The sequence below is a fragment of the Cydia fagiglandana genome, chromosome 17 (assembly GCF_963556715.1).
Source record: "Cydia fagiglandana chromosome 17, ilCydFagi1.1, whole genome shotgun sequence".
NCBI lineage: Eukaryota > Metazoa > Arthropoda > Insecta > Lepidoptera > Tortricidae > Cydia > Cydia fagiglandana.
Window position 1 is genome coordinate 9,093,164 of NC_085948.1, and position 906,837 is coordinate 10,000,000.

Genomic DNA, 906,837 nt, shown 5'->3' on the forward strand with positions numbered 1-906,837 from the left:
ATACGTTTTTAAAAACGCTGCCTTTTTCTCCTTTTACGTATTGCGGAGATTATTTCGATACGATTCGGATGTCATTTCTATGAATGAAGGTCTTTTATCTTTTTGTCCCAGTTTTCGTTTCTTTTAGAATATAGCATGATTTATAAGCAACATAACCGGGTGTGGCCTGTAATATGAGCAAAAAAGTATATGAAAACTAGGCCTAGTGTAAAAACACGCGTGTTCATTCATGGTAATGGTAAAATAAAGGACTAAGATTAAGGACAACGATATTAGGTACATATGTACTAGTACCAAGACCACTATTTTATATAGGTACATATTATGCAACGACTAGGTAATAGGTAATCATGTTAGAGCATTGCTTTAAAGTAGTATCTCTGTGAGCTGTAGATCTCGCGAACAGTAGGATGGACGCTCGTAGGAACGAAGCATTACGGGCGGAGTTTTCCCTTCGCACCTTACCTAATTATTAATTAACAAAATTATTACTCCTACATCAGGACCGGACGTATCGGTAGGCCCTAGTGGCATAGCATGACTGCCGTATTCGAACTTCAAGATATTCACAAGAGACGACACGTACTAGATTCATTCTAGATACGTTATAGTTTATATATCAACTAGTTCTCTTTCGCAGCGCAATTCGGGCAACCAATGTCACTTTTACGTTAGATAGAGTAAGATATCTATTAGATGTGAATTGGATCTCTAAGTCATATCATCATCATCATCATCATCATCTCAGCCATAAGACGTCCACTGCTGAACATAGACCTCCCCCTTGTTGTGGGGGGTGAATGCCATAATCGCCACGCTTGGCAGGCGGGTTGGCGATCGCAGTCGAGTACGAGTATACCGAATTTGAGGGACGCTGCTGCCCGTCCACCGGTGGTCTTGGACGTAGTTTAAGGACATACCCGGGTCCCTAAGTCATATATCCTGTGGAAATCGTTCAAGAGTATCCCCAGAATCGCGCAAATGTCAAATTTGACAGGTTAGATCTTAAACATATCGTTATCGTATCTTGGTGATGTCTAATAGATGTCTATCTCAAAATCCGAATCGGGCCCTCATTCTTTTTAAGTTCTTCATTTTTTTCATACGTTCGCTGCGAAAACGATCTGTCAAGGTCTTTTAACCACCGTGGCACGCAACCAACGTGGGCGATCCTAAATATAAGAAAAATAATAAATGCTACCTTTACCTTTTTTTGTACTAAAATTACCTTTTCGCAGTCCATTACAAAAATGTGTCCCCGAGTGATCCTGAAAATTAATTTTACACCACCATACGCTCGTGCCGATATTAATTTTATTACAAGCCATAAACACGTCCAAAGGTTATACCTACTTTAGAGCACTGAGTGAGGTTTACAATTTATAGGTTTTTTACGACGGACAGGTAGACCGCCATAAAATACCTACTATCGAAATAAAAGCTGAAAGTCTTCAATGTACTGATAGGTAACTGCTTTACAATTTCGGTCTATTTTTAGTGGAATGATATGAAATTGGGGGCTATGTTACTTACCATAAACCCAAATTATTTTAGTTTACATATTTTGATTACCTACCTAAATATTTTTTTTGATCGTTAATGTAAATAATTAATTGTCAAGCGAGCTCTCATGAGCCGTGGCGAAATGCCGGGATAACGCGAGGAAGAAGAAGTTAATGTAAATAATTACCTACTCTAATGGTGAGGGATAGGTAAAACAATTAATTGGAAATTTCGCCCGAAATGCACGCGACAATGATAACAGAATAACCGAATTATTGGCCTCCACCGCTTTCTTCGCGCTTTCTTATATTTTATGTGAAAAAGAAATTACAATATCTACTTAGTTTAGTTAGTTTTGTATGGGAGAAAGTGTTGTACCTACCTACATATGGACGGTTTTACACGTGAACGCCATTGACACCTATGTTACAAATTTACAACCTCTACTACAAGGTTCATCATCATCATCATCTCAGCCATAAGACGTCCACTGCTGAACATAGGCCTCCCCCTTTTTTTGGGGGTGAATGCCATAACAACAACAACTACAAGGCAAGGCAAGGGCGTACTACAAGGTTAACTATCCAAAATATATATTAAATAATATATAAATATGTCGACATGTCGTTAAATATAATAAATTAATAATCTACGTATTTCATTACACACAGTAATGTAATAACAGGCTTTTAGTTCGCTCCGCCTTTGATGTCTGAGGGGCTACCGCGAAAATCGAAGTTCGCAAATTGCGGGGATTTTTCTCTGTCACTTTAATTACGCCTTCATTGGAGTAAAAGAGAAAGATCCCCGCAATTTGCGAATTTCGGTTTTCGCGGTAGCCGCTCTGTATCAGATCGGCGACCATTTTATTCTATTTTCGCAGCATACGATACGTAATTGGACAGGTGAGGACTGACAAATGCCAGGCTTTCGGCCCATTTCGAACAACGTTATAAGGTGACACAGCGATACGACACCGATCTGTCAGTGACAAAAGTAACATTTCTTCAACCAAAGACGTCAGTATCGTGCAACTCTGGCAACATTATGGTCCTTTAACTTTTCGACGTACGAGTAGTTACGTAATGTGCTTACCTGTGCCCTATTTTATAAAGCTACAAGTTACAATTTACAAGCGGAAGTCTCTTTCTAACCCTATGTGTTAGTAGCATCAGGTGTTTTACTGCAAAAATCCTCATTTATCTTGTAGGAACAAGTAATATACTTCTTAGACCTTGTTCCCAGAGGATAGGCAATATGTTTAGATTACTTACATATTATAATTTTCTGCTATTCAAAGAAAAACATGTTTAAAAAACCGATTTACCTACATCTATCATCGCCCACACTATAAACTGACAGTTCATAAACCTTATTACAAAAGGTGTAAGGTACACCGATGGACAGTTAAGAATATTACTGTTTATACTTATACTGAAAATCGTAATTCAAGACCAAAAAAAGTAAGACACTGTTGCCACTTTTTACTAGCGCGTTTTGTAAAAATAAGTAAATTAAATGTACTTTATAAATCGTAGGAGTAAAATTACCAATAAATAAATTATCTTAGCGTGTTTATTTATAAAAAGGAATTTACTAAATTACAAAAAAAATATTGCAGTGGCAATATTGTCTTACTTTTTTTGGTCTTGAATTACGAATTTCAATTTAGGGAATATCTACTTGCCAAGGTGTCGTAATAGTATGACGTCACTGCGTCGGGACGTGACGTCAGGTATCCGTACCCGCTTTCTCTTTGCAGTTTTAATTCCAAGAAAATGGAAAACGGCTTTATATAAATTGCTAATTAACTTCCTGAGCAAACAACCTGGACTAAACGTGTTTGTATTAAAGACATCGCTTATTACATTCTAGCACCGTCGTTAAAAAATCTAACGAAGTGCCATTTACCGCTTTGCTATGTATTAAGTCGTAAAACTGTGAACATTGGAATATAATAAAAGTATAAGCTCGAGCAAAATGCATTGAGAGAAAATATAACATTTATTTTCCATCGCTTTTCACTCAGCTATCTACGCTGCCTTATATTTATGTTAAACTATATTATGTTGTAAATAAATATCTAATTATACGTGTTATTCCCCATTTTATTAAAGTAGGGTACATCGCCAATTACTAGCCACCCCCCAATTACTGGCCACTTAATTTGATTTCTATTTATAGGTGAACAAAGTTCATTTTAGTATATAAGGTACGAAAATCCAATTATTAGCCAGTTTTCAATTACTGGCCACCTATTCCAAAAATGAATTCTATTTACAGATAAATAAAACTCATTTTCAGTATAAGGAAAATGGCCAGTAACTGAAATTTATCCACAACCCACTCGTTCAATAACTGGCCGCCTCTTACAAAAATGAGCTCTATTCACCTATACACAGAATTCATTTTAGTATAGGTGGCCAGTAATTGAAAACTGGCTAATAATTGGCGATGTACCCTATATTGCTATTTTAACTTTTACTCCGAAACCAATGATCAGGTCACTTAGACATTTATATTTATACATTGAGAGAAAAGTACAACAAAACATACTTAGAATTACAAAAATAAACTTAATCCGGGGACAAGGAGAGTCAACTAATAGGAACAAATTGACTTTAGCAATTTCTATTAGTTCTTGCAATTTCTATTATCTTTTTGTTGAAATTATATTTGGGATTACTGAGCTGTTTGTAGAAATAAATAAACTTTACAGAAATAGTGAAACGTCCATAATTATTACTAAAACTTCATTTTTTCCCCCAGTACAGAACTGTTTTTTAATTCCTGGTGATGATTTTTTTCTCAGTGATACATACCATACTCCTGTAATAAATGAATACTAAATATAACTGGTTTGGAATCCATTTCATATTTAACTATTATTTGTTTATACTCAATCTTATCATGTCGTACCTACTCAAATAATTGTGAACATGTAAAACATATTTATTTGCTCGCCAATCTAATTTTAATTTATTTGAGCCGTTTGGGGTGGAAACCCTAGGGCCGTAGGGCTGGCTCATACCTTGCGCAACACATTGGTATTGCCGTCCAGCGCGGCAATGCCGCCAGCCTTCTTGGCACCCTGTCCCAAGGCACTGAACTGGAGCCAGTTTTTTATTTATAGGTTATTTTAGTTTCGTAGTTATTTTAGTTGTAGCTTTATGTAGTTTTAATTTTAGTTTATAATTGTTTTTATTTTGTTTATATTACATGTATTTCTTGTTTGAATAATAATAATTTAAATGTGATAATAGTACAGTCAACGGTAAAAATATGGGTGTAGACAACTTACTCAAAAATATGTCCCATAGTTCTTAATTCACTGACATAAGAGTTATGGGATATATTTTTGAAATGATTTGTACACCCATATTTTTACCGTTGACTGTACATTACGATACAATTAAGTCCAAAAAGTAGGCAATTCGCAATGAATTAAAAACAACAACTGTAAATCTTACCTTCGGTCGTGTTTTAATTTATCGCCACTCGTTTCGAATTCACTCTTTTCCGCACTTGTATCGTAAATAACTATTTATAAATCTCTGATATATCATCATCATCATCAGCCTACTCTCGTCCACTCCTGGACATAGGCCTCTCCTATTGCACGCCATTGAGCACGATTTGCGGCAACTCTGATCCAGCTCCTGTCAGCCGCCTTGCGAAGGTCATCGCTCCATCTAGTCTGAGGGCGTCCTACGCTAATCTCCGTATCAGCGTCGTAATCTCTGACATAGTAGTAGTAGTAGTAGTAGTAGTTAAATACTTTATTGTACAAAAAGAAACATAAAACATGAAAGAACACACATCATTAGTACAAAGGCGAACTTATCCCTTTCAGGGAACTCTTCCAGTTAACCCTTGAGCAGTTGATATATACATAGTTAGGTGTAATGTATGGGTATATGGACCCGGGTATGTCCTTAAACTACGTCCAGGACCCGGGTATGTCCTTAAACCACGTCCAAGACCACCGGTGGACGGGCAGCAGCGTCCCTCAAATTCGGTGTACTGGACTGCGATCGCCAACCCGCCTGCCAAGCGTGGCGATTATGGCATTCACCCCCCAAAAAAGGGGGAGGCCTATGTTCAGCAGTGGACGTCTTATGGCTGAGATGATGATGATGATGATGAATGTATGGGTTGAAGCACTGCCACTGTCTATTGCTGGCGGTAATGATTTGATTGAAAGCCGATTCCATTCACCTAATTAAGTATAATTAGGTGAATAGCATTCATGAATTGTAACTAATCTATAATTGAATTGGGCCGAACCCGTTTGGATTTACTAAATTAGCCCAGTTGATCAGATTGGGACAGATCAATTGAATGACAAATGTACTAAGATTATTTCACGGCGAATTTCCTCAATTCTGTTACCTACTGCTGTTATTCCTGGCCATGTATAATGGAAAGCCTATTTAAGACAATTTATATTGTTTTACCTACTTGTTTTTTTTTTTAATTAGCCCGTTATAGAGTCCCACTGCTGGGCAAAGGCCTCTCCCCTTGATTCCCACAATTCCCGTTATAGTGCTTTTTACGGCCAGTTACTGATGAAGGCATTTAAGTCGTCCCGTTATACTTGTCATAAAAAAATGTGTTTATTTATTGAAAACGGACATCAAAACTACAAACATTACATACACTATAGATGGATGGAGCTTCTAATAGAAGCTAGTCTATCAACAACACGAATCTCAGGCACAGAACAACAACTGTGATGCAAGTTCTCAAACTTGTGATTTATACGGAAACATCGCAAAGCACTCAACTATGTAGAGTAATATCTACTTACATACCTGTCATTTCTTATGAAGATTTATCCCGGTCGGAATGTCTATTTGTTATTTTTATGGATTATTTTTGTGTTAAATGTTTTCAAAAGACTAAACTTTTTAATTTGATCGTAGTATTTTTCTATTGTAATTGATTATTTCTCCCGAAGTCTTATAAATTTAGGCTATAAAAAGTTAAGTTAAAACATAGTCTTAAATATGAATAAGTTTTATACTATCGAATACCAATATGTTATAAAAACTTCGTCAAACGGCTCTTTAATCCACTCTAGAATAGCTTAGCTCTAATAGGCTTCAGGACAAGTACTTACAAGTATCCTAAAAGCCTGACAAATTCCGAGATTTCGTACGGCACTTAACGTTATAGGATTTACGACGTCCATACGAAAAGGAAAATCTCTAAATAATTACAAAAGCTTAAATGGTTCACAAATGACGTTACATCGAAATTACTTGAATAAACTTTACGCAGCGTGAAATAGCCGTAACTGGTAGTTAAGCCCCTGTTTAGTCGAAGAGTGATTACTCTTAAATGTCACCCGTAAACCTAAATGTTATCTCTAAATAGGGCGAGGTTTTGGCGTATTTTCCGCCCTAAAGTAAAAGGTTGTATAGCATGTTTTGAGTGCCCTCGCTAACCAGAAATGTATTGCTATTTCAACTCTTTAATGTACAACTTAAAGTTTACAGCGTTTTCAAAACGTACGACGTTTTGGTACTGTGTTACGAACGTTCGCGTACTCTGCCGCATTTAAACTGTGATACTGATAATGATATGTTTACAAAATCCGAATGACGAGCTCGTTAAATCTCCAGACCCTCGGTTTTCTAATACCACGGGACCAGCATCCGACCTTTCCCCGAAACATGTTTTTTGAATAGACCGGATCTGTCATAAACTAAAAGCAAGACCTTGTGGGATAAGGGTTTGGACATTTATCATTCAGCTTTTGTTATGATGACGCTTGTTAGTTCAGCGAAACCTGTAGGTTGAGAATGGTTCTTTACTACACTTTCGGTAATATTGATAGATTTTTTGGTTGTGTTATTTTAGTGTTTAAAAGAAATATTAACATTTACCTTAACCTGTCAACCTAACATAATATAAAAACAGAGAAAAGAAATGTTGCTCACTTGCTCACATTACAATTCAAACACGAGGGAAAGAGTATACCTTAGCAGCGTCTAGCCTAGCAATATTTGATTGTATGCATGGGTAAAGACGATGTATGCTCGAGCGAATCTGTGATTCTATAAAGCACTAGGTACTAAATCACTATGTTATATCTGACTTGTAAGTGTATATGTGAAGGAGGGTTAAAATAGACTAGGCCATAAAGGGTCCATTATCAAGTATTGCATGGTAAATGTATAGGCAAAGGCATTGTAAATGCAATCATGAGGCTTATCAATACAATGACCCGGGTATGTCCTTAAACTACGTCCAGGACCCGGGTATGTCCTTAAGGAAGGTTTAAACCACGTCCAAGACCACCGGTGGACGGGCAGCAGCATCCCTCAAATTCGGTGTACTCGACTGCGATCGCCAACCCGCCTGCCAAGCGTGGCGATTATGGCATTCACCCCCCAAAAAAGGGGGAGGCCTATGTTCAGCAGTGGACGTCTTATGGCTGAGATGATGATGATGATGATGATGATCAATACAAGAATATAACCGCGCAGTACCTATATCGGATTAGGTTTGAATGATGATTTATTTCGACGTAAACAATATACCTACCAATATATGGAGGAGACAGTAGATGTTACATAATATCGGATAAGTTACATTGACTAATTGACTTTTGGTTCCGGGCGCCCCGTTTCCATTACAAAATGAACCCACGTGTTCTTGGCAGTGAATGTGTTAATATTCTACTTTGCTCATGTCCTTGGCATTTTCTACAAAATAACCTACATAATTACACGCTACAGGCCAATTTAGTTTATTTCACTTCAGTGAGGAAACAAGCAAAACTTTTAGGCGACATGAGCTATAACGTGAGCTCATATAAACGTAAATGCGTTCCCAGAGGTCCCACTAAAAGGGCCAAGTTCACTTGCAACTGAGGGCAGGCAGGATAACATTCACGGGTAAGTGCGCCCTGGGACCTATGGAGAGGAAATGTATGCAATGGCTTTCGCTTTTCGAAAAAAGATGGAGAGAAATTGCGTTCTATTTCGCATTTTCTGAGTCTGGCTTTATTTGGATTGAAACGAATGTCCTACTCGTAATTTTAACAAAGGCCAATCTCTAATCGAAGTACGGTCGGCGCGGCGCCCCAACTTAATAAGTACTCAAGCTGCAATACTAATTGTTTTTCACTCCTACGTGTTTTCACCCTTAAGGCTGATTTAGACGGCGCGCGAACTCGCATGCGATTTTAGTTACATTGCGGACTGTCGGTTACGTCCAATTCAACCGACCGATCAAAACCCGCAATGGTATGAAAGTCGCATGCGAGTTCTCGCGTCGTCTAAATCAGCCCTTAATCTTTTTATCTAGTTTTATATTGCATTGTTACGAAGTTTTTATGTTTCACAAATTCTAAATCATTCTATAGCTAGGTAAGTACATAATGTTTGTTTTAACCTGGTTAAAAGTTTTGCAATAATAGTTTATCATAACGTAATGGGCATTACACGTATTTATACCATAAATAAAGAGCATTTTATTGCTTAGGTATTTGTTCAATGAGTTTTAAACAAATACTTTTCCAAAGTCTTAATCGAAACAACCATTGTAAAGTTATTTAAAACTTATGTGTAATTTTTTATTTATATATTTGTGCCACGATTTTATACGTAGGTAATAATATTTAGAGTACAATTTTAAAGTTACTGTTAAAGCTAATTTTAGGACATTTTCACCCAATTGCCGACAGAGTACAATTCTTTAGCACGGTGTATATATAGTAAAAATAACATAAATACATATTGCTATAAATTATAGGTAGGTATACCGTTCGAAATTATACCTAAAGAAACATAAACTTTTTAACTGCAACGAAAGTTAAATTTAAAACGGTCCTTTATTATGAATATTGAACATATAAATTGAAATAGTTCTGCATAACCGAATTAAATTGAAAACGCAAAGCCGACGGAATTTTCTTAGAAATCTTGTACAAGAAACCTTCAAGTGCATAACAGCCGTAAGTGTTTAATTGGAACCGCGTTAATGGTTACTTTATTGAAATCCGATGTCGCAGAATAAAGTTTCCAAGCCAGCATTTAATTGTACACTGTAAACAGGCTTCAGTGTTATTTTACGAACTTTATAGAACACCCTATTGCTTTGGTTATATAGGCCAATTTGAGGGTACACTGACATCAGAATGAAATTTGAATCATGTTATTTAGTTGGAGGGTAAATATTACTATAATTACTATAATAACTTGTTCATTTCTACCTACATAAACATATATTAATTATCTCTATATTTGTTATCTCGGAACATAGCTATTTCACATTCTAGGGAATATCTATGTAAGCCAGATAAAACGTAAATTAAATAATGTAGGTAGGCGTAACAAATGTCACTTTCAATACAGCATATTAAAAATCTGATGCTTACTAGGACAGACCCCTCTTACAACGAAATTTATCATAAGTTGTTACTGTAATCACTTTGAAAGCAGTGCAGAGAAAGCGAACTCCTTCCTGCTTTCTCAGGCTCTGAGTCTGAGATTTTCGTGTTTGAAATAAGAAGGAATATTGTTTACCTCCTTAGGTTTATGGACAATTTCCTCTTGGCGAATTTTAATTTATATTTAATTTTAAATATTTCGTTACTTTCCCTGTATCTAATATTACTGTTTTTTTACCTGCACTATTTTTTTAGTGTATTTAGGTAGGGATGGTAAAATAATTTAATACTGACTAGAGTCGTATTTCTGGCTAATATGACCTGAAAGTTCAATCAGAATGCGCTGACCTATATCTGTAACCCTCATAGCTTGATAAAATACACGTACAGGATATAATATAACCTTTTATATGACTAAGAAAGTATTAGTTTTCGAAATAGCGTTAGAGTTAGACTAAGAAAAGTCTGCAGCTATTTTGATAGCCCACGCAGTGCAAGTGTTATTTACACGTTATAATTTCATAGAAGTTTGACGTTTAAAATGACACTTGCATATTATAAGATACATTAATAAACTATCTAATACGATATAAAATTTAAACATTAGTTTATTTATTTAAATGGGATACGTTGACGAAAAAAAAGGGAAAAGTGGGCATTGCGTGGGCTATCAAAATCGCTGCAGACTTTTCTCCGTCTGACTCAAATAAATAAATAAAAATTAGGACATTCTTATAGTTTGACTAAGTCCCACGGTAATGGCGCGTAATAATGAGTTTTGTGTTAGGTATGGTAAAAATCTTAAAAAATTATTTCAATATTTCATTAACCCTCATATGGGGAGGTTTCCGAAAAAGCGTTAGCTTTTCGTCAGAGGTACCGTAGAGTTTCGTAGCTTCGCCTGGGTTTTGACACTTTTCCCAAAAAATCTCTCAAATTTGAACGCATTTTAATCCGTTAAGGCGAAAAAACGTTTTTTAGTATTCCTGACTATCAGTACACACCACTTAAACTTTGATTTTCATTGGTTAAGTTGGTAATAAATGGCCCCAAAGGCAATAGGCGATGTTTGGGTATTTTTACCAAACTTCGCCTATGGCATGCCTTGCCGCTAATACTTACTTTTCTGTGACTTACACATGTTAAGTCGTATCTCCTTGGAATGTGCTATTATGATATGAACCTTAACTACACCAGACTAGGTATATATTTAAAAAACGGGGTAGTAGGCGAAGTTTGGTAACAGTTTGAAGTTGTTTTCATACATTTTCTATAATGAAGCTAGGGCTGCCAAAAATTAACCAACATGCCAAATAAAGGGGAGTAATGGTTTATAAGTTAAAAAATAATTATTTTTAACAAAATTGTTTAATTGTTGCAAAATTGTTGTTATTATCGTAATCGACATCAAATCAACCTTATTTACACAAAGTGAGACATAAAAATACCTATTTGGTACCTATTCAATATCGGTAAGAGTAGAAATAAACATTTGCATATAGCGTAAACTAAAATAACCAAACATAAGAAAATATTTAAATTTAGGAACAAGTAATGTCATCCACCAATGAATGTGGTACAAAAAATTTGTCAACCCTAGGGGTAGGCGAAATTTGGCAACAAGATGGACGCAAAGTACCCTCACCAATGTTTTATCCAATTGTGACTTCTAAACGTAAGCTAGCCATTAAATAATTGTTTCATATGAAAAATAAATAGTTATAGGATATAATCATGTAAAAAGTATACCATTACTGGGTCCGTATAACCAATTAAAACTGAAGTTAAAACACTGGTTTAAAAAAACGTGTGGTCGACGTCTCGAAAAAACCTCACTAAAGGACAACTGTGTGAAGTTAGCCGCAGAATGTTCGAAGAATCTTGACACCCGTAAAAAGTACTTTGTAGTTAGCAGTTATATGTAAGGCTTACATTAGAAACATTTTGTTAATGGCAACTTATGTAACACTAGGCGAAAATAGGTAGCGCAGGCAAAGATACGAAACTCTACGGTACCTAAGCGTAGACAAAAGTTGAACCCATTTTTCTCTCGGAATTCGATCGTCCAATTCAACCGACCGATCAAAAACCGCAATGTAATGAAACGCGAGTTCTCGCACCGTCTAAATGAGACCCTGAAGATGAAAGAAAAGACAGAAAATTAATCCAGATTATGCTAAGAAGCTTATTATTTGACACTTTTTGTAGTACATTTATTTTTTATTAATCTCTTCTCTTCGGTGTGTTGTACCTACCTAATAAACTGTCTACTAAGGGTGTTGCAAAGTAATATGTAAAGTAAAGGTTGACTGGAAGAGATCCGTTATAGAGATAAGTTCGCCTTTGTACATTGTATACTTTATTTTAATTGTATCTTAACCTGTCTTATGTACAATAAAGTGTTTACATACATACATATGTTTTAGGCTTCCAGAGTCGACAAGGGATACCTCACCTTCACCTAAACCTTTCTTTATCATTCATTGAATAGGAGTTTCAAAAAATAATACACTTACCAACCTCGATCACGGAACTCGTGTGCGTTTTTTACTTTAATCCCTTGCTCAGGTCAGTTTTTGCCATTTTTTCACGCAGTGGTGAATATGCAGTCTTTGCCGCCCTAGTAGGCCCCATCAGGCCCTGTACCTGTAGCCGCTCCTTTTTCAGTACTTCCTTGCTCTTTTTATTTTGAGATTAACTATTTATGTATGTGGACCGTCTGTCATATTAATAATTTATTCAATATTGCATTATCAATTTATCATGTAATTTATCATGATTGTGGTCATCAAAACTACATACTTGTATGCAGGAAGCTACGCAATACGTACGTAATGTACGGACAAATCAGATCGAAATGAACGCGCAAATCAGCTAAACTGATGATTCCAATATGATTCAAATATTGACTATATTTTGGAGTTATTCCTTCTTATCGTTAGCAATATTTTTGTCATAAATTGTCGCCCCTAATATTTCGTCGCCCTAGGCCCAGGCCTACTGGGCCTTAGGGAAAATCCGCCACTGTTTTCACGAAATAATTTGTTATGCATAGTAGGAAAGAGCTACTAAGCTAGCAAGGTCTGTTTTGACCCTGATAAATGTTCGTTTAGATTATGTGGGAAGCCCTCGTGTTAGAATTTTACTCAAAGCTTGAAAATAAAACATACCTTAACTTGCTCTTTCATGAAACGTAAACTGCAGTACTAAAGTACTATCTAGTTATCTTGTCCGTCTTTCGTCTCTTCAAAACTACCTTGTTAGTTGTTAACGAATGTAGAGTAACGTTCCAGTACAGTCAAATCAAAAATAACTTTACAATTTTGCACTTTAATTCAACTGCATAAAGCGAAAAATGTACACATATTTTTGAAGTCGACGCTAAAGTGTGACGCTCAAGAATAACTTCCCACTTATCATCATTTTCTTCCGTCCTTACCGTCACCTGATCTATCCGCTTATATTACGAGTGGGAAAGAAACAATATCAAAGCTTACTTGTTCTTTACTTCGCTATTTCCGTGATATAAATGACATGTCTTTTGTCTTCGGTGTATGTAGGTAAGTACAAAGTTATCGTGATAGTGGCCTACATAACCTACATTTCTTTCTTGCGAGTATTTCGCTTTGAGATTTTCGTGACACCTCAATATGTATAGAAAGATTTAATGAGTATTAACAACAACATAAAATCTGATAAATCCTTTTCTTTTTTCTTTTTAGTGTTCCGTATAAAACTTTGTTCACGGGACACTTATGGGATCACTTCGGTCTTGCAAATCAGTTAAATGCGTTTTTTAGAAACTTTACCTTTGTACTTTCGCTTATAGACATCTTTTTGAGGCAACGCGGGCGCCTAGACACCACGCCGTATATAGCACGACGCGATGTCGTGAATCTCCATGACGCGGGCGGGGCACGGCGCCATGTATTTTCACGACGTGGCGCCGTGAATTTTGATGGCGCCGCAACGCAAACAATGTTGCAGTGCCCTAACAGGGTGTCATGTACCTACAAATGAATTTATTGTAACACCTGTATTCTGATGTACGCGCCGTGGACATGTGGACGTCACGAATGTTGCATTCCTGTTCATTAATTTATAAAAAGCCGTTAGCTCTTGTTGCAGGTACTTTTATTAACGGCATTATTTTATGTACTTATTAAGCATTTTATTTGTATATTGGACTGTGTCACGTGACCGCTTCTCCGTGACCGTGAGCTACGGACATTTCCGCAACGCAGGAAAGTTTGTACTACCTACTACTGTTATAATATTTAATTCAGAGAATTTTCCTCGATTTGTTTCGAAAAACATTCCTCAGTGGAAATTCACATGAATGACTAAACATGCGTGCAAAGTCACGTAGACGTGAATAAACAGGCTTCCTTCCTTGACTTGTTTAATTAATATAATCATACTTTAGTGTCGCGCAGAAAAGCATAACAAACTTGCAGGTTACTCAAAGGACACATGAGACAGGTAGGTATAATGGCCGCGAGAACTAATTAAAACTTTGTGTCACCCCGCATTGCTCATCCTCCATATACCGGGTGTGGCCTGTAACACGAGCAAATAATTAAAACATAGATTGTACTCCTCATACGATGACACTTTTGTTCAACAACTTTTAAAAATTATGAAGTATTTAGACTCCCTCCCTATTTTCCATACAAAATAAATATTATCTTCAATGGACGTCATCGCCACGCCATTATCATTGTGATTGACGTTGCTTGTCACGCCTTAAAAATAACAAAATTCGCAATAAACTTTAAAATGTATTAACAATCAAACCACAAGTTATTTTTAAAAGTCGCTGAACAAATGTTGGTCAGTATGAGTAGTACAGCCTACGGTTAAATTTTTTGCTCATATTACAGGCCACACCCGGTATATACAAAAGCTTGCACTGTAGGTTTGTACGGTTATGGCATTATTAGAACACAGAAGTTTATAAGAGAACGTGACCGTAATATTTGCTCACGACTTTGTGTAATCCAATTTTCGTTTCGATTTCATTTGGAGTTTGTGAAAGAAAAACAAATCATACTCTTATTGTATCCGTTCGTTCCGGAAGGAAGGAAGGAAGGTTTCTTATTTCGTTTAGCGAAAAGCATGTATTTCATGAGCTTTCTGAATGAAAATTTATTTTCCTTTTATAAAACTAAATAAATGAAACTTGTAGGTATGTGACTTGAAACAACAAAATATTTTATTTTTGCTTTGATCCAATAGTGTGGTATATTTGTATAGGTCTTTCAAACCGAAAAAACAAAAAAAATTGTCTCTCCTCCCCCTTTTACTTTTGAACCATGGGTCCAAAAACTATGGAAAAAATCGTGAAACAAAAGCTTAACTTTCAATGAAAACTAAAGCGAACATGATCGGTCCAGCCGTTTTTGAGTTATTGCAAAAAATCATCTCTTCTTAGTAAAAAGACGTACAAAGCGCTGCGAAGGTAGGTACTACCTTATGCTTGTAATGTACATGATACATATTTAATAACCCCCGTTTGGCCTGTTCTGACAGAATATAAACTACGAAACCCTACAGCACCTTGAGCATGGCCCGACATGCTCTTAGCTGATTTATTTACATATTTCGTACCTTTTCGAATTTAAATCTTACCTATGTGTTAACGAACAATAAATTCCACAGATTAACCTTAGTATCCCAAATCTTTGCATCTGCCTTCATTTCGCATCGCCCACTCTTCAATAAGATAGGTACGTCAAAACATATCCCGTGTCCATATTGACCTTTCTTCCATTGTAGTATTCTAAGAAACCAAGCTACTATAAACTTTACACCTTTGAATTTAAGGTTTTTGTATGTCACTGATAAGTTGGTTTCTATATGTAGGTCCCTACTCACCTCTGATGTCTGAGATCCGACCCCAATTTGAAATTCTACCGCCAAATAACACCTAGACACATTATACATCGCTTTGTGATCTTTATTTGTTGTTTCATGATTTATTAATGAGGTTTCGGAGGTGATAAATAAATAAGTTAATAAATAAATATTAGGGGACATCTTACACAGACCAATGCAGACCCAAAATAAGCAAAGCCAGGTCTTGAGAATACAATAGACAAAGAGAATATCTTCAACTATTATTTTAGCACTACTGGTATATTTATGTTCTCAAGGTAGCTTTTCCTCAAGACAATTCTCGCTTTAACTTCATAAAACATTTTTTGTAGATACGTATTTATTTAGGACAATTAAGTTTTATTAAATATTTATTCAAGTCAAGCCAAAGATTCAATAAAATTTTATATTGATTTATTAAATTATGTCTATTTGTGGATGTTTTCTCGAATGCAATGACGCACTCGACTGAATTCGGTTTCTTGTTTCTAGAATTTTTCGTATGCACTGGACTTAAAATCATCACTCGCCGCAAGAAACTATGAGATTGTTTGTACGACAAATAACTCTGTATTTACGATTAAAACAAAATCAATATATGTATATTTTGAGGAACAATATTAATTAAAACAATACCGTTATAATTATTACATGTCTGGTCTGCTAGGTATATCCTATACCTAAGCGAAAGCTATTTTCTGATTAACTTCCATTTGTCCTTTGTAATTTGTCAGATTAGTAGTAATCAAGGGTAGAGTGCTGTTTATTAGGTAGTGTTACAAACGACTGGTAATTTAAACCCCAGTACACAGCGCAGTTACTCAGCTCGGCTCAGGCCTCGTAGCTAACATGCCAATCGCTTAAGGTGACAGTCCATTTTCAACGACAGCTGCACTGATGCGACGTTACAGTCATTCATTTTCTTGTCATTCATTTTACTATGGAAATTGACAATAACATCGACGTGTCGGAGCAGTAGTGCAGCTGCGGTCAGAAATGAAATGTATCCTTAAACGCTCACTCACTGTCGCACTAATATGGAAGAGTGATATTGAGACCTTGGCTAAGCTGGAAGCACAGCCTTGCTTATTTAATAGTGTATGTAGCGATGCTACATATTTGCCTATGATAGATACATACTTTTCCATACCAGATAACCGGTACAACATGACTGTCGCATTTCCAACAAAATAACATACGCCACAGTGTGACACTTAGGTAAAACCGTAACGTACCTTCCTAGCTGCAGGTTGATTAACATATCCTGCCTCCTGGCTAACTGGTTTCGAAGAAACAAGTCTAAAGAGTATGCCACTTGAACGGAACTTGTCACCCAGATTGTGCAGAGGTTGCTGGACCAAATCTGGCTTCACGTATATCAAAATGATCCTCGTGATCCACCCTAACTGCCCAAGTAGGTCACATCCTAATTTAATTTGTATTTTAGAATCATTTTCGGAATTTTTATGAAACATAAATGACGATTTTGACGGTGTCAAGAAGTTGAGATTCTTGACAGATGAACTGTCAGAAAATAAATTATGCGTTTAGTTACCGCATCGGAAGGAAGGTATTCTGAATGAAACAAGGTAGAAAACGTACGATAAAAATGTAATTATTAGTAATTAATATTAACCACTTAAAATATTACAAGTATTAATGAGCATTGATATTTTTCGAGAATCATTTGATTTGGAAAAGGTTTAAGTTGGTTTGACGTTTGATGCGTCGATACGGATCGAAACGGAAGCGCTGCGGTAGTTGGGAATTGGTGATGGATGAGTTAGTTGGAATTGGGGCTCGCTAACATTTATACAGTTCCTAATTGAATATCGAAATAAACCGCCTCGCCCCCTTCCGCCGCCTGCCCCGGCCGGTGGAAGATTGGGATATAAAGTGCGCCATGTGTGTGTGTTGTGCGCGAAAAGGGCGTAGCCCACCGAGTGCTTTCCGTGTCACCGGCGAGCGCAAGCATGGCCGACGGTCGTGTTTCTCCAAGCGTCGTTGCGCGCTCCCTGATGTGCTGAGCGTCGTGGTGACGCTGTCTTTCACCGCAGGGCGCAGTTTCCTAGGCCTGTGGACTGTGTGTCGAGCGGTACGGCGTGCCGCCCGGCGAACCCGAGGTGCTTCACACAGGCCTCCCCTTCACTTGCGTGGCTTGTCGACTCCACGGCGCGTCATGTCGGCGCCACCATCAAGCCGTAGGGCACGGCCTTGACCCGCGAGCCGTGTGTCGGACAGCCTTGCCGCGGTCCGACGACCCCAAGGTGTCATCGCGCGGGTCCTTCTTGTGGAACTTCCGAGCGCCGCGGGTTGTTCTCGCCCGGGCTTGCCAAAGCTGGAGCTCGAGGAACGCCCGCCGCCCACCGACAGCGATCCGCCTGCTGCGTTAAGTATCAGCGGGCCTGTGGATGATAGCTACGTTCGGTACCCGTGAGTGCACTAGACTTTCATCCTAGGTTTTGGCCAAAACCCCGCGTCTCGTCCGTCTCGCGACCGTAGATTAAGGTTTACTATAGTGTCACCTCATAACCGCCAACGGTTTATAGAAACAAATTGTATTGTGAGTAGCGCCCGCCTTAAAGCGGAGTGCCTTGTAAGTAGCGGGGTATATTAAATTGCATGACAGATATTTGGCTGTGTCTTTTCAATACCCTACCAAGTCCCCCCATTAACCAGGTTAGAATAACAAGAGGACCCTTGTACTCCAATAGCCCAACGTTCGACGGCAGATCCTACCCGAGGCACTATTTCTGTTAATTATTAGAATCGGTTAAAAACATCATTTTTCCTGCTTTACATTCTACCTAGCTTGAGACCACATTATTATACACTACAATGGCGCCCGAACAGGGACCCTTGTATTCCAATAGCCCAACGTTCGACGGCAGATCCTACCCGAGGCACTATTTCTGTTAATTATTACAATCGGTTAAAAACATCATTTTTCCTGCTTTACATTCTACCTAGCTTGAGACCACATTATTATACACTACATGTACTGGGAAAAGAAACAGAGTTCGACAACGCACTGTTTTCGTGCCAAGTACCTACTAAAAATGTAATGTATGAGGGAAGTGGGTTCAAACTAGAGCAAAGGAAATGTTACCGGTAGTAATAGTATTCCAATCTTGAAGAGAAAGCATTCACACCTTTGACATTCAGAGTCAGCGCTGTGACCGACACGAATACCCAAAGAGAATATGACGCCTACTTAATACTAAAAATCCACTAAATGGACACCACACACACCAACACACCAATAACCGTATTCGAACAATGATATACGTCAAATATTAGATATTGAAACGATATGGATTGGATATATCATTGTCAAACAAGTGTCAAAAGTGACGTTTTTGTTTGAAGAAACGTCAATTTTGACACTTGCGGCACTGCGCGGCTCAAGCATTTTTGCACACTGGCTTACGACGTCTATTTATCACCTACTTTTAGTTTAGTAGATTACTAAACTAAAAGTCGTGCCCTTAAAAGTTATTCGTTCAACTTAGTCACATCAACGACGAGGCTGTCACGTTACCTGCGTGCAGTGTAAGCAGTATAGTTATTTGGCAATATTTTCCTAGTTTTGCTTCTTCACATCAGATGAAGATTGAATCACGCCATGCCTTCTCGTGAAACTTCTATCTCAATATAAATAAATAAATAATGATTGTAAAGTAACATGAATCATATTGTTTTGATCTTAAAAGAATAGTACGTGGAAAGCCCGACAGGCTCGATCAGCTTTGATATATATTTATGGCTCATGTATAAAATTCAAAATTGCTCGGGCCTTCTAGTCCCGTTCACAGCTGAGAGGGTAGGCGGTAGTAAGCCGACCAAAAAGGTTCGCCACATCTGTATTACCGCTAAAAGTGCCAGATTTGGAACCACAAGCTTACTTCTGCGAAGTTCTTTCTAATGCTAAAAAAAACGGACTATAGTATGGCCTCACGAGAAATACTCTGTTTGCAACCTGTCGAAGGGTTTTCCAACTCTGGAGTCGGCATTATAGTTTATTTTTATGAAATAAGTCTCTAAGTTATTTTAATTAATTTTGATACGTTTTTCTACATACCTACTTATTGCTCGGTTAATAACGTCACTTCTAATGTTTTACCGAACACAAGTTAGTACAAAACTAGAAATATAGAAAGTTTCATAACTACGAGTAATATGTACGAAATATTTGTAATATCTAAATAGAATATTACATAGATGCAATTAACGATACGACTCCCGCATTAAAACAGGGATAGGCAAAAGGAATAGTTTATGAAGTTTCGCTGTTGACGAGATAAACCCGAGCTTTGCCTTTATGTACAGTTATTTGCCTTCGTAATAATTATGTTTTCACCACACCAGCTCGGAAATAATTACTTTGCACTTCAAAAACGAATAGCAAAGTTGCATTTTATCCACATGTGAGGCAAAGTAATCAAATGCAAATTTTGAGTTGTTTTCTTATGTTTGCTGGTAGAATTGACTTTTAAATGATGATTTTGGATGATAAATATTTAATAACATTCATTTGGATTTGATTTGGTTTGATTTTGTTTGATATTTTACATTTAATATTTGCCTCGGGTTGGTGTGGTGAAAAATTTTGTGTTTCACTCGGGGGCAAATTTTGTTTAACCCTCGTGCTTTGAAACCCTCGCAACGCTCAAGATTCCATTTTTCGAACCACTCGCTACGCTCGTGGTTCACTTTTGGAATCTTTCGCTTGCTCGGCTATCAATATTAGCACGAGCGGTTAAACAACGACTTTGCCCCCTTGTAAAACAAATAACTATTGGCGGTTTAACATTCATTCTATCTGGTTAACAAAATATTACGTTTTGACTGTGGGCTCTTCTAGTATAAGTTGACCTCTCGATGTAGGTACATATAAACTCAAAAACTACTGAACGGACTTTCATGCGGTTTTCACTTATCTATAGAATGATTCTTGTGAAAGGTTTTGGTGTATAATTTGTGCGTTACCCGTGCGAAACCGGGGCGGGTCGCTAGAAATCTTTAAACTGCCGTATTCGAACTTCAAGTCACAAGAGACGACACGTACTAGATCCATTCTAGAAACGTTATAGTTTAGATATCAACTAGTTCTCTTTTGCAGCGCAATTCGGGCAACCAATGTTACTTATACGCTAGATAGCTTAAGATATCTATTAGATGTGAATTGGATCTCTAAGTCATATCCTGAGGAAATCGTTCAAGAGTATCTCCAGAATCGCGCAAATGTCAAATTTGACAGGTTAGATCTTAAACATATTGTTATCATATCTTGGTGATGTCTAAAAGATATCTAATAGATGTCTATTTCAAAATCCGAATCGGGCCCAAAGCCAATAATGTGGTTCGGGTGGATTGACTGAGATCCAAAACTTTCGGATACATTATTTTTTATTAATCATCCATTAATTACGTCACACGTTTAGGGGGTGGGAGGGGGTCAAGAAAATGAGACATGTTGTGACATGGGAGAAGGGGGAGTCACAAACATTGTGACGTCATTTTAACTTCATCAGCATCACTATTCATCAGTAACCGAAAATTAATTTATATTTTTTTATTCGCTGTACATTTAAATAATGAGGTTCTGGAAGTAGGTAATTTTCGTTCCTAATTGGTTTTGTGTTATAAAATTACTAATATTTCTTTTACCAAAAATATATTTTTATTAAAAAAAATGCCGACTTAGTATTGCCGATTTCGTTAAAAACAAAATTGCCTAAAATGTGACGTCACACCATGGGGGGAGGGATTTGCAAAATGTGACCAAGTGTGACAAGGAGGGGGGGGGGGGGGGGTTAAAAAGCTAGAAATTAGTGAGACGTAATTAATGGATGATCCCTTAGCAAGTTTTTCCGTTTGTGAATCCGAATACGATCAACTTCCCTATTCCCTTATTTTTTGCGGATATTGTCGATGGTACAACCGCTGAAGCTCGCTGTCGCGATGCAAAATTGTTTCGCAGCTATTCCGTCCGTCATGTCCCGGGCTAATTTCATGCAAATGACTACCTGTCCCCTCCCCACTCATGATAGAGGCTCGTTTACATCGTGCTAGTAAATGCGTAAGTAGGTACTGGCGGATACGAATAGGGTTATAATAAACAAAAAACCGGGCAAGTGCGAGTCGGACTCGCGCACGAAGGGTTCCGTACCATAACGCAAAAAAAAAAACAAAAACAAAAACGGTCACCCATCCAAATACTGACCACTCCCGACGTTGCTTAACTTTGGTCAAAAATCACGTTTGTTGTATGGGAGCCCCATTTAAATCTTTATTTTATTCTGTTTTTAGTATTTGTTGTTATAGCGGCAACAAAAATACATCATCTGTGAAAATTTCAACTGTCTAGCTATCACGGTTCGTTAGATACAGCCTGGTGACAGACGGACGGACGGACGGACGGACGGACGGACGGACGGACGGACGGACGGACGGACAGCGAAGTCTTAGTAATAGGGTCCCGTTTTACCCTTTGGGTACGGAACCCTAAAAAATATGGTTGTCTGTAAAGTCAGTTTACGGATGATAAGTTTGCGTGATAACTTCATAAGAAAACATTACCATTATATTACTTAACGTTACCATGGAGATCTGTCCACAACGTTATCATGGAGATCTGTCCACAACGTGACACTTTTTCGTGCATGCTACCGGTGTTCATCGATTTATAAGACGTTAACGCGTCAAAAAAAAATTGTCGGTGGTATAATATTTAATCATACACTGGTTACCCCTAGAATTGCACCCACGCACAACCACACTGCTGTATTTTTGATCATAATTACCTAAGTATAGAAAAAATATGGTTGTCTGTAAAGTCGGTTTACGGACCATAATTTTGCGTGATAACGTCATCAGAAAACATTGATAAAAAATTACTTACTTTGGCCGTGACGTTACCATGGAGACCTCTCCACCACGTTACCATGGAGATCTGTCCACAACGTGACACTTTTTCGTGCATGCTAACGGTGTTCATCGATTTATAAGACGTTAAATAACGCGTCAAAAAAAAATTGGCGGTGGTATAACCTTTTATTGATACACTGGTTAAATTAAAAAAAGTTCAATAGAACGTGGAAAACATAATACGAAATTCGAACAAGTACTAGCTTGATATACAACTGGCATTCTATCCCTATGAGACCAATATTGCAAATGACAGCTCAAATGATTGAAGTAAGTATCCGTTTATTTTTATTTTATTTAAGTATAACGTTGCGCTCATTTTAATAAAAGAAGTGTTTGATTTATGTAACAGATATAGTATGCATTATAAATTCTGTATTTGTGAGTATAGTTTTATGTAGTGTACTTACAGTCAAAAAGTAATGACAACGGATAACATTTTCTACCATTAACTTTACGTTATTTGTTGAATAAAAATTATCTTTTCAACTAAATGTCCATTACATAAATATATGAGATTCTTATTTAAAAAATACACTGCTCACGTATGACAATGAAATTTGTTATTTGTGCCGAATTAAATTTTATTAAATACAAGTTTTTTCAAAATATTCAGTATGTTTCTTTTTCCTCTAATCGCAAAATAGTCGGCGACAACACAAATGGCTACATAATATCATGTCATGAGGGCCACAACATTACATTTTCTGACATATTTGAGTAGGTATGTAAAACAATTCTTTAGTGAAATGCTCCCCAAGAGTCCGATTTAAGCAATGTATCGTTACCTAAAGCCATTTAACAAATCAATCGTTACATTGTAGATTATGTAGATGACATTTGCTTGTTACAAACAGCGAAGAATATGAAGACAATTGAGTTTACATCAAAAACCTGACACAGGATTGAAAAATCAAAGCCGCTCATAATTTTAAATTCCATTATAAACTCCAAAAGGACCCCGCAGCAAACATAGGGAACAAGTGGTTTCAGTTAAATCTCACGAAATTTTAGTATGATGTTAATTTGGCTCTCTTGATTATATTTTTGTATGGGCACAATTCTCTCAGAATTATACTTTCAGAAATAATTAACATCATACTAAAATTTCGTGAGATTTAACTGAAACCACTTTTTCCCTATGTTTGCTGCGGGGCCCTTTGTGACTTGAAAGCTATGTACAGCTAGTTACCTGCAATTATATGTTACTCTTTGAAGGCCGCAAAAATATGTGACACGCTCTTATGGCTCTACAAATAAGATCGTGTCAGATATTTTTGCGGTCTTCGCTGTGTAACATACTATTGTAGGTGACTGTACCTACTGAAAAATATCCAAAGTGGCTGTTAAACTTCGGATGAGAGAATTTGCGTTTGTTTATGCTTCAGCAAAAAATATACAACACTTTGTATACTTAATAGAATTTCGGTGTTTGACATAACAAGAGCAAAGTAATGCAAAAAGGAAAATCATATTACATTTCAAATTCGCAGAAGGTCCACGAGTATTTTTATTTTCCTTTTGACTTTGAATAATAATTTATTATAATTAATAAAATTGGAATGTTTTCAAAAATAATTTTATTAAATACAATTGGCAAAACGAGGTCTTTTGAGATAAACAGTGATATCTATTTGGATAAGCCCTTCTGGTGCTTATTACAAGTGATGTGACAAAATACAGCGTGTATTTAAGTATTTTGAGACGATAGCGTAAGCTAAGGGTAGTGTGTATAAGCCCCAATAAACACACTGTTAATAGGTTAATAAAAATTGTACGATTTTTATTTTTCCTTATGAAATATAGGTAATTCAGCAAGCAGTGTACGAGTATTACTACTTTGTTATAACATCAATGTGTATCACCAAGCTCTTATAAGAGAGAAAAAGTTTTGAGTGATAATAGGTACATTTTTTCTCCAAAACTTTAATCTCATATAAGTTTATGAGATTAAAGTTTTGGAGAAAAAAATGTATTATACAACATACAACTCAAAACTTTTTATCTCTTATAAGAGTTTGATGATATAAATTAATGATCATGAAAACTAATGAAATATCAAATAAAGCGTAAATATAGATTTCCCTCACGTGATAAACCGGCTGCTGCTGCTACAAGTTTCCACACACGCAAGCTACTACTCGTACCTACCTAATTACCTGCAAGAGTAACATCGGACTCTTAACTAGAGGTAGCATGTCGGAATAAGACGAAGTTTGTTCCACAACTTCGACATCCATATTCCATACACTTGTTCATTAAAACGAACAAGCAAAGTTAAATATTCTGCACAATATATGTATCGAAATTAAGAGCTTGCTTACTTCTTACTTCCGTTGGTGCTACAACCCTTTGTGGGTCTTGGCCTGAAATTAAGAGCTACTTACTGCCGTATTCTAACTTCAAGATATTCACAAGAGACGACACGAACTAGATCCATTCTAGATACGTTATAGTTTAGATATCAACTAGTTCTCTTTTGCAGCGCAATGCGGGCAACCAATGTCACTTTTACGTTAGATAGAGTAAGATATCTATTAGATGTGAATTAGATCTCTAAGTCATATCCTGTGGAAATCGTTCAAGAGTATCTCCAAAATCGCGCAAATGTCAAATTTGACAGGTTAGATCTTAAACATATCGTTATCTTATCTTGGTGATGTCTAATAGATGTCTATTTCATAATCCGAATCGGGTCCCTAGTAGATAATTTATTTACATATTCATAACTTCCAAGAAGTTGCAAAGTACCTACATACCTATAACGATCTTTATCTACACACATGTCATTAGTGCTCTATAATGCGTTCAGAAACCGTAGGAAATGACAAGCTTTATTACAACCAATTTTACTATGAGAACTTTCTTATCTGTGGCAGTAGGAAAATTTGTACTTTAATGTACATAACGTTATAGATTTTTGTAGGTTATGAGTTTAAATTTGGAACAGCAGTCCAAACTCAAGTAGGTCTCTATTCTAGTATCCATAGATATTAAAACAGTTATCGATACGAAACGTCAATTTAGTATGTTTTTTAAATATAAACCGCACGATATTTGATCTCGAGTGACATGAGAATAGGGACTTCATTCTTTTGTTTAGAAATTTAAAAAAACTACGGATGTGTGGCATGCGTGAAAAAAGTTTTCATTCACCGCCATTTGACGTACAGTTTATCTTTTACTTAGTTTTAAGTATGTGTTTAGATAAAGTAGTGTATGTAACTGTACATAATTAGGCATTAAAACACTCGTGTGATTCTTTTAAGAAACTCACTAACGTTCGTTTCTTAAACCCACACTCGTATTTTAATGCCTCTCATTATGTAGCAGTCACATAAACTACTATTCAAACATTGCGAATATCCTATGGCAAATATTATTAGGTGAGATTTACTTATAGCTATAGAAGCCGAGGGTTTCTAAGAATACGAGATTTCGCGAAAACATACTTTATGATACTACATATTTTATGATACTCACAAAAATATTGTATTTGACACGATCATCTGTGTAGATAATTCAGATAAGGTAAACGTACTAGTGCTCGACGCGCTCCCAGTACATGTCATATTGAAAATTAAGTAATTGTCAATAGAGGTGACAGCAAGGTGTCATCTATTGGGCATTAGCATGTCGAGCACTAGTACGTTTACCTTTCAGGTAATTTGACGCTTAATATAACACCTTTGAAGTTCAATTGACTTCTTACCATTTTGCACTTAACATAATACAAAGCAATTTATCGTAATACCAGTTTCTGTGTGAAAACTCGTACGATGTGATACTTCGTAGGTATATTACATTACATAGTTACACTACTTAGTTAAAAGCTTGTCTATATGTCAACACTTATAAGTAATATCACTATCAGTAATATTTTGATGTGCAATACACGCGATATATAATATTTTATTGTACAACCTGTATAACAAAATAAATGTCCACATCAAGATTGATGATATAAAGTGTAAAGTAATAGTTGTTCGCGGATCTTGTACTTATTTACGGAGTTGAAATAAAAGGACAATCCTTGTCAAGCTTGGAAATAAAATGGATGTTTGTTTGCAATGTGTTATTGTGGCCAAGGAACGCATAAAGGTGGCCACCGACGAGCCTTCCATCAGTCCAAAAAGCGTGGCTGCAATCCAAAATCGGTCCGTGAATGTCAAAAACGTACAATGTTTAATATTAGGATGCCGTCCATTTGGATGAATCCATTGTAACGGCATCCATTTGAAAGGCTCGTCAGTGGTCTGCTTTAGTCATCTGACAGTTGACATTAATTTTGACACATATTCCACGCCTGCACGCGTTGTCATCCCTTGTATTTCCCCAACCACGTACTTCGTCGCACATACCCAATTTTATTCATGTATTTACACCTAACAGATTTCATGTGAGACCGAAATATTGAGTAGATGTAATATGATGTCTAATAGTTTTGTAGATGTCGGCGGCCGATCGTAAGATCAGGCAGATCGTAATGTTCCTGTGTATTGTTTTGAGGATAGTCACATTAAACCAATATATAGGTAAGACAGGTTCGTTAGGTTGCTTCAGATGCCCGATCGAAGGGTAAACTGCCCAGGAATAAGAGCCCCGCGTGGCGGGGCTCCGTCGATTCAGGGAACGAGTCAAAGATTTTCACGTTTCACGATATGCCTTGGAATTTCACGATATGCCTGATCTTACGATCGGCCGCCGACATAGATATTATCTTTGCTTGTCGAAAAACCGCCTAGTGTCATTCTATGGAACTTGCTAACTATCTAAACAAAAGTCACTAGTAAATTCATCACATCATTCAGAGACAATTTCAAAGGCGGTTTGTTTACATAGTTAGCAAGTTCCATAGAATGACACTTTAGGCGGCACTTCGACAAGCAAAGATAATGTCTACAAAACTGATACCTAATGGCTAAAGTTTAGCCAGAAACCATTTGTCGAGAACGGACCTAAATATTGTAACATGACACTTTCTCTATCAAGTTTGCATTACTAATGGCCAGAAAGACCTTTCCCCAACTCAATGATGAGTAAGCTTGCGTGGGTAGAACAAAGCTATGCCCACTGTTAAGGCGAGATTTATTACACTTACGTGGTCAGATCCCTCAATAGCTTTGCTGATACTGAATGATAATGGTGACGGGCATTTATTTTATTTCAAAAAAATAACGCTTCTTATTCAAAGGCTTGGTGTATGAAAATATATCTTTTTTACTCAGGTACGAGGATATTGAAATATGGTAACGCCCGAAGTCTCGAAGGGATTAAATGTGAATGCTCAAGAAACGATAACTGTTGTCGTCATTTCAATCGTATCTGCTCAATATTCGTTTTTATATACCTACCTATCTAAAATGTACAGATATTACAACGAGTACCGAAAATATTTCATCTTTTCTAAATAATAAAGTAGCTATTTATTATCCCCACATTATCCCACTTAAACTGTTGCACCCACAGACCAACCTCTCAGGCGGTTTTCTGTGTTTGCATCCTATCTGTGCTAAAATCAGTTTTACCTCGGCATAAGTAATAGTATTTCATATTCACTGTTTCGAAGCTTGACGTAGATAGTTGACGCTATGATTGGCATGTTGATTGATATGCAACAGCGCACATGAAACAGCTGTCGCCTCGCCTCTAGCGTTGTTGCCTTGTTATTGCCACGTTGACAGATCGCGTAGTCAAGCGAATTCTGTTACAAGACACATAGTTGTTGGTTGATGGAATTGGTTTAGTTAGGCAAGGCGATGTTGGTATAGTCTGCGCTATAGGTACCTATTATTGGTATATAGCGGAAGCAGTTATAAAGTTGACCCAAAAAAATTTTATTAAGCTATGAGCTTCATCACATATGTTCCTTGAGTAATTCTAAGCATTTCAAGCCTGGGAGGCAATAAGAAATGTGTGTCTACTCGGATTTGTAATGGATTCAAACTTTCAACCCCTTTTTAACCCTGTTAGGGGATGAATTTTACAAAACGCTGAAATTACTTTTCCTGTCTTTTAATAATATCCCCAAATACAAAGATTCAAGTCCCGCGTTCGAAAATTTTTTTGATATCCATACAAACTTTCAACTCCTTTTTCACCACCTTAGGGGATGAATTTTCAAAAACGCTGAAATTAGTTTTCTTGTATTTTAATAATATATCGTTTTACGAAGTTTCAAATTCCTAGCTTAAAATAAAACTTGAACCCCATACAAACTTTCATCCCCTTTTTAACCCCCTTAGGGGTTGAATTTCTCAAAATCGCTTCTTATCTCTTGTACACTTTATAAATGTAATCTAGTGTGCAAATTTCAACTTTCTATCTTTTGTAGTTTCGGCTCCGCGTAGCAAAAATCTCCAACCAAATTGTTCACCTTTTTACGTTTTTCTTGTAAAATTACTATGAAATTGAAAAAACAAATATCAGCAATGAATTCTACGTCTTTGGTTTATACGAAAATGATACCAAACTTGCCCTAGTACCCACCAGGATCAGAGTAGATTTTTTTTAAAGATGACGGATGGCGGCCGTCTTTGTACCCCACCCTCCCCCCCACTTCAGGCTAGAAATGCTTAGAATTACTCAAATATCAGATGTGATGAAGCTCATAGCTTAATAAAAATTTTTTGGGTCATGTATGGCAGCGTTACATAACTGACTCCAGTAATATCGTCTTGGGTCGTCCCATTCGTTTTTCGGCAAGTTCTTAAATTAGTCCTATTCTGCTTTTGTCACCCATTCTACATTCGTCACAATCGTCGGTGGCTTTCAATGTAGAATGAGTGACGAAAGCAGAATAGGACTAATTTAAGAACTTGACGAAAAACGACGAATGGGACGACCCAAGACCATATTATTCTACCATTGCAATGACTGTTAAAGTAATTTTGTGTTTTCTTAATACTAGCTGTGTCCACAGCTTCGCTTGCACGGGAGTCAGTCAGTCGATTCATTTTTCTTCACTCAAGGGGCTGATTTCCAAAACTAAATAAAATAAACTATGTTCACCCACGGCTCTAGTTTTCTCCACGCTTCATTTGATCAATGATTAGCCAATAAAACACAAACACACCCGAGTTCCTTTCTCATTTAGACGGATTTACCGGAAATCCATCTAAATTAACCAACGGTCTCATTAATAATTACCGACGATTGTTTTTTGTAAAGTGATATGTTGTAGTGTTTTATTGTGTTGTACAGCCGTATTCGAACAATGAGATACGTCAAATACTAGATATTGAAACGATATGGACTGGATATGTCAGTGTCAAACAAGTGTCAAAAGTGACGTTCTTGTTTGCAGAAACGTCAATGTTGACACTTGTTTGACACTGACATATCCAATCCATATCGTTTCAATATCTAGTGTTTGACGTATCTCATTGTTCGAATACGGCTGTCAGTGTGTTGCAAGCCGTCAAAATCAATGTCACCAAAGCGACCCCGGAATAGCAACATCATTGCCGTATCGTTTGGGAGGTTGACAAGCGTGAAGTAACGAATTGCAGCGTGGGCCTCGGTGCTACGTCACATTTTGCAACGTAACATCGAATCTGTGACGCAAATCACTAGTCCACGTCATTCATCGCCATTAACACATTCATTGCCACTAAGTGCTACGGGTTACCCTCGTAGCGCGTAGCCACGGTTTCGCCGTATGTAGCCCGTAGTCGCTACGAACAGTGTACCCGACAATCGGGTTCTTGGCCTTGATTATGTTAAATCGACCAAAAATATAAATAGGTGCGTCAGTGAGTCGAAACAGGTTGCATTTTGTAAGCTCCAACCCAATTAGCTACATGCATTAATTATTTGCATTTGTAAGATGTTAATCGATACTACTTGCCTCAAGTTTTTTTTAATACCTCTCTATTGTAGCACAGAGAAGCTCTCAAATTACAAATACGGCCCCGACACTATCATTAGCAATGACATAAAATTTCATCACGCTCCAGCGTTTGGTCCAGTCAGGTCATGACATTCCTAAATCTCCCCACACACTTATCAGTATTTCTATCAGTATTTTCATCATTACCTTTCACGGGGAATTTTAAGTTATTATTTTCCTAACCGTTCTTAGTTATGTTGTAGTGTACGTTTTGAAGAACACAAAACCAAGACATTATTCAATCATCGATTCAAATATTTCTAACCTGTCGTAATTATACTATGTACTGTTAATACAGTCATTATATGTTTTCAGACAAACAAATTAATATAGTTTTCAAACCTGTGTGACGTGATACGTCTAGGTGTACTGTTTAAAATGCACCACTCTCCCCCCCCCTCCACCTGACGCTCGACCCCCCCCCCACCTTGAAATGTGTCCCCGTTGGTAGTTTTTTGGCATTCTCACGAAAACTATAATAGATATCAAAAAAGTGTCAAGGACAGAATTAATCCTCATTAAATTTAGAACCAAAATGGTCTTATGTGTTTTATTATAAGTGGGACAGTATTCAAGCTATAAGTACTTGTATAACCTTAAAATAACAAAATAACCATACTAGTATGACGAAATGCAGAATATCTTCAAAACGGCTAGACCGATTTTAATAAAATATACCTAAAAAATCACCGTAGTGAAGCCAGCTATCAAACAAAAGAAACTACATCAAAATCGGTTCATCCGTTTCGGCGTTACGAAGTCACAGGTAAACACAGAAATACAAATTTTTTTCAACTGCACCCAATAATTTTGTAAACCGATTAATTTTGATCAATTATTTTAATGGGATCATGTCCCTTGAAGTTTTAGCTTTACGAAAAGTTAAAAAACATGGAAAACGGCCCAGTATTTTTCAAATTATCGGCATTTTCCCGATTTGTGAGTGGTTTCGTGTTATCACGCGCACGAGTTGCCCTTGACCCCTATAAAACGGGGGGTAGGGGAGGGGTTGTTATCAGTCACTTATCAGAAGTTGACTGGTACACATATCCGCATATTTTCCCGTAAAGAAGACCTGTGAAAAATGGAAACCACTGAAGCTGAAGTCCGCCAAGTCGTCCAGCTCAGCTCCTGCAAGAGGGGCGTAGCCAACGTTCAGTAGCTGCCACGCTGAATTTAAGTCAATCTACAGTTTGCAGAGTTTACCAGAGGTTCCAACGGACTGGATCCTTTACTTCAAGACCAAGAAGCGGCCGCAAAAAGTGTACATCAGAGAGGGACGACCGCTTCATTGTCACAACATCTCTCCGAGATCGACACCTGACAAGCGTTGCCATCCAGCAGCGTCTGCGTGAGATACGAGGAGTGGCTGCCAGTGAGTGGACAATAAGAAGAAGACTTAAGAAAGCGAACTTGACACCCAGGAGGCCTGCAACGGGGCCCAGATTGCTGGCGCGACACCGTACAGCCCGAAGAGAGTTTGCAGAAAATCATATGGACTGGACCATTGAGCAATGGACCCCAGTTCTCTTCTCGGACGTGTGCAGAATATGCTTAAATGGATGTGACCGAAGAGGAAGAGTCTACAGAAGGCCAGAAGAACGGTTCGCCCAATGTTGCTTCTCCGAAAGGGTCGCCTATGGCGGTGGATCCGTGATGTTCTGGGACGACGTTTCCTACGACGCGAGAACAGAGCTGGTTTTCGTGCCTGGCGGGGGCCGTGGCGCGACTCTTTCGGGGAAGCAACATTGGGCGAACCGTTCTTCTGGCCTTCTGTAGACTCTTCCTCTTCGGTCACATCCATTCAAGCATATTCTGCACACGTCCGAGAAGAGAACTGGGGTCCATTGCTCAATGGTCCACTCCATATGATTTTCTGCAAACTCTCTTCGGGCTGTACGGTGTCGCGCCAGCAATCTGGGCCCCGTTGCAGGCCTCCTGGGTGTTAAGTTCGCTTTCTTAAGTCTACTTCTTATTGTCCACTCACTGGCAGCCACTCCTCGTATCTCACGCAGACGCTGCTGGATGGCAACGCTTGTCAGGTGTCGATCTTGGAGAGATGTTGTGACAATGAAGCGGTCGTCCCTCTCTGATGTACACTTTTTGCGGCCGCTTCTTGGTCTTGAAGTAAAGGATCCAGTCCGTTGGAACCTCTGGTAAACTCTGCAAACCGTAGATTGACTTAAATTCAGCGTGGCAGCTACTGAACGTTGGCTACGCCCCTCTTGCAGGAGCTGAGCTGGACGACTTGGCGGACTTCAGCTTCAGTGGTTTCCATTTTTCACAGGTCTTCTTTACGGGAAAATATGCGGGTATGTGTACCGGTCAACTTCTGATAAGTGACTGATAACAACCCCTCCCCTACCCCCCGTTTTATAGGGGTTAAGGGCAACTCGTGCGCGTGATAACACGAAACCACTCACAAATCGGGAAAATGCCGATAATTTGAAAAATACTGGGCCGTTTTCCATGTTTTTTAACTTTTCGTAAAGCTAAAACTTCAAGGGACATGATCCCATTAAAATAATTGAACAAAATTAATCGGTTTACAAAATTATTGGGTGCAGTTGAAAAAAATTTGTATTTCTGTGTTTACCTGTGACTTCGTAACGCTGAAACGGATGAACCGATTTTGATGTAGTTTCTTTTGTTTGATAGCTGGCTTCACTGCGGTGATTTTTTAAGTATATTTTATTAAAATCGGTCTAGCCGTTTTGAAGATATTCTGCATTTCGTCATACTAGTATGGTTATTTTGTTATTTTAAGGTTATACAAGTACTTATAGCTTGAATACCGTCCAACTTATAATAAAACACATAAGACCATTTTTGTTCTAAATTTAATGAGGATTAATTCTGTCCTTGACAGTTTTTTGATATCTATTATAGTTTTCGTGAGAATGCCAAAAAACTACCAACGGGGACACATTTCAAGGTGGGGGGGGGGGGGGGTCGAGCGTCAGGTGGATGAGGTCAGACTCTGAGAGTGAGGATCAGGTGGGGAGAGTGGTGAATTTTAAACAGTACACCTAGATGTATCACGTCACACAGGTTTGAAAACTATATTAATTTGTTTCATTTTCCCATACATTGATTACATAGAATAACTCAATTATGTGGCAACTCTATGCCCGATGAGCCAGAAAAATGCAGAAAAAGAAATAGTTAATTAAAAAGAATATTTATTTGTTTCAACCTTTTTGTGCGTGCGTGCGCCATGACTGTGTGAAAGATTGGTAGTTAAAAAATGTATCCAAATATTTTTTTATTCTTACCACGAACCGGGAATCAAACTATTCTTAAAGTACAATCAGCATCATATAGTAGGTAGCATCCAAAGTACCTATTCAAATAGTTCGGTACGCCATACATACCTATTATATGGTGTACCGAACTATTTGAATACTTTGGATGCTACCTACTATACGACGCTGACTGTACCTACTGGATTCTTCTGTTATGTAAGAATGTATACGTATTTGGTTAAGAAAAAAGGTACGGTAAAGGTAAGGTAAAGGTAGGGATTGCAATCCGGTCCGGCGGATCCGGTAATCCGGCCGGATCCGGCACATTTTTCAAGATACCGGATCCGGCAAAATTCACCGGATCCGGTCTAGGATCCGGTAAAGTGAATCAAAGCGCTAAAATATAAAATAACAGCTTAAAACACTGCTAAAATTTAAAATTTCTCGCCAATATTCGCATTTTCTCGCTCGCAAACAGCAACACAACAACTTGTTTGTAAGTTGACGCCAGTCTTCTAGCCGACGAAATATGTGTACCTAGTCGTAGCGTTGAGATTTCCGTGCACCGTAAGTACTGGATTGGTTTATATTCAATTTATTGTGTTGTTTCATTGTAATTTAATGTACATGTTCTTTCGTTTTATTTTGTACAAACCATTATAGCCCACTTTAAGACACAGGTTTTTGGGGTATCCGAAATACTAATACTTGTACATAATTAGATTAATTATTAAAAAAGTGGTTAGGATTTTGCTGATTAAAACTAGTCGGGGTTTCTGCGGTTGACCTGACGTTTAGTAAAAACAATATCTGTGGAGGTTCGAAGTAAAGAGGTATAAAAAAAGAGTCCGTCATAAAGCAAGTTCGAACGGGATAGTCTTATATGGAACATTCAACCATAAACACTAACTATTCATTCTCAATTAGTCATAAAACTTTTTAAGCTTTACAGGCCTGATTTAGTTAATATGTTTTATCCTTCTTATAAATACATAAGTCAAAATGAAAGATAAAGACCAAAACGAGAAGATCAAAACTATTCATAGCTAATTCAGGCCAGTAACGCGTTTATAAATAATGCCATAAACCAGAGAGTTTACTTATGGGATAGATGCATACTTACAACATGTTATTATATAAGGCCATATACAGAATATACAAAATAGGGATGTTGACCATATTTAAAAAAATATATTGAACAGCATGCACGAAATAAAACGCAAAAGGGAATATTACGCAAAAGTCGGCGTAGGGTCCACTAGCAAATTCAGGGGGTCTACTTCGAAATGCGAAAATCGAAATTTCGTTATCAGTCTCTAACGCTCGAATACGCAAGAGTGTTAAAGAGGCAGAAAACGAAATTACGCGGTAAGCCCTCAGTATGTGCTAGAGGCGCCCCCTACGCAGAGTATTGCGTAATATTATTACTCGAAACTCTGCGTAGGGGGCGCCACTACCACAATCCATCACAATCTGGGGGTCTACCGCGAAACACGAAATTTCGTTTTCTAACCTCTCTATCACTTTTCATCATCATCATCCTCACTTTTGCATATTCGAACGATAAAGAGGCAGATAACTAAATTTAGATTTTCGGGTTTCCCGGTAAAAATATAATTAAATTGTTGTAAACAACATAAAATAAAAGGTTTTTAATTTTTATTTCATGTATGGAAACTTTTAGAAAGGGACAGAGATTTTCTTTGTGCATCGTATTCTGCATGTTTTCCTTTTTTCTTAAGAGTCAAGTGAAAATAAACTTTAGAGCAATGATAATAGAGTAGGTATACTTCACTTATTGATTTAAATGCCAGTAATGACTCTTGTTAGTATAAAACCTTCTTCTAAAGTACTTTAAATGACGGAATGAGGGATTAGAGTGATGCGCTCCACTCACTATCAGTATAATGTCATTATTTTGACATTTCTTCAAAAATATTAAAAATGTTTAATAACTTCATTATCGTCCATCATTCTTTCTGTCATTTCTCATTCCATCATTCTAACCAATTCACTGTCAGTATAATGTCATTTCTAGTATCATTACTTTGACATAACTCCAATACTGACGGAAATTATTAAAATAAACTTCATTACTTGCCGTCATTCCTTCATGACACTCCCTACACTATCACTAAAAACGTCATTCCGTCAAAGTAATGTCAGTATCCATGATAGTGTCGGGGCCGTAAAAAATAAATATGGCGCATGCACCGCGAGTAAAAATATACGCATCCACTTGAATTTAAATTCAATGCATACTTAAAAATGACGTACTATGCCACTTGAAAGATTATTATCATCATTAATTCCTAATTATCATCTTTACAATCACAAATGCAAATGTTGTAAAATCTTTCCACTAATTTGCATATATAATGAAGAGCTAAGCGCCTCAACCCTCGATAGAACGCTTTATCCAAATTACCTCGTATAGGTAAGTACAGTAATTACGTTAATTAGGCTCGAAATCTCGGATTTACCTGAACCGCTGTAGGCTTTTCAGCGAATTGTATATGACCCGGATAAATACTGGGATTTGAACCTGGCAAACGTTCATAAATTAAAAAATGTACATTTTTGTTGTAAATAATTGACAAGCTATAAATTTTTTACATACTTATGTTTGAAGTGTTGTAAAATAATCAATTATATAATTATTATTGGTAATTGTAATTACTACTGACATACTATCGTAATTATATGAATGATGTAAAATATGATGTACCTGAAACTGAGAGTTTATTAATCCTACTGTACAACATTGTACAACTAAGTCATAAGTCATAATTTTCTGATATTGCTGTAATTCAATTAGTTCAGGCTTTTTTCACATTTGCTTTGCTATTTTTTCATTATTTTTATTTTATTTACCTATAGTTTTTTACTGCTACCTCTTATTACCTACATAAATACTTTGAATATTCTCTTTAAGACTGTTTCCTGTACATTAAAGCGATTAAATACTATACTTTCATAGATATTTGTGATAACTCGGAACCCTCGGTACGCTAGTCAAACACACAAGCACACACATGTTTAATTTTTCAGTTCAAATACCGCATACGCGTGGGAAATCGAGATCCAACGGAATTGATCGACATTTCATTACTTTTCTGATCAGCGAAGAGCGATATATATCATTGAAAGCACTTACTGTTAATACGAGTATAATCCATCTGTACTGGAACTGTGAGAATTACAATGTTACCTAATATATTTAACGCTTACACGAACATTTTTATTTATTCTTTAATTTGTGAAGGGAAAATTTGTTAAGCTTTGAATGATAACGAAATCTTCTTCACATTTATTCTGAGGATGCTCACTTTTTCCAATTAAGGTTTTTGGAAAACGAATAATAGATAAATGGTTTATATCGTTCCTCCACTTGTTGTCACGGGATAAATCTTGACATCGAGCGTCATCAAAACGTCATGTCAAGTTCGACGAGTTGCCTCCTTGTCGCACTTGTAAATTCGTACGTAAGTGTGACAGGGAGGCAACACGTCCAACGTGGTTCGCGGTAGGCCCTTAGTTGTCATCGACTAATTTATTTACATAAATAACATTAACGCCAACATCCGCCAGTAATTTTGAATATTTGGTTGTACATAAGTTATAAGATTTATTTTATTAGCAATTCGCTTTCTTACACACACTACACACTACAAAATTTCTACCTAATCGCACCTTTTATATCGCACCACAAATTAGGATATCTAAATGAGGTCCTTAACTCTTTAAGCTAAATATTCAACGCAAAATTCAAGTTTAATAATATGATTATAATTTAGACCTTGTTCTCTTGTAATAAGGTGAACAATATGTTTTATTTTGGACGTCATCGTCAATGTTTACACAGCCTACCCGTAAATACTGTTTAATCAAGTGCTCTTTTATGATATACCGGGTGTGGCCTGTAATATGAGCAATACATCAAACCGTAGGCTGTACTCCTCATATTGACGAACATTTATTCAACGACTTTTAAAAATTACTTGTGGTTTGATTTTTAATACACTTTAAAGTTTATTCTAAGACGCAATGTATTGCGAATTTTGTTATGTTTAAGGCGTGACAAGCAACGTCAATCACAATGATAATATTGATAATGGCGTGGCGATGGCGTCCATTGAAGATAATATTTATTTTGTATGAAAAATGGGGAGTCTAAATACTTCATAATTTTTAAAACTTGTTGAATAAAAGTGTCACCGTTTGAGGAGTACAATCTATGTTTTAATTATTTGCTCATGTTACAGGCCACACCCGGTATTTGGGACACACACGATACGATACTGCTTTCCAATCACTATTATCTTATTCGGGACTTTTTTTCTTTACATTTTCTGCTACTTACTAGAAAGCTTAGCAAAGAAGTTGTTAATATAATGTCAAATTCAGATTAAATTGTACATTTCTAATAGGTTGAACGTGGGAAGAAAGTTAAAAAAATTTTTTTCTGATTATTTATGATTAAGATATGGAGTCTAGACAATTCATAAATTTTTTACTAAGTTTTTTCGATAACGTTCAACTGAACGAATGAGTATATTAAATATTCATATACAGCTGTATGTGAATAAAAGAACAGGGAAAATTAATAATCCAGATTTATTATGATAATATATAGGTTATTTTTCGCGTTTCTAAACTCATATGTAGGTTATATATATTTCATATAAGGGGATTTTCTGAAAAAATTGTACTTACCATTTACTTTTTTTCGAAAAGCCAACTTTCGGGTTATTCAAACTCAGAATCACGAGTATTATTGAATGAAACAAAGAAAAAAAGCGTCGCCAGTTCTTTATACAAATTTTGGATGTCAGTGTTGTAACCGGTCCATAAAAAATGTATGTAAAAATGCGTTACAAACTCGACATTTTTTTGGGACACATTTTTAATCTTTTAAAAAACGATAGTCGGCGTAATTCTGAGTAGAAATAACCCAAAAGTTGATGGACTTCCAAAAAACGTAAATGACCACGAAACATTTGTTTTTAGGAATTCTATAAAAATATATGTACCTAAAATAATACGTTACTTGTTATAAACAAACCAAGAAACATTTTTATTTAAAGTTACAAAAACGTTATGAGGTTGCGTTTGTCGGGTTTCAATTTTATTAAAGTTTCATTGAGTTTGTTGGAGTTCCTTGAAGAAACTCATATAATTTTGCTTGTTTTGTTTAAATAGGGTTGAGAAATGAAGTAAAATAAAAAACAAGTTACGTAGCGCAACCAAAACAAAATTAGTTAACTAGGGAAATATTTATTTAAAATAAACGTTTCATCAAAATTGAAACAATCTCTATGAAAGGTATTTACGTAAAATTAATTATTTCTGAATTAAGCAAGTTGTCCAGAAATACACCCTTACAAAGGCAGATATATGTTATATCGTTCTATAAAACCTACATTTACCTATACCGGGTGTGGCCTGTAATATGAGCAAAAAATTCAACTGTAAGCTGTACTCCTCATACTGACCAACATTTGTTCAGCGACTTTTAAAAAGAGCTTGTGGTTTGATTTTTAATAGACTTTAAAGTTTATTCTAAGACGCAATGTATTGCGAATTTTGTTATGTTTAAGACTTGACAAGCAACGTCAATCACAATGATATGGCGTGGCGATGGCGTCCATTGAAGATAATATTTATTTTGTATGAAATATAGGAAGTCTAATACTTTATAATTTTTAAAAGTTGTTGAACAAAAGTGTTACCGTTTGAGGAGTACAAGCTATGTTTTGATTATTTGCTCGTGTTACAGGCCACACCCAGTATACCGTGATTCTAATGAAGCATATTTGTACGCTACCCTAAAGTCTATGTGAACTTCCGTTTGCTATGTTACGCAATGAACAAACAGCCAATTAACATTGATGCAAGCTTTGCTAGCAGCTAGTGCGTCTATCTCACGTAATAGGTCCCTTTCAGTCTCACATGGCAAGTTAACGAACCCGTACGTGCTATGGTATAATTTCGTGACGTGACCAACGTTAAACCAGGGCTATCGGCGCGATTCGGGAAATGAATTAGAGATGCACTAGATATGAAATAGTAAAGATATGTGACGTTCCACGGCAAAAGGTACCAGTGCTCCGGATGAATATTGGAGCGGCGTTAATAATAGCGTAAGCCAGTCAGCCGCCATAAGGTACCTTTTGCCGTGGAACGTCACATATCTTTACTATATCGCATCTAGTTAATCTCTAATACATTTCCCGAATCGCGCGGTATAACCGCGAAAATCGAAGTTCGCAAATTGCGGGCATCTTTCTCTGTCACTCTAATGACGCCTTCATTGCAGTAAAAGAGAAAGATCCCCGCAATTTGCAAATTTCGGTTTTCGCGGTTCACAGAGACAAATCTTTTCTTATAGAGACCTACGTCAAATATTTCGGCTAGATACGATATGAATTAGATATGTCAGTGTCAAATGTGACGTTTCTTCAGAGAAAAATGTCATGCACCTTTGCCACTCTAATCCATATCGTATATAGCCGTAATATTTGACGTATCTTAAAGTTCGAATAGGGCAGGTAGAGACGTCAATTGAGTTATTTGTGAAAACGGTTATAACTATTCAAAGACGAGTCTCTCCAGAAATTCTAAATAGTAGGTAAAACACGCTGACATTTAAACTGAAATAGGTAAGGTCATCATCATCATCATCATTTCAGCCTATTTACGTCCCACTGCTGAGCACAGGCCTCCTCTCATGAGGGCTTGGGCTATAGTCCCCACGCTAGCCCAATGCGGATTGGGGACTTCACATACACCTATGAATTTCTTCGCAGATGTATGCAGGTTTCCTCACGATGTTTTCCTTCACCGAAAAGCTAGTGGTAAATATCAAATGATATTTCGTACATAAGTTCCGAAAAACTCATTGGTACTAGCCAGGATTTGCACCCGCGACCTCCGGATTGAAAGTCAGACGTCATATCCACTCGGCCACCACTGCTTGCAATAGGTAAGGTACAGGGGGCAATTTAGACTGCGGCGTAATTTAAACTAATCGAAATATCTTCCATGTTTTACATTATTAACTAGAGTGTCATATATGTCCAGATGGCGAAAAAGATGTGTTGTGTGCGTTGTACGAGTATGTGACTCTCGTTAATAATGTAAAACATGGAAGATATTTCGAAGAACTTTTGCCAAAAAAGACAAAAAATTACTAACATAGGTACCTAGTATAGTATACCTATGACGCACCCTTAAATAATTATAACTTTTTGCTAAAAAAGCTATAATTATTTAATGGTGCGTTTTTTTTTTTATAAAAGCTATTAACATGAAAATTGCTTCTAAATATGCATAATTTTATTTTTGGGCGAACTAACTAACCCTCACAACGATGAAGACTCCATTTTTCGAATCGCTCGCAATGCTAATGGTTCTATTTATGAATTTTTCGTTTGCTCGAGTATCGATAAAGGTAATTAGCACGAGGGTTAAACAACAACTTTACCCCCTTAAGCAAATAACTATTGTTGCACGGCGGACCGTTTAATCATTGCGGCTCAAGAGATATAGCCCGCTGACAGATAGGCGGTCGGATAGTGGGGGTTAAATATATATAATACCAGTGTCTATCTCCGGTTACGAAAGCCTACAACAGTAAATTCAACGCAAACAATGGTCAACGCAAAATCTTTACAACAGAAAAACTGCCAAAAAACTGGGAACTCCTGGCACTGGACAGATTGGAATGGCGTCACTTACTACGCACCTACAACAACCGGCACCTCCAGCCAACGCGAAATTTACTTGTGACCGTTGCGGGAAGCAGTGCAGAGCCCGCATCGGTTTGTTCAGTCACAAGAAAAGATGCAACTTTCGGAATACAAGCAGCTGTAATAAACATCTGAAGAAGATGTAAAGGCCAATGATGATGAAGTTAGTTATTCTGGGCATTTTCCGCAAATCAACATCCACTGTGCTTATTTTGCGTGAAACGAGGTAGCCCTACTCTAACCGCCCCAGCTCCTCCACGAAACTTAGCAAGGTACCTATCCCACGTAGGTCCCTTTCAGTTTCACCTCCCTCCTTTAACCTCCTTCCTCTCTCTCTCTTCAATCGGTCCCTCACTGCTGAGGATCGTGACTCTGTTTGATTCCGTCAACTGGTTGTCTCCATCGGTCCCGTTCTGTAGCTTGGTGGAGTGCGTCCCCCCTAACTACCTCTTTTAGTGTGCACGGATTCCCTAGGTATTTGCTCCTGTATACTTCTACCTGCTTACAGTCTAAGTCCTAGACTCTATGAGAATAAATAATATTTATGTTTTGTTTCGACCTAGTGCATTGTATTTGATCTTCTTATGGTGCCGTCTCCTGCCGGAGGTTGGCTATCATTAGGGCTATTTTCACGTTCGACGCTGCAGCTCGAAACAGCGATTTGGTGCTCATCTTGAACCAGCACCTGAGGTTTTTGAGCCACGAGGTTCGATTGTGTTCATATTAACTTACAATGGGAAAATCAGGTCAAAACTAAAGTCCCACATATAGAGGACCAATATCGATGCGACGGGAGACTGTAGTCAAGGATCAAATGCAATGCCAAACTAGCCTACATGTAATTACATAAAAGCACACTAATGATGCGTTACCTACCCTTTGAAAGCAATCTGTGCCCGAATAAAGCGAGGGCAGGGGTCGGCAAACGTTTGACGAAAAACAGCAACCGCAATAAAAGTCGTCAGTTTTAGGAATCTTAACGAGCCATAAAACTTGACTTGAGCGGTCTAAGGCAAGTGAGTCTATATTTTGGGTCTCTTAGAAAGCCGCAACTCCAAAGACCGCATTGCAACTCGCGAGGTTTGCCGACACTGGCTAGAAGATGACAATGATATACCTACAATGTACTGATAATAAATAAAACAACATATTTTCGCCAATTTGGCGTAACATCATTTATTCATTTGAAATTTTGCTTGAAATTATAAAGATATACTACGTAATATATAGTATTATTATATGTGTATATTTCACGATAATTAACATGTATAGTTCTCTATTACTATCGATGGGTCCTACTATATATTTTGAACATACATAAAACATTTATTAAATACTACACCTAATCAATTATACTCTGAGCGTTATCTAACATACATTTAACTTATTAATGAATATAAATTAGTGATGTACCGACTATTGATTTGGCCGACTAGCCGACTAGCCGACTAATCGGCGCTCGAATGGCCGATTAGTCGGCCGACTAGTCGGCTAGTCGGCCAGATCATTAGTTTCGTATAAGTTCAGGTGAAATACAATAGTTTTGCTCCTTTTGTTGCGCTATTCATCATATTAGCTTAGCTAAAAGGTGTTCTCTACAGGTTCAAAGACCTATCACAAGAATCCTCGTTCAATTTCAGTCTTTAGTTCTTTTATTCTACGATCCTGAGCAGACCGTCAGTACAGCTTGTAGGAGGTATTTCCAAGGCTCTATTTCCGTATGAAGTCGCCAGTTAAGAACCTATTCCCTGTGGTCAGCGTCTTCACGAGCAACGTCTAGCCCTCACGAGCCCTGTCTGTCTCTAAATTTTGCAATAACAGTTCCTCATGGTTCTAGCATTAAAAAAAAACTAAATAACAATAAAAATAATTAACTGTCGAACTTGCACATGAAATTACACGAGAATCAGTTGAGATCGACCTGTAGAGGAAAACACCAGCCTACCGACATACGATAACGATCAAACGGTCAATTATTTATATGAACAAAAGTTTTCGTATGCATCCTGATAAGGTATTTTAGTAAAATAAACATAAAACATATGGTATTCTTTCACTAATAAAGTGCCGACTAATCGGCCATTTTTGCCGACTAGTCGCCGACTAATCGCCGACTACAAATGTGGCCGGATAGTCGGCTTTCCCGACTAGTCGGCGACTAGTCGGTACATCCCTAATATAAATACAATTCAAGGATGTGTAGTCTGATTGTAATAAAAAAATATTATGCATTTGATCTGGATATAATGTTATGGGTATTTATTAGTGTCAAAAGTGATGTTTCTGCTAAAGTCTTAAAGAATCATATCCAAATCATAATCTATTATTACAATCAGAACACGCTCTAAGGACAATTATTCGTAAATACCTACACAATTAACATATATTGTTTAATCATTAAATAGTACTCAGATTTCATGATACTTTCGAGAATAAAACTTCACTTCAAACTCTGAATTCAAATTGGATTTTATGCATAATCTTATGATATTATTTAAATGATCAAACTAACCTACAGTGAAAATATTCAATGTCGAATCTTTGCTCTGTTTAAAATCAAAACGCCCTAACAAATGTATGACCCATCGGAGTAAATTTGTTTATCACATTATGTAGACAATAATTTAGTATTCCTTTATTTAATAAAATAATTATTTGGCGTAGTTTAAGTACTTTTTGTCTTAAAGTTCCTTGCATATTTATAAAGCTACAAATAAAAATACTTTGAGAAATTGTAGTGGTAAGACGTAAGAGTATACAGGGTGCTTCCTGTAACAGGAGCAATAAATTAAACTAAAGGCTGTACTCCTCAAACTGACCAACATTTGTTCAGCAACTTTTAAAAATTATGAATCCTTCCTCTTTTTCATACAAAATAAATATTGCCTTCAATGTACGCTGACATCAGTGTGTTTGACGTTACTTGTCACGCTTTTAACATAACAAAATTTGCAATACATTGCGTCTTAGAATAAACTTTAAAGTGTAATAAAAATCAAACCATGAGTTATTTTCAAAAGTTGCTGAACAAATGTTGGTCAGTTTGAGGAGTACAGCCTACAGTTTAATTTATTGCTCATGTTACAGAAAACACACTGTATATGTACTGGTGTTTATTATTATTGGTATTGTTTATTAACCTAAGGGGTATAATTTGTTAACATCAAACTTATATATAGTTAAAGAGGATTATAAAAATACGAGAAATTTAGCTTAAATTATGACACATATTTATTTACACAAAATGATAAAAAAGTATTATCATTTCTAAATGTACACCGGGTTGTTTGTAAAATTGAAATAAATGACATAACGCTTACTAAACGAAAATTGAAAATTGTGATAGTTTTTATTAAATTTCATCATATATTATGCCTGAAAAGTTGTATACAGTTAAATAGTGAAAAAGTGCTACAGTATAAGTTTTTCATTCTGTATCATATTGACGGTACGAGTATCGTCTTGGGTCGTCCCATACGTTTTTTGTCAAGTTCTTAAATTAGTCCTATTCTGCTTTCGTCACTCATTCTACATTCATTACAGTCGTCGGTGTCTTTCAATGTAGAATGCGTGACGAAAGCAGAATAGGACTAATTTAAGAACTTGACGAAAAACGAATGGGACGACCCAAGACGATACCATATTGACAATAATATGTTACTTTTGTGAAACTTTGATTAAATCCACAATTACCTAAGGTTTACTCGGGTAATTCCGAATGTCGAAAACTGTCGGATAATTCCGAAAAGAGACTTTTATTATGATGGAATTAAGGGTGATTTTCATCTGAATTTCGGAATTATCCGACATTCGGTATTACCCGAATACACCTTACTCATAAAAAAACTTCTCAGACAATTTAAGTGTCTTTGTCTAAAAGGGTAGGATGACGACCTGTCATTTCAATACCATTTTGCAATATTTGGCGGTTTTAAGTTATAAATTATATGGAGATGACAGATTCTACCCTTCGAGTTTGAAAAATATTATACATATCCGAATTACTCTAAACAAAACATTATTTCAGAAATCAAGACCAGATTTTATAACAGTAGAAATTGTAGATTGTACCTTTATTATTTAATAAACCTGCTCTAACATACAAACCAACTATAAAATTGAAAATAAAACGGGACTGGTGTAAACTAAAAGCATTTTCACGTATCAAAGTGCCACATCGCACAGGAATATTTTCCAATAACCAATTTTAGTTGCAGACGCGCCCCGTGCTCAATATTCAAATTTCGACCGCCATATTCACAGGCCACAGATTTGATAGGTCGTACTTATACCTGTTACTCGTAATAAGTCGATCAGGTAGTGCATTAACTAGTTAATGATGTCTAAAATATTGATATTAAATATTAATCTGGGTGATCGATATGTATTTAATTACGAGAAGATTTCTGCATATTTTATTATTGTTTTAATACTGATCTAGATCGTGTATCCGTTGTTAACTTTTTTTAATTTTCTGTAGGCGCATCCAGCGTTCATTCCAAATTTTACATTGTTGTACCTATGTACGTGAAAAATGCCATTAATTCTCAGTTATTCAACTTTCGCAACAAATCCAAGCCATAACCTCATAAAATTAAAATAGTGAAAGTGTTAGTATAAATGTGATCGTGTATTCCTTATGGCGTATTCAAATTTCATAAATATTTTGATATGTCAGTGCATCTTGCTTTCTTGCTTGCATTCACTTTATATCATATTTAAAAAATCTGGATACGCGTTTAATTTGGCCGAGTCGTTTAATTGGTGAGCGGGTGCCATTGCTTGACCTGTTCCATCGGCACGGCGAGGGCCGAGTTCCAGTGCTGGAGGGCGCGGCCGCGGGCGAACATGTACGAGCCGAGCATGAACTTGCCGAGCAGGCGGTCTGGAACAATGCAGAATTTATACATACCTATTTGTAGGGCTAATATGGTCGGCTCTTTATCATTTGTCACCATGCCTGTTACATATTTGTCACGTTCTAACAAATATGTAAGTGCGAAAGTGACGTATGGCATGAGTGACATGACAGGTGATAAAAATGCGACCATGATACTGCTTCTGATTGGCTATACATACAGGGTGATTTCTGGGTCGTGATCCAGAACCACTTTTTCTGACTCTGTTAATGATCCACATTATCATATGGTAGTATTTGATTAAAAGATAATTAATTTAATTATTCTTATTTTTCAAGTAAAATTGATGTTATACCTACTAAGTAATTATGGTCACCCTATGACTTTTGACATACGCTGTATGGAAAGCCACAAGACGTCACATTGAGTAGGGTCACTAAATTGTATGCAAAAATGTTTTTTCCTACTTGTCACCTGGAAAATAATCATCATTATTGGTGATAAACAATAATTAAATTAAAATATATTATACAAGTTCTGTCAATTAAAAGATCAAGAGAACATCTACGACTATAAATATGTTGAACCTGACGCGATAGATGTATAAATTCAAAAACTGGTAACTACTCTATTTGTGTTTAGTGTTAAAATTTTTTCTTTAATAATTGCGTACATCGAATTTAAGCTGTTGTGAGACATAAGTATGTCTAATATTGAATAATAGTAAGTACTAATATTGAATAATTTTACGGTAACATTCCATTTCTAACCGCAACTGAACGGTACTGAACGCGTCGCTGTCATTGTCAATTTCCATAGTAAAATTGACAGTAATGCAGCTGTTGTTGTAATGGAATGTTACCCTTAGACTCACTTGTTTTTCGTCACTCGCGCGACAAGTGAGTCTAAACCATAAAATTATTCAATATTCAACGGCTACATATTTAAATTTATTTCAACAATAAGTATACTCAGATACATAGAAGAGTATATTTGCACTTGATTCAAAGAGAATATGACGAGGTTGCCGCGAGCCATACATGGACTAATTAAATACTAGATACGGGTACCAAACTAATTATAAGTTAAGGTTTAAAATCCGCAGGTTTAATCAAATACATTGCTAGGTATTCTCGAGTCTAGACGGGCTTAAATGATAAGACAAGTAATTGGTCCTTTCTATTCCTTTCACTTGACACATTATGAGCACCTAAATAATTAGACCATATATCACATATACCATGTGCTAAGAAACGTTCTAGCTTTTAGATCACAGCGTTTGTCAATTATATTTTTTTAGGAGAGTATGTGTATATATAACGTTTCTTTGGCTATGTATGTAGGTATATAATTTCAATGCTAATAACTTACTAGATATTCAGTTAGTAAAATAAAAATATAACATTTCCAGTTGCTCCAAAATGTGCCATGAGTCATGGCCCATGATAGATCCTGAAAACTTAGTCTAATTGCTAAAAATTCACAAAGCCTTGTTAATATTCTAACAGTCGGCGCGATTCGGGAAATGATTTAGAGATTCACTAGATGTGAAATAGTAAAGATATGTGACGTTCCACGGCAGAAGGTGCCTTATGGCGGCTAGCTCTTACGCTATTGATAACGCCGCTCCAATATTCAGCCGGAGCATGGTACCTTTTGCCGTGGAACGTCACATATCTTTACTATTTCATATCTAGTGAATCTCTAAATCATTTCCCGAATTGCGCCGAGTAATTATTTACCTTGCTAAGTCGGTACCCCTCAGGTCGGTAGGTCGCAATTATTTCAGATTTGAATAAATTGTTTGATGTTTAGATACCTAGTACTAATTATAATTCATCGCTTGAATTATGAGCTTATTCTGTATTCTCTTATTACAAATATAATAATGCAATAGTAACTTTGACTGTCAGTTTGTCTATTTCGACGTAACGGATAAATGACTGAATCCTTTTAGATGAAATTTGGTGTAGAGATGCTTTGAATCCTGGGAAAGATTAAAGGGTAGTTTTGAACACGGAAATCGTCATTCTCCATGCAGACAAAGTCGCAGGAAGAAGCTATATTCATATATTTCAATAAATACTGTAAGTTTATTAATAAGAATAAATAAACATTATAAAAATATTCAATTCCAGCACTAAACAAACGGCTAAAGCTTTTTGTTTTTAAGTAAGAACAACTTTTTACCAGATAAAGAATTAAAAATTCCTAAGCAGGCCAACGCAAAAACGCAACACTTTGTGAATAAATAATATTATCAAGAAAAGGTAAACTGCTCTCCGCATAATACATTCTAGTCTTCTTGTTAAGTAAGATTCACGGGCTGTTTCAGACTCTGCAATTTTCTGCTGCAAAGCTTTGGATTAAATTGGATTTTCAAGTTGCTATTTTGACTTGCTATTCGGTAGTGGATTGTGCAACAAATAACTAAGTTATCGTGTAGGAGTAGTTACTCTTGAGGGATGTGCTAGGATTTCTCACAAGTCTAACAATTATGAAGTTTCTTAACGTGATATGACATGGGATAAAGGTTAAATGGCGATCCATTATTTTATTAAATGTGCTGTTTGTGAAGAGTTGCTGTGATTTTAATGTTTTTTGAAGGTAAAATCTTTTTAGTATGTGGCAAGGTGTTCGGTTAAATACTACCCTAATGCTGAAGGGAGAAGCTCATTCGTCATCAACTGGGGTCCGCTTGGTAACTAATCCCATGAATAGGCACTCGTTTTTACATTTCAGCCACATTTTAGTACACGAACTTGTACAGTTAGCATTAGAAATTTCATTGTTACAAGATTAAAAGCGTAAAGTCGATTCTAATGTACTTATTGATTTGTTATGCCTTTGAATTGGTTTTGATACGACCTTTGATACGATCGTCTTAGTGATTGGCGGGGGGTCCCTTTGTTTCCCATAAAGTTTTAAGTCATAATGTATTGTTTGTCATATTATCGTTAATCATGAAATTCATAAAACTGAAACCGTTAATTTTTAGGATTTTCATAAGGTCATTTTATAGATAGGTTAGGTTAGGTTTGTTTTATGGCAATCCTGAAAAGTTACGCTTTTATGAGAATAACCAATTATTACTAACGAAAATTCGGACAAACAGTATAATATTATGCCTTTAAACTATTTGTGAAACAATAGAGACCCGGTTGGCGCGCATGTTATGTACGACTTACATTTTGCATGCACGAATCAGCGTGAGCGATCTTAAAGCTCGTATCAAAACCGTAACACATTGGTATACACATAACTGAATCGAACTCCGTGTGCAGCGTTTTAATCAAACGCTTAGCGTAGCTTAGCTTAGAAATAGTTCTACGGCTACTACGGACCATACTTTCACGGGTTGGGATCGGATTCGGATCGGACGTAGTGCGAAACCGCTCTTAGGCTTTGAATAATTATTCAAAAGTTTTACTCTGCTCTATTAATACTTGTCTAATTAATGTTCGACCTCAAAGTTACGATTGATAACATTTTTACTGAGGTCCGATTGAAAAGAGATTGGCTGTGTGTCTGGTGGCTGATTAATTGATTTTAGATTATCCGCTGAAGATTTTATCTAGGTTAGGTTTTGACTTTTGTCACTGCTTCATTAGTCGTTAAATCAGACTACCTATCTAACTAATTAATTACCATACATTCAATACAAGGATTTTGAAAACCAAAACAATGTAGGACATACCAAACCTTGACAAAAAAAAACGGTATTTTAGTGTTCTGTATCCCAGTTAAATAAATGGTAAGCATTTTTTTCTTATTTTAGATACATAAAATAAATTAGTGTTCTATTTATTTTATTTAAAATTTATTAAACAACAAAGCTGTCATTGGTGAGCGGCGGTGTACATTAACTGTCAAAAAAGATAAAATGGTTAAATATTAATTACGCTTATTGCCATTTCGACATTTCATTTAATATCACTCAATGAATGGACAAAACAGCAAAGACAGTTGATACATATGTAGAACAAATTAATGTGTAGGTATTTAAGCTATAATATAATGGCGGGATTCCACCAGTGTACGGCACTGTGCGGCACAAGCATATTCAGTACACACTGGTGGAATCCTGCCTTAATACGTTACCAATACCATTAAAATATTATAAATATTTTTTAACAAATTCTTGCGAAGCTGAGGCATAAAAACCAGTTTGGCGCGGGAAGGGAACGAATGCCAGAATAATACGATAACATTCATATTTAAAATAAAAAAATATTAACATTTAAAAATCATTTGTTTGTGATACTTAGTTAAGACTACAAAGAAACGAAATTAAAATAGAAAAGTAACAAAGGTACATAATTCTATTTAATTTATTACCTCATTTCTACCTAATGTTTCCTGTTTTCAGGCAAAGTAACCGAAAACTTTTTACTCGAGAGTTTAACTTCAAATATTTGTGCGGGTTTTTTGTTTGTTTGGTATACGTAAAGTTATTAACATGAATTTGAATTCTTTATACGAAAGTCCTCGAGTAGGTTAGACAAAGAACATTCAAAAATAACAATTTTTGTCCATTCCCTTTTCTTCTTCTTCCTAGCGTTTATAACAGCTAATTGCCACGGCTCATAGGAGCCTGAGGTCTGCTTGGCAATTATTTCCAGCAGTTGGCGTAGGCACTAGTTTTTACGAAACCGACTGGCATCTGAACTTTCAACCCAGAGGAGAAACTAGGAAGTTTTTGATTAGTCCGGTTTCCTCACAACGTAAAATAAAACATATTTATCTTAAATCTGTTTAAAAATTTAATTTTATGTCTATATTTTTGACACATGTTTTAAATCCTTTTTAAGCATCTGTCATATAACATTTACATTATAGCTAGCAATTATAATCATTCAAGGTCTTTCCACTAATAATTACATTTTAGTCAAAGTAATATATTACAACCTTAACACATATTGTTTATAATATATTTATTAGTTTTCATCCGCACAGTAGCATTTATGTGTAATTATTTTATGATACTTTATTTAATATGACGCCCGACTTTCAATCCGGAGGTCGCGGGTTCAAATCCCGGCTCGTACCAATGAGTTTTTTGGAACTTATGTACGAAATATCATTTGATATTTACCACAAGCTTTTCGGTGAAGGAAAACATCGTGAGGAAACCTGCATACATATGCGAAGAAATTCAAAGGTGTAGGTATGTGAAGTCCCCAATCCGCATTGGGCTAGCGTGGGGACTATAGCCCAAGCCCTCTCGCGCATGAGAGGAGGCCTGTGCTCAGCAGTGGGACCTATATAGGCTGAAATGATGATGATGATGACTTTATTTAATACATTCACACATGTTTATTAAATAGTTATATACTAAGTACTAAGTTCGCTTTTGTATTTATACTATTATTTGTTTTATTTATCTACTTGTTTTGTGTTCAATACACGTTCAATATGTTTATTACATGCTCACTTTACTTATACACCTGTGCAGGTTAACTCTGACAAGGTTCAACGTTATTTATGCTATGTTGCTCATAAACAATATGATCTATCGGCTACCCCGCTACAACATGGCGGCTGGTAATCAATCAACTGAGCGTACACATGCGAGCCATTGAAGGTATGTTTGCAATAGCAAGCCGATTGAAACAGGCCAATACGGGATATTACTGCAATATTCTGCTGCCAGAGTGCAGCACTACCGACTCTAGTAAATTCATAGACTAACTTATACATTATATGCCTTAAACTGTTTTTTGACAAGTTTTCACAGACAATAAAACATGACATTGATGCATCAAGGCGGTTTGTTAACAAGGGCCTACCGGTAAACGCGAAAATCGAAATTTAGTTATCTGCTTCTTTATCGCTCGAATATGTAAGAGTGATAGAGAGGTTAGATAACGAAATTTCGATTTTCGCGTTTACCGGTAGACCCCCAGATTGTGACAGATAGTGTTAGTGGCGCTACCTACGCAGAGTTATGCGTAATATTCCCTATTCGAATGTACACTGACATCAGAATGATATCTAAATGATGTCGTTTAGCTATCGTGCGTCTAGCTCGCACCAATACATGAACGGACAAGTATGAGCGAAATGCTCGACAACTCACAGGCCAATGCGAAGGTACACTGATATTAGAATTACATCTAACTTTAAAAAAGCCTGCGCGATAGGCACCTTTCCGAGAGGCCTAGGCTTAGAAGGTACCTAGGTTTTAGGGATTTTTATTTTTTTGTTAGGTTTAGTTTTAGTTAATTTATTGTATAAGGTACTTGTATTAAGTTTGTTATATCATCTTCTTCTTTTTCCTCGCGTTATCCCGGCATTTTGCCACGGCTCATGGGAGCCTGGGGTCCGCTTGACAACTAATCCCAGAAATAGATTAATATAGATTTTTTAAAAAAGAAACATAACTATCGAATTGGCCTGATATTTATCGACAAAAAAATTTAATGACTGTACGTGTCATACAGTGTAGATTATGTTATTTTTGTCAACATCCCATCAATTTTAACCGCGGAAAGGGTTCGATATGTGGTGATTTCCCATTTGAAGCGGTAAAAGCAATTTATTAAGCTTTTGACCTGAAATGATAAAGTTGCACCGGCGGTGGCATAGCGGAGGTCTAAGTAATTATATTAAAATCGGTAAACGTGAAAACGTCATTAAACCAACGAAAATTTTATTATTTAATTATTTATATTCTACTTGACTACAGTTTTGAAACATACCATGAATCGGGTCCACAGATATCCTAAGTAATGACAATAGACCAACGGCGCGATTCGGGAAATGAATTAGAGATTAACTAGATACGATATAGTAAAGATATGTGACGTCCCGCGGTAAAGGGACCTTATGGCGGTTGGCGCTTACGTTATTATTAATACGCTTATTTCGGCGCTATGTGACGTAAGCGCCAGCCGCCATAAGGTACCTGTTTCCGTGGAACGTCACATATCTTCACTATTTCATATCTAGTGAAGTGAATCTCTAATTAATTTCCTGAATCGCGGCGCCAGCCCTCATAAGGTACGGTAAGGTAAGGTAAAATATCAAACAAAATCAAATCCAAATGAATGTTACTTATTAAATATGTATCATCCAAAATTACCATTTAAAAGTCAATTCTACCAGTAAACATAAGAAAACAACTTAAAATTTGCATTTGATTACTTTGCCTCACATGTGAATAAAATGCAACTTTGCTATCCGTTTTTGAAGTGCAAAGTAAGCCTTTCCGAGCTGGTGTGGTGAAAATAATATTTATGTATTGTTTCGAGCTAGTGCATCGTGTTGATACTGTTGATATTAACTTACAATGGGAAAATCAGGTCAAAGCTAAAGTCCCACATGTATAGGACCAATATCGATGCGAAGGGAGACTGTAGTCAAGGATCAAATGCAACGCCAAACTAGCATAGGTACATCTAATTACATAAAAGCGCACCAATGATGCGTTACCTACCCTTTGAAAGCAATCTGTGCCCGAATAAAGCGAGGGCAGGGGTCGGCAAACGTTTGACGAGAAGCACCAACCGCAATAAAAGTCGTCAGTTTTAGAAATTTATCTTAACGAGCCATAAAACTTGATTTGAGTGGTCTAAGCTAAGTGAGTTTATATTTTGGTTGGCTTAGAGAGCCGCAACTCCAAAGACCGCATTGCAACTCGCGAGGTTTGCCGACACTGGCTAGAAGATGACAATGATATACCTACAATGTACTGATAATAAATAAAACAACATATTTTCGCCAATTTGGCGTAACATCATTTATTCATTTGAAATTTTGCTTGAAATTATAAAGATATACTACGTAATATATAATATTATTATATGTGTATATTTCACGATAATTAACATGTATAGTTCTCTATTACTATCGATGGGTCCTACTATATATTTTGAACATACATAAAACATTTATTAAATACTACACCTAATCAATTATACTCTGAGCGTTATCTAACATACATTTAACTTATTAATGAATATAAATACAATTCAAGGATGTGTAGTCTGATTGTAATAAAAAATTATTATGCATTTGATCTGGATATAATGTTATGGGTATTTATTAGTGTCAAAAGTGATGTTTCTGCTAAAGTCTTAAAGAATCATATCCAAATCATAATCTATTATTACAATCAGAACACGCTCTAAGGACAATTATTCGTAAATACCTACACAATTAACATATATTGTTTAATCATTAAATAGTACTCAGATTTCATGATACTTTCGAGAATAAAACTTCACTTCAAACTCTGAATTCAAATTGGATTTTATGCATAATCTTATGATATTATTTAAATGATCAAACTAACCTACAGTGAAAATATTCAATGTCGAATCTTTGCTCTGTTTAAAATCAAAACGCCCTAACAAATGTATGACCCATCGGAGTAAATTTGTTTATCACATTATGTAGACAATAATTTAGTATTCCTTTATTTAATAAAATAATTATTTGGCGTAGTTTAAGTACTTTTTGTCTTAAAGTTCCTTGCATATTTATAAAGCTACAAACGCATACGCGTGGGAAATCGAGATCCAACGGAATTGATCGACATTTCATTACTTTTCTGATCAGCGAAGAGCGATATATATCATTGAAAGCACTTACTGTTAATACGAGTATAATCCATCTGTACTGGAACTGTGAGAATTACAATGTTACCTAATATATTTAACGCTTACACGAACATTTTTATTTATTCTTTAATTTGTGAAGGGAAAATTTGTTAAGCTTTGAATGATAACGAAATCTTCTTCACATTTATTCTGAGGATGCTCACTTTTTCCAATTAAGGTTTTTGGAAAACGAATAATAGATAAATGGTTTATATCGTTCCTCCACTTGTTGTCACGGGATAAATCTTGACATCGAGCGTCATCAAAACGTCATGTCAAGTTCGACGAGTTGCCTCCTTGTCGCACTTGTAAATTCGTACGTAAGTGTGACAGGGAGGCAACACGTCCAACGTGGTTCGCGGTAGGCCCTTAGTTGTCATCGACTAATTTATTTACATAAATAACATTAACGCCAACATCCGCCAGTAATTTTGAATATTTGGTTGTACATAAGTTATAAGATTTATTTTATTAGCAATTCGCTTTCTTACACACACTACACACTACAAAATTTCTACCTAATCGCACCTTTTATATCGCACCACAAATTAGGATATCTAAATGAGGTCCTTAACTCTTTAAGGTAAATATTCAACGCAAAATTCAAGTTTAATAATATGATTATAATTTAGACCTTGTTCTCTGTTAATAAGGTGAACAATATGTTTTATTTTGGACGTCATCGTCAATATTTACACAGCTTACCCGTAAATACTGTTTAATCAAGTGCTCTTTTATGATATCGTTGGGACACACACGATACGATACTGCTTTCCAATCACTATTATCTTATTCGGGACTTTTTTTCTTTACATTTTCTGCTACTTACTAGAAAGCTTAGCAAAGAAGTTGTTAATATAATGTCAAATTCAGATTAAATTGTACATTTCTAATAGGTTGAACGTGGGAAGAAAGTTAAAAAAATTTTTTTCTGATTATTTATGATTAAGATATGGAGTCTAGACAATTCATAAATTTTTTACTAAGTTTTTTCGATAACGTTCAACTGAACGAATGAGTATATTAAATATTCATATACAGCTGTATGTGAATAAAAGAACAGGGAAAATTAATAATCCAGATTTATTATGATAATATATAGGTTATTTTTCGCGTTTCTAAACTCATATGTAGGTTATATATATTTCATATAAGGGGATTTTCTGAAAAAATTGTACTTACCATTTACTTTTTTTCGAAAAGCCAACTTTCGGGTTATTCAAACTCAGAATCACGAGTATTATTGAATGAAACAAAGAAAAAAAGCGTCGCCAGTTCTTTATACAAATTTTGGATGTCAGTGTTGTAACGGTCCATAAAAAATGTATGTAAAAATGCGTTACAAACTCGACATTTTTTTGGGACACATTTTTAATCTTTTAAAAAACGATAGTCGGCGTAATTCTGAGTAGAAATAACCCAAAAGTTGATGGACTTCCAAAAAACGTAAATGACCACGAAACATTTGTTTTTAGGAATTCTATAAAAATATATGTACCTAAAATAATACGTTACTTGTTATAAACAAACCAAGAAACATTTTTATTTAAAGTTACAAAAACGTTATGAGGTTGCGTTTGTCGGGTTTCAATTTTATTAAAGTTTCATTGAGTTTGTTGGAGTTCCTTGAAGAAACTCATATAATTTTGCTTGTTTTGTTTAAATAGGGTTGAGAAATGAAGTAAAATAAAAAACAAGTTACGTAGCGCAACCAAAACAAAATTAGTTAACTAGGGAAATATTTATTTAAAATAAACGTTTCATCAAAATTGAAACAATCTCTATGAAAGGTATTTACGTAAAATTAATTATTTCTGAATTAAGCAAGTTGTCCAGAAATACAGCCTTACAAAGGCAGATATATGTTATATCGTTCTATAAAACCTACATTTACCTATACCGGGTGTGGCCTGTAATATGAGCAAAAAATTCAACTGTAAGCTGTACTCCTCATACTGACCAACATTTGTTCAGCGACTTTTAAAAAGAGCTTGTGGTTTGATTTTTAATAGACTTTAAAGTTTATTCTAAGACGCAATGTATTGCGAATTTTGTTATGTTTAAGACTTGACAAGCAACGTCAATCACAATGATATGGCGTGGCGATGGCGTCCATTGAAGATAATATTTATTTTGTATGAAATATAGGAAGTCTAATACTTTATAATTTTTAAAAGTTGTTGAACAAAAGTGTTACCGTTTGAGGAGTACAAGCTATGTTTTGATTATTTGCTCGTGTTACAGGCCACACCCAGTATACCGTGATTCTAATGAAGCATATTTGTACGCTACCCTAAAGTCTATGTGAACTTCCGTTTGCTATGTTACGCAATGAACAAACAGCCAATTAACATTGATGCAAGCTTTGCTAGCAGCTAGTGCGTCTATCTCACGTAATAGGTCCCTTTCAGTCTCACATGGCAAGTTAACGAACCCGTACGTGCTATGGTATAATTTCGTGACGTGACCAACGTTAAACCAGGGCTATCGGCGCGATTCGGGAAATGAATTAGAGATGCACTAGATATGAAATAGTAAAGATATGTGACGTTCCACGGCAAAAGGTACCAGTGCTCCGGATGAATATTGGAGCGGCGTTAATAATAGCGTAAGCCAGTCAGCCGCCATAAGGTACCTTTTGCCGTGGAACGTCACATATCTTTACTATATATCGCATCTAGTTAATCTCTAATACATTTCCCGAATCGCGCCGTATAACCGCGAAAATCGAAGTTCGCAAATTGCGGGCATCTTTCTCTGTCACTCTAATGACGCCTTCATTGCAGTAAAAGAGAAAGATCCCCGCAATTTGCAAATTTCGGTTTTCGCGGTTCACAGAGACAAATCTTTTCTTATAGAGACCTAAGGCCCTATTTGAACTTTAAGATACGTCAAATATTTCGGCTAGATACGATATGAATTAGATATGTCAGTGTCAAATGTGACGTTTCTTCAGAGAAAAATGTCATGCACCTTTGCCACTCTAATCCATATCGTATATAGCCGTAATATTTGACGTATCTTAAAGTTCGAATAGGGCAGGTAGAGACGTCAATTGAGTTATTTGTGAAAACGATTATAACTATTCAAAGACGAGTCTCTCCAGAAATTCTAAATAGTAGGTAAAACCGCTGACATTTAAACTGAAATAGGTAAGGTCATCATCATCATCATCATTTCAGCCTATTTACGTCCCACTGCTGAGCACAGGCCTCCTCTCATGAGGGCTTGGGCTATAGTCCCCACGCTAGCCCAATGCGGATTGGGGACTTCACATACACCTATGAATTTCTTCGCAGATGTATGCAGGTTTCCTCACGATGTTTTCCTTCACCGAAAAGCTAGTGGTAAATATCAAATGATATTTCGTACATAAGTTCCGAAAAACTCATTGGTACTAGCCAGGATTTGCACCCGCGACCTCCGGATTGAAAGTCAGACGTCATATCCACTCGGCCACCACTGCTTGCAATAGGTAAGGTACAGGGGGCAATTTAGACTGCGGCGTAATTTAAACTAATCGAAATATCTTCCATGTTTTACATTATTAACTAGAGTGTCATATATGTCCAGATGGCGAAAAAGATGTGTTGTGTGCGTTGTACGAGTATGTGACTCTCGTTAATAATGTAAAACATGGAAGATATTTCGAAGAACTTTTGCCAAAAAAGACAAAAAATTACTAACATAGGTACCTAGTATAGTATACCTATGACGCACCCTTAAATAATTATAACTTTTTGCTAAAAAAGCTATAATTATTTAATGGTGCGTTTTTTTTTTATAAAAGCTATTAACATGAAAATTGCTTCTAAATATGCATAATTTTATTTTTGGGCGAACTAACTAACCCTCACAACGATGAAGACTCCATTTTTCGAATCGCTCGCAATGCTAATGGTTCTATTTATGAATTTTTCGTTTGCTCGAGTATCGATAAAGGTAATTAGCACGAGGGTTAAACAACAACTTTACCCCCTTAAGCAAATAACTATTGTTGCACGGCGGACCGTTTAATCATTGCGGCTCAAGAGATATAGCCCGCTGACAGATAGGCGGTCGGATAGTGGGGGTTAAATATATATAATACCAGTGTCTATCTCCGGTTACGAAAGCCTACAACAGTAAATTCAACGCAAACAATGGTCAACGCAAAATCTTTACAACAGAAAAACTGCCAAAAAACTGGGAACTCCTGGCACTGGACAGATTGGAATGGCGTCACTTACTACGCACCTACAACAACCGGCACCTCCAGCCAACGCCAAATTTACTTGTGACCGTTGCGGGAAGCAGTGCAGAGCCCGCATCGGTTTGTTCAGTCACAAGAAAAGATGCAACTTTCGGAATACAAGCAGCTGTAATAAACATCTGAAGAAGATGTAAAGGCCAATGATGATGAAGTTAGTTATTCTGGGCATTTTCCGCAAATCAACATCCACTGTGCTTATTTTGCGTGAAACGAGGTAGCCCTACTCTAACCGCCCCAGCTCCTCCACGAAACTTAGCAAGGTACCTATCCCACGTAGGTCCCTTTCAGTTTCACCTCCCTCCTTTAACCTCCTTCCTCTCTCTCTCTTCAATCGGTCCCTCACTGCTGAGGATCGTGACTCTGTTTGATTCCGTCAACTGGTTGTCTCCATCGGTCCCGTTCTGTAGCTTGGTGGAGTGCGTCCCCCCTAACTACCTCTTTTAGTGTGCACGGATTCCCTAGGTATTTGCTCCTGTATACTTCTACCTGCTTACAGTCTAAGTCCTAGACTCTATGAGAATAAATAATATTTATGTTTTGTTTCGACCTAGTGCATTGTATTTGATCTTCTTATGGTGCCGTCTCCTGCCGGAGGTTGGCTATCATTAGGGCTATTTTCACTTTCGACGCTGCAGCTCGAAACAGCGATTTGGTGCTCATCTTGAACCAGCACCTGAGGTTTTTGAGCCACGAGGTTCGATTGTGTTCATATTAACTTACAATGGGAAAATCAGGTCAAAACTAAAGTCCCACATATAGAGGACCAATATCGATGCGACGGGAGACTGTAGTCAAGGATCAAATGCAATGCCAAACTAGCCTACATGTAATTACATAAAAGCACACTAATGATGCGTTACCTACCCTTTGAAAGCAATCTGTGCCCGAATAAAGCGAGGGCAGGGGTCGGCAAACGTTTGACGAAAAACAGCAACCGCAATAAAAGTCGTCAGTTTTAGGAATCTTAACGAGCCATAAAACTTGACTTGAGCGGTCTAAGGCAAGTGAGTCTATATTTTGGGTCTCTTAGAAAGCCGCAACTCCAAAGACCGCATTGCAACTCGCGAGGTTTGCCGACACTGGCTAGAAGATAACAATGATATACCTACAATGTACTGATAATAAATAAAACAACATATTTTCGCCAATTTGGCGTAACATCATTTATTCATTTGAAATTTTGCTTGAAATTATAAAGATATACTACGTAATATATAATATTATTATATGTGTATATTTCACGATAATTAACATGTATAGTTCTCTATTACTATCGATGGGTCCTACTATATATTTTGAACATACATAAAACATTTATTAAATACTACACCTAATCAATTATACTCTGAGCGTTATCTAACATACATTTAACTTATTAATGAATATAAATACAATTATTTAAGGACGTGTAGTCTGGTTGTAATAAAAAGTTATTATACATTTGATCTGGATATAATGTTATGGGTATTTATTAGTGTCAAAAGTGATGTTTCTGCTAAAGTCTTAAAGAATCATATCCAAATCATAATCTATTATTACAATCAGAACACGCTCTAAGGACAATTATTCGTAAATACCTACACAATTAACATATATTGTTTAATCATTAAATAGTACTCAGATTTCATGATACTTTCGAGAATAAAACTTCACTTCAAACTCTGAATTCAAATTGGATTTTATGCATAATCTTATGATATTATTTAAATGATCAAACTAACCTACAGTGAAAATATTCAATGTCGAATCTTTGCTCTGTTTAAAATCAAAACGCCCTAACAAATGTATGACCCATCGGAGTAAATTTGTTTATCACATTATGTAGACAATAATTTAGTATTCCTTTATTTAATAAAATAATTATTTGGCGTAGTTTAAGTACTTTTTGTCTTAAAGTTCCTTGCATATTTATAAAGCTACAAATAAAAATACTTTGAGAAATTGTAGTGGTAAGACGTAAGAGTATACAGGGTGCTTCCTGTAACAGGAGCAATAAATTAAACTAAAGGCTGTACTCCTCAAACTGACCAACATTTGTTCAGCAACTTTTAAAAATTATGAATCCTTCCTCTTTTTCATACAAAATAAATATTGCCTTCAATGTACGCTGACATCAGTGTGTTTGACGTTACTTGTCACGCTTTTAACATAACAAAATTTGCAATACATTGCGTCTTAGAATAAACTTTAAAGTGTAATAAAAATCAAACCATGAGTTATTTTCAAAAGTTGCTAAACAAATGTTGGTCAGTTTGAGGAGTACAGCCTACAGTTTAATTTATTGCTCATGTTACAGAAAACACACTGTATATGTACTGGTGTTTATTATTATTGGTATTGTTTATTAACCTAAGGGGTATAATTTGTTAACATCAAACTTATATATAGTTAAAGAGGATTATAAAAATACGAGAAATTTAGCTTAAATTATGACACATATTTATTTACACAAAATGATAAAAAAGTATTATCATTTCTAAATGTACACCGGGTTGTTTGTAAAATTGAAATAAATGACATAACGCTTACTAAACGAAAATTGAAAATTGTGATAGTTTTTATTAAATTTCATCATATATTATGCCTGAAAAGTTGTATACAGTTAAATAGTGAAAAAGTGCTACAGTATAAGTTTTTCATTCTGTATCATATTGACGGTACGAGTATCGTCTTGGGTCGTCCCATACGTTTTTTGTCAAGTTCTTAAATTAGTCCTATTCTGCTTTCGTCACTCATTCTACATTCATTACAGTCGTCGGTGTCTTTCAATGTAGAATGCGTGACGAAAGCAGAATAGGACTAATTTAAGAACTTGACGAAAAACGAATGGGACGACCCAATACGATACCATATTGACAATAATATGTTACTTTTGTGAAACTTTGATTAAATCCACAATTACCTAAGGTTTACTCGGGTATTTCCGAATGTCGAAAACTGTCGGATAATTCCGAAAAGAGACTTTTATTATGATGGAATTAAGGGTGATTTTCATCTGAATTTCGGAATTATCCGACATTCGGTATTACCCGAATACACCTTACTCATAAAAAAACTTCTCAGACAATTTAAGTGTCTTTGTCTAAAAGGGTAGGATGACGACCTGTCATTTCAATACCATTTTGCAATATTTGGCGGTTTTAAGTTATAAATTATATGGAGATGACAGATTCTACCCTTCGAGTTTGAAAAATATTATACATATCCGAATTACTCTAAACAAAACATTATTTCAGAAATCAAGACCAGATTTTATAACAGTAGAAATTGTAGATTGTACCTTTATTATTTAATAAACCTGCTCTAACATACAAACCAACTATAAAATTGAAAATAAAACGGGACTGGTGTAAACTAAAAGCATTTTCACGTATCAAAGTGCCACATCGCACAGGAATATTTTCCAATAACCAATTTTAGTTGCAGACGCGCCCCGTGCTCAATATTCAAATTTCGACCGCCATATTCACAGGCCACAGATTTGATAGGTCGTACTTATACCTGTTACTCGTAATAAGTCGATCAGGTAGTGCATTAACTAGTTAATGATGTCTAAAATATTGATATTAAATATTAATCTGGGTGATCGATATGTACTTAATTACGAGAAGACTTCTGCATATTTTATTATTGTTTTAATACTGATCTAGATCGTGTATCCGTTGTTAACTTTTTTATAATTTTCTGTAGGCGCATCCAGCGTTCATTCCAAATTTTACATCGTTGTATGTACGTGAAAAATGCAATTAATTCTCAGTTATTCAACTTTTGCAACAAATCCAAGCCATAACCTCATAAAATTAAAATAGTGAAAGTGTTAGTATAAATGTGATCGTGTATTCCTTATGGCGTATTCAAATTTCATAAATATTTTGATATGTCAGTGCATCTTGCTTGCTTGCACTCACTTTATATCATATTTCAGAAATCTGAATAGGCGTTTAATTTGGCCGAGTCGTTTAATTGGTGAGCGGGTGCCATTGCTTGACCTGTTCCATCGGCGCGGCGAGGGCCGAGTTCCAGTGCTGGAGGGCGCGGCCGCGGGCGAACATGTACGAGCCGAGCATGAACTTGCCGAGCAGGCGATCTGGAACAATGCAGAATTTATACATACCTATTTGTAGGGCTAATATGGTCGGCTCTTTATCATTTGTCACTGCATGTCACGTTCTAACAAATATGTAAGTGCGAAAGTGACGTATGGCATGAGTGGCATAACAGGTGATAAAAATGCGACCATGATACTGCTTCTGATTGGCTATACATACAGGGTGATTTCTGGGTCGTGATCCAGAACCACTTTTTCTGACTCTGTTAATGATCCACATTATCATATGGTAGTATTTGATTAAAATATAATTAATTTAATTATTCTTATTTTTCAAGTAAAATTAATGTTATACTAAGTAATTATGGTCACCCTATGACTTTTGACATAGGTACGCTGTATGGAAAGCGACAAGACGTCACATTGAGTAGGGTCACCAAATTGTATGCAAAAATGTTTTTTCCTACTTGTCACCTGGAAAATAATCATCATTATTGGTGATAAACAATAATTAACAACATCATTAACTAGGCTCATCTTCGGATTCTGTAAGATGTCTGGCTCTCTTGCTCCACGACCCTGAAATCACCCTGTATAGGTACAGGCTATATTGGATAGCCGATACACATTTAAAAGGTAATAATCAAGTTTAAATTTTAGTTAAAGTTTAATTTACAAGCATTTAACTTAGCCCTTTTCAAGGCTGCACCAATCTACAAGGTTTTCCCGAAAAATCCAAATATATCACGTTTCCCGAAATTGCAATCAATCCCAAACTAGAAGTAGGTTTTCATGTATGTGAACCGGCAATTAAATACGACATATAAGGGAGTCATAAATTATGAGTCATAATGTTCAAATTCATGAGTCCCTTTTTATTGCTTGCAATAATTAAATTTAAATATATTATACAAGTTCTGCCAATTAAAAGATCAACAGAACATCTACGACTATAAATATGTTGAACCTGACGCGATAGATGTATAAATTCAAAAACTGGTAACTACTCTATTTGTCTTAGAATAAATTTAAAAGTGGAAAAATTACTGTCTTGGGTGAGACTTGAACTCACCCAAGACACTGTCTTACTGTCTTGTGTGTTACTGTCTTGGGTGAGTTCAAGTCTCACCCAAGACAGTAATTTTTCCACTTTTTTCCACTTTTAAATTTATTCTAAGCTTAATAGCATCGTTCGCAGACGTTTCTGCTTGTTAAAAATTAAAATTACTCTATTTGTGTTTAGTGTTAAAATTGTTTCTTTAATAATTGCGTACATCGAATTTAAGCTGTTGTGAGACATAAGTATATCTAATATTGAATAATAGTAAGTACTAATATTGAATAATTTTACGGTTTATGGTAACATTCCATTTCTAACCGCAACTGAACGGTACTGAACGCGTCGCTGTCATTGTCAATTTCCATAGTAAAATTGACAGTAATGCAGCTGTTGTTGTAATGGAATGTTACCCTTAGACTCACTTGTTTTTCGTCACTCGCGCGACAAGTGAGTCTAAACCATAAAATTATTCAATATTCAACAGCTACATATTTAAATTTATTTCAACAATAAGTATACTCAGATACATAGAAGAGTATATTTGCACTTGATTCAAAGAGAATATGACGAGGTTGCCGCGAGCCATACATGGACTAATTAAATACGGGTAGCAAACTAATTACAAGTTAAGGTTTAAAATCCGCAGGTTTAATCAAATACATTGCTAGGTATTCTCGAGTCTAGACGGGCTTAAATGATAAGACAAGTAATTGGTCCTTTCTATTCCTTTCATTCGACACATTATGAGCACCTAAATAATTAGACCATATATCACATATACCATGTGCTAAGAAACGTTCTAGCTTTTAGATCACAGCGTTTGTCAATTATATTTTTTAGGAGAGTATGTGTATATATAACGTTTATTTGGCTATGTATGTAGGTATATAATTTCAATGCTACTACCTACTTACTAGATATTCAGTTAGTAAAATAAAAATATAACATTTCCAGTTGCTGCAAAATGTGCTATGAGTCATGGTCATGGCCCATGATAGATCCTGAAAACTTAGTCTAATTGCTAGAAATTCACAAAGCCTTGTTAATATTCTAACAGTCGGCGCGATTCGGGAAATGAATTAGATATTCACTAGATGTGAAATAGTAAAGATATGTGCCGTTCCACGGCAGAAGGTGCCTTATGGCGGCTAGCGCTTACGCTATTGATAACGCCGCTCCAATATTCAGCCGGGGCAATGGTACCTTTTGCCGTGGAACGTCACATATCTTTACTATTTCATATCTAGTGAATCTCTAAATCATTTCCCGAATTGCGCCGAGTAATTATTTACCTTGCTAAGTCGGTACTCCTCAGGTCGGTAGGTCGGAATTATTTCAGATTTGAATAAATTGATTGAGGTTTAGATACCTAGTACTAATTATAATTCATCGCTTGAATTATGAGCTTATTCTGTATTCTCTTATTACAAATATAATAATGCAATAGTAACTTTGACTGTCAGTTTGTCTGTTTCGACGTCACGGATAAATGACTGAATCCTTTTATATGAAATTTGGTAAAGATGCTTTGAATCCTGGGAAAGATTAAAGGGTAGTTTTGAACACGGAAATCGTCATTCTCCATGCAGACAAAGTCGCAGGAAGAAGCAATTTTTCAATAAATACTGTAAGTTTATTGCAAAAATAATAATAAATTAACATTAGTCCAGCAAGTACCTAGACTTAGCTCACGAGATAACCGCCATGTGGGATGTTGACTCGACGATCATTGTTCCTATAGTCGTGTCAGCGAACGGTCTCATAGCGAAGAGTCTCGACCAACACCTAGAGAGACTCTCGCTAGGTGGTTGGATCAAGGGTCAGATGCAGAAGGCGGTAATTTTGGACACGGCGCGTATAGTACGTCGATTCCTCACTCTGCGGCCCTGACCACCGGCAGCTTGGGCCCTGCCCCGCTGCACCCTAGGTTAGGTTTTTTATAATGTGTTTATAATTTTTTTTTTATTGTTTGTAAGTGTTTTTATATTTTACTTTTATATCCATATTATAATTAACCTAACTTAAGAAGAAAAATAAATAAAGAAAATTAACATTATAAAAATATTCAATTCCAGCACTAAACAAACGGCTAAAGCTTTTTGTTTTTAAGTAAGAACAACTTTTTACCAGATAAAGAATTAAAAATTTCTAAGCAGGCCAACGCAAAAACGCAACACTTTGTGAATAAATAATATTATCAAGAAAAGGTAAACTGCTCTCCGCATAATACATTCTAGTCTTCTTGTTAAGTAAGATTCACGGGCTGTTTCAGACTCTGCAATTTTCTGCTGCAAAGCTTTGGATTAAATTGGATTTTCAAGTTGCTATTTTGACTTGCTATTCGGATGTGGATTGTGCAACAAATAACTAAGTTATCGTGTAGGAGTAGTTACTCTTGAGGGATGTGCTAGGATTTCTCACAAGTCTAACAATTATGAAGTTTCTTAACGTGATATGACATGTGATAAAGGTTAAACGGCGATCCATTATTTTATTAAATGTGCTATTTGTGAAGAGTTGCTGTGATTTTAATGTTTTTTGAAGGTAAAATCTTTTTAGTATGTGGCAAGGTGTTCGGTTAAATACTACCCTAATGCTGAAGGGAGAAGCTCATTTATTCGTCATCAACTGGGGTCCGCTTGGTAACTAATCCCATGTTGAGGTTTTAAGTCATAATGTATTGTTTGTCATATTATCGTTAATCATAAAATTCATAAAACTGAAACCGTTAATTTTTAGGATTTTCATAAGGTCATTCTATAGATAGGTTAGGTTAGGTTTGTTTTATGGCAATCCTGAAAAGTTACGCTTTTATGAGAATAACCAATTATTACTTACGAAAATTCGGACAAACAGTATAATATTATGCCTTTAAACTATTTGTGAAACAATAGAGACCCGGTTGGCGCGCATGTTATGTACGACTTACATTTTGCATGCACGAATCAGCGTGAGTGATCTTAAAGCTCGTATCAAAACCGTAACACATTGGTATACACATAACTGAATCGAACTCCGTGTGCAGCGTTTTAATCAAACGCTTAGCGTAGCTTAGCTTAGAAATAGTTCTACGGCTACTACGGACCATACTTTCACGGGTTGGGATCGGATTCGGATCGGACGTAGTGCGAAACCGCTCTTAGGCTTTGAATAATTATTCAAAAGTTTTACTCTGCTCTATTAATACTTGTCTAATTAATCTTCGACCTCAAAGTTACGATTGATAACATTTTTACTGAGGTCCGATTGAAAAGAGATTGGCTGTGTGTCTGGTGGCTGATTAATTGATTTTAGATTATCCGCTGAAGATTTTATCTAGGTTAGGTTTTGACTTTTGTCACTGCTTCATTAGTCGTTAAATCAGACTACCTATCTAACTAATTAATTATCATACATTCAATACGATTTTGAAAACCAAAACAATGTAGGACATACCAAACCTTGACAAAAAAAACAGTATTTTAGTATTCTGTATCCCAGTTAAATAAAAAGTAAGCCATTTTTTCTTATTATATTAAATAAATTAGTGTTCTATTCATTTTATTTAAAATTTATTGAACAAAAAAGCTGTCATTGGTGAGCGGCGGTGTACATTAACTGTCAAAAAAGATAAAATGGTTAAATATTAAATACGCTTATTGCCATTTCGACATTTCATTTTATATCACTCAATGAATGGACAAAACAGCAAAGACAGTTGATACATACATATGTAGAAGAACAAATTAATGTGTAGGTATTTAAGCTATAATATAATGGCGGGATTCCACCAGTGTACGGCACTGTGCGGCACAAGCATATTCAGTACACACTGGTGGAATCCTGCCTTAATACCATTAAAATATATTATAAATATTTTTTAACAAATTCTTGCGAAGCTGAGGCATAAAAACCAGTTTGGCGCGGGAAGGGAACGAATGCCAGAATAATACGATAACATTCATATTTAAAATAAAAAAATATTAACATTTAAAAATCATTTGTTTGTGATACTTAGTTAAGACTACAAAGAAACGAAATTAAAATAGAAAAGTAACAAAGGTACATAATTCTATTTAATTTATTACCTCATTTCTACCTAATGTTTCCTGTTTTCAGGCAAAGTAACCGAAAACTTTTTACTCGAGAGTTTAACTTCAAATATTTGTGCGGGTTTTTTGTTTGTTTGGTATACGTAAAGTTATTAACATGAATTTGAATTCTTTATACGAAAGTCCTCGAGTAGGTTAGACAAAGAACATTCAAAAATAACAATTTTTGTCCATTCCCTTTTCTTCTTCTTCCTAGCGTTTATAACAGCTAATTGCCACGGCTCATGGGAGCCTGAGGTCTGCTTGGCAATTATTTCCAGCAGTTGGCGTAGGCACTAGTTTTTACGAAACCGACTGGCATCTGAACTTTCAACCCAGAGGAGAAACTAGGAAGTTTTTGATTAGTCCGGTTTCCTCACAACGTAAAATAAAACATATTTATCTTAAATCTGTTTAAAAATTTAATTTTATGTCTATATTTTTGACACATGTTTTAAATCCTTTTTAAGCATCTGTCATATAACATTTACATTATAGCTAGCAATTATAATCATTCAAGGTCTTTCCACTAATAATTACATTTTAGTCAAAGTAATATATTACAACCTTAACACATATTTTTTATAATATATTTATTAGTTTTCATCCGCACAGTAGCATTTATGTGTAATTATTTTATGATACTTTATTTAATATGACGCCCGACTTTCAATCCGGTGGTCGCGGGTTCAAATCCCGGCTCGTACCAATGAGTTTTTTGGAACTTATGTACGAAATATCATTTGATATTTACCACTAGCTTTTCGGTGAAGGAAAACATCGTGAGGAAACCTGCATACATATGCGAAGAAATTCAAAGGTGTAGGTATGTGAAGTCCCCAATCCGCATTGGGCTAGCGTGGGGACTATAGCCCAAGCCCTCTCGCGCATGAGAGGAGGCCTGTGCTCAGCAGTGGGACCTATATAGGCTTTAAATGATGATGATGATGACTTTATTTAATACATTCACACATGTTTATTAAATAGTTATACATATACTAAGTACTAAGTTCGCTTTTGTATTTATACTATTATTTGTTTTATTTATCTACTTGTTTTGTGTTCAATACACGTTCAATATGTTTATTACATGCTCACTTACTTATACACCTGTGCAGGTTAACTCTGACAAGGTTCAACGTTATTTATGCTGATGCTCATAAACAATATGATCTATCGGCTACCCCGCTACAACATGGCGGCTGGTAATCAATCAACTGAGCGTACACATGCGAGCCATTGAAGGTATGTTTGCAATAGCAAGCCGATTGAAACAGGCCAATAGGGGATATTACGGCAATATTCTGCCGCCAGAGTGCAGCACTACCGACTCTAGTAAATTCATAGACTAACTTATACATTATATGCCTTAAACTGTTTTTTGACAAGTTTTCACAGACAGCAAAATATGACATTGATGCATCAAGGCGGTTCGTTAACAAGGGCCTACCGGTAAACGCGAAAATCGAAATTTAGTTATCTGCTTCTTTATCGCTCGAATATGTAAGAGTGATAGAGAGGTTAGATAACGAAATTTCGATTTTTGCGTTTACCGGTAGACCCCCAGATTGTGACAGATAGTGTTAGTGGCGCTACCTACGCAGAGTTATGCGTAATATTCCCTATTCGAATGTACACTGATATCAGAATGATATCTAAATGATGTCGTTTAGCTATCGTGCGTCTAGCTCGCACCAATACATGAACGGACAAGTATGAGCGAAATGCTCGACAACTCACAGACCAATGCAAACGTACACTGATATTAGAACTTCATCTAACTGAATAAAAACAAACATAATTATTATAATTATTGAACGGGGTTGGCCGGTGGAAGTTTTTAGCAGATGGCGCCATCATAGCTTGCCCTGTCAATCCCTAGAATTGTGTCAAATTTTTGTTTTTTAATACCCTGGATGCAAGCTCTTTAAGCCAAATCTCATAGAAATAGGGGCAAGCTATGATGGTGCCATCTATGCAAACCTTTGACAGTTGCCAACCCCATTGGCCTGATATTTATCGACGAACAATTTTGATGACTGTACGTGTAGATTATGTTATTTTTGTCAACATCCCATCAATTTTAACCTCGAAAAGGGTTCGATATGTGGTGATTTTCCATTTGAAGCGGTAAAAGCAATTTATTAAGCTTTTGACCTGAAATGATAAAGTTGCACCGGCGGTGGCGCATCGGAGGTCTAAGTAATTATATTAAAATCGGTAAACGTGAAAACGACATTAAACCAACGAAAATTTTATTATTTATTTATATTCTACTTGACTACCGTTTTGAAACATACCATGAATCGGGTCCACAGATATCCTAAGTAATTACAATAGACCAAGTTAATCCATTATACTTGATTTTTGCAAAAAAATGTTTTTTATCATTTAAACCTATTATGCTAGCATAATAATTATGTATATTAGAATATAGTTGTAAAACACGTTAAATGAAAAGGAGTGGAGTCTTTTTGTAATGGTAGTGTAATGACATCAAAGGCCTTCAAATATCACTTTTGGGAATAGGTATGTTTTTTTTAAACGCTAACTGATTCTATAATACTTACAATTTTGCCATTATTATTTAATTATCTACTCCCTTTTGAAGTTAATTACATCTAGTCAATATTCAGGGCCTTTCCAGCCTTCTTACGTAATAGTCATTTTATCGCTAACTCGCCCCAGAAGCCTTTAATTAAATTATTCAATCCATTAATATAACAAATAGGGTATAGAAGGCCGTCTCATGATCATATTAATTATTTTAAGAGCGCTCGAGTATCGTATACATGGTTTCATAATATTTCATTTTAAATCAACAGCAGACCCATTACAATTTTGCAAGTAAAATTCAAATATAAATTATTAATTATTAAATACAATTTTAATTGTTTCTGTCGGTGCGTCTTGTTTCGACTGCGTTTTAGTAAAAGTCTTACACCGAAAATCTATAATATATAACATATGTATTTACATCACAGTTATAGACATTTTCCTTATTTATTTCCTAATCACCTAGTGAACATTTGCTACTTTTATTATAATACAATAAATTAAACAAAATTGCAAACTACATTACTATCTAAAATAAAAAACTAAAATTAGCTATTTTAAGCACTGCTTGAAATGGCATAGTTTTAAGGAAAACAACAAAAAAAAAAACATAAATTAAAAAGTCAAATCCGCTTGTAAGTGTCGAGAAGGCGATCACTTACGTTTTAACAAACTTTGTACAAAAAAATGGCGTCCTAATGAAAGAACTTCTCCCATTATGGCTTCGCAAGTGTCACCCTGAGGATGTATTATTCGCCCTGCGTTAAACGATAAAGTAATTCATTACTTTAAAAGCCGAATAGCGACCCGCCAGCTGGATATTGTGACAAGTACGTATAAAACGTCGAGTAAAGTAAGGTCGTTTAGTAACGAGGCTTTTTCCTGAAAACCAGCAATAAGTACCCTAAAAATTCAATATTGTCTTATAAAAATCGATTGCCGGTGTATCTCGCTAAAGCGCCCTAAACATGATATTAAATATTTCCCAGCTTAATATCATGAGCGTAAAGAAAATATTACCTCTTGGTTCTGAATAAAGTATTTCATTATCGTATTTTTAAAGTGTGCTAATAAATCTAATAGGTTATTTTATCAGCGGTAATGAAGATTGGCATAAGTGCATATTCATGTACGGTATGTTTATTTAACTAGCAAAAGCTATGAAAAATGTAATTTTACCTAATTCTAGTGGTCATTAAAACAGTTATGACGTTCATAAAGTCTCTGCTTAATTAGGTTCAGCTAATGCTTGCACAGTGTGACATTAAACGGCCATATGCTGTTAGTCTAAAGAGAATTCTGAGGCTAAAGAAATAAGGTACAATCTCTGTTAACTTGGCAATTGTAATTGCATGTACATACGTTGGTGTTGTGCAGGACTAGGAGCCACTGTAATTATTGCCTGTGGTTGCTACGGCGTAGGCAACACTACGCCGTAGCCTTTGCTACGTTACGTCTACGTTCATGAGGCGGAAACTTGATGCTGTAAAGTGCAAGCCATTACATAAGAGAGAAGGTGAACGATATATCTCTTTAACTAACTTTATGATAATTAATACATTTTTACATAAATATAATCACGCCTGTTTCCCGGAGGGGTAGGCAGAGACCACGTATTTCCACTTGCTATGATGCTGACATACCTCTTTCGCTTCGTTCACTAAACACAACAATACATTTTTATTTATACCTATATGCGTGTCGGCGAATCACATAGTTCCTGAAAAGCTAAAAGCATGATGTAGGTACATTCGAGTTCATTTAGGTCCATGATAGGTTTACTTCCTGTAGATACTGTTAGTAGTTATGGATATCGATAGAGTTCTCGATGAACAAAATTGAAACAAGTATTATACAAGCTATAAGTAAATAATGAATAAGTAATTAGGGCTAATAATTAGTGAAATTAATTTAAATTACCCTTTTGTAAGTTACGCGCAATTGCTTCACTAAATTAACGGTATTATTTTAATTTATTACCTTATACAACTCATTTTAATTAATTCTCTTTGAGATTGTAATTAAGAATCTCTTGTTTTTATGAAATAATATATTCATTACCGTTTACCGTTTTGCATCTTTTCCCGAAAACTCGATACGTGGAAACTTAAGACGAAAGTGGAGGACCCGCGCGAAATCGCCGTTCATATAGTATAGCTTTTTAGCGATAAGACCGCCTCTTGTATACCCCTGCTTATATTTCTGTATTTTTTTTGTATTGTCTTTTTATTGAGGTGTACAATAAAGAGTAGTTATTTGTATTGTATTGAAGTTCTCATTTTAGTCTCTGGATATTAATCACAGCTATGCTCCTAAATTTTATTATTTTCCAATTATTATTTATTATAAAAGATAGGAGTATTTAAAAATTTGTATGAAATCGCTCCTAATTTTTACAATATTCATAAAATCTGAAAAAAGTCCAACGTAGGGGCATAGCTATGGTTAATATACATCAAATTATGTAAAAATATTTACCATAACGTCAATATCCAGAGAGGATAATGGGGACTACGTTTGTATGGACAAGCGGCCGTCCCCTTTCCTCTTAGGGCCACTTGCACCATTCGCTAACCTCGGGCTAACCAGTTAAACTTGTAGTTACCATGGTCACCAGTACAATTTCATCGGGGGACAAGCAAAAATCACTAAGTACTATCAACAAATTTAAGTAACAATGCACTTTATTACACTTGTAACACGGTTTATTATCCAATAATTTCAATGGTGTTAGTTAGTGACTTTTGCTTGTCACCCGACGATTTGACACTGGGTTAACGGTTTAACCGATTAACCCCGGGTCAGTGGGATGGTGCAAGCGGCGCTAAGGTTGTCAATCATAAAATCAACGAAGCAAAGAACCACCTCATTTAATGAGTGGCTTGTCAAACTCAATTAGAGTTAAAAGTTATCGACCTATTTCAAAAGTTCATGTCGTTAAAATTGTTTTTAAGCTCAAAAGCCTCCGTCAACTGTCCATCAATGTTTTTATTGGAGCGTTTTGTCACTATATCAACATATTAAAAATTTTGTTATTAATCTCTTTTAGTAGAACCACTCTATCTTCTTCTCCGTCGAATTACTCTTGGCAGAGCCGTCGTGGTCACGTTGAACGACGAACGATTCTACGCCAGTTCTCCCTGGCAGATGCTTCTCTGGCACATGTGTTGAGTGGGGTGTTGGTAAGGGCTTATATCTGATCCATCCAACAAGTCTCCTCATGGCCTGCTCTCCAAGTTATTTATGTTTTAATCGCGTTTAACTTGCTTTGTTCTCACGGTTCAACTTCATTAAATTGCGTTCAAGCTATACAAGAGTAATATCTCATATGAAATACGATGTCTACTCAAATAATTATTTCATAATTACACTCCATATAGTCCATAATGTTGAGTAATAAAATACCTTATAAGTTAAGTGTACTTTAGAAATTACAGATGTCTTATGAATACTTATACCTAATATTTATTTTATGTAGAAGTAAAGTACTAATAAAGAGTTTTATACAACGTCGCGTTTACCTAATGACCGGCGCGATTCGGGAAATGAATTAGAGATTAACTAGAAACGATATAGTAAAGATATGTGACGTCCCACGGGTAAAGGTACCTTATGGTGGTTGGCGATGGCGCTTACGCTATCATTAACGCCGCTCCAATATTATTACGGCGCTATGCGACGTAAGCGCCGGCCGCCATAAGGTACCTTTTTCTGTGGAGCGTCACATATCTTCACTATTTCATATCTAGTGAATATCTAATTCATTTCCCGAATCGCGGCGCCAGCCGCCATAAGGTACCTTTTGCAGTTGAAAGTCACATATCTTTACTATTTCATATTTAGTGAGTCTCTAATTCATTTCCCGAATCGAGCCGAAAGTCTAATGCTATTAAGAAGTTCAACTTTGGTAGTAATATTTTTCTGCTGACACATTAATTTTACCTAGACGATTTATTATTTTGTTCGCAAACCAGGTTAATTAATCATGCTGAAAGCTGATGTTTCACTAATTTCACCGGTTTTTGACAGTTGTCCATCAGATAATGGTAACATTCCATTTCTAACCTCAGCTGCACTACCGGTATTGAACGGGTCACTATCATTGTCAATTTCCATAGTAAAATGAACAGTAATGCAGCTGTCGTTGGAAATAGACTGTCACCTTAATGGTAACATTCCATTTCTAACCGCAGCTGCATTACTGTCAATTTTACTATGGAAATTGACAATGACAGCGACGCGTTCAGTACCGGTACTGCAGCTGCGGTTAGAAATGGAATGTTACCATAAGCCTGAGTAATACAGACAATTCAAATTGTCAGCGCAAAGAACACACCATAATGTCACTCACAAATTACATAGATGTTGTTTATAGCCATTAATTATGGTTGTATGTAATTTTATAATGTATACTTTTTCTACTGACAAGATTTGCTTGACCAAGTATAAATATTAATAATTCATAATATTGCAAACGATGTAGTTATACTTCAACTTTCTTTTAATCTATTTTAGATAATATCGATAGAATTTTATCGCATATTAGGTACTTAATCAATAGGCACACCCTCTACTGACAGGTAGATTTTATTTCCTCGCGTGATTAGCACGCCCGCTGATTTATATTGTTTGCGATATCGGGAAAAATGGCGGCAAATCTCACATAAACGTAGTCCTAAATGTGTATTAATGTTATTTTGTTCAAACCTCTGGTTGTTTTTTTTTAATTTTACAAATGTTTTTTTGTGAACTTTAAAATTATGTGAGTAAGTTTATAAAAAGTATTTAATATCGCATGATTTTTTCAATTAATAACATCTTCATATAATTCGCAGAAAAGATAAGCAAATTAAACAAAATGTTGTTTCCGCTCAAATAAGGTTCAAGAAAACTACCTAGTTCTCAAAATAATACACCTTCCTTTACGATGTACATTTAGACTACTATAAATATACAACTTCCAGGATTGTGGGGGCCCGATTCCGATTTTGAAATGGACATCTATTAGATATCTTGTAGACATCACCAAGATACGATAACGATATGTTTAAGATCTCCTGTCAAATTTGACATTTGCACGATTCTGGAGATACTCTTGAACGATTTCCACAGGATATGACTTAGAGATCCAATTCACATCTAATAGATATCTTACTCTATCTAACGTAAAAGTGACATTGGTTGCCCGAATTGCGCTGCAAAAGAGAACTAGTTGACATCTAAACTATAACGTATCTAAAATGGATCTAGGACGTGTCGTCTCTTGTGAATATCTTGAAGTTCGAATACGGCAGTGGGTCACGTACGTGCACGTCACGTAAATATTTACCCTTCTCAGGGACCAAATTCATGGAATATATGTGGTGTATTATTATTATCTGCTTGTGCAAACTTTATGACGTACCTATTTGATGTGTATCTACCTGAAAACTTTCACATTGATGAATGTCAGTGAGATTTATGGTACGGCGTGAATTTGGCAATGTTATTTTGATACCTGTTGTGTGCAATCTTGCACAAATATTGAGTACGAGTAATGCGAAGTTTTAAAATATTATCATGTCAATACGTGTTAGATTCTCTATTTTTATTGCAAATAAAAATGAAATAAAACTAAATGGGAAATGGTTATAGTAGAAAGCTAACCTTGAGCGGTATTAAGCTTTGGATTGTTTATTTGGGTTGGTATATAACGAGATATCACATGACAAGACTCTACGACTAACTAATCATATCGATGTCAACTTTAACAGATTTTAAAATCCGGAAAATATTTTACTTAATTAATTTTTAGTATTTTTACGTTGATTTGCGAAGAAAATCACATCACTAGTCAAAGTGTCACGCTAGTCACTAGGCATCATCACTAAGTTTCCAAGTTATGGAACAAACACCCAGTCTAGAATTTTACAAATGAAAGCTTTTAGATACCTAACGAAACATTATTTCTGTAGGTAGGTATAGGCTTACCACACAAATGCGAGCTCATTTTATTCGGACGCGGGCTTAGCGTTTAATTTGCTTAATAGACTATGACACAAATAGTACAAACCATAACCTTTTACAACGTAGCTTGTTGAATATTTTCTAAATAGGTTTCTTTTAAAACTAAACCGTATCTCTATCCATTTAGAGCTGAATTTGAAACGAGGAAAAATTAACAGATCATTATTTTTATTGAGTTTGGTTTGTGTAAGCTAGTGAATCCAGCAAAAATACGGCATTTGCATGAAAAAGCATTTTATTATTAAAATAACCCGTCGTTTTTAGCTTTGCATAGCATTCCATAGTTAGGTTTAGTATGGTTTGGTTATTAAAAGTGGAATCTAGGTTTGTGTTTGTTCAAAGCACTTATTAGTGTTGCATGACTCTCAAGTAGCCAGTAGCCATTCTCGCAGCCTTAGTTGTAGCAATTTGATGATCATTGCTCTTATAGCATAAATATTCAAGCATTTTTAGTGCCTAAATGAGTAAAACATATTATGATAAATTTTGGTAAACGTTTTAAATTTTATCTAATAAGACAAAGTAAGAAAAACGTTAATTCGTGGCAATTAAAATAAATTATTCATTTCTGAGATACTTACCTATCAAATAAAACAATCTTTGTCCAAAAACAACTAGAAGTGTCATTAGACTTTTCAGTGCCCGTGGCAATGTAATCTCATCCAAACTTTCTGTTATTGTGTTTATAATGACTAGTGGAGTGTTAAATTTACATTTAAACCAGTTGGAATTTATGTAAGTTGCAGCTGCAAATGCTTTTATGCAGTTTACGGGTCGGGCCATCCGAAAAGGGCGATTAGGGAGAGTTTTCCCTCCAAAAAGACCTAAATAAAAAGCTTAAATACACTAACATAGATTTTAATTTTTAGTTTTATTTATTTTAATTGTAGTTAGTTTTAGTTTTATATTCCTATTGATGTCTTTTAGTAATTTATGTAATTTAATATTTCTTATAATGTTGTACTAACATAGATAATATTGTAAATTATTGTAACCATGATAGCATAAAAGAATTAAGATGAATATTTTTACCTTTGGCATAAACCGAGTGTGGCTGCAACGCCTGCACGGTCACACTCGTGGTATGCAGCTCGTCCGCGCGCAGTCTGAAGTGGAAGCATTCTGAAACCATCGCGCTCCCGTCCTCGGCGACCTCGACGGCTGCTGTTCGCCGCGCGCGCACGCCGCGGCATGCGCGCTCCTGCGTCACGCGGACCACCATTTCACGTTTGCTTGAAGATGGGTCCAGCTAAATAAAAATAAAAAGTTAATTATTTTAAAATATTGTATAAGTAATAACTTGGGAAAATGTAGCTAAGTAAATGAGTAAAAGGATGTCAACTGCTTGGCAAAGGCTTTTCCGAAAGATTATCCACAATATCCGTTTCCGTTCATGGTCTGTCCTAATCCAACAGTTTCCTGCACTTTGAGATAGTCAGCCTTGTTAAAAGGTCTTGAGATATTTAAACTATTCACAGCGCAAAAATATGGTTGAATTTACAATTAATTCTTAGTATTTTTATGAGACGGTCGAAAAATAAAACCCGCGAACCTACAAAAAATTAATACCCGTTTCGAGTACAGCGGTGAATTTTAATAAAAAGTTTTAACCTGCTATTATCTTTCGTTTCATTTTGCACATTTTTTAAACAAGAGTGACTACGAGAAAATGAACATACGGAAAATTAATTATGTAACATTCACTGAAAATAACTTGAAAATACACTACCAGTTCTTTTCAGTGGTAATAATTACTGTTTACCATATCTTATGGGGAGCAGAGTGAAAAAGTTATATACGCGTTTTCAGGAGGTTTTTATAAAGTGTCATGATTATAATTTATGAATTGCTAGCGACCAGCCGCGGCTTCGTACGGGTTAACAAATTATACACCTAAACCTTCCACAAGAATCGCTTTATTCATAGGTGAAAACCGCATGATCATTTGTTTAGTAGGTAGTTTTTGAATTTATCGCGAACATACAAACATTGTTTGTTTGCGGGGGACATTGTTTTATAAGGTCTAGTGACAAGTGATAATCTACCTATTAGTTGCCTACTTATTTAATTAACAATTTATATTTGTACGACGTCTACATCTGTATATTCCCCAAAGGCAACAAAATACAAATAGGTATTTAGATTACTTTGTATCTAGATACAAATCCTAAAGTAACAGGAGACGTTATAATTAAATAAATGACAAGCGAACAGCTCCCTAGGGCAAACAATAGGGCATATAAAGATACAAAGTCTACGGCGGACTCCAAATTGTGTCCGCTCCGGTGTGCGAATGCGACATTGCTGTATACGTGCATAGCGCTGTCTCGTTTACTTGAAACCTACACATTTTTTTACGAAATTATATTTGACAACTCTCCGATGATTTCAAATAAAATATATGAGAAGAGTGGTGGCAGTTAAGCACTCTTAGACATATTTTCTGAGAATCTCAGTTCTATAAGATAGACATAGATACCTACAGATAACGAGGATAGGACCTTCTTGATACTATATACCATAACTTTCCATTTGGGGCTTAAGTATCTAACTAACTTTAATGTAGGTAGATAGGTAGCATGAAGTTAAAACCAAAGTTTAGACTTCCCTGAATGTGTAAACAAGGATTTAGTGGCAATAAACACTCGTAGATCTCATGGCGCGTTTACTCTGCGCCTACTCGTTTCCCTCAAGTAAAATTTCCTCTTTAAAGATAATGTTTTCTACCATTACTACCAAGTTATAACTCCAAAAACGTATTTTACTCAAAATGCTTAAAGTTTAATCCGTTAAAAGCTAGGTTATTATCAGGTGGGCAGTTTTAATTGAAATTTAGAACGCGTACAATTTCAAAGGTTAAAACTAATTTACCTTTAACCCTCTGACTTCTATGACTGTGACTGTGAGCCGATGTAGATTCTCGTTGTACAGAAGGGACACCAATATTTCACCTAAGTCCGATGTCGGCTCTTGAAGTTCCTGTTTCAAAGAAAACACTGTTATCACGTAAAATCTTTCATTACTCGTACTTCCAAGAGCTTTGGAAGTAATTAATCGAGTCGAAATCCTCCAAACATAAACAAGATCTTTATTTATTAATTAACTTGAAGATGACGTCATGTCTTAAGTGGATTAAAATAAGAAGTGGGAATTCGATAACTCGTAAACAATATCTGGTGCCAAGATGTTTTCCTTAGAAATAAATACAGCTAATGACGTCAACATAAAAAATCGATCTATTCAAATATCAATTTTGGCCAAAGAGAAGCTACTGTTACTACAAAAGGTCGCAGATAAGGCAGGTAATTATATTATTGTATGTACCTACGCTACGTATAGTACGTACGTAGATAGTTGTAACAATTTTCTGTCAAGAGATCATATGATACAAGGGTTGATATTTGTACCTTTTCAATATCCATTTTATACAGCTGTGGTTCTTCGTCAGGCGCAATGCCCTCGAGTTCTGACAGCGGCAAAATGACGTGACCAATAAGCTGCTTTCCTTTGCCCACTCGTCCAGAGTCCAGGACCGAGAGCTTCAGTGTAAGTCCGTCCAGTTTTCCAGGCGGGATCTGGGGATTTTGTTAGTGTTTAGGAAATTATAGGGGTACCGTTTAACTGAAGCAATTGGTAAGAAGTTATTAGGTGTCCCTTTGGTTCCCATAAAATTTTAAGTCATAATTGTATTGATTGCAATATTATCATTAGGCATAAAACTGAAACTAAGAATAACTAAACCTTACGAAGATCTTATAGAACCTATAGTTAGGTTAGGTTAGGTTTGTTTTATGGTAATCGTCATTGATATAGAATAAGAACTGGATACCCAATCAGCCGCAAAAAATGGCCCCGCAAAAGTAACGTTAAAACAGATCACGCGTTACTTTTTCATTTAGTCTTGTTTGGAACGCTCATATGTGAAGTTGTCAACAATGACGAAATGTGCAGTAAAAATATGCAAAAATAACAACGATAAAAAAAGGAAAAAGGATGGAATATATTTCTTTCGGTTAGTTCTTTTGATAGCATCACAGAATTTATGTAATCTGGTAGTAATTTCATGGTTTTGAATAAATTATTTTGTTAGTACCAAAGAATCCCTGTCAAGGAACAAAAATCTAATGAGTCGATGTGAGGTCTATATATTTTTTTATTTTTATATAGAATTCGTAAGGAATATTATTATGTTTAAATTCAAGATTTCCAAGAAAACCTATGCGACGTGCAGAGTGGACTGCTATTATAGCAAGAGATAGGGGTGATGCACTTTTTAAGCCATACAAAACGGCACTTGTGTGTTCGGCCCATTTCAGCCAAGACCACATCGAGCTGTTTTTTGGCAACATCCGTAGTCAGGGAGGATACAATAACAACCCAAACACCGTGCAATTTAAATCAGCATATAAAAAGCTTTTAATGCATTTGGAACTAGGATCAAAATTCACAGGAAACGCGATTCCATTAGAAAATATTCCAATATTAAGTGGTCAGAATACAATGACCCATTTAAATAATACATCTGTTGGGTACCGGTAGGACATTGAGCGGGAAACAAATACGGAAGCGCCCAAAGAGACCGCCATAGATACTTTCATGCAAGCCAACTGTGACATTTTGTCTGGAGATTTAGATGAATCTGGAAGCTGCTCAGAATATATAAAACAAGTCATAGGATATATAGCTGGATTCGTTGTACGAAAGTTGTTGAAAACCATTCGATGCGACATATGCGCAAAAGCTCTTCTGGCGAAGGAAAGATCCGATTTCCATACATTGATCGACATAAAAAACTTGGGCGGACTCTTCTACACATCTAAAGATGTGTTCACGGTATGCAGAACAACTGAAGCTATTCTGAGGCGTAACATGCGAGCTGGAGTAGAGAATAACAGCTCTATTATAGCATTCAATGTCCTAAAAACATTTATGCAGGTAAACATTTTTCCCGAGAAAGAACACAATAACAACCACAGGATTGTTTTGATAAAGGCCATAACCAATTACTATCTAAACGTCCGCTTGCACTATATTGCAAAGAAAGAAAGTGCGAAGGGTAAATGTAGATCTAAAAGACAGTTATTTAATAAGTTGAATTTATTTCAAGGCAATTAAAATTTTAAGATGTAGGTATGTAGTTTAGTTAAATACTTTAAAAAAAACCGGCCAAGTGCGAGTCGGACTCGCGTTCCAAGGGTTCCGTACATTAAGTCCGACTCACGCTTGACTGACACACGGAACCCTAAAAATGTTTTATCATAACTAACGTACACAGGTTCTTGGCATAGCTTATTTGAGCTCCCGATAAAATTAAACCATGCCAAGAACCCGTGTACGTTAGTTATAATGTGTAATAACTTATTACACATTATAAGTACCTAATAACCGCGATAGTTTAAGGAAGAATATAAAGTTTTATTTCTTATTTTGATTTTTCTGTAAAATTATATTAAAGTATACCAAAGCGACTCCATTCGTTCATTATTTTAGTTTGACGTAAATACAATGGTCACGTGACGTTTCATGCCATCGCATTAAAAGTTTTAACATTGTTGGTACTTATGTTTGCAAATTTGACACTTAATGCTTACGGCAGTAAGTTCTTTTCCGTACGAAACATTTATCTTGACTCAAAATTTACGTAAGCATTTTTATCATCAATGCAATTGGTGCGAAATGTCATTCTGCTCCACATTTGTTGACGTTTTTGTTCCGCTCTGTGTGTCTATTTCTAATATTAAGTCAGTGGTAATCGTGAAAAATGACGCGAACCAAATGAATTATGACTAACGAAAAGTATAACAGTAAGAATCATAACAAAAACCCAGTATAAAAACAATACACTCTTTTTTTTGCGCAGTCGTGTAAAAAGCGACTCATTACTGATGCTACGCGGATATGACGGGCGTATTTGTCTACGTCACAGCGTGACAGTGTTCTTTCAATCGCGTGATTCGCATGAGTTACATAATATAATAAGTGACACTTATTTTATCACGAGGGTAAAGCCATGCATAAGATGTATAGTTTGCAGAGAACACGTATATAATGTGGCCTATATTAAATCCCATACTACACCTACTGAACTAATTATTAATATTTAATCTGTCAGTTTAGACATGTCCTATTAAATAATAATAAATATCGCTGAAGTTTGTAAGATTTATATTATGTACAGTCGAGTCTACGTCAAAGATATGTTTACACTTTTGCACCTTACTACTTTGTAATAAGGCGAAAAGTGTAAACATATCTTTGACGTCGACTGTACATACCATTAAATAGCCTCTTTGTGAGTAAGTAGATGTTAGTTTTCGAAAAGTGCTCGAGTGGAGACCACGGACTAGCAAGCGCAGCTTAGGACATCCACCCACAAGATGGACAGACGACCTTGTTAAGGTCGCCGGAAGACGCTGGATGCGGGTCGCTTCCAACCGGCACGTATGGAGGTCCAAGGGGGAGGCCTATGTTCAGCAGTGGACGTCTTATGGCTGAGATGATGATGATGATGAGATGTTAGTTTTACTTATTACACGTGAAGTTACTCGGCCTGTTAAACCGAGTAATTAGACTTCGACTATTCAAACAATCCCGAATACCTTAAACTTTCAATCAGAAATTAATTAAAATTACTTGGATACTAAAAGTTATATCCCAGCAAACAATTACTGGGGATAGATCCGGGAACCTTCCGTTTGCAAACAAACAATAGCGGATGTTTACTCTTATTCAATGCTTTGTCATATTCTTAGCTAAGCTGACGAAATTCGGATAGTTATTCTTGAGTTATTTGTTTAGGCGCGAGGTATTACGACTTCGCCATTATTATAAAACCGGTAATTTATAATAATAATGGCTCCACAAAATGGATCCACACGCTGGATCCACAAAAAATTATAATTAATCATAAAATCTGGTCACAAAATTTTACGAGAATCGGTTGAGAATTTTTACCTGTAGAAGAAAATATCCGGACATACTTACAAAAGCAAAATTCCCGAGTCAAAACGCAGACCTTTGCTACGCTTCGGTCAACAACATGTGTAAATAATTTAAATATTGTATGTAGGTATTTTTACCCAAAGTTTAAGCTGTACATATTATCCTACTTGATTGATATTTTGTTTAGTTTTATTTAGGTACGTATACAGGTATAGCTCTAAATACATTTCATATTTAATTTATGTTCAAACTGACTTTCGTACCAATCATTTTGGCTGTCATATCTATCACGCAACTTGATCAATCTATCAAACTCGTATTGCAATTCTATATCTATTGTTGGCCGAAAACAATTCAAACAACAGTCTGTGGGCGTAAACTTAGTTTTACAGATCTGTAACTTTTGAACTATGATTATATGAGAGGTTAAAGTAGTACATTACGTTTTACGATATAAGTGCGAAAATAGGAAATTTGCAACGAGTGGCGATAAATTAAAACACGATCGAAGGGAGTGTTTTAAATCGACATGAGTTGCTATCCATTCGCACATGTATCGTACAACATTTTACAGTACGTGTGGCCCTTTACATTTATTTATTTATGTTAGGAGAACCAACAGCTTTCAAACTTATAATAGACAACAAGATTAAAACAGTAAGCCAATTACAGGACTCACAGGTAGTATTTCCGACATCTGTGTGTGATCTGACGTAGGTTTATAAGCAACTGATACTCCAAATATAAATTTGTTTATACAGAGTTCATCATAGATGTTTTGGAAATCAATATAAAAGAATACCTAATCATAAATGTACATATATATATATATACATATAATTTTATTTTATTTGTGACTCTACCCATTATTGGTTGGGTCAAAAGTTAACAAAAAGGCGGATAATTTAATTATGAGCTACATACTTGCGAAAAATCTTGAATAATAAAAGCCAGCCCATCTTAATCTTATCTAATCCTTACGAGCAAGCAGCTTTCATTTTACTGTATACCTAATGTTTAAACCTAGCTACATATTTTTTTAAACCATACCTTAGTTCACTTTGTAGATAAGAAGTTTCTTTCTTATTCGGGTTTTCATTTAAATTGAACGTGTTGCCTTTACAGAGTGCACGTAATGTAAAAGAAACAATAATGTATTATGAGAAAATCTACAGCTAAGACAAAAATATGCGTTCCACAATAAGATAAGCCGCAAAGTGTATTGAAGACGTGAGGTTATAAATCCTGTGATATAAAGACGCAATATTTTTTAAATAAAATTTTCTTTCTTTTTTTATTGTTAATGTGTCATTTTCTAAAAGGTATTGTACATAAAATACTGCTACTGATATACAAGTGGCGTTTTTAGAGTAAAAGTCGAATGTGTCATTATGAGTTCACAAGTAAGTAAACTTAAGAATAATATAAGCATGCACTTTTAACTGAATCCACAGAAAATATGGGGCATTATCTATGAAAAGGGACATTATTGTCGATGGCGCTTACGCCGCACAGCGTTGCGCGGTATTGTATTTATATCGGAGCATCGTTAATAATGGCGTAAACGCCATCGACAATAAGGCCCCTTTTCATAGATAACGTCACATATAACCATTATAGATCTCAAATGAAATGCACCTATTATGTAAGGTATTCAACCTATCGGCCCTCTCAATGAAAGTGTGACCTTTGCCGTTTTCTTTTGAATCGAACGGTAGAAAAACGGAAAGTTACGAATAACACGTGATCAGATTACCGAATGAGGCCCTTTACCTCCATACGAAAGCACAAGTATGGGAAATTGGAACCGGGAGAATAATGTATGTAAATAACATGGTCTCGATTATGTGGCATTTTTCTTTTGTAATCCTGTCTTTATATACTGACATTAATCAATCATCTGTTAGGGCAAATAATATTTGAATTGAACTGTTACTTTTTTGTGTTCTTTTTAGCTAATAATATCAATGCTTTTGCTTAAGAATTAGTTTTAACTACTTACTGACTCAAACAAACCATGTCCTTTGGTTATAAATTTGGCTATTTAGTGATAGGTATATTCATTACATTAGCGTTACATTAGTAAGTCTGGATTATTCGATCATTCATTAATTTCAACGATGATGATGATTTTACACCTACATAATTGTCAGCTTTTGCACTGTAAAAAAACAGGTCAACCTGGCGAGAAGCAAGTGGCAGTAACGGTGTTAATTACAGCATATTAAGCCGACCGTGTGTATCAGCCACGTTGTAACGATTATTAAAAGGAACGACCAACAGGCGTTTAATTAGACTTTATATTGTAATTACTAGATACCTTGTTTCAAATACAGGGTGTTTGGTACATCGTTTGCCAAATAGAGATGGGCGCCAGCGGGTAAATACCGGGAAAATACCCAAAACTACCCAATCTACCCGATATTTACCCGTATCTACCCAAATTGTTGGGTATTTAAAATTTGTTCGTATAATTGAAGAAATTCATTATTATATAACTAAGATATATCAATATTATTATCGTATAAATATGAAAATAAGTTAAAATAAAGTATACAAATCACAATCTCACAACTTTTTTGTACACAATTAATTTTTTTTCGTGAATTTTTTTTTATACCTATTATTTTTTTATTGTTGTCATATTTTGGTTTTGATATTTCTACATTTTATTTTATTTATCGTTTAATACAGTAATTTTTTCGTTAGGTATATGGCCAAATTTGATTTACTATAACCAGTTTGGATGAAATTTTGTGTGTATCTAAATTGTTTGATCTCAACCAGATCCCGAAAATGAGGATTCGAGAGCCACATTAATCCGCCACTTTACCGAAAACATGCCAGAAATCAGCACTGACGAAATCGAGATGCTCCTCAGGCAGCTTAAAAATGGAAGAGCCCCAGGCGAGGGCGGCGTTACGAGCTTCTGAAAGCGGGAGGTAAACCTGCACTGAAGGAGCTCCAGAACATCTTTAACGCCGTTCTTTTCGATGGGAGAACTCCAGAGGTGTGGAGTAGGAGTGTAGTCGTGCTGTTCTTCAAAAAGGCAAATAAGGCCCTATTGTAGAACTACCGACCCATTTCGCTCCTAAGCCACATCTACAAGCTGTTTTCGAGGGTCATCACGAACCGCCTTGCACGAAGACTCGGCGAATTTCAGCCACCGGAGCAGGCCGGATTTCAAGGAGGATACGGCACCATAGACCACATCTTCATAGTGCGGCAGATTATACAGAAGACTGAAGAGTATAATCGGCCCCTGTGCTTAGCATTTGTGGACTATGAGAAAGCCTTTGACTCCATTGAAGTCTGGGCTGTTCTGGATTCCCTGCAGCGATGCCAAGTCGACTGGTGATATATCCAAGTGTTGAGATGTCTGTACAACGCAGCTACCATGGCCGTCCAAGTCCAAAACCAGCAGACTAAGCCTATCCCCATGCATCGTGGTGTGAGACAAGGGGATGTGATTTCCCCCAAATTGTTCACAAATGCATTGGAGGATATGTTTAAAACGCTCGACTGGAAGGAACATGGTATTAACATTAATGGCGAATACATCTCACACTTGCGATTTGCGGACGACATCGTCACCATGGCTGAGACGTTGCAGGATTTAGAGCATTCGCAACGCATTCTAGCTGATTCTTCTCAACGCATAGGTCTCCGGATGAATTTGGACAAAACAAAAGTTATGTTCAACAAATGTGTTGCTCCGGGACCTATTTCAGTACAAGGGGCTGTTCTCGAGGTTGTTCAGGAATACGTCTACCTCGGGCAAATACTGCAGTTAGGAAGGAACAACTTCGAGAAAGAGTCGAATAGAAGGATACAGCTGGGCTGGGCAGCATATGGGAAGCTGCGTCGAGTCTTCACGTCGTCAATCCCACAGAGTCTGAAGACAAAAGTCTTCAATCAGTGCGTCCTACCCGTGATGACATACGGAGTCGAAACGTGGACACTCACGGTAGGGTCAGTCCATAAATTCAAAGTCGCTCAGCGAGCAATGGAAAGGGCTATGCTCAGAATCTCTCTGAGGGATCGTATTCGAAATGAAGTCATCCGTCAGAGAACTAAAGTCGTCGACATAGCCCACCGGATTAGCAAGCTGAAGTGGCAGTGGGCCGGTCATATTAGCCGTAGAACCGATAACCGTTGGGGTAGACGAGTTCTCGAGTGGAGACCGCGCATCGGCAAACGTAGAGTAGGACGCCCTCAGACTAGATGGAGCGATGACCTTCGCAAGGCGGCTGGCAAGAGCTGGATCAAAGTTGCCGCAAATCGTGCTCAATGGCGTGCAATAGGAGAGGCCTATGTCTAGCAGTGGACGAGAGTAGGCTGATGATGATGAAAACACAATATGACCCAGTAGGTGGCACTGCTATCGGTATATATATAGCCAATAGTGTTTTCAAACAATCCAGGTACCGGTTGAAATATATACACAAAATTTCATCCAAATCGGTTTCAGTCAGTAATTTAATATTAGGTGATATACCGACAGCAACGCCACCTACCGGGTCCAATAGTTTTTCAAACCATCCAGATACCCGTTGAAATATACATATATAATAGTCATATACACAAAATTTCACCCAAATCGGTTTCAGTAAATCGAATTTGGCTATATACCGATAGCAGCGCCACCTACCGGGTTTAATTGTTTTTCCCAACCCTTCAGGAACCCATTGAAATATACACACAAAATTTTATCGTTATCGTTCCAGCCGTTTAGGAGGAGTAGAGTGACAAACACACGTATTGTAGAACGTATGTTTAAGATATTAAGCATTTGTCAATTTTCTTAGTCAATACAAATATTATACGTTTTATATAACTACATGAGTATCAAAAAAACTGTTATTTGCAATATCTCCATTCAATTTACTACTCCGTTTCCAACTTTTATTTATACCCACTCATTTGGGTAGAAAAGGTAAATACCGGGTAGATTGGGTAAATACCCGATAAATACCCGATATCTACCCCGGGTATTTACCCGCCGCCCATCTCTATTGCCAAATTAAAACTGCAGATAGGTTGAGTCATTTGCTATCTACTCATGCCTAGAAAAAAAAATTGGTTTTTTTTTTACTACTGCGCAAGTAAAAATTTGAAATTTACGAAAAACTGGCATAGAGCTGAAAAAAAAAATCGTGTGCAAAATTTAAAATTTCTAGGCCTGTGAAGATAGCAAATGACTCAACCTATCAGCCGTTTTAATTTGGCAAGCGATGTACCAAACACCCTGTATATTACGATTAAGTTTGCATGGTTGAATTTGAAATGATACTTACTGGTCAGATATGAACAAATATAAAGGCAACAATGCAAAATACATGAATAGTTTGTGTACCTAATTCTAGTTCGGTCAACAAGTAAATTTATATGTACCTAGTATGATTAATTATACCAGTACATATTAGCTATACATTAACGCGTGTGGAAAGTTTGTAATTCCGAAACAAACAGAATACAAAATAATCCGAGCTACAAAGTAGATGACGAATAGTCTTACTGGCTAGTTTTATACTTTGGTAATAAACACGCACGTGTCTTACTTTGTATCACATAAGCACCACAAGACAGAGCGGCTACCGCGAAAACCGAAATTCGCAAATTGCGGGGATCTTTCTCTTTTACTCCAACGAAGGCGTAATTAGAGTGACAGAGAAAAATCCCCGCAATTTGCGAATTTAGATTTTCGCGGTTATAGCTCAGCACTGAGGATTTAAAAACGAAAGGGGATAAACTACCCGATTCGGACTTTAAGATACGTTAAATATTACGTCTTTCGTCTAGGTACGATATGGAAATTGTATCTAGACGTAATATTTGACGTAGGTAAGTTTGAATCGGGCGGAAGTCACGTGACCGCTTTTCTATGTAAACTCAGTCGCCATTTTCTAACATAGAAAATATTTTTACTCATCTTGATGTACAGTAGAAAGTTGGATGGCTTAAAGTAATGAGTAATGAAAAAAAAGCTTAAAAAAAGTATACACTTACCTATTGCTACACAGTTTTTTGTGCAAACGAGAACATTTTCAATACATATATCCTATGGTTAGCTATATATATATCCTAACCTGCAAGTCTGTGTGTATGTATTTTTCACCAAAAAGCGGAACTAAATTTAATAACTCACCTGGTAGACAAAAGTCTCGTCAAACATTGGGTTGCAGGATTTCTTCTTTTGCTTGGTTTGAAGAACTCTTCTCTCGTCTGGCATCAGTTGGATCCTATAAACAACAATATTTTAGTACTATTTCATTGCATATAGATGTACGTATTCTATCAAATTATCGGTATATTGAATGTGAAAGAGTATGAAGTGATTTTAAAATATAGACATTACCTAATAATAGTAATATTACTCGTATGATAATAGAACATTTTAATGCTTTAGCCTTTAAGCGCAATTTTTTCTTGAAACTATGTAGTCTGCGTGCAATAAAATTATCATACATGTTGCAGTGTGAACGACCTCTTACACAGCAAAATTGTGACATTTCACTGCAAAAGGTACCTTATGGCGGCTGGCGCTTACGTCGCAAAGCGCCGGAATAATATTGGAACGGCGTTAATAATAGCGTAAGCGCCAACCGCCATAAGGTACCTTTACTCGTGGAACGTCACATATAATCGCGTATTCTGACGTTTTACTTAGAGCACTAGGGGCATTCCACGCGACTGTCGCTTACATAACGCAATTCTTCTAATACTTCTGGAAAATGCTGAGTAAGCGATATTGGGTCAGGTAATATTTCATGACTTGGCTAACAAATTGGCAGTATATTCTCGAGATTCACGTATTTTATTGAGGTAGCTGCCATACAAGGCAAAAGCGTTATGTAAGCGACAGTCTCGTGGAATGCCCCACTTACCAAAATGATACTTACTTTACATACGGATCGCAGGCATTGGCAAGAGCAGGGGTACGAGATGGCAGATGTTTCACCTTCAAAATGTGCACCTGAAGTCTCTCTGTGGTGGATTCGTACTTCAGTGTGAACCACACGCGCCCCTAGGGAAATTAAAACGAAAGGTCATCACGTGACTAGGAACATCACTCATGCCACCAAATTATTGACACAGCTCGTCCAAAAATGGCGTCATAAAAATATTGTCAGCACACAATTTGCGCTTGGTTGTAAATCGAGTGCAAGTGGAGTGTGGAACTCAATTTTTTTACAGGGCTATTACCGTATTTTGATAGTTTGTCAGTTTTCATCTCTTTCATCATTCAGGCCTTTAGCATCTTGACAGATGATTTATGCAGCGTCTGTAAGCGAGGAACAACGTCTCTCGTGGCTGTATAAGCCATCTCATCTCTTTCACTCTTGCAATAATTGAATGAGATATAGATCAATTTAGAAAAGCGGGATTCGCCGAAGGGTTTATTTTATTTTACGAGTTACTCCTACGCATCACGTTCAATCTGCTTTTGACAGGCCATTTACTAAACAATAACCTCTGAAATGCTATATTTAGTACGTAGTCAACGGAAAGATTTGTTTGAATAAAAAACGCAGAGCTCTGCAAAGGCGCGCTGAATTATTTAGTAAACGTTACTCTGCCCTTGTGACGTTGAAACAAAAAGTTGTTAGAGCCCTTTATCTACATGAAAGTCGTAGAGGAAACAATAAAAACCGTCATGTTGGCATTACGTATAAATATTCATAAGGCACGCAACTTTTATAACGCATGACTGTGGAAACATTATGTTTTGCGATTACAAAAATGTGATATGGACAATTAAGGCTTTTTAATATTTTAACGTTTTCTCTATTACAGAGGCGGCATGACAATGAAATTCTTCGTTCTTTTAAATATTCGTAAAACAAACGTTTGATAGGGACTCAGGGCCCGATTCGGATTTTGAAATAGACATCTATTAGATATCTTATAGACATCACCAATATACGATAACGATATGTTTAAGATCTAACCTGTCAAATTTGACATTTGCGGGATTCTGGAGATACTCCTGAACGATTTCCACAGGATATGACTTAGAGATCCAATTCACATCTAATAGATATCTTACTCTATCTAACGTTGGTCATTGGTTGCCCGAATTGCGCTGCAAAAGAGAACTAGTTGATATCTAAACTATAACGCATCTAGAGTGGATCCAGTACGTGTCGACTCTTGTGAATATCTTGAAGTTCGAATACGGCAGTCAGTTGTTTGAACAATAAAGCGCAAACAGTTATAATATATACCGTCTACCGTTGTTAACAAATATGTACAGTCAGTAATATTATTAGCTTACAATTACCACCTTTGCATACAAACTTCTACGTAGGGGGGGCCTTTTCTTTGCAGCTGACTGTACGAGGGTTTATTTATTTATTTATTATTGCACAATATATGGTAGTAAAAATAGTGAAATGCATTGTCTATCAGTCAGCCAGTGGAATTAGCCCATTAGTGTACCTAATTATACCGTCCACAATTCCACATTAGTCCATTAGTATACCTTCTCTGGTTACATTTTATAATTTGCTTTAGAATTACACGTTGAAAAGTATTACTCTAAGGGTATCCCTAAGAGTGACTAATCATACTAACATATAACTAACATATAAACACAGTCGGCCTACTCGTATTACGAAATATCTATAAATCTATGAAATTATTCCTCATTATTTAATAAATTATTGATATAGAACAAAATTAATAGGAATGACATCAGTAGCACTTCTGTCCAATAAAATTATAGTTACTTACTTGATCCAATTTTCATGAATTAAGTGAATGGCTAGGTATATAAAGGAATAAATGAATTACCACGTGGCCCTCTGGCCAGAGTAGGTCTTCGTCGAGGCAATCCGATTTGTAGAGAGACGGGTCCAGCACTCCGAGGTCGGCCGTGTTTGCTAAAACAAATTATAACAAGAGTTCATACCAAATTAGGTAAAGAAACTGGAGTTTTTTTTTCTTTGGGTAAGCTAGATTGATAAGACGGAATAATTCAGCAAAAAGATAATATTATTACAAATTTATAACCTTGAAACCTTGTATCACCGTACCCAAGAAAACCACGTGTACCGTAAGTGGAAATCCCTATACCTGCTACTTAACAACACTTATGGATATTAACTCACATTATAGACGGGTCTAACGCGAATTATATTCAATTACCTTTATTTACCGACGTTTCGACATAGGTTTCACTGGTCGTGGTCGCGGCTGACTGATTGTCCCAGCAAAATGTCAAAACAGAGATTTGTGCATCTACCCGACGAAAAGTGTATGGAAAAGTTTAGGGTAGACATCACATTTTCAAACCACCCACCACACATAATGTTAATTATTGTCAATAGTCCGACACGCAACACTCACAATATCCACGCACCCGTCCGAAGATAGATCCTTTGGCTTTAGCTTCTGTATCACTGGTTCCCAAGTTGGCGATAAGTTGAAACCATCCTCCCTATTAAAATTCCTGGGGTGTTTCTTGATTTCAATTGCTTCTCGCACAACTCGAGGATAATAATGGCGTTCAGTGGAGACAACTTTTGGTCTATGCAACTCAATCCAGTGATTTGTGCCAGATGTAAGAAGATGTTCGGCGATTGCGGATTTGTGTAATTGGCGATTTTTAACTGCCGCTATGTGCTCTTTCACCCTCTCTTGCACGCTCCGTTTAGTTTGTCCAATGTACACACTTCCGCAGCTACAGTCTATTTTGTATACGCCCGGATTTTGGTACGGAATGACATCTTTTGGACTGCGCAACAGATCTGCTACTTTGAATAACGGCTTGTATACAGTCTTGATGGAGAATTTCTTAAGTACTGCTCAAACTAAACGGAGCGTGCAAGAGAGGGTGAAAGAGCACATAGCGGCAGTTAAAAATCGCCAATTACACAAATCCGCAATCGCCGAACATCTTCTTACATCTGGCACAAATCACTGGATTGAGTTGCATAGACCAAAAGTTGTCTCCACTGAACGCCATTATTATCCTCGAGTTGTGCGAGAAGCAATTGAAATCAAGAAACACCCCAGGAATTTTAATAGGGAGGATGGTTTCAACTTATCGCCAACTTAGGAACCAGTGATACAGAAGCTAAAGCCAAAGGATCTATCTTCGGACGGGTGCGTGGATATTGTGAGTGTTGCGTGTCGGACTATTGACAATAATTAACATTATGTGTGGTGGGTGGTTTGAAAATGTGATGTCTACCCCAAACTTTTCCATACACTTTTCGTCGGGTAGATGCACAAATCTCTGTTTTGACATTTTGCTGGGACAATCAGTCAGCCGCGACCACGACCAGTGAAACCTGTGTCGAAACGTCGGTAAATAAAGGTAATTGAATATAATTCGCGTTAGACCCGTCTATAATGTGAGTTAATATGTATTCAAAACGCGAAAGTTTAAAACACTTATGGAATCAGTTTGTTTTAATAACTAGCCTAGTGCAAACCGCCAATGTCGGACCGAATAATAATAGAGTGTGCAGTAATGTAAAAAGTTCATTTCCTCGATTTAATTGTAATAATGCCGAAATTATAGACCTCGTTGGCATACATCTTTAAGTTCCGTCTCGTAATGAAACTGGCCAGTAAATGTTTCAGGCCTTCAGCATTTATTTATTTAAACTTAATTGCACGATATATGTAAAATTGTACAAATGGCGGACTTAAATTTACACAACCACAAAACTGGAAATTGTCACATAATATATTTAGAAAAACTTTTTTTTAATTTATTCCCGGATAATTTCATTATGATACCTACTTGTTACATTCGAGGTCCTCACCCACTACACTTAACTGATTGAGCCACGTGTGATGGAAATTGAAATTGAAATTTCAATACTAATAACCACTCACATGCTTTCGGCAACTGTAGTTCCCAGCTGTTACCCTTATTTTATCATAATAATGATGATGATGAGAGGTCACTGAAAAATATCAATCATGTCTCGAAGTCGATGAATTTTAAAACGGATCTTGTTACGGACCAAACAATAATCGAAATGTATTAAACTTGTTCCGTCCACACAGAGCAAACAATGCCGCCGGGCTCGGTTAAAGCCAATTATCCGAGTTGTAGCGCTACCTGTAGCTATTCCATGTCAAATAAATGAAAGGACTAGATGACGATCAACGACAGACAGGGCTGAATAAACTTTAATAAAACAGAAGACCCACCTAAGACCGGCATCAACCTTTGACTTACAATCCTCAAAATTTGCTTTACTGTATGTACATATCTGAACATATTCCACTTTTACTTGTTCCAATAGTTGAGTACGTCTGCATCTGAATATTTAGATTGAAATAGAAAATTCTAGTGCTTGTCATATGTGAAAGAACAGCGGATGCAAAATATATAAGTTTTGATAGTATGTAATATTATTGTAGGCGCTCGAAGAGCAAATTCAAGTAGTTGTTTCAGAGCGCGCGACGCTCATAGGGATGAGTGGTGCATTGGAAAGCTGGGGAAGTATTCCATCTCGAAAATGTCGATAAGCACCATGAAATAAAAATATGTACCTAAGGTAGTTACCTATGCAGCTTGAAAATTTAAATTGATAAATAGCAAGATATTGATTTAGTATTTTATTGTTTGTGACGTTTTCATTTTTAAATGATCATGATGGTTAGTTAGGTACAGAAGGGCGATTTATAAATTGAACCTGTTAGTACAAGACGGCACATTTTAACGGAATAGACCTTAGTTAAAGAAAATAATGCCCATGATACTAATATTAACGGTGGAACAATACCTTCCGCTGTTTAAATAATAAAGCTTATTACTTTCAAATGACAGGACAGGACACTGACGTGAAACAGTAATCTGAGCGCTATTGTTTAAAATGTAATATAGGTACAGCCACGACCTTTGGATCTTTGACGATTTAACATAATACCGTAACAACATACCTTTGTTATATGTATGTATTACCGTGGTTTCAGGTTGTAATGAAATACCTAAAGGTATTTTATTCCTTATTTTCTACAAAAATACCTACGTTTGGTTTTCTTTAAAACAAGCGACCCATTTGGTTTTTGGAAAAGACCGAAGGTCTGTTCATCAATTATTACAGCCTTTAGCAATGAAATTCAGACAAAGCCATTGTTGTCAGATTCGACATATCCCTCTGTTGTTGGTACAGTAGCAGAACTGCTTTGTGTGTAATGTAAGTATTGACAATAAAATGAGAATATAATGGGCAATCAATTATGCTTCAGGGATGAAGTGACTTTGTTTTTTTTTGGTATCTATTCGACTCTTAAAATAAAATAGAATAGAATATATTTTATTTGTATTAATTGTATGTACATCGTCATATTCAAAAAATATTTACAATTTGATAAGCTTACTCATTATATAAATAGGCATATAAAAGCGTCATACTTATATTTACTTTATAATCTAATCAAGAGTAACTTTATTTAATGTCGAAGACAAATAATTTTCACTAAAGGTGCGAACTGCGAAGGGCCTCATGGGGCTCCGTATTATTAGGTGCGTCATGCAGACGGTTTGTCGCAACGCAAAAGTCGTGAGTTTATTACGCGTAGGGTACCTATATAATATGAAACCCTCTATAAATTAAACAAAAGTTCCAAAAGTTTCGTAGAGTGTGATCTGGTAAATTTGTTTGTATAATAATAATTATTTTACAGTTCAGTGTATTAAGACGTCCAAGTTGACTTTATTTTACAGAAGTTTAATTCTTAATGGCAAAAAAAAACTTTTGAGGTATATTATATCGATAACAATTACAGCAGACTACTGTTAAAATCACCTTACGTACTACTAGTATAATAAAGTAAACACAAAAGAACCCCTTCAGTACACTAATCTATTTAAAAGCAAATACATGTAGGTGTCGACCTATTTTCATATCACATTGCTTTTATTGAAGTGGGATCAAAAGCTTCACAGGTACGCTCGCTCACTCTACAATTTAATCACATTATTGTTCAACGTATGCTTTTTTGTAAACATTTCTATTGTAAAATTATTTATTGTGCACCATACACATTCAGAAAGAATGGCATTCTGATAATATTGTCATTTTTATTCCATTACAAATTTTATCCAATCTAATTTCTAAATTTAGTAATCTCTACACGCTACATCGTAAATAGTGTCTGGTCCGTATAAGTATTAAATCTTTTGAATTCCCAAATTGCCCTAGTAGATTTGAATAATCCCAAGCGACAGTACCCAATGTGATTGGGCCAGTCCCTAACAATTTCGTTCCATACATGTTTGAAAAACCCCTTATAAATCTTATTTCTACAGGGCGAGAAAGTATTCAATGTAGGGACAATGGAGAGGACTCCATGAGTGTTCAAAGTAGATATGTAGTCAGTGATTGTTGTTATCTAAAGCCTGTGTCTGTCCCAGGGAGGGCGCCACGGTTTATCCTAGATCAAGGATCTAGGACTCTAATTTTTTTTTTAATTTTCGAAGCAATGCCTTGAAGTTTCAGATTTTCGATGAGAGTACTTAAATAAGTTATAAAATATCTCGCAGTGTTACGCCTATTTTGGAATAACATACAAATTAAAAAGACAAAAGACAGACTGTAGCACGGCCCTTAGTCCTCGCACAGACGTGTAGACACACCCTCATACACACGTCTGTGAACCCCCTTATACACTCACCATTGATCACATTCACTCAACCAATCACTCAATCACTTCGCGTGTGCCATGATGGCCCGATTCCGTTTGCCTGTCGAGATGCAACGCACGCGACCTTACGATAATAATTTTCAGTGAGTGATCCTTTCTTAGCTATTTTGTGTAAATCACAGGACCCCTTTGACCATCCCCGGTTACAAGACTTAATTACAGAAACTTAAAACCGGCCTTTATAGCAGATGAAAACAATTTTCATAATTTGTATTGCGCCTCCGCCACTAATTAAAATAAATATTTCCTTTGAAAGAAATTTTATCCTTCAAATATGTTTAAGTATTTACCTACAGTGTGACAAAAAAGTCTCCATATTTCCATTGACGAAATTTCTTTCATAAATTTCATAATGCTGTGGTTCGAATTATTAATAAACCTTTGGATACCTATCTAAAAAGAAATCCCCAATATTCTTTTGCATTTTTGTACTTTTTGCTTTAATCTCATTTTATCTCAAGCGTCGAAATTAATATATAAAAAAATTTAAGGGAATCTCTGTATTTCTTATTCTGGAACTCTGCAAATTTATGTGAATGTAAGCGATTTATAAAATGAATGTGAAATTATATTATTATATTATAGCTACTTTATGACGTACTTTAGGATGAAATGAAATTTCCATTTTGTGATAAAACGGTTTCCAGTAACTAAATCTTAACAAATCACTTGATTTGATGTCATTCTCTTCAACATAAGGTTGAAGGTTAAGGTTAAGGTTTCTAGGTTTTATAGGTTATTTGCAATAAAAAAAATGTTGACATTCTTCCCTCTTAAATTCAAGCTCATTTTAAGTGTCTTATTAATTATAAAATTAGTAGAACTTATTCGCACGCATAAACAGTTTATAACGTAAAATGCAATGCAACCAATCAAGCCAAAAATCTTTTTGGTTATCGACTATAGACTAGGCACGTAATTTTTACAGTTTAACTATATGAGACGCAACGTTATTTAATGGTAACATTCCATTTCTAACCGCAGCTGCATTACCGGTACTGAACGCGTCGCTGTCATTGTCAATTTCCACAGTAAAATGAACAGTAGTGCAGCTGTCGTTGGAAATGGATTGTCACCTTAAGGGGTAAAGTAAACCAAAGAGGAACGCCTACCGTCGCGCGTCGACGCGTCGCCGTCGTAGACACATTTAACCCTTTACCGCATATGGGTTCTAATTTGGAACGTAATGCTATTATCCTTGTGGATTAATATAAGCGTCATCTGTTTTACCGAACTTGTAAGAAGTAGAAACTATGCATACTACTGAACGTGTTCTGTACTCGATACAGTTTCTAACTAGTTTGTGGTCCATATGACGATATCATTTCCACCAACGTCCGGCAATTTTACTTGCAAGTGTGATTGACTACTTTGTAATTAGCTTTTCGTTGTTGTATTTAGTGCAATAAATAAATTTCCAGCGTTGACTATTAGAAAAAGATATGCCGCGAGATTTTATGGTAAAACATGTAAGGTAAAATATTTAAATTACTATGTATGATGTCGTGAAAGTTTGTTCCTGAAATGGAACACTATGCGTTACAAGCTAAAAGGATTGGACTAATATGGAACATTATGCATTAGTGATTTTTTTATCACTTTGTCAAATACGGAACCTTATGCACTAAGGCAAGCTAGTTCTTAATTTTATTTTAAAACTACCCTATGCAAAATATATTCCATCGAAATTGTAATATACTATGTTCGTACATACATAAAAAAATACGTATTAGGAAAATTTCGTGCCTACTATTTATTTACTTAAATCAAATTAAGCTCAAGTTTCCTACTTATTGTTTACATTTGAACTACAGATTATCATTATTTTATCTATAGATAACCGGTGACAGCTGGTAGCTACAGTTATCAAAAGCTTGCGAGTGATTTTTTGAGCGTACATTTCCTTAAGTACATATATTGCATACAGTTCCAAATTTGACCAGTTTAATAATCGGGTTCCGCGTAGCCATTAATACATAAAGTTCCAAATTTGGAACAAATTGTTATTTACTATTATTTTTAATCGGGGCGAATTTAGATTTTTTTCACAATTTTTTTTATGTTACATTTATAATGTTTTATTACATATATTTAATTGGGGGAGAATAAAAAATCCATGCGGTAAAGGGTTAAGAGCAAACACGAATATCACGAAACTCTCGACTAGGTGAAATCTTGTGTCAATACAATTTGAAATTATTTACTTTGTCGAGGAATAAATTAGATCAGATTCCTAATATTACTGAAGTACGGATACTTTATCAATTTCATCGTATTTCTTGATGATTTGCATGTTTAATCTTATAGATAATTAAAACGGCAGACAGTGCAAAACCAGATCAGTTTATTCAGATTAGTTTATGGTCTGCATGAAATATCCGCACAAGATGTATGGCTTAAATTAAATAAGTAACTTTTACATAAAAATAACTATAGTATACTGAAACCTTCATCCAAACCTATATAATAATGCTAAGATAATGATGATGGGTAATCTCTAGGTTAAAAGAAGTAGTAGTAGTTTTAGGTTTCAGACCATCTCGACAATATATCCCTTTTTCTAAAATGTGTCTCGCACGGCACAAACTATCAGGTATAAAATTTACATTAAATGGCACTTAACTCTAAGCTAACACTGAAACCTGAAGTCTAAGGTTTAGGATCTAGTTGCGTGTACAAGTACCTAATTGCCATGTGGTTAAATGAAATAACACGAAAGCTATATGTAAAAGGGTGCGGTTTGATAACAAATTCTCAAAGGAATTGTGGTGTTCCCTTTCATAGTTTACTAGGTGCTTTGCACTCTTTTGGTTCTGTGAAATACATTTTTTAATATAATAACCAAAATATATTTAGAAGTTACATACAATTAAAGATCTCATGATTTTTTTGGTATTATGACTCTGTATAATTTTAAATTAATAAAGTTTTTTACGATTTGATGATTAAGTTTAGATGGATTTTTTTTATATTTATTTGATGATTGATTAAGCCTTCATGAATCAGTTAAGAAACTCGTCATCATTCTTCCTATAGCGTGGCATCAGCTTGGTAACTCATCCCAAGAATTGGCGTGGGCACTAGTACCATCTGACCTAAGAGACTAATAAAAAAAACGAATCAACTGTGTAATTCCCTTATTTTATTAACCAATTGTTAATGTTGTTAAGACGGCCAGACATGGCCAACCTAAATTGTTACTGACAGTGAAGTATCCCAATGTCAGGAGTGAGCCACGAACTCCCCTAATGATTGCAGTCGACCCTGGTCTCCGCATAACGGATCATTAATCCTGAAATGTCCCCGGTTTGTTTGGATTAGTCTAATTTGAAACAAAAAGAAAAAAATTCGCTTTGGAATAAACAAATAAAAACATCTTTAAAAGTAGTGTTTTTGCATCAGTTTCATTTTATACAGCAATAAGATCACTTCGTTACAATATAACCCGGTAAATTTATATTTAAAGTTCTATTAGATTAAAAAACTACAAAAATACAATGATACCGAAATTAAATATCGGTCGATTAATTTGTATGAAAATAATACCGGTATACCTACGATCTCTGGTTATATATGATTTATTCTTGAATTATGCTTCATTAAGGAAATTAAATGTGGCTTGACCAGGTAGGTATCTGAATCAGATACCAAGTGGAGGAAAAAAGTTTTTTTTCTTCTTTTCAAATTCATTGACGTCATAGTAAGCAATGGATCAAAATAGACATAAAATGTTAAATGAACTTTCTTTACAAAGCCTTTGTAAAGATGTTTCTATATACCAATACATTTTCGACCTTCCTTTTCCCTCAATTGTTGCCTGATGTAGAGTGTCAATTGATTAGTTTTATAATGCGGATGACATAGTTACATTTTGAACCGACTTTGAAAATTTGTAGACGAGTTAAAGTTTTTGAAACGTTTGTTTGTTAAATTAAGTATGTAAATTAACCATAATGTCTTTAGTTAGCTAGTGCATACTAACGAGGCTAAGCGTTCTAAAATAAAAGAAATTTAAAAATATTTAACGAAGCAAAGTTGCTCGCAGCTTTGCTTTGCACTTTGTAAATGAAACATTTAATGCAACTAGTTTGTGTAAGTACCTATTGCATGCTTCGGTACTTGTATCTCTCATGGGATAGATTATATTAATTCATACCTCAAAGTCATACCGTCAAAAACGGTATTTTCTCGCCATAATATAATTATATTTTCACTGTCTATCTAAACTTACACAAGTAGCACTATCCTAACAAAATAAATCCAAATATTTTGTCACACCATTAATGGCTGTCTTTGGCTCCTATGAGTTATGAAAATTATGCTTTTAGAGAGATATCCTATTTCAGTACGCTATAGATTAGGTACTACAGTTGGCATACATCTCTCTGTTAATATAGCTCTCATAAGATCAAAGTGAATTGCTTTCTATTCACACTATAATGATAATTTCATGAGTACGTCCTACGCAGTTCAGCGCGGCTCAACATTGCGTACTGTGGTTCAGCCTTATATTCAATTAGTATTAGAGTGCTTAGCTTAGATCGGCGCCAAACGGTCGGTCAGCTATTTAATGTGCTAGAGCGAAATAATGTAAGATACGTAGGTATATGTTGTAACTCTGATGCTTTTACGGCTTTTGTCAGACGGGTAAGATAATTTGTTAAACTTTTAATAGTTTACCCTTTAATTGAGGCGGTTGGTAAGTAGTTTCAATAGTCGGTTACGGACTACCAAACCAAAGTTTTTTCCACCCACATCCATTCCATCTCACATAACACTTGAACCTCGCCGCCTTCATGCCAGTTACTCAGAATTTATTGAACACAAACCTTACAAAAGCCTGAATGAAATAGGTACTTGCCTACTGAAGCACATATTTTAGCTGGAAATGTTTCAAACCAGTATAATACATTATGTTACTTATGCAAATTTCATTGTGAAACCTTTTATAAAATCGCAGTGCGGTGGAAGGCAGAATACGTCAGTGAAAGTGAACTAGATTATTTAGGCCAACTTGTGGCATTTACAGGAAGTTTAATTTAAAGATCACATGGACCCTATTATGAAATTATGATCTTGATAACATAAATTATGATACTCGTATGTAATGTAGGTAAAGTTCGTACGGTGTAGTATACGGGGTTCGCTCTCAAGCCGATTAGTTGTTTATTAATTATAAGGTTGTTTGTCTGAGTAACTAGTTTGGGAATCGATTTAAGTTTATCTACTTACTTCATTGCAATTTCTTGAAGGTCGCAAGTCGATGACCGCGATATCCGTTCAAGACGTGAGTACATTACCATAGGCGTTTTAAAATTTTGTGCGTCTACTGCGTTTATAGTCCTTTTTGTGATAGATATTTGAAAATTAAAATGAATTTATACAGTAAAATAACTATAAATCTGAATATATATATTTCAGAATCGAGAGTACAATCTATTCAATTGCTGTATTTATTCCAGTTGCATCCTCTACTTTTGCTAAATGTAATATCTTATTTATCATCTAAAACAAGGTAATATAATCAGTTAAAGTAGGGGGCTTTAGTTATCTAAGTCGCTTTAACACGTTTCGAAAAGTGTTTGTTGTACTATCCCATGAATGATATTCAGAATTATAACATATATTTATGTGTATATATTTTTTAATTTAAATTAGCTGCATTAATAGTTGGCCGTCTCTCGTAGGTTGTATTTTTCTGGTTGTAGTGATACTTACTTACTTATGTTTCAATAAATAAGGAGTATTCAACTATGAACTTAGAAATTACGCTTACACATCACGCAAAGTACTTACTGCACGAATGGGACCATAACTGCGAGGGATTAGGCGAGGGAAATACTCAATGTCACTTTGCAGGTACGACGTTATGCAGATCACCGAGCGTCGGCGAATGGAACGAGAATATTCTTTAGTCCTATTGAAAACTAGATACTTACTGAATGAATTGGACCGTATTTGCGAGGGCATGGGCGGGCAAAGGACCTCGCTGCCCAGGCTGCTCACGGAGATGACGTCACGTAGCTCGCCGAGCGACGACGAACGCAGCGTAGGCAGCGAGAAGTTCACTTCTTTGGTCCTGTTCAACAAATTTTCTATTGAAATTGTCGCTAAATTAAAGTTTATATTGTGTGTCGCCTCAACGTGACCATTCGAGATTAAATTTAAATAGCCGCAGTACCATTGTTTGTATTCTGTTTTGTTGATTTAACATCTTACTCGGATAGTAAATGTGGTCTATAAATAACAAAATAATTTCTGTTATTACTTTGTTCCTACTCTCACTGCTAAGCGAAAACAAAGGAACAAAGCCAATCGTAATGAAATGCTTATCACATACACAGTGCAATCACGTATGTTAACTGATGCCTTGGTTTACCCGAATGTTTTCTGTTTCTAAAGCGATCTGGAACCTCAATAAAATTAAGCTTAATTGAGATGAGACTGGTGACCCGACAGTCTATAGAACCCATCCCATTCGCCTTTTATTTTTATTGTAGACTGGGCCTTCTGTTCAGGCGCACTTAGACCCGTCCTTTACTTGTATAAAAGGTTTGTAGATACCTAGTCTTAAAGACATATAAACGACACTTCTTGAAGATATATAAATGATGAGCGCAGATAAGTACCTATATAACGTTCTGTTCATTGTAAGAGCAGAACATTTATATTAGTTATATTTATTAAGTTATATTATTATACCTTTAAACGAGCAATTATTGTACATATATATATATTTAGGCGATCTCAGAAAGGGCTCTAACGATTTCGATGGAATTTGCTATACATATGGGGGTTTCCGGGGGCGAAACATCGATCTAGCTAGGCTTATATGTATCTGGGATAACGTGCATTTTTCAGATATTATTTATTAAGCAAGATGCCAGAAGGCACAATACTCGTACCTAAAGATAGTGTCTTGGATCGAACTAGCAAGCACGTTCGTCCTTCCGTTTGCTTACTTCATTACTGCGGTGAGTACAATTGGTGCTTCGCTTTTCAAATAGGTCTTAAGAGATTTGTTTTTCCTATCCGAAGACGTCACTTTGTGGAAGTAATATAGCCGTGAAGACCGTCCAATCAAATGTTTGTTTTCACAAATAGCCTTCGGGTAAAGCTGTCGACGTGAAATATACAGTTTTATACTCTATGCCATTGTAATAGGGTAAACAATTTAATTATATCTTTTTCGACACTGCGGGTTCAAAACTGTTGCTACGGAGACTGAATAGTGAAGTCTCCAGATATGGTTACAATTAATTTACGTTTAGTCATTATCACAGTCTTTGTTTTATATGTTAAATACGTATCTACAAATAATGTTGACATTGCATTGTATATGCTACATTAGGGCGAAATAAAAAGCCTATTTAACTTTTATAATTTTTATTTATAATATATTATAAACTAATAATTTTTCACTGCTTTGCAATAATTTATATTGCCATTGTCTAACACCCAAAATAACAAACTTTCGCTCTGAATTTATATACGTTTAACCACAATCATTAATTGTAAAACCACCCTGCGTATTATATTACAAGCAGTAGGCAAACATTAATTAAAGTAATAAATAACATCGCATGTTAGCTTCTTGTATACCTAAATGAAATGCACAAATATTCTTTGTTGCATTATTTCACGCAATGAACACTGTTTTATTTCAAAGAACTGTAAAGCAGTCTACTGCAAAATTATTTCTCAGTTAAAACTTTGATCGTTATAAAGTTAACGAAGTATTGCGACTAGAATTCTTCGACCGTGAAATAGAGGTCCGTTGGTCCGTTTCTCCGTTTACCTGTCAAAGTACTAATTTACTAATATAACTCATCTGTACGTACACAATGTACACATGCATAAGCTCCAATACGTTATGTCACAAAAAGGTCGATAAGTAATGTTTGGTTTTTGGCATACAGTGCGAGTAATATGCGCATCATCATACATATTAAATACTTGTATTTTGAAGTTTTCTGGAAGAGATCTCTTGTAGGGATAAATTCGCGTTTGTACTTGAACGATGCGCTGAGCATCAAATACGTCCCGAACACGTAAAAACTGATTCATCGACCGTGGGTGTGTGCCTACGTGACGTGCGTGACTGCGATACCAACATATATTTTGATGCAGTTACCTTTTTACAAGCTTTTATTTAGTTTCACCTGACCGTTGTCTATCTGTGTGTAATCAAATCTTGCAAGTTAAATTTGATCCAGTTCCCGGTTTCCGATTGAGCTGAAATTTTGTATACAATACGTAAGTCGGGTGACAATGCAATATTATGGTGTCATCGACCTAATCTGATGATAGAGATCGGAGGTAGCCAGGAACTCTGTGATAAAACAACGAAACCTAATTGTGTTTGGGGTTTTTAGAATTGTCTCGATGAGTGTTAGTTGCCTGTGGAAAGAAAAGTACAGTCGGTGATAAAAGCTTGTACCAAAAATGTAATTTTTGCCAAAAACTTATTTTATAGGTTGGCTGCCACGGCGGCGTAGTCGCGTATGACTATTGTACTACCTATTGTCATAATCATAATACATATGTCGCTTACACTAGGCTCAGCTTATATATTATGGAAAATATGAAATTATTTGTGCAGCGGTAGCGGCATGGACAATGTCGTCAATGTTCACTGCGGTAAAGTGTAAAAGAAGTAGGTACAGACCCAATACTGTACTATTCGTTGTAGGTATTTTAAAACCGGCGATGATATGCGACGGTTAGATCACGATATCGATGGAAACGGCGCGACCAACAAGTTTGCTCAGTTGTTGCTCAATTCGCCATTATAAACAGTATCAATTAACGTGATGCATACGTCGGCGGCCGATCGTAGGATCAGGCATATCGTAATGTTCCTCTGTAATGTTTTGACGATAGTCACATTAAACCAATATATAGGTAGGGTCGGTTCGTTAGGTTGCTTCAGATACCCGAAGGGCAAACTGCCCAGAAATGCGGGGCTCCGTCGACTCAGGGAATGAGTCAAAGATTTTCACGTTTCACGATATGCCTAGGAATTTCACGATCGGCCGCCGACACATATATTATGTATTGTGTATACATACATGTAGCATGGTCCGGCGATGTTATGCGGCGGGTAGACCAGGATCGGCGGCGACGGCGTCGGCGAGGGACTGTTCTTGCGTCTGCGCGCCACGAAGACGCCCGCCATTATCAGCAGTAGCACTAAAGCTGCGCTCGCGCCTCCCAACGCAACAAGGGCCGCTTCTGCAGAAAAACACTAGTTTAGTAACTAGACAATATGCCCGTTTATTAGGGGTAACTATTTTGTTTGAAGTAGGTGATCTTACCTACATACCTACCAGTGGCGGTGCGTCAAACATATTCATAATCAAACCGGGGCTAATTTGGCTTACTAAGTACATATTTCCTTTACAACTCTACTCAAACGTCCAAAAACAGGCAAGCCGGTGGGAATCGACTTTTATAGACGCGCCGCCACTGATACTGATACCTACCTACTTACTTTCTTGTAGTTATATGTAGTCAACTAAATTTGGTACGTATGGCCTAATTAGTAAACACTTACCCCGTATATATATGTATACACATAATATACAGTTGTCATAATTAACTAACTGCCTTACTTATATACTCGTATCATTAACAAATAAAAATCAATATTCAACTTGCATGCAAAACTATAAAGAATAAACTTAACGAACTATTTTTCAAACATTGACTATAGTTGCTCGTTTATTTCTTTACTTAATGCTAAACAACAATATTTGCAAAGAAAAATTTTCTCTAGTGTGTAAGTTATAAGTTGATTTCATGTACTTATCTAAGTAAAATGAATTCTTAAAATTAGAACCCACACAAAGTACTTATGCTTTTAACATTATTGTGTCACGCTTAGGGCGAATTATTACGCTAGCTATGAGTCCACTGGGACGCATCCCTTATGCCACATGTGGGTGTGATACAGAAAAACCGGGCAAGTGCGAGTCGGACTCGCGCACGAAGGGTTCCGTACCATAAAGCAAAAAAAAAACGGAAAAAATGCAAAAAGAAAACGGTCACCCATCCAAGTACTGACCACGCCCGACGTTGCTTAACTTTGGTCAAAAATCACGTTTGCTGTATGGGAGCCCCACCTAAATCTTTGTTTTATTCTGGTTTTAGTATTTGTTGTTATAGCGGCAACAGAAATACATCATCTGTGAAAATTTCAACTGTCTAGCTATCATGGTTCGTGAGATACAGCCTGGTGACAGACGGACGGACGGACAGCGAAGTCTTAGTAATAGGGTCCCGTTTTACCCTTTGGGTACGGAACCCTAAAAATCGCATAGATATTTCTATTTACATAATTTTAATTTCACTGTCTGGGCTACATTGTAAATTTAATCAGCGACTTTACTAAATTTTACACAAGAAAGTAAAATCGAATACTTATGCCTAAGCCTACCTTGCCTCAAAACAGCTCAAACTTTAGATATGTACTGAGCAACATTGAATATGTACACATTTAATTAACATAAGACGTTCCAATCTCAAAATATATGCAAACACTTAAGTTTCTCTAAGTAAGTATGCATAAGAGGTTTCATTCAGAAAGTACATACCTAGTCGCGGCATAAGAAAATTTTCGGACTATATTGGTCTATTTGAGAAACCTTTGAAAAACATAAAATTTAAAGCTTAAGTAATGAATTATAGTCAAGCTGAATGTGCCTTTTAGTGCCTTAGTATAAGAAGTGTCGTCACTCAATAGATCCCCCACTAAGCGACGCAAAGAAGACCCCTTAAATTCAATGAGACCATCACACGTATCATAAAAGCACTCCGTCGCGTGTAAGCCGTTTAACGATTGTTTTTCGGCCTAAAAGCATATCTGCGGAACAAGTTGTTTTTGAAACTTTCTATTCCCATGTAGTGTTGGTAATTGGAGAATTGTGAAAATCAATGTGTACTTAAACTGTAAATTAATAACGTTACGCATTCTTTTAAGACTATATTTTAATCTAAAACGGTTGCAAGATTAAAAATAAAATATTACTTAGCAGTAGGTAACTGCCAGGTATGTAAGTAGGCATCAATTTTATTTCGTTTAAAAATTCATTTTCTTCAATTAAAAAATACAATGAGAAAGATGTTTGAATTAGTTTTTCTTACATAAGTTATTTATAGGATAGATGGCGCTCGCGTCACGTAAACAATAAGCTCCGTGTTTTATATGTGATAAAAATAGTTTATATGAACAAAAACGATAAAAACTAGACTTGACGTGTGACAAACAATAAGTGGCGACTATGGAATTATTATCTCAGTGCAGTATAACTATTAAGTGGTGAAAAATTACTACAACAATCCTTAGGACCGGTTAGATTGATTACACGTTATTTAACCAATAAGTGCTCAATGGACGAGGATCTGTACGTATTTAAATGTGATTATAAACCGAACTTAAGAAAAATCAAAACATACAAGTGACAAATAATACGTAAAAACTATAATAAAGTGACCGTTTCAATATTTAAAATGACATGAACTTTGAACCCTCGGTTAACTCCGTCAGAACGAGTACGCCACCGTATCATTCCTATTCCTACCGACCATTGCCGATCTACCACGAAAGCACAATACTGTCGGCTGATTAGCAATCCGAATTTCGCCTACTTCGTTCAAGTCGCCTTAGTGGTGTGAAATGTGTTATGTCTGTTAAGCGGCGAAACCAGGTTCGAGCCCAGCCTGACTGTTGACTTTTTGTATTTTTTATTTCTACATTTTTAATTTTTTTATTTTATAATATTATTAATTTGGTGATATTTTTAATAGACTATTTAATAAGATGGAATGTTTTAAATGCAAGAAAACAATAAAACCTAAGGACTGTTTCTTCAACTGCAAAAATTGTAAAAATTACTTTGACCTGACGTGTACAAACGTGACAAAAGCTCGTTTTAACTTGATGACAAATGATAATAAAAATAATTGGAAATGCTCATCTTGTGTACGACCAAAAAGCGCTTCCAGCGTCCCGCAGCCATCTAAATTAACCAGCACGCCAAAAATATTAGCGGAATCTGGCACCTCATCAGCAATGGCAGAGCAAAACAACACTACGCCAGAAAGAAACGTTACGCATAGGAAACGAGCCGCATGTACTGACAATACCACTACACCACAAGATGAAGTATCCCAACAAATGTGCAAAATGCCTCTTAGATCTCCTTCCTGTGAAAATTTGTCAATAATTTCAAACGACAGCGAAGATAAGATAAACTCTACTTTGAAAGATAGTACGTTTCATAGTCCTAGTAGCCTTCCAAATATGTCTACTTTGGACAATTCTCGAATTGTAGCATTGAAAGTACAAGTAGAAGAATTGAGCACTGAGTTATCGTGTGCTCATGAGGAAGTTGCCAGATTAAACATAGAGAATAGTGAACAACAACAACAAATTGATAAGCTTAATAAGAGAATTAGTGTATTAATGCTGCTAAACAAAGACCCTGTAAGGAATACCACACCGACAAAAAATACTAGTCATAGCCCAATAATACAAAATGTACACACCGAGGATAACATGCAAATTTATGAATTAAAAATCAAAAATCTAGAGAGTGAAATAGAAACATTAAATAACAAAATAAAAACGCTCCAAATTAAACTCAGCAAGGCTCTTGCATCAAATACTGTTTATAAACGGAAATCAGACGCATTGGCAAACCGAGAAGTGACTCTTTCTCGTATCCAACACTCTACTAAGGCATTGCAAAAAACTTTAAGTCAATTAGAGCGGCATGTAAATATAACTGTAGCAGAAAAAAGTAGTTTAGACTTATCAGGAAAGCCTGCCTTACCCAGAGAAACTCATTCAACACAAGCGATACCAGAAAAGACAACGATGAACTGCAAAATTAACAATGCAAAAAATCCAAGTAAACCAAGATTATTGCTTTTATCGGACTTTCATGGAGCTGATCTTCTACTACCTTTGTCGAAAATTCGTAAGAACGATTATGACTTCACGGCTGACATCATTCAATACGGGACTACTAAGCGCGTACTACTAAACATAGAAGAGAAAATTAAGGACTTTAAGAAAAGCGATTGTTTGGTAATTATGTGTGGAGGGAGCGATTATAACATCACTCCGTTAAATAGAATTATAGATACATTAGAAACTACTATAAAAAAGTGTTCTCATACAAATATTGTTGTCTGTGATATAGTACATAGTTTAAATAATTATGCCGAGGACTATAATAATTTTGTTACTAGGTTCAATGTTATGTTACATAAACAATTAGCGAAATTCACCCATGTATGGCTCGAAACTCCTAATAGTGTATATTTTGGGGCAAGGGACTATGATGCAAAAGGATATAAACTAAATTATAGAGGGAAATATAAATTAGCTCAAAATATAAATAATGTTCTTATTAGTGTTAACAAAACATTCTATAATCAGTTAAATTTTTTATGTGCAGCAGACCATCCTCTCAACTATCAGTTAATAGACCAGCACAAATTTTAAAAAATAATCTTATTGTATACAACCATATTAATGTATTGCACCAAAACATCAATGGTATTTTAAATAAGTCTAATCTGTTAAGTGTGCACATAGAAGAGCTAAAGGATAAGGACACTCAGGTTGATGTTATATGTGTCACGGAACACAACATGCAACAAGGTGATGAAACTCATTTGGCTATTCCTAATTTTAAGCTTGCAGCGTTTTACTCGAGAAATAATAGAAACGGTGGATCCTGCATTCTAGTTAGAAATATTCATAAATACCAAATGTTAAATGAATTGAATAATATTTCAATACCAAACGTAATGGAGTGCGCGGGAGTAGAATTAATTGACCACAAATTAATTATCATTAGTATATATAGGGTTCCAAGAATCAATAGTCACACTTTCGACATATTTTTTAATAAATTGGACCTGATATTGAATAAAATGTGCTTTACAGGAAAGAAAATCGTACTATGTGGTGATTTTAATATTGATATCCTCAAAAGAACACCGCAATCCATAAAATTTAAAAACTTGTTGTCATCCTATAATTTAAGATTAGAAATATCTGTGCCTACTAGATTATCCAGCAATACTTGTATTGATAATATTATACACAATGTGAGAGGAAGTGCAGGTGAGGTGATTGACTTTGCCCTCTCGGACCATACAGCTCAACTGTTGAAATGCCCGGTTAAAAAAACATGTATTCTTGCTTATTGGTTTAAGAAGCAGCGTGATTTAAGTCAGGAAAACATTAATAAGTTTAGAAATCGTCTATTAGAGTTAAAATTTAATGATGTTTATTTGGCTACTAATCCAAATGAAGCATACAACTGTTTTGAAGATCAATTCAAATTACTTTACAATTTGTGCTTTCCTATTAAAAAAGTTAAAGTTACTTCAACGTCAAAACCTAAATGGATTACCAAAGGAATAAAGAGTTGTTGTAAGCGTAAACGCCAATTACTTTGGAAATATAGATTATCGAAAGATAAACTACACGATAAAATAATTTTTCAAAATTACTCAAAGCGCCTGAAAAAAATTATTAAACTTACCCAGAAAGCACAAAATAACTACTTTATTACACAATCGAATAATAAAACAAAGGCATCATGGAACGTTATAAATAAACACAAATCTAAACAACCGATGGAAAATATTCAACAGGTAATATTTAATGACAAAACTATAAGATCACCGGAAAAAATTGCGCAAGCGTTTAATCAGTACTTTATTGACCAAACTCTTAGTAAGTCAAAACAACAGAATCACATACAATCAACGCAAAAAAATAATATTGCGAGTGCTAAAAATGATAACTATAATTATATGAATACGATGACATGCAATTTACCTAATTCTATATTTATGAAGCCCACAAATTCCCATGACATTAAAATGATAATTAATTCTTTAAAAAACAGTAACAGTACGGGCTACGACGGAATTAGTACAAAAGTAGTAAAGGCAGTATCCTGTATAATTTCACCTTTGATCAGTCATATTACTAATTTATGTATAGAAAAGGGAGAATTCCCGGAAAGATTAAAAATAGGTATTGTTAAACCGCTTTTTAAAAAAGGCGATAAGGAAGATTTAGCCAGCTATAGACCAGTTGCACTGCTTTCCATTTTTTCAAAAATTATAGAAAAAGTAATTCATAACTCCATTTACGGATATTTTGAAAAGAATAACTTATTCACGCAAGAACAAATGGGATTTCGTAAAGGTAAGTCTATTAATATGGCTATTTTTGACCTTATAAAAAAAAATAAAAAAAAAAAAAAATAAAAAATAAAAAAAATATTTTTATTGACAAAAACAAGTTACAGGTAGGTGTTGAAGTCCCTGACTTCTGAGCTAGGTAAAGACCTGTGTTACAGAAGTCAATTATATGCGAGTAATAGTAACAAATGTTGACAAGAGAGTTCCGGTATCAGCACTTTACATGGATATGTCGAAAGCTTTCGATTTTGTAGATCATAGAATATTGCTAGATAAATTATATAAATATGGAGTTAGAGGTAATGTGCATAATTTGATTAAGTCTTACTTGGTTAATCGAAAGCAGTTAACTCAAATAAATAGACTATGCGTTGAAACGAAAACTGAGGTCACTTATTCATCGGAAGTTAGACAAATTCATTATGGCGTACCTCAGGGAAGCGTTTTAGGCCCTTTATTGTTTATTATTTATATAAATGATTTGCCAAAAGCCATCGAGTATCCAATGGTACTCTTTGCTGATGACAGCACCATAATGTTCACTTGTAAAGATCCAGAAACATATGAAACTGAAATATCCAAGACATTAGAGTCAGTAATAAACTGGTTAACTAGCAATAATTTAAAAATCAATTTAGAAAAAACTAAAATAATGACATTTAAACAAAGGCGAAATGATAAATGTAGTTTAAATATTTCATATAAGGGGCAACAAATTGAGAAAACGGATGTGACAAAATTTTTAGGAATAAGCTTAGATCATAAATTGACATGGAGAAATCAAATAGACATTATATGTAAGAAACTGCATCAATTTTCATATGTTTTATATAATTTAAGAAAGATTGTTAGTGAACCAGTTGTTTTGACGGCATATCAAGCCTATGTAACATCAACACTAAGGTATGGCATTATATTTTGGGCAAACTCAGTTGACAGAGAAGTAGCGTTTAAAGCGCAAAAAAGATGCATTAGATCATTGTGTGGAATTCAGCAACTGGGTTCATGTAAACCATATTTTAAAAAATTAGGACTATTAACTCTACCTTGTTTGTATATTTTCGAAATTGTAATTTTTGTTAAAAGTAATCCCCACTTATTTCAACAGTTTAAGAGTATACGTCTTAGGAACAGAATAAATTCAATGCCTTCCAAAACAGCATTATATAGGAAAAGTATATTTGGAATGGCCCCACGAATTTTTAATAAAATACCGAATGAATTAAGAAATTTAGAGGATATGACAAGTTTTAAAAGTAAAGTTATTAAATATTTAGTTGACAAAACATATTATAGTGTAAGCGAATTTTTGTTAGACTATAATTAATGGTAACTGTGCACAGCATGTAGTCATAGTGATACAACAGTAATACTATAAGATCTGTACTTATGTACTATTCATACCTATGTTGGACAAATAAACGATTTTGTATTTGTATTTACGTTTGCATGTTGCCATGGCTTTAAAAACTTGTAGAAGTAGGTAACGTGTCTGTGAAGTGCTTAGGTACCAGCTTCTATATTTTGACGTAAATTCACTATCATTTATAGACACGTCAGGTACCGCTTACATTTTTACATACGCAGTTTCCATCAGATGTAAAATCGGAGAAAACAACATGTTCAAATATGTTTTTAGTACCAATCTTTTTCTTTCTTAAATTAAAATTAAATTCTCTCATTTGGGTACCTAGTATTTCCGGGAACAAAGGAATGTTCCCGGACCCATTATCCAGTACATCACTATTCCCATAACCGTCGTTATCCTCCATTCCCGGCCGTCCTCAAACTTTCACCTCTTATCGCACAGTTTCTAAGGACTTGACAAGACGGCCTGAATGTCGAGAACTCGGGGAGTCCCCTTGGTCGTAACTTTTGTGACGTGAGAAGCAAATTGCACTAATGAAAGATGTTTCAGCTTTTGTTTTCTTAAAAAAAATGGTTGCCTGTAAAGTCGGTTTACGGACGATAATTTTGCGTGATAACGTCATAAGAAAACATTGATGAAAATTTGCATACTTTGGCCGTAACATTGTTGGAGATCTGTCCACAACGTTACCGTGGAGATCCGTCCACAATGCGACACTTTTTCGTTCATGCTACCGGAGTTAATCGATTTATTATAAGAATTTTGACATCGCTTACATGAGATCTACTGCCGTCTTCGAACTTCAAGATATTCACAAGCGACGAGACGTACTAGATCCATTCTAGTTACGTTATAGTTTAGATATCAATATTAGTTCTCTTTTGCCGCGCAATTCGGGCAACCAATGTCACTTTTACATTAGATAGAGTAAGTCATAAGTCAGCAAGTCATAAGTCATAATCTCTAAGTCATATCCTGTGGAAATCGTTCAAGAGTATCTCCAGAATCGCGCAAATGTCAAATTTGCCGGGGTTGATCTTAAACATATCGTTATCGTATCTTGGTGATGTCTAAAAGATATCTAATAGATGTCTATTTCAAAATCCGAATCGGGCCCCTATATTGCTATAGCAATCGTGAAATGCAATTACAACCGTCTCATTAGGCATTACTATCGCATTTATGGGTGCACGTGAGATGCCTACTAATACGAATTAAGGACGTATCAAAGCAAGACGAAAGCCTTAACGAAGCGAATCGTCCATTCGTCCATGTAGGACCCTTAAAATTATCATAGAATTGAAAGACAGAAATACTTGTCAGGCTACATTTTAAGCATATCTACTTTAATAGAGTCGAGAACGTCCTAAAGCATTTCAGGCGAACATTTATAGCGCCGTTATGGCGTTAGAAATATGATATGGCGCCATGAACATTTTTATGAACATCATTAAATACAAAGGTTTTATAGGTTTGTATTAATTTAACGAGGGCGAACGCAAATTTTTCTCTACAACCTGTTACAATTTTACGATATTTGGTTTTCATATTAACCTTGTTATTGCTTTACAACCCTGTTGAATGGGTATATTATTATGTACTTATTGAAATACATAAGTACCTAATCAAAAACGTGGCAATACCTATATTAATTTTGTAAGTCACAACACAAATTAGATCAAGGCAAGATTAGCGTTTCTTTGAAAGCCCGACACGACCGGTCTACTATCGCCCCCGTACCCCAATTTCCTTTTACATTTACAAATTAAAAAGTTCAATCATTTTCTAGTCTAGCCTCGTACTTTTGTACGGTAATCTAAATTTTAATTCGAACTTTTATTTATTAATAGGTACCTACATAATATTCTGAACTCAAAGATAAAATAATCGCTCTGGGTCAGGGGGTGGCCAGTTATTGGCGAATTACCCTAGAGGCAGACCAAGAAAAGTCTGCAGCGGATATTTGGTAGCCCACGCAGTCCAAGTTCAATTTTAAACCTCAAACTACTATGAAATTATGACGTATAAATAACACCTATATTATCAAATACATACGTAATCGCAGATATAGGTACTACACACATGGAGGTATTATGCTGCATTGAGTAGTACAAGTCAAATAAAAGCTTATTAAATACACATCGAAATGTTTTCAACATAAACATTTGCCTTAAGGATGACTCAAGTTAGACCGGGCCGACCGGGACGTGTCCGGGCCGGGCCGGAGCTTCCGGCGCTTACTTTTGTATGACAGATGACAGGTGATCACGTGATGATTTCCATAGAAAACGAAGCTCCGGAAGCTCCGGCCCGGACACGGCCCGGTCTAACGTGAGTCATTCTTTATACTTACCTTTAAACAAACAAACAAATATCGAGTTTATCCAGACAGTTCGCCGATGCCGTACATGCCACAGGTGGTGTGTAGTAACGCTACAATATGAAACCCCTTTAAGGCGGTTGTAGACTAGCGTATTTTTTTTTGCGCGTATACTGTCGTTTCGGCGGTACGAGCTTACACGCGCGGTACATTTCCCTACATTTGGTTTTTACGAGCTTATGCATGCGTTACTTTTTCCTACATTTGGTCTATTACGAGCTTACGAGCGCGTACAAAACGCTAAGTCTGAAACGCGTTCGAATATGTATGTTCTGTAGAAACACAACATTGAACGATATTGAATTTAGTAGCAGTTTATTGGCTCGGTTAACTATATTTGCGAATAAACAAATAAAGCTCGTATTGATTTACACTCTGTAAAAATAAACGACACATAAAATCAACTTATTGTACCAACGTACGTAATAATAAACTTCTTGGTCCGTATCTTTATTTCTTTTTTTAGCAGAGCCTTGTCTTGTCCTCTAGCTTGTTTCGGCAAACAAGCTATTAAAACAAGACAAGCCTCTCGATGCTCTGCTGAAAACTGACTAAAGAAGACTGGGCCGGCGCCCACGGTATCATTTAAATTGTCTCCTTACTACTGACCGTATTGTCCACGATTCCGAGCCTAGCCAGAGCGTAGCCTGTGACTTCGGATGCAAATGAATAACGACATTAGTAAGAAATTAAACCCCCTACCACCTAACCGAATACGACCTTATAGTCCGCGAGCCACGGCCAGATTTCCATGATCAATCGCCTCCCGGGTACCCTCGTGGACCTCAGTTGGCATTCCGTTGGACTGAGGAATGGCAGCCACCGAAACACGTAAAAAAATTGTCATCGCCTCCCGTTTGATACATTTTCAGATGATACTTAAGATGCTATTGTGAATAAAAAAATCGTCAGCCGGTTGTATTGTGGTGGAAAAAACGTCAGCTGGTCGCATGAACATGTTAAAAATAACAGCTTTAAGCAGGCCACTGACGAGCCTTCCAAATGGATGCCGTTACAATGGATTCATCCAAATGGACGGCATCCTAATACTCGTATTAAACATTGTATGTTTTTGACATTCACGGACCGATTTTGGATTGCAGACACGTTATTTGGACCGTTGAAAGGCTCGTCGTTGGCCACCTTTACAGTTTTATGATAGTATCAGCCGGGAGGCGATGACTGACAATATATGGCTCCCGGCCCGCGGTCTATTAAGTTTCCTTGTAAAAAAAATACTATGATTACCTCTCAAATTGACAGCATTAGCGATAGAGAAGCCGGTAACGGAGCTGGCGGTGGGTGTAGCGTGGGACACCGGGTTGGGCGCGGACGGCAGACTCTGGTACACCCGCGACGTCACTGGGTCGTCGTACTCGGGCGGGCTCGGGTCATAGTACACCTCGGGCTCGGCGCGCTCTCCCGGGTTTTCCGACTCGTACTCTATCAAAAATTAAATGATGTTAAATAAAAATTAACAAACTTTACAAAACAGATTGAAATGTCATTAAAATTATTTACGACCGTAATAAATAGTCCTTTTTATATGTGTCAGATGGTAAGCAGCAACCTGGTGACGAAGAATTGCGTTCGTTGCTGGATCCTCGTAAGATCGAAGCCAATTTTTGCGCTTGTGAATTTGGAACTTTCATTTCTATAAGGCACTGGTCCCACCGCGAGCTAGCAAGCTATGAGCTATCGGCTATAAACACGAACAAAAGATAAGCACTCCCGTGTAAATAAAAGAGACACGGCGATATTTATAGTTACTCGCCCAGCGGTGAGTTATAAATATCGCCGTGTCTCTTTTATTTACACGGGAGTGCTTATCTTTTGTTCGTGTTTATAGCCGATAGCTCATAGCTTACTAGCTCGCGGTGGGACCAGTGCCTAAGAGTTCATAACTCGAATTTAATTTGTAAGTATTTATACAAGTACGCGGGGACTTTCGAGGGTATAGTCCTATGGAAGAGAGGATAGTGCATCTCACAATAACTAGGTAGGTACCCACAATAACACAATAACAGGTAGGTAGGTGTATAGGTAGATACAGGTAGGTAGGTAGTCCCAAGACGTAGAATACTTGTCGTGAAAGAGTTCCATTCTGGTTTTCATCACTAGTTTAATTTTACCAAATAGCACTGTTTATGTAAATGCTTAGTTTTGAGATAAAAATAAATAACTCTCCTTTTGCGTTGCCGTAGGCGGGTAAAAATAGCTTTATTTATGGATTGAAAATTTGAGAAGGGAACTTTTCGTGGAATCCATTATCAGAACTGAACTCTAACAAAAATGTTGCTTGAAAACCAAACTTAACGAAGAAGACAAATAAAAATATGCGTTGTTGAAGAGTTCCGTTTTGGTCTCCATCAGGTTTCACCAAGGGCCCAACGTTTTCTGTTCTCTTTCACGACGCAGCAACTAGTATCATTTCTCTCTCCTCGCTCTTTTAAAATGCCGTTTGTCAAAAAAGGACAACCGCATACTGTTGACAAGGTGGACTTCAAATCAAGTGTTGCCTTTCTTGATGCGCCCAGGCTGTGTATGTGTGCGTAAAAGCGTATATGTGTGCTCTTTTAGGGATGTGAAAAGTCGATTTTAATCATGTTATATATCGATAAACGCTACACAGCGGAACGAAATAGCAATTAAATGAAGCTTCAATATCTTCGTTAAACATAAACATAATTGAAATGCTAATGGATAATGAATATATTATAATTTAATAATATAATTCAATTATTGCGGAACACCTATTTTAGGAGGTATTTATGTATTTTAATTAAATATCTGAACTTTCCCTGGGTTCCCTGCTGGGGCGTGACTATAAAATTGTGATCTGATAACCACAATAAAGAATAAAAGCGTTTTTGGTCATTTTAGGTATCGTTAAGCCTTTGAAGTAAAATTAAATTTGCAAGAAATGTCGATAGTTTATCGATATGACTTTATCGACATGGCTACAGCAACGTGGGCCTCTTTGTTAATCGTACACTAAACAAAAGTGGCAACAGTGACAGCTCGCTGAGACACCGTCTTTATATATTATAAGTCTATGGGTTTCACTTCATCAAATGTCAATTCATGCATGTAAATGCTTGATTTATTGAACAAAAACCACTATACAATAAGATAAAAAATATTTTACCGTTCATTTAAGAACTGATGGAGTTCAGAAGTCATTAAGAATATAAATATCTAAATAGCAACAAAATCTTCTTCCCTGTTGCATCCTAAAGGCGTTCAAGAAACTATTTATGGCTATTTAAACTAAGTGTTTGTTAAGAAACTAATGCTCACGGGTAGTTAGTTACTTAACAAAGTTTATTTTCAAAGAGAAATGCAACGGTTGTTACGTAAGTAGATAAAACTTAAATCCCACGACGACCCGCAACTTAAGCACATTTTATTTTGAAAAACATTGTAGCTAGAAAGGAAATCGGCTTTGTTTACATTTCCGTAAATATTAAACGAAGGCTTTTATAAAATCTGTTTAGTGCCGGTCTAGCGGTTCGCGATTCGGGAAATGAATTAGAGATTAACTAGATATGACATAGTAAAGATAATACGCTATTATTAACGCCGCTCCAATATTATTGCGGCGCTATGCGACGTAAGTGCCAGCCGCCATAAGGTACCTTTTGCCGTGGAACGTCACATACCTATCTTTACTATGTCACTAGTCAATCTCTAATTCATTTCCCGAATCACGGCGCCAGCCGCCATAAGGTACCTTTTGCCGTGGAACGTCATATATCGTATCCAGTTAATCTCTAATTCATTTCCCGAATCGAGTCGTAGTGCTTTTAATACTCGATATATTTTATAAGTAACACTATGTCGTTGCAGGTCTACAATGAATCTATGTCTTACCACTTAGGTAATAAATTATGGACGTAAGTAAGTTTTATCGTTCTAAGAGACGGAAGCCGGGAAAAAATGGAAAGAGTTTGAGTTTTATTGCGTATGTTATAAAAGTTGGAAAAGTCACCGAGGAACTCTGTGAAAACTGTGTTGAGTTTTGATTCAAAAATCACAGTTAAACTAGTTTTCACCGAGACCTTACGGAAAACTAGTTATATGTACATACATCAAAATCAAGAGTTAAAAAACCCGTTTAGTTTTATCTTAAATATCTCGGCTACCATATCTGGTATTTCACAATTTAATATTAAATGTGTACTTTGCTTACCTATAGGTATATTCTTATCCTAGACCCTCTGAATTATTAGATATAAAGGGTAGTCTAACTTATATTATACCTTATATTATACATTTTAATTAAACTGTAAGTATTTCATATTTTATATTGTAGGGTTAGAATGAATTGCCTACGACTACCTACGCTTTGAAGGTTGTTATTAAAAGTTTTCTCATCATAAAGCAAAGAAACTTTTTCTCATAAAATAAATATGGTTTTTATTTTTTAATCTCAACTACAATAATGGTTTTCTTTGAATATAAAAGCATTTGGTTCAATCGTGTTCTTTTGCAAACTCGTTCCAATTTTCATAGTTTCTTGCAATAACATTTTCAAAACTTTTTGAAGTGAAAACTTCTTTAGCGGCGCTGTGCACTTTTTGTGATGGGGAAAAAATGTTAATCTCGCCACAGGTCACGTGACCGACAGATTGAAAATTCGTAAGACGGACACGTGACCTGATCGAAAAACTGTGACAATGTCGTTGAGTTTTCACTTCTGCCGGCACTCCCGGAGTGCAACCCGTTCTTTTTTCTCGACTGTAAGCTTGTTCTCGATTAACTACTTCATTTCGAGTTTTGTAACTGTATGTATAGTATTACTAGCCTTTATAGTTCATCGATTAAAAATATGTGTGCTTTAAAGTGATTTTATACGCGATTAAGTGTGATTTTTAAATAGTACAGTCGCCATCAGATATATCGGAGCGGCCAAGGTGCTCAAAAATATCTGAACACGCCTCTATTGTCAAGGCGTTAGAGTGCGTGTTCAGATATTGTGAACACCTTGGCCGCTCCGATATATCTGATGGCGACTGTACCTAATGTGTTTTAAAGTAAGTAGAATGAGAACTCGGTATACTTTATATTGTCGTACCTCTATTGTTATACTCCTCCTGCTCTGTCAACGATTCTTGAGGGTCGACAGGCGGCGCATACCAGGGCCTCCTAGAGTATATCTTCTTCGTGTTCACCGCCCGCACCTCACCACCATTCCAGCCTGACGGTGGCAGGCTTAACATCTCTTACCATCTGATGATACCTGTCAACAAGATACGAAAGTCTTTAATATAATTTGTTAAGACAACAATTGTGAAGGAATGTGTTTGGCCACCTTTAAGACAAGTTTGAAATACGTTAATATTTTCACCCTTATGTAAAAAATGTAAAAAAACAAAGAATCATAAAAACTAGAACGTAAATGCAATTTAGTAATTTGCAGGTTACCTATTAAATAATGATCTATTTTAACTCTTATCTGAGCTGACTGTTCGAAAATGATCATCGAATGTCAGTTTTACTCATAGAATATAGAACATAATGTTAGATGTGCCGCATGTTGTCGCTAAGATAAATTAAGGTTAAGATAAATAAGGTAAATTTAAAACTTAATTTTACGCGATTAAGTCCCGTCGTTGTGAATAAGAAAAGTTAAGATATTATATTCCGCTCCGCTTTTACAGTGTATAAGCTTAATTTATCAAAGTAACATTTCCTATTCCACATTTTTTATAAAATTCTGGAGAGAAACAAACAAATAATATAAGACCCCTGACATCGTGTCATAAAAATAAAAACTGTTGCTATAATATTCAAGGAAAAAAACAGGTTGTGGGAAAAAAGTGGGCGCAGTAGGTAGTAATTTCCCGAGATACACAATTTTGACTGCCAGACCCTATTGTACACTGCGAATTATATTGACCTTGTTTTTTTTATGAGTGTTCTGTCATCTTTTTTCTAATATTTAAATATAGAAGGGAATCGCAATTATTATACTGACCTACAAGTTGTGTGAACGGGGAGGATATGGGTCAAACAGAAAACTGTGTTGACGTTTTTCCTATAGACATACACAAGATTTAAGGGCTATAAAGGTTAATTTTCTTATTTAACCTTTAGGAGAACCTTTTCACGTGGATAAGGGTTAAATAAGAAAATTATCCTTTATAGCCCTTAACTTTTGTGTATGTCTACAGGAAAGACGTGAACACAGTTTTCTGTTTGACCCACAGGTTAATTTTCTTATTTAACCCTTATCCACGTGGATAAGGGTTAAATAAGAAAATTAACCCTTATAGCCCTTAACCCTTGTGTATGTTTTCAGAAAAGACGTGAACACAGTTTTCTGTTTGACCCATATATAACTAGAAAACAACCAAAATAGCAGCTATACCGTCGCCCACGTTGTTTGAAATTAGTCCATTCATTTGAGTACAATCCATCTGTCAACTTTTTTAAAGGTTAAATGCGGTTATTTTGCAAACAAGCTTCCGTAATAACTTCTATTTTTCCTTGTTACCAGTTTCCTGTTTCACGTCTCAAGCAAATTACCTTTATAAATATGGCAGAAAGGGCAACTGAAAAGTGGAACACTATGACTTTTCAAGGTAACCCGTGTAATGAAAATGAATGTTCTATTGTTTATTAAGTGTTTTAGTAGTGGTAGTAGTAAACTCTTTATTGTACAAATAGACATATTAAAAATAACATACAATTAGTAAGAAGTACAAAGGCGAACTTATCCCTTTCAGGGATCTCTTCCAGTTAACCTTCGAGATTATGTGACGTCTCTTTGTTTGATTCTCTCATTTCTTAAGAGAAAATGTTTTTTCTGATGTTGGCTGCCTCTTTTTCATCGCGTAAGAATTAAGGTCAATGGATTTCGGGAGTTACAAAATAAATGCCGATGGTACTGTCATAGTACAGAAAAATCTTTCAAGTCCTACATGTACTTAATGAATATAATAACTAGTATCTTGTCTGAAAATGAGCTTATTTTCAACCTACCTATTAGGCTCCTACCTACCTATTAACCCCTTACGGGTTTTTCTGTTTTCCTGCGTTTCACTTTTATCTATCGGTATTCAACGGTATTTGACGACCGGTCTGGCCGTCTGGCCTAGTGGGTAGTGACACTGCCTATGAAGCCGATGGTCCCGGGTTCGGATCCTGGTAAGGGCATTTATTTGTATGATGATACAGATATTTGTTCCTGAGTCATGGTTGTTTTCTATGTATTTAAATATTTATATATATTATATATATCGTTGTCTGAGTACCCACAACATAAGCTTTTTTGAGCTTACCGTGGGGCTTAGTCAATTTGTGCAAAAAATGTCCTATAATATTTATTTATTCAAAATCAAATCAGCAAAAGTCTATTGGAGTCTATGGAATAGTATTTGCAGTAAAAAATGTAAACTAATTCTCCATTCTTTCAACTCGGCGGGTCGGTAAATATAAATACGCATTAGTTTTAGTAGAACCCATTCGGTCAGAAGTTTTATTGTTATGTGCTTCTTGTGCTTGATCTTTAAGTATCCTTATTTACTTAACGCAATACTGTTTTATAGACTCAGCTATCTGCCATGTTCAATAATTAATATAGTCAATAGATATATTTATTTACATGTACGCTTTATAGCTTAAAGTGTTTTATCCAGATATACTAAGTATATTTATCACAATAAATATACTAGAGAATTCTGATCAAACTCAAGGCAAAGTATGAGGCCTGTTAACTTATACTTGTATTTATTTAAAGATTAAAGAATAATAAAGAATAATCAAGGAAACTATAATATCATCGTGCAACATTGATGTGATTAAAAGTTCCACGGTATTGCTCTATAAAAAAATGAATCGAAAAAAGGTAGGTACCTAAGTACTACAAACGAAACCATAATATTTGTTTCCAGTTTTGGCTTAAAAATATTTGCGGATTTGACAACCGCCTGATTTCTCGTTTTCCTGCTCACCTGCCAATTTAAATGATGAGGCAGTACCTATATATACGGTGATGTGACCTACTTACCTATATCCAAAGCAAATCCCTTGACAGTTAAAGCTCATAACCCATTTGGATTATAAGACGGATAATTCGCCCAAAATACACAATGGTTTGATGATGTCTTCTCGTATTGAGAAAGAACTTTCACAAGCACGTATCAAAATTAAACATGACGTTGAAAACTAAACTTTAACAATGCGAAGGAAGGTACAAGTTGGAATACTTTTATAGTCATAATAGAATCTCGTCAATATTGGTCGGAGTTTCGCTGTCCGGGTGGGGTTGACACGTGAGGAGTGTATGGACGTAATGATAAATTGATAAAAGAGTATTTTAGGCGACATATTTGAAGAGGAAAACGTGACACTGACACACTTTAAACGATGACAAAAACACTTTTACGGAGAAATATATTGTAGTGTGTACCTATATGCCTTTTTTGGTAGTACGTGCAAAACTATGCTCACGGAACACTTATTAACATTATCTAAGAATTAATACAATCAACGGTTTTAACAAAAACTTTAGAAGAATGTAAATATTATTTGTATTTACAACATAGTAAACGAATTTACTTTATTTTAATTTTAATGTTAGAAATATCTAAGTTTATAGTGGTCAAATTATCTGCACACTTTCTTACTTCTTAATCCAGCGGTTCTTAACCTGGGGGTAATTACCCCCGTGGGGGTAAAACTGGTATTTTACGGGGGTAATAAGCTAACCTAATATAACAATACAACAAACGTACACGTTTTATTTTTTATTACCATTGGGAGGAGGGGTAAAATCAGGTTCCCTAGTTAGTCATAGGGGTGACCGGACTGAAAAGGTTAAGAACCACTGTCTTAATCCCTTGACGATAAAGTATGCACATACTTATAACATTTTGAACACCTTTAAGGGGCCCACAGATTACCATTTCGCCAACCTATAGCAGCCTGTCAGTTTCGGAACTGTCACCTTTTGCGTTTGACCCTTGGTACCCTTAACTAGTGCGAGCGAGATGCATAGAAAGTAAGTTACACGCTAGCGATTATGTTAGTGTCAAACTGGTAGGTTAGGTAGTAGTCGTACTTGTCCGCTTTATTTTATTTTATTTATTTAGAAATTTAATTCAGGTAACAAGGCCCGATATTACAAATACCTTTTACAGACTAACATGCATATGTATTTTATATATCTGTACAGTCAAAGAATTTGATGTCCTACCCATTTTGTACTTTGTCACAGTGACAATAGTATGAGGTCTCTAAAGACTTTTATATTGATAGTCACTGTGACAAGGTACGAAATGGGTCGGAAATTAAATTCTTTGACTGTACCTATAAATAATATTTATGTAAACATAGTGCAGCCTAGCACCATGAAAAAGCAGCCTAAAAGCTTAGCAGAAGTGACGATAAGGTTAATCTTCCCCGATAACAACACGTACCTACACATGTCAAAAGGGCCTAAAAGCCCACTTTCTTAGCTCATTTACTTCCCAAGTGAGTTTGAATTCCCAAATACATAAAATAAGTTCTATTTCTAGAAGATCTTATCCCTGAGGGGATTGAGGGAGGTTTAATTTTGCGAGTTGGTTACACGCCCTCCAGTTCAATTGCTGGTTTGTGGAAGTGGAAAAAGTTTGTGAAGAAAGGTTTCCTTTCTTCACTCAAACCTTGAAAATTAGCGGACGCGAAATTAAGTCTTGTTCAGTTACCTTAAATTAATCGTAGAACAGTTTTAGATATTGCTACTAACTTTTATTAATTCTAATGTGGATTTTCCACAGAAACACTTAAAAATAAGGTCATGTCATAATTTATAATTGTTATTTATGTTTTTTTTTATTCTTTTTACTTTTTTTTATTTATAATTATTATTTTCTACTTTTATTTGTTTCGCATTGTATACCTAACTTTCTACCAAATGGCAGTGTTTCGCTTTTATTTTAAGTTCCCCGATAAAATAGCATGAACAATTGAGTTCTTGCTTGCATAAATATTCAAATATAAACAAAATAGTTTTTTAAGGGGCTCCCCCACGCCAATGACCTTCGATCTGAATCCCTTAGATTTCTAATGTTTTTTGTAGCTATTCATATTAACAGCAACGGCTTTGAGCAATATAGTATCCCATATTTACTTTAAAGTTCATTGTCTTCGAGATATTTGGCATCAAAGTTGAACAATTTTAGGCTAAAAAACTGGTTTTCTGGCCATAACTTTTGTGTTAATTAGTTTAAAATTAAAACCTTGGACACGATTTTCGAGACTTCAAATACGAACCTAAATATGTAGATTTCGTACATGTAAGATCCTTTACTGCAAACTAGATACGAAAAAAGTGTTTTTTTAGACAATGTTTAAAAAATTCATAAAAAAATAAGTATTCATTTTTTTCAAAATCCGGTGGACAAAACCGGAGATAAAAGATTGAAGAACCGATAACCGTTTGTTTTATAATTCTATCTGTAGTGCAAAAAAAGTAGATACGATTCAAAACTTGTCAAAAATCGATGAAAACCACGGGTAGCCCCTTAAGTAACAAATTATACTTTCATGTTTGTATGTATGTGCAAAATTTTACAATAATACGTACTTTATACTTTATTTTAGGAGAGCATAAGCGTGTGCATACAATTTAGAACATTTAGTTTCCTTATTAGCTCATGCTAAACTTTACTAGTTTTCCAATGTGACGTTTCTTCAAACAAAAGCGTCACTTTTGACACTGACACATCTAATCCATATCATTTATAGATCTATTAACTGACGTATCTTAAAGTTCGAATTGGGTCGCAAGACCGCCTATTTGCAATTGATTATCGGTATTGTTTCTTTTATTCACGTGCATTATAAACAGTAGGTACCTACTCTATTTACACGTCCACCCACAAGATGGACAGACGACCTTGTTAAGGTCGCCGGAAGACGCTGGATTCGGGTCGCTTCCAACCGGCACATATGGAGGTCCAAGGGGAGGCCTATGTTCAGCAGTGGACGTCTTATGGCTGAGATGATGATGATGATGACTATATTTATCTATCCAACCGAGAACTGTGTTAGCAATATCAAGCAATATGAAAGAAGCACTTGATGTGAGATATTTTTTTGTAAGTCCATAAAAAGTCCCATTCAGACAATAAAAATGAACTGTAAGCCAACGTTTCATCCGATTCTGCCCGGAGATTGTCGCTATAATCGCCATTGTCTTACTCAAGCTTTGTGGAAATGAAAGGAAAACCGTCGGTGGCCGGCGGTGATAAGATATTGAGGATTCAAAGTGAAATGGCCGAGAAAAAATGTTACAAGAAAAAACAACAGTTTGACTTAATGAAATGAAAATTGAGTTTTAAAAATCTAGCGAGTAAAGTAATATTTATTTATAGGTAAAAACAAATGTAGGTACAAGCATACAATTAGTAATACCTAATAATAATGTAATAATGTATAATGTAGCACAAGTCGAAGGATATAATGTCGACTACTTAAGTAAAACGCGTTATACATACTTGGAAATCAGATTATTTTATTTTATTTGTTAGGAAAACGTACAGCTAGCGTAACAAGATACGTAATAACATAGAAACAGTAAGCCAATTACAAGTTTCCACAAGTAGAAACTGCGTAAAGTACATAGCGTGCGAACTTACAAATTCAATTAATAATACTTACTTACAATCATATTTTGCTTCTCTTGCTTGACAGGGAGAATAGATAAATCTAATCTAATATAAATTTACACAGTGAACGAGAAATATCTATTAAAACCTTGTTTCGAAATATATTGTGTTTTGTCCAAAAAAAATATTTTTAGTCAAGACACAAATTCAAATCAAATGCCGATCGATACTATTTCAAAGTTTGATTGAATTCAAGTTTCTTTATTCCATTTCAATTCCTTTTCATTTTTATTATTATATTAAGATAAATACCTTCAATATAAATAAATATACAAATACAATATATAGTTTTTGTAACTGTTGTCAGTATAATGCACTGTCAGAACCAAGTGAATCTCCCATTGTAACTTATATTTATAGTGTGGCGTCCCTCCCGCTAGCTGTCAATCCCAGCGTCACGTCACAGCCATGTCTATTCCATATGCTGACTTAATTCTTTAGAATTAGATAGAAAGTATTTTACCCCGTGAACTGAAATTACCAAGTCACTTGGGTTTGGTATACAATGTATAATAAATCAATTTAAATAAATAAAATAGACTATAGACAGGTGGTTATTTACTCAACATGCATGTTCGGGTGCATGGCCGACTATAATTCGTTTTTTTAACATTAGAAAGAAGGTAAGCGATCTTGACATGTCTTTTAATTGAAAAACGCCTTTTAAGAATCAGTTACTATTACTTATGAAAGCACAAGAATATAAATGATCGTATTAGATTCATAATTGTTATATATTTGCTGTGACTTATTTTTAAAACGTATTTTGGATTTAAAAGACACGTCAAGATTGTTTACCTTCTTCTAATGCAAATAAAACGAACTATACAAAGTCGTTGAGGCAAAGTCTAATGAGCGACAAAGAAAAGGCGTAAATGCGACTTCGACGGGTTCAGGGTGCGTAGAAAAGATGCCAATCATTCACGCTCCACAGCGTAGCGTAGTTCCCTCTCTCTATTACTCTTCCTCAGTGCAGCAGAGACAGTTGCGTTTTATTCGCTACGGAGCGTAAACGATTGGCATCTTGTTTTTCGCACCCAGTTTCTTCTCTCCGTCTCCCTAAGCGTAAACTTGAACGAGATGGCTAAGCGTGCGTGTAAGGATTGCGGGTATCATGTTTTTGAATATTTTTTGTGGGTTTCAACGAAAAAAAGTAATCGATAGTTTTGGTCCAAAATAAATTTGCGCATTTTCATATTTTTAGAGTTTGTGCTAAAATTGTTACAAATTTTTAAGGTGCGTAAAAGCGAATGTAAAGAAATCAGGTTACGAATCGATGAGCTTACTAGAGGAAAGCCTCAAGACTAATCTGGCAACCGTATTGTGAAGGCCACCTGGGCCACTTACGAGCCTTCCAACAGTCCAAATAGCGTGGCTGCAATCCAAAAACGGTCCATGAATGTCAAAAACGTACAATGTTTAATATTAGAATGCCGTCCATTTGGATGAATCCATTGTAACGGCATCCATTTGGAAGGCTCGTCAGTGGCACAGTATAATAAAGAGTACTAGCGTGTCAGTGGCCTGCTTTAAAACGCGCTACGATTAACGCGCAACCTAATGTGACATTCGGGTGGCAAGTGCAGCTGCATTTCTGTTGCGGCATTGATTCGAATGCATTTTGATGTCAGTGTAGCTTTGAATTAGTCTGTAAAACTTAGAATTAGTTTGTAACTTGTGAAGCTTCCAAGTCGTGTACAGCGCCGTCGAAGTTTCAAATGCCTGTTGCATAAACACAAGTTCCTACTGAATATTGTTGCTGTTACGTCCGCTGGAGGCGCATTCATCTCAGTTTCCTTTCGCACTCGCCTATGACCCAACATATAGTACTTTTGAAACTTAAAATGTACATGAATTGAAACAAAATGTTTGAGTTTTAAATTGAATAGGCCAATATGAAAATAGTTTTCAATCCCTGGTTAATAGCAGGCCAATATGAAAATGGGCCAATATGGCCTATTCAATTTAAAACTCAAACTCAAACATATTGAATAATTTTACGGTTTTTACGGAAACATTTTGTTTCATTTCATGTATATTACAATATTTACAATAATTACAAAAATTTGTATACTATCCCTTTTCCCAAAATTTCTGTCTAATATAATTCGTATTATAAAATTGATTTAAATACAGTGCTTCAAGAATCTTAGATTGAAATTTATAGAAAATTTGACATTATTAATGTTTTAATGTTTATTTGGGCACAAACGGGACATGTTTCTAATTAACTAATGTCTACACAAACTTCATAAACCAATACAGTTGCCACCACTTATTAGCTCATTAAAGAAAAACAAAATACGGTATAACTATAATTAAAAAATTAACAACAACAGTCAAATTAGGATTATAACTTTTATCAATAGGGGATATTACTGCAATGTTCTGCCGCTAGAGTGCGGCACTACCGACTCAGTAAATTCATAGACTAACTTATACATACTGTTCCTTAAACTGTTTTAGATAAGTTTTCACAGACAATAAAATATGACATTGATGCATCAAGGCGGTTTGTTAACAAGCGCCGACCGGTAAACGGGAAAATCGAAATTTAGTTATCTGCCTCTTTATCGCTCGAATATGCAAGAGTGATAGAGAAATTAGATAACGAAATTTTGATTTTCTTTTTTCGCGATAAGCCATGGTGATTGACGTGACGTGTGGTGTGTCAATGTGGTTTGTTTACTGTACGTGCCACAAAGGTGCCACCTACGCAGAGCTTTGCCTAATATTCCCTATTCTGATTTATTATTTATGCTTAAGTTGCTTCGTGCGGTTTTTGCCCTGCCAGCCCTAAAAGTTCCTTCAAAATAATTTGGTTTATATATAGTATTTTCCAGATCCTAAAATAATTTGAGTTAGAAATTCTGCTAATCAGTTTCCGCTTGTTACTATTAACCCTCGAACAAGCTTACCGGCATAAACATGGTTTACCGACTTATTTACATAGAGTAAAATTAAGATTACATGTTTATTTATAACTTCCTTCTTCCTCCGTTTCAAAAACAAATCTCCTGATTTGTTTTTGAAACGGAGCGCTCCTAGCAGGATAAATATAAATGATTCAAAGATCCTTATGTAGGTACATCCCACATAATTGGATTATTTTTCTGCTACGGCAGTTGCAAACAAGCATACGGATAGATGATAATCGGGAATTACAGCTTATGAATGATTGCAATATCAGAAACTTACATTTATTTTGTCAAAAAAGCTAAACTTGTGTCAATATTAAATATGAATAGGTACCAGCCGGCGTATTAAACATGGTTTTATCCACGCGATAAAATAACTGTCACTATTTAACACCGCGGGATAGAAAGTGACGGACGCCATTTTATCACACTGTTACATAGACAAGAACGACCATTATATCCGTACTGGTATGCTGTAAAATACAATAGTTTAACCCGCTCACAACAATCTACTGATGGAGCATTCCACGGGCTGTCCCGTACAAACGCATTTTATTTCCTGTGTTGCGACTTTTTTCTCGGCATTTAAAGCAGGCGATTATTTTTCTGTGCATATTTTTGACCATTTGTCATAGAAAAGGAAACTCTTATACCTTTAAATCTTCAGAAACTTCGCGTTTGTACGGGACAACGGTATACAATTTCATGGAATGCTCCTGATTGACTCATCACATGTACCTACTTAAAAGTCTGTTAGTCCAATGCATTGTTGGACTATAATTATACACTGATATCCACCCTAAACACGTTTGACTACCCCCTTCCTAATTGCTTCGGGTTAACGAACGTAAAGGAAGGTAAATAAAGGAAGGTTTAAGTAATGTACACACGAGTTCGTGGTTACACTGGGTTACTATTCCGCATTGGCCTTATTGGTTTGAATTACTTGCAGTTATATTCGCTCGTATTACAAAGGGTCTAAAGGTATACCGGGTGTGGCCTGTAACATAAGCAAAAAATTAAACTGTAGGCTGTATTCCTCATACTGACCAATATTTGTTCAGCTACTGTTAAAAATAACTTGTGGTTTGATTTTTAATACACTTTAAAGTTTATTCTAAGACGCAATGTATTGCAAATTTTGTTATGTTTAAGGCGTGACAAGCAACGTCAATCACAATGATATGGCGTGGCGACGGCGCCCATTGAAGATAATATTGATTTTGTATGAAAAATAGCGAATCTAAATACTTCATAATTTTTAAAAGTTGTTGAACAAAGGAGTACAATCTATGTTTTAATTATTTGCTTATGTTACAGGCCACACCCGGTATGTAGTACCAATCGGATAGACTTGTGTGCTACCTAGTTTCTAGTTTATATCTCCCTCACGTTGTCCCGGCTTTTTGCAACGGCTCATGAGAGCCTGGGGTCTGCTTGCCAATGCCAACTGATCTCAAAGATTTCAAAGAAAGTGTTGGCCATCTGACCCAGAGGAGAGAATAGGCCTTATTAGGATTAGTCCGGTTTCCTCGTGATATTTTCTTTTACCGAAAACGAACTGTCTAATTTCAAATGTACGGGCCGGCGTATAAATCCGGAACTTGCGGATTGTAAATTTATTTTAAGCACTTATGCTTATAAGATTTGAAAAGGTCAGTCAATTCCAAATATATTTCCTTTCCTAATTTTGGCAATCGTAAGCATAGTCTACCAAGTCCGTTCAGAAATGACGGACCTCTACAGTAAAAAAAAAACATAAAAAAAACACACCCGAATTGAGAACCTCCTCCTTTTAAATAGTTGAAGCCAGTTAATAATGAAGTCCACTGATCTAAAGGCCGGTACAAACTTCAACCCGACTGCAACTTGCAGTTGGCATGCAGTTCCTACACAATACAGTCGGGTTGCAGTCCGTCTGTATCGGCCCTAAGTCGTCTCGACAATGTGCGATCAGTGTGCACTACTCTCATTCAGATCGTCAGTATAATTTATTATTTTTTAAAGTCATTATTCAATGTTTGAAACCACAGCCCAACGTAATAAAATTAATTTAGGTAAACGTAAGTTTATTCGACTAGAATACTTAAAGAGTTCGCACACTAAAGGTTAAACAAACCTCTTAGGTAAACAAAATCCATTTACCACCCTTTTGGGTACAAGGGTTCCATTTGATTAGGATTTAAATTTTAATCTTATAGGATGTAGAATTGCTCCACTCACTAGATTTATGATACACGTTTAAATGGATTATATAGGAGGATATATTATGTAAATTTGAAGTAGATACATAATATTACTGAATCGCGATTAGAAAGGGATTGAGATAGCTGTCAATCCATATTGATTTTGACGTAAGTGTATGGAAATCTGTTATTTCTAATCCCTTTCTGATCGCGGCATGATAATAGTCGATAAATGAATATGAACATTTCTTTGATATGCCACAAGCGAGACATGAAAGCACTGTTTTATGTTAAAAACAAAAACATCCCTTAAATATTTAATCAATTCAACATAATTATTCGTTCGGGTTTTCTAACTCTGACGAACTCAAGACTATTTATGGGTTTAGCCAAGAGATTTGGGAGTAAGAGCCCTTAATTGACAATCAAGTTGAATTTAATAATTGCTGCTTAATATTTGATTGATACACATCTACATAATTTATTCATACTTACCTCATAGCAACCACTCTTCCTCGTTAAGCCTTAAATTGCTTCTAAAATTGGAATGACCGAGTAAAAGTGTTAGATATTCCGGGTTATTTATCAAAATTCAAGCGCCACCGTTTCATCATGAGCATCAATGGGACTTTCGGTAATTTTGTTGCTTGTTTTTTCTTTTACAAAATCAAGAAACAGTCGACTAGAAAATTAAGTAATTTTAAAAACGCGTTTTTGAAGGAAAGGGTCTTGACAGATCCTACGGGTTTATTTTTAACCAAAGTTTCGAATATTTCGAAATACATTTTCTTCATTTTGCTTAGTAATGACGTTAAGCTGCTAAAATTAATTGCGATTGTATAACAATTTATTAAAGGTTCTGTGAATGAAATACAGCATAATGGTCCAAAGACTTTTAAATGCTTTATTGTTTAAAAAAGTATCTCAATTAATTTTATCAAAGGAAAAAGAAACGGCTTTTCGTCGTGTCTTTGTTTTGCTACAAAAATAAGAGCCAAAGAATTGCTAAAACAAAATCTGTGAACTCATATTTCGGACCGAGAAATTCGTTCCTTTATAGGTAGTCACGTTACAGTGACCTCGATTCTCGGACTTCTATAAAATAAAGTCTTCATTTAGAATTTAAACCGAAATAATTTAATTATTTTATTAGAATTTGTTTTTCCTTTCATTATATTATATTCTAGCTCTTTACCTACCTCAACGTGAAATACGGATTTTATAGGCACTTTTATATTTCTTAGCGGATGCTTCCTCATAATATTTTTCCTTTATTGAAGAACTAGAGTTGAATGACATTTGTTTATAAACCACCGGGTAATTAGCAATCACAATTTCAAGAGTGTTTGCTTCTCTCTAAATATTATCTATTTATATAATATAGAACTAGCCTCTTCCGCGACTTCGTCCGCATTTATACCCTGTATCAATAGGTATTTAAATAAAAGTAAACAAAATCTAACTCAAATGGCTCCTTAAGCCAGTTGAGGGTAGATGAAAACATTACATGATCAAATAATGTAGGTTAAAGTCTAAAACCACTGAACAGTGACTGATCCGGTTTTGTATTTGGTCGGTTAACCGATAAATGTTATAACTACCCGAAAATTTACAAATTGTTAGTTTACTTTTTTTTTAATACCTAAAGATACAGACTATAAATCAATACTTAACTAGCCCATGTCTGCTAAGAACCAGCTCACTTAGTAGGTATCTAACATTCCCGTCTATCTGACTCACATTTCATATCATCTCAGCCATAAGACGTCCACTGCTGAACATAGGCTCCCCCTTGGACCTCCATTCGTACCGGTTGGAAGCGACTCGCATCCAGCGTCTTCCGGCGGCCTTAACAAGGTCGTCCGTCCATCTTGTGGGTGGACGTCCTACGCTGTGCTTGCTAGTCCGTGGTCTCCACTCGAGCACTTTTCGACCCCATCGGCCATCTTCTCTGCGCGCAATGTGGCCTGCCCATTGCCACTTCAGCTTGCTAATCCGGTGGGCTATGTCGGTGACTTTAGTTCGTTTACGGATCTCCTCATTTCTGATTCGATCACGCAAAGAAACACAAACGTACACATTTCATAGTTTTAGATGAATTTATTCTGATATAAAGTATTCTATATTCCATTCTAAGTTATATTGCAATGTCCAATTTCAAACAAATTAAGAAACAAAAATCCAATATCCAAAGGTAACACTGACATTTAGAGGTTTTTTGTCCGTCTGGTTTGCCTTGCCTAAGAATATATGAGAATACAAGCTGGTTGTTGGTATTTTTACATGTCTAGACGTTCCATTTCTGTGTAGTTAAAGGTCACCAAAAATACTCTATGCATCTGTAATTTTATTATACGTATGTTAACCCACCTTCAAAATTGAATGGCCACTTTATGAATGAAGTTATTAAAAATGTTTCCATGCAGTTTTTTGCAGCTCTATGTACCGTAAAACGGGGTGAGTAGGTTTCGCAGGGAGAGGTGGGTTATGAATGGGGAGAGAAGGTTTGAGAGGGGGGTGAGAAGGGATTTTAAGGCTACTGCTACAAAAATAATGTATTCCAATTTAAAATGGGGCTATAGTAATACGCATAATAATAAAAATCGATCCAACAATCTTCCAAAATCACATTTGTATGAAAAACCCTCTCACCCCAAATACGAGGCACTACGGGGTGAGGAGGGTTTTCCTCTTTATCGTCAAAGTTATGAAATGGAACTACCCAAAATAAAATACAAACTGAAATACAAACATCCGAACCACTTATTATACAGGGTGATCAATCCAAATGGGTCAGTATGGAGAAGTCAGAAACTATGAGAGATAGCGAAATCTGTTCTTAGGAACCATGGCTTCGATTTTAGATTTAATAATAATGGCATTCAATTTTTTTTAAATCTATCATACATAACCGGCATTTGGATTGATCCCCCTGTATACACCATTCAGTTTTCACGGTTTCGAATTTTATCGAGGTTTGAAAGTCAAATTTCACCCAATTCACCCCATTTTACGGTACATTAAGTAAGTACACCACATGTATTTAATGTAAAAGTAGCCGAGTCGATATCTGAGTGATGTACTAAGTATTCTAAGAGAATATTTACATATCATCGTTTCGATTTCTGCGAACGATTGTCATCTTGGCTAGCCCCCCAGTTGCATGACTCTTGTAAGTGTTATTAGGTATTTAGGTATGTATTACTTCGTGGCAGATTTGAGACGGCGGATTTTAATGCGTTGTTTATTTGAAGGCGGTTCCCATTAAAAAAAGAAAAAAAGAAAATAAAATAATTTTAATTATGTTTTTAATAAAAAAAATTGTTACAGTTATTTTTTTCATATACCTAAGGTCTAATGCACCTTATAACGGATAACCTCGATAACGGGAATTTTAAAAATTGATAAATATCTACTAAAACTACAAGCAAGATGCCTAGGTTGATAATTATTGCAGTAGCGTAAGTGTCGCTAAAGTATAAAATGCTTCTTGTTTTATAAATGTTTTTCAAAATTATCCCGCTCCCAAAGCTAGATTCAGGATATTTCAATATTTATCGATGCGTAAAATGTATACTTATACTATATGGGAGGGTACATTTCGCTTTTAGCTACACATGTCAATGCCATAAACCAGCGGTCGGCAGCCTGCGGCCTGCGGGCCGCATGCGGCTCGTGAACCTGTCACTTGCGGCCCGAGTGCCGCCTTGGCTATTTTGTATGTAATAGTGACAAACGACAATGTCTCATAAAGTCATAAATATTAACAAAGTACGGCCCGTGTCACCTCCGTTAACTACTATGTGGCCCTTGACTGCTAAAAGGTTGCTGACCGCTGCCTTAAACCATGTGACAATTTCTTAGATCAGTACATAGTAGATCGCAGCAGTTTCAGGAATGATGTATGAGGCTTTATACATTTTATAATTGTCATTTACAACGGCTGTCATAAGAGGTACGATTGTGTTAACTCCAAACTCAGGTACCTAAATCCATTCGACGCTCTCAGCAAAATATCTACCCTATTCCCTTTTCTCAATACCAAAATGGCATAGTCTGACAGATGGATTTACCCAGATTGAAGTTAAGCGACTCGATTTTATCTAGACATTAGGTACCTACAGCTGTTACTATAAATAACTCTTCGTGATAGATAAATTAGTTACTTTAAAATTTTTGAGCACATGTGCACACAGAACTCTTAAATACATGTGCTCTAAAATTTTAGTAATACACACGAGAATTACCATACTTACGCCAAGTACCTAAGTAGATATGTGGAAATCGAAATCGAAATAAAAACTACTTAAACCAATAGACGTTACCTATTAAGGTATTTATACGTACCTACCTGAAAAAGTATGCAGTTATAGTCAAACAAAGACAGAGTTGCTTCTCTTTATTAAATCTTGAATACGGTACGAGTATTTGCTTCGTTTATAAAATTTCTAATGAAAAGGGTTTCGACCAAATAAAGCTCCTCCGGGAATTTTCAGTTGGATTTTAATTATAACATTGCTACCTACCTTAATAATTTTAGCTTTTAATAATAATCAAATTCAATCGCCCTTAATGTGATATCTCCCGTTACGAAAGCGCCAGTGATAAATACGTGATTTATCAAACAAAAGCAGAAAGCTGCCGTGAAGGCTTTGATGCTACAATGAACGGTTATTCCTTTTTTTCTGGATGTTTATATACTTAAGTGTGTTTGCCCTCAAATATTAACTTCCTGAAAACGCATAACATTTACTAACAAAATCTTCCAGTACAGTGAAAGTTACATAAATAGGCACATTTTCCACTGAAGAGAAACACTTCAGGAAATTACACATAACGGAAGTTTTCCATGCAAGGAACTTCCAACAATAAACGCAGCAGTTACAAGAATCTACAGGTTGGACAGGAACTTACCTCGCGCAATAGAATCACAGGCACACACCTAGCTTTGAGGGAAAATAGAGTTTCAGCTCTCTAAACACACATATACATGCTTTACTACTTTTCCATATATGCTTACATATAGCACTCGGTGGGTTTACTTGGGAAAAAAAAGACGTTCGGAGTTTTCCCGATAATCGACGACCGCGCACGGCACCTGTAGGTACCGCGAAGCAACTAAATGAAACGCACGGCCAAACTTGCTGACAAGACCTACTGCGCATGTTCCAACCGCCAAAAGTTGGTGCACGTACAGATATTTAAATGTTAAAGCAAACCGAACCTTTTAGAAATGCCGTGCGAAACATTTCCTAATTACCTAGGTAGCGGAATCGGTAAAAATCCCTTCGTGGTTTAGGGGTTTGAAATAGGATGTCGGCAAACCAAATTATGCGTTTACGATCGAAATGAATTAAGTTGCCTTTACGTGGGTGTAGCCTGCGTCAGTTGACCTTTATTGGAAAGATAGAATTTAGGACATGCAGAGTACTAAATAGGTACCTACGTTTATCGGTGCCGATGACTTAACAAGGTGAATTTTTTGATGATACATATTATATTCACGTATAGATGCAAAATCTAATTATTTTCAGCCTTATCTTTGTGGTCGAGTTCAATATATTTTAGTATTTTTTTTAAATATTTTTTTTATATTGTAAAAAACGGTATTCACACCATAATTTATCAAGAAAAAGGATCAAATATCAACAGCGCAGGCTTCATGTGACAGATGAATGTGATGACATCTGTGAAATTCAAAGTAAATGTTTAAAACAATATCTTTGTTAAAATAAATTATACATATACTACTTAGTAAGTTTTTAATGACCAAGACAATGAAATAGCCCGACGGTAGAGACTAGCATGGGCATTTGGGCAATAGCAGCATCACACTTCAAACAAATTAGCCTTTGAAATGAACCTCACAGCACTTAAAAATGCTCGCGTATTTGGATTGTATTTATGAAGCGGAAACCTTGTTGTTTTTCCTTACATCTCCGGCTACTGATTCGAAGCCGATGGTACGCTTTCCGATTTTCTCCATTTTATGTAAGAACATTATTAGCACGCATATAATTGCTCGCATCGTTCAGCCAGCTCCCCTTGTACATTCCCGTGAAGGCGGCATACACAGAAATTTTATTAATATGTAAGTACCTACCTATTGTCACCGTATTCGTCTTTGCCAATGATGAAACCTTTATATTTTAGGTACACCAAAAGAAAGCAATATGATTCGTATATTATTAGGAAAAGTGGAAAATGGTGCTGAGTGTGGCGAAAAAGGAAAATTGGCACCCTCAAAAGTAGGCATAGGTGTAACCATATTTGATAAATATAGTCTTCAAAGGATGGTCAGGAAGATATTACGAATTGAACTAATAACATCTAAATTCCAATAAAATTAAAAAAACCTGGGCTTGTGCGAGTCGGACTCGCGCACGAAGGGTTCCGTACCCACCCATTCAAGTACTGACCACGCCCGACGTTGCTTAACTTTGGTCAAAAATCACGTTTGCTGTATGGGAGCCCCACTTAAATCTTTATTTTATTCTGTTTTTAGTATTTGTTGTTATAGCGGCAACAGAAATACATCATCTGTGAAAATTTCAACTGTCTAGCTATCACGGTTCGTGAGATACAGCCTGGTGACAGACGGACGGACGGACGGACGGACGGACGGACGGACGGACAGCGAAGTCTTAGTAATAGGGTCCCGTTTTACCGTTTAGGTACAGAACCCTAATAAATTAAGCCTTAAGGAAAATTTCAGGTTCGTTATAATTGCATTAAGAAAATTTTGTTTCTGTCTTGAAACGTTAGAATTATATAATTATTTACATAAAACACACATAAGCCTTGCAATAATAACCAAAATTTTATTTAATAAAGGTATCTTTTCGTACTCGTGATAATATAAAACAAATAATATTATAATACCTTCTGTAATTATTATGTTAGTCATTTCGTTGAAAATTAATGTAGTATCTCAGTAATAAAGTTCAGATTGAGAGAAATGAGATTTATCTATGACTTGGGATAATGGGTAGGTAACTGAATAATACTTATTTATACATGTCGGTGGCCGATCGTAAGATCAGGCAGATCGTGAAATTCATAGGCATACTTATCGTGAAACTTGAAAATCTTTGTCACGTTCCCTGAGTCGACGCGACGCTACGCGGGGCTTTGCCCTTCGGGCATCTGAAGCAACCTAATGAACATATCCTACCTATCTATTGGTTTAATGTGACTACCGTCAAAACATTACATAGAAACATTACGTCTGTTTTGCTCGTTTAAATATGTATGTCCGCCGAGAGAAAAGAGACATGAAAGTTAAAACATTTTATTAATAGGTAGTGATTTCGGTTTATATTACTTATTGTGCTTTATGGGATCGGTGGACGAATTGGTAGATGTACCTTATGCAGATAGCTTGTTTCGGATTGTATTGAAATACTTTATATTATTATTAGATTAAATATTACTTAACTTTTTTCCCCTCTCTTCATGAATGCCCAAAGAAAGTGACACAACAAATAATTTCAATCCGGTTTACTGTGAGAGACCTTTCCAAATTTGCGCTCTTCTCATTAATCAGGTGATCGATCTTTCATATGAACCTTTTTGTGAGCCTTTTGGTCCGTTTTTATCCTCTGGAGAATATCAACCATCGAAACCAGGGTTTTTCGTGTGTTTGTATACATATTTTATATAAGAAATAGTAGGAATTTATATGTTTATTTACCAAACGTTTTGTCAGTCATCGGTTTTTTACTCATGATATAGGTACGTACCTTCAAGTAAGTACTACCCAAGTTAGTAGTAACTCTAAAGTTAGGTGGAGTATAAGAAATATACTTTTCTAGGAGCAATAAGCATACAACTTGGAAAGGTAATAAGATATAGGAACAGTTTAGCTACATATGTCAGCTCATATTCAAGTGCGCGTGCACCGCAATATGAGCTGACTAGCTAAAAGCTTAGGTATAGCTTTAAGGAACTACGGGACGCCAGTCCCACCCCGGCCTAGCCAAGGTGACAATCGTTATCGCTTCGACAACGAAAAGCATTATGTCTCTCTATCACTCTTCCGTATTAGTGTGACAGTGACATTTGCGTTTCGATCGCTACGGAGCGTAAGCGATTGGCATCTTGGCTACGCGGCCTGAACCTTTGTACGATCAACTTGTCGTGTCCTTGTGCAAAGCAAAATAATGCAGTGGTGCAATTAAGTACTTTTTTCTCGTGTCATGTCATGATAATCGTTATTATCATGGCATGACACGTTATTATCATCAAGGCAAGAAACTGGCACTATGTAGATAAAATTGCAGCTTAGCCTCAGACGCGCGCTAGTTATTTAGTCCTACCATACATATCAGATACTTTTAAGTAAGAATAAGTAAGGAAGAAAAGTGTGTTTAGTTTCGTTGAATGATTTTCATCTGATTACTTTATGTACTTTAACTACTAACAGTTTTCTATTACTTTGTATTGGTATTGAACATTTAAAAGGATGTTGTGGTAAGTACTGCAAAATAAACTTTGGTGATAACTTGGTGGTAACCTAGGTATTTTTACTCCCAGTGGTAACAGATGAGGAAATAATCCCCGCTGTTACCAGTATAACGAGCTAATAGCAACACATGGCAATAACCCGTTTCATTTCGGCTCAAGCGGAGCAACTAACAATGTTTGAGTTTGAATTACATAATATATAAAAAGGTCATCCCTAAATGCGATTACACCCTAAATATAACTCGATAATGTATTTGATGCCTTCCAATTAATTTAATTAAGATCACCTCATGAAAATCGACACATCAACGTACCCAGATTAATTCCCCGATTCGAACTTTAAGACACATCAATTAATAGATCTAGACACGATATGGATTACAGGTATCAGTGTCAAAAGTGACACTTATACCTGTAATTTTGTGTTTGAAGAAACATCATATTTGATACTGACACTAACATATCTAATCTATATATCGTTTCTAGATCTATTAATTGACGTAGGTATCTTAAAGTTCGAATCGAGCCGTATGGCTCGCTCGGTAATTAAGTGAGACCCGCACGTTTCATGTTGTAATGGATATCTATGGTTCGATAAATTTCTCCGGGCCAAAACCGCTAGTCAAAGGGTTTCCGAACCTATTGTAATTGAGCTATTAGTAGATAAAAGCGAACGGATTCTATCTAGGAGCCTAAGAGCTATTAATTTAATTAATCGTTTGATTTGTATTTGTAGGACAACATGAATTCGAAGGAAGGTCTAAATTTACCAGGCAATTTTATTTTAATGCGATGCTGGCAAAGTTTAAAAAAAGCACTGGTGTCCCGTTTATGTCCCGTTTATGAATCCCTAGATTCACTGTTTACCGCCACCGTAAACAGTGAATCTAAGGATTCATAGAGGAATACGACAAAACTTTATAATTACAGTTAGTTTGTTGGTCTGTCTATTTTTTGATAATTTTGAAAATGGAGCGAAAAACAGAGTTCATACAAAATCGTTAAATGCTCCAAATTGTTATATTATAATAAATAAAAATTCGAAGAAATCAAACGTAGGGGCATAGCTGTGGTTAATATACAACAAATTGTGTCAAAATATTTTCAATAAGATTAATATCCAGAGAAGAAAATAAGGACTACGTTTTTATGAAAAGGCGATTACGAGCAGGGACTTTCGTCTTAACGTGAAAAAAAAAAGTTTTATAAATGTAAATCAAGGTGAAATATTTAACCTAAATAAATTATGAGTTTCATATCAATACAAAATTCTAAATAAGATGCTTACGGTCGTTTCTCAAAAAGTTGGCACCGCCACCTGTAAATAGGTTTATGTTAGAACTTTTTTTTCGTTATGTACTATTTTTATATATAAAAAATTAATACATATTTAGAGAGACTTTTTACACAGAGGCCTAATACTTTGAAAAAAATTTAATAAATATTGATTACAAAAAAAAATATTGTAACTACGTTTATCCGTTAACCTGCCGTGTCCCAACGCGAGGTACTGATGTTCCGAGCTATGAAAACCACACAAAATATTAACTTAATTTAACGGCATTACCGTATTTTATTAACATATATCCTTAAGTTTTAAAGTATTACTATCGCATAACAATATTATACTTATATTTTAAGTTATTCGGCTTCAAAGTTTGTCCAAGGCAATTCTTAACAGTCACCTGGCGCGTCACATTCACGACGATTGTATAACCCCCACCGCACCTTTCCCGTCTCACTCCGCACGAGCTGAAGCCGTCACTCATCAGCTATCACCTGGTAGGACGAAGACGTGGTTATTGTGCTTCGCAAATAAAACACAAACGACAAAGTATCGGAAATTGGAGTTTGTAATGGGTAAATACTCTTTATCCTGGAGTCGATATCTTGCTAATTATGTAACCTATCGCATTACTATCAAGATATGTAACGTAAACAATAGTTTAGTTTTATATGCCTAAGTATGGAGTTCATCAAGCTAATACATTTTGTGTATTCGCGATATAACTGCCATTTTCCCCATCACCTGCATATCGTCCACCTGGCTAAAACTGCCAGGTGGATGAGATTTTGCGGCAGGTTAATGTCACTGATACCACAACTAATACTCGTAACTATATAATTATATAGCGGTTATATCGCTTTTGTGTGTTAATTTAGGAATAAAAACTATCCTGTCTGTTAAAACTGCATATTATTGAAATTTTTGTACTTTTGTCTTAAGTCTCGTTAACCTGTCCAAAAAAGTCAGGTGAATGATGCAATGGCAGGTGAACGAAGCGTCCTTCACCTGCCATATGACAGGTGATCGATAATTATTTAAAATCCACGTTACATTATACTCAAACTAGATTTGTGACGTCCCACGGGAAAAGGTACCTTATGAGGGTTTTTAGTTTTAGACATATATTAAAATGTTTTGTAAAAAGTATAAGTATATGCAGATTAGTCCCGTTCTTGTCAAAACCCAGTTCTGATGATGGGATCTATGAAGAATCGAGGGAACTCCTCAAATCTTAAAGGCATACATATAGTGATTTTTGTGTTTTTATTTACAAATCAAGCATATACATTCACAAAAGTGACATTGGATGAAGTGGAACTGCTGATGAAGATCAGAACGAAACTCTTCAACGACGCATAGTTCACGTTTGGCGATTTGTCCTCTTCGTTATGTTTGTTAAGCAAGATAAGTTTATAAGCTGCATTTTTGTCAATCTCGAGTTCTGATGATGGGATCCATGAGGAATCGAGGGAACTCCTCAAATCTTAAAGGCATACATATAGTGATTTTTGTGTTTTTATTTACAAATCAAGCATATACATTCACAAAAGTGACATTGGATGAAGTGGAACTGCTGATGAAGATCAGAACGGAACTCTTCAACGATGCATAGTTCACGTTTGGCGATTTGTCCTCTTCGTTATGTTTGTTAAGCAAGATAAGTTTATAAGCTGCATTTTTGTCAATCTCGAGTTCTGATGATGGGATCCATGAGGAATCGAGGGAACTCCTCAAAACTTAAAGGCATGCGTATAGTGACTTTTGGATTTACATCAGAAAATCAAGCATTTTCATTAAAAACTGTCGCATTTGATGAAGTGGAACTGCTGATGATGATTAGAACAGAACTCTTCAACGATGCATAGTACACGTTTGGCGATTTAGATTTTGACTTGGATTGGGACTGGGGCTGGGACCCGGACCCAGACTCGGGCCCGGACTCGGACCCGGACTGTGACTCGGACCCGGACCTAGACTCAAACCCGGAGTCGGACCTGGACCTGGATTCCGGCTCTTATCTGAACCTGAACCCGGACCTAACCTGACCTGACCTTGCACCAAACCTGAGTTCCACTAGGTACTGCGAGGGTTCAACATCAGCTCTATCATGGGTACTGCGCTCCCAAGTGCTCATCAAGACGTGTCGAATGACCAAAACAGCATGTGTCTATGTTGCATCAAACCTGAGTTCCAGTAGGTACTGCGAGGGTTCAGCATCAGCTCTATCTTGGGTACTGCTCTTTTAAGTGCTCATCAAGACGTGTTCGATGACCAAAACAGCGTGTGTCTATGTTGCACCAAACCTGAGTTCCACTAGGTACTGCGAGGGTTCAGCATCAGCTGTATCTTGGGTACTGCCCTCCCAAGTCCTCATCAAGACGTGTCGAATGACCAGAACAGCGTGTGTCTATGTTGCACCAAAACTGAATTCTACTAGGTACTGCGAGGGTTCAGCATCAGCTCTATCTGGGGTACTGCTCTCTCAAGTGCTCATCAAGACGTGTTGGATGACCAAAACAGTGTGTGTCTATGTTGCACCAAACCTGAGTTCCACTAGGTGCTGCGAGGGTTCAGCATCAGCTCTATCTTGGGTACTGCTCTTCCAAGTGCTCATCAAGACGTGTTGGATGACCAAAATAGCATGTGTCTATGTTGCACCAAACCTGAGTTCCACTAGGTGCTGCGAGGGTTCAGCATCAGCTCTATCTTGGGTACTGCCCTCCCAAGTCCTCATCAAAACGTGTCGAATGACCAAAACAGCGTGTTTCTATGTTGCACCAAACCTGAGTTCCACTAGTTACTGCGAGGGTTCAGCATCAGCTCTATCTTGGGTACTGCTCTTTTAAGTGCTCATCAAGACGTGTTGGATGACCAAAACAGCGTGTGTCTATGTTGCACCAAACCTGAGTTCCACTAGGTGCTGCGAGGGTTCAGCATCAGCTCGATCTTGGGTACTGCCCTCCCAAGTCCTCATCAAAACGTGTCGAATGACCAAAACAGCGTGTGTCTATGTTGCACCAAACCTGAGTTCCACTAGGTGCTGCGAGGGTTTAGCATCAGCTGTATCTTGGGTACTGCCCTCCCAAGTCCTCATCAAGACGTGTCGAATGACCAAAACAGCGTGTGTCTATGTTGCACCAAACCTGAGTTCCACTAGGTACTGCGAGGGTTCAGCATGAGCTCTATCTTGGGTACTGCCCTCCCAAGTCCTCATGAAGACGTGTCGAATGACCAAAACAGCGTGTGTCTATGTTGCATCAAACCTGAGTTCCACTAGGTACTGCGATGGTCCAGCATCAGCTCTATCTGGAGTTCTGCTCTCCCAAGTGCTCACCAAGACGAGTTGGATGACCAAAACTGCATGTGCCTATGTTGCACCAAACCTGAGTTCCACTAGGTACTGCGATGGTCCAGCATCAGCTCTATCTTGAGTTCTGCTCTCCCAAGTGCTCACCAAGACGAGTTGGATGACCAAAACTGCATGTGCCTATGTTGCACCAAACCTGAGTTCCACTAGGTACTGCCAGGGTGAATAGACAGTAAGATTGAATGTTTACTTATTCACAGAAACTTGTTGTTAAATTGGGAATCGAATCGAAGGTGAGGTGGGTCAGAATCCAAAATTTTAATCATCGTGGTGGACAATAAGGTCCCTTTTTACAGAAGATGACACATTTTTCGATTATTTTTAGAAGGCATTGAAAATGATGTGGTGGACAGGTGGATGACACTCATTACAGGTGAACGATGACAAGAAACCAGGTTAACGGCAACGGACACAGGTTAATGACGCCTCTCGATAACCTGTCAATATTTTCATTGGAATTTGTACTTATTTCTCGATAACCTGCTTCTACTATCGATAACCTGGAGACAAAATATCTTTCACCTGTCCTTGATATCATTAACCTGAATTTCAAACGCCTATATCTCCTAAACTAATTGAAGGAATTGCTTCCCTTCCACATTTTCTAATAGTTAAAGTTGCCTTTTAACGATCCCAATAAAAAAAAATGCGAAAATGCAAAATTTTTGAAAAACGTTAACATTAACCTGGCGGTGCCAACTTTTTGAGAAACGACCTTACCTATTCATCTAACTATTCTAACTTGAAAATAAATAAAGTTTAATCTATATACAAAGTGGTAACAGTACTGTTTACTTAGTCCTTCCATCTCATCGAGAACCCAAGGGACCCACAATGCTGTCGAGAGCGCATTACCCATATTCTCTCACTGGCTTTCCAAAACTCATGTAACTTCGAAGAGTAGTCATGATAATAGACTTTATTCAATAGATTTGAAGGTTACTATTTCAATGGAACAATCATCAACATATGAGCTTTAGAAAGTAATGAATTTGTTTTACCTATATTCCTTAGAAGGTACATTTGTTGCCTCTTTAGCAGTCTTTGAAGGAAAATCTAAAAGCTAATGGTTCAAGATGTTGCGCTAATAAAAGGTATAAATAACACAAGACTTCCTAAACCTTATTGAAAATTCAAACAATTTACATGACGTTGAAGGCTAATCCACGAGTATAGTAGGTAACATAACTGATATAACAAATAAAAACACTAAGCACATTCTACTATTCACTAAATACTTAGTGCAAGTATAGGTATACAATGTGTCCTAACGCTTGGTCCTTGGTACTTTTTTTAAGTTAAATATACATATATTTAACTTAATATATAATCAATATTCTAGTGGCTCTGTTAGCTGACTGTAAACCTTGCGCGAATAGCTTAAAACAGAATCGCCGCTCCGCCATTGTGATTTTTTTTTAACTGAATCGATATAAATAATTTAAATCATCGAACCTGCTCACATATTTTCGCGAGAATCAGTTGAGAATTGCGACCTGTAGAGGAGAATATCCGGACATTTTTGCCCAAGCTGAAGCTGAGTCTTCGCTAAAACGCTCGGTCAATAACTTAGTTTTACGAATGCGTGTTTAGTATAGGCTCTTAGAAGAACAGGAATATAAAGGGCTGTTATCTGTTGCCAGGCCAGCTTATGTTTTGTTTGACTAGTCGTTAAATGTGGCTCTAAAACAAGGCAATTCCCATTGCAGAAGTATAATTCCTGATGTTCTGAGATAATTTGTGTTTTCGGCTATCTTTTAGTAGGCTTTGTTTACCGTCCGTATTTCCTTGTTTATTTGTGTGTACATACCTCATTGTTGTAGGTACCTACTTTGTTGAGAGGACCTTTAAACGAATGATCTAAAATATTGAGCAAGGTGGTGGTACTAGGGCTCGACGCGGTCCCAGCACATGTCATCTTGAAACTTAAGCCATTGTCAATAGAGGTGACAGCAGGGTGTCACCTATTGGGCATTAGCATGTCGAGCACTAGTACCACCACCTTATTCAGTGAAACTTTATTTTATACACCGTGCTCGTAGGTTGATGATAAAAGACATAAATAGTTCTACATTTTACTATTTATACAAATTGTACACAATTCTTTTCAGTAATATTCCAACCACCAAAAACATAAATGTAAAAAAGGAGAGCCAAGTTCAATACAAAAATTATGCTTGGCTGTGGGGCTCGCCGCAAAAAGAATGGAGATCTAAATGAGTGCCACTGCCAAGTTCTATGCAAAATCCAAATATGTATTTATAGGAACAAAATAACATTATAAACAAGTATTAAACTCAATTTCTTTGCTTTATTGGATACCTATAACAATTGAAAAATGTGAGATCTTAAAGTAGGTTAGATTTGACTTGGCCAGTTTTCATTATATCAATCATTTTATATATATTGTAATTCTGATAAAACCTGGCCAAGCCAAATCTAACCTACTTTAAGATCTCACATTTTTCAATTGTTATAGGTATCCAATAAAGCAAAGAAATAGAGTTTAATACTTGTTTATAATGTTATTTTGTTCCTATAAATACATATTTGGATTTTGCATAGAACTTGGCAGTGGCACTCATTTAGATCTCCATTCTTTTTGCGGCGAGCCCCACAGCCAAGCATAATTTTTGTATTGAACTTGGCTCTCCTTTTTTACATTTATGTTTTTGGTGCGATATCAATACTTTTTGTAAAGAAAACTAGGCAGGTATTGAGATTTAATGTTTTTTCTTGTATTTCCGCTGTATGGTTTTTACTTCTGTTCTTTGTATAATTATGTGGTGCCGCGCGCCGCCGACGACACACCGTTGGCCGGTTGTTTAGAGCGTATTACAAGTTTTTTGTATGGGGACACCACTTATTTTTTGACTAAACTTTATTTTAATATAGCAAATATAATAATACATATATTGGGGTAGTTTCAAATATCTGCTTGTAACGGTTCCAACGCTACAAAAAAAAAATATTTTTTTGTATGGGGACCCCCCCTATTTTTTAACTTTTTTTTGTTTTTAGATTTTTTCCTACGCTTACACACAATAACCGAGCTGGATTCCAAATTTCATCGTTCTAGGTCATCTGGAAGTAGGTTAGGTTTAGGTACTTATATGTCAGTCACAATAAAAAATGTTTTTTTTGTATGGGGACCCCCCCTATTTTATAACTTTTTTTTTATTTTTAGATTTTTTCCTACGCTTTCACACAATAACTGAGCTGGATTCCAAATTTCATCCTTCTAGGTCATCTGGAAGTAGGTTAGGTTTAGGTACTTATATGTCAGTCCCAATAAAAAATGGTTTTTTTTGTATGGGGACCCCCCCTATTTTTAAACTTTATTTTATTTTTAGATTTTTTCCTACGGTTACACACAATAACCGAGCTGGATTCCAAATTTCATCCTTCTAGGTCATCTGGAAGTAGGTTAGGTTTAGGTACTTATATGTCAGTCCCAATAAAAAGTGGTTTTTTTGTATGGGGACCCCCCCTATTTTTTAACTTTATTTTATTTTTAGATTTTTTCCTACGGTTACACACAATAACCAAGCTGGATTCCAAATTTCATCCTTCTAGGTCATCTGGAAGTAAGTTAGGTTTAGGTACTATAAGTCATAAGTCAGTCTTAAAATTTACGACTTTTTGACCTTCATACCTTTATAACCGTTTGAGCTAGCTTCATGAAATTTGGGCTTCTAGATATCCTTATGGATATAATTAAACACACGTAGTTTTATGTGTTTACGTCAAAGATGTTTTGAGTTATAGAAGGGTCAAAAGTGGCACCAAGTGGTTCGTGTAATATTACACTCGGCGCTGGCTAGCCAGTTCCTTTGCTTGAACTTGGCTTGACACGCTGCCGCGTGTCTAGATCCCTTTATTCACAGCAGGAGAAAACACGGTAAGGTTAGGTTATTGCTCATAAATCTCATACCAAGATATTAAATTCTGAATCGGTCTCGTGTTGACTGTGTTGAAAAAGATTAGGTAAGTAGGTAGTTTTAAATTATTTATTTGATGGCATCAAACTTGCTCTCTTTACTCTAATTAGGGTTCCGTACCCAAAGGGTAAAACGGGACCCTATTACGAAGACTTCGCTGTCCATCCGTCTGTCACCAGGCTGTAATCTCACGAACCGTGATAGCTAGACAGTTGAAATTTTCACAGACGATGTATTTCTGTTGCCGCTATAACAACAAATACTAAAAACAGAATAAAATAAAGATTTAAGTGGGGCTCCCATACAACAAACGTGATTTTTGACCAAAGTTAAGCAACGTCGGGCGGGGTCAGTACCTACTTGGATGGACGACCGTTTTTTTTGCCGTTTTTTGCATTATGGTACGGAACCCTTCGTGCGCGAGTCCGACTCGCACTTGCCCGGTTTTCTTATAATCACTATGTTACAATAAATTAATTTGATCATGATCCTAAAACGGTGGGAGATAAAAACAAAGATAATAAAGTAAATGGAGCAATGAAGGTAAATAAACCGCACGGAGTGGGCGGCACACGCATGAATCATTTGCTTCCTGATATACGACTATTACCCCAGTGCTTATAGAGAACCTTCTGTTCTACTCATACAAATAAACATACCTACATGATGTGTTTTAATGACTGAGACATACCTACATGTTAATGACTGAAAGTGATTGCCATATGTATGAGGCAGAAGAGAAATCTTTTTTGGTTTCACAAATAAAACTGTTTTGTATGGCAAAAAAAAGTTGTGTTTTTGTCCTGACTTCGCTGTCCAATCGAGTCTACCTTAACTAAAATCATCATCATCTCAGCCTTATACGTCCCACTGCTGGGCACAGGCCTCCTCTCGAGCGCGAGAGGGCAAACGTGAACTAAAATACAATACCTATACAACTCTGGCAAACCAACTTCGTAATGCAACTACATTTTTCAAATTTATCGCCCTTTTCTGACAAAGCAAAGTACTTATATATAATAGAATGTAGGTATTCTGTTCTAAAATTTATGTTTGTCTATCTGTGGCATGGTAGCTCTCCAATGAACTGGTCGATTTCGATGGGGCTTTTTATACGTTGAAGCTAGGTTACTTGCGGTGGTTTTTTGGTAGCTATGTTTTATAGAAATCGATCCTGCAGTTCAGAGAAGCATTCCAGAATGATGTACCTAAGGCGTTTTTGGGAAATAAATAGATTTCGTTGGCAATACCGTAGGGGGATTAAAAAAAAGTAAAAGTTACTTGTGCTCATTGATCAATCTCTTTTATACTACTAGCTAAGTCTGAAGTAGGTATATGGTTAAAAAATTTGAAAAATACGTTACTTCAGCTACTACCTACTCCTTTAAGGCTTTGCACCTATCAACCAAATATTTTGTACGTTTTACTTTGACATACACTATATTTTGTGCTAAATGCTATTAAATAAGATGGCCTATTAATAAAAGTAGGTAGATTAAAGAAAACAAGATATTATAAAAAATATGAAAATATTTTTTTTTTACTTTTTTTAATTGCTAGAAAATAACATTATTTCATTCATCATCATACACGAGAAGTTATTTGTTATATTATTCAGATATCAACGTTCAGAAGATTGATATCACGGTCGATGTGAGTGTTGAGGTCGACATCCACAAACACCTTGTCGTCGTCAATGGAGGTCATGTGTACCATGTCGTAGTGCTTCAGAACCCATCTGTTCCAGCGGGTCTTCATGTCGCACTCCTGCCTCTTGTGGAAGATCATGACATCAACAAACTTCATGTTCGGCGTAAAGAACTTAGTTACATCAATATGACGATCGAAGGGGAAACCAAGCGGCATCTTGTCGAGAAGGACAGTTGATCTAAAGTCCATAACAAGGTCTTTGCGGTTAGTGTCCAAGATTGTCAGGTCCATATTGTCGACCAGTCTCAACGGAGTGACAATACAATACAGCACCATCTTCATGCCTCCAACATGACCCCTGGGCAATAACAACCTAGTCGGGAATCCAGTCACGTAATTCCTCAGATCCTTCACTAACAAATCACGCATGTCAGTAATACCATCGATCTTCTTCCATAAGTCACGGGTCATAATACGATCGCGCACCAGGTTGTGCATCTCCCTGGAATCTCTGACAATAGTGTTCTTGCCGTTGTTTAGTTTGTATAAGAAAGAGTCAAGCTCAACCATGTTAAGACGGTTCCTGTTGATGTCAATCAGCCGGTGTAAGTGATCTTCCTTGGGTCCCAAGAAGATTCTCACAACACAGTCGACTGCTTTGTCAGACAAGACATCGATAGTTAGTTTGAAAGGTTGATGATTCAGGCGGCGTTTGCGAACCATGAATACCATGTCGGATTTTGTCTTCTTCATTTCTTCATCGGTCAAAGTTACGGCGTTAGTCATGTCCAGAAGGTAGTCGTCGAAATAGGTAACGAGCTTGTCTACTACAATGTTGTCGATCTTAACACCGGGGAACAGAAGATCATCCTTAGTGTAAGACGGCAAACGTCTCTTGAACAAAACAACCAAGTCTACCAGACGCTTCTGGAGCTTGTAGAAGACAGGGTCACGCAGAGCAGTCTGATATTGATCCAAAATCGAGGGCACGACGAAGTATCTGTGTAAAAAACCGTTATTTAGAACATTTATAACTTCCAGTCCAGCACATATAATAAATAATACACATGGTGACGTGCCACAAATATCAAACAATATTTAACGTTAAATTTAGTCATTATTGTGTAGATTGTACGAGATCTTTTTATGAATAATTTCAATTCAAATTGTATTTAAGTTAATCAATCACCAAAAGAGTCGCCTTCGCCTCGCAAGTTATAAAAAAATTGGTAAAGTAGAATGAATGTACCTATTTATAAGACAAACTGAGACCTGTTGAAGATTGAATGAAGAACTTTATGTTAGCTACTAATAACGGATATTATACTCTCTTACCACTATAGCAAGTACAACAACTCAAAAGAACAACGCATTACAAGTGTTTGGAGTTTGGTGCTATAGGAAAGAACGGTAGGTAACTTACTTGTCTGATGTAAAAACGTTAAGTCCAAGGCACGCCTTCATAACAATGAGCAGGTAACGATAAGCTTCAACACGGTCCTTATCGGTAACGTCGGTAATTATATCCTTATCAATTTTACCGTAGATAAGTTTTCCTAGAGTTTCGATATCCTCAGTCTTCTTCAACTCAAACCTCTTGCCGTTGATCTGTTGAGAAGACAAGGAATTATTAGATTTAGAATTTCTAGAAATAATAATTACAAAATTATTGAAAGTAGTGCAACTTACTTCACAATATCCCTTGACAATAGCTTCCCTTATGATCCTCTCGTAAGTCTGAGCTAGACTAACAACATCAACGTTCTCATCGCGAACAATGACGTAGTTGTTCATCCTGTTAGGGATTTGTACACCATTATGCAGTTTCAGCCAAGGCCAGTAGCCCTTCCTGATGGGTTTGTGCCAAGACAGAGTTTTGATTTCTCCCAATCCATTTGATAATCTCTCAAGATAGTACCTGGCTAAGATTTGTTGGTAAATGTACAGAGTCAGTTCGCAACGCCTGGTCTTATATTTGTCAAAAATAGTGTCCTTCATCCAGAATGGATAGTCGATGTGGAAGTAGTAGTAGTAAGTGTTCAGATCAACGTCTTCAGTGAAGTATCTCAACCTGTCTTCATCATTAAGGTACACACGTTTGTCGTATACGTTTTCATCGATTATGTAAACGTCCTTCTCAGTCTTCTTAATGCCATAGAAGTCGCACAGTTTGTGGTCGACCAATCCCCTCTTCATCTTCAAAATGTAAGCCTTTTGAATAACATCACCACGCACAAAGTAGTAAGGATAGATTTCGTAGGGAGGAGGCAGAATGATGCCCCTGCAGTCCTCACGGTGTCTGCAAGCAACAGTAAGAGCGTAGACAAACATGCCCTCGTTCATGTAACAACGCATCCAGCAGGCGGTCTTGATGAAGGTCTCAAAGTCCTTGGCGTAGTAGAGCAGGTGGAACATGGTTACTACCTCGTCGAGCTGACGGTCGATGTGGAGAGTAAAAACTTCACCACGTGGAAGCACGCCAAACTTAAGCATCTTCACAAAACGTTTGTGTACATCGGTTTTCTGAAGAAAATAAAATAAAATTATTTATTGAGCTAGTATTAGCGTAAGTAACTTCAAGTCGGTTTTTTAACATGTGTTTTACTTACAGTGTAGAGATCTACGCAGTCCTCAATCTTGAAGTTTTTGGCGATATCAACGATTTCCTTGTACATGCATGGTTCCGTAATATGATTCAGTAGCTTGAGAATCAACTTTTGTCTTTCTTTGACATCAAATTTAACTGTGAAAACAGTGATTATATAATTAAATAATGTTTTATGCGTAAACTTTAAATCATGCTAAGTGAATCATTAGCATCAGCTGCCTGTCTAAAAAGAAATAATAATAAAACTTAGTATTCCATTTTATGTACCTACCTAAGATTTATGAAATGAAAAGTAACTGAACCGAAAGCACACTCGCAAACGTAGTTGTGAGCAACATTTATTTAGTGGATGATCCTTCCTCCACGAGTTACTACCGCTATTTAAAACTAAGCCCAGAAGTGTAAAGGGGAAAAGAATATTAATTGATACATATTAATACAGTAAAATTATACATTTTGCGTTTGCGTCAAATCCGGTAGTTCTGATTTTTTGCAGACTTGTTTATGATGTTGGCCCAATGATTAATCCAAGTATGTGACTTCGAGCGCTGAACGCAACTTTGTCAAATATCGAAGAATCCGCGACAATTTTGGTTTTCTTTTAGATTTGGGCGATTATAACCCTAAAGGACTAGTTTTTGATAGTAACTTTCTTAGACGTTTTTAAATAATACGATGTCTCTGTAGATTGAATAGTTTCCGAGATAAAGGCTTTCAAAATTTTGATGTTATTGAAATTGAGCTCGTAAGCTAAGTGAGTGTAGTGAGTATGCACTTTTGACTCAGGCGATGCCGCTTGGCACGATTGTTCCTAAGGTCAAACAAAACTGATTTGGTCCAGTAGCTACGACATCGTACCCTGCCTACCCCCCAAAAAGGGAGAGGGAAAGTCGGATCCCCAGATCCAATCTTTGCTATATTTCTTCCTACTCTTAGGAGCTAGGGCACGTTATACATATATCATTTTCATATAATTTAGGAATGAAAACATTATATTTCTACTTTTAAAACGCCAAGTTAAGTGTTTTTTTTTTCAATTCAATTCTACAATTTCACTGGATTATATAGGTATATTGGCATTAGTTTAAGAAAATTAAAGCGCTGGTGGCTTAGCGGTAAGAGCCTGCGACTTTGAATTCGGAGGTCGCGGGTTCAAACCCCAGCTCGTACCAATGAGTTTTTCGGAACTTATGTACGAAATATCATTTGATATTTGCCAGTCGCTTTTCGGTGAAGGAAAACATCGTGACGAAACCGGACTTAATCCCAATAAGGCCTAGTTTCCCCTCTGGGTTGGAAGGTCAGATGGCAGTCGCTTTCGTAAAAACTAGTGCCTACGTCAAATCATGGGATTAGTTGTCAAGCGGACCCCAGGCTCTCATGAGCCGTGGCGAAATGCCGGGATAACGCCAGGAAGAAGAAGTTAAAGATAAACAAGAATTAGCTGCGTAGTGCTTGTACGGGTTAATAGCAGGGGTACTACTAGTTGTTTACATGGCAGTATCTATCTCTTTCAATTCTTCGTGTTAAAAAGACAAGATAAGTGTTAAGAAGAGACACTTTATTTATTATGTGGAAAAGCCATTCATAATACGCTGGTCCAGACAAACTGCATCCCACTTGCAAGTTGTACGGAAGCCATGCAATTAGCTTGCAGTCAGTGTGCAGTTCCTGTACCAGCCCTATTACGGACAGTCGTATAGTAACGGGGCGGATTTCAAGTCAAACTAATTACACAATTAGCCAGACAAACAGATAACTTTAATGGAAAACTTTGAAGTGCTTACCCGTGGTATGGTCGTCATCTATTATCTCTCTAGCCATGGCCATAGCGGCCAGGCCGAGTACCAATAGTACGGTCGCCTTCATCGTACAGCCGACCCAGAGGGAACTCAACTGTGCTTTCTCTTACTGTTCCACCCCCTTTTATACCGCTAGATAGTAGGTATTTCACTCTAGATAAACAACAAAGTATTTGCTTACTTTTTAATATTCTTTGTTGTCAAGAGAACATATATTAAGAACAATAACTACCTATATGTACCTATTTAATCGACTCACCTCACATATCGATAACGTACTAGTAATGTATTTTTTAAACTACATAGTTACCTATATAAGTTTGGTTTACTTATGTAGAATCGATAATATTTGAAGTGCATAAACATGTAGGTACTCGTGTATACATGTACAGTCAGCTGCAGAGATAGTTGACCCCCTTTTTATTTTTCGACGTTGGGAATGCGTTTACGCACGGTGTGTGGGACTCGCCGCTCCTTTCCCCTCTCCTGGCAAGAGAGGGGGAGTATTTGGCCCTACCCACTAAAACCACTCCGGCGTATGACCCCTGCATACAAACAGTCTATGCATTGGGCAAGTATATCTGCAGCTGACTGCAGAATGGCATAGTACTCTTGTGTTACAATAAAGAGTATTTTGCATATTAAAATATGAAAAAGAATAGTCTAGATTTTCTCATTTTACTACGGATCTGTATAGACAATGGGATTATGTGTTGCCCTTAACATATTACCAGATTAGTTGACTGCCGACATTTGACATTTTAGTCCCATTCTTAGCACCCTTTCAGAAATTTTTAATACTTTGATTGGTTCCTAACAGAAAGTCAACTTGACTTTATTTACATACAATATATATACAGTGGTACAACTAAACGAAATTAATAACTACCTTAAATCTAAAATAGGCCCCTGAGGCATTGTACCAAGGATGCTAGCGGCATTTCCCCGCTGTATCGCAATACTGATACGTTGTGCGAGGTAGCCGCCAGCTCTTCGGTCACCAGTTACGAAATAGAACTTGGCCTGTACGAGTATAATAAATATGTCTTAGCTTGGTCGGGTAAAAGATAAATTAGGTTACCAAAAATAAAGTGTTCGCAAAACAAACAAACGCGTAAAGCTCCCGAAAACTCCGAAAAGTTATTAGTTTCTTTTTTAATTTCGACCGTTCGATTTCGTGTATTTCGTTCACACCTCATCCCGTAGTGCTTCGTATTTGGGGTGAGAGGGTTTTTCATACAAAGGTGATTTTGGAAGATTGTTGGATATATTTTTTTTTATTATGCGTATTACTATAGCCCCATTTTAAATTAGAATACATTATTTTTGTAGCAGTAGCCTTAAAATCCCTTCTCACCCTTCTCTCCCTATTCATAACCCAACTCTCCCCGCGAAACCTATTCACCCCGTTTTACGGTATATGAAAGATACAGACACCCGTAAATTTAAAATAGCAAACTAGTAACAATGCATCACCTAGACGTACGTCTTGGATATTTTCTGGTCTCTGCTAATAGGTACATCATCATCATCATCATCATCTCAGCCATAAGACGTCCACTGCTGAACATAGGCCTCTCCTTTGTGCATTCGTACCGGTTGTACCAGCGTCTTCCGGCGACCTTAACAAGGTAGTCTGTCATCTTGTGGGTTGACGTCCTACGCTGCGCTTGCTAGTCCGTGGTCTCCACTCTAGCACTCTTCGACCCCATCGGCCATCTTCATACATGCCATCAATAGACAATCTACAAGAAATCAACATTATTATAATATTTATTAATTTCATGTTTATTTTTGTATTACTAACGCCATCTAGCGCACAGTGTAACAAGAAACCAAAGCGTCTACCAAGCTTCCTTCTATCTTTTCTTTCTAACCCTAGTTATACTTAGACTACTCGTCACTAGATGGCGCTTGTACTCCACCTATTAATTTTACAGTTACATTAGTATGATTTTGTACGTCTTTAACTAACAAGGAACAGGTGGTGTACCGGGCATTTGGGATTTGGGTGGCGTGCGGGGATCCGAAACGAACACGTAGATACTTTGATGTTAATGGATACCTCCACCGAGCGGATGCTGCTCTTGCCCGTGTCATGGGACGCTCGCAGAGGTAGCATCCGCCAGGGTGTAAGAACTATTGAGATTGATGTACCTACTTAATCTCAAATTAAGGGGACTATAATATTGGGTGAAAGCGATGGACTAAATACTAGGCTATGGGAAACTAACTGGACACCTGCCTAATAAAATGGTGTGCAACTTTACTTATGTATGGGTCAAACCCGGAAAACTTAATTACCATTAGAACCACTTCGTGTATTTCATTCAATAATATCTCCACTACTAGGCATTTAAATTCTACTAATAGAATTGAAAACGAGCGGTCCATACCACTAGATGCTCAATTTCTATCGCTCGTATTTCAATAATTAGTGCCGTTTTCCACCGAAATTCGAGTGGATTTCGTCACTCGAAATTCGGTGGAAACCTGTGGTTTCGAGTGGAGCGTTCGAAATTCAAAAATCGCCCCCCTGGTGTTATATTCTGTTCTAGTATACCCATGATCAGTGGCGTGCAGTGGAGATAAGACTTAAATCGGGCTCTAGAAGAGTCATTCTTGAAGGAATGTAACGCAAACTATAAAAATCGGCAACTTTTTTTTTGGTCATTTTGTATGGACTGCCTACCCTAGTGCCTACCTTTTTTTGTATGCACTGCACGCCACTGCCCATGATTCCATGAAATAGCGGTAACAATGCAATACTGTCATGACATCGAGCTGATCTTATGCGATCCTAAAGTTGTCGTAGGAACTTGGTGATTGATAAATCAACACAAACCGACCGAGCGAGTGCGAAGCGCAGCTAGGTGACTTCGTTACAGCTTGGCTAAAAATGTTCTCGTGGGCCCGGCTGTTTTCCTATAAACATCGTATTTCTTTTTTTTCTCAATTTTGTAAGCGGGAGTACCGTATGTGGAGTCGGAATAAATAAAACAATATGGAATTTCTTTCTCGACTCTATTTTTGACATTTATTTTTAAATGGCGATGGTGGTGAAATCTCAGATCACAAAGCAATTAGTATAAATAAGGCTAGGTAGATTTATGGTATTTAAGGTACTTTAAATTTGAATCTCTAAATACTAGATGGCACGTATTTAACCGGTCAACTAATTAATCGAATTTGGATAGTTTAAAAAAATAGAAATGGGTACTAAAATTAATAGTTTGGCAACAAAAACAGAGCCTTAAAATATGTATATCAACATGAGTTGTATTTTAATGCCGTTACAGCTTTTGATTATTTTTAGGCAGGTACCAAGTATTTATTTGGCAACTGAATTATTATATTGGAGACCATTTATGGAGCACATTTTAAAATGAAAACGGCTATCTATTAATTCAAAAATGAAGTTCTTTTAAAATATTTTGTTTGGTCAGTACACGGTCAACCTAACACGCTCCTCCTCGCTTTGCTCAACGTCGCACCTATCTGTTGACTCTAGCAGAACACAGTGGTAACTATTGAAATAAGTAATTAAAAATTAAAAGATCTAATGGTATAATGGCTATTAGGCGTTTCATGATTAGAAATTTCGACTATAAGTATACTGACCATTACGTACAGGTAAATTAATTTGAGGAGTTTTGTGTAAAAAGTGACCAATATTCATTAAATTTAACTGCTTTCGTCTTAAAATACTACCTAGCTGAAACGACATGCTCAGTTATGACTATAGTTAGGTAAACGTCCGTATGGATGACACTGACCTAATGTATGACTTTTACGCAGTTTATTTTGAAAAACAAGAAAACGGTTTTTAATATAAACATAAAACAGGACTTAACCGATTGCATGTGTTATCTATGAATTTTGTTCCGAAGCTGTCATTAATACGTTAAATATTTTTCACTTTGTGAGGTAGTTTTTGCTAGGACGTGCATCGATTTAGTTATGCGTCGGGTTTCTTAGTACATCTGTTAAGATTTTGCATCTTAAAAGTGTAAATAAAAAACAGGACTTTATAAGTAATTAGTAAGTGCTTATTCATATTGTTACATAATAAACCAAACAATTGATATTGTATATTAAAAGTAGATTATTTTCCTTACGTTAGTATTTAGAAGACATGTCATACACTGGTAAAAAAATTTAGCGTTTAGTAGTGTATGACATCTATGTCATTCACTCGCACAAATTACTATTTTATGAAATTTAATATTGACCATGTTGTAAGGAAGAAAGACATATTTTTAATATACTCTGTAAAAACCAATTATTTTTCGATCATGTGAGTAGTATCTGACATGAGTGTCATACACTGTTTTACTATGGTGGTGGAGTGAATGACAGTTACGTATTGAGGTGTCATTCATTGGGTCGTAACTAGTGTCATACATTGGTTACAGCTATCATGTAAACTTGATGCACCTCCATGTCATACACTGGGTCAACGACATTTTTTTTTCATAGTCATACAATGGGACATTCGAAATTTCGCCAGTTATCCACTGGTACAATTTCAGATGTCGAGGAAAACTGAAATAATTAATAATTGTTATTACTATTATACAATGTATTGTTCCGCTGATATTAAGGAAGAACTGGTTTATAAATCTGCATACACCAATAGTCTTTATGGGTCATAGTTAAGTAGTTTTCCGGGTAAATGTCTTAATTTCCTCCTAATAGTGTCATTCACAGGGACACTTACCTTTGATTACTTAGGTGTGAACAACTAGGTGACAACTAAATTTTATGATCGCTTTACAATATTAGTTGCCAATTTATTATATTAGTCGCCAACCTATCACTTTAAGTTCCCAAAAATTTTTTTAGGTGGCTAGATTTTGCTACCAGTTTTTTTGATAATATGATGATTATATTTTAGGCTAATATATATTTTTTGGTGCTAAAATATTAATGCACAGCCAAATTATATTATTATATGCCCAATGAAAGTTCCTGTTTAATATTTTAGTTGCCCGGTTAATAATAAGCCATACTAGATTAGTTGACCCCGTCTGCATTCCCTTAAGCTTAAAGAGCATATAATGCAGCCATTCCAAAGACAAGTAATTACCATGTCAAACCCAACCCAAAAGTACAGTAAGTAAAAGTACACATTTAATAAGGCTAGACTGTACCTATTGGAAAAATTACAATATTTTTAAATACGCCCCCAAGTAGATAAAATATTCTAGTAGGTACTTATTGTCAGTTGGCAAGCAAACACGCATATCTCTAGTCTCATTACTAGCAACAATAAGATAAACATGTTTATAGGTACAGTGAAATTGTTTTGCATACCAATTTTTTATCTACCAAAACATTCTCTACGACATTGACGTATAAAAGGTAGCCTGACACCAGCCGTTGCCACGGCGGCTTATCGATAGGTCAACGAATGTCAACTTTTGTGCACAATATTGACTAGTGAACTTTAGTGCAGAGCAAGTTATTGATATACATAATTAGCAGAGCTCGGCGGGGGTGAGCTGTCTTCAGAGTTTGCACAACATGGACATGCCTTGTCATTCGATGGTGTATGTGGTGTAATTTAATAACTAAAGAAAATATTTAGGCTGCCTTTCCGCTATGATCTTTACGTCGCCATTAAAACAAATGAATTTTATAGCAAGCTTTTTTAGTAAACCTCTTCAAATAATATGTAGGTATATCCATCCATATGCTACTATTAAAGTTTATTTGTACATAAGGCATTTATTCATTCATCATTTTAGTTTAATTATAATTAATAAAGTTTTATTTTAATATTTCTTTCTAAGGTGTATCTTAATAATATCTACACTTGACATAAGTGACGTCAAAATGGCTCACCCCTGCCGAGCTCTGATAATTAGATTATTTCTTTGACAGCTAACAAAACTTAGTTGGATGGTATTAGGAAACTTAGTTGGTTTGCTATTAGTGCCTAATGAAATTATTTGAAGTCAAAGCTTCTTTTATATATATTGTACAGTATGTATGTAAAATTTGTAAAAACCATTTCATCGAACCCGAACATGTTTATTCAGAAATACGGGATAAAGCGGTAAAGATGGCGTTAGCAATACAAAAATATAGAAGTGGTATTCAACCCGGACACTTTTGTGGCAGGCCTAATAATAATATATTTCATTATTATTTTGGAACTTAGGAGTTGAAAATTATCTACTTCAGAACACAAAGTCTCTGTGGCCGAAATCGGTCAGGAGACCATCATCATCATCATCATCATTTTGGAACTCCCCTGTGTTATTAATAGCACCAAATGGCACACGTCAAATTTCATGTCGAAGTGTACATTTATTTTCTACCTAGTTGCAAAAAACAATACACAAACGCATGCGCGTTCTTTAACTATGGCGATTATTTAATTAGGTTATTGCCTAGGTTACCTACAAACAGTATTCAAAGCGCATGAACGTTGTCAATAACATTGCAAATGTTGATCAGGTGCCCCTAGTTACATATCAACACTAGTTACACACACAGTTATATGCACACTTGCACAGTAGGTAGATACGCATACACAGCCACCAATTAAAAACGTAAACAAGTTTTACAGGATGTTTCAAAGTTCTGTCTGGAAAAATAAAGTAAGTACTTAAGAAATGTATTAATGATACAAGATTATTCTTAGAAGCTAGCAAAAAACGCATTTGACTGATTTGCAAGACCGAAGTGATCCCATAAGTGTTCCGTGAACAAAGTTTTGTACGGAACACTAAAAAACGAGCTATTACAATGTACTCGTAAGTACTCCAGTACATTGACATGATGTATGTTAGACCGGACGTACCTACTTACCTTTACTAATTGAAAGTTGTTGGGTACTATAATGTGTTACTTACAGTTAATATACTATGGGCCCGATTCGGATTTCGAAATAGACATCTATTAGATATCTTTTAGACATCACCAAGATACGATAACGATATGTTGAAGATCTAACCTGTCAAATTAGACATTTGCGCGATTATGGAGATACTTTTGAACGATTTCCACAGGATATGACTTAGAGATCCAATTCACATCTAATACATATCTTACTCTATTACTCTTACGTAAAAGTGACATTGGTTACCCGAATTGCGCTGCAAAAGAGAACTAGCTGATATCTAAACTATAACGTATCTAGAATGGATCTAGTAAGTGTCGTCTCTTGTGAATATCTTGAAGTTCGAATACGGCAGTATTACTATTATGGAAAATAGTACGTGAGAGATAATTAGTAGTATTACAGTAATGCTACTTAATTATAATAAATGAAATAACAACACCCTAACAACTGAAGAAACATGAGGGTAATAAACCAATACAAAGCAAAACTAAAACATATTAGTATATATTTATATAATTTATACGGAGGTCTCAGCTGACAAGTAACGTTTACATGTAAAATGAAATATTTATTTCAGAATAAAGTACATAGTTAATGGGTATTTTCTCTTTCGCTACTGGTTCCAGTTTGGTCGAAAAGTCTAAAATCTGCTAGAAAGCAGTGTATTGCAATACTCGTACACTGCACCTACATATACTTCGCATCGACATGTTAACAGTGTTGCCAACTTGGCATAAATGATGCCAGATCTGGTATATTTTAACTCGCTTTGGCACCAAAATTTTCCATTTTGCATCTGGCATATTTTTTAGCATCATTTAGTCTAAGCCAAGTTTGTACCAACATGGCAGCAACAATATGCGCCATCAACTTATGTGGTTCATATTTTCATATGAATTTTGACTTTTGTGGACGGATGGACGTCGACGGTCTATATAAAGTTGGTCAAGCAGATCTTGTCAGTAGAAAAAGGCGGGTTTTAAGTGTCTAATTTCAAGTGACATTTTAGCATATTTCAAAAATATTTGGCATAATCTAGACATTAGTCCAGCATTTTTTCAAAATCCCAGTTGGCAACACTGCATGTTAATTGTAGCTCGTTTCTAAAAACCCCACGTGCTACAATTGGCAGGTTGGAATCCCTACACCGTGATTTAAAGTATCGTTTAAGTCCTCCCCTTCGTTGGCACCTCATTTAAAAGATATAAGACGGCTTTACTGCCAAGTGTGTGAAAAGTCAGTAAATAAACAAGATTTACGTACCTGCAGTTGATTACCTACCGTCGCACCTCTGCTCACAATAGTTATCCGCCAGCCGCCAAAGATAAATATTTTCTGTTTATTTTCATTGTAGGATACTATAGGTGCTGCTCGCGATTTCGGTCACTTAGATTTAGTCAGAATAGTACGGCTACCATCAGTTTGGCATTGACATAAACACTATCGTGAACGTAATTTACTTTCTATATATCTCTTTCGCACTAATAAATAAGTATAACAGTACGAGCGAGATGCATATAAACTATAGAAAGTAAATTAGGTTCACGATAGCGTTTATATCAATGCCAAACTGATGGCAGCTGTACCTATTACTGATCTGTTAGTTAGTACATCGAAGTACACTATTATTTACTATTCCACCACTAATGGGAATGTTTACTGAGATCAAAATAAAATTCAATGTAGCTTAATAGCTGTCGATTTGCCTATTTTGTTTTTTTGCTAACGTTATATTTTATGATGAAACTTTATTAGTAAACACGTTTTCACCTTACATCATTTTAATAAATTTAAACTTATTATTACTTTATTTTGCACGAAGAATGAACACACATGGTATTAATGAACATATACACGGTGTAACATGAGGAAACCGAATAATTTTAACCTCGCATTCCTGAGGTCAAAAGAAGTAAAAAATGTGAAATGAGTTTAGGTCAATTTCGCCAAAAAAAAATTATTTTTTGTTTTGATTTTTCAATCTTTTTAATGTATTTGTACATAAAAAATAAATGTTATTGGTAAACTTGTCACTTAAAATTGATTTTTATATGTTTTTTCGTAAATCCTACTTTTTGCAAAGTGTTACTTGTCACTTTTTGACATCTATCAATAAGGATATTTAGACTACGTCCCATAGCAGCAACATCACCATCAAAAAGGTCTTTTACACTAAGTAACAATAAAAACTTGTTTTTTTTTAATTAATAATATCTCTGAAACTAGGCGAATTTCATAAAAGTTTATAGGACATTTTTGTCTCTAAATACGATCAGGAATGCGCTGTTAAAATTATTCGGTTTGCTCATGTTACACCGTGTATAACAGTCATATTTTTAATAACCTATTTTAATTTTATAAAGCTATAGTAGCCATCTGGGCTATAACCGCGAAAATCGAAGTTCGCAAATTGCGGGCATTTTTCTCTGTCACCCTAATTACGCCTTCATTGGAGTAAAAGAGAAAGATCCCCGCAATTTAAGAATTTCGGTTTTCGCGGTAGCCCCTCAGGTTCTTCCTTACGCGTAAGTCTTTAAAATTTAGACCACGTGCTTTACTAATTGACTTATGTACCTAATTATTTTGTATATTTTATAGGTAGGTACTATTATCTATTATATGTCCTAGAAACTTAGTGAGTAAGCCTGTAAGTGCAGAGCAATGTCAATCGAAAACAAACAAAATAACATTGAACGTTGAGCGTGTAAATTCCGCTCTGGCATGCACGTTGTAATTATGTGCGGGATTTAATCCCAATTGGCGACGTGACTCATAACTACATCCCATAACACAAATAGATTTCAGCTCTGTACAGACAGCTTAATACATATTAGAGAGCTTAAACTCTAGCCCTATATGCATCCTAGTAGCTGGGCAGTGGCCGCTTTCGATTCTCAAAATAATTATAAGGGCTACAAGTTCAATGCTAGCATACGGCGCGATTCGAACTTTAAGATATCGCGCCGTTAGACATTCACTAGATATGAAATAGTAAAGATATGTGACGTTCCACGGCAAAAGGTACCTTATGGCGGCTGGCGCTTACGCTTATTATTAACGCCGCTCCAATATTTAGTCGGGGCAATGGTACCTTTTGTCACATATCTCTACTATATCTTTTCTAGTGCATCTCTAATACATTTCCCGAATCGCGCCGTAGTATATTTGGTACACGTATAGTACACACACATCTGAATTTCTTCGAAATCGTTGGTATGCAGTTATATGCAGGTTTTATAATGATATTTTCCTTCACCGAAAAGCAGCTAGCACATGTCATATGAGTACATACATTGTACCTTGGTCAAATATTAGTGCTAATTTAAAATTTATAGGTAGTAGGTAGGTATCTAGAGAGGTTATCTTGCTAAATGTACAATTACTATTGCTTTCATTCTACAGCTTTAATGAAAAAATGCATCTAGCATATATCAGACCGACTATAACTAGCCATGTAGGTATGTAGTCTCATACATATTCGTAACAAACATTTTCAAAAATTCAACTCAAAGATGTACGTAAATGAAGTTTGTATTTTATTGCACTGAATAGAGGTTATTGTCCTAATTATATTGCTTTAAAGGCAGGTAGAGTCGAGTGTCAAATTCACTAAGTCTACCTTAATAGTGGCATCCTGTTTTAAATAAATAGGACCTTGAGACGTAGAGACCAATGGACCTGAGAGACTGTTTACAATTTATTTATCTTACAATATAATATGTGACGTCCCACTGGTAAAAGTACCCTACGGCGGTTGGTGCTTACGCTATTATTAACGCAGCTCCAATACTATTGCGGTGCTATGCGACGTAAGCGCCAACCGCCACAAGGTACCTTTTCCCGTGGAACCTCACGTATATTTACGTGCCGCTAGGTTTATTGATTGAAACAGGAGTTAGCACATCATTCTAACGCATTAATATACAATATACATATGTATATTGTACACATAATCATATAAGTATATACATGTTTTATATATAATAATTAGACTTAGACCCAATAGCTAACAGAAGGGGCAAGATGAGTTGGTTGGCCACCACATATGGCACGACAGATTCTTTTTAAACATCCTGGATTGTGGGGAAAAGATGCTGAGGAAGGCCCAGGCTCAGAACCCTATGGAGGAACCTGGTCTTCAACAGGAGGATAATTATGATGTCACGATCCTCAATATCGAGGGACCGACTGAAGAAGAAGAATAGTAATAACCTACGTCATCCACATCATCCGTTAGAATAGAAAAGAATTCAGAAAATAAAATGTAAACATTGATATAATCAATATTTAGTCACAATAATGAATGATAAGAAAGGAATCCTTGACCACTCGAGTTTTGTTATTAAACTGACCTTATTTGTGTGTACGTTGTTGACTTCAACGGATTATATTTTAGGTATTTGAATGAACATATCTATCAGATTAGTATATACATACGTAATAATAATTTGAACCACACCACCTTCCTAAGTAATAAAATTTATTTTCAGTTTCAGGTATATGGTAGATACATTAAAAATAATAGTTGTTTAGTATAGATTAATATATATATAATTGTATATTTTTAAATTACACCTATGTATTTTGAATTATACCTACTTTCAAATTAATTCGTTTTGGTTTAATTTATACTTTCAAAATAAATAGTAATTTGTTAACAAAAAACTAATTAATTTGAAAATTTTCGACTATACGGTGGCACACTCGGCACAAAAATATCCGCTTTCAAACATACTTAACTCACAATGAATTGCTGAAATTATAACCCTTTTTCGCTTTTCTAAATATATATTTCTTTTCTTTTTCATTTAACAATTTATTATAATAATAACTAAATACTTTCGGTATTATCACAAGGCAAGGGTCGCTGAGGCTGTACGTCTATATTATTGGATTGTACGATAGTTCGAGACGAATTTTTCCGGCAAAGAACCAGCAAAGTTGACTTTGCTGGTTAGTAAGCTAGTAGGTAAGCTTTATAAGTATTAATGGAAGAAAACCAATTTTATTAAGAATATACAGGGTACATAAATAATCATACAAAAGTAACTTAAATATATCTAAATATTAAAATATTTTAATCTAAAAGGCCTCCGCGGGCTGTACCGGGTGCAAAGGTGCCCATTATACTTGCCGCGTTACCACGTTGGATAGCGATGGCCAACCTTTGCACCAGGTACGAACCCGCGCGAGCGTCAGAGATCCTCTCCCTGATTCTACCTCCCACCTCCCTTATAAAAGCTATGGCGTCAGACCCCCAACACCCCGTTACCTCGAAGGCGAGTGGCACAAAATAATAATTAAGCTTCAACAATATTCCGTACAAATTTCATTAGGTACCGTACCAATATTTATATTTCTTGAGACCTCCTCACTCATCTCGTTATTAACCGTCACCATTGGAAAGCGTAAGTAAACAACTGTTTAAGATATGGCATTGGAAGACGGTTCACTAGGACCCCATCTTTTTAACGTATTTTTTGTTGATCGAAAACTAGACTTCAAAAGTCTAATAATGTCACTGTCCCATGATCAGAAATAATGAGAAAAAATATGTATGAAAAAATTAAGGGACAAAAAGGTTTTTAGTAAAAGGTACCTTTCTACTAAATAAAAATTTTATTGAAACCCTTAAGTGATAAACTTGTTATTTGCATAATATTAATTAATATTACGCGAATAACTGAGTCATTATCCAATTACGATTCCAAAGTTGCAATAGTTAACTAATCTCATGTCACAAACAACTCGTCCATTCAACCCATTCAACTATTCAATTATCTCCAAATTGAGTCTATGAACTTTAGAAATAACCCTATAAATATTGAGGAGCAGCTTTAATAATTAACAGTGTGCTAGTGAAAATGAAGGAGTTGACAGTAATATTAGTCACGGCGTTAGCCGCGGGAAGTTTAGGGTTCCTTATAAAGGTTCCGGATATACAACAACCAACAACAAGAATCAGTAAGTTTAATAAATGTACTTATTACTTTCATATTTATACACAATGCAGTAGAGAATGTTTGTACAGTCGCCATCAGATATATCGGAGCGGCCAAGGCGCTCACAAATATCTGAACACGCCTCTATTGTCACTATTGTCAGGGCGCTATAGCGCGTGTTCAGATACTGTGAACACCTTGGCCGCTCCGATATATATGATGGCGACTGTATGTTTTGATTGTGCGAATAAATACCTATGCTAACTAATCTAGCGGTTTAGTTACCGTTTTCTGTAGAGGGCTAGTGATAACATCATAAATAAAAACTAGTTTATGGTGTAACTTCACGTCTATCTACATGTAGGTACAGTCAGCAAAATTATTAGCTGCGAACCGTGCGTTAAGAGATTAAATATACAAAATCTTACTTATTGTTAAGAGTAGGGGAGAGGGGGCAGCCTGGTACACTTTTTACATTAATTGTCATAGTTCAAATATTACTCGTTGAACCCAGTTTTAAGCCTCTACACAATAACCTACGTTATTAACCTATGTAATTACTGCATTTGCACATATATAAAGCTAAAGATAATAGTACAAATTCGATTTTTGCAACTCAGGGAATAATGTTCCATACTGCCCCAACAGTGGGTAGCTTTGAACTTGCATGGGGCAGATTTGAAAAATGGACTGTAACGGCAATAATATCGAGATATACGCATTTTTTTATCTGTACTTGGTACAATTTGTTACAAGAAAAAATCGTGTTAACATTTTACTCGTATAATTTGCAGTTACAACAAAGATGGGGTAGTTTTGTACATTCATGTTTTTTGGAGTGTTCAAAGGTGCCTCAGTGGGGGTACCTTTGAAAAGTATTGAAATCTTACTGAAGCTACCCCCTTGAGGCAGTTTTGCACATACTTTTTTTCAAAACTACCCCAATAATGTTTTTACAGCGGGTTATATGAGTATTTATTATAGTATATTATTTTGGTTCTCTGTGATTCTCTTTATTTTTTAAATTCCTTATAATTTTAACCTGTTAATAAATAAATAAACTGCAATGTTTTAATTATTTATAGAATACTAATTTAATATTTTGTAATATTGTACCTATATACAAAATTCGAATAAATTTTCTATTAAACATGACTAAACGTAAATAATAAATGCATTATTAGCATTTACTAAAATATTATTACGGTTTCAATTTACATACCTGCCAGTCAATATCGGGGCAGATATGAACATTTCTTATAGCCGGGGTAGTTTTGAACAGACTGCTAATCAAAACTGCCTCCTATTTATTTTTCATAACTACCCCAACACCTACTTAAAAAAAAACCTCGTTATTTTGTAGAAACATTGCAAATTTTGATTATTCATCCTTCGTCAATAAACATAATAGATTGTTCTATCTAATAAATTAAGTTTCACTAACTACTTTCTTCAAATACAGCCTGAGAAACCTTACAAATCTGCACAATACCGCTAGCGGGTAGCATCGAAAACAAACTAAACTACTGGTTTGTTCATGTGTTGTCAAACTTTAAATATGTCAGGTGACAGTTGTGTGGGTCGATGTTTCAAGCCCAAAATATAGATTTGGATCATTATCGCATTAAAAATACACTTTTAAACGCATTTGTTCTAAGCCGCCTCCAGTGATAGCTGCCCCCCTCTCCCTTAGCACCACTTGCATCATTCCACTAATCCGGGGTTAACCGGTTAAATCGTTATACCCAGTGTCAAATTGTACTATGTATATATTTTGCTATAATTTGAATTTGATAACATTTTAAAGTGTAATAAAATTGTTTACAGGTTCTATGGGATGGATTCATATGCAAAAGTTATTACTGCCATTATTTGACAATGTTTGTGAAGAAAGTATCGACCCAACCATAGTCCGCTTGGCTCAGGAGTTTACTTTAGATTCAATTGCTGATAAATATACGGTAAGCATAAATAGGTATCGTTTATACTAACATATCTGTTAATTATTTTCAATCTTCTATAAACAACTGAAATGGACTAATTGATTGAATGGTCTATTGAAATAGACCGAATTAGCATAGGTACCTTCATTTGCTTGATCTTACACATTGTGTCAATACGGTAAACTTTTTAAGTATTATGCGATTCTCAATGTTTTTTATGGCCTCCTAGCACAGTTGGTAGTGAGCTAGTGACCCTGCCTATGAAGAAGGAGATCCCGGGTTCGAATCCTGGTAAGGACATTTAATTGTGTGTTTTAACAAATGTTTGTTCATGAGTGATGGATGTTTTATATGTATATATTTATATAAAATAAATAAGTATTTATGTATGACAATATATTAAATATCTATATCGTCTAGTAACCACAACACAGGCCTTACTGACCTTACTGTGGGACTACTTTGATCTGTTTAATATTATCCTATAATAAAATAAACAGTTAATAAGAACGCCAGGGTAAAAATATTAGGTACTTCTAAGTGTAGCGAGTATTTCAGTGTAGTTTCAAACAATTATTACATTGAATTAGTTTAAAACAGTTAAAAATATAGTGTACATTGTTTTTCAGGATCCTGAAATGGTCAATAATCTGAAAAAACTTTATGGTGTTAACGGCCAGCTGCAAAAAGGAGTAATATTTACAGAACTGAATCAAGATCACATGTATGAGTTCCAGTTACTTTACGATGTTCTGTACAACGCCCAAACTTTCGACACTTTTTATAAGACAGCGGCATGGGCCCGCCAAAACGTGAACTGTGGACTCTTTGTAAATGCTATATACTTAGCAATTTTGAAAAGACGTGACACAGAAAAAATAACAGTCCCTGCTCCATATGAATTGTTGCCACACTACTTTATCCGTCAAGATATTATTATCAAAGCGTCATCTCTATTGGCTGGTGGAGATGTAGCAGTTACAGAGAGCATTGTTAATGAAGGGAACTCGTATATATTAGATGCTAATTATACATGTAACATTGATGCTAGTGATGAATCTAAACTAGCGTATTTCCATGAAGATGTCGGATTGAATACATATTATTTCTTGAAAAAACTTCAATACGCTCCTTGGTTTAACACTGAAGATGTGAATAGTAACCATGCAGAGTACTTGTACCATTTTCTCAAACAATTAAACGCTCGTTATAATTTAGAGCGGTATTCAAATGGACTGACGCTACTTGAGAAGTTTGATTGGAAAACAACCAATGTTGATTCTTATGATCCGATGCTTGTGTTTTCTAATGGACAAGGATTTACCCCGAGACTTAGTGGTTTAGAAATTACAGGCCTAAATACATTACAAAACATCGAAGACAACATAATGAAAATTATTCCAACGCTGGTAAAATAATATATACCGATTTTGCAATACATATTATTTCTACTTTTTAATTCTGAAAGAGTTCTTACTTACGCCTCTTTTTTAGGTTCAAAATGGATATACTAAATCACAAATTATCAGCAACCTGATGAACCTTCTGATGACCAATGTAGAAAACTACGAATTGGATGCTCGCAGAATCTTTGGAGGTGTTGCGATTGAAAATAGGTAGGTACCTAAAGAAATTATAGTTCTAAAGTAATTATAGTTAGTTAGTATATTTAATTCCTTCTTAAAACGATAATAGCCTCCAGTGTTTTAAACTTCAACTTTAAATTTTACTTTATTTATTTAAAGGTATCGATCTGTGTTGGCGCACTATATGACGTCGCTGCGGGACCCAGTATCTTGGAAGATAAACCAAAAAATTGTGGATATGGTAGATGAAGCTCTTAAGTCCCTTCCTGGGTACACAAGGAATGAGTTATACTTCCCTGGAGTACAAGTTGTAAATGTAGAAGTCAAAAAACTTTCAACAATGTTTGAACCATTTAAGTTTGAGGTAACAGATGCCTTAAGAATATCGACAGATCGTCCAATTTTCGACGTCAGTGTAGTTGAAAGCAGATTGAATCATAAACCATTTACTCTTAAACTCAACATCTCTTCATTAGTGAGTCAGAAAGGATTAGTCAAGATTTATTTGGGACCAAAAATTTTACCCGGTGAATTTGCTATGAAGAAAGATTTATACATGTTACTGGATAACTTTGAATGTAATTTAAAGATTGGAAGTAACGTGATATCTCGAACATCTAATGCAATCGAGAGAACATCTGAAGATTTCGTTTCGCTGAAAGTCCTTCGCAAATTAGTAGAAGACGCAGAATTTGGGTTAGATGTTCAACCATTAAACTCTCTTGAGAATTTATCCGGTTTCCCATCACGTCTATTACTTCCGAAAGGTACTCCAGAAGGTCTACCAATGCAATTACTTGTCTTCGTAGCACCCTTTATAAAAGTAACAGCTGCAGGAATAAACGTTATGCCAAAAACAGAATATAATTCTGCAATCTTATCTCCTGGGTATCCATTTGATTTAGACTTCGATGATAAACAATTCTTTTCATTACCAAATGTGTTAGTAAAAGATATCATTATAACACACAAAGATAGTAGTGGAGCAAAGAAAGGCGAATATGACGGGTCAAAGAAATGGGATGGAAGTGATAAAACAAATACATACGGTCCAAAAAGAGAACCCTATGATTATAATTTAAAAAAGACTCAATATGGTAAACCCCAAGATTATGAAGCGAAAAAAGATGACCGTGCTACTAGTGCTCCAAAAGTAAATGATGAAGTTATTACTGAAAGTATTCAAGTAACAAAAGATGATGAGCATAATAACCTTAACCCAGAAATAGAAGAGAGTTCATATTTTTCAGACAAGGAACCTTATGCTCTACGTTTAGTGAATAGGCCATATGAAAAGTATGATTACGAGGCTAGGAAACAAAAGTATAATTACGAAGAAAAAAAAAACAAGTATAATACTCGTAATGAAGCCAGAAGAACCAAGTACTATAACAAGTATGTAATTGAAAACAAAACTCCAAAACCAGAAAATGATATATTGGAAGATAAAATCAACATAAACGATGATGAACGATATAATATTGACGATAAGAAATCCATGATGAAATTGCATCCAAAAACGACCTTGGTTAATAACATAGAAGACACGAACCTGAAGGTCATACCCATGTATGAAGCTGCTACTACATCTGAGCTTTCCCCTGTCATTGCGATACTCCAGCGCGATGATTACATCTATGAGTAAAATAGAACAGAAAAAGAGCTCTTTTTTGTAGGTCACAATTTTTTTACTGTTATTGTTGTCTGAATATTTTTTAATAAATATTTTTTTATTTTATTTTGGTATTTATTAAAGGTAATCTATCTCTAAACTTCTCTTCGTGATCGTATACAAATTAAAAATATTTATAAGATTTTCTGTGACAATGTGTTTATCAAGTTTTACTATTCATACATATGTTTACATAAGATAGGCTACGTCAGCCACCTGCGAGCACACCAGAGACAGCAACGGAGTTGACAGCAGTCGCCGTGGCCGAATCGGCCGAGGAGTTATTATTATTATTAATTAGTTGATTGTTTATATGTAAGGCATTATTTAAAAATAGTATCTTCATAATAGTAGAAGAAAATATCCAACAATCATAAAATGAAATATTTCTGACACGAGTTATAAAAAGCAGGTCAAGTGTGTGACAGACCCATATTCCTTAAATAATTCGGAACCAGTGATACCAACAGAGACTACAGTTTGAACGACATATAAAACACGGATCATTGTAGACTGCTGAGCCAGCGCCTTTTACTGTGCCACGCCACATGGCTTCATAAAGTAATAGTTAATAGTTTTTAGTAATTAAGTTCTTTTTCATGTTATTATCTTGTACTCGTACAGTTCAATGCAATGTTGTGGGTATGAATAAAGAAATTATCTATCTATCTAGACGATCAATGGTAATTACCATATAGAATTTCATTCATCCGCTTAAATAAACAAAAGTCGTCGTTAATGTACATTATTGCTATTTTACGCGGTTTTCTGTCATTATATTTGGAAATGATCCAAGTATTCTTCAACGCCGATTCGCTTTCCCTATTTTCATCTCAGAAAATTTAAAAACCATCGCTCACTAGAGTGACACAAGCTCACATACAAATAGAAATACATTTACAGCCGATTACAAGGTTTCGGAAAAGAAGTAAAATATTTTTGACGTGTTATTATGATAAGTTATTTGGAAGTCTCTGTGAAGTTGTCTTAAAGCGACATAAATATTTTTATTTCATAAGTCGTCTTCAAAGGGAAAATGAAAATTATTATGAAAACAATAAATAAAATTAACCCGAGCTTTTTATTATACAGATATACTTAATGTTATGCCTTGTTTAATACTATTTAAAGGCCGGCACATACCGGATGCATCATGCGGAAATGCTCACTATGTAAACATGCAAGAACATTTATCTGATAACATAGAAATAAGTTTCTTTTATTTAATTAGAGTATTTCGTAATCGATAGATTTGCTTTCAAATTGAATTATATTTTCCATGTTGGAGAATATGGCCTATGGCCTACATTATTTTCGCTGAAACAGCTCTATTTTTCACAAAACTAATGTTTAGACCAGATTAACGAAATAATAATATATTATAAGCCTACCTCGCCCAACGCATTGGCGTTGCCGTTCAGCGCGGTAACGCCGCCAGCCTTCTGGGCACCCTACCGGAGGGCACAGACCTGGGGCCAATTTTTTATTTGTAGGTTTTTTATTTTTTAGGTAGTTTTAGTTTAGTATTTTTAGTTATTAGTTTAATTAATTTTTGTTCGTCATTATTATTTAGTTTATATTTATATTTAAATTTATTAAGTTATATATTATTGGAATAAAATATTGCGCTTATTAATTAAGCGTTGCATCAAGGTGAGAGTACTTTACAAATAGATAGAAAAAATAATAATTATAAGAAATGTAAGTATAGTAAGTAATTAAAGAAATAATAAAAGACATTACAACATTTTATTATTATTTTTTTGTTCGAGGACAAACGTTTGATTAGGTAGCTAATCATAAAAAAATGTTAGTAAATCATTTTATTTCACGTGTACTACCATCGTAATAAATTATAATGTATGAAAGGTTATTATTATAATAAAACTTTAGTTATAATTTACACGTGTCAAATTTTATTCAAAACGTAGTTCGCTGTTTGGATTGTATGTTTTATTACTCGGTAGGTATATAAATCATCGTTAAATTTACCTAGCAGATGCCAAAAAGCTATGCAACAAAATCTGAGCAATGCAAAATCATGTGGGAACTCTAGCACGCCTTTGCAAGGTACCTAATTATGGCATATTTGTATTCATATTTGACCGTTAATTTTAGTTCAATGATTAGCATATCTCCGCAGCATTTGTATTACATCTGGCGTCTAGATATCACCATTGAATTCTGCAAGGAAAATAGTCTGTTCCGTGCCAAAACGAAGTTATATTTCCACTCCATTGACACCGATGATTCAGGGTCCAGTACCGATGTTGTGGGCATCTAACGTTGCTTTTGGCTATGATAGCCAATTATTTTTGGTCAGGGAATGCTAAATCACAGTAAATTGCTCACACGTCAGTTACGGATCGACTAGCAAATTAATGAGAACCCGTTAGTGTCCGAGACTGCGGAATTACTAACGGGTTATAAAGCTAAACGGGATTATTTCAATGAGCCAACTTAAAATACACGTAAGGATATTTTAAAACAATGGGAACAATACAGTGCTTGTATAAATAATGTCATTATCAATAAACATACGAAATATATAGAGAGTCAGGTAAGATTGACCGAATTCCTTTACAAATCCATGTCATCAATTCGTGTAACGTGTGCCGGCGACACGAGATCGCAAATAGGAACGCTGAAGTGCCGACATCGACAAGCGGAAACGTAGGAAGCTTAAACAGCGTCAGTTTGCAGTGTTTGAGATAGTAGCCAATGAAAATAGACAATTGTAGTGATTGAATGATCCCACAACTAGGTATGCGAGTTCATTCAGGAAGAGCCAAACGGGTTTGCCAGATTTCAGTTTGCAAATTAAACAGAAATCTGGCAAAGCCGGCAGTATTTTTAAGAGACAATTAATTAATTTTATTGCCGATTGTTAGATTTTTTTAAATTGTTCTATTAGAAATATAAACTGTTCTCGGCACATTTACAATGTTTCTAATTGAGATAAATGTGTGTAGTAGATTATGTACCTAATGTTTAAATTAGAAAATAATTATGTAAAAAAATTACTTACCATTTGTTTTTTTTGTATAAAGTCTTCTAATGATAGGCTCGTTCGTAACGAAAGTTAGGGACTTTCGTTTGTTATGATAGCTTACTAAAGGACCAGACACTAGAAACTAACTGTGTCCTGACATTCAGATTAAGAGAGGCGAGTAAGCCTTATAGCGGATTAGTCCAATTTCGCGATATTTTCATTTATAGAGAGCGACAGGTAAATATGAAAACTAGTAAACCTAAACATTTAAATATAAATAAAACTATCACATCGTTAGCGCGAAATGACTATCCGGTCATTAAATCAAACGCTGACCCAATTCTATTTCCGCGTCACACTGACGAATTCATACTGGTATAGTTTTTCTCGTTGTGGTATTCGGTGGAGAATACAAAAATTATAGTCGATCACCGACATTCTATATCTGCGCCGTCTCGTATAACCCGTTTCACGCGCCAGTGGTGGCCAATCGGTGACGCATTCACTCACCATTGTGTGGACTTCGAATGCTGACTGAAAACGTTCATTAAGCACTAGTTACATGCAAAAAAATACAAGTTTGTAACCACCCTTAATAGAAAATTATTGAGGGTTACTAAATGCTGTATCACGAGTAGTCTGAAAATTCAAATAGAGTCATATCTAACTTCGATTTTGAAGCTTAGTTACCTAACAAAGCTAATTTCAAGTACGCACAATATTATTTTGGCTTTGTAATCTGTGTTTCACCTTGCTTGCTTGCTTGCATTTTGAAAATAATACTTTACGAGTAGGTAGGTACCTCAAATACGATTAAACAAAAATACTAATTTTATGGATATTGAGAATATTTGTCTAGACATTACTATGAGGTTAGTTTTATTTTAAAATGATTTTCTACATCAACACAACCTACCATATTATTATGTAGGTATAATTACACCATATTACAATTAATTTGTTATTACTTTTCATTTTATATTAAGAATCATATAAAATATCATTTAAACTCAATTATACTCTCCTCCGTTTGTTGTACTGTTTTTTTTATTGAGCATTTATTTAGTTTGATTCGTTTCTAACAAGTATAACTTGAAAAGGTTTATGTACTTACCTACATAATTGCAGGAAACATTTAGCAAAGGTTTCAAATGTCTGAAAAATCCCTTCCATAAGCCCGTGGCGGCGCGCACTCAATATTTTCATCGAGCTTGTTTTGTATCGCCGCTCGCATCAAAGGAATTTCCTAACTAAGGAAACGAAGTGTTCGAATATATTAGCGCTACGTATCGCTTCTGGAATGCTTTAGAGTTGGCATGGACGTTCGTATCTGTTACGATCAAGGACTGGGCGGTTTACGCGTGGAATGATTGTGTGTTGATTCGGTAAACATCACACTTCACTTTACCCTCCTAAGGCCCAGCCATACAAATGAAAAACCCATTTACCACTGAAATTTGAACCTATAGTGCACGGAATAGAGTTGATTTTTATTTGTTAGAAAATTTAACGATACAAAATAAATGCAGCTCTGTTCCAATTGAATATGGTTTAAATTTCATCAAACTGAAGAAGTAGGTAAGGTACTATAGATAGGACCTTGGGCCTTAGGAGGTTACCTGGCAAAGTATAACTCAATTTGAATTCGTCAAGGTGTAAAGGATTTCGCTTACAGCCTTCTTTCCTTACAGACTATTTAAAGTAGTTTATTTCAGAAATAAATTCAATATGAATTTGAAATACATAATTCTTTCAGGTATCTTTGACATAAACTTTTAGGTAAACAAGTATTAGTTTATACAACATATTCCAACCTACTTACAAAAACTAAAAAGCAAGGTAATTTATTGATAGTTAACTAAAGTAACTATAATTTCTTAGTTATAATTAAGTTATATAAGTACAAGTATATATATTGCAATAAAACCGTGCGTTATCACACGCACGGCATACTTAATACTTATTTTTCATACTTACTGGTACAGTGACAGATTTGCGAGGCTGCAATCACGGGCTAGGGTAACCGCTTACAATTAGTACTGGCCGTAGGATCTTTTTTCATCACCGATATGGTAAAACAAAAAAGTACCTACCTATTTCTAAATCCTTCTAAATCCAACCGATTAAATAACACATTTGAAGAAACTATATTGGATACATTAGTAATTAAAGCAAGTCACAATTTCACATTGTATCCATGAGATAAAAAATAATGATATCTTATGAAAATACATATTCCGAATTTCACTCAGTAACGTGCTTTCGTTCATAATAGGTGCTTAAAAAGTAGTCAATATGAGGGTTTTTTCTTTCGATTGATTACCTTCCGGTTCGATTGGTTAATTTGTACTTATATCTTACTATTTGGCAGGTAAATCAAGTTGAACTGCCATTGCAGAGATGCAGGTTAATGGCATTTTCTGTCCTATATTATGTTTCACTTAATTTTTCATATTTAATTTTAATGTTTATGTGTTTGTATATCCAGAAATGCGAAAAATACTTTATAAAAAGTATTTAAATACAAAATACAAATACTTCCTTGATATACTATTTCAAATGCAAAATACAAAATAGTTTTAGAAATTGTATTTAAATACAAAATACGAAATAGGTATTTTCAAAATACTTTTTCAAAATAACAAATACTTTGTGATAAAAGGTACTCTCAGTAGTGAATACCTAGTCTGAATTAAAAAGATTTACTCAGAATTTCCGAGTTGAAAAGACTATCTTTATTCTTTGAAATCAATCCTCTATCTAAAGTGCAAATTTCTAGTTGTTTGCTCATATTAACCGGTAGTATGTATGGATGATGGTTTTTAACGGCCAACTTTTAAAGCATTAATTTGTAATGTTTTACAGCTAGTACAATGCCTCTCGTTAGTGTGATGAAAACGTCTCGTTTGTGTTTCACCAAGGCAGAAAAGTTTGTTTTCCTCTCGTGCCTTGAAACCCTCGCAACACTCAAGATTCCACTTTTTTAACCACTCGCTACGCTTGTGGTCATGTGCGACGTTACTAAACAGATTCAACAGTTCCATGTTAAAAGAATGAGAGAGTTGCCAGGATTGTAACATCAGAAGGGATTGTAACTCCTACCCACATTACCTACCTACTATATAAAGTATTTTGTATTTTGAAAATAGAAAATAGGTCCCAAAAACTGTTTCAAATAAAATACAAAATAGTTTTCTTCAAAAGGTATTTAAATACAAAATAGGTATTTTGCATTTTGTATTTGCATTTTAAATACAAGTATTTCAGATAAGTCACATCTCTGTGTATATCTGATGTCCATCACTCTTCGTTGCTTATCTAGCTTTAAATACCTACCTTTTGATTTCTTTTCCCCGGTTTCATGAAATCACTGCTATCAGAATAAGGCCCCAACGTAACCACGTGTGTTCTGTTATTGGCAAACTGGCTGCAAGTTAGTTATTTTGTTTATAAAATTATTATCTTAACAATCTACCATAACCAATATAACCACTCAAAGCAAAGTAATAGTACTTATGGAAAAAAAGGGAAGGGATTTAATGATCATATCTAATCTAATCATCGAAATACGGACTGTATTTCTTACACGATACTTTACAAGAATTTATAAGATATTTCTTCGTCAGGCAGGCCTTTGAATATAAGTAAATATTAAAAAACTTACATAACTACAAACATATTTAAGAAAAAATTACTTTAGGTTCTATATATTTATAAATGAAAACCTTTATCCATACCAATTTTTGAATAACCGAATCAAAAAATTTAATATTACCATTTCCCAGTTAACCTTATGATCCTTTCAACCTATGCAACATTAAATAGTTAACCAAGTGAACCTAAAACTCACTAAGCAGTTAAACTTTTATAATATTATTATGTTAAAGAAGCCATCAGAAACTAGTACAAAAGATGCTGCAGAATATTTTGATCCAGCTCTACCGACTTAAAATTACTTCAAATTTGGAAATACTTACCTACCATTTTCCCCTTACACAACTCTGTGTATCTACTCTGTTAAGGCCTGTGCACACCGGCTGCGTGTGCGTGACGTGCACGTGCGCGTGCGGCGTTGTAGTATACAAATCCTTATGAGAGATGGCACACCGCTTGCGTGACGTGTGCGTGTGCGGCTCCAACATTTTAGCGCACGCACACGCGTACGTCACGCACACGCAAGCCGGTGTGGCTCGGCCTTTAAACTTACGCAAGTTTGTACGCTGTAGGGAAATATAAAGTTGTTTTCATACATCTCAGCGTAAATTTACACTGCAACGAGTCAATAAACACGTCATAATCCCGCGTTCGATAGAGACAGAAGCAAATTAGTTTTTCACTTATTTTCGTATTCCAGAGTTTCTACGTTTGAGGATTTTCTATAAATAGGGGTGCCACGCGGGCGAGAAATCCAGTGTAACAACACTCGCACTCGGATTCGGTTCTTGTTACATAAAGCTACCAACCCTACTGCCATGGTGAGGACGCATTTTGATACGCTTTTAGTGATGTGAAGTTAGTGATGTGATTGAAAGTTGTGTCAAGTGTACAATTGCGCTGGGACTGAGATTGTTTTACCAATACACCACAAAAGGCTCTCCTTTTTCAATATAATACTATTTCCTTTAATGTAGGGTTCCTCAGACAATGTCTTCTCTTTCTTAATCTTCTTCTCTTCTTAACTTTACCTTCTTCGATAGGACACCGACGACGATCAGAAGATGGCGATGCTTCGCAAAGCCTTCCAGATGTTCGACACCACCAAGTCTGGCTACATCGACGTCCTCAAGATCTCCACCATCCTGAACACCATGGGTCAGCTGTTCGATGACTCTGAACTGCAGGCTCTCATTGGAGAGAATGATCCAGAAAGTAAGTTTTTTATTATTATTTATTATAAGCCATTTATTTCCCATCACATAAGTTATTTATTAAGTATACTATTGTTTCGTCGTTTTCTTGGATAGGAACCCCTGTCTGGGTATAGGCCTCCTCCAGTTTAATCCAGTTTTCTCTTTCTTTAGCTTGATTTATCCACTCTTTCCCAGCTGTAGCTATAATGTCATCGCTCCATCGCTTAGTAGGTCGTGAAAGTAAGTTAGCAAGAGAATAATAGACCATTTCACTACATACATTGCCTCTTACCTAACGAGATTATTTTACTACTTTAAAAAATTATACACGGTGTAACATGAGGAAACCGAATCATTTTAACCACGCATTTCTGAGGTCAAAAGAAGGAAAAAATGTAATATGAGTTTAGGTCAATTTCGCCAAAAAAAAATTTTTTTTTGTTTTGTTTTTCCAATTTTTTGAATGTATTTGTACATAAAAAAATAATTTTATTGGTAAACTTCTTATTTAAAATTGATTTTTACATTTTTTTTTCGTAAAACCTTCTTTTTGCAAAGTGTTACTTGTCACTTTTTGACATCTATCAATAAGGATATTTAGACTACGTCCCATAGCTGCAACTTTCCCATCAAAAAAGCCTTTTACATTATGTAACAACAAAAACTTGTTTATTTTTAAATTAATATTATCTCTGAAACTAGGCGTTTTTTAAAAAAGTTTATAAGGCCCTGGTCTCCTATTTTATGCTGTACGCGGCGTCTGGCGTCAGCGTCAACGTTTTTGAACAAAAAAGACGCTGACGTCGACGTCTAAAACAGACCACAACAGTACATCTCTATAGTAAGCATCGTGACGCAGACGCTGTAAGCTGCCGATGGCGTTTATATTATAGGAGACCCGGGCCTAAGACATTTTTGTCTCTAAATATGATCAGGAATACGCTGTTAAAATTATTCGGTTTACTCATGTTACACCGTGTATATGTACCTAAAAAATTTTGGCCTAAAGAGGCCCACAGATTAATAATTCTCCGGACGATATCAGAATGTCAGTTGTTAGGAGCTGTCAAGTTTTGCGTTTAACTGACAGGCTGATATTGTCCGGCGAACTGGTAATCAGTGGGCCCCTTAACATTGAAAACCCAGATACTTTATCAAATACCATCATTCCTGGAAATTATAGAAGTACCGTACTAAATAGGTATATTATGAAGTATGAATATTAAGTAAAACAGTAGCGTTAGGTAAGCGACACTGTTTATTCACAATAATTATAAATAAACGATTCAGTTTAAAGAGTTAGTAACATAATCACGTTTGGAGCAAATCGATTTGATCTGCTCTGACAGGAAGAGTTTTTATGGTAAGAAGCTTCAGCGAATCTTTAATTAACTAAGTGTTAGTTCAGTGATTACAGGATACAAGACAAAGACACGTTAAACTTTTGAATGAAATAATACTCGTGTTTTACCGTTGTACACAATAATACCCAATAATGTTCATTAACATTTTACTACATAAGTATTTTATATTGCAATAGTTACAAAACAATTTTTTTTGCCCACCAATATCAAAAGAACATGAGATACAATTTAATCATATAAATTAAACTATGGTAGACAACAGGCAACAACAGGCAATAATAGGCTGCAACAGGCAGGCAGGCTTGGTAGACTACAGGGAATAGTTAGAAAATCTAATTTGGCTTTACAAAACAAATAAAATGGTAGGTAGGTATTAGTATGATGAATTTATCCACATTATTTATATTTCTATTAATAATCTATTAATTTTACAGCTTGAAATAGTTCTAAATCATATTGCGTGTTAATCGTAAACAAATTAAACTGTTTATTTCATAATACTGGCATCCATACAGTTAAAATAAGGAAGCTATTGTTGGCCAAGCAAATCTTGTCAGTAGAAAAAGGGGCCTCATTCAAATTTTCTATGGGACGATAACCATTCGGGCCTACAATTTTTTAATTTGCCGTCTTTTTCTACTGACAAGATTTGCTTGACCAACTGTACTTATTTAAAGCTTAACAAATACCTGTACCGTTTTGTGCATCTACCATGGGTGATGCAAACATTTTGTAGCATAACAGACCTTGAAAATGTGACCAAAGAGTGACACAGGTGACATAAACCTGAACTATATTTTAATAAATGTATTTAGTTTGATAGGGAAGTTACAAACATTTGAAATGTTTAGGTATACCTATGCCATAATGTATTATGATTAATGATTAAGTATTTTAGTTAATTTTAAATAAAGCCATTTCTTCGACGAACCGATAAGTACTTATTTATGTGAATTAATTAAAACATTAGGAAATATCTAATAACTTTAAACAAATAGGTAATATATACGCGAGGTGATATTTTATTGCGCATGACATGCGGTCACCATGAAATCAAGGATCATATTTGTTTAAAAATCGTGTAGTCTCAATTTTAATTTACGTGACACGCGAAATTATAACGTGCTATTCTGTTATATATAAATATCCATGTCTTTTTAAATAATGTTAAAAATTTAAAATTCGAACACATTCGAGATAAGTATAACGGCCAGTATTTTTAGAAGTCGAACGCGTTTCCTAAGCACGTGTAGCGTTGACGGTCGCACCTCCGCGCTACGAAATATTTTTACTCGTCGCCTCAACTCGACTGACGATGCTATTTCCGGATGACTCCTCAAGATCTCCGTTCCTTTGGTCGCCTCGGTTTACTTTTTACACTGGAATCGTTAAGTGATGAAAGGAATATATATTTGGCAGTAGTAATTAAAGTCGAACTACAAATAAACTTGGCGCTTAAAAATGTTATGAAACGTTTAAATGTTTAGTTTAATATTTTGCTGATGTTAAGGTGGTTCGCCTAGGTTACTCAAAACTTAACTCTCGCTAGATGGCACCACTTTTGCAAAATTTCAGGTTTTATTTTTTTGTAAAATGGTCATGGTATTTGTATACTTAAAAGTATGTTTCGCGCACTCTTTAAATAAATATTGAACTATTAAAATAAACATTGAATACTTCATTGTGCAAAAACCACCTTTTTAATTCGACGGAGTGTTGCTGTCACGCTTTTTCCTACTATTACTCACACATGCAAACAGTGTTTCCGTGATCCTTGTAGTAGACAATTTCACACAACGTAAGTATGTTGCAATAGCGTAACGGTATGTTCGTGGAAATACGTGCAAGAGGATTGGGGTTCAAGACTGGTGCGAGTAGGTAATTTCTTTTTGTTTCTCCTTTGTGTTATCTTACCTTTAAACGAGCAATTATTATATATATGTTACTGTAAAAGCCCGAAGTACGGCAAAACCTAGGATTTACCGGTAAAACCTAGGTTTTACCGATGCCGATCGGTAAAAGCCCGAAATGTTAAATCTTACTAGTTTACTTTGGGCTTTTACCAACACCGATATGGTAAATCCTAGGTCTTACCACGGCGACCGGTAAAGTTTGAATCATGCACTGATTCTTTAGATTATTAGATGAAAAGTAGGTAGGTTTGGATCTCCCGGTTCTGCTGAAGGTGAAAGAGAACTCTACTAGCCTGCATCGTGGCTAGGCACCCAGGTTTAGGTATAGTTAACTTTAAAACCGAATCTGCAGCTGGCCACTGTATTGGGTAATAGAAACGCGTTCCGTATGTGTTTCGCTTTCCAGATGACCAGGGTGCCTACCCAGGATGCCAATGGTGTACGCTCCGTAGCAAACGAAGCGCAACCGTGTCTGTCGCATTAATATGACAGAGTGATAGAGAGAGGTATTACCCTAACGTTCGCTACGGAGCGAACGACTGGCATCTTGGCTAGGCACCCAGATTTAGGTATAGTTAAGATTACCGCCGAATCTGCAGCTGGCCACTGTATTGAGTAATAGAAACGCGTTCCGTATGTGTTTCGCTTTCCAGATGACCAGGGTGCCTAGCCAAGATGCCAATGGTTTACGCTCCGTAGCGACCGAAGCGCAGCCGTGTCTGTCGCATTAATATGGCAGAGTGATAGAGAGAGGTATTACCCTAACGTTCGCTACGGAGCGAACGACTGGCATCTTGGCTAGGCACACAGATTTAAACGCTTTTTAAAAATCAAAAACTATTACTTATGAAAGCAGAAGAATATAAATGATCGTATTTGATTTATAATTGTTACATATTTGCCGTAACTTATTTTTAAAATGTGTTTTTCAATTAAAAGACACGTCAAGATTGTTTACCTTATTTCTAATGCTAAAAAAAACAAACTATAGTAATAATTGTGTTTTTCATTCATAGACAAAATCCATTATTTTTAACCACAGGAAATTTTATACATTTCTTTTTTATTGCAGTGAAGATGTCCTGATTGTAAAAATAAGAGAGATTAGGTAGAGTATAATTTCTAATTTTCTTTGTCAAAAATAAACGAATACGTGTAGCCCATACTTAATCAATCGATTTATGATGATAAGAAAAATTAAATAAAAATAAAAAAACAATACGAAATTTAGATGTAACAAAAATACAAAAAGTTATGTTCCAGCATACAATGACTGGGGATCGAACCGGGAATCTTTCGTTTGTAAGCAAAAAAGCGACTGTTTGCATAACACGCCATGATAGTTCTTAGCTAAGCTGACGAACTTCGGGTACTTATTCTCGCTTAGGTCAATTAAGTACCTGTCAAACGTCAAGTGTCAACAAAATTGCACTAAACATGACGGCACTCCAAATTCGCGCCGTGGTCAGCCCGGCAACGTCGGAAATGGTATGGCAACGTCGCAAATGTATCTGTACACGACATTTGTGACACACACATACGTAAAATTGATGAAGATTTAACTATGATTTTTGCATGATTTCTGTATGAAACATTGTTTTCCTGTTAATTTCGCGCAAACGAATATTCGAAGGAAGATAAATGCGGAAATATTTATGTACTAATAGTGTGTAGTTACTTAATGAGCTTTGATTGAATTTTGTATGAAAAGCGAACCACCTTAACGAAAATTCGTTCACATTTATATGTAACGTTGTTTATTTAATATCACGATAAAATACAGGATAGTTAGAGTTCAGATTAACATTATTGTTAAATTTAACAAACCATCTCTATACAAAGGAAACAATTACGCAAACTAGTCGTTAGAATATTAGTGAGGATAAAAAGGAGCTAACGAAGTTTGTTTGTATTTCCAGACTCTGGCAAAATCAACTTTGATGGCTTCTGCAACATCGCATCTCACTTCTTGGAGGAGGAAGATGCCGAAGCTATGCAACAGGAACTGAAGGAAGCCTTCAGGTAGATAAACAAACATTAATATTACTTGCAAAGACTTTGTAGAAAACATTGCTCATAATGTCATCTAAAATTACTCTGAAAATTACGAGTTCAACCTCGTATCCTGTTTTTGTATTGTATAAATATTTAAACACGAAAGAAAACAAGCACGCTCCAGTAATAACCTACCAATCCCTTTGAAATTCTTTTGCCACTATTTATTTTGTCATTTCCAGATTGTACGATCGCGAAGGTAACGGCTACATCACCACGTCCACGCTCAAGGAGATCCTGGCCGCCCTCGATGACAAGCTGAGCAACTCTGACCTCGACGGCATCATCGCTGAGATCGACACTGACGGCTCCGGAACCGTCGACTTCGATGGTACGTAATTGTAATGGCATAGTAGTCGTAAACTAAAGTGATGACCGAGGTCATATCATCTCTTTCAACCTAAATACGACCACGCGAGTGTGAATGAGAAGTTTTACGATCCTAGTCGTCAGTTTGGTTTGCGGATAGTATACATTTATGAGGTACTAACAGCGACGCTCTTGACTGATCATTGGTGGACCTTATGTCTTTGGAATAAGGATCATGAATTGTCAGTTAACAGTGTTGTCGATGATATATATCCACCGCCAACGATAAGCGACAAGCGTGTTTATTAATGGACTACAGGCGATTGATAGATGCTCTCTTGCTGCGGGTTCTATTAATAAAGACAAAAAAAGATCTCTTCTTAAGGCACCACTTGATGATGTTAAAATGATAATTATTGAATACAGAAAAGTAATCCCTGTAGTTTTTTAAGTCACAATGGTTAGGTATTGTTATTTGGCCAAATTCGACAACAATCTCACCGACCAGCTTAGTTTGGTCTCCGATTTAGATTTACTTTTATTAAGTACAGTTTTTCTTCCTTTACAGAATTCATGGAGATGATGACTGGCGACTAGGCGTATCAGCAATATTCCCATAGTATTATTACATTTAGTTACTATTTATACATTACTTAGAAGTTATATAGACTTCGATATTAGTACAAAACTTACTAATGCGGTATTAGCATGGTTCGTGACAAAAACAACTTTAGGTACATCATCTATCTTATAGATAGTGCGTTTTATTAGACAGTCTACTTTGAGTAGGCCAAGGATCAGAGGGCGTTCTAAAGAATTATTTCCGTAATAATTTATATGATATGTTCTTTCAGTTCTCAAGAGACATTATATTTATAATATTTATGGTTATATTTTTACACCTTGATTACAAGAGTAAACTATTTAAGTTATTAACATCTAAATAAATGCCTTTGTTAATATTTTGGTTGTTTTTATTTTTTTATTTATCAAAACACTTAACCGTCATCTCAATTAGGTACTTACTGTGAACTAGTGTGAACTATTAGTAGGTATACACTACACAGATTCCTATGATTGGTATACTTTAACATAAACATACACATTTATATTTATATTTTTCCTAACTTTAAGTAGCGAATAATTAATGAATCTTTAAAGTACCTAACCAACATTCATATAAGATGGCGCACAAGATAATACTACCAGACATATGGATTACACTTAAAGGAAACTTTTTACACGTTGCAGTCATATTTAAAAGCCAAGAATTAGGCTCCAATCTAAAGCACTAATAATATGCACATTTATAGACCATTTTTCTATATTAGTTCAAATATAAATCCTCTTTAAATAATATTATTGTGCACTAATTTCTACAATATAATCTGCTTTGCTTGACGTATTTCCGGTTTGTAGGCTCCCATTCATTCATCGCAATTTAAGTATAAATTTAGCATTCAACTGCCAGTTCAGGTGTTATATTGGTTATGTAAGTGCCTATTCTAAAACCCACTCCCCACGTGATTGGTGTTTGAAAGTGAGGAATTGTCCCTTGTTTGACTAAAATTAGCCATCTTCCCACCGCTACAATTGGTCAATTTTCCAATTGCATTTAGCTTCCTGAGATGCGCGTACAGTTGGGTGCGTGAATGATTCTTTTGTATTCTCACCTGTCCTGTATATCCCACAAGATTGTAAAAATAGATTGGGAAATATGTGAATTCCTTCTGCTAGAATCATCGTTGTATCTAATTAAGCATCTCTTATAATAATTTTTCGGGTTAGGATTCCACATGTAGGTATTTCTTAAACGTATATTTGCTATAAATTACAAAATGATATGTTGAAAAAACAATATACATATAATGGTTTGTATACTTGCCAATTTTTTAAACACGAAATGTATTCTAGCAGTTTGGATATTGAATTAAGTATATCGCCACTATGGTTGCAACGCGTCCATAAACTTCGTACAAAGTTGGCTAGGCACTTTTCGAAACAAATTCTAGCATCAGTCCTATAGTATTTTTCAAATTCGATAGGTACACTGACAGATGTCATCTCAATACAATTTTGCAATAAATTATAAATGGAGATGACACCTGTCACTCTACTCATCGAGTTTGAAAAATACTTTACCTAAGGAAAATAAGTAGGCTGGCTAGCTTACAAATTGTTTTGACGAGACGCCAGTGGATGATTACTTTGAATCACACAATAAACACATTACATTCATTTGTATTCCATATTATTTATATATACTGACAGACTTATACTTGACAGGTTACATAACAAACTTTTCACGTGGACTGTACAAAATTATGGCTATTAAAATGACCGCAAGCATCTCAATTGGATCAGCAGAAAGAGTTACGTGGTTCCAGCTACATATAGTCCCTGTCTCTATCGAAATGCTTAGTTGGGCTCAATGGTCCGCCGTGAATTCAATCAAAGAGGGAAAATGTTTCTCTGGATTCTATTTCTTGTGACTACCACTGCATCTGCTCCGGCGGAAGAGTATCGAGCTATAGTCAACGAAGGAGGTATGCTATAATAGAATATAAATTTCTATACTACTACTATAACTTTCTTAAATTAGCTTATAAGAGTGTTCCACTGCTAGGGAAAAGCCTCTCTTATTTCTATTTTATTATAAAAATAGGAGGATCCACCGCAGGGGCAGCGTTGCAGCAGTGGGAAATGGGCAAATCAAGGTCAATCTCCTTGATAAAATAAGTGACAAATTGAACATTATAATGAAGACAGAAATGCAGCAAGACGTTACCATTGAGAAATGCATGTTATCAAAGTAATTCACACCTGTCGTGATAGTCTCATAGAACGCTGCAACAGCAACCCGCAGTCGTAATTCCAAGTAAATTTGCATAGACTCATGCAGTCAAGTTTTCGGTATTTATTTACTGTAATTCTAAACTTTATTAAATTAAAACAGATATTAAATAACAAAATAAATTAATCAAAGATCTAGCCCTAAATTAGCCTGAGGCATTGTTCCCAGGATGCTGGCCGCGTTCCCCCTCTGCACAGCGAGGCTGAGTTTTTGTGCAAAAAAAGGGGCAGCTCGTAGGTCGCCAGACACCCAGACCAGTTTGGTAGAAATTTCTTTGACTAGTTTTTTGGTGTCTGACGACCAAGGACCGAGAGTTTCAATTGCAAGTGCCGCAAATACGTAATTCGGTTGCAAAAATGCGTATTTGCGACACTTGGTAATTTGGGCGTCGTCTGCTGCCGTCCCCGGCCTCCTGGCAGAGCCCAGGACGTGGGATGGGGCCAATGTATCAACACATGTTACATCCCACGCCAAGGGCCGCCCCAGGAACCAAGGTACGAGCGAGCAGCCGTCGGGCCTTTTGCCATCCGCCGCAGATAGACCTACTGGCTCCAGGGTTGCTGGTATGGAAGCGGTACCGAGTGCTCTGCGGATTAGGTCGTTTAGGGCTGTGTGTCTATAAAATCGGCCGGCGCTTGATTGACAGTGGAGTCCGTGGTGCCCATAAGCGTCAACATGGCTTCCACAGCGGGAGCAAGCGTGTGGCTCGCAGGCTTTCAAACCAAGCCTGAGGCATACGGCTACGCGCAGTGACGCCGGGTCTAAAAGGGAACCAATGTTCCGCGACGGCAAGGCGCGCAGCCAATGCCCTGACTCGGGTTCCGATACTGCGAGCAGTCTAGCACGGTCGCGGGGGTTCAAATTATTGTCCAAAAGGGATTTATGGGTTGTTTTTATTTTTATGAGGTCCCAGGATGCTTGGCTGGCTTTTTCGGTAGGTGGGCTCTCGCCGGGATTTTCAGCACTCCAAGTTGACTCTGCATCTGCCAAGCTCGCCACTACCACACCCGTGGGATTGGTGACATTAAGAATGCCACAGATGAGATGAGCGACGCTGTGGACAGATGAGAGAAAAGCGGGGAGAGCCAGATCGCCCGCAGAGCGGATACCCAGGCCACCATAATTAATAGGCAAAGTAGCCTGGGAGCAGCTTTGAGGGCTGAAAGAGACATTTAGAATTTTACAAACCGATTTTTTTTATATGTTGTCAATGGATGACGTGAGATGCGAGAATTTCCAAACAGGACTGCAACGTAAAATGTATAAGAATTTTGGAGAAAATAAGCACAGGCGTAAGATGTAAATAGCCATATGGGCGTTAATTTTGTATAATAAATCTGAACAGTTGTGAAAGTTGTCTAATTTTGAATTTATTGCTATAGGGATAGCGTCTTCGAAAATAGGGGCACCAAGTAATACGAGGGAGTCTCGTGTAACGAACGTGAAATTGGGTGCGACAGAGTTGAGACTTAGGGTCAAAGCAGCCCGGGCACTAGCTGAAAGCTTGTCTGAGATAAAAACCTCACACTTATTGAAGTTAAGTGTGAGGCCAATCTCAGCGAACTGCCTTGAGATTATATTTAGGTCGTTTAATACAGAAGAAGCCGTCCCTGCAAGTGTCCCGTCATCCAAATACCATACATTTAGTTCAGATTTTATCTGAGTGATGATCGGGTGAATTGCGAGGCTAAAGATGACGGGCCCGAGCGGATCTCCCTGCTGACACCCGATACATGAGGCAATTTCTTTTTCACCAAACATTAATTTAGATGGATTACCGTAGCATTGTTTTAGGTATTCAAAAATTTCCGGAATTTCTTTTTGAATTTCGTCTAAAAGAGTGCTTCGGTCGATAGAATTAAAAGCGTTTCTAACATCAACTTTTACCATAATTTCGAAAATTGAGTTTTCCAGGAAAGTTCGTGTGGCGTGCACTGCGGCTTCACAACCGCCTCTGACACCGAAACCAAGTTGTTTGGGCTTGAATTTGTCTGTTAGGCGGTCGTGAAACTGGCGGCAACACAATTTGGAGGCTAGTCGCCGTAGAGTGCTTCCCACCGCTATCGGACGAATGCCGCCGTCTTTTTTTCTTAAGGCTATCAGGTTAGCGCCGTATAAGATGGGAGTGATTTCGCTGCAGATTTTGCCTGCAAGCATTAGGTTTATTAATGCGGTCAGCTCTTTGAGGAGGGTTTCTCCGGCATCTCCCATTAGCGGGCTGGTCAGGTCCTTGAGGTGCTGCGGGGTTATGCCGTCAAGGCCACCGGCCGAACCATTGGGGAAAGAGCTGATCGCATGTAAAGTTGCACGATCCGTAACTTGCAATGGTTGCGGAGAGATTTGAGGCTGCACGGGAAATTGTACTGGTGTTGTTGAAATCGGATGCTTTTCTTTGAGAGAGGAGAACACTTCGTCGGAACGGGTGGCCAATGTGTCATTAGAAAATAGAAGTTTTGTGGCTCCTCTTATGTTACCGTCGGAAACCTTATTTTCTATTGTCTTAATTTTATAGTTTATGTGGGTATTGCAAATATTTAAGATTGAAGATTCCGCGGAATCTACGGGAAAGTCAGGGTGGAGTATATTATCTTTGATAATAGCTGATAAAGTGCGATTGGATTGGTCTTTAGGGATATGAATATTTTTGTAAGTGAAAGTTAGTAAGGCTTCCCATGCGGGTACATTATTATTAGACACCACCTTGGCCACGCATTCCGTGAGGCTCCGCGCTACAGCAACCCTAGCGCCTTTAGGTATACGTTTAGCTAGTTTAGTGTGAGCTTTTAGTACTGCTAGCCGAGAACATAAATCTGCAGAGGGAGTCGCAGTGTTGGGAACAGAGGCCCCAGAAATGTCGACATGGGAGGAGTCGGTCGGGGGTAGGTCTATCCGAGGAACATGTTTCTTGGATAGATGGATCTTGAGTCCGTGGGCACCCTTGTAGGGTTTTTGGTCTTGACATATAGGGCATTCCGTGAGCTGGGTCGAGGCAGAATACATTACCACAAAACGGTAAACATCACAAAATTATAGGCACGTAAGTTGAAAATATAGGTAAATGTTGACATTTTGACACAATAATATCCTTTGTTTATAATAGATATCAGTCACTGAGTTGTCACTTTCCAGGGATATTTTTCGGGCGGAACGATTTGGTGTTATTATTCGTAGCAGAAAGACACTAAAAGCATGGCAAAACTTCTTTCACTTGCCGTTTTTCCCGTGCAGATGGTATTTACATCAATACAATTCGTAATAAATTTGAATTGAAAATATTATATTTTGCTTGTACCTACAGTTGACGGGACGTTTTTTTTTTTTTTTTTACTATACGATTCTAAACTGTACGATTATTAAACTAACAACCACGTTTATATACAATAATATATTTTTTTAATACAAAATGAGCAAAAAAATTATCTATCACCTGAAATGTTTGTTGACAAGTTATTGACATCAGTTAAATTAAATGACACTAACTTATTTTGTATTATGTGTAGTAGGTACACTAGGTACAAGTAGGACAGACTAGCTAAAACTCCTTTGTTTCTACAGAAACAATTCGATATCCAAATAAAGACAATGTCCATTTACAGAATTCGCTGATGACGCTTCAGTTATGAAGATCGTTCCTTCGGGCTTTTCGCCTCAGAAGAATGATTATTTTATCAAACCTGCATTGGCTGAAGTTGTAAATAAGGTGAGTTTTATAATTAATGTTTTGACATTCAGATCGATGATATATGTACAAATTGAGCCGGTTTGATTGCCCTTTAAAAATGTAGATAAAAAGTTATGTACAATTTTTATGTTTTACATATAATATTATTATTCCATCTCATTTACAGGATAAATTAAGCTACAAGCGTATGCTCGAGATTTTAAAAAAAGGTCATACCAAACTTGGATTGACCTTCAATATTTATGATGATAATATGAGAGAGGCTACTATTGCATTGTATCGCCTATTGCTGGATGTAGATGATGACAAGTTTGACGACATTGAACGGTGGGCCAGAGTTAACATCAATAAAGACATGTTTGACTACGCTTGGCGATTAGCATCTCTCTACGGCAACAAATTTAAGAAAGAAGAAATGCTGCCTCCATTTATTAAGAAACCTAACCATTTTGTTAACAGTGAAGCAATGTGGAAAGCAATGCATTTAAAACTAGGCAATGGCATATTTAACGAGGAAGATGCCAAACTTAACCAATACTACAGAACTGATGATGTAGTATCGATTAATACTAACTATTCCGGTTGGAACTTGCCGCAAAATGGTTGTGATCGAGAAATAAACTATTTCAAGGAAGATATTGCTCTTAATAGCTATTATTACGGAGTGCATTTATTGCATCCGTTTTGGATGAGCAACGATGAGTTAGATTTGCTTAACCCACGCCATGCTGAACATTATTATTTTACACACAAACAACTCATGGCACGTTACCAACTTGAAAAGGAGCACCTTAACAAGGATTATAATGAAACCTGCGATATAAACTTAAATAGTTACAATTCCTACCTCATACATGACTATGGTCTACCATTCCCAATTAAATCATCTATTAAGGAATGGAATGAGGGAAGAGCTCGCCTGAAGTCGATTGACATTGCGATAAGAGAATGCATTTCTCGAGGACTATTAGTGGTAGGTTTTTTACGTACTCATACACATTATGTCGTTATACAGAAAACCTTGAAAAATAGTTCTAATGCAAAACTTTATCTTTACAGGATAGTAATGGTACAACGGTTCCTATGGCGGGAGAGTACAACATAGATCTACTATCCAAACTAGTTCGTGCTAACCTAGATAGCCTCAAATCTGTAAAGATCATCAGATCGATTTATGGCTATGGCGGCAATGGATACCCCATCGACTGGTAAGTTTTGACATAAATAATATAATTTTGTGCTAGATTAATTTTATTTAATTATTATTCCCAGAAACATACTATTGCTCTTTAGTGGTTTTATGGAAACGAATCTTATTAATTAAAATGCCTAATAGTCATAATATTTTCGATTCAGATTCACGAACTTTAGTGTGCTGCTGCCCAGTTCAATCAATAATGAAACTTTCTACATCATAAGTACATATACCTACTTAATTTTAGCAAATGTTACTTTGATTAAATAGGTGTTTCACTAGCACAACCGGCTTCTCTTTCAAATATTCCGACAGTATACTTATCTTAATAGAATGGTTAACTTATATTTCATTTTCAGGTATAACCCAGCCCCTTCAGTGATGCACTTCCCGCACACCTCACTGAGAGACCACACGTACTGGCATCTTATTAAAAGCATGTTGGAATATTTTACGGAATACAGAAAAACTTTAGACATTTTCGACTTAGCTCAATACCAGAACAAAAACTTAGCTATAATTGATAATCATTTCACAAACATCACAACATACTTCGATTACTACAAATTTAGTTTAAATAAGGGATTAGGAGGTGGCAATTTACAATCACCCTTAGTAATTACAGCGAGGCAAAGGAGATTGAATCATTTGCCATTCATGCTCAACTTTACACTTGACGCAACAACCGAATCGGAGGTTATTGTACGGCTTTTCCTCGGCCCTCTGTGTAGCGCTAAAGATTGCTGGCAAATTTATGAAAGATTTTTTGAACTAGACGCTTATAAAACACAAGTTAAACAAGGACTCAATACTTTAAGTTGGTCGTCTGACTCGTCTGACAGATTTTCCTCTGATGAATATTATATTATGGAAGCATCAGAACAGAAAACTAATAAGTTTAACCTATTCAAATTCCCTAAAAATCTTGTAATACCTAAAGGATTAGAAGAAGGTCTCAATTTAACTCTTTTCGTTATGGTAACACAAACAGAAAAGTCTTCGTTTGATGAAGTGCCTATTAGCAATTATTATAACCAAGTTTTAAATGAAGTTGATAAGAAGCCGTTAGGATTCCCGTTCCATAGACAACTAACAGTCCAAGATGAATGTTTTGAAAACTGTAAATTTTATAATATATCGATTTATCACAAAGCCCGTCCAGTTGATTCTAGTGGTTACTTTTCATCAAATTTATATTAAATACTACATAGCTTTTAACAATATGTTGGACGAAATTAGTAACAGAAAATAAAATTTTGGGAATCGAGTTCTGAAAATATGACACAATTTTACCTGTTGCCATTAGGTATTTGTTTATATTTTGGAGATCCAACAGCTATCAGCTATAAGTAGTACGTAAATCCCAACCCGTAAATAGATTAGGTTTTTTGTAATTATTAAGTATCAAAATAAATATTTTTATACTAAGTATTAGTTTTATTTTGACTGTAGTACTTACGATAGATTATATATAACTAAACTTTAATTTAAGAAACATTATGAACAAAATATTTAACAATAATACATTATTTATTTAAAATAAAACTTATTTGTATGTGATTAGCTCGTAATAACATTAGGCCTTCCTAGTCGCCTTCCTTTGTTCACTAAACCACTTTATTACCACTGTTGGATTGATTGATCTATAATCATCATCTACATCTTCTCGGAGCACCCATCTTCAATGAAGCCATCCCTCCTCTTCTGAGTAAATCTATTTCAAAATTTAGTGACTATTCGGACCGCCTTCTCAAAATTAGCAGTCATTCTGCACTGTTTATTCTAAAATTTTGTTTACTCATTCCAAAATTCACCTACCTGCTCCGCTGTTGTCCTATCTGGAAATACCCCCATCTACTCCGACCTCTTGACCTACTTTTAAAATCCCAAATTGAATCAATTTTGAACATCCGATTTAACGAGCAGGCATGGACTCAAGCCACCTTACCGATAAGGTATGGTGGCTTGGGTACCCGTAAAATCTCAAGTGTTGCTTTGCCGGCATTCTTGGCCTCAATTCATAGCACCTCCGATCTCGCAGGTAATATTCTCAAAGCCTCTCCGGCTACAAACTGCGAGATCGCGTGCCTGGTTGAGGCCTCGAATGCTTGGCTAGCTGGACCAAATCAAAATTTTCCGTCTCGACCGAAAATACAAAGGGCCTGGGATGATATAGCATCAGTAAATACTTTAAACACACTTCTGGACACCGTGACAGGCAGGGACCGAGCGAGGCTTCTGGCCTCATCTAGGCCAGAATCAGGTCAGTGGCTTCACGCGTATCCCTCGCCTAACACCGGCACCTTTATAGACCCAGAGACGCTTCGCGTAGCCGCTGGTCTCCGGCTAGGTGTTGCTGTCTGTGCTGACCACAACTGTGCTTCATGTGGCGCTGAAGTGGATAGCCTCGGCCACCACGGGCTCGCCTGCTCTTCGGGTGCCGGCCGCCTGTCTCGCCATTCCGCCCTCAATGACATCCTGAGAAGGGCGCTCGTCAGTGCCGGCGTTCCCGCCGCTCTGGAGCCCCAAATAGTGCGGAACGACGGTAAGCGCCCTGACGGGATGTCACTGATTCCCTGGAAGATGGGTCGTGCGTTGGTATGGGACGCCACTTGCGCTGACACGCTAGCGGCGTCCTACGTCCCATCGACCAGCAGGCGTGCTGGCGCGGCGGCGGACACCCGGGAGCGTCTAAAGATAGCCAAGTACAGCTGTCTCGGCGCCCAATACGAATTCGTTGCATTTGGCGTCGAGACACTTGGTTCGTGGGGCAGAGGCGCACATATGCTCCTTAAGGAGCTTGGGAAAAGGTTGAGGGAGGCAACGGGTGACCCCCGCGCGGGCAGCTTTCTCGCACAGCGAATTGCCATCGCAATCCAGCGCGGGAACGCTGCCTGCGTGTTGGGCACCCTCCCGAGGGCACCAAATTTTGATAGGTATTTTTAATTTTTAGTTTTAATTATTTTAATTGTAGTTAGTTTTAGTTTTATATTCCTATTTATGTCTTTTAGTAATTTATGTAATTTAATATTTCTTATAATGTTGTACATACATTATATTCATGTCAAATTGCAGTTTCTAGCACTAACGATCACGTAGCAAAGCCTCGGACATAACATATATACGGGCATGGCGAAACTACAGGGTACTAAGTATAGGGGTTCCTACTCGTAGTTGACTACGTAACCCTAAAAACTATTGTATTAGAGTAAAAGATGATGTTCATGATAATTTGATAAATCAGCATGTTCACCGTTATCGTTCATGTTTGTGCAACAAAAATCTTGCTAATTAGAATTCATTCTTAATAGAATCACATTATGTTCCATTTACCTAATTTATGTTAATCTTTAATATTTCATTGTGTACAAAAAAATCTGCCACTTAGGATTCTCAGTAAGTACAATACTACACATATGCTTACCTACTAAATTTACCTAGGTTATTTATTTACTTAGTACTTACCTATAAGTATGAGTATTATGTATAAACAGTCGGTTGTAACATATATCTATTTATAGATATTACATATGTAGGTAGGTAGGTACTACATATTTTCCCATTTGAATACTTACTTTTCAATATAAAAACTTTTATAACATCATATTCTAAACTGGGATATCGCCTATAAATTAATGTTGAATGTGCCTAGATTTTTTTTAACTACAGTACCTGTACAGATTTGACCAAATGACCATTTTAGTAATCTGAAAGTAAGTTCAGGGCCATGTTGTTTATTCTTACTTTAATAAGACAATCATATCATTGGAAGTTTTATATAGGTGCGGTACTTAACTTTTGACTTCTGTTCAGAACACAGGCAGTATCAATAGTAGCGCATGAAACAACGTATCAAAACAAAAGCATCTGCCACTGCCACCCTGGAAATACTGGAATGCTTTTCCAAATAGAGTCATCATCATTTCATTGTATCTTATACCTTAATATGTACATCAATGTACATACATACCTTAGATAGAGACCTACGCTTTATTTCTGCTATATTTGTTGATATCTTGATACTTTGTGTAGTTTTTAATAGTTCGTTAGTACAATGTCATATGAATAATTTTAGGTTAATATGCGGAGATAATTTAAAAACGAATAATAATGGCAATCTCTTGTTTTCTGGCGATTACAAAATAGCTTGTGTTCTTATAAGAACAAGTTTTCTAATATAATATTGCTAGCGCCCTCTATGAGCGAGTAGCGGCTAAATGTTATGAGATAAGTAGGGACTGGACGAATACCGTGCGCCGTTCTGGCAAAGACGCGTGTAGCGCCATCTATACTAATTTTTGTAAAGCCCATTTTAGTAAATAAGTGCCCTAAGAGATGGCATCCAGTGACAAAATAGCTGAAACATTTTCATACAAGAGTAAAGGTAACATTCCATTTCTGACCGCAGCTGCACTAGTGCTCCGACATATCGATGTTATTGTCAATTTCCATAGTAAAATGAATGACCGTAACCTCGCAACAGTAGTGCAGCTGTCGTTGGAAATGGATTGTCACCTTTATAATGGTAGGTAGGTAGGTAGGTACAAAAAGTGCCTATGTTTTTATTTTACTAATTATTTAATTTACAAGTGCCACTACATACTAGGCATACTATCGCACAAGTTAAATTCATAAAATTTATTTAAAAAGTTTTTTTTTAATTTTTATATCTTTATCTTTCCACTCTTCCTCCCTCCTCATTAAGGCTCTTTTTGAGTTTTTATTTTATTTTTAAACTATACTACCGCTTGTGTGAATTTACTAATAAGATAATTATAATAAGATATGTATTACTAGCTGTTGCCCGCGACTTCGTCCGCGTGGAATCTTATCTTCAACATTTTACATCTTTAGTACCTATAATTTTCATATCCAAGCAATGTTGAAATTAAGTACTTTTCTTTTTTAGCGAGTTGTATGAAGTTTTAAGTCAAGTGGATTTTGATGTTGGTTGCTGAAATTACTTTTCTTGTATTCTCATAATAGGCACCTATGCCCTTATACAAAGATTCAAGTTCCGCATTCCGCACTCACAAAATATCTGATCTCCATACAAACCTTCAACCCCTTTCTCACCACCTTGGGGGATGATTTTCAAAAATGCTTGAATTAGTTTTCATGTTTTTTTATTTATTACCTTTTTTTTCCAAAAAGTTAAAGTTCCTAGCTTAAAATTAAATTTACACCCCAAGACGAATTTTCATCCCCTTTTTAGCCCCCTTAGAGATTGAATTTCCAAAACCGTTGCAATTTCTTTTTTTTGTAATCGGCTATTATGTCTTTCTAAGAAGTTTCAAAGCATTTGTAATGGATTCAAACTTGGAACCCCATTTTAACCCTGTTAGGGGATGAATTTTACAAATCGCTGAAATCACTTTTATTGTCTTCTAATAATATACCCAAATACAAAGATTCAAGTCCCGCGCTCGAAAAATTTTATGATATCCATACAAACTTTCAACCCCTTTTTCACCACCTTGGGGGATGAATTTTCTAAAACGCTGAAATTAGTTTTCTTGTATTTGAATTTGATACTTTTTTACAAAGTTTCAAGTTCCTAACTTAAAATAAAATTTGCACCCGAAGACGAACTTTCATCCCCTTTTTAACCCCCTTAGGGGTTAAATTTCCAAAAACGTTGCAATCACTTTTTTTGTAATCGGCTATTATGCCTTTCTACGAAGTTTCAAAGCATTTAGTAATGGATTAAAATTTTCAACCCCTTTTTAACCCTGTTAGGGGATGAATTTTACAAAACGCTGTAATTACTTTTCCTGTCTTCTAATAATATCCCTAAATACAAAGATTCATGTCCACCACTTGAAATTTTTTTTGATATCCATACAAATTTTCAACCCCTTTTTCACCACCTTAGGGGATGAATTTTCAAAAACGCTGAAATTAGTTTTCTTGTATTTTAATAATATATCTTTTTACGAAGTTTCAAATTCCTAGCTTAAAAGAAAACTTTAACCCCATACAAACTTTCATCCCCTTTTTAACCCCCTTAGGGGTTGAATTTCTCAAAATCGCTTCTTATCTCTTGTACACTTTATAAATGCAATCTGGTGTGCAAATTTCAACTTTCTGGCTTTTGTAGTTTCGGCTCTGCGTTGATGAATCAGTCAGTCAGTCAGTCAGTCAGTCAGTCAGGACACTTGCATTTATATATATAGATTATAATTACGTAGGTACTCATTTTGTACAACATGGGTCTTGTAATGGTCACGCGAATCACTGAAACGATTAGTTAATGAAGTACAATTTTATTTACACAGAAAATTTACAAGAATATAGGTGTTGGTTTTATGAGGATGTTTTTCAGACTGACATGGCAACGTATTCAACTTTTTACAATGACAAAGTTCTAGAATGAAATAAATAATATTCAAAATATAAACCTAAAGGAACCTCTTTACAGTAGTTAGAGCAGAATACGTCACAAGTCTGTTAGTTCTTGAATAAATCATATTAGAAAAATCTGAAATTAGGATGAATAGTCCACAAATCCTCATTAGCTTGGAAAAACAGAAATGATGGCAAAGTTATTAAAGTGATTAATTTACAAAAAGTAATACCTACTATCTTTCTGAATTTATATTACCCAGCCTTACTACTATTTCATCCAAGTAACCTCCCCGTTCAATATTGTTCTGTATTAGTATATCTAAATAATATATGGTACTTTGCCGTATAATACTTACATTTAAACAAAAATAAACGAAGATGAACAGTTTTTTTTTCGCTTTTTCTTTTGTTGCATTTGTAAATCTAACTAACCGCGATTGGTAGCTATAAAGGTGGGTGCGATGTTTCTTATTATCTGTTCTAGCAAAGATTAGTGTAGGTATATCGACGGACAATTTGTAAAAAAACATTAGTTGTCAGATAGGTACCTACATATTTCTATAGGTATCTGAATTATCGTCATTATAATAAGAGAAAAAACGTAGTATTCATTTGTTTATTTAATGGTTTAAACATAAATGCAATATGAATTATATGAGAGATCGTGAAGCTAATATATATTATTATAACAAAAATTACTATTCAAAATATCGGCATGGTGGGTTATTGTAAACATACTATAAAGATATTGGCAATTATATACTAAGCATTATATAACAAAATAACTAACTAAGAATATTCCTCAGATTGGTAACTATTTATTGCTTTAACAGCCAACAGGCATTTATTAACAAAAATAAATATAACATAAATATATATTGACTCGTATAATTCATCTATATTCATACTATTACATATACAAGCAACGGTTTCTACATAAATAAACACAAAAGAAGTAACAAATAAATATTATACATACATATATAACACAACACGCGCGCACAAACTATTTACATCAGATTAGTGACATTCCCTACTCAACAATACAATAGGTATGTTTCTTGACTATAATCACTAAAGACTAAATTGTAATAGTCACAGTCAATAAATCCGATGTAACGTTGAGTATCAAAGTTTAAATCCATAGTAATATAGGTAACGTTTAGTTAGCAGTGTCGGTGTGAGGCACGTAAACCTCGGGGGTGGGCTTATGGTGGATCATGACATCCTCCAACATGATGTTGTGCAGATTCTCGATCTGCCACAGGTGCAGAGGACGGTCGACGGGGAAGCCGAAGGGCTCATCGCTCATGCGGCGAGCTCCGCTGCCGTAGCCAGGAGACACCACGTGGTCGAAACCAGTACCCTGCTGTACCTTGGGCGCGCGGTACTCAGAGATGTAAGTCAGCAGAACGAAGGGCATACCACCGACGCGACCTGGAAAATAACATAGTTTAGTTACACCTTCCTAAGAATCAGTAATAAGGATAAAATATATATCGCAAATATTATGATGCTTACTTCAATAGGATTTTATCCCACTTAGGAAAGGATTGTTAAGATAATAAGATGGTTTACTATAAGTGTAATTATGTGTATAAGTACTTATTTTTAAATTTGATTCAGCATAAACATACCCTTAGGAAGCAGCAGTCGCTCAGGGAATCCTTCAATCTTCTGAGCCTGGCTCAAGACAAATTGACCCTTGCCGTGCAGGGCGTTCTCAGCCTTCTCGTAGACCTCATGAGCGCTGGTCCAGTCGTCAATGGTCCATATGTTCTGGATGGAATCGCGCTTGATAACGTGCTCACCAACGGGCACTGTAAAAATAAATGTATGCATGAATATCTCAAATGCTAAGGGAGCTAAGTATTGATGCATTATATTCTACATTTTACTCACAGTCGTAAGTGAACTGGTCCATTTGGAAGAAGTTTTCGGTGTTGAGGTGAAGAGGGATTTCGTAGCCGTGGCTGTCGTATTTGGGAGCCAAGAAGAATTTGACGAGAACGGTCTTGGCGACTTCACTCTTGACGTGCACGCGGATCTGGAAGACCTTGTGGTTCAGGCGAGGGACCTGGACGACCACACTGACGTCATCAACGACCACCTTCCCTGTAATTTAAATTTTGAGTTAGTGAGCATTATATAGATGGAAGGAGCAGGACTAGATCAAACGTAGTTTGTTTTATTCCAACGTACTTTCAAAATCGTTCATGTGCAGGTGGTTGGTAACGTTCACGTAGGTGTTCTCGAAGTAGGTGACCAACTTGTCAGTCTCAACCTTCTGGATAGCAACAGCGGGTAAAGCAAGTTCTTCAGGCTTGTAGGGAGGCAGCTGCTGGTGCCACAGGTTGAAGAGATTCAACACACGCTTCCAGATCATGTAGAGAGCGGGGTCGCGAAGAGCGGTCTGGGAGAGCTCCAGAGCGGAAGGCAGGACCAGGGGCACGGTACTGGAAAATAAAAGAATACATAAAATCCTCATATATAGGTAGGCACTAAGTACCAAGTAGTAAAAAAAACAATTATTAAATATTTACGTCTGGTGGTAAGCGTGCTCGTGAACAATAGAGTTTCCGAGGAGTTCTTTCCAGAGGGTGATGAAGTCCTTGTAGTAACCGGTATTGGGAGAGTCAGCGTTGGCTTCAATCAGGCGTCCGAGAACATCGATGGATTCAGGAGTGCGCAGGCTAACGAGCTCGCCCAAGTTCTGAGAAAGTAATGATATATTTAAGTTTAAAAAATGCAACTTTATAAAATATAAATAATAAAGAACAATTTCCACAAAGTACTTACGTTAATGTAGTATCCAACGTCGATCGCGTCACGAATACGACGCTCGTAGTTATCAATAGCCTTAATTTCATTGATGAAGTCTTGTTGGTAAAGGTGGAAGTGGTTAGGCCTAACCGGGAACGGGATTCCATTGTGGTATAGGAGGCCAGGGGTGTAACCTTCCTCAACAATGCCGTGCAGTTCAAGATCTGGGATCTCACCAAGACCGTTCGACAGCCTCTCCATGTAGTAACGAGACAAGAGCTGCTTGTGCGCGTACCAGAACCATTCACCACGGTAGTCCTTCACCAAGGGGCAGGTTTCGCTTGCGAGCCACTTCGGGTAAGCCACTTGGAGGTTGTAGTACCATGTGTTGAGAGCTATATCGTGAGTCCAGTAGAAGACAGGGGAATCGACAGAGAAGTAAGGCCAGACGGTCAAGTTCCACCTAATCACTACATTGTCGTTCCAGATGTAAGTCATCGGGTAGTGCTCGACTAGGTGCATGCCGTGAGTGTTGATCCTCTGGGCAGTGGTCATAACTTCTCCATTGAGGAAGTAAGATGGGAAGATTTCGTATAGGGGCGGGACGACGAATCCTTGAGTATCGTGGCGGTGTACAATGGCGGTGGTGAGCACGTAGACGTACAGGTTCTCATTAACACGGTCCCTGAGGTACACGGCAGTCTTGTAGAACGTATCGTAGTCCTTAGCAGAGAACAGAACTTGGAAGAGAATCTCAGCCTCGAACTGATGATGTTCGTCAAGAATAGAGAAAGGCACCGCACGTGGCAGTAGACCATACTCCATGAGATCCACGTAAATCTTGACAGCAGTTACATTCTGAAAAGGAGAGGTAATATTTAACACTACTATAATATATAATCATAGTTATCCTTTTAATCGTTTATACTCAAGTAGGTAATTAAGTATATCATATGTCCTAGAGGGTATAGACCACGTTAGTAAGCAGTAGTTGACCCATACCAAAGTATTTTAACCATACTTGGTGAAGGTGAACCGTTTCATTAGTCTTGAGTGAAGTTATGGGTATTTAGTTACTTACGCTGTAGTGCTCAATGTTCTTCTCGATTTCCCAAGTACTGGCAATGGTCTTGAGAGGCTCGTAGTGAAGGGGCTCATGGATATGGTAGAAGAGGGTTGACAGGTCAACCTGACGCTTGAGGGAAGCCGGGTCAGCTAAAACAGATGTTTAATGTTATTATTCAGAGATATACTAGGTACATATACACTTCAGTTGATACAAATATACTTCTTACAAAGTCAATAATTTATTCTTTTATTCTTTCTTAATTTTGCTGAATAATGTTGAAATCACAAATTTATATGCAAGAAATGGGACAGTTTACTGTAAATTGCAAACAAAATGTAATAGCCAAGTAGACAGAATGAGCTTTTAGCATACTGAAAGAAGAATGAGCTTCCGACTGATTCATTTAATTCACGCTTATGCCATTATCATAAAGCAATGCCAAATCATCTCACGAAAAACTGAACAAATCGCTGATGTGAGAATAGTGGTGACTTACCAGGTTTCTGGGGCCAGATCTTCTTGAGGGGGTCGCAAGACCCGCCAGCCACTAGGAGCGCCAAAGTACACAACACGAGACGAGCCATGTTTGCCAGTGCCGAAATGACCACCAGCACCCCCTTTTATACTGCCACGGGACTGATAACGGAGAAACGAAATGAATGCATTTTGTTATCAGATATGTTGATTCATATATGGTTATCATAGGTCAGGTACCGGTAATGTCACCTTGACAAACACTATGAATTACACTTTAGAACCGCGTGTTTCAGCGACAATACAAAAAATAATATTTAAACTATGGTAGACAACAGGCGGTCTTATCGCTAAAGAGCGATTTCTTCCAGACAACCTTAGCGACATTGTTATCTGTAGATAAATATTGATTCAATCAAATCAATGTGCAATCTGTTAAAGGAGCTAGTAGGTATTCAGTACAAAAATATAATTGGAACACCCTTATAAGGGCCGATCGCCGAAACAAACCGAATGCAACCTATCTACTTCTTGTTTTTGACAAAGCGGCACCAACTTGCACACGGTGCAGATGAAACACAGTCCGTCTGTGATTAACCTAAAATGGAGGCCTAGCGAAGATGACAATCGTCAAATGGAAAAAAAAGTTTAGAAATTTTAGAATAATGTTTTCCAATATTCGATTGTCATCTTTGCAAGGCCCCTTGAATATTATGTGCATCGCACTCTTACATAATACAGAATTGAGATGCGCTTCAAACACGATCTGATATCAATAGGCCATTTAGTGACTATCCCTGACCAAGCGATCTCGAAGTGCGAGCGAGGCGAAGCGTCTCTGTTTCAGCTTATGCTTCAATTATTTCACATGTCTATTCTGTCCGGCTATTTCACAGATCGCTTTCTCAACATTCCCGTGAAAGGACCCCGTACCTAAAGTATGGAAAATGTGGTTTCAGCTAACTATCTTGAGATTTTGATATGTTATAGATTACAGAGTCCTGAACAAAAGTCTTTAGGGGTGCTACCACTGTTTCCGAGTCCCTTTCAGAGTTTCGACTGATTATGAACTAGATAACAAACGACACCTTAAGGACTACGAGTTTGCGGCGCTCGCGGTAGAGACACGTACTGGGCCCTTGGTCAGCCGACATGCAGGCCTTTGTGAGGGCCCCTGTCGGGGCGGCTGATTGATGCCACAGGGGACCCCAGAGCTGGCGCATATTTCTCGCAAAGAATCGCCCTGGCGGTTCAGCGAGGAAACGCCGCCAGCGTCATGGGTACCATGCCACAGGCGGACCTGCTAGAGGGGATATTCTTTTTATAGTTAGGTTTTTATTTTATAGGTAAGTTTCTTTTATTTTAGTTATATTTTAATTTGATAACAAAGTAGTGTATTAATTACAATATGTTCACTTAATCAAAAAACTTTTAAAAAATAAAGTTGTTTTCGAGACCAACTTATCAAATCGCATGCCTTAAGTGGATATTTACTGACCCCTTGGCCCCCTACGCCCTAAGACGGACAGACGGACTTTACGAAACTATGACAATTCCATTTTTAGGGTTCCGTACCCAAAGGGTAAAACGGGACCCTATTACTAACACTTCGCTGTCCGTCCGTCTGTCACCAGGCTGTATCTCACGAACCGTGATAGCTAGAGAGTTGAAATTTTCACAGATGATGTATTTCTGTTGCCGCTATAACAACAAATACTAAAAACAGAATAAAATAAAGATTTAAATAGGGCTCCCATACAACAAACGTGATTTTTGACCAAAGTTAAGCAACGTCGGGAGGGGTCAGTACTTGGATGGGTGACCGTTTTCTTTTTGCTTTTTTTGTTTTTGTTTTTGCATTATGGTACGGAACCCTTCGTGTGCGAGTCCGACTCGCACTTGCCCGGTTTTTTGCCCTTTCGGCTACGGATCCTTAAAAGTCATCCCTACGGTTTTTGGCATCTTACTTATACTATTGTAACATATAACCGCATAACAAAGCTCCAAAAGAGTCAAGCCAAGCTAATAATTAACTATAGATACGATAAACCTCATTACTAGGTACTCTCTCCCGGATACGCTATCAGATGTTATTTTCGCGTAATTACTGACCGATATGAACTATAAAAACAGTAATATTAGGTAAGTAACTGCACTACAAAAATAAATATGATGTATTATCTTACTGCAAGTGATAAAGATGTACGAAATATTTCCTTTTACCTCTAGCCGCCCAGTGACCTATAAAAAGGTCTATTGTTCCATTCTAATTTGAACTTTGTGTTGACAACATAAAATTTCATTTTGCTTGGCAAGGTTTGACGTATGGGCAGTTAGAGGTTAAAAACAGAACGCATTACGCTCTCAGTTTAAAACGACATTCTGAATATTCTGATGTAAAACTATTATATACCCGCTCTCATTTATTCGCATTATAATTTTAAGAAACAAAAACTAGAGAGAGGCGAAGATTTTCTGTCTCTGTTCGTAGGTATGCGCTTTTCCACCGCGCTCATTCATTCTTCCGTGGCGCTTTTCGCTACAAATGGGAAAACGCGTGGAATCGGTTACGCTCTAGCGCATAACGCGCGCTAGATTGAATATGTTCTTAGAGTGACGTAGTATAACTTTCATAATACGAGTAGCGTCCAGGATTTCGGCCTAGCTTAGGTACGTAGTTCAGTTCGTTAGAACGACTGCGGCACTACCTAGAAATGTCTAAAATACTTTGCACTCGCTTCGTGCCTAAGTTTTTATTCGTACTATTAATTAAAATGTTAATTTCTTTTGCAGGTGTTTTAGCTTATTCCAAAAACAAAATTGCGTTGAAACCACTTTAAAAAATGTTCTTCACCTTGAACTATTCAAAAACCATTCACAATACCACAAACGTTCCCTTATCAAGCCTTATGCCATGAACTGAACGATATTTTTTCATTCTCTAACAATACCTATAGGCATTCAAAGCTAAAACATCAAAGTGCATGAGGGAAAGCAAAGATGCCTGATATAGTCCCGTTGGATTAAAGCCAGCTTACTGAGCAAAGGAAGATATGGGAACTAATACACAGCGTTCGTGGAGGCTTCATCTACACGCCTATGCCATATTTAGGAATGTAAAGTAGGTAGTATGATATCTTTCAGTCCAATTTGAATATTCGTGGGTATTGGATTGATTTTAGAATCAAATTGATGTCATATGACACGTTTTTTTTTGTTTTTTTTTACCTTAAGATTTTTTTTATTAGAAGAAAATGTAGTATTTTATGTACCTATTCTCGTTCTACAAACAATGGTGAATGGGTCCCATAGCGAAGTGTTTTTATGATTCTTTAGTGTATTTAGACTGATGGATAAAAGAACCATATCAGTTTTATATTTCTGTTTATGTCTTTTAGTAATTTATATTAATAAAAAAAAACATATCTCATGGGCATTCAATAATCATCGAAATTTCTTATGGCGGATTGCTATCATTGTTGTATATGTAACTTTTGGGCGGGCGTTATGTAAAATACGATTATGAAATATTGAGTTTACTAGATGAAAACCCGGCTTCGCTCGGGTAAAATAAATAATAGTAATAGGTAATACTCATTATGAATTAAGTAATTATTTACTTTTAGACTTCAAACCTTCATCAAGGCGGTTACAAACCTATCTCATCTCAGAAAACTTTAAATCCGTAACAGTAACTCGAAAAATTTACTATTCCGATATATCTAAAAACAAATATGTAATTAAAAAAATCTCATCTGCTTTTCTGGTAGCAGTTCGGTTCTGTAAGGGTCGCAGTTCTAACCTAACCTAACCCACTTCTGGTTGCAGTTTGGTTCTATAAGGATCACAGTTCTAACCTGACCCACTTTTCTGGTCGCAGATCGGTTCTGTGAAGGCCGCATTTATAACCTAGCCCACTTTCCAGTCTCAAAAGAGGGAACCCTTTTGTACCTACCCTTCATGGCACTAAAGTGAAAGTATGGAAATTATGACTACTATTTCATTCTTTAATATTAATGCCTATCCGTTAATATTAAATTCGTTAAAAAAAAAACTGGATAAGTGCGAGTCGGACTCACCCATCAAGAACGGAACACTTTTAAGTATTTGTTGTTATAGCGGCAACAGAAATACATCATGTGTGAAAATTTCAACTGTCTAGCTATCACGGTTCATGAGATACAGCCTGGTGACAGACGGACAGTGGAGTAAACTGAAATAAAGGTTCCGTCACACTGGCGCGTTTTCAGAGCCGGGCCTGAGCGTTTTATATGAAAAAGCGGCGCGCCCCGCTCACGCGCCGCACGCGAAACGCGCCTGTGTGACGGAGCCTGAAATATCAAACCGGTCAAGTGCGATTTGGACTCGCGCACGAAGGGTTCCGTACCTCAAAAGGAAAAAACGGAACCCTTATAGGATCACTCGTGCGTCTGTCTGTCCGTCCGTCTGTCACAGCTAATTTGCTCCGAAACTACTGGGCCAATTAAGCTGAAATTTGGTACAGATATGTAAGTCTGTGACCCAAAGACGGATATGTAACGTCAACAAATGAATTTTAAACATAAGGGCTACGTTTGGGGGGTAAAAGATAAAACTTAAAAAACAAAGTTTTGCAAACTATATCGTGTTACATATCAAATGAAAGAGCTCATTGTGGGAATTTCAAATATATTTTTTTAATAAATTTACGATATAAAGTTTAGAAGTTATTCAAGAAAATAGACAAAAAATGACCATTCCCCCCCCCTCTATTTCCGAAACTACAGGGTCTAAAATTCTGAAAAAAATACACAAAATAGTCCTTTACCTAAAGATGACAGGAAAACCTATGAGAAATCTACAGTCAAGCGTGAGTCGGATTTAAGAACAAAAATGCTTTTTTGGATTTTTAGGGACACAGCCGCAATGGTTTAAGTGAAACGGGATGTAGACAGCTATTGCGAAGGCCCTAGGCCGATATCCGCATAAGGCCGAAGGCCCGAAGCAACCCGAAGAGGCGTGCCTTTAGCTTCAAGCGTGAGTCGGAATGACGACAAAAAATGCGATTAGGCTCTATCTGGCACACAGCCGGCGCATTGGTACTTGTAGTACTGATTGATTAGGTTACTATTGTTACGTGTTTTAAAAAGCACTATACAGGGTGGCTAAAAAATTAACTATGTGTATTCCCGTTGCCAACGTGCAACCCCGAAATTGCGAGGAAAAATTTGGCTGTTTCATACATTTTGGCTGGTCCATTTTCTATGGGAGGATACATTTTTTTTTTCGCGATTTCGGGGTTGGTCCCATAATAAAAGTTGTAAAGCTCAGTATAATCCGAAAACCTCCCCGGCTACGGGAATGCACTTATTTTTTGGCCACCCTGTAGGTATTATCTCTCTTCGGCCTTCGCTTTTAAAACACTTGCAGAAGTTGTAGGAAGCGCGAACCCGTCGGACGCTCCGAGCTATCAGCCCTACGCGGAGCTCGGTCTTCAGTCTTCGCATTTGGACACTTATACTACTGTTCGGTATTTAATCTTCCTATCTACCTAAGAAGCTACTTTGCATAGCTGCAGAGATATAAGCCATCACGCCAGAAAACTTCATGTTACATCTGGTTTGTGACTGACCCATTCGGGTTTTTCAAGACGTTTCACTCACGTCACGTTTCATGTACTTACAAAAAAATTTTTTTGAAAATTGTGTGATGTACGGAACCCTTGAAACGCGAGTCCGAACTCGCACTTGACCAGTTTTTTTTAGTATTTGTTGTTATAGCGGCAACAGAAATACATCATCTGTGAAAATTTCAACTGCCTATCACGGTTCATGAGATACAGCCTGGTGACAGACAGACAGACAGACAGACGGACAATGAAGTAAAACTGAAACAAATGTCATATACCTACTAAGAAAAACCGGCCAAGTGCGAGTCGGAATCGCTAATAGGTTCCCGTTTTTAGTTACCCTTCAGGTACGGTACCCTAGTCAGGTACGGTACCCTAGTATGAGTGTAAAAGATTTGTAACCGGTCAGCAATGTGAGTCCCTTGGAGAAGCAGAGGTCTAGTCTAAACTCCCACTTACCATCGGCATTAACAGCCTTATATGCTTGTTTGCCACCAATATGTCATATTAAAACATATTAATAAAAATTTACTCGGTCAACAATGTGAGTCCCTTGGAGAAGCAGAGGTCTAGTCTAAACTCCCACTTACCATCGGCATTAACAGCCTTGTATGCTGGTTTGCCACCAACATGTCATATTAAAACATTTTAATAAAAATTTACTCGATCAGCAATGTGAGTCCCTTGGAGAAGCAGAGGTCTAGTCTAAACTCCCACTTACCATCGGCATTAACAGCCTTGTATGCTTGTTTGCCACCAACATGTCATATTAAAACATATTAATAAAAATTTACTCGGCCAGCAATGTGAGTCCCTTGGAGAAGCAGAGGTCTAGTCTAAACTCCCACTTACCATCGGCATTAACAGCCTTGTATCTTGTTTGCCACCAACATGTCATATTAAAACATATTAATAAAAATTTACTCATTTCATTGGCCCCGCTTAAATATTTCTTTAATTTGTTTTTAGTATTTGTTGTTATAGCGGCAATAGAAATACATCATTTGTGAAAATGTAAACTGTCTAGTTAATCTAGTTATCACGGTTCATGAGATCTTGAGATACAGCCTGGTGACAGACAGACGGACAGCAGTCTTAGTATTTAATAGGGTCCCGTTTTTACCCTTTGGGTATGGAACCCTAAAAAGTGACCAAGGCCTCCAGTGCCCCAGGCTGGAATCAAAGCAGCGTCCTCTGCTATTGCAGCAGGTGCCTGTGCCATTCTGCCACCGGGCCATCCACGGCGGCATAGGTCGGATTTTTCCAAGTATACTTATGCACTACTTACTGAAGGCTTATTGAATATTTTCTGAAAATAATTTGTTTTGTTCTAATAATATATTGGAGTCCTAGTAATAGGGGTCCCGTTTTTACCCTTTGGCTACAGAACCCTAAAAATCAACCTTGTTTTGGTACTACGCTTAACTATGACTGAAATTTTAGCAGGAATTAATGTTTTTTTTGCTCTCACCTGTCAAATTAGAATAGAATAGGATAGAATAGCCTTTATTGCCCAAAAAATTCTCCGCATGCTTCTTTATGTCATCTGACCACCTCATTATTGGTTTCCTTCTCTCCTTTCTCCATCTCTAGGATACCATTCCGCTACCTCTCTATCCCACTTATCTTTACCTTCCCTTGCCATATGTCCAGCCCAACCTTTTGCAGTCAAAAGTGTGAACTGGTCAAAAGAACTTTTAACCGACAAAAACAGGCAAAACTGCTTTTGACTGAGCATGTTGGTCAAAAGTAGTTTTACCTGAAAATCATACCTATTTCTGGCAGCAGTTTCGTTTTTAGGGCGTAGCAAAAAAAAATAACCCTAACCTACCAAACTCTGGGAACAGTTTCATTTTTTGAGCGTAGCAAAAAAAATAACCCTAACCTACCTATCTCTGAGAGTACTTTTGACTGATAGTAACAGTCACAATTACTATTAACCAATGATTTTCAGGTAAAACAACTTTTGACCAACACGCTCAGTCAAAAGCAGTTTTGCCTGTTTTTGTCGGTTAAAAGTTCTTTTGACCAGATCACACTTTTGACTGCGACATATATACTATCTATATATCTTATTATATTTAATCTTATATTCAACTTACATTGACTCCGGAGATAACTTATTAGCTTTATGCAGTTAGTTCACTTTCCAATTCACCGATACACCTAAAATTTGATTCATAGTCTAAATCACCGTTATTAAATATGTCCACAATACACTGTAGCTTTTTCACTGTTTCACACTGTTTACAGTCAGCTGGCACTTAAACTCAAAGTTTCTTTGAACAACGTCATTTTCATCTCGCTCACTTATTAGTTTATCACAGCTGCTTCAAGGTTGCATTTCCAGGTAGCTAGTAGTGCATTCTGAAATATTAAAATACAACTGAGAGACCGATGTTTATACTAAACACAATACTCCCATGGAACGCTTTGAAGTTCAAATCTCGTTACGTTACGATGGCGTTTGCACTTTGCCCTATGTTCGGTGACTATTTTTTATTGTTAACACACACAATACACTATTTAACAGGTTTTTATCACGTATTTTCGAATAAATTAGTAATTCAAAACACCCCAAAGCCGAATGGTGTTGACGTCTAGGCAGTGTTGCAATCGTCTTAAAAGCCGTAACAGACTATCGCACGTTCTGGCTTAAAAAAAAATTATGTAATAATTATACCAATATACATATCCATATGAAACGAAACTTAATGCAAATAATAACCATTATACATACCGGAGTCATCAAATAAACAGTAATATTCGTCTTGCTTTTTATTAAAAAAAAAACGACCAACCTAACTTGTAAGCATGTTTGCAGTTTCTAAACGCAACAAACGCTGTCAAATGACAACCAACAAATTGAACATTTGCATTCTTTGTCGAAATTTTTTCACTTTTAAATGCAAAATACTCGACAATACGAATTTTGCGGATACATGTTCTCGATTCAAAAGTGATATTTTTTCAAGCTCTTTCGATTGAGCATAATTTCTTTTGGTTTTTCCGTCAAAGCGGCTCGCGATTATTTATAAAGATATGAGATTTCAAGCTTCGCAATTTTATCAAAAGGATGGTCTTTATATAAGTGAACTCAAGTCGCAATTGGTAATTTAAATATGCTTAAAACTGTAGTGTCATTAAGTTTAAACGGAATCAACCACAAAAATAGTAGATTAATTAATCCAGTAGGATTCTACATTATTAAAAATGTGTAGGAAAGCACAATACTATGACAAGGTCAATATATCACGGAGTCCGCGCCTCGCCAAGCGTCCAAAGTTTTGACATTTGAGTTATTTATAGGGTAAAAAAATAAATTACTGGAATGCCCACACATTATTCGTTTTGCCCAAGGTGGTTGATTTGGGTAACGCAAAAAATGATAGCCCTGGGCTGTTAACGCTACTTATTAGGACAGAAATTAGGTCAGAATCTTACTATTTATGATATATAAATCAAATGTAAAAGTTTATTTATATATTTGGATGTTTGTTCAATTGTTTCTCATTCACGTCTAAGGTTGCTAAATATATTCGGTTGGAATTTGGCGTTAAGCAGTTTATATTATAACTGTGTATAAAACACTTTGTGTGTGTGTGTGTGTGTGTGTGTGTGTGTGTGTGTGTGTGTGTGTGTGTGTGTCTGTGTGTGTGTGTGTAATTTAGGTATTATCAGTATATTTTATTATTTGTTATATTCGGCTTATTTTTTAAAGCAATTTTTGTTACGTACTAGAAATAAGATTTTTCTTCTTCTTTAAACTTTGATTAACGGACTATCGGTCGCAATATATGGGAACAGTCTTCCGATAAAGGAATGATGGATAGTAAGTGTTAGATTAAAGCCACTTCAGGAATGTCCGCAGTCTTAGTCTTATTCAACGTCTATCCAGTGTTATCCGTTAGTTAATTGTGTCAAAATGGGGAAATAGAGCGGATTTTCAGAAGTTCGTGTTCTAAAAAATATGTATTATGGAGCAGTTGCAACAAAATACTAAGTCTTTTCCTTACTGCACATTAAAACGCCGCAAACATTGCTTGACCCAACGTGCAATGTTCTGTATGAGTATAGGTACCTATATAATTTTGTTTGTTATTTAGGTATATGTTTTTCTTTTTTCTTTCATCATGTCCTGTGTATGTGTGCTTTATGGAATTATGACTTTTCTTTTTTATATTGCATTCATTTTTCAAGATTCTCGCATATCTCAAGTGAAATTATTTCATTCTCAGAGTATAAAGAACATCAGTTTATCTTGTTGTAAGTACTTAAAAGTCCGTATGAAAACTGGAAAATTATGTAACATGCACTTAACAAATCGAGTAGGTACTATCTTAAGTACCTTATTTTGTCCTAAGGTGCAAATGTATCGTTTCTATGATGAGTTCTGTAACCAATTGAGTAAAATCCGCTTCATAGAAAATTAATTCGAAAACTTGCTGTTAAGTACATAATGATTTATCGCTGTACCTAAATCCGAATTTACAGCGATAAATCATTACCGAGGCCGACCTTGATCTACCTTTCAATAATGTCAACTCTGAAAATCGCAATTATTACAAAGTTCACCTACAAAGTTTACTGTTAATTAGGTATAGAAAGATACTTATATAGGAGAACAGAATAATACCACGTCACTTAGAGTATTTCTTATTGGTTCAATGAAATTAAGAAGTTCTTAAGGGAAGTCATATTGTCGGGAAAAAGTATACTATCCTTACAATAAACTTAAAGTCACCCGCCACTTTACATCGAAGAAATAATGAGGGCAATTAGCCCCATGCGTGATTTTATTTTAATTTTTCAAATCATTATTTACATCGTTTGAACACCGGAAAATATAAAAATTCTTTTATAAAGTTTCCCATTATTTTATAAAAAAATATTTAAAATGTTGAAAAATTTTGAGCGGTTGAAACGCTCATAATTTTTGGCGCGAATTCTTGATGACGCGATGACGTCACGCGTTGGATCGTGAACTAACTGACGTTTGTTATTATTTACTGTTCTATGAAACTTATGCAAGCAACTCCGCTCTTTCTGTGTTTATTCGTTGTATTGTTGTTAATAACATGGAAAAACCTAAAAAACATTTTATACTTCTAATAGGTATTATTATAGTACCAATGTGTAGAAACACTACCATGAATGCACCCGAGAAAACATTTTTTGACGTGCCAAGAGATGCGAAAGTACGCAAACGATGGTGTAAACTTATGAAAAGAGGAAAACTAAACCCCAAAACTACTTTTCATTGTTGTAAAATTACAACAATGTTGATACATACATGGTCATAAAACGTTACTCGTCCTTTGCGTTTTCAAAGTAAAATATACATACACAGTTTATAGGTTATTTATTATGGTAACTATACATTTGATATCACTTTGAGCTTTACACACACACATAGTAAAATTCATTATATTATTATATTTACCTTTCAGCTTTCTTTCCTTTCATCTCAGCGGAAACGAAATTTTTATTGTTGGCGAAATATGCAGACATCATGAAAGCATCTACATATGTGTTGTAGATTGTCCGATTGCGCTTTGACAAACCCGCTGTCCGTCATCGTCTCGGTGGCGTCGTTTTATTTGATAAATACTTATATTTTCTATTTCACTTAAATTTCCACCGCTTTGTTGTTTGGATATTTTGCATTGATAAAATTGAAAAAGCGCGCTTTGAGTATCCCGTGCGCATGACAATGACAAATTAGATTACAGCACTAACCGTTCAGATACTTACAAAGTTTCATGGTTATAAAAAATATAAATAAAAGATATCTTTATTATTCATGTATTCAGAAATATCACATGCAGTGTATTGGATCTAATATGGGGTCACATGCTTAATGCGTAAATAAAATGACACTAAACTCAACGAGTGACGTCACGTGACGTTTCGACCAATGGCGTTGCGTTTCGTTCACTAGCTTTTCGCGGGCAAATTTTTGTACTTTTTATTTATTATTTTAAACAATTCAATGATAATTTAATAACGGAAATGCATTTGTAACATGATATAATAGTAACAATCATCCGAATAAAAAATATTTGAATGAAATTTAAACTTCATGCATGAAGCCAATTCTATAACAAGTTAAAAAATAAGTTCTCCTCCCCGTTTACTTCCTGTTCCTGCTTATATTTAGTGTGTAGGTACACCAGCTATAGTGTAAACACTGTATAAAATAAAATTAATGTGCTTCAACGTTGTTCAACTCACTCACTCTACTTTAAACAATATGAAGCATCCTTACACTGTTTGCTCTTTAGCTCAGATTTAATACCTACTACAAATTCTCGAGCAAGTAATGTCTTGTTTAATATTCATATATTTGTTTTCGAAGTTGTTTCGCTCTGACACTTAACCGATGGCTATATATTAATTATTCAATGCATGAGCACGCATCCATGGAAATGTGGCACTCGTCGACATTGTTATCGGTTAGTAAATAACGAGATCCTCTTTTATTTGACATGCTTTCAGACGTATATCGATGGGAGAGAGAAAAATCGGGCGAAAAAAAACGTTTAGGATTTTAGGAGGCTTATGAAAAATCCATAGCAGCATCGACGTGGTCTCTTTTACTTGTTAGGATACTAATTATTACTCCTATTATGCACTGGCTGTTCTTTTTAAATTGTAATAATAAGGAAAAAGTCATGTCATACGTATGAGTTACAAAAGCAGACAGGAGTTAATTTGGCTATCTTATTTATTACTTTCTAAAACCTCTAGGACATATCCGGTAAAAATCGAGTTTTAGGCATGGTCGTTCCTACGCTCCTATATAGATATTTGTTGGCATTAGAATGTAGGTAAGTACCTCAAATTATATTCAATTTATTTATTTATCGTATGGCAATATGTACACACACTTATTAAATTTACACTTAAGATCAAAATTTACAATTCCGCAGATACAAACTCGCGTTTATTGTCAGGTTTTTAAAATCCTCAACTGAGCCATTATATCTGGTAACGGGGCACTGAAATACCATGTGATGTATGGTCTGTTCTGGGTGTCCACACTCGCACGCCGCCGACTCGCTCCATCCCCACTTGTGCCAAAGGTACGCACAGTTGCCGATACCAGTCCTTAGACGGTTCAGTGCACACCATATTTGTCGGCTTTCGTGAAATCCTTATTCAATAATTTATTATGATCCGACTACTACATTACTTATACGGTTACTTCAGTAGGTAGTAGGTAAACATTTTTATATCAGAAAATTTACTTAGCAGAGTTTATGTAGCAAATAAATTACCCCCATCTCTGCTGATTTATTTGCTCCCATCCTTCAAAAGTAATCGGACGTAAGAAAGTAAATTCTGTGAAATTTACTCTCACTTTGATGTTCAATAACATTTCAAACAAAAACCCGACAAAAACACCTGAGAACAATCACTTAACTTAATCTCCTTAGGACTAAGATTAGTGAAGGTGACAAACAAATAAAATCCGCAAAATATTTTGTCAAAATCATGTCACAACTGGTGGTCTTATCTCGTAGTCTCATTGTTGCATTTTGTCACTTTCTTTTTCAATAGTTTAGTTTGTTTGGGGGTGGTGGGACTTAGCGAAAATTAGAATGTCAACATGACGCTCTCCAAACGGATTATCCATTGCACTCCGTCAATTCTAAAACGGTGTAAGTGAAAACAATGTATTGAGAATGAATTCTTAACGCGATTCTCGTAAGTTCAAAATATTGATTTAAATTTGAGTTAGGTAAGTAATTTCGCCTGATTTGTGATTTCGACAAAAGTGTTAAGTTGTCAAAAGCCCTTTATTGGCTTTATTAACTTTGACAGTTGTAAAAATTCTTACACAGTTTCGGTGCATAATTTAAATATTTCCGTTACATTTAGTAATTAAACATGGTTTTTGTACGTTAACCTGCTGTACCAAGTAGTAACACAAACTACAGCAGATAACATTATTTACGAAGTAGAATATAGAATAGATAAACAACCTATTAATAGTGCGAATGTAAGTTACATTCTTTGTCTTTCTTGATGTTTGTTACTTTTTTAGACTAAACTTTTTAGGCTAGGTATTTAACAAATGCTGTTAAAACTCTACCATTAAGGAGTAAGAGTAAAAGAAGGGAAATGCTATTAATTCTATCGAATCTTACGTGGACGGAGCTAAATTTAATATTAAATATTTAAGCGTATTCTTTGACTTTTTGCACATACCGAAGTAGACAATTTGCAATAAAAGTTCTGATGCGATCGTGTCGGCCACACATAAATATTTTCTATAAAATAAAAATAACGGGACGCATTCAAAACGCTCCGGCATGATTCCGTGCTATATGACCATAATACCCCGAAGTCGTTTATTGCCCGAATTAAGTATTATAAAGAAAAGAATCGCATTCACAATTAAACTAAAGTAATCGCTTTTTGTTAATTATCTTTAACAGCGGTCACCTCCGAGGATCGAAGCAAAAACATATCGTATGTATGTTTAAGAGAAAAAGAACTTATGTGCTCAGCGGCTCGGTAGACACTTAAGACACTTAAGACATTGTAGTAAAACATACCCGAAAGTTCGAGACATTTTATAAAATGATAACGAGTACCTATTAATTTGTTAACAATCAGTTTACGTTTAGTTAACTGTGGTGCTATAATGCTCAGTTTTATAATTAACTGACCCCGTGAACCGGGCGGTCCGGTTGCATGATGACGGATTAACTTATTAATCATGGATATAAATAATCCTTATAGTTAGCACTTAGTATGATTTTACTCAATAATAATGTTTTTTTTTTCCAAGATTAGTTCATACAATTTCAACTTTTAATCTAATATTCATTTATTATGCAACTTATTTATATACATTGAAAAATACAATTATTTTAGGTTAATTTCGTTAGTATTTAATACGTTCTCTATCGTAATAGAGATTTTAAGAGAGAGAGATATATATATATATATATATATATATATATATATATATATATATATATATAACTTTATTTTTAATACATATATCTAACTGGTCAAAAGAAAATCGTAAATGTGCATTTATTTGGATTTTAATTCACTTTACTATATCACTTTATTTTCTACATTATTTCCATAAAATTATAAGAAACTACGGCACCACGGTTGCACGTTAATAATGTACCTACTTAGCTGGGCCTTAGGTACGATTACTCTGTGTCTCTGCAATTCGTTCTGAACAAATCTTTGTAGTTAATTGTAACGAGTAAACTTTTATTTTATTACTAATTTAAAACTAACATTGGTACGTGGTACGTAAATAAAAATTAAGAAACGAACTACCTACTATTATTCTCTTACACATCTAGCTATTTACTTAAATGAACAGATCATAATTGTTTATTTACTTGGTTCTTGCACTAGCAAAGGTCTAGCTGTGTCGGTAATTTTTTTTTCGATTACTGCGATAGTCATCCGTGAAATAAAACACACTCCTAACATTAATATATATTCACAAACAATTATAATAAATAGTTTTTAAAACGCTGCTGTATTTATAGTACTAAAAATTCTACCATATTTTTTTTATACATAGGTACATATTTTACGTTAATCCGGATTTAAACTAAACCAAGTATTATATTCCTGGGAGTACCTATTCCAAATAACTATGCGGCCGGAGGTCGAACACACTACATCGAACAAAATTAAATCATGTATGTAGTTAACTAACAGTTTATGCGCTGAGTGCAACCGGCCTCCACCAGACCGCGACGGACGCATCACACCTATGCCGGCGGCATCAAACGCGCCGCCCCCCACCCCTCACTTGACGATCCCTCCAACCTGCAACAGAGCAACTGCCGTATTCGAACTTCAAGATATTCACAAGAGACGATACGAACTAGATCCATTCTAGATACGTTATAGTTTAGATACCAACTAGTTCTCTTTTGCAGCGCAATTCGGGCAACCAATGTCACTTTTACGTTAGATAGAGTGAATTGGATCTCTAAGTGGAAAACGTTCAAGAGTATCTTCAGAATCGCGCAAATGTCAGATTTGACAGGTTAGATCTTAAACATATCGTATCTTGGTGATGACTAAAAAATATCTAATAGATGTCTATTTCAAAATCCGAATCGGGCCCCAAGTCGTATGATATCCCATGAGAACTAAAAACGAGATCGTAATATTGTAAAATACCTAGAAATGGCATCTAAGCGTAGTTAGTTTTAAAGACAGAATTAGAAAAAAAATATCGATGGCCGTAGATATATGTCGATGGTAAGAACACCTAATATATTTATAAGTCCATAGAGGGAATGGTCAATTTCGTGGCATGCTGACTATTGATATACTTCTTTTGCAAATATGATAGATATTAAGGTCTTATTAAGGTCGCCGGGAGACGCTGGATGCGGGTCGCTTCCAACCGGCACGTATGGAGGTCCAAGGAGGAGGCCTATGTTCAGCCAGTGGACGTCTTATGGCTGAGATGATGATGATGATGATGATGATAGATATTATGCGTTTTGATGAAAGCGACATATATTTTAACCATAAAATAAATATTATGGTTAAAATATATGTCGTGCTATTTTCAACTTTAACACACTTTGGATTTATAATAAAGATATTTTTTTTTTATTTATTGGATTTATTTTATTAGTAACTCATATTTAAATGTAGTTAATCTGAAGTTCGTTTATGTGGTAAGTTACTAATTGTTTAGCTAAACTTCTCCAATGTCACTTCCAGCAGCCATATTTCGTGTATAGCCAACTAATACGACTTTTTTAAAGATTTTTATTGATTCGAAATACCTAATGGGTTGATTGATTTCTTTATTGCCGGGCGGTGCCGCGCGGCTCTCGTTCATCCTATTGATGCTTGTCTAGGCTTAATTGAGATAATTGCCCATATTAATGATGTTCACGCATTGTTCAGGACTTGTTTTGACACCTGGTTAACTGCCATGTGAACATTATTATGTTGTTAGATGGGATGCGTGAGAGTTTTCGATTTGACATTGTTTATATGAAATTCTTGTGAAGTACGTACCGTAATAGAATAGAATAGATTTATTCGTAAGCACAAACAATCGGAACAGTACATAGTATAAAAGAAAACACAAAATAAGATTAAAGTGCCACGAAATGGCCCCATCTCAGCATGTTGCTGGTGGCTTCCAGCGCTGATCTTCCGATGAGACCATCAAGTGAGAAGAATCACGGAAGGTAACAAACAAGAAGAAAAAAGACAGAAATAACATACAAATAAATACAGCACATACAACATAAATGAGTTGCGCTTGCGACTTTAGGCTTACCTAAATGAATGATTTCATAATTTTATTAAAAAGGAGAAAAAGTCAAGACAAATTGTAAAACAAAGTATCTTTGAACCTACTTTGAAGTCTCTGGAAGTGGCACAATTGACTTCATATTTTAAAGGAGTAGGTATGGTATATTGAGGACATTTAACTTGATATTTATTGCAGAGTTAGTTTGTTACTGTAATACAAGAAGTACATACGGTTTAAACGACGGCAAATTTTATGTACATACGGAGTACTTAAACTAATTCGTGGTTAAACAGGTGATCACCCTTGAAGCCAAAATGAGCCGTTGATGACTTTATCATTGCCACCAGTTAAAAGTGAACGAGTAATAAGTACATTTTAATGGTAATTACAGGTACCTTTAAGGCATTAAGCTAATTCCGCGTTCACGTTTCAATCGAATGGTCAACCAGGCGTTGTGATGCAAATAAACTGGCAATTACCTTTTCACATGAATTCCATTTATTGCATGACTAGCTTTTGCCCGCGACTTCGTCTGCGTGGAATTAGTGACAGCAGCTAAACTAGGTATAGCGCCTGGATAATGCTAATAGCAATCATTCAATTCGCGCATGCTTACTTAAATTATTTGGCAATTCATTAACTCTTTCAATTCCACCCCCCTTTTCACTCTCTTCAGGGATGATTTCCGACATAAAAACTATCCTTTGTCATTCCCCGGAACTCAAACTACCTACCTATCTCTATAACAAATTTCAACTAAATCGGTTCAGCGGCTTAAGCGTGAAGAGGTAACAGATAGACAGACAGACAGACACACTTTCGCCTTTATAATATTAAGTACCTATGGATGTCTATTAGGCTGCTTTTAAAATAAAGCACTAACATTTTTCGGTCACAAAAATTATAAACTTTTACTTTAAAAGAAGATACATAAGTTCACTTTAATTTAAAGACGTAAGTATTAACGTTTTGATTTTTGGTATGTACTATACATACATACTTAATATGGTTTTAACAATGTGTATAGTTCGTTTTTTTTAGCATTAGAAATAAGGTAAACAATCTTTATGTGTCTTTTAATTGAAAAACACATTTTTTAAATAAGTTACGGCAAATACGTAACAATTATGAATCTAATACGATCATTTATATTCTTCTGCTTTCATAAGTAATAGCTTTTGATTTTTAAAAAGCGTTTTTCAATTAAAAGACATGTCAAGATCGCTTACCTTCTTGCAACTTCTTTCTAATGCTAAAAAAACGAACTATAGGTATATTTTATGACTCTTATAAGCTTACGACATATTGAAATTATAATAATTTATCACACGTTTACCAGATTGCAAGTTATATTAATAGGTAAGTATCTATAGTATAGTAAGAGGTAACAGTACTATACGACGGTAGGTAAGTAAGCCCGTGAATACTCTCCATTATTCATAACAATGTAGCAGAACAGTCAGTGCCTCCGGCAAGCTGTAAAATGTTGCCGAACTTGAACAAAGACATCAATTGGTCCACAATAGTTCACATTTCATCTCAAATTACACGTGTAACGTCGCCTGTCCGCATGTACTGTCGCCATCAGATATATCCGAGCGGCCAAGGTGTTCACAATATCTGACCATGCGCTCTAACGTCCTGACAATAGAGTCGTATTCAGATATTTGTGAGCGCCTTGGCCGGTCCGATATATCTGATGGCGACCGTACTCGCCCTGAATTCTCATTTTGTACCAACCTCAAAGATTCACATTAGAAAAACCAGTATGCACTTGATCTCTAATTACGCCTAATATTACGTATCATCAAGTAACTTTTATTATGGTTTACTTGAGGGGAATTCTAGACTCTGTTTGGGAATAGCAGTCTCGGCTCCAAACGCATGCAAAACAAGCTCACTCTCAGGTCTCAAATGATGTATTCAAAATATACTTTCCGCGAAGTCTGTCTTAAAGCCCTAACTTGCCATCAATGAGGCATGTTTTTGAAAACTGTGATACATTCAAATTTATTTGCTCGTTTTCTCGTATCTGTATCGTATATTAAGTTCATGCTTACTTATGGAACGTCCTTAGGTATTTTTTGGATCGCTTATTGAGGATTTTTCATGAGTGCTTATGCTTATAGCTGTGGAAGGAAGAATTTTTGGCTACACAGCCAACATACACGTGTCATACATTTTGCCATAATGTTGTTTGTAAAATATAAAGATACAATGAGATAAAATATGTTAATTAGTTTAATTCTTTTTTTTTGCCTATATTATTTTGCTTATATTTATATTTAAGTTTAGTTTTTAATTAGTTTTATATTCAGATGATGTAGTGTATTTTTAACTGTTTGCCTAATAAATTACGTTCTAACTATGAGATTAAATTGTGTTTAAGTAATCTAAACTATTTATTTTAAAATGTATTCACATTATATGGTACAAAAAATTGTGTTTTATAAGGATAGGTATTAACAGGCAGCCGCGAATAGAACATAAATAAAAACCTAAATCCCCAATAAATACCCAATATCAGCTTAGCAGGATAGTGAAAAAATTACCGAAAGGGACGGTCAAATCTCTAAAAGCAAAACTTTTGGGTTCTACTTGCGTTTACCGGAGCTTTGGGGTTAGTACATTATAATATTTGTAATATACTTGATAAAAGAGGGTACGGTCTTTAATTTGCGTATTTTACAGTTACTAAACGTAGACTAACTCACAAACCGTCTGTTCGAGCCGATATAGTTTGATGTCGTTATTTCACCAAAGATGGCGCTGTTACAAACGCAAACTAGGTAACGGCAGTTCATCGTAGAATATACATATATAATGATTAGTATTGTTAAATGTTAACTTGGCGATTTATTTAAACACCGTCTAATATACTAGACTCTAGTATTTACTGGCAAAAATTTTTAAAACGTTATTTCACACCGAGCCAACCAATCGTCGTGATAAGAATCGCTTTTAAAAGTTTGATTAAATATTTGCATACCTTTCAGAGCATGACGTCTCCATTCCCATCCAAACTTTTAGATACCTACTTCGGAATTTTATTTTCAGTTACACAATCGTGATTAAGAAATAACTGTTATCGACAGATTTCGCCGTAGATGAAAGTAGGCAAATATAATTTTCGCAGTAACGCTTAATTAGAAATAATTTAGAGTTCCTTACTTCCAGCTAATCCCGCTAGTTAATGCATCTATGATTTATGAGTAGTGGTTATGAATCATAAATACAAATAAAACGTTATTATTTTCACCTTAGTGATGCGGATAACTTTATTAGCATATTTTAGTGCTCTGTTAAAAACTTTTAAATTTTTTAATACTTACTTAGATAAGTAGGTGATTTATTTTCCTCGTCTGCAATTTGCATATTTGGACCAGTTTTTGTCAAATTTATGTTTACTGCAATTATAATGATCGGTAAGAAATAAGCTGTAATACATATAATATATTTGAGTAAATAATCTGAGCAAGCAACCAATAAAGAAATATTTGACTAGCTACGGAATTTTACGCGCAAAAATTGAACTCACACTTGACTAGCTTCGTTTCTAGAAACTTTCTGAATATGAAAGAAAGTAAGGGAAATGGTTATTTTTGTCACGATTGGCACGGACGTTAACACCTGATCCCGTGCCTCCAGCTGCTTGGGATTCGGCGCGCACTAACCGATTCTCCGAGCCCGCGGAGGTCAGACGAGGTCGGTGTTATACCGTTGCTTTCAGGTGCTTCAGTTTTCTTTTGGAATTGAAGCATGCCTAATTCCCGGACTGAGACAGATTTCGCTGGTAACTGTAGAGTAATCGAACTGGAAGGGTTCTGTGAAAGTTTTTAGACTTCTCCTGTTAGTCAGACAAGTACGTACTTACACAATGTGTTTTTTTAAATAATCGTTTATTTTGTTTTATAAATAACCCATTTGAGACTTTACATGACGGTGAATTTCGATTATTTTTTCCTTTAAAACTATGATATGTGACTTCCCACGGTTAAAGGTACCTTATGGCGGTTGGCGCCTACGCTATTATTAACACCGCTCCAATATTATTGCAGCGCTTTGCGACGTAAGCGCCGGCCGCCATAAGGTACCTTTTGCAGTGGAACGTCACATATGTTCGATGCTCGAGGTTGGAATATATACTTTGCCAATATTTGGATCTAATTTTTAATAATGCATAGCAGAATAGGGTAAACGTACTAGTGTTCGACGCGGTCCCAGTACATGTCATCTTGTGACTTAAGTCATTGTCAATAGCAAGGTGTCATCTATTCGGCATTAGGTGACAGCAAGGTGTACGATTACCTTACATGTATGTACGTATATTTGCAAAACTAAATATGTACGTGCAGTAGGTCTAGCATAAGGTTGCCAGAGAGTGGTTCAACCAGAACTCCCAGCGCAACCAGCCAACAATCATTCAATAAAAGCCACACCTTACCCAACGAACATTTATCACGATGAATTAACAAAACTGTAACACAATCAGTAATTAATAGCCCATATTTATCGGGCTCAGCATAAATACCATCATCGTGTTCTATCGCGAGACAACAACTCAAAATAAAACGCTCTCGGAGCGGTAGACCTCCAGGTGTGTGCATAAATATACTAGCCCGACGACCCGCTGGCACGCTCATGCCTGCTGTCATATTAACTGTTACATTAAATTACGGCCACGAAACTGATCAACCTTACATACTTATCATTGAAATCTAAAACAAATTAAATTAACTCTTGAGAGTACAATAATACAGACCATATTTAAACGCACCATTTATAGCTATTACTCCCTTTCAAATATGAGACGTTGGTGCCGGCAATGTACCGCGCCTCGCACATTGATTTCGGCTCTTTCGAAAAGCCTTTTTTGTCGATTTGTTTGTTTTAATAATATTTTATCCGATTTGATGGAGCGGATGCATTTGTCAAAAGCGTGTGAAATATAGGGGGCCCTAAACTTCGCCCTGGACGAAGGCACTTCTGGCTAATTAATTAGTGGGTATTTTAATGAGGGGATGCTTATACAAACTAATGAGTTTTCACTATGAATATTTTATTTGTATGACGAAGATGAATTGTAAGTTATCGACTGCTTACAAGCTCATCTTTGCATATATGTTTTTTTTATCGTCAATATGTATCTCGTAGCATGTAATGTTGACTTTCCATCACCGTGGTGAGGAATGGTGGAATGGAAATTTTGACACTAACGTAATCTGTGTTTAACTTTAGTAGTGACTGTTGTAAAATTAGGGTTTTTAAATACTCAATACTTTTTTGTTTATTAATTAAAATTATACATTTGCTTACACCAGGTTAAAAGTTATTCAATATAGTAGGATTTTTTGTAATAAATATACAATATTCTTGCCAAGTGAAATACTCAATCAACACTTAGAGTAAATAGGTAAATAAATCATGAGCTTTCAATTGGCTTGTTTCGTTCTGATTTGTTAGAAAAGACCAATTAAGTACTATGTAGTAACTAATAAATATAGTGGTCATCCTATATATCCAAACATCATTAATCCTATTGCAAATAATAATTCTGATAGACTATAATTTATAAACTTCCAAAAAAATCCACCACAATCGCTTGACAGCGACACCTATGTAGAGTCCTAGCGTTAGTCACAGTAGAAATAACGTAAAAGCAGCGTGTCGAATACGTTTCTGTGTCGCTTCGTTACGTGTCGTTTGGCTAACGACCTGTAATAGGCGAGTGTCATTAACTGTATTAACCCTAGTGTCGTTGGTAATTCGAATAGCGAAAATCGCAAGTCACTCTCAACTCACGCGCCGAGTTTTGGGACAATCGCCCCTATTAAGAGTCTTTTTGAGATGAGTGCTGCTCAGACATGGAAAAGCCCTGTTGACATAAGTAAGCGAAATGTATGGATATGACATATTTACTTTACGTGTGACTTTTTAAGGATAAGCACATATTTCTGGGACTTTTTAAGGATAAGCACACAGGTTACTAAGGGATATTTATACGGTCATAAGCGGGAAAACACAAAAGAGGAAAAATACAATACGTACGTCGTAGGCATCTATTCTTGAATGCATTTATTTGTATAATTAAACATTAAAACTTGAGAAAGAGAAAATTTTTACTTAAATGATGGCTGTCTAATTCAGACAACATTGAAAATGGCAGCTTGTACACGACCACGATTGTTGTAGAAATAAACTACTATTTAATTTATTTTAAAAGAAGGTAAGTAAATATAAATGTTATAAGTAGGTATATACTATGTTTACAGAACACTTCAACCTCTGGCCATTATAGTCTCAGGGCACCAGCATCTGATTATGAGATACGATACAACCGTCGGCGTCTCTGATGTCTTTTTTGACAACAAAGGACTTAGTGAAATTAGTAAATTGTATTGTTTATTTTTTAATAACAAGCACCTCATAAAAGTGCTCTTTTAGACGGCATTCGAAAACTGACTAAGAAACGGCTTACCAAATTATTAAGTCTGAAATATGAAATACTATCATAAATATGATGATAATTTAACATTTTGAATCTGCTCGTCAAAACGGCTCTTGATTTGGCAATTTATTTACTTTTCATTGCCAAATACTTATCGGCAGACGAAGTTAAATAGAAACAATTTCAAATTTCAAATTCTCAAGTAGGACAAAACATAAATTTTAAAGTTGAAACGTAATTACTTGGGCACGATTTAATCCTCCCTGTTGAAATATTAAATACTACTTGTACTACTATACACTTACTACTATTCTTGTAGGTATCGTGTCTTGGTAAAAAAGAAAAACAGGGTTTCTAGTATGTAGCTATATAGTTAGTTAGGACACAAGCCTTCTTAAGCTTACCGTGAGACTTATTTGTGTCAAAATGTCCTATAATATTTATTCATTATATTTTTATTTAGAAATTTTCGGCACTTACGTTATTTTGCTCTTACTTTTTTTAATTGCAGGGATGAGCCAAAAGCGGCAGGTTCCGTTTGGTAAAATAAAAAAAATAACCATATCATTAATACTCAATTGAAATTTTTGGTAATGTTTCCAATTGCTATTAAGCAGTCTCTTCTGAGGACTGTTGTGACGCCTTACATGAAGCACATTAAACACACTGCTATTGGCCGGATAGTTTCGTCTTCAGTGATCGTACAAACCGTACCATTATGCTTTTACATTTTGAGTAGATGCCAGAAATCCTCGTAATATCACGTCATTAACCTAAACATGCATAAACATGTTTAAACATTGGGGTTAGTTCAGCACGTCCCGTAACCGCTAAGGCTGTTTGAGTCTAATAACCTTTCATTAAGTCCAATTAGGAACATTATTATATTCACTTAAGTCTGTCACGAGGATGACGACACGACGCGCCTAAGTGAATGTTCATTGTGATGGTCTAAGCGTTTCAAATGTGGGGAAAAACGGTTTTGTCCAACTAAAATGTTGGGGTAGTTTGATAGATACTTTCAGGCATTTAAGTAGGTATAAGTGTAAGCGAAAATATACGATTATAATTTCAATACGGGGAGGTAGATAAAACTATCTCGTGTTACTCGTGTTCTCACTTGAGTTGGTAAGTATATGTTTATTGGTTAGGGCTGGACAAGTTGTTTGGTAAAAGTTATTGAAATAAAACTTAATTATTTGCTCAGTAGAACATTCGAATTAATGTCATTTCGAGGCACTAATAGACAAAGGCTTCTTACGAAGGCATATTTGTTGGGTTGTAAATCTCACAAGTAAGGTGTTTTATTCTGACGCTTTTGCACCTAATTTTTGGGCAGATTTTATTGATATTCCAGAATAAGTATTTTCCATGCTGATTAGTATTCACAGGTATACTTCAGCACATAAAGCTCAACAGTCTGCACACAAGTCCTGGTAGAACAAGCGATAAGTTTTATCGGCGTATTGTTGGCAGTGGTTCAGTATGTACTCACGAAACATTTCCACTCGACTGTCAGCTCGTCTACAACAAAACTTGACACGAGGATTCGTAACAATCGTTGGAAATCAAGGATCTAACCAATTAGCCCATTTGCCGCGAAGTGCCTTGTAAACATGGTGAGTAACAGTCCAGTCCGACGGAACAGTGCTCAATAAAGTATTCAGAAACTGCTTTGGAATTTGTTTCACCTATTCGTCGAGTCTTTTGGGCAGATTTCAAAGGGCCCATCGACTTACAGACCACCGGGATAACTGGAAAAGTCGTAAAGTCGTCGGAACATTAATGATAAATCTTTGGGGAATCCGACTCGCTTTTTGCATACGATTAGTAGGTATGATGACGCTAAGAAATCTGAAGTTACGTAGTTACTTTGTGTTAGCCAATGTACATGTATATTGCTTACATTTTACATATTTTTATTTTTAAGTTTTGTTGCATGATACTATGTCATATTGGAAGGTACGAAAAACGGTAGGTACACTAGATATAAAACACAAAGACTAAGTAAGAAACAACTTTCCGACCACGCACAATGTTACCGTCTCATTTAATGTGTATCGTATCTTTATTGCAAAGTCGGTCACCCGGAAAAGAAATAAACTATGTTACAAGCAATATTGGCTATTTTCGGAGAGGAAAAGGATTTGGAGCTGAGGTTCCTTAAGTAAGCAACTTCAGGAGGGCTTTAAGAGGCTCAAAACAGGGTTTTCATTAAGTTTATTGCATCCCTCCACACTTGTGAAATATAGTCTGTCAAGCCATTTCCGTTAGTGAAAAAAAAACGGCAACTTTAAAAAACGTATGCACAGCGCTTTATTCCCATAGAAAAATATAATTTCCCGCCTTTTTCTATTGACAATGTTGATTGACCGGCTATAGTTGCGATCCATTTAAAAGAAAAAACCTGTATTGTGCTGCCATCTAAAATTATCATTATAGAAATAATTTAATTGCTTTTGTATTATTATAAAGTTTTTCTAGAGGAGCCATTTCCAAATTAACTCTAATAAAACGTTGATATAGTTATATAAATATACGTACAAACTCATAAGGAAGGCGGTGTTAAGTTTATGGCGGAATTTTAAAAGACAACTGTACTTTTGCAAGTCTCCGACTCCCTTTACTTTTTGAATAAATATAATATCATACTCATATTGTAACCATCCGTACCGTAGTAAAATTGTTCAATCTGACTCACAAAGATAACGATGCGTATTATAAATATTATAATTATCGGAATTATATAAGTGCCTGAACATTTTGTAATAGCTACATGGACAACAAGTGTCTAGTAACTGACGTAACGAAGTGTTGAGGATTGTATTACTAACGATTAATCTACCCTAGGTTGTAGGTTCCTATTACTTTCAATATGAAGGCAGTAGGTAGGTTAGTTTTAATATTATTTGTTTGTTTATTTGGTTATTTATTATTTGACAACATCCTAATTTTAACTTACCTTTTCGTATTTTTTTATTTTATTCTAGCAGTTTGTAACAAACTTGATACGGAATCCCTTTCTAATCAATTTTAGTTTAATTTCACCCTCGCAATGCAAAATTAGTCAGCTAATTAAAAGTCTACATCTCCGTGTAGTTCTAACACTTCATGAATTCACATGGCTGTTGGTTAAAACGGTACTGAATACCGCAGACCAGGCGGTACTTGACCGATAATTGTCGTTTCCAATCACCCGAACATTGGATCGTGCAGTGCTGTTGGCGTCAAATTAATGTATACATTTTTGGCCTTATAACAAAGGAATAAGGTGATTAAGTGTAAACATAGATATGACGCCGACCGGACAATCAATTGCATGCCCATCGATCCAGCGAACAATTAAAATCTCAATTAAAAATTCACAGAAACACCAATATCGCATTTCCCACGGTTTCCAAAATCACCGATTATTTATTATGATCAACGATTACCTTCTAGCGTCTATATTTTTTTTAAGCTATGAGTAGTTTGAGCTCCAAAAAAATGCTGAATTTATTTATCATGATTCATTGACATCCAATGGGTAAAAGTCCCATTCTTAATTCTCGTCTATATATAAGGGGGGTTTTTTATCCTACAGCGGGATTTAGATAGTTTAATGACTATTGAGTATTAGGAACAGGTGACATTATGATTTTACATATTATTAAAACAATCATAATTATAGTATTAATCAACAAAGGCTATAATGAAACCGGGACACAGAAAAATTAGACGTGCTACTATGAGCGCCGGCGGCTAGGAAACTAATTTCATGGTCCACAAAACTGTAAAAACCTGATCGATCAAAGGAGAACATCTGCTGAAAATTGTTAAAAATTATAAAAAAGGCACTCATCGTGATACTTACATAGGAGCTATCCATTCAGCGTGGCAACAATAGAGCTTCCTTCATTGGCACACTGACGGTTGATTACAGTTTTAGGACGGTTCGCAGAGAAAATTATATAAATTGATTTATATTTTTATTAAATATTATAAATAAATAATAATAAATTTTATAGGACAATTTTACACAGATCAATCTAGTCCCACGGTAAGCTCAATAAGGCTTGTATTGTGGGTACTAGACGACGATATATGTAATATATAAATACTTATATACATAGAAAACATCCATAACTCAGAAACAAATATTTGTGATAAACACACAAATAAATGCCCTTACCAGGATTCGAACCCGGGACCTCCTGCTTTGTAGGCAGGGTCACTACCGACTAGGCTAGGAGACCGTCCAAAATAATTGTTTACCATGATGATAATAACCAAAAATATACCTACGGGTTGTAATTTTTAGTGATATACGCGACTGTACTCATTATTGTGAGTAAGTTTTGTGATGAAATCAGACCTGTAATCGCAAAAATGAAGGATTAGGATGCCTAGCCAAGATGCCAATTGTTTCAGCTCCGCAGCGAACGAAACGGTCTCTGGCGTATCGTTTCGTTTGCTACGAAGCGAACGATTGGCATCTTGGCTGCCCAGGTGCTCAATACCTACTATAGTTCAGTTCGACAATTGTATGGAGACAAGGTTTTTTTTGTGATTTCAGAGTTACGAGTACAGCCATAGTAAATAAAAAATTATCATAAAAATGAGTGCTATCGCGTACATATAAAAAATGACATCGTGGCGTGTATGTTTCGAGCATTTACAAAGCGTAAATAATATTTAGAAATTATATCATTTCAATAAAACAAATATAGTGAATAAGCTTCAGATTGGATAGCCGAATAGACTGCAAGTTTATCTTAAGAGTGACATTCCATTTCCAACTGCAGCTGCAATACTGTTCATTTTACTATGGAAACGCGTCGCTGTTATTTTCAATTTCCATAGAAAATGAACAGAATTGCAGCTGCAGTTGGAAATGGAATGTCACTTTAAGATACAAACCGGAAAAGAAACATCGCCTTTGTTAATATTTTTATTTAATACCTAACATCCTTCTTTAACATCGACTTAGACTAAATCTTCGTGTAAAAATTTATTCCAACGTTAAATTTGAATAAATCTTCGTGTATAAATTTATTCCTACGTTGAATTTGAATAAATCTTCCAAAAAGGTATCGTGTAAAAATGTATTCCAACGTTGAATTTGAAATAATATTATGAGCACCTATGTGTATATTTTGCCGACCATACATTACCCATACCCAGCCAGTGTATGAGGAGCATAACTAGTTAATTTCCTTTGTGACACAGGCCGTCGCGGGATGGATGCGTGAAAATCGCGATGCGTCACGGTGAGCCACGCACCCGTCGGGTGCGGTGTGGGACGGCTGAAGCCTAGGCAAAAACTACACTAAGCTGAGAACGCACTTTTTAAAAAATCTGTACTTGATTACTGCCTACTATCAACTTATTTAAAATCTTTATTTAATGACCTATAGACGATTACATATAGTTCGTTTTTTTAGCATTAGAAAAAAGGTAAGCAATCTTGATATGTCCTTTTAATTGAAAAACACGTTTTAATAATAAGTCACAGCAAATATGTAACAATTGTGAATCTAATACGATCATTTAAAATATTCTTCTGTTTTCATAGGTAATTGTTTGTTGATGATATTTAAAAAGCGTTTTTCAATTAAAAGACATGTCAAAATCGCTTACTTTCTTTCTAATGCTAAAAAAGGAACTATAGATTGGGTGTAAAATTGGTAGAGAAAACGTGTCTTCAGTGTAGCAGAATTGTTGTAGTAGACTATTTAGTGCATACTTTTTATGACTGAAGTATGGGGTAGAAGTATCAAAATCTCATCTCAAGTTTAATTAAATATACTGTTTGTCCAAAATCTCGCATAAATTGAATCGGACTTAAGTTAATTATCTCTTTAAGTGTTTTGTGTAATACAAATCTTACAAACTAAATACTAAGATTGAATATTATAGCTTATGTAGGTTAAAATAATATTTTCTCAAACATGCAATGAAATATTGATGTTATGTTCCTTATAATAGGCTGCGAAGTATGACGTTTCAGGTTCGGCTAGGCTAGGACAAGAGGTATTTAATGGAATTTCATACAAATCTTGCAGGCCTAGGCCGGCAAAGTCCTCTTTTTTAATTTCCATTTCACAGATATTTGTGACACAGCATCGTGGCATTCAGCCATTAAAAAAAACTAGAGGCAGTATTTGATTTATGGTTCGTAATGTCACTCTGCCACTACGCCTATAAAAAAAAAAACAAAAAACAATGTTTGCTACAATTTGCAGTTTTATTTGTATAAAATCAACATGAACTTAATAAATAATACATTATTAACCAAATTCTGTAATTTTAAATCACAAATTTAACTACACAAATAAATACATTTAAAATATTTCATCTAAACGTTAGCGGTAAAAAGGTCTACTCAAACACGCGTAGTTATTTTTTTAAATTGTTATGGAGGCAAAGTTGAAAATTTTTCATTCTGTATTTCTGTTTTATTGGATTTATGGTGCCTTGTTGATTTTTTTACTTTAATATGAGTCCCGACAAAATAATGAAATTAATTTTAATTGTAATCCTAGGAGTTGGAATTGGCAGCGTAACCAGAATTGATTTTAAATAACTTGCTGCCTCTGCCGCCAAGTCAAAGACGAAGTATATATATGGTTGCTTATGGCAATTTTATTATTTTAGAATCTAAGAAAAATGGCTTACAGTTTATTAGAAACAGTTTTGTGGCATATTTTAAAGAAATAAAAGTAACTACAAAATCGTGAACACTGTGGAAATTATACTTATTTTCTCCATGCATAAAGCAACGATGTATGTGAAACATGATATCAACATGAAAGACTATGTAAACTTTGTGACGAAAACGACAGTCAGACGGATACAAGGCGAAAAAATCAAAGATACATGAAAATATACGGGAAAATATAAAGATATAGGTACGTGTTTAGTTATATTTTGAGTGTAGTTTACTTTTAGTTTTTTCTATAAATAAAACTTGGGTTTCGTGGATTTTTTATTTTATTTATTTCATTGCATGTTTGAGAAAAGCACTATACATACCTCGGCGGGAAATGGGGTTGCCCGCGCTCAGACCTATCCGGCCTCGCTTCGCTCGGCCGTCTATATGTCTTCGGCCGGCAACCCCTTTTGTCCCGGCTTCTGTAGTAATGTACTATTAAGCAACCATTATGAGCTGTTAGCATTAGTAATGTTAACTATAAATTAAGAGATGACTACAATTACATAGAATATCCTTACTAAACTACGCTTCACACATTATAAAGTGTCATTCTCTGGAACTTGCTAACTATGTAAATTGTAAACAAACCGCCATCACCATATTGAAATTATCTCTGAATTAACAATTTACTAGTGACTTTTGTTTACATAGTTAGCAAGTTCCATAGAATTACACTTTAGGCATAAAGTTTATTTTTTTATTTGGTAGACACTAAAATGACATTTCATACTATGAAATGTTATTTTATGTTCATACTACGAAATGTCATTTTAGTACCGAATAAAAAAATAGACTTTACACATCATGAATAAAAGTAGAATAATACAAAATAGCTCAAAATGTCCTGAGCACAGCATACCTTAACTGTGAGCCACATCAATAACACTCTGAAAATAAAGCATTGGATAGGACTTATGTTCTTTTTAATGGATTACTAACGCTACACCGGGCCGGGACCGGGCCGGAGGCTCCGGCGCTTCGTTTTCTATGGAAAGCACCACGTGATCACCGATAAGCCGTCATTGAAAATGACATGTCGGGCGTCTCGGCCCGGTCTAGCGTGTCATCCTTAAGATGAACATTTCCGGTTTCTCTGCAAATTAATGTAAATGGACTGAAATGAAAATGAAAATCTTTATTTTAGACAACTAGTGGCCCATACATAAATACCTTACAACTAGCATACATATTATAAAAATATATTTTAAAACTAAACACTACAAAACACATTAAAGGAAAGGAGGAGGAGGATTAAGGTAAAGGAGGGTACTTTAAAGTTTTAGCTTGTCTATCATATTTTTGGGTTCTAACAATTAAGCGAATCAACTCAATCAGTGAACTACATGCGTCAGAATTATTCCTGCAGTTGATATCGAAAGTTAAAAAGAATTTGATTTTTAGGGTTCCGTACCCAAAGGGTAAAACGGGACCCTATTACTAAGACTCCGCTGTCCGTCCGTCCGTCCGTCTGTCACCAGGCTGTATCTCACGAACCGTGATAGCTAGACAGTTGAAATTATCACAGATGATATATTTCTGTTGCCGCTATAACAACAAATACTAAAAACAGAATAAAATAAAGATTTAAGTGGGGCTCCCTTACAACAAACGTGATTTTTGACCGAAGTTAAGCAACGTCGGGCGGGGTCAGTACTTGGATGGGTGACCGTTTTTATAGATAATGGTACGGAACCCTTCGTGTGCGAGTCCGACTCGCACTTGGCTGGTTTTTCTTAGTTTTATACTCACATTAATAACTACCGATTTAGACCTACCCAGCAACTTGATGGTGTCGCCTCGACGTCTGCGGAGGTCCTCGCTCAGACGCATTCCCAGAATACGGCCGCGATTAATAGCGACACAAACTATTTCCGGTAAACCGAAACAAATCATAATTACTCCTCCGGGTTCTTACCTCCCCCTTTGATGTTTTTATTTAAAATCCCGGTTACGGCCAACTTAAAACAAATAGGACTCACCGATTATACGTTTGCGTTAAAACGATTCGAAACGGTGATAGCTTTCTTGAATTTCGCGTGTGACTGTTTCTTTCTGTGTGGTCTAGCCGCTTGTTTGTTTTGGAAATTGCCGTTTTTATTGTTTGTCGTTCGGAAGTCATAATAGATTTATTTAGATATATATTTGTGGTAAATTTAATTGAACCGCGCGGAGGTGTTTTGTTTTAATAATTAATTAAATAAATATAATAATTTCGTCACAATACTTAAGTATATAATTTAACTTTTTGTATTTTTAAAAGTTAAAAACATAGTTTAATTAGCTGTGTATAAAAACTGTGTATATGGATCTATCTTACTAAATAAATGTAAATAGGTCTAGTTTCACAATAAGCCTAGAATATTTGTATTGAACTATAACTATGATAGTATTAATTTTATTAAAATGCATATGTATTATAATTATACTCAAACAGTAGCCTATTATTTCCCTACGCAGCCGGGCGCGTATTTCGGGCACAGACAGCGTACAGTCGGGCGCAGATGCATCCGTCGGTCCCACGTGGAAATCGATTTTCCACGGTACGGCAGCTGGCGCGAGCGACAACTATAAACCACACCTATTTTGCGCGTACATTAAAACAGCAACTACTTTAACACCATTGCATAAAGGTTGTTATCATTTGATATACAATTTTGAGGTGTGTTGTATTAAAATTTGTTTCGGTATTATGTACTATGAACGTCAAAAGTTCCTTTGTTGATACTTTTAATGTTTCGCACATTGTTGGTCGGTGACGGACCCACCGCGTTTGAGCCGATTGCTGAGATTATTTATGATTATTAGAATGGCGTGCCGACGGCGAGTAATTAATTTTTAACGTTCAATTCTTTATTGTAATGTCCCGATATTGATGGTTTTAATGTATTAGATATTAATGCTTCGTAGAAAATCAGTTTTGATACATGTATTTTATTTAGACCGGTTACATTATTTAATTATGAACGTTTTAGTAATTATACTATAAATTATATGATAAAAAGCGTTATGGAACTTATGCATATATTATTAGTGTACAAATTTATCTAAATTTTCTTTTAAGAAATGAAGGTAACTATGACAAATGGTCAAAAATATGCACAGAAAAATAATTGCCTGCATAAGCAGGCAACGAAATTCGGCTGTACGGGACAGCCCGTGGAATGCTCCTAAGTAGAAACATATAGATCAGAACGGATAATAACTAGAAATCTACAGTGCTAAAGCTATTTTTCTTTCCAATAAGAACCTATAAGTATGAGTTACAGCGGATAAGTCAAATACACAATAGCCGAGGAATTGCGAATATAAGAAAATATATTTTATTTACCAATTTACTTCGCGAATCGATATAGCTTTGGAAGTCAATATTATAGATACAAACTAGCCATAAACCGCTAGTGCAAGTAGCGTCAGTAAGTCGGCATCATTTGCAAACAGAATATTACTTGATATTACGTAACATACAATAAATATTAGAGTGTACCTTATTTTATAATTTTCTGAAATTAAGAACGCATACCCCCTAAATAAACCTATTTAGGATTACCCTGAACACTCTGAAAATTAATTCATTCCTGTAACTAGGTACAACTCGCGCCGATAAGATACGAAAAGGGACACCCTATAAATATGTACAAACTATATCTTTTCTAACTTACAAGTTTTGAAGAACACGAAATTTTAAAATAACTATTCTATTATGACCATATTTTACTTATAATTAACTATTATTTTAAGACACAATATACCCAAACAAGATTATAAACGTATAAGTGGCATAAACCCTCAAATAAACATACATATTAATAAAAAACATATGTAGGTATAGGTATAGGTATTTACGTATTTTTGGACGAATAGTAAATTTCATATTTGCATATTTGTATTCGGTATCAAAAGAATGTCTTTATACACGCACTGAGTACGAGTATAATTTTTCCGAGGTCAGATTCCCATGAGGTATTTTTTTATTAAAACGTGATATTTGTAACAATATTAAGTTTCTTGTATAAAACTCCTTTTAATTGTATAGCCCCATAAACATTTTATTGATAAACACTAACATAGGTACAAAATGCAGATACATAATTATAGGTAGTTAATTGAGATCTTAACAATAAGCTTTATATAAAAATATTATATACTTTATAGCCTATTTATTTATTTTATTGTATTACCTAGAATTTTAATATCATCCATAAAACTTTAATAGTTCCACAAAGTTATGTCTCCGGCAAGTTTTGTGATTAATCATGCATTGTAGCTGGAAGAATTTTAATTAAACTTCGATACTCCTCAAACTCAAAAAGAAAAAGGCAAGTTTAAGGAACACTCAGTTGATTGACGAGCGACCGGCGCGAACGGAGCGCAGAAAGACGGATTGCAATCGTTCATCTCACTACGCACCTTGCAATTGAGCGTAAGTCAGCGTACATGCAAGTTTACGGCAGCTCTTTTGAACGGTTGTGGCTGCTCAAACGTCCAACTTTGATTGGTGATTCCCATGTGTAAAACTAGTAGCCTTTTCAACCTTCACATAATGGCATGCGTTTGCTCGAACCATTCTTTTCGAAACGTCAATTTCAGTTGTAATGAGAACGGCAGTGCGCTCGCGATCCATCATTGTCCACTCCAGGCAAGGTCGCCCATAGAAAACAATACAAAAGCCTTATTCGGCGAAATGAATAGGAAACGAGTCAAAATGTCGTTTACCGTTTATTATTTGAGTTAACTTAAGAATGTCTCGCTTAAAAAGGCTTGAAAATAAAAAATTGTAAACGGTTAGTTTTAGACCTCTAAATAAAAAAAATTCTAATAGATCATGACAATTTGATATCCTTTCTGATCATAATTAAAGATACGCAACAAACGTTTCCCCAAAACTAGAAATAAATATCATTTAAATACTTAGAAGAATAGTAAGTAGGTAACTAACTATTAGTAACTAAATAAGATTTAATCAGAAAACCTGATTAAATATTAAGGCATTTTAGGCAATCATGTTTTTACTTTATGTTATGTTATATCAACTTTGTCCTTATCCCCTTTGCCAGGACCACTTTGTATACCTTAAGAAATTAATTAATAGATATCCGTAGGTATCAATCATGACCATTAAGTACATGAAATTAGTCAAAATATTCACCTTTGTAAACTCTCCATTAAAAATAATCCAATCAACCATCAACAACGTGGTCATTTATGAGACAAAGCTTCTTGCACCCGCATAATTTTACGACCGTTTCGTTCCAATCCGATTAAGCCGAGACTATTGATTGTGCACGTGGAATTAGACTGGCATAATTAGCCATATGACATGAATTCACCGCCTATCACAATGGAACAAACGAAGCATAGCATTATGATATGACGCATGTTAGCTTCGGTGCGCTATGAGGATGTGACCGCTCAATCCAGCCACTGAATACCTGGAGCTAATCAGCATTTCTACACCCATTTTTAACACTTAATTTTACACGTATCTTACCATTATGCGTCTGATTTTACGGGTTGCCCGTACGTTCAATCTTGAGGGAAATTGTGGCGTGCGCTGCGTGGTGAATCAAATTAACGCTGTGTGACACTGTTGGTTTTTCGTCGAGGTTTTTTGTGTGGTTCGTAATTAATAACCAGTAATCTTTGTATAAGTGAAAATAATTGTATTTCACTTTAAACGTGGTAATTTTAAATAGGTACATCACTATGTAATAATGTAAAATTAATAAGATGGTCAGTCGAGTACGAATTAACTACCCATAGACTCGCTGAAGTCATTTTAGAATAACTTCTGCTGCTGGTGCTTCATATCGATGCATATGTTTTACATAATTAAGGTCAAAATAATATGTACTTAGTTACTTTTCATTGGTTTCGTTACATTTTATTTTCAGAAAATATTTAAATGCAAACTTGCCTGACACATTGCCATGTATCCAGGTACAAGGTAAATATTAAGATTATTAAGAAAGGAAATTGAATACTATATATTTTTTCGATTTAATTAACATTTAGTTTTTGTTAATTAATTTAGCTTATTTGAATATACATGCCTATCGAGTGTAATAAAATTAAGAATAATAATCACAAACTCATTGTCTATTCTGTGCGCGTTTCCCACCATAAATAGAGTTATTTGCAAACTGTATTTTATTCATCTCGAGGAGCGCGTTTGCATTCCCAAACAGGAATAAAAGCTTTTAAAGAACTGTATAAACAGAACAGAAAATCCATTATTCAATCAGGACAAGCCACATTTTTGGTAACGAAACGAAGTATGTGACTGTGAAGTGTACCCACGCATGTAACTTTTGTTGACTAACTGTTAGTATAACATAGTCTTCAAAAAGATACAGCGTTTGGTTATTCAAAATCTTTTTAGCTAGCTGACCCGTCAACTCGCATATTCTATGGCGTACATAGCATGAAACAACCTTTTACTGTAAATTGAACACGAAGTTTTCCGACAGGAAGTAGGTAGGTACATTGTATTTTTCTGATAAAACCAAACTGTAGAGAAATGGAGAGCAAGATATGTCATTTCGCTATTTGAAGTTAATATTAAGGTGGCCACTGACGAGTCTTCGAACAGTCCAAATTGCGTGGCTGCAATCCAAAATCGGTCCGTGAATGTCAAAAACGTACAATGTTTAATATTAGGATGCCGTCCATTTGGATGAATCCATTGTAACGGCATCCATTTGGAAGGCCCGTCAGTAGCCTGCTTTAGTAGTAGGCATCTAATCAAAAATATATGTCGGTATAAACAAATTCTTCATGGTACATAGGAGAATAATTTCATAATAGTGAATAATCAATAATGAGATAATACTAACTTGAGAAGGCAAAGAACTCTTAGATTTTCCGAAATATGTACCTAATATGTACATATCTAAATGTATAATACCGGGTGTGGCCTGTAATATGAGCAAAAAATTAAACTGTAGGCTGTACGTGTACTCCTCATACTGACCAACATTTGTTCATCAACTTTTAAAACTAACTTGTGGTTTGATTTTTAATACACTTTAAAGTTTATTCCAAGACGCAATGTATTGCGAATTGTGTTATGTTTAAGGCGTGACAAGCAACGTCAATCACAATGATATGGCGTGGCGATGGCGTCCATTGAAGATAATATTTATTTTGTATGAAAAATAGAGAGTCAAAATACTTCATAAATTTTAAAAGTTGTAGAACAAAAGTATCACAATTTGAGGAGTATAATCTATGTTTTAATTATTTGCTCATGTTACAGGCCACACCCGGTATAATGCAGTTATCACACGAAAAATAAATAGCTCTTATATAATCTTTATAATAATGTAACGCCCTTAATATATGATTTTTTTATAAAACCAACACCAGACAAGTAATAAATAAAATTCCATATGTGTAACGGACATTGTTTCCCACAATCACGGTTTGGCAATATTCATAATACACGGGCCTATTCGAGTTTTAGTTTGCGATCTGATTCCGATAGGACTGATCTGTCTGTGTCAAAAGAGATATTTCTTCAACAACCAACGATGTCATTTTTGACACTGTCATGCAGATCAGGGCCTTATTCGACATGTAGAACTGTCGAATTTCGCGTCAACTTCAATTGAACAGTTGAAGTTCATCAAGTGCGGATAGTTCATCTGGTACAACCAATAATTTATCAAAAAGACAACTTTATTTTATTATTACTTTAAGGTTTATAATGGTTTGGTTTGGTTGTCACCTAACTGTGGATTGCTAATGTCAAATTTTAACAAGTAATGATTTGATTCAACGGAAGTTCAACATGCGCCGTCAAAAGTGGCATGTCGAATAAGGCCCCAGTATCGTATCGGAATCAGATCGCATAACTAAAACTCGGATAGGCCCGATAATAATGGCCGAGTTATTCAACGTGAATCTTCATGCTCGTATGTTTAACGACGCGTGAAATCATAAGAACTCCAATATTCATAAGTAGTTCAATAAATGTCGAATGTGAATTGCTTAACTGCAAGCGCAATATTCATCACGTCACTGCTGAGGTGAATGCAAGGGAGGGAATGAAAAGTGTTAGACCTTCATGGTTTATATATCGATGACTAGAAGACTTTCATATTTTAGTTGACTTGACTTATTGATTCAGCTAAATAAGTAAAGCTTTTTGATTTTGTTAATACATAATATTAACCTACAATATAACTGCAGTGATATTCTTGTAGTCATTTACAGATAGATTTGTTACTTCAAATATCATTCATTTAGATTATCACCAGTATTTGTATGCAGAAATATACACAAGTCATAATTAAATTAGTAGAATGAAAACGCATTCCCGCCATTCGATATGAGTTCCACCGACCCCAAACTATAACAATGTGTTATCCCCCTCCCAACGAGCCATGGTGGAACCGCCATCTCAAAGCCCCCAACAAATGCTCCCTACTAACATAAATTGCCAAAGTAAATAAAAGACCATCACTGCCCTGATTATTTCGTTCCCCTAAGTTAAGCGGCCATTTTGAATTTATTTTTAAGTCCCATAAACGTTATGACGATAATAATCGAGCATGAAAAGTTATTAGAGTAACGAACAAATATATTTACATAGGGGACTATTTATCAGTACTAATACACATTTTAAAACTGTTAGTTTTCCTTATTTTAGAAAGTTTAATCTTACTTGTACAGATATATGAGATATGCATTGCACTGTTTAAAAATGCTATTATTATTTGAGTAAACTCAGACGGAATTAATAACGGAATTACCGTTAATAGGGAACATAGGTTATTTAGTTACCCTTTGCCGTCCTGCAACCAGAAATATCACAGGTAACAGATCATATCCATAAGTTAGGTACCGTTTCATAACAAGATTATAAAGTTCGTATCGCCCTCCGAGTTGAAGCTTCAGCTAAATACAGGCATACAAACATTCACACAGGAGTGCACCACAGATTTGCTGACTTCACAATAGAGTAGGTAACTTGTAAATAACATTTTAACTAAAATCGTTTGAATAAGTAACCCTTATTCACTCCTTCCAAAAATAATGATAAAATTAGAACAATGCTCACAGAAAAGCAGCGCTTTATATATGTACATATCTACATATAAGAATGTACATATAATTACGAAACCGGTGACATTGACATTGCGATTTTATAGGCCGGGGGAGGCTGGAATTTCGGCGGATCGATCCTTAACTCTCGTGCTGCCCCACATTTTCCTTATTTCTGGACCTTTTTAGGGTTCCGTACCCAAAGGGTAAAACGGGGCCCTATTACTAAGACTTCGCTGTCCGTCCGTCCGTCCGTCCGTCCGTCCGTCCGTCCGTCCGTCCGTCTGTCACCAGGCTATATCTCACGAACCGTGATAGCTAGACAGTTGACATTTTCACAGATGATGTATTTCTGTTGCCGCTATAACAACAAATACTAAAAACAGAATAAAATAAAGATTTAAATGGGGCTCCCATACAGCAAACGTGATTTCTGACCAAAGTTAAGCAACGTCGGGAGTGGTCAGTACTTGGATGGGTGACCGTTTTTAGGGTTCCGTACCCAAAGGGTAAAACGGGACCCACACTCGTAGTAGGTACTTAGATAAAATATGTATAATGTTGCGTGCTTGTGTTACTACTCAGTAGTTAAATTACAACATATTATAAAATGATTTAGTAGGTGACATAAAAAAAATGCAAAGATTGTTATAAACATGTCCAATACCGGTGTTTTTTTTTTAATTTATGTAGGTACGCGTACAAGGAAGATGACGAGTTTTCAAGAAAGGGTAAGAGTTTCCATTAAAAAAATCAATAATAAATAATATTATTACATGTCTACAGATTTTTTTTTTTAATGTAGTTTGTTTTGTCTCGGGGCCCTCTATGATATAGCACCCCCCACCTATCACGCATCGTTTAAAAGTTGCCATATAAACAAATACTACACGCGATTACATAAAGAATATTGACCAAGTTCGAATCCCGGTTATGTATGATAGATTAAAAAAAATTGAATGCCATTATTATTAAATCTGAAATCGAAGCCATGGTTCCTAAGAACAGATTTCGCTATCTCTCATAGTTTCTGACTTCTCCATACTGACCCATTTGGATTGATCATCCTGTATACAATTTCATTAGAAATTTACTTACATAGTTTCAAACTAATAGATGTAAATAAATGCAAATAATTTTATTACGACTGTAGGCGTTTCAAGCCCATTTAATCCTTGGAATGCCAGTTCGAATTAAGTGACCTATTTAAATAAGATGAACACGAGTCCATATTGAATACTAAATAATATGAACGGCTATTGGGTAATAAAAACTATATCTCGTATTCGACTAGGCTAATTCATTTAATAATAGGTATTTTATTTCTATACAGTTTACAGTAAATTTGATGTCGTTAAATATTACGACAAACACACTATGTATGTAGCTTTTCGCAAAGGTAAGATATTTGTGGCACATAATTTCACCAACAGTCAACAATAAGACTACGTCAGCATTCCAGCGTCCTAATATTTTACTTGCAACAGTAATTACGTGCTCCCTGTTTTAGACATTTTAATTTAAAATCCGAAATTGTTTCTCTCTCTTAGTTTCCGTCGTAGGTTGAAAATGTTTCCGCTAGCTAGGGATGTCCCGACTAGTTGGGAAATCCGACTATTTATCCGGCGTCATTTGTAGTCAGCGACTAGTCGGTGACTAGTCAGAAAGGCCGATTAGTTGGCACTTTATTATTGTCCTAAAAACATGACATAGGCATTTTTTGTTTTTAGTTATATTTTAGTAGGCTATAAATCCATTCGTAATATTATTGTACTTTAGGCCCTTTTTACGAATGAGAATCCGCAGGAAAACTGCCGACTAGCCGACAAATCGTCCATTAGAGCGTCATTTGGTATTCGTCGACTAGTCGGCCAAAATAATAGTCGGTACATCACTAGTTTTCTCACATCTTTCCGTCCCTACATCTTATGTTACCAACGCTAACGTCAAATCACATGTCGTATATTATTTGCAGATTCTGTCGACTTCTGATGGCATTACCTGTCTCGAAAAACAAGCAACAATGGCCGAACACTTCACACCTATTACGATACACCCCGCTTCCATTCATGGATGTGACGCCACACACAAAGACACGAACATAAACGTCACGGCGGTGTTTTTTCAAAAATCGAACGGTCTTCATTTTATTTCTTTTCTGGCAGTATTTGATGCATTAGCCACGAATTAGTCGGCCAGTTCTTTCATAGCGAGATGTAATGTACAAGATCTTTTGATGGTGTCTGTTGCATTCAGAAGGTGACAAAGTAGTAACGCCCATAGATTGTGTGTGGCAATGCTTGGGTGGCTTAAGAGAAGTCTAGAGTGTTTTTGAACGTATCCATTAAGTTAACAAAATCTAAGTTTTGGATCCAATTATAGCTTTCTTCTATGTCCACAAAGGTTTTTGCGTAGGTATACTTAAACATATGAAATAAGATGTTTCTGTTTATGTTTTAAGTTCAACTCATCAAAACAGGAGGTATTTAAAATGTTACATTGAATATTCAAATTTAAATAATACATAGGTACTACGTAGTATACTTGACTCATAACGCTAGCAGACATTACTTTTGATCAGCAAGTAAACCATATTTTTGACTCGCTACTCACCCGTTTTCCTTCATTTTGTAAGAAAAAAACTCTTTACACACAAATATTTACCGAGAAACACTTTAGGTACGCTTTGAAACAACAAAATACCCAAAATTCAATTATGTTGCCACAGAAACGGCCCAGATTGTTACCTCTTAATTTTCTGAGCGTGAAAAATGGTTCGTTAATGTACGGCTAACCGCATAATTTTGGACCTCATGCCGTCATTAGAACAAAAGGGACTGGTTACTGTTCAGTAGCAAGTAAAACCCCCATGATGCCTTCGCGTTGTATCAAAACCACAAACAAGACTATTGAGACCAACGTCCTCTGGAAGGCTTTTGTTTCGGATTGAATAGAAAGTCGCATACTGCATTGTTGTAAACCAAACTATGATGCTACCGGTGGGTGGCTGCGCTCTTGCAAAGGCTTTACCCAATACCCAACCGATGACAGATTTGCAACCTGTTATTGATTGCTTCCTCGCAGAATGATTTATATAGATGCATGGATACTTTGCTACTGTAAAAAGTGAAAAGAACTGTGAAATAAAATGAAGCTGTAGGGTTATCAGTTTCTAAGAAGAACAAAGCGCCTTGCTCGCGATACAAATCGCAATCTCAACTCTCAGGGCGCAAAGTTAGCAGCTGACGACTCACATAAGAAGTTGCACGTTCTCAACATCATTGTCAGTCTCAAAGTTCTAATCACGCTCGCACTACTCACGTTAAAGCTTATTAAGCATCCTACCTTTGAAACGATTCAGGCTAGTGGAAATACGAACTTCATTTCGAATTTCCATGACATTTAAGTATACATACGCGTATTTAATATTCATAAATTCGTCTAAACGTGCCTGTTTATCCAACCACGTTTTCAGTGGCAAAGCAACTGCCAGAATGTCAAAATTGAACAGCAGTGATTTGTTTTATAAATGTGTATGATATCTGAATTTATATTGTCTAAACAAGACATTGCTCAATATCGATTTCTGCAAACCAATAACAAGTACTTACTTAGAGCTTATACTTTGCTTGCATTAATTTAACACGGTTGCTGACTTACAAATTTCAATTTAAGAAATAATGTTCGAGTCCTTGGTAGTTAAAATTATTGTTATGTTTAGTATGTACCTAAGCGAGGATAATGAATAAAATTATAACACAATTAATAAGCAATATAATCGCATCTAATTGGTACCACAATTATCGGATTCATAGTTCATTCTACATTTTAAGATGTTTCCCATAAAATCCGTACTAAAAAGCAAGTAATAGTAACGAACGCGGTTCCTTCTACTTTAATGACAACAATGAAAGTTTATTGTTTAGATAACGACGCTAGCAAGCGGTTTATTAAGGCCAACAGTAACTGCCATGAAAATTACGGAGCAAACTGTGAAGATATACTTTATACTTAGGTATACATATCTTCGTAAGCCCGCCTTCAACAGCTGACAATTATTTTTTCACATCGCCTATTCGGAAAAGGGCTTTTTCTTCCCTGCTAGGAGGAATAAAAAGTGGCACTTTTCTGTTCTAGGAATATTTATTTATGCAGACTATTGGTTTAGCTTTGTTTAATATTTTGAGCCATAATAATTTTCTTATGGGTGATGTGAATAGCATTATGTGTCACATCACATGGTAGGAGAATTATTTCCACCTTGGGCGAATACTTGAATCCCACACTACGCTCAGGATTTTATTTTAGAATCCTTTGCCACTTTCGCGCTTCGTTCAGGAGCTCTCGCCGTAGCCCGTAAATATGTCAATTTGCTCCCTTGTGACACAATCTACAATTTCTAATTGCTCTGCATTTGTTTTCCCGGGGCAGACTTAAGACACTCTGCTTACCTACATATTTGAAAGAATGGATTTTTAATAGATATATCATTATTCTGAAACGGTTGCAAATGGCGCCAGGTTACCTGGCTTTATAATCATAATTAAAAGCTTTTTATAAAACGTAAGCTACATTAATTTTTATTCAAATGAAACAATTGATCCCAGTTTGGATATTATGTGATGTACCTAAAGAATATAAGATAAATATTCGTATTCGCCGAATAGGAAGGTAGAGTTAGACCGAGCTAAGTTGACAGCGATTTTGATTTCCCATACAGTGCAAGTGTTATTTAAACGTCACAATTTCATAAAAGTTTAAATTTGTCTGTGCTATAAAAATTACTGCAGAGTTATCTTGGTCTGACTCTATTGAAAGGGTATTATTTTTTTGGGCTTATTTTACGTTGGGTAAGTACGTCTTAATAGGTATGCAGACCTACCGTGCAAAGGGTTTATTAATTTGTGAGGAGTTAATAATGCCATAAATATAACTAATTAATTTCATTAATTATTTTTACTTTCATTTAAATAGAAAATCAGTTCAATAATGTCGCCGTAAATATAAATCTTAATGAAAAATTTGAACAAATAATGCCTGTATTAAACAGTTTAAAGCCTGTGAAATTTATAAAAGACAATAATAACTAGAAATTGAATAACGTTAAGTCTAATAGCTACTCGTAAGTAGACTTTTGTGAATGTTCCGGGAACGGTGACGGTTGTAAATCTACTTAATTGCCTGTAATTTAGTTCTAACATTTTAGGGTTCCGTTAAATTGCAGTAGGTAGTAAGATAGACCTCCAAATGCTCATTACTCTACTCACGTACGAAGGCGTACGTTAGTAACGTTACGTAGACGTAATGACGTCTACTATTGGGGTTTAATATAACTAGCACTAGGGCGTTTATTATGTTTAAAAAAGTTTAAGTCAGACAAAAGCAGCAGTGGAAAAGGCTAGTATAATATCCGCAGCTATCCGCTGTTTCTCATACCCATAGCAAAGAGAATAAATAGTATAGAGGGGTCATAGTAAATTTTGTAGTCACTGTAAATTTACTGCCATCTATCGACACACGACTAAAATGCAAAATAAACACGTATAAAATTATCAAAAAAATGTATATAGTATATGGATAAATGATTTTATTATTTTTATATCATTTTGACCCATGTTCATTCACTGATATCTATGTGTTAGTATTATTAAATATGAAACGGTGTCGTCACGCCATCTAGCCGAGCATAGGCCAAGGGTGTGTGCGCCATCTATCTGAGAATAACTTTTTCTTGATTTCCGAGGCACGTTTTTTTCTTAGACTTTTCTTAGAAATTACATATGTCTTTGCCCATAGCATAGGTAGGTATACATTTCTAAAAAAAATACACCACTAAGTACCTACCTAATAATTTTACTATGGGTTTGACTTTGTACCTGTTATATATTTTTGTAAACTTAAACATATACTTTATACTAAGGGAACCCACGTTTGCCAGCCTAGCTCGCACTTATCTTACTCCTACTCAATATTTAGGGTGCTACCTCCTGCGGCTTCGGGAGCCGTGCAGTAAAACAATAAAATCGCCCGTCTTACTGTTACCCGCTTTATGCGCAGGATTCGCTCTAACTTGCCCCTTTGTTTCACCAGACAAATGAATGCGTTGGACAATGCTGTCCGCTTGTTAACGCCGTCAGAATAATTGCTCATTCAGTCCACTATAGATCATGTGTTCATAAACAATAAATCAGTTTTTACCGGATAGTCGCTACGTGTGAAAAGTGATTAGGTAGATTATTTAGGAAAGTCAATTTGGTGCTAATTTAATTTCATGACTTGTTTCCACTTTCCACTTTATTTTATCCCTAGAAACTGTTTCTGAACTCGGCCTATTTCGTTTGAAAACACTATTTACACATGTTTCAGTATGAAAAGGCCTAACTAAATATTAGTTAGCTATAGCATTAGACATCTCAATCACAAGACGAAAGAACATGTAACCTTATATGTAGTAGTACTTAAGTGACCATGGTACTACGTTAAAAGCTTAGGTGCTTACCTACTCTCATTATTAGGCACTCTAAACTAAACAAAAGAAAAACACATCGGGCGCTGTAAAAGGGTAGACCTAAGCTTAGGGCGTTCGCTAGCTGGCGCGGATGCATAGAGCGGGCCCACCCGCGTTATGGTAACATTCCATTTCTAACCGCAGCTGCACTACCAGTACTAAACGCGTCGCTGTCATTGTCAATTTCCATAGTAAAATTGACAGTAGTGCAGCTGTCGTTGGAAATGGAATGTTACCCTTAGTTAGCGGCACTCATACTACATATTTTTCGTGAACCCGCGCACCCGCTCCGTGAGCCCGTGCCAGCTAGCAGACGCCCTTAAGTGGTTAGACGGCGTGCAGAAGGACAGCGAAAGGCAAACAAATCAGAACGGAAAATCTACTACATCAGAGGGCCTACCGCGAACCACGTTCGACGTCTTGCCTCTCTGTCGCACTTGCAAATACGTACGTAAGTGTGACAGGGAGGCAACACGTCGAACGTGGTTCGCGGTAGACCCTCAGGCCAATGCCTACCCAAAGCCATAACTTTAGATACTGTAAATGATATGTAAATTCATCAACACTATTAAATAATGTTAAGTACATACCTTATATGTATTAATGAAAAATATCATATGAGTTTACCTACAGCCCAGACACCTTAATTGATTGATATCTTGTTACTCAATAAAATGCTAGTTGATTTTGTTAGCAACGAATTAAATAATTTCAACTTATCCTAAATGTAAAGAAAGGTTTTATATTGGACACATCAATTTAAATATAACATGTTTAGATTGTTTATTTTTATATACTTAACGCTACGCTAATAGTTTGTAACTGGGCACCACTAAGATTTTTCAATATAATTTCGATTAGACTCGACAAAGACATAAATCATTCATCTCCTATTGGAGAACATCTTCACTCAATCATTGTCAGTGCGACTCTATAGTCCACCTTCTAAAGGAGCCGTTAGACATAACACCTCAATAAAATGTTAGTAAACAAGCAAAGCCCTCCAGCAGCGCGCGCCGGGCGCAAGGCGCGCACTAAGACAATAATGCACGACTAATAGCTACCGATGACTCACACACTATAAATAAATCATTGTTTTCATCGACACTAAGAATCTACTTACAAGAATCACGAGCGATTGTCCCCCGCTCTATGCTAAACCAGACTAATAATTTGTTCAAAACAACATCCCGGACTCTTTCATTTAAAGGGTCACAGCGAGAGGTCCAACGTCAAAAGAAATTGTCATGTCCATTGTTAATTACTAAACAAAACACCGTGTCGACACCCTCTTTCCCTTTGTCCATGGTAATATTAGCTGTTCTTTTAGGTACTTAGGTACATCTGGAGTAAACAAATAGTTGTAGGTAAAAAAAGACAGGGTAAGAATATTATTTGATTTCAAAACAAAAGCGCTTTTGCAATCGCGCAAACATGTCGAAAAAGTAAATACGGATAATGTGTGGGGTGCGAGTTTGGCTGGCCTTCATATTTTAGTCTGTGTACATATTGATTAGCGCGCTATTAATTACCCCACAGACACACTTGTCTTATTTACTTTCTTATACATATATCGAGCCGTATTTAATTGGAGTCATAATTGTCAACGGTCGGTGCATCCTTAACCCTAATCCTAACTACCTAATTGCATTACTAACTATGAGTGCCTATATGGGTCATACATTGAGTTGTTCTGTTCTAATTTTTAATTCTTTGACAATCGGTACGTAAATTCATAACATTACATATGTAGATGTTATGAATTTACGTTCCATATAGAAATATGTAATTGTTAGGGTTCTCTAAACCTACCCAAAAGTCGAATTATACCGTCAAAATTACCAATAAGGTATGGGCATGATGACACATGATAATGCCTTATTTCGGATACACGTGACGAAAAAAAGTCATGCATCGTAGCCAACTTTTATCAGGCTTGAAACGAGAAAAACGTCTATCGCAATCAAATACCTACATGGAAAGCCATCATTGTAAACCGGTGCTCTTTTCTGGGATCCATGAAGAATTGAAGGAATTCTTCAAATTTTCATGGATCCCATTATTTATTACATCAGTTCAAAAAAAAGTGGTGTTTTGACAGGACTAATATTAACAATATATGTATTATTAATTAAATTACGACAAAAACATGCTTACGAATTTAGAACCTTTCCGGAATCCCTTTAAAGCTTGAAGTCAGCCAAAAATAAATGTCGTTGATTAATTCTTAAGCTCGCTACAAGGCATGTTTTTAGTTATTCTTCGATTGTCAATAAACGGGCAAAAAGCAGGATCCGATCTATTGAACTTACTACTTTTTTGTGTTAGCGATCGCTGGACATGCACGACTTTCGCGTTTGATCGAGAATTCTGTGGACATTTGTCCGGAATGCCGCCGAATGATTTCTCGTGAGAACCGATAATGGCTGGCGACGCGGACGCAGCGACAAGTGCCGCTCCGAATTATTGTTGGGTGATTGAGGATTTTCGCCAAGCAAATGGTTTCGTTACGCCTCTAAACAGCTTTCTTAGGAAGCAATTTTGAACAGGTGAATTTTAATAGAATATGAAAGTTAAATTATCCAGTCCTGAGAATGGTGTCAAAATTAGTTCCGATAGATTTTCACATTAAATTTTTGCGCATGTTAACTAATGCTAAAATCGATGAGTGCCTTCGAACCTAGGTTTAAGAAAATTGTTTTAAAGTAATTGCAAAATAATCGATAGGTACGTGACAACGGTGGCATTAGTTTATGAGCAACAGTACCTATAAGGTCATGTGGACTTAATAATTTCTAGTTTAAGCTATCACTTAGTTATCTAGATTCAAATAGGTGCAGTGTACACCTGCCAAGACTGAAGCAGTGACAGTGGATACAGCTCAATCGCGGCGCCGCAGCTGCGTCGAATCGCAGCGACACGTGCGTGCACTATCCGACAGAAAATCGATCAGGCACCGAACTTTTCCGAAAAAACTTCAAGCTGACGACCGATTACTGACGATTTTCGATGCCCAAAATCCGAGACTCACGATCCACCTGTGATCACCCCACCTTAGAAAATTGTTACGACAGTTAACCGTAAACCACGAAACTATCAGTGTATTTTACTCACATACTTCAAGCTGGAGTGAGATGACGATATCAATACGAGTATATACGATAGCAAAGAATCATATACGGTCTGTATAACTGTCGCTGCCAGTCGAATAGTTAATTGCTGAACAGTTAGCTGTACCTAACTCCGTTTTACTGTGATTTTTTTCTCACGCACTGATGTGTGAGAAGAATCGTGATTCATATGTTTAGGTAATTATTTTTGATATTTTATGAATACATCGTCATGCTTCGCACGAAATTTTATCAGATGATATGTAACGCTTACCCACGTCTCACTGAATATGTAATAACCGTAAGTACATAATAATGACCAGAATGGTCGATAAATGCTTGCCTTGCCTTCATAAATAAATTAAACCAAATCAGCATCAATTTATGACTGATCATTTGATCATACACTGCGAAACCTTAAAATCATCATGAACTACCCTATGTAGAATAGAATAGAATAGAATGTTTTTATTCGTGACAAATGTGCAACGCCACTGCAACGCCATCGTATACTTGAACGCAACTTTAATATATTATACGGTGATAGTATAAAGGTAGGTACCTATATTTACGGTACGAGTACGGTCTTTAGGTACTTAGCACGTACAATGTAAGAGCAGCCTTTAGTTTTGCCTACATTTTTTGTAAACGAGTGGCAGTCGAATGATAAGCTACCATAAAAGAATATATATATTCTCATTTATTTCACGAAGCTACCTACGTACGATCCGTGAGCAACATCACATAAACAGAAGCCACATTATTATGTCGTAATAGGGTAGCTATAAAATATTCACTGCATAAATTCAGGCTTCGTGCACCGTTCATGAGTTTCATGACCCATTTAAGTAAAGGCATATTTTGTTATCCCAGAATTTACTCAAAGGCTTGGCGAAATGGTGGAAGTGGCATTCTCATCGTATATTATACTAGCGACCCGCCCCGGCTTCGCACGGATTAACAAATTGTAACCTAAATCTTCCTTAAGAGCCCTTCAACGTGCACACTAGCGCCACAGCTAAATAATCGTGATTATTTAAATTTAACGAAAGATATTGGAAAAAGGGGGCCGCTACGTACTGTATTGTGTATTTAAGTACCTTTTGAATACATCAAACTAGTTTTTGTGTTGCTGGTTTCGTCGATCTAGGAACTCAAAACAAAAACGGCCGTTTTAATTTTGGACGCATAGATTTAATTAAATTTTAAATTTTAATAAACACGATTATTTAGCTGTGGCGCTAGTGTGCACGTTGAAGGGCTCTTAAGAATATCACTCTATTGATATGTGAAAACTGCATGAAAATCCGTTCAGTAGTTTTTGACTTTATCGCGAACATACAAATAAACACACCAACAGACAGACGCGGCGGAGGACTTTGTCTTATAAGGTGTAATGATTTTCTTTTCTTTTGGTAAATTTACGTTTTTCCGTGGGTATGTAGGCGACGAAGGCGTCGTTATAGTAGGAGTCAACAGGCATATTTAGAATGACGAACCCTAGATTAACGGATGACTTACGCTAAACCAAGCCGGGGCAGGGCCGGAGCTTCCGGCGCTTCGTTTTCTATGGAAAGCACCACGTGATCACCGATCAGCCGTCATAGAAAATGACTCGTCGGGCGTCTCGGCCCAGGCACGGCCCGGTCTAGCGAGAGTCATCCTTAACTTATTAAATTATCAGCGTTATGAAAACGATAATAACGGGATTATCATATAATACAACGAATGTAGGTGTGATTCACGATCTATTTAAAGCAGATTCAGATTAAGAATTAGATGGGAAAGTAATAAACAGAAAACAGCAAAAAAACATCACGCAGTCAGCTTCACAAACAGTCCCCGCCCAGTTTTTCCATCAAACTTGATTCGTCATGTCCAATTAAAATAGAGGCACGACTCCGCGGCGACAGCTTTGGACAGGCCACCTGGCTGGATGTAGATAAATAAACTTCTCGCTATTTATTAGGTAGACACCTACCTTCCTTTTTGAAAGAGTTATCGTTTGCAAAACCTTTTAATACGGAAACCTAACCTCGAAAGACAAAGGGTCGATAAGTAAGTAGATTTAGGTAAAAAACTTAAATAAGGTCCCTCTTGTTTGTGTAAGGGATAGAAGTTCCACATTTGAAATTGTGACATAAGGTAGGTACCTAAAATATGCAGACTGATACAGCTAAGTTTTCAATGCCACCGAATTTATTTAATGCTATTATTAATATTTCAGTACGTTAATCCAACATTGTTATATTTTTTTAGATTATTTACATACTGTGCTTTAAAATTGCTTATTTTTTTTATTAATTACCTACTGTCTTGTAAGAGTTTTTTATTTTACTTTAAATTGACCTTAATGGATCTTATCATCTTATTATTATCTAGCGAAATACATTAACAGCTTTCAAATGCAAACCAGCACATATTACATGGAGGCATCTAAATTAGTATTTTCAGCACCAAACGATTTCCTATGATCTTAATCAGACTGTCGGTCAACCTCGCTATCGCTCAAGAAAATTTATAGCCAAGTAAGTTCTCGAGGATTTTTTTAGTATTAATTCACCACCGCATAGAAACTAAAGTCTAGCTTAAGCTTTCAACTAGTTCCCACGCGTGTGCCTTACCGTCGGCTTTTTGCGCTCGACTTCCTTCACAGGAAAAAAGATGGCCCCGATCACGTTTTCCATTGAGCAGTTTTTCTGTTTACGCCTCTGCCGAGGATTGGCCGCTGTGATACAATATGACGGCATCTAGTCGCCATTGCCATGACGATTGCATAATACCTTAATAACAGAATGACGCTATAGCTATTGTTAATCCTTATTCAAGGTTAGGTCTTGTGCTAAAATTTCGATTACATAGAGGCATCTAAATTAGAATCACTTATGACAATAATATTTACATAGATATCGCTAGTGGAAAATGATTTGGTTCCTGATGGTACTTTTAAAGCGTTGTTTCATCCGCTTATTGATGCTGACTGTACTTAAGGTGGTGGTACCGGTGCCGACGCGGTCCCAGTACATGTCATTTTGAAACTTAAGTCATTGTCAATAGAGGTGACAGCAGAGTGTCATCTATTGGGCATTAGCATGTCGAGCACTAGTACCACCACACCACTTTACAATAAAGCAAAATGTGCAGTATGCATCAGTAGTAGCGTATGAAATAACGAGGCAAAAGTATCTGCCACCCTCGATTACTTTTCCAAACAGAGCATCAATTTAATTGGTCTATACCGGGTGTGGCCTGTAACACGAGCAAATAATTAAAACATAGATTGTACTCCTCAAACGGTGACACTTTTGTTCAACAACTTTTAAAAATGATGAAGTATTTAGACTCCCTATTTTTCATACAAAATAAATATTATCTTCAATGGACGCCATCACCACGCCATATCATTGTGATTGACGTTGCTTGTCACGCCTTAAACATAACAAAATTCGCAATACATTGCGTCGTAGAATAAACTTTAAAGTGTATTAAAAATCAAACCACAAGTTATTTTTAAAAGTTGCTGAACTAATGTTGGTCAGTATGAGGAGTACAGTCTACAATTTAATTTTTTGCTCATATTACAGGCCATACCCGGTATATAGCCAACTAAGACAAGTAAACACGACGTTGTTGTATCAATAACTTATTTAACAAGCAACTAAACAGCCAGGAAAGGCTTTCATGCACTGTCAAATGCAGATATAACGATAGTTAAGTATACGACGTAAATGTAATCTGGTGTATGAATACCGTGAAAGCTGCTGTTTTCTAAAGCTCTTACACCGTGAAAACACTTTCCAAAATCAATTCAATACCTCTTTACTTTAAGGTTCACATTTGATAACAGAAATAATAGATAGGAGATTGATAAAGTATGCTAATTTCAGAAACGCCGTTTATCTGCACACGTCGACTGCAGACCAAGGGGCCTTAGTATTATGTATGTACAGTCCTGTTAACAACGGCGTGTTTCATACTCATAGTAATTCGATCCATAGAAAACGAAATGACGGAAGCTCCGGCCCGGCTCCGGCCCGGTCTAGCTGGAGTCATCCATAATACGTAAATATGCATATATAATAATGTTATCCGCGGGCTTTTCGGTATATATAGGTACCTGTAGGATTTTCGGCTACGTCTTATTTTTACTATAGATTACCTAATAAATAGTTTTCTCACGTCTCATTTTTACACCACATTGTCATAGTACTCATAGTCAAGTCCATACGAACCAAAGAACTAGGTACAAGATTGCCTGTCATACATCAAAAATGCGACCAAAATTGGAACATTTTTTAAGAAAGTAGGTAACTACTTACGTATCTTAGCTATATATACATATTACATGGCGGGTACCAGCTTACTTTATTAATAAATGTTTTCAAAAAAGATTAAATAAACAGTTTCATATCAATTTCCTCTCCTATGTAATACGAGTATCCATTTTGCTTGCCGTGACGCGAATGCATAAAGGATCCGTCTAACCATTTCGACAATAGCTGTCTTTCAGCGTCAGGCAATTAACGTCAAATGCAATTTACCTCATGTTATCGCTACCTCGACAGGCTGAAAGAGCCTGCTATAGAAGAATTTCAAGTCGTGTGCGACGTTATTCACTCACACATACCAGAGTCTAACACAATATGCGTGCGAGGCCACAATTTATATATGTCGCAGTAAGATAGATATAGCCGTTATATAGTTATAACCCTAGGGATATAATTATATGACGTAACATAGTGATACGAAAGCGACTCATTACTATCTTACTAGGTATATAACTATAATACGGCTTTAGTTTAGTGATATAGTTATATTACTGGATTAAGTTTAGTGAAATAATTGTAAGTAGGAGTGCAGCGGTGCGGCGGAGGTATAGTTATATCCCTAGGGATATAGTTATATGCCGTATAGTAGCCCTAGGGATATAGTTATATGCCGTAACTACGTATTATAATCATATTCCTAGTAAGATAGTAATTGTAGGTATCAGGAGTGCGGCAGGGCGGCGGAGGTTTAGTTATATCCCTAGGGATATAGTTATATGCCGTATTATAATCATATTCCTAGTAAGATAACTATTATATATATTTTCATATGAGGCATTGCGATCGATTCACGAAAGCTGGCGCGAGATTTGACAGAATTTGAATGAAAATAGCTGTCACTCAGTAGAAATCTCGCGCCATCTTTCGTGAATCGACCTGTACTTTTACGTAATATTGCTAAAAAGTATTATACGGCATATAACTACATCCCTAGGGATATAACTATACCTCCGCCGCACCGCTGCACTCCTACCTATAATTATTTCACTAAACTTAATCCAGTAATATAACTATATCACTAAACTTAATCCAGTAATATAACTATATCACTAAACTAAAGCCGTATTATAGTTATATACCTAGTAAGATAGTAATGAATTGCTTTCATATAACTATGTTACGTCATATAATTATATCCCTAGGGTTATAACTATATAACGGCTTTATCTATCTTACTGCGACATATACAATTTTCAGAAGCGTTTAATTAATGGGTGAAAGGAGCATTATGTGACTCGGTTAAATTTTCTTGCGGCATTTCAAGGTCTAAATTTAGAAGAATAATTTGTTTATTCTTCTAGAGGTATGTAATTCAGGTTCAGAACGCAGTGCCGTATCCTGAGTAACATACCTAGGTACATTAGGATTTAAATCATGAAACTTTTATGTGTCAAAAAATTTGGCTGGGTTAACGCAGCTGCTTTTTCTTTTCATTTTAAGTTTCACATACAAATAGAAAAAAATTACGTATTGAAATTGACCTTAAAAGGTAAAGGAAAAATTTAAACACGTTTTTTATTGCATTAGGATTCATTTATTTTCAATTAAGTAATTATTATTACAAATGTGCTTATTCTATATACATATATGATAAAACTCCTATAAAATAAATACATTCGTCATTATATAATGTAAAATGTCTTATCACAATTTTGTATAAGGCATTTTGTGGGAACAATCGTGTTTATTGAAACGTGATTTAGTTTGTTAAAATATTAATCGATTTGATATAGATACATTACACAAAAATCACTCATATACGACATACTTAACTAATACTCAACAACTTATTAATATATTTAACAACTTTTTATTTAATCTACGAATACTAGTAGAAACTATACAAGAAATATTAACAATATGTGCACCGAACTGCACTGTTAATCTGTACATCTTAGAACTGAGAAGGATATTGTCAGTTCGAATTAATAATCGAGGAACTCCAAAACTCTTAAGCTAAATGAGAAATTAATTTATTAATTCTATCTTAACCTAGATAAAGCTGTAAATATAATACAATTTATACAGTAAGGCTAATTTAGTCTCACAATTTATTTAAAGGGCATATAACTTTTACACATTGATATGTTACCAAGGCACTATTGATATGTTTTTCGTTTTCATATTATCAAAGCAGCATAGGATACAGACATTCAGAATATATTTGTGTGGAAAAAAATGTGGAAATGGGAAAACTTCAAAAATATCATGTCCATTTAATTATGATCGTTTCCATTGTTCCAAGTAATGTTTTTTTTATTTTATCAGATATGTTTTGTTATAATATTTTTGAAGAAAGTTAATGAACTCTGCCCATATCCATACCGCCGAGTTGTCCTAAGTACGGGTACCCGGACTTTGCCTCGCCGGGCGAGTGCGCGTGCGACGCGTAGTGAGCATTCGTGCCGAAGAATGAACTGCAACAAAGAAAAACAAACGTTAGTTCTCATTTAATAACAAGCGTTTCATAGGAAAATGTATTAAGTAATATTGGTTAAATTAATTCTATTTTTGAATTCAACGGTGGCTACTTTTCAATAAGACACGTCTAACAAAAATATTCCGATTCTCATAATTAAACGTAAAAAGTTACGCGATACACGTGTGTTAATCAATCAAGCTATCAAGATTTAGTATATATTTGTACATGCGAATCCATTTGTCACAGGACTCACAGTGTTAAACCCCTAGCTTAACACTTAATCCGCTTGTAAGGGAAGATAAGTGTTTCGGAGTTTTAGATTATATTCCTTGTTTAAACCACAAATAAAGCGTGGGAGGAAAATAATTATGAATGGATTAACGTATGTCGAATGTAATTGACATACATACGCCGATCAATGAATACCGCTGAGAACCTATCGACCAACGAATTATTATGAACGTGTAATAATACGGTAGAGGCCCCTAATGCCCGTCTATAAATGCTACTTCGTTTTGGCCTACCGGAGTGCGCAGTTTAAGTGAGGTCGGAATGATATGCAAGAGTTATATTTGACGGATCCAAATGGCATTCTCAAAAAGAATTCGTGACTAAAGCGCGCAGTAAAACTGTTTTTTAGTTAATATGATGGCTAATATGTTATTAACGGTCATTAGTGTTGGTTAATTCTTGTCGTAAGAGGTCGAATAAAGTTTTACAAATATTTTAAACAATGCTGCGTGTTTCTCAAACGAAATTTAAATCTAAAATGAAGCTGAAAACTTACTCTAATGATTTCAATTAGACTACGTTTTCTGGTTCATTTAAGGTTTTAATTACCTACAGTCTACAAATAAATACTAGGAAGATAATTGAAACCAAATAGCGCAGACCGTCACAAAATGTTTATTGATATAGGTTACAACTAATTATTTTAATAAAACAACAGTGTTTACTCTAGAAAGTATCTATGTTTTATTACTACAAGAAAATAAGAATTCGGTACTTGTTATTTTGCCTTATATATTTAATAACAACCTAAGAGTAATAATTTATGGTACTTCTTTTAAACGCCCTATAAATAAGTCTGTTCTACAGGTGCAACTCCTCCATATAAATTTCCGTGGGCGATTATCGCGTGAGCTGAGAGCTCGATATCAAAATCGCATTGAACACTCGAAGTCGAACACGCGAGCCGTGTGCCGCAGTTAGGAAGTCGAATGTAAATAGCTGCAGATAAGTTTTAATACTAGGCTCGCGTTAGTTTAATGCTCGGGTTCACTGCACTAATGTCACGTTCGGCCTCTCATTAATTGCCGCTATGCTCTCTACAAAGGAACGTGTGTTTATCCGTGTTTTCCGCCATGAATTGTGGTTGCGAACATTGTTGCTCATAATCACATTTGACCTACGAATGTTGACGGCAAATTGTATTGGTTTGGCCGAATAACATAGACACTAAACTTTAAGAAATAATTAGGAACTCGTATTAAAAAGTCTCTCCTGCTACAGTCTACACTAACTCAAATTGCAAATCTAAAACCTTGTATAGATTCTCGTGGAAGTAAATTTAATTGAAACTTTGACGGATAATGAAATACAAGCTAAGCTGCTACACACCCGGCAGCAAACTGGCAATCACAATCGCTGTTTACGACCAATGACTGTGTTCTTAATTACAAGTTGCAAATGCATTACAATATCTTAGATGACTAAATAACTAACTCCTGCCCTATACAATCATAAAATATAACGATCAAAACACGTAACTTGCTGTAAAATTGTAGAAACGTTTATAAAAGCGCTTAGGTATGAATTTAAATTGTAAATGATTCGTGTACCGCGCGGGGCCGCAACGCGCCATATGGACGTGGGATAATTCGTTCTCCATATTCTCTGCTTTGCATTATATTTTTTGGCAGGCAGAGTAATAAGTACAATGCCGTGCACAATGGAGTTGCGTCAATCAAGCCACGTAAAGGACTAGATAAGACAGACCGCCGAATAAACGTGGCTAACCTATATATTATTAGTGTGTCCGTCATTGTACGCGAAGAGATATTGTGTGTGGTCCAATGTGAGGTTTATAGACGTGCTTTGTCTCGATAACACAGATAAATGTCGTCGCCGTATAGAGTACAAAGCGACAATGAGTATGTCACATTCTCTTTCGACAAATTCACTTTGGTAGTAACACATTCTACGACATACCTACTTAAATGCCTACACGACAACAAAACATGATTCTACCGCCTCGACGCTTTTGCTCTTTCAAATTAACGTCTGACGGCAATATTTTAAATTTTCATGAGAATTGAAATTAAGTGAGCGAAATTTTAATTAAAAATCGATCAAAAATCTCTATAAAATTCGCAGCCCTATGCATTCACGATCAGATTGGCGTATTACGAAGCTCGGGCTGTAATAACCACCCGCGCGCGGATAATGGCCGACTTCTTACACTCTTAATTGATTAGCGGCCGCTCGGACTAATGATAAAGGAAGGTGAAAAGAAATAAAATGGACGCACCCCGATTTGCGATCGAGCTCCCCGCTCCTGATAGCCACCGGTTGTTTTGCTACTCTAGTACCTTCGTCAATGAGTTCACCTATGCGTCTAGTAGCTTGTTCCTCCTCGCCAAACGCTAGTGACCAAAGAAGAAATGATGTCATTGATAAATACAAACAGAAACCTACTTATTACAAAAACAATACTCATATCTGGGATTAGCCTAATGGGTAGCTATTTGTATCGTCAGCTACAAAGGTCAGTTTTTATTAATGTAATTGTATATTCATCCGCACAATCACAGTCAGAATATGAGTAGCTGAGCATCAATCAATAATTCATAAGGCTACCTGCCCGCCGCCGGGCATTATTAAGACGTCATAGTTTGTGTTTATGAATTCAATGTGTAATTTTGTTTATACAAATATTGAATGTGTTAGTTGCAATTTTAATACAAATAATAGATAAGATAAGGGTTAAAAAGCTCACCTATAATTTTCTGGCCATGCACCGACTTCGGCTAATTTGTTCGAGCCATGTCCGCTAAGCTGTCTCGAGGTCCAGTGATTATGTGCGGACATGGCATGATCTTGTTTCGCGTAGTCCCCATAGCCATAAGGGTGGGATATAGGGTCGCTCGGACTCGCATATGTGGGGTGCTGGTAGGTTATCCCACCACTCTGGTTTACTGATGGACTAGAGGCAGTGGGACTCGAACTGGGAGGTGTAGCATCTGCTGCGACTTGAAGAGGCGTGGCAAGTTCGGAGGAGTGGGAAAGCGGAGTCAGGTTTCCTGATGTGAACGAACTTGAGGTAGGAGGGTGTAAGGATGAAGCAGCTAATGCTGACTGACAAACTGATGGCGTCAAAGCAGATTGATGTAAAGATGGAGCCAAGGCGGAGTTCAGAACGGAGCTTGAACCCAGTGCGGAGGAATATGACTGCTGCCAAGAAGCGCACTGAGCATTGAAGCTACTTGGAGGTTCGTATTGCTGGTGGACTGACGGGAAAGCGGATTGTAAGGACATCGTATTAAAGGCACTGAGTTGTTGAGAGTTGAGTTGCTTGCGTAGACGAGCTCTTCTGTTCGAAAACCATACCTACGGAAGAGAAAATTCAGTTGAAACACACACTGCATTTACCTGGCCTTCGCTAAACCTCGTAAAAGGCACTCATTTAAATTAATCCACTTTAGTCAAATGAAATTTGTCGTACAAGATAATCCCCCGAGGCAATCGCTTAATAGATTTCTACCAATTTGAGATGCATCGGTTTGTTTATATGCTCGCATTTCATTTATGTTCGCCTTATAATAAAACACTTTGCTAGTATTTTGTTTTCAAACTGTATATTTACCGAGTAGCGCGAGTGAATAAGAATGACGGTTAAGTTTTTAATAAAAACTCTGTTTAAAATTAAATTGTAATGATACAATAAAAAACAGAGGAAACAGTAGCGGCGCAACATATGGTAGCTAGATTACACGCGTACATTATAATTAATTATCAATGTAATTACGTCATTTTTTACTATGCTCTTGCCTTAGGGGCGGGAATAGAATGTGATCCACAATATGTATTATTTATTATACTCATTCATTTATGAAATTCAAAATATATCTTTCTTCTGTTCACTCATCAGATTAGGAGAGTACCTACTTATAAAACGGTTTGTTGGGAAGCTACATACCTGAACTCTGGCTTCAGTTAATTTGGTTTTCTGAGCAAGCTCTTCCCTGGTGTAAACGTCGGGATACTGGGTCCTTGTGAACGCTCTCTCCAAGGCTTCGAGCTGATCACCAGAAAAAGTTGTTCGAGATCGTCGTTGCTTCCTTTTTAACGTAATTCCAGGTTCTGATTCAGTGTCGGAGTCTTCGCAAGATGAGGGTCCTTCGAACAATCAAATAAATTGCTATCAGAAAAGGTCGTCCAAAAAACCTAAAGGTTATTTAAATTGTTGCCAAATTGAGTTAATAATGAAAACATTGAAAACAATTTCATGTTGTCATAAATCTTAACTTTCTAACGTTTCGTAATTTTTCTGTTGTTTTATGTCGATTATCGTCGCGCTACCGCGGGGACCACACGCGGTCTTGATTAAATTAAACGTAACCACATTATAACAGCTAGTGAGTTTTTTTAGGCCTTTACAAAATTACATTACGTCAAGACGTTGAATTAGATTGGTAAGCGGCAGATGACGTAGATTTATAATTTGATTCGGTTTGGGAGTGAGTGTCGGGAGATGCGAAAGTGCAGTACATGGTAATATTTCAGCGTAAGGCTCGTGCGAGTTGCAAGCCGACCGTTAACTGTCGTCACAGGGCGAGCACGAACCGCAAATTTTCAATACGCGCTTGGCAAAGGCGAATGGTAAAGGGGCCGCTTTTCCAGTGTACTTTAGCCGCGCACAACTTAATATGCATAATCTTATCGCGCGCAGAATCTCTCCGGCGAAATCGCCGTCGCCGAACCGGGATATTAGGAGCGCCATTTTATATTGGATAGCTATACGGCACAAGACGTGCAGTACGGACAGATTGTCGTAATGCAAGCCCCGCGGCCAAACGCGATGGGATAATAACAGCTTTGGGTACTAATTTCATTTTTATAACCTACAATTTCGAAGCCGACACAAGGGGCGCTGCCGTGGCGTGCGCCCGCTTCACTTTTACCTTGATTATTAACTTTATACGCCATTTTGCGAAGTTTGCAAACGTTCCGACAATCTCATTATAGGTATAAATTTATAATAATAGTGGGCTTTGAACTAAATTAAGTGATTATGGGCTGAAATGAGCGTTAAGGACTACGATGACACGGCCAGTTATTAACGCATCATTAGCTCGAAGGTTCCGTCAGAGTCGGAAACTTCTCAAACAAATTAGTAAATCGCCAAGGATTTCTGCATAACTCTCGGTTGCTAAATGAAAGGAGCAATAAGTTTGACCTAACTAAAAATAAGTACAAAAAGATAGTACGCAATATAGCTAGCCTTTTTATATAAAAAGAGGTGAGTACAATAGCGAACTCGAGTAATAAAAAGTTTTATGCAAACACGCGCAGGAAGTGTTCCCTTCAAACATCGGAACGTGCGAAACTCGGTCTAGTGCTTAGCGCAGTCTACATATGCGAATATTTTTATCATGAAACGAATCGTATTTTTAAACGATTACATAGATTTTCACAATTTTAGTATTTAAATAAGTAATAAGCAAGCTAGTGTCCTTAACGGGTAGTTGAAATTCCGATTGTAGCTACTTGAAGAAAAAAACTTATTTTTATTTCTATTTTCGACGGGCGCTCAAATCATAGACAAATCACAATTATCATTGCAAATTGAGACAAATCATAGGTAAGTTTGTACACTTACCTAGAATACCATCAATGCTGTGATTTCTCCTAGGATCTGATTCGTCCCTTTTGCCTCCTCTTATAAGCCTCGATATGGAACTGACTGACGGTGCAGTGTTTTTATCACAGATTCCTTCTTTTATAAGTTTATCTCTAATTTCCCAGGAAAATATACCTGGGTTTTGTCTCTTGAGCTCTTCGATCCTGTTTTCAACTTCAGGCGTCGCCACTCTCGGTTTAGATCCTCCGATCACACCAGGGCGGATGGAACCAGTTTCCTGATGACAAAACAATACATATTAATTTATCTGTTAAACTATGTCAAGTCCAACTCACAGAGATCAAATCGTGAAGAAACTCTTTCTGTGCTCACCTGATATCTATTGAGGATCTTGGAGACGCATCCGTGCGAGACGCGCAGCTGGCGTGAGATGACGCAGGGCCTCACGCCCGCCGCCGCCATCTCCACGATCTTCAGCCGGATGTGATTGGGAAGAGGTCTCCCGTTAATAAAAACCCCACCCAGTTGATTCATTCGACCTTGACCTGAAACAAGCAACACATATTGAATCTGATTCAACAATGTCTAGCATGCCTGTAATTTTCTGAATGAGATAATTAAACGGTAAGTTGAAAATATTTTATTTTCATCTGTAATGCAGCGTAAAGGATAACAACAACAACTACTACACACATGAGTTTATAAGGGCGTATTTGCAACGATCGTCTAACAATTTAACGTTCCATTTCATGTGTTCTCAAGCGAGAGTATCGAATTTCTTTAACACGAATGCGGTGAAGCAGAGGCCATAACGTTTTTCTGATAATTTGGAATCAAGATAGGTATGTTAGATTTATTGGTTAATTAACTAAATCTTAAGAAGTCTTCTATTAAAGTCCTAAATTGTTTCTCTTTACAAAAGTTAGCAGGTAATTATTTGTATACTATGCAAAAGTAAGCCTTTTGTACTGTTTATTCTAACTACATACATCGGTACGTACCCGTATAATGAATTACTTAAGAACTAATATTAAGGTGCATTGAACACTAATTGCTAATAAACCCTATGGGAAACGGAGGTGAGTTAAAAGTGTCGCTATTATAATCGCATCACGCGCTGGGACCACCTATCGTCAAAGGACGCCGCCGCTCCTTGATTTTTGCAATCGCATTGTGAACTTCTATTGAGATGAGTCCCAGATCAAAAAAATATTATACAAGAAACTGGGGTAAATTGTGCTGTGAATGACTTGAAGGACTAAGGGCTTGCATGAAATATTATTTATGAGGCAACGTAGTATGATATAAATTATTCATGCAGAAACATCGTTTCAATTGATTTCACTACTGAACTTAGTAAATCGGTTTCTTACGCTTTAATATTTAGACAATACATATGGGAGTAATAAATTTTGAATTAATTAATTTATTAGTGAATATATGTAGATACTATTGTCAAAATTATTGTAAAAGCTTTAGGCACTCTGCCAAACGACTCATTTCATATATTACACATGCAGGTTTAATTAATAACTAGAGCATTACAAAGAGTAGATTAATAGCATCTAATTTTTCTAAAATATCCATCCACCTACCCTAAATTTGACGGACAACGTATCCCAACAAAAAAAATAACGGTGGCAAGTGGCATCTTCCACTTGTGAAGGCATTTATAGTTTATCAATTTCAAATAATTCCACAAAGGTGCCGCCTCGTGTAAAGCCCTAGACCCCTGCTGAGAACCACCAATCAATTAGACAACATGTCAACAAGTATGTCCTTTGATATGATATACCGAGGTGTCTGTTCAGCAGTTAGACAACCAAGTATAAACCGTAACGCAAACAACTTATGGTCAGTAATTGGAACAACCAAAATATCCCATTTGTAGCTAAAGGAAGATGACACAAATTCCTTTTTGTGAACTCTAAACTGTAAATCTCAGAGTTCATTGTTGTGTGGCAGAAAGTGACCTTTTCAAGCCTGCTGGACTCTCGTTCTGCGAGTGATCCTCTTTTTTTGTCGGACCCCGCAGACGCTGCGGTGCCTCGAAAGCCTCGTGTTTTTGAGCGTTAATTTTATGTTCCCGAAATATTTATGACGCATAACGCGTTCATAATAACCCCGCTATACAAATGTGGGTGGCTTTGTAATAATGTATCACTTCATTATAATCATTATATTTCTCACTCTTGCTAGCAAGGAGTGATAACTGATGCAATGTGTGTAATTGTAACAATGTAATTGTTATGTAGATGAAATGTATAATTGATACAACATTGCACTTACTTTATATGTTAAGGTTAAAGAAATACAATTCTTTACGTACATATTTATAAATTGTGTTGTCTATTATTATACTACATATTAATATTAACGTTAAAACCAATATATATTATGTACATAATAAAGAGAATATACCTAATAATACTATCGGTAGCCGCCGCAGTCAATAGGATGGAATAAAAACGATATAACTTTACACCTAGTAAACGCTTTCATATCCAAACAGGATACAAAACGAACAATTGACAAAAGGCACACAAGCCTCTAAAAAAATCTATTGTAGGTACAATGCGTAATACAGTTCGCAAACATAGTAACACTATTATCGCAAAAGGAGGCAAAGTTAACAACAAATTCAAACATTCATTGGCAACTAATCGTCCGGAAGAGCTTTGCGAGCATGCACAAGTTGGCCGCGATAAAGGCCGCTACTAGGGTGGCACCAATGTGGAGCACCGACATCAACAATTCAACGAACAAAAAATGCATGTTAGTACTGTTAGTAGAGTAGATCGGTTTCCGAAAAAAGTGCGCAACGTTTCAATAGTTACTCACGCGTTTTATTCATCACAGGACTTCCCTCTGTGGCTTTAAATAACACACTAACAGTTTTCCCGGCTACAGATATCGGAATGTGGAAAGCATAAAATTTTCTCACAATCAAATAATCTTGTTGCAATTCGTTCAACTGCTGCATTCTTGTTGAGCTAAATTGAAACAGAGTCAATCATTTAAACTTAAATGCAAGAGCCCAGGCGTGACGGAATAAATGAAGATTTTGAATTCACCATTGGCGTTTCTGTGTCAACTTTAATTAGCAATCACACTTTTATCAACCTCTGCATCTGGTTAATTGCGGTTGTCATTGGAAGGGTCGAGATTGGATTTCTTTGACCTTCCGGCATTGCGTAGATTTTCGTTTTCAATTTGATCGAGTTTGATTTGGTAATCGTCTTAAAGAGTTTCACTGCGCTTTGTTTTGCGTTAATTGGTGTCAGTGGCCTTTGACTAATTACTTTTGCCCTTCGCATTGATTGCAGCCGTAATCGAAAGCAACTGTATTATTTGCGCGGCTTCATAAAGTTTAAACTGCAAGCTGCCGCAAGGTGATAGACATGGTGCAACGAGTAAGCTCTAATTCCATAAGCAGACAATTAAAGGTGTCTGCTACAAGCTCACAATTAGGCAATAATGTTATACCTAAATGTAAATAATAAAATATTTAATTAGAATAATATGTATGTATGTCTACGTTTTAGAAGGTTTCGTATCAAATTGTAGAATTACTTCCGATTACTATAGGTACAATTTACAAATGCGCCGTATAAATACTCACAATAAACGTCTTGTAAATTAATTTACCATGTGGTGTGTGAACGCTAATACCTTATACAATTTATTCTGCTGCTTCGCGCCAACAACGGTACAGTGATAGTTTGTTGTGTTTCAAGTCGATATCGTGGTGTGTAAATAAATCGTAAACCCCGTTTTCACAATCATAATATGTTTCTGCTTGCAAATCAATTTCACGTAACGACATTAATATGCCTACAGTAAAATTTATATGACGTTTAACGTCTCATGCCACGCCGCTTTCTTCCACATGAGTTGCGCGGACGATAACCGCTCGTTCCGCTAACGCTGGTCATAGTTCAAGGCACTGAATTAACGCCGTGTGGAAACGTGCGCTTGCACAGCCTAGGTACGATGTAAAACATGTAAACTGACTAGCTAATTTAAAAATATAGGTAAGTTATGCAACTTATTTTTAATATTTATATTGCGTGGAAGCATTCTGAAAAAGTCTTTTTTTATCCGAATGAAATATTGATGTAACTAGCGATTGAAGAGGTTTACCTAAAGGTTATCACATTGCCCATAAGCAAGCAAAAGTTATTGATTCAATTTTACCTCACGTACCTAAATTCATAGCAAATTGTGTTCGAATAAATCAAGGAAAAAACAACATATTTCAATATGAGAACTAGGTTTATCATGCCTGGATGACAATCATGTTTCGATATTGACACGAGATTTCTACTCCGTAACCTGTTAAAAGTCATCTATAGACTAATAAAATTATCTATTACTATCCAAAATCAAGCAACAATGAGAAGAAATGCCATCTGAATAGGCTTTCGAATTGGGCGGCGTCGACAAAGGCTGTGTCATTCCATTAAGCCTTCTTCAAGAGTGGAGGCCTGTGTGGCCCGTGGCAGCGCGCGCGCCGCCACAAATGTAGCGCGGTCGAATATCAAATCAGTTCTATTATACTTTCATACTGAGCATTTGACAACCTTTTTGACGTATTGGTTTGTGCAATCGGTCACAAAGCGGTCGTTCTACGGCTCCATACTTTGTGTTTCCCCCTGTTCTTTATTTTGCTAGTTTTAGCATGGTGCATGAGAACCTACAAACTTTCAAAATAATTGTCTACCTTCAATCATTCACAAATGAAAGGCATAGGTACAACCTTATCTACTTCCTAGCTGAAATAAAAATAGCTAAAACAAAAAGACAAAAACCTCGCAAATATTTTTACATCGCAATAATAACTTGAGATAAAGCAAACATTAAAATGCCCTGCCTACTTAATATGATTTACCTAATATTACAGCGCGTTTGCCTCTTACAAAGACACTTACCTGTTTATAACATACATAGATAGGTATAAGTAGTAGGTAGGTATGTGTAGAAAACTACACATACCTGTAGAAAACAACAGACTCAGGTGGCGGCAACCGGTAAAGACAAATATTCTAATAACCAATATGAAATGAGAGTGCCTCTCCCATTGAAGTTGCTACATCTGTTCAAACGAAGCAAAGCCTTTCGGCAACTCGAGCTAGAACCGACCGTGTATCTTACCTCTACGCAATGAATGGAACAGAATATTTTATTTCAGTACACTGGCGTATGTTTGAGAATGCCCTGTTTGACCTCATTCGTATTCACACCGAGTTATGTACTGATTTGACGGACTCTTTTCTTTTCTTGTTAGAAATGAGTCTTTTGAGTCAAGTTGCCGCTCCCAGTCCATAATGTAGTCGCTTGATAGTACTTAGATAAATGACTACGGAAGCTAAGTGGACTTAATATTATGAAACTGCTTGTATAATGAATAATTAATGCCCTTTATTGCCTCGCTTATTGAAAGTAGAGCAAAGCAAAGCACGCCCTGTAGCATTAATTTAAATAAGTACCAGGGTACTGAAATTTCGACTTAAGATATACAAAGAGAATATGAAGTTAGGTAAATAGATAATATAAAATTTATTTTGTTTCGAATAAAATACTAAATACCTCTTTGTAGCGGTAAATTTAAAATAAAAGTGTGAAATGAGTTTATTTAAAAAGGATCTAATAAAATCACAATCACCAACAAGTGTTGTATTGATTATCGCTAAAACGTATAACTGCAGAACGGCTATCGTTTATCGCTCAGTGAGTTTTCGAACCCTCGGGTAATTGCAAAGAGTTTATATTTTAATGGAACAATGATACCCTGATCGATGACCGGCCGTGCACGTGAGCTATTTCGCGGTAACCTACGCCCCCGCCGAAGAAAGACGCAAGTGTACACTATAATATCTTAACAGTTATTTTCTTTGCCACAAGAAAAGTACAAAAGGGTAGCAGTTTATTCCCGGGTATGCCCAAATTAAAATAAAATTAACATTGTTTATTGTGATGAGGCTTGACATGTATTAGTATGCAAAACATGCATGCAATCATAGTATGTACAAGGAAGTACTATTGTACTCTAATTAAACTATACTAATATGATATATTAATCTCAATATTTCCGTATTACTGCAAGAGCGGGCTGAGCGAGTGCGAAAGGGAAGTGCTGACATCGCGAAATATGGGAAAAGCTGGCGGCAATGGAGATTTTGATCAGTTAAGCCTCGGCGCATTTATCAGATTTGCGTCGTCTTTAGCCATCTTATCGGTAATCGCTATGAAATTTATCTTATTATGTATCCAGTTTTCTAGTCTCCTATATAAGCAACCACTTGCTAATGACTAATGCCACAGAATGAATAATAGTACTACGTACACACGTACAGAAGATTCACTCTAACAAAATGCGTCTGCTACGATTATGACAGATATGACCGCTAGGTGGCGACAGCGCCACGCGCGGCTTAGAGTGACATTCCATTTCCAACTGCAGCTGCAATACTGTTCTTTTTACTATGAAAATTGACAATGACAGCGACGCGTTTCCATAGTAAAATGAACAGTATTGCAGCTGCAGTTGGAAATGGAATGTCACTCTTATGGCTACCTGTTGCAAAGCGATGAAATCGCGGAGTGAGCCACGCCTGCTAATGCCACATTGGCTGTCAATTTGTTAATTATTAAACAAGTACCTAGAAACCTCAATTGGACTCATTCTTCTAATCACGAAATACATATGAATTAATAAAAAAAATGTAGGCACTAATAAATTGGAGCGAGCTCCTTAGCCTAATAAATTGAAAACACTCCCAGTAAGCATTCGTAATATCCTAATATCAATTTGTTTATTAATAGATCGTCATGAGTAATAGCAAGTAAGCGCCCCGGACGCCGAAGGCCCGAGCAGGCATTTCGCCGGCCGCGGAGGGGGCGGGGGGCGCGTCATATTATGCGGCTAAAAGAGCCTGTCGGTGCCTTTGATCTGCGCGGACGCTGTGTGCGTGCGCCGAGATGTGCACCGCTTGTCGGCCCTTGATATGAATGTGACTAAACTTTGATTATGGTACTGAACTCTTTGTAGAGGTCAATTCTTGTAGATATGTAGTTGATTAATCAGAAAAATCATATCATTTCAAGAAATGCTTTTTTTATTAAAGTAGACAAATCAAATCTGAGTCCTTTTTAGATCAGGATTAATATGTATGCATTGTTTATATGTACAAGAAGAAGTTTGAATATATTAAAACTATGTACTGCAAGAAGCATATTAGATATATTACAAACGGGTCACTCACGTATACTGCAAGAGGATTAATATAGTTAAATATTCCCTAGAATGTGTGGTAAATTACAAGGTGCGCATGCGCAAGTTGCCGATCAGTATCGCGCATCAGCGAGTCCGTCACCTAGCCCGAGGCACATCTGATTGCGCCGACCGACCCGCGACCGTCATCGAATGCATTATGCGGTTTTGTGTCGATTTAACTCACATTTAGGAATGTCTCATTTTTAATAGAGTCCTTTTCTTCTTACTCTGTTTAGGAGTTTATCTTACGACGATTTCTTAATTAAGTATAAATTGCTTTAAGCAGTTTAGGTGATTATGTAGGTACATTGCATAAAGAGTTTTAAAAATCCATCAACATTTTCACACAAATCATTGATCATCGCATTTGCGACGATAATCTCCTTCGGCTTTGCGTATTAAACAAATGTTTTCTGACATCAACAGCGCATCAGAGCGGCCGTGTGACACTAATACCGACTTACATCCAAAAGTCGTATAAATTGGAGTCGAATTATAAATTTAAACATTTTTAATAACTCGAAAGGCTGACCGCCCGGCGCGCGTCTGATTGTGACTCACATACATAACGGATAAGTTTTTAATCATCTAGATGTCCGTTTAGTAATTAGTATTAATTAGTTATTGTGGCTTCAACGTCCATTATGAAAAAAGTCCAATAGATGTAAATATACCTATAAATCTACTGGCCATTTTTCATATCTCTAATATATAAATCTCTGACATTATGATAAGTAAATAATATAAACAATAAAACAGTAACCTACACTATGACATATTTATTTTAAACAACTTTATCCACTTTGTACCTAAGTACAATTTTTTTAAATATACCTAAGTATATTTAAAAAAATGTTTTTTTTAAATTGAAATCATTAATAAAAAATAAGTTTTGATAATTATGAAAATACTTGACTCCTAAAACATTCCAAAGATGACGTAGAGTTGCGGAGAAAAAATGAGTTCGTCGGCATTCTTCAATAGCACGCGCTCTCTTTCTTACTTAACCCTTCTTGCATTCATTCGTCCTGTTCTGTTTTTAATTTAGCTTAGACGAAACAGGTCATAAGTCGAAGTGACATTTTTAACAATGCAGTCGAAATGTTTTCGTATGGTAATGATTTATGTGTAAAACCGTCAGTGCGAGTGCTTTTTGGAACAGTATTCGTTGTTATTTATACGCGTTAAACCTTTGAAACAATCTTTAAAGTCCAGCCGCATGGAAACAATGGAATATTTAATTTCTGAATACCTATAATGTCCAGCAGGTTGCAACGAACAGTACTCACCTAATGCGCAGATCTAGCACGACATTTTAAAAGTGTGAGAACATAAGCTTCCGTTTCGTAGCAACATAAAGTAATAAATTTAAAGGGCCATAAAAAAACAACAGTCCCAAGTCTGAAACGGTTATTCTTCAAACCGAACTGTCGTCGGCTGTCATAAAAATATCGATACGAAGAAAGGACATTTGAAAACAAAAGAAGCTCAAAATTTTATGCGGGGTAATAATTTCTTTTAAAACTAGTTATAAGTTAACTGAGAGAAACATTCTTAGTGTTTTGAATACAAGGAATAAACCCCGTATAATTGTCTGATTTCAATTTGTTTTGTACTCTTGAATAACTGTACCAATTCTAAAGTCAACCAGAAAATTCGAATTAAATTAGAATTATAAACAGTTTAGTAAATCTAGTACCTGATTTAAGTGAATTGTTACCCATAGTAAAAATAATAATAATTATGTGATCACTACTCAAAAGATTATAGGTATGTGGGATGTAGATGTAAGCCAGAGAAACCGATATATAAAAATGTTTATTTCAGATTAGGATATCTTTATTATTAGGTCTAGATATTTTTTTTAATGTAGGTTTAGTCGTTTAATAATTAAGAATGGTGATTTGAATTATTATGTATAATAATACCGTTGTCAGGCTGGTGACAGGTGACAAAGTTAACATTAATGTAGATATTATGAAAGAATAACCAATTATTATCCAACATACCTAACAAAAAATAAAATATACCTAGATTTCAAGAAAATAATATAGGTAAATAGTATAGCTACACAGAGCTTCTGATAAGTCTGTTATAACACTTAGGTATAATAATAACAATGTGTTAACTATACATTATTACCAATGATGATTGCAATCAGCTAAAGTTTTGGATACTACATAAATATCGAAATATTTAGATATTCAGTGTTTATAATAACATAACTAGATCAAGATCAATCGAAAGTTGAACAAAGCAAATATTACAATAGGAGTTCGTCTAGTTCGTGACAGAAATTCTTTATTGAACTGGAGACATTTTTTTTTTCTAAAGCGTGTCCTTGGCCATTTCGGATCGGGTCTAACGAGGTTGAGTCAAAGAACAATTGTTCTTAGAACAGCTTATTAAATATGACAGAAAGCGCGCGAGGATGAAATATTGCTATATTGCTAGTAATAAAAAGGGACTTGGGGTTTTAGAATTCCCATGATTCTAATCTGATGTTTCTTGTTGCGCAAGATGTTGACCATTTTACATTAAAAATAAATGTCTGTATTTTAATAGTAAGTACCTACCCGTTTAATTTTTCCTTTATACTTTTATATAGAAAATAAGAAAAGTTTGTTGCAGGTGAAATGACAAGTAAAAGAGGTAGTGTATAAAATCTAGTAAATACGAATACGAGAAGGCAGTAACGGTATGTAAGTAATATCATTAGTATGTATGTAGGTGTATATTACATTTATTGACATTTAAATGTTATGTAATTATAATAATTATGTAGTTACCTACATGTAGGCCGGAATAAAATTTACAGTTGAGTACTTATACATATGTACTTCTTTTTATCCAAAATTAGGTAGGTACCATATTTATTTATGTATTATAAGCGTAACCTAGTTAACTTCGTATATTTATTTAGTCTAAAATATTGAATAATTAACTATTCCTTTTTGTGTTAACCATACATAATTTTATAGCAATTCATGAATAATGTCGTTAGTAAATTTTTATATTAATTCTAATTACCTATACATAAAAAGATAACATTATATTATAGTTGTTAGTCATGCCTAAAATGAATAAGATAAAATAAATAAGGTACATACATTTTAGTTCAATTAAATAGGTACTTAAGTATTCATTATTTGATACTTGAATAAAATATTAACTCGTTAAACAATATCTAGCGGATCATTAAAATCATGACATTTGTATCTGAGCAATTGTTTCAGTGAAGTAAGATTTTGCGTAATACGTATATGGTTAATTGAATGTAACATATGTATATATGTACTAACGTAAGAACTAACACACATTATTCACTCCGTTGCAGTTATCCCACATAATCATTTAGCCAAACTGAAAAAGCATGTTTGTGAAAGTACCTAGCTAATATTGCAATATTTAATATAAAACCAATTATACCCAACTAATTATTACACAACTGATACTGTTAGAAGCATACTTTTTATTTCATCCTTTTCAATCATTGACAGTTAAGTATTTTTGTAGAAAAGTCACCGCTGCTGCACTTAAATGGAGTTTGATGCTACCTATCATTGGAGAAGGGCTGACATTAGTACCTATTGTATATCCTATAAAACTAAGAGTTTATTCGTTCCAACCCAGTAAACCGATTCATGCTATGTAAAAACACTAGAATCATATAAAAATAAGTCAAGTAACAAAAATTTCAGTTACATATTTGAAAAAAAAAACGTTTATCTGCAACCCCAAAACTTACCTTGAAAAGAATATCCTGTGAAGTACGGAGTCATGTTCAGAGTTGAAACAGCCATCGACGCCAGAAACCGCAGCGAAGACGCAGGGCTCACAACAGATCAGTCCAAACACAAAAGTCCTGAAGATCACTCTGGTCTCACTATCACAACTTGCACGCTGACATGATAACCTAAAAGAAACGTGTGTCTAATCCGTGTTGCTTTGAAGACAGCTCGGTGCCCACTGACGTGTGATGTAAAGATGTATTTCGACTCTCAAGTGTAATCTTTCACAATCAACGGTGCAACAAAAAATGATCAAACTGGCCGCCTCCGCAGCCTTCCAAACCCCTCCGTCCGAGCACTTGTCTCTTTCTGACGCCCGAACTGCTACATCGGCCAGAATTGACCCGATCACAAATTCTTCGTTCTTGGTCTAAATTTCTTCAAATATCCCTATTACTTCTTAAGTATTCTTCAGCTGGTGTAAACTATGAACTATTTCTTCAGTCAGTTAGACTTTTTTTGGTGCTATATATTCTGAAAATGATATCAAAATTTACAGCGGCCGGTGAGAGAGCGAGACGGTACGAACGTTGGGATCCAGTGTCTTCAAAGCGAAGCGCTTACATTAACAATGTGTGAGTCGCGCCTGAGTCGCCGTTCCGTGACGAAAAACATGAGGCGTGTTGCCACAACGATCTATGCCTACAGCGGTCGCCGATTGGTCAAAATTTGTTTAGGGCGGAGTTTTGGTGCACACTTTGAAAATCAACCGGTATTTCTGTGTGAGTTAATTGCATTGTTGATCTGTGTTCGTGTTGAGTACCATTTTATTTCCAACGTAATAATATTTTTCAATAATAAGTTACTTTGAGGCATACGTTTATTTTATATTAATTTACTTGTACATATCTATACAACGGTTGTTGATTAAATAATAAAAAAATAATTTTAAAAAATATACAAATAATCAAAAGCCCACTAATTTAAGAAAAATCTGATTAAGTATCATAATTTTACTTAATATTTTTAATTAATAACTCCATAAAGCGGTTAGATGTTAACAATACATATATACATACATTATATTTTTATATTACCTACAAGGACATTTTTACGCAATCGTTCGAGCCCTACGGTAAGCTCAATAAGGCTTATGTTCTGGGTACCTACTAGACAACGATATATATAATTATATATGAATACATAGAAAATATTCATAACTCAGGAATAAATATTTGTGATAAACACACAAATAAACGCCCTTACCAGGATTCGAACCCGGGACCTCCTGCTTCATAGGCAGGGTCACTACCGACTAGACTAGGAGTCAGTTTATTAAAATTTTGACATCACCTACTAATAGTTAACCACGTTAACCCAATACAAATCTAGTAGTCTTTAAAATCTAGTAAGAAAACATGAATATTAAATCTTGTAAGATTGCATAAAGTTAAAAATTCATTGACAGATTTTAACTAAAAAAATCACTAATATTTGCCAAAATTTCAGTTACTGCCGTGTCCAACGGAACAATTTTCAATTTCAATCAGGTGAGCGTAGGCAACCGGGGGCTATAGGGCCCGATTCGGATTTTGAAATAGACATCTATTAGATATCTTTTAGACATCACTAAGGTACGATAACGATATGTTTCAGATCTAACCTGTCAAATTTGATATTTGCGCGATTCTGGAGATACTCTTGAACGATTTCCACAGAATATGACTTAGAGATCCAATTGACATCTAATAGACTTACTCTATCTAACGTAAAAGTGACATTGTTTGCCCGAATTGCGCTGCAAAAGAGAACTAGTTGATATCTAAACTATAACGTATCTAGAATGGATCTAGTACGTGTCGTCTCTTCTGAATATCTTGAAGTTCGAATACGGCAGATATTGACAGCATGGGAGGATAAAATCCTCGTTTTAAGGTGGAATATTCAATTACGAACCTACATTTATTTCTTTTTCTTATCCAAATAAATCTGTATAAATATTACTTTAAAAACCAACGCTAATTATTGTAGTAAAAAAAACACTTGAAATAAAAAATACAAAGCGTTATTAGGACAAATAATCATAATAACAAAAAAACTAGAGAATACACTTTACTATACAGATCCGCATCTGTACTCTATCGTAGATAACGAGTCAGCGGTAGTATTTCTTCACTTTCTTCATTAACTCTAATGACGGAAACATCTATTGTTTTTGCAAGATTGTTTTATTTCAGAATGCGGAGAACGTCGAAGGCCATGTTTCCCAAGCATAATGCACCGTTGAGCTGAAATTGCAGTTACGTAATTTTTTTTCTGGTGAATACCTAATATCCGGTTCCCAAATTATAATTCACGACTAGACACAATTTAATACAAGTAGGTACCTATATTTATGTTAGTTACTACTCGTAAAATTGAAACATACAGGATGGCCAAAAAATAAGTGCATTCCCGTTGCCAGGAAGGTTTTGGGATTATATTGAGCAACTTTTACTATAGGACCAACCCCGAAATAACGAAAAAATAATTTGGCTGTTTGTGAAATGATGATGATGAACAATTCAAGCTTAAAAACATATTTAAGTGATATCATTAATACATTCAACAAAACAATTCTGCCATATTTAAACCAAAGTAGAAATAGGCCAGAACAAAAGATGAAGCAAGAGTTTGCATCATCGTAGAACATGTTTCGGTCGCAGAAATCGAAGCAGAGGGCCTACCGCGAACCACGTTCGACGTGTTGCCTCTCTGTTGCACTTGTAAAATCGTACGTAAGTGTGACAGGGAGGCAACATGTCCAACGTGATTCGCGGTAGGCCCGCAGGTCATCCGTCCGTCACGACATCATGAAAGCAGCAGCATCTACGTAAAAAAAGGATAGCAAGACATTACAACAATTTGTATGCATTAGAACAGGCTTATGTAGATGAATGGGCTATTAAAGAGTAATAACTGTAAAGTTTGTCTCCGACGATAGTTGATGGTACGATCCACCTGTTGTATTAGGGTTGGGTCGCTCCCAAATACCTGTGTTTGGGACCTACCCTACTGTAATTAGTAATAAACGGAACGGAAATAATATTTTATTGAATCAAACAAAAATCGAGTCATTTACACAAGCCTTGAGACTCTCAGAAACATTTTAATTACAAATTTGCGAACGCTTCATCGCTCTTACAAAACCCTTAATTTGCCGTGTTGATTGTCTCTTTGTTAATAAGTAGGTAGGTACCTATGTTTAAGCTTTAACTCATTTTTATTTAGGTACTATTGTGAAATGTGTTCACTGAAGTCTATAGATACCAAGTCATAATTAATTATTACAAACCAATTACAAATTATAGAAAGCTTATTAGTAATACTTTTATTGGAAGAGAATTTTTTTTTTGTGAAATTATTATTCATTGAATATTATTTGTGCGATACTACAGTTCACAGAATATTAATTTTAACAATTACTATTTTACTAAATTACCTTCACATACTCGTACCTAGTATGGAGAAGAATTACTCCATTAGGAATTTTGAATAAAATAAACTACCCAATTTTTACCATTGAAAAGTATCAGTCAGTGGCAATACACTGCTGTCTTAAAATAACGTTGATGATGCCCTAATTAGTAAGGTATCGACATTTGGACATTAATCCCCTATTTGAACAGAATAGAAATGAGTAACATAAAGAAATATTTATTACATTCTTATTACGTAGGTATAGCAACATATATATTTAAGTAAGGCAACATCCACAACATGATCGACACCCTGTCATAATGGAGCTAGAAGGAAAAGAAAGGAACTTATAAAAGTTTAAATTATACCTTATGTTACATGTACCGTAATTTATATACTAAAACTTCTTTATGTCAGTCAAAGTAGCGCAAATAGAAAAATATATCAGACCCACGTCTCGACCTTTACGGATGATCCTAAAATAACAATGTCCCTTGAAGATTATCTCCCAATTATTCCTCTCTCGAGCAAAAAGTGTCCTTTGCTTTCGCTGGCAATTAGTTGACACTTCACGCGCTATTTAGGAGCTTCATACGAGCGACGCTCCTCAGGCGCAGTTGACAAAAAAGGCGTGAAATACGCGCTGAAATCGCTGCGTACGCGCTTCAGGGACGATTACACCGCAAAGACACCGCTGAAGTGGCGTTCGCGATGACATACCGCACACGACGTTGGGAAGCATGTTTCATTTTGTTTAATTTTTGTCTGCGACTCGGCCCCATTCGAACTTTAAGATACGTCAAATATTACGACTAGATACGGGATTAGATACATCAGTGTCAAAAGTGACGCTTCTTCAAATAAAAACGGCACTTTTGACACTAACATATCTAATCCATATCGTATCAAGTCGTAATATTTGACTAAGTATCTTAAAGTTCAAATCGGGCCGCCTGTTAACAGTGACAAAAATAAAATTAAAAAATAAGTATTTTGTAATTTCCGAATGTTAAAACATCATTGACAAATCAAACTGTAACATAACTACGTAATATACCGGATGTGGCCTTTAATACGAGCAACTTTTAAAAATAACTTGTAGTTTGATTTTTAATACACTTTAAAGTTTATTCTAAGACGCAATGTATTGCGATTTTTTGTTATGTTTAAGGCATGACAAGCAACGTCAATATCGTCAAAAATAGGAAGTCTAAATACTTCATAATTTTTAAAAGTTGTTGAACAAAAGTGTCACCGTTTGAGGAGTACAATCTATGTTTCATTATTTGCTCATGTTTCAGGCCACACCCGGTATTACAATGATTTCCCGAGTTAGGTTTTGGTATTCGTGTTCAATTATTTAATAAAATTCCTTATTATTGAATAATAAAAAAGTTTCTGGCAGATATGCTCTAGGGAGGTCTGACACCAAACCTCTGTATAATTACACAAACGATTCCTACTCACGCAACTTCACAAACTCGTCCTATTAGATAATAGTAAGAAAATGATTTACATATTAAAATGAGAACTTGGGCAATCAATATTAGGCATCGTGATTGCACGGTTGGTATAAATGTGAATCTTTCTTTTGTTGGTCCATCATCAACCTATTTGAAACCTTAATTGATCTTGTAAGACCGCAAGAAATAGATGAAGCTTCAAGAATGAAAACACAAGTCTATAAAATTTATAAAGCCGTAAGTAAGTAAGTAAGTTGTAAGTGGTTTAAATAAAACCACTCACAATTTAAATCTCCCTACCTAATGAATACCATCAACATCATACGTTCTTAAACATGAAATAAAATGTAATAAAGAAGATTAATTTATAACTAGAGTAATAATTGAAAACTGCATTTTGATAGCCTCAGCCATCAAATTCTTGCAAGTAAATCCAATGTACAAACAAAGTGCAAACGTGCCAGTACAAAAACGCTTATTGTCTAGTTTAACCGGGTATCACAGCGTATAAACGGCCAGTGAGTCATATCGCTAAATAAAACGCCATTTTTTGTCCGCTAATGAGCGGGCGTGCCTACACTACAATAACAGAACTGAATACAGATGCGTTGACTTGATCTTGATATCGATACCCTGATTGGTATTGTTAATTAATTATCCATAAGACGTTACGGACTAATAATGTGGGGAAACAGCAGCAATAAAGATAGAATCTTCAGATTACAAAAAAAACGCATTCGTTCAATTTACGGTATCAATCAAATGGAATCATGTGGACCATATTTCATTAATAACAGAATACTTACTTTCCCATCACTTTATATATATGAAGTCTGCATATTTGTAAAAACTAATCCAGATTTGTTTCCTGTAAAAAAAGTCTACTACTCAGCCAATCCGAACCAAATACATGTATGACATAATACGCGCTAACCCTAAATCGGCACTCTTTTCAAAAAGCGTTATATGTATGAAATTAAAAATATTTAACAAACTTCCCACAGACCTTTGGCATCATTACCTTTCAAAAAAAGCCTGTTTGATTGGCTAATCAAATAGTGTAGTATAAATGACTTTTTACTGAGCTAGTACACATTATTCATTATTATTGAGTCTATCTAGCATAGTTTATTGTTATTGAAGTTTAAAAATTGTATTTAGTTCTAAGACAACTTACCAATATTGTACGCTTTTGTAAGGCAGGATATGGAGAACATAAATATTTGGTACAACCTTTGTATACCTCACCCATTGCCATACACTAAATAATTTTTGATTTTTTTGAAAAAAAAAGATACAGAATATTTGAACTTTACCTACTAAGTTATATACAATTTTGTGTCATGCATGGAAATTACTAGGAACAAAATAATGTGCGTTATTCATTTAGTAATAAAATGTTAAAACACAAAAATAATATTCGCGATCATACCCACTATCAATGAGACAATAATAACAGAAAAATATAAAACATATACGCCATAAACTTGCAAAAAGAATGCATGTAAAACGCACAATGTGCGTGACGCACATCCCCTTTAAACAAAAAAATATAAAAATACATACAATTTCAGTCATAAAGAGCTCTATGAACTCAACTCATCCTTACTTCTATCCTCCTCCATCCTCATGCTAACTCAATCGACTAATATCGGTTGTTTGTTAATGTAGGCACATTATGTACACTGGCACAAATGGGGAAGAAGTATCTCTTGCTTGCAAATGTGAATACTCAGATCAGGCTATTAAGCCTCCTAGAAAACGTCTTAGGATGTCCAGTAACTATAAATACGCCAAAAGTGCAGTCAAACATTTCAGCCAGTGTTCTTACATTGGCTGGTGTTATAAGGCTATTGCCTCGTCAACTTATTCTTTATTATTTATAGAAACTTACAATATTTTATCTAATGTCTACAAATTCAAAAAGATTTATAAAATAATTATGGCGGGAATTTGCTTTAGAAAATCGACACAATGGCTCCTGAGAGAGGTGGGCTCAACAATGCCTCTGGAATTAATATCCCTCTTTGAGAGATTATGGCCAATTTATATCATCTTGAAATGGGAAGCTTGATCGTAAACTGCGGCTAGGTATTTTAATAATTTAACTTCATTTAATTTTACATAAAGTACCTACGCAAAATATAAAGTGGATGTTAACACTCCTGCTATAAATTTAAATCAAGTGTTTATGATTAGGTACCTAGGTATTGATTTCTCAATTTCTGCCCGAAATTCATTTTATCTTGTTTCGTTTGACCTTTTGTGTATACATGGTGTGTCTGACCATGGGGCTTTAAATCCAGGGCTTGATTTTACTCGCTAAACTGAGCTACTTTTACTATGGGACCAACCCTAAAATCGGGGAAATTTTTTTGGCTTTTCCATAGAAACCGTCGACATCTGATCAGCCAAAATGTATGAAACAGTAAAAAATTTATATCCGGGATTTCGGGGTTGGTGCTATAATAAAAGTAGCTCAGTTTAGCGAGTAGAATCGAGCCCTGGATTTAAAGGCCCAAGGTCAGACACACCCTGTATAGAAAGAATACCAATCAAAAGTCTGTAGTCAGTAATATTCCTTCCACTCCGCTCGTATCTCACAGCTCTTATCATTTTTGCCTTTTTAAAAATTAGGTCAAATGTACCATTTGGTCAATAAGTTTCGCAGGACTGATTTTAGGGGAAACGGTCGAATGATATATTTATTCAGAAATAAGTAATCATACAAATTACTGAGTATTATGTTGCACAATCCAATTTCCGTTTTCCAACCCTTTGACACGAACTTAATGGCTAGTTAACTTGGTCGAAACATAATTATCTGACGTGGAACATTAATCTTATATGGATATAACTGGGGTCACTTTGACTTGTTCTAATGACATCATTTGACGTTGGAACTGGCATGGGAACCAGGTGGCATTTTGTAAAAACCGTGGCGATGTCAACCAAAATCAAGTTATCGTCAGGTGACAAGCAAAACTTACTGATTACCACCACATCATAGCCATAAAAAACCATATAAGTACTACGAGAAGGTCGATATTTGTATGAATTTTGCTTGTCACCTAACGTTATAAGACTTCTTAAGCCGCGTCTCCACCAAGCGCACGCGCCCGCGAGGCAGCCTCGCGAGCCAAATGCTCGGTCTGTGTGGACGTGCCTCGGGGCCGTTCGGGCGCACGTTGGCTCGGCCGAGCGTGCCTCGGGGTCGAGCCATCCGCTGTCGGTAAATGCGACATGCTCAAAGGTGCCTCGGTGTGCGCTGCGCGTTCGGTGTGGACTGGTGGTGGTTTTGGCTCGCGAGCGCGAACATAGTTTAAATAATTATGAACTCTTAGGAAGACTGTTGGAGGGAAATGTCTAAATGAATGCATTTTTGGAATATTCTGTTTCGATACTTGAAATAAAAATTGCCAACTGGTATAAGAGTCTCCGTTTGCTAAAAATCTTATAGTTATTAACTTACTCAGTCAAAATTGAGAACAAATTTTCAAATTCTTCAATTCATGTAAAGTTATGTACGGTTTTATCAAGTTACAATTGTTGAAATAATGTACATATTTCCCTGTTAATTGCGACGCTCATAAAGTTTTTTTATCCATCAGCGTTTTGTTGGTATTTTCGTAAAACGCGAGTTTTTCTCTTTTTTAAACAATAAGCCACTAGTAAAATTGCAGTAGCAGAAAATACACAACTATGCATCGTGATTTGTCTCGGACTTCTAATGGCTCGGTCTGCCTCGCGAGGCTCGCCTCAGTGTCTCCGAGCTAACCTCGAGGCTGGCTCGCGAGGCCAGGCTCGCGAGCCACGCATCCGAGGCTGCCTCGCGAGCGCGTGCGCTTGGTGGAGACCCGGCTATAGCCATATCACAATGTTGGCATTAGGAAGTTGATATGTAATACTATGACACTATGATAAGGAATTGAAAACGGTTTCGTTGTATTCTTGTTTCTATTGTCGCGAAAAGGCTATTATAATTGTTTAAGCTTAAATACAATATGTGTTAGCTTAAATAAATGAAAATTGCCAATGAAACTGGTAATACACTAAATCGCACGTACGACTATAAAACGGTCAGTAAGGAGCATATTAATGATACAAATCTTACAAAAACTTGATAAATATTGACCTGAGGACGACGATTGACGGGTTTGCGCTGTGCCCTGCCCCTGGCACGGTGCAGTATATAGGGGGCAATCTGGGCCCTCCTATAATTCCTCGTACTATATAAATAAATAAATATTATAGGACAATTTTACATACATCAATCTAGTCCCACGGTAAGCTCAACACACTACTTACATATGTGGACGAACTGCTCTACAGCTGAAATTGCCAATAGCTTACTCTTAAAATTCTGCTATCTGTACGCTTGTTTACCACTGCTGTGGTATAAAAAAATGTGCCCCCGCTTTAGTAAACATGCGCCTTCTCTTTCGCCGCGAGATTGACAGTGAGTGACGATGGTCAGCTTTCCCTGGTGATGCTATAATTCAAGCCACATGTTGCCCGCGCCGAGTTCCGTCTGTAATTAGTCCCATTTGATATGCTTTAGTCAGTTCTATTAGAAGTATTAGAACAAATAAAATTATGCCTATGCTGGTGTGGCCCGCTGGCCGAATGGCACAGGCACCTGCCGCGATAGCAGAGGACGCCAGTTCGATTCCAGCCTGGGCACTGGAGGCCTTGGTCACTTTTTCTTAGTACATGACATTTATTTCACTTTAGTCAGTTCCTGGGCGATTACGTATAAAAGGCTTCTTTGAATCAACGTTTCATTAGGCGGATCAAAATAATATTGGATGTGGCGTATTCGAATTGGTATCATATTGATTTTGAATTGTACATTTCTGTATTTTCTTTACTCTCAACCTAGTAAAAAAAATATTACATAAAATCGAACATCACACAGGGGCCCACTGATTAACAGTCCGCCGGGCGATATCGGCCTGCCAGTTGTTCGGAACTGTCAAAATTTTGTTCTAACTGACAGGCCAATACCGGCGGACTGTTAATCAGAGGGCCCCTTTAAGGCCAAACTTTAGACTGACCAAATAAAGGAAGACTACATTCCTTATTTTATTAATTTTCATCATAACTTTTAGTTCGCCCCGAACAAATGTTCACAAACAACGCCATAACCTGGTCTATCCTTCTAACATTCAAACTTAACCCCTTTACCAGGCTAAAAGATATATATGTATTTCCCACATACGGCACTTCAAACATGTGTTCTATTTTCGATAAATAAGACTGACATTCAATTGTTATTTTTGGAATTTCAGCCTGGTAAAGAGTTAAAAAGTGTATAGGTACCTATTGTGATACTTGTTTTGCGTTATTGACACATTTCATGAACATTGGGTATGATATAGGTATTATACGAGTTAACACTGAATAAATAATAATTTTCAATTTATTACTTACTAATTTATATGACGCCCTATTCACACATTGATTAGTGTTTAGTTTAGTATGTATACATCTAGGACTAAAAAAAAGTAGCAAATTTTCGAACTCACACTAAACGGTATCAATGTAGATGACCTACCTATCAATCCAAGATAGGTTGTTATAAACAACATCGAGGTAGGACAGACCCTACTTCACACGCGGGAACGTCTAAGACAGACATATAACTTGTTTTAAAATATACGAATCGCTATACTTGCACATCGTATCGGTAATCTATGATATGTGCCAATAGTATGAAATATGGAAATTAGTGACGGCAATCATACCAACGGTTAATTATCCTTTAGAGTTGCCCTGGCATCGTTTCTCTTCGCGAGGGGGTGCATATTAGCAGTTACAAATCTCTCATAACTCGGCAAAACCACTTTCTACTTATGTAGTTACTAAATTGACAGTAGTAGAAGCTACTAGCTTATATCTTTTTTATTCATTTAATTATGATATTTTATGTAACTAGTTAAAAGAACAAAAATAGTAAAATCACAATCACAACGATAAGAAAGTCATAGTTCTTAAAAATACTAATTTTGTAAGAACGCTACTTGGACTAGATTTACTAAAATACATGAAAAATGCAGTATATTCTGAACTTTTCAAATAAAAGATCGTAATCGTTGGCGTAGTAAATGTACTGAAACATTTGTCTAACGAGCGCCTAACGCGCCGTGCGGCACACCCGCCCTATGAAAAACAAACACTGCTACAAATATGTCCAAATGACATGTAAAATTTTTCTATGTCACGATGAGATATTGTAATGATCCGTTACGAGAAATATAATGTGGCTCATGCAAGAGCTACATTACGAATTGGTGCAAGTTTTGAGAGGTCGTCGAGTTTTACATGCACAATGATTATACATAGGAAGCATAATTATTATACATAGGTAGCATAATGATTAGGTATACATAAGTAGCACAATGATTATACATAAGTAGCACAATGATTTTAAATAAAATAGTGGATGAGTTCGATCATAAATCAAATTGCGCATTTTTAGAAGGAATTTTCATATTTTTAGCTTGTGCTAACAAATTTAAGGTAAGTTTTTGACCTAAGTTCGTGATTGTACATTCTATCGAGCCAAAGTCAAGAAATCAAGTTTCGAATCGATGAAGTTACTGGAGAAAGGTCTAAATTTGCTTAAAAATTGTTTTTGCAACCATATTGTGATCTAAAAAAGTGCTACGAAATTTCAAAAACTCTGCTGGCTGAACCTACTGCACCTTAACAAGTAATTACTAGGTACCTAGTGTACCTACCTTAATATGTCTCCTCTGCCCAGCAGTATTATTTTACGCTTATTACGTCCAGACATAATATTTCTTAAGAGATATTTAAGAATTAAGTTTTCTAATGCATACAATATTTGTGGTAATAGGTATTTGATTTTTTCGAAAAAAATACATAGATACTTAAATTCAATAGTCTGTATCTCAACAATTGGACCATTTGCGGACCGCCCCTGAAGACATGTGTGACGACGGATTAAGGTCCATTATAGCGCCTACCTAAAGAAAATGCCGTTCGCTGTGAATTGAATAACTTAATGGGCAGCACACGGAAACAGAACGCGCTAAACTTCTTGAAGAGGCATTGGATAACTCCAACGTTTTTATAAACGTCAAACCACTTTGCGCGTTAAAAACTGGCGAATAAGTACCTATATGTATTATGATTTTAGGAGAAACTGAAGACGAAACTGGGAGAAACCACATATAAATAATAGTACTAATAGGTACAGTAGATTCACTCTCTAACAAAACACGTCTGTTACGATTAGGACAGATATGACCGCTAGGTGGCGCAAGCGCCACGCGCGGCCTATGGCTAGCCACCAAAATTGGTGTGGGACGGATGTACTTGTAGGGATCGCGGATTGAGACACGCCTGGAGAAACTTGATTCAACTGACAACAATGTAATATTATTCTTACCACATATTATCTAGGATATCTAGGTTATCTAAATATCGGTACTTTTTCATTAAACCAAAACACATTCCGCACCACTAATCAAAGCCCGGATATTTGTATTGACCCCTCGACATCGGAACTAGGGGCAAGCCTTTCTCTTAGACTGGGTCGTATTTACAGAGTGTGTCCTGTCACGTATAGCAGAAGAGTTTTAATTGAACGTTCAGAAGATTAGGTTCGAAATATAACACTACCTCGAACTCAGTATCTAGTAGAAATACGAGTAATAATTACTTTTCTTCTTGCACCATTTTTATTACATCTCTGTTTAGCCATATCCGCCATTTGTACATTTTATTTATATTTTGTGCAATAAAGTTTAAATAAATAAATAATTATTGACTTAATGACATTAATTATTGTTTCTGAACGCAACCTTAACTGACCGAATGTTTCTATTAGTTTATCCATTCACCGGTTCACTCAATCTCTCTTCTTTTCTCAACCCATACCAAGTTAACGACGCTCTGTATGAATTTAATTTGTTTTAAGGAAAATACATCATTTTCATTTATAAAAAGTGTATTTTCTTCATACCACAACAATTATTAATTGAATAAAACTTGCAGTCTCTTCTAGTGACCGGTCGGGATTTCAGCGACGCTCCATATTTAACACATTTGACTTGTTTCCACAAACACGCGTGGTTGACTTGCGGCGGGGGCGTGTGTCGGCCTGATCACACACTTTTTTCCCACTTTTTTCTGTCGGCATCTTCTCGACTCGACTCTTGAACTAATGACTTTAATTAGCGCTCTCGTCTGTTATTAATTTCTTCGGCTGACGTTTAGTCAACGGAGTGAGAAAGGTCGCGGTCGAACATTGTTTTGACACCTGTAAATTATTTGTTACAGATATGCATGGCCCGAGAAACAATGTTATTTATGTAATTAAGTTAAACAGGGATATCCTCAGTATCCATAATTTCACTTATATGTAGGTACGTCAGCATCTTCATCTTCCTCGCGCTGTCCCGGAATTTTGCCACGGCTCATGGGAGCTTGGGGTCCGCTTGGCAACTAATCCCAAGAATTGGCGTAGGCAGGACACTAGTTTTATGTAATTACGAAAGCGACTGCCATCTGACCTTCCAACCTAGAGGGTAAACTAGCCCTTATTGAGATTAGTCCGGTTTTCTGAAGATGTTTTCCTTCACCGAAAAGCGACTGGTAAATATCAAATGACATTTCGTACATAAGTTCCGAAAAACTCATTGGTGCGAGCCGGGGTTTGAACCCGCGACGTCCAGATTGCAAGTCGTCGCACGCTGTTACCGCTAGGCCACCAGCGCTATTCTCCTTATTCTCTTATAGGTACTACTACGGTACTACGGTACGGTACGGTACGGTACTAGGTAGGTAGGTACGTACTTACCTATCTTATTTGCCAAAACGGCCTAATTCTAATATTTTCATAAAATTTTACTTACTACAAAACTGATTTATCTACGTTTTATCAACAATATCTGACATGATATCCGTATAGTTGTTATATGTTATAATTTTAAATGCTTATTAATATTATATAATATTTCATCACTCTAACTTTACTAGACCTTGTTCCAAACATGTCAACAAAACTATGTATATGGAATCTGTAACTAACCAAGGACACTATACGTTATTACACAGTAAAATCTTTTAGGACGTGAAAACAATATATGTAGATATGTATAGAAAAGAGTATAAAGAGTTGATAATAATTTCATAAGATGGCCTTTACAGAATAATGCAAGTGGAGTGCACATGTAAGCCGATTTGTGCAAGCCGGTGAAAGTGGTCACTTTCGAGTGGCTTCGACGTGCGAGGAACAATGCCCGCCCGGGCTCTTCGAGATACCTAACTAAAGCACGGAGCTGACTGCGGCACATAAATACTGTAAGATGTATGGCTATACTATAGAGCTTGCTATATAATACATACTTATTCTGATGTTTGCTTCTGCCTTTACTATGAGTGGCCGGCTCATAAAATAACCCTTGATAAATGAGTTGCACAGATTCGTAATGTAAAGGAAATATTACAATTACGTATTCGTTTTATGATGAGGCCTAATAATCGGCACAAATATTTAAATAATTCTCTCTAGATTCTGTGCATTAAAACTAGTTTTGCTTCCCGGCATTTCAATTTAGTACGAAGTAAAAATTGTATACTGTCAATCTTCGCATTCACCAACGCAATTCATACAAGGAAGCAATCAAACTATGAAATAATGCAGACAATAAATATCGTAGGATAATTTAGGTCGTAACTCGTATACCACAAAAAAACTATGGTTGGAATGCAGAACTACGATCAAGTATTTGCAAATAGCAAATAAATAAATTCAGCAAAAAACAAATCTGCATTGACTTTTTAAAGTCTTAGCAACAACAACAGCATGCAGAATGTAAGGTTTAATAAATGACATTCACTCAATCAACATACATTCCAAACATCTTCAAACACAATACGCCTCCAAATCTGTCAAATATGGCTCGCACAAAACACCTATCAAATGCCACTTCACCTCAAGTGTTATTCTTTTTCACGCCCAGTAGGAGTATTTCCAGCTATAGCCCGCGGCAACAAGTCCCAAGGTACCACTCGATTTTGTTTTGACACACGCCAAACTATCCGTGCCTTGTATTACTGCCACTGGACATGAACATCCCTTTAACAAAAACTCAATCGAGGAGGGTTGAATGACTTTTTTGTCGATACGTGAATGAAAGTCACAATAACTAAACATGAGTCAGGATTTCACGAATGAATTCTGATGGGATGTAGTGAGCGTAAAAAGGTTACGTTTTTAAATTTGTAGAGTTCCTTGAACAATTCAAAAGGTAGTTTTAGAGGTTAACTTTGCATCGATTTTAATAGAACTAATGGTTTGTGCACACCGGCTGCGTGTGCGTGACGTGCACGTGCGCGTGCGGCGTTGTAGTATACAGATCCTTATGAGAAGTGGCACACCGCTTGCGTGACGTGTGCGTGTGCGGCTCCAACATTTTAGCGCACGCACACGCGCACGTCACGCACACGCAAGCCGGTGTGGCTCGGCCTTAAGTGTGTGGAGTGTCATTATAAACGTCAAATTCTGATAGGAATTTGTCATTAATGATGACATTTGAAATTGAAAATGCTATGCAGGAAAATGGCTAGATCCGTAATAATACTTCGATCAGAAGTACGCTAGACCTTATAAATAAACAACATCTCTCTATCACATTGAATAACTCTAGAAAAAAAAACTACCTACTTGATTTAAATATCAAGTCGGTGCAAAGTTATTTCAGAAAGCTACATCTCTTGATATTATTAGGCAATACGCGCAAGTACCTCCTAACTATCTCATCCCACGAGTAGCCCGCTTCGAGGGGTACCTACTATTGGTAAATTTTCCGCTCCAAAAGGCAAATTTAAATGTCTGGGGAAAGTTGGACTATTTGACGCGTTCATTTCAGCTTGAGAGTTAGAGTTAAACATTCATTTTAACATTTGTAACAAAACTCCACTATTGATAACAGAGAAAACAGAGAACCGTTGAAAATATGGGTAAAGTTAACAACTGAACAGATATTACATTGCACGATAGGGTTTGTGATGGAAAAATTCTTAGATCACATACTTGACAATTATGAATAGAGTGACATTCCATTTCCAACTGCAGCTGCAATACTGTTCATTTTACTACGGAAACGCGTCGCTGTCATTGTCAATTTCCATAGTAAAATGAACAGTATTGCAGCTGCAGTTGGAAATGGAATGTCACTCTTAACTCTTAATATGAAACTAAGACCCACCATTTACTTGATGGCCTTAAAGTCATGCATAGATAATTCATGACTGTCAAATATGTGATCTTAAGTTGCGCCGACTATAAATAAGTTTTAACGATATCGTAATGTATAAAGAAAAAAAACATAGCCACAACCGAATACAGAACCTCCTCCTTCTATGAAATGGAAGTCGGTTAAAAAGGGTAAACAACATATAAGTACGAGTAACGCACTCCAACTTTTTTTCGATCGAACCCTTTCCATAAATATAAACCTTTCAAGAGAACTGTGTAATAAGTCCTCGGGACTATAGTCCGAGTATTTATTTACTTGACACAAAAATGATATTCCAGTCACATTATCCCTCATCTGAATCCTTTAGCAATGAGAACAATGAAACCCTTTCCGAATATAAGTAAACTCAGAAAATATAATAAAACGACCTTTAGAGATTTGTTCTGGAAATGTGTCATAAGTAATATGTATTTTTCATCCCTTACTGCACATTTTAGTCCATTTATCTAAAAGCAGTACCTTGTAATGTGCAATATTATAGTTCGTTTTTTTTAGCATTAGAAAGAACTTGCAAGAAGGAAAGCGATCTTGACATGACTTTTAATTGAAAAACGCTTTTTAAAAATCAATAACTTTTACTTATGAAAGCAGAAGAATATAAAAGATCGTATTAGATTCATAATTGTTACATATTTGCCGTAACTTATTTTTAAAATGTGTTTTTCAATTAAAAGACACATCAAGATTGTTTACCTTATTTCTAATGCTAAAAAAAACTAACTATACATCAAGGGACTCTTCGGGCCAATCACTTTCTAGCAAATAACGACACGAAAACTAATAAAACCAAGGGCTGTTTATACAAGCCAGAGAGTTACTCTCGGCACCAAACTTAAAAGCCGTGTCACATAAAATGGATCTTTAATGTACAAGCTTTTAAGGAAATTAAATGGAGGACCAGTATTGAATTTATATGTCGCAAATATTCCGCCACCGCACTGTGGTTAGAGAGAAATATTTACCGAAATTCAATTTCTTGGTTAAACGCAAAAGGGTAAGAAATATATAAACGTAAATAAATATTTTGGTTTTTTATTGTGGGACGAACCTAGGTACCACATTATCATCGTTGATTTTTTCATTGTGATTGATATCTGTATTTATAAGAAATATACATATAATGCGTCAACCATAAGTTACTGCCTTCAAGTGAGTAAATCTTAAGAGATTGAATAACATTTATTTTAGTTATTAGAGACAAGTTACTTACGTACTTATTTTTTAGCTAGTAAGATAACTTATATGGTTTATTTTACAAACAGCTGACTGTCGGAGACTTTACAATCCCCAAAAAGTTGGACGCGGAGCGAATCGCGGCACCGGGATGCGTATAGGTACGTATGAACGCAATACATCGATACAATAGTCGATAATTTGCATGACGGTTTTTTTGACGGCATTATCGCCAGCAGCTGCTGAACCGGCGGGGGACGAAAGTGACAGAGCTGATGAGTTGATATAACCTCCTAAGTCCCTGCGTACAATTTTTGGTATATATTTCAAAATCTATTTTGAACTTTTATTGCTTAGCTAAGGGTTCCAATTTCAAAAACAAAGCAATTGCTTCTGGGTTTCAGGAGGATAAAAGTTAAGTATACGTGGGTCGTCTTGGTCGATTTTCTCAATATCATGACTACAGGCTATATAAGTGTGAAAAGGTCAGTTCGATCGGTACCTAGTTATTGTACAGTTACTGTGCCGAAACACTGTACCTATATCGGCTATATCTTATATTTGAAATCATTTACCATAAGTAATGAAGAGGAGGAGGAGACTGGATATAACTATATTAACAATGGCAAAACTCAAATTAGAATTTCGTGGCTAAGACTGTTTGTCGCTTGTAGGTATTGTAATTTAGTTCTCTTGTAGGCAGCATTAGTAATTTGCGAATGATTCAGACAAAACAAAACGAATAGGTATCCCTTTCTTGATAAATTACCAAAGTTTCCTCTATTCTATAGGTATCAGGGACTTGTCTTATTACAAATATCATCAGGACAGGATTGTCCTGGCCGGTTTCGGCCACGGCGACTGAGTTTGTGCTGCCAAGTGAGAGCGACGATTGGGAACTCTCAGGTGGCTAACGTAACCTATTTACAAATATACTAAGCATATGTGTTTACTTTAACCTAGCTGGTATTAAAATATGGTCGATTTAAACTGTTCTTAGCCAAGAATATAACAACTATGACAAATATCTTGCCAAAATTCATACTTTCTGTTTATATCCCTTCTGACAGGGGAGGGGTCCCTGTAACTTTTTCACATACGTAAACGTCGGTGATTTAGTATTATTAACAGTAAATAAAAAGTGGTAGGGGAGCAAAGAGGTGGAGCGAATACTATTGTAATACGGGATATGAGTAGGGTATTATCGCCGACCCTAGTTGCCGCCAGCGATGCAGTAATTGATTCCACTTTATATCGTGGACGTTGGTTTAGAGACAGTTTTGTGTGACGTGTTTAACTAAAAGTTTTCTAAAAACATTTAAAATTATTATATTCAGTAAACGTAACACACCGATTAAGTATTACACCGATAAAAATGCGCGGTGTTGTTTGTGGTGAATCATTGTTCAAGTGAATATTGTGAAGTGATGGATCATTAGAACCTATTCAAAAATCATCAAAATGGATTACACAACAGGAACTACGTCGACAATGAATAATATGAGACCAATTTTCGGCGCATACGCCTTTCAAGGTGAGTCGAGTTATAATAGACCATAGACACGAAAGGATCCAGAAAGATGAGAAAAAAGCTTCGATATGGTTAATTACTATGTTCCCAGGTACTAATAAAACAAGCAATAATATGATGGAATCAAAGACCCGAAATCAATATCGGCTATTGCCTCAACAATAAAAAATTGGGCACAGCACACATTTAGTACATTACATTTATATTCTGTGCACGGTTCCGTAAGCTTTAGTGGGTTTAAGGATAAAGTTTTCCGGCCGGTTTGTGTGGGATAATCGGTGGCTGAATTTGTAGTTTGTGAAGTACAATTTGGATTTAAATTTGCAATAAAGGGTGCCCATTAAAACGTTCATAAAACTAGAGGTTTTATTCTACCTCAAATAATAATATGTATTACAATTCATGATACATATATTTAGGTAGGTGTAAATACGACAATAAAAGAGATAATTCATATAAATGTTGTCTAGAATTTTTAGTCAGTTTTTCGATAAAACAATTCATATGTAATGTCAATATTAAATAATATACATTACTAGAAGTTAGGTTAATAAAGCTTTTGTAATTAAACATACCCAAACGAATTATGAATACATAATAAAGAAATATAATTTGAGATAAATATTATCAGAGTGTTCATTAAAAAAAAAAATAAACCGCGTGTCCAATAAACAAAGCGCGCGATTATGCACGATGCGGACGTAACCCTAATAAAATCACAATACCCGGGACATCAATACCTAATAGTTTTCTACGACTAACGCCGAACTCTAAAAAACGAAGATACCTCTCAAACGTGCCGCTTATTAACCTCTCATCGGCTTCGACCGTAAAATGTAAACTCGATAAAGCCACCAATTAAAACTAAATATGAGAATCTCGACAGTCAAAGCTCGCGCCGCTACATCTGACACCAGGGAACATTTCACCAAAAAATAAATCGCGTTTTTTGTAAAGAAACCAAGGTCGCATACGCACGATGATTTTCGCCTTTCGTCAAACGCGATTACCTACTCGCTCACAGGTTGGCTTTAAAGCGAACCTTACGCGTTTGTAATACGGCCGGTCTGCTTCGTTTTTTAAGAAAATCATTGCCGAATTGTTAGACGGGGTAGGTGATGATAATAACAATGTTGGATGAAAAGGTTTAGCCAACTAATTTGTTTTTTCTCGGCTACTGTCGATCTCGGTAGCGATGCAAGATTTTTTGTAGGAGATCAATCAGTCAAAATAACAGTGTGATACCGCCTTTGAAGCGATCCGCCGGCCTGTTTTAATCTCGACTGATACATGATTAGAACAGCCATGATGCAGCAAGCCGGTAACTGATCCCGCTTGTACTCGCCTCCTACTGATTAGCTGGTCCCATCAACAATATTGCAACATTACTATTTAAAAACATTAAACTTGGTTTTTTATTGTTCGAGATGACGGACGAGAATAGGTACCCATGTTATTAATTTGTTATAATTATTTTGCTAACGTTCGAGATAACATAGATCTTATTTTGTGTAACAGCTTTACAAGTTAATATAATCTATGCGTCGTATAGACATACACAATACACAACTCTTATACATACTTAATACAAAGATGCGGGGCGGTTATTTCAAAGTCCAAGTGGTAGCAAACAAACGAAATAGACCACAGAGTAGCTAACACTTATAATTTTTTCAAAATTGAAAGCGTATGGCTAACCTAAATTTATATATTTATTTAAAGAGCAGACACTTACATTTCGAAATTAATAAAACATGCGCAGGAGCTGACCACAGTACAGTCAACGCTGTTTGCTCTGCGGTCGCGGCACACGATTCGAAGATGGACAAAATGATGTCAACGACATTGTAATGACCGTCATTTCAGCCCGCTGTCAAAACTGTTTCGACGCAAATATATCCGTAAGACTGGCCCCGCCTTTATCCATCGACGTTTTTGTGCAATCTTGTTTTCGCACTGATGAATTGAGAACAGGATATTTTGAAGTATGTAAAAAATATCACTCTAATAACCTCATCCGTGAAATAAAAACAAACAACACGTATTCCCATTTTTTATTCGAAATTGGTAGTATTAAATGAAGGTAGCTAAAATTTCACATTTATTATAGAACCCGAGTCATCAAGTTGACAAAATTGACGTTATTAATAAAAACTTGATTAAAAAATGTTTTCTGGCAATATTTTCCTGTTCAATCAAATGAGAGGCCAATCTTCAATCCGGAGAATGAGAAGTTTAATGAAGCTTCAATAATGTTATACCTGTAGAAGCACATTTAATTTTCCTTTTATTTAACGTAACGTAAAAATAATAAACAACTATATTATTTTCTTTGATTAATATTTTAATCTACAGAAGGTAATAGAAAAAAAGCGTACAAGTTTTAAATTGAATCAGATACCAAACTCATCTCATGCCTTCATTAGATGGAACAATGGTCATCAGGAGAACAGTAGCAGGTGTAATTAATCACCTCATGTATGCGCGCACACGCCCACGGACTTCTACTTAGACCTAAGGAAATTACCTACGCTTAACTGGGGTAACGTTGGGTTTAATTACACATACCCACGTGTTTTGTCGAATCCTTGTAGTATATCCGAAGCCCGGAAAGCGATTTTAACTCTCCGTAATGTGGTGATTTGACTGGCACTACCACTTATTGACATATTATCGTTGCTTATCATGAACAGTGGTACAACTAAAAATGAAATGCGTTTAATATTCTATTTTTTACTGGTAAGATTTAAAGTCGAATGGCATTTCATTTTGTTTTGTGTCACTATTCATGATAAGCGTCGTTATGTCCAAATACAGAACAAATCTACTCTACTCTCTAAAATAATGCAATGGCTATCAACAAGCAACCCTCGAAGTGCGAGTTCCAATCTCACTGGACCTGTTTTTAAAATCCTTAGCAGTTTTATTCGCAAATAAAATGACGTAGACTTGAGATTACCGTCTTTTACTGACAATAATAGTTAAGAAATGCGAGGAATTTTCTTCATCAGTTTCGTTGCTAGTTAATGGCCGGCTGTATTACTTGCGGGGTGATATGTTCCTTGCGGCAGCAGGAAGAAAAAGTGTAAAATTCCTGTCGTGCCGCGGCCGGTGTCTGATTGAGTTATAAGCTATAATGGCGACTGCGTACGGTTTTTGCACTGTTTTTCACCTGGATGCCGTGTCTCGCTGAGCTTATTTAATATTTAGCTATGTGATGTTGCTGTAATAGTGTTGAGTCGATGCATCATGAGTATAGTTAGTATCGAGATTTCCTTTGAGATTCCTGAAACATAACGTAACGTTTAAATCTCGGAACTAACCAGCCAACATTTTTAATAGATTTAAGTATAATTTCTACACCTAATAAATATATGTAGCAAATAAATCACTATCACTCTACTCTCCATGGATAAAACACAATTTAATCAAAAGTTATTACTTTCATTATTTCATTCATTTTATCAAAGATGTTAAAAATGAAGTACCAAGAAATTGTTTTGTATACTGTTTATAAATAAAATAAATAAGAAGTGTGTCCTTGATTGATATGACAAGTTTTACCAGTAACACATCGCCTAGATATATCACCCAGGCAGTACACATTTAACCAGATCTCAACACTTTGTCCATAACATATATATCCCCTAAGCCCCTAAGGTCATATAAAACCAACTCCTTCCATAGTACCGAGATATCGCATTAGTCGAAGGGCCTGATTCGGATTTTGAAATAGACATCTATTAGATATCTTTTAGACATCACCAAGATACGATAACGATATGTTTAAGATCTAACCTGTCAAATTTGACATTTAGGTACGCGATTCTGGAGATACTCTTGAACGATTTCCACAGGATATGACTTAGAGATCGAATTCACATCGAATAGATATCTTACTCTATCTAACGTAAAAGTGACATTGGTTGCCCGAATTGCGCTGCAAAAGAGAACTAGTTGATATCTAAACTATAACGTGTCTAGAATGGATCTAGTACGTGTCGTCTCTTGTGAATATCTTGAAGTTCGAATACGGCAGTACGAGTGCGAGCCTCGCCTTAATTTTCTTTCTTGCACCTGTTCAGTAGAATGCGTCTTGTTTATTTTGATTTGTCGCTTGATGTACGCTCTGAATGTTATTACATGTGGAGTCATGTGGAGTACATTATTATTGATGGTTGACTTGATTACATTCGAGACATCAATTGTTGTGACATTGCCGTCTGAGTTGTTATTCAAGTAGGTAGGTTTCGTTTCTTGCTGTAAATTACGAAATAAATCATCGAGTTCATTTTTTTATAATGCAGCAGTATTTTAGTTTGAAATATTTATTTTAACATAACTTTACTTCAATGCAAAAATTTTAAAATTACACATTTCAATTGACATGATTTTCAAAATCGAGGTATTAACCTACAGACAGATCCTGAGGTGCTACCATAAATAAAAAGTATCCCAATTTGGTTGTGTCTGGAAAAATAAAACGTAACCGGATCTAACCGGATTATTTACAAAACCCAACTTACAGTTAAGCTGATTTTGATAAGTCCAAGTTTCAAAGTTTGAACAAGGCTACGAAAATGAGCGTTATTACATCAGGCAACATTTGGACTCATTTGCTTTCCATAAAATTAACCTCATTCAAACATAATAATTATGTATATAATTAAATTCCATCCGCTGTAACCTCCACCAATTGCGCAGTTGCGCAGGATCGGGACAGGTGGCACGCTCTCGTTTCGGAGGCCAAGATTCTCTTTGGATCGCTGAGCCAAAATAGTTAGTTAGTTAGTAACCTCCACCAAAGTTCTTAATCAAAGATCAATTCTGAAACAGGACGGGTAATCAACTGGAGGGCATTTGACTCGAGTATAATTACTGTGTGCGATGAAACGCCGACAATTAGTAGCATTTTTCACTATAAAGATGTGCTCTGATATATTTTGGTACAAGTCAGCGAGTGTTTTTTTAAATTCTACAAAACGATAGCTTTGGTCAAAAGTATTAAATAATTTTATAAATAAAACATATTTTTAACTATTAAAAGGGGCAATGGTCAATGTGTATGATATATTATTTACGGATGTAAATATACACGTATAATTATAAAGTTTTAAATCTAGAAAACTATATATCTGGATCTCGAAATCTATAACTAGTTTGGAAAAGTCCCTGGCGATTTTTTGAGATCATTCTGTGCAATGTATATTACAAAACGGGCAAAGGAAAATGAAAATAAGTAGTCGAAGTTTTCAGTTTCGCAAACTAAAGAATCGCACTCATGCGTTATGTATGAAATATTGGTACTTAAAGAGATTATTCACAAATATGTTGAGTCAATGATTAGGTATTTAGTACCGGTTTAATATGTATTTTCATAATTTTCTTTAAGACGTTTGTATATGTACATTTACTGAGTATAAAAAAATACTTTTGTATAAATACAGGTGTAAATTAAAATAACAATATATAATTTTACATAATTTAAAATATGTAGTACAATATTTACAGACACACTTTGTACAGATGTTATCTCACTTTATTAACTCACAATATGAAAATTGCGTCAACTAATAAAATTCATACCAATATTACATTCATAAATAACTAAGTAGTTATAATGATTTTTTGTATAAACCGGGATTCTCTCAAATTCGAACTCATTACGAACACGTATATAAAAACATACAAACTCGAGACAGCCAGTCGCCTACAATCTCCCAACTTCCTAATTTACATAACCATAAGGTCACTTTTAGTCCCTTATAAAACGCTTAAGGTTTGGAAAGATCTTGCTTAATAGGCTTTGTTAACAAAGAAATAGGGTTTATTTTGGTTTGTGGTAAATTTTGAACAATCATAATGTAATCGAATGCGACAGCGACAGGTACTCGCCGCATGGGCACAGAGTCGGGTAGCCAGCCGGGCTTTAATCGAGAGTGCCTCTGGTTTGATAGTTAATTAAAGAAGTGAATAACGCGGCAATGCAAGTCAGCTGCAATCTTCGACAGATTCTATATAGAGCTGGTAAAACCACTTTCGATAAAATAATCACTGTTTTTAAAAAAATGTCAAATGTTTTTGAATATTTTAAAATGTTTTGAAAATGGTGAAATGTTATGAAGATTTGATGTCTTTTCGTTTTCGATAATCACCTTTTAAACTTCGAACCCAGAGGAGGAGTGACTAGACCTATTGGCGTTGCGGTTCCCTCACGATGTTTTTTCTTTACCTACCGAAGAGCAACGGGTAAACATCAAATTAAATTTTGCAGTTCCAAGAATCCCAAGAATAATAAATCCGAAAAATACCAGTACCACTGAATAGAGAAAATTGGTAGTTCTCTATTCAGTGTTACTGGTATTTTTCGGATTTATTATTGTTTTATTCCATAAATTACTAAATGAAAATGGCAAAGCTAATAATATTTACTTACCAAAAATATAATTAGGTATGTCTAGGTAGGTTGGAAGGACCTAAACAAATGTTAAAATATGTTGAGCCAACCAACCATAATAATCAAAAATGCGTAAATTTTACTCTTAAGTAGATAAGCAATTCTGCACTAGACGGTTCGATGTAGATCAGACTATTCAAAATATAAACAGGATGAATTTAATTTTCTATATGGATTTGTGTTCTTGTTTCAATTAATCAGTTAAAACTGACTGAGTATAGTGCCTTCTAAGTTGATGACGCTACTTCAAAATAAAATATGAGCTAACTTACTAATGTATTTTGAAAAGTGCTTTGTATCGTGTTTAAAATAACAAAATTATTAAGCTTTGCGTAAGCAGGAGATTAATATGAAAATGCTAAATAATTGTGTCGAAACGCATTACCCTACTTTGTTTTGAAGAACTCGGGTCCAAATATTTGACCGACGCTGATATTTAATAGCTCGACATAAAATATTCATTATATTTTAATGTCGCCACAAACATTGATGTTCATATAAATTAAAGGCTATTTGGATACGAAGATCAAAGTATGTGACATTATAAAATTTTATTGACACACAAATAGATAAGTAACCATCCTGTATATACGCCCTACATTATGCGGTGCGCATCAAGATAAATACTCCACTTTGGTATTATACATATATGTGACTTATATACAGGGTGATTCATGAGACGTGAGCAGGACTAATCCTGCATACTCAGTAACTGATAAATTGATCGATGACCGTCGTATTTAGGTGAAACAACGACACTTTTTCCTATTTTTAACTTTTTGTTGAGGGCAAATTTAACTCTCTACAATCATGGTTACCCTACAAGACCTAATTAATAAACATAAAACCTCTTTAACCGTAATGACAGCATTTTGATTACGAAGAAAATAAACTGTCAAACTTAAGTGAGATACGAGTTTTCAAAAGTAACCAGACCGTGATGACAGTGATGACATTAAATTTGACACAGAATATCGGTAGTTTAGTATTCTAATGTTAGGGTGACCATGCATGTCGTAAATAAATTTATTAATTTTTTTTTCAACACGAGTAAAAAATTAACGTTAATCTCACTAATACTGATACAAAACACTTGCTTATAATTTACAAAATGCGCAGTGTTAGTCCTGCTCACGTCTCCTGAATCACCCTGTATATAATATGACATATATGTTGTAGCTGTGTGTATTCGTTCTAGTTTTGGCACGATCTTTTTATTTATTATTTTTGTGCCAGATTTGACCTGATTCATAATTAAGAATTTGAATTGGCAATAAATATTGACGATAATACGTTCATTTCTTTTTTATTTCTGTGTTTGTATAGTAAAAGGCGGGCAGGGATTCGCAAATAGGTAATATTTAAAGCGATAAAAGTGTTATCGGTCAAGTTATCGCGCGCAACGGACCGCATTTTGCACGCTTCTAATGAACGCCATATGAAACAGCCAATTTATCACAAGCCCTTATCACGAAATGCACTATATTTTTATGATAGAAGCTGAATCTGTAACTATGAAGCAAGAACACCTAAACCGTGATGAAACCGTTAACAGTAAAAACATTTGACGACAACCCAGCGCCATTCCAAAATTTTCATCTTCTGAACAATTGTTCAGTTTCACTTTAGGTAAAAGTACGTGACATGTTATTTAGTTGCGTTTCACATACTCATTACCAATTCGTACGAGACGTTATTTCAAAAGGACTGTGTTTGTCGGCGCCTTCTATCTCCGGCCTGACCATGAATAAATCAATGAAAACAAATAGTATTCGGCTACTAGTATTCCCAAAAGCTTCTTACAAAGATGTATGATGTGCTATTGTTTCAACTCCGTTTTGTTAAACGATCTTAAAGTATGTTCATGTATTCAAAGTAATATAATAGGTAGAGCATATTTTCCTGCCAAGATCGAATGTGATGTACATATAGATAGGTCCGCGGCGTAATTTGGTAGACACCGAAACTAATTTATTTAACAAAGGACCAACCGGCCGATAGAACACTTTTTATGCGTATACAAACTCATTACGTGCTGTAGACGTATCCGTGATTGTTCTTGTTCCGATCGCCGCTCTACAGATCTGACCCACGTCGTTGGATTTAGTTTATTCTACTTGTGATTAAGTTTTTAATGAGAATCATTCAGGTTTATAAATCACCAAAACTTTTTGTATCTTATCCCAGGGATAAGTTACGATTAGGTAGGTACTTGTATATTTTTTGTATTGCTTATGTATTCTACAAGATATAAATAAATCGATAATGCTTTGTTTCATTATTTTATTTTTCATGTTGTCTAGCACATAGAAATTAAACCTCAAAACCTTTGAATTGTGTGTGTGTAGAAATCTAAGTGGTGATCAAAATGTACAAACTTTTTGAGAAATGCTCACCTATTCTCTTAAAGTTGAGCCACCCACAATTTGTCACTAAAAGTTTCACAATGAAGAATGTGGACGTACGTGCGTATATACTCGTACGTATGTATTCATGTACCTACTTGCAATTGAAAAATTAACTTCAACGTAATGTAAACTTTACTGATACAAGCCATATAATTAAAGTGTGTAGGTATACAATAAGATTAGGGTTTTGTGCAAATGAGCATAAAATCTATCTATGGGCATATAATATGTATATGAATTACAAAATTAAAGTACAAAGTAGATGGCTTAAATAAACTGCCCAGTGACCTTCTTCTGAACATAGAACATTTAACCGGAAATTAGAAATTCCAGAGTCTGCGGAGATGACATAAAAACACACCCAAGTTTTTGTGATAAATACCGTCCCAACCCAAGCGTGACCTTTTGTCATATCCTTTATCATTATAAAAGTTTTACGACATACCTATATCTTAATTATATTCACGTCTCTACTAGCTCCGCCAAAATATCGAGAACATTAGTGCTCTAACACGTCATGACCTCACGACAACCCTTATCTACTTAAACATTAGGTACCTACTTTAGTGTTTAAGTAGGTAAAGTTGTAAGTAAGGTTAGATGTTTAGGTCATATTAGTACTAGGTGTTTTGACGTAAACACTGATTTTTCAGTCCTCCTTTGTTTTAAATCACGCCGTTTTGCCTAACGTTTTCATAAGTCAACTCATGAAAGACTGGTTTCCCTCAAAGTCGATCAAATTTTAAAATATGTTACAAAAGCAAGTCATCCTGCCGCAATTCGGTAGCCGAACCAAACTTTTTTTATTGGTTCGAATCTGTGAGAAACAACATTGATAGTAAATGAGATTTAAAATTCGTGGAAAAAAGTGAGGAAATGAATCGGGAGTGGGAGGGGTAACGAGCTTGTCGCTCGAGTGACCTCGGCTTCCGGTCCCGACTATGGGGCGAAGCGGCTTCAACAAGCAGGTCGGAGAAGTGCAGCATACAATAAGGACATTCGACAGAGTGTCGTGGGCATCTGTGGCAGGAACTATACCAGCTTATTTTTTTTTTTTTTTTTATGAATGGGCTTACTCATGGCCACAGACTAGCCGAGGCGTAGACGTGGCCTACGATGGAGCGAGCTCGCCCAGAAGGTGCCTGTTCACTCTTGATTTGAAGGTTGCCGGGTTATAAGAACACGGAAATATAGACGCCGGCAAGGAATTCCAATCCTTGGCAGTGCGCATAAGGAAAGTAGAAGCAAAGCACTTCGTGTTATTCCCTCTAGACCGCATCCAACGGAGAGCGATGGAGAGAAAAAAATAGAACCACATGACCTACATAATAACTTATTATTTATTTTGGTAAAATTAACGATTCTGCCGAACTTACACGTATATATATATTATATACATAACTTTCTTATCCATAATAGAAAATGTATAGAAAATTAAACCAGTCTTCGAAGTTCTAACTCTAAGATTGAAATTGTTTAGACCTAAGTTCGTAGCCTAGATACTCTAGACTTTGGCAGCTTAATCAACAAAATACTGCTGTTCTACCACTGAATAGATCGAATTCAAATTGTAATGGATCCCACAAGATACAAAGTTTCTAACTATCGCCTCGAAGCCGATATATAATGGTTACCCAAAAGGAATGTGAGCAACCCTTTCCCGCTCCTAGAACTAATTTACCAAAGCTTCACGTATCAAAGACTGACCACATTGAGGGATAAATTAAAAGAGGAAACTGAAAAGCAACAGGATACCCGCTAGAATGCATGCTAAAAAATAAATTCTAAAAACTGGACAGACACTTTTTAGTAGGTCCTGATCCCCGCCACATCCACAAGCATAGTGCAGGATAGAAGAAAAAATTCGGCGCTAAAAAGAATAACTCCGAGTCTATTACTCGTACAGCATGTCATCGACGGTTCATTAAAATGCGATGACTTAACACAAATACTATGGTGAACTTCATTGATAGCCTCGGACGTAGGCCCAACTGCATAAAAACCACATTCCTTACCTGCCAAAGAAACTTCGTTCTTAATAATAGGACTTAAGTATTCAAGTTTTATTGCCTCAAGTGCATCTATTAGATCATTTCAGAATGATGGATCGCTTACAATAGCATTTCATTCCGTGGAATCCATTGATAAGTCCGATGCTACCAGTGTTACAAGAAGTCCTGTCTCACGACCGTTGAGAAATTCAATTACGCCCGATTTTTCTGTCAGTGATACGAAAAATGAAAGTTTATTAAATTTAAGCCTGAACTGAAAACACAGGTATTACCTAGCTCGTCGTTATTATTAACTCTTTGATACTTCATTGTTTTTCAAGTCCTTAAAAACTCATAAAAACATTTGTCATCAAAATTTTCCTTTCTACGAAAATCTGATGCCTACATCTATTATTTAAATGTCCCGTTACAAGTGACTAACTTCATTCAAAATTAGTAACTCGATAGTCAATTTCCTGAATTTAATAACGAACTGGATTATTTGCTTTCCCAACCGTGAGAAAATGTTCTCATCTTAACTAGTAGGTACGTAATAGTCCGAGGGCAAAAAACAGTAAACCGAAATAGTACTGTTACAAATTATTGTGCCGTGTAAATTGCCAAGTCAATGCAAAATTGAATGCTTTGACGACTCTTTGGGAGGCCGATTCTATTTGGTATAAATTAATTAAGGTAGATTAAAGACGATTTTCCATCGTCAGTGGCCAACGCCACCGTCCAAATTACGATTTGTGCGCGGGAGCCCGTTATTGTCTGCGAGCGGCGAACGTTATTCTTAGAACTATTGTTCTCAAAAAAGCTTTGATATTCTTATTATATCTGCCAACTTACTAATAGAGTTTTTTTTTCATAGAAGTAGATATAGTCACGATATCAAACTCAACATCCATGAAGAATTTGAAAATAAGCTCTCATTGTGTCATCACTCGAGCTTATTTTCATCGATCGGCGTAATATGTAAAACAATTATGTTCATAAAAAAGTAATTAGTAACTTAGATAGTACTCTGAGAACATGCTGACACTAATAAGGTTTCTATTCAGTATTCCCTAACTAACCTACTAGATACTTGTATTTTTAGAGGAGCCACTTGCTTCATTCTATATGTCCTTATATTTCACTGAAACATGACCTGAGTTACAGCCATGAATATTTATTCTAATTATTTACAGCATATACTTTTGACCACAACGGCAGTTTAAGAGGGTCTCTATAAATCTCTCTGCTCTAATAAAAAAAGAAAAAAAAAATTGACGAATTAAGTGTGATTCGATTTTCTGGCTCATGTGTCTGGTGGCTTAATTTTTAACCAACTTCCAAAACAAAGAGCCCTTTAAGAAAAAAAACTGTAAGTATCGTGTTAATTGGATAATCTTAAGAAATAAGAATTCCTACGTGTATTGTTTGCAATGCATGCGGTCGAGCATGAGTTAGGTTTAGGTTCTCGCGCGCGACTCCATTTATCAAGCGCGACTTCAAGTATGGACTCGCGCACCAGTACGCAACTTATGCTAGACCGCCTGGTTGGTGTTGGTATTAAATAGCGTTAACGTAAGAAACATTTTCTATTACAAAAAGTTTAGGAGGTCATAAAGAAAAATGTGTTAAATATGTATTCAGAAAAATATTATGAAAGAGCAATGGCGTTTATAACATAGCTTTCGGTTACCGCGATACCTAAACTCGAAACTGGAATTCAAGACCAAAGTTCAATAAAAGTTAGTACAAGTATTTTCCTTTTTACAAAAAAACACGCGAATCATATTTATTACATATTTAAAGCAGGATCGAGTAAAATGGCGTGCTCTTGATGTGTTGGAGGCCAAGACTCATATTGGGTCATCGCGCCAAACTAGTAGTTAGTAAGTAAGTATGTATTCTTTATTTATTGGTAATTTTAATCCTATGATTTAATTATACATATTTATTTATTATTTCCGTAAGGGCATTTATTTGTGTAACGAGCACAGATATTTGTTCCTGAGTCATGGATGTTTTCTATTTATGTAATAAGCATTTGTAATGCCTTTAAACGAGCAATTATTGTTTAGGTAATTATTTATACATATATTTCAAGAATCTCGGAAGCGGCTTTAACGATTTAGTTAGGTCTTATCTCTGGGACACCGCGCATTTTTGGGTTTTTATATGTTTTGCAAAGCTCGGTCTCCTAAATATTAAGTAAGTATTTGTATATTATATTTATCGTTGTCTGAGTACCCACAACAGAAGCCTTCTTGGGCTTACCGTGGGACTTAGTCAATTTGTGTAAGAATGTCCTTATTTTTTTTTTTCATTACATATATATTAAGTCTTAAAGTTAATATAAATCCAACTATACTAAAACCATAACATAAACATACTAAAAACTATAATTAAACGTAAGTATACCGTCAGTAAAGCAACTTAAATTGATCACATTGAAAACTTAACCCTAAATATTTATGATGTTGGGAAAACCAAGACAAAGCGACCGACGTTTTTAAAACTATACTAGCTAGAGGGAGACGCAGCTATTTCTGTAGTTGCGCGCTCGATGAGTGGGCAGAACTCGCCCCACCAGCGGCGCAAGAGTCTGTTTTGGTACAATACTCGGGTGACAAATATTTGACATTGTTTCAGCACTTACTGAAAATAATATTTATAGTTTTTGCTTATATAGATTTTTAAAGTAAGATGGAATGTACCTAATAAGTAGTTAGGATAGTGGATCAATCTATTTATTCTAATTTAAAATAACTATGATTCTTGCTAATAAAATAATGTAATGCTATATTTTATTATTATTCTAATCCATTTACTTTTGCTTTTAGTCGCCGCTAAACAAATGATATTATATTATGATTATAAAATAAATGTTCGTATCAAAAATTCAAGAAATGAATACACCGGGAGACATGACAGCTATGGTGTCCCAAATTTCTCGGCACATGGGTTTACTACACACTTGACATTTGTACAAGTGGGAGTGTATCGTGCACTCACTCACACAGTAAAGACCCCTCTATACTCGAACAGTGTGCACCGAAACACGGACTAGAGCCTCTGAGGCGAAGCTCACTCACACTAGCGCGCTACACCCCGTCCGTACTAACACAGCGGCACTCTCAGTCCAACACAACCTCCTCTACTGCACTCACGCGCAGAAAAAAAAGATAACGCGATCTATCGATCTTTTTTTCAAACCAAAAAAAACTCCGTCTGATAGGCTTCATGGCTAAATAGTCGAATAAGACAGACGTCTACAAACGAACGCGTCCGCTGACTCGAATACCTACTATTTATTTCGATCACAATATTTATGACAGCGTAATTAATTAAACATGTCGTTTTAATTATGTAAATACAAATGGACGATAATCAATTTGAATTATGTGTTTCGATCTCGTTCGGTTAATTTAATGTAAACAGATATTTATCAATTTGTGACGTTTTTACGGTGCTAATGTTTTCATGGTACGGAGGTTTAGTATTTTTTGTTGAAAGCTAATTGTGTTGCGGTTGGATGTTGATTTGAACGATGACCCGCGAGTGCCGGCTCTGTGCGGGAAGTGCCTGAACTAGAACACGGTTAGTGCCTGACTCGTCGCCTATGGAACTGATCTGACTCTGACATACCATTATGGAACGCCACCAAAATGGTATGGATGTGTGGGTAGGTAAGGGTATATTTTAGTATCTATTAATAACTTTAGATATCATTACCCTTTATTCACTGATTGGGAAACTTTTTTCTTGCCTTCATTAGCATTGACAAGTGACGAAATCAGCATTAAATGGCCCCACAGATTAGCAGTTCGCCGGACAATATCAGCACAGGCTGATAAAAGGTAACAGTTCCGAACATCTGACAGGCTGATATCGTCCAGCGAACTGGTAATCTGTGGGCCCCTTAAGGTACAGATTTGTCGATTGTTTCTAAGGCAGTAGCGCTTTAATGACAACCATCAAAGTGGGAACTTTTGCCTGAAAACTGTAGATAGATACTCAAAACAGCACTTTATTTATTGTTAAGAGTATTAAGTTACAGCAGTAACAATGATCCAGGTAAACTTTGCGCAGATATTGTTTTAATTCACCTAGTTACTTCGCATTTACTAACATTTACTATTAGGCTTTAGTAAAATTAGTTTAATGTGTACCTATTAACAATTATAGAATTTATAGAACAATAAGTATCAAAAAAAAGGAATTCGTATTTTGGAATATAAACGCATGTAACCAGTTTCATTTTATACCATAGTTTATTATTTAAAATTGATAAGTGGACATAAAATTAAGTAGTTAGTTAATGAAAATAGCAAAATTAATATTATTTTGAGCATTAGGTACTTTTTAAGGGTACACTTCAAAATGAAGGATCATTTGCTAAGGAATGGGGTTGGCAACTGCCAAAGGTTTGCATAGATGGCGCCGTTATAGCTTGCCCCTTTTTCTATGAGATTTGGCTTATACGGCATACAATTCTATAAAAAAAAACCCAATTCTAGGAATTGACAGGACAAGCTATGCTAGCGCCATCTTCTAAATACTTCGACCGGCCAACCCCATTTTATAAAGAAGTTTAGGCTTGCGTCAATTTTCATTTCACGTCATTTAGTGCTCCGCGTGCAATACAAATTCTGTTTAAAGCAAAATCAATGGGAATGCTTATAAGAAGGTAATTGGCGTCTGGTTGACAAAACGTTGACAAGACAACTATTAAAACAAAACTAACAAAAAAAAATTATTTAATAACTAATGAATGTCATAAACAGTCTCTTTTACTTTGTATGTTACCTACCGTCAAAAGTACGGAAACTTAAAACTAGTTTTCCGTAACGCCCGGTGAAATCAGGTAGTAACATATACCTACTTATTACTCCATATGCTTCAACCAACTCATATTATATAGGTACTTTAGTTTTTCTAAGAGATATTAAAATTTTAATGCTTCTGTGAAATAAGTGTTCGATAGGACCATGAAATTAGGTCTATTGCATTCAGTCATCAGTTATAAATAAATACGTTTAGCCTTCCTTCTTACATATAAACACTTGTAAACCATGTTACTTAGGTGAATACTAACTCATAAAGACTTTGATTGACATTTTTAGTGTCTTAGTGATGTTTATGACATTATCACGACTTCTATTCAGACTGCAATACTACTACATCTGTAAGTACTTAGTACCTACTTGTGTTTTACCATAGAAATTCCGCTATACCTACTTAAAAGTTATTTTTGCTGTAACTTTTGAATAATTTTCTCAGTACTAATTGACTCCTCAGCGCCCTTATTATAAAAAAGAATTCCTTATTAATGGATTAAAACCGGCATTCTATGTACCATTTTCAAATGGAAGGTACTATTTTGCTGTTAACGACAAAGTGCTTTTGGTATAATCATACTTATAAATTTCCCTTAATCATAACCAAAAAAACAAATAAACCACCAAACTAAGGGTCAATTCAGGATTTAATATCTTTAGGTTGCGCTCGGACACATGTTATGTTAGAACAGACGCAGTGCACTATAATATGGTACCTATTAATATTATTTTCTGATTCTCTTTCTCTCTCTCTTTTATCAAACAATTGAACTTCAGCTACATTTCCACCAATCCCCACAGGGCAAGGACGCGTCAATCAGCTCGGAGGCCTGTTCATCAACGGCCGGCCGCTGCCCAACCACATTCGGCTGAAGATCGTGGAGATGGCGGCGGCGGGCGTGAGGCCCTGTGTCATCTCGCGCCAGCTGCGCGTCTCGCACGGATGCGTCTCCAAGATTCTCAACAGGTATCAGGTGAGCATCAATATAGTATTTTTTAACAAGCAGAAACGTATGCGAACGATGCTATTAAGCTTAGAATAAATCTAAAAGTGGAAAAATTACTGTCTTGGGTGAGACTTGAGCTCACGGCCTCTGGATCGATACTCCAGCGCTCTGCCATCTGAGCCACCAAGACCTCATCCCTAGCCAGCAAATCTTTCCACAAATTCTAGTATGACGTACTAATACCAACTAGTCCTCTTAAAATATGGCGTGTTTGACCTACCACCTGCTCAAATAATTATGTGAAAACTGTGGAGCAACGAGGAAATTATGATTGAGCAAAACGTAGAACGTAGAGTAACCGAAGACTAGGTAATCCTGTTAATAACATAGTATTTTTAAACTAAACTCTCTCTTGTAGCTTATTAAACACATCAAAATCTATCCACCTGCTCAAATATAGAAAATGTGGAGCATGGTGTACTTAAATTTAGATTGCGCTAAAATCTTAAACAAAACCATCCGTTCAAATATTGATTTTACTGTTTAGGCTAGACGATTCAAATTACAATGGCATTATATCAAATAAACTTCTCCTCGAGTAATTTCAACTAACGCTTTTTTACCTCCTATCTATTGATACTGAAAGAAAACACATCACATGCATTTACTAAGTACAATGTGAAACTCGGTAGAGATCGTAAAATCGTCATGTGGGGCGACGACGAGGCAGCAAACCCTCCTACACAATTAAATTGTTCGTAATAGATAACATGTAGTTGTAGGTGTATTTAAAATGCCGTGCGGGGCACGTAGGTCGAACATAGATTATTTTATAAAGGTCGAATTCAATATAAAAACCAGAGCCAGGCGATTATGATAGGTCACTTTAGATCACTTCGATTGATCAACATAATTATTTACACCTTAATATGGTCACTGTAAATAAGAGCAAATAAACGATTTTAAAAATGGCATGTTTTAAATTGTTTATACGACAACGGTTTCACTCACTTGAATTTTTAGTCGCTATTGTATTACATTGTGTTGTTGTTATTGTGTTGTATTGTTTAATATCGATTACTGGCATGTTTGTTTTGTAATTTCAAGATCTAGTGAAGAATCTGCGTAATTCAGCAACTAACTATTGGTTTTTGATTGTTTTCGCTCACGTCGCGCGTTTCGCACGGCTGACTCGACTCCTCAAAAGGTACTCTCTGGGTGGGGTCAGATTTTTTAAATACTTGTTGTAGGAGTGATTAGGCTTGTTTCCTAGATGAATTGTTTTCCTTAAATGATTAAGCATGTAGTAATGCAAAAACTATACCCATACTTTTTTTACAAACTTTTTAATTATTAGGAATTTGTATTTGTTACGTGCTATATTCTCATATTAAAAGTAAAATAGAAAAGTGTGTTACATAGTATCCACTATATACCTACGTACAGTACAAGCCCTTCCAAGAAAGTAACCAATTTTCTAAAAGCCCTGTCGCAATAAATCACGACCTTTATATAAGAATATTAAATCCCAATAGAACCTTCAGCGTATAAGAAAATTCTTACTATATACAAAATATAATCTTTAACTATAAATAGAATTGTTCAGCATTCTTAACATTCGAATCTATTTTTAGGCATCTCTCTTACGAATCTTTGCTGATGCCCTCTAAACAACGATAACTTCTAGATGCGGTTCCTTTGCTTTTAAGCTTTATCTACTTGCAACATACCTATTCACTTACGTAAATGGATAATCAACGAGGCAAAAAGTTCTAGAATAGAGACCACGTACCGCAGCAGTGTCAACAAACCTCCAAGAAGATGAACTGACGAATAGATTAAGGTTACGCGAGTCCACTGGACCACAAACCTATGCTAGGTTAATGACAATTATGACCATATAATACTTATTCCAAATAAAATTACCAAAGTGCCTGAAATTTAATGTTATTGTAACGCTTTAGTATCGTAATTATAATATACGAGTAATTTTAGAAACTTTCAAAAACGGGAGGAAAATAAAATTATTAAAAAGTGTGAAAGAATTAAAATTCTAGGAATGACGTACCTATAGCTGCCAGAAATCATTACTCAGATCCAACTAAATGAAATCGAAGTTTATCTAATATGTAATCATAACGTAATTAATCATCGTATAGAAAAATGAACGTCGACACGAAAAGAAGAAGAAGATAACGTAATTTTTCTTACCAACTTAATAAAATATTCTTGGAAACTGAATCTAAAGGAAAACAGCGGAAAAAAAACGAGATTTTGAGGAAAATTATTTTAATGAAGTTAAAAGTTAATAAAGGTTAGGTAATATTAAGTAAGTTAATGAAATGTACGTGTAATGAAGTGAGCCCCGAAAAGTGATAAGGCGATGAAAGTTTTCAGATGCTACAAACCTATGATAAGTGAAAACCATGATATATTTCACTAGCGCAAATACATCTATTGGTTTAACTTTTCCCGTCTTTCGGGGATGTGGGATGTTTCTTCATAGAATTGAGAACACAGTCACTAGTTTTAACTTCGTGTATTACATTAGCACATCTTACAGTGTGTATGTTACAGTACTCAATATGTATAGCTAAATAGTCACGGAGCGGCGTGTAGGTACGCCGATGCTGGTATCAGAGTGGCTACCGCGAAAACCGAAATTCGCAAATTGCGGGGATCTTTCTCCTTCACTCCAATGAAGGCGTAATAATTAGAGTGACAGAGAAAAATTCCCGCAATATGCGAACTTCGATTTTCGCGGTTATAGCCCTGGTCTAACGAGATGGCGTGTTGGGGTGGTGTTGCCAGACTGAGATTAAACTGTTTGAGTTAGGTATTAACACGCCACAAACTTTTGTTTTGATTCAATCCTTGCATTTCCACGGCTGGTCAACCGTCACACAATCGCCATTGATCCCCGAAGGTTTCACCATCACCACACTGCCACGGGGAACACAAAACCACAATAATGGCGATTGTTTCGCCCAGGAAGCGTTTAGCCACGCTCCGCGAGTATAAGCTGCGACCTTTGATAGTGCCTGTTTATTACCACTATTGTGAGAAAATTAGCTTTTGGTAACTACCTCGTTCATTAATATGTATGTAGAACTCTAAACGCACGCAAACCAGCCAGAAAATTACGATGTTTTGCGTTAGAATTAATAGAGCACTGTCATGGAGATTTTCAGACAAATACGCAGACTATTACAATGTAGGTAACTGCGGCATGACGATTTTTAGTCAAAAACGCAGACTAGTACAATATAGCTACTGTATTAACGCGGCTTGATATCTACGAGCATTTTAATGCTCACCCTTGAACACTATGGCATAAATTTCGCGAATTTACCTGTCATTAAAGCGCAAAATCATCTGTAATCAATAATCATCGTCAAACGATGCCAGAACTTACACCTAGTATTTTGTCTATCAATCATGAATTTAATGAAGTTCCACTTACATACATAGTGTGTTGCAGTAGGTACCTAATTAGTATCGTAGCATAAACGTAGTATTCCAAAAATATTTTTTCGCTGAAAACAAATACAACAAGAGACTAAAAAAAGCCCTGAAGCCATCAAATCGACGCGTAGCAGTCGACTCTTCATTTATGATTCGGTTAAATTATGTTCTAATGTATGGGCAAGAAAAACTAATTATAGCCAGCATTCTATGAATGTAGTATGATACCTTTGGGTATGCGGTGCTTTACGCACACTAGCGTCTCTCCCCCTCCCCCTGACGCAACCCCCCCTTTTAGCATGAAATATGTCCCGGTTTACGGTTTTTTTTTATTTTTGAGAAAAGTATTAGAGTTAGGAAATAAGTGTCAAGGTAAGAAATAATCCTTAATAAATTTTAAACAAAAAAGGTTATATACAACTTTTTAGTAAGACTCACCATATTCATGTATTAACTTGTTGAAGTTCATTATAAGTTAGTACGTGATAGTACTGAAAAAAATCTTAAACGGAAAATAAGCTTGCAAGGTTAGAGTCTGGCTACTGAAATTTTACACAAATGTTTGGCGGGAAATTCAAAAAATCTTGGGCTGGTCACACTTTGTGTAGTAGGAATTATTGTTTTGATACTAGACAATATTTTTGGTTTTCTGTGCACAAGTAAGGTACCTAAGGAAATAAGTTAATTAAACGATTACGTGCACTCAAAGTCAGCTCACATAATTTCTACCACTATTTAAAATACAGTCAACGACAAACACATATGTTTACGTTACAATATTTATATTTTATAGATATTTTTCAGAACTTTTAGTTTATCCGTTTCTTTATACACTTGTCCTGTTTATGACATTCAGGTATTAATAAATTCACGTACTTAATCCAAGTAATAGGTAAATGTTAGAACTAGTACTTAAAGTATCAAAATATTTATAGAGCACCAACCTCCTAAATTGTTTACATTTGGTTAGGACTTGTAAACATTGCAGTTTTTCGTAATACAACGCTACACGTCGACATCGCATATTGTCGTAATTATTTACGAGCTTAAATAATAGTTTGCTAACCTCACTCAGTATAGAAATTATTAATATTATTTAAAATAAACCCCTTATAAACCGCAAACAATTTGAATGAATGACATAAATTGACAACTGACTTTTGGCTTTTTTTTTAATCATAGACAATTGGTGATACAACCACGAAATATCTCTCAACAATTTTTGGCTAGCCAGACTCTATTGTCCTGTATGATTTCTTTTAGTACTATCACGTACTATGTTATATTGATCTTCTGCAAGTTTTTCAGCGGTTAAATTTTGTCGAAGTTCATCTAGCCATAACATGAATATGGTGAGTCGTATCAAAAAAATGAATATAACCTTTTTTGTTTAGAATTTAATAGGGAACATTTCTTTCATAGACACTTTTTTCCTATATTGTATACTTTCCCCAAAAAACAAAAAAAACTCCCAATCGGGACATATTTATGCTAAAAGGGGGGGTTGCGTCAGGGGGAGGGGACGGGACGCTAGCCTGCGTAAAGCACCATACCCAAAGGTATCATACTACATTCATAGAATGCTGGCTATAATTAGTTTTTCAAAAACCACAATTTGACCGAATTATTAGGTACCTAGAGATTTTTATTTTTATTTCACTTACTACTTTGACTTCATATCCTACGACTTCTATACATGTAGGGGATATTGATATACATATGTATATCCATAGTCAGCGCACATACAGTTGAGCGTCACCTTGATCGGTACAGTCAGCAGCAGAAGTTGCTAAGCGGGCCATTTTTTCAAAATGATCTGGACGTGACTTTATTGCACTGAGAGAAAAATCATCACCAGGAATTAAAAAACAGTTCTGTACTGGGGGAAAAAAATGAAGTTTTAGTAATAAGTATGGACGTTTCACTATTTCTGTAAAGTTTATTTATTTCTACAAACAGCTCAGTAATCCCAAATATAATTTCAACAAACAGATAATAGAAATTGCAAGAACTAATAGAAATTGCAAAAGTCAATTTGTTCCTATTAGTTAACTCTCCTTGTCCCCGGATTAAGTTTATTTTTGTAATTCTAAGTGTATTTTTGTTGTACTTTTCTCTCAGTGTGTTAAGAGAAAGTAGCGTGGCATGGTGATTTTGAACACCTCGGCCGCTTAGCAACTTCTGCCGCTGACTGTACTGAATTTTCCGCTCGCATTAATTAATCCAAGTCTAAAAATTACCGAGATTAAATAGACTAACTAAACTTGCGTCTCGTCTAGGAGACCGGGTCCATAAGGCCTGGCGTGATTGGGGGCTCCAAACCGCGCGTCGCCACTCCTGAGGTAGAGGCGAGAATTGAGGAGCTCAAGCGTCAGAATCCGGGGATATTCTCCTGGGAGATCCGGGAGAAATTGATAAAGGTACGTATTTGCCATTCATACTATGTAATTTAAATATTTGCAAAGGCTCTACATATTCATTGGGAGTGCAATATCGTTTTAAAATTAACGCAAAAATCTGTGTAAGAATTCTTCTTACGGCCTGATTCGTACTTTGAGATACGTCAAAAATTAGCTACCTAAACAAAAATGTCACTTTTGACACTGATATAATCGATCCATATACCCATATATCGCATCTTTAGCAATTTTTGACCTATCTTAAAGTTCGAATCAGGCCGTGGGTTATGTAAGAACTCTACTTTTAGAAAATCTTCACTCTAGAATCAAAAAAGTACCTACTGTATGACTGTAATTAGTTTAATTAAGCATTCTTAAACTCTAGCCACCCAGAGGCCTATAAAAAGTCTCACACTCCATTGGATTTTAAATAAAAGGAGGAGAGGGTATTTTTTATTTTGATAAATAAAAGGAAAGTTTTGACGTGTTGGCGGCTAGAGGACCGAAGAGATGTTAATTTCGGCTCGATTCGGAAAATGAACTAGACTTCAACAAGTTACGATACGGATAATTTAAAGATATTTGTAAGATAGATATGTCAAATTTGACGTTTCCGTGACGTTCGTTAGTAAAGGGTATCTAATGGTAACCAATGTTTCTTACGTATTGCATGCTCAAAAACCTATTGAACTGAACTATAGAAAACTTTAATGATATTTTATCATATCCAACTTAAAATTATGTGTTTATTGTTATGATATATGTATGTACAAATATTTACCACCATGATAGACGTTATCGTATTCCAGATTATATGTACCTATACTCGTATCCTATAGGAAAATTGTATAATAATCCCATGGAACATATTTACATACTTTTATAACTTCAAAGCTTCAGTCCCCTTTGTGCTCCCCTTATCCTACTTAGAGTGCTTAGTTACATGTTTATTTAGGTATTCCTTCAAAGTCCAGTATGCTATAATCCTTTAAATTAAAACATCCCCGCTTGCTTAACATAAAACAACATTCATTCAGAATAAATGAAGACAAAGCAAAAAGGGAAAACCTCTCTGCATTTTAATTTAAGAGTTTTGTACGAGTCTCTATTCCACAAGGACAAAAATCTCATATATGTATTGGATTAGTAACTTACTTACGTCCTGCTCTTACTCATACCTTTATAGTGAACGAAAGCGAGAGAGTCATTAGCAATTAAACACAATTTTCATTTGAACGCCTACAACTCTGACAGAACATTTAATTTTATTTTTATTTCAACGAGGTATTTCGTCTAATAACCCAAGAAAATTAAGCCTTACTGGGGTCTAAATTTACCCAAGAGATCTCCGAGTAATTAAAATGAAGCGTAATTAGAGAACTGTTTTAGATAATCTGCGCGGGATTTGTTTGACTGTAGAAAACAAACATACTGACATGCTTTACTTTTACAAAATATTAAAATTGAATCTAGCGTGAACTCGTTTTATTTTATTATCGTGAGAATTCGTATATATATTATGATGTATAGTGTATAATACCATTAAATGGTTTTGATTTGATTGTACAATTCTTTCGAAAGGAGATTTTTCTACAATCACAGAAACAGTGCGGCAATTGTTTTTGTCGCAAGACAAAAACAGTCGCGAAATAGTTTAAAATTAGAATAGCACTTTTTTTAAACAATCAGTAAGTCTGTGGGCGGTCCGCCATTTGCCGGCTAATTTGAGCAATTGACAAAAACGACATCGAGATATTTACATTTTACCTCGCGGGAAAGGTACAGTCAACTGTAAAAATATGGGTGAGCCCAACTTATTCAAAAATATGTCACAAAGTTCTTAATTCGCTGACTTATGTCAGCTATGGGACATATTTTTGAGATGATTTATGCATGATGTATTTTTACAGTTGACTGTACCTATCCAAGGCACTTGTCCCACCGCTGATGAGTAAGCAACTACATGTGCGTTCTGCATGTAAGCGTAGGAAACAACTGGAAAAAGATATACCTATAACAAATTAACAATCGAACTAGATTGAAAAACGGATGCCTATGAAATTGAAAAGAAAACTTTTTCTTAGGCACGTGAAGAAATGTTGTTCTAGTATCTCTGCTTTTCTAAATAAACATTATACATATACAATATACATACTAACTACTTTTGTAAATTATACATATACATACCTACCTACAATTTAGTGATGCAAGTGAATAGAATAAGTTTATATGTATCTATAACCTCATTTAGAATGAAATTTCCATGACTACTTACAACTTTGACATAACTCTGAGGAAGTTACCTAGGTACTTATGGAGTAAAATAGAATAACATATCTGTAACTTATTATAACATTTACAACAGATCTGAAAAATAACAATCAATTACTAATTTTATTTAGGGTTGCCAACTTCGCGTTGTAAAAACAAAGTCATGGGTTGCAGGAAGGCGTGTCGGACCCGCCCAGCATCTCGTCCATCTCGCGGCTGCTGCGCGGAGGCGCGCGTGACCCTGACGGGAAGAAGGACTACAGCATTGACGGCATCCTCGGAGGTCAGTAAGCCCTTTCATTGCTCATCACACCAGTGGCGGCGCGCCCATAAAAGCCGATTCCTACCGGCTTGTCTGTTTTTGGACATTTGAGCAGAGTTGTAAAGGATATATGTAAGCCAAATTAGCTCCGGCATCTCGTCCATCTCGCGGCTGCTGCGCGGAGGCGCGCGCGACCCTGACGGGAAGAAGGACTACAGCATTGACGGCATCCTCGGAGGTCAGTAAGCCCTTTCATTGCTCATCACACCAGTGGCGGCGCGCCCATAAAAGCCGATTCCCACCGGCTTGTCTGTTTTTGGACATTTGAGCAGAGTTGTAAAGGATATATGTAAGCCAAATTAGCTCCGGCTTGCCTATGGATATGTTTGACGCGCCGCCACTGCATCACACAGTATTGGTGCAATATCACAGAATAAATAAGAGTACTAAGTACAGAAGACTCACTCTCTAACAAAACGCGTCTGTTACCATTAGGAAAAATATGACCGCTAGGTGGCAACAGCGCCACGCGCTTATAGCTAGCCACCAAAATTGGTGTGGGGCGGATGTACTTGTAGCTACCTGTACAGATGAAATCGCGGAGTGAACCGTGCCTGACAATATGTCAATTCCCAAAAAATTAAGGACTATAAAGTAAATTTTCTTGTATGTACATTGTACAGTTTCTTTTCTAGCGCTCTATTGTTCACTTGTTTAGAAAATATGATTGGTTATAATTTGGAAATAGATAGGTACTAGATTGAACCAATGTCTTCAGCTTCCGTGGCTGACGTCATCTAACAAAATAAATAGGTTCGTCCATAATTTGTAACTTCACTGGTGTGTTTTCTTTTTAGCACATTTAATTATAGTAGATCGTTTAGTATTCCGTGATAATATTGATTCAATTCTTCTTTTATCTATGGGTAAACAAACAACATTTAACAACACTATAAACTTAGTGATCGTAACTACTCTCTACTACTCGTAAAAACGAAGTCGAGGCGATGTGCTGACATTTTTCACTGAAATTAAATGTCAAGAAACCAGTAAGAAACAGAATTTATGAGCAAATGCAGTTCGCTGCAAACGACCTGTCGTACAGTAGCAGCCTCGAGAGATTTCTATTTGTATAGGTTTTTAATGTTTTTCCACGCTATGCTTGTGACCTGCAAATGTTTACCAAAAATATTAACGTAAACTCACTTCCGTACAAAACCAATCTTATACTGCAACCGCCCTAAACGTTGCACAATAACTTCCCATGTAGAAAAACACTATTCTGCACGTTAATAGCTACAACTTGTCAAAGCTTTCACACGGAGTCAAAAAATCAATTTCCGCACACAAATCTCACATCGTCATTGTTGGCGTTTGAAATATTGGAGTTTGTCCTCGAGGCGTCTCGTTTGGCGCGGGCAGGCCAAGGGGCCGACAAAGCTCGCCGCGCTCGCCCGCAGCGCACTCGATAGTGCTGAAATCGCAACAATCCAGATAACATGTTTTGGTTTGTAACCATTGTTGCTATTCTGTGCTCATTTTGTCACCAAGTTTGATTGTCCTTTGAGTCGCCGGCGTACCTGTCGCGTCGGGCTTTCCCTGTCGGCGTTTTATGCGCCGCTTCAAACAGGTCGGCGTTTTACAGCCAACATTGCGGCACTTTTTTGACTGACATTAATACTTGGACAATCCTATTGCGTAATCTTTGATCATTAGGTTCAAATTCAAACCCTATAGATTGCTATAATACATATATGATATGAACCAATCGGCTTTCTCCTTGTCGTAGAGTCCATAAATTATAACATTGTTCCGAAATTGATTTTCTTCCACATTGAGGTTGCCTATATACTTCGTATGTCTCTTTAAGAGACTCTCTTAGTAGCATTTATTGATGTTCAAAGTGGTGTGACAGTCAATTTGTCTTGCGCATCTGCTGCATCGACTTGTCAATTTCCAATATAAATCCAATTATAAATTCTAAATGCCTCGCTAGAAAGAAAATGATAACGGACGGATGTTTAACTTTGAATTCACTTAACAATACTCCGATATTTCTTTATATACGAGCCCCGATGCATATGTTTTCGTCAGGTGACCCCATTTTTTGAGGTTCTCGCGTTTGTTCAAAAATAATGTTTTTGTTTAAAAATTACTAATATTTAATGCTTATACTAATGTAATTTAATTTTATATGGTAATACTCTGCAATAACTAAATCCAAATACAAGAAATACCGTTTGTACTGAAAGAAAAAAAAATGTTTTTTTTTTGACGGGTTGGATTACAACATATGTGAAAAGGGCTATTACCAGGGAAAGCAATAGGGCTCTGCCAATGTACTGACAATTTTGTTTCGAGCCCATGCATGCAGCAGTGCTGTAAGAGAGGACAATATGATTTGGACAACGTTTTTGAAAAGTCCTTTTTTTCAGCAATAAAAGTCTCATGCAATTTTATTATACGATCAAAATAAACTACATTAAACATTGCTATTATGGTTCCCATTACTGGGTCATTATATGTTCATGTGTAAAATTTATTAAAATAAACAAAATTGTTGCGCAGAAGCAGAACTAGACGAAATCATTTGCATCGGGGCTCGTAAAGCAGAATGTCATAAAACTTTAAGTTGTTAATTTTCAATCGTAACATCATTCCAATTGAGTCTTCCACTCATCATTTAAAGTTAAATGTGTGAGTGTGTCTGTGTAGTGTAAAACAAATACATACGGCCATCAAAATTTGATGACAATCTTTCGCATTCGCTCTCCATTATCTCGCTAAGTCGTCGTAATCTAAAGTTTTAAAGATAAAGTAACTTTCACGGGAAACAAAAGAGTGTCGGATAAAATCTCGCATTTGTTTAATAACAGAGGTCGTTAGGGGCTAATGTCGCCGAGGCGGTGGCCGCGACGAACCATTATCGTGGGACCTCCATGACACCTTTATGTATTCCCATTTAGACAGGTTACATGACGCCTTTTTGTTCACTTGTTGCGTTGCTGTTAAATCGAGGACCCATTTAGAGCAATTATGTACTTAATATCCAGTTGCGTTCATCCATCTACAACGGTACCTAAACTAAAACTGTAATCAACTACGAAATCTTAAAATTTGTGGTTGCTGATGTTATTGTTAAAACACATAATCAACCGAAGGAAACACTGGGATTACACTTGTTACTTGTGTATTTAAGTACTATTCAATGCTTATAAACAGGGCTCGAACAAATCATGCGGATGACTTCAAACCACTCATAGGATGATTTCAAATTTTGTTACTTCTATGACACACAACAGTTTAAATACAAACGTCATCCTGTGTGCAAAATTACGTCATTGTTCGAGTCCTGCTTATAAGAATTGCGCCTATCTGTCTGTCCATTCGCAGCTTAGATCAGTGATCGCTAGCAGGCACTAGAACTAGACTTTGGGCTACCTCCCTTACAAGTAAAGTAAGTTTGCTGAGTATTGCATTTTCAGGTTGTCACAGTACAAATTTAAATTTATATTTGTACTGTGTACCTAATTAACATTTTATATTTTTTAATGTTAAAAATTTGATAAAATATATTCCTCGCATTTATAGTTCTCGCTCCCTAATATGAACTACTCGTACAACCGTGCATAAAATATAAATCGACTTGTGTAAAACCTTGACTCAGTCTTTAAAACTACCAAGAGCTTTAAAAAGGAAGTAAGTAGACAAATGTGACATCTATTTGACTGACATTTATAACGCCGGGTTGTATTCACTATTTTGTCTCATCACATCACTCATTGGGCCCTCCCAGAGTGCCGCGAGCCTTTCCGGAAGTACACGACGAACTACAAAGAGAACCGGCTGAATAGCCCTCGACAATCAACCAAATAAGAGTACAAATATATTTTAGTTTTCCTTAAAAGATCATTGACTTCTTCAAGATGATCCACTCAAATCGATTTATCACCAAATATTAACTTTTGTTAGTGTAACTCAAGTATAAATATAGATAATATGATTAAAAGTGTCCCTACATATATAGGTACAGGTACTGAGTAAAAATAACTCATCCCAAATCCAAACATTTCCTTTTCGCTACGCCGTACGAATAACTAATGGTTACTAATTAAGAAACCACATAAAAATATCAATAAAACCCAAAAACGCCCACCATGCCGCGGCGCGGCCCGAGTTCGGCTGCTAATCCGACCATCTGTTACTTTCTGAACAACCCGCTGAAACAAAGGCCAGCCCGGCCCTTTAATGAACCCAGATTATGAAGGTGTTAAACCGCCGCCGCTGCTCTTTCAACTCCCAAATTATGACTTTGAGCCAAGCCGGCGGTCTTCACGGGGTCATATTTCGGCAATCGCTAAAGTTTATCCTGCCCTCTCCCACATTCAGGGCACCCATAAACCTCTCGCCTTTCTTTGAACATTAAAATCCCTCATATATTCCTACGCGCCTTTACTTCGGGCAATAAAGATCTTTAAGACCGAGGTTTAAAGTCGTTAATGGGTGTGAGCGATTTCTTGTTTTCGATACGTAGTAGAGTCATTTTAATCTCATACGTTATGATCAGGACTCAGAACAAAAAAGACTCCAAATAAATCTGTCCCTGTCTCGCGGGCCAGCGAAGAATTTGAGCAATGTAAATCATTATATTACAATGCGTTGTTTTTTATTCGGTGTCGCAGCTTTTGTGGTTAGATATTGCCTCGTGCTTTAATGACTCTTCCGACACCTACGACGTTAATAGTGTATTTCCGTCGCGTTATGATCGACCGTTGATTTATGTATTTTCAGTTCTATTGCTCTTACGATTAGCTTTCCAATAGTAGGTATTTTCAACCTATTTGAATTATTTATTTAGGACACAAAAGGTCACATACATAAATAATATAAGCTTATAATATAAGTTATAATAGTAATGTTTACTAAATAGCAAACCTAGGCTTGAATTAACTACATATAGGCATAGGCATGGCGTTGATTTTTAAATTCGTGAGAAGGTAGATAAAGACAAGTATTACTACTTATTTTACGCACACGTCCATTAATTAATATGTATTACGGTACACGATACCATAACTAATTTTATTTATTTTATTGATAAAAATGTTTACATGATATTACAGTTACACCAATGCGTCACAAATCTTAGACTAAAAGCAGTAACAATACTTGTAACAATTTTTTTATTCACTCACGCAGATGTAAGTTAAAGAAAATTCTAATGTTAAAACTGCTTACTAAAGAAATGCAATGCAAAACTAGTAGTTAATATATCTTCGTGTTATAATCGTCAAAACATACACAAAAGTATTGGTAATTAATTGTTGTAATTTTTCGCATTGCAAGCTAGGGTAAACTCTCCAGTGAATGAACACCCCCCAGTGAATGAACAAAATCACGTTTTTTGTCTAAAATAAGAAATATAGCAATTTCTTCCACTGGTCTTATTTTTTTTCTTATTAACAACTCTATTTCCTATGCAATGACAACCCGTAATAAATTTATTTTCGACCAGTTAGGATGTGACTGGCGTTTGAAGTTTACGTGTTTCTGGATTTGAAGTTTTGTATGGAAATATTAGATCCCAGATAAGAACAGTGTAAGTTTGGAGCAACATATGAAGTCCTTTTATAATCTTTACCAGTACAAAGTTTAGTTATTTGGTTAGATCAAGAGTTGAACCTTCTATTTATGTACACTTTGTCGGCATATTATGCGATTAAGTCTTTATTTTTTATAGTTCCATTACTGGCTCATCAAATGTTCTGAAACCAGTAAATGAACAGTGTGTTCATTTACTGGTGTCGCGTAGATTTCATTTTTTTCCCAAATTTATATGTAAACGCAATCGTATTGAGCTTGTTTTTTGTGATTCTGCATAGAAAACGATTCTGATTCATTTAGCCAGTATTGGAACAAACCAAATGTCTATAGTCCATTTACTAGATTTGTCATGCCTATGTATGAACAATACAAAATTTGGCTTGTTCATTTATTGGATTTCTACTAATTCTATGTATGGACAGTGTAACCACGAACAATGCAGTGACAAGTTTATTATTTTAAGCATTATTTGGCGAGCATGACCCCTTTTCATCAAAATATGCACGTTGGTTCTTGTTTTAATGGTTGATTTTATTTTTTCCTTTTAATATGTAACGGGTTTCTATGTTATTGGTGAATAACCATCATTTTATTACGTTCTAATCGATTCGAAGTCAATATGGAGGGATAAAAAGATATAAACGCTAACGCTATACCTATTAAAATAGAGACGGAAACGGTGTTTGTGATAAAAATGATTTTATTATGCTAATTAAAAAGAGTTAAATAATGTTCATTCACTGGGGTTTTCGGTGTTCATTCACTAGTTTTTATGTTCATTCATTAGGTTTTTGGGTAGTTTTTGGTAAATTCTGGTATAACTCAAAAACTATGAAAGTAATTAAAAATCGCAGAAATTACTTTCTTATTTATTAAATGAGGATTGATTAAATTGCAGTTAATTATTCCAATGATTAATGAATGATGAGCAATGATTTTTCAAACTTGGATAATTGCTTAAGTGTTCATTCACTGGTGGTCTTACCCTACAACCAATTATGTAATTTTAAATTACATGTTGTAGTATATATGTACAACAACATTAAACAACATAAAACAGAATAAGATGAATATTTCAAAACAACAGATTTTGTGGTATAAACTTACAACATAAACAACCTTAGGGCAATCATCGCTAACCCTAAATTCGACCGCGTCACATTAAAACTCGCGTTTTCGTTTTGCGGCTCGTAAATTCAAATCGCAACACCAAAATATTGAATGGTGCCAAAATGTCACCAAACGCAAAGGCGCCGACAAAGCGGCCGCCGCTCTGGGTGTTCCTTGTGCCACACTGAGCCCCTATTTTTTCCATCTCATTCAATTTTGACTTCTTTCAAAAGGCTATTTAATATAAGCCGCATTCTTTAAAATCAGTTTTTGGGGCAAAGCCGCGTATTGTTGCATATGTTTTTTAATCTGTTTCCGTAGGATACCGCTACCGATTTATAAAATGAGATCGGTCGACCCGTGAGCTGACGGTTCTTGATTTGGGCGATTTAAAAACTGATGTGGGTTTTCACAAAAAACACTTTATTAATAACTAGCGCGTGTTTAAAAAAACAGATGAAGACAAATTGCCGCGAGCTAATTTATTGCCGGGTTTAGATTAGGTCCTTTTAATTTATTGGTCCTATATATTATTTCTAATACTTCTCTGCTTCCATGAAAACTTTCCGGACAGTTTTTATTATGTTATATTATGTACTCAAACCATATTTGTCTATTGGAACTTTAAACTCTAGCGACCGATCGTGAAAAATAGTGTTTGAATCTAAGTATCTATAAGTAGCGCTATATAATAGGATTTAATTTGTTTATAAATAAATATCTTTGACTCTGCTTTCCACTTAAAAATATTCTCATTTTATTGATGTTCATGAATACTAAGTAATACTTTATAGGAGTGGGCAAGGCATCTTCATTGTAGGGAAATAACATCTTCCTTTAGTTTTTTTTTTTAATTAACCCTACATTGTTCTCCGGCAGGTCGCGGCTCCGACTCATCAGATATTGAATCCGAGCCAGGACTGACGCTGAAGCGAAAGCAACGGCGCTCTCGGACGACGTTCACGGGTGAACAGCTGGACGCCTTAGAACGAGCCTTCCACCGCACGCAGTACCCGGACGTGTACACGCGGGAGGAGCTGGCACAGCAGACAGGCCTCACTGAGGCTAGAATACAGGTTCGTTTCTTCATTAGACTTTAAGTCAGACCAAGAATTCACGTTGAAAAAGCAGAGGTGCTCAGACAATCGCGGGCGAACAGCTGGACGCCTTAGAACGAGCCTTCCACCGCACGCAGTACCCGGACGTGTAAACGCGGGAGGAGCTGGCTCAGCAGACAGGCCTCACTGAGGCTAGAATACGGGTTCGTTTCTTCACTAGACTTTAAGTCAGACCAAGAGTTCACGTTGAAGAAGCGGAGGTGCTCTTAGACATTCGCGGGCGACCAGCTGGACGCCTTAGAACGAGCCTTCCACCGCACGCAGTACCCTGACGTGTACACGCGGGAGGAGCTGGCTCAGCAGACAGGCCTCACTGAGGCTAGAATACAGGTTCGTTTCTTCACTAGACTTTAAGTTCAGACCAAGAGTTCACGGAAGCAGAGGTGTTCTCAGACATTCGCACGTTGAAATGTATTTATACTTCTTTAGTAGAGTCTATTATTAGTTACGGTCTTGACTGCTATGGCCTCACGTTTAAAACTAACATAGATTCGTTAGCACGTTGAAATGTATTTATACTTCTTTAGTAGAGTCTATTATTAGTTACGGTCTTGACTGCTATGGCCTCACGTTTAAAACTAACATAGATAAATTAGAAATGTTACAAATTCGTTTTCTAAAGTTACTAGTTAATAAAAAGATAAAACACAGTTGCAAATCTGACTATAGACAATTATTTAAAGTATGTAAAATTTTACCAGTGGGATTAAAACTCAAATATATGTTAGCTGTAAACAGTCATGGCAGCCAGGAACACAGGGATCTAGTCAATCATAGTCATAATACCAGAGCACTAACTGCGGGCAAATATGAAGTACCTAGGGTGTATAATTATTATGGCGATAGGACACTTAAGAAACGTTTACCCTATTTACTGAACACTTTGCCCACGGATATAGTAAAAGAGCCCAAAATAAATAGATTTAAAATCAGTCTAAAAAGGTATCTCCTGAATACTCTATAGGGGATGTGTTACCCTATAGTGTATTCATGATATACCTACCTATTTCAACTACGAATGTAAACCTATTCTAATTTTTAAATTTAATTAAGTATAGTATTATAGTATACTGAGACTCCACAGTCAAACTAAATGTAGTTTTGTGGAGCATTGTATGTAACAATAAAGTTGTAACTTCTAGTATAATAAATAATTAAATAAATAAAATAAAAAATTCGCGGGTGAGCAGCTGGACGCCTTAGAACGAGCCTTCCACCGCACGCAGTACCCGGACGTGTACACGCGGGAAGAGCTAGCTCTGCAAACAGGCCTCAAGGAAGCTAGAATACAGGTTCGTTTCTTCACTAGACTTTAAGTCAGACCAAGAGTTCACGTTGAAGAGAGCTCTCAGAGATTCGCGGGCTGGACGCATTACGAGTAGAACGAGCCTTCCATCGCACACAATACCCAGACGTACATTTCGGTCCGGAAATACTGTGGTATTTATTATATTTATAGATAAAGCAACGTTTCTTAATACATATACCTATATGTATTAAGAAACTGGTACGAGATTTGTACGGATCTGTCATAACATAATTGACAATTGGAATCAACGCCAGCTTTCGTGAGTAAAGCTATACAGTATGTGTCTGACCGTGGGGCTTTAATTCCAGGGCTTGATTATGCTTGCTAAACTGAGCTACTTTTATTATGGGACCAACTCTAAAATCGAAGAAAAATTTTTGGTTTTTCCATAGAAAACTTCGACATCTGATCAGCCAAAATGTATGAAAAAGTAAAAATTGTTTCGGTATTTCGGGGTTGGTGCCGTAATAAAAGTAGCTCAGTTTAGCGAGTAGAATCGAGCCCTGAATTTAAAGCCCCATGGTCAGTAATACCCTATATGTATATACCTACTAAACAATAGAATGGAATATGTACACTATTTTTTAACGCTTGATTACTTAAAAGAAATTTATCCAAACTTTTAATTATGAAAAGACCGCTGTTTTAAAAAAGTAAATACAACTATTATAAACGTGGCTTAGTGCCTAAATTATTTGCCGCATCACTACTTTGATTGATGTCTATTTAAGCATGACAAGCACTTAAAATTTTCTAGCTGGCAGAGTTCAAAGTAAACAAATTTTAATTGATACCAAATACATAATTGTTGACAAAATAGGTAATTCACCAGTAACTTGCCACCCTAAACTAAAAATAAATTCTATTCACCTAATATAAAAATAATTCATATTAGTATAAGGTTATTGAAACCTTACACTAGGTAAAATGAATTCTGTTTATAGGTGAATAGATTTCATTTTTCGTTTAGGGTGGCCAGTTACTAACAGGTGGCCAGGTACTGGCGAATTACCCTATGATATTGATAACACGCACCGTACGATAGCTACAAAGCCACTATACACTTAAATACTTACCGACGCCTACACGTCTCGCGATAATTCCTCGAGTAGTAGATACTTTGCCAATGTTTTCAATTAAGGCATTCATATTTAATGATTTTTTTTAAATTAAATAATTCAGAAGTTTGCGTCAGAAAAATTAAATGATTAAAATCCCTTATTATGTTGAATGGATTCTTGGCTATTTACACAGTAAAACCATCCCGTAGGTGGATAATAAGTACTTAAAGGATTTATTTATGATGAATTACCTATTTGTACATTTTGTACGTATACATAGCTGTGGTTAATATTCATCAAAGTGTGTAAATCTGCGCAAAGAAAGTAAAGCAGCATTTATCTTACTTTCAGGTATGGTTCTCAAACCGCCGAGCACGACTGCGGAAACACACCGGCTCCAACACTGCTCCAAGTTTAACCGGCTACTCGACACTACCCATGCCGCAGATCCCCTGCCCGTACCCTGCCGGCGACATACCCAGTCTCTCGCAGCACCACCCTCAGCATCCCGACGCCTGGCATCACCAGAAATACGCCAACTACAACCAACTAATGGCGCAATCCCAACATTTGAACCAAGCATTCCAAAGTGCCGCGTTTCCTAGCACTTCCGGGGCCACGTTCAGCCACTTAGTTGGCGGCACTAATGGATCACCGCATAGTCAAATACTAGATCCAGGAGTACCAAGAAATGACTACGCAAGATACGACGTGTACAATAAGCCTGTTAATTATTTACCCAAAGACGATGATGATAAAGTAGCTAGTGATGAAATAATCGAGCCTAGAGAAGATGGCTTCGTCAAACCGACTGAGGAGTATAGCAAAGCGTTGCCGCCGAGCGACTATAAAGTACCTGCTGATTATTCGAAGGTGCCCGACGGCCCCGCGCCGACTTCTAATTGGAGTCCGTCACACAACTCCTTGAATATGAGCCTGGCGGGGCTCTCCGGCGAATACAAGTACATGAACGAACCGTACGCCTTCCCGAACATCCCGGATCCTCTTACCCAGCACAACTACTCCAATCCTACCAATGCAGCAAACAAGTATTGGATTTGACAAAGTATTTTAAGCATTTATAAAGCTAGATTGTTAATTTTATTTAATTTATGTGTAAAAATTAAGTTTAGGTATAAATCAATTGTGAGAATTTACCTCTATTGTGCATTCCTAATTTAGTAAATTATCCTAATACCAAACATTTGTACATAAATAGTTAAATAATGAAGTCATAAAAAATATAAAAATAATTATAATATGTTGTCTTTCATTTTACTTTTATACATACTCAAATTGAAGTTATCACTTATTAGGTACTAGGTAGTCTAATGCGAATATACAATCAGCTAAATGTATGCTACATCATCATACTGTACGAAAGAAACGTTGACAAAGACGTTTAGTGCCCAGGGCTGGTGGTTTCAACGTACAAACCGGAGTCTTGTGCATTCGCAGTAGATACCTCTACCACTAGTCTACTTAGATCACAGCGGTACCTGGCGAAATTTCACAAGCACTTATGTAACCTTGTAAATTTGTAAATCTAACCAACTCTAAGGTAGTAAAGTATGTGCTCTATTTGCTATATCACAATTGTCTGTGACGTCTCGCGGAATTTCCCAGCACAGTAACAAGTTCTTAAAATATTTACTAAATGATAATATTCAGTATCTATTTTAACAAACAAGTTCTTGTTTTGTAGGATAAATTGGACAAATAGAACTCAAACAGGTAATTTCATTGTCATTAATGTTTAAGGTGACTTTTGATGAAAACAAAAATAGGTAAGGTTGGTAGAGTTAGACCAAGATAAGTCTGCAGCAATTTGGTGGCCCAGACTGTACAAGTGTTATTTTAAACGTCAGACCATACACCGTCAAGCTTCTATGAAATTATAGCGTTTAAATTACACTTGTACAGTGTGTGCTGTTAAAGTCGTTGCAGAGTTATCTTGGTCTAATTCTAGGTAGTTCAAAAAATAGGTTTAGACATACACCCTTTAATGTCCGTTTACCGACTCTTTATAATTCTGAATACCACTTTAGTCTAGACTCGAGATGTATAAAAGGTTTATTTCACTAATCCTGTATTCATTAGCTTTTGCGCTTATTTTATGTCATTCATTTTATATTACGACATTCAGATGAGGTTAACTTTATATATGTAGGTATTGCATTGTTTATTTAAGAAAATCAAAGCATCAATTTTTATTTTATTCCATGCAATCAACGCGTACGTGTAGTAATTCACCTATAAACTGCTCATGAGATGAAGCCAGACTGTTTTAACACAAACATTCGAATACCTATTTAAAATTAAGAAAAATTAAGAGATGCAAATAATAAACAAGAGGATTTAAGGTACTTTTAATTGTAACTACCTATGCATTATTTTAACTTTAATTTACTTAACACTCTTAAATGCAAACCATACCTGCCTGCAATGCAGTGGCAGTATCATTAAAATTTTAGTTTAGTATTATGTTACTAGTTACTACCTGTGGTTTCATATAATTGGCTTTCTGTATCCACTATAATTTCTATGGTACTGTCATAGCTGTTGGATCTCCACATAAATAAAATAAAAAATAAATAGTTACTGAGAGCGCATGTAGTGCACCGAAACTTATTATTACCTAATCAACTTATCACTGTCACTGGACTTATTTAAGTATTTGATCGTATTGGATAACCACAGTGGTTAACAAAAAACAAGTGTGATTTTTAAATATTAAAGTACTTAAAACTACTGTTAAAATTGTTTACTATTGTTTTGTGGAAGGGTTGCAGAAATGAAATGCTAAATAAAAATTATATAAATAATTGCATCTAATCTACCATTTTAATTTATTACATTAATTAACAATATACATATGTTACAATCGGAGCCCAATGTTCCGCGCTCAATTTCACTGTGGCGTAATTTCAACAACAGACGCGCCCACTTCCAGTGGGACTGGTACAACGTCAATCGTTTGTACAACCTCAACAGGCGCAGCCGTCTCTGGCGCGGCCTCAATAGCCTCAGTCACTGGTCCAGAAAGAATGTCTAACAAAGTGACCGGAGATTCAGAAGTGACAACCTCATTCGTGCTTTGCTCCACAGGCGCCCCCGTTACTACATCAACAGGTCCTTCCGTCACAACGGATTCAGTTTGAATTTCCACTGGGCCTTCGGTGTTTACACTGCCAGCATTTTCAACACCTGCGCTAGGAGCAGGTTCAGCTCCGGACCCTTCAGATGGTGAAGCTTCGGTGGCAGCGTCATTTGTAGCGGCAGCTTCAGGTGCCAAAGTGGTATCAGCGCCAGCAACAATATTTTCGGTAGTGGCAGCGGGTATAGAAGCAGCTGCATCGGAAGTCGCAGCGTCAACAGGAGCAGCAGCGTCAGCGGGAGCAGTGGCGTCAACAGGAGCTGCAGCGTCAGCGGGAGCAGCGGCGTCAGCGGGAGCAGCGGCGTCAGCGGGAGCAGCGGCGTCAGCGGGAGCAGCGGCGTCAGCGGGAGCAGCGGCTTCAGCGGGAGCAGCGGCTTCAGCGGGAGCAGCGGCGTCAGCGGGAGCAGCGGCGTCAGCGGGAGCAGCGGCGTCAGCGGGAGCAGCACCGTCAGCGGGAGCAGCAGCGTCAGCGCCAGCCGGGGCAGCGGCGTCAGCGGGAGCAGCGGCGTCAGCGGGAGCAGCGGCGTCAGCGGGAGCAGCGGCGTCAGCGGGAGCAGCGGCGTCAGCGGGAGCAGCGGCGTCAGCGGGAGCAGCGGCGTCAGCGGGAGCAGCGGCGTCAGCGGGAGCAGCGGCGTCAGCGGGAGCAGCGGCTTCAGCGGGAGCAGCGGCTTCAGCGGGAGCAGCGGCGTCAGCGGGAGCAGCGGCGTCAGCGGGAGCAGCGGCGTCAGCGGGAGCAGCGGCGTCAGCGGGAGCAGCGGCGTCAGCGGGAGCAGCGGCGTCAGCGGGAGCTGCAGCGTCAGCGGGAGCAGCGGCGTCAGCGGGAGCAGCGGCGTCAGCGGGAGCAGCGGCGTCAGCGGGAGCAGCGGCGTCAGCGGGAGCAGCGGCGTCAGCGGGAGCAGCGGCTTCAGCGGGAGCAGCGGCTTCAGCGGGAGCAGCGGCGTCAGCGGGAGCAGCGGCGTCAGCGGGAGCAGCGGCGTCAGCGGGAGCAGCACCGTCAGCGGGAGCAGCGGCGTCAGCGGGAGCAGCGGCGTCAGCGGGAGCAGTGGCGTCAACAGGAGCTGCAGCGTCAGCGGGAGCAGCGGCGTCAGCGGGAGCAGCGGCGTCAGCGGGAGCAGCGGCGTCAGCGGGAGCAGCGGCGTCAGCGGGAGCAGCGGCGTCAGCGGGAGCAGCGGCGTCAGCGGGAGCAGCGGCTTCAGCGGGAGCAGCGGCGTCAGCGGGAGCAGCGGCGTCAGCGGGAGCAGCGGCGTCAGCGGGAGCAGCGGCGTCAGCGGGAGCAGCGGCGTCAGCGGGAGCAGCGGCGTCAGCGGGAGCAGCGGCGTCAGCGGGAGCAGCGGCGTCAGCGGGAGCGGCGGCGTCAGCGGGAGCAGCGGCGTCAGCAGGAGCAGCAGCTTCAACAGGAGCTGCGGCATCAGCAGGTGCAGCAGCGTCAGCAGGAGCAGCGGCGTCAGCGGGAGCAGCGGCGTCAGCGGGAGCAGCGGCGTCAGCGGGTGCTGCAGCATCAGCGGGAGCAGCAGCATCAGCGGGTGCTGCGGCATCAGCAGGAGCAGCGGCGTCAGCGGGTGCTGCGGCATCAGCGGGAGCAGCGGCGTCAGCGGGTGCTGCGGCATCAGCGGGAGCAGCGGCGTCAGCGGGAGATGCGGCATCAGCGGGAGCAGCGGCGTCAGCGGGAGCAGCCGCATCAGCGCTAGCAGGGGCAGCGGTGTCAGCGGCAGCAGTAGCCCCAGCGGGAGCAGCGGCGTCAGCGGGAGCAGCGGCGTCAGCGGGAGCAGCGGCGTCAGCGGGAGCAGCAACGTCAGCGGGAGCAGCAGCGTCAGCGCCAGCCGGGGCAGCGGCGTCAGCGGGAGCAGCGGCGTCAGCGGGAGCAGCGGCGTCAGCGGGAGCAACGGCGTCAGCGGGAGCAGCGGCGTCAGCGGGAGCAGCGGCGTCAGCGGGAGCAGCAACGTCAGCGGGAGCAGCGGCGTCAGCGGGAGCAGCAACGTCAGCGGGAGCGGCGGCGTCAGCGGGAGCGGCGGCGTCAGCGGGAGCGGCGGCGTCAGCGGGAGCGGCGGCGTCAGCGGGAGCGGCGGCGTCAGCGGGAGCGGCGGCGTCAGCGCCAGCCGGGGAAGCGGCGTCAGCGCCAGCGGGGGCAGCGGCGTCAGCGCCAGCGGGGGCAGCGGCTTCAGCGCCAGCGGGGGCAACAGCACCAGCGGGGGCAGCGACGTCAGCAGGAGCAGCGGAATCAGCGCCAGCGGGGGCAGCGGCGTCAATGCCAGCGGGGGCAGCGGCGTCAGCGCCAGCGGGGGCAGCGGCGTCAGCGCCAGCGGGGGCAGCGGCGTCAGCGCCAGCGGGGGCAGCGGCGTCAGCGCCAGCGGGGGCAGCGGGGGCAGCGGCGTCAGCGCCAGCGGGGGCAGCGGCGTCAGCGCCAGCAGGAGCCGCGGCGTCGGCGCCAACAGGGGCAGCGACGTCAGCATTGGCAGCACCAGAGGCAGAGTCAGCAGAGTTGGCAGCACCGGCCGCCCCAGAGGCAGTGTCAGCAGAGTTGGCAGCACCAGCCACACCAGATGCAGCGCCAGCAGAGTTGGTAGCACCAGCCACACCAGAGGCAGCGTCAGCAGAGTTGGCAGCACCAGCCGCATTAGAGGCAGCGTCAGCAGAGTTGGCAGCACCAGCCGCATTAGAGGCAGCGGCAGCAGAGTTGGCAGCACCAGCCGCACCAGAGGCAGCGTCAGCAGAGTTGGTAGCACCAGCCGCATTAGAGGCAGCGCCAGCAGAGTTGGCAGCACCAGCCCCATTAGAGGCAGCGGCAGCAGAGTTGGCAGCACCAGCCGCACCAGAGGCAGCGTCAGCAGAGTTGGCAGCACCAACCGCATTAGAGGCAGCGCCAGCAGAGTTGGCAGCACCAGCCGCACCAGAGGCAGCGCCAGCAGAGTTGGCAGCATCAGCCGCACCAGAGGCAGCGCCAGCCGAGTTGGCAGCACCAGCCGCACCAGAGGCAGCGCCAGCAGAGTTGGCAGCACCAGCCGCACCAGAGGCAGCGCCAGCAGAGTTGGCAGCACCAGCCGCACCAGAGGCAGAGCCAGCAGAGTTGGCAGCACCAGCCGCACCAGAAGCAGCGCCAGCAGAGTTGGCAGCACCAGCCGCACCAGAGGATGCGCCAGCAGAGTTGGCAGCACCGGCCGCTCCAGAGGCAGCGTTAGCAGAGTTGGCAGCACCAGCTGATCCAGAAGCTGCACCACCAGCAGCTACGCCATTTGCAGATGAATCAGTGGGCACCCAGTTTGGAAGAAGATTTGATAACAGCTGAGCAACAGACTGAAGTAAAGTTTTCTTTTCATTGATTTCTTGCTGTGCTATCGCTGTCCAGGGTGCAGCTACGGTTTGCAATAAAGCCGTCTTATTTTCGAGTTTTTCAACTTTCTCTTCTAGCTCCGCTCGTACAGCTTGGACAGTTATTGCGTTCAAGTATAATTCCAAATGGTTCCTCCAGGCAGTCAGCGCAGCAACATCTTCGTATATCTTGGTCTGAACAAAGTTTGTGATAACTTGGCGCCTCTCGCTCTTAGTGCTGTTTGCATTCAGGCCCAGCTCTTCCGTGAAGAATCGGCTGAGCGCAGCTTTCCTTTCAAGGCCAGTGCTAAGTCCTGTTAAGCCATACTTTTCGTAAACGTAGATCTTCCAGATGTCATCGAGGTCGACATCTTGTTCAGCTGATTCGATGGCGTCCTGGAAATCCTGTTCTTTTTCAAGAGTTTCCTTTTCTAATTTGTCTACTTGTTTCTGAATCTTTTCCTGACGTTTACGTTCTTCTTCTGCCCGTTTCTTTTCGGCCTTCAAAGCTTTCTCTTCTTCCTTGCGAGCTCGTTCCTCTTGTTTGCGTTTTTCCTTTTCTAAACGTTCTTGCTCCTTGCGTTCACGTTCAGCCTGCTTTTCTTGTTGTTTATGTTCGTATTCGGCTTGCCTACGCTGCGTTTCAGCTTGTCTTTCTTGCTGCCTACGTTCGTGTTCAACTTGTCTTTCCTGTTGTTTGCGCTGTTGTTCAGCTAGTTTTTCCTGATCTTTCCTTTCGCACTCAAGTTGGTCCTCTTCATGCTTTCTTCTTTCCTTCTCAATTTTTTCTAGTCTCTTCAGGTTATCTTCCTGAATCTTGCTTTCCCTAGAATCCACATCGCTTTCATTATCTTCCTTAGTCTCTGAAGACGATGACGATTCATCATCATCATGTGATAATAGAGACCTTGAAAGTGGATTCGTTTCGTATGGTAAGTATTTCGCACTCACCGCACAGACGGCTACCTGCAATTACATGAACAAGAAGAGTTATCATACTGTCATAGTTACAATTATCTTACATCATATTAAACTCTATACAAATAATTGGGTTCCAAAAGACGACATTATAAAAAATATGTCATTGGCAATGTCTATTTACTTGTAATGTGATAATAACTGATATGAAAATTGGTGTTATGGTTGTTTTCAGCTGTAAAAATGTTACATCTTTAGGTAAGGGATACGCAAAACGACAGCGCCTATACAGTAATAAGTTATTACTAATAACGCATCGAATAACTCAATATTAATTAAGTTCGTTTTTCTAGATACAATTTTACCAGGCCGCGTAGCCAAGATGCCGATCGCTTACGCTCCGTAGCGATCGAAACGCAACTGTCACTGTCGCACTAATATGGAAGTGTGATAGAGAGACATAATGGTTTTCGTTGTCGAAGCGATAGCGATTGTGACCTTGGCTAGGCCGGCAGAATCTTAGTCATCTCACAAAAATAAACTTATTTTTCTCAAAAATGGACGGCAAAGTCGACTTTGCCGTCTAAAAAATAGGTCGCGAAGCGCTTAGTTTATGGTCAGTGAAAAATTAAAAAGTTAAAAACATTGCAGTCTCGATTTTGGGACTGCAATGTTGCATACAAATTCCATTATTTGTCGAGTTCCAAACTTTTTAAAAGTTGAAATGGCCATATCAAATGAAGGCACAGGCCCACTAAACAGCCAAACAGATGATTAGTACCGCGATTATTTAGTTGTCTCAAATAGGTTGGCGTATTTTCGGCAGAAAAATACACTTCGTCGCTGTGCCTACAAAAGTCGCCATGTGTTTTTAACCTACTTTACAGGAGACACAAAAAACTGTTTATTTCGATAACTATTGAACATATTCAAATCATAATTTTTATGATAAAAGTATTTGCACTTTAACATATATTACGGAATTACCTGAAATGATATTTTAGTTTCAATAGTGTGAAAAAAATATTTTTTTTATAAATATGTTACATAGCGATTTTTGTTTTAGTCGTAAAAACCGCTAAGTGTCTTAACCAGTTCATAGGTAGATTTAAATAAAATGATGGGGGTGTTCAATAAAACAGAAAAAAAACTTTTAAGTCGATATAATGGAAATTTAATTATGATTGAATAGTCTACGTACTTTTTTATTATAACTAGATATTACTACATATTAATATTTCCTTTTTCCTTGTTTGTAGGCAACACAAGGGTCACTGCGGTATTTGCGTGGCTTGTAAATTGAAATTTTGTTGTCTTCTAATATTTCTTTAAACTTCTTTCTCCCAACACAGCATACGAAAAAATAATTCAATCGACTCTTTTACATATATTCTGGTACTTATTATTTTCCTTTCTCGAGCCCGTCGGTTTGGCTAGGGACGATGGCAAGAGGCCCGACGGTATGACGTTGGTGCCTTGGAAGATGGGACGGCCTCTAGTCTGGGATGCCACATGGGTTGACACCCTCGCGCCGTCCCACCTTCCGGGCACCAGCAGAGATGCTGGTCATGCCGCGTCCATGGCAGAAGACCTCAAACGCCGCAAATATGCCACCCTTGGCAGTAGTTATATTTTTGAGGCGTTTGGGGTCGAAACGCTGGGGCCTTGGGGGCCAAGCGCGCGCCGTATATACAGGGCCTTAGCGGAGCGCCTTATAGATGCCGCAGGGGACCAGAGGGCTGGCCAGTATTTTGCTCAACGCATAAGTATTGCCATACAACGTGGCAATGCGGCCAGCCTTCTGGGCACACTGCCCATCGGCAGTGACTTGGGGGACGTTTTTTATTTATAGGCTTTTTATTTTAAGTTTATTTTGTTTAGAGATAGTTTGTATTATTATTTGTAAGCTAATTTAATGTTTTATATTTACTTAATTATTTGTGAATTTATTTTGAAAAGACATGAATAATTAATAATGTATTTGTCTAATATTTACTGCTTTTTTTTCATTTATTATCTAAGTTTGTGTTACAATATTAAACACGACACGATATTGCCTAGCTGAGTTGAAAATAAACCATTTGTATTTAAGATATTGACCCTGCCTGTGAAGGCGATGGCCCTGGGTTCGAATCGGGTCCATATTGGGTCGCATAATAATTGATTGTCCTAATGTAATGTTACGCATAAAACTCATTTCGCATTATTGTTATTGTGCTGGAAATATTAACATTTCTGAAAAATTATAACACAAACCATTTGCAATGCAAAATATTTTCGAAAATACTTTCTGTTTCAGTTGGAGAAAAAAATATGCGAAAAGAGATTTATGCGTAACATTACATTATGACAATCAATTATTATGCGATGAGACCTTAGGACCCCGTTCGAATCCCAGTAAGGGCATTTATTTGTGTGATGACACAAATATTTGTTTCTGAGTCATGGCTTGGTCATGGTTGTTTTCTATGTATGTAAATATTTATATATTATATATATCGTTGTCTGAGTACTCACAACACAAGCCTTCTTGAGCTTACTGTTGGACTTAGTCAATCTGTGTAAGAATGTCCCATAAAATAACATGATTTTTTTGTTCTTTAAGTAATGCATAAATGCACTACATGTTCATGTTATAAAGTACATTGCGCTAATTTTATTAATTTTTTTTTATCAGAGATAAATCAAATTACATAATTTTTTGATCCAAAAGCATCGGTAAACCACAATGGTTTGTCTCGATACTCCATTCCGCAGTACTTAAATAAGTAAATATACAATAGGCAAAACATATTTCTATTTTTTATGTAATTTTTCATTCACTTGTTACCTTTAAAACTGCCAACAACTTGTAACGAAAACTCACAAAACTCAATTATTTGTACACACACGTAATAACATACGGTAGACTGGATGCTGGATTGTTATAAGAAAATTCCGCCATGTGTCGTAACAGGCACGGTCTGGGAACATAGCATCGACTCCAACTTGTACAAAAATTATCGCTATGTGCGAGGAACTACATATCGGGCGCAAGCGCATCTAATCATTTTTCAATAAACTTGTAGAAAATATCGCTATGTGTCAAGAATGACATAGCGAGCGCACGTCTGTAATTGCTGTTGAAGTAAGCTAATGTAGTTATGTGATTTATTCCAGTTAGCGATTATAGGAAGAGCATTCATTGTATGGGCATCACATACCTACATTTGTTAAATCCTTAAATAGTGAAATAAGCTCAACGCTGTTTTTGGAGCATATGCGTATGGAAATAAGGTTCAAAATGGCATTAAAACCTAAAAATCGTCAAAAATCACATAGCGACTTTTGTAGGCACAGCGACGACTTCTATTATTTATTAAAAAAATAAAAAGGCGGCAAGGGCTTTGTTGTGTGAAAATATATACGTAAGAATGTTGCTTTTGTAAAATATTTCTATGATATTTATATTTCTTGCACCATTTTTGAGAAAAGCACTATATATGACTCGGCTGGAAGGCTACTTGCTGGCTTCGGATTCAATTAAACGGACTCCCAAGGTCGTCCGTTTAAAACGAATCCTCAGCCTGCAAGTAGCTACTTCCGAGCCTCGACAATAATGTACTATTATTATAAGTTTTATGTATTATAAGAGCCCGTGACGGCCCGGCCCCCGACCCCACAGCAGACCAAAAAAGCGATGGCTCGATGTCTTGAGAACCGATATGAGCGTAAACCGGCTCACATCGCGCAAAGTGGATGAAAGCAAGTAGAAAAGCGTACCCTAGCAAAAGCCGGGATAAACGCTAGGTAGAATAAGAAGTTAAGTATACATAAGACCAAAATTTAGGTATGTACAGTCAAATAATTTAATTCTTTACGATTTCGTCCCTAGTCACAGTGACAATCATATCAATATGAAAGTCGCTAGTGACCATATACTATGTACGAAATGGTACTGAAATTAAATTCCTTGACCGTATTTGTTGCCAAAAAAATAAAAGAATTAAATTCAACTTACGATTAGTAGTAAATATATGATCCTCATCTTGGATGTTTTACTTCAGTCAATGCGAAATATCGTTCGTTATATTAACAATTAAGTATACTTGTGTCTCATATGAGATCGTTCGTAAGAATTGTTCCAAAATAACAGATGCATGCTTTTATACTTCGTCTAGCAATTAGCGAAGATAAGGAGAGATAATGTCTGGTTCGAGATAAGTCGTGTCGAATGAAGCCTTACTCAAACTAACGTTCTGCGACGCCTGACTCAAAACAAACATTATACCAACTCGTATGTTTATCGCGCGTAATAATGCAGATGAATGGTAGAAAGCGCTAATTACTTTGTACAAACAACCGGATATTTGCATATTTCCATAAGATGTTATTGCTACAGGAAGTTGTGGGATTAGACTGATGACATTTATGACGTATGGAAATAAATAATACATACTATGTCAATAAAAGTTTTAAGTAAAAATGGTAAAGCATTCATAAAAATTGACTGTTTTGCCTATTTTACACCTGAACAAATTATCTAAAGGACTTTTTGAATTGAACCTCCCGTCAAAGGATCAAAGCTCATCCCTACTTGTTAGATACATGGCTCACTAAAAATAGGCTGGTATCTCACTCGTTTCTTCCTAGAACGTGTGGAATGCGCTACCTCGCACTACGCGCTGGTGACGTGGGTTCTTCAAGGAGCGACTATGCAGGGTTTACAATGGTCGGCAACGCATAAGTGGGTCGTTTAATATTACTTATCTTTTTTAAGATACGTCCATATATTCCAGGTGATCATTATCGCTTCCCGTCAGGAAGCTCGTCTTCTTATTCGCTTAATATTACATTAATATTACATAAACATGCTCTTAATTATCTAATAAAGATAACTCATGAAAGTAGGTTTAAGTATTTATTTTTTTGTTAATCAGATAGCGTTTCATAGTATTCGGTTAGTTAAAATATATATATAAGAAACTATTGGTCTATATCACAAGATATCCTAGCTGTTAGCTAATTCACTTATGTACATGTTTCATTAAGACTGGTTCAATAAATAAATATTCTGAGTAAGCGGAGGCGAAAGATTGTTTTTAAATGGAAATGTTAAATTGTCTCAGACATGTTTACTAAATATCCGAATATTTAGCCGCTAAAGTATCTAAATAATCAATATTATTATCGATATGCTAATAAGCAACATTTTTTAAGTACCTACTGTCAACTAATATTTAGCTATCTACTAAAGTAGCGCTGTTTTATTTGCACTGCATTTAATGACGCTTGAGGGATTCCCATTCCGCCATTGTAATTATTTGCACCAAATAGCGTAGAACATACTAAATTCCCATGATATTTCTTCATTCCTTCTATGTAAGGGGGGCATGACTATGAACTGTAAAGACAGTCCTCATTCATGACATTCACGACATTCCAATAAGAAGCATTGCCATTGCCAAGTCATTGCAAGTGAATCGTGATGGAACAATATTCGTCCAAAATTGCAATTAATTATCGTTATAAAAAAAAATCAGACGGGCACTTTAAATGTAGTAAAAACACACATCACACACTATTGATACATTATTCATTTATTTATCAAATCTTCATTATACTAGGTAACCTAATACAATAACAACCGTAATACGGGTCTTATGTGCGCTGAAGAAGTTATGGTGTACCTAACGGCAATTGAAAATCCAGTTTAAATTTTAAAATTGCTGTGAGAGATACGGTTACCAATTGATTTACTTTTCAAAATGTTTTACAGATGTACAGAGAACAATAAAAGCATGCATCCAAAATATATCAAGTATATTTTCAGACCTTACGACCTTATACTTTGCTATAAACAACACATACATAATTACTAGTTTGATAGCTCGCGTTATGTCAGAAATATAAGCAAATTGAAGAGAACCCAGACCCTCGTTAAGCCTAGGATCAAAGCTAAACCCCTTACCCTTTATAAACTATTACTTATTTTGTCCAAACGGCAAGGTCACAAATACATATTACGTAAGTAAGTCACGTGTCGCCAACCAAACTTATCTCTAAGATTACACTGTTTGCATATTCTCTTAATTGTTAATTAACGGTTAGAGGAAACGGTGTATTAACATACCGTACATTTGTGGCTATTTAAAGAAATGCTTTGTTATTTGCTTGGCAATAAAATTGAACTAGGAATATTTGGAATCGGTAGTGGTAGTTAATTTGAATAATTTGAATGAAGACTAAACTAGACTAAGTAATTTAAAATGTAACGAAAGTCGGAGTACCCACTGCTGTGCCGTCGGAAAAATTTCGTAAACTTTATCGGAATCTTTATCTTTATTTATCTTTATAGGAATCGAAATTTTCCCATTTCAATATTAAAGTTTCATTTGTAATTTCCATTTCCATAACCTGGAAAAATACATAAGATATTTTTTCACCCCGGAATCCACACAGAGTACTATTAACTACTAAGTATATACTTTAGTACCTACAAAATTTAACTACTAATCATACAAACTTTAGTATGTTTATAAGCGCGGATGAAGTCACGGGCAGAGGTTAATTATTGTTTAACTAAAGTCTAAATTTTCCTTTTCAAGAGGGCTTAGGGAAGCGTAAAGTCACACTTTATAAGCAAAGATACAAAGTTCGTCCCTAGCTACACCAACTAGAACTTAAATAAGTCGTTACTTTAGTTCTTAGTCTTAGTTCACAGTAGCTGTTTTTGCCAACTCAGATAATAGTGGATTATCGCGTCTGAGCGTTACGATGGTGGCTCAAAGTATTTGTCAGCAAATATTTAACTAGATACAGTGTAACCTTCGCAGTCAGGCGATAACTAGAGTTGGACCAAGCTAACTCACATACTTTGCAATTACAAAATGTGGACATGTTTCCATAAACGTCAATGTTATAACTATAAATAAAAATATGTCGTTTTATGGCACTGCCACACTTTGACACACTTTGTCACAAAATCGATACATACTCTTTTAGATTTGATTGCAAAATTGAACCAGGAGCACACCGCTCGAAATTCCACTTTTTTATTTCAATTTAGGAATTTTCCATTTGCTTGGGTCTGAATTAGCACAACAACAGCTTGTCTCCCTTGACAAATATAATTACATTTGTATTTATGAAAAGTAAAACAAATTTAAAATGCAACACAAAATACATGGTTTACGTAGAATATAGTGGAAGCAGCATTTTCTTTCCAGAGGTAAGCTTTCCACGTGCGAGACATTGAACATGAACATGTTCCAGGAAAAGGTTTTTATGCGAGTCTTTGAATTGAATAGGCTGCCCGATTTCTTATGACAACGGAAAATATATACAGGATATTTTTTTAACGAAAAAGCCTTACTCGGGCATCAATAGTAGGGTTCCGCGGATAAATTTCGATGAGAGCAATTTTGTGTTGCTCAATGATTTTATGGATTGATTTGTTGGATTGCGTAGGTTTAAAAATAAACAGTAATAATATCGTAAAAATATACGCAAGTGGTTTCTTAGTCCTGTATTTTACTCCATAAACAAAGTCTATGAACTCCGTAATATATATACCTATACATGCAAGCAGCAAAACTGGTTAATGAACAAAATAACTAATCTCATTCATAAACATTTACTAGCGTCAATTAGTTCATTTATTCCTTTCATAGAAATACATATGTTAAAATAACAGATTAAGACAAACGATTAATGGCATTAGCATGAGGCTTGTAGCGCATTTAAAAATAACGCCATTTGATTACGTATCAAATAAACAAGTGCATCGGGGTATAAACAGAAATCCAAGGTCTCCAAGTCTGCCAACCTTGGCCACCGGACTTAATCAGTCTGCATACAATCCAGCCGGCTAAAAGTAATTGGGAGCCTGGCCGTGGCAATCGAGTAAAAAAATTTGGAGACCCCAGAACAACACACAGAGAAAAGCTAGCCGCAACACAATTTTTTTTTTAATCTGTTAAGTACCTATTTTTAGATACCTATTCATATCATAACATATGTTATGTTATATAATAATCATTTATTTCGTGTAACTGGGACACATATTAGTTAAAGATACTTTGAAAGGATTAGTAATCCAAGACTAAAATATTCCTTTAACCACTCAACTTAAGAGCCCTTCAACGTGCACACTAGCGCCACTACTAAATTATCGTGATTATTTAAATTTCACGAAAGATATTTAAAAAAGGAGGCCGCTACGGACTGTATTGTGTATTTAAGTACCTTTTGAATACATCAAGCTAGTTTTTATGTTGCTGGATTTGTCAATCTATGCGTCCAAAGTAAAAACGGCCGTTTTTGTTTTGAGTTCCTAGATCGACGAATCCAGCAACATAAAAACTAGTTTGATGTATTCAAAAGGTACTTAAATATACAATACAGTCCGTAGCGGCCCCAATTTTTAAATACCTGTTTATAATTTAAATAATCACGATTATTTAGTAGTGGCGCTAGTGTGCACGTTGAAGGGCTCTTAAAAGCTAAGTATATTAGTATGTATGATGTTACAAAGATGAATCATTCTCATGCCAATAAATAAGCACAAACGTTATATCGTAACAAAATCAAGTCAACAAAACTTAAAAATCTGTCTACCTTAAGTATCTACCTACACATAAACGACGTAGACATTATACAAATTAGAAAGCCAAAAATAGCATCAGGAAAATTCATCGCACGAGCCATTAATATTTCTGTTTATAAAAAAAAAATCAGGAAGCCTTTATAAATCATGTTTCCTTGAAAGCGTTATAATATCAAAACCTATTTCAGGACAACGGACGAAGGAAGCAATAAAATTTGCAGAATGGAAATTGATTCTGTACATCCTGTAACGCATGTCAACATAAAACGGATCAAGTTACATAGAAATCAAAGTTCAATTTGCGAAATCAAAGCTAATATAGTTAAGAGCTTGCCTCAGTTAATCGAAGAATATAAGAATGAGGGTGCAGTGAAGGTCGAATATTAAATAATCTCTGGAATCTGACATGAATACGGTGTATCCAAATATTGAAAATTGTTTCAGTATAAGAGGATAAAAATATCCATCTCATTTACATGTCAAACTAATCTTAGTAGGTACATTCCAAGTCAATCTTAAAATCTACTTAATAATCTACATATGTATATCCTAAAATAAATGTCATAACTTAAAATCTAAACACATTACTAATATACCATTCTATTACTTACACTATCAGCCCCATCCCGACCCCCACCCAGCCCAAAAGTGCCAAAGTTCTAGCGGCATTTAATTGATTTTTAATATCCTTCATTAATGTTCATGTTTTTTTTTTTCATTTAAGTACTTACAGAAATTAGAGGAGGATTTTATTTGTTGTGCTTGTGTATCCCATCAATATATCTTTTTTTTTCGGCCAGGGTTGCTATCAACAGTGCCAACTAGGTTAAAGAGGACGCATTCTATGAACTGAAGATTATTAGAAGACAAACAGATACACAGGCAGAATTTGATACCTAGTCCAGCGAGCTGGCAGCTTAGCTAGGCTTAACCAGGATACCTACTCGTACTTACTCCCTAATCTGAGAATGTCGTCTCTAGTGTTGGACGTAATAACTTAAAAAGGAATTGGAACGCTAACTCGGTTACTACTAGTAGTATTACTAGTCAGGGTTATTTAAATTGAATTTCTGAACTGCGACAAAATTGCAGTTTAATAAGGATTAACTACTTATGGCCAGAATTAGGAAAAATAATCTAAGTAGGTACCTATATGTATAGCTTACAACATTAAGTAAACTGCCTATTATCGGAAAGTTACTGGCTTTACAAGGGGGCAAAGTTGTTGGTTGTTGTTAAACTCCTAGTGCTATTATGGTACCTACTAGGTACTTGGCACCCGAGCAAGGGAAAGATTCCAAAGCACGAGTGTTAAGGCGGGATTCCACCAGTATGCGGCTGCATATTCAGTACAATAATGCAAGCGCTGCGCCGCACTGTCTATATTGTCAAAGAGTGCGTGTTCAGATATTTTTGAGCACATCGGCCGCTCCGATCAATCTGATGGCAACTGTAACAGAAAAACGTTAAATTTATGAAACGATTTCTGTCATTTTTTATGGAAAAACCGGGCAAGTGCGAGTCGGACTCGCGCACGAAGGGTTCCGTACCATAAAGCAAAAAAAAAACGGAATAAAATTCAAAAAGAAAACGGTCACCCATCCAAGTACTGACCACGCCCGACGTTGCTTAACTTTGGTCAAAAATGACGTTTGCTGTATGGGAGCCCCACTTAAATCTTTATTTTATTCTGTTTTTAGTATTTGTTGTTATAGCGGCAACAGAAATACATCATCTGTGAAAATTTCAACAGTCTAGCTATCACGGTTCGTGAGATACAGCCTGGTGACAGACGGACGGACGGACGGACGGACGGACAGCGAAGTCTTTGTAATAGGGTCCCGTTTTACCCTTTGGGTACGGAACCCTAACAAGTAGGTGGTAATGCAAAGTCCATAGCAACAATTTAGGTAGGTTTCATCAAATGTCGTCGAGGCCCCCTGTAATTGTTCATACACCGCTAGTAATCCCAGCACAAACAGTTCGCTCAAAATTTCCCTACCTATACGTATGTCAACAAAATAGTGCAAAACAAGCCTATCAAATGTAGCGTCTGCAAAGTTAATATTGCACCAGTGATTTAAATAACTAGTAGTTCGCCCCAAACTGAAAACACGCGGTTTGCCAAAAACTATATAAGGTGCAGACGATAATTTCAACTACGGGTTAATTTCAAATAATCGAAATATCTTCCAAGTTTTACATTATCAACTAGAGTGCCATACATGTTCAGATAGCGAAAAAGATGTGTCGTGTCTGTTGTGTGTGTATGTGACTCTAGTTAATAATATAAAACATGGAAGATACGAGTTTTTCGATTAGTTGAAATTACCCCGCAATATTTAAGCTTTGCACCACATAAGTACCTAACTCATAATTGCCCTCATGACGAAAATGATTTGACCTCTCGAATATTAGTACGCTTAATCTCTGTGGATACCTAGCACAGTAGGAACATTTGTAATGCATTATTTTTAAAATACTTAGGCCGATATAATTAATAAATAAATATATTTTTATACTGCTGCTATCGGTACCTAGAAAGACGTTATCTACGTTGAACATTATTCATCTCCATTGGTAAAACCTGAATGTTCCTATCTAATTGGGTTGTTTAGCGCTAAGCCTTTCATTAAATAATAGACTGTATAAAAGACAAGGAGCACTAAACACCGACATCACAACTAGTTGTATCAAAAGTACGAACGAACGATCACATCACGAAGAAAACAAATCATCAATATGGTTTCTAAGATTGTATTAGCCCTGTGTGTTATGGTAAGTGTATTGTTGTAAAAAAATCTTTATTTTAAGGCCAAAATATAAATTATATCATAATCTTACAAGATGAATTAAGAGATCGAATAAAATTTCGTTTGAAATGGTATCACGCTGTGACATGATTTAAGCCCCTGGAACGAATATTGTAAATATTGTGACGGCAAAAAGGCGGAAGCAAAAACGTAATCAACTTGCCTGTTAGGTAGCATTACAACAATATTTAACGCGAATTACGCAAAGCATTTGAATCTGCAAGAGCTATTTTTTAATAAATTAAATTAAAAATTAATTATTTTTCAAAGGTGGCAATTGCATCAGCCGTGCCAGCGGGTGGAGGTCCTGGAGGCTGGCCAGCGGCGGGCGGTTGGGGTGCGCCCGCAGCCCCTGGTTGGGCCCCCGCTGCCAACCCCTTCATCCCTCCGTGGATCGCCACCGCGCCCTGGTTCCCCGTCTTCACCCCTTGCACCACCGTCGGAAGCACCTGTCTAGACTGTAACACCAAGTCTATATGCACGAAGATTGGTGCTCTCCAGCGCGCCTGCACCGACCCTACCCTGCCTTACTGCAACCTCGGAAACTGCACGGCCACGCCTTCTGCTGAGTGCGCTCCGGTATCGGCGGTGCCTGCCACAGTTTAACTTGACAGCATTACAAATGGTCACGAATTTAACCTCAGGAGTATTGCGACTGATGTGTAAACCAAGTATACTCAAACAGATTAACGTACAATTAAAAACGTGTTAAGTACGTTTTTTATTATTTAATAAAGCTCATTTTTCAATCTCTGTGTTTATTTTATTTTAAGAAAATGGCATAAGTACATAGCTAATTATACAAAATTAATGTTGATAACAGTAACGATCAACTACGTAGTAAACCAGAACTTTGTTCCAATTTACTTTACCTACTGCGTCATTATTACACAGCTATGCTATAACTAGCAGGGATATTTGCTAAGATGTAATGCTAATATAAATTCCAACTATAAGGATACTTGGTTGGAATTTATATAGAGTAGGGATGGCCCTACTAAATATAAATTACCACTAATATTGTAAATGCGAAAGTAGATTTGTCTGTATATCACCTCTTCACGCTTAAACCACTGAAGTGATATTGATGACAGTTTGAGACCCGACGAAGGATATAGGATATGTTTTACCAATTAACATTATCATTCTACACAGGCAGAATTTAATTTCAATTTACGTAAGTTTTTTTCGGTACGCAAATTAGCTCAATTACCTTACTAAATAACGTAATGTAAGTAATTAATGATATTTGTATTTAATTTAGACTTATTAACTCACATTTAATACAAATCACATAAATCTACACAACAAACACACATCTCTGTTTTGACATTTTGCTGGGACATCAGTTAGCCGCGACCAAGACCATAGTTGTGTTTGCTCAGAGCAAAAAAAGGTCAACCACGGCGTTGCATGAACAAGAGATTTCCTTTGGCAGGATTGGTCCTTAGGACCCAAAGATGGAATTAAGAAGTGGAGCCACCCAGATTTTTGCTGCAGGTGGGGAGTGGGGGAGTTTTTAAGCGTCTGCGACGTCTGAGGTTAATAATTCTTTAAGTTTAGGTTCTAAGTCAAGTTTAGTATCATTTTCAACTAAATCAAAGATGTAGACATAGATTTCATCGAAATCGGTTCAGCGTTAATTGATTTCCCATAAAATCCTACACCTTACCTTTCATTTTTAAGGTATTTTTTTCGGAATAAAAACTAATCCTATGTTCTTCCCTGGGACTCAAACTATCTCTATACCAAATTTTATCTAAATCGGTTCAGCGGTTATTGAATCCCCATACAAATTTCCTCCTCCCTTTACACACCCTTAAGGGATCATTTTTGAGATTAAATGTTTGCTATGTTATTCCCCGGGACTCAAACTATCTCCGTACCAAATTTTAACTAAATTGGTTCAGCAGTTTAAGCGTGAAGAGGAATTTAAAAAAAAGTATTTTTTCATATTTTATGTGTTTTTACTTCGGAATGGTGTCAATTATGATATCAGAAATGAATTCGGCACCCCCGATTTATACGAAAACGATACCAAATTTGGCCTAGTAGCTTAAATGATATAGATATCAAGATCAAGTTGAGAGCCCCCCCCCCCCCCCCTAAAAATTTACATCAAAAATCTCGGTGGCTCCACTTCTTGAATCCATCCTTGAGTCCTAAGGACCAATCCTGCCAAAGGAAATCTCTTGTTCATGCAACGCCGTATGTTAACTCCAGCACGGATGGTGCTACCAGTGAAACCTGTGTCGAAACGTCGGTAAATAAAGGTAATTCAATAAACCCGTAATGTGTTCAAAACGCGAAAGTTTAAAATATTATAATTTCGCCTTATTCTAGATTTGATAATGCTGTAATTACTTAGGTATTATAGAAATCCGTATTGTGTACCGCTTGTTTCGTTGCAGAAAATAGAATACAAAAGTTCTTGCAATTTATTTTCACAATATGCAGCTAGATTCTGTAAAACATCCTGCATTGTAATCAAGGCGTTGTTGTTGTAACAGTGTAATGGGCGCTGTGGGTAATATAAAGTGGGCTGAACACATGTGTTTGAAATGTTTCTGCTACGAATCGTAGCCAGCAGGCTACGGCGTTCAGCCAAGCACTTACAAGTTACAGGCAATTAAGTTTACCACGCGATTAGGTACTCCTTGATTTAGTTCCCTTTATTTATAAAAGTATTTGTGTTGTTTCCGAGCAAACGGTAACTTATTATTAATTTTCGTTAAGGTGCTAGATATTGTTATCTATGAACAACTTTCACTGCTATGTTTTGCCTGATTAATGATGACGTCACACGTGTTAGAGTCTGTGCGGAAGAAAAGAGTCGTGAAATGTATGGGATCCAATAGATACTACGACTCCTCTACTCTACTAGTTATTTTTTACCATACTACTCGTAGCTCGTAACCGTAAGGCTCTCTTGATTGTTCAAAAAAACTGATGAGAAATAACTAATATTTCTAAACCTTGTCCGCGTAGGGTAACAGCACCAGTGGCCAGCCAGGGACCAGTGGTCAGCCTTTTGAGGCGTTTATTGGTCATAAATATCTGGTATATTCGTTTAAACAAATCGCGAGTACTCAAACAGGAGCTTTGATTCCTTATTGGTTAATACGTCACACGACAGGTGCGGTGAGGGAACGGGGGGAAGAAATATACTCGTTCATACAGGTGCTGTTTGTCGACAAGTGCAAAAGTGTCATGTCCGCCATATTTTTTACTGCACGTGGTGTTCTCTTTACAGGCAAGAAAAAGTATGTTTTAATATTATAAGTTATTATTTTTGTTAATGATTGGTTTGTTTATTAGTTTATCTATTAAATTGGATCATCTTTTGATGAAAATATCAATATTTCACTTATAAATTGAGGGGGCTGGCCACTGGATAACACTTTTTTCCAAAAAATCCAGTGTTCAGCCCCCCACGGCTGACCTTTGGGTTATTCGTTTATTCTATTATTTTCGAGCCAATGCGACCGTTAGGACCGTTAAATTTACATTTTCAAATTTAGTTAGGCATGCCCTAGTCAATTTTAAGTAAAATCCAGTAGTCAGCCGCATTTGAAATTACGTTATAATGCGGCTGACCACTGGAACTTCTACACTTCACTTCGCGGATCCAATACTCAGCCATTGACGTTGCTTGGTGCGTCGCCGCCAAAATTTATGTTCAAATTTTGAAACCCTATCTCATTAAAATAAGGTTGAAAAGTGTATACATATTTATGACGTTAACTATACATAACTATCATATTGCTTTTTCCCGGTAGGTATATGACTTTGTTTATTAATGATAATTAGATCTGCATAGAAAGTTACCTAGAATAGGTACTTTCTTCTTCCTCGCGTTATCCCGGCATTTTTGCCAGGGCTCATGGGAGCCGGGGGTCCACTTGACAACTTTTTTAGTTAAGTACTTACTTACATAGTACTTACTTAACTAACAAATTTCGTGTCATAAGAATTGTATGTAGGTACTTATAAGAAAAAATAATGATAATCATATTGTTGGTTATGATATAAATATATGTGATTTTGATCAAATTATTATGAATATTATAAAGGCTGAGTACTGGGTACACAGAGGCTGCTTACTGGATTTTGGAGGCTGACTACTGGAGAAAAGTGCCACTTTTTGTTTTAACTTAATTAGATATATTATAAAGAGGATTGTTATTTTTTTTAATATTTTGTTTTAAAATTATGATAAACAATTGATCTAACTATGTCATTTGTTTAATTATCCGACTAATCCTGTAGAAATGCCGAACGTTCAAACTTAAAAAAGTCGTTATAAGGCTGACTACTGGTGCCTTTACCCTAGTTAAAATATCCTATAAACATTTATCTCTAATAAGTAGGTAAGGTTTACTCGGGTAATTCCGAATGTCGAAAACTGTCGGATAATTCCGAAAAGAGACTTTTATTATGATGGAATTAAGGGTGATTTTCATCTGAATTTCGGAATTATCCGACATTCGGTATTACCCGAATACACCTTAGTATGTTAAGTTGTTTTCTTAAAAATCTGTTCATTTGTCTAAAGTTATTGTTTATTTACACTACACTCAGAGTTTGAGGTTGGTATATGTTTCACCGTTATAGAAATAGGTACAAAACATGTATTTTTAAATTTAATATTTTATTTTGAAATAGAAATACCTTTCAAATTTTCTAAATCTCACGGGTCATAAGATGGACAGAACTCAAAAATGACGTTTTTTGTCGGAAGTACCGCTACATTTATCAACTAAAATTTTATTTAATTATTTAATTTGTTGTTATAGCGACAACAGCAAGCCGTAAAGTTTTCATTTACAAATAATTAACTAACTAGCTTTTGGCTAAGTTATTAAATAGTTTATTAGAATTAAAGTGAAAAGACGAAATATTTAGACATAAGACGGCACGGGAAGATTATTATATCCGGCCACATGACATACAGAGCGCCGTGAGCTTAGATTCTAAGGCTTAGAAGTTAAATGAATAAGAAATTAACTTTTGAAAAAATTAAAAAGTTCTGAATAATGTAATACAGCTGCAAGCCCGTTCCGCAATCTTTAATTAAGTTTGGACTTTGGTTTGGAGTAGTGTTAGATACTTACTGTGAGTACTTCGTATCACTTAAATTAATTGATAGATAGGTACTACTTACTAATAATAAATAATAATTTCTCTACAATAGCCCAGTCTCATTGTCCATCCAAACTTCAATCCATAGACCGGTATACTATTCACTTTTTCTACAATAGTCCCAATGCCTGCTGCGACCGGTTCATGGGTGTTTATTGTTGCGCCTGTGAACGGGTTCCAGCAGGCGTTCTACATGACATTAAAGCTCTCCAAGGGGCCTCTACGTGTTGGATCTATATCCCCACGCAAGCCTATCAAAAGACCGGGATTTGTAGGCCCGTGAATTCCAAAATGGAGAAACAAATAAATAAATATTATAGGACATTGTTTTTACACAAATTGACTAAGTCCCACAGTAAGCTCAAGAAGGCTTGTATTGTGGGTACTCAGACAACGATATATATAATATATAAATACTTAAATACATAGGAAACAACCATGACTCAGGAACAAATATCTGTATCATAATACAAATAAATTACCCTTTGCCCTTACCAGGATTCGAACCCGGGACCATCGGCTTCATAGGCAGGGTCACTACCCACTAGGCCAGACCGGTCGTCACTAATGAAAGTAAACATACAGGTACGAGTATATATTATACCTTCCATACCATGTTGCCGTTCAGTTTACTGTTCGCTCGCCATTCATAATTTTAACATCAGTGTCATAAACTTTTGCTAGGTACCTATTATAACTTGTAACTCGAGGGTAAGTTGCAGCAGTCACAATCAACGAACTGATTAGGTAACGTTAAATATGCGGCAGCATTACCCTATTGAGAACAGTTAAACTTACATATAAGCTTTCAACAAACTATGATTAGGCGATTTAGTGCCGGTTCCTTTGTGTCAAAGCATAGTCAAGGACGACTGGCAACAATCTGGCAAACTTTATGTAATGAAGAAAACTAGTACATGCTTTATTAGGGATATTTATATTACCATTTACCACTCAATATTGCATGCTGATTTTTACACAAAAGTTCCGCCCATCGAACTTAAGAGTGCTATTACATTTCGGGGTTGAGCGACTTTAGGTATTTTACGCGCTGCGGCAGGCCGTGCGAGCTCAGTATTCCGATCCCTTCTACCACACTCGCACTACAATGATGGATTAAACATTCTTGATCCTTCGCGAAGCATATTGAAATCAACCATAACAACACTAACTGTACTTAACTTATAAAGTCCTAAAACTGTTATTTGGTAAGTACGAAAATACTAAATGCAGTGCAAATGTACATAGGGGCTGTTCATAAATTACGTCATCTATTTTTGACCCCCCCCCCCATCCCTCAAATCATCCAAAAATCATGCTTCGGATGACTCTGTTTCCTCCTACGTCATGCTACCATCATCCGATGTCCAGACCCCCCCTCCTCCCATTTGAAACGACGTAATTTATGAATAGACCCATACTCGTACTTATGAACGTATATTACTCGAAAGAAATTTTAGGTACTCGCTTATTTACAAGAAACAAGTTACAAGAAACTGAAGATACACAGGGTCTGATGATGGAGCTGGAAGGTGGCCACGAGTACCAGTCTATCATGTAACTAAACCACTTCGTGTTTGGGCTCGTTTGATTCGTCTCAACAAGATCTTTGTCACTGAAGATACACAGGGTCTGATGATGGAGCTGGAAGGAGGCCACGGGTACCAGTCTCTCATGTAACTAAACAATTTCGTGTTTGGGCTCGTTTGATTCGTCTCAACATGATCTTTGACACAAGACAGTACTCAGGGTCTGATGATGGAGCTGGAAGGTGGTCACCATTACCAATCAACCATACAACTAAACCACATCGTGTTTAGGCTCGTTTTATTCATCTCAACAAGATCTTTGACACTAGGTGATACTCAGAGTCTGATGATGGAGCTGGAAGTTGGTTACCGGTACCAATCAACCATGCAACTAAACCACTTCATGTTTAGGCTCGTTTGACTAGTCTCAACAAGATCTTTGACACTAGGTGATACTCAGAGTCTGATGATGGAGCCGGAAGGTGGTCACCGGTACCAATCAACCATTCAACTAAACCACTTCATGTTTAGGCTCGTTTGATTAGTCTCAACAAGATCTTTGACACTAGGTGATACTCAGAGTCTGATGATGGAGCTGGAAGGTGGTCACCGGTACCAATCAACTATGCAACTAAACCACTTCGTGTTTAGGCTCGTTTGATTCGTCTCAACAAGATCTTTGACACTAGGTGATAAACCAAACACGAAGCCCAAACACGAAGTGGTTCAGTTATGTGATAGACTGGTACCCGTCGCCACCTTCGAGCTCCATCATCAGACCCTGAGTAGTATCTTGTGTCAAAGATCTTGTTGCGACGAATCAAACAAGCCCAAACACGAAGTGGTTCAGTTACATGGTAGACTGGTACCCGTGGCCACAGTCCAGCTCCATCATCAGACCCTGAGTACTATCTTGTGTCAAAGATCTTGTTGAGACGAATAAAACGAGCCTAAACACGAAGTGGTTTAGTTGCATGGTTGATTGGTACCGGTGACCACCTTCCAGCTCCATCATCAGACCCTGAGTACTATCTTGTGTCAAAGATCTTGTTGAGACGAATCAAACGAGCCCAAACACGAAATGGTTTAGTTGCATGGTTGATTAGTACCGGTGACCACATTCCGGCTCCATCATCAGACCCTGAGTACTATCTTGTGTCAAAGATCTTGTTGAGACGAATAAAACGACCCCAAACACGAAGTGGTTTACTTGCATGGTTGATTGGTACTGGTGACCACCTTCCGGCTCCATCATCAGACCCTGAGTACTATCTTAAGTCAAAGATCTTGTTGAGCCGAATCAAACGAGACCAAACACGAAGTGTTTTAGTTGCATGGTTGATTGGTACCGGTGACCACCTTCCGGCTCCATCATCAGACCCTGAGTACTATTTTGTGTCAAAGATCTTGTTAAGACGAATAAAACGAGCCTAAACACGAAGTAGTTTAGTTGCATGGTTGATTGGTACCGGTGACCACCTTCCGGCTCCATCATCAGACCCTGAGTACTATCTTGAGTCAAATAAATACATATAGAATGTCAGGTCGTTTCAAATATTTTTAATCCTGTCCGGTAGTTTATTAAACTGTACCATTATAAATTATAATACTATAAAAACAGTGCTAGGATCAAAGTCTCTCGTTGCGGTTTACACGCACACAGTATAGCGTTTTACACGGCGCCCGCCGCACACAATGATAAAAAACCTCGTCGTCGCCGTTGAAAATGTGCGGAGCCGACCGACACACGTCCTACCTGTACAAGCTCTGCCGCGGCACTGAACTGGCGAGCGCGCGTCATCGGTAATATAGAGTAGTTTTCAAAAAATTGCCAAAAAATTATAGTAGAATTTCATAAACACTAATGTATACCAAAAGTATAAGCAAACGTTGCAGATTGCTTGAGTATGAAAATGACTTCGATATTAAGTAGATTTTCGTAGAAATTGACACTTGTTTCGGAGAGAAAATTGAGTTCGTTTTACTTTGATTTTCTCTTTCTCAAAGGTATGTAGGAAAAATATCGTTTGATATGCCTAAAGTACAGGGTATTAGTAATACAAAATAGCCAGGTTTAGCAGAGTAAACTTCTCAACATTTCCAAATAAGAGCTTGCCGTTCAGTGCTTCACGGGGTTTTTCGGAAACGACCATCAGAAAAAAATTCATTACTAATTTAATAAGTCCTTTTTCCAATATTTACAACGATATTTAAAAAGATAAGAAGACGCTTTTACTGGAACAAGTACTCATTGTTTCTAATAATGAGCACAAAGTCCTGAATTTCGTCGACTAGTATCATCAATTTTGCATTATTTCGACTTTTCTTGTAAGAGCGCTCTTAATTGGATTAATTCCACTCACGCTTCAGTGCCGTTTACATGAAAATTCAAACCAGTAATATTTGCTGCCAATTTTTATTAAAAATAAATACAAATACAAAATACAAATACAAATACAAATGCGTTTATTTCATTACTTTTTACATAAGTTCTTAGGTATAGTGTATAAGGGTTAGGTAGGTAATTAGTCCATCTTAGGTATAAGGAGTAAGTAGGTAAGTATTAATCTAAACATTGTGCAACAAATTGTGTAAGTAATGAAAAAGGTGCGGGTACAGCTTGCTGAATTTAAACCCGCCCTTGGTCAGCTAATTGGAAACAAACATAAACTTAAACTTAAAACATAAACTTTTATATGTTAATCAAATTAATGAATCACAAAGCAATCAAATCATAACTCTCTGAAAGTATTTTTACAAAAGATGATCGTTGCCTAAACAAATTTTAGGATGCCGAACTGCAAGAAATACTTAATAAGAATTTTATGGCCCAGGGAGCAATTATTGGCAATCGACACTAGGTACCGGGGAACAGAATCCCTCATTACAGTAAGGTGCGAAAACTTCTGGGCAGCTAATTGTTTTTCCGCCAATAGGCAAGCAGATGAGACGAGTGTTGCAATCTTGGCATGTGAACTTCGGTGTGACGGCGGGATCGCAAGAAGTCCAGTTAACAATGGCTTGGGCCTCCACTTCGTCGGCTTGGCGCTTGGCTCTGCCTTGGTTTTGGTGTGGTCCTCCTTGAGATGTGTGAGGTCCGCCTTGAGCTGACTGGCCGAGAGCCACACTCAGGAAAGCAAACTGTAGGGAATAAAATATACTTAATTATGATACGAGTAATTATGGGTTATATTTTTATTTACCTATCATTAATGATCTGTTTTGAAGCAAAATTGAATGATCCTTCTTAAATTTTTAAGGCAACAGTATTAATCACAACAAAATTCTATGGTTTTGTGGGCATAATACCGAAAAAGTCACAAAAATCTGTGGATATACCTGTCATACGTAAAAAAAGTCATAGGGTGTCTACAATTTAGTAGCTCAATTGAAGATCACACATATTTTCAAAAGGTTTCATAGTTTATGTACCTCACAGACCATGTACCTACAAATATATACGCAGCAGTCGCAGCACGTTTATATTTTTGTGAATTCTAAATCTTACTTAAATTGGTACTTACCAGTGCCACAAGGCAAATAGTGTTCTTTAGAATCGACATGTTTCCGAGTACTGTATTGAATGCATCTGAATGTTGTGCATAGCTTTTATACTTCCTATCTGGCTGTTATCAGGTCGGAGGTAACTGCGGGTTTTCCTAGTCAATAGAAAGGTATAGGTAACTATTGTTTTCTATTAGCTCGGTGTTACTAGATTAGACCGGCTTAGACTTCTAGAAAAGGTTATTATGGAATACAATAGGTACTTATCTTAAAACTTATATAATTGGGTAGGTATTGGGCTAAGTGCCATACAAATACAATTCTTCTAATCTTTTAGATGTGTACGTGTTTTGATGGTTTGATATTAGTATAATTTGAATATCTATACCTACTCAATCAGGCAATAAGGGCAAGTACACAGACATTTTAAGGCCTGTGCACACCGGCTGCGTGTGCGTGACGTGCACGTGCGCGTGCGGCGTTGTAGTATACAGATCCTTATGAGAGATGGCACACCGCTTGCGTGGCGTGTGCGTGTGCGGCTCCAAAATTTTAGCGCACGCACACGCGCACGTCACACATACGCAAGCCGGTGTGGCTCGGCCTTTAAACTCTAAGTTTAAAAATACAGCTCATACCGAGACTGAGCATTATACAAATTTTGCCACCTAGTGAAACACATTTTTTCACCACACCAAGGAAATGCTAACTGTAAAACATCAAACAAATTAAATCTAAATGAACGTTATTAAATATTTATCATACATAAAGATCACCACAATCCTACCAGCTAACAACTCAAAATTGTATTGTATCAAATTTGTATCAAATTACTTTGCCGCTCTTGTGGATAAAATACAAATTTCTCGGTTTTTGAACAATCAAGAAAGCCTTTAGCTGCTGTGGTGAAAATAACCTTGTCGTTGTTAACTACTTACGAAATGAAATTTATATAAAACCTCATAAAGAAGTTTTCATTTGCAATATGGGGAGGCTAAATGACTTTAATAAAAAAGGCATTTAACCCTTCAAGTGGCAACGTCACTTTTCAGTACTTGGAAATTTAACTTTATATTAATTAGTCAAATTTTAAATTTAATTACATTAATCGACCACGAGCCGGCGGCCTGCCACTTGAAGGGTTAACCGATTTGTAAAAGATCCATAAGATCCCATAAGAGCCCCGTCAACAAAGTTTCGTACGGAACTCTAAAAATACACTAAAGATTCTAATATAACTTGCTGTTTACTTAAACTGAGATATTGCGATTAGAAAGTAGGTGTTCATAACAATAACATAATTTCCCAACGGAAAACTAGACGCACTGAACTGTTGACTTTTCTCTCGGAAAATCCAAGGTTGCCTATGTATCGAGCCCTGATAACGAGTTAGATATGAAGTATAAAAGCGATGGCAAACCTTCAGTTGCATCGAAGACATCGAAGTACTCTATAAAACATAAACATGGCGATATTGAAACACGCGACGTGTCTACTACTGCTGGTAAATTGTTTTCTTAAATAATTTGTTCCGTTTATTAAATTGTTATTCATTGCTATAAATATATAGAATCTTATTAACGTTTATTTGTTCTTTACGCTGTTACCCAATATAGCTAATTTGTAACATGTGGCGAATAGACTATATTACCGATGAACAATAATGTATACAATATACATACCTAGTATTAATATCTATGTTTCTTTCAGTTGGCCGTCATCAGCTTAGTACTGGGTCAAACAGCTCAAGGAGGACCTCATATAACCCAAGGAGGTGCCCATGAATCTCAAGGAGGCGCACACGAAGATCAGGGCCGGGTTAAGAGACAGGCCGAACAAGATGGCGACGAAGACTCAGGAGTTGTGAGCTGGACTACCTGCGATCAAACTACGACGCCGAAATATTCTTGCCAAGACTGCACCACTCGTCTAATCTGTCTACCGATTGGTGGAAAAGTGCTCGCTTGTCCTAGTGTGTACAGGCCCTACTGCAACAACGGTCGCTGTTCCGCTATTCCTAGCGCAGGCTGTGCTTAAGCTGTGTTTGTAATGTTTATGTTTCCAACGATAGTAGGGATAGATACATATAAGTATTCGTGTCGGCACGTATGGAGGTCCAAGGGGGAAGCCTATGTTCAGCAGCGGACGTCTTATGGCTGAGATGATGATGATGATGAAGTATTCGTTGCGTTTATCCCGAGTGTAGTGTCCACTGGAGCCATTCAAACCCGAAGTACGTTGTATGTTACTAGGTTACCTATACCTTAAAGCAGTGTTTTTCAAACTTTATGGGGTCACGGCCCTTTATGACCACTAAATTTTTTTCGCGACCCCCCTACCCCGTCTCTACGCTTTTCTATCTATGTATATAGAGTCTGTGCGGAAAGAGAAGAGTCGTGAAATGTATGGGATCCCATACATTCTACGGCTCCTCTCTTTCCGCACAGACTCTTAACAAATTTGGAACCGCAGATCTGTGTTTGGAACGCACCTTTCTATCATTCACTCAGTTACATAAGCATTTTGGAACGCACTCTATATTTACTTACATATTATTAAGTAAATAAAATTAATTTATTCTTAGCAAAAATTGAGTTGTGGACAACATCAGCTTTACACAGTACCTATGCAGTTTGATTCTGTCCTTTGTATATATGGTTAAAATAATTCAAGGTATAGTTATCATCAGATAACTCCGTGAACGTGGAAATTCATATGCCTGCTATAGTGGAGAGCTAGCAAAGTTAAAAAAAAAACTTTTAAATTATTTCTCAAATGAAACACTGGTTGGTGATGGAAAATGTTTTGAAAATTCATCATCTGTGAAAATTTCAACTGTCACGGTGAGGTCTAAAAAAGCGTTTTGAGGAATTAATTCCCAGCAAGCTGGAAATCATTTTATTACCTTCATTTGAACCTAAATGCGAATAATCTGAGTTTGCTCTCTCCCAGGTGTGGATAAATTTTGGAAGCCTTGGGAGATACGTTTTGCCTTGGATTGACAAAACCACTCGATGTAGAAGGAACCCACCGTCAAATTGAATGTCACTTACCAGCAAGGTTGTAGATCAGACACTGGGAAAAAATCGGATTTTAACACGATTTTACCAAAAAAAAAACATTCAAGTGGCGGCCATTTTCTACAATGTCTGACTACTAATTCATATTAAGGTACTTTTCGAATCTTCAGATAGCAATTTTTATCACGATTAGTGCAAATGATCCGTCGGATGTTCCGTTTTTGAACTACAAGCAAAAAACCATAAACTCCTGGAATGGAGCAAACTCGGATTACACTAATTACTAATTTATTAGAACCAAATGAAGGTATTAAGACGATTTCCAGCTTGTTGGGAATTAATTCCTGGAAAAAATCTAATTTGGCTGGCCTAACAGATCTTAACTTATTCAACTGTTTAATAAATACAGTTTACCTATCTACCTAATAATGATTTGTTTTATTGATATGTATGTTAACGACCATTAAAGTTTAAAGGATTGGATTATTTCTAAGTTAAATAAAATGAAGTCTGCTTTCAAAATTGAGCTTCGCGACCCCCCTGGACAAGTGCCGCGACCCCCCTGGGGGTCGCGACCCACAGTTTGAAAAACACTGCCTTAAAGGCATAATCTGCAAAAAATCTCTCTTAGCAGTACTATACGAATATTTGTCTTATTGAAAGTACATCTTTTGAAGATTACTGCATAATATCGGTACGTTTTAGAATTTTTTAGTTAACGTCATACTATAGGGATTTAAATGATTCATGTAATATTTATAAAATATAATAAAAACGTTATTCAACAAATATTTGTTTTAATATCTACATCATACATTGATTATTTAAGTGCGAGACACTTGCTAATACTTGCGTTTAGTAGCAAATTATGAGCTCAGAATTAACACTAATCAATAAGTATACATATAAATCGGTCCTTAATTACTGAATATTATCATACCTAGGTACTCTATGAGTGGTGTTTGTAAAAGTGCTACAATATTGAAAATTCGTGACCACAAATTAACGTGATTTTCCCGTAATAACGTCAAAAACAAAACATGTATTAGACGTCACACTTAGTACAGATTAATAAAATTAACCGTTACTACTCTTTTTTAACTGTAGGTAATTTATACATAGGATATGTCCGGTCATGTCTAGCACGCCTAACAAGTCGCGCTACTATAAGTGCATGTGGAGCGACGCCAATTGCGGAAAGACGTGCTAGACGTCTTATCTAATACCTTTAAACGAGCAATTCTTGTTTATTTATTTATATTTCGGGGATCTCGGAAACGACTCTAACGATTTCGATGAAATTTGCTATATGGATGGGGATTTTCGGAGGCCGGCTATAAATAGATCTAGCTAGGTCTTCTCTCTATAAATAGATCTAGCTAGGTCTTCTCTCGATAAATAGATCTAGCTAGATCTCTGAGAAAACGCGCATTTATGAGTTTTCATATGTTTTCCGAGCAAAGCTCGGTCTCCCAGATATTTGGAAATAAAACAACACAAAGACGTCAAACAGAATCCCTCGACTCGACAATTTCCCCCAACAAGCACCGCTGGTTTTCAGTGAATCGCGAATCAAATTCAACTTGTAGTGTCATGTGCCTTAAAAGAGTATCTTAAAATCGAATAAACCGTAGGTACTTATCGTATATCAACTGTTTTCCTCACATGAGACACTGAAACGACAGTGGAAAGAATCCAATTAAGGCCGTTGTTACATTTGCAAGAGTCAGATATTGCGCAGTAATGGAAATTCTTCTCCGGCATTGTACGCGACGCTGACAGCACCCGTGTCAGACAGGACGAGGATGTTAAGTGCTCTGTGTCCCTCGCCCTAAAGTATTTGAAAAATGCCCGCAGGGTGGCCGTCGGTTGACTGTCAGATACAGTAAGGATCAACAAGTACCGCGTCATAGTTCAGGAAAACAACTTAAAAATAGTTACAGATACACTTTAGAAAGTTTTAAGTTATTTCCCTTTTGCTTAACTGTGTCACGGTGGGCAAAGTTATGTTAAAGGGCAAAGTTTTATACTTTTACGGTAGACCTATAACTATTTTTCAGTCATCGTGATTATTTATCATCCTAAAATACTTTTTACGTATTGACTTACGAGGTAGGTATTGTTGTAGATAGCTCGATGTTTTGAATTTGAAACCTTGGAATTTTATTGATAATATAACTAGGTACGCCGTACGTATGATTTATCTCATCTCGTGGCAAGCCCAATTGATGCATAATACATACCTACGTACACACGTACGTAAGGATATACATATATCCTTATATTGATTATGAGTGTAAAATACATATCTCAATAGATAATACCGATCAACCATAGATAGCAGTTACGTATCGTCTCATAAGATACCAGTTACGTAATTAATATTATTTTCTAACTCAGAAGCAAAATCAACACAATAAATAAAATTAGAGTCTGTGCGGAAAGAGAAGAGTCGTGGCAGAAACGGGAACTAACATTTTAAATTTTATATGGCAATCCAACCTTTGACAACTGTCTTGTAAAAAGTAAACAAACTTCTGTCATTGTATATTTTTATTAACAAAAAGCGCAAGTTTTATGTATAAAATATTTTCAAAACACGATGAAACCGTACATAAAACCACAAGAAAAATTATATTTAACATTGTTCGGTTTTGTCAGCGGGAAGAAAACGGCTAAAAGCCGACTATCGACTTACAAAAAGTCGCGGAACGTGTTTCCGCTATTCGCGGGTATTGATGTTGTATTTAATATTAAATAATTACCTACCTATTTAATAAGCCCCCTAAGTAACTTGTCTCCGGTAAATAATCGGTAAGTATATTCATTCAAAATATATTAATTTTCATAAATATGCAGGTCATTCATGATCTTTAAAATAACTGACAAATAGTCTTGATACTTGCCATTTTATGCATATGTAATTTTTTTTTCAGGATTGTGTAAAAGTACCTACGGTATCTCGAATAAAAGACCGCTAAGTAGGTGATATGCAAGAATTCGTAATCTACGTGCCGGATTCAAGCACATCTAGTTCCTCACATCAGTCCCTGGTTCTTCTGAAGCTAGCTCAAACATAAGTGACATTGAATATTTTAATTAAGACGTCGATTACAAAGAATAAAACCTTTTCATAAAAATATTTCTTTATTTGTAAGTTCGTTTACTAGGTTCTGTTAGTTACAAAATTATAAGTATTTCATATTTAGCAGACTTTTCGGCGAAGTAAAATATCGTAAGATGAGAGAACCGGACATATCCCAATAAGGCCTACCTACTTATGCACTATTTTTATTCATATTCATATTTATTATTAATAATGTACACATACATTACAAGTCAAGTTTACAATGGGTGAAATATATCCCAGATAGTAAAATTACAGTTCTAATGCCCAATTTCTACCCGATCTACCCGGTTTTGTATTAAAATAACTGTTGGACTGCACAGATTAGGTAGTACATAACTACATAAATGAGACTCTATCTTGTTTGGTACTAAAATTACAGTTGTATTGGGCAGATTCTTAACTAGTTTTAGCAGTTTTGTCAATCGCACTGTCACTTTTTAGTATCTGAAACATAAAAAAAAGTGTGTTTTAAAAAGAAAACTAGTGCCTGCGCTAAATCAGAGGATTGATTTGACGAGCCGACACCACCACCAGGCTCCGTTTAGTAAGCCATGGTAAAAAACCGGAACAAAAGGGGTACAAGTATCATGACCTTTAGTGTCGTACTATAATCACGTGACCAGTGTTGTCAGCATAGCAAAAACCATAAAATAGCACTGGCGCGCCCTCAAATCCCACGACTCTTCTCTTTCCGCACAGACTCTACCTAATAAAGTTAGCGTGGCGTACGAAATCTAATATCACACCTCTTTGGGTCAAACTTCAATAGACATCCGACTTCAGTATTCGGGAAAATTGGTTTAGACGTCACTTCCCGTCGGCGAACGGGAGATTCTAGGCACTCAACGCTACCAACTAATATGAAAGGTTTTCGAAATCCCGATGCCATTTCATGGACCGTCTTTTCCTGTCATTGAATTAAACATAGATTTATAATATTAATAACTCAATACTTTTGGGGGGTCATACTGATTGTGGTTTTATTTTTCTCAATTCATTTATGCACTTTGGAGATGATTTCGGCCGATGCAATCCACTACCAATAAATTGCTTTGGAATAGGCTAGGGAACCATACGAAGATTAGGACAAAAAATCGGAAAGCGGACTCTCTGCAGCAAAATATAACCGCTAATAGGGTAAAAGAGAGAGGCCAAGAAAAAACATGCGTAGTGTATCTCATAAGAAATTTTAAAAGGAGAAATTTATTTATATAATGATTTACTTTAATATATTTACAATATTTGATTATTGGTACATAACCTAATAAACAATCAAACGATCAGACCCTAATAAACGTCAGTGACTGTCTCAACATCTGCGCAGTCCGCACTGGGTTCTTCAGCACATTTTCCATTAACGCAGTAAGGTGTCAAACCAAAGCAGTTCCTCAAGATGCCCCCTTTTGGAGTGCAGTAGGAAGTACTGTAGCAGTCGTTACATGTGGGACCAAGTTTATATATTCCGTAGTCGAATTCGCACGCAACCCATTGTGGAATCCACGGCAAATTTGGAGGCCTACCCATGGGAATATCGACGACACGCTGCGAGTTAACCATCGCGATGATCGTAATCTGAAATTATTAAATAACATATGATATTCTGGCAAATCGTGTCACTGTATTAAGACTGATTTCAAGAGGCGTATTCTGATTGTAAAAGGAGCTATGAATTTGTTGTTGAGGAAACGTCACTAGTGACACTGACTGATCATATCCATAACAAATCCATACATATCCTGTTATTAGTTATTACAGTTAAAATACGCATTCAATACACTTAAATGTTTTTAATTATAATTAAGTATATTATAGATAAATAAGATAGGTACCTATTGCTTAATAGTGCCGTCTATTTAATAATTTAATTCTAAAAAAAAACAACCGATTGCACTCCGGGAGTGCCGACAGAAGTGAAAACTCAATGACTAGTCCAAAATGTCTGCAGCACTATGTATTTATAATTGACCCATCCTCCTTTCTATTGAAAAACTTTAGTTCCGAAATTGCTGGCCAGTGAGCTTAAATTTGTAGCGTTAATTGTTTAAAATTCGAATAGAAATTGTAAAGTTACCTTGCAGACCTCGTATCTAAATATATTCATGATGATAAATATGGTCATGATATTTTGAGTTTTATTCACCAGTACTAGAGTTCACTTTTATTAGCGATTTCATCAAGATGTAGCTATATTGAATTATTTTTGAGTGATATAAAGTTAGAATGTAACTTTGAGATCCTCGTATTTCAGCCCGTACAAGATTAGAACATTGAGCTTTATTGCTTAATATAAAAGTCCAGTTTTAAATAATTGACCTGATTATAATATGTTATGACTAAAGTTCTTTGGTGAATAACATTGTCCGTGACACATGACGTCAGCGTTACGTTACGCGTTACGCTGAATCGAGTTTATCATTTTTTCCCCACCTCAAAAAGTGCTCAGCGCCGCTAAAGAAGTTTTCACTTCAAAAATTGTAGCTTTCATAAAATACATATTTACAATCATGCCATTTACTAATGCAAACTAAAATAAACTGATTTTAGATCCGTAGTGAACACCTACTATCAAAAGAAAGAACAACATCTTATTACATACCGCAGTGGCCAACACTCTACCCAAATAGATTACTTTCTTCTAAGAAGGAGTAAATTACAGTCGGCTAAGGACTGCAAAGTAGTACCCAGTGAGAGCCTAGTTTCCCAGCATAGGTTACTGATTCTAGACTTAAATCTTAAAGTACAACACTTGCAAAAGAACTCGAAGCCCCCACCTAGAACGAAATGGCATGGATTGAGGGACAGAGATTTAGCTGAAGAATTTAGGAAACGAATAGTCGATAAGATGGTAGGAATGGGTGATATGGCAGAGATGAGAGTGAATGATTGCTGGAATGAAATGGCAGTATGTTTAAGAAGTGTAGCGAGGGATGTTTTTGGGGAAACAACAGGGAAAGGGAAGATTGATAGGGATACATGGTGGTGGAATGAAGATGTGCGAATGGTTCTGAAAGAAAAGAAGAATGCTTTTAAAGAATGGAAGAGTGTGGAAGAGGGTAACGATAGAGAGAAAGGAATCAAGAGGTCAGCGTATCTTACAAGTAAAAAGATAGCAAAGAAAGCAGTTGCAATCGCAAAGGCCAAGGTACAAGATAAATTGTACGATTTCCTGGAGAGCCCACAAGGCCAAAAAGATCTGTACAGAATAGCAAGAGAGAGAGAGAAGAATGCAAGAGATATAAATCATATGAAATGTATGAGAGACGAAGCAGGAAAGATTTTGACGGATGACAAGAGCATAAAAGAACGCTGGAAGAACTACTTCAATAAACTTATGAACGAAGAGAATGACTGGAGTGGAGTGCTAGAAAATGTTAGAAGTAACATTGGTATGGTGAGGGAGATCACGGTAGAAGAAGTAAAGATGGCTGTGCAAGGTATGAAGAATGGGAAAGCGGTTGGGCCAGATGGTATACCTGTGGAAGTATGGAAGTTTCTGAAAGCGGATGGATGGAAGTGGCTGACTTTATTCTTCAATAAGTTGTTGCAAGAAGAGGCGATCCCTGATGAATGGTGCAACAGTTCACTGGTGCCCGTTTTTAAAAATAAGGGTGATGTACAGGATTGCAACAACTATAGGGGAATAAAGCTCATGTCACATAGTATGAAGGTATGGGAAAAAAGTGGTAGCGAGACGAATGAGAGAAGAAAGTGAGGTAACACAGAACCAATTTGGGTTTATGCCGGGCCGGGGAACTACGGACGCCATATTTGCACTTCGCCAACTGTGCGAAAAATACAGACTTGCGCAAAAGAACTTGCACATGGTGTTCGTGGACTTGGAAAAGGCATACGATAGAGTACCCCGTGAGGTTCTGTGGTGGTGTATGAGAGAGAAAGGAATGCCAGAGAAGTATGTACGGCTTGTTCAGGCGATGTATGACAGAGCCAGTACTCACGTCAGGTCGGAAGCAGGAGTAACCGACAAGTTCAATGTGGCGGTAGGTTTACACCAGGGGTCGGCCTTAAGCCCGTATTTGTTCCTCCTGGTTATGGATGCTCTGACATCGAACATACAGGAGGAGGCACCTTGGTGTATGCTGTTTGCCGACGACATTGTTCTTGTCGGAGAAAATGCACTTGAGGTCCAGAGCAGGCTGGGAAAATGGCAAGAAAAGCTGGAAAGCGTGGGACTCAAAATAAGCAGATCCAAAACGGAGCACATGTTCTGCGATTTCGGTGGTCCATCCAGTTTTTCCCATATTGCCTTAAACGGTGTATCCCTACCAGTCTGCTCTGACTTCCGGTACCTTGGGTCATTGATCCAAGGTGACGGAAACATCGACCGAGACGTGAAAAATAGAATAAATGCGGGATGGATGAAATGGCGACAGGTCTCTGGAACAACTTGCGATCCACGAATGCCCCTTAAACTTAAGGGGAAAATATACAAAACGATCGTGAGACCTGTTGTAATGTATGGATCAGAATGCTGGGCGACGAAAGTAGCGGATGAAAGAAGAGTGCATGCAGCGGAAATGAGAATGCTGAGATGGATGTGTGGAGTGACGAGAAAGGATCGGATTAAGAATGAGTATATAAGAGGAAGTTTGAAAGTAGCTCCAGTAACGGAGAAAATGAGGAGTGCTAGGTTGTCGTGGTATGGGCATGTAATGAGGAGGGATGAATGCCATATAGGCAAAAGAATGTTAGGGATGAATGTTGATGGACGGAGAGCGTATGGTAGACCCAAAAAACGATGGATGGATTGTGTGAAAGAGGATATGAGAAAGAAAGGAGTAAGTGCTGAGGACACGAAAGACAGAGGAGAATGGAAGAGAAAAACATGTTGTGCCGACCCCACATGACGAGGGTTAAGGGCAGGGGAAAGAAGAAGATCCAGTCATATAACAAAGTTCACTTACCACAAAAAGACTAAGTTTGATGAGAGCGGCCATGGTCAATCCTTCACTATTGCAACACACGCCTGATTTGAAGTCGCTTGATATGAATCTAACTTATTTATATTGAATGAGACAAATCTATATCTTCTTTTATCAACTGATACCAAATGCTGCTGTGGATTTTCGGAGTGAATCATTATCCATATCAAACGGATATATTAAAAGATTACAATGACATCGTGATTATTTATCATACTACGATACTACTATGATCTTACGAGAGGCTACTGAAGCTGGATATCTGTTTGATTCGACACAAACCTATCGGGTATAAGTGGATGACTAGTTATGGGTTTTTTTGTTTTGAAGTACGAGTAATGACTCGTAGTGGGTTTTTTTTAAGTGGATGACTCGTTGTGGGTTTCAGTGGAGGAGTGGTGGACTTTTTCGCTTGCATATTTGTTTATATGTAATATCTTTTATATCTTGTACGTCACATCCGAGGCAATCGGGGTTTTGAAAGCAGAAACTATAATAAATTAAGTTTAAGAAATTATGATATATTAAAATTCAATTAGATAAAAGTTTAGGAGGTACCTAATAAGGTTTTTTTTTACGAAAAAGGTGACCAATTAATAAGGGGATTAAATAGATTGTTATAATTATAAATATCCAACTTTGGTACATCAATGCTATTTGCCAAGATAGCGTTTTACGAATAGGTATAAACTAAATAATTTCGTTTAATAGCTATTTAAGATGAAATTAACCACGGAATTTGTGTGAGTTTGTTAATTGTGAAAATAAACTGTAGGTGTTTTAGATAATATTTTATTACGTAGATTTTTTCAACATTCCTCTGCATTTAATTAAATATTCCTTTGCATTTAAACAATTGATAACGTAATTTAATTGTAAAGGCTGCCTCGCCTGTCCCTAATTGTTTAAGATTCCATTGTCAACAAACACGACTCACGATTCGTATGTTATCATTGTTCGGAGGAAGGTAGGTATTCGAGCGACATAACACGCAAAATGAAAGCATTTCTGTACTAACTTGTTTACAGGAAGACGAGTATAGCACTGTTTGCTCTAGGCTCATGTCCGCATAGGGCTGACAGTGAGAACACCGTAAATGACTTAATGTTTAAACGAGATAACTCTAAACTTGTATAACAGGTAGCCACGCAACACGATGTTTTTGTTATTCGAAACGTTGAATCTCTCCTAATTTTTGTTCTATAGAATTTTTTACTTTGAAAGTTTTGGGTTGAAAACGGCTATTCACCTGTTATCCCGAAAGGAGACCAATGTTTCTATGAATTGGTGCCATTTTTAGCCTAGTATTCTAATGGCTCCTCTCCACGTTGGCCCAACCTATTGGTCCAATATGTTGGGACAACGTGTAGAGGGGGTATTGGTGTCGGTTGGCTTTTGGCGCGCGGGATGGCGATGAGTTGGCCGCGTTGTCAGTTTTTCGACCGCACATCAGAGGGATTGGCCAAGCGATTGCGGTACGCATCTACACGTGGCCCAATCGGCAGTGCGTGCTCGGACGCGGTCGAGGGTGGACGTTCATGCTTTTTGTGTTTTTTTAAATTAAAAATGACGAATACGTGGCCACGTGTAGTAGCGTTCCGACCAAGGCACGGCCAACTCATGGGCCAAGCGTTGGCGGAGCGTTTGGCCAACGTGTAGAGGAGCCATAAGGGGAAAATACGAGCAATGCTAAATTATAACTTTGTATTATAATTCTTCACTGGAATGTATCACTGTGATCTGTTTACTCTCATGATAATTTTGATTGGAAATATGTCCCTAAATTATGCCCGTAACCTTTTCTGTTATTTGTATAAACCGAAGTCGTTTTATTTGCTCCAGAATTTATCAAAACCGAATTTATTAATTTTCTCGTTAGCGTCAAGTGTAAAGAGAAAACTCCATTAATTTTAATCCCACGCTAGACCGACATCCCTACAGACTAATTAACATAACTCCTTTATATGGAAACTGTATATAATGTAGAGCCTCTGAAAATCAGCCACAGTGGAGTAATTGGCAAGGAATATCTGTAACAGTCCAAAACACTCTGAAAATCATGTTGAAAATTCCACTATTTGTCCTCGTCACGATTGTGGTAAGTTTCGTTTGAATAATAAGGAATCTTACAAAGGCTTTGAGATCGTCTCTTCTTTCCAGATGAAAATATCTTGTACTTAGTTATTATTGTAGTAGATACCTACCTACACCTTAATTATAGAAGGTAAGGTATATTCGGGTAATTACGATTGTCGAAAACCGTTGGATAATTATGATGGAATGTTGGGTCATTTTCATCTGATTTTCGGAATTATCCGACATACGAAATTACCCGAATACACCTTATACGACGTGATCAAACTACACCGATAAAGATAAGATTAATTTAGAATAAAAACCCTTAAAACCCTTTGTTTTTAATGTACCTACTTACACCTATTATAGTGTAGTACTAGTAAACATTTTTTATAAATATACATATGTATATTTTATTTTCAGGCGACCCTCAACCTTTCTCTAGCACAGAGTCAAAACGATGCCAGCTCCGGTGGCCAACATAGTTTCTTCGGCATACCTATTCCACATTTCCCATTTCAAATACCCACTTTCCAATTCCCCCCATTCCAATTCCCAGGTATCAGAGAACAAGAAGCCGGGGGCCCACCCGCTGACGCTGCTGATTCTTCTGCAGACCATGCTTCCTCGGAACAACATGAAGACCATCAGGACAGATTTTTCTTCAACCTTTTCCGCCCGGCTTCGACATTAGTGTCTTGTAACTATACCACGCAGGCAAGTTATTTATTTATTTAAACTTTATTCAACAAAATATATATAACAATGTACAAATGGCAAACTTAATGCCTAATACTATAGGACCAAACAGGGATACCTGCATACATTTCGTAGGTACAGAGAGAGATCAGAGAGATACGTCTCATAAAAGTCATAAATTTCAAAACGAAACGTAGAAGGCTTACAACGGGGCTATAGCATAGCATAAAGCACTTTTACATTACCCGCTGCGCTGGGGTAGAATGTCGCACCGGCCACTAATCGGGACAATACGGGACTGACATATGTCGTGTGCCAGTCCCGTATTGACGATTGACTGTCTTTAGTTTATTTATTTTTTCACTGTGATATTTCACCGAATTGTCTGCCACACGTTACATGATGAAGTTCATCACTGCCGTTACGCAGGTCTAAGCTTTGGATAGGTAGCATACAGCAGTAGTTAACATTACTGTCAGCATCCCACAAGTAAAAACAAATGAGCGGGTTAACGGGAGGCGGGAGCCTTGTCTCGCTAATTGGAATCTCGTTAGAGACAAATGAAGAGTACATGGAAAGAACATGTCTTAATCACTTTTTAGGGTTCCATACCTCAAAAGGAAAAAACAGAACCCTTGTAGGATCACTCGTGCCCCCCCTCCCCTTTATCTCTGAAACTACTGGGTCTAAAATTTTGAAAAAAATACACAAAATAGTACTTTACCTATAGATCATAGGAAAACCTATTAGCAATGTGCGGTCAAGCGCGAGTCGAACTTATGTACGGAACCCTTGGAACGCGAGTCCGACTCGCACTTGACCGGGTTTTTAGAAAATGATGTTAATAATAATTTTAACTCCTTTTTTCGCGCTTTAAAAAGACCTATAGTTTCACGAAAATAATGTGGTTAACTATAATTATCTGCATCCATCGCTCCTTTTAATAGTCCTGCAGCGCTGGCTATATTTTGAGCCCTAACTTAAAGTATTATTAAAGTCAAATTTTTTTTCGCTTACGAATGCTGTTTTAAGCTGTTAATCTTACATTTTGTTTTGTGTCACAGATATTATTTGCTTTTTAAGTTATTTAATAATTTGTGGTAATTATTTTTATTTTGAATTATTTTGGAGAAAAGAATATTCGAGAGAAAACATGTAACTGTGTCGCATTTAGGATAGTTTTTTTAATGTGAAAACATAGTTTGTGTCAATTACGTCCATTGCAATCGGATACAATGTCATACTATTCAAAATTACTCAAAAAATAATTAAAGTTAAAAAAAATTGCTGACGTCGCATTTAATCGTGTCAATATGGACATTACATGTTTTTGTGTCTTATTGAGGCACACCTTCATAAGATTTTTGATAATTTTGTTCTAACAAGCTATTACCATAACAAAAGAATATTAAGGTTACTAGAGTTCACACCTTATTAATATAAAAGGCGGGATAAATAAGAAATATGAATTTGTGTCAGTTTCATCCATTGCATAAACAAATAATACAAAAATAATGTTCGCGTTCATACGACGCTAGCGGGTGGCTCTTAACGGGGCAACGCGGGCCATGCACGGGGAGCGGGCGCGGCGGGCGCGGCGCGACCTTAGCGTGGCGGCGGGTAAGGGCCTCTCTCTAAAAACCACACGTTGCGTACGCAACGCATGTTTACTTCGCCTGCGCGCCAAATTAACGCAACTTATGCAAAGTTATACTACTACAAAGAGAACTTATAAATATTGTACAATGTCACCATTTATCAAAAGAACTGTAAGTAAGTACATCTTATTGCGAGAATTAAGGTCTGTTTATAAATCTATACACATTATGGTTACGCATCATATACTTGTGACAATGATAGGGAATAGGTACCACTTGAGTAAAATTTGCTTATTAATACCGTGACTTGAGGTAACTTTCATTCTTTGATAAAAATATTACTTCTTGAACTTAATTTATATTAATGTTCTCAAAATTTTGATTTCTATATCTAATCAAGTCTAACTTCAATATATCTTAATTATATGGACTAATAAATTTTAATATAATCATTTTTTTTTTCATTATAAATAGCACAAACCAGTCTTTCCATACTTAACGTAAATTATGCACATTATTTTTTTAATGTATTTTTTGTTCTTAGCATTTTTTTATAATAGATATTATTAATTATGTACACGTATTGAGGTTATTTAATGCCTGTTTATTCTGATGTTTTGAATACATTTACCTTAAATAATAATTACCAACACTTTTGATAGTTCAAGGTTCTTGGATAATAATTACCTTTGGGTTCAATTGGCGTAAAGGACATTTTGGCGAAAATGAGTTATATCCACTACCGTAGCCTCAAAGGGTTTAACTGACAAAACGCCAGGATATCTTTCCAGGAGAGCCAAAAATCAGTTTTGTTTTGAGAAAAAAATCAGACCTTTTTTGTTTGTTTGAATTAACTGATGCCTGTATGTGGCTTATTCCTAACTTTTTGCGATCTTTTAAACTGATTTCTTGAATACAATGCTTATTTACAAAAATAGCATATCCGTTACGCCAAAAAACACGACTATTTTTAAAAAGGCGTCCCTTACGCCTCTTCTTTAATGTTTATCTTATCAGAAACAGGGCGTAATGTACTAAAAATTAAACTGTTTTAGTACCATTTGGCGTAAATTCAACAATTTCATGACAATATTCGCAACTTGCATTTAGGGAACACTACTTCTGAGTACTATAATTTCCATTTTTTATCTGAAAAATTATAGAGATGTATGTATTCACTGTCAAGTTTTCCCCATTTTTGTTATTTTGGATACTTAAACGTGGAAAAGGTCGTTTTTAAGAAAACAATGTTTTTTTACACACTACAAAAACAATTTCTTTTTTTATTTGTTTATATTACTTCAAGTATATTAATTTAATTAAATTTGGTAGGTGAGAAGAGATCTCTGCTAAAAACAATTGAAAACCGAAGGGGAAACATGTTGGGGCACCTGATACGTCACGATACTTACATAAAATCTATAATTGAAGGCAGAATAGAAGAACAGAGAGGCAGAGGAAGACCGAGCCGTGCATATATTGACCAGGCCAAAGAGAAAATTAATGTAGTGACGTACCATGAGCTCAAAACAGTGGCAGAGAAAAGAACGAATGGCGAATACTCCACCGACAAGAGCTAGGCTCTTAAGAACAACGATGATGATGATTACTTCAACATAATCACTGCTGTCCTACCATTTATACAGGATGTCCAGTAATTAATGGACAACCTTCTAACCATCGACAGGCACCTTAGGCTGGTCCAGAAAATGCACTTATAGGTTTAGTGAAAGTTTCGTGGTTTTCGAGATAATCGCACTTTTCTAATTTTGGTTCCTTGTTTCACTGTATTGATCGCTTAGGACATAAATGAAAAGATTTTTACCTTCTGTTTTTTGAAAAATATTCTCAAATAGGCCTGCTAACCGAACCGATAGGCAATACAGTTTTTCCATAGCCAAGGTATATTTTTAGAAGACCTTAATCCAAAAAAATACATTGGACTCTAACATTTTTAAGAAGTCTGATCGCTTGTGGTGAAAAAAAAAAACGTATGGAGAACAGAGTGGCCAACTTTTATAAAAATAGTTTATCTAATACTGATTCTAAAATGGTATCACACATGCTATTTACATTTCTACAAACAAAGATTATGGCCTAGATGGTGGTTAAAGTGAAGTATGGTGCTAACTAGTAAAAAGACATAAAAGTGCGATTATCTCGAAAACCACGAAACTTTTACTAGACCTATAAGTGCATTCTCTGGATCAGCCTGAGGTGCCCTGTCGATGGTTAGAAGGTTGTTCATTAATTACTGGACACCCTGTATATATTGATATACAACAATTTGTAGCAAATTAATTTTACTATAGAAAGTATTGTGCGTTATTTCTGTTTGTAATGTTAATTAGATTATAAATTTTACTTTTACATACTAAAATACTATTAGGTACAGTAGTGGTTTTGAAATTTCGTATGTCTATTCAGTAAAACTTATTGAATATGATCGCATATTTATGACATTATATTAGAGTAGAAAAAGGCATGCGGCCAGGCTTACGTACTTCTATGGATTTAAATGCAAACGTTATACCTAGACAGTAACTTTCATAAGGTTAATCCTGTAAATTAGGGTTTAAACAAAAAAATATTAATATGACGTCACAAACAGTCACAAACAAAACTAATAGTTATCAGTCTAACCTTAATTAAACGCCATAATTATCATTTGAATATAGTCATGTTTTATTATTTTTATAAAACTGATGAAAAAGTACTAGAGATGCAAGGGATAGTTATTTGGCCGGATACCGGATACCGGATATTCGGCCTGACCATCGGCCGAATATCCAGTATCCGGCCGCCGAATATCCGGTCAGAGGAACTATACCTACGTTTCGGTTTTTCAGGTGCGCATTCTGCAGGTTTGACCTGTTTCCTAGTAAAAGTTCGCGCACACTCATTTCTAGGTTCGAAATGAGTGCGCGTACAAGTCAGTGGAATGAATAATTGTTTTAAAATAATAAATAAGTACGATTATGACCGTGTCTGTTTCTTAAATCCAATTTTATTACTCCGAAATCAAGCAATGTTACTATCCGGTATCCGGCCGGATAGTAAAATAATAGCCGGATAGGTCAATACCGGATAGTAACCGGATATCCGGTGCATCTCTAAAAAGTACCCACTAGTTCAGTTTAAATTGTCAAAATTTAGTAACCCTATAAATAAAGCAATGAGCACATGAGCAGGTAATGCAAGTACCTACTTAACAAAAAAATTGACAAGGAAAGTAGGTATAACTAGGTCATCCCACGTAAACACAAAAAAGCAACAATTATAAACCCGAAATTATACATAGTATGGGGGCGCAGGCGTATCTCTTACATTGAATCTCTCTCTCGCATATATATACAATAGTTATACATTTTTTGTATATTAGTTGTGGGCGTAACGTACATTTAGCACTCAAAAATTTCCGATGCAAAAGGGCGTATCCTACACAAAGTTGGGAGTTACGCCAAAATGTCTCACAATATTTTTTAGATACGGCCAAATGCGTTGGAAAACTGTGTTCAAGCATTGATTTTTCATAGGGCTTAACGGACATTTTTTTCAAGTTATCAATACGTTAAATATACTATTCGATAAAGAAAAAAATACTGAGTATAACAGCATTTTTGCAATTTTGTCCCTTACGCCCTTTGAGCCTACGGTAGTCGTTATACGGTAGTCGGTTTTGTTCAGAATTCCAAGCGCTTTCGTTCTGTATAGTGAAATTTTTTATATCTCTTAAAAAGTTGCCTTTACGACCAAATTTTTGCACTATGAGCTTGTAAAAACAGCTTATCTAAAGGGGCGTAAATGACCAGTTATAAATTAGAAATTCATAGATATTATCGTTAAGGTTACCGCTAAATATAAATATGATTGTAAATGACTTACATGTATTTTGTCGTCCTTTAAGCCCTTCATTTGTCTTGATGATTTTTCATATCGTATCTCGTATGGTCAATATGGTCGTAAAGGACATATTTTACTATTGACAATTTTTATTTTACTTGCCCTTTATGACCCGCCCTAAAATGATTTTACCATAAGTATATGAAACGAACAAGGTCGTAAAGGACTTTTCTAATATTTGTATCGTTTACTACCACGAATTAGTTTCTAAATTCTAAATTTAAAACAAGTAATATGGACTTAGCGACACGGATTTACAATTCTCTTCAAATTAAAAACCTCAGCTCGGTGTTTTTCAGCAACTATCATCGTTTTACTCGCAGTGGAATTTCTTATAGTATATTATATATATACATAATTTCTTATATTCTATAATATCGTTGTTTATCGACTAAGCCAATCTGTGTAAGAATGTCCTATAAAATCATTCATTCATTCAATTGTTTCATAATCGTTCTAACAGAAAATATTCTGCTCCTCAAAGGAACATATTTTTTTCAATAACTTTTAAAATTTATGAAGTTTTGTATTCAATGTACACCATCATCATTGTAATTGGCGTTGCTTGCCACGCTTTATACATCACAAAATTAGCAATACATTGCGTATTAAAATAATCTTAAAAAGTGTACTAAATATCGAATAAAAGTTATTTTTAAAAGTTGCTGATGTAACATTTTCATTCAAAAGGTAGGGACCACTTTGTCCTTTACCATAAAGACGAAATTTTATTGTATCTTTATACAAATAACCTGTCAGAGAGTCCTTATGGCAAGGATAAAGTGGTACCTTTTGATTGCGAGCGTCACGAATGTTGGTCAGTATGAGGAGCCTACATTTTATTTTTAAATATACTTACAACATACCTACTCCCACACTATGAAAAGACTTAATATGATAATTATGCCTCCGAATGAAATAAATACACTGTAATGGCTCCTCTACACGATGGGCCAACGCCGGCCACTCCAAGGGAGCAAGTAGGTACTCGCTACCCGCGTAGGTAGCCTTCCCCGCGTACGCCGTTCATGCAAAGTTTTATTTTGCCAAATAGTAAAAAACCGTTGTTGAAAATGACCCAAATTATGAATGTTGTCTCGATGTGGCATTATCATAATGTAGACATAAACTTAATAACATGATTTTTTTTTTGTGGCAGATACATGAAGTTTATAAGAAAAAAAAAGATTAAAAATAAAAGCGGTGGATGAATTTGACACACATTTGTTTGAATAACATATTATAATATCCTGTGAAGTACAACACTTCACTTACCGACTATAATTTTATTTTAGGCATTTTAGGTTCACTATTAGGTATTTATTAAATATCATTATACCCGTGGATGAAAATGACACAAAATACGTGTGTACGTCAGAAGCCACTTTGCTTTTACAGGGAAACAAAGAATTTCATATTCTTTTTACCGAATGCTGTTTAAAAAAAGAAATACCTAAATTTCTACCTAAGCAATTAACTAGGATGACACAAATTATTATTATTAGGTTTAGTATATGGTCTGAAAACTATATGTAAAAAATAGGCAACATTAATAATCTTATAACTTCAAAAGTTATTGCTATCGGACTATTAAACCGCAATTACTCAAAAAGTTTGTCAAAGTGACCAGACAGTCATGTTCTTTCCGTGTTACCCTTCAGTCTTTTCAAAAAATTCACCCATCGATTTTAAAAGGATTTTGTCATTTACTTCTTTAAAACCTTTTAACCGCCAGCCATTTTCGATCGAGCGTGCTCGTGTCGCCACCAACAGTAATTGTACCACGCAGAGGAACGTTGGCATAGTTACGGGAGTTATAAATGTGCTGTAAAAACCAAATCAGATCTTTGTCTTATTTATCAGACTGTGGCGAAATGAGCTGGATATGTAATGTCTTATATATCAGACTCTCAGAAATCAGAGGATTAAATGTCGTAAGTTTTCTCCCCGCAGGCCGGCGCCCGTTGCACCAGCTGCACCACCGCGTTGACCTGCGGCTCCGCTAACGTCGGCCGTCTTCAGGCATGTCGCGGCTTCTTCCCCTACTGCAACCTCGGCCGGTGCTCTTTCTTCCCTGGAGAACTTTGTTCCAACTCTACTGGTTAAATCAGGTAGAGTACTTACTTAAAGGCTATCGGCCGCCCGTACTCCTAGTGAGGACCGATTGACCCTCACCAAAAATCATTATGTCAAAAAAAAAACCCTACTAATCATACAAATGAACTCTATCCCCTTTATTCATAAAACTTTACGAGCCTAAATTGATTAAATTATGTTCATCCCTTTCTCATATTTTTTCAGAACCTGACACTGAACCTCATAATCGATGAAAAATTTCAACGACATTTCTTTAATGTAATTAGAATTCATGGGGAGTAAATTATTTTAATACATAGATTGGCGAAATAATTACTTGAGTTTCATTTTTATTATTTATCCATGCTAAATCAGGTTTATTTTTATAATGAAATAATACAACAACTTGGCACGGTTGTCTATATTTATTTACAATAAACACGACAGTAAAATTGAATACTTAATATAAATCCATTTTAAAAATATTAGTGATACAGTTACCTCATACTTACTTTTCAGGAGAAAATACTACCCTACAGTAAAATATTATATTTTTTTAAGAGTTATTATCGTTATTATGGTCACATTCGTTCGTATTATTGTCAAAAATTTTAGCCAAGAAACGTTACAAGAACATGTAAATGTTTACAGTATATATTATTGATGGTTTTCAATAGGTACCGAAATCACGCGAAGAAATCCTTTCTCTTATCAGTATCACAGGCTCCATTTTTACTAATAAAGAAATGAAAAGATACGTCGTATATAAATATTAATTCTTTTTTTAAGCATGTGTCTTACGGAAACGTATCTTATATCTTTATTAGTAGAAATCAAATCAAATAATATAACTTATTAAATTATAAAAAGCAAAATAGGTATCTTCTATATTTATTTGTCAAACACAGCTAGTCTAGTAGTCTCACTAAAAAAAGAAAGACTTTAAACTACAAGGATATGTTGGTTTTAAATGGTTTTACAATGTTGATATCGATTAGCGGTAAGAGATCAAAAAGCTCTTTAATTAACATTGTTATTATATAACAACTGCAAGAAGACTCCAGACAGTAAATAGTACCTTAAGGCTATGATTTTATTTAAGAAACTACGTATTTGTTATATTGTCAAGACTATCATGTTTTTTACGTTTTTTTATCAATTCTTGTATTGTGATTGACAACATAAACTTATTTGATTAGCTACACTATATCTGTCACATGTTAAACTGGCCAAAGTCGTTTTGTAAAAATGTCCGATATATCCTAAGTATCACTAGCCTATTTAAAACTTATATTCATGCTTAATTAATTCATTGTCACAACAACATTTAACATCAATACATTATAGTGTTTCATTTAGATTACATTTATTGTCTATACTATATCCGGTATCCTTTGTTCCTGCGATGTATAAAAACTATGAAGCAGTGGTAATAATAATTCAAACAAATATGGACACATTATTTTAGTTATGAAAGGATTGGAAACGCAACATTTTATTGATAAACAACTGAGGTTAAATTCCGCTAAGAGAACTTACAGGAAAAAAGTAATTTATTCATCATCTAGTATAATATAATTGATCTAACTGGTTCCCATCAATTAATTGAGTCCATCGGTACAATACTAGATGGAAAGGTACCCTTAGTTGTTTTAGTTTTTCCAGCTTGAGCATGAGGCGCGCCTGCGATAACGGATTTTCAACCATTTACACTACACAACGGAAAGAATACCACGATGAATTTGATCGTTACATGCCTTAGTATTGTGCAGATGGTGAAATCCTCAAACATATATCTAAATAGTCACCCAATTGCACCTAACGTACATGCCATCGGCAATAGAAAATGCTTTATTCAGTACATTCAAAAACAAGGGCTGAATCCAATCTTTTTTTCCCAACCTAAGATGAAGAGATGTTATGTCAGCTTTAAAAATATGAATCGCAAAACTTGACCTTACCTTTTACAGTCATTCAAAAACCCGTGACATGGCATAAGTCACACGTACGCAGTACAATCAAGGGTCAAAATATCGATGTAACCAATTTACCAAAAATACGTTTACTCAACCTTAATTTTATGACAATAAGGTCGTGTATACTTATTTTAGCCGTAGCCACATCTTTACCCTTAAATGTACAGGCTACGCCTATTTAGATATAATGTCCGTAGTATAGTCAGGCTTCAAATGAGTTATCGCGCGCCGCCGCTCAGCCGACAGTTACATGGCTACTGATTCTTGCGTCGACCCGGCAGACTGCTGTTGGGGTAGTTCTTCCTCAGGAGAATATTATCGACGGCTGGCAGCAACAGGTATCGCTTACCCGAGTTGTGATAGGGAAGTTTGAGCGACCTAAAGTAATAGAACTTGGGGATTTCCTTGGTGTTGGGTTGCCACCGGTTCTTAGCGAAGGATTCTAAGGAATTAGGGGGCGATGGCAAAGGGCTGGACACATCGTTGGGCACATCGTTGTCTAATGGTCGGTGGAGGAGGCGGCCGGTCGGGTGCGTGTGAGCAAGTACTGGCGGCGGCGGTAAGTCGGCGTTGTCTGTATCTGGCTCAGCTTCGGCACTAGGGATATATTGCCTGTAAATACACAATTCACTCAATTATCTGTCACTTCGTAAAATCGACAAATAGGTAAAGAATTACTGGAAAAATTAAAATATTTTTTCCAAAATTTGCATTATACCTATAGTTTAAAGCTGCGATTTTTATAAAACACAAACAGCCTTGTCAGGTAACCTGTTCGCATCTCAATTGGTGAATTTTATGTTTTAAATATTATATGTCTATAGGAAAAGGCGACTAAATAGTCATTCAATCGGAAGTAAATATCTAAATAATATAAATAGTACCCAATTCTCTATCAATAAATGGCTTGTAGATAAAGGTACGTGAACATGAACCGAATTTCCGCAACCAGGGGCCCGATTTTTGAATTTCGACCGCTCGATTTCGTGCATTTCGTTTAAAAATATCTCCACTACTAGACCTTTAATTATACTAATAGAATTGAAAACGAGTGGCCAATACCACTCGATTCCCAATTTCTATCGCTCGTATTTCAAAAATGAGCATTTCTTTGTTTTTCACCGATTTCGAACGGAATTCAAAAATGGGCCCCCAGTGTCGCTTTTGATAATTATGGATTCATAAAATAATTTTGAATTATCCTAAAATAGCGGCCTAACCCCCCCTAACAATACACTGATATTACGGCACGGGGGCTCCACGAGGCGCCAGCCAATGCCTAAGGGCCTCCCTTTTTGATACGTATTTTTAATTTTTGGACAAAATCAAAAGGTATTTTTAGCTTTAGTTATTTTAATTCTAGTTATTTTTAGTTTTAAGAACATTACGTACCTATTATATAATGAATGTCTCTTAGTATTTTAATAACATAACAAAACTTCCGTGAGACACAGACATTAAATATATTAAGAACGATCCCGTCCGTCACCGTCAACGCAAGCTCCTGATGACACTCCTCGGTACGAAGTGAAACATGTCGAGCGTTTATGACTTAAAATACGTGAGTGACCCGTCCATAATATATTTAATATTATAATTACATACCTAATTCCGAAATTCTCGTCAGGGGAATGCTTCCTGAAAAATAATATTGGTTGAGTAATCGTATCATGATTTGGTAAAACAATCAACAGTAAAATATGTAGGTAAGTACCTATTCATGTAAAAAGTACCATCGGTCGATCGTCGATAAGGGCGATTTCAAATAGCATCTTTAAGGCACTAGCACCTTAATATCAACCGACACCAAGGTACACTTTGCTTGAAAACGACACAAATTTGCAGTACTACTAAACATTAATTGTAACGCTCGTACCTACAGGTAAATTTACGAAAGCTGGCACGAATTCAATTAATTAAGTTAGTATTTGTTAACTAGAATTAAGGCGTCTCCAATTAAGTGGAAATATCAAGTTGCACATTCCACATATAAAACACAAAATATGTAGCATACTACATTCAATCAGTCCAACCATTTATATATGTCGGGTGTAGGTACTACCTAATTTTTTTTAGTTTGGCATAATTCTTTTTGCATAGATATTTTTCTTCCTGAAACAGTGAATTTAGTGACATTACTAGCGTCATTATCCAAATTTTAATCGAAAATACAATTATGGTAAACATAACGAGGGCAATTAATAATAAAGCGAGCCAATAACAAACCCATTCGTTGTCAGCTTTAGTAAATCGACCAGTAAAGTCTCTATTAGAACAGTTTCCTACCGCCATGCCAGTCTAGTTTTGCATTTCCCGCTATCAATGTCACTAATTAGCGACAGTGGCAGCCGACGCTCTAATGACGTCAACAATCATGCGACATTCATTTAACTTTACTATCTCGCTGCGCTAACACAATTTACCTATTTGCCAGGATTTAACTCATTCATTTCTTGTAAACATACATTTTCCTAAACATGTAAACAAACTCTATTTCACAATATTTTGGGCAGCTCGAGACTTCGAAAACATTGTGACGCGGTCATGATTTTCCATATATAGAAATCTTAAATTTTGTATTGTTTTCGTTACAACGTCAGTATGTAAGGTAAGAATAGCCAATAAATATTAATTAAATTAAATGAGAGTTATGAAAACAAAAAAAATCTTTCAATCAATTAGTGTAAGTAAATTAGGTAGTCCAAAACATAACAATACGAAATTTACAATGACTGACCACGTGTTTTCGCTTTTCGAATAGGCGACATAATATTACAAGGTGGTGACAAAATCCTTTTTAGCTCGAGTCGTCGCGAACTGCCATAAAGTCGATTTTTCTTTCAGCACTCATTACCTACACATTTATCATGCCTCTATCATCATCCTTAAAACTAAGCGCCAATCCTATTTGAAGCGTTAAAGCTGTAAAACTGTCCTAAATAACTACTGGATCAAATTGACAATGACACACACTAGTAACATCGACGGCTATTATTAGATCCGAACTCCACAAGACCTGTACAATTCCTGACTAGGCCATAGCAGCCTAGCGCGGCCAGACCTACTATAGCGTCCGCCTGAAAACCTAAATGACGGTAGTAAGCCTAACCGGGCCAGTGACCCAATGTGCCGCTTTGCAAATTTTTCACGCACATCGTCATCATCATCTGTAACAGACGCAATGAAGGCACACAAAATTACCTCTCTATAAATTCAGAGATTATTTATGCTTCATCTAATGCACACTTACCTACGGATCGTTTGTCCTCATTTTCTGTGTCCTCGGAGTCATGAATGTCATTCCTATCAATGACATCGGGGAGAGAAAGAATGTACCTTTTAGTCCTGGTACTTTGGTCTCCTATGGTAGGCCTATACATTCCCAACACCGGCAAGCCAGCGGACCCTCGTTTAAAATACCAATTGTCATCCATTTCAGAAGGAGTTCCGTACCCAGCGTAGTCATTCTCATCTGGGTTTTCATATTCACTTTGAGGCATGGGACCACCCCGCTTGTAAACTTGTGACAGGGGAGGGAACATGTCCGGATTTACGATTTGTTGCCAGTCGTATATTTCGTTAGCGTCGATGTCGGAGGGTGGCTCTACAGGGTTCTGATAAAAGGGGAAGTAATATTCATCGCCACCAGGCATGTCCTTTTTGTGCAAGTGTATCATCCCATTGCGAGCCAAGGCGGCTACATTACGCTTATCGGCTTGCTGGCTGTACTGAGCTCTCCCGCTTCCGCGATAACCACCATCTCTGGCCAGCGCCTGGATGTTCCGTTTCATGGCGGAATAGCTCCGCAATCGGGCTATTGAAGCCAAGTTTCGTTTCTCATGGGACTCCCCGTCGTCAGCATCTTGTTTGTCGGCTTCATCGTACGGTGCTCTAAAAGTGGGAAGCATTCCATTTTTTGCTAAAGTCGAAATGCTTCTTTTAAAAGTAGCTGCGGAGCTTCCTCTCAAATAACCTGCTCTAGCTAGAGCGGCTATATTTCTTCTGGGAAATGTGGGCCATTGATTTGGAGCTGACAAAGCGGGCATGCTCACCACCTACCAAATTAAACGTGTAACATTTAAATAACTTGTATTTCATGTACTTATCACAATCATTTTAAATCTTACCTGGTCAATGTAAGAAGAGAAGGCCAGAACCACCGCGGCAACCAGTAATAGGCAACCGCGATTTCTTGCTGTACTCATCCCACGAAATTCCCTCATCTGATTGCAGTTATAAAACACAAATAAATTAAATCAAGGTACTTCATTATTTCTATTTTTTTATACATTAGACTAATTAACATTTAAGACTTTGGCTGCTTTGGCGGACTTTTTTAAAACTTTATACGCACATAGTTACACAAAATCGTTTCCATTTCGTTAGTTTAATTTTACAAATTCTAAAACCATTCCTATCTTTAATATATTAATTTCTGCACATTCAAACCACGTGATCTCTAATAAGTTTTATATGGCTAATTTATAAATCGTACTATATGTTAAGGTTGGATTGAATTGGAATATAATATAAATATAGGAATAAAGTCGTCTCCGACGCTTATTGTTTTGAAGACATCCTAACGAGCGCAGTATAGTAAATAATAAAGCATTATAGTCGCACGGGGGATAATAACCTGTCAAAGAGTAGAAAACGACGACGAAATTCAATTATACAAGCTGTAAGCCATCTGAGACGCATGCTCAAAAACATTTTCGTTTATCTGCACGCTTATATCTTATATGTGTTTGGTATGATTTAAGGATACAAAATACAGTATTTCACAACTATTACCGGCGGCGGAGGTTACACCCAACCAAACCGTCTGTGGTTATTCGTGAAAATTTGGGTGTGGGTGTTCAATAAATCTGTACTATGTTAACGTTATCATCAGATAGTCAATTGTAAAACTGTCATACCCCTCAGCGTTCTGACGATAAATACAATTGTGAGATAAGTTGTAAAATTAATCATTAAATTAAAAATAGTGTTAAAGTAAAAATATGCCCGATGAGTATTAGTATGGTTTTTTTAAACTGTAATGAATTTTAAGTTAAAGCACGTAAGTTGTTTTCCGTAAAATCATTAAATTATCCTCTAGCGGCCCACCATACACGGAAAATTTTGGCAATCGAATTTGAATCAGTGATATTAGAGAATAGAGTTGAATTTGTTTGGTTTTAAAATCGAACCTATCAAAACAAAAACAACTCTGTTTAATTAAGATTTAAACATTGGAGGTAATTGTACTAGTATAAGAGTCAGATCGAGATACATCTGCAACGATTTTAATACGTAGCACACTCAGTGCAAGTGTTATTTTAAACGTCAAATTTCTATAAATTATGACGTACTCTATAAGTAACACTTGGACTGTGTGTGCTATCAAAATTATTGCAGACTTACTTCGGTCTAACTCGAGGACATTGAGCCCCAAGGGGTTAAAATCTAAATAATTATCTTCGAAGACCTCCTCTAACGGCTCGGCCCTCAATCCAACTCGTCCACCCAAAACCCACTGGTTACTTTCTAGCCTCCTCAACGTTCTACTGACCTTGCTTCCGTTCCGAAGCAGACTCTAAACTCAAGTACCAATCCATAAAGGACTATGCGTCAAAATTGCCCCAAAACCAACAGAGTTGAGAGTTAGGTCATTAGGTAGGTATTTCTCTGTACTTTATTTCCTTCTATGGGCACCAAGCGGAATTCCATTGCAGAACTGAGTAATTGGTATTTTAGTCAAAATGTCGTCACCCTTATTACCTAGGCATTAGGCAATAGAGTCCACCGCCGCGCCGGGCGAGCGCGGCAAATCATTCGGTGTGCTCGCCCCGCGGTGCGCGAACATCTACCCTGCAGCAATTAATTTACTTACTCGAGTCTCTATTGCCTAGGTAATAAGGGTGACGACATTTTGGCTTAACTGCCAATATCTCAGTTCTGCAATGGAATTCCGCTTGGTGCACATAGAACAATATGAAGTACATAGAAAGACCTATCTAATGACCTTACTCTCATTTCTGTTGGCGTTGGGTCCAGGCTCCATACAAAGTTGCCCATGGTCCTTTGTGCGACAAACGCATATTATATTTTTTTCCTGAGTTTGGATGTTGTCTAATTTACTCTGTGTAAATGAATTTATTTTCTATATTGTACACCTAGGCATAATATATCCTAGCAGGTAATACTTAATACTGAAATAATATAAAATTAAATACTTATACTTATTTTTATTTTACTATTTTTACAGGCTTTCTTACCTATGCTATACAAAAATTATAGTAACATCAAGTGTATGTTGCAAGTCACTGTAATCTTAAGATAAAGCTACAATCGATGGCCTTTTCCATCTTTATTATCTATATAATCTCAATACATGAAGTCTGACTGAGTAATAACTTTGAAAAAATCTTATATTTTAAAATGTCACTATTATATAGATAGAGATATATTTATACTAGTGGCTTTGTACGCCGTGCGAGTCCTAATACGTCAATTTGAAAAAATTACAAATACTGAATCGACAAAAAAATCTAAACTTATAATTTTTACACGTCACAAATTTTTACGAGAAGCGGTTGAGAAATGCGACATACATGTAAAAAACAGCAGGTCGGACAATATACCTAAGTACGACAGCATTTCCGTCCAAGCTAGCCTAAACTTTTTTTCGTGGTTATATTCATGCATTGTAACCGGAATTACGGAAGTATTCTTTACTTGAAGCACACATATAGTATACATATACGCAGTGAAGCTGAATAAAAGTGTGTGAAACTTTCCCTTCTTCGTCATTCGGGTAAAAATATTAAATAAATACAAATTTATTAACGACACCTGGGTTGAGGGGCGAATAAAATACCTAAATTTAAAATTGGGTAAATTTTTAGATACTTCTGCGGCTGTCTAAATAATATTTAATTGAACTCGGGATCGAGCGGTTATCAGGTGTTTACTCAGGCCTATCAATTTCGGTTTATTTATCCAGATTAGCCTGATTACATTTTGGGCATAAATAAATTTTGCTAAAAAGGGCTTGATTTTCTTACTGCAGAGTTAAACTATTTCTTTTTAATAGGGTTAAAAATTTGCGCCCTGATTTGACATAAGGATTACGGGCCGCGGCCGCAAGAACAAGAGTACCGAACTGTACAATAATTCATATTAAATGTATTTTTTTATTCTAGCGGTACATAACAGAGCTCCCTTTTGTCTTCATCAAAACAATACCTAATTGTAACTCGTGAAGTTCAGATTTTGTCCACAGAAGTTTGGACCGATCGTCTACCAATCATTCAAAACTTCACTCTTGAGTTTAATTACTAGATCACAATCGATCCTAATAATAATTATACAAGTATTATACACTAAAATATTCACGGAATAAATAATATTATTGACCTTATGTAGTTCGTTTTTTTTTAGCATTAGAAAGAACTTGAAAGAAGGTAAGCGATCTTGACATGTCTTTTAATTGAAAAACGCTTTTTAAAAATCAGTAACTATTACTTATGAAAGCAGAAGAATATACACGATCGTATTAGATTCATAATTGTTACATATTTGCCGTAACTTATTTATAAAATGTGTTTTTTAATTAAAAGACACATCAAGATTGTTTACCTTATTTCTAATGCTAAAAAAACGAACATAAGATTAATTATCGATTATCTTCTCCAAATTAGACTATTTAGATATATAATTTATTGTTTCCCCAAAGAGATAATTAGACACTGTAAATTATAAAAAACAGGGTGCAGGTACTACAAAGTGTAGAAAGTGATAAAAAAATTACGCTTGAATTCTCTGGGTCTTATTCTTATCTGGTAGTCTTTAGTGTCCAGCGGGTAATTATGCCCACAAATGGCGCAAATCACCAGTAAATGTCCGGTATTGAGGCTTTTAGGGTTAAGGGTACGCTGTTAAATTTAGGAAAAATTAACTGATTTGCAAGACCGAACTGATCCCATAAGTGCTCCGTGAATAAAGTTTTGTACGGAACCCTAAAAAGATTTCATTTCCGACGGTTAAATGTCTGAAAGACAGTAGTGCATATTAGTGCAGATTAAAATAGCGATATACTGTAATTGTATTAATTACCTAGGTACAAAATACAATCATATGTGTTTATTTTGTTTTTATTTATTTTGCTGGTCTTACCAATTTGTACAAGAGAACGAATAAGATACTTATTAATATTAAGATTAATTAATTAATAATGACGGTTTTGTACAAAGTTGCGGTTATTAATGGTTTGATTTTAACTGAAAGTCAAAATAAAGTGGGTTACAAAACTTTTTTTGCAGTTTATATCTATCGCACAGAAAAAAAAAGCCGAATTACCATAACTTTATGTTTAGCATAAATAATTAGGTAAGTAATAATTACACTTTATAAAACAAAGTCCCCCGCCGCGTCTGTCTGTTTGTATGTTTGTTCGCGATAAACTCAAAAACTACTGAACGGATTTTCATGCGCTTTTCACCTATCAATAGAGTGATTCTTGAGGAAGGTTTAGGTGTATAATTTGTTAACCCGCACGAAGCCGGGCGGGTCGCTAGGTCTTCATAAAACACGTTTTTCACGATTGTCTATGAATTTACGTTGCAAATAGAATTATTTAGCGTCCCAACTATTTTATTTAGTACCTACTTTACAAAAACTTGAGACCAATTAAGTAGCTGTAGATAGTGTAGATAGTAATAAGCTTACGATTAAATACGTGCAATAGTCCAAATGTACCTCCACATCCAGTTCAAAATTTTAAAAAGCGTTTAAAATTTTAACCACAGGTTAAACTAAATAAAGTTCATCATGCATTTTTCCAATCACACGTCCTCTATGGATTAGCCGTATGGGGTAGTTGTACCGAAGTCCATCGTCTGTTTATACTACAAAAGAGATGTGTACGTATTTTAGTTGGCAGCAAATCAAATCGAGAGTCGTGCAGAGCCTCTTTTAAAAAATTAGGTTTGCCCACTCTTTCTGCACTGTATATAATAGAGCTCTGCAAACTAGTTCGCCGGCATGTAAATAAATTTCCTGCAAAAAATAACTTTAATAGCGACAGACTAAACTCAATGTTTGCTCACGACATCCGGGCTCCTGTTGCTACGACAGCAATCTTCCAGCGTAGCACTATCTATGTTGCTGCTAAAGTGTTTAATACGTTGCCCGTTGAAATTAAGTCACTCGATGACTTGAAATTTGTGACAGCACTTAAAAAAATTGTCATTGAGTTATGCCCCTACAGCTTAAGTGAATATTATAATATAAACGGTTAGTTAATAAGTAGGTATGTAAGTAAATATGTAGCTACACCCACTGGGTAAAATTGTATTGATTCTCACTGTATTGCCTAACATCAACATGTACACATACAATTTATGGCTTATGAATAAAAAAAAAAAAAAAAAAGTTTTTACATACTTACAAGTAGCCTACAATAATAAAGTAATATTTCATATTTTAAATTTCTACATGATTTGATTCCAATTCGATTGCCAATTTACCTTATATGGTGGGCCGCTAGTTGACTTTTAATGTGCAAAGTATAGTCTGTTTGGAATTCATATTTCATGAGCACACAAACTCAAACTTATTTAATTACGACTTAACTCTAATGAAACCGCTATTGCTAATAGCCTCAACATGTAAACTTTTGTCTTTACAAGTTAAATAAACTTAATACTCACATTAAAAAATTCAAATCCTCCGCCACTGCACTTTGTAAAACTTCTGGAAAGTTATCTTGCGTTTCCCGCCCGTTTTCAGGCGCAGCAGATAAGGACTACGGGAATGGTGGCGAGTTGGACGCGCCAAAGCTTTTATACCAGACTAAGTCACTCGCGCACGCGCTTTGTTCATAGGAGGAGCCACAACCTATGCACTGCTAATTGATGGGTTTTTAAGGTCAGAGTTATTTCAAAAGCAATTATAATGTGAGCAAACTATGCCTAAACACTCAGGTATATGCCTACTTGATAAATCTGCTGGTGCTGGAGCTCATAAACAGTACACAAATAAACTATATAAAAAAAACTGTGGTCGAACTCATTCTGTTTACTTAAATATATTTTTAGCGTAATTCAAACACAACAATAAAAAAATGACAAGGTAATTTATAATATTAGAATACCTAGAATAAATCTTTGCTAACTCTAAACGTAAGGCGCTCAGTATAATAAACCTGAAAATGTCCGGTTGTTCCCTGGTTCACCGGCTTTTATAAATTAGAATCTCATGTTCATCCTGTCCAGTGCAAATCGATAAACCACTACAGTTATTGGAATGTAAGTACCTAGTCCTAAATGGGAATTTTATTCTTAAGAATAAAATCTTTAGGTATCTATCTATTAGGTAATATGTTATGACCTGTCAGTATCACTGTCACCGGCACCATAAACCATAAAGTTATTTTAATGCCTCTACAAAATGGTTTAAAAAACCAAGTCGGTTCAGCATTTAAAATTCAAAACCATAAAACGGAAACTAAGTATGTCCGATACGTCTAGAAATCAGCAATCGTTTATTGCGAACCATGGTACATAGTTGTTACAGTATATTATTGAATCACATGGCACCCTATAGAGGGTATAGCAAGTATTCTTATCCTGAGTTATACGTCTGGTCTCTAAGTAAAAACAACAAATAGCAAACAAATATTTTCTATGATTCAGCAAAATATAGGTATTTATCCACTACCACTCGCAGCCAGACACTGGATTGTGTCGAAAATAGCCGCCATCGCCACCTAAGCGGTTTACGTTTATAAAGCGATATTGCTTTCGGCGGAATTAAAGCTTAGCACCTAATACGTCACGGGGTTGTTGTTGTTATCGGCTTTGCGATACAAATACTGTTTATGGCTCTCAATTGCAAAGTAATGACGAGAATTTATTAGGTAGGTAGGTACTTACTATAGAATAGGTAAGCCTAAGTAACGGCTAGTAACATTAATTAGCGATATGGTACCGAATTACCGAGAAAGGTAAAAAACAACTGTCGTACCGCAAAACATTAAGCTTTAAGTTATATACAGTCTATAGGTATGTACAGTCACCGGTAAAATAGGTATGGGTGTAGACAACTTACTCAAAAATATGTCCCATAGTTCTTAATTCACTGACATAAGAGTTATGGGATATATTTTTGAAATGATTGGTACACCCATATTTTTACCGTTGACTGTACCTACATATTTATTGGAAATGTTACATAGGTTTGTGCAGGTACTAGGTAAGTTAAGTGCCTTCTCGCCCATTAGTAGGTACCTACATTAGAGCCAACTTTTCTAATCGGATATGTCGACTTACTCAACATTTCCGTGAGAATTTTGATAATAGTCTACCACTGAGTCTACCTAACTTACGTATATTTCACTAAAGGTTGTTGACAATGACATCCGTAAAGTCTAAGCGGCTTAAGTAGGAGGCGTATGGGCGTCGTATTTAGAAGCGTAAAATATAACTATATATAGGTAGACGTCCACATGGCCGCATCGGACGCATCGCACGCAACGGATTTTAGTATTCTTTGTAAAGAAAGTCACACAACTCACAAGTGGGTCCCACTGACCCACACCGTCCGATGCGTGCGATGCTGCGATGCTGCGAATGCGGCCCGTGTGGACGTCTACCTTTAGCGTAGTATTGGTCCATGTGTTTCATAATATCACTTTAGTAGGTTATAAATTAAATGTAGTTATCTAAAGTCTCATGCTAATTTTGGACAATTACCTAGAGACAATCCTCACTAGAGGCAATGTAAGTTCCCCGAACATTTAAATATACCCAGCAGATCCACAGTGATGCGTACTTAGAGGGACTGACAGGAACTAGGTAGCTAGGTAGGTAGGTAAATGGCTTAAATGTACGTACAATCGCCTGCGCTCGCGGTGTTCCAGTTAAGAAAAAATTTACCTTACTACCTGCTACGACAGCATAACACATCATTGTGTTCTTTTGGCCGCCCGCCATTATGAAATAGTTAAAAAGTTTTCATTGTATCATAGGCATAATAATATGCCTGCTAAAATTAATCAGTCAATTTTGTTTACACAAAAAATTAAAATTATCCAAACTCTTTCCTAGTCTTTCGTATATAGGTATTCATTAATATGATTTGCAAAAGTAGCAAATCATCTACACCACTTCTTATGTACCTAGGTATGATTTTGATTGTAATTAGGTATGGTTTTGTAAAGGTTTTCCTATTAGTTATAGTAGGCGACGGACCTATACCAACCTCCGTGCTGCGCGCGTGCTGGCCGGTAAGAATGCCGCGGCCAGCGCGCGTCTTTTGTTTTTGTAAATATTTTTTCACTGTGAGTTTCTCTATGCGAATGGTAGCAACTAACGTTTTGTGTTTTGCACATCGTTTGTATTTAAATGTGTAAATTGCCTCTAGTTTTGTATATATTCTGTGTACTTTATGTGTTGTGTAAATACTGTGTAAAATAAACTGTACATATTTAACTTTTCGCGTATTTTTCGTCATCGGCGGCCCGATTGCCTACAAAAGTGGTCAACTTCGAACCGGATCTAAATGTTTAAGACACCACCAGCCGCAGTGATGAAAACGCGTAGTGCTGCGCGAAAAGAGCTGCAAGTACCAATATTACACAGTACATTTAACATGGAAGGTAACAAACAACCGTCGCTGCGTAGCAAATGTAAGTCTCTTTCTATGTCATCCTCTATTGAGACCAGACGCAAGCGGCTTGAACTAGAGGCAGAGAAACAAAAAGCCGCTATTCAGTTGCAGCTCATCGAGAAACAATTACAGGCGGACTTAGCCGAGCTAGATGAAGAGAATAGTAGGCAACAGTCATATGCGGGCTCTATTAGCGATGTCAACGACTGGCTCGACACACAAGAACCACCGCAGCAGGAACTACATGAGGAGCAGCAAGACCACACTAATGGTAATAACTCGGTCGAGCTGCGCCAACCGGCGTTTGTCGCCCATACTCCTGTCGGTAATAAGTCGTCCCCGAGCACACATGGACATGAAAACGTAGCCGCCGCCTCTGTAAGTAACATAGAGCAACAAAATGACCGCCAGTCGGCGGTAGTCACTGCTGACAGTGTCGCGATACTAGCGAGCGCTATCAAAGACTTAGCCGTTGCCGCTACTAATAATAAACCAAATGCTAGCCTACTTAGCAGAATTAGCACTTCGCGAGACCTACCCGAGTTCTCCGGAGACCCGATGGAGTGGCTACAGTTTAAACAGGCGTACATGCAGTCAACAGAGGTGTGCGATTTCAGCCCGGCTGAGAACATGTGGAGGCTAAGGAAGTGTCTACGTGGTGCTGCAAAAGATGCTGTGTCAGCTCTTTTAATAGTGCTTCCTCGCCCGACAAGGTCATCGCGACATTGGAGCTACAATTTGGTAAAGCTGACACTATTTTATTCAAATTGATGAATGATATAAAGAAACTTCGCCCAGTATCGCCCGAGTATCACAGTGATATCGTTGCATTTTCCGTGAAAATACAAAACTTTACTGAAGCGATACGCGCAGTTGGCCGCGAAGTATATATGCATGATGTGACTATTTCATCAATCGTACTGTCCAAACTGCCACTAGTGCTGATTTCTAAGTGGTCCGATTATAGTTTTGTACCACCGGTCCGGTTTTGTAAGGCCGGCATAAAACCGCGATTGGAGATATTATCTGAATTTCTTAGCCTAGAGGCGGAAAAGATATCGGCCACAGCGAACGCAAGTTTAATGTGCACTATGAATACGCAACACAATAACAAAAATGTCACTCGGGCGCAAGCTGTACTAGTGCAAGCGGACAGCCAGATCAACCGCAGTATTGCTCACGTAAACTGTCAGTACTGTAAGATGTCTGCACATGAACTGACCGAGTGTAAGAAGTTTAAGAAGGCGTTGCGTAAGGATCGCTGGCGATACGTTAAACGCTCTAATGTGTGCTTTAAGTGTTTGCAAGCTCGTCACGAGGCCGAATCCTGCTCCGCTCCTGTATGTGATACAGATAACTGCGGCGGCGAACATCATCGGTTGCTTCATTTTGCTGGCCGCAACAGCGCTGATCCACCGAGCACGGACTCGGACGAAACTTCGACGTCCGCGCCGCCCACTACACCTACCGTTGAGACCGTAAACCACGTGAAAGCGACGGACACTAAAGTGTTTTTGAAGGTAGTGCCAATTAAAGTTCACGGTCCTAATGGCGTTTTCAGTGTAAACGCATTCATCGACGACGGATCTTCGGTAACGATGGTTAGCCGCGAGCTCGCCGACCGCGCTGGGTTGCGCGGGCGCCCTCAATCTATGCTCGTACGTGGTGCGTGGAAAGGTGACGACTCAGTGCATAACACTACAGTGTTTAACGTAGATATATCAAGTGAAAATAATGAAGTGTTTAGTATTAAGGCTCGTGGTGTAATAGATTTGGATGTGCCAGAACAAAATGTATCCCAAATTAACCTAGAAAAGTATTCTCACCTTAGAGCACTAAAAAATAAGTTGACAGAAAATATTGATATGAAGCCCGAAGTACTAATAGGGCAAGATAATTGTCATTTGTTTATTCCTTTAGAGGTATGTGTAGGTAAACGTTACGAGCCGTTAGCCACCCGAACACCCCTAGGTTGGTCCGTGCATGGCCCAGTGCAGGTTCCGCACGTAGAAAGCTCAGCCACGCAAGCACACACGACGCTGCTCTTGTCCGGCACACCTGTGGTCGAATCAGAACTCGGTCTCAGCGAGTTGCACGAGGTGGCGAGGCGCACTTTTATAACAGGTAAGACAAGCCAGAACAGTGACGCCGTGTTCGCCCAAACAAAGCTTGAGGAAACTGAGACTCTCATTAACGGTAGGTGGCAAGTACGATTACCGTGGAAGGACGACAAATGCATATTGCCCGAAAGCTTTCCTATGGCTTTCAAAAAACTGATGACTAATGACTTTGCTAGGGAAGTGGAGGAGCCGCAGCCGACGCTCAAGACCTGGTACCTTCCTCATTTTGGGGTGAATCACCCAAACGAAAAGAAGCTCAGGCACGTGTTTGACGTGGCCGCTAAATGTGAAGGTATGTCATTTAATGATCACTTACTTGCAGGGCCAGATTTGCTTTCGCCTCTGTTCGGAATAATGGCACTTCGGCGGATGGCAATGGCGCCACGAAGAGGTTGGCCGCGATATTTATATTCCGATAACGGTACTAACCTGCGGGGCGCTGATTCGGAATTGAAGAAAGCTGTTCAGGAACTAGATGATGAAGTCTTGAAAAGAGAAGCTGCGAACGAAGGAATCCAGTGGTCGTTTATTCCACCCGCTAGTCCCTATTGGGGTGGGGCATGGGAACGTCTGGTGCGCAGTGTAAAGACTTCACTAAAGGTAATTTTAAAAGAGAGAGCGCCCAAAGATGAAACTTTGAGCACTCTTATAGCCGAGGTAGAAAACATAGTGAACTGTAGACCCTTAACTCACGTATCTGTTGAACCTGGAAGTGATGAGGCTTTGACGCCAAATCATTTCCTCCTCGGTACGTCGTCCAGCTTACCTGTATTAGGTTGTTTTAATGATAACGACTTACATCTCCGGAAGCAATGGCGCAAGTCACAGCTTTTAGCAGATATGTTTTGGCAGCGCTGGGTCAGAGAGTACTTGCCGGTTTTGATACCACGACAAAAATGGAACCAGGAACAGAGGCCTCTGCAGGTAGGTGACCTGGTGCTGATAGTGGACCCTGGGGCTCGCCGAAACGCGTGGTTAAAAGGTGTGGTAAGTCAAGTATTCCCGGGAGCAGATGGTCGGGTGCGCATGGTTGAGCTGAAGACTAAGTCGGGAACGTTGAGGCGTTCGGCAACACGCGTTGCACGAATCCCAATAGTAAATGAGTGCTGAGCCAGCACTGGGGTGGGGAATGTAGGCGACGGACCTATACCAACCTCCGTGCTGCGCGCGTGCTGGCCGGTAAGAATGCCGCGGCCAGCGCGCGTCTTTTGTTTTTGTAAATATTTTTTCACTGTGAGTTTCTCTATGCGAATGGTAGCAACTAATGTTTTGTGTTTTGCACATCGTTTGAATTTAAATGTGTAAATTGCCTCTAGTTTTGTATATATTCTGTGTACTTTATGTGTTCTGTAAATACTGTGTAAAATAAACTGTACATATTAAACTTTTCGCGTATTTTTCGTCATCGGCGGCCCGACATCCTACAGTTATATTTTTTTACCATTTGCTACAGATATTCCGCAGTGACCTTTGACGTCAACGTCAGCCGACCCGCCGCAGAGGCCCACGGCTCCAAATCAAATAAATTGGTCGCAGAGGGACCCGTTATGCCGGATCTTCTTACTAATCACCTACATCGACTATAAGTATACTTCACATTTTGATATATCACTACACCTTATAAATCAAAATCCCCCGCCGCCTCTGTCTGTGTGTTTGTTTGCGATAAACTCAAAAACTAAACGATTTTCATGCGGTGTTCACCTGTCAATAGAGTGATTCTTGTCTTGTGAAAGGTTTAATTTGTTAACCCTTGCGAAGCCGGGCGGGTGGGTCGCTAGTCATTTAAAAATTCATTGTGGCGTTAACTTTTTTCGACATATAGGTACGTCTAGAATAATCACAAATTAAAAGTTGTAAGTTAATAGTACATTATTGCAGAGGCCGGGAAAGGGCAATTCGTGGATGAGTTTCGATTTTGTCGGACGACGCGAAGCGGAGTCCGACAAAGAAGACGAATCCACGAATTGCTGTTCCTGCCGAGGCATATATAGTGCTTTTCTCCAAACATGCGAGGAAATAAGCTAAAATAATTATTATTTAAGCATCAAGCATCACTCAAATCAAACCTTCACATCCAAAATGTCAAAAACAATTTCCCTCTTTAGTTAATTTTTAAAAGTTAAAGGCACAAACTTATTCTGCCATTCAGTACCATTCAATATTCGTTCATTCAATATAATTGCGCAATATAGTTTGTCAAACCAACTTTTCAGTCAGTAAGAACCAGGAAAACTACACCCATCCTTTTCTTTTGGGTGCTAGTACTAGTGTAAGACAAAGATAGTATGATTCTCTTTGTCTATGTTTGAAATGAGAAAGTCCTTTGACAAACTATGTAAGCTTTATGAACACGGATGAGATTTAAAAAAAATATAAAAATAATCTTTGATTTTATTAAGCAGTATTCGCACGATCATACACGTGAAATGATAGCTGATCGGGTCGTGTAGAAGCGGCTCACGGCAATAATAATTGGCTGTTTGCGTTTTTTATTATTAAAAAGTAAAAAACACTACAGTAATAAGTTATTACTGTAGTGTTTTTTTACTTCCCGTCCGCTAGAACAGGACAGCGATAGTTTGATGTTTTTTAGTTAGAGTTTGACATTAACGAAGAACTTCCCGTACTATTTTTGCTACAGTAAGGTGAACATTTCCGAGCATATTGGAGAAAATTATTATTATCAGCTTGTAACCTTATTAGTAACTTATTTGTTGTAATCATAAAGTTCTATTACACGTAACAAAGGAATTATTTCATGCCAACGTTTAATTTGTGAAGAGTTAAAATAAAATAGCTGTGATACACTTGTTGCAGGTAGGTAGTAACTCTTCCCTTACAATATAATATTATAAACCTTCGCGTTTTGAACACATATTAACTCACAAACGAAACTCTTCTGTGATTAATTATTTTTATTATTTTTTGTGATTATTTTTCTTGTGATTTTTCTGTGTTGAAACGTCGGTAAATCAAGGTGATTGAATAAAATTCGCGTTAGACCCGTCTATAATGTGAGTTAATATGTCTTCCCTTACACTAGGTAGGTACATGAGGTTCAAAAATGTTGTTTTAAAAAACGGTTCTACCGTTGTAACGCCGCGTAGCAGGTACTTATTCGTAGATGCGTAGAAGATCTACGCGAAGATAATATTTTTCTGAGTTTAATTCACTTTATGGTACTACTGGTGGTGGGTTGGTACTACTGTTTTTTTTAATTGTTCTCAATGGTAACAGATATAACTTGGTTACATAACACCTAGGAAGCCTTCATAATAACAGACCTGTTCGGATGTTGAGAAATATTAATAGAAAACACTAAAAGTTTTAGTACAAAAATATATATTTAGTAATTCATTGTAAAAATACTCAATAAAAAAATATTTTATATAACTACCACGCGATACGGACGGAATTCATTTTCTTACTAACGATTTAAAAATCCTTAAAACTATTGTATATAATGATTAACTTAAAATTAAATGATACAATATCAACCAAATGTCGCAAGACTCGCAAGTACCTAAGAAATTGAAAAGGAACAAAGTTCACTTTTCAGCATCTTACTCGTCCGCGACAATGTAAAAGCATCGCGGTAGAAACGTGGCTGACCTTTCTTTGTGTTTGTGCACGATCGCTCTCTCGAACAACACGGCAAAAGCTGGGCCGGAGGCTACCACTTTACTTGGAACTGTTTGACAAATATAAGTGTTGCTTCTTATTTCCTGAAGCATGATTTGCAGCTGTTGCTGCCTCATTTCGTTTAATGAGTTTGTAGTAATCCGTTACAATAATACCTATAGCTTAGTTAAAATGTTATTTTGACTTTTTGAATTAGGCAGGTAATATCACAGGTGTACATTAAGTTCCGACTAATGGTCATGTATAACAATTTTTGTGTGTCTTACAAAAAATGATTTATTAAAAATAAACGTATACATTACCTAGTCTCAATATATCTACTAAGGCCCACTTGCACCATCGCACTAACCCGGGGTTAAGCGACCGTCAACCCAGTGTCAAATTGTACTGGTAACCATGGTAACTCCAGATTTAACCGGTTAACCCCGGGTTAGTGGAATAGTGCAAGTGGGCCTAAATGAAATAAATACTAGTTTTAACGATTCAATTGATGTAATGTATGTGTAAATAATATATTCTCATAACTTCAGGTAAGCCAATTTATTCTGAATTCGATTTACTCAAATATTTCACTCTCCTCAAAATGGAAGCAACAGACGCTATTTCATCAGTTTTCCCCTACTCTCATCCTAATCCTAAGAAACTTTCAGCGTACCTGCCTTATGCGGCAAAATCCGGATTTAACTTGCATGTAATTATCCCGAATTTGGAACCGCTCCACGTATTTTGCGTACGATATGAAACCAGATTGAAAACCTTCTGAAGGCGCGTTCATTATACCTAATTTATTTCGTTAGATAGGCGTTGTCCTTAATTACAAACGAGTTTCCCTATGCAATAGCTTAAGATTAGTCAATTTGTTCTCAACACGATTTAAATCCTTCAGTCTCTCTAACGTTGACACGTCGGATGGCACCGTAGCATTAGTAGCATTCGCCTCAGTGTCGTCCAAACGCACTTCTAGCGTACTGGCGTTGCGCAAGTATTTCGATAGTGATGTATTTCGATTGGTGTTCCTTGTTGGAATGGGACCCGTGCGATTGACTCGCGAATTCGTTTTGGAGAGAAGTTTCGTCATGTCGTGCATTTGTTCCAGAATTTCTGTAAAAAAAAAAAACAATAAATAAAAGTCGCTAGAACTGTTTTGATCTGTGCTCCGACTATTTTTTTATTTAGTTGGAGATATATTCCATGTGATGATGATGATGATTTTTGTTTTAAATATAAATATTTTCGTCAGCAAAAGCTATTTACGTATTCCAATTTCATCAGTTATCAGACCTACGTATACCTAACATTATTTCTGTTTTTACTACCTAAACAATGCCTGTATACCGAAACTTTTTTCATTGATAGGTATCAATCTCCACTCAAGTCCTTGTAAGTCCCTGTAATAATGGCAAAATCTTAAATACCTACTTACGTTTTCAAGGACCGAACAAGACTTTTGTTTATAAAATCTTACCCAATTACCCAATGTCTTTATTTATCATGCTTGTTATAATTTATAATAAATAAGAATAAATAACTCACCTGAAATTTGTAAACTTGTTGTGTCGTCCATGAGACTCTCTTTGAAGAGCACTTCGCTTTTTAAGCCTTTATTTTCCATCTGTTTCTCAGAACTCAAATTATAGCATTTGTTTAGAACCATTTTTCTTAGCGACGACCTGTTCTTTTTGGGTGAGATATTGTACAAAATGGAGGTTTTGTGAATTTCGGCTTTTTCTTTTTTGTCAGTTTCAAATTCGGACAGGTTAAACATCGCGTCGAGCTGTACTGAGAAATTTAAATCGTTACATTTTTGAGCTTTAATTTGATTAACTAATTTCTTCAACGGGTATCTCTTCGCTGGTGTTCTTATATTGGCAGTTTTAGCAAATACACTGCGTGTCATACAGGGTATATTTTTTGGGGAGCTAACATAGGTGTTGCCAATTACAGGGTTCATTGTATACGTGGCATTCGGAATGGTCGCCTGCTCGTCTGCTATCTCAGATTTAAAGAACTGGTCATCATTATCGTCTGGATGAAGCAACTGGTTTATTCTATTAACCAATGTGTACAGTAGTTTCAAACGTTTAAAAAGCTGCTCCAGAGAGACCTCTTTTTTGTGCGTGGGTTTTTTGACGTCATACGAATAATCGTCCTTTGAGCAGAGAAGGTTGCTGACCACCTTGCATTCCTGCAGAGCTAAGAAAAAAAATACGTACAGAATACGATACCATTCGTAAGAACTATTATATAATCTGTGACGATACAGCTGTTAGAATAGGCAGATAAACAAGTGTACCATCAGCCGTAAAAGGGCATGGCGACTTTATCAATGAAAACATTCTTAATTTCTCCAATGCAATTTCGCAGCTCACTGGTCACGACAACATTGAAATCACACACATATTACACACAGTCCATTAATTAGGCTACAGTTTCATTAATTAGGTAGCCGCTGCCGTGTAGTTCATTCATATTTTTGTTTATGTGACAGAGTTACTTATTGTAGCCGCAAATGGACACAAAGTCGAAAAACATCGTCCCGTATAAATCGTATAATGTAAACTGTATAATAATAAAATATAACTTTAATATTATGAACCGGTTTATTAGTTGTGTTCGGTTTTGTTTAATGCAATATAAAAGCTACGTGACTATGCGTAAAGTTTATTGTACCGAGAGAAGACCCACACAAGGTCAGTTGAAAATGTTTACACTCATAATAATTGCTGGATCCGGTAATATGATTTATAAGTGATCAGTAGGCGTCTACTTCCCAGGTACGAAATAAGTACATAAGTACCTGCCTAATAAAATGAGGAAGAAATTAATGAATTCTTAAATATACTGAATAAATTGCTATAAGCCTCGGGCCACTCTAAATAAGCTATGCAAAGCTGCTTATTATCGCGACCTTTAATAAGTAGATATAAGGTACTAGACAAAATCATTATAACTTCGCTAATTAAATGAGTATTATGAAAATTATTTGACTCCTAATAATTTCGGAGTTAAGTATATAAATGAAACCTGTGATTAATTCAAGAGATATATACGCTGGTAATTATTAACAATATAGAAATTTTGTATATTATATTGGTATCTATTGTGAGATTGATAATTACAAAAGTCTTTAGGTAGGTAGGTACAATGATGAAATTCAAAATATCCCTTCACTGTTCCAAGTAAAAAAATTAAAACTTATTAACTTCTATTTTTTTAGGAACTAGGTAGTATGTCCAGTGTACAAATGGTTAATATAAATTGTTAGAAATGTAATGTATGTCGCTCAGGCCCATAAACGAACATACTGTAATCGGCATATCATGTATCAAAATCATCTTAGTAGTCGCTAACGCTACAGTGGACACATTTCACAAAACTTACCTATATAAAATGTGAAAATTAAAGTACCTATTAACCTTTTAACCGCCAGCAATTTTTGATCGAGCGTGCTCGTGTCGCCACCGACAGTAATTGTACCACGCGGATTAAGGTTGGCATAGTTACGGGAGTTATAAATGTGCTGTAAAAACCAAATCAGATCTTTGTCTTATTTATCAGACTTTGGCGAAATGAACTGGATATGTAATGTCTTATATATCAGACTCTGGCGGCTAAAGGGTTAAGAATAGTCTTAATGGATTTTTAAAACCATTATTGGGTACTTTGCGATGTAAACAAGCATCGCAATTTTTGCTGTCTTTCCTTCTCTATTAATTATTACCAGTATCACAGGAAGTGGTAATTATAAGAATGTATAGATTTAGATTAGCTATGTACTCGTATTTACGTTTGTTTTTTTTCGTGCGAAACGCGTGGAACAAGAAAAATTAAAATTATTCATATTGATACAAAAAACGCAATGAGCAGAAAATGTTAATAACTAACGCAAAATTAAAATAAGTAATTAAAAAAATTAATTTTTCGTTATACGTAAGTCCACTTACCTTTGTTCAAGTCAGCCAGCAATAGCAGCAAAGATTCTTGACAAGACAGCGCCTCAGGCTCATGATTTTTGTAGACGTCGAAAAAGTCGCAGACCACGCCGCCCAGGTTGATCACACTGCACACAACGCTGCCTTCGTACTTCTTCGTGTTGAAGAGTTGCAGCAGGGTCTGGTGCATCATTTGTTTTGATTTCTGAAAGTAAACATGATATAAATTTAAATTAAGTAAATTGGGGTTCGTTTTCTTGGAACGATAGGAAATGCGCCAGTGTATAGTAGGTGGTTCTCGATTTTTTGTTATACAACCACGAAAAAACTTTCTCGAAACTTAGCTCTCCTTAGATGGACTTAACCTTTCGGCCTTCCAGTCCTTGGTATGTCAAATAATTACGGTGAACGCCCATTCTGGCTTTATGAAAATGTAGTTTGGCCCAGGATGTTATTTCAAATATAGACAAAGAGAATGATTCTGTCTTTGTCTTACGCAAGTACGCAAGCTAGCACCCAAAGGAAAGTGATAAGTATAATTTTATTTTCCTGGTTCTTACTGACTGATTTATTTTGCTTTGTTACTTTTTAGTCTCGTTGTATCAGAGGGCCTACCGCGAACCACGTTCGACGTGTTGCCTCCCTGTCACACTTACGTACATATTTACAAGTGCGACAGAGAGGCAACACGTCGAACATGGTTCGCGATAGGCCCCAGCAGTTATCAAGAAATTTAGTTTTACCTCTGCAAACGCAGCCGGGTCCACAATCAGGAAAACACTGTCCTTTATATCCTGTACTTCCTTACGCCAGGAGTCAATAAGAAATCTGGCGTGCCAACTACCTGGAGACACCATCAGTGCCGGCACCAGGTGAGGGTCCAGGGCTTCTAGACTTGCCAGGCCACTTCTTAGAGATACAATTCCTGAAATATATTAAACTGGTTAGAGGGGGTTTCACACTGGATTTGGATCGATCCGAAGTATCACGGTTCACTGATGCGATTTCACAAACCGTCAGTTCAGTGTGACACCTGCAATAGGTAGTTTTTTTTGTTCAACAGTTCTAGGTCATTGTAAAAAACTTAAGTAATAACACAATAGACTTAATTGAGTTATGAATTTTATCTTACTTTCCTGATCTGAAGAACAGGATACTGCAAAAGAACCGATTTGCAAAAGCCTCTCACTGTAGAGATCAAACTCCTTTACATATTCACAATCTTCAACAATATTGTCCTCACTAGAATCATGGCATGGACACCCTTCTGTATTCACAAAATGTTCTTTCAATATGTCAACAGGGGAGACACTGTTACTAAAGCAGTGAACAACGAGTGCTAGCAAAGCGGTGTTTGTGTTTGTCTCTAAAACATAGAGGACATCCTTCAAGACATCAATGGAGACATTTACATTGGTCGGCAAGATTGGTAGTTTCAGCGAGTTTACTGTGGCGGTGAATTTTCCATCTGTATCACCTTCGATGACTTCATTTATTAAAACTTTAGCTTCTCTTAGGACCTGCAAGTAAAATACATAAATTAAGTTTGATATCTACTGGTTTTATTTTTGAAATTTTTTGAGAACCAAAATAATTAATGAGCTTCAAGGAGGCTTGAACTCACGGTCTCCTACGTTTTTACCAATTTAAGGGTTAAGTAAAAGGGTGACAAACAAGAGTTACATTCATTATAGTAACAATTGCTACTTAAATAAGAAATAACTTTTGAGTCTGTGTGGGAAGAAAATAGCCGTGGAATGTATGGAGCCCAATACATTCCATGACTCTTCTCTTTCCAAACAGACTCTATTTATTAAACATCTGCTCATTGTAAAATCTTTTTAAACATGTTTTATGGTACTTTGAACATATATAATGAAACAGGTATGTATGGTCAATAGGTCACATGAGCCACTTACCACTTGACACCGAGTTTTCACTATTATCTGGTCTGACGGCAGGCAATACTTGCAAAGTGTCATGGCAGACAGCAGCAGCTCATCCAGGGCAGAGTGTAACTCCCGCATGCAGTCTAATAACTGTAATTAAATAATTATACTTACACAGACTAATAACATTTGAGAGTTATTGTATCTATTGAATATAATCCAGTTTTTAAATCTATACTTAATCCTACCAACCCATCTTCCTTTTGTTGCTCATGGGAACCTGGTGACCACTAGGCAACTAATCCCAAGTGGCGCAGGCACTAGTTTGTACAAAAGTAGCTGCCATCTGACCTTCCAACACAGAGGGGAAACTAGGCCTTTTTGGGATTAGTCCAGTTTCCTCACAATGTTTTCCTTTACTTTACTATCATAATAAGTTCCGATAAACCAACTGTAATCCATAAATAATCAAAGCGTGCTGTGTTACATTTGAAAATGTTTTTTTTTTATGTAAGAAAAGTAAACACGATAATAATTAAATACCTATTTGTACAAAGATGTCAATAAGATACTTACTTCAATTTTCCATTCAAAATACAGCTCAACGTTCTCTTTGTAATCAGTTTTGTAGATAATTTCAGCCAGCTTAGAAAGAGTCTCGAAAGTATGATCCATCCAATTGACAAAATACATGGGAGTTGTGAACAGAGAGTCTTCACAACTAATGTCATTTTGAGTATTCTGCGCCAAGTCTTTTAACTTGTCTTCAACCACCACAAGTCTGTTGACACACCAAGATAACCTCTCTATGGTGCATTGTCTACTTTCCTAAAATAAACTTCATTATATCAGCAAATCTCATAATTCATGATATTAATTCATCTACCTGTTATCAAGGTCAAAAGAAAACTTAAGTAAAGTCACGTACAACAAATTTTCGAATACAAACCTGTAGCAATATTCCTTCTTGATTTTCTTGTTTGAAGATATCAAATAAGTTGAGTACACATTTCTTGATCTGACTGCAGCACAAAGTAAACACATTTAGAATATTTGTGGCTTCCTCTTCTTGTTCTGTATCAGCTTGCAAGCGTGTTCGTATTCTAATTATTAATGGATATATCTTGCTAAATAACAAATCCTAAAAATGGAGACTAAATTAGTTTCAGTAAGTCATTTAATGATGGTGAACAATAACTCTATTCAGAAATCATACCACAATAAACTTTGAAGCATTCGGAGGATCCCGTGGGATGTGCAGAAAATCTAGATTCTGATCCATTTTGTATAATTTTATTATAATTTAGTTAATAACTTTACGAGAAAACAACTTACAAAACCTACAAAACAAAACTACTGAAATTTCAAAAATGACAATCGGTTATTTTGAGTTGCCATCACAAAAATATTACAACTGACACAGACGATACAATTTTCACCCATAATTTTATTAAATTGAAGGGCTGAATCTATAGATCTTCCCACAAATCGCGTATGATTTGTACAGTGCCAGCCACTTGAATAGCCTCACCCACCAAAATTAATATTTCTCATAGTAATATAAAAAGGAGATATACATTAAACATTAAATATGAAATAAAACAAGAAGCCTTGTAATAGTAAATAAAATATTTATTGTTATCTAATCAAAGTTTTAAGAAATAACGTCAAACAAATAATTGGCCCTTCCACTTGATTAGCCTCACATGCTAAAGGATACTTTTTAGTTATTAAAACTCTTTCGTTTAATATTTTGTATACCTTCCATTAGACCTTATTAATTCGAAAATGTGATTAGGTAGTGATTCATATAAAGAATGTATGTAATTAACGTCCACAGAATCCCAAAAAGTGTAAATATCTTGAATCAGTTCTTCTTTATTACTAAACTGTCTTCCGTTGTAATAAACTTGCCGAGACAGCCAACCCCAGGCATTCTCCATGATGTTCAGATCAGGAGACAAGGATGGCCAATCTAGAACTTCAATCTGGTTTTCTTCAAACGACTTTGTAACTATGGCTGACGTGTGTATGGGAGCATTATCATGCTGAAAAAACATTTTTTTTCTACTTATTACTTTTCTGATCTTACTTTTTGTTTCTTTTAATAAATTTAAATACTTTTCAGCATTTAGTCTTCCATCTACCATAATTAAATCAACAGTACCATAGTAAGAAATTGCTCCCCAAACCATCACCGATCCGAGAGTTGAGTGATGACGTCATAGTACTTTCGGATCTTTCCTTAGGTCATGAAAATAATATTTAAATCCATCTGGACCATCTAGATTAAACTTTTTCTCATCACTAAAAATCACATTTCGCCACTCGGTTTTCCAGCATATGTACTTTTTGGCAAAAGACAGTCGATCCGCCACATGTTGTTCGCGCAAAGGAGGTTTACTCATGATTTTTTTCGTTTGAGGTGGGATGATGTTCTAATAATTCGTGGAACTGTAGAGAGAGATATTCTAGTATTTATTTCACTAGCTATCTGCCTGGGCCCAGTTTTATAAAGTTACAAGTTACAGGTTACAAGAGTACAGGCTACAGGCACCTGTAATGCACTGTGAACGGCTACAGGTGTTTTATAAATACACATAAATAATTACAGTTGTAAAGAACCACGGTCAATCTCGATTACATGTGAAATCTACAGGTGTGAAGGACATCACTATTTAAAAAAAAACGTGTGTCATAGATACTCGGTTCTCTACTAAATTATGTGTTTTTGTTTGCTGTAAAATATTAATTACTGGAAAAATGGCCAGAAATGAAGGAAAAATCGAGTGGTTGAGAGCGGCGTTCCATGTCAAGGATATACTTTTTGGGCCGTTTTCAGATTCAGATTAAGTTAGATTTAATGAAATATTTACGTAATAAGTAAATAACATGTAAATAAGTAGGTACTCTTTCACATTCTTACATTAAAATGTATCGTTTCGGTAGCGGCTCAAAGATAAATACGGTGTGTATCGAAAATTATGAATAGTACACTTTACCATAATGTGAATGCACTATACTTATATAAAGAGACGAATGCTAATAAATCAACGACAAATATCGGCAATAATCCCTTTCCATTTCCTAGTAGATAAAATAAAACGAATCGTCAATAAAATCAATATCAAACATATTGTCACTTTATTTCCTAATTACTATATACCTATTTCAGATACATTAACAAAAACTGATAAGGTCAGTGCATGGAAAAGTATGCATGCCCTGGCACAATCGTTGGCGTTGCAATGGTGCTTAACAATAAAGAGTAAAGTTTAAAATTTCTCAGAAAACGAGTCTACAAGTAACTGCTGTTGTGCTGTTACAGGACTCAAGACGTATGTAAGTTTTTGTTACAAGTGTACCAATCTACACTTGTAATTTACAATTTTTTTATAAAACGCCTGTTCGATTATGAGTTTAAAACTATAAAACTCCCGTATTTTCGTCTATGGTTGAGCTACAGGCACTTGTACCTGTAACCTGTAAAATTGTAACACAGTACTTTTATGAAACGCAAATTGTAAAAAACGGAGCAAGTGTTGCCAGTAAACGCCTGTAAACTTGTAACTTGTAACTTTATAAAACTGGGCCCTGGCGGTCTTGGTGAAATTTGAAGCAGAGCGTAAAATAAGTCGACGTTCACGATCCATAGTGGCAAATTTTGTGCGTCCTTTATACTGGTGGCCGTAGTTTTCCTTATTCTTAACATAATTATTAATAACTTTAGGGCTGCGACCTATTTTTTTAGCTATCTCACGATGGGATAATTTATGAGTTAAATAAAAATTAACCTTTTCAATTTCTAAACTTGTAAGTTTTTGCCACGTCCTATAGTCACAAAAACATTGTGTTTATCGCGTTACTGCAGGTACTTAATAGAATGCCTTCTGTATTATCTAATCATAATAAAATAAATTTGAAAGCGAAACATAAATGCACGGTTTGGACAATTATGTTACACTGAGGCTATTCATGTGGACGACCCGTATTAGCTCTTGCGTGCACGACGTTTCGCGCGCAGACAAGTTCGGACTTGTGAATGTGTCGTTCGATAAACGTCAGGGCGTACAATTCAAATTTAAGATATATTGATAAAAATTATCACGTATAATTATAATACTCACAATATATAGGTGAGGCTATTTAAGTGGTTGGCACTGTAAAGTAAGGACCAAGGGCCCAACCTTTTCTGTTCTCTTTCACGACGCAGCAACTAGTATCATTTCTCTCACCTCGCTCTTTTAAAATGCCGTTTGTCAAAAAAGGACAACCATACTGTTGACAAGGCGGATTTCAAATCAAGTGTTGCCTTTCTTGATGCGCCCACCCTGTGTATGTGTGCGTAAAAGCGTATATGTGTGCTCTTTTAGGGATGTGAAAAGTCGATTTTAATCATGTTATATATCGATAAACGCTACACAGCGGAACGAAATAGCGATTAATTGAAGCTTCAATATCTTCGTTAAACATAAACATTATTGAAATGCTAATGGATAATGAATATATTATAATATAATAATATAATTCAATTATTGCGGAACACCTATTTTAGGAGGTATTTATGTATTTTAATTAAATATCTGAACTTTCCCTTGGTTCCCTGCTGGGGCGTGACTATAAAATTGTGATCTGATAACCACAATAAAGAATAAAAGCGTTTTTGGTCATTTTAGGTATCGTTAAGCCTTTGAAGTAAAATTAAAATTGCAAGAAATGTCGATAGTTTATCGATATGACTTTATCGACATGGCTACAGCAACGTGGGCCTCATTGTTAATCGTACACTAAACAAAAGTGGCAACAGTGACAGCTCGCTGAGACTACGTCTATATATATATTATGTCTATGGTAAGGACGCTAAGCAAAGCATGTAAAATTTAGTACATCGACCTGCCTGTTCCTATCTCTATCGCACACGCTGCTATCCCGCCCATGATGCCGGTCGTCAACGTCAATGTGCGAGCGGAAGAGCAATATAATGCGTGCGACAGAAATTCTTCGTACTTAAAGCGGTGCGGATGTGTGTTACGGCTTTTAGTTTATTAGTGAAATGAATTCAATCGACGATAATCGCTTGCGACTTGTAGTAAGGTCTATGGATCCCTTGACATTAAAGTTGGCTCACTTGCTACAGTTAAAACGCGTTTAAAACATTTTCTTAAACAATTTGTGAAATAAAATTTGATAAAATTAAAAAATCGCTTTTGCTTTGCTGACAGATGTCACTTGCTTGACGTGAACCATCGCCATTGCATTCCGGAATAGTTAAATATTAGATTTTTATTTACCAAAATATTGCAATAAAAGTACGCCAAGATGAGTGAATTAGTTTGGGGTATCAAAAACGGCGACATAGATCAAGTGAAAGACATTATAGAAAACAAGGTAAGCATCTATCTTTATACGAAAGCAATCTTTGTTTTTGCTTGTGATTATTGGAATCTGCACAGTCAGACGTGATGGCAAGAGAAAGCCTTTCTGTGTATGTACATATATGGTTGATAGCCCTCAACTTTCAAATATTACTCATATGGTATCTAAATGATACTAGAAACATTATTAACAGGCGTTGTCTAATTTGTTATTATTATTCCAATTGTCTTTAATTGTCATTGCCTAGGTATATGCGATGTAACTTTGTTTACAGATTTACTACGTTCTACAATGACTGTCTTAATTAAAATATGTTATGTAGACCTAGCTAAAATAATTAATTTACTTTGAAGTACTAATACTATGTTTTTAATTTCAGAAAATAGATGTGAATGCACTGCTGGACGGGCGAGTACCCCTGCACTATGCGGCTGATTATGGACAGACAGCTGTACTGAACTACTTGCTGGATAAGGGGGCAGATCCCAATGTATGTGAATAAATTTCCTTAACTACTGCTTTATGGTTTCCTATATAAATATATGGTTATCAAAACCACAGTGCTCTAGTTGAAGCAACAATTCAATGTTTCAGTATTTGAATTTATGTCGCAGTTCAAGAATTTTATTATTATCTCATAATATTTTCATATAGCTAAACTCCAACAAGTTCAATACTTAGGATCTGTTTTTACCCATTTATGTCCCTTGGGTAAATAATATTAAAACTACAGTCTAATGAGCATCATAAACCTAATTACAGATGGTTGACAAGCATGGTATATCTGTGATATTGGCAGCCATATGGGAAGGCCACACCGATTGTGTAAAGACATTGCTGAAACATGTAAGTTTAAAATTACAACAACCCTGGTAGATTGATGTGTTTTTTTTAACCAGCTCTCTTAAATAACACATTTGCAGACACAAATTATAGCATTCACATAGTTTTTTGTTTCCTTTGGACTAAGACACAAGACATCACTTATGTTAAGAGGACTTTACCTTGTGTCAGGATTTTTTTAAGTTAAGCCCTAATTTTTTTTTATATAGTGATACAGTCTTTAAGTGCAGCAGTGTAAAGGCATCATATTTTACAACATGCAATAATGATTCCCTTTTTCATTACAGGGTGCTTCAAAGGATGGAAAAACCCCAGATGGAACCCCATACATAGAAGCCGCTGAAAAGGATGAGATCAAGGAATTGCTAACATAGGATCTAGATCACAAATTATCTCTGTGTAGCTCACACAAATATAGGAAACTAAGATATTATCACTAGTTCCAGTTGAACAATGAAGTAACTCTGTAATATGAACTATTTTTAAATGCATTTATTTAGATTGCAAGAATTATTTTTATAAGCTCAACATATGTTCGTATAACATACATATGTTTTAATTGTGCGTCCAGTTAGTATTGGTTAGATACAGTAGGGAAGGCCTGTTCTCTAAATTTAAAAATAAATTATTTAATATTAAGGATATGATATTCCACAAGGATAAAAAGTAAGATGTAATTTTTTAATGCTATAACAATAAACTGCAAAAATGTATGAATCTTTTTATTAACTGTACAAAAATATTTCAACCCCAAACACTTCCATCACACATGATTATTTTCATGAATAAACTAATAATATCAACCAGACCAAAAGAATAATCACTACAACATTATCACACAAACACTTAATAATAATGCCACAGGTCTACTGCTCAACTAAGTTATTTTATAATTTGTCTTAGTTAAACTTGATGCCTGTTACAATTATTTATTTATTTACACAACATTTGGCAGTCACACAACCTTATTGTTACATTTATAACTGCCACCTTTAAACAATAAATAAAAATGATGCTGGCAAGGTAAAATAAAACACAGCCAGTGATAGTTAAAAAAATTGCTACTACAAATTATTCTATTTTTTCATTGGTTAAGCTGACTGTAAAATTTATTTTTGGCAAAAAGACTATTGACCTAGCTTACGTTAAAATTATGATGTATAGCATAATGAATAATTTTGACCTACACCATAACCTAAAGTTCTCCGTCTCCTGTTGTATATTTCTTATACTTGTTCTTTGGAGGTGGACAGTAGCAAGCATTTTTCTGTGCATCCAGATAGGACTTGCAGCCGAGGGTCAGCGTGCCTGTGAAGAGCAATTTAGCTGCTGCTTTACAACCTGTAATATAAAGACAACTTTATATAATCATATGATTTCCTTAGAGTCTAAGGACAAAACTAATGCTGTTCTATTCTCAAGAATATTCTCCATGTTGCATGAGCAGCAGTCTTACTCAAAATTTTCTATACACATTGAAAACATGCTCTCAAAACTGCTGATATTAGTCTAAGCCTTAGACGTCAAAGAGAAATTTACAGCCAAAGTTACAAAAAAATGTTTACACGACCTAAATGCTATGACAATAAAGTCGTGTAAATAATTTTTTGTAACATTAGTCGTAAAGATCTCTTTGACGTTGACTGTACATTTCAATTATTGTAACACATTTATAACACTGAAATTTCTGATGAAATAATTTGTACAATTGTAAAACTTGTGTAATGTTGTTTTGGATATATGCCAAGTGAATGCATAATAAGATGTATGACAGAGACCACACCTAATGCAAATATAATATTCTGGTCTTTACGAAACTACACATAATATAGATCTATAAATGCTGCACTTTATAAAAGCTTAAATATTATTATCAAGTTACCTTTAGTTATTGTTTCACCAGCAACATTCACAGATTTGTAAGAATCACAGTAATTGTATAAACATTTCTTGAATTCTAGATCACACACTTCTTTGCCACTATTGCACGTGTCGTAGCAAATGTCGTGTGTGTTGCAGCAACTGGTCATCTGCTCCAGTGGCAAATATTCTGACGAAATTTCAAACCCAAGGGAACCACAGCCATCAGACTTTGGTATGTGATTTCTATTTCTGACTGGTTTTTGGCCTGAAAATGTTGAAATAAGGGCGTAAATAAAGATAATTGTTAGAAAACTAAGTAAAACATTAATATAATTGTGAGGTTACCTTCAGGACATGAGAATATACATTCCTCTTCCACAGCTGCATCAAATATTTCGTGCAATGATTTGAACTTTTCAGCGACCGTGATAGTATTGCGAAACAAGTCTCCGAAAACTGATTCAGCGGACAATACTGCATCTTTTAAATTCCGTAACATGCTCGAGCCTATACCAGTGTATGCATAGGCAGCGAAGGTTAATATGTATATAAATATTTTCCTATAAGGGATCTCCATCTTTACCGATGTAAATCTGTTAAAAATCTGATCATATCACTTAATAAAATACTAGACCACTCTCAGCAATACACGTAATTTTCAACGCGAAGTATTTATTTATATTCTCGCCGAAAATGTCAAGAATCGGCATACGTCAAAATTGCTGTTCGAGATATCAATAAAAACGCGTTATAAGCTATATGACTAATAAATGTAATTTGTCAAAGGACTGTCTCATTTCAAACATAGACAGAGAGAATCATACTATCTTTTTCTTACACTGGCACCCAAAAGAAAAGGCTGAGTATAGTTTTTTGTTCTTATTTACTGAAAAAAATTGGTTTGACCCAGTTTGACCCAGGAAGTTATATATTAATCGGGAGCGAACTGTCACTTTTTTTGTCATACTAAATTGAACCTTATCACCGAGCCAGAAAGTTGTTCGTATCAGACTAGAGAAAACGGTCCACATGAGATAGAAAACCAGAGCCCCGTGTCTCACTCGCACATGTTGCCAATGTAAAAAAGATACCATTGTGGCAATATTTATATCAATATACTACTGAAAGTAATTACCTTCATATACTATTTTAGTGCTATATTCCGATTACAGTTCCGATATCTTTTAAATAATTTGTTAATCATTATGATGTCAATATTATTAACTGATTAAACCAAGCATGTGCATAACAAAAAAAACATTAAATTGAATATGGTAGAAATTGTAGTAACTTTGGATATTAATTGGTATCCCCAACTTGATGACATATTTTTCGTGTACACACACACACACACACGTGTACAATCAAGAAAACACTGTCAAACTCATTAGGGTGACTATGATATCGGTGCGATTTGGATCGGTCTTACAGAATTGTTATTACGTACTTAATGTAAAAATAAGTTTACCTAAATAGTATACTAATAAATAAATAAAGATATACTTATTTCGGCATGTTTAATTATTCGATTCATGTAATGAGAGCTATATAATTGCCAAAAATTAAATCCAAAGTCCTTAGACATTACAGACTCATGTTTATACTTACTTACATAATATTTAATTACTGAAACGTTAATTCTAACTATTTATATAGATGTAATCGATTCTATATAGGTTGGACACACATTTCCGTCAGTATACAAAGGCGGCAAATTTGAAAATTTTGTTGCAGATCACAAATCTACGATGACGCTTACGCCTAAAGAATAGCTTAAGTATGCAAAAGGGAAGTCATCACGTATATGAACACACCATGAGTATGATATTGATAGTGATAGGTATTTTGTTAAGCATAAATAGTGTAAGATGCCGGTTTACACAGTTAAATGTAAGTTTTTATTTCGTTGTGTGCTAATATTTTATTATTTTAGTCAATACTCAAGATACTTTCGTGTATAAACATAAATTGTTACGCCACGCTACGCTAGGGCTTGACAAAATGACGGTATCGATAACTAGTCGGTATAGTATTAATATAAGGTAATTTGCGATACAAGTGTTGAAAGTAAGAATCAAATTCGTAACGAGTGGTGATAAATTAAAACACGACCGAAGGCAGTGTTTTTAATCGACACGATTTGCGAATTACCTAGTTACGTAGTACAACGTTTTACCCCATCCTGGATATCTGTCTCGCTCTCTCTTATAGCTGTGTTTTTGATGTAGGTACGGCGGACCACACCTTCCTCACAATCGACCATGATTGCGATTCAATACGCCCATCCCATCTGTAACAGCTTTTATAACGACTAAAAGCTGTTATAACGACTAAATTAAGTAAGGTTGTTGTGAAGCGTTTTACAGGAGAGAAAAGAACTATATCCATCTCTTTTCTGGGACAATTATACTAGCATAGGGAAAATACAGTATGATTCTCTCTGATTATGTACGAATGAGAAAAGATCCTGGCCAAACTATACATTCAATCTTATGCTAATATCCCACATACATATGACTTATGGTCACCCTAATTAGAAAGAGATGGAGGGCTCAGGTTTGATGTCTCATGTGGACACACTTTTTGGCCAGTGTACACTATCCCGTTTACTCTCTACGTCCGTGGTTTGACCAACTATACTTCCACCCACTTTGATTCGTGTCTACTTGTCTATGGTTTCGTGAAGATCCGGTGGCCATATTGTTTAAAAAAAATAATCTTTTCCGTTGTGTTCGTGAAAATGACGGGCTTTAGCAATAAGGTGAGAACCCGAAAATTAGAAAAGTAATGGTGTATTATGTTTAAAATAACAAAATGTCGAATTATTTTGTCGTGTAATTCAGTTTCGCTTGTTATATCTGTGATTTGAAGTGCTAAAGGGTGAAAATCCAGACATAAAATGCCCACACTTGGATACACGTGCGAGCTTTTGGCATTTACTTGTATTGTGACAATTTATTTTATATTTTAAAGCTATATTCGCATATTATTTTGATTTTGGAGAATACTGTAAGTGTTAAAATTGAAATAATTATAAAGGGAGTGATAACAATTTGGTTTATAAAATTTTGAGGTTATAGGTATTGGGACGTCAGCGCTAGAACAGCGGTATAACCTAAGTTTTGGTGTTCCAGGCCATTGTGATCGATGGCCGTGGCCATCTGCTCGGCCGTCTGGCCGCCGTCATCGCTAAAGTCCTCTTGGAGGGCAACAAAGTCGTCGTTGTTCGTTGCGAACAACTTAACATCTCTGGCAACTTCTTCAGGTAAGCTTGTATACATTCTACTTTTTTTATGTAAAATTTTCAACGTGTTCTTTTATTATTTATTATACGTTTGTTCAGCAATATGAATATCAATGCTATGATAAATTAGCTTGGCACATGTGATTTGTCTCACATTTTGTCCCTCTTAAAACTTTCTCCTTTACACAAATATTAATCAAAGATATGTCATGATTTGCTTTATATGATGTTATTCTTTTGGGTAATTTGCGACTGAATGTTTACTGAAACAAATGTTGTTAAATTAAATAATCTGATAGTTGTGAATTTTCTTTAAAAATGATTATCTTTTAAACCTTTGCTAATTTTTAAATAATTTTACAGGAACAAGTTGAAGTTCATGTCATTCCTGCGCAAGCGGTGCAATGTGAACCCTGCTCGTGGGCCATTCCACTTCAGAGCTCCCTCCAAAATCCTGTGGAAGACTGTCAGAGGTAAGCATGTTTCAATTGATACCTATTATTGTCCAAATTATGATTGCTGCTCATTAGTTAGTGTAAATATATCTGTAGTGAAATGTAAGAACCAAGAAGGCACAATTTTCTACAATTTTAGTGTTTAAACCAAGTGTGGACCATTAAAAGAGTTTGGTGATGGCCAGTTGTGTACTAGGGCCTTCAGATGGCGCTGATCGCCACCGCAAAAGTGGACGCGTTCAAATTTATTTATTAATAGGGCCGTGTTGCACAGTTACGTTCGTGGCCCACAAAATGGTCTCGCCGGAAGATCAGCGCTGGCTCTCGGGTCAGTATTATGCTGAGGCGAGCTCATTTTCGTGGTAAACTTTAACGCTTACCAATTTTATTAATATCTGTAGTTTTGTATGTAATCTTAGTTTTTAAGTTTACCACGAATACAATGCTTGATTCTGGTGATCACATGCTTTCAAAATGAACCATCTAAGTCTACTAAAGGTAGCTACCTCCCGGCCCTTCTTATACCCTACTGACCTCCTTTATAAATCATGTGAAGTACTAACAGTTCGTCAATTATATACAGGGCGTCCCACGGCGATGCCACATGGAGGGAAAGTACCTTAAATATCATAGATAGCATATTTTGCTGAAAGAAGACTTCATTTTATTTTTAAAACTTAGTTAAATTGCATTCATACTTTTTTAATTTTCTTTTTAAAAAAATGTATGGATAAAAATGATCGCGTCATTGGAGGAAAAGTACGTTAATTATTGTAAATGAACATCTTACTGAAAGAAGACATTATTTCGATTTAAAAAAACAAGTTGAATTGCATTTTAAATAATTTCATGGTTAAACCGGGAATCGAACCCGCTACACGAGAAAAAAAAAATACCTTGTACCAAAAAAATAATTCTCACATTGAAGCCTTTCGATCGGTATGACAAAGCTACAAGGTATTTTTTTTTCTCGTGTAGCGGGTTCGATTCCCGGTTTAACCATGAAATTATTTAAAATGCAATTCAACTTGTTTTTTTAAATCGAAATAATGTCTTCTTTCAGTCAGATGTTCATTTACAATAATTAAGGTACTTTTCCTCCAATGACGCGATCATTTTTATCCATACATTTTTTTTCAAAAAAAATTAAAGAAGTATGAATGCAATTTAACTAAGTTTTAAAAATAAAATGAAGTCTTCTTTCAGCAAAATATGCTATCTATGATATTTAAGGTACTTTCCCTCCATGTGGCATCGCCGTGGGACGCCCTGTATATTAAGCACAACACTAAAGCAGCACGCCAGAACTCCTTTCAACTCTGAATATAGATATAAAAGGCGCAAAGATATTATATGTATCCAAACAGTACAAAGAAAACACATTTTTTCATCTAGATTTTTTGTCTTTTTGGGCCCATTTTTGTACAACAGGCTAAATGCAATACTAGACTTATACCCACAAAGCTATGCGTGTTGTAAGAACACACTACGACGCGCCCTTCAAAAAATGACGTACGATGATACAGAGAACCTACTAATAGTCGTAAAATGATTACCTAATTCTGTTCTGTGATTTTTAATACTTAAGAACCTACTTCTCTGTTAAGGTGATATACAGTTGTTTTGTGTAATAAATATAGTTCATAATTAAGTGAATAATTAAAAATAAATAAATTTAATATTGTCCTTCGCTGCCTGAAACACAGGGAATCCTAGTTCAGGCATCTGTAAACCACGTGTCTCTATGTAAATTCTTAGTCTTTAAGAACAATCATTGTACCATACTTTTCTCAATAAATTATTTGTATTTGTATCTATATCTATTGTATAGTAAATACATCATTCCAAATTTATAGAGGCGAAACACATGTCAAGTTTTGTACTTATGGTAGTGGTTTTGTTATATTTATTCTTGCATTGGCGGGAACATTGCTTGCAAAAAATCTGCAAGTATAACAGGTTATCAATGATGTTGTCTTTGTTTTTGTCTTTTACCAAATAGTTTTTGTATAATGTATGTAGGTACCTATTGATAACAGTAAATTCAAAATTTATTTCTTATTATAATTGGAAATTACACATTTATACTGACTGGACCGTCTATTTATTGATCACACTTGACCAACTGTTAACCCTAAACTGTGGCCACTCATATCAAGTATAGTATGAATTATCTCAGGTGATTTTTTCGAGTTCGGGTGCTAATCCTTTAAACAAAAGCCTTTGTTTCTTTTAAGAGCGGTCTACAGCACGTGCCAAAGCAACCATGTCATTTAAAAAGCAACTATCGTGATAGTATTAAGGTTCAAATTCATATGATAGCTTGTCCAGAGAACAATCAGGGTGGTCTTGTTTTTGGAGATAACAAAAACGGGGTGGTCTTGTTTTTGGAGATAACAAAAACGTGTTATCTGCGAATGGGCTGTTTCATGAATCTGAACCATATAATTAGAACGGTAAATTTGCTTTTTAAACGGGCTAGTTCCCGTTACTTACGTCGGGGCTATTAGCAGTAAGCATTATAACCACTGCATAAAGGAAACAATACCTTTTGTTTAACAGATTAGGGTCCGAGCCAGAAAAAATCACCTGAGATAATTCATACTATATCTTATTCTCAAAGAATGAAACAGCCATTTCTTAATGATTATTTACATTCATACCTACATTATTTGATTCTGTCAATGATAGTACCCAACATATGAAGCCGTACAATATCCTGCTGCAGTGCCCAGTCTCTGTCCATAGACTAACTAATGATAATTGTTCAGGAATGATCCCCCACAAGACGGAGCGCGGGAAGGACGCGCTCAGGAGGCTGCGCTCGTACGACGGCTGCCCGCCGCCCTACGACAACCGCCGCCGCGTGGTCGTGCCCGCTGCCCTCCGCGTCTTCTGCCTGAAGCCTGGCCGCAAGGTTTGTAAAACAACCAACTCCTTATCTACATATCGTCGGGTGACAAACAAAAGTCCCTAACTAACACCATTGAAATTATTGGACAATAAACCGTGTTACAAGTGTAATAAAGTGCATTGTTACTTTAATTTTTTGATAGTACTTAGTGACTTTTGCTAGGCACCCAATGATATGGGTAGAAGCACAATTTGATTGGGGTTGTACATAAATTACGTCATCGATTTTTGACCCCCTCCCCTCTAAAATCATCCAAAAATCATGCTTCGAATGACCCCATTTCCTCTTAATGACGTAATTTATGAATAGCCCCATTGTATGGGTGGGTTTATTTAGTGGTATTGAATTAATTCTCCAGAAAACAGCTCTCTCACTTTTGTAATGAAATCTCACTTCTGTAATGAAAAGGTTTTTGTAAAAAAATATTCAGTTCTCACTGGCGCTGCAACTGTGTGCAGCAATGGTGCACTATACTGTCTATAGCGCTGTCTCGCTTTTGTGCCGCCGCCGCATCCGGTTTAGACGTGCGCGCCGACCTAAAATTTGCCGGCGGCGGCGCGCCGGGGGTTTTTGGTCGGCGCGGCGCGGCGGCGCCGGCGTGTAGCACATTTTTTCATTTAGGCATTACCTACTAAAAACTGCAAAAATTAACTATCTATAGTTTTTCACTAGCATTATACTTACGCACACGCTGTTCCCGATTCTAACATACATTTTTTTTAAACAAAAGGGGGCCTGTGGGCCCGATTCGGATTTTGAAATAGACATCTATTAGATATCTTGTAGACGTCACCAAGATACGATAACGATATGTTTAAGATCTAACCTGTCAAATTTAACATTTACGCGATTCTGGAGATACTCTTGAACGATTTCCACAGGATATGACTTAGAGATCCAATTCACATCTAAATACCCTATCTAACGTAAAAGTGACATTGGTTGCCCGAATTGCGCTGCAAAAGAGAACTAGTAGTAGTAGTTGATATCTAAACTATAACGCATCTAGAATGGATTGGACGTGTGCGCCGCGCTGGCGCGCCGCCGCCGCCGGGTTTTTTGACCACGCCGCCGCCGCCGATAAATGATCGGCGTGAAATCGGCGTGACCTTGAGTGTTGTTAATTAGCTATTCCAAGTTGGTTTTTGGATTACAAAATGGATTTTTTGTATTATTTATGTTACAGTTGTCAAATATACATCAATTTTAATTAAATGAAACTGAATAGCCAGTTACAGAAACTACTTGACACACCAATTAAAGTAACTGAGTAATCCTAAGTATTCACCGTCATCTGCTAACGAACGAACGAAGACTGCTGCTAGTGCTGCCTATACCTTGGACAGCTACAAGAACAAACCCCTCCATTCTCAAAGAGCTCTATATTGCCACTCATCTCTTCCTAACATGCCATGGGTGAACCCTTAGATTCTTCGGACATTTTATCCAACGCATGATGTGGAGAAACACATCAATTTAAGCTGAATGAATGGCAAACGTGCTCGAGTTGGAGCATGTGCGAGATGGTCGAACGCTATGAAGAGGTCGGCTTGCAGCAGTCTGGACCGTGCAGTCCATAAGGCTTATGACCGCATGAAAGGAAGACAAATTACATGTGGTCGCGAACCTCAGTAATGAGAAAACAAGAAAGAAGGTAGTCTCGGAGAGCCTGGTGCTTGTACGACAAGCAAACCATAAAAAAAAAGAAGCCATAGCAGTCCACTATAGTCTAGCAAATGTCAAAAATATGTGGAGTTCTGTTTTGTTAAAGTACGTCATTTTTTTAAATAGGATAAGCCATGGAAAGCTTGAGAAAACGGAGAGTTACAGATCGGATCGAAGGGCATTGGGACCAGGTAACTTCTTAATGCAAGCCAGTTACTAGGGAAAATAAGTTATTATACCTATCCTATATTCATTTACAAACCCTATTTTACTCATAGCATATTCAAATTATACGTAGTTAACTGACCAGTAACCTGCATTGATAAAATTTTCAAGAAAAACAACAAATTAATGTTTTTTCTTAAGAAACCTGAAATTCAAGGTCTCGCCGAAAACACGTAGCCGCCGTCGATTTTTTGGCAAACGCCGTCGCTGATCTTTTTTTAATCGGCGCACACATCTAGAATGGATGTAGCTGTCGTCTCTTGTGAATATCTTGAAGTCCGAATACGGCAGTGTCTGTCTTCGCGCTAGCCACCCCAAACCCCTTTTTATAAGTTTTTTTGGTCTAGATAGCAAGATATTTGTTAGTTCATGATTGTTCAGGCCTTAGGGCCCCGATTCCTTAATTTATTTTTTATTTTTTTCAAAGTGGGGTGGATGTGATCTTCACTGAGTTCACGCTAACCACCCCGCCCCGAAATCAGCCAAATTAACTATTTGAAGTCATCGGGCGACGTTAGTTCACGTTTTCTCAGGCATTAAAATCGTTAGGATCTCATTAGATTTGCCATAAAAAAATAAAATCTAAAAATTCATATATTTGGCCGTGCACCGGCGCGCCGAGTGGATGAGCCGGCGGCGGCGGCGCGTAAGAAAGGCGGCGCGGCGCGGCGGCGCCGGCGCGGCGCGCACGTCTAATCCGGTTACGACGCTAGTGTGTAGGTCGCCTTATTGACTTGGTATGTCATGGAGCCTCCATGAAACAAAGGGATCATTAGAAAAAAAAGTTATATTGACGTCTAAAATAGTTAACAAGTACAAACCCTTTTTCTAGTAGAGAAGTTTATTGCAAAGAACCTGAATAAGCACCAAATGAACAAGAGATTGATTGTAAGCATTTCCAACAACTATTCCTGAAAATGTGGAAGTTAGTCACCAGTTTCAATGATGTTTTTACTTGGGTAATTTGCGACTGAAAGCAAAACTTATGTTGTCAACTTTTAAGTACACTGAGACTATTGTGACACATTTATTAAATAATAATTTATTGTAAATAATTTGACACATTTTCCCCATTTCCAGTACTGTCACGTCGGACGCCTCTCACACGAGGTCGGCTGGAAGTACCGCGAGGTTGTCCGCAAACTTGAGGACAAGAGAAAGTTCAAGGCTGTCCACAAGGTCGCCTACGAAAGGAAGCTGAAGGTGTGTATTCCACTATATTCATTTGTAGACATAGTCGAATTAGGTTACTAGAGCATAGATTATGTCTGAACATAATTGCCTTCAACCCTTTCAACGCTACTTGTTAGTCTAATGCAGCGGTCGGCCACCTTTTAGCAGCCACGGGCCAAATAGTAGTCACCGAAGTTGACGCGGGCCGCACTTGTTAATATTTATGACTTCATCAGACATTGTCGTTTGTCCACATTACATACAAAATAGCCAGGCGGGCTCGCGGGCCGCAAGCGAGAGGTTCGCGGGCCGCTTGTTGCCAACCGCTGGTCTAATGTAATAAACTAAAGTATGGTTGCTTTTTAGGGTTCCGTACCCAAAGGGTAAAACGGGACCCTATTACTAAGACTTCGCTGTCCGTCCGTCCGTCCGTCCGTCTGTCACCAGGCTGTATCTCACGAACCGTGATAGCTAGACAGTTGAAATTTTCACAGATGATGTATTTCTGTTGCCGCTATAACAACAAATACTAAAAACAGAGTAAAATAAAGATTTAAATGGGGCTCCCATACAACAAACGTGATTTTTGACAAAAGTTAAGCAACGTCGGGCGTGGTCAGTACTTGGATGGGTGACCGTTTTTTTTGTTTGCATCATGGTACGGAACCCTTCGTGCGCGAGTCCGACTCGCACTTGCCCGGTTTTTCATTTTAAAGTTTATTAATAATGCCAACACATACATGTGCAGCTTTGCCAATGATGATTATTAACTTACCTACATTATTTGATGTGTTATGAAAAGACACTTATTCTGATATCTCATTATTAATTTCATACTAATTTGACCCATTAGATTGTAGGCTAATAAAAAATGTATTTTTCCAGAAAATCACCAAGGATGCCGGCGCGAAGGTCGCGAAGGCGACAGCGCCTTTCACGGCAGTCATCCAATCCTATGGATACAATTAGGATTAAGACAATTTTACAAAAATAAACCTTTGGTTGCCCAAACTGTCGTTTTATTTCATTCAGTAAAGTGGACTCTCGCTCAAGGGTTCTACTACACCAAGAACAAATATCATTGGGTGATCCAGGATTTGAACTGAGTAGCGCCATCTAGAAAGCAATAGTTTTTCATTAGCTCATCACCCCCCTAAAATACCAGTTTTACCCCCAGATTAGGAACCGCTGCTCCAGCACTTCACACATGTTACTTCCTAATTTAGAATCGTAAATTGCAAAGTTGTAAGCGCGTTAAAAGCAAAGACGCTTTTCTTGTTGATTTTCGTCGGTAGTAAAATTGACTGCACTATTAGGATATTTTTTTTTGTATCTTAGGACGACTTCATTAGTAAGGTGTGTGAAACGTACCTATACACACGTACCTTTGACGGCCATCAATTGACGCGCGGCTACAGACCATAATCAACCTTCGTACAATTCCGACAAGATTCACGACGACGCGCGCGTGGTCAGTGGCGGATTTGCCCAGTAGGTCCGGACCTAGGGCGGCAAATTGTGACCAAAAGTTCGCTTATGATAACAATAAATAACTTAAAATGTAGTCAATATGATGGGTGCTGCGATAGGGGCGGCTGTGGAACCTAGAGCGGCAAAGACTGCAAATCCGCCACTGGGGGTGGTGTTCAAAGGGTTACAGGGTGCCTACTGCCTTATATTATGCTACTCTTTGGAACACAAATCCCAAATGGCTGACTCTTTCAGCGATCTTGAACACTGATATCAATTTTCAACAAAATCTGATCATAAATGTAGAAATCCAAGGGGCCGTTTTTAGGGTTCCGTACCCAAAGGGTAAAACGGGACCCTATTACTAAGACTTCGCTGTCCGTCCGTCTGTCACCAGGCTGTATCTCACGAACCGTGATAGCTAGACAGATGAAATTTTCACAGATGATGTATTTCTGTTGCCGCTATAACAACAAATACTAAAAACAGAATAAAATAAAGATTTAAATGGGGCTCCCATACAACAAACGTGATTTTTGACCAAAGTTAAGCAACGTCGGGAGTGGTCAGTACTTGGATGGGTAACCGTTTTTTTTTTTGCTTTATTTTTGTTTTTTTTTGCATTATGGTACGGAACCCTTCGTGCGCGAGTCCGACTCGCACTTGCCCGGTTTTTATAACAAAAATTACCAAAAAAACAATGAGAGCCAGCTGGTGTGGTGAAAATAAATTAAAGTACTTAGGTAAGTATACCTATTTAAAAGCATGATGGGCATTAGGTATAGGTAGTTAACTCAAAAAAGAGAATTAAAAAATCTATCAATATTAACTGTAGGTAAATACCTAATCAACTTACCCATAGCTTGAAGAAAAAGATAGATTCTGTAGGTAATTAAGCAGATTCAGCAAAATGTGCATACCTTATTATACTCGTCTTGGAACTAAAAATACCTGTCAACGACGCACTTCACCAAGCTACAGAACGGGACCAATGGAGACAGCTAGATGATGGAATCAAACGGAGCCACGATCTTCAGCAATGAGGGACCGATTGAAGAGAAAGAATATACTCGTAGTTCGTTTTTTTTAGCATTAGAAAAAAGGTAAACAATATTGATGTGTCTTTTAATTGAAAAATAAGTCACGGCAGATATGTAACAATTATGAATCTAGTACAATCATTTATAGTCTTCTGCTTTCATAAGTAATACTTACAGATTAAAAAAAAGCGGTTTTCAATTAAAAGACATGTCAAGATCGCTTACCTTCTTTATAATGCTAAAGAAACGAACAATGTACGTATTATTTATTTTATGACTATACTTACCTATTAAGACTAGAGATTTATTATTTTGCAGTTTCATAACATACTTTGTTAGTAAATACGACGCAACATGGCCGCATTGACGTCACAGGATTTCAATTTATAGAGTTCCATTTATTGCTTGAGAGGGTTCAATCAGATAATTATTTTACGCGCGGCGACAAATTTTCCCGCGCAGCTGTGACCGGCGATAACATGCAAGGGGTTGTAGCGCGGCTCGGGTTTTCTTGATACTTGCTTATATTTTCAAAAACCAAGTTTACAACGAAGGCAGCTATACCTACGAAGCAGGTCCCAAGTTCAAATCCTGCTAAGAGCATTTACCTATTTCTTCTGTCTATATGTATATTTTTGCATTTAATTTAGCTAATCTGATCAATCATTATCCTTACCTAAATACTATTCTATACTATCAAAGATATATTGTGAACGCTAAGAGATATTATGATTTATAGCTATACCGGTAACGGTCCCTGTTTCTGCGTTCGCACAGGAACATACAAGATGGTATTTTTAATGACCTGCAAATCAAGATAACATTAAAAAATATATTTCCAATAACACCTTTGTTATATCATATTTTATGAGAATAAAGATTTCATCACACTATATGTTCCGAGTTATGGATGTTTTCTATGTATTTACCTATTCATCTATATCCACAACACAGGCGAAAACTTCACTCGGGGAGCTGGGGCGTCGTCGCCTGCAGCAGAGGGGTCTCGACCCCCGCTCCGGGTCGTTCCTAGCGCAGAGGTTAATTGTCCATCGTGGTAACGCTTAGTGATAATTTATTTCTTAGTTCTTAAGTGAAACGTAGTACATAAAACATTTCGTCTAATAAACTATGCTACTATTGTCGCCTAGCCAACGGGTCAGATCCACAACATCAATCTTATTGAGCTTACTGTGGGGTTAAGTCACTTTCTGTAAGATTGTCCCATACTCCATTTAAACCTACTTACATAGCTGTCGAGATATTGTTCCGTCAAACGGTAATTCTAGAACGTGTTTTGTTAGTCGGAGATTCGAAAACAATTTAAACTTAACTTTATAGGTACCGACCAAAAGGATTTATGAATGACTATACCTAGGATTCTAGCTAGGAGAGGAGCAAGATTGTTTGAACCACTCATTTTAGCATTGTCGTATGCTGTGGGCGGCCCATGAAAATTGAATGCACTGTAGCGCTTAATCGAAATTCACGCTTGCGACTGGTTTCCAGCAATATAAAAGGAGGTAGCAGCTCTACCACATTCAGTTAGAAGACGACCGTCAAAGGAGCACTTCTACTACATCACGAAGGAAGAAATCCATACAAAAAGGGCTACGTTACTATGCATAACGGGTGTCTACTGCTTCTTGCCTTTGTCGCGGTATTCCAGCCGATTGCTTCGTACACTGAGCGCGGCCTCGTTAATGGAAGGCAGGAACGCTGTGACTATCGGACATCGGTGCGCGACCCGGAACTCAACTTTCATGGAACTTACCGCTTTAACAAACCTGCCGTGGAAGATCACCGCCTAAACCAGAGGGACGATATTCGTAAGCTCCGCCGTAATGGAGTGAAGGAAGAAACTCTTCGTCTCGCTTCATCTTCAGACAGGCGGCTTGCTGATACCGTGGAAAGGGAGAGGATTACGTTGACGAGGCTTTCCAGCGATCGCATCGGAAACGACGCTCTCCTACGCCGCGAAATTCGCAATACACGTCCCGTTTCCAGTCACCGTAACGAGCGGAAGCACGAAATCCGACGTGAGCGCCTTTCAACAACGCAAGAATCCGACCAAGCTCGTTTCTCTGGCCGCCGGGAGAACAGCAGATTGTCTGTAGATGAAAACCATTCTCAAAGACTCGATAACAAGCGCTTCAATGAAAGGGTTTCAGTGGAATCTCGACGAGATACCCGAGACAATGGAATCAATGCAGACAAGCAACGAGTTCGAGAACATCGGGAAGTACGTTTTGATACCAACCGAGCGAGAGATAATGGAGCAAGCAGTTTGATAGAACGTCGTATTGCGAGAGAGGCTGTTCAAAAGATGGACACGCGGCGTTCTGTGTCCAGAATTCAACAGGACCGCAATGCGGACCGTGAAACTCTTAACCGACGTTCCAGCAGGGAAATAAGAAGCTCGTCAACCTCGGGCGATAGGGTAAATCGAGCTAGTGCCAATGAGGGGTCGCGATTCGTCGTCGTACAAAGGCAGCGTGATTCTCAAATCCGACTAACAGTTGAACGAAAAAATAACCGAGATTCTGCCAGCCGAGAAGTTCTAGATGATCGTATCTCAGTAAATCGCAGAAACGCTCAACGAGCCCAATCTGCCGACACCCGAAGGGAAATCCGAGATACCGAAAATGAAGCTAGACTGGCGAGAGCAGTACGATCCGTAAATGATCGTGTTATCCGAAAGGATCTTAGTGGGTCCAGGATATTTAACCGTGAAATTGCTGCAGAAAACCAAAGGCATGCTCGAAGCATGGCGGCATCACTAGAACGAAGCACTGAATATCGAAAGGACTCCAGAAGAGAGTCAGCAACAACAAGTATTGAAACAGCAACTCGACGAAGCATTCATAATATTCGTACAGCGGAAACACGGAAGGCAATCCGAAATGCCGAAAGCAATTTCCGTATCTTTGAATTAAATGCCAAACGCACTGTGGAAACCTGCGTTCACGATCGAGAACCGTCGAATGAACACCGAATGTCTCGAATAATGACAAGGGAGCGATCACAGGAAAATCGACGGCTTACTCGCAATGTTCGAGCCCAAACTATCAGAACTGAACGCGTTGATGAAGACCGACAGGAAGCTCGTAACGTTGGAATCGGAGCTTTTAGAACTGAGCGATCTGACGAGAGCGGACGGGTAGCTCGAAGTTTTGAGGTCCGAGCATACATAAATGAACGCGCTGTTAGAAGCCAGCGAGATTCTCGCTCCGTTGGAACACGATCGTCCCGAACTGAACGCTCTGAATTCAGGACTGAGCGCACTGACGAAAGTCAACGTGATGCTCGCACTGTTAAAGTCCCAGCCATACGGAGAGAACGCACTGAAGAAAGTCGCAGAGATGCACGCAGCATTGGAGTCCGATCATTCAGGGCTGAAAAGTCTGAGCAAAGTAGACGAGATGCTAGAAATGTTATTTCCCAACTATTTAGAGACGAACGAACTGACGAAAGCCGTCGATATGCTAGCAATGATGAACTGCGAGCATTCAGGGCAGAACGCACTGACGGAAACCGACGTGACGCTCGCTTTGCTGGAGCACGATCAGTCAGGTCTGAGCGCACGGAAGAGAGTCGACGAGATGCTCGAGAGGCTGGAATACGAGCATTCAGATCTGAGCGCACTGACGAAAACCAAAGAAATACTCGAAGCGCTGGCATTCGAACAGATGCTCGAAGTAATGGAGTCCTTGTATTTAGGACTGAACGAACTGCGAAAGGCCGTCGAGATGGTCGAGCGATTGAAAGCGGTACTCATCGTCGAGACACTCAGGGCATTGAAAGGCAAACCCGTTCACTTGACCGTGTCACCGATTCCCGTAGGGACAGTCAAAATAATAACAGGGAAGCTCGTATACAAGAAAGGACACTTGAAAGCCGCCGCATGGTTCGAAATATTGTATCTCGAGCTGAAGATGAACGAGCTAATAACCGAAGAGCTACTCGTAGCCTAGAAATAGACATTCGATCAATGGGACGTGAGAGCTCTAGGGAAAGCCGTTTGAACCGAGATTCCAGAACATTCACGCTGGATCGCCGATCAGAAGAAACGAGGCGTGGATCTGATCGTGCGATTGAACGTCTCGACAAACGGGACTCGCTAGAAAACAGGCGCATTTTCACCATTCAGCGAGAATCGCGGAGGGACACTCAAAGGACCCTTGATAGAGACAACCTTGCAAGACGACATGTGGAAGCTGAATCTCGAAACAGCTTCGACACAGAGTTTGCCAGAAAGCGAGAATTTCAAGGCATGTCCAGGAACACCGCCCAAACCGAGAATGAGACAACCATGATGAACTGGCAGTACATTTTGTACACACTGCAAGGACTTTACATTTGCGGGCTGCTGATTCAGTTGGGAGGGAGCGCCGAAAAGAAAACCAGGTAAGAATTTGAAACAGTACAATTTTGATAATATAAAACATCACGTATTACTTTCAATGCAGAAAATGTATTCCAGAAAGTTAAATACAATTCCATCTCCAAATCAATACAAACTCCCTGGATATTGATATTATGGAAAACATTTTAACACAATTTATTGTACCTATATTAGCTATGCTGGTTCGTTTGAGTTTTTTAGATTTTTTTATTATTATATAAGTTAGGACCGCAAAACAATTAGCTGCGGCTAATATCTATGCATTAAATTGTGAAAATATAACTTCTAAATTACTGGAAGAAAACAAAAAATAATATGTGGATGATTTCAGGGTATCTTGGTGGCCGGCGCCTCAGCATCTCATCAAAGTGGATTGAATAACACGTCAAGAATATATTTAGTAGTACCTAGTAGAGTATAGTATGGCTAAATGTACCTACGTAGTTCTAGTTCTTATAGACAAAATAGTTGTGACTTGATGTATGCAAACATATTATGTAGAGAACATTATAATATATTGTCCGTTATTAAATATTTTTTTATTTAGGTATATCGTCCTTAGCTATTCCCTGACTGAGATAGAAAAATACAAGGGTTATAATGGTGATAATCTTAAAAAAAACGGCAGATTATCTAGAAATTATTAATTATTGATTTTATTAATTAACCTTAAAAATAAATCGAAATTAAAAACAATAATATTGCTTGGAGCTCTACAGTTCCATTGAATCTATACCTGTCTTTTTCTTCTGTTGTCCTTCATACCAAGCTTTGGAAATCATTCTCTTCATTTCATCATCGCCAGTTTCGTACCTGAAAACAATAAATAAAAATCATGAATTACAAAGCGGATAAATGTGAGCATGGGAAAGTTTTAAGCCTTTAAGGCAGAGGGAATATATTTTCCACCTGATTTTGAACTTTATTTCAAATTTATAAGGTTAAATTTTGCATAATTCCTGACACCCTTATGCCTTATAAAGGGTTAATATTAATAATAATATTAATAACTAGCCCGCAGGGCAGCTTGTGGCGAGCTGTTGGGGAGTAACGACCCCATGGACCCGAGTGCTCCCGAGAGTCGGTCAGGGTCTCCGTCTCCGGCGTGTCTTCGTCGGTCGGAGTGGACCCCAAGGAGACCCGCAGGACTCTCAGCTCTGGCTTGCCTTCATTGGCCGTCCAGAGAGGAGTCGCTAGAGCTATATGCTCCAGGGGTGGAAGTGAAAGATGCATAAGACGCGAGTTGGCACAGTGGCTGGTAACAGCCACTGGGTAGAAAGCGGCGCACACCTCTCGACACCCCTGAGCCGCCTACACCAGTGTTGCTCCTGGTCGTCTTTACAACGACAGTTTCAGGGGCCCACCTAGTTAGTGGCAAGTCACCGCCTGCCTCGATAACGTGTAGAAGCATTGTTATGGCAGGTGTCCGGACCTCTCTGCAATAGCCCAATCTTTTGACCAGCCAAACTTCAACACCATAACCGGCACTCTTCTCCACTGTATTTACAATAGCTCCTATGCCAGCTGGGACCGATTTACGGGTATCTATTTGTACCCGTGGATGGGTTCTAGCTGGTGCATTACATAACATCAAACTTGTCTTAAAGGGCCTCTGTGCTGTTGGCTTCGGCCCCACGCATGCCTCCCAAAGGTCCGGGACCCCATGGTCCCGAGATATGGAAAGACATACAAATAATTAATAATTAATAATCTTTACCAAAAATACCATTAATTCTGTCTTAGATTTTACACTTTTTTACACTTGTGGGGAAAAAAATAAAAACCGGGCAAGTGCGAGTCGGACTCGCGCGCGAAGGCACATTTACAGTCTTACTTAGGTCGAAATTTAGGATATACGGACCACATCGCCTATGTGTAAATAACACCATCTACAAGCAAGTGTAGCAATAAACTTACATGTTTTTCATCAAACTCATGATGGATTCCTGTGGATCCTTCTTGTCCATCATGTCATCAGTCTTGAAGCGGTTCTTGTGTTGGTCATCAGCTTTCTTCTCAAGGCTGGTCATGTGTGACCATTTTACGTTTGGTTGAGCCTTTGCAAGGAAGATCACCACCATATCTAAAATAAAACAGAACATTCATTAGGGGTCATCCATTAATTACATCACACGTTTAGGGGGAGGGAGGGGGTCAAGAAAATGTGACATATTGTGACATGGGGGAGGGGGGAGGCACCAACTTTGTGACGTCACTTTAACTTCATCAGTAACCGAAAATTTATTTAAGTAAATTATTTTATTCGCTGTACATTTAAATAACGAGTTTTTAAAACGATAATCGTTTTTATTCATTTAATTTTCTTTTCTAAGCAGTTTTGGGTTATAAAATTACTAATATTTATATCGTCATAAATATTTTGATAAAATATTAATAATACTTAGGTACTTACTTAATTCGATTTGGCATTTCGTAGAAAAAATGTGACGTCACACTAGGGGGGAGGGGTTTGCCAAATGTGACCAAGTGTGACAAGGAGGGGGGAGGGGTCAAAAAACCTAGAAATTCGTGTGACGTAATTAATGGATGACCCCTTAGTTAAGACACTTAAGACCATCAACATCATCTACCTACCGGGCTTTAGGTACAGCCCACTAATAGAAGCAGGCCACTGTTGAGTAATCTAATCCCAAGAGTATGTCACAGTGTAGTTGTTTATCATACAGAAATCTAGAAAACTCATTGCTACTAGGTATTAGCCAGGATTCAACCCTACAAACTTTGGTTTAAAAGATGAACACCTTCATAATAGGGATGTTTCCTGTACTTAAAATAAATTATTTCAAACCGTGCACGAAATAAAGCACCAGATAATTCTTAGAAAAACATAGATAGCAGCTATTTTTAAACACAATTTGTATTTAATAAATGGGATTGAAATATAAAAAGTAGGTGAGTTTACCGTGACGTCACTACATTCGTTTTCATATAAATTCCATATTAGAAAATCGTTTTGACAGTTCTAAAAAAGAAGCTGATTTGACTAGTAGGAATGTAGCCTATACTACAAGGCGAGCAACATGTATTTATTAATTTAGAATAGTTGCTCTGTACGTTATTCAGTAACAGTGGCCTAAATGTTAACATTAAAAAATACCACAAAACAGATATATATCAGGAGTGACATGACATTTATTAAATCTACCAACTACCAATACACGATGTTGCAACTACTGGCATGGCCACTATCAGACGAGGCCAGGTTGATGTGCAAACTATACTTAAATGTGATGTAGTGGTGTAGGTAATACTTCACTACTACATCATTATTATTATTACTATTGGATCTTATTACGGGGGTGACATCGTCACTGCGTGACAAAACCCCTAAAAAAAGATTTAAAAAAAAGAACAGATATCCACTTACAGACCCTCACCAATCATACCTAATTCATTTAGTGCAGACAGTGCAGTACAGAATGTGTTGATAAAATTCTTTGCCAGTCTCTCTGGGACAACAAAATGATACAATCAAAACTTAAAAATGAAACAGTGCAATGGTACAACATCAAGATTTTTCTTAAAATATCTCTAGGCTAGGTACCACCAATGCTCCAGTTTAATTTATTTCATTACAAACCTGTTTTCTGTTTCCAATGGCTGTCTTCCACGACAATAGGCTCCAGCAGCTTGTTGATCACCAGCACATAGTCCTTGTTCTCCAGGTTGTCCACGTGCAGCTCCATGGAGTGCTCCGTCAGTTTGCAGTACACCTGCTCTTTCGGGACGTTCTGGACATTTTTCAAGGTCACAAATACTTTGACATACTTTTCAGATTGATCCCAACCTGGAAACCAAAAATAAAAGTAAGTTGACTTGATGTTGTCATATTTTAAGATGAAAGTAATTTAACATGATGTCATATTCAAAGAGTTGTGTACTTCAGTCAACCTCAGTACTTTTTGTACTGAGACTGGCTGAAATAGCAAGACACATTCATACATTTCTGTGAGAATATGATGGAAAATAATTATGCACTTCAATATTTCAATTCAATTATGCACTACATCTGTACAGGCATTATCAGTTATTACAATTGCCTATCACTTTTACAAATATTAATATTATACAAAGCAAAAAACTGTTGTTCAAGCTCAAACTATAGTTCGTTTTTTTTAGCATTAGAAATAAGGTAAACACTCTTGATGTGTCTTTTAATTGAAAAACATATTTTAAAAATAAGTTGCGGCAAATATGTAACAATAATTAATCTACTACAATCATTTATATTATTCTGCTTGCGTTTTTGATTTTTAAAAAGCGTTTTTCAATTAAAAGACATGTCAAGATCGCTTACCTTCTTGCAAGTTCTTTCTAATGCTAATAAAAACGAACTATAGGTAGCAAATAAGGTTGAAGGATCCACTTTTAATTTGAACTCTGAAACATTGACAAGTATCTGAAGGTACAATAAAATTGTTAATTGACCCTCTACACCAGCGGTCGGCAAAACAAGCGGCCCGCGAACCCCCCTGGCTATTTTGTATGTAATATTGTCAATGTCAAACAACAATGTCTGATAAAATCACACATATTAACAAAACCGTCAACTTCCTTAACTACTATGTGGCCCTTGGCTGCTAAAAGGTTGCCGACCGCTGCTCTACACAAAGAATAATGTTAAAACCTGTATACACATTTATACAAAAATGTAGGTACCTGTCTACTTATTTAGGATCATGCACTTGATGTGATTTAAGGTTGAATAATGACATGAATCTGTTAAACAGCTACAAAAACTACTTGAAACTCTTTACTTACCATATCCATTTAATTTAATTTGATAACGTTTCTGTGAACCAGACGGTGCGTTAGAAGTGGTAGGAGCAGAATCAGCAGCTGCCGCAGCAGCCTTCTGGCTCTCTTCTTTATCCTTCAAGCTGATCAACTCAGTTTCCAGTTTCCGGATCTCGAGCGACAGTACATCTTGTACTTTTTTGCGTTTTGCAAGCTTCAGCAAATCATTTAGCTCTTCAATGTCACTCTTCAACTGTAGTAAACCAATGAAAATATATAGCCAGTTTATTTTGTGATTTATAGTAGGGAATGCAAATCGGTTATTTTTTGTATGGAAATAACCGCGGTTTCGGTTAATAACCGATTATTTCCATACAAAAAATAATCGAAAATAACCGATTTGCATTCCCTAATTTCTAGCCTTTCTAAATATGTATCTTGTTCTTTATTATCAGTTTTTAGTTTTGTTCTTAGGTTCCGTACCCAAAGGGTATAACGGGACCCTATTACTAAGACTCCCCTGTCCGTCCGTGCGTCCGTCTGTCACCAGGCTGTATCTAACGAACCGTGATAGACAGTTGAATTTTCACAGATGATATATTTCTGTTGCCGCTATAACAAATACTAAAAAGTACGGGACCCTCGGTGGGCGAGTCCGACTCGCACTTGTCCGGTTTTTTTTTTTCAATAATAGAAAAGCTGAAGATAAATGTTTGTTTATAAGAAAACATGCGCTTACCTCGGTTATTTTCGCTGACATTGTGGAATAATGACCTGCAGCTTATATAGAGACAATCTCTTCACTGAACGTTCTCTTAATAAAGTTTTTAGTTAGCAGGACAGATCTACTGCAGTTTATTGTAATCAATAATTGCTTCTTGAAATATCTCGCACGAAATTGCTAGAAAGAATGCCGCCCGTTCGTAACCCAAAAGAAACCATCCCAAAACTCAATGAAAGGAAAACGTCAAAATAGACTTCAAAGCGAAGAAATATAAGTTGTATACATTAACAATTTCAACCATATTTTTGTAGCGATAAGAAAGAGTTTTGAGTAATTGTTTCGTTACTTTTATAAAAAAATACTGGAACTTGCAACATGCAGAAAATATTAAATAGGGCACGATTAAAGGTCATGACACACTATCGCACCGCACCCTATGATATTTTATATGTAGATAAGCCATACACTAACATATCAAGCGAAAAAAATGATGCCAACCAATGCTGCCAACGACACGGCAGCATTAGTTACAATTTGTTTACAACTTCATACGCAAATGCGTAAAAGAGACGGCACAATTAAAATAATACCTAAGTAAAAAAGAGACGGCTAGTGTTTGTCACTTGCGCGTGAATTTGGTAAATCAGTGATACCACCATAACACGACAGCAAACAGTGAATATGGCGCGAAGCGTAAAACTTATTAAGAAAAAAAAATATCAAAGACTAAGATGTTTGACAGAAGGTGCAAATCATTTTAATGCAGTTTTATGTGTAATATACTCGCTACCGAAGTAAAAAGTTTTCATATTTAGTTATGTATATAAAAGATATTATATTATACTCTTTATTCATAATTTTTCTTATACTATAGAAACATTTTACCAAAAAGCAAACTCAATAACAACAAAATCCTTTATTTTACTAACAATTTTATGTTATTAATAATTGTTACTGTGTGAGAAAATGAAATGCCTGACAATAAATACTAATTTTGTAGTAATCTTTGTATAAACAGCAATATACCTATTTACTTAATTGACGCGACCCGGACAATAATATGGCCAATAATAATCTTTAATTTGCCAATTGTTGTACTTAAATACAAGAAAAAATGCGTTCAAGTAAAAAACTTCAATATTAAAGTTGAAATTTAAGTATATTTCTTTTATTTGTACGACAAGCACCAAACAATGAATGCAACTTACCATGACGCGTCTGCTATGATAATCTATGTACGCAGTTGGTGCGTCCTTGTCATTCTCGCTGATGAGAACATAAACTTATCTCGTTCTGTCAGCCGGCGAAAATGGCGGCTGGGTTTATTTAATTCAAGATTAAACCGAAGAAAAATGGGTTATTTCATCTTTTACTTACCAATGATATGTGACGCCGTCAATTTTTTTGCGCTTCCGCGGATAATTTGAGCATTTCAACATAACGCAGGTCGGCATTTTGTTGCTTAATACACGTTATTTGTGGAAAAGTATTAACCGGTGTACACCTTCGCGCTTGCGTCAGGCAGACTGAGACAAACTCGTACACATGACACGAGGTGAGTGCTTCAATTTTGGAACGTGTATAACACATCTACATATAAAATATCATAGACCGCACCAAATTGGACCACATCCTTGGTCCGATCCAAACTATGGATTTGCTATGGATCCGAAGTCGTTCGATCGACGGCGTACAGGACCGCAACCTTGGTCTGGCCAGCATATCTCTTTCTTGTTCTCACTTATAACTTCATCCTTAAGGGACATACGTCGGACCACTTTCCACTCGAATTCACTTGATCGAACTTGGTCCCGGATCTTGTAGTCCCGGCTTGTAGTTGAGAAGAATGAGAAGTTCATATTTAAGGTCAATACAAACTGGAAAATTTTTCGCCCAATCTGATTAAATTATCAATTTGATTAGACGGTGTGTACGCCAATAGGAAATTGAAGGAGATTTGAAGCTGTAAAGCCCCCTCCACACTCGTGCGCGAATCGCGGCGCGAAGCCGCGAACGCAAGTGTGGCGTCGATGTTCGCAGACAGCGAAATCGACTCCACACTCGCGTTCGCGGCTTCGCCCGCGATTCACGCGCATAGTCTGGAGCGGGCTTAAGAGCTATTAATTGTTTACGTGTGGACACCAGACTGATGAGATTCACGCCAATTTTTGTCAATTTGATCTTCCCATCTGAACGGGCCTTCATCGGAACCTCGTTTCCATTCGTGTAGTAAGCGCTTAAGACATGACAGTATTGTAGTGCTGCCAACTACTGCGTATGAAATAAGTTTGTCAAGTTTTATATCTGTACACGGCGGGAAGAGGTCGATATCTCGCGGGAAAATAGAGAAGAAATTTGAACCTTACGTATTTTTATTTTAAGTTCAAATTCCTTCGGTAGAATATCTTGAGTTATAAACTTCTTCCCACCGTGTACCGATATAATACATCCGTACACGTAGTCACAATATTATTGTGACTGTATTGTAAAACTTTTTGCAACAGCAGGAAAAACTTCTATGTATAATATTGTGAAATAGGCGCACGAAAAAACCCACTTATAATTATTTGTATTTATTTAGAAGTTAAACATAAAGTTGGTATATATACCTATATTTACGACGCAGTTAAGGAGAGTTAGGAGTGCCTAACATATAGTTCGTTTTTTTTAGCATTAGAAAGAACTCCGCAGAAGCAAGCGTGCAGTTTTTATCAGGCTCTTTAATTGTTAATAATTATTGAATTATCTAATGTAGCATGGTCAATACATATAATTTACTTGAAATTATTACCGCTAAAAGTGCCCGATTTGGAACCATAAGCTTACTTCTGCGAAGTTCTTTCTAATGCTAAAAAAAACAGACTATAAGTGTAGTGAGTTAGTAGATCGTCCACTTAAACTGTTGCATTAGAAATATATACCTGTGATAACGCATAATTGAATTTCTTGAAGAGCCTGCAAGTGTCTTTTGCAGTAAAAATTGAGTTATTCCCAAAGGCCACAGAAAAACATGGATCCTGTTTGTAGCAGTGATTTTAATTTTGCAAGCATTGTGCAGTATAGAACTGAAAGGGAAAACATATGTGATGCAGAAGGTACTCATACAATGCATGATGACGAGGAAACTGATACAGAAACCATAACCGATTCAGACTGGGAACAATTTGAACCTATCATTAAGTTCAATAATCCAAAACAAAAATGTTTTAAATCCATAACATATGACGAGCAAAAGAATTATACCTATAGAAAAATAGTTTCAAAGGAGAAAGAGGAAAGAAAATTGCCCTCTTCATATTACAAATTGGATAAGTCTACAACTCTTCTGTTAGAGAAGCTAATAGATGTGCGTTCCTTAGGACCATATCATGATGTGGTTGGGAAAGGTAGAAGCTCTATTGTTATTTCTGCTGGTTACAGTAATATTAAACACTTCATGTCTTCTTTTTGTCAATCATTTTTTCATGCTGTCAAGATATACAAATTGAGCCATGATGAAAATTTAAACAAAGCTATATATAAGCGAACTAAGAGAGAATTTGAAAATATGAGCATTTTAAGAAGCCGCTGTTTGATACATGCTGTTCCTTACCCTGTGTGTTACCACAATAATATTTTAGTTATGTGCATGGTTGGATCAAGCAATGAACCTGCTCATCATTTGGCTAGCTATCCCGCAGACCTTTGTGAAGATATTTACCATAAAATAGTAGCAGGTCTGAAAGGCTTTTACAGATTTCAGACTGTACATGGAAAATTATGTGCTGAAAATATTTTGATTTGGCGTGGCAACCCATATTATGTAGGATGGTCACATTCTGTAGAGACACATGAACCAGCTGCTCCTAAAAAATTGATAAAAGATTGCTATTTTGTTACAAAAGTAAGTATGAAGTTGTCAATAACTGAAGAATGTTAAAAGTTCCTCTATTGTATGCGAATAATTATATTGCTATCCCGCTCGCACGGTGTCATTGCCTGCTGGCATCATGGGCGCACCAGCATTATAATTACGCGTAATAGAGATATGATATATATTTATTATTTAAAGACAGGATTTACAGACAGGAGATATATATAATTAAGCATCTCTTCTGAATAAATGAGTCTGAAAGGGACATAATTATTAATGCATTTTATTTTCTTACAGTTTTTTAAAAGCAAGAATGTTAAGGTCATGTCATCAGAGGCCCTGTTTAAACATGTCTCAGGTTTCAAAGACATTAGTCCTGAAGTATTGGATGTTTTATACAAGAAAGAACAACAAAAAGTCAAATGCCGTGGGAACCCAAACAGAGCACGAGAATTCAGTGCACCCAGTGGGAATTGTCGATTTAAATGATAACATTTGGATTAGAAATAATAGTATTTTTGTGAGCTGCTCTGCAGCGGCGCCACCATAATGAATACCAATGAATTATATGGTGAAATGATGTACCTAAAAGGTACATAATGTACCTATGATGTTTATGGCTGTACCTGTGATAGGAAACGAAATAATCGGCATTGAAAGTGGCGCCACACAGTACTCATAGATAGAAATGATATTAGCTATTTTTTTCTTATGTAAATTGATGTACTAATGCTGTTTATTGCGTAGCTATTTAAAAAAAGATTAAATGTAAATAAAGTCACTAATCATTGCAAAAAACCTTTTTTTCAATAGGTACGTAATAAACAGCATTAGTACATCAATTTACATAGAAAAAAAATAGCTAATATCATTTCTATCTATAAGTACCTTTTAGGTACATCATTTCACCATATAATTCATTGGTATTCATTATGGTGGCGCCGCTGCAGAGCAGCACACGTATTTTTGACTGGTGGTTAAGCTATGTTTTACCAATAAATCTGTTGTACACAATTATTTAATTTATACGCATTAAACCCCATATGCATAAAACTATATGGGCCTGATTCAGTTTATTTTTTATCCCTTTCTTACAAAAACCTACACAAGTCGAAATAACCAGGAAATGACAGATAAATACAAACTTAGAGAATAAAACCAATGGAGTGGTCATTAACAGGCGTTCCCCTGTCGAAAAAAGGCGGCTAATGGTCAACCACATGTATGGACTGACGTTTATCTGACATGGCTATTTTGACGTTACGTATACATTTGATGTGCCCCTGCCCCGCAAAAAACGGCAGACTATTTTGTATCGAAAATTATAGACATGACGTCTCCGTTGGTTATATTCTCTAAGAGTACAAACGATTAGCTAATTGAGGTTTGTAGCGCGTTTATGAATAAGGGGGTAAATATATAACCATAACTTGGTGGTAGAATACCTCTAGTTCTACCACTAGTAACTTTATCATATAATTGACTCACACTCAAGAAATCTATGCTGTCAGTATAAGGCTCACAGTGTTCAAACTATTTACAGTAGCAAGAAGGGGTAGCATCTACATAAACCAATTGAAGTTCCATAATAAGATGAATAAAAAAAATATTAATAGTAAACATTTATTGGATGTAACCATGATTACAGACACAAATACGATCAAAGCATGGAATATTTGTATACCTCGTTTTTTTTAGCATTAGAAAAAAGATAAACAATCTTGATGTGTCTTTTAATTGAAACACATTTTAAAAATAAGTTACGGCAAATATGTAATGATTATGAATCGAATACAATCATTTATATTCTCCTGCTTTCATAAGTAATAGTTTTTGGTTTTTAAAAAGCGTTTTTCAATTAAAAGACATGTCAAGATCGCTTACCTTCTTGCAAGTTCTTTCTAATGCTAAAAAAAACGAACTATAGTGTTTATTTAGTTCTTGCGGTGTGCTCTGTTGCGTCGCATATTGGTTTGGCATTGCGGGCAGTACCACTTGCCCTTCGGCGGAGCCGTGATGCCCACACATGGGTAGTGGAACCACTCATAGGGACACTGAAACAAATCAATTGTCAGGCTATTGGAATAAAGTATGATCGCGAGAGGGTTGATCACCCATAGCAACTCCGTTGTTCTTCAGACTAAGGGTTGGTTGTACCAAACCGGCAGTCACCGTTTTAGGGTTTGCTAAATTTTATTGTATGGAAAGTTTCATAGTTCTGTGCTGCTTGACGTTGATCAGTCTGTTAATTGTGGTTGGTACAACTGGCCTTAAAACATTTAATACGCTTTTCCGCTTAAGAGTTTTACTGTAAATTACGTTTCTTTGGTTTTACAGGCTTACTATAACATATGTTAGAAAATGTTGTGTAGTTCCAGAAAAGTTGATTAGTGTAGACTTAAAATCAAAGCTTTTTCTCTCTTTTAGATAACAAAAGCGGCAGCCCCCGTAAAACTGAATGACATTGGGACAATTAAACTACAAGCAACTGACATCCTCCTACTTTTGAAGTCAGTTAACACTTTCAGTGCCAAGCACCTCATTTCCAATACAAATAGAACACCTGGCGTGTTCAGTGAATATGTTAAAGTGGGTTTAAAAGATTGCAAGGGGGCTAGAAAGTAGAAATGTTGTAGTCTTACGTCTTGATTATCGCAGGCAACCATGTCCCCGTAGGAGACCTGGTTACAGATGCAGTAGCGAGGCTCGTTGGGATCGTAGGTCCATTCCTCCTCCATAGGCTCTTCGATCGCTACGCTGTTCACAACATTGTTCATTCTGAAACAAGACATAAAGTTAATTAAAAAGTGTCGGCTTGTACATAAAGTTAATTAAAAAGGCTCGGTTTTCACGATATGTAGTTCGTTTTTTTTAGCATTAGAAAGAACTTGAAAGAAGGTAAGCGATCTTGGCACGACTTTTAATTGAAAAACGCTTTTTAAAAATCAATAACTATTACTTATGAAAGCAGAAGAATATAAATGATCGTATTAGATTCATAATTGTTACATATTTGCCGTAACTTATTTTTAAAACGTGTTTTTCAATTAAAAGACACATCAAGATTGTTTACCTAATTTCTAATGCTATAAAAAACGAAGTATAATAAAAGTAACGCCTTAGCAGCTTTAGCCTTAGGACCTACTATGTACAGTCAGTAGCAATAGTTGCTAAGCGGGCGAGGTGCTCATAATGATCTTGACGCGACTTTATTGTTAAGAGAATAAGAGCGCGTCAAGGTAATTTTGAACACCTCGCCCGCTTAGCAACTTCTTCTGCTGGCTGTACACCGAGAACGAGTACGTGTACGAGTATGTCCACCGAAAGTTGGGCCCTGCTTACACATAAGATTTATGCTTAGTGCGAGTTCATACAACATTTGCTACTAAACGCAAGTATATACTAAAATAATAGATAACTTACCCCCTTATTCATAAACGTCAACTAAAGTTGACAGGCCGATAATAATAGTTTGTCCCTTTCCATCATACCAAAACGTCGGAAAGGTACAAACAAAAAGGCCACGTCTACGCCTAGGCTAGTCTGTGGCCATGAAACCCCATTCATAAAAAAAAAATCATCGGCTTGTCAACTTTAGTAGACTTTTATGAATAAGGCCTACTTAATTACACCATTCCACTAACCCGGGATTAAGCGGTTAAACCGTTAACCTAGTGTCAAATTGTACTGGTAAGGGGTCATCCATTAATTACGTCACACGATGTTCTAGGGTTTTTGACTCTCCCCCCCTCCTTGTCACACTTGGTCACATTTGGCAAACCCCTCCCTCCCTCGTGTGACGTCACATTTTTTCTACGAAATCGCCAAATCGAATTAAGTAAGTACCTAAGTATTATTAATATTTTATCAAAATATTTTTGACGATATAAATATTAGTAATTTTATAACCCAAAACTGCTTAGGAAAGAAAATTAAACGAATAAAAATGATTATCGTTTTAAAAACTTGTTATTTAAATGTACAGCGAATAAAATAATTTAAATAAATTTTCGGTTACTGATAAAGTTAAAGTGACATCACAAAGTTTGTGTCTCCCCCCTCCCCCATGTCACAATATGTCACATTTTCTTGACCCCCTCCCTCCCCCTACACGTGTGACGTAATTAATGGATGACCCTTAACCATGGTAACGCCAGGTTTACCCCGCGTTAGTGGAATGGTGTAAGTGGGCCTAAGGGGGTTAGTGTAGTAGGTAAGGTAAGAAGCTGCAAGTGTGGTGTCCGTACACTTGCGTGGGCGAGGAGGAGCGGCTGGCGGCGGGCGCGAGGTGCGCGTGCGCGGCCGCCGCGGGCGCCATCGTACTGTAGCTTTTCCTGTAACGGTAACGGTCATTCATTTCAGTATTTATTTTTAGTAAATTCGGTATTTTACAGTAATTTAGTTAGAGGTAATTTAGCAGGTATAAAGTAAGGTTTGTTCATATCATCTCAGTCATAAGACGTCCACTGCTGAACATGGCCTCCCCCTTGGACCTCCATACGTGCCGGTTGGAAGCGACCCGCATCATATAATTCATATGATGCGGTTTGTTCATATAATTCCAAGTAACTCCAAAGTAGGTGTATTAGAGCATTTGTGATATATATCTCGGCATTTGAAGTTGGTTTTCTCGATCGAGCATATTTGAACTTCACAGTCCTTTGGCACTGTCTTACTGCAAACAACCGACGTGAAATAAAACGGATAGAGGGAAGCTACCAAGGATCGTCAAATATGTTCTAAAAGCAAAATGTTGTAATGTTGTCAAATTAAAACCACCAATCCACCAATTAAAATTTTCTTTGTCCAATGTCATTTCGTCTCACTCTCTCATTAAACAAAATGTGAGACGCAAATACACATGCGGACAGGTGGAATAACATCCTAAAGAAGTTGAGTAGGTACACCCAAACTTCTGAAGTTGCTGTAGGCTAGCTTAACTGTAATACTAACTTTTGCTTGTGTCGTTTGTTGGAAGCGCCGGCGCCGGCGCTCGAGTGCGCGTGCGCGCCGTGCGCCGCCGCGCTGTGACCTGCAACAATCGTATACATATAAACTGTACGTCCTGCAATAAAAAAAGGACTAATCAAAATGCCTGCACTAACTGCGCGATTTCGTCGCTTTGCTACAGGTAGCTAGAAGTACATCCGTACAATTTTGGTGGCTAGCCATAAGCCGCGCGTGGCGCTGTCGCCACCTGGCGGCCATATCAGATTCTGTCCTGATCGTAGCAGACGCGTTTTGTTAGAGAGTGAGTCTTCTGTAGGACCTAGTACTATTATTTATTCTATGCCTATGTGTGGTGGCCTCAGCAACAGCAACCTACCGGCGTGCAGGGAGTGGTGGTCGTGTAGCGCGTGCGCGGCGTGCGCGTGCAGCTCGCCGGCCACCGCCTCGTACGTGCTCTTCATGGCGGCCGTGCGCCGCCCTTGCTGCATCTGTAATATGTGTTTTGTACTCACTGGATGGTCAAACTCTACTTTTTACAGAATTACCACGTAATAGGGTATTATACTGTATTTAAACTAAATTATTTTACACCATGCAAGAAATAGAGCACCAGATAATTATTAGAAAAACACAGATAGGAGTTATTTTTAAACACAAAGTTCTATTTAATAAATCGGATAGAAATATATAAATTACATATTAGAAAATCGTTATGACAGTTCTAAAAAAGTAACTGATTTGATTAGTAGGAAAATACCCCAATTATGGATCAGTATGGCGCCATCTATAATACATCAAATTTAATTTGTCTTAGACTTTACATATCTTAACCCATTCAGCGCTAATCACGACACATTGTCGTTTTGTCTCTAAAAAGAGCTACATACAGGGAAACCCATGTTATCGGCTACGACCATAGCTCACCGGTGAATGTCTTAAAGCCGCGGACTTGACGCAGGCGGACAGCGGGGCGTGCGTGGCCGCTGGCGCCTGCTGCGTACGTTTTTTTATGACAAGCTCCTATTATCAAAACCATTCTCACAAACCCAAAGTTCGATCACTTTGGGTTTGTGAGAATGGTTTACAATGTTTGATCAGTTATGATAAAGTTGCATTGTCTTTCATAGGCATAACTCAATTGTCATGTCAGGCAAGTTTCTAACATAGCTTCCAAAATTTGACCCACACATATACTAACCAAGTATATAATCTCGTAAAAATGGAGCGCTACAGCAGTGAACGACCACTTTTTGTTTTAAATAATAAATTAATATTACCTGTTGCGTGGCTGCGATAGCCTGGCTAGCCGCCGCAGCTATAGCGTTTGTGGCTTGACCCAAGGAATACGAATCGCGACCTAATGCGTTCTGTAACAAAATATTTATTATATAAAAAAATATTTGTTATAGATGGTCAAGCAAATCTTGTCAGTAGAAAAAGGCGCGGAATTCAAATTTTCTATGAGACAATATCCCTTCGCGCCTACATTTTTCCAATTTGCCGCCTTTTTCTACTGACAAGATCTGCTTGACCGACTCTATATTGTTATTGAACACAAAAAATAGAAGTCATAATTTTTTTATTCGATTTCTAATAATTATATATGGTAATATATGTACTTGTATAGCGGTGTCGGTCCGGGACAGGGAGTTGCCGGCCGCCACGGCGCGCGACTCGCGCGAGCCCCAGCTGTCGCGGCGCTTCTCGCGGAACCGATACCTGCCAGATACAATTTGTGTGATAAAGATATGAAAGAAGACATGTGCCCTGTTTATCAAAAGCTTGTACTTAACTTGTAAATCTTGTAATACAAGTGGAAGTCCCTGTTGTTGATATTTGATATTTGATATTTGATATTACAAGTTACAAGCTTTTGATAAACGGACCCCAGTGCCCAGGGCCGGAACAAACCAGTGTCTGTATTTCCGGCAGACACCATAACTCCTAGGCTTCGATGTATTATCGGTTTTATACATTTTTTGCTCTTTGCTGAATTACATACATCTTTTAAGATTTAAATCCATTTAATTATTTGGTAACAGAAAGCAAAGTCTTAGCGATTCCTTGCCAACCCTTAAATTAATGAACAAAGACACTTATTTATACTACCAGGTACCAAATCTAAAATGTAACATACAAGGAACTTCTTTACACTACAAAAAAAAAAACATTAATATTACTTTGACGACACAAAGGCATAGCATGGTTTATGATTTGTGATAAACCAGTGACTGAATAGTTAGTTATTTTTGCAAATGAAATGCCCCTCCTGAAAAATATGTGAGTCTCTGTCTCTACTTTTAGATTCCTTAACATTTCAATGACCTACCTACTACAACCTACTTTTTTGACTTGACTGCAAATGCTCCTAACCAATTTACTATGGGGGTCAATCAACTATTTCTTGTTGTTATTCTGTGCCATCAGCCAGGAGACAATAGTAGCATAGTTTGTTAGAAGAACTGCTGTAGCATGTTCTACAAACATGCTTAGTAGATGTCCCATTATGGAAAAGGCTTATAACTACAAAAAATTTAAAGTTTGGTTCATTTAAATACGCCAAAACTAGTATTTTAGTGACCCAGGAGGCCGTAACCATGGCAACTAGTGACAAGAAAAAGTTGATTCACCCATGTAGTAAGATCTTTATACTAGTTATCTTTAATTGATAGTCACCTGCTATCCTTGTAATGGTTGTTGTTGGATGTGCTGGTGTGGTTGGTGTTGACGTCAAGCTCCAGTGACCTCTTCTCCAACAGTTCTGTGATCCCCTTGTTGTCCGCCTCCAGCTCACACTTGAATTTATGCAGTTCTGTGTCTGTTGATCAAAATTATAGCATATAAACGGCAAGTAACTTAGATTTGTATTTTTAAGCCTTATGCTGCCATGCCGGGCATATATGACCGATTTTAGTAAGGGAAAGTTACAAGCGCAGTGTTCAAAGTGTTAAAACATGCTAAGATTTACAAATTAAATAAGGTAGGATTTATATTATACACACCTAGTCGCCTTAAATAGCGGTCCACTAGTTCAGACATCTGGTTAGCTAATGCAACTTTTTCATCGGCTTCTTCGAGAGTCTTGTTGTAACCTCGCTTTATATCCGAGAACTCTGTGTTGGCCTGTTCTGTGTCTACTTCCCCTCTACGACAACCACCAAATAAAGTCCGAACCCGTTTTTCCAGGGTATCCATACTATCTATAATAAAAATGTACCGTGTTAAAATCATAGTTGACATTGTGGTTAAATTTGACTTGATTGAGAATTTTTATGAGTACTTACTTTGGACGGATAAATCCATTTCACGCATTTCTGTAAATCGATCTCTCAATTCTTGAGGAAGATGTTCGATCACTGTAAAATTATAAAATAACTATAATGCAAAATCATGTAATATAAAGTGTTACCAAAGTATTTTATATTGCAAAGCACTTTTGCAAAGCTCTTCTATTTGTGTAGACCATCGTCAAGTGTTTAATTATCGTCATGTATAAACTAAGCTTACGTTACTTATGTCATAATTAAGTTCAATAAAAATAATAAAACAATAACTTAAAATAACTTTGTCTTGCGCGCCAGAGCCATATTTTTTTCTTAACAGTGCTACCAACCAATGGAAAAGCTTCTGTCATTTTAGGGCGTAAAGAACAAAGGCAACTTACTTTCCAAATAGTCTTCTAAATACAGCATTTTGGTGGGATTTGTAAAGATTTAATTAATTAAACAACACTCTAGGTAAGTTTTCTTATATTTTAAACTAGTTATAACCGTGATTAAAAGAAATATGTGCACGATTGACGTGTAACTACAACGACGTCATTGAGTTCGTCATTCAAGATGGCGACCTTGTACGCATTTGAAGATATTAGAGTGGGGAAGTCAAGTGTCGACTCCGTGGTCTCCGTGCCGAATTCTAAAGATTACGTTTAGTATTATATTCTTTAACTACCTTTCTTAATTATAATGTGTTTTGTTAGTGCATCAATTTTTTTCTATTGTAGATTTTTGTTGCTAGATTCTTATTGTAATAGCTTTCAATAATTAAAAATAATTTCTGCATTAAATAAGTCAACCTCCGTAGTACTTTATTCCCGTTATAAAATTTTATGTCATACTATATACATATATAGTAAGATATGAACCTACAAGCTTAATGATTCTGAGGTTGATATGAGGGTTGCCCTTTTATTGTTTAAATGTGTAGTCTAGAGGATAACAGTGCGATTATTTAAGGCCCGCTAGACATATTACTCTTTAACGGGCCTTAAATAAATAATTTCTGTGTAATAATTAATATATCGATATCGACATACTAGAATTTAAACATATATGCACATCACTAGTCTTTATGAACCATAGATTATAGACGGCATTAAACAATGCTACCAACACAATGATACTATTAGTGTTGCCATACATAAATATATTTTTAATTTAAGCTATACTTACACTACCGGACCGTTTTATTTGACCTGCGTTTACATTCGCGCGCGTGCCACGAGACGCGAATGTAAATAAGCTTTTACCAATCAAACTTGCGTTTTAAAAAAAGTTGGTCAAGCAAATCTTGTCAGCAGAAAAAGGTGGCAAATTTAATAAATGTAGGCGCGAAGGGTTATCGTCCCATAGAAAATTTTAAATTCACGCCTTTTTCTACTGACAAGATTTGCTTGACCAAGTAGGCAAGTATCCATACTTATATTAATATTATAAATGAGAAAGTGTGCCTGTCTGTCTGTTACCTCTTCACGTTTAAACCACTGAACGGATTTAGTTTAAGTGGTATACTTACCGGACGGCGAACCACATGATTTTTAGCTCCTGTCCCCGTTCAGAACTTCAATTCATCCAATTTTATTTAACGAACTAAATTTTGCAAGGTATTTTTCGCCTAGTTATATTTCGCTTTATATTGTTTATTATCGTTACATCGATTTAAACTTTCACTATTAGTTTTCGGTAAGTATTGTGTTAAATCAGCCCATCAGCTTAGTGCCTACGCCAATTCTTGGGATTCTTGAATTACAATTCAAGCGTTACGCTGACAATTAAAAGTATGTGGCGTAATTGCAATATTTTCATTTGCAATATAAAGGAGGAGAGGAACAAACAAGCGAAAACATACGATTCATACGAAATTGATCGCCCATTGATTATTTTTTAACCTACTTCCAAAAAAGAGGTTATTTAAAATTTCGACTCTGCGACCTAGGTTCGAATAACCCCGCCGAGGGTATTTCTTTGTGAAGAGCACAATTCATTTTTCCTATGTTATCGTGTATTTAAGTATTTTATCGAATCTATACTATCGTCTAATACCTACCCAAAGTTTAAGCATTATTCAACTTATTGTAGGTATGACGTACCTAAGTCAACTTGTTTTTTTTTTAGATCTCAGTTAAACATGATTCGACGACCGTTGACGGAAATTACTTTAAAACTTGACGATTTACAAGAATATGAAACGATGCGACGAGATCAGGGCAGCAGTAACTCTTCATCAGCAGAAATGCAGGAAGACACGACAAAACCTCTTTGTCCAGGAACCAAGACTCAGGAGGAAATCCATAATAGAATCGGCTACGCGCCGAAGAAGAAATCTCGGGGTGTAAGCACGGTTTAGAATAAATAAAAGTGTGTAATTGTTAAATTAAGTTTTATTTATTTAATACCTATGCTACAAAAAATAGGAATAGATATATACTTATGGAACATCAAAGTAATATTTAGACTAGATGCCTGCTTTGTTTCGATTTACGTTGTGCTTCAATATTATCGTTACATTTATTTAAAACTATTTTTATGTATTTAAATAAACGGGACTAAAACATGTCAACTTACCTACATATATTTGTGACGTCCCACGGTCAAAGGTACCTTATGGCGGGTATGGAGTTATGCATACCCCAGTAATCTACAATAAATAAGCTATCGATAACACAAAAGATCAACCTCCTAAGTTGCGTAGTTACAGAGATATGATTTTTTGAAAATAATGTTGTGAAATGAGCAACTTTACGAAAGAGAAGTTTTAAGTTTAGCCGCCTAAAAAACTATGTTCCTGAAGTAAGTTACATAGTTGACTACAAATAATAATACCTTATATATCTGAGATTAAAAAAATGTTGCGACTTGTTCTGTAATGCAAATAGAAACCTTTGATATCGACTGATTTATGTGTATACTAACCAGTCTCCTGAAAATAAAGTTTTATTTCATTTTCACGATTGATTGCAATGAGCTCTCAAGATTTAAATTTTATCTGTTAGAAAACGACACTGAGAGACAGTTTAAGCAAAAAACAATACCGATTTAGAGGTGAAAATGTATTTTTTGACTTTTTCATATAAAATCAGAAAATTGAATATTTTTACTTTTAATGTGACACACAATCAATTTTTCTGAGCACATATGAAAGAAATTCTGTCATTCAAATGAAATAAATCCTAAAACCCCAACTAAATACTATATTTAACCCCTTATGCCAGTTTAAACTTACATAACAGTAACAGTATTTGCTCCATACATTTACGAAAAGGTACCTTATGGAAATAAATCTAATAATACATCACTACAAAACATCAATCACATTGAAGTTTATCTTTTATGTATAGAAAATATTAACTTACATTAAACTGCCACAAATTTAATTAGTTCTTCGTCATAATAATCTTAAAAAAGACCAATAATTTGTATGTAATGAAAAGGTACCTTGTGGTTAAGTTACATGATGAGGCATGATGATGATGGAACAGTTAGGATAAACTAATAATATTTTCGGGTAAAGATGGTATAAATCGTCTATTTCTTATCAATAATATATTTTGGTTGCCATTGAAGACAAGCGGCATTGAGGTTCAATGACCTTAGATATTCCATAAGGTAATGTGTCGGGTATTGGCATTTTTCAGCAAACCAATGGCTGATTTATTGCATGCGACCAAACCAAATGAAGATTATTCTAGTTAAGAAAGACTTGACGAGAGTAACTTTGGTATAATACCAGGTTACTTGGATTTGTAATGTCGGTCGATGTACGGTTATAATATTTGCTAGGCGCCTCAACCAGAACTGAAATTATCAAATTAGTTTTGCAGAATGCTAATACAGTTCTCTACCAAACTTCTTTTCCCGTATTGACTAGTTTTTTTGGAAATTTTCAACCTTTTTTCCATAAGGTACCTTTTTACTAAACTCTGAGACGACATTACTAGGCTTATAACTAACTTATAACAAAAATAAAAACAGGTAAACAAACGTTACGCATTAAGGTTTGAGATCACACAATAAAAAAAAATTGAACATTTTTTCACCTCTTTACAAAACATTTCATAACTCCGAAACTAGAAACCCTCATAAGGTACCTTTTCCCGTGGACCGTCACATTTATACTTCCTCGTTTTTTTTAGCATTAGAAATAAGGTAAACAATATTGATGTGTCTTTTAATTGAAAAACACATTTTAAAAATAAGTTACGGCAAATATGTAACATTTATGAATCTAATACGATCATTTATATTCTTCTGCTTTCATAAGTAATAGTTTTTGATTTTTAAAAACCGTTTTTCAATTAAAAGACATGTCAAGATCGCTTACCTTCTTGCAAGTTCTTTCTAATGCTAAAAAAAAACGAACTATAGTCGTTCAAACATTCGACTTGAATTCAGTTTAGGTAGCAGTGCACAAACGATTTTAAGAAGTTTCAAAATAGTGAATCACCAAGTATACTTCTAGTCAATGTAAGGATGTTCCAGTTTGGTCTGGGGTTTATCCGCCACGCGTTTGTGAGCTCGCCTTTTCCAAAACAGGCAGATTATCCTGAAAAAAAATGTTGAATGAGGATGCAATCATTAAAAAAAATCGATAGTTCAAGTAGTATTCTAGAGATATTTAGAAATGTGACAGACAGACGGACGGACAGAATCGCACCATAAGGTTTCGGTTGTACCTTTTTGGTACGGAACCCTAAACACTTGTCCTTAGGTATGACCAAACCATTGCTTTTTGTGTCTGACAGTTGGAACACTTGGAACCATAATTTATGTGTAGGTTTTTAACTTTGTTCCCTTAAGTAGATTTAGGGTCGGTTGCACCAAACTGTTCGTATCGTTAAAGAGTTCGCTAAATTTTTATGTATGGAAAGTTTCATAGTAAAGCGCCGGGGCGCGCCGGCTTTTGTTGATCAGTCTGTCAAATGTGGTTGGTGCAACTGGCCCTTACTAATCCTATTTATTCTCTATTTATCTGATTTACCTCCAAAAAATTTTAGTAAATTATTAGATTGACACTCTTAGACTATGTGGTCCCTTGGGCTTATGATATGAATATTTTTTCTACACTTAGAACTTTGTCGCTCTGAAATGAAGACCTGATACTTTTATATCTACCTACTTATTAAAATGGGACTTTTGTTTGGTTATAGTACCTATCGTATTCGCTAAAAGCGTGACTGTTATACATATACTTATGTATATGTACCTCTAAATGTTATCGAGACTCTTAACGTGAAGTAGGCACATGGCCTACCGCGAAGCACGTTCGGCGTGTTGGCTCTCTGTCGCACTTGTAAATTCGTACGTAAGTGTGACAGGGAGGCAACACGTCGAACGTGGTTCGCGGTAGACCCTCAGGTACCTAATTATACGAGTAGCTACCGTAAACTGAGGAAGTAGAGTATCTCAACAACGCTGAGAATGGAGAAGCCCATGAACAGCCCGAGCAGGCCGCCGCAGTTGGCGAGGAAGTCCGTGGGGCCGTACAGCTCGGAGCGGCGCGACGTGATGAACTGCGCCTCTTTGAAGAAGATGAAGATACGTGTCATGTATGTGCTGTAACAATATAACAATACTGATTATTTTTAGAATTCATTATTTATGTAGAGCAGCGGTGGCAACCTTTTAGCAGCCAAGGGCCACATAGTAGTTAACGAGGTTGACGCGGGCCGCAGTTTGTTAATATTTATGACTTTATCAGACATTGTTATTTGTCAATATTACATACAAAATAGCTATAGGGAGGCTCGCGGGCCGCCGGTTGCCGACCGCTGATGTAGAGGGTAACGTTGTTGCTAACAAACTGTTGCTCGCTTTAAAATATCGGAGTATCGGTTTTAATAATGCTCACAAGTACACAAGGCATCAGTGGCGGCGCGTCCATAAAAGCCGATTCCCGCCGGCTTGCCTGTTTTTGGACGTTTGAGCAGCTAGAGTTGTAAAGGAAATATGTAATCCAAAGTAGCCCCGGCTTGCCTATGGATATGTTTGACGCGCCGCCACTGCAAGGCATACACACTTATTAAAACACTAAACACTATAACCCACTTTAATACAGCATAATAATAATAATATAGGTATATGTGCGCTGGTTGCTAGTCCGCTCTAAAATGTGATAAGGGAAATTCAACCATAAAAAAATTTAGTACGGACCCCCATAACTAGCTATACTAGCTTTGGAGTATTTAGGTTAGTGTTGTTTTCGCAATGTGTTTTCGTGATTATGTCATTAAATTAAGTTAGTTAAGGCTTCCAGGATGACCTGTATTGAAGGTCAAAGACCTAAGTATATATATACCTTCCACTGTAAATTACTGTAAACATAACGAATCATCCACCTCTGACTCATATTATTTAGACGTAAAGCCGGGCTCTACGATTATCTTAACAAAAAAACCAGACAAGTGCGAGTCGGACTTGCCCACCGAGGGTTCCGTACTTTTTAGTATTTAGAATAGAATAGAATTGATTTATTCGTAAGCACAAACAATCGGGACAATATACATTATATACAAGAAAACACAAAATAAGTTTAAAGTGCCACGAAATGACCCCATCTCAGCCCATTTGTTGTTATAGCGGCAACAGAAATACATCATCTGTGAAAATTTTATCACGGTTCGTGAGATATATATAGCCTGGTGACAGACGGACGGACGGACGGACGGACAGCGGAGTCTTAGTAATAGAGTCCCGTTTTGCCCTTTGGGTACGGAACCCTAAAAACGTACTCATCTAGTTCCGGCGGTATCTCGGATTTGAAGCTGGTGAATATCGCCCTCCAGTCAAAGTCTGCCTGCGAGGTTTCCGCCTCGTATTCGATGGATGTGCACGCCGGCATGCACATGCAGCGCATGGCGATATCGCGCGCGTTTTCGTCTATCACACTGCTGCTGTTGTCTGCCGAGTTTCTCTCCAGGCTACTCATGGCGGCTACTGTTACCAGCTCCTCTGTAACCAAGAGGTGAATATTCAAGTATTTCTAGAATCAGTAATCTACGTCTAGCGTCTTTCGAGCGTCGGCGTCTGGTCAGCGCTATGGAAAATGACGTCGCTGCGCAGTTGCGTCGACGTTGTGTCGAGCATCGGCCATAGAGTTGTAGACGCCGACGCTTGAAAGACGCTAGATGTGGGGGGGCCCTAAGGACTTAATGAACTTTAGAAGTTTTTTGCAATTGCCATTGTTATACATGCAGGTGTCTTCATGTTTTTGTTTTGGAAACCATGTCCGAAAATCCGAGAAGCTTATTGGTACCGTCCACGCGGTTTGAACTTTGAAGCCAGCCTTCCCGCTCAGCTACCGGTGCATTATACGTAAATTTCATCATCATTCATAGGTACTTTGTTGGAACACCAGTTGTTTAACTTACTTTGAGCATTTTGCACACATTGGATGCTTCCAGCACTGCATACTGTCATGTTATCACCGTCTAGAAATAAAGTTTTACTTAGTATAAGTTTAAAAGGTTTCTGTAGCAAACAAAGAAAAATAACAAAAATATAGTTCTAGGTAGGTATACATTACACATAGGCTCTTGTGAACAGTTCTTACAAAATTATGTAGAAAATGACTATTAATAGGTAGAGTAGGCGGACTAGTCTAGTATGTATTTTACCAAAAAATGAGCGGCTGTATGTGGTAACCCCAAGCAAGTCTTATGCTTTATAAAGTTGAGTCCATTTGAAATAATCTAATTCATAAATCATTACTGTACTCACAAACCATGCCGAAGTGCACGCAGCCGCAGCGGGCGTAGGTAAAGTTGCTGAGACACTCCATCTCGCAGTTGGCCTGCGTGTACACGCGGAAGTACCGCAGGTAACGCTCACTCGGGAAATAGCATTTTCGGCTGGAACATAAAAACATCTAAATACATAGATAGACAATAGAGTAAAGTTAATATGGTTGACTAAGTTGTAATTGAAAGTTTGGCTGAGTTCAACAAAATGAAACTATTCTCATCTTTCCAGGGTGGGCACAAATGGGAAAATGTAAGTATAATTCCCATTTGTCCCAACTCAGTCACGTGGCGTGGTGCCCAAACTCGAGACTGCCAGACAGTTCACACTATCACAATAGACAATTAAGTAGGTACTATTAGGTATATACTGAGAGTTATGTTCTGAAATACTTGCATGTTAGGACTGTAAGGCAATAAGCCATCGGAAGTCGTCATCATTTTAGGTTTCACCGATACCACGACCTCCTGGGACAACGGGGCTCTGAAGTACTGCACTGACAATCTCGGCAGCTCGGCAGGATTGTGCAGAAGAATCTAAAACAATGCAATCCTTCATCATCAATATCATCATCATAATCGACCGCTTGCAAATATGTGCCCCAAGCACGTTGCGAGTTCTATTTAGATCGATATATACATACTTATATGTACCTACAAATAGATAAATGCAAGACGGACCCTCATTGCCAGACACACAACAGTACATTTGTGTATGTCTAAGTAGGTAAATACTAGCTCGTAGTTACAAGCAACCTATACTAGTATACCGTCCCCTTGCTTGTGGAACTGGCCGAACTGTATTGCAAGTACTTACCTACATATTGCAATGGTAAGGGATCAAATGATAAAACATACGTGGGTGGGGCATAGGTAATACTGAAAGTAGAGATATTAACTCTTTATTGTTTTATTAATTAGTTATTTCTTTATTAGTTCTTTCTGCAAAATTACTATAGTATTAAAAAGACTTTATTAAGATTCCTATGACTTTGCATAATAAAGAGTTGGGTTGGAATCTTCGCGAGCATTTGTATTGCTCTTAGAGAATGCAATCAAAAGCCACTGAACTATGGGATGGCACTTGATATGGCCCGGAATACGAGTAATTGCCCTGCATATTTAATTGTTTTAGAAATTGACATGATGTCTATTTATCATTTCATGAGTGTTGTACGTCAGTCGAGTGGCAACTCTAAAGTAAAAGCAAATAAATTTATATAAAAACTAAACTCAATAAAAAATATCTTCTTCTTCTTCTTAGTCGGTTCCTCAAGGCTGAGGGTCGTGACCATCAGGAGTGCAGTTCTTCACCACCGCTCTCCAAACCCCCCTGTCTTGGGCCAGCTGTATTGACCCCTGGATGTTGACGCCCGTAGCGTCGCGTATGGCATCAGACCATCGAGTTGGAGCCCTGCCTCTACTCCTTCTCCCTTCGACGCACCCAACCAGAACGAGCTTTTCAAAGCTGGACGGGTCTTGGCGGGCCACATGGCCAAAGAAGGTCAACATTCTCTGGAAGCATGTAGTTGAAAGCCGGGTGGTAACATGTAGCTCTTCGAGAATAGACGCGTTGGTGCGGCGTTGCGTCCAGGATATGCCCAACATTTTGCGCCAGCACCACATCTCGAATGCGTCTATTTTTGCTCTCACACGTGGCTTCCATACCCATGTCTCAGAGGCGTAGAGGAATATGGAGAAGATAAGGGTGCGCATAAGTCGGACTTTCGTGTGGCGGTATATGTTCCTGTTTCTCCAAATCTTCTCCAAGCGCTTCACTGCTGCTTTTGCGATTTGTGACCTTCTTATGACCTCCTTCATGCAATCTCCGTTACTGGATATCTGCGAGCCCAAGTAAACAAAGTCCTCTACCAAGTCCAGGTCACGCAGTTCCCCCGTCCTCTGCATCTGCCCAGCTCTGTCGATGAACATCAGCTTTGTCTTCTTCCGGTTGATATGGAGGCCGTATTGCGCACTGAATAATTCGACCCTGTTCAGAAATGTGGCGAGTTCTGTCTCATTGGCGCCTATTATGGTCGTGTCATCGGCGAATCGCAAGTTACTGATTAGGTGACCACCAACACGGATACCACCCTGCCAACTTTCCAGCACTCTGCGCATTATGTGTTCGCCGACCAAGTTAAATAATTGCGGGGATAGTATGCAACCCTGTCTAACGCCTCGCCCGGATTTAAAGGGATTGGACTCCATGTCTTCCAGCCGGACACGAGATTTGCCGTCGAGGTATAGGTTTTGCACCAAAAAAGACAGATGTTCAGGAATACCCATTTCCTTTAGGACATCAAACATCTTCTGCCAGTCTATGCAATCAAACGCTTTGGCGTAATCGATGAAGCATAGGGCCATGGGTATGTTGAATTCTCTGGCCTTCTGAATTAACTGCCTGATATTTAAGATCTGCTCTCTTGTGCCTCTTCCCTTGACAAAGCCCGCTTGCTCTATTGCTATTTGTCCATTTATATAGTATTCCAGGCGCTTGTTCAGTATGTGCAATAGAACTTTACCAGCATGGGAGATAAGAGAGATAGTTCGGTAGTTCTCACATTTACGGGTAGAGCCTTTCTTATGAAGAGGGACGACAATGGAATCTGCCCAATCTTCAGGCCACTGGCCCTTGCGCCAGACTTTCTGGCAGACAGCGTGTAGTATTTGGATGCCTCCATCTCCAATCAGCTTGATAAGCTGCGCTGTATCTGTATAAAAAATATACATAGTCTTATTTGCGAGTTATATTAATATCTACATGCTTACATGATACAAACCTTAAACCCTTGTACCGGACCTCTGCAAAGGTAGTCGAGGTCAACTTCTGAAGCTTTTATTATAAATGTCAATCCGGCTTTGGCTCCATATCCCTAAAATTTGAAAATACATAGAGAACATTTTTGATCCATAGATTAATTTGTAAGTAAACACCCTGTTAATATTAATGTTTGTGTGTCGGGGCTCGAGGGTAGTAGATGGAGTGGCCGGCGTTGGCCCATCGTGTAGAGGAGCCATAACATACGATGTCATAGTGCCAATACGTCAATTAGATGAAATTGTATTTTTGTATCACTTAATATGTGAGTAATGCAGAGAATAGTAGTGTTAATCGTAGGTACTTACAGAGCCTCTATGAGGATAAGTGACAATCGGCGTGTCATCAGGGTACCCGTTTTCCAAACTCCAAGTCGTCGTATGATTTGGGTTTCCCTCTTGTAGGTATTCGTAATCATGATGTAAACTTGAAAACACAATAATATGTATAGATATAAAGCACAAAAAATATTAGGGGAAAATTAATTTTGTTGACAGTATACAGGCTGTTTTTTCAACCCTCAATCATATTTTGCCAGGTGAATAAATACACGTAGGTCGCATCGCATTTTGCCAAGATGCCAGATGACAATACTATGGGAGAGCTAAATGTTTTCGCGACCTATAAGCGGCTATGGGTCTTTATATTCACCTCACCAAAATATGAAAAACACCCCGTGATGCCCGTAATGTGTTACTTACTTATCCAATCGTAACATTTCCTCGGCTCCCAGTGTATTAAACGTGTAACATATTCCTTCCTCAGTCAAAATAGGCGAGAACAGATCTGAACAATAATCTCTGTTTATATTTTCCCATTTGCATCCAAAAAAGGATTCGGTAATATTGGGGCACACCTGGACAAAAAGTCGAGTAATTTTAGTGTGAAGTGAGGGAAACAGTTGTACTTTAGATTAGAATGTAAAATCTATGCTATTTGGAAATCATAACGTTATTTGTGAATATCGAAGTAAAAACTCGAAAATATCTACAATAAAAATATGAGATGTGTATTACTATTATACCTACCTTACTTTACAAACCTGTATTAAAAACGTATTTAACTGATTTGCAAGACCGAAGTGATCCCATAAGTGTTCCGTAAACAAAGTTTTGTACGGAATACTAAAAACCAAGAAGGTATTTAGCACCGCACCGGTTACCCACAGGGTCGCCATGCAGTGCCGCTGGCCACCCGTCTAAATTTAATTAATTTAACGATTTTATAAATCGTATAACATACCTATTACAGATTTACGAGCATTAGGTACCTCTTTAAGTTTATCGACTGCGTCTGCACCACTGCCATATTTCCTTCCAGTTGTGGGTGATAGATGTGAATCGCAGACCATGGAGACGTATTCAAAGACAAATTTTCTAAAATACAAAATTTATATTACAATGGTTACTTATTTGAAGATTAATAATATTATAGCATAGCTTGCTGTCCCTCTCAGGGTTAAGGAACTCAGGGAAACAAACATACGTATCTCACAGAAGTATTTATCAGCAGAATGTGTCGGAAAGGGAGAGATGTAATCTCTTATTAGAGTTAATTTGCATCAAATCTGTATCAAACGTTACGGGGGTAAAAAATAAATGGTTTTCAAGATGAGCGTTTGAATCGAAATATTATTAACTTTAATGACAGATCACGCGTTTTTTTTACAAATTCATACTTAGGTAAGTATGTAATTGGATTTACTTACTCTTCATCGGTGAGCTCTGTGGTATTTCCTGACGTATCATTGCCTGTATTGTTGAGGTACAAGTGATAGATTTCTGTAAAGTTATATTTTGATTGCTGGGCTTTTGTTTCGAAGCACACCGTCACAGCCGGAAAGGGTATCTATTTATAAAAGACATATTTTGAGTCTTAATTGCAGTAATACTGTCTTTACTTTTCTTTCTTCACACTGGAGGTTTAAAGAAATGGTTGGAGTAGGTTTTGTTCAAGAATGTTACTTGCTTTTTAACTTTACTTCTTGCGATGCGAAGTGTAGCAGTAGAAAGGCAATAGTTACAGAGAAAGAAAGTCATTCCCGATTAATCTGGATATAGGACAGCAAAAAATATTTAAGAAACAAAATATTTGAGAAATCCTTTTGGAGAAAAGTGATCTACTAATGAAATGACTTACGTGTGCGTATGTTTTGATTGCTTTACCTTCCAAACAGGCATCGGATTCTCAGCAAAGCTCACGATGACCGGGCTCTCATTCCACTTGATGTACACCTTCTGAATGAGGCCGGCACACAGCACCACGCAGCACGTGAACATGAATATCCAGAACACCCTACAATGGTAATGCAGTTACAGAATAAACAATAGTACTAGTACTAGGTACAGAAGGTTCACTCTAACAAAACGCGTCTGTTCTGATTAGGACAGATGTATTTGACCGCTAGGCGGCGACAGCGCCACGCGCGGCTTATGACTAGCCACCAAAATCGGTGTGGGACGGATGTACTTGTAGCTACTGGTACCTGTTGCAAAGCGACGAAATCGCGGAGTGAGCCACGCCTGATGCAGTTTAAATTCAAGTCTTTGTGTTAAGAGGACAACTTCATAACGTTAGTTGCGGCAATTAATGTACCTAACTCGTAATTAACTTGTAAATATTTTGTAATCAGGTCTTTCTGCCTGGTGTCGCAGTGATCGTGTTAACTGGCTATCGGTGCATGATGGTGTTTAAGATTTTGCAATAAAGTTATCAATGGTGTTTCAAATTGTTTGTTGTTATATTTATAATTTGCATGATGCTGTGAGACTTACTTTTCAACAAATGTTCTTTCCTTCTCCCCGATGTATTTGAGCCCATGTAGATTTGAGTTGGACGTGTAGTCTATAAGGTAGTCTTTTATTATATTATTTCTCCCTCTTTTTGGTTTTTTCTTCGGAGATTCAAGTTTTTTATTGCTCTCTAAATCAGGAGGCAGAGCTTCTCCAACGCATTCGGCTCTAAGAAAAAATATATAAAATATTCAATTAAACATTTACTCGTATATTCGATAACACTTCCATAATTATATGGCGTCCCAACCTCCTCTTTTTTAATTTTTGGGAATACTGGATTTTAATCAAATAAGGTGCATTGCGGAAAATGATAAAAAGGGGAAAATATGAAGGTACTAAAAAAATATTGTTCGGCTTTAAAAAATAGACTGTTCTATACATTTTGGCCGATTAAATATGTTTTTTTTGAGGATCAGCTATTTATTTGCAATATCTTGTTAAGTTGATCCGTTTAACAATCGACAGTTTAAATCCGGAACTTTATTTAGAAATACCCCAATATATTGCTAAATTTATGCCACTATTAATTAATATACAAAACATACCTCGTGTGTCTCTTCATGTTGTCGGAATGCTACTACCCAATGGCTGCGGTGCGATGGGCGTAGTTGGCGTTGCGTTTCATCATTACAGGTCCCGAGGGAATTGCTAACAATTACAAAATTGAAACGTTTTCATGGAATTATTTAAACATGCCATTTAGCGTTATTTGCGAAAATGTCTGTGTCACCCAACGCACTTTTGCAGCTGGTTTTACTTATAGCGGATGGTGCTGGAGCTAACATACGGCGTTACATGAACAAGAGATTTCCTTTGGCAGGATTGGTCCTTAGGACCCAAGGATGGATTCAAGAAGTGGAGCCACCGAGATTTTTGATGTAAATTTTTAGGGGGGGGGGGCTCTCAACTTGATCTTGATATCTGTATCATTTAAGCTACTAGTACTAGGCCAAGTTTGGTATCGTTTTCGTATAAATCAGGGGTGCCGAATTCATTTCTGATATCACAATGACACCATTCCGAAGTAAAAATACATAAAGTATGAAAAAAATACTTTATTTTAAATTCATCTTCACGCTTAAACTGATGAACCAATTTAGTTAAAATTTGGTACAAAGATAGTTTGAGTCCCGGGGAATAAAATAGCAAACCTTTAATCTCAAAATTCATCCCTTAAGGGTGTGAAAAGGGAGGAGGAAATTTGTATTGGGATTCAATAACCGCTGAACCGATTTAGATAAAATTTGGTATAGAGATAGTTTGAGTCCCGGGTAAGAACATAGGATAGTTTTTATTAAAAAAAAATACCTTAAAAATGAAAGGTAAGGTGTAGGATTGTATGGGAAATCAATAAACGCTGAACCGATTTCGATGAAATCTATGTCTACATCTTTGATTTAGTTGAAAATGATACTAAACTTGACTTAGAACCTAAACTTAAAGAATTATTAACCTCAGACGTCGCAGACGCTTAAAAACCCCCCCACCCCCACCTGCAGCAAAAATTTGGGTGGCTCCACTTCTTAAATCCATCCTTGGGTCCTAAGGACCAATCCTGCCAAAGGAAATCTCTTGTTCATGCAACGCCGTGGTTGACCTTTTTATGCTCAACTATTATAAGTAGGTCAGTTACAAGTTACCATAGGGTTGAAGCGAAAAGAAAAGTTGTCAGCACACTCTATTCTGATTTATATCAACCGTCTGTAACTATACAGCTATAGGCAGCTTTTTGCTAGAACTAACACAGTTTTTCAAGCCAGGTAAAACTGCGTATGTCCACTACGATTTTTACGATAGATATGTAAGTACCTATTCTGCACATAGAAAGACAAGCTCATGCTCAATAATTATATTGTACAAATTAAGCTATTTAGTTAAATATAATTTGTTATTGAATTGAACTTAAACATACTTATTACTTATTATGTGCTTAAACCTAGGTAGGAACAAAGTTGTATGTTGTATCGTACTTATTGATATAAGTACTCAATCATAAATAAATAAATAAATAAAATAAATAAATATTATAGGACATTCTTACACAGATTGACTAAGTCCCACAGTAAGCTCAAGAAGGCTTGTGTTGTGGGTACTCAGACAAGGATATATATAATATACAAATACTTAAATACATAGAAAACACCCATGACTCAGGAACAAATATCTGTATCATCATACAAATAAATGCCCTTACTGGGATTCGAACCCAGGACCATTGGCTTCGCAGGCAGGGTCACTACCCACTAGGCCAGACCGGTCGTCAAAAAATAATAATATCATTTTTGTTAATTTTGTTTAACTTTCAAAGTTATTACTTAATTACTTATTCGCCCTCGATAATGTTCACATTTTTTTAAAGATCCCATGAGAATATCGCATGGCGCCAGTCAGTATTTCGTAACTAAATATTTTTAACATATCAATTAACGAATATTAACGAATTAGTTGTAATAATGACAGACATTCTGACTTTATTTTCAGATGGAACCCGATTTGATTTTCACCTTATGCTCCATACCTACTTACCTACATTAAAAAATATGTAGGTATATAGGTATAGGTATACATATTTCCCCAACAAAAAAATCAAGTAGCATTTAGCGATATAATAACATCCTATCCAATGAAAGATATTTCAAGAAAATGTATTGAAGTTCAATTTTCAGTCCACAGTATGACGTAGTTGCTAAAATCTAGGGCTCGAGTGGCGCGAAGCGTCCCCCGCGGCCGCGGAGGGCGCTCGCGAGCACAGATACGCCGCAGCCGGCCCAGTGCGAGCACGGCCTCCCAAGAGAGCGCAGCCTCACGACCCCGCGATCAACACGCACGGAACACGCACGCGATGGCGGCAACCGACGAACTTAGCGGCATACTCTCCCGGAGACAAGAAATCAACGAAAAACTCGAGGAGGGACTCGAGATCAAACCCAAATACAGATTCGTCAATGTCTACACGGAATTTCACGAGTTCTCCAGGAAAGAAATAAAACAATACGAGTTGACCTTCAACAAGTAAGTGTTTTGTTGTCCTGCCCGGCTCGATTTGCATTTTTCTTAGTTCACATACTTACTGTTTAACTTTTAACATTTAAGTATTGTAGGTACTAAGGAATTTTAATTAGCTGCAGACCTTCCAAAATGCAAGAGATTCCAAGTTCAATGTAGTCCGTTTTTTTTTGGTATCTTACAATACTTAATAGAGTACCTATGCATTTCAATTGTCATATAATACCAAGGCTTTTTAAATAAGCTTTTAAATCATTTGTAAATTATACCTAAGTACCTATTCATTTCCACAACTCCACAATTTCAAGTTGTATTTTATTTGTATACAAGTTAATGCACTTCTCGATAAAGCATTTCTCGTTAGTCAGCTACTTACTTTATTTTAACAGTCTGAGATACAGCAGCTGAGATAGAGCAGTATCTTTAGCTTGTTTACCACGATGCTATAGCATGCTTAAGAAAGTTATAAACGATAAGGAGGTATAACGAGGAAAATATGATCGTTGGTTAAGCGTAGTTAGGCCTATGGAAGAACCATAAAACAGACTCAAATCCTTAAAAACTAAAATCGTCATTAATATAATAAATATCATCTAACAACAACAGTGGTTTTTCAACCCTTACCCAATTTGCTAAGTGAACGAATACGTATAGGTCATGAGTACCTACTTGGGAAGTTTTACTATGGAACTATACTCTGTATACATATTTAGGTATTTAAATAAGAGTAAACAAAATCTACCCTCAAATGACTCCTTAAGCCAGTTGAGGGTAGTTGAAAACATTACATGATCAAATAATGTAGGTTAAAGTCAAGTTGTTCAGTGATTGATCCTGGCGGTTTTGTATTTGGCTGGTTAACTAATAAATGTTTTAACTACCCGAAAATGTTCAAATTGTTTACTGACTTTTTTTTAATACCTAAAGATACAGACTATAGGCCCACAACGCGGGAAAATAGTTTTAAACATTTTAGTTGATCATCAATGACTTTGTCTTCTATGGGACTTCCAATACACATCATGTGGGGCATTCTTGTTTTTCGTGATTTTGGGGTTGTGTAAGTAGTACTTACCTAAACGTTGTTTCGTATGATAATGTCATACGAAATACATAAGTACATATATATTCACTTCGAAGATTATGGCTAAAGCGCTTAACACATCTTACTTAATTCAATAATCTTACCAAAATAATATATAATTCCTAGTTAGTGCAGTCAGGCTGTCAGCGTTTTATGCCTACGAAGGTATATATTAAATTATACATATTGGCAATACTGGCAAACGTAGGCCAATCTCAGGGGTGAAAATATACAGTGGTACTGTTAAATCCAATCAACCTAAGATACATTTCTAGCTAGTCATTTTATTTTAAGAGTGCTATTACATTTCGGGGTTGAGCGAGTTTAGGTATTTTACGCGCTGCGGCAGGCCGTGCGAGCTCAGTATTCCGATCCCTTCTACCACACTCGCACTACAATTATGGATTAAACATTCTTGATCCTTCGCGAAGCATATTGAAATCAACCATAACAACACTAACTGTACTTAACTTATAAAGTCCTAAAACTGTTATTTGATAAGTACGAAAATACTAAATGCAGTGCAAATGTACATAGGGGCTGTTCATAAATTACGTCATCTATTTTTGACCCCCCCCATCCCTCAAATCATCCAAAAATCATGCTTCGGATGACTCTATTTCCTTCTACGTCATGCTACCATCATCCGATGTCCAGACCCCCCCCCCCCTCCTCCCATTTGAAACGACGAAATTTATGAATAGCCCCATACTCGTACTTATGAACGTATATTACTCGAAAGAAATTATAGGTACTCGCTTATTTACAAGAAACAAGTTACATACAAGAAACTGAAGATACACAGGGTCTGATGATGGAGCTGGAAGGTGGCCACCGGTACCAGTCTATCATGTAACTAAACCACTTCGTGTTTGGGCTCGTTTGATTCGTCTCAACAAGATCTTTGACACTGAAGATACACAGGATCTGATGATGGAGCTGGAAGGTGGCCACGGGTACCAGTCTCTCATGTAACTAAACAATTTCGTGTTTGGGCTCGTTTGTTTCGTCTCAACAAGATCTTTGACACAAGACAGTACTCAGGGTCTCATGATGGAGCTGGAAGGTGGTCACCATTAGCAATCAACCATACAACTAAACCACTTCGTGTTTAGGCTCGTTTTATTCATCTCAACAAGATCTTTGACACTAGGTGATACTCAGAGTCTGATGATGGAGCTGGAAGTTGGTTACCCGTGGCCACAGTCCAGCTCCATCATCAGACCCTGAGTACTAACTTGTGTCCAAGGTCTTGTTGAGACGAATCAAACGAGCCCAAACATGAAGTGGTTCAGTTACATGATAGCAGTGTTGGCAAAAAATCAATTCGAATTGACGATTGACGATTGAGAATTGACCGATCAATTCGAATTGACGATTGACGAAACTAATTCTAAATCTACTGATTGAAGATTGACGATTACTAATCGTTAATTCGAATTGATCGGTCAATCCTCAACCGTCAATTCGGATTGACGATTACTTTGTATGTACCTACCTAATGTCCTTTTTATTTAGGCCATTTTTGTGAAACTGACCAAATGCGATCAAAAGCGGTGTCTGAGTTTACCAAAGGTTCCGAAACATGTTTCCGACGGCTATATGAAGGATGTCCTTTTTGGAACATTTTCGGGACTTTCCTTGAAATTAACCGATAGCGTTCAAAATCGATATCTGAGGTGCCCAAAGGTTTCGAAACTTGTTTCCGAGGGAAATATTGAGAGATGTCCTTTTTTGGGACATTTCTAGAAATTACCCGATTGCGTTTAAAATCGATATCTGAGGTAAACAGAGGTTTCTAAACATTTTTTCAACTGCAATATTGAAAGGTGTCCTGTTTTGGGACATTTTAGTGACATTCTTTGAAAGTGACTGATTGCATTCAAAATCGATATCTGAGGTGCAAAATATGGTTTCAACGGCAATATTTAGATTCTACACTTTAGCCGCATACTTACTTTACTACCTGCATTACGCCACCCTGCTGAAAAAAGGTCATTTTTCGGTATTGCCGTCAGAAACATGTTTCGAAACCTTTGGGCACCTCAGATATCGATTTTGAACGCAATCGGTTAATTGGAAGAAATGTCCCATAAATGTCCAGAAAAAAAGGAAACTCCGTCTGTATTGCCATCGGAAACATGTTACGGAACCTTTGGAAATCTCAGATATCGTTTTAAAGTGCCAACGATCAATTTAAAAAAATGTCCCGAAATGGAAGGGACATCCTTCAATACTGACGTCAGAAACATTTTTCGGGACCTATGGTCGACATCGATTACGAATATAAACGTAATTTGCCAATTTCGAAAAATGTCCCTAATAGGGACATCAGTCAATACTGACATCAGGAACATGTTTTCGAACCTCTGGGAACCTCAGATATCGACTTTAAGTCCAGTAAGTAAGTCCCTAAAAAGGACACCTTTGAAAACTAATCTTAGGGAAGGGAAAGGGACCCTAGGTTAATCTGGATTGAGAATTGATTTAATCCGACTTGAGGATTGATGCGTTAATTCCAATTGATTCAATCGGATTGACGCGTCAATCAGAATTAAATCAATTCGAATTGATCAATTCGGATTGATCAATTCGGATTGACGCGTAAATTCGATTGATCAATCCGGATTGATTGATGCCAACACTGCATGATTGACAGGTACCCGTCGCCACCTTCGAGCTCCATCATCAGATCCTGAGTACTATCTTGTGTCAAAGATCTTGTTGAGATGAATAAAACGTGCCTAAACACGAAGTGGTTCAGTTACATGATAGACTGGTACCCGTGGCCACCTTTCAGCTCCATAATCAAACCTTGTGTATCTTCAGTGTCAAAGATCTTGTTGAGACTAATCAAACGAGCCCAACACGAAGTGGTTTAGTTGCATGGTTGATTAGTACCGGTGACCACCTTCCGGCTCCATCATCAGACCCTGAGTACTATCTTGTGTCAAAGATCTTGTTGAGACGAATAAAACGAGCCTAAACACGAAGTGGTTTCGTTGCATGGTTGATTGGTACCGGTGACCACCTTCCGGCTCCATCATCAGACCCTGAGTACTATCTTGTGTCAAAGATCTTGTTGAGACGAATCAAACGAGCCCAAACACGAAGTGGTTTAGTTGCACGGTTGATTGGTACCGGTGACCACCTTCCAGCTCCATCATCAGACCCCGAGTACTATCTTGTGTCAAGGATCTTATTGAGACGAATCAAACGAGCCTAAACACGAAGTGGTTTAGTTGCATGGTTGATTGGTACCGGTGACCACCTTCCGGCTCCATCATCAGACCCTGAGTACTATCTTGTGTCAAAGATCTTGTTGAGACGAATCAAACGAGCCCAAACACGAAGTGGTTTAGTTGCATGGTTGATTGGTACCGGTGACCACCTTCCAGCTCCATCATCAGACCCTGAGTACTATCTTGTGTCAAAGATCTTATTGAGACGAATCAAACGAGCCCAAACACGAAATGGTTTAGTTGCATGGTTGATTAGTACCGGTGACCACATTCCGGCTCCATCATCAGACCCTGAGTACTATCTTGTGTCAAAGATCTTGTTGAGACGAATAAAATGAGCCTAAACACGAAGTGGTTTAGTTGCATGGTTGATTGGTACTGGTGACCACCTTCCGGCTCCATCATCAGACCCTGAGTACTATCTTAAGTCAAAGATCTTGTTGAGCCGAATCAAACGAGCCCAAACACGAAGTGGTTTAGTTGCATGGTTGATTGGTACCGGTGACCACCTTCCGGCTCCATCATCAGACCCTGAGTACTATCTTGTGTCAAAGATCTTGTTGAGACGAATAAAACGAGCCTAAACACGAAGTGGTTTAGTTGCATGGTTGACTGGTACTGGTGACCACCTTCCGGCTCCATCATCAGACCCTGAGTACTATCTTAAGTCAAAGATCTTGTTGAGCCGAATCAAACGTGCCCAAACACGAAGTGGTTTAGTTGCATGGTTGATTGGTACCGGTGACCACCTTCCGGCTCCATCATCAGACCCTGAGTACTATCTTGTGTCAAAGATCTTGTTGAGATGAATAAAACGAGCCTAAACACGAAGTGGTTTAGTTGCATGGTTGACTGGTACTGGTGACCACCTTCCGGCTCCATCATCAGACCCTGAGTACTATCTTAAGTCAAAGATCTTGTTGAGCCGAATCAAACGTGCCCAAACACGAAGTGGTTTAGTTGCATGGTTGATTGGTACCGGTGACCACCTTCCGGCTCCATCATCAGACCCTGAGTACTATCTTGTGTCAAAGATCTTGTTGAGATGAATAAAACGAGCCTAAACACAAAGTGGTTTAGTTGCATGGTTGATTGGTACCGGTGACCACCTTCCGGCTCCATCATCAGACCCTGAGTACTATCTTGAGTCAAATAAATACATATAGAATGTCAGGTCGTTTCAAATATTTTTAATCCTGTCCGGTAGTTTATTAAACTGTACCATTATAAATTTAATACTATAAAAACAGTGCTAGGATCAAAGTCTCTCGTTGCGGTTTACACGCACACAATATAGCGTTTTACACGGCGCCCGCCGCACACAATGATAAAAAACCTCGTCGTCGCCGTTGAAAATGTGCGGAGCCGACCGACACACGTCCTGCCTGTACAAGCTCTGCCGCGGCACTGAGCTGGCGAGCGCGCGTCATCGGTAATATAGAGTAGTTTTCAAAAAATTGCCAAAAAATTATAGTAGAATTTCATAAACACTAATGTATACCAACAGTATAAGCAAACGTTGCAGATTGCTTGAGTATGAAAATGACTTCGATATTAAGTAGATTTTCGTAGAAATTGACACTTGTTTCGGAGAGAAAATTGAGTTCGTTTTACTTTGATTTTCTCTTTCTCAAAGGTATGTAGGAAAAATATCGTTTGATATGCCTAAAGTACAGGGTATTAGTAATACAAAATAGCCAGGTTTAGCAGAGTAAACTTCTCAACATTTCCAAATAAGAGCTTGCCGTTCAGTGCTTCACGGCGTTTTTCGGAAACGACCATCAGAAAAAAATTCATTACTAATTTAATAAGTCCTTTTTCTAATATATACAACGATATTTAAAAAGATAAGAAGACGCTTTTACTGGAACAAGTACTCATTGTTTCTAATAATGAGCACAAAGTCCTGAATTTCGTCGACTAGTATCATCAATTTTGCATTATTTCGACTTTTCTTGTAAGAGCGCTCTTAATACCAGCGTAAGTCAAATTGTCGCTCATCGTGGGAGACTAAAATGAATGAATAGCATGCTCACTCACGCCGCATGTTTTGTTTACGAGCTGAGCTGAGAATAAATACTTAATTGACTGGCTTTCATTAGCCAACTTATTGCCATCCAGGATTCTCACGGTTGCGAACTTCACGGCAAATCCTTTCACGGAATCGGCCTCTACGGGGCTCGGCATTGCATGTTGTAGTTGGCATTTTAGTTATCTTTCACCTTATACTCACCTAGTACCTATAGGTTATGTAAGTATCGCATTGTTTCGCGGTGAAGCAGAAATAAACTCTTGTCATTATACAGTAAAATTATACATTTTGCGTTTGCGTCAAATCCGGTAGTTCTGATTTTTTGCAGGCATGTTTATGATGGTGGCCCAATGAATAATCCAAGTTTGTGACCTCGAGCGCCGAACGCAACTTTGTCAAAAATCGAATAAACCGCATTTTTTTTAGAATTGGGCGATTACGAGTATAACCCTAAAGTACTAGTTTTTGATAGTAACTTCGTAGGGCGTTTTTAAAGTAGAATAAATTTGCTACAATAAGACATTAGAATTGTCTCTGTACATCTAATATTTTCCGAGATAAAGCCTTTCAAAATTTTATAATTTTACATCAGTTCTTAGCTATAATATAAGGGTTATGTAGGTAATTTATATGGAATTCGTCACCGCCACGTTCTACAAACTATTTACTTTCCATAAAAAAATGTATGAGTGCCTATTTTGCTAAATATATTTTTTTTTGGAAAATAAATATTTTGTAGAACGTGGCGGTAATGAATTACATATAAATTACCCACATAACCCTTATTTATTTATTATTAATTATTAATATCACAAGAACGGTTACAGTAATACTTATACCAATTACACTTGCTACTACTTATACAAGTTATACAATTATATCAATAGAATTTAAAAAAAACTTAACCACATTATAACATCATTAAAAATTAAGTATACAATTATAACAATAAAATCTCACATTACAAGTTTTCCATTCATCATCTATTCATTCACTCTCACAATAAGCGAGGCACCTGGACATTAGTTTAGGCCACTTATCTATGAAAATATCCACTTGTGGATTCGTGCGCAGGAGCCCGTTGAGTGAGTTGATCATGTCGCACAGCGGCGAGTTGCGACGCGCAGCGGTTGCGCGCGGTCCTGTACCGTGCCACAGCTGTAGGTATGGTCGCCGGCGAGAGTTATTCGGAGTTATAGCTAAGAACTGATGTAAAATTATAAAATTTTGAAAGGCTTTATCTCGGAAAATATTAAATGTACAGAGACAATTCTAGTGTCTTATTGTAGCAAATTTATTCTACTTTAAAAACGCCCTAGGAAGTTACTATCAAAAACTAGTACTTTAGGGTTATAATCGCCCAAATCTAAAAAAAATTGCGGTTTATTCGATTTTTGACAAAGTTGCGTTCGGCGCTCGAGTTGCGTTCACAAACTTGGATTATTTATTGGGCCAACATCATAAACATGCTTGCAAAAAATCAGAACTACCGGATTTGACGCAAAAGAGCCAGGTTACAAAATTCGACAAAGTTACTGGATTAATTGTAACATTAGTGTCATTAAATTTAATAAGATTATCACATTTATACTCTCACTGCAATGTTACATTAACGATGCACGTATTTATTTATTTAAATTTTATTGCACAAAGAAAGAAAAAAATACAAATGGCGGACATGATGGAGAACATTATTCAAATTCTTCTGATAGACTTCCTTTCTTTTGATATTAAAAAATAAGAAATAAGCTTTCGTGCTTATCTATTTACTTATACTCAGTATACATATATGTAATATGTATGTAAGGTAAAAAAGACTATGTATTTAAATAGAAGACATTTAATAAAAATATATACTTAATAACTATGCAATACACACTTAAATATACTGATGCGGGGATTTTAATATTGAACAAATACTTATACCAGGTAGGTCCTAATTAGTCATTTTTTAAATTTGTGTAGGATTAGGAACTCTCTCCTTATATATGTGTTAAATGAAACCGTTTAGTTAGGTATCTATAAAGACATATATATATATATGAAACGGAAGTATGACGTAATTCCATGCTCAAATACTTCCGCCACCATATCGACACCAATGACACCATACGCGTGAGTTATGTTATAAGTAGGTAAGTATTTTAATTCGAGCTGTGATTAATGACTATCATAAATAAGCGATCAATCGAATATTGTCACAACAATCACAACGTACCTATATAATTGGGATGTTTCTGTTTTATTCATAGAAATAGAGGCTTGTCGGGCCCGGGACCCGTGGCATTTTGCCCGCTTTGCTATACCTACTATATTATTTACGCCAATGTTAACAATATGTACCTAAAGGTGAAATAGATAGGTACATAAACTATTTGCAGGCGTGTATTAAATGTGTAGGCCCTATATGATTAATATGCTTTGTATGAATTAAGGTTACTTTTATATTCATAATTATACTTTTTTATTATTCATACAATATTTAAATTTTACGAAAAATGCCTTAACTCTGAATAGGTAACTTCAGACTCGTTCGCACCTCTTCCTTTCTAGCGGAAAATACAGACAGACAAGTTTATTGTTTCCTTAAGACGGAGTACTATAAAATAATGTTATGCCTACTTCCTGACGTCATTAACTTGGTGTATGTATCACCATTCACCGCCTTAATGACATTTACAACAACTCTGAAATTAGTCATTCAACTTAATCATAACAAATGTCCTATAGGACGCTTTGTTTGCGGTAAAAGTGCGTCGAGCGAGACTCAACAATGATTCACTGCTATCGGTCAACTTGAACATTCGTTATCACTGGACGTATTTTTCGTATACCAATATAACAGATAGTTTTTGAATCACCTAATTTAACACATTACCTACTTACAAAGGTGATATCGTCCATGTGCACTAGTTATGGCGTCGCTAGGCGAATACAAATGATAATTGATTTGGTATTTGACCTTACTTAGTATTGGTAGCCAATTTTCCATCGTATTATGATAATGAATGAACATGCAGGTAAAGAGATGTATGGTAAATAAGTACCTATATATGGTACTAAGTATGGTAGTAAGCGGACTGACATGCAGCGAATGTGGCCGCACATTTGCTGCAAGGATTGGCTACGTCAGTCACCTGAGAGCGCACCAGCGACGCTCTCAGCTGTAGCATAGCAGTCGCTGTAGCCGAAAACGGCTAGGAGGAGATAATGGTAGTAAGTCGTCAAGCAAACAACACTACCTACTTTTTCTTACTCTCAATGTCGTGACCTCTAGCAAATATACTTTTAACCATCTTTTTTTTATTACGCATGTACCTATAAACGTAATAAAATATTTTGCCTCCATTTTTTGTTACAAGGATTTACGATGCACTGAACTAGAACCAGTACGCTAAGTGGGTTTATGATTTTCATACATAAATAATGTATAAACAGTTTTAAAGTAAATTGAATAAGCCACGTTTTAATAACTAAAGAACTATAGAATTATACAATAGGGCACAGATACGAGTAAAGGCCACAAATTAAATTGGCAAAAGTCTAGACACAATGCCGCCATATTGACCTTACTTTCGCACTTCGCTTACATTGTATAGCCAATCATTCAATAATCCATACGCGGTCGGCGTTAAATTGATCGAAACGCTCCATTTGTTTGTGGGTAAATTATCAATTCCGCTCAAATTGGGCATTCGGACTTTACGAATTGATCTCATTTTGACTACCTTCAGTGGCGGATTTGTAGTTTTGCCGCCCAGGCCCTATAGCCGCCGTTTTCGCAGCACCCATGATATTGAGTATATTTTAAGTTATTTCTTGTTATCATTAGCGATTTTTTGTCACAATTTGCCGCCCTAGGCCCGGGCCTATTGGGCCTTACAGCAAATCCGCCCCTGAATATATTGAGTACGAGCAAGATGCACTGCGAATGATGTCAAAAGAAGAACAATTCGTTAACTTCGAATTCCACATGGGCGGAAGCGACCCAATAGTTGACATCTCCATCGAATCGGTGATTCAGCCAGGGCTCGGAACCGGTATTTTTTTAAAACCCCGAAATAGCCCAATATTTAGAATTATTTTATGCCCTGTACGTAGGACTAAATCATGTATTTATGAAACAACTTCGTATTATTAGATTGTTACATTAAAAATAAAATAATAATCCAAAGAACGAAAACGAACGTAATAATACCGGTATTTTTGTATGGAGTAAATACCGGTTTCCGACCCCTGGATTCAGCGAGTAATTTAATTCTTATATCGCTTTATTTTGTAATATCCTGCGTCTGATTACAATAATATTACCATTAATGTATCATTTTGATAGTGAAAATATATGTCATATTTACAAGTATCGATAAGCGACAGGTACGCAGAATTCGTCGATACGATACAATGGCCTAAGCTACGTAACTAACGGCTTCCTATGTAATAAGATTAGCTACCTCGTATCGCACGTATATCGGGTAAACAAGAAATGTCATTCATGAAATAGCGTCATTGACAGTAACCATGATACATTCGTTTCTCAGGATTTTAGACAAGTAATTTTATTATTTTAATTTATTAAAGCATATAGCTATAGCTACAAAGTTCTTACTAAATGCAGGTATTATTTGTTAGTGATCCCTTGATAATTCCAACATGTAAATTAATAAAATACATAAACCATGCCTAATACGATATACCTAGTACATTTGACCATAAATATATTTGCGATTGTCGAAAAGTCCGAAAGCTATCCCATCCCAACGCAACTTTATGTTATGTTAATCTCACTATCTATTATATTAATTATATATATACGTTATGTCAAAGCGCTTAGTTATATACATTATACATAGGTTGCATGGGCTTTCACGTTTGGAGGCTTGCTGTTGACGGGTGTTGGGAATTTGTAACGTTTTTCGCAATCGTCTAGTCCTGAGTGTCAGGGAGTCGTGTACCTATACATCATTATCAAATACAAATAATGTTTTACTTATATACGCATTGCCTGTAACATAAAATTAACATCTATTAAACTCCACAACCAGGACTTTACGCCACAATGATCCATTATTTCCTGTTATAACAATTGAATTTATTCTGAGCTTCCTCAAAATTGAGTAATACAGTTACGGTCATTGTTAAAGTGGCCGGAATCGAAAAACAATTTAATAGCTTAATTAAATCTAGCCGCCACGCCATTTCAGTTTCCAAGTTTGTAAAAAACCCAGCCAAGGTTCATAAATAGGAAACAATAAGCATGTTGGTTGGGAAAGCGCTCCGTTTCGCAGGCATTCGCAGACGTATTGTGTCAGTGTTGCAAAATGCAGCGGCAATACTGCACCGGATTGTTATTCCCACCGACACTCTGAGCACTACTTGAGCAGTCGCAAGTCGCCTTAGCTAGTAGAGAGGCCTTGATATCCGTAACATAACAACTAAATGCGTGATTGATCGGGGATCACACTTGTAATGGTGCATGCGTAGAGGTGATTTCCTGATTTCTTTAAAAACGATAAACGCGTTGACACTTTTCAGGGGCGTTTTCCAAATGCTTACATAATAAAGCACGGGCGAATTTAACTTTTAAACGAACCATTCTAAGTATGCTCCTAGATTCCGCTTAGTCGTAACCGTAATTACACTAGTTTTTATTTAATAATTATATTAGTTTGCAATGAGTAAGCAATGGGATTATGTAGCCACGTAACGTAACACTAGGAACCCGCGGAATCCAATATGCGACAATCAATATAGGTACATGACATTATATTATATGTATAAGTCAAGTCAAGTAAGCATCCAATGCAATTCCATACATCTGTGCTTTATAGCTCAACAAGTATTTCTGCATTAAAGGTTAACGGGTATAAATATAAATGACACCCACCAATATGATATTAACTTCGGTAAGTACTTTCATTCTCGGTTTTGAGAGATGTGTTAAGCTGCGTAAGATGCGAAACTATTTTTTTATTTATCTATAGCGAAACATACTCGTAAAAGGTACTATAACTACTCTATACTACTATAGTATACACACGCACACCAGTAACGGTATCTACGTGCTACCGGGGAGGATGTAGACGCCATATCGTATCTCCCGCCGCCGCCGCCGGTCGGTCGTTCCCTGATGATGAAACTGGACTAAATAAAAAAATCAAAAGGTTTTCCTGCGGGTACAGAATATAAATAAAGTTGAACAACGAACGAGCTTCGTTCGTTTGGGTTTCTAATTTGGTGCTATAAACATTCGTGTAACCTTTTCGTATAACTGTGAAAAATGCGACCTACTTAAAAACCTAAATTATAATAAAATTGTTTATTATGATCTTGAATTTGAATATTAAAAAATATATTAGATAACATTATATAATTTCACTTACTTACTCATTTTATGAATATTTGAGTAAAATGCTGAATTTAGTTCGCTACGTGCCGTCAAGAAACTTGTTGAAACTCACGATGTTTATATAATTATATAAACACGAATAAATTAACGCATAACATTAACTATGCAGTAAAAAAATATTGGTAATAAATTAGCCTCTTTAATATTGAGTAGCATTTCCGGTTTTTATTTCTTCAATCAGTAATGTAAGGTGCAAAGATGCTTGTGATGTTGCGACAGGTTCGGATTCGAACAAAATAAATAGCACCTAAATCTGTCTCGATAAATTATGTAAGTAATGTACTGCCACTACTGCCGGATATAACATATATATTGTCTCGATAGGTACCTATATATCTATAGTAAAACGTTTAGTTAATCTTGGGCTAACGCTAGGGCTTAATAGCTGCTGCTGACCGTGTAAGATGAGAGATGAGACTGGATCTGTGCCCTATCCCACAAAACATTACAAGTGTACAATTCGACAAGATTGTTAAATTGTAAACAAAAAAATGTACCACAATAATTACAAATATGTATTCGTTACAAGTTTGCAGTATACAAATATGTCATGTTTGTAAAAGCGTATCACAAAGAATAAAGGTATGTCACGACAGCTACATAATTGTAGAATTGTTGATTTGTAAATATACAAGCGAAAAATTGTAATGTTACTACTACAAATATGTAACAATTTATTTTGCTTCTTTATTGTTGAAGGTGGTCACTTTATACGCAATGCGCAAGAATTACAAGCTGAACTGACCACTTTAAACCTTATTTATAAATGAAAACAAAAACATTCTCTTTAGTGATAAATTGACGCACACTGTGCAAATAAACAAATGGAAGGAGATAACGCAAAATTTAAATGATTTAAGAATAATGGAGAAAGATTAGAAATACTTAAGGGTCACTATGTGGCAAAATTGGAAAAGGCGTAAGATGCTCAATTTGAGTATATGCATTTTTTTCTTATCCAGTAGGTACCTATGAATAAATAAATATTATAGGACATTCTTACACAGATTGACCAAGTCCCACAGTAAGCTCAAGAAGGCTTGTGTTGTGGACCTATGAACATTTCGTAAATTAAATGAAAGCTAAGTAAAATTGGGGTTATATATATGAAATTCATGACAAGGATCTCCAATTTTTTACGCTTTTTAGAGTTCCGCAATGGCAAAAACGGAACACTTTTAATTTCGCTATGTCCGTCTGTTTGTCTGTTAATTTTTTTTTTGTTAGCCTGATTAAGTGTCCCACTGCTGGGCAAAGGCCTCCCCTCGCTTCCTCCACTCAACCCTGTCTTTTGTAGTTTCCCGCCAATCCGGAGAAAAATGTCCAAGTCGTCCCGCCATCTCCTTTTCGGTCTGCCTGCACTCCGGCTAGCACCATCTATGGTGTTCCGTGGGTCCCACTCCGTAACCATTTTGGCCCACCTTTCAGGGTGCATACGACAGACATGTCCAGCCCAGTCTCACTTAAGCTTAGCGGTCTTGACACCTATATCTACAACTCTAGTTCTGGAGCGCAGTTCCGTGTTTCTGATTCTATCAGTCCTGCGAACACCCAGTATACTGCGCTCCATCGCTCGCTGGCAAACCTTGAGTTTGGACTTCAAAGCCTCAGTCAATGACCATGTCTGAGCACCATAGGTTAGGATAGGCAGGATACACATTCATATTTTATTTTATTTTTATTTATTTAATAAAGTACAAGCTTACAGTACTACACCAATGTACACGCATCAAACTATCAAACGAATATTGATGAAATTTTGAGAAGGTGTGTATTGGATGCCGCTACTTAGTTTTGAAGTAAAATTGTCGTATAGTAACAACTGTAGCTAGAGGTTGCGACACACGTTTAGAGAATTGTTAACTTGTAGGTACAATGCTACATATATGTATAATTATTACTACAATGTAATGTAGCACAAAACAATTGTCAGCTACAATTTTGTACGTTTTCCGGAAAAATTATGTAGCGTACGTAAAGTTTTGTGATACAATAAATTGTAGACTTGTCGATACAATTTACATATTTGTAAGAATTTTCCACTACAAATTTGTTACTTGTATATTTTGTGGTACGCATATTTGTATTATTACAAACTTGTAATTTGACACTTGTAAAATTGTAATTGTAAGTTTTGTGGGATAGGCCACAGGATGAGTTTTATGAATGATTCCGGTCTAACCTCTAACAGGTAGACAAGGTTGCCGAGATTGCTACTATATTTAGCCTGAATGTCTAACGTCTGGTAAATCAGGATAGCAAAATTAGCAAATATGATACGACAGTATAGAGAATAGATAAAAAAAAAGGATTCAAAAGACGGTATCTAATAGCTACAAAATTTTTTAAACTGTGATGTTCTAAAGTAATCTAAGTGGACAGACCACCATAGTTTTAGTTTATTTAATGTAGCATTATGTAGTCATCCAAAAGGCTCGACTCTTTTGAATCACTAGCGTTATGTCATAGAAGCAAGCAGCGTAAACTCAAAAAGTAGAGCCTATTTGATTATTTTTCACTGTCACAAACACGAAACTGAACTCGCGTGGACGGGACAATTTAGTGCGAATTCGGCATCACAAACATCAAAGCCAATAGGCTGGTGGACCCGGCCGTTTCTTCAAACATGACCTGATTTGAGTGATTTGCCACCAGCAGGCGAATTGGATTAACGACGACGGGGCGATGGTGAGGCGTGGCGCAGTAGCGTGCCTAGGGTTTTGGAGTAGGGCAAGCCGAAAGATATGTTTTCGTAATAACTGTCCAATCTTCACTCTTCGGGGTCAAATGCATCTGCTAGCGTGACGAGGCGAGCTAATCATAGCGCACGTCTGCTACGGAATGAATAATGTCATTTTGTATTTTGTTAGACAAATAGCTCGAGCTTGGTTTGTCGCTTTGAACATGTTTTTCTAGAACGCCGTCATATTTTGATAGCAACGATACAAGTTCCAAAAAATTGCCCCTATTTAATGAAGTGTTTGACTCATCGTGTCCTCTAAAAGGAAGTTCTTGCTGTGCTAAATGGCACACAATATCGACTAACCTCTGAAAAACACTACGATTGTTGTCAACACGCATGTTATGTTTTGATATTTCTTCTGATAATTGTCGCGACAAAGAGGCCTCGATCCTTTGTTTCCCAAAATTGCTAAAAGAAATCACTGCACACATATGTTTACCGGAATTCATGTGCCTCTTTATTGCTCCAGATAAATTATTTAAATCGTTATAGCCAGAAGTATTCCAAACGTTAATATCGTTCGAAAAAAATATGCAACACCAGCAATACATCTTATTTGTATGGGAACAACCAACAATCCAATGAGTTTTGTAGACGGCCCTACAGAAATTTCTCTTACGCGACTGACTTGACTGAGAAATACACAAGTCGGGTGTTGGTTTTGCCGCGGAAATTAGGTCCCGTTTTTCGACAAAGGTCAAAGACTTTACCTTGTTTTGGTTGACTAAAACGTGGACGCATTTCAAACCGTCACAAGGAACCACTTCTTGATCCATTGTTAACACTTATTAAACTAAGCGCCACAACGATGAACAAATTCACATTCACTATTTAATCAAATTCACTTAAACAAACTTTCGATACTTTCGACTCGACCACTGACTCGGCTCAACTAAATAATAATACACTTGAAGTAAACGCGAACGCGCGCTGTGCGAACTTATGCAGCTAACTTCACACAAAATCCAAGCATAAATCGTCTTATAAAATTGCTATACATACCAACAAATAGTTACATCGTTCTTTGACGGTTTGTAGGCTGATAGTGCCCAGAGCGGGACGAAAAAGCAAGCACGGTTGCAAGCCAACGAGTGCGAGTTCGAGCAGGATAGCTAGAACATCCTCCGCCTGATTTAGTTCGCGCGGACGAGGCGCCACGCCGCGGCATAATTTTGCAACACGCTCGTGCCGCGGTTCGAGGCCGCTGTGGCTTGAATTTAATAATACGGGTTCGTTTGGCGCGCGATTTTCAAAATAATCTTTATTGATCTTATCACTACGTAATTTCGGTAAGGCAATTAGTTGCCTTAGGGCAAGCCCGGCTTTTGGGCTTGTATGGAAGTCCCGCCACTGGCGTGGCGATGCCGTTTACTGCCACTGACCCGATTTGTCATCATTACAAATATTATGACGCGTATTCGTCTGTCGATGGTTTAAATACTTTAAATGAAGTTGGAATTGGAGTCTCGCTCGAAATGTGAGATCGCTCGCTTATGAGACACGCTCCGAACCTGCAAGCTAGTTTCCTACAGAAAGATGTAAGTCGATTTAAGTTAAGAACAGATTACTTACTTACGTTATTTGTAATGACATTATAATGATGACTATATTATACGATACTATACGATGAAATTTTTGCCATACAAAGACAAGAAGGTATTAAGGAAAAGTTGAAAATCCATTGTATCGGAATTTAAGCTTGGAAAATTGGGATAGTGAAAGGTTTAATTTTCCAACCAACATACAATATATATATCAATCATCATCATTCTCTTGCCCTTGTCCCATTGTCCCCTTGTCCATACAATATATATCAATACAAACTATCAATGAGCTGAATTGAAGAACAATTACTTTGTCATTGAAAAAATAAGTGGGGCAAAATGTTTACTATGAATACTATGAGTCTATGATACATAGCAGGTTTAGCCATATTCGCCGTTAGTCAAGAAATATGACGCGAATAAGTGACTAAGGTGTCACATGTGTCTCGTAACTCGCAAGAAGGAACTGATTCACCGGTTAACACCTTTGCAAGTTTTATAGAATCATAAAATTACAATTTAAAATTACGCAGATGAATCATCTAACTGAGAATGTTAAGATATGAATGAAACTCTGTTAGAATTTTATATTTGTATCGTTAATAATTGTTATTTAAACTAACAGCTTCAAGATATGTACAATATTCTGTCATTCTATATTTTAAGACGACACAAGCTGCTTTAAGATTAAATACTATAGGGTTTCTAGTTGACTATGGACCCCTAAAAACCTATACCTTGTAGGAACTAATCTATGTCAGTAAATTTATTATAAACAAAATTATTGAATTACGAGTATGTCGGCTGTGGCAATGGCATACATATTTATGTAGTCTGCTAGTCGCCAAGTCGAGTTTGCTTGCTGTCTGATGCAGCTACAGCGCAATGCGACAAAATTCATCGCTATTCGGATTATTCACATACTGCAACATAGTGCTAGTGCTGTTAAAATTGACAATAAATACATTTTCAATCCCAACTTCCAAGAATCACGTTACAATGCAGGTTACCGGGAACTTCGATCTGAAATAGCGCTCGAACAGAACTGTTAAAAATAACCTTATTTGGTGAGAGATCGGATTTCTGATAGAGGGCAAACCCGCCTGAACTTAGGTTTCACTGCATCGAGGTTGAACCGGTGGATTTAACCACATAGACATGCTACCATTTGTTATATTATATTTATATATTGTATAAATATTACAGGCACAGTGAAGATAAAAGTAAGCTACTTAACATTACTTGAACATATTAGTATCAATTTTAACAACTCAATTATTTCATGATATTCATCAGGTGTTCGTAGGTACCGAAGTGCGTATTGAAAGTGATACACCTATACTCGTATCTATGCTTACCTGCCTACCTACCTCAACTACAGGTACTCAGTTACATTAATAGAAAGCTTGTACAATTTTAACTAGCTTTCTGTCGAGTTTGCAGGGCATGATCGTAACAATAAATGGCCAATCCCTCGCAACATATTACGGGTCTAGATAAAAACTAAGGAGCAATATATACTAGGGATGTACCGACTAGTCGCCGACTAGTCGGGAAAGCCGACTATCCGGCCACATTTGTAGTCGGCGATTAGTCGGCGACTAGTCGGCAAAAATGGCCGATTAGTCGGCACTTTATTAGTGAAAGAAAAACAGAAAAAATGAAACCAACAGTCAATATTTAGCATATTATGTCTATTTTACCAAAATACCTATTCAGGGTGTGAAAACTTTTGTTCATATAATTGACCGTTTGATCGTTATCGTATGGTGGTGGTGGCTGGTGTTTTCTTCTACAGGTCGATCTCAACTGATTCTCGTGTAATTTCATGGCCAAGTTCTATACTTAAAGGATTTTATTATAATTCAGTTTTTATTAATGTTATTGCAAATTTTAGAGACTAAACAGGGCACGTTGCTCGTAAAAACGCTGACCACAGGGGATAGGTTCTTAACTGGCGACTACGTACGAGAAATAGAGCCTTGGAAATACCTCCTACAAGTTGTACCTACTGACGATCTGCTCAGGATCGCAAAATAAAAGAAAGACAGAAATTGAACGAGGATTCCTGTGATAGGTCTTTGAACCTGTAGAGAACACCTTTTAGCCAAGCTAATATATGAATTGCGCAACCAAAAGAGCAAAACTATTGTTTTTCACCTAAACTTATACGAAACTAATAATCTGGCCGACTAGCCGACTAGTCGGCCGACTAATCGGCCATTCGAGCGCCGATTAGTCGGCTAGTCGGCCAAATCAATAGTCGGTACATCACTAATATATACACATTACACACTCTATAGTTCGTTTTTTTTTAGCATTGAAAGAACTTGCAAGAAGGTAAGCGATCTTGACATGTCGTTTAATTGAAAAACGCTTTTTAAAAATCAAAAACTATAACTTATGAAAGCAGAAGAATATAAATGATCGTATTAGATTCATAATTGTTACATATTTGCCGTAACTTATTTTTAAAATGTGTTTTTCAATTAAAAGGCACATCAAGATTATTTACCTTATTTCTAATGCTAAAAAAAACTAACTATACAGTCTACCTACAACATAATACGATCATCTAAAACTTTTAACTCATCATGACTCGAGTCACTAAGGCGATTAACGAACATGCACGCTAAACAGGCCAAAATGGCGCTCTCAGGCATTAGCCAATCTAAAGGCCTGGGTTTTTGCAAATAGAACCCTTAGCATGCCCACTGATGACACGCACACCGAATGTCATCTCACCAAACTGTACACAGTAGAAATACCTCCTAGAGACAAATGGATCAACAACCAAATGTACGTCGAAGAGGGAAGCCACGTTTGGTATACAGATGGTTCCAAAAAAGGCAATGATGTAGGATGTGGGATCTATGGTGAGAGACCTAAGCTCAGAGCTAGCGTCAGCATGGGCACACAGGCCTCAATCTTCCAGGCAGAAGTCTTCGCCATCAACAAATGTGCGGAGATCAACCTGGATAGAAACCTAAGACACCAGCATATCTACATCAACTCAGACAGCCAGGCTGCTCTGCTGGCACTAGAATCCCTTGAGTCAAACTCAAAACTAGTCCAGAACTGTAAAACAAACCTAAATGCACTGGCTAACTCCAACAAGGTCACACTTAGATGGGTACCAGGGCACTCCGACATTAACGGAAACGAAGAAGCGGACGAACTTGCTAGAAAGGGCGCAGACACACCCCTGGTCGGCCCAGAACCGTTCTGTGGAATCACAAAACGGGATGCATATTCTCTGCTCAGCAAGTTAGAAAAAACGAGAGCAACCGAGTGGTGGAAGTTCGTTAAAGGACAAGAACACTCGAAAGCTCTAATCAAAGGGTTCAACAGCAGAACTGCTAAAGAGCTTTTAGGACTCAAAAGGCACAAAACCTGCGCGGTGACCAGAATACTGACTGGACACTGTAAGTTGAATAAACATATGTTTCAAATTGGGAAGAAACAAGATGCGACATGCAGGTTCTGTCAGGAGTCAGAGGAGACTGCAATGCACATTCTCTGCTCTTGTGGACCACTAATGTCAAAAAGAAGTACCTACCTAGGGCGACACGTAGTGCAACCCTATGAGGTACAGAACATTACGGCCCAAAGAATCTGGAACTTTCTGGATGCAACGGGCATTAGTAATGAACTTTAAAGGGCCGTCACAATAGATCAATGCTGGTCGATGCGACACTCAAAGGCCCACAATACCACAATAATAATAAGGCGATTAACTCTGCTATTTATTTACGCAAGGTTTAAAAAAGATTTTATTAAAGAAATATATCGAATCGTTTATATTGACAAACTGAATGTCTAAATAATACTAACCGCATACAAACCGAAGTAGTAACACGCGCTAATGCGTAAACAAAAATATCTCCCGCAGCGAATGCCTTCGTTATATTTATAAACATTTTATTCTCTTTGAGGAACTGCGCTAGAGGTATCTATATAAATAAACTGTTTTATTTAAACTACTACTGATTTCAACACAGTTCACGTAGATTTAAAACGTTAAAAACTTAGGTTAACTTAGGCTAACAGAGGTTAAAAACTTTACAATGATGATAATAATACAATCTAGGGTTACGTAATTATAATTAAATAGGTAATTACGTATAGGAATAGAAGATTAAATAGAGTTTCTAGTAGTTAAACTTAAAGTGCCGTTAGCGTTTAATGAAAATGTTACATTTGACGTATGATCGATGCAATGCACTTTCCATAGTAATTTACATGTTGTGTTGATTCTTATATGTAGTAATTTACACGAAGTTAGAAACGTGTAATTTTGAGCTCAATTAAGCTACTTATGCTTTAAATTATGTAAGCATCGTTTGTTTGTAGCCTAATAATAGGTTGCCGTTTTCTAGCCATTGATTTTGGTACTCATTTTAACATGCTCGTAATTATTAATTACCTATTAAACTAAAACTAATACCTAAAAAAATATAAATCTGTATCTAAAGAGGGCTCATAGGTAGTTTTAATTTTAGGTTACTTTTTACTGTAAGTTTGTTGTTTAAATAAATATACACACAGTATAATTATTAATTATTATTGTAGATACCTATACACATACTGTTGATCTTATTATTTACTCAACAGTAAGAAAGCCAAGATAATATATCGTCAAAGGAGATAATAAAAACCAGACTCCGTTTGTGACAGGTGAAGTAGAAAACCAGGAAGCTGGAATGAGTGGAGTTTATAGTTATAAAAGTAAAATATAACTTCTGCCTAAAACAAATAGGCTTTGTCTGAAAACAGCGTACAGGATAAACAACCGCGGTAGTATTTTAAACAAACCGCCCGCAATGAATGTGTTTGTTAAGTATTAAGACAAGTAATTGTGTTGATTAGATATTTAGATAATGGTATACAATTAATCTATTAAACACCAAAGATATTTGCCGTTAAGACGTTTGGTTAGTTTTAATTTACATGTAAAGTTGATTTTCAAAGTAAATAATGATTTGCACACTAATTGCTCTTTCTTAATTGGATGAGTCGGTACTAATTATAATTAATTAGGTACTTTTGGGTCATACAGATAGATACAAAGAGTTAATTATTTTCTTTTTTATCCTCGAATATTCGGCAAAAAAAATTAATTCTAAAAATATTAATTAGAATTGAATTCTTCCCAATTTTCCTTGATTATCGTCAACAGGAATGCTATAATAATTAAACGGGCGTTTTCAGAAATAAATATCGAAAACCCGATTTTCACAGATCCCGGTGTTTTAGGTTCTTTCAACTCAGAATCACTAGTATATTCAGTTCTGATGATAAAATAAAATGTCCCAAAAATTTGTATGAAAATTGTACATTCCACTACGTCACGCACATATGTACAAGTGAAAAATGTTTTCGTACTAAAACGTGACGTAATGTAATGGACATTTTGGAACATCTTTTTTTAATGGTGGGATAGAGAATGCTACCGATTCTGAGTAAAATGAGCCCAAGAACGTCCAGATGTGAAAGAATCAGGTTTTCAATATTTATTTCTGAAAACGCCCAAACAGCAAAATAATAATATCCCTATATATTTACAGTACATATGGTGCTAACTTACCACCCTAGTGCGGGAACTAGTACGTGAATATGTCGAAAATTTAAAGGGCCAAATGTACTAGTTTTCGCACCTGTATCGTAATTCGTAATGTAGTAATTTATCGTTTGACTTTTAAAATTGTGTTGTAATACTTGTAATATAGATCGATTTATTAAATAGGTTACATAGTTAAACTCCGTGCTCCAAGCATTCCTAATATTTTAATTTTACCTTGCCTATCCTATGCGGTATCACTATTAGACCTAGTTCTTTAACCTACTGTGTCTAGTTTGACCTAGGTTATGTAGAACAAAGGCAATTATATAATAATGGTAAAGAGTAAGACGTACGACTCATCGATCGGCATTCTAATCCATTTACTTATGTCAAATCCATTTATTTCATGTTTGCACTTATCGGTTAATGCAGATATTGGTATCAGCAGATTAATCCGATAACTGCGATAAAATAAAAATAATTGCCTAAATTTTGAAAAATATTTAGGACATGGAAACATAAAGTTAACATAAATATACTTAATCAAAAGAACTGGACAGAAGAAAGCATTTATACTGCGTACCTAATGCGAGCAAGTAGGTACAGTCCGCCAAGAAAGTGGTTTACCACTTTTCGACTCTATCATCTGATTGATAGAGTCGAAAAGTGGTAGACCACTTTCTTTGCTGACCGTACCTAACCTATTATAGGTTAGGTTAGGTTAGGTTAGCCTAACCTAACCTAACCCTTAGTTATTATACCTATAATAGGTATAATAACTAAGGGTTAGCTTAGGATAGTTAAAGTTACTATAACAATTAAAAGTTAACCGTTAAAATAAAATATAATTACAATCAATTCGCGAGTTTATCAGATATATCTGTATCAGTGTGATACATAAACATAACTAAAGGCATAACTTCTAATGTAAGCTGCAACACCGGCGAAACTGGTTCGCCTTGGTATCACCTTGGGTCGTGAGACAAACTGCAACTTTGACCCGACAGCCCGACACGACACACCTGCTAATGTTACCTACATTAACATGTGTCGAGTTGCACTTGTAGTTATGGTAATTAACACCTATGTGACTACCATAATAGTCAAGTACACTTTGTTGTTTTAAAAATGTTTGTAACAAAACAATGTAGGTTATCTATATTTTTATTAGGTTTTTAGTATCATAGAAAACGTTACCTACATAGAAACGTGTTTGCATTTTTATTTGTAAAGCCATCTGTAGTTTTGTTACATAATTAGCTATGTTAACTACAAATTAAAATTTTATTAGTTGTAGCAGTTTTGGGACAGACTAAAAACATGACAACATCTTGAAATCTACATCGTTAATTCGGATAGAACCTAAGTACATACATATACTAGTTGTACAGTGTAGGTACTACTACTAGTTAGTAAGTAGACACTGAAGTTGTTCTAATTTTGCTTTGGCATTATTCTGAAGACATTTACCCGCCATCAAATGTCGCGCACCGCATCATTATAAACATGGAGTAAAGCTGGAGGTACTTAACTGTTTTCTTTATGGTTCATAAAGCCCTCCCCCAACCCACACCCCTGCGAGAAAGCTTAAAGGCAGAGGTCAAGGGCGGAAAATTGCGTTGTTACAGCCAAAGCCCGAAGTTAAAGAAACTTGTATGTTCTCTCATGTATATATCTACTCCATGAATGCTAGGCTCCGATAGGATAGAAAGCGCGCATAGGTATATGTACAAACATATTCCAAATTCACCCTCATTCGGGTTATTATGTAACTGTGAGCCACATGGGTCGACATTAGGTATCTTTTACGAGTTCCGATGAGGTGAGACGTTTGTCTTTTTTTGAGTTTGGCGCAATGTTACATCAATCATTTAGGCTTAGGGACACTGTAACAAGAGTTTAAAATGGATTATTTACAGGAGTTACGACAATCGTTGGTTGTTGTTTATTGCAAAGGAAATAGGGGACCTGCGCAGTGACCTTTCTCATACGTACCTACTCTCGGGTCATACTGCACACAAAATTATTCAGTTTATCACCCGCAAATATAAAGATATATAAATTTTATTTATATTTCTAGTATAAATATAAATATACGCAGTAGGTAAGTACAATTTGGTTATTATAAACATATTACAGTAGAATCCGCTTATAATGACATCAAAGGGAAATGACAAATACGTCATACTAAGCGGATGTCATATAAAGCATAGTTGATTAACTTCTTATTTTTGTTAATTTTTCCAAATTAGTCTTAAATTCCTTTGTGAGAGGTGAGTTTTATTAAACTTGTACCAATTATCAACTTGTCATTGAGCATCAAAACTAAAACAACTTCCATGCCACGTACGCCGCAAACGTCCTCGCAGGGATAAACGCGGGGACGGTCACGAAAACCAGCGAATGTGTCAGTATAACCGGACATAATTTCTTGAAAACAGGATTTATAGGTCATAGTAAGCGGTTTGTCACTATAAGCGAAGTCATCTTATCCGACATTACCACAAAGAATTGTATATGAAAACCAAACTTCGCACAGTAATTGCGTCATAGTAAGCGGTTGGTCAGTATAAGCGGAGTCATAATAAACGGATTCTACTGTACTTAAACCGAAAGTTGAAGCGTATCGTTTTAATACTAACGATCTCATTTTGGAAGAAGTTGGAACCAATTTCGCTTTGGTTGGAAAAACTCTGCATTCATATTACCGGCCGAATGGATACAAAACGAGCCAAAACTCCGTGTTTCGCATATTTATGAGCAAGAGCCAGCCAACTATACCCAATTGTTACGGTACTTGAAACACAAAACTTAAATATGGGTGGGCCGAAAATTCTAGTTTGTCGCGTCAATGCAACCAAGACATTTTGTTAATTGGACCCAACCCTTATTGAAATGACGGGTTGACGGGGTGTTGTTAATGTCTATAGGGACTTTATGGCGAAACACGTAAACATGGCACAAGGTAAATAGAATATTAGTGATAGATATAGTACCTACTTTGTCAAATATGGTACGATAAATATTGCAGGATATTTCATTAAAGTAAAAACCATGAACAATTACGTATAGTGAAAAGGGGTTTTTCTTTAATTGGAAGGTGAGAGTAAGTACATGAGATTGTGGTAATGGGGGACGTAGGTAGTTACATAGATAATTTCTTTATTCATACTTAGGTACCCGCAAAATGTAATGCCCGTGTTAGCCAGAAGTTAGCTAGTTTTTTTTTTTAAATTATGAATGGGCTTACTCATGGCCACAGACTAGCCGAGGCGTAGGTAGACGTGGCCTACGATGGAGCGAGCTCGCCCAGAAGGTGCCTGTTCACTCTTGATTTGAAGGTTGCCGGGTTATAAGAACACGGAAATATAGACGCCGGCAAGGAATTCCATTCCCTGGCATAAGGAAAGAAGAAGCAAAGCGCTTCGTGCGAATTGGTGGAATAGCTACCAAGTAAGGATGGAAACCGGCCGTGCGTCTAAAAGTCCGATGGTTCATTTTCAATTTAATTTAAGTAAGTCTGAGCTAAGTAGTGATATTTTATGAGGTTGCATTGCATATTAACATGAACAGTTCAAAGACAAGTCTAGATGTCAGGTTCACGTGGATCGTGATGAACCGTGGGAAGTGGGCGAAAGTGTGACGTTATTAGCCACGTACACAAGCTGCAATATAGAAAATTAGTATTCACGAGACAAAGGCGCTTTCTACAATGTAGCTGTTATTAGATAATTACGTAACGGTTTTTCGTTACATTATTAACGGCTTTGTCGGCGTCGTGATGTTAATGGCTATTATCTTAATGATACAAAATATGGCACCACGACGCGACGCGAGGGTATTTTTAGGCGTAATATTACAGTGAAACCTGGATAAGTGGGATCTCAAGGGACCAGCAAATTTGTCTCACTTAAAGAGGTTTTCCACTTACCCAGGTTCCCAGTTAGCCAGGTACAAATAAATTTCTGTCTCGTTTACAGAGGTTTCCATTAATAGAGGTGAGAATAGAGTATATTTCAGTTATAGAGGTGGTTAATAAGGTAATTAGTAATTATCTTTTTAAAATAAATAAGGTAAAATAATCCTTGTCCCAAAATATTTTTTTAGTCTGTTTAAATATTTCTTTGAATTTATTTTGAATGATTCTCCAAAGGATAGATATTTCAAAATTAAATTAAATTTGATACGGACTTTATTGCGTATTAGTATATTTTATAATTTAATAAATGAAAATTTATTTTTTCGTGTTACTTATCAAAATTTCAGCTTTCGTTTCGATAGTTTTAACTACTTGCATAAATTAACTAAATTAAACTTGAAGTTGCTTAGACATAATCAGGCAAATGCGGAATATGTGGATAGACTAAGAGTTCAATGAAGTCCAAGTTAGAGAGGTCATAGATTGACGTTATCTCAGATACAGAAGTCAATTCCCTATTAAAATTCTAAAAAACAATTAGGAAAATGTAATCTTATAAATATAGTCTCAGTAAAAGAGGTAAAATACACTCTCTGTCTCAATTATAGAGGTAAATGTGACTATAAAATCACAACAACGAATCCCAGTTATAGAGGTTCGTTTTTTCTCAGTAACAGAGGTAATTCAGTGCTAAAGTGTCGGGACCGTACCATGAGTCCCAGCTATAGAGGTTTCTCACTTATCCAGGTCCCACTTAACCAGGTTTCACTGTATATTATATTATATATTATAGGAATAGCTGAATACTGTTATAGGTAATAGTAGCCTGTTATTTTACGTATTTTTCTCAGGTAGGTAGGTATGTTTATCTCAGTGGTTAAATAACTGAGTCACGCGGCTTTGTTTGTTTACATTTTTTTAAATACATACTTACCTCAAAGGACAATCATGTCAGGTACCTATAGGACCAGAGGTAAACTTTCTGGTATAGTTAAAGCCTAAGTATAATAAGTCAAAATGACAGATAAAGACAAACGATTATTAGCTAATTGAGATTTGTAGCGCGTTTATGAATAAGGGTTAAGGGTTAAATATCAGATACGCCGTCCTAATCATAAACCAAACATTTCTAAGCAGCTGTCTTTTGTTTTACAGGTTCGATGAAGGCCACGACGGTTTCCTAGACCTGACGGAGGTGAAGCGCATGATGGAGCGGCTCGGCGCGCCGCAGACGCACCTCGGGCTCAAGGCCATGATCGCTGAGGTCGACGAGGACCAGGACAGCAGGATCAGCTTCAGGGAGTTCATGCTTATCTACAGGTATATATACCTACCTTCAACCACAGAATAAATAATAGTACTAAGGTACAGAAGATTCACTCTCTACTCGTAACAAAACGCGTCTGTTACGATCAGGACAGATCTGGCCGCTAGGTGGCGACAGCGCCACACGCGGCTTATCAAAATTGGTGTGGAACGGATGTACTTGTAGCTATATAGGTACTTGTTGCAAAGCGACGAAATCACGGAGTGAGCCACGCCTGCTTCAACTTCGTTAAACGTCCAAGTATGTAGCTTATGCAGCGATGCCGAAGCAGCAGGAAAGAAGTACAACCTTATTTTTCACAGAGCCTTTCTTGACTAAAAAAATATACCTATCTATCGATTTTATTTTTTGTTTTACGCGAAATTCCAGCTAGCTAGAGTTTTTTTGGCAACCAAGCGCGCGGTTGTTTTATGCGGTATAAACGCAGCGTTGAACGCATGCAATCAATTATGGAACGTAGGACAATTGACAATGCGCTTACCGCTGCGTTTACCACGTAAAACAATCAATGGTCAATTGGTCATTAACTATCCGATGTAAAATAGTTGTGCGGCAAACGCATCGCGTTGAACGCTGCCTTTATATTCTCATAAAACAACCACGCGCTGCAACCAAGGACCGGAAAACCCCTCTTTACGCTTAATCCTATCAATTCGGTAACCCAATCGTTTCGGTTACCTTATCATTCGGTAACCCTATCATACGGTTACCTGATTGTAATGGTAAGCTTATTGAAACGGTAACCCTAACATTGTTAAGGGTTTTTAACAGGTTTTCATTCAGTTATGGTAACCTTTATTATCCGTTGCTTATTGGTTTGCTACATTTTTAGTACATTATTGTCGAGGCTCGGAAGTAGCTACTTGCGGGCTGAGGATTCGTTTTAAACGGACGACCTATAATTTTATTATTACTGGACCGGAAGTATTTATTTTATTTATTTTAGTTATTTTATTTATTTTATTTATTTTATTTATTTTATTTATTTTATTTATTTTATTTATTTTATTTATTTTATTTATTTTATTTATTTTATTTATTTTATTTATTTTATTTATTTTATTTATTTTATTTATTTTATTTATTTTATTTATTTTATTTATTTTATTTATTTTATTTATTTTATTTATTTTATTTATTTTATTTATTTTATTTATTTTATTTATTTTATTTATTTTATTTATTTTATTTATTTTATTTATTTTATTTATTTATTTTATTTATTTTATTTATTTTATTTATTTTATTTATTTTATTTATTTTATTTATTTTATTTATTTTATTTATTTTATTTATTTTATTTATTTTATTTATTTTATTTATTTTATTTATTTTATTTATTTTATTTATTTTATTTATTTTATTTATTTTATTTATTTTATTTATTTTATTTATTTTATTTATTTTATTTATTTTATTTATTTTATTTATTTTATTTATTTTATTTATTTTATTTATTTTATTTATTTTATTTATTTTATTTATTTTATTTATTTTATTTATTTTATTTATTTTATTTATTTTATTTATTTTATTTATTTTATTTATTTTATTTATTTTATTTATTTTATTTATTTTATTTATTTTATTTATTTTATTTATTTTATTTATTTTATTTATTTTATTTATTTTATTTATTTTATTTATTTTATTTATTTTATTTATTTTATTTATTTATTTAAATTATTTATTTATTAACATTATTTATTTTACTTATTTTATTTATTTTATTTAATTATTTTATATAATAAGATTTAAAATAAGAACACACCACACGGGTAGGTATAAAGATGAGCAAAGGAACGGCAAAAAAACTTGTTTGTGCTGGAGGCTTCATAGATCGCCCATGCCAACCTCGGTTATTCAATAACAAGTTGAATTTAAGTGGGCGTAAAGATTGCAACCGTTTGAACTAGTCAAAAACCTTATAATGAGGCAACTGAATAGACTGGGTTTTTATTTCGGTTACCGGTAACAGAGGTTAACCGTATCTGATACGGTTACCGAATCAAAGTGTTACCGTATCATACGGTTACCGTTATGGTAGGGGTTTTTACAACCGCTTCTAAAATAACCCTATGAAAAACCCCGGTTAAGGTAACCGGTTCCTGTCCCTGGCTGCAACCCTCCGGTCAATTTAAAAATGTATGTATAGGAATGTATAAGGACTGTTCATTTTATTAAGCGGACACACAAAAAAGTATAAATTAAATTTTTCTAATTCTGGAATCGCTTTATTTAGATAAATATAATAAAAACGGAAACCAACGCAAAACATTTTAATATAAATATAGTACAATATAATAACATCGGTAAGATTTTCGTACTTTTACACGGTTGCGCCGTTCAAGTGCCTGCACATCAATTTTTGACACTTTTTGACAAGTTGTAAACAACATTCGTTTGAATTCTTTCAATGTTTTAGCTTCTCATCTACCCTTTTTTAAGCGCATCTTCACATTGGTCTAGTGCCACTCGATGGAGTGGAGCTCCGGGCAATTAGATGAGTTGACTTGTTTTTGAACAAAATCAATGTTTTTCAAATTCAGTAGCTTCACTTTCTGACCAGCATAGTGGGCACTTGCCAAATCAGGCCGAAATGAAGAGATGACATTATGCGTCTGATAGACGGAAAGTACTCGTTATTAGATGCATTATTTTCTGTAAATGTCGCAACCAAAGTTCATGGCGCAAAATAGAACAAGTTTTTAAGGCCACAGGAACCAATTGCCTGCCAGACAAGGACTTTCTTCATGAATTGGTCAATTTTCATGTTACTCTCCTCGTCGAATATATGATCTTCTACAACGGCATGGTAGCATCAGGGCCATTGGTAACGTACTACAGCAACATTTTACGCATTTTCCGTTGTCCATTAAAATGCTACGAAATTTATCTTCATGTAAAATGTAGTACAGTTTGACGCTTCTTTTTTTCGATTGCTTTCGCTGCTCTGTAATTCTTTTGTCCATTTTTTTCTTTTTATGGGTCCATTTATTGTACATACTTCTTATATTTTAATCTGTGTCTACTCTAACGCCTGCTGTCTTTGGAATTTCGCGAACCGATAAGTAATTTATTGATTTTAACAGCCGCATGACAATACTTTTGTTTCTGGATTGGCCGGGCCGCTTCTGTGCCGGGATTTTGTAAAATCTTCAAGCATATGATGCTCTCCAAATGTTTTAATTATTTTATTCACGTTTAACTTGGAAAATTTGTACATATTTACGATTTTTCGCAGTGAATACTAGCCTGTGCATCCTAATTGCAGAACTAACTTGCTATGTTCCAAATTTGTTCGGTCCTTCGGGAAAAATATTAGACTATTATGGGAACAAATATGTAGCAATTGATAAATAAGGGATTGTTGATTATATTGTTATGAGCTGTACGTCAATTGATTTTAAATTCGCCGATTAAAAGAGGTGTAAGAGTGTCCGCTTAGTAAACTGAACAGTCCTTATACCTACCTACAAGTGGGCTATATTAGAAAACAGTTTGTCATAGTTCAGAGTTCCTTAGTAAACTTGACCTGAATAAGACCCAAGATGTTACGTTAAGCAGGTCACAGATAACAGCGCATATCGCTCACGTAACGGTCAAGGATCGGACCACATTTGCACATTTAGTTGTAGTTTCGTATGCGTGCTACACGCTGGCTGTCATTCGAACGCTATCACTTACCTATATACCTGACAGGGAAACTTGTTACGAATGAATAATATCGCCTATTTAAAGTATCCATTTACGTCATGGTGGCTGACCAAACTTATGTTGTTACTTGACCAAGTATTAGTACTGCAACTTCCTTGTGTGATGCTAAAAAGGCTAATATTACGCTTGTTTCATTCCTGTTTTGCTATAGGTGGAGTATTATTAAGTCCCGAATTAGGAATTATTAACATCTGTAATTTGACAGTAAAATGGTTACTTACTTACGAGTAGGTAGATCTTATCTCACGCCAAATTTCTTGCTACTTTTCGAGACAAAATATTAAAATTAAGTTTTTTTTCTATTCTTCGCATGTAGGTATCTATCTACACCAGCGTAAATTGGCTTTATACACGTATAAGTACCTACACTACACCTATTAAGTAAAATAGAGAAAGCAGTGTTTATGCGATACTTGACGTAGGTGACGTCCTGGCACCTAAGTTTAGACTTTATATAGTTATCCATGCCGTAATCGGCAACGGCGACCCTAGCTAATTACGAGCGTGAGCTCTGATATGGCAAGCAAAGCCGAACTTACTTTTAAAAACTCTATCGCAGGTGGGACAGTAAAGTTGACCAGAATTATTGTAAGTATAATTATAGGAGGGTTTCGGCCGGGATTTACGTATCTGACGTTTCGCATCAAGGTCAATGAGACGAGCGTCTTCAAAGTTCTTTACGCTCATCTTAACGCGGGAACGCCATTCTGGCCGCTGAGAAGCAAGCTCCTCCCATTTGTCAGGTGGTATACCGCAGGCAGTTAGGTGGCGCTTAAGCACATCCTTGTAACGTAGGTGCTGCCCACCTTGCTTCCGTTTACCAGCTGATAGCTGGGAGTAGAAAACGGATTTCGGTAGTCTGCAATCACTCATACGCCAAACATGCCCACACCACCTTAGCTGACCCTTCATCAAGAGCGCCTCCATGCCAGGCATCTTGCAACGACGAAGTACTTCAGTGTTGGGAACGCGATCTTGCCACTTTATATGCAGAATGGAACGTAGACAACGTAAGTGGAACGTGTCTAGCAAGCGAATGTCGCCTTTGTACAAACACCATGTTTCCGAAGCATACAAAAGAATCGGAAGAACCATGGCTTTGTACACCGACAACTTCGTCTGCAGCTTTAGATCATGCGATCCCCAGACACGATGCGTTAACCGACCGAAGGTGGACCTTCGGTTAGACTTTATAGGTACCTATTCAAAGATTAAATATTAAGGGTGGTGTTTCAGGAAAGCGCGAGCGGGCGAGCTCGAGAACAACTCCGGGCTGGAGGCGCTGGCGCGGCTCACCGAGATCGACGTCGACCAGGTCGGCGTCAACGGCGCCAAGAACTTCTTTGAGGCCAAGATTGAGGAGCTGGCTAAGACCAACAAGTTCCACGACGAAATAATCCAAGAGCAGGAGGAAAAACGAAGAGAGGCAGAAGAAAAAGCCGCCCGGAGACTCAAATTTAAGGAAAAAGCGGCCCTATTTCAACATTAACAAAACACCAAATTACTGAGCAATGTCTAGTCCGTAAGCTGTTACCATGGCTTATAACTTCGAAGATCTACAAACTATTTAACTAAGTCTTGTTTAGATGAATTTTAGATTCTATTGTATCTACACTTCTGTTGCTTTTTCAAGGTTTATGTAACTTTACTATTTACCTACAAATTGATTGTAATGATCAATTTAAATATACTATAGTTAGTCTTAAATATTTATGTATTAAGAACTGTGTAAAATTAATAAGTGTCAATGTCTATGCCTAATTAAGTTAATGTTCGGTAGTAAAAATATATATTATAAATGTTTTGATGAAAAGTATATTTATAATGTGGTATGTGTCTGCATCGCTAAACTTAAGTGGCAGTGGGCGGGGCACATTGCCCGTAGAACCGATGGCCGTTGGGGCGGAAAGGTTCTCGAGTGGCGACCACGTAAAGGCGCAGCGTGGGTAGACCCCCCACAAGGTGGACTGATGACCTGGTGAAGGTCGCGGGATGCGGGTGGCGCAAGACCCGTCATAGTGGCACTCTTTGGGGGAGGCCTATGTCCAGCAGTGGACGTCCTCTGGCTGATATGATGATGATGATGTGTTTGCATGTTGCCTTGTATGTTTACATTAGGATAGAAGATTTTTTATACTTAACTTACTTATTGATGGTTGAAAGTGATGTTTATGAATTATGTGTTAAGGTTGTTTGAATAAAACGTATAAAGTATTATTGGCTCATTTATTTGGTACTTATCCTAATAATTCAGCTTAATTATTTTCGTGATGTTTGTTTTTATTTATCTTCTTCCATAGTGGAGTTATTCCTAAACGTGTCATGTTCCTCGTAAGATTGGTTTTGATTTGAAGGATGGTTCAAGTCTATGCGCATTCGTGCAACAGGTGGTAGTTTGTCTACATCAATATGATGCATATCGGCCAGTAGTTTTGTTAAAGCGGTGTTCTGAAAGGCAAGTACAAGATGCTAATAAATGCAACAGAGTAATTTGTATTTTGTTTTACATATTCGGTTATAATGCCTATAATTAAAGGTTGTTAAAGCCTTCTCTGGAAGACTGCCTAGCTGCCTTTTAGTTGCCGAGGATGGCAAATTATCCCAATTCATATAAGCACGTATGGAGGTCCAAGGGGAGGCCTATGTTCAGCAGTGGACGTCTTATGGCTGAGATGATGATGATGATGATGATATAAGCAGGTGAATATTTGAAACATTTCCATTTCGGGGCTGGATCCTTTTTCAGTGAAGCTTTACTAGATTGTTTTACATCAACATAAGTAAAATAACTTTTATATATCAATAAATATTTTGGCCAGAAGGCACAAAACAAAATTAAAACTTAAAAAGTTAATTATATTCATACATTTTGAAAAAAATGTTTGACCTACATCCTAAAAGTAATAAATATTATGTGAAACCTGTTACAGGTTTGTCTATCCATGATTAACCAAAAAGGTGCTAGTCAGTAATATTTAGTGATTATTTCATACAAAATAGTTACCTGAATCAACAATGCTGTTATTAAGATGTTTATTTTAAACCAAGATAACACTAGTGCTTACAAAATAAATACCTACTAAACTCTTAATACTGCTAGAGATCGAAATTTGCCATGACTATGAATTGATGATTTCTATTCTATGATTCACTCACCTACGTCTGAAATATCTCATCCACAAAACTATTTTTTTTCAGTAAATTCAATTCCATTAAATATGTGTAAGTCTTATCACCATCCACACTGCTGCATGACATAATAAGCCTTAAATAAAGCAAATTATTTAAAACTAACACTTACCTTAGCAACATTTGATTCAAATTCTCCACCAGGTCTTGTTAATTGTTTGATCTCTTGTAATTCTTGAGAGCTAGAAAAGATATCATAATTATCATAATATGTCTTATAGACTTATGCCTTACCGATTAGTTACTTAAATAGTAAACAAATGGTTTCACTGAAAGAATACTGGAGAGTGCATGACTGTATTGTCAGTAGAATTCAAACATCATCAATCATGAGAAAATAATATTTACGTTGCGCGATGAAGGAATTAGCCAAGCAACAATATGCAGACAGTGGCTTACTTACATTAATTGCAGAAGATGATTTGTTGTTACCAACTCATTCAGGAGATCTTGCTGCAACTTATTTGTTAGTGCATCGGCGGACTTTATTGACATCGTGAGGATGTGTTTTATTGAGTCAATAATCTAATAAACGATCGCTTACATAAATAAAATAACAGTAAACGAACTAAACAATTGAAAACAACGTTAATCTGATCAGATTATTATTTCATTTCAATACATGGAAATAAATCGTTTGTTTTGAATTTGAACTCTTGACATTGACATTTTACGTTCTATCCATAGAGCAAGTCACTGTTATTGCCAGATAATTTTTCATAAAACCCCCCAAATAATAGCGTTATATAAAATGTAGCTGACATCAAGTAATTCTTATTTGTGATTAGGAACTATGGCTATATTCATTGTTCAAATATGTGTACAAACAAGCCATTTTTCAAAACAAGGGATCAGGATTGCTTAGTTGAGGTTTGAGAGAGCTCTGAGGGCCGAGAAAAAACGAAATAATTTAATTCAAACTTAACGATTTCTATTTGCACTAATTGACATATATAGTGTAAGTATTAATTAAGAATTTGTCTTTATTAGAAATATACAATTACTGTAATAAAATAATACTTAATTTAAGGCATATGTTGTACTATAGCAACATTATCTATCATAGACAAGAAAATATATTTTTTTCCTAGTTCCAGCCAGTGATTTTTAAAGCATCTATAGACTGACGTACCGGACTGCGACCTGTCTTGGTCACGTCTTGGTACGGTCCGAGGTTGGTCCGAGGCCTTTTCGATTGAGTGGTAAGTGTTTCACCGTATAGTATATCAGTTCAAGACGCAGCTATGAGTGAGAGCGCAAAACAGATATACGGAACGGACCAATATTGTGGTCCGGTACGTCCGTCTAAAAATATTTTTACATAGTGTAAACAATCGTTTTAAATATGTCTCAAACACGCCGAAAAAAAACTCATACTGTCAGCTGTCAATCATTTTACGTCATTGTCATTTATTATTAACAACACAAAAATGGATGAAGCTGTTTATCTAAAATACGACGGGAAAAATATTGATATCAAACAAGAAAAACAAGACAATGCCGACAGTTATAAATACGACTTCGATTCCGGAAGCCAAGACAGTAGCAAAAGTGGTAGCGGAGGCTACCAGCGATGGGCACCTAATTTGAATGGCATCAGAAAAAGTGCATTTACGCCGTACAAATCCGTTCAGTGCACTGCGTTGACTAATTTGCAACGAGGTAACTTTATTTCCTATATATTTGTAAGTTTACTTAGTTTTTCTAGAAGTTTCTAATGTTTACGTGGTGGTGGTAGGCAATACGCAGGCGCGGGTGACGGAGCTACCCCAGCCGGACAGCAGCTTCCACGCGAAGGCCGGGCGCGGCGAGATCACGCGCGAGGACGTGAAGCTGGAGCCGTACGTGGACATCACGGACGAGCACGGGCTCACGGCGCTGCACTGGGCCGCGAGCTACGGCCAACTCAACAGCTGTCAAGACCTAGTTTGGTAAGTCTTTGTCTACATGCCCTTTGTTTGTTTTCATTTGACTTAATTAAGTTATAGTTTGATGTTTGGCAATTGGAGAAATTGTGTAGAAGATGATAATTATACATTGATGCAATAACATATGATTAAATAAACAAACATAGTTCTTTTCAAACAAAGAAAGTTTTTGGCTGGTTATTGAGAAGTTTACAGTTTACATAACCCATCTAGTGGCATACCTCATAAATTTTTGAGATGTTGGAATTTCGAATTAATTTAAATTTTTATATAATAATTAATTTCAAATTTAATTCATGTGATTGTCAGGGAGCCGGTTCCTGTTACTGGAAGGGATAGTTATTTTTTTATTGAATTTTAAAACACTAAGCTTGATCTTGTAGTTAAGTTTCTTTTAGCTATTTAATTAGTAAGCAATACATATATTTTAATTTTGGCTACTACCAAAATGAACTTGAACATAAAAATTTGAATCAAGTAGCTATTAGTCATATGGGCTGCTTGAATTTCTTAAACATTTTTATCAGAAGAAGGGTTGTAGTATGATTTTTATTGCTACTTTAGGATATACATATGTATAATGTCTGTGTTAATTTATGTTAAATAAATGAATAAAATTTTATGTTAATCATATTTAAATTTGCATGCATTAGTGTTAACGCTCAGTAACCTATAAAATTCCTGCATGTATCGACTTATCTCAATAAGTGAAATGTAATATTTCTTTTGAGACAAATAAAAATATCTTTAACCCGAAATTGAAGACATTAAATTCTAAGTTACATAATTACATGATCAGATTAAAAATATTTTTTAGGGAATGGCTAAGCCTCGTCTCGAGCCAACTTGATTCGCGCGAGCCAATGTTCGATGGTTTGCCGCACGATATGGAGACGAGTTTTAACACATACTCAGTGATCATGACCAACTCAAAATTATGAAACATATCACGGTAGACCCGTTTGTGTAATTAAATATGTACAAAACGCGAGAGTTTAAAGTGTTATACAACTCAAAACTACCTGTATTTTTTAACCTACAATGTATTGCAGGAGCGGGGCTAATGTCAACATGCGTGGACCCGAAGGGGAGACAGCACTACATTTGGCTGCCGCCGGGGGACACCATGAAATTGCAAAATTTCTGTTGAATGAGGGAGCAGATGCCGATGTCCAAGATGATGTAAGTAATTAATAATGTACTTACTCAAACAGATATTTCAAAACAGTTATTTACAATTTATTTATCTTTTACTGAAATGTTAATGTCTTTTTAGGGTTCCGTACCCAAAGGGTAAAACGGGACCCTATTACTAAGACTTCGCTGTCCGTCCGTCCGTCCGTCCGTCCGGCCGTCCGTCTGTCACCAGGCTGTATCTCACGAACCGTGATAGCTAGACAGTTGAAATTTTCACAGATGATGTATTTCTGTTGCCGCTATAACAACAAATACTAAAAACAGAATAAAATAAAGATTTAAATGGGGCTCCCATACAACAAACGTGATTTTTGACCAAAGTTAAGCAACGTCGGGAGGGGTCAGTACTTGGATGGGTGACCGTTTTTTTTTTTGCTTTTTGGTTTTTTTTTTTGCATTGTGGTACGGAACCCTTCGTGCGCGAGTCCGACTCGCACTTGCCCGGTTTTTATATTAAACATAGATCAATCTTGAAATGTTTTTTGGTTTGGGTCAACTATAGTCTGTGAAGTGACTCTTTGGTTAACACATTCATTGCCACCGAGCCAAACAAGACGTCCGCGCCAGGCCACAACAATTTCGTTATTTAAAGCAGTGTAGTACCACGATCCCGACTATCGGGTCGTCCGGCCTGGGAACGGAATCATAAAATACCCGATAGTTGGGTTTTCGGCACTGAATGTGTTAAGAGTGTTACTGTTATTCTGAAAGATATTATTTGTTTAGATTAAAAATCGCCTCTAATTGTTCTCTAATCAAAGCTCCTGTTATATTTCAGTCCGGCAGCACTGCTCTGATGTACGCCGCAGCGGCAGACTTCCCCTACACCTGCAATGAGCTCCTGATCCGCGGGGCCGACCTCACTCTCACTAACGACTACGACCAAGATGCATACACCCTCAGCACCACTAACAATAGTAAACTGGGTAAGTCACTTTCATCTTTGAAATTACTTTTTGTCTACTGCCCAATGATGATACCACTATATAATAGGGACCGTGTGCGTTGGAGGGTCTGCCATCTTGTGGCCCGAATCGGAAACATATGTGCACATGTACATTGCCAGAGCAAGTGCTAACATCTACCGTTCTCGTCGGTAAATTTCCTTGTGCATAGTAGGTTATGCCATCTTGTGGGCTACATCGGAAGCATAAACGACACATTTACGCCTCGCGCCAAAAATCTGACGACTCCTATGCTGGCCTCTATAGTTCATGCACGGGGCCTATCGTATGACGTATTTACATAACAGTTATATTTTAAACCCCTTATTCATAAACGTTTACTAAAGTTGACAAGCCGATAATAATCGTTTGTCCCTTACCATCATACCGATACGTCGGAAAGGGACAAACGATTATTATCAACTCAAATGTCAACTTTAGTAAACGTTTATGAATAAGGGGGTAAGTAAGTAAACATTTTATTGTACGAAAAGAAAGAAATAATGGTTACATCAGATAAAACAAATGCGTAGTACAAAGGCGAACTTATCCCTAGGAGGGATCTTTACCAGTTACTATACTCGAGCTAATCTAACAATATTTTCTTTTGTTTCAGCACAAACTGTGATAGAAAACTTTTTAATTGGTTGTCTCAGCAAAATGTGAAGATACCAACCAGACCAAATTATGTCGGAATATCCACACAATTCATTTGCTTTAACAGTTGAATGAAGAAATACAGGGATTTAGTTTGTAACATAAATAATGTATCTATTTACTTCATTATATATACAGATCATGTTTTATGAAATAAAAGATTTTAAATTACAGCTGAAATATGATTTATTACCTCATGAATATTATAAAAATACAGCTATGGTTTTTCTTAACTTAACTAAATATACATTGCACCATTGTTCTTATCCTTAAATAAACATATTATACAAAATTTACAACCACCTTTGTGACTTATATTGCACTGTACAGAGAAAATGTATCAAAATGGCTTTATAGCATGTGATTCTAAAGTACAATATAAAATTTTTGGATTTCAATATTTAATTCTAATATCCAATTTGATAAATCGTGCATTAAATTGTATAATTACAGATACTGTTTTCATCATGCTTGCGAATGAATAGCTATCAAAGATTCATAGATCGTACTATGTGTAGTCTTAAGAAAAATTTGCGAAATTCGGAGGGCCCGATTTTTTTAGGGTTCCGTTTTTACCCTTTGGGTACGGACTATTGCTAAGACTCGGCTGTCCGTTTGTCTGTCACCAGGCTGTATCTCATGAACCGTGATAGCTAGGGAGTTGAAATTTTCACTGATGACGTATTGCTGTTGCCGCAATAACAACAAATACTAAAAACAGAATATAATAAATATTTAAGTGGGGCTCCCATACAACAAACGTGATTTTTTACCGTTATTTGCGTAATGGTACGGAACCCTTCGTGCGCAAGTCTGACTCGCACTTGGCCGGTTTTTTATTTCTTACACGTTACATATATGTAATTATGTATAGTACAATCAATGCGTCTTTGTATCTATTACAGCAGGTAGGTTAGTTATCAGTCTTCCAAGAAAGTTTACAGCTTAGACTCAGTAAGCCAGTTGAATGCCTGCGGTTTCCTGCTACTGGAGGGGTTGATGAGTATATTGATGATGCTGGGCCGGTCGGTGACGGCGGCGGCGGCCTTGATGGCCTGCTGGATCTCCGGCACCGTCCGGCACAGGTGGCCCGTCTCGCCGAACATCTCCATCATCTTCTCGTAGCGGACTTGCACGCTGAGCGCGGTTGGCGGAGTGCTGGAATAACAAGATGAATGTGAGACACTTTATAACCCAATTGCAGATGTTTTTTCGTATAAAACAGTCGGTTTTTTAAGATGATTAAACATTTAAATAACGCCACGCGGATCATGACTATATTTTTATCATATCGAGCGTAGTGATTTGCATGTAGTTCGACTTACGAAAAAGAACACCAATTGCATAATTCCGCTGTCATTATAATATTATATACATATGAACCAATTTAGAGAAACGCAATAAAAAATGAAAAGTTTAATTACTGCATTACATTACAGCATTTTAGTCACTAGCGGCACAAACAACACACTGGGGTGATTTTTGTGGCTAGTTTAGTTATTCTGGGCATTTACCGCAAATCGACATCCACTTTGCCTATTTTGCATCTTAGTTTAGTCTACTCTAGCCACCCCAGCTCCTCCACGAAACCTAGCAAGGTCTCCTTCAGTGTGCACGGATTCCCTAGGTATTTGCTCCTGTATACTTATACCTGTTCACAGTCTAGGAGGATGTTTTGTTGTTTCCACTTCTTCTAGTTATTACAGGCGTGTCTCACTCCGCGATTTCGTCGCTTTGCTACAGGTAGCTAAAAGTAAATCCGTTCGACCCCAATTTTGGGGTTTGCCATAAGCCGCGCGTGGAGCTGTCGCCACCTAGCGGCCATATCCGTGCTGATCGTGACACACGCGTTTTGTTAGAGAGTGAGTCTTCTACCTATAGTTCGTATTTTTTAGCATTAGAAATAAGGTAAACAATCTTGATGTGTCTTTTAATTGAAAAACACATTAAAAAAATATGTTACTGCAAATATGTAACAATTATAAATATAATACGATCATTTATATTCATTTGCTTTCATAAGTAATAGTTATTGATTTTTAAAATGCGTTTTTCAATTAAAAGACATGTCAAGATCGTTTACCTTCTTTCAAGTTCTTTCTAATGCTAAAAAAAAACGAACTATAGTACTATTATTTATTCTGTGGTTATTCTAGAATCTAGGTCGTTGGTAGGAACTTACGTCTGCGTGGGGTCGCCGCCGGACTGGATGTCGTCCATGACCTCCTTGTCGAAGCCGCTGTAAATACCGTTGTTGTTGACGATGATGATGATCACGGGCAGCTTGTAGCGGAACATCGTCTCGATTTCCATTCCTGCACAGTATTTAATAAATCTATAAGACCATGTGTAATAAAATAACTCAAGTCGCAATAAGTAGCCTATTAGACCTGTATGTTACAAAATATGGATGCACTCATCAATATCATACTCAAAAATAATGTCCCATGGCTCTTATGTTAGCGGATTAAGAACTATGAGACATAGTTTTGAGTAAGTTGTATGCACCCATATACACACTACACTTGACTGTACCTACAAAAAATGGGCTTTTTAAACTATTGGCGTTGGTTCCTATTTTTTGTATGTAGGAAAGTCGCCATTGCTGCCTTGAAATAAGGTTGAAAGAGCTAAGGGTGCGAATCCTCAAATCGTACTGAAAAATAAATTTTGTATTTTTCAAAAATCTACCACTGATTGACAGTTTACCCATATAACGCAATTTCTATAAATAATAACCGTAAGTTTTGGCAACGTACCTATTCATACAAATAGCAATTCTTAACTATCTATCGGTGGACCTGTTCGCGTTAGAGGGTCTGCCATCTTGTGGCCCGAATCGGAAACATATGTGCACATGTCCATTGCCAAAGCAAGTGCTACCATCTACCGTTCTCGTCGGTACGTTTCCATGTGCTTAAGTAGGTTCTGCCATCTTGTGGGCTACATCGGAAGCATAAACGACACATTTACGCCTTCCGCCAAAAACGGGGCCTATTATAAAAGGCATAAGGTACAATTAAGTACGTGATCTTGGTTAGTATGTAGTACAATATGGAAAGCATCAGACCCGAGAAGCCGAAGGCGGAGTCCCCCTCGACGCACACGACGCGCTTGCCGGGCGCGTGGTCGCGGCACCACTGCGCCGCCGCCACCGCGAACCCGGGGCCCACCTGATAACACACAACATTCGATTATTGAAGGCATATAATGCACCATTTAATTAATCCAGGGTTAACCGGTTAAAATTGGTGTTACCATGACTACCAGTACAATTTGACACTGGGATAACGGTTTAACCGCGTAACCCCGGGTTAGTGGGGTGGTGCAAGTGGGCCTAAATCTGTCAGTATCAACAAAGTCAATTTGAAATAGAAGAATATTGTCAAAGTAAATTATGTAGTCAGTACAATTACTGCCATCTTTCGACACAAATGATTAACACTTTGAAAACGCGACGCCGACGCGTGTTAAATTTGTTACATGTCAATAAGTATCACCATTTACTCGAGAGTAGGCCAAAGGTGGCGCCATCGCTCGAAAAGATGATGCTCTAGTCTAAATTCTCTTTGTTATTATTACTAAACATAAAGAAAGAAGAAAAGCATAGCAAATTAATTAATTAATTATTATTCAAATTGTAGGTGTAATTGAATTGATTGATTGAATTGATTTTTTATTCTTTTTCTATGTTTGTAAAATAATGTAAATATTAGTTTTTAAAATATGTACCTAGCCTACCTACCTTGATATTTTTGTTTGTATTAATGAATATTTTTTTGTAAAAAAAAGAAGATGATGAAAGAATGTTGGTTGATGTACCCCCATAGTGCCGAAGGTGCCAGCATCGAGGCGGTGCCGGGGTAAGTCGTTGAGCAGCAGGCCTCGCCCTATATCCATCGTATTGGCGCCCTCGCTGACGATGATCGAGTCCTTAGGAATGGCTTCTTGTACCGCCTTGAATACCGCGAAGTAGTTTAGTGGAGTTGACACGTCGTTGGCTTGAGCCTGGGAAAGAAATTGATATGTTTAAACAGCTTTACTGGGATACTACAAGTGTTGAATTTGAGATTTCAGCAGCGTGGCTCACTCTGCGATTTCGTCGCTTTGCTACACGTAGCTATAAGTACATCCGTTCGACCCCAATTTTGGGGTTTGCCATAAGCCGCGCGTGGCGCTGTCGCCACCTAGCGGCCATATCTGTGCTGATCATGACAGACGCGTTTTGTTAGAGAGTGAGTCTTCTGTACCTAGTACTATTATTTATTCTGTGGTTTTAACTAGTCACAGAGAGTCATTTTATACAAGTGAGAATTGAATAAAATTACTAAATATTATGAAAATATAATAGCTTCCGTAGTTGCTTTACAATAATTTCACATTATTTTGCAATCATTGTCCTCCTGCATACATGCAGAGTTTAATTTTTTTATTCAATATTGAACTCTTCTCCCCGGACATAAGGTCTAAAACACACACACATCTTATCAGGCGTACTTGACTGCCCGGGTGATCCCCCTCGCGGGAATGACGCATAGCACGATGACCTCATTTGCAATATTTTTAGCTAAAAGGCCATATCTCAATACCAACTCCATGCGACTCTAAACCCTAACACAATGAGCAAGGTCTCAATTTCGAACAAATACATGTTTTCTGATATACAAGATTGTTAGTTTATTTTTAGCGCTTTATATGGTCTATGTATTGCAAGTCTGGGCGCAGCAAAACTTGTAAACAGTATCAGTTTAAACAATGGCATCAAACGCTACGTACGTGTTTATGGACTTAGGGACTGTCAACGATCCCAAAGATAAAAATATAAAATATATAACGGAATTAAGTATGGCGGCGGTCAGAAGGGACAACCTCATAGATTCCGGAGAATTTTACGAGTTTTTGGACGAAGACGACGACTTTAATGGACATCAAATCACGCCTCCGATTCCAAGAGTCCAGCTCAAACTTACGCTCTGCTTCAACCCAGGCCTAGAAGAGCTACAGAATGGAGGCTTCAAAATCGCCGAATTGAAACCAGAAAAATCTTTTGAAGAATGTTTCGAGTTAATAGACAACTTCCTTGGCATTTTAACGGACCCTGTATATTTGATCGCTCACAATGGATTCAACTTTGATTTCCCGATATTAAAAAGACATCTAAAAGGCAAGAAATTTTCAAAAGATGTCATGTGTGCGGATACCTTTTATGGCTTCTATGACATATTAGAAATGCAATCTGGAGGTATTGATGCGGTCATAGAAAATACCACAGTAAAACTTGCTAATTCCAATCTAGAAGATTCGTTAGAAGGAAGTAAAAAAGGCTTGGAAAACCAAAGACAGGCGAATGCTGACAGAGCAAAGAAAAATAACGGATTTCCATGGGGAGAAAAGAAAAATAGACCTTCAAAAAGCTACAAATTGACCGACATATACGAAAGAGTGCTGAAATGTAAGCCTGAAGACGCACACAAAGGGGATATAGACTGTCAACTGATGATACGCATTGCTGTGAAATTGTCTAAGAAGTTTTTCGAGTGGGTGGAGAATAATCATTCGTCATTTGAAGAGCACGTGGAACCCATTTCGAAAGAAAAAGAAACGTTGGAAAAGGATAAGGCGACTGCAGAGGTTGGAACTTCAGGAAGCCATACTTATAAGTCTCAAGACTCTCAAGTGCATATCTAGTTTACCTTGTTCTCTGGGATTAATTATAAATAACTTAATCATAATTATCCAAATGGTATAAATATATTTTTATTACGGTTGAATGTTTTATTTTAATATCCTAATGAGACAATCGCATCGACTACCCATCGCACAATATTCACACAGTAACCTCAATAAGCGGTATCAAACATCGAAATTTCGGTATCTGCCGTATCTCGCTCAAATTATTGCGTATTCGAGTTCGAGTGAGACAGATGGCGAAAATTCGATGTTCGCGAGCATAGTAGACTTGAGAACTTGCGACTTGGTAGCATATCTTGGTTTGACGATCCGTGGAAACGTTATATCAATAAATACCTAAGCATAATTTCAAAGAAAATTTGTCATCGTATAAATACTATAAAACAATGGTAATCTCGTTATTTATTTTTTACAATGGTACAAATTTACAATGGTAATAAGTGCAATCCGTTAATCACAACTGACTAACTGATTGAGTTTAAACCTTATTCACAAAACTTTACGGGCCTGATTTAGTTAAATTAAATTTTATCCCTTTCTTACAAATACATAAGTCAAAATGACAGATAAAGACAAACGATTATTAGCTAATCGAGGTTTGTAGCGCGTTTATGAATAAGGGGGTGAATCCTTACCGCGACGAACTCCGTGTTAGCCTTTTGCTTCTGTGAGAGGGCCTGCCACCAGGCGTGCGAGGGAGACAGCGAGCACTTCTTCTCTTTCAGTTTAGTCGTCAGCGCTTCGACGAACGGCTGGATGTCCGAGTGCACTGCTACTTCTGATTTCACGCTGTTGTGGAACTCTTCAGGGCTGATGTCAACCTAAAAGTGTACGTTTATATTAGATGTGAATACTGATGTGCGAAATTTCCCCATGACAAACTTTATATATTTTATAAAGTTTTCCTGAAATCTCCGAGAATTTTTCTAACTTTTTGGTAACTTTCCGGAACTTGCACTTCTGTAGCTGTGAAATTGCTTTCAAGAATAGACACTGAAGTCTTATTAAGTGAATTGGCGTATCTAGGCGTGGGCAAAGTGGGCCGTCGCCCACGGCCTCGCGCTCGAAGTCTCCTCGCGCGTAGGGTTGCCATATGGAAGAATTAAGTGCCCTAATAAAAATCACCCTAAAAATCCGGACATTTCTTGTAGCAGAGATTTGGAGTAGCTTGAACGACGCCCCGGCGGCGCGCTGCTCTCTGCGGTGTACTGTATCGTGGATCTATTTTTCCCGTTCCCTTCGCCCGATCCCGTAGCCCCCTCCCCGGGCGCGCATTTTATTTTTATAAGGTCATTCCTAAAAATCCGGACACATGCCAAGTCCGGCCGCAATCCGGACAAAGGGTCAAAAATGCGGACATGTCCGGTCAAATCCGGACGTATGGAAACCCTACTCGCGCGAGATCCCTTGAAGGAAAACGGCCTCGCAGATGCGACTTCGCCCACGGCTAGATTAGTTCACGCTACGCCACTGACTGAATGGCTTTCAGAAGTATACCCATTTTGACGCTTCTAACCAAAACCTTATTTGACGCAGTTAGCTTATAAGTGGACCGTGGCCTTCACAGTCACACCCACTGTCAGAAATGGACACCGAAGTACCTAAGTATTTTTTACCTGAATGATTTTGACTTTGGGGTCGAAGCGTGGGGCTTGGCCGAAGTGCAGCATCCAGTTGAGCCGCGCGCCGAGCAGCAGTATGACGTCAGCTTTGAGCAGAGCTTGCGTGCGAGCGGTGGACACGCACTGCGCGGAGGTGTCCGGCACTACGCCTTTACCTGGGGTAAGTTAATGAACGTTAAAATCTAACATAAAAAAATAATTTTATTGCAATGTTAAAAAATACTCTTGTTATATGCAAGAAATCCGCAACGTAGGCTTCGTCCGGTGGCTATATACAAATTCAAAACAGCAACATGCTTCATCCCAAACATACCAAGGATTATATCCGCGACAGGCTTCGTCATTATAAAATCTAAGTAAAACATAAAACAAATTGTTGGTCATGATTGGCATTTTCCCGCGTTCTCAACTGGGATGTAAGTGTAGCTCCCTTGCATAGGCAGACTAGAGATCGCTTAGATTTGGCGATAAACTCGAATCACTCAGTTTCACTCGTGTAGCCCAGTGTAGGCTACTAGGTATACCTTAGTTTCTGCAGCGCGGTCTCAGCTCGGGTAATAGACTGCCCCCTTGTCTATGATGACGATAAGTCGGCTAACTAGCTAGCCCAAGTAACTTCACTAGTGACTTACCCATGGGAGTAGGCAGGAAGGGTAGTCCAGTATCGGCCACAAGTTTCCGTAGCGAGTCCTCAGCTCGGGCGTAGGCAGCCCCCTTGCCTACGATGACCAGAGGTCGCTCCGCTTTGGCGAGTAACTCGGCCGCGCGAGCTACTAGCGCCGGGTCGGGGTGGGCTAGCTTGACGGGTTCTGCGTTGTAGAGTTCTGGTACTTTTTCTTCTTCGACTTCGCTCTGAAAGTAGAAGTGATAGGAAGATTATGTGTTATCCTTTCTTTAAAGAAATGCTACGCCTAGGCAAATGCTATGCTTGCGTTCCGGGATTCGGTATTTCTACAATTCGTGAACATCGTGGTGGTTATTTCACTTCTAATCATCCCGGCTTTTGACTTTTCGACGCACGCTTCAATAAAAGTGTCTTTTATCACATAATATAGTATTTTATGCAACAGTTTTATAAGAGGGGTCAAAAAATGTGAGTGGCGTGGGTAACAATGTGAGCCGAAGGCGAACATTGTTAATAAATACGCCATGAGCATTTTTTGACTACTTATACAACGTTGCATACAATGCTTTTTCTATGAGTAGGCAACATTAAATAAAATACAAAAAATTATAAACAAAATTTTATTTATGAAAATGTCAATGTAAATTTTGGATAGTAGGTATGTATGTAGCTCTTGTCTGCGACAAGCACCCATAATACCAAATATTACTGCAACCTGTAACAAGAAAAAGGAGAGTTAAATAATATTCAGTTTCAATGCAAAAATATAAAATGTACGTAAATATAGCTCGTTGTACTGTGTACCCTAAAAATGTGTATCAAAATTTTTTATAACATATACCAACCTTGCTTAAAAGATAGATCTGATCCGGTGCTTCCAATTAGTCTTTGAAAATACACCAATGACGTTTTCAGAGAATGACGAAGTTTTGTGCTCCAATCTCCACGCAATGCACTTCTCATAATATTTGTCATATAGGTGCTGAGATTTAGTACTTAGGCAGCAAATTTTCGGTCGCTGCTTGTGCTGCAGCGGATATTTCTTCCAGTGTAGAAACAATGTAGTCCTCTTTGTCCATTTTCAACACTTTTTATGAACGCAAAACAAATAGTAACGCAAAGTACTCAAAGAACAAGAAATTACCGGGAAAGGCGGGAAACGAGAAACAAACGAGTAATGTCTATGGTTATGTTATGTTTTTTTTAAAAGCCGTTACACACTACCGCACCGCACCAGGGTCGTGGTGCTGTAGGGTATAAAAGTATTTTTTATTATGTTGGTAGCAATGATCTCAGTACAAATTTGTTTCTTTTTTAATAAAAACCGTATGCATTCAATCGTTTGTCATGTTGGTAGCAATGTACCGGTATGTGGCACCTGCTACCCTAGCTGCACTAGCTTACCGTATCGTAATGTCTCTAAAACGACACAAGTGCTTTTTTGGGCAATAGACTATAGACTTTTAAGGATTATTAATAATGTATGCCCTTATATGTTCGTTCGTGACTATGTAAATGACAGATAAAAGTACCCGAGTAGAAAAACTAAATAATAGTACTACCGTACAGAAAGGAAACTTCCTACAAAACCGAAGTTTGACAGCGGTTCAAGGTCGAATTATGCTGTCCGTTACTAGTATATGGCAGTATCCCTTTCGGCTATTTAGGGTTGTCAAAGTTCAAGTCATTATCTTATCTGTGGCCGTGCACGCAAAGGGATGTCAAGTAAGTTGTGTCAACCCTAATAATTGCTCGGAGCAATGCTGAGCCGAACGGAGCCGAGTTTGCCCGAAGGGAGGAGTTTCGCACCCCTGCTTTTATATCAGATAAGTTCAGTCTAGAAGGAAGTTCCTTGACACAACACAACATGTGTTTGTACTGTTTCTAGCAATGAAGAGCTTACCATAAGCAAGGTGCCGGGCATGTCGAGGTAGGCGGCGCCGGGCCGGCCGGCGCTGGCGAGGCGCACGGCCTTCTCCACGTGCAGCGGGATGACGCCACGTACTTGCAGTACAGGCGAGTCCACCTGACACATGTACACTCACCAGCAGCAAGGTGCCGGGCATGTCGAGGTAGGCGGCGCCGGGCCGGCCGGCGCTGGCGAGGCGCACGGCCTTCTCCACGTGCAGCGGGATGAGGCGCGCCGACGGCGGCCGCGCCACGTACTTGCAGTACAGCCGAGATGAGTCTACCTGAGGCACAATAAGTTATCGAAGTGAAAAAGAAAGAAGTTCTTGCTTGTCTAAATCTTTCGGACATTAACATTACATAACTCATAATCATAATTCAACTATAGACGTTTAACCCTTTATAAGGGTGTCAGAAATTATGCAAATATGAACTCTATCACTTTGAAATAAAGTTCAAAATCAGGTGGAAACTTATTCCGTCTGCCTATAGCTTATTTAAATATTATCTGGCAAAAAACTCACGGCAAAAAACGCCATTATGACGTGTACGAGTATCACAATTTACAACAAATTACCTGATTGTTTTAAAGACATGGACCTTGATCATTTCAAAGCAAATATAAAAATATTGCTAATAGAAAAATGTTTTTACTGCATAAATGATTATTTAAGTTTATAATGAGTGTTCCTAATATATGTAACTTTTTTATTATTTTAGTTAGATTATGTGCAATTGTGCACGCCTAAAAGTATTCCATGTTATTTAAAATACGAATCATATTTTCAACAGTGCTCATTTGTAGATTCGTTGTATAATATCTCTATTAGATAACACTATCACTAACCTAAATCAATAACTAGGCATAGATTAAGATATATTATCATATCTGTACTTCTGCTTACCACCTGAAGGCTAAATTATCATTCTGGTTAAAGGTCAATTTACAAATCACTGATATAAACTTTAAATTTTACGCGATGAAGTCCAATCTTTGTGAATAATAAATTGCAAATCAACTTTTGATATGCATATTGATAGTTAGTGTAACACTAGTGAGTTAATGTGATGAGTTAGTGTAACGCTAGTGACTTAACTTCCTAAGACATTTGGTTATTCCATAACGCAGTCCATTTTTATTACAAATTATTGTACATATTCCACAATCTATTCTGAACTTTTAACCGGTTCATTGTGTCTTCCATTTCTGAATACTTTTGGCTGTGGCGGCGAACAATTATTTCATGTCACGACAGGCGTGCCTTACGCCATAGAATATGATGGCATGCCGGTCGTGTCATACGCCACACGTTAAAAACATTGATTACGCGCCTGTCATGCCATCCGCACCGCACCGAAACGGTTAATATGTAACTAAAGGGTTCCAAATTCGGAAACAAAACAATTGCTTTTGGGTCTCAGGAGGATTGGTCGGATTTTATAAAATACTGATAATACACCTGCTTAGAGCATTTAGTAACCCGGTGATTCTTTTAAAAATGTGAGAAAAACAGAGACATTTATTTCTTTATACCTGTGGCCACTCCTGGAATCCTCCAATGCCCTCATGGTCTTGTGCACAGGAGCCAGCAATGACCAGCATCGGCCACGCGTTCACCTGCGCGTTGGCCATGCCACCAACACAGTGCAGCAGCCCTGGACCAGACACCGCCAGACATACTCCTGGCTTTCCTGTAGATCACGGTTATTCACATTTAAATAGATGTTCAATCAAAATTATCTGGAGTCACAAAAGATATTCTCATCAATTAGCATCCAATAAAGCATTCTTTGGAAGTCTCTAAAATGTATTTTATTCTTCTCCATTTGCCTATGTAGTAAAGTAAGCCTGAACTGTGTCCAGACACAACCTGATACAGCCTGACACAGAGAGAATACAGTAAATGTGTACCTACAAAGGCAAAATGGGATTCCCTTAAGGGATCTTTTCCAGCTGACCTTTAAGCATATGAGTGAGATACATGTGAAATGGTAGTCAAACTAAGATAATAATTATGTACATGACGGCAGGACTTCTAAATATAAGTTGTCCAACTAATATACTAAAGTTTTCATATTAGTCTACGTTTTCCACTGCTGGGCTAAAGCCTCCCCTCGTTTTTCCCACTCGACCCTGTCATCGGCATTTTCCCACCTCTAAGTATGATATTATACTTCAGATACTAATATTTAGTTTAAATCAATCAACGGCTATCTTTAATTATCATGAATAATGATGATAACTTTGAAATTCTTACATAGATAAGGTCTAAAATACATTAAAAACCACATTCAATCAAAATCTTGTACCTGTGAGGTATCCAATAGCTTGAGCAGCGTAAGCAGCCGCCTGTTCATTGCGCATTCCAATATACTTGAGCCCCGCCACTTGGAACGCCATTGCGGTCTCTATTACGGGTATACCCACGATACCAAATACATATTCTACACCCTGAAATTACATAGACATAACATTAATTGCTTCCTCGCTAGATTTTATACCAGTTTTTAGTCTTTGCAGTGGAATTAAAATAAATTGCTGTAGGTTTCCTCCGTGGTTTGCTCAGAAGTAGCTTTAAATACAGTTATTTGTCTCATTCTCCAGTAATGCTTTAAACTTTTAAAGTTTAAAGGAACTCATAATACTTTATGGAATACTACCTAGTGCACTAGATTCATTTTTAAATCTGCGTAATAACTAACTTATAACAAAGTATAGAGTAGGATCTCACATGAAAAAAATATTATATGTCATGTTTTGTATTTATGTGAATTGTACAGTTTCTTATTACATATATTTATTATGTAGGTAACACTTCTTGATAACAAGAATGACTACCTAGTAACAAACAACATGACTTTTTTATGATTATGGACAAAGTCCATTATTAAGACAAAACTAACCTTTCTTTAAGATTCCCTCATAAGTAATAGCTTAGTAAAACAACAAATTAAGAGTAAATTCATTGTAGCTCACCTGTTTCTTTAAACTTTCGGCTAATATAGTATTCCCGTCAGTCGCCATACTTCTGCTTAACTTTGGCGAAACTTGAATTGATTTTCTTAATGTAACTTGTGCTAGACGTCCTAAAAACATATTTACAGACTTACAAAAAAATCCAAGGAGCGGTACAAAAACACACGCTATATTTAGGTAACCCAAAACAAAATGACAAAGCCCTCGTGAAACTCTGAATAACACTGGAATAACAACACGTCCAAAGGTAACTATTATTATCACAGTTTAATCATGTCATAACAAACTTACTTTTGACAGTGCTAGCGATACGGTTTACAACCACTTTACAACCCGTTCGGCGTATCAGACAATAATAAACTCTGCGTAGAGGGATTAGTATTATTTGTTATCTCAACATTATCATGCTACGAATTTAATCAAAATTGAACTTTAGAGTTTGTTAAACGCGTAAATTTAGCTTATCAATCTTATCACCAGTAGACGTGCGCGCCGCGCCGGCGCCGCCGCGCCGCGCCGCCTTTCTTACGCGCCGCCGCCGCCGGCTCATCCACTCGGCGCGCCGGTGCACGGCCAAATATATGAATTTTTAGATTTTATTTTTTTATGGCAAATCTAATGAGATCCTAACGATTTTAATGCCTGAGAAAACGTGAACTAACGTCGCCCGATGACTTCAAATAGTTAATTTGGCTGATTTCGGGGCGGGGTGGTTAGCGTGAACTCAGTGAAGATCACATCCACCCCACTTTGAAAAAAATAAAAAATAAATTAAGGAATCGGGGCCCTAAGGCCTGAACAATCATGAACTAACAAATATCTTGCTATCTAGACCAAAAAAACTTATAAAAAGGGGTTTGGGGTGGCTAGCGCGAAGACAGACACTGCCGTATTCGGACTTCAAGATATTCACAAGAGACGACAGCTACATCCATTCTAGATGTGTGCGCCGATTAAAAAAAGATCAGCGACGGCGTTTGCCAAAAAATCGACGGCGGCTACGTGTTTTCGGCGAGACCTTGAATTTCAGGTTTCTTAAGAAAAAACATTAATTTGTTGTTTTTCTTGAAAATTTTATCAATGCAGGTTACTGGTCAGTTAACTACGTATAATTTGAATATGCTATGAGTAAAATAGGGTTTGTAAATGAATATAGGATAGGTATAATAACTTATTTTCCCTAGTAACTGGCTTGCATTAAGAAGTTACCTGGTCCCAATGCCCTTCGATCCGATCTGTAACTCTCCGTTTTCTCAAGCTTTCCATGGCTTATCCTATTTAAAAAAATGACGTACTTTAACAAAACAGAACTCCACATATTTTTGACATTTGCTAGACTATAGTGGACTGCTATGGCTTCTTTTTTTTTATGGTTTGCTTGTCGTACAAGCACCAGGCTCTCCGAGACTACCTTCTTTCTTGTTTTCTCATTACTGAGGTTCGCGACCACATGTAATTTGTCTTCCTTTCATGCGGTCATAAGCCTTATGGACTGCACGGTCCAGACTGCTGCAAGCCGACCTCTTCATAGCGTTCGACCATCTCGCACATGCTCCAACTCGAGCACGTTTGCCATTCATTCAGCTTAAATTGATGTGTTTCTCCACATCATGCGTTGGATAAAATGTCCGAAGAATCTAAGGGTTCACCCATGGCATGTTAGGAAGAGATGAGTGGCAATATAGAGCTCTTTGAGAATGGAGGGGTTTGTTCTTGTAGCTGTCCAAGGTATAGGCAGCACTAGCAGCAGTCTTCGTTCGTTCGTTAGCAGATGACGGTGAATACTTAGGATTACTCAGTTACTTTAATTGGTGTGTCAAGTAGTTTCTGTAACTGGCTATTCAGTTTCATTTAATTAAAATTGATGTATATTTGACAACTGTAACATAAATAATACAAAAAATCCATTTTGTAATCCAAAAACCAACTTGGAATAGCTAATTAACAACACTCAAGGTCACGCCGATTTCACGCCGATCATTTATCGGCGGCGGCGGCGTGGTCAAAAAACCCGGCGGCGGCGGCGCGCCAGCGCGGCGCACACGTCCAATCCATTCTAGATGCGTTATAGTTTAGATATCAACTACTACTACTAGTTCTCTTTTGCAGCGCAATTCGGGCAACCAATGTCACTTTTACGTTAGATAGGGTATTTAGATGTGAATTGGATCTCTAAGTCATATCCTGTGGAAATCGTTCAAGAGTATCTCCAGAATCGCGTAAATGTTAAATTTGACAGGTTAGATCTTAAACATATCGTTATCGTATCTTGGTGACGTCTACAAGATATCTAATAGATGTCTATTTCAAAATCCGAATCGGGCCCACAGGCCCCCTTTTGTTTAAAAAAAATGTATGTTAGAATCGGGAACAGCGTGTGCGTAAGTATAATGCTAGTGAAAAACTATAGATAGTTAATTTTTGCAGTTTTTAGTAGGTAATGCCTAAATGAAAAAATGTGCTACACGCCGGCGCCGCCGCGCCGCGCCGACCAAAAACCCCCGGCGCGCCGCCGCCGGCAAATTTTAGGTCGGCGCGCACGTCTAATCACCAGTGTCGGCAAGTTGTTGTTGGTGTTATCATATCTGTCAGACTGTGAAGACTGTCACTTTGACAGCAGTGGATTTACCGGGAAAATCGAAATCGAAATTTCGTTATCTGCCTCTCTATTGCTCTTATAAATAAGCATTCGTGTGAAAGAGAGACAGAAAGGGAAATTTCGATTATCGTTTTTCGCGATAGGGCCTCGGATCCTGAAAAAAAAACATTTAAAAAATGTAATTTAAAGCTAAGGTGTTCTACAATAGTATTTTATACAATCGTGATATAATAGAGAGCTTTTCAGTCGAGTACCGTGTTTAGGCAACGAAGCTTGCTGAGTTGCCTAAGTTAGGTACGAGATTGAAAAGCTTGATTATATCACTATTGTATACAATACTTTATCTACGAGCCAAAAAAAATAATACTTTAAACTAGTAGAATCATACAAACAAATCAAACCAAAAGTATTCACAGCTAAGATACGCGAGCAGCTACGATACCTTAATACTGGTACGCGCCCCCGCCGCCGCGCCCGGCGCGTTGGTCAACGACACCTTCTCGTAACTCATGAGGCCCTGGTACTTGCTCCGCGCTAAATTCAATTTTTAGACAGTTGTTTTCTCGGTTTTGGCCACCGTAGCCTATGGAGACTAACAAGCAACACTAAGTGGTTTTCGTAGTCTATGGATGTTGCTATTTTAAGGGTGTCACATGCTCGTTTCTGACTTATGAACCAATTGTTTCTACTATACAACCTAAAATAAATAATTAATTTGAGCTATGGTTTTGTTTCGTCCTCTCGATCGCGGAGAGCTGTGATTGGTCAATTTCATTATAGTTGACTAAACTGTATCGTAATGAATATTATAGTTGAGTTGGGAGCCCACACATTAAAAATACCCAATTGAAGTTTGGTATATGAAATCTTAATTCAAGAATTATAGTCGACGAGTAGATAAATTTTGTTTCGAAAAAAAAAACAGTAGTAGTAATCATATCCTACTCTTGTTAGTAGAAACGCGCGAAATTCAAATTTACTATGGGAGGACAACACTTCGCGCCTACATTTCTATTAAGTACAGTCGACGACATAAATAAATATAGGTACACTTTAGTACGGTCACCCAAGAAAGTGGTCTACCACTTTTCGACTCTATCAATCAGATGATAGACGCGAAAAGTGGTAGACCACTTTCTTGGCTGACTGTACCTTGCTATTCCATCTGTCCAATATATATCTTGGTCCAAAGTCATTGAATTTCACTCTCTCATTAAGCAAAACGTGAGAAATAATACACATTGGAATAAAAAATAGAACAGGTGTGTTATCAACCTTATTCCCTTGTATCTTGTATTCTTGTAATAAGGCGAAGACATAATTTTGACGTCGACTGTAGGTACATTATTTGGGTAACAACCAAATCCCTCTAGGTTAGTGTCTTACTTTTATTATTATTACTGGATCCAGAAACCTGGCAGCTATTCATTGGTGGACTTCGGAGTGGAAGATCGGGGCGCGTAGCCAACGTGCCAATCGTTAACGCTCCGTAGCGTACCGTAGTCATGTCTGTCTAGCCGTAACAGACTACCACACTACTATACTACTGCTACAGTAACCTCTTTCTCGCTCTCACTTACAGCTCGGCCACGACATCGAGCGACCTTCGACGGCGGGAGCGATATCCATAGGTTGGAGCGTGACACAGCGATCGGACCACTCGCTCCGACCTATGGTTATCGCTCCCGTCGTCGAAAGTCGCTCGATGTCGTGGCCGAGCCGTTATGGGTGCGGCGCACCATGCTGGCCTTGCGCTGCGGTAGTCTGTTTTATCACTTTTCCATACTAGGGCGACAAAGACAGTTGCGTTTCGTACGCTACGGAGTGTTAGGCCAAGCGCGCACCACGATTTTAATTTTTGCGACACGATTTTAGAATCGCGCTGTAATATATCGCAGAAAATTCACTGCGCGCACTGCAATGAAAATGTCGACGATTTGTTCATTCTCGACATGGACGTCGTATCAGTCGCTTGTCGTGAAACAATATGCAATCGCTGTATGACTGAGTATTTATACCACAAAGGTGATCTCCTTCTATTTCTATAATTAAACGGTCAACATCTAGCGTCTCATCTTGTAACTCCATTGGAGAAGCAGGTTCCAATATGTTGACGCTTGGAGAGCGAAATGCCGACTGAGGTCCGGGGTGCGATTTTATTATCGCAGTGCGCGCGGGGCCATACAACTCCGTATGCTGCAATTCACTTTGCGACAATCGCGTCGCGAGCAGTCGCGGAAAAATGTGACAAATCACAATTTTAAAATCGCTGCGATTTTTTTGTCGCATATGCGCGCACTGCCTTATAAACACATACGTTACATTTCTGCGACTAAATTATCGCGCGACGAAAAGTCGTGGTGCGCGCTTGGCCTTAACGATCGCACGTTAGCTACGCAGCCAGCAACAGTTTACGCATGGTTAAACAGTAAGTATGACGCTTGCTACGCTATGGCTCCAGGGCTATAACCGCAAAAATCAAAGTTCGCAAATTGCGGGCATTTTTCTCTGTCACTCTAATTACGCCTTCATTGAAGTAAAAGAGAAAGATCCCCGCAATTTGCAAATTTCGGTTTTCGCGGTAGCCCCTCAGATCGAATCTTGCGCCAGTTGCGTCTAATGTTCTTTGGCGTGCGTCATATAAAACTGCCAAGTGCGTGTCAGACCACGCATAATGGAGGGTTTCGTACTTTCATACGATAAAAATTCTAATGTCTATTTTTTTATTCGGTATATATTCATAGTATGAAATGTCATTTTAGTCTACCGAATAAAAAAATAGAGTTTAGGCGTATAATACGGGCGTAAGAACGAACATGATCGGTTATTATATATATTTTTTAAATTTTGTTATACCTATTTCTTATGTCCGGCTTAAAAGTTAGAAGCACAATAAGTAGCTATTTTAGACCTCTTTAAGTTATTCCTAAATACCTATTCGATTTTTTTTTCATTTTTAGCTACGAGTAGTGCGTGTATGGAGAGCCACGGACAGACGAACATGCGAAAACTCCACGGGTTCCGTTTTAGTCACTTTGGCTGCGGAATCCTAAAACATCGCATTACTAATTCTTACATGTGGGTACGCATATTTGCACAAATGACAATGACAGCCGTAAAAACAAGGTCTCGGCGATTATCACACGGGGTGTCGCTTCCGGGCACCTCATCACCACACTATTTTTAGCATGATTCGGAAATTAAGAAATTTGTTTTTTTATTTTATTAAGCAAGTAGGAGGGCTAGGAGGCAAACGAAGAGGCAGACGATTTCCGTCGCCCATAGACAACCGGAACACCAGAGGGGTTGTAAGTGCGCTGCCGACGTTTAATATGGGACCAACGCTCTTTGCATGAAGGTTTAAAAAAGAAAAAAGAAAGGAAGGTTATCAATAGTGTGTTAAGATACAAGTGCGAAAAACGTTTTACGTAGGTAGCCTTGGACCAAGAAAAGTGTGCAGCGGATTTGATAGCCCACGCAGTGCAAGTGTTATTTATTTTATACGTCATAATTTCGTAGAAGTTTGTCGTTTAAAATAACACTTGCACTGCGTTGGCTATCAAATCCACTGCAGACTTTTCTTGGTCTGACTACCTATACATAATTTAAAATTTGACCCTTTAAATTTCTACATAAGTATGTAGTTACCTAGTTACGTAATGTGCTACTTATCACACTAGTGCGGTAAAGTAGCACCATATGTACTGTAAAGAATATGACGATCTTATTATCCGTGAGTCATGCTCATTTCCTTTTTATAATTGCATGCGCTACCTTAATCATTAAAACAAAGGACTTACGTGAAAAACCGTGGAAAGTCATTAGATAATGGATATCAAGGCCATTATAATTTTATATAAGAAGGTCAATTAAAAATAATCTAACAAGGCTAAACGAAAGTGGCAGAAGTGGTGCGGCTAAGAGAAGCTAGGATTAGGGCTGAATTAGACGGCGCGCGAACTCGCGTGCGACTTTAGTTACATTGCGGATTGTTGGTTACGTCCAATGTCCAATTCAACCGACCGATCAAAAACCGCAATGTAATAAAATTCGCATGCGAGTTCTCGCATCGTCTAAATGCGCCCTTAGGGACTGTTTCTGCCGCGGGCTTGGCTTAACCATACCTACCAGAAAGGCTACATTTTGCACGTATGTACCTACTTACTGATAAAACCCGAATAAACAAATAATTCACTATCATTATTTTCTATTGCTATTTCATAACAACATAGTAAGTATAAGTAGATGGGAATGACCAGTTTACCCTGAAACCCTGACCTATTGAAGTGAGGACGATGCAAATAGTCAATAAAGGGAAATAAGAAAATAATTGATGGTGATAGGTCAACTTGTTTGAAGTTGTGTGAGTCGGACTAATTACTTATTTTTTGATCCTACCCCTACGGGTTTTTTAAAGGCAATTCACTCGCGTTTCACGTATAAAAAAAAATGTTAAAAATTTAGTAATGTACGGATCCCTTGGAACGCGAGTCCGACTCGCACTTGGCCGGTTTTTTTTCTAATCAAGTTGCACTACACAACGCAATAAAAAATCTTAGCTGCGGCATAACAAAATTAAAGATACATAGTACGTTCAATCTAATTAACTCTTTTTTCTACTCGGGTACTTTTATCTGTCATTTACATAGTCACGAACGAACATATAAGGGCATACATTATTAGCCCGCTCCACACTCGTGCGCGAATCGCGGCGCGAAGCCGCGAACGCGAGTCTGGAGTCGATTTCGCATATCAGCGAACTAGACTCCACACTCGCGTTCGCGGCTTCGCCCGCGATTCACGCGCATAGTCTGGAGGGGGCTATTAATACTCCTTAAAAGTCTATAGTCTATTGCCCAAAAAAGCACTTGTGTCGTTTTAGAGACATTACGATACGGTAAGCTAGTGCAGATAGCAGGTGCCACATACCGGTACATTGCTACCAACGTGACAAACGAAACAAATTTGTACTGAGTTCATTGCTACTAACATAATAAAAAATACTTTTATACCCTACAGCACCACGACCCTGGTGCGGTGCGGTAGTGTGTAACGGCTTTAAAAAAAACATAACCATAGACATTTACTCGTTTGTTTCTCGTTTCCCACCTTTCCCGGTAATTTCTTGTTCTTTGAGTACTTTGCGTTACTATTTGTTTTGAGTTGATAAAAAGTATTGAAAATGGATAAAGAGGACTACATTGTTTCTACACCTGAAGAAATATCCGCTGCAGCACAAGCAGCGACCGAGAATTTGTTGCCTAAGTACTAAATCTCAGCACCTATACGACAAATCTTATGAGAAGTGCATGGCGTGGAGATTGGAGCACAAAACTTCGTCATTCTCTGAAAACGTCTTTGGTGTATATTCAAAGAGTAATTGGAAGCACCGGATCAGATCTATCTTTTAAGCAAGGTTAGTATATGTTATAAAAATTTTTGATACACATTTTTAGGGTAAAAAGTACAACGAGCTATATAAAATGTACATAAGTACATTTTATATTTTTGCATTGAAACTGAATATTATTTAATTCTCCTTTTTCTTGTTACAGGTTGCAGTAATATTTGGTATTATGGGTGCTTGTCGCAGACAAGAGCTACATAGGTACATATAGTAATACCTACTATCCTAAATTTACATTGACATTTTCATAAATAAAATTTTGTTTATAATTTTTTGTATTTTATTTAATATTGCCTACTCATAGAAAAAGCATTGTATGCAACGTTGTATAAGTAGTCAAAAAATGCTCATGGCGTATTTATTAACAATGTTCGCCTTCGGCTCACATTGTTACCCACGCCACTCACATTTTTTGACCCCTCTTATAAAACTGTTGCATAAAATACTATAATCATTTGACACTCCTTTCTAGTTATTCGATTTCGAAACGTAATTCTTATTGCAGAGATGCGTTTTTGTTTTAAGTATGATGGCAAGTATGTTTCAGTTACGGTCTAAAGGGTTAACTGCTCGATCCCAATGAAACAATTACTTATGGTAAAATTTGTGCGTAGAAGTAGAGTGCCCCCTTTTACAGGGGGGTGAGTTTTGAGTGAGTGGGGTGAATGCTAGAAATTAAAAAAAAACGTGTGCTACTCTGCAGCGGCGCGGAATTAATGAAAGTAATTAAAATAACTAAGTAATGATGATCATTATTATTTTCTATACGTACATACGTAATAAACAGCATTAGTAGGTACATCAATTTACATAAGAAAAATGAGTACTAAATTGGCGCCGCGCCGCTGCAGAGTAATGCTCCATTGAGGCGTCACTTTCAATGCCCATTATTTCGTTCCCTATACCTCGTTTTTTTTAGCATTAGAAATTAGGTAAACAATCTTGATGTGTCTTTTAATTGAAAAACTCATTTTAAAAATAAGTTACGGCAAATATGTAACAATTATGAATCTAATACAATCATTTATATTCTTCTGCTTTCATAAATGATAGTTACTGATTTTTAATAAGCGTTTTTCAATTAAAAGACATGCCAAAATCGCTTACCTTCTTCCAAGTTCTTTCTAATGCTAAAAAAAACGAACTATAGTAAGTATAGGTACAGCCGTAAACATTACAGGTACAACATGATGTACGTTTCAGGTATATATATAATTTCACCATTTAATTCTTTGATTTTCATAATGGTGGCGCCGCTTCATATCAGAGTAGCACAAAAAATTGGCCCCCAGACGCTCTGTAGGTATTAGTTCTCCGGGAACCGGTATCATTATAATAAGTTCGGCATGTCACGAGTTCTCATTAAAATAATAAGAAATTTCTTCCTTCTGACTTAAGGATAAATCACGCTAGACCGGGCCGTGCCCGGGCCGAGGCGTCCGACACGTAATGTTCTATGATGACTGATCGGTAATTACGTGGTGCTTTCCATAGAGAACGAAGCGCTGGAAGCTCCGGCCCAGCCCCGACCTTTATTTATTTATACGTTCAAATATCCCCTCCCACCACACGATTTCTGTAAAGTCTTGCAGTATGAATTTTCTTTAGGGTTACTACTAAGTTTTTTTAATGATATATATACTTACCTATATGTGTTATACGAATATTTTCCTCCTTTCGATTTAGTATCACGCGAGAGGATCGACCAATGCGCGCGGCTTTCGAAATATGCAGTTACCGGCATTACGTAGGTATATACAGTTAAAAATAAATGTTTAAATCTTAATTTGGTAAGTCGTTAAAGTCGGCGTCGTTTTCACCACACCTTTTAGGAAAGATGGGAAAGGCTCTCTTTCTTTTTTCTTCAAAAACTGTTTGGAAAATGACTTTTTGCCCACGAAAGTGGCAAAGTAATTTTATACACATTTTGAGTTGTTTCCTCATGTTGGCTGATGGGAAGGATTTTTAGGTGACAACACAGATAAATAATAATAGTAGGTACTGTAATAATTTAGAATGATAAATACCTACTTAATCTAATATTTTCCTCACGTTGGTATCGTGATAAATTTTGTTTTGCTCGGTAGCAATGTTTGTTTTACCGACATGATTGAAAAATGAAACCCTCGCAACGCTCAAGATTTCACTTTTTCCGTTTTGGTATCCTTCGCTTGTTTGGGAACACCCAATAGCTATTAAAATATTAGCACGAGGGGTCCAACAATAACTTTACCCTTTAGTAAAACGAATAGCCTGTTTATACACAGTGCACTAGATAGATATGAAATAGTAATGAATCTCTAATTCAGTTCCCGAATCGCGCTAACAATTTCTATTCCTTTAGCAGAGGCTGATATGTAAAAAGATTGAGCAGTGACTAATACTCATAGTACGGATTAAAAATACATCATAACAATATCTGATATTAGGCACAAACTATCTTTTACCTCTATACATCTTCCCTTCGCAATTTTGTCATTGAACTTAAACTTCACGATCATTTTGATGATAAATACCTACTTACATCTAATGCGCAATTAAATACTCATCTACAAACATGGAAGTGCGTACCTACCGGTCTACGTTACGTAGGTAATTGCAAAAATTTGGATCTCTGGTAATTATTGACCAAATCTCATTGACTTTTGGTTTTAAAGCGGAAATGTGGTGACAATATGACGTCAACAAACTCTGATCATAAAAAGGTGCGTTTAGTAAAATTATTAGTTAACGTACGTCTGTTTAATACTGAACCTCTTCACAGACACACCTCCTAAATTATTTACAAATATTGTGATGACTGCGAGATTTTTTTTTATAACTTGACATCAAGATTCTTAGAAACTATGTGTGAACGTCGACCACAAAATAGTGGTCGAGTTTCGTATTGCGGTGCGTGCTCTGTTAGTGGTTTGAATCGACCATCGCAGGCGCACCTCGAGCTGGTTGTCGCTAAGCTAAACATCACTGTTGCGTTCGCGCAGACTCTTTGAGCGCTCGCATTCTATCGCTAACTCCGCGCCAGCGCCTACCTACAAACTGCTTAACAAATCGTGAAATGAACGTGGTATTGTGAAAATATAAAAGTGAATTAGTAAATTGAACTTTGATAGTTATTTGACAACGAAATGGCTATTTTAACTTTTGAAAAGATTACGGGTGAGTCTTCATTATTTTTTTATTACTGTTTTGTTGTTTAATTTCACTCTTTTTACATTACCGGTATTTTTGTTTAGCTCCAACAAATGCATGCCTAGTCTATGTCTTGTAAAATTAAAAAAAAATATTAAAACTACGTTTGCACTTCTCTAATCAAAGTGTTTCCAAACTTTTGTACTTCTAAACTTAATAGTAAAAAATTAGTGATGTACCGACTATTGATTTGGCCGACTAGCCGACTAGCCGACTAATCGGCACTCAAATGGCCGATTAGTCGGCCGACTAGTCGGCTAGTCGGCCAGATCATTACTTCGTATAAGTTCTGGTGAAAAACTATAGTTTTGCTCCTTTGATTGCGCTATTCATCACATTAGCTTGGCTAAAAGGTGTTCTCTACAGGTTAAAAGTGTTCAAACACCTATCACAAGAATCGTCGTTCAATTTTTTTTTATTATTATGCGATCCTGAGCAGACCGTCAGTACAGCTTGTAGGGGGTATTTCCAAGGCTCTATTTCCCGTACGTAGTCGCCTGTTAAGAACCTATCCCCTGGGGTCAGCGTCTTTACGAGCAACGTGCCCTATCTAAATCTCTAAATTTTGCAATAACGTTAATAGTTCCCCATAGATCCACCATAAAAAAAAAACTTAATAATAAATAAATTGTTTTACTATCGATCTTGCCTATGAAATTACACGAGAATCAGTTGAGATCAACCTGTAGAGGAAAATACAGAAAATACTAGCCCACCAATAGACGATAACGATCAAACTGTCATTTCATTTGCATCCTGAATAGGTATTTTAGTAAAATAGACATAAAACATATGGTGAATATTGACTGTTGATTTCTTTTTTTTCTGTTTTCCTTTCACTAATAAAGTGCCGACTAATCGGCCATTTTTGCCGACTAGTCGCCGACTAATCGCCGACTACAAATGTGGCCGGATAGTCGGCTTTCCCGACTAGTCGGCGACTAGTCGGTACATCCCTATTAAAAATCCTTCAAGAATCCCTTGGGCTACTATTTTATGTATTATATTATCGTCGTTGTTGTAATGCGCCGTTAAAATCCAATTGTATTTCTAAAAATGCGTGAAAATGGATTTGCAAGATTTGCTGCACTTTATGAACGGGTAACGCTGAATAAAAGTTTATTTAACCGTTCCTAGGGCTGCAAGTAGGACAGAACATGAAGCAAATAAAATATAATAAAAACACAGTTGATTTCATTTGAGGTTCTAGAAGCATTAGAAATAAATAATAAACAGGTTATCTGTCTTAATACCTACAATGCAAAACTCGCCCGGGATATAAACAAACTTGAAAAATTTCCGTCATCTGTTTTCCTCCGGCAATGTAGGTATCACATTCGAAATCGCGAAGATAATTTTGCATTTTTGGTATCGTCTTGGGTCGTCCCATTCGTTTTTCTTCTTAAATTAGTCCTATTCTGCTTTCGTCACCCATTCTAGATTCATCACAATCGTCGGTGGCTTTCAATGTAGAATGAGTGACAAAAGCAGAATAGGACTAATATAAGAACTTGACGAAAAACGAATGGGACGACCTAAGACGATACCGCATTTTTAAGGTTCCGTAATTAAAAAAAAAAACGTGTGTTTGTCTGCCAGTCCGTCTGTCACAGTTAATTTAGCCCAAAACTACTGGACCGATTGAGTTGAAATTTGGTACACATACTCGTTCATTAAGGTTGGTGACCCAAAGACTGATATATAGTAGTAACGTAAATGAATGAATTTTAACTTTAACCTGGCGGTCATTTTTGGAGTGGCTTGAAAAAGAAGACAAAAATTTGCAAACTATATCGTGATAAGTACATCAATTATTATTATACTTAATTACTATTAATAATTTTATTTTTTCTACCTACTACATAGGTTAGGTACTTATACTCGTATTCTTTGCATCGCTGTGAATGATGGATGTCCTTTACCCTTCGAGCAACACGGAAGGGAGGCGGCATTCGCACTATTTCCCCTCTGCCGAGGTACAAGATTAGCGCGTCAATAAAATCTAGCGCGAGTAATAAAACTAGTTGCACTTGGATTTTTCACTAGACTGAGTCCAGACGCGCGCGTGAACACTGCTGCACAAAAATGCCTGTTTGCTCGGTTTTTTGTTATAATAAGAGGTCGGGGACATCAAATTTACAAAAAGAAAGTGTTACATTTCACATGTAATATTTTTTTTTACATATCATACGTTTAATTTCATTTAAATACAATTATTATATTTTAGTCTCAAGTAATTGTTGGATTTATCGATTTTACTCGCTCAGTACAAATTGCGGATCGGTAGAGCGACAAATCCGACTTCTCATCTCTCAGAATACAATGACATAATTCAAAGAAAATGTGTTAGTGTGCGTGTTGTGACACTAGTCACTCGTCCGTACACAAAAAGAGATCGAGGTTTGCAAGATTTGTCTTTGACGTGTGTCATTTTCTATGTATTTGTGTCGTCATTACATACATTACCGCAAACCACGTTCGACGTGTTGCCTCCCTGTCACACTTACGTATGAATTTACAAGTGCCATAGAGAGGCAACACGTCGAACGTGGTTCGCGGTAGGGCCTTTGATTGGATTTTGTATGTAAGTGTGTGAGAAGTGCGACTGTGTGCACCTTCCCCCCGCGAAAAATGGCAGAATGATTTGTACGGTGAGATATCGCTTGGGCCCCTCCCTTCCGACGTGTCGGAAGCCGGTGTTGCTCGAAGCCTTTACCTATTGATATTTGACATAAACATTCTTTTCAAATATATAAAAATTTCTCATTTGAAACAAATAGTTCTCATACAAATTTTCAACTCTTACAAATGTCAACTTCCTAATGGCTCCTCTACACGATGGGCCAGCGCCGGCCACTCCAAGGGACGCATTAATGCGTTAGAGGGAGCAAGTGATATTGCTATCTCATTCTACCGCATGGCTGCGTCCCTTGGAGTGGCCGGCGCTGGCCCATCGTGTAGAGGAGCCATGAGCTATTTCGTTTGTTTTGTTGTTTCGTTATTGTTTATTGTGTGTGTTTCGAATCCGTGTTGATTAGTCAGTCAATCAGTTAGGGCATATTATTTTAATTATGTACTTTTAGGTAAATACGTAATATGTTTACCTTCAGTAATGAAGTGTTGTTTATGTTAGTGTTTAGAATAAGGACTCGAGTCATAAGTCGGAATTAATTTGCGACTTCATTGTTGTTTCATTACTATAAGTACCTAACAAAATGAATAGGATATTTAGAACTTCTTGTCGAATTAACTAATTAATAAACAGTGAAACCTGGATAAGTGGGATCTTAAGGGACGAGCAAATTTGTCTCACTTAAAGAGGTTTTCCACTTACTCAGGCTCCCAGTTAGCCAGGTACAAATAAATTTCTGTCTCATTTACAGAGGGTTCCATTAATAGAGGTGAGAGTATATTTCAGTTATAGAGGTGGTTAATAAGGTATTTAGTAATTATCTTTAAAAATAAATAAGGTAAAATTATCCTTGTCCCTAAATACTTTTTAAGTCTGTTTAAATATTTATTTGAATTTATTTTCAATGATTCTCCAAAGGATAGAAGATATTTCAAAAATAAATTAAATTTGATACGGACTTCACTGCGTATTAGAAATTTAATAAATGAAAATTTACTTTTTCGTGTTACTTATCAAAATTTCAGTTTTCGTTTCGGTAGTTTTAACTACCGAAATAAATTAACTAAATCAAAGTTTGAGTTTAGACACATATAGTATAGGCAAATGCGGAATTTGTGGATAGACTAAGAGTTAGTAAGAATACGGAAATTGTTCAATGAAGTCCAAGTTAGAGAGGTCATAGATTGACATTTTCTCAGATACAGAAGTCAATTCCCTATAAAATTCTAAAAACCAATTAGGAAAATGTAATCTTATAAATATAGTCTCAGTAAAAGAGGTAAAATACACTCTCTGTCTCAATTATAGAGGTAAATGTGACTATAAAATCACAACAACGAATCCCAGTTATAGAGGTTCGTTTTATCTCAGTTACAGAGGTAATTCAGTGCTAAAGTGTCGGGACCGCACCATGAGTCCCAGCTATAGAGGTTTCTCACTTATCCAGGTCCCACTTAACCAGGTTTCACTGTATATATATGGATTACATTTATGTTATTTTCTATGAAGCTAAACATAAATTACAAAAAAAACTGGCCATATAAGGAATTACAATCACATACAAAGTATCGCATTACAAATGATTTATTAACCTTGTACCTAGAAAAATAAATGTCGTAAATAAGATAAAAACTAGGTAGTTAGTAAATTCCTTGTCTTCAAAGGTTCCTGGTTGGATAGACATAGATATTTTCTTTGAAGCACTTCATTATCGATGCTATGAGTTATTGATCGTACAGTTATATAATAATAAAACCATAACTTTCACATTTAGGTTTAAAGTAAAGCGTTTTTTTAGTCAACTGCAATAATTTACATTTTACATTTGCATATAATCTAACATCCACCCCGGATGTTAGATTATACTGAGCAAATTTTACTATTGGACCGTCCCCGAAACCGCGAAAATTTGGCTGTTTCATACATTATGGTCTGATGTTGATATTTTGTATGGGAGGGTAATTTTTTAGTGTTCCGTACAAAACTTTGTTTACGGAACACTTATGGGATCACTTCGGTCTTGCAAATCAGTTAAATACGTTTTTCTCAGAAACCGTTTGACATAGATACCTAAAATTTGGAACAGTTATAGCAATTACCACCACTCATATTGTAAATAAGCCAAAACTGCTTATTTCTTTTTAAAGGGGGAAATTTAGGGGGTTGAGAGGGGTAGGCTGAAACTTTTTTCATTTGTAAGAATCGTGTGGGGTACCATTAGAAAGCATGCAAAAAATTTAGTCGATGGACTGATTTTGACTTCATTTTAGACTGCAATAGTTTCGTCAAAAAATGCATTTAAAGTTGCAAGTTTTCATACAAAAATTTTCACCTCTGTCCTGGCGATTTTCGCGAAAACTATAGCTAACAGGCAGCTGACCAGTCAATACCCAACTTAAAGAAGCATGGAGACGGCGGGAAAATTATCAGCTTAACTTTATCTTTATTAGTTTTTCAACTGCAGCTTGACCTTTGGTTGCTTATGGCTAGCTAACTGATGCTTACACTGGTCAATTCACATTAGGCGAGAAACATCCGTAGTTAAAACTTTGGCATTGAAATTTATGACTTATGTCTTTGACACAAAGTTTAATTCTGCTTGCTTATTTTTGTGGGATATTTAATTTTATCTCAATAGCCTACTATAAGTATGAGAGAGATCTACAAAAAACGACCTTATTCTATTGCAAATAAGTTTCAATTTCGAACGGGCTTTCCAACCAATGGACTAGGCATCTCAAAAATCTGAAAAATTCAAATTATGAATTCCGTTCTTGACTGTCGTTGTGTTTTTTTTTTCCACATTCCATTCCATTCCATTAGGACGCATAGAATTAGTAAGGCGTATAGAGATAATAAAGTCATTTAATATTTTATGAACAGCTTTGGCCTCATGAATAGATTTTATTGAGAGTATCTGATTCGTCGAAACAAGATACACAATATTCCTTTTCATTAAGTATCATTACATTTCTGTACTAATTGTATAATTATAATATCTATTAATTATATTCAGTACTTATGTATATTTTTGAACGGATCGGTGAGCAACAAGATTCAGGGCTATAACCGCGAAAATAGAAGTTCGCAAATTGCGAGCATTTTTCTCTGTCACTCTAATTACGCCTTCATTGGAGTAAAAGAGAAAGATCTCCGCAAATTGCGAATTTCGGTTTTCGCGGTAGCCCTCAGTCCTGTTACGAGAAAATAATTTTGGAAGACATTAATAGTATATGACAGTTAAATATCACAGTTTTTAGAAACAATGGTAAAATTGACGAAATATTTAAAGTAAGCCGATCTTGTTTTTTAGCAGTTCTAAATAATATTAAAGTCTATATATATATGGCATAGAACTAGAAACAAAATCAAATAAAAAATAATAATGAGTTCTAAACTAAATTCAAATTGAAGGAGTATACATTTAAGGTATTATAGGCCAAGCGCGCACCACGATATTAATTTTTGCGACACGATTTTAGAATCGCGCTGTAATATATCGCAGAAAATTCACTGCGCGCACTGCGATGAAAAAGTCGACGATTTGTTCATTCTCAACATGGATTTCGTACCAGTCGCTTGTCATGAAACGTGTCTTTAATATGCGATTGCTGTATGACTTTGAGCATTTACTTATAACACAAAGGTGATCCCCGTCTATTTCCATAATTAAATGGTCAACATCTAGCGTCTCATTTTGAGACTCCATTGGAGATGCAGGTGCCGAGATGTTGGGGTTTGGAGAGCGAAATGCCGACTGAGGTCCGGCCGGGGTGCGATTTTATTATCATAGTGCGCGCGGGGCCATACAACTCCGCATGCTGCAATTCACTTTGCGACAATCGCGTCGCGAACAATCGCGGAAAAATGTGACAAATCACAATTTTAAAATCGCTGCGATTTTTTTGTCGCATATGCGCGCACTAACATATAAACACATACGTTGCATTTCTGCGACAAAATTATCGCAGGACAAAAAATCGTGGTGCGCGCTTGGCCTTACTCTAAATTATTATAATACATCAAGATAAATCTATGACATCAAGCATTCGCGAGATGCTCGACTTCGGTATTCAAACACAAAGCAATAGTACAAGAATCTAACTAAATGCAAAGGCCGAAGGAGCGATTCGAAGATCCGAAGCGTCCGACAGACGCGCTCCTCCCGTAACTTTTCCAAGTATTTTTAAGTACAAGTGTCTAAGTCGCAAGATCCAAAGGCTGAAGTCGCATTGGGCCGATAGCCCGAAGCATCCAGGAGGTCAGTTCTAAACACAGGTAATTAATACAAGTGTCTAAATGCGAAGGCCGGAGGCCGAGCTCCGCGTAGGGCCGACGGCCCGAAGCCTGCAAGATGTCAGTGGTTAAACACAGAACTGACAGCCTGGACGCTTCGGGCCTTCGGCCCTACGCGGAGCTCGGCCTTCGGCTTTCGCATTTAGACACTTGTACTATTGTTCTGTGTTAAAGCACTGACATCCTGGACGCTTTGGGCCTTCGGGCTACGCGGAGGTCGGCCTTTGGCCTTCACATTTAGACACTTGTACTATTGCTCTGTGCTAAAGCGATGACATTTTGCTAAAGCTCGGCCTTCGGCCTTCGCACTTAGACACTTTGTACTATTGTTCTGTGTGTGTAGTTGAATACGGTATCCTAAAAACAGGCAAACAACCTCTGTAAAATGTAACGATGCGAGCGGTACGGCTACCATCAGTTTGGCATTGACATAAACGCTACCGTGGGCGTGAACGTAATTTACTTTCTATGCATCTCGCTCGTACTGACATATTAGTGCGAAAGAGATATACCTATAGGAAGTAAATTACGTTCACGATATCGTTTATGTCAATGCCAAACTGATGGTAGCCGTACGGAACACTAAATGCCTCGAGCTATCTCGGACTTGGCCAAATTATTTTTCACGATTTCGGGGTTGGTTCCATAGCAAAAGTTGCTCAGTATGACCTTTCATTCACCCCGTAAATTATTGCAGGTGATTAAAAAAACATTCTGTATATCGGTATCGGAGTTAATAAGACCCGAAGTCTCAATTAGTTATCATTATTACGTGCTTCCGATATTGTTGGCTCGTTATCTTAACGAGCATTTATGATAGCACACAAATATTACCGTCGTGATGACAGTGATCACAAACTATTGTAGGGTCTTTGCGGAAAGAGAAGAGTCGTGGAATGTATGGGACCCAATACATTACATGACCCTTCTCTTTCCGCACAGACTCTGTTAGGCCGTTAAAGAGCAACCTTAGAGGTAAATTCAATGGTGCATACATAACTTCATACATTTTACGAGTCTCGTAATAGTCTAGATATAGCGGAGTTGACGCCGCTACTATCGGATAAATATTTAAGGAGACACGAAAAAAGACAGAAACTGTACCTAGCAAAAAAGCCGCTTCTATACAATCGAAGTTACGCTCTCATTTTAAAACTACATGCTTAAATTATATCAAACTAAGCATGAACATTTACGTAACATAATATGTACCTATCTATATATCTAAGTTTTATATCTATGTAAAACTTCTACTCGCGGCTCGATTCGGAAAATGAATTAGATTTCTACTAGACTTCAAGAAGTTACGATATGGATAATTTATAGTAGATTGTTAACCAAGGGTTGAAAGGCACCCATTTCTGTCGAGGTAGTTTGGCGCTCGAACGCAGTGAGAGCGCCAATAGTCCGAGACAGAAATGGTGCTTTTCACCCGAGTTAAACACTCTACTTTTCATATCGAATGCGAGGAAACCAAACAAGACAAGGCAATTTCGCAAAATCAGTAATTGAAGTACCTAATAGACCTACGGCCATTATTTTATTTCCTTAGGACTTACTTGCAATCGGAGACTTTACTTGTGTGACGATTAATAACCCCTAGCAAAAATAATTTAGATTGCAATATTTACAAAAACACACATATTTTAACAAACTGCAGTAATTTTAAAATTATTTGTTCATTATAGTATGAAAATCAGCGGGATTGCCTCTTACTTTTTAATTTTTTACTTTTTCGTTCTAATAGCCGCAACACACTACCGGACCGCACCGCGACCTTGGTGCACCGCACCACGTAATAAAATAATAAAAGTATTGAATATATAAAATAACAATTTAATTAATAATATAAGATATTTTTATCTTGTTTTTTATTTTATTTTCATGAATATAGTGCTAAATAACTTTAAAAACCAATTTAATATCGTACAAACGTTTAACTGTGGCTGTATAAGATTCTGCCTTTGCTCATTTACGCAAGTGTAAGGTTTAAAAAATATTTTTGGTGTATTCCTTTTGGTTCCCGCCTTATGAAATCGAGTAAATAGAATTCAACGAAAGAAATCAAGAATAATTTGTTTTTAACAATTTACTTACATCATTTTTTTTTTATAAAAAAAAGGATCAACGTGGGATTTAGTAAAATTAAACAATTACCAATTGTTCCAGGCGAGGAAATAAAGACACTATTTCTCTATTTTGTTTCCATTCAGTTGTTCGTGGGACGGGGACGCAGAGGAGTACACCACTTTTCTGCACTAGAGCATAAACGTATCACTTTCTGCGCACCTTTTAGAACAACAACGACCCACTTTCAGAGCATGAGATATATATGAGATATGAAAAAGATATTTGTAAGATAGATATGTCAAATTTGACGTTTCTGCGATTCTGGAGGTCCTCTTGAACGATTTCGACAAGTTATGATTTAGTGGATATCTAAGTCATAACTTGTCGATATCTAATGTATGTAGATCTAGTTGATCTCTAAATCGTCTCTAGATCTTGTGATTATCTCGAATTCCGAATAGGCCGGTCGCTCTAATACTACTACAATTAGAAACAAAAACTATATAGTGTAGTGACTAATCCCAATAAGGCCTAGTTTACCCTCTGGGTTGGAAGGTCAGATGGCAGTCGCTTTCGTAAAAACTAGTGCCTACGTCAAAGGCTCTCATGAGCCGTGGCGAAATGCTGGGATAACGCGAGGAAGAAGAAGATAAAATTTCGTGTCATTTTTGAATGTCGTTTAAAAAACTATGTATTTGTAAAGTCGTCGCCGATAATATGGCGGTTCGTGTGTCTTAACGTGGAAGTGCTCTTTAGGTCTACATAGAAATTAGTATAGTTGAAGAAATATTATTTGCACCGATTAATGTTATCGCTAATGGCTGTTTACGATCGGTGCAAATTATATTTCGTCGACTATAACCTGATGTCACTGCCCTGCTCGCCATAACTGCATTTAACGAACGGGTTTGCATGTAACGAGTTCTACACATCGTTATTTTTAGAAACAGCACTTGCATACAGCCTTTGTTAATAAGTATAAAAGAGAAAATATATGGATAAATCCGGGTAGATTTCCTTAACGATAATGAGGCAACATGCAGGCAAAATTTCTGAGAATGCCTGACCCTCTCTCCAAACAGATAAATTACGGTAAACGAATGTTAATGATGAACAAATTACTTAAATTCGGTTAACACGGATTATCAGTTGTTTGTTTTGGCGTATTGAAAGTAAATAAGGTTTTGTTTAATGTATTAAGTATTCGGAATTGTTCACTTAAGTTTATTAGATACCTTGTGTTACCTCATAGTAACAGCAAACAATAAGAATTAAAACTGTCAATTGGCGAGTATATTTGAGGTCATCAAAAAACAGAGTAAACATCGTAGATCGCCACATGACATCATCTTACTTACCTAGGTATCATCATTCATCACTTATTGTGCAGATATTTTGTACAGAAGGTGCTAGAGTTAGACCGAGAAAAGTCTGTAGCGATTTTGATAGCCCACGCAGTGCAAGTGTTATTTATACGTCAGAATTTCATAGAAGTTTGACGTTTAAAATAACATTGCTATTGCTATTGCTAATGCCATTGGAAAATTATTCTGGAAGCAGTTTGCTTGGTTCGCTCTGGCTTTCACTTCGGCGGTACTTTATGCGGAATATTCCAGAACCAAGTTCAAGCGCAGGCTTACGTAAATATTGCGCTATACTATACCTGACCAGCAGAGCGAATACCCGACAATCGACATAAACCTTAGAACGTAGCAGTAGGTACCTGGCACTGGCACTAACAATCAAGAGTGTAAATAAAAATAAACATAGACCAGCGGGCGCAGCACGGTTCCATTTTTATCGACTATCACTATGCGCGTCCCTTTCGCACTTACATACTTGTTATAACGTGACAGGCATGGTGACAAGGGATAAAAACGCGACCGTGCTAGGCCCCCAGGTAGCGTAGCTCTTGAAATTATAGGTAGGTACTGAAATATCTAGTTAAGGATCCTCCTAATATAGCACTTGTTTATTTAAGTAATTTAGTTACCTACCTTATGCTCCTACTCCATATTAGAAAACAAGCATTCACCTGAGTGGGATTATGTATTTTATGGATTTAGCTACCTAAACTATGGTTTTTAATACTAGCTTCTGAATAATTAACAGCCATTAAAATGGGATAGGTTTTCAAATTATTTATGTCATCATCATCCTCCTAGGGTTTGTAGTGTTTGTACCGTACTGTGACGGGGTCCGCTTTTCTTCTTCCACTTCGCTCTATCCCTGGACATCGTTTCGTTTTCCGCTAACCCACAGGCGTTTAAATCTTTGCCAAATTATTTATGTAGTACCTACTTTATTTTATAATTGTTTTCTGTTTTTTTTTTTAACTATTATTATAGTTGTAGGTCCTCGCTTTCAATACGGGCGGCCTATAACTATTGTTTTCTGATTACTTTTATGCAAAAGTTGGAACTACTAAATGGTTCCATTTGTCAGACACAATAATAGACGAGACGCAATCGGTATGTAGGTATAAGGTAGGTACATAATTTTTAAAGCAAAATCAATTAAATTTAATATGTACCTACTATGTTATATAAATATTAAAATGAAACAAAGAAATTACTAAATTAGATTAATGATGATTACTAAAGTAAATTAATAAATTAGATTAATATTAATATGACTCACATCAGTTTAGAAAGGGCTGTAGTATGGAACGAGAGAAATTGAGTGAAAATTAACGATTATAAATCAGTCTCAAGTTATTTTGTTTCAAATACTTTTACATCGTCAACAATTTTTATTAAACGCTCGTCATTTTTCACCTAACGCCGTCTGGATATGTCATAACATAACATTAAATGAATGGTGTTGTGAGTTTCGAGTTCTAAGCCGGTGCTTGAACGTCAACAGTTTTGCCACTGTGGTCTCCCATGTTATCAAATACTGGCCAATGTTGACGCTTGTAAGAACCGCTGACGATAAAAGAATTTCCCTCGAATAACGAACGTGATTTTATTGGATTCTTATCCGTTTCGATACGATGGAGTTATGTTATGTGTGGCTAACATCGATACCTACGCTTTAAGTACTTATGTACAGAACTAATCAGTAGTTATGCTCGAATAGGATTACAATATTTACAATACAAACACTAATAAATATTTCCGCTGACAATACAAATGATACTTTTGTTAACTTGTCATCCACATAATTAGTATTTGTTTGGGTTTATTTGAGAGATTTATATATCTACAGTAATTCCTAAAATAATAATTTGTAAGAAGAGACTGCTAGCTGGAATTTCCTCTTATGGCTCCTCTACACGATGGGCCACCGCCGGCAACTCCAAGGGACGCATTTATGCGTTAGAGGGAGCAAGTGATATTGCTATCTCATTCTACCGCATAGTTGCGTCTCTTGGAGTGGCCGGCGCTGGCCCATCGTGTAGAGGAGCCATTAAGGTCAATAGGGTGTCACTCGTTGTTTTGGACCATAAAATAAACGACCACTTTATCAGATAAAAATTACAAATTAAATAAATAGGTATCAAAATCAAAACATTACTTTGCTAATCCGCGAAAGGATAACGTGCGTCTTTTCGCGAATTAGCAAAGTAATGTTTTGGTTTTGATTAATATGGATCTCCGCAAAGTTACTCCTGATTCTATTAACTAATAAATAGGTATTTATGAATTACGATACGATACGTATTACAAAAATGGCTCTCGTATTCGAAGACTTCGTACATTGACCTGTCACTTGATACAAGTCCCTCTGTCACTCGGTCAAGGACGTTGTTCAGCGAATAATGTAGCAACATTAAAAAAGTGCGCGAGCGATATGCGTTTTTCAGTGGGCCTGCCAATCGGATTTAAGCTATGTGTGTGTATCTCAACAATTCTTCAAGCTTTTAGCATATCTTACTTTAATTTCAGAAATAAGTAAGTATGTAGTTAAGTACCCACTCTAAGATTTGCATTAGCAGATCAGTGATAGCAGTTTAACCTACAACGCGATCATTCCTAGGTAGGGGCCGGAGCTTCCGAAGTTCCAACGCATCGTTTTTCATAAAAACCGGGCAAGTGCGAGTCGGACTCACGCACGAAGGGTTCCGTACCATAATGCAAAAAAAGGCAAAGAAAAAACGGTCACCCATCCAAGTACTGACCCCGCCCGACGTTGCTTAACTTCGGTCAAAAATCACGTTTGCTGTATGGGAGCACCACTTAAATCTTTATTTTATTCTGTTTTTAGTATTTGTTGTTATAGCGGCAACCGAAATACATCATTTGTGAAAATTTCAACTGTCTAGCTATCACGGTTCGTGAGATACAGCCCGGTGACAGACGGACGGACGTACGGACGGACGGGCAGCAGTCTTAGTAATAGGGTCCCGTTTTACCCTTTGGGTACGGAACTCTAAAAAGCATCACGTGATCGCCTGTCATGTCATAGGAAAGTAACCATTAGAAGCTCCGACCCGGACACGGCCTGGACTAACGTGAGTCATCCTTAATTTGTTGAAATGTACCTTTTATTTTTTTTTACTAATTTATAGAAAGTAAATTTTAAATTAATTATGATGATGGAACTTCTCCATACTTACCTAACATTAATTTGGTAAATATCAACTCGGTAGATGTTCAATCTAGGATAATTATGATGTTTTCTTTTATACCCGTGATTTTATATACCCGTGAGCTATCTTCCAATTTTAGGATCAATAAATACGAGAAGAAGGTCGAATACTTACTCTAAAAAAGGCGGCTGATAAAATAATAACATTAACATATTATAATAGGAAGTAAGTATAAGAAGTTAAAAACTGGAACTATATTTAACGACTAACGACGTGTGTGCCCATTTAAACGGTATTGGTAGTAACGTGACCATCGGCTCGATTCGAGAAATGAATTAGAGATTCACTAGACATGAAATAGTAAAGATATGTGACGTTCCACGGTAAACGGTAGGTACCTTATGGCGGCTGGCGCCGCGATTCGGGAAAGGAATTAGAGATTCACTAGATATGAATTAGTAAAGATATTTTATAGTTATTAGTAAAGATAAATTAGAGATTCACTAGATATGAAATAGTAAAGATAGTATCTTTCTAGTTAATCTCTAATTCATTTCCCGAATCGCGCCGCATGTCTAGGATGCGCACGGATCTAGTTTCAAACAAGTTTCAAATCCGGTAAGGTCTCTCATATTTTGTGTGATGATTCCGTCCGTGTCCGAATTTTTTGCTAACTGCTAAAAATGTAGATGGCAGATAGGTAAAGTAAGGATGTTGAAAACATTGACGTTGATATCACAAAAAACACGGCTACGGCTGCTAAGTTAGGTACATGATAAAATACTCCCAAATCAGTGTGAGTGGTATATTTGGGAGGTGTATTATGTATTATGTACTAAATCACTAGAGTAGGTAGGTACATTTAATACGTTAGAGGTCACACAATACCCGTGACAATGAACTGGTGCGATTTGTTACACTGAATGCTTCCTAATGGAAACACATTATAGCCATCGGTAAGTACACTATCAATGAAACCGGAATAACGATGTTTTTTTTTCATATTCCGTTAGTTAGGTAGATAGTTTAGTTAAGAGAAAATAAATAAACACGTTTTAGGGTTAAATGGATGCCGTGAGATTCCAGGGGGCAGTAGAGGGTTGAAAATTGTATGGAATATTTTCTCCTCACGGGGCATCATCTGGTAAGTTTTTTGGTACCTAATAGTTTTGACAAAAAATCTCTGGGGGCAATTTTTCAAAGCTATACCCTTTAGTACGTAGTACTAGTTAGTAGTTACGTAGTAGTTTAGTAGTAGTAAGCTGCAGAGTTAAGTGACCCCCTTGGGCTCTGCAAACAAATTTCGATGCAGGAGGTGGGTCACTTAGCTCTGCAGCTTACTGTATATAGTATGATTAAAAAGGTACCTTACTACGAAGATTACAAATTAAATACGTAAGAGCTTGTAAATAGTTATTTCAAGGGGGCAAAGTTGTTGTTTAACTGCTCGTGTTAATATTGATACCCGAGCGTTGCGAGGGTTTCAAAGCACGAGGGTTAAACAAAATTTGCCCCCGAGTGAAACACAAAATTTTTCACCACACCAACCTGAAGCAAATATTTAATGTAAAATATCAAACAAAATCAAACTAAATCAAATCCAAATGAATGTTATTAAATATTTATCATCCAAAATCATCATTTAAAACTAATTTCTACCTGAAAACATAAGAAACCAACTCAAAATTTGCATTAGATTACTTTGTCTCACATGTGAATAAAATGCAACTTTGCTATCAGTTTTCGAAGTGCAAAGTAAGCCTTTCCGAGCTGGTGTGGTGAAAATAAAATTATAATTTAATGATGTTTTAATGAGAGCGCTGGGGACCTAGCGGTAAGAGCGTGCGACTTGCAATCCGGAGGTCGCGGGTTCAAACCCCGGCTCGTACCAATGAGTTTTTCGGAACTTATGTACGAAATATCATTTGATATTTACCAGTCGCTTTTCGGTGAAGGAAAACATCGTGAGGAAACCTGCATACATCTGCGAAGAAATTCTAAGGTGTATGTGAAGTCCCCAATCCGCATTGGGCTAGCGTGGGGACTATAGCCCAAGCCCTCTCGCGCTCGAGAGGAGGCCTGTGCCCAGCAGTGGGACGTATATAGGCTGAGATGAGTGAGTGATGATGAGTGATGTTTCAAGGTCATTGTTCCATATTTGGACAATTTTTATATTTCTTTTATGTACACTAAAACTACAGTTGACGCTTGTCATCTTTACAAAGGTCGCATGAAACCTGTTCAAACATAATCTAAATTGCAATAAATCAAGCGCAATGTCAAGAAGGAATATTTTTTTGTCTACCTACTCTCACCGCTATTTGCCATAGGTAGGTCGTACAGTCAACGGTAAAAATATGGGTGTAGACAACTTACTCAAAAATATGTCCCATAGTTCTTAATTCACTGACATAAGAGTTACGGGACATATTTTTGAAATGATTTGTACACCCATATTTTTACCGTTGACTGTACCAAATGTAGGTAGATGCATCCAAATGTATCACACGTGCAGTGCCAACATCCCTACTACTTGCAGTTAGTAGGAAATCTAGAAACTCGGAGAAGACACTTATTACAACAGAGTAAACAGGCCCTAATGTTACTTTGACAGTGTGTATAGTTACCTAAGTTATACCTATTATGTATATGATATATGATGCTTATGCAATGACCGTTCTTAGCTATCACCACAATTATTAACGAGTTCACGGCGCAAATTTGAGCCAAGAACGAAGAGGGAATTGAGAGGGAAAAATAAATCTTGTGCTTTACTAAAATTTGCAATAACTTAGTATTTTACATATTATGACCGTGCACTTGCACAACTACTTAAAAGAGTTGATCTGATAATGCAAGTCGGAGATAGCCAAGCCCTGACTAAACATGAAAACACATCGAATTTTACTTCATTAGGATTAGATCTTGAGGGGGTGAAATAAGAAATATTTTTTAAAGACATGAGGTAAGTGCTTAGCAGTCAACCTAACGGCATAGTCATTGCTCCTTAATATGTTCTCGTTAATTGGTTATACTTATACAATACACAATAAATCAATAAACATGTTCCGTCATATACAACATAGCAAAAAATAGGGATGTAAGCTTGAAAATAATTTCAAATATTATTATGAAAATAAGTGCCGAAGCGGCGGTGAAACACATAGAAAACGAATTTTAGTTGGAAACAGAACAAAATTATCAACTATGTTTTACATAATTTATAATTCATAATTACTGCGTTCAAAAGGATTAAAGGTAAACAGTATTTTTATAAAGAGCTTTAGCACGTGCACGTTTTGAACAAAAGAATAAACGTACTATTGGGAATAATAATGCTTTGTATGATTAGACTATCACATTTTTGCGTTTAAAATTATGTATAAGTAAGGAACAATTGCACCAAATTTTGATAGGTATTTTTAATTTTTAGTTTTAGTTATTTTAATTGTAGTTAGTTTTAGTTTTATATTCCTATTTATGTCTTTTAGTAATTTATGTAATTTAATACTTTGTCAGTGCAAATGTATTTATTCCTCCATCAAAAAAAAATTGAATAAAGAGATCTATATATATAAATGCAAGTGTCCTGACTGACTGACTGACTGACTGACTGACTGACTGACTGACTGATTCATCAACGCAGAGCCGAAACTACAAAAGCCAGAAAGTTGAAATTTGCACACCAGATTGCATTTATAAAGTGTACAAGAGATAAGAAGCGATTTTGAGAAATTCAACCCCTAAGGGGGTGAAAAAGGGGTTGAAAGTTTGTATGGATATCAAAAATTTTTTCGAGCGCGGGACTTGAATCTTTGTATTTGGGGATATTTTCAGCGTTTTGTAAAATTCATCTCCTAACAGGGTTAAAAAGGGGATGAAAGTTTGTATGGGGTTGTTGTTTTCTTTTGAGCTAGGAATTTAAAACTTCGTTAATAGATGTATTATTAAAATACAAGGAAACTAATTTCAGCGTTTTTGAAAATTCATCCCCTAAGGTGGTGAAAAAGGGGTTGAAAGTTTGTATGGATATCAAAATTTTTTTCGAGCGCGGGACTTGAATCTTTGTATGTGGGGATATTGTTGGAAGGCAATAAAAGTAATTTCAGCGGGGTAACAGGGTTAAAATGGGTTTCAAATTTTTAATCCATTACTAATGCTTTGAAAATTCTTAGAAAGGCATAATAGCCGATTACAAAACAAAGTAATTGCAACGTTCTTGGAATTTCAATCCCTAAGGGTGTTAAAAAGGGGATGAAAGTTCAGTTCATCATGGTTTCACGTACGCTAGGTCACGTTTGAAAGACATTTTTGTTTTAAAAATATAACATCTTTATATTCGTAAAGGCTGTAACAAATAGAAACATAAAAGAGTGTAACCTCGTACATTCGAGGTCAAAGATATCTTTACAATGATTGTTACAAAAATATATCTTTAGATTTAAACAAGTTTACAAACATCATGACAAAACATGCTTACAAGGGACATACCAGTTTTTCTTTTCACTGAATGCACCAAAGTTATATTTACAATTTCCACGGAAAATATAACATATATATATTGTGACAAATATATGTTTACATTGGACGTTACAGAAAATAATATTTCCAGTCAATGTGCCATAAATATATTTTTGTAACACTCAATTGTAAAGATATCTTTGACCTCGACTATACATTGGTAAAACCGAAAGCGCCAGTTGGTAAATACATATGTCATTTTAGCAAGACGCGGCAATCGGAGTTCGCAATTTAAAAGGACGCGATTCCAACTGCTGATATGTTTAACATTTTGAGTCAAAGATGAGTTAGATGAGTCAAAGGACCCTGGGCCTAAAATGTGGAAAATGTGGTTTCAGTTAAATGTCCATTTTGATACGTTATAGATATCAGTGCCCTGAACAAAAATTACTATGGCTGCTACCACTCTTTCCGAGACCAAAAAAATACAAAATGGGTATGAAATTAAATTCTTTTGACTTTTACAAAATAGTGATTATGAAGCACTCGGGTATTCTTCTATTTTAATACAACTTTTTTTGTTAGTACAGGGGACAGAATTTATAAATAGGTAGGTAAAATTGTTGAGTCGGTAATGTTAATATTTACAAAGTTGCATGAAACAGAGAAAGAATAAATATGTAAATCATATTTGCATAATTGAATAATATTTGCTAAAGGCACTCAGCGTGAGTGTAATTAAATTATTATTCCTTTATTCATCATTTTTCTTAGGCTAGGTTTTTATAATATGTATATAAAAGTAAAATATAAAAACAGTTACAAAACAATAAAAAATACATATAAACACATTATAAAAAACCTAACCTAGGGTGCCGCCAGCAGCGGGGCAAGGCCCAAGCTACCGGTGGTCAGGGCTGCAGAGAGAGGAACCGGCGGACTATCCGCGCCGTGTCCAAGATCACCGCCTTCTGCATCTGTCCCTTGATCCAACCACCTAGCGAGAGTCTCTCAAGATGTTGGTCGAGACTCTTTGCTATTCCGACACGGTGATGGTAGGTTCAAGAGCCTGAAACAGAGGCAGTATTCTCGAACGATAGGCGGACAGCTGTGTTCCCCCCTCTGTAGCCCCATAATAGGCGCGCATGACATTCTCGTTCATGTCTCAAATTATTATTATTATTAAAAAAAACCGGCCAAGTGCGAGTCGGACTCGCGTTCCAAGGGTTCCGTACATTACACAATTTTTAACAATGTATTTTTTTATGTGAAATGTGAGTGAAATCTCTTTAAAAAATCCGTAGGGGTCGGATCAAAAACTAAGTAATTAAGTCCGACTCATGCTTGACTGTTCATTTCTAATAGATTTTCCTGTCATCTATAGGTATAGACCTATTTGATGCATTATTTTCAAAATTTTAGACTCAGTAGTTTCGGAGATAAAGGGGGGGGGGGGGGGAATGGTCATTTTTTGCCTATTCTCTTGCCAATTAATTCTAAACTGTTTATTCGAAAATTATAAAAAAAATATATTTGAGATCCTTACAATAAGTTCTTTCATTTGATATATATGTAACATGATATAGTTTGAAAAACTTTATTTTTTAATTTTCTCATTTACCCCCCAAAAGTGGCCCCCATGTTTAAAATCAATTAATTTGTTTATGTTACATGTCCGTATTCGGGTCACAAACTTACATATGTGTACCAAATTTCAACTTAAATGGTCCAGTAGTTCCGGAGAAAATCGGCTGTGACAGACGACCAGACAGACAGACGCACAAGTGATCCTATAAGGGTTCCGATTTTTCCTTTTGAACCCTAAAAACTTGATTTACAACAACCTGACCATCCTACCATTCAATAAATAAAAATAAAAATGTTAGAATGTTTTGTAAATCTGTTTAAAAAACACAAGCCTGTATTCGTTTTGTACTTTATGCCCAGTTTGATTTGGATACTAGCTGGTCTGTTAATAAGTTATGTTTAAAGTTGAAATTAAAATTCTAGGTACTTACCTAATTACTTTTTTACCCCCGTTTGCTTGGCGCCAACAATTCAGTACGGGTGCCAATTTCGGTGCGTCCTTTTCATATTCATATAATGAGTTATGAGTGTGAGCGGAACGTACTGAGGCTGTAATGAAATTGTACAAAAAAACTTCTTTGGCGTTTTTACATGTTTTTATGGTTTTCCCCAGACACGGTAATTGTTTTGATACCCATGCGGCGAATCTCACTAATCATGACGGTGATTGTAAGTAATTGACTTTTTATAACACAAGAAAAACACCGCAGGTACAACTTACAAGTGGTCACATAGTTACTAAAATTAAAGAAGAACATGGTCGAAAATATGTATTATTATTTCCAATGGCCCTGCTGTTGTACACTGATAAGGTGCGGGTCACGAGGGCGGCACTCAGTGGCGGTGGTGGGATTGATTTTCACCGTTGGGTGAAAGTTATAAAGTTATTTATTTAAATATATGTAATGTAACTATTGAAATGTATGGATCTTGTTATCCGAAAATAAATATTAAATAAATAAAGTTAAGGGGCGCTTGTCTACATTTAGGCTCTCATCAAAGTCTAGCCTGAAGAAAATTCGAAAAAAAAGTTTTTAGTTAAGGTCGCCTCCAAAAACTCGCGAACTAAATTGACATGAGTTTGACAAATAAAATGATACCAGGAATAGCAAAGAAAAAATAGTCACGGGTATATGTCGATAAAATGATATCGATAAGTAAAATATTGCACTTACTACTCATGTCATAATTATAAAGGTGTCACAAACGATTTCGATTAATATGAATGTGATGAGAAAAGTGGTTAATTCGATTGTAATTGTCAACTTAAATGTCCAGTTTAGGGACTTGTCTTTACAATCGAAGCACAAGGGATACCGAGGCGATTTAATTTTTGCGTCCACACCACTCAAATTAAATGAGAAATTAATCAGATTAAATATACGAAATAATTCTTAATTATTAAAATATTTATTTAATTACAATATGTTTATTCAATATCCTTGTCTCTATTAGAAATCTATTAGAAATACCGACATTCTCTAATTCAAACTTTTTTGAAAATATCGATATGAACAGCACTGGCCAAACTGTGGTATCATTTATGCACATTGGCCTGTCAATTTAGTTCGCGAGTTTCTGGAGGCAACTTGTAGTGTACCTACTTTATAATTTTAAATTAATATTAAACATGTTTTGTCAACGGCTCAGAAGTTTATAGGACGTATATCACGTAAGTTCTTTGGTCACACAGAAAAGAACCGAGAAGATATTGCGTGCTGTGTAAATGATCTACCTGCTAAGTTTCCAGTAGACAGGCATTATAATAATTGCAAATCCAAGCCAGATCGAGACATGATGCTGCACACCATTAGGTACGGTTGGGTGATCGACATAATGTCATGTCACATAATTTTCAAGGTGGATCTTACGTCTTTGTCGCAGAGGTGTCCTGTTCATTAATTAATTACAAGTAAGCATGAAAAACTCTTTCCACACTCTCAGATTGAACTACCTAAAATATTGCTGTAAGTATCCTGTTATTTCTCGTTTTTATGACATTATAATTGACACCAAAAATAAACAGCCTTTGACAATTTGTGTTTGGTTTGTGTATTGCCATGTATAGAGATCGGTGCGTGTTAATGGAGCCGCCATTAACAGGCGTTCCCCTCTGTCGAAAATAGGCGGCCAATGGTCAACCACATGTCAACCATATGTATGGACTGACGTTTATCGACATGACGTACCTATACATTTGATGTGCCCCTCCCCCGCAAAAAACGGCAGACTATTTTGTACCGAAAATTTTAGATATGGCGTCTCCGTTGTTAAATACTACGAGGTGTTGGAGGGTCTGCCATTGGTCTGCCATTGGTCTCGTGACCTGAATCCAAAGCGAAAACGCTTCTAGGCACTACGCAGGTGCTGCCCTACACTTCAGGCTGGCTCTATTTCGCGTCTGCCATCTAGTGGCTAAAATCTAAAAATGGAAATTTGACATAATGCTTCGCGCCAATGTAAACGGGGCTTCTGTGCTGCCATCTATACAGTTCGTGCACGCTCCCTTATTTATGCTCTGGCAGTAATCAATAATTTTAGTCAGAACTACAACTACAACCTTTTTTGACCAAGTTGCCTCAGTGTCAAATAATTACAGTCAGATGTCATTAATTATGACACATTTGTAAAGGTAGAAGTACTGGATTAGTTTTGTATTACTTTTATTTTAATATTTCGACATGATTTCGACACTACGTTTATAAAATGGAATTTATGAAGTCGGTTGAAGTGAATAATAAGAAAGCAACATTATTTGTTATTGGTATGTTTAATACAACTTAACAAATGAAAATAACTTTATTTTGCATGAAATATGGGTATCGTTTTGGGTCGCCCCTTTCTTTTTTCGTCAAGTTCTTAAATTAGTCCTATTCTGCTTTCGTCACTCATTCTACATTGAAAGCCACCGACGATTGTGACGAATGTAGAATGAGTGACGAAAGCAGAATAGGACTAATTTAAGAACTTGACGAATAACGAATGGGACGACCCAAGACGATACCGAAATATGGTACAAAAGATGATCAGACAATATTATACATAAAACATACCTATATTCAAAAAAAAATATTTTTTTGTTTTTTTATTGTTAAAAAAAATTAAGTTTAAAAAGTAATTAAATGTAGCATATAGCGTTGTTGTAACACGGGCATTACATTTAACTCAACCAAACAATTGAAATCTTTGAGATATCAATGTTATTTCGAATATTGATCGACCGTGATTGTACTTAAGTTTAGTAGCAAATGTATGAACTCATTCTAAACACTAATCAATATGTAAACCGGCCCTAAGGCAAGTGTACACGGGTGTAGAGGCCTTATAGGAAAAAAATAAATTATTGATTATCTCCGAAATGGAGTTAATTAGAATATCGGTGTCTTTGAGAAAGTTACTTGATTTAAGCTCAGGAATGTACCCTTGAAATTAACGGAAATAAAAAAAAACACGGTGTATATAGGTTGATAGGCTTAAGATTTGCGACATGTGAAAAAGGTATATCAAAAATACAAATACATATAATATATTATCCATTGAATGTAATAAATAATCCTCTTTAACATCTTACCTATTTGAATGACGTGTAAAACATCAAGTAGGTATCTGCGTTTTTCTATGGCAGGTTTTTCCGCAGTAGATGATGCAGAATCCACTAAGTTTAACATGATAATTGAATTTATAAAGTACCTACATTCTTTGAAGATAATAACTGTCTCACAAAAAATCGCATTCGTGGTTTTCCGTTTTCCGTAGGTATATTTTTAATGTAGTAGGTACCTATATATAAGGTACAGTAACTACAGTAAGTGCCAATGGCTGTTATGTTCAACAACTTGAGTTGACCAATTTTGAAATAACTTTCTGAGTAAGCTCGGCTTACCGACAGCAGATTTATTTAACAGCAAATCCTTAATAATTAATTGTCTTCTTTACGCTGATGACCTGGTTTTGCTAGCCTGACTAGCCTCATCGGGGGAAGACGGTGAAGAAAGTTGTGTACCGTATTTTCCGAAAAAAAAAATTAAGTTGCGATTCCTGTCATGCGCATCTTTACTGAGTACTTATTTTATTTTTTCTCAATAGCTTCCTTTCCCGAAAACATTTCTAACCGTTCACATATTTTCCTATTATATATATTTAATTATTTTTCTACAGCTCATTTTCCTGAAAGGTTTTCTAACCTGTCATCTTTTAAAGCAAAAGCGTTATTTTTAAAGCAGTTTTGTTCAACAGGGGTAGTGCCCGTGCGGTTCAACGTATGGGTAATGCTGTTCACGAGCTGCTGGGTGGCTTACATGCTGAGGGTCAACATGAGCCTCAATATCATCGCAATGGTGCCGCAAGTCGAGAGCAATACCACGTAAGTTGAAACCAGTAAAGCAGTGTTTTTCAAACTGTAGGTCGGTCGCGAAGCCTCTGCCAGCCTTAAATCAATACACAAGCGAAACATTTTGACATTTTGTTCGTGCTAAGGGGGTCGCGTCAAAAGTTTGAAAAACATTGCAGTAACGCTTTCTATCAAATGGGTCAAGCCCTTAGGCCTCATTCGCACGAGCGCTTTTACAACGATTAAAAAAGCGTTTGCCAAACAAATAGGTATCAATGGTGGTGGCGCTTTTTTTCGTAATATTTCTTACCCGACGTGGGATACTTTAGTGGTCATATTCGTATGAAAAACCTTAGCTCCCCAAAATTGAGATACTTAAAATAGTTAGATATTTTTTATAATTACTGGTATTTAGTTAAAGCTACAAGGTGTGATGTGATTACACATCACCCGTGTGAATGAACAATTTGTATAATTCATCATGTTCACTTGCCCGCATAGCATAACAATATGCTTAATTATATGTATGATACAGTTCATAATGCCTTCCTACGTATGTAGGTACCTATAACATGCTTAGATGCGAGACGAGAAACAAAAAAAGTATCTATATGTTACGTAAGAAGCAGTAGAGAGTACCTTCGCAGGGTTTGTACATCTTTTTATATACTGAACGAAAGGGAAGTGTTTTTGCGATTACTCAAAAATGACATAACTGATCATGTTCGCTATAGTTTTCATTATACTATATAGTTATTATGCTTGAGTGCAGTAGCAGCAGTGAGTTGTATAGGCTACATTATTCTTATAATGTTTTTTCTTTTTATTAACATTTTTAATAAACGGATTTTTATTACTTTTCCAGGTCACATTCTCAGTGTAACGCTAAAGATGATCCAATAAGGAACGAAACTTTGAGGCACGCTGACATTGCCGATGTTAGGCAGGCTCCGAGACAGGTAAAATACCGTCATTACTTATCTCTGTCCGATATATGTATACATAATTATACCTGCTTTAGCATTTATCATACCATTTTTCAAGTTGTCCTTTAGTCCTTTTTTCCAAGGCTTGTTACTTATGTGTTCAAAATGAATTAAGTTTTTAGTGTTCCGTACAAAACTTTGTTCACGGAACACTTATGGGATCACTTCGGTCTTGTTTTTTTACAATGATGTCACGTGAAGTCATGTCCGTTTGAGGTAAAGTTTTAAGTTTTTTGGTACAAGTAAAAACGGTCCACTTAAATAATTTAACCCTTTACCAGGCGAAGGGATATATATTTCCCACATACGGCACTTCAAACATGTGTTCTATTTTCGATGCGTAAGACTGACATTCGATTGTCATTTTCGAAATGTCAGCCTGGTAAAGGGTTAACTTCGTATTAAGTAGGTATTAACAATTATGTACGTCAATAGGTAGTATGCCTGTGTTTTAAAATTCAGCAACTCATCGTACCTATCTAATGTAGCATATACGATACAACAAGTTATATAATGCAATATAAATAAATAGTAACAATACATCGTTAAGAAGATAAAAGAACGAGTATAACATTTGCGTTACATTTATTAGGTGATAATGTAATGTTACCACAATCTTGTTACATGTTATATTTTCTAAGGATTATCGGTACAGGGTGCGTAACCAACGTGCAATCGCTAACGCTACGTAGCGAACGAAAAGCAACTGTCACTGTCGCACTAGGTATAGAAGAGTGATAGAGAGAGATGACTACGATATGCTACGGAGCGTTAACGATTGGCACGTCGGCTACGCGCCCTGCACTTACAATATTGTGTCATTTAAATACCTTAAGAGATTACCAAGTGTTAAAACCAAGCGGTAACCTATATTACCCACTTGCGGATTGCGGTTTGTATTACTAAAAGAACAATAGGTACTTTAGTCACACTTTCAGTAGGTAAGTAAAATTTTCACGTAAACATTGATGACTCAAAACATTCTTCCAAACGTATAAATACCTAATCTGGCGTTGGAATTTAATTTAAAGACTAATAAAACGAGTTTCCATAATCGGCTTATCGAATCCGTATACTTTTTAATATATTTTTATTTATTGTTGTATTGAAATAGGTAATATCGTTGGTAGTGTTGAGTTTTACAATGAAGTTTAATAGTTAAACCATGAAAGATGATGTTATTTGCTCGTAAATTTCGTTTTATTTTGTATAAAAGGCCTAAGTTAAGTAGGCCATTAAAAAGGTGTATTATAAAATCATAATAGAAGATATACATAATACAAGACAAGAATAATTTATGATTAGAGATGTGATGTAAAGACGAGATAGTTATGCATGCACCCAAAGTATCTTATTTCTACCTAATATGGGTCTCTCTTGTTTTGGTCGTTTTTCCACAACTTATTTAATATTTTAGACACCTGGCGCGGGGTCTTTCGACTGGAGCCCTGAGCAACAAGCCCTGATCCTCGGCTCGTACTTCTGGTGTTACCCCGTGACGTCATTAGTGGGCGGCATGGCGGCGGAGCGCTGGGGCCCCCGCTACGTCGTGCTGATAATGTCTCTGCTGAGCGGACTGTTGACCATTATAAGTCCCGCTGCGGCCCGCCTGCATTATGTCGCTATTGTCATCGTGCGGTTTTTACTCGGCATTGCTGGCGTAAGTACTACCTCTTTTCGTAATTGTACTCGTAGCCGCAGTATAAGACAGCATATGTTGATTTACTTTTTCTTGTAGTTTATTTTGCCCCGTCACGATGGGCAGGAGACAAAACTTACCGTTTGTTAAAAAATGTAACACATACTACTGTTGCGCACTAAATGGCTCATCCCATATTGGAATAGGAAAAGTAGTGGCTTTTAAGGGTGACCCAGGAGACATCATCATTGCAAGAAAATGTTGTTGAAACGTTATTGTTGTGAAAGCAGTCCCGATCTACCCTAAAGTAGATCGCAAAAAGAAGAAGAATACCTACTACTTGTATGTAAGTAGGTATAGGTACCATACTCTTCTTCTGTTTGCGGCCAAATATATTTCTATCTCACTCAAAACTATATAACATTTTACCATACACGTTACAGGGATTCATCTACCCGGCGCTCCACGCTTTAATCGCAAGATGGGCGCCACCAACAGAAAAGGGAAAATTCGTCAGCGCGATGATGGGAGGAACCATGGGTACTGTGATGACTTGGTCTGTCACTGGTCCTTTAGTGGAGAAATTCGGGTGGGCCTCGGCTTTCTACGTTCCTGGCGTGTTGACTCTGATCTGGTGTGCAGTGTGGTGGTATATTGTGGCCGATTCACCTGCGGAACATCCGAGAATCAGTGATAAAGAAAGAAAGTACATTCAGGATGCTCTGGGAGACAAAGTTAAAAAATCAAAGGTGAGACATAAGTACCTACTTATACACTATAACTACCAAAAAATTCAGAAAATCACGGCTTAATACTCGTAATATAGTATAATCTTGTTATAAAATGAAGTTTAAAGGTACTGGTCCCTAAATCTAATTTTTATTTTTATAACTTAGCGTAGATAACTGTCATTTATGATACTCAGAAATAGTCTACTGTTGTGATGAGCACGAGGCACGATGATAGCGTTTAAATAATGAACGATTTAACCCTCGCGCTTATTAAAACCGCATTTTACGTGACGTGTAGCATTGACCTACTTACATTATCGAACCTTCAAAGAAATGTACCTTATATAAGTAAAAGAAATTGCGGCATAAATCGAGGTCATTCGATAAGTTTTATTATCTTACGTGAGACATCTTTTTTTGGAGATGTTCCAAAATGTGTTGTAATATTAACTAATAAATTTCATTTTCAGGGTCTCCCGCCGTTCAAGAGTATTTTGACATCATTTCCTTTCCTGGCCATGGTTATATTGCACTACGGAAATCTCTGGGGCTTGTATTTTATAATGACCGTGGGGCCAAAGTTCGTGTCAAGCGTGCTAGGGTTCCAGCTCTCAGCCGCCGGTGTCATATCAGCCTTGCCATATTTGGCCAGATTATTCTTATCCGCGATATTTGGAGTGCTAGGGGACTGTATTTTGGCGAGAAATCTTATGAAGACGACACAGATTAGGAAATTCTTTTGTTTGTTCTCGCATATAATCCCTGGGGTGTTTTTGATATTGCTGGTTTACGCGGGGTGCTCGACGGCACTGTCCGTTGCCTTGATTACTCTGTCGATGGGGGCCAACGGCGCCGCGACGCTCACAAACCTACAGAACCACCAGGACCTCGCACCGAATTACGCCGGGAGCTTGTATGGCATTGCCAATGCCATTGGAAGCACTGCTGGGTTCTTCACTCCGATGATTACAGCCTACTTTACGAGGAATGGGGTAAGCTCACTAACCCATCAATGTTTCATGTCAAAATTGAATATTCTTACAACTTGTTTTCTTGTAAAAGGAATTGCCATCGCCATCACAGAACACGTTTACCTAATAATAGAGTTTTGACTTTCCTATTTATGAGTGTTTTGGTCTGCCAAACTGAATGGCTCAAAGTAGAAACCTTCAATTTAATTCAAAGATCGATGTTTAATCAATTCATCATCATCGTTACTTTATAATTAATAATAAAAATAGAGTAAGTATGAAAATAAAAGTCTGATAAAAAATCGCACACGTTTTTGGGTAAAATGAAGTAAAATAATGATATTGATTCCTGTTTGGTCTTATTTCAGAATGGCTTCGAGCAGTGGAGGCCAGTATTTTTCGTCGGAGCCTCGGTGTACATAGTGTCAGCCATCTTCTTTATATTCTTTGGAACTGGAGAGACTCAGGAGTGGAACTTTCCTAAAGAGAAGGAGGAGTCAGATGGCAAATCAAAGAAGATCGATCTCAAAGATGCGAAAGACACTCCACTTAGTGTAATTAGTTCCTAGTAATGTTTAGAAAAAAATGTTTATCAAATTTAGCTTTATTTATAGGACTTTTAAATATGATAATGGAATGATCTGACTTTAATCATAAGGTTAGGTATTGTTAGTAATGTTTCATTTATGAAGCCTTTGAATCATAAAGAAGTTCAGCCATAATTTGCCATTTGACTTGTTTTCACCAAAAGTGGAATTTGTTATTTTATAAACACTGTCGATTATTTCCTACTAAAGTAGCTGAACGCATTATTAGGTAACATATTTATTTATATAATAGAAGATTAACAGCAGTATACTATTAAATGGCATTTATAAACAAGTAAAATACAAATTATGCATATTACTTGTAGTTTTTATTTAGATTTAGAACTGTATTTTACTTTAGGTACTTACCTGTAGAAGTTTATAAAAGATTGAATGTATAAATGATGTATCATGTTGATAGTTTTTGACAAAATAATAATGTATTCATATACGAGTATAAAATTTAACAGACTGTGATTGTATTTATTTTACATTTTACCAAATCGTGACCAAATGGAATGTGATGTAGTTTTAGGTTTATTTAGTACCGATTGGTCATTCCCGTGGCTCGTGGCTCAAATCTCAGCACTTTAATCCATATACCTACTCGGCAACTGCAAAATTGCTAATGCTCAAAACGTAATCGACAATAGAAAAAAAACGGTTTTAAGTTATTTTTATTTATCTGGTAAGTAGAGAATCTCTGTAATATATAATTGTTGTAAAATCTTAATGAACTTTTGTATCGATGTAAGATACTTAACTATCGCTGGTGCTGAAAATTAAGTCTCTGTTTAGGTTATTGTAACCCAGCAAATATAAAAAAATGCTTATCCGGCCGCAGCATTTTTTACTATATTTTTCTCTCTAGTGTGATCGTTTTTTATTAAGCAAATTATTGTAAGAGTTTGACATTCCTCTGTTATCGTATTCTTAAACTATAAACGGGTGAAATGTTTTAGGTGATACAAAATTTATGGACTCGATTGTACCCATTTCTATCAGCATTTTTTGTTACAAAAGTAACAATGAAATCTGCAAAAAAACATCAGCAATATACTATACAGTTCATTTCTCCACCACGTGTGGAGACCAGGATTTTTGTAATATGATTTTAGAGTTACTTACTGTTATAACAAAATTTTATTATAGAAATGAGTACAAATCTCGTATCACCTATAAAATGTCACCCAGTATTATTCGTTCCAATTTGATTTAAGTAGGGTAAAAGCACCAGTAGTCAGCCTTATAACGAAATTTCTATGTTCAAGATCGTATAATTTGCACACTTATGGACCAATAGGTATTATCAATGTTTTTTCTGTTCAAGAATTTAATAAAGTTTAATATTTGTAAAGAATAAAACTTAATTGAATTCAACTTTTGGAAATATTTAATTAAATATAATAAAAGGGCATTTTTGCCAGTAATCAGCCCCCTGTATACCAATACACAGCCTTTAGGTACCCAGTGCCCAGCCATCTCATACTAATGGCTGATTAGTGGGTTCGAATAGAGTGAGCTTATTGTCCAGTGGTCAGCCACAGGCTGACTACTGGGTATTTAATGTGTTTCAATCAAATAAATTCATAATAAAGTCATTTTTAAAGGGACTTGATTTAACGACTTACACTTCATTTTAAAATAATAACAAATCCTAAATCCTATGGTCAGCCTCCCCTGGCTGACTTCTGGGTTTACGACCTTTTTAAAATTACTGCTTCAAACCCAGTAGTCAGCCAGGGGAGGCTGACTATTGGATTTTGTACAAAAAAATAGTTTCCAATAGTCAGCCGCCATAAAAATGTTACTTCCACATGGATTAATATTAATTTTTTACGTTTTTCAGATAGTTTAGGTATTAATTAGGTGAAGCAGTCCACATTTAAAAAAAAAAAATCACAATTCGGCTGCTATCGTCTTATCAAAATACCATGTGACATTCCAAAAAAAATGGCGCATATCTCTTATCCTTTCATGTCAGAAGACACCACCACTTTGAATTTTTTTTGTGGATCATCGTAGAGTATTCGTTTAAAAATTAAGGTATTTTTCAATGAATAGCTTATCAATCTATAATATTACCTAGTTTTCACATGAAAATTAGAAAAACTATATTATTTACAGCCAAAAATAGACAAGAAAGGCTGACTACTGGTGCATGGCTGAGCACTGGTGCCTTTACCCTAGTTCAATGCTATTAATTAATACGAAATATTTTACGGCAATAGGTATTTATACGTTATTGTTAAAGCTGTTACACCTGTATTACACATGATATACCTATATTATCAATGTATGTGGACGATTTATAGTTCAATACAAGACACGTGTATGCCGTGTCGTGTATGTCACCATTCGGCACGTCTATGTATTAATATTAATATTCCATTGTTGCGGAAGTTACCTAAGATGTTACGTTATGTGACGTTAACGTCTGCTCAGCTGTGGTGACCGTTTTGTAAACCATTTTAGTCAAAATTTAATGTGACTTATAATAATTTGACGTAACGTAAAATATTTACTTATTTAAATAAATGCGGAAATATGATCGTTGATCGGTATTAATAAGCTTTCTTATTTGTTTTATCTATGATGATTAAAATTGAAATTTAAATAAACTCGATATGACAAGTATGAGGGGTTTAATTTTATAAACAGGTATACCTATCCTGAAATCAATTTAATCATCATCATCATCATCATTTCAGCCATCCCACTGCTGAGCACAGGCCTCCTCTCATGCGCGAGAGGGCTTGGGCTATAGTCCCCACGCTAGCCCAATGCGGATTGGGGACTTCACACCTTTAAATTTCTTCGCAGATGTATGCAGGTTTCCTCACGATGTTTTCCTTCACCGAAAAGCTAGTGGTAAATATCAAATGATATTTCGTACATAAGTTCCGAAAAACTCATTGGTACGAGCCAGGATTTAAATCACTTTTTTCTACTCTGGTACTTTTATCTGTCATTTACATAGTCACGAAAGAACATATAAGGGCATACATTATTAATACTCCTTAAAAGTCTATAGTCTATTGCCCAAAAAAGCACTTGTGTCGTTTTAGAGACATTACGATACGGTAAGCTAGTGCAGGGTAGCAGGTGCCACATACCGGTACATTGCTACCAACGTGACAAACGATTGAATGCATACGGTTTTTATTAAAAAATAAACAAATTTGTACTGAGTTCATTGCTACCAACATAATAAAAAAATACTTTTATACCCTACAGCACCACCCTGGTGCGGTGCGGTAGTGTGTAACGGCTTTAAAAAAACATAACCATAGACATTACTCGTTTGTTTCTCGATTCCCGCCTTTCCCGGTAATTTCTTGTTCTTTGAGTACTTTGCGTTACTATTTGTTTTGCGTTCATAAAAAGTGTTGAAAATGGACAAAGAGGAGTACATTGTTTCTACACCTGAAGAAATATCCGCTGCAGCACAAGCAGCGACCTAAAATTTGTTGCCTAAGTACTAAATCTCAGCACCTATACGACAAATCTTATGAGAAGTGCATGGCGTGGAGATTGGAGCACAAAACTTCGTTATTCTCTGAAAACGTCTTTGGTGTATTTTAAAAGACTAATTGGAAGCACCGGATCAGATCTATCTTTTAAGCAAGGTTGGTAGGGTAAGTGCGTCAGTTTTCCGTCCGGTGTCAGTTTCCGTCCACTTGACGGATTGGTAAATAACACATTTGATTTATAATTTGCTACTTGCGAAATATAATTTTTATGTGGATAGTTAAATTGTTTAGATATTAAGGGTGCAATAAGTCCAAATTTGTGCAGCAATGAAGTATTATACTCAAATTTCGTCAAGTGGACGGAAACTGACACCGGACGAAAACTAGCACAATGACCCTATATGTTATAAAAATTTTTGATACACATTTTTAGGGTACACAGTACAACGAGTTATATTTATGTACATTTTATATTTTTGCATTGAAACTGAATATTATTTAATTCTCCTTTTTCTTGTTACAGGTTGCAGTAATATTTGTTATTATGGGTGCTTGTCGCAGACAAGAGCTATATACATGTAGTAATACCTACTATCCAAAATTTAATAAATAAAATTTTGTTTATATTTTTTTGTATTTTATTTAATATTGCCTACTCATAGAAAAAGCATTGTATGCAACGTTGTATAAGTAGTCAAAAAATGCTCATGGCGTATTTATTAACAATGTTCGCCTTCGGCTCACATTGTTACCCACGCCACTCACATTTTTTGACCCCTCTTATAAAACTGTTGCATAAAATACTATAATATTTTTAATAATTGTATAAACCAAGTGGAGTAAAGGTATGTATAGACTACGGAAACTTGTAGGGTTCCAAGACAAAAGACGGAACCATTAAAAAGGTGGGCATTTTGCGTTCTAGACCGTTGCGATGTAGACTAATTGCGATTTATAGGCGAGAGATAGGCAAAACAACACACTAGTCATTTTGCGTTCTAGACCATCTGTGGATAACCCAAACCTGCGTGTTTCTATCCTCGATACGTGATTAGAATCTTTCAGGTTGTTCGCGTTCATCCTGTATTACTTATGTAAAAAAACCTACTTTGTCCTATTAACAGGCACGTGCGTCTCATCTATGTGGTCATGCCCGAGTGGATTCAGGATGTTTATTTTAATATTTTGATAGTCCTTTGGCAATGTTCAATTTTAAAATCCGTGCTCTAGTAAGTTGTACGATGGATTTACGTGGTCAAGGAGACGATACTTTCCAAATATTTAATTGATAGTTTAGTGTATTCATGATTGCGATAATCTCATTAATGACGTCGCCGACTACCAACTATATCTAATTGAAATAATGATGATTCAGTCTTCGGTGTGCCTATTGACTAATAGGCTAGTTTATAAAACGAATAATCACAAAATATTATCTAAGAAAGATGCAATTTTAAGTTTTATTTGTCTACAGGTGGGAATCATGATATTTCTAGGTTATTTTCTACTTTACATTGTACGATATAATATTTGTGTCCATATTGTGGATATGACCAAACTGAAGACAAGACTCAAATTCAAACCAGAAAACGATACAACTATAAGTTTTACTAGATTTGGCAGCGTCAGAAAAATTGTAAGTTACTAACTATTTTATGCTGAATACAAAATATTCTTAGTCTTTATCACTACACCTAAAACAAAGTCCCCCGCCACGTCTGTCTGTTTGTGTGTTTGAATGTTCGCGATAAATTCAAAACATACTTTTCACTTATCAATAAGTGATTCTGAGGAAGGTTTAGGTGTAGATACTTATAATTTGCTAATCCGTGCGAAGCCAGGACGGGTCGCTAGTATTCAGTAAAAGTGAAAACAAAACCTTTATTAGTCACAGCGTACTTTTAGAAAATTCTTAGACTGTATTTTGTTTTCTTGACTTTGTTTCTGTCACATTTTTAGAGTTTCATGGACACAATGCATTGGAACGACATGATGTTGGCGCAACTTTTCTCGGCTTATCATATCGGCTATTGTATCTGCTTTCCTATTTTCCATACTATTGGAGACAGGTGATAACGTTTTGCTTGATTCTATTAGACATTAGTATCTAGGTACGTTTCACGACTTTCCAAAAAAATAAAACATCAGACAAAAATAGTAGTAAGGTTTACTCGGGTAATTCCGAATGTCGAAAACTGTCGGATAATTCCGAAAAGAGACTTTATTATGATGGAATTAAGGGTGATTTTCATCTGAATTTCGGAATTATCCGACTTTCGGTATTACCCGAATACACCTTATATTGTACAATAACCGGTCGTGCGCTCTAAAATCTCTCAATAGTTATATCGATTCTACGTGTAAAAATCTCAATGTGTGAAAACTGAGATATGATATGAATTGACTAATAATCCTGATTTTAGATTTATTCGTGTACTTAGGTTGGGTCCAACGTGGATAGTTGGTATCTCGGGGTTTATCTCCGGGGTCTTGAACTGCCTCACGCCAGCTTCTTCTTACTACAACTACTGGTCTTTGTACGTCGTAAGGATAATAACAGGATTCTGTGCGGTTAGTTTATTTACTTAACAATAAGGTCAATTGTGTCGCTTAACCTCAAACTCGGGTAAATCCATTGGACCCTCTCAGCAAATATCTACCCTATTACGTTTTCTTAATACCAAAATCGCATAATCTGACAGATGGATTTACCCGAGTTTGAAGTTAAGCGACTCAATTATTAGTAGGTACTTCATTAAAACTTGGAATGACTGAATAAATAACGAATGTATTACATTTTGAAGACAGGGTGCTATGCAGCCAAGCATGGTGCAGGTGCTAAGGCATTGGGTGCCGCCTATTGAGCGAAATTACTTCATGTGGGCTTACTGTGGTAAGTCGATATGTAAAACGATTGATCAGAATGAATTACGAGTATTTTTAAGCTATCAATTTGCACAGTAACTATAAACCATTACGTGATTTAATACATTCCAATAAACAAAGTGCGACCTTTACCAAGATGATATTGAGATACGTATATAGTCATGGCTTTTCGTATCGAATTCTCCTTCAAGTGCCGCTTTTTCCCGATTGTAATAAACAGCTATGACCTAACCCTGAATTGCAAATGGCAGGTATCCTCCAGTTATCCAGTACACATATATTATGTACCTTGATCCTGATCCCACACAACCCTGCATAAAGTAAATATTCTAGGGATTACAATGGGCACGTGTTTTACGTTCCTGGCGTGTGCCGCTATTCACTATTATTCAGCATGGCCGACTGGATTCTACACGTTTGGAGCATTACAAATCCTGTGGTCCTTCGCCTGGGTCTTCACCGTTACGGACAACCCCAGCAGGCATACTTTTATTTCAGCGGAGGAGCTCACATATTTGACTAACACTATAGGAACTATATTTACAATAAAGGTACGTTTGTGAAAACACTTTCCTCGACGTATTGTATTTATAATAATATATAGCGGATGTTTTGTAGCTAAGTGCAAAGGTTTGGGTGTGACAGCTGAGGTAATTTTGAATAAATTTAAATAATGGTCTCCGAAGTATGTTTTCGATAGAACCTAAAAGAACTGAGCCACAATAACGTCAAATCATGCTAAGTGCAAATTACGATTTAAATTGGCTGCTATAAAAAATAACCATCTAAAACATCCGGTGGCAAAATGAACGATTCAAATACATATTTAATAGCAGTTGGAAATATCAAATACCTAAGTACCTAGTTATTGGACTAATGGCAGCAAATAGCTGTTATTTATGACATCTAATAGTTATTTGTTTTACAAGGGGGCAAAGTTGTTGTTTAACTGCTCGTGCTAATATATATTGATACCCGAGCAAGCGAAAGATTCCAAAATTGAACCACGAGCATAGCGAGTGGTTCGAAAAATGGAATCTTGAGCGTTGCGAGGGTTTCAAAGCACGAGGGTTAAACAAAATTTGCCCCCGAGTGAAACACAAAATTTTTTACCACACCAACCTGAAGCAAATATTAAATGTAAAATATCAAACAAAATCAAACCAAATCAAATCCAAATGAATGTAATTAAAAATTTATCATCCAAAATCATCATTTAAAAGTCATTTCTACCAGCAAACATAAGAAACCAACTCAAAATTTGCATTTGATTACTTTGTCTCACATGTGAATAAAATGCAACTTTGCTATCAGTTTATGCAGTGCAAAGTAAGCCTTTCCGAGCTGGTGTGGTGAAAAGTTATTTATAGATAGTACTTAATATACCTAAAATTCTAAACACTCATTTGCTATTTCGTGAATGCTCAAGCGGGGCACCACTGTTAGATTAATAGTTTTTGGGGTCTGTTGTATTATAATAAGGTCATCAATTTATACTTATGCTAAAATTATATTTAAGTGTAAAGTGCCTGCTTTTTTTAGACTACTAATGCACGAACTCCCTGGAATCTGATATTAAAATCAAAAAGTTTCTGGGCTTTATGTTGCCTTAACTTTGGCTATGCCTGGATGATTATATCTTTGTGCCTACACGGAACGATATATTACTCTGAAGTTATACAATACGACATATACAGCGTAAGTGTATTGTTATTGAGATTTAAAAAAAACAGATCTAGTTCGAGTGGGAGTCCGTTCCTCCAAAATATCTATAAGTACAGTAGAGTTAAATAGAGAGGGTTTTTACAGGTTATGCATGGGGCACATTTGAGTCGCTTAACTTCAAACTCGGGTAAATCCCATCTGTCAGATTATTCGATTTTGGTATTAAGAAAAGGTAATAGGTATTTGCTGCGAATGGATTTACCCGAGTTTGAAGTTAAGCGACACATTTCAGCTTCTCGGTTATGAAATGTGCTTTTACCCTTCACCTTGTTTTAGAATAGATGCATAGGGTAGACTGGTAGAGGAAAACTGTATAGGGTATCTATGGTAAAGACAATTTGAATGAGACCGTGAAATAGTTAGGGGAAACTTTAAACCCAATTAAATTTCAGGCATCAGCACTGACAGGCCTACCATTTTTCCTACGTTTGGTGCTTGGAGCTCTCATCATACATGCTTTTCACTGGTACAAATACAACTCTAATATAAGACGTATAAGGCACATAAGGAAATATTTTATCGTTGTATGTAAGTAGAAAACATTTTACTTTTTGTATTATGTACTGTGGTAGCCGAAGCCGAATCCGTAGAGGATGAACCTAAAGAATAAGATTAAGTAAGATATTATAGTTCGTTTTTTTAGCATTAGAAAGAAGGTAAGGCATGTCATGATCGCTTACCTTCTTTCTAATGCTAAAAAAAAACTATAGTGGTGAATGTGTTCACATTTCTGTTGAAGCTCACGTGATCCCCGGGCTGCTGATAATGTGCACGTGGTTTGTGGTGCAGATCCCCGGGCCTATCCTGCTCACGACGGCGGTGGCCCTCACTGCCGCGGGTACTGATCTCACGTTCGATCTTTGTTACGTAAGAGTTCCGCTGTTTTACTCCCTTTACTTAGCAAACCTTTGTTAAATTTTATCTAACTAACAAACAAACACAACACAAATATGTCAAACAATGATTTAGGTAGGTAGGATCCACAGGTTCAGATCCGGTTCGAAGGACCATGTGCGGGTGCGGGTTCGCGTTGAATGTTAAAAGTCGAGAGAAAGGAGAGAAAATGTTTATTAATGTTAAAATGTTAAATGATTGTTGAAAGTTATGTTATAAAATGTTATAATTATCGAATGCACCCGGCTGCGATGGATCCGAAAAGTACACTGAATTTGGGTTAATGCAAATGATTGGTTACCGCGTCTTTTGCTGACAGGGCCAGGCGTGGCTCACTCCGCGATTTCATGCTACAGGTAGCTAAAAGTACATCCGTTCCACATCAATTTTGGTGGCTAGCCATAAGCCGCGCGTGGCGCTGTCGCCACCTAGCGGCCATATCTCTCCTGATCGTAACAGACGCGTTTTGTTAGAGAGTGAGTCTTCTGTACCTAGTAAATACAATTATTTATTCTGTGACAAGGCGCACACGCGCCGCACGCGGCTTAGAATGTGTTAAAGGTGTATTGCACTGAACATCATAACTCAAGATATGTTATAGGCGTTCCAAAATTGAAGCGCTTAACTTGTGACAAATTGTACAAGTTGCCTTTAGTCGCACCTGGGCATGGGAGAAATGTGCACGTGCTAAAATAAGAACTCTTCCTACAATTCGGTAATCTTAAAAATTCTATGTATAATTTCCGCGATTACGTGTTTAAATCTTTGTACCTATTTATGTATCTCAGTTAAATCAGATAATATTAATACTATTTTCTTTTATTTTGCAGGAGCTGTCACCAACATTTGTTAATTCCCTGCATACGGTGATCAAAATAATCGGAAACACCCCGGGCATCATGGTTTCGTATCTAGTTGGTCATGTGGTTACAAAATATAAGGTTACCATGTTATAATAATAAAATAATAAAATTAGTAGTGGAAATCAGTACCTAATGGCTAAAATGTACTTGTATAACCAATTGTATTTTGCCTATATGCACATTATGCGCCTATTTCGTTTTATTGAGGAGTGCAATAGAGTAAAGAGTATTTGTATTGTATTATGCACATTTGTGTTCTGTTGATAAATCATGATCACAAAACCTTATCATTCTTATCAAATAGTTAAAACAGAATCCATCTCTAGATTGTAAAGTCTGAATACCGCTCCCTAATCTTTTCCATTCACATGTTCTACGAGTGCTACGCCGTAGCCCGTAGCATTTTTATCCTGTGCGTCAAGCAAACCTTGTCAGTAGTAATGTAAAGCAAACTAAAGAAGGGCAACACTCAAAGAGTAGTATTGCGCTAAGAAAAGCAGCAATGTACAATGTACATCGAACCAAAACTTTTTTTTCCGCTGAGCGCGCCTTGTCACATACGTCAATTCAAATTGTCACTCGCGGATTCTCTATTGAAAATGTTTGAAATTGTTATTAATACGTATGGACAGACAATTTAAAAGCGGTGTGTGATGTTGATAAAAATGATTAACTAATTTGAAGATCTCAAAATAAAATTGTAAGTGGACTATGAACAAGAATGTATGAATAAAATCATTGCTTCAGCAGGTAGATGTCATACTGGATTTTCATATTTTATTAGATTTCTCAGTTGGCACTGTAGGCATTGTAGGCACCTTAGCTTTAATTAAGCACAGTCTTATTTAATATATTGGTATTTAATGGTGACACAGCAGAAATATCTCTTGAAATAGAATCGATTCAGAATGTAAACATTGTAAACCACTTGTAAACAAACAAGATGATGGCTGTCATTCGCGATCCACATTCCATAGATAAAACACAGATGACACGCGATTTTCGAATTATTCGAACACAGTGTTGCTAACCCGCGATTTTTGAAATTTGCCGCCGTTTGCTACTGACAAGATTTGCTTGACCCAGTTATATATAATCAGACCTCTAGCACATCTTGCATCCGCGACTTAGACCGCGACTCGAGTCGCCATTTCCGCGGCTGTCAAATCTGTCGATTTCCATAGCATAACTTGTACCCGCGACTGCAACAGCCGCGTAGAGAACTCAAAGTCGCGGCGCGACTCGTCAGTGTTACCCGGCGAAATCAAAGTCTAAACAAATCGATATTTGCAAGTGGCAACACTGAATCGGAAACCAGGGATGCGCTAAATCATTCGTTCTTTGGTGGTAAAAAATCTAGTTTTTTGTCGATGGTTAAGTTTTTCCTGTCAAAGCCAAGGAACTTTCAAATTTTGTCAACATTTAATTACGGGAAAAAATATGAAAAAATGTAAGTAATAGAGCCTTATATACTTAATATTGATAATATTCCTTAAAATATATATTGTTTAAAAATTTCTGTTTAATAAACCTTTAAAATAAAATATTTTTGTTCTCATATTCCTGTTGTAAATAGTGTTTTTTTTTTTCAGAATAAGTTCTGCATTATCCTAGACACGATTGATATCCCGGCACCCAAAGGAAAATATTATTAACAGGAACGTGCCAACAGGACCCGAAGTGGAGATTCAGGAAAAGAAACACACTAGGCAAGCTTGTAGGTTTCAAACGCCGAGCTGTCCCCTTTTCTAAATTAACTAAGATGTGAGAAGCGCTTTAGCTTTAAGAACACCACCGAGGAAGTGAACTATTAATAATGACTCTAATGGTTATAGCGTACCTATCTAAGCTGCCACAGTAACTCTCAAATAAGTTTCATATAGTTTTTCTTGTGCCAATAATGGATGGCATGTGTGTGTACTGTGTACCTAACTGTTTATGATTTGACAAATTGATATGAAAAGCTTATTTCATAGTCCTTGATGAAGTCATGACCATATTTTATTGTCTTGTTTACAAACCAATTTTCTTTCCAGGGTGATATTTAATTGTCCTACGCCGCATGTCGAAGAAAAAGGAAGAGAGAAAATACTTTTCAAGGGTAATAAAGAAGATTCTTACAATTTCTCTATAGTGGTTCTAGATGTTAATATACATATATTAGGTTTAATAATAAGAAGTCGAATATTGCAAGAATATATAAGGCAAAGCAATATACTATTAATTTAAATATTGTTTTTTTTCTCTCCTGTATATTTACCTGAAAAGAAACAAAAATAAAGTAGGTAGGTAAGTACCTAGAACTCCTAGAAGCCATTATTAATTAGCTCCCCAAGGCCCACTTCATACCTAATGTTGACAGCAACATATCATAGCATGATCGTATCAGGCCCTGTCAAACATGAAGTGAAACATCTAGAACACGGGTATGTTTTAGAGGAGTTTCAATATGGTAGACCATATGATAACCGTACCTATGCTACCTACGCAGACTATGACATGAACGTAATGACTCCTTCAAAATATTGTTGGTCGGCTCGGTCCAGTCACGTCACGGTATGGTGTTGGCAGGGGACGGAATGGTTTAGTGGGAGTTGACTGATATTTCATACAAAGCATGATTTTGAGCCGGACATGATCCTGTTATAGCCACGTATTACATCATTCTGTGCTGCTGTGATGCTTTACAGTACGATGCAGCGGGCACAGGCCACATGTAGGTATGTTTTGTTGAAGTCGAGGAAGGTTCCAAACGGTACCTAAATAGTAAGAGATTGTTGAAATTAGACATCTAACCGTGATCCTAAATATTACTACTAAGACTATGGCTTACTTACTAAGTCGGATTGTTTGTTTTGAACATTTGTACCTACCCACCTCATCGGCTTCATTTATGTACAAGCAAAGCGGCCTCCGTTGTTAGGTTGATGAAAGTTTGGTGTAAGGAAGTCATAGGATTACTTTTACAAACTTACAAACCTGAATTGAAATTTAAAAATCCTCCATATGTACCTAATTACTTAATTGAGTACCTACAAGCTAGCTGTTTGAAATTAAAGTTGTAAACATGATGGGTGTGTTGTGGTACTTGTAGGTATCACCGTGCATAATCGATATAAGAGTGCGTAAAGCGCATTTAGTGATTGTTCCATACTTCCTTATTCCTTAGGGCAATAAGTAATTATACAAATTATATTATTGCATAATATATCAAACTTGTTTTTAAGTTATAATTATCATGAGTTTAGTTAAAAAAGTACAAGCAAACCACCCGCGAGAGCGAGTCGCGTTATAAAGTCGCGTAGACTTCGACTCGCGGATTGACATAAAGACGAGAGAATATTTTGTCTCTATAGGCAGTTGTGCTACGGATTTTAGTTCAAAGTCGCGATCGTTGTCATTTTCTGACAGTGACACCTGATCGCGAGTTTGTCGCGGCTCTCGCGCGTGAGTTGTGCTGCCAACACGCGACAAGCCGCCAAGGCGCGCCGATCTGTCACTTCTCACGCCTGTCGCGGCCAGTTGTGCTAGAGGTGCTGACAGGCCAATTCGAACGTACACTGATATCAGAATTCTGAATGATATTTCAGTAATGTTATTTAGTTATTGTGCGTCTCGCCCGCGCTACCTGTATGGACAAGTACCTACTATCGAAATATATGATAACTAAGTACCTAAATGACGTCAATAACATGATTCAAATGTCTGATGTGTGAACGTTCGAATTGGCCTGTGTGTGGCTATGTAGTACGTACTTTAAGCGTCATGCACCCTTGTAGAAGAGCAAGGATAGCATCCGGAGGGTCTAATACTGTCACGGTCAACCAGCATATAACTCCCTAAACCTTGTACATTTTCGACTCGATACGATTAGGACCAGGAGTCTCGCAAAATTAAAAATAACTTTATTTTGCTTCGTCGTAATTTCAGAACTATGCATACGTATGGAAGAATATGTGGTGTTTTCATGCTACGGTGCTCTTTGTGGCCGGGATGGTGTTCCTGATATGGGGCGAGACCCACGTTCAACCTTGGAACGCTGTAAACAGGTAAATACAAAATAATGTAAAATTTATTTTAGCTGTCAAGAACACCGAAAATAGTTGTTGATGAATACCTAGTGCGGCGCAAGGAGCATAACGGTTCGGTCACGACATCGAGCGATTTTCGACGGCGGGAGCGATAACCATAGGCTGGAGCGAAAGGTCCGGTCGTTGTGTCACGCTCCAAATCGCTCCCGCCGTCGCAAGTCGCTCGATGTCGTGGCCGAGCCGCGATTGTTTCCCAAACGCATCCGAACTTAAGTTAGACGGGCTGCTCGGTGGCCATTCGAATGTAATCTAAGTTAAGGTTCTGTAAATATTGATGTACGATTATGGATTTGGCCCACTAGCAGACTGATCCGCCATGCCAGCGCTGATTAGTCGGCAAGTCAACCATATCCGTAGTCGGTATGTCACTTTATTTATCTAAGATATACAGGGTGGCTAAAAAGTTACTGCATTCCCGTTGCCAGGGAGGTTTCGGGATTATACTGAGCAACTTGTACTATGGCACCAACCCCGAAGCCGCGAAAAAAATTTAGCTCTTTCATACATTTTGGCTGGTCCATTTTCTATGGGAGGGTAATTTTTTTCGATTTCTGGGTTGGTCCCATAGTAAAAGTTGCTCAGTATAATCCCAAAACCTCCCTGGCAACGGGAATGCAGATATTTTTTAGCTACCGTGTATATCTACGGTTTACTTTGTTCCAGTACTCGCAGACCTGTCAATCGCGTGAAGCCAACAGCGTCCATAATGTCAAACATAGTTGAAGTGGATGAAGATGATACTTCGTAAGAATTTATTTCCCCCTTTTTTCTACAAAGCCATAACATATGCTGAATGAACTCAGAGCGTGCAAGAACTGTAGGACAGTATAGGCAATCGGGAAGGCACTTACGTAGGAATTTACTAGTGTGACAGACAGGCAACACGTCGTACGTGGTTCTCGGTATTATTAGACCAACAGATGGCAGACCATACAACGCACAACCAAGCGCGCGTGAACTGTAGGGGACATCGCCTGCTATCGGTTCATGCGACATGAGCCTCGTGCCTTATGGTTTAAATATAAAGATTTCGATTTAGGTAACAAGGTGGCAGACTATCTAACGTGCACGGCTCCTATAATACGAATAGGGTACCATAGTTATTTCCACAACAGTGTTAATAGTGGAGCTTGGAGGTATGTTGGTGTCCATACTGTCCATTGAAATATTTTTCACACCATCATGTTCAAAGAGAATAGAACCACTACGTCATAAGACCCAGGACTTCCTATGGTCACTTTATATCTGGGCCCAGTTTTATAAAGTTACTAGATGAAAACCCGGCCACGCTCGGGTAAAATAAATAATAATAATCTATTATATATAAATGCAAGTGTCCTGACTGACTGATTCATCAACGCAGAGCCGAAACTACAAAAGCCAGGAAGTTGAAATTTGCACACCAGATTGCATTTATAAAGTGTACAAGAGATAAGAAGCGATTTTGAGAAATTCAACCCCTAAGGGGGTTAAAAAGGGGATGAAAGTTTGTATGGGGTTAAAGTTTTCTTTTAAGCTAGGAATTTGAAACTTCGTAAAAAGATATATTATTAAAATACAAGAAAACTAATTTCAGCGTTTTTGAAAATTCATCCCCTAAGGTGGTGAAAAAGGGGTTGAAAGTTTGTATGGTTATCAAAATTTTTTTCGAGTGGAGAACTTGAATTTTTGTATTTAGGGACATTATTAGAAGACAGGAAAAGTAAATTCAGCGTTTTGTAAAATTCATCCCCTAACAGGATTAAAAAGGGGTTGAAAATTTTAATCTATTACAAATGCTTTGAAACTTCTTAGAAAGGCATAATAGCCGATTACAAAAAAAAGTGATTGCAACGTTTTTGGAAATTCAACCCCTAAGGGGGTTAAAAAGGGGATGAAAGTTCGTCTTCGGGTGCAAATTTTATTTTAAGCTAGGAACTTGAAACTTTGTAAAAAAGTATCAAATTCAAATACAAGAAACCTAATTTCAGCGTTTTAGAAAATTCATCCCCCAAGGTGGTGAAAAAGGGGTTGAAAGTTTGTATGGATATCAAAAAATTTTTCGAGCGCTGGACTTGAATCTTTGTATTTGGGGATATTATTAGAAGGCAATAAAAGTAATTTCAGCGTTTTGTAAAATTCATCCCCTAACAGGGTTAAAAAGGGGATGAAAGTTTGTATGGGGTTAAAGATTTCTTTTGAGATAGGAATTTGAAACTTCGTTAAAGGATATATTATTAAAATACAAGAAAACTAATTTCAGCGTTTTTGAAAATTCATCCCCTAAGGTGGTGTAAAAGGGGTTGAAAGTTTGTATGGGTATCAATTTTTTTTCGAGTGGGGAACTTGAATCTTTGTATTTAGGGATATTATTAGAAAACAGGAAAAGTAAATTCAGCGTTTTGTAAAATTCATCCCCTAACGTTCGTCTTGGGGTGTAAATTTAATTTTAAGCTAGGAACTTGAACTTTTTGCAAATAAAAGGTATTAAATTAAAAAACATGAAAACTAATTCAAGCATTTTTGAAAATAATCCCCCAAGGTGGTGAGAAAGGGGTTAAAAGTTTGTATCGAGATCCGATATTGTGTGAGTGCGGAACTTGAATCTTTGTATAAAGGCATAGGTACCTATTATGAGAATACAAGAAAAGTAATTTCAGCAACCAACACAAAATCCACTTGACTTAAAACTTCATACAACTTGCTAAAAAAGAAAAGTACTTAATTTCAACATTGCTTGGATATGAAAATTATAAGTACTAAAGATGTAAAATGTTGAAGATTCCACGCGGACGAAGTCGCGGGCAACAGCTAGTAGGTAATACTCATTTTGAATTAAGTAACCTATCTCATCTCAGAAAACTTTAAATCCGTAACATACAATTATAACTCTAAAAATTTACTATTCCGATATATCTAAAAACAAATAATTATGTAATTAAAAAAACCTAATCCGCTCTTCTGGTAGCAGTTCGGTTCTGTAAGGGTCGCAGTTCTAACCTAACCTAACACACTTCTGGTTGCAGGTTGGTTCTATAAGGAATTAAGGATCACAGTTCTAGCCTGACCCACTTTTCTGGTCGCAGATCGGTTCTGTGAAGGCTGCATTTATAACCTAGCCCACTTTCCAATCTCAAAAGAGGGAGAACCCTTTTGTACCTACCCTTCATGGCACTAAAGTGAAAGTATGGAAATTATGACTGCGATTTCATTCTTTAATATGAATGCCTATCCGTTAATATTCAATTCGTTCACAAAAAAAATAAAAAAAAACTGGATAAGTGCGAGTCGGATTCACCCACCAAGAACAGAACACTTTTTAGTAAGTATTTCTTGTTATAGCGGCAACAGAAATACATTATGTGTGAAAATTTCAACTGTCTAGCTATCACGGTTCATGAGATACAGCCTGGTGACAGACAGACAGACGGACAGTGGAGTAAACTGAAATAGAGGTTCCGTCACACCAGCGCGTTTTCAGAGCCGGGCCTGAGCGTTTTATATGAAAAAGTGGCGCGCCCCGCTCACGCGCCGCACGCCAAACGCGCCTGTGTGACGGAGTCTTAAATGTCATATACCTACTATTGTAAGAAAAACCGGCCAAGTGCGGTTCGGACTCGCGCACGAAGGGTTCCATACTTTTTAGTATTTGTTGTTATAGCGGCAACAGAAATACATCATCTGTGAAAATTTCAACTGCCTAGGCCTATCACGGTTCATGAGACAGACAGACGGACAATGAAGTACATCTGAAATAAATGTCATATACCTACTAAGAAAAACCGGCCAAGTGCGAGTCGGACTCGCTAATAGGTTCATAGGGTCATATCCAGCCTAGCATTGCATTGGCCCCGCTTAAATATTTTAAGAGTGTAATAGATTTGTAACCGGTCAGCAACGTGAGTCCCTTGGAGAAGCAGAGGTCTAGTCTAAACTCCCACTTACCATCGGCATTAACAGCCTTGTATGCTTATTTGCCACCAACATGTCATATTAAAACATATTAATAAAAATTTACTCGGTCAGCAATGTGAGTCCCTTGGAGAAGCAGAGGTCTTGTCTAAACTCCCACTTACCATCGGCATTAACAGCCTTGTATGCTTGTTTGCCACCAACATGTCATATAAAAACATATTAATAAAAATTTACTCATTTCATCAATCATATCCAGCCTACCATTGCATTGGCCCCGCTTAAATATTTTAAGAGTGTAATAGATTTGTAACCGGTCAGCAATGTGAGTCCCTTGGAGAAGCAGAGGTCTAGTCTAAACTCCCACTTACCATCGGCATTAACAGCCTTGTATGCTTGTTTGCCACCAACATGTCATATTAAAACATATTAATAAAAATTTACTCGGTCAGCAATGTGAGTCCCTTGGAGAAGCAGAGGTCTAGTCTAAACTCCCACTTACCATCGGCATTAACAGCCTTGTATGCTTGTTTGCCACCAACATGTCATATTAAAACATATTAATAAAAATTTACTAATTTCATCGGTCATATCCAGCCTAGCATTGCAGTGGCCCCGCTTAAATGTTTTAAGAGTGTAATAGATTTGTAACCGGTCAGCAATGCGAGTCCCTTGGAGAAGCAGAGGTCTAGTCTAAACTCCCACTTACCATCGGCATTAACAGCCTTGTATGCTTGTTTGCCACCAACATGTCATATTAAAACATATTAATAAAAATTTACTCATTTCATTGGTCATATCCAGCCTAGCATTGCATTGGCCCCGCTTAAATATTTCTTTAATTTGTTTTTAGCATTTGTTGTTATAGCGGCAACAGAAATACATCATTTGTGAAAATTTAAACTGTCTAGTTAATCTAGTTATCATGGTTCATGAGATCTTGAGATACAGCCTGGTGACAGACAGACGGACAGCAGAGTCTTATTATTTAATAGGGTCCCGTTTTTACCCTTTGGGTATGGAACCCTAAAAAGTGACCAAGGCCTCCAGTGCCCCAGGCTGGAATCAAAGCAGCGTCCTCTGCTATCGCAGCAGGTGCCTGTGCCATTCTGCCACCGGGCCACGGCGGCATATGTCGAATTTTTGAATACTAAACACAATACTCCCATGGAACGCTTTGAAGTTCAAATCTCGTTACGTTACGATGGCGTTTGCACTTTGCACTATGTTCGGTGACTATTTTTTATTGTTAACACACACAATACACTATTTAACAGGTTTTTATCACGTATTTTCGAATAAATTAGTAATTCAAAACACCCCAAAGCCGAATGGTTTGACGTCTAGGCAGTGTTGCAATCGTCTTAAAAGCCGTAACAGACTATCGCACGTTCTGGCTTAAAAAAAAAAATGTAATAATTATACCGGTATACATATCCATATGAAACGAAACTTAATGCAAATAATAACCATTATACATACCGGAGTCATCAAATAAACAGTAATATTCGTCTTGCTTTTTATTTAAAAAAAAAACGACCAACCTAACTTGTAAGCATGTTTGCAGTTTCTAAACGCAACAAACGCTGTCAAATGACAATCAACAAATTGAACATTTGCATTCTTTGTCGAAATTTTTTCACTTTTAAATGCAAAATACTCGACAATACGAATTTTGCGGATACATGTTCTCGATTCAAAAGTGATATTTTTTCAAGCTCTTTCGATTGAGCATAATTTCATTTAGGTCTACCGTCAGAGCGGCTCACGATTATTTATAAAGACAAGTTACAAGTTTACAGGCGTTTACTGGCAACACTTGCTCCGTTTTTTACAATTTGAGTTTTATAAAAGTACTGTGTTACAATTTTACAGGTTACAGGTACAAGTGCCTGTAGCTCAACCATAGACGAAAATACGGGAGTTTTATAGTTTTAAACTCATAATCGAACAAGCGTTTTATAAAAATATTGTAAATTACAAGTGTAGATTGGTACACTTGTAACAAAAACTTACATACGTCTTGAGTCCTGTAACAGCACAACAGCAGTTACTTGTAGACTCGTTTTCTGAGAGATTTTAAACTTTACTCTTTATTGTTAAGCACCAACGCCAACGATTGTGCCAGGGCATGCATACTTTTCCATGCACTGACCTTATCAGTTTTTGTTAATGTATCTGTAATAGGAATAGTAAATAGGAAATAAAGTGACAATATGTTTGATACTGATTTTATTGACGATTCGTTTTATTTTATCTACTTGGAAATGGAAAGGGATTATTCCCGATGTTTGTCGTTGATTTATTAGCATTCGTCTCTTTATTTAAGTACTAGATGAGAACCCGGCTTCGCTCGGGTATAATAAAAGATAATACTCATTTTGGATTAAATAATTATTTCATTTTAGACTAAACGTTTATCAAGGCGGCGGTTAGCTATCCCATCTCCGAAAACTTTATACTTATGCGTTTATTAAAACCTCGATCTTTCCCCTTTTTACCCGACTGCGCGACGCAAAGGAGGGTAATTAGTTGACCTTAATAATGTTTGCCCGAACAATCATTGCCAACATTTACAAGAGCCCGGTTTATTGCAGGTTTAGTTCGAAAATGATTTTTTTTGCATTTCTATAGTGACTATAGTAACCTCTATAGTGATTATAGTAACTGATATTGAAATAACCGGACCTAACCTAACCGGACTTAACGTAATCGTTTTTTGTCAATTTTTGACCCCCCCCCCCCCTAAAATCATCCAAAAATTCGAAAATTCTTCGAATGACCCCGTTTCCTCCTACGTCATGCTACCATCATCCGATGTCCCGACCCCCCCCCCCTAATTTGAAATGACGTAATTTATGAATAGCCCCTAACGGCCTAACCCACTTTTCAATCTCAAAGGACGGAACCCAAATTTCATAATTTCATGCACCCATCCAACCAACCCAAAGTGGGTTGGGTTAAATAACCTGACCTAACCTAACCCACAGTAGTTTGGTTCTATAAGGATCGCAGTTCCAACCTAACCTAACCCCCTTTTCTGGTAGCAGTTCGGTTCTGTAAGGATCGTAGTTCTAACCTAACCTAAACCATTTTTATGGTAGCAGTTCAGTTCTTCAAGGATTGCAGTTCAAACCTAACCTAACCCACTTTTCTGGTCGTACGTAGTTCTGTTCTGTAAAGGCAGCAGTTCTAACCTAACCTGCTTACTTGTTGCATTTCGGTTCTGTACCTCTCACCTAAGGGGCTGTCCATAAATTACGTCATCGTATTTGACCATTTTTGAATTTTTGACCCCCCCTCCCCCTAACATCATCCAAAAATCATGCTTCGAATGACCCCGTTTCCTCCTACGTCATGCTAGCATCATCCGATGTCCAGACCCCCTCCCCCTTATTTGAAATGACGAAATTTATGAATAGCCCCTAACGGACTAACCCACTTTTCCATCTCAAAGGAGGGAACCCAAATTTCATGCACCCATCATGGCACTAAAATGTCAGTATGGAAGTTGTGAGTACCTACAATTTCATCTCAATTCACCTGACGATTTATAAAAAGACATGCTGACGTTATTTTTATTTATTTTTACTTGAATTTACAAAAAATATATCGTATATAAAAATAGTACAATTTACTACAACAATCAGTCTTTTGCAATTAAATACATATAAATAAACGAATTAAACTAAGTATATCATATAAAGTTAGCCTTTCACAAAACCAAGTATAGTAAGGCTATGAGGTATTCCACCAAAGATTAGCAAGGACCATGATTCCATCAGAGATGTGCAAGGATGCGTAGAGAGGTAGATTTGTTTCTTTAGAGTGAATATTAGAATTACTTCAATTACCTATCCTCACTCAGCGCAGTCCTGGAGGACAATTTGTATTGGTTCTTACAAACACATTCCTCGCTATGCATCCCCACATCCCAGAAGAAACCGCAGCTTTACCATCTGTCAAACACATTCTTCTCAAAACATTTTTTTGTTTCAAAATGTCTAAAACTTGAAATGACTTACAATTTCTTAAAACATTAAAGTTTTTATCTGAATTTTAATTTTGGATTTTCTCCCCTTAATACAAATTTGAAAAGAACTGAACCTAGTTAATACATTTTCATCATTTGGGTGGTCTTCGGGCCGTGATGTTTAACTTTGTTTTATAATACCGTCCTGCTCTTCGTCTCCTTTTAAAGTGACATAATTAATTCCTTCAGCATTTATGTCAAGATAAGTGACCTTAAATAAAAATAAAATACCTAATGTAATAAATACATGTCCATAAGAAACAAAACTTTGTGCATATAATTATCATTATACATACCAGAAAGTCATCAAAAAAATCCAGAGAGCTCTTCGATATAGAAGCAAATGATTTTGAGATTTCGGATGCTGTAGTGTGGATGTATTTTTTTTTATCTCCACAACCTTATTAATCCACATTTGTCTGGCAGTCTTTTGGCTACAGCATTCAAAATACTTGAAACTATCTGCAAAAAATGAATATTGTATGGGTATATAAATACAGATTTTAAAAGTATAACTGGAACTGGAAGGGAGGATTAGAGCCACTTGCACCATCCCACTAACCCGGGGTTAAGCATTTAAACCGTGAAGGCAGGCGTGGCTCACTCCGTGATTTCGTCGCTTTGCTACTTCAAAATACTTGAAACTATCTGCAAAAAATGAATATTGTATGGGTATATAAATACAGATTTTAAAAGTATAACTGGAACTGGAAGGGAGGATTAGAGCCACTTGCACCATCCCACTAACCCGGGGTTAAGCATTTAAACCGTGAAGGCAGGCGTGGCTCACTCCGTGATTTCGTCGCTTTGCTACAGGTAGCTAAAAGTACATCCGTTCCGCCCTAATTTTGGGGAAAGCCATAAGCCGTGCGTGGCGCTGTCGCCACCTAGCGGCCATATCTGTGCTGATCGTAACAGACACGTTTTGTTAGAGAGTGAGTCTTCTGCATCTAGTACTATTATTTATTCTGTCGTGAAGGCCCACTTGCACCATCTCAATATCCCGGGGCTAAGCGGTCAAACTGTTAACCCAATGTCAAATTGTACTGGTAATCATGGTAACTCCAGATTTAACCGGTTAACCCCAGGTTAGTGGAATGGTGCAACTGAGCCTAACAGTGTCAAACTGTACTGGTAACCATGGTAACTTAACTCCAGGTTTAACCGCTCAACCCGGCCTAACCCGGGATAGTGAAATGGTGCAAGGAATAATTTCACTTTTTTTTTGGGTGATAGAAAGAGTTTATACATATTAAGTAGCTACATAAAATAATAATAATTATTCATGGATACATGTGTGTGGACACAGCACATTAAAGTTCAATTTAGATTTAATCTTAGGAAAAGCACTTACCAAGATTTATATGACTTATATTTATATCACACTAGATGAAAACCCGGCTTCGCTCGGGTAAAATAAATTATAATAATAGGTACTAATTTTGAATTGAGTAATTATTTACTTTAAGACTTCAAACCTTCATCAAGGCAGTTACATACCTATCTCATCTCCGATAACTTTAAATCCATAACATACAGTTTAACTGGTTTACTAATATGTGGCCGAAAATTGTATGGCAAATTATCACTTCCCAAACTATTTTTCCCATAGTATCATTTGGCAAAACTATCAGATGGCAAACCAATGTTTCGCATATATAACATGTCGCAAATGATTATTTACAATATTACTGTATGGCAAAATATTTAGTTGGTCATGTTTCAAAATGTCTTTTATTGTTATGTCGAATGTATTGATAGGCATAAATTATTTTTCGCCTAATATTGTGATGCATACTACTAAATACCCTAATAATATAGTACTCAACTACTCATGGTACAAATTACAGTAGCATTTTATTTCGTTACGTAGGTAGTTTTTTCGAGATGTGCAGTTCAATGATGGAGGTAGTAATTTTGTTTACTACATTTCTGGCAACAGTTTGTTTTCGTGGGGTCGCAATTCTTACCTAACCTAACCCACTTTTCTGGCAACAGTTCGTTTTCTTGGGGGTCGCAGTTCTAACCTAACCTAACCCACCTTTCAGGCAACAGTTTGTTTTCGTGGGGTCGCAGTTCTGACCTAACCTAGCCCACTTTTCTGGCAACAGCTCGTTTTCTTGGGGGTTGCTGTTCTAACCTAACCTAACCCACTTTTCTGGCAACAGTTCGTTTTCTTGGGGGTTGCAGTTCTAATCTAACCTAACCCACTTTTCTGGCAACAGTTCGTTTTCTTGGGGGTGGCAGTTCTAACCTAACCTAACCCACCTTTCAGGCAACAGTTTGTTTTCGTAGGGTCGCAGTTCTAACCTAACCTAACCCACTTTTCTGCCAACAGTTCGTTTTCTTGGGGGTCGCAGTTCTAATCTAACCTAACCCACCTTTCAGGCAACAGTTTGTTTTCGTGGGGACGCAGTTCTAACCTAACCTAAGCCACTTTTCTGGCAACAGTTCGTTTTCTTCGGGGTTGCAGTTCTAACCTAACCTAACCCACTTTTCTGGCAACAGTTCGTTTTCTTGGGGGTCGCAGTTCTAACCTAACCCACCTTTCAGGCAACAGTTTGTTTTCGTGGGGTCGCAGTTCTAACCTAACCTAACCCACTTTTCTGGCAACAGTTCGTTTTCTCGGGGGTCGCAGTTCTAACCTAACCTAACCCACCTTTCAGGTAACAGTTTGTTTTCGTGGGGTCGCAGTTCTAACCTAACCTAACCCACTTTTCTGGCAACAGTTTGTTTTCGTGGGATCGCAGTTCTAACGTAACCTAACCCACTTTTCTGGCAACAGTTCGTTTTCTCGGGGGTCGCAGTTCTAACCTAACCCACCTTTGAGGCAACAGTTTGATTTCGTGGGGTCGCAGTTCTAACCTAACCTAACCCACTTTTCTGGCAACAGTTCGTTTTCTTGGGGATTGCAGTCATCTAACCTAAAACATGTTGGTACAGTCATCAAATGGAAATATGTAGATACGTTTGTTAAAAAAAAAGCCACCAACAGGTCAAATAGCCATCAAAATATATTATGAAAAGTAAGTATAAATAAAGCAAACGTTTTTTGACAATTAAGAGTTAGCTAAGTTGAAACATTTGCTCAGTGACTATTTGTCATAATTAATTTTGGTAAAATGAACATCTACTAAATAAAATTGTGATCAAATAAAAAGTATGCGAAGTTTCAATTTTGGCAAACGTTATGTAACAATAAATAGTTAGGTATAATAAAACATTTGCTTAGTGACTATTTTTCTAAATAAATCGTGGTAAAATGAACATCTGCTAAATAAAATTGTGGTCAAATAAAAATTATGCTAAATAATAATATGCTAAGCATTGGTTTGCCAACTAAAAGTACTGCAATAAGTTGGTTGGGAAGTGAAATTAGGCGAAAAATATTTCGGCGAGATGGCAGTACACCAGTTTCCCATATAACCATTCCAGTCGCAGAATCATCAAAGTGGTAACTAAATGTCAGATGTGTCGTAACAGAGTCCACACAATGTGTCTAGAATTGTTTCGAAACAAAGTGTCGTCGCCGTGTCTACACTTTTCCGTAACAAGGTGTCGACACATTTGTGTGCACTTTGCGTGCGGTTTGCGACTAAATCTGACAGCAAATTTGTGACAGCAAATGTCAATATAAAATACCTCTTGAAAACCAAGGTTTGTCAAACTACTATTAGTGTCTCGTGTGCTCGTAATTCTAGTAAGTCATCATGGGCGATGCGAATGATAAAAATCGACCAAAACCATATAAACACCCAACACCCGTCAACCTTTTACAGAAAAGTTTTTAAAGAAATGCAATAAGCTACTTAGGTCAGCCAACGAATGCTCAAAAAAGTTGTAGAGGGAAATGCTCGGAACACAATTTTTGACTCTGTAACTTGGTTTGGACAAGTTAGGAGGTGAACATATCAAAAGTCCCCGGCCGTAGCCCTTGAGCGGGGGGAAGAGAGGGGGCTTTGAATGTCCCATTTTCCGGTTTTTCGATTATATCTCGGAAACTATGCATCTTAGCGACATGGCCACTTATACAAAATGAAAGTTAATTTAATTTGTTACAAGTTTATTCAGTCAATTTTTTCGATATGTTGAATAGTTTTTGAGATATCCGCTCTTGAAAGTTTATTTAGGGCTCTCAATTTTATCTTGATATATCTACATCAGTGAAGGTGCTAGGCCGTGTATGGTATCGTTTTCGTATAAATCTGGGTTGCTGAATCCATTTAAGGTATCACATTGAAACCATTCCCAAAATTAAAAAATCTTTTTAGGGTTCCGTACCTCAAAAGCAAAAAACGGAATCCTTATAGGATCACTCGTGCGTCTGTATGTCTGTCTGTCTGAATACACAAAATAGTTCTTTACCTATAGATGACAGGAAAACCTATTAGAAATGTGCAGTCAAGCGCGAGTCGGACTTAATGTACGGAACCCTTAATACGCGAGTCCGACTCGCACTTGGTCGGTTTTTTTTAAACTCCTCTTGACGCTTAACCGCTGAACCGATTTCGTTGAAATTTGGTATAGAAATAGTTTGCGTCCCGGAACAGGACATAGGATAGATCTTATAACCAAAATCATCTTTTGAAGGTGTGAAAAGTGGCGTGGAAATTTGTACGGGAAATCAATAACCGCTGAACCGATTTATATTAAATTTGGGATGGTCTACATCTTTGATTTAGTTAAAAATGATAAAAAAAACATGACTTCAAACCTAAACTTAAACAGTATTAAATTCAAGAAGTCAATTCTGAATTCCCCCCTACACCTCATTTCACACCTATGAGATAACTTATTATGTCCTGTCTCGGGACTCAAAATATATGTGTACTAAATTTAAATTAAAACTGTTCAGTAGTTTAAGCGTGAAGAGGAGTTTAAAAGAAAGTAAGTTTATATGTTTTTACTTTGGAATGGTGTCAATGTGATACCATAACTAAATTTGGTACTGCGAATTTATACGAAAACGATACCAAACATGGCCTCGTAGTTTTACTGTTGTAGAAGTCAAAATAAAATTGAGAGCCCTAAATTCTTATTACTTGACCAAACTTGTGTAGAAGGAAAAGGAAAAATAAAAGTCTTCGGCAGGAATATAAGACACAAATATAAATTTTTTTTGCGTTACTATTTCAATCATCAAATATAAACATACCTTGATTATATTATTCTAGTGAGATCCTCACAGATAAACAAAAACATTTACTTAAAAAATTACAAGGTCGAAATGTCACGGAACTTGTGAGAGTAATACGTGAAAAATAAAAACTTTTATGACAAAAAAATCTGGACACAATTTAAGAAGCATCCAATTGCGTCGAGGAATCATCTGTATTTTTGCTTGTTTCATTGCCTCCTCGCTTCTTTTTTTTTCCTTTGTATTCTGTAGCAATTTGTTAGATCTGAAAATAAAGATAACTTGCGTCGTCACGGATGTCGATTTATAGGTTTTAGGGAGTGCAGAATTCGAAAACGATGATCATTTTATAATCCAAGATGGCCGCTACGTATTTTGTCATAAAAGTCGTCATGAATATCGTTTTATAGGTTTTAGGAAGTGCCGATTTCGAAAATGATGACCAGTTTGGAATCCAAGATGTGTGCCGTGCACTTTGTCATAAAAGTCGTCATGGATATCGTTTTATAGGTTTTAGGGAGTGCAGAATTCGAAAATGACGACTTTAATGACATACTGCATGGCCGCCATTTTAAATTCCAAAATGGTCATCATTTTCGAAATCAGGGCCCCCTAAAACCTATAAAACGACACCCATGACAACTTTTATGACATAGTGCGTGGCCGCCATTTTGGATTCCAAAATGGCCATAATTTTCGAAATCTGCGTCCCCTAAAACCTACAAATCGACATCCATGACGACTTTTATGACATAGTGCATGACCGCCATCTTGGAATCCAAAATGGTCATCGTTTTCGAAATCTGCGCCCCCTAAAACCTATAAAACGACACCCATGACGACTTTTATGACATAGTGCATGGCCACCATTTTGGAATCCAAAATGGTCATCATTTTCTGCATCTGCGCCCCCTAAAACCTATAAAACGACACCCATGACAACTTTTATGACATAGTGCGTGGCCGCCATTTTGGATTCCAAAACGGCCATCATTTTCGAAATCTGCGTCCCCTAAAACCTACAAAACGACATCCATGACGACTTTTATGACATAGTGCATGACCGCCATCTTGGAAACCAAAATGGTCATCGTTTTCGAAATCTGCGCCCCCTAAAACCTATAAAACGACACCCATGACGACTTTTATGACATAGTGCATGGCCACCATTTTGGAATCCAAAATGGTCATCATTTTCTAAATCTGCGCCCCCCAAAACCTAAAAAACGACACCCATGACAACTTTTATGACAGTGCATGGCCGCCATTTTGGATTTCAAAATGGTCATCATTTTCTAAATCGGGGCCCCCTAAAACCTATAAAACGACATCCATGACGACTTTTATGACATAGTGCATGGCCGCCATTTTGGAATCGATAATGGTTATCGTTTTCGAAATCTGCGCCCCCCAAAACCCATAAAACGACACCCATGACAACTTTCATGACATAGTGCATGGCCGCCATTCTGGATTCCAAAATGGTCATCATTTTCGAAAGCGAGGCCCCCTAAAACCTATAAAACGACATCCATGACGACTTTTATAACATAGTGCATGGCCGCCATTTTGGAATCCAAAATGGTCATCGTTTTCGAAATCTGCGCCCCCTAAAACCTATAAAATGACACCCATGACGACTTTTATGACATAGTGCATGGCCACCATTTTGGAATCCAAAATGGTCATCATTTTCTAAATCTGCGCCCCCCAAAACCTATAAAACGACATCCATGACGACTTTTATGACATAGTGCATGACCGCCATTTTGGAATCGAAAATGGTTATCGTTTTCGAAATCTGCGCCCCCCAAAACCTATAAAACGACACCCATGACGACTTTTATGACATAGTGCATGGCCGCCATTTTGGATTTCAAAATGGTCATCATTTTCTAAATCGGGGCCGCCTAAAACCCATAAAACGACATCCATGACGACTTTTATGACATAGTGCATGGCCGCCATTTTGGAATCGAAAATTGTTTTCGTTTTCGAAATCTGCGCCCCCCAAAACCTATAAAACGACACCCATGACGACTTTTATGACATAGTGCATGGCCGCCATCTTGGAATCCAAAATGGTCATCATTTTTGAAATCTGCGCCTCCTAAAACCTATAAAACGACACCCCTGACGACTTTTATGGCATAGTGCAGTGGTTCTTAACCTTTTCAGTCCGGTCACCCCTATGACTAACTAGGGAACCTGATTTTACCCCTCCTCCCAATGGTAATTAAAAAAAAACGTGTACGTTTGTTGTATTGTTATATTAGGTTAGCTTATTACCCCCGTCAAATACCAGTTTTACCCCCACGGGGGTAATTACCCCCAGGTTAAGAACCACTGGCATAGTGCATGGCCGCCATTTTGGATTCCAAAATGGTCATCATTTTCAAAATTGGGGCCCCCTAAAACGTATAAAACGACATCCATGACGACTTTTATGACACAGTGCATGGCCGCCATTTTGGATTCCAAAATGGTCATCATTTTCGAAATCGGCTCTCCCTAAAACCTATAAATCGACACCCATCTCGACTTTTATGACAAAGTGTTTGGCTACCATCTGCATGCAAGACATTTCTATTATTTTTACGTACAAAAATGGCCCCCTGTCAACTTCCAACCGAGATTTAATCGATAATTTATTCGATTAATGCTCAGATTAATTCAATTTCAATCTATGTTAGGTCGACTAAACTAATCGTGATTAAAATTTGAGGATTAACTTTTTTTATTCCATTAATTAGTCGAATAAACAGTTAATCTATTAAGTCCCATCTCTGACCACGTCATTTTTACACTTTGAGAATATCTGAAAACAAATGAACACAAGGAGCCATTTTGTTATTACTTTTGACAGCGCGTGTCATGTGTCTACACAGAGTCGACACAAAGTCGAAACATTTGCGACTACTTTGTGACTGCAATATTTCTCAGCCTTAAACCATATTTATACATCATAATTAACAAGTTTCGTAGTATGTAAAGCGTTATTTCTGTTATTTAAGTATAGTATACGCATCGAAGTACTAAAAATGCATCAAATAATATATTTATGAACACAAGCACTGAGAAGTAAACAATTTCATTTCCGGCTAAACTAAAACAATGTGGTGGCGCGTTGATTATATTACACTTAGTTTATCAAATCACTCGAGCAGTTTAATTCCCCATAATAATTTAAGTTCTATTGTAATATAAATGCAAACAATATATAATTACGTCTTGTAATCCGTTTTAGAGATGGCGTATTAATGTCACTTATTTTTATTTAACTATTTTTCCATCTGACAGTTCCCATTTGACAGGAACAAAATGAACGAATGAACGAATGATTTTGGCATAAAGTAGTCGCAAACCCGAAACAATGTGTGCACACGGCGACCACACTTTATGTCACTTTGTGTCATGTGTCGACCCTTCCCCATTTCTGGTAACTGTGTCGACACGGCGACGACTCTGCGACTGGAATTGTGACCGAAACAGACGGTGTCGACACAAGATGTGTCTACACCGCGTCGTAACGGCGACTGGAAATGGTTGTATGGGAATTAACTCTAAACGTACTATTCCGATATATCTTAAAACAAATATGTATGTAATAAAAAACCGGGCAAATGCGAGTCGGACTCGCGCACGAAGGGTTCCGTGCCATAATGCAAAAAAAAAAACAAAAAAAAGCTAAATAAAAAACGGTCACCCATCCAAGTACTGACCACTCCCGACGTTGCTTAACTTTGGTCAAAAATCACGTTTGTTGTATGGGAGCCCCATTTAAATCTTTATGTTATTTTGTTTTTAGTATTTGTTGTTATAGCGGCAACAGAAATAAAACATCTGTGAAAATTTCAACTGTCTAGCTATCACGGTTCGTGAGATACAGCCTGGTGACAGACAGACGGACAGACGGACGGACGTTTTACCCTTTGGGTACGGAACCCTAAAAAACCTAATCTAACCCACGTTAGGTTTTTTAGGGTTCCGTACCCAAAGGGTAAAACGGGACCCTATTACTAAGACTTCGCTGTCCGTCCGTCCGTCCGTCTGTCACCAGGCTGTATCTCACGAACCGTGATAGCTAGACAGTTGAAATTTTCACAGATTATGTATTTCTGTTGCTACTTACATATCACGGTTCATGAGATACAGCCTGGTGACAGACAGACAGACGAACAGTGAAGTAAACTGAAATAAATGTCATATACCTACTAAGAAAGACCGGCCAAGTGCGAGTCGGACTCGCGCACGAAAGGTTTCGTGCCATTACGCACAAAACGGCAAAAAAATACGTTTGTTGCATGGGAGCCCCACTTTATTTATTTTATTCCGTTTTTAGTACTTATTTGTTGTTATAACTGTCTAGCTATCACGGTTCATGAGATACAACCTACAGACAGACGGATAGAGGAGTCTTAGTAATAGTAGGGTCTTGTTTTTACCCTTCGGGTACGGAACCCTAATAAAGTGTATAGATTTGTAACACAGCAGAGATCTAGTCTTTCTAGTGACTAATAGCCTTGTATGCTTGTTTGCCACCAACATGGCATTTAAAACATATTAATAAAAACTTACTCATTTCATCGGTCATATACAGCCTAGTATTGGCTTTAATAGATATTGGGTCTGAAATATTTTTTTTATTTAATTTTTTAGTATGTATAGCGGCAACAGAAATACATCATTTGTGAAAATTTCAACTGTCTAGTTATCACGGTTCATAAGATCATGAAATACAGACAGACGGACGGACAGACGGACAGCGGAGTCTTAGTAATAGGGTCCCGTTTTTACCCTTTGGGTATGGAACCCTAAAAAGTGACCAAGAGCTCCAGTGCCCCAGGCTGGAATCGAAGCAGCGTCCTCTGCTATAGCCGCTGGTGCCTGTGCCATTTGGCCACCGGACCCCAGCGGCATAGGTCGAATTTTTCCAAGTATATGCACTTCTTACTGAAGGCCCAGCGTTCCACCTGGCCACTCCTAAAGTAAAATTGAAATTATGTAGAATTGGGATTATGTAGAATTAAGCTTCTGTAAAATTTAAATTATGTAGATTTGGGAATCTGTAAAATTGAAAATCTGTAGAATTGGTAATCTGTGATAGGAATCTGTAAAAATGAGACTAAACCCTTAGTAATGTGGTAATAGGGGTCCCGTTTTTAGCCTTTGGGTGCAGAATCTAAAAATCAACCTTGTTTTGGTACTATGTCCTAAGCTTCACTATGACTCTGAAATTGTAGCAGTAATTAATTTTGTTTTAGTTGTCACCTGACGATTTATTTAAGTCAAACTCTGAAGTTATTATTTTACACTTTTATTTGAATCAGCATAAAATATATATATATATATATTAATCTTATATTCAACTTACATTGACTCCAGAGATTACTTCTTCTTAAACCTTGTGTTTTCCCGGCCTAGCACCGGGGTCTGCTTTCCTGCTCAGTCTTCTCCACTTTGCCCAGTCTTCGGCATCCACTCACATCACTCAGATCACTTATTATTAAAAAATTAGCTTCATTCAATTCACTGATAAGCCTCAAGTTTGATTCTTTGAAGTTAGTCTAAAACACAAATATCAAATATGTCCACCATACACTGTAGTTGTTCGCACTGGTTCACACTGGATCATATAATCAGAGTGGAGTCAACTGGTTCTTAAACTCAAGAGTTTCTTTGAATTACTTTTGTGACTTAACTTCACTTTCATCTCGCTTTAGTTTGTCAAGCACATTCCATCAAGGTTCTTCCTTCCATTCTGAAATGTATAAATACAACTGAGTATACTGTATATAAAATTTGTGTCCCGTCTGGTCTAGTGGGTGGTGACCTTACCTATAAAGCCAAAGGTCTTGGGTTTGAATCCTGGTAAGGGCATTTATTTGTGTGATGAGCCGAGATATTTGTTACCGAGTCATGGATGTTTTCTATGTATTTAAGTACTTCCAAAGAGACGTTCAGCGCTATCAGCTATGAACTTTGTAACATGTAATGGGTCTCACATATGGAATACAATGGGAACTATTGTCATAAACCAACAATTGTGGCAAGGTTTGTCCAAGTAACAAAATTATGTGAGAAATTATGTATCAACAACAAAACAATAATGAAAGTTGAAACAATTATGTGGTTTGAAGATACTCACGATTTTCGGCATAGGTTTATATATTTGTTTTACGCGTTGGTGCCGTGTCATCGTTAGTATTGTAGTCACAAACATTTAAACTGAAAAATAAGTTTTAATTCCCATCAATAATGCATCTGTCATCTTACACAGATAATAAATAAATAAAAAGCCTTTATTAATTCTCTACATGTTACATAAAAAGTTAAAAAAAAATGTTTTAATAAGTTAAAAAAAATATATATATATTATTATTTTGTAGAGACCCCTCTTCGGGTGAAGGCCTCCTCCAGATTCAGCCAGTTTTTCCTGTCCTTTGCTTTCTGTGACCATTCTTACACAGATAGTGATTATTATTCTCTTTGCAGAGCAGTGACAGTAGTCGTTTTTTTTTAAATAGGCTTTCTACACGCTCGACGCCAAACGCGCCTGTGTGACGGAGCCTTAAATGTCATATACCTACTATTGTAAGAAAAACCGGCCAAGTGCGGTTCGGACTCGCGCACGAAGGGTTCCATACTTTTTAGTATTTGTTGTTATAGTGGCAACAGAAATTTATTTCAGATGTCATATACCTACTAAGAAAAACCGGCCAAGTGCGAGTCGGACTCGCTAATAGGTTCATAGGGTCATATCCAGCCTAGCATTGCATTGGCCCCGCTTAAATATTTTAAGAGTGTAATAGATTTGTAACCGGTCAGCAACGTGAGTCCCTTGGAGAAGCAGAGGTCTAGTCTAAACTCCCACTTACCATCGGCATTAACAGCCTTGTATGCTTATTTGCCACCAACATGTCATATTAAAACATATTAATAAAAATTTACTCGGTCAGCAATGTGAGTCCCTTGGAGAAGCAGAGGTCTCGTCTAAACTCCCACTTACCATCGGCATTAACAGCCTTGTATGCTTGTTTACCACCAACATGTCATATAAAAACATATTAATAAAAATTTACTCATTTCATCGGTCATATCCAGCATACCATTGCATTGGCCCCGCTTAAATATTTTAAGAGTGTAATAGATTTGTAACCGGTCAGCAATGTGAGTCCCTTGGAGAAGCAGAGGTCTAGTCTAAACTCCCACTTACCATCGGCATTAACAGCCTTGTATGCTTGTTTGCCACCAACATGTCATATTAAAACATATTAATAAAAATTTACTAATTTCATCGGTCATATCCAGCCTAGCATTGCAGTGGCCCCGCTTAAATGTTTTAAGAGTGTAATAGATTTGTAACCGGTCAGCAATGCGAGTCTCTTGGAGAAGCAGAGGTCTAGTCTAAACTCCCACTTACCATCGGCATTAACAGCCTTGTATGCTTGTTTGCCACCAACATGTCATATTAAAACATATTAATAAAAATTTACTCATTTCATCGGTCATATCCAGCCTAGCATTGCATTGGCCCCGCTTAAATATTTCTTTAATTTGTTTTTAGCATTTGTTGTTATAGCGGCAACAGAAATACATCATTTGTGAAAATTTAAACTGTCTAGTTAATCTAGTTATCATGGTTCATGAGATCTTGAGATACAGCCTGGTGACAGACAGACGGACAGCAGAGTCTTAGTATTTAATAGGGTCCCGTTTTTACCCTTTGGGTATGGAACCCTAAAAAGTGACCAAGGCCTCCAGTGCCCCAGGCTGGAATCAAAGCAGCGTCCTCTGCTATCGCAGCAGGTGCCTGTGCCATTCTGCCACCGGGCCACGGCGGCATAGGTCGAATTTTTGAATACTAAACACAATACTCCCATGGAACGCTTTGAAGTTCAAATCTCGTTACGTTACGATGGCGTTTGCACTTTGCACTATGTTCGGTGACTATTTTTTATTGTTAACACACACAATACACTATTTAACAGGTTTTTATCACGTATTTTCGAATAAATTAGTAATTCAAAACACCCCAAAGCCGAATGGTTTGACGTCTAGGCAGTGTTGCAATCGTCTTAAAAGCCGTAACAGACTATCGCACGTTCTGGCTTAAAAAAAAAATTATGTAATAATTATACCGGTATACATATCCATATGAAACGAAACTTAATGCAAATAATAACCATTATAGATACATACCGGAGGCATCAAATAAACAGTAATATTCGTCTTGCTTTTTATTTAAAAAAAAACGACCAACCTAACTTGTAAGCATGTTTGCAGTTTCTAAACGCAACAAACGCTGTCAAATGACAATCAACAAATTGAACATTTGCATTCTTTGTTGAAATTTTTTCACTTTTAAATGCAAAATACTCGACAATACGAATTTTGCGGATACATGTTCTCGATTCAAAAGTGATATTTTTTCAAGCTCTTTCGATTGAGCATAATTTCATTTAGGTCTACCGTCAGAGCGGCTCACGATTATTTATAAAGATTATATGTATGCATCTGCTGCATATTATATTTGCAAGTACTTTGTGTACAGTCGGCAAAGCTATTAGCTTGGTATGGTACCCCTGTATATACATTTGTATGCAGAATGCTAAGCTAATTTTTGCTGATGGTACCTGGCAAATATTTTACCGTGACAATAGTTACATACAGTAAATAAATCTTTACGAACCGCCCTTCGTTGCATTGTTTTTCAGCGTTTGTGGCAAGGTTTGTTCAGGTAACAAAATTATTTGTCAACAACATGACAACAATAATAAAAGATTGAAACAATTATGTCGGTTAAAGATACTCACGATTTTCGGCATAGGTTTGTTTTACGCGGCGGTGCCGTGTCATCGTTAGTAAGTATAGTCCTCCTCCTCCTCATCGTTTTCGATGACGGCGACCCCAAATAAATCGTTGACGTTGTCTAGCGTGAACCCTGGCTGGCCAGGCCGTACTTGGCCTTTAATAGGTACTCTATTGCACGCGTGACAATAAAGTTGGCTAGCTGCGTCGAGCGTGTACACGTAGGAGGGCTTAGGTTAGTCACAAACATTTAGACCCTTTACTGAAAATTAAACTTAATTTCAGACTGGTAAAGCACAAAGTTTTGGTTTTACCATGGTTTTACCCGTCAATCAATGCACAATACATGTAACATGTTTGTGTGTCATCTGTCACCAGTGTCATCTTACACTGACAGTAGTCGTTTTTTTTAAATAGGCTTACCCACACTCTCACCAGGGCCCAGTTTTATAAAGTTACAAGTTACAAGTTTACAGGCGTTTACTGGCAACACTTGCTCCGTTTTTTACAATTTGCGTTTTATAAAAGTACTGTGTTACAATTTTACAGGTTACAGGTACAAGTGCCTGTAGCTCAACCATAGACGAAAATACGGGAGTTTTATAGTTTTAAACTCATAATCGAACAGGCGTTTTATAAAAAAATTGTAAATTACAAGTGTAGATTGGTACACTTGTAACAAAAACTTACATACGTCTTGAGTCCTGTAACAGCACAACAGCAGTTACTTGTAGACTCGTTTTCTGAGAGATTTTAAACTTTACTCTTTATTGTTAAGCACCAACGCCAACGATTGTGCCAGGGCATGCATACTTTTCCATGCACTGACCTTATCAGTTTTTGTTAATGTATCTGAAATATATAGTAAATAGGAAATAAAGTGACAATATGTTTGATATTGATTTTATTGACGATTCGTTTTATTTTATCTACTAGGAAATGGAAAGGGATTATTGCCGATATTTGTCGTTGATTTATTAGCATTCGTCTCTTTATATAAGTATAGTGCATTCACATTATGGTAAAGTGTACTATTCATAATTTTCGATACACACCGTATTTATCTTTGAGCCGCTACCAAAACGATACATTTTAATGTAAGAATGTGAAAGAGTACCTACTTATTTACATGTTATTTACTTATTACGTAAATATTTCATTAAATCTAACTTAATCTGAATCTGAAAACGGCCCAAAAAGTATATCCTTGGCATGGAACGCCGCTCTCAACCACTCGATTTTTCCTTCAGTTCTGGCCATTTTTCCAGTAATTAATATTTTACAGCAAACAAAAACACATAATTTAGTAGAGAACCGAGTATCTATGACACACGTTTTTTTTAAAATAGTGATGTCCTTCACACCTGTAGATTTCACATGTAATCGAGATTGACCGTGGTTCTTTACAACTGTAATTATTTATGTGTATTTATAAAACACCTGGGCCCAGTTTTATAAAGTTACAAGTTACAAGTTTACAGGCGTTTACTGGCAACACTTGCTCCGTTTTTTACAATTTGCGTTTTATAAAAGTACTGTGTTACAATTTTACAGGTTACAGGTACAAGTGCCTGTAGCTCAACCATAGACGAAAATACGGGAGTTTTATAGTTTTAAACTCATAATCGAACAAGCGTTTTATAAAAATATTGTAAATTACAAGTGTAGATTGGTACACTTGTAACAAAAACTTACATACGTCTTGAGTCCTGTAACAGCACAACAGCAGTTACTTGTAGACTCGTGAGAGATTTTAAACTTTACTCTTTATTGTTAAGCACCAACGCCAACGATTGTGCCAGGGCATGCATACTTTTCCATGCACCTTATCAGTTTTTGTTAATGTATCTGAAATATATAGTAAATAAGAAATAAAGTGACAATATGTTTGATATTGATTTTATTGACGATTCGTTTTATTTTATCTACTAGGAAATGGAAAGGGATTATTGCCGATATTTGTCGTTGATTTATTAGCATTCGTCTCTTTATTTAAGTATAGTGCATTCACATTATGGTAAAGTGTACTATTCATAATTTTCAATACACACCGTATTTATCTTTGAGCCGCTACCGAAACGATACATTTTAATGTAAGAATGTGAAAGAGTACTTATTTACATGTTATTTACTTATTACGTAAATATTTCATTAAATCTAACTTAATCTGAATCTGAAAACGGCCCAAAAAGTATAAGTATCCTTGGCATGGAACGCCGCTCTCAACCACTCGATTTTTCCTTCATTTCTGGCCATTTTTCCAGTAATCAATATTTTACAGCAAACAAAAACATAATTTAGTAGAGAACCGAGTATCTATGACACACGTTTTTTTTTTTAAATAGTGATGTCCTTCACACCTGTAGATTTCACATGTAATCGAGATTGACCGTGGTTCTTTACAACTGTAATTATTTATGTGTATTTATAAAACACCTGTAGCCGTTCACAGTGCATTACAGGTGCCTGTAGCCTGTACTCTTGTAACCTGTAACTTGTAACTTTATAAAACTGGGCCCTGTAGCCGTTCACAGTGCATTACAGGTGCCTGTAGCCTGTACTCTTGTAACCTGTAACTTGTAACTTTATAAAACTGGGCCCAGCAATCTGTCCAACATGCATGACGGACGTAAAAATATTTACAATTTCTGAACGAAACCATAGAGCTGTCAAATGTCAAACAACAAATTGAACATTTGCATTCTTTGTCGAAATTTTTTCACTTTTAAATGCAAAATACTCGACAATACGAATTTTGCGGATACATGTTCTCGATTCAAAAGTGATATTTTTTCAAGCTCTTTCGATTGAGCATAATTTCTTTTGGTTTTTCCGTCAGAGCCGCTCGCGTTTATATATAAAGATTATAGTGCATTCACATTATGGTAAAGTGTACTATTCATAATTTTCGATACACAGCGTATTTATCTTTGAGCCGCTACCGAAACGATACATGTAAAAATGTGAAAGAGTACTTATTTACATGTTATTTACTTATTAGGTAAATATTTCATGAAATCTAACTTAATCTGAATCTGAAAACGGCCCAAAAAGTATATCCTTGGCATGGATCGCCGCTCTCCCACTCGATTTTTCCTTCATTTCTGGCCATTTTTCCAGTAATTAATATTTTACAGCAAACAAAAACACATCATTTAGTAGAGCACCGAGTATATATCTATGACAGACGTTTTTTTTAAAATAGTGATGTCCTTCACACCTGTAGATTTCACATGTAATCGAGATTGACCGTGGTTCTTTACAACTGTAATAATTTATGTGTATTTATAAAACACCTGTAGCCGTTCACAGTGCATTACAGGTGCCTGTAGCCTGTACTCTTGTAACCTGTAACTTGTAATTTTATAAAACTGGGCCCTGATATCGTCGGCCTAAGTCGCAAACCTCGTAACTCCATTTCAAGGAAATTAGTAATTGCTCCCTTGGACAACAATACTTATAGCACCAATGCTTATACTCCTCCGGGGGAGTTACAAGATTTGCGACTTAGGCCGACGATATATGTGACGTTCCACGGAAAAGGTACCTTATGGCGGCCGGCGCTTACGTCGCATAGCGCCGCAATAATACCTTTGCCCGTGGGACGTCACATATATTATAAAGTAATGGTTTCTAGGTACCTACTTTTTATAGCAAATACCTATATATATGTTGTAGAAAGTTACCCTGAAAAATAGTACCTTTTATTTTTCAGAAACAGACCCTCTCTTCAACACAAAAATACCAGCTTCTTCGGTGGTCACAAAGTACAAGCAAAAGAAGTGAAATTACCAACAATTCAATAAATCATGGATTTAGATCGAAACAAATCGTTTTATTGCATTATGTATAAGCAGTGAACGGGGTTTATGGATAGATATACCTACTAGGAATTTCGGTTAACTTGTGGTTCTTCAATAAGGGTTTGGGTATAAATATTATAGGTACTGTGTAGCTGTGTAGCTGTGTAGCTGTGGACCATAGAAAATAGACGAGGCAAAATGATAGGTCACTTGATAAGACACGACACTTTCTTTAAAACTATATTAGAAGGCAAAATCGAAGCTAGGAGAGGAAGAGGAAAACCACGAGCAAGCTATATACAACAACTAAAAGCAAAAGCAAATGTCGTGTCTTACTGGGACCTAAAGAACCTGGCCGAGGACCGCGAAAACTGGCGCATACTCCACCGACAAGAGCCATGCTCTTAAATTATGATGATGATGTAGCTAAAGAACATCATCTGGAATTACGACGTCGATAGATTACGGAGACCGCTTACCATCAGACTGTAAGCTTATACATCTACCTCCACACACACACACACGTACACACACACAGGTACAGGTGTGTTACCTTCAACGTGGTATATTGGGTCATTAAACTCATAGTACAGTCATTATATCCAAAAAACCGACCCTACCCGTGAATAATTAGTTCTTGGATTTTTTTTTCGTAGGTCCCTCGGGGAGGTCACTGGGAGTATAAATTCAAAAAGTAGGCTTAATCAGGCTCCTGCGTATATTCGAAAAATGGTTTTTTTCCAAAGAAACGGTTTTTCTTCAATAACTCGGCCATTTTTGATTTTACAGTAAAACCGTACGGACAAAAACTGTAGGAAATTTGATTCTCTACAAGTTAGTCCAGTCATTATATCCAAAAAACCGACCCAACCCGTGAATAATCAGTTCTTGGATTTTTTTTCGTACGTCCCTCGGGGGAATCACTGGGAGTGTAAATTCAAAAAGTAGACTGAATCAGAGTCCTGTGTATATTCGAAAAACGGTTTTTCTTGAATAACTCGGTCATTTTTGATTTTACAGTAAAACCGTGAGGACAAAAATTGTTCAGAATTTGATTCTCTACAACTTCGTTTCCCTTCATTTATGCCGTAAAGCGTGGAACATAGGAGATAATGATAATATTTTGAATTTGTCGCGTTTTTCAGGTTTAATTTCTAAAATATCGATTTTGGGGGAAAGAAGGTAGGAACCAAAATTGTTCAGAATTTGATTCTCTACAAGTTTAGTCCTCTTCATTTATGTCGTAAAGTTGAAAATAAACGAGATGTTGAAAATATTATGAATTTGTCGCTTTTTTCAAATTTTATTACCAAACTATCGATCCTAGAAGAAAAATTGTAAGGACCAAACTTGTAGAGAATCAAATTTTCTAAAATTTTTGTCCTCGCAGTTTTACTGTAAAATCAAAAATGACCGAGTTATTCAAGAAAAACCGTTTTTGGAATATACACAGGACCCTGATTCAGTCTACTTTTTGAATTTACACTCCCAGTGATTCCCCCGAGGGACGTACAAAAAAAAATCCAAGAACTGGTTATTGACGGGAAGGGTCGGTTTTTTGGATATAATGACTGGACTAACTTGTAGAGAATCAAATTTCCTACAATTTTTGTCCTTACGGTTTTACTGTAAAATCAAAAATGGCCGAGTTATTGAAGAAAAACCGTTTTTTTGGAAAAAAAACCATTTTTTGAATATACGCAGGAGCCTGATTAAGCCTACTTTTTGAATTTACACTCCCAGTGACACCCCCGAGGGACCTACGAAAAAAAAATCCAAGAACTAATTATTCACGGGTCAAAATCTATAATGACTGTACTATCATTAATTATAATAGTATCGGTACATAATATCGTGATAATATCATCTAGAGTTAGCCCAAGAAAAATGCAGCGATTTTGATAGGTATATAGCATAGAGTATATTGAATATTAGATAGGTATAGGTAGAGACCGTTTATTGGAGGCAAAAAAGAAAAGAAGAAAACAACACGTAACAGAACATGTATAGCACACGCAGTGCTAGTGTTATTTTAAACATCCAATTTCTATGAAATTATGACGTATTAAATAACACTTGCACTGCATGTGCTATCAAAATCGCTGCAGACTTGGTCTGACTCTTTTTAGTTGAATATAATAATGAGAGTCAGTCAATTCAAAACGTAAAGTATGTATGTGATCTCAGGTTGCACCGGCCACCGATTATAAACTCCGTTACCTAAATCCTATAAATTATACTGTTCTTTGGGAAATTAAAATCATTTATATTCATACAATATATATAGTAACAGCACCAGTCATGGGACATTTAAGAGGAAATTTGGAGTATTTATGATATTTCCCGTATACATGTAAATGATCTACCGCTTAGCGTGTTAAAAGATGAAAGTCCTATCCGTCTTTCATGTTTTAGGCGTGTTGTATGAAAGATACAGCAATTAGTTTCCACATATTTAACAAATTAAAACTATGCTTTTTTTCTCCAGTCATGGACACCAAAGCTCCAGTAATGGGCCCCCGGTAATGGACGTGGATCCAGTAATGGGCCCCCTATAATGGACATTGCTCTATCAGTATAAAATATTAAAATGGGGAATAAGTTACGACAAAAAAATCAATTTTTGGTATAAGCTTTTATCGCTGAATGTATTTTTCTTTCTACAGCCAATTATTATTGTATTAGATCCATCGAGACAATTCTAATATACCCAAACACAATTAGTTAGGGTTTATTGCGATAAAGTTCCCATGGCCACCTCCTGTCTCCATCATCAGATTAGGTCCATGTTATCATAATATTGCATTATCATCCGATTTGCATACTTAATTACGTACTTACACAAAATTTCAACTGAATCGGAAATCGAAAACTGGCTCAAATTCAGCTACCAAGATTGGACCCACACTAACTAACAGGGCAAGTTAAATAAAAGTTTGGAAAAACGATATTAATTTATCCAAAGTCCGAGAATACCTCCTGATTGACATATTTCGTAACTACATATTACTTCTGTATTGTTTAAACATGAAATTATGGCATGGCAAGCATCATTCTGTCAATTGTCCCATCATAGGAGGTACGCAGTTTTACAGCTCCTATAATGGGATTGGGCCAAATACCACTATTTTTTTACATCTGTGGAGTCACAACATAGTGTGTTGTATACCTTATCTCATGGTAAATTCAATTAACAAAACACATTCTAGTTTTCATCAAGTATTAATCAATTGAAATTTAATAAATTAACTCACCTCTCTTAGCGAAGTTGTTAAGAATTCGTAGTGGTATTTTTTTTCAGTGACACGACAACTTTTGGGTTGACGCCAATTTCTTAAAAAGCAACCAAATTTAATGAAACTTCAAACTGAAACAGCTCTAGGACTCTTATTTATGATAATATACAGCCAGTGTTTATAAACTACTTTTAGATACTTATTTTAGAGGAATTATGTTTTTTTGTCCCATTACTGGTTCCACGCCCATTATAGGGTATACTACTACGATACAGTGGTACTACTAAACGAAATTAATAACTAGCTTATATCAAAAATAGGCCCCTGAGGCATTGTACCAAGGATGCTGGCGGCATTTCCTCGCTGTATCGTAATTTGATCGCAATGCTGATACGTTGTGCGAGGTAGCCGCCAGCTCTTCGGTCACCAGTTACCTACGTCAACCACATGAATAACTTAACCACATGATATTTTAACTGGATAAGGCATCATGGGTGGGAGGAAATGAGCGAACGGGATAGTCTTATGTATCTTTCACTAGGAGTAGCAGCGAAAGCGCTATTATTGTTGGTCCTTGTCAGTCTCACTTTTTTTTATTCCCCATCTTAAATTAGTATGGGCACGTATGGGTTATGGTGGGCAACAAATAAATTCGACCAATCATAGTGTGGCATTGCCTATGTTTTGTCCCTCACGGAGGCACGCGTATACCACTTCTATAGGAACCTAACTTCTATGGTCAACCATTTCTTTTGGTAAATCACCCAAGCGGCCAATTTAAGATGAATTCAATCGCTATAGTTCACTTTAAAAAAAAAAACCTGACAGTTGACACTGACAACCACGTTGACACATGACATGGGTGACATTGACAACTTTGAGATAGTTTTGCTTTCTATCTTACTTTTGACTGCTTTTGACACTCGCGTTTTTGATAAAATAAATAATATTAGAGACCATTTCGCGAGAAGAAAATAATGAGTCCTTGCAAAACTCCGCTTAGACCCAATAAGATACGCTATTAGGAAAGAAGTGAATCCAAGTACAAAGAGTTTTTAGTAATACCTTTGTTAAAGTAGTTAAAGGAAAAATAAAACGTCTCTCGAGTTGTCTTCGCCAGAAAGCTACATTTTATTTCTAGCCTTTTAATTTCGTCTTTGTAAAAGTTATCTTGATGTTTCATAGCATTGTAGAATATTATGCCGGTAGCCAGGACAGATGTGGCTACTGCAAAAGTCCCAATACGCATTTCAGCCATGGTAAGTAATGGTGTGTCATGTTTGTGAAATTTGCATTCGTGAAATAAATCTATACGACACTTCTAAAAACAAGATTGGTATCGTAGGTATGTGGGCACATTCCATGACTGTGAGCGACTATCAAGATCTCATCGATAGAGGGTGGCGGAGATGTGGAAAATATTGTTACAAGCCGACTATGGATGTTACTTGCTGCCCTATGTACACTATAAGGTAAAACTCTTCTGTATTAAATTTAACTGTAGAGGCACGTTAGATATCACCATATATTTTATTTCACAGGTGTAGAGCGTTAGAATTTAAAGCAACAAAGTCTCAGAAGAAGGTATTGAAGCGTTTCAATAAATATTTAGTGGGACAAGATGGGAATGAGAAATCTGAGCCGACCGGAGATGGCAACAGGAAGATGTCTACTTGCAGTAGTGAGGCTGACATGGCAGAGGGGGTGGAACAATTCCTGGAGAGTACAAATGTGCCACAGAACATTAACATTAGCAACATTGTGAAGGCAGATGGAGAAGATGCTTTAGAAGATGCTATAGAGCAATCTAAAGGTATGACAAGCAATCTGAATGTTATTACAAATAAAACAAACTTAGCTACCAAGCCAGAATAATCTTAAGTTTTAGGATTAACAGAACTTCACAAAGGCATGAAGAGTTTTGTTGGGCACTTTATGCATTGAGGTACTTGTGCCTAAGGCGGCCCATCATTATTTTGTATTTTTTAATAAGAACTTGCAGTTTTATCTATCGTACTAGCGAACATGGACGTAAAATTTAAACCCATTTACACTTATAAAAGCATAATTTTTTTAACAAAAGTAAGCTTAAGAACCGGGCCGTCTTAGGAGCGATTACCTTGTTCATGCTTACTTGTACCGAGTTCATTCTAATCCTGAAGAAGTGAAATATAGAAGTAAGTCTCTTGATGAGAGGTACCCTTAACACTTTATCATAACAAGTTGCAATGAGAACTAGGTATCATGTCAGTTGATACTAATATGCATGTTATTAAGGTTTTTTTTACATTTTTAATTTTTCAGATGAACCAAAAGTACAAATAGAATCTGTTACGAAGCCAGTAAGCAATCCATTAGAAAAGAGTAAGCCAAAAGAAACGAAAAAAGGTATGCACTTCTATTTTCTTAATGGGTTATATTCCATATTAAAGTAATTATATTTTATTAATTGCCTGTATTTGTAAATAGGTGAAGGCTATGACCCAGCTAAAGCTCCAAGTAAAAAAGCAAAGCAATTGAGATTGGAGAGGAAAATGGAGAAACTTAAGGAAAAGGGAATTGATATTAACTCTTTGTCCAATACAAAGAAAAATAAGGAAAAAGAAGTGGAGGACTTCATAGATGAATTACCCGATGATGTCAAGTACAAATTAGAGGTATGATAATTAAATTTGATTATATAATGAACATAATAAAGAATTGATTGAGGGAATATCCAAATAGCTCTACAGCAGAAGGACAAGTAAATAATATTTTATGGATAAAAAAACTTCATTTATTGTCCAAATAATCATAATAATAACAGTATAGGTACCTTCAGATCCACAGTGAGATAATTGATTTTTTATTAATAATGTATTTTTCAGATAAAATTAGTGCGAACTGCACCTCCAAGCCCTGAATGGGAGGCGACCATGAAAGAGACTTGTGAAGTTTATGCCAAGTATCAGACAATCATACATAATGACAAACCTGAAAAATGCACACCAACAAAGTTTCATGGTTTTTTAGTGCAGAGCCCATTGCTGGTAAGTAATTAAGAGTTAAACAATGACATGGTTGGCTTATTCCGTGGTAGCAGGCGTGGCTCACTCCACGATTTCGTCACTTTGCTACTTAGCTATAAGTACATCCATTCCACACCAATTTCGGTGGCTAGCCGTGCGTGGCGCTGTCGCCACCTAGCGGCCATATTTGTCCTGATTGTAACAGACGCGTTTTGTGAGAGAGTGAGTCTTCTGTACCTAATACTATTATTTATTCTGTGGTGGTAGTGACCTAGTGACTTCCTATATGATAAATTGATAATAGCAGTTTTTGGTTTGATCTTAGTAAGGACAAAAAGTTATTTTTAAGCTGTGAATGAAGGAATTGTAAAATTAGAATTGCAGACAGATGCAATTCTAATTTTACCTGATTGTATGTCATTAATATTTTTCCGGGAAATGGGCCAACAAATTGTTATCTTGTCCTTATAAAGCAAAGTTTAATTAGGGATTTAGTATGTACTGAGTACTGACCCTTTCCTTATTATTTTAGGAAGAACATAGCGAATCTGCCCCTCCATGTGGCTATGGCTCTTTTCATCAACAATATTGGCTTGACGGAAAGCTCATAGCCGTTGGTGTTATAGACATACTACCCAAGTGTGTCTCATCAGTCTATTTCTTCTATGACCCAGCATATACACATCTTACACTGGGCACTTATGGAGCTTTAAGGTAAAGAACTATAACAGCAATTACATTTTATTTATAGTATCATTATAAATTAAAATAACTTTTTATTCATAGAAATACAAAGGTGTGAAATGGGGTTTGCAACGTTTTATAAGTTTTATAATGCCAAAGAAGAGTTCTCATAGATGCCATGCATTAATTTGTCCTACGATTTTATTTGCCAGCATTTTGTTATGACTAAATTTCAGTACATTGTTATATTTTTGGATATTGCACATTCACTGTCCCAAAGTCATACAGGGTGGCTAAAAAATAACTGCATTCTCGTTGCCAGGGAGGTTTTGGGATTATACTGAGCCACTTGTACTATGGGACCAACCTCGTAATCGCGAAAAAAAATTTGGCTGTGTCATACATTTTAGAATCAGAATCAGAATCAGAATTATTTATTTCTCAATAGCGATACAAAATTTTCATTAATACAAACAAAAATATGCACACATAGTGAGATCGTCAAGGTAGGTACGCTAGGTACACGTTTTAAACTAATATTTACATTATTTTACAAACATAGAAACAACAAATAAAAATAATAAAACATTAAAAATATAATTTTTACAATTTCAGTTACTAAGTAGTCTATTGATTCTAATGGATACATTAATAGTTATTATTTAAGTATTCTTTAACGCTATAAAGCGTCTTGTTAAGTAGGAGCTGTTTAACTTTGCGACGAAAAGTGTTAATATTTGTCTCAGTTTTTATTACTTTTGGCAACTTGTTGTAAAGTTTCTGCCCTATTATTTTGGGACACTTTTTCGCCATTTGTAATCTGCATTTGCTTTGTCTTAAGTTGTCAGGATATCTAGTCGGTCGTTTACTTACGTCGCCGATACGTTCAAATTCACTTGGATTATTTCTAACATACATTATAACTTCTAGGATATATGTCGATACAGATGTTAATATTTCTAAATTTTTAAAATGTTCTCTGCAGGTATCATTATATTTTGCGTTGGCCAGGATTCGAATAGCTCGTTTTTGCATTTTTAAGACACGTTCAAAGTCAGTTGAGTTTCCCCACAGTATAATCCCATAAGACAAGATTGAATGTATGTATGAAAAGTAGGCTTCTTTCAGATGATAATTTGAGATGAGGGGTTTCAATTGTTTAAGGATATATATGCCTTTTGCTAGTTTTCCACATACTGAGTTTATATGAGCTTTCCATGATAATGTTGGGTCTAAGTTGAAACCAAGTAGTTTCACATGCTCTACACTGTCAATGATTGTGCCGTTTGATAAAGGTATATTTATTTTATTAGCGTCAGTTTGACGAGTGTTAAATTTCATTATATTTGTCTTTTCAGAGTTTAGTTTAAGTCCGTTTATTCTAAACCACCACTCCAGTTTCTGTAAGATCATGCTTATTTTATTAGTTAATTTGTCATCACATTCATCATTTACAATAATTGTCGTGTCATCTGCATATAATATAATTTCTCCGTCTATGTCAAGTTTATCAATGTCATTTAGAAATAAGGAAAATAAGGTGTTCCCTAAAGATGATCCTTGTGGCACGCCTATTGTTGTTAATTGTGGCTGTGACCTGTAGTGCTTACCGTTTACTTTTATCTCTACAGTCTGTTGCCTTTCTGATAGGAAAGATTTTAGTAAATGTGCACTTTTGTCTCTTATGCCATATGTTTTCAATTTAGCCAGCAGCAGGGAATGATTCACAGAGTCAAAGGCCTTCGAAAGGTCTAAAAATATTCCTACAACTTTTTGTTTATTTTCTAGACATCGTGTGACACTTTCCACGAATTTCTGTGTCGCCGCTGTGGTGGAACGTCCTATTCTATAAGCGTACTGTGCATTTGATAGCGCTTTGTTTTGTTCAATATGTCTTAGAATGTCGTTTGATATTATAGATTCTATTAATTTTGATACCATAGGAACGATAGTTATAGGTCTGTAGTTTCCCACATCTGTTTTATCGCCCTTGCCTTTGTAAATGGGGCACAGACGAGTTTTCTTAAGTGATAGAGGATATATACTGGAGCGAAGAATGTTATTTATAATATATGTCAATTGATTTGATAAAACAGAAATAACGTCAAATAAAATCTTTCCTGAGATATCATATATGTCCTTTGTTTGAGACTTTGATATCTTTGGTCTTGCTATTTTTACAAGCTCTGCTGTAGTTATTTGGGAGAAAGCTAATACGGTGTGGATTTCAGAGCAGTTTGACCTTATATGGGCCATCGCTTGGTTTATATCTGGGTTATTATTTAAGGCAAGATCAGTTCCTACTCGAATAAGAAAATTGTTTATGTAGTCAGGTATTTCGGTGTAGTGAATGGACTCTTTACTGTTTTTTTCATGTTTTAAATTCCAGTTGTATTCTTGTACGATGTTGTTAGTCTCTTCTTTTATTATTTGCCATACTTCCCGTTTAGGGTTTTTTGAATTTACAATTCGTTCTTCCGTGTGTTTCCTTTTCAAGTTTTTTAATGATGTTTGTATTTCTTGTCTCTTTATGCATAAAATCTCCTTGATGTCAATTTGCGGGTACTGTTCATGGAATAAGAGTAGATCATCTATATCGCGTTGTATATTATGAGCAGATTCAGATAGCCACGGAATACGATTCTCGTTTTTCTTTCTGATTAGTTTTTGTGGCATATGCATGTTCATATTGTGATTTAATTTTTGGATGAAGTTATCAACGGTATTGGAGTTGTAAGACGCAAGAATTTTATTCCAATCATATGACAACATCGCTTCACAGAGATTTGTGATATTCTCTGCACTTTGATGGCGCCTTTCGACGTATACATATTTTGGCTTGCAATATTCTTGTATATGCAAGTGGGCTAGTTGGGCATCATGATCAGATATGTCTGATTTCAATGATTTGACGTTTATGATATCTGTCTGAATGTTAGTTACGAGGCAATCAATTGACGTCTTTGTGTCACCGTCTACCCTAGTCGGGAAGTCGACGATGTTTTGTAAGTTATATGACGCCATTAGATCGATTAGGTTTCGTTTATTGTTCGACTCAACACTAAAATTCACTAAAATTCACATTTAGCTAGTCCATTTTCTATGGGAGGCCGGGTAATTTTAATTTTCGCGATTTCGGGGTAATATTTGCAAGATACTGAGATAACCAATTCATTGTATTTTTTTTTTCAGAGAGATAGCATTCACGAGACAGCTGCAGTCAGTCAGTCCCGCACTAAAGTATTACTACATGGGCTACTACATCCACTCCTGTAAGAAGATGCGATACAAGGGCAACTTCTATCCTTCAGATCTAGCGTGCCCTGAGACTTATAAATGGTTCCCATTAAAGGACTGTATTCCTAAGCTCGAAGTAACGCCATATTCTAGACTAGATCCGGACATTGATAGTGTTGACGATAATTATCCGAAAGATGACGATATTAATTATGTACCCGTCTTGGCCAAAGGTGTTGTAATGCCATATAAGACTTATAAGAGGAAAACTAAGAAGGGTAACTTTGAAGAGCTCTTGCTGCAGTATTCACAATTGGTTGGAGTGGTTTGTGCCAAGCGGATGATAATAGTAAGTCAATAATGTAGTTACTATAGAAAATGTTGTTCTTTCTAGTTTAAATCTCACCCTCAATGTGAAATCTGCTTGTTATTTGTACTTAAATAGTGTTTTGCGATGGAATAATATTTAGTGTAAACTATCGTCGCCATTTACTAGTGTTTTACGGATTGTATCCGGGTGTTGACGCCTTTATCGACGCCGCATCAGCATAATAAACAGGATGCGTAGCCGACATGCCAATGTTAACGCTCCGTAGCGAACGAAACGCAACTGTCAGTCGCTCTAATATGGAAGAGTGGTATATAGAGATGATTACACTACGCCACGGAACGATTGGCACGTTGACTAAGCACCCAGGTGACGTTTTATACCTACGTAAGACTAAATGTCTTAAGGTGCACCAGACGAGATGAAATTATCATGTCTGATGAATGTCTCTGTGCGGTTTAATACTATTAAACTTTACCTACGACAAAATTTAGCGAACCCTTTACCGTTGACACTGACAGACGGTTTGTTGCAACCCACCCTTAGCCGATTCGGCGTTTACAAATGCGGTGACACTCTTACGGGCCAATTATGCAATTATTCTTGCGGGCCATGCTTATAATATAAGATATCACAGCGATACAGGCCGCGTAGCCAAGATGCCAATCGCTTACGCTCCGTAGCGATCGAAACGCAACTGTCGCTGTCACACTAATATGGAAGAGTGATAGAGAGACATAACGCTTTTCGTTGTCGAAGCGATAGCGATTGTTACCTTGGCTAGGCCGGCAGTACCGATCTCAGTGTCAAAAGTGACGTTTTTGGTTGAAGAAATGTCACTTTTAAAACTGACTGATCAGAGCGGCTACCGCGAAAACCGAAATTCGCAAATTGCGGGGATCTTTCTCTTTTACTCCAGTGAAGGCGTAATTAGAGTGACAGAGAAAAATGCCCGCAAATTGCGAACTTCGATTTTCGCGGTTATATCCCAGTATCGTATCGCTGTGACATTAGCATTGTTCGGATTGGGCCATTATAGTCATCCGAATAAAGGTCTATAAGTAGTTGCTCAACATACAAATACTTCATGAATATCAATTTTCATATAAGTTCTAATAATAAACGTCCGATATGTCTAACTAGTCATAATCAATAAGATGAATTCAAGTTTTCTGATACTAATGTTATTCAATGTACACCACATAAAAGCAAATAATTACACACAGTCACACAGCGAATATCACAAGCGGTTTATATTTAAAAAAAAACATCTTCGAGTCAACCTTTGGTAGAAAGGTTGGAACGCAGCCAATTCATTTGTGATGGTTTTGGGGCATTCCACGAGACTGTCGCTCACATAACGCAATTCTTCTAATACTTCTGGAAATGCTGAGTAAGCGATATTGGGTCAGGTAATATTTCATGACTTGGCTAACAAATTGGCGGTATATTCTCGAGATTCACGTATTTTATTGAGGTAGCTGCCATACAAGGCAAAAGCGTTATGTAAGCGACAGTCTCGTGGAATGCCCCTTTTAAGTAAAAGGGGACACACTGTCGGTAGGTACCTAGTCAATATTGCGGTAATTAATAATAAACTTATCGACAACCGACACTGTGGTAACTTTTGCTTGAAAACGCCGCATGTATGATTAAGCAAATCTGCATACATAAGTCTTTGTTAGGAATACCTAACTCAAAATTATATTATGCCCAGTAGGAGTACCTACGAATCTTTAATCTATTATATAATTCCTGAAACAAAAACATGTTTTATTGATGTTTTCATTTACAAACCTGTCTTTTTCATTTGCATACATAGTGTAAATGAAAATTTTCAGGAGGTATCTTTGATTTAGAGAGATATATATATAAACTGTACTGTACTGTATTATTTATAAAAAATGGAATTAGGAAATTTATTTTTTAATGGCTGTTTTAACAATAAACACTTCAGTAACTTTTTTTATTTATTTATTTCTATAGTGCTAGCCCTAATGTACCTAATGACGATTTTCACGAAAATTCAGCGCTTTAATAGGTACATTGTCGCTGATGTACAGTCGCCATCATATACAGGGTGGAAAGGCACGACGATCCTTTCCGCAAAAGGGGGATTGTTTAGCCTAAGCTCTATATTTTCTCCATAGAAACTATGTTAATATGGGCAACCGTTTCTAAATTAAGGCCTTTTAAACATCCGTGCAAAAAACTACTTTGTTGTAACCCTAACAGGTGACAGGGTCAATGAACTTACTTGTAAACAATTAGTATACGACAGGAAATTATGCTAATTTGTTGCCATCTAACCATTCTTAGGTCTGCTTACAACACGGTAAGAATCGTTGCAGGATTTTCGCTTTCTTAGTGGTTCCACTTGTTCAATACTTGAATGAAGTAGTTATGTTATTCCTTAATATTAATAATACTAACCACAACATTGTTTACAACGACAGTTCAAATTGTGACATTGACAACCACTCAAAAGTACGCAATTGTCTTATAAATATCTCTGGTTTCCTTGACTGATAAAAAGGTTTTAGTTTCTTAACACGTTTCACAAAATTATTTTCGAATAATTGGAAACTATCTAAAATAATAAAAAATTACAAGTAGGTTGTGTTTGATGGATTAAAGAATTTGCAAAAATGAAATACTAAGAATAAATCAAGAATAAATACTTCATAAATACCTAACTAACAAACCTTCTTGCGTGGTAGGAAATAGACAAGACGTCTGATGTTTGAAATTAAATTGTCATTGAACTTTATTTATCTAATGTCATATTCTTCAAATAAAAATGCCGTGTTAGATGCTCGTGGTTATTTAAATCTGTGGGCTGTGTCAAAGATATGGTGTACCAAACGGAATGTGAAACTGCGGACGAAATGAGACATTAAAGGCTAATTGCTGCTTTTGACAATCTGCGGAGGAAAAATTACGAAGAGCATACCTACACTATCGCATGGGCAATGTGCGCGGGCTCGGGTGCGGGCTGCGGCGTACATTATAAGACACGGAGGTACATTTGAACACCGTATGTGAAGAGAAGATAGTGTTAAATATTGGCAAAAAGTAATTATCTAAGAAAGTAATAAAATTGTATGTAATATTTTTGCATTCATTTGATTTATTTGTCATTTATGCGTCATTCATAGATCATTGCGATTCTGTCAACGATCGGAAAAAAGCGTAAAGACCCGAGCTTTCCCGACACGGATCCTTAATCTAGCCGTCATGTGCACATGCTATAGGGTTATCACCACAGTTAAAAAGTAGAAAATTTGGTCTTTTTATTTTTTACTCAATTAACGATTCTTACCATTACCAATCTGCTCTGTATCGCTTAAACGACTTAATACTTTCGGGAAGGATCGTCGTGCCTTTCCACCCTGTATATCGGAGCGGCCAAGGTGCTCACAAATATCTGAGCACGCCTCTATTGTCAAGGCGTTAGAGTGCGTGTTCAGATATTGTGAACACCTTGGCCGCTCCGATATATCTGATGGCGACTGTACCTATACCTTATGCTGCAGTATGGTTATTGAGAATTATAGTGCGACATAAAATAGAAGAAATTAAATAAAATGGAACTAAAAAAAATCCATAGGTGCATTGGGGTAAATGCGAAGGCGGGCTAATTCCGAAACTGGCAAATATCTACTAAACTAGAAACAGTTCATACTTTAGCAACACTTACGCCGCTGCAACGCTTACATGGCATCTTGCGCACTGTTGCTACAGTAGAAAGTGTTTCTAGTTTAGTAGATATTTGCCAGTTTCGGAATTACCCCGTCTTCGTATTTACCCCAATGGAACCTACTAAAATGTTGCCATGTATAAGCATTTTACGTCAAAAATGTGACAGTTACGTAGAAAGTGACGTCCTCATTGAATTACTACTATTGTATTGTATTGTAGCTCGGGCGATTTTCCGCAACTCGACGTCTTGCGCCTATTTTGCGTGATAGGGGGTGGGCTAGTCTTGCCAGCCCAGCTCCTCGAGGAATCCTATCAAACCTTTGATGTTGAGTAGGACCTCGGGGAGGTCACTCGGGGATCCGAGATGTTTTGCCCTGTATGGGGCCAATCCGCTGCATTCCAACACCACGTGAGAGGCTGTTTCTTCTTCCTCCATGCATCCACGGCATAGGGGACTGTCTGTGACACCTGTTATAAAAAGATGTTTGTTAAAAAGTCCATGACCTGTTATGACACTGGTTACCATACTCAGTCGAACCTTTCCTAGTTGAAGGAGCGCCCTTGTGAGCTTACCGTTCATGCTAGGCATGGCCTGCTTGGCCTGTCTGCATCCAGTTTGGTTTAGCCAGTGTTCTGTGTGTAGTTTCCCTGTACGTGCCAGCAGCATTGAGCGTACCTTACTAAACGGTATCGGGAGGATCGGTTCCGGGCCTATCGCCCCCGCACCCGATCCTTGTCTGGCGAGCTCGTCCGCGGCGTCGTTATCTCGGGATCCACTGTGTCCTTTGATCCATTGTAAGGTGATCTTATTGTTCTGACATACCTCCATTAGTCGTTCGTGGCATTCGTGTATAAGTTTGGATGTGACTATATGGCTTTTTAGGGCCATTAAGACTGCTCTGCTGTCGGAGAGTATGCGGATGGAGGATCCTACTACCTTCCTTGCAGTGATGGCAGCCGCCGCGTTAATGATGCCCATGCACTCGGCCTGGAATACCGAGTTATGGGCTCCTAGCGGAGTGGTGATTGACATGTTCAGGTCTTCTGAAAAGGTTCCAGAGCCTGATCCGCTGTCTGTTTTGGACCCATCAGTGAAGATTCTCAGCTCCCGGGGATTGAGTCCTTCGTAGTTGTCGTCCTCAAATAATTGTATTTTGTACCTTTTGTCAAAGATGGCTTGTTTGTGAATTCGATCCGTGCCCGCCATGAGCACTGGAAATTCGCTGTATACTTTTTCCAGGCATGCTGTGTGAAGAGCTCCTGTGGTGTTAGACCATATATTGAGGGTTCGTAACCTTACCGCTGAGAGACTGGCCTCTTGTTGTATGTGTAGGTGCAGCGGTGAAAGGTTTAGCATGACTTCCATGGCTGCAGTCGGAGTGGACCTCGTGCAGCCAGTGGTGGCCGCGCATGCGAGCCTCTGGAGTCTTTGTAGCTTGTCTCGTACGTTGCCTAGGTTTGTTCATGGCCACCAAACCAGAGCACCGTAGCAGAGTAGGGGGCGGATTATAGTCTTATAGAGCCAAAGGGTAATTTTCGGGTTGAGTCCCCACCTCTTACCAATCATCCTTCTGCACTGCCAGAAGACTACTCCCGCCTTGTCTATGCGTTTGTTGATGTGATTGTTCCAGTTGAGTTTACTGTCGAGCGTTAGCCCTAAGTACTTAACTTCGTCGGTCAGCTGTAGCTCAGTCTGGAAGAGTGTTGGTCTGGTAAAGTTGCCAAGTGCCCTTTTATTGGTGAACATTACCATTTCTGTTTTGGTGGGGTTAACTGATAGGTCAAAATCTCTACACCAGCGTTCTACGATCCGAAGAGCTGCCTGGGTGAGGTCGCATACTGTACTGGCAAATTTACCTGATATTAATATTGCCAGATCATCAGCGTAGCCTATTGTGTAGAAGTGTTCCTCGTTCAGTTTGGTTATGAGGTTGTTGACTACTAGGTTCCACAACAGAGGTGAGAGAACTCCCCCTTGAGGGCATCCTCGCACCGCCGCTACGGCCTGCGGTTCACCTACATATCTTATTGTCCTTTGATTTAGCATGTTCATGATCCACTTTATTAGTCCAGGTTCAGCGCCGTGGCTTTCCAAGGCGTTCCCTATACTGGAAAAGTGAGTCTTGTCAAAAGCGCCCTCTATGTCAATGAAAGTGCCGAGGCACATTTCTTTGCCGTGGATGGCTCTCTCAATGCGGCTTACAACCATGTGAAGAGCCGACTCCGTAGATTTACCTGAGCTGTACGCGTGCTGGTTGTTGTGCATCGGTATGTTCTTTAGCGCCCGGTCCCTCAGGTCCCTGTCGCACAGTTTTTCCAAAGTTTTCAGCAGGAATGATGTGAGACTGATGGGCCTAAAGGATTTGGCAGCTGTGTAGTCGTTCTTACCTGGTTTAGGTATGAATACCACATTCACATCTCTCCATCTCCTGGGCACGTACCCCCAGGCTAGGCAGGCTGCCATGATGTCGGTCAGGGTTTCCTGGATGAGTCCTAGACCCCACTGTAGGAGAGCGGGGAAGATCCCATCCGGACCAGCCGCCTTGAAGGGATGGAAGCTGTCTATGGCCCACCTGAGTTTCTCAGCCGTGACGACTCTGTGCGCCATTTGCCAGTTGTTGTCCGTTGTACTGTATTCCTCGTCCTGCTGATCTGCATCGGCGAGACTTACGCATCCTGGAAAGTGAGTTACCAGGAGAAGGCGTTGGGTCTCTGCAGGGCTAGATGTGTATGTGCCATCGGGTTTACGCAGTGAGCCCAATTGTGATGTGGGCTTGTGCGCTAAGGTTTTCCTCACCCGGTTGGCGTGGTCAAGTGTTTCAATGCTGCTGCAGAAGTTCCTCCATGACAGGGATCTCCAGTACCGCAATCTCTTTTTGTACCTGGCCTTGGCTTCGTAGTAGTTTTCCCAGTCCACCTCAGCCGTTGTGTTCATGGCCCTGTTGAAGAGTCTTCTTGTTTTCCCCCAGAGTCTCTCCAGTTCTGGGCCCCACCACTGGTGACCCTTTATGGCAGTCTTTGCCGGTGGTTTTAAGGGGCACGCCTTGTGGTAGCTGTCTACGAGGGTATCAGTTAAGATATTTACCTGCTGTTCTATCTGAGCCGGTTCCCGAAGGTCATCCCTCGGTGGAAGCCGGTCAAGGCTTTCCCCTAGGACCTTCCTAAAAGTGGCTCGGTCCGTTTTCCTGGGATTCCTCCGGGCGGTTGGTGTGTCTCTAGATGCTAGTAGATTGAAGCGAATCCACCTATGGTCTGAGCAGGAGGCCTCCTGGGAGACGTGCCATCCCATAATTAGTTCACTGACCTCCTCCGAAGCCAGAGTCAGGTCGATAATCGTCCTGCATCGTTTGTTTACAAATGTTGGTTCAGCGCCTGTATTTAGAATGTTTAGATTAGTAGTCACAAGATATTCAACAAGTGTCTTACCTCTGTTGTTGCTGGTCTCCATTCCCCACAGTGGGTGGTGTGCGTTGGAGTCGGCCCCGATGATTATTGCGAGGCCTGATCTCTCGCAGTGGCTGACCAGTCGTTGTAGTTCGGCAGGCGGTGGCTCGTCCTCTCCAGGCATGTACGCCGAGGCAAGGACTAGGTCGCGACAGCCTGTTGGCAGTGGAACTTGTAGTTTAATCGCACACAGGTCTCTGGAACAGAATTCAGTGAGCGGTTGTGCAATAATATTGTTAGTAGTTAGGATACATGCCCTAGGGACGGCATGTACCGTGGAGTAGTAGAGCTTACCTTTCGTGTCGGACAGCCCGCGTATGTATCCATTGCCCGCCCATGGTTCTTGTAGGAGGGCAACGGCTGTTGGCAAACCTGCCAGACAGCGTCTGAGTTGGGCCGTAGCGGCCACGCTGTGCTGGAGGTTTGCTTGGATGACACTAGTTGGTGTCCATGTTGTCGGTGGTGGGGGCGGCATTTTGCATTTCCCCTCCCTCCTTAAACATGTCGGCCAACCCCGACACTATCCAAGCCGACAAGTCCTCACCCTCGGATGATGACCCGGCTGGTCCCTCACCAGTGCCAAGGAGCTCATCCTCCGAGAGTTCGGGTATCGTCGGCTTGGGTAGCGGCAGGGGGGCAACTTTCTCCCCGGAGACAGACTTGCTCTGCTCGGAGGTGCCCGCGGCCTGTTCGCTGGGGACCTGTGCTACCGTTACCCTTAGGGTGGAACCTTGCAGGGTGGGAGGCTGGTCCAGGTATTTGCCTCCGGGACCCCTGAACCTGAGGTAGACATTGCCCATCCCACAGCTCAGGGATCTCCCCCTCTCCATGAAGGCGGGGACGAGGTCTTCGGGGATTGTGAACTCGACAAACCACCCCTGGTCTTGCCGTAGTATTTGTATAATGGACCAAGACCCGACCTTGGCCCATTCGTTCTGGTACCTTAGTCCGTCAGCTGCCTGACGGACGTCTTCCCAGGGGGTCTCTATTGTTTCCCAAATAGTTTTAAGTCATAATGTATTGTTTGTCCGAATTTTCGTTAGTCATAATTGGTTTTTCTCAGAAACGCGGAATTTGTCAGGATTGCCATAAAACAAACCTTTTTTTTTTTTTTTTACGAGGGGAAATGCGTTACGCATACTCCCGCCCCCTGGGGGGGGGTCGGGAGTTATGTGGGACTCTCCTCCCTTAGGGGGAGGCCTACCCACTAAAACCCCTCGGTGTACCCTCGCTCCGCCTGAGGTAGGGCTAAGGGAACGCTTGGCGCTTACCTCGGCCCTGCCATGTGCGTGTCGCCCTTGCGGGCTCGGCTATTGCGGCTTTTGCCACTGTCCCTCCTAGGTGTGCACTTTTTGCGCCTTATCCGCCTCGGGACAACCATAAAAAAAAAAAAAAACAAACCTAACCTAACCTAACCTATCTACAGAATAACCTTACGAAAAGCCTGAAAAGTCAACGGTTTCAGTTTTATGACTAACGATAATATGACAAACAATACATTATGACTTAAAACTTTATGGGAAACAAAGGGACCCCCTTCCCAGGACGAGTTGTTGATGTTGGGTATTAGGAGCCCGCACTTAATTCTCCTTGCCATCTCCGACTGGCGAACCGCCTTAAGGGAGATGTCTGGCAGGGTTAGGGCCTGGACACATCGCTGAGACCAGGCGGCCGAGTATTCGTCTTCTGCGAAGACCCTCAGCTGTCCCTCAGCGAAGATGGGCTTGCCCTTGAATTTGGGTGGCCGGGCTCCTACGTGGTTTCTCCTCGCCTCCTCCACGATTGCTTGGTGCAACCCGCGGAGGATGGCGTTGGAGTGGTCAGCGGTGATCTTCCCCGACTTCTCGTCAGTAATGACGATCGTCAGGTCAGATGCCGCTGCTTGTGCGTACGACAACGGTTGGCTTGGGCTCACTAGTCGCTGCTTTTTGTTGTCTCCTTGCGGGGAGAAGGACTCATCTCGCATCCTTTTAGCAGCGGCTCGTGCGAGCTTACCAGGTCGTCGTTTGGAGGGATCTGCGGCCGAACCCGTAGGGCTGTCGCCCGACGTTCCAGCCTTAGGGGGTAGGATGGAACCTTTTCCCTTCGGCGGAGGCCTGGCAGCAGCAACCTGCTTGTTCGGCGCCGGTTTGGGTGCCGGCTTCTGGGAAGCCTGCACACCCACACCGGTTGCAGAGTGTGTCGGTGTCGATGTGTTGTCCAGCTGCTGCTCTCGCGCTAGACGAGCTGCACGCCTCTGGTTCTTGTTTTTCTTCTTCTTCTTAGCCACCCCACCTTGACATTTAACAGGGGGGGGTGGGTTAGAGGAGGAAGAATTCACAGGTCTGGCAGCCCATACAACCATTTCCAGTCGCCGTTACGACACGGTGTAGACACATCTTGTGTCGACACCGTCTGTTTCGGTCACAATTCCAGTCGCAGAGTCGTCGCCGTGTCGACACAGTTACCAGAAATGGGGAAGGGTCGACACATGACACAAAGTGACATAAAGTGTGGTCGCCGTGTGCACACATTGTTTCGGGTTTGCGACTACTTTATGCCAAAATCATTCGTTCATTCGTTCATTTTGTTCCTGTCAAATGGAAACTGTCAGATGGAAAAATAGTTAAATAAAAATAAGTGACATTAATACGCCATCTCTAAAACGGATTACAAGACGTAATTATATATTGTTTGCATTTATATTACAATAGGACTTAAATTATTATGGGGAATTAAACTGCTCGAGTGATTTGATAAACTAAGTGTAATATAATCAACGCGCCACCACATTGTTTTAGTTTAGCCGGAAAGGAAATTGTTTACTTCTCAGTGCTTGTGTTCATAAATATATTATTTGATGCATTTTTAGTACTTCGATGCGTATACTATACTTAAATAACAGAAATAACGCTTTACATATTACGAAACTTGTTAATTATGATGTATAAATATGGTTTAAGGCTGAGAAATATTGCAGTCACAAAGTAGTCGCAAATGTTTCGACTTTGTGTCGACTCTGTGTAGACACATGACACGCGCTGTCAAAAGTAATAACAAAGTTACTGGATTTGCAAAATGGCTCCTTGTGTTCATTTGTTTTCAGATATTCTCAAAGTGTAAAAATGACGTGGTCAGAGATGGGACTTAATAGATTAACTGTTTATTCGACTAATTAATGGAATAAAAAAAGTTAATCCTCAAATTTTAATCACGATTAGTTTAGTCGACCTAACATAGATTGAAATTGAATTAATCTGAACATTAATCGAATAAATTATCGATTAAATCTCGGTTGGAAGTTGACAGGGGGCCATTTTTGTACGTAAAAATAATAGAAATGTCTTGCATGCAGATGGTAGCCAAACACTTTGTCATAAAAGTCGAGATGGGTGTCGATTTATAGGTTTTAGGGAGTGCCGATTTCGAAAATGATGACCATTTTGGAATCCAAAATGGCGGCCATGCACTGTGTCATAAAAGTCGTCATGGATGTCGTTTTATACGTTTTAGGGGGCCCCAATTTTGAAAATGATGACCATTTTGGAATCCAAAATGGCGGCCATGCACTATGCCATAAAAGTCGTCAGGGGTGTCGTTTTATAGGTTTTAGGAGGCGCAGATTTCAAAAAAGATGACCATTTTGGATTCCAAGATGGCGGCCATGCACTATGTCATAAAAGTCGTCATGGATGTCGTTTTATAGGTTTTACGGGGCCCCGATTTAGAAAATGATGACCATTTTGAAATCCAAAATGGCGGCCATGCACTATGTCATAAAAGTCGTCATGGGTGTCGTTTTATAGGTTTTAAGGGGCGCAGATTTCGAAAACGATGACCAATTTGGATTCCAAGATGGCGGCCATGCACTATGTCATAAAAGTCGTCATGGATGTCGTTTTATTGGTTTTAGGGGGCCCCGCTTTCGAAAATGATGACCATTTTGGAATCCAGAATGGCGGCCATGCACTATGTCATAAAAGTCGTCATGGGTGTCGTTTTATAGGTTTTGGGGGGCGCAGATTTCGAAAACGATAACCATTTTCGATTCCAAAATGGCGGCCATGCACTATGTCATAAAAGTCGTCATGGATGTCGTTTTATGGGTTTTAGGGGGCCCCGATTTAGAAAATGATGACCATTTTGAAATCCAAAATGGCGGCCATGCACTATGTCATAAAAGTCGTCATGGATGTCGTTTTATAGGTTTTGGGGGGCGCAGATTTAAAAAATGATGACCATTTTCGATTCCAAAATGGTGGCCATGCACTATGTCATAAAAGTCGTCATGGGTGTCGTTTTATAGGTTTTAGGGGGCGCAGATTACGAAAACGATGACCATTTTGGATTCCAAAATGGCGGCCATGCACTATGTTATAAAAGTCGTCATGGATGTCGTTTTATAGGTTTTAGGGGGCCCCGCTTTCGAAAATGATGACCATTTTGGAATCCAGAATGGCGGCCATGCACTATGTCATGAAAGTTAACATGAGTGTCGTTTTATAGGTTTTGGGGGGCGCAGATTTCGAAAACGATAACCATTTTCGATTCCAAAATGGCGGCCATGCACTATGTCATAAAAGTCGTTTTATAGGTTTTAGGGGGCCCCGATTTAGAAAATGATGACCATTTTGAAATCCAAAATGGCAGCCATGCACTGTCATAAAAGTTGTCATGGGTGTCGTTTTATAGGTTTTGGGGGGCGCAGATTTAGAAAATGATGACCATTTTGGATTCCAAAATGGTGGCCATGCACTATGTCATAAAAGTCGTCATGGGTGTCGTTTTATAGGTATTAGGGGGCGCAGATTTCGAAAACGAAGACCATTTTGGATTCCAAGATGGCGGCCATGCACTATGTCATAAAAGTCGTCATGGATGTCGTTTTGTAGGTTTTAGGGGACGCAGATTTCGAAAATGATGGCCATTTTGGAATCCAAAATGGCGGCCACTCACTATGTCATAAAAGTTGTCATGGGTGTCGTTTTATAGGTTTTGGGGGGCGCAGATTTAGAAAATGATGACCATTTTGGATTCCAAAATGGTGGCCATGCACTATGTCATAAAAGTCATCATGGGTGTCGTTTTATAGGTATTAGGGGGCGCAGATTTCGAAAACGATAACCATTTTGGATTCCAAAATGGCGGCCATGCACTATGTCATAAAAGTCGTTTTATAGGTTTTAGGGGGCCCCGATTTAGAAAATGATGACCATTTTGAAATCCAAAATGGCAGCCATGCACTGTCATAAAAGTTGTCATGGGTGTCGTTTTATAGGTTTTGGGGGGCGCAGATTTAGAAAATGATGACCATTTTGGATTCCAAAATGGTGGCCATGCACTATGTCATAAAAGTCGTCATGGGTGTCGTTTTATAGGTATTAGGGGGCGCAGATTTCGAAAACGAAGACCATTTTGGATTCCAAGATGGCGGCCATGCACTATGTCATAAAAGTCGTCATGGATGTCGTTTTGTAGGTTTTAGGGGACGCAGATTTCGAAAATGATGGCCATTTTGGAATCCAAAATGGCGGCCACTCACTATGTCATAAAAGTTGTCATGGGTGTCGTTTTATAGGTTTTGGGGGGCGCAGATTTAGAAAATGATGACCATTTTGGATTCCAAAATGGTGGCCATGCACTATGTCATAAAAGTCATCATGGGTGTCGTTTTATAGGTATTAGGGGGCGCAGATTTCGAAAACGATAACCATTTTGGATTCCAAGATGGCGGCCATGCACTATGTCATAAAAGTCGTCATGGATGTCGTTTTGTAGGTTTTAGGGGACGCAGATTTCGAAAATGATGGCCATTTTGGAATCCAAAATGGCGGCCACGCACTATGTCATAAAAGTTGTCATGGGTGTCGTTTTATAGGTTTTAGGGAGTGCAGAATTCGAAAATGATGACCATTTTGGATTCCAAGATGTCTGCCGTGCACTTTGTCATATAAGCCGTCATAGATGTTGATTTATAGGTGTTAGGAAGAGCAGATTTCGAAAATGATGACCATGACCAACAAAACTTGTCGTTGGTGTCGTTTTATAGGTTTTGGGGGGCGCAGATTTAGAAAATGATGACCATTTTGGATTCCAAAATGGTGGCCATGCACTATGTCATAATAGTCGTCATGGGTGTCGTTTTATAGGTATTAGGGGGCGCAGATTTCGAAAACGATGACCATTTTGGATTCCAAGATGGCGGCCATGCACTATGTCATAAAAGTCGTCATGGATGTCGTTTTGTAGGTTTTAGGGGACGCAGATTTCGAAAATGATGGCCATTTTGGAATCCAAAATTGCGGCCACGCACTATGTCATAAAAGTTGTCATGGGTGTCGTTTTATAGGTTTTAGGGGGCCCTGATTTCGAAAATGATGACCATTTTGGAATCCAAAATGGCGGCCATGCAGTATGTCATTAAAGTCGTCATGGCTGTCGTTTTATAGGTTTTAGGGAGCGCAGATTTCGAAAATAATAACTATTTGGGAATCGAAGATGGCGGCCATGCACTATGTTAAAAGTCGACATGGATGTCGTTTTGTTGGTCATGGTCATCATTATCGAAATCTGCTCTTCCTAACACCTATAAATCAACATCTATGACGGCTTATATGACAAAGTGCACGGCAGACATCTTGGAATCCAAAATGGTCATCATTTTCGAATTCTGCACTCCCTAAAACCTATAAAACGATATCCATGACGACTTTTATGACAAAGTGCACGGCACACATCTTGGATTCCAAACTGGTCATCATTTTCGAAGTCGGCACTTCCTAAAACCTATAAAACGATATTCATGACGACTTTTCTGACAAAATACGTAGCGGCCATCTTGGATTATAAAATGATCATCGTTTTCGAATTCTGCACTCCCTAAAACCTATAAATCGACATCCGTGACGACGCAAGTTATCTTTATTTTCAGATCTAACAAATTGCTACAGAATACAAAGGACAAAAAAAGAAGCGAGGAGGTAATGAAACAAGCAAACATACAGATGATTCCTCGACGCAATTGGATGCTTCTTAAATTGTGTCCAGATTTATTTGTCATAAAAGTTTTTATTTTTCACGTATTACTCTCACAAGTTCCGTGACATTTCGACCTTGTAATTTTTTAAGTAAATGGTTTTGTTTATCTGTGAGGATCTCACTAGAATAATATAATCAAGGTATGTTTATATTTGATAATTGAAATAGTAACGCAAAAAAAAATTATATTTGTGCCTTATAATCCTACCGAAGACTTTTATTTTTCCTTTTCCTTCTACACAAGTTTGGTCAAGTAATAAGAATTTAGGGCTCTCAATTTTATTTTGACTTCTACAACAGTAAAGCTACGAGGCCATGTTTGGTATCGTTTTCGTATAAATTCGCAGTACCAAATTTAGTTATGGTATCACATTGACACCATTCCAAAGTAAAAACATATAAACTTACTTTCTCTTAAACTCCTCTTCACGCTTAAACTGCTGAACAGTTTTAATTTAAATTTAGTACACATATATTTTGAGTCCCGAGACAGGACATAATAAGTTATCTCAAAAATCATCCTTCAAAGGTGTGAAATGAGGTGTAGGGGGGAATTCAGAATTGACTTCTTGAAGTTAATACTGTTTAAGTTTAGGTTTGAAGTCATGTTTTTTTTTATCATTTTTAACTAAATCAAAGATGTAGACCTTCCCAAATTTAATATAAATCGGTTCAGCGGTTATTGATTTCCCGTACAAATTTCCACGCCACTTTTCACACCTTCAAAAGATGATTTTGGTTATAAGATCTATCCTATGTCCTGTTCCGGGATGCAAACTATTTCTATACCAAATTTCAACGAAATCGGTTCAGCGGTTAAGCGTCAAGAGGAGTTTAAAAAAACCGACCAAGTGCGAGTCGGACTCGCGTATTAAGGGTTCCGTACATTAAGTCCGACTCGCGCTTGACTGCACATTTCTAATAGGTTTTCCTGTCATCTATAGGTAAAGAACTATTTTGTGTATTCAGACAGACAGACATACAGACGCACGAGTGATCCTATAAGGATTCCGTTTTATGCTTTTGAGGTACGGAACCCTAAAAAGATTTTTTTAATTTTGTGGAATGGTTTCCATGTTAAATGGATTCGCAACCCAGATTTATACGAAAACGATACCATACACGGCCTAGCACCTTCACTGATGTAGATATATCAAGATAAAATTGAGAGCCCTAACTAAACTTTCAAGAGCGGATATCTCAAAAACTATTCAACATATCGAAAAAATTGACTGAATAAACATGTAACAAATTAAATTAACTTTCATTTTGTATAAGTGGCCATGTCGCTAAGATGCATAGTTTCCGAGATATAATCGAAAAACCGGAAAATGGGACATTCAAAGCCCCCTCTCTTCCCCCCGCTCAAGGGCTACGGCCGGGGACTTTTGATATGTTCACCTCCTAACTTGTCCAAACCAAGTTACAGAGTCAAAAATTGTGTTCCGAGCATTTCCCTCTACAACTTTTTTGAGCATTCGTTGGCTGACCTAAGTAGCTTATTGCATTTCTTTAAAAACTTTTCTGTAAAAGGTTGACGGGTGTTGGGTGTTTATATGGTTTTGGTCGATTATTATCATTTGCATCGCCCATGATGACTTACTAAAATTACTTACGAGCACACGAGACACTAATAGTAGTTTGACAAACCTTGGTTTTCAAGAGGTATTTTATATTGACATTTGCTGTCACAAATTTGCTGTCAGATTTAGTCGCAAACCGCACGCAAAGTGCACACAAATGTGTCGACACCTTGTTACGGAAAAGTGTACACACGGCGACGACACTTTGTTTCGAAACAATTCTAGACACATTGTGTGGACTCTGTTACGACACATCTGACATTTAGTTACCACTTTGATGATTCTGCGACTGGAATGGTTATATGGGAGGGTGAGGCTTCCCAGCGGGGGGTCGCTTCTTGGACCTTCGGTCCACTACCTGCCAGTCCTGGAAGGGGTTTGGGCCGGTCTGCTCCCCAGATGAACTGGGTTGCGGACGCACTGTCACTGGAACAGCTTGTCTCGCCTGTGTGGCTTCACCATTAGCGATGGACGCTGCTGGATCAGCTTGGGGTTTTTCGTTAGACCTGGTATCCATAGTTCGTAACGATTAACTTCATCCTCATCGGCTCCCACCCTACAAGGGCCCACATCTTGGGAACGCTTACTCACACATATAAAAGGTGCTTTCGGTCGTTAGGACACCGACTCGGGTATAGAAGTGAGAAGTTGGCTAGTTGCGCGACATCGGAAATGTGTGAAGGTGGGACGTAGGGTCGTCCAGGTCAGACGCCCTCCGCCCGATTCACCTAAACGCACTTCGTCAGCATGGCCTTTCACCACCGCATCAGCAGCCGAAACTGCCTCTGCGGCCCTCTCACTTCTCGCCGTGAGCCCACCTACGGTTCCTCACTTGACCATTTCCCGGACTGTGGCTAGTAGCCCGGGCTACCGTTTTGCCCGAAATCAGGGCCGAAGCAGACGTGTTGCCATGCGGGTTGGCAATGGCTCAATCCCCAGGATCCCGTCATCCTTGCGTACGGCGCTCTACTGTGCAGGTCCTAGCACAGGTAGGTTATGTATAGGTCGTCAGTAGTAGCCTACACCTACTGACAACACCAGTGTGGATGTTAGCCGCCACTAGAAAGAGGCACGAATGCCAGTCGCTAGTGACGTTGCCCAGGATGGACCGGGGGTGACAGACGGATCTTTGGGCAGGCCGGAGCCCACCCAAACTTCCCCCTGTCTCCCGCTCGGGGAGGTCATCACACCACTCCACCCCTAAAATTTTATGTCGCACTGTAAATTGTCATTAATCACTGTATTGCTACATGTCAAATGCAACTCATTAATTTAAAACCCCTGACAAATAATAAAAGCGCCATCTACTGGGACAAGACCTAACTAAGAATAACCGCTTATACCGACGTATATCCCGTAAGTTTCACCGAAAACCGTAACCAAATCGGTCGACCCATTTTAGAGATCATTATTGGGGAACAATGGATTTGATAGCTGTTAGTCCAAATTGTAATTCGTCCAAGTAGCGATTTGTCCGTTACGTGGTTCGTCAAGTATCATTTACGCCGTTCGCCCATATCGCGATTCGTCCAAGTCGCCATTTGTCCAAATCTTAGTTCGTCAACTACGTGGTTCGTCAAGTATCATTTACACCGTTCGTCCATATCGCGATTCGTCCAAGTCGCTATTTGTCCATTTTGTTTCTGCCGCAGTGGAAATGGAGCCTAATTAATCCAATTTAATTACCCACCTTCGAAATCTAAACCTTACTCTCACATGTCATATTTAAGGTCATGGGTTACCTTACCATGTTGTTTCAATATCATTGAAGTAACACGGTACCAAATTTCGAATCAATAGGACATATGGAAGGTAGTCAGATCCCCTCATCAACGAAAAGAGCTGATGATCTTCAAACGGCTGAACAGATTTTCATGAAACATGGCTAAGAACACTCGGGGTAAAATTATCTATGACACAAATCAGATTCAAACGTGTTGGACGAAAAGCGTGTTGGACGTAAAGTGTGTTGGACGTAATGAATGTTGGACGAAAAGCGTGTTGGCCTAAAAGCGTGTTGGACGAAAAGTGTGTTGGCCTAAAAGCGTGTTGGACGAAAAGTGTGTTGGCCTAAAAGCGTGTTGGACGAAAAGCGTGTTAGGCGAAAAGCGTACTTAAATTCATTTAGACGAATCGCGTTTCGGACCAACAGCTATCAAATCACATTCAGTCGTGTGCAGCTGGAAGAGTTTATTGTTTCCATCCTTTCCGTGGGAAGCTAAGATTTAATTAACCCTTAAATGCATGATTTTTTCTTTTTTCCCGAAATTAATATATGTATCACATAATTGTTTGCTGATTCTAGGAAAAATAGTAAAAAAATATAACTTCGATTTTCACTGCGAAATCAGTGTTAGAAGTTGAATTGGCTAAATCATATTTATGTAAATATGTAATTTTCAGTAATAGATATATGACATTTTTAGGGTTCCGTACCCAAAGGGTAAAACGGGACCCTATTACTAAGACTCTGCTGTCCGTCCGTCCGTCCGTCTGTCTGTCACCAGGCTGTATCTCACGAACCGTGATAGCTATACAGTTGAAATTTTCACAGATGATGTATTTCTGTTGCCGCTATAACAACAAATACTAAAAACAGAATAAAATAAAGATTTAAGTGGGGCTCCCATACAACAAACGTGATTTTTGACCGAAGTTAAGCAACGTCGGGCGGGGTCAGTACTTGGATGGGTGACCGTTTTTAGTTTTTTTGCTTTTTTTACATTATGGTACGGAACCCTTCGTGCGCGAGTCTGACTCGCACTTGCCCGGTTTTTAACTACCTACCATTAGAAAGGTACTTACACTATTTGTGATATACCTATGATAAAGTTTTTAAATATAAAATAATGAAATAGGTACCCCGAATAACCCATTCAAAATCACATACTAAAAATTATCAACTTGCGGATTTTTCCGAGCTTTCCGACTTTCGTCTTAAAACGAATGTAATTTTTATAAATTAAAAATATTGCGTAAATTTAACCCTTACATCATCACCCTATTAATTGACGTTTGGTATAAATGTGCGTTCAAGAACGTAAGCCTTTTTATTTTAAAACTGTGAGTTGTCTAATGCTTTGTTGACATTTGGCAACACTATGCATTTAAGGGTTAAAAAATGGCACGACTTTTGTTTTTATTAAGAGCTCTTGCATTTGACCAAAAAGATGCTAATTTTATTTTTCATTGAACCATTTCTGATATACCTACCGGACCTCTCGTTCAATACCAGTTTTGCAATATTATGCTGATGTAAAATATATATTAAATTAGGTAAGTATTTACCTATGAGAAATTTAAGCTGTTTCTGCATAATATAACAAGAATATGCAGCTTTATGGAAATACATTAGAAATAAGGCACCTTCATACTAACTTCATACTTCATACTACTAACTGGGATGGGTTCTGGGATATGTCACGAACTTGCAGAAATGCATGCAATTGGGAAAATGCCAAGATGACTTCTAGGCAATTGTCACAAGTGATAAATGCAGTTACAGTTATACAGTTGCCATACGATTAAGATATTGGAGAACATTAGGCTCATAAATCTCGCTCTAACGCGTTTTCTATAAAAGTAGATATTTGCGAGCACTTGCCCGCTCCATACATCTGGTGGTGGCTGCATAAATGGCGCACATCGACGAACCAAATAAAAAGGCGACCGCCAGGCGCCTTCGAGAAAGGATTATGTGATTGAGTTCAGTTCCCGAGAAATACGTCGGCTAATGACTTGTACCAGAGACAAATATAAAGTTAAGACTGCTAATTTTAAACCAATGTTTATGTCACATTGATTGAGGACAAATTTAATTACAAATTTTGGAACAAATCTTAATAGGTAAATCGCGTTTTACACTATCCTAAATTACCTAGGCCTTACAAGGACTCTGCAATACATTAGTTAGACACATACGGAGATATATCTCCAAACGTGTTCACACCGCGACGTAACTATTTGTTTTTATTTAAACTATGATAACTGCCGAGGGTAGTTATGGAACTAGCATTAATTTTATATGTACAGATCCGGGAATTTCCGGTTCTGATACAGTTTTTGTACGGATATCCAGTACTAGGAGCATACTGTGACGGAGTAAATCAGAGGTCATAGCGTAATTTTTTTACATGCGCGCACGTTGCTATAATTGCATGTACATGGATATAAATTTAAGATATGGGGCTTAGTATTACCTGGATTCTAATATAACCGAGCTTGGCTTAACCAGCATATAGCGGTCTCGAAATAAACGATAAAACACGAGGTATATTATTCATTTTCTTTGTGCTTACATGCTTGTATTTATTTTTAAATTGAAAAAAGTTGGGCTAACCACTTTGTTGCATTTATTTATAACTTGGGAAAAAGTGGCCTCTGCTAAGAAGGATCCATTTTTATCGTTGTAACTGGAATTATTATGCGTTAGCTTTTTGCTTGCTTTTCAGGTGTAGAGTATAGTTTTAAGTAAGTATAGTAGCTGGTTAATGGTCTATGGGTTTCAAAGTAAGTAGGTACTTAGATTTAGCAGAGTTAATTACTACGCTCGTGAGCTAAGAAATCGAACCAAGTTTAATGCTTCTCTGGTCAATAAGTAGGTAGGTACAGTCAGCCAAGAAAGTGGTTTACCACTTTTCGACTCTATTTGATTGATAGAGTCGAAAAGTGGTAAACCACTTTCTTGGCTGACTGTACCTCTTTAGACAGACGTAGAATTTTTTTATTCAGTTTTCATGCGATCTAAAAATTAGGCAGGAGTTGGGCAGGCAATACTAAATCAAAACCTGAGTGTAACTTACATCCACCGCGAAAATCGAAATATCGTTAAGATCTTGCACATTCGAGCGTTAGAGGCAGATATATCGTTTTACACTACTAATACAGGGAAAAATCGGAAAACTGTAAATTTGTGAAATAAAAAATAAATTAAACTTGCACGGAACGGAACCCTTGGTGGGCGAGTCCTTCTCACACTTGGCCGGTTTCTTGAAACTATAATCGATATTATTCAGTGTTTGTTTTGTAATTGTTTATGGAGTTAAATCGTAATTTCTTTTATTTCTATAATTTTAATTTCCGATTAGTTTAAATTCCTTGAAGAAACTTCGCAACTTGGAACGCCCGTATACGTAAGGTAGACAATCATCTAACCGCCTATATAATTACTAAATACGTAAATACCTTAAGTATAACTACCTTATTTTGTCCTACTTCCGTTCCCTTGGCCAACTTTGGCGAAACTATAATGGTTCCTATTTGACTACGGAATCCTAAAAACGCTAGAATATATACAAACAGATAGTTATCTACTTACTCCCTTAAATTGTACCTACACGTACCTTTTGCAGTTATTGTAGGTTCCTACACCACATCATTGTTCATTCATTCATAGCTTAACATTCTTATTTACACTGAAACAATATGCACAACATGACGTCCATATTAACATAACGGTGTTTACCTAGTACCTACAGCCGTTCGATGAATAACTGCCATTCTTCATAACATTATAACATATAAAGATAAGAAATCTACAACATTTAAATTTATTGAGATATTTGTTAACTAGATAAATAATGTTTGTTTATGTAACCAGGGAAATCGCAGTAAGATAACTTAGCATCGGATGTTTGAAGTGGCACGCGAGGTGAGGGCTGGGTGCGCTGGCGTAGGCTGGTGCCGCAGCCGCAGTAGCGGACTGACGAGCGTACGCGCAACTCGCCACGAGTTTCGCGTCGGCGTCGTGCGTGCTTTCAAATACAACCTTCGTTTAGTGCGGTATTTGTTGCTTACCTGCCCAAAGTGCATAACATTCTACAAAATGAAGTTCCACATCAAAATATTTGGTAAGTAGACACTAACTACTTATAATCATCATTATTGAATGTTGAACCTCAACTAGGTCTAGGATTTGTCACAAATTATACAGATAATTATGATTCTCAGATAATTAGTGGTGAATCCTTCAATGAATGGGTTTATAATTGGACTTAAGTTTACGATTTTCAATGTAATAGTAATAAACCGAAGGCTGAATTGCGTAAATTTTTATTCCATTGTAGGTACTTACTGAAAAACACTGAAAAGGACATAATTAGCTTGTCCGATTTCCTAGCCTAGTTTTTACTTTATTTTATCATGTACCAAAACAAATTGATGCTTGGCCAATTTAAGGCTTCTACAGACATTGCATTAAATTGCATGCGATTTTAGATAATCGCAGCAATCGCACTGTCGTATTTGTGTCTGGGGTATAAAAACAACGTAATATTACATAGGTATTTTTGAGCGGTATTAGGATTTCAATACTTACCACTTTTGTTTTTATTGTATGTATGTATATGGGTACTTTATTGTACATAGAAATAAAAACCGGGCAAGTGCGAGTCGGACTCGCGCACGAAGGGTTCCGTACCATAATGCAAAAAAAAACGGTCACCCATCCAAGTACTGACCACTCCCGACGTTGCTTAACTTTGGTTAAAAATCACGTTTGTTGTATGGGAGCCCCATTTAAATCTTTATTTTATTCTGTTTTTAGTATTTGTTGTTATAGCGGCAACAGAAATACACCATCTGTGAAAATTTCAACTGTCTAGCTATCACGGTTCGTGAGATACAGCCTGGTGACAGACAGACAGACGGACGGACGGACGGACGGACGGACGGACGGACGGACGGACGGACGGACGGACGGACGGACGGACGGACGGACGGACGGACAGCGAAGTCTTAGTAATAGGGTCCCGTTTTACCCTTTGGGTACGGAACCTTAAAAACACGAGAAACACTGTTACAGATGTTTCCACAGTTTGTTATTGACAATTATTGTATTGCCTGAAAAAAATACTTTGTAATCATGATAGTAATACCTGGCTATATTCACAATTATTGCTACTAACTGCAATGGCAAGGGATAGAAGTATTCGCGAGACATTTTACCTACCTAGGTAATTAAGTTACTCGCGAGAAATTCTAACCTACACACAGATATAAATAACCTGCAGGTATCATCTTCTTTAATGAGTTTAACGTGTTCACCGTAATTGAGCCTTAAATTAGACTATTGTCGAACGAGCTACAGCAACTATTGTGAATAGTAGTTGCGATGCGAATCGCGACAAACTTGCGCTTGCGCTAATGACCAGTCAAATGCTGCTTAAAACACGGCCGTTTTACTTAATAGCGTCATTAAATGAGCGCAAATAAAACGCACTTAGGAGAGCATACCTGTAATACCTACCTAATGAACTCATAAAGCTGAGTTTAGATCATTTAATTTAGACATTTGAGAAGTCTTAGCTAGGTAGCAAGTTTAGTAAGCGCCACTTGCACCATCGCACTAATCCAGGGTTAACCAGTTAAACTTGGAGTTACCATGGTTACCAGTACAATTTAACACTTTGTTAACGGTTTAACGGGTTAACCCCGAGTTAGTAGAATGGTGCAAGTGGCCCTAAGTGGCGTATGGACCAACTGATACTTAATTCGTATGAAAATTATGAATGAATTTAGTTTCAGTAAGATCATAGTGACAAGGTGTCACGTAGCATGAAACAACACGTTGATATATTCAATACCTATATTACCAAAACATATTACCTATATTGTATGCTATTGTTCGATTTTCACTTAGAACTATGTAAGTAAATAGCACACATTCACTAAATGGGGTAGTGTGCACAAGTTGATTTTCATTTATTTATACTTATACTATGTCAATGAAAGTGTTTTTCGAAGGTTGTTATGCAAATTGTAAATCTTATTCATAGGTACCTAGTTTCGCTTCTTGTTTTCTTTCTATATTTTACCTTCTAGATATAACCGGACATAATACAAAAACATTTGCTTTACTACCTATCGCCAGAACAACACTGAGATTACCTAAATTGAAATTGGACGTTGGATATTTTTAAGGAGGCTTTGATATTTTGAAGATACATATATAATATCTACCCAATGTTTTATTGAGTACCTATCGAGTAAATTAGTAATTACTATCTACCTAATGGATAATATACCAATTGTACATTTATTTTTATGTATCTACGAGTATATTATATATTTATCTATCGTCCTTAGGAAAACTTAGAACCAAACAAATTAATACTTATCATGTGCTTATCATTGGTTAATAATGTAAATGTAATGTCACAAATACTGGTTGAATAAATATAACACAAATCTAACAACATCAACAATTCTTTATTGAGCTAACTCTAATGCTTGATATCGCTGCTGCCCTTGACTGAACTGTAAAATCACTAAATGCATAGTTCCGTCACGAATCCCCCGCCCAATTCATTTATGCCGAGCTCCTCTCTGACGTAATGCCTAAAAAATTATGTGTTTACATAGGATGTGTCAAACTTTAATAAAAATGCAAGAACAATAATATTAATCTAAAGCATTTCTAGTAGATTAGAAGGCTGTTACAAAATTTAATATGTTATACCTATACACAAATAGTATTGCAAGATATTGTATTAAGTACGTATACGAATGTTATGCAAGGTTATATAATTCAACATCTTCCTGTAATTATTAGCTCTCGCTCCAAATTCAATACTGGCTTAATTCAAAAACCCTATATTTATAGATTTAGAAATAATTACGAGTATGGTCAGTCTCTAGAGCTTTTATAGCTTGATGATTAGACACGTATCTACAATGTCGAAATATTGACCTTAACTTAGTAATATTTATTTGGCGTCCGAAGCAAGGTAATGTTAACAACATGGGTCGCTTCCACGAACAAGATTAAGAATTTATTATTAGTAATTAATAAGCGAGTGTTACCTTGAAGAAGTCAAACGGCAGGGAGTAATAAAGGTAAAAAAATGCTTAAACTCATTTTGCAAAGATGAGACTGAGCTGAGTCGTTTCGCTCGATGAAAAAGTTTGAACAAAAACAGGCACCGCCATTTGTTTTTGTTAGCTTGACGCATGTCCTGTTTTGAAAAATCGTTCCTCAGTTTAGAATAATTGTACAGAAGAATATGACGCGATATCCTGGATGAAAAGATGGACTAATTAAGTAATTACTTACCTAACCCTTATACCTAAGAACAGTTGTATAAAAGTAATAATATAAATGTAATTGTATTAGTAAAAAGTATGATAAAATTGACTACTCTGTGTTACACAAATCTGTCATGCAAAATGTAGACTACTTAAGGCTCAACCGGCCTGTTTCCTATTTAGACTTCAATGCTACTTTGTACACTGTAGTAGACAAAAATTGACAAAATATAAATATATATACATATATAATATATAGGTTGTAGGTGTAGATTTAGTTAAAATTTTCAAGGGGTGTAAGTTCAAGGTCACAAATGATAATTATGGTATTTGTTTGTTCACCTTAATTGAAAATTGTATATTATGTTACCGTATAGATCATGTGGTCATACATATACGTTTTTAGTGAGAACATGTTTCCCTAGTTAAAATTATTTTTCCGTATCACCTCAGTGAAATGCGCGGTTTTTCCAGGTAAAATTAGTTTTCCGGAAGGCCACGGTGAAAATTAGTTTTAACTAAAATTAATTATCACCAAGGGACTTTGCGAAAACTAGTTTTGACTGAATAATCCCAGTTAAAACTAGTTTTCACTGAAGCTTTACGCGTTTTCACTAAAACCGGGGTCATAAATAAAATAAATAATGTTTATTTCAGCTTTTAAAATCCATAGTGTGGATTTTATAATCTGTATGTTTACGGTGACTTTTATCACCTTGATTCGCCTTCTCTTATGAACAAGACTTTGTATTATGTAGGTACTTGTTTACGTATTATGTAATTTGTTTATCTACCTATTAGATAAATAATCTTATCCGCTTATCAATGTTAGTTACTGGACGTTCACTTCGATACTCCTAGATAAAAAATAACACTACCAGCCGAGATAAAAGATTATTTGATTTGCTCCCAAAGTTGTACCACTCCAGACTTACTTTTGACAATATATGTACAATATCTCCTTTATTCATTTTACATCTTGGGTTATGTAATTTAAAAATTATAATATGAATATAAAAGTAAAATATAAAAACAGCATTGCCTTCAGCGAAGGAATGCTGCCAGCATCTTTGACAGAATGCCGCGGGGGCTTTATTTACACGTATTTTAATTTAGATTAGTTATTTTTTAATTTTAGGTAATAATTTTATTATAAAGTAAGTATAGTTTCAGATTGTTTGTTTGTTGACCATTAAATTGTTTTTCTACTCGGGTACTTTTATCTGTCATTTACATAGTCACGAAAGAACATATAAGGGCATACATTATTAATACTCCTTAAAAGTCTATAGTCTATTGCCCAAAAAAGCACTTGTGTCGTTTTAGAGACATTACGATACGGTAAGCTAGTGCAGGGTAGCAGGTGCCACATACCGGTACATTGCTACCAACGTGACAAACGATTGAATGCATACGGTTTTTATTAAAAAATAAACAAATTTGTACTGAGTTCATTGCTACCAACATAATAAAAAAATACTTTTATACCCTACAGCACCACCCTGGTGCGGTGCGGTAGTGTGTAACGGCTTTAAAAAAAACATAACCATAGACATTACTCGTTTGTTTCTCGATTCCCGCCTTTCCCGGTAATTTCTTGTTCTTTGAGTACTTTGCGTTACTATTTGTTTTGCGTTCATAAAAAGTGTTGAAAATGGACAAAGAGGAGTACATTGTTTCTACACCTGAAGAAATATCCGCTGCAGCACAAGCAGCGACCTAAAATTTGTTGCCTAAGTACTAAATCTCAGCACCTATACGACAAATCTTATGAGAAGTGCATGGCGTGGAGATTGGAGCACAAAACTTCGTTATTCTCTGAAAACGTCTTTGGTGTATTTTAAAAGACTAATTGGAAGCACCGGATCAGATCTATCTTTTAAGCAAGGTTGGTATATGTTATAAAAATTTTTGATACACATTTTTAGGGTACACAGTACAACGAGTTATATTTATGTACATTTTATATTTTTGCATTGAAACTGAATATTATTTAATTCTCCTTTTTCTTGTTACAGGTTGCAGTAATATTTGTTATTATGGGTGCTTGTCGCAGACAAGAGCTATATACATGTAGTAATACCTACTATCCAAAATTTAATAAATAAAATTTTGTTTATATTTTTTTGTATTTTATTTATTATTGCCTACTCATAGAAAAAGCATTGTATGCAACGTTGTATAAGTAGTCAAAAAATGCTCATGGCGTATTTATTAACAATGTTCGCCTTCGGCTCACATTGTTACCCACGCCACTCACATTTTTTGACCCCTCTTATAAAACTGTTGCATAAAATACTATTTTCACCTATGCTCTGTATCTTTAGGTTTTTAAATAAAAGTAAACAAGATCTGCCGTCAAATGGCTCCTTAATCCAGTTGAGGGTAGATGAAAACATTACATTATTAAATAATGTAGGTTAAAGTCAGGTCGTTTAGTGACTGATCCAGGCGGTTTTGTATTTGGTTGATTAACCATCAATAAATGTTATAACTACCCGAAAATGTGTTTGTTTAAGTTTGAAGATGTGACTTGCATTATGTTCCGTTCTGTAAAAGATATCATATCACACCATTTCACAGCACAATTAATGAAAAAAAGGGACCTATTGTGGGTACCTACCTAAGGGCGGCTATCGTGAAATAATCCCCAATCGCACAATGGTCACTGTTACTGTGAAAGGACTTACCTACTGACTGCTTACCTATTTGTTTAAAACGCTTAATGTATAGTAGCCACTTCAGTCAACCTTAGTACTTTTGGTACCAAGACTGAATGAAATAGCAAGACACATTCGTGCGTTTCCGTGAAAATACGAAGTAAAATAATTATGCATACATCTGTACCTACTAATATTGTTACCAACATATCTTCGCAAACTATAAAACAAGCAATAAGTGTAAGGAAGTAGGTTGCACCGTTACGCGTAATTAGTTATTTGAAAGTTCATGTGTCTGATTCGATATCTGTCACATGTGCTGGGCACTGAAACGTAAGTGTCATAGTGGGACAGAAGCGCAACAACCAGGCGTATTCGGATTTTAATAACAGGTTGAGAATTAGATCTGCATCAGTCATGGAGTGGAGGATTAATAGATTTTTTCTAGTTTTAGTTTAGTTCGTGTTAGAAGCTTTGAAATGTAGTGTAGCTTATAGGATATGATTGTTGTAAGTCGATTTTTTAATGTAATTTTAATTAAATATATTATAGTTGTTATGGAGTTGATTTGTCAGTGTCGAAAGTGTCCATTTTGTTGTGTTATGGGTATGTCAATAGCAATATTCAAGTTCGTAAGTCCCGTTGATGTCTTTTGTACCACAAATTCAAGGACAGGAAAGATATAAAATTCAAATATACATATTAATTTCAGAGGGGGTTACAATAGTTAATGCCATGATCTTCGGCACGTGTGTGAAACATTTTTATTTAGGTAATAGATTTTGATAAACAGTACAATACCAAGCAAGTAAACAGAAACATGTTAGTGTTGCAGCCAGACAAATAATACATGAGCTTTCTTGTTGGTGCCAGTAATTCATCAAAGACTGTTCGTAACACTACTACTTATGGGGTATATAACTGAAATTAAAACATATTGATTAATAATGCATTCAGATACAATGTGCGTTGCTTCTGTTACTATGAAATAGTCGATCGAACAAAAATCCGAGAAAGTGGTGCTTAAAATAGATATATAACAACCCCTGCTTCTAAACTTAATGACCTGGCGCCTCGACCAATCAATAAGGTGAACAGGAAGATGCGCGCGCGGCGCCGGGGCGTACATTCCTGCACTTTCACCGCCGGCGCGACGCCGACGCCGATCGCGAGCCTTCCAGACCAACCACCGGACCGTTACGCAAATCAACTCATTCAATTAGACACCATGCCGCGAATGACTGATTCTGTTTAGCTACGTGACTGTTGCGATTGAATATGCAAAGTCTTGACGTATTTCTAGCTGCTTTGAAAGGATGGAAACCGAAGACCGGTTTAAATGTCCTTGACATACGAAAAGATATAAAAATAAACCAAATGCACTGGCAAATTATTAACTAATGTGTCTCATCATTATTATATATCAGTACTGTCGTCAAGTTCTTCCATAAAAATCAGACTAAATGGCGTGGCTCACTCGCGATTTCGTCGCTTTGCTACAGGTAGCTAAATGTCCATCCGTTCGACCCCAATTTTGGGGTTTGCCATAAGCCGCGCGTGGCGCTGTCGCCACCTAGCGGCCATATCTGTGCTGATCGTAACAGACGCGTTTTGTTAGAGAGTGAGTCTTCTGTAGGTACCTAGTACTATTATTTATTCTGTGACTACATAACTATAGTTGCACGCCGCTGACCAACGTATTTTTTACATCTTTTATAAATGTATTCAGATGTCATGCTCGTACACTTATCAAGCAATCTGCTTAGTTAATTAATAAATACGCATCTATAGATGATCTATAGTTTTTTTTCCTCTTAAAAGGAACCGGAAAATTTTAATCGGAAAGAGCCTGGATGCCTATTCTGATTATAAATAACAGGCTATGAATTTGATCTGGATTTGTTTTTGATTTAATCAGTCAGCCGTCAACAGTGACATTTCTGGCTGAACAAATGTCACTGTTGAAAACAACAACAAGATGTCACTTTCACATTTTGTTGTTGTTTGTTGATCATACCTATTATAAATCCTGATGAAATTCAAAACCTATTATTATAATCAGAATAAGCTTCCTGGTACCGAAGACGTAATAAGTTCTACGAGACTATTGAATTAATCTTTTTATTCAATTTAATTGCCTACAGGAAACTCATTGAATTTAAAATATCATAATCATAACGTTCTACCACGCATGCGTGTACCTAACTAAAGACGACATAGTTGTAATTATTTAATTAACTACTTAATGGTTATCGTCAAGGGGAAACACATTTACAATAAATACATCTCACAAATGAAATGAGGCATTGCATTATTGCCCTATTTTTGAAGCATTTTGCATTCACTGTTCTTCGGTCAATACCCCGGTGTCATTTATAACAAATTTACCTTGTCAAGAAACTTGTTTTACGGCTCGCTAAAGGTGCAAACGTTGGTACAGTCGCTATCAGATATATCGGAGCGGCCTAGGTGTTCACAATATCTGAACACGTACTTTAACGCCCTGACAATAGAGGCGTGTTCAGATATTTGTGAGCGCCTTAGCCGCTCCAATATATCTGTTGGCGACTGTACAAGATGGTACGAAGAATCTCATTCTTGTCTCGTAAGTGGATCTCTAAACAATTGAAGGCATGTTTACAAAAACAACATAACTGCTTAGAGCGGTTGACAATTTTTTAAGAACATTGTTAATCGTTTCAGGTGTCAACCAGTGTAGTCAATTATGTTGTTTTTGTAAACATCCCTTCAATTGCGATATATTAGAACGTATAAATTACCTTCTTGCTTACAGAGTTGTAATCATGGCCATGACAATGGGGCCTCAATGAGTTGAAACCTTTGTTGGAGATGTACTTCCACAGACAACTGGGAATTAACTAATGTCAGCTATAATATTGTTAAATGAGCACTTGCGCTAAATGCTTAAGCTAATGTTATTATGGTGACTTCAGTCAGACTACCGAAGAGTATTTAACTATTTACTTCCATTCCGATACATTCACAGTAAAACAAAATAAATCGATACAATGTTCTTCTAAGTTGACACATAATTGGCTTAAACAAATAAATCTGATCCTATTAAATTTTGCTGGAACATCACCTACTTTACGGTTCTATTTTTGGGACGAGTCTTAAGCAGAATATATTCGTTCTAAAACACACCTACATAGGGTGATATGCATGACATAAAATGGGGACAGTTTTATGCTGTAAAAAGACTTTGGTTTATGATAAACATTCCTTAGTTAACCAACTGCTTAAAAGTATTTGTAGAGTTCAATTTTTTACAATACCTTTAGTCTTACTACGACTGCCTTATCAGTGTCAACCTGAAAAATGTTCGCTAACGTCTGCATAACTTATTTTCTAATACACCTCGCTCGTATGTATTACTATATATTTATCAATGTGAAAGTCTGCTACTAATCACTCGCTTCTTCCATGAAATAAAGTAAAATAATCTATTATTTATCTCATAAAATATTAATATACTTACATAATAACCAGAACAGGTAGGTATACAATATGTATCAGAACGAAAGGCAAAGGAAGAGACCCATTAATGTTTAGGTCATACTGAGCAACTTTTACTATGGGACCAACCCGGAAAACGCGGAACAAAAATTGGACGTTTCATACATTTTGCTGGTCTGATGTTGAAATACCTACATATGGGAGAGTCAATTTTTTTTCCGCGTTTTCGGGGTTAGTCCCATAGTAAAAGTTGCTCAGTATTGTTGTAATAAAACAAGTTACTCTATTCAATATTTATCGTTTACTGACAATTTTGTTATTATAACAACCATAGCAACATAAACTATAAGTAATATAAAAAGTTCCTAACACAGTAGAAATCCTACCTATTTCCAACACTCCCACTAGGTAGGATTTTAAAATAAACATTAGCATTAAAGTAAATAAAACAGTTTGGGAATTAGTGACTCCCACTATCTCGTTGGTAGGTATTTACAAGACAACGTACAATAAATAGTTTAGAAAATAAGCTCCCACTGCACATCAAATAGCGTTTACCGAAATTTCATTTCCTTCTTTCATAACTTGTATCTTGCGATCAAAGATGAAAAATGGAACCAGTCTATTTTGCATTTCTGTTTTATCATTTGTTTCTTTGTTTGCTTCTCGGAAAATGTTTCGTTTGCCATAAGTATTAAGCTCGGCTTTAAATGAAGTTTCTTCACAATCAAAGAAATCATCAGTCAGATTGCAGTCCTTTCTTACAATCAGTTGGGTTTGATTTCGATCTAGGCTCTCACTAAATTTACCTTTCTCATCGGTCCACTTTTCATACGGAGTTACATGTTTGCTTGAAGTTTTGTTCCGAGTACTGCAAGCTCCACTTTCCTTCGCAGATTTATCCTGATACTTTATGTTGTACCAAATGCGTTCTTTATAAACATTGGATTCGTAAGGTTCCTTTTGAATATTTTCTTTATTTTGCAGCATATTCACACACATGTTATTTAAATGATTTTTCCTGTCATGCGACGTTTTCAAATTACTGTCAGTAATGACAGTGTTGACGTTGACGGCCAGATTGTCTCTATGCACAGCTGTTTTAAAAAATAATTTATAGAGGTTGTTTGGTTGTCTTCGTGCATATGCTACCAACCTCCTATCCGAATTAAATATATTTGCGTGAAACTTTTCTTTGTGTATTATGTATCCTTTTTCAGTTAAAACGCCTTCAGAAATAAGATTTTTCTTTAAGTTTGGAACATAAAGCACATTGTTAATCTCGGAATCCCACCATGTATGGTTTAGCAACTTCTTTATAAAAACAGTCCCAATTCCTTTGACACTCAGCTCGGACTTATCTCCCAGACTTACAGTTTTTATAGAACTATCAGACAATTCACTAAAGAATTCTAGCCTGCTGGTCATATGTTGAGAGGCTCCACTGTCTAGAAACCACAGATCCTCGTCTTTGGTTTGATCGCATTCATAAGACGTTTTGACTGTTAGAGCAGAGTACTCGTAAGTCATGTTCGCTCCAGAATTAGGTTTATCAAGGTTTCTTTTTCGCGAGTAACAGTATCTAGCAATATGACCTGCTTTTTGACAGTAGTAGCAGACAGGAGCTTTGGTGTAGTCCTTTCTCTCATTGTATTCACTTTTTGTTATTGCAGCTAAAGCAACAGGGTCGGCACAATCATCGCTGGCGAGACTAGCTTCTTCATCTAACAGCCTCGCGGTTAGGTTAGCTATAGTTTGCTTCGTCACGTCCATGGATAGCCACGCTTGTCTTACATTCCTATATTTTGACGGAAGACTACCAATTATCTTCGTAATAACAGCTGTGTCGCTAATTGTATCTCCAGACTCACGGATTTGCTTAGCCAATGATTCCAATTTTGCAATGTGTTGAGCTACGCCATCGTTCTCTCTCATCTTGTACTGGTAAAAACGTTCGTGCAAGGACATTTTAGTGAACTCTGATTTCTGAGCGTAGATCGAGTCAAATTTTTCAATCATCTGCCTTGCGGTCGTGCAGTTTTCGACAATGACCATTTGCTCATACGTTAACGACGACGTAATTATAAACATAGCGGCGGCATCTTGTCGCTCACTGAGCTCCGCGGCTGCAGAAGACTCCCCCGTGCCGCCGGCGCCCGTACTCGTGCCACCGGAGCCGGATGCTCCATCAGCTTCTATATATTTACCAAGACCCTTAGCTTTTAACGCACACTTCAATTGAAATTTCCATTGTGGATAATTTTCAGGGTTGAATTTTTGCAACATACCACTTATAACACTTACTTCTTTATCCATTTTGCGTAAAGCCCATAACCGTTGTAATAAAACAAGTTACTCTATTCAATATTTATCGTTTACTGACAATTTTGTTATTATAACAACCATAGCAACATAAACTATAAGTAATATAAAAAGTTCCTAACACAGTAGAAATCCTACCTATTTCCAACAAGTATAACTAGGCGTGGCTCACTCCGCGATTTCGTCGCTTTGCTACAGGTAGCTAAAACTTTCGACCCCAATTTTGGGGTTTGCCATAAGCCGCGCGTGGCGCTGTCGCCACCTAGCGGCCATATCTGTGCTGATCGTGACAGATGCGTTTTGTTAGAGAGTGAGTCTTCTGTACCTAGTACTATTATTTATTCTGTGGTATAACCTAAACATTAATAGGTCTCTTTCTTGGCCTTTCGTTCTGATACATACTGTAGTAATAAATTTAACTTGCAAAGACCATGGCATCCAATGAAGCATCAAAATTCAGCACGACAATCTAAAATAAGCCATGACCGATTGCAAATGCAGATTGCGTAATGACGAGCATCAACTATGATTCCAATTGTTAAGGTACCACGTTAAACCCTTTGACAATACTCGGGCCTAATGCCAACATTGGGAAATCGAAAATCATTGTTTGCCTCTCTATCGTCCTTGCATATTCGAGCGATTCCTATGAGGTGATAGCAGGCCCTCAAATTGGACTTTTTAACTACTAGTGAGGAACTGACAGGTCCTCACTGAACGCGTTTCGGTACCGTGTGGATATAGTAGCAACTACTTCTTATTTTTATCTAGGTAGCCGTTTTTTCTGCAATTAACTATTCAATAATGACATATCACTGGCCCCCAATATTACAGGGTTCTATGTTACATTTTCAAGTTGAAATTCGACTTAATGTACAATGTTCAAATTTCAGTTCCATAAAAATGAAACATACTTAGAACCCTGTAATATTGAGCCAGCGATATTATTAACTTCAATAATACCTAACATATTATTAAATTCAATAATAATCTATTGTTATTTAATAACATATTATTTAGGTTCACCAACAAATTACATAGGTATGTACTTCTTTATCCGTATTACAAAATAATACTATAAAAGGTGTAGTGTAGTACGTACTTTATATTTTTAGGGTTCCGTACCCAAAGGGTAAAACGGGACCCTATTACTAAGACTTCGCTGTCCGTCCGTCCGTCCGTCCGTCCGTCCGTCCGTCCATCTGTCACCAGGCTGTATCTCACGAACCGTGATAGCTAGGCAGTTGAAATTTTCACAGATGATGTATTTCTGTTGCCGCTATAACAACAAATACTAAAAACAGAATAAAATAAAGATTTAAGTGGGGCTCCCATACAACAAACGTGATTTTTGACCAAAGTTAAGCAACGTCGGGTGGGGTCAGTACTTGGATGGGTGACCGTTTTTTTTGCCGTTTTTTGCATTAAGTATGGTATGGAACCCTTCGTGCGCGAGTCCGACTCGCACTTGCACTTTTTTACTAGGTGCCCAAAATGCACTTGCTTAATAATTTAATCAATCGATCGCGAATTGCTTTCAACACTGCTTCCAACCTTATCTTGTTCAAGTACTGTCAGACGATACAGATCAAAGTAGATCGTCAGCTGTTTGTTTTTATAACTTATCTTATTCGTGTTTTTCACATGTATCTATCTATTATATAATAATGTAGATAAGTAAATGCATAAATCAAGCATATTATTCGTAACTAAAAGTCCAACGTACCTACGCAATTAAGTTAAATCAGTGGTAGGTACTCATATTAAATTTATCACTGATAATTTTTAGGTAGGTAAATAAAGGTACACTTTTTAGATCTCTCATTTACACAATGCATATTCAATTGCTAATAGGGTTGATCATTTTATTGTTTATTATTTGTCAAAAAACGAATACCTAGTTAGTTATCATTTACCTACGTAGCGTGACTAACTTGGTTATTTATTATTTCATGGCCGCATCGCAGGTTTTTTTTATAAGTACTTACTGCAGAATTATTTATTTATAATTTCTCTCGGTATCTTTCCTATGACAATTAGTACACGGTAAACATCTAGTTCAAGCGTTATTTTCAATAACCGGCTTTCGCTTTCGCTTCGACTCGATTTGTTTTTACTGTATGTATAGTATGATACTGGCCACCTGCAAAATGTTGATGATAATAAGTTAAGGATGACTCACGCTAGACCGGCCGAGCCTGGGCCGAGGCGTCATGAGACGTTATTTTCTATGACGTGTGATCAGTGATCAGTTGATCACGTGGTACTGTCCATAGAAAACGAAGCACCGGAAGCTCCGCCCCGGGCCCGGCTCGGTCTAGCGTGAGTCATCATTTATAATGACACTAAGTGCAACTATAATAATTCATTCACTATCGAATTATGCACTACATCTGTATATACGAGTACAAAAGGATATAATCACAGAACTATTTTGGAACTAACCCAAATAATTACGCGTTATTTATTTGTAATTGAAATAAAACGCGAGGGTTTATATTTTTTTCGTAGCATTCTAAATAACAGATGTCAAACAGGTTTGAATATATATAATTTATTAGTATGCAAGGATAGGGTATAGGTATTTAGGTATATGACTGCCAGACATCCTACATTTTCTAGCATTTTAGGTGCAGCGGAGTGGTGTTAGCGGAATTGGTATAAATAATTTCAACCCTAATGATTAATTAGCGTTAATTACGTTAATATTAACCTTAATTTATCATCTCAGTTGAAATTATCTGTACCAATTCCGTTAACACCACTCTGCTGCACCAAAAATGCTGGAAAATGTACGATCTTTGGTGACTGCATCGCACTAAGGCGATATTCATTTATTATTGACATTCAAATTGAAAGTTATCATCTGCGTATATCAATATAACTGACGAAGTAGAGTCGAGTTCATAAATATGTGTATATTTTTCACCTTATTGCAAGGAATTAAGGTGAGACAATGTATACATATTTATAAACTCGACGGTACTACTTTCAGGTTCCACGAGGTCGCCTACTTCAATTTGACCGCCAACTATTTGCTAAAACCAAATACGTGCCGGTTTTCCGCATTCGCGATGTTAACGCGAGCTGACCTCAGTGACTATTAATATGTCCAAAAAAGGAGGTTCAATAATTACTCGAAGACATTTATTTATTATGTTTGGATCAATCTTCGTACCTATCGCAAAGTAAAAACGATTTAATGAGGAAACAACCTTCAAGAGGACATACTTTATGATCACGGAGTTAAGTAAATCGTGCATTTCAGCCCATAAATGACGAATAAAACAAATAAGAATGTAGAGGGTTTGAAACTCCACAGGGGCTTAAATTGTGTTTTCTTAATTACATGCTTTCTATACAAGTGACTGGAGTGTACCTATAACAATTCAGAACATTAGCGGTAAAATCTTATTAGGAGCGAGTTAACTAAATAGTTAGTTAGTGATTCATTATGTTAAACTAATAAAAGATGTACCTACAAAACTTGAGATACGCGTTCTAATATAATATAATAATATTAATAATATTAATAAGAGGTAATAATCGCGTGACTAGACTATACCTATATTCTTTTAACCTCAACATAAACAATAGCTCACGATAGATAGTTGAATGATTATTGTTTGTCCTAGATTTGGTGCCAGCGCGATTCAACATCGCCCTAATGATGTTCTTCGCGTGCTGGGTCAACTACATGATGCGAGTAAACATGAGCGTCAATATCATCGCCATGGTGCCTGATGACAGTAACTCTACATCGTGAGTAAACATGCACATACATGTATTAACATAGAGATATATATAATATAAGTAAAGAAAAACTGGTACCCCCAATACATGAGTTTTCTTACCAAAACGCGAGTTATTTCATAGTCGACATCTAACATCAAATAGGGGAATTATCAGTACCGCTACTTGACACCAGATGTCACAAATGTCGCTAGGTAGCTACTGAAGAAAACTGTATGATTAAAACAATTTACAACTAATATTATAAGCAGAAGGAGTTGAAAATTGACTTCTGGGATATTAGCTGAAAATTGTTGAGCATTGGAGTTTTTGTTCGGCGCGACATCTATTGTTAACTAGCAGTTCTGATAAATTCCACTACTTGACGCTAGATGTCGGCTACGAAATAACTCGCGTTTTGGTAAATAAACTGATGTATGGAGCTACCACTCTTTCTTTAAGTACTTATATTTCTCTGTGGTATTAAGTAGTAATCTAAATATGTACCTACATAGGTATTAGTAGATCACGCGGACAGTGTCATAAATCTGGAAACAACTTGTATCATTCATGGCAGATTACGTAGGTACAGTAGGTACGCTTACCACGAGCTCGACATTGTAGACATAAATGTGTGTTTTTAGTTTTAAGATATATTTTATAATTTTGCATGCTAATTTCAAGGTATTTATGTATACCAATAGTTGCCTGAAAATTAATATTTTTATTTCATTGACCTGAGACTGACATATATTCGCTAGCGTGTGCGTAACTTACTTTAATATACATCTCGCTCGCACTAATATACCAATACAAGGGCCCATTTCTCGAACGATATTAGTCTAATATTATTAGTGTGTTGCCATGGTAACCCATACGATTTGACAGTTCGTGGACTAATAATATTAGTCTAATATCGTTCGAGAAATGGACCCCTGTACGACTAGCGAATATGCCAGTGTCAAACTGGTGGTATTGGTAGCAACCGTACCTACTGGTATTCATATTACTGTAAGTGAGTATATAGTAGTTTCCTTAATATTGAAAACAAAAGAAATGGTATAGGTACCTATAATTATGTATGTAGTGATTTCACGTTTTTCAATGAATAAACACAGGTTTACAATGTACCTGAGCGTAAGCGTACCTAATTTTAGGACTGTAAATATATGAGGGATGGCAATGAAAGTGTTACCCACATATTTAACTTTGTAAAGCAGTGATCCAATCATAGCAATTGACAAAGGCCTCGGCTCACAATGAGATATGGGCTCGACCGTGGCCATGCACGTGACGATTTTTAACGTATTCAGTAAAAGTATCGCTTGAAGGTAAATCGGTTGGATCGGTGGCACAGTTCCAAAGAAAAATGGTAGCGTTCACGGAAGCTATTTAAACAGTGGTTTTTCCTTGTGAAGAAAATAGATTTCCATTAGGTACTGTAAGGTAAAGTGGTAGGTACTTTACACCTTACAGTAGTGGAAATCTATTTTCTCTTTCCAGGGACATTCCATTATATTCTTCTTCTTCACGTGCCATCTCCATCCAGGAGGTCGGCGACCCTTAATTATATAACTTATATTATGCTAAGTACCTATGCAGCTATGCTGCGTCATTATCTAAAACCAAATTTGCATTTCTACCTATTTATTCAAAATGAGAAACAAAGTGCCTTAACCCCTTGTACATACTTAACTCATTCAATTTACTTTGCTCATATCGATTCTAAACTGACTACTTTTTGATTTCCGAGAAAGGCTTAATGAAACAATCTTACTGAACCATGATACCAATTCAGACTCAGGCCCACTTGCACCATTGGAATAAACCGGGGTTAACCGGTTAAACCTGGAGTTACCATGGTTACCAGTACAATTCGACACTAGGTTAACGATTTAACTGCTTAACCCTGGGTTAATGGGATGGTGCAAGTGGGCTTTAGATACATATATTGTGACATCAAAATAATATTCTAAATGTGGTCAGTCGCCCATGCTTCTCGCTCGCGCCAATACATGTATGTACATAGGTACAAACAAGTACTAACCTACGAGCGAAATGCATGAGCGACTGACATCATTTATACCTAGTATTCATTTTGTTGTCACATCCTATTATCATCCTGTCTTCACTCTGCACACGTTACTATTCTCAAAGATTAACAGGAACAGAAAATGCATGTTTGAGAAAAGCACTATACATACCTCGGCGGGAAATGGGGTTGCCCGCGTTCAGACCTATCCGTCTATATGTCTTCGGCCGGCAACCCCTTTCGTCCCGGCCTCTGTAGTAATGTACTATTTGTTTTACAAGGGGGCAAAGTTGTGCAAAGTTAACCGCTCGTGCTAATACTGATACCCGAGCAAACGAAAGATTCCGAAATTGAATTACGAGCGTAGCAAGTGGTTCGAAAAATGGAATCTTGAGCGTTGCGAGGGTTTCAAAGCGCGAGGGTTAAACAAAATTTGCCCCTGAGTGAAACACAAAATGTTTCACCACACCAACCCGAAGCAAATAATAAATGTAATCAAACCATATCAAATTCAAATGAATGTTATTAAATATTTATCATCCAAAATCATCATTTAAATTCAAACAACTCAAACTGCATTTGATTACTTTGCCTCACACGTGAATTACTGATAGGAAAGTACAACTTTGCTATCGGTTTTTGAAGTGCAACTGCAAAAAGTGCAAAAGCCTTTCCGAGCTGGGGTGATGAAAAAAATGATTTTAATTCACAATACACTTAGTAGTATTTCTGTGTACTATGTTCATTAACACCTTTGATTAGGTTTTTCATGTAATATTTACGAAAGTAGTTCACGTGTTTAACGGTTATGTTATGTTCTGATAAGGAATAATTCCAACCCGCGTGCACTGAGAATCTGAGACTAATTTGTAGATAGCTGTTAAGAAAAAAGTGATTTTCTTCTTTCATTTGGTACGTGTTTTTTGCATTTTTAATTTGGTGTCAATGAAATCTTATTAAAGTTTCCCTACGAGTACTTACAGTAATGTTTAACTACCGTGTTATAATAATGTTCACGTGAGATAGTCCTTTGTCTTTCCTCTAAAGAATGGTCCTTTGCCTTACCTCTAAAGGTCACACAGAGATTTAGATTCTAAATAATTAGTTAAAGACATGACGGTTTAGATCCTAATAAATCGTTTCGTACCTAAACTTTTCCCAGATTAGTTTGTCCCGCATTCGCAATTAATCAGTCTAGTCAAGTCCCTTACGGTCAGTGCAACATTTTATCATATCCTCATGTCTGTATTGAAAGTAAGAAAGAAAATACCGTAAAATGGGGTGAGCAGGGTCAAAACTGAAATTCAAACCTCGATAACATTTTATTTTTACATATGAAATATGAATGGTGTATATAATAAGTGTTCCGGACGTTTGTATTTTAGTTTTTATTTTATTTTGGGTAGTTTCATTTCATAACTTTAACGATAAAGAGGAAAACCCACCTCACCCCGTAGTGCCTCGTATTTGGGGTGAGAGGGGTTTTCATACAAAGGTGATTTTGGAAGATTGTTGGATCAATTTTATTATTTTTGTAGCAGTAGCCTTAAAATCCCTTCTCACCCCCCTCTCAAACCTTCTCTCCCCATTCATAACCCACCTCTCCCCGCGAAACCTACTCACCCCGTTTTACTGTAACTAGTTTTATCCCTCACTAATTTCTCTGTATTTTCAGAGTGAAGTCAGAATGCGAGGCCATAGTGACGGACGACAGCGCGCTGCTAGATAATACGAGCTCAACAATGATCACCAAGCGGCTGCTCCGCCAGGTAAACGCTCGAGCATCATTGTAACCTTCTACAATCATTGTACCCATCAGCTAATTTCAACGTGACAATACCTAACCATTCGCTCGTAACGGCTGGGTTGTTATTATCATCGCCACACGCAAACTAGTAGAAATACTGCATGTTCGGAGATCATATTTTATACAGGCTCAGTAAGGTCAGTTTATAGTTTATAGGGCTTTTTAGAACATTGTTCTACTTTAAAAAATACTTTTTACAGTACATGATCTTTATGGAGGAGGTACATAAGTATAGGTACCTATACCTACCATTGGACTTAACCTGTGTTTATAACTGTTTGTTTTCTGTTTATTTTACTATGCCATAAAAACCTACCAGTTTTATATTTATAAACAACATTTGTTACAATATTAATATGTTCTAATTTAACCATTCGATTACTAAGAATCTAATTTTAGAACACTAACAACTTTCATACCGGTAACACATTTAGTCGCATTATTAGTAAAATAAAAATAAAAGTTGGACACAAAGTACACTGATCGTGATCGATTAAATCGATTTAGCCAAGAACTAAGCAAAGCTTGTATGGTAGACATCCAAGTGCTCATCCAATGTCTTAGTAACTATATAATTATAATCTTTAAACTTAGGTCACAGAATATATACGTACATACTTAGGTTGGCATTAGCATGACAAGCACTAAGTCGTTTACCTTACTGCGGAAAAAAATCTTAAAATTAGTCACTGATTCTCACCGCTGTGAAGACCGTTTATAAATGAAACATTGTTTAATTTCAAAATTTGCATGATTAGATCGTTTTTCTTTCTACTGACAATGACCTAAAAATAAACATGTGAAACGAAGATATATACTTGGTCACGCTAATTTATTTAACTATATTTTGTCAGCTTTAAATACAATACAATACTGTAGTTTCAAGTGTAGTCATTGAGACATAGGTAGTTAGTCGGCAAAAATGACCCAATTTGCAACGGCAGTCGCTCTACTAAATAATTGAATAGGTAGGTACTTATTATGACCACTCAAATTTATTTTTAGGTTTTGTAATATTAATATACTATCATGTAATTGTTTATTACATAAGTCCTTTTAGCATTTTATTCGTCTGTAACCTATAAGTTGCAAAAAGACAAGAATGTTAACGCCGACGATGAATTGTACTGCGCTAAGTTATAAAGATTTTCCCCCTTATTCATAAACGTTTACTAAAGTTGACAAGCCGGTAATAATCGTATGTCCCTTTCCGACGTATTGGTATGATAGAAAGGGACAAACGATTAAACTATCGGCTTGTCAAATTTTTTAAACGTTTATGAATAAGGGGGTTTATCTTTACTATTGATTTACTATACGTTATCTTATATTCTAACACCAGTAAGGAAAGTAGAAGCTATGAGAGCTTATTTAAAATCCTCATAACTAATAAAATTACTATAACAGAGCTAGCGCAATGATGTTGTTTTTATATCACTGAGTAACTATGAATTTAATACTATAGATGATATTACTAGAAATGAGATGTAATGTAACTTTTCATATTATTTTATTTTCATATGAACATATTAATGTCTAATTAGTAGAGATGCAACGGATAGTTGTTTGGCCGGATACCGGATACCGGATATTCGGCCTGGCCATCGGCCGAATATCCGGCATCCGGCCGCCGAATATTCGGCCGGCGGAACTATACCTACATTTCGGTTTTTCAGGTGCGTATTGTGCAGGTTTTGACCTGTTTCGTAGTGAACCTTTGCGCGCACTCATTTCTGGGTTCGAAATGAGTGTGCGTGCTAGTGAGTGGAATGTTTTAACGGGTAGCGGGTACGATTATGACCGTGACTGTTTCTTAGATCCAATTTGTTTACTCCGAAATCAAGCAATGTTACTATCCGGATTGTAGGTCAATATCCGGTATCCGGCCGGATAGTAGGTCAATATCCGGTATCCGGCCGGATAGTAAAATAACGGCCGGATAGTCCGGATACCGGATAGTAACCGAATATCCGGTGCATCTCTACTAATTAGGGTGAATATGTTGTTAACCAAGCAAGCGCAAAGCGCGTCCGTTTGAGTTTGAGCAAAAATGATTGACGTATGTCCGACTGTTCTCCTCTAGAGGTCGCTTATGTCAACCGATTCACGTGAAATTTGCTGAGCAGGTTTGATAATTACATATATATTATGTTTTATGATGGTTTTTTGTCAATTAAGTTATTTAAATTCTTTCAAAATGGCGATGCTATGGGGGTTTGCGTGATCTAAGTACAGCTCATACGTAGAGCCACTAGTTAATATGTATGTATATGTATACTTTATTGTACATAGAAATAAAAACACGAGAAAACAGTTACATAGTGAATTAAATACAACAAAGGCGAACTTATCTCTACACAGTATATAGTATATACCTAGTGTGTGTATAGTATAGTAACGTTATTATGTAGAAACTAGAATATTGACGTCGCTAATTATGGAGTTGCTTTTACTTTATTAGGTACTAAGGCAGGTAAGCGAGAACCTTGTCGATTTGCTCAAGTGATAAGTATTAAGTTTCAATGCTAAAAAAACGAATTAGCAATTCGGTGTAAAAAACTTGACATTCGTTTTTGTTTCATCAACAGCCGGACGGCGTGATAACATTTGATTGGACGGCGCAGCAACAGGCCTATGTGTTATCGGGCTACTTTTGGGGATACGCCATCACTTGTTTGGTGGGAGGAACGGCGGCAGAACTATGGGGCCCCAGGAAAGTAGTGTTCCTCACAATGCTACTCAGCGCCCTTCTGACCACGCTGACCCCTCAAGCTGCAAGACTGCACTACCTGGTTCTCGTTGCGACTAGATTCGTCATGGGACTAGCCGCAGTAAGTATTTTGTCAAAGTATTGCGTACATCGTGTTTACTAACCGCACTGCGTAATCAATGATTATGCAAATTAGAAAACACTCGTTTATTTTATTGAGGTAAAGGCTTTTTTAAGTATATGACTAGGCATCTGGAAGTCCATGAAATTAGAATGCTTACTGTTTATGTTAGTAAGATGTGTAAACACTAGACGGGTGCCGTAGAGTAGTTAGAACATTAACATTAGAGAGTTCGTCCGCATTTTGATTAGCATCAGGTGTGTAAATTTAACTAATGATTAACACTAAATTCTGACAGCGCTGAAATTCCTAAAAAAGTATAAGTAATTTGGAGGCTACCGTTAAGGAAAACAATGTGTTATTCCACGTACTGATGCAAAGTAATTTAAAGGTGCGCGAGAATTTGCATATCACGTCACTACGGTTAAGCCATCCCATTTCGTTTCTTTTTCTGCCCAGATTTTGCTCTACAGAGATGCTTACAGTTTACGGGTAGTTCTCAATGGATGTTTGTTGATACCCTGCATGGAATGCGAGAATAAATATAATGATTTAATCCAGCGGTCGGCAACCTTTTAGCAGCCAAGAGCTAGTAGACATAGTAGTTAACGAAGTTGACACGGGCCGCACTTTGGTAATATTTGTGATTTTAGCAGACATTGTCGTTTGTCAATATTATATACAAAATAACCAGGGAGGCTCGCGGGCCGCTTGTTGCCGACCGCTGATCCGTCAACACAGTGTCAAATTGTACTGGTAACCATGGTAACTACAGGTTTAACTGGTAAACCCCGGGTTAGTGAGATGGTGCAAGCGGGCCTAAGGGCCCGATTCGGATTTTGAAATAGACATCTATTAGATATCTTTTAGACATCACCAAGATACGATAACGATATGTTTAAGATCTAACCTGTCAAAATTGACATTTGCGCGATTCTGAAGATACTCTTGAACGATTTCAACAGGGTATGACTTAGAGATCCAATTCAAATCTAATAGTTATCTTACTCTATCTAACGTAAAAGTAACGTATCTAGAATGGATCTAGTACGTGTCGTCTCTTGTGAATATCTTGAAGTTCGAATACGGCAGTAAGTGTTTTATTGTTTAGGGTTTCCTGTTTCCCGCCCTCCACGCCCTAGTGGCGCACTGGGCGCCCCCTGCTGAGAAGGGCAAGTTTGTGAGCGCGCTGCTGGGCGGCGCGATCGGCACAGTGGTCACCTGGTCGCTCACTGGACCACTTATCGAAAACTTCGGCTGGGATTACGCATTTTACATTCCAGGTAAATACGGAAATTTCCTCATAGAACTCATTTTCCTTATGGATGTTGTAATTGAACCTACGGCAATAATATTTACTGTATTCAAAGCACGTCAACAGTTTAAACATTCAAGAAAGACACCCATAGGTTTACATAATATCACAATCGTTTTGTGAAATAAGGTTTGTTGTATATTTTAACATACATAGCGGAAGGTGCTGGGCCTAAAATACGGTGTTGCGTGAACAAGAGATTTCCTTTAGCAGGATGGGTCCTTAGGACCCAACGATGGATTTAAGAAGTGGAGCCACCGAGATTTTTAATTTGGTGCAAAATTTTTTTTTTCATTTCTATGACAGTTTTTCGTAAATTTCAAATTTTTACTTGCGTAGTAGTAAAAAAAACCATGGCCAATTTTGTTTTTCTAGGCATGAGAATATAGCAAATGACTCAAGCTATCTGCCGTTTTAATTTGGCAAACGATGTACCAAACACCCTGTATATCATTTAAGCTACTAGGCCAAGTTTGGTATCGTTTTCATATTAATCGGGGATGCCGAATTCATTTATGATATCATAATGACACCATTCCGAAGTAAAAATACATAAATTATGAAAAAAAAAAACTTTTTTTAATTCCTCTTCACGCTTAAACCGCTAAATACATCTAGTTAAAACTTGGTACAGAGATAGTTTGAGTCCCACGGAACAAAATATCATACTTTTAATCTCAAAAATCAACCCATAAGGGTGTGAAAAGGGAGGTGGAAATTTGTATGGGGATTCAATACAATAACTGCTGAACCGATTTTGATTGTATAGAGATATTTTGAGTCCCGGAGAAGAACATAGGATAGATTTTATTTAAAAAAAATCTCTTAAAATTGAAAAGGAAGGTATGTACAATTGTATGGGGAATCAATAACGGCTGAACCGATTTAGATGAAATCTATGTCTACATCTTTGATTTAGTTGAAAATGATACTAAACTTGATAGAACCTAAATTTAAATATATAAATTAATCTCTTGTTCAGTCAACGCCGTTAGTTGACCTTTTTATGGCCTGAGCAAACTCCACTAAGATGAATACATACGAGTATGTAGGTAGTTTAATTTTAAATATGTATTACAAATAATAAATTAGTCATGCACGCAAATTAAAAGAAAAAACAACGTAAATTGTACTAAATACACAATTAGTTAAAAATAATAAAAAAATAAACATTATAACAAAAAACAATTACAATTAAAACTTTTACAATGAAAAATATTTAAAATTAAAGTAGGTACAAAGTTTAAATAGTTACTTTAAATCTCCATTCTCCCTGGTTCGATCACATAGTCTTTTATTCGATGGCTTATAAAAGGTACCTAATATCATTTTAATGAAAAGTGTTTCAACTCCATCAAAAATAGCATTTCACGAAAACTACTGTTGGCCGTATATTAAAACTTAAATCTTAGAACCACTATGAATTGATTTTACTCTGGTCTGGTCACACGGACAAATCTTCAGCTAGTGTACCGCATCAAAATTATACCTACCCCTTTATTAAATATGTGCCTATTGTCTCATTATAAATAAATAAAACTTTATAAATAAATAATATATTTATTAATTTTATTATACTCCTTTTACGCTACCTTAGCTAAATCCAGTTTTGTGTGTCAAATATTAAGCCAGAAACTTTAAATAAAAACCAATATTTTCACATTGCTTACAGGAGCCATTGCCTTCGTTTGGTGTGTGGCGTGGTGGGCGCTAGTGTATGACTCGCCCGTGCAGCACCCTCGCATATCCGACAAGGAAAAGAAGTACATACTCGAAGCTATCGGCGACAAAGTGCAGCAAAACTCACATAATAAGGTAAGACATAAAAAATAGTAGATTGTTAACTAAGGGATGAATGACACTCATTTCTGTCGAGGTAGTTTGGCGCTCGAACGCAGTGAGAGCGTCAATAGTCCGAGGCTGAAATGATGCCTTTCACCCGAGTTAAACACTCTACTTTTCATTTAGAATACGCATGTGTTTTTTTATACATGAGAAAGTAGGCATTTTTAGGGTTCCGTACCCAAAGGGTAAAACGGGACCCTATTACTAAGACTTCGCTGTCCGTCCGTCCGTCCGTCCGTCCGTCCGTCCGTCCGTCCGTCCGTCCGTCCGTCCGTCCGTCCGTCCGTCCGTCTGTCACCAGGCTGTATCTCACGAACCGTGATAGCTAGACAGTTGAAATTTTCACAGATGATGTATTTCTGTTGCCGCTATAACAACAAATACTAAAGACAGAATAAAATAAAGATTTAAATAGGGCTCCCATACAACAAACGTGATTTTTGACCAAAGTTAAGCAACGTCGGGAGGGGTCAGTACTTGGATGGGTGACCGTTTTCTTTTTGCTTTATTTTGTTTTTCTTTTTTTTGCATTATGGTACGGAACCCTTCGTGCGCGAGTCCGACTCGCACTTGCCCGGTTTTTTTAATAGTAAATCTTGAGGGTACTTTCAATTAACAATTTAGGCAAAAGTATTGTTTTTTTATGGAATGGGGAGATAAATATCAGGCGGCCGATTTTTGAATTTCGACCACTCGATTTCGTGTATTTCGTTAAATAATATCTCCACTACTAGGCATTTAAATTCTACTAATAGAATTGAAATCGAGTGGTCAATACCAATAGATTCCAAATTTCGATCGCTCGTATTTCGAAAATTAGCATTTCACCGTTTTCCACCGATTTTCGACGACGAAATCGAGCGATCAAAATTCAAAAATCGGCCCTCAGAATGGAAATTGTATCAAATCCATTTATAGCCAAATTTCAATTGCTTATCGTAAAAAAAAATATAGTTGTACTTTAAACGTAAAATGCTCACATATTTTAAAACAACAATGACCCTCTTTCAAAGCATGAGAAATGGAAAATTGTTTGTTGTGTACAGCATCCGCGAAGTAAAACAAACATCCTGAGTGAGGCAAGGAGTAAGATTGGATTATATATTATGATGCAGTGGACGCTTATGTACAGAGTTAGCACCTGCCTAGAAACAAAATAAAAACATACACTAGAAGCCATCGTTTATTCGGATTATCGCTGTTGGCAGCTTTTATCCGATAAGGGTGATAATGATAAACAACGAACTGTATCAAGACAGAAAATATTATGGTGAGCCTACCACTTCAATCGACTGATTGTCGACAATGTCGATCCAATATGTCAATCGAGGACAATCGTTGTGATAATTCTGAGTTGAAATGTCATATGTGCAAAAGAAGGGCATATAAAGGGCATGACATTTGAAGTTAGATGCGCTCTATTTATCTTACTATTGAATGAGGCGATGATAAAAAGTATTTAGGTACCTATGTTACGTCCACATGAAATTATTTACCTACAGTATTTGGAGTTTTTTAGGCAGCTATAATTATCTACTTAATACATATATTTCATTGCTGTGCTCTGGGTTCAATCCAATATTTACACGTTCTGATAATACCGAAAAGCAATGAATTATTGAATGTAGCAATCTGACTATAAGTATGTATTATCCTTATTTTACTTTGGCTTTGTTTAATAATAAATAAGTTAGTAATAGTTAGTTTAACTGTCATATATAAAGGAAACAAGTTGCTTACGGTAGCGGGATTTTATTGTCCACCAGTAGTTTCCAACGTACATTAACATCAGTTTATGTGTCTGCTTTGTTTTATAGTGATAACTAAGGCAGCGTTATCAAGTTTCTACTGAAAACAAAGCACGTATAGTACAGACGTTACTGTTGTAAAATGCTAATGTTGTAAAACCTATGGACACGTAGGTATAACTTATTTTGTGGTTTGCTAACTCACGCTAAACTGACGAGATTTACCATAAAATTAATGATGTCTAAGTACGACATATTTCAATTAAGGTTCGCTATGGATGTTTGAATTTTTTGAATATGATTATGGTTGGTTTATATTGAACTTTGGTCAAACGTGATAGGACATTAAGATAAGGGCAGAGTTAGATAAAATGTATACCTGCACGCTTATAAAATGTATACCTTTTTCCATATAGGTAGGTACAGGTACATGAATAAGTGCCTTGGAAATATTGAGGTTTTTTTGGTACAGGTTGAAAGCTTATAATAAATATATAAAGGCGTACGGCGCCCGCACCTTCCCCGCCTCCCTTAGTCGTCCTACCCCGTCGCAATAAGGACCAAGGACTCATTTAAGCGGTCGGTCTATAGGTCCTTTTACTCAACAATAAAATTATTTATTTTGCTACAGGTCGTACCCCCATTCAAGAGCATTCTCACCTCATTCCCGTTCCTGGCGATGGTGATTCTTCACTACGGGAGCAACTGGGGCCTGTATTTCGTGATGACCGCTGCACCCAAGTTTGTGTCGAGCGCGCTGGGCTTCAACCTGACCTCCACGGGCACATTGGCGTCGCTACCGTACCTCGCTAGAATGATCTTCTCATTGGTCTTCGGAGCTATTGGCGACAGGTAATTACATTATGCGTTTTTAAATTATGCATGATCAAACGTTTACCAACAATTTTAATAGAAAAATTATAAAACATTATTATTAAGTAAGTAGGTAGCTTAGGTACCTATTCCCTTCTTCCTCCTCGATTCCTCATGACTGAGGGTCGCGACCACATGAGGTCGTTGTTTTGTGCACGATTACCTACCTACCTTAGAACCTATTAGGTACATAGGTACCTATTAGAATTGGTTAAACAAAACAACTTCTTTATTTCAGCCGTATGATACTACTTTACTTCATAACATTCTCAAGTGTTAACTATTACACTGCATGTATTTTAGCAGTTCAGTATTATACATTAGCATATATTGCCTTAATGAACAGCTGTAAATCGCGGCCTTTCTCCTACTTGGTATAGTATTCATATGACTAATAGTTCTTATTACTGATATACACAAGTGCTTACGGTCTTGTCTACCTGAACCAACAATAACGTATTGTAAAACCATAAGAAAAGTAAAACATATGTGTACCTATTCTACAAAACATGACTACGTACGTACGTAGTATTTTTAGGGTACTTACTTTCAGTTTACAATTTAGGCAAAACGATCGTTATTTATATTTAGTCAGAATCAGATTCGATTTTTCAAACAATTGGCTTTTTTCAAATACCTACCTATAACATGTAACATTGTAATTAAGTAATATAACATGTACTAAATGCTCTTGCTCAGTGTGTAACTATATGTACCTTAATTAGGAATTCCATATTTGGTATTACTTGCGTTTATTACACTGAAGATTACAATCTTAATTCCTTTACAGAATCGTGAAACAAAACGTGGTGTCCACAACGTTTATGAGGAAGTTCTTCTGCCTGTTCTCCCATGTGCTGCCAGGGCTCCTACTCATAGGCCTTGGCTACACTGGATGCGCGCCCGTCCTCTCTGTCGCACTCATCACCTTCTCCATGGGCTCGAACGGGGCGGCAACACTCACAAACCTGGTGAACCACCAGGACTTGGCTCCGAATTTCGCAGGAACGTTGTATGGAATTGCGAACGGAATCGGAAACACAGCTGGATTCGTGACTCCGCTCGTCACGGCGCATTTCACTAAGAGCGGGGTAAGGTTTTAATTTGTGCAACAAAATTGTCAAGTATTTTTTTACGTGTGGTCTTGTAAATAACCAAAACGCAATCTATCAGATAACTAAAAGTCATGGCTTGACCTGAATAAGAGCCACTTAGTATTGGTCAGAATGCCAAAGCCGCCGAGACCACCAACGAATGCGCTTAGTGTTTCAGCCGCTACATGAAAGTGCCATATGTACCTACATAAAGGATGGCTCACGTTAGACCCTGCCGTGTTACGGGCCGGAGCTTACGGCGCTTACTTTTCTATGACTTAATATGACAGGCGATCACGTGATGCTTTCCATAGAAAACGATGCGCCGGAGGCTCCGGGTCGGACACGGCCCGGTCTAACGTGAGTCATCCATAATTCAGTTGTTAAAATCCAACCAATATTATTTTAACGACGAATGTTGTACATGTAGGCATTTGGCTATTTAATTACTATTTTTTACTCATTAATTTAACTGATTCGAATAAGCTATTAGATTGAGAAAACTATAAATAACTAATGACTAAATGAATTAATAGTACACGAATCTTAGGCACTTTTGTTTAATCTACACTAGAGCGCGTAAATGAGTCGTTAATTAGTTAATTACAGAGATATTATCCTATTTGTTGCTCATAACTATATCATAGTTAACGTAATTATTATATAGTCGTACCAATAAAAGTCTGCAGCGGATTTGATAGCCCACGCAATGTAAGTGTTATTTATACGTCATTATTTCATAGAAGTTTGACGTTTAAAATGACACTTGCACTGCGTGGGCTATCAAAATCGTTGCAGACTTTTTACGGTCTAACTCTACCTACATCCTTAAAAAAGGTTAAGAGGAATATAGTTTATTTTGCTCGTGGCTCGAGGAACAGTATCTATGGGAATTTACTTACCTGTTATTAGTGTGCTAATAAAATAATAATTTTACCCTAATTACCACTCCGGACTTGTCGGTTTTAGAATTACGTTAACTCGGCGTGAAAATAAAGATATTTTTTTATTGATGTAATAGCACCAACACAGAGACGTATTACTTCTCGTCGTTAATTGTTTGTTGGTATAATTGGTCAATTGTTAGCTAATTATAATTGTATAATTACAGAACGGCTTCTCAGAATGGCGGCCGGTGTTCATGACCGGAGCATCGCTTTACATCGCTTCTGCACTTTACTTCATCTTGTTCGGGACGGGAGAAACGCAGGAATGGAACTATGTGCCCGTAGTTGAAGAGGACGAGAGAGATAAGAGGCCGAGCGCGAATTCAACCGACACCACAGTTACTATCCCTGTTAAATCGTAGACTATAGTTGAGAATGTGACTTTCTTAGTGTTGTTATGCATTATTCGTAATGAGAGCATATCTGTAAGTATTACATACAGAGCAGATGATGACATACTTATATAAAATTTAATAGAATTTGAGGATACTCTAGGGAATAGCAAAAGAGTATTAGGTACATATTGTGTACAACCGCCTCTGAGCTGCATGTTATATAGTAAATTGTTAACCGAGGAGTGAAATGATGCCTTTCACCCGAGTTAAACACTCTACTTATCATTTCGAATACGAGGAAAGTAAAATGCATGTGTTTTTTAAAAACATGAACTAAGTATACATTTTTATAGTATTTTTGAGGGTACTTTCAATTAACAATTTAGGCAAAAGTACCTATCGTTATTTATGGAATGAGGAGTCAAATATCTGAATGGAAATTGTATAACAAATCCAATTATACCCAAATTTCAATTGTTTATCGAAAAAAAATCGTACTTAGAACCTAAAATGCAGAAACGTATCATTTTCTGCACACATTTTAGAACAATAATGACCCTATTTAAGAGCATGAGAAATGAAAAATTAATTTATAAGAGCTTTCGCAGTATGCCAACGAAAGTACGTATTACTACTTGTTATATTTCCTTTCAGCTCTTGTTATCAATTAGGGAACATAAACAAATTGTCGTTTTTACTGGTTTGACACGATAAATATAGGTACAGTCACCACACGGGATTGTTATTCCATTTAGGGTTCTTGCCAAATTGGAAGTTCTATAGCGTAAGTAAACAATCAATTTAGCTAAATAGGGCCCTAAATGGCGCAACAATCGCTGAGCGCGATGGTACATTTCGCCTAATCTGGATTAGCAAAAAATTAAATAAAAAAAATATAATTTTGGTTAAATTATTTTGGTTTGAGTACTTACATCTCAGATAATTGTAACATACTAACCGAATTAACCGAAACGACTCAATGAATCTACTATTGAGTTAAAAATGTGACAGAGGTACCCACTTAGTTGTATGTTATGTTGTATTTGACTACTTTTATACAGTACTTTGGTTGTCATTAAAAATAAAAACAGCTGCAAACAATAGTCCGAGACCTCGATTCTGAAATATTCGAGATAGTATAGGGTTGATTTAGAATTTATCATTTTAGCTTAGCTTCGTTTACAATGTTGAGAGTATTTATGGTAATGAGCAAGCAACTGGATAGACTATTAAGTACTTACACCTTTAAGTATAAGAGAACTACATAGGTATAGGTACATATTAGACTTTATTACTGGAGTTCAGAAATAAAAAGCTAGATGCGTGTAAGTATTGAAAAAAAAAATACAATTACATATGTGTTTAAAATATTGTGTAATTTATTTCGTCGTCTTTATTTAATTATTAAGTATTTATGACGAGCTGTTTTGGTCTTAGTTATATTTTTATTTAATATAAATTATAATAAAAAAATGTACATTTATACATATTTTAAAATGAATGAAACACAAAATTTTACTTAAATGGATAAAGTAGGGTTCAAGCATGGTACCTACAAAATGTAAGCTGAATTTTTATGTTATGACTGTGGACATATTTATACGACTGTGATGAATTAAGCTTGCACGTAAATGTAAATTATTTTTTAAATAAATATTATTGACTTAAAATTTTGTTTTATTTTTTCATTAACTGTAGCCCTACCACGAGTTGACGACCAGTAAAGATCGCAGTCGATCTCGCTCGTAGGTATTGCCAACTGAGCTTGGACTAACTCTAGCAAATGTTCATACATACATTTTCTCGGAAAGAAAACCAATCAATGTGTAAACAGAGTGCGTAGCCAACGTGTAATCGTTTACGCTCCGTAGCGGACGAAACGCAACGTCACTTGTAACACTAATATAATATCGAAGAGTGAAGAGATGACTACGAAACCCTACGGAGCTTTAACGATTGGCACGTTGGCTTCGCGGGCAGGCTCATTTAGCCGTAACAAAATAACGCGAGTACGCATCAGGATTGCAGATATACCTCATCATCATCATCATCTCAGCCATACGTCCACTGCTGAACATAGACCTCCCCCTTGGACCTCCATACGTGCCGGTTGGAAGCGACCCGCATCCAGCGTCTTCCGGCGACCTTAACAAGGTCGTCTGTCCATCTTGTGGGTGGACGTCCTACGCTGCGCTTGCTAGTCCGTGGTCCTATGATAGATATATAACATTATAATAACGCGCTCCATTATAAATACATAGGTATATACCTATGTATTTATAATGGAGCGCGTTATTATAATGTTCTTTGTTACACTTTGCACTTCTCTTTCGCAAGTGACCCCAGTGCACAGTGTTAGTGAGTTTGTACGTAAGTTTAAAAAAAACGTGTTATCTAGTTAGACAGCTGAAATAGATGGCTCTGTACTTTTGACAAACAAAGTTACGGCAAAGTTAGGTATAGGTAAAAAATGAGGGGAAAAGAAAGTCATTCAGAATTCAATATCATTAAAATTGTTTAATGTATTTTAGTAAATTATAATAGGTACAATCATACTTACATTATATACACAGGGTTACCTACCTTTAAGTCAATAAAATATATTTAATATTTCTCTTACGATATACATGACACATAAAAATCATAGGTTTACGTATTTTTTGAAGACACGACAGGTAAAATCTATAAAACTGTAACCCGCGGCAATAGTCCCTACAAATTGGGAGTTACATTCACACAAGAAACATCGATTTACTATAATTATTAGCTTTGCAAACTAATCTTACGTCTTTGGAAATACATCACCAAAACTACTCGGGTTATGGTCACAAAAGATACTTCAGGCGGGATTCACAAGACACTGCTAAAATATAACATCGCTATATGTATATTAAAACGACATGAACTATTAAAGATTTCTATATAAAAGATAACATATATTATTATATCTTGTTGAATAACGTCCTTCAATGTCAGTTAAGTAGCCCAATAAGTATAATAATTTGATTATTGTGATTTTCACTAATCCGCAATCAGACATATATCTAAGGAAATGCTAAATTCCCGTACATTTTCTTACTTCCAGAAGTAAGTTATTTCAACATTTCTATATGAATAATAATATTCATTTTACATCATTGCAATATTTCTGATGGCATCTCGTTAACTCACCAAGATTTAACTTGGTGCGATTCAAACATTCATATATAATATAGGTACCTTCTTGTGCTTCAAGCAGCGTTTAAACGTAGGATTCCGACTCGGTGTCAGACTCGGAGCAGTCCAAAGCTAAAACGTTTTGGTCAGTTTTGTCAGCACCATTCGGCGGGTCCCTGTACACCGGCGGTACGGACTTGGACCTCGATGCCTTGTCGTCTTTGTTCACGTGAACCGGTGGGAACTTCTTCAGTACTCTCTGATATACCATCTTCCTCGGCGGCACCGGCGGCGGCATGTGCGGTGGTTTCTTGTTGTTATTTTGTTCTTGTTCTGACGTGTGGTACTCCGGATTGACCGCCGTCGGTGTAGCTTTGTAGATGTCTGACGCAAACATGTTGGCCGACTTCTCTTCGTGGAAGATGTCCCGCCTACGGTTGTAAACGGAAGTGTAAAGGGGCTCGATATACTGGGTCGTGTAGCAGTTCTCGAACGAGCTCTCACTGGCGGGGGACTCCGTCGATCGACTGTTAAATGAGTTCTGCGGCTGATACAGCGTATCGCTGCTGCTGGAATCGCTGTGCAGAATAATGTTTGCTAGCGATTTTGAGGCATTCAATTTGTTATTATTATAGTTGCGATGTCTGGATTTTTTGCTTTCATCCGAATTATGGATGTTATCCACGTAGGAATAAACCTTTTGCAAAGGATTCATAAGTTTTTCTCGTGCTCTGTTGTCAGCTACTGGAGACGCCGTACAACTATTGTTGCACATATGGGCGGGATCGAAGCGTCGTTTGCGGCAGTTGTTCGCGTTGTTTACAGCGTCGTAGTTGCCGTTTCGAACTTTCTCAGAGCTGCTGTTGGATTGCCCGTCTTCACTAACTTCTAAACTTTTCGTCCTCGCTGCTTGACGAGACCAGTCATTTCTTGTAAAAATGGTGGCTGCCGGTGTTACACTACCATCGTTATTCTGAGATGGTTCCCCAGGCTTCTTAGTCATTTGTCCGTATATGTTTTCTGGCTTGTTATTGTAGTTCGCACTTTTCTTCTCCCACCCAGTATATACTCGCGAATAATTAGTATTAGCTAGTATATCAGCATGCGCCTGATACTGGTTCTGTCGCTGTATGCTCTCAGTAAACATGGCGAGGTCGTGTAAGTTGCTGTACAAAATATTTTCTTGACTAGAAACCAGATCGCGCTTCTTATCCATTGGTTCCTGTTTGACTTCTAAAAGATTGTCGGAACTCTTAGCTCTGTTAAAATTCTTATTAGTTATGGTTTTATCTAAATCCTGGGTTTCGGAGAACATACTATAAACTTTTGAAGTACGAGCAGCCTTAGAAACGTTGCTCCTCGGTGGTTTCTGTGGTTCAAGACCTGTAATATACTTCGCGGGACTTTGACTATAAATGTCTGCCGTCGACCGTTTGACGGCAGTTTTGGAAACATAATTTCTTTCGTCAATATTATTTGAGATTCCAATATTAATCGAGTTGTGAACATAACGTTCGCCAATGTAGGGTGTCGTGTAAAGCTCTTCATTGACTGTGTTGTACAATTCTGATTTGTTCGAATATAGGTTTTGCCTGTGCGACATCTGCGGGAGCCCGTTGACATTGTGGGTTTCTGCAGAGTATCGTGATACCATTTTGTTTTCCTGTTGTAGATTACACGTTGGGGCCGATAAACTGTGCAATATATTGCGTGGCGCTGGACTGTTTCCTCCGTTGCTGTTTGAATCATCTTCTGACAGTGTCAGCCCGGAATCTCGGCTCAAGGATAACTTTTCCTTGCGAGGTGAAGATAGTTCCATTGAGTCAAGTGAAATTCCAACCGAATGAAGACTATCGCTTTCTTCTGCGCCAGAGTCAAGCAATGCATTTGAAGATTCCGGGCTGCCGCTTCCCAGAAGACCAGATATTTGTGGGCCGAAAAGAGCTTCAGCTTTCACTATTAAAAGTTCTACGATCATTGGCACTGCTTTGGGAGCTTTGTCACAGGGAGTGTTGGGCCACAGAAGGCTCGGGCCAACGCACACGCCGAGGTTCATGGGGCACATGAGATTGATGTTAGACTTCTTGGCAATGGCTTGAAGCAGGCACACGAAGTAAGTCAACATGTTGTAGTGCGATTTCGGCAGCTTCAATAATAACGAGCGTACGGCATTGACTTTTTCCGTCTGAGGTAAACCTGTAACAATAAATATGCCAAGTTATTGCGTTGTTTTTACATCAAGTGACATTCTTCTGCGCCCTTAAAATATTGCGTATTAATGCGTTGTCTTGTAATAGAACTCTTGATCGCCTTGAGTTAAACTTATTTATATTATTGCACTACTTAGTTGTAATTTTAATACCAAGGTCTCGAATCAACGTCGAAATTATAATTATGTTGTTTTTTTGTTAAGATCGACTCACCGAGTAGTTGTAACCAGGACGGGTACAGATCAGCAGATAGAAGTGGTTGGGGCAGGGTACGGAAGAATTCCTTCACTAAAGCAGCCAGTAGGAGTACGGGAGCTCGGTCTAGTTCTGCGCAGCCATCCGCCCAAGGACCAAGGGTATCCAGCTGGAAAAAAAACACATTTACGTCAGGTACTACTATATAAGCAGTTATCACAAGTTAAATGGAATAATATTATATTAAATAGGTAATACAAGGGTAATACAGTCTAACAAGAGAAGTTAACAAATAAGTCAAATAACCCTCCTTTTGCGTTGCCGTAGTCGGGTAAAAAGGGATTGCGATATAGATAAGCTCTCTTAAACAAAAAAGAGGAGGTTAATATAGGCAGCCGTATACTAGACGAGATTTAATGAGAGAGCTCGTACTTTGAATCTGTACCGCGATGAACACAATACTAAAATGTTCAACTCAAAATGCCAACCAAAAGTGCAAAGTACCTTATCTCTGAGCAGTCTCAAGGCCTTCGCGTTGGCGCTCCGCCGGAAGACTCCATGTGTAACCGGCGCCACCGCGCGCAGCCTCTTCAGCGCGTGCAGGAGCGCCGGCGGCGGGGTGCCGTTGCAGAGCCGCGTGAGCGGCACACCGAACAGCCGCCCGCCGCGCCGCAGCAAGCGCAGTCCTCGCCCCGGCGTGATACTGCCGCTATTGACAACCATTGTTTTATGTTACAGGTTGTTCATGTTAGAACAAGTGGTAAGTATATTGCTCAATAGGGAAGTTTCCTCTACTTAAAATAATTTATTTTACACCGTGCACGAAATAAAGCGCCAGATTATTATTAGAACATCGATAGCAGTTATTTATAACCACAATTACTATTTAATAGATCGGATAATAATATAATATTCTGATACTGATTCTATAGGTGAGTTGACGTGACGTGGCGTTACTATACTCGTTTTCATATAATTCCATATTAGCAAATCGTTTAGACAGTTCTGCCGTCAAATGGTAGAACGCTGCAAGTCAAAAAAAGCAGTTTTGAGAAAAACGCATTTAAAGGTTTAAACATTCCGGCCTTTGAAACACCTATTTTTTATAAACTTATAAGGTTGAAATTTACACAATATGTACCTAAGAGTGCATTTTATATAGCCGACTAATGAAAATTTTATAAATTAGTGTATTTATTTAAATATTAGTCATAAAGTGTTTTGCCAATAAGATCCAACAAAAAATAACCTATAGAAGTTCTTAGCAAAACGCTGTAACTCCATAGTTACATCATTTTGCCACAATTATTTCCTAGTTGCAGCGTTTTGGCCGTTAGATTATAACTCATAAAGTGATTCATTGCAAAAGGAAAACATTGTAAGTGTAATTCTTAAAATGGGTATGTAATTTAAAAAAGTTAAATTAATTAGGTAATTGGATTTTTTTTACTTTCAATTTTGATAAACGGTATTACTATAATTTTTTCAGTCTCTTGCCGCGTTTTGCCGTATTCTACGCTCTTAATTTAACAATATTATAATACAAGCAGAACGCTGCAGGTAGCACTTACAGCGTTCTGCTTTACTCTATGTTATGATGTATTAAACACGACACAGAAATAAACACGCGTTAACTCTTGTTACAATGTTTTGGTATGCTTAGCCTATAGTTGCCGCGTTTTGACAGTTTTCTACAGACTTAATTAAAAGAGATATCAAAAATCTGAAAAAAGGGGATGATAGAAGAACATAAAAGGAATCATTTGATCCAAGGCAACTTAAAACGCTGTAACTTGAGTTGCAGCGTTTAACCATTTGACGGCAGAGTTCTAGACGCTGATTTGACTAGTAGGAAAGTAGCCTATTGTTCGGGCGCACTCGGCTGCTCTGAGCAACTAAAAGTGAATGTGCCATGCGTTAAGATGGTTGATCTAATTTAAATTGACCTTTCTTTAATAGCACCCAATAAGCATTCTAATTTGATGTTATTAAATACTGCTTTTTACGAGACAATTTATACGACTAATCGTGACCGCAGGTCACTAATTTTTATACATGGGTGGATTTTAGATGCGTGGAGACCGCCATCAAACGTAACGATGTTTGTCCACCTAAAGACTAAACTTCGACTAAACGCCGAAGAGGCGGAGAGGGAAAGCGCAATGCGCAGCGGAGATGCACGCGACTCGGCGCGAGTTGCTATTGATGCCATCAGCACCACTGACCTACGACGCGCTGCAAAGCGACTCAAGCCGAAGAGCGCTGCTGGGCCTGATGGCATACCTACCTTTCTAGCGAAGGATTGTATATCTGCCCTTGAGTCACCACTTCTAGCCATATTCAATCTCTCTCTACGGTGCGCGGAGTATCCGTCCTGCTGGAAGGTATCGAGAGTAACCCCTGTCCCCAAGAGTAGTACAGGATCCGATGTGACAGGATATAGACCTATTGCTGTGCTGTCAGTGTTTGGCAAATTGTTTGAATCCATTGTAGACCATCTTATCGCTCAACAGATCGCAGTAAAAATAAATGACGCTCAACATGGTTTCCGTCGTGGTCGGTCGACAACGACAAACCATGTTGTGTTGGTTGACTATATCACGGAAGCTATGGATGCCCGGATGCAAGTTGATGCCGCATACTTTGATTTTCGTAAGGCTTTCGATCTGGTAGACAATGATATCCTGCTGCGAAAATTCGCAGACATTGGTTTCACACCTAGGCTTTTACAATTTTTCGCCAATTACCTTAAGGATCGAAAGCAATATGTAAAACTTGCCAGTTATGAATCTCCACACTATTATACTCGCTCTGGTGTAAGCCAGGGCAGTACATTAGGACCTACCCAATTCTTAATAATGATAAATGATTTGCCAACCGTTGTCAGTACAGCCCAGTGTTTGATGTTCGCAGATGATATCAAACTTTTCCATCGTATTAAGGACGATCACGACCGACAGCTACTACAAAAAGACATTGACGCTATTGCTGAATGGAGCAACAACAACCGGCTACACTTTAACGTGTCCAAATGTGTCTATATCACTTTCTCTAGACTCCGAACGCCGATCCCCACCACCTACTGCCTACAGGACACGCCCTTATTACAGACTGACGAAATACGCGACTTAGGACTATATTTGGACAAACAACTTGACTTCAGACTTCACATATTGACAATATGCAAAAAAGTTTAAAAAACGCTAGGTTTTATATTTAGAATATCTTCACAATTTTCCAACATAAAGGTGGCAATCATGCTTTACAACGCTTACATCCGTAGTCGCCTTGAATTCGGTGCTGTAGTATGGGATCCTTATGAAATTAAATATGTCACGATGTTGGAAAGAGTGCAAAAGAAATTCTCGAGACATGTTTATAAACGTCTTTATGGATATTATCCCTACATGTATCCGTCTCTATTCGTAACAGGAATGGTCGGCCTTCAAACACTAGAGACTAGACGCAAGCTGCTTCATATAATGCATTATCGTCAACTACTTCACAATGAAGTAGATGGCGCATCCGTGCTTGAGAGAATGGGACTGCAAGTGCCTCGGGCGAATGGCGTAGCGGGCGTGCCGGGCGGGTGTGTCGGCGCGGGCGGCGCGGTGCCGGCGCGGCGGCGGCGGCGCCTGTTCGCGGGCCCCGGCGCGCGCACACGGCGCGGCGCTAACGCTCCCACCGCTCGAGCCCGAGCTGCTCTAAATTGCATCATATTGGAGTCTGATGATGTTGATATATTTGCTGATAGTGCTGGTGTATTTTACAGGAAGCTGATAAGGTGCATAGATAATATAGATATATAATGTTAATCCCTGATCTCACTATTATAGGACCTAGATGTTAATGTTGCAATGTTTGTTCTTCCAATTTTGAATCTTAAATGTATATACCGCATAAGTGCTTTGGTGCTATACTGTTAACTTATGTGTAAGTTTTTAATAAATAAAATAAAAATAAAAATAAAATAAAGAAGAAGGTTTTGTGTCTGCATAAATGAGTCATAAGCGAGGTATCTCTTATGACGCATCAGCCAGGCGTCTTCGATTTTACGACAGTACACATCTTATAAATTGCTGTGAATTAGCGTTCCATAAGCCTTTTGTCTACAAAATATCACAAGCGCCGTAAGCATAAGTTATAAAACAAGAAATACTCACTTTTTTAATCCCTGATTCTTTTTTCTTAACTCGAACACCAAACCGCACGGGTTGTTCTTGGCATTTACATGTTCCAAGTCGAAACCATCTTCATTTGATAAAGTCTGCCTTATTCTAGACATCTGGAAATAAAATAAAAACAATGATTTAATATATAACGATGAATCTGGGATTGGATTGCAATGCAAACCAATATACTAAATTATTAACTTATTATTAAATTATTATTATTATTACTAATTATTGTGAAGTGACAAAGTTGACAACCAAAAAGTAATCAGAGAGAGTGATATTTTGATAAAATAATAGGTTACTCGTAAATATCTCGGTACTGCAAGAAGTTATAAAGAGAAATCATACTAAGGGTGGTATTCCACCTGTCCAATTTCTTTGTCCAATGTCCGTGCGTCTCATCTCACTCTTTCATTAAAGCAAAATGTGAGACACAATACACATTGGACAAAGAAATTGGATAGGTGGAATACCACCCTAACATAAGCAATGTCATCGCGCTGTTTGATATTTATGTATACTATACAAAAAGTATTCGTTTATCAGATTTCCTACCTGTATGGCATGTGGTCTTTCAATGCCCTGCAAAGGAGTTGGTGGAGCATCTCTTGAAATTCGCACGCAAAGCGCAAATTCACTCGCTGCTCCCCATCTTCCATCTCCTTCATTCTCGCCTTCAGCTTCAGCATCTCCATCTCCCTCTGTTCCGCCATTTTGCAATACATGTAAGGCTTGGCGGACGACACAGCGAGCGCTCATCTCTGGACCCACGGATACAGTTTTGCACTGGAATTTAATAATTAAATGTTAAATTGATCATAGTTTTGACAAAAATAAAAAGTTGGTTGCTTTCTACAAAACTACGGTCAATTATTATCTAAATGTCTGTTACTCTTCCAAATATTTATATAAATTTATACTTACGAATTCAATTGAAGATGTTAAGTCTTTGTAAAAGATCTGGATGTTAGTTGACTTTGGTTCCGTGGACAGCTGAGCAGTTAAAGCATTTTGAATTTTCCTGTAACAAACAAAAACTCGGTAAGACTCGGTCCTGTGTCAATTAATGTTTATGTCAAAAATAAAAATTTAACTGGTCATACCTGTACCAGGTATCTCTAGTAGCTTGCGTGGGGTACGTGGCAAGATAGTTGGCGACGCCAGTGAGTGTCGGCCATCCGATCAGAAAGCCGGTGTCGTCGCCGTCTGGCAGCGATATCCACATCTCGGCCAGTCTGACACATTCCTTCAGTTTAAAGCAGTTGCTTCCTCGCGACTTGCCGACTATCAGCAAGTCGCTGAACAGGAACAGATGACGATCTAGCGGTGGGGACGTGTTTCCCAAGGGGCCCAGCTGGACAGGTGCCTCCATGATGAAGGTGCGAGGTGAAAGGGAGGTGGTGCTCGCGCTGACTGTTCCGCCGATGTCCAAACTTGGCCTCTTGCGGAGGCTTTTCGATTTCTGAAAACCAAAAAATATCTTTCGTGAGATATTGATTGCAAGATGGGTCTTTTAAGCTATAGGGAGTCTTAGGAATAACATGACATGACTATCTTATATTACTGTTTTTCAAATGTTAATATGTACAATGAGCAAATCTATTAGGTTATATTGTTTACTCATGTGTATAAAGGTAGCGAGAAAGTTTAATAATATGTAATATGTGCTATTTAAAATAGTACTTATAATTATAAATTTTCACGTCACGACGCGACCACGAAAAAGCGCAGTCTCAGTCTTAATTCAATAGATGAATATGGAGTTTCCCTGCGCATGGTGCGAGGCGAGCGCCGCGGGTGCGTCGGCGTCGTGCAGCGCGAGGTAGTCGTGCGGGAAGAGGTCCTGCACGCGCTCCAGGTCCGAGAGGCGCGCGGCGACGCGACGATGAAAAGCGCGTTCTCAGTCTTAATTCAATAGATGAATATGGAGTTTACCTGCGCATGGTGCGAGGCGAGCGCCGCGGGTGCGTCGGCGTCGTGCAGCGCGAGGTAGTCGTGCGGGTCCGAGAGGCGCGCGGCGACGCGATGATGGAAAAGCGCGTTCTCAGTCTTAATTCAGTAGGTGGATATGGAGTTTACCTGCGCATGGTGCGAGGCGAGCGCCGCGGGTGCGTCGGCGTCGTGCAGCGCGAGGTAGTCGTGCGGGAAGAGGTCCTGCACGCGCTCCAGGTCCGAGAGGCGCGCGGCGCGGCGTCGCGCGCAACCGCCGCCCGCCAATCGCTCGTACTGGGCCAACCGCTCGATCTGAAATAACCATAGTTACATACATTTACTTAATTTTTTGTTACATTTTTATTATCATAGTAAGTAGTGTATGTAAGTTCATCGCAGAATATATTGCACGACGCGTTGTTGGTTTCTGTTTACACTGTATACATGTTTTCATGTCGCGAACAAATGATGACGAATCCACTCGGAGCGTCTTTTCTTCTGAGCAGAATTGGATCTTAATAAAAATGTGTTCTTTATATGCACGTAGCCGCTCGAACTATCCAAATGTGCAATATTCTGATTAGTCGTAGTTACATTCAGGTTAAGGGCGTACAAATGATAAGGTACAAGTTAAAAACAGACAGCGTTTCGTCAACTCTCTGTTAGAAACAATAGCATGTATAAACTTAAAACATTACGAAACAAATGCGCCTCCCGACAGTTCATATTAAAAAGTCATGTAAGTTATCTACGATGATTGGTATCTACGAGTCAAAAGAACAAAAAAAGAAAAGAAAATGATGGTGTAATCTCATATCCGTCAAGCATTATCATTCATTACCCATGTTGCCTATTGAAACGTAATAATTGTAATCTAAATTCTCATCGCATCGTATGAGCAGCGAGGTCCTGAGGGCGACTTCCCGACTCACGGAGGGCTCTGGACCGTGTCCACGACAATGCTACCTTATTATAACAGGACAAAGGACCGTGAGACTCTTAGCAGTCATTGTTACTATCTACCTATTCAATAACAAAGCACAACGCCTATTCAACTCCGTTACAATTTTAGGAATCACACCATGATGACCATTCAATAACACTTAAAATCAAAAGTGTTGCAATAGTTGCGATTATTCGCAAGTACTGTGTCTAATGGCAAACACAGCGCTGCATTACTGTTGGTTATAAGAATCGCATTAAGGCAGGGTCTCAGGTGACTCTGATTCGAATGGAGTCGTGTTCAGTGGATCGTAAAATTATGCGTTTGACTCACGGGCAACATTACACTTCGAGTTACGTGCTATCTGACTCCATTATGTTCTCAGAAGTCGCAGCGAGCTTTGCTTATCATTGTGATATTTTTAATACCTCTATTTTATTACATGAGACATCCTCTTTATAAAATTGAACTACTCTACGCACGGATGAACGTCAGTTATTCAGCTTAGAAATATAATATAAGTTCTACAGTGCTGTCGCTTGGCTGGCATGTTGTATTAAGGTCATTAAATTAGGTCTAGTGATTCAATTCTTACTCTGTCAGCGGTATCGATCTATTATGTGCTGTTAGGTGCAGCGAGAGGCTGTTATTATGTGCCTGGTGGTTATAACCGTCAGTTCACGGAGTTTTTCGTTTCAATGAACTGACACGGCACCGTTACACGATCGCGATTACACACGACACGAGTAATGACGACACTGAACACTCGGGTACCTACGCCACTTAACGACAACCATAGGTACTAACTGCGCCAGTTAATTAAAGGGTTTCTTAAGATACATATTTAATTAAAATTATTAATAATAACGAGGTAATTTAAGTAAATCCAATATTGCGAAATATTGCAGCTCGAGTTGAATAAAATAAGTGACCAACAGTATATTTAGCGATCCATAGTTATATTCAAGAAAACCATTATTTGAATTCCCGACGCAATATAAAATTGGGCCGCAGGCTAAGTAGGCGCTTAGAGTCAGTATGATATGTTTGCTCTCCAATCATCTTGTGTGTGAAGCACACATTTCACCTTATTTCTGTGTAAGTACTACGAAATCGGAGCATTACCATCGGCCAAGTACGAGTAAACGTTATCCGTGGACATGTTACACGGAACTGCACTTTCTAACTCAAATGTTTATTTTAGAGTAAGTGGGGACGTATAGAAGTTTTGAGATAAGAGGTGAACTGTCCTAAAACTTAGATAACGCGGCGCGCGTGCTATGCTCGTGCTTTTTACGCCGTCTACGCTTTTTACAAAATTATCTTTATCTTCCACTACGTTTCCTGTTAGTGGGCACGCCTTCGTCTTTATGTTTGCCATTAAATTTAAGCAAATACTATAAGTAAAGTAAAGTATTTAAGTTAATACTAGTTACGGCTGGTTACGGTAAGTCAGTGTCCTTCGTTTGTAGAAATAATTTAATAGTTACAAAGATAAATGATGATTGATGACCATAGACTATGTACTGTTATTAGCCGATTATTTTCCATGAAATTGTTATGATACATTCTAGGTCCTCTAGCCGCCCAGAGACCTATAAAAAGGCCTCCTGTTCCATTATTATTTGAATCTTTGTTTTGAGAAATCAAAATTGCATTTTTATTGGCAAGTTTGACGTCTGGGCAGTTAGAGGTTAAAAACTCGAAAGGGAGATCGCGGACAAGCTGATTAGGCGCTGTGTATTGCAAATTAAAGCGGAATATTGCGCGTTACCTCTGATATAATTGCCCGAGTGCAAGACTTGATACTTAACGTAATGATACGTTTAGTCGTTTACGTAAACCGATACGTTATCTTTACAGTATAATACTAGCTAACCGCTTAAGGCCTAGCGGTAAGAGCGTGCGACGTTCAATCCGGAGGTCGCGGGTTCAAACCCTGGCTCGTACCAATGAGTTTATGTACGATGCATCATTTGATATTTACCAGTCGCTTTTAAGTGTAGGAACACATCGTGAGGACACCGGACTAATCCCAATCAGGTCTAGTTTATCCTCTGGGTTGGAATGTCAGATGGCAGTGGCTTTCGTAAAAAACTAGTGCCTAGCCAAATCTCGGGATTAGTTGCCAAGCGGACCCCAGGCTGTGGCAGAATGTCGGGATAGCGCGAGGAAGATGGTGACTAGCTAACCATTTAGTACGAGTCAGGTTGATTCTTAATAACCAGTTCCCATGTAAAAATATAACGTTACGAATAATAGCGACATAATGCTGCATGCTCCATTGATTGGTTAGCCTAATGAGTATGTAGATTAAGCACATGTTGCGATACCAATCAATTTGCATAGTTACAGAGGTGCAAAATTGTCGCAATATCTGCCTGCAAGAACAGGAATTGGCCTTAATGATTTTGTGCTATTTGCGTGTCTGTAAACATGTCTGTATTAAAAAAATAAAAATATATAAAATTGCTACGACACATGCATAAATGTTGTTTGCAATTAGATGCGCATTTATTGTGGATCTCCTTCTTAGCGAGGATTATAAAATTTACTTATCACACTAACAGATCGATTCTAAAAGGGGTTCTGTTTATAACTCCGGTTATATAAAAAAACCTACAGCAGGTAAGAATCGAACTTTAATTTGGTTTTTAACGATAAAAATATAAATAGTCAAAACATAATTTAACTGCTATCTTTTTGGAGTGAGGAAAATGTCAATAAATGCGACTAATAATACAAATAAGATTCCGTGGAGATATGACTCCGTAATTATGTTTAATGTATGGTCGATGAAAGGCAACAGAAAAATACTCGGGAGTACTAAATCAAAGGACTAAATAATGCATACGTCTGAATCATAATCAATACGGCCATAAAGCGCGGGCTGGATAATTAAGAAACGAATGCATTTCACTTACAATAAACTTTCAAGGCGCCGTTAATAAATATTATCTGACACTGGCATTCAAGTAAAATTGCCTTGCGATTGTTAACGGTACTTAATAATGTGAAGAAGAGAACATACAGAAATTCACGGAACGCGTTAAATAGAGCAAGCCTTAATCCGAAAAGGTCCAATAAGTACCTGGACAATGCTGGACGCAAATCTTTAATCTGTACAAAAATCGGAACAATTTCTCATGCTAACGGTAAAAATGATAATCAACATTAATGTGTTATTTTAAATTTCCTATCAGCATTTTGATCTGGCATAAAGGTCGTGGCTCAGCGTGATGTCGACGACACACTTTGCCTCCTCTCATTGTTGAAAAGTGATACCAAATACTGTACCAAATGAAATGCCGAGTCATCTTCAGTGAAAACAAACCTCGTTGATATTGCTCAGTGATAGAGATACATTTCACTTTTGTATAATATTAATCTTATTAAAGGATGATTTTTATTTAAGTCTCCAAAGGTCAAAGAAAGCTGCATTTTATAACGGTGAAAAAGATTTGCGATTTGAATATATTAATCTTGCAATGCATACTTATTTATTATGGAACATTCTTCTCTGAGTTCAATAAAATATAAAAAGAAACTTGTATGATTTCGTTTCAATAACCTATTTTGTTATGGATATGAGAACAGTGAATGTAGTATGAAACCAAGCGTTGTGGTACAAAGCGCTTATTCATTTAGGTACTAACTTTGGTTAATTTGTTTAATTATCGACTACAGGGTTAGAGAATACCGTACTCCATTGTGCGAAGTTCTCAGTAGTACATACAGTTCAGCAAGAACGACCGTGTCAAAAGTTAAAACAAGGGTTACCATGTAGTAAATGCAGATAAATAATATCATAAATCAAAAAGAAAGCTGCCAAAGAAGACATCAAGCGTGGAATTTCCGATTGGGAATGATGTAGGACCACGGTGATTCGGAATAATGCATTCTGGGCCGAACCACGCAGGAGATCGCGGTCATCGGCCTTCTTACTTCGATACGCTGCCTCTTCTCTTCCACATTTCAAACGTAAGAATGAAAAAATGACCTCATGAAATTTAACAATCTCTCAAATAAGCTGCCAGCAGTAATATTATATTAAAATTCCGTATAAATGGAACGCATAAAAAATTTGCTGTCCCATATTGCGCTCTCAAAATTGCCTTTTAAAAATAAAATAAATTTGAGTAAGCGACGGAGCTTGAAATGGGTTGTTAAAGCGAGATGTTGACAGATACTATGGAGGATGATGTTGATGGGCTATAAAGTTTCAATATCTCAACGCTCGTCTTTAGTCGAGTATGATGCGATACAACACATATGGGCATGTAGTGGGATAAGTAAGTACTTAAACTAACGATGCTTTCTACACATCCAATTTCCAACAGGGCGGCTCGAAGTAATGTTAACTGGATAGTGAAATATGTAAGATGCATCTCGGGTTCTCGCCTTATTCTCGATTGTCGGTCATTCCAAGTACCTATGAGCGATCAAATCAGAGCGTTGGCCTTATTTAATGTGTTATAGTTTTGTTTTAGAGATAAACAAGCAAGAAATTAAACTTGTAGGTATTTGTACTTAAGATAAAATCGTGATGATCGTAGAAAGTCATTATCATGAGAATTGCTATCGCGTTCCATCGATAAATACGAACAAGTAAACTCTGATGAAGTTTATTGAGCTGTGATTTGATAATGTTTACTAAATAGAGTTGCAAGACATTCTCGCAATAATATACTGTCAAGCTCATAATTTAACTCGCATTTTATTGGTACATAGGTTAAAGGGACATATCTATTGCTTAACAATTAAATGGCAAGCACGAAGAATACGCATCATTACACATTAACAAAACCATCTCTTTTGAAAATGTTCGTTTGAGTGACGGCACTCCAAATCGGGTTACGTAACGATCGTGTTAACAATAGAGTGCTTCAATCATGTTGGAGACGATTTGAAATAAGTCCAAGGGAGAAAGTGGTGCCTTAGGCCGGGACACGTAACGCGGGCGCGGGTGGCGTCCCGGGCTCGGTCCTCCGCCTCCATTCCATCACGCAACCACTTCTAATCTGTCCTGAGGTCATCGAGGTTGAGACGCACTGGATAACTGACACTCACAGTTATTTCATAGGTGCGCTTATCAACACTATTGATGCGAGTAGTGTTACAACATCAGAAAAGGTCGTGGTGCCCCCGCAGCTTTTAAAGCTTGGACGTGAAAGCAAATTTTCAACAGCCAGTGACCATAGCCTTTAAAGTGTAGGTGCTAATTAAGGCTGCTTGGAGACAGCTCAGGTCACCCCGGCGGTCAATGTACGTGTGACATATTCTGGACATATGACATTCGGGTTGTGTAACCCATTCTTGGATTGATTACGAGTACAAGAGACATTTAAAAAATATATGGCCTAGAAAATAACAAAATATTTTCGAACCGTTAGGTCATTGGAAGGTTTTTTCGGCCTTTCAAACCGTACTTTACGGTTCACGGTATACATTGGTTAGGCTTGTTGTCACGTTTGATCGTATTAAAAGTTTTTTTTAACGAATTGCTACTTAAAGATTTTTAGGGAAGGTTTTGGTTATAAAAAGATACAACCATTAAATATTTGATCGGCTTTGTGTCAAATTATGATGCATTATAGTAGCTAAGATCAGGGAATCAGGCAAGCGGATTTACTTGCTTCAAATACTTATCCAATTTATAAGATTGTCAAGCACATAATCTTACACTATCACACTGAGCTACTTAGAACTCGCTGGTGGTCTATTTTTTGATGAAACGGCATAAGAAGCCGATGAATAGGTACTTTGATCAAAAAAACATAAATTGGCACAAATGAGAATATATTTTTTGTTCATTTATCGAAAGCCTTAGGAAGATAATGTACTGTACAACAACAAACTGTAATATCGCTGTAAAATATTGAACTTCTGGTTACTTGCAAGTTTCCTGCTTTCTCCTTGCGCAATGATAATTCAATTATATACACACAGCAGCAGCTCACTGTTTTAAACATGATTTATGTATTCAATTATTACTTAATTACTAAGTGCAAACAAAGAACGAGCAAAACATATAGCAATAAAAAAGATAGCATCGTTTTCGTTGTTTATTGTTTAGTATACTGTAGTGTTGACTTTTCTTTTTTGAAGGGTTGTACCAGATGTGCGTGTGACCACCGAGGTGGACCTTTTTTAGAATGGTCGGTTACAAACAAAGGCCGGGTTAATAGACATACCTTTTTACAAAACGGCTCTAAAATACAATAAAAAAGTCCAAATTCACAGGAAAAACAAGAAGCTGCTCATCGTGAAGCTCACCAAATCGGAGGGCCTACCGCGAACCACGTTCGACGTGTTGTCTCTCTGTAGTACTTGTAAATTCGTACTTAAGTGTGATAAGGAGGCAACACGTCGAAAGTGATTCGCGGTAGGCCCTCAGTGTTGTGCTTGTGACCCAGTATGGCACGCCGTTGCCGACAGATCATCAAATTTGTCGATGGTGCCCTACTTTTCATTAGACATAAGAGATTATTGCATAAGGCATCTTATCACGCAGTAACAACTAAATTCAGATTAGTCGGCACGTTGATAAATGGCCATGTCAGCTAGGTGTTACGTGTCGATGAATCAAAAATGGTCAAGATGTTTCTCATTCGAATTAATTATCTGTCTATAGTAAATCTTTTCATGATTAATTGCACTTACATTTTTTTTTCAATACACGTTGTCCTCTAGAGATGTCAATAATCCAGTTTCATTGTACGAATTTTTTATTTTGCAATCGAAACACATTGACTGAAGTGTAGATTGTGCCAAGTTGTCTAGACTCTAGAGGATGATGATATGAATAGCATAGAAAATGTATAGGTACGACGTACGAATACGGCATCCATGTATAACTGTAAAATACGTATAAGGAATAAGATAAGAAAAGAAAAAGAAGGATTTTAATATAGTGTTGAATATAAGTATTTTAAAATAAGACTTAGTGGAATATTTGGTACAAGTACGATGTGTTTGTTGTCAACGTTTTTGCCATCATTTGACTTCTTTGCCAAAGGGCCCGCAACCCGCAAATGACTTCCTACTGCAAAATGGCGGAAAGTAAACGGCAACACGAGTCACGCCCGGAGCTGTTGCAAAGTGTAGTAATACAGTAATAGTGGGTATTATTACTTCCTCCCGGGGCACCCCGCGCCCGCGCACAAAGCCGCGTTTCCCGGAATACCCGGTTCAAAAACTGCGCACGGACCGTGACCAACTACGAATTAGCCTGCATCCCTACAGCGGAGGTCCCAAATTATACTAATGTATGCTTCGAGTATTAATATGTGAATTCGTTAGAGTTATGAGAAAGAAATAAGATAGAAGAACCTCCTTTTTTTTGAAGGCGGTTAAAAAAAGTGCTGTACGTGAACTTACCATATAAAACGTTCAGTATTCTGCGTATGTTATCATTGAAATGTAACTCATTTTTAGTCGACTCGATAAAAGGTAAGTTCACAGCAGGCTTCCCGACCATGGTCACGTAGGGCCGCACGGGCTTCGGACGTGCCAGCCTCCCCGAATATCAGTCCACGCGCCTTTCAGATAGGCACGTCTCTTCCCCAGCAGGATAACAACAATGAAACAAGTGCGAAAACTAGCGGCACTTTTTTCGCGGGAGGTGCCAATGGACAAGCCCATTAACCATGCGTCTATTATTCTTTAGGACCTTTAGATGATGACGACTTTGTAATCCAAAGCCATCATAAAAATCCTCACCCGACAGTTCGATCACTTGGATCCCTCACGTATTGGACTTTGTCATCAGTGTAAGCTTTTTGTTGCTCTTCGTATTGCGCCTGACATTCTGGTGTCCTTTGCTCATTACAAAACAATTTGGGAGGAAGAATCGTTTTGTCACCGCAGGACGTCGACTAATGACTGCGCCATTACGTGCGCTTACGTCAGGAGGTCACTCAACCTACTGTTCGGACACGAACTGCTACCATTTAACATCCTTCCAATGTCATGCATTTCAACGTTTGGCGAACATTCATGTTTGTCAATAGAAGTCTTAGTTTTGTGAGACCATAGTGTTGGCATTTCATCTTTTCCACGCTCATTTTGTAAGTCATCACGTAAGATATAAAGCAACGACTGTCGTATTCACAGTTACGTGACTATGGGTGTCTTGAGCAAAATCATATTAGTGGAACGCTCCAATACGTCGAACATTGTTTCATAGAATTTCGCAGAGTGCTAAACACTTCCTACGCCATGTTCTGAGATTTTGCGTGATGTGTGATGGGAACCGGCGGAGATGCACAATGATCTGAGTCCTATTAGACCCTCGATCGGCTCAGGCGCGCCAAGAAACACTGTTCCGCGAACACAGAACAATGGTGGGTAATTTTGTAATGTCTTCTTATTACCATGCATGATGCAACGCACTTTTGTACATAGAGTCTGTGCGGAAAGAGAAGAGTCGTGGCAGAAACGGGAACTAACATTTTAAATTTTATATGGCAATCAAACCTTTGACACCTGTCTTGTAAAAAGTAAACAAACTTCTGTCATTGTATATTTTTATTAACAAAAACCGCAAGTTTTATGTATATAATATTTTCAAAACACGATAAAACCGTACATAAAACCACAAAGAAAATTATATTTAACATTGTTCGGTTTTGTCAGCGGGAAGAAAACGGCTAAAAGCCGACTATCGACTTACAAAAAGTCGCGGAACGTGTTTCCGCTATTCGCGGGTATTGGTGTTGTATTTGATATTAAATAATTACCTATTTAATAAGCCCCCTAAGTAACTTGTCTCCGGTACATAATTGGTAAGTATATTCATTCAAAATATATTAATTTTCATATATATGCAGGTCATTCATGATCTTTAAAATAACTGACAAATAGTCTTGATACTTGCTATTTTATGCATATTTATATGTAATTTCTTTTTCAGGATTGTGTAAAAGTACCTACGGTATCTCGAATAAAAGACCGCTAAGTAGGTGATATGATATGCAAGAATTCGTAATCTACGTGCCGGATTCAAGCACATCCAGTGCAGATGAAGATAGTTCTATGAGTGTCCCTGGCCCTGGTTGTTCTGAAGCTAGCTCAAACATAAGTGACATTGAATATTTTAATTCAGACTTCGATTACAAAGAATAAAACTTTTTCTAATAAAATATTTCTTTATTTGTAAGTTCGTACTAGGTTCTGAATAAAACTTTTTCTAATAAAATATTTCTTTATTTGTAGGTTCTGTTAGTTACGAAATTATATTTCATATTTAGCAGTGACTTTTCGGCGAAGTAAAATATCGTGAGATGAGAGAACCGGACATATCCCAATAAGGCCTACCTATTATGCACTATTTTTATTCATATTCATATTTATTATTAATAATGTACACATACATTACAACTCAAGTTTACAATGGGTGAAATATATATCCCAGATAAAATTACAGTTCTATTGCCCAATTTCTACCCGATCTACCCGGTTTTAATAACTGTTGGACTGCACAGATTAGGCAGTACATGAGACTCTATCTTGTTGGGTACTAAAATTACAGTTGTATTGGGCAGATTCTTAACTAGTTTTAGCAGTTTTGTCAATCGCACTGTCACTTTTTAGTATCTGAGACATAAAAACAAGTGTGTTTTAAAAAGAAAACTAGTGCCTGCGCTAAATCAGAGGATGGAGTTGACGAGCCGACACCACCACCAGGCTCCGTTTAGTAAGCCGTGGTAAAAAACCGGAACAAAAGGGATTCAAGTATCATGACGTTTAGTGTCGTACTATAATCACGTGACCAGTGTTGTCAGCATAGCAAAAACTATAAAATAGCACTGGCGCGCCCTCAAATCCCACGACTCTTCTCTTTCCGCACAGACTCTATCAGTACATGTCTCGCGTATGTATACCGACGCTCATTATTTTCACAATGGCGTATGATATTTGAAATTTAATGCCTAATACCTACGGTACTTGCATTTTAAATAGAACAAGTTTTCGATTCTACATTACAATCGAGTTGGGTAGCATTTTTATACGAATTAACCTTGAAGTACAATAATGACAGTAATGGTAGGAATGGTGCGTTACTTGCGACAGATGAAGTCCCGATGCGATCGCCATATTTAGGAGATCCAGTCGTCCTTTAAGATGACACATGCTGTATCGAAGTTAATTATCGTTTCTTTAATAAGTGGAGCGTGCGGAGCCGATGGCAGCGCTGCGCGGGCGCGCGTTGCTCGCTTTTTGTTCGTACTTGCTAATGACATGTTCTGGAGAGGCATCTTTACAACCGCCTCGTGTTTCATTAGTCTCATCATTTTCAAAAGAAGCGATTAAATAAATTAACACGTGTTTTGAAACGATAATTTTGAGGCGTACGCCATAATGTCAGTGTCAGCGTCAGCCCATTTTTTGATGTCAGTGCCGTTCCAAGACGCAGATACATTTATGTCTTTAGTTTCAAACTAATGACCGTAATATATTGTGTGGAATTTCAAAGTTGAACTCGACCATACTTCTGCAAATAAATCAGGGTAATAGCCCTTTATTAGTTGAAAATAAACAAACTTGACAGTAGTGGCGCATTAACTATCCGATTTGACTATTTTTTCAGTTTAATAATAGCTATCGGGTCGCCTTTAATGTTGGTCGCCTTTAATATTCCACATAACTTCCTTCGACTTTTACGAGAGCAGGATTAGAAACGCTTTCGATTCCAAATTAGAAGTTATAATGAGAAGCACAATAACAATGAATAATTCATGCCCTCTAGGTACTGATTGATAGATATTAGTTGGGCGGACCCTTAATAAGCATGAGCGGCTTACTCATTTCGTGCACAAAATTCTGTCCTACATTTGTATGGATAAATTCGTCAGTACCCACATAATCTGGGGGGTATTAAGGCCAACCGCAAATAAATTTTCATTGTGTGGTATTTAGGCTTTAAATTGGAGTCAGTGCAGCTGATAGCTGTCAGATCTCGTCTCACAACCGACTGGGTTATGAATGCGCCAATAATTCAACAGGGCTTTCAACGGGGCGGCACTTACAATAAACTCCGTACCCTTTTTTTACAGTTACTACAGGGAAACCCAAGTTGTTTTTGTTTCTGATTCAAGAAAACATGACATGCTTTATCAATAAACAACTATGAGCAGTAGGTACAATGCAATCGCTAGGTCACGTTTCATAAAAGGAGTTAGATGATGCGAGCCGCTAATGCACGACTCACCTGCCTCGGAATCGGGGTCTGCCTAATAACTTATGTAAGATGCGGTAAGGCTCAAACAAGCCGTAGTACTCGAACAGGCCAATTTACCTCGGTGTTAGCCTATTCATTAAGAAATTACGTAGTATTTTTATGAGCTTCGGTCCAGGTAAAGACCGTTTGTCTTTTTAAGGTGTTTAAATGAAAGTCAGGAGATTATCACAACTTCATAGTTTGTATGAATTGCTGTTGGAAAGATGAATGAAATCCAAGACAATTGTAAGCAATACCCAGTAAAAAGTGTTTGAGAATAATAAACAGCAATATACTTACCTACTTAAAAAAGAAATCTAATAAAAACTAGACGTCATTCACAATATACAGGGTTGCCAAAAAATAAGTGCATTCCCCAGGGAGGTTTTGGGATTACACAGCAACTTTTACTATGGGGTCAACAACGAAATCGCGAAAAAAATTTGGCTGTTTCATACATTTTGGCTGGTCTATTTTCTATGGGAGGTAAATTTATTTTCGCGATTTTTGGCGTTGGTCTCATAGTAAAACTTTATACCTACATTACCTACTTAAAATAAATGAGGTTGAAGTAGTCGGTGTATTAGTTTGGCGGGAGTTTCAATAAAAACCGCACCTGGCAATAAAATTACAATGAAATTAAATGACAGCTTGAAACTGACAGATTATTTGATAGGAAAAAAAGTTGCCATATAAAGAATAAAAAAAAATAGCTTGTGACACGATTCGCTGGGTAGACTCTACCTACATAGGAAGCTACCCTCACATTTATTGTTAAAATATGCTACATGTTATCAACTTGTACCTGTTGAGTATGGTGGTATAATATAATTCTATAATATGATAGTTAGTTTAATGACCACTAAAGGAAGTAAGTAATAGAAAGATAAAAAAAAACATTAAGTTATTGTAACCAAAATGAATACATACATAATTGTGTCACTTAACTCTTACAATGACAGGACGTAAATCAATTTCGACATTATTCAATTGAAAATAACTACATATTTAATTACATATAAGTAATAGTCAACTGTAGACTGTAGGCGACCTTGTCTTTGAAGCTTTGATTGAATTCTAATGGTATTAAATGTTCGTCATTATCAAAATATTTAATTGATATTCTATACCGGGTGTGGTCTGTAATATAAGCAAAAAAAATAAACTGTAGGCTGTACTCCTCATACTGACCAACATTTGTTCAGCGACTTTTAAAAATAACTTGTGGTTTGATTTTTAATACACTTTAAAGTTTATTCTAAGACGCAATGTATTGCGAATTTTGTTATGTTTAAGGCGAGAAAAGCAACGTCAATCACAATGATATGGCGTGGCGATGGCGTCCATTGAAAATAATATTTATTTTGTATGAAAAATAGGGAGTTTAAATACTTCATAATTTTTAAAAGTTGTTGAACAAAAGTGTCACCGTTTGAGGAGTACAATCTATGTTTTAATTATTTGCTCGTGTTGCAGGCCACACCCGGTATTATAATTAATCAATTACCTATTTTATTAGTCAGGACACGAAAAAAAAGATAATAACTAAACTTGACTAAGACACTTACATGCATCATAAGTCCTTAGCGTATGTAGCAGCAGTAGAAATGTCACTAGCACGAGAACATCACTAGGGCGGGTCACGTCCACCCTTGTTTACGTTTATACCGTCACGGACGTGCGTCCGACCGCACAGCTCCGTACAAACTGCACCGGGCAAAGCGCGCGCTGCGCCGTGCGCCCGCGCAGCCGGTACCACGTGACACATCTAGCCGGCTGCATAGGCCTCCTGCGTCGGCTAATTTTGTATCTAGGTATTCCATAATTGGATGTTTTTTTACTGTCTGACTGGTTAGTGTCCTTCATATTTGAAACTCGTCTGCTAATATTGTTGAAATGCAGTTGTCATATATGGAAAGGGAAACAGGATTTTTAAGCGAGTTTAATCTTAAAATAACGAAGACCCACTTTGTACATCACAATCATTACCTACGTCCTACACTAAACATAATAATTTGGAACGTATGTAGCTCATTTGTAAGGCGCTGGACTGGACATGGACACACATTTCAGTATTAATTGTTCTTGAATGTAGTTTAAGAAAAATACGATAGGATTAGGTAATATTCTGGATCCTACATGAGTTACATGTCCAAGAACCGACTCGAGAAATTATATATTAAGATAAAAACTGAATCAAACATTAACTACCTATCTAGTAGGTATAGATGTACGAGTATGTGTATGAGGACTATGCGGCACATAAAACCATGAAGGGTTCTCAGAACAATGCATAATTATTATAAACACCATATAGATATTTGATAAAGGTCGCTAACGCCCTGCGATATTCTAAATAAAGCAAAGAGTAAAAGTATGTCTTCGTTTTTTACCAACAATCACTCAATTATTTATGTGTGACAGCACAAACTATTGCAGTAGCAAATATCTTTCACAAATATCAAACAAATGGTCATCCTATGAAAATAAACCAGCCAAACAAAAACTCGTCTAGCTGCCAGTTGAAAACAATATGAAAGACAATCTGTGGGTAATAGTAGGTCATCGTTCTTTGCGAATAACAAAAGGCATATAAATCATTTGTGTAACATATCAATGCAATACCAATTGGGAGGGGAATATAAATAATAAAGTAAACTGTCGAGTTTAGTGGAACGGCCGCGGCTGTCGGGTGGGTAGGGCTTCAGCACTCAGTGACAGACTAAGAGATATTACTTATATGTACATATATGAAGCAAATCTGCCAGCGGCGTGAAGTGGAGTATGTCACAATATCAACCGGTCAATCGCAGATAGCGTTCATAACACGAGACCTCGCGCCACGACCGACTAGATTTGTTCCTCTAGATTACTACACCGCGTTGGTCAACCACTCAACAGAATTTTACGGGTCACTTGATATATTTTTTAATAAAATTACACGCTCTAAAATCATTGCGGTAACATATAATGCGCCTATTTTAATATGAGCTTGGTATGTACAGTCTGCTTCAGAGATAACTCCCCCAATTGCATAGAAATTTGTTTGCAAGGGGTGGTCAGTTATAGCTGTGTAGATAAATAATAAAATGCCAATAATTCTATAAGAACTGTTGAACTGAACAGAATTATTACGAAGTAAATAAAATGTGGAGCGCTGGAGAGGTTCAAGAATTATTAGTTATTATAAATGGAGCCATCAGGAAGCCAATAAGGCTTGCTTAGCCAATTTAAACAACCGCGTTAATTTGCATAACACGGGTGATCATTATGATTTGAACTGGTCTATACTAATACCGCGGTTTCGAAACGTCGTCAGAGTTACGACACACTTCTAAAACTCACCTATACTGTGCTTACTTGGCGACTTTACTGCTTAGATTGAATAACGTCTTATTAGGTAACAGATAAAATCTTTAAGTAAATTAATTAACCCGATATGACTTTTTATCTTTAGTTTCGCTATCATATTACTGTCAACGTTGTCCATTTTGACATTGATAAAAACCATTACAAGTTTTAAAACTTGATTTTTACTCTTGTAGTTACCTAAGGTAGGTGTTTGACCCCGATAATAATGAGTGAGCATAAAATATGGTTGTAACTTGACAGAATAACCTGGATTCATTGACCCCGACTATGTCTTATTGAATTTAAGCAGTTAAATTGTATCAGTGGCCGTCTGTTATCGTTAATTCGATTACCCGGCACGGCAGCGGGGAACACTGCGAACATAACGTTTTACTCTTAAATCTCCTCCCGACTCCAATTACGAAACCATTTCAGTTAAAATTTTATTGGCCTTTTAAAGGTTTCTGCGTCTGTTCCATTCCGATGGGGTTCTGTTAATAAACCCCTATAAACTTTAAACGTAAGTAAATCGAATTGATTAAGGATTTTTAATGAGATGATGTAGGTTATCTACAGAATAGGTATCCATTTAAAACTAATTTGTTATGAATTAATAGGTACACTAGGTACAGTTATGATATTATGATCACTCAACCTTAAAAGCTTGTTACGGTTAAGCCCCGCTAAATTCGCTGAGGACGTTTTTTGCCTACTTTACTGGTTCAAATTCTCTTCACGTTCGTTATTCACTGTACTCGAACATGTGTCATATCCAAACCCGTCAAGTACTCGCTACGTGCTGAATTGACAATTGCTATTTAATGCAAATTTGCAATAGTAGTATTTTGATGCTTCAGTCTAATGTTATAGAAACATGGATGGTATAAATTGCTGACCAATTTGTCGTATGATTTTAACTTTTCAGGTCACGGTAATGCAACTCGCTTCTTACACGTGTCGTTTGTGACGTGATACGATGTAGGAAAATTAATATGGATAGTGAACCTCTCTTCTCTTTTTTAATAATATTATGATATTGCATGATGTTTTCATGTAGGTACTTTAAGCATACTTAACCAAACAAGGTCTACCGAGGACCTTATTTCATGGCGAAAAGGTTTACAAATGGTCAATTAACTGGCACTTTTGATTCTGATCGCTTTAATAATAACATACTTTGTTAAAATAAGACCCGCAACATTTCCATATTTCTCTAAGATTCCAACGTTACAGGCTGAGCCTAGTCTGCTCATGGTACTGCTCCTCTTGGAATGCTAATTTCTTGAATTAAATATATTTTGAATGTTTGTTTCTTTATACGAGATACTATTGTCGGACGTTGCTTATCGTTCAGTTTTTTCGGACGTTCCTACAAAATAACATATTTATATTGGTTCATTTTCTTAAACAAGTCTCAAGATATTAAGTCACCCTGGAAAGCAAGAATTAAGCAAGTGCCACTTAGTATTAAAGTTTCAAAATGGTTAAATAGTTGTAAAACATAATGGAATACCGCCTGTGAAATACCGCCGCCGTCACGACGGTTAAGAAACTTTAGCACGAAAAGTTTCAAGAGAGTTTCCAATTTTCACGTTTAGCAGCAAGTAACTTAGAAGGTAAGTTCTAGTAATAGGTGTGATCAGGAGTTTAGAAATAGGTCGGTCTGATACGGTATAAAATGGTTTCGAGCTATTTACGACATTATCCAATTTTCTATTCCACGTCCATTATGTACATGAATAGCTCCAACGCAGAAGACATATTGTGCGTGACTGGCCACCGCACGCGATACCCCGTGCTCCGGGTTAGATCTTTTGTTACATCGCACCGCACTCATAATAATATTTACCAAGAAAATAATACTGTTACAGATATATTGCAGACAATCTAAAGTGATATTAGCCTCGTCATGATATTTAATATAATGATAGTCATTAATAACAGCCCGTTCATTTGAGGATATGCAGCACGTTCTATTAACCTCGATATGATGTATGATTCCAGAGATCCTTTTGTTTGTTTAAACGAAGATTGATTTCTGATATGAAGCGCAAGATTTTAATCAATGCCATGGTGCTACTTTCATGAGAGGAAGAGTTTTCTGATAGGGTCACAATGGGCGGGGCGTGCCATTACAATACCTACTGCTTTCGGCGATTGTTGATCTCCATTGTTAGCTTTTGTTTATGCAAAGGTACCGTTCGTCGTCCCACAGTCCTCAACGCACGCTTTGTTTCACTAAGTAATTCGCCCTCACTTTAACGACCATGATAATCTCTTTTCGCCACTCTTCTTTGTTCGTGAAGGACCAAGATAGTTAAACAAAATATCGTTTAGTGTATGGACCAATTACCTGGGCTTTGGTTTAAGTGGATTTCTAATTTTACATAATTGGCGTCATTCGGGAACAATTGTGCTTGGTGCTTTAAAGAAAAACGTGATATAACCTTTTTGAAAACATTAAAAGCTATCACGTCTTCTCTTTATTTATTTTTCGTCTTAGGTTAGGTATTTGGTAAAAATTATTAGTTATTATTGGATTATGGGGAAAACACAACATTATTTCAGCGGCATCCTTAGTAGATTTGTAATTCTTTTACTTACATATTATACCTATTATTTTCAAAAGATGCCGTCTAGGATGCCGTATTTTGAAGCATAAAGCATAACCCACTGTAAATAATCATCGTAAAATGAAATAGGTAATAAAGAGACGTAAGGATGGCAAATACTGTAGTCTAAAACGAATATAAAAACAATATATAGTTATAACAATAACTTTGACGTTATAAACAAATTATAACGATGTAATAAACCAATCACAGGAACCAACTTTTCATAGCTTTCTAGCCGGTAAGTTTAGTACAGCAATAACATCCCTCATCGCTATGCCGTATGGTGCGCGCGCATTAGCCATGCGCGGTGGGTCGTCGCCGGCGCAACTACCATCGATTGTTTACACTCGTACACATCACCGTCAGGGTCGAATGATGTGGGAAACTGTATCCTATTACTTTAGCAATAAGGCTTTACTGCGATGAACAGGACGAGCACGCTCGCGGCCACACAAACTGACATCGATATGCCCATTTCAGGAGTTCAGTCACGACCGTACGCACTGTAGCACGCTACTTTAGAAGGGGATATCGCCGTTGACCGATGGTTATGACGATAGAATAACTTTGTATAGCTTAATTACCTCATGAATACACAAAAGGCGAATATGTAGGTATCTAGCTGACGAAATTATTATTACTAAATATCTATTGTGTTCTTTGAACATTGGAATGCGACTAGCCATAGCCACAGTGCTGTTTAATTTAAATTTGTGATGAGTAGCTACTATAAAGTAACAAGTGGAAAATTGGGATTTATGGGCATCACCGATAACCATTGTACTTTGTACTTGTATCACCTACTTATAGTACAATCGTTTTGTGATTCTTGTGAGACGCTTGGAGTTTCTTCTATTAATTCTTAACAAACGCAACTCGATAGGCATCTACAATCTTGGCAAACAATAAAATATTTCTTTTCTTAGCAAAATCATATTTAAGATTATGAATCTATTGCACTGGTGGCTTTACGTAATTGTTCATGGTTTAGCAAATAAGGATCACTGCAATGAAGAAATTTAAGATCACATTGCTTGTAGTCCACAACATTAATAATGTGGTAGACATACTTAGAACGATAAGATCATTGGCAGTCTCCCAGTGTTTAGATCTTGATAACCTAGGTTAGTAATAGCCTAGAAAAAGTGCAAGCTCTAGTGTAGAAGAAATGTTAGTGATAGATTTGTGAAGATTATAAAATGGATGCATACATTCAGACAGGTAGGACTAGACTAATACATACATGTACTTGTTATACTGTATTAATAAAAATTTAGCTTAATTTTATTTATTTAAATGGTCACGGTTGTGGCTAATTCGTGTCTTTCACAGGACAAAATAAACGGACATTCCGGACTTGTTGATTCTAGCCGTGGGTAAAACAGGTTGAAGATGAAACAAGGTTAGTATTCAGATAGTTTATAAGTTTATGTAGGTGTTTGTTATCCGACAACGGGTTAATTTGATTATGCATGAACCGTGCACGTCTAGTCATCCGGCCGTCAGAGACGGCATTGGGTGGGTCAGGGTAACATATATTTTCATGTAGTGGTAATCAATAAATACCGACTAATAATGTATGTCAATGACCGGAGACCATATTACGGATATGAGATGATATGGGATGTGGGAAATGACACGTACGTGTTACTACATTTAGGGAGTCATTAACCACTGCTTAATACTTTAAGCAGTGGTTAATGACAGCGCTCTTATATGCCACGCCAAAAAGTATATTTTCTTTAATAACTTAGGTATTTTCATAATTAAACAAACGTTATTAAATTAACCATTGAGAGGCGACGATAGAAGTTATTCATTGAAAAATTCACATTATTTGTAATGAATAATGTTATTTCACGTGGGACCGAAAGCTTTTATATTTATTGTACCAGACTTTAAATAACCTGCAAAAATAAACATCTACAAAACTTGTGATTGCATCGTTGTCAGCCAATGCTGTGCAGTCAAAGCTTCATGACGTAATCTGATCGCCACTTAACCTAAGGGAACTAATCTAATAATGTTTTAATAACCGAATTAACCTCTCAATGAAATGACGCGTCACGACCGCGTCCGTTAGGGCCATTAGTTGATGGCTTTCTAGATACCAACTGATTTAGTTCTTAACTTCATTGACAGTTTGAAAGGGACCTTAACGGTATATATTAAAGTTCATATTTAAGTTGATGGCAAAGGGAGATAAGAGGCTGTAATAGTTATTAGTGGATGCCGCCGTTATCCTGTCCATCTCGTCTAATTGGCGAATGTTTTAGCTAATATGGCCGCTGCGCTGCGGGCGAATGCATAACAGTACACTGTAAGTACAAGAAACTAATGAGTGATGGGTGTGACACTGATGGTGTGCCGCACCCGTAGTTAATAAAAATAACTGATATTTTATTAGGATCAAATGTTTTATCAATAATTGTATCACGTTGGTATCAAATCTCCGCCGCGTCTGTCTGGCTGTATGTTTACGATCAATATTAGAGTGATTCTTGAGAATCTTGAGGAAGGTTTAGGTGTATAATTTGTTAAGGTTTTCCCGTGCGAAGTTGGGGCGAGTCGCTAGTAAACTTATAAATAACACATCCTTGAACTATAAGTAAAATTATCGAAGTGCTTGACAATAGGTACGACAGGCATCGTATTGTCTTTCATAAGTAGGGGATAAATGAAATGCATACCTAATATAATAGCTTTACACGCGTGCAGGTTCTCCTGACGGGCTTAAATGGAATATCAATATCATATTATGCTAATAAGATATAAACACTCACTGAATCGAGACTAGTTAATAATAAAAACTGACGACTGTCATACAAAATCACGTGGGTCATCATTATGGTAAACTTAGTCCGTTAACTCTCAGAGCTAAAAGCAAAGCTTAAAATAAATTGGACGAAGAAGTGGTGCCATTTACACAGTAATAAAGCACGCGATTTTTTATGTCGGTTATCACTGTTATCAGTCTCTGTAATGTTGTTGTCTCTGGTGGTATGTAGATGATATACTAACTGTGGATCATCTTTATTCAACAAACGCCTTATACGGACTGTTTGATGTCTATTATAAAACGCCGTTTTCCGGTGAAAGAATTTACAAATTACTTACGTAAGTACATAGTTAGAAAATTAATTAATATTAACTAATGAAATATCAGTCTCAATTTAATTACCATTATTAAATAATGACATTATCATTAACATGATAGTGTTAATGATAAATATAAAACACCTGTCCATTACATTAAATTTAAGATGCGAGTGTGGGAGAAACAAAGTTTAGAGTTCACACTTTACCTATTTAACACACAACATATCATTTAGATTCATATCTAACCTAATATGATAATGTTTATATTTAAATCCTAGTTTGTAATGTATCTAATTAAGCATAACGAGCTAAGACAGCGGCCAGACAATAACTTACTGAGCGCAGCACTATTCTAGTGAGATTGATTAATTCCCATGTCGTAACACGATTCAAAGAGAATTGCGTCATTACAAATTAGGCAGCTATGCCAGATAACTCCATCTCTGACGTCATTGTTTCGACCTATCTCTCAAATGAATGATTATTGATAATTCACTTCGGTTAACGAGCGACATAAATCTTGCTTCGGTCAAAGGGATCACTTTCACTTTTTAATAAGTAACGAGACGAAATCGAGATTGGAAACAAACAAAAGAACCGGCCCTGGATCGGTTCAACATTAACTATCAGAAGTCTTTAGTGACTACTTTATACACCGTGGACCCAATACCCGTTAGTCAAGCGTAACCTCTGATGCCTAAAAAGAATAGGTTTGTGTGAAAATAATTATAGTGACGTTCAGGACAGAAACGCGAAAGGTCGCCGTAAACTAAATTTTTTGATAAACCTTACATTCTAAATAAGTCATAAAAACTGTAGATAAACTCATTATAATCTAATAAATATCATACGCCACTTGTTCTGTTTACAATGACAACTGATTAGCAATGTCCCTGAACACAAAACAACAAATCATTGTTTATCGGTGTCCTGAGGTTCTGCTTTCGTAATACCGGAATACGTGGTTAAAGTCTGTCGGGTTACTAGGGCCACAGTGTATAATATAAACTTTAGCTATAAACTATTGTCGAATAAAACCTTTCTTGGCGCGGCTTAGGCAAGGCATCATAATACAGGGGAATTTATTAACGCTAATAAATTAAAGCAACAGGAATTCTTGTTACATTCAATAGCACCCAGTGGCGTCTGAACCTGAAATTTATCGCAGCCGGGCGAGACCAGAGAAAATTATGCAGACTCTTGTTTTTATGTAATCGAATATTACAGTATTCGGTATAATTGCTTACATGATAAAAATCTCGGAATTCGAGGAATACTCCGTGAGATCGATAACAACAGCACGATGATTTATAGTACGTTCCTTTTAATTAAGTTTTCGTTATGTAAGTGATTTTAAATCGTTGTTCGTTTCAACCACAAATAGGTTACCCATTTTAACGCGTAGCAACAACTTGTAGGTATAGTCGAAAGAAAAACAAATTTAGACAGAGAATACTTTAAAAACGGTAGGTAGTTCAAAATTTAGCTAATACATAGACCCAATTATAGATAATACTCGTAATCATATATCCCACGCTAATGCAATCACATACCGTCAATCATATAAATTACTTAATATGATTAAATTTATTAGTTTAGATAACCAATTTTTATTAATAATTCTAGATAGCTACTTAGTCCGTTAACTAATGTCAAATAATAAATGTGCTGATTTCCTGATCTGTGATTTAATCTAACGTCTAAGGGATCTTTATAACGTCATGCCTGCATGATTGCTGTTCTGATAATAATCACTAATCAGCTATATCACTTGGCTGCAACTAATAGTTAAACCACAACAATGTTACGATCAGGTACAGTCTTAACTTCTTAAGTACACCCGCGGGGCTTCGTGAACATCATAGCCGTTATGTAATTCCGGTAATGGATAATACATAATATCACTAATATAATCTAATGAGATGTTTAATTTTTGAAGTTCCGTGCTTGGTTAAACCCTTCAATTAAAGTCATTGAATTACTTTTAAAAATGGCTACACGTTGTTTAATGAAAATTCATGTTGATGATTTTAAGTTGTCAACTGATAATCCTTACATACTATTATTAATTTAGTTAACTTCTTCGGCGATTTCTTTGTTCCACTTATTTAGCACCCTCTAAGGGTACCAAACTTTTTTTTTCGTGATAAAGTGAGCTAAAAGAATATCAATTAATTTTAATACGTAAATATTTAAACAGCTAAACAGTGTGGAATAAGGATTTTTATTTTCGCCATTGGGAAACAAATAAGATTTTTTTTGTCCAATTAGCACCACGTTCCTTTAGATACATTTACACAAACGTGTTACAATGCCCTCTTTGCGGGGGTCCGACTCCCGCTTGGTCAACAAAAAATCATGATACTATTTCATTTGCTTTGTCGTGCGTGTAGTGACGATAGTGACACACATATTTGTTAACTATTACGATAGATCACTCGATACCGAACTCTCGCTCATAGTCCTTAATTGATCTCTAACCAGTTCACTCGCTATGACGATTGTTACGTGGCTTTATTATCTCTTTAGTTGACTTGGGGAAATGAGGCGTAACACAAGTAAAGAAATGGTTTTAATGGCGCGTTACGCAATGTCTGTTTTTCATCACATTTCATCACTGGAGGAGACAGTTGGCTGATTATTCGTAATTAACAGCGTGCTTGCGTTACAGACGCATGCGCGTCACAAGACTTGTATCAAGAACAGTACGTTGACTTCTTGCAATTACAAGTTTTTCGGCTTTATTCACGATTGGTATTTTTTTTCGTAGAGCGCTGGTGGCCTAGCGGTAAGAGCGTGCGACTTGCAATCCGGAGGTCGCGGGTTCAAACCCCGGCTCGTACCAATGAGTTTTTCGGAACTTATGTACGAAATATCATTTGATATTTACCAGTTACTTTTCGGTGAAGGAAAACATCGTGAGGAAACCTGCATACATCTGCGAACAAATTCAAAGGTGTATGTGAAGTCCCCAATCCGCATTGGGCTAGCGTGGGGACTATAGCCCAAGCCCTCTCCCGCATGAGAGGAGGCCTGTGCTCAGGAGTGGGACGTATAAAGGCTGAAATGATGATGAATGATGATGATGATGATTTTTTTTCGTGACACACTGACAACCCATTTGGGTATGGCAGTTAAAATATGATATTTTTTTACGAAAAATATTTCAAAAATAAATATACGATGACCGACTTTCCATGGGTTGTTCGGAGGTAAAGGCAGTTAATATTTAGGGATTCTTCTTCCTGGCGTTATCCCGGCATTTTGCCACGGCTCATGGGAGCCTGGGGTCCGCTTGACAACTAATCCCATCATTTGACGTAGGCACTAGTTTTTACGAAAGCGACTGCCATCTGACCTTCCAACCCAGAGGGGAAACTAGGCCTTATTGGGATTAGTCCGGTTTCCTCACGATGTTTTCCTTCACCGAAAAGCGACTGGCAAATATCAAATGATATTTCGTACATAAGTTCCGAAAAACTCATTGGTACGAGCCGGGGTTTGAACCCGCGACCTCCGGATTGAAAGTCGCACGCTCTTACCGCTAGGCCACCAGCGCTTCAGTTCAGTTAATATTTAGGGATTGCAGCCGGTAAAAAAATTGTATGAGAAATATTAGTAATTTACGGTTTAGCAGTAATTTAGTAGTAGTAGTTAGTGTGGTATGTAAGTTTACGGTTTAGTGGTTTAGGAGTTGGCAGAGGACCGGACGAGTTGGAGATTGCTCCACCGACAAGAGCACAGCTCTTAAATATATAGAAGAAGAAGAAGTAATTTATATGCAAACATGTCCCGGTTTGCATTCCCAAGTTAATAGATTAAAGAGCAATTGCTAAATTAAGGACCTTCTCTTTTAATTCCATCGAAAATAAAACGAGTTACGCTACTGAACAACAACTTCGCTGTGCCTGTGACATGTTCGGCGCGCACTCATGGCAGCGCAAAAACTACGCACGCATTTCCAGTAATTTCGTGACTCCGTTTGTAATTACTGCACGTTTATCCGAGCTAAATGCCCGTGTGATGAAAAGGTTTTTTTTTAAACGCGGTACACTATTGAATTTATTGTGTAAGAGACACGGGAAAGTGCACTTGGCTAAACTGCAGATAAAATGATGTAGGTAGATGTTTATACATAAACAGAGCGGAACATAAATTATATCACAAAGTTTATGAGAATTATGAGTATTGGGTTTTCTTCGTGGCACCAAAAAAGGCATTTTGAAGGATTAGAAGGATTTTTTTTAATATTCAAATAAACGAGCCAAATATACCTCACGTTAATTGAAAAGAACGAGAGTTAATTGAAATGTACGAGATTTGTAATTGTAAATAATATTAGTTCTAAGGTTTGTCGCCAATTCGCCATCCCTTGTCAATTATCCATATACAAACTTTCTCTTAAACTCGCTTGTTTCAATTAAAATAACATAAATCTCAATCACAGTGGGCTAAAGAACGACAAACGTCATGATTTCTCGTCAGCAATTTCCACCTGATTTATGATCGTTTTAGATTTACGGCCGTACGTCAATCGATTCGTGCGAGCACAAAAACGGACACTTATCGGGCATTACGGCCGCTCACGACCGCGCGCGTGATGCCTCATTCCCGAATGTCCTCAACAAATTCCTTTCGACTACGCATTCCTTAAGGAACTTTCTCTGATAATGCTGGAACGGGGACCGTGAAATCCCGCTATCTTAAGTACATACCGTTACATCACATCAATGATATCTGGACACTCTCTTACTTATACCATGCCAAAGAGAAATTTTGTAAGAATAGAGTGCTCACTCCATACATCAGTTTTAGTACCATAACGACTATTATTTTCGTCTCTCGTGTGGCGACTCACGAAAATTGTATTGAACAACAATTCACAACTTATATTAGAAGCAGGAGTTGAAAATAGAGTTCCAGTTAATCCGTTTATAATATTAGCTGACAATTGTTGAGCATTAGACTTTTCGGTCGCCGCTACATCTATTGTCAAGTAGCAGAACTGTTCTGATAATTCCGCTACTCGATGCTAGATGACTACGAAAATAATAGTCGTTTTGGTACCAAAACTGATGTATAGGGTGAGCACTCTATGTACTTTTATCTCTATGCTTATACTAAAGAGTGTAGATATGTTTACTTCTGACCTCCGCTGAGTATTTACCTACAGTCTCTATCGAAATAATAACCTTTCATCTCCATATTAATTACGTCCTAGAACTTTCTAACACGGAGATAAATAGCACCGTTCCGTTCGCCGTATCTAAATATGCTTATGTGTCGTAATGAGATGGTGGTGGGCATTATCTGGCAGATGATAGCCAGTCGTTAGTGCCATCATGCCACATTTGTTTCCAAATCAATTTAATTTTAGTTGCCCAAGCCTTGTGATGAGCGTTTAAGTAACCAAAGCAATAATATACGTAATAAGTTCCCGGTCATTAATATTCTTAGAAAGGGAAGATTGATAAAAAAAACCGGGCAAGTGCGAGTCGGACTCGCGCACGAAGGGTTCCGTACCATAATGCAAAAAGAAAAAACAAAAAAAAGCAAAAAAAAACGGTCACCCATCCAAATACTGACCCCTCCCGACGTTGCTTAACTTTGGTCAAAAATCACGTTTGTTGTATGGGAGCCCCATTTAAATCTTTATTTTATTCTGTTTTTAGTATTTGTTGTTGTAGCGGCAACAGAAATACATCATCTGTGAAAATTTCAACTGTCTAGCTATCACGATTCGTGAGATACAGCCTGGTGACAGACGGACGGACGGACGGACGGACGGACGGACGGACAGCGAAGTCTTAGTAATAGGGTCCCGTTTTACCCTTTGGGTACGGAACCCTAAAAATGGAAGTCACCTACACCGCACTACCACTCAACTGCCTGATGTAGGTATTTATTTTTTATTTATTGAGCATATTCTATTATGCTAATACGCCGCATTCTTCTATTAGGAATTTCATATCATGAGTAGGGGAGACCGAGGTTAGCTCGTAACTTCAACTACTTAACAAACGCGCGCTATTGCAACCTAGTTTTTAGTTAATCGATTCCAAAAAATCGACGATGTCACAACTCTCCTCTGTCACAACTCACCTCGTTACCCTACCATTCTGTCTTGTTGTCCCATTCTGAACACTATTTATCGCTTTACTCCTTAGTTCCTTAAACTAATCTTACCGTCGTCGTATAATATTATATCACCATTTTACGATGCTTACCTGTAATCAAAAACATAAAACGTTAATTAGGCAAGGAATTAAAATATTTCAAGCATTAAACACTAAACTTTATTTTAATGATAGAATGTGAAAGTCTGAAATGCATCTTGATATTTCTCTTTCATTCGCAAACTAGTGACTGCCCGTGACTTCGTCCACGTTTGCATACCTGTGTACTTCCAGCTAGCTTAGATAAATTTCCGGTATAACAGTTCTCTTTGTTTAATTGTCAGATAACATTTTAGCACACATAATTATGTAAGTATTCATATCACGTGTGCCAAAATATTACCCTTTACAATTTAGCAGTTTTGTATAAGTATTAGCTTTAGGCATTTAAAATATTATAAACATATACCTACGATTTTTACTTTTAGAACATTACGTATAGTTCGTTTTTTTAGCATTAGAAAGAACTCTGCAGAAGCAAGCGTGCAGTTTTTATCAGGCTCGTTAATTGTTAAAAATTATTGAATTATCTAATGTAGCATGGTCAATACATATAATTTACTTCAAATTGTTACCGCTAAAAGTGCCAGATTTAGAACCACAAGCGACCTTCTGCGAAGTTCTTTCTAATGCTAAAAAAACGGACTTATAGTAGGATGTGCAAACTTAAAGCGCATACGCAAGCTAGCTAGGGACGTTTATGGCCACGCGTTCCGGGTCTTTACTTAAATACTCAAGCCCTATTGGGCGCGTCATCTAAGGCTCCGAGTCAACGAGGCAATTCATAAAATGTATGGGAAGCATAAATCACCATGTGTAAGTAAGACTTCACTTTCGCAAGCAAGCTAACATAGCACCGCGCAACATCCGCTGTTAGACCTGTAAACGTTTACTACCTTGGTACTATGAATTACAGTAGGAAATCCCATGCGAGAATATAGCCACGTGATGGATGCATATAAGTACCTAATATGTTAACATAACTCACGTGTATAATTACGAGTACATTTCAATACAATTAGCAAGGTTTGAATATACACGTGCAAATTGCATAAGGTACCTGACTGACTTAGGCTAACTTTTAGTTAAGACACAGGTCAATTCAATGCATAAAATATCAAGTCAAATTATAAAGATATCTTAGATGTTATACATTTTTATATTTACAATATATATTTTGAAACTTGTCGTTATTTTGAACCGAAGGATGTAAACAATGATAGACTAACAACGTCGTCGTAACGGATATCCATGACTGTTTGGACTATTGCAATAACTTCAAAAATTATTTTAATGTACCTATATAATGTATATGATTAAATATGAAGCATAGTGTAGCGAAATTGCATGTTCTACTTTGCTTCATTGAGCATGCTGCGTAACTTTTATTATAACACCGCGTAGATTATATTTTGCAACTGCCTAAATGCGGTACAGTCCTTGACCTCTAGAAAGCATTTGAGTCGTAGAAGCACGCTTTCTTAATAACTCCCAAAACTTTTTACTTAATTGACAATATTATTCCAAATTGCAATTGTACTTTTCATTATGATGAATGAATTACTCCGGCGATTATTTAAATAGAGAAGGTCACACCTTCATTCACTGCTTCTGTCAGAAAAATTATACAAGTTAAATAAAATTATTGTCCAAATATTTATAGAAATATTATTTTTGGTACAGTACGTCAATATCCCATCAAATTCGATTCCTAAAAATATCAATATAATAAGATGTCGAGGTAGTCTTAACAACTTCATATAGTTCTAGGCTAAAAAGACAAAAGACGACTTAAACTCCAACTAAATCAAAAAAACATTGTAATTTCTAAGATTTCTAACCGAATATCATCATTTTTGGAGCTCACGGACTGTGCGATCTTGAAGGATATAGCGCAATAGTTATTTTAGTAAATTTACTGTTTAACTAACATTAGAGAAAGTTATGTGATGTAATAAACTTTTACGTGTTTGAACTGAATTTTCAACAAACAGAGACTGGAAGCAGGTCGTAACTCGCAGGTCATAAAAAATAATCTTTCCCCATTTTGCTTCGAGGAATCTATTGAATCCAGGAAGCTAAGTATTGTTTGATTTGGTACCTAAGGGTATTCTATCAAAAATAACCATAAATCATGTTCATAATTAATTACATAAGTGATAAAGGTCTATCATAAACAAATAAATCCTAAGCCAGTTTTGAAACAGCATTCTGTAAATGCTTCCACTAAATGCTAATGGAATACTTCAGGGCAGATAAGATGATGAATGAGAAGTATACAGCGATTACGTAAAAGCCTTCGAGACGTTATAATACCAACCTATTATCTGATTCGAACACCAAATGTAGTGCCTACGAGGAAATGTGAGCACCTGTCATGTATGAAAACACATAAAAATATGAAAAGTCAATGCCAAAAAGCGTCATATGCCCGACATCTGTTCGCCACGGGCACACTACTCCTGCCAGTTTTGCGGTCGTGGTTGCCGCTCCCGTATTGGCCTATACAGCCATGAAAAACGTTGTCGCCCTGCCTGACACTGTTTGTATAGTCTGCAAAAGACTGAAAGGCCTTTGATGATGACATACGAGTACATAATTTTACACGTTTAACTGGTAAACAAGCCGCTTTCCTATTATAGAGTTTAATACGTACTGGGAGTTTACTCTCGCTAGACGAGCGAAAGTAAACTGACTGGTGTGAATATTTTGTTGTTTAATAATTTCTATGCACATACGAAACGTGAATTCTAAATATGATTAAGTTAATAACCGAGTGAAGCGTGTGTGCAAGGCCCAGATGCTAAACGAAGGAGCTAAATAAACTAGTTATAAAATAGCCGAAGCCAACATTACTCCAGTATATTGTACTTATTTGGAACCGTTGCAATGCAATGCACTCAATTGCGGAACCTAGTTTTGTACGAGATTATAACTGTTCATATTACTTATAACAGTAGTCAGTTTTCTCACTAGAAACTGTATCTAAGAAACACACATTATAATAAGTCAGAAACACTAATATAATTCTGATATTAAATCTACCTACACTGACTAAAATACGCAGTATAGACATGAAAGGACGTCTACTATGAGACCGTGTAGTGTGTATATTTTTTGTACATATTTCACAATCTATTCAAAACTTTTATACGTTATCTAAGAGTTCGAAATTTAAAAACATAAATTTCGACCATGTAAATAGAATAATTGTGTTTATAAAAAAAAACATACAACCGAATTGATAACCTCCTCCTTTTGAGATTTGGAAGTCAGTTAAAAATGATGGTGTAATCCTTTTATAAACAATACGAAAGTATAATGAAATCAGTTGATGTTGCTTCCCACTTCGCGTTTGATTCGGAGCCGGATCGATATCAAGAGGGAAGTAATTCGCTGGCCACTTGACGTGTGCACATAAACCGGACGCATCTAATGCAGTTTCTCTTCGGCCGGTAGCAGGGCTGGCGTGGCGGTCAGTTACCGCGGGCTAAAGATAGAGAAATTAGCCGCGCAGGAGTACGCGAGTGAATGCACTCGCTGTGCCTGCGCTGCCCCGCCCATACCATATACGAACGGGCGTAAACTGAGAGATCGATTACCACTAATTACTGCCCTCCGTATAAAAGGCTTCCTCTAAAATATTACTCAAATATATCCTTCGATCGATATCGTTAACGACAGATAGTAAAGCAACCAATCTTCAGATTGTTTAGATATTTTGTAAACATAAAGTTCCCGTTTTGTTAAAAGTAACTTCCTGGATCTGGTTGGAAATAGCGCCACCCTAGTGGTAAAAATAAAACCAACGATAGGCAAAGATGACAAATGGATTGATGTCAGATGACACGAAGATTTCTTAGCATTGTGACGCCACACACGCGACGCTGCAAGTAAGCGTGATATTGAAAACTCCGCCGGCATCATATTACGCAATCCGTAATAATTTTCACTTTTGTCGCTTTCGTCTTCGAATACCAACAATGGAAACTCATTGGTCACTGACCGATTTGATTCTAGCGATTTGTTTCTGCAATCGCAAGGCAGATCTTAACGGGAAATTTCTCTATTAATCCCAAGATGGTCGGTTCGGACATGATGACTGGTGTCGCGGATTAAAATATCAGATCAGTTCCTTTACAAATAGCGGATAATAATCCTATCACACGACAGGGCGATCAAGCCGTCGTGCCCGAGTGGTTACAATTACAGTGTTTGCCGGAGACCTGACAATCGTAGCAACTTTCCTCGACTATCCGTCAAACCTAAGTACCTGTGTGGTTTCCACTTCCACAGGCACTGTTTTGATACGTGAAAGCGGACTGATCACACGATTACACGACATGTGTAGGTACTTATCCTTCGCGCTTAACGTGATATTCAATTGTAACTTGATCGCTTTCTAGCCCGCTTGGCATAATAATAGCATTATTCTGTTGACACTGGACTTGCCGTTTAGAGCTGATACGTATTGATAAATGGGTCTTTTAAAAGAAAATTGCACATGCATAATATTTGTCTTTTAGATATCCTAAAATCAACAAGTTTATAACTATCACCACAAGAAATATAACAAGCTTTATTACTACAACCTGTTAGGTTCGACGTAATCGTTTAAGAATAATCAAGTCCATAATAACATGTCGGCGTTGAATGAATACAGTCGGATAGTTTTTGTAGAGCATCAGCATAGCATGAAAGCCTACTTAAGTTTAACGTTGATGAATACCCCTAGCTGTTTATAATAATTTATTTCTCGATGATTTTACTAGAAAGATCTGTTCTTAATGATTAGGATCATCTTACAAAACACAACACGTTGTATGCAGGTAGTCATCCCTAAATTCCGTAACAACTGAGTGGACGAAAAGCAACTTTATGTCTTGATCGATTGAATCTTTTTGAGTTTAAGGCTATTCCTGTAACATGAACTTTCAGTTCTCGTGTTGTTGCCCTTCCCACAGTAGTTTCTTTGTGTCTAGCAGACGAGCACATGTTATCAGATGGATGCGGCGTCCACGCCAGAGCGAATCTCGCCCGAGGAAAGATAAATCATACGTCACTCTTTAGCTGAAAGGCATGAGAAAGACGAAATAAACCACTTTTTATAAATTATAATTGTGCGAATTATAAGATAAAAGATACAGGTAGTAGACTTTAACTGGGAGTTCTGTTAGCAGAAAGTAGCAGGCATCAAGGCGAGCATTGTAATTTCCTCAGAGCGTTTCCCGTTATCGCCGCCCGCGATGCGCGACAATTTTCCATGTTGCACCTCAGGAACGCCTCGTAATGACAGAATGTCACTAATGAAACTGCCTCGGGCAATAATAAGCTTCTTATAATGAGAGGTAAGGCGCACGAACTTGGAACACGGTAACCGACGCAATTGAGCTGTGGAGGCTAAACCACAACGTTGGGTAGGACATAATAGACTGCAGTAGGTATGGAAACCCGTTGATCATAAAACACTGTTTCTACATGTAAACAGATTTATGTAAATGCATCTTTGATGCAATGCGTAATGGGAAGGACTCGTATGGTAGTTGTCTGGTGATTGCGGCGCGTGACGCTTAGATTGATGCTAAGCTTCTCGTAGTTCTCTCGTACTCAATCATTTTATTTTACTTTATTATTCTTATGTATAGCTTCGAAAGCAAAACTAGCAGCAAAGTATTGCATACTTATCCATATAAGCTTCATACTAAATTTGACGTAGCACTTGGCATGAAAACTCAGTGTGGTCCAACTCTAGAGAACTTGATAACAGAATCTAAGTTTATGTTCATATAGCAATGTTCGGTCTAGATCCCAGGCACCTGCCGCGCCCGTGCAGGGATGCGCCTTTCACTCGCGCATCGAAAGTGCAGTGTTGATGCAACGCGACCTGCGACCTCACCTCGCCACCACGCAACACTAGTACTATCTTTAATAGACTTATTGTTGGTTCTTGCCCTTTGCAAGTATTGCCAATCGAAGATCCTCGCGCAGGTGCGCAAATAGCAAATATATACATACATAATGTTATTACTAAAGCTGCTACTTTGCATGGTAATAATCCTTACATTACAGCCCGTTCAAACTAAATATGTACATGAATCAAGTTCCATAATTTTTTTTTTAATTTGACACGTAATTTTATAATTTAAAAAGGTTTTAAAACCGTCACGACCCATTTTCGATCGGCTTTTCATTAAAAAACGATTAAAAATGCAAGCAATGAATCCGGCTGATGTCAGTTCCGGGCTGACAACCGGATATGTTTAGGAATATCGTGTGAAATCAGACCTACTTTACTTGGAGTGTTGTAAAGTTAAACGTAGAAAAAAACCTGGATATCTTTTTTTATAGAACTATTTCTTAACCGGCATTAACAATATCCTAACGGCTATAAAGTATGCAGCCCTATTATGTTTCATAGCATTCTGATAGAGGAAAGATAACTCATTGGCGAGCTGTTCAGGATAAATCGCAATCGATGATAAAATACGTTCGGAATGGGAATCGGCATGTGTATTAATGGCAGCCAAAGCCTCCTTTAGTTAATGGTGTTCGGTTAACTGGCTGGCAAATGGTTACCATTTCACCGGACAAATCGCGCCGGACCACCTACCGGGGCGACTCGTAAACATGTAAATGCAATGCGAAGATACTCGGTTCATGGTAAAAAGACAGTAATTCACGATAACAAAAGTTGAAGTAAATACTGATAAAGCGTTCGAAGCACGCAACCATTAATCATGGTAAAGATTAAAATGGTCGAAGAGTGAAATATGGTAGAATCGACATGGTGTTTTGGCTAATGTGATGGGGATAGGCTAGACAGTTTCTTGTCAATTTGTCGCGTCAGAGAGTGCATGTCGAGACAGCAGCGAGATAAGTTTTTTGGTCTGTAAGAAATATGGAAATGCAAACCAAAAAACTACAGCGATAAGAGCTGTGATGTTTACCATTTCTAAACAATCCGACATAAAAATCACAGTAACGTAGTGTAAATAAAAGCAATATATCTCCTTATCAATATATAGGTACATTTAATTTGAAGCATGCACGGTCATGACCATGACCCTCAAAAGTGCCCTTATTGTTTGTATAGGCAACCATAGTAATCGAATGCATGATAACAGTAATATTTATGCGCATGGCATAAATTAGTTTAAGAAAACTAGAGCAATTCTATATGACGGAGTTCGATAGAGTTAGCGTTGGTAACGGTAGGAAATCGCGTGACCGTGAAATCAACGCTCGAGGTTCACCGCGAATGCGGTCCTATTGTTATTTATATCATATCGTGCTTCCTGATGTATGCAGAAATATGGATACTAGTAAAAGTTGAAGATCGTCCGTAATCGTACGTAAATCGGTTTTCTCTCTTTGTTGAATTTAAAGGTAATCGCTTTCTCAAAAATTTGTGTTATGTCAGGCGTGACTCACTCCGCGATTCCGTCGCTTTGCTACAGGTAGCTAAAAGTGCATCCGTTCGGCCCCAATTTTGGGGTTTGCCATAAGCCGCGCGTGGCGCTATCGCCGCCTAGCGGCCATATCTGTGCTAATCGTAACAGACGCGTTTTGTTAGAGAGTGAGTCTTCTGTACCTAGTACCATTATTTATTCTGTGGTTATGTCTTTAAATCTCAGGAAAGTGCTAAAATCAGCGACACACATGTCATTATTTTTATTTTAAGGCGAGTTCGCATCAACTAATATCAAGCAACTTCCTGATCAATGGCTTTCGCACTAATTAAATTAAATCAATCTTCAATTTCCGCACATACCGTTGTAATGTTTTTTTTTTGTAGTGATGACACTGCGCGGTATGAGAGTGCCGTTGTCGCGGAAGCGACGCGCGCGCACGCCCACCGCCCCGCAATCTCCGGGATTACCGGGATTACCGACAGAACCTAAGTAATACATATTAACCCTGCGATACTGTTACAGCATTAAACGTCGGTATGCGAAGCATTCTATTAATGCTTAATAGTAAATTGAATGTGCGGCGATCATAGCTCCGATCTAGGAAAACGTCGGTAATTGTGCGGTACCCTACGGGGTTCCATAATAATATCCTTTATTCCTGAGCCGATCGCGGGATAAACTGATATTACATTTCGCCGAAGTCATCAAGGAAACTTGACTAGTTGCTAGTTGGATAACGTGAAGACTTCTCTCGGCGTAACGAATTCTATTCCTGGAGGTATAAGCCTCTGTATAATTAATTCTTGCAAATGTTTATTCCCTAATTGAACTTTGATTTCCTGGGAAGAAAATTACCCGAGGCTTAACTCTTATTAATCCTTAAATGGATAATTTTCTTCCCTTAACTTATGCGTTTAATGCTTATTTCATTAGAAAATATTGTCATTGTAATACAAATATAGACGTAATAAAGTACCTACTGTATAATTTTTTATTTTTTTTTGAAAAGTATGCGGTTAAAAGTAAATTAATCAACATTTGTCAGTTTGATACCTATGTATAGTTGTATACTCGACCACGTTGTAAGACTTGTTAGTGTTTTCAACACAAACAAATTTTACACAAGTTTTCGAGTTTATCTTACGCCCTGCCTCATTCTTATACGCTCAATGTATTCGTGTCTAATATGCCATAATGCCTATGTTTAAAAATGGGTTGTTTATTTTTATGATAGGTCATTTAGCCGTTGTTTATTCTCGGATATATGGATATGGATGTAACATTCATTACGATGGACGTGAGATAAGAGGCATTTTAAAAACACTTTCACTGCGTAACTGCCTTCAGTAAGTACTAATAAGGCGACAACGTGGCTAACTAACGGGCGAGCCCTAACGAGTCGATCATTAGAAAGTAAGACACGGCGGAAAAAAACGACCAGTTACGTGGCACAGGAAAAGTGTAACCGATGGGAAATTTTCACAACCGACAGTTCATATGTAGGTACTTGACTCTAACTTAGTGGGAGACCGAACGCCGCCAACAGGTTCCGTTGCTTTTGGTACTGTTGGGTTCGAATGGAAAGTTACTACTGTTTATGTCAGTTAAACCTTTTTGATAACTTTGAATTAAACAGACATATTAGAATTACTATATGTTTTTATTACTCTTAAGTGTAATTACTTACTATTGATTTACTCGTTAAGTGACCGATTTTTGATAAATAGCAGTCTAAGGGTTTATAAATCCCTCAAATCTATAAAAGCTTTATGTATTGATACGGAAAAGGATACTATCACAAGGACAATAAAACTTAAAACGTTCCTTCGTTTCCCTATAAACCGGGCACTGCACATTGCGCATTTGGTTAAAATTGAAAAATTCAATTTTCAGTTTATATCTGAACGTTATTCACGCTTAAATTTAATTTAATTTTGAAACCATAAACATAATACGTTATTCATATTGCAAATCTATAACGGAAAATGGTAAATAATGGATAGATAATTCAATAACTGTACGGCGGGAATATTGGCGGTGTGATCGGCGCCCCCATTGATCCGCAGTGATTGGTTTCCCACGGATTGCGCGTGCGCTTTACGTGCGCACAGTTATCATGTAAACCGGCGATCCCAAGTCTTCACAGCTCCTCATGGAAGTACTCAACTGAATACTAAGGCCCAGTTGCACAAGTATGAAATTTCCCATACAAAAAAAAAATAACGGACTTACGGTGACAGGGGTGGTGCAACCGACCCTAAGCATGCAGTGATCATCGTAACATTTCATTTTACATTTAGCTAAATGACATCTCATAAACGAAATCCATTGATTAAATAAAAGCGATACCTTAATAGTTAAAATATTGCATTAAAATAAAATTTTACATAACGGAACGTCATTTATAACTTTCTACATTGAATATTCGATTGCAACATTTCCCGTCCAGAATAATTTACTATATCCTAGAGCTGAACTAGGCTTGCGGAAAATTCCAACTCGATAAATATGGTTGAAAATCGTAAGTAAACGAGACCAAAATAGCGCGAAGCCGGAAGGCTCAGCAAAATCACTCACGCACTTATCTGCTTCGTAATCAGCTAATGCGAAGGCAACATCTACATTTTACATGCCTGATTCATCCTCCCGTCAGCCTCTAGAATACTAAGATAGAGCCAAGTAACAAATGATTAAGATGCACGACTGATTATGCACATTCTTCGTAAAATAGTCATGTGACTGCATCTAGCTCTAACACGAATGCATTGTACTTAATACAATCATTTACATACTCGTATGATTGTCGACATTGTCAAAGAAGCATACTTATTGTAGTATTTGTACTAGTGTCGCCCTGACACGGAGCAAACAACTACTAGAGACATGGAGAGCTGCAATATAGGTACTATTTAGCAGTGTTGGCCGAACGTTAATGCAATTGACCATTAAAAATTAACCATTGAAAAGGTTAATTGCCATTAGCCATTAACCATTGAAGGAAAATTAATTATCAATTGCATTGAACATCAATTTGCATTAATGTTAATTTATTACGAACCACTAACAATTAAAAAGAATTAATGGTTATTGCTTTACAAACCATTAAAAACTAAAACAATTTTTAATGAAAATTAAACATGTGATTGATAATTAACAATTAACAAGAATAAATATCGTAATTTTATAAAGACGTCCAAGGGATCAAAGGTCTAGTGCAGCGGTCGGCAACCTGCGGCCCGCGGGCCGCATGCGGCTCGTGAACCTATCACTTGCGGCCCGAGTGCCGCCTTGGCTATTTTTTATGTAATAGTGACAAACGACAATGTCTCATAAAGTCATAAATATTAACATAGTACGGCCCGCGTCACCATTTATTTTGTTTATTTTATTTGTTTTATTTATTTTATTTATTTTATTTATTTTATTTATTTTATTTATTTTATTTATTTTATTTATTTTATTTGTTTTATTTGTTTTATTTGTTTTATTTGTTTTATTTGTTTTATTTGTTTTATTTGTTTTATTTGTTTTATTTGTTTTATTTGTTTTATTTGTTTTATTTGTTTTATTTGTTTTATTTGTTTTATTTGTTTTATTTGTTTTATTTGTTTTATTTGTTTTATTTGTTTTATTTGTTTTATTTGTTTTATTTGTTTTATTTGTTTTATTTGTTTTATTTGTTTTATTTGTTTTATTTGTTTTATTTGTTTTATTTGTTTTATTTGTTTTATTTGTTTTATTTGTTTTATTTGTTTTATTTGTTTTATTTGTTTTATTTGTTTTATTTGTTTTATTTATTTTATTTATTTTATTTATTTTATTTATTTTATTTATTTTATTTATTTTATTTATTTTATTTATTTTATTTATTTTATTTATTTTATTTATTTTATTTATTTTATTTATTTTATTTATTTTATTTATTTTATTTATTTTATTTATTTTATTTATTTTATTTATTTTATTTATTTTATTTATTTTATTTATTTTATTTATTTTATTTATTTTATTTATTTTATTTATTTTATTTATTTTATTTATTTTATTTATTTTATTTATTTTATTTATTTTATTTATTTTATTTATTTTATTTATTTTATTTATTTTATTTATTTTATTTATTTTATTTATTTTATTTATTTTATTTATTTTATTTATTTTATTTATTTTATTTATTTTATTTATTTTATTTATTTTATTTATTTTATTTATTTTATTTATTTTATTTATTTTATTTATTTTATTTAACAAACAAACACACAAACACACAAAACTAACAATAATGGGTGTATTCCCATTTGTCCCCACGGGGAACATATAGGAAATATATGTGCCGTCTAACTAGGAACCGTCTCCTAGATTCGGCACTTAGTCCGACAGATCGCGCTCGTCTTCTTGCCACTGCGGAATGGGAGTCGGGTCTGTGGTTACAGACACTACCATCCACAACTGTGGGCACATTGCTGGATAATACTACATTCCGTTTGGCCACATGTTTAAGAATAGGGGCATCAACAAACATACCCCACCGGTGCCAATGCGGAATTATGGTGGATAATCTGGGCCACCACGGCCTCTCATGCAGCCGTAGCGCTGGAAGGATCCCCCGCCACGCCAGCCTCAACGACGTCATCCGAAGGGCCCTTGTCAGTGCCAAGGTACCGGCGGTCCTCGAGCCCAACGGTCTGGCCAGGGTCGATGGCAAGAGGCCTGACGGAATGACGCTGGTGCCTTGGAGTATGGGACGGCCACTTGTCTGGGACGCTACGTGCGTTGATACCCTGGCGCCGTCCCATATTCCAGGCACCAAAGTTGGCGCTGGTGCGGCCGCATCCTCGGCCGAAAGCCTCAAACGCCGCAAATATGTCACACTAGGTAGTAGCTATATATTTGCGGCGTTTGGTGTGGAAACCTTGGGGCCGTGGGGACCTAGCGCGCGTCGCCTCTATGGGGAGTTATCAAAGCGCCTCATAGAGGCCTCCGGTGACCAGAGGGCTGGCCTATATTTTGCCCAAAGGATCAGCATTGCCATCCAGCGGGGCAATGCGGCTAGCCTTCTGGGCACCCTAACTACGGACCATGACTTAGGGCAAATTTTTTATTTATAAGTTTTAGTGATTTGTTATAAAGTTGTAAAAATGTTATTAAATAAAAGTAAGATTTGTGCAGTTTGCATATAAATTATTCCCATTTTTCCCCACTTTATTGGTGTGGGGACAAATGGGAACACATCATCCGATATTTACCCATTTGTTCCCGCCTGGAGCAGATGGAATAAGCGCTTTATATAAATGAATAAATCCCATTTGTCCCCGTTTCCCATTTGTCTCCAACTCACGTATGACAGGGACAAATAAAAATACACCAATAATGAGTGTATTCCCATTTAATAGTTTCAAGCAAAATTAACATTAATTATTAGTTTTTGAAAAAAATATTTAATTCCATTAAATGTTAATGCAATTGAGAGTAATTCTAATTAATTTTTTGAAACTTTAATGCCATTAAATAGGCAATTAGATTGACAATCAATGTAATTAAACGTCTCAAGATTCAATTCTAACTAACTTTAATTAAATTGATGCGTAATGCAATTGATTAATTGCGGAATTAATGGTTAATGCAATTGATTAATTGTTAATTAGAATTAACCATTACGGCCAACACTGCTATTTAGTGACTACTTATGGAAAATGCAACGTTGTATCTGTAATTGTATCTTGGAATAAATTATCATGTTTACGCGCAAATACCCATGTTATATGCAAGTTTATTTCTATTTAAAGGTACGATTATTGTAAGCTTCATTTTACCATAATACACATTTCGTTAACTTGGGAAGTAAACGCGTTGGTAATTGGTGTTGTAATGAGATAATACATACATGATTCTTGATTTTTTATAAATCATATAAAAAATATCAGACAATGCTACCAAGAAAAACTTCATAAGGGTGCCATACTATGGTAAAATAATGATAATAAACATTTAATACCTGATGTATTCGTACTTTATCGAAATAAAGTGTTTGCTCTCAGCATCACCCAATGCGCAAGAGACTTATAGGAAAATAACTTAATATGTAGTTAAACTACAACGCGTATAGTCAAGTGTGCCAATGCCAGTGGTAGATATAACAACGGAATACTTAATGGACGTAATCTAACTGTACCTCGTACAAAAGCAAACAGACATGATGTTTATTTAATAGTACACTTGCTTAGTTCAATGGAATAGCGTCAGAAACGGTCATAACAATTAGCATAATCTTTTAGGTGCAACATTTCGCAATATCGTAAAAAATAACAATAAAAGACGTAACGACAAACAAACGTAACGTAACGTAACGTAGGCGTGCGCAGCTCAACGATTTAGCCTGCAGTCAACAAATAACGTCCACGCGATACCGAATCACCAGAATCAATAGAAAGTTAGGTAAGTCCTAACTAGCGCTAATATGTTACGTAACGTTTAGGGTAGCAAACGATGTTCGGCTGAAAAGGGCTTATGTAGATTTAGTACGTAGTATGTTCACGCCCTTTTTTGGCTGGTTACGGCGGCCGTTGGGTGGAGGCTAGGGTTGCCAGATCGAAAGGCGCTATTATCGGGAAACAATATAAATTTTTCGGGATTTTGGGACTTAAGTCGGGAAAAAAATACATTCAAATTAAAGTAATTGTATTAAAAACAACGGTATTTTACAGTATTGGCACTACGTCAGCTCGCTCGCTCGACGACAGTTCGGAACTTGAAATTATTGTTTTATAACGTGAAGCTGTTTTTCGGGACAGTTTACACTTTCTCGGGAATCGGGAACACATGCTAAAAATCGGGAGAATCCCGCCAAATCCCGACCATCTGGCAACCCTAGTGGAGGCATATCTCTTGTTTACACAGTCCACTTCCGAGTGTCGCAACGCGCCGCGCGCGCACGTGTGTGCTGCCCACGCGGTAACTACCGTGCTAAAGTAAAAAGTCGTATCTCCGTACGTATTTCATAATAACATACGGTTTTTTATAGATTTCCGTGACAATAGGGTTGTCGCTAGCGGCACGTGATTCTAATGACTAGGTTCCTCATCAGTATTAGCCAAATTGTTGCGAATGCAAATCGTGAAATGTTTTCTCAACTAGCTCATCATCTGGAAATAGACCAGCTACAAATCTTACTGAGTTAACATTTTTTGGAATAGGTCCAGATCACACAGCGCCCAGGTAGGGATCCTTTTAATGAATAAATAAGCTTTGTAACGAACTAACGACCAACTTTACTTCTGTAAGTCTCAAACTGGTAGGTTCTTCAATAAAGCCAAGGTTCATTATATGTACGTACGGTAGATCTGCTCATAATATGAACTTATAATTCTTAAAAATACCTTGAAGTCATGTTAAATAGGTAATAAGCAGTAATAGCGGATGTGCAATTTTGTTCCATACGACAGTGTGGCACACAGCCCTATTGTTTTGATGAAAACGGAAAAACACCGGGACACTCATAATAGCCATAATGCATCCGACCGAGAGGCCATTTACGTAACATGGAAATTGCTTGACATTTGCATAGAACCTTCTGTGAATGATGCAAGGTTGGCTCTTTGACAAAACACAAAACCCACGTTCGCGGAGACAAAACCGCTGGAAAAAGTACTGCGGTCTCACGTACTGTGGCGACATTCGACGTTTTACCAAGCTTGGTAAACCAGTATACGATCTTTCTTCGATAAACTTAGTTATTGCGGATCTTAAAGTCACGGTTTACTGGTTCTCTCAAAAACTAGAAACAACAGGGCATGCAACCCATGTGCAATGGGAACACAGGTACGGGGGAGTTTTTGCATCGTTCATGAGGTCTCAGCAGTTACTTCCGTAGTTAAACATGACAAACACCGTTACGCAGAGAACGGCATAATCAATGAATGAATAACCCTCGATTTGAATATGAAGTGTAACTCACCGCTATCGCTTACTGATTTAAATTAATAATATAATTAGCTATAGTATCTAAACTAAACTGCAGTTTTAGCTACTCGTAGCGCCATTTCTAGTGTCAACGTGGCAAACAAGGGGCTTTCCATATTGCCACGCAAAATTCTATACGCTAAAGTAGATATTATAATATTTCAAAAACGAGGCCGATTATAGCACAAATGATACTATATTTTAGACCCTAAATAGTAAGGTCAAGATTATTCCATTACAATTTATAGGGCACGCCAGGAACCCACTGTTCTTACATGTCAATACAATTATTGCTGAACTGGAGTTGCGCAAAGAGGAAATAAATCCCTTACCCAAGCGGAAAGTATATCGATAAGTTCTCAGAAGTTAAATATTAATAAACAAAATCGTTTAGCTAAATATCACTTGAAAAACAGTTAGTATGAGTCACGGGGAAAGACATTAATCAAGTCGTGTACGTGCCGATGTAACCATACAACTTTAAGGCTGCTGTGCAGCTGTGCTAAGAACTTACCGCTTACTATGATGTTATGATCGTAATCTTTATTGATAATTACGCGAATCATGCCGTTGAGTTTGGGCAAATCACCTAATTAAGGCTTCTATTCCGAGAACTCTAAACCGATTATTTGGATGATTGCCGGCCTATTACAAATCCGTAATTGTATTACTGAATTGCGCTAACAACTCTAAATGGCTTGAATAATTAATTATTCATAACATAACGTCACTAACGAGAGCCATAAATGACGCCATTAATATGTCAATTAGAACATTACGTCACTTGTTAAAGTAGAGTTCAATAGAAATGACAAATAATGTAAACAAACATGACAAATTTTGTTTGCATTTGACATACATTTTAAACCTCACATTTTCACAAAAAGTTGTTTATTTTATTATTATTAAAAAGGCATCTTTAGTAATGAAGGCATTTCAGATACCTTATATTTCAATCAAAAATAAACTCTTTTTAACAACAATGTAGGTACAGCCAGCTGCAGATAAACCTGACCCATTTCATTTCGTACTTTAGCTCCTATATTGTTTATACGACGGTAAAATTTAAATCATTGTTTTAATAATCGTTTGACCATTGAACTCTACAAAAGAGGGTATTCTGTACATTCAGTGTCGTAACTCTGATTAAGCTAGTCATTGGTCTATACCAAATGGTCGCTATCGACGGTACCGGCGTCGGTAAGAGGGAGCCGTGGCCGTAATGACACACGATTGGCCGCACCTGTCGTGAAGCGGGTCGCGGTCTCGCGGACCGTGTTGCACCTCTACTTACTCCGATCAAAAATTTCTACCTGCCACTTACAAGTAGATTAGAGAACTCTTCATGTCAAAAATTACGTTTTTGACACAAACTTGTTAAAGTCCCCAACCCGCATTGTGCCAGCGTGGGAACGATAGGTCTGTGCCCAGCGGTGAGAAGTATAAAGGCTGAATCATTTATTTTAGGTATTGATTTATTACTATTGACGACCCCCGACCCCAAGGCAGACCAAAAAAGCGATGGCTCGATGTCGTGGTAGCAGATATGAGCGTGAACGGGCTCACACGAGACGACGCCCAGGATCGCGCAAAGTGAAGGAAAGCACAAGAAGGAAAGCGGACCCTGGCAAAGGCCGGGATAACGCTAGGCAGAAGAAGATTGATTTATTTATTACTGTTGTTACCAATTGGTCAAATGGTTACCGTTCCGCAATACATAACCTGGAAAATGTTGAGGCCCCCTCACATGATCGGAGCACAGCACGGCCGCGTCGACAACGGATATCCATTCTTACGTCACCGATTCACTTACAAGTTATCTCACCATTCCCAGCACATCCATTATTTCAACGTCCATTATTATTTAATTGCATTTAAGTGTATTGATTATTGTTATTAATTTACCACATCGGACGTCCGAACCTAAAGCTCTTATGAAGTCAATGGTTCTTAAGCAACAAGGCCGCATTTACAATTACGTGAATTACGATAAAGTACCAATTACACATATCTTATTGTAAATTAGGAGTAATTATTGGTTAAGTAAATATTGCAAGCAGCTCGATGAGCTGGAAAGCTTTTACTTCCCGACTTTTATACTTTTACGGTATCAGTAAAGTTGGTTGCACTAACTATTTACTAGTTATTTGCTTTACAAGGAAGCAAAGTTGTTGTTTAACTCCTTTGAATCTTGAACGTTGTGAGAGTTTTAAGGTACAGTCAGCAGCAGATATACCTGAGCGGGCAAGGTGTCCAAGAAAACATATACACTTCAATCGTCACAAAAATAAGGACATCTTAGTTGTCATTTTCACTTAGGCTTTCAGTTCGTCACATATACCTTAACTTCTGAGTTTTTCTTTAACACATACACCCTTATTTAATCACAATGACAATAACGGTTAGAATGTCAGTGGTAACTAAGCGCTCAAATTCAAGCTGCTGTCATTAATACCTACACGCACTGCAAATCACGTACGTCAGCAGCCAGGGTGCCACCAGTTGCTAAGCAGTTGTTATTTCAATGGTAACTAAGCATCAACATTTTATCTGTTTAACTTTAAAATAAATACTGTCGCAGCTATGAATTGACACCTCCTTTCTTAAAGAAGTATTTTATCGTTAAGTGTCAAACATAGACAATAAATAAGTAGGTTCTACGAGTATGATCGGTTTTTTTATTTTAATTGTCATATGCGGCTGTTCTTCCAAACCCTAGAGCATATTATATATGTTAATATATTTATTTAGCCCGCTTATTGTACTAAAATATACTATACAGGGTGGCCCATTTAGATCGGCCAGTATGGGAAAATCTGATACTATAAGATATACACCGATCTCTTCTTAGGAACCATGTCATCGATTTTAGTAACACGAAAAACTGCATTCATACATTTAAAATTGTGTACTCAGCTCGGGAATCGAACCCCGAACGTTTTGAAAAATAAAACTAAGACTATTTCTATTTAATATCGATTGTGTAGGTCTTAAGCTTAAATTTAATGTTACTTTGAAATATGATGTCTGAAATTAATAAAATGCATTGTTTTCATATCCTTTAATTTAATTTAGTAAGTTTTCGAAGAGACCACCATTTTCAGGGTTCCGTAGCCAAATGGCAAAAAAACGGAACCCTTATGTCCCTCATGTCTGCCTGTCTATCTGTCCGTCCGTATGTCACAGCCACTTTTTTCCGAAACTATAAGAACTATACTGTTGAAACTTGGTAAGTAGATGTATTCTGTGAACCGCTTTAAGAGTTTCACACAAAAATAGAAAAAAAAAACAATAAATTTTGGGGGTTCCCCATACTTACAACTGAAACTCAAAATTTTTTTTCATCATCACGTATAGGACGTGTGGGGTAGTGGGGATCTATGGATAGGTCTTCAAAAATTATATTGAGGTTTCTAATTTTTTTTTTTCTAAACTGAGTAGTTTGCGCGAGAGACACTTCCAAAGTGGTAAAATGTGTGTCCTTCCCTGTAATTTCTAAAATAAGAGAATGATAAAACTAAAAAAAATAAATGATGTAAATTACTATGCAAACTTCCACCGAAAATTGGTTTGAACGAGATCTAGTAAGTAGTTTTTTTTAATACGTCATAAATCGTAAACCGCAATTTTATTGTTGCTTGCTGCTATGGAACCCTTCATGGGCGAGTCCGACTCGCACTTGGCCGCTTTTATCCGCACAGGAGTAATCAAAGTAACGCCCACTGCGAGTTCAAACCTATTACAACGTTCTGATAGAAAGTCGTACATACGCTACAGTGACATAGCTTCAAAAATTATATAGCATAAAATCAAAAGACACAAATTATGAAATTAATAATAGATATGAAACCCAAAAAAATAAAAAGCTGTAATCTCTAGGTGCGTACGACTGAGATTTGAACCCGCGGTCTCTGCTTTGAAAAGCAAACGCCTGTTACTGAGACCACAACGTGCCTTGACAATTGGCTCTAAATTCCGCTTCAGTTAGCTTTCGCTATGTGTCATTCGTTTTGACGATTCTGTTAAAAGAAATAGTTTGCAGTAAGTTGACCGAGAGGCTCCTGTCAAATGGTTGAAGGATAAAACGTGAGATAGATGTATGTGATGACAAGACTGTACTGCTTTCGATGATTGTCAAAACGCTTTACCTGAAATTAGCATGGCTATCTTTCATTCAATATTCCACCATACTTGTATGCTTTAAAGTCTATTTTTTCATATTGTTCAGACATATTTGACACGTTGACCGCTTAGATACCATTGGTTTTTTGACAGCTAAGGTATCAATGACTTGTTGTAAGTGTAGAAATTAATGAATAGCGACTGTTAAGATATTTGTGACACGTTAAGCGCTCACAAGTAAATACTACTATGACAGCCAACAACTTTTTGACAGTTTAAACGTTTACCTCTCTTTGAGCACCTGGAGTGTATAGCGACTTCTGCTGCTGACTGTACGAGGGTGAAACAAACTTTGTTACCGCGTAAAACACGACATTTTTCATAACCCACCAACGAGAGGAATTGAGAGGATATGCAAATTTCTCGTCGATTTTTATAAAGAGAGCTTTTACGAGCTGAGGTGGTGAAAATTTACAATCTTACAATTCACTTCTACGACTCTATCGGCCTTGCTCATAGACTATTATACTTACTTCGCGATTTAGTTTGAGCTGAAGGGTGCGCCTAAAGGGACCCACTGACTAACAGTCCGCCGGACGGTATCGGCCTGTCAGTTAAAACAAAATTTTGACAGTTCCGAACAACTGACAGGCCGATACCGTCCGGCGGACTGTTAATCAGTGGGCCCCTTAAGAAATAGCTACTATCCCGTTATTAAACAACAACAAAGGTTAAAGTTTAACCTTTCGAATGCGTTTGTCAAGAAAGAATATTTAAAAAGTGACAAATGCCCGTATCACATTACTCTACCGTAAACTTCGTTTAAATCAAGAATGCTTGCGACAAAGTAAAGACACTTCAACAAACTACACGCTTCAAGTGCCCACCTGAAGATGCGCCTCGTACTTGTATCTCATTGATTGACCATTCTTGACTCTTATGACAATGTGATAAGGTAGTCTAATGGGCACTAGTGCGTGTCTTCGTTTGTACAACTCCTAGTTACCGTTACTTTGACAGTTTAAGTTCGCAGCCTTGTAGATGTTTAAGGCTCCATGGCAAAGACAAGCAAGTAATAAAACTGCTCATTTACATTGTTGTTGCTCTGCGTTACTACATAGACCTTGCATACTTCCAAAATAGAGTTAACTGACTAACTGACTTCTAACTAATTATTTCAAAAGTAAAGATAGGCCCGTTCAATTCAGACGGAACATTCTATTTGGTGTGCCCTGGGTGGAATGCTACGACGCTATTGGTTGTTGAGTTCGCATCACGCGGGCGATTGGTCGCCAGTCGCCACTAGTTGCGTTAGGTTACGTTAGGCTGCACGATTCGTCCGTGGCACCCAAAATGACACCGCTGAACTGGCACCATTCTTAGTGCCCATAAGGCCCGTCTTTACAAAGTAATATACATATAAGTCAATGCTCCTAACCTAATCAAACTTTCTAGAGAGACTGCTAATTATTGACGCAAGGGACAGTTATATCCATACCAACGCAACTTTGTGTCCTAATTAACAGTCTTTAACATCGATCAGTCTCCGATTATCAGCATGCATCACAATGAGGTGTGCCGCGCTGCGTACGCGCCGAGATGGATTGCGGGTGGAGTGTAATAACCTCGGTATGCACATCGCGCGTGCGCGGGGCGGGGGGGTGGTGGGGAGGGAATGATGGTGGGGTGTCCAGAGTGCGAATTCCTCGGCCAAGGAGGACGGGTGTCGCGCTAACCTGCCACAGATACGTCTCAAACGTTTAAGCAGAAAAGATCCACTAATATACTCGTAATATGTACTATTAAAGCTCTATTCGGCGAAACTGGATTATAAAACTTAACCTGAAATTGAACAACAAAACTTAGGAAACTATATTTAATTTGTTTCACAATTACATAAATACAAACAATAGGTATAATATCGTACTAAAATAAAAAGTCAACATTAAAATATTATAAATAATCGTATAATCGTATTAGAAAAATATTCATAAAAAATTATAAACTTAGGTAAGTGTTTTTTTAAACAAGTCCATAAATATGCTTGACTGCAAATTTTTTGTGACTAAATAAATGTATGCTAATGAATGAATAATGATTAAATATTCATATAAGTAGGTACTTTAGATAAAAAATATCCTACCCTACCAAACAGGTTTAGAAGCGAACATAAGAACAAGACAAAATTCAAAAATAAAAGTTTCTAGAATTTACTAGGTATTGTAGATAGAAGCCATAAAATACAAAATAGCTCCCTATTCTGCGAAGAGCTCAACTATTTGCAACAAAAAGCTAATCACGCTCAAAAAACCCAAACAAAATTTAACGATGATGCCATTCTGAGGCATTCCGCGAATCCTTTACTTGTAATCTAAAGGACTCGGACGAATAAGACTAAAACGATCAATAAACTTAATGCATTTAACTCCTGCCTGGCTACCAGCAAAGACTGACATTAATCATATGTAAAAAAAAGATTAATACTATAAATGCATATTCAAATTTAAGCACTGCAATCACCTCTGTTATTTTGAATTATGACCGGCAGATGAACAAAAACTTTTAAACAACTCAACAATATCAAAGACGCTATTTTTACAATATACATTCCTCTTCACAATACAATACTGAAACAAAACAAAATTGGCAATGGTGGACATTCTTGAGACCGTAACAATTCAAAAATATTTAGGACGGTGTAACAAATTATAAATAATAGATTGAAACGCGAGACTACTGACGTCGGTTGTAGGAGATAATATCTCTGGAACAGAACAAGTCTTGAATAGGTCGTGATCGCAAAAAAATCAATCGGCTAATATCGACATTTGACGCATTTGTAATTAATCGTACGACAAAGATTGACGTGGATTTTTTTAGGTGCTTTAACTGAATAGCATTAATTAAGAAATAAAACTGCTTGTATCGGTGCTGGGTTTACTATGACAGGTAAAGGAACAAATGAAATTGTTTCGTTGTTTCGTTCAAAATTATATCGAGACAACCCGGCGGGATTATCTGGGTAAGTATCAATATAAATATTAAGCAGGTGTTGGCGAAGATACTAATTTTGTTACTGAATTTTGATATAAGTAGGTATATATATATATATAGTATTGAACATGGAAAACGATAAACAAATAAGCATGGCAGTGAGTGAGTACTTATTACAATGATTACACTTATATTAATTTATGTAATTTGCTCGTTATTACTGGAATATGTTTTTCAGTCTCCGCTGACTAAAGCTCTTTAGCGATGAGGCCGCCTATTGCCAATGCCATCTCTATTTTTTAATTATTATATTCTCTTTATTGTTTTATTTATAGAAGTGTACAATAATTTATTTGGTAATCGACTCAAATTAATTCATGGACACGAGAGTTATTTAAGTTAGTGAGAAAAGTTCTTGAATACAATAAACCCGTATACATGTTCAAGCAACGACTGATATTCATCAAAATATAAACAAAGCAATCAAAAGCATCTAGCGTAGCGTGTATGCTATAATTACCACTTGATCCAGGTACATCTAATTTAATAAGAGCTTTTTTAACGGCGCAGATGTTCCTATTCTGAGCGACAGACAAAAGGCGTTAACGTTATAGAGATGCGTTCACAAAGCGGCGAATAGGCCGCGTATTATATTGCTTACAAAGCGTAGGCAAGCCATAGACATGAGTGAACCAGTGTATCTGTGACTTCGAGATCAATAATGGTCATGCGTAACTGGAGAACGCACTTATACAGGTTCGCCTGAGGGTGGAACCAGCTTTTGGAATAACATCCCAGATGCGCGCACCGACATGGCATTTGTCTGTAAATCACATAGGCAAACAACACGCATACACCCGCGAGTGTGTGAGTGTACCTGCTACCAACGCGGGCGCAGGGCGGACCTGCCCCTACCTGCCAATCGCGCATTCTTGCTCTATCCGCAACATCCGAGCCTTCCATGTGTCGTAACGGTTCCTGCGCCCTTGCGCTCCCTCTGAACTTTACTGACGGTCTTGTCCTCGCCAACAAATCTAGAACGATCTTTGACAGCTAACATTGATTGACAACGTAATTATGAATGTAAAACCTTCAACGGGTTTTAAATTAACATGTATTTTATCGTAGAGCAACAAAACTAACTTTGTAATGTCTGACAACGGCCACAACATAACACAGACTGTTGTGTCTAAACTACTTATTATTATTAAACAATGAACGCTACAGATCGCCTAATTTCCATAGTAATTCATTCAACATGAAATACTAACATAGTGAGAACGAAAACAAAAGCTCTATATATATTGAGAGTTTAACTGTCAGTTAACATTGAGCCTCATTAATATAATTTTTATAGAAATTTAGAAGATGCTAAACACACCCACGTAAGACAGACGTGAAATCGAGGTAAATGGGAATAAATAAAAATCCACAAATATTGTCCTCAATTTTATTCTAAAGCCTTAGCAGATGACCTCGAAACTGATTAAGGAAATGAAGATCGGTCTAGTCGAATTAAAATTGCTAAACGTATTTCCGTTTCTAATTCCGTTTTACTTTTCTATTCTGCGAAACACGTTAAATGCAGAATATGCAGATGTCTCGAGTGCGTACTGCCGGTACTGCGTACTACGCTACGAAGAAGTCTTCATTGCGCCTAACATGTATGTATAAACTACTAATAAAAAAAAAGATAAGACGAGTTTATTCGAGCAGGTAAGTGCGAGCTTCACGTGTTACACAATACCTGCTCTATTACGGAGGTTGTAGACGTAAGTGTGAGTCGGATCAAATTTTAAATTGCCTGAGGAGATGTAGATGGACCTATCATGATTGCCATCGTAGATTTCACGAGCTATGAAACTTCATTCAGCTGCTTATAACACTGGGTCACATGAGGACCTTAATAATTAGGTTTTCAATAAAAATTATATGTACTACTTTAAATACAGCATTTTTTAATAATTTATTATTAACTAGGTATGGTACGCTGACAATTAAACAAGTTTCGTATGAGTAGTTTAGAGCTAGAACTAAATGTGACGTCCCACGGGCAAAGGTACCTTATGGCGGGTATGGAGTTATGCATACCCCAGTAATCTACAATAAATAAGCTATCGATAACGCAAAAGATCAACCTTCTAAGTTGCGTAGTTACAGAGATATGATTTTTTGAAAATAATGTTGTGAAATGAGCAACTTTACGATAGAGAAGTTTTAAGTTTAGCCGCCTAAAAAACTATGTTCCTGAAGTAAGTTACATAGTTGACTACAAATAATAATACCTTATATATCTGAGATTTAAAAAATGTTGCGACTTGTTCTGTAATGCAAATAGAAACCTTTGATATCGACTGATTTATGTGTATACTAACCAATCTCTTGAAAATAAAGTTTTATTTCATTTTCACGATTGATTGCAATGAGCTCTCAAGATTTAAATTGTATCTATTAGAAAACGACACTGAGAGACAGTTTAAGCAAAAAACAATACCGATTTAGAGGTGAAAATGTATTTTCTGAATTTTTCATATAAAATCAGAAAATTGAATATTTTTACTTTTAATGTAACACACAATCAATTTTTCTGAGCACATATGAAAGAAATTCTGTCATTCAAACGAAATAAATCCTAAAACCCCAACTAAATACTATATTTAACCCCTTATGCCACTTTAAACTTACATAACAATTACAGTATTTGCTCCATACATTTACGAAAAGGTACCTTATGGAAATAAATCTAATAATACATCACTACAAAACATCAATCACATTGAAGTTTATCTTTTATGAATAGAAAATATTAATTTACATTAAACTGACACAAATTTAATTAGTTCTTCGTCATAATAATCTTAAAAAAGACCAATAATTTGTATGTAATGAAAAGGTACCTTGTGGTTAAGTTACATGATGAGGCATGATGATGATGGAACAGTTAGGATAAACTAATAATATTTTGGGGTAAAGATGGTATAAATCGTCTATTTCTTATCAATAATATATTTTGGTTGCCATTGAAGACAAGCGGCATTGAGGTTCAATGACCTCAGATATTCCATAAGGTAATGCGTCGGGTATTGGCATTTTTCAGCAAACCAATGGCTGATTTATTGCATGCGACCAAACTAAATGAAGATTATACTAGTTAAGAAAGACTTGACGAGAGTAACTTTGGTATAATAGCAGGCTACTTGGATTTGTAATGTCGGTCGATGTACGGTTATAATATTTGTTTAGGCGCCCCAACCAGAACTGAAATTATCAAATTAGTTTTGCAGAATGCTAATACAGTTCTCTACCAAACTTCTTTTCCCGTATTGACTAGTTTTTTTTGGGAATTTTCAATCTTTTTTCCATAAGGTACCTTTTCGACTAAACTCTGAGACGACATTACTAGGCTTATAACTAACTTATAACAAAAATAAAAACAGGTATACAAACGTTACGCATTAAGGTTTCAGATCACACAATAAAAAAAAATTGAGCATTTTTTCACCTCTTTACAAAACATTTCATATCTCCGAAACTAGAAACCCTCATAAGGTACCTTTTCCCGTGGAACGTCACAAATATCTTCTTATCTCATAATCCGTAAAGCCGAGACCATGCACCTTATTTCATATTGCATCATGGTACATGTACATGTTCCGTCGAGTCACGCGATTAAATGTCGATTCCCTTGTATTGTTCAGTATTGTCTTATTATTATCCAAAGCAGACCTGTCATAGTTCATAGGAGTAACGAACGCCTCAAACATTTCGCAACTCGACGGGATATCAGAATGGACGTTAAACTTGTTTTTCGTTCTAAATTTATATTAGACATTTATTAGAGTTGTAATGGTGAGGTGTTATTGATTGTGCAAGAAGTGGAGGGACGGGTCGGGGGGCGGAGGGCCGACAGGTGCGCGAGGCCGGCCGACGCGGGCGCATGGCGCAGTGAAGGCCACTCGCTCTGCTCTACGTGAGCCTAGACATCACTATCGTTTAACCCCATCAAGATTATGTCGGTTTAGCTAAGCATGACCTCCTTTTATGTTCGTCAAAGATGAACTTTAAACAAGTACTATCCTTCTAACTTCTTTGAAATTAAGTATGTAGTTGTAACGCGAATTATGTACTTAAGGTTAGGAAAGGTCAGTTCAGTGCGTTTAGCTCTAAGATTACTATCCTAATATTTCCCTGATTGGTGCATTTGTATCTTCTTATACAGTTTAACATTACAGTTAAACAGTAGAGAGCAACCCGATAACTATTGGAAAGTCAGATTAAGCACTTGAAGTAGTAAACACGCGATTTCTCATTTTCTTCCGACGCAGGTGTGTAATATCACTCCTTACATCATAAGAACACATTTAAAAATCAACGGAGTCGTAAAATGTTAACGTGTCTCTTGTGCAAGCTTGTCGCCCCAGAAATTTCATTACATTTTCTGTACATGTACATGTACATACCTAATGGTACTGTTGTAGATTCGATTCGTGCGGAAAAATAATGTAGGAAGCAGGTTTGGATTTGAGCAAGCTCTATTGACTATCATTTTGACTTGCTGATGTAGTAATAATTTCACAGTTTTTATGTACTTATACAAGAAAATGTTACTTACCTCTTTAAGACCATCGAGGCGGCCGAGGGATTTGGATTGTCGGAGAGGCAAGAATGCTTTCAGCGCGTCCATACGCGAGGAGCGCTCGGGCTCCGCATTGGTGGCAGCGGTGAGGTCGGCGCAGGAGAGCCGCGCCTTGCGCCGCTTGTCGAGGAGCTGCTTGGCGGTGCGCGAGCGGCGCTGCACGGGCGCTTCCTCCTCCTCGGGCTCACTGCACACCTCGCGCGCCGCGTGCACCGTGTGCCGCCGCCGCGACACCGGCGGCGACGTCAATCGCGACACCAGCGACTCGAACATCGTTGCTAACCACTGCTCAACGAGCCGCCGCTCACCGCGTACGATCGACCCATCTTCTTGGGTTATCCCTCATCGAAATCCTACAAGCAAACATTCACTATGACGAATCTCCCGTATTCCAATATGACCCCAGCGGTGAACCCTATGGCCTCGCTTGACGTGTGATCATAACTCCACGCGTGCACAGATTAGGTTCGACGAACGATTGGCGCTGGTAATGTCACTGGACTGAAACGATCACTGGCACTCGATTTGGCTTTGTTTGGTTTCATTCACATTAGGTGCGCACCGTGACGGTCCGTACGCAATTCCGGAAATGGCAAAACGCGATTGAACAGAACTGACGTGGTCCAAAACAGAGTGGTTCGCAGTATTTGGCCTAAAGTAATTTAATTAAGACAATAAGGTTTCGAAAGAAGTCAGATGTTTTTTCTCACGTGTTGGTGGGTATACTTTAGGTTCGTTAACCTAGTTACCGAGTTAATATAGTAGAGTAATTAAGTTGCGAGCGCGTTTCGTTATCCGGCGCGGAGGGCTCGGCGGCGATCACGAGCATGAGGCAGAAGCTTTGAAAGTGTGCCGTCGAACACGTCTCGAGTGTCCAAAACATTGTCGTGGCAAGCTGCCACTGCCACGCGCCTTCGAAATAGAAGCGCACAAGGCCACTACTGGCGGCCAAAATAGAGACGATCTGTGAAACTTTTTATCGTTTTTCATCTTGTCACGAAGACAGATGCAATTGTTATCTACTATTTGTTAAGTTTTAAATAATAGTGTAAAGCTATTAGGCGAAATATTAGGTTAACTCAATAAATTGAAGTACCAAATATAACAAACCTAATCTTATTTTTTGCCCATGGTAAATAATACATAGTCATATGTTGGTATTCTTACGTCTTTACCTTGCATATAAATTGTAGGTTTTATGTATGTAAGTACTTGATATAGACCGAAGGCAATAATATTATTTAATTATTACAAGGTGTGAGAAAAAATATTTTGCAAGGTGAACATATAGCCGTGTACGTATAATACGCGAAAGCTATTTAGATATTCATATATTATTATTATCTTAATCAGCCCAATGTCAAAACTGCGATGACTTTAGACATGAGGCATGGTCAAATTTTTCATTAGACAAGTTGATTTATATTTGCGTTAACATTTTATGTTCTTGAGATGGTTATCGGCCGCTAGATAAATGTGTTAGCCGTGAGTAAACTGCCGCGTGACACTTAAGTCGACACCACCACGCGTCGCCCCACATTCGACTCCCCTGAGCAATTTAGACAATAACATGTCACCAGAGATATGGATTGATACTATAAGTGCCGGTATTCATTCAACACAATGCTACGATTTTGCAACTCGCTCGTGCCACGCATACTTCGTTACCGAGCGCAAACGTCTAATTTAAACTTTCAAATAAAATGTTGCACGGTGACTGTCTCCGACGCAATCTGGGTTAATACCATAACCGCTAATGATGCTTGTCGTGACTAATCGCCGTCGAAAATTATTCAGCTCAAAGGGCTCTACAAAAGTACGATTTCGATTCTTGCGAATAAATAATCGCGTTAAAATTACGTGATCGGGCGTATTACCAAGCGCACATCTTGACGCTGCACCTGTGTCAAGAGCGAGTAGGTACCTAATACTGTTTACATAAACTAAAACAAACGCGATGCAAGAAAATTATTTAAACCTCTGCTAGTAATATGATGAAAGATCACCGCCGCAAGACATTGAACATATGTTAGTTAAGTGCTTTCTAAAGTGATAATTTATAGGAGGTACCTTTAGGAAATTCTGATTTACAATTACGAGCTCATTAAAAGTCAGCATGCAGACTTTATGGGTTGTAAATTACTTGTTCTCTCCCGTAGGTTGCTCATAACGTTCAGGTTATTATTAATTTGTTGGTGCCGGAGGGATGGTAGCCGGCAGCCCGGGTCGGTGGTGGTGGTCAACGTTTGTGGAGCATGGCTGTGCTCATAAAACGGTTAGTCCTAAGCCGACGACGCAAACCGGTACGCGGACCGGTCGAACCCCCGCCCCGTGCCTACCACATCTCCGCACTTCTAAAACACACGCATCCACACATCACCTTATCAAGAGGACGATTGCGGCTAAGCTTCTTGTCAGCCCGCTCTCCTATTTCACGGCCCACTCAGGGAAACAACCCGTATCGGGTTCGTATCGAGACCGAGCACTGGATAAACTGGCAATATAATATCTGTGCAGCGGTTGACTAACCGCACTTAAGATAGAACAATCTTCAAGAATAACAAACGTCTCATAAGAGGCACCGAATCTCCGTCAAGGAATTAATGCGCGATAGATAGTTAACTACTCCGTCCCATAAAAGTTTCGCGGATCTTAACTGATGCAACACGGCCCAAAATAGCCTGACGCGTGTTCAAATTGAATATAAGTAGGAAGACCGTGAAGGAATCTAATGTAGCGTGAAAACAATTGGCGAAAGTCTGTTATGGTGACAAGTTAGCTAATAGACGAGTGCAATGACAAAGGCACAGATTAGAAAGTGTGTTGTGTTCGTGTATACGTATCAGAAAGCCCGTGTGATACCGCCGCACGCTCTGATTGGCGTCCTATCTGCAGATCTGTCCCGCAGCGACGCCGCCGCACGACCGGCCGTATTTAACTACGTAATGTAATATTAACATTAACCTACCGTACAACTCGATTTTGTCTCCGTGCACGACGATGGTAATTTACTTTAATTGAACTCTTACTTTAAATTAATGTCGACAAAAATCTTAAGAAGACGTTTGCGCAAGATTACTACATTTATTGAATAACTTCCCCATGGTGATCTGTCAGGCTGATTAATTCCGATATGGAGGGAATATTCGGAACCCGATGCAGCGCTGTGAGCATAGCGAATAAAAACGTTCGACGTCGTCCCGATACGGACCATTTCGACTGTTGTAGATGGAGGATCGATGAAGCATTCGGAATAATAAATCATTTCTCATTCCCTTACAAACTCTTTTATTACGTCAAGAGATGCCAGTTTTATTTGGACGTTTATTGTTGGTGCCTAACATGGCTGGGAATAAATTGTCAGGTCAACGTTCTTTGTTGGGATGGTTTGGGGTGCATTCGCAGAAATCGTGTGGCAGGGCCATGTCTAAGTGGGTAGGTTACGGAAGTTAGTAGGAGGTTAGGCGGTGACCTTGAGATGTAAGTGGGTCGGTCGTGAGATGGGCTATCGGGTGGCAGACGTCACGCTCCAGCCCGCCCGCGCGCGCGCCGGGCCGCGCAGCGCGCCGGCCGGCGAGGCTGACCTGCCGTGTCACGATGCGCTCTATCAACCGTTGCAATAACACGAATAGCTAACAAATAATAGATGCACCCGACAGGGTAGGCTACATTATTCACGCCTTCCTTTATTTTGATTTTGTTTAGGGAGCGATGTTCGTATAATTTCTACAATAAAGCTTGATATTATTCCTTTAATTTAAAGCATAAAGGCCAGTGTAATTGTGGTTTCGCTTTCGTTATTTGATTTCAAGTATGTACCACAATATCGCCGAAATATGTACCTATATATATTAATTGATTCATACTAATAATTACTTGCTGAAATTACATTTTAAATCCATAAACCTTGCATTACTATTAAAAATACAATAGTAATAATGCTTTAAATAGCTTCCCCACGTTTTGTACCACAAACCTGGCTAAGTATCGTGAAGTGTTACGCTGAAACACCTAGAGAAGTTTCTTTTGAACTTAACCTCTTTACGTGATCTCTAGAAAGAACATTGAATCGTTTACTTTAATACGGAGTTAAGTCACGAGACGCGAGTGAAAGCCCTTTTCGTTTATTTACGATTTCTTTATATTTAAATATTCGAGATTAAACCGTTCACAATACGTTTCACCCGCGCCCACGTGAAAAATGCTCCATAGCGCAAGTAAATAAATAATCTCTAAAGACCGGGGATTACGACCAATTTATTTTATTGTTCACTATGATATAAAAGCTTCCGCGAGCTCTTCCGCGTTGCTTATGGATTTATAATGAGGCAAACATAGTTTTAGATAATTATGTTAAGTTCTCTTCACATTTTTCCAACATCCTTTTGCAGAGGCACGAAATTAGTGTGAGTGAATGGTAATATCGCACTTCATTAAATTTATCATATTGGGAAACACTGAAAGGCAAGTTCTCGCCAGGATCTCTACCAATTTCTCAATGAACGTTTTCGCGATCGAGTTTTTCACTAGATGACAGCACCGTGGCGAGAGGTCTAGCTGTCATAATCCACTAATCACGTTTAACCATGTTTTTTTTATTGGTGGATTTTGACCGCAGCTGTCAAAAAGACCTCTCGTCACCGTGCTGCCATCTAGTGAAAATCTCAATCGCGGAAACCCTCATTTAGATTTGGGGCGTGGACCTGAACCACGTTTGGTCCGAATACTGGTTGCGTCAACACGGTCGCGAGACTTGTTTATGCTCCGCCACTTCAGTTTGTGTAAACATTGGTACCGATTATGGGCTGTCAAAAGGCACGGAATGGAGTGGACTACCTTCGTACCTTGAGAGCGGTATGAAGGGCGCGGACCCGTTAGCTGGTACTCGTATATCTATTAGCGGCCGCGTGACGATGTTATTTAAATGTTTCTAACTGTTCCCTAGATTACTAGGAGCGTTTAACCCGGTCGCTGTTTTAAACACTCTACGTCGTATTTAATGAAGATTCGTCTTATTTAATGTTTATGTTCACTTACTAGTCAGTTTAGTAAGTAGGTACATAATAATAATTAAAATTTTGATTGCTTTGTTTTAGAAAACGTGCTTAATTTATCAGATAATTCAAAGACAAAAAAAGTGAATGTACCTGAATTAATATCAAATCAGTTAGATCTATAGTGTAAAACTTTCTCCGAGTCACCCGCTAAGGTAGTGACGGAAGGACAACGTTATTTGTACGAGTAGGTCAATGAAACTTAGCAATATACTTCAAGATTAAATTGACCAATAACCATAAAAGGGTTAGAAATTGTGATCCTAATCTTCGGCGATTATTTCCGATTTAGATAATTTCGCGGAAAATCCTAGTACCTACATTCTACTTTTTATAAGACCAAATACTGTTGGTATCAATATGAAACAGGAATGCTACTTTAATTTCATAAGATCATAATGCCAGAATCGTTTCGACTTATTGCAACTGCGATATTTCACGATTTATGATATTGTATTTTGAATCATAATAGGGAAGAAACATAATTTCAAATACCAGAATCGCAGATAATAATATAAATATTTGTCTTGTTGACTGGTAATAAATTAGAGCAGTCTTTTCTTTTTTGAGAAAATCCCGTGTTTACATCCCAGTGGCCGTTAACTGCCTCGCCTTTCTATTCTAAAACAATAAAATTTTATGCTCCCTTTCTGAGACCAATAAAAATTCCTTCTAGCTGCTTTTATCTACATTGTAATGCAGTGGAGTCCATCATGAGTTGTTTAATCCGTTTGAACTCAACGGAAGGTAATAAACATGTTCAAAGGTTTTCTAAACGTCGATATTTAACGAACTAAATGTTTAGTTAGTCTATCCACCCACGGTTCACACGGAGCGTATGTACGAGAGGGTTATGAAACGGTGTGTCGTAAAAGATAACGTCCCAAATTTTATTTACTCCCAGATAAATTACCAGAGACGGATGAAATTTGATAATTAACCACTTATCTTATCTAACACTATTTTAACTCCGCCCACTCGCAGAGACACCAAATATAACATTTGGGTCATGTGTTAAACGACGCAGCCTGTGAAACGAATTGGACTTGTTTCGATTTGAAGCGATATAGGCAATGTAAGATGTTTTCATTGCTTTTACAAAAAACACTTATAATTAGGAAATTTAGGCAGGTGTTATCCGCATCATTTTAACTCGTTAGGTACGCGTAAGTGATCGACAGACGTTGGTCTATAATGGTAATACTGAACTAGTTTTCTTTACATCATTTGAGTGATTACAGTAATGTGTATTGAGTGACAGCTTGAAGAATTATCGGCAAACACAAATGGTGTTTAACCAATTTTATACCGATGACCATTTAAAATCAATTTAGGGCGCTCTCAATTCTGCGGAGTGTTTACTTATTGAGCTGCCATGTTTAAATAAAGACTAACATCATTTTCACAGAGAGTGCGAAAATAACACTCAAGATTTCATCTCTCGTCGAGTCCAAACAATAACAACATATCCCAGAAGCGTATGTACATTATTGGATGTAAGTACGCATAGAAAGAATCGTAATGCAACGAATTGGATATATGTACTAGTAATATTAGGAATTCAAATTAATCGTGGGTAATTAGTTTAAATAACCTCTAGGCTAACCCGAGAAAACGCTTTAGGTCAATGACGAGCCGAGAACTAAATACTCAATGAGTCTTGACTGAGATCGATGGGACAAAAACGAGAGATCTGATTAGTTTTAAACCATTATTGTACGATGAAGCAAGCTTGCGGTGTCCATTGTTTTGGTTGGACATTTGTCCTTCACACATCGGTAGTTTTGGTCATGGTCTAATAAAATTATCAAAACACATCAAGGAAAGCAGAGAAAGTTAAGAAGTACCTACTAAATAAGCCGTATTGTAATGTCAACTTAATTGATTATAGGTGCTGATGAATGCAAAACTGGTTTTTAACGACGGTCTCTAATATGTATACATATTACTAAGTACCAAGGTACCTAATATTTTTGTATTGAAATAACATAATCATGTACTTAACCGTTTCATAATTCTGTAATATGGTATGGTTGATTGCCTTAACACAGCTCAAAGATTAAAAAAAGTTTCTTCAGGTATTTTCTTTAGCATAAAAGCATTTTTTGCTGCATGAAAGATTTTGACTTATCATTTATCTGACTAGAAAAAAAACAAGTATTTCTTTCAAAGTCGATTTAAAATGTAACCTATGTTCAACGTTCAACCCGCCTCATATTCAAGGAATCGATTGCGTACATGCACTATTTTCATAGACATCATTCAATCATACTTTTCCTGTAGTCAGGTAAAAAGTCTTCAAGGGTCTAAAAATCTGTGACGCGAGATGCTATCTCCAAAGGGAAGAGGATTAAAAACTACGCCACGTCGATTACGATACGCGTGAGTAAACCCGAGCATGACGAGTGCATCGACGTCAACTCCACGTGTGCCGAGAAGCCCTATCCGCTAACCTTATTTATTAGACAAGTACCGAGAGCTAGGCATGCCCTATATACACATCTTTTCATTCACATGCAACTGATTTTGCTAGACATTCTGTCACTTGCAAATAGTTTATGCAGAAACATACTTTACACTTTTAGGGCTCTACCACAGATAATTTCATTGTCGGTAAAATATCACAATGACAGTGACTTAGAACTTATAAATATATTTTTAACCTCTATCCAAATCAACACAAACTTAGTCACAAATCAAGCCTTTCCTTGTTAAGCAAGTTTTAATTTATTTCTTGAACTAGGACTTAACACCGATACGGGTCTAGATAGGAGTGGTCTATGAGGTCATGACTATCTTTATTAAATTATAAAGTAGTGAATATCTAAATTGGAGACTAGATTCACACTTTACGCTAATATCTTTAAATCTGAGACACAATAAAGTAAAAGTAAAATGAAATATAAAATGTTAAAGCCATGAGAGAATAGGTCAATGCAGCAAAACAATGGTTCTGTGCTTATGAAGATACACATCTATAAAGCCACATATGGTAAGTAAAATCTAAGTCTTTCAACGATCCGTGTTAAGATAATACCTTAATGATAGTCAAAATGAAGGTAAAAGTATCTCATAGTGTAACAAAGGCAAACAAACATGGCACGTTCAGAAACGTCTAACGAAAGAGAAACGGAAAGCTGTATGCACAAGTGTCGAGGCGGTAATGAGGTTATAATTAGATCTTCCGGCGCCGGATCCGGCTGGTCCGGGAGCGCTAGAAAGCTGCGCCTGCGCCGCGCCCGTCTAAAGCTGCGGTCAAACAGGCTGCGGTGGAACTGGCCGGCTAAGCAGCACTAAAATTTCATCGTAGTTTCATCTCTTTTTGTAAACCGCGTCGCTTCGCTTTTCGGTCGCCGCCTGGAAGCCGGGATTTGAAGGTAGCCTGATGATAGATCGAATCCCAGAGCATTTATAATTTGTATGATTAGAGCGGATGATAAAATTGTTGCTGGGTTATTGATGTATTCTACGAATTTATATTTATTTATCGTTGTTAATTTGTATAAAACTGTTCTAGGTGTTATATTTACATATTTTAAAAAGATCGGCACTAAAATAACGTTTCGTGTCGTGTTACAGCCGATGTTAACAGGAAACTATGTCTTGCAATCCTTCATTTATTTTGCCAATGCAATTGTTCTACAGTTCGTAATTCAGATTGTCCATAGTCCATACATATTAGGAATGCTTGGCAAGTGCTAAACGTCACCTCTAGAATATGCTTGCTTATACTTTGAATATAGGTACCACTTTGTTACACGCATATTTACTCTAATAATGTCTAAAAAAAGCAAACTGTAGCTCCAGTGGAAATGGGTACAAGTCCCGGGACTTAAACTAGAGCCACAGCGAACATTGTTCCTTAGCATCCACTGTGACTGTCGCTTAACGGCCAGCGCGGATGTTATGGAGGATAGAAATCAAACCCAACCACTGTCCGCTACCCGACTATTAACACTAACAACATCTCCTATCCAATACTTACTCGTTCCTAGAAAGGAAACCGCGATTATACGACCATATAACGACGACTATACGACGATTATATTCAAGAATACAGAGGGATAATTTTGTACAGTCAGCGTCTTATAGTAGGTAGCGGTACGCCATACATATTATATGGTGTACCGAACAATTTCAATACTTTTGATCCTACCTACCTACTATATGACGCTGACTGTATCTACTCATTTCATACATTGTAAAAATGATGGCTTCGAGTTAATTTCAAATAGCAAAATTCGACATGTCGATAAATACATGACCACCTGGCTTCTAGTATCTAGAACTAGATGGGTTGAGTGCCTCGACTTCCAGTAAAAAGTTTTAATCACTCGAAGATGAAATAATTGTATACAAATAAAAAGATAAAAGGGACTTAGGACAGCAGATCCTTTTTCATATAGCATCCCAGAATGGAAGGCGTAATTATACGAACATTTACTGTCCCTATCATAAATTGGTACTGAATGCATAATTCGCGCGCTCCTATGGAGTCGGCTGCGTGGAAGTCGCTATTAGTTGCATATTCGAATGAACCTATACGGGTTTGTAAGATATAACTTATAATTTAGATAGCTCACAGATATTTATAATATAAAACACCTAAGGAAATACAAAATGAACCGTGAGTTCTTTGAAAAAACTCAATATCTGTTTTACGTAAGTGACAAACGTGATATCTTAAGGGAAAGCCGATTATCATCTGAGATGGATATTGGATACTACCTACTCTTTGCCAAGATATTATTATTTATTTTACTAAGAAAAAAGCATCACAATTAGTTAATATTAAAAATGATATTGTATTCATCACTAAATATACTGAGAGAAAAATCATTAGTAAACTAAACCAGGAATTAAAAAACAGTTCTGTACTGGGGGAAAAAATGAAGTTTAGTAATAATTATAGACGTTTCACTATTTCTGTAAAGTTTATTTATTTCTACAAACAGCTCAGTAATCCTAAATTTAATTTCAACAAACAGATAATAGAAATTGCAAGAACTAATACAAATTGCAAAAGTCAATTTGTTCCTATTAGTTGACTCTCCTTGTCCCCGGATTAAGTTTATTTTTCTAATTCTAAGCGTGTTTTTGTTATCCTTTTCTCTCAGTGTATGAACTGAAAAATCAATGGAATATGCCGAGTTATTGGACACTAAGTTTAGTACATCTAGATGTCTACTAAGTCAATAAATTTACATACAGGCGACCGCATCCTGCACCGGATGCCGCAGTGTCGAAATATTGGTATTTGCAATTAACCTTTTACCTTTATGTTGGTGCCGGTTGAATGTGGGAGCGGAATTCTGTGGATGTTTCGCTCATCCATACTAATGTATCGCGAAAGTGTCCCAGCCTGTTTAAAGCACATACCCAACTTATAGGATTTTGACGCGAAAAAACATATCTGCAGTGTTTACAATATTAATATCTTTAAATTGTATACTTTACGGTCAAGTCAATTTCAAAATTGAGCGAATTTTTAAATAATCACGTAGTGGACGCATGGCATTTTTTTGCAAAAAAGCAAAATTTCAGTTAATTAAGTTTATGGACAAATAAGAAATTGCAATATACAAAATATTATTTAGCATGAATTTACAATGATTGTGCCCCCATAACTATTCCCTTAGATAGTAGAGTTTGTAATGAATAAAGTCTATTATAATAATCACGTTTTATTTTGACGGTTGGGTAAACCTGTTTCCACCTGACTCAACTTTGGTCCCATGACGCTAGGTATATAAGATAAAATAATGGTAGGTATACTGCCTTCTGGTTATTATTATAAACGCAGCAGCCATTTTAGGCTATCTTTATGATTTCTTGCCTTTTGATTATAAGTTTTATTCTAATAGCCGAAAGTAGTGTTTGGTAGAAGAATAATGATACAGACAAATTTTGGCCTTAGGATGTTGGAATTAGTGGATTTTTCTATGCTAATATTTATGTATTTGCTTAGATACACATTCATTTTCAGCAAATATCACGTCAGGACTACTTTAACACGATTATACGGATACCTAATAAATACCTAGTTATAATATTTTATTAGTAGGTGCCTATCCTTAAAGGTAATAAATAATCTTTTGACTGTTAACATATGTTACATAAATAGGTGCCTCACTAGTGCCCAAGTTTAAAAATATATGACAAAGTACAGCAAATTGTTAATAATTTTCACAATAAGGTTATTGTGCAGGGACCTATTTCGAGCCTAGGTACCTACATCGTCATATTTCATTCATAGTTAATAAGATAAAATAGGCCGTCATAATAATCACGACTCCTTACGAAGTGATACATCTACCTAGGTATATAGAAGCCAGTTATAATTGGTACTAACCCGATTATTTCCTGTCCCAATTAAACCATTTAAGACTGACATGCTTCCACATATAATTTGAGGTGCCGACTGCCTCAACAACAACGTAATAGCACGGCACAAGGCTTTATGCAAATCAAATTAATTAAAGCCAATACATATACTCTTAACAAGCCGATATTCACCTAGGTTTGATTAAAAACCATACAGTTTTTACAATCAACATAGATGAATAGCTGCTACCTACATCCTTTACCTATATTTATTGCTCATCGCGAAAGTGTCTTATTTATGTCGCTTAACTTCAAACTCGGGTAAATCCATTCGACCCTCTCAGCAAATATCTATCCTAACCTTTTCTTAGTACCAAAATCGCGTAATCCGACAGAAGGATTTATTTACCCGAGTTTGAAGTTAATTAACTTAGGTGGCTCATTTATTGTCCATTCAGATTGATAGGTAGTTTGCTTATTTATTCCCAATGGGAAAAGACCCACACCTCAGAATTGCGCTGGGGGATAACCACTGGAGGATAAGAATCTTCTGAGACTTTTTGCCCAGCTATGAGTTTCTAAGGTGTGGAAATAATTGGAATTGGAATCACGTTAACAGCACACCAAGCACAGATGATTTACTGATGCACAGGGGGGTTGCTGTAAGGATATCATTAGTCCGGCCATGTTGTGGGCATAATTATGGAGACCTTTTTCGGACCCATGTTGATTGCGCTGACTCACAGGTATAAATATTTGAGCAAGATCACAAATGTTCAGAACGGGCGTTCAAGATTGTTCGGAATGCCTTATTGGATTTAAATGGACACAAGATTTGCTATCGTTTAAATGTCATAAACAAGACTGGCACGGAATATGCTAATATGTACGGATATTGAAAGAATGAAGTTTGTTCCCCTGAGTGAGTCTAAGAACTGGTACATTTAAATCTTAGAAATCAGGCTCGAAGGACCATTTTTATTGCTACCACATAATTTAAGATTTTTAACAGTTAAAATGCTATGTGATATTATTGGTTAAATGACTGAATCTTTCATAACTACCTACTATTATTCAACAAAAGTTAGCTTAGTTTCCTTATGACGTCACAATACAGAACAAAACCAGTAATTAACCGGTGATTTGTACTGATCACGATACCAACATGTAAGTAGAATGAGATAGTAATAACATACTTTATTCTTCACGGTGAAAGATAAACAAAATACATAAGTAATTGATTTTTGAGAGCCAACCCAGTCGGGCCGGCGTAATAGCGTTTGGGGTCTAATAAAAGACATCAACGCATCCTGGTTCGTTCGGACCTGAGCACGCGTAAATGGGGTTCATTTTATACTGCACAGTTCTGTTGTTTTGACCATTTTGGGAATATTTATTTAGGTTTTAAACAAAGCCAATTCGGATGTTGAACTAGGAGCTCTATGATCACATGTCAAAACAATAATACCTAACACAAACGTTTACACGAAACGAGACTATTTGAAGTAATCATTGAACCACTTGCAAAAAAACAATTAAAAAAGAATTAAAAGTTAACGGCACACGCAAAACGTGGACAATTGAGGCCATAGAGTCGCCACCCGCTGAGCAACCACAAGACGCTCGAGGCACGAGACCGGGCCCCAAATTGATGCCTATTTACCGTGAAGAGGAAATCCAGGTCCAGGAGACCAGACAGGAACCACTGAGTCAAGCACTTTCCATGTAAAGAACAGTCACACACGTCCACAACTCGCTTTGAGCGCACGCGATCCAAAACAAAAAATAACACGGTTCCTTCACTTAGTCAATGTTGAACTGATACGAGTTCTTGCAGAGGTCAAACACAACACAACAAACCAGTCAATATTGAAAGGATCACTCGAAAGTTGAGCCGTCAACTATTTTCGTTGGAGAGAAGTTTGTTGACAGCGCGCGGATCGCGTAGGTACAGACGAGACGTGATCGCCGCGCTCGCGCAAGCACCGGTGTGAAGTGGGCCGCGGGCGTCCGCGGTCGGGCGCGCTCGGGCCGGCTCGGGGGCCTTCGGGAGGAATGTGCGGCCCCGGCGAAGCGCCGCAGCCAGCCGCGGCTGCCGCGGCCGCGTCGGAGCCCTGCGGCTTCGCCTGCCTCATTCCGATCTACGCACTCGCTTCGCATACTCAACCAAACATAATTAAATTGCAACAGTTGATCGCCATCGCTGTAATGTGCACTTGCCTAAGATCAGGTTTTGTCCAAAGTCGGCATTAAGTCAACGGGAAAGTACAGTTAGGTGCAGGCGCGGGAATGCGTTAGCGAGGTCACGGAACTAGTTGTAAATGACAAGCCTTCCAGCGAGGAACACAGCTCTGCTCGAATTATAAATCCAGTTGTAAGTGCCTGCCTACGGAGGACGCGGGCCTACATTCCGCGCCAGAATAGGGCGAGTTTTGCTTCGCGACTATTATTACCAAATTACCGGATCCACGCTGATAATGGCGTTGTGAAAAGTCACCGATTGAATTATTAAAGCTAAATCCTGCAGAATGCGGGCCCGCGAGTTTTGCAGGTCATTGACGTATTCTCCGCCTACGTTACGCTGTTCAAAAAACGGCCTTCAAACTCCAAGCGAGTCCTAATTTGAATTTATGAATTTCGTGAAGGACCAAACAATAAGCTCGCCTGTAAAAAGTTGCCACACTACCGACAATATTAAGCCATTAGTTTAGTGCAAACAAAAACATCCCAAAAATGTTTGCGGACATGAGACAAGCTTTGCTTGCCTTTCGTTTCGTGTTTATTCAGAAATGTTTCATTCGCTTTGAAGATTCCGCTTTTAAGCTTTTGCTTACACAATAAAAACGTAGTATTTTCAAATGTTGATCATTTGATTCACGTACCTACCGATGTGTCGAGACGAGAAAAACAAAATGAAATGTAGGTACATCCCACCAAAAACATTTTCATGTAAAATGTTGCTAAAACGAAACTATAAGGCTCGCACTGCCAAAAAGTCATCAGATCTCTTGTAGAGCCAAGCTGTTAACTCTACAAGTCCTCACTTCATAAACTCTACACCTTAGTCAAAATATGTGGCTTGGCCGTTTCGTCTTCATTCACTTATATGTCTTTGCGTTAACTACATATAGGTATACCTACCCTAATCCGCGGATTAATAATTTTTTGCCAACTCGGGATAAAGGCTCCGCATCGAGCGAGCAGAGCACAATGGAGCGGACGTTGCGTGAGCGCAGCACAATCGGAACAAGTGTACTTCCGGTGCGTGTTTAGTCTACATCATAATGAACACTTGGGAACCGTACCAGCCGGACCACTGGTTCAATCATATAACTCGGGTTAGCAAAAAAAACTCCGATTTTATATTGTATTTTGCTCGCACCTTCGTCTGTGATGATGATGATTGTTAAAAACTATTGTTTGTCCTTCCCTGGGCCTCAAACGATCTCCATATCATATTTAAAGCAGCATTTAAACTTTTCATAAAATAACCTTTGTAGGTATAAAACATTTATGATAAACTTACGGCTAGTATACCTACCTACCCATTTAATCTTTTAAACCTCTTCTTTACTCTACTTATACTTTGCGGCACTACAAAGGGTACGTAAAAAATTATTTACATTGCATTGTTATCCAAATTTCCCATTAGAGCGTAGCATATTTGCACCCGGATAACAGGATTTATCATTAAATTTATCTATCTTCTTCTTCCTGGCGTTATCCCGGCATTTTGCCACGGCTCATGGGAGCCTGGGGTCCGCTTGACAACTAATCCCATGATTTGACGTAGGCACTAGTTTTTACGAAAGCGACTGCCATCTGACCTTCCAACCCAGAGGGGAAACTAGGCCTTATTGGGATTAGTCCGGTTTCCTCACGATGTTTTCCTTCACCGAAAAGCGACTGGCAAATATCAAATGATATTTCGTACATAAGTTCCGAAAAACTCATTGGTACGAGCCGGGGTTTGAACCCGCGACCTCCGGATTGAAAGTCGCACGCTCTTACCGCTAGGCCACCAGCGCTTCCATTAAATTTATCTATATTCAAGTTAAATAATCGACATAAACTTGAAACTTTGTATTTACCTTATATGTCCTTATCAAAAATTTTGAAGTAGGTAGGTTAAAAAAGAGGAAGATTAAAAAACCCGGTTATGTCAAAGAATGTAGAGAATAGACATCCGTCGACATGAAACTTCACTCAAAAAGCGTTAGATTGTAAAAAATACACAATCGACATTCTTCTCAAATCTATTACAATGGTGAATTCAAAGTACACAAAAAGCGTATATAAACAACCATCAATTTATGTCAGAAGCGTTAAAAACAATTTTACAAATAAAACGCATGCATATATAACCGATTTAGAGCTTTCTGACAAATGACGGTTGTTGATTTCGATGGCTATCGATAGAAGGGAAACCTTTGGCCGATTTGAATGCGACGAACTTGAGCACGAGATAGCTTATGCTAATCAGAAGATAAACAAGATTGAATAAATTTCAAGTTCTATGTTACTACGATCCGGGTATTATAAATGCATCGCGTTCATCAAGTCCCCTCCCTCCACTGCCATCGTCATACAAAAGAGAAAGGGAGTAACATTGTATGACACGCATACATTGTTATTGCTTCCTCGCCTTTGGTTGATAGAACGGCGCGATTCGACGACGTCCTCATGACGTGACCGATTGCTTCCACAACCAGCTCCGAGACCTTCGAAATAGCATTCACGCTTCTATGGGAATGTGTTTCGCCTCGCCTCACCCGAGCATTGTAATAAATATTTCACAATATCGAAACTCGCGACAAAAATTGTACATGTTAGATAGAACATTCAAAAATAATTTTGATAGCCCTGAAATTTGAGAGACAAGCATGAATGCGCAATACGTTAGTCAGTAGTGAGTCACCGGCGGGCGCCACTAAAGAAAGCCTGAGCAAGAGCCTGATAAAGCTGGCGCGTGCAGGGCGCAAAGAATTCTATTGTAAGCCCCGCACCACCATTTATAATCTTATCTTACAATAAGACTACCGGGCACTACTATTGTCTGCTACGTCTATGTATATTCCGCAGTAATATCGCAAGTCTTTCGTAAGACTCATACGGAATTGTCAGCTACGTAACAGGTGCCTAGCAGAGGCAGGTATTTGTGAAAAATCGCGTGTGGTACAAAAAGCAGCTCGACGCCGGTACCAGTGAAATCGCGCGTGTAGAAAGCAGAACTGGGAGGGGCAGCGCAGCACACGCACCGGTGCCAGCTATATTGGCGATCACACTAATTGCTAATACCACGCTTGACGAGTCGCACTTCTAGGACCCCGTTGTAGCAAGTAAAAGCTGCATTAGCATGGCACACATCCGAAATGGTCCCGTTCTGGGTGATAAGGATACGAAGAAACAAGTTAATGCGGATCTTCTTAGTCTATCATTTTTATAATGGATATTTTTGTACTCTCACGTAAATATTGAGGAATAGTTAGTTAAGTTACATATTACTATTAGTACCTACTAATCATCACACTTCATCATAGCAATACATCATCAACCTACTATTGTTATCTTATTTTTTTGAAAATAGGTAGACTTCCAAATCCTATTGACGTTAAGATTAGAACTAGTTTTTTATCATAATAATCAAACATAAACTAATGATTTGTTACAGTAGTTGTTCATTCCTGAAATTATTTTGGTATTACGTAGTGTATGTACATATATAGTAAGTATGTTTGTTATCCAAAATATCGACACTCAGCTAGCTGTTTATGTTTTTCTTAAGTTTAATGTACTAATAAATAAAAATAAATTGACTAATACATTATTTATGTTAAATCTTATGAATATAGCTGAAATATTGTTTTTCGCAACCAATACAAGTATACCGATAATAATAAAAGGGATTTCGAAATTTGTCAAAATGTACTGTAATGTAATGTACAAATGTAAAATGTATGTTAGTTTCAAAATGTTTTCCTATAGTGACAACTAAATATCTTCGGCTTAAAAGAAATCTCTATAACCTACATAAGATTGTTAAGGAAGTAGGTACTAAAGATTACAACAACAATTGTCAGAGCCCTCACACTCGTACCTAGGCCAGGGACATTTCAGATGTCGCATTTCCAACCCGCCAGCTATTTGAATGCCGACCACAACCCAGTCATCGGCAGTTAAAGGGGGCCTCGTAAAGGCGTTTATTGCCTCCTCGATGAAAAGTTTATCAACAAGTGTTGCTGGCCCGTTAGCCGTTTCGATGTTCGCCATTAGGGCCCCGGCACCGACCGGCTTAACAACAATTTAAACGTACGCGACGTTTCTAGTAACGCGCCCTTTGATAACCCCGAGTTATCTCCTAAATTGACATTATAAAACCGCTTTCATACTTAAATAATAAATATTTTATATACATATAATGACTTTCGAATTGGGTTTTCTTACTTTAATGAACGTAGGTATATCTATTAATGAAACTAAATTGTGTACCTATAGTTCGTTTTTTTTAGCATTAGAAAAAAGGTAAACAATCTTGATGTGTCTTTTAATTGAAGAATACTTTTTAAAAATAAGTCACGGCAAATATGTCACAATTGTGACAAATCTAATTCGATCATTTATATTTTTCTGCTTTCATAAGTAATAGTTACTTACTGATTTTTAAAAAGCGTTTTTCAATTAAAAGACATGTCAAGATCGCTTACCTTCTTACAAGTTCTTTCTAATGCTAAAAAAACGAACTATACAGATGTAGTGCATAATTATTTTCCTTCATATTTTCACGGAAACGTAAGAACGTGTCTTGCTATTTCAATCAGTCTCGGTACAAAAAGTACTGAGGTTGATAACAAATACGAACGGTTCCGAAATAATCCGAAGGAAAACCATGATGCACAATATCTGTAGCTTGTTATTAACCGACTTCCAAATCTCAAAGAAGGAGGTTATCAATTCGGTTGTATGTTTTTTTTTATTTTTTTTATTTTTTTTTATGTTTGTTACTCCATAACTCCGTCATTACTGGACCGATTTTGAAAATTCTTTTTTTGATTGAATGTATATGCATACAGATTGGTCCCGTTTTTGTCAAAACCCAGTTCTGATGATGGGATCCATGAGGAATCGAGGGAACTCCTCAAATCTTAAAGGCATACACATAGTGATTTTTGGTTTTTTATCAACGAATCAAGCATATACATCCAAAAAAGTGACATTTGATGAAGTGGAACTGCTGATGATGATCAGAACGGAACTCTTCAACGACGCATAGTTCACGGTTGGCGATTTGTCCTCTTCGTTATGTTTGTTAAGCAAGTTAAGTTTTTAAGCCACATTTTTGTTAAGCTCGAGTTCTGATGATGGGATCCATGAGGAATCAAGGGAACTCTTCAAATCTTAAAGGCATGCGTATAGAGATTTTTGTATTTACATCAGAAAATCAAGCATTTTCATTAAAAACTGTCGCATTTGATGAAGTGGAACTGCTGATGATGATCAGAACAGAACTCTTCAACGACGCATAGTTCACGTTTGGCGATTCTTCCTCTTCGTTATGTTCGTTAAGCAAGTTAAGTTTTTAAGCCACACTTTTGTCAAGCTCGAGTTTTGGTGATGGGTCCATAAGGAATCGAGGGAACTCCTCAAATCTTAAAGGCATACGTATAGAATTTTCTGTATTTTCATCATAAAATCAAGCATTTACATTAAAAACTGTCGCATTTGATGAAGTGGAACTGCTGATGATGACCAGAACAGAACTCTTCAACGACGCATGGTACACGTCTGGTGATTACGAATTTCGATTTTGACTTGGACTGGGACCCGGACTCGGACTCATACCTGGACCCGGACCTGGACTCGGATCCATATTCGGACCCGGACTCGGAACCGGACTCGGATCCTGACTCGGACCCGGACTCGGATCCGGTCTGGGATCCGGACACGGACACGGACCCGGCCTCGGACCCGGACTCGGACCCAGACTCGGACCCGGACTCGGACTCGGACCCGGACTCGGACCTGGACTCGGACCCGGGCTCGGACCCGGACTCGGACCCGGACTCGGACTCGGACTCGGACTCGGACTCGGACTCGGACTCGGACTCGGACTCGGACTCGGACCCGGACTCGGACCCGGACCTTGGCCCGGAAAACCACTATGATACCTTAACTAAATAAACCACTATGATTACCTACCATAAAATGTAGGTATAAAGTATGATGATGCCAATCTTACTAACCCCTCCCGCTTAAACCCCCGTACACCGCACCGCATGCGCCATTAAGTGGGTTAGGTTAGGTTTGAACTGCGATCCTCACAGAACCGAACAAGGGTTAGGTTAGGTTGAAACTGCGAGCCTTACAGAAACGGAATGCTACTTGAAAAGTGGGTTTGATTAGGTTCGAACTGCGATCCTCACAGAACCGAACTGCTATCTGAGAAGTGGGTTAGGTTAGGCTAGAACTACGACCCTTATGGCTCCTCTAGACGATGGGCCAACGCCGGCCACTCCAAGGGACGCATTTATGCGTTAGAGGGAGCAAGTAATATTGCTATCTCGTTCTACCGCATGGCTGCGTCCCTTGGAGTGGCCGGCGTTGGCCCATCCTGTAGAGGAGCCATTACAGAAGCGAAATGCTAGTAGAAAAATGGGTGGTTTTACCTCCTTTTCTACATAGTGTACTATTTACTATAATCTTTCACCGGCCCCCAAAGAAGTCGGTTTTTTTTTCTTAAAAATTATATATTCTAGAAACTTTAAAGTATTCTAATCCATGTTTCGTGTTTATGGATACAGCACGTTTGAAACACAAGTCGAATTGGGCGAGCCAGCTTACGTACTTTTACATAGCCATTCCGAAGCTCATAAAATAAATCTATTCTCAGTCGATTCCTTTCTATCAAGTTTATGTGAATTTCATGGGACTATAAAACATTATGCATTAACTTAACGTGCCTTTTGGACTATAGAATCCTGTGTTATAACTACACCTACAAATTTCAACGTGCCTATTCTGGTAAGTTGGTAAAGCAGGATAAAAAAACAATTGTAGTAGTGCGCCATCAAATAATTCAGCAAACCGAATATATAACAAAACAAGCATAAGTGTTTATATTTTTTATCTCATTTTTAACGTTAACGATCTTAATCGTGAATATAAACGTCAATTTACTGCTGAAACTGTTACAAGAAAATCTATGTCTCGATAATTTTTATTCAGGCGTATAACAATTAAGATGTGAGATTTCGTAATGCGCGTGACGAAAAGCGTAATAGCCCGAGTTCACCAAAAGCGATCTAATAAAATTTAATGCGGTTCATAACTTCTTGTGGGATTGATAATAATTATGAACTATCATGCAACAGAAATAATTCAATAATTCAACAGAAATATTTAAAATTCAAGTTTGATTATTTAGACACAGACACTAGATGAATTTTCCACCGATTTAGATAGCTTTATTTTTCAATTGAATTTAATAATATGTAAGTACTAGTAGGTAATTTTATATTTTAATAAAATATAAAAACAATGGAAGCTATTGGAGGAGGCCTTTGCCAGCAGGCACACTGAGTCGAGAGATTTGTTATAGAAAAAGAAGCCAACCAAGCCAAGAAAACAACATTGATTTAATTCTCTCACCCAGTCTAAGGGGCTATATAAATAAATAAAAGTAGGTAATTACATGTAAGGAATATTTTGTATTAATATGTTACAAATCTTTAGCTCAATTATTACGTAAGGTAGCACACGATAAGCTAATACGGGTAATGAAATAGTCAGCATGCTTGAGCTCTATCAGGCCGGTTAAGTTTCGTTTATTTTTAGTTAGGTTTGGCATATCACATCGCAAATCTAGCCGCAAAAGGAAACGCGATGCACACTCACGCACATCCAGCGGCGTAGCGTATGTGTTTGCCGCCCGGGGCCGATCAGAAATTTGCCGCCCCGTTTATGATAAAAAATGTTAAAATAAAACTTTTTTTTCTTGGCTGGCAATCATTTATATAATTATTTAAGCAGGTATTTTAAGTATTTAGTATATTACGTTATATTATGATGGTTTGTGTTTATTTAATTTAGTTTTGATAAATAAATCAACTTGCCTAAACAATTATATTTCAGAAATAAAACCATGTACATAAATGACATAACATATTATAGGTCAGGAAATGAATGCTCAAAAAACGTTGTAGAGGGAAATGTTAGGAACACAATTTTTGACTCCGTAACTTTATTTGGACTAGTTAGGAGTGAATATATCAAAAGTCCCCGGCTGTAGCCCCGGTGCTGTTTATCAAGATAAAATTATATCATTTATATCAAGATAAAATTATAGGATAGGATATCAAGATAAAATTAAAATCCCTAAATAAACTTTCAAGAGCGGGTATCTCAAAAACTATTCAAGATATCGAAAAACTTGACTGGATAAAACTTGTAACTAATTTTATTAGCTTTCGGTTTGTCTTAGTATTCATGTCGATAAGACGCAAAGTTTCCAAGATATTAATGAAAAACCGAAAAATTCGTCCTTCTTTCCTCAGCATCGGGGCTACGGCCGGGGACTCTTGATATGTTCACCTCCTAACTAGTCCAAACAAAGTTACGGAGTCAAAAATTGTGTTCCTTGCATTTCCCTCTGTACCTTCTTATTGCTCGGCCTATCTGTTATTAGAAATAACAATCATTTTATAATTTTTTCAAGTTCAAGCAAAGAACCGAAACATGATCTTCGACGTCATTGGGAGTTTCAGAAAATAGTGTACCCAATTAGCGTGAGTTGTTAAGAAAAGTTAATCACTGTCAGTTTTGTGACGATAATAAAATTAAGCATTATATTTCAATGGAAACTTGGTTTAAGCTGTTAGCAATATTATAATGTAAAAAAATGCAAAAAGTTAATCCCATGAAGATTTCATATGGTTAATTGTCGTCATAAAACTGACAGCGATTAACTTTTCTTAACTAGAGTCTTGTTAATGAAAGTTGTTAACGAAACCTGCAAAATTTCAAAATATCTATAATATGTATGTATATTATAAAAATTATGCAATCCTTGTGATGCCTGCTGTAGATTTTTTTGATATTACCGCGTTTTTGCATGTTCACCTTTCATTGGGGATACTATTTTCTGAAAACTCCTCATTACACCTTTCAACATAAGTTCATAGTGTTAACTGCTGCTCTGGCTTCTTTATTTGTTATCAAGCTAACAGTAAATTAAATACTGACCGATAGTGAATAAAAATAACGAACACAGCAGTGTTACTTAGAAAGTTTAATAAATGTGTCTATTCCTTGCACGTGCAACTTGTGCAAGGCACAAACAATAGATAGAAGACCCGAACATTTTTTTTGGATTTTATTGCTATGAGTTCGGGAGATTCCAAGTAAGTCGTCATTATAAATTTTGCTAATTACGATTTACGGAGTCTGCTCTTTGAAATTCGTGTATAAATAAGTAACTACTGTCAATACCTCGCAGGGAATTAACATTTTGTTCGAGTTACGGAGTCGAAATAATCCTATGTTTACCGCGTTTTTCTATTTAAGTATTTTAAGTATGAGAAAAAACGTCAATGACTGAGAATTACGACTTCGCATTATCGAGATCACACTGTATTTCCAAAATAAAACGGATACATATTATGTACCTACTAATTACTCGGTAGCTCGGCACCTAATTCTAAGGTAGATATTGTACCTAGTTTACGCACATACGCCTAAAACTTTCAAACTTGGAATATATGTAATTACATTTAAATTACTCAACATTTAAATACAATAAAAATAAGTACTACGTACTTACCTTTCGACAATAATTCAATAACAATTCGCAAATCGAATCTATTATTTGTTTCCATAAATATTGCACTTTGCACTACACTTGCACTGTTCTCAAACTCGAAACAAATGACGAACTTTGTTTGTTGTCATCCCTGTCATTAGTAAACAGTTGACATAAGTTCGAGAAATAAAAAAACCCACACATTCCAAAATAAGGTTTAAAGTTATAAAAATAAGGAGTAATATTGTATAGTATAGTAAAACAGACCCTTTTAGCTCTTTCACCATCGCTCTTTCGTCCGTTCGTGTGTAAGCTCGGCGGGCGCTCGGGATGCCGCGCTCCGGCCGGCATTGACAGCAATATCGATATCCGCACCGCCGCCTCGCGACGTTCGCGCCATCGGTTTTTGAAAATCGTGATTTCTTAATTTTTTTATTTTTTAAATGCCGTGTTTGCCGCCCCCGCTTATGTGCCGCCCGGGGCTATGGCCCCCCTAGCCCCCCCCACGCTACGCCTCTGCGCACATCTCACCAGGCCCTGTATTATCAATTACCAACACACACTAACGCTACGTCTTACGTAGGCGAACAACGCGCGAACGCGGCGCGGCGCGGCGCGGCGAAAGCGGCCGCCGCCGCGCCGCGCCGCGCCGCGCCGCCTGACATTCGCGTGCAAATCGCGCCGCACCGCGTTCGCAACGAGATCGCTTACGTAGGACACTTCTATGGGCATCAAAGGATTGATTTCGCCGCGCCGCGCCGCGCCGCGTTCGCGCGTTGTTCGCCTACGTAAGACGTAGCGTTAGGCTTCTATTCAAAACAACCAGCATAAGTCTGACCTAGCGGTCCGCAACAAATAACGCAAATATGATTCCAAATTTACACTGGTAAGCCTCCGACGTACGCTTACCTGTGGTAAGAAAGTGTTGAGAATAACAGCTCGGGAATGCGAATAAAAACATTTGATGCCCTATATCAAACACCTGATGGAGATAAATATGGAAATTCTCCGGTAAATGATGTTAGGTAAGAAAGATACAAAGTTAAGATCGATTAATTAAACTTAATGAGTAGACGGTATCGCGGCTTTACATTCTTAGGTTCCTAATTAGAGCTAAGATGCCGCCATAACATCGGACTGTATGAGTTTAAGTAATGAATACTTACTTACATTACTTACTCTTAATTAGACAGACCAAATTTTATCGTAATATGTACCTATTTCAGTATTTATTGATTTTATTCTACTTAGATATACAAAATACAGGGACCCGGGTATGTCCTTAAACTACGTCCAGGACCCGGGTATATCCTTAAACCACGTCCAAGACCACCGGTGGACGGGCAGCAGCGTCCCTCAAATTCGGTGTACTCGACTGCGATCGCCAACCCGCCTGCCAAGCGTGGCGATTATGGCATTCACCCCCCAAAAAAGGGGGAGGCCTATGTTCAGCAGTGGACTGGCTTATGGCTGAGATGATACAGAATACAAAGAAATATTTCATACCTATTCATTTGTAAAAAAATACCGATGTATAACTATTGCATACTCTCACTTACTCGTACTGCAGAGCTCTTCTTATACAACCCAGTACCTACTTAAGTATAGAGCGGGGTTATTTTATATAAGTAGCTGCTGTGAAATGCTTTTGAAATAACATGAAAATTTATATCAAAACATAAATGAGTTTAGTGACTGCGGCGCTATGAGCGCGGTCCAATAAAACTGTGTGATAAATGCATTGTATTAGAGGATTTTGAAGCGAGCACGCGGCGGTACGCTTCTGTTTCATCATTTACTATTTATACCCGTAACTTCGTAACTCTCCAGTGGACACTAGCTCGTAACTTCACGTTTCTAAAGTTTATAATGACACTCGTATTACTTTATTAGATTGTTAGCCAGTGCGTTTACACGGTGTTTATTTTACTGTATTATTTATTATCAATACACTTTTGTGGGAGTTTAGACCATTTGAAAATACACCCGTTGGTCATTGAAGAAAAATATTTATTACAAATATGATGGGATATGATGAACTCATGTTAAATAAAGCAGGATAAGGTAATCTATAAATGAAATAATAATCTTTTTGGTTCTGACTTTATCATAAAGGACGTACTTTGTAACTAATGAGCACTTGCTATAACATCATTAAATACCTAAGTACAAAATACATTTAAGGAATAATTGGCTTGTTTCGAATACTACGAGGCTATACTTTACGGTAATTTACTGTATGTTTCTCATTGGACAATGCCAGGAACGTCCGGTCGGACGTGGTGAGAGCATTCAGATCAGAGCACTGCTATAGCACTACGTAACTATAGTTATATCAGATTTTCACTATTCGTCATCGGCTCTAATGAAACTTTTTCTGGGAAAAGATACGTTATTCGTTTTACTACGTCGATTATTAGGTGTAAAATGGCAGAAATAATGGAGAGTTTTGTTCTTTCTGAAGAAACGCTAGGTTTAGACTTTAAAACATCCACAATTGACCAATTACACGTTACCTACAGGCTCTCCTTTCACATTTTCTCGGTTGCAATTTTTTGCAATTACGGATGTCCTTATCGGTGGAGGGCCAGTTAAGTAGGTACTGACTACTTGATTAGTTACAGGTCCTTAACGACTATAATGAACCTTACCAAACTGTAAATAAATACTGATGTTTGAAGAGCTACGTTAATACAAGAATCAACATCATAAAATAAGATCTAATGGACCCATCCACATGAATAGACTCCGACGATAATCATGTTTATTCCATTTTGATAATATAAAGTAAAGTTAAATGCAGATATCAACATCATTGTCGTCTTTCGTTGCGATAGATAAAGATAAAGATAAAAGATAAAAAATAGTTTATTCAAGTAGGCATATTACAATGCGCTTATGAACGTCAAATAAATTTACCGGCTCCAACCGTACACCTCTGCCCCGAGAAGATTTAAATCCCCCCTCAATTGGAGGAGGGTATCCCAATATGGGACCGGCAACAAACTCGGCGGGACACATCTTTTCAAAACATTATTACATCTTATAATTAACATGCATTACGAGTAATTAATACAATTTAAGTTACTATAGAATTCATGCAATTATACTCAGTGAGTACATAACTTTATAGAATTTGATATAAAAAATAAACATATATGCACATGAAATCACAAATACGTAGCTCTTTCAGAAAACAAATCAAATCTTACAAAAGGAAAAGAAAATAAAATCAATAAAAGAAATGAGAATACATATTATATGAATCTAACTGATTGTTATGAGATGCTTTCATACAATTTGATGTGCTTTCTTACCTGAGCTGAGTCACCTTTAACTCTACACATAATACAATGTTTTTATTTGCTACTTGTCGTTATTACAGTTTCTGGTTTGGACCATGCATGTTTGTCTGTCAAGTAGTCCTCGACTCTGTAATAAGCCTTCAACATCAATGACTTTTTTAAGTAATTCTTAAGAGCTGGAAAGGGTAATCTTAAAGCATCCTCAGGTAACTTGTTATAAAAATGAATGCATTGCCCAACGAATGACTTCTGTACTTTACGAACACGAAACTTTCTGATAGCAAGCTTATTTTTATTTCTAGTATTATAGTTATGGACATCAGAATTCTTAGTGAAGGAGTCTAGATTCTTAACAACATAAATAATACTATCATATATGTATTGGGAAGCTACAGTTAAAATATTAATTTCTTTAAAAAGTTCTCTTAATGATTCACGCACCCTTAAATTATATATAGAACGAATGGCTCTCTTTTGTAAGACAAATATAGTCTGTATGTCAGCTGCTTTGCCCCAAACCAGAATACCATATGACATTACACTATGAAAATAACTATAATAAACAAGGCGAGCTGTCTCAACATTAGTCAATTGTCTAATTCTCCTCACAGCGTAAGCGGCCGAACTTAATTTGTTTGCTAGTGTTCTTATATGAGGACTCCATTGTAGATTTTTGTCCAATGTTAAACCAAGAAACAGTGCTTTATCTACCATCTCTAAGCATTCATTATTCAAAAGTATCTTAGTATCGACTGGTTTAACATTCGGCAAAGAAAATCGAATGCATTTAGTTTTCTTAGCATTAAGAAGCAAATTGTTCATAGTAAACCAGTTAACCAGTTTATCATTTTATTAACTTTATGGTGCAGAACAGCCGTCAAAACGAGTTAAACGCGATTAAACGATACCTAGGCCAGAATTCCTAGTGACTTACAGAGACATTTGCCTCAAGCAATACCAGTACAAATATGAACTTGTGATTGTAAGAAAGTATATTAAAAGATAAAATATATATTGCCGATTATACTGAAATGTATTCAGTATGTGATTGAATGATTTCAGGGCTGGTCTTCAGCCTGCCTTGAACTGTCAACTTATACGGGGGTGGCCTGTAATACGAGCAAAAAAATTTCCTGTGAGCTGTACTCCTCATACTACCAACCTTTGTCCAGCAACTTTTAAAAATGACTTGTGGTTTGATTTTTAATAGACTTTAAAGTTTATTCTAAGACGCAATGTATTGCGAGTTTTGTTATGTTTAAGGCATGACAAGTAACGTCAATCACAAATGATTATGACATGGCGATGGCGTCCATTGAAGATAATATTTATTTTGTATGAAAAATAGGAAGTCTAAATACTTCATAATTTTTAAAAGTTGTTGAACAAAAGTGTCACAGTTTGAGGAGTACAATCTATGTTTTAATTATTTGGTCATGTTACAGGCCACACCCGGTATGATGTACGTCAGTAGTGTGCACCTAAAATTATGAGTACCATCGCCCACACTGCTAACTGTACATCGGTGGACCTTATGCCATTTGTAATAAGGTCCACCGGTGTACAGTTAGGATGATACTCTCGTATAAGCTTGCGGAATAACAACCATATAACCCCTATTTATAGGTGCCCAGAATAGCATCGCGTCGTATTCATTCTGATGCGTTGTCCTCAGTGAGGTGAGTGTCCAAGGCAAACCTAGAGGTAATTTAATTTGCCCGGCCCAATACTATTATTTAGTTAAATATTTATTTTATTTTATTGGTTCATAAAATTTACACAGCATTACAGCGGACTTAGTAATTTGTAATAGAGAGTATTATAATATATTGTGTACCTAATCCTATTATGTCATTGCTAAAATATCATTCTATGGAACTTGCTAACAATGTAAACAAATCGCCATATTGAAATTGTCTCTGAGTGATGAATTTACTGAATAATTTTACGATTTAGACTCACTTGTTTTTAGTCTGGGCTCTCCGTAACATGTCGAGTGACTAAAAACAATTGATTCTAAACCGTAAAATTATTCAATGTTAGTATATCTCACAACAGATTAAATTCGATGAATTTACTAGTGACTTTTGTTTACATAGTTAGCAAGTTCCATAAAATGACACTTTACACGGCAAAATCAAATATCTCTTATCCTATATTATAATTGCGTAAGTAAATCTGTTGTCTGTTACTTTTTCACGCCATTGAAACGATTTAGATGAAATTTGGTACCAATGGGGATAGTTTAGGGCTCGGGGAAGGATATAGGGTAGTTTTTGTCAATCATAGTTATCATTATTACATGCAAACGAAGTCGCCCGTCTTCTGCCCGAAGCTATTCCTATTCCTAAATATAATTTTGATATATTTATACTTTTAAAAAAATCGTTGCAGTATCCTTATAGGTATCTATATAGTAAAATCAAATACTCACATACTTAGATGAAAGAGTTGGTAGGTAGTTAATTTCTTTGGAATCGTTTAAATATTTTGATTATTAATGTTAAGTTTTAATACGAGAATACATAGTATGAAAATATATATATTATGGTATCAAGCTGCTCCGTAGTGTCACCGACGTTACCATAGATAAGTAAAAACAAAATAACAAATTCTACTTACAAGATCGTAACCAGGGCATTATTAACGCATAAAACTCCCCAGTGTCATTTTAACCAAGCCCCATCTATAAATAGTTCAACAATGCCGCGAACAGCCTGGCATTTCGACCGTGTAAACCTCACTTATCCTTACTAATAGCCGCGGAGTCGCACATAGACAATGAGGAATGTCTCTTCAGGCGGCATCTAGCCACGGCGTTTAGCATTCCGTCCGCGCGCACGCGCAATGATAACTATTCACACTTACCGAGATGTGCCGCCACGTTCGGATTATTTTGCTTTTTGGAATTTTTTATGTTTTACAAATAGAGCAACTTCTTGCTGTTTATGTAAAGGCGGTTTCACTTTTGCCGCTGTTTGCTTATTACGGACGTTCTATTTGCCAGTAATGCTTTACGCTTAAAAGTTTTAAGTTAAAACAAACAAAAACGTTACCACGATAAGGATATTTAACGGCGTAGACATTACATCATAATCGATCGCTTGTTAAAAATTACGGTATATTGATCCAACCAAGTAAACGTTATCAGAACATTCCTTGTCAAAATATTAAGTAATAATCAATGTTGGAGTGCTGACCGAATTCGGAAGTTACATCAAAACCCAGTTATAGATACAGATAACAGAATCGATTTAAACCGATAACGCTTATCTTTTAACTGCAAGTGTCTACATTACGTAAACCTTTTTATCAATTTAAACCCAATAAATGTTTATTATATCGCAACCATAAAATGTTGTATAGTTACAGTCAAAGTTGGCTACTCAATTCTATTTTGGATAAAGCTCTAAAAATAATCGGCGGGCGTTTAACTTTTACGATTAAGACACGAGGTAACAGTTACTTCTGGTTCTGTTATTAATGTTGCCAGTCGGTGGAAAACTCTAACGAGTGGAATCTCCGAAACGATTGCACAATTTATAGAACTTGTAGAGTTGAAATGGAAACGTTGCGACACTGACATGATGCATACGAGTAGGGGCCCGATTCGGATTTTGAAATAGACATCTATAAGATATCTTTTAGACATCACCAAGATACGATAACGATATGTTTAAGATCTAACCTGCCAAATTTGACATTTGCGCGATTCTGGAGATACTCTTGAACGATTTCCACAGGATATGACTTAGAGATCCAATTCACATCTAATAGATATCTTACTCTATCTAACGTAAAAGTGACATTGGTTGCCCGAATTGCGATGCAAAAGAGAACTAGTTGATATCTAAACTATAACGTATCTATAATGGATCTAGTACGTGTCGTCTCTTGTGAATATCTTGAAGTTCGAATACGGCAGTAGGTACACGTAGTGATAGTATACGGACCGGCACTATGACCTCTGGTGGAAATGTTAAATAATCATGTTTACGCTGCAAAGAGCTTTTATAAAGTCGGATTAAGTATGTGACCGTACTGTTACGTGTGTGTTACAATACACTGTGTTCTTGCAAATAAATAATTTATGATTATGAGAACCTGAACTGTTAGATATATCGAAGATGCGACGGACACCATAAAACGTAAAATAAAAAGCTGGCTAAATTATTTACCTACTTGTTTACTAGAAAGCACTGTAAACACTGTTAGAGTTAGACCAAAAAAGTCTGCGAACGATTTTGCATATGTTGATAGTATCGCAGTGCAAGTGTTATTAAATAAATAAAATTAAATAACACTTGCACTGCGTGTGCTATCAAATTTATCATAATCGTTGCAGACTTTTCTTGGTCAAACTCTACAACTACTTGCAAATGTACTATTAAAGATAATAAGGAATAAATGACCCTTTAAATATTATTGTTCTGACAGAAAATATTATAAAGACGGGTTTTATTATTAGTAAACTCACAACAGAATAAGTTAAATTAAGTTTTTTACTTTCCTTAGCATCTAAAGTTTTTATGGCTATTATTGTACCTACCAGTTTTAATGATGTTTCATAATTTTTAATACAAAAAAATCTAAAATTACATCATATCCATTCACATTTAATCCGTCAAATTATGATTGACAGACAGCTACAAAGGGACTCGTAAATGTTAATATACTGGCCTATCAAATTCATGTCTACAAAAAAAATACTTCCGCAACGGACTCTATACAAACGGTATCGCTAAGTATAAGATATTGTGTAGGCATTTAGTGGCAATTTAAAATGTTCAGTGCGACGTTTATCACACGTTTCAATATGCATATTGGTTTGCGTAAAGTGGCTCGATTTGTATACGCCCGTCCATTCGCTGTGCGTGGCAAAGGTGCGCTCATGAGAATCCAAGAGAAATTGTCACCTTTACAGCTATTTTGAAACGAAACTTTGTATAATTTACTACACTCAAAACTAATAAAAATGTGTAGGCACTATTTACCTAATTTCTTATTATCTACTTTAGGCCAAGAAATAAGAAGTTGTAGAGGGAAATGCTAGGAACACAATTTTTGACTCCGCAACTTTGTTTGGACTAGTTAGGAGGTGAACATATCAAAAGTCCCCGGCCGTAGCCCCGGTGCTGGGGGGGAGAGGGGGAAAGAAGGTCTCATTTTTCGGTTTTTCACTAATATCTTGGAAACTTTGCGTCTTAGCGACATGACTACTGAGACAAACCAAAAGCTGATAAAATTTGTTACAAGTTTTATTCAGTCAAGTTTTTCGATATCTTTAATAGTTTTTGAGATATCCGCTCTTGAAAGTTTATTTAGGGCTTTCAATTTTATCTTGATATCTACATTAGTGAAGCTGCTAGGCCGTGTTTAGTATCATTTTCGTATAAATCGGGGGTGCTGAATTCATTTTTGGTATCACATTGACACCATTTCTTAGAAAAAACATATAAACTTTAAACAAATACCTTTTTTTTTAAATTCATCTTCACGCTTAAACCGCTCAACCAATTTAATTGTAATTTGGTATACAGATATTTCGAGTCCCAAGACAGGACATAAGATACTTTTTATCTCAATAATCATCCTTTAAAGTTGTGAAATGGAGTATGGGGGGAATTCAACTTCGTCGACGAAACTGAATTCCTGAGGTAAATACTGCTTAAGGTAAAGTTTGAAGTCATGTTAGGTATCATTTTCATCTAAATCACAGATGTATACCATCCTAAATTTCACCTAAACCGGTTCAGCGGTTATTGACTCCTCATACAAACTTCCACCCCACTTTTCACATCCTCAAAAGATGCTTTTGGTTATAAAAACCATCCTATGTCCTGTGTCGAGACTGAAACTATTTCTATACAAAATTTCAACGAAATTGGTTCAGCGGTTTAAGCGTGAAGAGGGATTTTTAAAAATATATTTTTTTTAATTTTGGTTTTACTTCGGAATAGTGTCAATGTGATACCATAAATGAATTCAGCACCCCCGATTTATACAAAAATGATACCAAACATGGCCTAACAGCATCACTGATGTAGATATCAAGATAAAATTAAAATCCCTAAATAAACTTTCAAGAGCGGGTATCTCAAAAACTATTCAAGATATCGAAAAACTTGACTAGATAAAACTTGTAACTAATTTTATGAGCTTTCGGTTTGTCTTAGTAGTCATGTCGCTAAGATGCAAAGTTTCCAAGATATCAATGAAAAACCGAAAAATTAGACCTTCTTACCCCCCTCTACCCCGCAGCACCGGGACTACAGCCGGGGACTTTTGATATGTTCACCTCCTAACTAGTCTAAACAAAGTTACGTAGTCAAAAATTGTGTTCCTAGCATTTCCCTCTACAACGTTTTTTGAGCATTCATTTACTGACCTACTTGTAATTTGCAGCATTCGTACATTACTATTTATACCTATATATAAAAACCTGAATAACGCTCCATGACGTAGTATCCCTAAAGTTAAGAAGATAGACCGTCATCGCCATACGCCATAAAAATTATATGGTATGCGGAACTATTTGAATATTTTGGATGTTACCTATTATATGACTCTGACTGTACTACGCCTTATACAGGGTGTTTGGTACATCGTTTGCCAAATTAAAACGGCAGATAGGTAGATTGCTATCTTCTCAGACCTAGAAATTTTTAATTTTGTGCAAATATTTTTTTCACTTCTATGACAGTTTTTCGTAAATTTCAAATTTTTACTTGCGTAGAAGTAAAAAAAAAACATGGCCAATTTTGTTTTTCTAGGCATGAGAGGCTGTATACAGCGCAGAGGAAAAACATAATTTTGAAAAAACAAGGAAACGTTGAGTTAAAATATTAAACGATGCTTCTCAGTATGAACACGGGCTATGAAGTGCAAAGGCGACAGAGCATTAGCGGCGCACTATCAGATCGGTTTAGCGCTGCGAGGGGCAAATCGCGCCATCACACCCGCCAGCTCAGGGTCGTCAAACGCTTACGTCTATTTTTACCCGTATGACGATTTTTTTGGAATATTTACTAGTGTATACTTCGGCATCCAATTCAAAAGGGACCATTTTTACAGTTCCTTCAAGTCTCTTTTGATTGGTTGTTGGTTTTGGTTGGGCTTAATTAAAGAAGAAAAGTATTGAAGAAATATGTTTTACCGCAACTAAACTTCCAAAAAATACCTAGGGTGCATTGGGGTAAATATGAAGGCGGGGTAATTCCGAAACTGGCAAATATCTACTAAACTAGAAACACTTCATACTTTAGCAACACTTAGGTACGCCGCTGCAATGCTTACATGGCATCTTGCGTACTGTTGCTATAGTAAAAAGTGTTTCTAGTTTAGTAGATATTTGCCAGTTTCGGAATTACTCCGCCTTCGCATTTACACCAATGCACTTTACAAACATTTTACGTGACAGCCAAGTACTCAATATAAAAATGAACTTCATAGTCACAGACCATCATTCAACGTGGGAGTTATTATTATGTTATGTTAAGTGCAAGGTTGCGAAGTGCAAAGCGGAGCGGTTGCCAGACGATTCGCTTATTTAATTACACGAACGGGTCTACCGCGATACAATTTCATCGTTTTTACCTTAAATTCCGACGTTTCAGCTGAGTTGCACCAGCTTCGGCAGAAACAAATGACGGCCTGTGCGGCCAACTCATGCGGTAAACTCGCGTGTGTCAACTGCATGCGTGCCATATGCCATAGCCTACCGCTATACTCTAGGCAAGGCCCTAGATTCTAAGCTAGCGTAAGGTGAGACTTACTGCCGTATTCGAATTTCAAGATATTCACAAGAGACGACACGTACTAGATCCATTCTAGATACGTTATAGTTTAGATATCAGCTAGTTCTCTTTTGCAGCGCAATTCGGGCAACCAATGTAACTTTTACGTTAGATAGAGTAAGATATCTATTAGATGTGAATTGGATCTCTAAGTCATATCCTGAGGAAATCGTTCAAGAGTATCTCCAGAATCGCGCAAATGTCAAATTTTATTAGATCTTAAATATATCGTTATCGTATCTTGGTGATATCTAATAGATGTCTATTTCAAAATCCGAAGGGCCCAGCCCTTAGACGCGAAGTTGAAGTTAGCATCGCAATGTAACTGCATTTATTAAACACATGACAACCCTAAGCATAGCGTTTTATAACTTAGGTATCATTGAATGTGGAATCCCGTTGATAGAATCGGAATCACGAATGCTCTGTCCGTACATTGAGAACAAAGAGACGAACAAGAGTCCTACAACCTCTTAAAGCATTCTTGTGTCTATGGTATATCGTCAAATTGAATATTAAAAACATTTAGATATTGACGCTCAGTTTATTCTATCTCATCTATGACGACAATCGTAAGTATGTACATATTATAGATTTACAACAATCTCATAAATATATTGGAAGGACAGCTCGACCCCCGATCAGGCTTAAGTGTATAAAACGCAAATACAGAATTTAATTCACTCGCAGAGTAGAAACGTTTAAGGGTTGAAAATATTCCGCGTACCTTTTTAGAAGTTGGGTGTCACCACCGAGTTAAACGTAGAGTACGTTTGTGGTGTAACCTGAAACAGCCGCTGTGTTCAGGGAGACAAAGCGCCATCGCACTCTTCCGGCCGATTAGCATTGAATGCGCGAGCGCATGTCTTGCCGCGCTGGATCACGGCTGCATACGATCACAACCCCGTACCCGGACTTTTCTAGTTCGAAGCGAAAGTAGTTCTTAGTTGCAGGGTGTTTGAACAGGTATAGGTATAGGTACTATAATATATGTAAATATATAATCTTCTCAATGGTATAGAAACACTATACCATTGAGAAGATTATATAAATATTTACAAATTTAAAAAAATATTTAAAAGCGAAAAACACCAGTTTACTCATTTGTCTAATTGTCCGCCTGTCTACCTACGTCAATCATCATCTGCTACACGTGCTCAGTTGCTCAGCGATAAGTGAGACGTGCATACCGCTTGTTGTACCCATGTCGTTTCATTTATGAACCTATACCTACCTGATATTTCGACTTTATGGTACAGTCGAGTCGAGTTCATAAATATGTATACATTTTTTCACCTTATTGCAATGGATTAAAGTAAAAAAAATGTATGCATATTTATGAACTCGGCTGTACAACAAAACAATAAACCTGATTATGATTAGGAAATGTCTAAAGCCGGTCGAAAATTCATTTTCTTGGTGTTACTCCAGCGCAGCGGATCATTGTCGCGCGGCGCGATTAAACCGACGCTCAATCTAAATCAATCCAGCTCGGCCGACGCTCTCCGGCGCATTGTTCTCCTTCCCCCGTCGATTACACGTAATCACCACATTTGACACGTTCATTACACGCCACGAACATCTATCGAGCCGAGCTAAGGTCAAGAGCAACGAATAATACGGCACTTGCTTTCGTAACACATGCACTTGCAAGTACGTGACATGTGATTGAACACTTTCAGAAACGCCAACGCTTACAAGTTAAAAGGTATGCAAATGTAACTTACCGGAAGTTGCAGATAGTCGCCGATGGTGTACTTTGCAGCGCCTCGTCTGATGTCTGCGAGGGCGGTGAAGTGTTCGTCGCGCCGCGCTTTCCTCCGCAACAGGGCGCGGGCGTGAGGATACGCCGACAGAAACTCGTTGTACGCATCCATCAGTTCTCCAGTGAAAAGCTGCTTCAGCAGAATCGCACTCTCAGTAGCATCGCCCTCCGCCGGCGGTGGCGGCAGCTCTCTGCACTTCAACGACTCGAGCATACTTTTCGAAGCAAAAGTACTTATGCCACTGGTGGACTCGCAAGACGTCATAGCGCCCGCGGAATCGCTCGAACCGCATTTCGAAAACGGAAATACGGAAGAATCCCCGCTTTTTTCACTGCTCGCAGAGCTCTGCCGGATTGTGCTGGTTTTTTCGAAGAAGTCGGGAAATTGCGGTTCAGACTGACTCGCGGTCGAAGGCGAGGACTCTTCGGCAGCCGCGCTCGTATACTGAGCGTTCTTAATACAGTCATATAGATCCTCAATAGATTCGTAAGGAGTAATGCTTCCGCAAGATTCACCTTCTACGTCTCGTAATTTTTCATAGATCTCTTCATTTCGTCGCCTGCTTAAGGGTGTGAGGGCAGAATCTGATCGGCTTCTTTGCACACTTCTCACTTGGTCGTACCCAAAATCTGTAGGATTGAGAAAATCCCACCTCACGTTTGCCCAAACATTTTCACTAGCATCGGCGGAGATCCTATGATCAGCGCAGCATTGACCGCCGCTTCTGATGGTCACAGTGGTCACATTGTCACTGGTTTCTATAATGGAACTATCGGCCATGGATTCGTTGCAATCTATGGGAATGTCAACGATAACTTTACGAAGACTAGTATTAGCTGAGGAAACAAGAGATTCGTTATCATCAAATTTACGACTTTCAGTTGAATGTTCATGGAAATCTGAGGTCGTTATTTCCGAAGAAACGTCAATATCTCTTTGGGACAAAACTCCTTCTTGAAGCAACTCTTTTAGAATGCTCTTTTGTTCCGATTCTTTCTCTGTCTTCTTTGATGACACTGAAATAGTGTCGTCCTGTTTTTTGCCTTCGTTGATAAGCAAGCCGGAGTCGATGTATTTCCTCATGCGCTCCGTGAGAGCTTCGCTGGCCTCCGATACGGACTCCAGGTAGTAGAACAACAAATGGTATTCCTCTTTCGTGATAACGGCAGCGCGTAACAGAGGCTTGCCATAAAGCTCCACCGCCGAGAATAAGGTCGCAGCTGAAATAAAAGAGAAAGTGGGTGTCACACATATTATGTAATGTAACCTTAGTTAAAGTCGAACGGAGCACCTAATCGAATATGCATAGCAAATCTTTTAATCTACCAATACCAAGTCACTGAAAGATTCGTGGGCGTTGCAAAGGTCAGATCAAACGCCACGCCAAATATAATTGCCATATAACTTATTCACCTTACATTGAACATCTCCGCTTAATCATAGGTCGATAATAAATAACCCAGACCTTTTAAACTCCTTGAACTCCGCACGTATGGATTTGAGTTGATTGGGAAACGTTTTAATGCTAATCAAATAAACGGTTTACATAATAGCATTGTTAGTTAACACAATGATCAAACACCTTCACGTTTCTGATGGGTCAATTAGTTGTTAATTATGGAGCTTATAATTGATTTTCATTGTGCTTTATAGCAATTTATTTCATTCTTATTAAGACATTAAAATCATGATTATAAAAATAGAATGACTTAAGTTACGGGCATGTTTAATAGCCGGTCCACACATAGTACCTTCGCGAATAAATAATGATGAATCCATCATTTTCTCACTCAAGGGCTTTTTCGATTTTCACGCCATTTTTCGTTTTATTCATAGTAAACTACTACTAAGTAATTCACATTCGTTTCATCATACTCATACGTAACGTCCGTTCGCGGATTCCACACATAGTTCGAATACCAAGTGTGAGGCGGCCATAAGAAACTTGTTTGTAGCAGACAGAAAGTACAATGTAGCGGACAAAACCGCGGGCTAAACCTAGTTTTTGATATCGATATGATGGTCACGGCGCCTGCAATAGGTTTGCATACAAGGCACTTCTGCGAAAGATTACCGGACAATAGCGTGCGTACGCGTCTCATTTATTGCCAAACCGCTTTCTACAAACATACGCCGTCGGAATACTGAACGGCCTTCGTTTGCAGCTTATTGACGAAGCATTAGGTAGCATCAAATGAAGAAAGTTAAAAGTTCACTCAGCCCAATTGTGTATGAGTAGGTATATTTAGCATAGCTTCGCTGAAGAAATCTTATCGCGAATTATTCGAGCGTTTGTCTCTTTGGACATTCATTCCAAACATATTAATCGTGCTTAAATTTTGTAAGAATTAACTATTCTTATGAGTCCTCTGCAGTTATGTAGGTACACAGACTTACCATAAATCTTTTCCCATGCGATAAACGTGTCCAGGTCCTTCCCATCCCACTGCGGCGGCTGATACTCCACCACAAGCACTTCTCCTTCCAGAGATGCCGCCGGTGCTCTTGCATCTACCGGCGCTTTGCATCCCCCTAGGAACAGCAAAGCCGCTGGAGGTGCTGGTGGCGCGGGTAAACTGGTTGGGGAAGGCAGAGGCCCACCAAGCGTGACCGCTACCGGGGCCGAGAGGGGCCCAGATGGCAGGCCTGCCACTACCGCGCCGGCCTCTTGCAATGGCTCGCAGACAACTTCGGCGACTGTGGCGTTGCCCCATACTATAGTCTGTGGACAATGAAAAAATATTTGTTAATTTTTAGTTTGTTCGGTGCTATTTTGTAGGAACTAAGTTTTAAGAGAGTTTGTATAGTTTCTACGTAAATCCTACTAGCCTCGTCAAAGTATGTTTATAGGAACATATAAAACGTTCATAAGTGTAATAATCTTATAGGTAAGTAATTACTGTTGATTGTCCGTAGTTCTCTTCCAAGAGTCAACATTAGGTAGGTAAGTACTTAAGGGAATAACGACGTGAAATACCTACTCACACTAGACTATTACCTATTACTTATTGAAATATTTCGTGTAAAATTTTCAACCGTGGGCTGTGAATAGTGAGTACCTACCTACCGTTCCGAATGCCGTTTTAAGCTTCCTATTCTACACGTACATAAAAGTTATTAAAGATAAGTCAAAATTTACTTTAAGAAGGGACTTAAACCAACAGGTAGCCCACAAATGCTTTGAAGGTACCTTGTTACCGTTAAAAATGTTAACATGGTTGTTGCCGGCTCACACCCGCTAACTGGGTTATGATTAAGTTGCACAACTGACGACGGATTTACTATTAAGATGTTACATTATTGCCACTAAAACCTGTTTTATTATTTCATACGTCTGGAGCTTATAAATTGTTCAGGCATTCTTATTTATAAACACTATAAGCGCTCGAAAATTCAAATAAGATATGTACTTATATATGCTGGAATCTTTAGATTCTTGAGAAATAGACATGCAATGGCGTCGGAGAATATAACAAGACGGGCGAAACGCATTAATATAATAACATGTAAATGCAGGAGGCTCGGAGGCCTTGGCTGAGCGGGTTCATGGAGTTTTTTTACCGAGGGCCGTGACGTCAGTCCCGAGTTATGTGCACGCGCACCTCCCTCCCTCCCCGCCCTCCCCGCCGCGCCCAAAACGAGCCTCCTCCAGGATAATGCGTCTGATACATCTTCAACGAGGAAAAAAAAATGAAAACAAGATCCAGCGAACAAGGGGCAGTCGATTTAACACGCCCGACGCGGTTTGGTATGACAGAAAGATGGAAGTTGATTATATTTTATTTTCATCCGTCCTTTAGCGTCGAGCGTGAATATTACCAGAAGTATCCTTCTGTTGGAATGTAATAAAACCAGGAACTATTGCAGAATTTATATGAGCTGGCATTTGACGCTGCTTGGTAGATATGTTCATGGAAAAAATGCGATACCTACCAAGATTTTGCCGAGTGATTGACTACAAGGTCTTCGGATATAATAATATGATTATTAAAAATACCACTATCATGTCCAGCATCCTGTCTCAATATTTTTGTTTTTATGGCCATCGATACTGTTTAAAAAGTCAACTTTTATTTATTGCTTAACCAGATTTATGGACGAGACACAATAGTACATTTCGATGCTAGTGCGGAAGGTATGTCATTACTTCACGAGTACCGAGATATCTTGCCACGAGCCGCAGGCGAGTGGCAAGACTCGGGACGAGTGAAGAATGACATTTCCGCACGTGTATCGAACGACGTTTTTTAATACAGTTGCGAAAAAATAAGAAAAACATTGTTAATCGTACACTAAACAAAAGTGGTAACAGTGACAGCTCGGTTAGACGTCGTCTTTAAGTATATTATATCTATGGGCGTTTGGCAGCTATTCCGTTCCATTCAGTCAACTTATTAAGAACGGAATTTTCAATATTGAATATTAAAAAATAAACGTGTTATAATGATGAAGAGGTAAGTAATTAAATATGAAATATGTAATATTTTTCGTATTCTTACATTAACGGTAGGTTTTTATGCTGATTACGACGTTTAAAGGAAACTAATATTAACACTCATCAATAAGTAGTCGTGAATTGGAACAAGTATAAATTAAAAAAAAATTGGAAAAGTAAAAAGCACTAGTTCGAGATAACCAACTTTCCGCACGCTAAACAGCTACGTAAAGTAGCACTTTTTGAGCAACTGTATTAAAAATATTGTTTTGAAATACGAACCTCAAGTAAGTAAATAAAGTATAGTTGTCAAGACATCCTCACGGTAAAGTCCCTTTGTAACCATTCCTTTTGCACATGAGACACTCGCAGGGATAAGGTTTTGGGACATCTGGTTGAAACATGTTACCTCTTTCAAAGCGTCACCGTGGGGGTAAGCCATAACAATGAGACGACAAGTTGATGACAAACGAACACTTTTTTTTCCTGTCAGCAAGTGTTGTTCATTTCATTCATGTCATTGCACAACTTAATACAGGTAGGTTCCTAACTGTTAAAATTGTGGGTTGAGTGCTGTAAAACTTTTTTCACCACACCAGCTCGGAAAGGCTTACTTTGCATTTCAAAAACTGATAGGTAGCAAAGTTGCATTTTATTCACATGTGAGGCAAAGTAATCAAATGCAAATTTTGAGTTGTTTCCTTATGTTTGCTGCTAGAATTGACTTTTAAATGATGATTTTGGATGATAAATATTTAATAACATTCATTTGGATTTGATTTGGTTTGATTTTGTTTGATATTTTACATTTAATATTTGCTTCGGGTTGGTGTGGTGAAAAATTTTGTGTTTCACTCGGGGGCAAATTTTGTTTGACCCTCGTGCTTTGAAACCCTCGCAACGCTCAAGATTCCATTTCTCGAACCACTCGCTACGCTCGTGGTTCAAATTTGGAATCTTGCGCTTGCTCGGGTATCAATATTAGCACTAGCAGTTAACAACAACTTTGCCCCCTTGTGAAACAAATAACTATTTCCCGTTTGCTTGCAGATGTAGTAGGGGCGAATAAAAGTCTATTTTATGATACATACCTACTTACACCGGCCACACATTTATTTACCTGTTTAATTATAAATACACACAGCAGTCGTTTAATACAATGAATTAATACCTGATTAACTATTAACAACCGTTTTTATATGTAAGCCAAGCACAATAAAAAAGGCGCGAATTTGAAATTTTACGTGCCTACATTTTTTTTTATTTGCCGCCTTTTCCACTGACAAACGGATAGTGACAGAGAATAATTAAAATGTTGATCAAAATTCACAAAGAGCTTTTATTTAATTATCTGTTATTTATCGCTACTTGCTCCAAGCGCCATCTATCGCGTCCCTTTGTAATGATTGACTACAGAGCCACCTAGCGATAGTTGATATAACTGCAGAGCGCTATTACATAGCGAAGAAACGTTGACATCGAGTTGGAAGTTACTTGCTTTACCATTTGTTGTCGCTATAAGCAAAAAGATGGCGCTAAAAAGAATACGTATGTTATAATTGTTATAAATAGAGGATAGTGGACGAGCGCTTCTCCATAAAAATGTAGGCCCGATTTTCTTCTACGAATATTGAGATTATGGAAAATATAATTATAAAATTTTATGTAAGTGTATTTAGGTGTATTCGGTTAATACCGAATGTCGGATAATTCCGAAATTCAGATGAAAATCACCCTTAATTCCATCATAATAAAAGTCTCCTTTCGGAATTATCCCACAGTTTTCGACATTCGGAATTACCCGAGTAAACCTTATATTAATTAACATTAGTTATGAAGCTTCGATTGACTTTTTACCGTGTTCATGATTCATGATAATCATGATTATTAAGAGTTAGAGGTGAAAAACAAATTATGTTAGTTATTTACGGATGCTAAACGCATCGCAATAGTTGCAACTGCAGTTTATCATGCGACAGACTACAAGCCGACAGGAAACCCTTGCTACTCAATGCTAAGACGTGTCGATGGATGCATTTATAAATGTGTTAGGCCATTTAGTATGTATTTGCTAAGCAGAAAAAAACCACCACCAGAAAACTTATAAAGCGTAAAAAAATATGAAAAATGTTTGTACCTACTTAATAAAAAAAGTTAGGTTAGGTCTGAACGATAACAACCGTGAAATAATAGGTAGAGTAAGAGTGACATTCCATTTCCAACTGCAGCAACTGCATTTTACTATGGAAACGCGTCGCTGTCATTGTCAATTTCCATAGTAAAATTAACAGTACCTATTGCAGCTGCAGTTGGAAATGGAATGTCACTCTTAGACCGAGAAAAGTCTGCAGCGATTTTGATAGCCCACGCAGTGCAAGTGTTATTTAATTTATACGTCATAATTTCATAGAAGTTTGACGTTTCAAATTTACATTGATTAATAATATGATTTCTAATCACGACTCTAGAAAAGCAGAATTGGCCTTTCAATTTGAAAACCAGCACTGAGGCGACCGCTTCCTCATATGAGCAGGTAATAAATAAAAGCAGGCCTAATAGGTGTCTGGCGTAGAAAGTGCACTATCATATTGGCCCGGACCAGTGACTGTTCTTACCGAATAGCGACTGCTGGCGAGTGTGTGTCTCACCAACCAGTGAACAGACCTAAAATTACTCATGAACATGAGAGTTAGACGTTTTTGAATTCCTGGTTTATGGAAGGTAGAGGTACTTCTACACTCCATATCCTGGTTGTTGATTAAGTAAGGTCAAGCAAATCTTGTCAGTTGAAAATGGCGCGAAATTCAAATTTTCTATGAGACGATATCCCTTCGCGCCTTCATTTTTCAAAGCCGCCTTTTTCTACTGAAATCTTTATCTTTTGGTTCGTTTGGAAAAATTATTTATCTTTTGGTTGCCAGGAATAAAATAATGATATTTTTTTGAATTGGGTCTATTCCAGTTCTGGTATATTGGTTTAGCTGAGTGGAACGTTCGCTACGCTCACAGCGATGGTAATACATATTGGTAATGCTGGGAATGGGCCCGGCCTTCCGCGGGACACGATCACATCCGCATGTGCACGAGGCACGACTCCGTGTGTGATCCAATATCGATACTTACAGCCTGGCAAACAAGAGTAGAATTTAAAAAGTGGCAACACTGTAGTGTCGTCCCTTTCAAACCAATTTATATAAGAGAACGGGACGACACTACAGTGTTGCCACTTTTTAATTTCAACTCTTTTTGCCAGGCTGTACCTGATTTATCTGATTACGCTTTTTTGCTGGCGAATGTAGTTTTTGTACTAAGTGCAAAGACCTTTTTTTTACGGCAATGGTATTTTGTGTATGCAATCGATAACGATGCCGATGAAGTGCCTTTCAATACTAGGTACAGGTATTACTCAATTTTTTTTTTTAATATAGGCAAGTTTCTTGGTAGGTCTTCATCCTCGCGTTTATCCCAGCATTTTGCCACGGCTCATGGCCTGGGGTCAGCTTGACAACTAATCCCATGATTTGACGTAGGCACTAGTTTTTACTAATGCCATCTGCCATCTTTTAACCCAGAGGGGAAATTAGGCCTTATTGGGATTATTCTTACCTATGGGAATAAATATTTAAATTTAAATTAAATATTTTCGGAATTAATATAATTACTTATCAGAATTTCAAGTACCTGACAGAGTTTTTAACGAGGCGTAATCTATTAAGAACTTGCATACAATTTACGTTACATTGCCGACTACTACTACTACTAGGTAAACTGCATTCAAAAGTTTAAGATACCGCGATGTAATGAGAATTGCATGAGGGTTCTTAATATTCTAAACCTCGCTTTAAAACGAACTTTATTTCAAATTGGCTGTTAAGTGCCTATCTGTACTAGTATTTTTTTTTTATTATGAATGGGCTTACTCATGGCCACAGACTAGCCGAGGCGTAGACGTGGCCTACGATGGAGCGAGCTCGCCCAAATCCTATCCTATTAAATAATAGTACGAACGTGTGGTACCAACGCTTCTTGTATTTTGTGGATTGTATGACGGCATATAACTATACCTACTTGACTGATAACAAATAGGGACCTATAGGCTATAACTGGAACTGAGCGGAAAATGTAGGTAATCTTATCAAATAACAACTAGTAAAAAAACTTCGAAACTCGCGCACAAATAAATGTCGCCAGCCGCCAACTGACACACTTTTTCTAGCGCGATGTTATAATTACATTTTTATCAATACGAGAACATATGGGTGCGTGGCCGCAGGTCGCGCCCAATATTTTCCCAGCTGAGTTAGTTAATTTACTCAATAATCCATTATAAGCGTGACCTTTGCTTACGTACTGTGTTAAGGGTCTTCGTATAACACCTTATACTGGTCATGCGCTGGCAGGTGTCGTGAATTACATCCCAGCCGGCGATACTCGTTAACGACTAATATTTGCATTTCTTTTCACTTTTTATTTGCTGTGACATACATATTATGGGGAAACGGAACAATGTTTATCGTATGGTGTTAATGTTATGCTACTCTTACCGAAATTGTGTTTTTAATAACTTTCGCTATCAGTTGGTAAAGTAAAATTTTCGACAATTGCTGCTTGGTCAACTTGTGGCATTGTGGCTTCTGTTTGTATATAAAGTCTAAGTTATATTAGTTTAAATTGTTTGTTATACTTACTGTAAAAATTTGATGTAGGCAACACATTGACGACATGAAAAGGAGAAATTCCCATAATTATGCCTCTACCAAGAGGTATAAACTAGCCAATTAATATACTGTCTTTCACAAGAACCAGCATCATTTATATTTCTTAACGGATTGTATTTACTTTAGAAGTCGTCTTAAGATAAGTATTAATTCATTCCGATCGTTACTTAGCGTCTTCTATTTACATAGTGACACTTTGACACCAGCAAATGCTGCCGATTCAGGTCCGGGTTAGACTTGTCATTGGCACCTACAGTACAGCATTGGCCCACATCTTCATACATATTTAGGATTTTATTTTAAGTACTTTGTAAACTTGTTTTCTTTGTTTTTTTGTTTGCGTGGGTAGACCCCCCAAGGTGGACTGATTACCTGGTAAAGGTCGCGGGAGCCCGCTGGATACGGCGCAAGTCTGGTCATTGTGGCACTCTTTGAGGGAGGCCTATGTCCAGCAGTGGACGTCCTCTGGCTGATATGATGATTGTATTATGAATGAATGAAAACATTTATTTTCAGGCAACTATTGGCCCATAGATAAATACCTTAAAACTAGCACACATATACACACTACACTACACACACACACTAGTATTATGAACACGATGATGGTATTAGGTAGGTACCTAAATAAAACTAGTGCAAGAAGTGTAATTTTAGGTCCTAGCCCCAATATGTGCAACATTAGGTCAAAATAAGATAGCTGATCGTTCCGGTGGTTCCTTACTAGGTGGTCGGGCTCGGTCCATTCAGGGAATTTGTGTGGAGGGCAACTTAGCCCTGTGGGCATAAGGGATGTTAAGATTGGCCGGCTCAAACAGACATAGTTAAAGGAACAACCAATCATTACGCAAATCAAGCAAATAAATTAACTTCATCACCCAGAACAGATTTAAAGCGAATGTAGTACTTTGAACTTACTCGACCTATTGCCAATATGGTAAGTAGGTTGTAAGACATAAGTAAAATCGGAACACGGGAAAATATTAACCAATAGTTTTCCGATACAATACGAGCACTGACTACCTATCCAATAAATCACGAGACGTAAGTAGGCAACCGAAAGAAATAAAATCGTCGAGGACCGTTGCACTCCCCAAGCTTCGAAATCACTTCTTATGCTATTGTTTTCTTTAATACATCATTGTTCGTAACATCGTTGTGGAAATTAGAAATCGTTCATTGCGAATTCGTCTCCTCTGTTTCGGTTTTGGTCGTCGTCAGGGGTCGTTAGACAGAACTTCCGACCTTTGTCAACCGCGGGACACTTTCTCCTGTTTCCGTACCTTCGCTCGTGCAGCCAAATGTTGCTCCGCTAAATAGGTTTCGCTCTCATTGCTGCGATTTCGTTTTCTGGTTCCTTAACCACCGGCACGTACTTGTACCGTTTTGTAACATCGGTGTTTTTTGACATCTATCGTTTTATGGTTTCTACTTAATGCTAGAAAAAGTAATTGATACATGTGCGTGACGTGACAGTGTTGCGTAGTGGAACTTGTTCTTGCGTTGTATTAGGTGCGTTGTTTTCCGGGATTACTTCATATTTATGAAACATGCCTCAATAGAGTCGAGGTTTAATGCAAATATATTATGTTTAATGCAAAGGTATAATATTCCAATAAAAGGGAGGCGTGCGATCTACAGAAATGTCTGCTCAAAACAAAATCTACTCGAGTCAGAGCAAAAAATCCAAAGTCATCGCGTGCGAAACCACATCACATTATTCATTTATAAAAACGCCTTAGCTGCTGGAGGACAAATTTGATGGTGATTTTAACATAAAAAATATAGAATCTCTTAAACACGCACAAATTGTTTTTGTTTGACAACAGATTGTTTTTCAAAACGTTTTTAATAAACAAGTTTTATAACAAATATTCTTAATAATTTATTTTACTCATAAGTGAATTCATAATTCATAACTTCAATCACGATAATTTATTTATACAAGTGTGTGCATTTTTTACCATCATATTATTATGTAGATACATTAAAACTTTAAAGGCCAAGTAAACCTTGGCTTCTTGTGGCTTGGTTTGGTAGTGGAGAGTAATAGTGAGTTAATCAACAGTGGACAAAGTAGGTTTGAATAAAACCAGTTGATCTTTTTAAATTACTGATTTTAAGTAGGACTCCATTTTACTGAGGTGTCGATGTCGGTAATTGTAACGTAATCGAAAATATTATATAAGTCTAACCGGAAATAGTTGCAGACTATTCAGAAAGACCCAAAGTCAAAAAATAAATAAGATCGCTATTTTAGCATAAGTACTTATTAGTTTATTACACCGTAGGTACTGCAGTAGTTAGACTGTCCTATAAAATGTGACGGTGGAATCCGGAAAATGTTGAAAAAATGCGATATTAATTAATCAATTTACTCGCGATACACCTAGTTAATGGGCCTTTTCACTTAATTGTACATCTTTAACGGCCGGTTAGCAATCGTTACAAAACTGACGGTCAATGTCAAATCCCATACATTTTGTCAGGAATGTAACGGTTAGACGTTACTGAAACACGACTTAAGTCGCGCTTAACTTGTACAAGTTAAATGAAAATGCCCTAATATACAGTTTATTATGTGTTATGTGTAGTATACCAGAGTACCTAACTAGCTATTTATTGTTGTAAATATTAAAGCACCCGATTTTTTCCAAATGAGCCGAATAGCTGAAATCGCAGGATTGAGAAGTAGGTCTTCCTTCTTTGTTTTCCGACTGTCGGAAAAACGTCGGAAATGTAAACCAGTCGCATAATGTGGGGGCCGGATTACCGAGAGCCTATTGACTGATCGTCTTATTTTCATGCTGACTGTAGATGTCTAACAAAAGCATTTTCCTTATTATTTTTAAACTATTCTTATTCCCGCAAATATATTTATAGTACAAAGCGGTCAATTACTCACTGTATTACTTAAAATCAAATTAACATGAGCTTTGCATTGAATAAATGTTAGACATATAATACTAGGAAATCGGAACCTGGGCGAGGCTGACTCATCCGAGTGGAACGGACTTTGAGGGCCTTGATACGCTGTTGGATTGTGCCATTTATGTATGTGCCATTTACCAATAAAATTACTGGCTCCGTTAATATCACATACACTAAATTTTCTTATAAAGGCCATTATTAGCAAATAATTTCCTGGGATGGGCTAGTGTCATTCTATGGAACTTGCTAACTATGTAAACAAACCGCCATATTTAAATTGTTTCTGAATAGTCTGAAAGTTCCATAAAATGACACTTTAGCTGTTAATAGAGCTTGAGATGTGTGTATGATATGCAATCTAATTTATCTTATTACCAAATTAATCCATTCGTTTTATATTTCGCCGTTGTTGTGCACAGTTATTAATATTGTATTAATCAAATTGACCTGCCTACTGACTAAATATAGACGTGCGATTGTTGAGCGGGCATCATCGAGGCATCGCCATCGATTAGACGTGCAGCATTGTCTCGAGCTCATTGTTCGCTATTACCAGAGACAAATAATAACATAGACAGTTTATCGCCATGTAAAGTTGTGTGGGACGTCAAACATCATTGATGTAGATGGTGGTACGTGAAAAAGGTGTTTCGACAGCGCAAAGCCATTTTTTTGAAAACTCTGGTGTTTATTGCATGGCGTTCCTCTTTAATTTTTTTACGTTGTGTAGGAATTAACAATCTAGTTATTGTACTGGTCTATGCTGTAACGCGGTAATGACCGGCCTCGGCTAAGCATTCTATTGTTATTTATTTTATCATTTATTTATTTTTCTTCTTAGGCTAGGTCATTTATAACATGAATATAAAAGTAAAATACAAAAACACATAAAAAACAACAAAAAATAAGTATAAACACATTATAAATAATTTGGCCAAGTCCGAGATAGCTCGAGGCATTTAGTGTTCCGTACGGCTACCATCAGTTTGGCATTGACATAAACGATATCGTGAACGTAATTTACTTCCTATAGGTATATCTCTTTCGCACTAATATGTCAGTACGAGCGAGATGCATAGAAAGTAAATTACGTTCACGCCCACGGTAGCGTTTATGTCAATGCCAAACTGATGGTAGCCGTACCGCTCGCATCGTTACATTTTACAGGGGTTGTTTGCCTGTTTTTAGGATACCGTATTCAACTACACACACAGAACAATAGTACAAAGTGTCTAAGTGCGAAGGCCGAAGGCCGAGCTTTAGCAAAATGTCATCGCTTTAGCACAGAGCAATAGTACAAGTGTCTAAATATGAAGGCCAAAGGCCGACCTCCGCGTAGCCCGAAGGCCCGAAGCGTCCAGGATGTCAGTGCTTTAACGCAGAACAATAGTACAAGTGTCTAAAAGCGGAAGCCGAAGGCCGAGCTCCGCGTAGGGCCGAAGGCCCGAAGCGTCCAGGATGTTAGTACTTAAACACAGAACAATAGTATAAGTATCTAAATGCGAAGGCCGAAGGCCGAGCTCCGCGTAGGGCCGAAGGCCCGAAGCGTCCAGGCTGTCAGTCTGTGTTTAACCACTGACATCTTGCAGGCTTCGGGCCTTCGGCCCTACGCGGAGCTCGGCCTCCGGCCTTCGCATTTAGACACTTGTATTAATTACCTGTGTTTAGAACTGACCTCCTGGATGCTTCGGGCTTTCGGCCCAATGCGACTTCAGCCTTTGGATCTTGCGACTTAGACACTTGTACTTAAAAATACTTGGAAAAGTTACGGGAGGCGCGCGTCTGTCGGACGCTTCGGATCTTCGAATCGCTCCTTCGGCCTTTGCATTTAGTTAGATTCTTGTACTATTGCTTTGTGTTTGAATACCGAAGTCGAGCATCTCGCGAATGCTTGATGTATTATAATAATTTAGAGTAAGGCCAAGCGCGCACCACGATTTTTTGTCCTGCGATAATTTTGTCGCAGAAATGCAACGTATGTGTTTATATGTTAGTGTGCGCATATGCGACAAAAAAATCGCAGCGATTTTAAAATTGTGATTTGTCACATTTTTCCGCGATTGTCGCAAAGTGATTGCAGCATGCGGAGTTGTATGGCCCCGCGCGCACTATAATAATAAAATCGCACCCCGGCCGGACCTCAGTCGGCATTTCGCTCTCCAAACCCCAACATCTCGGCACCTGCATCTCCAATGGAGTCTCAAAATGAGACGCTAGATGTTGACCATTTAATTATGGAAATAGACGGGGATCACCTTTGTGTTATAAATGCTCAAAGTCATACAGCAACGCATCACGTTTCATGACAAGCGACTGGTACGAAATCCATGTTGAGAATGAACAAATCGTCGACTTTTTCATCGCAGTGCGCGCAGTGAATTTTCTGCGATATGCTTAGGGTCTCCCCTGATATATCGACGCGCATTCGGCAAAAGCCGATAGGAAAAAGCTTTATGTCCACGCAATAAGAGCGAAAAAGCCGTCGACGCGTCGGCAGGCGCCGGCCGATGCGAGCCGAGCCGAACGACGACTTTTTCGCTCTTATTGCGTGGACATAAAGCTTTTTCCTATCGGCTTTTGCCGAATGCGCGTCGATATATCAGGGGAGACCCTTAAACTAATAACGCATAGACAGATAGTCCCCATACGGCTAACCTGCCAAAAGTGAAGCCGAAACACGATCGATGTGTGCGTGGAACGCTCGTGTTTTACGCTCAGCAAACACACACATATATACAAAATATGTTGCCAGTATTCATTTACTTCTCTCAAAGTAGAGGAATTTTAACAACATCCACACTTGGTTATAAATAATTTGGAAGTGTGTAGATTCGGTTTTGTAGCAAAAGCTTTTTGTTTATTTCGGGATTTGTTGCATTTCTGTACTTTGTGAAATAAGGATTAAATAAATAGCTGATAAGTTTTTACTATTTTTATTTATTTAACAAATGTGCATAAAATAATAAGAATAAATTTAAATAGGACAGAGCATATTCGACTGTGTTTAGTCCATTTCCAATGTTTCCATATTGCGTCATTCCGATCAGTCAGAAAACTGAAACGAACATGACACAAAATAAAAATAAGAAAAAAGTAAATACTTACCTAAATAATTAGCTTAATTATAATTTTCTATAAAATTATACAATGAAATTTAATTGAGCGTATTTATTTTAGAATGTAGACGCCATGTCCCATTTGGAGGAAAAAATATTCACTACACTGGCAACATTTAGAAGAAATGGCGGCTGACGAAAATTTGGATTTTTGTATTTACGATTATGTAAAAATATCATATTAATCTCGATACTTACGCGTGAAATGCAATATCAGGCGGTTTGTTTTTATTATATGATGTGTTGTGACACCCATTCACTGTACAAACAACCATCTTTCCTGTAGTTTTTGAATTTTAAACGGGAGGTGTACACATACCGATTTGACTTTGAGTACTGCGAGGGCCGTTCGAATACGATGATACGAGTGTGACGTGACACGTGACGTCGCACTTGAAATGGCTTCACTGGGGGTGTACGAACTAGGAATCTACGCCTTATAAATCTATGGCGATATATTACAGCGCGATTCTAAAATCGTGTCGCAAAAATTAATATCGTGGTGCGCGCTTGGCCTATAATACCTTAAATGTATACTCCTTCAATTTGAATTTAGAACTCATTATTATATTTTATTTGATTTTGTTTCTAGTTCTATGCCATATATATAGACTTTAATATTATTTAGAACTGCTAAAAAACAAGATCGGCTTACTTTAAATATTTCGTCAATTTTACCTTTGTTTCTAAAAACTGTGATATTTAACTGTCATATACGTACTATTAATGCCTTCCAAAATTATTTTCTCGTAACAGGACTGAGGGGCTACCGCGAAAACCGAAATTCGCAATTTGCGGGGATCTTTCTCTTTTACTCCAATGAAGGCGTAATTAGAGTGACAGAGAAAAATGCTCGCAATTTGCGAACTTCTATTTTCGCGGTTATAGCCCTGAATCTTGTTGCTCACCGATCCGTTCAAAAATATACATAAGTACTGAATATAATTAATAGTTATTATAATTATACAATTGATACAGAAATGTAATGGTACTTAATGAAAAGGAATATTGTGTATATTGTTTCGACGAATCAGATACTCTCAATAAAATCTATACATGAGGCCAAAGCTGTTCATAAATATTAAATGACTTTATTATCTCTATACGCCTTACTAACTTTATGTGTCCTATTGTGGAAAAAAAAACACAACGACAGTCAAGAACGGAATTCTTAATTTGAATTTTTCAGATTCGTGAGATGCCTAGTCCATTGGTTGGAAAGCCCGTGCGAAATTGAAACTTATTTGCAATGTAATAAGGTCGTATTTTGTAGATCTCTCTCATACTTATAGGAGGCTATTGAGGTAAAATTAAATATCCCACAAAAATAAGCAAGCAGTAATAAACTTTGTGTCAAAGACATAAGTCATAAATTTCAATGCCAAAGTTTTAACTTAGGATGTTTCTCGCCTAATATGAATTGACCAGTGTAAGCATCAGTTAGCTAGCCCTAAGCAACCAAAGGTCAAGCTGCAGTTGAAAAACTAATAAAGATAAAGTTAAGCTGATAATTTTCCCGCCGTCTCCATGCTTCTTTAAGTTGGGTATTGACTGGTCAGCTGCCTGTTAGCTATAGTTTTCGCGAAAATCGCCAGGACAGAGGTGAAAATTTTTGTATGAAAACTTGCAACTTTAAATGCATTTTTTGACGAAACTATTGCAGTCTAAAATGAAGTCAAAATCAGTCCATCGACTCAATTTTTTGCAAGCTTTCTAATGGTACCCCACACGATTCTTACAAATGAAAAAAATTTCAGCCTACCCCTCTCAACCCCCTAAATTTCCCCCTTTAATAAGAAATAAGCAGTTTTGACTTATTTACAATATGAGTGGTGGTAATTGCTATAACTGTTCCAAATTTTAGGTATCTATGTCAAACGGTCTCTGAGAAAAACGTATTTAACTGATTTGCAAGACCGAAGTGATCCCATAAGTGTTCCGTAAACAAAGTTTTGTACGGAACACTAAAAACCTAACCTAGGGTGCCGCCAGCAGCGGGGCAGGGCCCAAGCTGCCGGTGGTCAGGGCCGCAGAGAGAGGAACCGGCGGACTATCCGCGCCGTGTCCAAGATCACCGCCTTCTGCATCTGACCCTTGATCCAACCACCTAGCGAGAGTCTCTCAAGACTCTTCGCTATTAGACCGTTCACTGAAACGACTATCGGGACAATGATCGTCGAATCAACATCCCACATAGCGGTTATCTCGTGAGCCAAGTCTAGGTTAATTTGTTATTTATTATTATTAAAGTCATCAGCTACCTGATGGCCACGCAAATATCATTTTTTATCCGAGCTTTATAATTATTTTCTTGATTTATCGACAAACTTGACCTATTGTCGTTGATTTATTTTTATTATTTTACTGATATGGAATAAAATAACGCCCCGCCCTATCAAAATAAATATGTTACTGTAGCTAATCTTCAAGGTTTATGATTTTTATCAAGCATAATCATGGATAATTTTAAAACCTGTTCCCAATAGTGCATTAGCTTTTAAAACACTTTTTTATCGCTCGTCTGTCTAAATCTTCCGTTTTATTTTTGTCCATAGTATGTAGACCTTATCATCTCCTTATTGTAATCTTTGGCTAGCTTACCCCCCCCCCCCTTACCCTTACCCTTACCCTACCCTAACCCCTTACCCTTACCCTTTTAGCTTAGTATGCCCCGTAAACATTAACTATTACGTACCACCAACAAACCTCAATGCATGGGCAGCCACACAATTCACCGAGTTAGGAAATTTATTTTCTGTACTTTTGAATAACAAATAACGCTCTCGAGGCTGTGGTTTTGCAACGTGCCCCCTCATTAGGGCGCCGTAAACCTTGCCAAGCTGAGACTAGAGAGCACTTGAGAACACTTGGCTGTTATTCCGACATGGCGTTGACTGAGGCAAACCCATTGGGGTAGTTTTTCCTTGGTGACATTCAGAGGAACTAAGTGAGAACAAAGGTTTCGTCGCTTTTAGAAAGCTTTGAAAGTTTTAGAGCATTTAAACGATATCTTTGTTTTGTTTACCAATGGATATTTATAGGACAAGGCGGGTATACCGTACCTACTCGTACTCGTAAGATCGTTCTATCTATACGATGGAACTAAACAGAAAATCACACGTCCATTATTTTTTGTATCATTTGCATAGCGATTTTGGATATTGAATGGTATTGTAAGGCGATTATAACGTAAACATAAGTACAGATAAATTTTTATTGGTAAAAGTTACAATATAAGCGTTCAAAAACTGGCCCTAGGCAAGTAGATGTTGAAAGATGTCCTATGACAACTATGAACTAGTTGATACAGATCAAGATATCTACTGGCAAAAGTGGAACGCTCGCCTCAGCTCGGCATGTAATAGCTACACACAGCTTGGCAACACTCGCTGAAAGCTGTGATAAAGGGTGGCATGCTCAAGCGGCAGTTTTGCCACCCTCAACTAAGGCGAAGAGGGAGCGAGAGCCGCGCAATTAAATGCTATTCAAGGCCTGGTTTTACATTTTTATTTATATAATGGAGGAAGTGGACGTTCGACCCCGAGTTTTCTAAAACATTATTTTTGAACCTCAGAAAATGCTCTGACTGGGCGAGAACATCTGCATTAGGGATCGTATTAAGTAAGCGGAAAAACAAATCAGTACTGTCAAGAATATATAGATATATAACTTTCGCTATACGTACTATATATTGTATAGCATATATGTGACATAGAAATCATTTGCGGTTACATAATTTTACTTAAAAATTAAAACCCTTTGCTAGCAGATTCTTCGGAACCTTTTATTTCAGAAATTTCTATAATTATAATACTCTGGATTAATTACACGTGTTCCTACGTAATTAAGCCTATATCAGGCTGTACCGACAGTATCAATCTATTTTTATCCTCATCCTTTCTCGCTCTTAGCTTTTAAGGCTTCTGTGAAACGTGAATCGGCTGAACCCACATCACATGCTATAGGTACCGCCCTGTAAAGAGATTAATAAGAAATAAATTATACTCCCGTGCCACGTTCTGTTTTCTGGTTATGTTACAAGTAAAGCGAATTGACGAAGACAGTATGTTGAACTCTAAAGTATCGGCCACACCGTTGAGTTGACTCACCATTTATAATTTTAGTAATTTTACACAGCAAAGTGTATGAAAAGATAGCAACAATGTAAACGTTACAAAATTAGTAAAATTACACTGAATTATCGTATTATCGTTAGCGATATCTAAATGTTAGATAGAGCAGTATGCAAGTTATTCACTTAAATTTTAACTATCTCTAGCTGGTAGTAGATCTCTCACAAAAAAGATACATGAATGCGCAGAAAAGTTAGTGTGGCCGATCCTTTAGTGTTTACACTTACAAGTGTTCTTCCATGCTTCATGCTGCAATAATTTCAAAATGTAAACATAGCATTGTTGAAGTGATATTGTACTGAATGAATGGTTATGAATCACATCTAATGAGCTACAATTAGTCCACTGCGTATGTTAACTGGAGCATCGTGAAATCAAAGAAAACTACATATTAAAGACTAACAATCTTATTACATACTCTTAAAATTATTTATAAACAACTATGTAGATATACTTAATGAACACTGCTTTGAATTTATGGATATATTTGGTTTTCATTTATCTACCTTTTCTCTGATGGGACTCCAATAAAACATACAAGCCATAATTTCTCACTTTAATTTACATATAGGTCGTAGCTTGCACAACGAGCTTGGATCGAAGTGAACCTGTTGCAAGACTCATTTACTTACAGCAATGTATATTATACTTGTTAGTATTTTTTTAGGTTACACATAGGTATATAGTTGCTGCAGATGACGAGGATACACTTATTTTATTGAATAAGCAAATTAAGCATGTGGGAAGCTACGGGAAAAAGAGCCTCTACTCAACTACATATAGAATAGGTACCTATTTTGGCTAATAATTTTAATTATAGGTATATTATTATATACCTACCTATTATAGCTGAACGTCGGTGGCAAACAGCGGTACACTACACCTAAGTATAAATAATTGTATGCGATTTGGCCGATTTGTCAAGTCAAGGAGTCACTTTTGGTGGATTCCATGCTTTTCCTTCAAGAAAATTTCGGCAAAAAACCGTAAGTACACGATACACACATGTAAATATGACACGTTTTTATAAGTAATCAGAACGGAACGTAAATATTACGAATCTGACGACCAATAAAACATTCAATTATTTCAATTGATTTCTATTGTCTGCCATAACGGCCATGTAGACCACCAGCCGGCCTAGCCAAGGTTACAATCGCTATCGCTTCGATAACGAAAAGCATTATGTATCTCTATCACTCTTCCATATGAGTGTGACAGTGACAGTTGCGTTTCGATCGCTACGGAGCGATAGCGATTAGCATCTTGGCTACGCGGCCAGTTGCGCTCGCGCAGGCGCGTCCACTTTCCCGCCTACCTGTACACCATGAACTCTAAATACGTGAAAACTGTTCGTAGTCGAAGTGCACATTTATATTGGTGACCCTGAGCCTTATTCGCCCGGAATCGTTATTAGAATGACACCCCAGAGCGAAAGTCTTTGTCCGAAACGTTTTGGCGACGTGACATTGCTCGATTGCCTTATAAATGCAAAGCACATCTTACCTTGGCTCCAAACCGGCCAAAGTTGAGTAACACGCAAACTGCATTTAATCAGAGACAAGTTTAATAAAGACTGATGTCAGTAGAAAGCTGCGTAGGTATATGCGCTTATTTGCGGCGTCAGCATTAAGGTCTCAGATGCTATCTGTAAAGATCACATGGTTGAGCTATATTAATAAATAAGAAAAACAAACAAATATAGGTAATGGGTCAATTCTTACACATATCGACCTATATAGTCCTACCCCACAGTAAGCTCTGTACGGCTTGTTATGAGGGTACTAGAAGACTATAATATATTGTTTAAGAAAATTGACACGAAACATATTTTTTTACGCAGATTGACGGTCTTCAATATTACTTGTCTTCAGCTTAACCGTCAGGACATGGGTGTTTTGCATTAACTCAGAAACCGGTCAAGCTTTTGAGCCAAAGTAACTGTTTTGAAATTGGTTCTTAGTGCTTCTTTAAAATTGCCCATTCAGTTTGATTCAAGGAATCGCCGTGCAAATCAATAAGTTGCAGCATATTTATCGTGAAAAGATTTTAAAAATAATAAATAGACGCCGACCGCGCTTTTATGCCATGTGCTACGTCATCTATGGCGCTCCTATGGAACATACATATGTTGTAACACTTTAGGGTAGGCACCCAGTGTTATAAACGTCTGAATGTTATTATAGATATATACTTTATAGGTTAGAAAAGTAGATGTTTGTTTGGTATAAATTCTATTATTAATATGAAACCTGTAATTCCTATGTAGGATTTTGTGTGTATTACAGGCCCGAGTATGCCTGAGATGTACTTAAGTTAAATTTAATTAGTAATAGTTACGGTATATAATTTAAATTTTAAGTGTTGAGGCCGTAGCAGGTCCTATTGTGATGCAAAGAGAATAAAAGTGTTTAGTAAATAAATTTGTATTTTCATTTGGATATGTCATACGTTTGATGAGGATAGTATCCTGGCGTCCTATTTTAAATATCTGGATCGCTATTCTCACTCCACAGTGGCAGAAACCACGACCCTATCTATGCTCGTAGTCAGCCGTAAGCATTTTTGAATTTTAAGTAGGTAGATCTTGGGGGTTCTGGACCACTTCAGGGAAACGCGTTTCCGTTTGCGGAAACCGTCTTAAAAATATAAAATATAATTTTCTCTATATCCAGAGCTCACCCTCACCTATTACAATGTATAGTTTATTGTCACTGCCAATTCGTGGAATCTTACCGTGGACGGAGTCTATATAGGTCCATCTGCCTCTGAGCTAGCGTGTTCCTAGACTTCCTAGTCCGTAAGAAGATCCATGATAAGCCCTGCAGCCGTAGGTCAATGTAAAAATGTAATGTATGTATGTATATGTGGGCTAGTGGTAAAGGTGCTAGTTATATTCAAACAGTTACAAGTACGTATGTATGAAATTAACAAACAACACCTAGTCCGGCATACGTACTTCATTTCTTATTCCCCTTGCTCTAATTACTGTAATATGTTAAAATACTAATTACCACTTTTTTTCCAATACAAAAACTCGCGTGTATGGATCGATTCGCATCTTAACATGCAACGGTCAGATATTACGGTAATTCATGGTCGATCGCGTGATGAAAATTAAGGCATCACTCCGATCACGAAAGCATCGGTCACTTCACTAACTAACCTGTTTCCGCATTGCGCAATGCCCTATGTGACGAAATATTTTTACGAGCAATATTTAGGGGTATAAATCGGTAAGTTTACACGCAAGCAAGAAGCACAACTAACTATTGTATGACTAATTTTTGCAAATGGCCAATATAACTCTCCTTCTTTGCGTCGAGCGAGGGTTAAATACTATCCGAGCGACAGCAATTCCTTTCGTGTTATATATCTGCTTTACGTTCAAGCGTAGCGTAGTGTAGGTTAGGTACCTTTTCACATTGCGACATTTTAATATTCTAAGACTAATTTTTCAAGGGGTTCGGTGGTCCTATTTACTACATAAATTAATGCATGAAAGTAATTGCGGAAAAAGTTATACATCGGTCCGTTCCAAGTTGCTTATACATATTATACGCTTACAAAATTAATTCAGTACCCAAACACAGGTCACTTTGTTATTACTTAATATAGGAAGATCGACTATACATCATTCGTGACAAGCTGACCATCCCTCGTCGCTAAGTTGCAAATTGAAAGACGTAACCTAGCCGGTTGAGGGCAAAAAATCAACATAAGCAAATGAGATTGCATATCTGAAGACACTAATAAATTCTCGAACATTCTTTCCATTCGTCTATTTTACTCTGGAAAGAACTATGTTTATTGTGTGGAATTTTACGGTTGGTCTCTCGAATAATTTATTGTTATTGAGAAACAAAAGATATTTTTGAGGATAACAGCGACACATGTTGTGTTTTGACCAGTGTCTCTTTTATAAAATACGAGTAGTTAATTCATTGAAATAATGTGTGGCTTTCCATCAGAGAACATAATTATGCAAATGGAATATAAGGACCATTTTCTGATGGAAAGTCAATGGAAAGCCAAATATAGGTATAGGTACATTTAGCAAGCAATTTCCGTAATAATTACAAAATAGGATTACGTACGAATTAGGCAACAATAACGAAGATAGTATTTTTTCATCCAAATATTGATATTTTTGAATTCATTGGTCACTTTAATAGTGACCTTATTTATGACCTTATTTAAAGGTGAAATTAGTTATTTGTCAAGAACTTTTTAGTAACTTTTTGTGGGCATTATAAAATATAGGTAGGTATGGACTTAGCCCAATTTTCGTACTTTGTCCTTATTGGCAATGTTATACTGGAATCAGTTATGTATCGCTGCCATACATGACCCAAAATTTTTTTATTAAGCTATGAGCTTCATCACATCTGATATTTGAGTAATTCTAAGCATTTCTAGCCTGGGAGGCAAAAAGAAGCGTGCGTCTAGTCGGGGAGGGTGGAGTAGGTACCTGTACCTACCTTACAAGTGTCCTGACTGACTGACTGATTCATCAACGCAGAGCCGAAACTACAAAAGATAGAAAGTTGAAATTTGCACTCTAGATTACATTTATAAATTGTACAAGAGATAAGAAGCAATTTTGAGAAATTCAACCCCTAAGGAGGTTAAAAAGGAGATGAAAGTTTGTATGGGGTTCAAGTTTTATTTTAAGATAGGAATTTGAAACTTAGTAAAAAGATATATTATTAAAACACAAGAAAACTAATTTCGGCGTTTTTGAAAATTCATCCCCTAAGGTGGTGAAAAAGGGTCGAAAGTATGTATGGATATCAAAAAAAATTTCGAACGCGGGACTTGAATCTATGTATTTGGGGATATTATTAAAAGACAGGAAAAGTAATTTCAGCGTTTTGTAAAATTCATCCCCTAACAGGGTTAAAAAGGGGTTGAAAGTTTGAATCCATTACAAATCCGAGTAGACGTACATTTCTTATTGCCTCCCAGGCTTGAAATGCTTTTGCCCACACTCCACGGTTTCACACGTCAGGGGGGAGAGTCAAAGCGTTTCTGACCCTCCCTCCTCAGATGCGGGTGCCCTGGCGGAAGCCAGCCAGGGGGGGGGGCGTCCTGGTAGAATGTTTTTACGCTACATGGGAATCCTAAACAATTATAATTAATCATTTAGTCAATATTTACTTGTTGTCTTGCACTTGAAAGGGGACCCGTGTAACGTGTGATTGTTAAAGTAGATAAGTGTGTTAACAGAGACGCCTGTGACAGCAATACATACTGTTAACACCTTTGAGCAGCATGTCGCTCCAACCGCTTGCCATGCGTAAGCGAGTCAAGTGCTTAGGGTGGCCAATATAGTGTGGTCTTCACTTACGTATATTAGTTACAGATCTTCAGTGTTGCCAACTAGGAATTTGAAAAAATGCTAGACTAATGTCTAAATTATGCCAAAATTATGCCTAGATTTTTGAAATTAGACACTTAAAACACATACATTTTTGAAATTTGCTACCTTTTTCTGCTTGACCAACTTTCTATAGACGTCGACGTCCATCCGTCCACAAAAGTCAAAATTCATATGAAAATATGGACCACATAAGGCGATGGCGCATATTGTTGCTGCCAAGTTGGTGCAAACTTGGCTTAGACTAAATTATGATAAAAAATGTGCTAGATGGTAAATGGAAAAAACTGGTGCCAAAGTGATTGAAAATATGCCAGATCTGGCATCATTTATGCCAAGTTGGCAAAACTGCAGATCTTAATACCACATGACGCTGGTTCTCCAAAGCACTTGACTCGTCAATGTGTGCCAACCTGACGAATGATGATACAAAGACAGGCAGGAGGAGCGTGCCACGGCCTCGTGTATAAATGTTTTATCGCATAAAAGCCGTTACCGTGGTTCTTATTATTGGTACATTAAAGTCTAATATCGAGAAATCTACTGGCTTTCGTGAAATAAATCGTCTAGGCAATGCTAGCTCCGTGCATCTCATGAATAAAGTACGTTGGCATCGTTTACATTTGCGAGTCAGGCGACAACAATGATAACAAATATAATATTTATAAGTTCACTGATACAACAAACAGTAGTCAGTTTATTTAATTTGTGAGCAATATTTGTTTGTAATATAAATTCAACTATTATAAGCATTATGTTTTCTATTTATTTAATGATTCAGAAGTTTCAGAACCGGTAGGTAACCTACATTTGTTCCAAAGTATTTTTTTCTCTGATGCATTGTTTGCTGAAATACTTTGTCCGAATTTATTTATGAATATCAATTTAAGTCATTTGAACAACACACATAGGAAGTAAGTGGTCAGACGTTAACTTTAATCTCTATAAATCGATCATTAGCTAGTTAACAGTTTATTACATTTAATAGCTGCCTATAGAGTTTAGTATTGCCTTACACAGTAACGATGTAACTGTTATTTTATTTACATTTTAGCCACACTGTCTTAAAATCTCTGCACCTAGTTTTAGACTTACTATCATAATTTTGCACTTAGTTGTTCAAGAGACTATAAAAACAGGGTCATGAACTCACTTGAGTTTCAGTGGGCATGCACCGCCATAAATACGGTCCGAAGCATCCAGGCCATCCAGACAAGAGTAACACCGTTTATTTTGTAAATTTAGATACAGGGCGAAGGTACTGTTCATGCAGGAGACCAGGGGCTAGTCAGGATGACGATCGCACATTGACGAACGCTGGTCGAAAAGAAAATATAGAATGACAAAATTCACGTGATCATTTTACCTGACACTAGGATTGTTTGCCACAGAAGAATTTTTTAAAGGCAGGCTTTTGAAATTGTTAAGCAAGAAAACGAACATACTTCAATAGTAAAAAATAAAAAGCTTTTTTTTTGCATTTAAAATAGTCATTTTTAAAGCGCTCTATTATCAACCTGTAACATCCGACATTAGGTATACAGACTACATCGCTGCACGAAGTCGCGACCGTTTTTATTTCCAATCAGACAGAGCCGTTTAAAACAACGGTAACATTACGTGGGCTGAACGAGAACGTATCCATGGTCATGATTCGCGCAATGATCAAATTGCGTCGGACAATGATCTGATCTCACAGACTGAGATGTTAATTCGACTTTGTTTTATGTCAACCCATACGACATTTCTCGTTTTTTTTACCAACCTAGTAAGTATAAATGTCTAAGACAATAAGGAGCGATGAGTGACACCTATTTGAGTGATTTTAAAATCATATTTTTGGTAAATTAAACTTAATCCTTTATCCATTGGATATTCATACCAGCTTAATATATCTAAACAAACGAATTTGCTTTGAAAATATTGGAAAGAAAATCTTCATTTTTAAAACATTATCTTCGCTTGTTTTACTGACTCAAACTCGACTGAAACAACGTTTATTCAATAAACGCAAAGTGCACTTAAATAATTTACGAGAATCACCAAATGTCCGCCGCCTACTCTCGTTCAAAGCCAATCTTTGGAAATCAAAGAACACAAAGAATCCAGACGGCTGAATTGACGCTTAAAAACTTTATCCTGATTAAAATAAATCTGCTAGATTAAGCTCCTTTATAAAAAGATTGCAGAATTTTATTACACTAACATAAGTATTTTATTTTCAAGTGAAAGTAATTGCGTGCGGTTTTATAACGATTATGTCTTTGGAGTACCTAGTTATATTATCAGAAAACTTGCGGCTTACGCACAATAGTTATTTGTTTTACAAGGGGGCAAAGTTGTTGTTTAACCGCTCGTGCTAATATTGATACCCGACCAATCGAAAGATTCCAAAATTGAACCACCATCTTTATTTGTCCTGACGACTGATGATAGTAAAAAAAGGATCGTCTGTCATTACACACGCCTTTGGCCATTTTTTTTCCAGTGTACCGAGGTAGGATGTGATTGTATATTTTTTCCCTGCTTTCTTTTCCCTCTTAGAAGCAAATTCGAAATTTAATTAATGCCTACGCAATGCACAAAACGGTGGTAATTCCATAAATTCGTTAAGACCCACTTTCGCAGGCTGTTTTCTGTGGCAGACTAAAAGTAGAAAGACATAAAAGGAATCTAGACATTTGCATTGAGGTGACCAACATGTCGCACGTGGGAGTAAGACAAAAGGCATTAATGTAAGTAACTGACATTTGAATTTAACGCTTGCACAGCATATTCGTACACTTCTTATTGTCCTAAATTATACATTAGGTATATTTTATTTGTCCTGACGATTGATAGTAAAAAACTACCTTCTGTCCTTAAACACGCCTTCGGTCATTTTTTTTTCCAGTGTACCTACCCTACCCGGTACACTGTACCAGGTACCGTAACAAGAAAAAAATGTATTTATATAAAAAAAAAATTAGCGAGCTCATTACGGCTGAATAGTTTAATATTTTAAACATTAGATAAAGAAATATATTTGTGCATGTTATCACATACAATACGTAGTTCGAATCAGACGCATAACTATTATAATAGCGCCAATATCAGTGTACATACTGCACGATGATACGTCACGTAATTACCGCCTAATTAATATGCATTGTATACACAAATATACACTTTATGAATCGCCGAAACCGGTATTGACCCCGATTGTGAAATGTGGAGCGCGACGAAAAGGCTCAGAATGTTGAGACTTGAGATACTCATTACTCGTGTGAGTTTTGTAATCGATGATTCAAGCCAGTGCTCGATCCTTTCATCCGTTTCATCGAGATAAGCTTTTATTTACTATGCGCGGCCTGCGACTTCGTCCGCGCGGCTGTCAATGACCTGATCCTCCCCTCTGTAGATCACGTACAGCCCTTATAAATATCAGGTATGGTACGATTCCAAGGATAAAAAGTATCCTATATGTTAATCATGATAGGTGGCCAGTGGTGGATTTATCAGCTTGCCAAATTCCACAGGTAACAACTTTCACATTTATAATGGGTAGGTAACTACATAGGTACTCATAATATAATTTGTAGAAATAATTTGACTCGTTATTCCACTATCTGCAAGTAATAAATTGCAGCTTAATCCAATTACACTAAATACAGCGGGGAAATGCCGCCAGCATCCTTGGTACAATGCCTCAGGGGCCTATTTTAGATTTAAGCTAGTAATTAATTTCGTTTAGTTGTACCACTGTATATATATTGTTTGTAAATAAATTATTTTATTACACTAACATTATTTCTTATCTTATCTACAGTTAGAGCTTAAATTATGTTGAGTTATGAAAGTCTGTAACGACTTATACTCGTAATTAAAATAACTTTGTGCATTGTTTATTTACCTTTTGTACCAGAATAATTAACCTTATCTTGAAATATGTTACCATTTTTGTAAATAATTATTGAATATAAGATAAGGGCACCTTCCTTACGACTTGATTTCAGGATTTATGCACTCCAATAGATAACGCAGTAGGTACGTCACTCTTCTATTAACTATTTATGCGGGTGGTATGTGAAATGTTTAACGGAAACCTTTAAATAGCTGGAATTTCTTGCGACAAGAGGTCGTTTCTAAAGTCATAAGTGTGACATCATGATTATCGTATTTTCAATATACGAGAGACAGTAATTGAAATTTATATTAACTTTATTGTATTAACTTGCACTGGAATTCTTTCTTTGTGTATCGTGTTAGATTTGACCATCAAACTGCAGGTTCGACGGCCGTGAACCATGAATATCGCTCTACGCAAAACGTGAAACCAGTTTTTTTATTTAAATCCATACTGGTCGGATTAAAAGTAAGTTAAAATATTATCTAGAAAATTCCTAATAACTTGTTGAACAACTTTGCCAAGTAGTGTTGCCGTGTCAATACGATGATAAAAAGAATAAGATTTAACGATGTGAAATGTGACAGATTTAAGTAGCAAAGTAGATTTTATAACATTATTATTTATTCATTTATTTGTTATTGAAAATGTACATTAAATTATACATGTGAAAATAAAATGCATTCACAAAAAGATCGTCACAACATACCTAATATCAATAATAATAATTAGAATGATGAATAAAGAGAATTAACAGAATAATAATCGACAAACTAAAACAGTAATATAATATAAAACCACTCTCTATAAAAATATAAAAGACTAAGCAGTAAAAATCAGTCAAATTAATTAAGTATATAAAAAATTATTATAAACATTATAAAAATTTACATTACCAGGGTAGACAATAGATACGCCATTTTATTTTAAACAATGACTAATAATTATGGATAAATGTTCTCATTAATGCCATTGGAATTCGTTACGTCTGCGTCTGCATTTCACTAGGTCAACCGACATGCGGGTACGTTTATGTTTGTTATGAATCGGCATCCTAATGTTAGCCGTGGCTAGTAAATATTTACAAGCCAAGGAAACATAAAATAGCAAGTGCTGCAAAGGTTGTGTAAACAAGTTCACAATGCGAAAACCGCGAATTTCCGACACCTGTATCCTCACATTTTTTATATGTATGTTGTTGTTGACATACTGTGTCATTAAATTTATAAATAAGTATTACCGGCGTATATAATACGAGCAAAACTAATTTAGATTTTGCCAAAAATGTTTCGGTGAAATAGTAGAAATGCAAATCCGTGCGTCTATTTTAGTCGATGGCCGTGCAGCGTGTCGCGTGCATAAAACCACACTAGCTTCCTTATTCAACACATTTCCGAACCGGCCTTGCTTTCACTCAATTCCTAAATATTGACACTCAGAATGTAGTAGTACCTATACTTTTTTGTTAACGGAGACTGAAATGTGACGGTTCTTCAAACAAATACGTCACTTTTGACACTGACACATCTAATCCATATCGTTTCCAGGTCTATTAATTGACGTATCTTAAAGTTCGAATCCGGCAGTCACTCTCTGCAGTGTGGAATGATGTAAAGGGTTCATGCGTTAACATAGTTTATATGTAAATGTAAATGCGGTAATCGAAGACAGTACCTATTTTACGAGTAATTAGTTATGATATTGTCTATTTATATAAGTTTCGTCATTATACTTTCCGATTACCTCCCGTTTGTTTTGACCGTCCGTCCGGATTGCTTCTTTCCGTCATAAACTGTTACTCATTTAATTGACTATAGATTACCTATCCTAAGTGATTGAAATCAGTATTAAACTCGAAAATTGGTCGTCACTAGACAATGTCTGCTTTTAATAGTTTTAATCTTGTTTCGTTCGTCCTTGCTAATGGATGAACGTATTACATTCGAAGTTCGAAGCTATCGTTATCTAGATTCTCATGCGATTCGTTTGATTTGATAACTGAATGTTGACATAGCAATGCAAATACATCAATTTTAGTCTTGCTTGTTGTTGTGGCAACATTTCCCCAAGCCTTTGGCACCACTGGCACCATTGTTCACGTCGGAACGAGCATGTAACGTACCATGTCATTGTGACTGATGCCCAACTATGAAACTTACTAAAAAAACGTCCAAACAATGCTGTAATTTAGCAATCTACTACCGAGATGACGTTTACCGGCACTTGTGGGAACTGCGAAACAATACTCAACTTGGTCATAATCATTATTAGGATGTGTGAAAGGTTGAGATTTAGCCAACACGTCAGTCAAATAGACTTTTTATTTACAAATCATTGCGTTATCAAGCCGATACTGTATCTACTTAATTGTCTAATGAACCTAATTGATATTACGAGCTACAATCATATGATTGTAGTACAAGTACTTAATTGCAAATCATTAACACAGAAATATGCACTGCGCAAAAAAAAAGACGACATAGACGATATGAGTAATGAATGAATGTTCTTAGGTAAACATTTAATTTTGTCCTATAGTGACACCATAACTAGGTACTATCGTACATATGTTACGTTATAATATTATAACGTTATACCTACCATACCTTACTATTAAAGTAGCCTAAAGTACCATAACACAGCTGGCTAAAGAAATTATCGATTTCTGGGTGATGGGTATTGCTACTTTGTGCTATAAATCTTTAATCATCTGCCTCGCGGACCCCATGTTAATTGAGTCTGAGGTCCGTTTGGCAACTAATGCCAAGAATTGGCGTAGGCACTAGTTTTTACGAAAGCGAATGTCACCTGAAATCTTTAATTAGTGCAAACCCCTTTAAGTTATTTGCTTCGACAATAAAGTGCCCAAAATGCCTGTTAACTTGTATTGTAAGACTTCCTCATATTATTGAATTAAACACGATTCGCTCGAGCGTTCCCACATAAAACTCAATGAAAGTGAAGTTAACACTGAGAATCTAGAATGTATACAACACGCCTTTGTTAGAGTTATGTAAATTGGGTTACATTAGACATGTTAATACAACCTTTGCGACAGTTTCACCCGGTGTTAACACGCGCTGTCGTAAGTAAAACGACTTTGTCGGGCAAATGTTAATTGTATTAATTAGCACTGTACTAACTATTGCATTATTAACATGAATCATTGTCGTTAGCAATTGGATTTAAACTCATAATCTATTTAACATTACAATCAATATTGTCATTTATATTCGAAAAAGTACAGTCAAACTTTTTCAAATATAAATCACTAGGTACACCTTATAAAACAAAGTCCCTCGCCGCGCCGCCGCATCTCTCTGTTTGTATGTTTGTTTGCGATAAACTACGAAACGTGTTTTCATGCGGTTTTCACCTAATATCAATAGAGTGATTCTTGAAAAAGGTTTCAGTATATAATTTGTTAACCCGTGTGAAGCCGGGGCGCGTCGCTAGTAGTGGTATAATATTTGTAATCGAATTCGAATATGTAGGCAATTAGGGGATTCTAGATAATATTTATCTACTGCTTCCTTTTGAGACTTATATTTTCCATCAAGAAATGAATCTTAACGAAATTGTTTATTGATTCAAAACAATGACTGACGTCTCCGCTCTATTTCAAGCTGTGATCTGAAGCACATTTGGCACCAGAGGGAAAACCATAAATCATTTCTATTGCAGATAAAATGACAATTAAAGAGCGTTTTATGGGGCTCTAGAGGGATGCAGGTGCTGACCAGATCCTGGATTTGTTGGTAATTCACTAGACTGACTATTATTTGTACATACTGAGCAACTTTTACTATGAGACCTACACTGAAAGCGCGAAAAAAAAGTGGTTGTTTCATACATTTTGCCTGGTATTAAAAGTTTCAGTATGGCCTAATATATAGGTATTCATTCACTATGTAAATTATTGCAGGTGACTAAAAAACAACCTGTATCACACCCCACAGTTTGAGAGGATGAATAGTTATAAAACTTTTACACAAAAATTAAAAAAAATTAAGGCCTGAACAGGAATCTAATTATTTTGTACAAGGATATGAATAACTTAACCACGTCTTCAATACCTAAGTATAGGTAATGACTGTTGACACTTAAATTATAATGACATATACAAAGCCACATATATCTGCAAGACTTTAATGGCATTAATTAAGGGGTCCCTTTGTTTCCCATAAAGTTTTAAGTCATAATGTATTGTTTGTCATATTATCGTTAGTCATAAAACTGAAACCGTTAACCTTTCAGGATCTTCGTAAGGTTATTTTATAGATAGGTTAGGTTAGGTTTGTTTTATGGCAATCCTGAAAAGTTACGCGTTTCTGCGAAAAACCAATTATGACTAACGAAAATTCGGAGAAACAATACATTATGACTTAAAACTATTTGGGAAACAATAGAGACCCCATTAATTAATTACTCCCGGGTGAGAGTAATCAAGAAGTGGCAAGTAAAAGATATGATCGAGAAAGTGTTTATAGATTTTATGTTTACGTTTTTTTGCGGGTAATGGCGCGTAATCTCCTTCATAGTCTTTGTGGTCAAGAAGTACGTTTAACAGCAATGCTGCGAATGAGAAATTTTACGTTTATGTAGGTATTAGTTTCTTTTATAGCGATTTGTGGCCGAGGACCGTTCATAATAATCTAAAATACAAGTAGTTGAATAAAGTAGGCGTAATTTAAGAGTAAAATGTTAACTATTATAAATAGATTTTGAAACTATCTTTTGCTCAAAACTTTCTAAATCAAAAATAACGTTTTTTCGAGACGTATAACTATAAATACTGTTTAAAGACAGATACCTACTAAAATAATTAGTTAACGAATGTAAAGATTTAATTATAAAAGTCTGTAGGTATGTTGTACCTGGGTAATAAAGATAACTAAATACATTAATAGGACATTTTACGTGAAATATGACACACAGTACAAAATGAAGATAGCTCACGTAAAGTGCAAGGAACGTGCGATAACTTTCATAAAAATACATATTAAAGTTACTCGAACTATGTAGTAGTTTTCCGGTGTCATAAATACGAAATAGTACCCAAATGAGAAATAGTAGTTTATGTGACTGCTACATAATGAAAGGCATTAAAATACGAGTGTGGGTTTATGAAACGAATGAAATGAGTTTCATAATAGTATCACACGAGTGTTTTAATGCCTAATTATGTACAGTTACATACACTGCTTTATCTACACACATATTATAAACTTTCTATGATATATTCACTAACTTCATATTACAGCCGACTTTGCTCTCTGGCGGAACTCGCGGATATGAGATGGCGTTTCCGAAATATCTTTATCGCACATTTTACACGAAACTTTTGTTATAGTTCCTTTAAAAACAACAAAACAAATCATTTTTTACTTATAAACTAATTAAAATATAAACTGTACGTCAAATGGCGGCAAATGAAAACTTTTTTCACGCACGTCACGCATCCGTAGTTTTTTTTTAATTCAGAGACAAACTAGAGTCGGGGTCGATTACCATATCGCCCGATACCAACTTCCATGCGAGATTTGTCAATATTGTATGCAATTGTCATTTGATTTCGAATAAAACGTCATCTCAACTGATATTAGAATAGGGGTCAAATCAAATTGCTTTTTTTTCAGAGATGTTCGAAATTTGAAATGCATTACCAAATCGATTTTGATATAGTAATGAAGCTATTACCACATTTTCACAGATAAGAAATTTGCTGTAACAAAACAGTTTATCGTAATGTGGGCCATTATTTACGAATTTTGAAGGCATCATAGACAGTTTATGATATGTGTGTAGATAAAGAAATTTTATAAAATGTCAATTAAGGATATTTTGACTAGTTACGGAGGATTAGTTACCTACCTCATTATCACTCTTGCATATTAGAGCAATATTTTTGTACCTATCTGTCGTAAAATGAAGTTAATATTTCCAAGCCCGAGTTTGAACCTACTTCACCTTTTAACCAACAGTCGATAAAATAACTTTAATAGAATGCTATCACATTGCGACTTGCCAACATCCGTCGACGAGATAAATGAAATTTGACCATTTGAAAACCTTATTGCCACGCGATAAAGACTACCTAAGGTCTGTTAAATCCATAATATATTGCTGTTAGTATATTCCAAGACACAGACAGGGCCCGATGCCAACTAAGTAAATTAATGCACTATTTTAATATAGCTAGTTTTATTAATAATATGTATTGGGATAGCGAATTACATTTTATTGAAGCTGGAAATTCGGCTAGTTGAACTAAGAATACATTTATTTATTTATAACACAAGATATGGCATTAAACCCTTGTCTACATAGGCACATTAGTACAAAACAACTTAAGACAAAAGTTTAATACGTTAGAGGTGACGCGTAAATCAAGAGAAACAAAAAACATATTACTCGTATCAAGCCAAATCTGTTTATTTTTAACAAAATGTACCTAATTTATACTCAATTAAATTTACTCAGCGAATGTTTGCGACCTCTAGCCGTTATTGGAATACAACATTCATCTAACTCCATATCGAATTAATTTGATCAGGCGTTAGTTTGTGAAATTCCATGGGAAGTTACTAGCAAAGTAATTATTTTAAAATAAAATAGCAATTATGCTTGCTATAAATACATATTTTGTGCAACATGTTGGTATATAAAAAACTTAAGCAAAATACAACAATTAGGAAATGCTACTGGAGGATTGTGAATTAATATGCCAAATTATAACTTATACCTACAGCCTTGGATCCGTACTCAATGAGGCTGGATCATGTCAAATCGCGATCGATGCCAAAAAATATCTATATTTTCTCTCTTCATAACGACGTGATACTTAATAGGGTGCACAAGTGTAAACATAATTATTTTTGACGTAGGTCGTACATAAAGCTAAGACAATAGGTTGCATCACTGACTCATCATGATAAGTTGCATAAGTTACGATAGCATCGATGAGAGCCTGAGAGGTCATGACATTAGCCACTATTGGCATCAAAGACATACGTATAAGCAGATTCTCAATTAACTGGCTATATCTACTAGTTATCAGAGCGACCGCAGAACTTGATACAAGCAAAACAAACCGAAACAGAAAACAATTGAAAAATATCTCTAATATAGGTCAGTAAATGAATGCTCAAAAAACGTTGTAGAGGGAAATGCTAGGAACACAATTTTTGACTCCGTAACTTTGTTTAGACTAGTTAGGAGGTGAACATATCAAAAGTCCCCGGCTGTAGCCCCGGTGCTGCGGGGTAGAGGGGGGTAAGAAGGTCGAATTTTTCGGTTTTTCATTGATATCTTGGAAACTTTGCATCTTAGCGACATGACTACTAAGACAAAACGAAAGCTCATAAAATTAGTTACAAGTTTTATCTAGTCAAGTTTTTCGATATCTTGAATAGTTTTTGAGATACCCGCTCTTGAAAGTTTATTTAGGGATTTTATTTTTATCTTGATATCTACATTAGTGAAGCTGCTAGGCCGTGTTTGGTATCATTTTCGTATAAATCGGGGGTGCTGAATTCATTTATGGTATCACATTGACACTATTCCGAAGTAAAACCAAAATTTAAAAATATATATTATTAAAAATCGAGGGATTTTTAATAATCGAGGGATTTTTAAGCGTGAAGAGGAATTTAAAAAAAAGGTATTTGTTTAAAGTTTATATGTTTTTTCTAAGGAATGGTGTCAATGTGATACCAAAAATGAATTCAGCACCCCCGATTTATACGAAAATGATACCAAACACGGCCTAGCAGCTTCACTAATGTAGATATCAAGATAAACTTGAAAGCCCTAAATAAACTTTCAAGAGCGGATATCTCAAAAACTATTCAAGATATTGAAAAACTTGACTGAATAAAACTTGTAACAAATTTTATCAGCTTTTGGTTTGTCTCAGTAGTCATGTCGCTAAGACGCAAAGTTTCCAAGATATTAGAGAAAAACCGAAAAATGAGACTTTCTTTCCCCCCTCTCCCCCCCAGCACCGGGGCTACGGCCGGGGACTTTTGATATGTTCACCTCCTAACTAGTCCAAACAAAGTTACGGAGTCAAAAATTGTGTTCCTAGCATTTCCCTCTATAACTTCTTATTTCTTGGCCTCATATAGGTACCTACATAATATTGTATTGATATTTAATAATTATGAGTATGTACAATAGAATAAAGAATTAATAAAGAATGTATACAATGTTAATGAATATTAAATTGTTGTTTAGTCTGATACTTATTTTTTTAATACGGGTAAGTATAGAGGAAACCTGATATATAGTTTGTGGAGTCACTCAAATTTTTGCTGCAGTTTGACGCCCCACGTGATTATCAAAATATGGTTCGTTTATTGGCATACCATTTTTTATTCAAGCTAATATGTTCACTTAGTAATTACCGAGTTACTCACTAGTCTATATACATATGTATTACATCATACGTCAGCGTATAACGACCTCATGTCACATTCCTATTCAAGATTAAACCAACTAACTCATGTTATGTTCAAAGTCATTGCAAAAGCGGCCTTAGTTAATGCATTCTAGAATCTAGACCGCATAATCCCTGGAGTCTTGACACAAACATATTTTACGTGTAATATTAGATGCGTCAGCGATGGAGGTGTCCTACCTACTGAAATTACACCTCTAGTTGATATTTATGTCACTCTTGATGCACATATATGCTAATGGTAATAATTCTAATAAAATTATACATTAATTATTACATAAAACATGACGTATATTTTAAATAAAGTGTCTAGTTTCTTGCTTCCAAAGCATAAAAACGAAACCTTTCAACCTCACTTGTTGTCCGTAGTCGAAGATAATAAGTAAAAAATATTGAAACGCTTTTCATAAAATTCTGGTACGTACTTAAAATTTTAACTACTTACATTAATAGAAATCAAAAAAATTACTAAATGTCCATTTGTTGATAAAAATACAAAAATATCTAAGATATGTATGCCTATAAGATTTGAGCAATTCCCTCAATTCCTGACGGATCCCATCTTTAGAACTATATTTGACAAAAACGGGACAAAGGAATAATATAGGTAGGTAATTACATTTAAAAATCGAAAAAATCGGATCATGTATGTCGGAGTTTTGAGGCAACAAATATACAAAATAAAATACTGTCGAATGAAAACCTAGTTTCTTGGCGTCGGTTAAAAACAAGTAGATAAGCAACGTAACTCGGGGTTTTTAATATTAGCATCAATAAAATTGCAGACTGAAAATGCATTTACTTTAAGCGGATTAGGTAAATAAAAACCTCTAAGACACTTTCTAACAGTTACTCAAATGGCAATCTAAGTGCTCCCATCAATCCTCGCGCGAAACATGTTTGAAGTTTAAAAAGTAAAGCTCGCCAAATACTATCAACTATCGAACACCAGTGAGTTTGTACATCTACCTATAATTAGTAAGTGTGTCTGATTTTTTAAAAATCCAATGTATAACAAACTTTGCGTTCTCCAATCAATGTCAAAATAATCCAATAGGCTATGGCGGCATGGTTTGGGCGCCAGAATCGTGTCGTTCTAATTAAAATCTCAGAATTTATTACTTCACCTACCTTCGTCAAATGATTGAACCTTTCTCAGTAGCAAAGGATGTTACGATAATAACCCTGCACCATAATGAATACCATCCATAACCCATCGCGTCATAAAACCCAGTATAATCTTAACCTTGATATTCATAACGACTATGGGTAATCGGAGACCAGCTTTAATTTAGTTTGCCCAAACACACACGCTCGGTAAGCAATTAAAAACCAGTTTAAATTACCTCGGAACCCATAAGAACTATGAGTAATTAAAGATCAATCTTATACTGGATTTCTAGAGCTGATAGGAATATAGCCCTGGCCGCATTGCTCGTGTTTGCAGCCTTGCCCATCTTTATGATATTCATCACTTATGCAAATTGCATGGTTGCTAACGACCTGAATACTAAGAAGGACATTATTCTCACTAATTGCATAACTGTACCATTTTTTGACACTTGAACATTTGCTGCAATTAACACTATTTTAAGTATTTTAACGCAAATTGAATGTACATACCTATATAGGTACTGACATAAAATGCTGAAAGTAATACTACGTAATACTACTATTATAGAGTCTGTACGGAAAGAGAAGTCGTGAAATGTATGGGATTAATATGACGAATTCGATTGTCAAAATATATTAACAATATTTTAACTTTTACTATAGGTAGTTAATATGTATGTAACTATGAACCATACTTCTATAAATAGAATATAGTTAGTAAAAGGCGGAAATACTGTTCAGTGCATCACAGTATGGCTTTGTTTATAGACATTTGTCATGTTTACTTCAATGGCAAAGTTGACTGACTTTGCCATATTTAACAAAAACATCCACTAGTTGCCATGTCACGACTAGTCGTTAAAACAAGTCGAGTTTTCCTCCTGCTTAACCTTGCACAAAGGCGAACAAAACAGACAGAGAAAGCGTATGAAATCGGACGCCATTATTAAATGTTACAAATGTTTATCGCTACGAAATGAAGAGCACGAAAATATGTCAGTGTCAAAGAATAAAGTGTAACACCTAGAGCTCTTACAATACCCCAGTGATTTACACAAAACAGTTTAATTTTTGTTACGTATTTCAGCATGTAGAACTAAGGTTGCCAAACACTGATTTAAACTTTCACGATTATTAAACATTATCAAACTGCACAACGGGACTTAATCGCGTCTTTAAGTTTTAAGATTTACCTCCGACGTCTCCACTCCAATACTTTTACAATGAGAGGAATCTGTAAAATTAAAAAAAAAATCTCACTTGGTATGTAAATCAATATATATTTGCAACTTTAGGAAGCTACAATGATCGTCTAGCGTTCTTTCACGCAAGCCCATACCATATACAGTGAAACCTGGTTAATTGGCACCTGGATAAATGGAAAACCTCAATAATTGCAACCAAAAGTCCGGTCCCGGTCCCTTGAGACCAAAAGGCCTCTATAATTGAAATTTTGGAGCCTCTATAATTGCAATCTAGATTTTAGTGCTTTTCGTAACTTTGCCTCTGTAATTGACCACATCACAACTTAAGACCTCTATAATTGACACTGTTCTAAAAAAATCCGTTATTTTTGCTCTTGTTTTTACCTCTATTATTGAAACGAGTCTTACTTATTACCTCTGTAATTGAAATAATGTAGTTGTAGACAGCAGAAACAATATTTTAATAGCAATGATCATTTTATTTATATCCCCACCCAGAATTCAATTTATTTATTGGGTATCTATCACAGCCTGTAGTAGGTGAAATAGTTTTGATCAATAAAAAACAAAGTATGCTTTTTACATTTTGATAAAACTTTCTTCTACAATTCAAGCGTATTTATAAACCCAAATGATAAGAAAATAAAGTGGTAATTAATGTAGTGTAAAAGTGCAAGTATAGACCAGAAACCCAGAACGTAAGCGTGTAAATCTACTTTCAATGGTTATTTGCACCTCCATAAAAGAAATTTGTCAGAACGCAACCTCTATTAATGAAAACCTCTATAATTGACACAACGATTTTTTGAACCTCGTTAATTGACACGACCTGCTTAAATGAAAAACCTGGTTAATTGACAAAAACTGGCCGGTCCCTTGAGATTGCAATTATCCAGGTTCCACTGTATACGAGTACATATTTGAAGTCGCGCAAGATGTATGGAGTCTCGCGCGAGAACGCACCTCATGATAGCGTCAAATATGAATGAAGTAGTTCGTTTAACTTACTTAGCTTAACGTTAGTAAAGCAAAGTGACATTGGCTATTGTGTCGATAAACACTGTTGTTTCTACGTCTACAAACCCTGAAAACGTTCCAAGTATTATTACAATCTTTCATTGTTTATTTTTATTATAGAAAAGTCCCGGTAAATTATTAAAATTCCAATATAGGTAATAAGGCAAAATCCTGCCATCTGATAACCCTGCGTCAAACTATGTTTGTGACCCAAAACTGCCGCGGGGAATTTCGTCCACGTCAAAAGGAGTGTAACAGACTCGAACGTGCCGCTTTCTCCGTGGCACGTCTATTTCAGGGTGGCATAATTTTTTAATTATATCAGCAACACAGGTTGTCGACGGCTGCTGAAATACATTGTTAGCGGGATGACGTCACGGTTCCTCGTTTGTGTAATGTAGGTAGTTATCAAATACATTATCTAAGGTAGAAATTGAACGACGCAGCTCTAAATGGATTTAAGGCCGAACCACACGAGATGTTATTCAGAACGGCTCAACCTCACTGCGAAGATTATTTTCGTGTATGAGTGACACGGCATGAGTTTGTTTATACGTTATTTGTAATTTATGGTAAAGGAGCCGTAACTGTGCTGCATACTACCTTAGTGTTTTCGGTGTTAATAATTATCTGCCTAGCAGACACCAACTTAGGCTAAAATAACTGAAATCTACAATCATTAAATCAATTAAACTGTTTCAAATGTTTGCCATACAAAATCCAAAAAGATGGAAATTGCTATCTTTTAAATTACTCTAGCTAATGAACACATGCAACTTTTTAAAAACGCTGTTGACCTTGCCAATTTAATAGGCTGCAAAAAGCAAACAAAGGCCTGATAAATTTAACAGGTCGTGCATTATAAAAGTTGCCCACACGGGCGCCCCTGAAAATGGCCGCAATGTCGATTTCACGCTCAGCTGGACTACAGAGAGTTTCCTCTCGATTGGTTCGGTGATCGATTACGTCGAAGCCTGTGTTTCAGGGCTGCCAGATCGTATAATAGGCTACGAAATTCGTATAATGAAATTATTTTCGTATACATGTCGTATAGTTGGTCAATCGGTATAATTGGATACGAAAAAAAACACCGATGTTAAACTACTGTCAATGCTTCAAAAAACCGGGCAAGTGCGAGTCGGACTCGCGCACGAAGGGTTCCGTACCATAATGCAAAAAAAGAAACAAAAAAAAGCAAAAAAAAAACTACTGTTACACGATTACTGTTACTGTTATACGATTTAATGGAACGGCAACTACTTAAATACACGTCAACGCGGGCTATAACCGCGAAAAACCAAGTGCGCAAATTGCGGGCATCTTTCTCTGTCACTATTATTACGCTGTCATTGGAGTAAAAGAGAAATATCCCCGCAATTTGGGGGCTTACCGCAAAAACCGAAATTCACCAGTTATTAAAAAATCGATTTAAAATTATAGTTTTTTTTTGTACTCGTATAATGCAATCGAATTTCGTATAATTGCGGCCACAGGATCGCATAATCAAGATTTATGTACTGGCAGCCCTGCTGTGTTTACGGGTACCGGCAACGTCACATATAGCTACATATCGCTGGCCCAATATTACAGGGTTCTATGTTTTACTTTTATCGAGCTGAAATTTGAACATTGTCAAATTTCAACTATTACAAGCTTTTATTTAGTTTCACCCGACCGTTGTCTGTCTGTCTGTCTGTGTGTAATCAAATCTTGCAAGTTAAATTTGATGCACTTCCCGGTTTCCGATTGAGCTGAAATTTTGCATACATGTATAAATCGGATGACAATGCAATATTATGGTACCATCGAGCTGATCTGATGATGGAGACAGGAGGTGGCCATAGGAACTCTGTGATGAAACAATGCAAGTGTTAGGGGTTTTTAGAAATGTCTCGATGAGTATTAGTTGTCTGTCGTAAGAAAAGTACAGTCAGCGATAAAAGCTTGTACCAAAAATGAAATTTTTTCCAAAAACTTATTTTGGAAATATAACATTGAACTTTGTAATATTGTGCCAGCGATATGGGACGGGTAACGTGCGTTTTTACAGCGTAATAGACTTAAACAAATCATTGCAGACAATTTCAATCAAAAAACCTGAACCAACGAAGGGGCATAGCTATGGTAAAAATACATCAAATTGTATAGGTACAAATATTTCCCATTATGTCAATATCCAGAGAGGAAAAAGGGGACTATGTCTGTATGGAGAAGCGGTTATCCACTATCCTCTTAAGTGCTAAAGCATCGTTTCGTAATTGGCACATAGGTAATTACTACAGTTAAAGTATAATTAGTAGGTACATCTACTAATTATATTTGTAAAAAGATTATATTTACTATTACTTAAGGGAAATTATGATTAACTTCCGGTGCGTACTCATGTCAAAACACTGTTGTTTTGACATTTCCTTAATACGTTTACAACGTAATGCGACGCTGACTGTACGCATAATACATACAATACGACATATATCGCGTGCTGAGCCTCTATCAATTTTTAGGGTTCCGTACCCAAAGGGTAAAAACGGGATCCTATTACTAAGACTCCGCTGTCCGTCCGTCTATTTGTTCGTCTCTGTCACCAGGCTGTATCCCAAGAACCGTGATAGCTAGACAGTTGAAATTTTCACAGTGATGTATTTCTGTTGCCGCTATAACAACAAATACTAAAAAGCACGGAACTCTCGGTAACGTCTTTATCAGATGCCTCGTTATACTTACATTACGTATGTATTTAATAGTAGTTTATGTGACTGCTACATAATGAGAGGCATTAAAATACGAGTGTGGGTTTAAGAAACGAACGTTAGTGAGTTTCTTAATAGGATCACACGAGTGTTTTAATGCCTAATTATGTACAGTTACATACACTACTTTATCTAAACACATACTTAAAACTAACTAAAAGATAAACTGTACGTCAAATGGCGGTGAATGAAAACTTTTTTCACGCATGTCACACATCCGTAGTTTTTTGAAATTCGTAAACAAAAGAATGAAGTCCCTATTCTCATGTCACTCGAGATCAAATATCGTGCGGTTTGTATTTAAAAAACATACTGAATTGACGTTTCGTATCGATAACTGTTTTAATATCTATGGATACTAGAATAGAGACCTACTTGAGTTTTGACTGCTGTTCCAAATTTAAACTCATAACCTACAAAAATCTATAACGTTATGTACATTAAAGTACAAGTTTTCCTACTACCACAGATAAGAAAGTTCTCATAGTAAAATTGGTTGTAATAAAGCTTGTCATTTCCTACGGTTTCTGAACGCATTATAGAGCACTAATGACATGTGTGTAGATAAAGATTTTAAAGGGTCGCGGCAACAGGTGACATAATGGACCGGTAAACTGAATCAGTTCAGTGTAACGTTAAACACAGGTTTAACTTGCTCGTAGGTTCCGCTTGACAAAAACGTCGTAAAAGAGTCTTTATATGAATGAATCGGCTCGATTCGGGAAATGATTTCGAAAATAACTAGATACGATATAGTAAAGATATGTGACGTCCCATGGGTAAAGGTACCTTATGGTGGTTGGCGCTTACGCTATTATTAACACCGCTCCAATATTATTGCGGCGCTATGCGACGTAAGCGCCAGCCGCCATAGGTACCTTTTGCGTGGAACGTCACATATCTTTACTATTTCGTATCTAGTGAATCTCTAATTCATTTCCCGAATCGAGCCGAATATTCTTGGAACCTTTTGATTCGGTAAGGAAGTCTGCAAAATGGCTGATCCGCACGTGGTTTACATGCAAAGTATATACAATTTCGCTTCTTATCCCATTGCAATAAGAGCTAAGACTGTAAACATGTATCTGTACTGTTTTATATAGGTATATTTAATTCACCAGCCGTGAAGTGACATTAAATGGGTTCGCGTTAATGTAATTTAATCAATTAAGCTGACGTGCGTTTGTATTAAGAAATATGGTTTATTATAGGCATTTTGATCAATCAATTTTGGTAGATTGTGTGGAGGTACGATTTGAAAACCCCGTCTATGAAGGAATCTTACAGCGCTTTATCGTTTTCTAACTATAAAAAAGTTAAAAAACTACGAAACGAATGAAAGAAAAATACAAAAACATTATCTAGGTATTTAGACACACCAATTATTAGCACAATTATCAATATTTCCTAAATTATATCACACCGTTATCTACCTAACACAATATTATCACACCTTTATCTTCACTAAATAATGTCGCAGACTAGACAGCTCATTGAGCCATGAATAATTAGAATAACTTATTATTCATGACTTGAAGAGCCGTAAGCCAGAGTTCATTTCAAAGACTTGAATTATTTAATACTCATTCAAGAATCTAATTACTCTTGACTGTTTACCCTCTATTAAACACATATAAGTACCGTACGTTTTCACATATGTACAATGTAATCGTTAGAAAAATCATTGAAAGTAAAATGTTTCACGTTAGATAGGTAGGTATGTGCCTAAGTAAGGACTTTTGAAAAGTACGAATTTACAATACTTATACAGAACAAAAAAATAAAGCTGGATTATGAAGAAATTTGTAGTAACTCCTCACTCACTCACTCTGGAATAAACTCCCGATAAGTTCACAGTTATTAATAAAATAAATAAATCCATTAGTTACGCAATATGCTGTCTTCGTCGAAAGCTGAACTAAATATAGAACAAAATGCACCAACGGCGTCGCTACTTAATATTACGGGATCCAATCTATTCACGAAACAAACACACCACGTGGAGATCTCATCTCGACAACATGTCGACATATAACATGTATCATTTAAGTTACCACTAATCTAACAAATAAAACTTTTTCTTTACAGTAAACATACTCATTCGAATTCTGATTTTAGGTATTCTACTAACGAATCTAAAAAAGAAAATTACGAATTAAAATAAGCTTCATAGACTCTAGGTGAATATAAATTATTTTTTTAACAATACCGAATTAGATTACAATTTCTAAAAATATTTTTCTGTGACCTCCAGCGGTTTGCCCCCAAGCAAAGCTTTCATACATTCCTCGACACACTAAGTGACAAACGACTGTAACTGGATCATTTAAAAGGCGGTGCAAAAATTATGATAAAAAAATCTTTTCATGCCTACAAACCGAGTTATGTTATCTTTCACATTGTTACGTGAGTGTGGTGGTCTGTTATTGTGTTGTGACGCACGGATTCTCATGATAGATACCTTTACATGACACAAAGGTCATAAGTCTCTATACAGCCCAAAATATATAAGCCCAAACTACGGTTTCCCTTGGAAATGAGAAATTAAGTACTCACGTCAATTAAAATACAATCTGCCCTTTCACTGTTTACGTAATTTGATAAAACCAGAGCAAACTTCTCAAAAATTCAACAGCTTTTATTGCTTGTAATTTTAATTTCCGAAAATCGTCTGTCAAGTTTCGCAGAAATGTGACGTAATAACTGTAACAAGGGCAAGTGGGACATAAAAAAGTCTCATTCGATATATAATGTCTTGATTGATAAAGGTACGCTTCGTATAAGTGTGTTAGTTTCCGGAAAATAACCTACTTACAGAAGGTATCCAATTTCGTCCCGTACCCGTATGGGTACCGAAATCCCAGTAAAATGTCAAAACATGGAATTTCGGTTATCCGAGAACATTACCTGCAATGGAGCCCGTGACCAAACGTCGAATTAAAGGCATGCATTATTTTAACAGGTGATCGACCCATTCGCATCATATTATTCGGTTTGTGTTCATTATATCAGTCGTTAGATCATAACACCGTGATGCATAATGATAGCTACAAATCCGCAAACTATGTGCATATCAATCTTATTACACCCCGCGACGTTGAAACGGCTTTAAAGAAACTTAAAGCTCAAAGCTCAGTTGGACCGGATAATATTCCACCTTATATACTAAAAGGATGTAAAAATCACTTACTACAGCCAATACTGTACATTTTTAATTTATCGATTGCGACTGGTGTGTATCCTAAACGGTGGAAGCTCTCTCGAGTAACTCCAATTCCTAAATCTAGTGACACGTCAAGTGTAGAAAACTACCGGCCTATAGCCATACTATCATCATTAGCGAAGCTGTTTGAATCGGTCCTGAAGGCATTGATTTCTCCCCAGCTAAAACCATTCCTTTGTGACGCACAGCACGGCTTTAGGTCGAAACGATCAGTGGACACCAACCTTTTGACGGCTTCCAATATAATTTCAGAACACTTAGATAGAGGGACACAGGTTGATGTCCTCTATTTTGACTTCAAGAAAGCCTTTGATCAAGTCGATAATGACATTTTACTTGGAAAGTTGTGTACCATAGGTTTTTCACCTCGATTGTTAAAATTGTTTGCCAGTTACATGCGCGGCAGGCAACAATTCGTAAAACATGGTTGTTTTGTTTCTTCCACGTACTCTACGCAATCCGGAGTCAGTCAAGGATCTATTCTTGGCCCTCTGCTATTTGGCATCATGATCAATGATATCGAGTCAGTTTTAAAACAGAATACTACGTGCCTTCTGTACGCTGACGACTTAAAGCTCATGCATGGTGTCAAACAAATGGCGGATTGTGATGCGATGCAAAGAGACATCAATGCGGTATTGCAATGGAGTATTTCGAATAAACTGCAATTCAACGTATCCAAATGTTGTGCGATGTCCTTCACTCGCTCCCCAAAGCCTTTGATTGCACAGTATGTACTTGGATCAGAAGTCATAGCCCGCGTAACAACTGTCAAAGACCTGGGTGTTACCTTTGATGTCTCTCTTACCTTTCATGAACACATAAAAGGATTAGCTGCCGACTGTTACAAGCGACTTGGTTTCGTTATCAGAAATGCGCGCGAATTTAATGATCCTAGAGCTATCAAACTGCTCTACACGGCTCTTGTGAGAAGTAAGCTTGAAGCTGCAAGTATTGTTTGGAACCCAGCTGAAAGCACATACGCCCTCCTCGTAGAAAAAGTACAAAAAACATTCCTTAGGTTCTTATATAAAAAGCTGTATACTTATTATCCATTTTTATATCCGACGAAGTATTTATTAGGATCTCTAGGTTTTAACTAGGGATGTACCGACTAGTCGCCGACTAGTCGGGAAAGCCGACTATCCGGCCACATTTGTAGTCGGCGATTAGTCGGCGACTAGTCGGCAAAAATGGCCGATTAGTCGGCACTTTATTAGTGAAAGAAAAACAGAAAAAAAGAAACCAACAGTCAATATTTACCATATGTTTTATATCTATTTTACCAAAATGCCTATTCAGGGTGTGAAAACTTTTGTTCATAGAATTGACCGTTTGATCGTTATCGTATGGTGGTGGGCTTCAATTTTCCTCTACAGGTCGTTCTCAACTGATTCTCGTGTAATTTCATGGCCAAGTTCTTTACTTAAAGGATTTTATTATAATTCAGTTTTTGTTTTTTTTTTTATGTGGAGCCATGGGGAATATTAATGTTATTGCAAAATTTAGAGACTTATAAACATGACACGATGCTTGTAAAGACGCTGACCACAAGGGATAGGTTCTTAACTAGCGACTACGTACGAGAAATAGAGCCTTGGAAATACTTCCTACAAGTTGTACCTACTAACGGTCTGCTCAGGATCGCGAAATAAAAGAAAGACAGAAATTGAACGAGGATTCTTGTGATAGGTCTTTGAACCTGTACATAGAGAACACCTTTTAGCCAAGCTAATATATGAATAGCGCAACCAAAAGAGCAAAACCATTGTTTTTCACCTGAACTTATACGAAACTAATGATCTGGCCGACTAGCCGACTAGTCGGCCGACTAATCGGCCATTCGAGTGCCGATTAGTCGGCTAGTCGGCTAGTCGGCCAAATCAATAGTCGGTACATCACTAGTTTTAACTCCTTAGCAGTAAGGCGGAATAACAATCTCCTAGTGACAGCATGCGGTATTTTACGCGGCGATACAGACTGTCCCGAGCTGATAGGAAGAGTTGTTAGACTCGCTGTGCCATTTGTGCCCAAAAATATCCTTAGACCGCGAAGTCACAACCTTTTGGCAGTACCAATTACACGCACTGTAGCACATAATAAAAACTTTTTACAAAAAAAAGAAAACCGACTTCAAAAAGGATGAAATAAAATATTATCCTTTTTAAGTCTATGCGTTACTAACTGATATGTTTGAAGTCGGTGCCAAGCCAACTTTTGAAGCATACCATGATTTTGGTGCGATTCGATAAGGCTGTACGTTAGATTGCCTTACACGACGACAATGAACGTACTTTCTGTAGGTACAGTCGACGTTAAAAATATGTTTACACTTTTCGTCTTATTACAAAGGAGTAAGGTGAAAAAGTGTAAACATATATTTGACGTCGACTGTACCTAAGAACACACCTCAGAACACACGATCAAACCTTCTTGGCACAGTCCGTACCATGTTTGTCGGCACGCAAGCGTGGGATTGGGACTGAAGTTATTTCCCGTCCCTTATTCAGAGGACTACATTTCAAAATATAAAACAATTCAAGGAATTTACTTTCTTGCCAAATTTCACCTAAAGCGGTTCAGTTGTTTAGCCATGAAAAGGCGACAAAGAGGCAGACAGAATTACTTACACATTTATAATAGTTATTAGTACAGTTCTAATGGGATTTATAGTCATAAAGCTGATTATTTTTGACGGGTATTATTACTACTTGGCTTGGCACCGACTTCAAACATATCAGTTAGTAACGCATAGACTTAAAAAGGATAATATTTTATTTCATCCTTTTTGAAGTCGGTTTTCTTTTTTTTGTAAAAAGTTTTTATTTTTCCATTTTTAGTTTTAACGCATTGTTAAGAGCGCGACGCATGAATGAAAAACAACATCATGATTAACACTAAATTCGTGTACTTACCTACTTTAATAAATATGTAATCAGGAATTTTCTCGGGCCTGTCTGGGAAATTATAATTCCTGTCACTTCACTAAATCCATCCTCCGCCCCGCCACTGACCCAATCCCTCAACCCCCCCCCCCCGATCACTCTACCTCTCAGCGCATCAACCCCTGATTCATGTACCAGTCGGCCCTGAACCAGCAGCCCATCAACCACCATTACCCGACCCCTTAATCCCCGGCCCCTTAACTCCTAACCCTAACCCCCGATCAGAAGCCTTACCAGCTTACAAAGAGTGTGACATTGATTTATTCGCTAGCGTGTGTGTACTTACTTTCTTTGCATCTCGCTCGTACTGGCATATTAGTGCGAGCGAGATGCATAAAAAGTAAGTTACGAAGACGTTAGCGTTACTATATGTCAATGTCAAACTCGTGGTAAGGCTACACTTGCACTACATCAAATTGGCGGTGTTCGGAAGCAAATGCTCAAGTTACTTTAGAAAACACCGAAGTCACTTTACACGTGCCTTTAAAAATGAGGAGTTCCCTCAATTCCTCATGGATTCCATCATCAGACCAGAACCAAAAATAATACGGAAACACCTCGGAGGCAACTCCTTCCAAACAAAAAAAGAATTACTCAAATCGGATCACAGGTGCCGGAGTAATCGCTGAACATACTACATTTAAAAAATCATCATCATTATCATCAAAACAATCATCATCATCAGGTCTACTTCATCAAAATGGTGGTTTTCGGAAGAAAATGCTCGAGTTGCTTAAGTAAACACCCAAATCGCCATGCATGTGCCTTTAAAAATTGAGGAGGTCCCTCAATTCCTCATGGATCCCATCATCAGAACAGAACCAAATTAAAATGAGACCAACTCGGAGGTAGCTCCTTTCAAACAAAAAAAGAATTACTCAAATCGGACTACGGGTCTCGGAGTAATCGGTGAACGTACATAGAAAAAAAAAAAATAGCCACAACCGAATACAGAACCTCCTCCTTCTATGAAATGGAAGTCGGTTAAAAACTCACCAGCTGTGCGGGCTCTAAGGCTGTTGAACTCGCTTCTGTCATGGGCACCAGAATGCGATATGTTTGTAAGTCGATGGATGGTTGTGTGTCAGGTGTGTCTGCGGTACTGTGAGATGATGGACGTAAGTTGATTGTGATCTGATTTTCCTAAATTGTGTAAATACATTATGTATTCTGTAATTTGATGTGTACAGTGATTTGGTTTCGACTGTAATGCTGTATATTATGTTTTCAAATAAATAAAAATAAAAAAATAAAATAAATAATTATCGTGATAAATACAACAAGTAAAATTATTTTCAGCTTGCCGTCTCAGCAACGTTTTTTTGCTAGACGAGCCGCGCTCTATAATGACTAATAATGAGTTACCTGCTTTTTTTGTAGGTACCCTATAAAAACAACGCTTTACACGACAGCTGTAAATCATATAAAAACAGCAGATGAAGTTACTTATAGGGCCACAGTGACCGACGCCCGTCCTAAGCGCACGCGCCTTCTTCTGTATTGCCACATGCCGCTTAAAAAAATATATAGTCTGTACAAAGTCATGAAAAAAATAATTAAATCGATAGTCTAATATTCTATCACTTCCAAGAACTCTGATGTATCTGTACTACTTTTTATTTTTAGGTACTATGTTTAAACAACATATTTATTACCTTTCGACTTTTCGAGTAGAGGAGCATTCCACGGGCTGTCCCGTACAAACGCATTTTACTTCCTGTGTTGCGACTTTTTTCTCGGCATTTAAAGCAGGTGATTATTTTTCTGTGCATATTTTTGACCATTTATCATAGAAAAGGAAACTCGTATACCTTTAAATCTTCAGAAACTTCGCGTTTGTACGGGACAACGGTAGACAATTTCATGGAATGCTCCTAGAGTAGAACAACAACTTTAATAGGTTAACATGTGAATTCGTTGGTGTAAATTTAAATACATACATACAAGACTACAAACGAAATGCAAGCAAAATGATGATGATGATGGTGTTATGATTACTAACTTTTCAAAAAAATACAATCCCAATCTTCAATTGCTTCGATTTTTAACGTAAATTACCAAATGGATAAAACAAAAAGTCAATAACAAGTCTAGAGTTTTATCATTAGTAGAGTTAGACCAATAAAAGTCTGGAGAGGTTTTGATAGCCCACGCAGTTCAAGTGTTATTTTAAACGTCACACTTCTATGAAATTGTGACGTATAAATAACACTTGCAGTCTTGCACTGCGTGGACTATCAACTCCATTTCCCTGCCATTTATTAGGCAAGAGACTTCACCAAACGTACATAAATATACATACATGGCAACACTAACATACCCAGTCGCATTTGTAGACCCTGGGGACCGGTTCCCCCGATACGTATCTGCAGAAAAGTGATCTTCGCAATACGACGGAGGCGCATAGGCTAGAGCCTGCTTTTGGTCGGTTTGGTTTTTTTAGCAATGCTACTTGCATTGCTTTCTAGCTAAAGCGGTGTAAACAACATTATAAATAAGGAATTGCTAGGTGCGCACGATTAGTGAAAACAGTTACAAAGTAGGTATATTTAATATAGTTGCCAGTACAACTTTAATACCTAATTAAAATATTACGTTTAACCCGTTTTATTATTTCTATCGTGACGTCTGTGCAACGCTAATACTTTCCTAATTTACCATCTTTATCGGTAAGTAATTGGAAAACCTTAATGGTCAGCATTAAAAATTAAAGGTTAGTATTCTGTCGATAAATATTAACGAACATAATACTTATACGGTGTTTGATAACAGCACAATGATGAAACGAAATGGCATCTCTCCAATATCAATGACGGCTGTGTTTACAAACAGTAGGTAGTAACTCTAAAAGTAGTCCATTCTACTCATATTCCCACTCTACATTCCTACTATAACTAGATTTAAAGGAGTAAGCATTAGTCGCCCATATTACATTGTAATAAAGTCTACAAAATGTCACATCTTAAGCTCCTACGTAAATCTTTCGTCCTCTCAACATGAAATTCATGGAATGCCATTCGGATTGGAACGACCAAACGAATCAATCGTTTCGAATAGTTTGGCACCGAAGATTAACGTGATGGAGCACGCGTGCCAATATTTTGAAACTCATAACTCATAAGGGCCACTTGCACCATCCCACTAACCCGGGGTTAACCGGTTAAACCTGGAGTTACCATGGTTACCAATACATTTTGACACTTGTTTAACGGTTTAACCGGTTAACCCCAGGTTAGTGGGATGGTGCAAGTGGCCCTAACTAGATGAAAAAAAACCGTTTAAAATACTATTTATTTTGCCCGGGCAATGTCAAGAGTAGAAACCTATAGACCTGCTTGTATCGGTATTAGAAAAGTCGTGAAAGAATATCTTTCATCTAAGCTCAGATAACTCAGATTACAATGTAGGTAGCTCCCTAATTCTTCAAATAACTTTTTCATACTAATTCTATCTAGATATATTAAGTTTATTGCTTATTCATATCTAGTTATCTTCACAAATTATGGACATTTCCCTATTAAATGTGACGTTCCACGGCAAAAGGTACCTTATGGCGGCTGGCCCTTACGTCGCAATAGCGCCGCAATAATATTGGAGCGGCGTTAATAATAGCGTAAGCGCCATCCGCCATAAGGTACGAGTACCTTTACTCGTGGGACGTCACAAATACTCCTTTCTTACAAAAAAGGATTGGCGTCTTTTAGATTAGGTATGTTAAGTTTTAAACGATGCGAAAAAACCGGGCAAGTGCGAGTCGGACTCGCACACGAAGGGTTCCGTACCATAAAGCAAAAAAAAAACGGAAAAAATGCAAAAAGAAAACGGTCAGGGTCACCCATCCAAGAACTGACCACGCCCGACGTTGCTTAACTTTGATCAAAAATCACGTTTGCTGTATGGGAGCCCCACTTAAATCTTTATTTTATTCTGTTTTTAGTATTTGTTGTTATAGCGGCAACAGAAATACATCATCTGTGAAAATTTCAACTGTCTAGCTATCACGGTTCGTGAGATACAGCCTGGTGACAGACAGACGGACAGACGGACGGACGGACGGACAGCGAAGTCTTAGTAATAGAGTCCCGTTTTACCCTTTGGGTACGGAACCCTAAAAATGATACAGTTTAATAAGATTCCAAAGCAGCAGCATTTTATTACAAAATGTTGGTAAATTGTACGAGTATCTGTTGCGGTGTGCTCGACTAAAAGAGTCTTTTTCGTCAGCCAGATTCTATCAACCAGCTGTCAGATATAAATTACAAAAGCAGCATTGCAAACCAGACTGAAATAATAATCTGAACCTGTATAATTATTGCCTATATTGGGCGCCTTCGTTTCATACATGACATGAGAGATAGTGATCAATCCTACCGATACGCGATAACATTACCGATATACTTTGATATTCCGTACCGGTAATACTTAGAGCCACCTTCGCGCATGCCCCTAATTGAGTGTTCGGTACAAGTCGCACGCGCACACGCTACAACGACTACCTTATACAATTTGTCGCTTGCGACATCACTTTCACTTACGGACTTAGACGAATTAAAAAGGCTTGCCATTTTTGTGATGTATGCTATAGTCGTGTACAAACAGCAACACTCCTGACTGTACATCGGTGGGCCTTATTACAAAAGGCATACGGTCCAGCGATGTATAGCTAACAGTGTGGGCGATGGTACATACCTATATATGAGGTAATTATATTAGTTGCCCATTTTGCAAACGTGTTTGTTTTTACTAAACATACGAGTACAATGTTTTTATTCGGCGTAAATGTTGTGTTTCGTATTCGTATTTAATAGTTTGATGGTGATTAATAATTACTGCGTTTTATTCATGTATTACAGATAAAAATAGCGATTTAAAAATGTATCTACTCGTAATCGCACACAACAAAATTATCTCTAGCGTTTCCGTAATATCATTGGTTGGGGATTATTTGTGATATTATTTAAATTTTATTAGTTTCATAACACATTAGCTTCGCAACGGTTAGTTGTGATAATGAAGCTTACTACACAATCATATACATACAGAATTAGATAGAGTCAAATGACTGCAGAAAATAAAAGTTCAATTAATTTTAAAAACCTAATCTTAATAAATTTGATTGACGCGATCTCAAAGTTGACTCTGGTTGACAAAGTTGATCCAGGTTACGAGTGTCATGTAGGTATGTAGTCAACATTCCTAGGTTTAAAAATCTCGTGGTTGTAGAATTTTACACAATACTAATGAGGAATCTCATTAAAACATACCTGGATAGTGTATATTATGGTTAATACCCGCCTAAGTACCCATTTACGCACTAAATGGAAATTGCCAAGACAAGTGCCATTAGCGGTCTTTACTTTCTTTCATGGTGCTTATATTAGATCTCTCTCGTAAGATTGGATTAAATAACGTATACAGATAAGTATAATGAGCTTTAAAGTTTTACTATCACACTCTCGTAAATGTAGCATTTGATATTAAACATGATCAGGAGCTTGTTCATTTGGTTCTTTTATCACTACACCATAAAAAACAAAGTTCCCTGCAGCATCTGCCTGTTTGTGTGTATGTATGTTCGCAATGAACTCGAAAACTACGGAACGGATTTTCATGCGGTTTTCACCTATCAATAGTGTAATTCTTGAGGAAGGTTTAAGTGTATACCTATTTATTAAGGTTTTGGGTAACCCATGCGAAGTCGGGGCGGGTCGCTTGTAAATTGCAAATCACTGCAAATCAGAATACATATAGTATTTTTTTTATTGAGTTAATGTGTGTAGTATAAAATATTCTAATTGTTTAAAGTTTAAAGAATCGTACTTCTCCTACGCGTGTAGATAGTGGGAATTACTTTCCCTGCCAATCGCATTATGCAGTATGTTGTAATGTAAGATAGCTCAGAGCTTTGGGTCAACGTACTCTTGGCCGATTCCATCCACCATTCGCATTCTGTTTATCTATTTCTTCTGCTCTGTTGACCTGATTACTCATATCAGTTTCATTTATTGAGTCCAGAGCTGTATATATAGTGTCTTTATAGACGTCGTTTCCTGGATCTCAGTCTGCATCGTTGCATTAGCTGTAGTGCGTGGGCGTCTTCCTCATTAGCCTTTAACTCGTAAATAGCACGTTGGTGGCAATTGCTTATTGAATCGCTTCGAAACATTGAACCGCGACGCTTGATTTGGTATGGCGTTTTATACGCCTACGTTATTCTGATAAACATATTAAACTGAATAATTTATGTATCTTAACTTACAGTTAAAGAAACAAGTGGGTAAGTTAAAAGAGATGTGAAAAAAAGTTTATTGAGTACATAAGTATTATGCCACTTTTTCAACTGTACAAATATCCAACTACCTACGCCTCACATGTCAAACAAAATCCGATGTGTCGCTTGCCTCGCTTGTGCTGCAAAGAATGCCAAATAGCTTAATATACAAACATTCACTCTATAACCAACCTTTCTTTCTTGTAAGGGTTAAAAAAAATAGAGAACCTTATATTTATCGCTTATAGTGTAATATTACATTATAGATAGAGTTACGAAGACTGACGCTTGGGCAACTTCTAATCATTCGTGCAATCGGATAATTTTGTTATTAGTAGGTACAAGATAATTAAAATATGTATGACAACATACATTCATAACTAGAGAAGTTAACCTAAGCTACCCACTTTTGGTGAAAACGATTTTTTATATATTTATCTACTTAAGCTATTTCTGTGCCTGAATGACCTACTTATTCTCCATATATGACCCATTAAGCAAAATGCCTTTTTCATATTTAAATAATTGAATATTAGTATATTATAATATATACTTGTTAATTTATATATTAGGTTGTTACAGACATTGTTGCTCATCATGAAAAGAGCAGAACTGTAATTTATATTATATATTATATTATTATTCAGTATTTACCGTGCGGGATCTAATTGAGAAAGTTGGGCTCAACCGTTATGTCACATATATGTTTCGCGCAGTGCGCCACATTCATTCAACAAAGACAACTGTATTTTTGTATTGTCCATGTATGACGAATGTTTCAGCCCATGCATCTCTGTTGGCAATCAATAAATAGTCGAACATAAGGCAGTTAGAGCCTTAACCAGGTGAAGGTCTTTAAGATAGGTACACGTTCTTCTAAGTACAGTCGCCATCAAATATATCGGAGTGGACGAGGTGGTCAAAATATCTCCACATGCATTCTAGCGACTTGACAATAGAGCGTAGTCAGATATTTGTGAGCACCTTGGCCGCTCCGTTATATCTGATGGCGACTGTACATGAACACTCTTAACAAATGAGTCGAGCGAACTGCCAATAAATAACTTAGAGAAAAACATAATAAGTAATCGTCTTTGTTGTATATTCAAATAAGAACATTAATAAGCAACTTTGTTGAAGGTATTCGTAACATTTAGATTCACGATCGTAGCCTTGTATTATTTACGCTAGGAAAGCATTTAAGTATTGTTCCGGTAGTTTCAGGTAATTAGCTCGTGTTAACCGACTGTAATTAATTCGTTTACCGGAACTGATACCGTCCTTTGACGAGGAAATGTTTCGGAGGCGGTAAAAAGTAAATTTTAATTAGTTACCATGATCTTTCGTGACGACACGAGCGGCGACCGCAAAACCGCGAGATTTCATTTCATTTAGGTCACGCGGAAAGACACATGTGGATTGTGGACATGTGCCACAACATCGAGGTTTACTCGCAACGATCTAAATTAAAAGCTTGTAAAACCTGTGCGGTTAGAATAACAACAATACGCCGGTAGCGAACAGCGCTATAAAAAAGGCACAATTCCCCGGTTCAATGACAAACGCAAACAATGCCTGACGACGGATTCGAACACGAAACCAATTGCAACTCATTATTATATTATCAATGGAGAAATCCGCAGTGTGGGCGACGTACGGTGGTACAGTGGCGAAACACCCAAGGATCGGAATTGCAATGAGCTAATATACCACACATTAAATGCACACAGACACAAGGTGTACCAGGTACACGTACCTATATATGTGTAAAACTCGTCTGTCAATCAAGTCTACTTGCAGCTTTATGCTACTAGCACCTTAATTAGTAAGTGGTACCTTTCGACTGAAACGAGAGTCCTTTCGAGAGGAAAGAACATTAAGTTACCTACTTATTCCAATAATTACCCGTCTATAGAATAAGTCTTGATTGGCTGCATAATATAAGTACGGTAAAGGTTACAACAACGGCCTTAAAAAGATACCATCAACCGTTTTCGAAATCATTTCATGAGTCAGAAACGGCTATTACCGATAATCACCAGCCCATATTATGTTTAGCCACGTTCAGCTAAATACTTTCCAGCCGATTCCACTGCGTTATTAACATTTAGGTAGGTACTGTGTATAACTCCGGCAATTTGTGACTGCCAAAATCGTATTATTGCTTGTGTCAATCAACGTTTTTAGACGCTTCTTTATTAATAAAGGAACTAGATTTTTTAGCTGCGATTTAATTGATGTTTTTGCAGTATCTCGATGACCTTATCCTAGAATCATGTCAACCGTAAATCTACCTAGTTATAACAGCTGCAGAACTTGAAGTCTTTTTTGTGGTGTTAGAAAACTTTTGCTACCTACCACACAGCGGGGCCTCATCGTAATTCAATATAATGGGAGGCGTACCCATAGGTAGTGTCAATAGACTCAATGGAGATGATTGTGCAGCTTGCGCAATTGTTCTTCCACCTAATTCAACAGAATTACATGTACTTTTTTGTTGTCTCAATAATAGGCAAATAAATATAGGTATTACGGTCACACAGGTGTTTAACTGTGTTTACAGTAGTTACATCCACCTGATTATTTTACTTGCCCGTCCCGTTTGCTTGTCCATTGGCTCGTTGGGTGGCGACATCCGGAAAATAGCGGTACACTTCTGGATGAGATTAGCTCAGGACCGGGATAAGTGGCGTACTAGGAGAGAGGCCTATGCTCAGCAGTGGGCGTTAAAGGACTCATATGATAATAATGATTTCACTTGCCCTTGCCTCAATCTAACATCATATAAACAAGAAGCAGGAAATAAAGGTAGTATTATCATAATATTCATAATAGCTTACCTGTTTCTGAGTCTTGTCAGGAAGTATAATAGAGAGTTCGAAGGAGCGGTTCTTCTTATCTCTACTGCCTGAACGCATCAGCTTAGAGGAGGAGCGCGTGATGCTCTGCGCCTTCTCCGGCAGTTTCAAGGCCACGATGGACATACTGCGCGAGAGCCTCCGGCCCAACTTGCGCGTGCGCAGCGACATGGACCCGCTCAGCCCGCGCTTGCGCTCCGGCGCCTCCTCTACATCCTCACCGTTAGCACCCGCCATGGCCCTAACAAAAAACACCAGCTAACAATTCAACAATTCACATTTCAAACAACTGTAACATCACTAGACACTTTCGCGAGAAAGTCTTCTGTCACACAGTCATCGTTTCACTAGGAGTCTAGGTACACTACCACTGTTTATTTACACATAACCACTGCGTCCTGTATCCGAAATCAGAACCTCAGATCATACGGTCGTGGAGCCGGTTTCGGGACCTCCGATGAGTTCGCATTTAGCGTTCAACTGCGACTTCCGAAACGTGAATGGAGTCGATTGTACTCAAGTGAGATTAAAGAGGGCGCGTTATCGCTTACAGTGCGGGCGAGTGCAGCGACGTCCTCACCGGCCTTCGCTGTCTGAACGACTAGACGACTCGCGGCGAGCCGGCCGGGGCGCCGCCCCCGCCGTCACTTGGTGGCCGTGCGCTAAAATCAAATTACTTATCAAAACAAAATGCATTGTCACATTCTTAGTGATGCGGCACAAACAAATAGTCGGTGATTAATCTCAACACAATAGGCTACAGAGCGCTCCCACGAAATGTCTGACTGAATCGGAGCATTAGACACGGATCGGGGACGGGGTACTTTTAACGGGATAAAGCACGACATTGTATGAAGGATTATTTGTGTCGCTTAACTTCAAACTCGGGTAAATCCATTGGACCCTCTCAGCAAATATCTACCCTATTACGTTTTCTTAATACCAAAATCGCATAATCTGACAGATGGATTTACCCGAGTTTGAAGTTAAGCGACTCATTTTACATCTACTAGTTACCTTTACAATTTTGATTATGTTCCTAGGTCATAGGCTTACAAATTAATAAGAATGAGAAATAGGTTCCAAGTAGCCTTTTCCTGCGAGATATTTGACATTTGATATGGTCTGAATTAAATTATTTAATATATTATAGGATTTTAATTTAGATTCTATTAATGATATTATACAGTATTAATCCAATGTTAGTCAAACCTATAATATATTGTTTTCAGTGTTTCCAGTAGGCCCGAGCATTTAACACTAGGCGTAAAAAAAGGCTGTTGGAACTGGAAAATTAGGCACTCTACATCCTATTGAATGAACATTGAACCTAAGAGGTAGATTTTTACGCCATTACATTGAATGGCGTTGAGTAACGCAAACCCTGTTCCATAAATGCTTAGGAATGTTGATGATTATCTAAGATCTAAGTACAAAGCATATTACGTATCAGTTCAGGTCGCTAGGTTTACTTGTTACAGCTGTATAGTTTTCAAGGCAATCAAGTCTCTAAATACGACTCCGAGCATAAGTTCGCGGAGTGTATGTTCAAATACGTCACGATAACAATACTTAGTTTGATTTAATAATAACCTTTGTTATGAAAACATGTCTAGGATGAATAATAGTCTGTCACTACGAAGACTCTACCTACTCTAACATGTAACTCTATGGTCTAGCTAGAATTACATATTTCCATAATTTTAGAGATTATAGCTTAAAGTAATTCTTAGCTCCAAATGGAAAAATCACAATCTATGGACTTATACGTAACTTAGCAGATAACTATGAGGTTTTCTCTATACATGATATTTATTTATTTGAGCGTTCTGAGACTTAAGGGGCCTACTGATTAACAGTCCGCCGGACGGTATCGGCCTGTCAGTTGTTCGGAACTGTCAAAATTTTGTTCTAACTGACAGGCCGATACCGGCGGACTGTTAATCAGTGGGCCTCTTTACGAGTTAATTACAATTACATGATTTACAGGCTGTTTTGTGTATCCAGCCTTCAATCTCATAAATGTTACTATGTACTATACATAGTAGGGTTCGCACCGTTGTGTAAGGCAATTGAGAGTACCTAAGTAATTAACATGTAAATATGAAATCAATACCAACTTCTTAAAATGTGTATACTCACCGTGAGTATTTATAACTATCGGACTCGACATTGACTCCCTACATTATTCCTGTTGTTATAACCGCTTAGAAATTATGTATTGAACAATGACCTTTAATTTACTTACATCTATGGTATTGAAGGAAAAGAAACTCCAATATGGAGAAATCTTAATCGGGTCCATGCTTCTAACGCGATAGTTTTCTACGATATCTGTGCCAATCAGATATTTCACAAGCCGCGGGTCAACTTTTACTGGGCTAATAAGATACACGGCACCTGACGCCTAGAAAAACAGTTTCATATACAAAACACATGCATAATTTATCGGACATTACTTATTAGGTTTGAAGGGTCTGTTTTAGAAATTTGGATTGGTAACTTACCATAACTTGATCTATTCATGTTTAGATGTATATAAGTAGATTAATATTAAGGTTAGTGAAAATGTAGAGATTTATGAAATTTATATCACGAATCAAATTTACAATTATAACTTATTCTATCGAAGATATCATATCAAAGTGTTGCTCTTTGATTAAATTGTCAAAATGGTGTAAATTAATTATTGCGCATGACATAAGTATATGTGTCATTTTCAAGCAAAGGTACCGCTTGCCACAAGGACGCTTTGACACGTTATTCGTATAAAGATACGAGCAAATTTTGTCCTTATGGTAAGCGACAAAGTATATAGTACCTTTTGCTTCAAAACGACCCATATGCTGCTTTAAAGGTCCAAAAAGTCGTAATACGATTTTACAAAAGCTTAAATCATTAGTCGTTGTCATGTGTCAACTATGACACACGAAACCAGTGCACCAAACAAACTCGGGCGGCCGTCCTAAGTTCACATTGATGTCACATTTGTAATATCGTAATTTTTATAATGGGTTATTAAAAGCCTAGCAGTATAATATAACAGCAATTAAATCTGTCTAACATTAACCATAATGATACAGTAAGTACGGTAATTTTGAATCCAAATTTAGTTAAACCGAAAGCATATAAAATTTGATTCAGTACGGTACGACTACTTCTCAAGACCTTTGAAGGTATTCATGGACCATGGTGGAAAGTATGAGACTAAGTCAGACATTTGTATGTTTACTTAACCAATGTTCTAAATGACTTTCAAATAAAAAGTAAATTAGTTAATTAAGTACTACTCGATATAGGAATCGCGTGACTATCCGAATTATGTCCAGTCACTTTAATTGTTGCACTCAAATTAACATTCATCATTGAGTAAAAAAGACAATTTATTTGCACTTGGGGTAATAAAATTTCCCCAGAGTCCATACAGCTACCAACCAAAAGAATTATATTATTGTTTTCGGGCTATGACACAAATATTTATATTATTTACTAAAAGATAATGAAGCCTAGTAGTAGTAGTAGCTGCAAAATAAATTAATAATGAATTCAGTGATAACATCGCGTTATAGTGGTATATATAATAGGAACGTAATATTTATAAAAAGTAAAGCACCTAAAGAAAGTAATTCGCACTTGGTTGAACGTTGAGTGTACAGGAATTTATAAATAGTTACAGGAATGTTGTAACACATTACGATACATTGCATTAGTACATCAGCGTATACATCAGCGTTTATAATTATTATAGTTATAATATAAATATAATCTATTTCGCAAGTGGTCACGCAAAGCATAATTAAGTATATTTTATTTTCTTTATTTATTTTTCTTCTTAAGTTAGGTTAATTATAATATGAATATAAAAGTAAAATATAAAAACATTACTAACACTAATTAGTTAAGTAAGTAACATTATTAACACTAATTAGTTAATTAATCTGAATGAAAGTGCTTGAAAATTAAAATTAGGTAGTTGAAAAATCAATTTGTAACCAAACGAATTTCCAATTACTTATACCTATACCTACTCTAAAGATTATTGTAAGTTTCAAAGTACACCTACTGCAAAAGACTAACAACAATAATTGTTAAATATTCGTCCCACGTATGTATTATCTTATTGTTAGTATAAGGCATATGACCTTCAGGTATGCGCCAACTTGTTAAGCTTTAACCTATTTGGTTTTACCAAGCAAACGATCGTATTATTTACTTAATATATTTAGTTTTCTCAAGGAAGAACAACGAGAGTGTTAATACATGACAATATGTAGATGGGGTTCGGGAGACTTGCCCTGATGGGAGAATTGAACTTAGACCATTCTGCGGGCGCAGCACGGTTCCATTTTTATCGACTATCACTATGCGCGTCCCTTTCGCACTAACATACTTGTTAGAACGTGACAGTGGTGACAAGGGATAAAAACGCGACCGTGCTACGCCGCCTGTTATACCTAACAGTTACATTCATGTAGGTATAGATATATAACGTCGTATAGGCTTATTGAACTTACTGTGGGACTAGGTCGATTTGTGTAAGATCTGTCTTATATATTTATTTATTGAATACATTTTAAGTCACGAATAAAAGTATTTAGTCAACGTACTTACCTATAGTAGGTAATCAATTGCGGATAGGGATACCGTCAGCTTATTTATTAAATACCGTACTTTATTTCAGAAACGAGTCGACATGGCGGAAAAGCGGCGAGTGGAAATCACGATACTCCCAACTGTACTCCCGCCGCCTCACCATGTAAGTTGCCTGTCTAGACTATAAGAGATGAGTAAGGAGTAAAGACTGCTAGAGTTTTGATAAAAAAGTGTAGTGTAGTGTGGTCCGAACGTGCGGTTTGAATTCAAATGGAATTGTACCTAATATATAATATCTCTATCTGCTATGTACTGTCGACGTCAAATATACCTTCATATGTGTAGACAGGTACATTTTTCACCTTATTCCTCCTCCATGTTAGGTTCTCCTCAGTGTTGAGGGTCGTGACCACCTACGTGGAGCACATGATTTCGGATCGTCTCGGTCAGGTTTACGTCTATGATACGTACCCACCGTATCAGTGGCGATGGCGGTGCGCGTCCCGAAGTTGATTCCCTTCGACTTGACATATTTTCGCTACGAAACTTTTTGACACGCGTTCATTGGTGGTACTTTTTAAGGGGCACATAAATGACGTTTCACATTAATAAGACTAAAAATTACGTCACCTACTACTTACCTACTTCATTTCAGAGAACCGCAGCATTGCAAGGAAATCAGTACTCTTTATTGCTTTTTTGTTATCCCTGATATTAGCAGCACCATTCCGTTACCTATAGAAGGATATTGCATTGCACTGCAGCATGGCCATTACTTTCACGCTTACCGCGTTACGTTTAAGAAGCCACCCGGGCCACCTGACTTTCGCATGCCTTTCATTCTTGATATAATTTTACATGTCATTACACATAACAACCATCTGTGTCACCTTACTCGTCGATTCCATCATCCGGTAGCGTAATAATCAGTTATTAGAAGCGTCGTATCGTGACGAGATTCAAGGCCTTTTGGGCGCAGGCTGTTTGCACTTATCTAACCGCGTTTAATGTTTATAGGTACCTAAGTTCTAATATTGCGTTGCGCTTGACTCGCTTGAGTCACTGTTGGCGTGACTCACGGAGAAGAAAAAGTAGCAAACAGAGCCACGATCCTTTTAAACAGTCGATGGCCGTAAAACTTCGCAGACAATACCCTTAAATTTTCTACGGTCTGGTGGTAAAATAATAAAATATGTGTTATTCTTAGCTTAGTTATAGTACTTATAGTATATACCTAATAATAGCCTGCCTACACTATCGCATTGGGAAACTGTTATGATAGCTGTAAGATTTCTTAATTAAATAAAAAAAAAATTCGTCGTAAACACGTTCTTCTTGCGAATCTCCCTGACCTATAGAAGCTACAAATCGTTTTACGAACAGTTTGTAACCTACAAAATCAAAACTACTGTCATAAATTCATAATGTAGAGAAAAGTTGCAAATATATAAGTTGTCATGTCATGAGTAATGTTGTTGCGCTTTAACAATAGGCGATTGTTGCCAATAACTTTGAATGTTATATAGGTAACAAAACATATGACAGATTGAAAGAGATAAAGATCGCGGTTAAAGGTATAAGCCAGTAATTCTTAGAGCCTGTTATATTATTGTGTGTGAGCAGCAGGTTATGTTTGTAAGCTTAGCAAGGACGACCACGTTTGGGGCTATTCATAAATTACGTCATATCAATTTAGGGGGGGGGGTCTGGGCATCGGATGACGGTAGCATGAAGTAGGAGGAAATGGGGTCATATGAAGCATGATTTTTGGATGATTATAGGGGGGGGGGGGTCAAAAATCGTCAAAAATCGATGACGTAATTTACGGACAGCCCTTTGCAAAATCATCATAAACTCGGATCAATCGTACCTACTCAAGTGAAAGTGATATCAATGTTACAGGTTCCTGATGTGTTTTTTTTCGGTGACCATGAAAGTACGCTTTTTACAATACGGTGAATCATAGCGAAATCAAGAACAAGATACTTGAGTTATTTTATAACATCAACAATTCAACATCGACCTTAAAACTTAAAATTGTGCATAAAATTCTCCTACTATTTCTGATATCAAAGTAGAGTAATACGCCAGTAACGGGCCACTTTTAGGAACTGGCCGCCATAAACTAAAAATGAATTAGGTATAGGTATTCACTTATAAACAGAATTAATTTTAGTATAAGGTTTCAATAACAGGCCAGCATTCCATAACTGGCCACCTTATAAGTACTAAAATGAATTATATTTTAAGTGAATTCATTTATGGTTTGGGGTGGCCAGTTACTGGTCAGGCAGATCTTGTCAGTAGAAAAATACTAATTAATAGTAATTTAAAAAAATGTAGGCGCGAAGGGATATTGTCTCATATAAAATTTGAATTTCGCGCCTTATTCTACTGACAAAATTTGCTTTATCTATATCTACTATATTATTCTTTCCCATTTTTTTCCTAGCCCGAAAGAGGAAGACCACCGGCGTTGCATTTCATTTATGGAGAACGACACCCCGTACAACGATCTGCTGATGAAGCTTCGCAGCAGTCGGCCGAGTACCTCCAGCCCGACCGAGCTTGACGTCAGCTCAGTCAACTCCAGCAACGGGATCCAAATCCAAACCATACTGTCGCAGCAGAGCGAGATGTACCCCAGCTGCTGCTCGCCTAATACCACGTAAGCTTGTACATCTCTTCTTAACCAACCATGAGAGAAATTTAGTTATCTGAGGGGCTACCGCGAAAACCGAAATTCGCAAATTGCGGGGATTTTTCTTTGTTACTCCAATGCAGGCGTAATACGAGTGACATGCAGAGAAAGATGCCCGCAATTTGCGAACTTCGATTTTCGCGGTTATAGCCCTGCCTCTTTATCGCTCGAATATGCAAGAGTGATAGAGAGATTAGATAACGAAATTTCGATTTTCTTGTTTCGCGGTAGGCCATGTGATTGGCGTGGCGTGTGATGTGTCAATGTGGTTTGTTTACTGTATGTGCCACAAAGGTGCCACCTAATAAGCAGAGCTTTGCCTAATACATATTCCCTAATTCCAAGATTTTTTCCAAAATTCATACGTTGATTACGATTTAAATAATGCCATCACAGAACGAGTAGTCTGGGACAACACGACACGTTGTTGCTGGATATGGTGCGCGAGCGCAATCGCGAGCTGCAGGAGGCGCAGGACCAGCCGCTGGAGCTTCCCGGCGACGACGCTTCTGAAGAGTACGTAGTAACGGCAACATATTCAACTAGACCTTAATATACCTAATGGTTTAAGCCAGGGCTCTCCAAACCCCGGCCCGCGGGCCATTCCGGCCCGCCAACAGCGGTCCAATCCGGCCCGCGGGAGCCAGGCTCCAGGTGTTCAGCCCTAACAGCAGCATCCAGATACACCCAATGGGGGAGGCCTTGGGCGCCGATGGTGGCCCGCGCGAAAATTCTGAGGCGCAATATGGCCCTCAGGAAAAAAAGTTTGGATACCCCTGGTTTAAGGCATCCCACACTGGCGTCTTTCGAGCGTCGGCGTCTGGTCAACTCTATGGCTGTTATTGGCGCAACTGTGCAGCTACGCGCGACGTTAAAAAGACGCTAAGTGTCGGGTGGTTCTAAAAAGTAACCCAGTGGCCTATTTTATAAAGCTACAAGTTACAATTTACAAGCGGAAGTCTCGTTCTAACGCATAGTGTTAGCAAGAGACTTCCTCTTGTAAATTGAAATTTGAAGCTTTATAAAATAGGCCACAGGAGGCGCCGTCAAGAAAATACAGGTCTACCCAAGCGCACACAAAATAATTTCATCAAATTCATAATTTCATAGCAGTCATTGCCTTGATAACTCATGGGAATTTAATTCGACAATACCCACTTGATGGTACATATTGGCACTACTTTGAAAAAAACTCGTATCTTGTTCTGTTAATCAAAAGAAAAAAGTGGTATCTGTGTGTGTATCGGATGCATACAGACTTACTGCCTTTCAACTTTGAGTAGCAGAGATACGAGATTTTTTTAAAGTAGTAATGCTATGTGATGTGATTTACATTTGCTAACCAAACCGTGAAACAAAATTAACTACTGCCACAATAGCATAATAAAAAGTCATGTTGACAAAGACGCATTAGTAAAAAATGCACATTTTCTCGACTTTCTCTCTCGATACAATTACGTCTATTAGCTAAAACTTTCTCACAGTTTTATTAGATAAGGCTAGCACTTGTGGCAGTTATTATGTTAGCTCGGTGTTACTTTGATGTGTAATTAGACCTAACAATTATTCTCGAATGTGCTCGGAGGCTATTTTGTAGCTATTTGATAGATAGTTACAGTGTTTCGGTAGTAATAGCACGCTGACGGAGTCTTCTAATAGCTATTTTAAAAATAGATATTTGCAGATTGTTTAAGTACTTAGGTAGGTACTTACCATGTAACAGCTTGATTGTAGGCAACTTTAGCATGTAGCAGTTTGGATTGTTATTCTCAGTACAATAATAGAATTTAGATGATTATTAGGTACTTACATACCTATGTTTAGAGGTATAATCTTGTAGGTATAGTTGGCACGTACGATCAGGTATAAGGTTTTCGAAAGGAGTGATTTTTCCTTCTAATTGGTTATATTGATAATGTGTTAATCTTTCAATCTAACCAATGCATTTTACCACATAATAGCTACTTTCTCTGCTTGCAGCTTGTCCATTGAGCCCTGTATGCACGGGATGAGCCACCGCTTCACTGAGCGGAGCGTGTCCCGCTCTCGATTCTCTCGCATCTCGACGAAACGCGACATGGACATACCCTCGATACTGGCCTATAACATAAGCGACACCCCACCGGTTCGTTTATGTGGTTTAATACTACACTGTGGACTGTGTGTAGTACACAGGCCAACCCCTGAGCGAGTGCAATCGTGTTATGCTCGCGATTTCCTCGCATCTCCACGAGACGACATCTGACATAGCTTCCACCTATCCTCAATTACCTTCAACTTCCAATTAACATGGTCATTTACACCAGCGGTCGGCAACCTTTTAGCAGCCAAGGGCCACATAGTAGTTAACGAAGATGACGCGGGCCGCACTTTGGTAATATTTGTGACTTTAGCAGACTTTGTCGTTCGTCAATATTACATACAAAATAGCCAGGGAGGCTCGCGGGCCGAAAGCGAGAGGTCGGCGGGCCGCATGCGAGAGGTCGGCGGGCCGCATGCGGCCCGCGGGCCGCGGGTTGCCGACCGCTGATTTACACTATAAATAGTTACTGTTCAATATATATCTGTTTTGATGAGTTCCCGATATTTCGGCATAGTTTGCACACGCCATATCTACGGAGTAACTGACGTAAGTACTTCGAGTTTAATTGTGATCACTGATCACATACCATAGCGATCCCTCTTTCATTATCTTAGTAGTTAGTATCGGAAACTCATCAAAGTAAATATACCATAGGGGTACCCGTATTTAATAGTACTTAACCAGATTCTATTTCCCCTTGTACTTTTACAGACAAAGTTACCGCTCGGAATTCCAGCGTTCCAGCAGAAGGAATCCTTGTCGAAATGTAATGAGATTCCCAGATGGTCCATACGCCGATCCGTGTGCCCAGTCTGCTCGCAAAAATGGAAGGACCGCAGCTTTGTAAACAAAATTAAAAACTCAGGTTAGATTAGAAAATAGTTTTGGAGATAGAGAGAATATTTTTGTAAATTGAAGCTGTACGTCACTTGGTCGATCTAATAGCGATCACTAGAAAAATTGGAGTATAATCTGAATCAAACTAAATATCAACAGTAGGTACGTTCAAAATTATCAGAATACGCCGAGATCTAAAATATTAATACAATACAATAAAAACTTTTCAGTAGGTATAATAATAAAGTACTGGCTCTGTGAGCTACGTCAACAATGGACCTCGCGAACCTATAGCACCGCTATATTTAAAAAATTCTAAAAATATATCGACAAAAAATGCTACCTATGTAATTGTCGAACACTCATCGGTTTCACGAGAATCGGTTGAGAAATGCGACCAGTAGCACAGAATAAATAATAGTACTAGGTACAGAAGACTCACTCTCTAACAAAACGACTGTCTGTTACGATCAGCACAGATATGGCCGCTAGGTGGCGACTGGCGACAGCGCCACGCGCGGCTAATATTAATATGGCTTTCCCCAAAATTGGGGCGGAACGGATGTACTTTTAGCTACCTGTAGCAAAGCGACGAAATCGCGGAGTGAGCCACGTCTGCCAGTAGGCTGTAGGTAGAGGAGTACATCCGGACACACGAAATAATTTTTGCCCAAGCTGAAACGGAGACCTTCGGTTTCGCTTGGTCAACAATATATATTTAGAATAATGTTCATGTAACAAATGCAATGTTACAGGCTTAAAAAGAAACCTTTTACAAGACATGCCTTCTGTAATAGCACCAGCACGCTTAAGATCGGCAGCGAGAGATAAGTAAGTACCTACATATATATTAATTCATATAATAAAGTGGGTATGCACTTTTACAGTTCCCTGTAGGTACGTACAACTCGCATATTCTTTAGTAGGTAGTCTAAGGGTGGAATCACATCTGTCAGTATCGAGCCGCATTTTATATATGAGAAATTGCTCGTTAGTATGAAGATGCATACGCATCGGAAAGCTGAAAGCTTGCGTACGCGTCTTCATACTAACGAGCAATTAGTCATATATAAAATGCGGCTCCATGCTGACAGATGTGATTCCACTCTAAAGATACGAAAAACATTTACTTTCCAGGACTCTCCGGCCAGTCCCCATGGACGTGGAAGAGAACCCCGTCTCTCCCGGACTACGCAGCCGCAGCGCCACCTGGCAGTTGATCCGCGCGCGACGTATTCGCATGCCCAAGCCGCAACTACCGTCGCCAGAGGCGCCGCCCTGCGGCACAGCGCCAAACGAGCAAAAAGATTTAAACATGCGCGTCAACAATTTTTTATTAACCTAGATATAAATATTTAACCGTTATAAATTGAACAGATAACAATTAACATCATCAGGGATAAACATTAATAGATGTTTTAATTCAAATATTACTGCAATGTTCTGCCGCCAGAGTGCAGCACTAGCTCCTCTAGTCGCTCAAAGTCGCTCTAGTAAACCAAGCCCCCTCCAGACTATGCGCGTGAATCGCGGGCTTCGCCCGCGATTCGCGCACGAGTGTGGAGAAGGCTTTAAACAGTTCTTTGACAAGTTTTTTTTTTTACTATGACATTGATGCATGGTCTGTTTACAGGTGGCCTATCGCGAAACGAGAAAATTGTAATTTCGTTATCTGCCTCTCTATCGATGGAATAAGCAAGAGTGATAGAGAGGCAGAAACCGAACTTTCGATTGTCGTGTTTCGGGTAGTGCCACTTGCACTGTCTCACTAACCCGGGATTAACCGGTTTAACTGTTAACCAAGTGTCAAATTATACTGGTAACCATGGTAACTACAGGTTTAACCGGTTAACCCCGGGTTAGTGAATGGTGCAATTGGTACAAAATTTTCAAGTCCCATAATTTTTTCCATTCCTACAGTTTTCACAATAGGAAATATTACGGAAAACTCCACCAGACTAACTCTGGAATATTACAGAAATTTACCAAAGGGACATTTTCCGACATGTCGGAAGCCGGTGTTGCTCGAAGGGGACATTAGAATTCTATTCTATTCTATTTCTATAGCCCCCTCCAGACTATGCGCGTGAATCGCGGGCGAAGCCGGGAACGCGAGTGTGGAGTCGATTTCGCTGTCTGCGAAAATTGACGCCACACTCGCGTTCGCGGCTTCGCGCCGCGATCCGCGCACGAGTGTGGAGGAGGCTTATTACATTTTAAAGCAAAGCTTGGCAAAAAAGAATAGAAAGTAAAAAGTGGCAGCACTGGAGCAGTGCTTAGACTCCATCCATACTCCGTCTTTAGGAATATTATATCTATGGCATGTGTGCATATGTGGCTAAATTCTAGTTTGTAATGTATTTTTGTTTGAGCTGATGGCTGTGTTGCCAATGCTCCTAATAAAGGAAAAAAAAAAAATATGTGGCTAAACGTCACATGGCTGTCATGTCAGTCAAGTGTCATTGTCATTTGTTTTATTTATTACAAAGTCAAAAATATGTCGTAATTTATTATTGATAAAAAAATGATATAAATCTTTATAAAAAATAGCAAAAAAAGTAAAGTAAAATAGTAAAATTTTGTGCAATTCTACAGAAGCAAGCCATGGCCCTCCTTCCTCTAGGACGTATTTTATTAAGAACCACAAAATGTTACGCGACAAGGCACTTACCGGTGCGAAATTTGATGTCGAAACAGTTAGTCTACCACCAATTTGGAGATCCTCTGTGTGTTGTGCAGTTCCGGGAAGCTGCTGTACCGCAGCTAGGGGATCTAGAAGTACTCGTCAGAATGCTAGCTGCCCCTGTTAACCCTGCCGATATAAACACCATACAAGGTATTACAGTAACAAGTTTTAGGTGTTAAGTGCATATTTTCATAAAGTGGTTTTTGTGGTGTTTTTATTTTTCACTTTACTATGGTTGCATGAAGAGAAGACGTAAGGTATTTTTCTTTTTTGTTTTGTTTTACTGTAAACATCTTGTTGATTGCCTTTAATACGTGACATTTTTATGTTGTTTTAGGAAAGTATCCGGTCAAGGTTGATCTGCCATCAATTGCAGGTAACGAAGGAGTGGGAATTGTAGAGGATGTAGGCAAAAAAGTGGAAGGCATTTGCCCAGGAAGCAAGATTATTGTGACAAAACCAGTTCAGGGAACTTGGAGGAATTATGCCGTATTCTCTAAAGATGTAGTCAGAATCGTCCCCGATAATTTAGGCCTGGTTGAGGCAGCCACGCTCACAGTCAACCCCTGCACGGCATATAGAATGCTTACTGATTTTAAACCAGTCAGAGATGGACTGGTTGTTATCCAAAACGGGGCCAATGGGGCTAGTGGACAAAATGTCATCCAGCTATGTAAGGCGTGGGGTGTCAAAAATATTGCTGTTGTTAGAAAGAGGCCTGACATAAATGAACTAAAGAAATTTCTGGAGGACCTTGGAGCTACCCATGTACTCACTGAAGAGGAGTTAAGGACCACAACTATATTCAAAGATAAGGTTACTGCCAAACCTACTTTGGCTCTTAATTGTGTGGGTGGAAAGAGCACCACAGACTTGTTAAGGCACTTGGAACATTCTGGTACTATGGTTACCTATGGAGGCATGTCTCGAGAACCTGTCACAATTCCAACTTCTGCATTTATTTTCAAGAACTTATCATTCTTTGGATTTTGGATGACAAAATGGAATGAAAAGGCGGATAAGGCAGCTAAAGAAGAAATGATGTGTGATATTGTTAATTTGATGTGTGACCAGAAGCTGAAAGGTCCTGTTCATAAGATGGTCAAATTTGACAATTTCCAGGAAGCCATTGGCAATGCCCTGTCATCAAAAGGATTCACTGGTTGCAAATATATCTTAGACTTTAGTTAGATCATTAAGTATATGTTTATTTAGTTTATGTTGTGTAAGTTACACACCAGGTGTAATCTATGTTTCACCATAAGCTAGTTTAAATAAAATGAATTATTTTTAAAATTTTGTTTATTTATAGTCATAGCAATTAAAGAGTTCAAAAATATGAAGTGCCTGCAGAGAAAATTAAGTTACTGTAGTGTCACTGAAAATTTTCTTCCACCTGAAGGCATTATAACTAGGGTTGCCAGATGGTCGGGATTTGGCGGGATTCTCCCGATTTTTAGCATGTGTTCCCGATTCCCGACAAAGTGTAAACTGTCCCGAAAAACAGCTTCACGTTATAAAACAATAATTTCAAGTTCCGAACTGCCGTCGAGCGAGCGAGCTGACGTATTGCCAATAATGTAAAATATCGTTGTATTTAATACAATTACTTTAATTTGAATGTATTTTTTTTTCCCGACTCAAGTCCTAAAATCCCGAAAAATTTATATTGTTTCCCGATAATAGCGCCTTTCGATCTGGCAACCCTAATTATAACCCTAATAAACAACCCAACTTTAACTGACACACTGCTCAGCAACACTATCATTAACCCTTTACCAGGCTAAGGGATATATATTTCCCACATCCGGCACTTTAAACATGTGTTCTATTTTTGATGATTTAGAATTTTAGACTGACATATGATTGTCATTTTTGAAATGTCAACCTAGTTAAGGGTTAAGGAGTACCGTGCTTACGATCAGATAATTTATTGCATTCTTTCTTTATATTATTTTTCAGGATCACATCCAAATTTGCCCTGCTTGCCCCATGTGGGTGGAGATGAAGGCGTTGGTGAAGTAATGGAAATTGGCCGTAAAGTGACCTATGTAGAGCCAGGCCAAAGAGTAGTCCTAACTTCCAGACAGCTAGGATCATGGTGTTACTATGGCATTTACAAAGAAAATCAAGTCCATAGAATTCCTCCTAGCATACCTTTAGCTGAAGCAAGTATGCTCACAGGAGCACCTGCAACTGCCTACAGATTGCTAAATGACTTCAAGCAACAAAAGCTTTGTCCTGGACAATGTGTTGTCCAAAATGGTGCTAATAGTGCTATCGGACAATCTGTCATACAGATTTGCAAAGCCATGGGAGTTGAAACGCTTAATATTGTTGCAAATCACTGTGGGTATGAATATGTGAAAGAACACTTGTTAAGTATAGGTGCCACGAAAGTTTTTACCCTTGAAGAAGCTGAAGAATTGGCATGTTGTTGGCTAAGTTTTCAGCGACCAACATTAGCACTTAATTGTATAGGAGGGAGATATGAAGATGTTATGCTGATGCTTCTTGAACAGTGCGGAGACATGGTATGTTATGGAGGAGCTTACTGTCTACCTGTAAACCAATACATGCGCAATGATGTTTGGTTTCACAGATTCTCAAAGTCTGATTGGGAGCAAAATACAAGAAATGTGGACAAAGAATCTACATTTCAATATATACAGGGGCTGATAGTAATGGGGAAGTTTAGAGCGCCTATGTATGAACCTATAATGCTTAAGTGTTATAACTGTGCTCTCAAGAATACATGTCCCAGTGAAGCTTTCTCGACCTTTAATTATGTGTTCGATTTTACATTGATTTAAATGTGAGCGTACTGAACTGACCCAACCCAACCAACAGGTCGTATTTAATTGTATGCGTCCTTGTGATTTTAATTCTAAACCTTCAGTAAAATGATAATAAATTATGACGAAAAAACTGCATAAAACGTAGTACTTTTTTTTTGTACTGTACTTATGTAAAATTTGAACGTAAACTTAACCAAATAACATTAGATGATTAGATTAGACCACGACCCTACTCATATCAGGCGTGGCTCACTGCGCGATTTCGTCGCTTTGCAACAGGTAGCTACAAGTACATCCGTCCCACACCAATTTAGGTGGCTACATAGTAATTTAATTCTCTTTGGGTGGCTAGCCATCGCGCGTGGCGCTATCGTCACCTAGCGGTCATATCTGTCCTAATCGTTTTGTTAGAGAGTGAATCATCTGTACCTAGTACTACGAGTATTTATTCTGAGGGCCTACCGCGAACCACGTTCGACGTGCTGCCTCCCTGTCACACTTACGTACGAATTTACACGCGCGACAGAGAGGTAACACGTCGAACGTGGTTCGCGGTAGGCCCTCTGTGCTCATATGCTACTCACTCATAGTGCTTTATTCCTGCCTGTGTGTGCCTGTAAGCTCAACGAGGGTGCGGAGTGTTACCTAGGGTCGGCAACGCGCACGTGACACCAATGGAGTTGCAGGCGTCCATAGGCTACGAGCTACGGAGACTGCTTACCATCAGACCATACCGACGTTACGTCGTATAAAAAAAAACTTTATACTATAATATATTTCTTTTTAGATACCATCTGTTTTTAAATACCATAATATTGGTAGATTTAGACCAAGAAAAGTCTGCAGTGATTTTGATAGCCCACGCAGTACAAGTGTTATTTATACGTCGTACTTATACGTCATAATTTCATAGAAGTTTGACGTTCAAAATAACTTGCACTGCGTGGGCTATCAAAATCGCTGCAGACTTTTTTTGATCTAACTCTAGTGATGTTTTCGTGCACATATTTCATGGAAAGTAAACATTAGTAGTAGAGTAGGGTAGTAGGTACGCGGACCTCGGAGTAATTAACAATGGAGCCGCCATTAACAGGCGTTCCCCTCTGTCGAAAATAGGCGGCCAATGGTCAACCTCATGTCAACCATATGTATGGACTGACGTTTATCTGACATGACGTACCTATACATTTGATGTGCCCCTCCCCCGCAAAAAACGGCAGACTATTTTGTACCGTAAATTTTAGACATGGCGTCTCCGTTGGTTATATCCTCCAAGACGCGGACCCTTCCTAATGCACCTAAAGTCCAGTCCAGACGAGACAATTTTTTTTGACAATCTGAATAAATTGTCCGACCCATAGACTTACAATATATAGAGACGGGGTCTCAGCGAGCTGTCACTGTTGCCACTTTTGTTTAGTGTACGATTAACAATTTAACACCACCTTGCTGTAGCCATGTCGATAAAGTCATATCGATAAACTATCGACATTTCTTACAATTTTAATTTTACTTCAAAGGTTTGACGATATCTAAAATGAACAAAAACGCTTTTATTCTTTATTGTGGTTATCAGATCACAATTTTATCGTCACGCCCCAGCAGGGAACCAAGGGAAAGTTCAGATATTTAATTAAAATACATAAACACCTACTAAGATATGTGTTCCGCAATAATTGAAATATTTTATTATATTCTAATATATTTATTATTCATTAGCATTTCAATTATGTATATGTTTAACAACGATATTGAAGCTTCAATTAATTGCTATTTCGTTCCACTGTGTAGCATTTATCGATATATAACATGATAAAAATCGACTTTTCACATCCCTAAAAGAGCACACATACACGTTTGTACGCACACATACACAGCCTGGATGCATAAAAAAAGGCAACACTTGATTTGAAGTTCACCTTGTCAACAGTATGGTTGTCCTTTTTTGACAAATGGCATTTTAAAAGAGCGAGGAGAGAGAAATGATACTAGTTGCTGCGCCGTCAAAGAGAACAGAAAAGGTAGGGGCCTTGGTCCGACCAACCCTGGCCGCAGACTTCGGAATTTTCAATAGGTGGGAATAGGACGTCGCTCTGCAAATATTCTTTGCTGCAAACATAGAGGTACAATAATACAGCCCATCGACACCCCATACTTTGATAAATTATGAAAGCCCTTGTTACCAACATTGAGGCATAGAAATAATCTTATCGAATTAAAATGACTGCTGTTGCATTTTGGTGGCACATACCATACTTGTTTTTAACATAGACGTATTATACTTACTTTTCTTTAGGTTGGTATGATTGGTAGTAAAACGTCAAACGTCATTTGAATTGTCGTGAACGTGGAAATACGTGGTTATTTTTTATTGTAATTGGTAAAATAACTTTAGCTGTTATTTAAATGGGGGCCAAATCTTTAAGGAAATGTGAAGTTTGTAGTGGGTGTGTAAGAAGACTAACTACTGACGCATTTTTGGCCAAATTTCCAACTTGATCCGAACAGGTCGGTAAACTGATGTTTGTATGCAATATTTTCATTTTTTACTTTGAGTCGTTAACAGTTACTAATTTAATTAGTTTTAGTAGTGTACAATCCATGATTAAAACGAAAATATTTTGTGAATAAAGTATTTTTAAGTAAAAAACTAAGTAACCTATGACACGAATAGTGTACGACCAATTTTATCGATAATCTCTTTATTTCAGATGTCGATTATGGGCAAAGCTGAGGAAAAGGAAATGAGGATTTGGCGTATTTATTTACCTATTCAAAAGCTGAATGGAAACAAGTTCATTTGTGGAAATCATTCTCCATCCAGTGCCTTCAATAAAAAGGGACCAGATTAAAAAAGAATGCGCGCGAATTCAGCATATTGTAATATGCCTACTTGAATAATAAACTATGTTATTTTTATCATGTAAAATAAAATTGTTTATATATATATAATGTTCTTTTATTTTATTAATAGGTAGTACAGTAGGTAAATACAGCAGCACGTATCGCACATTTATCGATATCGATAAACAGTAGGTACTGGAAGTGTCGAGCCCTAGCGTTGTTTTTTTTTGTGTTGGTAGTATTGTGTGGTTTTTCTTTTTTTAACAATTATGGCCTGGATGCGAGATCTTTAAGCCTGTATTTGGTGTGTTGGGATATGTACGTTCATAATTCGGTTCGAGGATTGTTCGAGAGTGCCGACTCTTAAAACGTAGTGATTATATGCTCTTTGCAATAATATAGAGAAGACATGGGGGAGGGGCCAAATGACCGAACGAGATACACTTATAGAACTTTCAGTAGGAGTAGCAGAGAAAGCGGTACTATTGCTTGTCCTTGTCACAGTCTCACTTTTTGTTAGTATGGGCTAGAGTCTGTGCGGAAAGAGAAGAGTCGTGGGATTTGAGGGCGCGCCAGTGCTATTTTATGGTTTTTGCTAAGCTGACAACACTGGTCACGTGATTATAGTACGACACTAAAGGTCATGATACTTGCACTACCTGTTGACTTTTGTTTGAGTTATACATTTCCTTCTACCCAAAGGTTGTCTGGAAGAGATCGCTTTTTAGCGATAAGACCGCCTGTTGTTACCGGGTTCTATAGTTCCACTAAAATTTCTTTGTAATTTTACATGTATGTAAGATGTATGATTATTGGTGCAATAAAGAATATTTACTTACTTACTTGAATCCATTTTGTTCCGGTTTTTTACCACGGCTTACTAAACGGAGCCTGGTGTCGGCTCGTCAACTCAATCCTCTGATTTAGCGCAGGCACTAGTTTTCTTTTTAAAACACACTTGTAGATACTAAAAAGTGACAGTGCGATTGACAAAACTGCTAAAACTAGTTAAGAATCTGCCCAATACAACTGTAATTTTAGTACCAAACAAGATAGAGTCTCATTTATGTACTGCATAATCTGTGCAGTCCAACAGTTATTAAAACCGGGTAGATCGGGTAGAAATTGGGCAATAGAACTGTAATTTTATCTGGGATATATTTCACCCATTGTAAACTTGACTTGTAATGTATGTATACATTATTAATAATAAATAAAGAAGTATTTTATTAGAAAAAGTTTTATTCAGAACCTAGTAAACGAACTTACAAATAAAGAAATATTTTATAAGAAAAAGTTTTATTCTTTGTAATCGATCTCAGAATTAAAATATTCAATGTCACTTATGTTTGAGCTAGCTTCAGAACAACCAGGGACACTCATAGAACTATCTTCATCTGAACTGGATGTGCTTGAATCCGGCACGTAGATTACGAATTCTTGCATATCACCTACTTAGCTGTCTTTTATTCGAGATAGCATAGGTACTTTTACACAATCCTGAAAAAGAAATTACATATAAATATGCATAAAATAGCAAGTATCAAGACTATTTGTCAGTTATTTTAAAGATCATGAATGACCTGCATATTTATGAAAATTAATATATATTGAATGAATATACTTACCGATTATGTACCGGAGACAAGTTACTTAGGGGGCTTATTAAATAGGTAGTTATTTAGTATTAAATACAACATCAATACCCGCGAATAGCGGAAACACGTTCCGCGACTTTTTGTAAGTCGATAGTCGGCTTTTAGCCGTTTTCTTCCCGCTGACAAAACCGAACAATGTTAAATATAATTTTCCTTGTGGTTTTATGTACGGTTTTATCGTGTTTTGAATATATTATATACATAAAACTTGCGGTTTTTGTTAATAAAAATATACAATGACAGAAGTTTGTTTACTTTTTACAAGACAGGTGTCAAAAGTTTGATTGCCATATAAAATTTAAAATGTTAGTTCCCGTTTCTGCCACGACTCTTCTCTTTCCGCACAGACTCTATGGTGGGCAACAAATAACCCGACCGAATTACGTAGATTGTTTTTGGTATATTGCCAGGAATGTTAAAACGTGTTTTTAATATTGTCGCATTGCGTATGTTTTGTCCCTCACGGAGGCACGCGCACACCACTTCTATAGGATGCTACTTCTATGGCTGCTTCTATAGTGCTGCCTCGCTTGTACATTTCATTATGTAGCGTAGTATGTCGGCCGTGCGGACATACGCCAATGTGGCTCGGCGATTTTGACCGCCGATTACCACCGATAAAATGGAGGTCCGGCGCAATAATACCAATTTGTGACGTTAGTATTTTCGTTTGGGGGCATCTTTTTACTTTGAGGACTCAAATATCACCATAAATCTAACTAATTGGGGTTCATTTCTGATCATATCGGGCGATTAGATCATCCCGTCTGGTCGGTGCATTAAAGTGACAGCTGTCAGCCTGTCAATGTCAAATTAAGAATAGCAAATCGATTGGCAAAATAATGTAAAGTAGTTTGTTTCTTTATAGTGGTAACACACTATCGCACCGCACCAAGGTCATTGTGGGACGCACCCATAAGTAAGAGGGAGAAAGCGATAACACTTTCTCCCTCTTACTTATGGGTGCGTCGCACAATGACCTCGGTGCGGTGCGATAGTGTGTTACCACTATTACTTATATTTCTATAAGAATCTGATAGTAAACGATTCATAATTTACGTTTACTTTATTGTTCCTTGTATTTATAGAATGTTATAAACCGAAAACCGGTTTGACTCCTCCGTGTTTGCTCGGCGACCAAAAATAAATTTAAACTCCAGATTTCTTTTAAATTATGGATAAAGAGAACTATGAAACCTACGAATTTTTGCCTGCGTCTGGAAGCAGTACAGAAGCGGAACCCTATCAGTTCTTTGTTGTGCAAGACGATGGAACGTTTCTTAGTAAGTTTTTACACAATGACTATTATTTTATGAAAAAAAGAAGGGCTGGTTGGTTCTAAGGTTCTTTTTTGCACCCCATTTGCTTTAGGCCGACTCTTGTGACAGAAGAAATGGTCAATATGTAGTAAGTAACAATAAACTGAAAATGAATTCAGCTTTAACATGGCCTGTCCGTCAAGCATCATCCTGCGGTGCAGATTATTTAATAAAAATTGGTATGTTTTAGCCTTATATCTCATTTCATCAATAGGAGGCATTCCAGGGATAATCAAAAGTCAGGGGCGTGTACCGCCCTGCTAAGCCAAGTGCTATCTGAAAAGAAAATTGATTGCTAATTTATACTTTAGTTACTTTGTATAACTGAGAATTCCATTTTCAAAATCATTTGTTTTTGTGATAGCGCTATTTGGCTTAGGAGGGCAGTATTTGTGGTATAAAAAATGTTTTACAGTTAACAGACAAGTGCAATATGTGACTCAAGTGCAAAACACCCGGGAAGTTCTAGAGGGAGAGCAAGCCTGCACCATGCTGGATGTGGCTCCGCAGCAGTTCTTTGTTGACATTGACACTACCACTGAAATGATCTCTGTACCAGGTAATCTCAATAGCTGCTTAGAGGAAATCAAAAATATTTGCCAGTCGCTTTTCGGTGAAGGAAAACATCGTGAGGATACCGGACTAATCCTAATTAGGCCTAGTTTCCCCTCTGGGTTGGAAGGTCGGATGGCAGTCGCTTTCGTAAAAAAGTAGTGCCTATATCAAATCATGGGATTAGTTGTCAAGCGGACCCCAGGCTCCCATGAGCCGTGGCAAAAATGCCGGGATAACGCGACAAAGAAGAAGACTTAAAACAAAATCTATTGTAACTATTTTTTGAGATAAACAATGATACTCTTGTCTTTAATAATAGTTCTCCCTTTAAAAAAATGTAACTAAACCAATACAATCTATACACATAGTTTTGATACACATAACCTAAATTAAATACAATAGTAATCCACAGGGCAGGCTTTGTTATAGTTGGTGAACGCACTAATAGTCTTGGTTCAACACATATTATTATTTTATTTTAAGTGAACAATAATATATTATTTCATGCTTTTCACAGACCAGTTCAGCATACCAGAAGCAACCAACAACTTGTATGCTAACAGCTACCTTTTGCAACCTGAAGCTGAGGCTCCAGTAGATCAGGTATTTCTCCTTATTCCTATGACTGAATGTACAGATGTATTTTCTTATGATTACTAAACTGGTTAAGGCCCTGATAAGGTCCACTGATATAAGTAACAGTGGCGGCGCGTCAAACATGTTAATAAATGTTAATAAGGTCGCTGGCGTACTGTCGCTCGTCTGTAAGGGCCCTTAGGTTATAGGTTATAGGTTTTCGCGGGCTTGGTTTCCGCAACTCGACGTCATATTATTGCGCCTATTTTGCGTGACCCACCAAGGGCCCTTATTATAGTGTGGGCGATGATACCTATGGAACAATGCAGGTTCAAAATTTGCAAGTGGATTTTCGACAACTTGTTAGTATACATGGTATCTGATTGAGCTAAAATTTGATTTACTACTGAAATTTGATGTAAGACTAAAATAAGCACATTTTTTTCAACTTAATTTCAGGTAAAAACCAAAATAGAACTAAAACCAATCTTGCAAACAGATAATTCTGCCACTGAAACTAATAAGCAGGATGCTTTGTCAGGAAATAACTTAACAGAGGTAAGCAATTCTAACAATTACTATTAGATAAACACATGTTATGTGTTAGTTTATCATTCAAGTATCGATCATAAAGTGTAAGTAAGAAGATTCAAATTACAATAACAGATACTTTGTCTTCATCTGAACCTACCTCTTAAACGCATGATTTTTCTTTTTTGCTCGAAATTAATATATGTGATACATAAATTGTTTACTGATTTTGGGAAAAATATTGTTTATGAATAGTAAGTAATAATATAAGATAAGATATAATATTCTTGTGTTTACAGATAACTCTGACAGATGAGCAATATCATATACTAGAACGGAAGGGCTGGATTTTACTAGAAACTAACGAGAAGGTGTATGTCCTAGACACTTTAGGGCTTCACGACATAACTAATAACGAAAGTATGTTGTTTGTTTTACCGGCGAATGAACTTTTGGACCGACACATTTCACGTCTCTGGCGTTACCAAACACATCTCTGCAGTTACCAAGAAATCAGGTTTTCAATTTAATATTTATTTGACTACATTTCAGATCTATCAGAAAGCGAATCGCTTGTTTTAACGTATAACACAAAATTTAATGATATAAAAGTAATATATTGAGCGAAAATTTCGAATTAAGTTTAAATGTTGTGGACAGATTAGTGTCGGTCCATAAGTTGATTAACTTATTAATAAATATCCTATCCTCAATTTTTTTAACAGTTATTATATAATGACATTTTCAAACTTATTTAAAGGCAGTAATGGTCATAATTCTGTAAAAAAATGGACGCCAACAAATAGATTTAGGGAGCCGGTCTAAGTCTGTAGGTGATTTACTTTAAACACACCAAGTATGATGATATGGACGAAAATATTTGCCACAATCCATTTTCTTTTTTCTTCATGTCAGTAATTCAAGATTGATAATTATTGTTAAAAAATTTCAGAACTAATACAAAAGCTGAAAGCAGATGATACCGCCCCTGGTGGAACTGAAGCCAGGGTAACTGAAACTGAACCCGGGTAAGTGATATCTTAATTCACCACAATTTTTTTAAATTTGACGAACAGCGCCATCTAGTGAGCTCTTTAGTATAACTAAAATGAATTGTGGGTACTTTAATTTTAACGAATAAGGTTGTGTGAGTTGGCAATGTACGATCTGCAGAGATATCGACTCCCCATTTATACAATGTATGCAAGATGCAAGGGGATCAACCAACTCTACAGCTGACAAGTGAAGACTACAAAAAGCGGCCAAGTGCGAGTCGGACTCGCCCATGAAGGGACCCGTAGCAGCAAGTAACATAATAAAATTGCGGTTTACGATTTATGACGATTTAAAAATAACTACTTACTAGATCTCGTTCAAACCAATTTTAGGTGGAAGTTTGCATGGTAATTACTTCATATAATTTTTTTAAGTTTTATCATTCTCTTATTTTAGACTCTCTTATTCACACATTTTACCACTTTGGAAGTGTCTCTCGCGCAAACTATTCAGTTTAGAAAAAAAATATATTAGAAACCTCAATATCATTTTTGTAGATCTATCCATAGATATCCCACACGTATGGGTTTGAAATTTGGCTACGGAACCCTAAAAATGAGGCCTGTGACTTGGTGTGGTAATTTTATTTATGTAACTAAATTTATGTATTTTTTCAGCCTTCTAAAGATAGAGTATCCTCCACTGAGTGAAATGGACATGGAGCAATTGAATTGTGCCCAGAATAACAGTAAAGTAGAAGAAGCGTCAGAATTATCTCTGATGGTGGATGACAATATTGATAATAAAGGTTAGTGTGCTTTGTGCAAAATGAGTCACTATCTCCTCAATTCCGCGAAAATGTCTCACGGAAGGTTTTCACTTTTAACTGGCAATTTGTAGACCTTATTGCAAAGACATAAGGTTCATTTTCTGCCATACCCGACAACAAAGTAAAATTTTATACTGGTTTCCAGAAGGAACTACTTGGAGTTCCTTCAAGACTTTTTCAGATCTGGCCTCGCCCACTGCCCCGCACTCCTATTCTCCTATTTTTAATTTGAACCTTGTTTTATAGTGAATTGGAATGAATTTTGTTTGTTATGCGGGCTGTACAAGTGTACGCACTCGTGCGGATTGTACAAAATATTTTGTTTGCAGATCAAATTGAGAAATCCCAATGGGAAGAGAAACCTAACACAGAGAAAACTGACACTTCTAATAGTAATAAAGCTCCGGTGGAAAACCTTTACTCCGGGGTTTGTAACAACTGGAAAGATGAGAATGTTTTACGAATACGCACTGACTTCTGTCTAAAAGGTAAACTAAACAGAAGGGCTACCGCGAAAACCGAAATTCGCAAATTGCGGGGATCTTTCTCTTTTACTCCAATGAAGGCGTAATTAGAGTGACAGAGAAAAATGCCCGCAATTTGCGAACTTCAATTTTCGCGGTTGTAGCTCAGCGCTGCCCTAGACTTGTACCCTTATTCACAAGGGCCACATTTAAAATATTTGAATGTCGTAAGTCGTAATCAATATATTTAAATTATACTGGGTCAAGCAAATCTTGTCAGTAGCAAACGGCGGCAAATTTGAAAAATCGCGGGTTAGCAACACTGTGTTCGAATAATTCGAAAATCGCGTGTCATCTGTGCTTTATCTGTGGAATGTGGATCGCGAATGACAGCCATCATCTTTGTTTACATTCTGAATCGATTCTATTTCAAGAGATATTTCTGCTGTGTCACCATTAAATACCAATATATTAAATAAGATTGTGCTTAATCAAAGCTAAGATGCCTACAATGCCTACGGTGGCAACTGAGAAATCTAATAAAATATTAAAATCCAGTAGTAGGACATCTACCGGCTGAAGCAATGATTTTATTCATACATTCTTGTTTAACGGCATAGTCCACTTCTAATTTTATTTTGAGATCTTCAAATTAGTTAATCATTTTTATCAACATCACACACCGCTTTTAAATTGTCCGTCCATACGTATTAATAACAATTTCAAACATTTTCAATAGAGAATCCGCGAGTGACAATTTGAATTGATGGGCGCGCTCAGCGGAAAAAAAAGTTTAGGTTCGATGTACATTGTACATTGCTGCTTTTCTTAGCGCAATACTACTCTTTGAGTGTTGCCCTACTTTAGTTTGCTTTACATTGCTACTGACAAGATTTGCTTGACGCACTTTATTTTCTCAGATTTTGTGTACGAATTACGCATTATTTCTTTTTGAGCTTAAGTTAGTTAACTCTTCAATGCATGGTCTGCTTAAAAATGACTTGTTGCCTTAACCTATTTGAATTATCCCAAAGTGTAAGAAGTAATTTCTCCACTATTAATTTCAGATATTCCAGATAAGATCGTATTAGGAAAAACTAAAAATGGAAAGAAGCTGGTTTGCCGGGTCATCAAACCGGACGAAAATGTTGCAAAAGAGACCCAACATTCCGATGCAGACATGGATAGCATTTCTGACTCGATTGGTTCTAGCGATTTGGGTAAGTGGCTACGCAGGACGTACAGTCGCCATCAGATATATCGGAGCGGTCAAGGTGGTCATTAATATCTGAGCACGCCGCTATTGTCAAGGCGTTAGATTCGAGTGCGTGTTCAGATAATGTAACACCTTGGACGCTCCGATATATCTGATGGCGACTGTACCTAGTGCAGTTTAGTTTGATCGACCCTATTGTATTGTATTGTAGCTCGGGCGATTTTCCGCAACTCGACGTCTTGCGCCTATTTTGCGTGATAGGGGGTGGGCTAGTCTTGCCAGCCCAGCTCCTCGAGGAATCCTATCAAACCTTTGATGTTGAGTAGGACCTCGGGGAGGTCACTCGGGGATCCGAGATGTTTTGCCCTGTATGGGGCCAATCCGCTGCATTCCAACACCACGTGAGAGGCTGTTTCTTCTTCCTCCATGCATCCACGGCATAGGGGACTGTCGGTGACACCTGTTATAAAAAGATGTTTGTTAAAAAGTCCATGACCTGTTATGACACTGGTTACCATACTCAGTCGAACCTTTCCTAGTTGAAGGAGCGCCCTTGTGAGCTTACCGTTCATGCTAGGCATGGCCTGCTTGGCCTGTCTGCATCCAGTTTGGTTTAGCCAGTGTTCTGTGTGTAGTTTCCCTGTACGTGCCAGCAGCATTGAGCGTACCTTACTAAACGGTATCGGGAGGATCGGTTCCGGGCCTATCGCCCCCGCACCCGATCCTTGTCTGGCGAGCTCGTCCGCGGCGTCGTTACCTCGGGATCCACTGTGTCCTTTGATCCATTGTAAGGTGATCTTATTGTTCTGACATACCTCCATTAGTCGTTCGTGGCATTCGTGTATAAGTTTGGATGTGACTATATGGCTTTTTAGGGCCATTAAGACTGCTCTGCTGTCGGAGAGTATGCGGATGGAGGATCCTACTACCTTCCTTGCAGTGATGGCAGCCGCCGCGTTAATGATGCCCATGCACTCAGCCTGGAATACCGAGTTATGGGCTCCTAGCGGAGTGGTGATTGACATGTTCAGGTCTTCTGAAAAGGTTCCAGAGCCTGATCCGCTGTCTGTTTTGGACCCATCAGTGAAGATTCTCAGCTCCCGGGGATTGAGTCCTTCGTAGTTGTCGTCCTCAAATAATTGTATTTTGTACCTTTTGTCAAAGATGGCTTGTTTGTGAATTCGATCCGTGCCCGCCATGAGCACTGGAAATTCGCTGTATACTTTTTCCAGGCATGCTGTGTGAAGAGCTCCTGTGGTGTTAGACCATATATTGAGGGTTCGTAACCTTACCGCTGAGAGACTGGCCTCTTGTTGTATGTGTAGGTGCAGCGGTGAAAGGTTTAGCATGACCTCCATGGCTGCAGTCGGAGTGGACCTCGTGCAGCCAGTGGTGGCCGCGCATGCGAGCCTCTGGAGTCTTTGTAGCTTGTCTCGTACGTTGCCTAGGTTTGTTCTTGGCCACCAAACCAGAGCACCGTAGCAGAGTAGGGGGCGGATTATAGTCTTATAGAGCCAAAGGGTAATTTTCGGGTTGAGTCCCCACCTCTTACCAATCATCCTTCTGCACTGCCAGAAGACTACTCCCGCCTTGTCTATGCGTTTGTTGATGTGATTGTTCCAGTTGAGTTTACTGTCGAGCGTTAGCCCTAAGTACTTAACTTCGTCGGTCAGCTGTAGCTCAGTCTGGAAGAGTGTTGGTCTGGTAAAGTTGCCAAGTGCCCTTTTATTGGTGAACATTACCATTTCTGTTTTGGTGGGGTTAACTGATAGGTCAAAATCTCTACACCAGCGTTCTACGATCCGAAGAGCTGCCTGGGTGAGGTCGCATACTGTACTGGCAAATTTACCTGATATTAATATTGCCAGATCATCAGCGTAGCCTATTGTGTAGAAGTGTTCCTCGTTCAGTTTGGTTATGAGGTTGTTGACTACTAGGTTCCACAACAGAGGTGAGAGAACTCCCCCTTGAGGGCATCCCCGCACCGCCGCTACGGCCTGCGGTTCACCTACATACCTTATTGTCCTTTGATTTAGCATGTTCATGATCCACTTTATTAGTCCAGGTTCAGCGCCGTGGTTTTCCAAGGCGTTCCCTATACTGGAAAAGTGAGTCTTGTCAAAAGCGCCCTCTATGTCAATGAAAGTGCCGAGGCACATTTCTTTGCCGTGGATGGCTCTCTCAATGCGGCTTACAACCATGTGAAGAGCCGACTCCGTAGATTTACCTGAGCTGTACGCGTGCTGGTTGTTGTGCATCGGTATGTTCTTTAGCGCCCGGTCCCTCAGGTCCCTGTCGCACAGTTTTTCCAAAGTTTTCAGCAGGAATGATGTGAGACTGATGGGCCTAAAGGATTTGGCAGCTGTGTAGTCGTTCTTACCTGGTTTAGGTATGAATACCACATTCACATCTCTCCATCTCCTGGGCACGTACCCCCAGGCTAGGCAGGCTGCCATGATGTCGGTCAGGGTTTCCTGGATGAGTCCTAGACCCCACTGTAGGAGAGCGGGGAAGATCCCATCCGGACCAGCCGCCTTGAAGGGATGGAAGCTGTCTATGGCCCACCTGAGTTTCTCAGCCGTGACGACTCTGTGCGCCATTTGCCAGTTGTTGTCCGTTGTACTGTATTCCTCGTCCTGCTGATCTGCATCGGCGAGACTTACGCATCCTGGAAAGTGAGTTACCAGGAGAAGGCGTTGGGTCTCTGCAGGGCTAGATGTGTATGTGCCATCGGGTTTACGCAGTGAGCCCAATTGTGATGTGGGCTTGTGCGCTAAGGTTTTCCTCACCCGGTTGGCGTGGTCAAGTGTTTCAATGCTGCTGCAGAAGTTCCTCCATGACAGGGATCTCCAGTACCGCAATCTCTTTTTGTACCTGGCCTTGGCTTCGTAGTAGTTTTCCCAGTCCACCTCAGCCGTTGTGTTCATGGCCCTGTTGAAGAGTCTTCTTGTTTTCCCCCGGAGTCTCTCCAGTTCTGGGCCCCACCACTGGTGACCCTTTATGGCAGTCTTTGCCGGTGGTTTTAAGGGGCACGCCTTGTGGTAGCTGTCTACGAGGGTATCAGTTAAGATATTTACCTGCTGTTCTATCTGAGCCGGTTCCCGAAGGTCATCCCTCGGTGGAAGCCGGTCAAGGCTTTCCCCTAGGACCTTCCTAAAAGTGGCTCGGTCCATTTTCCTGGGATTCCTCCGGGCGGTTGGTGTGTCTCTAGATGCTAGTAGATTGAAGCGAATCCACCTATGGTCTGAGCAGGAGGCCTCCTGGGAGACGTGCCATCCCATAATTAGTTCACTGACCTCCTCCGAAGCCAGAGTCAGGTCGATAATCGTCCTGCATCGTTTGTTTACAAATGTTGGTTCAGCGCCTATATTTAGAATGTTTAGATTAGTAGTCACAAGATATTCAACAAGTGTCTTACCTCTGTTGTTGCTGGTCTCCATTCCCCACAGTGGGTGGTGTGCGTTGGAGTCGGCCCCGATGATTATTGCGAGGCCTGATCTCTCGCAGTGGCTGACCAGTCGTTGTAGTTCGGCAGGCGGTGGCTCGTCCTCTCCAGGCATGTACGCCGAGGCAAGGACTAGGTCGCGACAGCCTGTTGGCAGTGGAACTTGTAGTTTAATCGCACACAGGTCTCTGGAACAGAATTCAGTGAGTGGTTGTGCAATAATATTGTTAGTAGTTAGGATACATGCCCTAGGGACGGCATGTACCGTGGAGTAGTAGAGCTTACCTTTCGTGTCGGACAGCCCGCGTATGTATCCATTGCCCGCCCATGGTTCTTGTAGGAGGGCAACGGCTGTTGGCAAACCTGCCAGACAGCGTCTGAGTTGGGCCGTAGCGGCCACGCTGTGCTGGAGGTTTGCTTGGATGACACTAGTTGGTGTCCATGTTGTCGGTGGTGGGGGCGGCATTTTGCATTTCCCCTCCCTCCTTAAACATGTCGGCCAACCCCGACACTATCCAAGCCGACAAGTCCTCACCCTCGGATGATGACCCGGCTGGTCCCTCACCAGTGCCAAGGAGCTCATCCTCCGAGAGTTCGGGTATCGTCGGCTTGGGTAGCGGCAGGGGGGCAACTTTCTCCCCGGAGACAGACTTGCTCTGCTCGGAGGTGCCCGCGGCCTGTTCGCTGGGGACCTGTACTCCCGTTACCCTTAGGGTGGAACCTTGCAGGGTGGGAGGCTGGTCCAGGTATTTGCCTCCGGGACCCCTGAACCTGAGGTAGACATTGCCCATCCCACAGTTCAGGGATCTCCCCCTCTCCATGAAGGCGGGGACGAGGTCTTCGGGGATTGTGAACTCGACAAACCACCCCTGGTCTTGCCGTAGTATTTGTATAATGGACCAAGACCCGACCTTGGCCCATTCGTTCTGGTACCTTAGTCCGTCAGCTGCCTGACGGACGTCTTCCCAGGACGAGTTGTCGATGTTGGGTATTAGGAGCCCGCACTTAATTCTCCTTGCCATCTCCGACTGGCGAACCGCCTTAAGGGAGATGTCTGGCAGGGTTAGGGCCTGGACACATCGCTGAGACCAGGCGGCCGAGTATTCGTCTTCTGCGAAGACCCTCAGCTGTCCCTCAGCGAAGATGGGCTTGCCCTTGAATTTGGGTGGCCGGGCTCCTACGTGGTTTCTCCTCGCCTCCTCCACGATTGCTTGGTGCAACCCGCGGAGGATGGCGTTGGAGTGGTCAGCGGTGATCTTCCCCGACTTCTCGTCAGTAATGACGATCGTCAGGTCAGATGCCGCTGCTTGTGCGTACGACAACGGTTGGCTTGGGCTCACTAGTCGCTGCTTTTTGTTGTCTCCTTGCGGGGAGAAGGACTCATCTCGCATCCTTTTAGCAGCGGCTCGTGCGAGCTTACCAGGTCGTCGTTTGGAGGGATCTGCGGCCGAACCCGTAGGGCTGTCGCCCGACGTTCCAGCCTTAGGGGGTAGGATGGAACCTTTTCCCTTCGGCGGAGGCCTGGCAGCAGCAACCTGCTTGTTCGGCGCCGGTTTGGGTGCCGGCTTCTGGGAAGCCTGCACACCCACACCGGTTGCAGAGTGTGTCGGTGTCGATGTGTTGTCCAGCTGCTGCTCTCGCGCTAGACGAGCTGCACGCCTCTGGTTCTTGTTTTTCTTCTTCTTCTTAGCCACCCCACCTTGACATTTAACAGGGGGGGGGTGGGTTAGAGGAGGAAGAATTCACAGGTCTGGCAGGGTGAGGCTTCCCAGCGGGGGGTCGCTTCTTGGACCTTCGGTCCACTACCTGCCAGTCCTGGAAGGGGTTTGGGCCGGTCTGCTCCCCAGATGAACTGGGTTGCGGACGGGCCGGGGTTTCGGTCTGACGCACTGTCACTGGAACAGCTTGTCTCGCCTGTGTGGCTTCACCATTAGCGATGGACGCTGCTGGATCAGCTTGGGGTTTTTCGTTAGACCTGGTATCCATAGTTCGTAACGATTAACTTCATCCTCATCGGCTCCCACCCTACAAGGGCCCACATCTTGGGAACGCTTACTCACACATATAAAAGGTGCTTTCGGTCGTTAGGACACCGACTCGGGTATAGAAGTGAGAAGTTGGCTAGTTGCGCGACATCGGAAATGTGTGAAGGTGGGACGTAGGGTCGTCCAGGTCAGACGCCCTCCGCCCGATTCACCTAAACGCACTTCGTCAGCATGGCCTTTCACCACCGCATCAGCAGCCGAAACTGCCTCTGCGGCCCTCTCACTTCTCGCCGTGAGCCCACCTACGGTTCCTCACTTGACCATTTCCCGGACTGTGGCTAGTAGCCCGGGCTACCGTTTTGCCCGAAATCAGGGCCGAAGCAGACGTGTTGCCACGCGGGTTGGCAATGGCTCAATCCCCAGGATCCCGTCATCCTTGCGTACGGCGCTCTACTGTGCAGGTCCTAGCACAGGTAGGTTATGTATAGGTCGTCAGTAGTAGCCTACACCTACTGACAACACCAGTGTGGATGTTAGCCGCCACTAGAAAGAGGCACGAATGCCAGTCGCTAGTGACGTTGCCCAGGATGGACCGGGGGTGACAGACGGACCTTTGGGCAGGCCGGAGCCCACCCAAACGACTGATCGACCCTAATTATCATCAACTTTAAACTGATTTTACGATTTAAAATGCCTATGCTAGGTCTCCTTTCTCAAGCACTAAAAGTGCGAGCAGGGTTCACGACGGCCGTGTATCACGTACTGCGCGACTTGCGCGAGTGACTAAAAACACGTGATTTGAAACCGTAAAATTAGTTTAATGTTAGTATGTCTCACGACAGTTTAAATTCGATTAAATTATCAACTGTTGCAATCTCCGACTTTGTTAGGTACCTATGCTTTGAAACTATAGCAATAAGGTTCAAAGTTCGGTATTGAATTATGTCATTCAAGCTTTTATTTTTAAATTGTTTTGGCATCATCTCTAAGAAAAAATGTCGGTTATCAGTTTCTACATGAAATTTTATTTATCTATCTCAGGTGACGACAAATTAGACAGTATATTCAGAATGTGTTTCACGGAGAGCACCGTGAAATACAGCACCGAGGACGTGGCGTTCGCCGAGAAGGTGATCCGGAACCTGGTGCGGCTGCCGGCGGTCAAGCCCGCCGTGGCCAACCGCAACGTGCTCGTCACTAAGGTACACCAGACGGCATATTCAGAATGTGGCTTCACGGAGAGCACCGTGAAGTACAGCACCGAGGACGTGGCGTTCGCCGAGAAGGTCATCCGGAACCTGGTGCGGCTGCCGGCGGTCAAGCCCGCCGTGGCCAACCGCAACGTGCTCGTCACTAAGGTACACCAGACGGCATATTCAGAATGTGGCTTCACGGAGAGCACCGTGAAGTACAGCACCGAGGACGTGGCGTTCGCCGAGGAGGTCATCCGGAACCTGGTGCGGCTGCCGGCGGTCAAGCCCGCCGTGGCCAACCGCAACGTGCTCGTCACTAAGGTACACTAGACGGCATATTCAGAATGTGGCTTCACGGAGAGCACCGTAAAGTACAGCACCGAGGACGTGGCGGTCGCCGAGAAGGTGATCCGGAACCTGGTGCGGCTGCCGGCCGTCAAGCCCGCCGTGGCCAACCGCAACGTGCTCGTCACTAAGGTACACTAGACGGCATATTCAGAATGTGGCTTCACGGAGAGCACCGTAAAGTACAGTACCGAGGACGTGGCGTTCGCCGAGAAGGTGATCCGGAACCGGGTGCGACTGCCGGCGGTCAAGCCCGCCGTGGCCAACCGCAACGTGCTCGTCACTAAGGTACACTTAGACGGCGTATTCAGAATGTGCTTCACGGAGAGCATTGTGAAGTACAGCACCGAGGACGTGGCGTTCGCCGAGAAGGTGCTCCGGAACCTAGTGCGGCTGCCGGCGGTCAAGCCCGCCGTGGCCAACCGCAACGTGCTCGTCACTAAGGTACACTAGACGGCATATTCAGAATGTGCTTTACGGAGAGCATTGTGAAGTACAGCACCGAGGACGTGGCGTTCGCCGAGAAGGTCATCCGGAACCTGGTGCGACTGCCGACGGTCAAGCCCGCCGTGGCCAACCGCAACGTGCTCGTCACTAAGGTACATTAGATGGCATATTCAGAATGTGCTTCACAGTTACCTTTACTCTAACAAAAAGCATATAGGTATTTTGGTTCTGACCAATAATTTTAATTCCAGGTAGTGGTGACACATGAAGATGCAAATCTCATAGAGAGCCTGCCCACGCTAGTGACTGGGGAAGTGGTGCCCTTGGACAAAACTTGGCGATTCCTTCACCGGCCAGAATTATACGCTACTGCGAAAGATGGTAATCATGTAGCGATTACTTATAAAACAAAATCCCCCGTCGCGTCTGTCTGTTTGTGTGTATGTATATTCGCGATAAACTCAAAACCTACTGAACGGATATTCAGTTTTTACCTATCAAGAGTGATTCTTGAGGAATGTTTAGGTGTAATTTGTTAAGGTTTTGTGTAAACCGTGCGAAGCCGGGGCGGGTCGCTATAGTTCGGTTTTTTTATAGCATTAGAAATAAGGTAAACAATCTTGATGTGTCTTTTAATTGAAAATACATTTTAAAAATAAGTTACGGCAAATATGTAACTATTATGAATCTAATACGATCATTTATATACTTCTACTTTCATAAGTAATCGTTTTTGATTTTTAAAAAGCGTTTTTCAATTAAAAGACATGTCAAGATCGCTTACCTTCTTGCAACTTCTTTCTAATGCTAAAAAAAACGGACTGTAGTTATAACTATTTATTAGGTACACGTCGCTGAAATAGCGAAAAGTGTACATGACATTGAGTGGGAAACCTTTTCCAAAGTATGTACATGTTACAGTAACTATTTACAGTTACTACGAGTAATTTTTACTTGGCTATTAGGCTAGGGTTCCGTACCCAAAGGGTAAAACGGGACCCTATTACTAAGACTCTGCTGTCCGTCCGTCCGTCCGTCTGTCTGTCACCAGGCTGTATCTTACCAACCGTGATAGCTAGACAGTTGAAATTTTTACAGATGATGTATTTCTGTTGCCGCTATAACAACAAATACTAAAAACAGAATACAATAAAGATTTAAGTGGGGCTCCCATACAACAAACGTGATTTTTGGCCGAAGTTAAGCAACGTCGGGCGGGGTCGTCAGTACTTGGATGGGTGACCGTTTTTTTTTTGCCTTTTTTTGCATTATGGTACGGAACCCTTCGTGCGCGAGTCCGACTCGCACTTGCCCGGTTTTTGTTATGATGGCTTTTTGGAACCTGTTTTGCATCTTGGCTGCTAAAAGAAGTAAACTTTGCTGATAGTGAAAAGTAGAATACAAAATGGTTCCATCCTTAGAGAAGATTACTGAGATAAAAAATCAACCTTATGCAATTGAAATAAGGTTGGATATCAAATGGACTAATACTTATAAACAAATTTACATTGCAGAACTCTCACAAGCACAAGACAGCTACTCTGGAGTGGACCACAACTTTCTGCACATTCACATCCACGAGATTCGATTGCAAGACATTGTACGAACATCTGTCACTTTGAATAAACGACGTGAGTTATACCTATTATTACCTATCTACTTGCTACTTCTGCTGCTTAGAAATTTAATTGGCGCTCGAGACACTTTCAGGCCTTCACGGCCGCACAGTCACACGACTGTACGGGTCAGAATGACATTGTATGCCAAGAGGACTTATCTATGTCCGAAAATAGCCAAAACAATCAAGGCAAACTCTTATAGTTACTTTTTTATTGTTATTTATTTAGTTTAAACTTTATTGCACAATATAACAAATAAAGTACAATTGCCTAAAGGTTATTATCTACACAGGGTAGGTTGTTATCTACATAGTTTGAAGCTTTATGCTTTTGGCTTTACAACGCAAAGGACACAAACCAGTTTAAGTACGTAGATTAAGTTTCATATGCGTTATCATTTTCGCCTAATTTGAATCTAGGCCTCATGGCAGAATAAATTACTTAAAATAATAACGTCTCCTCAGGCCTGGAACTATCAAGCACGCAGCATTCAGAAAGGATATTCATACCAGCTCTGCCATTAAACGCCTCCACCAATGTAGAGCCAGAAAACACTATGTTCGGCTACGCTTGCGGGACTTGTGCCGCGATATTCAGATCAGAGAAGGACCTCAACACACATCGAGAGGTAACATGACACATCGAAACAGTTATATTCCCACCAGCCGGCCTAGCCAAGGCAATCGCTATCGCTTTGACAACGAAACGCTTTGTGTCTCTCTATCACTCATCCTTATAAGTGCGACAGTGACAGTTGTGTTTCGATCGCTATGGAGCGTTAGCGATTGGCAGGTTGGCTATGCGGCCAGCTCTGCTGCTACACTCCTCCACCGATGTGCTGGGACCAGAAAATGCCTGCGGGACTTGCACCGCGATATTCAGATCAGAGAACTATCTCAATACCTACACATCGAGACGTAATATCACATATCAGTTGGAGGCGATAAGATTTTTATGTATTAGTGAAATGAATCCTAATGCCCGTGTAACAAAGACTAATACATATGTCTTTCATTAGCCGGGTCCACACAGAGCGAGCATCCGGGCGAGGCCGTTTCCTTGCGCACAAAACAGCCAGTGTATAGAATTGCCTCTGCCGAGGCGGTGCGCGCGAGGCACGTCTACACTGACCGTTTTGTGCGCGAGGAATTTGCCTCGCGCGTAAGCTCGCTCTGTGTGGCCCCGGCTATTGGATAGTTAACTGCCGGCCTAGCCAAAGTTACAATCGCTATCGCTTCGACAACGAAAAGCATTATGTCTCTCTATCACTCTTCCATATTAGTGTGACAGTGACAGTTGCGTTTCGATCGCTACGGAGCGTAAGCGATTGGCATTTTGGCTACGCGGCCTGCTCAGCTTAATTCTATAGATTTAAAATGCCTGCTGATACGATACGAGTATAAAAATGTCGCTTCCTTTTTGCAGACTCATAAAATGGATACTGACGACAAATTAACCATAGACACGCGAGAAGAGAATCACAACAAAAATGGAATCCTTGTTCTAGCCGGTAATTTCGTTTACTACGAGTAAATACCAATTTTTCAAAAAATAGACGTCGGCCCATCATCCCATTAAAAACACTATACTTCTGTTTAAACGTTATTATTTTTCAGATCCTCTCAATAAAACAAGAACGTTTGCCTGTATGCAATGTAATGTAAGTATCATTGTAAAATTCACTAAGTCAGTAATAGGTAGGTATAAGTATTTTTAGTTTGAATCGATAAACGAGTAAACTATAATTATTATTTGTGCGTAGCAAGAACGTTCCAACTATGGTACCAGGCGTGGCTCACTCCGCGATTTCGTTGCTTTGCTACAGGTAGCTAAAAGTACATCCGTTCGGCCCCAATTTTGGGGTTTGTCATAAGCCGCGCGTGGCGCTGTCGCCACCTAGCGGCCATATCTGTGCTGATGGTAACAGACGCGTTTTGTTAGAGAGTGAGTCTTCTGTACCTAGTACTATTATTTATTCTGTGCTAGTACCAAGTAGGTATGTACTTACAACTAGCAAAACGTAAATAAACTTGCTTGTTGACATAGTAATTAGAAATTATTATTACTTAACCATTGTTCAAACCGCCATAATCTAGGTTTTACCTATATAAAATAGTTATTTACGATACAAGTGCGGAAAAGAGGAAATTGGAATCGAGTGGCGATAAATTAAAACACGACCAAAGGGAGTGTTATAAAACCACGCGAGTTGCGAATTACCTTTTCGCACGTGTATCGTACAACGTTTTACAGTACATACTCGTAATGAGCCTTTATACTTTTGACATCGCACGTAAAGTGTTATTGTACGCACTAGTGCGAGAAAATAGGACCATATATTATGTACTGTAAATGTCATTTTTAAAATACATAATTACGTTTTGATGTTTCGTTTCAAGATGAGTCACTCTTTGCTAAAGTTCAATTAAATTTAAACCTTATATCCTAGTGTAAAGGTTCAAGTTTTATTGACGTATACGAGTATGTTCAAGTCGATTAATCGTACTATGCCTCAAAAAAGGGGTTCTGTTATTTTTTAACCGACTTCCAAATCTCAAAAGGAGGAGGTTATCAATTCGGTTGTATGTTTTTTCAGGCCAAGTTCCAAAGGTTGAACAACTGCCAGAGACACGTGAAGACCCACATGGCGCCCGTGGACAGCGAAAACCCAGATGACAAGAAAAGAGTATACAAATGTAAAATATGCTACAGTTTCTTCCACCATGCTCCCACGCTGTTGAAACATATTATGAAGAGTCATATTAAAGTGGATAAATAATAAAAAAAACCTTGTTTCAATTATTTTTACAATCTAATAAATAAGTTATGTTGTGTTTGGACCGAACGCGTCTGCTGAATGGAAGGCTGCAGTCCGGCAGTGGGACACAATGTAGGCTTTAAAAAAAGTTGTGTGTGCACATAACTGAGATGGTAATCACCTGCTATAATGAATTACAAGGCCGCAAAATATATGACACGCTTTTATGGCTCTACAAATAAGATCGTGGAAGATATTTTTGTGGCTTTCGTTCTGTGACATAATGACATAATATTAAGGAAGAACGCAGGTTTTTCCTCGGAAATTGGCGACCACGAGCTACTATGAAATTAAATACGTTTTGAAACATAATTGTGTAATAATATGCTGATTATCACTTAACAGATCACATTATAATTCTAAAACAAATCATCAGTAAATATATTATCTAGATCATCTAGCAGATCACTGGTATCATTAGAGGTTTCATTGCAGAATGGGTCTTTATCTGAAACAATACAATATGCATTAATTAATTAATGTTTTTATGGTTGGTAGTTACACTTAAACTAAACTTAAACTAAAATAAAAAAAGTGTTAGTATATTTAGATAACAATACCTAACTTGTCACTTACAAGCTCTTCTCAGAAGCACACTGTTCAACTTGTAGATAATCAAAATTATATCTACCAGCCATAAATATCATCATCATGTCAAATGGCCCCCTTCAAATGAATTTTACTATAGTCTATACAGCCGCCTATTTGCCCTAAGGCACAGTAGCCCGGGCCAAGGGTGGCAGTCTATATGGGTGATGGGTGCTGAGAAAGGAGTGGCTAGTAGTTGCTACAAGGCCTGGGGCCTAGGGCGGCCAACACTGCAAATCCGCCTCTGAGTCCATACCATAATGCCTGAATGAGATAAGAGAACTTACCTAAATTTGCACATTGTACAGTTCTAATCACTGTCATATCATTATCACATTCTACATCATATCCATCAGGTAAAGGCTTATTATCAGCTTCTTCATGAAGCACTGCAGAACTGTATATAGCATGAATATTGCTCAGTGTGATGTTCAAGTAATGCTTTTTGAAGGCACTGCCGGTGGTGAGGACTGTGGGTCTTCTTAACACTAAGGCACAGTACTCTGAGACAATGAAGGGGGCAAATGTAGACCATGCATCTCTGTGGAGTGTGCATTTGATACATCCTGGACACAGAAGACAACATATAGTTATTATAAATATACATAGTTAATATAAGTGCAGAACCCATACTATTGAATATGAGATTGCAGAGAAATAAATATTTCCATATAATGTTGGTGATGTGAGAGGTTTCTTAAAACAATTTCCTTCAGTGAGGTTGGCAACTGTGAAAGGTTTGCATAGATGGCACCCTCATAGCTTGAACCTTTTTCTATGAGATTTGGCTTTTTTAAAGGGCTGGCATCTAGGGCATAAAAATTCCATTGAAAAACAAGAAATCTATAGATTGAAAGGGCAAGCTATGCTGGCGCCATCTGCTAAATACTTTGACCGGCCAACCCCATTGTCAAATCCAAATGTCCAAGTCAGTTTAATATACCTAAATATTTCTAAGTATTGTATGATGATTGAATGACACATTAATTTGACCTATCAGTAATGAATAAAAATAAATATATTTTCTCACCAGTAGTATCCCTCAATGTTATAAGTGGGTCTGTAGCTGATCTATCAACAGTTTCAACAAAAGCAGTCACAACCTGAGCCTTCCGTCTTCTCAAGTGTCCAGCCAAAGCTTGCTGCTTCACAGATTTGATAGAATCTATGGCACCTAAATTAGACTTTTCTATGTCTTCTGAGAGTCTTCTCCATATTTCTGTATCGAATTTCTCACCAAAATAGTTGTCTGACAAATCTACATCCTAAAAATATTTTTAGTGTTAAAATTCAATTTTGGGTTATAATTGTTTTTACCTGTCCCTGGTGGCTAAGGAAGTTAAGGGACATCTGACTGATTTAGTCTAAGAGTATAGTTGAAATTTTTTAAGCTGTCCATTTAGAACTATGAGATGTCGTAGTCCTAAATGGTCAGGTTAAAAATTTCAACTATAGAATAAGGTTTATGTAGTATTACGACTGCAACCAGCGAGTAGTAGACACGTAGCTTCGTCTATTGTTTAAAACTCTTATCTTTAACCGGCGGTCAATAAAACATCTGTTTCGTCAACGAGAAGGTGCAATTAAATTTGCACCTTAGCGACTATGGGGGAGGGTACAGATTTGAGTGACGGTGAAAACCCTGATCAGACACCAGAAAATAGTAACTTAGTGGAACAAAATAGCAGTACAAGCCCACGTGATGATAGTATGGAAGGCGGTCAAAACATGAATTCGAGCACAAAAAGAGGCCGAGAAGACAGCGAAGAGGAGCCATGGTGCATTGTAGGAAGAGACGGGAAGAGACGTAGAGAGGGAACAAACAGCCCAGTAAAGAATAAGGAGGAAGAAATCAAATATGAAGCATACATTTCGGCTGCAGAGGCTCTGCCTAAACAATTTGCTTTCGCCCGAATGATGCAGCAAAATAACATAGCGGACATCATAGAAATAAAATATATTAACCCAAATAAAATTTATGTCCACTTCGGGTCTGAGAGTGCTTTAGAAAAACTTATTACATGCCAAGCTATAAAAGAGAAAGCATGGAGTATAGTGAGAACTAGCGAGGTTGCTGCTTCTTATGGCGTAATTAGGCAGGTAGAACTGGATCTAACCGAGAAGGAGATTTTGGAAAGCATAGATGGCGGCGCCCAGCTATTATCTGTCAAGCGGTTAACTCGTCGATCGGAGGATGGCAAGTGGATAAATAGCGAGTGTGTGAGGTTGGGATTCAGGGGATCCTCCCTACCAGCTTATGTCCATGTATTTGGTATGCGCTTGATGGTTAAACCATACATATTTCCCGTGACACAATGTTCGAACTGCTGGAAATTTGGCCATGTGAAGAGACTGTGCCCGAAAACAAAAATTGTGTGTCCAAAATGTAGCAAGAATCATAACAATTGTGAGGTCACTAAGTATGTATGTGTAAACTGTACTGGGGATCACTTAGCGTTAAGTAAAATGTGTCCGGTTTACCTAAAAGAGAGGAAAATAAGGAGTATAATGGCAGATTTTAATGTTACTTATCGCAAAGCTTTGAGTATGTATGTCCCAGAAAGCCCTGTCAGGGAAATTAAAGACACCCCCGAAATTGAACTCAACAAATCAGATGCTTCCTTTCCAAAAATTCGCTTTAATTCGGAGAATGAAGAGCAAAGCCAAGATACGCTACCGACCCAAATTCCGAAGTCATACGTAGCAGTTGCCAAGCCCACCTCATCTAGTGCAAAGGAGAAGGCGTCCCCGAAGAAAAATGGGACTGGTAAAAAGAAACACAAGAAAACCAATCCTCAAAAAAATAAACATATAACATATGACACACAAACTGATGAGTCGGAAGGTAGCTGCATGGATGTAGACATTGAATCGAGTTCGGATACGAATAATAGTTTAGATATGAAGAAGGGAAAAAAGAAGGTTAATGAAGAAAGAAGAAAGTCAAACAAAGAAAAGAAGAGTGACAATATTACGCTGGAAAAAGTTATGGAGATGTTAAAGAACATATTTTGCAGTGAGAATAAGCCTGTTGTGGATAAAATTGTTTCAGTGGTCAAAAACGGTATTAGGTGGTTAGTTAGTTATGTGACCAAACACTTTTTTGATTTGCCTCCCTTGAGTCAATTCCTCGGCTGTGATGGCCAGTAACGTACACAAAAACAAAATTAACGTAATCCAATGGAACTGTCAAAGTTTGAAGAATAAATTAACATCATTTGAGCAGGTATTGTCTCGCGAGAAGGTTCATGTTGCAGCGCTGAGTGAGACTTGGTGCGATCAGGACCTGAACTTGAGAGCAAGTGACTATAATTTATTTCGAAGAGATAGGGTTGATGGCTATGGTGGCGTTGCAGTTTTAACACATAAATCTGTCAAATCACAAGAGCTTCGTTGTGTTTTATCTAACCCCGGTATCGAAGTTATCCGCGTCAAATTATTTAACTGTTCCCCTCTTGAATATATTATTTCAATATATTGCCCATCTTCGATTCAAACTACTCAAAGAGATTGGGATGAGTTATTTTCCTTATGTGACAGGAAAACGCTGTTGCTAGGGGACTTTAATGGACACTATACTACTTGGTCACATAAAATAGATAGTCGTGGAAGTCAAATATTCGATTCCTTACTTAGTCACGATCTAATAACCTTAAATGATGGATCTCCAACTAGGGTTCAACTTGTCAATAGTACGCTTAGAGAATCCGCCCCCGACATATCTCTTGTTTCGACTGACATAGCAATAAATTTTAACTGGAAAGTCAGTAATGAATCCCTTGGCAGCTTCGAGCAACACGGAAGGGAGGCGGCATTCGCACTATTTCCCCTCTGCCGAGGTACAAGATTAGCGCGTCAATCTAATCTAGCGCGGGTGATAAAACTAGTTGCACTTGGATTTTTCACTAGACCGAGTCCAGACGCGCGAGTGAACACTGCTGCACAAAAATGCCTGTTTGCTCGGTTTTTTGTTATAAAAAGAGGTCGGGGACATCAAATTTACAAAAAGAAAGTGTTACATTTCACATGTAATATTTTTTTTTTACATATCATACGTTTAATTACATTTAAATACAATTATTATATTTTAGTCTCAAGTAATTGTTGGATTTATCGATTTTGCTCGCTCAGTACAAATTGCGGATCGGTCGAGCGACAAATCCGACTTCTCATCTCTCGGAATACAATGACATACTTCAACGAAAATGTGTTAGTGTGCGTGTTGTGACACTAGTCACTCGTCCGTACACAAAAAGAGATCGAGGTTTGCAAGATTTGTCTTTGACGTGTGTCATTTTCTATGTATTTGTGTCGTCATTACAGAGGGCCTACCGCGAACCACGTTCGACGTGTTGCCTCCCTGTCACACTTACGTATTTTTTTTTATGAAATAGGAGGCAAACGAGCAGACGGATCACCTGGTGGCAAGCGATCACCGCCGCCCATGGACACCCGCAACACCAGAAGAGTTGCAAGCGCGTTGCCGGCCTTTAAGATGGGAGTACGCTCTTTTCTTGAAGGTTTGAAGGTCGTATCGGTCCGGAAATGCCGCAGGCGACAGTTCATTCCACAGTTTGAATTTACAAGTGCCATAGAAAGGCAACACGTCGAACGTGGTTCGCGGTAGGGCCTCTGATTGGATTTTGTATGTAAGTGTGTGAGAAGTGCGACTGTGTGCACCTTCCCCCCGCGAAAAATGGCAGAAAGATTTGTACGGTGAGATATCGCTTGGGCCCCTCCCTTCCGACGTGTCGGAAGCCGGTGTTGCTCGAAGCTTGGCAGTGATCATTTGATAATCCAAATGTCTACGGAATGCATGTCTAATCTAAAACCCACCAAAAAACGAAATTTTAAAAAAGCGGATTGGCTGTCATATACTGAGACTTTAGAGAAATCACTTTCTAACCTTACGATCCCAGATGACTGTCAAATAGCGTATGACCTATTTTTATGCGAAATTAACAAAGCGGCCGATTTACATATTCCTTTTGTTAAATACAGCCAGAATCCTAGTAGCAACTTTATACCTAGATAAACCGTATTGGAATGCTACGTTGTCCAAAGCCGTAGCGGAACGTAGACTAGCACTAAGTACTTTTAGGAAAAACCCCACACCAAATAACCTCATCATTTTAAAAAATAGAATCGCCGCGGCACAGAGACTCATCCGGCAGGCTAGATATAAAACCTTTCATGAGTTTTGTACATCAATCGATAACGCAACATCATCTAGCGATATGTGGAAGAGAATGAAGTGGTTAAAAGGTCTTAAATGCAATAACAAATACGTAGATAACGACCGTTCTGTTTCATTACTTAATAGTTTGACGCCTGACTTTGTTTGCGGTGAAAAACCGGTCTTTACTTCTAATAATAGGATGTTAGGTGCCCCAATCACAATTCAGGAGATAGAAAAAAGTATTAAGACATCTGACACTGCTCCCGGGTGCGATGACATATCCTTTTCAATGTTGCGTCATCTTCCATCTGTAGGTAAATATATTCTAAAATGTTTGTACAACAGGTTCCTTGCACATGAGTTCGTTCCGAGACAGTGGCGCGATATATTCATTATACCGATCCCTAAACGGCCTAAACCAGGGCGTGACCCCAATTCCGTCTCATCGTTAAGACCTATAGCCCTTATGTCGTGTTTATGTAAAGTATTTCATTCGATAATAAACAAACGATTAGAGTGGTTTCTTGAGAAAAATGAACTATTCTCTGATTATACCCTGGGTTTCAGGAAGTCTAGGTCTTGTCTAGATAACTTAAGTTTTTTAGTAACATTAATACAAGCGGGTTTCGCGAAGAAACATGTATCCTTAGGTTGTTTTATTGACATAAACAATGCCTACAACAACGTTAACGTTAGGGAGCTGCTATTAATTTTGGATAGACTTGATGTGGGTAAGTCGATATGTAGCTACCTGTGGAACTTTCTAACAAATAGGAACTTAAATATAAAACTAGAAAATTCTACTGTGTGCAGGAGGTCAGGCCAGGGTCTAGGACAAGGGGACCCGCTGTCTCCGTTGCTTTTTAATGTTGCCACAATTGAAATTTGTAAACTTGTAAATAATGTATATATTTCACAGTACGCAGACGATTTTGTGATATTTACTAGTGCGGCCAACTTACGCGACTCCATAACTACATTACAATCAGCAATTAATACCTTCACAGTTATATTATGCAATCTCGGGTTAGAAGTATCGTCAGAAAAAACGAAATTATGTTTGTTCAATTCTGGTAATAAGCCGATAGCTCACTGTATTGATATTAAAATTAATGACACATGTTTGGAAGTAGTGAGTACTGTTAAATATCTCGGTCTCTGGCTTGATCGTTCGTTACGATGGGGTAAACATATAACAGAGCTGTGCGAAAAATTAACTAAGTACATTAATTTATTTAAAGTACTAGCGGGCGCGGGGTGGGGTGTACATCATAAACATCTTAGACGGTTGTACATTTCTTTAATACGAAGCCGGATGGATTACGCTAGTTTCTTATATGACAGTAGCTGCAAAAATAACCTTGTTAAATTAGACAGGGTGCAGAATCAGGCTTTGAGAGTGATAGGAGGCTATATAAAAACAACCCCAATCCATGTTATGGAAGTGGAATTACACCTCCCGCCTCTTGAGATCCGTAGGAAATACTTAGCAGGAAAATTTTGTCTTAAAATGAAATCCTTTAATAACAGTCCCGTAAATACAACCCTAAATCATTTACATATTATACAAAATAGCAGGCACTGGAGGCGGAAAAAAATACCGTTACTCGTTACGTCACACAATCAATTAAAAGATATACCTATTCATTCAAGTAGACTATTAGAAATGTTTATATTTAATACCTGGATTCATAGCATAGATTTAAGTGGCATTATATACTTCATTGACCCCTTTAAAAAAGCTAAACGAAAGTACGATAGGTTAGAAATAAATAAAATCTGCAGCGGGGTAATGGCGAAATATTCTACATTTCATAAAATCTTTACAGATGGTTCCAAAGAAAAAAGTATCGGGGCAGCCTTTTTTGATGAAATAAATAGTTATCATATAAAATTTAAAATAAACTGTAATATTTCCATAATGCATGCCGAACTGATTGCCATTTCCGAAGCCTTATCTTACGCGAAATCCATAAATTCCAACAAAATTGTAATATTTACCGACTCTAAGAGTGCTTTGCAACATCTGGCTCGATGCACCTCGACTTTTCGAGGAGTACCGATAGCCTACACAATAATAAATTTAATTCTGGAATTGAAATCTATGGCAAAAGTTATAATATTGCAATGGATTCCGTCGCATGTAGGTATAAGTGGCAATGAGACAGCTGATGCATTAGCAAGACAGGCATGCAGCGATGGCATTGAATTTCACTTGCTGCCCCCATATAATGACTGTTTACATTTAGTCAAATTAAAGTGTCGCGAATTGTGGAAGGAATATTTCGACGAGAGATCTAGGGACAAAGGTATTTGGTATAAGACAATACAGCCACAACCCTTTAATTCTCCTTGGATTGATAATAGTGTGTTGTGTAGGCAGGATCTAGTTTTATTATTGAGATTGCGTTCTGGACACATTCCATTGAATAAGTTCGCCTACCTCATGCGTAAAGTGAATTCGGAATTATGCACCTTATGTAATCGCGTCGAGGTTGTGGATCATATTTTAATGGAGTGTGTCCGAAATGAGCGACTTAGAAGACAGATATTTCATGACAATGACAGTTCCATTGGGTTATGTAATACCTACCTTTCGAACCCCATGTCTGAGGTTGTTGAAAAGCTATTGAATATTGTTAAGTGCGGTCTGAGGGACAGGAATGTGTGATGTAATTAAACTAGATGTAGCTATTTACTTTCTTTCAACTTTGTTAATTAAGTCTGTTTTTTATGGGGTGACATATTCGTTCAATCGAAAAAGCCCCTTAATAAAGAAAAAAAAAAAAAAAAAGGTTTATGTATAACTATTCATAACCAATTAGTTAGGTAGATAGGATAATTTATATCAACAATGTTCCTAAGCAGAGAGGATTTTAGTTAGTAGAGATAACTGTAAGACTAATTATTAAAAAAACATTGACATTTAATTTACAATTAACTTAAATAACATGCATCAAATATGCAAATTACCTGTGAAAATAACTCCATGTGGCAAATTGTCTCATCTTTACTATCTTCAAAGTTACCATTGAGAAGGCCAGCCGGTCCCGGAAACTTTCTTTTAGCATTGTGATCGAAATATGAATTAATCATTTTTCTTTTTGTATGTTTCGGGGAAATATTTTCTGAGTTCACACTATTTCTTATAGGTTCTGTGCTACATGTGTCAACCTCTTCAATCATTTTCCGATCTGTTTTTTGCTGCGGTGGGGAAGGGCTAGCAATATTTGCGCATTTAAGAGGCTGATTAGCCACATTGGCTGGACTATTCTGCTTAACCGGTATGCTCCTTTCGCTGCACAACTCACGTGCAATATTTTCTGTTTCTTTTGTTGTAACATCAGGGAAATCAAACTGTGACAAGATCTGAAAAAATATAGAATTAAAGTCGTTTGATTTTGAAAATATACACAACAATTTTGAAAATATACACAATAATTTGGTACACTTAAGTAAATGAAATTACCTGATCGAAATCGTCGGATTCAAACATTGTATTTACTATACAGAATATAGTTTGCTTTGAAAATTATGTTATAGGTTTTCTTACTGTTTCTATAATTAAAAATATCTACGAAGTTTAGTTTCCAAGTATTTTACCGCAAAAATCCGAAGAATCGACATAAAGCAAAAAGCAAACAAGATTACAAGACGATCCAAGCAAATAAATTTGACAATTTCGACATGACAGTTGACAGTGACATTTATGGGGCACGTTCTGAAATAATGTTGATGGCATGGAAGACGAAAAAATTCTCTTGTAAAGGCACCAAAGCGAGCGAAATTCTCTTGCAAAGGTCTGTAGCCCCCTCCAGACTATGTGCGTCAATCGCGGCGCGACGTCGCGGAACGAACATATCGCGAAGTTGACGAATGACTCCACACTCGCACACTTCACAGCAAGGCCTGTTCACTTCCTAAGAAAGTTATGTCCCCAAATAATTGCGCATGTGTGCGCCTGAAGCTTCTATGTGTGCGTTGGCCTCCGAGAAAAAATTGCGAGTAATAAAAATAAAAACATTTTTCTACAGCAACATTGCTCCCAACTCTGATTTAAATTATCACGAATTTTATACATAATTAATCATAAAACGGGACTTAAAACGCTTAAAACTTAATTACACGCGATTAAGTTTTATAATGAATATTTGCTTCCAACTGTCTTTATCAATATTCATAAAATATATGGAGGGTAGGTACGTCTACCCACCATAATAAAAAAATATATTTGTCAATGACTCTGTCTCTCTTTTAATATTGATCCTAGCGAAAAATTCTACTGATTCTTTCTTGTAGGCAATTTTATGCAAAATACTTATGTAATAGAACATTTTTTTGCTTTTCGTGTTGTTTTTACTACGTTACAGAGATTTATTTTTAAGCAGTATTTGTCCATTTTTCTCTGTTGTATCTTTTTGGCATTTAATAGTAATCATGCAAAAAAGGGGAAAAAGGGTACTTTTTAGGGTTCCGTACCCAAAGGGTAAAACGGGACCCTATTACGCTGTGGTTAAAGTTCATAACGAAAATTTTATGTATTAAATCTTTAAATAATAAATACAACGTAGCGGTACAACCACTTAAGACTGTAAGTCTGTACCTACATAGATTACAGCAATGCACAATAGAAAATGTGCTAAATGCGGAGCAACGGCTGTTGAAGCAGCCAGAGTGAAATTTATTCAGCTTTAGTGGGTTCAGAAGGAACCGAGTCATAACGCATCTGGAAAGCTTATTAATTAACCTTGAAGAAATGTATGAATGAATACAAGTTAGAAATCTGTGTAAAATGCCGTGTGTAAAGTGTAGTGTATCTGTGTGTAAAGTGTAATAGGTAGGCATGCCTAATGTTACTTGTATAATACTGAAAACTTTGTGAATGCGCTTTATTAATGTCTATTTTTATTAAGTTGTCAGGGTTTAATTTTCAGTGTATATTTCTATATGTAAAACATAATACAATGTTATAAACATAAATATGCCTTTTATTTAAATCAATAGATAATACCACAAACAAGGGGTAATATTTGCATCTTTCATATATTTCGTGATATGAAGATAACAAATATGTTTATAAACATAATTACTATATACCTATAATACCAATACCCACCAGGCTAAACCGGTTGTCAACTTTAGTTCCATTGGTACACATCGAGGGCGCCAGTAGTATAAACGTATAAACGGTTGGGGACATTTTTAGTGTTCCGTACAAAACTTTGTTTACGGAACACTTATGGGATCACTTCGGTCTTGCAAATCAGTTAAATACGTTTTTCTCAGAAACCGTTTGACATAGATACCTAAAATTTGGAACAGTTATAGCAATTACCACCACTCATATTGTAAATAAGTCAAAACTGCTTATTTCTTATTAAAGGGGGAAATTTAGGGGGTTGAGAGGGGTAGGCTGAAACTTTTTTCATTTGTAAGAATCGTGTGGGGTACCATTAGAAAGCTTGCAAAAAATTGAGTCGATGGACTGATTTTGACTTCATTTTAGACTGCAATAGTTTCGTCAAAAAATGCATTTAAAGTTGCAAGTTTTCATACAAAAATTTCCACCTCTGTCCTGGCGATTTTCGCGAAAACTATAGCTAACAGGCAGCTGACCAGTCAATACCCAACTTAAAGAAGCATGGAGACGGCGGGAAAATTATCAGCTTAACTTTATCTTTATTAGTTTTTCAACTGCAGCTTGACCTTTGGTTGCTTAGGGCTAGCTAACTGATGCTTACACTGGTCAATTCACATTAGGCAAGAAACATCCTTAGTTAAAACTTTGGCATTGAAATTTATGACTTATGTCTTTGACACAAAGTTTAATTCTGCTTGCTTATTTTTGTGGGATATTTAATTTTATCTCAATAGCCTACTATAAGTATGAGAGAGATCTACAAAAAACGACCTTATTCTATTGCAAATAAGTTTCAATTTCGAACGGGCTTTCCAACCAATGGACTAGGCATCTCAAAAATCTGAAAAATTCAAATTAAGAATTCCGTTCTTGACTGTCGTTGTGTTTTTTTTCCACATTAGGACGCATAGAATTAGTAAGGCGTATAGAGATAATAAAGTCATTTAATATTTTATGAACAGCTTTGGCCTCATGTATAGATTTTATTGAGAGTATCTGATTCGTCGAAACAATATACACAATATTCCTTTTCATTAAGTACCATTACATTTCTGTACTAATTGTATAATTATAATATCTATTAATTATATTCAGTACTTATGTATATTTTTGAACGGATCGGTGAGCAACAAGATTCAGGGCTATAACCGCGAAAATAGAAGTTCGCAAATTGCGAGCATTTTTCTCTGTCACTCTAATTACGCCTTCATTGGAGTAAAAGAGAAAGATCTCCGCAAATTGCGAATTTCGGTTTTCGCGGTAGCCCCTCAGTCCTGTTACGAGAAAATAATTTTGGAAGACATTAATAGTATATGACAGTTAAATATCACAGTTTTTAGAAACAATGGTAAAATTGACGAAATATTTAAAGTAAGCCGATCTTGTTTTTTAGCAGTTCTAAATAATATTAAAGTCTATATATATATGGCATAGAACTAGAAACAAAATCAAATAAAAAATAATAATGAGTTCTAAACTAAATTCAAATTGAAGGAGTATACATTTAAGGTATTATAGGCCAAGCGCGCACCACGATATTAATTTTTGCGACACGATTTTAGAATCGCGCTGTAATATATCGCAGAAAATTCACTGCGCGCACTGCGATGAAAAAGTCGACGATTTGTTCATTCTCAACATGGATTTCGTACCAGTCGCTTGTCATGAAACGTGTCTTTAATATGCGATTGCTGTATGACTTTGAGCATTTATAACACAAAGGTGATCCCCGTCTATTTCCATAATTAAATGGTCAACATCTAGCGTCTCATTTTGAGACTCCATTGGAGATGCAGGTGCCGAGATGTTGGGGTTTGGAGAGCGAAATGCCGACTGAGGTCCGGCCGGGGTGCGATTTTATTATCATAGTGCGCGCGGGGCCATACAACTCCGCATGCTGCAATTCACTTTGCGACAATCGCGTCGCGAACAATCGCGGAAAAATGTGACAAATCACAATTTTAAAATCGCTGCGATTTTTTTGTCGCATATGCGCGCACTAACATATAACATACGTTGCATTTCTGCGACAAAATTATCGCAGGACAAAAAATCGTGGTGCGCGCTTGGCCTTACTCTAAATTATTATAATACATCAAGATAAATCTATGACATCAAGCATTCGCGAGATGCTCAACTTCGGTATTCAAACACAAAGCAATAGTACAAGAATCAAACTAAATGCAAAGGCCGAAGGAGCGATTCGAAGATCCGAAGCGTCCGACAGACGCGCTCCTCCCGTAACTTTTCCAAGTATTTTTAAGTACAAGTGTCTAAGTCGCAAGATCCAAAGGCTGAAGTCGCATTGGGCCGAAAGCCCGAAGCATCCAGGAGGTCAGTTCTAAACACAGGTAATTAATACAAGTGTCTAAATGCGAAGGCCGGAGGCCGAGCTCCGCCTAGGGCCGAAGGCCCGAAGCCTGCAAGATGTCAGTGGTTAAACACAGAACTGACAGCCTGGATGCTTCGGGCCTTCGGCCCTACGCGGAGCTCGGCCTTCGGCCTTCTCATTTAGATACTTATACTATTGTTCTGTGTTTAAGTACTAACATCCTGGACGCTTCGGGCCTTCGGCCCTACGCGGAGCTCGGCCTTCGGCTTTCGCATTTAGACACTTGTACTATTGTTCTGTGTTAAAGCACTGACATCCTGGACGCTTTGGGCCTTCGGGCTACGCGGAGGTCGGCCTTTGGCCTTCACATTTAGACACTTGTACTATTGCTCTGTGCTAGACGTGTGCGCCGCGCCGGCGCGCCGCCGCCGCCGGGCTTTTTGACCACGCCGCCGCCGCCGATAAATGATCGGCGTGAAATCGGCGTGACCTTGAGTGTTGTTAATTAGCTATTCTAAGTTGGTTTTTGAATTACAATATAGATTTTTTTGTATTATTTATGTTACAGTTGTCAAATATACATCAATCATTAATTAAATGAACCTGAATAGCCAGTTGCAGAAACTATTAGATACACCAATTAAAGTAACTGAGTAACCTTAAGTAGTCATCGTCAACTGTTAACGAACGAAAGAAGACTGCTGCTAGTGCTGCTTATACCTTGGACAGCTAGAAGAACAAACTTCTCCATTCTGAAAGAGCTCTATATCGCCACTCATCTATTCCAAACATGCCATGGGTGAGCCCTTAGCTTCTTCGGACATATTATCTAACGCATGATGTGGAGAAACACATTAATTTAAGCCAAATGAATGGCAAACGTGCTCGAGATGGAACATGTGTGAGATGGTCGAACGCTATGAAGAGGTCGGCTTGTAGCAGTCTGCACCGTGCAGTCCATACGGCTTATGACTGCACGAAATGGAGACAAATTAGATGTGGTCGCGAGCCTCGGCAATGAGAAAACGAGAAAGAAGATACGTCTCAGTAAGCCTGGTGCTTGTGCGACACCATTAAAAAGAAGCCACAGCAGTTTACTATGTCTAGCAAATGTCAAGGATGTATGAGGTTCTGTTTTGTTAAAGTAAAAAGTACGTCATTTTAATATGATAAGCCATGGAAAGCTTGAGAAAACGGAGAGTTACAGATTGGATCGAAGGTCATTGGGAGCAGAAAACCTCTTAATGAAAGCCAGTTACTAGGGCAATCAAGTTATTATACCTATCCTCACTATATTCATTAACAAACCTTATTTTACTCACAGCATATTCAAACTATACGTAGTTCATTGACGAGCAACCTGCATTGATCAAATTTTCAAGAAATACAACAAATTAATGATTTTTGTTAAGAAACTTGAAAGTCAAGGTCACGCCGATTTCACGCCGAAAACACGCCGCCGCCGCCGATTTTTTGGCAAACGCCGCCGCCGATCATTTTTTAATCGGCGCACACGTCTACTCTGTGCTAAAGCGATGACATTTTGCTAAAGCTCGGCCTTCGGCCTTCGCACTTAGACACTTTGTACTATTGTTATGTGTGTGTAGTTGAATACGGTATCCTAAAAACAGGCAAACAACCTCTAAAATGTAACGATGCGAGCGGTATGGCTACCATCAGTTTGGCATTGACATAAACGCTACCGTGGGCGTGAACGTAATTTACTTTCTATGCATCTCGCTCGTACTGACATATTAGTGCGAAAGAGATATACCTATAGGAAGTAAATTACGTTCACGATATCGTTTATGTCAATGCCAAACTGATGGTAGCCGTACGGAACACTAAATGCCTCGAGCTATCTCGGACTTGGCCAAATTATTTTGTATGGAGTTACCGTTCTTCTCCTAGTGAGTATTATATTCTTTGCTTCACAGCGATTTCGCAGTTTGGTTTGCGGCAATATGGCGGAAAAGCATCAGCTTATCGAGTTTAACTGTTAGTTATCTATGGCATCATACGTAATTTAGCTGTTTTTCCATTTTGTTTTATTGTAAAACCGTAAAATATATAGCTACTTAATATAATATAATCATAATATCATTCATATTTATCTTGCCACAGAGGAGCCAAAATATTGTGTAATGTGGAGTCTTGCAAGTTCGCGCTTCGCGCCTCCTTTGACGCGGGCCGAAATACCGACAAAGAACAAGGCGCGAAGGCGTGAACAATCTGCGAAATCGACGCCACACTCGCATTCGCGGCTTCGCCCGCGATTCACGCGCATAGTCTGGAGGGGGCTTGTGACTTATTACCGCGCACACGAAAGTATTCTGTCTCTTCTGAATATGGCAATGGCAAATGAAAGTGAAGAAAGCACATACTGCGCAAACCCAATTACTGTACTCTTCGGCCGTATCAAAGTACCGTCAACCGGGGTGAATAGGGATGGCTGGGGTGAATAGGGACAAAACTTAAAATGTGATTTGCCTGACAATTTCTTAATACCTAACTGTCTACATAAATTACATCATACCAAATCTACTGTTATTTTCAATCGAATGATACAATTTGTGTGGGAATTTATTAAGAATTAGTCAGAGAAATCATGGAGCCGCCATTAACAGGCGTTCCCCTCTGTCGAAAATAGGCGGCCAATGGTCAACCACATGTCAACCATATGTATGGACTGACGTTTATCTGACATGACGTACCTATACATTTGATGTGCCCCTCCCCCGCAAAAAACGGCAGACTATTTTGTACCGAAAATTTTAGACATGGCAATCTCATTTTAAGTTTTGTCCCTACTCAACCCGGTTGACGGTATATATTTGAAAAAAAAACTATTTTTATTTGACATACATTGTCAAATTTATCTATTAAATATAATTACATGTATTCAAAATTTGTACAACTATTTATTGTTTCATATTTTTGTTATATTCACAATTTTTTATTAAAATGGCAGTGTTTAATCCCTTTGATCCCTTAAAAAATGTTACACCGCGGTTTACAGAAGAACAACTAAACGAAATAATAGAATTTTTTGATGAGAAAGCCAAACCTTTATTAACTATAGATGATGGAGAACCTATTAACGTAATATCAATTGAAAATTTTATAGAATTCCTGGGACTGAAAAAGTAGAGTACATAAATATACCTAGATTCATAATTAAATAGTAAAATCGAAAAAGCTCAGTAGAATTTCAACTTAATCTTTTTAGTGCACATGTTGCTCATAGGCTTCATAATCTTCATATGTAGGTACATTTACACCACAATTTTATTTAACGGTAGCCAGAACAAAGACGCTACATGATTCAGGGTACAGTATAATGCGAAGCGTTGGTGAAAAAAGTAAAGATTTTTTAGGATAAGTGCAGTTTACTGTAGTACACTTAATTTAACAATTATTATGATAGCTGAAGCAAATAGTGTTAAAATTATGATCCATAAATGCTATTGTTAACAGATATCATAGACGACATTTCAATTACCCTACATATATGGAAATCATGGCTGAGGCAGAACGTTTGAGGGCTGGAGTGACTAGAGTATTGACAAAGGAGCAAGTTATTTACATGTTAGATAAACGGGTTATAGAAGCAACAATAAAACATGAATTACTTTTGGCCTTTCAAGTAAGTAGGTATTATTTACTCACTGGGTAAACTTGCAATTTATCCTATAGAGAGTCTTAGAGTGGAAATAATAAATTGTAAAGCCCTCTCCACACTCGTGCGCGAATCGCGGCGCGAAGCCGCGAACGCAAGTGTGGCGTCGATTTTCGCAGACAGCGAAATCGACTCCACACTCGCGTTCGCGGCTTCGCCCGCGATTCACGCACATAGTCTGGAGGGGGCTTAATAGTAATGAACTCGTATTATGCCGGCTACATACGTAACGATAAATCACATTTTTGAGGCAGCAGTTTTTGTAAAAAAATATCCAGATCTATTCAAAAAGGCCAAAGATGTATACAATAGAAACACGAGATATCCCAATAAACTTGTATTAGATTTTATTCCGAATAGTTCCCTTTTTATGAAAAATAGTTATTATTTATGTATGAAAATATTTAATGCCCTTCCGGAAAACATCAAACCCCTGCCTCTAAACCCGTTTAAAGCACAGCTGTATCGTTGGCTCAAAAAACAGGTGTTTTACTCTGTAAGTGAGTTGTTCGATATGTAATACCTAGAATTAAATAGAAATATTAGTTTTAAGTTAACAATGTACTTACCTACCTATTAGATTAATAGCTTCAAGATAATATTTGCATGCTTAACCAGCAAAATATGTTTCTGTACGGGAATATATTTCCAATAACACCTTGTTATACCATATTTTATGCAAATAAAGAATTTTCATTTTCATTCATTTCATTTCATCGTAGCGATAAAACTGTGCAGTCCGACTGTGCAGATAAATCGAACGTTCCTAGTGCCTCCACAAGTCCACACGCCTCCGATATCGGCGTCGATCGTCAGTTCTCCGCAGAAGCTCACGCAAGAAACATGTTATCCATGTCATCAAAGTTAATATGGAAGTTTAGTTTTCTTAAATTTTCTAATGTTCCGCGCAACTTTCTTATTTTTTTTCTGTCATAAGAAACTTCTCCTGACAATAACCAAACAATGTATGACAATGTATACAGGCAGAGAGTGTGGAACTGCATCTTACCGAGCATCTTGAATAGATTTTCAAAGGAATTACTAAAACTTATAGAAGGACGGACGAATAGACAAGCAACAAATATTATTAAAAAATACCTAATTAAAATAAGAGGGCAGTATACCGAAATCACCGAATTATATGACCTATTATGCTATTATGTACCTATAAAAAATATTAATTATGTATAAATATTGAAAATAAGACTCCTTAACTCAAAAAATCTTTTAAAGTTAAGATTAGTAGTTAAGCTTGATATTATATGATGTGCATATTTTACTGAAATAAACAGTTTAAATTTAAATTTATTTATTTTTTGCTTGACCAACTTTAAGACAAAAATAATTAGCGAAATTGGTCCAGCCGTTCACCCGTGATCGCCATCCACACGTAAAGCCTCCTCCACACTCGTGCGCGAATCGCGGCGCGAAGCCGCGAACGCGAGTGTGGCGTCGACTTTCGCGGACAGCGAAATCGACTCCACACTCGCGTTCGCGGCTTCGCCCGCGATTCACGCGCATAGTCTGGAGGGGGCTTAACGATAAAACTGTGCAGTTCGCATCGACAACGATTTTTCTGATATAATTTGCAACTGCCACCGATCAACGATTTTCGACACCGATTTGTCATACACACTTACTTACTTACTTACTTACTTCGCTGGCTCAGTGACATGAAGTGGATCTTGGCCTCCGACACTAGATTGCGCCATTCGTTCCTTTCCTGTGTTTCCTGTGTGTGTCATACACACGGTTCGATTTATCTGCACAGTCGGACTGCACAGTTTTATCGCTACGATTTATCGTTACGTATGTAGCCGGCATTAGATTTGCAATGTATTACAACTAGAGTTACACCAAGATAAGTCTGCAACGATTTTGATAGAACACGCAGTGCAAGTGTATTTTTGTCGTCAAATTTGTATGAAATTATAACGTACCTACAAACAACCCTTGCACTGCGTATGATATCAAAATCGTTGCAGACTTTTCTTGGTCTAACTCTAGTATTTTCCTCGCACTGGTAAATAATGAAAATTTTTGACTTTCAAATGGCAGCGAGGTTTATTCACCGCTTGTCCCTTGAAAGCCTCGCAACGCTCAAGCTCCTCTTTTTTATTTTTGCAATCTCTAGCTTCCTCAGATCTTTATATTATCACGAGGGATACATAAAGAATTTGCTCTAAAACAAAAAACATTATTTGTACGTATGTAGTATTGCTCAAGGTTTATGTGATATTTCTTCTGCAGGTTTTTGACACGGAAAAACGAAATTTCCTAGAGCTTGGAGAGTTTCTATCGATAGTTACTGATTACGGAGATGGTTTCAATAAAGATGAAAGTATAGAAATATCGCGTGATGCGAATATACGTGGTGATGGAAACATATTTTATGAGAACTTCGTTGAAAATTTATTTGCCATGGCGCCAGAACTCTACGAAATAACGGTATATTATAGATGTTGTTATTTATCCGGCGTCTTTCCTAGTAAAACAATAACAATAGGTGCTCTTAACTTTTCAATTGCATGCATGAAGCAGTTGCAACTGCACCATTCTTATTTAAGTACTCCCACCGCACCAAGATTTACCAAAACTTAAATAAGTAAATATGATATTGATAATAGACGATTTTACAACCTGCATGTTTTTGGTTACAAAGACCGTCATTGGGAAAGAACATTCGTATTTGTAAACATATTTATTTCGCTCAGACGCAGTCAGAAAGAAAGAACAAAATTGCACCTTCTGCTCCACCAATCGTAAGTAAGTGCAGTAAGTATGTGTGCAAACGCAAGATTTTGAAGGGACGGAAGAGCTTGTAGACGGTCTTGCCTGATAGATGTCATAGACCGTCTTCCGATACTCCTTATGCCACTGTCGACATGTTATATTCATTTCCAGACTGATTTTCTCTATACTGATCCCGATGAAGATCCGTCAGTCCCGCCACTTCCTCCGGAGCCCGAACCAGAGCCTGTCGTTGAAACACCTCCACCCCCACCCCCACCTCCTCCACCCCCAGCAAAAGGAAAAGCTGCAGCGAAAGGAAAAAAGAAGTAACAGAATGGTTTAAAAGATACTAACTTATTACAACTATCAGGAACATTATACGTTTAAAAATATAAACTTTGTGTTTTATTCTCATACTTTATTTACCTATTTTAAGCCCTTTGGAGCGGGCTTTATACCTTTAGGCCAAGCACGCACCACGATTTTAATTTTGGCGACACGATTTTAGAATCGAGCTGTAATATATCGCAGAAAATTCACTGCGCACACTGCGATGAAAAAGTCGACGATTTGTTCATTCTCAACGTGGATTTCGTACCAGTCGCTTGTCGTGATACGTGTCTTTAATATGCGATCGCTGTATGACTTTGAGCATTTATATATAACACAAAGGTGATCCCCGTCTATTTCCATAATGAAATGGTCAACAACTAGCGTCTCATTTTGAGACTCCATTGGAGAAGCAGGTGCCGGATGTTGAGACTTGGAGAGCGAAATGCCGACTGAGCTGAGGTCCGGTCCGGCTCTGGCCGGGGGTATATTATATATCTATGGGCCGGGGTGCGATTTTATTATCGCAGTGCGCGCGGGGCCATGATAAGCCTCCTCCACACTCATGCGCGAATCGCGGCGCGAAGCCGCGAACGCGAGTGTGGCGTCGATTTTCGCAGACAGCGAAATCGACTCCACACTCGCGTTCGCGGCTTCGCCCGCGATTCACGCGCATAGTCTGGAGGGGGCTATACAACTCCGCATGCTGCAATTCACTTTGCGACAATTGTGTCGCGAGCATACGCGGAAAAATGTGACAAATCACAATTTTGAAATTGCCGCGATTTTTTGTAGCATATGCGCGCACTGACATATAAACACATACATACGTTGCATTTCTGCGACAAAATTATCGCACGATCAAAATAAAAATCGTAGTGCGTGCTTGGCCTTACTCTTTGGTTTATTTATTATTGAGCCCCCTCCAGACTATGCGCGTGAATCGCGGGCGAAGCCGCGAACGCGAGTGTGGAGTCGATTTCGCTGTCTGCGAAAATCGACACCACACTCGCGTTCGCGGCTTCGCGCCGCGATTCGCGCACGAGTGTGGAGGGAGGGGGCTTTGGATACAACAGATATTGAAACGCTTGTTAACGCGCGTTGTAAAACCGCCCGTGTGTATGAGGCCTTATAAGTCAAGTTGAAACTTTCTCCTTCCATAGATCAAGACCTAACGAATAAGATTAAAAAAAAAAACATATTTAGTCTATGTTTGTGACATGTCGTTCACTCAGTGAGTAGGCAATAGAATAGAATCTAATTATTTTCGTTTTGAATACCTACTGTTTTCATTTATGTTATTGTGTGTTAACCAGTGTATTTATGTAAGGATACGAATATTCTACATATTATAGTTTAGATTTTGTATAAACTATAAATTTAAGCTATGGATCTCGAAGACAATGCCCTGGGCCTAACCCAGGAGCAAACTGACAAAATTTTGCAGTTTCAAGACCTTACAGGAATCGAAGATATGTCTATATGTAGAGACGTTCTGCAGAGGCAGCAATGGGACTTAGAGGTGAGGTTCATTGCGCTTATTCTTGCTTGTATGATACTTTTCTGTAGCTATCAAATTCGTATTTATCATTGTTTTTGGGTCACAGCTGACTGCATTTTATTGATAGTAAAAAGTTGTCGTCTTTAACTATTTATGTTAAATGCAGCAAAAAGACCTTGTAGTGTGATAAATGCAGTTTGTTTTTTTTTCTATCATAATTTCCTCTTTCAGGTGGCAATTCAAGAACAGTTGAATATTCGAGAAGGACGCCCGTCGGTGTTCGCGATAGAGGCGCGAGCGCCGCCCGTGGTTCATGATTACATAGCACAACAAGTTTTCACAGATGAGCCGGCAGAAGGCCCAGGGGGCGTCCGGGGCCTGTTCCGATATGTTGTCAACCTAGTTGTATCAATGTGCTATAGTACAATAACATCAGTATTAAATCTGTTGTTAAGTTTCGTCCGCAATGATGATCGGAGATGTAAGTACCATTATTGGCTACTTATGTACCTACCATAACCTATTCTTTGTATATTTTGTAGGCAGTGATCATAAATTGGCATACTGTTCAGTTTCTAAGAAGCATAGTAAATATTTTATAAAAATATTTTTTCTTTTCTCTAGATTTACAGTGAAAAACTAATAAATGTACAAATTAAAATACAAAAAGAAAAGAAAATGGATGTTTTAAGTTTAAAAGTTGCAATAAAACTACTTTCTTTTGTTAGAAGTATTAGTGCTGAATATGTGAAAAAGCAGTGCTGTGTTAATATGTAGAGGTTACTATTATTGAGTCAGTATTGATAACATACATATTTCTATATGGAGTTACATTCTATGGAAATGCTGTATATTTCAATACAATAAAACTGCAGCACTGAATGCAGAATGAATGGAACAAATCAATGCCCTAAGTTTTTTTTTTAAATACTAACCCCCTTATTTATAAACTTTTACAAGCCACAATTTGTTAATTTATGTTTTATTTGCTTGTTATAAATATATACACACAACAAACACACATGACAAATAAAGACAAACAATTAATATCTAATTGAGTCTTGTAGCACATTTTTTATGAATAACACCATGATAAGTTGTGACGTCCAACGGCAAAAGCTACCTTATGGCGGTTAGCGCTTACGCTATTATTAACGTCACTCCAATATTATTGCGGCGCTATGCGACGTAAGCGCCAGCCGCCATAAGGTACCTTTTGCCTAGATATGAGCGCCGCGCCGGCGCGCCGCCGCCGCCGACGAAATTTTCGCGCCGCCGCCGCCGACGCTGCGCTATCGGCGTGGCATCGGCGTGACCTTGGTAGATACTAACTACTTTCAGAATCAGATTTTATCTAGTTTAGATCTTTAACGGCACCACTCTGAATGGGTCCATATTGGCTCATATACAATTCATTATTCGAATATTTCTAATAATACCGCTTTGTAGTCATAATCATCGTTTCTCCGAAAATTGTTACTCATATATTTTTTTAACAGTTTTTTGTGCTACTACATTATTCATAACGATACATAATCCGTTTTTTTTTTACTCATAATATTGTCACTGAGAATGTATCTGTGCCCATAATGTTATTTGTAAGAATTTCTCGAAGACTAAGGCGAGCATTTGCTCTCGCTACGCTCGCTCACTGTGAGGGTCACAGGATTTCGGTTCTGTGAGGTTCTTACCTAACCTAACCCACCATTCGGACAGAATTTCGGTTCTGTGAGGGTCGCAGTTCTAACCTAACCTAACCCACCTTTCCGGCAGCATTTCGGTTCAGGTCGCAGTTCTAACCTAACCTAACCCACCATTCTGGCAGCATTTCGGTTCTGTGAGGGTCGCAGTTCTAACCTAACCTAACCCACTTTTCTGGCAGCATTTCGGTTCTGTGGGGGTCGCAGTTCTAACCTAACCTAACCCACCATTCTGGCAGCATTTCGGTTCTGTGAGGGTCGCAGTTCTAACCTAACCCACCTGTCTGGCAGCATTTCGGTTCTGTGGGGGTCGCAGTTCTAACCTAACCTAACCCACATTTCTGGCAGCATTTCGGTTCTGTGAGGGTCGCAGTTCTAACCTAACCTAACCCACCTGTCTGGCAGCATTTCGGTTCTGTGAGGGTTACAGTTCTAACCTAACCTAACCCACCTTTCTGGCAGCATTTCGGTTCTGTGAGGGTCGCAGTTCTAACCTAACCTAACCCACCTTTCTGGCAGCATTTCGATTCTGTGAGGGTCGCAGTTCTAACCTAACCTAACCCACCTTTCTGGGAGCATTTCGGTTCTGTGAGGGTCGCAGTTCTAACCTAACCCACCTTTCTGGCAGGATTTTAACCTGACTTGACCTACAGGTGCATGCTGTTATAAATAAAATCAAATATGTCAAAATCGACATGTCGAGTAATAATATATGCATAAATTTTAGTAATAGAGATATTTATGTAGAATGACATTATGAATATAATAAATTCGAAGTTCCAATGAGTATTGTTTAAAATGAAAATGTACAATGATCAGTAGGATGTAAAATTATATGAGATACATTTTCGGAGTTTCAATAATCGAAGTTGCAATTTTATATGAACTTTGGCGCACCCCTTATAGACATTTAAAAGGTAGTTTAGGTCCATATCATCATCATCTCAGCCATAAGACATCCACTGCTGAACAAAGGCCTCCCGCTTGGACCTCCATTCGTACTGGTTGGAAGCGACCCGCATCCAGCGTCTTCCGGCGGCCTTAACAAGGTCGTCCGTCCATCTTGTGGGTGGAGGTCCATATAATTCAAAAATATCGAAGGTAAATTCAAACTTTTCTGTCTGGTAACCGCGCTACTAGTCTTAGGACAACGAAATTACAAATTTTGCCAGCTGGTTAGGTAATCCGTCATTCGCCGCGAAATTAACCATTGCAAGCATGGCTGAATGTTTTTAAAATGTATAAAAAGCGGTTAATAGATATTAAGCGTTTTCGCGTCCAAAGGAAGGGCGTCGGAAACGGCTCTCATTTAAACTTGGCCGTTGTTCAAATTTCAAACTTTCCTCTCTCGAAGCTCAATCTTTGGCCTCGCATCGCTCGCATGGAAGTATGCCGCTATCTGAATCGCCAAGTTTTCGGCTCTGTTTGGAGCTCAACTTTCGGCCTCGCTTTTAAAATGTTTGGTCATTGGTTTTTGTCCGATCTTAGCTCCACTGCAGCACGGGCTTTGGCCTCGCACGAAAGCGCCTGTATGGAGATACAGGCGCTTTCGTAGTTTTTAACATTATGGCCTCGGTCTTTATCGGCATTCGGACTTGCTTACACTGGACCACTAGTTCTAAGCTCTGCTCTCTTGCAGCTTGATCTTCGGCCTTGCACAGAAGCGCACCACAATCGGCGCTCCAGGCATTCGGCCGTCAGCGAAGCTCACAATTGGCGTTCGATTCTAAGCTGTATGCTTAATACCAGCAGCTCAGCCTCTGGCCTCGCATGCTCGCATGGGAATGCGTCGGAATCAGGTCTTCGGTGTTAAGTGGAGCTCGGCCTCGAGCCTCACCTTTAGATATAAATCGGTTTTGTTGGGTTGATTTGGTTAACGAAAAAGCTTGATTTTCCTCACTTCGGCTCTTTAGAATATCGACAAGACGTTTTCCTGAGGATACAGTCAATCTGCTACTGTTTAGTTAGCACAAAAGATAAGGGCCTCGCAAAGATCTTCCGGCCACGGCCTCACCAAGATTAACACTGGCTTTGATGAAGCGCGATACCGTTTATGCGAGTGTTTATACTATATAAAACTATTTTCGTACGTTTATTCAATAAATTATCCTTGAAATTAAAAAATGCACTTATTTTATAAGTTTCCTACAGCAAAAACATGTTTTTTCGATAAAATTTCGGTTGGAATTATTTTTTCATTAATCAAAGGTGTTTCAAGGCCACGCCGCCGATTCGCCGCCGCCGCCGACCGATTTTGACCGGCGCGCCGCCGCCGGCTAAATGCCTATCGGCGCTCATATCTACTTTTGCCACAGTCACAGTTAATAATTTTCTGACACAAATTACTTTTACCATCCAAAATATATAGAAAATCATGTACATACTTTTCTTTGTTTCCAGTGGTCACAGATCCCCTCGGTGATGTGGTAGGCTTCATCAACAGCTACACATCAAAATACAACCAGCACCCGGTGTTCTACCAGGGCACGTATGCGCAGGCGCTCAACGATGCCAAGAAAGAGCTTCTTTTCCTAATAGTTTATCTGCATTCTGATGCAGCTGCAGAAACACAAAACTTCTGCAGGTGAGTGTATTTATATTTGACCATTAATTTAACCTTGTGAGTCTAAATTTAACCTTAATTTTTAACCTTTTAACCGCCAGGAATTTTTGAGCGAGCGAGCTCGTGTCGCCACCGGCAGTAATTGTACGACGCAGAGTAAGATTGGCATACTTACGGGAGTTATAAATGTGCTGTAAAAACCAAATCAGATTGTTGTCTTATTTATCAGACTGTGGCGAAATGAGCTGGATATGTAATGTCTTATATATCAGACTCTGGCGGTTAAAGGGTTAAAATCTACATATTCATTGCAATCTAATTTGAACCTATAAAGTAGTATTTCTTTTGTTTCATTGCATTTTAAAATAAACGAAATTCGGTCCAATTTACTTATAGAACAAGGTTCAATTTGAAAATAGGAAAACTTTCTATGCTGGGTCTTACCAGGTTAATTGTGGTAACCAAACTTTTTATTTGGGTCTAATAACAGTTTAATGTAGCTTGCTGTTATGGTGACATCTTTTCTAGGTCACCTTTTTAAATCATGAATTTTAACTCTGCAGTTGTAATAAGCCGAAAAACATAATAATAAAATGTAATTCATAAATGGCATTGGCATTTCTCACCCTTCTCATGAATTATTGGTATGCCAGCATTGTCATCAGACAGCAATTTACTTTTTGGTTTGTTATCTAGAATTGTAGTATGAGTGTGTGTCACATTCATTTACTATGTTGTGGAAATGTGTATCTTGAACACAAATATTTTTATCTATGTGGCCACATTGTTCACGCAATTACTCTAAATTAAACCAGTCTAGGTCTCGGGCAGTGAATGAATTAAGGAAGCAATTAAAAAGTTGATTCATTCACCCAATTATTATTCTCAAAGCTGCTCCCTTGTTACAGAACTACCCTATCAGACCCAGATGTGATATCGTACATAAACACGCATGCACTTTTCTGGGGGTGCTCTATTGACACGGCCGAAGGCTGGCGGGTGGCGCAATCTGTCGGCGGGCGGCGCTACCCGCTTCTATGCGTGGTGTGCGTACGAGATCACCGCATGACCGTGGTGGCGAGGAGCGAGGGGGCGTGCAGCCCGCAGCAGTTGCTGCAGCGGCTGCAGCGCGTTGTAGCGGATAATGAGCTGCATCTCGTCGCAGCGAGGGCTGACAGGTCAGTCACTGTGTGTAGTGTGCACTTTTCTGTGCGTGGTGTGCGTGGGGGACCACCGCATGACCGTGGTGGCGCGGAGCGAGGGGGCGTGCAGCCCGCAGCAGTTGCTGCAGCGGCTGCAGCGCGTTGTAGCGGATAATGAGCTGCATCTCGTCGCAGCGAGGGCTGACAGGTCAGTTACATCAGGTCATGTATTTAGTGTGCACTTTTCTTTATAGTGTGACACAAATCCCTATCATAATTTTATTTACATGTCCTTTTTCATCATACAAGTGTGTTAATGCTTTTGAGATGTGCTTGAGCCCCTTAGGCCCCTATCCCCTGTATAGTTCGTTTTTTTTAGCATTAGAAAAAACTACGTGTACTTAATGTGTATTTTAATTGAAAAACACTTTTTAAAAATTAGTGACTATTATGAAAGCAAAATAATATAAATAATCGTATATGTAACATTTTTGCCGTGACTTATTTTTCAAAATGGTTTTTTTTAAATAAAAAGACACGTCAAGATTGTTTACCTTTTATCTAATGCTAAATAAAAAACGATCTATAAATCCGCCCCTGCCATCCTCCAACATAGCTTAATGAAATAAGGATTTATTCTAAATGTAATATTTTCTTTATCAGGGTTGAACGCGAAGTGACGCAGCGTCTAAGAGCGTCACAAGACGAGGCCTACGCGGAGTCGCTAGCCGCCGACCAGGAGAAAGAGCGGCGGCGCGAGGCCGAGCGCTCGGCGCGAGCCCAACGCGAGGCCGAAGAAAACAGGCTGCGGGAACAGGAGGTGAATAGGAAGCAAGAGGTATGTAATATGTGGACATTACTACTATGATTTCTCTTTTACATCGTAGTCTGTGAGGGAATGTTATGACGGTGATATGTTTGATTACGATTAAGTAGTAATGAAAATTCGGTTCAAAACGGTTTTGCTGTAAGATTATAAATAACGATCCTGTTACCTCAGGTGTTCAGTGAAAGTGACATTGTTAAACTAGTAGTTCGCCCCGAACTGAGAACTCGCGGTTAACCAAAAATTATATAGCGATTGACTTTGTTGCACCTACTAAGGTACTCGTATAGTGACATAAAATAATATAAAATAAATGAGGGCGCCAGTTTCTACGTAACTGTCATATTTTTGATGTATAATGCTTACACATATCAACAATTTAGTATGGACATTTTTGAGTTCAATTTTATTTAATTTCTACTATTTTATGTCGCACTACAGGCGGCAATGGATCAAAGATCGCGTGGATTTATTGCAAAGTTTGTGGAGCCCTCAACTGATAGATTTAAGCAAAGAGTAGTATGTATAAAATAGTTGGTCAAGCAGATCTTGTCAGTAGAAAAAGGCGGCAAATTTGAAAAATGTAGGCGCGAAGGGATATCGTCTCACGCCTTTTTCTACTGACAAGATTTGCTTGACCATCTATATATAGGACAAAAAGAGCCCTCTCGTGGAACTTTTTTTGCATCAATTTTGAAGCGCCATCTGTAATTCTTAACCAGAAACATCAACGTCAATATCAGGGGAGAAGGGGCATAAATAGCGTCTAAGTACCTATGTTGCGAACGTAAAAAACTTCGACTTTGAAGAAAGGCTTCAGGCTATTTATTAATACACGAAAACAGATTAGTTAGGTACTTTTAACTTGACTGTTGTTGTAAATAAAGTACCTATCATACACGGTTGGAATAACACACAATTGACCACGAAACACAATTGCACGCAGCACAGGTTGTGAATCTACCCGCCCTGATTTTTTCTGAATTTTCTGATAATAAAGTTCTCAGCAACTGTGATGGCGTATGAAAACTTTGTTTCTTTTAACATTATAAAACTGAAAGTATTTTTATTTATCTGAATTATGTCGTAGTACAGACTATAAATACGGTGTTATAATATTTTGAGTTTTATTCGACAAAGTTGTTTTTTTGTGACAATTGTCTCCATGGCAACACCATAAATAATCTGTTCTATCAGATGTTTATTTGTTTGTTTCATACCCTGGATACAAGACTTTTAAGACGTTCTGACGAAATAAAGTGAAGCCATATTAACAAAAAAAAGTTTAGCGTTAAGTAATATAGGTGGCGCTATTTTTTCGAATAAAGGGCTTTGTATACGGCTGTCCCTGCCATAGAGATAAAAATAAGTCACCACCATAGAGATAAAAATAAACTTTATCTGTGCTAACCTCAAATATTTCCTGTCAAATGTCAAATACTTATATTATGTTTATTTTATTTTATTTTTATCTTGCTAATTATTGATACTAAACTCGACCATGTTTCTTGCAAATAAAATGACCAGAATAGCAAGACCTCTCACAAACAGCTTTTTGGCCTTCTAAGCCCTTCTAGCTCAATAACCCCTTGATCGGGCCTGCTCATAATTTAATGACTAAAATATAATGCCCTCGACTACACGTTTACCCAATTTCATTTAAATTAGAACAAATTTACTAAAGTTATTGAGTATCAAACTATCTTCTGACAGTTCAGCTTAAAAACATCGAAATGCCGGGACGTGCCCATAGCCAGACGCGTGTTCAAAGTCGAATGTAAGAACTTCGATTCGCTATTCGTTTCGCACGCTCGTTCGATAATAATAAAAAGAGACTACATTCTTACGCAACTTTTTTCGTATTCAAAAATACACTATTACGCAACTTTTTTCGAATTCGAAATGAAAAGTAAGGGTGTGGTGAATTCTGTGCATCCGAGCGCTATGGCGCAGTACAAAATTAGTGTGAATTAGTTATATGTCTGCAACTTGCAAGCAATAATAAATAAAATAAAATAAGCGATATAACAAAATTTTTAATTAAAGAAAAACTAGTAAACTTGACTATTTCAGGCAAGGTTGGCATGACCAAACCGTTCAAACGTCAGTTTTTTTTGGTCAGAGCTATTGGACCGGTGTTCTGACAGGTCTCGAGTTCGAATCTTGGTCGAAGCGGTGAAATTGTCTTGGTTCCTTTAATTTAAAAATTTGCGAATATGTCTCGTCAGAAATGTATGGCTTTGATCCTTTTGTTAACAATCTGGTATCGGTTGGTAGGTGTCGGCAGCTCGGGCGGCGCTGGCGGCGCGGCTGCGACCCGAGCCGGCGCCGGGCGCGCGCGCCGTGGTGCTGCTCATCCGCCTGCCCGGCGGCGAGCGCCTCACCCGCCGCTTCACCACCGACACCACCACACAGGTAATCATAGGACATTACACTCAGCAGCTGAAACTGTTGACCAGGGGCCCATTTCTCAAACGGTATTAGTCTAATAGTATTACCCTGGCTACACACGTTAACTATTAATCGCTACGATTTATAAGTGTGTGTTGCCATGGTAACCAATACGATTTGAGAGTTCCGTGCACTAATAATATGTATTAGTCTAATACCGTTCGAGACATGGGCCCTTCTATTCTAACATCGAAAATATTTCGATCGGCGACGAGGGAACAAAAAACCGGCCAAGTGCGAGTCGGACTCGCGCACGAAGGGTTCCGTTCCATTACGCAAAAAGCGGCAAAAAAATCACGTTTGCTGTATGGGATTAAGTATTTAACCCCACTTAAATCTTTATTTTATTCTGTTTTTAGTATTTGTTGTTATAGCGGCAACAGGAATACATCATCTGCAGTGTTCGGCAAACTTGGTGCCACACCGCGGGATTTCTACTAGAAATCTTAATATGGACATGACTCAAACGCCGCGATCTTGGTCGAAAAAGTAATTTGAGTATTAGAATATTAAGTGTTATTTATTATAGACGTTTATACACTGAATAAACGCATAAATTGTATCATTATTATTTAAAAACAATGATACACTTTAACCGAGTTTTTTTTTTTTTTTAATTAGCCTATTAGTGTGTCCCACTGCTGGGCAAACGCCTCCCCTCTTTCCCGCCACTTGTCTCTGTCTAATGCACACTCCCTCCACTCCACACAGAATGTATCTAGGTTGTCCCGCCATCTTCGTTTGGGTCTTCCTCTGCCCCGAGATCCATCCTGTGGGATCCAGTCCGTGGATACTTTAGCCCAGCGTTCTGGGTGCATTCGGCAGATGTGCCCTGCCCAGTCCCATTTCAGCTTTGCGGCCTTCATACCCACATCCACAATGCCAGTTTTGGAACGCAGTTCGGTGTTTCTAATACGGTCGGTTCTACGAACACCCAGTATGCTGCGTTCCATTGCTCTCTGGCAAACCTTGAGTCTGGACTTTTCAGTTTCAGTTTGAGACCATGTTTGGGCGCCGTAGGTAAGGATAGGCAGGATACACATGTCGAGGAGTTTGCGCTTTAAAGAGAGTGGAAGGTTGCCCTTCATTAGCGTCTTCATGGACCAGAAGCTCTTCCAGGCGTTTGCGATACGGCGATCAATTTCTTTGAACTGCCTGTTGTCGAAGGACACTAACTGGCCCAAGTAGATATACTCGTCGACATACTGCATATCCCGCCCATCTACCATTACACTACGTTTCGCACGGTTGGTCATCAACTGTGTCTTGGACCTATTCATGGAAAGTTCGACTTCAAGGCTTGCCATGCAAAGTTCTTGGAGCATTTGTTCGAGTTGGGATGCGGTGTGGGAGAACAGGACAATGTCGTCGGCAAAGCGTAGGTTGGTTAACCTTTTGCCGCCGACGTCGATTCCCATTGTTTCCCAGGAGGCCGCCAGCTTTCGGAATATCTCCTCTAGAGCACACGTGAAAAGCTTTGGAGAAAGCGGATCTCCCTGTTTCACACCTTTTTCAATTGGAAATTTGGGGCCGGGAGCGTGAAGTTTGATGCATGCGGTACTGTGATGGTATATGGTGCCAACGAGTTCGATGTAGGCATTATTAATATTTTGATTCTTCATTGCGGAAATTACAGCAGAGTGCCTGACACTGTCAAACGCTTTGCTGTAATCCACGAATGCTAGGTAGATTGGTTTTTTGAACTCGTTGGCCTTTTCTATGATTTGGTTGATGGTGTGAAGGTGGTCGGTAGTAGAGAAGCCAGGTCGGAACCCTGCTTGTTCAGGGGGTTGTTTTTTATCCAGCAGTGGGGCAATTCGATTCTCTATTACTTTTATGAATAATTTGTATAAGTGAGAAATTAAACTAATCGGTCTATAGTTGCCTATTTCTGATTTGTCGCCTTTTTTATGGAGTAGAATTATATTGGAATGACAGAAGTCTTGAGGTAAATTTCCAGAATAGAGAATCGAATTGAACAAATTGGTTATATGAAGGAGTAATATTGTTTTGCCTATTTTGAGTGCTTCTGCTGTTATACCATCGTCGCCTGGGCTTTTTTGGTACTTTAAGCTTTTGAGGGCTGCATTTACTTCATATCCTGTTATGGGAGGGGTGATTTCAGGATCGGGACAGGTGTTGGTGGATAGCTGAGAAGAAGGGTCTGAATATAGTGACTTATAGAATTTTGTGCAGATTTCTGTAATTTTATCTCTACTATTATATTTTTTCCCGTCCTCGTCCCGTAGGTTTGTAATCCAAGTTTTTCCATTAGAACTTCCGTGTTTGGCTACTCTGAGAGAAGAATGTTTTTTCAGTGCTATTTCAACCAGTTTTGTGTTGTAATTTCTGATATCACGTCTAATACTTCTTTTAACCTGTTTATCGAAAATAGCGTATTGGTGTTGGCTGTGTTGATATTGCTGTCTACATGCTATGAGGTTTATTGTGGCTTTTGTTAATTTGTTATCTTTTTTCTTGGTCTGTTTGATTTTCTTGCTCGCGGTTCTTATGCTATTTGTTATCATATTGTATTGGGTCTGCACATCCGTATCTGTATCGAGCAAGCTAAATTGATTGTGTAGTTCTATATTAAATTGTTCGTGATTTGATAAAAGAGTTTCCCGGTCTAAGCGTTTCATACGTTTTAAGAAAATTTGTTGTCGGTGAATTTTGACGTTAAGCCTGAGTGTTGCTCTTAAAGGCCTGTGATCGGAGCTGTATTGTATGTTGTTTATTACCGAAATGTTTTTGACTATATATTTGTCGGATGAAAGGATAAAGTCTATTTCGTTGCGGATGTCTTTAGCGGGCGAGACCCAAGTCCAGCGACGACTTTGTTTTTTCACGACGAAGGTATTACATATCCTTAATGTTTGCCCAAAAGCAAATTGGATAAGGCGGTAACCGATTGGATAACCGAGTATTATTTCAATTAAATTAAAAATTAGAAACATTGTAGAAGGAAGTAATACAACACTGATCCCGGAATTCCCACGGCATATCCGTATTAGCATAATGATTGAGGTCATTAACCCCGTGTGGCACCAATTTTGCCGAACACTGATCATCTGTGTCAATTTTAACTATCACGGGTCATGAGATACAGCCTGGTGACAGACAGACAAACAGACGGACAGCGGTGTCTTAGTAATAGGGTCCCGTTTTTACCCTTTGGGTAAAAAGTAGCGTTTTTCCATCATGTATGAATATGAATATCAATCTCATAAGTTAGGAAGGGGGTTGGCCGGCCGGTCGAGGCCTTTTACAGATGAGGTCAGTATAGGTTTCCCTGTCAATTTTACCAATAGCCTTTTGCCATATCCCATGTATAACGAAATTGGAAACGGGGGAAATCTATCCTGGCGCCATTTATAAAAACCTTTCTGTGGACATCATTATACGAACGAACTTTAAGTCTAATTTTCTTACTTTATCCTTATAGACATGTTAGAACCTATCCACTTCTTAAAACTTGTATGATGAGAAATATATCCAAATCGTTAACCTCTGCGTATCCACAGAATAGACGCCAATTATTCCAAATGTTTTTGACCCTGTTAACATTCTTAATTTTACTTGTTTCAGGACTTATACGACTTTGTCTTCAGCCACCCACAGTCCCCAGAAGAGTTTGAGATTACGACGAACTTCCCAAAGCGTACCATACCCAAGGGCCCGTCCAACCTCGTCGAGGTCGGCCTCAAAGATAGGGATGTCCTATTCGTCACCGACATGAACGCTTAACCAGTGAGTTATGTGATCTTAGAACTGAGCAATGTAGTGAGAGTATTGACGTAATACTTTATTTAAATATTTGTGATGTTCCACGGCTAATGGTACTTTATGGCAGCTGGCGCTTACGTCGCATAGCGCCGCAACAATATTGGAGCGGCGTTAATAATAGCGTAAGCGCCAACCGCCATAAGGTACCTTTACCCGCGGGACGTCACATTTGTGAATGTGTATTTAAATCCTTTGAGTCTTTATACTTTGACGTTTATTCCATCCAAATTGAGTTGAACAGAATAACCATCTGAATATTTTCAATTTTGAGGGCTTAAATGGTTTTGGTACATATTTGGTTTTGCATGACACTGGCGTTTATTGCCCTTTGTACTGCATCCATATGAGTCAGGGTGGTAGGAAATTTTAACCACTCAACGCGTTCTCACATTAAGTGTAAAATACCTTCTCGAATCCACTCAATGTACCGTTCTGGTATCTATTTGAATACCACGGATAGATAACGCGAATGCAAGCATGTGCGCAATTTGGAACACACCCGACAACCCATGAATATACGCAATACCAAGGGCATATACTCAAACGTGCTTGCACTATTGAAATTGTTTTTTTAAACATAATTAGGGTTAATTGACCAAAAGATGGATATAGGCGCAGTTCCTCTGTCTAATGGATATCATTGTTATGAATCGGTTTATAATAAGTAACTAATCGACACTTTTGTCGAACTATGAAACTCGCAATAAAGTTGAAGCGTTACGAGTGAGCTTAGCGGGCGGTGAGTTGTTTTCTAGAAAAAAATGGCTTTTTTGGAGTTCATTAGTGAATCAAAAAGAGGATTAAATAAAATTCGCCACGTTACAACACCAATAAGTTTTCCCAGAAAGGCAACACAATAATATTTCATGATGTCGCGGAGTTGAACTTCTAATTGATCCATTATGTTAACACGAATACTGGCTTTAAATTTTTTTTGGTACCTGCCCTTTAATAACGATCGCCTTAATCTGATATGATCGAAAAGTTGCAAAAAATCAACACATGAAATCCGAATATCGTTAAACTAGGAATTGTAATTGTTCAAAACCAAAATATCATTTTTGGTCACAATTTTAGTCTTTAAAATAATACATATAGGAATTAGATGTAAAATATTTAGGTAAAGAAACTACGGTCGTAACGAATGGTGGAAGCAGCAAAAAAAGAAATCATACTTATTAAAAAGACATTTAAATTATTTTTTTTATTTCAACACTTCTTTGATACCTTTTTGTGATTACGTACTTAATAAACGAATGTTTATTTCCATTTTTACTAATGTTAATCTTCCTCTCACTGGGCACATATTATTATTATTTTTATTCCGACAATTTTTATTGTATTTGTAAAAACAATTGGAATCACATATTATAATTAACCTTCGAAAGTTCAAAAATTTAGTACCTATTAATAAACTAACTGCTAAAAGGTTAATATTAGTGCATGCACTTTGAAATGTGATATATCTGTAAAGTAAGTTTGATATTCATAAAATATTAAAATATATGTCCAAAATTAAATTCAACTCTTTCCTATGGTTGTATAGCGTCAATTGTTATGTTGTTTGTTTTTGTTTTGATATATAGCGGACTTGTTTTGTTCAATTTTTATTCCAGCAAAGAAAGATGCATAATAAAGAATATCGGATGTTAAATTTAAGTTGTCTTTACCGAAATAGATTTATTTTATATCTGTATGTTGATATTATTTATTGTGAACCTACTCTAAGTGGTCAATGTAGAGGTAAACTTATGTTGTAAGATAGCACAATTTTATATGACGATTCTAAATTACCGTTTATAGTTATCCGCGGCTTCCCCCAATGATATTTTTCATTTGTTTTAATGGTATGTTAGGAAGTAGGTGCATTTCATTTGACAAAAAATCATACTTTCATATCTTTCATTAGCTAGTGCTAATAGTGCTATGGAATAATATCTTTAGGCCCGGCGCCCGCTAACGGTAAGGTACGGCACGGCTAGGCAGCCTCAACATGCCTAAGGGCGCCTCAGTTTACTGCCGGCCCAGCCAAGGTTACAATCGCTATCGCTTCGACAACGAAAAGCATTGTCCCTCTATCACTCTTCCATATTAGCGCGACAGTGACAGTTGTGTTTCGATCGCTACGGATCGTAAGCGATTGGCATCTTGGCTACGCGGCCTGGTTGCTACGCGGCACAGTATGCCTTTGCCGATAGTGGGCGCCGGGCCTAAAGTAATTTTATTCAAAACCATTTATGCACTAATAGAATTTTCACTAATCTGAAATACTGAAAGCATATTATGACCTCGGTTTTAAAAATGAACTAATGCAATAATAAACTTTTGATTTAAAGTACCGACAGATATAATAACTAACACCCGGTTCCTATGTGTGATGCGCCTTATATAACATTTCATACCACTGCATTTTCGTTCCAGCTTTTGCTTATATTTATAAAAGCATTGTGTATATTTGTCAAAACTACTTTATGTAGATATGACCGGTGAGAATGGTACGAGTGTGGTGTAACGGACAGTGGCTGGGCCTGCATTTACGAAAACGGACTTTGTAATATAGTTTATTGTTTGGTTGTATAATAATTATGTTCCTTCCATAAATTGTGTTTTATTCACATCCTAAATTCCCGAAAGAACATTACGTAAGTACGATCTGTTGATAGTACGTTAGACAAGAGGACGCATATGACCGATTAATAGGATATGATTTGACATGCCTATTGGATTGGCTAACGTAATAAATAATAAGTACTTGCCTATAAGAGGGAGGCCTATGTTCAGCAGTGGACGTCTTATGGCTGAGATGATGATGACTTACCTATAATAATTAGCAGTATGACGGTTTTTAGGGTTCCGTACCCAAAGGGTAAAACGGGACCCTATTACTAAGACTTCGCTGTCCGTCCGTCCGTCCGTCATCAGGTTGTATCTCACGAACCGTGATAGCTAGACAGTTGAAATTTTCACAGATGATGTATTTCTGTTGCCGCTATAACAACAAATACTAAAAACAGAATAAAATAAAGATTTAAATGGGGCTCCCATACAACAAACGTGATTTTTGACCAAAGTTAAGCAACGTCGGGAGTGGTCAGTACTTGGATGGGTGACCGTTTTTTTTTTTGCATTATGGTACGGAATCCTTCGTGCGCGAGTCCGACTCGCACTTGCCCGGTTTTTTACTGCTACTGTGAGGCGATAAGAAGGCATAATAAAAAGAAACAATATTGACGCCGCGTCATTTATTTAAAAATAGTTAAATTATCAACACACCATAAAGCTATAACGAAAACATTACACCTGGAATGTAGGCACTTTAATAATTACAATTATTCACATTTTACCCTCTATAAAAGACAATAATTATCAGTTACGAATGTCGCTCACACTGCACATGTTATATATTATGCTCTGGTAGAAACTGTATCCAGTTTGTTCGGAAATTAGTTATATGGGGCTATGCACATGTGTGACCGCCATTACAGAAGTTGATAGAGTTTCAATTACACATTTTAAAAACATTAAACTGCTATCTATTTAGAATTCTTTGTACCTATTTACGTTCAAATGGACTGAAATTAGCTAGTACCGGACCACTCTAAAAATATGTAAATTTGGTTTTGTGGTGTTCTGCTCAGTGGTGTTTTCGCCTATTATTAGTATATTTCTTATTCAATGTTATCACTCTACAGAAGCTATCGTCTGCTATTGCTACCCATACCTCACAAAAACAAGCTGTTATATGGTACTTATACAAAACACGCTTAAATAAATCCAAATATGATATGTCGTAATACCGTGGTGTTGTAGTTTTTATACATGTGTACTGAAATATGTTATGATTTAAAAGTTGAAGGTTACACAAAATATAGATTGTAAGTACATGTCTTATTACCGATTCTCAATAATTGTCTTTTCTTTAAAAACTTATTTAATCTTACGACACATTCGATTCGTAAATCGGCTGCAGTTCTTGTCTTTTTAATATTTTTATTATAGAAATTAACCTATAACACAGATACTTGACTGAACTGGCCAAGAAAATATTATCTACACAGCATTTCACTTTTATCACATTTGATTTACAAACTAATCCAACTTTGTAGTATACATTGGTGTTTTGGCCATGTTTACGTAAAATTAATAGTCTTACGTAAAATTAAGTATGTAGAGTAATCTGTAAGTAGGTAACTGTACATAGTTGGCTTCTGAAAATGCCAATAAAATACGCAATAAAACTTTTCATCTACGACAGTGCTCGGACGGGCCGTTTGGGACCTCTAAGCTAAGGCTATTAAGAAATATTTTTTAAGTTAATAGTTAAAACAAAACCTTTATAAATATCTGTTCCAACTCTTACGCTACGTCTTACGTAGGCGAACAACGCGCGAACGCGGCGCGGCGCGGCGCGGCGAAAGCGGCCGCCGCCGCGCCGCGCCGCGCCGCGCCGCCTGACATTCGCGTGCAAATCGCGCCGCACCGCGTTCGCAACGAGATCGCTTACGTAGGACACTTCTATGGGCATCAAAGGATTGATTTCGCCGCGCCGCGCCGCGTTCGCGCGTTGTTCGCCTACGTAAGACGTAGCGTTACGAGGAATATTTGACCTCCAAGCTGATTTTTGCAGAAAATGAACCACGTAACTTTGATCACCCCAAAGAAAAACAGAATAGCCCTACATATGAAACTTCTATTCAGGTGTCTGTGTCTATATAACACTCCTTTTCTGAATATATTTATCATGTATAATTAAATGGCTTATTTACTTAGATCACTTTTTAAATTGGATACTTCTCTTTAAAATACTTGTATTGCTGTTTTAATACTTAATGGACATAGGTACATGAAATTAAAATTTTAGTTTAATATCACTACTTTTACCGTAAAATTCTATTTTACATTTTGTGCACAATTTTATATTACATCTGTTTGTAAGTGTTTTTAGATAAGTACTCGGCAAATCTGTAACCAGTAGGTACATCGCAACGCATTATGTACTATTACAATTTTAGAGTATGTATTATGTAGGTTAAAATTTCTAACTTAACCAGCGTGTCTATGTCTAATGTCTATTTTCAAATATTATTGGTTATCTTGGAAAGTTTAGAAAGTGTAAAATATTTATAACTTAATCATAAATATCATAATTCAATTGGTATGTTATGCCTGCATTATAAATTATGTAATCGAAGACTACCGGCCCGATTCTAACTTTAAGATACGTCAACTAATAGATCTAGAAACGATATGGATTAGATATGTCAGTGTCAAATGTGACGTTTCTTCAAACAAATACGTCACTTTTGACACTGACACATCTAATCCATATCGTTTACAGATCTATTAATTGACGTATCTTAAAGTTCGAATCCGGCAGTACGTTGCGATGTAAATTAATAACCTTCATAAATTCATTATGAACCTTAAAAAAATACACAAACAGTCGTATTTACATGAGCTCGATTTGACACCTTTGATTTAATACAAACTCTACAAATTCAAATTATACATTATCCCATGAACGCGTGTATACACGAATCTTTCATGTCGAGTTTCTTCAGTAAGTCTATCGCGGTGTGCGTGAACTCGGTGGGACCGCAGACGCAGGCGAAGTGCGTGCACTGGTCACGGCACTTGAGAGAGTCCTTGCCTATGACTTGTGTGAGGAGGTTGGTAGTCACTCGGCCTTTTTGCCCGGGCCACGACGGACCGGCGTCCGACAATACGTGGGTGACGGAGAACCTGAAATAGGTAAATATTGTGTTGCGTTAAAGGTATGGAACTAAATTGCAAGACGAGAATTAGGAACACAAGGACAGGCAAGCAAGAGAGGCGACGCGAGGTTGTTTTATATCCTCATCACGGTCACGCTACCTATAGTAGGTACTTATTAAGTTTGATGAAATTTAATTCATTTTCGGTCAGATCAGTCGGAATAAAATTGAATTTGTTTTGTTGAGCCTTAGGTTTGTGTCTAAGCCGTATTTTTGCCTATTTTCTTGAATTACTTTTAAACTGTTTATTCTTAAATTATAAAATAATATATTTGAGATTCTTATAATGAGCTGTTTCATTTGATATGTAACACGATATAGTTTCATCATCATAATTGTTCTTAAGAGCCTAGCTCTTGTCGGTGGAGTATTCGCCATTCCGTTCTTTTCTCTGCCACTGTTTTGAGCTCACGTCACTACATTAATTAAACGATATAGTATAAAAAAAAATATTTTTTAATTTTCTCATTTACCCCCCAAAAGTGGCCCCTATGTTTAAAATTCATTTGTTTACGTTACATGTCCGTATTTGGGTCACAATCTTACATATGTTTACCGAATTTCAACTTAATTGGTCTATTAGTTTCGGAGAAAATAGGCTGTGACAGACAGACAGACGCACGAATGAATCCTATAAGGGTTCCGTTTTTTTCCTTTTGAGGTACGGAACCCTAAAAATGAATAACGAAAATCTTAATTGAGTTGATACGAATAGTTTCATGTTCACTCTGTATTATGAAAACTGTTTTGCATTCAAATCTGTACCTACCAAGCTTACGATACGATAAGATGCACGAACGTTTATTTTTTTCCAAGCTTGTAATACATTTCTCACCTGTCATCTTCCCTAGCGATTTCTTCGAAATTATTCCGGAACAGGATATCCTCCTCCGTTTTGTTAAAGAATAACAAATGAATGCGTTCACTGGAAAATAAAATTATAAAATGTCAAAATTGCCAAACCTTTTATAGATGTAGTTTTAATTACATTATTTATTTCGATGAGTTAGTCCTTTATTGAATTTTGTATTAGTGTTTCCATATTTTGATCACTATTTTCCTATAATATAGGAATGTTATAACGGTACATTCGTTTAGCTTCGGTCTTTTGAAAATATAGTTTAATAGAGCTAGAGATGTGGGACATGGTCTGAAGTTTGATCGTTAAGTAGTCAGTATTGAAATCTTATGTCGGCCACAGTAAGCGAATGCTCACGGAAAGCAGCTCTACGGGAGGAATGGCGACGTGTCGTTAAACAAGTCGCTTAAAAGTCTACATAATGGCCACGACCACTCTGTCAAGAGTGTAACGAAGAAGAAGAAGATTGTAATCTTACCATCTCGGATTGGGCCTTGGCAGCATGAATTTCAGCAGACCCAGCATTGGCGTGATACCCGTACCGGCCGCCACGAAGTATATCTCCTTCACCCCTTTTAGCTGTAATATAATATAATATAATACATATTAATAAAAGCCATACTCGTAGTCTGTCTTGTGTAAATAGATGGTCTTAAAATCCGCACTGACTTTACGCTTAAGTATTTTATAGTGACGGTGTATCAAAATGCAACGGAAGATTCAGGGTCGACCAAACTAAACAGTCGGTCACCGTTAAAACGTTCGCTAATTTTTTTTGTATGAGAATTGTTATATTGCTGAGTGGTGTTAATCAGTCCATCAATTGTGGTTGATGCAACTGGACCATAAATTAAACAATGTCGAAGGTTCTAAAATATCCAGCAATTTAAAGCCGATTATATCGGTACATACTTTTTTAAGTTCGCCACGCCTGGTAGTGAGAAGACGCAATAATGCCAGTACTTAATTAATCTGTAATCCTATATTGCTTCTCGGAATCGGCGCCACTCGACCGAGAAGCAATACAAATTAATTAACTTATCAAAGATTTGTTCCCGATTCGGGTTTCGCAAAGTTTCGTAAGAAAAGTGTACCCCGTGTACCTACCCAAAGCTCATAAATCATAATAAACATATGAGTAGACCAGAAGTGTGTAAAAATTATCGTTGTGACGTTATTGAACTTTATTTTTATTGCATGGGTTTTACCGAATATAATATCTACTTAGGTACCTACTTAACTAGATTAGGTAAAATTGAATTAAATAACGCATATTGGTTAGCGAAATTTAACTTTGCCTTCGTTCTTGTTTTCCGAAAACTTTTATCTGCTACAAGCTGTAGGTGAACATGTTGGTATGTACCTAATACTTTTTTCAATAGAGTAAATATTTAATATGACACGTAGGTCTCGTAGGTAAGCACGTAACCAAGGAGTGAAGAGCGAACGTTGTCATAGTGAAAATACTTGTGCGCTCAAGTGCCTTTATTTTTAGAAGGCTCTCATTTGAAATATGAACATTATGAACTGAACATCATTAAAATTAGGTAATATGAGGAGTAAATTAAAATTGGCATGAATTTCAGTTCAGTAGCTAAGGTCGCAACTGACTCAACAACTCGGTACTGAATAACAAGACATAAAATACAGGGTGAAATTTTAATCACCAGCCGTACTGTGCGTAGTGACTTTATCGGTCATACTGAACAACTTTTGGACCAATGCTGAAATCAGAAACATTTTGCTGTTTCATACATTCCGGCTGACGTGATGCCGCTGATTGGGAAAAGAATCATAGAAAGCCACTTTCTTACCGTATGGAGCTGGAAGTTTCCGTAAGGCCCAGAGACCGTGACTTCATCGCCAGGCTGTAACGCAGTCAGGTAGGGTGACAACGCGCCAGTCTCGTATCCCTTCACGGCGAGGTGTATGGCACTATCCCGGTCCGCATCAGGCCCCCAGCCCTCACCGACAGGCGTGTACGATCTCACGCATTCCACGTCTGCAACAATTGAATTAGGTATAATTTGGTTGCGTTATATGTAAGACGTTTTCTTACTTTTCCTAACATACATTGAGGTCTTTATTTTGAGCACCGAGGCTCTCCATTCTGCACAATTTTTCGCCTTCCTGATACATTACATTAGATTTTGTCCCGTGAAATAGAATAATTGGGAATGGCTCCAAAAACTCCCTATAAAACTGCCAAACCCCCAAGTAGGTATTAAACACCCAAAGTTAACAAAGCATTGAACAGAAGTCAAATTTTAAACTCCTAAAGTTTATTTTAAAACAAAATAAAGTTTGACGAATTACGTCCTTTCGTTAACTTTTTAATTAATTATTACGCCGAATACCTCGTTTATTGACAGCTTACAAAAGTAGCTGTTGTTTGCCGCGTGGTGGCCGGCTTAAGAATAGCGCCAACCCTCACATAGGATAAGGGTGTCGTACGAGGCGACTAAGTCCACAAGCAAGCGAAGCAAAAACCTGTTTCGTCACAGGGGAGATGGACCCCTTAGCATTGGCTTGCAATCCATCTAGGAGAAGGAAACTCCAAAATTAAATCCCGGTATGGAGTTACCGTAAGGCGCGAGTAGGGTCCAACCTGAAATAAGCGGCAGATTCCTGCAGCCGACCTGTCTCCACACGTATTGGCTCGCCTTTCCTGTGGGTTAAGACAGTGAAGCCGAGAGGGTGATGCTGGTGCTGGGCATCCCTGCGTTTCCATAATTCCGTCCCAGGCGGTGTAATGTCCGTGGAGAGGTCACTCCGCCCACGTCAGCTTCACTGCGTGGATAACAACACGGGAGGTGGCAGTCACCAGTTATAAGTCTTGCATAAATGGGCGTAAGTGCAGACGCTAGGGGTCACTTTCGACAGTAGGAGGGTCCATCGTAGACCCATCGGTTGGTTACCGCCTGCTTTAATCTGGGCAGCCCCCGGACAGTAAGGTACCAATCCGTCCCGTTACCAGTTTGTTCCTTTGAGGTGTAGGGAGCAATAGCTTCAGGCTAGATGACTGGTATCGTAAATCTCCACACCTGGTCCAAATAAGCAGTTAAGGAATATGCCTCGCCAATCCATGCGCATTGCAACATGGAATGTCCGGACTATGAGGACAGGCCTCCCGGACACCTGTGGAGGTTCCGGTTGCGCACATGATCTGCGTAAAACTGCTGTGATCGGTGATCGATGCAGAATTGAGCAGGCTCAACATTTCGGTCTGCGCTCTACAAGAGACTAGATTACCCGACGAAGGCTCATTGCGGGAGTCCTCTTTTACATTCTTTTGGAAGGGAAAAGACTCCGCTGATGTTCGCGAACATGGTGTTGGCTTTGCGGTCCGAAACGATATGCTTAACACCATTGAAACCCCGCGCGGTGTTTCAGAGCGTATAATGGTCTTGCGACTAAATAGCAGCAGCGGATACGTTACTTTGGTTGCTGCTTATGCCCCGACTTTAAAATCATCGGATGAGTCGAAAGACACATTTTATAGCCAGCTGGCCGAGACAGTGAAAACTGTTTCCGGTGGTGACCGCCTTTATATCTTAGGAGACTTTAATGCCCGTGTGGGTCGAGACCACTCCACATGGCCTGGCTGTATTGGTTACCATGGAGTTGGCAAAATTAACGAAAATGGCCAACGTTTACTAGAGTTTTGCTCTGATTACCAACTATGCGTAACCAACACATACTTCAAAGGCAAAGAGTCTCGAAAAGTCTCCTGGAAACACCCGCGATCCTGTCGCTGGCATCAGTTGGACGTGGTTCTTTCCAGAAGTAAGGATCTCCGCGACTTCCTTCACACACGCACATACCATAGCGCTGACTGTGACACCGACCACTCTTTAGTAGCAGCAAATGTAGCCATCACTCAAAAAAGGATACATTCGTCCAAAACGCCAAGTAGGAGAAAGTTGAATCTTTCTAATACTAGGAATGACGAAAAATGCCGTCAGTTTGGGTGTTTGGCAAATAACGAGTTGACTGCTTGGGATGCCAATACGCCCATAGGCGTTGAGTGGGAGAGTGTCAAAAAGCTACTGACTTCAAGCGCCATTGAGATTTTCGGATTTGCTGAGTCCAAGTCCCAGGACTGGTTCTCGGCTAATATAGAGCATTTGCAACCTCTGTTGGATGCTAAGCGTGACGCCGCCCTAAAGCACCGCATGAATCCCTGTTCGGACACTATGGAAATACTTCGTCGTGCTAAAGCTACACTTCAACGAAGTACACGGTACTTTGCCAACTTGTACTGGTCAGATCTTGGTCACACCATGCAATGGTGCGCCGATCACGGATTCATAAGTGGTGTTTATGAAGGAATAAAACGGATACTCGGACCTGTCGCCAAGAAAACAGCCCCTCTCAAGGACGCGAATGGTGCTATCATCTTAGATAGTCAAAAGCAACTCGACCGCTGGGTCGAACACTATACAGATCTCTACTCGAGTCCAGTAGACATACATCCGGAGGCACTACGAAGCATGCCCAAACTGGATGTTAAGACTGAGTTAGATGATCTACCGTCTGTAGAGGAATTTTCCAAGGCTGTCAATAAGCTTAAGCGTGGTAAGAGTCCCGGTGGTGATGGCACCCAAGCCGAAATACTAAAACTCGAATGCGTGCGACCAATCGTGTACAATCTACTGTGTAAATGCTGGGAAGCGGGAGATGTGCCTCAGGATATGCGTGATGCCAACATCGTCACATTATACAAGGGGAAGGGTGACC

At 37.4% G+C, this 906,837-nt stretch overlaps 41 protein-coding genes and 1 long non-coding RNA gene across 62 annotated transcripts in view; 24 read left to right on the top strand and 18 right to left on the bottom strand.

The window, feature by feature from the left end:
- Positions 1-46,312: 46,312 nt before the first annotated feature.
- LOC134672381 (synaptotagmin-15-like) lies at positions 46,313-138,634 on the bottom strand. 2 transcript variants are annotated; one of them, XM_063530242.1, is made up of 12 exons: positions 138,330-138,634; positions 121,729-121,893; positions 117,900-118,094; positions 106,740-106,902; positions 103,608-103,747; positions 92,791-92,879; positions 90,897-91,021; positions 90,143-90,236; positions 80,460-80,627; positions 79,924-80,031; positions 78,085-78,301; positions 46,313-46,483 (listed from the first exon to the last, which is right to left on the bottom strand). In XM_063530242.1, the coding sequence occupies exons 2-12, from the start codon at positions 121,871-121,873 to the stop codon at positions 46,356-46,358; spliced, it is 1,572 nt and encodes a 523-aa protein (XP_063386312.1). In that variant the 5' UTR covers positions 121,874-121,893; positions 138,330-138,634; the 3' UTR covers positions 46,313-46,355. The 2 variants fall into 2 exon arrangements, with proteins under 2 accessions (XP_063386312.1, XP_063386311.1); XM_063530241.1 differs by lacking the exon at positions 46,313-46,483 and adding an exon at positions 63,183-63,399.
- A 13,356-nt stretch (positions 138,635-151,990) lies between these two features.
- On the bottom strand, positions 151,991-156,638 carry LOC134672378 (basic juvenile hormone-suppressible protein 2-like). Its single transcript, XM_063530238.1, has 5 exons — positions 156,523-156,638; positions 154,737-154,870; positions 153,817-154,650; positions 153,551-153,735; positions 151,991-153,127 (listed from the first exon to the last, which is right to left on the bottom strand). Exons 1-5 carry the CDS (start codon positions 156,602-156,604, stop codon positions 152,092-152,094), a joined length of 2,271 nt encoding a protein of 756 aa, XP_063386308.1. The 5' UTR covers positions 156,605-156,638; the 3' UTR covers positions 151,991-152,091.
- Positions 156,639-169,219: 12,581 nt separating this feature from the next.
- LOC134672878 (hexamerin-like) lies at positions 169,220-174,506 on the top strand. Its single transcript, XM_063530826.1, has 5 exons — positions 169,220-169,354; positions 171,160-171,293; positions 171,905-172,684; positions 172,770-172,891; positions 173,021-174,506. Exons 1-5 carry the CDS (start codon positions 169,255-169,257, stop codon positions 174,504-174,506), a joined length of 2,622 nt encoding a protein of 873 aa, XP_063386896.1. The 5' UTR covers positions 169,220-169,254.
- A 7,336-nt stretch (positions 174,507-181,842) lies between these two features.
- LOC134672382 (troponin C) lies at positions 181,843-188,872 on the top strand. The gene is made up of 5 exons (XM_063530243.1): positions 181,843-182,000; positions 182,223-182,394; positions 187,572-187,674; positions 187,890-188,038; positions 188,585-188,872. The coding sequence occupies exons 1-5, from the start codon at positions 181,998-182,000 to the stop codon at positions 188,611-188,613; spliced, it is 456 nt and encodes a 151-aa protein (XP_063386313.1). The 5' UTR covers positions 181,843-181,997; the 3' UTR covers positions 188,614-188,872.
- Positions 188,873-190,421: 1,549 nt separating this feature from the next.
- Positions 190,422-197,175, top strand: LOC134672380 (basic juvenile hormone-suppressible protein 2-like). Its single transcript, XM_063530240.1, has 5 exons — positions 190,422-190,562; positions 194,467-194,570; positions 194,719-195,525; positions 195,612-195,760; positions 196,107-197,175. Exons 1-5 carry the CDS (start codon positions 190,448-190,450, stop codon positions 196,945-196,947), a joined length of 2,016 nt encoding a protein of 671 aa, XP_063386310.1. The 5' UTR covers positions 190,422-190,447; the 3' UTR covers positions 196,948-197,175.
- Positions 197,176-202,950: 5,775 nt separating this feature from the next.
- On the bottom strand, positions 202,951-206,534 carry LOC134672379 (acidic juvenile hormone-suppressible protein 1-like). The gene is made up of 8 exons (XM_063530239.1): positions 206,424-206,534; positions 205,940-206,073; positions 204,895-205,716; positions 204,639-204,808; positions 204,298-204,551; positions 203,998-204,210; positions 203,733-203,915; positions 202,951-203,532 (listed from the first exon to the last, which is right to left on the bottom strand). Exons 1-8 carry the CDS (start codon positions 206,509-206,511, stop codon positions 203,258-203,260), a joined length of 2,139 nt encoding a protein of 712 aa, XP_063386309.1. The 5' UTR covers positions 206,512-206,534; the 3' UTR covers positions 202,951-203,257.
- A 55,144-nt stretch (positions 206,535-261,678) lies between these two features.
- On the bottom strand, positions 261,679-279,355 carry LOC134672409 (protein gooseberry-like). 4 transcript variants are annotated; one of them, XR_010099341.1, is made up of 7 exons: positions 270,547-271,083; positions 268,078-268,250; positions 267,724-267,982; positions 266,041-266,240; positions 264,841-265,451; positions 264,373-264,487; positions 261,704-261,837 (listed from the first exon to the last, which is right to left on the bottom strand). XR_010099341.1 is itself a non-coding variant. In XM_063530291.1 (6 exons), the coding sequence occupies exons 1-6, from the start codon at positions 278,782-278,784 to the stop codon at positions 261,720-261,722; spliced, it is 1,416 nt and encodes a 471-aa protein (XP_063386361.1). In that variant the 5' UTR covers positions 278,785-279,355; the 3' UTR covers positions 261,679-261,719. The 4 variants fall into 4 exon arrangements, 3 of the variants coding, with proteins under 3 accessions (XP_063386361.1, XP_063386360.1, XP_063386362.1); XM_063530291.1 differs by lacking the exons at positions 264,373-264,487; positions 270,547-271,083 and adding an exon at positions 278,730-279,355 and having other exon boundaries at positions 261,679-261,837; XM_063530290.1 differs by lacking the exon at positions 264,373-264,487 and having other exon boundaries at positions 261,679-261,837; positions 270,547-271,082.
- Positions 279,356-297,464: 18,109 nt separating this feature from the next.
- Positions 297,465-334,154, top strand: LOC134672411 (protein gooseberry-neuro). Its single transcript, XM_063530293.1, has 6 exons — positions 297,465-297,635; positions 314,122-314,294; positions 320,012-320,152; positions 322,577-322,685; positions 330,258-330,454; positions 333,218-334,154. Exons 1-6 carry the CDS (start codon positions 297,563-297,565, stop codon positions 333,926-333,928), a joined length of 1,404 nt encoding a protein of 467 aa, XP_063386363.1. The 5' UTR covers positions 297,465-297,562; the 3' UTR covers positions 333,929-334,154.
- A 1,895-nt stretch (positions 334,155-336,049) lies between these two features.
- On the bottom strand, positions 336,050-338,473 carry LOC134672879 (proline-rich protein 36-like). The gene has a single exon (XM_063530827.1). The coding sequence runs from the start codon at positions 338,471-338,473 to the stop codon at positions 336,050-336,052; it is 2,424 nt and encodes an 807-aa protein (XP_063386897.1).
- A 1-nt stretch (position 338,474) lies between these two features.
- LOC134672880 (GRB10-interacting GYF protein 2-like) lies at positions 338,475-344,395 on the bottom strand (the record flags this gene model as incomplete). Its single annotated transcript, XM_063530828.1, has 2 exons — positions 344,248-344,395; positions 338,475-340,295 (listed from the first exon to the last, which is right to left on the bottom strand). Coding segments are annotated over exons 1-2 (1,848 nt in total), but the record flags the coding sequence as incomplete, so codon positions are not given.
- A 7,070-nt stretch (positions 344,396-351,465) lies between these two features.
- Positions 351,466-352,281, top strand: LOC134672704 (uncharacterized). The gene is made up of 2 exons (XM_063530650.1): positions 351,466-351,612; positions 351,918-352,281. Exons 1-2 carry the CDS (start codon positions 351,577-351,579, stop codon positions 352,251-352,253), a joined length of 372 nt encoding a protein of 123 aa, XP_063386720.1. The 5' UTR covers positions 351,466-351,576; the 3' UTR covers positions 352,254-352,281.
- A 10,937-nt stretch (positions 352,282-363,218) lies between these two features.
- LOC134672705 (uncharacterized) lies at positions 363,219-363,918 on the top strand. The gene is made up of 2 exons (XM_063530651.1): positions 363,219-363,326; positions 363,533-363,918. The coding sequence occupies exons 1-2, from the start codon at positions 363,288-363,290 to the stop codon at positions 363,857-363,859; spliced, it is 366 nt and encodes a 121-aa protein (XP_063386721.1). The 5' UTR covers positions 363,219-363,287; the 3' UTR covers positions 363,860-363,918.
- A 5,256-nt stretch (positions 363,919-369,174) lies between these two features.
- Positions 369,175-373,232, bottom strand: LOC134672706 (uncharacterized). Its single transcript, XR_010099377.1, has 2 exons — positions 372,895-373,232; positions 369,175-369,544 (listed from the first exon to the last, which is right to left on the bottom strand). It is a non-coding gene; the product is annotated as an uncharacterized LOC134672706 (long non-coding RNA).
- Positions 373,233-374,874: 1,642 nt separating this feature from the next.
- Positions 374,875-384,645, top strand: LOC134672438 (uncharacterized). The gene is made up of 4 exons (XM_063530337.1): positions 374,875-375,010; positions 375,412-375,705; positions 383,142-383,299; positions 383,490-384,645. Exons 1-3 carry the CDS (start codon positions 374,972-374,974, stop codon positions 383,292-383,294), a joined length of 486 nt encoding a protein of 161 aa, XP_063386407.1. The 5' UTR covers positions 374,875-374,971; the 3' UTR covers positions 383,295-383,299; positions 383,490-384,645.
- A 145-nt stretch (positions 384,646-384,790) lies between these two features.
- LOC134672432 (neuropeptide-like precursor 1) lies at positions 384,791-395,071 on the bottom strand. Of its 3 annotated transcripts, XM_063530330.1 has the most exons (6): positions 394,936-395,052; positions 389,368-389,463; positions 388,491-389,295; positions 388,257-388,407; positions 386,846-386,878; positions 384,791-385,852 (listed from the first exon to the last, which is right to left on the bottom strand). In XM_063530330.1, exons 2-6 carry the CDS (start codon positions 389,461-389,463, stop codon positions 385,495-385,497), a joined length of 1,443 nt encoding a protein of 480 aa, XP_063386400.1. In that variant the 5' UTR covers positions 394,936-395,052; the 3' UTR covers positions 384,791-385,494. The 3 variants fall into 3 exon arrangements, with proteins under 3 accessions (XP_063386400.1, XP_063386399.1, XP_063386398.1); XM_063530329.1 differs by lacking the exon at positions 388,257-388,407 and having other exon boundaries at positions 385,588-385,852; positions 389,368-389,458; positions 394,932-395,071; XM_063530328.1 differs by lacking the exon at positions 388,257-388,407 and having other exon boundaries at positions 385,588-385,852; positions 394,936-395,070.
- Positions 395,072-404,101: 9,030 nt separating this feature from the next.
- Positions 404,102-410,833, bottom strand: LOC134672412 (serendipity locus protein alpha-like). Its single transcript, XM_063530294.1, has 9 exons — positions 410,697-410,833; positions 410,430-410,621; positions 410,057-410,308; positions 409,511-409,630; positions 408,724-409,111; positions 408,335-408,516; positions 407,604-407,796; positions 405,193-405,852; positions 404,102-404,760 (listed from the first exon to the last, which is right to left on the bottom strand). Exons 1-9 carry the CDS (start codon positions 410,760-410,762, stop codon positions 404,474-404,476), a joined length of 2,340 nt encoding a protein of 779 aa, XP_063386364.1. The 5' UTR covers positions 410,763-410,833; the 3' UTR covers positions 404,102-404,473.
- A 3,866-nt stretch (positions 410,834-414,699) lies between these two features.
- On the top strand, positions 414,700-416,412 carry LOC134672414 (myotrophin-like). The gene is made up of 4 exons (XM_063530297.1): positions 414,700-414,868; positions 415,236-415,346; positions 415,619-415,702; positions 415,987-416,412. Exons 1-4 carry the CDS (start codon positions 414,800-414,802, stop codon positions 416,071-416,073), a joined length of 351 nt encoding a protein of 116 aa, XP_063386367.1. The 5' UTR covers positions 414,700-414,799; the 3' UTR covers positions 416,074-416,412.
- LOC134672413 (group XIIA secretory phospholipase A2) lies at positions 416,408-418,262 on the bottom strand. The gene is made up of 3 exons (XM_063530295.1): positions 417,908-418,262; positions 417,582-417,827; positions 416,408-417,040 (listed from the first exon to the last, which is right to left on the bottom strand). The coding sequence occupies exons 1-3, from the start codon at positions 418,137-418,139 to the stop codon at positions 416,895-416,897; spliced, it is 624 nt and encodes a 207-aa protein (XP_063386365.1). The 5' UTR covers positions 418,140-418,262; the 3' UTR covers positions 416,408-416,894.
- A 1,960-nt stretch (positions 418,263-420,222) lies between these two features.
- On the top strand, positions 420,223-428,249 carry LOC134672437 (large ribosomal subunit protein uL13). Its single transcript, XM_063530336.1, has 6 exons — positions 420,223-420,323; positions 420,697-420,827; positions 421,170-421,279; positions 424,033-424,178; positions 427,146-427,268; positions 428,124-428,249. The coding sequence occupies exons 1-6, from the start codon at positions 420,303-420,305 to the stop codon at positions 428,205-428,207; spliced, it is 615 nt and encodes a 204-aa protein (XP_063386406.1). The 5' UTR covers positions 420,223-420,302; the 3' UTR covers positions 428,208-428,249.
- A 2,981-nt stretch (positions 428,250-431,230) lies between these two features.
- LOC134672415 (zinc finger CCCH domain-containing protein 13-like) lies at positions 431,231-434,693 on the top strand. The gene is made up of 2 exons (XM_063530298.1): positions 431,231-434,155; positions 434,485-434,693. Exons 1-2 carry the CDS (start codon positions 431,370-431,372, stop codon positions 434,528-434,530), a joined length of 2,832 nt encoding a protein of 943 aa, XP_063386368.1. The 5' UTR covers positions 431,231-431,369; the 3' UTR covers positions 434,531-434,693.
- A 93-nt stretch (positions 434,694-434,786) lies between these two features.
- On the bottom strand, positions 434,787-439,849 carry LOC134672416 (calcyclin-binding protein). Its single transcript, XM_063530299.1, has 5 exons — positions 439,651-439,849; positions 438,936-439,164; positions 437,755-437,961; positions 436,071-436,236; positions 434,787-434,966 (listed from the first exon to the last, which is right to left on the bottom strand). Exons 1-5 carry the CDS (start codon positions 439,669-439,671, stop codon positions 434,867-434,869), a joined length of 723 nt encoding a protein of 240 aa, XP_063386369.1. The 5' UTR covers positions 439,672-439,849; the 3' UTR covers positions 434,787-434,866.
- A 2,263-nt stretch (positions 439,850-442,112) lies between these two features.
- LOC134672707 (serine/threonine-protein kinase RIO3-like) lies at positions 442,113-444,488 on the top strand. The gene is made up of 3 exons (XM_063530653.1): positions 442,113-442,291; positions 442,505-443,518; positions 443,786-444,488. Exons 2-3 carry the CDS (start codon positions 442,646-442,648, stop codon positions 443,975-443,977), a joined length of 1,065 nt encoding a protein of 354 aa, XP_063386723.1. The 5' UTR covers positions 442,113-442,291; positions 442,505-442,645; the 3' UTR covers positions 443,978-444,488.
- A 608-nt stretch (positions 444,489-445,096) lies between these two features.
- Positions 445,097-452,300, bottom strand: LOC134672418 (inhibitor of growth protein 3). 2 transcript variants are annotated; one of them, XM_063530302.1, is made up of 11 exons: positions 452,103-452,300; positions 451,719-451,794; positions 451,441-451,634; positions 451,115-451,256; positions 450,058-450,157; positions 449,716-449,805; positions 448,815-448,926; positions 448,442-448,520; positions 447,736-447,822; positions 446,131-446,266; positions 445,097-445,542 (listed from the first exon to the last, which is right to left on the bottom strand). In XM_063530302.1, exons 1-11 carry the CDS (start codon positions 452,128-452,130, stop codon positions 445,423-445,425), a joined length of 1,164 nt encoding a protein of 387 aa, XP_063386372.1. In that variant the 5' UTR covers positions 452,131-452,300; the 3' UTR covers positions 445,097-445,422. The 2 variants fall into 2 exon arrangements, with proteins under 2 accessions (XP_063386372.1, XP_063386371.1); XM_063530301.1 differs by having other exon boundaries at positions 451,441-451,638; positions 451,723-451,794; positions 452,103-452,299.
- Positions 452,301-454,073: 1,773 nt separating this feature from the next.
- On the bottom strand, positions 454,074-465,795 carry LOC134672417 (pickpocket protein 28-like). Its single transcript, XM_063530300.1, has 14 exons — positions 465,614-465,795; positions 465,048-465,233; positions 464,439-464,568; positions 463,982-464,121; positions 463,544-463,649; positions 462,975-463,129; positions 462,582-462,699; positions 462,236-462,328; positions 459,850-459,989; positions 459,433-459,563; positions 459,084-459,143; positions 458,445-458,664; positions 457,096-457,269; positions 454,074-456,259 (listed from the first exon to the last, which is right to left on the bottom strand). The coding sequence occupies exons 1-14, from the start codon at positions 465,628-465,630 to the stop codon at positions 456,172-456,174; spliced, it is 1,758 nt and encodes a 585-aa protein (XP_063386370.1). The 5' UTR covers positions 465,631-465,795; the 3' UTR covers positions 454,074-456,171.
- A 2,024-nt stretch (positions 465,796-467,819) lies between these two features.
- Positions 467,820-501,868, top strand: LOC134672441 (EF-hand domain-containing protein D2 homolog). The gene is made up of 3 exons (XM_063530340.1): positions 467,820-468,080; positions 495,763-495,927; positions 500,888-501,868. The coding sequence occupies exons 1-3, from the start codon at positions 467,911-467,913 to the stop codon at positions 501,138-501,140; spliced, it is 588 nt and encodes a 195-aa protein (XP_063386410.1). The 5' UTR covers positions 467,820-467,910; the 3' UTR covers positions 501,141-501,868.
- LOC134672439 (uncharacterized) lies at positions 501,864-503,421 on the bottom strand. The gene is made up of 3 exons (XM_063530338.1): positions 503,244-503,421; positions 502,953-503,022; positions 501,864-502,099 (listed from the first exon to the last, which is right to left on the bottom strand). The coding sequence occupies exons 1-3, from the start codon at positions 503,333-503,335 to the stop codon at positions 501,932-501,934; spliced, it is 330 nt and encodes a 109-aa protein (XP_063386408.1). The 5' UTR covers positions 503,336-503,421; the 3' UTR covers positions 501,864-501,931.
- Positions 503,422-504,232: 811 nt separating this feature from the next.
- LOC134672435 (DNA-binding protein RFXANK-like) lies at positions 504,233-507,739 on the top strand. The gene is made up of 5 exons (XM_063530332.1): positions 504,233-504,502; positions 504,579-504,771; positions 505,821-505,950; positions 506,744-506,891; positions 507,526-507,739. The coding sequence occupies exons 1-5, from the start codon at positions 504,271-504,273 to the stop codon at positions 507,573-507,575; spliced, it is 753 nt and encodes a 250-aa protein (XP_063386402.1). The 5' UTR covers positions 504,233-504,270; the 3' UTR covers positions 507,576-507,739.
- Positions 507,740-507,773: 34 nt separating this feature from the next.
- LOC134672425 (2-hydroxyacyl-CoA lyase 1) lies at positions 507,774-734,213 on the bottom strand. Of its 4 annotated transcripts, none has more exons than XM_063530314.1 (12): positions 734,207-734,213; positions 520,390-520,518; positions 519,723-519,864; positions 518,947-519,104; positions 517,550-517,696; positions 515,512-515,731; positions 514,874-515,034; positions 513,893-514,078; positions 511,389-511,574; positions 510,637-510,739; positions 509,749-509,881; positions 507,774-508,724 (listed from the first exon to the last, which is right to left on the bottom strand). In XM_063530314.1, exons 2-12 carry the CDS (start codon positions 520,507-520,509, stop codon positions 508,505-508,507), a joined length of 1,776 nt encoding a protein of 591 aa, XP_063386384.1. In that variant the 5' UTR covers positions 520,510-520,518; positions 734,207-734,213; the 3' UTR covers positions 507,774-508,504. The 4 variants fall into 4 exon arrangements, with proteins under 4 accessions (XP_063386384.1, XP_063386386.1, XP_063386385.1 ...); XM_063530316.1 differs by lacking the exon at positions 734,207-734,213 and adding an exon at positions 590,262-590,267 and having other exon boundaries at positions 520,390-520,499; XM_063530315.1 differs by lacking the exon at positions 734,207-734,213 and adding an exon at positions 520,681-520,859 and having other exon boundaries at positions 520,390-520,499.
- LOC134672708 (three prime repair exonuclease 2-like) lies at positions 512,134-513,315 on the top strand. Its single transcript, XM_063530654.1, has one exon. It carries the CDS (start codon positions 512,322-512,324, stop codon positions 513,252-513,254), a length of 933 nt encoding a protein of 310 aa, XP_063386724.1. The 5' UTR covers positions 512,134-512,321; the 3' UTR covers positions 513,255-513,315.
- On the top strand, positions 531,354-563,048 carry LOC134672419 (uncharacterized transporter slc-17.2-like). 2 transcript variants are annotated; one of them, XM_063530304.1, is made up of 7 exons: positions 531,354-531,554; positions 555,404-555,530; positions 556,363-556,456; positions 557,901-558,143; positions 558,566-558,871; positions 559,324-559,845; positions 560,193-563,048. In XM_063530304.1, the coding sequence occupies exons 1-7, from the start codon at positions 531,524-531,526 to the stop codon at positions 560,391-560,393; spliced, it is 1,524 nt and encodes a 507-aa protein (XP_063386374.1). In that variant the 5' UTR covers positions 531,354-531,523; the 3' UTR covers positions 560,394-563,048. The 2 variants fall into 2 exon arrangements, with proteins under 2 accessions (XP_063386374.1, XP_063386373.1); XM_063530303.1 differs by lacking the exon at positions 531,354-531,554 and adding an exon at positions 553,806-553,931.
- On the top strand, positions 565,017-600,045 carry LOC134672428 (sialin-like). Of its 6 annotated transcripts, none has more exons than XM_063530322.1 (13): positions 565,017-565,113; positions 565,359-565,520; positions 565,844-565,953; positions 566,308-566,455; positions 566,693-566,777; positions 567,104-567,321; positions 568,313-568,468; positions 568,888-569,023; positions 569,235-569,362; positions 570,220-570,330; positions 574,183-574,301; positions 575,007-575,087; positions 599,931-600,045. In XM_063530322.1, exons 1-13 carry the CDS (start codon positions 565,087-565,089, stop codon positions 600,019-600,021), a joined length of 1,572 nt encoding a protein of 523 aa, XP_063386392.1. In that variant the 5' UTR covers positions 565,017-565,086; the 3' UTR covers positions 600,022-600,045. The 6 variants fall into 6 exon arrangements, with proteins under 6 accessions (XP_063386392.1, XP_063386394.1, XP_063386393.1 ...); XM_063530324.1 differs by having other exon boundaries at positions 566,326-566,455; XM_063530323.1 differs by having other exon boundaries at positions 565,041-565,265.
- LOC134672430 (arginyl-tRNA--protein transferase 1) lies at positions 604,337-612,417 on the top strand. Its single transcript, XM_063530326.1, has 8 exons — positions 604,337-604,513; positions 604,600-604,726; positions 604,796-605,067; positions 605,559-605,642; positions 605,724-605,911; positions 606,122-606,283; positions 606,795-606,976; positions 610,139-612,417. The coding sequence occupies exons 1-8, from the start codon at positions 604,429-604,431 to the stop codon at positions 610,542-610,544; spliced, it is 1,506 nt and encodes a 501-aa protein (XP_063386396.1). The 5' UTR covers positions 604,337-604,428; the 3' UTR covers positions 610,545-612,417.
- On the top strand, positions 631,942-663,969 carry LOC134672427 (uncharacterized transporter slc-17.2-like). The gene is made up of 9 exons (XM_063530317.1): positions 631,942-632,106; positions 647,376-647,502; positions 651,180-651,273; positions 653,900-654,142; positions 655,254-655,425; positions 657,130-657,272; positions 659,682-659,902; positions 660,714-661,014; positions 662,129-663,969. Exons 1-9 carry the CDS (start codon positions 632,082-632,084, stop codon positions 662,324-662,326), a joined length of 1,524 nt encoding a protein of 507 aa, XP_063386387.1. The 5' UTR covers positions 631,942-632,081; the 3' UTR covers positions 662,327-663,969.
- Positions 664,802-823,560, bottom strand: LOC134672422 (uncharacterized). Of its 2 annotated transcripts, XM_063530307.1 has the most exons (11): positions 822,959-823,560; positions 766,932-767,256; positions 764,496-765,754; positions 674,115-674,279; positions 673,139-673,497; positions 672,960-673,056; positions 672,591-672,821; positions 672,024-672,145; positions 668,365-668,569; positions 667,879-668,029; positions 664,802-667,651 (listed from the first exon to the last, which is right to left on the bottom strand). In XM_063530307.1, exons 1-11 carry the CDS (start codon positions 823,211-823,213, stop codon positions 665,541-665,543), a joined length of 5,280 nt encoding a protein of 1,759 aa, XP_063386377.1. In that variant the 5' UTR covers positions 823,214-823,560; the 3' UTR covers positions 664,802-665,540. The 2 variants fall into 2 exon arrangements, with proteins under 2 accessions (XP_063386377.1, XP_063386378.1); XM_063530308.1 differs by lacking the exons at positions 764,496-765,754; positions 766,932-767,256; positions 822,959-823,560 and adding exons at positions 728,472-728,848; positions 741,537-741,826.
- A 2,414-nt stretch (positions 823,561-825,974) lies between these two features.
- LOC134672882 (uncharacterized) lies at positions 825,975-834,578 on the top strand. Its single transcript, XM_063530830.1, has 8 exons — positions 825,975-826,058; positions 827,658-827,732; positions 830,022-830,237; positions 830,661-830,786; positions 832,251-832,395; positions 833,065-833,218; positions 833,946-834,021; positions 834,328-834,578. Exons 1-8 carry the CDS (start codon positions 826,051-826,053, stop codon positions 834,533-834,535), a joined length of 1,008 nt encoding a protein of 335 aa, XP_063386900.1. The 5' UTR covers positions 825,975-826,050; the 3' UTR covers positions 834,536-834,578.
- Positions 834,579-835,638: 1,060 nt separating this feature from the next.
- LOC134672421 (enoyl-[acyl-carrier-protein] reductase, mitochondrial) lies at positions 835,639-838,719 on the top strand. 2 transcript variants are annotated; one of them, XM_063530306.1, is made up of 2 exons: positions 835,639-836,026; positions 837,839-838,719. In XM_063530306.1, exons 1-2 carry the CDS (start codon positions 835,795-835,797, stop codon positions 838,687-838,689), a joined length of 1,083 nt encoding a protein of 360 aa, XP_063386376.1. In that variant the 5' UTR covers positions 835,639-835,794; the 3' UTR covers positions 838,690-838,719. The 2 variants fall into 2 exon arrangements, with proteins under 2 accessions (XP_063386376.1, XP_063386375.1); XM_063530305.1 differs by lacking the exon at positions 837,839-838,719 and adding an exon at positions 836,214-837,172 and having other exon boundaries at positions 835,659-836,026.
- Positions 838,720-844,193: 5,474 nt separating this feature from the next.
- On the top strand, positions 844,194-861,484 carry LOC134672423 (uncharacterized). The gene is made up of 16 exons (XM_063530310.1): positions 844,194-844,459; positions 844,911-845,054; positions 845,568-845,653; positions 846,086-846,184; positions 846,457-846,577; positions 847,110-847,185; positions 847,831-847,961; positions 848,312-848,470; positions 849,514-849,666; positions 856,134-856,450; positions 857,329-857,458; positions 858,592-858,708; positions 859,161-859,324; positions 860,122-860,206; positions 860,313-860,356; positions 861,293-861,484. The coding sequence occupies exons 1-16, from the start codon at positions 844,351-844,353 to the stop codon at positions 861,473-861,475; spliced, it is 2,118 nt and encodes a 705-aa protein (XP_063386380.1). The 5' UTR covers positions 844,194-844,350; the 3' UTR covers positions 861,476-861,484.
- Positions 861,485-861,612: 128 nt separating this feature from the next.
- Positions 861,613-870,901, bottom strand: LOC134672434 (uncharacterized). Its single transcript, XM_063530331.1, has 5 exons — positions 870,751-870,901; positions 870,255-870,650; positions 863,133-863,367; positions 862,390-862,668; positions 861,613-861,962 (listed from the first exon to the last, which is right to left on the bottom strand). Exons 1-5 carry the CDS (start codon positions 870,775-870,777, stop codon positions 861,874-861,876), a joined length of 1,026 nt encoding a protein of 341 aa, XP_063386401.1. The 5' UTR covers positions 870,778-870,901; the 3' UTR covers positions 861,613-861,873.
- LOC134672833 (uncharacterized) lies at positions 863,637-865,252 on the top strand. Its single transcript, XM_063530788.1, has one exon. The coding sequence runs from the start codon at positions 863,708-863,710 to the stop codon at positions 865,250-865,252; it is 1,545 nt and encodes a 514-aa protein (XP_063386858.1). The 5' UTR covers positions 863,637-863,707.
- Positions 870,902-877,634: 6,733 nt separating the features above from the next.
- Positions 877,635-881,530, top strand: LOC134672436 (uncharacterized). Of its 2 annotated transcripts, none has more exons than XM_063530334.1 (4): positions 877,635-877,899; positions 878,231-878,399; positions 880,683-880,880; positions 881,337-881,530. In XM_063530334.1, exons 1-4 carry the CDS (start codon positions 877,718-877,720, stop codon positions 881,493-881,495), a joined length of 708 nt encoding a protein of 235 aa, XP_063386404.1. In that variant the 5' UTR covers positions 877,635-877,717; the 3' UTR covers positions 881,496-881,530. The 2 variants fall into 2 exon arrangements, with proteins under 2 accessions (XP_063386404.1, XP_063386405.1); XM_063530335.1 differs by having other exon boundaries at positions 877,715-877,855.
- A 1,188-nt stretch (positions 881,531-882,718) lies between these two features.
- On the top strand, positions 882,719-898,065 carry LOC134672444 (FAS-associated factor 2). The gene is made up of 7 exons (XM_063530342.1): positions 882,719-883,017; positions 883,228-883,477; positions 887,097-887,280; positions 888,168-888,437; positions 889,065-889,239; positions 891,505-891,642; positions 895,267-898,065. Exons 1-7 carry the CDS (start codon positions 882,883-882,885, stop codon positions 895,423-895,425), a joined length of 1,311 nt encoding a protein of 436 aa, XP_063386412.1. The 5' UTR covers positions 882,719-882,882; the 3' UTR covers positions 895,426-898,065.
- A 1,972-nt stretch (positions 898,066-900,037) lies between these two features.
- LOC134672424 (cytochrome b5 reductase 4) overlaps positions 900,038-906,837 on the bottom strand; it is a 109,497-nt gene continuing 102,697 nt past the window's right edge. For both annotated transcript variants that reach the window (XM_063530311.1, XM_063530312.1), the window contains 4 exons: positions 903,912-904,099; positions 902,576-902,676; positions 902,074-902,163; positions 900,038-901,206 (listed from right to left, as the gene is read on the bottom strand). In XM_063530311.1, coding sequence (XP_063386381.1) covers positions 900,975-901,206; positions 902,074-902,163; positions 902,576-902,676; positions 903,912-904,099 — 611 coding nt within the window. In that variant the 3' untranslated portion in view covers positions 900,038-900,974. The remainder of the gene's footprint in view (positions 901,207-902,073; positions 902,164-902,575; positions 902,677-903,911; positions 904,100-906,837) is intronic.

Coding starts and splice junctions, on each gene's coding strand:
- LOC134672381 (XM_063530242.1), bottom strand. CDS start 121,873: ATGTTAAGCCTGCCACCGTCAGGCTGGAATGGTGGTGAGGTGCGGGCG. Junction 92,880..103,607: donor AATACGGTCCAATTCATTCA/GTAAGTATCTAG, acceptor AATTTGTTTTAG/CAAACACGGCCGACCTCGGA. Junction 78,302..79,923: donor TAGAAGTCAGAGGGTTAAAG/GTAAATTAGTTT, acceptor ATTTTTATTTAG/CTGGACCCATCTTCAAGCAA.
- LOC134672378 (XM_063530238.1), bottom strand. CDS start 156,604: ATGAAGGCGACCGTACTATTGGTACTCGGCCTGGCCGCTATGGCCATG. Junction 154,871..156,522: donor AGATGACGACCATACCACGG/GTAAGCACTTCA, acceptor CTGTTTTCACAG/TTAAATTTGATGTCAAAGAA. Junction 153,736..153,816: donor TTGTCAAGGGATATTGTGAA/GTAAGTTGCACT, acceptor TCTTCTCAACAG/ATCAACGGCAAGAGGTTTGA.
- LOC134672878 (XM_063530826.1), top strand. CDS start 169,255: ATGAAGGAGTTGACAGTAATATTAGTCACGGCGTTAGCCGCGGGAAGT. Junction 171,294..171,904: donor CAATTGCTGATAAATATACG/GTAAGCATAAAT, acceptor ATTGTTTTTCAG/GATCCTGAAATGGTCAATAA. Junction 172,685..172,769: donor TGAAAATTATTCCAACGCTG/GTAAAATAATAT, acceptor CCTCTTTTTTAG/GTTCAAAATGGATATACTAA.
- LOC134672382 (XM_063530243.1), top strand. Junction 187,675..187,889: donor GAACTGAAGGAAGCCTTCAG/GTAGATAAACAA, acceptor TGTCATTTCCAG/ATTGTACGATCGCGAAGGTA. Junction 188,039..188,584: donor CGGAACCGTCGACTTCGATG/GTACGTAATTGT, acceptor CTTCCTTTACAG/AATTCATGGAGATGATGACT.
- LOC134672380 (XM_063530240.1), top strand. CDS start 190,448: ATGGTCCGCCGTGAATTCAATCAAAGAGGGAAAATGTTTCTCTGGATT. Junction 190,563..194,466: donor AGCTATAGTCAACGAAGGAG/GTATGCTATAAT, acceptor GTCCATTTACAG/AATTCGCTGATGACGCTTCA. Junction 195,761..196,106: donor AATGGATACCCCATCGACTG/GTAAGTTTTGAC, acceptor TTTCATTTTCAG/GTATAACCCAGCCCCTTCAG.
- LOC134672379 (XM_063530239.1), bottom strand. CDS start 206,511: ATGGCTCGTCTCGTGTTGTGTACTTTGGCGCTCCTAGTGGCTGGCGGG. Junction 204,552..204,638: donor GAGCACGCTTACCACCAGAC/GTAAATATTTAA, acceptor TTTATTTTCCAG/TACCGTGCCCCTGGTCCTGC. Junction 203,916..203,997: donor GGACCAGTTCACTTACGACT/GTGAGTAAAATG, acceptor TTATTTTTACAG/TGCCCGTTGGTGAGCACGTT.
- LOC134672409 (XM_063530290.1), bottom strand. CDS start 270,688: ATGCAGCAGTTGAACGAATTGCAACAAGATTATTTGATTGTGAGAAAA. Junction 265,452..266,040: donor TAACTGAAGCCAGAGTTCAG/GTATGTAGCTTC, acceptor TCTCTTCCGTAG/GTATGGTTTTCGAACAGAAG. Junction 261,838..264,840: donor GCATGGCCAGAAAATTATAG/GTGAGCTTTTTA, acceptor TCTTTGTTGCAG/TTCATTCTTCGGCACGAATG.
- LOC134672411 (XM_063530293.1), top strand. CDS start 297,563: ATGGATTACACAACAGGAACTACGTCGACAATGAATAATATGAGACCA. Junction 314,295..320,011: donor AGATTCTCAACAGGTATCAG/GTGAGCATCAAT, acceptor CGTCTCGTCTAG/GAGACCGGGTCCATAAGGCC. Junction 320,153..322,576: donor TCCGGGAGAAATTGATAAAG/GTACGTATTTGC, acceptor CATGGGTTGCAG/GAAGGCGTGTCGGACCCGCC.
- LOC134672879 (XM_063530827.1), bottom strand. CDS start 338,473: ATGCTGACGTCGCTGCCCCTGTTGGCGCCGACGCCGCGGCTCCTGCTG.
- LOC134672704 (XM_063530650.1), top strand. CDS start 351,577: ATGGTTTCTAAGATTGTATTAGCCCTGTGTGTTATG. Junction 351,613..351,917: donor TATTAGCCCTGTGTGTTATG/GTAAGTGTATTG, acceptor TATTTTTCAAAG/GTGGCAATTGCATCAGCCGT.
- LOC134672705 (XM_063530651.1), top strand. CDS start 363,288: ATGGCGATATTGAAACACGCGACGTGTCTACTACTGCTG. Junction 363,327..363,532: donor CGACGTGTCTACTACTGCTG/GTAAATTGTTTT, acceptor TGTTTCTTTCAG/TTGGCCGTCATCAGCTTAGT.
- LOC134672438 (XM_063530337.1), top strand. CDS start 374,972: ATGTTGAAAATTCCACTATTTGTCCTCGTCACGATTGTG. Junction 375,011..375,411: donor TTGTCCTCGTCACGATTGTG/GTAAGTTTCGTT, acceptor TTTTATTTTCAG/GCGACCCTCAACCTTTCTCT. Junction 375,706..383,141: donor CTTGTAACTATACCACGCAG/GCAAGTTATTTA, acceptor TTCTCCCCGCAG/GCCGGCGCCCGTTGCACCAG.
- LOC134672432 (XM_063530330.1), bottom strand. CDS start 389,463: ATGAGGGAATTTCGTGGGATGAGTACAGCAAGAAATCGCGGTTGCCTA. Junction 388,408..388,490: donor TGAGGACAAACGATCCGTAG/GTAAGTGTGCAT, acceptor CGTCTGTTACAG/ATGATGATGACGATGTGCGT. Junction 385,853..386,845: donor GACGAGAATTTCGGAATTAG/GTATGTAATTAT, acceptor GTGTATTTACAG/GCAATATATCCCTAGTGCCG.
- LOC134672412 (XM_063530294.1), bottom strand. CDS start 410,762: ATGGATCAGAATCTAGATTTTCTGCACATCCCACGGGATCCTCCGAAT. Junction 409,112..409,510: donor TGAAAACTCGGTGTCAAGTG/GTAAGTGGCTCA, acceptor TTTTACTTGCAG/GTCCTAAGAGAAGCTAAAGT. Junction 408,517..408,723: donor CTGTTCTTCAGATCAGGAAA/GTAAGATAAAAT, acceptor AATATATTTCAG/GAATTGTATCTCTAAGAAGT.
- LOC134672414 (XM_063530297.1), top strand. CDS start 414,800: ATGAGTGAATTAGTTTGGGGTATCAAAAACGGCGACATAGATCAAGTG. Junction 415,347..415,618: donor ATAAGGGGGCAGATCCCAAT/GTATGTGAATAA, acceptor ACCTAATTACAG/ATGGTTGACAAGCATGGTAT. Junction 415,703..415,986: donor TAAAGACATTGCTGAAACAT/GTAAGTTTAAAA, acceptor TTTTCATTACAG/GGTGCTTCAAAGGATGGAAA.
- LOC134672413 (XM_063530295.1), bottom strand. CDS start 418,139: ATGGAGATCCCTTATAGGAAAATATTTATATACATATTAACCTTCGCT. Junction 417,828..417,907: donor TATATTCTCATGTCCTGAAG/GTAACCTCACAA, acceptor CAACATTTTCAG/GCCAAAAACCAGTCAGAAAT. Junction 417,041..417,581: donor TGGTGAAACAATAACTAAAG/GTAACTTGATAA, acceptor TTTATATTACAG/GTTGTAAAGCAGCAGCTAAA.
- LOC134672437 (XM_063530336.1), top strand. CDS start 420,303: ATGACGGGCTTTAGCAATAAG. Junction 424,179..427,145: donor GCCTGAAGCCTGGCCGCAAG/GTTTGTAAAACA, acceptor CCCCATTTCCAG/TACTGTCACGTCGGACGCCT. Junction 427,269..428,123: donor CCTACGAAAGGAAGCTGAAG/GTGTGTATTCCA, acceptor GTATTTTTCCAG/AAAATCACCAAGGATGCCGG.
- LOC134672415 (XM_063530298.1), top strand. CDS start 431,370: ATGCATAACGGGTGTCTACTGCTTCTTGCCTTTGTCGCGGTATTCCAG. Junction 434,156..434,484: donor AGCGCCGAAAAGAAAACCAG/GTAAGAATTTGA, acceptor GGATGATTTCAG/GGTATCTTGGTGGCCGGCGC.
- LOC134672416 (XM_063530299.1), bottom strand. CDS start 439,671: ATGTCAGCGAAAATAACCGAG. Junction 437,962..438,935: donor AATTAAATTAAATGGATATG/GTAAGTAAAGAG, acceptor TTTGGTTTCCAG/GTTGGGATCAATCTGAAAAG. Junction 436,237..437,754: donor CCATTGGAAACAGAAAACAG/GTTTGTAATGAA, acceptor GTTTTATTTTAG/ATATGGTGGTGATCTTCCTT.
- LOC134672707 (XM_063530653.1), top strand. CDS start 442,646: ATGGATCCTGTTTGTAGCAGTGATTTTAATTTTGCAAGCATTGTGCAG. Junction 443,519..443,785: donor ATTGCTATTTTGTTACAAAA/GTAAGTATGAAG, acceptor ATTTTCTTACAG/TTTTTTAAAAGCAAGAATGT.
- LOC134672418 (XM_063530302.1), bottom strand. CDS start 452,130: ATGCTGTATTTAGAAGACTATTTGGAAA. Junction 451,635..451,718: donor GATTTATCCGTCCAAAGTAA/GTACTCATAAAA, acceptor TATTATAGATAG/TATGGATACCCTGGAAAAAC. Junction 448,927..449,715: donor CTATCGCAGCCACGCAACAG/GTAATATTAATT, acceptor CACATATTACAG/ATGCAGCAAGGGCGGCGCAC.
- LOC134672417 (XM_063530300.1), bottom strand. Junction 464,569..465,047: donor GAAAGAACATTTGTTGAAAA/GTAAGTCTCACA, acceptor TTACCATTGTAG/GGTGTTCTGGATATTCATGT. Junction 462,700..462,974: donor GAAATGTTACGATTGGATAA/GTAAGTAACACA, acceptor TGTGTTTTCAAG/TTTACATCATGATTACGAAT.
- LOC134672441 (XM_063530340.1), top strand. CDS start 467,911: ATGGCGGCAACCGACGAACTTAGCGGCATACTCTCCCGGAGACAAGAA. Junction 468,081..495,762: donor TACGAGTTGACCTTCAACAA/GTAAGTGTTTTG, acceptor TTTGTTTTACAG/GTTCGATGAAGGCCACGACG. Junction 495,928..500,887: donor GAGTTCATGCTTATCTACAG/GTATATATACCT, acceptor GTGGTGTTTCAG/GAAAGCGCGAGCGGGCGAGC.
- LOC134672439 (XM_063530338.1), bottom strand. CDS start 503,335: ATGTCAATAAAGTCCGCCGATGCACTAACAAATAAGTTGCAGCAAGAT. Junction 503,023..503,243: donor AATCATCTTCTGCAATTAAT/GTAAGTAAGCCA, acceptor TATCTTTTCTAG/CTCTCAAGAATTACAAGAGA. Junction 502,100..502,952: donor TTGAATCAAATGTTGCTAAG/GTAAGTGTTAGT, acceptor CTTGCCTTTCAG/AACACCGCTTTAACAAAACT.
- LOC134672435 (XM_063530332.1), top strand. CDS start 504,271: ATGGATGAAGCTGTTTATCTAAAATACGACGGGAAAAATATTGATATC. Junction 504,503..504,578: donor GTTGACTAATTTGCAACGAG/GTAACTTTATTT, acceptor TGGTGGTGGTAG/GCAATACGCAGGCGCGGGTG. Junction 505,951..506,743: donor ATGCCGATGTCCAAGATGAT/GTAAGTAATTAA, acceptor GTTATATTTCAG/TCCGGCAGCACTGCTCTGAT.
- LOC134672708 (XM_063530654.1), top strand. CDS start 512,322: ATGGCATCAAACGCTACGTACGTGTTTATGGACTTAGGGACTGTCAAC.
- LOC134672425 (XM_063530314.1), bottom strand. CDS start 520,509: ATGTTTTTAGGACGTCTAGCACAAGTTACATTAAGAAAATCAATTCAA. Junction 517,697..518,946: donor GATTCCAGGAGTGGCCACAG/GTATAAAGAAAT, acceptor ATTGTGCCTCAG/GTAGACTCATCTCGGCTGTA. Junction 511,575..513,892: donor CTAACACGGAGTTCGTCGCG/GTAAGGATTCAC, acceptor TTTCTTTCCCAG/GCTCAAGCCAACGACGTGTC.
- LOC134672419 (XM_063530303.1), top strand. CDS start 553,874: ATGGAATTTATGAAGTCGGTTGAAGTGAATAATAAGAAAGCAACATTA. Junction 555,531..556,362: donor CAAGTCGAGAGCAATACCAC/GTAAGTTGAAAC, acceptor TTACTTTTCCAG/GTCACATTCTCAGTGTAACG. Junction 558,872..559,323: donor ACAAAGTTAAAAAATCAAAG/GTGAGACATAAG, acceptor TTTCATTTTCAG/GGTCTCCCGCCGTTCAAGAG.
- LOC134672428 (XM_063530318.1), top strand. CDS start 565,248: ATGATGATTCAGTCTTCGGTGTGCCTATTGACTAATAGGCTAGTTTAT. Junction 569,024..569,234: donor GAAATATTTTATCGTTGTAT/GTAAGTAGAAAA, acceptor TTTCTGTTGAAG/CTCACGTGATCCCCGGGCTG. Junction 570,331..574,182: donor ATGTGGTTACAAAATATAAG/GTTACCATGTTA, acceptor TCGTAATTTCAG/AACTATGCATACGTATGGAA.
- LOC134672430 (XM_063530326.1), top strand. CDS start 604,429: ATGTTTCATAGCATTGTAGAATATTATGCCGGTAGCCAGGACAGATGT. Junction 604,514..604,599: donor CAATACGCATTTCAGCCATG/GTAAGTAATGGT, acceptor TTGGTATCGTAG/GTATGTGGGCACATTCCATG. Junction 605,643..605,723: donor GCCAAAAGAAACGAAAAAAG/GTATGCACTTCT, acceptor ATTTGTAAATAG/GTGAAGGCTATGACCCAGCT.
- LOC134672427 (XM_063530317.1), top strand. CDS start 632,082: ATGAAGTTCCACATCAAAATATTTG. Junction 632,107..647,375: donor GTTCCACATCAAAATATTTG/GTAAGTAGACAC, acceptor TGTTTGTCCTAG/ATTTGGTGCCAGCGCGATTC. Junction 659,903..660,713: donor TTCGGAGCTATTGGCGACAG/GTAATTACATTA, acceptor ATTCCTTTACAG/AATCGTGAAACAAAACGTGG.
- LOC134672422 (XM_063530307.1), bottom strand. CDS start 823,213: ATGGCGGGTGCTAACGGTGAGGATGTAGAGGAGGCGCCGGAGCGCAAG. Junction 674,280..764,495: donor GCGACTATCTGCAACTTCCG/GTAAGTTACATT, acceptor TGGTTATTTCAG/ATCGAGCGGTTGGCCCAGTA. Junction 672,146..672,590: donor AAAGACCACATGCCATACAG/GTAGGAAATCTG, acceptor TTTTATTTCCAG/ATGTCTAGAATAAGGCAGAC.
- LOC134672882 (XM_063530830.1), top strand. Junction 830,238..830,660: donor TGCTGCTCGCCTAATACCAC/GTAAGCTTGTAC, acceptor TAAATAATGCCA/TCACAGAACGAGTAGTCTGG. Junction 830,787..832,250: donor GGCGACGACGCTTCTGAAGA/GTACGTAGTAAC, acceptor CTCTGCTTGCAG/CTTGTCCATTGAGCCCTGTA.
- LOC134672421 (XM_063530305.1), top strand. CDS start 835,795: ATGGCCCTCCTTCCTCTAGGACGTATTTTATTAAGAACCACAAAATGT. Junction 836,027..836,213: donor CGATATAAACACCATACAAG/GTATTACAGTAA, acceptor ATGTTGTTTTAG/GAAAGTATCCGGTCAAGGTT.
- LOC134672423 (XM_063530310.1), top strand. CDS start 844,351: ATGGATAAAGAGAACTATGAAACCTACGAATTTTTGCCTGCGTCTGGA. Junction 845,055..845,567: donor TGAAATGATCTCTGTACCAG/GTAATCTCAATA, acceptor TGCTTTTCACAG/ACCAGTTCAGCATACCAGAA. Junction 847,962..848,311: donor TGACAATATTGATAATAAAG/GTTAGTGTGCTT, acceptor TTTTGTTTGCAG/ATCAAATTGAGAAATCCCAA.
- LOC134672833 (XM_063530788.1), top strand. CDS start 863,708: ATGGGGGAGGGTACAGATTTGAGTGACGGTGAAAACCCTGATCAGACA.
- LOC134672434 (XM_063530331.1), bottom strand. CDS start 870,777: ATGTTTGAATCCGACGATTTCGATCAG. Junction 863,368..870,254: donor ACATGGAGTTATTTTCACAG/GTAATTTGCATA, acceptor AAATATTTTTAG/GATGTAGATTTGTCAGACAA. Junction 862,669..863,132: donor AACATTGAGGGATACTACTG/GTGAGAAAATAT, acceptor TTCTGTGTCCAG/GATGTATCAAATGCACACTC.
- LOC134672436 (XM_063530334.1), top strand. CDS start 877,718: ATGGCAGTGTTTAATCCCTTTGATCCCTTAAAAAATGTTACACCGCGG. Junction 878,400..880,682: donor AATTACTTTTGGCCTTTCAA/GTAAGTAGGTAT, acceptor TTTCTTCTGCAG/GTTTTTGACACGGAAAAACG. Junction 880,881..881,336: donor CAGAACTCTACGAAATAACG/GTATATTATAGA, acceptor ATTCATTTCCAG/ACTGATTTTCTCTATACTGA.
- LOC134672444 (XM_063530342.1), top strand. CDS start 882,883: ATGGATCTCGAAGACAATGCCCTGGGCCTAACCCAGGAGCAAACTGAC. Junction 888,438..889,064: donor GTCGCAGCGAGGGCTGACAG/GTCAGTCACTGT, acceptor TTTCTTTATCAG/GGTTGAACGCGAAGTGACGC. Junction 889,240..891,504: donor AGGTGAATAGGAAGCAAGAG/GTATGTAATATG, acceptor ATCGGTTGGTAG/GTGTCGGCAGCTCGGGCGGC.